The sequence below is a fragment of the Penicillium waksmanii genome (assembly GCF_028829765.1).
Source record: "Penicillium waksmanii strain IBT 27052 chromosome Unknown utg000004l:1.0-5674109.0:1.0-5678898.0, whole genome shotgun sequence".
Lineage (NCBI taxonomy): Eukaryota > Fungi > Ascomycota > Eurotiomycetes > Eurotiales > Aspergillaceae > Penicillium > Penicillium waksmanii.
Window position 1 is genome coordinate 953,055 of NW_026643251.1, and position 1,091,705 is coordinate 2,044,759.

The 1,091,705-nt window shown below is 46.8% G+C and overlaps 354 protein-coding genes across 354 annotated transcripts; 188 read left to right on the plus strand and 166 right to left on the minus strand.

Annotated features, from left to right (window-relative positions):
* Window positions 1-4,495: 4,495 nt before the first annotated feature.
* On the plus strand, window positions 4,496-5,444 carry N7481_003218 (uncharacterized protein; the record flags this gene model as incomplete). Its single annotated transcript, XM_057262437.1, has 4 exons — window positions 4,496-4,801; window positions 4,862-5,007; window positions 5,069-5,226; window positions 5,284-5,444. The coding sequence occupies 4 exons, from the start codon at window positions 4,496-4,498 to the stop codon at window positions 5,442-5,444; spliced, it is 771 nt and encodes a 256-aa protein (XP_057124098.1).
* Window positions 5,445-5,988: 544 nt separating this feature from the next.
* On the minus strand, window positions 5,989-7,668 carry N7481_003219 (pepsin-like aspartic protease; the record flags this gene model as incomplete). Its single annotated transcript, XM_057262438.1, has 3 exons — window positions 5,989-6,980; window positions 7,076-7,397; window positions 7,489-7,668. 3 exons carry the CDS (start codon window positions 7,666-7,668, stop codon window positions 5,989-5,991), a joined length of 1,494 nt encoding a protein of 497 aa, XP_057124099.1.
* Window positions 7,669-9,590: 1,922 nt separating this feature from the next.
* Window positions 9,591-11,250, plus strand: N7481_003220 (uncharacterized protein; the record flags this gene model as incomplete). Its single annotated transcript, XM_057262439.1, has 8 exons — window positions 9,591-9,648; window positions 9,708-10,116; window positions 10,177-10,335; window positions 10,389-10,545; window positions 10,620-10,650; window positions 10,722-10,743; window positions 10,802-11,151; window positions 11,222-11,250. The coding sequence occupies 8 exons, from the start codon at window positions 9,591-9,593 to the stop codon at window positions 11,248-11,250; spliced, it is 1,215 nt and encodes a 404-aa protein (XP_057124100.1).
* A 324-nt stretch (window positions 11,251-11,574) lies between these two features.
* N7481_003221 (Proton-dependent oligopeptide transporter family) lies at window positions 11,575-13,669 on the minus strand (the record flags this gene model as incomplete). The annotated part of the gene is made up of 7 exons (XM_057262440.1): window positions 11,575-12,229; window positions 12,279-12,465; window positions 12,524-12,663; window positions 12,716-12,824; window positions 12,879-13,027; window positions 13,096-13,273; window positions 13,327-13,669. 7 exons carry the CDS (start codon window positions 13,667-13,669, stop codon window positions 11,575-11,577), a joined length of 1,761 nt encoding a protein of 586 aa, XP_057124101.1.
* Window positions 13,670-14,365: 696 nt separating this feature from the next.
* On the minus strand, window positions 14,366-16,185 carry N7481_003222 (MDR family MFS transporter; the record flags this gene model as incomplete). The annotated part of the gene is made up of 5 exons (XM_057262441.1): window positions 14,366-14,986; window positions 15,185-15,258; window positions 15,327-15,455; window positions 15,510-15,938; window positions 15,993-16,185. Coding segments are annotated over 5 exons (1,446 nt in total), but the record flags the coding sequence as incomplete, so codon positions are not given.
* A 1,395-nt stretch (window positions 16,186-17,580) lies between these two features.
* N7481_003223 (Dimeric alpha-beta barrel) lies at window positions 17,581-17,875 on the minus strand (the record flags this gene model as incomplete). Its single annotated transcript, XM_057262442.1, has 2 exons — window positions 17,751-17,875; window positions 17,581-17,730 (listed from the first exon to the last, which is right to left on the minus strand). Exons 1-2 carry the CDS (start codon window positions 17,799-17,801, stop codon window positions 17,581-17,583), a joined length of 201 nt encoding a protein of 66 aa, XP_057124103.1. The 5' UTR covers window positions 17,802-17,875.
* A 203-nt stretch (window positions 17,876-18,078) lies between these two features.
* N7481_003224 (3-hydroxyacyl-CoA dehydrogenase family protein) lies at window positions 18,079-19,241 on the plus strand (the record flags this gene model as incomplete). Its single annotated transcript, XM_057262443.1, has 6 exons — window positions 18,079-18,153; window positions 18,205-18,396; window positions 18,451-18,616; window positions 18,685-18,705; window positions 18,761-18,887; window positions 18,944-19,241. The coding sequence occupies 6 exons, from the start codon at window positions 18,079-18,081 to the stop codon at window positions 19,239-19,241; spliced, it is 879 nt and encodes a 292-aa protein (XP_057124104.1).
* A 299-nt stretch (window positions 19,242-19,540) lies between these two features.
* On the minus strand, window positions 19,541-22,117 carry N7481_003225 (Zn(II)2Cys6 transcription factor; the record flags this gene model as incomplete). Its single annotated transcript, XM_057262444.1, has 7 exons — window positions 19,541-20,150; window positions 20,201-20,359; window positions 20,413-20,593; window positions 20,648-20,699; window positions 20,792-20,834; window positions 21,010-21,900; window positions 21,975-22,117. 7 exons carry the CDS (start codon window positions 22,115-22,117, stop codon window positions 19,541-19,543), a joined length of 2,079 nt encoding a protein of 692 aa, XP_057124105.1.
* Window positions 22,118-22,704: 587 nt separating this feature from the next.
* On the plus strand, window positions 22,705-23,652 carry N7481_003226 (uncharacterized protein; the record flags this gene model as incomplete). The annotated part of the gene is made up of 2 exons (XM_057262445.1): window positions 22,705-22,923; window positions 23,044-23,652. 2 exons carry the CDS (start codon window positions 22,705-22,707, stop codon window positions 23,650-23,652), a joined length of 828 nt encoding a protein of 275 aa, XP_057124106.1.
* A 196-nt stretch (window positions 23,653-23,848) lies between these two features.
* Window positions 23,849-25,821, plus strand: N7481_003227 (uncharacterized protein; the record flags this gene model as incomplete). Its single annotated transcript, XM_057262446.1, has 7 exons — window positions 23,849-23,902; window positions 23,950-24,295; window positions 24,478-24,642; window positions 24,693-24,956; window positions 25,015-25,158; window positions 25,223-25,349; window positions 25,416-25,821. 7 exons carry the CDS (start codon window positions 23,849-23,851, stop codon window positions 25,819-25,821), a joined length of 1,506 nt encoding a protein of 501 aa, XP_057124107.1.
* A 709-nt stretch (window positions 25,822-26,530) lies between these two features.
* N7481_003228 (uncharacterized protein) lies at window positions 26,531-27,552 on the plus strand (the record flags this gene model as incomplete). The annotated part of the gene is made up of 4 exons (XM_057262447.1): window positions 26,531-26,896; window positions 26,945-27,148; window positions 27,225-27,307; window positions 27,366-27,552. Coding segments are annotated over 4 exons (840 nt in total), but the record flags the coding sequence as incomplete, so codon positions are not given.
* Window positions 27,553-28,014: 462 nt separating this feature from the next.
* Window positions 28,015-29,395, minus strand: N7481_003229 (alpha/beta hydrolase; the record flags this gene model as incomplete). The annotated part of the gene is made up of 7 exons (XM_057262448.1): window positions 28,015-28,150; window positions 28,210-28,538; window positions 28,598-28,675; window positions 28,734-28,791; window positions 28,849-28,956; window positions 29,014-29,237; window positions 29,309-29,395. The coding sequence occupies 7 exons, from the start codon at window positions 29,393-29,395 to the stop codon at window positions 28,015-28,017; spliced, it is 1,020 nt and encodes a 339-aa protein (XP_057124109.1).
* An 841-nt stretch (window positions 29,396-30,236) lies between these two features.
* Window positions 30,237-31,144, minus strand: N7481_003230 (uncharacterized protein; the record flags this gene model as incomplete). Its single annotated transcript, XM_057262449.1, has 2 exons — window positions 30,237-30,830; window positions 30,881-31,144. The coding sequence occupies 2 exons, from the start codon at window positions 31,142-31,144 to the stop codon at window positions 30,237-30,239; spliced, it is 858 nt and encodes a 285-aa protein (XP_057124110.1).
* A 1,762-nt stretch (window positions 31,145-32,906) lies between these two features.
* Window positions 32,907-33,384, minus strand: N7481_003231 (GFA family protein; the record flags this gene model as incomplete). The annotated part of the gene is made up of 2 exons (XM_057262450.1): window positions 32,907-33,254; window positions 33,319-33,384. The coding sequence occupies 2 exons, from the start codon at window positions 33,382-33,384 to the stop codon at window positions 32,907-32,909; spliced, it is 414 nt and encodes a 137-aa protein (XP_057124111.1).
* A 3,189-nt stretch (window positions 33,385-36,573) lies between these two features.
* On the plus strand, window positions 36,574-38,359 carry N7481_003232 (uncharacterized protein; the record flags this gene model as incomplete). Its single annotated transcript, XM_057262451.1, has 8 exons — window positions 36,574-36,734; window positions 36,806-36,819; window positions 36,884-36,956; window positions 37,011-37,701; window positions 37,756-37,959; window positions 38,012-38,039; window positions 38,101-38,216; window positions 38,273-38,359. 8 exons carry the CDS (start codon window positions 36,574-36,576, stop codon window positions 38,357-38,359), a joined length of 1,374 nt encoding a protein of 457 aa, XP_057124112.1.
* A 675-nt stretch (window positions 38,360-39,034) lies between these two features.
* Window positions 39,035-40,894, minus strand: N7481_003233 (uncharacterized protein; the record flags this gene model as incomplete). Its single annotated transcript, XM_057262452.1, has 8 exons — window positions 39,035-39,352; window positions 39,417-39,501; window positions 39,574-39,743; window positions 39,795-40,301; window positions 40,350-40,431; window positions 40,488-40,563; window positions 40,624-40,756; window positions 40,820-40,894. The coding sequence occupies 8 exons, from the start codon at window positions 40,892-40,894 to the stop codon at window positions 39,035-39,037; spliced, it is 1,446 nt and encodes a 481-aa protein (XP_057124113.1).
* Window positions 40,895-41,363: 469 nt separating this feature from the next.
* On the plus strand, window positions 41,364-43,326 carry N7481_003234 (acyclic terpene utilization AtuA family protein; the record flags this gene model as incomplete). Its single annotated transcript, XM_057262453.1, has 3 exons — window positions 41,364-41,988; window positions 42,047-42,658; window positions 42,740-43,326. The coding sequence occupies 3 exons, from the start codon at window positions 41,364-41,366 to the stop codon at window positions 43,324-43,326; spliced, it is 1,824 nt and encodes a 607-aa protein (XP_057124114.1).
* Window positions 43,327-43,395: 69 nt separating this feature from the next.
* On the minus strand, window positions 43,396-44,310 carry N7481_003235 (fungal specific transcription factor domain-containing protein; the record flags this gene model as incomplete). Its single annotated transcript, XM_057262454.1, has 1 exon — window positions 43,396-44,310. The coding sequence occupies one exon, from the start codon at window positions 44,308-44,310 to the stop codon at window positions 43,396-43,398; it is 915 nt and encodes a 304-aa protein (XP_057124115.1).
* Window positions 44,311-44,459: 149 nt separating this feature from the next.
* On the minus strand, window positions 44,460-45,593 carry N7481_003236 (uncharacterized protein; the record flags this gene model as incomplete). The annotated part of the gene is made up of 1 exon (XM_057262455.1): window positions 44,460-45,593. One exon carries the CDS (start codon window positions 45,591-45,593, stop codon window positions 44,460-44,462), a length of 1,134 nt encoding a protein of 377 aa, XP_057124116.1.
* Window positions 45,594-45,832: 239 nt separating this feature from the next.
* N7481_003237 (class I SAM-dependent methyltransferase) lies at window positions 45,833-46,534 on the minus strand (the record flags this gene model as incomplete). Its single annotated transcript, XM_057262456.1, has 1 exon — window positions 45,833-46,534. One exon carries the CDS (start codon window positions 46,532-46,534, stop codon window positions 45,833-45,835), a length of 702 nt encoding a protein of 233 aa, XP_057124117.1.
* A 454-nt stretch (window positions 46,535-46,988) lies between these two features.
* Window positions 46,989-48,429, minus strand: N7481_003238 (fungal specific transcription factor domain-containing protein; the record flags this gene model as incomplete). The annotated part of the gene is made up of 2 exons (XM_057262457.1): window positions 46,989-47,348; window positions 47,422-48,429. 2 exons carry the CDS (start codon window positions 48,427-48,429, stop codon window positions 46,989-46,991), a joined length of 1,368 nt encoding a protein of 455 aa, XP_057124118.1.
* Window positions 48,430-49,880: 1,451 nt separating this feature from the next.
* On the plus strand, window positions 49,881-51,056 carry N7481_003239 (uncharacterized protein; the record flags this gene model as incomplete). The annotated part of the gene is made up of 1 exon (XM_057262458.1): window positions 49,881-51,056. The coding sequence occupies one exon, from the start codon at window positions 49,881-49,883 to the stop codon at window positions 51,054-51,056; it is 1,176 nt and encodes a 391-aa protein (XP_057124119.1).
* A 787-nt stretch (window positions 51,057-51,843) lies between these two features.
* On the minus strand, window positions 51,844-53,430 carry N7481_003240 (endo-1,4-beta-xylanase; the record flags this gene model as incomplete). The annotated part of the gene is made up of 9 exons (XM_057262459.1): window positions 51,844-51,933; window positions 52,000-52,065; window positions 52,148-52,236; window positions 52,307-52,336; window positions 52,389-52,689; window positions 52,743-52,864; window positions 52,926-52,974; window positions 53,037-53,077; window positions 53,133-53,430. Coding segments are annotated over 9 exons (1,086 nt in total), but the record flags the coding sequence as incomplete, so codon positions are not given.
* Window positions 53,431-54,593: 1,163 nt separating this feature from the next.
* On the plus strand, window positions 54,594-55,577 carry N7481_003241 (glycosyl hydrolase family 62-domain-containing protein; the record flags this gene model as incomplete). The annotated part of the gene is made up of 1 exon (XM_057262460.1): window positions 54,594-55,577. The coding sequence occupies one exon, from the start codon at window positions 54,594-54,596 to the stop codon at window positions 55,575-55,577; it is 984 nt and encodes a 327-aa protein (XP_057124121.1).
* Window positions 55,578-56,132: 555 nt separating this feature from the next.
* On the minus strand, window positions 56,133-56,936 carry N7481_003242 (CE1 family esterase; the record flags this gene model as incomplete). Its single annotated transcript, XM_057262461.1, has 1 exon — window positions 56,133-56,936. One exon carries the CDS (start codon window positions 56,934-56,936, stop codon window positions 56,133-56,135), a length of 804 nt encoding a protein of 267 aa, XP_057124122.1.
* A 2,194-nt stretch (window positions 56,937-59,130) lies between these two features.
* Window positions 59,131-59,523, minus strand: N7481_003243 (uncharacterized protein; the record flags this gene model as incomplete). Its single annotated transcript, XM_057262462.1, has 2 exons — window positions 59,131-59,321; window positions 59,385-59,523. 2 exons carry the CDS (start codon window positions 59,521-59,523, stop codon window positions 59,131-59,133), a joined length of 330 nt encoding a protein of 109 aa, XP_057124123.1.
* Window positions 59,524-60,165: 642 nt separating this feature from the next.
* N7481_003244 (uncharacterized protein) lies at window positions 60,166-61,098 on the plus strand (the record flags this gene model as incomplete). The annotated part of the gene is made up of 1 exon (XM_057262463.1): window positions 60,166-61,098. The coding sequence occupies one exon, from the start codon at window positions 60,166-60,168 to the stop codon at window positions 61,096-61,098; it is 933 nt and encodes a 310-aa protein (XP_057124124.1).
* Window positions 61,099-61,783: 685 nt separating this feature from the next.
* N7481_003245 (Dabb family protein) lies at window positions 61,784-62,226 on the minus strand (the record flags this gene model as incomplete). Its single annotated transcript, XM_057262464.1, has 2 exons — window positions 61,784-61,996; window positions 62,125-62,226. The coding sequence occupies 2 exons, from the start codon at window positions 62,224-62,226 to the stop codon at window positions 61,784-61,786; spliced, it is 315 nt and encodes a 104-aa protein (XP_057124125.1).
* Window positions 62,227-62,880: 654 nt separating this feature from the next.
* On the minus strand, window positions 62,881-64,110 carry N7481_003246 (uncharacterized protein; the record flags this gene model as incomplete). The annotated part of the gene is made up of 1 exon (XM_057262465.1): window positions 62,881-64,110. The coding sequence occupies one exon, from the start codon at window positions 64,108-64,110 to the stop codon at window positions 62,881-62,883; it is 1,230 nt and encodes a 409-aa protein (XP_057124126.1).
* A 751-nt stretch (window positions 64,111-64,861) lies between these two features.
* On the minus strand, window positions 64,862-65,341 carry N7481_003247 (Ctf8 family protein; the record flags this gene model as incomplete). The annotated part of the gene is made up of 1 exon (XM_057262466.1): window positions 64,862-65,341. The coding sequence occupies one exon, from the start codon at window positions 65,339-65,341 to the stop codon at window positions 64,862-64,864; it is 480 nt and encodes a 159-aa protein (XP_057124127.1).
* Window positions 65,342-65,801: 460 nt separating this feature from the next.
* On the minus strand, window positions 65,802-66,392 carry N7481_003248 (Cnl2/NKP2 family protein; the record flags this gene model as incomplete). Its single annotated transcript, XM_057262467.1, has 1 exon — window positions 65,802-66,392. One exon carries the CDS (start codon window positions 66,390-66,392, stop codon window positions 65,802-65,804), a length of 591 nt encoding a protein of 196 aa, XP_057124128.1.
* Window positions 66,393-67,960: 1,568 nt separating this feature from the next.
* N7481_003249 (Chromatin modification-related protein eaf3) lies at window positions 67,961-69,486 on the plus strand (the record flags this gene model as incomplete). The annotated part of the gene is made up of 4 exons (XM_057262468.1): window positions 67,961-68,112; window positions 68,339-68,573; window positions 68,829-69,210; window positions 69,302-69,486. 4 exons carry the CDS (start codon window positions 67,961-67,963, stop codon window positions 69,484-69,486), a joined length of 954 nt encoding a protein of 317 aa, XP_057124129.1.
* A 657-nt stretch (window positions 69,487-70,143) lies between these two features.
* Window positions 70,144-72,583, minus strand: N7481_003250 (ARMH3 family protein; the record flags this gene model as incomplete). Its single annotated transcript, XM_057262469.1, has 8 exons — window positions 70,144-70,852; window positions 70,927-71,337; window positions 71,391-71,725; window positions 71,781-71,893; window positions 71,958-72,111; window positions 72,170-72,250; window positions 72,313-72,438; window positions 72,500-72,583. 8 exons carry the CDS (start codon window positions 72,581-72,583, stop codon window positions 70,144-70,146), a joined length of 2,013 nt encoding a protein of 670 aa, XP_057124130.1.
* An 809-nt stretch (window positions 72,584-73,392) lies between these two features.
* Window positions 73,393-74,197, plus strand: isa1 (Fe-binding Fe/S cluster assembly protein ISA1; the record flags this gene model as incomplete). Its single annotated transcript, XM_057262470.1, has 2 exons — window positions 73,393-74,068; window positions 74,160-74,197. 2 exons carry the CDS (start codon window positions 73,393-73,395, stop codon window positions 74,195-74,197), a joined length of 714 nt encoding a protein of 237 aa, XP_057124131.1.
* An 853-nt stretch (window positions 74,198-75,050) lies between these two features.
* Window positions 75,051-76,164, plus strand: N7481_003252 (DSC3 family protein; the record flags this gene model as incomplete). The annotated part of the gene is made up of 2 exons (XM_057262471.1): window positions 75,051-75,618; window positions 75,698-76,164. 2 exons carry the CDS (start codon window positions 75,051-75,053, stop codon window positions 76,162-76,164), a joined length of 1,035 nt encoding a protein of 344 aa, XP_057124132.1.
* A 415-nt stretch (window positions 76,165-76,579) lies between these two features.
* Window positions 76,580-77,456, minus strand: N7481_003253 (v-SNARE protein VTI1; the record flags this gene model as incomplete). Its single annotated transcript, XM_057262472.1, has 3 exons — window positions 76,580-76,667; window positions 76,749-77,155; window positions 77,277-77,456. 3 exons carry the CDS (start codon window positions 77,454-77,456, stop codon window positions 76,580-76,582), a joined length of 675 nt encoding a protein of 224 aa, XP_057124133.1.
* Window positions 77,457-78,192: 736 nt separating this feature from the next.
* rvb1 (RuvB family ATP-dependent DNA helicase pontin) lies at window positions 78,193-79,713 on the minus strand (the record flags this gene model as incomplete). Its single annotated transcript, XM_057262473.1, has 4 exons — window positions 78,193-78,458; window positions 78,523-79,206; window positions 79,281-79,500; window positions 79,570-79,713. 4 exons carry the CDS (start codon window positions 79,711-79,713, stop codon window positions 78,193-78,195), a joined length of 1,314 nt encoding a protein of 437 aa, XP_057124134.1.
* Window positions 79,714-80,145: 432 nt separating this feature from the next.
* On the plus strand, window positions 80,146-80,700 carry N7481_003255 (mitochondrial 54S ribosomal protein bL28m; the record flags this gene model as incomplete). The annotated part of the gene is made up of 1 exon (XM_057262474.1): window positions 80,146-80,700. The coding sequence occupies one exon, from the start codon at window positions 80,146-80,148 to the stop codon at window positions 80,698-80,700; it is 555 nt and encodes a 184-aa protein (XP_057124135.1).
* Window positions 80,701-81,628: 928 nt separating this feature from the next.
* On the plus strand, window positions 81,629-82,759 carry N7481_003256 (putative alpha-1,6-mannosyltransferase subunit; the record flags this gene model as incomplete). Its single annotated transcript, XM_057262475.1, has 3 exons — window positions 81,629-81,920; window positions 82,006-82,439; window positions 82,535-82,759. 3 exons carry the CDS (start codon window positions 81,629-81,631, stop codon window positions 82,757-82,759), a joined length of 951 nt encoding a protein of 316 aa, XP_057124136.1.
* A 681-nt stretch (window positions 82,760-83,440) lies between these two features.
* N7481_003257 (trans-2-enoyl-CoA reductase (NADPH) TSC13) lies at window positions 83,441-84,574 on the minus strand (the record flags this gene model as incomplete). The annotated part of the gene is made up of 3 exons (XM_057262476.1): window positions 83,441-84,120; window positions 84,240-84,455; window positions 84,541-84,574. The coding sequence occupies 3 exons, from the start codon at window positions 84,572-84,574 to the stop codon at window positions 83,441-83,443; spliced, it is 930 nt and encodes a 309-aa protein (XP_057124137.1).
* Window positions 84,575-86,387: 1,813 nt separating this feature from the next.
* N7481_003258 (peroxidase/cytochrome P450 family protein) lies at window positions 86,388-90,010 on the plus strand (the record flags this gene model as incomplete). The annotated part of the gene is made up of 7 exons (XM_057262477.1): window positions 86,388-86,651; window positions 86,704-86,801; window positions 86,881-86,929; window positions 86,983-87,175; window positions 87,244-89,422; window positions 89,491-89,617; window positions 89,681-90,010. 7 exons carry the CDS (start codon window positions 86,388-86,390, stop codon window positions 90,008-90,010), a joined length of 3,240 nt encoding a protein of 1,079 aa, XP_057124138.1.
* Window positions 90,011-91,000: 990 nt separating this feature from the next.
* On the plus strand, window positions 91,001-103,449 carry tom1 (E3 ubiquitin-protein ligase TOM1; the record flags this gene model as incomplete). Its single annotated transcript, XM_057262478.1, has 6 exons — window positions 91,001-91,048; window positions 91,152-98,149; window positions 98,202-98,902; window positions 98,954-99,043; window positions 99,110-103,282; window positions 103,355-103,449. The coding sequence occupies 6 exons, from the start codon at window positions 91,001-91,003 to the stop codon at window positions 103,447-103,449; spliced, it is 12,105 nt and encodes a 4,034-aa protein (XP_057124139.1).
* A 496-nt stretch (window positions 103,450-103,945) lies between these two features.
* N7481_003260 (ribose-phosphate diphosphokinase) lies at window positions 103,946-105,180 on the plus strand (the record flags this gene model as incomplete). Its single annotated transcript, XM_057262479.1, has 4 exons — window positions 103,946-104,022; window positions 104,093-104,184; window positions 104,277-104,649; window positions 104,754-105,180. The coding sequence occupies 4 exons, from the start codon at window positions 103,946-103,948 to the stop codon at window positions 105,178-105,180; spliced, it is 969 nt and encodes a 322-aa protein (XP_057124140.1).
* Window positions 105,181-107,344: 2,164 nt separating this feature from the next.
* N7481_003261 (40S ribosomal protein eS6) lies at window positions 107,345-108,581 on the minus strand (the record flags this gene model as incomplete). The annotated part of the gene is made up of 5 exons (XM_057262480.1): window positions 107,345-107,441; window positions 107,556-107,973; window positions 108,097-108,117; window positions 108,206-108,278; window positions 108,477-108,581. The coding sequence occupies 5 exons, from the start codon at window positions 108,579-108,581 to the stop codon at window positions 107,345-107,347; spliced, it is 714 nt and encodes a 237-aa protein (XP_057124141.1).
* A 1,458-nt stretch (window positions 108,582-110,039) lies between these two features.
* Window positions 110,040-111,525, plus strand: N7481_003262 (uncharacterized protein; the record flags this gene model as incomplete). Its single annotated transcript, XM_057262481.1, has 3 exons — window positions 110,040-110,270; window positions 110,435-111,192; window positions 111,393-111,525. 3 exons carry the CDS (start codon window positions 110,040-110,042, stop codon window positions 111,523-111,525), a joined length of 1,122 nt encoding a protein of 373 aa, XP_057124142.1.
* Window positions 111,526-113,507: 1,982 nt separating this feature from the next.
* N7481_003263 (putative HMG box transcriptional regulator) lies at window positions 113,508-115,810 on the plus strand (the record flags this gene model as incomplete). Its single annotated transcript, XM_057262482.1, is given in 4 exon segments — window positions 113,508-113,946; window positions 114,096-114,241; window positions 114,310-115,640; window positions 115,651-115,810. The coding sequence occupies 4 exon segments, from the start codon at window positions 113,508-113,510 to the stop codon at window positions 115,808-115,810; spliced, it is 2,076 nt and encodes a 691-aa protein (XP_057124143.1).
* Window positions 115,811-116,324: 514 nt separating this feature from the next.
* Window positions 116,325-120,262, plus strand: N7481_003264 (DEAD/DEAH box helicase; the record flags this gene model as incomplete). The annotated part of the gene is made up of 3 exons (XM_057262483.1): window positions 116,325-117,453; window positions 117,503-119,139; window positions 119,198-120,262. 3 exons carry the CDS (start codon window positions 116,325-116,327, stop codon window positions 120,260-120,262), a joined length of 3,831 nt encoding a protein of 1,276 aa, XP_057124144.1.
* A 685-nt stretch (window positions 120,263-120,947) lies between these two features.
* N7481_003265 (putative methionine permease) lies at window positions 120,948-122,775 on the plus strand (the record flags this gene model as incomplete). Its single annotated transcript, XM_057262484.1, has 4 exons — window positions 120,948-121,280; window positions 121,346-122,074; window positions 122,157-122,557; window positions 122,631-122,775. 4 exons carry the CDS (start codon window positions 120,948-120,950, stop codon window positions 122,773-122,775), a joined length of 1,608 nt encoding a protein of 535 aa, XP_057124145.1.
* Window positions 122,776-123,540: 765 nt separating this feature from the next.
* Window positions 123,541-124,595, plus strand: N7481_003266 (arylamine N-acetyltransferase family protein; the record flags this gene model as incomplete). Its single annotated transcript, XM_057262485.1, has 3 exons — window positions 123,541-123,938; window positions 123,992-124,037; window positions 124,089-124,595. 3 exons carry the CDS (start codon window positions 123,541-123,543, stop codon window positions 124,593-124,595), a joined length of 951 nt encoding a protein of 316 aa, XP_057124146.1.
* A 169-nt stretch (window positions 124,596-124,764) lies between these two features.
* On the minus strand, window positions 124,765-125,401 carry N7481_003267 (NADH dehydrogenase [ubiquinone] 1 alpha subcomplex subunit 1; the record flags this gene model as incomplete). Its single annotated transcript, XM_057262486.1, has 5 exons — window positions 124,765-124,785; window positions 124,856-124,950; window positions 125,090-125,093; window positions 125,199-125,291; window positions 125,354-125,401. The coding sequence occupies 5 exons, from the start codon at window positions 125,399-125,401 to the stop codon at window positions 124,765-124,767; spliced, it is 261 nt and encodes an 86-aa protein (XP_057124147.1).
* Window positions 125,402-126,055: 654 nt separating this feature from the next.
* N7481_003268 (uncharacterized protein) lies at window positions 126,056-129,611 on the plus strand (the record flags this gene model as incomplete). Its single annotated transcript, XM_057262487.1, has 4 exons — window positions 126,056-126,528; window positions 126,595-126,674; window positions 126,730-126,815; window positions 126,897-129,611. 4 exons carry the CDS (start codon window positions 126,056-126,058, stop codon window positions 129,609-129,611), a joined length of 3,354 nt encoding a protein of 1,117 aa, XP_057124148.1.
* A 2,393-nt stretch (window positions 129,612-132,004) lies between these two features.
* Window positions 132,005-132,883, plus strand: N7481_003269 (uncharacterized protein; the record flags this gene model as incomplete). Its single annotated transcript, XM_057262488.1, has 3 exons — window positions 132,005-132,297; window positions 132,416-132,572; window positions 132,602-132,883. The coding sequence occupies 3 exons, from the start codon at window positions 132,005-132,007 to the stop codon at window positions 132,881-132,883; spliced, it is 732 nt and encodes a 243-aa protein (XP_057124149.1).
* Window positions 132,884-135,795: 2,912 nt separating this feature from the next.
* Window positions 135,796-137,904, plus strand: vosA (the record flags this gene model as incomplete). Its single annotated transcript, XM_057262489.1, has 10 exons — window positions 135,796-135,877; window positions 136,141-136,210; window positions 136,397-136,503; window positions 136,557-136,641; window positions 136,743-136,789; window positions 136,843-136,951; window positions 137,004-137,189; window positions 137,277-137,343; window positions 137,420-137,565; window positions 137,658-137,904. The coding sequence occupies 10 exons, from the start codon at window positions 135,796-135,798 to the stop codon at window positions 137,902-137,904; spliced, it is 1,146 nt and encodes a 381-aa protein (XP_057124150.1).
* An 807-nt stretch (window positions 137,905-138,711) lies between these two features.
* N7481_003271 (uncharacterized protein) lies at window positions 138,712-141,459 on the plus strand (the record flags this gene model as incomplete). Its single annotated transcript, XM_057262490.1, has 1 exon — window positions 138,712-141,459. One exon carries the CDS (start codon window positions 138,712-138,714, stop codon window positions 141,457-141,459), a length of 2,748 nt encoding a protein of 915 aa, XP_057124151.1.
* A 1,372-nt stretch (window positions 141,460-142,831) lies between these two features.
* Window positions 142,832-143,973, minus strand: N7481_003272 (ribosylnicotinamide kinase; the record flags this gene model as incomplete). Its single annotated transcript, XM_057262491.1, has 2 exons — window positions 142,832-143,711; window positions 143,777-143,973. The coding sequence occupies 2 exons, from the start codon at window positions 143,971-143,973 to the stop codon at window positions 142,832-142,834; spliced, it is 1,077 nt and encodes a 358-aa protein (XP_057124152.1).
* Window positions 143,974-144,319: 346 nt separating this feature from the next.
* Window positions 144,320-145,164, minus strand: N7481_003273 (sugar O-acetyltransferase; the record flags this gene model as incomplete). Its single annotated transcript, XM_057262492.1, has 3 exons — window positions 144,320-144,773; window positions 144,867-145,076; window positions 145,145-145,164. 3 exons carry the CDS (start codon window positions 145,162-145,164, stop codon window positions 144,320-144,322), a joined length of 684 nt encoding a protein of 227 aa, XP_057124153.1.
* A 532-nt stretch (window positions 145,165-145,696) lies between these two features.
* On the minus strand, window positions 145,697-147,439 carry N7481_003274 (Major facilitator superfamily domain general substrate transporter; the record flags this gene model as incomplete). The annotated part of the gene is made up of 1 exon (XM_057262493.1): window positions 145,697-147,439. One exon carries the CDS (start codon window positions 147,437-147,439, stop codon window positions 145,697-145,699), a length of 1,743 nt encoding a protein of 580 aa, XP_057124154.1.
* Window positions 147,440-148,538: 1,099 nt separating this feature from the next.
* Window positions 148,539-149,732, minus strand: N7481_003275 (uncharacterized protein; the record flags this gene model as incomplete). Its single annotated transcript, XM_057262494.1, has 1 exon — window positions 148,539-149,732. One exon carries the CDS (start codon window positions 149,730-149,732, stop codon window positions 148,539-148,541), a length of 1,194 nt encoding a protein of 397 aa, XP_057124155.1.
* A 645-nt stretch (window positions 149,733-150,377) lies between these two features.
* On the minus strand, window positions 150,378-151,388 carry N7481_003276 (uncharacterized protein; the record flags this gene model as incomplete). The annotated part of the gene is made up of 4 exons (XM_057262495.1): window positions 150,378-150,665; window positions 150,733-150,985; window positions 151,049-151,184; window positions 151,250-151,388. The coding sequence occupies 4 exons, from the start codon at window positions 151,386-151,388 to the stop codon at window positions 150,378-150,380; spliced, it is 816 nt and encodes a 271-aa protein (XP_057124156.1).
* A 645-nt stretch (window positions 151,389-152,033) lies between these two features.
* N7481_003277 (uncharacterized protein) lies at window positions 152,034-153,631 on the plus strand (the record flags this gene model as incomplete). Its single annotated transcript, XM_057262496.1, has 3 exons — window positions 152,034-152,052; window positions 152,171-152,769; window positions 152,831-153,631. The coding sequence occupies 3 exons, from the start codon at window positions 152,034-152,036 to the stop codon at window positions 153,629-153,631; spliced, it is 1,419 nt and encodes a 472-aa protein (XP_057124157.1).
* Window positions 153,632-153,735: 104 nt separating this feature from the next.
* N7481_003278 (FluG family protein) lies at window positions 153,736-155,151 on the minus strand (the record flags this gene model as incomplete). Its single annotated transcript, XM_057262497.1, has 1 exon — window positions 153,736-155,151. The coding sequence occupies one exon, from the start codon at window positions 155,149-155,151 to the stop codon at window positions 153,736-153,738; it is 1,416 nt and encodes a 471-aa protein (XP_057124158.1).
* A 2,096-nt stretch (window positions 155,152-157,247) lies between these two features.
* On the minus strand, window positions 157,248-159,263 carry N7481_003279 (uncharacterized protein; the record flags this gene model as incomplete). Its single annotated transcript, XM_057262498.1, has 1 exon — window positions 157,248-159,263. The coding sequence occupies one exon, from the start codon at window positions 159,261-159,263 to the stop codon at window positions 157,248-157,250; it is 2,016 nt and encodes a 671-aa protein (XP_057124159.1).
* Window positions 159,264-159,627: 364 nt separating this feature from the next.
* Window positions 159,628-160,254, minus strand: N7481_003280 (uncharacterized protein; the record flags this gene model as incomplete). The annotated part of the gene is made up of 1 exon (XM_057262499.1): window positions 159,628-160,254. One exon carries the CDS (start codon window positions 160,252-160,254, stop codon window positions 159,628-159,630), a length of 627 nt encoding a protein of 208 aa, XP_057124160.1.
* An 849-nt stretch (window positions 160,255-161,103) lies between these two features.
* N7481_003281 (uncharacterized protein) lies at window positions 161,104-161,449 on the minus strand (the record flags this gene model as incomplete). The annotated part of the gene is made up of 2 exons (XM_057262500.1): window positions 161,104-161,350; window positions 161,424-161,449. 2 exons carry the CDS (start codon window positions 161,447-161,449, stop codon window positions 161,104-161,106), a joined length of 273 nt encoding a protein of 90 aa, XP_057124161.1.
* Window positions 161,450-163,293: 1,844 nt separating this feature from the next.
* On the minus strand, window positions 163,294-165,747 carry N7481_003282 (putative ABC transporter; the record flags this gene model as incomplete). Its single annotated transcript, XM_057262501.1, has 6 exons — window positions 163,294-163,901; window positions 163,983-164,136; window positions 164,193-164,272; window positions 164,333-164,789; window positions 164,916-165,144; window positions 165,233-165,747. The coding sequence occupies 6 exons, from the start codon at window positions 165,745-165,747 to the stop codon at window positions 163,294-163,296; spliced, it is 2,043 nt and encodes a 680-aa protein (XP_057124162.1).
* Window positions 165,748-166,838: 1,091 nt separating this feature from the next.
* N7481_003283 (arginine--tRNA ligase) lies at window positions 166,839-168,948 on the minus strand (the record flags this gene model as incomplete). Its single annotated transcript, XM_057262502.1, has 3 exons — window positions 166,839-167,259; window positions 167,326-168,623; window positions 168,724-168,948. 3 exons carry the CDS (start codon window positions 168,946-168,948, stop codon window positions 166,839-166,841), a joined length of 1,944 nt encoding a protein of 647 aa, XP_057124163.1.
* Window positions 168,949-170,416: 1,468 nt separating this feature from the next.
* N7481_003284 (uncharacterized protein) lies at window positions 170,417-173,011 on the plus strand (the record flags this gene model as incomplete). The annotated part of the gene is made up of 1 exon (XM_057262503.1): window positions 170,417-173,011. One exon carries the CDS (start codon window positions 170,417-170,419, stop codon window positions 173,009-173,011), a length of 2,595 nt encoding a protein of 864 aa, XP_057124164.1.
* A 436-nt stretch (window positions 173,012-173,447) lies between these two features.
* On the plus strand, window positions 173,448-174,559 carry N7481_003285 (phosphatidylinositol phosphate kinase family protein; the record flags this gene model as incomplete). The annotated part of the gene is made up of 2 exons (XM_057262504.1): window positions 173,448-173,720; window positions 173,801-174,559. 2 exons carry the CDS (start codon window positions 173,448-173,450, stop codon window positions 174,557-174,559), a joined length of 1,032 nt encoding a protein of 343 aa, XP_057124165.1.
* Window positions 174,560-175,124: 565 nt separating this feature from the next.
* Window positions 175,125-176,370, minus strand: N7481_003286 (2EXR domain-containing protein; the record flags this gene model as incomplete). The annotated part of the gene is made up of 2 exons (XM_057262505.1): window positions 175,125-175,815; window positions 175,847-176,370. 2 exons carry the CDS (start codon window positions 176,368-176,370, stop codon window positions 175,125-175,127), a joined length of 1,215 nt encoding a protein of 404 aa, XP_057124166.1.
* Window positions 176,371-177,599: 1,229 nt separating this feature from the next.
* Window positions 177,600-178,259, minus strand: N7481_003287 (uncharacterized protein; the record flags this gene model as incomplete). The annotated part of the gene is made up of 1 exon (XM_057262506.1): window positions 177,600-178,259. The coding sequence occupies one exon, from the start codon at window positions 178,257-178,259 to the stop codon at window positions 177,600-177,602; it is 660 nt and encodes a 219-aa protein (XP_057124167.1).
* Window positions 178,260-182,101: 3,842 nt separating this feature from the next.
* On the plus strand, window positions 182,102-183,477 carry N7481_003288 (uncharacterized protein; the record flags this gene model as incomplete). The annotated part of the gene is made up of 4 exons (XM_057262507.1): window positions 182,102-182,272; window positions 182,352-182,553; window positions 182,614-182,970; window positions 183,053-183,477. 4 exons carry the CDS (start codon window positions 182,102-182,104, stop codon window positions 183,475-183,477), a joined length of 1,155 nt encoding a protein of 384 aa, XP_057124168.1.
* A 1,620-nt stretch (window positions 183,478-185,097) lies between these two features.
* N7481_003289 (uncharacterized protein) lies at window positions 185,098-186,841 on the plus strand (the record flags this gene model as incomplete). Its single annotated transcript, XM_057262508.1, has 4 exons — window positions 185,098-185,212; window positions 185,275-186,097; window positions 186,151-186,394; window positions 186,455-186,841. The coding sequence occupies 4 exons, from the start codon at window positions 185,098-185,100 to the stop codon at window positions 186,839-186,841; spliced, it is 1,569 nt and encodes a 522-aa protein (XP_057124169.1).
* A 551-nt stretch (window positions 186,842-187,392) lies between these two features.
* N7481_003290 (uncharacterized protein) lies at window positions 187,393-188,103 on the plus strand (the record flags this gene model as incomplete). Its single annotated transcript, XM_057262509.1, has 1 exon — window positions 187,393-188,103. One exon carries the CDS (start codon window positions 187,393-187,395, stop codon window positions 188,101-188,103), a length of 711 nt encoding a protein of 236 aa, XP_057124170.1.
* Window positions 188,104-189,319: 1,216 nt separating this feature from the next.
* N7481_003291 (uncharacterized protein) lies at window positions 189,320-190,899 on the plus strand (the record flags this gene model as incomplete). The annotated part of the gene is made up of 2 exons (XM_057262510.1): window positions 189,320-189,711; window positions 189,804-190,899. The coding sequence occupies 2 exons, from the start codon at window positions 189,320-189,322 to the stop codon at window positions 190,897-190,899; spliced, it is 1,488 nt and encodes a 495-aa protein (XP_057124171.1).
* A 1,258-nt stretch (window positions 190,900-192,157) lies between these two features.
* cpdS (uncharacterized protein) lies at window positions 192,158-193,998 on the plus strand (the record flags this gene model as incomplete). The annotated part of the gene is made up of 5 exons (XM_057262511.1): window positions 192,158-192,323; window positions 192,381-192,526; window positions 192,593-193,013; window positions 193,075-193,800; window positions 193,853-193,998. The coding sequence occupies 5 exons, from the start codon at window positions 192,158-192,160 to the stop codon at window positions 193,996-193,998; spliced, it is 1,605 nt and encodes a 534-aa protein (XP_057124172.1).
* A 144-nt stretch (window positions 193,999-194,142) lies between these two features.
* On the minus strand, window positions 194,143-196,446 carry N7481_003293 (sodium:solute symporter family protein; the record flags this gene model as incomplete). The annotated part of the gene is made up of 4 exons (XM_057262512.1): window positions 194,143-195,456; window positions 195,510-195,787; window positions 195,843-196,104; window positions 196,159-196,446. The coding sequence occupies 4 exons, from the start codon at window positions 196,444-196,446 to the stop codon at window positions 194,143-194,145; spliced, it is 2,142 nt and encodes a 713-aa protein (XP_057124173.1).
* Window positions 196,447-197,133: 687 nt separating this feature from the next.
* On the plus strand, window positions 197,134-198,636 carry N7481_003294 (LLM class flavin-dependent oxidoreductase; the record flags this gene model as incomplete). Its single annotated transcript, XM_057262513.1, has 1 exon — window positions 197,134-198,636. One exon carries the CDS (start codon window positions 197,134-197,136, stop codon window positions 198,634-198,636), a length of 1,503 nt encoding a protein of 500 aa, XP_057124174.1.
* A 131-nt stretch (window positions 198,637-198,767) lies between these two features.
* On the minus strand, window positions 198,768-199,385 carry N7481_003295 (uncharacterized protein; the record flags this gene model as incomplete). Its single annotated transcript, XM_057262514.1, has 1 exon — window positions 198,768-199,385. One exon carries the CDS (start codon window positions 199,383-199,385, stop codon window positions 198,768-198,770), a length of 618 nt encoding a protein of 205 aa, XP_057124175.1.
* A 24-nt stretch (window positions 199,386-199,409) lies between these two features.
* N7481_003296 (uncharacterized protein) lies at window positions 199,410-199,728 on the minus strand (the record flags this gene model as incomplete). Its single annotated transcript, XM_057262515.1, has 2 exons — window positions 199,410-199,523; window positions 199,552-199,728. The coding sequence occupies 2 exons, from the start codon at window positions 199,726-199,728 to the stop codon at window positions 199,410-199,412; spliced, it is 291 nt and encodes a 96-aa protein (XP_057124176.1).
* Window positions 199,729-200,488: 760 nt separating this feature from the next.
* N7481_003297 (cytochrome b5 reductase family protein) lies at window positions 200,489-201,499 on the minus strand (the record flags this gene model as incomplete). The annotated part of the gene is made up of 3 exons (XM_057262516.1): window positions 200,489-200,563; window positions 200,633-201,258; window positions 201,355-201,499. 3 exons carry the CDS (start codon window positions 201,497-201,499, stop codon window positions 200,489-200,491), a joined length of 846 nt encoding a protein of 281 aa, XP_057124177.1.
* A 338-nt stretch (window positions 201,500-201,837) lies between these two features.
* On the plus strand, window positions 201,838-202,637 carry N7481_003298 (GIG1 family protein; the record flags this gene model as incomplete). The annotated part of the gene is made up of 2 exons (XM_057262517.1): window positions 201,838-201,943; window positions 202,030-202,637. The coding sequence occupies 2 exons, from the start codon at window positions 201,838-201,840 to the stop codon at window positions 202,635-202,637; spliced, it is 714 nt and encodes a 237-aa protein (XP_057124178.1).
* Window positions 202,638-204,777: 2,140 nt separating this feature from the next.
* On the plus strand, window positions 204,778-206,597 carry N7481_003299 (FG-GAP repeat domain-containing protein; the record flags this gene model as incomplete). The annotated part of the gene is made up of 2 exons (XM_057262518.1): window positions 204,778-205,003; window positions 205,624-206,597. The coding sequence occupies 2 exons, from the start codon at window positions 204,778-204,780 to the stop codon at window positions 206,595-206,597; spliced, it is 1,200 nt and encodes a 399-aa protein (XP_057124179.1).
* Window positions 206,598-207,669: 1,072 nt separating this feature from the next.
* Window positions 207,670-211,502, minus strand: N7481_003300 (chromosome segregation protein SMC; the record flags this gene model as incomplete). The annotated part of the gene is made up of 4 exons (XM_057262519.1): window positions 207,670-209,923; window positions 209,977-211,187; window positions 211,238-211,397; window positions 211,465-211,502. The coding sequence occupies 4 exons, from the start codon at window positions 211,500-211,502 to the stop codon at window positions 207,670-207,672; spliced, it is 3,663 nt and encodes a 1,220-aa protein (XP_057124180.1).
* Window positions 211,503-211,845: 343 nt separating this feature from the next.
* N7481_003301 (serine/threonine-protein kinase RIO1) lies at window positions 211,846-213,579 on the plus strand (the record flags this gene model as incomplete). The annotated part of the gene is made up of 1 exon (XM_057262520.1): window positions 211,846-213,579. One exon carries the CDS (start codon window positions 211,846-211,848, stop codon window positions 213,577-213,579), a length of 1,734 nt encoding a protein of 577 aa, XP_057124181.1.
* A 5,690-nt stretch (window positions 213,580-219,269) lies between these two features.
* On the plus strand, window positions 219,270-220,223 carry N7481_003302 (NADP-dependent oxidoreductase; the record flags this gene model as incomplete). The annotated part of the gene is made up of 1 exon (XM_057262521.1): window positions 219,270-220,223. One exon carries the CDS (start codon window positions 219,270-219,272, stop codon window positions 220,221-220,223), a length of 954 nt encoding a protein of 317 aa, XP_057124182.1.
* A 5,007-nt stretch (window positions 220,224-225,230) lies between these two features.
* Window positions 225,231-226,074, minus strand: N7481_003303 (glutathione S-transferase family protein; the record flags this gene model as incomplete). The annotated part of the gene is made up of 3 exons (XM_057262522.1): window positions 225,231-225,838; window positions 225,889-225,997; window positions 226,051-226,074. 3 exons carry the CDS (start codon window positions 226,072-226,074, stop codon window positions 225,231-225,233), a joined length of 741 nt encoding a protein of 246 aa, XP_057124183.1.
* Window positions 226,075-233,652: 7,578 nt separating this feature from the next.
* N7481_003304 (glutathione S-transferase family protein) lies at window positions 233,653-234,590 on the plus strand (the record flags this gene model as incomplete). The annotated part of the gene is made up of 5 exons (XM_057262523.1): window positions 233,653-233,748; window positions 233,828-234,052; window positions 234,116-234,173; window positions 234,231-234,398; window positions 234,478-234,590. The coding sequence occupies 5 exons, from the start codon at window positions 233,653-233,655 to the stop codon at window positions 234,588-234,590; spliced, it is 660 nt and encodes a 219-aa protein (XP_057124184.1).
* Window positions 234,591-236,348: 1,758 nt separating this feature from the next.
* Window positions 236,349-236,832, plus strand: N7481_003305 (cupin domain-containing protein; the record flags this gene model as incomplete). Its single annotated transcript, XM_057262524.1, has 2 exons — window positions 236,349-236,374; window positions 236,439-236,832. The coding sequence occupies 2 exons, from the start codon at window positions 236,349-236,351 to the stop codon at window positions 236,830-236,832; spliced, it is 420 nt and encodes a 139-aa protein (XP_057124185.1).
* A 4,502-nt stretch (window positions 236,833-241,334) lies between these two features.
* On the plus strand, window positions 241,335-241,965 carry N7481_003306 (uncharacterized protein; the record flags this gene model as incomplete). Its single annotated transcript, XM_057262525.1, is given in 4 exon segments — window positions 241,335-241,338; window positions 241,368-241,676; window positions 241,713-241,822; window positions 241,840-241,965. 4 exon segments carry the CDS (start codon window positions 241,335-241,337, stop codon window positions 241,963-241,965), a joined length of 549 nt encoding a protein of 182 aa, XP_057124186.1.
* Window positions 241,966-241,988: 23 nt separating this feature from the next.
* Window positions 241,989-243,000, plus strand: N7481_003307 (uncharacterized protein; the record flags this gene model as incomplete). The annotated part of the gene is made up of 3 exons (XM_057262526.1): window positions 241,989-242,086; window positions 242,136-242,715; window positions 242,743-243,000. The coding sequence occupies 3 exons, from the start codon at window positions 241,989-241,991 to the stop codon at window positions 242,998-243,000; spliced, it is 936 nt and encodes a 311-aa protein (XP_057124187.1).
* Window positions 243,001-243,983: 983 nt separating this feature from the next.
* On the minus strand, window positions 243,984-245,600 carry N7481_003308 (autophagy-related protein 17; the record flags this gene model as incomplete). The annotated part of the gene is made up of 1 exon (XM_057262527.1): window positions 243,984-245,600. One exon carries the CDS (start codon window positions 245,598-245,600, stop codon window positions 243,984-243,986), a length of 1,617 nt encoding a protein of 538 aa, XP_057124188.1.
* A 1,415-nt stretch (window positions 245,601-247,015) lies between these two features.
* Window positions 247,016-249,115, plus strand: N7481_003309 (F-box/WD repeat-containing protein; the record flags this gene model as incomplete). The annotated part of the gene is made up of 2 exons (XM_057262528.1): window positions 247,016-247,363; window positions 247,415-249,115. 2 exons carry the CDS (start codon window positions 247,016-247,018, stop codon window positions 249,113-249,115), a joined length of 2,049 nt encoding a protein of 682 aa, XP_057124189.1.
* A 1,762-nt stretch (window positions 249,116-250,877) lies between these two features.
* N7481_003310 (uncharacterized protein) lies at window positions 250,878-251,396 on the plus strand (the record flags this gene model as incomplete). Its single annotated transcript, XM_057262529.1, has 1 exon — window positions 250,878-251,396. One exon carries the CDS (start codon window positions 250,878-250,880, stop codon window positions 251,394-251,396), a length of 519 nt encoding a protein of 172 aa, XP_057124190.1.
* A 2,466-nt stretch (window positions 251,397-253,862) lies between these two features.
* On the plus strand, window positions 253,863-254,857 carry N7481_003311 (YoaK family protein; the record flags this gene model as incomplete). Its single annotated transcript, XM_057262530.1, has 2 exons — window positions 253,863-254,166; window positions 254,232-254,857. 2 exons carry the CDS (start codon window positions 253,863-253,865, stop codon window positions 254,855-254,857), a joined length of 930 nt encoding a protein of 309 aa, XP_057124191.1.
* A 1,351-nt stretch (window positions 254,858-256,208) lies between these two features.
* N7481_003312 (class I adenylate-forming enzyme family protein) lies at window positions 256,209-258,150 on the plus strand (the record flags this gene model as incomplete). The annotated part of the gene is made up of 5 exons (XM_057262531.1): window positions 256,209-256,569; window positions 256,631-257,376; window positions 257,432-257,529; window positions 257,616-257,737; window positions 257,789-258,150. 5 exons carry the CDS (start codon window positions 256,209-256,211, stop codon window positions 258,148-258,150), a joined length of 1,689 nt encoding a protein of 562 aa, XP_057124192.1.
* Window positions 258,151-259,983: 1,833 nt separating this feature from the next.
* Window positions 259,984-260,538, plus strand: N7481_003313 (uncharacterized protein; the record flags this gene model as incomplete). Its single annotated transcript, XM_057262532.1, has 3 exons — window positions 259,984-260,068; window positions 260,135-260,236; window positions 260,291-260,538. The coding sequence occupies 3 exons, from the start codon at window positions 259,984-259,986 to the stop codon at window positions 260,536-260,538; spliced, it is 435 nt and encodes a 144-aa protein (XP_057124193.1).
* An 877-nt stretch (window positions 260,539-261,415) lies between these two features.
* On the plus strand, window positions 261,416-266,757 carry N7481_003314 (putative ubiquitin-specific protease UBP12; the record flags this gene model as incomplete). Its single annotated transcript, XM_057262533.1, has 5 exons — window positions 261,416-261,697; window positions 262,350-264,222; window positions 264,280-266,118; window positions 266,179-266,274; window positions 266,354-266,757. The coding sequence occupies 5 exons, from the start codon at window positions 261,416-261,418 to the stop codon at window positions 266,755-266,757; spliced, it is 4,494 nt and encodes a 1,497-aa protein (XP_057124194.1).
* Window positions 266,758-267,763: 1,006 nt separating this feature from the next.
* N7481_003315 (uncharacterized protein) lies at window positions 267,764-268,735 on the plus strand (the record flags this gene model as incomplete). Its single annotated transcript, XM_057262534.1, has 1 exon — window positions 267,764-268,735. The coding sequence occupies one exon, from the start codon at window positions 267,764-267,766 to the stop codon at window positions 268,733-268,735; it is 972 nt and encodes a 323-aa protein (XP_057124195.1).
* Window positions 268,736-269,449: 714 nt separating this feature from the next.
* N7481_003316 (uncharacterized protein) lies at window positions 269,450-269,797 on the plus strand (the record flags this gene model as incomplete). The annotated part of the gene is made up of 1 exon (XM_057262535.1): window positions 269,450-269,797. The coding sequence occupies one exon, from the start codon at window positions 269,450-269,452 to the stop codon at window positions 269,795-269,797; it is 348 nt and encodes a 115-aa protein (XP_057124196.1).
* Window positions 269,798-270,915: 1,118 nt separating this feature from the next.
* Window positions 270,916-272,340, minus strand: N7481_003317 (putative endo-arabinanase; the record flags this gene model as incomplete). Its single annotated transcript, XM_057262536.1, has 4 exons — window positions 270,916-270,978; window positions 271,132-271,160; window positions 271,238-271,416; window positions 271,475-272,340. 4 exons carry the CDS (start codon window positions 272,338-272,340, stop codon window positions 270,916-270,918), a joined length of 1,137 nt encoding a protein of 378 aa, XP_057124197.1.
* A 1,276-nt stretch (window positions 272,341-273,616) lies between these two features.
* Window positions 273,617-275,863, minus strand: N7481_003318 (Sorting nexin-41; the record flags this gene model as incomplete). Its single annotated transcript, XM_057262537.1, has 6 exons — window positions 273,617-273,712; window positions 273,792-273,905; window positions 273,965-275,038; window positions 275,098-275,364; window positions 275,426-275,691; window positions 275,737-275,863. 6 exons carry the CDS (start codon window positions 275,861-275,863, stop codon window positions 273,617-273,619), a joined length of 1,944 nt encoding a protein of 647 aa, XP_057124198.1.
* Window positions 275,864-276,292: 429 nt separating this feature from the next.
* Window positions 276,293-277,135, minus strand: N7481_003319 (uncharacterized protein; the record flags this gene model as incomplete). The annotated part of the gene is made up of 1 exon (XM_057262538.1): window positions 276,293-277,135. The coding sequence occupies one exon, from the start codon at window positions 277,133-277,135 to the stop codon at window positions 276,293-276,295; it is 843 nt and encodes a 280-aa protein (XP_057124199.1).
* Window positions 277,136-277,635: 500 nt separating this feature from the next.
* On the minus strand, window positions 277,636-283,022 carry N7481_003320 (uncharacterized protein; the record flags this gene model as incomplete). Its single annotated transcript, XM_057262539.1, has 6 exons — window positions 277,636-278,463; window positions 278,517-279,148; window positions 279,207-279,347; window positions 279,398-281,671; window positions 281,725-282,653; window positions 282,709-283,022. The coding sequence occupies 6 exons, from the start codon at window positions 283,020-283,022 to the stop codon at window positions 277,636-277,638; spliced, it is 5,118 nt and encodes a 1,705-aa protein (XP_057124200.1).
* A 157-nt stretch (window positions 283,023-283,179) lies between these two features.
* Window positions 283,180-283,857, plus strand: N7481_003321 (protein transporter TIM23; the record flags this gene model as incomplete). Its single annotated transcript, XM_057262540.1, has 2 exons — window positions 283,180-283,773; window positions 283,834-283,857. The coding sequence occupies 2 exons, from the start codon at window positions 283,180-283,182 to the stop codon at window positions 283,855-283,857; spliced, it is 618 nt and encodes a 205-aa protein (XP_057124201.1).
* A 553-nt stretch (window positions 283,858-284,410) lies between these two features.
* N7481_003322 (uncharacterized protein) lies at window positions 284,411-284,911 on the minus strand (the record flags this gene model as incomplete). The annotated part of the gene is made up of 1 exon (XM_057262541.1): window positions 284,411-284,911. The coding sequence occupies one exon, from the start codon at window positions 284,909-284,911 to the stop codon at window positions 284,411-284,413; it is 501 nt and encodes a 166-aa protein (XP_057124202.1).
* Window positions 284,912-286,978: 2,067 nt separating this feature from the next.
* Window positions 286,979-288,835, plus strand: N7481_003323 (Zn(II)2Cys6 transcription factor; the record flags this gene model as incomplete). The annotated part of the gene is made up of 1 exon (XM_057262542.1): window positions 286,979-288,835. One exon carries the CDS (start codon window positions 286,979-286,981, stop codon window positions 288,833-288,835), a length of 1,857 nt encoding a protein of 618 aa, XP_057124203.1.
* Window positions 288,836-288,941: 106 nt separating this feature from the next.
* On the minus strand, window positions 288,942-290,007 carry N7481_003324 (SDR family NAD(P)-dependent oxidoreductase; the record flags this gene model as incomplete). The annotated part of the gene is made up of 6 exons (XM_057262543.1): window positions 288,942-289,131; window positions 289,195-289,247; window positions 289,299-289,321; window positions 289,390-289,502; window positions 289,550-289,910; window positions 289,959-290,007. The coding sequence occupies 6 exons, from the start codon at window positions 290,005-290,007 to the stop codon at window positions 288,942-288,944; spliced, it is 789 nt and encodes a 262-aa protein (XP_057124204.1).
* Window positions 290,008-290,808: 801 nt separating this feature from the next.
* Window positions 290,809-292,431, plus strand: N7481_003325 (flavin-containing monooxygenase; the record flags this gene model as incomplete). Its single annotated transcript, XM_057262544.1, has 1 exon — window positions 290,809-292,431. The coding sequence occupies one exon, from the start codon at window positions 290,809-290,811 to the stop codon at window positions 292,429-292,431; it is 1,623 nt and encodes a 540-aa protein (XP_057124205.1).
* A 365-nt stretch (window positions 292,432-292,796) lies between these two features.
* N7481_003326 (cyclase) lies at window positions 292,797-294,025 on the minus strand (the record flags this gene model as incomplete). The annotated part of the gene is made up of 5 exons (XM_057262545.1): window positions 292,797-293,362; window positions 293,410-293,517; window positions 293,568-293,610; window positions 293,665-293,776; window positions 293,841-294,025. 5 exons carry the CDS (start codon window positions 294,023-294,025, stop codon window positions 292,797-292,799), a joined length of 1,014 nt encoding a protein of 337 aa, XP_057124206.1.
* A 712-nt stretch (window positions 294,026-294,737) lies between these two features.
* N7481_003327 (alpha/beta hydrolase) lies at window positions 294,738-295,638 on the plus strand (the record flags this gene model as incomplete). Its single annotated transcript, XM_057262546.1, has 2 exons — window positions 294,738-295,319; window positions 295,387-295,638. The coding sequence occupies 2 exons, from the start codon at window positions 294,738-294,740 to the stop codon at window positions 295,636-295,638; spliced, it is 834 nt and encodes a 277-aa protein (XP_057124207.1).
* A 346-nt stretch (window positions 295,639-295,984) lies between these two features.
* Window positions 295,985-296,815, plus strand: N7481_003328 (uncharacterized protein; the record flags this gene model as incomplete). Its single annotated transcript, XM_057262547.1, has 1 exon — window positions 295,985-296,815. The coding sequence occupies one exon, from the start codon at window positions 295,985-295,987 to the stop codon at window positions 296,813-296,815; it is 831 nt and encodes a 276-aa protein (XP_057124208.1).
* Window positions 296,816-298,348: 1,533 nt separating this feature from the next.
* On the plus strand, window positions 298,349-300,345 carry N7481_003329 (putative protein kinase; the record flags this gene model as incomplete). The annotated part of the gene is made up of 3 exons (XM_057262548.1): window positions 298,349-299,114; window positions 299,147-299,743; window positions 299,798-300,345. 3 exons carry the CDS (start codon window positions 298,349-298,351, stop codon window positions 300,343-300,345), a joined length of 1,911 nt encoding a protein of 636 aa, XP_057124209.1.
* Window positions 300,346-301,269: 924 nt separating this feature from the next.
* N7481_003330 (uncharacterized protein) lies at window positions 301,270-306,840 on the minus strand (the record flags this gene model as incomplete). The annotated part of the gene is made up of 8 exons (XM_057262549.1): window positions 301,270-301,455; window positions 301,510-301,818; window positions 301,878-302,883; window positions 302,944-303,555; window positions 303,611-303,970; window positions 304,018-305,693; window positions 305,746-306,610; window positions 306,671-306,840. The coding sequence occupies 8 exons, from the start codon at window positions 306,838-306,840 to the stop codon at window positions 301,270-301,272; spliced, it is 5,184 nt and encodes a 1,727-aa protein (XP_057124210.1).
* A 1,820-nt stretch (window positions 306,841-308,660) lies between these two features.
* On the plus strand, window positions 308,661-310,660 carry ilv3 (dihydroxy-acid dehydratase ILV3; the record flags this gene model as incomplete). The annotated part of the gene is made up of 3 exons (XM_057262550.1): window positions 308,661-308,722; window positions 308,836-310,226; window positions 310,293-310,660. 3 exons carry the CDS (start codon window positions 308,661-308,663, stop codon window positions 310,658-310,660), a joined length of 1,821 nt encoding a protein of 606 aa, XP_057124211.1.
* Window positions 310,661-310,979: 319 nt separating this feature from the next.
* N7481_003332 (alkene reductase) lies at window positions 310,980-312,080 on the minus strand (the record flags this gene model as incomplete). The annotated part of the gene is made up of 1 exon (XM_057262551.1): window positions 310,980-312,080. One exon carries the CDS (start codon window positions 312,078-312,080, stop codon window positions 310,980-310,982), a length of 1,101 nt encoding a protein of 366 aa, XP_057124212.1.
* A 538-nt stretch (window positions 312,081-312,618) lies between these two features.
* Window positions 312,619-314,245, plus strand: N7481_003333 (MFS transporter; the record flags this gene model as incomplete). The annotated part of the gene is made up of 2 exons (XM_057262552.1): window positions 312,619-312,971; window positions 313,039-314,245. The coding sequence occupies 2 exons, from the start codon at window positions 312,619-312,621 to the stop codon at window positions 314,243-314,245; spliced, it is 1,560 nt and encodes a 519-aa protein (XP_057124213.1).
* Window positions 314,246-314,300: 55 nt separating this feature from the next.
* On the minus strand, window positions 314,301-316,933 carry N7481_003334 (uncharacterized protein; the record flags this gene model as incomplete). Its single annotated transcript, XM_057262553.1, has 6 exons — window positions 314,301-314,572; window positions 314,653-315,068; window positions 315,144-316,131; window positions 316,189-316,428; window positions 316,498-316,762; window positions 316,838-316,933. 6 exons carry the CDS (start codon window positions 316,931-316,933, stop codon window positions 314,301-314,303), a joined length of 2,277 nt encoding a protein of 758 aa, XP_057124214.1.
* A 660-nt stretch (window positions 316,934-317,593) lies between these two features.
* On the minus strand, window positions 317,594-318,490 carry N7481_003335 (SDR family oxidoreductase; the record flags this gene model as incomplete). The annotated part of the gene is made up of 1 exon (XM_057262554.1): window positions 317,594-318,490. One exon carries the CDS (start codon window positions 318,488-318,490, stop codon window positions 317,594-317,596), a length of 897 nt encoding a protein of 298 aa, XP_057124215.1.
* Window positions 318,491-320,665: 2,175 nt separating this feature from the next.
* Window positions 320,666-322,464, plus strand: N7481_003336 (lipase family protein; the record flags this gene model as incomplete). Its single annotated transcript, XM_057262555.1, has 3 exons — window positions 320,666-321,197; window positions 321,256-321,415; window positions 321,471-322,464. The coding sequence occupies 3 exons, from the start codon at window positions 320,666-320,668 to the stop codon at window positions 322,462-322,464; spliced, it is 1,686 nt and encodes a 561-aa protein (XP_057124216.1).
* Window positions 322,465-323,393: 929 nt separating this feature from the next.
* N7481_003337 (uncharacterized protein) lies at window positions 323,394-324,407 on the plus strand (the record flags this gene model as incomplete). Its single annotated transcript, XM_057262556.1, has 1 exon — window positions 323,394-324,407. The coding sequence occupies one exon, from the start codon at window positions 323,394-323,396 to the stop codon at window positions 324,405-324,407; it is 1,014 nt and encodes a 337-aa protein (XP_057124217.1).
* A 158-nt stretch (window positions 324,408-324,565) lies between these two features.
* N7481_003338 (uncharacterized protein) lies at window positions 324,566-324,823 on the minus strand (the record flags this gene model as incomplete). Its single annotated transcript, XM_057262557.1, has 2 exons — window positions 324,566-324,670; window positions 324,695-324,823. The coding sequence occupies 2 exons, from the start codon at window positions 324,821-324,823 to the stop codon at window positions 324,566-324,568; spliced, it is 234 nt and encodes a 77-aa protein (XP_057124218.1).
* Window positions 324,824-325,464: 641 nt separating this feature from the next.
* Window positions 325,465-325,851, plus strand: N7481_003339 (uncharacterized protein; the record flags this gene model as incomplete). The annotated part of the gene is made up of 1 exon (XM_057262558.1): window positions 325,465-325,851. The coding sequence occupies one exon, from the start codon at window positions 325,465-325,467 to the stop codon at window positions 325,849-325,851; it is 387 nt and encodes a 128-aa protein (XP_057124219.1).
* A 714-nt stretch (window positions 325,852-326,565) lies between these two features.
* On the minus strand, window positions 326,566-329,600 carry N7481_003340 (RING finger protein; the record flags this gene model as incomplete). Its single annotated transcript, XM_057262559.1, has 5 exons — window positions 326,566-327,531; window positions 327,674-328,530; window positions 328,584-328,821; window positions 328,877-329,274; window positions 329,348-329,600. 5 exons carry the CDS (start codon window positions 329,598-329,600, stop codon window positions 326,566-326,568), a joined length of 2,712 nt encoding a protein of 903 aa, XP_057124220.1.
* Window positions 329,601-330,410: 810 nt separating this feature from the next.
* On the plus strand, window positions 330,411-331,272 carry nctA (negative cofactor 2 transcription regulator complex subunit BUR6; the record flags this gene model as incomplete). The annotated part of the gene is made up of 2 exons (XM_057262560.1): window positions 330,411-330,888; window positions 331,013-331,272. The coding sequence occupies 2 exons, from the start codon at window positions 330,411-330,413 to the stop codon at window positions 331,270-331,272; spliced, it is 738 nt and encodes a 245-aa protein (XP_057124221.1).
* Window positions 331,273-331,678: 406 nt separating this feature from the next.
* N7481_003342 (uncharacterized protein) lies at window positions 331,679-334,409 on the plus strand (the record flags this gene model as incomplete). The annotated part of the gene is made up of 5 exons (XM_057262561.1): window positions 331,679-331,687; window positions 331,742-331,846; window positions 331,900-332,621; window positions 332,686-332,904; window positions 332,954-334,409. 5 exons carry the CDS (start codon window positions 331,679-331,681, stop codon window positions 334,407-334,409), a joined length of 2,511 nt encoding a protein of 836 aa, XP_057124222.1.
* A 2,589-nt stretch (window positions 334,410-336,998) lies between these two features.
* N7481_003343 (putative MFS transporter) lies at window positions 336,999-338,793 on the plus strand (the record flags this gene model as incomplete). Its single annotated transcript, XM_057262562.1, has 3 exons — window positions 336,999-337,359; window positions 337,434-337,680; window positions 337,749-338,793. 3 exons carry the CDS (start codon window positions 336,999-337,001, stop codon window positions 338,791-338,793), a joined length of 1,653 nt encoding a protein of 550 aa, XP_057124223.1.
* Window positions 338,794-339,236: 443 nt separating this feature from the next.
* On the plus strand, window positions 339,237-340,381 carry N7481_003344 (lysophosphatidic acid acyltransferase LOA1; the record flags this gene model as incomplete). Its single annotated transcript, XM_057262563.1, has 3 exons — window positions 339,237-339,267; window positions 339,334-339,571; window positions 339,652-340,381. 3 exons carry the CDS (start codon window positions 339,237-339,239, stop codon window positions 340,379-340,381), a joined length of 999 nt encoding a protein of 332 aa, XP_057124224.1.
* Window positions 340,382-341,063: 682 nt separating this feature from the next.
* On the plus strand, window positions 341,064-341,969 carry N7481_003345 (uncharacterized protein; the record flags this gene model as incomplete). The annotated part of the gene is made up of 2 exons (XM_057262564.1): window positions 341,064-341,816; window positions 341,904-341,969. The coding sequence occupies 2 exons, from the start codon at window positions 341,064-341,066 to the stop codon at window positions 341,967-341,969; spliced, it is 819 nt and encodes a 272-aa protein (XP_057124225.1).
* Window positions 341,970-342,540: 571 nt separating this feature from the next.
* Window positions 342,541-343,168, plus strand: N7481_003346 (GFA family protein; the record flags this gene model as incomplete). Its single annotated transcript, XM_057262565.1, has 2 exons — window positions 342,541-342,663; window positions 342,764-343,168. The coding sequence occupies 2 exons, from the start codon at window positions 342,541-342,543 to the stop codon at window positions 343,166-343,168; spliced, it is 528 nt and encodes a 175-aa protein (XP_057124226.1).
* A 243-nt stretch (window positions 343,169-343,411) lies between these two features.
* Window positions 343,412-344,171, plus strand: N7481_003347 (glutathione S-transferase family protein; the record flags this gene model as incomplete). Its single annotated transcript, XM_057262566.1, has 3 exons — window positions 343,412-343,620; window positions 343,693-343,830; window positions 343,886-344,171. The coding sequence occupies 3 exons, from the start codon at window positions 343,412-343,414 to the stop codon at window positions 344,169-344,171; spliced, it is 633 nt and encodes a 210-aa protein (XP_057124227.1).
* A 2,254-nt stretch (window positions 344,172-346,425) lies between these two features.
* On the minus strand, window positions 346,426-348,248 carry N7481_003348 (isocyanide synthase family protein; the record flags this gene model as incomplete). Its single annotated transcript, XM_057262567.1, has 3 exons — window positions 346,426-346,514; window positions 346,570-347,481; window positions 347,546-348,248. The coding sequence occupies 3 exons, from the start codon at window positions 348,246-348,248 to the stop codon at window positions 346,426-346,428; spliced, it is 1,704 nt and encodes a 567-aa protein (XP_057124228.1).
* A 550-nt stretch (window positions 348,249-348,798) lies between these two features.
* N7481_003349 (uncharacterized protein) lies at window positions 348,799-349,140 on the plus strand (the record flags this gene model as incomplete). The annotated part of the gene is made up of 1 exon (XM_057262568.1): window positions 348,799-349,140. One exon carries the CDS (start codon window positions 348,799-348,801, stop codon window positions 349,138-349,140), a length of 342 nt encoding a protein of 113 aa, XP_057124229.1.
* Window positions 349,141-349,534: 394 nt separating this feature from the next.
* On the plus strand, window positions 349,535-350,574 carry N7481_003350 (cytochrome P450 oxidoreductase; the record flags this gene model as incomplete). The annotated part of the gene is made up of 3 exons (XM_057262569.1): window positions 349,535-349,900; window positions 349,987-350,466; window positions 350,524-350,574. The coding sequence occupies 3 exons, from the start codon at window positions 349,535-349,537 to the stop codon at window positions 350,572-350,574; spliced, it is 897 nt and encodes a 298-aa protein (XP_057124230.1).
* A 483-nt stretch (window positions 350,575-351,057) lies between these two features.
* N7481_003351 (uncharacterized protein) lies at window positions 351,058-352,963 on the minus strand (the record flags this gene model as incomplete). Its single annotated transcript, XM_057262570.1, has 5 exons — window positions 351,058-351,809; window positions 351,863-352,270; window positions 352,326-352,402; window positions 352,455-352,624; window positions 352,712-352,963. 5 exons carry the CDS (start codon window positions 352,961-352,963, stop codon window positions 351,058-351,060), a joined length of 1,659 nt encoding a protein of 552 aa, XP_057124231.1.
* Window positions 352,964-353,587: 624 nt separating this feature from the next.
* On the plus strand, window positions 353,588-355,368 carry N7481_003352 (MFS transporter; the record flags this gene model as incomplete). Its single annotated transcript, XM_057262571.1, has 4 exons — window positions 353,588-353,917; window positions 353,966-354,172; window positions 354,418-354,994; window positions 355,052-355,368. 4 exons carry the CDS (start codon window positions 353,588-353,590, stop codon window positions 355,366-355,368), a joined length of 1,431 nt encoding a protein of 476 aa, XP_057124232.1.
* Window positions 355,369-356,198: 830 nt separating this feature from the next.
* N7481_003353 (ankyrin repeat domain-containing protein) lies at window positions 356,199-357,208 on the plus strand (the record flags this gene model as incomplete). Its single annotated transcript, XM_057262572.1, has 3 exons — window positions 356,199-356,462; window positions 356,666-356,957; window positions 357,015-357,208. 3 exons carry the CDS (start codon window positions 356,199-356,201, stop codon window positions 357,206-357,208), a joined length of 750 nt encoding a protein of 249 aa, XP_057124233.1.
* A 478-nt stretch (window positions 357,209-357,686) lies between these two features.
* Window positions 357,687-358,989, minus strand: N7481_003354 (uncharacterized protein; the record flags this gene model as incomplete). Its single annotated transcript, XM_057262573.1, has 3 exons — window positions 357,687-358,395; window positions 358,467-358,526; window positions 358,766-358,989. 3 exons carry the CDS (start codon window positions 358,987-358,989, stop codon window positions 357,687-357,689), a joined length of 993 nt encoding a protein of 330 aa, XP_057124234.1.
* Window positions 358,990-361,513: 2,524 nt separating this feature from the next.
* Window positions 361,514-363,932, minus strand: N7481_003355 (putative signal transducer; the record flags this gene model as incomplete). The annotated part of the gene is made up of 2 exons (XM_057262574.1): window positions 361,514-361,890; window positions 361,994-363,932. 2 exons carry the CDS (start codon window positions 363,930-363,932, stop codon window positions 361,514-361,516), a joined length of 2,316 nt encoding a protein of 771 aa, XP_057124235.1.
* Window positions 363,933-366,270: 2,338 nt separating this feature from the next.
* Window positions 366,271-369,960, plus strand: N7481_003356 (putative RNA binding protein Jsn1; the record flags this gene model as incomplete). Its single annotated transcript, XM_057262575.1, has 3 exons — window positions 366,271-366,488; window positions 366,558-369,882; window positions 369,955-369,960. The coding sequence occupies 3 exons, from the start codon at window positions 366,271-366,273 to the stop codon at window positions 369,958-369,960; spliced, it is 3,549 nt and encodes a 1,182-aa protein (XP_057124236.1).
* A 956-nt stretch (window positions 369,961-370,916) lies between these two features.
* N7481_003357 (uncharacterized protein) lies at window positions 370,917-375,111 on the minus strand (the record flags this gene model as incomplete). The annotated part of the gene is made up of 6 exons (XM_057262576.1): window positions 370,917-371,746; window positions 371,800-372,001; window positions 372,053-374,623; window positions 374,679-374,770; window positions 374,820-375,005; window positions 375,063-375,111. The coding sequence occupies 6 exons, from the start codon at window positions 375,109-375,111 to the stop codon at window positions 370,917-370,919; spliced, it is 3,930 nt and encodes a 1,309-aa protein (XP_057124237.1).
* A 916-nt stretch (window positions 375,112-376,027) lies between these two features.
* Window positions 376,028-377,903, minus strand: N7481_003358 (uncharacterized protein; the record flags this gene model as incomplete). The annotated part of the gene is made up of 7 exons (XM_057262577.1): window positions 376,028-376,417; window positions 376,471-376,719; window positions 376,776-376,810; window positions 376,881-377,184; window positions 377,251-377,316; window positions 377,381-377,637; window positions 377,687-377,903. The coding sequence occupies 7 exons, from the start codon at window positions 377,901-377,903 to the stop codon at window positions 376,028-376,030; spliced, it is 1,518 nt and encodes a 505-aa protein (XP_057124238.1).
* A 704-nt stretch (window positions 377,904-378,607) lies between these two features.
* Window positions 378,608-381,321, plus strand: N7481_003359 (fungal specific transcription factor domain-containing protein; the record flags this gene model as incomplete). Its single annotated transcript, XM_057262578.1, has 9 exons — window positions 378,608-378,694; window positions 378,741-378,765; window positions 378,980-378,985; window positions 379,035-379,169; window positions 379,380-379,744; window positions 379,793-379,917; window positions 379,977-380,125; window positions 380,179-380,298; window positions 380,657-381,321. The coding sequence occupies 9 exons, from the start codon at window positions 378,608-378,610 to the stop codon at window positions 381,319-381,321; spliced, it is 1,677 nt and encodes a 558-aa protein (XP_057124239.1).
* Window positions 381,322-383,755: 2,434 nt separating this feature from the next.
* On the plus strand, window positions 383,756-384,479 carry N7481_003360 (FG-GAP repeat domain-containing protein; the record flags this gene model as incomplete). The annotated part of the gene is made up of 2 exons (XM_057262579.1): window positions 383,756-384,001; window positions 384,048-384,479. 2 exons carry the CDS (start codon window positions 383,756-383,758, stop codon window positions 384,477-384,479), a joined length of 678 nt encoding a protein of 225 aa, XP_057124240.1.
* An 834-nt stretch (window positions 384,480-385,313) lies between these two features.
* Window positions 385,314-386,466, plus strand: N7481_003361 (uncharacterized protein; the record flags this gene model as incomplete). Its single annotated transcript, XM_057262580.1, has 3 exons — window positions 385,314-385,468; window positions 385,710-385,975; window positions 386,087-386,466. The coding sequence occupies 3 exons, from the start codon at window positions 385,314-385,316 to the stop codon at window positions 386,464-386,466; spliced, it is 801 nt and encodes a 266-aa protein (XP_057124241.1).
* Window positions 386,467-386,922: 456 nt separating this feature from the next.
* Window positions 386,923-388,524, plus strand: N7481_003362 (MT-A70 family; the record flags this gene model as incomplete). The annotated part of the gene is made up of 1 exon (XM_057262581.1): window positions 386,923-388,524. One exon carries the CDS (start codon window positions 386,923-386,925, stop codon window positions 388,522-388,524), a length of 1,602 nt encoding a protein of 533 aa, XP_057124242.1.
* Window positions 388,525-389,151: 627 nt separating this feature from the next.
* N7481_003363 (uncharacterized protein) lies at window positions 389,152-391,086 on the plus strand (the record flags this gene model as incomplete). Its single annotated transcript, XM_057262582.1, has 5 exons — window positions 389,152-389,405; window positions 389,506-390,015; window positions 390,077-390,233; window positions 390,294-390,626; window positions 390,700-391,086. 5 exons carry the CDS (start codon window positions 389,152-389,154, stop codon window positions 391,084-391,086), a joined length of 1,641 nt encoding a protein of 546 aa, XP_057124243.1.
* A 253-nt stretch (window positions 391,087-391,339) lies between these two features.
* On the minus strand, window positions 391,340-393,221 carry N7481_003364 (uncharacterized protein; the record flags this gene model as incomplete). Its single annotated transcript, XM_057262583.1, has 4 exons — window positions 391,340-391,542; window positions 391,638-392,012; window positions 392,505-392,720; window positions 392,780-393,221. 4 exons carry the CDS (start codon window positions 393,219-393,221, stop codon window positions 391,340-391,342), a joined length of 1,236 nt encoding a protein of 411 aa, XP_057124244.1.
* Window positions 393,222-393,796: 575 nt separating this feature from the next.
* N7481_003365 (uncharacterized protein) lies at window positions 393,797-394,759 on the minus strand (the record flags this gene model as incomplete). Its single annotated transcript, XM_057262584.1, has 2 exons — window positions 393,797-394,397; window positions 394,473-394,759. The coding sequence occupies 2 exons, from the start codon at window positions 394,757-394,759 to the stop codon at window positions 393,797-393,799; spliced, it is 888 nt and encodes a 295-aa protein (XP_057124245.1).
* Window positions 394,760-395,951: 1,192 nt separating this feature from the next.
* N7481_003366 (uncharacterized protein) lies at window positions 395,952-396,326 on the minus strand (the record flags this gene model as incomplete). The annotated part of the gene is made up of 2 exons (XM_057262585.1): window positions 395,952-395,965; window positions 396,002-396,326. Coding segments are annotated over 2 exons (339 nt in total), but the record flags the coding sequence as incomplete, so codon positions are not given.
* Window positions 396,327-397,093: 767 nt separating this feature from the next.
* Window positions 397,094-397,902, minus strand: N7481_003367 (ubiquitin carboxyl-terminal hydrolase; the record flags this gene model as incomplete). Its single annotated transcript, XM_057262586.1, has 3 exons — window positions 397,094-397,267; window positions 397,299-397,795; window positions 397,851-397,902. The coding sequence occupies 3 exons, from the start codon at window positions 397,900-397,902 to the stop codon at window positions 397,094-397,096; spliced, it is 723 nt and encodes a 240-aa protein (XP_057124247.1).
* A 295-nt stretch (window positions 397,903-398,197) lies between these two features.
* Window positions 398,198-399,318, minus strand: N7481_003368 (putative mRNA decapping hydrolase; the record flags this gene model as incomplete). Its single annotated transcript, XM_057262587.1, has 2 exons — window positions 398,198-398,445; window positions 398,511-399,318. 2 exons carry the CDS (start codon window positions 399,316-399,318, stop codon window positions 398,198-398,200), a joined length of 1,056 nt encoding a protein of 351 aa, XP_057124248.1.
* Window positions 399,319-399,773: 455 nt separating this feature from the next.
* On the plus strand, window positions 399,774-400,997 carry N7481_003369 (mRNA guanylyltransferase; the record flags this gene model as incomplete). Its single annotated transcript, XM_057262588.1, has 1 exon — window positions 399,774-400,997. One exon carries the CDS (start codon window positions 399,774-399,776, stop codon window positions 400,995-400,997), a length of 1,224 nt encoding a protein of 407 aa, XP_057124249.1.
* A 790-nt stretch (window positions 400,998-401,787) lies between these two features.
* On the plus strand, window positions 401,788-403,146 carry N7481_003370 (pepsin-like aspartic protease; the record flags this gene model as incomplete). The annotated part of the gene is made up of 1 exon (XM_057262589.1): window positions 401,788-403,146. One exon carries the CDS (start codon window positions 401,788-401,790, stop codon window positions 403,144-403,146), a length of 1,359 nt encoding a protein of 452 aa, XP_057124250.1.
* Window positions 403,147-403,250: 104 nt separating this feature from the next.
* Window positions 403,251-404,678, minus strand: N7481_003371 (Zn(II)2Cys6 transcription factor; the record flags this gene model as incomplete). Its single annotated transcript, XM_057262590.1, has 1 exon — window positions 403,251-404,678. One exon carries the CDS (start codon window positions 404,676-404,678, stop codon window positions 403,251-403,253), a length of 1,428 nt encoding a protein of 475 aa, XP_057124251.1.
* A 1,205-nt stretch (window positions 404,679-405,883) lies between these two features.
* On the plus strand, window positions 405,884-407,470 carry N7481_003372 (uncharacterized protein; the record flags this gene model as incomplete). The annotated part of the gene is made up of 5 exons (XM_057262591.1): window positions 405,884-406,263; window positions 406,318-406,428; window positions 406,481-406,705; window positions 406,829-406,901; window positions 406,961-407,470. The coding sequence occupies 5 exons, from the start codon at window positions 405,884-405,886 to the stop codon at window positions 407,468-407,470; spliced, it is 1,299 nt and encodes a 432-aa protein (XP_057124252.1).
* A 1,063-nt stretch (window positions 407,471-408,533) lies between these two features.
* N7481_003373 (non-ribosomal peptide synthetase) lies at window positions 408,534-412,370 on the plus strand (the record flags this gene model as incomplete). The annotated part of the gene is made up of 1 exon (XM_057262592.1): window positions 408,534-412,370. One exon carries the CDS (start codon window positions 408,534-408,536, stop codon window positions 412,368-412,370), a length of 3,837 nt encoding a protein of 1,278 aa, XP_057124253.1.
* Window positions 412,371-412,589: 219 nt separating this feature from the next.
* N7481_003374 (T6SS phospholipase effector Tle1-like catalytic domain-containing protein) lies at window positions 412,590-414,492 on the minus strand (the record flags this gene model as incomplete). Its single annotated transcript, XM_057262593.1, has 6 exons — window positions 412,590-412,633; window positions 412,691-413,551; window positions 413,705-413,798; window positions 413,843-414,025; window positions 414,073-414,177; window positions 414,232-414,492. The coding sequence occupies 6 exons, from the start codon at window positions 414,490-414,492 to the stop codon at window positions 412,590-412,592; spliced, it is 1,548 nt and encodes a 515-aa protein (XP_057124254.1).
* Window positions 414,493-416,392: 1,900 nt separating this feature from the next.
* Window positions 416,393-418,367, plus strand: N7481_003375 (putative MFS transporter; the record flags this gene model as incomplete). Its single annotated transcript, XM_057262594.1, has 8 exons — window positions 416,393-416,593; window positions 416,658-416,745; window positions 416,813-416,911; window positions 416,981-417,182; window positions 417,237-417,552; window positions 417,633-418,063; window positions 418,125-418,263; window positions 418,323-418,367. The coding sequence occupies 8 exons, from the start codon at window positions 416,393-416,395 to the stop codon at window positions 418,365-418,367; spliced, it is 1,521 nt and encodes a 506-aa protein (XP_057124255.1).
* Window positions 418,368-418,642: 275 nt separating this feature from the next.
* On the minus strand, window positions 418,643-420,712 carry N7481_003376 (GMC family oxidoreductase; the record flags this gene model as incomplete). The annotated part of the gene is made up of 5 exons (XM_057262595.1): window positions 418,643-418,689; window positions 418,758-419,259; window positions 419,317-420,196; window positions 420,255-420,284; window positions 420,339-420,712. 5 exons carry the CDS (start codon window positions 420,710-420,712, stop codon window positions 418,643-418,645), a joined length of 1,833 nt encoding a protein of 610 aa, XP_057124256.1.
* A 918-nt stretch (window positions 420,713-421,630) lies between these two features.
* N7481_003377 (carbon-nitrogen hydrolase family protein) lies at window positions 421,631-422,937 on the minus strand (the record flags this gene model as incomplete). Its single annotated transcript, XM_057262596.1, has 5 exons — window positions 421,631-421,804; window positions 421,860-421,904; window positions 421,968-422,189; window positions 422,247-422,737; window positions 422,790-422,937. 5 exons carry the CDS (start codon window positions 422,935-422,937, stop codon window positions 421,631-421,633), a joined length of 1,080 nt encoding a protein of 359 aa, XP_057124257.1.
* Window positions 422,938-423,700: 763 nt separating this feature from the next.
* On the minus strand, window positions 423,701-425,337 carry N7481_003378 (uncharacterized protein; the record flags this gene model as incomplete). Its single annotated transcript, XM_057262597.1, has 3 exons — window positions 423,701-424,726; window positions 424,785-425,093; window positions 425,149-425,337. The coding sequence occupies 3 exons, from the start codon at window positions 425,335-425,337 to the stop codon at window positions 423,701-423,703; spliced, it is 1,524 nt and encodes a 507-aa protein (XP_057124258.1).
* Window positions 425,338-425,893: 556 nt separating this feature from the next.
* On the plus strand, window positions 425,894-426,988 carry N7481_003379 (adenosine deaminase family protein; the record flags this gene model as incomplete). Its single annotated transcript, XM_057262598.1, has 1 exon — window positions 425,894-426,988. The coding sequence occupies one exon, from the start codon at window positions 425,894-425,896 to the stop codon at window positions 426,986-426,988; it is 1,095 nt and encodes a 364-aa protein (XP_057124259.1).
* A 3,346-nt stretch (window positions 426,989-430,334) lies between these two features.
* N7481_003380 (ankyrin repeat domain-containing protein) lies at window positions 430,335-432,224 on the plus strand (the record flags this gene model as incomplete). Its single annotated transcript, XM_057262599.1, has 1 exon — window positions 430,335-432,224. One exon carries the CDS (start codon window positions 430,335-430,337, stop codon window positions 432,222-432,224), a length of 1,890 nt encoding a protein of 629 aa, XP_057124260.1.
* Window positions 432,225-433,975: 1,751 nt separating this feature from the next.
* On the plus strand, window positions 433,976-434,302 carry N7481_003381 (uncharacterized protein; the record flags this gene model as incomplete). Its single annotated transcript, XM_057262600.1, has 2 exons — window positions 433,976-434,174; window positions 434,229-434,302. The coding sequence occupies 2 exons, from the start codon at window positions 433,976-433,978 to the stop codon at window positions 434,300-434,302; spliced, it is 273 nt and encodes a 90-aa protein (XP_057124261.1).
* A 665-nt stretch (window positions 434,303-434,967) lies between these two features.
* On the plus strand, window positions 434,968-435,954 carry N7481_003382 (alpha/beta hydrolase; the record flags this gene model as incomplete). Its single annotated transcript, XM_057262601.1, has 1 exon — window positions 434,968-435,954. One exon carries the CDS (start codon window positions 434,968-434,970, stop codon window positions 435,952-435,954), a length of 987 nt encoding a protein of 328 aa, XP_057124262.1.
* A 24-nt stretch (window positions 435,955-435,978) lies between these two features.
* N7481_003383 (fungal specific transcription factor domain-containing protein) lies at window positions 435,979-437,700 on the minus strand (the record flags this gene model as incomplete). The annotated part of the gene is made up of 1 exon (XM_057262602.1): window positions 435,979-437,700. The coding sequence occupies one exon, from the start codon at window positions 437,698-437,700 to the stop codon at window positions 435,979-435,981; it is 1,722 nt and encodes a 573-aa protein (XP_057124263.1).
* A 3,578-nt stretch (window positions 437,701-441,278) lies between these two features.
* N7481_003384 (uncharacterized protein) lies at window positions 441,279-442,895 on the minus strand (the record flags this gene model as incomplete). The annotated part of the gene is made up of 1 exon (XM_057262603.1): window positions 441,279-442,895. One exon carries the CDS (start codon window positions 442,893-442,895, stop codon window positions 441,279-441,281), a length of 1,617 nt encoding a protein of 538 aa, XP_057124264.1.
* A 445-nt stretch (window positions 442,896-443,340) lies between these two features.
* On the minus strand, window positions 443,341-444,546 carry N7481_003385 (4-diphosphocytidyl-2C-methyl-D-erythritol synthase; the record flags this gene model as incomplete). The annotated part of the gene is made up of 1 exon (XM_057262604.1): window positions 443,341-444,546. One exon carries the CDS (start codon window positions 444,544-444,546, stop codon window positions 443,341-443,343), a length of 1,206 nt encoding a protein of 401 aa, XP_057124265.1.
* Window positions 444,547-444,818: 272 nt separating this feature from the next.
* N7481_003386 (Ribosomal protein S5 domain 2-type fold subgroup) lies at window positions 444,819-445,760 on the plus strand (the record flags this gene model as incomplete). Its single annotated transcript, XM_057262605.1, has 1 exon — window positions 444,819-445,760. One exon carries the CDS (start codon window positions 444,819-444,821, stop codon window positions 445,758-445,760), a length of 942 nt encoding a protein of 313 aa, XP_057124266.1.
* A 378-nt stretch (window positions 445,761-446,138) lies between these two features.
* N7481_003387 (dihydrodipicolinate synthase family protein) lies at window positions 446,139-447,068 on the plus strand (the record flags this gene model as incomplete). Its single annotated transcript, XM_057262606.1, has 1 exon — window positions 446,139-447,068. The coding sequence occupies one exon, from the start codon at window positions 446,139-446,141 to the stop codon at window positions 447,066-447,068; it is 930 nt and encodes a 309-aa protein (XP_057124267.1).
* Window positions 447,069-447,663: 595 nt separating this feature from the next.
* Window positions 447,664-449,046, plus strand: N7481_003388 (Zn(II)2Cys6 transcription factor; the record flags this gene model as incomplete). The annotated part of the gene is made up of 1 exon (XM_057262607.1): window positions 447,664-449,046. The coding sequence occupies one exon, from the start codon at window positions 447,664-447,666 to the stop codon at window positions 449,044-449,046; it is 1,383 nt and encodes a 460-aa protein (XP_057124268.1).
* A 339-nt stretch (window positions 449,047-449,385) lies between these two features.
* Window positions 449,386-449,940, plus strand: N7481_003389 (uncharacterized protein; the record flags this gene model as incomplete). The annotated part of the gene is made up of 1 exon (XM_057262608.1): window positions 449,386-449,940. The coding sequence occupies one exon, from the start codon at window positions 449,386-449,388 to the stop codon at window positions 449,938-449,940; it is 555 nt and encodes a 184-aa protein (XP_057124269.1).
* A 272-nt stretch (window positions 449,941-450,212) lies between these two features.
* On the plus strand, window positions 450,213-450,434 carry N7481_003390 (uncharacterized protein; the record flags this gene model as incomplete). Its single annotated transcript, XM_057262609.1, has 1 exon — window positions 450,213-450,434. One exon carries the CDS (start codon window positions 450,213-450,215, stop codon window positions 450,432-450,434), a length of 222 nt encoding a protein of 73 aa, XP_057124270.1.
* Window positions 450,435-450,869: 435 nt separating this feature from the next.
* Window positions 450,870-452,110, plus strand: N7481_003391 (uncharacterized protein; the record flags this gene model as incomplete). The annotated part of the gene is made up of 3 exons (XM_057262610.1): window positions 450,870-450,940; window positions 451,000-451,177; window positions 451,238-452,110. 3 exons carry the CDS (start codon window positions 450,870-450,872, stop codon window positions 452,108-452,110), a joined length of 1,122 nt encoding a protein of 373 aa, XP_057124271.1.
* A 709-nt stretch (window positions 452,111-452,819) lies between these two features.
* N7481_003392 (GNAT family N-acetyltransferase) lies at window positions 452,820-453,369 on the plus strand (the record flags this gene model as incomplete). The annotated part of the gene is made up of 2 exons (XM_057262611.1): window positions 452,820-453,071; window positions 453,133-453,369. 2 exons carry the CDS (start codon window positions 452,820-452,822, stop codon window positions 453,367-453,369), a joined length of 489 nt encoding a protein of 162 aa, XP_057124272.1.
* Window positions 453,370-454,259: 890 nt separating this feature from the next.
* On the plus strand, window positions 454,260-455,913 carry N7481_003393 (uncharacterized protein; the record flags this gene model as incomplete). The annotated part of the gene is made up of 2 exons (XM_057262612.1): window positions 454,260-455,641; window positions 455,691-455,913. The coding sequence occupies 2 exons, from the start codon at window positions 454,260-454,262 to the stop codon at window positions 455,911-455,913; spliced, it is 1,605 nt and encodes a 534-aa protein (XP_057124273.1).
* A 536-nt stretch (window positions 455,914-456,449) lies between these two features.
* On the plus strand, window positions 456,450-456,914 carry N7481_003394 (uncharacterized protein; the record flags this gene model as incomplete). The annotated part of the gene is made up of 1 exon (XM_057262613.1): window positions 456,450-456,914. One exon carries the CDS (start codon window positions 456,450-456,452, stop codon window positions 456,912-456,914), a length of 465 nt encoding a protein of 154 aa, XP_057124274.1.
* A 167-nt stretch (window positions 456,915-457,081) lies between these two features.
* Window positions 457,082-458,191, minus strand: N7481_003395 (D-mandelate dehydrogenase-like dehydrogenase; the record flags this gene model as incomplete). The annotated part of the gene is made up of 2 exons (XM_057262614.1): window positions 457,082-457,821; window positions 457,885-458,191. The coding sequence occupies 2 exons, from the start codon at window positions 458,189-458,191 to the stop codon at window positions 457,082-457,084; spliced, it is 1,047 nt and encodes a 348-aa protein (XP_057124275.1).
* Window positions 458,192-458,865: 674 nt separating this feature from the next.
* Window positions 458,866-459,264, minus strand: N7481_003396 (uncharacterized protein; the record flags this gene model as incomplete). The annotated part of the gene is made up of 1 exon (XM_057262615.1): window positions 458,866-459,264. The coding sequence occupies one exon, from the start codon at window positions 459,262-459,264 to the stop codon at window positions 458,866-458,868; it is 399 nt and encodes a 132-aa protein (XP_057124276.1).
* A 190-nt stretch (window positions 459,265-459,454) lies between these two features.
* On the minus strand, window positions 459,455-459,736 carry N7481_003397 (uncharacterized protein; the record flags this gene model as incomplete). The annotated part of the gene is made up of 1 exon (XM_057262616.1): window positions 459,455-459,736. The coding sequence occupies one exon, from the start codon at window positions 459,734-459,736 to the stop codon at window positions 459,455-459,457; it is 282 nt and encodes a 93-aa protein (XP_057124277.1).
* A 1,652-nt stretch (window positions 459,737-461,388) lies between these two features.
* Window positions 461,389-465,705, minus strand: jhd1 ([Histone H3]-lysine-36 demethylase; the record flags this gene model as incomplete). Its single annotated transcript, XM_057262617.1, is given in 4 exon segments — window positions 461,389-461,556; window positions 461,708-462,190; window positions 462,243-465,442; window positions 465,462-465,705. The coding sequence occupies 4 exon segments, from the start codon at window positions 465,703-465,705 to the stop codon at window positions 461,389-461,391; spliced, it is 4,095 nt and encodes a 1,364-aa protein (XP_057124278.1).
* A 1,011-nt stretch (window positions 465,706-466,716) lies between these two features.
* On the plus strand, window positions 466,717-467,500 carry N7481_003399 (putative pre-mRNA branch site protein p14; the record flags this gene model as incomplete). The annotated part of the gene is made up of 5 exons (XM_057262618.1): window positions 466,717-466,748; window positions 466,887-466,910; window positions 467,043-467,099; window positions 467,186-467,313; window positions 467,395-467,500. 5 exons carry the CDS (start codon window positions 466,717-466,719, stop codon window positions 467,493-467,495), a joined length of 342 nt encoding a protein of 113 aa, XP_057124279.1. The 3' UTR covers window positions 467,496-467,500.
* Window positions 467,501-468,574: 1,074 nt separating this feature from the next.
* On the plus strand, window positions 468,575-469,793 carry N7481_003400 (STIMATE family protein; the record flags this gene model as incomplete). Its single annotated transcript, XM_057262619.1, has 2 exons — window positions 468,575-469,015; window positions 469,107-469,793. The coding sequence occupies 2 exons, from the start codon at window positions 468,575-468,577 to the stop codon at window positions 469,791-469,793; spliced, it is 1,128 nt and encodes a 375-aa protein (XP_057124280.1).
* A 596-nt stretch (window positions 469,794-470,389) lies between these two features.
* N7481_003401 (WD40 repeat domain-containing protein) lies at window positions 470,390-472,541 on the plus strand (the record flags this gene model as incomplete). The annotated part of the gene is made up of 4 exons (XM_057262620.1): window positions 470,390-470,740; window positions 470,839-471,348; window positions 471,432-472,302; window positions 472,390-472,541. 4 exons carry the CDS (start codon window positions 470,390-470,392, stop codon window positions 472,539-472,541), a joined length of 1,884 nt encoding a protein of 627 aa, XP_057124281.1.
* A 1,350-nt stretch (window positions 472,542-473,891) lies between these two features.
* Window positions 473,892-475,576, minus strand: N7481_003402 (uncharacterized protein; the record flags this gene model as incomplete). Its single annotated transcript, XM_057262621.1, has 2 exons — window positions 473,892-474,323; window positions 474,389-475,576. The coding sequence occupies 2 exons, from the start codon at window positions 475,574-475,576 to the stop codon at window positions 473,892-473,894; spliced, it is 1,620 nt and encodes a 539-aa protein (XP_057124282.1).
* Window positions 475,577-476,607: 1,031 nt separating this feature from the next.
* On the plus strand, window positions 476,608-477,534 carry N7481_003403 (TFIIIC subunit 6 family protein; the record flags this gene model as incomplete). Its single annotated transcript, XM_057262622.1, has 2 exons — window positions 476,608-476,682; window positions 476,761-477,534. The coding sequence occupies 2 exons, from the start codon at window positions 476,608-476,610 to the stop codon at window positions 477,532-477,534; spliced, it is 849 nt and encodes a 282-aa protein (XP_057124283.1).
* Window positions 477,535-479,196: 1,662 nt separating this feature from the next.
* N7481_003404 (uncharacterized protein) lies at window positions 479,197-479,430 on the minus strand (the record flags this gene model as incomplete). Its single annotated transcript, XM_057262623.1, has 1 exon — window positions 479,197-479,430. The coding sequence occupies one exon, from the start codon at window positions 479,428-479,430 to the stop codon at window positions 479,197-479,199; it is 234 nt and encodes a 77-aa protein (XP_057124284.1).
* A 4,779-nt stretch (window positions 479,431-484,209) lies between these two features.
* N7481_003405 (glutamate dehydrogenase (NAD(+))) lies at window positions 484,210-488,117 on the plus strand (the record flags this gene model as incomplete). The annotated part of the gene is made up of 5 exons (XM_057262624.1): window positions 484,210-484,218; window positions 484,667-484,937; window positions 485,006-487,839; window positions 487,905-488,005; window positions 488,087-488,117. The coding sequence occupies 5 exons, from the start codon at window positions 484,210-484,212 to the stop codon at window positions 488,115-488,117; spliced, it is 3,246 nt and encodes a 1,081-aa protein (XP_057124285.1).
* A 623-nt stretch (window positions 488,118-488,740) lies between these two features.
* N7481_003406 (uncharacterized protein) lies at window positions 488,741-490,117 on the minus strand (the record flags this gene model as incomplete). Its single annotated transcript, XM_057262625.1, is given in 3 exon segments — window positions 488,741-489,590; window positions 489,719-489,999; window positions 490,010-490,117. The coding sequence occupies 3 exon segments, from the start codon at window positions 490,115-490,117 to the stop codon at window positions 488,741-488,743; spliced, it is 1,239 nt and encodes a 412-aa protein (XP_057124286.1).
* Window positions 490,118-491,691: 1,574 nt separating this feature from the next.
* N7481_003407 (threonine/serine exporter family protein) lies at window positions 491,692-494,020 on the plus strand (the record flags this gene model as incomplete). The annotated part of the gene is made up of 2 exons (XM_057262626.1): window positions 491,692-492,640; window positions 492,750-494,020. The coding sequence occupies 2 exons, from the start codon at window positions 491,692-491,694 to the stop codon at window positions 494,018-494,020; spliced, it is 2,220 nt and encodes a 739-aa protein (XP_057124287.1).
* Window positions 494,021-495,217: 1,197 nt separating this feature from the next.
* N7481_003408 (uncharacterized protein) lies at window positions 495,218-496,080 on the minus strand (the record flags this gene model as incomplete). Its single annotated transcript, XM_057262627.1, has 2 exons — window positions 495,218-495,362; window positions 495,428-496,080. The coding sequence occupies 2 exons, from the start codon at window positions 496,078-496,080 to the stop codon at window positions 495,218-495,220; spliced, it is 798 nt and encodes a 265-aa protein (XP_057124288.1).
* A 984-nt stretch (window positions 496,081-497,064) lies between these two features.
* Window positions 497,065-497,878, plus strand: N7481_003409 (uncharacterized protein; the record flags this gene model as incomplete). Its single annotated transcript, XM_057262628.1, has 2 exons — window positions 497,065-497,399; window positions 497,467-497,878. The coding sequence occupies 2 exons, from the start codon at window positions 497,065-497,067 to the stop codon at window positions 497,876-497,878; spliced, it is 747 nt and encodes a 248-aa protein (XP_057124289.1).
* A 682-nt stretch (window positions 497,879-498,560) lies between these two features.
* Window positions 498,561-502,632, minus strand: N7481_003410 (uncharacterized protein; the record flags this gene model as incomplete). The annotated part of the gene is made up of 5 exons (XM_057262629.1): window positions 498,561-498,650; window positions 498,874-500,754; window positions 500,968-501,538; window positions 501,749-502,493; window positions 502,548-502,632. The coding sequence occupies 5 exons, from the start codon at window positions 502,630-502,632 to the stop codon at window positions 498,561-498,563; spliced, it is 3,372 nt and encodes a 1,123-aa protein (XP_057124290.1).
* A 718-nt stretch (window positions 502,633-503,350) lies between these two features.
* N7481_003411 (class I SAM-dependent methyltransferase) lies at window positions 503,351-504,307 on the minus strand (the record flags this gene model as incomplete). Its single annotated transcript, XM_057262630.1, has 1 exon — window positions 503,351-504,307. One exon carries the CDS (start codon window positions 504,305-504,307, stop codon window positions 503,351-503,353), a length of 957 nt encoding a protein of 318 aa, XP_057124291.1.
* Window positions 504,308-504,702: 395 nt separating this feature from the next.
* Window positions 504,703-505,482, minus strand: N7481_003412 (uncharacterized protein; the record flags this gene model as incomplete). The annotated part of the gene is made up of 1 exon (XM_057262631.1): window positions 504,703-505,482. One exon carries the CDS (start codon window positions 505,480-505,482, stop codon window positions 504,703-504,705), a length of 780 nt encoding a protein of 259 aa, XP_057124292.1.
* A 521-nt stretch (window positions 505,483-506,003) lies between these two features.
* On the minus strand, window positions 506,004-508,290 carry N7481_003413 (uncharacterized protein; the record flags this gene model as incomplete). The annotated part of the gene is made up of 2 exons (XM_057262632.1): window positions 506,004-506,172; window positions 506,234-508,290. 2 exons carry the CDS (start codon window positions 508,288-508,290, stop codon window positions 506,004-506,006), a joined length of 2,226 nt encoding a protein of 741 aa, XP_057124293.1.
* Window positions 508,291-508,704: 414 nt separating this feature from the next.
* On the plus strand, window positions 508,705-511,860 carry N7481_003414 (Ribosomal protein S18; the record flags this gene model as incomplete). The annotated part of the gene is made up of 5 exons (XM_057262633.1): window positions 508,705-508,837; window positions 508,943-509,175; window positions 509,334-509,526; window positions 509,970-510,058; window positions 510,130-511,860. 5 exons carry the CDS (start codon window positions 508,705-508,707, stop codon window positions 511,858-511,860), a joined length of 2,379 nt encoding a protein of 792 aa, XP_057124294.1.
* A 926-nt stretch (window positions 511,861-512,786) lies between these two features.
* N7481_003415 (ankyrin) lies at window positions 512,787-512,972 on the plus strand (the record flags this gene model as incomplete). Its single annotated transcript, XM_057262634.1, has 1 exon — window positions 512,787-512,972. The coding sequence occupies one exon, from the start codon at window positions 512,787-512,789 to the stop codon at window positions 512,970-512,972; it is 186 nt and encodes a 61-aa protein (XP_057124295.1).
* A 127-nt stretch (window positions 512,973-513,099) lies between these two features.
* On the minus strand, window positions 513,100-514,433 carry N7481_003416 (FAD-dependent oxidoreductase; the record flags this gene model as incomplete). The annotated part of the gene is made up of 3 exons (XM_057262635.1): window positions 513,100-513,337; window positions 513,430-513,851; window positions 513,927-514,433. 3 exons carry the CDS (start codon window positions 514,431-514,433, stop codon window positions 513,100-513,102), a joined length of 1,167 nt encoding a protein of 388 aa, XP_057124296.1.
* Window positions 514,434-514,711: 278 nt separating this feature from the next.
* On the plus strand, window positions 514,712-516,749 carry N7481_003417 (transcriptional regulator family TF; the record flags this gene model as incomplete). Its single annotated transcript, XM_057262636.1, has 4 exons — window positions 514,712-514,783; window positions 514,846-515,260; window positions 515,314-516,011; window positions 516,075-516,749. The coding sequence occupies 4 exons, from the start codon at window positions 514,712-514,714 to the stop codon at window positions 516,747-516,749; spliced, it is 1,860 nt and encodes a 619-aa protein (XP_057124297.1).
* A 187-nt stretch (window positions 516,750-516,936) lies between these two features.
* N7481_003418 (Dyp-type peroxidase) lies at window positions 516,937-518,819 on the minus strand (the record flags this gene model as incomplete). The annotated part of the gene is made up of 7 exons (XM_057262637.1): window positions 516,937-517,199; window positions 517,250-517,666; window positions 517,720-517,814; window positions 517,864-517,980; window positions 518,028-518,117; window positions 518,167-518,477; window positions 518,556-518,819. The coding sequence occupies 7 exons, from the start codon at window positions 518,817-518,819 to the stop codon at window positions 516,937-516,939; spliced, it is 1,557 nt and encodes a 518-aa protein (XP_057124298.1).
* Window positions 518,820-520,242: 1,423 nt separating this feature from the next.
* On the plus strand, window positions 520,243-522,486 carry N7481_003419 (uncharacterized protein; the record flags this gene model as incomplete). The annotated part of the gene is made up of 1 exon (XM_057262638.1): window positions 520,243-522,486. One exon carries the CDS (start codon window positions 520,243-520,245, stop codon window positions 522,484-522,486), a length of 2,244 nt encoding a protein of 747 aa, XP_057124299.1.
* A 1,174-nt stretch (window positions 522,487-523,660) lies between these two features.
* Window positions 523,661-524,017, minus strand: N7481_003420 (ankyrin; the record flags this gene model as incomplete). Its single annotated transcript, XM_057262639.1, has 2 exons — window positions 523,661-523,923; window positions 523,990-524,017. The coding sequence occupies 2 exons, from the start codon at window positions 524,015-524,017 to the stop codon at window positions 523,661-523,663; spliced, it is 291 nt and encodes a 96-aa protein (XP_057124300.1).
* A 750-nt stretch (window positions 524,018-524,767) lies between these two features.
* N7481_003421 (nucleic acid/nucleotide deaminase domain-containing protein) lies at window positions 524,768-526,692 on the plus strand (the record flags this gene model as incomplete). Its single annotated transcript, XM_057262640.1, has 2 exons — window positions 524,768-525,137; window positions 525,188-526,692. The coding sequence occupies 2 exons, from the start codon at window positions 524,768-524,770 to the stop codon at window positions 526,690-526,692; spliced, it is 1,875 nt and encodes a 624-aa protein (XP_057124301.1).
* Window positions 526,693-527,522: 830 nt separating this feature from the next.
* On the plus strand, window positions 527,523-528,617 carry N7481_003422 (uncharacterized protein; the record flags this gene model as incomplete). The annotated part of the gene is made up of 1 exon (XM_057262641.1): window positions 527,523-528,617. The coding sequence occupies one exon, from the start codon at window positions 527,523-527,525 to the stop codon at window positions 528,615-528,617; it is 1,095 nt and encodes a 364-aa protein (XP_057124302.1).
* Window positions 528,618-533,637: 5,020 nt separating this feature from the next.
* On the plus strand, window positions 533,638-534,079 carry N7481_003423 (uncharacterized protein; the record flags this gene model as incomplete). The annotated part of the gene is made up of 2 exons (XM_057262642.1): window positions 533,638-533,730; window positions 533,897-534,079. 2 exons carry the CDS (start codon window positions 533,638-533,640, stop codon window positions 534,077-534,079), a joined length of 276 nt encoding a protein of 91 aa, XP_057124303.1.
* Window positions 534,080-535,682: 1,603 nt separating this feature from the next.
* Window positions 535,683-536,450, plus strand: N7481_003424 (DUF3433 domain-containing protein; the record flags this gene model as incomplete). Its single annotated transcript, XM_057262643.1, has 1 exon — window positions 535,683-536,450. One exon carries the CDS (start codon window positions 535,683-535,685, stop codon window positions 536,448-536,450), a length of 768 nt encoding a protein of 255 aa, XP_057124304.1.
* Window positions 536,451-536,484: 34 nt separating this feature from the next.
* On the plus strand, window positions 536,485-537,333 carry N7481_003425 (uncharacterized protein; the record flags this gene model as incomplete). Its single annotated transcript, XM_057262644.1, has 1 exon — window positions 536,485-537,333. The coding sequence occupies one exon, from the start codon at window positions 536,485-536,487 to the stop codon at window positions 537,331-537,333; it is 849 nt and encodes a 282-aa protein (XP_057124305.1).
* A 2,287-nt stretch (window positions 537,334-539,620) lies between these two features.
* On the minus strand, window positions 539,621-540,712 carry N7481_003426 (uncharacterized protein; the record flags this gene model as incomplete). The annotated part of the gene is made up of 2 exons (XM_057262645.1): window positions 539,621-540,380; window positions 540,471-540,712. 2 exons carry the CDS (start codon window positions 540,710-540,712, stop codon window positions 539,621-539,623), a joined length of 1,002 nt encoding a protein of 333 aa, XP_057124306.1.
* Window positions 540,713-545,060: 4,348 nt separating this feature from the next.
* N7481_003427 (NACHT nucleoside triphosphatase) lies at window positions 545,061-546,637 on the plus strand (the record flags this gene model as incomplete). The annotated part of the gene is given in 5 exon segments (XM_057262646.1): window positions 545,061-545,088; window positions 545,292-545,730; window positions 545,786-545,999; window positions 546,066-546,418; window positions 546,436-546,637. The coding sequence occupies 5 exon segments, from the start codon at window positions 545,061-545,063 to the stop codon at window positions 546,635-546,637; spliced, it is 1,236 nt and encodes a 411-aa protein (XP_057124307.1).
* Window positions 546,638-547,440: 803 nt separating this feature from the next.
* Window positions 547,441-548,418, minus strand: N7481_003428 (putative multicopper oxidase; the record flags this gene model as incomplete). Its single annotated transcript, XM_057262647.1, has 1 exon — window positions 547,441-548,418. One exon carries the CDS (start codon window positions 548,416-548,418, stop codon window positions 547,441-547,443), a length of 978 nt encoding a protein of 325 aa, XP_057124308.1.
* Window positions 548,419-549,491: 1,073 nt separating this feature from the next.
* N7481_003429 (uncharacterized protein) lies at window positions 549,492-550,343 on the minus strand (the record flags this gene model as incomplete). The annotated part of the gene is made up of 1 exon (XM_057262648.1): window positions 549,492-550,343. One exon carries the CDS (start codon window positions 550,341-550,343, stop codon window positions 549,492-549,494), a length of 852 nt encoding a protein of 283 aa, XP_057124309.1.
* Window positions 550,344-551,073: 730 nt separating this feature from the next.
* Window positions 551,074-556,584, plus strand: N7481_003430 (Transcriptional coactivator SAGA-type complex Ada1/Tada1; the record flags this gene model as incomplete). The annotated part of the gene is made up of 9 exons (XM_057262649.1): window positions 551,074-552,483; window positions 552,537-552,927; window positions 552,991-554,034; window positions 554,102-554,263; window positions 554,344-554,411; window positions 554,739-554,997; window positions 555,161-555,435; window positions 555,566-555,674; window positions 555,869-556,584. Coding segments are annotated over 9 exons (4,434 nt in total), but the record flags the coding sequence as incomplete, so codon positions are not given.
* A 654-nt stretch (window positions 556,585-557,238) lies between these two features.
* On the minus strand, window positions 557,239-560,239 carry N7481_003431 (U4/U6-U5 snRNP complex subunit PRP6; the record flags this gene model as incomplete). The annotated part of the gene is made up of 4 exons (XM_057262650.1): window positions 557,239-557,382; window positions 557,450-559,736; window positions 559,856-559,974; window positions 560,051-560,239. The coding sequence occupies 4 exons, from the start codon at window positions 560,237-560,239 to the stop codon at window positions 557,239-557,241; spliced, it is 2,739 nt and encodes a 912-aa protein (XP_057124311.1).
* Window positions 560,240-560,491: 252 nt separating this feature from the next.
* On the plus strand, window positions 560,492-561,957 carry N7481_003432 (dimethyladenosine transferase; the record flags this gene model as incomplete). Its single annotated transcript, XM_057262651.1, has 5 exons — window positions 560,492-560,628; window positions 560,702-560,735; window positions 560,807-561,028; window positions 561,117-561,181; window positions 561,267-561,957. The coding sequence occupies 5 exons, from the start codon at window positions 560,492-560,494 to the stop codon at window positions 561,955-561,957; spliced, it is 1,149 nt and encodes a 382-aa protein (XP_057124312.1).
* Window positions 561,958-562,061: 104 nt separating this feature from the next.
* Window positions 562,062-564,309, minus strand: N7481_003433 (GTPase-activating protein GYP1; the record flags this gene model as incomplete). The annotated part of the gene is made up of 8 exons (XM_057262652.1): window positions 562,062-562,226; window positions 562,293-562,385; window positions 562,453-563,333; window positions 563,395-563,879; window positions 563,962-564,078; window positions 564,131-564,140; window positions 564,209-564,224; window positions 564,286-564,309. 8 exons carry the CDS (start codon window positions 564,307-564,309, stop codon window positions 562,062-562,064), a joined length of 1,791 nt encoding a protein of 596 aa, XP_057124313.1.
* A 432-nt stretch (window positions 564,310-564,741) lies between these two features.
* N7481_003434 (RNA-binding protein) lies at window positions 564,742-568,210 on the plus strand (the record flags this gene model as incomplete). Its single annotated transcript, XM_057262653.1, has 6 exons — window positions 564,742-564,785; window positions 564,880-565,173; window positions 566,563-566,603; window positions 566,688-566,851; window positions 566,920-567,970; window positions 568,074-568,210. 6 exons carry the CDS (start codon window positions 564,742-564,744, stop codon window positions 568,208-568,210), a joined length of 1,731 nt encoding a protein of 576 aa, XP_057124314.1.
* Window positions 568,211-569,520: 1,310 nt separating this feature from the next.
* Window positions 569,521-571,742, minus strand: N7481_003435 (transient receptor potential ion channel family protein; the record flags this gene model as incomplete). The annotated part of the gene is made up of 2 exons (XM_057262654.1): window positions 569,521-571,373; window positions 571,448-571,742. 2 exons carry the CDS (start codon window positions 571,740-571,742, stop codon window positions 569,521-569,523), a joined length of 2,148 nt encoding a protein of 715 aa, XP_057124315.1.
* Window positions 571,743-573,984: 2,242 nt separating this feature from the next.
* On the minus strand, window positions 573,985-575,169 carry N7481_003436 (telomere length and silencing 1 family protein; the record flags this gene model as incomplete). Its single annotated transcript, XM_057262655.1, has 3 exons — window positions 573,985-574,262; window positions 574,328-574,695; window positions 574,769-575,169. The coding sequence occupies 3 exons, from the start codon at window positions 575,167-575,169 to the stop codon at window positions 573,985-573,987; spliced, it is 1,047 nt and encodes a 348-aa protein (XP_057124316.1).
* Window positions 575,170-575,475: 306 nt separating this feature from the next.
* On the plus strand, window positions 575,476-577,129 carry N7481_003437 (actin family protein; the record flags this gene model as incomplete). The annotated part of the gene is made up of 4 exons (XM_057262656.1): window positions 575,476-575,518; window positions 575,649-576,144; window positions 576,252-576,401; window positions 576,457-577,129. 4 exons carry the CDS (start codon window positions 575,476-575,478, stop codon window positions 577,127-577,129), a joined length of 1,362 nt encoding a protein of 453 aa, XP_057124317.1.
* Window positions 577,130-577,842: 713 nt separating this feature from the next.
* N7481_003438 (uncharacterized protein) lies at window positions 577,843-580,029 on the minus strand (the record flags this gene model as incomplete). Its single annotated transcript, XM_057262657.1, has 3 exons — window positions 577,843-579,000; window positions 579,062-579,647; window positions 579,731-580,029. 3 exons carry the CDS (start codon window positions 580,027-580,029, stop codon window positions 577,843-577,845), a joined length of 2,043 nt encoding a protein of 680 aa, XP_057124318.1.
* Window positions 580,030-581,225: 1,196 nt separating this feature from the next.
* Window positions 581,226-583,457, minus strand: N7481_003439 (transcription factor domain-containing protein; the record flags this gene model as incomplete). The annotated part of the gene is made up of 3 exons (XM_057262658.1): window positions 581,226-582,058; window positions 582,134-583,316; window positions 583,371-583,457. The coding sequence occupies 3 exons, from the start codon at window positions 583,455-583,457 to the stop codon at window positions 581,226-581,228; spliced, it is 2,103 nt and encodes a 700-aa protein (XP_057124319.1).
* Window positions 583,458-584,614: 1,157 nt separating this feature from the next.
* Window positions 584,615-584,824, minus strand: N7481_003440 (uncharacterized protein; the record flags this gene model as incomplete). Its single annotated transcript, XM_057262659.1, has 1 exon — window positions 584,615-584,824. The coding sequence occupies one exon, from the start codon at window positions 584,822-584,824 to the stop codon at window positions 584,615-584,617; it is 210 nt and encodes a 69-aa protein (XP_057124320.1).
* A 5,325-nt stretch (window positions 584,825-590,149) lies between these two features.
* Window positions 590,150-590,524, plus strand: N7481_003441 (SDR family NAD(P)-dependent oxidoreductase; the record flags this gene model as incomplete). Its single annotated transcript, XM_057262660.1, has 2 exons — window positions 590,150-590,277; window positions 590,338-590,524. The coding sequence occupies 2 exons, from the start codon at window positions 590,150-590,152 to the stop codon at window positions 590,522-590,524; spliced, it is 315 nt and encodes a 104-aa protein (XP_057124321.1).
* Window positions 590,525-591,067: 543 nt separating this feature from the next.
* On the minus strand, window positions 591,068-592,446 carry N7481_003442 (uracil-DNA glycosylase; the record flags this gene model as incomplete). Its single annotated transcript, XM_057262661.1, has 4 exons — window positions 591,068-591,172; window positions 591,223-591,420; window positions 591,520-591,933; window positions 592,087-592,446. 4 exons carry the CDS (start codon window positions 592,444-592,446, stop codon window positions 591,068-591,070), a joined length of 1,077 nt encoding a protein of 358 aa, XP_057124322.1.
* Window positions 592,447-598,299: 5,853 nt separating this feature from the next.
* N7481_003443 (uncharacterized protein) lies at window positions 598,300-599,145 on the plus strand (the record flags this gene model as incomplete). The annotated part of the gene is made up of 2 exons (XM_057262662.1): window positions 598,300-598,634; window positions 598,716-599,145. 2 exons carry the CDS (start codon window positions 598,300-598,302, stop codon window positions 599,143-599,145), a joined length of 765 nt encoding a protein of 254 aa, XP_057124323.1.
* Window positions 599,146-600,105: 960 nt separating this feature from the next.
* Window positions 600,106-600,480, minus strand: N7481_003444 (ankyrin repeat domain-containing protein; the record flags this gene model as incomplete). The annotated part of the gene is made up of 1 exon (XM_057262663.1): window positions 600,106-600,480. One exon carries the CDS (start codon window positions 600,478-600,480, stop codon window positions 600,106-600,108), a length of 375 nt encoding a protein of 124 aa, XP_057124324.1.
* A 900-nt stretch (window positions 600,481-601,380) lies between these two features.
* pdiA (protein disulfide isomerase PDI1) lies at window positions 601,381-603,006 on the minus strand (the record flags this gene model as incomplete). The annotated part of the gene is made up of 2 exons (XM_057262664.1): window positions 601,381-602,551; window positions 602,633-603,006. 2 exons carry the CDS (start codon window positions 603,004-603,006, stop codon window positions 601,381-601,383), a joined length of 1,545 nt encoding a protein of 514 aa, XP_057124325.1.
* A 787-nt stretch (window positions 603,007-603,793) lies between these two features.
* atg22-1 (putative autophagy protein Atg22) lies at window positions 603,794-605,669 on the minus strand (the record flags this gene model as incomplete). Its single annotated transcript, XM_057262665.1, has 2 exons — window positions 603,794-605,479; window positions 605,547-605,669. The coding sequence occupies 2 exons, from the start codon at window positions 605,667-605,669 to the stop codon at window positions 603,794-603,796; spliced, it is 1,809 nt and encodes a 602-aa protein (XP_057124326.1).
* Window positions 605,670-606,412: 743 nt separating this feature from the next.
* Window positions 606,413-609,863, plus strand: N7481_003447 (mediator of RNA polymerase II transcription subunit 14; the record flags this gene model as incomplete). Its single annotated transcript, XM_057262666.1, has 3 exons — window positions 606,413-606,763; window positions 606,819-607,106; window positions 607,182-609,863. The coding sequence occupies 3 exons, from the start codon at window positions 606,413-606,415 to the stop codon at window positions 609,861-609,863; spliced, it is 3,321 nt and encodes a 1,106-aa protein (XP_057124327.1).
* Window positions 609,864-610,334: 471 nt separating this feature from the next.
* On the minus strand, window positions 610,335-612,671 carry N7481_003448 (DNA polymerase epsilon noncatalytic subunit; the record flags this gene model as incomplete). Its single annotated transcript, XM_057262667.1, has 1 exon — window positions 610,335-612,671. One exon carries the CDS (start codon window positions 612,669-612,671, stop codon window positions 610,335-610,337), a length of 2,337 nt encoding a protein of 778 aa, XP_057124328.1.
* A 326-nt stretch (window positions 612,672-612,997) lies between these two features.
* On the plus strand, window positions 612,998-614,402 carry N7481_003449 (SHNi-TPR domain-containing protein; the record flags this gene model as incomplete). Its single annotated transcript, XM_057262668.1, has 2 exons — window positions 612,998-614,053; window positions 614,127-614,402. 2 exons carry the CDS (start codon window positions 612,998-613,000, stop codon window positions 614,400-614,402), a joined length of 1,332 nt encoding a protein of 443 aa, XP_057124329.1.
* Window positions 614,403-614,802: 400 nt separating this feature from the next.
* On the minus strand, window positions 614,803-616,126 carry N7481_003450 (yippee/mis18 family protein; the record flags this gene model as incomplete). Its single annotated transcript, XM_057262669.1, has 2 exons — window positions 614,803-615,464; window positions 616,081-616,126. 2 exons carry the CDS (start codon window positions 616,124-616,126, stop codon window positions 614,803-614,805), a joined length of 708 nt encoding a protein of 235 aa, XP_057124330.1.
* A 349-nt stretch (window positions 616,127-616,475) lies between these two features.
* Window positions 616,476-616,907, minus strand: N7481_003451 (ornithine decarboxylase antizyme; the record flags this gene model as incomplete). The annotated part of the gene is made up of 1 exon (XM_057262670.1): window positions 616,476-616,907. The coding sequence occupies one exon, from the start codon at window positions 616,905-616,907 to the stop codon at window positions 616,476-616,478; it is 432 nt and encodes a 143-aa protein (XP_057124331.1).
* A 1,007-nt stretch (window positions 616,908-617,914) lies between these two features.
* N7481_003452 (cleavage polyadenylation factor subunit MPE1) lies at window positions 617,915-619,987 on the minus strand (the record flags this gene model as incomplete). Its single annotated transcript, XM_057262671.1, has 4 exons — window positions 617,915-619,212; window positions 619,280-619,380; window positions 619,446-619,743; window positions 619,816-619,987. 4 exons carry the CDS (start codon window positions 619,985-619,987, stop codon window positions 617,915-617,917), a joined length of 1,869 nt encoding a protein of 622 aa, XP_057124332.1.
* A 1,068-nt stretch (window positions 619,988-621,055) lies between these two features.
* On the minus strand, window positions 621,056-622,856 carry N7481_003453 (imidazoleglycerol-phosphate synthase; the record flags this gene model as incomplete). Its single annotated transcript, XM_057262672.1, has 4 exons — window positions 621,056-621,145; window positions 621,219-622,102; window positions 622,152-622,659; window positions 622,734-622,856. The coding sequence occupies 4 exons, from the start codon at window positions 622,854-622,856 to the stop codon at window positions 621,056-621,058; spliced, it is 1,605 nt and encodes a 534-aa protein (XP_057124333.1).
* Window positions 622,857-623,239: 383 nt separating this feature from the next.
* N7481_003454 (deoxycytidine monophosphate deaminase) lies at window positions 623,240-624,688 on the minus strand (the record flags this gene model as incomplete). Its single annotated transcript, XM_057262673.1, has 7 exons — window positions 623,240-623,281; window positions 623,375-623,401; window positions 623,469-623,556; window positions 623,624-623,756; window positions 623,815-624,176; window positions 624,253-624,601; window positions 624,667-624,688. 7 exons carry the CDS (start codon window positions 624,686-624,688, stop codon window positions 623,240-623,242), a joined length of 1,023 nt encoding a protein of 340 aa, XP_057124334.1.
* Window positions 624,689-624,951: 263 nt separating this feature from the next.
* Window positions 624,952-627,419, plus strand: N7481_003455 (putative autophagy ubiquitin-activating enzyme ApgG; the record flags this gene model as incomplete). The annotated part of the gene is made up of 7 exons (XM_057262674.1): window positions 624,952-625,142; window positions 625,201-625,309; window positions 625,366-626,087; window positions 626,148-626,292; window positions 626,372-626,839; window positions 626,901-627,263; window positions 627,339-627,419. The coding sequence occupies 7 exons, from the start codon at window positions 624,952-624,954 to the stop codon at window positions 627,417-627,419; spliced, it is 2,079 nt and encodes a 692-aa protein (XP_057124335.1).
* A 70-nt stretch (window positions 627,420-627,489) lies between these two features.
* Window positions 627,490-628,747, minus strand: N7481_003456 (RlmE family RNA methyltransferase; the record flags this gene model as incomplete). The annotated part of the gene is made up of 6 exons (XM_057262675.1): window positions 627,490-627,534; window positions 627,599-627,760; window positions 627,867-628,280; window positions 628,366-628,392; window positions 628,459-628,509; window positions 628,577-628,747. 6 exons carry the CDS (start codon window positions 628,745-628,747, stop codon window positions 627,490-627,492), a joined length of 870 nt encoding a protein of 289 aa, XP_057124336.1.
* Window positions 628,748-629,330: 583 nt separating this feature from the next.
* Window positions 629,331-630,161, plus strand: N7481_003457 (uncharacterized protein; the record flags this gene model as incomplete). The annotated part of the gene is made up of 1 exon (XM_057262676.1): window positions 629,331-630,161. The coding sequence occupies one exon, from the start codon at window positions 629,331-629,333 to the stop codon at window positions 630,159-630,161; it is 831 nt and encodes a 276-aa protein (XP_057124337.1).
* Window positions 630,162-630,606: 445 nt separating this feature from the next.
* Window positions 630,607-632,277, minus strand: N7481_003458 (uncharacterized protein; the record flags this gene model as incomplete). The annotated part of the gene is given in 4 exon segments (XM_057262677.1): window positions 630,607-631,536; window positions 631,556-631,825; window positions 631,882-632,172; window positions 632,245-632,277. The coding sequence occupies 4 exon segments, from the start codon at window positions 632,275-632,277 to the stop codon at window positions 630,607-630,609; spliced, it is 1,524 nt and encodes a 507-aa protein (XP_057124338.1).
* Window positions 632,278-632,488: 211 nt separating this feature from the next.
* On the plus strand, window positions 632,489-633,677 carry N7481_003459 (OST3/OST6 family protein; the record flags this gene model as incomplete). The annotated part of the gene is made up of 4 exons (XM_057262678.1): window positions 632,489-632,839; window positions 632,922-633,019; window positions 633,086-633,441; window positions 633,496-633,677. 4 exons carry the CDS (start codon window positions 632,489-632,491, stop codon window positions 633,675-633,677), a joined length of 987 nt encoding a protein of 328 aa, XP_057124339.1.
* A 546-nt stretch (window positions 633,678-634,223) lies between these two features.
* On the plus strand, window positions 634,224-635,993 carry N7481_003460 (uncharacterized protein; the record flags this gene model as incomplete). The annotated part of the gene is made up of 3 exons (XM_057262679.1): window positions 634,224-634,831; window positions 634,966-635,811; window positions 635,900-635,993. The coding sequence occupies 3 exons, from the start codon at window positions 634,224-634,226 to the stop codon at window positions 635,991-635,993; spliced, it is 1,548 nt and encodes a 515-aa protein (XP_057124340.1).
* Window positions 635,994-636,041: 48 nt separating this feature from the next.
* Window positions 636,042-637,663, minus strand: dbp3 (RNA-dependent ATPase DBP3; the record flags this gene model as incomplete). Its single annotated transcript, XM_057262680.1, has 3 exons — window positions 636,042-636,198; window positions 636,287-637,116; window positions 637,154-637,663. 3 exons carry the CDS (start codon window positions 637,661-637,663, stop codon window positions 636,042-636,044), a joined length of 1,497 nt encoding a protein of 498 aa, XP_057124341.1.
* Window positions 637,664-638,069: 406 nt separating this feature from the next.
* Window positions 638,070-640,202, minus strand: N7481_003462 (replication factor A subunit protein RFA1; the record flags this gene model as incomplete). The annotated part of the gene is made up of 6 exons (XM_057262681.1): window positions 638,070-638,163; window positions 638,225-639,123; window positions 639,186-639,726; window positions 639,776-639,866; window positions 639,926-640,077; window positions 640,159-640,202. The coding sequence occupies 6 exons, from the start codon at window positions 640,200-640,202 to the stop codon at window positions 638,070-638,072; spliced, it is 1,821 nt and encodes a 606-aa protein (XP_057124342.1).
* Window positions 640,203-640,636: 434 nt separating this feature from the next.
* N7481_003463 (ubiquitin-specific protease UBP14) lies at window positions 640,637-643,249 on the plus strand (the record flags this gene model as incomplete). Its single annotated transcript, XM_057262682.1, has 5 exons — window positions 640,637-640,664; window positions 640,729-640,796; window positions 640,853-640,993; window positions 641,051-643,047; window positions 643,105-643,249. The coding sequence occupies 5 exons, from the start codon at window positions 640,637-640,639 to the stop codon at window positions 643,247-643,249; spliced, it is 2,379 nt and encodes a 792-aa protein (XP_057124343.1).
* Window positions 643,250-648,769: 5,520 nt separating this feature from the next.
* N7481_003464 (uncharacterized protein) lies at window positions 648,770-649,252 on the plus strand (the record flags this gene model as incomplete). Its single annotated transcript, XM_057262683.1, has 1 exon — window positions 648,770-649,252. One exon carries the CDS (start codon window positions 648,770-648,772, stop codon window positions 649,250-649,252), a length of 483 nt encoding a protein of 160 aa, XP_057124344.1.
* Window positions 649,253-649,853: 601 nt separating this feature from the next.
* N7481_003465 (uncharacterized protein) lies at window positions 649,854-651,723 on the plus strand (the record flags this gene model as incomplete). Its single annotated transcript, XM_057262684.1, has 3 exons — window positions 649,854-650,268; window positions 650,339-650,416; window positions 650,468-651,723. The coding sequence occupies 3 exons, from the start codon at window positions 649,854-649,856 to the stop codon at window positions 651,721-651,723; spliced, it is 1,749 nt and encodes a 582-aa protein (XP_057124345.1).
* A 2,453-nt stretch (window positions 651,724-654,176) lies between these two features.
* N7481_003466 (uncharacterized protein) lies at window positions 654,177-654,816 on the plus strand (the record flags this gene model as incomplete). Its single annotated transcript, XM_057262685.1, has 2 exons — window positions 654,177-654,317; window positions 654,367-654,816. 2 exons carry the CDS (start codon window positions 654,177-654,179, stop codon window positions 654,814-654,816), a joined length of 591 nt encoding a protein of 196 aa, XP_057124346.1.
* A 734-nt stretch (window positions 654,817-655,550) lies between these two features.
* On the plus strand, window positions 655,551-656,607 carry N7481_003467 (uncharacterized protein; the record flags this gene model as incomplete). The annotated part of the gene is made up of 2 exons (XM_057262686.1): window positions 655,551-656,339; window positions 656,440-656,607. The coding sequence occupies 2 exons, from the start codon at window positions 655,551-655,553 to the stop codon at window positions 656,605-656,607; spliced, it is 957 nt and encodes a 318-aa protein (XP_057124347.1).
* A 497-nt stretch (window positions 656,608-657,104) lies between these two features.
* N7481_003468 (uncharacterized protein) lies at window positions 657,105-657,413 on the plus strand (the record flags this gene model as incomplete). The annotated part of the gene is made up of 1 exon (XM_057262687.1): window positions 657,105-657,413. One exon carries the CDS (start codon window positions 657,105-657,107, stop codon window positions 657,411-657,413), a length of 309 nt encoding a protein of 102 aa, XP_057124348.1.
* Window positions 657,414-660,637: 3,224 nt separating this feature from the next.
* On the minus strand, window positions 660,638-661,495 carry N7481_003469 (aminoglycoside phosphotransferase family protein; the record flags this gene model as incomplete). The annotated part of the gene is made up of 1 exon (XM_057262688.1): window positions 660,638-661,495. The coding sequence occupies one exon, from the start codon at window positions 661,493-661,495 to the stop codon at window positions 660,638-660,640; it is 858 nt and encodes a 285-aa protein (XP_057124349.1).
* A 3,329-nt stretch (window positions 661,496-664,824) lies between these two features.
* On the plus strand, window positions 664,825-665,739 carry N7481_003470 (phosphotransferase family protein; the record flags this gene model as incomplete). Its single annotated transcript, XM_057262689.1, has 1 exon — window positions 664,825-665,739. One exon carries the CDS (start codon window positions 664,825-664,827, stop codon window positions 665,737-665,739), a length of 915 nt encoding a protein of 304 aa, XP_057124350.1.
* Window positions 665,740-666,016: 277 nt separating this feature from the next.
* On the minus strand, window positions 666,017-668,244 carry N7481_003471 (uncharacterized protein; the record flags this gene model as incomplete). The annotated part of the gene is made up of 2 exons (XM_057262690.1): window positions 666,017-666,330; window positions 666,417-668,244. The coding sequence occupies 2 exons, from the start codon at window positions 668,242-668,244 to the stop codon at window positions 666,017-666,019; spliced, it is 2,142 nt and encodes a 713-aa protein (XP_057124351.1).
* Window positions 668,245-670,659: 2,415 nt separating this feature from the next.
* Window positions 670,660-671,343, plus strand: N7481_003472 (uncharacterized protein; the record flags this gene model as incomplete). The annotated part of the gene is made up of 1 exon (XM_057262691.1): window positions 670,660-671,343. One exon carries the CDS (start codon window positions 670,660-670,662, stop codon window positions 671,341-671,343), a length of 684 nt encoding a protein of 227 aa, XP_057124352.1.
* Window positions 671,344-673,752: 2,409 nt separating this feature from the next.
* N7481_003473 (uncharacterized protein) lies at window positions 673,753-676,036 on the minus strand (the record flags this gene model as incomplete). Its single annotated transcript, XM_057262692.1, has 4 exons — window positions 673,753-674,051; window positions 674,152-675,239; window positions 675,296-675,814; window positions 675,870-676,036. The coding sequence occupies 4 exons, from the start codon at window positions 676,034-676,036 to the stop codon at window positions 673,753-673,755; spliced, it is 2,073 nt and encodes a 690-aa protein (XP_057124353.1).
* A 4,085-nt stretch (window positions 676,037-680,121) lies between these two features.
* N7481_003474 (Zn(II)2Cys6 transcription factor domain-containing protein) lies at window positions 680,122-680,618 on the plus strand (the record flags this gene model as incomplete). Its single annotated transcript, XM_057262693.1, has 2 exons — window positions 680,122-680,271; window positions 680,334-680,618. 2 exons carry the CDS (start codon window positions 680,122-680,124, stop codon window positions 680,616-680,618), a joined length of 435 nt encoding a protein of 144 aa, XP_057124354.1.
* A 4,651-nt stretch (window positions 680,619-685,269) lies between these two features.
* N7481_003475 (uncharacterized protein) lies at window positions 685,270-687,034 on the plus strand (the record flags this gene model as incomplete). Its single annotated transcript, XM_057262694.1, has 2 exons — window positions 685,270-685,390; window positions 685,440-687,034. 2 exons carry the CDS (start codon window positions 685,270-685,272, stop codon window positions 687,032-687,034), a joined length of 1,716 nt encoding a protein of 571 aa, XP_057124355.1.
* A 5,112-nt stretch (window positions 687,035-692,146) lies between these two features.
* Window positions 692,147-692,490, plus strand: N7481_003476 (MADS-box domain-containing protein; the record flags this gene model as incomplete). The annotated part of the gene is made up of 2 exons (XM_057262695.1): window positions 692,147-692,362; window positions 692,410-692,490. The coding sequence occupies 2 exons, from the start codon at window positions 692,147-692,149 to the stop codon at window positions 692,488-692,490; spliced, it is 297 nt and encodes a 98-aa protein (XP_057124356.1).
* Window positions 692,491-694,049: 1,559 nt separating this feature from the next.
* N7481_003477 (ferric reductase family protein) lies at window positions 694,050-698,193 on the plus strand (the record flags this gene model as incomplete). Its single annotated transcript, XM_057262696.1, has 6 exons — window positions 694,050-694,538; window positions 694,589-695,321; window positions 695,381-695,448; window positions 695,499-695,691; window positions 696,963-697,818; window positions 697,878-698,193. The coding sequence occupies 6 exons, from the start codon at window positions 694,050-694,052 to the stop codon at window positions 698,191-698,193; spliced, it is 2,655 nt and encodes an 884-aa protein (XP_057124357.1).
* Window positions 698,194-701,125: 2,932 nt separating this feature from the next.
* Window positions 701,126-704,654, plus strand: N7481_003478 (hybrid sensor histidine kinase/response regulator; the record flags this gene model as incomplete). The annotated part of the gene is made up of 2 exons (XM_057262697.1): window positions 701,126-704,291; window positions 704,395-704,654. The coding sequence occupies 2 exons, from the start codon at window positions 701,126-701,128 to the stop codon at window positions 704,652-704,654; spliced, it is 3,426 nt and encodes a 1,141-aa protein (XP_057124358.1).
* A 1,096-nt stretch (window positions 704,655-705,750) lies between these two features.
* Window positions 705,751-706,898, minus strand: N7481_003479 (uncharacterized protein; the record flags this gene model as incomplete). The annotated part of the gene is made up of 4 exons (XM_057262698.1): window positions 705,751-705,852; window positions 705,907-706,121; window positions 706,173-706,272; window positions 706,320-706,898. 4 exons carry the CDS (start codon window positions 706,896-706,898, stop codon window positions 705,751-705,753), a joined length of 996 nt encoding a protein of 331 aa, XP_057124359.1.
* Window positions 706,899-707,161: 263 nt separating this feature from the next.
* N7481_003480 (DUF3723 domain-containing protein) lies at window positions 707,162-710,669 on the plus strand (the record flags this gene model as incomplete). The annotated part of the gene is made up of 4 exons (XM_057262699.1): window positions 707,162-707,579; window positions 707,632-707,924; window positions 707,974-708,147; window positions 708,177-710,669. 4 exons carry the CDS (start codon window positions 707,162-707,164, stop codon window positions 710,667-710,669), a joined length of 3,378 nt encoding a protein of 1,125 aa, XP_057124360.1.
* Window positions 710,670-711,236: 567 nt separating this feature from the next.
* N7481_003481 (uncharacterized protein) lies at window positions 711,237-712,617 on the minus strand (the record flags this gene model as incomplete). Its single annotated transcript, XM_057262700.1, has 2 exons — window positions 711,237-712,122; window positions 712,202-712,617. 2 exons carry the CDS (start codon window positions 712,615-712,617, stop codon window positions 711,237-711,239), a joined length of 1,302 nt encoding a protein of 433 aa, XP_057124361.1.
* Window positions 712,618-714,728: 2,111 nt separating this feature from the next.
* N7481_003482 (uncharacterized protein) lies at window positions 714,729-715,756 on the minus strand (the record flags this gene model as incomplete). Its single annotated transcript, XM_057262701.1, has 4 exons — window positions 714,729-714,806; window positions 714,863-715,238; window positions 715,288-715,569; window positions 715,623-715,756. 4 exons carry the CDS (start codon window positions 715,754-715,756, stop codon window positions 714,729-714,731), a joined length of 870 nt encoding a protein of 289 aa, XP_057124362.1.
* Window positions 715,757-720,509: 4,753 nt separating this feature from the next.
* On the plus strand, window positions 720,510-721,739 carry N7481_003483 (uncharacterized protein; the record flags this gene model as incomplete). The annotated part of the gene is made up of 1 exon (XM_057262702.1): window positions 720,510-721,739. One exon carries the CDS (start codon window positions 720,510-720,512, stop codon window positions 721,737-721,739), a length of 1,230 nt encoding a protein of 409 aa, XP_057124363.1.
* Window positions 721,740-723,107: 1,368 nt separating this feature from the next.
* On the minus strand, window positions 723,108-727,120 carry N7481_003484 (hybrid sensor histidine kinase/response regulator; the record flags this gene model as incomplete). Its single annotated transcript, XM_057262703.1, has 2 exons — window positions 723,108-726,882; window positions 727,035-727,120. 2 exons carry the CDS (start codon window positions 727,118-727,120, stop codon window positions 723,108-723,110), a joined length of 3,861 nt encoding a protein of 1,286 aa, XP_057124364.1.
* Window positions 727,121-730,425: 3,305 nt separating this feature from the next.
* N7481_003485 (DUF3435 domain-containing protein) lies at window positions 730,426-733,410 on the minus strand (the record flags this gene model as incomplete). The annotated part of the gene is made up of 6 exons (XM_057262704.1): window positions 730,426-731,474; window positions 731,538-731,914; window positions 732,046-732,368; window positions 732,433-732,700; window positions 732,749-733,299; window positions 733,321-733,410. 6 exons carry the CDS (start codon window positions 733,408-733,410, stop codon window positions 730,426-730,428), a joined length of 2,658 nt encoding a protein of 885 aa, XP_057124365.1.
* Window positions 733,411-821,374: 87,964 nt separating this feature from the next.
* On the minus strand, window positions 821,375-822,512 carry N7481_003486 (uncharacterized protein; the record flags this gene model as incomplete). The annotated part of the gene is made up of 3 exons (XM_057262705.1): window positions 821,375-821,984; window positions 822,050-822,316; window positions 822,367-822,512. 3 exons carry the CDS (start codon window positions 822,510-822,512, stop codon window positions 821,375-821,377), a joined length of 1,023 nt encoding a protein of 340 aa, XP_057124366.1.
* Window positions 822,513-844,338: 21,826 nt separating this feature from the next.
* N7481_003487 (uncharacterized protein) lies at window positions 844,339-846,273 on the minus strand (the record flags this gene model as incomplete). The annotated part of the gene is made up of 9 exons (XM_057262706.1): window positions 844,339-844,604; window positions 844,684-844,894; window positions 844,952-845,064; window positions 845,137-845,266; window positions 845,334-845,435; window positions 845,497-845,662; window positions 845,723-845,917; window positions 845,980-846,010; window positions 846,099-846,273. 9 exons carry the CDS (start codon window positions 846,271-846,273, stop codon window positions 844,339-844,341), a joined length of 1,389 nt encoding a protein of 462 aa, XP_057124367.1.
* A 773-nt stretch (window positions 846,274-847,046) lies between these two features.
* N7481_003488 (phytanoyl-CoA dioxygenase family protein) lies at window positions 847,047-847,995 on the plus strand (the record flags this gene model as incomplete). The annotated part of the gene is made up of 3 exons (XM_057262707.1): window positions 847,047-847,395; window positions 847,454-847,672; window positions 847,727-847,995. 3 exons carry the CDS (start codon window positions 847,047-847,049, stop codon window positions 847,993-847,995), a joined length of 837 nt encoding a protein of 278 aa, XP_057124368.1.
* Window positions 847,996-848,455: 460 nt separating this feature from the next.
* Window positions 848,456-849,184, plus strand: N7481_003489 (HD domain-containing protein; the record flags this gene model as incomplete). Its single annotated transcript, XM_057262708.1, has 3 exons — window positions 848,456-848,594; window positions 848,649-848,862; window positions 848,929-849,184. 3 exons carry the CDS (start codon window positions 848,456-848,458, stop codon window positions 849,182-849,184), a joined length of 609 nt encoding a protein of 202 aa, XP_057124369.1.
* Window positions 849,185-850,295: 1,111 nt separating this feature from the next.
* N7481_003490 (uncharacterized protein) lies at window positions 850,296-850,826 on the plus strand (the record flags this gene model as incomplete). Its single annotated transcript, XM_057262709.1, has 1 exon — window positions 850,296-850,826. One exon carries the CDS (start codon window positions 850,296-850,298, stop codon window positions 850,824-850,826), a length of 531 nt encoding a protein of 176 aa, XP_057124370.1.
* Window positions 850,827-852,004: 1,178 nt separating this feature from the next.
* Window positions 852,005-853,637, plus strand: N7481_003491 (general substrate transporter; the record flags this gene model as incomplete). The annotated part of the gene is made up of 2 exons (XM_057262710.1): window positions 852,005-852,440; window positions 852,610-853,637. 2 exons carry the CDS (start codon window positions 852,005-852,007, stop codon window positions 853,635-853,637), a joined length of 1,464 nt encoding a protein of 487 aa, XP_057124371.1.
* A 1,921-nt stretch (window positions 853,638-855,558) lies between these two features.
* N7481_003492 (cellulase) lies at window positions 855,559-856,731 on the plus strand (the record flags this gene model as incomplete). Its single annotated transcript, XM_057262711.1, has 1 exon — window positions 855,559-856,731. The coding sequence occupies one exon, from the start codon at window positions 855,559-855,561 to the stop codon at window positions 856,729-856,731; it is 1,173 nt and encodes a 390-aa protein (XP_057124372.1).
* Window positions 856,732-856,981: 250 nt separating this feature from the next.
* Window positions 856,982-858,733, minus strand: N7481_003493 (putative COP9 subunit 3; the record flags this gene model as incomplete). The annotated part of the gene is made up of 5 exons (XM_057262712.1): window positions 856,982-857,467; window positions 857,544-857,696; window positions 857,747-858,199; window positions 858,258-858,494; window positions 858,566-858,733. The coding sequence occupies 5 exons, from the start codon at window positions 858,731-858,733 to the stop codon at window positions 856,982-856,984; spliced, it is 1,497 nt and encodes a 498-aa protein (XP_057124373.1).
* A 454-nt stretch (window positions 858,734-859,187) lies between these two features.
* N7481_003494 (glutamate-5-semialdehyde dehydrogenase) lies at window positions 859,188-861,014 on the plus strand (the record flags this gene model as incomplete). Its single annotated transcript, XM_057262713.1, has 4 exons — window positions 859,188-859,488; window positions 859,607-859,714; window positions 859,787-860,647; window positions 860,956-861,014. The coding sequence occupies 4 exons, from the start codon at window positions 859,188-859,190 to the stop codon at window positions 861,012-861,014; spliced, it is 1,329 nt and encodes a 442-aa protein (XP_057124374.1).
* Window positions 861,015-861,025: 11 nt separating this feature from the next.
* On the minus strand, window positions 861,026-863,768 carry N7481_003495 (putative mitochondrial carrier protein; the record flags this gene model as incomplete). The annotated part of the gene is made up of 7 exons (XM_057262714.1): window positions 861,026-861,103; window positions 861,247-861,615; window positions 862,456-862,657; window positions 862,722-862,858; window positions 862,924-863,199; window positions 863,280-863,597; window positions 863,664-863,768. 7 exons carry the CDS (start codon window positions 863,766-863,768, stop codon window positions 861,026-861,028), a joined length of 1,485 nt encoding a protein of 494 aa, XP_057124375.1.
* Window positions 863,769-864,747: 979 nt separating this feature from the next.
* On the plus strand, window positions 864,748-865,846 carry N7481_003496 (RNA-binding protein; the record flags this gene model as incomplete). Its single annotated transcript, XM_057262715.1, has 4 exons — window positions 864,748-864,833; window positions 865,113-865,169; window positions 865,223-865,322; window positions 865,391-865,846. 4 exons carry the CDS (start codon window positions 864,748-864,750, stop codon window positions 865,844-865,846), a joined length of 699 nt encoding a protein of 232 aa, XP_057124376.1.
* Window positions 865,847-867,267: 1,421 nt separating this feature from the next.
* Window positions 867,268-870,423, minus strand: N7481_003497 (uncharacterized protein; the record flags this gene model as incomplete). Its single annotated transcript, XM_057262716.1, has 5 exons — window positions 867,268-868,252; window positions 868,339-869,008; window positions 869,082-869,336; window positions 869,407-869,875; window positions 870,037-870,423. 5 exons carry the CDS (start codon window positions 870,421-870,423, stop codon window positions 867,268-867,270), a joined length of 2,766 nt encoding a protein of 921 aa, XP_057124377.1.
* A 648-nt stretch (window positions 870,424-871,071) lies between these two features.
* N7481_003498 (uncharacterized protein) lies at window positions 871,072-875,229 on the plus strand (the record flags this gene model as incomplete). The annotated part of the gene is made up of 4 exons (XM_057262717.1): window positions 871,072-871,113; window positions 871,166-873,821; window positions 873,900-874,654; window positions 874,738-875,229. 4 exons carry the CDS (start codon window positions 871,072-871,074, stop codon window positions 875,227-875,229), a joined length of 3,945 nt encoding a protein of 1,314 aa, XP_057124378.1.
* A 362-nt stretch (window positions 875,230-875,591) lies between these two features.
* N7481_003499 (transcriptional coactivator p15/PC4 family protein) lies at window positions 875,592-876,114 on the minus strand (the record flags this gene model as incomplete). Its single annotated transcript, XM_057262718.1, has 2 exons — window positions 875,592-875,816; window positions 875,887-876,114. 2 exons carry the CDS (start codon window positions 876,112-876,114, stop codon window positions 875,592-875,594), a joined length of 453 nt encoding a protein of 150 aa, XP_057124379.1.
* Window positions 876,115-876,303: 189 nt separating this feature from the next.
* N7481_003500 (uncharacterized protein) lies at window positions 876,304-879,381 on the minus strand (the record flags this gene model as incomplete). Its single annotated transcript, XM_057262719.1, is given in 4 exon segments — window positions 876,304-876,430; window positions 876,464-876,568; window positions 876,582-878,798; window positions 878,852-879,381. The coding sequence occupies 4 exon segments, from the start codon at window positions 879,379-879,381 to the stop codon at window positions 876,304-876,306; spliced, it is 2,979 nt and encodes a 992-aa protein (XP_057124380.1).
* A 605-nt stretch (window positions 879,382-879,986) lies between these two features.
* Window positions 879,987-880,424, minus strand: N7481_003501 (PaaI family thioesterase; the record flags this gene model as incomplete). Its single annotated transcript, XM_057262720.1, has 1 exon — window positions 879,987-880,424. The coding sequence occupies one exon, from the start codon at window positions 880,422-880,424 to the stop codon at window positions 879,987-879,989; it is 438 nt and encodes a 145-aa protein (XP_057124381.1).
* Window positions 880,425-881,083: 659 nt separating this feature from the next.
* N7481_003502 (DDHD family phospholipase) lies at window positions 881,084-884,138 on the minus strand (the record flags this gene model as incomplete). The annotated part of the gene is made up of 3 exons (XM_057262721.1): window positions 881,084-881,213; window positions 881,285-882,508; window positions 882,604-884,138. The coding sequence occupies 3 exons, from the start codon at window positions 884,136-884,138 to the stop codon at window positions 881,084-881,086; spliced, it is 2,889 nt and encodes a 962-aa protein (XP_057124382.1).
* Window positions 884,139-884,377: 239 nt separating this feature from the next.
* On the minus strand, window positions 884,378-886,435 carry N7481_003503 (uncharacterized protein; the record flags this gene model as incomplete). Its single annotated transcript, XM_057262722.1, has 1 exon — window positions 884,378-886,435. One exon carries the CDS (start codon window positions 886,433-886,435, stop codon window positions 884,378-884,380), a length of 2,058 nt encoding a protein of 685 aa, XP_057124383.1.
* Window positions 886,436-886,973: 538 nt separating this feature from the next.
* Window positions 886,974-887,860, plus strand: N7481_003504 (uncharacterized protein; the record flags this gene model as incomplete). The annotated part of the gene is made up of 2 exons (XM_057262723.1): window positions 886,974-887,256; window positions 887,340-887,860. The coding sequence occupies 2 exons, from the start codon at window positions 886,974-886,976 to the stop codon at window positions 887,858-887,860; spliced, it is 804 nt and encodes a 267-aa protein (XP_057124384.1).
* Window positions 887,861-888,433: 573 nt separating this feature from the next.
* On the plus strand, window positions 888,434-890,589 carry sac6 (fimbrin; the record flags this gene model as incomplete). The annotated part of the gene is made up of 4 exons (XM_057262724.1): window positions 888,434-888,456; window positions 888,539-888,749; window positions 888,823-889,517; window positions 889,575-890,589. The coding sequence occupies 4 exons, from the start codon at window positions 888,434-888,436 to the stop codon at window positions 890,587-890,589; spliced, it is 1,944 nt and encodes a 647-aa protein (XP_057124385.1).
* A 267-nt stretch (window positions 890,590-890,856) lies between these two features.
* On the minus strand, window positions 890,857-894,108 carry N7481_003506 (Sterol O-acyltransferase ACAT/DAG/ARE; the record flags this gene model as incomplete). The annotated part of the gene is made up of 8 exons (XM_057262725.1): window positions 890,857-891,059; window positions 891,159-891,282; window positions 891,372-891,706; window positions 891,800-891,865; window positions 892,092-892,476; window positions 892,555-893,228; window positions 893,281-893,422; window positions 893,536-894,108. 8 exons carry the CDS (start codon window positions 894,106-894,108, stop codon window positions 890,857-890,859), a joined length of 2,502 nt encoding a protein of 833 aa, XP_057124386.1.
* A 448-nt stretch (window positions 894,109-894,556) lies between these two features.
* On the plus strand, window positions 894,557-895,657 carry N7481_003507 (uncharacterized protein; the record flags this gene model as incomplete). Its single annotated transcript, XM_057262726.1, has 3 exons — window positions 894,557-894,789; window positions 894,916-895,051; window positions 895,139-895,657. 3 exons carry the CDS (start codon window positions 894,557-894,559, stop codon window positions 895,655-895,657), a joined length of 888 nt encoding a protein of 295 aa, XP_057124387.1.
* A 225-nt stretch (window positions 895,658-895,882) lies between these two features.
* Window positions 895,883-897,447, minus strand: N7481_003508 (aminopeptidase P family protein; the record flags this gene model as incomplete). The annotated part of the gene is made up of 3 exons (XM_057262727.1): window positions 895,883-896,083; window positions 896,166-897,198; window positions 897,290-897,447. The coding sequence occupies 3 exons, from the start codon at window positions 897,445-897,447 to the stop codon at window positions 895,883-895,885; spliced, it is 1,392 nt and encodes a 463-aa protein (XP_057124388.1).
* A 308-nt stretch (window positions 897,448-897,755) lies between these two features.
* N7481_003509 (uncharacterized protein) lies at window positions 897,756-899,249 on the minus strand (the record flags this gene model as incomplete). Its single annotated transcript, XM_057262728.1, has 1 exon — window positions 897,756-899,249. One exon carries the CDS (start codon window positions 899,247-899,249, stop codon window positions 897,756-897,758), a length of 1,494 nt encoding a protein of 497 aa, XP_057124389.1.
* A 1,394-nt stretch (window positions 899,250-900,643) lies between these two features.
* Window positions 900,644-901,054, minus strand: N7481_003510 (uncharacterized protein; the record flags this gene model as incomplete). The annotated part of the gene is made up of 1 exon (XM_057262729.1): window positions 900,644-901,054. The coding sequence occupies one exon, from the start codon at window positions 901,052-901,054 to the stop codon at window positions 900,644-900,646; it is 411 nt and encodes a 136-aa protein (XP_057124390.1).
* Window positions 901,055-902,215: 1,161 nt separating this feature from the next.
* Window positions 902,216-903,877, plus strand: N7481_003511 (BCS1 and AAA domain-containing protein; the record flags this gene model as incomplete). Its single annotated transcript, XM_057262730.1, has 1 exon — window positions 902,216-903,877. The coding sequence occupies one exon, from the start codon at window positions 902,216-902,218 to the stop codon at window positions 903,875-903,877; it is 1,662 nt and encodes a 553-aa protein (XP_057124391.1).
* A 955-nt stretch (window positions 903,878-904,832) lies between these two features.
* N7481_003512 (uncharacterized protein) lies at window positions 904,833-905,260 on the minus strand (the record flags this gene model as incomplete). The annotated part of the gene is made up of 2 exons (XM_057262731.1): window positions 904,833-905,104; window positions 905,257-905,260. 2 exons carry the CDS (start codon window positions 905,258-905,260, stop codon window positions 904,833-904,835), a joined length of 276 nt encoding a protein of 91 aa, XP_057124392.1.
* A 1,565-nt stretch (window positions 905,261-906,825) lies between these two features.
* Window positions 906,826-908,881, plus strand: N7481_003513 (Zn(II)2Cys6 transcription factor; the record flags this gene model as incomplete). Its single annotated transcript, XM_057262732.1, has 2 exons — window positions 906,826-906,960; window positions 907,025-908,881. The coding sequence occupies 2 exons, from the start codon at window positions 906,826-906,828 to the stop codon at window positions 908,879-908,881; spliced, it is 1,992 nt and encodes a 663-aa protein (XP_057124393.1).
* Window positions 908,882-909,300: 419 nt separating this feature from the next.
* On the minus strand, window positions 909,301-912,624 carry N7481_003514 (uncharacterized protein; the record flags this gene model as incomplete). Its single annotated transcript, XM_057262733.1, has 2 exons — window positions 909,301-911,525; window positions 911,598-912,624. The coding sequence occupies 2 exons, from the start codon at window positions 912,622-912,624 to the stop codon at window positions 909,301-909,303; spliced, it is 3,252 nt and encodes a 1,083-aa protein (XP_057124394.1).
* Window positions 912,625-913,733: 1,109 nt separating this feature from the next.
* N7481_003515 (uncharacterized protein) lies at window positions 913,734-917,264 on the minus strand (the record flags this gene model as incomplete). Its single annotated transcript, XM_057262734.1, has 3 exons — window positions 913,734-913,921; window positions 913,990-916,393; window positions 916,452-917,264. 3 exons carry the CDS (start codon window positions 917,262-917,264, stop codon window positions 913,734-913,736), a joined length of 3,405 nt encoding a protein of 1,134 aa, XP_057124395.1.
* A 1,374-nt stretch (window positions 917,265-918,638) lies between these two features.
* On the plus strand, window positions 918,639-921,125 carry N7481_003516 (bifunctional aminopeptidase/epoxide hydrolase; the record flags this gene model as incomplete). The annotated part of the gene is made up of 10 exons (XM_057262735.1): window positions 918,639-918,962; window positions 919,061-919,145; window positions 919,201-919,420; window positions 919,480-919,597; window positions 919,668-919,787; window positions 919,863-919,988; window positions 920,049-920,062; window positions 920,122-920,350; window positions 920,407-920,900; window positions 920,999-921,125. The coding sequence occupies 10 exons, from the start codon at window positions 918,639-918,641 to the stop codon at window positions 921,123-921,125; spliced, it is 1,857 nt and encodes a 618-aa protein (XP_057124396.1).
* Window positions 921,126-921,409: 284 nt separating this feature from the next.
* N7481_003517 (uncharacterized protein) lies at window positions 921,410-922,528 on the minus strand (the record flags this gene model as incomplete). Its single annotated transcript, XM_057262736.1, has 3 exons — window positions 921,410-921,927; window positions 922,058-922,397; window positions 922,460-922,528. 3 exons carry the CDS (start codon window positions 922,526-922,528, stop codon window positions 921,410-921,412), a joined length of 927 nt encoding a protein of 308 aa, XP_057124397.1.
* A 480-nt stretch (window positions 922,529-923,008) lies between these two features.
* N7481_003518 (uncharacterized protein) lies at window positions 923,009-923,645 on the minus strand (the record flags this gene model as incomplete). The annotated part of the gene is made up of 2 exons (XM_057262737.1): window positions 923,009-923,563; window positions 923,637-923,645. 2 exons carry the CDS (start codon window positions 923,643-923,645, stop codon window positions 923,009-923,011), a joined length of 564 nt encoding a protein of 187 aa, XP_057124398.1.
* A 1,509-nt stretch (window positions 923,646-925,154) lies between these two features.
* N7481_003519 (TIP41 family protein) lies at window positions 925,155-926,130 on the minus strand (the record flags this gene model as incomplete). Its single annotated transcript, XM_057262738.1, has 3 exons — window positions 925,155-925,268; window positions 925,335-925,726; window positions 925,809-926,130. 3 exons carry the CDS (start codon window positions 926,128-926,130, stop codon window positions 925,155-925,157), a joined length of 828 nt encoding a protein of 275 aa, XP_057124399.1.
* Window positions 926,131-926,490: 360 nt separating this feature from the next.
* On the plus strand, window positions 926,491-927,785 carry N7481_003520 (aurora family serine/threonine-protein kinase; the record flags this gene model as incomplete). The annotated part of the gene is made up of 3 exons (XM_057262739.1): window positions 926,491-926,583; window positions 926,646-927,596; window positions 927,660-927,785. The coding sequence occupies 3 exons, from the start codon at window positions 926,491-926,493 to the stop codon at window positions 927,783-927,785; spliced, it is 1,170 nt and encodes a 389-aa protein (XP_057124400.1).
* A 386-nt stretch (window positions 927,786-928,171) lies between these two features.
* On the minus strand, window positions 928,172-929,136 carry N7481_003521 (mitochondrial inner membrane protease ATP23; the record flags this gene model as incomplete). The annotated part of the gene is made up of 2 exons (XM_057262740.1): window positions 928,172-928,770; window positions 928,866-929,136. The coding sequence occupies 2 exons, from the start codon at window positions 929,134-929,136 to the stop codon at window positions 928,172-928,174; spliced, it is 870 nt and encodes a 289-aa protein (XP_057124401.1).
* A 250-nt stretch (window positions 929,137-929,386) lies between these two features.
* N7481_003522 (glutamate 5-kinase) lies at window positions 929,387-931,049 on the plus strand (the record flags this gene model as incomplete). Its single annotated transcript, XM_057262741.1, has 5 exons — window positions 929,387-929,474; window positions 929,507-929,694; window positions 929,800-929,910; window positions 929,977-930,072; window positions 930,120-931,049. The coding sequence occupies 5 exons, from the start codon at window positions 929,387-929,389 to the stop codon at window positions 931,047-931,049; spliced, it is 1,413 nt and encodes a 470-aa protein (XP_057124402.1).
* Window positions 931,050-931,467: 418 nt separating this feature from the next.
* On the minus strand, window positions 931,468-932,725 carry N7481_003523 (putative beta-1,6-glucan biosynthesis protein (Knh1); the record flags this gene model as incomplete). The annotated part of the gene is made up of 4 exons (XM_057262742.1): window positions 931,468-931,536; window positions 931,633-932,272; window positions 932,371-932,471; window positions 932,546-932,725. The coding sequence occupies 4 exons, from the start codon at window positions 932,723-932,725 to the stop codon at window positions 931,468-931,470; spliced, it is 990 nt and encodes a 329-aa protein (XP_057124403.1).
* Window positions 932,726-933,072: 347 nt separating this feature from the next.
* On the plus strand, window positions 933,073-934,084 carry N7481_003524 (signal recognition particle receptor subunit beta; the record flags this gene model as incomplete). Its single annotated transcript, XM_057262743.1, has 2 exons — window positions 933,073-933,285; window positions 933,344-934,084. 2 exons carry the CDS (start codon window positions 933,073-933,075, stop codon window positions 934,082-934,084), a joined length of 954 nt encoding a protein of 317 aa, XP_057124404.1.
* A 617-nt stretch (window positions 934,085-934,701) lies between these two features.
* Window positions 934,702-936,403, minus strand: N7481_003525 (cystathionine beta-synthase CYS4; the record flags this gene model as incomplete). Its single annotated transcript, XM_057262744.1, has 3 exons — window positions 934,702-935,289; window positions 935,368-936,079; window positions 936,144-936,403. 3 exons carry the CDS (start codon window positions 936,401-936,403, stop codon window positions 934,702-934,704), a joined length of 1,560 nt encoding a protein of 519 aa, XP_057124405.1.
* Window positions 936,404-937,653: 1,250 nt separating this feature from the next.
* Window positions 937,654-939,146, plus strand: N7481_003526 (hydrogen/calcium exchanger domain-containing protein; the record flags this gene model as incomplete). The annotated part of the gene is made up of 2 exons (XM_057262745.1): window positions 937,654-938,474; window positions 938,555-939,146. 2 exons carry the CDS (start codon window positions 937,654-937,656, stop codon window positions 939,144-939,146), a joined length of 1,413 nt encoding a protein of 470 aa, XP_057124406.1.
* A 431-nt stretch (window positions 939,147-939,577) lies between these two features.
* Window positions 939,578-941,526, plus strand: N7481_003527 (uncharacterized protein; the record flags this gene model as incomplete). Its single annotated transcript, XM_057262746.1, has 4 exons — window positions 939,578-939,852; window positions 939,935-940,214; window positions 940,312-940,809; window positions 940,879-941,526. 4 exons carry the CDS (start codon window positions 939,578-939,580, stop codon window positions 941,524-941,526), a joined length of 1,701 nt encoding a protein of 566 aa, XP_057124407.1.
* A 1,566-nt stretch (window positions 941,527-943,092) lies between these two features.
* Window positions 943,093-943,317, plus strand: N7481_003528 (uncharacterized protein; the record flags this gene model as incomplete). The annotated part of the gene is made up of 1 exon (XM_057262747.1): window positions 943,093-943,317. The coding sequence occupies one exon, from the start codon at window positions 943,093-943,095 to the stop codon at window positions 943,315-943,317; it is 225 nt and encodes a 74-aa protein (XP_057124408.1).
* A 2,443-nt stretch (window positions 943,318-945,760) lies between these two features.
* On the plus strand, window positions 945,761-946,574 carry N7481_003529 (putative cyclin-dependent protein kinase complex component; the record flags this gene model as incomplete). The annotated part of the gene is made up of 2 exons (XM_057262748.1): window positions 945,761-945,841; window positions 945,891-946,574. The coding sequence occupies 2 exons, from the start codon at window positions 945,761-945,763 to the stop codon at window positions 946,572-946,574; spliced, it is 765 nt and encodes a 254-aa protein (XP_057124409.1).
* Window positions 946,575-947,278: 704 nt separating this feature from the next.
* Window positions 947,279-949,862, plus strand: N7481_003530 (ankyrin repeat domain-containing DHHC palmitoyltransferase family protein; the record flags this gene model as incomplete). Its single annotated transcript, XM_057262749.1, has 6 exons — window positions 947,279-947,560; window positions 947,655-948,455; window positions 948,525-948,597; window positions 948,665-948,929; window positions 948,986-949,098; window positions 949,162-949,862. The coding sequence occupies 6 exons, from the start codon at window positions 947,279-947,281 to the stop codon at window positions 949,860-949,862; spliced, it is 2,235 nt and encodes a 744-aa protein (XP_057124410.1).
* Window positions 949,863-954,414: 4,552 nt separating this feature from the next.
* On the minus strand, window positions 954,415-955,976 carry N7481_003531 (lysine N(6)-hydroxylase/L-ornithine N(5)-oxygenase family protein; the record flags this gene model as incomplete). Its single annotated transcript, XM_057262750.1, has 2 exons — window positions 954,415-955,042; window positions 955,120-955,976. 2 exons carry the CDS (start codon window positions 955,974-955,976, stop codon window positions 954,415-954,417), a joined length of 1,485 nt encoding a protein of 494 aa, XP_057124411.1.
* Window positions 955,977-958,202: 2,226 nt separating this feature from the next.
* Window positions 958,203-962,759, plus strand: N7481_003532 (non-ribosomal peptide synthetase; the record flags this gene model as incomplete). The annotated part of the gene is made up of 1 exon (XM_057262751.1): window positions 958,203-962,759. The coding sequence occupies one exon, from the start codon at window positions 958,203-958,205 to the stop codon at window positions 962,757-962,759; it is 4,557 nt and encodes a 1,518-aa protein (XP_057124412.1).
* A 525-nt stretch (window positions 962,760-963,284) lies between these two features.
* N7481_003533 (uncharacterized protein) lies at window positions 963,285-974,389 on the plus strand (the record flags this gene model as incomplete). Its single annotated transcript, XM_057262752.1, has 7 exons — window positions 963,285-963,377; window positions 963,437-965,851; window positions 965,928-966,796; window positions 966,820-967,132; window positions 967,184-969,236; window positions 969,303-974,152; window positions 974,246-974,389. 7 exons carry the CDS (start codon window positions 963,285-963,287, stop codon window positions 974,387-974,389), a joined length of 10,737 nt encoding a protein of 3,578 aa, XP_057124413.1.
* A 2,260-nt stretch (window positions 974,390-976,649) lies between these two features.
* On the plus strand, window positions 976,650-979,868 carry N7481_003534 (tyrosine protein kinase SWE1; the record flags this gene model as incomplete). The annotated part of the gene is made up of 3 exons (XM_057262753.1): window positions 976,650-976,906; window positions 976,992-977,580; window positions 977,637-979,868. 3 exons carry the CDS (start codon window positions 976,650-976,652, stop codon window positions 979,866-979,868), a joined length of 3,078 nt encoding a protein of 1,025 aa, XP_057124414.1.
* A 2,208-nt stretch (window positions 979,869-982,076) lies between these two features.
* On the plus strand, window positions 982,077-983,288 carry N7481_003535 (uncharacterized protein; the record flags this gene model as incomplete). Its single annotated transcript, XM_057262754.1, has 1 exon — window positions 982,077-983,288. The coding sequence occupies one exon, from the start codon at window positions 982,077-982,079 to the stop codon at window positions 983,286-983,288; it is 1,212 nt and encodes a 403-aa protein (XP_057124415.1).
* A 957-nt stretch (window positions 983,289-984,245) lies between these two features.
* Window positions 984,246-984,431, minus strand: N7481_003536 (uncharacterized protein; the record flags this gene model as incomplete). The annotated part of the gene is made up of 1 exon (XM_057262755.1): window positions 984,246-984,431. The coding sequence occupies one exon, from the start codon at window positions 984,429-984,431 to the stop codon at window positions 984,246-984,248; it is 186 nt and encodes a 61-aa protein (XP_057124416.1).
* A 2,187-nt stretch (window positions 984,432-986,618) lies between these two features.
* N7481_003537 (putative mRNA splicing factor RNA helicase (Cdc28)) lies at window positions 986,619-989,999 on the plus strand (the record flags this gene model as incomplete). Its single annotated transcript, XM_057262756.1, has 1 exon — window positions 986,619-989,999. The coding sequence occupies one exon, from the start codon at window positions 986,619-986,621 to the stop codon at window positions 989,997-989,999; it is 3,381 nt and encodes a 1,126-aa protein (XP_057124417.1).
* A 367-nt stretch (window positions 990,000-990,366) lies between these two features.
* Window positions 990,367-990,710, plus strand: N7481_003538 (cytochrome b5-like heme/steroid binding domain-containing protein; the record flags this gene model as incomplete). The annotated part of the gene is made up of 2 exons (XM_057262757.1): window positions 990,367-990,543; window positions 990,633-990,710. 2 exons carry the CDS (start codon window positions 990,367-990,369, stop codon window positions 990,708-990,710), a joined length of 255 nt encoding a protein of 84 aa, XP_057124418.1.
* Window positions 990,711-991,769: 1,059 nt separating this feature from the next.
* N7481_003539 (putative nuclear migration protein) lies at window positions 991,770-995,800 on the minus strand (the record flags this gene model as incomplete). Its single annotated transcript, XM_057262758.1, has 2 exons — window positions 991,770-992,677; window positions 992,740-995,800. 2 exons carry the CDS (start codon window positions 995,798-995,800, stop codon window positions 991,770-991,772), a joined length of 3,969 nt encoding a protein of 1,322 aa, XP_057124419.1.
* Window positions 995,801-998,909: 3,109 nt separating this feature from the next.
* Window positions 998,910-999,713, plus strand: N7481_003540 (haloacid dehalogenase, type II; the record flags this gene model as incomplete). Its single annotated transcript, XM_057262759.1, has 1 exon — window positions 998,910-999,713. One exon carries the CDS (start codon window positions 998,910-998,912, stop codon window positions 999,711-999,713), a length of 804 nt encoding a protein of 267 aa, XP_057124420.1.
* A 337-nt stretch (window positions 999,714-1,000,050) lies between these two features.
* N7481_003541 (uncharacterized protein) lies at window positions 1,000,051-1,001,182 on the plus strand (the record flags this gene model as incomplete). The annotated part of the gene is made up of 3 exons (XM_057262760.1): window positions 1,000,051-1,000,062; window positions 1,000,131-1,001,012; window positions 1,001,075-1,001,182. 3 exons carry the CDS (start codon window positions 1,000,051-1,000,053, stop codon window positions 1,001,180-1,001,182), a joined length of 1,002 nt encoding a protein of 333 aa, XP_057124421.1.
* Window positions 1,001,183-1,002,903: 1,721 nt separating this feature from the next.
* N7481_003542 (fungal specific transcription factor domain-containing protein) lies at window positions 1,002,904-1,003,497 on the plus strand (the record flags this gene model as incomplete). The annotated part of the gene is made up of 1 exon (XM_057262761.1): window positions 1,002,904-1,003,497. The coding sequence occupies one exon, from the start codon at window positions 1,002,904-1,002,906 to the stop codon at window positions 1,003,495-1,003,497; it is 594 nt and encodes a 197-aa protein (XP_057124422.1).
* An 848-nt stretch (window positions 1,003,498-1,004,345) lies between these two features.
* Window positions 1,004,346-1,005,982, minus strand: N7481_003543 (uncharacterized protein; the record flags this gene model as incomplete). Its single annotated transcript, XM_057262762.1, has 3 exons — window positions 1,004,346-1,004,646; window positions 1,004,698-1,004,919; window positions 1,004,979-1,005,982. 3 exons carry the CDS (start codon window positions 1,005,980-1,005,982, stop codon window positions 1,004,346-1,004,348), a joined length of 1,527 nt encoding a protein of 508 aa, XP_057124423.1.
* Window positions 1,005,983-1,006,712: 730 nt separating this feature from the next.
* On the plus strand, window positions 1,006,713-1,008,449 carry N7481_003544 (MFS general substrate transporter; the record flags this gene model as incomplete). Its single annotated transcript, XM_057262763.1, has 4 exons — window positions 1,006,713-1,006,937; window positions 1,006,997-1,007,393; window positions 1,007,451-1,007,994; window positions 1,008,059-1,008,449. The coding sequence occupies 4 exons, from the start codon at window positions 1,006,713-1,006,715 to the stop codon at window positions 1,008,447-1,008,449; spliced, it is 1,557 nt and encodes a 518-aa protein (XP_057124424.1).
* Window positions 1,008,450-1,009,204: 755 nt separating this feature from the next.
* Window positions 1,009,205-1,011,141, minus strand: N7481_003545 (siderophore iron transporter mirB; the record flags this gene model as incomplete). Its single annotated transcript, XM_057262764.1, has 4 exons — window positions 1,009,205-1,010,136; window positions 1,010,193-1,010,532; window positions 1,010,600-1,010,870; window positions 1,010,933-1,011,141. 4 exons carry the CDS (start codon window positions 1,011,139-1,011,141, stop codon window positions 1,009,205-1,009,207), a joined length of 1,752 nt encoding a protein of 583 aa, XP_057124425.1.
* Window positions 1,011,142-1,013,236: 2,095 nt separating this feature from the next.
* N7481_003546 (enoyl-CoA hydratase/isomerase family protein) lies at window positions 1,013,237-1,014,109 on the minus strand (the record flags this gene model as incomplete). The annotated part of the gene is made up of 1 exon (XM_057262765.1): window positions 1,013,237-1,014,109. The coding sequence occupies one exon, from the start codon at window positions 1,014,107-1,014,109 to the stop codon at window positions 1,013,237-1,013,239; it is 873 nt and encodes a 290-aa protein (XP_057124426.1).
* Window positions 1,014,110-1,015,357: 1,248 nt separating this feature from the next.
* Window positions 1,015,358-1,019,491, plus strand: N7481_003547 (ABC transporter ATP-binding protein; the record flags this gene model as incomplete). Its single annotated transcript, XM_057262766.1, has 2 exons — window positions 1,015,358-1,015,432; window positions 1,015,511-1,019,491. 2 exons carry the CDS (start codon window positions 1,015,358-1,015,360, stop codon window positions 1,019,489-1,019,491), a joined length of 4,056 nt encoding a protein of 1,351 aa, XP_057124427.1.
* A 383-nt stretch (window positions 1,019,492-1,019,874) lies between these two features.
* On the minus strand, window positions 1,019,875-1,021,165 carry N7481_003548 (GNAT family N-acetyltransferase; the record flags this gene model as incomplete). The annotated part of the gene is made up of 2 exons (XM_057262767.1): window positions 1,019,875-1,020,569; window positions 1,020,646-1,021,165. The coding sequence occupies 2 exons, from the start codon at window positions 1,021,163-1,021,165 to the stop codon at window positions 1,019,875-1,019,877; spliced, it is 1,215 nt and encodes a 404-aa protein (XP_057124428.1).
* Window positions 1,021,166-1,021,411: 246 nt separating this feature from the next.
* On the plus strand, window positions 1,021,412-1,021,762 carry N7481_003549 (uncharacterized protein; the record flags this gene model as incomplete). The annotated part of the gene is given in 2 exon segments (XM_057262768.1): window positions 1,021,412-1,021,513; window positions 1,021,529-1,021,762. 2 exon segments carry the CDS (start codon window positions 1,021,412-1,021,414, stop codon window positions 1,021,760-1,021,762), a joined length of 336 nt encoding a protein of 111 aa, XP_057124429.1.
* A 559-nt stretch (window positions 1,021,763-1,022,321) lies between these two features.
* Window positions 1,022,322-1,030,517, plus strand: N7481_003550 (uncharacterized protein; the record flags this gene model as incomplete). The annotated part of the gene is made up of 3 exons (XM_057262769.1): window positions 1,022,322-1,022,750; window positions 1,022,829-1,028,509; window positions 1,029,518-1,030,517. 3 exons carry the CDS (start codon window positions 1,022,322-1,022,324, stop codon window positions 1,030,515-1,030,517), a joined length of 7,110 nt encoding a protein of 2,369 aa, XP_057124430.1.
* A 3,352-nt stretch (window positions 1,030,518-1,033,869) lies between these two features.
* rasB (Ras small monomeric GTPase RasB) lies at window positions 1,033,870-1,034,690 on the plus strand (the record flags this gene model as incomplete). Its single annotated transcript, XM_057262770.1, has 2 exons — window positions 1,033,870-1,033,947; window positions 1,034,043-1,034,690. The coding sequence occupies 2 exons, from the start codon at window positions 1,033,870-1,033,872 to the stop codon at window positions 1,034,688-1,034,690; spliced, it is 726 nt and encodes a 241-aa protein (XP_057124431.1).
* Window positions 1,034,691-1,036,100: 1,410 nt separating this feature from the next.
* Window positions 1,036,101-1,038,508, plus strand: N7481_003552 (putative acyl-CoA synthetase; the record flags this gene model as incomplete). The annotated part of the gene is made up of 4 exons (XM_057262771.1): window positions 1,036,101-1,036,485; window positions 1,036,601-1,036,996; window positions 1,037,099-1,037,998; window positions 1,038,078-1,038,508. The coding sequence occupies 4 exons, from the start codon at window positions 1,036,101-1,036,103 to the stop codon at window positions 1,038,506-1,038,508; spliced, it is 2,112 nt and encodes a 703-aa protein (XP_057124432.1).
* Window positions 1,038,509-1,039,579: 1,071 nt separating this feature from the next.
* Window positions 1,039,580-1,040,389, minus strand: N7481_003553 (uncharacterized protein; the record flags this gene model as incomplete). Its single annotated transcript, XM_057262772.1, has 1 exon — window positions 1,039,580-1,040,389. One exon carries the CDS (start codon window positions 1,040,387-1,040,389, stop codon window positions 1,039,580-1,039,582), a length of 810 nt encoding a protein of 269 aa, XP_057124433.1.
* A 5,163-nt stretch (window positions 1,040,390-1,045,552) lies between these two features.
* On the plus strand, window positions 1,045,553-1,046,658 carry N7481_003554 (uncharacterized protein; the record flags this gene model as incomplete). The annotated part of the gene is made up of 2 exons (XM_057262773.1): window positions 1,045,553-1,045,998; window positions 1,046,085-1,046,658. The coding sequence occupies 2 exons, from the start codon at window positions 1,045,553-1,045,555 to the stop codon at window positions 1,046,656-1,046,658; spliced, it is 1,020 nt and encodes a 339-aa protein (XP_057124434.1).
* Window positions 1,046,659-1,047,390: 732 nt separating this feature from the next.
* N7481_003555 (uncharacterized protein) lies at window positions 1,047,391-1,048,097 on the minus strand (the record flags this gene model as incomplete). The annotated part of the gene is made up of 3 exons (XM_057262774.1): window positions 1,047,391-1,047,574; window positions 1,047,631-1,047,908; window positions 1,047,972-1,048,097. The coding sequence occupies 3 exons, from the start codon at window positions 1,048,095-1,048,097 to the stop codon at window positions 1,047,391-1,047,393; spliced, it is 588 nt and encodes a 195-aa protein (XP_057124435.1).
* Window positions 1,048,098-1,048,455: 358 nt separating this feature from the next.
* On the minus strand, window positions 1,048,456-1,051,134 carry N7481_003556 (uncharacterized protein; the record flags this gene model as incomplete). The annotated part of the gene is made up of 5 exons (XM_057262775.1): window positions 1,048,456-1,048,506; window positions 1,048,564-1,048,796; window positions 1,048,858-1,049,014; window positions 1,050,383-1,050,617; window positions 1,050,677-1,051,134. The coding sequence occupies 5 exons, from the start codon at window positions 1,051,132-1,051,134 to the stop codon at window positions 1,048,456-1,048,458; spliced, it is 1,134 nt and encodes a 377-aa protein (XP_057124436.1).
* Window positions 1,051,135-1,054,131: 2,997 nt separating this feature from the next.
* Window positions 1,054,132-1,054,505, minus strand: N7481_003557 (CVNH domain-containing protein; the record flags this gene model as incomplete). The annotated part of the gene is made up of 2 exons (XM_057262776.1): window positions 1,054,132-1,054,325; window positions 1,054,373-1,054,505. The coding sequence occupies 2 exons, from the start codon at window positions 1,054,503-1,054,505 to the stop codon at window positions 1,054,132-1,054,134; spliced, it is 327 nt and encodes a 108-aa protein (XP_057124437.1).
* A 4,334-nt stretch (window positions 1,054,506-1,058,839) lies between these two features.
* N7481_003558 (alpha-N-arabinofuranosidase precursor) lies at window positions 1,058,840-1,059,844 on the plus strand (the record flags this gene model as incomplete). The annotated part of the gene is made up of 1 exon (XM_057262777.1): window positions 1,058,840-1,059,844. One exon carries the CDS (start codon window positions 1,058,840-1,058,842, stop codon window positions 1,059,842-1,059,844), a length of 1,005 nt encoding a protein of 334 aa, XP_057124438.1.
* An 810-nt stretch (window positions 1,059,845-1,060,654) lies between these two features.
* On the minus strand, window positions 1,060,655-1,061,301 carry N7481_003559 (RNA polymerase II mediator complex head subunit MED22; the record flags this gene model as incomplete). The annotated part of the gene is made up of 4 exons (XM_057262778.1): window positions 1,060,655-1,060,864; window positions 1,060,928-1,060,996; window positions 1,061,067-1,061,131; window positions 1,061,199-1,061,301. The coding sequence occupies 4 exons, from the start codon at window positions 1,061,299-1,061,301 to the stop codon at window positions 1,060,655-1,060,657; spliced, it is 447 nt and encodes a 148-aa protein (XP_057124439.1).
* A 288-nt stretch (window positions 1,061,302-1,061,589) lies between these two features.
* N7481_003560 (spliceosome-associated CWC15 family protein) lies at window positions 1,061,590-1,062,673 on the minus strand (the record flags this gene model as incomplete). Its single annotated transcript, XM_057262779.1, has 7 exons — window positions 1,061,590-1,061,607; window positions 1,061,674-1,061,709; window positions 1,061,769-1,061,939; window positions 1,061,998-1,062,376; window positions 1,062,438-1,062,514; window positions 1,062,581-1,062,603; window positions 1,062,664-1,062,673. The coding sequence occupies 7 exons, from the start codon at window positions 1,062,671-1,062,673 to the stop codon at window positions 1,061,590-1,061,592; spliced, it is 714 nt and encodes a 237-aa protein (XP_057124440.1).
* A 61-nt stretch (window positions 1,062,674-1,062,734) lies between these two features.
* On the plus strand, window positions 1,062,735-1,063,940 carry N7481_003561 (exosome non-catalytic core subunit RRP45; the record flags this gene model as incomplete). Its single annotated transcript, XM_057262780.1, has 4 exons — window positions 1,062,735-1,062,751; window positions 1,062,815-1,063,072; window positions 1,063,148-1,063,267; window positions 1,063,346-1,063,940. 4 exons carry the CDS (start codon window positions 1,062,735-1,062,737, stop codon window positions 1,063,938-1,063,940), a joined length of 990 nt encoding a protein of 329 aa, XP_057124441.1.
* A 1,178-nt stretch (window positions 1,063,941-1,065,118) lies between these two features.
* N7481_003562 (aminophospholipid-translocating P4-type ATPase DRS2) lies at window positions 1,065,119-1,069,258 on the plus strand (the record flags this gene model as incomplete). Its single annotated transcript, XM_057262781.1, has 4 exons — window positions 1,065,119-1,065,128; window positions 1,065,154-1,065,695; window positions 1,065,719-1,068,349; window positions 1,068,407-1,069,258. The coding sequence occupies 4 exons, from the start codon at window positions 1,065,119-1,065,121 to the stop codon at window positions 1,069,256-1,069,258; spliced, it is 4,035 nt and encodes a 1,344-aa protein (XP_057124442.1).
* Window positions 1,069,259-1,069,878: 620 nt separating this feature from the next.
* On the plus strand, window positions 1,069,879-1,071,360 carry N7481_003563 (MFS transporter; the record flags this gene model as incomplete). Its single annotated transcript, XM_057262782.1, has 1 exon — window positions 1,069,879-1,071,360. The coding sequence occupies one exon, from the start codon at window positions 1,069,879-1,069,881 to the stop codon at window positions 1,071,358-1,071,360; it is 1,482 nt and encodes a 493-aa protein (XP_057124443.1).
* A 1,905-nt stretch (window positions 1,071,361-1,073,265) lies between these two features.
* Window positions 1,073,266-1,073,796, minus strand: N7481_003564 (putative dUTPase; the record flags this gene model as incomplete). The annotated part of the gene is made up of 1 exon (XM_057262783.1): window positions 1,073,266-1,073,796. The coding sequence occupies one exon, from the start codon at window positions 1,073,794-1,073,796 to the stop codon at window positions 1,073,266-1,073,268; it is 531 nt and encodes a 176-aa protein (XP_057124444.1).
* Window positions 1,073,797-1,074,118: 322 nt separating this feature from the next.
* N7481_003565 (type-X family DNA polymerase) lies at window positions 1,074,119-1,076,107 on the minus strand (the record flags this gene model as incomplete). The annotated part of the gene is made up of 1 exon (XM_057262784.1): window positions 1,074,119-1,076,107. The coding sequence occupies one exon, from the start codon at window positions 1,076,105-1,076,107 to the stop codon at window positions 1,074,119-1,074,121; it is 1,989 nt and encodes a 662-aa protein (XP_057124445.1).
* Window positions 1,076,108-1,076,576: 469 nt separating this feature from the next.
* On the minus strand, window positions 1,076,577-1,078,211 carry N7481_003566 (HoxN/HupN/NixA family nickel/cobalt transporter; the record flags this gene model as incomplete). Its single annotated transcript, XM_057262785.1, has 5 exons — window positions 1,076,577-1,077,597; window positions 1,077,650-1,077,735; window positions 1,077,786-1,077,858; window positions 1,077,926-1,077,936; window positions 1,078,005-1,078,211. 5 exons carry the CDS (start codon window positions 1,078,209-1,078,211, stop codon window positions 1,076,577-1,076,579), a joined length of 1,398 nt encoding a protein of 465 aa, XP_057124446.1.
* Window positions 1,078,212-1,079,488: 1,277 nt separating this feature from the next.
* On the minus strand, window positions 1,079,489-1,080,460 carry N7481_003567 (uncharacterized protein; the record flags this gene model as incomplete). The annotated part of the gene is made up of 1 exon (XM_057262786.1): window positions 1,079,489-1,080,460. One exon carries the CDS (start codon window positions 1,080,458-1,080,460, stop codon window positions 1,079,489-1,079,491), a length of 972 nt encoding a protein of 323 aa, XP_057124447.1.
* A 1,756-nt stretch (window positions 1,080,461-1,082,216) lies between these two features.
* On the minus strand, window positions 1,082,217-1,083,675 carry N7481_003568 (pyridoxal phosphate-dependent aminotransferase; the record flags this gene model as incomplete). Its single annotated transcript, XM_057262787.1, has 6 exons — window positions 1,082,217-1,082,493; window positions 1,082,545-1,082,612; window positions 1,082,663-1,082,830; window positions 1,082,882-1,083,156; window positions 1,083,214-1,083,439; window positions 1,083,502-1,083,675. The coding sequence occupies 6 exons, from the start codon at window positions 1,083,673-1,083,675 to the stop codon at window positions 1,082,217-1,082,219; spliced, it is 1,188 nt and encodes a 395-aa protein (XP_057124448.1).
* A 2,166-nt stretch (window positions 1,083,676-1,085,841) lies between these two features.
* Window positions 1,085,842-1,087,811, plus strand: N7481_003569 (dicarboxylic amino acid permease agtA; the record flags this gene model as incomplete). The annotated part of the gene is made up of 6 exons (XM_057262788.1): window positions 1,085,842-1,086,001; window positions 1,086,057-1,086,114; window positions 1,086,175-1,086,181; window positions 1,086,230-1,086,390; window positions 1,086,448-1,086,487; window positions 1,086,537-1,087,811. 6 exons carry the CDS (start codon window positions 1,085,842-1,085,844, stop codon window positions 1,087,809-1,087,811), a joined length of 1,701 nt encoding a protein of 566 aa, XP_057124449.1.
* An 881-nt stretch (window positions 1,087,812-1,088,692) lies between these two features.
* Window positions 1,088,693-1,089,145, plus strand: N7481_003570 (uncharacterized protein; the record flags this gene model as incomplete). The annotated part of the gene is made up of 2 exons (XM_057262789.1): window positions 1,088,693-1,088,853; window positions 1,088,902-1,089,145. The coding sequence occupies 2 exons, from the start codon at window positions 1,088,693-1,088,695 to the stop codon at window positions 1,089,143-1,089,145; spliced, it is 405 nt and encodes a 134-aa protein (XP_057124450.1).
* A 345-nt stretch (window positions 1,089,146-1,089,490) lies between these two features.
* On the plus strand, window positions 1,089,491-1,090,440 carry N7481_003571 (uncharacterized protein; the record flags this gene model as incomplete). Its single annotated transcript, XM_057262790.1, has 3 exons — window positions 1,089,491-1,089,521; window positions 1,089,582-1,090,040; window positions 1,090,094-1,090,440. The coding sequence occupies 3 exons, from the start codon at window positions 1,089,491-1,089,493 to the stop codon at window positions 1,090,438-1,090,440; spliced, it is 837 nt and encodes a 278-aa protein (XP_057124451.1).
* Window positions 1,090,441-1,091,705: the final 1,265 nt, after the last annotated feature.

Consider the following 1,091,705-nt stretch of genomic DNA (forward strand, 5'->3'; position numbering starts at 1 on the left):
TCCATCTGGAGAAACCTCCGACATAAGATCATTTGGCGAACGAAAGACCATGACGCCTTCTGGGGTAACGGCATCCGTAACATCCTCCTCATAGTATAATGAGCCGTCTTCTAAAAAAAGCGAAGCTATTTGGCAAGTCAAAGAGCGAAGATGTATGTAGCCATCGCGCAGAGCCTCGTATATTTGTAATATTGGGAATATTGCGCATTCATTGCGGAATTTGAGATGCTGTAAATTTGGCGGAAGAAGCTTCGCCCAGTCCAAAGCTGAGGCCGGCTTCAACCAATAACATTGATTGTCTCCAATGCACATTCTCGGTGAGATTGTGAGAGATTGAAGGGCTGGAAAGTTACTGAGATCGACTGGCTCTTCCCAATGATGGAATTGAATGTCAAAGTCAAGAGTTTCGAGAGATGAAGAATGGGCCCTGATAGCATCGATATATAACAGTCGATTTCTGTCCGCAAAGCTGTAGCCAAAGTCAAAGGGACTTTCCTGACCCTTGATAGTGAAGTGCTTGAGTTGATGGGGGTAACGAAGCATTTGTTCAATATCTCTGGCAGGGAGATCACAGTTCAACAATGTAAGCTGTCGAAGTCGGGTTGATCGAAAAGGTGCTGCACGTTCTTTGATAATTGCAATTTGAAATTTAGCCCCGGCGATAGTCAAACTCTCTAGACCAGGGTGGTGGAGCAAGAACCATACGCCTCAACTGAAAAGGACCACTCGTAGCCATAGTCAAAGCTGAGGGTACCTATTATCATCAGAAACCTCTTCTCAACGTGCATTCATAAAAGGATCGGACTCGACTTACAGGATCGCAGGGCGGGGAGTGTTTCTTGTGGGCGAGAAAGTAGCTGCATCTTATGCGACTTTCGTCGGTCAAACCAACTTGATCTAATGACTAACGACTCTAAATTCACAAGTTTTGCAAGTACAGGTTCAATATCTTCCGGGGAATCATCGGTTTCTTCATCCAGGTCGTGGTAATGAATCTGGAGTTCTCGTATAAGAGAAGTTAAGTAAAAGGAGTCTGTAGCTGCCCCAAGGAAACGATTCATAGACTCCGGACTCCGAATGACGACCGAACTGTAGAGAGGGGGTGTTGCTAGAACGTGTAGATAACGACAAGACTGAGATAGAGCCTTAAGAGTGTCCAATGAAGAGCGGACTACTGACAAAATAGCCTCTAGGATCTCAGGGGGTAACTTGAGCAGGGAGATCGGTTCATTCATTCTGTAGCGCAATACAGATCGGCTCCAGATGTAAGTCGGCTGGAATTGTTGCTTCCTGAGATTGCGGGGAAGTGGGATTAATGACATAGGAATTGCAGCCGCGGTCCCGCACGGATGTTGCCTTTTTTGGATGGTTTCACTTAGCGCCCGGGTGAAGATCATGATAAGTAATCTTTCCCTCACTAGATCCCTTCCAAGGTTTTATTACGAAAGTGAATTCAGCTGACAGTAACGTCGCCTACGTCGCCTCCTGCTGATTCTATTTCGCTTAAGCGCCGGCCCCCAAGAATGTTCAAGTTGAGAACTCGCTCAACCCTCATTTATACTCCGGCGCTTAGTTAACTAGTAGGCGCCAACTCCAAGGCTGAGACTGGACCTATCTATTCTCAGCCAATCGATACCACTGAAAAACCCGCATTTTCAAATTCTAGCGCGACTTCCCTAATATTCATGCACCTCCAGCACTCTATGGACCCAATCCTGGCGACTAGAACTTGGACATTATGGCAACGGCAGCCCCCATCACAAGTCTTCACGTCCTTGCCATTCACCGAAAAGCCATCTGAGTCTTTCCCCTTTTTCACGGTGCATGTGGCACTCCAGTGTGCACATTTGGATATGTACCCACTGGAGTCATATTCGCTGCCGTGCAAGAAGGCTCCGCCCGGATCGGTGTTGTAATCAATACTCTTTGGTAAATTGGTAACATCTCCGCTTTTGAGTGTCTTCTTCGCCTTGGCTTCGTCACACCAGTTGGGGTCTTTGCCGTTCGAGAGAAAGTATTTGAGCGGTTCGGTCTTGCCATTCGCTAACCATTCGTCCTAACCTTGTAATGCAAGAATCATAGACCCAGTTTTAGTTGCCGATGCTGCATGGCTACTCGATGTTGTAGTTACAGCATGAATGCCACCTTTTCCCGGGGCCGCATAGGTAGGCCAGGTGGCTGCTCCTAGAAGCACCACCAGATATGCAGGCGTGGACCACATTCTATTCGGCTGAGGTCGAGAAACGGCAAAGTGCAAGAAAATGCTCAGATATCCTGAACAATTACGGTCGGAAGGACCAGACTATATAGCAACCGAAAATACCTAGAAACACGAGAGAAATCGTTACACGTCCCGAAATGATATCCCCAGCGCCCTCAGCTTCAGGATTCACGCTAACAAGCATGAATGGCCCCAGTTCGCACTTCGTTTCCTCTTGAATCACCAGCGAAGAATAGGGGGGTCACATGGTTGAGGGAAGAGAATTGGACAGAATTGCTATGTTTACAGTAATTAGTAACTAGATCTTACCAAAGTAGTCAAAAAGGTATAAGCCATTCCAGAAGACAAGGGCCCACTGCTTAGTTCTTCTAGGCCCATTTGTGCCTTTACTTTGATCATGGGTTTGAACATTGGAATTCCACTATTCGGGTAGTAACAAAACCACTTGGCTGGGAGATGAAGGGTGACACTTGTGAATCATCGACCTCGGAGGTAATCTGTGAGGTCGATGTTGTCTTTGTCGATGATCTCAAATTGCTCTTTGATCGACGGGGGCCAGGCATTCCAACCTCGGAAATACCAGGGTTCATGGGGGCTCGGTGTCAGATCGTCAGGTCGGTAATTTTTCAAGTTCCGGGTTAGTTGCTAGTAATCACTAGTAGGGATGCCTATCGGATATATCTAGTATATCCAGGGTTTCGCATAGTATGAGGCAAATATGCCCCGTATTATTACCACGTACCCACCGAGACCGAATCCAGTAGTATCATATGACCTCAAATCCCTTCTTTTTATATCCTTGTCGCATAATGTGGGACAGATTGCTCCCTTTGGCCGCATGAATCCGTTCCCCACCATTAACGGTAACCATATTAGACCTTAGTGTGTGAGTACTATATTAAGATATGAAGTCTTAATCATCAGATCATTGTGTATGAATCTGAGTCGGAAACCTTGGAAGTTGAGTGTTATTTTGCCTTTTGTATAGAAAGGGAGCAGTGAGTAATTGGTATACTTTCGCCGCCAAAGGCGGTGATGCTTCTACTTGTAGTACTATCTTCAACATCTTCAACCATATTTTCATGATACATGCCAGTGGAGCGTCGGATTGGGCATTCATTTTTTCCCATTTTCTTTGCTTGTTGTCAGTATATAATAGAATGTCGGACATGGCCGAGTTTCGAGAGTGCGGGTCAGTTTGATCACTAGGCGCATGGCTACGAACATCTCCGACTTGCCTCGCATTTCCTTCGTCCTACGCTATCTTCGCCATTTTTTGATTTTGACTTAATATTGCGTTCCAAATTCTCAGCAACTATGAATCAACTCGTGGACAGAGTGCTATATTTACGGGCATGGATATTTGAGACATTGCTATCAGAAGAGAGATCGTTTGCTCGCCATGCTCAGCATGACCTGGATTACAGTTGGCGGGGAGACCTCGTGACACTCAGCAGCGGGCATAATGCCTGATTAGGACGAACCAAAGTCTAATATATTGTTCCAACGTTGGCCAAGTATTTCCCCACATCCACGGATTTTATTCCCCTACTCTGCAGGGATCCTGCCAAGCCCGGCGGGCCCGAGATGAGGCCCGAAAATGGGAGCTTTGGCTTGGAGATAGTGAATAGATATCCTATGAGGAAGCTTGTACTCAGGTAAGATATAAAATGTTATGCGGTTCGAATGATTGGCTGAAATCTTGTAGAGGTTTGTAGTTCTTTCTCGTTTTGTTTTTAATAAAAAAAAGCTCAAGTACAGATAAAGTGGGCGCCCCGATGACCGAGTAATAGTGCCAGGTGTGATCGACCTGGTCACTGATGCCTTCGGGCATTCGGAGAATGGCAGTACTTGGCAAACAAGAAGGATGAATAATTCACCTGCCAAGCTGTAAGCCTATTCCTCATTGGTCAATCCCAGCGTGAGTAGACTTTTAGGTTCGTTAGCGAAGCGGGGGTCGTAGCATTCGTCATGCAGGACTGACTATATGAGTACCTCACCCGATTTAAGTACCCATTTTAAGTAGTTTCTTGATCCATAGATGCTGGTTTCCACTTTTCGTTCTTTCTACCCCGATATAATTCAAAGCCTCGGTGCCAAAGTAAAGACAAGTCAAATACCATGTGAGCAGCCCAATACCTCCGTGGATGCTATGTTATAAATTGAGTGATATTTCCCGACAAACCCCGAAATAATGCAAAATATCTCTTCAAACACGAGCGATCGGTGAACCCAGTACGGAACTCAGAAAATAGAGGTTTTTCTGCTTCAATCATGTTCTTTAATCTTCAATTGCTGTTGTTAGCTCTTCTCGGACTCAATATATACGCTGCCCCTTTACCAGAAGAAACCTATGCACAAATTACCAAGAGAGGGGCCAGTCTGAATGAGTTTTTAAATATTCTCATCGGTCACCTACCGGTGGTCAGCGAGTCTCTCACCAAGGGTACAGCTATTATCACTGATTTAAGCAACTTGCTCGGCATCTTGACCGGTGCGCAAGAAACATATAATGAAGCTGGAGGCACGTGCAAAGAATACACCGTGGTGTTTGCTCGTGGTACAGCCGAGCCGGGAAATGTAAGTCTCATGGGGTATCAATACGAGAAAAAGCACTTGCTAAATGCTTCTCGTCGCTAGGTTGGAGTTCTCGTCGGGCCACCATTGTTTGATGCTTTGCTGGACACATTCGGTGATTCTGCAGTCACTATCCAGGGTGTCAACAACTACGCAGCATCGGTCCAAGGATACTTGGCTGGTGGAGATGCGGCTGGAAGCACAGAAATGTAGGTCGATGAAGAATGTCGCACAACACTTATGAGATATTGACCAGCTTTACCATTGTAGGGCGCGGCAAATCGAGGCCGTGAAATCGAAATGCCCCAAGACCAAACTAATTGCTTCGGGGTATTCACAAGGTTGCCAGATTGTGCACAATGCTGCTTCGAAGCTCCAAGCTACAACTGCAAGCTGGATTAGCAGCGTATTGCTGTTTGGAGATCCCAGTACGAATTAATACTAAATTCAGGATGATATCTTGACTTTCTGCTGACGATGAATAGAGAATACACAACCACTCTCGAATATTCCTGCTTCAAAAGTGTACACAGCATGCCATGCTGGGGATGATATCTGCAAAAATGGCATCCTGATCGGTCCCGCCCATTTGACTTATGCTTTGAATGTAGAGGACGCTGCCAAATTTGCTGCAAATGCGGCATAGATATAAATCCAAGCTGGGCCAGGCAAGCTACTGATTTGAATGGTGAAAGTTTTTCGAAAGGTTCTTTGTGCGCTATACATTACTACTTGTAGTTCTAATATAAATCGAAATCTGCAGTAGCCGTCTGACTCCATATGGGGAAAGCGAATAATGCTTTGGACCGGTGATTTAGGTCTTTTTCTCAACCGTTATACTTCGTGTCATTCTGTCTACGGCTGTATCGCTGTTCATTGTTGGGACCAGGTACTGCGGACTATATTTAAATAGGATCAGTGGGAAACATCACTTTGATGGTTGTAAGTCCCGGTAAATCAGAACTTGAAGCGAGTATTCAAATCCAGCCTCAACGCTAATAATCCACTCTGAACTCTTTGAAACCCTGGAAGTAAATATAGAGGTTGAAAATCTCCCTGGAGCTAGAAGCCGATAATTCAACTAACTACTAGGTAGTGAAGTCAGACACACTAATCCTATAGACGCAAAGACAAAAATATAAGTATATTTGTAAAGCAAACTTGAGTACTCTGTTCGAGTTGACCTAGTACTATAATGCAAGTAGCAAGCCAGCGCCCAAAACCCCGGAGAGAAAATGGTTTGATTTTCCCGTGGACGACGCTGCTAGCCCCTTGGAGGAGGTGCTAGTAGCACCACCACTTTCGGCAGTTCCAGTGGCAGTTGCAGTGACATAGGCCGTTGTCACAACTGACTCGGGACCCAAAGAGCCCGAATTACCCCCAGACGCGGTGGTCTCATTGGGACCATTACCCGTCGCCGATGTGACAGGAGAGGGCATCAGCGTCGCCCCGGGAACCGCAGCTGTCCCTGTTCCGATTTCGTGAATATCATCGTCACCCCCGTTGTAATCTGTATTCGCAAGTGAGATCTCATTGTTTGCAAGGTCGTAGACCACGTAGGCCCCACGCAAGAATGGGTCACCCATAAGATTCACCCCAGATTCGCTGTACCCAAGACCAAAGATGCAGTCACCGTCGGCGAAATCAGGCTCACTGTAGTTCTCGAAAACTAGTTCACTGATTGGAATCGTAACCGTGGCACCTGAAAAGCTGAAAGTAAAATTGTAGTCTGCCTTAGCCATACTGCAAGGGATATAACCATAGCCATCGGTCGATGAATAGCCGCCACCGACCTCTTTGTAGACGGGGTCTATCAGCTCTTTGGGGAGAGAAATTAAAGGGCTTCCATTGTCCAGGGTGACAGCTAAAGGAAGACCCTTCGCATAACTCTTGGTACCTTTTGAGCTTTTAACAGAAATATCTGTCAAGGCAATGGCTAGAGATAGGTAACGACCATATAGCTGTACAATAGGCACAGTCTGCAGCTCGCCTTGATACCTCGCTTTGTTGACACCCCCGAAGAGAAGATTTCCAGTGCCATCAAATTTGTTCAGCCACAGACTATAGGCGGCTGATTTGATGGCACCGCTTTTGACCAAAGCCTCCGGGAGGTTGTTGTATTCCTTTTGAAGGTTGGCTGCAGCATAGGTAGCCCCCGCATATCCAATTCCAAGAATACCATCTGTATACCATAACATCGTATTAGACATTAGTCAAATATAATGAGTAACTTCGCATCGATGCGCGTTCAATGACCAGGGCTAGGTTCAAACTTACGAGGGTTTCTACTTTCCTCGGCCACCGCGAACTCCATATCTTTAATCGTAGCACCCCCAATCGCCAGTGTGTCGGTCGCATAGGGCCCCGCAGCCAAAAATGCATCCACATAAGTGGCATTCATGTCATAATCCAAAATATCAAAAGTTGAGGAGTTTTTGATATCGAATAACCCGGTTGAGGAGCAGGGATCGTCGTCTCCGGCACAGTAGGTAGAATTTGGGACATTAACCCAGATATCGCTGCTACCGGTGTCGAGACTGAGGGATACATTTTGGGCCGGGGTACCAACGGTGATATTCACCATGTAGTACACGTTTTGCTATTTTGTGAGAGTTAGCATGGATCTTGGTCATTGAGGCTCCCTCTGGAAGCTAGAAAAACAGCCCCGGGATCGGGAAACTGTCTCATACCACATTGTACAAGGCCGTACTGGCGACTTTGGAACTGCGTTTCTGTAGCGCTTGGGAGCGTTCGCTGCGAGAAATTGGGAGTCCGAGGACCGCAGGTTCGTCACGTTTGTGCAGGGTGATGGCATTGGCGCATGGCAGCGCAGCCAAGGCAGCGATCGGCAAGATTGAGGCTCCCCACATCCTTGTCTCCACGCAGATCTCGATCGTCGTAAATTTCTCCGAATATTGGCAACCGTAGTTCTGTAGAACCAAATACGGCGTCGTCGCTAGGAAATATACGATTTGCGCGTTCCTCCAGTAATGAATGCGACCGAAAAAAATCAGAGGGAAAACGGAGAGGGATATGCCTATGTACCCCAATTTCCCTGGCCACCCTCGCTACATGCTAGCTTGCCCCTAAATTCCTGCTAACGATTGTGATTCCACGAACGATCATGATTCCACGAAGTGGCTATTGAGTCATCTTGGAAAGGACCAATTATCTTAGAATAAATCTTGCGTTGCAGCTCTAGTGGCAGACTAAGGCTCTCGCTAGCTCAATCCATTCGCTAAGCGGAGCCTCTTCTATGGACTAAGCTCGGAGGTCAACGGAAGTTAGACCTATAACCGATTCAAAACACGGACTAGTGTGGTTCATAACCGGGTTCCACCCGGGTTATGGATGGCACTAATCCACAAGCTTTATGGACCATTTTTAATGGCCCCTATGCATCTGTATTTCCTGTTCACGACTAGCCTGATAAATTGGTTCATTATTGATAAGAGCCGTGCGAAAAGTTTACCAAATATGTCTTATTGTCGGATTCAGCCGCTGTGTAACTTGAAATTGATTAACATTGGCAAGTTAGTTATGACCTTGAAGCCTTGATTACATGTAGCTTTCCGCCGAGAACCCACAAAATAGTAGGTGTGCTACTCCTTCACCAGTTTATATTTTGCTACCCAATGATATACTATACTCACTTGAATTCCCAAAGATCCATAGCGGTCCCGGAAAGAATGAAATATCAATAGTAGGCATAGTGATATGAAAGGAAGGTACTCGAAAATGATGTCACTTTCAATAAATGGCACCCAAAGTATGTTAACACGTACGGGTTATAAGCTTGAGGTAAGTCTAATTTTCGGTAGGAAAAAGCTGTTGGTGCTTGAATCACTTTTCAATTGACCATTAAAAGCCTTGTCCATATGATCAAATTCACAACAATCCATTAGCGTAGCCATCATTTCAAAATTATTAGCAGGCACTGCAATCCGTAGAAGCAAAGCAGGATTGATGAGTGAGTACTTTCTTCTGTGATTATAAATCTCGTGAGACTTATCTTGAATACATGTGGAGAACTGCCTGACTTTGATTATCAATAACTCTAGCCGCTCCAAGAACGACGAGCTTATCGAATGATTCTATTTCAATGGAGCCGTATTGTCTATTTAGCATATCACAGTAAAGTTTTTCCGAGTTAAAGAGGCGGAAATACCTCACTCGGGTCTCATTTATCAGACTCAGGACTCATGCATGTGTCGAGACGATGACAAATGAACCTGTAAAATTACAACGACTTTGGCGATCCACAAACGGCGAATGGCCGTAATCAAGATACAAGTAACAACCAGGGGCTCGGCCGGCAAGTCCCCTAAACGGGTGTTCACCTAGTAAACCTTTGGAACTCGATGGAATCCCCGCCCAATAGCACGTACATTCAGATCAGGCGACTCCGAGCAAATAAATCCATCGCCCTAATCAACGTTGTCGAACATATCCACAGAACATTTCGGTCAGAATCCACCAATGTCGGATTGGCTCTCTCGTTATGGATGTCAAGCCAAGAGAAGCTCGCATGGTCTCTGAAACTAAACCAATAGGAGTCCCCCGCCCCCATAGACTCCACCGTTGGGGGAGGGGCCCTATAGGGCAGAGCACTCAGAGCGAACGGACCCAGGGGCGGCCAAGAAAATCCATCGCGTCTAGTCTGGGACGAGGCAACCTCGATTCCAGGGTCTCGCTCTGGTGTGACTGGTAGGTTGAAAGATGTCTCCTCGTCATTCTATTTGAGAGGTGGTTTTCCCGTTCACCTTTTTGTCGTCAGCGATCGGCGACAGCTATGAAGCATTCGCATATTTTTTGGGTAGTCGCCTTGGGTGTATCGACATCATGTCTTGGTAACGATTTACACACATCATTTCACGGCCTTTCACAGATAGCCGTTAATTTCAAATAGGTGCCGAGACAAAAGAATGCGACACTGCCACCAACGTGGTCGAGGACGGCACAAACGTCCTCGAACTACACACCCCCGATCAGCTAGACGCGTTTGAAGGGTGTACAACGCTGAATGGACATATTGTCATTCAGTCAGACTATGCCGGCGAATTTATCCTCAATGGTGTGACTGAGCTCCATGGAAATATCTCCACGGCTAGTAGTGGCTCGGACGGCTTACATCTGTTCGAGATGCGTAACCTTGAAAAAGTCAATCATATTGACCTTTTTCTTGCCGGCGATGTTCATCTACCAAGCCTAAATAGCACAGGGAACCTAAAGCTTGTCCAGAAGTCAGGTAGTGGCAAGATAGATCTGAAATCGTTGGTCGAGGCTGACAATGTCTCAATTCGAGGGAGTTGGCCAAGGTATGAATATTCTCAGCTCTGTGACATCAAACATGATTCCATCTCACACACGATTTATAGCACTGATTTTAGCTCACTGAAGACGGTTACGGTAGCCTGTGAGTTTTATGGCTACCAAGTTTATGGCGGTTCTCCTGATGGGACCCTTACGCATATCGTGGTTGATCTTCCCTCGCTCGAAAAAGCAGATTACTTCGATTTGTCGGGGACAGTGGAAAGGTTTGGCCCCTTGCCTCTAATGTAAAATTATTGCTGATTCTATGATACTCAAGCGTATCTCTACCTAAACTAGAAGTGCTGGGATACATAGAGCATACTGATCTTTTCCCCGCCCAGGGGCTATCCATCAGGATCGAAGATGAGGAAACACTCGACTTTGACGCTCCGAAGCTTCACACGTTGAATGGCGAGCTTTTCGTTTACGGTGGTGTATCTAGGTTCGACTTTCTGGCTTATTTATTATCAGCCCTTTCATAGCCTGTGATATTCTGATCATTTCATAGTCTAAGCTTGGGTTCTTTGGGCAAGACCACCGTGCGCGCTGAAATAACCACAAGGGTTCCCCTTGACCTCTATTCGACTATTCAAACTGCCAGTTATTTTAGGATATGGGGGGGAGCTACGCAGGTTTGTTGAGCATATATCGCGTCTTTTCGACATGAAGCTCATAACCTTCGAAATACAGCATCTACCTACCCGACATGGATGATTTGGGAGATGTCGACTTGTCGTATTACCCAAGGATACCTTGCAACGATACGCTGTATCAACTATGGGAAGGGCAGTCAGAAAACTCAAGCGATTGGGATGACTACAATTCGTGCCTAAATTACGACTTTCTACAAGAAGACGAAGAGACAGACCGGGCCAGCACAACGGTCATCACTACCCCTACTGCCACAACTACCCCTGGTGTGACAGAGATCACCACAAGTGGAAGCGGTACCAAAACAGCTGCTGATGACCCAGATAGCACTGAGAGCCCGTCTTCCGGGAATGCTGCTCGCCAGGCATTGTCCATACCCTCGACCAGCGGTATGGCAGTGATTATAATGACTCTCATACTAGCCTCTTTCTGTCGGTGATGCTATTCCAGTGTATCTAGTTTATATCATGTGTGAGACCATGGAATGAGCGCCAGGTCTGGGAAATCATAGATATCTTCGAGTCCCACTGGCACGGAACCTTGGAAACAGAAACTGTAATATGAAGACTGCATTGACATTTTGACTTCTGCTTTCTGTCTTAAATATCAATGCCTCGGTATTTCAATTTATTCCAAGGTTTAGGACAAAAGCAATCCCTGTTTAGCATCGCAGAATCCATCACCCCCCTTCTTCCAAACCAGATTGTAATTGACACTCCTCCAGTCCCGCAATGAAGCCCAATCTCGCGTATTCCAAGGGAATAATATATGTTATTCCACGTGAGTCCGATGTTATCAAAACAAGTATTTCTCTATTCCACATCCTCCTTGACCTTCGACTTGTCTAACTGTCGGAAAAGAACCCAGAGCAGAACGGTCGCTCCACCCAGCAGTCCAGTCAGGATGGCATACATCGTGACCAAGTGCGGATCCCTGGTCAGTGGGGTGAAGGCCAGGGCAATACATGCTCCAATCCCAGCCATAGCAAGCCAGATCGCTTGGACCAATGTCTTCATGCTTTCTGGTGCCTGGTTATAAGCATACTCAGTTCCCGTGGTCAGACAAAAGACCTCAGCCAATGCTCCACCAAAGTAAATCGGAATCTGGAGAAAGACCGAAATTTGGTTGGGGATTGTAGAATTGTCGGCGGCGACACATTTAAGTGGTGAATCAAAGCATGGGCCAGTCTGGTAGATGAGCGTTTGAACAACGGTGGTATAGGCCATAGACAGGGTCAGCAGGAGAAAGCCGACTGACATTCGTGCGATAGGCCCGAATGAGACTCCTCTTTTTGTAAGGAAGGGATAGAGTCCTTTTTGAATGATTGGAGCAACAATTATTCCTGAAATCGCACCGGCAATCTTCATCATGTCGTTTGGAATACCGTATGTAACCATTTGACCTGCTTGGGAGATCAAGTTGTTGAATGTCTGGTTATAGCAGAGCCAGTGAATAGGGAACAGAAGCCTACGGAGATGTTAGCTCTGGGTGTATATGAGAGGGGGGATCAACTTACAATACTCGGCATGTTAGAAGACTTCTTTTGATATCTTCGACAAACGAGTCTGTCCAGGGAACCTGGCGGCCGTGTTGGTGAAGCTGCGCATCCGGCTTTGCGGCATCCATTTTGAAACGACCGGTGACCCCATGTCGAAGCGCGTCGCATACCTGGGGCATGATGTTCTCTGTTGGTGAAGCTCGGACTGTGGTACTCGCATGTTATTAAACCGTCTTGACGGGGTGATAGGGGTATAGACTCACCAAAGAACGTGCGACCGAAGAGAATCGGTATAAGAGCTGCCCACATGGCGCAGCACGGAATTAAATAAGCGAGCCAAAAGCTAACATACCGTTCCAACAATGGCGTTGAATCGGCTAGAAAGCCCACAACGTTTATAGCCCTGTTTATCGGGTTAGTAATTATCGAGAAACGAGGAAAGGGAGTTTCTTTACCAGTAGAAGGCATTGTAGATATAGGTAATAGTCAACTCTCGGCTAGTGACAACCTTCTTTCCGCTTTTCTCAGTTTTGATTCGAAACTCGGTCTCGTCGTATTGGTCGGCTTAACGATATTAGCTTTCGGACTGGTACACCAGAGTTTAAGAAATCGACTCACCAATAAACGGGACCACAGTAGTTTTGAATCCCCCAGATCCAATAGCCAGCAGTACACAAGCAACTATCATTCCGGGTAAAGCAGCCCCTTTATCAAGGGCGACGGGCAGGGATGTCGCAAAAAGAATAGTTGCCCCAATGGCCTCGATACTGCGAGAATGTTAGTCATCACACAAGTCAGGGGCAGAAGAAGACAAAGAGATAATATGTCACAGTACATAGCACAATATAGCATGGTTTTATAACGACCCAGCCAGCTATCGGCGACAACGGCAGCAGGTACGGGCGTGATATACGACCCGATTATCAGTGCATTGACGATGTTAGATGCAGTGGCTTGATGAAGTCCTAGTGCTCCCGGAACCTCACCACCTGATGGGTTTTGGAGGTAATTCTCTGTAAACGATCAGCCAAAGAACTATTGTGGGCAGGGTGGGGATACCACGCACGTAGAGGAGCGGTCGCTCCATACCAGACAAAGCGCTCCAAAATACCCGCGATACATGCTATCCAAAGCCGAGCCGGAATGTTGTCAACAACATGAAGGAGTTCGAGCACTTCGTCTTCGGAGGCCACGCGACCGTCATCGTCATCGTCGTCCGAGGGAGGTAGACTCCTATTTTCATGGAAATCTGCTTGGTCCTGTTCTGTTTTCGGCGAGGCAAGAGAGGCTCCCGTGTTAGTCTCATCGCTCACATCACGAGCATTAGAAGCCATAACCAACCGTGACTGTAAATTAGACTCCGCGGCGATATCCGCAGAGTCGTGCATATCGAGCATAGGGCCGGTCATTGTCGTAGATGCGATCTGTAACTTTTTGTCTGGGCTGCCACGACTTGTATAAGAAGGATCGGGGGGTCAGAGTCAAAGACAGAGCAGAGCGAAGGAGCAGTTGGTTGCATAACACTGTTGCACTGTTCAGGCGGTAAGATAAGGAATGAGCATGGGTATTGGCCTGGGCATCGACATGGGTATAGACAGAGGGGTTCGGACCCCAGAACTCCGCTCCGAGTGGGTCATGTGGAGATGGAGATCCCGGATATCCGTCGGAATTAGCCCCAGCGGGAGTGGAGATACTCGAAATAGCTTTGTTTTTGTCAACTTCTCGTCATGCTATTCTTTCAATGTCAGTTCATAACAATCCATGTGATTTGATATCGCTATCCGGCCCGGAAGCTATTGACTTCCCGTAGTCTGAATGCGCTACTAGTTCCATAGCTTCAGGTAGAGCCGCTGCTCGGCTATATACATTCTGGCGCTCGGACATAGTTGCCGCAATCGACCCGGTGTCTCCCAGGTTCTGCCACGCCTTCAATGAACTTGAACATTTCTACCTGTACATATTGATTGATCCCGGCCATTCATGGTACTGGATAAATAACCGAGTAGGATGGATGCTGAGTAGTATAATGAATGCATATCTCTAGTTTATGGTTACCCTTCTCGATTGCCAGCAAGCTATTTTTCCATGCCCTCCTCGGGTGAAACATCGGTGACAAGCTTCTTGGTGCTTGGCAATTTGAGCCGCTCCATTGCCCAGCTTGCCATCCAAGCAAGGGACGGCGTAGCGAGCGCAACCCAGAACACATCCTTCAAAGCGGAGTTAAATGCGCCCACGACGACATTCATCGACTCCGGAGGAGTCACCTCCCTGAAACCACTCGCGCCGACCGCTACGATCGCTGCACCATCTATACCTTGAATCTCGCTGAGATTTCGCAGAAGCCCATCAGTGAAAAGATTCTGTCCAATACTAGGACCGAGTGCGCCTCCGAGCATCTGGAAAAACATGATCATGACAAGACCAGTTGGTATGTCTCGCTTCTCGAGGACGACCTGCACAGCGAGAATTGGCAGTTGATTACAGCAGCCATATCCAATCCCGGATAATATTTGGAGCCCTATCCATTGTCCACGCGCACTGTCAACCCGAACGAGTTCGTATAGACCCCCTCCAGTAGCTAAGATAAGAGGTCCGATCCACATTAACGGTAAATAATGCCCAAATTTGGATACTATAACTCCCGCGCAGAGCATGCTGATGCTGTTGGACACAATCAATGGCAGTAAATTTATTCTCGAGACTTCGGCATTGGTGTTTCTGACAGACTGGAAGTATATGGGCCAATAGTACGATTGCACGACTATAGCCACCTGGACGAGCATCGTGAAGCCGCATGAGGCAGATACAGTACAACTTCGGAAGATGTGAAGCGGGATATTTGAACTTTGATAATGTTAGACAAAAGGCTGCATATGTAGGCCCATTGCAGGTGAGACTGATACTTGAAAAGAGGAAGAGCCGACCTTTCTTTGCCTCGGAATTGTAAGACCAAAAACACAACCAAAAGAAGACCGAAGCCAATCAGGCATCCGAACACCTTGGAATCAGACCAAGGGTGAACGATGCCACCCCATTGTAATGCCAAATTCAAACACGATGTTGCACCTAGTAGTAGAATAGCTCCTGGGAGGTCGAGCTGGCGTAGCTTCTGTATCCAGGGCATGTCCACCTTCACGGCGGGTGGTGGCTTTCTCAAAGTGAACCAGACCAGGGCTAGCCCAATAGCTCCGAAGGCTTGAATTTTGTTAGCTCGCGATTGTATATGCCTCGTTAGGAAACGAAACTTACGAAGATTGATCCAGAAAACAAATCGCCAAGTCAACGTTTTGTTATCTGTTATAGAACCACCCACGAGTGGGCCAATGGCCGATCCAATGTTGTACATGCCCAGGACAATGGGCGACAGCATCGCCTGTTTTTGCAAAGACACGCAATACGACAGAATAGTTGTCGTCCCACTCACCAAGCCAGCAGCACGTAGACCAGAGATTGCACGACCTATAATAAGCACAATAGAATTTGGGGCGACTGCAGAGACGACAGAGCTGAGTTCAAAGACGGCCAGCGAGCCGCAGTAAATCCATTTGATGTTGTAGAATGAGTAGAGGCGACCACATGTCGGCATCAGTGACATTTGGGCGATCAAGTAGGAAGAGCCATACCAGCCTATGTCGTTGAGGCTATGGAAGTCGCTGGTGATACTGGGTATCGCCGTCGCTTGGCAGGACAATTAGATTTGATGCTTCCTCTTTGATATTATGGGTCACGAACCCAAAATTGTATTGTCAATAGCCAACACGAAGCAAATGGACATGAAGGCCGGGGTCAGGGAAACGAGAGCCCACCCTTGCATGTATTCGGTTGTGGGCTCTTCACTCTCCTGAGTGTCAGTTCCATCCGCGGTCACCCCACCAGGGGGCGCACCCTCCGAAACAGGACCCATCATTTCGTTCCGTACGCCCATTCTCTCTGTAAACCTTTGGTATGCAAGCAACGTGAAAACACGGTGTGGTAATCGAATGACTCCGAAGTCTAACAGCTTATAGATGGCGAGGCGCCAGACAGCCTTCTGGGAACATATTATTTCCCCGGTAATGGGTTCAGTCCTTGTTAATAAGAGGTCTTACGGACAGGGGCTGCGTGGTCGCATTGTTTGCCTCAACAGGATAGGCGAGCTCCGTGTCACTTTCATCACTTGTATGCGGATTTGTGGGTTCAGATAGGTCCCCTGTCTGCGGGCTATGCACCCCCGATAAATTTGGGGCATTTATGTGCATATGTTCGATACGCTGTCAAAAGCGAAGACTGACCGCCATTTAGCCTATAATAGTACACCTGTCCGAAGTTAGCTTCCAAGTTATTTAAATGAAGACTTGAACAAAGCTTTATGCTAAGCTATTTCTAATGCGGGGCCCCATGCATCCGGATCGACTACCTATGTTGCCTTCCCTCTCAAATAGTTTGTCATCCAAATCTTTCCATGCATGGCCATAATAGTCCAGAGCTTAGATTAGCCATAAAAAGGTACACCAGACGGGCGCAAGCTGCGCCGACCTTGATGAAAAGTCACTGTCGCCCAAGGCTTACCGCTGACTCCTAGTAGTTGCTTCTCGCTATAGAATAATCCAATTTTTTCGCCCATCCACCACCTTTCTGAATGCTAAGGCGAATAAAACTTTCTAAAATTCCTCAAATTGTTTTACTTTTTAAGAGTGTCTCAAAGTGTAAAGTATTAACACGCCAGCGATTACCTTTCACCACAACGACCGCTCAAGGTGTAATCTTTTACCAACTCAAGTGGCCAGATAGCACTTTCTCAACTTAATTTCTATTTCTGGGAAGGATACTATATGCTTTATTAATTTCCTTTAGCTCTTTGAACCAGTGTGATCGAAATGAAATCGAATGAGCGTATCAAGGAGAATGCCGATGTATTTGACTTTGAGTTGGATGACGATGACATGACGCTCCTACATACCGAGGAATATTCGCCCACCGCTTGGGATCCCACTATCCAGCGGGACTAAAGCCCTTGATAAAAAGTCTCCAGAATGTGCAGTAATAGTTAACTTTTCATTCTTTGAATCAATTTTATTGTCAAACCAGCGAGAAACGGCAACAAATGTCCCAGTCGACTTCTGTATACGCGTAACTTGAATTATACATGAAAATACAGAAGGCAATTTAGAATTCTCAACAAGTCTCTTGCCTGATTTCAGCCGTGGCCCTGCAGATACGGCACTTCCTTTGACTATTAGCAAATTGAATATGCTGCATGTAGCCTAAGTCAAACAGGCGCCGGGATATGAACATGCCTTGTCAAAATCCATGAATCACTGGCTGTAGTGTCGTCGTCTGCCTAAATCTTCGAACCAAACAAGAAAACTGCCCGCTTGTTGCTGAATTTGGGAACGTCGCTCACAATTTTGGCTACTTCGGGACTTCCAAAGGCTTTCTGGAACCCTTCTTTGCTTTCCCAGGCAACAATACTTCCGAATGCATAGAGACACTCGAATCGAACGTGGTCACAGACCAGCTCTGAACGCCGTACCTCTTCCACCGCCGTTCAATAAGTGGCATGTAATGCGAGACGTAGTATTCGATATCATACTTGGCATCGGGTTCGTTGGGGAAAAGGACAGTGATGGTGTTAACTAAATTTTGAATAAAGAGAGATATGGGCGATGGTTGGGTCGACAACAACCTCACTGTTGAAGTTCCGAAAAGCCGACATAAGATGCCGAGGTGCCTATTTCTCCAAACCCCCGCTCTCGCCGGGATTTGGAACAACTCCGAACGAGTGTACAAAAGTATTATAAGTGCGTCCCCTTTGCTAAGATTCGACCGTTATTCAAATATGCCTGGATTATTAGGACTATCGGCTGTAACCCTGCTGGGTGCAGGAACTCAGGGGACCCGACTTGCCTTCATGGTTCGTGATCACCTGCCCCCCCATTGGCTTGGGTTAAATCTGAATCTACAGTGGTCGCGACTGGGAAGGCCTGTCTACCTCGTTGATAAGAACCCGACACAATTGATTCGGGCACGGCAGGAAATCGAGCAACTGAGAACCAATACGCCATCGCTGGCCGAACCCACCCAGTGGGGAGAAGTCATCTGTTCCCCGGCTAATGATCTCACGGCATCGCTTTCCAAATCCTGGCTTGTTGTGGAGGTAAGTTGGGTAGGAACTAGCGAATGATAGATGGCTTTACTGATATCTGATAAGTGCCTTCCGGAATCCTTGGCCCTAAAGCGATCTATCATGCAGCAACTCGGAGACCAGGCTGGACCAGGCACAATCGTTGCGTCCAACTCCAGCAGCTATGATATTGTAGAGCTCATGCATGGGCTAAAGACGAAGCATCCTAGCAATTTCGTCAGTTTGCATTCCTGTAAGCATTGATCTCTTTCTTCGCGCCTATTATTATTTTATTGGAAGTCCAGCACTAACATGCATTAGACTGGCCTCCGGAAACCCCAGGTGACATATTCCACGAATAGTTCTCTATGAAAAAAGGGCTGACGAATATCAAAAGCAATCGAGATCATGGAATCGACCGAGACTAATAGCAAGATCATATCGCTACTGATGGAGCAAACAAAAGCTCATGGGTTTGACCCGTTCCATGTCCGACGCCCTTCTACAGGCTATATTTACAACCGGTATGTACTCCCTTTCGAGCACTAACAACGGAGGGGAAACCTGCTGATTCTTTCAGGATCTGGGCGGCTATCAAACGCGAGACGCTTCTCGCATTGTCTGAGGGGGTAGCAACGCCCGCCGAGATTGACTGCATATTCAAGTCGGTATTAAAGACCCTAAAGGGTCCTTGTGAGCAAATGGATATTGTGGGCCTGGATGTAGTACTGGATATTGAGAAGCATTACGCCGAGCTTCGCCCGGGGCTTCCCGAAGAGCCGCGGAAGCTGCTACAGGAAATGATTGCCCAAGGGAAATTGGGGGTCAAGTCAGGCACCGGCTTCTTTGAGCACGGAACAGAAAGGAAGCGTGCGTGAGAATGGAAGTGGAGCAATCCGGGCCTATGGTCTGTGGCTGAAATCGTATTTTTAGTTATCGCCTGCTTTGTCTTGCTAAGGTGTGAAGCTCGCTCCTATAACGGAGTCAAAAGCCTAGGTAAAAATACGAAGCTGTACATTCTGCGTAGCCGGGATGGTCTCCCTATATATTGCCGAAGCCTCGTGTCTCGTTCTGAACAGTCCCCTTCTTCGTATGCTTCTCTATGCATGATTGAAGCCCACCCTTTTGCGAAGGTGTCAAGCTGTCTTGTGTTGTTCTGATGTTCCCGGTTTCTCTCCTACCCACTGGACTCCGCCAAAAGGTGATCAATATTCCGATTCGAGGCATGTTGGATCCCGGTGTCGACGTATTCGGGAACAAAGGTTTCTGCGAGTGATCCGAAATTGAAGGGCAACGATCCATTCGACTGCCCCTGAAATAGGAGATCAAAATCAAAGTTATTCTGATCTGGTGCCCATATTACATCAGATAACAGTTGATCCGATTGCTGGATCGCATTCCATTCCTCCACTCTCGCGGACAGTTGATCAGCCTCAACCGGTTGATTAATCAGGTTACCTAAACCATGGCCCATTTGCATGGTTCTAGTCGTCCCTGACCTGGTGGCTGCTGATGGGGAGTCCATGCTCGAGTCCCCGCGATATCCAGTTCGATCTTGCCTGCTTCGATCCAAATCACTATCGTATCTCACATTCTGGTCTGTGAGCTTTTTCATCAAGTTGATGAAAAGGCGAAGAATCCAACCCGCTACAGGCCAAGACCTAGCAAGTTCGCTCATTGCAAGCATGCACTGACGAGCTCGATTTTCAGCAAGTTGACGCCTGATAGGATCTTTGCGGCGGATGGCAACGGAGTGTATGGAGAGAGCTGCGAATATGGCGGGAACACTTTGTCGATGTCAGCATTTTCTAGTCATTAAAGGTAAAAGGATACGTACAGGTGAAGCTGACCATATGATAATGTTCCAGCAGCTAGCAAATCTTCAGCTATACGGGTGGTCAGATCCGCCGCTATCATAGCTCTTTTCTCACTCTCTACTTCGCCCAGGAAGGCTGATTGAGGACCCCCGGGTCGAAATAGAAGAATTTGACAATTACTGAGATATTTTCAGCACAGCCCATAAGTCAGAGAGACCATTATCTCACTCACTGATAGCTTGCATGCAGCATGCATGACCAGAAAGATGCAGTCATAGTTTCGTCCACTGGCTGTCGCCTTAAATGCAATGGCAACTGGAACTCAAATTGATTAAGCTCTTGCAGGAGAGTTTCTCGATTATCGCCTATGCCATATCTCCGGGGCGCAAACTGCTCGGTGAGGACCTTGCCCACTATTGTTCTGCTTTAGCAAAACCTCACACGGTATTGGACTTAGTATGACTCACAAATGACTGCGAGCTTTGACATTTCGATCGTATAATTGACGTGAAAGTCGTGCTGTTCACATATTAAGTTGTTATCGAAGTCTTGATCGATCAGGAAATCGGATTTATTCAGCATTTCAACATCACAATCTTCATCTTTTATACGCGTTGGTCGACCAAGAGAAGCAGCAGCGTGCCGATCACGAGTCTACTGGTGATTAGTATCGAGGCAAGAGAGGGGCAGGAGTGACAAACATAGATGGACCACCAGATTCTTTTCCATAAAGATTGATGCGAAGGCCGCATGCCAGAATTTGCAGTGCTGACCACTCTTAGTACCAAAGAACAGCCAGGACAAGTTCATATGAACATGGAGTACTCACGATCGGTGCATTCCCAAAGTCTGCGCAAGACCAATAGCAGACCCATGCCAATGCCAAGTATCTTTCTGATCCTCAGGGCCTTCCCACCAGAAACCCAGCAAAAAAAGCACGGCTGTGAGCTGCACTTTGTCCTTTTCGTAATCCATGTCATAAAGTGCCTTGGCTCGAAGATAGCATGTCCTTCTAGCAGTGAGTCGGTTCGGATATCCAGCTCTCTCGACCAAGTCGTCACTGCAGCTTGTGAAGGCAAGGAAGAATATCGTCTGCAGGACAAGGAATGACACTCTTTCCTCACGATACAAAGCAGAGAATGCTTGTCGGTCAAGGACAGGATATGCCGGGTGAAAGGAAGTGAAGAAAACGCGGATGAGCTCATTGCGAACATCCTGTGGCGGTAGTGAGAATGAGCCCCGCATCTCAAGATACGAGATTGTCGCTGGATCGGAGTGCTTCAATCCTTCAGCCGCGTCGCGCGCGTGCTCTGACACATTGGTGGGTATAGGGTAGTGCCGCTTAACGCTGGTGCCATGACCAGAGTTGTTGTATATTGAATTAACCACGAACGAGAGACTAAAGGATTCTCCCATATAGAAGGATCTCGCGTTATCGGACTGAAAGTTTGGTTCGCGCTCGCTCGGTTGGGCATCGACCATCCGCGCATATAACATCTCAGGTCCCTCATTCAACCCATCATGTTCTGGGTGATTATCTTCCAGTTGACTGCCTGTCATAGGTGGAGTGAGTGTTTGTCCCAAGGACTGCGCATTGTCAGATGGATTCCCCGTTATGGTCTGAGGTGTAGGCACGTGTTGTGATTTCTGTGCCGGCTCCTTCTCCCTCTGAGAAACTCGATCTTGGACTCTTGTTCCCGAGCCCCTTTTTCTCGCGTATCTAGGTCAAATTAGCACCCAACTCGACCTCAAAGATACCATTACAGAGGAACAATTGAGCAGTGTCAGCCCTACCTTCCGCGTTTGAATTCTATGAGTTCGCCAGTGGTGCCCCGCAGCTGGCAATGCCAGCATGGCTGCGTCGTGGCTGCGTCGCATTTCACGCGCCTCGCATGGCAGGATTTGCACGCGACCTTTGCACGTTTGACATTCTCCATGCTTCCCGGAGTTCGTGATGTGTGTGTTTCCTCGTTGCGAGGCGTCATCTATGGATTAAATCTTAACATTTGAGCCCAGCATTTGGCGGCAACGCAAAGGATGACACAATAAGAGGAAGAATAATCTGTAATCAAAGCATCCCGAGTCCCCTGCATGCTTCCCGAACATAGGGAAGAGGCGGGGATTCGCTAGGAACATACATTCGCGACGAAGGGACAAGGGTATAAGGCGATGGGGAACCGGGGAGGCCGAAGCACCGGAGCACCGGGGTATGGGGTAGTGGAGTAATGGGGAAACACACGAGCATTTGAAGATCAGTATGGAGATCTGACCCCAATCAATATGCAGGATTCTACTGCAAAACTGTTGGGAAGGGTGAGGAACGAAGAAACAAATCCCCGAGGTGACTCGCAAGAAGCCGGGGATGTGGGGGCCCCGGACTCTGCCCACATTAGTCATCCGGGTCACGCGGCACTCGACTAGACGCATGTTCCGATTGGGCAATGAGAAGGATGGATGAGAGTATTTAGATGCGTTAATAGCTCTTTTCTTTGCCATTGCACCTGAATTGCTCCATCAATTCAGAATGATCGAAGCACCTCACACCTCCGCCAATGGCACCATTGTCTCTAGTCCAGAGCCTTACACCGTCTCCGAGAAGATCTTGGGCGTAGCCCGCCATCTGCGGGTGATATCTGTTGGTGCAGGAGCCTCTGGCTTAAACCTGGCACATCAGATCAGTCAAAATATGCGGAATATTGACCTGACTATCTACGAGAAGAACCCTGAGGTTGGGGGGGACTTGGTATGAGAACAGATATCCTGGCTGCGCCTGTGATATACCCTCCCACAACTATCAATTCACATGGGCGCCAAATCCAAATTGGAGTACTTTGTGAGCACTGAAATCATCTCTTAAAGCAAGTTGGAAGATCTCCGGCTGACGTATCAAACTAGCTACTCGCGGGCACCCGAAATTCTGGAATACTTCAAGAATGTTGCTAAGAAGTACGACCTTTATCGATTCATCAACTTGAACCACAGCGTCATCAATGCCGAGTGGGTAGAAAGTGACTCAATCTGGAAAATCAAGGTCCAAGACAATGCCACGGGCAGGATCATTGACGACTGGTGTCATTTCATGATCACTGCGTCCGGCATTCTCAAGTGCGTTGGTGCCTGCCAGTATCTGAAGAAAATATATGCTGACTCTACTGCTCTAGCAACTGGAAGTGGCCTGATATTCCGGGTTTACACAGCTTCAAGGGTGAACTCTTTCACAGCGCAGCGTGGAACAAGAATGTCTCATGGGAGGGCAAGACTGTTGCAGTCCTTGGCTGCGGTTCATCAGGCGTGCAGATCGTACCCACCATTCAGCCAGGCAAGAAACTCAGACTTGATTGTATCGGTTGTTGCCAACACCCTAGCAGATGTGAAACAGCTCGTCACATTTATTAGGACTCCGACATGGATTACAGCTGGATTTGCTCAAAACAAGGCAGGCCCGAATGGATCAAACTTTGCTTGTACGTGAGCCATAGTGTTCTTCCTTTTTCTCTGTACTAATATGATTACAGTTAGCGAGGGACAAAGGGTATATAAGCGATGTCGTATATTTTGTAGACTTTTTCTGGTCTAAGGAAACGCTACTGCAGCTAGTTAAGGTCCTTGTTCGTGAAATATCTCTCAATTGTCCAAATACCCCGGAGAATAGCACAACAAAAATCGCAATGGGGCATCATACGGAGGTTCCTGGGCGCAAAATCTCGCTTTTCAACCTTGCAGTGAGTATTGATGTCTTACCGCTGGACATAAGTACTAACTCCCGCAGGTTGTGCTCGCCCTGACGCTGGGCAGCCTGACATATGGGTATACCTTCAGCATCACATCCACCACCCTTGGGCAACCAGGATGGTACCTCTTCTTCGACCTCTCTTCGGAAGCTACTGGTCCTAAGTATTCATACACTCAAGCCATTACGGGCACCATGAACGGTCTTTTCTGTGCTGGTGATTTTCTTGGGTCGATATTTATCGGTTGGTCTTGTCATGCGATGGGACGAAAGAACTCACTATGGATTGCTTCTCCTCTTGCAATACGGGGTGGCGCACTTCAAGCCGGTGCGGTGCATATCGGCATGTTCCTTATTGGGCGGTTCATAGGAGGGTTTGCCGTTGGTAGGTATTGTAAACCATTTCAATCCAATACCTTCACTAATTGTATGATCCTAGGTATTCTCATTGTGTTGATCCCTCTATTCCAGGCAGAAATCGCACCTCCAGCAGCACGTGGATTTCTAATTTCTCAACATGGTAGGTTCTTTCTGAATAATGACCAGGAATTTTCTAACAAGTCTCAGGCGTTGTCCTCGTCCTGGGTTATTCTCTTGCCGCTTGGACCGGGTTTGCCTGTTTCTTCCCGACCAATCTCTCTTTTCAATGGCGATTCCCGCTTGCTGAGCAATGTCTTTGGCCTTTGCTTATGCTGATTCTGACTCCGTGGATTCCCGAATCTCCTCGCTGGTGTAAGTTCTGTGATCAGTCGCGATTGTACAAAATTCTGACCAAGCCACAGTGATTATGAATGATCGTATGGATGATGCTTGGTCAGTAATTATCAAACTGCACGGGGTTAGTCAAAATGACACTACCTCGGCCGCTGCCTCCTTCGCGCGGGAGGAATTTTATCAAATGAAGCAACAAGCCGTTGTCGACAAGGCTACAGCATCTGGTGAGAGCTTTGGTACTCTTTTCACGAAGCCCTCGTACCGGAAGAGAATGCTTTGTGCATTCTTCACAATGTTCGCGTCTGAATCTACAGGGATTCTGGTGGTGTACAGTGAGTTCCGCCATCGCGCCACCTCTCTGCGATAGTTATTAATGTGCGAATGCAACAGATTACTCTGTTCTCCTCTACCAAGGTCTTGGGTTTGATAACAAGATATCTCTCTTGTTGTCTGCTCTATATGTTAGCGTGGCCTGCGCAGGAAATTACATTTCTTCGATTTTGGTTGACCGTGTGGGACGGGTCAAGCTGTTCCGTGAGTAACATCACATGGACTCCGGTACACAAAATTGCTAAAAAATTCTTCCCTATTCTTTCAGTGATTGGGTTTAGTGGCTGTTTGATTAGTTTGATCTTTGAGACAGTGATGGTCGCAAGATATACTGGGTCCACAAATAAGGCTGGCTTGAGAGCAGGCGTCTTTTTCCTCTTCATCTACATTTTCTTGTAAGTTCAATGAGTTATTTTCTTCAGACGGCTATAATTGACTGACAAATTACTTTTATTGTATAGTTATGGCTGTTGTGTCGACGCTACGACCTACGTCTACTGCAGCGAAATCTTTCCGAGTCACATTCGTGCCCGTGGAGTCGCGTTTTCCCTTTCTATTCTTTTCCTTACAGCCCTGGTATATCTGGAAGCTGCTCCAACCGCATTTGCCCATATTGGATGGAAGTACTACGTGGTTTTCCTTGTCGTCACTTTGGTCAATATCTTCGTGGTTTGGTGGCTGTTCCCCGAGACAAAGGGACTCAGTCTGGAAGAGATCGGCGAGCTATTCGGCGATGACGTGGCTGTACAGCTAACGCAGCTTACAATGGAGGAGAGAGAGCTTTTGGACCAAAAGATCCTCTCGGAGAAGAGTATGGGAGATGAAATTCATATTGAGGTTAACACAGAGCGGTCGGAGGGAAACTAGAATTGGTCGCATACCTCGGTGCTTGAAAACCGGAAGATCAATTTGTGATTAAACCACACCTTTAGCAATGGGAGCACTGAGGTGAAAGCCAGTGGTTGTCGAATTGTGCTTGTTTCGATATTCTAGTGGAATCAATTGGTCGTTGCGTTATTTGATGAAGATCGACATTTTGAACCCCCCTTGCCAGAGAAACAAAAAAAGAAAAAAAGGAATAGTCAGTGCTTTATAAAATGCCTGAAAACATGGTTTGAGATCAAACTTTGGCAGAAAACAGAAGAGCATTGAGAAGCCTGGACAAGCTGGGGCCGCGAGTTTCTAAAGCACGAGCTTGCCGGATGATATCAGAAAACTGACCCTCGAAATAAAGCACAATAGATTAAAAGGGAGCTCATAGACATGCCATCTTAAGATAACGCTGCTAGTGCCAACTCATCTAAGTCAAGGCAACTGCAAGTCACTTAGAGATTCTAGCATATCGACCTTCCATGGAATATAAAGCTTTTACAAGAAGATCATGTTTCCCACTGGGCGATCTGCAAACTCGATAAAATCTATTGTGTATGAGAGTACTCAGGGACGTATGTTCTGCACGACATGAGCATTGGTAGTCAGATCGGCCCGAATATGGTAGTTGGCGACTTGCTAAAAGGCGAACATCCCCGCACTTTCTCCGGCTTCCCTTTTTTGTGATATATCACCACGTCTACAGAATCGGTTTGTTTCCAACCTATTCGCAAGACTTCCTATGGTTCTCATCATTGTTCCTTCACACCTATCTTATAAAATGTCCGGAAGGCTTAACGGCAAGGTTGCTATCGCCACTGGGGGCGCTCTTGGATTTGGCGAAGGGATTGTGATCAAGTTCGTCCAGGAGGGCGCATTAGTTGTTATTGTCGATCTGCATAAAGAGAATGGAGAGCGAGTTCTCGCATCACAGCCCCGGGAAACGGCCATATTTGTTCAGGGCGATGTGTCCTCCGAGCAAGATTGGGAAAAGGTGCGCGACACGACACTTTCTCGGTTTGGGAAGATCGACATTGTGGTGAACAACGCAGGGATTGTTAACAGCGCGATTGTATGTATGGCCTACAATTTACATAGAATTTTACTAACGCATGAGTAGTCATCTCTCGAACTTACTGAAAAAGAATTTGATCGTCTTTGCAGAGTCAACATCAAAAGCCTTTACTTCAGTGCCAGAGTGATTGCTCCATGTATTCAGAAGCAAGGTACTGGTGGTGCTTTTATCAATATCTCTAGCATAAGTGCTCTTCGTCCTCGCCCGAATCTTGTATGGTACGCAGCTACCAAGGGTGCTGCCAGTGCGGTATGTTTGATCACTTGACAGGTGTTCACGATCTGTATTGGCTTGTGCTAATTTTCGGATCTTTTTGTTAATCCAGGCCACCAAGGGACTAGCAGCTGAGTTGGCCCAAGATAATATCAGATGCAATGCCATATTCCCCGTGGCTGGAGAGACTGCAATGTAAGTCTTTGCCTCCTTATCAATTGACAATCACTAATGATAATCCTGGACTTGACAGGATTCCATTGGTCCTTGGAAAGCCCGATACGCCCGAAAATCGCGCGAAGTTATTGTCTGGTATTCCACTTGGGCGATTTGCAACACCTGCGGATATCGCGAATGCAGCATGCTTCCTTGCCAGCGACGAGGCTAATTTCATAACCGGGGTGGAGCTGCCAGTAGATGGTGGAAGAGCTTTGAATTAGTCGCAGAACATTTAAAGAAGCCATATGCATCCAAGTTCTCCCACTTTCAAGTTTTTAGGCTCAATTTTCAAGACGGCGTTCTATGATGACACCATGTTGACGATGTGTCTCTAGATCAAGATATAGAATTTATCGTCTTTTTACCTGCCGATCATAAACTTCTGACCTTTTTTTCTAGTAAAAAGAAGAGCTCGGAGACTCGGTAACAAGAGATACCTACGGATTTGTTGCTCCCGTCTATTAAAAACTAACACTACGACGGACCAGGCTTTAGCAAGTCTAATCCAAAGCGTGTTCGTGACAGGTATACATGTATCCGCACGCAAGTGCTCCAGTTTCCTCTGGCAGCCTACATCATGTATTACCAACAAAGACAGATGTTGCACAATAGCTTCATAACAGTCAGAAGAGTGTACCCATTGCCATCAATAATATATTTCTAGCGTTCTGTGAGTATTTACTCTAGTCCGATATTTCTTTCAAAAGCCAGTCAATGCCATCCAGCAACTCTTGCGCAGCTTGTCCCGACGTTGATATCTCCGGGAAAATCCAGAAGGCATGCGGCAGTCCCTGATAGACATTTACCCTGACAGGAACGCTGTTTTGAGGTCTCGTTAGCGCAAAGCAGAATAAGTCATTTTGCAAGATAAAGCCTACCCATATTCCTCGAGTTTGTCCGCATATGCCAAACCCTCATCTCTCAACGGGTCCCGGCCACAAACCTGAATATATGCCGGTGGCAGATCCGTGAAATCCATAGCGAGGAGGGGAGAGACCGACATGTCCGCGGCATCGGGTGGGCTATACCATTCAAGAAACTGTACCATAGATTGCCGACACAGAATTGGGGTATCATGGTAGTAATTCATGCTCTCAAGCCCAAGATCGCGATAGTGAGGAGTGCTTTGGCACACAATAGGAATGCGAAGAAGTTGGCCACTGATAGTTACACCCCGAGCTTTTGCCTGATGGCATATGACTGCTGCCTTTATAAGAGTATTAGCCATTTCCAAATACCTTTGTCACCGGTTGTAGTCAAAAATACCAAGTTTGCACCGGCACTTGTACCGCCAACAAGGATCTTGTTGACGTTGGCCTTGTGTGTAACTTGATTGGCGAGAACCTGGTTCAAAAAGACAGATTAGTGTGAGAAACCAAAGGATTGTCCACTTATTCAATACCCATTCCAATGTGGCCCATGCATCATTTAGAGCGGCAGGATATGGGTGCTCGGGTGCACTTTCTTGAATTAGCGTAGTCCCAAGGAGCAGACAGATAGACAGAATACTTTCATACAGCCTGTAGTTTACGCCCACAACAACCATTCTAGTGCTCACACAAATGCCTCTGCAGGTTCGATCTTCGCCCTCGAGGTCTCCTAACGCCCAGCCTCCTCCATGAAAGCTGATCAGAGGTCAATTTCCGCATTAATAGCGAGTGAAAACGGAGGAAAAGACTCACTATATCATAATAGGTAATCCTTCACTCGGGGGGTATGGTGTATAAATCCGTAGTTTTGTTTCTACACCATCTTCCGAGGAAATAACCTGATCATTGACAACCAGACCCTTGTTAATCGGCACCGCCTTGTTTTGTCCACCCATTTTGACATTCAACATGATTTCACGTAGGCTTTTGACATTCCCAACTAGCGTCGGAACAGAAGCTTTGTTCTTGAAGTAAAACTGAGTGCTGTTAGCTCGCTTAAATGTGTCTCTAATCAGCGTGTTTGGACTCGGCTTGTTTGGGCTCCTACCTCCTCCCATTCAAGGTGCTCTTGTCCATATTCGTAACGACGAGCAAGCCATTGACCATTTTCGCTCGAGACTTTTCCTGGACTCATACTGAGCTGCGCTTCAAAAATAGAAATAAAACTAACTTCAAGTGTTACAGAAGACAAGGATAATAACCCACTGTCTTTTGCTATGTAAAAGAGGAGTCGGATAAATCGAAGTTTAAAATCTGTGATTTATCAAGAAAGTGAACAAAAATAGGTCCACCGTATTGGAGTTATTGCTGACATCAATAGGGCCATTAACTCGGCAGCACCAAGTTTGCCGTTTTGGCCCCGGACCAGTGTGTTTTCTCTATACATTTGAACGGCACGGGATCCTCGACTATCCGAGACGGCGACTTGAATACCTCGGGGACTTTCTCGTTCTCCACAGGGCCAAAGATTTGTGACACGTGATTCATCGCTCTGATAGAATGATTTGCCCAAATGTAAAATTCTAGGCAAGGTGAAACGTTTTTCTATATCAATAGAGCAAGGCTGAAGTGCTCATCATCTATGAGTTTTGTGCATTTGCTTTCATGTCTGATAGATTACGTTGATTACTATATTTCACCGTGCTCATTGAATAATAGAAGGCGCCATGGTTTGAGAATAGAATTGAATTAAAGTATCAACATGCTTCATGCTTCTAGTTTGTGATTTGTGAATCGGAATATTGAGCCTGAAGAGAGAAACTCGGTATACTCTACTTAAAAAAAGCCTGCACTGCATATGAATGCAGGCTTGATGAGACAGGTTCTATATACTTTTGCGAAAAACTTTTAACTGTCCATCCATCCATTCCGAGCATGCATACCAAACTAGAGGAGCGAGGAGATGGTGGCTTCAAAGTCTTCCGGCTCGCGGCCCAGCAGTTCACGCAAGAGAGGAGATGCAGCACTAGCCTCTCCTAGGCGGAATGCTTCAAAAGCGCTTGCCCAGGCTGCGCCGTAGTCAACACCACGGTAGGTGAGGAGTTTGGGCCGACCTTAGGCTGCCTTCCAAACTCTTCATCGGAGACCTGGCGGATCGTCACCGGCTTCTTTACAAGCTTAGCCAGGATATCGACCGTCTCTTGAAGAGTCAAGACCTTGGTACCAGAGAGAAGAACAGTTTTGTTGCGGAATTTGAACTCCTTTGGGTTCTCGGCGAAGCGTCTCAGGAGCTCGGCGGTGCCTTCTCCCAATTCCTCGCGCTTGACCCAGGCAATGCCAGGGCCAGACCCATCATGCGCAATCTTGATCTCATCAACTGGGTTGCGAGGATCAAAGAAGGCGGTGTAAAGGTTGTACGATTCGGAGTAAAGACCTTCGCGTACAACTGTGTATTCAAACCCGGGATGCTGGCGGACGCACTCTTCGAGATACTTCTCGGTCATCAAATGGGGCTGCATCACATGGGCCACTGATCTTTTGTTATCTTCGCGGCCGGCGAATCCTAGAGATCCGTAAAAGATGTATTTTACACCGGCACGGATAGCGAAGTCGATCGCAGTTCGGTGACGCTGCAGCGCTGATGGTTAGTTATTATTGATCACTGACTCAAAACACTTACCTCGGCACGGTGCTCCACTTCGACTGAAGCATACGAAATGAGAAACAATGTGTCGATATCTTCAAAAGCATGCTCCAGATTCGCGTTGAAGTCGTAATCAGCCTTTCGGACAGTTGCTCCGGCAGCTGCCGCAAAGTCTAAGTTGGCAGGGTTGCGAGCGATAAAGACGAGGTCGTTAGCAGGATGGCGAGGGAGAAGATGCTTGACAGTGCCACCGCCAATGCCTCCCGAGGCAGGAAAGACGCCGATTCTGTGACTGGCCATGGTGAATAGAGAAGATAAAGTGTAGTGAGTGAAAAGGGTGAGGACCTGATTATAGTGAAAAAATTGCCGATCTTTTAAGGCTGAATTTCAATTGTAAGTTCTCCTTGCGTTTGAAACTTCTGATCAGAGGGTTTTCATGATGAGAGAACTATGTAATTTTTCATCTAGCTATGACCTCAGAGACAGTGGATCTAAGGATCTCATGATAGAATGCGAACCACCATAGCGGAGACTTTATCAAGATGAATGCTTTCAAATATCTCCGAGGCCTGGGGAACGACCTGTGTTGGGCCGAGCCGTGGCTGAACGAGACTTGGGGTTTGGGAGCCCAGGTCGAAGAACCGGAATGCCGTCTGGTCACGATTCGGCCCGAGGTGGAACATCTTTGTCTTCAGTAATCAGTCGCAGGATATACTTCAGTCCCTTTTAATTTAGAGAGAAGGCAATTAGAGAGATGACTGGCAATGTCGCCATTAAGTTGCTGGCTATTCTACCAACATTCTGTACGAAGGCTGTGTAGTTTTTAAGTGTGAATTAAACTTCGGAATTTATCTCGACATCTGGCCGTAAATATAACTATAACTTTATTCTCGTTTGCTAAAAGATATCGTCGTTTCGAATGGTGATGGAGATTCTAAGCCATCGGTATGTACACTCGGAACTTGACTACCTCGGGGTCTGCTTCGGTTTCTTAAGCTACGTGAGATGCGTTAGTCTTTCTTTAGACCACCCGTGGACGCTGATGAGTATCATAGTGGCTATCTTGAATTTCAACGTTGGGTTCTCCTTAGCCTAGTCACCCGTTTATATGTACCTCAATTTTCCTGTCAAACCTCACCTGGTTTGTTTGTATCTGAACTTTCTGAGGAAGGTAAGAGTGAAACCGAAGAAAGAACCGAGCCACGCCTAGGACAAGTCATTCTACGACATTCGACGTATTGCCAGTAGTCACATACTACAAACAGTAATAGAAAAATGTCATGGTGTTCGCCCGCCAGTTCTATCGGAGTGCTACGAGCTCACCTCTTGCGAAAGTCCGCTCAGCTGTACTTCCCTTAGTTCGTTTCTTCCTCTAATTATTAATTGCTTATACAAATCATCGTCCTAGTACACGTTCTGATTTTGCACATCGTAAATAAGAGTGGAGACTGCAAAAAGAATGTCTATTTCGGCAAACACGAGGAAGCACCGGAGTGGAACCCGTCAATTATCCTTTCATTTTTATATATAAATGAGGGCCGATAAGGGCCGCCCTCCAGATGTTTTTCTGAGCGATCTATATGCGACTTGTCGAGGCCTAGGCTGAGCCACGTGGGAGATTTGTAGGGAGCTTCGCAAATGCGTTTGATTGTCCCACGTCAACCGCACGAGTGTCAGCAAGCCATATCGCCTTTAACGGGCTATGATCGAAACTCCCGTTTGTAAGAGATTTACCGTGTGAGCTCGGTTTGTGACCTGCCGAAATCCGCCAAGGCACGCAGCGAAATACAAAGGCTTATTAGGACCGACAGGGGGTTCAAAGCTTAATATCAAGATCATCAGCACGCGTCTAAGAACGTGCTCATATAACATCCATGATTAGCTGAAAATCCACAACGTTCGGAAATTAACTTGGCACCTTGCTTGGCGCCAAGTCTTATCACTTCAGTGTTCATAGAGCAACTAAACAGGTCGAGTGCCATGATGGCCCCCATAGTTGCTGTTTCTAGGGAAGAAACGGCTTGCGATCAGCATACAATTTCACTTAAGCCTAATAGAATGTTCAAAACTCATCCTTTTGAACAACGCCTTCCAGCTTTGGAATCCAGGGTGCTCGACACTTGGTAAAGAGCTCTACGGCAGGTTTGGCTTCCTGCAATAGATTGGGATGATCAACAGTTCCGACCTGGACTACGGCCATTCCGCCGAAAGCCTCGTTATCGGCTGTTTTGTATATAGTTCCTCCGCAGTCTTCACAAAAGTGCAATGTGAGTTTCATGCCGGTCTCGTGGATTTGCGTGTTCGTTTTTGCGGAACCAGTAGTGACCGAAAATTCATTTTCGGGGACTAGGACATTTGTTGTGTGGGTACTACCGCTGATCTTCTGGCAAGAAAAACAATAGCAGAGTGCCTACAAATAAGGGTTTATCTTAGCACCTGGATGCATAAATCAGTAGTGGGTAATCAGTGTGTACCATCCCTTGTGGGTCTCCTTTAAATTCATATTTCAGCTTTCCGCAAAAGCATGAACCAGACGGCATCTTGTTTTGGCTTGGTATGATGTGGAATAAGAGAATAGACTTCTTTCTGTGTTGTTCGTTCAAGACGAGAATTTTTCCGATTTTGGGGGGTCAACTTTTTCTTAAATATTTTGGGGCCTTGTGTCTCGAGCACCTTCGCTGGTGAACAGTGGTGAATAAGTGGCTGCCTACTACTTAGAAGTAGAGTCATTTGATCATAATCCTGCTATGCGAGGAAATGAGGCGTTTTGACTTCGAATTCTTGTCTCGGTGTAATAGGGCGGCCTGTCATTTGTTCTCGCGTTAAAGAGGCGTCGGGTGCGGTTTGAGATGTGGGAGTGGGGTAAATGTGGCAACATCCCAGGCTCCTGATCGAGGTTCGTGGCCACGGCTTATACTTTACGAATTTTTTGACTTTGGAAGACCGATCTCGACCGAACGCTGCTCATTCCACCTCGATTCCACCTTACTGGAGATTTTCTGCCTCAGGCATCAAGATAGCCTGCCTTTCTTATCTTCCATACCTTGTCATCCACACATATCTTCGCATGATCACGAGTTTCTGGCTTTGAGATTTCAAAGCAGCTACGACTATCTGGATCTGACGTAGTATACTTGGTGAGATGGTGTCTCGGAATCTTCTCCAACTGAAGCGCATTGATTCTTTCCGAACTGCAATAAGTCGAAACAATAGTTTCCGAGCAAGCTTAGCTTGGAGCGAGGAGCTCATTTACAGCAAACGGGGTCCGTACTATATCCACATTGATGGCGCGTACTTTGGTTTAAAACGGTACAGCATCATCAACAGCAATGATCAAGCCAGTTCTGATTCGGAAAATCTCGGTCTCCCAAGTTTCTGAATGTCTGGATTCCAAGCCTCATGGGCCTTCCGTGTCTCGATAAGGTGGTATTATGATCCTTTGGCCAGCCTGAAAATTATGAACCAGCTTCATAAAAAAAGCTCTTTAACCAACTTCTGACATCTTCTTCCGGAAATACGAAGGGAGCTCTCAGGCCAGAAGGCATGTCTCTTGAGGACATGTTCTCTCCCATTTGAAACTCATAATTAGAGGTTGCAAGTAAATAAGGACCCTCGTTCCAAAGCTGCGTCACAACGTCGAGATGTGCAAATGGATGGTCAGTAAAGGTACAACGGTGACGAAGCCGCCCATGAGATAGGTCATAGGGCCATTGAGTTGGGAGCTCTGGGGGATCTAGGTTATTTTTGTGAGGATCTCTCTTCTCAAGTTTCTCAATTTCATCTATCAAACGAAGTTTATCGCTGAATGTAATAGTAAGGCACGGGCAAATCTCGATCATTCCAGAATGCTGAAAGTCAGTATTTTCGAGTAGTTTTGACGTCGGACAGACAATAAAACCACGAAACTTATCACGTAGGGTCAGGCGATGAGCTTTACGTTTCGCCCTTGGGTGAAGAAGCCAGCATTCATCGCAGAATTTCCAGCGACTATCCTCAAGCTGGCGGAGTAACTGTACTCGGGGCCGTTGCTCAATATTCGTATTGATACAAAGGAGCGGTCTTGATTCGGGTGGGCAAATGTGGGCAAATTGAACGGGTTTAGTACCTAGGAGGTAGCGAAAGGCCTCATAGAGATATTTGCAAGACAGCGAAAAGCAGACCTGGTCAGGTACTGAAAGCTGACGGGAAATCTCCAGCACTATTCCGAAAGGAAGGTTCGCGTTCATAGAAAAAGCCAGCTGCTTGCAGGAAGAACATCCTCTCACTGTAGAGTAGATACGCTTCATGTTGTTCTGGTGGTGCAAAGTGGCGAAAGCTATTGGTAAAATGAACACGAAATTGCATTGGCATTATCCGTATCACATTGCTAGGATATATTTCCATCCGTGGATCGAAATGCTGAAATTTCCGAATTGGGCGGGAATGATGGCAGAAATGCGTAATCCCGACAAGGTCGACTTTCCGTATTTGGGACAGTATGTGATTGAAGAAAATTACTAATAATACGAGAATGAGCAAAATGAGGGTATCATAAGATGCGAAAGTTTTACCGAAGTGAACAGAGCTAGGTCGAGGAGTCTGAGTCAACCTTGGTAATTGATACTACTGGTACTAGCAGTATTTGTGAGTACTACTATTAACTTGCAGAAGTTGAAATTGTATCAATGACACTTAGAATTTGTCCGCGGGAAGCAAACTGCCCAGGCGCCCAGATTGAGGCAGTGCCAGTGCAGTGCCCAGGTGGTGACCTCGGGGGCCTCGGGCTTCCATCCTTGGAAGAACTTGAATCCCTGGAGTGCTAGTAACTTGTTGTGAATGTGCAAGTGACCTCGGGATATGGCGGTGTTGGTCAAAAATATACAGCAGCATCAACTTGAACTTTTTTTTCGTAGTATTTGCAAATCATGTCCAATCTGGTTTTGGTGAAGTTCCTCTTCAAGTTTGTTTAACTGTAGATCTCACACTTAACCGGCACCGTCGGATAGGTACAAACAGTGGGTATTCGAGTCCCAAAATCGAGGATCGATTACTGGACTCCCCCTTGTTTCAACGGCCTCTAGTGTGGGGATCTGTTCTAACTTGCTTCTGGAAGGTGCTTGATTCCCGGTTTCTCCGCACCGGAGGTCCAAGAACCCTAACTAAACCCTACGGTTTAACTCGATCCGATGATATCTTCTCTAGCGGCCGAGTCGCGCATGAGGGGCCCCGGGGGGGTCTTCGCCGGCCCGGTTGGGGTTGAGCCGGGCCGGGAACAAGCCGGGCCTGGGGTTGGTTCGTTCGTGCCCGACAGGCAAATCATACCTGTTATAGAAGGCGGTGCGTGGGGGCGTGCATGAATTCTAAAACACGAAGGGTTATGTAAGCGATTTTCTGTGGCGCATCCGACAGCTTTTTTGGATCTATATACGCGTTTTGGGTGCATTTTGTACATTATTTCGACGCTAGAAAAAAAAACTGGATCAGATAGGATCTTTTGCCGTACTAGGAGACTCGGTGTAAGCTCGAATCAATCACTTATCAGGCGCTATCATGATGTAGTTATGATTTTAGGTAATTTTTCTCCATTTTTCTCCATTTTTCTCCATCGCCACGCGCCAAGAGAAAAAAATATGGGTCGCTATGTCTTCACCTCTGGTCAACCTCCACGTCGCGCGACCTCCGGATTTCTTTCTTCTTGTCTATCTCGTCTGGACGCCTGCCATATTCACTCCTCTCCAAAATAGGCCGTCATGACCGCTCACGAAGCCCCCCAATATGTCGCGGACGACATTGAAGTCTACAATGACTCCACCGATGCTGAAAAGCAGTACCAGAAAGATTCTGTCCCTGAAGATGACCCCTTTGGAAATGAAGAATCCGGGGAAGTCAAGTATCGAGTCATGAAGTGGTGGTAAGTACTCGACTTTACCCTTTCCCTGCATGGAATCATGTCACGAATTGCCTAACCTAACTCTTATGCAGGCAAGCTGGAATGCGTAAGAACCCATAATGTTCCGAGATTACAGCCATTGGAATCCCCCTTTCTAACAGAAAATGTAGTTATGGTTGCCGAAAACATTTCGCTTGGTATTCTATCTCTTCCGTCTGCTGTGGCCACTCTTGGAATTGTCCCGTAAGCATCTCCTATGAGCTTGTCTTTACGAGACGATGGCTGATCATTCGCTAGTTCGTTCCTCATTCTTCTCGGCCTTTCTGGCATTTCATGGTATACCGGATATGTCATGGGCCAGTTCAAGCTGCGCTTCCCCCAGGTGCACAGTATGGGTGATGCCGGTGAACTTCTTCTGGGTCCCATAGGCCGAGAGGTTGCCTTCGTCGGCCAGCTGCTGTTCATTATCTTCTTGATGGCCAGTCACATCCTTACATTCTCCGTGTTGTTTAACACCATCACCGACCACGGCACCTGCACTATCGTTTTTGGTGTCGTTGGCTTGATCTTTTGCTGTATTTGCGCATTGCCACGCACATCTGGAAAGGTATTCTATATGTCGATTGTTTCTGCTATTAGTATCCTGGTCGCCACTCTTGTTACCATGATCTCTATTGGAGTCGACGCCCCCGATAATGTTCAAAACGATATCACCACCGAAGTCTCCTTTGTCGACGCCTTCCTTGCTGTCACCAACATCGTTTTCGCCTACATTGCCCATGTGTCTTTCTTCGGCATCATGTCTGAAATGGAGGATGCGCGCGAGTTCCCGAAGGCCCTCGCTATGCTGCAGGTTGTTGATACTACAATGTACATTGTGACGGCGATGGTTATCTACTGCTACGCAGGCCCCGACGTGAAGTCTCCAGCTCTGTCGTCAGCTGGCCCGATCATGAAGAAGGTCGCTTACGGCCTGGCCATTCCAACTGTACGTGTCTTTACTCTTGCTTTAATTTGTCGACAAATTTCTCACTCTCCATAGGTTGTTGTTGCCGGTGTCGTTTTCGGTCACGTTGCCTGCAAGTACATTTATGTTCGTATCTTCCGTGGCGATCGCTCCCACCACATGCACCAAAACAGCCCTCTTGCACTCGGAACCTGGGTTGCTATTGCCCTGAGCACTTGGACTATTGCCTGGATCATCGCCGAGTCGATTCCTGTATTCAACGACTTGCTCAGCTTAATCGTATGCCCTCCCCCCCCCCCTTGTGTTATGCGTCACTAATACCTCTGCGCAGAGTGCCTTATTCGGTAGTTGGTTCAGTTGTAAGTTCATACCCACCCCATAATAGAAGATCGAGTATGAAGCAGAGCTAATCCTGCATAGACGGACTGCCCGCCCTATTCTGGATTGTTATGAACAAGGGACAGTTGACCGCCAACTGGAAGAAGATCACTCTCTTGATCATCAACCTCATCATTCTGGGAATTGCCTGCGCTATCGTAAGTCATAGAGCTCTGTTCTCTGCCAAAATTGAAACCTTTTCTAATAATACTAGTGCGGTTTGGGACTTTACGTCTCAGGCAAGTCGATCAACGAAAGCTCGTCCAAAGCTACCTGGACTTGCGCCAACAACGCCACTTAGATGAGGTACTTTAGAGATTGAAAATTTCTCCGTCGCTACGTCTGAGACAATTGTTTTTTATAAGTTTATGTTGGTACATTTATCAGGGTATGGGTTCTTTCTGATTAGACTGCTATAGAATGGCTGCACATGACTGGGCGAGCCTAGTCATTGTATATAGATTTTGCTCATTTACATAGAAGCTTCGCATTTTTGCATTCAACAAGTTGCTGTATATGATTATGAAATCTTCTCTTGACCGTGAAATCCGAAGTAAAAGAGCTGTACCAATTACTCTCTAACTTATCGCAGGTTGACAATATCTTTCGCCGACACATGTGGCTGTAGCGCTCCATCAGGTAGCAATAATCGATTCGGTGCTTCCGCCGTCTTCCCTAACTATAAGGCTCTGCCACCTCCTCAGTGAAGCTATTCTACCTTTATAAGTTTGATTCTAACACTTCAGGGTGCTGAGTATATAACCGTGTAGGGTACCAAGTAGTATGCCGTATACCTCTAATACTGGCTTTCTACACCCCTTTCCGTTCACGGGCCTGACTTCAGGTACTATTCTAGAGGTACTATTTACTACACAATATACTTGTCTCCGTCCAAAAATTAAAGGGAATACTATAGTAAATTTGGGACGCTGCTGTCCCTGGCAGAAACACTGGGTCGATTGCGCCGCAATGTGACCTAATATGCGTATGGCTTGCTACCGGTTCTCTTCCGGTTCAGTCGGCCGTAATAAAAACGCAACAAAACACAGCCCACAGCGACAAAGAATAGCAGCGCAGCATTTGTCCAGTGCCCAGTCGGATATCCTTTCTCCTTTTCGTCTGCTTTGTAAATCCAAACACCGACAATTTGCCCGGGAGCACCAAAGGAGATATTCAGCGCAATAGCGAGGCCAGCCGCACCGGTAGAGTGAAGATTGGAAGAAAGCCAACCCAGGAGTGGAGGGATACAGGCAAAAGCGCCACTTGATGCAACAATCAAGCAACCATACCGGTGCTGTGGTATCCTTATTAGTAAACCCAATCAATATGGTTGAAAATGATGATTCATCGCCACTTACAGCGTAAGCCTCAGCTGGAAGTACAGCAGATGCCAAGAAACCGATTGCACCTATTAGTGCGAATATCGTAGAGTGTAGTCCTCGCCTTTGATCAAAAGTGTTAGATTCGTATAAGTAGCAAAATCCGGGTATCTAAAAGTTTTATATCGAGACTCACGCATTGAAATAATCTGCTGACCAGGCCACTGCGACCGTCACAACGTAGGCAGTCGCATACGGAGGAACCGTCATCAGCTGAGCCCTCAAGTTGGAGAATCCCAAACCAGATGTGATTGATGGGGTAAAAAGTGAAAGACTGGAAAATGGTGTGGAAATTCCGAAGTAAATCTAGAAGAAAATGAGCCGACGTTGCCACAGTGAGAAGTATCTGAAGCATACCAGATAGTGCGCATATAAACGCCAGTCAACGAGCGTCTTTTTTGCCTCGGCCCAAGTGAGTCCCCCAGACTCACCATGGGATCCCTCAACAGAAAGTCGTTCGCGGGCCAGATCCTTTTCTTCATCCGAGAGCCAACTGGCAGTCTCCGGGTAGTCTGGGAGGAGAAACCAGACCAAAAAAGCAGATGCACAGGATGGAGCTCCTTCTATATAGAATAGGTATCTCCAGGCTGAGATCCCATTGACTCCATTCATCTGACCTACTCCATATGCAATCGCACCTCCAAAGGCTCCGGCGAGTGTGGCCGATGCAAGAATCAATGCAACCCGCAGAGACCTCTCCGATGTGCGATACCAGAATGTAAGATAGTAGACCAGTCCAGGGAATAAACCAGCTTCTACAGCGCCCAGAAGAAATCGGACTGCAGTGAGTTCCCCATAGTTATTGACACCACCTAAGCCAATTGTAAGGGCGCCCCAGGACAACATCAAGAATGCAATCCATCTCTGTTCATTATTAGCTAGGTCTTCAACGAGAGAAAGAACATAACGAACGCTGGGTCTGAGCTTCTTCAGCAGGTAGTTGGATGGAACCTCAAATATGGCATACGCAATCAAGAATACCATCAAGGCAATCCTGCATCATCATTAGCACCAGCCGAGATAAACTTTGCACATCCGTAGCCAGCGTACGTGTATTCAAAATTTGTGATTTTCGTCTCAGTCACCAAGTCATTACCTGTATCTGCATTAAGTGTTTTGGCATTTCCTTTTGTAAATATTAGCGGATGGGCCCCAGTCGAGCAGCTAGTGCTTCCTAAGAACTCACCGATATTGGACCGATCCAAGTAACAAAGAAGATAGATGAATGCGGATAGAGGGACGACTCGTAAGTCTTGCTTCCACACCAAGGCTTTCTCACGGGCGACATTTATTGACAGAGCACTCTCGTTGCAGGTCATCTGTTGGAAATAAGTTAGACCTTAATCACAACAATGCAAAATTGGTGCATAAGAAGATCATACCCCTTGTTCCTCCTTAGCGATGCCTGTTTCCACGTCTTCTGTCATCTCAGCACGGTCTTTCGGTTGGTCTGCCATTGTGATATCGCTAAAGACGAAACTGAAATCCGGGGTCCCCAGATCTGATCCGCGCGGAGCCACTTTATAACAACAGGAGTTCGCATTTCAGGCTGTGCGGTGAACGGAACCGCGCACCGATGACCTCCGCACAAGTCAGAGGCCATTATACCGATCAGATGGGGTAAATGATTTGCCGATCCATATAATAGATAGATTTTCCACATATTGGATCCATCCAATCTCACCAGACTAATTTAAAATAGGGCGACCGTTCAGGAATTGGATGTTTGTTAAGAGTGGAGACTCGGGAGGTAGGACGTCGGGGCCGATGGCCGACGCGCCTCAACATCTGTGGGGAAGCTTCGATGGGGCCCGATAATAATTCAAAAGGCCAGTGTATTTCTTTTGATGGAACTCTGTCCTTATTAACGTTACTCGATTTCTCCAAGTTCAAATACAATCTTGACGCGACAAATTGACAGGCATCATGCAGCAAAAACCGCTGCGAGTGGGAAATGTTTCGGGCGCGACGGGCGACAGCCCGAATGCGATGTATCGCATGGCACAGGACGGAAATGTCGATGTCATTGTTGGAGACTGGCTATCCGAAATGAATATCGCTTGGAACGCGATTGCGAAGGCCCAGGACCCCTCCTTAGGCTATGAGCCTGGTTTCCTAATGCAACTCGGCGAATCGATTGATCTGATAATGGAGAGGAAGATTAAGGTCGTGACTAATGCCGGGGCACTGAACACAGAAGCATTGGCTAAAGAAGTCCGTGATATGTGTCTAGGCAAGGGATATCGAGACGTGAAAATCGCCGTTGTGCTTGGTGATGACATATCCGAGTTGGTTCAAGACCCCAAGACTCGTAGCAACCTGGCTCATCTTGATCATCCGGATTGGATTTGTGAGGACTGGCCTCTTGACCCACATTGCGGTGTGGCATATATTGGAGCATGGGGGATTGTTGAAGCCCTCAAGGCTGGCGCGGATATTGTGCTCTGTGGTCGTGTCACCGATGCATCCCCTGTGATAGGCGCCGCAGCATGGTGGTATCAGTGGTCCAAAGACGCATGGGATAAGCTTGCGGGTGCTTTAGTTGCAGGCCGTAAGTCTTTGATTGCCGGAAGTGAAAGAAATAATTTTTCTAACAATTTCTTCTCCAGATTTGATCGAGTGTGGTCCTTACGTCACAGGAGCCAATTTCTCTGGCTTCAAAGCGATTTTACCAAAATTGGTAGATCTTTCTTTCCCAATAGCAGAGATCGAAGCAGACGGTACCTGCATCATCACTAAGTGTCAGCAATATGCTGGTGCAGTGACAAAGCATAACACTATTGCCCAATTCCTCTACGAACTCCAAGGAGAACAATACCTCAACTCGGATGTTGTGGCGGATCTCCACAACGTTGAGATTGAAGAAATAGGCTCGGACCGCATACGAATCTGCGGCATTGCTGGAAACCCACCACCTGATACAACTAAAGCAATCATTGCCGCACCTGGTGGCTACCAAGCCGAGGCAACCTTCTACATCAACGGATTAGATGTCGCCGAAAAGGCAGAAATGATGCGCAACCAGCTATCCCATATCTTCCGCCATAATAAGTTCAGCAAACTATCCATCGAGCTGTACGGCTGCCCATCCGCAGACCCAAAAAGCCAGCAAGAAGGCACCGTATCCCTTCGTGTCTTTGCACAAGCGAGGAAATTGGAAGATATCGCTGCTTCGAAATTCAAAATTCCCATCTATGCTCTTCGCATGCAGAGCTATCCAGGTATGGCGGTTCTAATTATATCTGAGTACCCTCCCCGACATTGAACAGTTAGCTAATGAGTTTGCTACCTACAACGTATAGGCTATCATATGAATCTCGACTTCCGCACCATGGACCCAAAGCCGTTTATGGAAATCTTCCCTGTGTCGATTAAGATGAATCTTCTCAATCACCGGGCTATATTGTTTCCAGATGGTCCCGAGATCCAAGTCGCGCCTCCATCCATAACTATGAAACAGCCAGTTCAACGGCCCTCTTATGAGACTATGCATCCTGTCTCTTTGGAGTCATTTGGCCCAACACAGCTAGCACCATTAGGAAGCATTGTGCATGCACGATCTGGTGACAAGGCGAACAACTCTAATATCGGCTTTTTTGCACGACATGATGACGAATATCCATGGCTACAATCGTTTCTTACAGTTTCTCAGTTGAAACTCTTGTTTGGAGATGACTGGACTGATAATACGGAAGATGGAGAAGAGAGAAGGGTGGAGCGCTGTGAGTTTCCCAATATTTTGGCAGTCCATTTCCGCGTTCTGGATTTTCTGGATGGCGGTATTGCCAGTTCGAGCAGAATTGATGGGCTTGGTAAGGGCATTGGAGAATTTCTTCGCAGTCGGCTAGTCCCTGTTCCCGTGAGGTTTCTTGAAAAAGGTCGCATTTGAGAATCCCTGCTGCTAATGACCTTTTTTTCAACATCATATCATTTTTAGTTTAGATTATAGAGTTTTTATTCATTCTCCCCACAAATGCACTGCATCTAAAGCCATACCTCCGATTTCATGTAGCCAGTCTTGAGAGAGTTGTTGAATCGGCCCGTCGCCTCCATGTGCATCATGGAAATGCTGCAAATCTTCAAAACAGTCTCGGAGCACTGAATCAACACCTATTACGGAAGGAGAAGAATCTTGCATGGGGGCTATATGAACGCTGGGATCAAACACAGAAAGTTGGGACTCTGTGTGGGGCGTGGCCAGTGTATCTGATGGCAGATTTTGCTGAACAGTCGGTATTAGCGGACCAGCCGACTGCGACTTGGTAAAAAATGAAATGACGTCGGCAAGAACAGCGTCACCGAGACGGTCGAACACTTTATGACAATGACGCGGTGTAGCCCAGCGCTCTGATACCGCTACCAGTACAATCGAGCAAGACCGGCAAGTATTGACAACTTCGAGGATCGTTGGGTCGATTGTAAGGGAAGCGGCAGAACCAACCACCTCTGGGGTTGCACGACGTGCGCGGAAATGGCGGCTCACGGCATAAATGTAAGATAGGCCGGCCATGAAAACAGCATGCAGAGTGATCCAAGTATAGTTGATGCGTTGGGATGTATGCAACATTGCATAGCGAGAGATTGCTTCTCTCGAGGCGTCAAATATAGGCTGAAGTACGACAGGCGCGCGAGTGGGGATGTTGGATAGCGCTGGTGAGGGTCGATAAAGCATAAGCAGCGTGTTGTAGTATAGCAACTCATACCACTCAGGTGACAGATAACTAGATTGGCGCGTTTTCTGGGTATCTGCGATAAGAGACAAAGTTGCTGTCTCGCTCCTCCAATTCTCTAACTCCTGAGTCAACGCCAAGCGTGTTGCTCCGGTAGAAGTCTCATCCTGAGTCTGCCCGCGGGAGCTATGAAGTGAGACCATGACCTTGCCGCTAAGTATTCGATATCGAGTCAGATGATTGAATATGGCTGTCGGGGATGGGGTTCCATCATGTCTTTCCACATCTATGCCATTCGATTCATCAAGATTTGGGTCTGGAAGGGTGGTATCTACATCTTCAAGATGGATAGCTAGTGGCCGGCCCAAGGTAATGCTGACAACCCTATAATATGTGTCAGCAAGGGAGGAGAAAATCGAGATTTGATTTCGTACCTATCCATATCAACAACAGACCAAAAGCATCGTCGACGAGTCTCACTCTCGGCTAGAAGCTCGCTGTTGCTAGTAGCGTGAGACATTGTCGGGGCACGGTAAGTCTGGTTACGATGCAGTCCCAATTCAAAACACATCCGAGCAGCAATTCCAACCATATGCCATAGGCTCGCTGAAGTTTCTTCTGCCGAACTGGTCATTCTATATTGACATAGGAGGAGTACCGCTTGGAGGGCTTTAATGTCGGTGCACTGCAAGACCTCGTTCACCCGAGCCATGGCGCGAGCTTGGAAGTTCTCGCTCTCGGGCAAAGACTGCCACTCGCATTTATGAGCACTAGCCATTGCGATTGCAAGGATCATATAGAAAATGAATGACATTCCAGCATCTCTTTCCAGGACAGAGCCATCGGTGTAAATGCGGTCAAGGTTTGCGAGTACGAAGTGGCGGTTGAGGAATGGAAAACAGAGGTGATCATGACTGAGATACGCTTCGTGTAAATGTCGAGCTACTCTCTCCGGTGGTAAGGTCTCCTGTGCGAGTGATAGCGAGGAGGTAGGCTGTGGGGCCGTAACAGATCGCAAGGACGTCCGGTGGACGGATTGTCCCTGCTGAACGGGTGGATGCAACGAAGCAACCCCCTGAACAAGATCCGCAAATATAACCCCACTAGCAACACCCAGATACTGGCCATCGCCACCAGCCTGTCGGGAGAGAAAGGATACCTCGTCGGCGACCTCACCGCGGTCAAATGGGAACGGAGTCGCGTCGGGGCTCTGCGGTGCTGGTTGAGAATCTTGACCTTGCTCATGACTAGATTCACTCCGCTGAGATGTCTGGTGCGAGACCAGCTGCGAAGATAAAGCGCGATTCTTGGCCTCCATTTGTCGCAAGCGTCTTTCAAGCCGGTCAAAGACTTCTCGGCGGACAGTCGGTTCCCGGGTCCGGTCCACGTAATGGCATGGCGCGCGCGCTCTTTGGCATTGGCCGCACGTAGGAATGGATTTGTCGCATTTTGACTTGCGACGGTAACAGCGATCGCAAGCCTGCATTATGAGGCTATGTATACCGCCCCCCCCAACCCCTCGATGGCGACGTGAAATCGTGGAGAAAGTGCGGAGAAGTTGGGGTTGCCACATATCGGCGATCGGCGCCGATGCCCGAAGGTCGTTGGCGGCTGCTTAAACGGCTACAAGCTAATAGGCTCACGGCCTTTTTCCACTTGGAAGGTTTGCTAGATCACTTGGGCAATAATTTTGAGAATACATGAGCTCACTTTAATAAGCCTCTCTCAATCGCTGTTTTCCGAGTCGTCCTTGGGCCGTGAAGCTGAAAATAGGAGCACGCATCCAACAATTCTCGTTTCGACATTCTCATACTCGTTGCAGAGAGCCTGGCGAAATTCTTCTTCTCCATCATCCCGGTTTCCAAAGACGCCTTTATTATTATAGAAATTCATAAGACGAGTCCCGAACCAGTTATGTTGAATACCCTTCCCCAAAATAGTGGATCCATACACAACTCCTTTCTGCGCCAGATGAGGCTTTAAACTGGTAAAAAGCTTCATTTTCTCTTCCAAAAGACCGGGAAGACAATGGAGAAGAAAGAACAGTGAGATTGAATCATAGACACCTTCCAGGGGAAGTGTTTGGGTCACATCGGCTTCGATGGTCACAGTCGACGGTCTGCCAAGTCGTTGCTTTGCGACGTTAAGTGAATTCGTGTTTAGATCCAGTAATGTCACTGCGGTTTCTTCTGGAATGTTGCCATGCTCAAGATAATAGCCTGAGCCGGGACCAATGTCGAGATGTCTTTTGCCAATGAATTGTTTGAAGAATGGCAATTGGATGCTCTTTGTCGGGCAGCGCCAAGCAAATGAATTTGAGATTTTGAGAACCCAAAGATCGTAGACTGATAATACGAATGGTGAATAAATTGCAGCTCCAGCCTCTCCGGTCTGCTCAGTAGAACTTCCTACTACTTGCGTGGCCATGCTTTCTTTTGGGATCGGACTATAGAGATGGTCGGAGGTAGAATAAGCTGGAGATAACCATCAATGAGAGGGTAGTTGTACAGGCTTCTTTGCTTTCATTTATTATATATTTTGCTAAATCCTTCAGCCAGATAGATAGCCAGATTGACTCCACCGAAACATGAGTAGGTTTACTGATAATGGCTAGCACAGTGGGGCCAAGATCAACTTTTGGTGTTGAGCATTGGTTTCGTGAAGCGGACTAGCCTAAAGGGGAGAGTGCATAGACGCCACTGAAAATTGCGACCCCGAAACATCCGAGTCCGCCAGGTAGATAAACCCTATTGGAATTGGAAAAGGGTATTTCAATGTTTATTAAATATTGGCGAGATTGGCAAAGGCAATTGCCAATCTGCTTTGCCAATCTGGTTGAAAGCTTTCGTGACTAGTTGTGGCAACACCGTCATACCTTCGTCTATGCTGGATTATCTTGGTCTTGGAACACAGACATATTAATGTCATCAAGCGATCCCCACCAGTGTGACCACATTCCTTGTTCATGGGCATACGTGCTGACTTCAGTGAGAAGATTGTTGAGCGGCATATCCAGATCCAACGAATCCGTACCGGCATTCGTCGCGGGAGTAGGAACTGGAACGGCCTCTCGCTCCGCGCCCTCTATTTCCTGGAGATGTTGGTCAGATCGGTCAACAACCCGAAATTCGTGGATCGACTGATGCAGAACGTCGAAGTCTGCCCGTGATTTCCCTTGGTATCGGGACCTATCGGACGTGGCTCGCTGGTACAAAAGCGATGCATTCTTGATAGTTGCGAGCTATTCGATTGAAAACTGCTTGTTAGTCACACTTTCTAGAAAGAAAGGGCTGGGGGGTCTCAATGTAACTTACCCAACTATCTCCGAGTGTCCACACCTGTCGAAAAGTTTCAAGATAAGCCATGCAGTAAGTCAGGTTGCGCTCTGCATTCTGGCTACGGCCCAGGTTCATTTGTGGAAACCTGAAAACGTAAAGATTCATGTATGCCGCTGAAAATGCACAGAATCCCACAAAGGGAGATATAATCTCGGCACCACATTCAGAAGCCTCGTGCAGAAGGCAGGCAATGTTTTCTGCGGCTCCGAACAACTCAAATGCACTTGCTTCCCACCATCCTTCTGGTGACTCCCCTTCGAGTGTTGGAGGGTCTATTGGTCCTCTGGGGGCCGTCAGTCCAGTTGGCATGAATGGAAAATATTCACGGTGAAGCATTAATGTACTAAAGTTCACCTTATTAATGTCCGCTAAGCAGGAGCCGAGGAAAAGGTTCTGCACGTACCATATTGAATAAAGCAAATTAAGATAAGTAAAAGATTCCCCGTAGCCTAATGTCGTGTGGGCCAGCACACTATTATCAGGATAGTAAAGCCTGTGGTGCTGATTGGCCCGCCATGTTTGAAGGTGATGTCTTGTTTTTGACCAGGGTGATTCAGAAGCCCAAGGACAATTCTGTGGAGCGCACATTCCCGGCGCGCGACGTCCATCATTATAGATGAAAGTCATGACTTGTGCCCAGATATCAAATCCAGAGACGAGGACTTCGAAGGACTGTGTGATGTCGAACAGAGCGGTCTGCTCGCGTTGTGGTGTTGAAAGATTGTTTTCAGTGCCATTCATTTGCGAAACAAGATCAGGTCCAAATGCAAACTCGACCGCACTTAGAGGCCGAAACACTTTGAGTTTTTCCATCTCCGACCATGGGAGCATAGGAGGGTTGTATGTCCCAGAGCTGACCATGCGATCTAGGATGAAGCAGGCCCAAGTGGTTCTATTCTCGATCGCAAAAGACACAGCCTCACGTTGGTTCGGAGTCGAATCTAGTGGATAAGGTGCAATCCGTGAACTATTTAAAGCTTGCATGATTCTTGTGGCGATACCTTCTGGTCATTAGCTCACCGTTGACTTGAAGATTAGGTTAATTTCGAACTTACCACAGTAAATCCAGGCCCGGTGAAATTCTCGAGTACCCCACTCGTATACAGTCATTATAAGAAGCGCCTGCGCTACTTCGAGTCTGGGGGCCTCAAAAGAGCTTCGAGACAGTCTGTCTCGGGCATACTCTGCATAGCGCTCTTTTGGTAAGAGAGAGCTTTCCCAAGGAAAGGTGATGAGCAAAGGATGGGATCGGGTGATTGCCAACAAGGCAGCTAGCAGAGTCTTGATTTCCTTTGTATCTTGCGATTGGTGCTTCTTGGCGAAGGAGGGGAGGTGAAGAATGGCCAGCTCGGGGTATTTATTCACAAAGACGTTTAATGATTTCAAGACAAGGTCAGTTGACAATCCCGTCAAGTGTCTGTCAGTATGCGAGAGATCTCCTTCGTCATGCGGGAGCTTTTGAGTGCTTGGTTGCAGATCCTGGGCTACTCTTGCAGGTGAAGTCGCTGTACTTGACGGCACAGGGCTTTCATTTTCGTGTTCGTTGACGGAACGTCGGCCTGGGGTATCAAGTCTATCGCGACGAATGGCCTTTCGTGGGGTCTTGCTTGGTGGTCTGCTAAGTTCACAGCCTGGTACTCTTGATTTTCGGCACTTTTGGCATGGTGCCGTGCCTTCATTAATGCATTTGATTTTTGACTTCCTATAGCTCAAATGTCAGCCCAGAATCTAATGTGACGAGTGATGTCACTTGACCAGGGGTCATTATCCCACCTGCAGAATTCACACGAGAGGCTTGATCGCATGCCGAATAAGCTGTGGCCCGTGGTCAGCACTGAGTCTAACTGGATTGCAAGAATGTTTCTCGGATCTCGTCGGGTTTGCCGGATTTCACCGTTCCCGATGTTGCTGAGTCATCCAGTTTCGGCTTTGAAGATGACAGCGACTTCGGCTTTGGCTTGGCTTTCTTGCAACTCACTCCAAGCACTGGTGGATGTTTGATATTTCTTCTCGCTATCAATATTGGCGTAGAAAGAAAAACGGCCTTGCTTGGATGTCTTCCATTTTGACAAGCAACTCGAGGCTAAATTGAGAGAGTAATAAGCAGTTGTGTTACTCTCGACACAGTCAGCGTATGGGCACTTGAAAACAATATTTATGACATTTTGAAATTGAATTTCGGAATATACTAGGTCTTCAACATACGCTTACCCCGCTCAATCACGTAGTGGCTGACGCTGATGTTGATTTATGCTGAAAGGGGTGGCCCGCCAAGACTTGAGGCTCAACCACTCTCCTCCCCTGAATGGACTGCAACGCCTGGGCAGTTTACCGATCACCACTTGCTACTATCCACTCCTCGTTTCTCAGTCCATATTATCACCGCCTAGGGTCCCCGGGAATTCTGGATCAGGACAAGCATATACTGCCATCCCATGGATAGCCTCCCCGGTGAAATCCTACTTGCGATCGCAACCAACTTAGACTCCTCGCGCGACATCAACGCGCTAGCTCAAGCAAACCGCCGTTTCTTCAATACCCTAAACAACCATCTTTATCGACAAGATGCACTCTTCGATGAAATGGAAGCCCTTTCTTGGGCGGCGCGGAGCGGAGTCGTCGCAACGGCCCAAATCTCAATAAACGCTAGCCGGGCAATCGATGATGATTGCGAGCGACTATTTAATATCAACCATGCCCTGTACGATGCCGTCGCGTACCGGCATATTGACGTTATCTCTTGCATTCTTACGGTGGAAGGCGCAGATCCGAACATCCAGAATGATTTCCGCCCAATGACTGCTATGTGTATAGCTGCACGTGAAGGCTGTACGGAGATTATCAAGGTCCTGTTATCGGCCAAAGATACGCTTCCGAACCCAAAAGACTCCGTTATCCCATCACCTCTGTCCCTAGCAGCTTACTGGGGCTTTGTCGATATTGTCGAACTGTTACTAGATGTAAAAGGAATAGAAGCCGACTCTCGTGACTCGAAAAACCGCACACCCTTCTTCTATGCTGTCCTATCAGACTCACCTTCACCTGAAGTAGTATCATGTTTCCTTCGTCGCAGCGACCTAAACATCGATATCAATGTTGAGGACAGGGCAGGGGGTAGGAACACCCGATACCTGGGCAGGACGCCACTCATTGTCGCGTCACAATTCGAATTCGCTGGGGTCGTCAATCTCCTCCTAGCTGTACCGGGGATTGATGTCAATCACGCCGATATATGGGGGAAGACCGCGTTGCATTTTGCAGCCGAGCTTGGCAGAGAGGATACTGTACGCGCTTTAGTACAGCACCACGCTGACCCCGACCCAAAGGATAATGAAAATGAGACTCCTCTCTTTCTGGCGGCGAAGAATGGATCAGTGCCAGTTGTCAAGATGCTACTGGAAGCCGGCGCTGACCCCAATCACATTTGCGATAATGGAGCACATGCACTAGGTGCGGCCCGGACGGAGGGCCATGGAGAAGTTGCGCAGGTTCTTCGCGACTTTGGTCGACTTGATTCGAACTCTATTGGTCCAGTTCCTCGGAATTGGAATGCTTCCCGTGGCAAGATGTGGAGTGAAAGAGCCCGAAGAAATTCTGACGACCACCCATGAGCATCAACCTTGCTTTTCTTTTCTTTTCTTTATTTTGTTTATTTTAACGATCAAGACTCCGTTAAAATTATGACGATTCAACTTGTATTATCCCCTTGTTTAACATTTTCCGAATAATCATGAAAGCCAAAAATAAAATTACATACAACAGCACGGATTCGCATTTCGTCACCCACCAAACTACTAACCTGCCGGTATGTGGCTAGTCTACGTTTAGTAGTTGAATGAGTGCCGCCTGGGTGAGAATAGAGTAGGTGCGCAATAGACAAGGTGAGAAGCCAGGTGATAATTAGTCTCCACTACACAACAACCGCACTGGCCCCTTGCAGCTGAAAAAGAGTTTAATATTATTGGGTCACCTGTCTCCATCCGAAACGTTCGGCCTCTTGGCATCTGCACACAGCCACTTGGCGGAACGTGGGGATTCAATAGAGCCAAAAATGGTGTTTATACTCGCTCCTTAGGTATACTCTTGGCAAAATCAACTCATACTAGGAATATTGAAGATACTGTCAGAATATTGAGAATAATTTCATCTTTCGCCGAAAACTAAAAATAGCTATCGAGGAGCTAGAGCGCAACAAGGATATCTTTGGGGAAAGATTTCTTTCAGACTTGAAGATAATCCAAGCCACACGGGCTGGTCTAGACAAAGGAAGCCTAATGCACAGATTGCCATAGTCGACGGCCACATGTAATTTCTGAATGGTTTGACTGAGAGACTGGGAACGGTTGTCCAGAACCCAAATATAAACGAGTCAAATGTAGCCGAAGGATGGCAAGACCACTAGAGGGCGTTTGCGATAGCGGTGTATGCAGCCTTGGGATTGTAGTTACCATCAAAAAGCAGAGGGCTGGAGCTGGACCGCCACGAATCCTAAACATCATCCGGTGTTAGTATACAGTAGTTATATTCTAGACAACATTGGCACTTGGCACTTACAGGGTCAGCCACTCCCCAAACTGTGATTCCGACACACTTTGGCTGGTTCAAACAGGCGTTGACGACCTATTCGTTAGGTGATTAGCAAGAAATCATCAAGCGAGTATTGAAATTGCAGATGGAAGGGGGAAGATGGTGAGGAGCTCACGTTCACATAGTCGGTAGAGCTTGCGCCAGCAATATCAAGCTCGGTGATGGCAACTTCCTTCGTTCCCGCACCTGCCAGAGCATTAAGGGCTGTAAGAGGCCGTAAGCTACTACTCAATTGAAAAAAGGGAGGACGGTACTTATCCTGAAACTGCAGCACCGCCACCGGCACCTAAGTGGGTTTGCGAGCCTTTGACAAGTAAGCAATCATGTTCGGTGAGCTACTATGGCAGGTGTCTTACCAATTCCGTCAATTGGAATACCGGCAGCAATCCACTTCTTGACATGGCTGACCATACCCTGCACTTTAGAATAGGAGGCAGAATCCAGGCTTTGCAAGATCAGAATTAGACACGAGAAACAAATAATAATGGGAATGGGAATTGGCTGAGACTCACTTGTAGTCATTGATGTAGAGCTTGGCATTTGGATCAACAGCGCGAGCTGTTTCAAAAGCGATTCGTACGAAGTCCTCTCCGAGAACATTGTAGAATACACTGTTGCGCAGGAACCGTCCTCGTTGAAGATTTCATTCACAACATCCTAGAATCGATCAGTAACGTACTAGTAGTTGTATGGAAAGTAACATAACTTACCCAGGCATAGATCTTGCCCTTATAACGGTTCATGACTGTTGTAATGTGGTTCTTCATGACATTGGTCAGAGTGGTCTTGTCTGAAATGGAAGACACCCAGGATGGGAGCTGAGAGTGCCACACTTGACGAGTTCAGTATTTTTATTGTAATATATTTGAGCCCCTTAGGCTCCGAGAACATACCTAGAGTATGGCCACGGATCAACTTCCCATTTGATTGAGCAAAATTGACCTAAATTTTGTAAGCATCGGGCAAAGAAGCGATTGTCTTTTAAATGCTAGCTGGGTACGTACCAGATAGTCCGACCCTGAGAAGGAGAACTGTCCTTGGTTTGCTATTTCGCAAATAAGCTTTTGATACGAAAGTATCTCATAGAAATTTGTCCTCACGCTCAGTAGCATCCCACTTCATACTGTTCTCGGGTGTCAATTGACCGAAGTCGGCTTTGATAATTGCCGGGGTCTTTGCGTTCTTGTTGAAAGTGTACTGTTCGCCAATAGTTCCAAAATATTTCTTTCCGTGTGTCTTGAATTTAGCATCAATGCTCACAGATGCCTGTCGGGGGTCAAGAGGCCCGGAAAGTGCTTGGCCAGCGAAAAAGATAGCCAGGGCTACTGCCTTGATTTGAACCATATTGAGGAATGCAATAGTACCAGATGGATAATAGAAATGAGGGTAGAGGATGATACTATCTAAGGAGCATGAAGACAATATTTATACAAGATGACAGTCAAAGTTTCTTGATGCAGAATAGTTTATAGCTAAAGCAACTACTAGCAGAACGGACATCTTTCCCGATTGAAAACGGATGTTGCATCATCTAGGAGGACCCTGTTTCACAGATGGAGAACGTATGTGTCTAGTCAATTCAGCCCCTTAGTAAAATAACGCGGGAAAAATGGTACTCGTTCTTTTTTCAGCCTAAATGATCGCATTTAAGGTTTCAGGCTGGATCTAACAAACATCTAGGCTCATTTCACGCAAGTCCAGTGCAGACCATAGCTCAGCATATACCAATCAAATAATATCAATTTTAGCATTTGTTCAAGGAGAGCCTGACGATACGGTCTGCAGAAGCTAATCAAGGGTCCAAATGTGGAGGCTGTGGCGATCACCAATACGCTAAAATTCCAAACTAAGCTGCTCCAACCTCGCTACAGCATACTAGTATTTCAACTCCTCGGTTAAATTCACCGAAGTATCCCCGAAACAAATTTGGTCCACCTTTCTTCAAGGAGCGTCAAGTCTAGCAAGGCATACCCCCAACTAAAAAGATAATAGCCACCAAGCAGAAATTATTCTGAGACACAAGTGTGTTTTATAGTGAAACATTCCTATAATGATAACTATCAGGGCAAGTTTAATCTGTCTAGCGTCACCATCTAGATTGACAATTCCTTTGATGAATTTACCCAGCCTCGCGGGCCGTTCCACCGTTCCACGAATCTCTATGTCACAAGATGGTGCTCTACTTCAAATTACAAGGATGGGATGGCTAAAATGGTGCGGGGTTTATGTCGGAATCTATTCCTAGAAAGGTGGCCAATGATTGTTTTCTGCCTAATGTAGTTTACCCAGTCAGCACTCCGAAACCATTTCATTGAGAAAAGGAAACGTATCAAAAGCCATAGTTTCAATTTAAACATTGCAGAGTTTATCCAGGAAGAGGAAAGATTAGGATAATTTGTTTTCTCACGTGAAAGTTTCGCTGCGAACCTTAAAAACTGTTTAATCTAGAGGTCGTACTGGAGTATTTGTACCAGCTAGGCCCCTAGCTAAATACTTCTGGGCTTCGCTTTGATCATTCATTTCTTTTTTCAAAACAATCGATAATCGGAATCTCAACAACAATGAAACTTCTCGGGGCGAAAGCTAGTCTGGTGACTAGCATAGTCTTGCTCACATCAGTGCCGGTTGCCATCGCTGATTGTGCTCTTCCATCAACTTACAGTTGGACATCAACTGGCGCTCTTGCAAATCCTAAGTCTGGATGGACGGCAATCAAAGACTTCACCAACGTGGTTTTCAATAACAAACATTTGGTCTATGCATCAACCACCGACGCAAGTGGGAACTACGGCTCGATGAACTTCGGTACCTTTTCGGATTGGTCTGGTATGGCATCCGCAAGCCAAAATACAATGGGCTTTTCAACCGTCGCGCCTACCTTGTTCTATTTTCAGCCAAAGAACATCTGGGTCCTAGCCTATCAATGGGGCTCTAGCACTTTTACCTACCGAACATCAAGTGACCCCACCAATGCCAATGGGTGGTCATCGGAGCAAGCCCTTTTTTCAGGGAAGATCTCAGGTTCAAGCACCGGCGCTATTGATCAGACTCTTATTGGTGACTCTACAAATATGTACCTTTTCTTTGCGGGAGACAATGGCAAGATCTACCGTTCTAGCATGTCTATTCAAAATTTCCCCGGAAACTTTGGAACATCGTCGGAGGTGATACTAAGTGATGCTCAGAACAATTTGTTTGAGGCAGTCCAAGTATACACTGTGAAAGGTCAAAACAAATATCTGATGATTGTCGAAGCAATTGGATCACAAGGGCGGTATTTCCGTTCATTTACTGCCAGTAGTCTTGGCGGTTCGTGGACGGCTCAAGCTACAAGCGAGAGCAATCCCTTCGCCGGGAAAGCCAACAGCGGCGCAACCTGGACCAACGACATCAGTCACGGCGATTTGGTTCGTTCTAACCCTGATCAAACCATGACCATCGACCCATGCAACCTGCAATTCCTCTATCAGGGACGAACCCCAAGTTCTGGTGGAAACTACAACACCCTAGCGTGGAGGCCGGGTGTGCTCACCTTGAAGAACTAGATGAGATTTGGTACTGAGAGAGGAGGATGAAGCTGTGTATACGAGACTGTGACAGTTGTGAGATGATGAATATGTGGATTCTAAATTTTATGGAGAGTCATTCTAAGGAGATGTGTGGCGGCGGAAGAATATGGAATGCTCAGGTCCGGTTTCATTACTATTTGCTAGTTAACTTCGATGTAAGCCGGCTCATACTCATCGGTCAACGCAATACATTTTCCATTATTTGACAGATGCCGCTGTGGGTTTGGTGTCAACATATTCTTGTATATACTCCTTTGACACGAGAACTTTTGTTGAGGCCTGGAGACTCTCCAGGCCTCAGGCATCCAGGGAGTTGCACCACCGTTTGCTAGATAGTAGTAGTTACTTCCTCCATTAGCACCTACACCACAAGAAACACAGTTATCACCTCACCTATCGTATCATCTCGCTACATTACGCGAGTCATCAAATTTTACTGGAGCTTCTAGCACAAAAATACAATTCACCACTGGCAGGTCATATTTATGAACTTTATCGACAGTCCCCACACCATCAAATACTATTTCATATTCAAGCAGCCATGAAAAACTCCCAAGTCGCATCCGGAGCAAGAGAATTCCCAACGCCAAGGGGTGCAGCGTCGTGTCCTCCATCATAGGCGATAAAGGAAACTGGCTTGGAGCATCTTTCAAAGTCCGTTCGAACGAAAGCATTGCTCCCGGGACCAGGTTTACCCACATTCTTTGGCTGGCACCCGTTATTCCCAACGAACTTATTTGCCAGACCTACGCCCCCATCAAAGGGCAGCACTGGGTCGTTGATCCCATGAATACCCAAATAAGGAATAGGATCATTACCCCCATCACACCCACTGATCACCCCACCGCTCAGCACGCTCACTGCTTTAAACTCCTTCGCCCGCGAACAAGCAAGCGCATAGCTCATTCCCCCGCCCCAACTGAATCCCGTCGCGAAGCGAGAACTGGAGTCCACGCAGAGGTCATCCTCAACTTGTTTGATGATGGCGTCTATGAAGGATACGTCTTCACCGTTGGTGTTGGCCCAGCCAGCGTTCCTGCCATTGGGGGCTACCAGGATTGCGCTGCCTTGCGCTCGGCTTTCGAGGCCGTACCAAGGTTGAACACTCTCACCATCGGTGACAGAGTTCATGTTTCCGCCTCGCCAATGGAGGCCGAAAATGAGGTGATGTGGTTTGTTTGGGTCGTAGTTGTCGGGGATCTTGAGGATGTACTCGCGGTCATTGATATTGTGGACTCCATTGGTGAGGGTCGGTTGTTTGCCGCAGCCCGTGGACGTGGCGGCATCAACTGAGGCTAGAAAGCTCAGGGCTAGGAGAGAAGGAAGGAAGATCATTTTCAATTGACAAAGAGACAAGATCACAGTAATGGAACTCTTGTCAAGTAAAATTTTGGATTTTGTCTCAGCCTTCGAGGTTCCAAGGTTGTTGGTGAGTGGGAAGGTAAGAGTGACCTCGTGAATTCACAGCTATTGCTATGTACTAGTATTTATACCTTCGGCTCTGACTTCTAGATGATTAAGACGACAATACTAAGCTCACCGAAACTCCATTCCTTAACCAGACAGGTGCTCTGCATGATACACTTTCCGTAGGAGGCACCTATTTCCCCGAGTATCATGCGAGGCCTTCGTTTTACTTGATGTAACGACGGTTTTTCTTAGACCCTGGCCGGTTAAATTCCGTGCAGCGACTTAAAATATCTTTCACACAATGGTACTTTACCGGGGAGGAAAGAGCTGCCAAGGCGCAGGGTTGTTGACCCTGTTTCTTCAGCCCCCGCAGTTTACCAAGAAGTTATGTAACTATTACTCGCGGATCACATTCCCACCCCGCTTGATGTATATACGAAGGATCGGCGCAGGTGTTGCCATGAACCTGGTCAAATTCTGGATAAATAGCTATAGGTCGCTTCAAAACGCCCCATGATTTTTCAATGAGCGTCACAGGCGTAGAGATACTCCCGAGCAGGCTATTACGTCAAATGTCAGAGGGCTAAAATGCTGCAGAGTCCAAACAGCAATGTGATTTATGTAAGGCCTCAAAGTTCCATAATAATTGTACTCCGTATGACTTTCGGACTTTTTTCGGAAGAGGTAATGTGGTAACACGTAGAAAACAGCCCCTGAATCGTTTCCACATATCATAGTTAACACACTAACACTTTCAATCCAACACGTCCATCAAATTGCCATCCTTGAGACCAGCTCGTGTACATATCCCGCTTCGTGACGTAGTACTTCATTTGACTCAATCTGTAACAGACCCCGTAAATCGAAGGATCCAATTTATTTCGCCAAGACCCTAGACTCTTGATCTACCAATCATGAAGACCCCAGCCATGGAATAAGGGATTTAGTATTTACATGCCAAGGCGCTGCCGGCAAGTAGGGTCATTGTTTTTGCCGAGAGATGTTTGACTAAGTATTAAGAGCCCATGACCTTGGTATCGATCATGCCCCTATTCATTTATAGAAAATGGTGTGGATTGATTCAAGAAAGGGCTAAGATTAAATTGGAGTGTGGAGTGCCAAGAATAAAATTGAGCCACTCATCGAACACCGATATCTAAGACGCGGAAGAAGGCATTCTACAGAGGTGAGACAAGCCAACGCAAAGAATAAAAATAAATAAAATAACTTGAAAAAAGAAAATTGCTACAGATATTGTATGGCGGTGGTCACCTAGCGCCCTCGAGTTTGTCCTCGGCGCCCCCCTTCCCCTTCACCGTAACGAGCATGAATCTGGCGTCGACGTATTGGAGGCAAGGCCGCTGGAACAAAGCAGAGTGGCTCGAGGTAAGCTTATGGAAACAAATAAGACGAATCCCAGTGCCTATCATCCTTTCACATTGACAAGTATGGCCAACCTAGTAGCTCATGCCCTTAGGTCATCGGGTCAAGAAACAATCGCTTTTCTCATAATGACCGAATGTCTTCCAAATCGGGAGCGCAATTTGGGACCTGACCATGCGAATGCTCTTGTTCCCAGGCCTTCTTTGAGCGAATGGCGCGGGAATGGTGACTCCGCGTCCATCTCGCTCATTAAACCCACGGCTGAAACTGAAAAGTAGAATCAAAGCCTACAAAAATCACATCAGGAACTTGGGCTGAGATAATAAGAAGACATTCCTTCAACAGTAAAGCTTAGTGGGCAGTGGTAGGATATCAACAGGGTAGTATAATGTTTATCTCGAATATTACTGGCTACACAACCACTGTTAACTAGCACTAGCTAAGTACTTCCTGGCACTGGCTAGAGTTTATAGGATTGAAATGGGAATCCCGAAATCAATTATCTGGAAAACGATAACTCTCTAAAGGAAGAGAATGATTCGAATCTTGCTAGCCGGGTAACACCTCCAAGAATCCTCATTTCGAAAAGTACCACTATCATAGTAGACCTTTTTCAAGAGAAATACAAAATCAATCATCCTCCAGATGATGACATCCTACTGAGCCGTGGGGTCACAAGGGCGGGAGCTCGCAGATATCCCTTGAAAGCCTCGCGCTGAGGGTTCTCGCGGATTTGTTACTCGCTCAGCATAACAGGATCTTCCACGCCGGCGGTGACATTGTCCTTGACCCGCCGTTCTCTGTACCATTTCTGCACAGTGGTTGCAACCCATATGAAGAACTTCCCAACTTCCCCTGCGACTGTGAGGCCAGGAATGAACCAAAGAACGACCTGGTAGGGAAACCCGAGGATCACGCTCTTGGGGTCTATTTTCATGCATATAGCTTTTCGGTGTTTTTGAATCCAGCTGTTCTTCTATGGCAAAATACCGTGGAAGGCAGCATGTTGCTGCCGCATATGCATCCAATGCTGGTTCAAAACAAAAGGGATTTCGCTTAGTAGGTCCGGGAAGAAAATGAGGAGGGGGATGAAAGTGAACAGAACGCGAATGAAAATAGCCCTGGTCATTGTGGTTGACGCCAGTGATGAATTGAAATCCCTTTGGAAACAGAAAAAGGCGTGGCTAGTGAGACTGATTTTCGCGTGGTTGGGAGAAGAGGAGAACAAAAGCGAGGCGAAGTAAAATGGTAAATGTGAATGTGAATGTGAATGTTTGTGTGCTTTGTTTACTTCGTTGTCGCTCCTTCTATATATTGTTGATGCTGAACGCACCTGATTTTACGGTGTCCCCAATTCAGAGAGGCTCGCAGTTCGCTCGATAAATGATCTGCGCTAAATCTGGCGATGGGGCCAGAAAATAGTGATTGAATGCATATCCCACTATATCGGATCTTCGATTTCCGAGACTCCTCCCAGTGATGCTCTGCCTATCAGATCGCTATATCGATCGGATGCTGATGTTCCCTCGCCGGGACTCGGAGTAATGACCATTCATGGGGCCAAAATGACAAATAAACGCCCACTACGAAGTAGTACTCAAATAATTCGAATCCTTCTCTGGGGCCGACCCCTCATGAGCTCGGGGCCGCCAGCCTTGTCTGGCCAGGAATCTGCATCGAATGATACCTATGTAGTATATAACCTCCAGCCCCCCCTCCAACTTAATGCTACACCATATAATCAGCCAGCCCTCTTACGATCACGACTAGTATGTTCTTCGGCAACTCCCTCCCCTTCAACCCCGAGCAGGACATCCCCTCGCTCGCCGGCAAAGTCATTCTCGTGACCGGAGCCAACATCGGCTTGGGCAAGCAATGCGTCCTCGAATACGCCCGCCACCAGCCGTCACTGATCTGGCTGGCCGCACGCACCCTCGATAAAGCTCAGACCGCGGCGGACGAGATCCGCCAACAGCTTGAGGTCAAAAACACGCCCACCATCAAACCCCTCGCCATGGACCTGTCCTCGCTCTCGTCCGTCACCACCGCCGCCCGCACTGTTGTGGCCGAGTCCTCTCGTCTCGACATTCTTATGCTGAACGCTGGCATCATGGCCGCCCCGCCGGGCCTGACGAGTGACGGCTACGAGCTACAATTCGGCACGAACTACATCGGGCACGCTCTCTTCACGAAACTGCTACTTCCCATCCTTGAAAAGACAGCTGCGACGATCCCGGACGCCGATGTGCGCATCGTCTCGCTCTCGTCACACGGCCACGTCTACGCTCCAAAGGAAGGTGTGCTATTCGATACCTTGCGCACCGATGCCGAGAGCTTGGGGGCCTATGGTCGTTACGGGCAGAGCAAGCTGGCGATCATTCTATGGACTCGCCAAATGGCGCGCAAGTACCCGCAGTTTACTCTGGCGTCGATCCATCCGGGCGTGGTGCGCACGAATCTTATGAATAATGCGACGGGGAGCCCGTGGGTGATTAGGCTGTTGGGGATGGTTGCGAATAAGGTCGTGACGCCGGTGGACCAGGGCGTCAAGAATCAGCTGTGGGCGTCGGTAGCAAGAGATGTGAAGAGCGGGGAGTACTATGAGCCTGTTGGGATTGGGGGGGCCACAGACGCCGAGGGGAGAGGACGATGCGCTGGGTGTGAAGGTGTGGGAATGGACGGAGAAGGAGCTGCAGGGGTATGAGTAGTAGTAGATAGGATAGGTACTATATAAATAAAGAATACGACTCCACTCTAGCACATCTTATGGTATATAAGGTTAAAGTCAGACAGCTTAGGAAAATTACAAATCCTATGAATACATTAATTTTATGTTTATGAACTGATATACAATTCATGGATGGTTGTAATATTGTTGAATCCCAGTCCATACTCATCCCCAAGGATCCTCCAGGGACGGTGAGCCCCATTCTGCCCACAGATCGACGTCTGGAGGGAAAGACGTGATATGCCAAAGAGCCTCTCAACTGCAGATCAGATTTAAATCAATATTCTGTGGGCTGTGCCTTTAATGGCCGCTCTTGTTAAGGTATCATTGCGTTTCTGGTATGATTGATCGAGTGATCTTCAACGCATCATATCTTCGGGGGTCTTGGCACACTCCGGTAATGTTGCATTGTATTTTGCATTTCATTTACTAGTGTCTAGTTAACAAACAGCCATGATTCGTGAGCATATTGATATGGGTGTGGACTTGAGCCCCTCAAATCGGAAGCTTATTCTGTGACACCATGATGCAATCGAGACTTATTCAATCAAACGTAATTTTAAATTCAAAAGATACCTAGGATTCTCAAAACCCAAGCCCCTCATACCATTTTCTATTCACATATTTATCGTGACATTCGTTCCAATTCCAGGCGGGACTTTCACAGAACGCTCTCGTAGTACGTAGTCAAAACATCAGTCTTGGCGGGGCCAGCAACAGCCTTCAGTGCCTTGTGCGCTTCACATTCGGTATCGTAGTATTTCATATCATCCAGTGAGGCAAAGGTAGTCTTGACGGAGATGTTGAAGCCCTTGTTGCGAGGGTCGTCGAAGGATTCGCCGACGGCAGCGGCGACGATGTAGGGCTTGCCATCCTAGATGATTGCGCATTAGATAGGTTGTTTTTCTTTGGAAAGCAAAAGTGCAAGTGACGTGAAGCAAGTGGAGTGGCAAAACAGGGCAGTCTAGTACAGTTCAGTGCGAGGGAATTCCATTTCCATACCTTGGTTGCGGTCTTCGCGAGCACCTTGTACTGCTCCAGCAGGCGCTTGCGGTCTTCCGCCTTGGGGACGTTGAAAAGAGTGATGCGCTCGATAGGTGCCATGATTGTAGAGGTAGATGAGAATTGCCGGAGGTATTGAAGGGAGTGAGAAAGGAAAGTGGGTGAGGCGCGGGGCATCGCAGTCTTTTAAAGGTGGATTGTGGTTGCGGGGAGAGTGAAAGATGGCGGGGATTGCGTCGGCTGTTTATTCATCGCTGTACCATTGACAATTTAAGACCGATATACCCCGATTTTTGGACCCGTAGAAGCAGGATAGAATAATCTAACTCCGATTCATGATTTGATTTTCTAATATCTTGATTATTGTCTCTTTTGCTGTTGTTGGCAAGCTCTTCTCTACAAAATCGGATATAGTCATGTCCGAAGGAGTGCGGAATCTTCCTAAGAAGTGCGTTACAATTCCGCGCGGGTCTACCAATTCTGACGTTGAGCGGAAATTGCTAGAAGGATACTCGTACCATACGGCGAGTAATATTAGTCAAGGGCACTAACTACATTTCATCTATTCTTTCGGATTTACTTCTCTCACAAACATCAAACAGGAGAAACTGTATTTGTCATTGTCATACTCTTGAAGGCTATATTCTATCTCCGCGAATATCCGATTCGACATGCATCGCTGAATTCTGATCAGCCCCGAGATCTAATGCTAACCGCAAAGAAGAAGAAAAAGAAAAAGAAGAAAAGACCACATGATCACCAGTTCCCCCGTAAAGCCTGCTCCCTCTCAAACGCCTCAAACAAACTTTTGAAATTGCCAGCCCCGAACCCATCAAATCCCTTCCGCTGAATCACCTCCAAAAACACCGTTGGTCGATCACCAACATGTTTCGCAAAGATCTGGAGTAAATATCTACGCTCGTCGAAGTCAACAAGGATATTCAGTTTCTCCAAGACATCCACATCGGCCTCAAGAGACCAAGGAACATGAGAAAGACGCTGTCGAAGATCGGTATAGTACGCCGGCGGGACATTGAGAAACTGAACGCCGCGTTTTTGGAGATTCGTCACTGCTGTGACAATATCCTCTGTGCGAAATGCAATATGTTGCACTCCGGCACCGTGGTAGTAGTCGACGAATTCTTCGATCTGGGACTTTTTCTTGCCGGGCGCTGGCTCGTTCATGGGCATTTTGATCATCTCATTCGACGAGGCTACCACAATCGAACGCATGGCCGAGTAATCACTACACATGTCCTGGTCGTCGACTGTCCAGTACCGGTGGAAATTCAAACACTCTTCATAGTACCGCACGGCCTTGTCCACGCCTCCCCATGGCTGATTACCAACACAATGGTCGATCTCGACAAAATCCACCGGAGGTAATAATTTATTGATTGGGTCCGCTTCGTCAGCCGATATGCTCCGATAACCCGGGAGAAATGGCGCTGAGGAAGAGTATTGGTCACGGTTGATTAATGAATGCACTGTTTCACCATATGTCCCGATGGTAGCTGTTGTGATCTGACCGTGTCCTTCGACCACGACGACTCGCGGCTCTGCCTTGCGCGAGGCCCCATGTTCAATCGCCCGCTTCCAAATCTCCTCGATATTCCCCGTGACTCGGAATGCAACATCGGCGATTCCGTCCCCGTGAATGGTCAAGTGTTCGTGGATCGCGGTCAATGTCGCACGGTCTTCGGCTGTGGCGCTTCGTAGGACTTTGTTCTCTGGGTGTGAGGGCCCGCAAACTGGACTTGTGAGAATGAACACGGAGGCACCGTTGGCAACGACGTAGCTAGTTAAGTAGGGTGAGCCCGTCTCTGGTCCGCGGTAGGCGATTAACCTGAAGTTGAAGCGTGTGCTGTAGTAAGAGGCGGCTTGCTTGGCGTTGCCGACATACCATTGAACATGGTCGAAGGCGACAAATTCAGGGCCGAGGTCGGTTGGGAAGATTGCATCGTCGGGTTTGTTGGGAATTGACATCTTGCGGTGTGGAGGGAAGTATGGTATGGTGTGGATGCGAGCTCGGGGAAAAAGATAGACACGTCCACAATGGACGGAGAATGAGAGGGTGGAGTTGAGCTCAACAACAAAATGTGGTGCTTGAATGTTCCGAGAACACTGAAGTTCAAGTTGGAAAGTTGAAGTGACAATGAAAGTGAAAGTCAAAAAATCCGGGTTGGCGGGGGTTTTTCTGCATAAGGTTTCAACACTCCGCCTCGCTTTTCCTCTCCGCGGATAGGCGTAGCTTCGTTAATATTGACTCAAGACACAGGCTTTAGACTAAATATAACTTGTTCGGTCTCCTTGGATCCACCCAAGGAAAAGCCAGGTATTCCCTGCTATCTTTCTTGCCTGTGGCTGGATATTGCAATCCTGGCTGAACATGCCATTCATCCCTTGTATGTCCTATGACATGTATGAAACCTGACTTGGTCCATGCATGGCGAGCAAGACGTATCTAGGTCCCCTCGTACTCAGTGTACTCAATGTACTCAATGTACTCAATGTACTCAATGTACTCAATTGATATGGAACTTCAATAAGTCCAATATCCAATATCCCATTCGATCCCAAGGAGGCGTCCGGATGTTTGCTTCACCGGCGCGGTCTGAGCCCGCGTCCCCAATGCCACCTTTTAAGAGAAACAGAGAGCAGAGCAAAGAAGCAAGCTCAGCACCCTCTCATTTCAACATGTATTCAAGGTAAGTCGATACTCCATCCGATGGAGTAATCAGATATTGTTGACGGGCTCCGGCCTGTTCTTGAAAAATACCTTGTACCGAACAATCTCCACAACCTCAAGTTCCTCAGTATTTTCGGATGAAGACCGCTTCCGCAGAACAGCGAGTGGCTTTGGCAGCTTCTTCACCTCGCCCGTCATACGCTGGTACCGACCAATGTAGAGGTACACCCGCTTCATCCACTTGGTATCGTCCGGGTTCAACAGCGAGTAGTCCGGGAACATGAGTTTTCCGACCGGCGTCTCGAAGGTGGCCCCGTCGGAATTCAGAGGGGAGCCAGGGCTCGCATATTGATCGTCGTCACTCTCGAATGTGGGTAGGTTGATTGTAGCTTGCAGCTCGAGGATTGCCAGGCCCGAAGGAGTTTGGAGGAGTTGGGGGAGTGGGTTGCTAGCTGGGAGGGAGCTTGGGTTTGAAGTCGTTGTCTCAGCGGGCTTGCGGGATGTCGGGTGTAATTGGATTGAAGGCATGGTTTGCGTGTGTATGGTCTTGTAGTTTGTGGTTGTTTTTTCTCGCAGAAATGCTGGATTTGCTGGGGTTGTTGAAGTTGAAGTTCAAGCTCGCGCGCGACGCGACTCGCGTTGTCCCCACATCGTGGGGTTACTCGACTTAAATGACCCCACGGATTTAATTCCCTGGCTCGAATCAGGCGGAATGTTATGGTAGTCTCAGTCATTGCTACATAGTTCCAAACGTATTGAATTTTGTTTAAAAAGATTCTACTTTGTGGTAGGTTCTCATCGATTCCCACTTTGCTAGCAATTAGCCCAAGCCAGGAGATATACGAGAAGGGTCAGGGTATTCGATTTGCTTCTCATGATATCATTGTCATCGGAATCATAAAGGCGAGTTTGGATAGAACTCGTCACCGCTAATATACAGGAAATGTAACAAAATTCACAAAGTAGACAGGTACATCTAGTACATATCTCACTCCATACTCGCCCCATAACAAGCGTTCTCAAGATTCTCCAACCCCCGAATAGCCTCCTCCCCAATCCTACTCTCCATCCCAGCTAAACCCTGCAACTTCCCATAGCGAAGATCACTCAAATCCCCAACCGTCGATTGTAATTCCGACAAAAGCCCCGCCGCCTCGCGATCCACGTCCCCAATTTCCCGCTCAATATTCGCACAAGCAGCCTCCATCTCATCCAGCAGACTAGCAGTAGAATGAAAACGCTCCTGGTCGGTAGAGTTCTGACCAAATAGATGAAGGTCGACGTCAATTTCACGCTGCTCATCCGCATTAGATCCTTCGACGCCAGCAGCCAGACTCGCCTTGCGGAGCTCGGCTTTTTGTCGCTCGCCTTGTTGAGACTCTTGGTCGATGTTCTCATTTACCCGGTCCATATCATGTTCGCGGACTTGCTGCAGTTCCCGATATAAAGTCCGGATATGTGGGTGGCCTCGTAGGCGTTTGGGGAAGAGATCTGTGAACTTTTGTAGGGAGAGAACTGTTGGCAGCGGGGCTGGGGAGAGCAGGAAGTTGCTCAGTATGGACTCTTCAGTGGGTGCCATTTTGGTTTCTGGATCTGGATCTGAGATGTAGCTCTGCACCTGATTGATAGCTTCACTTTCACTCGATGATGAGACGAGTGGTTAAGGTCTTTTCGGCCTGGAGTATCGGGCACGTCCTCCGAATGAAGCCGCGACGCGTGTGTCTCGCGAAATTCCGTGACGGGCGATCACGTGGCTAGCATCAGGAAATTGGGCGACAGCGAGTATCCTTTTTTTGGATGGATTTGAATCAGTTTAGTCAATCTTTTTTCAAATCAATTTGCACGGCTGACGTCTAAGTCAGTTAGAATGGATAGAAAGGTTTCGCAAACGTCGTGGGGTAAGGAAGTCCGGTCCATCCGATCATCGGCCAAGATAGCTGCACAATATCAGTTATGTGCCACGCTAATAGTCGTCGCATGCCTAAAACTTGATATATAGCATTGGCTAACATGATGTATCAGAATTGTGAATAATTCATGCCCAAATAACCAGGATGTTGCAAAGATTGTCGCTAGAAGTAGGTACTATGAACCGTAGGTGTAAAGTGTCCTCGACCACAAGGTATATAACATTCTCGGGCACAGTATTTAGTAGAGATGCTCCATTTGTCCCTCTCATTAATAACTGATTGGATATGTCTAAGAGATTAGCGCATCATCTTGCACGGCAGTGGTCAAGAATATAGCTTCGGTACTAATAGTACACCAAAGGCTCTTAGATCCAGTTCAAGGGAGCAAAAAACAGATCACCAAACTTATACTTTTCCCAAGGCATGTCTGAACATACCCCCTACTCAATCATTTTCTACATAATCCCTCTCGGGCTTAACCTTGCCATGATCAGGCCTTTCTTTTTTGTATGTCCTCCAAGAGTAATGCTCCATCACCTCTTCCCGGGATAGGGAGGTCCTTCACAAAACAACGATGTGCTGCGATAAAATGTAGCAATTCGATATCTGATTGCTTAATCTATTTTATCTATATGAAACTATCTAATACTAATCATCAAATAAACCAAGGCTCGTGGTGGTTGATCCTCGTGCAGCCCCGGCCTTTAGCTTATGTCATTTGTAGCGCGGGTTCTCCAAGGGGAGAACTGCAACGCGCCCGCGCCGCCTTTTTTTTGAAACCCAGAAACTCCCCAGCCATCAGCCCTTCACAACCCCACTTGATCAAAGATCAAAGATCAAGCTGTTCAAAGATACAAGCTGCTCTGTATTGTTTCATCCAGTGCGCGGCTTGGTGTTCATTCCCAACGCATTCCAACCAAAACCTTGAGAGTTCATCGGGACCGGGCCAGATTGCCCTCTTTCCATCGAGATATCGTCTCGCAGTCGACCATATCAGCAAACCCAAGTATAAAACTTGGCCCGATTTGCCGAAACCACGCTTCGGCTGCTTTTGTTTCCGGAAAGCCGAGTTCAAACGCGGCTTTGGTTGCCTTGAACCGTCGGCCACGACGCCTCAGTCCATCGACACTGCTCGACCAGACGCGACACTCCCCGTGCTTTGCGTGATTGATTCTCTCTTCTTCTGTTTTCTTTGTTCCAAAAGCCTTCTCTCTCATCAAGAATCCCAATCTTCAATATGCCTCCGTCTATGTACACGAAGGACGAGAAAGTCCTGTGTTTCCACCATGACATCCTCTACGATGCCAAGATCCTTGACGTGAGGCACAGAGACGGCGACAAGAAGAACCCTCTTGAGTTCCTTGTTCACTACAAGGGCTGGAAGAATACGTAAGTCCCACCACCCACTCCCCTTTGCCCTTCACCTGCTCTTTGAGAGATACGTGCCTGCGAAATCCGGTCTCGCATCAAGAACGAGGCACAATCATCTTTCCATGTCTATTCTGGTCTAGACGCCCCATCGGCCTTGAATATCGCGTTGGATATTCCAAAGGGCTTCTTTTCCGGTTGCCAGTCTAGCATTAAACTCTGAGACTACCGCTGACCACTTTTGTAGCTGGGATGACTGGGTTCTTGAGGATCGGCTGAGAAAGGCTACTGAAGAGAATCGTGAGCTTGCAGCTAATCTTCGTCGTGAGGTCGAAGCATCTGCTCGTCAAAAAACTGCTAAACCTAACAAAAACAAGCGTCCTCTGTCTGACCGGGGCTCGGTCCGTGATAGTGAAGAGCGTGGCAGTTCAGTGCCCGGCCGCGGCAACAAGCGATCCAAGGGCGAAACTGATATTGAAAAGGTGAGTCTACTGATTCCATATCTAAACTCCCCCCCGCATCAATCCTGGGGCCCAAAAATCCCCTTTTCACCTCTCAACCCCCTCCCTCCCTTTTCCGTCGCATCTCCTGCCTCATCCCCACCATGGCGCGCACCAAACATACGACAGGCCTGCCTAATTTCCTGCCCATCCCTCCGAGGCCCAGGCTCAGCGGAATTATTCTCCCGCTGCCTCCATGACTCTTATTTGCAATGCTCTGACCATCCCCGCGAACAGGAGGAAGCATTCCATATCCGCCCGTCCATCCGCATCGTGATGCCGGATAACCTGAAAGCCCTCATCGTCGACGATTGGGAACGTGTCACAAAGAACAGCTCCGTCGTGAAACTTCCCGCCGAGAAGACCATTCGCCAGATCTTCCAGGACTGGCGTGACGAAGAGGAGCCCAAGCGCAAGGGCAGCCGTATTGACATGGATGTCCTTGATGAAGTCGTCGCTGGCATGATGGAGTACTTTGACAAGATGCTCGATAAACTCCTACTCTACCGCTATGAGCGACCTCAATTCCGCACACTTCGCAAGAAGACCCAGCACGAGTCCGGTCCCGGAAATGGTCCTGTCGATGTCTATGGTGCGGAGCACCTGATTCGTTTGTTCAGTATGTTTGCCCCCTCCCCCCTCTCCCTTCCCGCCCACCTCTATCCCTCTGTTATATCTTGCAATATGTGAACATTGCTAATTCCTTGAAGGCCTCCTCCCTGAACTCCTTGCCCAAACCAACATGGACCTGCAGTCCACCCAGCGCCTGCGTGAAGAACTCTCGAAATTCTCTCTCTGGCTGAGCAAGAACTCGGAAAAATATTTCCGCACAGAGTACGTCCCTGTCGAAGATACCTACGAGAAATCGCCCAAAGCCGCGAAGTCATCGCGTTAAATCATACATCTGTCGACGTTAATGGCATGGGGCCGCGGAGTATGGCTTGCAGTTGAGAGTGCGCTCGAAAAGGTTTCCCTGGCGACAGCTGTCTTCGCAATCAAGCATGTTCCCCTTTCACCTCACTTTTTCTCTTCTCTTCTCTTTTGTTTTTTTAATAGCTTCATTCGATATGTGAAGGTTTTTCTTCTCTGTTTTCATGTTTTTTATCCGGATAGGTTGGCTTTTTTAGCGAGTGGCTCTATGGGAAATAATCAATCACTATTGGTGCTCACTTTCTTCAAGTGGTACTCTTCCACATTTTGTACGAGTTATCTAGGAACCAGGTAGTCAAAGAAAGAAAGGTAAACAGTACCTATGCAATTTACCGAATATACTATTTCTACTGGATATCATGAACAATAACAGCCCTGGGGCAGGTACCTAACTGCCCTGTTTGCAATGGGTAACGCAGGTATGTAATCAACTAAACACCATCCATCCACCGACTAGCATCCACCCGGACCACCCAGTGTGCATCCATTCATCCCATTTTCCATGCAGATATGCACTCACTCCTACTACTAGTATATACCCTCATCCACCATATACCATACTACCACCCATTGCAAATGAACCTGAAATCCCACTGCCCTCATCCTCACCCTCACCCCCCAATCAAGAAACCAAATGCCGCGCATCATCAACAGCACACCGCGCTGCCCTCTTCAACTCCCCCTTCCAATCCGTCTCCCTCCACCTAATCCACGCATTCAAGCCCTCCGGCGGCTGAATACTAAGCGTATCATACCCCTGCTTAATAATCCGATGAACTTCACGCGGAGAAAGATTCTTCTTTTTAATCGACGGCAGTGCGACGGGGATTGGTTCACCGTCTGGTTTAGGGCTTGGGGTCACGGCCGCTGTCGCCGCTTGCTCGGTGCCATCGGATTGGAAGAGGAGGGCGTAGAAGTGCGTTGAGACGGATAGCAAAGTGTTGACTGCTGCCACGTGGATGCTATCCTGAGTTTGGGCGGTGGTGATTGGGGCAGCAGGTGTAGACGACTTAGATGGGGTTGAGGGGTAATAAAGGTCGCGGAATTTCGAAATAACGGGCCCGGTCTCGACGAGCTTGTAGAATAGATCGTCGTAGGAGGATGGGTCTGGTAGGAATGTGTCGCCTCCTGAGACGCAGAAGGCCATTAGCTCTGCGAGGGAGCTGGTTAGGGAGTGGATTTTCGGGTTGTTGGTTAGGTCATTTGCGTAGGTTGTTAGGAAGCGCATTAGGGAGAGGAGGGTACGCCATAGCTCGGACCAGTGATAATTCAGGCGGATTTTGTTGGTTGAGAGGTAGGAGAGGAGGCGGAGGGTTATGGCGATTGCTTGGCTGGGTGGAGGTGTTAGGTGGGTTCATAATGAGTTGGGCAGGCCCCTGGGTGTATAGTCATAGCTGTTACTTACCAGTACAAGTTCACGTCGAGTCGTCGGCGGAGATTGTGGGTGATCGTGTCTATCATGATGTCGAAAATTACCGTGGCGAGGACACGGTCTCCGCCGACGAGGGGGAGGAAAGGTTGTCTCTGCCTGCAGATTCGGACCTTTCGCTTTCCGTCGTCGTTGCAGATGTGTTTGCATAGAGTCGGGTCTTCGACCAGAATGCGGAGGGTGTAGAGGCTCAGTTCCGCGTAGTGAGAGACTCTCGTGGATCGGTAGGCATGCTGGAGGAGATAAGATGACAGCGAGAGGAAGCTCGAAAAAGGTGATTCATCGGTGTTTTTCTCCGGCTTCATGTGGACCATTTGGTAGCCGAAAAGCTTGTTAGAGTTGGTGAAGTCGTATGTCGCCAACAGGATGGCGGCTTCTTGGACGGGACTACTAGATTGTGAGTTGCATGATTCCAGATTCAGAGAGGGATGGTGTCTTACAGCTCGGCAAACATTCCCTTCGCCTCTTCGGCGGTTGGGGGGTTCGCCTTGTTGTGTGTGCCAGGAGTCAAAGCCCGGAGTCCAAAGAAAATCAGAGTATTTGTCAAGGACCAGCCTTCGGGGATGTCATCTTGCACGGCAATATAGCCATTGCGAAGGCCACCACATGCCAAGCCAACACCTTTGGCAATTTTTTGGATGCTCGCCTCGTTGACAAAATCGTCCAAGCGCAGCTGGTAGGGGTTCTGGAATTCAAACTTGTTATAGTTTGCCAGAAGGCCCAACAGAAGAAATGGATCGAACACTTCTAGAGCTGTTTCAGAGTCATTGACATACTGCAGACTATTAACATCTATTGCGTGATATGTAGCATTGCTTCGTGTAGCATACCTTCATCATGGACGGGAAGAGGTCCCTATGGGTGAAATAGGAGACGAGACTTGTCTTGTAGGCGCCACTGGTCATGGCAATGGCCACTCGAACGGCCTTCCGCCGCACCTCAACTAGTCAGATACCTAGGTCAGCTTTCTGTCTATCAAGTCAATTTACTCTTGAGGGAGAACCTACAGCTCGAGCCATTGCGAATGATGTTGTCCAGGACGGTCACAAACTCTGAAATGACCCGATCGACCTCATCGAGTCCAGCCAGAACAGTAATGACATCCGAGCTGGGATTTGTGTATTTCTTGCTCAAAATACTTGTCAAGAAAATGGTCAAGGTCTGAAAGTGATGTCAGCGATCTAACAGGAGCAGGTAAATGGTGCAGCTGGACACTCACATCCAATGCATAAGCATCGCTGGGAGCAGTATTAGAAGCTGCCTGACGGATAGCCCGCAAGAATATATGTCGAGTCTGGGTCTGTAAGGCTGAAATTAGCGTTGTGCACGGGTCCAACGATCGAACCGAAGCAAGGCACTAACCTGCAAGCCCAAGGTCTCATCAGGGCTCAACCCATCCAGTAGAGCATGCAATTGGACAGAGTCGGGTGGCAGAAGAAAAAACTCTCTCCAAAAGCCCTCTGAGGGCTCTTCGGCCTCATCGGCTGGCTAATACAGACATATTGATATCAGCGTTGGGCGGAGTTAAGGCTCACGTGGAGGGGCATACTTTGAAAAGCGTCTCATAAAGCTGGACAACCTTGGGCTGGAAGATCTCCGGTCGACTCTGCTGGGTGAGGGGCGAGGCCTCCATGGTCGAGAAATGATCTGCACCAGCAAACAATAATCAAATTGGATCACTGATGTTGGCCTTAGTTCTTTGAAGAGTTGTGTCGAGTCCGAGCAGCTTGGCACCAGCCACTTTGTCAGCGGGTCCAGCCACATGTCCTTTAGGAGTAGGCGAATGATCCTACTGGATTAGGGTGGAAGAGCTCTTAGGAAGAAGTGTAATGTAAATGATATATTTTCTATTTGGGGTCATTTCTTGATAGATCCACCTACTATCCTGACAATTGGTAGTATGTATCCTATAGTATACTTGCAAGTTTAGTTGGCTGTTTAGTTAGTGCTGTGTTCTGTGCTTGCCTTCCTCCGAGTGTCGGGGGATCCGCTCCAGCTGGAATGACTCAGCTGCCGATGGTCGGCTATGTGGTCATCGAAATGCATTACCATGTTGATCAAACAATCCGGATTGAATAATTATATCATAGAAAATACTGAAAAGAAAGGGACTATATTTAGGCAATTAAAGTCAACACCTGCTGACCCTGTTGACCTATTCATCTCATCAATAGACCCTGACTCACGCCATCACCGCGTGGCGCCACCAGCTGTCTTCAAATACCTCAACGCTGATTGGCCACTCCGGGTCATGCAACCTTAGTCATCTGAGCGACCCCGAGGGTGACCGTAGAACTCCTCAGAACTCCAGTTGTTGTTCACCCACAACTTTCTTCTCCCTTCCGGTCTCACCACAACATTGTCCCGAGCCAGCATTCCTATGCGTACATAACCGTCCCTATTGTCTCTCTCGACTCTTCGATCCCTTCTCTCTCCAACATCATGAGTTTTTGCACCAACATGCAGCGCCCAGTGACATCATCCGCCACTCTCCTCCGATGGCTCAAGCCCTCGGGCCAGCGCTGCAACGCTCTGCGCTCTTTCTCTTCCTATGGAAATGTCCACCAGTCCTCTAAGCGCGACATGCAAACCGCCACAGCCTATCGCCCACACACTCTACCTTCATCTTTCCCGATGCCTCGGAGCACAGGCGGTCCAGCCGAGGGCTCAATCTCAGCAGACTTTGCCTTCCCATCAGAATCCGCCCAGAAGTCTTCTCAATCAGAACACTCTCGAACAAACCTGCGAGAGACCGAGGCTCAGAAGCCCAAGCCAGCCACCACCGCCCCTCCGAAGACTTCCCCGAAACCCCGCCGACCACTCCGTGCCCGCAAGGCCGCCATGAAGTTAACCCCCATCGCTACAGAGCAGCTTCGCAAGTTGATGGCGCAGCCGGAACCAAAGTTCATTCGAGTGGGTGTGAAGAACCGCGGTTGCTCCGGTCTCGCCTATCACCTGGAGTACGTGGAGAAGCCGGGAAAGTTCGACGAAATCGTGGAACAAGACGGTGTGAAGGTTTTGATCGATAGCAAGGCTCTATTCAGTATCATTGGCAGTGAAATGGACTGGCAAGAAGATAAATTGAGCAGGAGATTCGTTTTCCGCAACCCCAACATCAGTGAGTTTTCCCCGGGAAAGACAACACCACACAACAATCTTTCAGGAGCCCATTCCGCCTTAGTCATTGCAATACTAACAATATCTTACAGAGGAGGAATGCGGCTGCGGAGAATCCTTCATGGTTTAAACGCTCCCTTCAAAACGATTTCTTATTCGATTACTTTCTCTCGGCGTCTCCCTTCGGTGCATCGGTCGGCGTTTTCTTTCTATCTATACGGTTTCTCAGGGTCGTGGCCGCTCTTTTGGTCGAGTACATACGCTTGATATCCAGTCGATACGTTCTTCTTTGTTTTTTTCCTTTGTCGTTTTATACCGATATCACCCCGTTCGATATTACCCCACTCGGTGCAGGGGATACGGGTTAAATCTGTGCTTTATACAGCTCTCATAGAGCCCGGCTGAATTGCGTTTCCATCGCTATTGATTATCAGTTGGCCGGAAATTCGCTTTTCATATGATGTGACACTAAATACTTGTACCATGGTATAGACTAGTCCAATAAACATGATTATGATTTGGAATTGATACTCCTTCCTGCTAAGTAGCCATATTGTCTAAACTGAGGCTAGTTTCACACTTGCCAATAATTTAATCAGTGGCATGACTCCAGGTACCCGAGTAGCATGACTATACCTACTAGTTCCACCCTAGTAATTTGCATTCAGCAAGATATGCAGAAACGCCTTCCAATCCAGGCACCAGGGCAACTAATGGGACTACTCAGCAGGTAAGACGACTGAATATATCACATTCAAGTTTTACCAACAGCAAATTATAATCAATTCAAACGAAAATACTCGAGTATCTTCAAACTGAAGCTCATCCGGTTCCTCTTCTTCCCCAACAGCAGCCTACTACGTCACATGATGGACCGGCGGCCTCGGCCAGCCTAACGCCGTTAGAGCCTCTCCGCAACAACCCCATCCCATCCAAGCTCTACAACTACCCCAATGAAACAAGATTAAAGAGACAAACTCGCAATGGCCCTGCCAACCTCCCTCGCCCCAAGCGAGGGACTTAACACCTTAAACCCACCCGACGCCCTCCTCCTAACCATCCGCTTCTCCGCCTCAATACCCGACCTCCCCCTCGACATCCAAACCCCAACGCAAACAACAGGCGCCGGCCTAAAACAACTCATAAGAGCCGATCTCCCACAAAATCTATCATCCCACAGACTCCGCCTCATCTACGCTGGCCGCGGTTTAGACGACCAAACCGCGCTCTCGACATCTCTCAAACTACCGCCTTCGCCAGCTCGCTCGCCACGCCCCGCAGAGGACTACTCAGAGCAACAGCAACAGCAACACGCTAGTAATAATCCCCGGGATCTAAGCGGTAGTCGCAATGCAATCGACAAGGGCAAACAGGCCGTCCGTGATTCTAGACCTAGAATCTACATCCACTGCTCGATTGGAGATATTGCGCTTTCGGACTCCGATCTCGAGGCTGAGGCTGCTATTGCTTCGACAACTCTGTTGCAGAAACAGAAGGATGAATTGATGAAACTCGGACCTAGACATGGGTCTTCGCTATTTCCTTCTACCGGTCCGGGGGGGCTTGGATGGCTCGGGCTTGGGCTCGGGCTCTTCCCAGCAAGCTACTGCTGCTTCTTCTGCTGCAACAGCACCGCCGACGACGACCACACCTGCCCCGCGCGGCTTCGACCGTCTCCTTTCAGCGGGATTCACAGCTTCAGAAGTAACGGCTCTGCGATCGCAATTTCTGGCCGTGCAGTCCGTGACCAGGACGCCGGATACGATGCCTTCTGGCGAGGAGTTGCGGGATTTAGAAGATCGGTGGATGGACGAGGGGAGTACGAGTGCCAATCTTGGAGGTGGGGATGGGGCTGGTGGTGGTGCTGCCGGGGGAGGGGGTGGATTTGGTGGAGATGAAGATGGTGGGTTGGGGACTGGGTCTAGGAGTGCGTGGGATGATATGCTTTGGGGCGCGGTTATGGGGTTCTTTTGGCCGGTTGGTTGTGCGATGTGGCTGAGGAGGGAGGAGGGGGTTTGGAGTTGGAGGAAGGGGGTTGCAGTCTTTGTGGGAGTGGTTATGAATGCGGCTTTTGGTGCGGCGAGGATTATGGGTTGATTGGTTGCGTTTCTCTACTAATATGTATGATGTTTGCTGGTTTACTGTTTGGTCTTTTGCGATATACCCTCTTCAAGTTTTTGGCATATTATTTTGAATCTCATGGATATAAACTACTACCTACGCCTGTGGCAATACTTGCTGTTCATGCCAGTGACGTCTGAAACTGAATAGTTGTATTGCTAATTGTAGTTTGTTGTGCTGTTTTATCGATTGAGTTACGGTTCTACCAGGTGGCTGTAGGGAAACTGGTCTTTGCATAATATCAAATATTCAATTACAAGGTTCAACATCTATGAACCAGACAAGGCATAGAAAGCCTTAGATACTGCGAGAAAAGGCTGTAGCATACAATATCCATGAAGAGGAAACAGAGAAAAAGAAAATCCCAAGCTAACGCCATAAAACCCCACCGCTAATGAAACTTGCTATAAATGACGGCGACAATAAGAAGAACAAGGACCGTAATGATAGCAATGGTGATTATCCGATTCGTAGCCATCCTGTCAGAGTTGGTCAGATTGGCACTTCAAACGAGCCCCAGAGCCATGGGGCGGGAGGAAATAAAGAAGGGGGATCATTACCTACGGGCCATGCCCCTCAAAGTCTTAATGCTGGTATCAACGTAGCCCTCACTCTGGTGCAGGTTATCGCGCGTATGCTGGATCGTCTGTCGCTGGACGTATAGATCGCCCAGGACGCCGCGCCCAATATCCTCCGTCTCCAGCGCCATGCGCTGACTATCCTGCAGTCGGGCAGAGCTGCGCTCTAGTCGGTCGGTTCCGGAGAGAAGTTGCTGGCGCTGCTCGACTTGCTCGTCTTGGGGATCGTCGGTGTATCGGTCGCCGAAGACTGCGCTGCGATCGTCGGTGAGTTCCTTCATCTTGCGCTTTATTTCGTCGATGTCGGTTGAGTAATTGCGGAAGCGCTGGTTCACTTTTGACCGGACTTCTGAGGGAATGTTTTGCTTCTCCATGCGCATTTGATCGAGCTGTTTTATGGTTTATTGCGTTAGTGGTTTGCTTTGTTCTCGAGAGTCTTGTTGCCTGCAGATGGTGATGCGGGGTTGAGGCCGGAGATAGTCTATCTGCAGGCGTACTGGAAGGACTCACCAATTCTGTTGCCTCGTCTAATACCTGCTCCGCTTGGCGAATTGCGTTTTTGCGCTCCTCGCCGCTGGCCTCGGTGATCTGGTCCAGTTTCTGGTTCAGATCAGCTTGTACAAGCTTCAGTTCGTTCTCGTAGCTGCCGAACATCTCGGAGCCCGCATCAGTGTCCAGGGGATTCGACATCTTGGAGGTTATGTCCTAGGGAATGTGCTTCGAAGAGAGTGTGTCTGTTGCGACGGTTTGCAGTGATGATGCTGTTCAACCGCAGGCTCCACTGTTATCTGGGGGTTGAGCTATTCCGCTGGGGCGAGTGGCGATCGTTCAAAGGTCTCGACCAGATTCGTATATTGCGAATGCGAGGATGAGTTCGCTCAGCCTGTAGGTAAATGCTTCACTGTCGCCGAATGTTGAAACAAGAGAGAATGTGATGAGGCAATGTACCGGAGGCTGGGGGATGTCGAATGGTGAAGGTCCCATCGGCCCACGTGATCTTCGCCGAGGCCGGGGGTGAGCAGTCGGTGGGGTTCGAGTATACTATTAGTAGTACGAGTACCTAAAAACAATAATTACAAATGCAAATCATGAGAAGATTGAGCTGTACTGATGAAAGCCCGATTCGACCTTCTCATCATCTACTAGGTGTCATTGTGCCTTTCTTAGAAAGTTCCTGCAGGCACACAACAGATCAGCAGACACAGACACACCCACAGCTGGTACCTGACAGCTCTACTTGAAACAACACCATTGGAGGTCAAATAAACCAGGTAACATCAGATAGCATTAGCATAAAATTCGAGGCCTACGCAAGAAAGATTCGCCTTTTCAATACACAAAAAGAATACCCCCATGGTATACATGACAAATCATGGAACTCCCTTCTTTTTCCCTTTGTCCAATATTCTCCATCTGTCCAGGTCGTCTAGAGAAGGAATTTGCTGGCATCCTGTTGGACGATCGCAGCGCTACGCTTCGCATCTAGGAACAGATCTTCACACTCAGCAACATCGGCCACCTCGATTCCACCAGGTCGCCCGTTAATGCGAGCAAGAATGCTGGCCGGAGTCAACAGTTGCAAAGCGTACCGCAGGGAAACCTTGCTACCGTGCTCGGCAACCTTGTCCAGCGCAGGTTCGGTGATGTTAAGGCCCTCCGTCTTCGCACGAAGTCGGATGATAGTCTTGATCTCTTCGGGGGCGTAGGGGTTGGTGGGGACGATCAGAAGGCGGGCAAGCAGGTCGGGGGGGGATACCGTGGGCGGCGCTGATCTCGTCGGTGCCGCGGATGACAGTGTGACCACGGTTGGATGCAAGAATGACAATAGGGGAGATGGTGGACTCGAGAGCGCGGTTCAGATATGTGAAGCACTCGATATCGAGCATGTGGACCTCATCAATGAAGAGCACACCAGGGACAAGCTCAGCCACACCCTGGTCGATATATCGGTTGACCACCTTGTTGATCTCTTGTCGCAGCTTGTCTGTGATCTCGGTCTTCTTGGGCTTCATCAGTTGGCCCATCATACTCATAACATCCTGTCCACCTTGCGGCCGGGCGTTGGCCATGTCCAGATCGTGGAGTGTGACATCTTGCACAATCTCCTTCTTCTTGTGAACCTCGCCCTTGGGAACGGGCACATACTCCTCCGCCTCCAGATCGAACTCGGTAGCATAGGCATCGGAACGACCAACGCGCTTGCACGCACCGGTGTTGGATTCGATATAGATGACATCTCCGACGGTGACGCGCTCCTTTTGGATAGCCTCGTAGATGCTAGGGTCCAGACGAAGCTTCTTAGTGCCCTTCGCGGACTTCAATCCAATTATCAGGTGGCTGATGGTGCGGCCGTAACCACCCAGTGGGTTCTCCGTCTCCTCGGGGGTGAGCTCGGTCACTTCACCCTCATAGACCTCCTTGGTTTCGCGAACGCGCAATCCTAGACCGTGTTAGCCCAATATACCCTCAATCTCCCGGTCTCCCGGGTAATATCCTATCAATCGCGTCGCGTACCAATTGCCCTTCGGAAGTTCTCCATCAAAGCCTCTGTCTTCTTGACCTCCGCAGAGTAGATCTCGCTACCGACGATCGGGCAGAAAGGAACCTTTGTTCCCAGCTCCTGTGATACAGCAAGAGCAAGTGCGGTCTTTCCGGTACCGGGGCCACCAGCAAGCAGGACTGCTCGGCCAGCCATCTTCTTAGCCTTGATAAGGTCGACTACCACGCCGCATGCCTGTCAAATGGAAGGTCTACCGTCAGCTCCGGTTTCGATCCAAAATCAAAAGAGAATGGGTTCACTCACCTCTCGGGCAGATGCTTGCCCGACGAATCCATCACCTGTAATCTCCGAAGTGCCATCAGAGCGCAAGCCCAACCCGCGGATATGGGTGTGCGCTGCGGTCCGGTTCTCGCGCGAGTTGCCCTTGACTTCACTGATCTGGACCATGATTGTAGAATGTGGCTTCGTAGCCACCGGTGTGGGAGGGGGGAGGGGACGAGGGTCAATGGGGACGAGAGAGAAGAATCGAAAGTAAAGATGAGCTTGTAAGAGATAAAAGAACCGGGTAATGCGATGATGGGGGCTCCGTCTCCGTGGTATCTCTTTGCTTCGTGAAATTCGCGAGCAAGGGATCTGCGCAGCCACTCACGGCGTCGCGCTGAAGGCGGTCAACACCTCCAATTTCTTCCATCCGCGCCCAAACCAGCTTCCCGTTGAATTGTGATATTGTGATACTCACCAACTGCTGTCGCCCTACACTCTCAATGGCAGCTATTCACTCTCGATCCGCCATGTCGGCCCCCCTTCTCCCTTTCCTCGGCCTTTCAAAGCCTCTCCCTTTCGACTCCGAAGCGTTCCTTCTCCACCACATTGGCTCCCATGGCCAATAAGCCTCTCGCCGAGCATATCCCACCCTACCCTTATGGCGCCAGGCAATGGTACAAGCAGGCCGACACTGGTCTCTACGGTGGCTCCATGATCCGTTTCGGTAACAAGATTTCCGACGGTCGCAACAAGGGCAAGACGCGCCGTAGCTGGAAGCCCAACGTCCGCCGCAAGAAGATGTACAGCGATGCCCTCGACCAACACCTGTTCATCAAGGTGACCCGCAAGGCGCTCCGCACAATTGAGAAGGAAGGCAGTCTCGACAAGTACCTCCTGGGAAATGGACCCGGCCGCATCAGAGAGCTCGGCATGTTCGGATGGAATCTCCGGTACCAGATTATGCAAACCCCCAAGATCCAAGAACAATTCCAAGAAGAACGACAGAAGCTGGGACTCTCCGAGCCAAAGTCCTTTGAAGAGTGGATTAAGGAGAGGGAGGACGAGGTTGAAGCGAAGATTCAAGAGCGACTCAATATCAAGAAGGTCACGACACCGCGCCGGAAGGGCCAGGCCGATCCCCAGAGGATTGCTCAGCGATCTTTGGAGTGATCGTATCGTTTATTGATTTGATTGAGATACCTCGGTGTCTTTTGTTTTTGTTTTTCCCCCCTTTTTGGTTGGTATCCTGCATTGGTCAGGATGCTTTGGACAAGCGCTCCTCCTATTGTACCATTATCGCAACGAACCCGTTGACGCGATTGAGCATCTCTTTTACGCCAAGTCACCCAGCAATGTTTCTCTGCCAGCACCATGATATCAGGAGACTCAGCTGGGTTTTTACTGGGCTTGCATATTAAATTTTCTGTATTTATACTCCAATCACATCTACATTGTTACAATCTGAGTTGTCTGTGGCTGTTCTTCGAATTCTACACGTAGCCAAGTTGTCTGGGTGTAATAGACTGGATTTTATAATGAAATTGAAAGATCCATTGGTAAACAATCCTGGAGGCGCCACGTGCTCGACGGTGGAAAATGTAAGGATCTTTCAAGTTCCCTTAAAGTATGGTGGTACTCTTCCCGAGGTCTTAATAACGGTGCAACATATATATATCCGATGCTTAGGACGTAGTACCCACCCAGACTACTAGAATATTGCGAACCGGCAATTGATCCCTTGAACGGAGGTAATTTCCAGGTAGAAAACAAAACAAACCTATGATTTGTCGATCTCTTATCTTTCGCAATCGAGTGCTAACTCGAAACGGGCAATGCTGGTGAAGGACGAGAAGTCGTTGGAATGCGCAGGCAGAGACATGGCCGGATTCGGAGATTCGGCGGAACCCTGCGAACATTGGAACTTGCACACTGGAACATCCAACCTCGTCATTGAAACCACTCACTTACGGAAACTCGCTCGGTCTAATTCAAGTTCCCCTGTGAAGCATTTGTTCGACGGCCTTTGTAAGATGGTCTGATTTATTCCGTCCCATCTCATTCCCATTCAGCAACACAGCGCTGGGTATCACCTCTCGCCATGCAGTTCGCTCTACCTCCGCGGAGTCCCCATCCTCTCCCTAGCGCCCGATCGACTCGATTGCCATACTACCGCAAGAAACAGCTGAAGACTGTCGCTGTCGCTGCGATCGCAATTGCCACGATCCTCTATCTCCTCTCCTACTTTACCTCTTCAAGCTCGACATCTGCTGTGACCGCGCCGGCTAGCACTTCAGGCGTTGTGATCGTCACAGTTCTGGATCGTAAAGTGCTGAGTGAGAGCTTCATTAAGAAGATCGTGACCAATCGCGAAGATTATGCAAAGCGTCATGGTAAGCTTCTACATGGTCAAATCCATCGCGCAAAGCTTTAAGTTTATTTGCTTGCTAACCTTGTTGCCCTTGTCTTGTCTTACAGGGTATACGAATTTCTTCGCAAGCACATCCGACTACGAGGAAACCATCGGCGACTCACCCCGAAGCTGGGCTACACTCCCCGCCGTCCGACATGCCCTTGCTAAAAACCCAAGCTCAAAATACTTCTTCCACCTCAGCGCCCATGCGCTGATAATGAACCCGACCAAGTCGCTCAAGTCACACTTGTTAGATCGGAGCAAACTAGAATCGCTCATGATGAAGGACGTATCCGTCGTCCCGCCAGACAGCATTATCAAAACATTCTCGCATCTCAAGGAGAAAGATGTGGACCTGATTGTTACCCGGGATGGCGAGGATCTCAGTCCTGGCAGCTTCATCCTCAAGAATGGCGATTTTGCTCGCTATTTTCTCGATCTCTGGTTTGATCCGCTATATCGCAGCTATGGATTTGCAAAGGCCGAGACGCATGGATTGGTATGATTGAAACTTCCCCTGATAAACGCGCGCTGGACTGCCCGGAGCGGCAGGGAGGGATCGATTGATATAGTTGACTAACACACATCTTCTAGGATCATATCATTCAATGGCATCCGACAGTTCTCGCCCGAACGGCTCTGGTTCCGCAACGCGTTTTGAATGCTTACAGCAAAGACTCGTCTGGCGCAGAAGCAGATGGGACTTACAAGGATGGCGATCTCGTCCTTCGTTTCCCTGGATGCGAAGCTAAAGGCGGCGATTGCGACGAACTGAATCCGTATTACATGCTCTGGCAGAAGAAGGCGAAAAATGGTTGATTTCTGTTCTGGGATGACTTGCACCGGTGGGGTGCATCAGTTATGATTATCATCTGGCTTGGAGTTCTTGGTCTTCTCGGTAATAGTTCACATATAGCGTGGTTAGTTCTCTTCTACTTTTGGAGTGCATACGGTCGGCCCTAAGGAAACATGGTCATTATTTTCTACATATGCTCAGTAATAGAATGCAGTGTCTACTTTATACTATTTTTGAAGCTTTGCTTTGATGTCTCCAGAGCCTCTAGCAGCTAACTAGAGGGTATCGTTACTAATTGGGAGAGCTGGATAAAGCCACTACATACTTGAGTTGGCATGTTTTTTACCGCTGGCCATGTAGAATATCTCTTAAAGATGAAGGTAAATTTGTTCAATTACTAAGAAACCATTAATGAAGACAAAATGCCTTCGGGCATATTTCCCCCATTTTATTTGCTCAATAACAGAATGTATGCGTTATCGTCGCGTTCCCATCATTTCTTTCACTGATTTTCGTCCGAAGGGCCCGCAGTAGAATATTTAAACCACTTTTTATTTGAATACGGCAGATAATAGTATGCCGATGGAGTCGAATAGACGTGGGTCATGGTTGTGTTGTTTTGGGCATTTCAGCCCGACTCACCAAGTCAATCGTGATTTCTGCCCATAAGCCTTTTATAGAATAGGGCAGGGTACATCAATCCCTTAACAGATACCAGCCAGCAGGACAGTGCGCTTCTTCTTATACTTATCGCCAAAGTCCTTACGGTAGCGCTTCTCCTTCTTCCAGGCCCAGCTCCACATCTGCAAACCACCGACGAGAGTGAAGATAATCACACTCCAGTTCAACTGGCTAGCGAGCCAGATACCCAACCAAGCAATGATCTCAAACATATAGTTGGGGCAGGTGACCATGTTGAATCCAAAGCCCTGGGGAATGCCACGCTCGGTAGTACCCGGGCGACGAAGGCCGCGCAGAATCAGGTGGGCATTGAAGTTAAAGATCTCGCCAAAAGCGAATAGGGTCAGACCGGCATATTGCAGGAGCGGGCTAGGCTCGGAGGTGGCGGCGACTGAGTCAGGGCGGAAGACCCAGTAGGCGATGTTGAATCCGGCAAGGGCCCAGTAGTGCGCGCTGTTCTTAAAGATGTTTCGGGCGGGCATGGTGGCGTTGCTGAAGCGGTGCACGAAGATTGTTTCATACTCGCGCTTGAGGAAGTGCAGAGTTAGGAGGGCGCAGACTAGGAGTTGGGTGTCGGAGGGAGCGGGGATGGTGTCGAAGTTGAAGTAGAGTAGCGGACGGAGGGGGAAGAGGAAGAGTGCGGGAATCAGGAGCGGACCAAGGTACTCGATGATAAAGACGGTGCGCCAGGCGATTTGGGGTCCTGTTGGATGCTTGTTAGAACGCGTTTCTTGAGCTGCAGGGTGGCGGCTGTGGACATGTCCGTATGCCCCGCCGCCATTGCATCGACATCAGTTCAAGCAACGCTTGTAGGTGGCGTACCTAGATCCTTGATATGGATCACGCTGGACTCCCGGAGACCGGTCTCATCAATGGTTGTGTCCTTGGCGTTGGGGACGACGCTGCGGTCACTTCCCTTGGTGATTCGCAGACGGTGGACGGAGGAACCGGAGACATCGGCGATCATGTTATGCAGATCTTCACCAGAGGCATCGAGTGCAATGGTGAGAGTCTTGGGGAGCCTCCGGATGGGCTTGCCTGTTCATTGTCAGTGTTTTGAAGACTTGTTGGGATTATCCCCTAAAGCTAGGACTTGTGATGGTGGGGAGCTGTGTATGCTTACCCCGAGGCTCCACAGTGAGAGTGATCTTGGCCATTGTGTGCTGACAAGCTCCAATTCAGAAGCTGGAGATGTTTCAGGCGAATTGAGGGGACCTGATGAACTTGTTGGGGTCACGCGAAGCATCGAGAAATTGTTGGTGATCGCCTTGGACGACCTCGGCATCCGCAAGGTCACGTGGTATAAACACCTGAGGCATGAACACCGGGTCTCTAGCCTCCATTTGAGAAGAGCAGAGCAGAACAGAACACAATACAATACACTCCGACATACCCCTGGAAGATGTCGTTTCGAATTATTTCGAGTCAGCTGTATGAGACGATTCTACTTGGCAGCGGCTAAGAAATACGAAGGTCACTTCGACGGTTTTGCAGTAATGCAAGCCTCATTTCATACTACAGATATACCATCAGCACGCTAAACGGGCCGTCTCGTCAGCTATGACAATGTCCGTTTGTACATTCGCTGATTCGACCCTAGGCTCCATCAGCCAAATTTGGGGCCGTTCCCAGCTGCACCTCCATAAGCGATGCAATCCGGACAAGCTGAATGGTCTTCTACCTCGGGGATTGCCCTGCAAGGCCCGATCGGATTCGTGGAGAGACCCGGAAGCCCGGGTTGAACGGACACCCCTGCAGAGACGGCCTACGATTTGGGGCCAAAATCCACTGTTCGTTGCCTGGATCAATTTCTGAGACCCGGTCGGATATCAGCTCACTTGAGCAAACGGCGCGGCTGTGCAGCTGTGCATCATCGGCTAGTCTGCCCGAATGATGGAACCAATCAGCTCCCCTAAACCCACAGTCCTCCGGTCTGACTATGGCCCAGATCTCTGGCAAGAAAGAATACTGGGAGATTTTATGAGTCTATATTCTTCTGACCTGCATCTTAATGCAGCCCGTGCTATGAAAAAAAAGAATGACAATACATTATGAAATGCTCGGATTACTTGACTGCGGGGCCAGTTGCAGATCGCCACTGGATAAGCTGGCCTGTCATTGTGCCAATGACAGCTTAGGCCAACTGCCCCATTCCTTCAGGCCTGCCACGGACACCATCTGGACTTGGCCGCGACGAGGGTTCCTGGATTGAAACCTCTTACATTGTAGGCCTTAACCAATACGAGGCCTTTTTCTTGACCGAACTTTAAACGGCTTCGTGGAAAAAAGCAGAGGGGGTATTATAGGAATTTCTGTCCTCACAAGCGATTCGACGCACGAATAAGGAGTGCCCCATTGTTCACATTGCGGTGGGGCACCCGGTCGTCTGTCTTTTCCCATGCAAACACCAAGGCGCACAGCTGGGTGGTTAGGGTTGTGGCGCTAGATGACAGACCATCACCGAATCAAGCCAAGTCTCTAAAAAACTATGGACTCATTAGCCTGGGTACGGCTGAACAGCCCCAGCCGTATTTGCCTAGTCGTGTTGCCCTCGGATTACGCCGCTGGAAGCCTATAATTGCCCCAATACCCTCCGATGTGTCCTCATGATGGTAAATTTCTTCTTTTAACAATATTCCGTGCTGTACTTGTTGAACCGCGATTGTTTTTGATTTCCCCCTTGGTTCCTTGTACACAGTTGGTCTGAAGACCATTGCTCTATACGGACATCCTCGGCTCCACGCTATTGTTCTTTGAGTTGGTATGACGACTCCTTGCTATTCTCATTAGTTACCCTTTAGCCCCGGCGACCCTACCCCTCCTCAAGGATGGACAAAACTCCAAACCTCGAACCCCGGATAAATTAGAATTTCGTTTTCTTTCTGATATTTAACTCACCAGCTAACGCCTTCTTCTACAGCTTGAGTACTCTATCTTTTTTTATTTGTATAATTATCCACTACTTCCATGATGTCTGAGAACAACAACGGAACTGCCAATGGCAGAGAAAACCCAATTGAAAAGATTGAAAAAGTGGTTGAGGCATCCCTGAGGCCGTTGCCCACTGAAACCGGCGATGGTACCTATATTCAAAGCAAGAAGATGACTGGATTTGCCAAGGACTTGAAACACATCGATTTGAATGATGTGAAGACGCTCGCCGAGGTTGCGAAAAGCGCAGTTAGCGGAGATCCCCTTAACGACAGAGACTATGTTATGGAGGGAATTGTTCAGGTTTGTTTTCTGTGGACGACTTTTTGAGTATTCCATTCTCACATCTGCCTAGCTTGCGGCCGACTTGCCTGCGACATCTCGGGCTGGAAAGGGATTAACAAATACTTTCCTCAGTACACTTTGGAACGATTTGGAACACCCGCCAAGATCGTGAGTCTAGTCCTCTCTTCTACGTCATTGATGCTTTACAAGGCGTGGTACTGAGTACTAATTTTCTTGACGTGGAAAGGTATCTCGGCCGTGATGCTCTTTATCGCAGCGCCGATGGCTCAGGAAATGTATGATTTACCATATGACGCTGCCGGTAGAATTACCTTACTAACACAACCAGAATGTCTTTTGGCCAAAACTAGGTGCTGCAGGCACTGCATATGCTCGATCCGTTAGACCAGTAACTGTTCAGTCGGCTTCTCTTCCGGAGCCAGAGACTCTTTTCGACAGTCTGCTAGCCCGAAAGAGCTTCAAGGAACACCCGAATAAGATATCTAGCACTCTGTTTTATCTTGCGTCTATCATCATTCACGGTAAGAGAAAGCTCGCAAACCAGCCCCAATTGCAATCCAATTCATCGGACCAAGCTGACAACTAGGAGACCTTTTCCAGACGGATCGGAAGGACAGCTCAATCTCAAACACCTCTTCATATCTGGACCTGTCCCCCCTTTATGGTAATAACCAGGAAGAACAGAATCTCGTGAGAACTTTCCAGGATGGAAAGCTCAAGCCTGACTGTTTCTCCACCAAGCGAATTCTGGGCTTCCCTCCCGGAGTTGGCGTCATGCTCATCATGTTTAACCGCTTCCACAACTACGTGGTGACGCAGCTGGCAGAAATCAATGAAGGTGGTCGCTTCACGAAGCCCGACGAGTCCAACTCCAAAGCTTATGCCACATGGGATAATGACCTTTTCCAGACCGCCCGTCTTGTCACCTGCGGTCTATACGTTAACATCATCCTGAAGGATTACGTGCGAACGATTCTTAATCTAAACCGTACCAATAGTGCATGGAGTTTGGACCCTAGATCAGACATGAAGGATAGCCTGCTGGGTGATGCTGCTGCGGAGGCCACCGGAAACCAAGTGTCTGCCGAGTTCAACCTTGTCTATCGATGGCATTCATGTGTCTCTGCCCGTGACCAGAAATGGTCGGAGGGCTTGTACGAGGAGATATTTGCGGGACAGAATCCTAATGATATCAGCCTACAGCAGTTTGCTATGGGGCTCGGCCACTGGGAAGCAAAACTCCCTACCGACCCCGTTGAGCGCCCATTTGCCAAGCTGCAGCGTACTGCCGATGGCACCTTTGATGATGACGACCTGGTTCAGATTTTCGAACAGGGAGTTGAAGACGTGGCCGGAGCTTTTGGGGCTTCCAATGTGCCTGCTATTTTCAAGAGCATTGAAGTACTCGGGATGAAACAGGCTCGGTCTTGGAACCTGGCAACCCTGAACGAATTCCGTACTTTCTTCAACTTGACTCCTCACAAAACCTTTGAGGATATCAACTCGGACCCCTATATTGCCGATCAACTCAGACACCTTTATGACCACCCTGATCTCGTGGAGATGTACCCCGGGTTGATCGTCGAAGATGCTAAAGAGCCAGTGGTCCCTGGCAGTGGCTTGTGTACCAATTATACTACTTCCCGGGCCATTCTCTCCGATGCCGTTGCCCTAGTCCGCGGCGATCGCTATTACACAGTTGACTTTACCCCGAAGAACCTCACGAATTGGGCCTATAATGAGATCAACTATGACACCTCTGTTGACCATGGCCATGTCTTCTACAAGCTCGCTTTGAGGGCATTTCCCAACCATATCCGCGGAGACTCGGTATATGCGCATTTCCCGATGGTGGTTCCCAGCGAAAACAAAAAGATCCTGACAAGCCTTGGACTTGGAAGCACATACAGCTTTGACCGGCCTACTTTTCGACCTACCCCCCGCTTCATCAACTCCCAGGCCGCCTGCAAGTCGGTCCTTGCTAACCCCGATACCTTCAAGGTAACGTGGGGCAAGAAGCTCGAGTTTATCCTGCACCGCGATGGCCAATCATTTGGCCGAGACTTTATGCTCTCGGGTGATCGTCCGCCAAACGCAGCGTCCCGGAAAATGATTGGCAATGCCCTGTACCGAGACAAATGGGACTCGGAAGTACGCTCCTTCTACGAAGATATCACCCTACAACTGCTGAAAAAACACTCGTACAAAATCGCTGGAGTGAACCAGGTCGATATCTCCCGCGACGTGTCCAATCTAGCCCAGATCAATTTCTGCGCCAATATCTTTTCGCTCTCGATGAAGACTGAGTCTAATCCCCGAGGCGTTTTCAGCGAAATGGAGCTTTACCAGATCATGGCTCTGGTCTTCACGTGTATTTTCTATGACGTTGATGTTGCAAAGTCCTTCCAGCTTGAGCAAGCTTCCCGCCAGGTTGCACAGCAGCTTGGTGAACTGGTGATGGCGAACGTCGAGCTTGTCGATAAGGCTGGGTTCATTGCCAATATTGTGAATCGCCTCCATCGTCATGATACCTTGAGTGACTATGGTGTCCACATGATCCAGCGCCTGTTGGACAGTGGACTGCCGCCCAAGGAGATTGTCTGGACGCACATTCTTCCATCGGCTAGCTCTATGGTTGCCAATCAGGCGCAGCTATTCGTTCAGTGCTTGGACTTTTATCTGGAGAAAGAGAATGCTGCTCACTTGGCTGAGATCCAGCGGCTGTCGAAGGACCATAGCCCTGAATCCGATGAGTTGCTTCTACGATAGTGAGTTTTGATCATGGCTGAATTGTCTTTGCAGTTGTCGTTTTGCTAACTAACACTCTTTGTACTAGTTTCATGGAAGGTGCCCGGATCCGATCATCGGTGGCATTGCCGCGAGAAGTCGCCAAGCCAACCGTCATCGAAGACAACGGGGAGAAAGTGACGCTGAAAACCGGACAGAATATTTATTGCAATTTGGTAAGTCGAGCCATTGTGTTGTATTCCCTATTCCCAGGTGCTAATTTGGCCTTTTCAATGTAGGTGGCTGCCAGTCATGATGCCAAGGCGTTCCCGGACCCCGAACAGGTTCGATTGGATCGGGATCTGGATGAGTATATTCATTTCGGATTTGGTCCGCACAAGTGTCTTGGGATGGATGTTTGTCAAGTGGCCCTGCCAACTATGCTCCGAGTTGTGGGACAATTGGAGAATCTCCGTCGCACCCCGGGTCCTCAGGGTCAACTCAAGAAGATTCCCGCGCTGGGTGGAATTACCATGTATATGAACGCAGAGCAGAGCGGTTTCTCGCCGTATCCGTCGACGCTGAAGGTCCAGTGGGACGGAGAGTTGCCCAGGGCGAAATATTCGTGAAGGGTGAAGGAGAGAGAGGGGGGGGGGGGGTGAGAGGATGGTATTGAAAGGGCCGATATTTGATGTATTTCTTTGATGAGAGAGGGGATTTTCTTTTATGTGAAAATGAAAATTAAATTGTTCTATGGTTATTGCCGAAATGTAAGATTCCAAGCTACTAGAAGCATACTATTATACTAATAATACCATGTAATTTTATTGTATTCTTTCTGATAGTTAGCAGTGTGATCCTCCGCCGGTTTCTAATAAGAAGCTGACCCCCCCCCACGAGCGGGATTAGACGAATTTACAAAGTACGCTTCACCGATAATTAAAAATTAAATCAGAAATCTCAAAGTAAAGCATAGTTTGCTACTAAAGTATTCATGCCCAAGTATGCCTTAGTGCCTGAGCCCGTCGCGGGGAATCCAACGTAGTCGCAGTCCGCAGTCCCGCTCTCACCTGCAGTGCCTGCCAGTCCAGCTCTGCTCTGCTTTACAGCTCAGGTTCTTCTTTCACCTTCTCTTCCTCCACTGCATCCCCCCTCCTCTTCCTTCTTTCTTCCACACCACCTCCCCCCCAACCTCCCATCATTCTGTTCTCTATTTTCTCGACTTTTTGCCTTTGATCGCTTTTCGATTGTCATCACCCCAGGGCCAAACGACCTGCACCCGTTTTCTCTGGTCCGTTTTGACTGCAACCCATACCTCTATCTTCCATCCAGCCTGAGCTATTTCTGATTCCTCACAGCTCGATTTGATTGTCGATTACTTCTTCCTCTATTCCGACCGACCTGAAATCTTCACCTGCCATACGATTCGCGCGTTCCCACGACCCCAAATCGACTCAGTTTTCGCGCGGCCGGAGAAGAGGATCCCAAAAACGTCATAAGGCACCCTCGCGCTTGTTCCGCGACCCGGTTGTCTCGACCTCCCCACTCCACCCTCGAGGAGGCTCCTCTCCTGGATTTTCAACGCCTCCTCATGGTTGGCTGTCCTTCTGATCGTCAACATGGGGAGAATTAAGAAGGTGGCTAGCCGCAAGCATGAGGCTACAATCGTATGTTCCCCGTTCCGTGACAAAAGAGTTGATCGATCCACGCCCTTCGGAAGCCTCCTCCCCCCGTCTGCATTCCGACTAAAATTTTTTCTACTTGCTATAGTCACCTTTTCTTGAAGAATTTATCGGGAAATCAATAAATCTCCCTATCCCAGAGCTTCCTGCACACCTGAGCTCGTTCCCCCGGCTATGGCCCTTTCCTCGCGGCGACCTTTACCACTGGATCACAGTTCTAGACCGCTTCGATGAAATTCTGGCCTCCGTCATCGAAAAATACTTCCTAAACACCGGCCCACAGACTCAATCATTCGGAAGGAGTGTCCTGGAAGAGTCATATGCTGCCGATCCGAGCAAGAAACCGGCGGAGGGCATTGATGCCAAACTGAATAACCTTGGGTATGGCCCGGAGGGAGACAAGGAGCTCGTGGAGGCGATATTGAATTTCTCGCGCCTTCTACTCGAGAAATGCGGCAACCGCAGCCTCTACAATAGTAGCGAGCGACTAGGCGACCTTTTGAATACCACATCACTGTCTCTTCTCCAATCCACCTTACGTCTGGCATTATGTCTAGCCCAGAGATACCACTCGCGTCAAAGGGGTCATCAACAGCAGACTATGCTGGCGACACACTACAATATTGACTTGGAGAAACTGCAAAAGATCGCTGCACCGTTCCCTCGCCCGTTTGTCACAAGTCAAACTCCGTTCGCCGATTCTCCTGCTGTTGGCGGCAAAACCAAGGAAAAGACTCCCCCGACCTCGACCAAGTTGAATGCGAATGAGTTGGTTTCGCTTGTGCGCGATGAAAATGGCTGGGAAGAATGGGGCAATCTTCGCGTGCTTTACTACCCCACTGGCAACTCTGAACAGATGAGAACAACATCCGACTTTGGTAGGGGCGAGCAAGATCCCAGCACTCCGTCCACGCCAACCCCACTGCGTCGGAGTGCAACACATCCTACTCCACGTCTAAGCCGCGGCTCGAATGTAGATGAGGCCCCAGTCCCCGTGCCTAATACTGGCGGCGGTGGTGGTGCTAAGACCGAGGAACCATCTCGAAACGGCAAAATCTTGGATCTCACGTACTCCAAAATCTCATCAGCGAAAACGGAAGATATAATCGCCTCCAATGCACCGAATTTGCCCGTGGAAGCAAAGTACGAGCTTCTTCATAAACTCCGTGTGGCCCAAGCCTTGTCTACATCGCGGGAAACTCGCGAGCAGATCCTGTCGATTCGTATCTTGGCCGTGACCAATCTGGCCTATGTCCAGACCGAGTCTGCATTCCAACACAAGATCCTGCAGTACGATATGGAACAGTCGAAACGCCTTCAATTGACCTACCAGCTTGCGGAGATTGTTCACCTTGGCGCTAGTGGCGACCTTACGGTTTCGAGAACATTGCAAACATTGGCAATCCAAGCCCTTGATGCCTTGGCGAAACACAAATCTCGTGCCATCGATGTTTGTGCTGCTTTGAGCGTCAATGTCAACCATGGTGTGTTGATGTTCCTTACTCGCAAAGTGGTAAATGAGCTGGGCGCAGAGGATGATGGAACCGATGATTCTTTCCACGACGAATGGCGGGATGCACTGCTTGCTCTTCTGCGGACGCTTCCCAGTTCGAGCTCCCGCACTCCAGAGACACTGGTCGCGGCTGGTTTGATTCCAATGTTTGTTGATATTCTCAACCTCCGCACTAGCAAATCTCGCCGGGTCTACTCGCGAATTATGGAATTCCTGGACACTTTTGTGCACGCCGTTCGCGATGCTCTTGGTACACTCACTGCTGCCAAGGGCTTCGATGCCATCTCTGACCTGATTGACCATGAGACCAAGACAGCATTTGAGAATGTTTCTAGTGGAACTGGGTTCCCGGACCAGTATAAGAATCCCTCCATCGATTATCAGATCCCCTATTTCCAGCAGCAAACCCTCCGGTGGATGTTCCGCTTTGTCAACCACATCATGCAGCATAATGGTGGAGGTTTCGATCGAGTCCTGCGCAACCTGATCGACTCACCCCAATTGTTGACCTCCTTGAGATTGGTCTTTGAGAATGCTCGGATTTTCGGTTCCCACGTCTGGAGCAATGCTGTCAATATTCTTAGCAGTTTCATCCACAATGAGCCCACTAGTTATGCGGTCATTGCCGAAGCTGGACTGAGCAAGAGTTTGCTTGCGGCTGTGATGGGGCGTGAGCTCCAGGCTGAGGAAAAGCCACCCGCTATAGAACCTGAAGATGCCGGCACTGAGGCGACGCCGTCAGCACCTGCAGCCGTTGCTGAGCCTACTCCGGCAGAGGTGAAAAAGACAGCAGGCCGTGAGTATGTTCTTGCGCGGCCCCGAAACACTCCTCTCGCCCCCGGAATCATCGCTGCTGCCGATGCGCTGGCTTGTATTCCCGCGGCATTCGGAGCCATTTGCCTGAACTCATCTGGCTTGGATCTATTCCAGTCTTCCGACGCTCTCGAAAGCTTCTTCGAGATCTTCGAGAACCCCGAACACATCAAATGTCTGAAAGAAGACCCCAATCTGATCCGTTCCCTTGGTACAACCTTTGACGAGCTTATTCGTCACCACCCTGCTTTGAAGACATCAATCATGTCCGCCGTTATTGTGATGGCTGCTCGTGTCAATATACTTGGTCGAGTTAAGGCTTGGGAGTTGGGCCTGGGTACAAAGTTATGGACTCAGGATTCACAGGGCCAGTCTGTTCTTTCTGGAGATATCGCCTCTTTGTTCCGAGACATCGGCGTGGCTGTCGATGCGTCGGTAGAAAACCCCCGCTTCCTCGGTATACATTCTCTGAATTCCGTTGCCCTGCCAAACGGTGGAAAGCTCAGTTATGGTGCTCTAGAAAGCCTGCTTCCCTCGCCAGATGCCAGCTTCGAGCCCAAAGACTATGATGAGCATGGTCTAACACTCACGGACTATATATTCCCTGCTATTCGTTTCCTTGGTGCCTTTTTTGAAAACCAGCCGAATTGCACAGCCTTCATCCAGGCCGGAGGATCGGAGTTTGTCCTTGACTATGCTACCCTCCAGGGGATGTCCTTCCACTTCCACGGTACAGATGCTAACCAAGAACTGACGGTCCTTGTCCATATGCTCGCCGAGACAAAACCACACCTGATCATTCCTTCCTTGATGGACCGCGCGCAACTTGCAGTGAACAATCTTTCGGCCTTCTCCACATCCCCCAATCCTTCTGGATTTTTCACTGCACTGGCCAAGCCCAATGACCCGAAGGAGCCGATCACAGAGCCTACACTCGCCGCTCAGCATGGCACATTCTTCGCCAAGCATCTGAATGCTGTTCTGATACTGACGGATCTTCTGCGTGAGGTTTTCGCCTTGCCGCTATATCAGACCCGATCGGTTAACCAAACTGCCCCCTTCGCTCAAGTCAATCTTGCCGATCGTTATTGTACATTGGTTGCTTCTCTTGGTGATCTCCAAGCAGCATGTGTCTGGGAAGAAATCATGCTGGAAAAGAACATACCCGAGAAATGGGTACAGTCAACTGGTGTTCCTACCGACCGTACCGACCGGAATACAAAGAACCTTCCACCTGCTCAACAAGCCACGGATTCTGCAACTGCAACCTCGCGCGAAGGAACGGCAGTTGCGGAGAGCAGCAAGACTCCTGCCCCCGAAAAGACCGCGGATGATGCTAAGGTAGACGAGGAGACCCCAGCTTTCAAGAATGTCCAAGCCCTTCGATATCTCTTGAGCGGCCTGCCATCTTCTGTCACTGGATTTTTCCACAATCTTGGACTCAGTCTGATCACCAAGAGGCGACCTACTACCGATCAAAAAGCGAAACAGAATGCCACAATGGTTGCTGATGCTATTGCGGAGTCTGTTCTTCGACAGCTTCAGTTGGCTGCTGCAAACTCTTCTGACAGCCCGAGACATCGGTTCGCGTATCTCATTGTTACCCTTTCCTCGTTCTCGCATCTTCTGTACGAGGTTTCCAATGAGCGTCCCCAGTCAAACTACTTGACAATGGTCCTCGTGGCTTTCAAGCGACAAAATGGTCTGAATGTTCTCAAGGAGATTAGCCAAATGTTCATGCGTGAAATCCAGTCCCTCAAGCCTTCGGAATATGCGCCTTATACCGATAAGAAGGTGCCCGACGAGCTCACTTCTGCCTACGGTGGAATCAAGATTATCCTTGCTCTATTTTCGGAACTCGCGGGAGGAAAGAGCATCGTAGACTCCAGCCAGACACAGGCCTTGACCAGTCATCAAGACCGTGATCGTGGCAGCCCTGATTACTTCCAACCAGGTCAATTCATCGTCGATCTTCGCATGCAGATTCTACCCATGGCCCAGGAGATGTGGAATTCCGAATTCGCGACTCAGTCCGAAAGTTCGGTCATCAAGTGCCTTGTTGATATTCTCCGGTCATCTCTGGATGGAGAGTACGAAAACGGAGCTGCTCACGAGGCAGATACTCAGCCCCTTCTGACAGAGACGACTCGCCGTGCATTTGTGGTCAGCAAAGAACGTGCTGCTTCTCTGGTTGAAAAGGGATATAATGACAATGAACTGAACAAGGAGGCCCTCTATCGCTGCAACAATGCCCTCGTCAGTGCGGAAGAATACTGCAAGGCACAGAACTGGCTTCGGGCTCCGCCAAGACTCCCTCCGGGCCCTAACGATATTCAAACTGGTCACTCTGACACTGCTTCTGGCGGGGAAGGTGCCGATGAACCTGTTGGCCCAGATGGGACGCCGTTCAACGGTGGCGGTTTCCTTGAGCGATCTGGTCTTGCGATGCTTTTGGCCCAGGCTACAGGACGACCTGTTGATGACCCGATGAACCCCGAGCAAGAAGACGGACGGGACATGGATCCTCTCATGCGGGATGGCTTGGCTCGTGCCATCCACAATGTTCTTAACGACGATGATATGGCCACAGATGACCAGGCTGAACCTTCAAACCAAACTCGCGATGCACAGTCCCATGACGATATGTCGCCCCTCGAACCGATCAATGCCCCTCCTCAGGCTCCTGCCGCAGCCCAGACTGAATCCGCTCCTCGCCGCCAACTGGTTACAGTCGAGTCTCTGGATGTGGAACGGGAACAAATCCGCTCAAACCTCATCGATCGCTGCCTGGACGTCTTGAATGAGCATCATGACGTTTCCTTCGAGCTCGCAGACCTCATCTCTTCTGCCATCAAGAAGCACCCCGAACCTGAGAACTTCCGTCGCGATATTGGAGAGACTCTTGTTCAATCCCTCGTCTCTCTGCAGATGGAGAACTTTCAGACTGCTGGCAAGAAGATTGCTGCTTATGCACACATTCTCGCATTGGTCCTACAGGATCGTGACATGTATACAGCAACTCTTGAGGAATTGAAGGATTGCTTCTCAACTTTCCTGAGCTTCGTCAAGCTCCCTGAAAAGGCTGACGACGAAAGGTTCCCATGGGTTGGCCATGTGCTGCTAATTCTGGAGAAACTGTTGTCCGATGACTGCAAGCCACCTGTTATTACATGGACTCCTCCAAACCCCGAAAACCCCAAGGCTGATAACGATGGCCCCGCTCGACTTGAAGAGCCTCTTGTCTCTCTTGAGGAAAAGACCAAGCTCTTTGAGGCTCTGGTGGAAATTCTTCCTCGTGTGGGCAGGGATGACACACTTGCTTTGTCTATCTGCCGTGTCCTAGTCATCCTGACTCGCCAGCGCAGCATTGCGGCTCGTTTTGGCGAAAAGCGAAACCTTCAGCGCCTCTTCGTCATGGTTAAGCAGTTGGCCAGTGCGACAAATGACAAGCTTCAAAGTTCCTTCATGCTCATTCTGCGACACATTGTTGAAGACGAGGCTACGATTCGCCAAATCATGCGCGCTGAGATCGTTGCTAATTTCGAGTCTAAGACTACTCGCCAGATCGACACCACCGGCTACGTTCGACAACTGTACCATCTCGTCCTCAGGGCGCCCGAAATATTTGTCGAGGTCACCAATGAGAAACTGAGACTCCTTCGCTATGACAACTCGCAGCGGCCGCAAGTTCTTGGATTGAAGGCCGATAAAGACCGCACCGCTCGTCTTCGCCATGGCAAGGGCCTCGAAGAGGACAAGACCGAGCCCGCAGGTGAAGCATCGGCTTCGACAGCCGCTCCGGCACAAACATCCGAATCGGACGATAAGGACAAGGACAGCAAGAACCAAACCAAGAACACTGAGCTCAAACCACCTGTGGTGGAGAACCCAGATGGTGTGATCCATTATCTCCTGTCCGAAATTCTGTCATACAAGGATGTGGATGACAAGGAATCCACCGAGCCGGTTGAACAGTCTACTGCCGAGCAGGCCGATCCTCAAACCGATGTCGAGATGGGTACTGATGACCCAACGCCTTCTATTGCGAGCAGCACTGCCGATTCTCAGCCCAACCGCGCCGCCAACCCTGCCCCGGCCACGAAGAAGGGAGAAAAACCGACTTTCAAGGCAGAGGACCACCCCATCTACATTTACCGTTGCTTCCTGCTCCAATGTCTGACGGAGCTTCTATCCTCCTACAACCGGACCAAGGTGGAGTTTATAAATTTCTCCCGGAAGGCCGATCCTCTAGCCACAACTCCCTCTAAGCCGCGTTCTGGAATTCTCAACTACTTGTTGAACGTGCTTGTCCCCATCGGAACTATGGAGCATGATGAGTCACTGTCATTCAAGAAGCGCAGCATCACCTCTAGCTGGACGATGCAAACTCTCGTTGCTCTTTGTACCAAAACCGGCGAGTTCGGCGGCGTCGGCCGTCGTCGAAACGAACACAAGCGCAACGAAGAAGATGAGCCCGAGCTTGCTTTTGTCCGCCGTTTCGTTCTAGAGCACGCTCTTCGATCTTACAAGGATGCCAATGCCTCCACTGAGCCCTTGGATGCCAAATATTCCAAGTTGATGTCCCTTGCCGATCTCTTCGATAAGATGCTTAGCGGCTACTCTTACTCCCAAGATGCAGGATTCCCGTCTTCGACAAGACAACTCGCGAAGACAATGTTCGAGAAGCACTTCATTCCTGCTCTGACCGCCTCTGTCGCTGAAATCGACTTGAATTTCCCTTCATCCAAGCGTGTCATCAAGTATATCCTCCGCCCCCCTCAACAAGCTTACTCAAACAGCCGTGCTCCTTAGTGAGAACTCCGACATCTCTAACCTCGGTGAAGCTGATGATGATGAAATTTCTTCGGCAACATCAGTTTCTGACATGGAGGACGAACGTGAAGAAACTCCTGATCTCTTCCGACACTCTACTCTCGGCATGCTCGAACCCCGTCACGAGGAAGAGACCAGCTCAGAAGAATCCGAGGGCGAGGATGATGAGATGTATGATGATGAGTATGATGAAGAAATGGAATATGACGAGGACATGCCCGAAGACGATGGTGAGGTTGTCAGCGACGATGAGGATGGCGTGGGCCCCATTGAAGGTCTTTCTGGTGATGCTGTTGAGGTCATTATCGATGAAGATGATGAAGATGATGACGACGACGAGGATGATGATGAGGACGACCACTCGGACATGGAGGAAGATGAGATGTTTGCGGACGAAATCACTGGCGATCACGACAATGACAGCCTCGCAGATGGCGAAGATGACGAGTGGGAAAGCGAAGAGATGACCGAAGACGAAGAAGAAGCCGAGATGATGAACCAATTCGAAGACGAAATGGCCGATATGCGCCAGTCTAACCGTCAACCCGATGGTCACCACCGTATCAATGATCTATTCCGTGCTCTGAACGAAGCCGCCGGAGGGGTCGATGATCTCCACGGTGAAGGCTTAGGAGGAGATATCCACGATGAAATTCTTGATGAATTGAACGAGGATGGAGGTTTGTCTGCCTCTCTCTTTCTTCGTGACGCACTTCGCTTATTAAATCCAGAAGACGACGACGAAATGGACGAACTAGAAGAAGAAGGCGACGATTATGACGACTACGAGATGGACCAGGGATCTGAAGGCGATATGGAAGGTAAGTTGAGCTTTCGTGCAAGGGCGGAGATGCGCGTTCCAATTGCATAACTGACACTTGTTTTAGATGATGATCTCCTTGAGCCATGGGGCTGGGAGGGCGATGAACTGCCACCCCCTCGTGGCCACCATAACCACCGCTTCCGTGGTGGACCAGGTCCCGCTTGGGCAACTGTTACCGAAATCATGCCCGGTCGCAATGGCGGCTTGGTACCAATTCAACCCTACCACCGTGTCCACCGTGGCCAAATGCCCGGAGGTCGAGGGAACGATGATGGCACTAACCCTCTGCTAATGCGCAACGACCGCGGTGATGCTAATTCCCAACTCCGCGGACAAGGCCCCGAAGGCTTCTCTGACTGGCCTGCTCTTGATGCGCAGGGTGGACAGGGCCGTCTCATGCCAATGGACAGTCCTATGAGCTTTATGAACGCCATCATGCAAGCCATTGGTGGCCAAGCTCAGCCTGGCGTTGGAGTTGTTACTCGACCGGATGGCATCCACATCCACGTCGACCGCAGCACCGTTCTCCCCACTAACCGTCTCAACGATATGTTCGGCCTCAGTCGAGGACAGGCAGCCAACCCCCCTCGTGGTCGCGATGACCCCCACCACGCCGTGAAGTTTTCCTTGTGTACGACCAAGAACCGCTGGCAAGAGGAAGCTCGCATTCTCTACAGTGGTACCTATGTTGAGAAGTGCCAACGTATTGTCAACTCCCTTCTGAAGGGCTTGGTCCCCCCTGCCCTCGAGGAAGAAGAACAACGCCAAAAGGTGGCCGAAGAAGAGCGCAAGAAGGCGCAAGAAGAACGGGCCGAGAAGGAACGACAAGAGCGCATTGCGCGCGAAGAAGAAGAACGTGAGCGCAAGCGCCAGGAGGAGGAAGAAAATGCTCGACGACAGGCTGAGCAAGAGCAAGAAGAAGCTGAACGACAGGCTGCCGGCGGTGATGAGCCGATGGAAGACGTCCAAGAGACAGAGTCTGTGACCGAAGAAACGGCGACTTTGCCTGAGTCTGCCCCTGCTGAGCCTGCTGAACGAGTCCACACCACCATTCGGGGCCGCCAGCTTGATATCACTGGTCTGGAAATCGATCCTGAGTACCTCGAGGCGCTTCCGGAGGAACTCCGTGAAGAAGTCATCATGCAACAGCTCGCTGAGCAACGATCCCAAGCTGCTGCTGCGGGCGAAGAGCCAACCGAGATCAACTCGGAATTCCTGGAAGCTCTGCCTGCTGAGATCCGTGAAGAACTGTTGCAACAAGAAGCCGCTGATCGACGCCGACGGGAACGAGATAGCGCTCGACGACAAGCCAATGCTGGTAGTGCTGCCCCACGGGCCGAAGATATGGATGCTGCCAGCTTCCTAGCCACCTTAGACCCTTCGTTGCGCCAGGCCGTTCTCGCCGATCAACCCGAGGAAGTTCTCGCTACATTAGGCCCTGAATACCTGTCGGAGGCACGAACTCTTGGCGGTCGACGCATGGCGCAGTTTGGCGACGTTTCCGGAATTCCGGGAATGGAGCCTCGCCAACGAGGTGAGGCTGCTGAAGGTCAAGAGCCCAAGAAGCAGCAGCGTCGTCAAATCGTTCAAATGCTTGATAAGGCTGGCGTTGCCACACTCCTTCGTCTAATGTTCATGCCGCTGCAGGGCAATGCCCGCCACCAATTGAATGACATTCTTCACAATGTTTGTGAGAATCGCCAGAACAGAAGCGAGGTTATCAGTCTCCTTCTGTCTGTTCTGCAAGACGGTAGCGTGGATTCCTCTGCAATTGAACGCAGCTTCTCCCACCTTTCTTTGCGTGCCAAGGCTCCCGGTGTGCAAAAGACTCCTCAGTCCACCAAACGCAACCCGACCATTCAGTCTTCCTCCAGCGTCAGCACTGATGTGACTCCTATCATGGTGGTTCAACAGTGCCTGGGAACACTGTCTTTCCTTTCCCAGTTCAATCCTCACATTGCTTGGTTCTTCCTGACCGAGCATGATTCTGCCTCTTCGCTCAAACTCAAGGCATTGCGAAAGGGCAAGGGCAAGGAGAACCGTTCTAACAAGTTCGCTCTGAACGCTCTTCTTTCGCTCTTGGATCGGAAATTGATCATGGACAGCCCCAATTGCATGGAGCAATTGTCTGCTCTTTTGAGCAGTATCACTCAGCCACTTACTGTTCTCCTCCGTCGTGAGAAGGAGAAGCAAGAAGAGGAGAAGGAGAAGGGCAAGGAGCCCGAAGGAACTCAAGCCGAGGAGTCTGCCGAGCAGCCTGCTGACTCGGCATCAGGTGTTGATACCGCCATGACAGATGCCCCCGTGCCTACAGTTGAGTCTGCTGAAGATCAAGGTACTACTCAGACCACAGAGGGTGAAGATGCGAAACCCGCCGAGAAGGATGGCTCAAAGCCTGGCGATGAGGAAAAGCGCAAACGCAAATCCATTGAGCCTCCTGTCGTCCCCGATCACAACTTCCGACTAGTTGTCCATATTCTTGCCGCTCGTGAATGCAATGGCAAGACCTTCCGTGACACTCTCTCAACCATCAACAATCTGTCTGCGATCCCCGGAGCTCGTGATGTTATTGGCAATGAACTCGTTGGGCAAGCACAGACCCTGAGTGATACGATTCTGGCGGACTTGGAAGACCTTCTCCCTCATATCCACCAAGCCAAGACCGGCACAGACATGCAAGGGTTGGCCCTGGCCAAGTTCTCCCCCGCCAGCTCTGACCAAGCCAAATTGCTGCGTATCCTTACCGCCCTCGATTACCTCTTCGATCCTACTCGTGTGGACAAGTCCAAGGGCACCGAGCCTGAAGCCGCACCCAAGGAGGATGTCCTCAAGAGGCTGTATGAAAGTGCTACTTTCGGACCTCTGTGGACTAAGTTGAGTGACTGCCTGTCTCTCATTCGCCAGAAGGAGAATATGCTTAACGTGGCTACAATTCTTCTGCCGCTGATCGAGGCGTTGATGGTTGTTTGCAAAAACACCACTCTGAAGGACCAACCGATTAACCGCAACATTCGCGAGGCATCTGTTAACAGTGCTCCCGATGTTGGTCCTGGCATGGAAAACCTCTTCTTCAAATTCACTGAAGAGCACCGCAAGATTCTCAACGAGCTTGTCCGTTCCAACCCTCGATTGATGAGTGGCACGTTCTCCCTGCTGGTCAAGAACCCCAAGGTCCTGGAGTTTGACAACAAGCGCAACTACTTCACTCGTCGTGTGCACTCTCGTGGCTCTGAGCCTCGTCACCCCCACCCTCCCCTTCAACTCTCCGTCCGTCGCGACCAGGTCTTCCTTGATTCGTTCAAGTCCCTCTACTTCAAGACCGCGGACGAGCTTAAATACGGCAAGCTCAACGTGCGTTTCCACGGTGAAGAAGGTGTGGATGCTGGTGGTGTGACTCGAGAATGGTTCCAGGTCCTTGCTCGGGGAATGTTCAACGCTAATTACGCTCTGTTCACCCCCGTTGCTGCTGATCGAACCACATTCCACCCTAACCGCCTCAGTGGCGTTAACTCGGAGCATCTTCTGTTCTTCCGATTCATTGGGCGAATCATCGGTAAAGCTCTCTACGAGGGCCGGGTTCTGGACTGCCATTTCTCGCGCGCTGTTTATAAGAAGATTCTCGGCCGAGCTGTTTCTATAAAGGATATGGAATCTCTGGATCTGGACTACTACAAATCTCTTCTGTGGATGCTGGAGAACGACATCACCGACATCATCACCGAGACCTTCGCCATCGAAACCGACGACTTTGGCGAGAAGCAAGTGATCGACCTGATCGAGAACGGTCACAACATTCCCGTCACCCAGGAGAACAAGGAGCACTATGTCCAGCGTGTTGTCGAGTACCGTCTCGTCGAGTCTGTCAAGGAGCAAATCGACAACTTCCTGACCGGCTTCCACGAGATCATCCCGCCAGACCTGATCTCCATCTTCAACGAGCAAGAACTGGAATTGCTGATCTCTGGTCTTCCTGAGATCGACGTGGATGAGTGGAAGAATAACACCGATTACCACAACTACTCTGCCTCTTCGTCGCAGATCCAGTGGTTCTGGCGTGCGGTCCGCTCCTTCGATAAGGAGGAACGCGCTAAGTTGCTCCAGTTTGTCACGGGTACTAGTAAGGTCCCTCTCAACGGCTTCAAGGAGTTGGAGGGTATGAACGGTGTCAGCAAGTTCAATATCCACCGCGACTATGGCAACAAGGATCGCCTTCCTAGTGCGCACACATGTTTCAACCGTAAGCTTCACCCCCACCCCACCTCACTTTCTTCGTCGCCTGTGGCATTTTACTAACTTGTTCCCCCTGCAGAGCTTGATCTTCCCGAATATGAGAGTTATGAAGATCTCCGTCACCGGCTGTACACAGCTACGACGGCTGGTAGCGAGTACTTCGGTTTCGCATAGAAGCGAGCAGGTTCTGGTTTCTTTCTATTCCTATCCTTCTCTTCTAATTGGCAATTGTGTTCTCCAGCATTCAATGGCGTCCGGGAATGGTATGGAATCGAATCTTGGTGATGAATTTCGCGCGTGGAGGAAAGATGAAAATGAAATGGAATGGATTCGAATTCGAATTCATATTTAATGGGTCGGGCGTGTATCTGGTTGAAGTGCAGGTCAACCAGAGACCTCCTGTATCCCATATTTGTACTTAGATTGCTTTACGGAATATCCATATGTTCTACTTTTTGTTACCTCCTACTCCTATACCATCCGTCTACATAGTTTAGTATACTCCGATGCACGCGGAAGGCGGTGAGTGGCAGTCACGGGACAATGCGGGGCCTAAAGCGGGCATTGGCAGATTGCGGGTAATCGATTTTTTGATTTTTTTTGATTGAATCTCGACTTTCTTGGGAGTTCCCTCTCTAACCTCTCCTCTCCTCTCTCTCACACACACGTCATGTCGTCCAATTCCAACTCTATCAAGCTGTTGACGGGCAACAGCCACCCCGAGCTGGCCGAGCTCGTGGCTGACCGGTGCGTGCTACAGCACACGATCCCCGATCTCCATCTCCGTGCAGACGGGAAACTAATCTATGAGAGTTAGTCTCGGTATTGAATTGACCAAGATCATGGTCCTGCAATACTCCAACCAGGAGACCAGTGTCACAATCGGTGAAAGTGTGCGCGACGAAGATGGTATGTGAATATCCTGTTCACCAAAGATATGCCGGACATGAATCATATATTGAAAAGAAGTTCAATGACTGACAATATTCTCTCATATACAGTCTTCATCCTGCAGTCTACACGACCTAACGACATCAACGATGGCCTCATGGAACTCCTTATCATGATTAACGCTTGCAAGACCGCCTCCGCCCGCCGCATCACCGCCGTCATCCCCAACTTCCCTTACGCCCGCCAGGATAAGAAGGACAAGAGCCGTGCTCCTATCACCGCTAAGCTCATGGCCAACATGCTCCAGACCGCTGGCTGCAACCATGTCATCACCATGGATTTGCACGCTAGCCAGATCCAGGGCTTCTTCAACGTCCCCGTCGACAACTTGTACGCCGAGCCTAGCATCTTGAAGTGGATCCGTGAGAACCTCGACGTTAGCAACTGCATTATTGTCAGCCCGGACGCCGGTGGTGCTAAGCGGTACGTTTCTCCATGATTTTCAAAGAGGCATATTGGTCTTGATCTTGATCTTGATCTCGATTTCGATGTCGATCTCATTAACTAACGCTAACGCTTTCTCCCAGTGCTACCGCCATCGCCGATCGTCTCGATCTGCAATTCGCCCTCATCCACAAGGAACGTGCCCGACCCAATGAAGTTTCCCGCATGGTCCTGGTCGGAAACGTCAAGGACAAGGTCGCCATCATCGTCGACGACATGGCCGATACCTGCGGTACACTCGTCAAGGCCGCCGACACCGTCATGCAGCACGGTGCCAAGGAAGTCAACGCCATCGTTGTCCACGGCATTCTCTCCGGCAAGGCTATCGAGAACATCAACGGCAGCAGCCTGAGCCGTGTCGTCGTTACCAACACAGTTCCCCACGCCGAGAAGAAGGAGCAATGCGATCGCATCGAGACGATTGATGTCAGTCCCACCCTCGCCGAGGCTTGTCGTCGTACCCATAACGGCGAGTCCGTTAGCTTCCTCTTCTCGCATGCTGTCGCATAAGCGTCATAGCTCTCCACCTCTACCTCTTCTCCTACTTCCTACTTCATCACTTCACGTCTCGTCTCGTCTCGTCTCTTTTCCAAGCCAATTTCTGCCAATCTGGGCGTTAACAAACCCCACCCCTTCATCCGCATCGCTCTCATACCTATCTATCTATCTATCTATCTACTCTCTATCTCTCCCTCTGTCTCTCTTCTGTCAACTCTACTATATTCTAGTCGCGGAGTCCATTGTGTTACGTGGGAAGAAAACAAAAATACGATTCCTATGACCATTTCAAACAAACTCCATTCTTCGATCGTGGTACGGAACGGTTGCACCCTTAGAAGGTGCGAAGTTGTGCTCTTCTCTCTCCATTCTACTTTTTTTTTTTATTGCTTTTTTCTCATAAACCGGCGAGCCAAAATGAAGACCAGAATTATAGAGCTTTTTTTCCCTTTGCTTTGCTTTTGTCCTCGGTGGGTCTTACTTGCATCGTGGGCGTGTCATGTCATGTCATGTCTGGGTTTGGATTTAATTTTCTCAACGCTTGTGTTTGTGTCTGTATCTGTATATGTCCATGTTTGCGCTTTCATATACGGGTTACTGCCTAACTCAGGATTCCTGACTCAATACTCCGTGTCCGTGTCTTACTAGTATCTAGAATTTGAATGCCTTGATAGTCTCGGGTGATCCGATCCGATCTGACCATATGCTCCGCTCTGTTTCTGCTCCTGTTTCCGTTTCTACTTCCAAAGCCAGTGTCTTAGTCTCAACATGTATGTATTATTTGCTAGCTAGTGCTAGTGCCTCGATAGAAACTACTAGTATTTTCAAACGACTCCGTTTCTGACCTCTTTGTCTCTTTCTACGGGTACTAACTAGTGCCGGTGCTAGTACTAGGCAGTGTACCTAGAGAGGGCAGGCCGGGGCTCTCGGCGACTTGCGTTATGTCTTTGTCTTTGCCAGAAGTATGTCTCGGCTCAGGCGGTACCTAATGCCAGTGTGGCTTTGCAATCAGAGGAGGTTTGCGCGGGTGTGGTGTAGATCATGTTTGATCTCAGGATGTCTCGCGCGTTACTAGTATTATTGGGATTGAGTGGGTGTTTTAAGTGTGACTCTAGGGACTGAGGGTGTTTTATTTTAGGAAATGCCTCTGGGTTGACTTAAATATATCCATGGATGCCAGTGTCTTGGAATTACAACTTGTACTGGAGGTGGTGCGGTTCGGGGTCCTGGAGGTATATATCCACATCCTGAAATTAGGGTTAATCTTGCCAGTTGGGGAGAAGACAACTCACCGCGTGATAGTAGCACTAGGGGGTCTAACTAAGTCGAATCTAAAGGCCCATTGAATATTATACAATCTTGATTATTTATTAATGGATTCTTTGAACCTATTAGTATCTTAAAGCCGTCGTGGCGCCAACTCCCGATCGGCTGCTTCCGATGATGAAATAAGGGATGATGGATAGAGACAGAGACAATCGGGCGTACTATGCAGAGAAACTATTTAGTTTGCTGGAGATCTATATGCATTTGTCTTCAATACCAGCATGCATGTAGTACTTTGGGCGCTGTAGAACAATCTCTATGGTTGTCATTGCGGTTCGCACCGTTCATCCCCACTTTGTGCAGCCCACACCTGAGCAAGGTCAGACTTCTAGTACATTACCAGTGCAGAGTTGAATCAAAAATAATAACCTTGAATGAAATGATGCGTACTGCTCGATGCTTCCAGGATGCGTCGCCTAAATCATCATGATCGTCCACGTGTGCTGGAGATCTCGGGATACCATCACCCAGGTAAGGTTTAGACGGGCACCAGACCAGGCACATACGAGGCACTGCTACGTGTCGAGAAGAAATAGGAACAATGATTTAAACTTAACCCATTTTTTTGAGATTGGATTCTTCAAGTATCAGACATAAAAAAATTCCCCCACGTTTTTGTCCGCCGGGAAAAAAAATGATTCTCATTTTTGCTTTTTAAAAAGTGTGGTTGCAAGATATCATTCCCTTCCAAAAACCATATCCTTTCCCCGAGAAACGTGGGGAAAAATTCCTTCCCTTCGCCCATCTCTCTCTCTCCATTATAGAGAATCAGAGTTGTAAAAGTCCCCCCCCACCATTTCACCTATGCGGAAAATAAAAAATCATGACATCGCGGATCGGATCATGAGATTTACTTGCGCATGGATGAGGCGCGACGCTTGCGGAGCTCGTCACGCTTGGCCTTCTCCTCGTGGACACGGTTGGCGAGGAGCTTGGCGTAGTCGTTACTATAGATGAGATTGTTAGTTAGGGATCCAGATGAGAGCACAGTATAGTGTAGGTTTGCCGATGCAATGCTATGTATGCACTGCAAGGCAATCCTGGAACTGGGTGGAACTTACGCAGCCTCACGGGCAGCCTCAGCGCGGCGGCGCTTGATGGCAATGGCGTGACGCTTGCGCTGCAGGCGCTGGGGAGTGACCAGACGCTGGATCTTGGGGGCCTTGGTGTACTCGGGCTTGCCCTCCTTGGTGACGGTACGGCGAATGACGAACTTGCGGACATCATCCTTCTTGTCGAGGCCGAAGAAACGGCGGATCTTGGTGGCACGCTTGGGGCCGAGACGCTTGGGGACGACGGTGTCGGTCAGACCGGGGAGCTCGCCCTCACCCTGCTTGACGATGGACAGGGCCAGAACGGCAAGGTCCAGACCGGTGATGGCACCGCGGACGGACTTGCGCTTGCGCTCACCGGTGCGGCGGGGGCGGTAGCAGCTGTGGCCGTCGGCGAGGAGCAGACGGGTACGGGTGGGGAGGAGAACTGGAGAGAGGTGAGTATTTTGCGGGAGGGGATTTTGTTTTGTGATTTTGATTTAGGATTTGGGTGCGGCTGTTGATTTGTGGGGAGTGGTGGGAGTGTGTAATGTGTTTTGTTGGAACGTACCACCCTGCTTCATGGGGAAACCTGTGATTGTATGTCAGTAAACAATATTCCAGCGTAGGCATTATGAGATGAAATCTTATAAGAGGTATCCCGGGGAGAAAAAACATACCCTGCTTGTCGTTACCACCGGTAATCTTGAAGAGGTAACCCTTGAACTCATCACCGAGCGCGTCACCGGCGACCTGCAAAAAAAACCGTCAGCGGTTGTCCTAGACTATCCGTATTGAAGTGTGTGTGTGTGATGTGTGTGATTGTGTATATGGATGGGTAGATGGGTGTTTTGTGTATATTGGTAGGTGTATGTGTGCGTTCCAGGTAGGTTGGGTGGGTGTGTATGGGTGGTGCATCTTGGAGATGTATTTTGAGATCGGGAGACTGACTTCGGTGCCCATGCGCTTCTCCATGAAGGGGCGGAGCTTGCGCTCATCATCGATCTCGATGATCTTCTGAGACCCATTGGCGGGGTAGGAGATGTTGAGCTTCATCTTGACGAGGTTGCGCGGTCAAGACGGTAGCGCGGAAGTTGTCGTACGTGAGTTTAAAGGGCGAACGTCGTTGTGGATTTTGCAACTCGCAAAAGTCGGCCGTAGCGAGTGTGTGTGGCTGACTCAGCTTGCACTAGCCGAGTCTGGAGGTAGCCCTGTCACATGACTGAATACCCGCTGATCGGTTTACCGCTCACGTGATAGCATATCAATGGCAGGCAGTATACCCCAACTCCCTAGGTTCCCTCACCGCTTCATCACACTCACCGCTTAGACAACTGCCGGTCTTGGCCTGGCACTCTTCTCAGTCTAGCCTAAAGAGTCCAGAGTATCCCAAGGGTAACGATTGAGTATACACTCACCCCTCTATGTTTCACTCAATTGACTGCTCAGTTCTCAGTGCTCAGCCTAGCCACAGCATTCACCCATTCACTCATTCATTCAACTCCAGCTATGCTCTGTCCCACCACTTCTCACCTCGCACAAGCTTATTCTCACCAGGTCCAGCCTCCCTGCTCTGTCCAATGTCTTGGCATCTGATCGGCCGTGGCTGTCTTGGGCCCCACAGTCAGACTGAAACTGTGGACTCCTGTGGTCCTCTGTCCTCTATCTTCTCTCCTCTGTCTTCAGTCTGGAGTTCTCGGTCCTCTCCAGGGCTGTACGAGGTCAGCGTCCAGCTGGATTACCCGTCCATTCGCAGTCCACGGGGAGACTGCCTACACTATCTCAGACTACTGGAGCCATCGTGTCCTCAGTTGACATAGAATACTCAGTACTCTCTACTCAGCACCAGAATATTGAGCAGCAGGCTACTCATATCGTGGCGGATATTAATACTAATACTAATACGTATACGAGCGGCTGCAGTACGACCCGGCACGCGAGGCTTTTCCACGTTCAGCCTTCCTCCCCGCCCGCCACGCGGCCGGTCGCATTCTTTACATCTCATATACTAGCATATCATGGCATACCTCAGTAGTACACAGTTGGCAGTACTTCCATAGCTTAATTATTATTGCCTACATACACATACACTACACTCTACATACCCGTATACACTACTCTAATATATCTGGGACCACCAGAGCCCAACTTCAAGTTAGCGCCCACTCCGCTGCTCCCGGTGGAGTGGAGATTTCTGACCGACCACCTCTCTCCTTTTCATAATTTGATCTCTACTCTCCTCTCCTCCCTCCCCTCCCCTCTCCCATCCTTGCCATATTCCCTCGTTCCCCCTTAACCTTGGCGGAGTGGAATAGTGGAATACGAATCCGTCAGTGGCGGCAACGATACGACACCCGATCCGATCCCGCTGATCCAACCTGACCTCACCATCTCCTCACCACTTTCCTCCCCACCCGATCGCCGCGACCGGACTTCTACCACCTAACTAGCAACCGCGCCGTTGCGCGCACCACATCAAAACTACTAGTACACATATCGTCAGAGGAAGAGAAAATGCGCATGTTCAATCGGTTCTACGGCCTCTGTGCCGTCGCCGTCTGTTCCATTCTCTACACAGCATGGTTTCTGACGGGGAGGACTTTTGGCGATGTCGTGCCGCTGGCCGGTACCTTCCAGACTGCCGACAAGTTCAATCACCGATTGGTTGTCTTTGGAGACTCTTGGAGCGATAGTGAGACGGAAGAGGAGCAGGGCAAGATTTGGACTGATCATCTTTGTGACTTGGTATGTGCTTTCCTTGCTATCCCGGTACCGAGAACTTGAGACAAGAGAGACGGGAGATGGAAGATGAGGGGATGAGGCAAGAAATTAGTCTCGGGAATATGTCTTGTAGAAATGGACCGACCAGACCAGATCAAACCAAACTGACTGACACATCTGCAATGCAGTTTTCTTGCTACCAGGAGAACCTTGCGCAGACGGCCCGATCCGCAGGTAATACGAAGAAGGATACCGGGGCCGTCGTCGACAACGAAGAATTAAATTCTTTCGGCATGCTGTCTAAAGACCAGGTCCCCGATTTCAAGACCCAACTGGATCAGTGGCTAGCAGCCGAGACGGTCTCGATGGAGAAACTCACCGAAGAGGAGCGCATTACCCGTCAAGAGCGTACGACATTTGTCATATCCTTCGGAATCTGGGATCTCTGGAGTCTACGTGAAACTGATTACAACACGGCAATTTCGTCCGTGGATCGACGGATCAAGAAATTGACCGAGCAATTGAATCGACTAGATGAGTCGTTCAAGGGCTGGGGTCCGACGGAGTTGCAAATTATCATGACCCAGACCATGGACATGACTTTCCTGCCGGCATTTGAGAGTGCCAGCGGCGACGAGTTCAAGGATGCGGTGCGTGTTCTGACGGAGTGGAATTCTAAGCTCAAGTCTGCTGCTACGGAGTGGAAGGATGGTAAGGCGCAGTGGTTGTATATGTTTGATACGAATGCCTTTGTCTTGGATCGCATTCGCGATTGGCAGCTTTACGCCTCCGGTATTGAGGAGGAGAATGGCATGGGGAAGAATACTGAGCCTGGGTGGGAGAATGTTAGTGCTCCTTGTGTGGTTGTTGAGAGTGGGTTCCGGGTCATGATGTCAAGGACGGAGGAGAAGACACGGTGCCAACACCCGGAGAAATATCTGTTCTGGTGAGTGGATTTCCTTTTCCTTTGCACTTTCTGCGTTGCTCGTGCGCGACTTTCCTGTTCCTGTTCCGTATTCCCTTCTCTTTCCCAACATTCAACATTTCTGAATCCGTGGTTCATGGCCTATGACCATGGCCATGACACGATTGATCGACATTGTGAGTTTCTTTCTTTGCTGACCGGGTTTCTGTTTCTGTTTCTAGGGATGAAATGCATCTGGGACCATCTGCCCACAAGCTCATGGGGAGTGCAGTCTACAAGGAGACGAAGGATCTACTCAACGCCGCCCCCAGTAAGTCTGAGTCGGCGGCTAGCCGACGGGGTGCTGCAGTTTAGCTTAGACATTGTCATGAATCAGTTTCAGCATGTATATTTTTCTGTATACTTTTCTTATTGAATATATTTTCCCCCTTGTTCATAGGGTTCATTTCGGATTTCAGATTACAGCTCCGCTCAGCTCTTCCTGCGTGCCTCCAAGACAAACGAAATGAAACGAGCTGCGGATGTACTACTAGTTACCTAGGGTATGTACCAATGCGGCCTGGCGGGCTGAGGTGGTACTTTGCGGCAGTTGTTGGGTAGCACCGATCGGGCCCACTTAGATCGAGTTACGGTGCCTGTACCTGTACTGGTGGAGTAAAGCGAATGTCTTGAGGTCATAACGTGACAGGTGTCAGAGAATAAGAAGAAAAAAAAAAAAAAGGAAAAAAAAAGCAAAGAAAAGAAAAGACAAGAAACTTACTCCTTGACCTCACCGCGTGGTTACTTTACGGTCTGGCCCTTCCAGCGGGTAGACTCAAATTAGGGTTAGGGTTTGCCAGGAGAGCCTCGCGAGTCAGGGAAATTGGGGCGAGTCTATTACTAGTACATAGTTTAGTTTGATAAGGATTGATTGTTCTCATTCTTGTTATTTTGGCCCTAGATCACTCGGCCGGACTTGCCCAAAATTAAGCAACAGGGCTTTGTGATGGGGTGAACTCGGGTTCTACATGTACCTATCATTTTTCAAGTTACTTATTGTTCCACGATTCCATCATTTGTTTTACTTGCCTTACCATTGGACTCCGTTTATTCCCGGAATCTCCGATCGCAGCTATCTAATCGGGGTGATATTGTTCGTGTTACAGTGGAGAGCGATCGGCATGAGATCATTAACAGGTACATACACTCCGTACGGATACACAGTACAGTACAAAGAAGAGAGGAGGTCACAGTGGGACAGGGGATTTTCCGAAGTCAATGGAAATGGGGGGAAAAGGGCGATTGCTTGCCAATCGGATTAGGGTACAGATGGTTGGTCTCTTCCACGAATATCACTAGTTTCTGCGTGTTTGCCATTTTTTTTCTTTGTTCCGGGGAACCGACGTCAATGCAGCCGCTGGGAGCCGACCAATCACACTTCGGCCCGAGGAATGGGGGCATGCGCGTCGCCGCTTTCGTCTCAAAGAAACAATGATCTCGTTTGCTTCGTTGGGTTTTATCGTTCCAGGGTTTGGTTGTCGGCTAACGATATTGGTTTGGGCTTCAAACGTTCTGGGTTTGGGTTGGTTCTCGGGTTCCTGACAACGATGGAGACGTGGTAGTCGTAGTAATATAGTCACAGTCGTAGTAGATTAAAGTAGACTCACTAGACTTATACTGGCATAGTTACTCCGATGCTGCTCTCGTACACTTCCATCGAATCAATTACCACATAGGCTAAGCTAACTACTAACCCCAGTCAGCTCCAATAAGTCCCTCACGATCCTGGCGCTCTATTCTTTGGTTCACGGAAAATCATACATTTTCAAAGCCTGCCACCGACAGGGATTCCTGCATCGAAGACAAAGAATCACTAATTTGCGCCTTCCTTTGTCTCGCCTGGAGGGATCGAATGAGCCCTAGACGTCATCCCAAAGTGTCCAAAGGTATCACCCTGCCCTATCCGATCCGATCTCCCGATGCTCATCTGCTTTTTTCTTCCCCTCCAATCCGCCGACTCTCCAAACGCCAGCCTGATATAGATCCATTCTCTCTTTGTCTCGCCTTCAAGCAGCTTCCCCTCCCATCTCGCCTCCATCTCACTTATTATTATTGCTTCCCCTTTCATCCCTCTCCGGATTCATCTATACTTTCCCTTTCTTCTCTCTACCCACACATCCATCCGCTCCAATTTCCCCTTCCCTTGTGTCGTTCCAAGCCATTACGCATCTTGAACAAAGAACCCACGCCGGATTCGCCGTCAATCTGCTTCTTTCGCGAATCTCTTTTCTTCTTGCTTTTGCTTCGCCACCTCTTCTTCTCTTTCTTGTTTTTCTTTTGTTGTCGTCTATAGATAAATGTCTTACGATCGAGTGCTTCCCGCCCCAGTTGCTGTGCGCCATGAGTCTTCTGGCTCGAATTTTCTCCACAGCAATCCCTTCGAGCACAAGATCATGAATGATCTCCCAATGTCCCATCGCGCCCTGCCACATCGACCAGAACCTCTAGCCGCAACATGCAGGTATCCAGAATATCGCCCGAACGCGGTCCCTCAGATCCACCAGCAGATGGCCATGTATCACAGCAAGGCTGAACCCTATACCCCACCGATCGACAAGCACCCCATCGTGGACGCTTACCCGCGACAGCACTCCATCTCAAAGGCTTCTCTTCCTTTAAGAGAGCGTTCCCCCCCTTCCTCGGGTAGCTCTAGTCCGGCCAAATCGGGCAAGGAAGAGTACGCCAGTCAGTGGTGTCTCTGTAAACCGGATCCGAAAATTCCCCGGCCTCGTAATGGTGAGTCGATGATGTGCGCGCCGATGTTGAATGAGCATGGCAAGTCCCTTTTTCTTTCATTTTGTGATCTAGTCGGGATGGCCCGGGATCTGGAATGTTTACTTTCATTAGATTCATGCTGACTAGATGTTTCTTTGTCCCTTTTATAGCTTTTATCTTATACCGTCAGCATCACCAGGCGGCTGTCGTTTCACACAATCCTGGCCTTGCCAATCCGGAAATCTCAAAGATTATCGGCATGCAGTGGAGAGCGTTGACAGAGGGGGAGAAGAACAAGTGGAGAGCTTTGGCAGAGGTATGTAAAAATTACTACTTATTCCAATGACTCGCTATTCCGGGAAGCCATTACTTACTATTTACTAGGAAGAAAAAGCCCGCCATGCTCAGCAATATCCAACCTATCGATATCAGCCAAAACGAGCAGGCCGTGATGGAAACAATCGCCATTCAGGCTCTGGCATCAGCCACAATCCATCTGGAGCCTCGACATGCAACTCCTGCGGCGGTAGAATCATGAATGCACCCACTTCTCCGATGACTCCATTCACCCCCACAGGCCGATCAGCAAGCATATCCGGCCTCGTACCAGGGCGAGCAACGACAACAATCATGTCAGCAAGAAGCTCACACGGCGGCGAGAAAGAGCTCAAGCCGATCAAAATCGACCAAATCGACCACCGTGTACGACCCCGGAGATTCGACGACGCTGACGAACAATCCCCAGATCTCAAGCGCCGCCGTGTCTCCCATGCATCAATAAAGTCCGACTTACCGGTCCACCGAAACCGAAGTCCAGACTCTATCTCCCCCTACTCAATGTCCCCGTACCAATACAATGCTACCATCCAACAGCAACAGCAACAAAGACAACCACTTCCATCAATCAGCCGACCCTTCAACAACAGCCCCCCAGTCCCCGGCCAACCAGCCGGATCGGAGTCAAGTCTTAAACTCGCACCTCTCAAAACCTCAACGCCGATAAATGCCCCACTCACCCCATTCTCGCAAGACGGATCCAACGCCTCCGTCGAGGCGACAGTCATGACAATCCCATACCTGAACAAGATCAAAGTCCTGGCTAAAATTTCCCCACCCTTGCAACCGACTTTCCGCCAGACGCCCGTCATGCGCGGACCCATCATCGCCATCGACGGCCAAGACCCAGCCCTCGTTCAATCGGCCGTGAACTACCTAGAACGTATGTTCAAAAAGGAAGCAAAACATCACGTCCGCATCTTCCAGGGTCCAACAATTAAGGACCCCACAACCGAATCTTCCTCCGACCCAACGGTCGAATACCTCGACACAATCTCCTCCTGGCACCGCGTCTCAGATGAAGTAAAAGACTTCGTTCGCACCTTGAACGGAAATGCCGAATTCGCCAACGCCAACACTTCCGAGGCGCTGACCAGAGAAGACGGCTTAACAAGTCCCAAAACCCTCATCCCCAAAACAAACGCCATGCACATAAATTCCCCCCCAATCCAGCGAAGCCGGCTCCGACCACTCCGCCAGCACAAACACATCGCTCACAGCGCTACCGCTAGCCCTAGTGCCCCGATATCAACTGACGACGGCGGATGCATTCGCATGCTCAATTCCGATTCGAGACTCGTATACTTCTCTCGATCATTGGCAGTGGATGGCGAGTCTTTGGCGGACCTGTGCGGGACCGGATATCACTGTTTATGTTCGTGAGTGTAGTCGGGAGGAACTTGAGCGGTTTGGAGGAAATGCGGTTGAGATGCGGTTGCAGGATGCTAGGACTATTGTTATTCGGAAAATCTTGGGGTCGCCGGGGGTGTTGGAGGAGAAGGCGTTGAAGAGGGTTGGGTTTGAGATTGAGGATTTTTTGACGCAGTGAGGGAGGGTGGAGGTGTACTCTGCTGCTTGAATGAGATTGTTCTGCTTTTGCTGTGTTGGATTGGATTTATTTTTTTGAGGGATGGCATGGGTGGGGGTATAGTAAATGGATTGATGAGGAGGGAGGACTTTTTTCTATTTTTCTTTTTTCTTTTCATATTTTCATATTGTCATATCTCATATTGTCGACCTTTCTTTGGGTCGTGGTGTTTGGTGTTTGATTTGATTTGGGCGGTTGGATAGCGCTGGATCATTTTCTTGGCTTTAAGCTGAGTCTTTTATAAATTGTAATTATTGAATCAATGGCACTGCATGAGAACATTCTTTTTCTGCAAAACACTTTAAATCAATCTTATCATAGTGTACTAGTGGTAACTATACTACAGGTTCCAACGGTATACTACATAGTGATGACCCGAAGCGGGTGGCGGTGAGTAATTCTGCCACACCACTGGCTATCTCCGAGTCTCCGGCCTTTTGCCTCATAAATTCATAACGTGATACATCTCATCGGCATGCATTCGGGCTTGCCCTTACACACTGCGGATTGTGCTACGTGGCCCCTCGGGACATCTTCGGACACCAATCAACGCGGAGCACAACTTACAGGTTCTGCGAGTACTTCTCTAGCCTGCTCCTTCTCGGATTATGGGGCTTTAGCGGGTCGCGCGGAAAATGGATCTACTGCTCCACCATTTGAGACTACTGACGTGAAACTGTCCCCTGACGGTTCCGCACTTCGCGATGCGTCAAACATTGAGCTGAAAAAGCCCGCAGTCAGTGAATCTCATCAAAATAATGCCACCGCCGTTCCCGTCCAACCCGTCCATGCGAATGCGAATGAGCACCCTTGCAATTCATCAATAGCAACCAAGGAAATGCAAGAAAATGGACAAGAACCTCCCAATTATCCAATCTTTGCAAAATTGGGTGGTAATGGCCAATCTCACCGTGAACCCGCCGAGTCCAAGGGTGGAAATCTCGATGCACAACCGCATTTAGCGCTAACTCGACCCGATGAAGGAAGTGAAGATCTCAGTGCCTTTCTTCCCTTGGGAGTACTTGACTCGAAAACAGCCACTGAGAAATATGCCGTCGAAATATCAATTTTGGAAGGTAGTTCTTGGATTAGAGCACGGGTGAAGAATGAAAACATCCGAATTTACGTCGATCCGAAACTCACCCACCGCAATAATGTCCAAAAATCTATCAAGAAGCTGCGGGCAGCTTTCAAAATCTTGATGTCGAACATTGATGCCTCGGAGGAATCTTGGGAAGGTCAGCGCAAAGCAATAACCAAGGACTCCGACGACGACTCTGACAAAGATGAATCCTTGTGGTACATTTTCAATACGCTACAGGACCCAGACCCGCGTCCAGATTTGATCAAGGACAAATGGTCGCAGCAGGCCGCGTTGGACCTACTGTCTGGCGATGACTTCTCGGAATTTGGTCTCAAGACTCCACTTCATCCGTATCAGCGTCGTTCCGCGGCTGCCATTGTGCAGCGGGAGGTCCAGCCTGCACAAGTTCTGGATCCTCGTCTACAAGCCTACCGCACTCCGACTGGGAAGGAATACTACTACGATAGAGAAGATGCCTGCATATTTCTAGAAAAGGCATTGTATTCAGAAGCGTGTGGAGGTGTGCCAACTTCGAACTGCCAAGTGGAAATACAACTAACCATGCCTAGGTATCCTTGCCGAGACGATGGGTTGTGGCAAAACATTCATCTCCCTTGCCGTCATCTGGGGAACCAGAGGCCATGTGCCAAAAATACCGATCAAGTATCTCTTAACAGAAGAAAACGACCATACGCCAGTTCGAGAAAAGACGGGATCTCTGATGGAAATGGCGGCGGCTGCCGCGGGCCGGCATTCCGCTCCATGGAAAATGTTTTTCGAACAGAAGAAGCTTCAAGGGACGTACTATGAACGGTGTATGAAGGCATGTAAGCGCAACTGTGGATATTACGAGATCCCTCCGCATCAAACTAGGTATCAGGGGCGACGCAGTATGTCGTACCCGCGGCCACCGTCCAAGCGTATTCGCCTCTGTACAGCAACGTTGATTATCGTCCCGAATAACCTGGTGGATCACTGGCAACATGAAATTCACCAACATACATCAGATCTAAATGTTTTGACCCTACAACAGGGACCGGAAAAGGATAAGACACCATCTGCCGACGATCTGCTCAACTACGATATCGTGCTCTTTTCCAAAACACGGTTTGAGAAAGAAGCCGGCGAGCCAGTCAATAACCGGCGCGAAAGATTTGTGCAGATGGACTCGCCACTTACAGAACTTCACTGGTTGCGTGTCATCGTTGACGAAGGGCACAATGTGGCGGGACACGGTTCAAAAACCAACATGATCCATCTACTTGGGCAAATGCACATTGAGCGCCGGTGGGTCATATCGGGAACTCCATCGACTGGACTCTATGGAGTCGAAATCAGTCTTGCTACGCAGGAAGCCGCGACTAGTGATACGGACTCTCCTGGAGATGTAACAGCCGTTGCTCTGCAAGGCCGGAAGAAAACCGGAAACGCAGTAGATAGTGAGCTGAAAGACCTCGATCGACTAAGACGCATGGTGACTGGATTTTTCGAGTTGCAGCCATGGTCGAACTCGAAGGATAATGATCCGGCAGACTGGACGAAATACATGAAACCGATCGGCCTGGATGGCAAGCGTCGCAAATCCCCGGCCATTCGCGCTACGTTACAGGGCCTTGTGGTACGACATCAACTGGAGACACTGAACAAAGAGATTTCTCTTCCGGATCTCTACAACCGAGTTGTTTACCTGGAACCCACGTTTCATGACCGACTTTCTATAAACCTGTTCCTTTTTGGCCTCGCGGTCAACGCCATTACCTCCGAACGACAAGGCCCGGACTACATGTTTGACTCCAAAAATCGGAAACATCTGAACCAAATCATAAATAATTTGCGACAAGCCGGATTCTGGTGGGCAGGGTCTGAGATGAATCCCCAAGACTCTATTGACCATGCGATCAAATACATGGATAAGAATCGGGAGAAGATGACGCCGGATGATATCGACCAGTTGACCAACGGGATGAACATTGCTCGAATGGCAATGGAGTCTGGAAGCTGGCGCGAATTTAAGCAACTTCACGAACTCGGCGTCTTCCTCCGGGATTTCCCTGAAGAAAACCGTGCACACTGGGCACTAGACTCGAATTCGGAGGAAGAGCCGCTTTTAATTGGAATCACCCAGGCTCGACGAGCACAGCAGTTTGTCACCCAGAACCTGCGATCGCAAGATCCTACTCAGGGGCTGTCAGGCGCCGGGATCAAAGTTCGCGGTGAACTTGAAAGAAGAGATCAGCGTGCCCCGGCTAAGGGTGCCCCCCGAGTCCGCCAATACACCGAAATCCGCATCCTCCACGCCAGGCCAACTCAATCACAGCACAAAGCCTCAAAGTCATAAATCGCCCAAGAAGACCTTCAAGCAAAACCTATTCCGCACCTTACCTTCCTCATCCCCGCTCATGAAAACGAAATTCGTGGCCACATCATCGGCAAAACTCACCTATCTCCTAGACCAAGTACTCCGCTGGCACAAAGAAGAGAAGATCATCATCTTCTACGACAACAGCAACTCAGCCTTCTGGATCGCCGAAGGCCTAGAGCTACTAGGAATCGAGTTTCGCATTTACGCCAGTACACTGAAGCCCGAGCTCCGAACGCAATATCTCGAACTCTTCCGCGAATCGAGCGACATTCGCGTGCTACTGATGGATCTGCGACAGGCCTCGCACGGACTGCACATCGCCCATGCCTCGCGCGTCTACATCATCAATCCAATTTGGCAGCCAACGGTCGAAAGCCAGGCCATCAAGCGTGCTCACCGAATCGGTCAGACCAGGCCTGTTCATGTCGAGACATTGGTTTTGCAGGATACATTAGAAGACCGCATGCTCCGGCGAAGAAAAGAGATGTCGGACATGGAGATGCAGCACGCAGAGCGGAGCTTACTGGATGATACGGCTATGAATGATATCATTCAAAGAGAGGCCTTTTTGCCTATGACAGATGAAAATGGCAATCGCTTTGCTGAGGCAATGTATTTGCAACAACCGACTACATTCTTCGATCGGCACCCATTGCCGATCCCGGATGAGGTGAGAAAGGAAGAGATTGGAGTGCGCAATGCGTCTACAAAACGGAGTCGGCTCGCTGAGTCGGATGCCGATGATACGGATCTGCCAGAGTCGAGGATGAGTCCAACGCCGAAAAGATCGCGGATCGGGTTTGCTGCTAGTGTGCAGATTATTGAGCCGGAGACGGGAGTGGAGTCGGATTCTGTACCGGCTCCGACTCCGAGTCCTCGGCTGGATTCTATGACACAGCTTCCATCATTCAATGATCGGGGTAGTGATTCTCCTGTGCCAAGGCGAAAGTCGCTGTTTGGCCCGTAGAAAATTCCTTTCTATATATACCGTTTACCTGGTGAAGCCGGTCGATCTTCATAGACTGATACTATTCAAATCATTTGGTCATTCATGCTCTAGCCTTTCTGTTCCACCTGAACTTAAAATGCACTTGTGTACCCCAGATACTAAGGAAAGGAACCTTGGTTGAATGTTATAGGTTAGCTGGTAGCTTCTCGGTGACATCTATCGTTCGCCGCACTGGTTGAATCTGACTTGAACAAAAATCACATTCCAACCACACCCTTTGGCCATTCAAGTTTCAAGTTTACCTGGGCAGTTTAGTGCTAAGAGGGCGATTTCAGCAACAAATCAAAATCATCTCCGGTCATTATCTTTTTACTCTGCAAAATGCGATCCGAATACTCCGGCTCAATCATTCTGGAACATCTGATTGGCATGTTTCACTGATTTGATCAGTCGTGTCATCCATCACGCAAGGACGAACACACAACATTCAGCCCGAATGGCGTGCCGGGGGGGGAAACCCCAGCTGATTTCCAAGCAACGTTTATCATCAAGACCTCTTAAAAATGGCTAATCCTTGGCTGGTCAACATATTCCTTCCAGTCTGAGGAAACTTATTCAATTTTTAAACCACTCCTCCCGGAGTTCACACCGATCCTCAGTTTCCGCATACTAGTTAGAGTACTAGATAACTCAACCGCGCATGATGACCACGGGGGAGACGCGACCGTTGCTAGAAACAAACAATGGCCAGACTGATAGCCAGCTTGCCACTTCCACAGATATAACCGATGGATTCCCAGACAGCCTTCCGGGGCCAAATCCCGGGAAAAACCTCAGCTGGTCCAGCGCATACATCCTAGTCGTATCTCGCGTCATTGGAAGCGGCATCTTCGCAACTCCAGGATCCATCGTCAAATCGACAGGAAGTGTCGGCCTCACTCTTTTGGTATGGATTGCCGGAACCATTTTAGCCGCATGTGGGCTCTCCATCTCGATGGAATTTGGATGCATGCTTCCTCGCTCGGGAGGGGACAAGGTAGATAATCTCTCTGACCATCTTCACGCCGAGATTCACATAGGCTAAAAAGGATCGGCTTCCAGGTGTACCTGGAGTATACCTATCCCCGACCGAGATTTCTCGCTTCAACTTTAATTGCCGTGCAAGCTGTTGTGCTAGGATTCACTGCAAGTAACTGCATTATCTTCGCAAAGTATACACTCTTCGCTTTGAAAGTTGAGCCGACCGATCTTCAGCACAAAGCACTTGCTGTCGGCCTATTAACCATTATCACTATCATCCATGGATGCTTTCTGCGTACGGGCATTGCGATTCAAAATGCGCTTGGCTGGGTCAAGATCTTTCTAATAGGGGCCATGTCACTGACTGGATTGTGGGTTCTTCTGCTCCAATTCTTTGGGAGCTCACATCAGGTTACACCAGGATACATGCATAACGACTTTGCATCCTGGAATTCAATATGGGAGGGCTCTAATTGGAGTTGGAGTCTGCTTTCGACGGCTCTGTTTAAAGTCTTCTATTCTTATGCAGGACTGAGCAACATCAATAATGTTCTCGGCGAGGTACATAACCCTATCCACACGATTAAAACTGTATGCCCATCTGCCCTCCTCACAGCCGGCGGCCTCTACCTCCTGGCCAACGCATCCTACCTCCTGGTCATACCATTTGAGGAAATCAAAAGCAGCGGCGAACTCGTCGGCGCGCTCCTCTTTGAGCGATTATTCGGCGATAGTGTCGGAAGGGTACTGTTCCCTCTTGCAATTGCTATATCCGCAGCCGGGAATGTGATGGTGGTGACTTTTGCATTGGTAAGTTGGTCTGGTCTGGTCCCTTAGCACGACTGTCCACATAACTACAATACAATACTGACTGGAATCTACCCTACCCCAGGCTCGCGTCAATCAAGAGATAGCTCGTCAAGGCTTTCTACCATGGCAGAAGGTTATTTCATCTTCACGGCCTTTCAACACGCCTCTCGGAGGCCTGATTGTTCATTACGTGCCATCGCTGTTGGTCATTGCCCTTCCGCCACAACAAGATGTCTACAATTTCATCCTAGATGTGGAAGGATATCCCGGTCAGCTCTTCGCGCTAGCGATAACGGTTGGCCTTTTGATTTTGCGATACAGAGAACCTAATCGACCTCGGCCCTTTAAAGCATGGCTTCCTGCTGTTTGGTTGCGTGTGATTGTTTGTTTGGTGCTGTTGGCTGCGCCCTTTGTGCCGCCTCCGAATTGGCAGGGTGATGTTGATTTCTTTTATGCGACGTATGCCATTGTTGGTATCAGTGTGTAAGTACCGTCTCATCCTTGGACAGATACGAAATATAAAATTATAGTGACTTGGACTAATGGGATCGAGCAGGATTCTTTTTGCGGTGGTCTATTGGTATGTGTGGACTGTGCTTTTGCCTCGGTGGGGAGGATATAAATTGGAAGAGTCGGTGGAGGTTTTGGATGATGGGACTAGTATCACCAAACTGGAGAGAGATTATTATGCTTCGGGATGAATTTAGATAGCCGAGATGGAAATGCGGTGTTTTGATAACAGGGATGTTCCATAGAGGATGAACTATACAGCGCTGCTTGGCAGGTGCATACTACTACTACTACTACTACTACTACTACTACTACTACTACTACTACTACTACTACTACTACTACTACTACTACTACTACTACTACTACTACTACTACTACTACTACTACTACTACTACTACTACTACTACTACTACTACTGCTACTACTACTAGAGTTGTATAGAACTTCACCTGAAAGGAGCGACCCAGGAGTAAACAAGTAAACAAAACCTCCTTCGCCGCGTCCTTTTCTTTCTCTTCTCAAAACTTTTCTCTTCTCTCCAAGTTCTTCAAGGTTTAGATTCAGGGAGTGAATTGTTATCGAGGTAGCTCCGCATCAAGCTGCGCCATGGGGGATGCCTGGACTTGTTTAATCATAAATTCCAAGGGTAATTTGCTTCAGAATGAGGATTTAGTAGCCACCTGGCTGTTTAGACAGTAACATGCGAAAGTGTGGTTCCCCGCCAAAAGCCTCGGCCAAATGTGGGGTGCGAATTGGTCATCAAGGAACCATTCCGACGCCCACTTGTGATGATTATGATCGGAAAGTCTGACACGGCATTCATATTCAAACTTATCAACTTGTGTCTTCCCCTCGGTGATCTCTCTGGTTCTATATTGGCACCTCCTTTTCTTCACCACGAACGATATAAACAACCGCCGGCGGGGTACTCCTAGGGTTCCCATTCCGCACCATGACTCAACTGCCGAAATATACCGACGAGCAGCTTGAGACATACCTCAGCCGGATCTCATACCCTAGCAGCGAGGCCAGCGCCTCGTTGGTTCAAAGTGTCCGTCAAAATGTTGCAAAAGATGCACTTGGCACATTATTCGAGCTGCACAGGAGACATCTTAGTTCGATCCCGTGGGGAAATTCGGGCCTGCACTACTCGCAGCACCACACCATATCTCTAAATCCAGAGACTTTGTTCGAAAAGATGGTTGAGCGACGTTTGGATGGATATTGCATGGAGAACACAGGGTTATTTCACAGTATACTGCGATCCCTGGGATACGTTGTATATGCCATTGGCGCCAGAATTGGCCAGGCTGTGGGTACGGGGGTGGAAAATGGATTGTTTTCACAATTGTATGAACCCAATTTGTTTGCGGGAGGATTCATTGACTAAATTGCTACTCCAGGAGCCATATGGCTTTGATTGTTGTCATTGATGAGGTGAAATATATGGTTAGTTTGTTTCTCATTCGTTCTCCGCTTGTCCCAATTAATAAGTTGCAGGTTGATGTTGGATTCGGTGCCTACAACGCTACAGCGCCTTTGCTTCTAAAGGAGGGCCTCGTTGCTACACGTATCGCACCGTCGGAAATGCGTTTAATCAAGGACAGCCTGGTTGAAGCTACAGACAAGAGTCAGAAGTTTTGGATCTACCAAACTAGACACAACCCCGAAAGCACTTGGCTGTCCATGATATGCTTTGCGGACATGGAGCTCCTGCCGCAAGATTTCGAACTCATGAATTTTGGCGTTAGTCAGAGGCGGGCTAGCTGGTTTACTCAAAGATTTGTCTGCACGCGGATGATCCTTGATTCGACAGGGCAAGAGATCATCGGACAGTGCAGTCTGGCCGGGAAGGACGTCAAGAGAAGGATGCATGGGCAAACAGAGGTTCTGCAGACTATTGAAAGCGAGCATGACCGGGTCAAGGCCTTGGCGCAGTATTTCGATATGCACCTTCGTGACAGTGAAATCCGAGGGATTCGGGGATTGGCTTCGCAGATCCAATAGCCTTCGTTTGACCAGGCACTGCATAGACTACCATCGAGTGTGGACATTGGAACGATTGAAATGGTATGATACAGCGATGTTTCTAAAAATTGCGTAGGAAGGTATGTAGAGTGATCGCGAAACAGGGAAAACGCAGATATAGAAGGATGAAACGTTGCAATTTTTGAATTTAGAAAATCCGTCGCTCGATCTGTAGGAGTCGGGGAATTAGTAACCTGTCAGGTATCGAGGTGCATCTGCTGTTTCTATTTGTTCCATACCTTCCATTGGTTGCTCAACTCGAAGCCCGGGGGCGCCTGGTGGTTACTGGACTGTCCTCTCCACGTTCCGGTAAGGCGGAGGTCACGCTCCATCACTGATTGATTCAATTGTTAGTCCCAGTTCGGTTAAATCTTCACGGTGAAGGGGGTTCGAATAGATCGCTCGCAGGAAGGTCGCAGTCGCAATCGCAGTCGAAATCGCGGTCGATCGCATTGGTATCGTATATCACTTACTTTGCTGCACATGTGTTAGTTGGCATCCAGAGAGTTCCCGTAGTTGACATTCAGAGCGAGCTGAGTTCCCGACCGCAGCCGATGGAGGTGGAGTTGAGGAACGACTTACTCTATCCCACAGATCCCTGTTCCAGCGGGTCTTCTTGCCCTCGTTTCCAAGGTGCTTGGTGTAGTAAAGACCAACACCAGTCACGCCGAACATCTGTGAATGGTGGTGAGTAATAGCTCGGTAGGGACTGGTCGAGGGGAGTTGTCGAGACATACGGTGGCAATGATGCCCCAGGGCAGGAGGGCCTCGAAGGGAACGGGCATGGTGAAAGTTTGCGAGGATCAAGCGAGTAACAACGACCAAGGAACACCTGAACAGCAGGCCTATGTTGTGGGAGATCGCAAGGAGGGGAGTCGTGAAGGGCGGAGAGCAGCGGGCGGCGGTTTGCGAGGTCTGCGAGACCCAAAGCAGATTAGCGCGTTCTGAGTCAGCCACTGCAACGACACTCCCCCAGGTCAAGGGGGAAAGCGCATCGCATTCGTGAAGATTGTCAAAGGACTTACGGCCTCGTTTACTCTTCGACGCGTCTTGTGCATATCTACTCCTCGTGCTCGACCGTTTGGGCTTCCGATCAGGTCTCTAGTCCCCCCCTGCGACACGTGTTTGTGACCTCGAACCATCCTCCCAACCTCAACTGACACCCTCTGCTGCTCTCTAGCTATATTGCGCTCGACCTACCTGACTTGCGATCGAAGCACAATTCCAAAGATTGACACATATCGACTGTCTGTGCCAATCTTTGCCGCTCCAACCTAGGCTCCCGATGCACCCCCGGCCAACACCGATGTGAGCGGGGTGGCTCTGTAGCTTATCTCGGTTGGCCCTTGAACAAAGACAAAACAACATCCCCCAACGCATTTGCGCGTCGCCCGAGACGAGTTCTTGCGTTCGACCTGGCGGCTGCGGTGGCACTGAGAATGGCGGCGACAGAGCCGCCAGTGAATGAGGATCCGGGAATGCTCGATCCGGCTGTGGACCAGGTTGACAGTGACCTGGACGCGGACGGAGAGGAGGAAACCGACCTGTACCACATGGACCAACAGCTTCAAGACGCAGTGCACCGAGCGTACACCGGAGAAGTAGCCGAAGAAGATGGCAACGATGAGGCACACTCGGGCAAGAAGGGCGTGCAGGAAGGTGGCGACGATGACGATGAGACCGAACCAGTCGGTGCTGTGAAGGGTTTAGATCATGATGGGTCGTCGGAAGCCGAATCTGGAATTGCTGATGCGGAAGGAGAAGCAGACTCTGCATTTGAAGACGACAATGACCGAGATGCATCCGAGTCTGATTCGGCACCAGAAGAGGAGGAGGAGGAAGGGGACTGGGAAGCAGAGAGTAACGGACCTGAAGATGAAGAAATCGATAATCGCAGTCGTGTGATATGCATGTGAGTGCAAACTGGTTGAAGAGATGTGAAAGTTTGACCTAGCCTTGGGACTAACAAGCCCCGCAGCTTTTGCAGTCAAGACGAAGAACACGACCCAGGTGAGGATTTCGAGGAATGGCTCACATGTACTAGTTGTGGCGATCACTGTAAGTACTCTATGCGGGGGCCGGAGCTAAAAGCTTAAGCCGCCCTCAGCCCTAGCCCGTTTTTCACTGGTTGCTGACTCGGCATCCCGACAGCTCATCGGCAATGCGCTCGCGATCAAGAAGCATTTGGTGATTCAGAAGGTGAGCGGAACTTTGCAACGCCCGTTTGGCGCCCCCAGATCCTTGCCGATGGGGCCCACTCGCTAACGTGGAAACATGTAGATCCCTGGAAATGTCTTCCTTGTCGTGACAATCGACCCATCTCTAACCATGCCGAGACTCGGACGCCAAACGCTAGGGGCGGAGCCCCCCTATCTCAAGAAGGAGCTCATGCCGGCCCATGCGGGAAAGGAGGGTTCCGATTTTCATTCCATTTTCGACACCAACATTAGCGACGAGTTATTGAACAGCTCGCGATCATTACGCAAGAGGAAGGCTTCATCTGCTGATGCCGACGAGCATGTCCCGGTGCTTAGAAAGCGACGACGACAAACAGATCACCCGGATGAAAACGAAGTCCCTCTTCAGAATGGCGGTGATGTAGCCACTGAAGAATCCCGGTCGGTGCGCCCAAGACGAACCCGCGGAGTCGAGCGAGAACATTGCCGGATAGTGTCCAAGCAATTTCACAAACTCGTCGTGGGATTCCGGCTGGACGAAAACAAAGTCACTCGGATTCTCAGTACACAAAGCCGACCGAAGCGCAGTCATAAAAAGAAAGTCCCGAAGCCCGCGTCCGCGTCCCAAGAACTCCAAGCTCATTTCGCCCCGATTCCTCCTGCTCCCCACAACTACTTTGCTCCTTTCAATGACCGAGACAGTGATGAGACTAAGAAGCCATACGGTGGCATCTTGTCCGAAGTCGAAGCAGATACAACAAAGACTCTGCCCTTACAGGGTGACCGCGAAAAGTTTGAGTCGGCCCGTCAAAAAGCTGAAGAAGAATGGCAGCGCCGGGTACGAGAAGCAGAGCTGAATGGCGAAGCGGCGCCGACTGCATCAGCCAAGGTGTCTGGTCCACCTTCCAAGATCAAGCACATCAACTTTGGTGGCTACGAGATCGAGACCTGGTACGCTGCACCCTACCCGGAAGAGTATAGCCGCAATCGGGTACTTTATATCTGTGAATTCTGCCTCAAATACATGAACTCGGATTATGTCGCTTGGCGACACAAGCTCAAGTGCCCTGCCAAACACCCACCTGGCGACGAGATTTATCGTGATGGCTCAATCTCGATATTCGAAGTTGACGGAAGAAAGAACCCCGTCTACTGTCAAAATCTGTGTCTTCTTGCCAAACTATTCCTCGGCTCCAAGACCCTTTACTACGACGTTGAACCATTCTTGTTCTATGTCATGAGCGAGTACGACGATCTTGGGTGTCACTTTGTCGGCTATTTCAGCAAAGAAAAGCGTCCAAGCTCGGCAAACAATGTCTCGTGTATTCTTACCCTCCCCATCCACCAACGGAAAGGCTACGGCAACCTCCTCATCGACTTCTCATATCTTCTCACCCGCATCGAAGGCAAAAGCGGCTCCCCTGAGAAGCCCCTCTCTGATATGGGTCTTGTCTCCTACCGCAACTATTGGCGTCTAATCCTATCCTACCAACTTCGAGACCTCAAAACACCCATCAGTATTGCAGACCTCTCCGACCGTACAGGCATGACCGCCGATGATCTTGTTTCTGCACTCGAGGGACTCCGTGCTCTTGTGCGGGATCCTGTCACGAAAACCTATGCATTCCGTCTCGATACCAAGTACTTCGAGGAGGTCATCCAAAATTGGGAGAGCAAAGGTTATGTCACACTAAACCCGGACGCATTGCTCTGGACGCCTTACATCATGGGCCGGAACAACCAGACTCATTTCGACCGCGCTCCTCTTCACGCTGTTGCACCCCGAGAAGATATTGAGGAGGAGGAAGAGGAAGATGAAGAGTCAGAAACAAAAGCGAATGGGACCAGTGACGAAGAGCCAGCTGTAAATGGGGTTAATGCAGACAGCTTCGGGGATTCCGCCGGTCCTCCCTCTACTGCACTCATGCAAACAAATGGCATACATGAGCCTGAGCACACTTTGGCTCCTGTCCCGAACCCTGCCGCCGGTATCCCAGCATCACGATTTGAACTTTGGCCTCCCGTGCATGTTCCTCCGGCGTCTAAGCGCAAACCCGGTCGTCCACACGGCGCTAAACTAAGTTCTCGGCCTTCAATGACCCCGACAGCTACTCGAACTAGTGGTCGTAATACTCCTCGACGACCGTCAGGGCTGCCACTTTTCACTCCTACAGGCAACACCCCGATGCGCCGCGGTCGCAGCGCGAAGATGCCAGACCCAGAGGCAACTTCCATTCAAACTAACGGCGTCGACCTTGACGAGGACGAAGTCATGGACGAGGAGGCCGTGCTAGACCCAAGCCCCGAAGATCTTGGTCTTGTATTGGATGAGACCTCGGAAGGCGGGAAGGCAACCGGGCAGGTCAATGGGGTAGCTGATGAGGATGTGGATGAGGATGAGGATCCCGACGCCGAAGGGGAGCCTGAGGAAGCGATTGAAACAAATGGGGTTGAATACGACGAACCCGCAATCCAGCAACCACCCAAAACTCCCAAGAAGTCCAATTCGAAAACGAAATCCCAGTCCCCTGGCACAGCAGTTTCACAGCGTGTCCGGGGAAAACAGTCCGACAATCATTCCAAAACTCCGCAATCAGTCAGTCGAAAGGCACTTGTCGAGAAGGTCCAAGTAGTTATACCTGCGGAACCTGGGTCAGCCGACAGGAAAGCGGCCAAGGCTGCCGTTAATACCAATACCAATAACAACACCAACACCAATACCAACGGCATTGATCCAGACATGGATGCCGAAGGTGAAGACGACCCAGACGCTGATGGCGAATACGAAGTAGACGGCGACGTGGTGATGGGGACATGAGAAACATCTCCGCGCAGCATCTGAACAGGGCGTTTTTGTTTTTGGTCCCTGCTGTTTCCATTTATTTCTCCAAATTTTCTTCTTCTTCTACTCTTGCTACTATGCTTTTCTTTTCTGGTTTCTTACATGGACATTTTCTTGTATCCCAGCTTCATTCTTCTATCATCTTTTTTTTTGGGTCATGGCTACTATGGTGGGTGACTGGACTGTCGACCCAGCCGAGGAAGACCTGCGTGCCGCAGGCATTGTTGCTCGGTGCTTTTTGGGGATTTCTAGTTGTTCAGCCAGGAGCGTCGGTGGCGCTCGGCGTTTGTCTTTTTGTTGGGTATTCTTTTTAATTCATCACCTTGTATTCACATCACCTTGTGAGGAGAGTTCGAGTTCCAGTTTGTCTTTGTTCAGGTTCTGGACCTAGTAAGTCCCAACTTGAATCGATGATGTATGTGTACTAGTCGCACTCTGTAGTTCTTTGCCCCTCGCCTCGTCAGTGCGTACCTACCGACTGCTTGTACCAATGACATACTCGAGACGAGATCACACTGATTAGCGCGAAGTTATTTCTTGTCCACAATTAAGTCTCCAGCAAGGTCCAAAGATACTAGTAAACTCGAACATTAGTACGAAGGCAAATGTCAGCAGTCACGGTGTATATACCTACTAACTACTAGTAACTAGTATTACTACTCTAGGTATACAGTATCCCCAGGACCGAGCGCCCGCACGGCCTCACGACAAAACTCAATTACCAACCTGCGAACGCGGGGCACCGCGACGCCCTACAAATGTAGGAATGCGCTCGGTCCATGCTAAAGTTTAAAGTGATTTGAGTAGATTTTCACGTACATCAGATCGCGGTCACTGCAGCCTAGGGTAGTACTCAGCGTGAGCTAGGATCTGACCTGTGCTATCAAGGGGGTTTGTCTAGACAGGAGCCGAAAGGGGAAGAGAGTACTGTACTCGTAAGAGCCCTGGAGGACATGGCCGGGCCAGATTGGATCCACTCAGACCGGAGAATTTCGACCAGTCAAGCACATGGGCCACCGAGAGTATACTGATATAGTTCGAAGTAGGAATCAATAGATATGCAATGCTGTAGTTCCGTTTATCTAACGACGTAAGCCAATCTACGCAGTTCCGCATACGAGTAACGCATTTGGATCTAGTCGCTGTGTGATCGGCAGGAAAACCACGGAACACCGCGATTTAAGCATAACCGCGTAGCGTTTCAGGGTGCCGTGGTTCGCCTGGATGCGGGCGGGCATGCCGCTGTCACTGTTAGTGTACCACACATGCGTAGCTATCTAGTTCGAGTTATGTATTTACTACTGTACTATAACTAGGTACTATGCTAGCACTAACTACTAGTTGACACAATACTTACTCATCAGAGCTTTTAAGGGGTTGTTTTCCTCTGTCAATAATGCCACCTGGGTATGTACTGTGTACAGCACACAACGCTTCGCTGTACGATAGCCACGAAGGTGCCCACTAATTAAATTTCCCGGGCCACTTCATCATCCCCACGCCCTGGCCTAGTTTCCCACCCATTTCTAAGGACGAGGAGGTCAGAGATTTCCTGTGTCCTGCCTGCTCCTTGCGACTTGTTCTTTTTGATTTTGGTTTTCTTTTTCACATCGCTCGACCTTCTCCTCTCCTCCTCCCCCCCCCCCCCGGGGGCCCCTTTTTTGATTTTACTTTCTTTTTTCTCCTGGACATCCGGGCCTATGGGATCTTCGCTCTCGGACGCTCCCGAGTCGGAGCTCAGATCTGTCACAGACGGATAAAACTGGACACGTCTAATCCAAGCCAAGCCAAGCCATGTCATGTCAGTTTTGGCTCCATCCATGCTATCCTCAGGCCTACCCGCATGGTGATTAGGCGATAGCACCGCCTCTGCATACAGGGTTAGGTGGCCACGACGGCTACCGGCAGCATGCATCGTGGAGTGGAGGAACACGGCGCAATGCATGAGATTTAGCGTGTTTGGCAGTGCTTCCCGCAAGAGGAGGAGGAATATGAGTACTGTACGGATACTCCGTATGATTTCCCCTGTTATCTGCGTCAACATACTGTATGTACTCCGTACCTTGACTCGAGATCATTGCGACGGGAAAATACTTGCAGGATTTGCTCATTCTACGAGGTATCCCCAGTGGACCGGGACCGAATTCGAAATTCCCAGACCAAAGCCAAAGCGGGTCCCTTCCCTTGCCCACCGCGCAAGCGCAATGAATCTGTCGGGTCGGGTCGGTGAGGTTAGGTTGGGTTAGGTGAGGTGAGGTGAGCATTTACCATTGACCGAATGCCTTTTCGCTTTATGATGAGATAATCCGACAAAAAAGCATTGTACGGTATTAGTATCCGTACTCTGTACCCAAAAGTCTCACCCTTGCATGATCGCCCGCGCTATCGGTCCCGGTGCGGAGAGCCATGCAGCTTTGCCTCCAAGTGGTCCGTTTGGCATATCCAGCCAGCTGCGGTGCGGTGCTGGCTGCATCTGCCAGTTGCGCATTTGCATTTGCGTTTGCGTTTGCCCCCTCCCCCTCCTCAAACTGCCCACCCCCACGAAGCGCCCCGAGCCGGGGGTTTGGTTTGGTTTGATCTGGTCTGGTTTGATCTGGTCTGATCTGATCCGATCCGATCACAATCCCGCAACGGTCGAGTCGAATTCCAAGATCATGCAAAAGTAGGTACAGTACGGTATTGTTTCTGTTTCCGTTTCCGTTTCCGTTTCCAATCTGCCACCTCTGGTGGAAGGGCGAGGTGGCTGAAAAAAAACAAAAGTACCCTCAGCCCAGCTAAAGCGCAAACCGGGCAAAAAGGCAAGAAAAGAAGCAACAGGCAAGCAACGCAGCGCATCATATCACATCGCGTCACATCGCATCGCTTCGCATCCCTATGGGCCTGGGCTGGGCTGAGATGAATGCCACTGACACAACAAGTGTGGCGCAGCAACGTACTGTATGTATGTACATCCATCCATACTATAGTCCAGTTCATTCAGACGATTCAGCAAAAAGGACAAGCGGCCTTGGTCAGAAATGAAGCAGAAAATGACAGGGCAGGGCAAGGCAGGACAGGACAAGACAACTGATCTGCAAACACCGGCTCCCCCCGACCCAGCCAGCCCCGCACGCCTCCCCCTATCACCCGGCCCTATGGCAGGGCTCGATGGGCGAAAAGCCGTGATGACGATGCACGATGCCCGATCGCGCAGGTGTGCTCGGCCATTTCTCATTCCCCGGACCGGAGGAGAGTGGGATGGGGCGTAAGTTTAGCAGATTTTAGCAGATCAGGTAAGGCTCCCAAACAAACCATAGCTATAGCCAAAGCCATAACCATAGTCATACCACGCTGTGACGTGACAGGTGTGGTGGATCTCCGGTACATAGCAGAGCAGTGTACATATGTACTAGACTGAACTGGACTGGACTGGACTGAACTAAACTGATTTGAACCGATCTGCAGGATCTCAGCCTGGATATCCTCTCATCTCAGGCGCAATGCAATGTGACGCATCGAGTTCGAATCCACGTCTCCATACTGTATGCAGGAGGGTTCGTGCTCTGTCTGCCCAGCTTCTTCTTGCTGCTGTGGCCGCATTTTTCTCTCTCTTTCTTATTTGGCTCTATAATATCCTTGTCCCTTTTGGATTTTGGATTTTGTTTTCTCTCCTTTGGATTTGTGGATTTGTCGCGCACGCAGATTGATTTGATTTGATTCGATCGACCGCAACTCAACTCGACTCGACTCTTCGCATCGCATCGCATCGCATCGCTTCACATCACAGTATGGTCTCGGGATGCCTCGTTTGACCTTCGAGTTTCCCGTTCCTTATCGGCTTCTCACACTCCCCGTCCCTGTCGGTACACTCATTCGTCTTTGTTCGGAGCGCGCTGCGATCGCGTGGGGTTGTCTTTGGTTATTCGAATCTGTTGCTCATTATTGCTATCGCTATCACTGTCACTGTCGCGCTGGGTTTGGGTTGGGGGTCAAGGTATACAACAGACCCAGGCGCATTCGATCGCATCGGATTATATCGCATTGGGGAATATTGAATCGTGTCGCATCGCATCGCGTCGCATCGAATTTATCGCAAATATCGAATATCGAGTCTTATCGAGTCGAGTCCATCGAGCGCTTGACCCTGGGTTCCAGTTGAAAACAGCGCAATTGTTGGACGACACAGACGCGCATCACATCGCATCAGACCACGCCCAAGCCAACACCCACACTCATTCAAAGAGACAAAAGCGAGAAAGCGCATCTCATCCTCCTCAGTTTATAAGGAAGGAGAGTTGAGTTGAGAGGAAGTCCAAGTGCAGCCCCTTTCTTCGCAGGGCTACCCTAGGAGAGCCATCGATATCACATCGGATGACATAAGTCAACTCAAACCAGTCAAAAGTCAAGGCTAGGGAGTAAGTTTACGAGTGCTGGAGTAAGCTACGGATTACGATTACGGTCAGACCCTTGACCCTTGTGGCAGTGGCTTGAAATCGGAAGTGATAAAGCTAAAGAAGGACCAGGCTAACCCGACCTTAGCAGAGCAGGCGATCGAAGCGGGGGATCCAAGGGGGGTGTGGTGCACACGCCTCCTTTCTCCGCCATCAGCGATTGCTAGGCTAGTGACTAGTGGGTCATCTGCCGAGCAGTTGGGCAAGGATTGAGAGTTGCGATTGCGAGGCGAGAGTTACGAGTTGCCACAGCTGAGACAGTCCAGAGGCGAGACCGAGTGTCCTGTCAGCATAACGTTCAGTACCAGTGTCGGCAGCATACGAGTACAGATAGTATCATATCTTCCGCAGTAACGAGTGTGCTGTGCTGTGCTGTCCTGCCCTCCACTGTGTCCACCCGGACTGGAATGCTAGGCGCCGGACCAGGGGCCGAGTCCACTTTGCGCATCACCTGCATAGCCGCGAATCCAGGAACTCGAACTACTCAACGGTGCGAGTGAGGTGCTAGTGAGCTGCACCTTAGCAGACCAAGCAAACCTTGTACCGGGGGAGAAGCACAGGGCCCAGCACGATAGGGTACCCGGTACCGGACTATCGCACTACCGCAGTACCGCACTTCCACTACCGCTAAGGTTCGGCCGAGCGAATGTGCGCATCATTCCGGATCGACGTGCGCAGCCAATTCGCCCCCCCCAAAAATCAAAAACCCCAAAATCAAAACCAGAAAAAGCCAACAGTGGGCCCCCTTTCAGCGTGGACCGTGGTCGATACCAGCTGAACCTGACTCTGGTCCCCTTGTCCATCCACTCTCTTCCCCTCCGCCTAACGGTCGAGTCTTGAGTGTGCTCCACCTTCAGCTGTTTAGGGAAAATTTTCTTTGAGGTTTTCTGCAAAGGGACTTTAGAGATTATCATTGGAGGAAGGGCCAGAGACTAGACAAGCCGGGCCGATTTGGGGCCTTAGGCGTGCTTTGTGCCTCAGGCGCTGAAGTGACTAGTGATTTTTTGATTTTATCTGCAGGTACGAGCAGCAGGGCAGAAGGGCAGGAGCTACCGGGTATACACAGTGCAGTGTGCAGTGCAGCAGTGATTGCCAGTTCAGTATAGCAGTGACTACCACCACCACCACCACCACCACCACCACTGCTATACTACACTCTGACTACACTCCGACTGCACTTCTGCTACTTCCGCTTGCGTTGACGACACCACTCTACCACTTCCACTACCACTTCACTTCCACAACCTCTACCACCACTTCTACTCTACCACTCTCTTCCTCCGTTTCCGTCAACTCTCATCCATGGTAGTCCGCGCATCCCGCACCTTTCATCTCCCCACCACAGCTCTTCTTCTTTTTCACTCTACCCAACTACTTACTACCACCCAACTGTTCTGACTTACTCTCTACCATACTTACCCTACTCTACTTGACCCATCGCCCGCCGTGGTTCACTTACTGTCATCGGATTTGGGTTCCACCTCGCCGTCGTCTTGATGAGTGCATCGACGTACGACGCCTCTCTCTCGCGTGAAGCACAGAGGTTCGTAATTGCTATCTTCTCTTCTCTTCGCTTCTCTTTGTTGCCGTTACCGTTGCGCTTGCGCCCGCTTCACTCACATATTCGCCTCTCTTTCACTATTCCCTCTCTTTTCCACCCTCAACTCCCCCGCCCTCTCGCTTGACTGCGTCGCAACTCTTACTCGCCGGTCCAGGCTTCCCAACTGACCATGTTGTCCAACGACAGTGACTTTGACCTGACCATTCGCCAGCAGCCCGACCGGGCGCGCGTGGCTGGGGGCAAGGAGAAAGGTACGCTGTCCCTCTCATCCATTTCCCTCGTCTCTGATCTGCCCGCGGCCTGCGAGCACGTTCCAGTTCCTCCCCTCATCCCATCACAAAGTGGGGTGGGTTGGGTTGGGTTGGGCTAGGCTAGCCCGAGATCTGGATTGGGATCGGTTCGGATCTTCATTCTGCTCATTGTCCTCATCCTGATCTTGCATTTGGAGCCGGATCTCGTTGGCAGACGAATCGAGATTCCTCGTCAAGCTCAGTTCTAACCGGCGTGTCTACAGAGCGCAAACCCATCGATCCTCCGCCGATCGTACAGCTTCGGGTGCGACCAGAGGACTCCTACCTAGCGCAGTAAGTCGTTCCCATTGCAATCAATGCCTTTCTGATCCCTCCGTCTCTCCCGTCGTGCGCCGACTCGGGGCGTGGGAGCTGTGATTGTGTGCGATTGTGCGTGTGTGTGGACATTGGTGGCTGATCTCCCCGCGCTCCGCGCTCCAGACACTACCTCCAAAGTCCTTATTATTTTATGACCTGCAGTCTGTACGATGCCTCAGATGATCGTCCAGTGCCCGTCGCTCCATCGACTGCCTTGGCAGGAACGCTGGTCTCGTCCCTTCACCGTCTAAAAGACGTGGACAACAGTGGTAAGTGGTCGCTTCGTTCTCTGCAGCTGAACCAGTGATCTAATCGTTGCTAGATGGTGGCTTCTTCGTCTTCGGAGATCTGTCGGTGAAGATCGAGGGTGAATTTCGTCTCAAGTTTACCCTGTACGAAATGCGCAAGTAAGTAAAGTGATCACGCGAGCGGTCGGGTCGAGTCGAGAGACGAGTCGAGACGAGACTTCAGTGCAGCACAGAGAATTGAAACTAACCAGACTTCACAGGCAAAATGTCGTGACCCTGAAGACCATCATCTCAGACCGATTCAAAGGTAAGAAGACTCCAGCCGCGAAGGTGCTCTACGGTGCTGACTTGACCCTCAAGTTTCGCCTCCCAAGAACTTCCCAGGGATGATGGAATCTACTTTTCTTTCGCGCTCGTTTGCAGACCAAGGTGTGAAGCTGCGCATTCGCAAGGAGCCGCGTACCATGATGTAAGTCTCGCCCATCCCCAAAGCGACCAGAACAGTGGCTCATCATGACCAGGAAACGTTCTGCGCCTCGACCGGACGAGTTCCCACAGGCCCTTCCTCCGCGGTCGCCAGATCGTCAGCCCGTCCAGGGAATCCCCCCCATCGACAGGTTTCAGTGGCTATCCAACGGCGGCGAGATCAGATTATGGCTATTACCAACAACCTCCCGTCAAGCGTCACCGCACCTCCATCGACTACGGTCGACAAAGCATCTATGATGACAATCGCATGGCTCGCCAGATGGACGCATACGGTCAACCTGCACCGATCTACCCTAGCCAACCAGGATCCTACCAAACGCCAACGATGGGGGGGGCTACTCAGGCAGCCAAGTAATGCCAGATTACGGAATGGTGCGTTTGTTTGCAGCATACATTTGCAGCATGAGGCCCCATCTTGCAGAGAGACTTTAGCTAACCCACTTCCTAGGTCTATGGGATGCCGCCATCAGCTCCACTGTCCCAGATGGCCGATCCCTCCGGGCAAGCTCGCACCAGCCAGCAGAACGCGGCCGTGGGACAGTTGATGGCGATGAACCAGTCTGGCACACCTGTACGGCACCCCTCTTCAAATCAGTGAGTGTAGGGAACAGCCCTGGCTAAATTTCTTTTCTTTTGGGTGCGCAAAGTCCCCGGATTCGACAGGAGCGATGATGGCTCAAACTCAGGGATACCCCCGGTCCGCCTACGCCACGAGTACGAGCTCGACTACCCTCCCCCCCGCTCCAACGGAATCTCAATCGCAGTTATCCGAGTCTTAATGGGAGTCCGAGGGAATATTACGATCCGGCTACGGCTGGCTCGCCCTCGGGCACTCCGATCCTCCCTTCTCAGATGGGTCCCGAAGGCACCGCGGCCGGCTCTGCGCCCTTCAAATTTGACCATCCGGATTCGGCGAATGGGACCCCTCGATGATTCTTGCTGAAGTGGGATTATATTTGGCTCTGGTGGCTCTGGTGGCCCTGGCTTCACACTTGCGCTCTCTTTTTCTTTCCTCTCTTTGCCTAGATTGACCTCGATGGTCCAGTCCTCTTGGCTTTGGCTTTGGCTTTTGCACTGCGGTATGGTATGGTATGGTCTGGTCTGGTTTGGTCTGGTACACTATGTTCATTTTTCCTGTCTGTCTGGATAGACCGGGGTGTTAGATATCACGGTTGTTTTTCTGGTTTCTGGTGGGTGGGTGGTCTTCTGCTTTTCTGTTCTGCAGTTCTTTTCTTTCACTCTTGTGTTTACTGGACACTTTTCCCTGGCGCTGGTAGAGGGAGGACGGGTGGTATTATTCTTTCAAAAGTGCTCTGTTCTTCCTGTGTGTATATACTTCTTCTTCTTCTTCTTCCCATTTTAATCAGATGGTTCGCTCCTTCCTTACTTTTCTTTTCACTCTCCTCATTAGGCACCTTCCGTGGGTACTCCCACCACCACCACCCACACTCAAATGTTGACTCGATGTTGACACTTACCTTCTCCCCTTCTCACTTCCCTCTTCCCTATCATCTCCCATCTCCAACATGGATCCTTCATCACCATACTACATCCCCTTCACCAATCTTGACCTCTGGTGTACCTGGAAAGGCAACGACCAAGCAGACGTGGAAGTCCTCATCTCCGTCGATGTAAGTCGAAGTCGAACTCAAAGCTGAAGCTATGCTAGGCCAGCTGCCTAGCTACGGATCTGATCTGATCTGACCACAACCGATTGAATGAACATTGCCGATACTAACCATGCCGAATACGCAGGTCTATTGCACGCCCAACACCGAATTCCTCGTGCTAGATACGCGTACACCGTCGACTTCTTTCGTGAAGGATTTCTCTCTTTCGAGGAAGGGGGAAGAGAATGAGACTGGGCCTAGGCCTGGACCTGAACCTGATGTGTTGATTCGAGACGTGAACGATCTTGATGCTGGGTTGGATGAAGCCCCCGCTGTGCATGTGTCTTCTCTCGGTGTGAGGCCTGTCACACCGAGCCCTGAATCTATCACCGAGTCTTCTGAACCACTTGAGCAAGACTCGCCAGATATGGCTCTTCTGGGCACACTCCTCAATCCACGTGCCGAGTCACCCTCACCCTCACTCCCCGACGCGGAAAGTCCCTCTGCCGCCTCGAATTCGGAGAGTATTATCGTGCAGAATGAGTTGCATCGGGACGGGTTTTTGGGTGATGATATACTTCCTGATCCGTTTTTGGGGGAATTGGAGCTGGATAGTTCGCCTTTCCAGGATCGGATTCAGGAGCTGGATCTGGATCTGAACGAACAGGATTCCGATCAATTTAGTTCTACTCTCGGGAGCCCGGATCGAAAGAGCGGCGGATCACCTCAAGTTCTCGGAACATTTCTCCCACGCAAAAGATCTGCAAAGGCTGCTTCATTGCCGGATTCAGTAACAGACTCGGAGAGAGGGTACAACAGAGGCAAAAAGCTCGTCGCAGCACCTAGCCTTCCTTCGACACCCTCCCCGATCAAACACTCTCACTCTACCAGTTCCAACTCCAACTCGAATTCGAACTCCGATTCCAACCAGCGCAGCTTGATCCCTCGTCCTCGTTCCCATCTCGGCCATGGCCAGTCTCGTTCTGAGTCGAGCAAGGGCTCGCTGCCCCTCTCGCAATCCCCCTCGCAATCCCCCTCGCTATCGAGAGGCAAATCCGCGCCTATTATCGAGGCCGACTTCCGCCGATTCGAGAATGATATCTCGCCGCTGTTCAAGGAGAGCAGAACCAACAAAAAGAGAGAGGATAAGGACGTGAGTCTGGATCGTCGGGTATTGAAGCATAACGATGGAAGTTCCATTATACGCTTGTCCACGCGATCCCCTGTCACACCTTCCAAATCCAGTCATCAGGCTCGCGACGCAGTTTCTCGGTCCCAGTCTGATCTGGAGAAGCTTTCCACCGTTGCAACTATTGGGAGTCCGTGTGACTTCACAGGTCTGCCGGGAGATTCGGACGATCTAGACAATGCGGACAATGCTTCTTTCAGTGTTAGCCCTGGCCAGTCCGGTGCTGCTGTTCTCGTGCAACCACTGCCCATTTGGATCACGGATAACAATTCCACGGGTGAGAGCGAAAAGGAACCAGAACCACGCCTTGCCTTCACTGCGGGGAGGTTTCATATAGTCACACCTTCTGGTATGGAACCCGCTGTGTATCAGGTCAAAATCACCCTCTCAGTGCCGCTACAGGATGGTCGACCTGGTTGGCGTGAACTCCTCGTTCCTGGCTTGCCGCGATTGCCGCCAGACGAACATGGCTATGTGTACTTTGTCGTTCCGCAGAATATCGGCTTGGAATTCCGTACAAGCCATTTGAAACGATACAAGATCGTTGAAGGTTGTCTCATGGGCCAGATGCTAATATCATCTCGGCTAATCCTACCCCTCCGACCCTGCCATTCAAATTTCTTTGGTTATCTCAAGGATTTCAACGTCGGTCAAGAAATCGACGAGGATATTTTGTCAGACAACGAATCATTTCGTCTCGTCAGATATCACGCCACCTGTTCGATCAATCTCATCCAAACCGATTTCTGGGCCGAAAGGTGTGGCCTTTGGCTTTATATCCATGGCGGCCCTCAGGGGGAGTTTTGCTGCTCGTTGCTGAAACCCGGCTATCAAGATATCCATCTCCAGCACCTGGGCAATGGCAATACAATCGGTGTTTCTAGGGTGGAGATCTTAGCTAGTCGATCGAACCTCGATAAGTTTGCCATCACGTGGGAGGTGAAAATTGCCAAAGGATTGCGGATCAGGATACCTCGTATCAGATCGAACGAGTATAGCGAGGCCGGCGTTGAGGACGAACTGCGTGAGGACGTTGCTCAGATGCAAGATCGCGAATCTGTCAAAGCCGAAGCAATCTACAAGGGCTCCGGGGTGAAATTCCTCCTCACTAGCCCAAAGGAAGAACCAACTTCTATCCCTTCTACCACTCTGCAGAGTAGCAAGCCACGAAATCGCTGGTTAAAGTGGTTGAAGTACATTGATTACGCCTTTGACCCATTCCGCATCTGGTATTCGATCATGATTTTCCGGGAGTACTGGGCGCGCTATCAAATGGGGGCCCCATTTCCCTTTCTCAGAAGACAATTCCCCGAGGTTTGGTGTGCGGGCGGAGATCCGGAACATCATTGGCACCTCTATACCCCCGTTCATCCCGAGGTCAAACGCATAGCTGATGCCGTAGCTAAAGCGGGAGTTAAGGATGGTGAGTATCAAATCTCTTGTGCGATAGAAGGGGATCCGCCTGTCCTGCACGACTGTTCCATCGTCATTTTGCCTGGTGTTGATGATCAACGAGAGGGAGATGATCACATCTTGGTTCATATGGAGGAGTCTGTTTCTGAGACGATGAATGAGAATGAGAATGAGGCTGAGAATGTCTCGGGTATCGAACCTGTGTCTATGCGTCTGCGGGATAGAATTGATTACTTCCTAGGATGGAAGGGACCGTTGGTTCCCCGGGCCCTTTAGGTTAGGTTAGCTCGAGGTGGTGTTACTAGTAGTTTCTTTTCGGATTCTTTGTTTACTTTTACGACAGGAGATACCGTGACGCTGTATGAGTGGGATGGGATAGGATTACTTTAACCAATCAGGGAATAACTAGTTACTAGTATTACTTACAATGGGAATTGAATGTTTTTGTTCAAGTTTGTTAAGGGTGCTGCTAGCTAGGGTAGTCACTTCGCTGTATGCTACGTGGGATAATTGCTTCCAGCTAGAGGGAGTTTTGCCTGAAAGATGACCTGTTCGATAGAGGAGACTAGTTTTCCTTCTTGCACCTGGTTGAAGGTTCAAGTTCAAGTTGCTTAGGTAGCCCCCAAATTCAAACTCACGAAGATTCAAGTTGATAGCTCCATCGACATGAGGCTGACTCGGACCAAGGTATTATTGCTTGAGATGGGGAGAATGAGATACTACTAGTAGTATTAGCTGGCTAGTCCGAGTCTTTTCCATGACTTCAAGTTTTGATCCGTTGATATTCCGAGAGTGATTGCAAAAAGGACCTGATGAAAACTGGGGCCGGATTATTCATGTCTACATTGCGTTTCCTTCCCTTCTTAGAACATTTCTACTCCTCTTCAGGGTTTTTAGCCTGGCCCAGGTGAGCTTGTACGAGAACAAGTCTTCGAACTATACCCTATACGTCCCAATGGCTCATACCTAATGCTATATCTTGATATTGCAAGTCAGAAGCGGTTGACCGAGTTGTACAAAGCTGCCATGACTCTTGGGCTAATTTGCAAGCCAGACATGATTTTCTCGATGTTTACGGTGACCCTCTTATCGCAGGGAAGATTGGGACGGATATTCAGGAAAATAAATGCAGCTGGCTCTCTGTGACTGCACTGGAATACTCTAACGATGAACAAAAATATATACTGGAAGCTTGTTATGGAGCGGAGAAAAGTTCTGATATTGTCGAGGTGAAGGCTTTATTCGATCAATTGGATTTGGCAGAGAAATCTCGCTGTTGGGATGAGAGGCTTATGGGCGAGGCTCATGCTTTGTTTCGGGGAACGTCTGATGCGGGCTTGAAGGAGGTTTTTATTTTGTTTCTATCGAAGTACCTCCAGGGCCCACGAAGTGGGGTGCCTCGCCCTGCTAAGTTATAGTGTTTTTTGATGTTCAATTCTCATATAGAGATTTTTCGGGGTTTCATTATTATAATTCAATTATCGTTCGATCGTTACGCACTGACCCAGAAGCCTCATTGCTTCTGGCACAAAGTGTCTGATCTAATTTGGAGGCAATTGGAATTCTGTAGAAGCTCAGTACTGTAAGCTGCACAAGGTAACTACTGGATGGGTATACAAGCAATTATAATGAATCTATCAAAAGCCACTCAATACCCAGGCTCATGCGTCACACGAGGCTTAGCAGGGTGCCCAGGATCATATTTCTTCAACAACGCTGTCAAAACCTCCTCAACAGCCCACCTCAGCACAACATCCATACCAACAGCCCCCTCCCCAGGCGCAACCCGAACACCAACATCAGTATGACACTTCTCGCCCTCCCCAAAAGCCTGCACCCAATCCCCCTTAGCAGCCGCACGTTGATCAACGGGGATAAGCAACCATTCATGATACTCCAGATACCGCGGCCAAACAATATCATCCACATATCCCGGCGGATCGACCCAGAAATTCTGCGGCGAATCCGTTCCCGCGGTGTCGAGGTCAATTTCCGGCTTAGAACTGGGAGTCGGTGTCGAACCCGAGCCCGAGCCCGCTGAAGATATATTCGAAGAAACCACATTCCCCGGTCCGGGCGGTGGTTGATCACCACCAATAGTAACATACCCATCCCTCCCCTCCCTCCTAGCTTTAACAGCCGTATAAGGCGCGGGCAAGAAAAGCGATAGATTAATTTGCTCATGAATAGACTGGGAAGGATGTTCCTCACCCCAAATACTAGGTCGATCTTTTGGCGGTGCAAAAAGGAGAAAGCCCTCGAGAAACGCAATGGATTGCCTCATCTTGTAAGAAGCCGGGACGGAAGATAATTGTTTCTCGACGAGTTGGCGAAGTTCCGCGATTAGGGTTTCTGGGACTCCGGTGGGCCCGGATACGTTTTGATCTTCTTTGCTGGCGATGCTGTTGGGAAGTCGGCCGTTCATGCGCGCGTGAGATAGGGCTAGTGAGAGCCAGTCTGTGTCTATTGCGGTGGGGGTGTCCCAGTCTTGGATTTTGGTTCCGGATGGGAGGGTTATGTAGGGGATTCTGGGGGTTGTTAGAGTGATGGTGGTAAGGGAATGGAGGAGGGGTAAGGGATTAGGGATACGCACCTATTATCTGGTTTGTAGAAGTCATCTTCATGGATCATGAAGGTGTGTAGTTGGTCATACTGGGGCGCGCCTTCGATGTGAACTCTGGCACCACTGAAGATTCGATGGAGAAGGCGGGCTAGGGTTGTTTTGCCGCTGGAGGAGGGGCCGGATATACCGACCATGTAGGTTACGGGGTCGGGTGGGTCGTAGGCCATGATTGGATTTGCCGTTGGGGAATAGTAAGGTAGGAGTAGGAGAGTTGCAGAGAAGTTGAAGAATTTGGCCGATCTCACCTTATGCGGGGCAGGGGCTTATCTTATCTCTTACCCCCGCGGTATACATCAAGGTACCCCAGGTAGGGTATAGTTACTTGGTATAAGCTATACTTGGAGGCATTTGGGCTCATTTAAGACATATTCAATCTATTCACTTTCTTAGTTCTATCCGGATTTATTCTCGTTCCGTGTCCATTTCACTTTCAATCCGACGAATGACCCGTGCTGGGTTCCCCGCAACAAAATGGAACGGAGGTACATCCTGACGGGTTATATGAGCCATCGGTCAGCTTGAGTTCAGTTCCATTAATGAGAGAGATGACCATTCCATTCCACTTACCTTAGTAACCACAGATCCCGCTCCAACAGTACTTCCCCTCCCAATACGAACACCAGCCAAGATAAGAGCACTCCCACCAATCCAAACATCATCCTCAATATGAACTTCTTTGCCCCCCTCGGGTCCCTTCAGTCCTCGTCGCACAGCAGGATCCATCGGATGAGTCGCGCCATAGATACAAACATTCGGTCCGAAGAGCACATTCTCTCCAATGCTGATCAGGCACGTATCAAGCACGAGAAGATTGAAGTTAAGAAATGTACCCTTGCCGACCTTGAAATTCAATCCATGGTCCACGGAGATTGGTCCGTCCACAAATGGATCTGTTTCTTCGAATAGAGCTTCGTCTTGCTTGGGATCAGGATGGACTGGAGGCATGGGTCGAGTATCCATGAGAATGCTGAACGGGAGAAAAAAACACAAGGTAAATATTAGGCAAGCTGTAACCAACCATTCAAGTTTTGCTATGCATAGCACACAAGGTCAAACTTACTTCCGCCATAATTCTACTTTTCGGCGCCGAGAAACAGCCCCAGCAGCATTGAACTCATCACAAGCTTCCTTGCATCGGGTGCGGTTTGCTTGTAGATCTTCGTCCCAAGCCCAGTAGAGCTCACCGCGTAGCATTTTTTGCCACTCTTTGGATTGCGCCATGCTGTCTTGTCTATTGTATGCGGAGAGGGAGAGGAAAGGGTGTCGTGTGCTGAATTAAAGAGTTGAAAATAGGGAAAGTAGCGAATCTGTCCTCTTTATATTCTCGGGGTCCCCCACGCGATGATGGAGCCGTTCATTGTGGCGATGGCGACCGATATTCGTCTGCGCTGCCAACTTCCCAATCGGGCAAGTCGGCCAGCAGCTTCCCCCAAGATTGTGCAGGACATGTTAAGTGGCATCGCTGATTGGCTGGTGTTGGTTCACCCAGTATCCATATTTTGAAACACCCCTATGTACCTGGGGGTGGGTAAAGTTAGGATTATGATTCATAGTGGGGGGAGTATGCCCATGGGCAGGGCCCAATCTTTATCATAGCCAATGCATTTGATTTTCACGCCTGTTCAATTTGACAAGGCTTTGAGGCTCATAACATGTAAGGGGTCAAAGACCAATTAGAGCTAATCATGATGCTCAATCTACTTCAAATTCGGATTGAATCAAAGACAGAGCCCAAGACTTTGCTTGGAGCTCAATAGATATATTCATAATTCTGCTTTTGGTTCGTTATCATTAGGAAGCCCGCGCACCATTTGTGAAATGGGTCACATTGAGAAGGTTTCGCCTGATTCTCCACAGCAGAGGGAGATCAGTCGCGTTGATCTGGCAGCGTTATTTAACCGACGCAGTGATTCCGACCAGTCCATCCTCTCCCCGCATATCGCTTTGCAAAACGTGGCTCGCTGCAGTGGACTTTTCACCCGCTACTCGAAGTTCCTCTTGCGACGCCTCATGTATCTTGTGAGAAAAAAGGTCGACTGAGGTGATCGCGAAATTCCGTGCGCTCACTTTACGCTCAAACAAGATGTCAAGCTCAGCATACGTTCTATCCTTTGTTTCAGGTAGTCGGAAGAACGCCCAGACGAAGGAAAGTAGGCAAAGACCGCCCCAGAAAAAGCCAGCTTTCGCTTGCCAGTTCCAGGCCGTCGGGTTAATCATGTAGGGTGTCAGAACGCCGTTGATGATTTTGAAAATATTATAGACATTCCAGGCTAAGCTGGTTGTCTTGGCGCGAAGTCGGACAGATGACATCTCGGAAATGATCGAGTAGCAAAGAGGTCCGACGCTGGACTGGTAGACGAGCGAAAAGGCGATGAGAAGGGCTCCCGTCGCCCAGGACATGTTTTTATTCCCACGATCGACGACGCCAGTTATTCCAATCCCGATCAAGAAAATGAATTGCAGAAAGAGTCCCGAGAGGTATTGTTGTCTGCGGCCGAAACGTGCCATTATTAGCCAGGCGAATACGATCCCGACGATTCCGACGGCGTATTGGGCCATGGTCAGATCGAATGCATTTGATGGGTCCATGCCGGCCTGCTCGAAGAAGTATGTCGAGTTTCCCATCAGTGTGGTCCCGGATATTATCGAGGTGATTGAAGTGAAGCAGCAGATTTCTGTTCGGCGAAGATTATGGCCTTTGAAGCAGTCGATATAGCTTGCACCTTTGACCACTTTTTGTTCGAGTTGATTGGTGTAGACCATGACTTCAACGGCTGAGTCTAGGTCGACTGCATCATCTGTCTCCCGGGCTGTGAGTGATCGAAGAGCAGACTTGGCCCCCTTCTTATCGCCGCGTCGAATATACCACCACGGCGATTCGGGCGCAAATGCGATTGCCACGATCAGCGGAACCGGCCACATCCACTGTAGAGCGTAAGGAATACGATAAGACCACTGGTCAGTCCGGTGAAGCAGTGACCGTAGAACGCCGGAGGAAATAAGCTGGCCGATGACCCAGCAAAGATTAATGTAGGCCGTAAGATGGCCTCGAAGAGCCACAGGACAGACTTCAGACGCATACGAGACCGGAAGAATCTGGAAAATACCCCAGGGAATGCCCATCAAAATCAAGCCAACTTGGAGCACCTCGACATTTGGCGCGAAAAATGGGATGAAAACAAAGAGGATTGTCAGGAATAAGGCGCCAATCATGGTTTTTCGATACCCGAATCTTTCTGCCACGAATCCGTTTAATAGCAGCCCGATTATTTCGCCGACAGACGCTCCGTTGTTGAGGCCGGATTGCCAGGCTGCGGATAAAGCGTAGGTTCCATCAGGTTGCAATTTGCCGTATTTCTTCGTCCAGGGCTCGAATGCGAAGAATGAGAAAATTAGGAGAAGGTCATATCCTTCCATGATCACCGCTGTTGAGAGAACAATGGACCATGAGACTGCTTTTGAATAGAGTCGGAATGCAGTGGAAATGGACATATCGTGCTCGCGCTGCGTAGCCTCCCTGATTTGTGCCTGTGAAAAGGCAACGGTCGGTTGATCACCGGAACCTCCATTGTGTTGGGCCGAGGGTTCAATTGGAGCTAATATTGGAGACACATTTGGGCTCACGTCACCCATTATGGCGTATATTACCGGTGGTGGAGAGGGTTGAAGGGAAGTTAAAGGGTCGAAAGGGAAGAGAAGGGAGGAGAGAGGCGGCGAGTAGGTATATTCGATGCCGAGGTATTTGTACCACCCTTAAATGCACCGCAAGTGTCCCACGTGGGATTCTACCCGAAAAGTGCGGATGGGCATAAATAAAGCTTGGAATTACCCTCACATTCTTGCAACCCCTCAGACTGGAAGAATGTTCGAGATAAGAACTGAGTCACTCACTAGTCAGCTAGTTTGTTTGCTAGTCGTGCATAATGGATTAGTCAGTCGAGGACTCCACCGGTGAGAAAATACGAGGTCGAGATCCAGCCATCAAAATAGCAATGTACGAGTGGATGAAAAGTGGAGCTGATCGGGAATAGAGTGTTGACTATTAAAATGGGGAGATGAGAGTATAAATTTCTCTGCTGTTGGATCAAGGGGTGTGGATCCAATCGAGATCCGACTCCCCACTTGGGTACACATGATCTAATAGAAATTGATGAAGACTCGGATGAGCCCGAGCTCGATAACAAGACTTAAAATGGAATTGAAGTCTAGAATCTGTGGCTAGTAAGTCCCTATTAGATTTGTTGTAAATGCCGTAGTATCCAAGACGTTTCCGCGGTTTCGTCGTGCTGTTCATGCGGGTTAGTGGATAGATAATAGCTGTTTTGCTGGATGCTGTAGTACCATGGGTGTGCTAGTAGCGACAGAGGGCCTGTCAAAGAATTTCCATGTCTTTGTCTACATATAGAAGCAGTCCTGTTCATGCCACTTGCAGATGCGTGAAGAATTACTACTACATAGCACATTGCATCCATGTGAGAGCAATGTGAAGGTGGGACAGAAGGTATGCTGCAATTGACAGAATTCATGCCATTCCTTCATCAATTTCATTCGTTATGTACATTCCTAGTAATTCCCATAGTAATCCTTAATCCAACAGAGCAACGCTTAAAACCAAAGAAAAATCCCATAAGCCCTTGAGTATCGAAGCCGTATATCCAGTACATCAAATCATTGTCCTCGCAGAAATAAGAAAGAAAGCAAAAGACAATTTGAACACCGCTGTATCACACATTTAGTCGCTGTCGCTCAGACTGTCACGACGACGGCGGTGGCTTCGCTCCTCGCGACCATCACGGCGGTAGCCCTTGGTCAGCCCAGGGATCGGGTGGTGGTAGCTCTTAGTACCGGCAGAATCCTCAGTATCGACGTTCGAGTACTGGTATTCCGAACGGGAACCGGCAGATGCAAAATCCAGCGGCTCGGTAAAGTGACCGGGCATAGAGCGAGGGTCCTTTTTGCGGGGGCTGCTGGTGCGAGAAGAAGGCGCCGGAGGGGGAGCGGCACTGCGCTGACGTTCACGATCACGTCGGCGATTTTGGCGGCGCTGCGATGGATCACGGAGCTGGGATTCTTCGGTGGTCTGGCTGAGGACTTCTTCGCTGCCGGCAGTGAAGGAGAAGTCTCGGGGGCCACGGCGGGAGCTGCGGTGAGGGCGACGGGGCTGTTCGTATGCGTAGTCTCGTACTTCACTCATCTCGCTCTGTTGGTAGTTGGTTGGAACGGCGGAGGAGTCGTAGTCGCTGCCGTTGTAGGTGCCTTCGGCTTGCCGGTTCATGCCGCCAATACGAGCGGGCTTTTCTTCACGGTATGCGCGAACATCGTCGTCGCCTTCGCCTTCGTATCGCTCATCCTTGTGGCGGCGCCTGAATTTGTCTCGGAAGTTGCGTTTCTTCTTTTGTGGCTTGTCTTCGGTCATCACTGTCGCTGTCTCCGGGTTTGTTGCGGTTTCGGCGTAGGTATCGTAGTCAGCGTATGAGTATCCATCATCGCTGTAGCCCTTGCCAACGACACTGCCTCCGCCTAGCTTTGTACTCTTGGTGGCGTTACTGAGGGTTTTGCCGTCCGGTCCCTTTCGACGCAGTACGGTCGATTTGTAGTCGTCCCAGTCTCCTTTGCGCCAAACGAAGCCGCCGTTCTTGGCCCAGAAAAAGAACCAGATGCCGGCGATGACGAAAGCTGCACCAATGATGGCAAACAGGGCCATTAGGCCCTGCATTTTGATGCTGCTAGGACTGATTGTGCCTGCCCCGCGGACAGGTGCGTCGCCTGCGGCTGCTGTTGTTGTTGTGGATTTGGCGCGTGCAACGAGAGTATTGTAGTTGAGGGAGGGCGTGGGATCGAGAAGAAGGCCTGATGGAGTATCGCGAGTCTCCACCGACATCACTGGAATGTCGGGGATATCCCCGATCGGCAAAACGGGAGCCATGATGAAGGATACGAGCGGTCAAGAGCGCAGGGCTCAAGACGAGACTCTGTGGAATGTTAGATCTGTGGCACATTCTTGGAACATGAAAGAGGTCTCACCTTTAACGAATGATCAACGCCAAATCAAGATGGAACGAGCGATTCGTTCCGCGGAATGGAAAGATGTGGGAATGCTGGATGTAGGAAAGAAACGGTCTACCTGGGTTGTGGTTAGTAGACACGAGAAGTTGACAAAGTGGGAAAATACAAAGCCAGAAATCCACCGGCGACAGTCTTTTGGGGATCTAGAAATGGGGAGGTTGGAGGGGGCGATCGGGGAGGCTGGGGATTGTTGACACCCACCCGTCGGCCCGACAACAGGAAGTATATAGTCACGTGGTATCACTGGACAGTCATACTATTTACAATACATACAGTCTTGTTGCTGCCAATACATAAAATAGAATAATTTGTGACAAAATTAAATAAATGGATGAGAAGGGAATAAGCAACAGCATTCCTAGGGGTACAAGTTGTTGGTCTGCCAGGCATTGAAAACCTTGGAACCTTGGAAGTATATACCAATGGATATCGGAGACTTCCGAGGTCCACTTCTTTACAATTTGCGAATTTGAACTTGAACGTAGCACCTCCGTAGAAGTTAGATCTATTGAAGCTCCGCGCCGCAACTGGAATCCCTCCCTTGGCGGTCTGGTGTATCCGAAACAAGCAAGCCCCTCTTATCATTTCCGTTTCTCATACGAGGGATGACAAAACCCGTGGCAAGGAAAAGCACCACAACGCAGTATTCCATGATGAGACCCATAAAGAGGAATGGCACGATTTGACCGGTCAGATTGGCCCAGCGTGGATCCAATGGATAGAAAACCGAGAGGAAGAGGTAGCAAATACGGACAGTTATGAAAGGGGTCGCGAGGGTGGAGGCCTTGAGAATCTGAAGAAAACACGAGTTTGGTCAGTATGTGCGCAATATGACGTCGATTGGGGAGAGTATAACTTACTGTTTGACTTGGGTTGGAAAGCCACAAGTAGCGAGTCCACAGCGAGACTTGGATGGTCAATAGACAAGCCACGAAAAGTACGACAAGGCTGTAGCCAGCCTTGACGAGTTTGATTCCAATCTCTACATCACTCAGGGTGTCGCTTCCTTCTAGGACTCCGCCGGCAATTGTGAGACCGAGAGCAATGAAGAAGAGCATCCGGGATAGGACCAAATAGCGTTTGATTCGTGATTTCATATTCTCACGGGCCATACTCCAGGATGTTAGAACAAAGAGAATGTAAAGTAAACCGAGGAAGGTCGGTTATGCGACTTACATGAGTCGGATGAGACCCAGAGTTGCTGCAATCAAAGGAAACACGCCAGTATTGAGAAAGATGATGGCAGCGACCATTAGTCCGGTCTTCGGGATCTGTCCCCAAAGAATGACCAGAATACCACCGGTGATGCGAACTAAAAAATAGATTAGATCAGAATTCGTTACGGGTGGTTTCACTACTGGAGAATAGCTCACGCACTAATAGAGAAAGATATCAAGATAAGCCATGCCATGCGCGGTCGGTTGTGTCGATAAAACGCGAGATAAATGGCCAGAACCGTAACCGGTATGTAGAAAATAATTTGGGCAGTGCCCAATTTAGAATGAGCGTCGAACATAAGTGTAGAATGCAGAGATTCGACTGCGGGCCAAAGATTGTTCTTAGCAGTTGTAGATCTCTTGGTATATGATATGAAGGGCGTATTAGGCGGTAGTCAAGTGCGAAATGACTTGGGAAGAATTGTAATAAATTCAGAAAAATTAGAAGCTTTCTAAAAGACTCCTTGGCCTTTTATAAGGCTGGTTGCCAACAGAATAAGAACTGAAAAGTAGAAAATAAGAAAAGTGGAGTGGCTCGGCGTAGTTCGCAAGATCACCACCCTTTTGGGTTTAGCGCATGATCTCGCCTCAGCCTCAATCCACTTCATCTTTCCACGCCGAGAACGATGATTATCCAACTCGACGATAAATCCCAATTTTTTTGAGAGTAGTGCACTCTGGAAGGACTCTGGAAGAATTCTGTCTCTAAATTACGTCCAGAGGTGGGGTTTGGCGATGCATTGCCACAAAATACAGGGTTGAAATAGCACCGCGACCTGTAACGAGCGACTAAGACCACCATGGTGGGGGTAGCTGGCAAGTCTAAAGGCTGCAATACGTGCCGGAAAAGAAAGATAGCCGTTAGTGAATCCGCAATATTTGATTTGAATACCATTTTCTGACACAGCCGCTCAGTGTGACCAACAAAAGCCCGTCTGCACACAATGCACGCGCTCGAAGCGGGTATGTGCCGGCTACGAAAGAGACAGAGTCTTCGTCTTAGTCGCGCCAGCTAGTGAAAAGACCCACACTTTCATTCAACCCGAGTCATCGACTTCTAGTTTAATCTTGAGTTCACCAGAGGATGGTGCTCAAAGCCGCGGTATGTCGGCCCTTTCTCGCTCTTCGCCGTCTTCTTCATCCCCATCGGTAATGCTTGGCATCCAGGAGCCGACTAGTCCACTACCCGAGACAAGCGCTGGATATGTGTTGATAAAGAGCCGCGCAGCCCGTCATAATCTGATCCAGGCATTTCTTTCCAAATGTTTCCCCAGTGGATGGGCATCTCGGACAAACCGCTCATGGCTACCCCTGCTTAGTGAGCTACCAGCTACGATGAACTCTAACCCATTAGAGCTATCAGGTATCGCACTCGCGGCTTCGGTTATAGGACGCGAGCGTCAGGATTTATCTCTGATAAGCCTGGGTCTAAAGTGTTACACCCAAGGACTCAATCAGCTGCGCAAGGCTTTGCGTCACCCTATTCTCACGAAAGAAGATTCAACTCTGGCTGCTTGCATGGCACTTAATCTTTACGAGACCATTGAGTGTCCCAGTGAAGGATCTGGCGGATATTTCAGCCACTGCCATGGTCTTTTAGCGTTGATTCAAGCTCGTGGCGTTGAGCGACATTCGTCGGGCGCGGGACACCGTTTATTTTTGGGGATCAGAGTACCGGCGGTGAGTGGAAGATAATATGAGAATGCCCCTTTTGAATTGATAATGCTGACGCCCATCACAGATTCTGTATGTTTTGAGCCGGAGCGCATCTACCATCCTATTAGAACCGTCATGGATGGAGGGACCTTGGAAAGAATTACCAAAGACCCATCTCGATCGCGTTACGGACTGTCTTGTTGCAGCTCCCGGAATCCTAGAACGCGTGCCATTATTGAGATACCTGGGCCCGCATCAACAAGCCGAGTTGATCCTCGAACTGGTGGATGAGTGCTGGCGGGTTGATAAAAGACTGGATTTAATTGACAGTGAAATACGACCTGCCAGTTCAATCGCACTCTATACAACAGTGCCATCTCGAATCAACCCATTGGCCGATCAAGATGGCTGTATAACCCTTTTCCCGCTTGTACTTTCATTTTCCCACCCTGCAGTTGCCTCGGCACTTACGCTGCTATGGGCAACACGTTCGATGCTTTGGTCAGGGCTTTGCAGTCTCTACAAGCATTATGAAATGCTGAAAAAAATGTATTCTCTGAACCCCGAACTATTGAACGAACATACGTCTATTTGCGAGAATACTGGATCGATGAAATGCCTTCCAGCGCTGGAACAACGGGAGCAATATCTTTCCATGGCACACAATGTTTGCCAATCCATCGAATATTTCCTGCAAGACGAAATGGGAATGATCGGAGCGTTATCGGTTACTCCCGCAATTGGCATTGTGATTGATGCCCTAAAGAATTGGCCAAATCATTCCGAAGAAATCAAATGGCTACATGCATCTTTGGGCTTGATTGGACGGAAAGGTGCTCGCGTGCTTGATTATTACAAACCACAAAACAGTGCCCCAAATACATGAGAAAAACATCTCAACCATGCTCAAAAAACAAGCAGAAAACATCTAGCATCCAAACTTGCAAAAAAGTCTATCGAAAATCCTCACATCTCAAAAACAAAAACAAATCAATACCTCGCAAGCAAAAGAAGCCTCCTCTCCCGATCCCCAATGCCCCTCAAAAACCCCGCCTCCCCCCTCTTAACAGCCAAATACGAAGAAACCATCCCCTGCCCCAAAAGATACTGAATCCGTCCATCCTCCTCAAGCGAATCAAGACTAGCATCAAGATGATCTGGCAACGCATCCTTCAACCCAATCATGCACCGCTCATCAGCCGATAACTGAGCCGCAGCCCTCACACAAGGTCCACCGGTCAATGCCAATCCCGCACGTAAACCGATAATACCCGCGCTCAGCAACGCGCAGAGAACGAGGTATGGATTCGCGAATCCGTCTACGAGTTTAATTTCGAATCGGTTGTTTTCAATTCGTCGGAGGGCGACTTCTTTGTTCTCCCATCCCCATGCGGCGTATTCGCCTCCGCTCCATGTTCCCGACGCAATGCGCGAATAGCTCATGTCGTTTGGTAGAGCGAATGCTAGGATTGCGGGGAAGTGAAGTAATATGCCTGCGAAGAAGGACTCTGCTTTTTGGGTCTGGATCTGGGAGGATTCGTGGTTTTGGGCTTGGTGGCGGTTTGCATTTGCGTTTGCGTTTGTCGTCGCCTCGTTCATTGCGTTGAGAGACATGTGGATGTGGGCTCCGTTTGCGGGTTGTTGGGGAAATGGTTGGGTTGCGGCTGTTGCGCGGTATCCGAATGATTGCGCGACTAGCATGATTGTTTCGCGGGCGCGAAGGAGAATTTCAATTGATGTTACCGGTTCGAAGGGCGGGAGGACGAATTCCCACTGACCGGGCCCGGCTTCAGCGTGAAACTGTTCCAATTCGATATCGACAGAGTTCAAGGCTCGAGCGACGGCCTCAATTAATTCTAGATGGGGTCTGTCTTCGGGGGCCATTCCCGTGAACGAATGTTGGAAGGGGTTATTGAGCGGTTCGTAGTCCACGATTTGACTACCCTCGTACTTTGGCTTTAGGAATGTGACTTCTACCTCGAAGCCGATGAGGATACTGCAGTCATTCTCGTATTGAAGAGTTTGGTGCAGCTCTTGGAGTCTTGATCGTGCGCATTCGGGCAGTGGTTCGCCCTTGGAGTCCACGCTGTATACGTTGACTACGGCGCGGGTGCCGTTTGAGCCGTATTGACAGTATGCTGTGCTGAAGTCTGGGCGGAGGTGGAATTTACCGCTTGGACTTGCGCCTTCGGCTAGACGGTCTCCTGGGAGGAGATGTAAGACTGCTCTGGTCAGGGCAAGCCATTGGTCTTCTTGGAGCATTTTCTTGAATTTGGCGATGGGGACGATTCGCACGAGTGTGTTCGACGTGTATGACATGAATTGTAGCCAGATAAACTCGACTTTGGGATAGTCGTATAGAAATGATTGAAATGATATCCTTGGATCCGGCATGAGGGGGTACATCTTTGCTGTCTTGAATTGATGAAGATTGATAAGAACAAGTTGAAGGTGGGGGAGAAGATGAAGAATGGCTTGGAGGGGCAGGGCTGAGGTTTGTCTGTGTCAGGGGCAGGCTAACGTTTCCAACAGGGCTGCATGCACGAAGAGTTCAAGTTGATAGCTGAGAATTACCTGACCGTGATAAAGAGTTGTTGATCAGTCGAATATGTAAAGCAGAATTGCTGGCCAAGTGGATGAAGTGCCACGTTTCAACTAAATACTAGTCATCTTTAGCTTCCTGCAACTCCGCCCCATTCCCCCTCTTACCATCTCAAACCGGAGGGAAACTTAGTGATGCGACCCTGTAGAGTTTGGATGCTTGTTTCTGATCAAAAATTAGACGGCATAGCCTCATCAACTTACGTAGGTCCTGGTAACAGAGCGGGGGTGGATCCAATACCAATGACCCGTCCGTATGAAGGAACCGTTTGCCTTTATCCAATCGGCTCCAATCGGCTTCATTAGATCTGACTCGGGCGGCGCCAGATCTTCGATTTGAGCGTCGATCAAGCAGAGATTTGGGTGTTGATCACCCTACTCACAAATGTCGAGATGTTGAGGATGCCAATTCGCACATCTAGGGCTCTGGGCTTCATGGTCCATTTGACTGTAGCTGCGACTTCAACGCTACTCGTCACGATCCGAACATCTCAATTACTGTATTAGGAAAGGCGCAGACGAGGGACATCTTGCAATCGTTATAACCTTGATAAGTATGCATACGCAGAAAAGAAATCTTGAAGTGGTGAGATAGCTTCATCGGAAAAGCCAAAACAAAATTCTCCGCCTGTGCGAGGGCTCAGATAGGAATTGGAGTTCACGATTTAGGTTTGCTGACGCCTCACTAAGTCGAATGGCTACATTCATGCGAACTAATTTGGGATGGATGGTCGAAACAAATACGTTGTCATACAGATTAACCCTACGAAGCACAAGCACAAGCACACTCATACAAAATCGATAGGGGCCCGAAAGCCCATAGAGGGAAAAGAAATGAAAGAATAAGAGGATAACCTGGTGTTGAGACATGACAAGTAAAAAGCGTAGACATAAGACATGGGTATATTCTCTCCCCTCCAACACGGACGCAAACCAGTAACGTAACGGAACCACGAAGAAAAGAAGGGCTCAGATCCAATCCCACAATGACAAAAGGGTGCAAAAGAGCCCGACACAGTAGCTCCATAACATAACATGGGGAGGTATAGACGGGAAAGAAAAGGGAGATAAGACATGAAATGAGCATAAACATTGACATGAAACGAAATGAAACATGAAACATGAAACATAGATGAAGCGAGCTATACACGCTAGTAGATGATTGCAGACATGAGGATATGGGAAAAAAGACAAAACAAATAGGCAAATGTAGAAAAAAAAGAGAAAAAAAAGAAAACACGCAAAGCATCATCGAACTTGTCATCGCAGGTCATCAAAATCGTACAATCATATCACCGTGTCAGGAATTCATCAGGCGTCTCAAATCATGAAAGTTTCCGAGCACCGCTGTAGAAGCATGCAAGGTGTCAGTCATTAAAAAAGCATGGCCTGACATCGCCCAAACGCAAGATAGAAATTGCAAAAAGAACAGAAAAACCAGGGAGTCCTCCCAGTCCGACGCGGGACAGGCTATAGTGTGTCCTCCGTTTTCTCCTCCCTTCCAAGGTTACTACCCAGGTACCTATTAGATACCATCCCAGGTAGGTAACCAGTCACCCTCCATCTCCCCATTCGAGGCAGGTAACATGGGAAGGGCCAGGAGGAGGAGACGGAGAACACCAGAAGAAAGAAACCTGCCCTTGAAAGCTTTGCTCAAAAACACCCGTTTTTGTTTTTGGTCCAAATCCCACACAAATCCGCCCTGAGAAAAAGTAACGCTTTGCAAACAATGAGAAAAAAAAGAATTTTTTTTTCCAACTTTTGAAGCCGCTGATAAGCGGACACCATGACCATAACATAAAAAGAACATAAGATCATCCGACATATAGACATAAAGGGAGATATATTGTAAACCAACATAGGGGAAGAGAAAGATGAGTCGACCCGGCGTTCATCTGACATTAGTAACGACGGCCGTAGGTGGACTGCGAAGACCTCCTACTACCTCGTTCCAAGCGTCGATCATCGCGCGTTCGTCGCACATCTTCCACCAACTCCCGTCGGCTTGCAGTACCCGTCTTATCAGAGTAGGACGATCCAGCAGGCAAGTAAGCTTTCGGCTTGCGGTTTGTGTTTCCTCCAAGACTGAGGTGGAAACCGCCCGCGTCATCGCTTCGGATATTGATCATCTTGCCGTGGACCGCCTCTTCTTTGAATCCGAGTTGAATCCCGTCCATCATAAGGCTGATGTCCTTTCCTCCTCCTGCTTTGGAACCGGTTCCGCTTTCACGGCTGCTGTTTGATCCGCTCTTCCGGCTGCCGTTGTCGCTGCCAGCGCCGTTCGCCATCTTTGGGATGAGTGACTCGGCGGACGCAGGTAGCGCAGCGGTAGCAGAGCGGCCTGCCTTGGCGTTTTGGTATTGCTCGACGGTTGAGACTTGGTCCTCCAATTCATCTCCCCGGCTGTCATTGTCATCGTAGTAGTACTGCTCAGCGCGCTCTGGGCGGCGTCTGCGAGAGTTCTCAACCGCAATCCGAGTACCCCGGCCGGTGTCGTGGTAGGAGTTTGACCTCCTGCTCTCGCGCATACTCTGGCTCCGTTCGGGAGCCATTCCTGCTTCTCGAGATAAGCGGCGATGGGCGGGATCGGGAAGGGCATTGCGCATTTCCGACATGTCCATAAACTCTGCAGGATGGTCGGCAGCAGCTCGAGACATGCGGCGCGAGGGAGCCATGGGAACGCCTTGCACAGTTTGAGATTTCCGAGGTGCTTCGGGCCGTTTGTTTTGGATAATCTTTGGAGCAGCCCGAGATTTCGGCAGAGGCGGAGGTGGCATCCGATTCACGTCGCGATAATAATCCTCGTCGCGGGGTTGAGTAGGCTTGGAGCTGTGGCGCCCACGCGGTTCGCGAGATGAGTAACGTTCAAGTGGTTCGAATTCCTCAAACTCTTGAGCAAAGACATCATCCGACTCCATCATGCGAGGATCGTAGATAGAATTCCGACGCCGGGATGGCTCGCGAGTCCGGGATGGGGATCTCTCAGGTCCGTATTCCAATGAAGCGGGGAACTCCGACCCAGCATAGCCTGTGAAAGATCCACCCCCGTAAGGAGAGGAAGCATAATAAGCCGAGTGGGAAGGTGGAGGTCCACCGGGTCCGTATGAATCATATGGCACCTGTGGATGGTACAGTCCGGGCGGGCCCATTGATGACGTCTCGTGGAAGCTCATACTCATGGGTCTGCTGTCCTGGTGGTAGCCACCCGGTTGCCGGTACGAATGAGACCGGTTTGGCCGACTTGTGGGACGGTGATACTCCTCATAGCCATAGGCGTGACGCGGGGCATAGGTGCGTGGTGAGGAAGGAACCATGTCTGGCATGGGTGGACGACCGTACATGGCGAGTGGGTACTCCATGTTTGGAGGATAGCGGTCGATGGGAGTCGGTGGTTGTTGTTGATGGTAAACGGGACCACCTTCGTAGTAGTGAGCAGGGTCCTGGTAGTGACGGGCGGAAGAGTCTCGTCTGCTGCGTGACTTGGACGGCGACCGGGGCACGTGAGAATGATATTGGGCGGAGCCCGGATAGGCACCAACCCGCATACTCTCTTTGTGGCCTGGCCGGGGACGGTCCTGTCTGTTTTTTTGTTCTCTGTGTTCTCTGTGTTCTCTGCGGGTGGATGATTTTCTGTCGAGGTCGGCTCGCTGCTTGGGCATGTGCAGTTTATGAGGGACCGGTGGACTCTTCCCGCCCGACGGACCAGATTGGGTGCTGTTGGCGGTGGCGGCGGTGCGACTAGAATAACCTGAGTCACTGGCGCCGTCGATCAGCGGCTCCGCTGGGAATCTATGATCAGACCTGGTGACTACTTTGGCCGCGGTATTGGCTACCTGCCGGCTTTCTGGTACGATGTCATCGAATTCCTCGTCATAATCCTCCACCATAGCTGGGTGAGGGGGTTTCTTGCCCGCCATGGCCTGCAGGTGGTTCGGAAAGGCTGGGAACTAGACAGGACGCTTTAGTCAGGGAGTCCAGATTTAGACCCGTTTTGGGGAGGGGGTGATGTGGGTTGTGCGAGGTGAGGAAGTGGGATTTGCTTACCCACTACGCCAGCAGGGAAAGATCTGCTTGGCTGGACTGGCTGCAAGCCACCAACTCTTGCCCGATGGCAAGAGAGCAGGAAAGAGCTGCAGAAGAGGAGTGGTAAGACGTGAAAAAAAAAAAAATTCCAAAAAGGTAGTAGGATGAGTCAGTGCCGCCTCTGTTTGTGTGCGTCGTTGTGCGGGAGGTATTTTTGATGTTGCTTGGTCCCCTCCACGCGATATCCCTCGCTCACGGTCACTTGCTCGCGCTCAGTGTTGTGTCTTCCTCTGCAACGTCTCTCGCCCAACCGGGCGACTGGACTTTTGACGGCGAACCTGCCGATCGCCAGGGGAGGCTTGCGAAGGGCAGATGGTCGGGCTCTGTCAACGTGCGGAGAGTGTGAAGTGGTGGTGTATTCCAGATCGCAACGTCTCCATCGAAATTGGTGGGAAAATTAGGCGGGCAGAAACGAGAAGGGTCGGGCGGCGCAGAGAGCGTCGTTGGGTGTTCGTGGGTCGCAACAAAGTCCGCCGAGTGGTTGAGAATGGACTGCAGCTGCAGCTTGTGGCCTTTGGGTTGGGTTTGATTTGGGATATTCTGCCTGACTGGTACCCAGTGGGGGTGGTGGAGTAGGGCAGCGATAAACGATAAGGGGGTAGTGGGTGATACCCTAAGGATGGAGAAGAGGGGGAGAAGGAGAGGGAAGAAGAAGAACGACAGAGGGAGGGAGGAGAGCGACAGAGGAGAACGACAGAGGAGAAGGACAGAGGGAGAGAAGGACGACAGAGGGAGGAGGAGAGCAGCTGACTGAAGTTTCACGAAGAGGCTCGGGTGCCCGAAGGAAAGAAGGAAAAAAGCGGAAGTGGGGAGGGCCGTCATCATAAGGAAGGAGCGACTAACAATTTGTGTGACCAGTTAAGCTCGGGACCCGCTCGGTTCCCTGGTTCACTCAAGTATACAAGCATAGCATAAGTATAAGTAAACAGACAGGGAGTAAGTAGTACACTATCGATACTATCAATACTTGGTATCCTATCAAGTATACTGATCTAAGAGGCATTTGCATTTCATTCATTTGAGATACATACACTTACACTCACTACTTTCATTCATCACTGACAGAGACTACACTGCACCACTCCAATCCACCGCCCAATTGCGGCCCAACTAAGCCGCCGCCACTCTCCTACAATCAGACACTAACAACTGACCCATTCTACCCCCATTGTCATTGTCTCGCTGAATTATCATAGAACAGTTGAACCATGACTCTCCTACCCGAGAGACTCAATACAATGTCTTGTCAATGTCAATGTACTTCCGAAAAGTCGGTGGAGATGCCGCCGCTGCATGTCGACCATCCACAACACTAGTATCTTAACTTACCAGCACACTAACCCCCGAGAACTCACTAATGTCCGTCCAGGTGTCGCCACTTCCATCGGTGGATCCCGTCGAACCACGCTAGAACAGCAGCCTCTCCGACCAGCCCGGCCCATGTGGCGGGGCCTAATGGGCCTGGTATCTTCTCCGGTGACTCTGACTCATTGGAGGGGTATAGAAGGGAAGGGAAGGGAAGTAGGACTGTACAGGTACGAGTACATACTCAACACTATCGTAGTAAGTGACAATGACAACAGTAGACATCTAGACTAGTGACTCTGTCGTGGTACACACTGTAGTTAGTGTAGTGTATGCAATTCCGTGCCGAATATCCATCCACCATCCCCATCACGAATGACGTGCAGCACGGACACGACCATCCTTTCCCTTCTCACCCCATCCCTCACCTCCTTGCGTCGTCGCCTCCATCTCTCCCCTTCCATTCCCCCCCCCCTTCCAAGGCCCGCACGACCGTGAGTCTCGCACGTGTGAGCGTGGCCGATAAGTCTGCATTGCAAGTCGTGCGCGCGGGAGATGAGCATTGACCTGCTCCGGGTCCTGCTCAGCCAACAATGTCTTTCCGCACGCCTTGTACCTGTACCCGTACCTGTACCTATACCCGTCCATCAAAGAGGAAAGAAGGGGGGGGGGGGGGGGGGGGTACATACATACAGAAGTGTAATTGTCTGTCCATGCTCGCAAAAGAGGGGGAAACCAACTCGCCCCAGACAAAGACCAGACCTGGATCATCCATGCGGCTCTACTAGCTAGTGTACATAGGCCTCCACTCCAGCTAGTCCAGCCGTCCAGAAAGAGGAGCCTAGTCTAGTCTACTCTCAGAAGGGAGTACGAAAGAGAGCATACAGTACCATGATTATGTCAGAGCAGAGCAGAGCGAGATCCGTCCCGATCGCGATCTCAGATCGGTCCATCTACTTTGCTTATTTATTGTATTGTATCCTACTCTATGCCATTCCATTCCTTGTCAAAACCGTCTTAAATTCGCAATCCTCCAGTCCTACCCGCGTGCTTCAATAAGCTTCAAGTTTCCCACGCATGTCATCTCGTGCTATACTTTGACTTTCGGCAGGCATACTTCGCACTTACTTGACTTTGACTTCACCTGGATTGGCCTTCTCGGTTTCCAAGATTCCAAGATCCATCCATCCCTTTCCTCGGTTACAAGTACATGTATATTGATACTTACTTATTAGTATACCACCACATAGTAAATATGTATGCACACATGTACTGTACTGCCAGTGTACATACAAGGAAGTCCCCGCTTCCTCATATTCAACCCCCTTGCGTCCTGTTCTGCAGGGTGCCATCAGCTCCGAGGGTCGCGCTCTCACCGCTCTTTTGGAATCGAGATGCCATGCGTCCTCTCCTCGCCCTCGCCTCTTTCGTGGGTGTATTCTTAGATTTGGATTTGGATTTGGATTTAAGTTCGGAAATTTTATCTTTTGCCACAACTTGAAGTGTGCCTACTTGGTGGATTTGATTTGATTTGATTTGTTATCGAGTCTTCCGCGGGGATAGTCCTTCCCCCCATAGGATGTTAACTATCCCATAAACTCCGGTAGAGTTTTGATTTGGTTTCCCATCTCATGGGATGGTTTCTAAGGTTCAAGAACTTGCGTTATAATTTGAACGCCATCACATCCGAGTCCCCCGTGATCTATGCTTTGCTCAGCTATGCCTTGCGGCAAACTTGGATATTCACTTTATCGACTCGGAATCGTTATCAACGGAAATGGAAATGAAAATGGGTGATTCATTCTGCGCTAGACAGATACACATATGTACAATGGCAATTACAATTACAATTCCCACCCACCCTCTCCTCGACCAGGTGACTCGATCGCCCTCTCAGGGCTCAAGTCGTACGAACGTGATAGTGATGGTCGTGGCATCCCATGAGAGCCCGTGTCTGGACCGGGGGGGGCGCTGCCATTTGTGGCGCTGGAATTACGGCATGGTATGTTCTGGCTAGGTTGTTCGGTTCAGTTTGGCTCGGGCGATTTCCCAAATCGTGAAGTATGAGTATGCCCTGCCCTAGCGCGCAAGGTTGGTGATAGAATGGGAATGGGAATGGGAATACGTGGACATGGGGGCTGGCACTACCCTACGCTCGTGCTGTAACTGGCAGATAGATAGTCATGCGTAAGAAGAAAAAGAATTTGATTGGAAATCAGGAATTAAGCTGGATTTTCTCCGGTAAATCAGAAATGAGAAACCGAACGCCCCGGTGTACTATCTACTAACTAGTACAGTAAAGTAAAGTAAATGTACTCTGCCAAGCAAGCTAGATAGCCGGATATGGGATAGAGTACGGAACAGATGTCAATGTACAAGTACATGCCATGCCATGGGCACAAACGCAAACGCAAAAGTGAAAGTGAATGCGGGGGTGCAAGTAAGAAACGAGAAGCGAAGCAACGCAAAACAATGCAACGCATTACCGCCTCAGAGGCAAACAATGAAAAGCGTCTTGATCTCACTCACACGTCTTGCCTTAGCTTGTCTAAGCTAAGCTTAGGTCTTGCGCAACGACAGCGCAATCCATCCAAGGAGTCGATACACTGCAATGATACCCACGAGAATCCCCACCCATTTCCCCGTTCTACCGGTTGCATATCCATATGTCTCCAGGATGCCGGTTCCACGGATCTGACACTGATCGGCGAGGTCGGTGTTGTACATGCAATGGCAGCCCGTGCCGCAGGAGTAAATGCGGTCCGAGAATTCGTTTACCATCATGCCTTGGAAAACGTAGGCCTGGAAAAATAAAGGAAAAGGGATTAGACTCAATTCGATCTTCGGGGACCGGGACGGGGCTGTAGCTGGGGGTTGGGCTTGGCTTACCTGGTAATCGATGTAGTGGAAGACGTATTTCCAGAACGGATTTAGAATCGTCGGCGTCACGAGGAATCCGCCCACGCTCATCCAGAGCCCATTGGCAAAGGCGACCAGTGCGAGGGCGATGACAAAGCTCGGAAATATGGCCGTGACGAAGACGACTAGTGATTCGGCGGCGACTAGGTCGAGGAAGAGCCACATCACCCAGGTCATGAAGGCTTGGCCGGTGGGCTGGAAGTTGGAGAGCCAGTAGGAGATTATGGAGAAGAGCAAAGCGATAAGGACTGTGGATGTTAGCGTTCAGCTCTGGCAGCGATGGCAAGGGAGGGATGGTTGAGGGACGAGTTTCCAGATGAGACACTAACATAGATATGGCAGACCGATGAGAAAATTCGAGATGATGAATGGAGTTGCCCCATACAAGCCATTCGCTCGCTCTTTGGCAAAACTCGCTCTATCTTCCAAGAATGCCGGGACGTATGCTACAGCCATGAACGACATGAATGCGCAACCGAAGAACTGTGTCAATGGCTAGTTAGACGATCTTCTCTCATACAATGGGTAGGGAAGCATACAATGGCATTGACGAATGGCTGGATAGACTCTTGCGTCGGCTGTAGACGCAGCCAAACTGTACCCATCATGATGGCAAGACCTGGAACAAGTTAGTATTTCCACTTCCATGGAGACATTGGACTGAAGCATATCCACGTACCAAGATACATCACTATGCGAATCCCGTATGCCACCACATCGCGGTAACTCTTGATAAACGATCGATGAAGCAAAGCACCAGTGATCCGAATTGACCCCGGTCTCGCAATATCATCCACGTCCACTCCACCCTCATCCTTCTCCGCGATGCTCACTCGATCAAAAATCTGTCGTGAGATAGCATCGGCTTCCATAGACTGGGCCCACGCATGCTGGATAAGCCGAACCCGTTCTTGTGCAACCTCCTTCGCATTGCCGAAGTCGGAGCTTACAATATCGAGCAAAAACTCCGCAGGATTAGTACTACCGGGAATCGGGTGCCCAATCTCACGGAAGTACCCATCGATGCCAGTCAGGGGGCCGAAATAGCATGTGCGGCCGGAAGATAGCAGCAACAGCTTGTCGAAGAGCTGGAAGGTTGTTGTAGACGGTTGGTGGATACTTGCGATGATTATGATCTAAATGAACCATGCCATTTACCCCGATGTTAGCCCAACTGATCATCTCTTTGATCTTGATCTGCAGTCTTATTTGCAATGCGTCTGAAACTCACGTTGTTGGCTCTGGCTAGCTCCTTCGCATACGACATGACCTCGAAACTGGCCGTCGAGTCCTAGACCACTGGTCGGCTCGTCTAGAAATAGGATCTTGGGGCAAGTGATGAGCTGGCTCGCCACGCTGGCACGTCGTTTTTGACCACCGCTGATGCCCTTCCGGATCGGGGTGCCGACAAGGGTATTGGCCTGGTTCTGGACACCGAAGGCCTCGAGAAGCGTGTCAATACGCTCGATGCGCTGGCTCTTTGTCACGGAGCTGGATTGATTCAACCGGGATATATCAGTAAGATGGTCGCCAGATTCTCCCTGCTTCCACCAAGTGGTGCTGGTGTTCGTTGACATACCTGGGCAGAGAGAGGTCTGCTGCAAACTTGAGCGTCTCGCGCACTGTCAGTGATCCGATGAGAGTATCTTCTTGCTCGACGTATGAAGTCATGCGACCGAATGCGCCACTGTCGACCTTGGTCCCGTTGACATAGCTATCGCCGAGAACTTTGGCGCCCGATGCTGCTGGGCGACGTGCCAATACGTTGAGCAGGGTTGTCTTTCCACAGCCCGATGGGCCCATCAAGGCAACCAGTTCACCTGGGATCATAGGGGTAAGTAATGGTCTCAGTTTCTCTGCCAGCGTAGATTCGCTAACCTTGCTGCACATCCCCGACATATCATTGATCAGGTCTCGAGCATCCTTCGTCTGGCGATCCTTGACGGTGACGGTCAATCCTTTCCACGAGAAGTTCCGAACACTGCGATTCATGAGGAACTGATGATCCTCGTTGCGTTCGAGATCCGGGTCTGGGGCCTTGGTCCTGGTATCATCGACCAGGGTTGGCTGGCTGTGCTCTTTTGGTGCGTGCATGCTGGCTGGGGAGAGAATTCTAAATTTCTTGGAGTTGGACAACCGGTTGAACGACCAGGTTGAGATCAAGATCGAATCCAAGTTCAAGTTCACCTAGGATTCTCTCACTGTGAAAGGGTGGGTGATTGGGATGATTGGGGTGATTGGTCGGGGTAGAGAGAGAGGGTTGCACGATCTACTTTCTACTTATATCATTCAAATCTGATCGGGGAAGGTACGTACCTGGCCCAGCCCAAGCTGAACCGAGAACGGAGTCTAAGAGTGCACATGGCTGGTCCCCGGGATCCTTGACCTCTGCAGGGGTGTGTGGGTAGGCTTAGTGTACACTGTCTGTTTTGAGGCTGAAGGGCTGTTGTGGATCTTAGTCAGATTGAAGATGGTCCCCGGTTCCCATCGTTAATAGTTAATAACCTTGGTAAACTTAGCATTCCCCGGCACCGGGCACCGGGCATCGGGGAACCCGAGACCATAGTTAACCCCGGCTTAAGGTGAATAGGGCTTTTATCATCGGGCTCTGTCTTGCTCGGTCTGGACCAATATCTTATAAATTTCAAATCTCTCCGATAGGAATGCTTGAATGTCCCCGAATCCATGAGATTTCTTTCCCATCTTCAATTTCAGGTTTTCACAGTGGATGGGTACCCCCATCCTCCCCTCCCGCTGCCACCCGTCACCCGCTAATGCGCCAAGCCTCCCACTATTGATCAATGCCTTCGCCCATGCCAATCATTGCCTCGCTTATCCTGCACTCTGCAAGACCATGCCTCAATCCCATTATTAGTAGGGGACATGGACGACTGCTACTGCAACTCTTGCCCGTGAAGTCACATCGATTTTAATGGTTTATTATTATTTATTGCTAGTTAGTAGTACTAATACTACTCTATACGGAGGGAAATACTGGAAACTTGAACCGAGCTAAATAGCTATTTTTGATGAACCTAGCTTTTGAGCGCCGAATGCATCTAGAAATAATCGTGGAATCGGGGGATCTTCAGAACATGAAAGAAAACGGTGGTGGTGGTGATAAGGGGGGAGGAGAGTAGGTGTGTGTTGCAATTCTATAGGAAATATGCTTCCCCACTGCACTTTTACATACGCTGCACCGGGTTCAGTCCCAGAATGCGCATGCCGTTGTTCAGCACCTGGCGCGCAGCAGCGTACAGAGCCATACGGGCCTTCTTCGTCTCCGGCTCGCTGCCAATCACCTTCAGCACGTCGTAGCTGGAGCTCAGCATGTGCGTCATGCGGAACAGGTAGCTGAGGACAGTAACGGGTTCCTGGGTCTTAGCAGTGTTCAGAAGAACGTCGGGCCACTGGGCGAGCAGACGGCACAGATCGGTCGCGTGCTGCTCGGTCAGGATGTCAAAGTTGGCGCTGGGGAGCTCGTCCACGTTCAACTCGGACTTGCGAGTCATGGAGCAGAGACGAGCGTGGGCGTATTGCAGGTATGGGCCTGTGTCACCCTCGAAGGAGGTCATGGCCTCCAGGTTGAAGGTGTAGCCGTTGACACTAAAAAATGAGAAAGTTAGCATTTGGGAACGATCAACCTTCTAAGTGGGTATCGTCACTACTCACCGCTTGCCGGTCATATCCTGGACCATGACGGCAGTGATACCGAGAGTATCGGCTGTCTGCACGGGGTTCTCGACCTGTGCGTATTTGGCATCGTTCTTCTTCATCACCTCGTGCATCTTGTCGCCGACATCGCGCAGGATATCGTCAAGGAACTTCACCGTACCCTTGCGGGTGGACATACCGTGGACCATACCGAAGTTGATATGCTGGCAACGGCTGGCCAGGTCCTTGTGGCCGGACAGCTCGGTGATCTTGAAAAGCTGTGCCAGATGCAGATCCTGCTGAGAAGCAACAACGTAGATCATCTTGTCAAAGTGGTAGGTATCATCACGCTCGGTGATGGCACCAATATCACGGGTCAAGTAGAGAGGAGTGCCGTCCTTGCGGATGATGATGGCCTTGCCAAGCTTCTTAGCGCCGTGCTTGGTGAAATCGGCAATGACGGCGCCCTCGGAGTCCTCGGCGACACCGGCCTCCTTCATGGACTTGTAAGCCTTGGTCATGCTCTCAGCCTTAACTTGCGACTCTCCAGAGTAGACATCGAAGTCAATGTTCAGACGAGCATAGGTCTGCTTGTACTTGGCGATACTGAGATCACGGAAGCGGCGCCATAGAGCGAGAGCCGAGGGGTCTTGATCCTCCATGCTCTTGAAGTAACGACGCGCCTTCTCGTCCTCGCTAACTTCCACAAGCTTGGCGAGCTCGGCCTCCAGGGCGGAAACATCCTCGCTCTTCTCCTTCTTCTCCTTGATCTGCTTCTTCAGGTCATTGATGGGCTCCTCCTGGTCCTTGACGATCTTGTTGACCTTGACGTAGACATCGAAAAGGTGGTTGATGGGGTCCTTTTGGAGAGCCTCCTCGTTACCAAAGTACTCGAAACCGTTGGCCAGCAGACCGTACTGCTTACCCCAGTCACCGAGGTAGTTCATCTTGATCACATCCCATCCCATGACAGTGTAAAGGTTCGCGAGGAAACCACCAATGATGGTACTGCGCAGGTGACCGGCGTGGAAGGGCTTGGCAATGTTGGGTGAAGAGAACTCAATGATAATCTTCTTCTTGCCCTTGGAGGGGTCGGAGGGGTCCTTCAGACCTTGGTTGCCGTTGGTACCGTAGGCGGCCTTCTCGGCTAGAACGCGGCTAAGGACAGTCTGGATAAGGGGCTGGCCCTTGAAGAAGAACTGCAATTGAGGGCCGCTAGCGGTGGGCTTGTGGACGAGGTCGGAGTCGGGGAACTTGTCGGCCAATTCCTTGCATAATTCCATAGGGTTCTTCTTCTTAATCTGGAGAGAGGGAACCTAGATGAAGAGAGTCATAAGTTAGCATTTCTGCTACGTAGAGGGAGAACTATAGGCCAATCCATATAGATCCATATAAGTGTAAGGTCATATCACATACTGCCAGGGTCAGATCGCCCTTGTCCAGAGTGTTGGTCCATTGCAGACGAGTGTAGATAATGGCCGGGTCAACATCGGCGACCTTGCCCAATTCCTCCGAGATGTGCTCGCGGTAGATATCGACAGGGTTCAAGGTGGGAAAGCAGCCGGGGAACTTGGAGGTCGAAGCAGTCGACTGCAAAGTAAGAGCCTCAACGGAGGTGGGTAGGCTTTCGGCGGACGCCATGGTGGTGTAGAGACGTAGTCGCGCAGGGGAGCGAAGGGCGCGAATCGAGAGGGGGGGTTTGCAGGCGGGAAGTTGAAAGGAAGCGGGATGGAGTTGGAGAGGCACAAGGATACAATGACCGAGAAAAAAAGACGTCTAATCGCCGGGCCCCGCTTAGAAAACTGCGACCCATAAGGAGGGGAGGGGGAAATCCAATTTGGCCAATTTGGGGGGGTCTTTTTTTCTGCGGTGACTCAGTAATGCCCAACATGGTGGGCGGTGAGGTTGACTCCGTGCGTCATGTGATGGTGGGGTACCCTGTATACAGTCGGAGTAGGAGAAGTTCTTTGTTCAAATTGACAAAGAAATGGCAGAAAAGGGTTTTAATATTGTCAAGGTCGGTTGGATGAGTCTTTTTCTGTTAAATTTTAAAAATTTAACCTGAACTCTTAGTACAGGTGAAATAGGCTAATTCGAGTCTGTGGCCACCCCAATAGTAGGAATGTATATATACCAGTATCATGATGGCCTGCTAATACTGTGTCATGGGATGATATATCGCGGCAACCGGTTGAACTTAAAGCTGTGGAGGTTCAAGTAGGATATTGTCAACCTTGGAAGAAAACTTGAATGAACTGTTTTTTTTCCGCCTCGGAGGCCTTGATTCAATTTCTCGGAAATATTTTAGCTTCAAGTTCGAGTTCCCAGTACTTTTCGCCAATTTCAAGCTGGCATTGCTATGAATGAGCAGCACGCGATAAGGATTTATCGAGGACCCACTCGCAAAGATCCAAAATCGGGGCTATTCCATTGCACCATGGAAATTATTAGGCTTTGCTAGTCATGCAAAAACGCGGACATTTGGAAACCATAATTTCCTCTGACTCACGATTTAATAGATGTAGCTCGGTAAAATTGATTTCCGGATCGACCGGGCGTGGATCACCCTGATTCACCACGAGCTGTCTCATACTCGTGGTTATTTTATCCTCGCTATCTTCTTCCCGATGTGGACTAGTCCACGGCGATGTCCGCTAAACATCCACTATCTATGTAAGTGTCATAGCATTTGGAATACATACGATGAAAACATTGTTTGCGTGAACGCTTTATGAAATGTTTTGGGTATTCTGGTCGGTGCTAACAAGAAATCATCAAAATCCACTGCATACTAGACAGCCTAGATGAAGGCTTGGAGATTCTTTAGAAGTGGTTGAATCCAGCATCCCAGCCCGTCGGCAAAGATGACTCGATTCTTCGGTGGATAAGAGGGGGGGCAAACCACACTTAGGTTAATCAGGTTCGTGAGATGGTTCCTGGATCGATCTATTGATTCGGGATCTGGTCTTGGCCTGTCAGCACTTTTAATAAGAACTCGAATACCCCCATCCTCCCGATAATTCACCGATTCATTCATTAATTTCTGTTCTTTCCAGAACGTCCATTCTTTTGAATTCAATATTTCTCAGTCTTTTCCGCATATCCCATCATGGGTCAATTCCGGGCCTGGACCTCGCCATTGGTCCTCTTGGCGCTCCTAGTACAAGGAGGACTTGCCGTCACAATCACAGCTATAGCACCAGTTGCTACCTCGCTCACTACTTTTACATCAACCTACTCTGACACAGTGACCAATACTATCACGAGTATTGTTCCAATTACCACTACCCAGACCACATGTACCCCTGGAACCACTAATCCTCTCGATGTTCAGTGCACCAATGGCGTGTGGTCTAGCAATGGGGCTTACTGGCAAGAGTGGTGCACGACGGCTTCTTTGCAAGGAATTGCCAGGCTTATACTTCCTCTCGGCAATTCTTACCAATGCCGTCTCTACTGCAGTATCTACGGCGGGGTCTGTGAGGCCGCCAACTATAATTCGCTCAATCATCAATGCGTTTTGTTGAGCCAAGTCACGGCAACGGCTGCAGTTAGCAACGGCGCATATGCAGCACTGGAGAGATTTACCACCAACCCGTGTGTTGTTACTTCGACTGGGTCTTCGACCCAACTCTCAATTGAAACGGCGGTGGTGGAACAGACGACAACTATCACGGCGACAATCACTCTTCCCACGAGCACCTCATCTCCATCTCCCGCTATCGCTACTAGTAGTAGTGCCGTCTCATCTGCTGTTGCAACGACCCCAACTGCTTCAGTTTGCAGTGTTTCCACCCTGTCCACACTTCCCACCACCTCCCAATGTGTTGATGGATACTATCAACACGATGGATACTATTATCAAGTCCTATGTGATTATAATATCGAGAGCTATTCGGGCTTTGACATCACAAATTCGCGACAGGATGACATATGGGGTTGCATCGAAGTCTGCTCGCAGTACTCAAACTGTGTTGGGACCTTTTGGTTCCAGGGGATCTGCTACTCTCCAAGTTCGTCGCTTGTCTACCGTTACTTACCCTACGACTATGAGGACCCGGATAACAATGTCATCGAATACATTGCGATGCGATTGGATGGTAACCCCTGTCCGGCATCTAGCAGTAGCGTGTCCTTGATTCAGTCATCAGCTGCCTCCTCTTCTGCTGTTATGTCGTCTTCTGCACACACATCTGCACACATTGCTTCTTCTTCTGCCATCGTGACACCAAGTCCGGTTCAAGTCGGTGTGTCTTCGTCGACCCCATCACCCCGAAGTTCATCTACTCCACTCATTAGAAGCACTGCTACGATTTCACCTCATTCTGCTCCCCCGTCTTCTGCTAGACCCTCATCAACACCCGTTGCCCCTACGCATAGTAATTCCGTGACTGTGTCTCCGCCAGCTGTGTTCTCCACGCCTGCGTCTTCGGTGCCGATACACTCTGTCTCCGCGCCTTCCGAGATAGCGTCTTCTGTCTCAAACCCAGCGTCTTCCGTGTCTGTGCATACATCTGCATCTTTCATCTCCACATCCGCGATATCCTTGACTTCTACAGGCACACCATCTGCACCAGTTCCACCAGGAAGTGAGCCTTCAGGACATGAGTCTTCCGGACCGGTACCTTCCACACTGGCATCATCTGAACAAAGAAACCAACCAACCGGCTCCCCGGGCAACTCAGCTAGTTCAGGATTGACTATGGACACTTCTGTATTTGGAACTGCTACTCAAACAACCGGACAAACTACCACCACTGCTCCGGCCCAGTTCACCACTTCAACCGTCTTCACTACTGAAGTACATACTGTTACCGCCTGTCCATCGTCAGTTCTCGACTGCCCCGCGAGAGAAAAAACCACGTATATCACCACAGAAACCATCGCTGCCTATACGACCATTTGTCCCATCACCGCTGAAGAGACCGCGGCTGGCGCAAGTCCAACGGGAGTGGTTGGATCTAATGGACAACATGAAAGCTTGACTACATCTACAGTTTTCACCACCCAGCTTCATCCTACGGTAGTGTGCCCATCACACGTAAAGCACTGTGCCAATTCCCAGAAAACTACCTCGCTCGTCACAGAGACCGTGGTCGCCTACGTGACTGTCTGCCCTGTTGCCGAAGCAGAGACTACTTCTACAGCTTCTGTTCAGGCGCCTTCTCGTGACCAAGATGCTGCTACTACTCTCACGACTGTTACCTACATCACGGAGACCGCAACTTTGGCCACAACCTATAAGACGGTCAATTCTGGATCTACCACCGAGAAGACAGCAAGCTATATCAGTACCACGGTCACCCCAGTAACCGAAACTGTTGTTGTCATTGGTACTGAAACGATCAATGTTTCCCCGACTCACGTTCCCAATAGTCAAGCTAATGGATCCAGCACGCAATCTACTACTGAATCCAATGGAGGAAGTACAGAAACTGCAAGTGGTGTGAGTGGTTATGATAACGCCAGTGCGGCAGTCAATCACGCTTCATTGAACATTTCTCACTCCACCATTCCGTCATCTTCGGCATTTATTTCTTCGACTACCCAGTCGATCCAGAGTGGCTCATCCATGATTACCAGCTCCTTAACTGGTGTCTCCGCTACTACTTCTCCTGCCTATAATGGCGTTGCTTCCAAGACAGCTTCTTGGTACTTGTCCTCTCTTTTTGCTCTGGCTGTTGTGGGTTATCTTGCCTGGTAATACTTTGTACACTCCGTGATCAATACGATCTTTATAATTGATGAAGATCTGCATTAATCCTTGTTATATTATTACATAATACCAAAAAATCTCCATTACAATGGATTTGATATGTTCAGGACGATTCTAAGATTCGCTGGCGCCGCACCATAAAGAACTCATTTCTCACCCCAAAGTAGTATTGTGAATGGTAGCATAAATAACAAACACCAGAAATATTTCTTTAATGCCAATACAAAGGTTATCTCCCTTAGTGCAACTGATGTTTTCCATATTAACTAGTGCAGATCATCGGCCGATCGGGCATTGACCGGCCTGACGTCACCACAATCCAAGGTAACCAACATCTGCAAAAGCAGGTCCAGTTCTACACAACACGTTTTTCTCGTGTTCTCCTGAACCGAACTCCTTCATAAATAACCCCTTTCATCGCATAATGGGAACAAAACGGCGGGAAAAGGCCCTGGCCAAGTCCATTCAAGCCGGGCTACTCCGCGATCCAGACCGATTCAAGAAATCAGCATGGGGCTCCATTCTAGCCTTCTTCACGTTCCAACGGATCAAACTCATCCGACACGAAAAACACCTCTTTGAAAAACTCCGCGGAGAGGTGTGGGGATTTGACGAAAATGAATACCAGGCGAGTTTTCGGACAACGAGTGGCCAGCCTCCGCTTAAGATGATGGGCGATCTTGGCTATTCTGGTTCGGTAGGTTTCTTTTATCAGACTCGACACTGAGAAGGGCATAATAAGTGCCAGTTCGTATTGACGACTAACGACATATGCAGACATTCATTTCAACACTCGATGGCCACTATGTGATTAAAAGTCTCCCCCGCCATTTCGAATACACATTTTTCGAATCAGACCTTTTAGAGCCATACTTTGAATTCATGAGAAAGAACCCTGATTCCGTTCTCGTCTGGATAACAGACTACATTCTATCCCCGTACACCACGCTCGGCACGCTATGCGGCTGCACCCCAGCCCACCACATAATCATGGAGAACACACTCTGCGGCAAAGCCGACGACCCCAACGGCGATAATTGGGAAACATACGACCTAAAGCCAATAAACTACTTCTACCCCGAGCGCGACCTGATGCCCGAGTCCCTCGTCAGCGAGGAGACTCTGAACAAATTGGCAGATACATTCAACGACAAGCTTCATCTGCGACTTTCGGATTCCGAGACGCTCTTGAAAGCCGTTGAGGCCGATACTCAGTTTCTGCAGGATGCGAATGTGGTCGATTACTCGTTCTTTCTCGTGCGAATTCCCGCGTCATCGAATCCGGAACAACCTTCGGGGAGGAAAAGTCCTTGGCGGGAGGGGATTCAATCTGCGGATGGCAGGTGGAAGTATCGTGTGACTATACTTGATTTCTTTTGGGCGAAGCATAAGTTGCATGCGCAGGCTTTGTCGGGGGTTGTGCAGACTTTCAATGTTGTTGGGCAGAAGGGGCCTATGTCGATTACTACTACGGCGGATGAGTATCGGCAGAACTTCTTGAAGATGATCCAGGAGATGATCCAGGTACATTCATAGATTTTTTGTTGGCTGGCGTTTGATTTTCCGATGGGACCAAAATGAGCAGCATAATCGTATACGTGGAAGTTTACTTTTTTATTTACAAGCAAATAGCTCGCAAGAATCTTGATCTTTTCGAACAACCAGAGGAGTAAGAAGGAATGATAGTAGAATTTGTTCGATAGATGGATAATTTTCCTGTTTGCAATTACCTAAGGAGAAATACTAGTATGTCCTACGGAATCTACTTCAAATTTTGCAGTGCCGGTGCCTAGGGGATGGCCTAATTCCCACTATCCTTACAAGATTCTAATTCCGCGCGCATGTTCGGCGTGTTGGATGTTCTAGCAGATAACCTAGTATTGATGCGAGTCACTACTTTGGTAGGTTCTTATGTACGTGATGGGACCAATAGATCAGTGGATCTATTAGCATGCTCAATGGAAATGTTGAATTTCCATTAGACTAGTATGCACTATATGCACTAACTCCGCAACCATATATGTTATTGAATTCTCCAGACGCCAACCACCTACCAACGCTTTTTGAAAAGGGAAACTCCCATCCCGACACCCCTTCCCCCTCAAATTCTCTTCAGGGTCTTTCGGCTTTCGGCCGCCATGGCATTCTCCTCGGCGCGCTCATTTAGCCGGATCGACTGATACTGCCCCATGAGGGTGTCAGTGTAGTCGTGCAAGTATCTCCCGGAGTATATCTCCCTCCGGGTGTTGGTCGAGCAGAGGGATGAGCAACCCCTGACGCAGAGTCGGAAAATGATGACGGGACGGAAGGTTGGCATATCGTCGTGGGCCCATTGGACCCAAGGGTCATCCATGTCGAAGATGAATTCGTCGAAGCGTGGCGGGGTCTGGGCATAGAATTCGACGAAACGAGCTCGATTCATGGGCTCCGCACTGGGCTCACTGCCAGGCGGGTTGAGGAAGCATTCGGGGTTGCGGGATGGAATATTGTGCTCCTCGTCGTAGACCCTATGGTCGTATGAGTGTGAGGCTCCGTATCTCTGTGACATCCAGTTCATTTTCACGTCCTTTTGCCACTTGGTAACCTCTCGATGAAGTCTCTCCGTGTTACGGAGGAGCGCGAAGACGGTCATAATGTCTTGCTCTTGCGGGTAGACATTCTTGACCTCTTCGTAGATCTTTTCGATCTGCGCCGCGTCGAAGATGTCGACGATGTGAACGAGACTGTCGCCTGTGCGGCCAGAGAGGGTTGAATTGAGGAACTGCACCGGGGGCATATGGACCTCGATGGTCCTGAGGCAAACCATGAAGCTTGCGAGATTACTTAGCTGGTCTGCTGCCACCCGGGAGATTCTTGGCTTCAACCCCCCCGAGTTCCATGGGAAGTCGTAGATAACGGAGAGGGTAGATGAGGCGGGCCGGGATGACGATGTCCTGGGCTTGTTTCGCGAACTGCATGTAGTAAGAATCTTTGCCGTAGACCGCGCATTCATCCGGGTAAATACATCCCAGCGAGCTGAAGGCGACGATATCATTCGCTGGGTTGAACCACGGGTTGCGGGTGGGGATGGGGATGTAGTCAACGAAGAGGTGGCTGACATCTCTCTCATCCAGGGCCCAGGCACACTGGCTCAGGACAGCTTCTCGAGACTCCTGGCATACTCTACTCACGACAGGCGGTCTTGTGTTCTGATGGGCAGTCCAGGAGAGGCAGTTCTCCGAGTGAGCGGACAGGTACATCACGGGTGGGACTTCGAGCTCGACCACCCTGCCCTCGATGCATTCGAGCCAGATCATCCGTCGAAGCTCCCAGGGGAGGAACGGGAAAAGGTGAAATTCGGTGGCCATGGCGCTTGATTTGAGTGCTGAAAACGGAATGAAGCTGTTGATCAAATGTGATGAAAGGTCCGTGGATATCGGACAGATACGTTGACAGTCGAACGAGGGGGGGTTGCCGATGGGGATATGGGTCTTTCTTAAGGATCACGCAAGGTGTAAGTTGGATGAAAGGTTGGAGATAGGATGGGAGGTAGAAGAGATGTGACGAAAGATCAGTGGAAATGAGACGGATTCTTCAACGGTCGAACGAGGAGAATGTCGATCAGAAGACGCATGTGCCTGAATGGTCATGCAAGCTGTAGGTTGGATGAAATATTGGAAAAGGGACGGAAGGTTGAAGAAATGATGTCAGGTTGAGGAAGTGAGAGAAGGTGGTATCTGCTGGAAGTTGGACATGGAGAAGGAGGAGTGCCGGTTGATATCTCCTTCAAACTCAACGAAATTTCAGACAAACCAGTAAATGTAGCAGCATGTGCAAGAGCAACGGAAGTGCTAGCTACAAATTAAGTTGAATCCTGATAATTGTCTTGTTTGAAAAATACTACGTTCGGCATTGCCATGCCTCGCATGAAGTTCGAAACTCTAATTGGAGGCTCTTGAAGTCCAAGAGGGCTGTCAGTGTCCTGATTAATGACTCATTCAACTGAATATACAGAAAGAGAGTGAACTTAAGCTTATTCCTATATATTGTAGATATCAACTCTGGGAGCTGGTACACCACCACAACTCATCATTGACCCCGCAGAATCCAACAAGCGTCGAGTCAAGTAGGAAGAATAGGAAAGTTAGTCTGCTGCTCGGCATTTTCGAGAGAAAAAGTTTTGAATGAATTGTGTCGTGGATTCGATGATCTGATCTAGTTGGAAGTTCCACCATGAAGCTATTTACGATTCGTAGCCAGGGAAGCAATTAGGCATATACACACAGGAAATTTGAAATCAGAATTACCAGTAAAAGTCCTCAATTCTGTCATTAAAGAGTACCCACTATATGTTTTCGGAATTGTGGTATCACAAGCTGGGTTTGTGCCATCAACCTCCCGCGGCCCCATCCCCAATATCTCCGAACAAGTCTATGCCAAGGTGTCAATGGAAAAACGTCCTAGCCAACGAAGCATAACAGGCAGAAAGGTGAGTATAGCGGTCGTCTATAGAATGAATTTGACGGGAAAATCCCTCCCCACTCGGTGGGAGCCCAGAATCCCATGCGAAGCTCGGAATCTCCTTTTTGACGCCTCACTAAACCCACTGATAACTCAAGACCGGGACCTCAAACACCGGCGCCGTGCAAGTGGCATTGAAGTACGAATCGTGCTCGCAGGTGAGAGGGAAATCGACACTCCCGGAGTAAGTGATAGAACTTCCATTCTCACACTTGAGAGAATGGCCACTGCCGAGGGTATAATCCATATGACCGACAGAGCTAGCCTCATTGGAAGAGCCGTAGAATGCAACGATGCGCCCAGCGCCACGATCCGCATAGCCACAATTGCTCTCGCCATGAGCGATATCGTGGATGCGGTATCCGATGTACTCGTCGTGGCAGGTCAGACCATCCTCGAAGCCAATGTCGAGCGTTTGTTTGGGACCATAGCCCCAAGGCTCATAATTGGGCATGCCGGTCCAGCAGACGTTCACCATTGAGCCGTTGCAGGTCGCTGGGTCTGGATCGCACCAGCCCTGGCCGCAGAGACACCCCTTAGTGTTCTTATCCACATCGCTGTGGACGCAGTCCAGACTGTGGGAGCCATTGAACCATTTGAAATTGGAGACGGTCCAGTTGGGGATGGGACAGCCGTCTGGCGGTGTGATGGACGAGCGTGGGTGGAGTGCGAGTGCAGCGGCGGACGCAGTGCTTGATAAGGCCAGGAAACCTGTCAGAAGAGATCGAAAAGACATTTTGTTTGGGGTTGGGGATGTGGAATCGGATGATCGATCGGGAATCTGATCGTCAGAAGGAATGATGTTGGTGGGTCTTTATATAGATTTCATTTTTCGGGCTCCTGTCTGTTGTCTGTTGCATGCGGGATGGATGGGAAGAATTGAGAAGAATTCCCCTCTCCCCTCTGCGCCTTCGTTGCTGGGCATTCTGCGCGTGGGCAGGTCCGATGCGTGGTGATTGTGAAGCTGGTGCAGTAAGTCGCCCTAAAATATTAGCAGCGGCCGAGCCCGCGAGACAAAGCCAATTGTGATCTCGCGAGGCGAAAAGGGTCTGAGACACGGAGAGGCCATTTGTTGAGGGAAGATGGTCGATTGGATTCCAGATGCTACAGGGTCTCCACGTTCCTGACAGACTAATGTACCTCGCATCGGTGAGACGGCATGAGAAAGCCGGAGATCGAGTGATCTCGAGGATCTGGAGCGACGCAATTCGCCCCACTCTCACTCTCGGTCGCAGGCTTCTAGACCCCAGGAAATTGGCGGTTCTGTGTAGATGAGAGAAAAAGCAAAATTTGGAAAAGGAAGCAAAGGGCGAAAGGGGGGAGCGTTGATGAAGGAAAAAAAAGCAAAAGTAACTTGAAATTGGGGGGAAAGTCACGACTGACTCGACTTCAGGTGAGCCTCAGGTGACTTGCTGACTTGTTGACTGCCCAGCCAAGTCCACCACCACCACCACCACCACCACCACCACCACCGACAACACACAAAGTGGAAAGTATACTAAATACTAGACATTATGCAGGTCAGATATTACTGTAACTCGGAAGGTGTAGTAGTATTGGCATGGTTGTATTCTGCCATTGACTCGAAAAAGTACTTTACTACTAAAATAGTGCCGGTAGTTGTGCTGTTTACTAACCGGGTATACTATAGTATCTAGCCTTTTCCCGGTCGCATTTGGGATAAACTCGAACAGACCGAATATATTGCTCCAGTTTCATGGAATTTTTACTTCCAAATCACACTGGAAGATCTCGATCATGAGCAGACTAGCGATCTACTAAGAATGGGGCCCCGTCTTCAGTGCAACTTGAACTGTATTGCCCCTCCCGGTGGCACGGATGGTGGCGTCTGATGTGAGTTTGGAGTGGAGGTGTGGCGGAAAGGGACTAACTAGGGAATCGATATTAATAGCCTGGACTTGAATCATTTATCTGTGACGGGGTGTGTCCTGTAAGGTTCAATATAATCACAATAGTGATTGTGATTGTTACGACGAACTATTAGTAGTATACCTACCATGGTAGAGAAGAGCGGAATAGTTAGTCTATAGTTTGGTCTACTAGTATACTAGTCGTTAACTAGAAGCTTAGAGACGGACACAACCACGGTTCTCCGCACGTGGAAAAACAAATCCATCTGGGCATATAGGGCATCCGAGAAAAAAGAAAACAAAAAAGGAAGAAAACTTAACTTGAATACAATTTGCTTTCGCAACCTTTCTCTCAAGGTTTCTGCGATGGGAACTAGTACCATCCGTATAGTTTCCCGCAGATCCGAGCCACCATTTGACCCCTGGATCTCTGTGAGACTCGGCATTATCTTTGGAACCGGCCGCCAGGATAGGGGGCCATAGAGACTATCAAACCCTGTCGAAGGTTCCCGGATGGTTTCAACGTCGATCACTCGGTCACTGCCGGTACTCCGCTGCTCGCGTTGTCCATAGGAAGGCGGCCCCTTGCTGGGGGCTCGTAGCCTTTGTACACGCACACTCCGGCCCGTCATCGAGGATACTATTCCATGGCGGAGCCAACGGTGTGAGACAATTTAACCGTCTCGGTATACTTCATGGCGGAAGATCGACGTCGACGAAGGCGCATGGCCTTGCCACGCATTTGAATTGAGTTTGAGTGTTGGCTGCGGAAGCCGGAGTCCGGAGTACTCGTTGAACTGTTTGCATATATGCAATAACACGAACTATTGCGATGCTATATTGAATAGTTTTGAGGCTCTAAATTCGAGACTGAAGTAGTATACGACGTTTCTTGCTTTTCGTAGAAAGTCAAATGGAGTGTGATTTGCCTGCAGAGCGATGGTTTTGATTTTGTAAGGTATGGTTGTTTGATTATTAGTTCACCGCCAGGCTTCAACTGCGGTATGGATGAGCTCTGGTGATACGCAATACTATAACTTAGTTCAATGTAGGTTGCGATTGGTAGACATCGGTGAATTATGTACCCTGGTCGTGATGTTTATGCTTTTAACAAACCAAACTTGAAACTTCTTCTCCAAAGGCGACTGGTCCCATATTATTGCCTCGCGAGACAGTCGTTATCAGATGGCAGTTGGGTTAATCAAGGCATTAAAACCCCGCGGCTAGCCCGTCTAGTGGAGAAGTGCCGGATGATGAACTGGAAGCGATGCTTGCACCGACAAGCCGGCTCCACACGTAGGGGGCGGTGGAAAAGGCAATGCCTTGGTAATCGAGCTTGTTGATGTGATCGCACCCTCGCGAGTTGGGAATTCCCTGTTAAGAAGGAGCATTGAAACCGATGCAGATCAAATGGCGATCAACGGTGGATTGTATTATCAGACGCGTCTAGTTGGAGAGGTGTTTACAGTAGGAAAGAAGGAAGACTGGGATCATCCAAAATACTTTGATGCGGCAGTTGTACCGAACCCTTATTATCCGGCCGATGCGGGATTCGACTGACTCGTATGCTAAGGTCCGGAGTACAGGCCGATTGTGGATGCATTAAGGCGATCATTGCTTCTTCGTGGCGGCACAATGCGTTAGACGCGGCTCATTGTGGTGGTCTATGGAGTCCGGTGAAATGGGGGGTACACCATCGCCCAAGTTAGACAAGGTACTCCGTAACAGACTCAAAGACAATTCAATAGTGGCCTTTGCTAGGGTGAAAGTTTCTATACTCCGTACTGGGTTTAAGATGAAGTGGGCGGCCTGAACAAGAGCACAAAGCAAAGAGGGTGGAATTATCAGCCGCCCAATCGGACAATTCGGTTCTCCACATTCCACGCGAGAGGGAAAACACCGCACACACACAGACACGGCTAGGATCACCCTAGGTGCGCATCATAAATGAGGCAATGATTGACATGGTCAGGTCAGTCTTGTCCGGAATGCACGTTTCAGGGGCATTTTTTTTTGGTTTGCATGCGCTTTGCCAATGCATGGACCCCACCAGAACCGTGGGACGAGGTTGGCCACGGTCGAAGTTGGCCATGCAATACGAGGGACATATCCCTGCAAGGTCCTATTTCATTCCGAGTGGGGGGGATGATCGCATGTTCATGCTACCAGTCGCGTGCTGTGGAACTAGATGGAGACAGAGCTACATACGAGTACTCGTATACATCAGTGCCGAGGCAGGGGATTGTGACCACTTGTAGCAGACGGCCTTGGCTGGAAGTGGGAAACTTCTGACATCTGTCAATGGGAATTGTCAATAGGACCAAGGGAATTCTGGTCAATCCTACTCATCCGTCCAATAAACCGCGGATGTCGGACCCTCCGTATCCACCGAACAATTCAATAGTTCCACCAGATCGACCGCGGTCTTTCCAACCAAGCCTTTTTGTTCCTTTTGCACGTCCCCCGCTCCACTGGGGTTAGCTTGACAATTTGCAATTGGATCGTGCAACTAGGAAGGTCACCTCCGCTTTTCAGCCTCGATTCAGGTTCATGCTTTTCTTATAAGGGTTCGTGAGTTTCCGCGCATCGCTCGCCGAGCTGAGAAGTGGTCCTGGTTCCGTCGATACGCACCCTAACCCACTTCACTTGGCCACTTTACAATGGGAACGGTTGTCTACCTGTTTCCCCAGTCACTCATTTTCGCATAATGTCGCTTCACGATCAATATCCGGCCTATGGTGGTCGTGGGCCAACGGACCTGCGTCTGGGTATTTCCCTCGCGGTCATTGCCACCATCTTCATGGTTATGCGGGTGTATGTCCGCTTGCGCGTTAACAAATTCGGTACAACCGCATTGATATTGTCTCTCGTTGCTTGGGTGAGATTCTCCAAATAATATTATAGTTACCTCCCATTGAGGGGGTTCTGAAATTCGTGTGTTTACTAACGCAGAACAGCTTTTTACGGCCATTACCCAAGTCTTCGGTATCCTTTCAGTCCTCCACGGTCTAGGAAACCATATCACAGTCATTGCGGAAGTCGGCCAACTTCACAATTTCCTTCTCTTTACATGGGTCACGGTCTTCTTCTTTAATCTGGCAATCCCAACCGGCAAGGTGGCGGTGGCTGCATTCCTTATTGAAGTGAACGGACAAGGCAGTAAGTGGTCCCTTTTGTAGTTCTGGTCAGAAATCACCACTCACATATCATCTTTTACAGATCCCAAGATCCGCAAAAGTCTCATCGCCGTGGCTGTTCTCAACATTGTTCTCAATATTCCCCAAGTTCTCATGGTCTGGTTCCAATGCACCCCAGTCAACGCCCTTTGGGACCCTCTTCGCCAGGACCAATGCAACCACACCAAGAGTGTCTATTATACCTATTTCGTGGGTGCGATCGCCGCATTATCCGACTTCTACCTCGCCATCATCCCAATCCAAATGCTCGTCCCATTGAAAATCGACCGCAAGTTGAAGTGGGGTCTGAGTTTCCTCATGGGCTGTGGTATTTTCGCGGGAGTCGCTGCAATTGTTCGCACCTGGGCGGCCAAATTCATTCTCGACGTCGATTCATCCTGTAAGTCAGCCTTAGCTTTTCGCCTCCCCCGGCGCCTCTGCATATATTGAAAACATGTGACTAACCCAAAAACTAAATATAGATGGCGTCGGCACCCTTTTCCTCTGGGGCGAAGTCGAAGAATGGCTCGTCCTTATCACAATGTCCATTCCACCCGTCTGGCCTCTATTCCGCCCCTTCACCACTCGCTTCATTAAATCCAACTTATCCCGTACGCCCGGACCGAGCTACAATTATAATTACCAGTACAAGAATGCCGGCTACAGCACTACAGCCATCGCTTCGCCCATGTCACCCAATTTCCCCCCGCCAATGGTCACCACTACGATCTCTATTTCGTCAGCAAAGGACGGAGCAACGACGGTTGTACCCTCGGAAACTGGGTCGAGAATCTCGGATGAGCGAACCCCGCATAATATTCTGGACAAGAATGATGCTCAGGGTGCTTGGGTTGAATTGGGGGAGATTCCGGATAAATATAAGAGGAATCGATCGCCTGTGCCTTGATTTCGAGTCGTTGGGTTACGGTTATTTTCTTGGTTGACTTTTTGTCTAATTACGCTCTCTATTAATTTCATGACTGATGCCCCTTCTTCACATATACTGGCTACTTTTGATACTCTCCTCCCGTTTTAGATCCCACCTTGCTTACCACTCACACTGTCGATAAAAGGGTTTTCTATCAAGCACCAATGGGCTGGATTAGGCACTCTAAGCTCGTTCTAACCTCATCAAGTATGAGGCAGTGAGGATGACGCCGAGATTGACCCCCAGTCGGCGTCCCAGTTACACCGTCCTCATTCATCGCGACTGGATCGCATCGCTGTCCTTTGTACCAAGGCGCCGAACTTGATGTGGCACCCACAATTGCAAGCCCTATTTTCATGGATGCTTTTTTTGATGGTATGGTGTGCTTCGTGGAGTCTAAGGCGAGGGATTGTGGTGTCGAAGCTGTAGCCTCTCTGAGATTCTCAACATGGGAGCATATTGATCAAGATATGGATTGTATCATTACGTGGGGTTGAGTAGCTGGTCACATTACATTTAATTATGAGAATAGCTTGATTTGAGGGGGAAATACTAGGCAATTATCTTTGAATCCTGTTAAGTTGGCTCGTGAGTGGTCGGACTAACTTCCTCGCCAGAGACGTATACACAGGCAACATCCAATGAGCCTCATCATGGTGGAGCCGTGACACAGAACTGCAGCCTAGTCCTGGCCAGATGGGCTGTGTACTATTGTAAACACGGTGAACATTTCCAAGCCGAACAACCAGGCTAGACGTTTTTACCTGGGCACGCTCTGGTGTCTCTAGAACTTTTTTTCGGTTTACTGCCGTGACGATTTGCACAAGCTGCCTTTATACCTTTCCGCTAGAGAAGTCCCCGTCGGAGACAACTAGGGAAATTATTACCCCGGATTCGAATGGCTTGGATTCCCAAATCCGGGGTTGGGCCGCATTCCGACCAGCCGAGGTTTAGCCGGCGGGATTAATCACCAGCCCGGGTGGCACTTGTATGGCATGACAGTTATGATGGCTGTAGCTGTCAGAGTTTTATAGTATGTGACTCCATCCGAGTCTGGTTGGGCTATTCGATTCGCTTTTCGGAATCGTCGCTTCGTGTTGCTGAAGTTAGCCCCTAGCGAAGCTAGATGCATATATTTCCATTGGAGCGATATACTACTAATAGCACAATAGATACCAGATCACTGCCCAGGTGGCAGCCTCCACCGTGGCCAGCCTTTAGGTGTAACTACTCACGAATCTTGTAAACCAACATCAAAGTGAAAACAACCATTTTGTTGCCCCAGTAGATTGTCGACTCTGACATGCCGGTCCGCCAAACGGGCCATTGTTCTCGCGCGTTTCAGGCTAGCTCGGCTCTTGAAAGTGTATGCCTCATCCCGAGTGGCAGAAAAAGCAGTAATCCGATGCGTCAGGGTGGGGAATAAGGTAATTGGAAGCAGTGGCTGGCGGTTAGAAAGGCAGTATTGGTGGAGAAGACTAATTTGGACCAGGTTCTCCGCAGTCTCCCCACGTTGGATATCCCCACGGGAGGGAAGGAGAAAGGTTAAAGGAGCGGCCATCCACGAGAAGTCCAGTGAGAGATAAGATCAAGACCAATATGGACGAAAAGATTCCTGCCAGTGAGCATGTGGAGGAGCAGCTGGTAACGAGGAGGGCAAACGAGGGAATCAGCTGGGCGGAAGCCTGGCAGAGCAGGCGCGTTTTGCTTTGGTGTGAGTTCTTCTTCTTCCACCTCCACCTCCACCTCAACTGATGCCTCTCTCTTCCCCCCCAGGCCTCTTCATCTTTCTTCTCCCAATCAATTTCGGCTATGAAGTCAGTACCGTCGGAAACCTTCTTGCCGTTGACTCCTTTCTCAAGGAGTTCGGTGTCGAAGCCAATGGCATCCTCGAGATTCGCGCTACAGATCAACAAATCCTCAATGCAGCCAGTACCATCGGTCTTTTCTGCTCCGCCTTTGCAACAGGCTTCATCTCCGACCTGATGGGTCGAAAGAAGACAATAATCGTCGGCTGCATACTTTGCGTCGGGGGAATCATCTTACAATATTTCAGCCACAGCATCCATGAACTCTTCGGCGGGAAGCTGTTGAGTACTTTTGGCTTTGGCCTGGGTCACTCACTCGGACCAGTGTTTGTTGCGGAACTGGCACCGCCCAAGGTCCGCGGTATTTGTCTGTCGCTGGTGAATACTATGATTGTACTTGGCCAATGGATCAATTCTGCCGCGGTTCTCGCCTGCTCCAACCGATCCGATGACCTGGCCTGGCGTATTCCAATCATCACCCAGATGATTCCACCTGGTCTTCTCCTTATCGGCCTCCCTTTTCTCGCCGAGTCGCCGTCTTGGCTTATCATGAAAGATAGACACGAGGAAGCAGCTCGATCATTCCGATACTTCAATGGACCTGATTTTGATGTTGACGAGGCTATGGCTATCACTACGGCTGCCGTTGCACAGGAGAAAGAGCTCTCGCGCACTGGGTCGGCGTGGTTGGATTGCTTCAGGGGTCCGGATGGGCGCCGCACACTCATCATCTGCATGGTATATATCGCTCAGCAGTTTATCGGAGTCAATTTCGTGTCTGGATATTTAACGTGAGTCGAACGAGCTACAATCGCTGGTTCTAGCCTAATATTCCTCTTCTTAGGTACTACTTCAAACTCGCCGGTGTCAACGATGCCATTGCACTCGCCCAGGTTGCATTCGCTATTCAACTCTTCGGAAACATCTGCTCGTGGCCTTTGGTCGATCGGCTTGGTCGCCGACCGATGATTGTTGGCGGTATGATAATCATGACGATGGGTCTGTTGGTCATTGGAGGTATTAGTACGATCGGGTCTAGTTCGGCACTCAAGGCGACCGTCGCATTTATGACCTTGTGGGGATTTTTGGTAAGACTTCCAGCTGCTTTTCTCGAAGGTATTCGGAGGTCAAGGTTAACATCTCGATAGTATCAAGCTACTCTTGGTGCTGTTGCATATGCAGTTGGCGGTGAAACCCCCAGTCCACTTCTACGCCAGAAGACATACTCGATCAATATCATGTCAGCCACCGCCGTTTCATGCGCTGTGCTGCAAATCCTGCCTTACCTTCTGAATACGGACGAGGCGAATATCGGTGGCAAGATATGCTTCATCTTCTTTGGTTTGTCGCTGCCCATGTGCGTCTACCTGTACTTCTGTTTGCCAGAGTTGAAGGGACGCACAGTGGCTGAGATCCAGGAGATGTTCCAGGCTGGGCTGCCTGCTCGAAAGTTCAAGGATTACGTTTGTCAAAATGAGACGATGGCTGTGGTCGGTAAGGCTAGGATTCAGGCTCATGCCGAAGGTGAAGAGTGATTAGCCTTTATGTTATTGAATTGATTCGTTGTTACCAAGTTCGCATATTAAGAAACTAACTATTGCCATCCAATCATACGAGCCTGTAGACTAGTATTAATAACGCGGGAAATCGCATATTTAAAATTTCAGCTTCCAAATTTATTTTCCCCTTAATAAAAAGGAGTTGATTTTTTGTCATTTTTTCTCTTTGATGAAATAGTCATAGAAGGCCGGGGGGTGGTGAGTTGTGAGTTTAGAGCATTTCCCCGTTTCTGGCGATGTGCTGCCTACAACTTCCCAACTGCACCCACCTGGGCAGGATGCAAACAACCCCATTGAGGGCCCATTGAGGGCCCTCGTCAAGTGAATGAAGACCAGTAAGAGATCATTCACTTTCTCACAGCCCACTCAAACCTGCATCCTCCCTTCACATGGGCACTTCCACTGGTATTTGCTGCACCAAGTTTCCCATTACACGCATCCTTCACTAGCTACTCCATTGCACGCCTCTTTCACAGCCTAGTTATTAGGATTACCTACTCCATCTCCTGCCTCTCATCCCAACCATCATGAACGACCACACAACCCCCGGCGACCTCCTCGACAACTACGATCTGATCGTGAAATACACCCACGCAATCCACCTCCTCAAACTCCTGTGCATGAACGCCTACATAGAAGCATTTGATGCAAAGACCGACACCCCGCTCGGCCGACGCGCCCTGTACATGGATCGCCGCATGGGATACAACGACAAGTTCTACTTCCTGATAGACTTCATGGCCGGCGTGACCTATCTCAACAAGACACTACAGAAATTGCAACTTACACCGATACGCATCCAGGAAAGCTTCGTCGCCGCGACAGAGCACACCTCGATTCCGGACCAAGTGCTGAAAGTCAATCATCTTCGTCGGGCCCTGGGTATGCCTGTCGTTAATCTGCTGGAGGACGCGGCGAAGTATGGGAATTGGGAGATCGGTCCTGATCAACTTGCTCTCAGCGAGCTTCTTTTCGAACTCATTTTTCGCTCAATTTACTCGAATGCTATTGCGGAACTTGTGGATCCTGAGGAACCCACGGCAATTGTTTCGGGTGGTGATACGGAGGTGGATCGAATTGCTGAGCGGTTCAGTCTTCTGGGACAAAGTCACGATTATGTGGTGGGATCTGCTGGTAATCAGCATGGTTTGAGTCGTGGATATGGAAACCGTCCGCCGGAATATTCGAATATCGGTGATGATGAGAATCTTGAATCGTGGCGGGGCCCGTGGCGCTAGGAGTATCATTCAAATGGGCTCATACTGTCTGCTCTAAGTTTGCACGTGTCTTATGTCAGGTAGATATGGGTCTCAGACTGCCCGAGGACATGTTCGGTAGAGATGATCGGGACGGCGACTGATCAATTGGTGAAGCATCGAAATGGGCCTCGGACATAGAAGGAAATTTCATGATCTGATTCTTAACTGTCAATACATCTGGCAATCTCAAATACTACAATCCTATTCTACCGGTCACTTATAGATTGTCCTCTAACTCAGCGATCTTGAAAAATATAATGTCGAACGCATTGCAACAAACTATAAGATGAAGAGTTGTCTTGTACCCAAACTGCATGCTACTCTTCCCAATAGAACAGCTGATTCGTGAATTCGATCAGGGGATAATGCTGTTTATTCTGATACTGTTGGTTTAGAAAGATATGAGCAATTAATTTTCAATTCCAAAGGGAACGCATTTTTCATCATTGCAAAATCCTTGTTTTGAGTGCAGCGCCTGGTATCTCAGGCCTTCAACTCCAGGACTAGTAACTAACTTACATAAATCGATCGCCGGTTCGTTCGGCCGAATCACCATGATCGTCATGTTCCACCTATTTCTTCCTTCTGCTCGTTTCAAGCGTTTCATTATGAATACTTTTTCGGGAATATTTGATTGCCGAGGCTAAAAACAAGCGGAATCGGATTTCACTACTAGCGCGAAGCCGACACCCCAGTCCCAAGTTCCCCACGGGGAGCAGATCCTCGCGTGTCATCGGCTTTATGCGTGGGGGGTACAGCTGAAGCGCCACCCACCCACGCCAGACTTCTTCTGCCGTGTTATCGACATTGCCCAGCGAACCACATCTCAAGATCTCTGGGACGTTGAATATGGCTGGTCGCAGGACGTGGGGGATGCAGGTGCATTTCCCCGAAACTATTCTCCGAAGCCTGTGTGAGCTTGGTTACAGTGCGGGGACTAGTCCATTTCCTGTGGCCGTAAACTTGGAATTGAAGGTATGCTGATCTTTCCCCCGGATTTGCGAACCGCGCAGGGGTCCGCGCCCAGATTGTCGATACTTAATGATGGGACTGGGGACATATTCTGTTGGACATCGTCAACAAAGACTTTACTTTTTATACACGGTTTCATACCAGCACTAGTACTAGTATATTGTTTCCATTGATCTGAGATTTGAGGAAATACTAGGGCCAGTACTTTCTGGTTCTCACAACCATGTTCGATATCAACATAGACTTCAAACGTCACAAATGGGCGATAATATACTGTTCAATCTCCGCCATAGGGGCCTTTGTCTTTGGATATGATAACACTTATTACAGTGGAATCCTCGGCATGCAGGAATTCAAGAATGACTACGGTAGTCAATATGAGAATGGTCAAAAGGCACTCGCAACCAGCTTCACTTCCCTGACAACTTCGAGTATTTACATAGGCGACATGGTTGGCGCCTTTCTCGCTGGGCCGTTGAACGATCGTTTCGGCCGTAGAATTGTTCTTTGGATCGCCTCGTTTCTCGTTCTAGCAGGTGGTATTACACAGACTGCGGATACCCATATTGAGGGGGGTCATTGTGTTGGGTCGAATTCTCATTGGCCTTGGAGTCGGTAACTTCACAGTTACGTCGCTCCTTTAGTAAGTGTCATTCAAATTTCATTGTCACCTTCCACCTCTCAGAACTCTGCTAACCAGCTAATAGCATGGGAGAGGTCGCGCCTATTGAGATCCGCAGCCCGGCACTATATATGTACCAATTCATCCAATCTTGCTCGCAACTAGTCGCTTCCGGCACCACGCAAGGCACGAACGAAATCAAGTCATCTCTTTCATACAAATTGCCGATGGGCGGTCTTGTCATTCTACCTCTTGTGGCTTTTGCGCTTTTGCCATTTATCCCAGAGAGTCCGGCCTGGTATGTGTTCCGGGGAAGACGACACGAGGCCGAAGCCGCACTCCGAAAGATTCACCAAAATGATCCGACATATGACCCATCTGCCGATATCGCCCTACTGGAGCGGGCAAGAGAGTATGACAACGAACAGGCCAAGGCATCATCTTGGAAGTCGTTGATCTGCGACCCCGTCGAACGCAAAAAATTGATTTGGGCAGCAGGTGGGATGTATGCGCAACAAATTTGTGGTATCATATTTTTCTATAACTATGGTGTTGTTTTTGCGCAGGAAATTGGCGTCTCCCAGCCATTTACCATCACCCTTATCACGATGATTCTGCAAATCTTTGCGGTCGGAGCCTCGGTGCTTACGGCGAACAAACTGAGACGACGGACCAATCTTCTCATCAGCACAGGGTTAATCTTCATGTCCTTTATCGTGATTGGGGGTATCGGTACGCAAAAGGAGCTTTCGACGGCATCGAAATACGTTATCGTGGTTTTCTCCTACGTCGTGATCTGCGCGTACAATTTCGGTCAGGGCCCTTTGACATACGCTATTACGCGCGAATTATCCGTTGGGGTGAATCAGAATAAGATCATTTCGATCTCGATTGTTGCTCTTTACTTCTTCCTATGGGTCATTTCTTTCACGGCACCATACCTGTACTATGACGCCGGGCTAGGGCCAATGGTCGGCTTCGTTTACGCTGCGACAACTCTCACTTCGCTTGCTTGGGTCTGGTTTTGTGTCGGAGAAACTCTAGAAAGAACACAGGTGGAAATTGCGGCATTTTTTGAGGAGGGTATTCCGGCTCGTCAATGGCAAAATCATGTCTTCGCTGACAGTCGGGACCAGGAGAAAGCTGTGAGAAGCCAGGATGGAAAGGAAATGAACATGTAGGATTCGACGAAAGTCAGAAAATTTGGGAAGAGAGAAATGGAAGAAGCCATACCTCAGGGCTCAGATAGCTACAGGAAGCGATTCGGGCATAGGTGCCTGGCTAACATGATATCAGTCCGTCACCATTCCGTGCTATCTTGTTCCATATCACCTCCTATGTCGGACGGTGATGAAGCAATACTATACTCAAATCAAGGTATCTTGCCTCTAGTTGATTTTCAGTTCCTGGTTGGGTGTTGTAGACTCTGCCATTCAGCGGTATATCGCTAGTGCAATCACCTGAAAAGATTTCTGCCTCATAGAGCCATAGTCTGCTCCCCCAAACAACAGCCCAGCCGGGCTAGCTCAATCGGTAGAGCGTGAGACTCTTAATCTCAAGGTTGGGGGTTCGACCCCCCCCGTTCGGCTATTCCTACAAACCTTACCTGAGATATCTTTTTGCCATTTCTTTAAAAATGGCAGACGCATATACTACTAACAAACACTCTCCTTTTTTGCATCTTCTTTTTGGGTTGGTTGACTGTTATTGATACTATCCAAGTTGTTTGTATGCACGGGTCTTGAAGTGCTGAAGATGTGTCTTATTTCAAGTAATCATGGGATTATGCTCGACCAGCGGAAAAAAAAAGACTTATAAGTCTGGTGAGTAGTATCACTAGAAGTAGCCAATAATATCCAGCAAGATAACCCAACTGTTGTTTGTTGCACGTATCTCCTGTGGAGGATAAGCGTTTGCTTGGCATTTCTTGTTTCCGCCAACCTCTCCACCTCTCCCCGCTTTTTGACCCTGAATTGGCCCAAATTTCAGCCTCGATCCAATCATCAATGCTAGGCAACAACTAAACAAGATCCCCTCAGCTGGAACTCCGTCGGCTCCCCAATGTATCCACCACAAAGCTAAGCCCAAAGCTGATCAATGACGCCATGCACTGCCATGTCACCTTCCCAGTTGTTCCTAACGTTACAACGCGCGAGCCTCGGAGGACTCCACTGACCCCCTCAAATGGAGAGGAGTTTGTTGTGAAACTGGAAATCCGATGTATCACGACGGATCGCTCCGCCGATTGCCCGTTCGATCTGCATGCGGATTGGCGAGGCTTGGTGCTGCATTAATCTCGGGAGAGCCATTCGGGGTTCCAACATCGCTCAGGCCATGCATGCTCCACCTCCGACTTATCCGGAAAGTACTTAAACGAGTTCCCCTGACACTCCGCTGCGGCGAACTTGACTCTCACCAGGAATTGACCGAGCTCTCACCATGCGTGTCCTTGTTCCCTTGACTGCCTTGGTGGCCACGGTCGCTGCTTTGAGCAGCCCCCATCGCAAGGCTACGAAGAAATCCAGTGTTGTCAATCATATTCAGAAGCGAGACACCCACTCCGTGGATCAGTCTGACTATCAGTACCTGAACAAGAAGACAAAGCGTAAGGAGCCGTACTATCTGCCATATGACATTCGATGAAGCTTATCATTCGCTGCAGAATTCCTTGTGAACGGAAAGCATTTCCCTCAGGTTCCGTTTGACATTGGCGAGAGTTATTCAGGACTGCTATCCAATACGCCTCATGGAAATTCCAGTTTGTTCTTCTGGTTCTTCCCATCGACAAACCCTGATGCCAAAAAAGAGGTATCTACCCGATCGTTTTAACGAGAATCTCGAGAGAAAGGAAGCTTGCGCTAATTGTCAATCTAGATTACCATCTGGTTGAATGGCGGTCCCGGTTGTAGCTCCCTCGACGGCCTTCTCCAGGAACATGGTCCTTTCCTGTGGCAGTCTGGCACATACGAGCCTGTTCGCAATCCTTACTCGTGGACGAACTTGACCAACATGGTTTACATCGACCAACCTGCCGGTACGGGTTTCTCCCCCGGCCCAGCTACCGTGCAGGATGAGATCGACGTCTCGAATCAGTTCAACGACTTCTGGAAGCGTTTCATCCAAACCTTCAGCATGCAGGGCTACAAGATTTACATCACCGGCGAGAGCTATGCAGGCCAGTATATCCCGTACTTGGCTTCCGGGTTCCTTGACCAGAACGATACCACCCACTTCAACCTGAAGGGTATCCAAATCAATGACCCATCTATCAATGAAGATAGCGTCATGATCTACGGTAAGACGAATTCTACGAGCCAATTCATTCATATGTTGCAATTAGCTTACAAAAGCATTAGCCCCTGCCGTGGCCGCACTGAACCACTTTTCTAACGTCTTTACTCTGAACGATACATTCCTTGCCGACATCAATGAGAAGGCCGAAAAGTGTGGCTACAACAAATTTCTGGATACTGCCCTCACCTATCCCCCTCCCAAGGACTTCCCTGTCACGCCAGACCCCAATAAGGATGGCTGTAATGTTTGGGATCAGATTCTCGTGGCCGCAACATACATCAACCCTTGCTTCAACATGTACCATCTGACGGACTTCTGCCCTTTCTTGTGGGATGAAATGGGATTCCCCTCTTTGGCTGGAGGCCCGAACAACTACTTCAACCAGTCCGCTGTTCAAAAGGCTCTTCACGTCCCGCCTACTAACTACGCAGTCTGTGGAGGTGATATTTTCGGCAAACAAGGCGATCAATCCCTTCCTAGCGCCCTTGGCCCTCTCCCCAGCGTCATTGAACGGACTAACAACGTTCTCATCGGCCACGGATGGTTGGATTATCTCCTTTTCCTGAACGGAACTCTTGTTACTATTCAGAACATGACGTGGAACGGTGCCCAGGGTTTCCAGAAGCCACCAACTGAGCCGTTGTTTGTGCCTTACACAAGTGCACTAGACACCGTTGCGAACCAACAGGGCTCCATTCCATGGACCAATGATGCTGGTGGTGGTATCCTGGGTACTGCACACACTGAACGTGGCTTAACCTTCAGCTCTGTCTATGGATCTGGACATGGTGAGTAATGGAGTGTCTTTCGACGATGGAACTGTGCTGACCCTCTCTACAGAAATTCCACAGTATGTCCCTGGTGCCGCTTACCGCCAGCTTGAATTCCTGCTCGGTCGCATCAAGAGTCTCCAGGACAAAGGGTCCCTACACTACCCTGTAGGCATCTGGATTTTGCATGATCACGCAGACATCAAGCATAAATGACTAGAGAATGTGTCATTTGTGCTCTGTACATACTATTTGAAGGCTCACTTCACATTACAAAGCAACATCACTGAAAACAACTTGAAATTCAAATTTGGATATCCTAGTTAGACCGTTTAACCCTTGTCAAAACTCTAAATTGAATTAAGTCTCTCCCCTCTTGCCGAAATAGCGTCTTGAGGAATTCCAAATTCCACGGGCGCCTGTTGCGATCTCGTGTCTTCCATCGTAGAGAGGGTAAACAACCACCGCCCCAAATGCTCCAAATTGCCATATAATAGCGACTGTTACCCATCCGGAAAAGAAAGACTTCGTGAAGATGTAGTCACGATAAAGCGGGAGAGGCCAGGCGACGATAGTGACCAAGACAATGACAATGAAAAACACAATGGCAATTTTTAGCCAGCGGTAAAGTTCTTTGATTGTTTTGTCATCGAATGGATGTTGGATGTCGTCTAGACTTTGTTGCTCCACCGCAAGGGACGGTGGTGTCTCCGGTGGAGCCTTTTCATCGATACCGCCAACATGCTCTGGGTCATTGCTGTTGATCGAGTTGGAAGTGGGTGTAATTCCAACAGGTTTGGCAATCTCATTCCCTCTGAATCCTTTGGCATTCTCATCACCGCTATCGTTTGGTGTCGCAGAGTCGGAATCGGCGTGTAGTTTGGCTTCGTCTTGTAGTTCGATGCGGAGGAACTCTCGCCAGTCGAAGGTGTATGGCTTGTATATCGAGAGAACAACGGAATATAGGGCCGGCGAGAAGAAAGATGCGATCGCCGCATAAAGGGCCGGATATTCGTTCGATGTAGCTGCGATGTCCACGGCGCCATACATTGTCTTCGCGGTTACAAGCCAGACTGTAAGACCAGTGAAGAAACCAAGGATCGGAGATACGATGGCAGCAAGTCGAGTTTGTCTTGACCAGAATAGTGTAAGAATGAGCGGGATGATTCCTGGGCAAGATATCACGGGTCGCAAATAGTTGATCCAAGTCATATTGGCGCCTCCGTAATTCAAGGCGATTGAGATTCCAGTGATGAAGACACCGTGAATCACGACTGTCAGATGACTGACCTTGACGAGCTTTTTGTCTGTCACCTGCGGGTTGAAGTATGTTTTGTACAAATCATAGGACAAAATACTACTAACTGCAATCATGGAAGAGGAAACCGTGCTGGTGATTGCCATGAAGAGTAAGATGAAGAATCCCACGATTCCGCCATCACCAATCAGCGCTTTGATAACATATGGCATCACCATGCCCATGCTGACTTCAGTGTCGGTTAGAGGGTCGGGGTAGGTTGGGAAAATGGGGGTGTTGTGGATTGCCCGAGCTGTCAAGCCAAGCACTGTGCCGATTCCCCAAGGGATGCCGAAAACCGCGAGCGCAGCTATATTGTAGCCCGGCACGGTAGCTTTAACTTCGGTTGCGAACGATTTTTGCCAGAATGCAGTGTCCTAGTAGCAGTGTTAAATATGGAATTTATATATAGTACTGCTTGTTTGCTTACCATAACAACAAGAGCCAAGTTGCCAAACTTCAGAATTAAACCCCAGATGATTGCGCCTTTGGATTTAAAAGTGAGGACAGATCCTTGGTAGTTACCAGAAATGTAGTTCTCGCTAGCAGTAGCCGCTACCTTATCATAGAGGCCACCCAAACCGCCAATTGCGTCGTTCGTCAGAACAGCAATTGTGAAGTAGATGATGAGGATCAACGCAATGGTGGTATGCAGGAAGTCAGTTAAGAAAGTAGCCTTCAGGCCACCTACTGCGGTATATAGCACAACTAGAGAAGTATTAGCTGCGGTGCATCGGGTTTTCAGAGTATCGAGGTCACTTACCTCCTAGGGGAATCAGTATAGTCGCTGCCACAAAGTGCATACCCGAGACACCATAGATAAGCTGGGACCCCGTCATGATCATAGAGGCACATCCAAAGACATTGTTCACTAAGTTGAGCACAATAAAAACAAGATGTCCAATCTTGCCATATCTCATTCGTACGATTTCAAGAGAAGTGTGCGCGTAAGGAACTCGAATCTTGGCCATTACGCCAAGTGCCGCCATCAATGCAATTTGGAAACATAGTCCAGATCCCCACCACTAAAGGTATGTCAGAGATTTGCTGATTATCGAAAAGGAATACAATTTCCATACCAATGGAACGGCCAAGCCGTACCTGTAGCACATTGCAGCTGCCAGCACAGTCTCGTTGATCCACATCCAAGATGAAAACACCGCAGATGCTGTTAAACCCGTTCCAACAGACCGATTGGCGACCATGAACATCTCCGATTTGCCAGAATCCTCCGAAAGATACAGCTTTTGGATCTTAACGGCGATCAAGATGACACCGCAAAAAAGGACGCCAAGTCCAATCAGGAGCCCGTAGGCCGCACCCTGAGAGATCAGGGCCAGCTTGCCCGTGTCTATTGTATTTGACATGGTGGGATGCCGAAGATTGAGGAACGCGAGAAGCAATGGAGTCGGACTCTTGGAATTCTTATTTATTCATTTCGCGGACCATTCTATTCTTGGCCTGGAGCTTGGTCTATTTTCATAGCCAATGATTTCAAAGAATCACACGCGCCCAGAAGTGCCATATGGTCGGAGCTTTCTCACGTCGTTCAAATCCGATATTGCGTTATGCAAGGCGACTCCAATATGACGTTCCGGAACGTTTCTTAAAGCATCGCGAAAAGAGATTAGCTTCTGTCAAGACACTAAAACCCAAATTGTCCACCGTGATTGGCCTTAGCGATCGTGTTGGGTAAAATTAGGGGTTGTGAGTCGCGATGGCGTGCGTCCATGGCGCGATAGCGAGTTGATTCTGCGCTATCACGCACCAACTAAATCACCTCTTTCTTCTCCACAATATCATTACTCCGTAGGAATCTGAAAGGGACCAGATATTTGTCGGCCGATAGGATCATATTCGACATCAGCATGAAGAATAGCGAGATAGAATCGATGGCGAACAGAAGAGTGTCAATCTGGGCAATGCTGATACCATAGCCGCCGATAGACCCGATAGAAGGATTCAAAACACGAGAACTCCCATTCTCTCGAGACTGACGATTGCCAGTTCAATGACCCTTCGATTTTAATACGTTGCAGCGAACAGAGATAAACATGGCAGACTCGGAGATCAAGGAGCCTCAACTCCGGGGAAAACTTCCGAAAAACAAAAAACAGATTATCCTGAATGCCTTCGTGATGAATGCTCCCGGCCATTTGGCCCCTGGCCTATGGAAACATCCTCGAAATCAAACAGACCAGTACAAGAAGCTTTCATTCTGGACGAATCTCGCGCAACTGCTGGACAAAGCGAATTTCCATGCCCTGTTCATCGCGGACACACTGGGTCCATACGATGTTTACAAAGGTCCGGCCAATGTAGTCCCATCACTCACCTCAGGCGCACAATTCCCTGTCAATGACCCGCTATATCTGGTACCCGCCCTGGCTGCAGTAACCAAGAATCTCATTTTCGGCGTCACTGCAAGCGTGACTTACGAAAAGCCTTATTCGCTCGCTCGCCGCTTGTCGACAGTTGACCACCTCAGTGATGGACGCTTGGCATGGAATATCGTCACGTCGTACTTGGACAGCGCTGCGAGGAATCACGGTTTGACAGAGCAAATTCCGCACGATGAGCGATACGCTATTGCCCATGAGTACTTGGAGGTGCTGTACAAACTTTGGGAAAGCAGCTTTCGGGATGGTGCTGTTGTCGCTGATCGCGACGCTGGGACCTATATCGAAAGCGATGGTGTTCGACTAATTAACCACAAGGGGAAATATTTCGATGTACCGGGTCCCCATTTTTGCGAGCCATCTCCCCAGCGAACTCCATTCCTCTTCCAGGCTGGAGTTTCGGAGGCTGGGAATGGGTTTGGGGGTAAACATGGAGAAGCTATCTTTATCGGGGGCCAGACACCCGAAGGGACCCGCTTGACCGTTGATAATATTCGCAGAATTGCCCAAGAAGAGGGTCGTGATCCAAATCATATCAAAGTGATCGTTGGCATCAATGTAATTGTGGCGGCGACAGATGAGGAAGCCAAGGCAAAGAGAGAGGAGTATCTTCGATATGCAGATGATGAAGGCGCTCTGGCCTTATTTGGCGGATGGACAGGTATTGATTTATCAACCTACTCCGACGACGAAGATTTCCGGTTCAGCGACTCCCCACGAGTACAATCGGTTGTGCAGAGATTTGCTTCCACCGTTCCAGGTACCGAGAATCTCCCATGGACAAAGCGAAGGATCGTTGAATATATCAGCGTTGGCGGTCTTCAGGCTAAGGTAGTCGGCGGCCCTACCACCGTTGCAGATGAACTGGAGAGGTGGGTTGAGATTGCTGGAGTGGATGGATTCAATCTGGCACATATCACAAACCCGGGATCTTTTGAGGATATTATCGAATTTCTCCTTCCAGAGCTCAGACGCAGAGGAATCTTCCGTGCAGAAGTTGAGAAGGAGGGTGCGACTGCAAGGGATGTCTTCATTGGATCTGACCGATTGCCAGAAGATCATCCGGGAAGCAAGTACAAATGGCGTGCCGGGGAAGAGGTTCCTCATTATCAACTTCACGAATCCTCCAGCATTACTGAAACCGTGACTTCGCCATGAGAGTGCGATCAAATTCGTCACACCGGTATATAATATTAACAGTGAATTGACAACTAGCAATGAGCAATGAAGATGAAGTTGACGTTATTGAATAATAATCCCTGCTCTTCGAAATATCAATCCAGATATTCTCAGGCCTGCTCCGAAAGATCGGTCTTTGACCACCAAAATTCTGTTTCTTCTCTCGCCCAGTCATCCACAACAATCTTAGCAGGAGGAGCTACATCCTCACCAATAAGTTCCTCATTATCCTTTCCAAAATGCATAAATTTCTGATCTCTTTGTTCAAAAGGCGACCATTCCGGTCTGTGCGGATATCGCCCTCGCACAGTATTCGGATTTCCCGTCGCAATGAAGCTGGTAAGATATGCATGCAGCGTCCCCGATAATGCTTTTTGAGATTCGGAGATTTCTCGGATATCCTTGTTGTATGTCTCATAATACATATTATCCGCATGACTTGCATCGAGAATAGAGCGAGGAAGTGCCCAATGGTATAGATGTACTAGGCCGCCCTGGGAAGAGGCAAGATGAGCTGTTTGACGGACGGGTGCCACGTAAGCGTAGTGTCCATATGCTGCCTCTATGCGCCTGGATTGAGCTCCAAGACCTTCACATGTCTCTTTATATGGCGATTTGGGATCGAATTTTGGATCTGGATATAGCTGTTCAATCGAGTCTAATTCGGAGGCTGAAAAGTTGGGGAGAAGAGTCTGCCAGAATGTGCAGAATTCTGATGTTTCGGACATCTGCTCGTCGACATAGGGTTTGGTTCATTTGTGTTGAATCCGGTCATTATAGGTATTCTGTTCCATGATTGAGAATACCATGCTTCGAGTGGTTTGCGAGGAATTATATCTCTGTCGATGACTGGTTGGAAGGGCCATCTTAGTGAGGGATTGTATTATCGAACACCCTTGTTTGAGCCTCAATTATTTTCGAACTCGAGAGGCTGCGCAGATATGGGAATATTTTTGCTTCATCTAAGTCCTCTGGGCATTTGACCTCCCTAAGAAAGACTTGAATTTGCTCTTCGAGGATCTTCGCGTCATAAGGGCGGACAGCTCTGGAGGTGGGCGATCCAGATTCCATAATCGCCCGATGGAATAAACATTATCAGCGCTTCTCTGCCACTGTCTTCCACTGCACTCTTCACGCATTTGGGGTATGGCTGGGCTGGGACATTGCTGGGGTTATTGGGCTCGCTCTCTCGCTCGTTCCGGTGGTGTTAGTCTGGAAGGGGCCTGCAATTTGCCGGCGCAGCCCATTTATGAAGGAGTCGACATTTGACTAGTAGTATTGAGATCAAAGGTGACGAGAAGCTCGGGACAGCGAATGATAGATGCCAGTAGGGAGATGCCTTTTAGGGGATTATGCTAGTAGAGTGCTAACGCACTTGGGCACTCAATAAAAGTCACTTGGTCACTTAGCTTATATAACTCTCAATAACTGGAAGAGTCAGACTGTACTAGTAGTAGTTGGGACCGCAGTGTAAATAATTTCTGTTTATAATAGGCATTCGCCCAGTGACGTCTTTTCTTGGCCGTATAAATTGGCATTGAAAATATGTGACCATAAAATTAAGCAGCATTGTTCATAAATCCTTTGACGCCTGCGCTTGGCTAGGGTCTATAGACAAATCTATCCTCGCAATCGCTGTACATTTCGCGGAATTTCTTCATGAAGAGCAGTTGTTCGCTGGTCGTAAGCTCACAATCACGAGCTACTTGATCCAGCGAACATTTTTAGGGGTATTTACCCAGACACGCACACGCTTAGAAGCAGAAGACCTGGTCCTCCAGCTTGCTAACTGGGCGGGCCTTGGTGAAGCCAAGAGACTCGGTGGCCTTCTTCATCGCGCTAACCATGGGGGGGGAGGGCCACAGAGCAGGATCTTGACGTCGGCGGCGGGGGCGGGCAGGTGTTCCTGTGAGGCAAATGTTAGAACGTGTTTCACCTCGGTACGTGCCGATCACACGTGCGTGGGCTTGCTTACCTTGATCATGTCGGGGGTGACGAAACCAACACCACCGATCCAGCCATCAGGGGGGTTGTTCAGGACGTAGTGGACGTTGAAGTCAGCGTCCTCCTTGGCGAGCTTCTCCAGCTTCTCCTTGAGCAGGATATCGTCGGGGTTGACGTTGGCAAAGATCAGGTCGACCTTGGTGGTGTCATTTCCGCCGTTGCGGGGACGGTTGCGGATGATAGCCTCGATGACCTGCAGCATGGGAGTAATACCAGTACCGCCGGAGATCATACCGATGTGACGGCACATGTTGGGAGTGTAGACCATGGCACCCTTGGGGCCACGAACCTTCATGGTGTCGCCGACCTTCAGTGTGGTGAGGTACTTGGAGATGTTACCCTGAGCGTAAGCCTTGACGAGCAGGTCGAAGTAACCGGCCTCATTGTCGGAGGAGATGGGGGTGTAGGAGCGCACAACCTCCTTGGGCTGGCCCTCAATAGTGGCGGCGAGGGAGATGTGTTGGCCGATGGGCAGACCGAGGATATCGGTAGGACGGGGGAGGGCAAAACGGTAGATGGCAACATTGTGGGAGATGTTGTTGATCTCCTTGAGCTCGAAGTTCTGGAACTCGGTGGGGTTCAGGACCTTACGAGGCTCTGCGACGGGGGGTGGAATGTTAGTCAGACCGGGGGGGAGTTACACAACGATCGCGGGCCACACGATCATGGTAGGTGGGATTGAGGAACACATACTGCTGCTTCCGGTAAAGAAGGCAAGACCAGTCAAGGCGGCGGCAGCAGCGACAGCATACGCGACAAACTCAGGCTTGACGGCATACACACCGGCGACCAGCAAGACCGAGGGAATGAGGGCGGTGCCAACGTTGAAACTGGACATTGTTAGAGGGGTTCAAGGAAAGCAAAGGCGACTTGAAAGAATCAGGGCATTGATAGTCAAGAAGGGGAGTATGAACATACCTCATGGCGGGGGAAGGAATGGATAAAGAGGGGAGGAGAAGGGGAAGTTGGAAAGTTGAAGTTGAAGTTGGGAAGAAGCGTGACTTCCTCTCGACGGAGTCCGCTCTTCCGCCCAACGGAATTTCACTCCTCTTTGGGATTTGATTCCCCTCACTACTTGACATATTGACATTGACATTCACATTCATTGCGTTTACTATATTCATCCTGTTCATTACATTCATCTATTCTATCAATTGCATTGCATAACCTCCCATCATGGCTCCCCCTGCCTTCAATCTCACCGCGTTGGACCACCAACTCCTCGCCATGACCGACGAGGAGTTCGTAGCCCACGACTGGAATGATCTACAAAGCATTATCGGTGAGTGCACAAAGATGGGACTAAACCCATTCTCTCCTCTACTCTCCTCATTTCCCCAAATATTTCCCCCTCACTCACCCGACTAGCCCGGAATGATCTTGCCGCACTCAAGCGGAAACCCTCCGATCTCCGCCGATACCTGGATTGGAGTGCAGCCACCAAGGCCGAGTATGGCTCCATCATGAATTTTATCTGCCAGCGCCGCCTGGGTTGGTCGTCTCCGCTAGCCTCAACCGAAACAACCCCCGGCTCCACGCCGTCCCCGTCTTCCGCATCCGCGTCCAGTACACCCGCGGCTATTCAAAGTGGAGTCGCCTTCAGGAACCCGCGCCCATTTGCCGACCCTGAAGACTACAAGATTCTCCGTAATGACTGGCCCTACGGCTTGGATCCCGGCATTTCGCACCTCATTGTCTGGCTGCGTACCCCGATCCCGGTACAGGGGGACGAAGGTCATCTCACCGATGAGTCGAGGGCTTTGATTGACGACTTTGTTCAGCGGACTTTTGTTGGTCGTCTGGCCAGGGATCCGGGACAGCGCTTCCAAGATCCCAAATCTCAAATCTTGTGGTTTAAGAATTGGGTTGGTTTGCAGAGTGTACGGGCCCTGGAACACGTTCATATTCTCACTAGAGATGTTCCTGAAGATATTATCTTGGAATGGTCGGGGGAGACTGGCGTCACGCGGGAGTAAGTACGAATCGCATCCCATCGCATTAGATCGTATGACTATATCATGAATTCATAATGCCCTATGTGCGCATCCACCTTACTTTCAATTCCTCTCGAGTGGCTCGTGTTGGCCATGCATGCTCTTCTAGCTGCAATCCAAGCACGATCGAAAAGGAGACTAACGGCGTATTTTGCCCAAAAACAAGTCCAAGTAAACTAGGAGATCCACTCCCGTTGTCGCACAGCCAGATTTATCGCCTAATCTTCGACACTATAATGAATCAGTATGTTACTACTAGTATTCATGTAATCTCTTTGGATGTCTATATAGATATCTTACCCTGGCATCACAAGCGGTCGAGTCGCAACCACCACCACTCCCTCCACCCCCAACCCCAACCCCAATGTCTCCAATATCACCACCCCCAGTGTCAATATTATTACCCCCATGGGAAACCTTACCTCCAACCCTAGGTCCACGCACTTTTCTAGAGCTTCTTCTCCAGTGAGCGCAGTGGCAACAGAGCAGCACAAAAGGGTGAAAAGAGCAGAACGCATTTTTCATAGAGGCACATGCTTCAAACGATAAACAATTTAGTAAAGACTATCAGTCTGAACCGGTCGGACTGGTCGTTGTAATAAAAAATAATACGCTACCCTCTCAGGCAAATAGTGTGCCCATAGCCATTCATAAACTGTCTAAGTTTTGTTATTATGTCAGAATGCTTAGAGATGTTCCCTGGAATGGATCAGGCAGGGGTTTATGGTATGCGCACAAATAGTGGCAAAATACTCCGGCGACCATAACTGAGTTTAATAGAGCCTGATTGGTCATCTGTGCGTGTACCCGGTCTAGGGGCCGTGTCCTTGGGAACCCTATCAAATTTTGAGACTTGACTTTTTGCTCCTCTCCTCGAATTGTTATCGAGTATAAAGAGACAAAGTACGAATTAGCGAGAGTCAGCGAATTTTATTGTATTATGTCCAATACGATATATTATTGTTCTTTTCTTGATCCTCTAGCAGCCTTCGATCAGTAAGAAAGAAAACCTTACGAACGGCGGATTGTATTATCTGTTAAAGTTTAGACAAATGATTACTCTTACTAATTCCGTAAAAAAAGTGACGGTAACACTGCCTACCCAGGCCCGCCCTCCTGTGCAGTGATAAAAGCACAGTATGAAAGGGTAAGAAAAGCGAAATTTATTTTATAAAGATGCTTACTGGAAAGATTTAACTATTTAGCAGGTGAAGAATATTAATTTGAATCTGCTATACTGCTTATCGTACTGAAAATAATTTCTATAACTATTTTCTTAGTACTTTAGAGTAGAGAGTGCTAGCTGTATATAATAAGCTTACAGTTATTCTTTAACTGTCTAGGTTTTATAAGTTATTATGATCAGAATACTTTGACATATTCCCTAGAATGTTGAAAAGCTTGGACTTTATTTTCTGGCATACCAGAGGCTTATAGTAAATGCCATAGTTTCGGTAACATATTTTGGCAGTCAGAAGTGATTTATGTAAGGTCTAATTAACGGCCCATGTGTGCTCCCAGCCAAAATGTTATATTCGGATTGTTACACCTATACATCCAACTCCAGATTGAATTACTATCGACTTTGAGAGAGGTAAAGGGCAGGTTAGCTGTCTAATCTTATAGTGCTATTCTTCCTGGTAAATATAGCGTTAATTTACTAACCATTAGACTAACAAATTATCTATAACCCAAAGCATTATTATTAGAGAAAATAGATACTTAGAATCTCTAGTATACTTCATTAAACGATAGATCCTTATGGTTTGAGAGGGTGTTCTTGAATAAATCAGCCAGGCGAGGGGACACACGGGGACCAATCAGATCCCACATAACTCTATTCTGATTGCCGGAATATTTTGCCGACATGCTCATGCCAAAAACCTATGGACTTCCAGAGAATTAAAGTTATTCACATTCCAGGGACCATGTCTAAGCATTTGATTCATAATAACAAAACTTTGATACTGAATGTATGACCGTGGGCACCCTATATATAACATCATCCACTGCGAGGTAGGTCAAATTGTTTTCAGTACCACAAGCAGTACGGTAGATTCAAACTGATATTCTCTTCCTGCCAGATTGTTTATCGTCATAAGCAAACGACACCTTTGTAAAAATGCGTGTCGCTCTTCTTACCCTTTTATGCGGTGCTTTGGTCACTGCGCTCACTGGAGAAGACGCTCTAGAAAAGTGGGGTGGGCCTAGAGGTGGAGGCAAGGTTTCCCATGGGGGTAACAATATTGGCAATGGGGATGGTGGTGGGATTACCATTAACACTGGGGGTGGTGATATTGGAGACATTGGGGTTGGGGTTGGGGGAGGTGGTTGCGACCCGGCCGCTTGTGACACCAAGGTAGGATTCGCAGATATCCAAAGAGACTGCTAATACTAACATATTGATTCATTTAAGTGTCGGAAATCAGGTGGCCAATCAGGTTACTGTGACAACGGTAGTGGATCTTCCAGTTTACTTGGACTTATCCTTCCAACTACGCCGTTAGTCTCTTTCTCGGTCGTCTTAGGATTATAGAGCCACGCTAAAAGCTAATATGGAATAGAGGCTGCATTTGTGTCCCAAACCCGCCAGATTGTGATCCTCCTTCGTCTTGTAACGGGCAATGTGTAAGATGGCCACAGACTGCATATTTCGTGACGACGGCTAAGTGGTGCTCGATAGTGCGCGTCCGACCTCGCCTGCTGCAATGGGGCTTGCGTCAACCTCCAGAACACTCCCACTAACTGTGGCACTTGCGGAAACAGTGTAAGTTAGGCCTAACCTTTAAACTTCTAGCAGGTTTGCTATTATATGGTTGTCCTTATTGCTAACGAGATAAATTCTCACGCTTCTATAGTGCCCTGCTCAATCGACTTGCTTATTAGGCGCCTGCGTATGCACGAATTTCCCAGGTTTCCAATCGCAGGACATAATTGACGTGGGGGAACGCTCCGTTTGGTGTTGCAGTGGGCGACTTCAACAGAGATAACTATCTCGATATCGTGGCTACGAATATCAACGACGGCACAGTGAGCGTCTTGCTTAAGACTGGATCTGGGAGCTTCCAGCAGAATATATTCTCTGTGGGGTCTGAACCACGTGGTGTTGCAGTGGGTAACTTCAACGGAGATTCCTATCTCGATATCGTAACTGCGAATCAGCTTAGCAATACAGTAAGCGTGTTGCTTGGAACTGGAGCAGGGGGCTTCCAGCAAACCACATTCACTGTAGGGACCGGGCCGTTTGGCGTTGCAGTGGGCGACTTCAATGGAGATACCTATCTCGATATCGTGACTGCGAATAGTGGCGATGGTACAGTGAGCGTCTTGCTCGGGACTGGATCCGGAACCTTCCAGCTGCAGCCCCAATTCCCTGTGGGGTTTGGGCCACGTGGTGTTGCAGTGGGCGACTTCAACGGAGATACCTATCTCGATATTGTGGTTACGAATCTAAACGATAATACAGTGAGTGTGTTGCTCGGAAATGGGTTGGGAAGCTTCCAGCTGCAGCCCCAAATCCCTGTAGGGTCCGGGCCGTTTGGCGTTGCAGTGGGCGACTTCAACGGAGATACCTATCTCGATATCGTGACTGCGAATAGTGGCGATGGTACAGTGAGCGTCTTGCTCGGGACTGGATCAGGGAGCTTCCAGCTGCAGCCCCAATTATCTGTAGGGGTTGGGCCACGTGGTGTTGCAGTGGGCGACTTCAACGGAGATACCTATCTCGATATCGTGGTTACGAATCTAAACGATAATACAGTGAGCGTGCTGCTCGGAACTGGATTGGGGAGCTTCAAGCCGCAGGCCATATTCTCTGTGGGGTCCGGACCACGTGGTGTTGCAGTGGGTGACTTCAACGGAGATTCCCATCTCGATATCGTGGCTGCGAATCTAGACGACAATACAGTGAGCGTTTTGCTCGGGAAGCCTTGCGGCGCTTAAAACTGCCCTGAAAATCTTGGACCGGGTACAGTATATGCCACAATGTCTAATACTCTTTGCGCCTTAGTAGAGGTTTTTACGTGGGAGCATCGGACCCTTATTGCGACTTCGGTCTCGGTTTGGGACTTTCCTTTGGGGGTAATGATCAGGATCTGAGAAGAACTTAAGCAACGACGCTTTACGAGCTATGCTGCAGTGTTTCTGTGTCATGCTGAAATCCACCGCTTTGGAATCAGAACAGGCTGCCTTTCTCTTAGTATCCTATCTTTCTACCGGTTGTTACGAATACTTGAGAATTTTACGTTATTTGAAGAACGAACGGAAGACATCGTTCAGCTATTGGTATTTGTTATGCTGAGATAAGCACAGATAAGACCTGCAGGTGTTTTGCGAGTGATGTTGTTATGAGGGAACAAAGCCTGGAGGGCCTTAATACAATTCCCATTAGAAGCAAAATAAATAAAGGAGAGGTATTGGGAATTGGGCTGGCTCATTCCTTGGAAAATTTCATCTAGTTGCCTGGTATCTACCAAGGACCTGCCTGTAGGGTGGGAGGACCGAGGAAGCACACGACTACGTATATGCGGGGTAACTAAGAGCCGCATGAAGCGGGGAAGCGGGCTTGGAATTTATTGGTGATCCCTGGTGCAACAACCCAGAACCCCCTGACTTGAATATAATTGGGGGATCAGACTGGATGTCCCAATCAATGCTTAGAGCAGATCTACCTCAAAGCCATCACTGCCTACTTTACTAGTACCTTACAAAACTAATACGGGCGAGGACCCGAATGGTCACAACCTGCCAGTGTGCGGCGAGCCTCGAAGATGAAGGAGGCAGGAGGCAGAAGCAAGATCCCCCGATGCGAGTGGCGACCTCATCTGCGTCTCATCTGCATCTACGGGCTTGATGATTTACAAAGTAAAAAAAGAACCAAGTAGAAATATGATTTCGAAAAGAGCATCAACTAAGCCATGAAGATAAAGAATCCGGTATCACGATGCGCCATTCCACGCAAGCAAGTTGAAAAGAACAGAAATAGAATAAAAAATGTACACAAGAAGCCTGTCCATTAAGTCTTCTGCTCCTCAACAAACTTGAGCGCTTCCTCCCGAGAAACCACATCAATGGTACTGGCCTTCTGTCGGAAGCTCACGCCGTAACACTTCTCCGCGACATGCAGCATCTCCGGTCGGAAGGTTGTGCAGATAAACTGGCCGTTAGTCGAGTCGGAAATAGACTGCAGCATCTGTGCAACGGCTGTACGGTATTGGGCGTCGAGATTCGCGTCGATTTCATCGAAAAGGTAGAAAGGTGCTGGATCGCAGGCTTGGATTGCGAAGACGAGGGCGAGAGCGCAGAGACCTGGAAGGAACTTGTTAGAAAATGCGGGATTGGAGAAATAGTACCGTGGTGGGGGTGGCTTACTCTTTTGTCCACCGCTCAACTGCTGGATTCGCTGTTGGTCGTCGTGCTTGCTATTAAAGCTGACACTAATGCCGACACCGACGTAATTCTCGACACTCTGCTGAGCCTCCTCGTCTTCTGAATCGACGTCGTCTTCGACCCGAGTGGATCGGTCAGTCTTGCGTTGGATAATGAGACGGCCGCGGCCGGCGGGGACTAGCTTCTCGAAGACGTTGGCGAATTCGCGGGATACCTGCTTAAAGGTACGCTCAATTGCTTCGTCCTTCCGTTGATCCAGAACCGAAATTAGATCATCGATGGATTTCTGCGAGGCGTCTAGTTCCTCTCGACGAGTCGTGAGGGTCTCTCGCTGCTTGGTGAAGTTGTTATATTGCTCGAATGCCTTCTTGTTGACATGGGAATATTTCTTGAGGGCCTCGTTCGTTTTGTGCAGTTTCTTCACGACGGCGTTGGAATCCGTGTTCTTGTACTTAGTGAACGCCTCGTCGGGTAGAACTCCCAGATCGCGAATGTTGGCAGCGCACTCCGCAGCCTGCTTGGTCAGCGCGGCCTTCTTCTGCATACTCTTCTCCATACGACGCTGGTGCTTCTCGATGGAACGAGCGAGATCCTCAAGGCTGCGGCGAGTCTCGGAATTGTGCTGCTGAAGATCGTTGACACGACTATTCTGCTCCTCGATCGAAGTATCGACTTGGTGAAGGCGCTTGCTGAGCTTCTCCAACGCCTGGCTAAGACGCTTCTGTTCGCGCTGCGTTTCTTTCAGGTTGCCTTGAACTTCCTCCTCGGCCATATCGATGTCGCGGTTCGTTAGCTGATCCAAGCGAGGGTTCAGGTTCTCCCGTAATTCAACCTCCAGCACAGATTTCCGCGCTTCGAGTTCACTGCGAGCAGAGGAAAGTTCTTGATATTGTCGGCGAAGTTCTTGCACGGTTCCACTCAGAGTTTCCAGAAGAGTCTCTTCCTCGTTCGTGAGGTCCTTCTGGAAAGGCGAAGCCAACTCGGCCTCGAAAGCGCTAGTCTGGTCTTTCAAAGCCGCGAGGTTTGATTCGACATTGCGGAGAGCCCGGCGTTTCGCGTCAAGGCTATCGGTCTTGTTTTGTAGGAGCTCACGCTTGCTTCGTAATTCTTGTCGTAGCGGGCCGCTGCTGTTCTGCGCCTGGTGCTTCTGCTGCTCAAGTTTCTGCAATTCACCAACAGCCTTGGTGATCAACTGATCCAACTTCTCCAGCTCCTTGCGGATCTCAGATCCACGATTTCGCTTGGTTTCGTATTCATCTCTCCACTTGCCAACACTCTTGACGGCATCAAGTCGTGAGTGGCGTGAATCATGGAAACCACCAGTCAGGGCACCGCGCTTGTCGGATCGGTCACCCTCGGGGGTAATAGCATTAACACCGTGGCTGCGAGCGTATTGAGAGGCGACCTGTAGGTTGGGGCAGATGATGGTCTTTCCAAAGACATGCTGGAACGCACGTTCATAGACAGGGTCGAATTGCATCTTCTCAATCATGGGAATCACATCACTGGCACGGGGCATATTCATGGGCTTGGAGCGCAGGCGGTTAAGGGGCATAAATGTAACACGACCTGCCTTCTCCTTTTGCAAAATTTCCAAAACCTTTGTTGCAGTTTCATCAGTATCAACAACGTAGTGGAACAAGCTCTGGCCAGCAGTAACTTCCACGGCAGTGCGATATCTATCGTTCACATCGAAAAGTTCAGAAAGGGTACCATAGACACCCTCAAGGTTATGTTGACGCTTGATTCTTCGCACCGCGGCCAGTCCACGGCTAGTGTTGTGGTCCATCATGTGTGAAAGAGTGCGCTCAGCGCGTTCCATTTCAGATGAGGCACTAGAGAGGACGGAGTCCAGCTTTGCCTCCTCGCGCCAGAGTTCCCTGTGTATTCTATTAGCACGCAGCATATCCGGGTAATGACAACAAGTACTCACTTTCGCTGATCCATCAAGCGATCCCTCTCGTCCTTTGCATTTTGGACTTGCTGGTCAAAGGAATGCAGCGTATCCCCACGTCCATCAATCTGCTTGCGCAGTTCCTCGGTCTTAGGCTCTAGCTTGGCAATCTCACTCTCTAATTCGTTGATGTCGTCTTGTGTTTGCGAAACAACGCCTTCCACCGTCGAAGCAGAACGCTTGCTCTCCCGAATTTCCATATTCAGCCACTTGTCCCGCTCAGACTTGTTCTTGAATCGGGAGTTGCGGCCTTGCTTAGCATAGAGCCGTTGGCGGGAAGTGTCGGCTTCGGTCAGCTGAGCCTTCACACCATCTTCCTGGTCCTTTGAGGCGTTAAACCGCGGAAGAATCTCCTGCAATTCAGCCCTCCGCTGGCTGATAGCAGTTTGGACAGTGTTGAGATCGGAGTCATGACGAGACTTCAGGGCCTGGGCAGCGGCCTGGTTGTCAGATAGAGACTTGGCCTGAAGTTCAATCTGCGCCAGAGACTTGGAGGCTTCACGACGCTCATCTTCCAATTGAGCCTTGTCTACCTTCAGGAACTCAATCTGCTGGCGACATTCGGCGATTTCGGCATCAACCTGAGCCATTGCTTTCTCACCATCGATGAATTGATCACGGTTACTGTCAGCATCCTCAACGCCATTCTGCCTTTGTTCCTCTAGGTTGTCTAGCACGTTGGAAATTTCGTGTTGCTCGCGAGAATAGATCGTGTACTCCAGGCACCGGCGCTCTTTGTCTTTGTCTTGGTAATTGCGAAGTTCATCCTTCTCTTCTTCCAGCTCGGCCAAACGCTCATTGATAAAGTCTAGGAGTTCGTCGATCTTGGTCCGCTTGCTGTTGGTGTCGTGCATGATCTTGAGAGATTCGGAGCGGCGTGCCTCATAAACCTGGGTACCCGCGACCTCTTTCAGAAGCACCAGACGCTCTGAGTCTTTCATGTTTGTCAATGCAGTGACACGACCCTGGGGAACGATATAGTATGGGTTGGAACGAGAGAAACCGGCGGACTCTAGGAGGTTCATGACGTCGTTCTTTGTCGCATTTTTCCGGTCGAGGGTGTATTCATCCTTCTTGATACCAATCGTGCGGCGGAGGACGACTTCGGGCTTGCCGGTGGGAAATCGATCATCGGAGTTGTCAAAGATGATCTCGACATAGGCCGACATCACGGCTGAGCCAGATCCTTCCTGCGCAAGATTAGCAAAGACATAATGGGGATTGCTGGGACTGGATGTACATGAAGAAGAGCTTGGCGCTCCTCCCGGCCAAGATGAGTGTAGGCATCGCTGAGAACGAATCGAATGGCGGCGAAGAAGTTACTCTTGCCGGAACCATTGCGGCCGACGATGACATTGTGCTTTGGAGAGAAGGGCTCGATAACGGTTTGATCCTTGTAGCTGCGATGACAATGGAGTCAGTTGACCTGTTGGGAAGCTTTTTATCGACAAATCTTTCGGCGCATACCTTTTAAAGCCCTGGATGATGATCTGCTTGACATACATCTTGGGAAGACGCGCGACGCGATGATCACTAGCACTCAGCACTCACGCATTACCCGGCCGAGCCCGAGGTGTTGAAAGAGGGAAGTAATATAGAGGACCGTCCTTTTCGTCAGGGTCCGCGTCCTGTGAGAGAAAGGCCAGCTTGAGCTCGGAAGTGGAATTCGCGATGGACGAGGAGAGGCCCGGACGCGCAGAAGCGCGCGTGTTGCCTGTCTGGGCGGGGTTGTTCTGCCGGGCGGTGACGGGCACAAGAAAAAAAAAGTGAAACTGCAGTTGGGCCTCCACCAAGGTTCCCTGTCGACTTTTCGCTCTTTGCCCCTCACATTCGTTCTCTCGCGCAAAGATGAGTGAGTCCGAGACGCCTATCCAGGCCCCTGGCCTGGCCGATGGCCTTACACCATCCCACACCTACCTTCCTAACCAGGGTTATGTCAATGCCGACGACGGCACAACTGCTGCCGCGGGGCAGGAATCCACCGAAGTGCCCGAGGAGGGGCAGGAGGGAGAAGACGAAGATGAGGAGTATTATGACGATATTTTCGAGGAGGAGTTGGACACCGAGGACATCAATTCGGCAGACCCATCCGACCTGACCAAAGCCTACAACCGTCAGCGCAAGATCAACGACCTCGCTGCCGATTCCAACATTCCCAAATGGACATACCCCAAGACCAACACCCAAAAGCCCAGCATCAACACACACGCCTCCGTCGATGACCAAGTCAAGTCGCTGACTCGCCATGCCGCCAAGATCAAGCTCGATACTCAACAATCCGGTCTCCAAGGCAAGGGTGACCGTGGAGGAGATCGCGCGGACCGCGCTACATCGGAACAAGTCCTGGACCCCCGCACCCGCATGCTGTTGCTGCAGATGATCAACCGAGGAATTGTCTCCGAAATTCACGGCTGTCTGTCAACCGGAAAGGAAGCCAATGTCTACCACGCCATGTCCGTCTCAGAAGACGAGGCCGCCGCGCCAATCCACCGCGCCATCAAGGTCTACAAGACAAGCATTCTGGTCTTCAAGGACCGCGATAAGTACGTGACTGGTGAATTCCGCTTCCGCCAAGGATACAGTAAGAGCAATAACCGCGCCATGGTCAAACTGTGGGCCGAGAAGGAAATGCGTAACTTGCGCCGAATCTACGCCACCGGCATCCCCTGCCCGGAGCCCCTTTACCTCCGCCTCCACGTCCTCGCCATGGGCTTCATTGGTAGCTCGAAGGGTATCCCCGCGCCCCGTCTTAAGGATGTTGAGTTTAGTCGCGAGGAGGCCGAGGAACGCTATCGTTCCCTCTATATCGAATTGCTCGGCTACATGCGCGTCATGTACCAGACCTGCCGTCTTGTTCACGCCGATCTGAGCGAGTACAATATGCTCTATCACAAGAAGCGCCTATACATCATTGATGTCAGTCAGAGTGTTGAGCACGATCACCCTCGCAGTCTGGAATTCCTCCGCATGGATATCAAGAACGTGAGCGATTTCTTCAAGCGCAAGGGCGTAGATACTCTCCCCGAGCGTGCTCTTTTCCAATTCATCGTTTCCCCTGAAGGTCCTAGAGACTTCACTTCTGAGAATAACGAGATGACCGAGACGATTGAGAAATTGCTCTCTGCTCGTGAAGAAGGTGATGCCGAGCAGCACGAATCAGAGGATGTTGATACCGCCGTTTTCCGTCAACAATATATCCCCCAGAATCTGGAGCAGGTTTACGATGTTGAGCGTGATGCTGAGAAGGTGCGCGATGGTATGGGTGGCGACCTTGTTTACGGAGACCTTCTCGCTGCCGGCAAGACCAAGAGCAAATCTACCCCCGGCGAAGACAAGGCTGCCGACTCAGAGTCCGACGTTAGCGGCGGTGTCTCTGTCTCCGGCTCCGATGATGAAAGCGATGATGAGGAAAATGATCCCTTCGCGCCTAAGCAGCCCCGTGGCAAGAAGCACGAGGATAAGGATGTTAAGCGTGAACATAAGCAAAAAGTCAAGGAAGAGAAGCGCGAAGCACGAACGAAGAAAATGCCCAAGCACATGAAGAAGAAATTGGTCTCTACCTCTTCGCGTAAGAAGAAATGAGTCATTCTTTCTCAGGTGGGAATTGTTTTTTCTTTCTATTTTTCACCGTGCATGGTTTTGGTTTGGCATGATTTTATGATTAGATGCATATATGGGATGGAGCATTTGGATATAACTCAGACTATATTTGATACCTCGATATAGACTCGATAGGATTTATGCTAGTTCATGAAGGCTACTTTTGAAAATATTTTAATTTGATGTTGAGCTTTATACTCTTGTTGCAGAAGTTTATTACCTGGATACCGGATTTCCCCTGCAAGGTGTTTTCCTTTCCTTTCCGTTTTAGCGCTCAGTAAGCGCTGCTTTTGCTTACTGAGTAGATCTGAACACATCTCTGAGCGTGCTGAGCAGATCAGTGATCATTACATAATTACCCTGAGCAGCTCTCTAATTAGTACTCTAATCTGACAAGGCCGTCGTCAGCCATCTGGTCCGCCTGCTCCACCACAAGCATCTGGGCTATCTTGACAAGGTCCGAAAGATAGCTAGTATAACCGTATGGCTCCCAAAATGTCCGATGTTCCACATCCTTGCCAAGAACAGCAAGGAAGCCAACAATGGTACTCTCAAGCAGTTCTCCTTTGAGCGGGTGATTAAGCAATGTAATCGAGAATGCGAGACAAGCTCCACGCTTTAGTTACTTGCCACGTACGGCCAGTACTCGATGTAGGGATATTGGCCACAGGATCAATTCATGCAAAAATCGCTATATTTAGCTGAGTTAATTGGTGCTAGTTGAGATCACCGATGAGGATATTTCTAATGGGAGTATGTGTTCCGCACGGGTCGGGTGTTCCGGTCGGCCAGGAATTACTTAATACATAGATTGACCGGGCCAGACCATTGAATACGCGATTCACCGACCTACATCTTACTTACCAGCTGCTTCACTACCAAGAACATCCCAATAGAAGTTACTCACTGCCTCACTGTCATACATGTTTCTATCGTCTTTCCTTTGTCGACTCTAATTAAGTCTCCCGATAAGCACCAATGCTGACTACACGCCATGAGGAGAAATAGGTCTAATGGGTTTATAGTAGGTCAAAGCAGTTCATACACAATAGCGGCGAAGATTTAGAAGCCAAAGATAAACTAGATGCCCTTCCTACCGACAACCACTGTGTATGAGAATCTCCAGATTTGACCTTGATTGGAGAGCGCCTCTTCAGCCTTCTGCCGTATGACAATTTCTTGCAGAGGGAAGCTTTGTGGCGTAAATTCCCTTACCGTTTCCAACGCCTTTGGCAGCATGCCCATCTCGGCTTCCTTGAGAACACATGTTCCCTCCTCCACAGAGATTGATTGATGGCTGTCAGAGTAGCTATCCGATCGTATTACATCTCTTGCTCCTTTACCTCTCAACGCTGTTTCCACAAGATCTGGGAGGCTGCCAAAACAAATACATGTCAGTCGAGATATGTGTCTGACCCGGATCATAGGATTAAATCCCAAAATTTCGGAGCGACAAAACAGGAGAGCCGCTTACGTCGATGAAAGGCCATGGTACTTCATATGACCAGTTATAATTTCATCCATCATGTCAAGTTCGGTGTTCGAAGGTATGGATCTCACTTCATTCCAGTTTACATCGCCCCACTGAATATGCCCACCCGGCTCTTTCCTTTCAGTCTCAGCGAAATAAACTGTCAAAGCTGATAGGGTAATTGACGCACTTAATAGCTCCAGGACGTTAGATATAACAGTATCCACATTCACAGCTTTGAGTGCTTGTACCACCAGTCGAATATTGATCAAGTCAAACTGCGCATGGTATTCTGGTGGAAAGCGTCTGGTCATGTCGTGGACTTTAAAATCAAGAGAGCAACTCTGTGGCAGGGACGTAGGGGTTGGAAATTGTGAATCTGATAAATCGAATCCGACGTAATGGCCTTCGCAACTAAATTCTGTGGCTACATCGACCAGCCAGATGCTATATGGGATATGATGGTTGTCAGCTGTTGAATACAGGGCCAAATATGGAAATAGAAATATCATTATTTTCCCTACCCAGTTCCTGTTGCCACGTCTGCAACCTTCCTTATGTGCTGTTTTGGAATCGAAGGGTGTATCAAGCCGTCGGCTAGACGGGTAAAAACCCGATGTTGTTGATCCAGTCTGTGTGAAACACACCACGTTGGCTTATCTTTTTCAGGTATATTTGCAGTAACGGAAATGGAAGACGCATACCTCTGAGTTTCTTGCTTTCCACGGGGCAAAGCATATACTTCATCTCGAAGCTCCTCAACACCGCGTGATGTCATCTTGGTTGGGAAGGTTTCGATATATGGGTTTATAAGCGTCGTCGATCGAGTATCGGAGATTTGCCTAGTATTCTTCTAGGGAAGATAAAATGCCAGAGGGAAATCTGAGCAAGAGAACACGAAACACATGTCTCGAAGATCAATGGCCATTTGTAGAGAAGGATTCCTGAGGAGAGGTCTCGGCTCCCTCGGACGGATTGCTTTCCCCAAAGTCTATTTGTAAGGGTTGAGAAAGGTGCCCAGAGGGCGGATTTGAAACAGTTCCCGGTATGACAAATGAAGGACGATTATTACTGAGTCTATGTTGACATACTACGCTTATGCGAGACTATGATTCTCATGACTAAAATTTCTCAAGCAATCCAGCACTGACTGTGATGTTTCGGTTTCTGGGAGCCAGTGGTTGGGATGAGGAAAGTTCTCCTAGCAACTCTTGACGCTTTCTTCAGTTCTAGTATTCAATTCCTACTCCTCCCGCCCCGGGGCCGTTTACCCACTGAAGTAGAATCGAGCACGGCCTTGACCGATCCGAGTGCCTGATTCTCTCAGTGAGCCTGCCATGAATATCATGATCTGATGGTAAACATGTCATTCCGTGTTTCTTACCTAAACCTCTGCACCACCGAACCATGTTATGCTGGTTAATCATAAGTGATACTTTTTATCTAGGTCCCTGAACGTCGAGGCCAGTGGCCTCAGGAGAATATGTTTGGCCGTGTATCTCACCCGAGGAGCATTATATCTGTGGGATTAGATCGCTTTGAATTCTATGGGCTAATGCGCCTTCCTCGCCTCGAATTCAGGCACTATGGGAAGGTGCTATGTGTTGTGCTGTATTAAAACCATTCCGTGTGGCTTGAACCCAAGAGGTATCACTAACACACGAGATATGATTTTTATAAGAAGTCCCAGGGCGTAGCAGCAATACATACTATCTTAGTGGTGCTATTGAGGAGCATGCCACATTACTATGTCGGAATTGGCGACCTGGTAGGTCCCGCCACCTATTTGTGCCAGCCTTCCAACCCGAGCAGGAAATTGACTAAAAATGGGGGTTGCACCGACATGTGTGGTAACCCAGGGCCGTTTATATCCTTTTGACCTTTGCCACCCCCAGTCGCGAACTCTTTGCCATCCGCAAATAGGATGGAAAATAGTGTAATAGTACTCTTCCCGCAGCAAACCTTATTCAATAAACCCAAGCCCATGCTACGAGCAACTAAACAGCGTCACACGACGTACTCCGGTACAGTTTCCTTGACGGCCCTGGGCCATATGCAAGGAGTTCTCAGACACAGCTAACTTATATTTTTATCTACTCTTTTTGCAGGTTATGGACAACATTTCAAAAGGGGATATATGTGCCAATAACGGCGCTAAGTCGTGAGCCCTTATTAAAGTCACCAAGTGACTTGTCTTTCGTACTTGCTAGAGTATATTTCTAAGCAGGTAGCTGAACCGGAGAAACCTAGTCAATATCGTTTTATTCATTCTATACAGGAAGAATGCAAAACTAGAATAGGGAGTAGCAAAAGCCGTCATATATCATAAACTAAGCTTCATAAGAGACATTCTACCTTGACATACCTTGACAATACTGGGTACAGCGAGATACATATGAGGGCCCGTCAAGTGGGATTATTTGCTGAATAAGTACCCAACCATGACCGGTTAGCGAGTATTTGTACGTCGCCGGTAGCGGTGGGGACGTGCGAAGCTTTGCAGCGGGCAACGGTGCCACTCTCCTGCTGAATCTCAATAGTCTTTTGGCACGACGAAACAGGCCCTACTGTACACGATATCAAAGCACTCACATGTCCAGTTGCATCGTAGATGCCATCCAGGCGCTTGAGTATCGCAGGTGTTTTGAACTTGCAGTGTCGATCCTCATGCCCTCGGGAGTATCATATCTGTAATGGATTCCAATATCCATCATCTCGGGAATGAACGAAAGTTCCAAGTCATCCTCGGGACACAGCTCATATTCCAGTCAGCGACGAGTTTTGTTGTTACTGCTACATCCGAGAAGCGGGACTCTGTTGCCCTTCACTTGACCATCACTTGACCAATATTAACGCAGGTAACACCGCATCGGCCGCTTTCGACGATCAGGGTCTTCCCGCCGTACCAGTCAGCGCTGCACGGCGATCGCTGCCACTACCACTGATATCGCGTCGAGGAGTAGTGATATTGCTGAATATCAACGGGCCTCATTGTGCACCAATACTAGGTCTCTTTTTTCAATTGAAGAAAGATAAGAAAGGTGTCCATCGGTCGAGGAATGTCGAAAGTATGGACAGATAGGGGTGGTAAGGGAATCTTTAACGGTGAATGGGTTCCGATTCACGTAGTCGAGCGATGTGAAATTGTCATGTTGGGTCCAGTTGTAGAGGCGACACGAAGCTAAAGTTGAATAGGAAAGAGTAAAGAGGAAGGAAGCAGAAGGGTGCAAATAAGAGGGGAAATATAGGGGAATGAAAAAGCTAAATAAGAATAGTGATGATATCAACCTGTAATACACGTCGTAGATTACACTTAACAGTGTCCAACTTGACAATTCAATGCAATGGCTAGCATGCGATATATCCTCTTGAATTAGTGCTAATTGACGAAAAAGGAACCGTTCGGAGAGCGGTAAATTATTCGGAATGTTACGTTGTCTGACTTCCAGTCGTTCCTAACCACCGCAGCGCAAATTCGACCCGGCGCATGTGTAGGTGCATAATCTGTCCTCTTACAGGCCAGAGACGAATCGACGTTAAGGAGAAGGTTGATGAGTGATCCCAACCGAGATGGTTACAGGGGGTTTCACCGGGCTCATGAGAGCCGGCATCCGTTCGCGCATTCTAGCAGCCTCATCTGACAATGGGCTTGTTATTTTGGGAAACCCCACACAATATGTTGGGTTGACTATTCGTAGCTGATTATTTTCTAGGAAGATTGATCACGTAATAGGTCATGTAATAGACCACGTAATATGATCATGTGTAAAATTATCACGTAATAACTACAGGTCACGTAATATTGGCTCATAGTTGGCGACGGGACTTATTCGGATGGAATGTTAATATTATGAATGAGAGGCTACACATCCATCGCCAAGCAATAGGTTTTGGGTACTATCCGTACATTGGGCCTCGCCCACTTTGGAGGTTGAGCCGGATAATCCGGCTTCTCGACAATGCAATACTCCGCCATGTCACTTTATTTAGCCGGCGTTTCCGTAGCCTATTGAGATTATGCCAAAGAGTTACATATTAAAGACCCCAGGAAGTACGAAACCTCAGGGTATATCTAGCCAAATCGGCTTTGAGTCTAAATTGAAGGCCAGCGGGGACACCATCAACCTCCGGGTCCTCCAATCCAGCAACCTCAAAGAAAAGTTTCCATCCTCGCATCGAAAAACTCTCGCCTCTCTGCGCCATGCAAGCTGTGCGCCATCACCCTCCTGGCGGTACTGAGAAGCTCAAAATCACTCTGGAAGATATACCAGTCATTGCTGAAGATGAAGTCCTCGTCAAAGTACACGCGGCCAGCGTCATCTGGATGGAGCTCTACTGGCCGATCTACCAGAAGGAGGATGGTACATTCAAAACCCCTATTCTCGGAGAGGACTACTCTGGCGTTATAGCGCAAGTCGGATCCGGGGTGCCACATGACAGCGGCCTCGAAGTCGGCCTTGAAGTCATGGCCTTCATGAGCAAAGCCTTTCCTACTAAACGAAGCATCGACGGGGGCATGGCTGGCTATGCGAAGGCCCAATTTTCCCACATGGTTCCAAAGCCCCGAGCTTTAAGCCTCACCGACGCTGCATCGGTGCCACTTTCTGCCCTTACGGCATGGCAGGGATTGATGGTGCACGCGAAGCTCAAAGCTGGACAGACCCTACTGGTCCCTGGAGCGGCAGGCCCGACTTCAATCTGGGCCGTTCAGATTGGCAAGATGCTCGGGGCCCGAGTTATCGGTACAGCATCGACCGAAGAAAGCTTCAAGCTCCTTAAGTCATTCGGAGTGGATCAGGTCTTAAACTACAAGGAAGTCAAGTTAGGCTCTGTTTTGAGGAACGTCGACGTTGTCTTCGACACCGTATGCGGTGACACGTCGAGGGAGGCCTTGAAGACTCTAAACAAAGACGGCACGCTTCTCCACCTCGTGGGTGAACCGCCAGATGACATTGGCAAAGACCCGAGGGTAAACTTCTTTATTGTCGACATGGATGCAGGGCAGTTGACGAATATTGCGGACCTGATTGACGAGGGCAAGCTGAAGCCTGTCATCGACTCGGTATTTGACTTCCACGACGTCGTACAGGCATTCAAGAGGGGTGAGACTGGACACGCTCATGGAAAGATCCTTCTCAAGGGCCCCAAAGTGTGAGATTTTCCCCGTTATTGAGTTCCAGAGCCGGGGATCTAGCAATGTCGCAACACGTTGCTCTGGTGTTGACATATTTAGTGATAACTTACCACTTGCATTCAGTCTGATTGTTTCTGAGATCCAATTCTTATACAAATTGTTTCTAGCTCTGGTCCCTTGTTGAAATCCTCGCGTTTAATTCCTATATAGACGAGTATTTCTCCGTGGAATCTAGCAGCGCTTTGAATCAGCATTTATAATCAATTTGAAGAGAAGACGAGTGTAATAACATCAGATTATGGCTATGCTGTCGACGTGGCTTGCATATAAACGAAGACCGTGGGTGCCAAGTTTTAGATTTAATATCTTGTATTGCATATCAAATTCTCCGGTCGAAGTTAAGATTCGTATAGACCCTAGGTAGGTAGACTCCAAAGCTGTGATTTATCCTTTGTCCTTCTTTCTTCTTCTCTAGTCTTAGAATCGCGTATTCAATGCACTTCATTCTTCGAACTAGGCTTCCATTACACTGTACTAGATCTTACCGGACGCAAGAACAAACAACTTATGGATTGGAGCCCCTGGGTCGTCCCCAAAAGATGGGTACGTAGCTGTTACTTTCTATCAAAAATATATTATGGTTCTAACATCCCACGCTCACTCAAGGCCAGCATTACCTGCAGAAGGCAAGATGAAGAAATTCATGCAACCAAACATTTATTATGGGCGTTACCGCTGTGGGGCAGATGGTGAGGTGGGTGAATTCATGATGTCAGATTATATGACCTTCTCGCCTCCTCGAAATTCTTCGAGCCTTATTCTACATTCAGAATTTTGCTATTCACAAGCGAAAGCTCTAATGAAGAAATCTTCAAATATTTAACTGGACTGTTCCTATTAATATCGATTCTTGTCTCAGAGTTGATCCTGGAATGCTTCTGCAAACTATTTCGATGCGCGTCAATAATTCTAAGGCTTGTTAGTGTCTTCCGAGCAACTTGGGTAGAGTCTTCGCCACGCAAGTTACTGCGAAACTCAATGATGTCACCTGTATCATATACCAGCTTGTCTTCTTTGTCGCGCATCTTCTCTTTTCCCCAAACACTCTCCGCGAAGTCATTACGGATAATCGAAAGCTTTCCTTCAAATTAGGTTGTACTTTTGCCCATGTCAACTATCCCAATGTCAGGAGTATCCGCTTGTATACCTTGTCGCGAACGCAAAAGGCGATGCGACAAGGAAGTACCAACATGTTCAAATTGCACTAGGTATTGATCCTAGAAGCTCGTCCGATAAATGGAAAAGCACTGACGTACATCGGGGGTAGAGCAGGCCGGATTTGCTTCTACAATATTCAGAACAGTTCTTCTCATAGTCTACCTTGTGCAGAGGAAAGGCCTTCGTCACATTTCGAAACTCCCGCATCAGCCCATCTCCATATTTCTAATTCGATGCTTCATTTCCATCACTCTATACTGGACCACATTTCTCTCAATCGTGACTCCTTAAATAGTTTCCTGGCTAATCAAGTCGATCGCTTCGTCGGGAATCACAACGCACAGTTAGAAACTGCGCGGCACTTTTTTCGAACAGTCCATTCTTGGATGCAATTCGTTCACATGCCGAGTTTCATGGGACAACTCCATATCAATCAGACGCGGCCAACTATCGACTCATCTTTTCTAATTTTATGCATGCAACTACTAACCACCGAATGCTCCAAGAATGGATTATCTCCTGAGACATCTCCGCTTTATGTCATAGCAAAGTCCGTAATCCCAGCAATGGAGATACAAGGCAATATTACGCTGCAAAACATCCAGGGTCGCCTGCTTATTTGCCTCTATGAGATTGGGCACATGATCCAGCCAACTTTCTTTATTTCAGTAAGTTCTGTCGCACGCTGCGCGATTGCCATTGGCTGCGACAAAAAGGTTAAGCCCGGCGACGGCGTTGCGAGAAGTTGGTTTAATTTGGAAGAAGAGAGACGCGTCTGGTGGACTATCTATATATTGGATTCGTAAGATGTTTCTAAATTTTCCTACATGTTGGACATGCCTAATTCATATTATAGTTATATTCCAATTCTGACCGGTTTCTGCAATTTTATCACTAATGACCCATCATTGGATGACCTTTTACCTGTAGAAGATGAATTGTGGAATATGAGTGTGCGTGTTCATCATGATACAGAGATCTATACTCAGAGATGACAATACACTAGACGAGTCACATACCCGAGTCTCTTCCGCTGATGACACCAGAGAGTGTGCGAGTAGGGCCCCTAGCTCGAACTGTACAAGCAGCACACTTATTACGACGTACCACAATTCATGTGAAGGGAACACCTCCTAATCCTGCTTTCAATACGAACGAGGCCATTCAGCTTTACCGCGTAATGACCACCCTCTCCGATTTACTCTCTCAGCAGGCTACGGACCAATATTGCATGAACTTCTGTGGTGCCATCAGTATGTGCAACAGGTTTGTAATCTACTTCAATCAAATCCTTCACTTCTGAAGTGGTCTAGTGCTCGCATTCTACTCTTCCAATATCATCAATTCGAAGAGTCTACAGGACATCGAGAACAATGTGATCAGTATTTCGGATCGGCCATCGACTCCTGCGCACCTGTTAACGAGATGGCAAAAAGATTCAATTCAATAGCTACCATGTTTGACCTGAATTCACTGAACTTCCTTCTCCCATACTCTATCTACCAGGCTGCGCTTATTCAAGCAACGGGCTTTTTCCAAGATCCAAAATTGGATAAGATACGGATTGAAGAATTATCGAAAATGCTGTCAATCTTCAGCAAACGGTGGAGAATCGCAGGTACGCTTTCCATAATTATATTCTATTGTGTGTACTCACCATGCGGCACAGAGATTTACCTCGAAAAGTTGACTGATATAACGAACAAATAAAGTGGCCCAGAGATTACTGAGGAGGGACTACACTGGCGAGCTGTTTCCTTGTGTCTAGATCCACGGAATCCTAGTTTAAGGTGATCCGGGCCATTCGATGAGATTTCCAGGAGGGAACAACTCAGGTTCATGTATATGTTTGATCGTCATCAGCGGCACGCCAATAAGAAGGTTCACAAAAAGTAAACAAAAGTTGTTTAGCAGTAACAGTAATGAATGCGAATCACAAGCCCCGACAGCAAGCGGTCACCGCTTGTAGCACCCTTGTTGTAGTTCAGAGATATCTCAAGTTAATTAATCAAAGTACGAAAGGACACTATTTCGCCAGAAATAGTAAAACGAAAAAGCTAATAAACTTATGTACATATTGTAGTGAGGGATTCTGCTCTCAACATCGGAGTCAGGTGATTGGAGCCTTAGTAACAAGACAGCCATTTTGCTGGTGGATAAGTAGTTCGATCGACAGCATTCTACATTCAACCATGCATGTTCCCCCTTATGAATTCTCCTTTCTGCTGAGGCTGCTGCTGCTGAGGTTGCGGTATAGGTGTATCGTACATGAAGGCTCGAATGTCTTACTAGTCGCATCTCGATAGGCCTCGCTTTGTCTACTACTCTCCTGCATTCTGCGAGTGTGGTGGTTTTGTCCTCTTGCAATCGACCCGTCTGCCACGGCAGACTGCCAGCGAGCACTCACGTCTTACAATACATATTTTCAGTATTGAGAACCTATCCGGATAATAGATAATAAGCAAAAACAGCAGTAGTTACTAGAAACCAACCCTTATAGCTGAAAACTCCTTGGAAAAAAGGCTTTTATCTTTTCGACCAAAATCATATAGAACTGATACTAATCATAATGCTTTTTTCGTTCAGCTTGTAGGATCGTGCTAATATAGAAAAACATAATTTATCAGGACTTGAATTGTGAGAATTTATGGGGAGCCTCCGCCGTAAGGAATGTCATCTCTCGCAAAGCTGTCAATTGTGAGCTAGATAGCAAGGAGTTTCGTCTGGAGCTTACTTCGTGATTATCTTCATATCAGCTTTCTAGCGCCCCCCCTTCCCTTCTTTTTGAGATTCCGCCTGGAGCAAACGAGTATCTGCTCAGATGAAGCTTACGATAGTTCACTTTTAAGCATCTCTAACACTCATCGGATTGATATATTTACAAATCCTGCCTTTGGCCCAGATAAGTTAGTTCATTGACAGGTCGAGATTACGGAGAGGACAGTCTTTCCCAGTTAAGGATCTTTGAATCAACAAGTATCAGTTAATCAAAATTGAAAGAATGGTGAAAAAGTTCCTTCCAAAGATACAGTCTTGGGATGATACTCGCACATTGGATAGAATCGTGAGCAAACCATCGTTTGTATTACAAAGGAAGATGGAGTAGTAGAGAGATACATTGTAAAGGAGGTTGGTGCAAGTATTTGACTAAAGAGGCACAAGACGACCTTAATTTGATAGTTCAAAGTAGCAGCATAGAGGACGCGCATTTGGATATTTTATTTTTTGAGAATCAAACGGGAACTTTTGAACGAAATATGGCAAAGCCATTTTCCATTACTCTTCACTGCGATTAAATGTGCTAGCCCCCTCCATTTCATCAATCTAGAAATATGAGTTGCTCTTTCGGCATGTTAAGCTTTAGATATTTCAGATTGTGGTTGACTAACAAAGGGTCTGCTTAGAGTCGGTAAGATTAGAACAGCTTTAGCTGGGTCTTGGCTCCTATGTATACTGTTCCAATCAATGGCCTCCCGAAACTAGTTCAAAGATTGCAATATATGTTGGACAATTTGAAAACACCCGGAGAAGAATTAGAAGACTAGACTACCGTAAACCACTTCCTATCGCGCTCTTAATGGTGTCCGTGTGAGGTGTCCGTGTGACCACAACTCGAACGCAACAAGAGTTGATTCTGTAGGCATCCCAACCCTTTCACCTAGTAAACATGATGGCGTCTAGTGCAGTTCTGGATAATTTTTGTGGAAACTGTCTGTAGCCGATATGTTACTCCACCACGACTTGGTTTTCTCGCCGAACTCGAAATCAGGGACAGACTTTTTGATTAGTTCCTCTAGGGGATGAAATTCATCAATTGCTTTCCCCCCCAGCACCCCACAGTGCATGAGCAAGCCAAGGCACTATATGCATATCTGCGGCCGTGACTTTGTCTCCCGCTGCGTAGGGAAGCACAATCATAGAGTTGAGCTCCTTGAGCCCAGCTGCAAAGTCTTCGTAACCTTTGCGCGAATCGGCAAAGAATTGTTCATGTTCGGGTCCAATTTCGCTGGAGCTGTAGATATGATATAATTTCCCATTTTCTCGCGTGCGTGAGGCATACAAGGGAATTTGTGGGTTTGTTGCACCGTACTTGATGAGTTTCTCTTGTCTGCTTTGAACAAAATCCTTCCAAAAGCTAGCCTTTTTAGCACTTAATTCCTGTGCATCACGTGCCTGCAGGAGAATAAGATTTGTTGAAAGTTTTGTTTGATGGACATGCGCAATCAGTTCTTCAACCTTCGAACGCTGTTTGGGATCCACAGGAAATAACGAAGGGCCTTTCGGATGATTGAAGTCCAGATGTTTCAAGATGTCTGCACTTTCGATAAGAGGCTCGGGAAGAGAGGCTGACGTCAAGGATGGAATAGTGCCATTGTGATTGATTTGGACATAATCAGGAGAGAAATTCTCCCCATTCACTATAAGGTCGTTAAAAGAGAGCCGCACATTTCCCAAAGACTTGACATACCCAAGCCAACCTGCTTGATCTCATATTGGCTAGGCTTATATCCTTTCTCATCGATAGTGAGATGAGCGACATATGCCCACTGAGAAGCATCTGATGTATAAAGGGTGAACTGCACTAGTTAGAGTACGCCTTAGTTGAAATCAGGAGTTCATTCAGCCATACATGGGGAGAAGCAGTGTCAGACATTACGGTGACGTTGACTGGGATGATTCAAAGCAAGAATGAGAGGGTGACTTGCGAGGATTTGCAAAGTTGGTAGGGGTCGGCGTTTAAATACTTGTCCCCATATTCAACCTTTACTCGAAGGGATCATTCGCGAATACGATCCGGTCTTGGTCGGACATCCCTGCTTTGGCGAGGATTACGCTATCATCAACATGTCATTTATTATGGAATATCCCGGTATACTATACAAGCGTAATTCGATGAGTCAAGCCAAACCTTAAATTGGTATTGAGTTCGCTGTACTCGAGCACGAACGTGGCGTTCAAGGATCCGGCGACGCCAAGACGTCCTCCGCGGAGAAACCACGAATGCGAGTTACCCTCATATAGATGCATATGGATCGCGCTCTGGACCCGATGTGAGACAGATTAGTCATATTCCGCCGTGTCTCCGTTGATATTTGCGTTGTCGTTCGGATGAACTGGAAAGTACGGCGTCATCATATGTCGGATCATCTTCGCCGCTTGACCCTATAGGACCAAACTTGGCATTCTTCTCAGCCCGCTGGCATTTTTTATCCACACACCCTTCTCTTCTTTTTCAAGTCACAGGACAACAATACAATTAGAATGGCCGCCGTAGATGTGCAGCAATACGATTACATTGTCCTTGGTGGCGGTAGCGGAGGTAGTGGAAGTGCTCCCCGCGCAGCTAGCTGGTACGGCCCTGATTGTGGAAAGTGGCCGGTCCGGTGGTACCTGTGTTAATGTTAGGTAAGAAATTGGCTGCGGAGTATTGCTCTCTAAATAAAGCTTTAACAGTCAAGTTCGTCACTGGCCAGTGTCGAAGTTGTGTACCTAAGAAGATGACCTGGAACTTTGCGTCTATCCAATGCAATGCATCCTTAAACCTGATCCTTGATTCTTGAAATTTTGCTAAAGCAAATTCCTTTCCCATCAGGTCTCCTCGTTCCAGGCTATCTCCATAAGAAAATCCAACCGAGCAATGCGCCGAACACCATTCCTCCTTAGGCTGATCGGGGTGCTCCACTAATGACAGATCCATTGTCAATCCCCGAGGATCAGAGTTCAGTCGCGAGCTTTGATTCTATCTGTTAGTACGTTGGATGAATCTTGCTGGCATACAAAGATAACATTGTGTTTTTGCTATTCAAACACCACGCGAGTACCCAGTAAGTACTCTTAGTCACATTCAAATACTGCTAGCTGTACAATTTTCAGGGTGCCCTATTGGCACCTCCCCACCGTATATCCCACATCGATTGATGAAAAGTACAAATACCGTACACGCCTGCTTTGAACCTCGCCTCCGAACTCTACGCTCATAGGGAGGCCCGTGTCGACGCCTATAGGTTATGTGCTGAGCCAAAAATGGCTTCGTTAATTGCCTGCTGGTGCCCTATTGAGAGGCCTGAGGGCGTTGCGATGGTGTTGGCCGGGGCGGAGCGGGCAGTGAAGGACATAGCAACATTTGCGGCTACTCTGTGAGTAGGACATACTGCTGGATATTAAACCCAGTCATTCTGGCATGGTCATTCTGACATTGCCTCACCCTCTAATTAGAATACTGAATTAGATGTCTCGGTAAACACTTGGAAGCTGCTCGAGTTCCATATGGCAATTGGTCTGGGAAAAAGCAAACTAGTAATTATCAACTGGACGTTATGTTTCTGTGCATTTCATCTCAGACATCACAGCAATATTATGAAGTGATCGAGTCTGGACATATCATTCCGCTGCTCCAGAATTGTGAAATATGACGGCATATGAAGCATGGCGTGCTGGTCGTTGAATCCGATGTTGGATCTTCATTATATGGTGGTAATGAAAGCTGCTTGTTTTCTTGTTCAAGGCGTTTTACTTCGCTCTCTAGCTCATTTACCCGTACTTCCAAGGTTTCTGTGTACTCATTTTTTCGCTGACGAAATGTCCTTTGACTAGATAAAGCATTAGCTATATCCTATGCTGGCTTATCAAATATTGGAATCCTCACGCTCTCCGATTTTGGGACCTTTTCCTATCCAGGATTGTGGTTGATTTGGTGTGCATCGAAGTAGCAGCGTTTGCTGGGCTTAACTCCGTCTTCACCTCGCTCTTAGCATTGCTAGAAAACCGAGTCGCTTTCTCCACAGAATTATGTGGCGCTATGTTGGGGTCTTTGACAGCGGTGTTACTGTACAAGCAGAACAGTAAGCGAAATCTCCTTTTCAATAGGCTTTAAATGAAACAGAGAGAACCAACATACTCAACTGCACAGTTGCTCAGCATGGCAGCGCTTGAGTTTAGAGTTTTTGAGCTTTGGTTGATGTTGGATAATGTCGCCGCTAAGTAAGTCTGATCTATCAGGGGTTCAGGGAGACTTTTATAGCCCTAGTAGGCATTAAGAAGCTATTATTAATAATAGGTGAGGTTTTCATGCTTACATTCAGGCTATATGGTAGCCAAGGCTCGCCGGTATACGATGGGAGACAATAGAACTGGGGGTCGCTTTGGCTGACTTCCATGATATAAGTAAATACCCCGCATAGATCAATTCAGATGCAACCATAACATGCGCGGGAAATGTACGGATTTATACTATGCCAAATTACAGTGATCCCAGTTCAGGGTCGTGGGCTTAAGGGGATTTGACCCTCTGCGGCTCTATCGGCAAAATGGCCGGGTCTCGAAGCTGCCGTAGTACCCTGTTCCAAATATTGATGAGCGGTAGCGCGGACCGCACATAAAGCCAAAAGCAGTATCCTCTTCCAATTCGCTCCAATGCCCGTCAGACATTTTGTAATCTCAACCTTGTGAGGTTGCAACTCAGTACGGGGCATTCTGATTTGCGAAAGGGGATGCGGAGCGGTTCAGCGGGGTGCGGGGCGCTGGCCGCCGACATGCGCCTCCGCCCATGGCGAACAAGCTACAAATGAAACCACGTCTCGTCTATTTGTGATAGAGGATGGGGAATTGGATCCAGCTAGCCCGATGTAGGCATTGCATCCAAATTCGTCAGCACACCATATACACTCTCTGGGTCAATCATGTGACTTGAATTGAGTTTGTGTGGATAAGCAATAACCATGCTTTGTAGTAGGTGTAAGATGGTTGTATTTTCTAGTAGATCTGTGGATTATGGCCCAGCATTTATTAAGGATATAGATCTAATACTAATATATGAGTACTGCGTATCAGGATGATAGCATAATACCATTAGTATGGGGGATCGAACCCCATGGTAGTTCTGTTGGAGGCGACCAATACAAAAAGCCAGAAATGGGGTATCCCTTGGCACCCACTTCTAGACTAGATTGTGGTACATAATTGAAAGTTCAATTTGAGCGAATCAACGATCCAGCCTTTGGTAGATCATGTGGCCCAGAAGTTAAAAAAAAAACTAGTGACCTCATTCTCCAAGCGGAAATGGACAAATGAAATTGGGAACCCGGCTAGCCGGGTCAGGACCAAACCCTTCCATAACTCGTTGGTAAATCGGAATCAAGAATAAAATCGGGACTGGAACAAATATAGTATTTTTTCACTATTGATGTTTGTCTTCTAAGATCGTTCTTGAACAGTTTGTTCTCAGATATTGAGAAATCAAAGTGTGGCCGACACTGAGTCGGCTTCCCCCAACCTACGCGCGTTCCCTCACACCCACGTACACCCTCCTTCCTCTTTGGAAAAAATTTGCGAGTATCCATGAAATGGGACGGCTGTCTTCTAGCCATAACTCTATGCATCCTTTGACTCATGGATGTGGCTGAGATTGAGTGAAGTAGTGGGTGTGAGGAGACGAAGCCAGGCGGTGAACGCAGACGTGGCTTTCGATTCCCGCCGCTAGTGCCCGCTAGTGCCCGCTAGTGCACGCTCGTTGACCTGTGCATCTGGGACCCATGGGAGTAATAATCGATCCTATCCCATTTGCCAAGAACCCATGGGACTAATTACTAATCCTATCCCATCCCATGGGAGTCTTGGCAGGTCCCATGGGACTCATATAATTCCTGTGCATGGGAATGGGACTCCCATGCACAGGCCTACACACTCATGATCCAGCGGTGCTTACGGTTCTTGTCCACGTGTGGTTGTACATGTGATCCGGCCAGGCCACATGAACGCTGACGACCTAGAATTTGTTAGAGCATTGGGTCTTTACACAATGCGAAACATCATATCCATCCAGCTGGAAGTAGATTCAGGTTTAACCTGCTACGACTTTACTTCTAGATCCCCAGATTTCCATAGAGGCATCGAACGATTGGCGTCAAGAAAATCACTATTACATAGTCAACGAATGGAAATATCGTTAGTGCAACACAGTATCCATAAAGGCCATCTTAGCAGATTAACGGTTGGTATATGTTTGGTCTATGTTACTACCGATGAAGAATGGCGTCGCTGTTACCGCAGTTGAAGTCGCTCTCACATTGAAGGAAATTATTATGATATGAGAATAATGCCCTTTCCAACATTTAATGCAACTACACTACAGACAGCAATTTCTCACTAGCAGGTAAAATACCATTAGCGAATAATTCTTTTTTTGCTATGTCTGCTGCTCCACGCAAACGTAGACGTTGGAATTTGAAGTTAGCGGTGTTTGCCAATAGAATATAAATGTGTCCGTCGGCGTATTTCTCTGATGTCTCCAAGCATTGAAGGAGAGCATTTCCCGCTAATCCTCAACCAAATGTCCATCGCCAACCATATGGAAAATCCCACGCCTCATGTCATCCACGATAAAGAAAAGTAGCATTCGTTCCCCTGATGACCTATTGCGGGTTTCTTCACAGGTTATAGCCGCTTAAGTAAATGGTCGTATTCCTACGTTGAATTCACCAATATAAGTTACATGAAACACATGTGCACATGTGCGCGAACGTGATCCTCATAAGCTTGACAACAGATATTCATTCTCTGCTGGGCCTCATTCTCAGTATTTCACCTGAGTAGACTGTGAGAATAGACTGTACAATGGATCAACTCGTGACCCTAGGGCAAGTCACTAGGAGAACCTGACAATACCTTGGTAGCTGCAGCACCAATTAAAGCTGTATAGCCTCAGATTTCGCCATTTTTCCACATGTGACCTGACAATTGATAATGGCAATGGAAATTCTCACTCGGTATCTGAGAGCTCTTTTATCCCGGGCATCATTCAAGACGAATCGCCAAACAGTACGCTATTTACGGCACCTTACTTTACTACGGAAAAAGCTTCGCAGATTGTACAGCTTCAAGTGCGAGTATCACATATATTGATGAGAGCCCGAGTACTCCACAATATATATTTCCACCGTAAAAGACTGCTAAGATCGGTGTTCGATAGGTTAACGGCTACTGTTCTCGTGTACGCTGTACGATCGCCACTCCCTTTCATTACACAAACTCAGGCTCCTATCAGTCCAGAGGAAGATGTGAGGGAAATTATGAAGAGGTATCACCAAGGTGATATCTATAAACTAAGTTCTCTTATAGACCACTTCAAGTTTTATTCACGGTGGTTCGGCTTGATCGTAACTTCATTCGTCATGTATCCCGATGGTGAAACAATAAACGACTCAACCGAATCTGCACTAAACTCAGCACGTAAAGATCAATATATAAATGAGAATGACCATGCCAATACACATGGCACAATAACTAGGCATATAAAGTAAATTCACCACCACGGACTCCAGTCCGATTCTCGACGTGGACCTTGCGGTTTGTGGTAAAGACGACTTCTAAACGGCAGTTCTGGCCTGTACATGGGCGCGGAAAAGCACAACCTTACGGTAATCCATTTCAAGCAGACACAGAGAATCCAAGATCCCGACAAGCAAAAATAGGTCTAATTCTAATATGGCTCTTCCTTCTGCGATTTTCGTAGTATACAAGAAGGCCTAAATGTGAGAAGTCCTGTGAAGCGAATGAATGGACCAGGCTCACCACAATTATAGCTATGGATAGGCCGATCTGCTAAGACTCCGCATGTTATCATAATGTGTAGATATGATGATAATAAAGTCAGCGCGCTGAACACTTGAGACTCATGAAGACTAATCATCCCTTCTTTATTGCTGTATATCCACTCACGCCATCTAAAATTGTCAGTGATGATGGCCGAGAAAATGTCTTCATCAAGGAAGTTTCGGATACAAATTTTCACATCCTGGTACTAAGATACATTCGGAAAGCCCAATTCGAAAGATGAATGTGCACAAAATACACAAAAAGGAAACAAACAACTCCTACTCATCAATCAAGATCCATCAAATAGTTGACTCCCGAGTCCAACAGCCACCAAGTAGATGTTTCGTGCATCCATCTCAATAGTGGCTTTTCCAGTGGCATAGGCCTCGGTTCTTGACACAGTCTCCACATCATTGTTTCACTGCAAAAAACGATTTCATTTCCCTTCTCCCGGAAACTGATAGCTAGTCGACCATCCAGGAATTCCTTATTTTTCATCCGCATTTCAAATTCCACCGTGTTCCTGCTGCGTTTCCTTACTCGATATATTCCGCAAACAAGATCCCCTTCTTTAAAGTCGAGAGTAGCAATTTGTGATAATTCAAAGCTCTTACGTTCCTCCACTGTACTGCTGGAAGAGCGAAACATAAGAGCCTGTGGGAGAAGCATGGATGTCCTCATATTGCGACGGACTAATTTTGTAAATAGAAGATCGAGCCGCTCAGCATGTGGTAGCACACTCCGGGGCACTGATTTCGAGGACATATTATACTGAACAAAATATCTCCCCGAGTATACAGCCTGTGGAACTGTAGCGATTTTCACTGGCTTTGGACATGATTCTGATGCGCTTCCACAATGGGATCTGTGCTGGATACGCGATGACAGATTTTGGTAGATATTATAGAGATAGGTTGCTGAGAAACCGGTGATTATTGCAGTTGCGATTGCAATTATCCGTATCATCTCGATATTGACCCCCCTCAAGGTATTTGGGTCTGTTGGTGCAGATGATGTTAGAGTTGACTATACGTCATCGAGGTTGATCAGAAGTTATGTACTAAGCCTTTCTCGGCACACCGCGGCAAAGCCGGCTGTCCAGTATGCCCAGCCCAGGGCCATCGGACTATAGCAGACTTGAATGAAAAAGAACAAGAAAAGAAAAGAAACCTTTCCTTCTCGTGGGGCTTGAAAGTGAATTACGTTATTTTTTCCCAGCCAAGGTAAGCTGTGCATTAAGTGATGGTGTCATATGCTTTATCTTTTATCCTGCTGGTTTTAATCTCCTATCATCTCTCCCCTGCTTACAGACCCTTCACAGTCTAACAACACCTCGCAACAACCTAAATTATTACCAATCAACACTACGCTATTGCTTTAGTACTTGGTGCATGATCTATCGTATGAAACCACAGTTGGGTTGTGCCAGGTGGATATACTGATTACAAATCATTATAGGGTAATGGTTTACGTCGCCGCGAAAGTTAGACTCACTTACCTATCTTAGCAACAATTCCGCCAGACGATGATATATATAAGCAAGGGCCTTATCCGTAATCAATCACGATTTATATCTCGCGCCTTTACGTTTGGTACCAACACGTCTAGTTCTACAAAGCGAAGACACCAAACAGTCAGCATGGGAACGAGGACTGACATCACGCTCTACACTGCATCAACCCCAAATGGAATCAAAGTTCCAATCCTACTCGAGGAGCTTGGGCTTGAGTTTAAGGTGCGGGAGAACATTCTTTTACCAGGAATGGTGAAATAAGAAAGTCAATAAGCTTACAACTGTATTGCCCTTCCGGTAGTTACAACCTATCCGGATAATGGACAATGAGCAGAAACAGCCGTGGTTCCTAGAAATCAACCCCAATGGCCGAATCCCCGCCATAACGGATACGTGGACCGACGGAGAGCGAATTCGGATCTTTGAAAGCGGAGCCATACTTGAGTACATCATTGACCGCTACGACAAAGACTACAAAACATCTTATCCAAAGGACTCCCGTGAGCATTGGGAGGTAAAGAGCTGGGTTCGTTAATTGACCACCTAGAACCATATTCCCGAACTTGAAATGACTGACTTTGCAATTTAGCTGATGTGGCAGATGGGCGGCTTAGGTCCCATGCAAGGACAGCTAGAGCATTTTCAGAGTTTGTTGCTCAGAGACTGGATATTTGGCACATGCAATACTGACTAGATACTTACAGAATACGCGCCGGAAAAAGTCGAGTACAGTATCAATCGCTACAGCAACGAGACCCGTCGCCTTTATGGCACCTTGGAAAACCACCTAGCGAAGTCTTCTCACGGGCTCCTCGTCGGTGACCGCGTCACCATTGCTGACATAGCTTGCTGGGGCTGGATTTCATCCCATGGTAAGGCGTTCCCGTCTTCCATTACCTCTACTAGATCTATCGGCTCAGCTAATCATGCTATTACAATCGCGCCTACCAGCGGACGGCGTCTTTCTCTCTGATTTTCCCCACCTGGAGAGATGGATGGACAAGCTGTCGAAAAGGCCAGGGTTCGACAAGGGTCGTCACGTGATGGATCGCGCCAATGTCTGAGGAAAATCTCGAACAAGGAAACTTGCAGTATACATGGTAGCTTCATGGGACAGGATAGGGAGGGTCGAGAGAAGAGATCGCAACCGAGGTTTCTGGACGAAATGGAAAACGAAATCATGTATTATTTCCTTCACACTTCGCATGCGCAAATGCAGTCTGTAAAGCGATTATGGGAGCTATTCCTCACCTCAAAGCATCCACTGAGAGCTTGTAGGCCGTGTTCGCGGCGCCGGGTTGAAGACAACGTAAACTACTTACCCATTTCAAGGTTTTTTGCAGGTTTGATTATGGGTACTATAGAAACTGAATGTACGTACAAATCCTCAAGTTCTCTGTCGAGAAGAATTCATACAATCCTCCTTCGGCTTACACTACTTATTCCATAGAGCAAACATGTCGAGCTATAGGATTCCAATGGTGGTATTGTTTCCTCATCTTACAAGTGTGAACCATGTCTATACCATTTCTCATCAGTAGTGAGATAAGCGATATATACCCACTGAGACGCATCAGATACATAAAGAGTTAAATACGCTAGCAAAAGTACATCATAGTAGAGACCAGGAGTTTATTCAGCCAAACACAAGGGGAAGCATTGTTAGAAACCGTAGGGACGTTAATTAAGTCGCCTGTATCAATGAAATAGGATGAATGCATTCTAGCTATTAAAATCATCCATCCATTCAGTGATGGATATGGCTCATTTCAACCGACGTTGTCGATGTGTGGAGATGAAACCAGGCAGAGAAAGCAAACTAGTGGCTTTGCTTGCTTGCCGCTAGCGCCCACTCATGGGCCCACCATGACCCAACAGAGCTTATGGTTCTTGACCATGTGCGGCTGTACAAGTTGACGCGTCAAGCCACCGAAGCGCTGACAAGTGTAACAGTCGAGGACCAGCCTCTATTTCCTATTTCCCAATGGGATGACATGAACCCCTGCACCAAAGGTGATGAAATAGGCCGTAAAGGTACCCAGACTGGGCCTCGCTAAGCCCCAATCATTTATCGACGGCGGTGATGGAATTGTCTTATTGGTCACGGGTAGGACGGTGCGCAGACCATTAACGGGTTACGTTGATTGCAGCATGTTGATGTAATCCGGAGCACCCGGAGCCTGCGAACCAAAGAAATCACGTAAGATGTACTTAGTACAGTCATCGGCTTGTTCGAGGTTGCGGTGGATGGTGCCGACCAGCCTACTATAAACTTTTCCATAGGAAACTGGGAGAAAGTACACTTGACTTCTTCAATCAAATAGGTATTCTCAGAGTTATTCTTGTTTTGAAGGCATGGTTGGTAAAGCTTTGAAGCAGAGCTTGGACTCTGTATTGGCTAATTTTTTATACTGTCCAATAGATCACAATAGCATGGTTGACTTACTCTTCACCGCTCTTCGTTTACCCAAGCTGGAGTTTTGGCTTGCTTGCCATTTGAGGTTCAGTACGCGGCTACCCCTCCGGTCTGATATATACGCGGTCTTTTCAACGAAGAGAATCAGATACCCGGTTAGCCTATTACTGTCGAACATCACGTAAAGGAAACGTAGACCAGGCGAACAAAAGCGGAATTGACAAAATGAAGCGATGCAAGATTTCTGTGGACTGCGAGCGGCTAACTGGTTTGGAGAGGATGCGACAAAGTCATCAAAGGGTATATAAGAGCTGCCTACTACCATGGCCCTCCAACCACAGTTCAGTAATTCCCATTCCCTCCCAACCAACATCCCACATATTCAAAATCCTTTCTGTCTGTTACTATGCAAGAACCAAGCTACGATCCTCGGTAAGTCTCACGAAAGCTACAATCATCATTCCTAGATGCAGCTCACTTCTGAAATCTTCACAAGGTGTCCTTTGGCGACCACCACCATCGTTTACCAGTACAAATTGGTAAATTGCCCCGGAAAGACCATCGTTGGAATGCTCGTCGAATATCCTCCGAACGGTGCGACGCCCCCTCACCGTCACGGAGGTGCTTCTGTCTCCGCCTACGTGATCCGTGGATCTGTCTTAAACAAGATGAATGAGGATCCGATGAGGATTATCGAGCATGGGGGTTCTTGGTATGAAGCGCCGGGGTGTCACCACCGGATTAGCTCTAATGCGAGCCAGACCGAGTCAGCGGCGTTCTTCGTGAATTTTGTACTTGACTCGGAGAAGTTGGAGCAAGAGGGTCCATCAGTTCTTGTCCAATATGACGAAGAGTATAAGGATATTGTCGCAAGGAAAATGTTGACATAGGCCTTGAATTGGCGGGTGTCAGAAGCCATGGAATTTCTTCCCTTTCATTTTTGTATCCTACAATAGCAGGTTGTGATCTTGTTCTATGGATATCACGCGACTGTCTGTATCTCTTCATATGCACTAAAAATGCAGGCCTTGCGGACACAGCGGAAATAATCCTGGAGGAGAGTTATACTTCGATTCTACGTTTTCTGGCATAAGGGAATCTGTATGACTAACACTCGTGCGAGCCAACAAAATAACTGCCATGGTTGATTGAAGAACGAACGTTCTGTAGATATTTTGTCCCAAATAGCGATTTGTTTAGGGTTTGCCTAGAGCGTTGCAGCGCCAAAATTTCCAGATGATTCCCGGATTCCCAGATCATCATACACGTCTGGTTGGAGAACTGGCGTGCGCTAAAACTCGTTCAGCATTGCATTATAACAAACCATTCTGATCAACAAATTACTGTACGTCGTGGAAACCGCTCCGGTAAATTGCTGTAAAACGTCGAGCTGTTGAATTGCTCAGATGTATGATAAAGGCGAGTCCCACTAAAAGTAACATTCCAGTAGACCTCTGGTTATGCGATAGAGCTTGTGACACCTATATGATAAGCTCTCCTGGGGGGGTTCGTCCCGGAAGGTGTATCAGGCTGATTAGATTTGTTATGGCTACGAAAAAGGTCTGACCCCGCTATTGGAGATGTGGGAACGGTGCTGGAAAACAGCTCCATAGATTGAACTCTTGCCCGTCGTGACCTTATAAAGAGCGATTATTGCTCTTCCTAACTGTTCGAAGTCTACTGAGTAACACACACCCTGGAAAATCATTGTAAGTTGCTCCTTGTGTAGTACAAAATCAACATCACGACAAATTTCTCCCTCCTTCATCCTTACTCTTTCCCCACAGGTCTATATGATGACGGAACACCTTTCGTCAGTTTGTGGCGGTGAAGCTTTTGCCTCCAGAACCGAGCAAGTGTCTGACTGACTTTCTTTAAAATACTATATGGTAACTCAGTTCATTGGGACTCTGTTCACGATAAGCGAGACTTAGCTTACCTTGGAGATGTCTTTATAAATGATTCCTGTGTGTCAGAGATTGAACTGCTCGGCGCTGGCCATCGGTGATTTGGATAAAGACCTTGTTGTATGGTTTTTTGATCTGAAATTGGCATGCTTCTCAGAAATGGGATCAGAATATTATGAGACAACACCTCTGAAATGTGGCATAAAGCAGAGTCTAAACTCTCTGGCCTTGGTGGTGAGAGGACAGGGTTATGACTGAGCAGCTGATTGCGTATTGTCGATGGCAGGTTGATTTCTTTGACGGAACCTGGAGCAATGAACGTGCTCATTAAGTGTCTCCACTCTCCCCCCAAACGCGCATTTTCTCGAGTCGTTACTTGGTGGAAGGAAGGTTGCAACATGGCATACTGCTCATAATAATCGTGAACCCTCACAATAAAGTCTAAAGATTCGGTGCAGTGCCTGTGAGATACAAAATCAAAAAAAGCATCGGCCGTATAGGGTCTCGGAGCCTTATTAGACAATATATCCTTCAGAATGGTAGGTAGGCAGTTAAGCTCTGCTTCCGTATGTTGTACTGCCGAAAATAGATTGAGCGACATGTTTGGATGCTTAACTGGACATATTTGATCATTCATAAGGAGCTTAGACCTCGACTCAACCTTGCAAACCGAAGAAACTGCTGTCATGTAGCTGGATATATCTGTCGTGTTATGGGAGGATCATATTTAAATATCATATGTATTAATCATCCTGACCAACCATCCATCCCTGTTGCTGTTACAAGTAATATTTGTGTGAATTAAACCTTAGTTCGCTGTAAGTATCGACCATATTGGGAAGCTGCTCCACTACTAGGTTCACCTATCCATGGTACAGTAACCCCGTGTATTCACTCTGCTTTCTGCCAGTTACCGAAGACAATGGATTGCAGGTACCACTGGACGACATTTATTGGTATTCATAAACGGTTAAATGCTTCGGCGTTATGCCGACAGCTGTGAAAATGCCCAACGGCCCACTATATGCTAGATTCGCTTGGTTTCTAAAGCACTGGTAGAGGTCAACAATCCCTATCGTGAAATCATGAAATCAGTGTCCAATTAGCCCACCCTTACTAGCTGAGTGGTATAGTCTTACGCGCTCACTTCCGCGAGGAGACAGCGGAAGTTTTGTCCTTGATATCATTCGAAGTTACCGCTGTGGCGGGGTCTCTTTTTGAGATGACCCCACATGTGGGATGTCTGGCTAATGTGCTCACGGCAGTTCCTTTTTACAATCAAGTGCTACGAATCATAACCTCTAAGCACATCCTGCAGGGCCATAGTGTGCCTATATAGGATGAAAGGAACTCAGGTTTTAACGGATAGGTGAATTGTCCTTGCTGAACAACTATTTGGGGTAACCCCCAGGTTTAATATACGCCGCTTTCAGTAATACTTTCAGTAATACTCATTTGAGCCAAGTTCGACTTTAACCAGGCTCAAAGTAGGATTTTACATATTTTAACATAACGTAAAAATATCGTATTCTGCACCAGACGTGAACTTTGTCGAAATGGCGGCCCGAACCCTTCGATGCTATAGTGATGTTGACGCAGAAAGGGAAGTCTCATGCCAACCCAGACGGTTGCATAAAATAACCAATAAAATACACATGATTATGCCGCGTGGGGCAATGAAGCAGAATGGTTATGTTATCCATACGTTAAATTTTGGTCCTGGGGTTATTACCTGTTGATGAGTCTCGTGGGACGAATAGTAATGTTTCTGCCGGTAGAAGATAGTTCTTCCGCATAGTGAAAGCTTTACGACCACTAGAGCGCGACATGACCTTGCACCAAATCACGGCGCTGTATTGGCTCACTTTCCTCCCTTCGCTGTAATGGTTACACTACTATGCCTTTCCTATCTTCTATTTGAACAAACACTATGTAAACTAAATTCCAACGCCCTACATCAGTCGCTACCTGATTTCGACTGAGTACTGACGGGGTGACCGTACTACCTACTCGTTTATAACCTGACTCACAGGAAGTACGAGAGTAGCTTCACTCACGTTTCATTTCCCCGTTTCCCTTATTACTTGATACGCTGAAAATTGCAATCTGGCTACTCATACTGTACTCTATGCTCTCCTTGTATCTAAGCCCAGGCAATATTAAGGGGGAAAGGCTTCAAACTGTGCGTAACGCCAAGTGAACCGATAAGGAAACCCTTTGCATATATTGTATATAAGGAATGGAAATAATCATACGCACTCCCAATGACTCACTGGCCAACATTACAGCTTGTCCTCTTGCGGTGCCGATATACGGAGATCTCAGCCAATATTTGGGAAGTGCATATAGCGGAACTCACCTGCACTTCGATCTAGAATGTAAAATGCAGCGCCTGAGACTGTTTCGGAGAAGAACCAACAGTCATCGAAACGAATGGAAGATGGTGTGCACCAGAAAACGCTGGAATGATCCTTCAATGTGCCTTTGCTCTTGGTATGGATTAGTGTCATGCTTAACAGAGGCTGACTATGGCGGATTCACCACATCGTTCAGTGATACAGCAACCATGCACTTCGCCTTCATAATGATATGGTACCTCTGACCATTGTCGGAGAATCATGATGCATTGCATTGCCTCGTCCAACTAATCCAGAGACACTTGCTAATTCACATCAACTGACAATAGCTATCCTCGGTACTGGTGTGAACGGATCTCCAACTATCTGACAAATATGATACTAGGTTATTTCAGGCCTCATACTTGAAAGACGATACACCTCATTCCTCGCCAGAACCAAAGGTATGAAGTCCAGTGATATACATGGTGGACCACCGAGAGTCAAATGTATTGGCTCTCCGCATTGATGGCTGGGAGGCTGCGTGGTCTGTGGATTGATATCTGTGAGGGTACCAGGGACCGCATAAGCCGGCACCAGCGACAGCAAAAAGTGGCGGGAGCGACGGCGAACAGCATGGCTACAGAAAGTTATTTGCCCAGTTGCTATTTTGTCATTCGCAGTTTGGTTATAACGTAACCCTTAATCGAGCGTATCACGTCAGAATACCCTAGTAAAGACAATAAATTATAATTCAATATCCCAACTACCACAAACTTACCGATTGCGTTTTGATTTCAGATTACGTGATGCCGTGGCTAATAGCGCATGACTTGATAAAGTTTCGACTGCGGAGTACCACTCGGTTCGGCTTCGGCATTACTAAAGCCCGCAACGAAATCATCCGTAGCTTCCAATCGGATAATTTATGAACTCGAATGAATAAGCGCAGGCGCTGGAGCGTGGTTAGCCTTTGCCCATTTAGATTAATTTTGGAAACGATGATTGAATGGCTTGATCTGGCGTTGGCGTGAGGATGTGGGGCATTTTTGTCAATGAAACGGTCTAGAAAGTCGAACAGGCAAACAAATCGGACTTAACTAGTTAGCGGACGAGTACTATATCTCCTTTGGCATCTGTAGCCAGTCGATGGGTGAGAAAACGAACTACTTTGATTTACAGGGCCATATAATAAGGCATCGGTTATCCTTGACACCTCCGAGCGAGCGACGATGGAGCTCATCAGCGTGCTCAGGATTTTAGTTGTGGCTCTATTGCTACACATGATTTACGCGCTTTATGCATCATGGCATTATTCCCGCAAGGGTCGCAGCTTATGCTGCCTTAGTCTCCCCCTTTTACCTTGCATAGATCCGATGGGCTTCACCGACCTGTTGCAGTCATTAGCCGCTGATAGAGTGAAGCTCTTGCCAGAGTTACTCGAACGCAGATTTTGGACTATGGGTGAGCTGCAGATGGATACGTCTCTAGGTTCATGATACATAACCTAGGACAACACATTGTCAGCACGGCCGATCCGAAAAACATATAATCGCTACTCACTACACATTTTCCGAACTTCGAGCTTGGTAGTGTTCGACGGGATAGTTTTGTGCCCACTCTTGGGTAATGGAATAGTAAGCCTCATCATGAGTACTTCTTTGGTGCAATAGATACTTACCAATACTTTATTTCACGGCGGATGGAGAGCAACGGTCGCACTCACGCACTCTACTACGGCTTTAATTTACGCACAATCAGATCAGCCAGCTCGACCTAGAAGAGAAACATGTCCTCCAAGCTATGGATGGAATTTACGTTGCTCCCACAGGAGGGACTACCAGCACAGATATCCAGTGTATCTTTTTTGGGTTGACTTTGGATACTGCAACAGACTTTCTGTTTGGTGAAAGTGCCGATAGCCAACTCCATTATTTGGAAGGTCGCCAGTGCGCAGAAGCCTCTTTCGCCTATTCAGTCGAAAATTCGCAAGCTGTATGTGCTCAGCGTCTTACATTTGGACGGGTTGCTTCCTTGTTGCACTGCCAAAGAATCAGGCAACCAGGCAGGAAGGTCCATGCATTTATTGATAAATTTGTGCATTAGGCCCTTCGATCCCAGCCAGAAGAAGCTAGAAGAAGCTAATACCAGACACGCTGACAAGACGCGATACATCTTTCTCCGATACATCTTTCTCGATGCTTTACTTGCAGAAACTCAGGATCCCATAGAACTATGCTCGCAGTATTTGAACATCCTCCTCGCAGGGCGCGATACCACTGCTCCACTTCTGAGCTGGACCGTTATGTTATCGGCGCGCCACTCGGCTGCTTTCAACAAACTCCGAGAAGATATCATTCAAAGCTTTGGCACCTACGGCTCGCCTCGGGATATAAACTTCTCCTCATTAAAGTCATGCCAGTATTTGCAATTTTGCCTGAAAGAGTCACTTTGTCTGTTCCCTGTGGTCCATTCAACCGCCGTTCGGCAGTTTTGGCTACAACATTGCCACATGGAGGGGGGACAGACGGTAAGTCACCTGTATTTATAAAGAGAGGCCAAATTATTATGTAAAGCACTCACGTCATGCACCGTCGCAAGGACATTTGGGGCTCCGACACTGACAGCGTCGATCCTGAGCGTTGGCGTGGACGGAAAGTTGGTTAGGAGTATATTCCTTTTAACGGGGGGCCACGCATCTGCAGTGGACAGCAATTTGCCCTCACTGAAACAGGATATATACTGGTTCATCTGGTACAGCGTTTCGATTAAATTGAAAACGATTATTCTGGGCGCCAGGTTCGCTACGGCATAAGCTTGACAAGTTGCCCCGCGCTATCGTAACGGTTGGTCTGGAAAAGCTGTGATTATCCGCCAGATCAATTATAATCCAGTTGTTGATAAATTTCTCCCAACGTCCGGCCAATTGCAGCCGAAATCTACTTGTGGACACCGACCGCTTATATGCACGAGTACATGACGTTCGATGTGCAGCTGGAAACCCGACCGAAATACAAGTACAATATCTCTATTATTTAGCGTCCAAACATCTTTGGCCGTCAGGATCCGCTTGATAAGGTCATCAAACGTAAACTCCAAGTGATCTGGTCAGGAGGGGTAATTCAATATTGCTGATGATATTATCGATTTGAGAAAGCAAAAGTTCTCAGCAAGTCCGCTGTATCATAGTCTTTATTCCTCAGCTTTGTATAGTAAATTGGGCACTTTCAGCAATTTGTAGAGATATGTTGTAATTCAAAATGATTGACATAGTGCTTATTTTAGAATGAATATTTGATGCTATATATGAGATACGAAGATCAAGTTGATTTCAAATCAACATCCCCTCAACTTGGTTGTTCCTCTAAGCACTTCAGGAATTATTTCCGATGGTGCGGTGTTGTTCCTGATCTGCACCAACCTCACATCATAACAAGATATACAAGAGACAGCCCACCCACCCTGGGCCACCCCTGCTTGTACCTATCAGAGCTCTCTTTGAAAGTCACTTCCGGCCAACCACACTCCCACCCTGCCAGTAGTACTTACATCCTCTACAGAAGTAAGGAGTATGTATCTACTGATCGTAGTGTTTTTAGGAGGCAGGAGATCGGATGGGGATCAGACCTATTAGCTTTCATCATTTAGGTCCTAGGTCCTAAGATAGGCTGTGCAAGGGAAAAAAAAATGCAGTATAGAAATCTTCAGCAAAATCTTCAAGTTTAGATAGTAACCATTACCGGCAAGAACGCATATTCATAAACCATACCATCCGAGTGACAGTGATACTTCTCAACCCTAAACAAGGTCCCGCGTTCTTGATCTAACACGCGCATAGGCCTGTTCAACCACATCCTTCGGCAGAGCAGGAATGACTTCGCCCTGCGAAGGGTCCTCAGTCATGGGGACCTTGGCGCCAGCGCCATCGGCTTGCTTTTCAGTGTCGTCTTCATTGCCGCGGGCACCTTCAAGTTGGCCGCCCGAGACTCGCAGGAATTCCACCTGCATCGGCGCACGACCAATGCCAGGCCATATATCGGAGGGTAAGAAATCGCCCTGTTCGACGCGGAAGGCTTCGCGGGCGGAGACGTCTTCTTCGTAGAGTTGGCTTAGTTTATGCTGAGTGTCCTGAAGGACTTTCTCCACGCGCTTTCGAACGTGGGCTCGGCGAGCGACTTCCAAGATCAGACTATCATATGCATTCAGGAACCCTTCGTACAGGGCGTGGAGGTCGGATAGTTCGGTCAGACCTGAGTTAATGCGGTCGTTCTCTTCGCTCCAGACGTGGGTAAAGTTATGCGCTTGCGCAATGTATCGTGGGAGGCCGGTGGATGCGAGTGTGGATAGATGGCGGTGGACTTCCAGTGTGGCATTGGAGATGGATAAGAGTGCGTCGCGCTGGATCATGACTTGCTCAAAAATGGATTCCATGTCGTTAATGCGGTCTTGGAATTCCACCACCACGTCTTCTGCAACGGGGGTGTCGTTTACAATGACCTGTAACATATCTCGATATTCTTTCTGCGAGATGGGGGCTTGGGGTGCATCGAGAGTCTCCTCGATTTTAAGAACGCCCTCGCCGCTGACATCTGTGGGCATATCCCCGGTGATGGAACGCGCTGCGGCACCACCACCTTCTGTATGTTTCAGTACTTTCACGCAGAGATCAAAATGGTTAGCAAGTGATTCTAGGTTCCTAGCCATTTTTCGCGCATGTTCCTCTAACGACTGGAGCATGCCCGGTATGCAGGAGACGGCCTGGAGGTCCGATTCGGATGCAGACGGCGATGATGAAGACACCGAGGCACGGGACGAAGCCAATTTGGTGGCTGAGCGATACCGATGGAGTGCCTGCCGGATAGACTCAAGCTCGTCATCGAATTCGCGATTGGAGGTATCTAATTCTCCGCGGGCGGAATTCGTGCGGTCAATGGAGTCCTTCATGGCGGTGTGCAGTTCATCCACTCCGCGCTCGTCTACAAAGTCATGCAGAGTCCTGGACTCCTCATCTTTTGGTCGAAAGGAGGCATGGACGATCGTCTCTCGGAGCAGGTCTAGAGTATCCCGTAGCCGCGCATCGGCGGCATCTAGGTTCTTCAACGCATCGGCGAAGTCACTTCGGCCTCGTTTTGATATCTCCGCAACCTCGGATCGAACATTGTAGAGCAGCCGAAGCTGGCTGTTCAAGCCACGGCGTAAAAATGTGGTCCGGGACGACACGGCCACGCTATCTTCTAGGGCAGTCCGGGCCTCGGTGACGATCTCGTTGGCCCGCCAGACAAAATGATATGAGGACAGGCCACGCTTGGCTACAATGAGATAAGACACGAGAGTCTCCAGGTTGGGCAACGCGTCCGGATCGCTGTGTTCGGTATCACCCTGAGCGATGGAAGCGGAGGAAGACTGGGATGACATTCCGTCGGTGAGGGGCGTGGCACCAGTCGAGCCAGTTTACTGGCGATGTCGAGCAAGGATGAAGAATGGTGTGCGATGACGAATGGTTTCAAAAGTTTCCGGGTTGCAGGTAGCCGCCGGGGCTCCGGGGTGATTTACTATCAAAACTGGCCGAGCCTCGGGTCTGAGATCGCCCCCTATTGAGACAGGTTGTTTAGCTGGAGATCTCACGGGTGTGTTGATAGATCAGAATGATTAAACGCTCAGGCTTCTGTAGGGTTTCCCAGCTGTGAGGATAGCTCCCCACCAGTGATAAGCCAATACTATACAGTACGGGAATGTTATGGCCAGCCCACTTCGGATGCAAGGCAAACAGGTAAATACCGTGGGTTTGAAATAACAATTCCGAATGCAGTAGTCACTCTGTATTTTGGACAGAGTGCTCGGAGAGAGAGAAAAAAGCTTACCTGGAGGTTTGTAGATCACCTCATCGGCCGAGAGAGAAAGGGAAGAGAAGAGAGATGATGTGCGCGATGGGCGGTGGGTCTGACAGTGGCAGAATAAACAGAGAGCAAAAGGGAGCTATGGGAGTGGTACCCTCTGTAGGGTTGAAAGAAAGTACGGGGAGTAAGAAAGTACCTTGGGGAAAAGGCGGTCTAGAATACCCCGGTCGATCCTTCCTGCAAATTTCCACTTTTTGTACTTTCCAAGTGCCGCCGTCCTGGGATAAGGAGAGATGAACGGAGGAACTGAGGAAGGCACGTCGGCACCGGGTCGTCGCTACCTTACAGTACACGAAGGTTGACGGCAGGCGCTGGGGAAATTGCGCCATCACGTGGGGCGATTGGCATGGACTCGCATTTTCGACCAGTGAAAGATCTGATTGTCATTAGGTAAACCTCCACCGCCTTCCCTTTCCACCCATTCGCCTCCCGCGTTCCCCCCGTTCTGCTGCTGGCGAGCAGATGGTGTGATTGCACTCTGCACTTTTCCATGTCGCATCTGTCACTTCCAGCTCGATGTCGCAATCTTGCTGAGCCACCATTCTTTATTCTTTAAATCCGTCTCTCGCCTCTCCATTCCACCCACCACACCCACACCAACATCCCCGTGTGCTTTCATATCTGCCAGGGTACTCGTCAACCTACTTCTCCCGCTCCGCTATACTCGTCCTCCCTCCTCGACAATTGACTACCTTGTGGACGCTAGCAATCCCATTTGAACACCACCAATACTCGTATCTCCGGTCTTGATATCGGCCTTCACCTCGACCTATCACCCATTGCAATCGCCGCGAGCTACAACCAACCTTAGGAACCACCAAACTCTTATCACCCTCTTTGTCTCAACCTTCCGTGGCCAACTGAGACTGCCGCTTGGCGATACCTTCAGTCAAGAACACGCCTGGTCGGCGCAAAGACACACCGACATTCGCAATGGAACAAAGCACCGAGGTTTCACATCCCCCAAAGGATTTCGTTGAAGCGACTACTGAAGCGGGGACTCCTGTCACCAACGCCGAGGCCAACCGCACCACCCCTCACGATACCAAGGGGACTACCAAGGAGACCACCACCACTTCGGAAACTCTTGTGCAACTGGCAAAGCAGAACGTCGCTCCATTTCTCACAAAATACCACCCACGTCAATATGCGCCTCTTCGCTCCGAGGACGGCACTCCTGCCATTCCCCGTGCTGTGAACGCTGGCTACTGCTACCGTCACCAGCCAGATTCGAAATGCAGTCGTCAAGCAGATGAGAAGTCCATGCGTCAACTTCAGCAGGTATGTTCACCCGTTTTCTTTATATCTCAACCCACTCGCTAATACAACCAGGAACTGGAGACACTCCCTCAGGATGATCAACAGGGAATCGCCCATGTTTGGTCACTGTTTTCCGCCGCCCCGGCAAAGCAGCGCAAACTGATGCTCCAGGGCGTCCTGGCACAATGCTGCTTCCCTCAACTGTCATTCATCTCTGCCAGTGTCCGCGAACTGATCCGAATCGATTATTTGACCGCCCTTCCCGCTGAGCTTTCCTTCAAAATTCTGCGGTATCTCGACACCGCCTCTCTCTGCCGCGCCGCCCAAGTATCTCCCCGCTGGAAGGCATTGGCCGATGATGATGTCGTCTGGCATCGCATGTGCGAACAGCATATTCGACGGAAGTGCAACAAATGTGGCTGGGGCTTGCCTCTATTGGACCGGAAGCGCCTACGTGAATCGAAACGCGAGATCGAACTTCGTGCCACCAACTGGGGTAACGAGTCTACGAACCAAGGTTTAAATCCGCCCGCAGATGGTGCTCCGAATGGAACTTGTTCGGTGGTCACATTGCCAAAGGATAATAAACGAAAAATTGAAGATGAACACAGCTGTCATCAGATCAAGAGGCACTGTGTGTCACCTGCCTACAAGCCCGTTGCCGATGATGACTATTACAAGACTCGCTATCGCCCATGGAAAGATGTGTATCGTGATCGCTTCGAGGTTGGTCTGAACTGGAAGCATCGACGTTGTTCGGTCAAAGTTCTCCGCGGCCATACCGATAGTGTTATGTGCCTTCAATTCGAAGATAACATTCTCATGACCGGCTCCTACGATGCGACTGTCAAGATCTGGGACATGGAGACTGGTCAAGAGCTACGCACACTCAGAGGCCACACCGCTGGAGTGCGTTGTCTCCAATTCGACGATACCAAGTTGATCACTGGCAGTCTTGATCGAAGCATTCGAGTGTGGAACTGGCGCACTGGAGAATGTCTCTCTAAATACAATGGTCACGCCGAGGCAGTTATCGCTCTGCACTTTGATGCCACCCTTCTTGCCTCTGCCTCAGTCGACCGAACCGTGAAGATCTGGAACTTCAAAGATAAATCGACATTCATCCTTCCTCACCCTGAAGGCGTCAACGCTGTCAAGATTGACACCTCTTCGCGTACTGTCTTGACTGCTTGTGATGATGGCGCCGCTCGCCTGTGGGACCTTGACACCAAGACCTGCATTCGTGTGTTTAACAACCACATCGGTGCAGTGCAACAAGTCATCCCTCTACCACGCGAGATTGAGCTGGAACACCTCGGAGACTGTGAAAACGACCATGTTAGCACGGCTTCCAACAATGGTGACGCCCCTGTGGACATTCTCTCGCCCATCCTAGAGGCCAGGTCTCTCCATGGCCAACCTTCTTCCTTCGGGTCATCGTTCGACCAAGATGAAGGCCGCAAGGAGCCACCACGCTACATCGTCACTAGCGGTGTCGACGCAACCATCCGTCTCTGGGAAACCAACACCGGTAGATGTCTCCGTACATTCTTCGGTCATTTGGAAGGCATCTGGGCCCTCTCTGCCGATACCTTGCGCATCGCCTCAGGCGGTATGGACCGCATGGTGAAAATCTGGGATCCGCGCATTCCCACCTGCCAAGAGACCTATGAAGGCCACTCCGCAGCTGTCAACTGCATCGGTCTCAGCGACAGTCGCTTTATCACCGGAGGCGATGATTACCACGTCCGCATTCACGACTTCCGCGCCTAATTGCCCACCTATCGCGCTCTGTCTTCCTACACCTACGCCTTCACCTATTACATTCCTCTCTGCCCTTCCGCCATCCGGGGCAGCTTGCATTTTTATTTAACAAATTTTCCACATTGTGGCACACTATGAACTTATTGATGGTCGGATACCCTTGGCGCTTTTTCAAATCGATTTCGCTGTACAATTTTAAATATCGAGGTTCGGGGCTTTTATTCTATTTACTCTTGGGTTATTGTTGCATTCAAGGCGCGAGATTATCTTATTCATTATCTTGATACCTTTTATTTACCTCTTTGGGCTTCAAAAATATCCTTTATAATCACAAGATTTCTTCTTACTTCAATTTTTTTTTCCCGTTCTTCCGAATTGTGTAGTCTTCGTTACTAGTAGTGTCGAAGCTTGAAAGAGTTCAAGTTGTGTCTCCATGTTAGTTAGTAGCCACAACTAGTCAACTACCTCATAGCAGTAGTAATTAGTACTACCTACCCCGGGGTCAAATCGTTAGTCCCGACCCGGAACTCCGGGCCTAACTACTAGTATAGCGTAGCTGCATGTTTGAGGCTATAGTTACTAGTCGTCCCAAGTGTGGGGTTGTACCACAAGGTTTAGATATGAGGATGCTCAGATACTCACAGAGATCAAGATACGACGTACCGAATCAGGCAAAGGAATAGTAGCGGTTCAAGGAAAGTAATAGCTTGAGGAGGAGAAGATAGCTGAGACGGAAACTAGATACATGTAGGCGTGGATGCCTAAGTGAATACCATCCGCGTAAGGCATCAACAACGGTGACGACCTAGTTCGTTACATTAGATACATGGATTACTTTGCACCTGTTGTATATTTTGGGAATTAATAAGGATTTTAACTTCAAGTTTGACCTCATGTGCTCTGATCGGTATCATGATATATCTGCCCGGAGCCCTGGCCTGACTCGGGGATGTATAGATATATACATAGGTATCCACCCACGCCTCTACTAGTAGGAACCTCAAATAGTAACAATCACCACTCGCATGCTAATTATCCTATACTATTGCCTGCTTCAAGTTGCTAACAGCCTCTCGTCTTTCCGCGGAGCCCTAGAGCCATCTATATTCCGAAGATAGGGTTCAAGCCGCCATCTTGTAGATTCTTTCCTCTTTGGCCCACCATTCTCGTATTGCTTAATGCTGAGTTGTGAGCTTCGACTCAAGACCATATTCTATTCGCTGCCTGGCCCAATTGTCAGTCAACCTTGAAGGCTAATCTGGGCCTTTTGTATTGAAGTAATTCCAGCGAGAGGGGGGGAGGCAGGGGTTTATAAGCAGACCACAGCTCTAGGCCATATGGTATGTACTTTTTCAAGTTCATTCTGGGATCCTAAATTCGAGCACTTCCCCGCACGAGACTAAGACCAACCCTATATTTGCATGATCTCCCCAGATAACAGATGGACCTACAATGATCCCTCGGTGCCATGTTTCTGGAATAGCGACGCCAAATTTGTCGGTAATCCTACCCAGCCGCAGATGGCTTGTATAGGGAATGCTGAGTTGAGTACCTGGTCATGCAGTGGCTCTGGCTGCTCTAACAGTGTCGCAAAGTGGTATGTTAGCATGCGCAGCACTGATCCTGATCCTAATCCCGATCCTCTCTGATAATCTTTTTAACATCACTTCTGTAATCCAGCACCGGTACCCAGCCATACTGCGTGAAATTCTCCTACGGGCTAGATTACCTGTCATTCGTATGTTCGGAGGAGGAGGGCGTCGATTATAAAATGGAGCCCTACTGGAGCGGATTCACCAGCCCGATTGCATTTCCCGTTTACACTGGAGCAAAAGGTGTCTCGACTGGAACGCAATATCCGGCTGGATACTCGACGCCATCATCGACGACTTCTGATTCTGATTCTGGCTCCGGCTCTAGTGCAGACTCTAACTCTAACTCCGCGTCCTATATCATGGCACACAGCTCGGGGACAGCTGTTTCGAATATATCCCAGCATCGTGGAAACTCTACGCCCGTTGGCTCTATTGTCGGCGGTGTTATCGGTGGTCTGGTATTCATCAGTTTGAGCGTGGGAGTCAGTGTCTATTTCGCTGATTCGTCGGAGAGAAAAGAGAGCAGGTCAGGGGCAGGGATAACCTCAACCTCAACAACCGCGTGGATTCCCACCTGGTCCTCAAGCGTATCCATCTCCGTATCAGTATCCGCCAAACCAGCCTACGGCTCCGTTTGGTCCTGCGAAAATCGGAGTTCCGCAAAGTCCTCCGCCTCAACAACCCTTGCGGTATGAGATTGAAACGCATATAATAAGCCCGAGCTGGGTATTTCGAGACAGCAGTCTGAGCGGGTTTATCCGAGTCCGACTCAGCATGCTGAGCTACCGGGTATGCTGCCTATTCAACCGGAATATGTTTCGATGGCGCAGCAGCATTCTAAAGCTGAGCTTGATTCTTGGGATGGTTCGAGGGTTGATAAATAGGTAGGACACTGGGGTGGCGTTAGTTGAGGTGGGCATCTTGGGAAGAAGATGGAGGCGATCTAGTTATATTCAGTTATTTATGAAAGTATATGTCTTTCTCGCGGTGATAATATGCGGTTGGAGGGGATAATGTTGGAACCTAACGACCGGGATTTTGGTATATCAAATCAAGGTTTTCTTTTGAGATCACATGTAATAATTCAATTGTTTTGGATTTGCATAGCGTTCCTCTGTATTTTTGCGACAAAATCTTTTTGGTTGGACGAGGGGTGAGGGGTGAGAGTGAAAACTTGCGGTTGAGGAATAAACCATATCGAAAATCTTGTTATGTACTTTTATTATGATTTGATCAAACAATGACATTCCGAAAACAGAATTTGCCAATAGGTTGGCATATTCCTGAACAGAAGACTATGAGAAAATCAAAGAAGACAAAGAGGAGAACCGGGGTTGCCGATCCTCCCCTGATAGTCCCCTTCGCGGCATGTCCGTATCCCGCTATGGTGACTATTATTTCGAGTCGGAGAGGGAGACGGTGAAATATGCATCCAGACACTCCATGCATAAGCAAGAAAATTAAGAGGAAGCCAGATGTGACCTATGTGCTTTCCTATGTTGGACCCGGAATACTCCGAATATACACACCGAAACAGGGATGCATGTATGGATCGGAGACATACTCCACTCGTTCGGACACGTCGAGCAACCTTCACTGCACGTGCGTAGGGTAGCACAACATCTACTTGCTTATGGCTTAGTACTTTTCGAAATACTAGAATCAGAGTGGCTTTTGTAGTTCAGCTCAGGCAGTGATGTTACCATCATCAGGTGCCGATTTGGAATGGATGTACGGCGTAGTATGCAGCATGGTACGACTTCCTCTTCACGGGGGTCGTCAATTGAGACGTCAATTTGCTTTTCCAAGTTTCCAATGTTACAGATACTGTGATGATGCCATGAGAACTTGATTTGAAATCGATATTAGTACCGATATCTCCACCCCCCACTATCATTGTGTCCGGGCGTTGATCATCTTGAGATGAAACAATACTATGCGCTAGTTATAGCCTTTTACAACCCCTGGGGGATTACACGGGGTGGGGGATCGGCAATTCAACAAACGGGGTGGTCTAGGCAGACGTGTTTGACACTATTCGCAAGAATGATTGACCCGATGTAAGCCCGTTATTGGGGCGGAGTATCTAGATCGGGATCAAACACAACCACAGGTTATCAATCTCCACCACTGTTTCCCCAGATCAGTCCAGACTAGAATCACAACCCATGGGACATCAATCGTATGTTTTCAGATTTCATCATTCATCTTCACCATTCATCCAGATATTCCCCCTTTAGTCGCCAAGACTTGGGTTTCCCCCGGAGAAAGACACAGCCACGTCGAAGGGCCAGATCCACGGTGGAGGCCGCTTGGCGTTAAGTCCCGCCAAAACCTTACCCAGCATCTTGTCACCTCCACGTCGATCATCCTGGCTAACTTCTTGGCTGGAATCCATCGGGAACGGCTGCCAGCCCCAAATATATGGCAACTGCGTCGAATGAAAGTTGGGCCCAGGTTCAAGGAGGCACCTTTCTTGGCACACCTGACGATCTGCACCAGCGTAATGCCGTCAGCCTCCTCCCTCGACCTCTCAGCGTCCGACGATAAGTCAACCGCCGATTGCGGATGTTCGCCAAGGGTGCCAAGTTCAATATTGCAAGAACCAAGGCAATCTGCACTCATTGGGCCGGAATCAGCAATGGTGATGCCGTGTTTCTTGACACAATTGCAGCATAGATTTGTCTTGCCGGTCGGGAGACCTACATGACAACCACATGGGCGTTAGCCCAACGATCGGCCACGGCCTATAGAGCAAACCGTATTGATGTTCTAAATGGTGGGATCTTATCGGCATAGGAAATATTCATCAGTTGAATTGCGCTTTGATATTGCCCAATTTATGTCTTCCTGCCGGGGTGGCGCCCCCTGCGTCCTTCCGAGACGTCCAAGGCAAAGCATCGATATGGCATCAGCGTTCATACCAAGGAAAGCCGGTGGAGAAAATCCGAGATACCAAGACTCCGACGAAAACTGTCCGCTCATGGATCCCTGCCAGGCGTCATAGTTTACCATTTGCCCCTCCCGGACTACATCCGGAGATCGATTCTAAAAGAGGGACGACGTCGTCCCGGGCCCAGCCCATCATCTTCCTTGGTCTCGCACATGCATTCGCGCCAGGTACATTGTCTATAGACATATTTTCAATAATGAGTTCCTCCATGCGATCACTCTCTTCTGCTACTACTGAAGAAGGCAATGATACAAAAAATCTCCCTGGAGAAGGCGTGCAAAGGAGTCAGACTGCCTCTGTTGACAATGGCACCGCTTTACCTTATCCCGGAACTGCGGTTTCTGCTACAGGGACCGGAAATGACTCTTCTTCATCCAAGCTATCACAATACCTTTTAACGGAACTCAATCCAAGGCACGCGGATATCATTTTAATAATCTGCGGGTTCGTCGGCGGCCTGGTCGATGGCCTATCATTCAACGCATGGGGGAGTTTCTCAAGTATGCAGACAGGTATGTATGACCGCTTATATTCTTAGCATAAAATTACCACTGTGCTTTGCCCTGACCTAGAATAGGCAATACCGTGTTCATTGCCCTAGGTGTATCCGGGCAACCAGAATACCCAGCATACCTGTGGGCAAAGTCCCTCATCGCCTTGACCGTCTTTCTACTCGGCAACATCTTCTTCATTCACCTTTCTCGCGCCCTGACTCCGCTTCGACGATCAACACTCATCCTCTCTTTTGGCCTGCAGACTGCTTGCCTCATTGTTGCCGCCGCCGTTGTTCAGGCCGGCATCGTCAACCCCAAACCAGAAAACCCCAGGGCCCCGATTCAATGGATGCAAATCCTCCCAATCACCCTCCTTGCCTTCCAGGCCGCCGGCCAGATAGTCGCATCCCGCCTGCTGGCTTTCGATGAGATTCCCACTGTTGTCCTCACTACCCTTCTGTGTGACCTGCTCGTCGACACGAAGCTGTATACACGCCCTTGGTCGGCTAACCCAAAGAGAAACCGGAGGATCGCGGCATTTTTGGCGCTTTTCATCGGTGCTATGACCGCTGGCGGTCTCGCGAAAACCACCTCTATGGCGAGTAGCTTGTGGTTGGCGGTTGGCCTCAAAGGAACCATTACCCTGTCCTGGTTTGTTTGGCGAGGTACATCTGACTCAAAGACGCCGAAGCAAGACAGTCCTGTTTAGTTTTCGCTCCGACACTCCTTGGCAATTCCTTTGTTTAGGATTTCTCCTTGTTTTGTGCTCATGTCTACTTTTCTTTTCGCTGTGGCGATCTAGCGATTGATGTTCACGTTCACCATAATGTTATGCCTCCTAGATTACTAGATTACCTTTCCTTGTTGTCTGACGAGCAATAAAATATCAGACCATTGATGAATTTCTAACTTACATCGATATTATCGCCCTTGAGGTTGTCAATATCCATTTTAGGATCTCTAGATGGCTGCTAAATGGAACTGTTCAATAGTTCAAAATAGCTTCAAGCTAACAGAATACCTGCGCCGGGTGGACGAGTTGGTAGACTCCTCTTATCGAACCGAAATTTTATAATAGTTGTTGGTTTGAATCCCCAGCCCCGGTCTTTACCTAAAAATCAGAGAAAGAGCAGTGCATACCGACCTGCAAAAGGCAGGGTCAGTCACTGGAGGAGTCACACCGACCTCTTTCTAATACTTCCTAAACTTGGAACCCGAGCACAAACCTGGATCTCCTCATATTCTGAGAGATCTGGAGAGATGAACACCTCCAGATTATATTCACATAAATCTTCATGTGCAATAGCTACGGCACTACTAGCTGGGCACCTCAGCTCCCTTTCTTTTGCTTCAATTATTGCACCGCATGCCCTGGGCTAGATTCAAGTTCCAACGGTGTTCAAAAATTGGATGTTACAGTTTATGGAATATGTTTGTTCAGTTGCCATACTGCCTTTTTTGGCTTAACCTCTAGCATAACTTTAGAAAGGGTCAACATTCAATTGCAGGTGTTGTCTTACCATCAGCCCCCGCGGTCTGCCACAACGGCCAGCAACCACCCCTACACGTCTGAGTTGTTAAAAATGCAAAGGAAAATGCATACGCTACATTTTTTTTTTTAAAAAAAAAAAATTTGAGTTGTCATCCGTTTCTTTTGTAGCCCCCTAGCGGCCGCCTCATACTCACCTCAAGTAGCGCTAAGTCTTGCAGTCGACTCTGATTTGATATCCTGAGTTTGTGTGTACAGATTTAAGATAGTGCAAACGGCAACGAATCTATACTTACAGCCAGAGACAATGACCCTATCTTACAGTGTGTAATGTCGTCATAAGAAGTGGAATGTAAAATCCAGGTTTTGCGGGTGCGCAAGGGGGAATGGGCGAGGAAGGGAGGCTGGCTGGCTGGTGCGGCGACCCCAACATTATGGTTGACGGACAATTGCTTCACGGAACACTATTACGAGCATCTGAGAGAAGTTGCGGATTCTAAATCTATTGAATTCTCTGATATCATCTGGCTCGTACTTGACAATTTCTGGCTAGTAATCTTACTCCTGAATCATGGGGTCAATCGGCGAGCTCAGCAACAGACACACAGCCCGTGAACTTGCGAGTACCTTGGCCACGGACGGTGGATTTCCGAATGATCTTATATTTTCAACCTTTCTGCTGCGATGTCGCAATGCTGGAACTCGCGTTGCCTTTCACGAGCCCGACAACGGGGTCCGCGCTACCTTCGATCAATTTATGACAGACATCATCCATCAGCGACACCACTTGCGGAAGCATCTTGTGCCTCATCTAGATGAGAACGGAATCTTGGAAGAGGCCTTCCCTATTTGCGTTCTCTCGACGGCAAATTATGAATTTTCAATTGCGGCCATGGCGATCATGGCGTTGGGGGGATTGGTCGTGCCGCTTCGTGAGTATCAGCTCTGCCATCCGCTTCATATCATAAGGAAATATCTAATAGTTTCGACCAGCATTGGATTCAAGCGGTGCATTTGTTTTGAATATTCTACGTCAAGCACCTACCAAAGTACTTTTGGCTAGTCAACGTTATGTCCATGAAGCGACAAAGATTCAACAACTTGCGAGCGCTCAGTCCCTTCCCTCTATCACATTGCTACTAATCGACAGCCTTCACGACTCCCCCACAAATCTTTGGGATATCTTCGACGCTGGAATACACACAGAATTCTCGATTTCCGAATCACGCCCCGGGATCACGTTGTTCACATCTGGTTCAACCGGCACCCCGAAAGGTGTTATCCACAGTCGGGGATGGTTCCCTAAACTACCACAAGCCCCAGCCGACGAAGCAGTTCTGGTACATCGCCCTCCTAGCTGGCTAGGCGGCAGTTTATTCTTGTTCACGGCTATTATGACTGCATCCCGTGCGGAGATTGTAGATCCTGGGGCAACTCTGCGATACACGTGGGAACGAATTCGAAGAGACGGAATCACATACATCAATTCGGGTTGTGGGTGGTGGGAGCAAATGGTCACGTTCTACAAAGCTGAGCTCCAGAATCACCCGCAGAAGGAAGAATACCTTGCGGGTATTGGTGGTGTGCGCTCAGCGTTTACTGGATCGAGTGTGGCTGTACCGTCACTTTTGCAATTCATCTCCGGCGAGTTTAAACTGCGACTACAGATGACTTATGGAACGACGGAAGTTGGTAGAATGCTTCTCGGTATTCCTTTGCAGGAATTGAAACGAAGCGATGTAAGTTCAAACAACAGTTACGGGATTTCCATGAAACTCATGAGAACGTTTATAGAGATGCCTTGGGAGACCACTGTGGCCGGATATGCCTGTTAAACTTTCAGAAGGTGACAAGGGAGAGCTGCTTGTCGGCCGGATGAGGACTTTTCTTGGGTGAGATTCAAAGCACCGTGACCCCGGACTCTTGAAGATGATCCATGAGTGATGTAGTAGTCATGCCTAGAAACTGACATTGCAAGATACATCAACGGCGAACCCTCAACGGAGGGTCTCTTTGACGAAGATGGATATTTTCGAACCGGAGATATTGCCCATAGACAGGATGATTGTTATGTCTTTGACGGGCGTGTCTCTATTGATTGTAACATCCAACCTTATCTCAGTCTCGAAATTTCTTACTAACGATTCATAGTCATCAAAAATGCAGGCGAAAAAGTTCCAGTCATTGAGCTTGAGCAAGTGATTCGAGGACTAGATTATGTCGCGGAAGCATATGTGGTTCCAGTGAAAGATAATGTCCTCGGCAGTCGACTGGGTGTTCTTCTCAAATCCAAGGGGGGAAAAGTTACCCTGAAAAGCCTACGTGCGGACCTTGCATCGAAAGTTGGTAGCCACATGCTGCCTAATGCGTTCTGTCTGATGGCCGAGAATGAGCGAGTACCAAAAACGCCAACGGATAAGGTATCCAAAAGTGAGCTCGTGAACGTGTTCTTTCCCGACTGCGCAGAAAAGATATTACATGATCGTGTAGAAATTTTAGATATTGAAATATGATAATCTTTTCATCTATCTGCGTACAGTGCTCCGTATCCGAAATTCAAGTTGACACATCAATGTAGCAGATATCTTGGTAGTGTGCGTTTTCACTGACCCAAGATGATCTATGACAGTCTCCCTAATGCTTCCTAACCTTTCTCGTCCAGATCTGGTTACGGTCTCAGATTACACATATCCGTTCAGAATGCCTTGGCATTTTTGTGCGCCTCGCCATGTGCGTTGAAGCGCTCTCGGAGCAACCCTTTCCATTCCACATCCATATCTGTGAATCCAAAAGAGGCCGAAACATACTCATACCAAATAGAGAAGAAGGCAGTGTATTCCCAATCAAGTATACCGACAACCTTCCCTTCTTGAACCATGATATTTCCAAATTGAGATCGCAATGAGTAAGAACATAGGGCTCGCACATCGGTAGGCGTCCTTTTAAATTCCCCAGAACTTGTTGAGGAAGGTGGCGAAGGTTCAGGGCCAGAGCATCCCAGAGCTCTAGGTCTGAGTGCAATGGCCCACGGGGCTCAAGATCAAAAAAATAGTAATCTTGGGTAGCATGGACTTTGATCGACACAGTGGATAGAGGGTGACGTGATGGATCGAAGCTGCTTTCTCACTCTCACAACTTGATCCGCGACATCTATCTTTTGGGTTTCTGACAGAGAAGTCCATGCCTCCTCGAGCGTTTGGCCACTGATGAGTTCGTTTAAAACGAAGTAGCGACCATCTCGATCGACCCAGTCACGTAAAACCTTCGGGGTGGGAATATCGGTATTCGCATTGCTCGCTAGATAATGCAATGTTTTGACTTCGATTTTCGCTTTTGGACCCTCGTCGGGCCGGTCTTTCAGTATTGCATCTGATCCGATAGACCATACACCCCGTGTAGATGCACCATAGAATAGTTTGAGGTGACTGGTATAATGGTACCGTCTTTCTTGGTCAAATGTCCACCCACATGCAACATAACCTTTCTCAAGCGATTCACCCACTGTGGATAGTTTGTAGGAGGTTGAATTGTTCAACAGATAAGTTTCGACTGAGGGTTGAAAGCAAAGTGGAAACCATTTTTTCCAAGCGGAAAGCCCCTTGCGCATATTTTAAGGTGTTGACCGCTATTGAATGTAGTCAACTATATACCCTGGCTAAGCGCCGCCTGATGGAGCATGCGCAAATGTAAGTGGTGTGTGATAAACCTGCAAGAGGTGCATGGTGTCATATAAGCTCACAGGGCTTCGATCGTCGTATCGGACTCCAAATTGAGCCTCATGGTTTCGAGCTCGCATCCATCTCCTATAAGTTGGCATCATTTGGCACGCAATCTTCCAAGGCGGCAATTTTCGGCGTCGATTTCACGGGTCCTCATATTCTAATTGTAAACATTCTACTACTTGCTATCTATCCCAGTATTCTACCGAGTTATATACTTTTGGTACTCTGAATTTTTAGGATCAATGAAAAATTAGTATCATTGCCATGTCCCAATCTGAATTCTGTCATCATTATCATGTCGGTCCCCATCTTGAGGTCGATCAACAGTAGGTTTAGCCACAACCTTGGAACAGCGCGATTTCCTGCCGAGCCCTAACCAGCCGCGGCGCTTCCCCGGTCAGGGACTACCCGATTGGACCACTCTAGATCGGACGTTCTTCTCCAAATTGGACGAGTTTCCCGACGCAGGAGCGGACATTGATATGAACTCGTCATATGAATGTAGAAGTAGATCTTTTTGAATCAAAATTTCTCCCAGAGAATTTCCTCTCGTCCATCACCGTCGACTTCAACTATTGCCCCAAGCACTTTTTAATACTACTTTTCCATCGAGTACCTTTCAAAATGGAATTTGAATTCGATCACTCGATCCCCCACCCAGGCAGGATGGGTGAGATCTACGAAGACCAGCTATACCATGTGATGTCCCGTACGCACCCAACATGCCATCAGATAACCCTGCTCCAACTCCAAGACAATACTGACATGTAAACAGAAATTAGGTATGGCTCTGAAGACGGGCGTCCGCTCGTCGATATTAGCAGTATGCCACCTCTGGTCATTTCAGAGAGGAACCCCATTCGTCTCCCGGAAGTGTGTAAGTTTTCGCTTTTGGCACTACCATTGTGAATACTATACTGACTATTGGCAGTGGCGAGCTGGAAACGAAAGCTCCTGCGGCCATTTATTCGGAAGCCCGTCGATAAGGGTAAGAAGCCGATGAGATCGCCCGAAGAGTCAGAGACCCCGGATGAGGAGCCGGGAACTCCAGCCGAGGAGTCAGAGGAATCGGGGAAAGTATTAGGGAGCCCTGGTGATTCGAGAAAAGGATCCCTCTCGTCTTTGTCCTTGTCTGTTGGGAACGGGTTGAAGACTGTGACTAAACCATTCCGTCGCTAGAGGATGGCTGGTTTTGATGGAGGGAAGTCGAGCCTTTGTTGTGGCTTTGCTATGTAGTCTGATATCTGATTTGCGTCTTGCTGTTTCTGGTGAGGTGCTTTGGGATAAAAGGTTGTGTGATAGCTTAAGTTTGAGATATTCCAGAAGCCTAACTTGGTATACGGACAAAGATACCTCGATTTGATTTCATTAACTCGTAAATACAATATCTCCGGAAGTATTGTTACTGGCCTATCTTTATGCTAGAGAACTCTTGGAGATCATAGTAAATAACTGACATATTGATAGAAAGGGTATGCGTCTAACAGGAAACAAAAGAAAAAGAAAGCCCGGCAACATTTAACAGATTAAAGTTTCTCACAGAAAGTCGAAACAGCAGATATCTCCGAGAAGATCGGGTTCGGGATGAGATGCACGGAATTTGAGCCACTCGGACCCGGTCGTGAAGCATCCGCACACTCTTCCCTCCCACTCACAAATCAAAACTTGACCTCCCAAACATCACTGAAGACCTTGGTTCATCCCCTCTGCAATCAATTCGACTTTGGGAATATCCTGAAGATAAAAAGGCAAACATCTGTGACCTGATCTTGTCTTCTTCTCTACCTACTTTCCCACTCATCAACAACGAGATACTAACAACTCAGCTCTTGTCACCCAGGTGCAAACACCATATCCATTATGGGACCGACACGCTCAACACAGCCGTACAGCAGAGAACGATTCGAATCGGCGAAGAGGCTCTTTTTACGTGGCAAGAGAGGCACAGCGCATCGCATGGATGACCCCGACCACTTCACCAAGGGTCCTTACACACTGAGAAGCCGCAGAAAGATGACGCTCGTGAAGTTTAACCCGATCTGGATTGATCACGACAATGATGAAGATTATGATCCATCAGGGGGGCCTTGGTCGGTCCCGCAAGCGCAAAAATGGTGGCAAATGCAGCCAGCCACATAAGAAGCAAGCAAAGATCAATCCATCCGGTATCATATCTGGGGTCAATGAGAATGAGAAAACCAATGCCAGCACTTCAATTGCAAGCTCTGATATGATATTTACTTCCATTGGGACAAATGAGCACACTCTGGGACAACTTGTTGACCCAGCGGCATCCAGTATGCCTGGTCCATCTGGGCTCGAAGGGGCCAAGAATCCAGTGAGTACCGAACTCTCCCACTGCTCTTTGGACTGCTCTCCCGCAAATCAACGATCTAGCGAGGCTATCTCAGACTTGCCTCCTCCAGTTGCAATTCACTGGGGCATGGTCCCAGTTGTTATTTTACGCTTGATCCATGCCAAGATACTCCTGAGAGAGAACCTTTCCGTGACAATAAACCAAGAGAAGGATGAAAGATTTGACAGAAGTGAAAGGATATCTAGAAATGTGGTTCCTTTTGGGCGTTTTGATGTTTGCCAAAATGCTTTTATGCTTTTGATGGTGTTGAGTTGATCACCACACTGTTCTATTGCACGGCCATTTTCATACTTCGGTACTATGAATGCAGATCTATTGAGATATCGTCACCTTCTCCCCTTCATTTGACCAGGAATTACTTACTCAGACTCACTTAGTGAAGAAAGGATCCCACTATTCATCCCAATCCATTTCAATCCACCTCCATTGGTGGTGGTGCATCCTGGGATTAGTTGGTTTAAGGTATGCTTTCCTCACCAAAACCAGATATTTGGCTGACTTCACCACGCCCAGTTCTCAGTTCTGAGTTTATCATTCCATCTTATTGCTTCTGAATTATTCTCATGGTGCGTACAATCCCTGGGAGTCCATATCTCGAAGCAATAATGAATAGGGCTTAAAACCGGCGACCGCCAGCGAGAAGAAAAAAAAGAAAAATCCGAATCGGGAGGGATTTTCTGCCAAAAAAAAATCCCCAGCAAAAGTTCCAAGTTGGCTTGCATTTGCGCACATTCAAACCTTCACCCGCCTCTTGCTCCTCCTTTTCCTCCTTTCTAACCTTGGAACTTTCTCGCGGAAGCCTGGCCGTGGGGACTATTGCAAGTCATTCATTCATTCCTTCTGTGCCCCGAGCTGCCGCCGACGTGCGCAGCTCCTCGCCACGACGTCTCCGACGAAGCGTCGCAAGGTCTCCCCGAGCAGTCCAGGAGAGACACAACGTCACGCCCAAGCTCCCTCTGATCCTGCGGCGCCCTCACTCCCCTCATTGCCTCCTCGGCGCGTTCCTTCATCTCGCAGTGCAACCTCCTCGCCCGAACCACAACCTCCTCGCTACGTGCCCGCCCACCTGCAGTCGCACGTACCCGGCACTCGATCCCACAACGGCGCCCGATCACCCACCCCCGCGACCGCCACCGCTGGCCTCACCTTGACCAGTGAACGCGAACGTGAATCTGAACCCTCCGACATGCCGACTGGTGACACTGATACTGACGCCCGATCTCCCTCCCCTGGTGTCAAGCGCCCTGCTTCCGAGGTTGTCGACTCCGATCCCGATCCCGATCACGAAGGAGGGGTGAGCACCATGGATACCAATGGTGATGGCCGGCCTTCAATCGACGAGCAGATTGCCCAGGTCCAGGCGACCATGATGTCAGCACTAAAGGATCGTCAAAAGGGCTATGTGGTATCGATGAACTGGTTGAAGACCATCCTCGCGCGAAGCTCCTCCCACGCCGAACAAGCCGGCAGCGAATCGCAAGACAACGAACTCGGCCCTGTCGACAACTCCGACCTCGTGCTCGACGTTGGCCCGGCAAATGAGAAGTTTAGGGACGAGAGAAGCGAACCATTTACACCTTTGCGCCCGGGCTTGAAACAAGGCGAAGACTTCGAGGTCGTTCCGCAGGAGGGATGGGATAAGATTAAGAGCTGGTATGGCCTCGCCGACCAGTCGCCGGTCATCATACGATACGCGCACAACGTCAACCAGCGCCATGAGGACGAGAAGATCGAATACGAACTCAACCCCCAGATCTACACCATCTACAAGCTCGGCGCCTCCTCCAACATCACCACGAAGATCCTGAAAGAAAAGAACCGCAAGCCCGTCAAGGTCTTGGCGCACGCCACTAAAAACTTCCAGAAATGGCTAAAGGATGCGAAGAAAGAGACTGGAATTGACAAGTCGACTAAAGTCCGCGTATGGAAAATTGCCGGCAGCATCCCCAGTGCCAGCGCCTCCGCCGTGACGACCCCCGCCGTGTCCCGCACCGTTTCCCCCGCGCCCCCGTCGGGTCTCCTCGCCACCAGCAAACACCTGAACGTCGACCCTAATGCATTTCTCTCGTTGGCTGAAGGAACCGAGCGAGAGCTCCTCGATGAACAGATCAAGGATCAGACTGACAACCCCAAGTACAATGGCACCATGAACTTGCGCATGGCGGGCCTCGTTGGCACGGATGTCATTATCCTTGAGGAGCAAGTTGGTAAGAATGGAAAATGGGCATCCGAGGTGTTGGAGAAGAAGCTCAAGGCCAATGGACTGAGCGTGGAGAAACCTAAGAAAGAGCTGAGCACACTCGTTGCCAAAACACCCTTGAGCAGTGGCAGATCTACCCCGGCCCAAGAGACCAAACCTGAGCGTGGCCGTCCCCGCGGACCCCCAATGGGCAAAACCGGTCTTGACAACCTCGGTAATACCTGCTACATGAATGCGGCGACGCAGTGTCTTCGAAATGTCGAGGAACTGACCTACTACTTCCTGAGTATGTTTCCTTCTTTGACCTTCTAGCCCGATCTATCAACGCTAATGACGCTTCAAGGCGGCAAACACAAATCTGAGTTGAACTTTGATAACCCTCTGGGTTTCCGTGGAGCGCTTGCCAGTGCTTACGGAGCTTTGCTGGGTCAAATTCATCGCCAGCCCCCGCCTCCATTTGTGGACCCTAGGAAGTTTCGCAATGTGATTAAGCGGACCCATCCGTTCATGGACAGCTACGAGCAGCAGGACAGCCAAGAGTATTTGATGGCTTTGATGGATGGTGTGGCAGAGGATCTAAACCGGATCGTGAAGAAGCCTGCTGTCGAGAAACCCGATTCTACAGATGAAATGGTGACTAACCGGGAGGCCTTGGAGAAGTTCGCTGCCACATCTTGGGAGTTGTATAAAGTTCGCAACGATTCCGTCATGACAGATCTGTTTGCCGGCATGTACAAGTCAACTTTGCATTGTCCCAACTGTGAGAAGGTTAGCATCAGCTTCGACCCATTCATTAACCTTACTCTGCCGATTCCGAACCGACAAATCATCTTCCGGGAAGTCATAGTGCAAAAGATCGGGCAGACACCAGTGAAGGTTATTGTTGAAGTCGATGCGTCTCAGTCGCTGCTGGCTTTCAAGAAAGAAGTCGCTAAACGCGCTGGAATCAGCCACAACCGACTTGTCGGCGGCGAGGTTTACAACGGCACCTTCTACCAATACCTCAATGAGGCCAACCGGTCATTCCGCGAGGTCAACCTCAAGGCTGAGGATGACGTGCTTTTCATGGAGGTGGAAGGCGCCGTTCAAGATCGCATCTTGATTCCAGTCTTTAACCGCTACCGCTCCGGTACCAACCACAACAGTGGTAAACCCAGTTTCAAGCCATTCGCGCTTCCATTGATGATTTCTCTCACCCAGGAAGAAACTCGTGACGTTGAAGCGATCTACAACAAGGTTCTGAAACAGGTTGCCGCGCTGACAACTCGCGATATCTTGAACGAGAAGGAACCTGAGACGGACAAGGCCGATTCGAATATCACCAGTGAGGATGACGATGAAACTGCCTCGCACCCGTTGGCCGGCAAGATTTCGCAAAGTCTTCTGCGTCTTTTCAATATGAAGATTCTCGCTGGCCAGGCCTACGGCAAGACGCTTCCTTTAGGTCGTAATCTCGATAACAGCCGTGATTATTCCCTGCTCACTTCCCGCATCCCAACACCTGCTCTACCAAAGGTGTCCGACAATAACTCCGAAGGCTCAACCGATGGTAATAGCGATGCCAGCGGCGAAGCCGAGGCGCCCCAGAGCCCAGCCAGCGAAATTGTCGATGACTGGTTTCTCGTGGAGCCATCGGAGGCTTTGCTCCTGGACTGGAATGATGACGCGAAGGATGCCCTTTTCGGTGGAAAGGATTATGATGATGAGGATTTGCGAGGTAAGGCTACCTACTTGAAGCCTGAACTTCTTAGCGACCCTGAGATCTTGAAACGCAAGTCCGAGTGGGATACCCGGAGGACCAAGGGTGTCTCTCTTGACGAGTGTCTGGATGAGTTTGGCAAGGAGGAGATTCTCGAAGAGCAGGAGTCATGGTTTTGCCCTCGCTGCAAGACGCATACCAGGGCCAAGAAGAAGTTTGATCTTTGGTCAACCCCCGATGTGTTGGTTGTACACCTCAAGCGTTTCTGTATCATCAACCGTTACCGGCGCATGAAGCTGGATACCCTTGTCGACTTTCCCCTCGAGGAGTTGGATCTGTCAAAGTATATTACCGGTCCCGACGATGGCAAGCCTATGAAGTATGATCTCATTGGCGTCGACAACCACTCTGGCAGCATGAATGGTGGTCACTACACTGCCTACTGTAAGAACTTCGAGGACGGTCGTTGGTACGATTTCAACGGTATGAATACTCCAGTCCTTGTGTTTGGTTTTCGTCCCACTTACTGACAACCTTTTCTAGATTCGTCTGTTTACGATATCGATAACAACAAGGCCCGAGTTGTGTCGTCTCGAGCTTACCTTCTCTTCTACCGTCGCCGCTCTCCCGAACCCCTTGGTGGCCCCGTTATTCGAGAAATCGTGCAGAACTACAAGAACCCCCCCGCCGGAGAGTGACCATGAATCCAACCATGCAGCCGACGGTGGCCAGCGCCTTGGCTCCCCTGTCCAAGATGGTATCTCCAGGGACGCTCATATGTCGAGCTCAGATGAAAGCGACAATGAGACCAGCCAGATGAGTCTTCTCAATGAAGGTCCCTCCTGGTCTTTTGGCGCCATGGATGTCCCCACTCGCCGTTTTGATGATGAACATAACAAAAAGGCCAACGATGGCGACGATGACCTGTTTGAGGACGATGACAGTAACGTTGCTGTTGGTAGCTCGGAGGCGGGAGACCGCATGGAGGACCTTCGCTCCGGTGTTACTTCTGATCATGATATTTCCTTCGAGGATGTCCCTCCTCTGCAAGATGATGGATCGGAGGATGAGCTGCCTGTAAAGGAACTCCACGTCGATGAGATTGATAAGATGGATATCTGAGTTACAGTCCCCGTCGTCCCATCGGTCTGTATCTGCACCCTTCTTCCTCAGTCTTGGATGAATACCTCATCCATTACACCTTTCTTTACATGCACATGAAAAAAACCAGTTTTCAATTTACCCGGCGCATTCGGCGTTATTGATGGAAATACAAAAAACGGGGCTGGTGTCGAACGAATCATATCATACACCATGGAAAGCCCTCCCCTCGCGTGGATGTTTGAATTGTTACGTTATCTATCATCTTGGGATTGTTTTCATTTTCTTACCTTGCCTTGACTTGTCTTACCTTAGGGCTCTGTCTTTACTCACATCCTGTTCCCCATCCTTCTGTCCGATGGCAATTGTGGATTCCTCGATATGCGTGATGACTCCTTTTTCCTTTTCCTTTTCGTTTCTTCTCTCTGTGTACTACCTTATGCCCTCTCTCTTCGCATGGCCGAGTTTCTCATCCTCTTCCATCTCATCTTTTTGCATCGTCGGTCACTGCGGAGAATCCGCATCGCATATGGAGGGAATCGAGATTTGCATAGATTGGCGAGAGCTGCTAGAATTACACTGCCTCTACTTGCCTGAGTATCATGATATCTTCATTTTCGTTACTGTAGTAGTAGTAGTAGTACTAGTAGTAGTTGCCTAATGTGCTCTAGATCACTTGAAGGTGTCTTGCCTTCACTGCCAGTCACTTCTTCCATTCGACCACCTCCCATCACACCTTCTGCTTGATTCACTCATCTTTGCTTATTTCCTTCCTTCCTCGCAATTCGATTTCCACTGTCATTTACTTCACTCGATCGTTTTGGACCATCCGACTCCCCTTCCACCATGACCTTAATGTTAACCCTCGCTCATGGCTTCGACTGCTAGTATTCATCGAGCTGACCAACCCATCTCCCAACCCTCACCTTCACCACCTCTCAACCCAGAAGACCCTCTCGGCCTTTTAACAGAAGATTGCCCATACGAGCCAACCAGTTACCCGCCTCTTTTCGGCTCCTATCTAGCAATGCCACCACGACCACCATCATCTCGACCTTCGGCCTCGGCTCACTCTCACGGCCGTGTAGTGAGAGGCGATAGCGAAATCAGCAGCCTCGACCTCAACCTTTCATCTGAAGCATCGCAGGCAGTCCCTTCCCATTCTCGCGCCCTATCATCTCGCCCTCGAACTCGCCGTGGATATGAAGGAAACTCTCGACCTCGAAGTCGTCCATCGTCGGGTTTGCATATCGATCTACCCCCTCATCCACAGCCACTCCGTGCCGAAGACCTTCAATCCGAAGCTGTTACTTCCGGAAGCACGACGTATCAAAATGGGCACTCACATCTGTTGGCGATTCGGGACCGTCGCCATAATGAAATGATTCAAACTGCCGTTGCAATTGCAATTCTAGACCCATTGAGAAACACCACGTCTGCCGAGATTCGTCAAGCTGTTTACGGGTCTCCGGAAACCTATGGGGACGGGGCTACCAGCCAACATCAGCATCAGCATCAGCAACCAAGAAGCGAACCCTCCTCCTACCGGGGTAACGGTAGCGAGCAACCACGTTCTCAGCGAAGTAGCAGCGAGCAATCCAGCACCCGATCAAGGCCCCTTCTCGCCGGCGATATCTACGGCGTCGGATACGGCTACGGCTTCGAAGGACACACCGGGGCTAGAAACAACAGCGAATCCACCACCTCCTCCTTCTCCTCTCACCGGGCCGAACCATCGACGACTTTCTTCGAAGACACACTTTTCGAACTACGTTCCTCGAGTCCGATCTACATACGCGAATCTTCAACTCTGGCTACCCGTCCCGATATTCATAATTCCATGGCGCCTTTTCAGGGTGTGGATCCGGATTTTGCGCAGTATCAGGCGGCGGAATTGGGTAGGCATGTTGAGCAGACGCCGGGGCAGACAGAGTCGAGTCCGAGTTTGTCGGAGCTTAGTTCGGTTATTTCTTTTGATTCTAGGGATTATGAGACGTAGTGGGGTGCGGCGGGGAGGGGAAGGGAAGTGAGACTGGACTGAGATGAAGGAGGGTGTTGTAAGATTGAATAGGTAGTTTTAGACTCTTGTGTTATTGACATGGCGCATTTATCTCCCATCTCTGTATTTATTTCAATATAGAAATTGTAGTTGAGAGGTATTACTACCCGCAGGATACTCATGAAGCACTCGCGGGGAAATGCAACAGAGAAGCTCTATCTTATAGTAATATACAAGCTAGTCGGAAATTGGCCTACTAAGCCCTAAGAAGCAATATGTCTCGTGAGGTATGCAACTCTATCTTTTGCTCTGAATCATGATCTATTTTAACAACTTCGGTGCCTGGCATATATCATGGGGCGGTTCGTGGGGATTTTACGCCCCGGGGGCCAAGCAAATAACAAGCTTCAAGCCCGCAACTGGGGGCCAATGGGGCAGGGCGACCCTGATCGACAGCAAGGTATGATATCACGACCGTGGGGGCTGAGGTTCCTGTGTTGCATCCGTGTTTACTGAAGTCCGTCTCCCCTTTGGCCCCGAAATCCTTCCTTTAAAGCGGACATTCATCTCGACCAAATCTCAGTCTTCTCACCCACTCCTCTATCATCCGATAAACACATACCATCAAAGTAGGGATATCAAGACTATTCTCCCTACTCCAATCCCAACTAACACTTCCCTCAGGACTAAAATCAATATCAATATCCCGCAACAATGAAACTCACTCTCGGAGCCCTCTTCCTAGTAGCTCAAGCTACAACCGTCTTCACAGCGACGCTGGGTACAAATTTCAAAAATGGATCAGACCTCACTCTCGAGAAGCGCGAAGACTGCCCCTATGTGGGTAAATTCGGCTGCGACAATGGCTGGTGCTGGGGCCCTTGCGGGTCGGGTCCAGGCCAAGGTCGAGGAGGGTGGGCTTGGTTGCAGAGCTGGAAAACCCTCGAATGGGCCAAGTGCACGAACGAAAATTATATGGCCGAGTGCGATATAGCAGCTCTCCAGATCCCCGAGGGTGCTGATAAGGATTATGGAACTGGAGATCAGAGTTGTCACTGCTAAAGTGAAAGTGGTCGCTCGTGGATGGTGGATCTAGGAATCGTTTGTGGACAATGTTAATTGATTTCAATGTAAAGAAAACTTGAACTTGAAATATGTGATATAATAGAGGTCTTCGATGAATATGTTCCGGCGCTCCATAACTAAGTAAGCGCAGGGTGGTCAGTAGCTGTATATAGGAGTATTTTACAGTGGTTTTGCCAATTTTTGAAAACCCCTATTGCCAACCATTTTGGACCGCCTTTTAATGGCAGACTACTAGTAGCTACCTAAGATGTAATATATTGTCCAATATAATCCATGGATCCATCCTAAGTAGCTACTAGTCTGCCATTAGGAAGGTGGAGATCAGGCTGGTCAACAAGGGCTTGGAAATTTTGTAGCGCCACTGTAAAATATCCCTATATACAACTACTGACCACCTTGCGCTTATGGAGCGCCGTGATATGTGATCACCAAGTGAGTGTGCAGATAAAGTTGGAAGACAAGGTGTGAAGAATAAGAAATCATCTCACGCTAGTTCTTTTACTACTCAATTGCCAGTTCTAGTATCATTTTCCAGACATCGAACATGAGCAAGTAGACAAAACAACTTGAAGCCAGAAATAACGTAATATAAAGGCAAAAGTCTATTGCGATTCCTATGTATGGCACCAAGCTCGCTCCTCCACTCTATAAATGGCAGTAAGTAACCATATGTACAAACTTGAAACAACCTTCTATACCCAGTAACGCCGCGAGGGGAATAAACAAGAGCCAGGCCAGGTCAAAGCGACGTATTAGACCCAGTAAGAAAGAACAAAGGGAAGAAAGAAGATCTCCAGACGCCGCCAGAATGCAGATAATGAACAACTCTCTTGAGGGATCGAGATCGAGCTGGTTGGTCCGATCCGGGCCCGCGCGGTCGATTATGCGGGCGCTTCTCTAGATGTGAGCGACGAGACGAAAGAAAAATGTAGACTGGACTAGACAGCTAGTCGAAAATGGCGGAATAAAATGACGGTGATTAGGAATTCGGCAAAATGAATGGTGCATGTCGGCTTTTGGGTAAATTATATTCGGAATTGTTGACTTTTGGACGATCGGATGATCATCGCAAAGAGTGACGCGATGTGAAACAATCAAGCTTGAGCAACGGGCCATCCGTTGACGTACTCCAGTGGATTAAATCCAAGGAAGGCATCCTGGAGAGGGGAGTGTTAGTCCATATATCATATCGCGATGACGTTGCGGAAGGGGCAGGGGGTAATGAAGGAGGATCGGCAAGGGTGTGGCGGTTCACTATCCCGATCCACCGATCTACAAGCCTGCCATGCCATTCATGATGGGGTACTCACTGCGAATGCGACTCCGACTGATTTGTTTTCTGCAGTGGAGTTAGCACGAAGTTTCTTTTATGACGAGTGACATGTTTGCGCTTTGAGTGGGGGTAGTTAGACTCACGATAGTGGTAGTAGAGCATGTCGGTCTCGCCGACGCGGATCACGCCTTGGCCGCCGGGGGCATAGGTTTCGCCATTAGAGCCGTAGACAATGGTGCCGCCGCCATCGACGAGGTCTTTGCCGGCTTTGTCAATGAAGGGTCCGCGGACTGACTTGGACCGACCGATGCGAATGCTGTATCTGGGAGATTGTTAATACACTGGCAGAAGGTATAATGGGAGTACATCGAGCAACATACTCTTTTCCAGCCGGTGGCAGATTATTTATATCTAGATTGCAGCAGTTCCCGTGGCTGAACCATAGATAGTAGAAGCCATCATGGTATGACGTGTAAGCACCTTCTATAGCATGGGGCCCGGTGGGGTCGCCGCAGATGGTGTTCGCTTTCCTGTTCGGAGTGCTGATGGCATTAGGTTCGTAGGCGAGATGTCGAGAATCGGGTTCAGTCGTGCTCATGGGAGAAATCAGGTCCTTGGCAAGTGGGATCTGATAGATTCCCTTCCAGTAGCTACCGAAGGTGAGGTAGGCTTGTCCATCGGGTGTGACCATGGTGGCGGGATCAATGGCGTTAGAGTCTGTGTATGGTGCCACTTCGGATCCGTTGCCTGTTCCTGTCTGGATGATGATACCGTGATCATGCCAATTGCCCGGTCCAGGTGTGTTGGAGGTTGCAACTCCAACGGCACTATCACGACATCCGGCTCGGCTGACACTGTAGTAACAATAGTATACACCATCTACAGCAATGACGGTAGGTGCCCACGGAGCAGCACGATCACCCTTTCCAATCACACTATTTCCATCTAGCACGCTGCCGACATGCTTCCATGGACCGGCCATGCTTGGGGCGGTATGAATGAAGATATGCTGGCCAACATTGTATAGGTAGAAGGTATCACCCACACGGAGAATGGTCGGATCATGGGTATGTTGATTAGTCTGGCGCGGCGGCGGGAAGCTGACGACAGCATCGTCTTGCTGTAATTGTTGGTCGAAAGCGGTATTATCGACATTATCGACATTATCGACGTCTCGGCGATGAGAGTTCAAACTCGCACTCAAGCCCAGAGAAAGAAAGCCAACCAAAGCTAACAGAAACAACATCTTGACCCAGCGTCGAGGAATTGATAAATTCCAAAGTAACCGAATTAGCCACCCTGTCGAAAGTCGTCTACATGGCCAGAAAGTGGCATCCCCCGCCGTGATAAGTGCCCGCTCCTGACGATCATCCTGCCCGCCATGGATCCAGGTAATCATCGTTTTCAGTCACAACGCACGGCGGGTCACGCCTGGGCAGGGTGCGTTTGCGATGCAGGACAAGCTGGCGGAGGGGTTCGCCGTGAGGGATGCAACGCGGTCCAGTCGGAATCGTCTGGAACTGGGTCCACCGGTGGGTATGTCTGCAAGGCGTGGAATGTACAGTATGTACAGAAGGATGTAGATGGATGAACGTTCTGCGGAAGATTTCTGCGTTGATTGCTTCAAGTTGCTACGTGTGATGAATGCAGCCCCTGGGGGGCCGGACCCTCATTCGTGGCACGTTTCAGACAGCAGCCAGAATGCAATTGATTGCAGAGTCTGGTAATTGATAGCGAAGCCAAATTGCACTGCTCAGAGGCTCTGAAGGCACACTCTCAAAGGCACAATGTCGCCCCCATGGGCAATTGACACAATGCAAGGACGCTCCCAGACATCAAGGTTGAGTCGCGAGTCAATGCGAGTCAAGTTGCGCGGTCGGATGCGGTGGTCCCTGTCGATCATCCGTCCTCGTCAAGGAGCCCCACTGACCAACCAGAATCAATCCCCTCCTGTTCCTTTACTCGTACCTCCTGTGAAGCTGAGCTCCGTCGCCCTGGAATGTGCCCTTGTCCATTCCCGTCAAAGGGCGCACCCCATGTCTTGGCTCTTCTTGGTTTCGGTGCCTTTATTGACAAAACAGAGACATGGTCGCAGGCTGCCTCAATATAGGCATAGGAATAGGCATAGGCATAGGTGTCTGCCCTGTTGGGTGTCCTGTTAGAGATGGAATTAGGTGGGAACGAGGTTGGCTAAGGGGAGAAGTTGGACGGGAAACAAAGTGAGAAGTTGAAGGGGGAAGTAAGACAACTCCCTTCCAAGTCCTTTTATCACCCCCCTCATACTAACTACCAGTATTTTTCTACTTCAAAATAATTCCAATTTGCTTACTTACTACCAAGTCGTACAAAATATAAGCGTCTTCATTTGATATGCAACGGCAGAAGCCAGGCGTGGCCATCCAGCTACAGTGATGGCCACTTGTAGAGAAATGAGAAGAACCAATGCCACCGAAAGATACCTATAACTCCATAGAACACCGTCTCGCTTGTCGCTTGTGAGCACAGATCTAGACCGCTGCACTCTACCGCGCAACAATCTTATCCACCTCATCCTTGGCTTCAGTCCAAGTCTCGAGATTCTTCCGCGCCCAATCCAGATGACAGCGGGCATATGCGACCTGCATTGAACCGTGGTTAGTAAACTCTGGCAAAAGCAAAAGTGGAGAACGAGAAACGCCCGTGGCGCATCTTGCATACCATATACCGCCGCAGATCAACTTCCTTGTCCTTCTGGAAGCGTCGCAGATCTTGCAACACCCCCGCGCTAGCGTCCTTCACATCCTTGTCTGACACCTCCAATGCTTGCTCGAGCTGCGTCTTTGCGTTAGAAAGAAGGAAACTTTACCGAGTACAGCTGGGGGTCCACATACCTGAATGAGACTCTCTTTGGTCTTTCCGATCTGATCGCGACGCGTCCGTTCCGGGTCCACATCTGCAAACCCGTGAATTGCATGACTGATGCGACCAAACAGCTTGTTCGACATGAAGCTCCCGCTCGAGGTCTTTCTGTGAGCAGGGGATGTTTGTGATGCGTCCGGTCGCCTCTGTCCAGGGTTCGGGGATCCAGTCGAGGGGGCGACGGATTCGCCATGAGTGGGAGGGAATTCCGGATCGGTCGAGGCCTCCATAGCACCTCCGCCTTCACTACTGCCGGCGGATGAGGTGGACAGGGAGCGGCGGGGTGTGTTGCCAGTAGATTGGGGCGTGGTGCGGTTTAGGTATTGCTCAATTCTCTGCGCCTCAAGCTCGCTCCGCTCCAGGGAATCCAGTAGTGTTTTCTTTTTGGCCAATTCGTCCCGTGTCATGTCTTCCTGTACCCGCTTGAGCACACGATACCGTAATACCCCGCGGACTACACTGGCAAACTGGGCACTCTCGCGCATAGGCTCGGCGAAATGGGCACTCAGCGCATTGGACAACTCCTCGGTCTCTATGTAAGAAGTGTCGGCTGCTTGTCCAATACGCTCGATGGCCGCTGCAACGGTGGGTGATTGTTCAGACAGCGAAAATCCATTGTAACGAGCCCCCAACTCCATAAGATCAGATGAGAGGGATGACAGGTGGGACAAGGTACGGCGGTTCACTTTCTCGATGTTTCCTTGCAGGAGCAATTCCAGTTCTCGCGTCGATGCCTCGAAGTTCACAAAATACGGGTCCAGTTCCTGTTCACTAAGTTTGCGGGATTCCGGGGGAAATCTACCGAGGATCTCCTGGCCCGGGTTGGGAATCGGAGGTCCATCGGTCTGTTCGGTCGGGGATGGGGGCGATCCTGCGCCTCCGCCAGGGGATGGGGGCACCCCGCCGCCGCCGTGCTTCAGTTTCGCAGAAGAAGAGGGGACAGGTAACCAGCCATGAGCTTGTGTCGGATTTGCTGGGTCGAGGGGAGGGGCCTTGAGATTATTTTTCGGCACGGAAGAGGCGGGATGGGAATTTAGGACCTCGTTCTGTGCACCAATCAGCTTTCCAACGCTTCTGCCTGGTGAAAGATAACGACACGACTTACCCAGCTCACGTTGGGGTCAAGGAACCGCCACCAGACTCCATCTTCGCGGATCTCTTTCATCCGGCGACAGCGGTTCAAGAACACTGCTAGCATGCGCTTGCGCAGTTCGATAATGGCGGTATCCTCTTTAGCCTTGGTGGGTTTGGCGGCGTAGTCCGCCATACTGTGCTTTTCGGGGATCGGAGGAACAATGAGAGTCGGATGGAGATTGACCAGGGTCTGTCGTAGAGATGCAAACTCGGAATATCTGCGTCGTACTTCGATGTCCTGAGATGACTTGTCAGTCCCGGCGCGCGCAAAGCTTCCTCATCGTGGGGTCGAAGCCTACTGCGGTCCGAATCGTGTAAACAATGAAGCTTCCACCACCTTCATGATTTTTTCCCGCGTCTATAATCATAATGGGCAAGTCGTGGTTCTCGTAGAGGATCTGCTCGATGCGGCTGTCGTAAGCACTCTTTCGGGGGTATTGTTGACTGGCAGCGCCATAGTCGGCTTCCTCGGGATCGCTGAGATCATCGGCTTGGGATATGAAGTCAGGGGGATCTATATTAGAGTCGCGGCTTGAAGGCGGAGTGGAGTCATGTTCGTAAATCGCTGTCGAGCATCAGATCAGGGTCAGACAGCCAGGCATCACAATACTAGCAGAGCCAAGCTGGAGGTGAGGGAGCTCACGAGCGGAGAGGGCGGTAGAATGTAACGAGTCCGACATGTGGGCCTCATGTTGGTCGAAAGCCCCATAGGGGTTGTTGTCTTCGTCGTTCCACATGATCCAACGTGATCGCTTGCGCGAGGTGGAAAGGGTAGAACTTGGGAGAGCTGTGGGTGGGTGGCTGGACTCAAGTTGGCGTTCGCCGGGGGATCTGCGGGGGGGGAAATCAACTCAACGTCACCGGCCTTGGTACGGTGCACTGCAGAGACCACTTGCGACAAACCAGCAGTGTATGCATATACTACTAGTATGAGACTTGCATGATATTACTAGTAGCTGGAGGGAAAGAATTTATTACCTAGGTGTGCTTGGTATCTTTCCATTTGTGTAATTTGAACCACTCAACGTTGCACTTTAGCATTAGTTACTATTTGGGTTGACCAGATATAAATCCCTCTTCACAAGCAGCGAAATATGTTGACCGAATATCTCGGATGTACTAGTAGGTACCTTCGACAACTTGAAAGCCCACAGTCTCTTGACCCTTCACCACTGCTGCGCGTGACCTTCATTCTGATTCTCATGATTGTCCCATCCCGCATTTCCAGACCCATGATGGCTGGCCGGAGGATCCTCCTGGACATTCTCGTTCCAGTCATTTCCAGTCTGCGGATTTTCCTCTTCTTGTCCATAACTGGCCCAATCGCCGACTTGTCCCTGGAAAGCATCTTGCTGGCTGTGTTGGCTATGCTGGCTATGTTGGCTTTGTTGCTGGGATCTTCCCTCTGCGTTGCTTCCCCGATTGGACTGATGATTCCATGTATCACCATTGCTTTGCTGGCCATTCCCCGAGCGGTGATCCCATCCGTTGCTTTCCTCCTTCTCCTTCTCCTTGTGCTTTTCTTTTTCCTTCGCCTTTTGTCTCTGCTGTTGCTTCTGCAATTGCCTCTGCCTCTTCCTCTCCTTCTTGCTTTGTTTTGCAGCCTGCTCAGCTCGATTCGACCCGTGGTCACTTTGGTGATTTGGTTTAGCTGAAACGGTCTTCCGGCTAGACGGTCTATTCTCAACAACGTGGTAGTTCGTGCCCCGGATGTTCATCTTGGTACGTCGAGCTCGCTGATCCCGGGTCGGTCGAACGAAAGTAGTTTCCTGATTTCTCTTCACATATCGATATGGTGCCAATTGTACTGTGTAGTGGTTGGCATTGAGCGGGCCGAGTTCGACGTCAGCGGTATTTGGAATTCCCTCGCGGGCTCGACGGTAGTAGGCTTTGCTCATGGCGGATTTGCTTTCGATATGTTGCTTCGCAAAGTGAAGACCGATCCAGACCACGATGCAAACTGCGGGGATCATGCAGAGGATGAGCGCAATGGCGGCGGCTGCTTTCATGACGGCTGGTGATACCCGCACCTAGGCCTGGCAATAGGCCATGCGTGAGGACGAGAATCAGTGGATAGGCCGCGAGGATTGGAGCTGTCTTCATTTCCTATGATGATCTCTTGGTGGAAAGGGTGTCAGAGGTGACCGAACGTGCCAGTCATTGGGGTTACCGGACTGGGTAATATGCTCCACGGGGAATCTTAGACTATACCTTGTACACCTTTTCTGTAGTTGCCTTGAGGTAGAGTAAACCCGGAAGCAGAGTGAGCTTAGAGCGGATTAGAGATAACGGCACTTCGCGAGAAGAGATGAATGGTGAATGTAAACATTGGGTTGGCGGGTGAGGAGAGGAGAGCGAGTGTGTGGATCTTCTAGGCAAGCGCAGTGCGGCGCTCCATCGCTGCAATCGACCCGGTGTTTCCAAGGTTTCTTTCTTACGGTTGACTTTTTAACTTGAAATTGGCATTCGTCTATGGTAATATAAATCAATTGACTTTTTCTATACCTATTTATAGTCCGGTATCCAGTCCAATCTGGATTCTCCGGAGCCATTGGTCATTGACTGAGGCCAATTGGCCAAATTCTAGCAACAATTGCAATTGTGCGCGGAGGGCGTGTTGCTCAGCCTCAAGATATTCTGGCACTGCAAAATCTCTGGATGCCAGTGAGACCGAGATACTGATAACACGGACTCCGAGCGCGAAAGACTCGGGGTTTGAAAGCCACCCTAGAAGCCCATCCTGTCCAGCATCCTGAGAAACAAGCGATGAAAGATATTGCAATCCCTCGAAAACCCAGCTCGAGAGCTGGCGTATCAACGTCTCAGGACACGCGTTCTTCTTCAGGTTGACAAGCGTTTGGGACCAGACGTCGACTTCTCGCACGTAATCAATGAACAGGTTCTGCTTCTCCTCCATAAACAGTACAGTGCGCTCCTGGCGGGACTCGGCGATTAGGTCGGATACCGCGACAAGATGAGTCTGATTATCCGAACCGCTGATTCGAGGTTCCTGTCCGGTCAAATAGCGTATCGTTCGCCGAGCGAATTGTGCTGAGTCTGAGTAGTGCTCTGTGATGAAGGTGGCAAGTAGCGAGCTCGCGTTTAGGGGACCCAGCACAACGGCAGTTCCGGAGGAGACAGAGGAGTACGAGAGGACCCAGGATGCTGTCGATGCAGCCACTTCTCGGATCTCCTCGTCGTCATCATTCAAGAGATCATAAAGAATGAGGTAGACGTCTAAAAGTGTAGAGTCAACTCGGGGCGCATTACCCGAGGGCCGGAATCCCCGCGAAAAGCTTCGGAGTGATGACACAGCCGCATATCGTGTTGTGAATTCCTAGCGATGAGTTAGTATCCATGGAATAGGTCAGGGCTTTACATGATTCTTACTGTTTCTTCGCTTAGCGCGGATCGCAGCTTGATGATCCAGTCATGGATATCCCGATGAAGCGATGCAAAGTTGAGTTTCTCACCAGAGGAGTGAACTGCGAGAAAGCATCCTTGAAGACGAAGTCCTGCATCCGTAGCCTGTCTGTTCCAGTTCTCAAACTCTTTCTGAGGTTGGAAGCTTTGTGCCAGATCATGGAAAGGCAAATCAAGTTCAGGTATCTCCTCTGTGTGCGACGAAAGCGTTTCTTCGAGGATCGATGCCAGATTTGAAGCGGCTAGTATCCTCACCGCTGTTTCGCTCTGGCTTAGCATTATGGATGCGTACAGACCAGCAACTGGCTTCTTATATTCGACTGCTGTTCCGAGTGTCTCATCGAGTTGCTCACAGATCCATGTCGCGGAATCCGGGTCGAAGGAGCTAACTTCATTAAAAAACACAGGCAAGCCTTCCCATGACTTGCTTGCGAGGGATGTGAGAACCTTGCACCAAGCAAGTGACCGCCTGAGAAGAGAGCACGACCGAGTGGTGCTCGTTAGCTTCCAGTTTGATTCATTGTTATCGAAAACATGCTTCATAATGCCACCCAGGTCGTGTTCTTCACAGAGAGCTTGGATGAGAAGTATAGCTCGATCTGAGAACAAAGGGTTAGTTTGAAATCTGTATAATTTTGCTGCTGGGACTTCACTTACCCTCGACATTGGCCTTGAAACTCCGCTCTAGTATGTCGTTTAGGATTTCGACTAGCGCACTCGCAACATATGGAGATTTGGCCACGGGGAATGCAGTTGCCAAAACATGACGAACAGTAGAGAGAGTTTGGTCAAGATGAGCTATGTATATTAGCGGGGGTTGAAAAGTAGTGATATGTTAATAAACTCACAGGTCCAAAAGTTATCGGTGGTGGCCGCAAACCGGCGCAGAGCAAATCTGACACACAGAATAGTTCCATGAATGAAGTTCTCCGTGACTTGTTCACCAAGGCCATTGCTGAGATTGTGAACGTCATTGAGAATATTCGCCCGGGTAAGTAGAGAGGCATATACACGCGCTGCATGCTCTCTGATTCCCCATACGGGGCTCTTGAAATGTTCGGAAACCAAACGACAAAGCATTCCATCATTGCTGTCCTCCGGGGTGGGGATCTTCTCTCCGATGAGCTCCAGTGCAGGGAAGATGCGCTCAGTGATAATGTCAGTTCCTTCAGCTGTCGCTCCCTCGGAGGTGACCAAGAGATTAGATAGTAATTCCAGGAGACCGGGGTATTTTTGGAAGGAGATTTGAGACCCTGGCTCTGACCCGGAGTCACCGCCAAAACCTCCTCCGGTATTGGGCATTGCGCGACACATTCGAGTCAGAAGAGCTCGGAAGAGCATCAGCCCGGAATTTCGGAGAGCCCAAATAGGCGATGCAAGTCGTTCGGCAGAAAGAGTAAGAGCCGACATGACAAAAGGTTCGGTGTGTGGGCCGAGCTTGTTGTTGACGAATATATCCTTCAGACAGTTCATGGCGTGCACTTGGGGAAGCTCTAGATACTGCTTCTCCTTGTTGTATTGGACTTCTAAGCGGGAGATTTCATGCAATTCATTTAGTACTTCCTTGAAGAAAGGTGTACCAGGAACCGCGCACAGAACGCCTGTGATCAGTGCTGGAATACCGGCAGATCGGCGGGTGAGCTTAGAGGCCGATTCAAAGATCGTCTTCTTCGCACGCTGATACCATGAGCGGGGAAGTTCCTGGATAGAGGCATCTTTCGAGTGACTGCAACGTTGGCAGCTTGTCGCAAATGTGCTTGAAACTGTGGAAAATGCACCTCTGTGGCGCAGTTCGGCCAATTGAGTGAAACTGCTTTGTCCGACCTCTTCGAAGTCTTCGCGGTTGAGGCCATCTGCACTGTCTGGGCCGTAGGTAGTATTGACCATCGTAGCATGAAGAAGCAAGCTGGATTCTCGAAGAGCTCTCCACGAATACGATAGAATGTCCTTAGGGCCAACTGAAAGGTCCTCGATAGGTTCGTCTGTATGGCCTTCAGGGGAGTCAATACATAAGACAGGTTTGACCTCTTGCCAGACACGATCACAGATGCTGACAATCCGACCATGAATGGATCTCCAGGCTACAGTGTTATCATCTGATGACACTAGTGCATAGAATTCCGGCATAAGGATGATATATCTCAAACCAGATATGTAACCATGGAGTGGAACTTCACGCAAACTGGAATTGAACAGTCCATTCGAGGAGGAAAGACGTTCTTCCAGGTTGGTAATAATCTTGTCCACAACCGAGTACTTAGTTGTCCACCAATCCCTGACTTCCTTGGAGGAGGTGGGTGGTAGAGCAGCACAGAAGAGGACATGGTATAGTCGAGCCACAGTATCAGCGTGATCAGCTCGGCTGGTTCTGCTGGCCATGTTTTCAGCACGGGCTAGAGCATCGGTCAGGCGCATTCCAGGAACAGATTGCTGATTATCTGTATTCGGCGATGCACTGAAAAGAATGTCTCGTGGGAAGATGTTTATAATGGAAAGTGCTGTATGTCGGACTTCCTCGAATGGGTCCAGTAAAAGGTCAACCAACAACCGAAGCAAGCGGGTATTGAACACCTCGACATGCGACTTCCAATGGGTTTGCATTTCTGACTTCATCGGTGGAATACCTGCCCTTGGATCCAGACCAGATACTAGCAGCAGATTGAGTGCTTTCAGGGCGCTGATATGGCGCGCGTAGGATGCCGTGACACACAAATCCTTCTGTAGGAAGTCGAGGTATGTCGCGAGGCATTTCTGGGTCTCGTCATCACTCCTGCTTAGACCCACAGACTGCTTTCCAGGAGCTGAATTAGAACTCTGTGATGCATCCTCGTCTTTCACGACACCGCCTTTTAAGCGTAAAATAAATTTGCGGGTGAGACTCATGATCTCTCCTCTGCTGTAGGCATCAGAGTCCGCATGCATGGACGGAAGTCCTCGCAGAATCGCATTTGTAGCAGATACCGTAAATGGCTTGACCGTCGACAGTCCTGTGATCAACAAGGACAATGCTGCAACTCGGATCTTGGGTTCATTGTGGAATAGGAACCGGCCGACAACTTCGCTCTTCAACACCAACTTCGGAAGAGCATTATCCTTTGTATCATCAGCCTTCGAAGGATCGACTGCAAAAGAGGTTAGCAAGAGATATCCGTGAGGAATGACTTCCAGATCTTACAGTCGTCGAGCACAAGATTGGACTTTTTGCCCATTTGGAGGGCCGCGAAAAGCATAATGAACTCTGATTCCCGAGCATTACTCATATCGCCGGCCAAGAAACTTTCAAGAGGAAGAGAGTCCACAAACGACCGGAAGCCAGCCGGATCAATTGCGAATAGAGGCTCGAGGACTTGGCTGGAGAGAGCCTCAAGGTGGTCCATGCTGCGCAACACTATGTGCTTGACAGGAGCCACCCAGATGTTGGAAAGCTCTCTTGTCGGGGATTCTGTTTTGAGCCTTTGCAAGAATGTTGATAACAATCCACCACCTGTGCCAGAAAATTCACGGTTGTTCGTCTGAGTCAGAAGACCAAGGAAGAAGATATTAGCGGCGAGTTCTTCGGTTAGGTCAGTAACCATTAAATCAGGCGTGGTCTGTAAGCCATTGGCAAAGAGGATATTGCAATCCTTCTCAAAGATAGGCACCCATTCGGCACGAGTATCGAGCAGCCACTGTTGGATTAAATGGATCAATTCGGACGGGAGTATAGCACCCTTGCGAATCACCCACTCTAGGCATACAAGGGAACCCTTCAAGCGAGACCGGGGCTCGCCAAGTACAGCACTGGGAAATGTAGCTGTGGCGATGTTGCGTTGAATAAGAGCTCTGTCCTCTCCTTTGAGGTGCTTGGCTAATATGGTAGCCAGCGAGCCGAGAAGTAGCTTCAGCGCCTTTGGTTTGGCATCCTCATATCGGCCCAGGAATATACTGAAGACCGTCATCCAGGTGTCAGTATCGAGTGCCAATTGCTTGGTTCCTTCATGTTTAGCATTGGCCGCGGCATCCAGGAAAGCAGATGTAGCATTGCAAATCGCCATAGTATGGCCACTGGAGAGAGACGGGGTAGATAGTGTCAAAATTAAGGATTGCCACACCCGTGTGATTTGTCTGCAAGGTCCAGTTAGTGGATGTCTATCGTGATTATCTTTTCAACATTACTCACTCAGTATCGGTACAGTTCAAAGTCAATTTGACCAACGGACCCTTCGCAATTGCATTCAAGGTCTTTTCGGGCAACATTTGGACCCTTTGTGTGATCTCCTCCATGTTGGTAGGAGGTGCACTTCCAGTGCTGTGCGATAAATTGCTATCCATGACCAGCGCAAGATCCACCAGGCCGAACAATTGGATATCTCGCAAGCGGCATGAATCGACGCAAAGCATGAAATTTGCCCGCAATTTCCGATGGCCTGAGGCACCAACAGAAGTGGGATGATCCGCGCTAAGCCCGGCCTGGGTTAGCGCCGGCACAACCATTCTCCTTGGCTCCGCGTCACGGGACCGAAGTTTTTGCTGGCGCCGACATTCGCAGTGGAGCTGTGATTCAAGGGCCTCGTCCTCGTCTTTCCAGTCTCTTCTTCAGTGAATCTTATCTTTCCATCCTCCTCCCCCCTCCACCCATATTCTCTTCATCATGGCTATCTGGGACTCCCTCGGCGGGCGCAAGGAGGACAACGCCGTCCAAGCATTTGACCCTACCACCACTCAAGATGCCACTGGATTCCTCTCCGAGGTCGCCGTTTCCGATGCCACCAGACTCCATCCCCTGGCCGGGTTGAACCAGGATACTCTCGATTACCTCTCCCTCGAAGACACCGCACTCGATGAAACCCCCGGCTCCCGCTCTTTCCTGCCTTCCCGCGGCTGGTCCGACGATCTTTGCTACGGTGCCGGAACCACATATCTCGCCGCGCTGACCCTCGGAGGCGCATGGGGTCTCGCCGAAGGCCTCAGCAAGACACCCGCCAATGCTCCCCCTAAGATTCGCCTTAACGGTGCTCTCAACTCGATTACCCGCCGCGGTCCGTTCCTCGGTAACTCCGCCGGTGTTGTCGCGATGGTTTACAACGGATTCAACTCTGCTATCGGTGTCGCGCGTGGCAAGCACGATTCTGCCAACAGCGTCGCTGCTGGTGCTTTGAGTGGAATGCTCTTCAAGAGTACGCGCGGTATTAAGCCGATGATGATCTCTGGAGGCATCGTGGCTTCCATTGCCGGTGCTTGGGCCGTACGTATCCGAGCTCATATTTGAATGATTTGCGCGACCCTGCTAACCATTTTTTCTTAGGTCACACGACGCACCTTCTTCTAAATAAGACTGGACCGACCATTTAAAACCTCCCATCATCCTTTTTGGTGAACCAACCACACCTCCATACCCGCTCCGCCATCTTCCATGACCCCCCCTTGGTGGTAGCCCGCTCACCTCGACCATTCTCACTTTCACCCGCGATGTATTACAACGGCTTCTTACTCTTTTTTCCCTGCGGATCTCTTCACTCTGGCGCCTAAAGCATCCATGTTTCGCATTTCTGCGCGGGTTGGGAACGGGGTGTGCAATTGGGTTTGTACTTTTTATTCGCTTTTCCTTTCCTTCTGTACATAGAAAAGTCTCTTTGCATATCTGAGGCTAATTGGCTATGACATATAATTTGTCTCGTCTTGTATCCTTAATGCTGTCAGTGACTTCCAATAGAGAACTATTACGCCCACTACATGTGCATATTGGTTGGCCGTGTATATGTATTGTATATTTGGCGCTAAATAATTGACAAACGTTGACGCGAATACTTGATCTATACCGCATCCGAGAGAAGAGAAACCAATACTACCACATACTATCCCATTCGATATTCGTCATTCGCTCAGACAGAAAGCCCAATCATTGAGCCAATAAGCAAAACTCCAACCATTCCAAGGGCAGACTTGGATACGGTACGAGGCCGAATAACGCCAGCTCCAGATGTCGAAGTTGAAGTTGCAGTCGATCCACTCGGTGTCCCCGAAGCAGTAGAGTCTGCGCCAGTCGTTGTCGCGCCGAGAGTGACCACGCCAGTGCCAGTAGCAGTGGCAGTCGCTGTTGCGGTAGCGTTGGCATTGGTGTTGCACCAAAACTCGCCTGAGCCGACGGCCTTGATGAGACATTCGGCAAGGGTGCCAACAGTCTGGCCCTCAGCTAGACAGTAGTAATCACAGCCGTCGTACTCAACGACCGATGCGGAGGAGCAGCAGTCGCTCATGATGGAGGATGAGTTGCCCTTAGTGATTGGCAGTGCGCAGGCGGCATCGTGGGTTGGGATGTCGTAGAGCTTGGCGTGGCAGCTCGAAGTTGTAGTCGCAGCGGTGGTAGTTGTTGTGGTAGACATTATGAGATGGGTAAACGAACGGAATAAGCTGTCGAGACGGCTAAATCAATGCAGAGTCAAGCTGAACGATTTTGCTTGGATGGGGATGGAATTGAGATCGTGGACCTGGCACCAAGGCTCTTTATACTTGAATTATGGTTCGAGAATAGAATATTGCTAGCTTCGATCTTTCCTTGGTTGTTTCCATCTAAAAATGGATCACATTCAGCCTCGATGGGGCAGATGATCTCAGGCCCTGGAGGATTGGCTTTCATTGCTAGTTTGCTTGCTGTTGAACAATAGCTCCACATCTGAAGCTGCATGTTTACGAATACTGGACATGTCGACCTCATTCAAGTTGGTGTTGATGAGACATTTTAATCAAATACTGGGCTCTAAGTAGATACTACATCTCCTTGTGCATCATATCTCATCATCAATTTCTGTCTCCCTTATACAATGACTTCCGGGACCGAGTTGAGAGTCCTTGGTGTCCACTTTCTGAGACATCCAGGGCAACGTGACGCGTCGTGGGATGAGCAATTGGCCCACCTAGAATAGTTATCGATATTTCGAGGCTTCTATCACTGTTATTCTTGGGTTGGATTGGCTAAAGCTGTGGGCTAGGGCATGTATAGTACCATGATGGATAAATCTATAAGACTTCGATGGACCCACAGGTGGGAGGCCGCTAACTAGCTTTTGGATAGTTGCAAGACCCTCAGATCCAAGGCTTACGGCGCCACATTCCCCTCTATGGCGTCGTTCAAAAGGATTCATGAAAGCTACATGTAGCCCTGAACCCTTTTTGCAGACATACACTTTATATTTGGTACTTGCTTTAATTAGGCGCGGCGATTTCGTATACTACATTTAAATGGAGTGAGGATCCATGGCTCGCACTCGAACTGATAGCTATATCGAAATAAGTGCATTTTCTATTGTTAGTATAACTACCGGGGTATGGGCACACGCCTATCAATTACATTCATGCGAGCGTTAAATGCAGCGCAACTTACATGCCATCTAATAATAGACCCCATCATGTAGTCTTTTTCTAGTATCTTGTCGCTAGATGCCGACTGGAATCAATATTTACCCGGATTTATGACCGAGCCAACCTCCGAGTCGGAGATAAGTTGCCAAGGGATGAGACTGGGCTGTGGGGATCGCCTTTGTTGTGGGACCCCCCTCTGTGGCGTGTTTGACGTTCCGTCGATCGCATGCTGTAGTTATCTATGACTGTGGTCCGGGTCTCTTTCGGCATACCGATTCGTGAACCGGGAACCTTGAAAGAACTGCCATGCAGAGGGAGCAGCGAAATTCTTCTCTCTAATATTTCTGCAATTGACCTGTTCGCTCCAGGGCTATCACAGAACCTTGGAATACCGAGTTCACCCTCCAGGGCTGGCGAGATTTAAGTGGAGACCGCGGAATAATATATAACAGGTGCCCAGTACCTGGTATGGACAGCAGATCTGATTATACCGTCAGGGGGATGGTCACGGTAGAGATAAAGGCTGTCATCACTCGAGTAGGACGCTCTCATCTTTATATGACTCATAGATGTCCAGGTGATTCCAGATATTTGGAAATGAGTGATGACTTGTTCAAGTTCTTGCTGAACATCCCTCGGCGAGGCGAGTATCTATGGATTTTGAAAAAAATGTGAAAATTATTTCTAGTAGACTTGGGAGCCCGAGCATATAAGATGCATAATTTGAGAGAATCAATAAAAGCTGAATAACCTTGCCAACTTTCGAATTCGCCTATAGAAAACTATCTCGATATATTGGTGAGTCTAGATCTTTCGATTCTCCTCTCCCCATGGGGCGAGTGGATGATGCAGTCCAAACGGGAAACACAGATGAGGGCCACGATGTATAGAACGATCAATTTTTGTCATATGGGAGGGTCAACACAAAAACCTCGGTATTTATTCTGGATTGTAGCCATGTTCGTCTCAATACGGAAGTTATAGCCAGAACGGCGGCAGGTGCCGGGCGGGGGGCAAAGATGAATAATTTTAGTTGTCCGCTCTGAAATCTCAACCTCCACCATGACCACCTCCCAGCAGTCTTCGTGGGAATGACGAATAGGACCAATTCTGATAATGTGAAAGCCCCCAAACTACGCACCAAGACATTTACGGGCTGCTGGACCTGCCGGGGCCGCCGGGTCAAGTGCGACGACGAGCGCCCGGCCTGCAGACGTTGTCTGCGGAGTGGGTGGGTTTGTCAGGGGTATGGATTGCGCCTAGGATGGTCACAATCGCCCGGGACTCGTTCCTATCGCAGGCAGATCTGGTCGGAGACTCCACAATCGACACTGGACTTGTCCTCGGCCGCTGTGACGGCTCTGTTGGCCGAACTTGACGGATGCTCGGCCGAGGGCAGAGCCCAGCAACGCGGACCTTTCTCGGTGTTCTCCGCTGCAAGTTCGGGGTCGGACAATGAGGATGCGGACGATGGATTGAGTGTTCATAATGAACAGCCACCATCATCCGCAGTTACAGAGGAAGAATCCGGTAGCCGGACTACGCGATCTTTCGAAAATGCCTTGGAAACCGGCGGTGAAATAACCTCTGGCATCGACGGGCCCGTCCAACCCGTGGCATCGACTAGTCCTCTGAGTAGGACTCAAAGTACAGAGTGTCCACCGGTATCATCCGGGTCTCTCAATCAGGCCCAGGCTAGTCATGCGAAGAATAATGCGATCTGCTCTGTCGGCAAGCAACATGCATCCAACTACGATCGCCGAAGAAAGCCTCTACTACCCGGCAGCTCTCCACCAACAGATATGTCTTTTATGATGGCAATAAACCCGGTTCAACTCCCTAGACCCGAAACTGAGCTAGTTCATCACTGGGCTGTCTTCCTAAGTGGAAGCATGATGCTTATCGACACTCCGGACAACCCATGCCGGACAATCTTTATGCCAATGGCGTTGAAGGGACTTGAAACGCCCTCAACAGAATCGAACATCCACCTATCAATCTTTCATGCTATATGCGCCTCATCCGCCTTTAGTCTTTTTCACCTCCGTCGTGACCCGCGCTACCAATCGTTGGCAATGCACCATGACCAGCTTGCCTTACGACATCTAAGATACAATCTGCAAAAAGCACGGCGCTTGGATGAACCGACGTTAGCGGCGGTTCTTTCTTGCATCACAGCAGAAGCTATGTCCGGACGGAGAGGTCGTTGGAGAGCACATGTCGCTGGCGGCTTGGGTCTTCTTGAAAACGAATTGAATGGAGGCTGGGTTCGGGGGCCGACAGCTTCGCGCTTGCTGCAGAGCTATCTCTCTCTTTCTTCTCTCTGCAACCTGCCCATGTCGAAGCAGATGATGTCTTTACTCAATGGTCCGTCAGAGCTGCGGCACTATCTCGAAAGATCGCACGGTATAACATCTCCGCTTGTCCAGCTATTGGCACAAATGACCGCCATGAATGCTTCAAAAGAGGAAATATCCACAAGAGAACTGGATGAACTGGAGCTGCAGCTTTATCTCAATTTCCCATCTCTAACTGACCCAGATGCCCTAGGGTCGACTACTATCCAACATGCTCTCAACTCTTTCTACTACGCAACGATCATTTACTTCAGACGCACTCTTCGCCATGCCCCTCTCTGTGATGTACAGGAGCTTGTGGAGAAGGCTGTGCATGAATTGGAGGCGGTGGATATCTTAAAGAACGACAAGGGTGGGTGTGCCTACAATTGGGCTAGCTTTGTTGTTGCAGCCGAGTGTCAGCGCCCGGATCTTCAATCTCGCATGCTGGTCTCATTTGATAAAAAGGCAAAGCACGGGATTGAGAACACAATGATATTGTTTGAAATTGTAAAGACCCTCTGGGATAGAAGGGCGCAGGCCGGAGGTGGCGTGGACATTCAATGGCAGGAAATTGCCAAAGAGACAGACTTCGATATTATGCTTGTATAAATATTTAATTCAGAGAGAGATGTCATTCTTCTAAGGCGTCAACTTGATATTGAACAAATAGAGGCAAGGCGCTATGCTCGGTAGTACTTCTTCTACTGCTCAACTACTAGACAGTGTATCCTCCATCCACGACTAGGGCTGCACCGCACATATAGCTGCTCATGGGCGATGACAGGAAGAGAAGCGCATCTGAAATTTCCTCCACCTGCGCCGGCCGACCGACGGGGGTCATCTCAAATGCTGGGTTCATTGAGCCTGATTCAATCTGTTCCTTGATAATAGGGGTATCGACGAATCTAGAATCTGATGTCAGTTCAAATCCGCAATTTAAAACCCTAAAGTCAATTGGAGATTCATACCCGGGGCAGATCGCATTGATACGGATTCCTTGACGAGAATATGCTTTGGCATCCTATAGTATTGTTAGTAAGGATTTTGTAGCACGGGGGTATATATAACGTACCATTTTCGTGAGGCCAACAACGGCTGGATAATATGGTCAGCTTAATTCAATTTTAATTTGTAAAATGGAAAGTATCTTCACTTGAACGCACCGTGCTTTGCTGCTGTGTAGTGTGGAATACTGAATGGTCCGGGTGGCCCACTAACGCCAAACATGGAGGAGACGTTGACAATCACACCGCGACCTTCTCGAATTCCGCGGGAGCTATAGATTATCAGCATTCAGTCCATGCTGGTCATAGTTAAACTCACTCTTGCTTTAGCATCTGCCGAATCAAAGCCCTTTGGCACAGCCACACGCCTGTCTGGTTCACGTCGATGACCTTCTGCCACTCCACCAGCGACATCTCAGCAGTAGGGGTAGGGATGCCACTGATGCCAGCGCAGTTGATACCGATATCCACACGACCGAAACGTTCGGCTGTCTTCTGGACCGCAGATTCGACGGATTCTTCGTTTGCGACGTTCACCTCCAGGATCTCCACTTCGAGAGTTGGGAATTGTACGCGAAGAGCGTCACGGGTTTGCTCGAGTAGAGGGACATTCACATCCACTAGAGTCACGGCGCTGATTCCATTCTGCGCGAGGGCGATTGCGGTACTTCTACCGATTCCTGATTTTTTAATTCCGGCGTGATGCTTTTGGGGAAATCACAGCTTACCTGATCCACCACCCGTGATGAATGCAGTTCCTTTCACATTGCATGCCATTTTGACAGGTATTGGATGATCCAATGGTTGTCTCTGTTGATCTTGGTCTTCAGAAAGTTGCTAGCTTCTGCTAGGAGGTGATGAATTAAGAAAGGATAAAAAGGTAAAAGTGGTGAGTGATGTTCGGTTGAGGTGAGAGAAGAGGGTGAAGCTATCTATAGACGGAAGGACGGCACGGCGACCTGAATGCCTGAAGCCGCGGGTGCCTGCGCCCACGTCTCAACAAAAAACATGTTAGCTTTCGTTAGTACATACTCGTAGTATCGTAGTAGTTAAACTTCTAAACGCCCACGGCAAGTCAATACCCCGCTGGCCGGGACTTTCAAGTCCGCTACCTGCCTCCGGTCCTTTTGTCGGATGCGGAGGTGGCAGACTCCGGACTGTTACTGAACATCACTCGCGCAAGGGCCTCCTTAATTTGGATTTCTTGGACAACATAGAGCAATGCATTGTCGGTTGTGGCGTACCGTGTCGACTATGAAATGTCCCGCATGGTGGGGCGAGTGGAAACCTTCTCGCCATGGACTCCCTCTTTGGGAATCCTCAATCTATAAACCAGTCCCAAACAACTTCGGATGCAGAGAAGTGGCCCTTAACGGGCTCGGTATGCCTGTCACCCGAGCCCCAGCCGACGGCACAGGAGTAGGTAGGTACCTTGACATCGGAATTTGCGCCAAATTTGGCAAATGGCCTGATCATGTAAAAGCAGCAGCACCCCCTGCCAGTAGACATTTTGCCCAAGTTTTCAACTTCGAGGGTCTCCTATCTTTTATTTGCTTCTGTGCAACTTAAATCGTCACAATGACTCGGACCGGTCCCCATGTTGATGTCGATGCCATCGTCATCGGTGGCGGCTTCGGCGGATGCAATTCACTCTACAAGCTCCGACGCCTCGGCCTGTCAGTGAAGCTTATCGAAGCCGGCAGTGGATTTGGCGGCGTTTGGCATTGGAATCGTTACCCCGGTGCTCGCGTCGATACGGAGATGCCATCTTACCAGTTCAACATATCTGCCGTGTACAAGGGTTGGAACTGGTCTGAGCGCTTCCCAGGCGACGAAGAACTACGAAGATACTTCCAACATGTTGACAACGTCCTCAACTTGAGCAAGGATACCTTTTTCAACACAATCGTCAGCCGTGTACAATATGACACCACCACAGCTCGATGGAACGTTCAGACAGAATCTGGACTCTCGGCAACTTGCAAGTACCTCATCGCTGCCACTGGATCCTCGCATAAGAAGCACTATCCAGCTTTCAACGGGCTGGATACCTTCCGTGGAAAATTAGTCCATGCTGCCGATTACCCCAACTCTTTGGATCTTAAGGGGAAGCGCGTCGGCGTGGTTGGAAATGGTGCTTCTGGTCTCCAAATCGTGCAGGATGTCGCGAAGGAAGAGTGTGATCTCAAAGTTTTCATTCGTACGCCATGTTTCGCGATTCCAATGAAACAGCGTCAGATTTCTCCCGAAGAAGCGGAGATGATGAAGGGTTACTATGACGGAATCTTTGAGCGAAACTACAAGTCCATGTCGGGCTTCCCACACAACACCATTTTCCAATCTGCTCACCAAGCTACACCCGAAGAGAGAAAGGAATTATTCGACGAACTTTGGGAACGAGGTGGCTATAGCTTCCTGGTATCGAACTACTACGATTTCCTTCTTGACGAAGGTGCAAACTCGATTTTCTACGATTACTGGGTTCAAAAGGTCCGCGCTCGCATGACGAATTCCGAGAAAATGGATCTCGTGGCGCCCCTGCAACAACAAATGTTGGTCGGTACCAAGAGACCCAGTCTGGAGCAGGATTACTATGAAATGATTGATCGATCCAATGTGACCCTCCACGATTTGAAGAAGTCGCCTATCCTAGAATTCGACACAACCGGAATGGTGACGAGCAACGGCGAAACAACACAACACCACGATTTAGACGTGATTATCTTTGCGACGGGCTACGATGCTGTCACTGGCAGCTTGCTAGATCTGTCAATCTCGGATAAGAATCAAGTCCCATTGGGCGAGAAGTGGAAAAATGGCATTCTCACACACCTTGGCATGATGGTTCCAGATACGCCTAATCTGTTCATTGTTTATGGACCTCAAGCCCCGACCTCGCTGGCCAATGGCCCGCCCTTCATTGAGATGGAGATTGATTGGATTTGCCAAGCGATTGAAAAGATGCAAAAAGAAGGGATCCAATCCATCGAACCTACTCAGGCCGCTGCTGAGGCTTGGCGTGACGAGGTTCATGCTGTTAGCCAGTATACCCTCTATCCCAAGGCTGATTCGTGGTATATGGGCTCGAATATTCCTGGGAAGAGACGTGAGCCGCTTGTGTATCTTGGCGGTATGCAGCGTTGGTGGAAGAGCTGTACGGCTGGGTTGGAGACCTGGCAGGGATTCAATACTTCTTCTTGAACTGTAGATTTGGATCTATTCGACAGATATAGAAATTCAATGCAATGCATCCTCTTTAAACACCATGATCCACGTAGTTATTGCTGTATCTTCGTGAAAGCGAGGTCTATGCAAATTGTCTTCCTCGAGTCTGCGTCTGTTTACTGGCGAGCCCAAGAAGTAATACCTGCTAGGAATGGAATCTTAATTTTTTTGCCGGCGAAAAAGTCTACTTGTTATGGACTATGATATTCATGCATATCTACGAATACCACTTTCATAATTTTAATCAGTTAAAGCCCCACACACTGGCGCAAGGCGAAATGAATCCATTCTCGCTACCTAATGCTACTTAACAGCTACTATCCAGACATGATCCTCGAATCTCACAGAATCGCAATCGCATTTGGGGGACTCCCAACAGCACCGGGCACATTGAGAGGAGCAGACGTAAGGAGAAACGAATATCGCTTCTTCTCCTCGCACACGTCCGCCAACGCCTTCAAATCCCACAATTCACCCAACGGCATTCCGAAAAGCCCAAGGCACCACTGATGCAGCACCAGGCTCGTGAGTGGAAGAACCTCCCCATTTTCCATGGGCGGCATAGCTTCGACCGCGAGATTGTCACTGGCAATGGCGGCAAAGTGATTATTCCAAAGCCAGCGTGCCATCTCAATTGTTCCCTCGATGCCACATGCGTTGTAACTTGCCATGGCTGCTGCTTGTTCTGCGCCCGTCATGTTTCCTAACGCTTCTGTGACGCCGAATCGGATGATTAGGATATCTCCTGGTTTGAAGGTTACGCCTTGGTAAGCGGCCACTGCTTCGATGTCGGATGGGCTGATTCGGAAGCCTGTGAAGGGGGAGTATGTGATGCCCTTTTTTTCGGCGTAGGATTTGAAGTCGATTAGGACGCCTCTTCCGGTTATGCAGCCGCGTTTGTGCCAGTCTGTGCCGAGTTAGGAATGGTTGTGCGCGATATGCGGTTGGACTCACTGTCAAGGGTGGGTAGCTTCTGGGTCGCGTTGGCGGGATCTTCCATCTCGGCGATTGTTGGGGTAACTCCATTGTATGCTTTTCCGGATGGCAGGTGCATGAAGTGACCTATGCAGAAGTTAGGCATGATCCAGAGTTTCAATATTTGATTCACTGACAAAGACTGTCCCACTGGCTGCTTGCCTGGGTGTTGAATTCGACCTAATCTCATCAGTATATTTCTAGTTGATTCCGAGTCACTCGGTCCAACTATACCTCATCATCGAAGCCATAATGCAAATCGGCTGATGGATCTTCCAGTTTCATGACCTTGTGTGTGAGACTCTTCCTAAAGAAGCCGGGGATCTTGATGCTCCCAATAGGCCAACTAGTGTTTGATCACTTAGTTAGCATAGGCGGGACCGGGACAATGAGAGAAAGACAGGACTGACTTCAGCGAAATCGAAATGCCATCCTGTACCTCCTGCGCCGCAGCCTTGACCACATCAGGAGTCAAAATATTCAAGGTACCAAAGATATCCTTCTCGCCGTCACGATTAAAAACCCCCCACGCACAGCCCTGAGGCATGCCCTCGACGGGAGGTAATTCATCGAAACTCGGCAAATCTAACCCCATAGTGTGGCGCTCGCAAGGTTCGCAGATGGTGTTGTTGTTGTCGTTGCTGTTATTGTTGGCGTTGCTCCCGTTGTTAGTGCAAGCCCTCCCTCGGTAGAACCATAAACTCACTTCCGTATTGTATCGATTCTAACAGACTGTTGGTCGGGAGAGTATGATACCGAATATCCGGCCAAGCAGATGTAGTCGTATCAGGCAGTGAGGTGCGAAGCTAGTCAAGCCGCTAAAACGAATCAGGGACTGTGGATCAAATCTGCGACGCTCGCCATCGCCTGCCTGAAGGGTTGGTCTCCACTTGTGGAGACTTGATCTGAACAGACTTCCCTTTCGGATGCGGGTCAGGGTCATTCCGTGAAGAGTGGGATTTGGAGATTTGGATTTCATGGGGCAAAGATTGGGTTGTTTCTTTTGATTGGAAGATGTGTGAGCAAAACGAGTTGGGGTTTACAGGACGAGTTCATTTCATACTTCTTGAGCCGAGAGTCTTCGATCGTTGGGTTTTAGTTAAATGCTTGCTTTTGGGACGGACTGGGGAGTTTTCTTTGTTTGTTATAACAGACTCCTTTTTTTTCCCCAAGGTCGTTCACTTTTTCTCTCTCTAATTACCTCTTCTTTTCTCAACATTTCCTTTTGAACGTATCCTCATCAATGCCTCTCCAATACGATCCCGAATTCATCAAGGAGGCAGCTCCTACCCTCCACATCCTAGGCGATGCCGGGAAATTCCCAGTCCACGACGTTGAGGGTCGAAGAGCTTACTTCGCAAGCTTCACCAGAGAACTCCCCCCCACTCCCCGAGAATGTCGAAAAGATCATCCGTCAAGCCCCAGCTCCCGACGGATACCAAGTCCCCATCCATCACATCCGCGTGAAAGGGAAACAAGCTACTAGTACCACTAGTACAAACGGCGATCCAGCCATCATCCACTTCCACGGCGGAGGATACTTCCTCCTCAGCGCCGAGATGTGTCTCCCACCACTCGTGCAGGCAGTATCGCAAACCGGAGTCCAAATACTCAGTATCGACTACCGACTCGCCCCCGAACACCCATATCCCGTCCCATTCAACGACTGCTGGGCAGCGCTGCAGTGGGTCTACGCAAATGCAACGGAGCTGAATATCGACACCGCTCGCATCGCGGTTATGGGGGAGAGTGCTGGTGGTGGATTGGCAGCTGCTTTGACTCTCAAAGGACGAGATACGAATCTGACCCCTCCCCTTGCGAAACAGATCCTGGTTTACCCCATGCTGGATGATCGAACTACTACCAACCACGCGGGGGGAATTGGCGATGTGGACAGAAGCGGATAATATTACAGGGTGGACGGCGTATGTTGGAGTTGATAGGGGCACGGACAAGATTGAGTCTTATGCTGCTCCGGCTCGGGTGGACAGTGTGGAAGGTCTTCCGCCGCTTTATCTGGATAGCGCCCAGCTAGATATGTTTGTGCATGAGGATCTGGAATATGCGCGCCGATTTGTGGCTGCTAATATCCCGGTCGATCTTCATGTCTATCCTGGACTGCCTCATGGGTTTGAAGCGTTTTCGGCGGGGACTAGTGTGACGAAGAGGGCGTATGAGAATCGATTTAAGGCTATGGCTAGTTTTTAAAGGAAATGACAAATGAGAATATGGCATTTAAACTAGATAATTGGTTTGGCTTTTTAAATTGGGTCTTGGCTTTGAAACAATCTACAGTACTAGTCAGCGGTAGTTGTGGATGTTAAGAGTGGCCGATGTGAGTTGATTGAGGTGGGGGGGTCAATGCCGAGGCTTGCAGGAAACATCTCCCTCGCTGTCAGTTGCTGCGACGGAACCGAAATCTCCGAACCCGAGTGGGGACGCGGGTACTAGTATTAGTAGATGATGTATAAAGATAAGCTGACATCCTCCAAATACTCGAAGTGCTAGTTGACAGCTCTAGGCGCCTGCGTTTCTCAATCCAAGAACCGTCGTTATGGCCACTACTAGTCGGCCTACCCCAGACACCGTCCGAAGCAAAGTGGAAGGCAAGGTCGCCGTCGTCACCGGTGCAGCCCGTGGTATCGGTTTCGCAACCGCATCCCTTCTCGCCCAACATGGCGCTCGCGTGGTATTAATCGACCTAAACGAATCAGACCTGAAGAAAGCGTGTGCCGCAATTGGGAAGCAGTCCTCATACCAGGTGTGCGATGTGAGCAATTGGGAACAACAGATGACTCTATTCGAGACCGTGACGAAGAATATCGGCCCCATAGACTTCCTCGTCTGCAACGCAGCCATCAATCCGGAAATCGCCCTGCTACAAGTATCCGCCCCGGACGAGCATTCAAAAATGAACTCGCAAGTGCGCTACAATTACCTCGCAGACGAGAAGAATTCAGAGATGACCTCTCTAATCCGCCCTCCAACCCAACTCTTCGATATTAATGTCAACTCCGTCCTCTTCGGCTTAAAATTGGGCCTTCATTACATGAAACAGCACGGTGGAGGTCGGATTGTGGTAACGGCATCGGCCGGGTCCTACGTTCCCATCCCGTCGCAGCCACTATATGCGGCTAGCAAGCATGCCGTGCTGGGACTTTGTCGGAGTACTGCTCATATGAGTGAGGTTGCGGAGTCGGGGGTTTCTATTTCGTGGATTGCGCCGTGGTTGACACTTACTTCGATGGTTGAGGGTCTTCAGGCTACGACAAACCCGGATACGTTGAAGAGCTCGCCGGAGGATGTGGCGTGGGGGATTATTGCAGCTGCGGTGGCGGAGAATCCTAATGGTAAGGGGTATTGGATTCAGGGGGGAGGATATTAGTGAGGTTGAGGGGGGCTTATGGTGAGGTGGCTGGGCGATTGATGCATCCTGAGAATCGGTTTTAGGCTTCCAGTGCAGTGGCAGTGGCAGTAGCAGTGGCAGTGAGAGTTCGGGACTTGCCGATAACTAGTAGTTAACTACTAGTCGTACTGCTGCCCATGGACCTCCTAACGTCATGAATATTAGCCCCCGGGCCTGCAATACTTTGGCAGTGTACTATCTATGCCCAGGTAGATGTTACCTAAGTAGGAATTAACTCCAAGGATATATATTGAGCAATGCTACAGACTCGGAGTGTACTAAGTTCCATTGAGTACATTTTTTTTGCAAATAAAGGGATGCCCACCTGGGCAGGTGTACTCATGTCGCATTCCGAGGTCGTCATATGGCCCCCAATTGAACAGGTTCTCGTGACAACCCTCAAAACTATTATCGATGGCGGGGGGGCTGGGCAGCTTGAGGTCTCCATTTTTCAAGCTTTAGGGTATTCGGTGCACGGTTCCATGGTTCTCGCGGGGGGGTAATCTGAGAAATAGTTAATCGAGGATGGTTAGTTTGTGGGTAAGCATATCGTAAATGAATATCCTTAATTTTACGGAGAATATAGGGAACTCGGGAAGCAAAAACAGGCAAAATGAAAACAAAGCCATGTTGAGATCAGCGAATCTTCATGAGGCATCGTCAGTGGCGCACAGGACGCAGATGGCCCCTGCATGGGCGGCGGTAGTGGAACCCCACTGGGCCGGTTATCTTTGGCCGGTCGGCTTTCGCAGTGCCAATCATTTCTTGTTTGGCTGTTTTTCACAGTAAAAATCATTCAGCAAGGACTACGCAGATTCTGCACCGGATTCTATTTACGGAGGTAGTAATAGTAATAGTAAACTGCGTAGTGGTGTTCTACTCTGTATGTATAGTTACCCGGTATAGTTGCATGTACGAGTATGTAGTACCTAGTCTACTCAGTTGCCGACCGGACTGGACCGGCTTGTTTGCTTCCAAAGTACGATCTGGGCCACCGTTAACAGTACACAAGCTGCAGCGTAAGTATCAACAGCAGTCAACATATCAGTAATCAAAACTAGTATAGTGTGTATACTACTGTGTATGTCTATCTAAATATAGTCCAAGTCACTCTACTCCGAATGCGGGGGAGGCGTCAGCTGACTCCTCCCCGTTTTTTTTTTCGAGGTCGGACTTTGCTTTGCTTTTGCTCGGCTTTGCCTTTGCCTTGCTTTTGCCTTGCCTGCTTGCGACGACTCTCGACTTTTTGCTTCTCTTCCTCTCCTTCTCCTCCTTCTTCCCTTCCAACTCGCCATCATATTCCATACACACCTCCACCACCTCTCTTGCATGCCCGCCCGTTGACCCTCAACGGGTCTCCCCCTCCCACGCTAAGGCCGTTTGGGTGAGGCTGAGACATGACCTTATCTCGTGTCTAATCTCTAATCGCCATTCGCAGGATTCAATCCTCTCGCGCGTTTCCCGTTTTCGGCTCCCTCCATTCCATTCCTCGAGAAAATTCGTCGGAATTCCATGGTCGCCCCCGACTCTGCGTCGACCGAGAGGTCTGGCCTTGCCATCGCTTGCGATGAACTTCAACATGCTGCCGTCCCCAGCCATGGCGATGACCAGGCTCACCCCCAGGGACATATAGACGCCCCGACCATACTTAGTCCCGCTTCCGTGCCCTCCCTCCAGATTCGCACCGATTTGCCCAGTACCGTTCGTCGTCCGTCCACTTCGCGCGATTCCGATCACCTGGCCTGCCTCAGCGTCTCCTCCGGCAGTGTCCCGCAGCGAACCCCAAGTCTGCGCGCCTTGATTGCCCCCATCAGTAGCGCCGGATCTCTATCCCCAGCCTCGTTTATGTCCTCGCCCCAGTTGAATGCTATGGGCGACATCACTCCGTTACCTTCCCCGATCGGTGGTGCTTCTCCGTGGCGCGGCGGTGCTCTACCCTCGTTGTCGCGTACCTCTTCCACCGCGTCGCGAAGTGGCTCGAGTTTGCGATTGAGCGATTCGTCGCAGATGTTGGGCCCACCATCCCGATCCCATGGGAAATCATATACTGGTCTGAATGATCTCGGAGAGGAATCTCCAGTTGCGAGTCGAGTCCGTCGCGACTCGCCGACCAAACATGTCCGTAACCGCAGCCTGAGTGACTACGCACCACCGGGTCGCATGTCCATCCCTCGGCCCGTTGCAGTTTCTGGTCCCGGCCCCAGTATTGCTCCCTCTTCCAGTACCGATTCCAAATCGACGGGTCTTCACCGTGAACAATACCTGGCTGTCCATCGCGGTATTGCCCTACCAACGGTTCGTCCCCCCTAGCCCCCCCTCGTAGCAGTGGAAGTGGCTATGGGGATAGTGACTCGGAGCCTGTTATCCATCATCCTGCCCCCTTGTCTAAGCTGGAGGAAATTTATTCCGTCCGATCAGTGCGCACTCAGCAATCTCGGATGTACAGGAAAATACGCGTCCTGGGCCAGGGTACATTCAGTCAAGTTTGCCTCGCGGCACGCGTGGAAGAGGTTGTGCAAACCCCTCTCTCACCTGTCACAGACACACCTGGCGATGCTATCATCCATCCCGCCGCGGGTCAGAAGCTGGTGGCAGTCAAGATCATCGAGCATGGCCCTGCCGGAGGCGCTGACGAGGAGCGATTGGAGGTTTCCCTCAAGCGAGAGGTTGACATCCTCAAAGCTGTCAACCATCCATCTCTGGTGCAACTGAAAGCATTTGGAAGTGATGAGAAACGCGCTCTTCTCGTTCTGGACTATTGCCCCGGCGGGGACCTGTTTGAATTCGCGACAACCGGACCCCGGTCCACCTCCCCAGGTCTCATTCGACGAATCTTTGCCGAATTAGTCAACGCCGTGCGCTACCTGCACTCAAATTATATCGTTCACCGCGATATCAAGTTAGAAAGTATGTTTCGCTAGAACCATCGCGCGATTCACTCGCACTAACCCAGTCCTCTAGACGTCCTGCTCACCATGCCTCTGCACGCTATGGAGGATGTGTCTGATTGGCGCACATACGACCGCGCCGTGGTTACTCTCAGTGACCTCGGATTATCACGACGTATCCCCGAACCACCGGAGAGCCCCCTTCTCCAAACCCGCTGCGGCAGTGAAGATTACGCAGCGCCCGAGATCCTCATGGGCCAGCCATATGACGGCCGTGCAACCGATGCCTGGGCTCTCGGTGTGCTGCTATACGCCATTATGGAAAATCGACTCCCCTTCGATGTCCTACCCGGCACTCGCGGCGACCCGGCCAAACTCCGAGCCCGTACACCGCACCGCATTGCACGCTGCGAATGGAGTTGGTACCGCTACGCCGACGAAGATGAAGAGTGGGATTCTGAGAAGGGTCGTGACCTTGAGGGAGGTCGGGACTGTGTCGAGGGTCTTCTCAAGCGCAACACGAAACGCAAGCATCTCGATGATATCGCTGCTATGCCCTGGGTACGCGACGCAATTGACGTACCTCAAGGGATCAAGCGAGGTGACAAAGAAGTGCCGTAGAGCAGGCCTCGCAACGCATTCTTTGATGTTTTGACATATTTTCACAAGTTCTCTCGTTTCTCCTCTCCTTTCTCCTTTCCTTTCTCCTTTCTCTTTTCTACTTTTCCCTTCTTATCTTCTCAACATCCTTTCTCACCACACCCGTTCCAACTATACATATTTTGCCACCTTTCTCACTACCTTTCATGTTCTCGCTTTCATCCATACACGATCTTATTTTCTCACGCGATATGTTGGCCCGCTGAGGTCGTTGGATTCAGGATTTCTCTCTTTCTCTCTTTCTTTCTGGCTAGACCATTTGTTATACCCCCTTTACAATCTGCCTGTGATAACAGGCTGAAGAAACAATACAAAAACAATGTTTTTTGAACCAGTTCAATTATTGTCCTTTTCCGAGCCCTGAGATGTCAGGTTCGGTCTAGAATTGAGTGACTAGTGTAGCGTGGCATGGACTGGTATTCGTGATGATCGGAACTGGAATAATTTGGACCTTTGTCCTTTTGTTGATCGGTCTGGCATATGGCGATTAAAATGGAGGTCGTACTACATTAACGTAGCCCGAAGACTGGAGACTGCGCAAAACTGGGAATTCCCCGGTCGGATCTCCCCCGGCAATGAAATGGCACGCCACGAGACGGGGATACTAGATTATGGAGACGCGGCCGATCTTTGCCCGATTGCACTGTGCTGGAAACTTTCTGAGATTGCTCTCATTACGGCTAATCGTCGGTAAAATAAACCTGAGCTGGAGTCACTTTTGCCAAAATTCTGGAAATATTTACCCGGTTATCCACTTCTTCTTCGTAAGTCGGTGCCCTCCGCTACGTTTGGCTGTGCAGCTCTACTCTCGAAGCTCAAGAACCTCTAGGAATTTCTGGCCCAGAAACACCGAAAACTTCACGCAAACTTGATTCCTATGCACTATCAAAGTAGACCTGGCTCTCCAGGAACAACTGACCATGTCTCACCAGTAAACACCAGTCCTCCATCCAATCTTAACCTCTCCGGGTCGAGGTACAAACACATCCCAGTATTAGGCCCTCGTATATTGAACACGCGAAGGATCAAATAGACTTCTGAACGGTCTTCTCTGTTATGTATCATTCCCATCTATACCTCATTAAAAATCTTGACTCCATATACGAATCTCAGGTGTTCACTCACTCGTCGAAATTGATGTTTGCTCATGAAGAACGGAGTTCCCAATGGTCCCGTCGTGGTCTTGACTTCAATAAAGTACTTAGGTCGTCTGGTTGCCCACTCACTGGCTTCAATATATCCATGATCAATAAGTAAAGAGGTAAACGCCCCTTCTGTATCATTATAGACAAAGTCCGCTGTCTCTCGTCCATACCAGGGGGCCATTGTATTATAGTCGGGGTGACTTGTCACATATTGGCGAATGGTGCTTTGCCAATTTTCACTGGTCCAATTTGGCAAAGGCTGGTCGAGCCTGCTAAGAACCTCAAAAACCTGCACATAGTTAGCGAAAGCTGGAATATCATGATGTTCCAAGAAAGTTCTGTATTTACGTAGAGTTCTCCCACCGCCCCGATTTTCTTGTCCCTTTCCAACTGGTTTCTGGAGCGAAAGGCACCCACCACCCCAGGGCCGTTGAAACCCTCATATTGGTCGTCTCCTACCACTTCGCGGAGGGCTTGGTTCAAGTGATCCATGTTGAAGGCCCCCCTCGAAGGAAATGAACTCCTTCGTGCGACTGAGATGGCATGGTTGAGGAGACGCTGGTATTGTGAATCCTCATCTGGTGGGTGGTTGTTGGGCGAGGAGACGGGAATTGGTGGAGAGGGACTGGGTCGAGGCGATTGAGGAGCCATTGGGTCTTGTATGGCAGTTATGTAGCCTGGAGACTGTGTCGACGACTCGAAATTATCGGTAGAGAATCGATCTTCCGTGCCTGTGGGCTCTCGAAGACTTCCAGTGCTGTGTGCATCATCCTCATCCTCATTATCCACATCATTCGTCAAATCTTCAACCTCTGAGTCTCCAATCTCCAAATCATTATCTTCCAAACCATCGTCCTCTGAGCCATCATCCTCCGAGGAATCATCTTCATAATCCTCATCCTCATCCTCGTCGTCATCGTCAACCCTTAAGTCCACATTGATGATGTCAATTTCATCTATACCCTCACGGCTTAGAATCTCGTACAGACCGGATGGGTCTATGCAAAATATCTTCGTCATCAAATTCACCATTTCGTCTTCGATCTTGTCAACTGGAAGGATTTGTGTTGTCGGATCTCTCATAAGCCAGTCAGCAAGCTGCTCTGGTAAGAATTTGCAGAAGCAAAGATGCTGGGATTTTCTGTCTCTGGGAACATAGAAAGTCAGATTAGACGCGTGCTCAGCAATATGTAACTTTGCACCGGTTTCTTCCACGTCATTCAGTTTGCCATTCTGAGAGATGAGTAGGACAGTGTTGATTGTATCCGCGACTTCAATTTTAGCTGCTTGTAGTACTCGGTAAAGTTCTTGATCGTCGGCTTTATATCTGGGGCTTTTGAAAGTATGCGCGACACTGTATTTCAATCAAGAATTTTAGTTATGTATCCGAACGAGATTCTGGAGTTATACGCACCGAAGGATGGCATAAGCTTTGTACTTGAAATCAAAAGTAGGAGGCGGAGAGTATGGGACAGTGTCACCGGAGATAGAAGTCAGCTCCTTAATTGAAGTCGAAAGGTAACAGTGTGCTATATTGATCCAGTCAAAGAAGACTTTGAGATCACGAACTTCCTCCTGGTTAAAGTCAAGAATTTTGATCTTCCCGAGAAACTTCAAGGCTAAGTATTCACGATCTTCAATTGCAAACTGGGTACTCGCAGATTTAAGAGCTTTTGTACCGTCGGGATAGACAACGGGGAAGATTGGCTTCTCCCGCAGGGCCTCGGGGTCAACAGAGCTTCTGTTCCCTGGGAGCAATGCGTTGAGGGACCAGATTTTGGACACAGTCTCATCAATTGTTGATTCGGAGTTGGTGCCCATGAGGTCATCATATACCATCTGAATTGTTAACATCTGAACCTCTAGAGTTTTGACGAAGAAATCTTCCAGATCCTCGTAATCGTCGTTGAGCGTGACCTTTCCTCGTATGGCTGTGGTACTTGACCATAGACACTCAGAAATTTTGTACCAGCCAACCCGAGAATTGGAGGACGCAAAAATCAGAGAGTTCTCTTGGAACGCTTGTCTGATAATGAAATATCAGCATGGGAAGTTTTCCAAATAAACAGGGGGTATATTACCTGAGCTGACCAGCAAAAACGGTAACTTTCATTCCATGAAGGTATTCGTAGAGCTCAAAGATGGGACCAAACTCGTCAGGACCCTCATCCTTCTGCGCAATTAACTCTTTCGTCAGGTCGGACCAGGTTGCTGATCCGATATTCAGAACCTGACAAAAGAATCTTGATATGTTCGAGAGTTCGCTTTCGTCACAGAGGTGCCCGTAAACAGAAGCAAGTGAGTATTTGGTGAGCATATTCTCCGGTCCATCCCACAGACATTCCTCTATACCAGCCCAATCTGCATTCGCAATATCACCTTCATAGATCATGGGAACAAATATGTAGTTATCGCTCAGGAAGAAAGATCTGATTTCTGCACTGAGAAAAGCGCTTTGTTTATGTTTTTGGGTGGTCTGTTAACATACCTGATGCGCTCCTGTAGCTCTGGCTTGTTTTCGGCTTCGTAGAATTTTGCGTCCATTGCACTGTAGAGTTTGAGAATTCGCCTATGGTCATCGATAGAATTTGCGTCAGGCTCTGAAATTTTCAACCATTTCAGGATGTCAAGCAAGAACTCCATATTGTCATCCTTTCTCACGCCAATCTTCGTATGGAGAAATAGCCACTCTGAAATAATCTCCTCCATTGTTTCAGCCTCTGAGAGTTTCAGAAAAGGGAAAATTGGATCAGGGCCCAAAAATCGTTCTGACTTTCTCACTATCTCCGGAAGGGGAAGATATGTTTCGTCAAGACCACATGTCACTGGCAACACAATTCTGCAGAGCTCTTTTGCATTTGTGTCTCGAATGCCATTCGGAAGTGAACCGTGTATATCTATCGCAGATCTCCAGGTATGTTTTAGAAAATCGAGTAGTTTACTCGGCCGATATTCTTCTAGATAATACCAAGCAAGTGATAGTATATCCCGACTGGAGCGGCTGACGAGTTGCGGTTCTGTCATAAGTCGAATGTTTTCTTGCAACCATATAAGCCACGAACAATTGCTCCCAGGGGGTGCTTCAGGAGGCTCTTCAAGATACATCGGGTGAACAAAATCCACGTTCATACCCGGAGAGCTGTCAGTTGCCCCCAGCAGAGCCTTCGGTCCGTAGGGAATGTCCAATGGGATATAACAGTCTGAAAAACTCGGCCTAACCGGCTTCCCATTGCGAAGGAACAAAGTCAAGTTTTTGAAATCCTCCCCTTCAATCCTCAAGTGGTGGGTCTGATATAGGAATCGCAGATGGTCTCTTGATTCCACGATCTTCAAACCTTTATCCAAGAAAAATAAAGGGCTATTATGTTTCAGCACGGATTCGCGTACCTTAACAAGTTTTATCTCCGAGACACCTAGCTCTGAGAAGAGAATGCTGCGATCTTTATGGGCAGCGGCACGACTGTCCAAAATGAGAAAATCAAGACCCGAAGGAATGAGAATGCCCTTGCTTGTTGGGAAATAAACATCATGCTTCGAACTTGGAGAAACCCAGGTCCCATCTCTCAATGGAAGAAGCTTTAGTGACATTAAGGCCTCAGTTCCTATAGCCCTTGCAGCTTGAGAGAGAAAGTTCGCCATGCGTCTATGGGTGTCATCATTCGTTGAAGTCGATTTCATACGCGACAGAGCCATGGGTCTCTTCAGATCTTTACACAGAAGCTCCAATCCCAACTTCCAAGACATTGATGCCAAACCGTAACTTGAAAGTGCATTCCGAGCTTTCAGCGAATAATGACCCGAAATGAAAGGGTCCGTAATGGGGTCATCGATCAGCACGTTTTTATCACTATCATAGAAAGTCGAAGAGGGTCTGAACGTAAGCGATATGGGACGAAAGTTGTTGTTTCGAGTATATAGAATGGAATTCTCCAAGCCTAGCTTTGTCCGGAATGTCGAATGGAAATCTGCCCCAAAGGTTGCGACTGCATCCTCTGGCGATGGAAGATACAATGGCCATGTGTATTTCAAGTCCTTTTCTTGGTTGAAATGAAGGATTGAGTGGTAAAATGCCAATGCAACGTGACTGAGAAGTGCTTCATTTCTTCTAGATGAAGAGATATCCTGTCTATTCGCAGTCGTATCAAAGTCGGATTGTATGAGAAACTGTTCGCGGATGAGAAATGCCAGTTGGTCTGATCATTTGATAATGACTCACGGTGAAACTTGTTTTGCGCACAGGGAGAAATGCAAAGATAGACTGTGGTTCAAGGAGAGGCTTATTGTCAATGGTTAAAGGAAACGCGAGAACGATTTCAGCTTCGGCAGAAATTCGCTGCCCTTCAGGCGTAGCGGGTATATCACGGTTGTCGCTTCTTGGAAGCCTAGTTGCAGTATAGCGAGTAACATAGTAGTCGCTTTGTCCTTCATTCGTATTCTGATTCTCATCAACTGACTTATATTTAAGAGAGAGTCTCCGCGCGTTGCATTGTTCGAGATGAAATGTCTTATCGCTTTGCGCATTGCCGTTTTCGTCAAAGAACGCCAGCTTGATTTGCTTGAGATTCTTCAAAAAAAGAAGACATGTTGGCTCCAGGTCGCTCAGCTGCTTGCGAATAGTTCCATGGAGATGTTCTATCTCTTCTGGGTCGCCTCTCTGGTGAAGGTGTAGGGTTATGCGAGTGCAGGAATCGGGTAGTTCTTCGTCAGCATCCTCCCACACTGGGAGTACCATTCCCAGACCTAGATCACCCCTGTTATGCTTGAAATAGAAATTGTAATCTCCAGATTGTATTTTGACTTTCCACGCAGCAATGAAAACAGACTTAAAGCCAATGCCCTTTGCTCCAATATACCCGTGTGACGATGCTTTGGTGCTTTCTCCCACCGAGCACATGGCCGAGAGATTTTCTTTGGTAAATCCATCTTCGTTGCAATCAATGACAATTTTACCAGGAAAAATCTTGAAGGAGATATAAGGCCGTTCATCTCTGCCGATTGCGCGTTTGAATTGGTTATCATCAGCATTTTGCAGTAGCTCGAAGACGAACCGCGCATTACTGCTGTAAATGTTCTTCGCAAGCCTTTAAATAGCGAGTCAGCATTCTTTTCCGGTAATTCAAAATTGGAATGGGGCAAAAAACGTTATTATTGAATGCCCTATCTTCTTGTCCTTGGCTAGCATGCTCTCTTCAATCTCGCGTCGGTGCTCAGGATTGTTACGACCGATCTCCTCGAGAGTACGCGGCTGAATAAATCCATATTCCTTCGCGATACCCTCCACATCCTGCTTTGCTGCAGAGTAATTAGCCATGTCGCCTTTTCTGGGCACAGCTATGCCGTGAGAATTATTGTCGAGGGCGGTTCGAAGAACGAGGGGCGCACTTATAAGAGGGCAAGTACTTGTGTCGATTTCGGCCCCATGGTAACATACTATTAGTATGCAGATCCACCGACCTTCATTCCAATCAGATGGAAAATATTGATTCCACTCTGGCGCGGCGCTATCTCATTTCCCCTTAGTTTGGGGGCGGAAAGTCGCGCTAGACTAGGTGCTGCGCCGGTAACCATCCATGTCAAACATTACAATTAGGATTTCAAGGCTTGCCGCTTTGCTCAGCTTATGCCATGATGTCTAAAATATCATTGGAAAAGGTTCTGCTTTAGTGGAATCAACTTGAAATGATTGATTGACTTGTAGATACGGCAGTTTTGTACGGGTCATGACGCGCCTGCGCTACATATGTGATGGCCTTGCGCTAGTTAGTAGCGCTAGTTAGTAGCGCTAGTTACATCTGATCACATCGCATTTCTGAAACACCCAAAGGAAGGGGTTTTTTGCGCATGCCGCTCTCCCATTTGGTTGCTTCAAGGTGGGGAATATAGCCATATGTCCGCTACTTTTAACAAAAGATTGCTGTGTGCGAAATCGGATGTGTATGCATCCTTACTATCCTCTTAGTGTTACTAGGATTGTACCTAAAACTACCGCTTGTGATGAGCTTATGCTCATAGTAACTTATTCTATTATATCTACATTCGAAAAGAAAAATAGGAGCACGCTAAACCAAGGTTTATTCATCCATAAACTCGAAGGCATAGAAATGGCCCTCTTCTATTCCATGTTTGACATCCTGTCTACGACATTACCCACCTATCATTCAGATTCTTGGCGAAAGCTATCGGACTTTATTTGAACGCTGATCCTTCTCTCGATAAAAGGGACTTCGGGGTGCCGAACTCGATGACCTTTCCATGATCAAGGAACGCGATTTTATCGAAATAGAGAACAGTATCCAGCTTGTGGGCAATGGCGATGATTCTTTATATTTGAAATGGGTACGAATGACTTGCTGCATGAGCTTATCTGTCTCGGCATCCACACTAGTGACAATTAGCGATGTCCTCTTAATTCTAAAAGAGAAAAAAAAGATATATTCTCATTTTGGGCGAAATCTGAATCCTGTACAAGGCCGTGCTAGTACTATCGGATAGCTCTGGTAGCTCTCACGGCAAATGTTATGATATTCCCCCTTTGGGCGAAGTAGGGCTCCGGAGTCACGCACGGCATGGCGGTATTGCACCTGCGAACCTGAATCGACCCTAGTGCATGCTTTCCTCTAATTACAGCTATAGACAAGTGGGCGAATCAAAGACGTGGGTATAAAATTTATGAATATTTCAATTTCAGTGCTACTGTTGGTGTTTTTATCTACCAAGTTCTCCTCCTGGGGTGGGTAACGGGTAACGGACATCTCGCCGAGATCAATCGGCCAATTGGGCGAGATATTAAGCAATGAGTCTAGATGCAAGGATGCGACTAGTGCAGTCTTGAATGCACGGCATAAATGTATTTCTTCTACTCGTACTCCATACCGAAGGCTATACTACACTCCGAACTGCCGATGACAATTGACGGGAGCCGATTGGCTGGACAGTGCAGTGGGGAATCCACCGGGGAGGAACAGCACAACTCCGACAGCCCGTCCTGGTGATTTTCCTCCGTCTTGACTCGACCCGACCCCAGAACCAGAACCAGAGCAGGTTCCCCCACCATCCGTCTCTCACTCTCCTCTCCTCTTATATCTTTGTGTGTGCCGTGATTGAAGCTCTCCCCCAAGCCTCTCTATCACAATGCTCGCTCAATACAGGGCCCGTGTGCCCGCGGCCCTCCGCCTGGCCCGGTCCACCTCCGCGTGAGTCTCCCCCAGCTGGACTACCCAAGCTTGACGTGACTCAATTCGAGCTTGCTTTTTCTCAATCGTGTTGCCTTTCCGCCGTTACTGACAATTGCCAATTGATCTTATAGTCGCGCCCTCTCTACCACCCTCCCCCGCTATGAGAAGGATACCGCCCTTAACAAGGTGTCGCGGAACATCACCCAGCCCATCTCCCAGGGTGCCTCGCAGGCCATGCTGTACGCCGTCGGTCTCACCGAGGAGGACATGAACAAGCCCCAGATCGGTATCTCGTCCGTTTGGTTCAACGGTAACCCCTGCAACATGCACTTGCTCGACCTCAACAACAAGGTGCGCCAGGGTGTGCAGGATCAGAACATGGTCGGCTTCCAGTTCAACACCGTCGGTGTCAGTGATGCTATCAGTATGGGTACCTCGGGTATGCGCTACTCCCTTCAGAGTCGTGACCTGATTGCCGACTCCGTTGAGACTGTCATGGGTGGTCAATGGTACGATGCCAACATCTCCATCCCCGGTTGCGACAAGAACATGCCCGGTGTCCTGATGGCCATGGGCCGCTTCAACCGTCCCAGTATCATGGTTTACGGTGGTACCATCAAGCCCGGTTGTGCCGTCACCCAGGATAATGCCGATATCGACATTGTCTCTGCTTTCCAGGCCTACGGCCAATTCATCGCCAAGGAGATCACCGAGCCCCAGCGCTTCGACGTCATTCGTCACGCCTGCCCCGGCGAGGGTGCCTGCGGTGGTATGTACACTGCCAACACCATGGCCACTGCCATCGAGACCATGGGTATGACCCTGCCCGGTTCTTCCTCCAACCCTGCCAACTCCCAGGCCAAGTACCTCGAGTGTCTGGCTGCCGGTGGTGCCATCAAGAAGCTGCTCGCCGAGGACATCCGCCCCCGCGATATCCTGACCCGCCAGGCGTTCGAGAACGCCATGGTCGTTGTCAACATCACCGGTGGATCTACCAACGCTGTTCTCCACTTGATCGCCATCGCCGACGCCGTCGGCGTGAAGCTCACTATTGACGACTTCCAGGCCGTCTCCGACCGCATTCCCTTCCTGGCTGATCTGAAGCCTTCCGGAAAGTACGTCATGGCCGACCTGTTCGGCATCGGTGGTACCCCCGCTCTGCTGAAGATGCTGCTGAAGGAGGGCCTGATCGATGGATCCGGCATGACTGTCACTGGTGAGACTCTCGCCAAGAACCTGGAGAAGGCCCCCGACTTCCCCGATGACCAGAAGATCATCCGTCCCTTCTCCAAACCCATCAAGTCCACTGGTCACATTCAGATCCTACGCGGCTCCCTGGCTCCCGGTGGCAGTGTTGGTAAGATCACTGGTAAGGAGGGTACTGTCTTCACCGGTAAGGCCCGCGTGTTCGACACCGAGGACCTCTTCATCGAAGCGCTGGAACGCAACGAGATTAAGAAGGAGGAGAAGACCGTTGTTGTCATCCGCTACTGCGGCCCCAAGGGTGGCCCCGGCATGCCTGGTACGTATAATATCAACCTTTCCAACACTCAACCAGCCTAAAAACTAACCCATTTCCCTTTTCCAGAAATGCTGAAGCCCTCCGCCGCCCTGATGGGCTATGGTCTCGGCTCCTCATGCGCCCTGATCACCGACGGCCGTTTCTCCGGTGGTTCCCACGGTTTCCTGATTGGCCACATTGTCCCCGAGGCTGCTGTCGGTGGTCCCATCGGTCTCGTCAACGACGGTGATATCATCACCATTGACGCTGACAACCGTGTTCTGGACATCGATGTCTCCGAGTCTGACCTCGCTGTGCGTCGCGAGGACTGGGAGGCTCGCAAGGCTGCTGGCTTGCTTCCTGAGACTGGTCTCACTATGCGTGGTACCCTGGGCAAGTATGCCCGCAATGTCAAGGACGCTAGCCAGGGCTGCATCACTGATGCTGTAGAGTAAATTTGCCATGTTGTTGGTGTTCTTTTTTTTCCCGCCGAGTCGGATATCCATTCCCGAGTATAAAAGCGTTGTATTTTGGGGCTTGTGCTATATAATATGATTTCAATAAATCTGTTCTATTAAATTCATTTGACAATTTGTAAGTTACTAGTACAAGATCTTAAGTTAGGGCTTGGTCTGTCGATACTCGCCATCCTCAGTCTTCCCAATCGGACGGCTGCCGCCATTCACTGCCAGTGTATGAACTATAGGAACTTGAACATCTCTTCTCCTGGTATGTCCTCCGAGTCCTCCCTTTTCTTCTTGCCTTTCGAATTGTTTACTGCGAATCCAAAAACTCAGGACTAAATGGATAATCCGCATATCCATCTTCCTTCATGGCACTGTAGAAGGAATCCCGATTATACCGATTCAATCCAATCTGATAACGAAGTCGAAACGGCAAATCCGGATTCGCAAGAAAATGACGTCCAAAAACAACAGCCACGTCGTTGTTCTCATACTCCCGCGGCGCATCTTCAAAATTATCCGCATTATATCCGCCCGCCACAAAAACAGGAGCCGTGCGGCCCCAAATATCGAGTAAAAACGCAATACTCTCCCCTTTCTCGCAGTCCACATTATTGATCACCCTTGACTCGATAACATGGAGATAAGCAAGCTTCAACTCTCTCAACTGTTCAACCAAGTATGCAAATTGAGGAGCCGGGTCTGCCATCTTCATACCCTGCCACGTATTCCACGGACTGGTCCTGAATCCGACCCGTTCAGAACCAACAGCTTCAACGAGTGCCTTTGTAACCTCCAGCGCGAAACGAGCGCGGTTGGGTATATTTCCGCCCCAACGATCATTTCGCTGATTACTGACATCTTGTAGGAATTGATCAACAAGATACCCATTCGCACCGTGAACTTCGACGCCATCGAAACCGGCGCGAATCGCGTTCTTCGCTGCTATACCGAAATCTCGGATGATGGATTGGATTTGATCCTCATTCAATTCTTTAGGAATTGGCTTTCCTTCTTCCATTGGTATGGCACTTGGAGCCAGCACTTCATATCCTTCACCCTCTGATTGAAGGGTCGCTGGATCAGCAGCCCGGCCCAGCGCAATCAATTGGCAAAAGATGAAACTTCCCTTTGCGTGGACGGCGTTGGTAATTTCTTTCCATTGGGTGATTTGGGCTTCGCTCCATATTCCGGGCCCGTGGGGGATGCCGCCTGCTGAGGGGGAGATTTGGGTTGCTTCGGCGATCAAGAGGGTTCCTGGGACGGAGGCGCGTTGTTCGTAGTATTTTGTTGAGATTGGGAGGGGGACGTGGGTGGCGGAGGATCGGAGGCGCGTTAGTGGTGCCATGATTACTCGGTGGTTGAGGTTTATGGTGCCCACTTGGAGGGGTTTGAAGATTTGGGATCCCATTGTATGGATTGTTGTTTGTTCGTTGGTATAGTACAGAGCGGAGGTAGTGAAGGGGTTGGTTTGTGTTCTGCTGTGCTTGGGGAAGTTTCGTAGATAGACTGGACAGGGCTTTTATATAGTATTTCTTCTACGGTTTATAAATGCTATTATAAAGGCTATTTACTTCGGTTTGCTTTGAAATCAGAATTTGAAATACTTGTCTGGTTGTGGATCTCACGATGTAGTCTGGTGGAGGTTCTCCAACTCGCCACAAGTACCTCCAACAAACACCTCCACAACTCGAATCTTGGGGACTTACCAGTCGGATGAATTAGAAATTTGGTCTCAATTTTTGAACTCAATTGTTTTTAGGGTATGCTTTTGAATATCATCTTTCAGCCCTAGCAGATGATCTATGAGGGAGCCTTAATTCTTCGGTCAATTTCTTACAACGGAAGAAAATACTATCGTCAAGTCAGTCACTGCAGTCTCCCGACGAGTAGAAAAAGAAACCATATTGATCGGACAAAATCATCATACTGATACTGAAGTGATAAACATGAGCCCTGAATGGCTACGCGATAGCTTTTTCGGCCAGTGCATTCGTCATATTTGCAAACCTGTGTGGTCCGAATATCCTGAAGAAGCCGCGGCATGGATGGAAGCAGCCAATTTTCATAATTTGCCATCTCAGAATGAGAAGACAATTCGAGTGGAATGGTACTCTGACACCGGTGAAGAAAATCCGCAGAACTGGTCACAGGCTAAGAAGGCCTTTGTGACTGGGGTGATCGGTGCCTACAGCTATGTTGTTTATATGTCTGCCCCGATTTACACTCCCGGTGAAAATTCGTTTATTGACGAATTTAATGTGAGCAATGCGGAAGGTGCACTCGGGCTTGCAATTTATGTGTAAGTACGCTTATTAGTACTTCCCTGGATTCATTTTAGTATTTACTCACATGTCTTGTACAACTAGTCTTGGATATGGCGCTGGGCCGCTATTCTTCAGTCCGCTGAGCGAGATCCCCCGTATCGGGCGAAACATCCCATACGTTATATCTTTTACATTATTTTGCATAATCAGCGTACCTACTGCGATTGCACCCACGGCAATTGGCTTCTACTTCCTGCGCTTTCTACAGGGCTTTTTCGGTAGTCCATGTCTCGCAACTGGTGGTGCCTCGATTGCGGACATGTATTCTTCCGACGTTTTACCCCATGCTATGTCGACGTGGGGATTTTGTGTATTTTGCGCCCCCGCCATCGGGACATTGGTTTCCGGATTTGCAATCCCAGTTTTGGGTTGGCGATTTGCAATGTGGGAGATCTTAATGGCTGCAGCCCCGGTTTTAGTTCTTCTATTTTTGATGCCTGAAACTAGTGCAGCAACAATTCTGCACCGACGTGCTCGACGCCTTGAAAAGAACGTTAAGGCCAGCCCAAACCCCCGAATTTACCAGACCGCGGCGGATGTTATCCAAGGAGAGATATCTTTTCCCGAGGTTATTCGCGAGTCGCTGCTGATTCCCTCGAAAATCACCTTTCTGGACCCGGCAATGATGTTCTTGAACTGCTATACATCCTTGGTTTATGGCATCTATTATTCGTTCTTCGAGGCTTTCCCCATCGTCTACCAAGGAATATACGGTTTCAACCTCGGAGAGATGGGCTTGGCATTTCTCGCCATCGTCGTGGGAACTATTATATCATTCGTGATATACAACTACTACATCCACCGTGTTTTCGTGCCAAAGGCAAGAAACGGGAGCTTTCAAAAGCCGGAAGATGTCCTGGTCCCGGCACTCTTCGCCTGTTTCGGACCTTCTATTGGTTTATTCCTTTTCGGCTGGGCTGCACGGCCGGAAATTCACTGGATTGTCCCAACGATTGGAATCGTCATTTATCCCGCCTGTGTCTTTGTCTTGATGCAATGCATTTTTCTTTACATTCCGGCTTGCTACCCGCAGTATGCTGCGAGTGTTTTTGCCGCTACGGACTTTACCCGAAGCGCCTTCGCCTGCGGTGCGGTTATCTTCTCGCGCCCTCTTTACGTTAACCTTGGAATTGGTCCGGGATGCAGCTTACTCGCCGGTCTTACCATTGGGTGTGTGGTTGGAATATATGTGCTGTACCAATACGGCGAAGCGTTGCGGTTTAAATCGAAGTTTGTTTCCAAATGGTGATTGTGGAAAGTTGAACAGATAGAATGGAAATTCTCATTATTGAAACTATCATCGGTCAACCACTTGAAGCAGTATTCACATCCAAGTTGGAATGAACTAGACGCTGTTCGCAGGTGTTGGCATAGATATCAAGCCCGTCTCCAATGACCTTCAATATGGCCCACTGTTCGTTTCCTCTGATAAGGCGGGCCCAAAGTTTAACAACTGCAAATCCTAGATACTCGCAAGAGGATGGATCACTGGCTTGGGACCAGAGATCCTCGTCTCCAGATGTGCGGCCTTCTTCGACGATATCGCTAATCCAGCCAACTAGGCGGGATTCGTGCTCTACCAAAGGAATCGTTAGTGGGGTTTATATTTCAAAGATAGCGTAGAATGGAGGAATTGTCAAATAATAGTACACTTACCATCTAAAGGACGACTCTTTTGACAATTAGACAAGCAGAACAGCCATTTACTTAGGAATATCGCGAACTCCAACCCACAAAGAGAATGCTGGATACTCCATACGAAGGCATGACTGCGAGCTACAAAATTGATTCCCAGTCTGACAGGAATACTGAGCGCATGAGTCGCATGCAAAATTGCCGGGAGGAGATGTGGCCCAGCTGGAAGTCTCGGCATGTCCAACAGTCGATTCGCAATATCGCTTGGGTTTCGGGATCGAAGTATCTTGTACGCCCCTAGGTCAAGACCTAGTCGAACATAGGCAAGCCCAAGTAATGCGGTGGAAGTGAAGGTAACAGGTCCGTTTGGATTTCGGGGGTCGAGGCTCGATTCAGGGGCTCGTTGCCATTGGGAAGTCCATGCGTGAAGCATATTCCTGGTCGGCGGATTTGATAGGTTAGAAATGGGGGTTCCTTTCTTTCTGTTCATTGCTTGGGAGCTGTTTACTCACCGCATGGATTCCTTTTGTTTGTTGATGAAAGTACCTTTCTCGTCATCATACAATCGAAAGGCCTGATAGGCGACGAGGATCTTTTGAATGAGAGCATGTAATAGAACGTAATTTGCCAGTGGGGATGGGATTACTTGTGAACTTTGAGGTGGCTGCTCTCGGTGGGACTTTGTTAACTGGGAAAGGGCTTCCTGAAACATCATTTGCTCTTGGGGCACTGATCTGCGGACAGCAGACCATTTCTGTTGGTTTGGAGCGATCCATTCTAAGCAAGTACATGGGAGACGCAGATGAATCTCATCGCTCAGGATCACCGGCGGGGTTCCAAATACAATGGAATGCAGGTTGAGAATAGTGAAAGAGAACAACTTAAGTCGTCTTTCGAACTCTCTTCTTACCCATGAGCGCCAGTCTAGAGTACTATCTGGCTGCTCCGTTTGCTCTTCTAGCTGGCTATCTCGAACACATCTTGCCAAGTGGCTCTGTAAGTTAAATGCTTCGTTTATGATACTTTCCTCGCCTTGCCATGTGGCAAAGGCAATAAGAAGCAAAGCACAACACCCGTCAAGTGTAGTGCCTTTGTCGTGATAGCTTTCATTTCGGTCTTGAGAATCAGAGCCCACGGAAGTGTTGCTGTATAGTTCGGTTTGACCCTTTTCATTTGAGCTTTGATGTAGTATCCTCCGTGATGCATGAAAAAGTGAAACTGCCTTGCGATGCTCATGCCTGTATTGAGCTCCCAAGGCAGACATAGCCAAAAATATACCCGGATCACAATCATCAATGTTGAAGGTTGGAATATGGATAATTGGCACATGAGGATAGAATCCATCAAAGAATCCATTCATGAATCGAGTGAGTGAATGATGTGATGGCAAGAGATTCTCGTCGGGTGCCATATGAGAATCCTTTGACAATGCCAGAAGAAGCCGAGTTCGATGTTGAGGGGTGACGGTAAGGATCGGCAAAGTTAAGACTCCAAACTCCGCTACGCATTCAATTTAGATTCGATCTAATTTAACTTCTGTTAGGACTGAAGACTTACCGACAGCTTGCCTCTCGGTAGGGAGCTTGCTGAGAGATTGATTTGAGTGGGAATTTTCCTGCTGAACAGGATAGGGAGAAGAGGGAGTCGGGAGTGAGGAGATCAAAGGCTCCCCAGTGAAGATCTGAGTGATACTCGGTTCGGTCGGTAGGTACCAGTCCGTATTTAGACCGAAATTCTGGCTAAAAGATTCGATGTCTTCTAGCGCCAGTAAATCCTGCTGGTTGAACAGAGATTGATCTAGTGGTTCAAGATTCAATGAGTGAACTCAATAGTAAAAGGTTGCGGGTGCCCCGCCGATATCCCTACCTTCATAATGTGCTCCGGTGACTTGCGTTCCTTGTTCAGGTCCTGTTGAGGTGTTTTGATGTAGGTAAGGGATTTCCCACAAAAAGCCCCTTCTAGTCTGATCCACAGGCAAAGATTCGTCCTGCCATTGGAGGTTATCGCCAGTTGAACCTGTTGCTGGCGATGGCTGCGCGTCGAGCGTCGAAGGGGTAATAAGTTCACATTGTCCGAGTTTTTGATGGCGTTTCAGGAGGTCGCGACGACCAAATGATGAGCCACAGGAACACTTATATGGCTTTTCATTAGTATCTAAGCACAGTCAGATCCAGATATCAAAATTCATCTTATAAAATGTACATACGAATACGAAGATGTCGTTGGAGGTGTTCGTGTCGTCGGAATTCCCGGTTGCAATATTGACATTTTCGAGGTTTTCTCCGATTAACTGGAGAGTCATTTGGCCTTTCATCGGTTGCCGCTACATTCATTGCCACGGCAGTGGATATTGCGCAAATCTCAATGTGAGTGAGGATCAGAGGGATGTTGGAGGTGAAGTGGAGGCGAAACGATGGAGGTGGATTATCTCATCTCCAACTCCCCCTCTCATGTCATCATCACTTGTGTGGAGAGCATCTCCACCTCCACCTCCAACACCTCCAATACCCCCACATACCATCCCAGCAAGACTATTCGGATTGTTGTTGTTCAACTTCTTCTTGGCATCGTATCGTGGCGTCTATAGAAATGCAGGTAGTCCATTAACATTGAAAAAGTTCTTTCATAAGTTCAAATTTCAGGCTGGGGCTCCAGGGCTTGGTGAAGTTATTACTACTTGACGCAAGGACACTTCCATCGGGAGAAAAGCCAAGCCATCAGAGTCGCACTATACTATTATATTACAGAGAGACAGATCAGACAACAGAAATCCGTGCCGCAAAACGCACGTGGAACTAGCTCGGGGCTTACAGAGAGTCCTTAGTACGTTCTTACTAGGTCAAAAAGAGGTTGCTGTGATGTTGATAGAACGGCGTGCAAACCATTGAACGCTGTGAATGTATACCATCTACATGCCGAAAAAAAAGCGTTCACAAGAGCACTGGAGGGTGCGCCGCCCGACTCAAATCACCACGCGGAACTTTAGCAAGTCTCTTTGAAGAACGTCCTTCTTCTTCTGCTCCAGCTCCTCCATGTCCCAGCTCACCGAGGCGAATCGGCCGGCAAGCCAGTCGCGTCGTTCACGGGCGAGCCACACCAGCGTGTCTGCAGGTAGCTCGGGGGTATCGGTCAGGACAGCTTGTCTCTCTGGGGGCATGTTCATGGCCAGCTCGGTCTTGACAGCCCCGGGATGGAGTGAGATGGCGATCAAACCCTGCTGGTGGTATTCCTGATCCATGAATTCGGTAAGGCGGCAGAGGGCGAACTTTGTCGTCTGATAGGCCGACGCACCGGGAAACACCGCATGAGCACCACCGCTGCTGATGTTGATAATCGTCTTAGTCTGCGACTTGAGCAGCAGTGGAACGAAGAAGTGGGCTGCGAGATAGGTGCCTTTGATGTTAACCTCCCAAGTCCGCCACCACTCGCTTGGCTCGGACTCGGTGATGCGCTTCCACTCCTCCAGGTAGCCCGCGTTATTGATGAGGACATCGAGGCTGCCACCGAGGACGTCGGCCGCGGTCTCGGCGGCCGCTCTCACGGAGTCCTCTGAGGTCACGTCCACCTTCAGGGAACGCACGAATGGCTGGGGCCTGTTTGCCTTCATGGCGGCGTTGTAGATGGCTGTCTCGACGTCGGACAGGTCCGAACGAGCGAGCAGCAGTATCTTCGAGCAGCCCGCGATGGCGAAGCTGATCGCAGTCGCTTTGCCGATGCCCTTGGAGGCGCCCGTGATCAAGACCGACTTGCCTGTCAGGTCGGATTTGGCGGGATCGATGAACGGGTAAGTGTCCTTGCGGGTCGAGGCATAGCTCGCCACAGCAGGCCAATTCGTCAGGGAAGGATCTTGGGCCGACATGATCTCAAAAGGAACCCGGAGATATACAGCCGCGCAATAGGATGAGGTGAGAGCGTTTGGTGTGGTGGAAATTGCGCTTGGAAGCTGCATTTGCTGTGTACTTATGAGTTATCACTTCGTATAGATCTAAGAGGAAGAAGCCGACCAATCGTCATTCTTCGGAGATTGCGTTCTTAACTCCGTCGTATACTCTCTTGTCCGTTAACTCCACAGTGATGAAAGACCACATATTGCGGTAAGAAAATAACGGAGACGAGGAAGGTTTTGCACTGATCACGGATATATGTCTCAGGAACAGCATGAGGCTTTGTTGGGTATTTGGTGGCAGTTGCCTGACGTGCGCGGGCAATATGCTATCACTACATTTTGTTCTTGCTTGTAGCACTCTTCAGGTCCGAAACAGGTCCCCATGCCACATTTAATGAATCATTCCTTCACACGTATCTTCAACCCAGTTTAATATGCCCCTTTTGCTCAATTTTGGCCTAATAGATTCTCTATTTGAAGTAGTACTTTAACCCTGAGCTGCTAGTTGCTTCTTCTGCGTCCAGCCCACAAAAAGCAGCCAGGCAAAATACAGGACTAGAATCATATCTATCCACTTTGACATTTTGCTACGGTTTGACCGGCAACTGTCGTTACCGCATTCTATAAATTGACGGCATATCAGATATTCGAATAGATATGGTGATGCAATGAGAGTTATCATATAACTAGATTAATATTACAAGTAGACAATTCAGTCTGTTCGGGTAATGAGTATAACCCTGACTTACAGCCTACGAAACTCTTCGTCAAAAAAGCCAATTTTGACCAAAAAGCGCTCCAGACTCTGTTTGGTGTTTGTTGGGCCGCAGTCACAAAATGTTCGGGAGGTATTTTCGAGTCCATTCTGAGCCACAGAGACTTGGTAGGCTGGAGAAGTCTTGGAGAATCAGGGTGCTTTTGGAATGAGGAAAAGAACTTAAAAGGAGACTGGTTAGAAGGTTGAGAGAACTCCAATGGATTGGGCAGCTAGACCGAACATGGTAAAGCTAGTAGACCGATATTGTGATTCGCAAGTCCGATCTCGTCGACATTGTGAGTGGGGGCGGCTATCTTGAACTTGGGCACCTGAATATTACCGGATGAGGAGCCGGTTGAAGAAGCCCTGGAATTCAAGAAAGGGAAAACAAAAGGATTGTGTTTTCCCTTTTTCTATTTCTAAAATTAAAAAACGGCCCGGAGGCATAGGAGCCATCAAGGGCGCTGAAAAAAGGAAACGGCTTCAAGTCCTTAGTCTTCCGGTTAGAATTAGAACCTCGGAACACTCCAGCCTTGGAGGGCTGCAGGGGTCGGGGCGAGATATATCTTGGTTAGTACCACCACCTACTATTGGGACTATAGTATGCCCACTGGCAGGTGGCATGCCCAGGTGTTCAAGTTCAAATTTTCTAGGAGTTACTAGAAATAAATGCAGTACGATGAGATTCACCAAATCCTTATTCTGCTGTATTCGAGGTGTCTTTACTACTATTAATAAATGCTGACGAGCACCAGCTACGGGGAGTTGCCAGAGAGTGACTACTATAAAAGTGCTTGTGGATGCAAAGTATGACGGCCAAGCGGCGTTCACTTCCAAAGTTGTTGTAAGCCCAGAGACCAAGTATTCAGAATTTGAACGAGAAATTAGTTGGATCAGATCCGCGAGAATCCTGGATTTAAGATAAGTCGTACTGGATTACATTTAGAATCTTAGTCAAGGAGTAGATGACTGTTCACTGGCTGATAGCTTTATCGCCTGTACCCGGCAGATTTGAAAGTCTACAATTCTAAATTAGGTCTCAAAATTCATTCCTCATTTCCTTCCATTCGGATAACCATCTCCACTTGGCTTCACAACCTGATGATTGCTTCGATGGTGAGCTTGTGTCCCCGCAATGGGGCTGTGCATAGCATATCTCGGCCTATCAACTCGCGTCGCGCCGCCTTCTCAGCTCGACTGTGGCGCAGATCCTCGGACAAAGCGACATATTACGAGGACCTGCATTTCCCTGCATCTTATAAGCTTGTCTTTGCCCCTGCCTCGGTTGCAGATGATCCCCACCATATCCTTGCGTACGTCATGGCAGCCCCAGACTGAGTGCTGCTGCGCCGGAGCTTAAGTGTTCTTTTAATTCTACCTAAACACACACTATGCCTGATACCCGCAAGCATCGGCGGCGGCGTCACAAGGGGAAAGGTGGGAGGCATGAAGATGTCAATGAAGTACCGAAACAACCGATCTATATGAATCCCCCGGGCGCATATACCATTCAGGCCTTTCAAGGTGGAAATCCAACACCTCCATCTTTCCAGAATCCCCATACGGGTATCACTTCGCTGGTTCACCTACCCCCACGACCGAGCCAGGGTCCAGTACCTGTCCCTTATAACCCTGGTACAGTAAGGAGCCCACCCCCAGCCTGGAACTCAGCGGGGTACCAAGCCCCAAAGCCCACGTCCGATCTTGCGAAATGGACATCTTGTGCAAATCTCAGCCAGTCGGTTTCAAACATCGTCGCACACACTGCAGAAAAAACAAATGCCACCATCTTGGATTTGGAGAAACTTGTCCTCCAGAGTGTGGGCGGCGGCGCAAATGTTCGGGAGAGCACGTCTCGGCTCTTGGATCAAGTTGTTACATTGATCGATATCGGGTCTTTCTGCGGGAAAGAAAATGAGCTTCGTACGTGACTATGTTCGTTATTCTATTCATCCAGAATATGTATACTAACCGAAAAAAGTGGCTGCATGTGCGCTCCCATTCAAACCCGAAACGCGAAAAAGAGATCGTTGGACTCATGCACCTGAGAAACAGAAGCCTTCGTCGCCGGTCGACTATTTCTCGAAGGTCTATCTCTATGCCAATTCTCGAATGCCACCACATCTTCCTCGGATCAAATTGTGCGTTGACAATCTTCGGCATGGGTCGAACTTCTTCCGCTAATGGAGTGACTAGTTATCCCGCAACTTATCCATTGCTAAAGCTCGCGGCACACTATTCACAACAAGTATACGAAAAGCCAAATGGCGCCGAGCGACAATCCTACGTGAATTCGGACTGGCGCCAAGGTACAAAGGCAATGGTAATCAAATCGCTTCCTATCGACAAAATGAACACTATGGTATTCGCCATTCGCGGGACACAAAGCTTCAGTGACTGGGCTGTGAATGTCCATGCGGCACCTGTTTCACCTGCTGGCTTTCTTGATGATCCAACGAACAAATGCCATGCTGGATTCCTATCCGTTGCCAGGAAGATGGTTCCGGCTGTCGCCGCACGACTACGTACTTTGATTGAGGAAGATCCTAGTCGAATGTCCTATACGCTTCTCCTCACCGGTCATTCTGCAGGCGGGGCTGTCGCTAGCCTCCTTTACCTCCATTTACTTTCCGAATCACCAGATGTCAAATCTGAACTCACACATCTCCGTGGTTGCTTCAAGCATATTCATTGCATCACTTTTGGTGCACCCCCCATTTCGCTTTGGCCATTGCAAAGGCCGCCAAATGCCAACCCTTCTAAATCAATGTTCTTCTCGTTTGTGAACGAAGGTGACCCAGTCACACGCGCAGATAAGGGCTATTTCTTTTCTCTACTGGACTTATATGCTTCGCCAGCTCCTGGATCTGTCTGGTCACTCTTCGACCCAAGGGGCAAACGGAATCCGTCAAAATATTGGCGGATTCCCCAGTCAACGCTATCAAATGCGGGTCGAATTGTTCTACTTCGTTATCATGACCAGGGATATGGTCGTCCATTGAGGAATCCATCAGCTGGTCCTGATGCCCCTCCGCCACTCCCACCCCGCGAGCAGGTAGAAGCGTGTGGCACGACAGATCTGGATTTGCGCGGTGTGGTATTTGGCGACCCGCTTATGCATTTCATGGATCTATATGCTCGCCGGATTGAGACACTCGTAAGCGGTGCGACGAAGCAGAAGTTTCATTGAAGCCCCAGGAGACGCCTTGGAACGACATCAAGCCAGATGCTGTATATCATAGTAAATTACAAACTAATTTCGATACATATTTCCAAAAATAGCTTCATTTTTGAACAGAGCTGCGTATATATTGTCAAATAAAAAGCAGACTCGGGGCTTGACACGCCGATTTGTGTTTACGGTTCCGGTGGCGACGGCTCTCTAAGGTCTTGCACTTCGTACAACACAGACAGGCTCTTTCCAAACCAACCCTCATGAGATGTAAGAGTCATCATGTCAGCATGGACCATATTGCCGTTCGTTCAAAACTACTCTGCATCGAAATCACAAGGAGATTTTTTCTATTCTATTGCTCGCTACATTGAGAATCGTGGGTGTATATAATTTCCGACGGTTAACTTTATTCTGGTCTTTTCAGTACAAGCGTTAGAAACGGAACATTATCGCAGATTTGACCAATAATTCGTCAACAGCGAGAGACACATCTCGCCTTGGATGTAGATTGGGACAATAAGGCTGGCACGAGACAATGATGGCACTGTAAGCCGACGGTGCTGCGTGTATCAAGATCGAGGGAGATTCAATAATCCAATTCTACATCATATCCCAGTTAGGTAGTCATCTAATCCAGCAGTATGTAGTAGTACCTCGCCGCTTCCTCACTTCCCCACTCGCCCCACTTAGCCCTACAATCACCCTAAGACCGCCAATCACCAGGTATGGAAAATCTACGTCGTTCCAAGAGACAACGGGGCTTGTCCCCTGGTCCAGTTGTACATACCGGCATTCCTCTGCCTGTACCGCCACCGCTAGCCGAGACCCACCTACCAGCTGTCTCACTTGACCAAACCACACCTTCATTGACAGGTGACTCTACCACGAAAAGCAGCTCTCCATCAACCCCACCCGCAACTCGGACTCACCAAAATACCTCGAAGATGGACAGAGAAAGGGATATCCTGGATCTTTACTCCACGGATTATGAGCCAGTTTGGGCTGCGGGGGTAGAATTCCCCGGCGTTATTCCCGAGAGTATATCAGAGTACCTCTATGAAGGAATAGAGCGGTTTACCTTGTTTATTGGCCCAGTGTCAAGCCTCTTTTGGCTTGCGGGGGTAGAAGAGCTATCAGAGCTCATTGGAGACCCTGCCTATATTCTCACAGATGAGTACCGCTCCATACCGCAGGGGGCTCCGTGTCGCTGGATTGTCCAGATGCTGTATGAAGAAGGAAAGATCCCGGCAACCATCATGGCAAAAGTCTGTGGCGATAATGTCCAAAAACACAACTTTACGGTTACTCAAGCCAGCTCTATACCCTCCAATGTCACATCCACTCCTACTCAAAAGAGTATTCTGGACGTCTTTCCCTTTGCGCGGCAGCAATCCTTTCCGTCAACCGTTTCTTGTGTCAAGACAAGACTAAAAGGAACGAAGAACGCACACAGTAACTGTGTTGATTTGATGAATAATTTCATTAATTCACTTGGCGGCAATCTTCTTTTTAAGGGTTTATCCCGCCGGGCAGTGGCTAGCCTAGGCGCATTCTTTATACCCCTCACCTCTTCAAACACTTTTGACGACGAACTTGGACCTGGTTTCTACACTACCCCCTCGGTTAACTATGCCTTGGAATACGCCGGCCTAGATGGCGTAATTTTGATTTTCAAAGATGTTGACTTCCGGCCTTTGGTTAAGGTAGATTTGGCTGCCCAGGACTGGCAAGCCACAGTAGACTTTTGGACTGGGACGACAGTTTCTAATGTTTGGGAGCGTGTACCGGCAACTTGGAATCGACCTGATATCCTGGAAGGGCCAATTTCGTCCACAGATCTGCATTCCAGACGGAGAGTTCCGGGATCAGAATCACAGGTTGTGGGAGTTAGCCATGCAGGCTTGGAAGCATTTGCAGCTGCTTTGCACATGGTCATCTGGCTAGAAAGTCCGCACTGAGAAAGGTTTGTAGCTTCGTGTCATGCTATTTTTAATTGTTTAGCTATATCTGGGCCTTTATCTCAGGAGTGAAAGGAAACGAATCCTATATTTCTAATGTATCATTGTACTCAGATTCTCTATTTGCGCTCCAAACGGATTCAAGGGACCACATGGAATCAATTATCGATGAGAATGTCTGTAACTTTTTGAACCAGCTCGTCTGGAACAACGAAATAAATGTCCTTTTTCAACGGATTAGGTTTCAGGTATCTATTGTAAAGCTATACGGTTTGGTTTGAACTTACATTGGATGTCTTCACTTGTCCCACTAGGCCTAACGCCGCGTATCCCCACAGGATACTTGGGATTCCCGCACCGTCTAACGTATGAGCAATATCACCTGCGGCGCGGCGAAGCCCGTTCGAGTCGGACATGATTGAACTATATCAACCCCTCCGGTATGTCTTTCATCCGATCAAGTCGTCCCCATTCCGGACTCAAAGAGAGCACTCTTCTTTGATGAAATTCAACGACCAAAAGGTGGATGTATGTATTACTAGATATACTGCTATGGCGATGGAATACCCATAGACGAATATCAAAAGAGAAGATATGAATACTATAACCCGAAGAAATGGACCCGGAGAATACATAATTTAGATGTGTGTTCAAGTTGGAAGAGGGGCAGTACCCAGATACCCCGAGGTTCAAGTTGTCTTCCTAATTGGGGTAGTCGATAGTCTAGGCCCACTTAGAATCGTCCGACTTCAAGTATAACTTGAATAACTTGAACGGTGACATATTCCCAGGGCGTTATTTTAACTAGTTAGTAAATCCATAGGTCACAGTGTAAATAGTTCAAGTTTATAATAGTAGCCAGTCAACTGACTACAAGCAGTTTTTAGCCTAGTACTAGTATCAGCACTAGTATAGGCGGGGCTGCCGATCTCGGAATCCGTTGATGACTCAAGTATATCAACAACCTGAATGCAGTTGCTTATATTCTGTACTCACCCACACCTCAAACTACTATTAATACTACTACTCCTTCAATCCAACACCGGAAGCAAGTAAAATGGCAGACCCACTGGCATCAACCCCCTTCCGCACAACCCTCCGCACCACAAAAGTCCTCCAAGGACCCTTCCACCCGCTCAGCATAACCAACCTCCCCAGCACCCCGCAATCCGCCTTCAAGACATGGTATCAAGAAGCTCTGGACTCTGACGTCCGCGAACCACACGCCATGACCCTCTCCACAGTCGACACATCAGGCTACCCCGACGGACGAGTCCTAATTCTAAAAAACCTCGACTCACGCGGTTGGCATTTCGCCATAAAAGCCGATTCTCCAAAGGGTCAACAACTAGCCAACAATCCACGCTGCGCATTGACTTTTTATTGGCCTGGTATGGCGAGGCAGATTCGTGTTAGGGGGGATTGCGGTGTCTCTGCCGGATGAGGAGTGTAAGAGGGATTATTTGGAGAGGTCGGTTGAGGCCAGGGTTTGTGCTGTTGCTTCGAGGCAGAGTGCTGTTTTGAATGATGCGGGTGAGTTGGAGGGGAGGTTGGGAGAGATGAGGGGGGGTTTTGGAGAGGGAGCCGGACTCGGATTTGGGGGTCGAGGGGTGGAGGGTTTATGCTGTGAAGCCGGAGAGTGTGGAGTTTTGGCAGGGGGTTGATAGTCGGTTGCATAAACGGGTTAGATATGTTAGGGTTGGGGATGGGGAGGGAGCTGAAAAGGGAGACGGAGATGAAGGGTGGAAGAAAGAGATGCTTTGGCCGTAGAGAAAATAACTTGGAAACAAACTTGAACTGGAAATTGATGTTGATTAGACCTGTTTCAAATGGATGTGTGATTTGAATTTTGAATATGTACCGAGGCCCTTGTAACATGCCTCCCCTCAAGCAACTATCTACAACCAACTCTGCAACCCCTTGTATTCCGCGCCATAGTCCTCGTCCTCGCCCTCGCCCCGCTGGAAACTCCCCAGACCTTGTAAGAAAAAAGAAGACAGATCAATCAATCCAGACCAGCGACCAGCAATGCAAAAAAAGAAGAAAATCAGATGCCGACGCCGTCCATCCCATGCCATCCCACGAAACTTTTTTGATGCTTGAAAATGTTAAAAGAAGAGAGAAAAAGAAAAAGAAACGAAGATGTCAAACACAACCATCAAAGCTCATCTTCATATTTGTAGTTCAGACGACGACCACCAACAACACGTTCCTGTCGACTATCCCGACGACCACTCTTCGGCGCAGACTTAGCGCCTCGATTCTGTTGTTCCCTCAAAACGCGTTCGCGATTGGCAGCTTCACGAGCGAGTGTGTAGGGATCTTTCTCGGCTTCCTTGGGTTTTTCCTTGGAGCTTTCTTTGGAGGGACGGGCTCGGGGGCGGTCGTTGTTTGGTTCACGCTTGGGTCGTCGGGGTTGCGGGCGTGAGGAGTGGTCGCTTGCGTTGGCGGACTCGGATCGATCTCGGCGGGATCTTTTGCGGTCTCGTTCGCGATCTCGTCCGTTGCGATCGCGATCTCGTTGGTGGAGCCGATCTCTCTCAGACTCCCGGTCCCGGTCTCGTCGGCGGTCTCTATCAGAATCTCGGTCTCGGTCTCGGCGGTCACCACGGTCGCGGTCGCGGTCACGGCGACGACTAGGACGGGCTTTGTCGCTATCTTTGTCTCTCTCTCTCTCGCGGTCCTCATCACGACGAGAAGATCGCTCCTTGCTTGAACGGTGGCTGCTCACTCGACTGGCTAGGTCACGGGAATCGCGTGTCTCCGATGTTTCCTTGAGCTTGTTAAGCCGCTTGTCGTCGATGGCGGGTGGGAGGCGGCTGGAATGGCGAGAGTCGCCATTGTTCCCTGGACCGTGGCTGCGACTACGACCGCGGCTATTGGCGCGACTGCGATGGCCGTGGGATCGTCGTGGACGATATTCATCTCGGCGACCTCTTCCAATATCGCGGTCTGGCCCACCCGAGGAACGATGTCCGTTAGCATGGCCGTTTTGTATATCGTCATTGCGCTTTGAATCAGGCTCTCGGGAATTCATTTCGTCGTCGTTGACCGGGTTAGCTGCGGGTGAGCGAGCACGGGAAGATCGGGCTTGAGATGGGGATCGAGACTTTGAACCAGGCTGCTGTGTTTGAGATTGTGGTTGGGTGGGAGATCCCGGTTGTGTGTGGTCTTGGGGGGGGTTTCAGAATCCCCACTGGGATGCATATTAGTATGGAAGTATAATGGAGAGGGTTGTTTCGCTCGACTTACCCTTGCGACAATACTGGCATCTTGTTACCCCCCGACCCTCGGCCCTGATGAAAAGCCCGCTGTCGAAGCATGCTAGTATTAGGCAGGCCTTGACGCATCCCTCTTGGGGCAGCCGGTGCCCCTTCAACGACTGGGGCTGGTTTGGGTGGCATGGGAGGTTGATAACCGCCGTTCATGGGCATTTGGCCACCCCAGTAACCGCGGCCGCGACCAGCAGGGCCTTGGAACCCACCACGGCCATACCCAGGGGCTTGCCAGCCGGAATTGCTATTTGGCATAGATTGATCCAGAGATTCAATGGTGGGGATACCTTGTAGTTGTTGGCCTACTGCTCCTTGTTCATCCGACACAGGCTCTGGCTTGCCTTCATGTGCGATTTCTTGGGATACTGGATCAGGACCGCTATTCCCGTTGGTATGAGGACCGTCTCCATTGAGAACTGCGTTATCAGCGTTATCAGCTCCATTAGATGTCACCGCAATTTCTGATTCCGCATTTGTGTTGTGAATTGCATGGCCAGAAGCAAAGCCTCCGCCGCGGGCAGGTCCCTGGAAGCCACCGCGCCCACCTCGGTATCCTCCACGACCGTATCCTTGGTTGGAGTAGCCAGACTGGTAGTCCGGGTTAGAAGGGTAAGACATATTAGACCCGCCAAATGCTCCATGAGGGCCACCGCCATTTGCAAAAGCATTTGGATTGTAATTATCTTGACCATTCTGCCATGAGCCATCCCATCCTGACGATCCATACATGCCCTGCCCATTGTAATTCATTCCCATCCCCATGCCCATGCCCATTCCAGCCATGTTCATTCCGTAGTCTCCGAACATCCCCTGATTTGCGGTCATTGGGTCCATTGACATGTGCATGCCTGGGAGAGGTCAGTACGGTGATGCGAGGGAACGAGTGAATAGAAAAACGTACCCATTGGGTTTTGAAAGTTGAACATGTTCGACATGTTAGACATGAAGGGGTTCATCCCGTTCCAACCCATGCCTTGGAAGCCACCTTGGCCCATATTCATCATGCTGCCGTTTGGTTGCTGAGATAGGCCCTCTGAGGGTTGGACAGATTCGGACTCGGCCGTATCTTCCCCGTTTTCGAGCTTTTTGGCTTCGTCGGCGACCGGAGTAATTTCGGTGGGTTGGTCAATGGCCTCGGACTGGAGGTGGGGTTAGTTGCTGATTAAAAGTAGAGGAAGGGCGATGAAATCATACCTCAGAGGCCAGTGGGGCAGTCTCGGTGACATTGTTTTCCACCGGGTTTGATTCTCTGCTTTCCGCGAGAGCATGTTCGATCGGAGGGCGGTCCGATGCAGCAGCTTCTGCCTCGACCTCGCCGTCGAGTTGAGATGCATTTGGCACCTGGGCCACAATATCTGCAGTCCCATTATTCTCGACGGGGACTTCGATGGGAGGCTGCTCGCTTGGTGCCGGGGTCTCTACCGCTGGGGTTGGGGTAGCGGCGGCGGACTGGCGTTCCTTCTCGCGCTTTTTCTCTTCGGTTCGCAAAAACACTTTCAAGGTGGTGCGCAGAGCTTTGTTGGGCTTGCAGAGGTCGGGAGAGACGGGGTCATGGGCGCATACGGGGCAAGTGTCTGAGAGTGATGTTTGGCCTGTGCAAGCAAAAAAGAAGTAGGGTCAGCTATCATGCATGGTGGGTGGGCTGGATTTGGAGGATCAGCGTACAGGCCTCGCATATAGACTGGTCACAACAAGGTAGGCGAAACGCGTTCACCGCCAGCTTGTTGCAGATGGCGCATCGCAGCTTAAAAGGGATCTCATCCTGGGAGAGGGTGCTGTAGAGATCAGTTAGAGCCGGATATTCTTGTTGCAGATATGGATGCGCATGCGAATGCGCATGTGTATGTAGATGCGCGGGGGAGTGTGGCACGAACCTGGCGATGTCCAAGAGACCAGCCGGCGGGTCCGCCGCAGCCATTGCTGGTGAGGGAAAGAGAAAGCGCACAGAGGCAGCCGAGTAGCCAGGAAGTGGGAAGATGGTGAAGTGGTGGGATTTGAAGAAAGTTGGAGGGTCGGGGAGCTGCTGATGGAAATTGGCCGGAGAAAGGTTCGGCCGATCTACAGGGCTCAGTACGGAGTAGGCAGTACGGAGTGGAAGGGCTAAATAGAATGGAGGAAATGGAGGAAATAGATGAGATAGAAGGAGATTTAGATATGATATTGTACAAATAATAGAATAGAATAACTGAATAACTGAATGGTATGTGGCAGTCTCGGATTAGATCAAGTAATTTTGGCCATCAACAACAGCTTACAGCGATACCATCAACGTGGTTTCTTCTGGCTGCCTCCGGAGCTTTGTTCTCGTCATCGACTGGTGATTTACAGGGAGTGGAATGGAAATAGAATGTGAAAACAGAAAAAGGAAAAAAAAAAATTACATTGTACAGTGTTAACAAAGGGGTGAAATAATAGTGTGTAGAGTGTAGGGTGTAGGGGTGTAGGTGTAAGAGTAGTAGGCAGGGAAATCAAGAAATGACGGAGAGAGTAAAAGTGAAAGTAAAAGCCAAACTAAAAAGTTATTAAAAAAAAAAAAAAAAAAAAAAGGAGCTCCACCTTTTGCGGGCGCTTCGAATTTAAAAAGCCGCGACCGCCCGCCAATCGCCCAATCTGCGATTGTTCTGCTTCCCTTCCGTCTTCAATTTATCCCATCCTCCACTTCCATCTTCCACTTCCATGTCTACCTTTACCATGAACTTCACCTCTTCTGCTTAATTTAAGCCCCAGCATGACAGAGGATAATTATCGACCTATATCCCCCGACCTCTCTTCTCCATTCCCCTCCAATCCTAATCCGAATCCGATTCCTCCTCCGCACGCGTCTAGTTCCCCCCTCACTCACCGTGCCTCCTACGACGAGTCGCCTTTCTTCAACACCTATCAACGTCCAGGCTCAAGCTCTGGTCTCAGTCGCGTACCCCAACAGTACGTGCCGCCTTTTCAAGCCGGCTTTGACGATATGGCCCGTCGTTCCTCTCGACTCCAACACGACGACGCGCCTGCGCCTCTTCCCGAAGCTCAGCTCTACACCGAAGCTCCCCCGGTGATGGCTGTCGCGCCACCAATGGAGATGGACGAACCTCCGCATGCACCTCCGGCTGCTCCCATCGAAGTCAAGACCAAGTTCCCTGTCGCCCGCATCAAGCGCATCATGCAAGCCGATGAGGATGTCGGCAAAGTCGCGCAGGTCACCCCGATCGCCGTTTGTACGTGCCCCTCTCAACCTTGCAGCTCCGTTCAGCTCAGCTCAGTCCAGCCAAGCACAAGATTCTTGCAATCTCTTTCTAAATTGTCGCAAACTAACTTGAATTTCCTTTTCTCTCACTATAGCCAAGGCACTCGAGCTCTTCATGATCTCTTTGGTCACCAAGGCCGCCCAAGAAGCCAAAGACCGCAATTCCAAGCGCGTCACCGCATCTCATCTCAAGCACGCGGTTGCCAAGGATGAGGTCCTCGATTTCCTGGCCGATATTATCGCCAAAGTACCAGATCAACCCGCTGGGCGCAAACATGAAGATGGCGAAGGCAGCGATCAAAATGAAGGTCGCCGGAAGCGTGGCCCGCGCAAACCGAAGGAGGAGAGTGATTAGGAGTGGCAATGGAAATGATTGACGATGGTAGATGGGTGGGGGAACAGGCGCATTTCTCTTTTTTTTTGTCTTGTGAACCGGCGTTGGGTGGATTCGGATTGTCCTGGGGTTTCATTTTGGATAGCGCATTTCCCTGTGAATAATAATATTTTCATGGCAGGCGATAGTTCTGCGAAGACTTCGAGTTGTCCATTGGACACATGATATTTACTATCTTTGAAGTACTAGCCCTAGTATTCCCGTAGTTCCGAGTACTGGCCGTGTACCTACAGTGTACCCTAATGTCACTGTTTATCAGCCACGATCCCCGAGTGTCCACCGCGGCTCCACTCAGCCTTCCCTCATCGCCTTCTCCCCTCTTCATCTCCAAAGTTCTAGATTCCCCGTTGGATCATGCCGGAGAAATATGTCCAGTGTGAGTATCCTTGATCTGTGCCGCCTTGAAACCCGCCAATACTCATTCCTCTAGTGGTTCTCATCCAAATGGGCTCGGCTTATCGCCGGCAAGAAGCCTTGGCCTCCGTCGGAGCTTGAACGACACTCCGTCTTTATCCACGACTGCAATGCCCTTCAGGTATGTTTGCGCGTGTCCTCGGATCGGCCCTGACTCACACAATGGGAATGTAGCATTTCTGGAACTCCAATTCCTCCCGCTCCGTCGAAGAGTCGATCGCTTTCGCGCGCACCTATCTCGAACGCCTCAACTTCCTCCTGACCGACGAGTCTCGCGGTCCCTCACCACACAACTGCGTCGAGACCGCCGCTAGCTCACGCATCTTCGTGACAGTCGCTCTCATCTCGCTCGCCTATCACGACGATGACCTGGTCCGATCCGCCGCGATCTTCTTCAACCACATAATTCACGCCGGGGTGCTGAAGACAGAAGAGGAGAGCGAAAGGGGAAGGGGAAGACCAAAGGAAAGCATCTCGACGGCATTTTCTCGCGCCTTGGTCGACCTTGTCCGTCAGGCAGATAAAACATCCGACAAAACTGAGACACTTCTAGTGGAACTCCTCTTCGGCATCGCCAACAACATTCGCCTGCAGCCCGAGACCTTATCAACATGGTTCCGGCCACGCGTTACCCCGGTCCGCTCAGATACGGAGTCAACAGGACCAAGTGGTGCGGAGTTTGCGGGTGCGACGCGTAAGGATGAATTCCCTCTCTTCTACATGCTGGTCGACTATGTCCACAGTGACAAGAGCGCCGGTGACTTTGCGCGGACGGGACTTTTATATATTATCGAAACTGCATCTCGCTCCAAGAGCCTCGAGAGATGGTTGATTGAAAGTGATTTGGCGACTTTGATGGCTATTGGCTTAGGTGCACTCTACAGTCAGTTGGGAAGGTGAGTACAGTTCATTAAACGAATGAAAACATTGAAAGCCACGACTGGAACTAATTTCCTCCAGCCTCGAATACATCCCAACCGACGACGATGTGCCTCGGGTGGTCGCCCTCTCCGACCATGCGAAGGAGGAGACTGCCCTCCAGCCCACATTGAGCGAAGCAATGGACACATTCATGTCATATCTGCTCTTCTGGCAGGATACCATCGACCATTGCAAGTCCGCTGAAGTCAACGACACTCTTTTGGATCACTTCCAGGTCCTATTCCTTGAACAATTATTGTGAATTTTCCCCTTTTCAAGCCTCATCGATCGTTGCTAACAACCCCAGATACCCTTCGTTACTGGAGTCATCCGATGTGGCTGGCGGCTCGACAGCTGCAGTTTTAACTTATCTCTGCCGGATTCTCGACTCGGTTGAACAGGGCGAGCTGGTTCACCGAATCTTGCATTTCTTGCTGGCTTCTTCCCCGCCACCCGAACAACAGATGGATATGTCGGCCAGCCGTCGGAAATCGATCAATGTGCTGGCCGCATTGTCGTCTGAGGCGGCTCAGCCCTCCCCCTCTCTATTTAACTTGCGTGATTTGGCGTTGCTTGGCTTGCAATCTGCCAATCGTCAAACTGTGCTCGCCACCCTGCGCCTGTTAAATGTTGTCCTCCAACGCCACCACCCATTCGCACGATCTCTTATCCACACTATCCCCAGCCAACCAGCGCGGCAACGGTCGATCGGTGCTTTTAATGCAGAGCTGGAGCATCTTCTTGGTCTCGCTACTTCGATTTTCACGGAATCGTCCTTGAACGAGTCCTACGATAACTACGTGGCCGATGCCACCTGGGTCCTCGAATCGCGGCTTTGTCTCCCTGTATCTGATGAGGAGGCCGAGAAAGTGGTCCCACTTCCGCAACAACTTCAACAGGATGACCCGATCGTGCAGGGTCTACTCACATGCCTAGATACATTTTTCACAAATAGCGTGATCGTCAATCTTGCACTGACTGGAGTGTTTATGAGTTTGGCATCTTCACACTTATTCGCCTTGGATGGCTGGGTGCTGGTCGACCCGGCATGCTACGACAAACCCTCATCAGAGTCTTCCGACACAATTGATCAAGTTCGCCAAGCATACCAGGTCCCAACATGGCCCGAAACCGCAGCGCCCACGTTGACCCTCGCACTGCAAAAGCTCGTCGAACAGGTGCGCCAGTGGCAGAAAGATCTGCCCGATTTCGACGTCCTTGTCGCTGCTAGAAGAGAACTCCTCCACCAAGGTGACCGCCCCCAGACGCCTACGCCTGTTCGTTCTCGCGAGGCCTCTGAACCACCGGTCCCGGGGTCAGTGGATCGCTCGCGCCCGTCGTTCCCGGGATCGCCTGAATCTTCGTTGCCTGGGTCTCGGGGTCGTTCCCCTAACAATATTGGCTCTCCCGCTATGAATCCTAGTGCTATGGCTATGCGGGGAGAGTCCGTTGCACGCCCAGATGAGTCTCGTGGATCTTCAACGTCACGAACAGTGACGGCTGAGGCCCTGCGTCGACGCCTTGCCACGCCATTTCCCCCTGCAGTGACAGCGACGGGGTCAACCCCAACGGACGCGGAACCCGTCGGGGCCAGTGATGAAGCTAGTGGTGAGGCGACAGCGAACGCGGAGGAAACTGACTCCCCGGGTGCGACTCTGGGCCACGTTCTGACTAACGTGGTCATTCTGTACGAGTTTCTCCTGGAGCTGTCGGCGGTGGTACAAGCGCGGGGAAGTCTGTTTGAGGAGGCGGGATACCAATAGTGTATCTACTGTCTTTGTATAGTTTCGATGTATCTATTGTGTATAGTCAAATGCCTTGTAGGCAGAGGGAAATAGAAAAGTACTTGTTACTTTAGAGCAAAACAGTGCACACCAATCGACCCAGTGATTCAAAGTCCCCAAATTTTGGTACTAATACTAGTGTTCCCTATGCAAATTTAGAAACTGATAATTGTATTGTGTGAATAGCTTCACCGAGGGCAATAGTTTCTTCGCCACTCGCTATGTTCAATCCAAAGTTTTCCGTCACCATGATTTGAACTGCACTTTAAAATACTAGTAGTAGTTCGATATAGGATACCCCATATTCAGAAAATATCTTCCAAATTATCGTAGTTATACTACGGTATCTCTTACAACATGGATTAGTATTCATTGTAGTAACTATTCATCCAACATACTAATAGTAGAAGATCAGTTTGCCGACTCGGATCTTTCAAGGCTACTAGAACTGCTCCCCGATAGTATATCTTGCTCGTGACATCATGATGTGTTCCAAGGTCAGTAGTACTACCTAGTAGAACTACTTTCCAAGGTTTGCTTTACAAATCCCCCCCCCCCTCGAACTTAGTTCCTACTAGTAGTTAGGTAGTACTAGTATGATCCTCTCTAAGTCCCCTCCCCCTCCACAAGCCCCCTTCTATTTTTCTGTTAAGCACTTCCACTACGAGTACTCAGTCTACCCGATCAAGTACCTCATAACGCGGAGAAACACTCACTGCAACACTTACGCAAGAAAATGAGGAATCATCAGTGGCGAAGAAGTTAGCTGAAATCGATTTTATGCGGCATCCGTATAAGTTCATTGGTGAGGGTATCGAAGTGGCGGAAAAGATTCGCCAAAAAGCAGGCCTCTCTGGAATATATGTGGAACATGATACGGATGAGTCCAACTAATTTTCCATTTGGCTCCATCAACAAATTTTACTACTAGTATGAATCAAGTTACATTAAAACCCCATAAATGTACCCAGGTATCTAAGGTACCGTTCTGCCTGCCCTACAATCCCCCGATTGGGCGATCCGCCAAAATTGCGTGGCAGTTCTGCTTGGTAATTCTGTACAAGGTTCTTTCGGAGCTATCAGCAGTGGTATAAGCACAGGGAAGCTTGCTTGAGGAGGCGGGATATCAATAGTACGGCGCTCCATACGAGTAGGCACAACAAGCCCGCGTCCCACGCCCCCACCTTCGATCAACGCGCACGCAGGGCTTGGGATCCTGCAATCTGAGCGCCCCTCCGCCCTTCATCTCAGACTTTCTTAGTGAGATCTGACAACCCCTGTATCGGAAGTGTTCGGGTTGAAAGGCCAAAGGAGTTTTTGCTTCGTTTTGTTTGTGCCGCTTACGTCAGCCACCAGCGTAGACCCTTGTCTTCCTCACGTAATAAAATGTTGTCTTTTAACGCAAGTTCACATGCCTTGTAGACCTGTTTAATCTGGTCTTTTTCTTGCCGAATAGGGCTTGTAGATGCTGATGATTAAAAGCGAAATATACGCTTAGTGGAGGCTTTATGCTTAACAAGCTGCTTATAATTTGCTGGTGTTTCAGGGCAGTAAACACTTGATGGGCTTAATGGTCTTGAAGGTATTGGTGTAGGCGTACGAAGCTGAATATTTAACTTCGATAACACTGGTTCTGCGTCGATTGGTACTATTCCGGTCGCTTTAAAGCATGTTGAATAGTAGTAGTCTTAAACGCCTCGATACGTGCGTCTGGATACGCGGTAAGGAAATCAAGCTTGTCGATATGATTTATCCCACATCGTGTCTGTTGGTCCACTAACGCACTATATGATCGCTTTAACACCGCGAAACAGCCCACATCTAAGGGTTGTAATAGATGTGAGCTATGCGGTGGCATACAGATCGATATTATTCTGCTGGGGGAACATTACAGTTTGGCAGAATCCCTGGTAGGCCACAATAAGCCATAGTATTCACAGTCATAAGATCTTGGCCGCATGCGCCAATTGTTGGGCTCAATGAAGTCAATGGGGAAAAGGGTAAGAGAGGGTTGGAAGAATTTATCAAGGCCAATAATTGATGCGCACGATGGATAAGGATCTTTGGGGTAGTACTAGTAGTATAACTCTATACAATAAAAGGACTTGGAGTATAAATGATTACCCGCGCGGCCGCGCAGGCATTCCGTAGTCCATTTACAAATGTCTAGGTGTATTTTTGAACAGTATCATAGGAGTTTTCGTGGAATAATGACTGAGAAATAATTATAGTAGAACTTATCTTCCAACAAGGCTTGGTATACTATACTCTATGTTCTACTACTGTTCTGCCCTACGATCTCCCAGTGGGGCGACCCGCCAAGACTGCGTGACGGTTCCGCTTGCGACGATTGGCGCGCAACTGGACAACTTGACCTTACTCCTCTTACTTTACTTTACTCCAGACACCATGTCTTCTTCTCCTTTCTCCTAATTTTAACCTCAAACCTTGGATCATTGGGACACTCACTATTCCCCTCCTTATAACTATAGATCTTATAATTACCCCCCACGGCATGCCCGGCCACCATGGCCTCCGCCCCTGAATACTCCCGCTCCTCCCGCGAAGATGCCCCATTCCTCCCCGAAAGCACCTCCGACGGCACCACCACCAACACCCCTGCCGAACCAAAGTCCCCCCCACCACCAGAACAATGCGGACTCCGCTGCTGCCGCGAAGAAGATTGGCTTCCGGCTGAAGCTGATCCTCTTCCTGATGATCCTAGCTGTGGACATCGGCTTCGCGTTCCTGGAGGGCCCGATGGTCCGCATTCTGGAATCCATCGCTTGTCGACAGTATTTCGCCGTTGTCGATCCCTCCAAAATTGGCGCCAATGGATACATCCCCGAGGACCAGTGCAAATTGCCGGAAGTTCAGTCGGAGTTGGCCGCTGTGAAGGGTTACCATATGTTTTTCGATGGCCTGTTGAGTATGTGTTCCCTTGTGCTTATTCCATATTCCTTGTCCGGATGCATCTGACGTGAGCATTGCATTGATCTTCAGGCGCGGCCATGGCCTTTCCTTACGGTCTGCTGGCGGACCGGCGCGGGCGCAAATCTACCCTGGCCTTGGGTCTTCCGGGCTTCGCGATTAATTCCATCATTACCGTGACTGTGATGTGGTTCTCGGATATCTTCCCCTTGCGGGCGATCTGGTTGTCCTCTTTGGCGTGGCTGATTGGAGGTGGTCCCGTTGTTGCTTTTGCTATCATTTGGACTATGATGGCGGATGTGACCACTGAATCGGAGAGGTATGCATTGTCCTGGGTAGATGGGGTGTATAACAGTCGCAATGCTAATAAAAATAACCCTACAATAGAGCCGCCATGTTCTTCCAATTCGGCATTGTCTCGATGGGCGCAGATTTCGTCTCCACGGCCGCTAGTTCATGGCTCATGGCGTTGAATCCTTGGATCCCGCTCTTCATTGGCTTTATCATCATCTTCCTTGGATTATTATTGACCTTTCTCCTCCCCGAAACGAAACATACCTTCACTGCCAAGGATGAGCCCGTCCACGTGGAGCTCTCGGAATTCGACGACGACGAGACTGAGCCCAAACAACACTACACTAACCCCAATGACACAGATAGCGAAATGAACACCCGTCCATCAATGGACGCGCACATGTCATGGAGCTATCCGAAAACAACCTCGCGGGTCCGATCCTGGTGGGAAAAATGCCGGACAAACATTCGCTTCTACGTCCGGCCATATCTCTTTATCCTCAACCATAAACCAGTACTCCTTCTCCTATCGGTCTTTCTAATCTACCGTCTCAGTCGCGGCTCCTCCTGGTTCCTTACCCAATATATCTCCACCCGCTACCATTGGTCATTAGCGGAATCCAATCTCCTCGTCGCATTCCGACCCACAGTCACTATCCCAGTCTTCCTCTGGGGCCTCCCATATCTGAAGAAACACTACCTCAACAGCCGACACTCATCCACACAGAAGGACCTCTCCCTAGCACGGGCTAGTATTCTCTGCTTCACCCTGGGCACATTGGGTATCGGACTTTCTCCCGCCATCGGCACCTTGATCCCGAGTATGATGCTCCAGGCCTCGGGCTCTGGCTTCGTCTTCCTCACGCGATCAATTATCACCACGCTCGTCGACCGGGACCAGACCGCTCGACTGTACACGGTGATTGAAATCCTGCAGTCTGTTGGCAATGTGGTCGCCAGCTTGACTATTACAGCGGTGTTCCAACTCGGGTTACGCCTTGGAGGGTTCTGGATCGGACTCGCGTGGATGGTCACTAGTTCGTTGTTCTGCATGGTGGCTGCGGCTATTTGGGTCTTCCGTCTTCCTCTGACGCCCCGGGAGGACTTTGTTGTTGGGGACTTTGAAGATGAGGAGTAGGGAATAGATTAGATGGATACCCTCTACAGCCTGTACAGTACCTATACTATATATTTATATGTCTATCATAGACTTGCACCAAGGGAGTTCCGGTTCTAAATATATTTCAAATTGCATTCTTTCATGATGTGCCCTGCTAGTAGTAACTAGTACTAGGTAGTAGTATTTCTACGACTAGCAGTAGCCAACATCCATTCCATTCTACATCTCATTTAGGGTAGCATAAATCCACGGATCGACCCCGTCTGGTTCGCCCTAAGCTGATCACCGCATTAGTCAGCTTTCTTATTTAGGCTGAACCTGCATCATGACAGCACTCACGTGATATTCGCATGTGAAGGCCGGGGAACTTCCTTGTGAACCTCACCATTTATCTTCTACGATCAGCTTGATTGACCACCGGCAGTGATCACCCCCACCCTCTCTGTTTGTTTGCAAACAAGATGGAGAAGTTCTCGCAGTTCCGAGATCGAGGTTAGTCCCTGTCCCGATCCATCTCACCTCTCTTGCTAGGTTCACCCCCCTCTGACAAAAGAACAGGCTCCGGCATTGCGCCTTTTCTCCCCATCCCCTCAGAGCCTCTCGGTCTGCAGACCCCACTCCGCGTCTTCCTCTTTTGCTTCAGGTTGCCGCTGTTCATATTTGTCACTGTTGCCTACTTCGTCATCCTACAATGGCTGCCAATTGGGTCACTGGGCAAAAAGGCCGCACTGTGGTGCATCCTCGGCGTGCCGAGTATATGGTGGATTGACCTGCAAGTGGACGGAGTGCGAAAAGGGTTCGTCCATCTTCCTCTTACTCCTAATATGCGCATAACTGCAAGTTGGACCTAGCTAACCTCGAGATTTTTCTTCTTAGCTCCCTCTCCAAACACCAACAAGCCCGCCTCCCACAACCCGGCTCAGTGATCGCCTCATCCTTCACATCACCCATTGACGCAGTCTACCTCGCCGCAATCTTCGACCCAATCTTCACAGCCTCCTACCCAAACACAAAACAAGTAGAGCGCATCTCCCTTTTACAAGCCATCCTCCGCGCCTTCGCACCACCCTCGATCAGCCCGGCACCCGGCACAACTCTTGTGGACGTCTCATCCCTGGTCTCAAAACACCCCAACCGGCCCATCGTGATTTTCCCCGAATGCACAACAACCAACAGCCGCGGCATTCTGCCCCTAAGCCAGTCTCTCCTCGGCGTACCGTCGAAAACCAAGATCTTCCCCGTCAGCCTGCGCTACACGCCTGTCGACGTCGTGACCCCGCTTCCTGGAAGTTATGTCAGTTTCATTTGGACACTTCTAAGCAAACCGACGCACTGTATTCGTGTTCGTATTGCGGAAGCGGTGCAGCGTGGGGCGAGTGCGATCGATCTTCCGCCTGCGAGATCGACGCGTAAGTCGACTTTTGAGACTAATTATCTTGATACGCTGGATCAGGTTGATGGGGAGGCTAGTGGGGCGGATGGGGCGTTGTTAGATCAGGTTGGGGAGGCTTTGGCGAGACTGGGACGGGTCAAGCGTGTGGGTTTGGGGGTTAAGGAGAAGATTGATTTTGTGAGGATGTGGAGTAAGACGAGGAAGAGTTGGTGATGGGCTTGAGCTTGAGCGTGAGCTTGGACTCAGTCTCCTTTCTTTCTTGTAATTTGATTTTATTCTATAGATTTGGTCTAAACGATGTATGGATCTGATGCATTTTCTACTATTTTGACTCGATTCGTGCATTCATCCTTATTCTATTATTTCGCTTCCGGTTTCTCTGGTCCCATGAGCAATGAGGGTGCCGACAATCCATAAGCGTACGTATAAGAATAGACTAGCTCTCTCGGGCTGAGCTTGTTTTGCCTGCGAGGCATGTAGGGGGAATTCGCCGCGTCTCCGCTTCAATGTGAGCATACCCGAGCCCTAAGTAGCAATCGCGACATCTACCTCGATTTTCAAGCCAAAATTTGACTAAAGCCCACAGATACCGATATATCGCGTTTAATTTCAATCCAAGCCATTCATTGCACACGAATACACCCAAATATGTATGAAGCTGCTAATCGACGTACAAAGTTCGAGGGCAACAATACAAGTGAAGTTCACATTCCAACGCGGCCCAAAATGCAACCACACCACCAAAACAAGAACTAACCCCTTGAGAGAGAAGGAAAAGAATTGCTATGTTAAACATGCCAAATCCTCACACCTTCTCCTCGCCCTTCCCTCGACAACCCAACGCCATCTACGCCAACCACCACGAACACCCCAGGTCCAACGCCAACCCGCCAAAATGCACATCACCATCCTCACCCTGCTAGCAGCAGGAACAAGCGCCCAATTCGTGAAATCCTTCGTGCCACAAGTTGCACACGCCTACGGTCTCGAAGAATCAGGCGAATGGCACAAAATCGACGACAACAACAACATAAACCAGCACCCAGCAACCTCCCCGCCCACAGCAACCCCATCCACCATGATGCCCATGGCCAAACCATCCATCCAACCGATAGCCTCAAGCTTCCCTTACGCTTCAGGCATGTTTGACCCTTCGAGCTCTGCGGCTCCCAGCTACAGTCCCAGCTACGGCTACGCCCATGGCCACCACGACGGCACTCCCTCTTCCGATCACTACTACGTGGCAAGCACCACGCCAACCCACCGCCCCAGCCACGCTCTACACCTGCACCAAGCTCCTTACCCCCCTGCGAGTCCCATGTCAGCTGGTCACGGACCCGCCGTTGCTCCGGATGGACATATCGGTGTTCCGGCCGGTGGTATGGGCGTTCCTCCTTCCGCTCAGGCTCCGGAGCCATTGAATGCGGCCCCGAAAGATTCGGAGTGGGAGTCGGAATCGAGGTTTGAGCAGATGACTAACCCTAATGCTGGCGAGCAGAGTGATATCGCTCCAGTTGCCCCTCTGGCTCCGGGTACCAATGTTGCGCCGGTGCAGGTGCATGATAAGTTTGGCGCTGATAAGGGCAGTTCTTTCTGTCTTGGTCAGTGCTTTGCTTCGGCTGAGGAGGCACAGTGTGGTCCGCCTTATGTGAGTATTTTATCCATGTTTCCCTGCTTATTTGATCGGGTTGTGCGAAGTCAAATGGATGGCTTGCTAATTGATTTCTCTTTTCAGGGCTCGGCGGTTCTCCAGTCTGAGGGCTGTTATACTTGCTGCTTTTCTCCTAATGAGGACTTCTAAACTCGATGGTTATATGTGAGGTGGCTTAAGTAGTATTACTAGTATCAACTTTCAGCTGTTCCAAGTTGGCGTGGTTTGAGTTGATTTTGGGACTGAGGGCTCTATTACGTTGGGATTTATATTCTTTGCTTTCTACTTGTTATTTCTTCGGTGTGAACTTGTTTGGTTTATCAGATTTATTTTATATCCTTTTTTCAAAAACTTACTAGTAGGTAAGAGATACTTTTATTTCAAAGTGATTGGCGATTTCTTCTCGGCTGGTGCTTTATGGTCTCTTTAGATTAAGGTTATTTCCTCGTCTCTCCCTCCTAATTGGGTAATTATGGTACCAGTCCCTAGTGGGCAGCCCGGGCTTTCTATCTAGCCGTGTGGGTAGAATGTCCCCGGGGTCTTCTCAACTTTCGGGCTGCTTGGTAATCCCTGGTCAACTAGTAATTCCGAGTCCAAGTATATAAACTAGTACTGTAAGCACTTCAAACTTCCGTGACCACCAGCAAGTTTGACCATCGAGGAGTGCGTTTTTCCAAATAATTGTATCATCCCCACATCGACTAAATTTGAACTACGCAATATGGGCCCACCCTCGGATAAAACCAAGTGTTATATCCCATTATCCGGTGGCGCAGAGGATGGTTGGTCGAAAGACGACAAGGCCACGGCCACATGTTACTGCGGAGCTGTGCAATTATCTTTCGTGAGTAATTTCCAGAAAGCCAACTTCTAGATGCCCGCAGGTGTCTCGCGATTATCTTTCTAATTCTTTCCGTCGGTATACTAACCTAAACTTCTACCAGCCAACTCAAGGCCCAGGACTGATTGATACATTCCTCTGTCACTGCACAGACTGCCGCAAAATCACAGCATCAATGTTCGCATCTAATTTCATCATTTCTGACGCATATCTCGAGCACGTACGAGGTCGTGACGTCCTGACTGAATTCAGCCAGTCGAAAACTATCGCCTCCGGCAAAGCTATGGCGAACTTCTTTTGCTCTAAGTGTGGATCGCTGATGTATCGCGTTGGAGAGGCATTCCCGGGAAGTAAGATCTTACGTATTGGGACTGTGGATGATTTCAATTTACATGAGACGAAGTTGAAGCCTAGGGTGGAACAGTATGCAAAGGATCGTGTGTCGTGGTTGTGTCGAGCGGATGGTGTTGAGCAGGTTGAGGCGTCGGCGTATAAGCCGAAAATTTGAAGACATATTAGATAAGATAAAGCTCTGGATTACTGTGCAAGAACTGAGCTTTGAAGAACGTTCTTCTTGAATCAAAACAAGTAGATAAACCTTGGAAGGGAGTAGAAAGCGGGGTAGCACGTGTGATCAGCCAACGTTGTACAACTCGAACCTCGTCGTATAACAGAATGTAATCCTTCACAAATTGCACTCCTTCAGATTCCTAAGACGAATACTTGCATTGATCACCACTTCTTCTGAAAAATGGTTCTCAAACTCTATGGCTCTGCTATGTCCACTTCGCGTGTATTGGTCACAATTCTAGAGAAGGAATTACCATACGAATTCATTCTCATTGACATTGCGAAGGGTGATCAGAAGAGCGAGGAGTACATGAAGCTGCAGCCTTTTGGCAAGGTGCCTGTGCTGGAGGATGATGGATTCTTGATGTTTGAAAGTAGGGCTATTTGCAAGTATCTTGCCAGGCAAGTCTAGGGCCACCATCGAGGAGAGACGAAATAATACTGACATATATCTTCGGATAGAAAATATCCTTCTGGAACAAAGCTCGTTCCAGAGGAAGATGAAAAAGCATATGGGCGCTTTGAGCAAGCCTGCTCTATCGAACAAAGCTATTTTGCCGCCGCCGCCGAAACCATAGGAACTGAGCTCATCATCAGACCGTACGTTTTCTTTGTTTGCTGATTTCCTGGCACATACACTAATTGTGGATTACAGAAAGAAAGGACTGGGTTCCCCTGACGAAGCAAGAGTCGCACAAGCCGAGAGAGACCTTGATACAGTCCTCGCTGTTTATGACAAAACTTTGGCTAAACAGAAATATCTTGCTGGAGATGAATTGACTTTGGCGGACCTCTTTCACTTGCCCAATGGGGCGGCTTTAAAGGCAGGTAGATGGAAGGAGGTTTTCGAAAAGTACCCGAATGTGGACAAGTGGTTCAGGGAATTGCAAAAGAGAGAGACTTGGGTGAAGGCTGCCGCAGAGGCAGGAACGATACCATGAGATAGTACTCTGCTGTGTGCTTTCAGTTCTTATAATAAATGGATAATGAAAGAAATGAAATGAATAGTACTCAGTGGAGGCCGACCATCCGCTTGATTTTTGTATGCCAAAACATTTGTGCTCAGTAGCCATCGCTCACTTGCTTTTTGTAAATAAACTCAGTGTACTGCATAGTTTATTAATGAACACTCTTTCGAGCACGACCGCACTTATAAATAAAAAAAAATCGACTTGATCGCCTAGGCGGCCAGGGTAGACAGACGGTGTGGGTGAATTACTAATTATTGCCCACTGGCACCTATGGACTGCCGTACGTACACTCATTTGCGCGTTGCGCGTTGCCTAAAGACACTGCAATGATCTGGCGGCTTTTCCAACCTCAAATCTGCTCAAATTGTTCAGCCACTACGCGAGAACACACGGTCTTACCACAAATATCACGCCGGCATTCTTGGCAGGGGTGATGGAATTCTCGCCCCACAGGTCGAGGCGTTCCCCAGGGCCGAGCGCCGAGTGAGAGTATCAGCATGCTCCAAATCAGGGCTGATGTGCCTACTGTACATAACTAGTTAGTGCCCAGACTCCACGTACCCCACCAATCCGAATTCATAAATAAACTCTCAAAACTTCTCAAGTGGAGGTATGCTCTTATCATCGTCTGACATTTTCTGGTGATCAATTTAGTTTCCGGATCCCATATCATTGCCACGCATCAATCGAACTTGACGTGCAAGGTCATGGCTTTCCGCAAGACAATCACCCTAGGCATTTTTTCACATGGAGGAATTTCAACGCAAGCCACTGGGAGAAGCATGATATTTTTTACGCTGCTAATACTATACATAGTGGGTACAGTACGAAAGCATCTCTCGATAGAAAGCCTCCTAAGGTGTCAAACCTAGGCCAGATCGATCCATTTCAGTAATACCCGTTCAGCTTGGGCCATAAAGGATCTTGTACTGAGAGCCCGGTCCTGGTGGCGATGCAGAAGTTGTCGAGAGAATTGATCCGCTCTCTGTGTCTCAATTTGCACTTGAGTGACGAGGCTTAGGAATAAACACACTTGTGCAAACGCAAGGACCACCAAAATCAGGCACCGAAAACTTTTATTTCGAGATAAGAGGCGCCAGATGATTTCATCGTTCCCAAATTTGCCAGAATCGCCAGAATAACCATGACCTCCACGGTAGTATCCATATCGCATCAACATCCCTGGCATTGGACCGATCTTCAGGCTCCAGCCCAGACCGTATTGATCGAAGTATAAAAAAGGCAGCTCGGCTGGCACTAGGCGCGTTCTTCCAAGTCTCATTTCTCAAATAGATCACCCCGTGGCAAGGGGACGTGTTAAGGATCAAAAATATTTAATTGCGCCCTGGAAGCGATGATTATTTTGTCACACGAACAGCTTGATCTCCGCTGATATGTAGCCTAGTTGAAACCATGAAATATGTGGAGTAGGCTCTGATCTACAGCTGGTTGTGTAGATGCCCCTCAATTTGAAGGGGTTTATGGAAGTCGCCGTGCGCAGGTCAAACACGCTCTCATACGGCGTCTTTAGCGGTCTGCTTGCGTGTCATTAAGCCTAGTAGGAAGCTCCCTTGGCAGTTTCAGCCGTTGTATTTAGCTACATGGTTTAATACATGGAAATGCACACGAGGGTCACTAAAAGCACATGTTATCAGTTAATCTAATCAATCAAATATTCCTAAGTCTGTTTAATCGAACCCACTTCGAGATACCATCTACCATGCTGCTTTTCTATATCGTGTTCTTCTATTAGTACATTTTACTTTCAGGCCTGTGGATGCTGTCCATCTCAAACCAGCTATTAGGGGGGATTTTCCAACTTGGGCATTCACCATTGGTAATATCTGGAAAAACCTTGTAAGCTCGTTGAGGAACCGGGGGAAAGAGCTTGCTGTTGAATAAGTCTGCTTTGCAGTTTCTATCTTATTATTGTGAGATTAAAAGCTATTCATATGATCACAAGGAAGATCTATGCGAATTGATGAATCGTTAACGGGTCATTGCTTAGCTTTATGCATATGTACCGAGATAAATGAGCCATTGGAGGACATCTCACTTTTCGAACATTTAACGCAACTGTGAATTCACTGGACTTTGAGAAAACAAATAAAAAGGACTATAAAACGATCCGTGGCACGACGCATTTCTTCGAGTCGGATGATTCATATCCGGCGACTCAAACACCACGCGCGGCCTTAACACCACAAACGAAGACCGCATATTGTCAATAGATCTCAACACGTAGCTCAGGATGCCACACCCATTCCTCCTGGAGCATGGGAGTGGGGGCCATGAGAATGGGAACTCCGAGTTCTATATCGGAATAGCCTCTTGATGCCATGGAAAATGAAACTTCGAGAAGCTCTACTTGTCCTCTTAGTATTGATCGCCATATCTTCCGTCGCGGGAATAGCCCTTGCAGGAACAGATGAAACGATTGGAGACTTTGAAGTGCTCACAGCGGTGATCTGACTTGTCTCAGTCCGTTCGGGAGCATCGACATGGAAATACCCACCCGAAGCGCTGTCTCGGTCTTGCCTGACCCAGTGTCCTCGAATAAGGCCTGACATTCGAGCATCATGGATTACCTTAGATTTGGTGATATATGTGAAGTCACTTCCCGATACTTGGAAAACGCAGTTGTGCCACGGGGTTGGAATATGCAGGAGGTCATGGGACGGCTTCGCAATGCTCGACAGGTCGTTTAAATTGTCAATCACGCGAGTTTTCGATCGATCAAATAACGAGATGCCAAATTTGGGGCCAGAGTTAACATGGGCGTGGATCGAAAGTCGCACGTGCACGGGGAAAAACAATTCCACAAGGTTGGAGTAAGCTTGGTTGCGTAGCAACATTTCAAATGATATCTTCTCAGCGACTTTCTTCCTCTGTGATCGTGAAGTTGACTGTGAGCGAGGATGCAATGCAAGATCCTCTAACATGAAACGCGAAAACCCACGATAGAGTGCGACAATTGCGGGATCCTGGCCTTTTATCAGGGTCCTTAAGGAGCTTCTGTTTGGTTGGCAAGCCAATGCCAATGCTTGTCGGCAAAATTCAGTTTCGTTCGCAATACTGGTGCCAAGAAAGTGTTCAAGAATGGGTAGCTCTATTTGACACGCTCCTGTCTCTCCGAGAACACTTTTTGGAGTTGAATGAAAGATGTCTCTCAGAGACTGAAATGAGACTACACCAGGCTGCCCTTCCTGGAGGGCTATGGATTCATTGAGCTCATGTAGTCGAAGGCCATATTCGTCCACTTTGTCGTCGTCCACTCCGACTAACCGATCATAGGTACTTAGAAAAAATAGCAAGAATGTTTTTACCAAAGGGGATCTACTCACTGCAGTCACTAAACACGTGTCCATCGCTTATAATGCAAATTCTCACACCGGGCTCGTAGATTGACTTTATTTTTCGTGAAACCGAATAGAGTCGCCGAAGAGCTAGCTCTTCACCACGGTCTGGAAGTGCCCCGGCAACCTTATCTGGGTTTGAGGATTTGCATGGAAATGCAGGTAAGCACATTTCAATAGTCAATTCTCGTGAAGTGAAGAAGCATATTTTTTGCAAGAAATAGTCCCGACCCACGGCCTCCCATTGAGAGTTCGAGGGATGAATCAACAGCTCATCATTGCAAAGATCAACCACCTGTTGTGCAATTGAGACATCCGCAATGGCTTGGTTGCCCATCAGGACAATGGAAAGTCGCGCAATCTGCTGTAGCAACAGATAGCAAAAGAACTCCTCAAAATACGAAATAGAAAGTCCAGTGCTACCCGGACGTAGTGCAATCCCCACGATGGTGGACGGATGAGGCAGGCGAAGCTCGTGAATGTTGACAAGTTGGGAAGGGGAAGAGAGCCCATCAGTGGCAGTGTTTGACAGAGAATGGTATGAATTGAACTCTTGCGGGTTGAGCTGTTGTTCGATAAGAAACCAGATTGAATGCACCGAATGTACGTCGCCGCCAAAACATTGGATCAGGTCACCCTGATGTGTGCGGCTGTATATGGCAACTAATCGGTCATATATACAATCAGCCATGCTTGTGATACTCTTCAGAGCGCTGCGTGAGGTGTATGTCTGTGATGTAAAAAACTCCCCTTGAACGATACTGATCTCCTGTTTTAAGCAGGGGATATAGGCAGGCAATAGAACGAGCCTCAAGCTCGTCTTACCATGCAATAATACACTTTGGCCCCTATTACCAACGATAATACAACTCAGAATTAACTCAATGGCAATATTACAGACCCACTTGATGTGAAAATAGGCGAGCTATTCTACATTTAGATCTGTACAAAGCGTTGCTAATTCGAAATTGACTCATTGGATTGCTATCCGTGGGAAACCAACCCGAAGGTTGAGAAAAAAAAACCGGGAATGACATTTCATACCCTGTATTGAGGCAGAAAGAGGCCAAATTGGTCACCCTTAGTCGCCGACTTCATGTGTAGCGGCATAAATAGAGCCAATTGACACAGCGGACGCTCAGGCGTCCTCTCAGAACGAATCTTTCCAACAGTCTCGAGTTACCTTTGAGCAAGTTTGATTATTCTTCCACGGAAGAGAAACCCCATAATAGATAACCATGATGTGTACTTTGGTTGTGCTGATGGTTCTCACATTGATTATACCGCTTGTGTTTGTTCTCACGCCACCATGGCATCCTCGCCAGATTCCCTCGGCCCCATTTTGGATTACTCTGTTACCCATCTTTTTCGAGATTGATCAGGAGCAGATATTCAAAAAATATATTGCTGGTCCTCTATATGAACATGGAGCCATCAAGATTTTCTTCGGTGGGCAATGGAACGTGATCATTCAACGACCGGCGTTCATCTCCGAGGTATTGAAGAAAGAGCAGATATACAACAAGAGTGGCAACCAAAACAAGATTCCACACAGCGTTTTAGCTGAATTTCTTGGTAAGTGAGCTATCTGGCCCACTTCAAAGTATACCGACTGAGAAAGGGACCCATGCCCTGGTTGCAGGATCCAACATAATTTCCGCAAGAGATGAAGAGTGGCGTTGTTACCGTGCTATCATCAAACCCGGATTACAGAGAGCCTTTCACACCAAGGCTATAATCGATAGAGCAGAGAAATTACGGAACATTCTTTGGCAGCTACAGGGGAAGTCTTTGGACAAAGGAATCCCCATACAGGATATCCTTCAACGATATTCCAGTGCGAATCTTCTGTGTTGCATTTTTGACTGCACAGAGCTAGGTGTAAGTGGAGGCTTGACTTGCATATTGATATTCCCATGTTTACTTTTTGCTCGAATTGCTAAGCCAAAAGGGAGTTCTTAGTCTCAGATGTTGAACATGGCGCACGAGGTCCCACTCCATGCTACTCAACTGACTTTGAAGCGATATCTATTTCGCCCCATTTACATGAGCTTCCCTGCGTTAGACCGACTCGCATCGGTAATACCGTCTAGAGCCAAGGCTCGACGACTGATACGGCAATTTTCAGACCTATTGCAAGCCGAAATTCTTACAAGTCCAGGCAGAAAGTTTGAGAATCGCGAGAATATGAATTGCCTCGGAGACCGACTCAGGTCCGCGTGGCGCGATGGAACCTTGAATACGAAGCAGGTTCGGGATAATCTAAATGTTCTCTATGTGGCTGGCCAAGAGAATCCACAACTTCTTATGGTCTCGTCCCTGTATCTCCTAGGGAAACATCCGGTGAGTATATACCCAGATCATTCTTTAAGGAGACCCACTCCTTGGTTCATCCTCTTCAATTTGCAAGACTAATATTGGGAAACTAGGAAATACAAGAAAAGCTCAGACAGGAGATTGAAGGTCTCGGCATAAGCAAATCCTCCACCCCAGATTGGCGGTCCCTACCGTACCTTACTGCAACAATATTAGAATGTCTTCGGCTATTACCACCCATCTCGCAGCTCATCAACCGACGTGTGGCAGAGCCCGCATGGCTCGGTGGCCTCATCCACATCCCCAGGGGCACATACATCGGATATAACAGTTATGCCACCAACCGGGATCCAGACTCATGGGGGCCAGATGCGGATGAATTTCGACCAGAGCGATGGGGTGCCACCGATGAGCAGATTTCCATGATGTACCGGAGTGCCAAGGCGCGCGCCGAATTCATATCATTTCATGGCGGGTCCCGCGCATGCCTCGGAGAGAAATTCGCTCTCTTGCAAATGAGGGTCACATTATTTGTTCTCATTCAGGCGTTCCGATGGGAGCTGGACCCTGAATGGAAAATCCAAATGACGCCTGTATGTGCATTGGCCCCTCCGCCGCTTCATCACGCTTACCCTAATTCTACTCCACAGGCCGGTCCCCTGCACCCACGAGGCGTACGTCTTGTTTTTACGAAGCTTTAGTGTTATTTGAATTTTATAGTTTCTCTCGGGCCGCAAGGGAAGGCGTAAATGATGTTTTGTTTCCCGAGTTAGTAGCGTTTCCATGTTACCAGATTGTGTTTTTTCCAATGAATTATCTGATTTTGCGAACATCTCGAACTTCGATCATAAATTGCTAGAAGAGTATCCATGAGCTAAACAAACCGAGGAGAATTAATGACGAGCCAAGTGCAAAGTATTCGACCAAAAGTCAAGATCAGAGAGGGCAATTCTTTAAATCATCTGCAATTATAATTCAAGGTGTATCATCTTTAGGTCGTCAATAATAACACATGTTGATATATGCAGCGAATTCCGCGCAAGAAAGCTTTCTATACTGAACCCTTCCCGGAAAAAAAGCTATCGTGGATACGCAATGGCTCCAGTCTCGAATCACACTCCCCACTCTCCACTCCACGATCTAACAATAATCAGACTTCCTAGTTCACAGAATTTCCGGTTGACCTATTGACTCAAAGGGATCTTTGCCTGCTCAATTCCCTGGGAAATATCCACCTGCGAGTAAAGTCCCAATCCAACGAGCATCAATAAAAGGTTTGGAATCATTGGGAATCGTAAATTGTGCGTCCGATCCTGGATAATACCCATTACCAAGGGATTTATCCATCCAGTAGCGAGATCCAAGGTGATCTCTAGCCCAAAGAATTGCGCTTCGGAGTTCTCCGGAATCATGGAAGAGTAGATTGCGCGATTATACGCCCGAAGAGCACTACTGGTGGACATGAAAAGGACCTGCTCAATCCAAAACTCGGCTTGGTGTTTGTAACCGATGGTAACATGGTCGCTGATTCCGATGCAGCCCCATAGCACACAGAGAATATTTACCACGAGAAAACCATACGCGTATGATTTGACGGGCAATCGAAGTCGTGGGTAGAGATACATGAAGCTCAAACTGCCCATGCAGGCAAATATGACGCTAGTAAACGACCAGACCGAGTATACTCCGGAGCTTCGGGAAAATCCAGTGACCTGCAGGAAGAGTGCACCGATGAGCTGCAAGTGGTTAGAGTAGCCAGTGTTCCACATAACCCATCCTATGCAAAACTTGAATGCCTCGGAATAGCGGGTGGCACTTTTGAGCAATTTCAACCAGTTTCTGAAGGCAACGAGCAACGGGAATCTGGTTTTTGTGCGGTCAAGCTCTTTTCCAGGTACCGACGGCAAAAGGTACTGGCCAAGTAGAGCAAACAGAACTGAAAAAGAATCATTACAAATGGGCTCATTGTCTAATAAAAGTGCAACTCACTTGTGATACAGCCACCGATTGTAATAGCGAGAAGGTAATTGAAATACCCAACCTGGACGTAGGATCCCCGTCCATAAACAAGAATTATGCCAATGATGAGGGCAGTCAAGCCACCGATATTGCTTGAAACCAATGCGAGAACACTGATGGAGACCCCTTTGTTCCACGTATTTCTCTCGCCCTGGTTGCTTGCCATGCGGGAGTCACGGAACCAGCCCGCAGATCGCATGAAGATTGGGATGTATGACCCTTCGATCACTGTGTAGACGCCTCCGATGGTCGTCAAAAAGCAATATAATACAGATAGGGCGGTCAGATGGCTGTAGGTTTGACCTGTGAGCCCTGCAAAAGGCAAGGCCAATGTCCCAAACAGAAATATCGATACCATCATCATCGTCTTGCGGTAATCTGGGGGTATGTGGTCAGCTCTGAATGCCCATCCCAGTCCATCGAGTGTACCCACAGGCGTAGTCTGCCAAGCCGGCCGTGAGAATCGCCACAACGCCTTCCGTGGCTCGACTGATCGATCGGAGGTACAATCTTGCTTTCTGTCAGCTAAGGAGATTCTGCAATCCAGCAAAATAGTACTCACGTGTAGCTGTTGTAATCAATCTCTCCCCCACCAAATTTCACCAGGCAGCTAATGTTTGTTCCACGGCGTGGGCATGGTTTGTCCGATCCGGCCTGGTGTCCCAAGAGATTGGCTGCGGAGAGGATTGCCGCCGTCACGTAATTCGAGACCATGGAAGACGTTGGACCAGTCTGTAATTTATCCAATGCAATATTGTTAGCCTATATCATACTCTACCAAACTTAATTTCAAACAAAACATAAAAGGTCTCTGCATACCGAATAGCACAGCACCAAAAATGCCCACAGTGCTTTCTTCGAGTTGAAGGCAGACTTCGAGTTAGCCTGCTCCAGATCATTTGTATCATTTTGGATGTCGCGTTCTGTGGCCCGAAGCCCTTGTTTATCCCCATCTTCGTCTCTATCAACGTTTTCGTCAACAAAATCCCGCTCCACGTTCATATTGCGGTCGGAGATGACACCACTGCCGAACAGAAGATTTAAAAAATCCGAGTTGCGAGAAAGAGGCATTCAATGAGTAAAATTGTAGAAGTGGAAAGGCGATAGAAAGCAAAATCAACAAAAACAAACTTGAAAACAAAAGACAGACAGGATATATAGATTCCCGACTTTGCTGCCTCAATATCTAGTGGCGCGCGCTCCAGGGCTTTAGTATTTGCAGGGGCCAATAAGAACGGAAGAGAGGATATTGCCTATATAAATTGCGATAAACGATATTTCCGATGATATCTGACATTTAGAGTGAGCTAGTTTGAGCAGTTTTACTCTGTGAACTCAGTCGAGTGCGCATGGCCGCATGGGGGCCATCCTTGGCATTGACTAGCACTAACCTCGATTGTTTAGCTTGATTGAACTTCCGATCTAGTGTATCGGGCATGTATTCACTCTTGTGCTTTGCTGTACTCTCTCTTATTTCATCGGTTTTTATTTTTATTTTTATGTTTATTTATTTTTTGTAAAATTATTTCCTGTGGCTACTTGAACTTATTTTCTTTAATGGGAGTGGTTTTCGGGATAATCCGTGCCGCATGTATTGTAATATCCATTAAGTACATATAGATATACCAAGCCATAAGTATATTTCTACCTACCTGATTAATTAAATTCCCAGTCTGTATCGCTTGCATCTTTGAGATGTCGACATCTGAGCTTCAAGCTGGCAATGTGCGTCGTTCGGAGCCACAACCCAGTATTGCTCCAACTCCTTCTGGTCACCTCTCTTCCAAGGCGCCAGTGAAAGAGATACGTGAGGAACTTCCCGCACCGCCAAATCCTGTTTACACAGCTCTTTCATTATCTCGTCGGCGGTTCATCCTCGGAATTATCACAGTTGCGGGCATATTTGGTCCCCTTGCGGGGAACATTTACCTACCGGCTTTGCCAGTGGTAGGTCGGCAGTTCCACAGAACAGAGGCAGAAATAAATATCACGGTGACAGTGTTCATGATTGTGTTTGCTTTTGGAGTAAGTCTTTGTCGTGGCATCGAAATATCTACGTGTGTTTCTAAACAGAATTCCTCACAGCCCTTGATCTGGTCAAGCTTTGCGGATTGGAAAGGACGCAGACCACTCTACATCGTCTCCATCCTAGTCTACATTTTGGCAAATGTGCTTCTTGCAGCCGTCCCAGCCAACTATGGGGCGCTTATTGTTCTTCGGGTAGTGCAGGCGTTTGGATCGTCTGCTGTTGTCTCGCTGGGAGCCGGCACCGTGGCGGATGTAAGAGTGACATTTTGGCCGCTTGAAACTGCACATCGTGCTAATCTACATCTTACAACTGGCAGATCATAGAACCAAAAAAGCGAGCTCGAGCAATGTCATACTTCCTTTTCGGTCCCCAATGCGGTCCAATCCTAGGCCCGGTGATAGGCGGTGCTATAGTCGATAAGGCTTCCTGGAGATGGATATTTGGCTTTCTGGGTGGGTGCAGTTCACGCAACATATTCCAGACTTCTCTGACCTAGCTCATCCAGCAATCTCGGGTGTTGCGTTATGGCTTCTCCTCGTGTTTGCGCTCCCTGAAACTCTACGTGCACGTGTGGGGAATGGGAGTATATACACCGACAAGGGCTGGTTTCTCCTTCCTTCCTCCCAAATTCTCCTCTCCGATTGTCTCGGAATCGGAGCGAGGACCTCCCCCTCCCAAGCCTACCTTGAAAGGATACTGGAAGCTCTTCCAATACCCCCCAATTGGCATCACGTGCATGAATACCGCCATCCTCTACTCTTCATATTTCTGCATTGCCATTCAACTGCCATCCGCTCTTGGTGATGTCTATCACTGGTCAAGCAGTGAGGTTGGTGCTGGCTATGTTGTCGTAGGAGTAGCCATGGTGATTGGATCTATTTCAGGAGGCCATTTTTCTGACTGGAGACGTAAGCGGTCAGTTCAGGCCCTTGGCGAGAGTAATGTTCACCCCGAAGCACGTTTGAATGACCAGATCTGGGGACTTCTTCTAGCTTCGGCTGGGCTAATTATGTTTGGGTTCTTCGTGGAGCATGCGCTTCACCCGGCTGCTACTTTGATTTCAACCTTCCTCGGTAGGCAGAATCCTTGAAACACCCCGAAATATTTCATCTGACCATTGGATCATATAGTTGGATTTGGAATGTCGTGGATGTTTGTTGCGTCAAACGCATTTTTGACTTTGTGTCTTGCGCAGCAAGCCGCTGGTGCTTTTGCTTTAGGCAACATGTTGCGCAGTCCCGCTGCTGCTGTAGCGGCGGCCATCATCGCGCCTCTTGTACAGAAAATGGGTTGGGGCTACTGTTTTCTGGGTTTGGGAATTCTAAACTTGGTTGGGATAGGTTCCATGCTGATTGTTCTGCGAACGCAATCCGCTCGATGGGCAAAGGCAAGACTGTCTAAAGGGATGCAAAGTGGGCACCAGAATAGACCTCCAAAGTCACAATGATCATAAAATAGAGATTTGATTGTCGACAGAGTCTATTTTGATGCAATACCCATTGCCCCACAAGTTCTATCGTTGGGTTACTTCACTCTTCTCACATAGACACAGCAATGTGAAGAGCAATAAGTTTCCTATTATTTACTAGTGGCCGAGTAATAGATACAAGAATTCTGTGCCGCGAGTAGTACGTCTAAATTCATACCAAAACATTTGAACGACCTACTATACAAACTGAATGGGAATCAAGTTTTTTGGAGAGCCTCTTATTTATGCCTGCTTATACAGATCTTTGGAAATTGAGAAAGAACTTCACGAGAAAGGGCTGTGTGCTTCATCAACTGGATATTTGATCGGAGGCCCTCTTCATGGCGCTGCTTATACTGGATCTCTGGAAGTAGTGCGATACCTGGTGGATCATGGGGCCGATACGAACCATGAAGCCGAGTTCTTGAAAAGATCACCCATTTTTCATTCATTGCTTAGCGAGGATTGGGAACTGATTGAAGAATCGATCGAGACGTTTTTGTTTCTTTTGAATTATGAGACAAATCTTGGGACTGCATCGAGACCAGGGCTCATTTTGCTCCACGAAACCCGGACATGTCCCGACACTCGGCCTCTTCGGGCCGTGATTGCAAAGGGTGCAGATGTCAATGAAAAAAAATGAGGACACTGGCCGAACAACAGCCTTGGCAATAGCGGCTCAAAATGGCCACATCGATCATATTTCGATTCTCCTCGAAGCAGGCGTAGAAACTAAGGTGGAAGACAAGAACGGACACACGCCCCTTTTCTGTACACTTTTCACTCAGAAAAGTGGCTGTCTGAAAATTATGTTGGAACATAATGAAGATATGTACCATCGTGATCATGATCAATCGACTGCTTTGTATTTCGCCGCTCGCTTCGACTCAGTTGAGATAGCAGAAATTCTACTGGATGCGGGGGCTGAGCTAAATGTGTTGAATAACAAAAGCAACTCAGCTCTTATGGTGGCTATTGACTACGGCTCTTCCAACGTGGCCGATTTCCTGCTTCGCCATGGTGCTCAGATCGGTCATTACGATAATTTTGGCCAAACAGCATTTGATGTTGCGGTTTGGACCACTTCCAGCTTTAGCCCATTCTTTTGGCGCACGTGCACCTTGCTTTCCGAATTGTCGGATGGGGTTTACATAGATGATCTGTTGCAAGCACTGTTTGAAAATCATCCCGTTGAATTTGGAACTCTGCTTGATTCTATCGCTTCAAAACCAGAGACTTGACCCACGGCGCTCTGCTTCACATTGCTGTTGTACAGGGGAGCCTCGAGATCGTCCAGAAGCTACTGGACTGGGGAGTTGATCCTAGTTTCTCATTACCGAATGGTCGAACTGCTCTTCATATTGCTGCTATTTCCGACAATATTGGGATCACGGAATGTTTAATTCAACATGGATCCGCTACTACCTGCATGGACATCAAAGATTACACTCCCCTAGACGAAGCGGTAATTAAAGCTAAATCAAAAAGCACAGTGCAATGGCTCATTCGACATGGAGGATTCACAGGCCCGAATGAAGCGGCACCTAGTGAGAAATTAGTGGCTAAATGTAAGAAATGCCCCCCTCCCGAATCCTTGATCAAACATTAAGTTTGCTATTTTATAGGGTCCGCTATTACACAGCACGAGCTTGAGTCAAGGGAGATCACAGACATGACTGGGAAGGAAGTTTGCTACAGACTTTGGTTTCATGGCCCAGAATCCGAAAAGGAAGACACGGACGCAGAGACAGATACTGGGTCTGATGGAGTATCCTCGATAGAATGCGCCTTCGCCAATCTGCCTTTCTTCTTCTGGTGATTATACCAACATTACTGGCGAGATGTATGACAAGCTTATCGGGGAAGATGAGATAAGGTGGGCTGCTTTCTCGAACATTAGCCAAATGTACTGGGACAAGGTCAATCTAGAGGATGGATCTATTGAAGGGCGATGGGGACGCGATGGGGACGGACACCCACAGAACCGCCAGTAGGGACATTCAAAATTACAAGAGGGGAGCTTGTCTCAGACGATGAGGATCAAGCTTTGGATATGTGAAAAAGTGACCCAGCACATATGCATTCTCATTAAAAAAAGTTCTATCTAGCCAGATTTTCCGAAATAAGAAATAATCGAATCCAATCCAGTCAAACCCGTCCATAGACCAGTCTAGCAATCAATCATCATCATAACCTCCCGCTCGGAGGTGAAAATAAAATAAATGTAGAGATGAAATCAAATTTTGCAAACAAAACCGCTCACGCTCGCTACTTGAAGAACTCAAGTCTAGCCACACTCAAGACCGGGCACCAATAGAAATAGCCCCAGGCCTCGCCTTAACCTCATCTACCCAAACCGAACTCGATGCCGGAAAGATAGACCCACTATCACTATCTCCATCAACCATTTCAACCGTCACGCCGGGAACAGAGCTAACATGCGGAACAACGAGTTGCACGCCCTTAGCATAAGTTCCCGAGAAGGAAGGGTTGTGGCGCGGTGGAAGCGGGCGGTGCTCGTAGCTACCCAGATAATCTGAAGCGGTGCTTGATACTGATGAAGAGAGGGATGGAGCGCCGATGCTAGTTCCAGTGCCAGTGCCAGTGCTGGTATAGCCGAGGCCGGGCAGACTTGTTACGCTGTTGCGTGATGTCATTGGGCGGCGGGATGGTTGGTAGTGGCTGTGGTGGTCGGGGCCGTGGAATTGGGAGAGGTAAGACCAGGCGGTTGAGGTTGGGTTGGGTGTTGAAGTTGAGGTAAAGTTCCCGCCGGTGGTTATTACGGGCTTCCATTCTGTGGGGTCGAGATCTGAGCCGGTCGAGTTGGGGGTTGTGCTTGGTATCCTCGAGTGAGGGGGGTTGCTTTGGACTCGGGTTGGAGTCATTGGGGCGACGATTGTTCGGGGGGAGAGCGGTGGTGAGGCTGGTGGGGTGGATGGTGTTGTTGTCATGGGCATTGAGGGCATTGAGGCGGAGAGAGGTTTGCAGGAGTCTTTGCGGCGGCAGCTGTAAGGGTTCGAATGTTAGTATATGCATATATGTATAAGAATAATAAATGGAGTGGACTGTGTACATACCCTTCACTGCAGTAGAGGAGGGTGTTGTTGGGGACGGTGATTTGTCTTTCGCACATGGCACTGGAAGAGGGTGTTAGCAGGGTTCTTTATAGTAAATGAGATCCATGTCGCTGATATAGCGGTAAAGACATAGGAGAGAGATAAATATAGACTAGATTAAGATAGGGTAAACACAGCCTCGCGGCTGGTGGCATGTAAGGGTGGTCCCTGCAGGGCAGAGATAAGGAAGTATGGATGGGATGTGAAAGGAATGAGGCAAAAAAATTGAGATAAAGAACAAAAAAAATCAAATGTCTTACCAGAAGTTCAGAAAGCTGGCCATATCGAATTCGCTCTCGTCGTCTTTGCTCCGAGAGTGGGAGCGAGAGTGTGAGTTCGAGGTAGAGTGTGAATGGCCCGAACCCAGCTTGGAGATGGACAGGTTGACACCAGAGGTACCTCGACGATGTAGGACAGGACGAGATGATTTGGGTTTGGAGGGATAATGGGTGGAAGAAGGGGAGCGACGATGAGATTGAGTCATGATGGCGGTGAAGCCGAAAGAAGGAGCCCAGCTCGATTGACGAGAGAATAAATGCCTCGTTCTTGGCTATCTTATCTTAGGTGATCGATGCTAGGATGGGATCCCTTTCGACTAGGGTAGTTTTCTCCAATGATCTGCTGAAGGTGGTGGAGCACGCAAGGCTAGCACGAGCACGAGGGATTTAATGACGAATGCTGGAATCCGCGGACGGTATGCTTGACGTGTTGAATTTCAAAGAAAAAAGCAGGAAATTGAAATAATTCCTGAACGAAGGGATATGATATGTACCCCGGGGTCACAAAGTAGTGAACGATGGAGCAGATAAGCCTAGGAGTGGGAGGGGTCAGCGTGTGTCATGATTGGAATCGGGCTAGAAGGCCCGGGGAGGTTTATCTCTGCAGAGATAAGGGCTGCAGCCAACTAGAGTGGGTGGAACAAGTGGAACATACCTAGGGTAGGGTGATCGAGCGAGTGGTTTGGGGAAAGAAACTCAGATAGAGATGTTCTAGCGTGGGAAGTGAGAGTGGTAGAGATTGTTTGAGATAGACAAGCAGCAGGGGATGAAGAGAATAAATAAGAATCAAAAGCAAGAAAAGAACCTTGGGGAAGCAACACACGTTCCCAGTTCCCGCTGGCAATTCCCAACGCGGATCTTCGAGTCTAGACTTCCTCCCAAGTGATTCCCCACTTGCCCACTTTTCTTCCACTCTTTCCCACTCTTTTTTTATTCGGACGCGCAACCTTGACTCACACAGTTACACTCTGGACGGATTTCCATAATTAGGTCTTCCCCAAAGGGTAACCGGATTTGCCTCTGGGAGAGGAGACGACAGAAGCAGTACTCTGTAAATATTCACACTCACATTCACATTCAATCCGTCCCTCTATCCCAGGTATCAAGGTCCCCCGTTACCTATCTACACCCGAATTAGGGCCCGAGTACCCCCGTGCCCGCCCGACGCGCTCAGATTCAATTCTGCAGAGGACCCTGCCCTGTTTACCTGCATCTACGATTCCCGCTAGCCAGGAGTTTATCTCCTGGCTCAAATCGAATCGCGATGATCTTAGGCTTGCGTGCTAACGATTCGTACAAGTATTACTAACACCTACGACAGTACTACCTACAGCCTGAGTACAGTATTGTACTTCGTGGCACGAGCAGACTAGCACATGCTAAGCATCCCCGATAGTGTACTCCTACTCCTCTCCTACCCCGGTACTCCACTGACCGAATATTTATAAAAATGACGCCAGCCTCGACAAAGGCCGGAGTCGTTCATGTTCTCGAACCCCCTCAAGCACGACTTCGGTGGGGCCCATTCTTCTCCACCGCCGTGACACCTCCTTGACACGTCGAGTTCCATCATACGTCGAGGGGTGACGACCGTGCGGAGGACAATGCCTGGTCTGGCCAGTCATTACTATGTACAGTACAGAGGATGGTCACGATGTCTGTGTCTCTCTCTCCAGCTCAAGTCCATGCCAGGCTAGGCTAGGCCTGTGCTGAACTGAGCAATGGAGGGGATGGTGGGGGGGACCTGGGTAGCGCGCTAGTTTTTCTTTCTTTTTCTTTTTCTTTTTCTTTTTTTCTTTTTGTAGGGCTTCTGGTGAGTAGTCTAGAATCGGCGTCGAATGATTCTGGTTGGATGTCCGGGTGAAGATTTCGTTAGAGTCTGCCAGTGGCATGTTGCGTAGGTATGAGGTACGAGTACGTACCCGTGTAATTGACGTAGTTCAGGTTCACTGCCAGTGGCATTTACTCCCGAGTCCATTCTCATGTTACGATTTTTTCCCGGAATCTCTATTCTCTATTCTTTATTATTTGTTGATTCCTGTTTGCTTCTATTTATTGCTCCCCCTCCTCCCCGGTCTAGAATCACCCAGCTGGCACTGGCAGCTCCAAATGATCTACAGTTGATCCGTTTCGGGTCGATGGGGTACACTCCAGTCTACACTCGTACGCAACTACTGTAAAGTCTAGCCCAGGGTTGTCAAGTGGCCAGTGCCAAGTGGACTCGGATTTACGTAGGTGGACCATTGGCTGATGCCTGGAGATTTGTTTGAATTTTAATTTTAATTTTAGTCTGTAACCACTCCCTGACGATCCGTCAGTGTCACGATGAAGATCGTGTGGAGCAAGCAGCATCACCATAACATAACATTGCCCTACGCAGTATGGGGGTAGAGTAAAACTCTGACGAGAATAAACTCACAACATCAGACGAGCGATTACTTTAACAAAACAAACTTTTCACCGCCGAGTCAATTGAGCCATTGTTTGTCAACACTGTAGCCTCCCGCCCGCTTCCGTGCTGTAAACCGCGGGTGAGCTTCGGCCAGCTGACATCATGTGGGTTTACCTTGAGATCGATGATGTTTGGACTTGAGCCTATTTAGGCACTCTGTTGTGTTGGGGGTATATGAGTATTCACGTTGAGTTTTGAGACATTACTTATCACATTATGCTATTGTACATGGTTTTCAGCCCTACCCAGTCCAGTCGAGTCCAGTCCAGCCAGCCCGCCTACGCATCCACTGCCATCGGTTCGGCAGCACTGGCACCAGCAGATTTGGCACTATCGGGCTTTGACGACGTCGTCTCCTCTTTTGATGCGGTCTCCGTATTCTTCTCCTTCTCCTTCTCCTTGTCTTGATCCTTGACTTCTTCCTGCTTGACCGTCACGCCACTGATTGGTTTGCCGACAAAGCGCTCAGGCACGCCACGGGCGGCAGTCTCGGCAGCTCCGACAAAGCAGCCCAGCATCGAGCTCCAGATGTACCCGTGGGACAGCATCTTGCGGATTTGCCCATAGGCGTAGGAATTTGCGTAAGGGAGTGATGTTTCGGGATCACGATATCGTGATGGCAATGAGGTGATGACACACAGCGATGATGAGATTTCTAGTTTAGTTACGATGTTAGCTAGCTAGATCACGAAAGCGAGGGAGTTACAACATTACGAAAGTAATGGGCAAGGACAAGGACAAGGACAAGGGCAACTTACTGGTCAAGCGCGGAGGCTTCTTGGCATTGAAGTACATACTAAACTTCTTGCTGTGCGCCGTCCGATCGTCGAAATTCTCGAGAATGGTCAAATTGCGGCCCGTGTATTCAATAACTGGCGGGGCTGGTGGATGCTCTGGCGGCGCAGACCCCTCTATCACAGCGGGCGATTCGCCTTGTGATTGATGGTTGGGATCGCCCTGCATTACGGGCACGACGGGTGGCGTGGCGTGCAGCGGGGCCGCATCGGGGGAAGACGCCAAAGGGGCCTTAGAGTCCAATGGAGGGTTTGTAGATGCAGCATCTGTAACGTGGTCGGAGAGGGGTTCCGTAGCGGTTGTTTCGGTGCTGCTCTGAGGCACATCCCCTGAAGCCACTTGGGTATCACTGCCTGCCACAGGTACGTTTGCTTGCTCTTGTGACGGCGCTTCAGCCTTCGGGGCATCGGCTGGTGTCACGGGTTGGTCGATGTCCATGGCTTGGACCTCATTCGAGTCCGCGGGAGGCGCCGTCTGCGATACTTTGCTTGGTGAACTAGAGGCACGCGATGCATGACTTTTGACGTCTGATACTGGCTGCTTCTCAGGCGATTTCGGGGTAGCTTCTGTGCTTTCTGGTTCGGTAGGCTCGATCACCTTATCGGAGGTATCTGCCACTGGCTGATCTGATCTTGATTCTTCAGAATTGGCGTTCATCTCTGGGCTTTGCCTGTCTTTGGGTGGTTCCTGGGGAGATAGGGTAGATATGGGCTCTGCCGCAGTTGCCGGCGCAGATGTGTTTTCAGGTTGTGTAGTCGCATTCACATTTTCACCCGCAGCTTGCGCTGGCACTTCCGCTGGGGGTTGTGCCAGAGCAGACGGGTTTCCAGATTGTGTGGTCGCTGCAGAAGCTGGTTGTGCAGGCTGTGTTAATGATGTAGATGACGCGGTGGTAGGAACGCCTTCAGGTTGTGTGGTTGTGGGCGCTGGTTGCGTCGTCGCACTCTGGCCGGCTTGCGATTCGACGGGTGGCTTTTCTTCCTTCTCCTTCTTTGTCTTCTTCTTCTCCTCCTTCTCCGGCTTGGCTTTGATATCGACCTTGCCCACCCGTGTCAGCCGGCCATTCACCCACGTAGCCAGGCCACTCCAGTAGGACATGACAGGGCCCTCGAGGCGGCGATTTTGCAGCGCCTCGATGCGCGCTCGCCGTTCCTCTGCCTTTCTCCGTTCGGTCTTCTCCCAGCGGTTGACACTCTTGCTATTCAATCGTTCTATCCTTGCCGCCTCCGCGAGGTGATCTTCCTGTGTCATTTCTTTCGGTTTCAAATGCGCCTTCCGTTTCTCTGCTTCTTTCATTGTCGCGATGATCCGGATACGTTTTTCCTGGCTGTCTTTTAAGCGAGCATGTGTGATCTCCTTATTAACCATAGTTTGCCGGCGAGACGAGGATCGTACGGGGCCATCTTCGACGGTCGGGATCCAGGAGATTCGTTCTGATTTCTTTTTCGGGCGTGGAGGGGGTAAGGCGGATGGCGTGGAGACGGCCATAGGATCGATCTTGACTCGCTTGCGCAGGGTTTGAAATCGGAGGTCATTCTGCGCTCGACGCTTCTTGCGCTCGTCCTTTTGTAGTTGCTTTTCACCTTCGTAGTCGTTGTTGGCATTGGGCCCTTGGTCGTCATCGTCATCATCATCGGATTCCAGACCCAGATCGTCTTCCTCTGCGGCTTCCACATCCATTGCGAATTCGTTGTCATCTTCGACTTCTTCGAAAAGTAGTGTGAGGTCATCATCGGCGGCGGCATCGATCAGGGCGGACATATGTTGGCCAGCGGTACTTCGTTTCGCACGGCCTGAGACTAGAGACTCGATGATTTGCTCGTTCTGATCTTCGGTCTCCTCCTCTTCCTCGGAGGAGGAGACGAGACCCGAAGAGGGGTCTTCTTCCAGCATGTCCGTCATGGTGGGTGACTGAGTAAGTTAAATGAGATCAGAATTGATGAAACGGCATTGGGTCGGAGGTCGGAGAAAGGCTGCCGCCAAGAAATCGAGGAGGAGAGAGCGAATCAGAGAAAGAGGAAGCGAAAGAGGAAAGAGAGAGGGAGAGTGGGAGGAGTGCAAGGAAGGCACGCGTTGATCCTCGGAGTTGAAGATCGCGGCAGGCGCGAACTGGCCAGTACGCCACAGTCAGTTGCCGCCACTGTGGCTGTGCTGTAGCTGCCTCAGGCCGTGTGGCTTCATCCACCAGGGGTGCGCTCTGACCTGTGACTACCTCCTGCTGTCCTGTTTTCTACTGTTGAATCTACTCTTTACACGCACATTCACGCTCACCCTCACAGTCTACTTATTCCACAGCCTACAGTCCTCACAAATGCTCGGGTTCTCAATGCGAGTGGCATACAGCCCCGGCCCTTCCGTATCCACCGGACTCTCTCCGAGGTTTAAGACAGCGAAAGGTCCCAAAGGTCCCAAAAGCCATGTTAATCTCTCGCTTCTTTGTCTCGACAGTCCAGGAGACCAGCATTGATCATGATCATGGCTTGATTCTCCAGACTCTAGTGACCCTACCTGCTGTCAGCTGCCCCGGTAAACACCCGGGCAAGGACACGTACCTGACCCATCCCTTGCGCGCCACTTCAAAAAAACAGTATCCTCCGCGGTTTCGGATCAGGTCGACCAGTCAGGTCCCTTGCATGAACAGTTGCATCACGCTCATCCCAGACACACTGCCTGTGCCTCTCCATACTCCATCCTCCGTATTCCGTACCTATCGCGGGCTTGCCCTGAACGATAACTGCAGTCTTCCTCAACTCCAGACATCATGAGGCATGACACACTGAGAATGCGGGGCCTCTGCTTTGTTCAACGTCGTAGACTGGATACTGGAGACTGCATACCAAAATGGGACGCGATTGTCTCTTCATGACAGATAGGGCTTTCCTCCGAGAGTGTCCACTGGGTGCGGCGTGTTGGCGGGAATACCGGGGGTTCCTTTCCAGCAAGGCGTTTTTCCCTCTGTCTTTCTATATCTCTTTATATTTCCCCCTCCCTCTCCCTCTGTCGCTGGATTCCAACCGGAGTGCTCGTTGGGTCCATGACATCGATGGGGCTGTGTTAATCCACCGGCGGCACTGCCGATTCCCGAACGAACCTTGCGGATGATGTAAAAACAAACTAGAAGCTATAGAGGAAGAGAGGGAAAAAGATACCAACAAAGCGTAGAATTTACATAGTCAATGCCTATAGACTCTAGTTGAGCACCAGTACATAGTGTCAATTGTATCAAATTGTGGAATTTTGGAAGCTGAAAAGGCACTCCACCAACCACTCACTCACTCCCTGACATCCGGCCAGCTCCCCCAACATCTCCAGTCTCTCTTCTTCTTCTCCTTCCACCCTCCCCTTGACTTACTCCATCCTCACCTTTTTTTTTCCCTTTCCTTTTCTTTTCTTTCCTTTTCGACCTGCATTAGTTTCGGTGCGATCTTATCCTGGTTAGTTTCTTCTCAATGTTTTCCTTCTTCTCACTGGAGCCCCGCGTGTGGTTTCTTTGGTTCTTCGCCTTTTCCCGGAGCCGCGCAAACTAACTCTCTCTCTCTTCCGTTTCTTCCTCCAGCCACCTCGATCCCTTCGGTCCCGTTGATTTTGAATCCTCAACACTCCTTGTTGCTGGCATTTCTTTTCATTCTTATGCATCTCCTTTTCTCAGCACCCTTTTGACGAGTAAAAGCCAGCGTGTGTGAGTGAGTTAGCAGCAAAACAACCGGGGTTTCCTAACGGCTCGAATCCGTTCGGTTCGGCACTTGACATCAGACATCATCCTACCCTCAGCATAACCTCTTGCGACGATCATATTTATCTCACAGGTCAGTTTCTCGTCAGAAGGAAGCGCCTTGTGATTTTCCTCACCACAATTCCCTGGATCTGATGTGTGGAAGCGCCTGGTTGACCCCTCCTACCCCCGTATCCGCGCTACCCCCAGACCGGGCCTCTCTTGCATGAATACAAACGGCCACCTCGCCTGAAACCATCACACTCTAACCTTTCTCTCTTTTCATCCTCACAGGCCTGCTCTGATTGCCCTATCCCCATCCGAACCCTATTCGTTTCATCCTACGCCACGCTTCTCGGATCGAACCAACCATATGGTCACGACGAACTGCCGCGCCTAAACAGGACACCTACACTCAACTGATCGATTCAGACCTCACTCGAACATTCAGGAGAAGGGGGCGATACAACGAACAGACTGATCGAAAATTAATCAGTCCGCGAGATTCACAGACAACACAATCCCGCCATGTTACCGGTCTCGCGCCCCGACAGCCAGATGACTTATAACTACATCCCCACCTCCCAATCCTTGTCGGGTTCCTCGACAGGGCGGAGTTCTCCCAGCGACCTGCCCGGGTCTGGCGCCTCCAAATCACCCTTCGGACCGTCCGGCTCGATCGGGTCTGCGAGGCTTGGGGCTGGATCCCCTTCCCACGAACTGGGAACTCGTCTATACCCGAAGCGGTAAGTACCTTCTTGCCAGAATGAATGATGCAGAATGTGGGCGCAGGCTGACCATTGATCGTTCAACAGTGCCCGCGAGATTCAGGCTCAGGAAGGTGTTTCTCCCAGCATTTGGGGCCCTCCCACCAGCGGCCACTCAACCCCACTTCGCGAAACCATTCCCGAATCGCCCAGCCAGGATAGCTTCCCCGACTTGATCCCGACTACCAATGGCCAAATGTCTGGCTCTGGACGCCGAGCAAGAGCAGGCACCGTCCCCTCCCGCTTCCCTCCCATGACCACACTCAACGAGATGGAGCATCAACAGCCGTTCATATCGCAGACCTCCCGACCGACCCCCTCCACCAGCCCGTTTAGACCCCCAGGTGTATCTGGTATTGATCCTGGTGTTCAAGTCCCGACCTCTGCCGGTGCGCCCAACCCGGCCATGATTTCACGTCTTCGAGCTGGCTCGATGCCCCAGCGGAGCAGTCTGCTGGGTGGGGGCGGTCCTTTTGGTCCGTCCTTGTTCTCCACGAACTGGTCGACTGGCCGTGAACGAGCCACCACGTTGACCAGCATTCGATCATCCGAAGGCCCGACCTCGCCAAGCCAGTCATCTTTCTCGAGAGACGGGCTGACTGACTCGGATGTGAAGACCCTAGATTACTTGGGTCTCGCGGAGACTCCCCAGCAGGCGAGGGCGACTCTTGCGCGGCCATCGATGGAGGCTCTTATGCAACAGCAACAGCAGCAGCAGCAAGCATCTGCTCTGCCGCCGCTCCTGGCTGAGCTGGCGATGATGAAGAATAATAATCGATTCCGATCATACTCAGTGAACGCGAAGGAAAAGTACGCTGATGACGAGGACCTGGAGTATGAGAGCCGTTACTCTCAACTTCCTTCGGGTACACTCACCCCCTCAGCCGCTGCGACGGCTGCCCAACTTGCTGCTACTCAGGCGCAAATCCACCAACACAACTTGGCCGTGCAGGCCTTTACTAGCCACGCGAGTATTAGTAGACCTCGTGCTCGTACTGCCGGCATTTTGGAGGCTCCCCCTCAACGAGCATCTATCCGAAACTACCTTGCTACTCCCTCCCGCCTTGGTGACAACCCCTTCAGTGCTGCCGATCTCCCTATCTCGGAGAATGGCGAATACGATGAACTGTCTGATGCGGTTCAAATGATGCGCCTTGGAGCTGGTGGCCCCGGCATGGGTGTCCGGCCAGGCGAGATGGCCGATGAGAACAACCAGGACGGCCCGACTCGTGCCCTGTGGATTGGAAGTATCCCTGTTTCAACGACAGTGACCTCTCTCGAGGCAATTTTTGGCATGTACGGGAAAATCGAGTCCACCCGTGTGCTCACTCACAAGAACTGCGGTTTTGTCAACTTTGAGCGTATCGAGAGCGCCGTTCAGGCCAAGTCGCTTCTTAATGGCAAGGAAATCTTCCCAGGTGCCGGCCCTGTTCGAATTGGTTATGCCAAGGTCCCCGGTGCTTCTGCTGCTGGAACCCCTGGTGCCAACGGCATCCAGTCTTCTCCCACTCCCGACCCAACCTTTAAATCCAAGCTTGGCTCCGAAAACATCGACCAGGCGAATAATTTCGGCAGCGTGCCCCACATCGCTGACCTTTCTGAGCTTTTGCCCGAGATGTTGGAGATGGTCAAGGAATTTGGAGCTAGTGATGATGACACCCTGAACATTACCAACAGCATCCAGAAGGCTATTGCGTTCCAGGCTTTCGAGGATGAGATCCCACCGGTCCCTGAACCCAGCCAGACTCGCATGTTTGATGCACCTCGCCTACGCGATATTCGCAAGCGCATTGACAATGGCGCCTGCTCGATCCAAGAGATCGAAGAAACTGCCGGCGCAATGCTGCCAGAGATTGCCGAGTTGGCCTCTGATTACCTTGGTAACACTGTCGTTCAGAAGCTGTTCGAATTCTGCTCCGAAACTACCAAGGAGCAGATGTTGACGCAGATCTCTCATCACCTTGCCGAAATTGGTGTCCACAAGAACGGAACTTGGGCTGCGCAGAAGATCATCGATGTTGCAAAGAGCCCAGCTCAGATGAACATGATTGTGGATGCTCTCCGTCCCTATTGTCTCCCGCTTTTCTTGGATCAGTATGGAAACTACGTGTTGCAATGCTGCCTGCGATTTGGCACACCGTTCAACGATTTTATCTTCGAGGCCATGCTGAGCCGCATGTGGGAGGTTTCCCAGGGTCGCTTTGGTGCTCGCGCGATGCGGGCCTGCCTGGAAAGTCACCATGCATCAAAGGATCAACAACGAACACTTGCCGCCGCTATTGCTCTCCACAGCGTCCAGTTGGCTACCAACGCCAACGGCGCTCTGCTCCTCACCTGGTTCCTCGATACCTGTACCTTCCCTCGCCGTCGTACTGTTCTTGCACCCAGACTTGTTCCTCACCTGGTGCACCTGTGTACTCACAAGGTTGCTTACCTCACTGTTCTCAAAGTTATCAACCAGCGGAACGAGCCTGAGGCCCGGGATATTGTCCTCAAGGCCCTCTTCTTCAGCCCTGGTGACGAAGTGTTGGAACAGATCTTGAGTGACCAGACCTCTGGCGCTACTCTGATCTTCAAGGTTTTGACGACTCCATTCTTTGACGAGACCATGCGCGCGGAGGTGGTGAAGAATGTCTCTAAGGTTTTGACCAAATTGAAGGCTTCCCCAAGCCAGGGATACAAGCGCTTAATGGACGAGGTAGGTCTCTCCTCTCGTGGCAGCGGACGCGAGCACCATAGCCGTGACCACGGCGCCAGCCACTCCTCCACCCCTGAGAAGTCGCAGCACCGCCAGTCTTCCCGACACGGTAGCCAAAACTTCCCCTCCCAGCCGACTCTAGAGCGACAATACAGTGGACAGTTCCCTACTGGCATGCTTGGCCAAGATGGCTCACGCCCAATGTCCTCCGATCAGAACAACGGCCCGCCACTTGATCCGTATGCCAGCAACGGCATGAATGGTTTTGGAAACTCTCTCAACGGCCTCGGCGGTGTCAACGGCGGTTTCCCGCAAGACCCCAACCTCTCTCTCTCCCAGCAGCAACAGCAACTTCAGTACCAAAGCTACATTGCTGCGCAAGCTCGGGGCGTGTCTCCCGGTGGAATGTACCAGGGCATGCCGGGTGCCAATTACGGATACCCGGGTGGATCACCTTCTGTCGAGAACCTGCGTTCGCTACAGAATCAGCAGGCCCCATTATCTGCGGCTCCGGGCCAGATGAGCCCCGGCGGTCCTATTCTCGGCCAGTCAAATTATGCCCCGCAGCAGTTCAGCCCGGTTGTCAACCCAGCCCAGATGTACCAATATCCTCCCCAGTACTACGCCCAGGCACAGCCAGTGCAGGGGCAGTCTGGTGGAGGCCGACGTGGTCGGGTGAGTTACCCCCCCTACTCCAGAAACTCAACTCGGCTTTTAAAGAACATCCTCACTAACCAACGACTCCAGCGCTGATCTCCGCGTATGATTTTAATTGAATTTTTTTCTTTTCTTTTCATTCTTCTTCACCTGCTTCCATCTACATGTATAAATTCATTTTGCTCGTTTCAACATTTTCTCTTTTCTTTTCCTTTATCTTCTCTTTTTCTCTTCGCTTTATTTGTGGCCATTTCTTCTCTGTTCTTTTTTCTATCATGAGATTCAGCGGGCTTTTAGCTGAGATTCAGCGGGCTTTTAGCTATGTGACGTGGATAACCAAGTTCCCCTCCCCTCTTTTCCCCCCCTTCATCTCTACCTCTGCCTCTCTCTTGTTTGGACGCTGGATCGCCAACTCGATGTGATTGATGTAGGGGAAGAGCTAGGGTAATCCCCCCCGAGGGACTGGGGGAAACGAAAGGGGAAACTTGGTTGGAAATGGAGGAAATCGAAATCTGGGAGGGGAAAAAAAGTTCCAAGTGTCCGGGTTCGGGGAAGGAAGAGATGAGATGAGATGACAAGACACATACTACCTACTATCTATCTATCTATCAAAGCCCCGTATTTTTCAAGTTTCTTTTGATTGTGAGGTGAATCGCCTTCGCTCTGCTGCCCGCTGCCCTTCTGTGTATGGATAGAATGGACCTTTTTTCCAAGGTTTAAACCCTTTCGTTCAGGGCTTTCTGATCTGCCGGGGCCCGAGCGTCTGAGAATTTATATAGGCGGCTGCATGAAAGTCCCATATTCGAAACCATTTGAGGTTAACTATAGTCTACTTCAACCAAACATTACCAAAAAGTCCGTTAGGAGTACCTAGGTAGATGCGGATTTCGAGAAACGGACTCGATTAAAAAAACTTGAAGGAAGCTATCTAGGTCTGGAAACTAACTAGTGAGTTAAGACTAAGAGCTGGGGCGTTGCTTGAATCTCATGCATCGACAACAAAATCAAAAAATTTCCTGTAAGCCCCCAATGGTGAAAGTAAGACTGGCGGTTCAATTCGATTCCGCCATGGCTTGCATGTTGTGATATGAGCCATTGGCGCGAGGTATAAACTGAGACCCTCCGTTTATCATCATACTAGGGGTGATATTGCTCTGAGTCTTCTTGGCTCCATAGCCACCTCCTCCTGGTGTCATGATGCGCATTCGATCACCGGCTTTGACATTACACTGGTTCTTGCCTCCAATATTCACCACCAGTCCACTGTTTTGGATCCACAGGTTCAATCCACGCGCTCCGTCTTCACCACCAGCCATCCCATACGGACGGAAGACTCTGCGCTCTGAGAGAATACCTACATGCATATCAATTTGGAACTCCAGCTCGCGGGCAACACCATCACCGCCTCGATAGGCTCCCCTTCCACCAGTGCCTGGGCGTAAGCTGTATTCACGGAGCAGGACAGGATATCGCCTCTCCAGAATCTCAGCATCAGTAATCCGTGTGTTCGTCATGTGGCAATGGACACCATCTTCGCCCTGCCATGAGGGTCCTGCTCCACTACCTCCAGCAATAGTCTCATAGTATCCGAAGCCATTATCTGCAGAAAGTCCAAAAGTGAAGTTTGCCATGCAGCCGTTACTTGCAGCGCAGACCTCGAGCGCCTTGAATATCACGTCGACGATTCGTTGACACGTCAGGCCATTACCGGCCGCACATGCTGCCTCTGGTGATGGTGAGAGAAGCGACTTCTCGGGAATCCTCAAATCAATAGGAAGGATGCAGCCTTGGTTGAGTGGAATTTCTGATGCAACAAGACAGCGCAATGAGTAAATAGTTGCCGAATTGGTGACTGCCGGGGGTGCATTCCAGTTTCCTGTACCTAGTGCGTTAGTTATTCGTTATTCACAATAAACTGAGCAAGCTTCTACTTACCATATGCTTGTGGACTTGTGCCGTCGAAGTCAAATACCGCACCTCCTGTTTTGGCGTCGATATCAATCTTCAATTTTATAACCGATCCATCGTCCATAAAGTCTTCTGCTTCAAATACATGACGGCCCTTGGTGATACAAATGGATTTGAGAGTTTCCCGAACTGCGTTCTCGGATGCCTTTTGCACGGCACACATATACAGCTGTTCCTGACGATTAGCGCGAGTGGAGTTGTGGTTGGCTCGGAGACATACCATGACCGTTTGCAATGTGTACTCTGCAATGAGTGTGTTAACCAAGTTAATACCATGATGATTTGCTGCCGCTTGAGCCTTGATATCGGTTAAATTATCCTCGATGCACCGTGCGCCTTCGCAGTTAGGATAACGTTTAGGTGCGTGTAGCAATGCCTCCACGACGGCATCCTCCTGGAAGACACCACCTTCCACCATCTTTATCGCATCAATTACAGCACCTTCCTCCCACAGCTCGCGGGACGTAGCAGGCATAGACCCAGGAACAATGCCACCTATATCTGCATGGTGACCTCGTGAAGCTGTCCAGAACAGGATTTCCTCTCCTCTTCCGTCGAAGATGGGTGTGATCACAGTGAGATCTGGCAGATGAGTGCCACCGGCATTGGGAGAGTTTGTTAAGAACACATCGCCTTGTTTGATGTCATTTTTCCAGTGTTGTATTTGCCATCTCACTGCAAACCCCATGCTTCCAAGCATTGCAGGTACATGGGGAGCATTTGCCACCAGGCCGCCATCCGCTGAGAAAATGGCACAGCTAAAGTCGAGTCGTTCCTTTATATTCGTGCTCACACTTGTCTTTTGCAGGGCCCGTCCCATCTGCTCGGCAATTCCCATAAAGCGATTGGCAAAAACAGACAGGCGAATCGGGTCCACTGTGACATGGCTGACTTGGGTGACCGATGATTGTAGATCAATAACTAGCATAGAGGAGAGCAATTTGACCTCCGAACCAGGTGAGATCACGATTGTTTGAGTCTTATCAATTACAACAGCCGGTCCATTGAAGCTATCTCCAGGGTGCATCTCTGGGAGAGAATAAAGCGGCACGTCGACCATGCCCACATCCGGGAAGCTGACTCGCGTGCTTCCAATGGGCTTCACACCGGGCCGAAATTGAAGACTATCCAGCTCCGTTAGGCCACCAGTCACATCATGGCCTGATTTCGCCGTGGTGCGAACACGTAGGTCATCGATCAAGATACTTCTTTTGGTTGGTGTAAAACCAAACTCTCGCTGGTGGTGGGCGACAAAAGCACCCTTGAAATCCCAAGACTCCTCTGTCTTTTCAATCATGAGGGAGGTGTCGCTTCCCTCATACCGAAGATTCAGGAAATATGCGGAGATTGTTTCGGTGCAAGACGCATCCATCTCTTGGATAGATTTAACCGTGCTCTGACGCAATTCTTCAAATATGGGCTTCACAATATCAATACTTTCATTGGAGAGCTTTTGCGCAAAGGGCATGCGAGCTTCTTGGACAGTATCGGCTAGTGCCATTCCATAGGCCGACAAAATTGCCGAGTACTTGTGGATTAGTACACGTGTAATTCCCAACTTCTTTGCAATTTCACAGGCATGCTGACCACCAGCTCCTCCAAAGCATGCCAGGTTGTGCTCAGAAGTTCGATACCCTCGAGCTTCGGTAATAGCTCGTATTGGTCGACACATGGATTCATTTGCAATGGTCACGAATCCCTGGGCAACGTCTTCAACTGACATTTGAGTTCCCTGGTCATGGTTGATCTCGTCGCGAAGTATCTTCATCTTTTCGTAGCTAGCCTTGTAATCCAGAGGCTGATCTTGGTGTTGCCCAAAAATAGAGGGGAAGAATTTTGGAATAATGCGACCCAGGATGAGGTTAGCATCAGTGACGGTCAATGGTCCACCTTTTCGGTAACAAGCTGGACCAGGATGCGAGCCTGCACTATCAGGGCCAACGGTGAGAATCCCCTTGCGCCAGGAAAGGATGCTTCCTCCACCAGCTGCCACGGTATTAATGTCCAGCTGTGGAACCTGAATTGGGACACCTGCCGTCACCGTCTCAAAAACATGTTCAAGTGAGCCCGCATATCGAGATACATCAGTAGATGTCCCACCCATGTCAAATCCAATGACTGGAATAGGATCCCCTGGCACGAAGCAGGTCTTAGAATACCCAACCACACCTCCTGCAGGACCAGATAACAATGCATGGAGACCAGATAGCTTGGATGGGTGGACCAAGCCCCCGTCAGACTGCATGATACGCCAATTCACAGAGGTAAGACTTTCTTCTGTGACGCCAGATACAAACCCTTCGAGATACTCCCTGATCTGAGGAGTAAGATACGCGTCAGTCACAGCCGAACTGGCACGAGGGAGCATCCGAACCGCAGGGGAGATGCAACTTGACACTGATATTTGCGTAAACCCAATCTTCTCCGCCATAATGGAGATTGCTACCTCATGGTCTGGAAATGTGTATGAATGAAGAAGACAGATAGCAACACTGCGAAAACCCTCATCGTAGGTTTGCTGCAATGACTTCACAACAGCTGGAAGGTCAAGTTTCTGAAGAACGCGCACTTTCTCTCCAGAGATACCAGTTATAATGCTGGTCTCGGTATTATCATGTAATGATCCATTTGTATGGAGAACGTCATCATTAGAACCTCGTTGATATGAGGTCGACTCAGCCAATGTGACGCGTTCATCAACTTCAACAACTTTGGTGTACAGAAGGCCTGGTCTTTGCACGTTCAAGGCGAACATGCTCGGGCGGGACTGGTTTCCAATTTTCAACAGGTCCTACTTATTGTCAATTGATTTTTTTTTCTGGTGATCTGAATTTGGCGTAACTGACCTTGAATCCTTTGGTGATGAACAATGCAGTTCGGGCTCCCTGCCTCTCCAGCAAAGCATTCGTTGCCACAGTTGTACCCATGCGGAGTGAATCTAATTGAATAAGTATCTACAATTTACTGGAACCATTTGATGAACTCACCAATATTGTTCAGATCTAAAGGGGCTCCCTTTTCTAATGACCTTCCCTCGAATTCTTCCAGAATGCGCCTAATTGCTTCGTTGGCGGCATCGCTGTAGTTCTTGGGATCTGAGGATAACAACTTGAAAATCTTCTCACTTCCATCCGGGTAAAATGCAATCACATCGGTGAATGTACCTCCGCGATCTGAAATATCCATTGTTAGTCGATCTTTGAAGCCGATTCTTTGCCCGAAACACTCACCAATAGCCACTCTGATGCCATTTCTGGCCAATTCGGATTTCAGGTTCATCTTGACTTGAATTTATTGTCATGGTATTTCTTCTATCAGCACAACCCAAGCCACGGCCTTAATATATACGATCTCCAGGGCTGGTCATAAAGGTAAAAGGCCCTTGGCTGTTACGGGGCTTCGGAGTTGATGTCCGAACCTTATCAACTCTCGGGTAAGGACCGAAGTAGTGAGGGGTTCGGAAACTAAAAGCCACGGACCAAACAAAACCTAGAAATTGGACAAGGAAAAGCCCTTGCTAGAATCTTCTCAATCCTCCGGTGAAAAGCGGAGTAGTGAGGGGCTTGAAAACTGAAAGTCACAACAAAACTTCAAAAATTGGCCAAAAGAAAGCTGTCGCTGGAACATTGGAACTGCTCGTCGAGCAACCCTGGTTCATCTATTTTACCAAGGCTGGGGAATACTGCCATTTCAAACCGACCAGCTCAATGGATAGTTTCTGCCTAAGCGATGATGGTTTCTGACGCTTTCCAGTAGTTGCCTTTACCCCTTTTTTTCTTCTTTTTTGTAGCTGTATCTCCAAATCGCGGTCCGGGAGAAGGTTTTTTGGATGTTTTTTTCATAGTAAATAGTTCCGACTCTTCTATCAAAAAGGGGACTCGAAGGACTCATGAACATTATTGCGTATATCCATTTTGAATCCGTACCCCCTGAACCAGAATCGTTTATACCAATTACTTCCAGATAATCTCGACAAAAAGTTATACTAGTAACGGTGCATCTAATCAAACCCCTAAACATCGCTTGGTTAATTTGTCTATGCCATTGCCTTGTTTTACGAGGTAGAATAGGCCCCTGGAAGATTGCTGAGAAGTAAAGATCCATGACATGAGTCAAAATTGGCAAGTCAAATTATGAAGCATAATCACATGTAGAATATCCCTTGCAGTGGCTAGGCTCGATGAACATATCCCTACTACATCGAATTCTCCTTCACTGAAAGATTCTGCTCTTTTAGATCCTCCTCCCGTCCTTCAATAACGGCCAATTGCCTCTGGGACTCCCTAAATCGCCTCATTTGCTGTACCGCAAAGCCCTTCTCGCCAAATAGGTCATCCATATTCTCCAACGGGATACCCTTGGTTTCTGGTAGAAAAAGGTACACATAAATGCCTCCTAGCACTGTCATTGATCCGAAGAAAAGAAATGTCCCATAGGTTATGCTTGCGAACATATATGTCACGGCATATGAGGTGTAAAATTCGCCCAGCCAGTGCGAGCAAGTTGTGAGGACGAGACAGAAAGAGCGAATTCGAGTGGGAAAGATCTCCGAGGCGACGATCCAAGGAATATTCCAACCAACAGACTGAGGTGAGTTAGTTTATGGATAATCCAGTAACAAAAAAATGGGGTACAAACATAACCGGCTCCAAATATGTAGATAAACGCAACGGCGGAGTAGCTAGCAGAGCTGGGTTCTTGTGACGAGTGGAAAGAATCGGTGATTGCCGAGAAGGCTGCAACATAATACATAGAAAAGGCACACATTATCGAGCCCACAAAAAGAAGAGGGCGGCGTCCGAAGCGGTCGACAAGGAACAGAAAGGTGACGGTAGCTGCCACACCTTTCACAATTCCGTAGATCCCAGTAGACAGAAGTTTGACGGACTAATATCTTCAGATCAGTATATGAGCAAAACGCGGGGAAATACGAATTCAACTACCGTTCCGTGGAAACCAAGAGTGGCAAAGAAAGAGACTGAGAAGTTATTCATAGCGTTGATTCCCGTGCTGTTCTGGAAAATCATCAATAAGCATCCATGGATAACCCGGGGGGAGTATCCTTGGGCTAAAGGTTTCTTTCAGAATAGCCCGGAAACTTTCTTCTGGAGCCAGATCTGCCTCATGCTCCACTTGTCTCTGATAATCTTCAAGTTCGTTAGCCACATATGGGTGCTCCGCAGGCAATTGACGCAGCCAAGTTAGTGCTTTCACGGCCTCCACGTTTCGGTGTTTGGAGAATAGCCAACGGGGACTTTCGGAGAGCAAGAACAGTCCAGCAGCCATGAGACCAGATGGAATAAACTGAAAGGCGATGGGAATAAACCATTGCTTGTCTCCAATTGGGTCAATCTACGGGCAAGTTGTGGTAGATTAGTTTGTGACGACAATCTTAGTAGGGGAAGATGTAATACTAACTGTCTGCTGGACCCCGTAGTTTATCCAGAACCCAGTGATTGTGCCGACTTGAGTGCCGATCTCGAACTGTTATTTCGATTTATTAGCAATAGGAAAATACTAGTATGTTGCCTGAAGGGGGAAGCCGTACGCATCCAACTATGCCTCCCCGAGCACAAGCAGGGGCGCACTCTGAAAGATACTGAGGCACTGCAAATGTGGTGGCTCCAACACCCAAGCCGCTGATGATACGCCCGACATAGAACAATGGAATGTTTCCCGGAGAGGCCATGCATAGTATGACTCCAATGTTGAAAATGATAGACCCCCAGAGGAGGGCAAATCTCCGACCGAACTTTTCATTCACGATGTAAGCCACCATGACGCCGAAGAATGCGCCTCCTTGAACTGAAGATATTATGAGTGACTGTAAACACAGATTGGGTGGTTCACCTACAACTATTCACCATGTGAGCTTGGATAGCCGAGGAGTCCTGGCCGTCAAGATTAAATCTAGTAATAAAAGAAGGGAGAGAGAAGACGCCCACGATGAATGCTAAATCATAGCCAAAAATGATCGAGCCACAACTGGCCACCAGAATGACCAAGAGCAGCTTGCTGTTGAATACCTCGCGAGGCGTTGTTTTGTCGCCGGCATTGAAGGCAAACCCCATTTTGGGTGGATATTTTGACTGATAAACTCTCACTGGGGTTAATACAAGAAACCCATGAAGGCTCAAGGACTTTAAGTACAACGCTATCTGGGGTAACATGCGAGATAACGAACTCGACTAAAGAAAGAGATGGCTGAGCGATGTGGATATCTTCTACTGTTTTGATTCGATGACGCTACTGATAATAACTAAAAAATCCTGGGGTAAACTCTATCTCCACTCTTGCATGGCGATAACCTTCGGATGACCCGGGGGTCAGCTCCGAGCAGTATCTTCGAAGGTCAGTAGATACTCCAGCCCTGGAGGCTATCTTGTTCTCGAGTTTTATCAAAGAATACTATAGGACCTTTTCCTGCTAATAAACAGTGAGGATTCTATTGATAGTAAAGTCAATATGCCAAGTATAATGAATTTCGATTAGCAGCGAACTGCGTAAATAATGGGTAGCAACTTCATGAACAGCACGTTATATCAACTTCAACAGTCTCGATTCTGAAATTGATTGAATTTGTAGAGGCTTGAAAATTGTGTTGAGAATGAAAGAGAATACTAGCCTCATTTAATTCGGTATGGAGGCGAATGTAGCCCGGCTCAGTTAGCGTCGGAGTTGACCTCCGAGACTCGCGGCAGCCTAGTCCGACACCTTTATCTTCCCCAAAGACCCCGCTCCTTTGAGTCGGAGTTCCTCACCGGAGTCGAGAATTATGGCCTCCACATCTTCGGCTTCGCATTATGCAACCCCAAAGGCTGCTCGGGCTTCTCGGGGCAAAGAGCTGGCCAAAGTGGCGTTAGTCCATTAACTAATGCGCAAGTGGCATCAGGCTAACATGTGTCCAGATGCTGTACATGTCGTCAAAAGAAGGTTCGCTGCTCAGGGAATACACCATGCACCTATTGCAGCAAGCGTGGCCTGGATTGTGAAATACCTGAACTAGGCCAGCGACGAGTCTACTCAATTCTGTAAAGCTCTGTTTTCCCCTCCGTAAATTTATCAGTTCTAACCCTTAGATTTCAAAGACAAATCCAGAAGCTTCGTGAGAGACTATCACAGTATGAAGCTAATGCCCTATTTACAGATTCTGGTTTGTCTATGGGAACCTTAATCTTGTCACCCAGCTAACGAATGCCCAGGGAATGCAGCCAATATTCAATCACCACCTAATGTCAACAATCTTTCCACCGCTATAACTAATAGTGACTCGCCGTCACATGTCTCACCCCCGGCTGCTATTCAAGATGAAGCTACACAACTGTCTCCAGAATCAGGTAGGTGTATCCCGACCGACATACTGATTTCCCAAGCTAATTGAATAAATCAAGCCATTCAACCTGAATCTTGTTTAACATCTAGTCACATATTCGGTTCCCGAATACAGACCTTGTTACATGATTCACAATCCAGACATCATAATAGGAACTCAAACACAACCAAGAATCCCACTCCTTCAGGATCCGACGTGCCTAATATTCCCACAGAGAGCCAATCTCGGCTACTTCTAGAGGTTGTCATTTTTTATATCGGAGAAACGCAGCATCACTTTGACATTCGCGAGTTCTCCGATCGCCTTGATTTGTTCTATGCCAGCCCGCACGACGCGGCGCAGCAGCAGAAAACACCATGGTTTCTCGAGATGCTACTTGTTCTCGCTATCGGGAAGTTATTTTCTGGCGATTTTGACGATCATAACGAGATACCAGGAACCAAACTATTTAGCTATGCATACAAGAATCTTCCCACCTTGGGTGAACTTTATACACATGGCGTGTTGGGCGTGGAGATTCTTGCTCTGGTCGCAGTATACCTGCAGAATCTCAATCGAAAGGATGAGGCCTATCTACACGTATGTGCTCTAACATTTTGTAATTCCTGATAATTAATCCGTCTCCAGATAAGCACTGCTTTGCGGCTTGCAATCTCCCTAGGTTTACATCGCCGTTCCGGCACCAAGCAATTTGTGCATTCTCAAAAGGTCCATTTGAATCGACTTTGGTGGACAATCTATATGCAAGAACGGTACGTTCTTCCCAGATTATACTTTATTTGTGAGAAACTGAGAGGTTCGCGTTTCTCAGCCGCTCAGCTGCTGCTACCGGAAACCCGTTCAGCATAGATGACGATGCAATTGAACTGGACATGCCGACAGAGTGTGTAGGCTACCCGACGGCTGGTCCATTAAGAACCAACTGCAAGGTCTCGAAGGTCTTGGGCCGAATTATTTCAGGTAAGGCTTACTCCGATGTTTACAAATAATAGGCTGGCTAAGCAGTTTGAAAGTCATATACGGCCCTCGTCACCTCGTCGAAGATACATTTGTTCCAAATGTCCGAGAAATCGTCAAATCAATATTTGACATTGCTCAAGAGATTCCGCCGGTGACAGCGGCGAACTACCCTGGTTTGAGTCCAGATTCGTCAATGAGGGCTTCAGCATACCTTCATCTTATGTTGTATCAAGTACATGTCATCGGCAATCTCTATACAAACAACTCCAGCTAACACGTTTGGACAGGCCCTCATTCTTACGACTCGTCCAATAATGCTGCATGTAGCAAAACAGATCTTAAGCGGCGAACCCATAGAAAGCGCTGAACTTCATGCTTCCCCGCTAGGTCGGCTCTCTCGCAGTTGCTCAGAGGCAGCTCTGCGACTATTGGATGTGATCGTGGCGCTAAGAAAAAAAAGACATGCTGAGTCGGTTTTGTCTTTCTTGACGGGGGTTTCACTTGGGCCATGTTTACTAACAAAAAGCGTAGTAATATTCGGGTTTTTCGACTTCGACGCAGTCTTCAGCGCCGCCTTCGTGATGATCCTCTCAGCAATCATCGACTCTATCGCCACATCCGATGGATGTCGAAGGCATACTATTCAACCACCGGGTCTCCGGGACGCAATAGAGACAATGCAGTACCTCGCCGATCGGGGCAATGGCTTCGCCAAACGCGGATACGAGGACGCCAGGCAGACGTGGGTTCACTTATCCGCCTTTCTTCAACGAAACCCACAGGACGCCAGAGATTCTGAAGCGGAATTACCGTCGGAGGCAAATTCTGGATCTTCAGGCACGACCTTAGACACTCCAAGCGCGACGAGAAATATGTCCTCTACTGCGGTCAATGCTTCTGACTCGTACTTGCGGGCACCTCCAGCTGATGATCCTACTTTCGACTCCACCGTGGGTGGCGTCAGTGAACCGCTACTCCTGGACACGGAATTATTGGATGATTTTGCACATTTCTGGAGCGGGGCAATAGACCATCAATCGGGGACCAATCTTCCTGATGCGACTGGATATGGACCTTGGTCGACTGATGAGCTACACCAGTGTTTGTATCCTCTGTATAGTAATCCGAATTTAGATCTCACGGGGGGCGACAGAGAGGATTTCATCGAGTTTCGAAGAAGTGTGTTAGATTTTTGATGGCCTAGTTACTTATTATTGTAAGCCAGAGGAATTATTGATTGTTATGTTACTGCTGAGGGGGTACAAGTCTCAGATTTTGGTCAAATGAACGCTTCAACTGGGATATCATGTAGCAGTTTTCGGCGTGCGAGCTACCTTCACTTAGAATTGTGATGTAACATCGACGTCTTGAAGTTAGGGTTGTTTTCCTTTGGCTTCAAGCGCTCATTTTTTGGTTTGTATTTCGATGTATATTTTTGGACCGTGACATAGCCGGGCTTGCTGCAGCTCAAGTTCAATATGCCAGCTTATGGCTATTTAGTAGGGATTAGCTCTACCCGGGGCCCTACTACTTAGGGTGCTCGGGGTAGACAATCAGGCAGTTGGGCATATTGTATATTATCCGTCTCTCTTCTCTATTGTCTGATTATAATTGCTTCAAAGGGTTACATAAAAAGAAAAGAACATCTTCCAGGGTGTTATACTAAGCTAGCTTGTAAGCCTCATCCTCATTGAGTTTTTACTACCTACTAGATAGTAACAATATATAAATTCTAGAGATATCCAGGCTGTTAATCACGCCATGGCCCACAATTATGCCACCAGGCCAACTTGAAAAGGTCTAGGTATTACTAGTAACCCTGGAAGATTCGGCCTCGGATTGATAAAGTCAAATTCCGATTTTACTTATACATTGTTTTAAGCTATTCTAGATAACCATATGGATAGGTTGTCCGGCAATAAAGGAAATTTGTTTCATGTCTGATTTCTTTGCTAAATACATAAGCTCCTTTGAGTTGGTTCCAGATAGTTTGTATCTCGAGTTGGGATATGATCGGTCTGTTCTGAAAATATTTTACATTAGCCAGCAATAAGATACATACCGACTCTCTTCTAACGCAATTTTTACTTTCATTTTCACCTTTTTTTCTTTTTGATGATAATCTCAGGGTTAACACCGTGTGGTGGCTTCCATTCTTTGAAACACGGCGCTAGGCCAGGAACACGCACTGGTGACCAATCAAATTCCATGTAACCCTCTTCTAGTGGCCGGGAAATTTTGCCGGAATTTGTGCGCATACCATCCGCCCGCCTTCCTGAAAATAGAGTTAATTACATTCTGGCAGGCATTTTAATAGTAACCTTGTAATAACAATAACAACAACAACAACACTTTAAGACACGAGACAGCCAAGGAATGGCCGTGAACATGCTATATAGGCATCTCCGCTAAGATGGCAGCGCATATTGTTTTTCATAACGACGACTAGTACGACCGGCTTAAATTGGTATTCGTTCCTACCAGACTTTCTATTATTTGAAGCAAACGCCCTTGTAAAGATGCGTTTCGCTCTTCTTACCCTTTCGTGCTGTGCTTTGTCACCGCCCTCTCTGGAAAGGATGCTCTAGAAAAGTGGGGTGGACCGAGGGTGGACATAAGATTTCCCACGGAGGTAACAATATCGGTAATGGGGATGGTGGTGGGATTACTCTTAATACTGGGGGTGGCAGTATTGGAGACATCGGGGTTGGGGTTGGGGGAGGAGGAGGTTGCGACCCAGCCGCTTGTAACTCCAAGGTATGATTCGTCTGTATACAAAGAGGTTGATAATAATATGCTGATTTATTTAAGTGTCGGAAACTCGGTGACCAATCGGGCTACTGTCACAGTGACAATGATAATGGATCCCCTAATGTACTTGGACTTATTCTTGGGCAAACTGCGTCGTGAGTATCTTAATCGTCTTAGCATTGCAGAGCTTTCTGAAAGCTGAAACGAAATAGAAGCTGCGTCTGTGTACCAAAAAATTGTGACACTGCTTCTTCGTGCAACGGCCAATGTGTAAGTCGCCCACAGAGTGTATATTATGTGACACGACTAATTTGTGCTTGATAGTGTGCGTCCGGCCTGAGTTGTTGTAATGGTGCTTGCACCAACTTCCAGATCAGTAATAGTAACTGCGGCTCTTGTGGGAACAATGTGAGTTAGGTCTAATCTTCATACTCCGAGGAGGTTTGGTATAATATTCACCTGGGCATTCGAGCACCACGCTAATATATTTAATTCTCACACGACTATAGTGTGCTCCTGGATTATTCACTTGCTCATCAGGCGCCTGTATATGCACAACCTTTGAGGGATTCCAGGACCAGACCACATTCGCTGTGGGAGGCGGCCCAATAGGTATTATAGTGGTCGACTTTAATGGAGATAATCATCTCGATATCGCTACCACAAATACCGCTGATAATACAGTGCGTATTATGTTCGGGACTGGATCGGGGAACTTCCAGCCGCAGGTTATGTTCTCTGTCGGAGCTTCTCCCTGGGATATTGCTGTAGGTGACTTTAACGGAGATAATCATCTCGATATTGTGACTGCAAATCTCAATGGCGACACAGTCAGCGTCTTACTTGCAGATGGATTAGGGGGGCTTCCTGCCGCAGACGATGTTTAGTGCAGGGTCAAGCCCATACTCAGTTGCAGTAGGTGATTTCAACGAAGATGGCCATCTTGATATCGTGACTGTGTCTCAAGATCACGATACAGTAGTCGTCTTGTTCGGGAATGGATTAGGGAGCTTCCAGCCACAGACCGAATTCTCAGCCGGGGCTGATCCGCTTGGTGTTGCAGTTGGCGACTTCAACGAGGATAGCCATCTTGATATCGTGGTTACAAACGGCAACGATAATTCAGTAAGCCTCTTGCTTGGAAATGGACTGGGGGGGCTTCCAGCCACAGATTGCATTTACTGTAGGGGTCGGCCCGATTGATATTGCAGTAGGTGATTTTAACGGAGATGGCCATCTCGATGCTGTAGCTGTTAATAGCGTCAGCAATTCAGTGAGCGTCTTACTTGGAAATGGCTTAGGGAGTTTCCTGCCACAGGCGGCATTCCTCGTGGGGTCCAATCCAAGTCGTGTTGCAGTGGGCGACTTCAATAGAGATGGCCACCCCGATATCGTGGCTACATCTTCCAGCACAAACTCAGTGAGCGTGTTGATTGGAAATGGATTGGGGAGCTTCCAGTCGCAGGCCATATCTCCCGTGGGTACTTCTCCGATTGGTGTTGCAGTGGGCGATTTCAACGAAGATAGCTACCTCGATATCGTGACTGCGAATAGCGACGCCAGCTCACTGAGCATCTTATTTGGAAAGCCTTGCGATACTTAAAATTACCCTGGGGATCGAGGATCGAGGATCAAGGACCGAGCATATGCAAAGATATCTTATACCCTCTGCGACATACTGGAAGCTTTCACGTGCAAGTCTTGGACCCTTGTCGGGACTTCGGACTCGGTTCGAGAATTATGATTAGAACTTGCTTTGGGGCTTGCTTTGGGAAATCTGTATCTATGGTCTATGAAATCTTCGGAGCTCGGGGCGGATTTCCAACTCCTCAGCTCAATATCACTGAATTCCTCAAAGCGGTCAACTAGTACTAGATCTTAGAGACTGTCGGTATCCCCCAATCCTTTAGAAATAATACATGGCAGTGCCCATCTTTCAGTGCTTGCCAAGCTTCGACGTTTTTCTTAGCAAGCATGTAATATCCCGACACAAGCGCCGATAAATAGTATAGCCCTCCAGGTCACTGGACTTACCCCGGCCAACCACCACACCGCTAGCATTAGCATTAGCATTGACATTGGCATTGGCGTTGGCGTTGGCGTTGAGCTACTGCCTACTACTATCTATCCCCTAATCCTCTCCGTAAAAACACCCTTAAACCTCCCAAAGTAAAAGTAAATGAAAAACGGGGAATGTTTTCTTATTCGGAATTTGATGGGTTTTCAATGGGCGTTGTGTCTGAGTTAACTTTTGGCGAGGGTTTCTGAAGGATTTCAAGGAGTCTGCAGAATGGGGTTTCTACTATCGTAGTGTCTCTTCGTTCGGCTGGGTGCTTGATTCGGTCTTTGTTTTAGATGAAGCTATAGGTTAGCCGTACTCTGACCTTGATCACATTGCTTGTTCTTTTCGCCTCGTGATGGTTTTGCGCTCATTAAAATGTTTGAGACCCTGCAGCCGGCTGCATATACTGTTTCTTTCGTTTTCTGGGCGCTGTCAACTTTGACTACCTGCTTCCGCATCTTTTCGCGAGAATGGATTATACAGGCTTTTGGAAGGATGACTGGTGGATGGGTTGTCGTGAAATTGGCGATGTGAGGAATTCTAAATCTAATCTAATCGGGTTATAGGCTTGCAACACCGCACAACAAGCATTGTTTTCAGCGTTCCTCCATTATGGGGGTGGAACGTATGATTCCAGTGCAGTCGTTTCTCTGACCTGGTATGGGCTCTAATCCAATTCAATAGTCACCTCTCCTCTATGTCTGATCCCACAAGTCTATTGGTTCTTGCCAAGGTATGTTCGAACAATCCCGTTGCGATATGCCTCTTCAGAAAATCTCGATTGAATCTGACTCTGCCTCGCCACGTGCAGCTTCTCTTTGCCGAAGAAATCGTATACATCTGGATGCAATTCGCCATCAAAACGGGACTCTTGCTCTTCTATCTCCGGCTCACAAACATGACATCCTTCGTTTCTGGGGTATACGCGACAATGGGACTAAATATCCTAATCACCCTCACCCTTTGGTTACTTTATTGTCTCCAAGGCATGCCCTTGGCCGCCTTCTGGAACGCAGCGGCATACCCAGATGCGAAGTGTCTGCCAGCATCAGTAACATACTACATTCCCGTCGCACTGGTAAGTCCATTTGAGGAAAATTCGAATGTGGGAAAAGAAAAAGAAACATGACTAATCTGTTGAGACTTAGTGCATCCTAATGGACTTCATTGTCCTCACCCTCTCCATCCGGCCCCTCTGGAAGATCTAAGCAACTGTAATGGCCGACTGGGTATCATCGCCACCATCACCGTCGGTGGCATCGCGGTAGTGGTCTCTTGCCTGCGTGTCATCATTCTTCACCGATTCGCAGTCGACCCCGACTTCACTTTTATCCTCGGCGGAATGGTCATCATCTCGACCGTCGAGTTGAACGTTGCTATCATGGCCTCGAACGTCCCGTCTCTCAAGGAAGTCTGGCTTAGGCATGTCAGCGGCTCCTTGAAAGGAACAGAGCATACAAGCTCCGCTCACGTGTCTTCGCTTGGGATTGGAAAGCGCGCACAGGAGAGAGGAACGAGCTGGAGGTAGATTCGTCGTCAACGAATAATCTGGTTGCAGCGCCTAGGAGCGATGAATGGGTGGTTCATAAAGAAACTCATTACTTCGCAAAACATTCATAGCCTTGCAATAGACTGGTTTTATTTAGGTATGTCAAAGGATTGAGACTTTGATAGAGCCACTGCAACTAGTCCGAAATAGGCATTTGTGCCTTAATAATATGGCACAACATGCCAAATCCAAATTGTGTCGGCGGCAAGAAAGACGTATAAATATTCAGTAGGGGTGTGGTTGTATTATCCACCTCGTCTATTGTCACATCCAGTCTCCGATTTATGCTATGATGAATGGTGATGGTTCAAGCTGGTGATTATGTACTCCGTGGACTGCTTGTGGTATTTCCGCCCGCTTCCAAGCTTCCCGCCCCAATAAACTTCAACCCTTCAAAGCCGAGCTCGTCACTAACAATGCAGCAATAGCATGATCATGTCTATCCAAGAGGGGTCTACAATACTCTTCTCAAATGACTCCCAAACAATCTTCGTTCTCGACACCCCGCATTCAATCGCCCAGGCGCAAACTCTGGGCTTCCATCAACTACCACCCCACGCACCATCAAACGGGTCGACAGGGCCTGCGGCAGGAGAAGAAGTTAAGCATGCAAGAAAAACATATCTTCTTTCAACAACGCCGCTCGAAGCTCCATATCCATCGACAACAGAGCCTAAAACAGATTCTGCGCGAGCAAAGGTTCTAGCTCGGATTCCAGAGAGCGAGCGTGTCTTCCATGCAGCTATTTCGCCTCTTGTGCAGCATGCTTTGGGGTTCATTAGGGAGCAGTTTGAATCTTCTGGAAGCCTCTGGTGTCTTCCTCGACACATTGATGAGAAGATTTCTCATGTCTGTGTAAAGACGGACTCTGAAATACGTGATTCTGCCTCGGCATCAACTTCAAAGAAAAGGCCACGGACGGACTCGGTGTACCAAGAAGATCTCGCGCGTCCGAGCAAGGCTTGCGATGCCTCATCGTTAGATGGACCCGGACTAGGGCTGGAAGCTCCATTGATACTATCTTCTACTTCTCCCAATCTATTTTCCTCAATCTCAGAATTGGACACCATCGTGAAGAATCCATCATGCGAGCCTGCGACTCTATCAATCTCGCCACGAGATGAGACTATTCCGACCGAATATACCATCCCACCAAGGTCAACATTCATCCTCTGCGATCTTCCCTTATCGACACTGACAGAGTATGAACGACCGCTGGGAATCATTCCCGGCATGCCGGAAGATCAAAAGTTCAATCTACTCCTTTTCGACCCGCCCTGGCCAAACAAATCTGTTCGACGAAGTCGACATTATCAAACACACCCGTACGCGGAGATGGATCTTCTCACGCAGCGCCTGGCGGATATACTCCACGCCCATGCATATAAAGCAACATCGACCCCGACGATCTCACAAGAACCCAGCACGACACAATTCCAAAACCAAGACTCTATCGCTGCAATATGGATCACGAATGCCGAAAGGGCACGACGCGCAGCTTATACCATCCTCTGTACCTCTGGCTTCCACGTCTGTGAAGAATGGATATGGATTAAAGTGACTACTACCGGCGAACCAATTTGCCCAGTCAATGCACTGTGGCGAAAACCCTATGAGATTCTTGTCATTGGATGCAGAGATCATAATGTGACCAACCAATCTTGCTCCTCCTTCCATTCATCCTCCTCTGCATTGAATAATATGCAGGCGCAGGCGGACGGAGGAGGGCCTTTCGGAACTAATTCGGAACCCGATTTCCCGACCCTGCCTCCGACTGGCAAAAATATTACGAGACGGGTAATTGCAGCCGTGCCGGATATTCACTCCCGCAAACCGAATCTGCGAGAACTTTTCGAACGAATTTTCTTCCAGGGTGTGGTCTCTTCTCCGTCTTCTCAGGGTCAGGACCAGGATCAGGCCCGGGCCCAGCCGTACACTGCGCTAGAGGTTTTTGCGCGTAATTTGACGGCGGGTTGGTGGGCCTGTGGGAATGAGGTGCTTAAATTCAATGACAGGAAATGTTGGGTTGATGAATAAATTGGTGAATAATTTCGCTTGGACGACAGTGCCACGTCAATCAACTGAGGCAAGGGGGAGAGGTCAATCCCTGCCCGATCATAATTGTACCAACAGGGAAATCCTAGAGTTGAGCTCGTGCAGTCGGGGAGTTCCCCACAGACCAAGGTAGATCTTATCTATCAGAATAACTGTCATTGGACCCTTAAACGGGTTTGAATGGGGCCCGATCCAATAATGAAGCACGTCAATAAGCGCGGAAACTGGCCGCGGCTGAGTCACGGCCGCTTGTTCAGCAATTGCGGTGACAGTCCTTCGCTTCTATGGAGTACACAGATAAAAGGTGGTTTCAAAATTTATTTGCCATCTTTAATTCAATCCAATCCTATTCCCATCTGATCTGATCTGAAATTATTCGCAAAGATCTAGTAGGGCGGCTAAATTTCGGCCCATAGCCAGTCGGATCGGCTGTTTTCAGCTTGATAAACTCGGCTTTTCCGTGGTCGGCCTTTTTTTTGGGCTTGCGTGGCTGTTCCCCTGTTTGTTTTCTTCCTTTTTCTTCTCTTCTACTTTTTTTTGGCTTTTCAGCGACCAGTCACGATCTCAGTTTGAGTCGCTTCCTCATTCACCCCCCTCCCCTCCTTCATCATGGCGTCGGCCGCGCCAATCGATCAATCCGACCAGGAGAAAGGCCCGAGAGTGGCTCTCGCAGAGAAACCCGCCACTATGCGCCCGGCATGCTTCAGCTCGACCCTACAAGAATGCCTGTTCGTTTTAACGGCGACAATGGCTATTGGCCAGCAATCCTTTTTCCAGGGATGTATTGTCGGTGTGACAGCATCAATCGGCGCAGATCTGAACATGAACTCGGCGGAGATTACTTGGATCAATGCCGGTGCATCGTAAGTACTTTCCGAACTATATCCATTGTTCAAGCCTTTTTTTTAGAAAAAAAAATAAAAATAAAAACATTCCAATGCTAACTAGATCACCTCCATTTAGTCTCAGCAGCGGGGCCTTCTTACTCACCTTCGGTAAACTAGCCGACATGTTTGGGCGCAAATCACTCTTCATCATCGGTATGGCGGGATTTACCCTCGCCTTACTAGTCGCAGGCTTCGCTACGAACGCAATCTACATGGACGTTTTCTCCGGAATCCTAGGCCTATTTGCCGCAGCCGTTGTCCCACCCGCCGTCGGGGCTTTAGGCGCAGTCTATGAAAAACCCTCCAAACGAAAGAATCGCGCCTTTGCTTGCTTCTCCGCGGGTAACCCGCTCGGTTTTGTTGGCGGCATGATTATCTCTGGCGTCGCGTCGCATGAGTATAATTGGCGTGCGTCGTTTTGGGCTCTAGCCGTCGTTTATGCTATCTTTACCGCGTTGACGATCTGGACTGTGCCGCCGGATGCCTTTGCTCGAACGCCTCTAACTATGAAGGAATTTCGTCGGTTTGATTTGCTGGGTACGGCGCTTATTATCGTTGGATTTGCTTTCTTTTCCAGCTCGCTTTCGTAAGTTGCTCTACCCCTTGTTCACTTCAGGTACTTTGGATTGCCTTCTAATTTATATCAGATTGGCCGGTGATGCTCCCGATGGCTGGCGAACGGGCTATGTCCTTGCCCTTTTTATCGTCGGTATTGTTCTTCTCGTCGCGTTTATTTACTGGCAATCAGTGGCAAAGAACCCATTGATGCCGCTATGGGTGTGGAAAGATCGCAATTTCTCAATTGTATGTTTTGAGGCCTAAGTCTTCTTCTAACCTAGACACAACTGATTTACCTTCTTATAGCTTATGGCAACTTTCTGTCTCGGCTTCATGGGCTTCGCGGCGGTCACTTTCTTCCTATCACTCTATCTGCAAGAAGTCAAACATCTCACCGCACTCGATATTACGGTGCGCCTGCTGCCTATGGTAGTCAGCGGTGTCCTGGTCAATGTGGTCTGCGGCTTGATCCTGCACCGGGTCAGCAATAAGCTTTTGACAGGCATCGGCGCACTGGCGTACACGGCTTCCTTCCTGATTTTGAGCTTCATGAAGGAAGACGCTATCTACTGGGCATATATCTTCCCGGCACTGATACTTGTGGTGGTGGGCGCTGATATCCAGTTCAACGTCACTAACGTGAGTGCCCCCCAGGGCGAATTGGATCCGCTTCCGCAATTGTATTTCTTGCTCTGAATGCTAACCTCAATAGATGTACGTCATGTCTTCGCTACCACCATCACAACAATCCATTGCCGGCGGTATCTTCAACACCGTCAGCAAATTGTGCAATAACCTAGGCCTTGGCCTAGCGACTTCGGTGAATAGTGCCGTCGCCCATCAAATGACCGCATCTACCCCGGCTATTCGCCCCTATCTAGCGACGTACTGGTTTGCTGCAGCTGGCGCGGGTATCTCGCTTTTCATGGTCCCCTTTCTGACTATCGGTACTCAAGGCGGAGATATTCCTGAGGAGCAGGATCAACAAGGAACAAGAGATGGGGTGGATTACAGTGAAAAAAGTACTAGTATTAATCCCTCAGTTGTTGAGGATCCTGTGATATCTCCGGATTCGCCGAGGGAGGTTGGCAAGGAGTGAATTTTCCAACGAATAACCTACATAATAGAATGCAAACAAAAGCCTTTGAATTCAGTGCAGCGGATTCTTCGTTTCGGTTTTTTTTCTTGGTTTTCTTCTTCTTTTTAATGAACGAACGAAGCAATAAAAATATTGTGATACCCATCTATTTCACAATCTATGTCATGTTTCCAAATCACGACGAATTTCGGTCCAATTTAAACAATCAGTGTATTTGGGGGTATCTATGGCCAGAAGAAACAGTACTGAGTCCCTAAGGTCCCTTCTTCTGTCTCTTCGTTAGTTCTTCTGTCTCCCTGTGCCAATCCGTAGTGCAGCCCTTGTCATCGCTCGTGCGGTCACAGCAGTCGTAGATGAAATTTTTGGGATACGCGGCTCGATTGTCCTCGGTGTCCATAGGTCCGTGAGTGAATTCATCGTGATCAGCAAACGAATCCTCATCCACTTCGGCTTCGCCTAAATATCAGGTTAATCATGATAATCCAAAGCATAGATCCGAATTAAATAGGCAAAGCAAAGCTAGGTGATTGCTGTTATTCTTGAGTACGTACTCCAATGATATTGACAACTCTTCCTAGTGTTCGCCACGACATCAAACTCCCCCTCGCAATTTATGCAAACAGCATAGCGCGGTCGAGACCTTTTAGCCCCTGTCTTTTGTAGGTTTGGAACAGGGTGAGACTTAGGGGGTTTTTCCTCGTCGCCATCGTCGCTGGTTTCGCTAGGGCTGGGCGAGCGGTCGGGCGAGCGAGGTGTGCTTGGCCGAGGAACGTCCTCCTCATTCACGAGAAGGTTTCCCCTGTAAAACTCTCTGGCGGCATCGTTTTTCTGGCACAGAATTCTAGTCAATTGTACTAGTTTTGGCCATGATAAGCGGCCGATTGCGTTGCTAAGTCGGATCGCGTCCTCGTCGACGCCGGTGGGGTCTGCCATTACTTATGCGAAGATTGAAATTTTTGAAGAAGTACAAATAGATTTTGCAAGGAGGTTATAACAGTAATTGACTTGATTTGATGATTTGGATGAAATATGGAAATTATGGATTTTGAGATCTATCAACTTTTTTTCTCGCGACTCGCGACGCGACGCGACGCGTTGACAGTACTTTACATACAGATATACGAGTACTGTAAAACCTCGATATAACGATATAATTCGTTATATCGAGGTTTTCGTTGGCGGGCCGTCAATTGGGTCAGTATGTGACTGCTAGCGAGGCTTAACAGTATGACCTCAGAGCAGTTACAGTTAGAGCTTCCCCACAGTAACAACAAGCACACACATTCAATTAAATTGCACGGATTAAGCAGTCGGTTTATAAATTATCCTTGGCCCCCGCTGAGATTTGAGCCAGGATTAAACACGCTTTCAGTGTCAGAATAGTAAGGCTTGCCGCGAGGCCACAATTCGTGACGCACCGGAATCCCCCCCATACTGAATCAGTCGCCGTTTTGCGGCTTCGGGGTCTGTTGGTTCGTGCCAGTCCTTGATACAGGGCTCTTCCTCGCCATTGCGTTTGCAGCATTCGTAAATATAGCCATCTGGATACTCCTCCCGCATTTCGTCCGTATCGATTATTCCGTGACAGTCTTCGTCGTGATCAGCAAAGAAATCCTCATCCGGTTTAGAATTGCCTGTAATAAATATTAGTGTCGTGGCTCAAGCCATACAGATTAATCGTCATGGGGCATACCAGGATGGTATGTACAGCTTTCCGACGTGTTTTCAGCAACGTCGAATTCTTTTTCGCAATTGACGCAGACGGCAAAGCGCGGTCTGGTTCTTTTCAGACTCCCAGGCTTGAAGGCAGGTTCACTTGCGACCGAGTCCCCATCGCCCTCGTCATCCTCGTTATCTTCATCTTCATATTCATCGTTCTCATCCTCGTCTCTGTGAGCTTCGCGGGAACCGGGTACGGGACCGGCTAAGTGACCAAATGGGCGGCGATACTCTGGCTCAGGAAGTTGTGGACCAGGAACTTTATCTTCTTCCACGAAAAGACGGGATCTAAAAAATGTTCTCGCAGATGGATTTGTGTCGCAAAGGTTTTTGCACAGCTGTGCCAGCCTTTCAGCTGATAGCCGGGTGATTGCATCTTGTAGACGCTCCGAGTCATCGATGACCGGGTCTGCCATTTTGGGCGTGGTTGCAGAGACGCAGAATTTCGCGAGCAGAAGGATTGAGGGTGGCCAGTTCAAGTTCAAGCTGGCAATTCGCTCGGATAAGAGGTCGAAATTGATGGAGGTGAGGGTTTGAGACGTATCGAGGTCGTCTTTCTTCCCGCGATGTGACGTGACGCGTTTGCCAATTTGGTTGGCCTAATTTCTACGCAGTGTCTTGAGACATGTGGAGCTTCTCCACAGTAGTAGTGGAAATATATTAATTATATGAAGATAATACAGCTATAGAGTTGGCACTAGAAACACTAAATTGCTCTAAATAACTGAATGCCGAGCGTCCAATGGATTTAAATGTGATTGATAATGCTCGTTTCCAGCCAGACCTATCCGAGTCCGCCAGGGCTCAAGTTCAAGTTGGAGAGATATATGTTCAAATGTATATATATATATTGCCCGCAGGTGGTATTAATAGTTTCATAGACTTCAATGGGTTTTCAAGTTGATAGGCCCGAGTCGTTAAGAACGAAAAAAGCATACACGCTAAGGTATGGGTATGGTATCTAAAAGTTTTATCCTCAAGATTTGAAGTATTAGCGGTTCTCATATTTCCTCAAGTTGTCCGAGTCCAACTCCGGCATCTCTGTGTCTGCAGGCAGCTCCACGAACCGTTGTGGAGCAGTCTGTGAATATCCTGTCGGCATCTCGATTGGCGGGGGAACCTGGTTCTTCGCCCGTCGGCGTCGTATCAAGAAGAGCGCTAGGAGTGCTATCAAAAGAATTGCTCCCGCTGCGACTCCGACGCCAACACCTGCTTTGGCACCCGTTGAGAGTCCCGACGAGCCCGATGATCCTGATGAGCCCGACGAGCCTGACGAGCCCGGCGGGTCTGGGGTGGTCGGGGATATAGCAGCCGCGCTGGTTGTGGCGGCGGCTGTGGCGCCGGTGGTGGTAGTGGCGGTATTCGATGCAGGAGTGCTGGAATCGGTCGACTGCCATCTGATATAGACGCCATATGCGTTGACGTGTTCATCGAGGCTCAAAGCAGTACTTGAGCTCGATGTAGCGTCGCCTTCGGTCCAGGTGTATGTGAATTCGGTGGTGACATCGGGACCTGGGCTCCATAGGCAGTCTATCGACTCAGAGACGGTTGATGACTTTGCCGGTCGGGTCACATATGTGTGGCCGTCGAGTCTGGAAATTCCGGGTGCGTAAGTTTCAATGTGGCATGGAGGGGGTCTTTGGCCCGCGAAGAGGACTTAGACCTACGTTGGACAGCATGTTGCCGCGGTTTCGGTAATTGTTCCATCAATCACTGTGCCACTGGCAGCAATCCCATAGCCCGAGGGGCATATCCCAGGGGAATAATAACTCGTTTTTGCCCAGCCGGATGGAAGGCATTCAGCGTGGCTTATGGGTCCCAGGTTCATCCATGTCTTTCCGCTGGTACTGCCGAGCCACAAATCACTGACGCATGAATCCGGAGGCGTAAAGGTCGTTGTCAAGGGAATATGCCCTGTCTCGGTTACACTTGTGGACACTATCGTTGTGCTCATGGTGGAAGCGGTCTTGGCGTCGCTTGCGATCGCAACAACAAACGCACTCCGCGGGATTGAAGGAAGAATAAGGGATGTGAAAAGTGAACAGTCTGAGTGGATCGAGATTGAGTCTCTGGTTGAGAGAAATGGCCCCGTCCTGGGGCCGTCCTGGGGCCGTCCTGGGGCCATTCCTGGCAGCAGCAGACACTTATCGCTCCTCATGATGATCCCGCCTAACCTCCTTAATTAGGTCTTAGTGTATTGTATGGCCTAGTATTTTCCCTCCAAAATTTGATTGATCCCTTCATAAATTACAACAATATCTCTGTTTCGTAATTACGGCTAAAATAAAAGTGGAGGCACGAAAGGGAGATCTACAGGTTTGTATTCTGCTTGAAGGAGCCCTAGAGCACTAGCACAGTCATTATCGCCCCCACGTTTCATCAATGGCTTGTAAAGGCAGAGATCTTCCGTACCTGCGCCTCTTTTCCTGGAAATAAGTGCGAGTTTGGTTTCTATGAGGCTCTGCCACATGCGTCATTCAAGTCTCCTTACTCACTAAGACTGGCAGGTACTAGTACTATCACAGTCAATATCATTTGTTTAAGCATATCCGGACTTCAACTTGAACCTCTAACCCTATTCCAGAATGGCCCAATCGAGATATCAAATGCGTAGATGCTTGAGGCCAATAACCCTTCCAACTTGACGTTCAAGTTGCTACTAGCATATACTAACTAGTACGTACACCAATATAATATAACCCTAATCCAATGGCAGTAAACCCCGTTCAGCGACCCAAGTTCAGTGACTCGCCTGGTAGCAACCCCCCTGCTCAAGAATCACAGGTACTCGATTCGACAGTGGAAAAAGGTAGTTCGACCCCTTGTCAAACAGAAATCTTGAGATATAGACTCCAGGGCTGCCTGTGCTAAGCGTACCCTTAGGGTCTCAATTCGCCAGTAGATAACTCTACCATTCGCTATACGCCTCATGAAAGCTTCAAAATTAGACCCCTGGTGCCGGTCCGTCGTACGGGGCTCTTCATTACCATGGCGATTGCAGCATGGGTGGATAAATGCTTCCGGGTAAGCTTTCATTTTTTCCTCTTCCCCAGTGTCTCCGCCGGAGCCTTCGGCGAATAAATCAAGTTCCTCATCCTCGTGAGATTCTTGTGAAAATTCAATTTAGTTAGTAGCCCCAATATATACTACCACATGTTGGCTGGAAATAGCTAAGGTTAGAAGTTTTTGTACATACCTGGGTGATAGGAACAGCTATTCGGAGAATTTTCGGTAACATCAAATTTCTTCTCGCAGTTTACGCAGAGATCATAATTTGCTTGTTTCCTTTTGAGATTGACAGACTTTGCGGAAGATGTAATCTCTCTTTCGCTCTCATTGTTGCCTGTACTAGAAGCTCCAGCGCGGGCTGCCCCTGAGTTGGGAACCTCGGACTCGCTCACGAAGAGGGAATCACTAAAGAGCTCTCTGGCAGCTGGACATTTTTCACAAATAGATTTGGTGATGGAGACCAATTTCTCTGGCGATAATCGGTCAATTACAGCGTTGAGTTGAAACGCATCCTAGACGGAGTCTGTCATTACGGATGGGAGGGGAAAAGAACAACTTGAAAAAGTACTATCAGCCAGGCTGCTGGGAGGAACAATTGAAGCAGGATAGTGTTTGACAACTTGGATCGAGGCCTGGAGTTTTTCTGGCTTTTTTGGAGGGGGTTGTGCTCTATCATCTTGTTCCAAGGTTTGTTTCGGGACTTTGCTTTCGCGACACGCTAGCGGGACTTGGAGCGACGCGTATTGGAGAACTCGTTGGGAAAAAGCAACCTGACGTATTAGATTGAATTAGTGACAGGCTATCAAAAAATAGACGAAGATCCCTGGAAATAATGAAAATTTTCGGTATCGTACAATGATTTACTACCCGAGCAAATTGCTAAGTTGACGCTCAAATTTCCTATATTTATATCTTGCACTTCGCACCCCAGGGCTCGTACTATTAAAATCGAGTTTAAACTTGAACTTGAATAGATCAAGACGGCCAGTAGTACAAGAATTGTTTCTCGAACTTGAACTAGTACGTGATGTATGAATGATATCGGTAGTACTATGCAAGAGTAGCCGGCGATATACTACCTCAAACCTTGGAAGAACCTTATAGCTTCGGCGAAATTTCCGGGCAATAAGCCACTGGCAATAGGACGGGAACTTGAAGTATTATGATCCGTACCACCAATGATTGTGATTCTGGCCAGGGAAAAGACCTTGATAATATTCCAATATGGTCTTAGCTGCAGTGTCGACTTGTGTACTAGTTTTGACCAGGCTGCCACCATCTAATCAAACAACGGGCCCAGACTAACAAGACTAAACCGCAAATCAGGATTGCCCCCATCAGCCTCAGTCTTCAAAAATCGACGCACTCCCAAAGCCAGCGCAGCCTCACTCAACGCATCCTCATCCTCCGTCAGCTTCCCCCTCGCAAGTGGGCCCCTCCGCCTCCCATCCAACTCCCACAAAGTTCCATCATCCCCCCCTCACAAACGCAACAAAATGCAAATCAACACTATCCTCCGCCTCCGGCGCCGCAGTATCCCCCAGCTTAGCCGCATCCGCATGGGCACTTTCCAGCGCCTTGCTGTCGTAAAGAAGATCCGCACGCTTGGCCGGTGCCAGATTCTGCGCGTCACGGAGGAGCTGATCTAGGTCCGAACCGGGGGTGATGTGCTTTTTGCTCTCGCCGTTGGAAACGGCGTGTAAGAGGCCTATCAGGCCACAGGCGTTGCGGATAGTTTGCTTGAACCATGTTACTGGTTCTGCGGGGCCGGAACCCGTGTATTCGGGGAGGGAGCTGTCTTCTGCTGTGCGGGATCGCTCGTAGGTGGCTGAGACGGGGAAGACGAGGAGGAGGGCGTGGGAGGGGCGGGGCACGAAGGCTAGGAGGTCTGGTTCGTCGATGGAGAAGACGTCTGTGAATCCGATTGTTTGGGGGAGGCCGAGTTGGTGGACTAGATGGGACATCACTTCTGGGTTGTTTTCTGGGATGGGGTCAGTTTCGGTGTTGTGAGGGGTTCGGTTGTGAGAGGGTGGTACCGAGGGGCACGAAGGCCTTTTGGGTGGTTGGGACATCTGGGTTGTCGGTCATTTTGGATGGTTTTATTTGGAGATATGTAGATGTGGTGAGTGGATGGTGACGGGGAAGAATGAAAGAGTTGAAGAGGTCAAGTTGGAGCTGGCGGGGAGTTTTGGTGGCTGCGGGGTTGTAATCTTATCGCGCTTCTCCACACGAGCAACAAAGCCCCCCCTGGCCGGGTTGAATACATGGATACACTACATCAACATAAATATCTAGAAGGTTGTCACTGATTGGAACATCTCATTCATGTATACAGAGAAATTTTCATCGTAGTATCGTCAATGTATTATTTTGGTCGTGGCCTTTATTGCGCCTTAGATGGCTGCGCGCCCTGCTTTAACGGGGCAAAAATGTCTGTCCATAGCTCACTCGCCTCACCTAGATAATAGGTCAAGTCGACATCTGCCATGCTCGTATTCTCATCCCCGGACATTGTTTCGAGCTGGGAGATGAGATTCTCCAACCCAAAGGCCTTCCCAGTGGACTGTGTGGCGCCGGCTTCGAGCATGACATTGACAACATGGATGTGGAAGTGGTAATAAGTGGGTTGATCTGACACAGATAATCAGCTTTTGGCCCTTTAGAGAGAAGAAAGGGAAGATAAAAAGTCCACTTACAATGCACGTAGAGCTTAAGTTGATCCTGCTCCAAACCCGGGTAGATCGATACCGTAGCCTCTAGAACTCGCTGTCGCAGATACCGCAGCCAAGGAATATGGCTCTTTTTAAGATCACGCAAGCTCCAAATATCCCGTCGGTCTACCAACGCGAGGAGATGAAGCGAGCTCAGGGTCTTCCGATCCCAATTGAGATCTGGCAGCATGAGGAATGAATCCTCCGACCCGTGTCCGGGGTCTCGCATAATAACATCTTCCTGCTCAGTTCGACCTTCCAAGATATTGAACACCCAGTTCAGTCGCCCCTCCTCACGCTTGGCCTGCATAAAGGGTCGGACGTGCTGCTTGTAGATATCTGGCGTCTCGGTAACCATGCGGACTTGTTGGTCCGAGTATTTTTTGATGTGCTGTGCCGTGCACGGCCAGATCAGGTTGACCTTCAAATCTTGCTGTGTCTCTTCTGATGTCTGGCTCTTGCCATTGGAGGAGGCGAGGTACCATCGGTAGATGTCATTGTCACCTAGGTTTTTGACTCGAGTAATGGCGGCGTGGAATGCATGGAGGACTTCGAGAGATTCTGTGGCGAAGGCGGCACGTTCGGCTATGAGGATTCCCTGCTCACCGTCGATTGATCCTAACACAGTAATGCGTCGGCCTTGTTGGTCTGTACTTTGGGCTTTAGCTGATTGTCTAAACGCGGGGGGGGAGTAGGCAATGCGTGGGGTACCTTGTTTGAGCAGTTTTCCAACTTGAAATTTGGCGATGAGGCCTTCAGCGGCAGCCTTGGAGCCATTGCGAGCTTCAGCCATCTGAGGCCAGTCGATTATCGCGAAGATGTGGGGAATTGACAGGGCTTGTGAAGAAGAAAGACGCGGAGAGTTGAAAATCGCTAGTTCGGCTTACCGCGCCAACTGGCGAGTTACGTAAGCAATGGAGGTCGAGCTCGGGCAGTTCGGCCGTCTTTGTCTACGCGATCCTTCGACCCTTCGACCCGTTCCACCATGATTGTGATATATTGATGCTCAGCTCGAGCTGACTTTCACATTCACTCGCGCCACAACCCTCAACCATACGAGCCCTCTCGTGGAGACCTTCATCCCCCGCCCCCACCTTCTCCCTGAAGCTCTTCAGATCTCCCCGCCAACCCGAAACCGAATTCTTTCAGCGCCTTCAGCCAGTCCTCGAACCCTCCTACGCGATTTGCCATTCGAAAAACAGTCTTCTTTACGAAACCCCAGCATCCCTCACCCTCTCTGCCGTAAAAATGAGTCATTCTGTCCCCAACCTCGACGAAATTGGCATGAAAGCCGAACCGGAGCTAGCAGACTCCTTTCGTCGCGAAGTCGCCCAACTTCTCGGACGCAATAATCTTAATTTTCCCGGTGCGCAGCCTGTCAGCTTCTCAGCCAAACACTTAGACGAGCTTCAAAAAGAAGACTACTATGTCTGCGAGAAGACGGACGGTATCCGATGCTTGATGTACTTTGCGCGCGGAGACCCCGAGGCCAAGCCCGAGATTCACTATTTGATTGATCGCAAGAACGAGTATCGCTTCGTCGATGGCCTACACTTCCCCATGCCGGGGGATGATACGTTCCAGTCTTTCCATGTCGACACCTTGGTAGACGGTGAGCTGGTCAAGGATACCTACGAGGATGGAACCCAACAACTCAAGTTTCTGGTCTTCGACTGCCTGGTACTGGATGGACAAAGTCTCATGCATCGCACCTTGGATAAGCGACTCGCATATTTCAAGGAAAGGGTTCTCAAGCCGTACAACAAGATGTTCGAAACATTCCCCGAAGAAAAGCAGCATCGCCCGTTCGCCGTGGAGGATAAAGAAACCCAGTTCAGTTACGGTATTGAGATGATGTTTCGGGATATTCTGCCTAAAGTAAGGCGTATTCACGGGAATGATGGTCTCATCTTCACCTGCCGCAGCACCCCTTATCGTATTGGGACAGACGAGCACATTCTTAAGTGGAAGCCGCCGTCTGAGAACACTGTCGATTTTCGCATGCGTCTCGAATTCCCCGTCCTTGAGCCAGACACAGACGATGAAGCGGACGGTGTCTTCGAACCCTACCCTGATTACGACGCTATTCCCATCTGCCATCTCTTCGTCATGTTGAACGCCGGCGAGTATCGACACTTCGGCGAATTGTTCGTCACCCCAACAGAATGGGAAGACCTCAAAGCCATGGGTATCCCACTGGATGACTCAATTGTGGAGTGTTTCAAGGATTCCGACTCTCATTGGCGCTTCCATCGTCTTCGCGACGATAAAATGGATGCCAATCACGTCTCGACTGTGGAGAAGGTCCTTGAAAGTATCGAGGACCGCATTACGGAGGATGATCTTATTCGCATCGCTCCGAATATCAAGACTGCATGGAAGAAGCGCCAGGCGGGTGGTTCTTCGGCTCAGGGCCGTGGCGCGCCCCCCACCGTAAATGGCAACGGCGTGAAGCGGAAATTCGAGGAGTGACCCGCCAAATCACTGCTCTCTGCTTCATTGCTTCTTCTTTTATCACATATGCAAGGTGTCCGGTGTTAAGTTTTTTTTTTTTGCGTCATCCTGCGATCCAATTCGCAGGTTTCCTTGTTGCCTACAATACTTGTGCATGGTGGAATGGATCGGATTGAATGTGGAAGCAGCCTTTCGGTGCAACATGGTGTTCAGGATTTGTTTCTGATTTTTACGTCCCGACTAGTTCCGAAAGATGAAATATACATGTACTATTTTACCTCCTAGACAAAGAGTGAAACAGGTTAACTTCCAGGGCTCGGCTTTTAGACCAGTTCTCACGGCGCTCTCCACGGGTTCTGCGGCGTTAATAGTTGGTGGCTGCGCCTGCTCCACCACTACCTCTAGCCAAAATCGTAAATAAACACACCCTTTCCATAAAGTAGAAAAGTGCTCTCTTTCATGTATAAGCCCCACGACAGACATAAATGAAGCCAATGGTTCAATGCCACAGGTACGCTAAAAAGCACGCTAAAATGTACGAGCCTACGAGGCTGCGCCTTTCCGCCCCTATAATGTAGGCTTACGTAGGCAACACCAATTTACAGTACTCAGTAACAGAAGGATTCCGCTAGATAGCGCTAAACTGTACGAGTATGCAGCGGGTGTACGGGCGGAAGTTGGAGGCTTGTAGTAAGTCTGATGAGATGAATTTAGAAACGAACGGGTCTAGTTGGAATAATATAAAGACTTGATCTATGCACAGTTCATGGTACCTATCCTCGCAACCAAATCACCGTCTTCAATCACAATGGGATTTCATCACTATCTCCTCGTCAGCACTGCTGGTCTGCTGGCTTCTGTCAATGCCACCAGCGTTCCCAGCTCTGATCAAGGCTCGTCTGGCTCAACATCATCCTTGATCGCCACTCAATTCGGTACAGTATTCGACACATCTATGGTGATTGGAAATCAGACATTCCAGATGCTGGTCGATACTGGTAGCAGCGACACTTATGCTATGCGAGATGGTTTTAATTGCATCAATGCAACGAGTAACCTGGTCATCCCCGAGGCAGATTGTCTTTATAAAAACAAAACCTACCATAATTCTCGAACTCATCGCCACATCCCTGGTCAAATGTTCGGCATCCAGTACGGAGCTGGACTTGCGAGTGGAGAAATGGCATACGAGGACATCACTCTCAGCGGCATCACCGTCAAAGGCCAGAAAATTGGCATTGCCAACGTTTCCAACCCGATGGGCGACGGGGTGAACAGTGGTCTTCTTGGTCTGGCATATCCCTCACTTACTTCGGCACACCCGGCAAACCACTCTTCCAATGAGACCTACTGGTTCGACAGGCTTCCATATAGTCCACTTTTGTACACAATGCATGAAAAGGGCCTCATCAATCCCTATTTCAGCCTTGCACTGGCACATACTCCCCAAAACGCATCTACTGCCTTCGGCGGATACCTGACCATCGGTGGCCTCCCACCTGTCAAGCACAGCCCCGAATTTACTACCGTTCCTGTGGAAATCCTGAAGGACATTCCCAAGAGCTTCACCTCTGGGAAAAGCGCTAAATCCTACTGGGCAACTACAATCAGTGAAGTGAAATACGGTTCTTCCACCGCAGACCTGACCACAAACTCGACTTCTTTCCAAGTATTCATCGACTCCGGCAACGACATTCAGTTTCTACCGTCCGCAGTAGTGGAACCCATCAACGCCCTGTTTGATCCGCCCGCGAAGTACAACTCGGATTTTGGGGCTTATGTCGTCGATTGCTCTGCGAAGGCTCCGGAGTTTGGACTGACACTGGGCAATCAGACATTCTTCCACAGTGGCGAAGATCTAATCTATCAGACCGGCGAGGGCTTTTGCATCACTAGTATCGCCTCGTCAGAGAGCGTTTCGCTTGCGGAGGGGATAACACTGAATATCATTGGGGTGCCCTTCCTCAAGAACGTCGTTGCTGTGCATGACTTCGGAAAGAATGAAATGAGGTTTGCGAAATTGTTAGATTCTAACTCTACCACCTCGGGGAGTGCTCCGGCTGGAACCGAAACGCCTTCCTTTTCTCTGGGCTTGAAATCTGTCAACGGGGTTTCTTGGGTGCAAATTGCAATGGCTTCGGTTGCAGCTCTATTTGTTATCTTTTAATCGTTCGTGATTTATGTTTGCGAGATTGTTTGCGGGTAATTGGCGGGATAGACTAAATTTTAGACAGTCATTTTGTTTTTAATGCATCGTTTTATATCCTTATTTCAATCAACTTCATCCTCAATGCTAAGAGCACAGAAAACCTCATCTAGCCCACAATTGGTATCGATAACGTCAGAGCCAACATCTTCTAATCGCATGTCCGCCTCCTCCTCGCTATGGAGAGAGTTCTTTTCAGAAAGAACAGATTGAACTACCAAGAATGCTTTTCGTGAATCCCAGAGTCCATCTCGAGCAGAATAGAGAGAGCTATTCATCATGAATAGGGCCTTTTCCAAGAGGTTCCTGTCTGTTGTTTTGAAGCAAACGAAGTAAAGCATAGCTACTACATTTGTTGAGACAGTGAATGCCCGATGCTCGGACTTGGAGCCATTTGACGATTCGAAGTCGGAAAAAAGAAACGAAATTTGCTCCAAAGCAAACTCAAATTTGCAATAGGCTTCCATTGGTGTTTTTGTATCTTCCTCGGTCAAAATTATGTTCTCAAGCAACACGCCGTGGAAAATGAGTGCTTGGCAGTGCAATAACATAATCCGTTCGCGATCTTGGCTATTCATCGTCTGTCCATTATTTTGAAGTCGGAATCGCTCAATTGCAACCTCGAATAGCTGGAGTTGTCTTTCGAGCTGTAGTCTCTCTTGGGCGATCTCAATTGGTAATTCTTGCAGATTGACTCCTTTGTGAGCCACTGTCGACATGAGATGGTTTGTCTTCCAATTTTGCAGTATGACAAGTGCCTGCTCTATATCAAAGATACCGGAGAATCCCTCTGGGACCACATCAGACAAGCCAGAGATATGATCCTGCGAGGCAAGTTTGAGGACAGGCAGTCTTTCCCATAGGAAAATGCTGGCATGGACATCAAGATGACAGAATATGATCTTTAGCTGAGGATAGATGGGATCCATCTTTGCAAGTAAGTATGGATCATCTACCCAATAGTTTTTCAGAAGCTCCAATCCGCGATCTAGATGCCATATCGCCTGTTTCGTGTTTCCGACGAGACATTCGAACACGTAAAAGATCAAACTGCAGACAAGCGCAGCCTCGGGCGAAGCACCCGGTGTGAGAAGATATGTCGAAAGTTGCTTATGAGATTTGGCCATAAGTTGAATGGTTTTCGGAGAATTTCCCAGCTGATTCGATCCGACTTTCAGATACTCGCGGTATAGCGAGCTTAGCGCGACGAGGGAATTTCGAATCACAGGCTGGTGCTGACTTCGCTGCAGAATAAGTTGGGTCCAAAGTGTTGAGTCGGAAAAACGCGAGAGGCACTGAGCTGCTTCACAGCAATAGAAATGGAGGAGCTCGCGATCTGTCCGACTGCCGGGAATCTTGAACGGAATGTTGTATATTTGGATATTGCTTTCAAGTTTCGGCCGAACTTCGGCGGAATATCCTGTACAGTCCCAGCCTGCTGAGATACAGCGCTTACATTTCGGTCGCTGCTCGTCGCATTTGACTCGGCGCATCCTAGACTAGTCAGATGACTGATCGCTTCCACCATCCATTCCGTCGCGCTAAACACTCACTTGCAGATGCTACATCCCGTCCGGACCTTGGGGGTACTTCGGCGTGGCTTTACAACTTGACCCGGCATTTCCGATCGAGTCTTTGTGCAGCTCTAGATTTTTTCCGCCAGGGGAATTGTTTCGAGGAAGACTTCTTTGTTGGCCAAGAGGAATGAGAAAGGGGGACCAAGGCTGTAGGATTTAGGACTATCGTAAGCTGCCGCTTAGTTACCATGCAGGGTGGGGGCTGAATGTCCTAGCTGAGCCACATCATGTACACGACTCAAGTGACTTGTCTTCTGAGGATTATCAGAGTCCTTTTCGCTCTTCCCTACGCTGTTTTACATATCTATCTATAGCAATCAAACTGGACTCGCCTACATTAGACTGTGTACATATGTGGTAATTTCTGTCGGAACTCATCTGAAAGAATGCCCAGGTGGACGAATAAATTGGATGGGGGAGGAACCAATTACTGAATCCAGCCTTCGTCAGAAGTATGGTACCCCGTAGTTTGAAAGAAGACATCATTTAAGCAGGTAGAGGACTCGCTCGGTGTCAGAACAGCTAAGATGTATCTGAAGAAAAAGCTTGTGCGGAGAGACGAATTCTTACGCCTGTTTAATAAATTCAGCAACTCAAAATCCAACTTGCCGTAACGTGGAAAGACGAATCAGGATTCTGGGTATCCCTCCTCCCGTGAATTACAAGCCCCATGATAAAGTCAAAAAAAAGAGAAAAAACATGTCGATGGTACAAGATGCAAGGGGTTTAGAGAAATGTCACTTTGAGAAGAAGGCTAAGTGAAAGCTCAAAGGTCGCTACTTCGGTGTCCAATTATTCTTTCATTCTTTGAGACTAAACTCATTCTTTCATATTATATGCTTCCGAGGATAGATACATCCTAAAGTCGGAGCGTTCGTCGAGTTTTCAAATTCTTTGTCTGAACATTCTATAAATCGAAAGGGATCATACCTGGGTAGTTTGTCTACCCTCATAGTTCCAAGTTGTGGATTTATTTTCTCGTCTGTCAAAAGGGAAGCTTCTTCTGAGCCTCAAGTTGAAAGTGAGGATTTATACAATAATCAGCACCGCCTGTTACGTTCACTGTCAGTGGCCGAAAATTCCCCTTTGAGATAGACTTCCACAGACGATACATTTTCAATATGCCACCTCGCAAGTCCAAGAAAGGCAAGCAGCCTGCTACTCCCAGTAGTGGAAGGGTTGAGAAGTCGCAAAAGTCCAAGACTCAGAAGAAGACAAAGTTGAGCGATATCGCGCAAGAGGTTCAGGCTGCAGGAGAGAGCATAAAGGGTGGATTGACAAAATTCAAGACTAGTCCATCCTCTCAGTCTGTCTCTAGCGCAGAAAATAGAGATAAGGCCCTTGATCTTGACACGTCTTATGTTGGAAAGGTCAAAATTCCAAAAAAGGCCCCAAAGCCCCCACGTCACCGTAGATGGAAACACAAGGGAAAGGAGTCTTTAGAGAACCCGGCAGAACTTCCCGATGATTGGACTGACAGTGAGCCCGATTTAAGTGATGAGTATGTGATGTCTTCAGATATTCTAATGGTAAACAAGCTTGCTAACTGATATAGTGATTATGATGCTCAGATTGCGCGCTGTCAGGAGAGAATCAAGGACAATATCATGGTCTCGCGGTTTGAAGCAAGGCTGGAAGCTTTGGAGGTGGATAAAGCTGAGAAGGAGTAGGTTCTATCCACATGATTATTTATTGATCGGGCGCTAATTTTTAATTAGATTTTGGGTTGACTCGGAGCCTTACGGGCTTAGCTGGCCCGTTATCCAACGCCTAAATTCCCTCAAGCAGATGGAACAAGACCTGACCAAGAACGACCAGTATAAACAGCTGGAAACCGTGCGAGCTATCATGCGGGCATATCGATATAAGTATCTTCAGTGGAATCATGGCTTGGTCACGTACTGGGTCAAAGATCGTCAGCTTTGCCAGCCGCGTCCATTCAGGTGGGATGAGATGGACCAGGTGAAGGGAAATAATGCAAAAGGAGAGAGTTTCTGGGTTGAGGGGGCAAGTTAAATCAACTACATAGGACAGGGAGTATTGATGATCTAATATTGGGTATTCAGGGAACCGAAACCGGGTCCAGAACCTCTGGCAGTTAAGATGTCGTTGCCCCCAGATTCCGTGAATATGCACTATGTACGTGTTGTGGCACCCACCGAAGTCAAAAACTCCTGCTAAATCATCATGTCATATAGAAAAAATTCACATTGCGATTACCGTCACCCGACGGTGGCACTCAGATCACTAGCACTCTCAATATGATGGAAGATAGTGGTGCCTCGATTGCCACACTTTATGAAGATGATGTCAAGAATATGATGTATCCCCGGCCTCATTATGTGCCTGTGGAGATGGTAATTGGAAGAAGTATCGTGACAACCTCAAATGGACAAATAAACCAACCATTGATCAAGGTTGAAATCTGCTTGCCTCATGAGGGCGAAGTTTTAATACCTTGGACCCCCATACAGGTCTTGTTGATGCAAGGCAGACTCAGTTCAAAAACTGCCGACCGGCTCTTGGGCCCGGTTCTGCGGCGTATGGCATACACTGCCACCGCCCCAGATAATAGAGATCGAATTTTCATTGCCAACAATCGGAAGGATTTGTTAGATTTGCTCCCAGAAGCAGATATATCCAAGGCATATGTGCCGGAAATACCTGTAGATTATGCTCAAGAGCCAGGTCATCCAGTTTTCTACTGAACGGCTGGGGAAGTATTTCGATGTCTTTATAGAGTACGAGTATGATTGAAGACGATTTCGGTCGGAGGCGGTGCGAGTTTCTAGTTTCAAGTACCGGTACTATGGTTGCGCAATTTGATAATTGGATTTACTTCAATTTAATCCAAGTCTTCCTTTTTTTGTTCTATTTTTGCGCTGTACTTACGATCGACCTAACGGAGTAGATATTGTACAATCTTCAAATCCTCCACTTTTCCGTGCGATTCCAATATGTACAAAGCTATAAAATCCCGGCTGAGAAAATGTTTCTGCGATAGAGTCATGGAAGACTAAGTTGTCCTTTAGAGTCGCCTATATCGGCGCCGCACAACCCGTCCTTATCATACGGCATTAATAATATGGGGGCGGATTATTGTTGGGAATTGACCAGACTTTCACATGCAAATTCCCCTCTCGCAAGGTGGGGCAGGTTCCACGGGGAATAAATTATGGAGCAAGCGAATTATGGAGCATCGTGGAACATCATGGAGAAAGCTGTCAATGGGATGGGACTGGCATTCCTGTTCTGGGAGAGACTGCCAAGGAATAGTCATCACCATGACATATAGGCAACCACAGAATGCGCACGAACCTGGTTCTAACCATGCATGAGGCGTTGTGATCGCTGCGGGATGGCCTGAATTCATCTCATGCCGCTTGGCCAGATGAAAGCGCTCGGGTGCTTACAGTGGTTCGGATAGGACGATTAACTCTAGACAGTCCCTTAGACCCCAGAGGTGCCACTGAACTGTTTCTCGCTAGACAACTTCGAGTTTAGTGGGAATGTTTAGTCTCCATCCTTGCTTGCTTTTTGCTGTTTGCTCTCAACAGAATTAAGATGTAATGGCGGATGAAGCGGTAGTCTCGTTCCTGCGGCCGATTTTTCCTGCGTTTATATTTTTGCGCCTTGGACATCACTTAGCCCTATAACCAGCTCCGAAGAAAAACAATACTTCAGTATCACCACATTCGACATTCAAACTGCAAGATATTTTTCACCCCGCACTCCGATTGCCCCTCGCTTCATCCGAGCTGAATTACAAAGATGACGATCCTCGACATCGACAAGGACCTCCCAACTCTGTTCCAGCAGCAGGCGCACGCGACTCCAGACGCGATTGCGCTAGAGGATCACACCACAAAATATACATATGGCGAGCTCAACAAGGAGGTTGAGTCGCTGGCAAATCGTCTCCGACTCTACGGAGTGAGCCGAGACACGCTGGTAGGCGTATTGCTACCACGAAGTGCCAATTATGTGATCGCCTGTCTGGCTGCCCTTCGTGCTGGAGGTGCATTTCTGGTCCTCGAACTCGCATATCCGCCCGGTCTGCTGGCTGATGTGATTGACGATGCAAAGCCCGCTGTGGTCATCACTGACCGGGCCGAGGCCCCCAAAATTAAGGCCCAATGCCCGCTGATTGCTCTCGATGAACCAATATCTGAGCTGAACGGACATGCTAAAGAAGCTGCTCCTTTCCCTGCTCAGAATGATCTTGACCGACTGGCTTTCGTTTCTTACTCTTCTGGAACTACCGGCAAGCCCAAGGGAATTGCAAACCCCCAGCGTGCTCCTGTTCTCTCTTATAATTTGAGATTTGCTGTGCAGGACCTGCAGCCCGGCGATCGAGTTGCCTGCAATGTTTTCTTTATTTGGGAAATGCTTCGCCCGCTACTACGAGGTGCCACAGTTGTTGCTGTGCCCGACGATGTCAGTTATGACCCAGCTGCGCTGGTCGACTTACTTGCGTCGAAGAAGATTACCGAAACACTCATGACCCCGACTCTTTTGGCGACTGTTCTCTCACGTTATCCCCACATTGCCACTCGTCTGCCTGATTTACGAACTCTCTGGCTGAATGGCGAGGTTGTTTCGACCGATCTGGCCCGCCGATCAATCAAAGCTCTCCCCAATACCCGCCTGCTCAACTGCTATAGTGCTTGTGAAACACACGAAATCGCCTGTGGAGATATTCGCGATATCATCGATCCCGAGTCCATCTATTGCCCCGTTGGCCCTCCGCTGGACCCTGCTCATACTTATATTGTCGACGAAAACGGTGAAGACGTCGGCGTGGGAACTGCAGGTGAACTCCTCGTCGGAGGCGACCTGTTGGCTCGGGAATACCTCAATCTCCCCGAGACAACAGCGAAAGCCTTCACCCCTAATACGTTCGATTCCACCCCGGGCGCTCGCATGTATAGGACTGGTGATCTGGCACGCCTGCTACCATCTGGTCTCCTGGAAATCACCGGTCGCGTTGGTGCTATGATCAAGCTTCGCGGATATTCCGTCGTCCCGGCAAAGGTCGAGAGCGATATTTGCCAATATATGGCTGTGAGTCACTGTGCAGTCACTGCCCATGGCGAAGGTCTCGAGAAGCAATTGGTTGCATACATCGTTCCCGACGAAGCTTCCGAAGATCGCCCGGCAGTCGAAATCAACGAGTCTGGCCACAGCCCAGCTGCTCGTCGCATTCTTGAGCCTTATCTCGCCCATTACATGATCCCCGCCCTGTGGGTTGAATTGAAGGACCTTCCAACCAATGGTGTTTCTGGCAAGGTTGATCTGAAGAGCCTTCCCCCTCCTCGCAGTTCCAGTCCTAGCGGCAGCGAGAAGACGCTGGACAAGGACCCGATTAGTATCGGAGATATCGCAGCCATCTGGGCAAATGTTCTGAAGACCTCGAAGTCGCTTCTTAAGCCAGAGGACAACTTCTTTGACCTTGGTGGTCACTCTTTGTCGCTGGCCGACCTGTCATCTCGACTCACTAGACACTTTGGCTTCCGCGTGCCCATTCCTCGTCTCGCCGAAGATACCACTCTCGCTGCCCATCTAGAGACCGTGCGTGCTGTCAGAGATGGACATACTGCACAGGTTCAAGCGGAGCTCCCAGCTTTCCTGCTCGCTGATTCTACCCTGGACGACGACATCAAGCCTGTTGAAAACACAAAGATCAAGTCTATTGCATCGGCCGATACCGTTCTGCTGACTGGTGTTACTGGCTTCTTGGGAGCGTTCCTTTTGAATGATCTGCTGGAGAACACATCAGCTAAGATTATTTGTCTTGTGCGATTCACTGATCCCGAAGATGACGACCAGGCTGGCGGTGTTGCCCGAATCCGACGCAACCTTCTTGATTTGGGGCTTTGGAAAGATACTATCATGGAACGTGTCGAGGTTCTTCCTGGAAATCTTTCTCGACCCCAGTTTGGTCTCTCGCCAGAGGCGTATGAGGATGTTGTTGGCCGAATCCAAGTCATCGTGCATGCGGCTGCCACTGTCAACCTTGTCTATCCCTACGCTGCTCTCCGGGCTGCCAACGTCGGTGGAACTCGAGAGGTTCTTCGTCTGGCTTCCAAGGCTGGCGCGACCGTACAGTATGTTTCGACAAATGGTGTTCTACCCCCGTCTGAGGAGAATGGTTGGCCCGAGAGCACCATGCTGGATGTCGCGGATGTTCCCACCAAGCTGCTCGATGGATACGGTCAAACCAAGTGGGTTGCTGAACAGTTGGTCCTGAAGGCTGGTCAGCGAGGACTTCCTGTGAAGATCCACCGATGCGGTACTATCAGCGGTCACAGTCTGACCGGCTCTGCCAACGCTTGGGATCTTTTGACTGCTCTCCTCGTCGAGTCTATCCGACTGGGATTTGCCCCTAACGTCGAGGGATGGCGCGCCGAGATGACCCCTGTTGATTTCGTTAGCAAGTCCATCATTCACCTTGCGACTCAAACCGACTCTGTGGTGGACCAAACGGTCTTCCACCTGGGTGATCCCCGTCCAGTCAACACCGCCTCCGTCTTTGAAAACTTGAAGGAGCTTGGATACCCCACCGAGTCGCTTCCGTGGGACGAGTGGGTGGCTCTATGGTTCGAGAAGCGCGGATCAGCCAAGGGTGGTGATGGTTCTTTTACTGTCGACATTCTTCGCAGTGGTATGCCGACTGTCGAGTTCTTGCGCGGCATTGTCGTGCTCGATAATGCTTTGACCAGACCTTTCCGTGAGGTTGTTGAACGCCCCAAGGTGGATAGTATTCTTCTGGAAACGTATGCTCGCCACTGGTTTGCTCGTGGCTGGCTTCCTCGGCCTCCTTCTCGTCGGAATGCCCTTGGTCGCTCGGTGCAAGTCTCTACCAAGGGCCCCCTGAGTGGTAAGGTGGCTGTGGTGACTGGAGCCTCTTCGGGTATCGGCGCAGCGGTTGCGTCTGCGCTGGCCAAACAGGGCGCAGCAGTGGCTATTGGCGCCCGTCGTCTCGATGCGCTGGAGTCCGTGAAGGCCAAGGTCGAAGCACATGGTGTCAAATGTATCGCCCGATCAACAGATGTCACCAACAAGTCGCAGACTGAAGCTCTTGTCCAAGCGGCTACAGAAGAGCTAGGCGAGGTCGACATCCTTGTCGCATGCGCTGGTGTTATGTACTTCACGATGATGGCCAACACCCAGACTGATGAATGGGAGCGAACCGTCGACGTCAACTGCAAGGGTCTGCTCAACGCCATTGCTACTACTGTTCCAGGAATGCTGTCGCGCGGTCGCGGTCACGTCGTTGCTATCTCCTCCGATGCCGGACGTAAGGTCTTCCCTGGTCTGGGTGTTTACTCCGCCAGTAAGTTCTTCGTCGAGGCTACCCTCCAAGCTCTTCGTCTGGAGACTGCCGGTCAAGGCCTTCGTGTCACAAGTATTCAGCCCGGAAACACTTCCACCCCGTTGCTGAACATGTCCACCGATTCCGAAGCCGTGAAGAAGTTCGGCGAGCCGTCTGGTGCGAAGATTTTGGAACCTTCTGATATCGCCAACTCGATCATTCATGCTCTGTGCCAGCCGGAGTATGTCTCTGTCAACGAGATGTTGGTTGAGCCTCGCGATGAGCCTATTTGAGAATTTTGCTACATTACCTTAGATCTATATACCTTGTTCTGCTCGAGTCTTAAGTAAATTTAATCTTTGCGTTCTATCATTACAAAATCTCAAGTTGTTCCTCATAGACTTATACTGTGCCGAATACAGCACTAGCTAGGCCGGGAGGTAGTTCGCACTGTCCGGGCGTGCTAAAAAACTGCTTGACCTTAACTGTTTTCGCTCGAGCCCCGGTGCTCATCATCGCCTACAATCTGCGAGTATCTCGCGATAGAACGGACGACCTATTAAGAATTAGTCATATAATACCAGCAGCAGGATTTCAAGTTCAGAGCCCTTACCTTTGTTAAGACGAAGCAACTCATTCTCGTACGGGCCCAGTTCCTCCTCCATTAAAAGTGTGTCTGGAGGCGCATCTTCTTTCTGTCCGTCATACATCCATCCCCAGCCCGACTCTTCTTTTTCATCTATCACTTCATCGACTTCGCCATAAGAATTGACAGTTTGTCTAGTTGATCGAACGACGTAGCGAATCCGGCGGAGCGACCACGGTCCCTTTTTAAGAAGCGCGCGACATTTGTATGGCCCCATGTCATCATATCCGAGCCCTTCCAACGAGAGACGAATGCGAACACTTCGATGGATTTTCTCATTTGTATCTCTCAGGAAGTACGGTGTCGCTTGTCCCGTATCGCGAGCGACGACATGATACATCCCAGGTGTGCGGGTCAATTTCCCTGCCAGACGGTATAATCCCGTTTCCGGCTGAACAATCTCGCCCAATGCCCAGGGACGAACTGGTCGGTGTTCGTCGTAAATTGAGGCGGACGCCCACTGTGTCACTCTCTTTCGTTCTGGGGAATCAGGTCGAGGCTTCGACTGTTGGCCACAATTGTAATAATAACGAACGCTCTCCTCAAATATCCGATCTATTGTATTTGACTCGAAGGCAACACCAATAGATGCGAGTTGGTCCATCATCCAGGCCATAGTGATATTTGCCATTTCTTGATCGGGAAGACCTCCACCGACATTGGAATGCGCTCCAGGGAACCAGACTTGTCGAAGGTCGGTACGGGATTTGGGCGGTCTTTCCCAGACTGCTGGAGAGAAGGAGGCGCGATCTTCATCAAGGGCGAGCGCCTGGAAGGCATATTCAATGTCGTTGGAGAGTGATGTGTCGTAGAATTTGCATGTAAGAGCTTGTCAGTGTTATTTGCGCTTGGTTAGAATAACAGGCCACTTATTCTTTTGTTGAGCGGGGTATATCAAGCTTGCTGGTGAGACTTATTTCAGGGATACCTATTTCATTCAAGTGAGAAGGCGGTTTCTGATCGATGGAAAGGTGCGCATACCTAGACTTCCTACCGTATCCCACACCGCAACGCAGCGGATTTTGATGCGATATCCATCTGGGTCATTAAGTCGTGTGAAGCCGCCCTTTGAAGACTATTAGTATAGTAAAGTTGATCTGAAGAGTTGGGCCTAAATACCTCTTCAAGGCGTTGTCGATATTCTTTACCTCTGTCAGGCGACTTTGGCTTGTTAGGAAATGGAACTGTGGGAAATTTGTCCTTATAATGGGTATTTCGCATGTTCTGAACATCCTTGAAGATCGGATAAAACACTTCCATTCCTTTGGAGTTGAGAAGACCGATCTCGGATATCATGCTCTGCTGTGATATTAGCTCAAATTCCGCTCTCATTGAGACGATCTACTTACTGCTACGGCACGCGCCGTAAAAGCACCGCGGGAAAATCCCATCAAGATGATCTCATCTCCAGGCTCATAATTTGCAGCGACAAAACTGTAAGCCTCTCGCATGTTCTAGGGATTTTGATTAGAGCCATTCAACCGTGGTAAAGAGTTAACACCACCGACTTCAGAAACCCCGGCTCCAAACACTCCACCGGCTATACTATCAGCGATTCCACCAGTACTACCAACACCGGGTTGATAGTACGAGATTTGACACGTTCCATCCCGGTCGCGGTTTCTGAGTGAGCGGTAAACACGAGTCACGTTCGATGGAACCTGGAGCGTCGCGTTTGGCTGGTCAAGGGTGGGCCGGTTGTAGCCTTTGTCACTATTCACCCAAGTTCCATCCAGACAGAGAATGATACGTTTCCATGGCACAGGCATCGTGCACGATGGCCCGGCAGCAGATCATAGAAAGGGCCAACTTGAACTTGATGTCAGCCCCACGTTGAAAGCAAACAGGCTCTGGAGAAAGATGAGTGGGTCGTAATTGAATGACCTAAGCGGGTACGTAAATATAAACGACGATTCGCTCGCTGGGACTCCGAGACTAGTTCGTACTAGTACATACAGACCAGGGCCCAGTTCCAAAGCGGCACAAGTTCATGCATGCTTCACAGCCGGCTTACGGTTCACGTGTCTATGCCCTGGCTGACGAGGCGCGCCAATCAGCAAGCATCAGTATAGACCGTATATGCATGTGAGATACATTTAAGGCCCAGCCTTCCAATCCAATCCGGAGTCCTTCAAATTGGCTTCGAAAGTTTCAAAGAAGTGGAAGAGTTCATGATAGAAGTCATTTTGTTGGTTCGACTGCTTTTCTCAAGAGACACCAAAGAACTATCGCGTAACTCTGAATGTTTATGGGGCTACCTTGGTCACTCCATCTAGAAAAACGCTCGCACAAACGCTCCAGTACTAAACAGTCAATAACCCCGAGAAAATAAAGCCAGTATCGATCGCTTCTTACGAGTACCTGCGATATTCAATGGAGTCTGTCTTTGCATGTTTTCCTGCCATGGGCTCAGGCTAAGACCAATAAATATTTCAGTCAATCTAGCATCGTCACCATCCAGAACCCCGTTGTGCAGATTCTCCGGGTACTTTACCAGGCGCAACGGGGACGACAACATAGTCATCCGATTTGTCGCTGGTATATATGCCGTGGCGACTTCAGCAAGGAACTTTCAGTGATTCTTTATGTGGATAATTCCGGAATTGGCGTAAGCTGACACTTTCTCGCGATATGAGTCAACTCAAAGAGACTCAGTTTGCCCATCGTGGGTGCGGAGTAACACGTCATGGTGTTGTGGGGGCCAGAAACAAAACAAATAGGCATTGCCAGCACTAAGACACAACATGGTACCTCACATTTGTGCGGATAGTGATCATATTTAGATCTAGCTAGCGGTGTTGTGGTTTGACCATCGGAACGTGGAGCGAAGAAGCCATGGATGGAAGATCCATGGAAGGAAGGGAGCCTACTAGGCACCAAGGCATCAAGGCATTCGGATATCAAGGCACTAAGGCACTAAGGCGTCCAACCCTGGATTTGTTAACTAGTGTATAACTACTCCATAGTTGTTAGTATACAAACCATAATTTCTAAGCAACCTCAAATATGTATGACACCCTGACGTAAAGCAACCCCCAAACCAGCTTCTCAAATAGCTCCAACTCGGCAAATGTCCGGATGGCAGAAAGGAGTAACTTGAAATTTACTCGACTCGAGCGCAACACGCAATCGGCGCATGGATGTCGTGATCCTCGGTCCACCAAACACCTTCAAATCAACAAATTCACCCCTCGAATAACTCCGTTTGCTTTCCTCCCATAGGCTCTAATTGCTGCAGAAACTCTGTTTGAATTTCGATATAACGTGTTCTGTCCTAAATAGTATCTGTCAACGCAAATCCCCGAGCGGTAGTACTCGCCCAGTCCCCGCAAGATATTACTTACCACAGATGAAATAGACTCGCCCCTCTCCACTGCAAGTTTTCTGTCCCCTGGGACCTAGTGTGGGGTCCATGGCGTGCATTGCTGCGGCTTGTCTTCTCCACATAGTCTCTTCTTAAATGGATAGAAAAGTGGGAAGGGATGTGGATTGGGGCCACATGGCTGATGGTTATAAGGACTTGTCCTGATCCAGTTGTAGTCGACGTCGTGTCCCAGCAGAATTTTTGACGACCGGCCATAGTTAGGAAAATCAGCGATCCGGTAGCATTTTTCCTTCTTTTTGAAAACAAAAGTTGCCAATCCGAAGTGAAAACCACGGCCTGTCTATATGGCTGAATTGGAGAAGAATGTCGGGGCGGCTACCACCTCGCCGCCCATCTCGTCGATAGCCTCTGAGGATCATGATAAAAATTATGCCTTTTATCGTCAGAATCGCGGACTTGATTATACGCCTGAAGAAGAGAAGAGAACCCTTAGGAAGATTGATTTGCAGTTGATTCCGCTCTTATTTGTGATTTATATGATTCAGGTGAGTTCTATTGATGCCTTGCCCTGTATTGCTAGACTGGTTGTGTCGACGTGACTTCTCCTAGTACCTGGATAAAAACAGCATCAACTTTGCTTCTGTATATGGATTGAAACAAGGGACCGGCCTGACGGGGCAAGACTATTCGTGGTTAAGTACGTTGCATTCTACCCGTTTTGTTCAGCATCTCCTCGCATATTGTGCTAACTACTAACTTACTAGGTTCTATTTTCTACTTTGGCTATCTCATCGCCCAATGGCCTGCTGGTCTGGCCCTACAAAAACTTCCGGTCGGGAAGTTCCTCGGATACACAACACTAGGTATAAATTCGAAACCTCGAGCTCCATCACATGTGCCAGATACTGATTGCTATATCTTTCGTCTACCAGTATGGGGTGGTCTCCTCATGACAACGCCCGCCTGTTATAATTTCGCCGGAATCGCAGTGAATCGATTCTTACTCGGCTTCGTCGAAGCTGTTGTGAATCCAGGCTTCGTTCTGTTGATGAGTATGTGGTATACTGCCGAGGAGCAGCCTCTTAGGTTGGAGGCTTACTACTGCACCAATGGTATCGCGACAATGTTTGGAGGGTGAGCTCCTCTTATTTCTCATCTAGACAAGATATCTGTGCTAATAAGGGATAGATTGATTGGCTACGCTGTTGGTCACATTACCGCCGGTCTTCCGAAGTGGATGTACGTCTTTCTCATCTTCGGCGCCTTCTCACTTGTCACGGGTGTCTTTGCACTATGGCTCCTCCCGGACCTGCCATCCACAGCCAAATTTCTTACCGAGAAGGAGAGGGCTATTGCTGTTGAGCGTGTAGCAATCAATCGCCAGGGAGTGAAGAATCAACAATTCAAATGGTATCAGGTCTGGCAAGCAGCAAGAGACCCCAAGACTTGGCTCTTGTTTATTATGGCTATCGGGGCACAAGTGCCAAACTCGGCTTTGACAAGTGTATGTTTCTATTCCTTCCATTATTCATAACGACTACGACCCTAGGATTCTCAGAGCAGATACTCTAACAAAACTTACAGTTTACATCCATCATCGTCGGCTCCTTCGGTTTTGATACACTGGGCACCCAATATCTTCAGATCCCAGGTGGTGCGGTCCAATTCTTGACCTTGCTTTTCGGAGGCTATATTGCGACCAAATTCAACGGGAAATTCCACTCGCGAAACGCCTGTATGATCGTTGCCAATTTGACCTGCATTCTCGGCGCGGGTTTATTGGTCGGTTTACCCGACTCGAATAAATGGGGCCGTCTCGTTGCGCTTTGGTTATGTTATTTTCAGGGTCTGGGCTTCAGTATGAGCTTGACCATTGTCAGCTCTAATATTGCTGGATACACCAAGAAACAGGTTACCGGCGCTTTGCTTTTTACTGGATACTGCGTTGGTAATATCATCGGGCCACAGACATTTAAGGACAGTGAGGCCCCTGGGTACCACAGTGCCTATATTGCGTGAGTGGTTCATTATTTACCTGGTGAGATTTGGTTCCAAGGTTTACTAATTCCGGAGCAGTATGCTTGTCGGTTATATTGTCAAACTGACCGCGATTATTGCTCTGTACTTGTATATGTATCTTGAGAATAAGAAGCGGGACCGTGAGGCGGTTGATAATTTTGAATCTGACGCGGATGGAGTTGAAAATGGAATGCTGGTAAGTCTTTCGCTCGGAGACTTGATCACAACGATAGCCGGCTGACTTTCCCATTATAGGATCAAACGGAGATTGATAACAAGGAATTCCGATACGTGTTATAACATCAAGATGTTTGCGCCCACTTCACAAATAAACTAGTATATTGCCGTTGTTAATATTAGAAGAATGCATAGCATTGAATTGGTTTTTCTACAATCTCAATATCTGAATTATGCCCAGGTGGTACAACAATCAGGTCGGATTTCGGACTTTGAATGCCCAATACGGATCTCAACAGAGGACCTTCTGAATGACCTCGGGAGAGTTTGAAAAGAAGCGAACGGAGCCGAAATCTAGCTCTGCGAGCCAAGTCCATCACTAACCGAATATTTCGGGGTCAGGAGCTTTCAATTATAGCTTGAGCAATCTTCTCGGCAAGCATATCTGGCGATTGTTAGAGTTACCACTATATCCAAATCCAAAAGGGGGGATGGGGGGGGGGGGGACCTTACAAACTGTAGACTGGGGATGGCCGGGAGGTAGGAATGGGAAGGCGCTAGCATCAACAACTCGCAAGCCCTCGACTCCATACACACGAGCCTGCGAATCGACCACAGCCATTTCGTCACCGGAGGTTCCCATTTTGCAAGTGCAGCCGGCATGCCACAGGGTCATCATATTATCCTTGATAAATTCGAGAATTCTCTCATCTGACTGGACATCTTCGCCTGGATAATATTCCTTGCCAATAACTACTGGGGCCATTGCATCACTCCGGAAAGCTTCCCGGATCCGCTTAAATATAGCAATGGCAACTTCTTGGTCGGCAGTATCACCAAGCCAGTTGGGATTAATTATGGGCAAATCCGATGTATCGCTTGACCTCAATGTCACGTTGCCTCTGGAAAGCGGTGCGACCAGTACTCCGAGCATCGAGGCGTACTGATATCCATCCTTGGGCTGATCTTGCAAAAGGTTGGAAATGTTACCCATATATCCGGCCCCAGAAATGTACTATAAAAGCGTTAGCGAATCTTTCATTGACTTGGCCTTTCGTCTCTCATTTCTTACCTCGGCCTCGGGCCAGTCATTGGAGAATTGTGATAATGCACTCTGGGTTGCCTTGGAAAACGTCGACCGTAGCGATTGAGGAATCTTCTCCCATGCCAGGTAGTCGGATACTGGATTGGTGATGGGGCCGGTCTTCATCAGGATGCCACTCATAACTTTGCCCGCCGCATAGAGGAGGTTGTTCGCGAACTCGGTCAGGGTGGAGACCTGGACTCGATACGAAGGGGCGAAAAACGGGTGATCCCAGAGATTCTGACCAACTCCGGGTAATTCAGCAACGATTTCAATTTCGTGCTCATTCAGGATATCGGCCGGTCCAACGCCGGAGACCATGAGAAGTTGAGGTGACTGGAAAGCACCCGCGGAGAGGATAACCTCCTTTGACGCCGAAAGAGTAACAGTGTTTCCCAGTAATCCCTTGACCTGAACGCCAGTTGCTTTCTTATTCTTATTGAACACGACCTTCTTCGCGAGAGTATTTGTGTAAGTTGTTAGACTAGATGGGGTGATCTTTGAGAGGAAGGATTCCTCGGAGCTGCTGCGTATTTCGCTTGCAGGGTCGATTGTCGAAGAGCAATATTGCCCTCCCATCAATGAGCCTTGGTTGAAGTCATCGACCTCTTTGATCCCAATGGCTTGCATGCCCAGGTTCATCCAGGATGAGAATGGCTGAGCATAGTTGGCATAGGAAACTTCCAAGGGCCCACCGTTTATGTTAAATGCGTCGGCATTGTACTTGGCAGTCGCATTGGAAGCTCGAAGTTTATCATTCGGTGGGGTGAAGTGGACACTCTTCTTATAGTATGGAAGGGTCTCATCGAAGGTATAGCTGGTATCATTGACTGCATCGGCCCATTGCTGCATAGATTCGACGGTTGGGCTACATAAGACCGTGGTCAGGATTGAACAGAATGAAGATAGTTGATGAGAGGACGTACCGTTGATAGATCATGAAATTGAGGGCAGATCTTGAAGTTGTCAGTATTGATCCAATTCAAAATCGCGGTTATTTTGAGACCCACGATCCCCCAAGGCATTTTCCTCGTGCATAGTGAATGGAGCGCCCATTAGCGCCCGGCTGATCTTTCGTAACGAATCCCCAATCCACAGCAAAGGATGTATCAGGATCCGATCCGACCGGAAGCACATCAGCCGCAGGAACCGCTGCTAAAGACTGTACCTCGTAATGACCTCCAGCTTCCACCAGTGCGACCTTGAACGAATTTTGCGCCAGTCGCGTCGCGATTGCATTTCCGCCTGTACCACCACCAACAACCACGTAATCGAATGTACCGTCCGCAAGGGGACTCAACTGAGAGGATCGTCGCTGGGACGCGTCGGCGTTCTCACCGCTCGCCTGGAGCGCGAGATAAATAAGGAGTGGATGGAATAGCATCTTGACGACAGCTATCCGATAAACGAATGTCGAACGATCTATTCCATCATCATCATTGTAGTTAGCATAGTGTATAGTCGTGAGTAGACTGGGCCAATCGATCGCGGGTCGTACCAAGGAAAGATGGGGCAATTGGGCCCGTGTACACGGCTAAGCGAACCTTAGGAATCGAGTTTCAAAAGAACGACTGATCGATCTATCTGGGCTATCTGACTCTTTAAGGATTCACGCAAATTGCATTCCTCGGCCCCCAATGCAGGGGCTTCTTTTGCGGAAGGACCACAATCAATATTCTGGCAGCCTCGAAATGTGTCTCTCAATTTTAGGACAAGCAAATATAATAATCATGCATGACTGGGCCCACTTTGGATAACTACAGCGGCGATCTTACGGGTACAGAAACCGGCCATTGGCCTGTGGGGTTAGGGGGGGTTCCTGTCTATCCGTACCTGGCATCCAAAATATAGCAAAGTCCGATTTTCAAGTGATTTAAAAAATCCCTGTGCCTTATTTAGTTTAACGATTTGACTCATGACAGTGGATGATGTGCTAATCAGACTGCGCAGGCGTTATGAGCCGGGACTTGTTTCTGAGTTACTTTTGAAACTGTTCATGGGTGGGACTCGCGTGTGCGAGATTGCTTCACTCATTAATTAGTTTAAGATCCGTCGTTTCATGTACATAATAGCCGATGCTATTGTTCGCCGCTTGGACTTTGAAAAAAACTAGAATCTCTAAAATCCGACCGACAACTAAAAGATGAAGAATTACCCCACTACTGCTGCCATGTATAGGGGAATAAAATGATTCCCAATTACTAGGAATGGTAGGTAAAGAGTGGTGATATTCACATATGTGGTGCAATCGAGTGTTATCTAGCTGATGTTCCCTGACGGGCAGCTCGGTTCATCTTCTAGTTCAAGCGCAGCCGGACTCGTTGCTGCTCGCTTCCAAGGGAGTAGAAAGTCCGACACGATCAATCGTCTGGGTGTAGACGACTCCGCCGTTCTCTCGGTCTTCGTGGACAACCAGATCCTTGCGCTTTGTGTCTACGAGGAGGCGAACCAGATCAGGTCGCATGTAATGACCGCCCTATCCCCAACTAGTCAGCTTTCGACCTCATCTGGAGAATATCTTGAGAACTTACGAAATCGGCCAGAGACTTTGTCAGGTGAATCTCATCGAGATCAATCTAGAAAAATGAATGTTAGCTTTAGGTTATACCGAATATTGGAGACCACTCAGGCTGACTTACATCAACATAGAGAAGACCCTGGAAGTCCTTCGACGGGTGCGGTACAAGGTTCTGTCCATCGGGGCCGAAAATACGCCCATTTCCGTTATAAATGTTGGGATCCTCCAGTTCCTTGCCAGGAGGGGTGTTGACCTTGATTCCCTCAGCGGTGATAGTCTGCCAAGGAGCGAGGGTGAAGGAACCGGTCTCGATCGCATACGCGGGCGTAACGAGCTGGGCCGTCTTTCGTCAGTCATCAGATCAAATGCTCACGTTGGCAAGCACATTTGGGGCTCTTACATCCGCATTTGCCTCCGCAACGTTGGTGTACGGGTCAGGGTACTTGAGGGTCTCCTTTCCTGGGTACAAAGGCCAGGCTGCGATGTGGACCTGCTCTCCAAGAGATGCAGCGTACGCCTTCATGAATGGGTTCATGTTCTCCCAACAGTTCAAGTGTCCCACGCGGCCGATTTCAGTGTCCATGACCGATTCCGTGGTGTCACCCGTTCCATCGCCAAACACAAGACGCTCGACGTGAGTAGCGCGGATCTTGCGTCGATGATTGATGACCTCTCCAGCCGGGTTGATCATAATCTGGGTGGTATACAGACTGGCAAGATCGACCTCGGAGTAGCCAAGGGAGACGTAGATCTTGTTGGCGCGCGCAGCTTCGCGAATGCGGCGCATTTCATCGGAGTTGGAAGGGAGACTGTTCTCTCGGTACTTCTTGAGCAGTGGAAGACTCTCCTGGTAGTTAACCTTCCAGGCCCAGTATGGGTAGCCGGGAATCCCTGAATGATTTTATCAGTGATTCATCCTGTATTTTAGCTCGCGTGCACTTACATAGCTCCGGGAAGGCGATCAGCTTGCAGCCGGCCTTTCCTGCTTCATCGATCCAGTGGATTGTTCGTCGAACGGATTCCTCTAGGTCAAACCAGCCCGGCTCGGCGTTGACTGCTGCGGCCTTGTACTTCTTGAGAACGGGAGTCATGGTGAAGGTAGAGGTTGGTAAAGGTGTAGTCTGAGGTAGATTGAATAGATGAAAGTCGAATGATGGTTTTTCCCTTCGGACGACGAAGGGGCTTTTATATTATCTCACTGAGGTCACCACATCTCGTTTCAAGTTGAAGTCTGCCGATTACGCATACCGATTCTTCCGTGTCATCCGATGCAGAGAGGGAATTCTCTTAATCCTGAATAACCGCTGAAGCTCCAGACTTCTGTCTCACACGATATGGCTGGCCCCCGTACAGCTTCGGGCAGTCAGAATCGGGATTTGCTTTAGTTGCAGAGACCTGTCATACATAGTGTTGGCTCCACGGTGACGTGCTGCAGAAGATCAACCGCAGTGGAGTGATTACGCGGGGTCTGCAAGACCCCGAAGCGATCTATTCTGCGTTCTCTATCTATAATCAGACCACGCGGCACGGTTTATCTTAGTCGCCAGGAACAATTAGTAGCCCAAATCCCGACCAACCCCCGTACCTATCCGAAATCCTGGGACGACACCTGGGCACACTTCATTTACGGGATTCGTTGAGACAATTCCAGAAATTGCTGTACATTATCGTGATCAAATTTTCTATTCGGGATTTGAATCTGCAGCAAATCATGCCATGTATAACATTCACCGTTTCAGGTGACACAGCCTGTTATCACTGCTCAGGCGACTCAGCAGATCCAGCAGATCCCGGCAAAGCCCGCACGTTGGATTGAGATTGTACCTCTCAGTACTATCCAATGATCCTCGGTTCTCAGTAGCGGTACCTAAACCCAGGAGTTTTCCAGTCTGTGGTATCTTCAAAGTCGTTTGATACCAGTTGAACCTGGTTTATCATGCCCACAACATCCTTCGAGTTATGATCGCTATCCACAATCTTGCCACCTCCGATGGCGCCTGCATTTCCAGCACTTCCCTCGAATCCTTCTTCCTGCGCACGACGTTTATTTATCCATTGCAGGTAAAATCTCAGGCTTGAAGCCAGCAAAACCACCAACGCATAGCAGATCATGATAGTGCGAAAGGCCGTGTTGTAAGTGGGTGCCTCGCTACTCAAAAAGAATTGAGGACCAGAAATGTTCCCGGTGCAATATCCCAGAAAGACCATTGCGGTAACTGTCATCTTCTTGGTGACTCCGCGATAATTGGCCTGAACCAAAGACATCGCAAGTGGCATCGCGGCCGGCCCAGTCGATAAGAGAAAATATCCAAACAATTGCACTCCAAGCACTATGTGAGCTCGCGAGTAGATTATCGCGCTCCCCACGATACATGGAAGCACCACGGCCACAATGAGCAAGCAATTCAACTGACGGAAGCGGCCGGCAAGCCAACCCGTGCCGGTGATTGTTGCGACGGTGATGAGCGAGTAGGGTATTGTCAACAATGTTGACTGCAAATTCGTAAACCCGAAAGATACAAGCACAAGGTTTGCAAAGTTCTGCGTTCCGCCGTTGGGAATTTGGGTCAAAAGCGCCAGGCCAAAGATCAACCAAGTCTTAGGGTCTATCAAACACTCGCGAACTTGATCCCACCTCCAAGCTGTCTTCTCTGTTACTCCGGTTCCTGCGATAATGGCTCGGTTGATCGCGAATCGTCGCTCGTCCTCTTCAAGAAATTTCGCACTCGAAATTGAATCAGGGAGTAAGGTCCAGAGAGCGAATCCCCAGAGGAAAGTCCAAAGACCGAGTACAATGAACATCCACCTCCATGGTCCGACATGGTCGTTGACATGCCCGAGGCCATAGGCAAGCAAACTGGAAACGATCCCGCCAACGCTCTGGGAGTCATGAATCAGTCTCGATTTTCAACCCCAGATGCGGTTAAATAATGCTCACATTTCCGGAAAACCATAAGCCCGTTCGAGTGGGTATCTCATCACGGGTATACCATGTCGACGTGATAAACATGAAAGCGGGTGTAATAGTCGCTTCCGCGACTCCAAGCAAAAAGCGGACTGTCATTAGACCTCCAAAGTTGGTGCAAGTAGCAGTGAGAGCAACTACAGTGCCCCAGAGAAGCGTATTTCCTGTCAAATATTTTGCCGGCGGTAGACGGGCAATCAAAATCGTCGTTGGATATGCCCACGCCAGGTAGCCAAAGTAGAAGATTGACGACACCCAGCTATACTGTTGTCCCACCAGGCCCTATACGAAATCCGAATCAGTAAGTGGCACATTTAATTCACTTTTATGGTCTCACCGTATCTTCGGAAAGCCCAAAAACAGAAGCGCTCGATAAAATAGTCTTGTCCATGAAATTCAGCATATATGTGAGGAAAAGCAAAGGGATAAGCCGTCGATCAATCTTTCGCAGGACCCTCTTGGCGAATGCATGGTCTGTCGCATGCTCCACGGCAGCTTCGGCGGCAGCCGTACTAGACTCAGCCATATTGTTGGATAGCACGGTTGACCTCTCCGTTGAGAAGGAAAGAAGTATGGAGGAGAAACAACATATCTTCCAGCCACCGGCCGCCTCTTGTTTTGAGCTGCCTGACATAGCGCTCTTATCTTCCCCGCATATCTATTGGCTCGAGCCCCACTCCTGTTCGCTATCTTTCCAACGCCGATCATTGGACGATGCTGCAACAAGGAGACCCTAACTAAAGCTCTAAGGGTTAGCGAGTGCCACCTTGGTTAGGGGAAGCCGGAAACCTTTTAGCGGCCCCAGAGGAAGGGCTAATTAGTAATAGTCTTCGCAACGACCTTCCTAACGTTGCGGACCTCGGGAACCTGCCAATTCCAAGGTTTCAGGGATATATAACTCGTACTAGTACGGAGTAGTATCACAAAAACCCCTCTTTTAGTCATCGAATAGTAGAATAGGTATTAGTACCACCTGGGCAGGTTTTAGCCCGTCTTAAACCTTGTACCTCATCTGAAGTTAATCAGATACTAAATCGGCCAAGCTTTCTTCTATAATTCACACCTGGGCATTGTGGGTGACCATGGACGGACTTGTTATTTCCCCTTTCATCGCAAACCTGCCGAAAGTTGAACTTCATGTTCATATTGAAGGCACTTTGACGCCTTCTTTGCGCTGGGAATTAGCCCGGCGTAACAAAATTACACTACCGTACGAGAGTTTTGACGAACTTAAAGCCTCATACGCCGTGACTCTCAACCATCGTCCCGAGCTCAACGGTCGCCAGCCAGGAATTCCAACATTCTTGGAAGCTTATTTCGCCGGTTGCGAAGTATTGCGTACCGAGAATGACTTTTACGATCTTGCAATGGCTTATCTTAGCCGCTGTGCCACTATGAATGTTCGGTACGCAGAGCCTTTCTTCGATATTCAGGCACATACGCGTCGCGGTGTTTCCGCCACCGCAGTTCTTGATGGCTACTTGCGCGCCCAAAGAGACGCAGCAGCACAATTCAATGTGAAATCGCAGTGGATCATGTGCTTTTTACGTGACGAGCCGGTGGAAGATGGCCTAGCCGCATACCATGAGGCTAGGCCCTGGGCAGCCGGGACTGTTCAAGGTGGCAAGGGGCTTTTTCATGCCGTGGGACTGGCAAGCAATGCATATGAGAGACCTCCGATGCTATTCGAAGAAGGTTTCAATCTGGCACGAGCAGACGGTCTTCATATCACTATGCACTGCGACTTCGGACAAAAAGACACTCACGCCCATATGAACGAGGCTATATTTCAAGTATGCGAAGGCAAGGGGTCGGAGCGCATTGACCATGGACTTGACGCAGAGGACCGCGAAGAGCTTTGGCGCGGTTTACTTGAAAGAAAGATTGGGTTGACCTTATGCCCCCACGCCTATCATCGGAGAACACCCACTGAAGTTCTGTTTCCCAAGATTCGGAGACTCTTGGAAAAGGGAGTGAAATTCTGCATAAACAGTGATGATCCAACTTTAATGCATGACGTTTGGATCGAAGGAAACATGCAGAAGGTGTTTACTTACTGTGAATTTAACAAGGCGGAGATGGTAAAACTTGCGAGAAACGCGGTGGATATGTGTTGGGCCAGTGACGACGAAAAGGTTTCCATATACAGAGAGCTGGATGATATTTCTGTAGTATGATGAGAAACCGCTTCGAAATGAAGCCTTTTAAGATGGGAAAATCACATGAGCCCTTTTTTTAAAAAGGCCGAATTAGCCTGTAAACTATCTTACAAATCGCAAGGTACACATTGAAATCAACTCATCCCGTTTCTATCCTACCATGGCAAACCCTATAGTATATTGATTACCTTCCTATAGGTCACTCAAAGGTCACTGGAAAAATATGGAAATGATCAGATCATTTCCTACAGCAACTTCACGACTTTGTTTCAAATTCTGATTTTGCGCTACAAGTTGTAATTGTTTTTCTAGGATTTCACACTGCTAATCTCCTTTGTGAAACAAGGGCTTGTTGATCCGACCTAGGAGGTTACAGTTGCACGTATTTCACGATCTAGCCTATCATAGAACTCAACTTTCCCACACATTGTCAATGATCTTACTAAATATCCTCTGAATAGGATCCAATTTGCGGGTTTAAAGGCTCATTCCAGTGGATTATAGTGTTTCTCAAGTGATGATCTATCGGGTTCAAGCTGATTGTGTCACATCTTTCTTGATGAAATATTTCACATGCCACACTCGTTTCTTCCGAAGCTAACCTTCGGAAGATTGAGCATATTACCACGGTATCAACGCGTTCCGATGGTCGTAGTTTCAGACTAGACCTGCATCACTAAGAAAAATACAAATCCTTTCTGTAGCTTTATGTCTGAGCGATGTATATTGCGGGAAATTCATTTAAAGTGCTCACTCTCCACCCATCGGGCAAAATCTTCGCCAATACCTATAAAATTGGAAATACTACCCAAAAAATCACAAAACAAATAATGAAGCTCCACAAAGTATCCCAACTTTTGTCCTTTGCAGGTCTTCTGCTACCCTCTTTTTCCGCCCCCTCTCTTCTGACGGTGGGCGATGATACTATCAAAATAGCTGTGGGAAGCTTTAGTGGGGCGGCACTTCGGAGACTGGCAGATTATGCCAAGAACACAGAAGGATCTAGGACCGAAGTCACCGTTATATGTACCTTGAGCTCCTTTCATTTAGGACAAGTCTGCAGTAAGATTCTCCCGAGCCATGCGAATAAAAGTTACCCAGCTCCTGACAGGATCGAGTTTATCCAGGTGGAACTTCGTGTCAATTGGCCCCCGATGAGTTCCACTTTGTCTGCCCCTAGGGAATATTCATTTGGCCAAGATACTAGTATGGTAGCTTAAAGCTACAGCTTCAACAACATCCCTTGATAGTTCTGGCTGAAAGATGGTTATCTCAGAGGCTGATTAATTGTCGCGGATGAGTGTGAATATTAAGCTTGGTTAACGGTCACCTTGAGCTATGAGATGATTCATAAGGTCGCATTATCCATTCCTTTTAAATATCCCCTGGCCTGTGTGTCTCGACATTCATATACGTTTTCGCTCCATATCAATTTACGTTCATTCTATATGTCTGGTTCATATTAGCGTAGTTCTTATTCCCCTACCAGGAAGTGTTTAGTACATACGACAGGGCATTTTAGCACTGAAGCACCTCTTAGCTTGTGGATAAAGTTCATCAGATGTATTTCGATGGCAGGTGAAGCCCTATCAATTCAAAATCTGAGCTAACCTCCAGGGCTTACACAGATCGTTTTCGGAGGTGACTCCGCAGGAGGCCACCTTTCACTTAGTCTAATGGCTCATCTCCACCGCCACCGTCATCCAAGGAGGCTGTGGAGTATTTTTTCAACCTACAGCACCCAGTGAAAGGGTGTTTCCTTGTGTCACCGCTATTACGTTCAACTTCAATACACCATCCTATAAGAGGTGGCTTAGTGCCGACGGGAGTCTTATCTTGTTCATAACTCTCCATGGCACGATGAGATATCTACCGGAAACGGCTGAGCAATGGCTCTAGATGCCTCGGAAAGTTAGTGGGACAATCTCAAGGCTGTGTATCGTATAATTGTGACTGGTGGCTATGAAGAGGTCTTCGGCGGCCATGCTCAGCAGCTAGGCAAAATGCTAAAGAGAAGGAATAAGGGAGAGGTGGCGCTGTACATGGTGAACGAAACCCACGATGGGCCGTTGATGGATTTCACAGCTGGGAGACCTGCGATTGGAACAAGCAGGGCAATTGCAGACTTCATTATAGCTTGTTTTAAAGACACGAACTAGATATTGAAAGATGAGAATGCTCGCTGGCTGTCTGCGTTGGCAGACGGGTCGATCGTAGAGGAACAAAACCACCCCACTTGCAGAGTGCCGGAATGGATAGTTGTAGTACACAAAGCGATGCCCTATCACGTTCTCACCCTGTTTATTGTGCACTCACCTTAATCACCCGAGTCACGCGACGCTAGAGCGGCGCTCACCCTATTCTCACCCGGGAGGCACCACGTGACTAATGCCATATAGTAAATTCCTTCACAGCTTTACCAAGTGGTCCAGGAATATCAATTAACTCGGTTTGACTGGGGCTGGGTGCGTAATTTCAGCACCAGTTGTAGGGATTGACACTTGGGATGGCTGAGCTGGGAAATGAACGCTCCTCTGGGCCGGGCGAAGGGCAGATTACGGATGGCATGCATTCGCGGTCCAGGTAACCAGGGTGGGAGCATATGAAGGAGTCCGTTCTGAAGATGTACGTACTGTACTGGATCTGGAAGGCTGTGTTGCACCAATGTAAATATTAATCATCAAGAGGGTGGGTGCCCAGAATTTCTGCTCCTGACCGACCCCACATGAATACGAGCTGGATGATCTCGATAATCATACTCTCCACGAAAGCTTTGACGCGCGGCTGCAGATGAGGGATACACCACAAGTCGAATATCGTCGAAAACGTTGTACTGGATCGCAAAATCTCGAGCAGTGAATCAATTCAACCAGTCACGGAGAGACAGAGGCGGGAATTGACTGGAGGCTTTGTGCCTAGATATACTCGGAATAATACCGCAAGCTAGTCATATTTTGTCGACTGAAATACAGTAAAAATACCACAGGACCAGAAGAATGCCAAAGGCATTAATCCGGTACTAGTCGCGTATTTTCTTGTTCTGACAAATTTCCAGTGACATCCACTAGACCCCACCAGAATACGAGATGAGAACTCGGTGGATCGATATGCACAAAGTGTCAGACGATCCCAAGGCCCCGCGAAAATCCGTTTCCCTGTGCCATGACCCTGATATTGAGACGATGGATGGCTCTTTCTCGATACGCGCTCTAAATACAAGAAAACCTGCCACTGCCCCAAAACGAGAAGAGTCTGTCTCTACTTGAATCCCTTGTTTCGAGGAGTGGCTGCAGATAAGCCAAGTCCTTACCCGTCGACCAGGAAAAAGAAAACGCGGATAGACGCATCATGAACAGTGGAAATAATGGCAAATCTCGATAATCTACCACCAGAGATCTTATGCGTCATCGCAGAGGAATGCGAAGTTGCAGCGCTATACGGAAAGAACCCGGGTACCAAGTACAGATACCATGCCCACCTTGCTCGCGCATGTCGGCGTCTGCACCAAATCCTCAACCCACTTCTGTATCAGCGTCACATAAGAAACGACCCGCCTCTTGATTGTTGTATACTTTGGGCAGCCGAAACAGGTTCCTTGGGGACAATGAAACTCGCACATCGTTTCGGAGCCAGCTTGGATACTAATGGCACCCGTGATAGCAAAGACCTCCAGCTCCGCTGGGACAGCATACCTGGCCGTCGTAGGTACTTCGCGACACCGCTTCACTTTGCTATCCGAAATAATCATCAACAGATTGCGGACTATTTACTGGAGAATGGGGCAAACCCCCATGTTCCATCGAGAGACTTTGCTAGTTATGATCTACCGTTTGTTCTCGAATGTGCCGCTGGGTTGGAGAGCAAAAGAAAGCTTGTAAAGCATGGAGCAACCCTTCTACGACAAAATCAGCCGGCATTACCTGTTTTTGCAAGCAGAGGCTATGAGTCGGATCTTTTATGCCTTTTCTTGGACCATCATGACACGGAGTTGACGTCGCAAGCATTGCGTTGCGCAGCCCAATACAATATCCCGGAGCTGTTTTACGGTGCACTTAACAAGCCGGAGCTAAATGCGTCCAACGCGGATTCATCGGACGGCAAAACAGCTCTGCATTATGCAGCATCATCGGGGAATAAGGCCTTTGTGGAAGAGCTTCTTGCACGATCCGATGTCGATGTCACTGCACAGGATAAGAAAGGGCAGACGCCTCTCCTGTGTGCAGCAACATGCGGTGTGACACTCATCGTAGACCTTTTACTGAAGCAGCCCGGCGTAGACATCCTGGCTACCGACAAAAGTGGCTGTACAATACTACACTATGCATGTGAGGCTGATGGTGACACGGCAAACATGAGGTTGCTCATTGAGCGACTGATTCAAGTTGGTGTTGATGTCAATCACTCCTCACAAACTGGAACCGCGCTCTTCCACGCGTTGAAACACGGCAACTTGCACACAGCCTTGTTTCTGATTTCAAACGGCGCTGATCCGACCGTCGGTCGGCAAGTCGACAACTCAGGTTGGACAATGCTCCATCATTCTCTATACAAGAAGGAGCATATGGAAATTCGAACACAGCTAGTCCGGGAAATCGTATCCCGTGGCGCCAATCTGGAGCATGATGCCGAATATGATGCCGAAAAATTATTGGGCAAGGATCTCGAGAACGAATGGATGTACCTCGGGACTCCTCTCCATTTTGCTGCCGTCTATGCCGAGAGTGTTGAATGTATGAAAATTTTGATCGACGCAGGAGCAGATCCTAGTAACGGTGCGCTTTGTGTCGGCCATGATGATGCGGATACTATCAGTTCGGGCGATGTTCACCCAGCTCTCTGTGCTCTCTTTCAAATATGCTTGTTTGAAAAATGTCCGGTACAGCGAGGAGGAAACATCGAACAGTTGCGGGATCGCGTCTGCTTGCTTCTAGATCATGGATACAGTTTGGATTTTGGTGGTACTGGGAACTCAGCGGGATGTCCGCTGGTTTGGGCCGAGCGCCTGCATTACCCCCAGGCTGTCAAGTTGATACTCGACTATGCCTCCAGCAAAAACATCACCTTTGGGCATTTAATGCATCACGCCAGGCAGCTTGAGAACGACGATCGGACAGAGTCCCAGGAGATCTGGCGCATGTTGGTCGACTTTAGACAGAGAGAATATCTTGGCTATGAGTCTGATGAAGACCAAGACTATCATTTGGATGATTGTGTACAGAATGAAGAGGAGGAGGAGGAGGAGGAGGAAGATTGAATCCTCTACACAATGAGGCTTAATGGCTACCGCGAGCCAGCTGAAATACCGATTTTCAAGCCCCTGGAACCTCTACAGTATTGGAATCTGGAATCGCAGGAACAGACCTGGCGGTTTTAAATCAATCACTTCAGAGAGATGCTTGTATGACTTGAATATACATTTATTTCGTTGCATTACATACATAGGGGGCCAAAAGTATTAACTAAAACACGCTAGGACGCATAGACCCAAAACAGCAAACCTCACTTCTTTAAATACCCATTTCTCTACCAATATGCGTCGATTTGGTACCGAAATTAGTACAAATTGAAGGCCAAAAGCAGAACTTTCACCCTGAATTCAATTTGTGTCGCTACGGCTTTCTTTCAAAGATTATGTCAGACTTAATTGGCCACTACCCCGCCTGCCCGCCAAGCCTGGTAGCTTGGAAGGGCTCGATACCTATTTCGTGATATGTTTAAACCTGCAGCAGTGAATACCTGATAGGCTGCCACTCCGCTTGAAAGTAGGGAGGTAAGCTATGCGAATACAAGTATAGCTGGCTCTTTTATAGTCTGAATATTATTATAACACTTGTACCTCAATTTAGAGTTTCAAGTTATGAGGGATCAGGGTAAATGAATTCATCCATCCCTCTATCCATCCACTGTAATTCGAACACTGGCTTTGGGAAGTCCCAAGAGATACATGTATGGTCACATGATGCTGGATAGCTTCGTGTCTAAGTCAATCTTCAAGTCAGCCTTGCTGCTGATTTGGTTAATCCTGGGCTGAGAATTGACGTTATTGTGCAGTTGACAAGAGACAGGGTGTTTCAGGTGGTTTTAAAATGACCCAATCATGTTATACCCTAGCTCAGCTGAGAGGATAATTCTCACCCGCTCTCACCCAGCTTCTCACCCTGTCTATTGCGCACTCACCCTATCTCACCCCGGTTGCGCGACGCTAAAGCGGCGCTCACCCTATCCTCACCCGGGCGGCACCCACCCGACTATTAACTGTACTTTAGCCACACGCCGGCAGGTTAGTAGTATGGTGAGTGACCACATGCGAATCCCTGCTATTGTATGTTTTTTTTTCTATTGTTTTTTTCTTCGTTTCCTAGTCCCATATTCTGCTATGGTTGAAATTATTTGATGCTAGATGGAATTCAGTAGTTGTGAACCACTTTTGAGACTCCTGGAGAGTGGTGGTAACTCGAAGGATATTGTGTTTTGCACTGACTATTGCATGTAACATGGGAATAAAGGTACAAATTGAAGGCTCAGAGCAACTTAAGTAGGCTTAATATTGAAAACCTGCTTTGCTGTGTAGACCGAGAACCTTGGAAGTAAATATTCTAAATATAATTTCCTAGATTTTGGATGGGCATAGGCAAACCTAATATCCCAGTTTCCCTTGCTTGAGGTTGAATATAGGTTGTCTAATAGTAGTATAGTAGGTAATAATGTATCCAAGATGCCCAGGTAGGTTTGCAATAAGCTACTTTCAGTTCCAAGGTCGAGTTCTTGGCAAATTGTATACAATTGATCATCTCGGGTCATACAATGTGGCCTTTGGCTCAAATTACTACAGCCAAGCCAAGACCATTAATAGGCCGAGCTCATGTGAAACTAAAGAGGAGAAGTGCATATAAACACCAAAATCTCTCAATTATCCCATCCATCACTTCAGACAACCAGGAACAAAGCAACTGAACACCCCAGTAATATTTATCGAACTTGAGAAGCTTCAACTGCTCGATCAAAATGAAGGCTACATTCGGCACTCTTTTCACCCTTCTCGTCGCAGCCTCTGCTGCTCCATTCCGCGAGTCCCACCAAGTCGCGAAATTCAGTGGCAGTCAACTTCAAAGCCTCTTGAGCGTTTTGGCTGTTCACAACGTGCATGGCGCCCTCGATGTTGACCAGAACATCTCCTGCACTGTCGCCTACAGCTTGTCCCTAAGTATCTCACACCTTGCTCAACATTTTGATACAATCTTGCTAATCAATTTCATAGGCACCACTGGACCACCATACACCATCGATCTCGCCTCCCTAGACCTTTCCAACTGTACCTATACCGGCCCCTAGATGATCATCTGCACAGGGCTCCCAATATCTAGTATTGATGTCGAGCCCTATGCACGATCTGTCAATGCTAACAACCGATGGTGGCTTTCATCGAAGAGACTCTATGGTTTGGCTAGTACAGCGATGCGCTTTACGTAAAGCTTAAGGAAAATCCAATGAAAATCGTTGTTGAAGATGCGAGCACTCCATATAACGTTGTAGCTGAAAATGACCCGTTTAGTAATATTCTATCCGTGTAAAATTCAATGGGTTTTTTTCCACTCCACGACTAAAAATCGGATAGGAGTCCAGACGTATGGGTACCCGTACGACGCGATCGACGCGGTCGACGCGATGATGGGCATCATGGTTGCAATCGGCCTCGACGATCACCTTTCATTGGTCTATCGGCGTTAGGACTCACCCTGGGCCACTTCGACCCACCTTTATCGGCGATAAGCACAGAAGTACGAAAGCGGAGAGAGACACGATGATATAATTGGGATATGTTTAATCCAGTACGTCATTCAGTTTTCTGAGAATTGCTATGATTCATTGTAAGGCTATGGCCACGGCCTAACGCCGATGACTTCGGGTTATATAACTGACCAGCGTTCTCGCTTTGAGGACTTTAAGATCCTTTCAGTCACAAGCTTGATAACCGACCAAACTTCATTCAATACGAAATGCCTTCCCACGGCCAATACACCACGGAAAAAATTACATATCCCTCTCATGGCGACACTGTTGCCGGGGTTATGTTTTATCCCACAAATGTCACGAATCCACCCGGTGTTGTTATAACTGGTCCATACTCTTTTGTCAAAGAGCAAGCGCCGTTGCAATATGCAACCCGTCTCGCGGATGAAGGTTACGCAGCACTGATCTTCGACCCACGCACCGTTGGTGAAAGCACTGGCGAGCCCCGGCGACAAGAAAACCCCAAAATGAAAAACGAGGACATGGTCGCAGGACTCGACTATCTATCGACACGCGGCGATGTTGATTCATCTCGCCTCTTCTTAGTCGGGATTTGTCAGGGCGGCCCTGAATCTTTGGATGTAGCTTCCTACGATGATCGAGTTGCAGGCGTGGCTTCGGTCTCTGGATACTATCGAGACCACGAAACCGATATTTACATGATTTGCGCTGGGTGTGTTGCATGGACTCCTGGCGCCGACATCGCGACGATGACAATGCCTACTCCTGAACAGGGAGAAGCCCTGTACAAAGCGCGACTTAAACGAGCTAAAGAAGCCCGTGAACTGTACGACAAGACTGGGGAAGTGGTGTACCAGCCACTGGTCGATCCGAAGGCTGCTGACCCTAATACTGGGTCGCTGGCCGGCCTTCCGGGACCAGTCGTCTGGTCCTGGTATGGACCGTGGACGCTTAAGGGATTTGAAAACCGATACGCGGTGATGAGCGACCTTGACCACTTTGAATATACCACTGTACCTGGAGTGGCAAAGCTGAACAAGCCCGCTCTGCTGATCCACGGCGACAACTGCATGAATGCAGCGGCTGCGAAGCGCCACTATGATTCCATCCCCACAAGCCAGAAAAAATTGATTTGGAACGACGAGGTTTCCCACTTCCAGCACTACGACCAGCCGGATTGTGTTGATCGCAATGTGGGGGATATTGCGGCCTGGTTTGCGGAGGTCAAATAGGATAGAATCAATGACATATATAGTTTAATGGCCAAGTCCGTTCATCAAACTCCAAAAGCTGTTATCTGAGAAATCGCCTTCAAAAACCAATCCATCCGCAGCGTTCGCCGTGAACGGGTCCAAGACAGAAGTCTGTAATGTATCTGTAAACGGTAATGGTGTAGTCGAGAGATGGTCGAAGAATAGATCATGCGTAGGACATGGAGGTAACACGGCGTCGAAAGAGAATTCTGACACCTTTTCATTGCTGGAAGGAATCCCAATCGGGTTGGTGAAAGTTGCTGTAGCATCTTGAGTGGCTTCGAAGATGCCAAGCCGATGTCTTAAGCGAAGGTATAAGCTGCACACAACACCATGTGCTGACCTTGCCATGATATTGGACTCGCCAATTATACCCAGTCTTTTTATCCCCTTTTCAATAATTTCAATACACTCTGCTTTTTGTCCGTGATTTTCTTCCGGAAAAGAAAAGCAGAGTGCTGTGATAAGCACAATCGCGTCGAAAGAAGCATAGACAAAATTGAATACTTTACGCTGACGTGGCTCTAACTGTTCAAACAGTCGTTCTTGTGCGCGAAGAATAGATATACCAGCCTTCAGGGCCTCCGTACGACTGTTGGCAACCGAGAATATGAAAGGTCGATGAAGTGCGAGAATAACGAAGTGGATGAGAGATGACAGTCCGTCTCTAGCAACAGGCAGCCATTGACAGCCGAGTAACTGATCGAATTTCGTATCTGGGTGTTCCAAATGACACCAAGAGGGCAAAAGCTCCAGGTTTTCTTTGATTGCGGCGCTGATATTTTCAACAACAGAATAGTCTTTTGAGTTAGCACCGTTATTTTCCAGTTGGTGAATATCCTTGAAATATCGATAGGCTACATTGTAGCCGGCAAGGATTATATCAAATGGCCGAGGAGGATCAGTCTCGGATTGCCAATGCGAAAACAAATTCTGCCGTGTTTCCTCATCTCCAATTGTGCGAGCGAAGTGATCGATCTGAAAATCGGTGGCGATTGGTCGCCCGAGAACGACAGCCATGTGGACATCCCAAATATGCAAAACCACCCAGGCTCTATGGCCAACGAGGTTGACACCTTCTCCCTTGCATTTAGTCTCCACTGGAGATCGATCAGATACTGCTCTTCCGGTATGTAGGCCAATATCCTGTGCATCGCGAATTACTGCGCCAATTGTATGCCATGCTTCAATCACTTTACCACTGCTTTTCAAAAATGAGGCTCGTAGCAAGCCTGCTTGTACCGCAGATAGTGTTATATTCTTTTTCTCCAGTCGTGCGAGTAAATCAGCACCTGTATCACTATATTCACCTCCAAGATCATGGAAGGTCATACCAGCCATGGTGATGAGAGAACTGATCGTTTGATCATCAGGGGGATGAAAAAGAAGGGCATGTGCGAGGACTTGAAATAGCAATGCTGGGAAAACAAAGGTTTCGAGTGCTAAGCTTCCAACGTCTGCTTGAAGGTCGGAGTAAGAAATCCCTCTCCATGCAACCAGTTGATCCTTAAACGACTTCTCATCAATCAGGTCATACTGCCAATTGATTTCAGAGAAGAAGGTTTGGACCAAGGGCTCCATACAGGCCTGTGAAGGCAGTTGTCGGACTGCTTCCCTATACTTGCGGTTTGCGTCGCTTCCAAAACTGGCCTGGTTTGTGGTACGAGTGCTAGATGAACTCACGGCATGATCGCCGTACAGCTCGACAGCACGCAATAGGCTCATGGAGTTGTAATTGCTGTGGCTGGAGTATCCGAGGTCACGTAGTTTGTCTTCATACTTGCCAGATCGATCCTTTTTCTGATCAGCAGGCTGGTAAGCTTGAACAATGTCAGTGCCCCCGCTCCTTTCAGAGAAATCACTCTCAGAGGGGTCTCTTCGCCTGAGTTGGCGGCCCTTTAGTTCGTCTTCATACTGGCAAAGGTTCTGTGGACGCCGATCAGACTATGAGCAACATTATTTCTAGAAAGATACACACCTGCGTACATCGCTTGACACAATTGCAACAGGGATACTTGCGGTCGCACTATTTAACTCAGAGTAAGTAGACGACGAGATAACTATTACCTGAGGCTCCCTACCTTCTGCTTGCGCCGATGGCATTCGGTACAGGACATTACAGTCCTATTTCTTTTCCGAGGTTTATGTACTCCGTTCACACCACTTGATTGTGACATAGACAGTCGCGACGCCATTTGGGTAACTGGCAGATAAAAGAAACGGCACAGAAAGGCTGATGGGGAGGGGTCACCATAATTGGAGGGTTCAGCGGATGATTTTACCGCTTGGACGCGTTCACCGCCTACATCATTCACGACGTGACTAGAAATGATTCGTAGAACTAGAAGTCAAAGAATGTATATGCCAAAGGCCGACTTGAAAATCCTGACATACGTACGTGGAAGGCGGCAGTCTCAGGAGCCATTCTCACAAGTCCTGGTTTTCTAGTTGTAAGTAGTAAAATTTTACGGAGTGAACCCAATCCGCAATATCAAGTATACAATCGACGAATTCTTAGATCCCAACAGGCGATCAAATTGATTAAACGAGATAAAACGACAAAGAGAAAAAAGTGAATCTTTGTTTTAGGCACCGGTGCTTATGTGTACGTAGTTTGTTGATTTTTCTTCGAGTGCCTACTAGTATCTTAATGGCAACACCCTATAGGTATCTCGGATAATATACCAGTACTACTAGGTCGTCAACTCTATACAAAATCAAAGCTTGATTTTGTAAGTAAAAGTCTGTCTAATCTATTTCGAGGAGAATATTAAATGGATCCTCACACACGGTCTTCTATGGCGTTAAGTTATATTCATGACTTTCAAAAGTCCCAGCAACATCGTTCACCATGCATAGAGCGTGATTAAATTCCTTCCGGACAAGGCGCTACTTGAACCAATCCCGCCTGCTCCTTTGGTGGTGGTGCTGCCAGATGTGCAGGTGGTGGTAGTGGTGGGTGCTAAGAGACAAGAACAAGTATTTCCTGGCGATACCTGTAATATGATGCATGAGGCTTAGAATTTGAAGGACTCGAGAGGTAGTAATTGAGGAGCGCAGGTAGTGACACCTAGGTAAATAACACTGAACCTGTTCAATATAAACTCCGAGCCCCACTCATTACAACTGAGCCGAATTGAATGCTCGAAAACAATCATGTGACATTTTTAGAGCTGCAGCAGACCGTAAAGAAATTCAAACCTTGTGACTCCAATCCTTTGTCCGTGATGTCCTCGAATATGGTAAAGGCTTGCTTGGATGCGGTCGATCGTTCTGGGAGGGTTGATGATTGCGAAAATATTTTGAAAGAAAAGCCAGTCGATTCATGGAGAGTAATATCTGTAAATATAAGTACTAAGTAATAAATTATCTCCAATATTTCCTGATTTAGAGAAATCCCCGGGCTACCAGCTCCTTTTCAAAATCCCGACTTGGCCATCGCGATGCCAATAGTGGGGCTGATCGAGGAGCATCCCCTTTCTTTGATGTAATTTCTGCCACAGAAACTGCGTTGCCGGTGGCTCAGAATACGGCCAATCCTACATAGCTTTCAAAGAACTCGGCTATTGTGTAAATAGTGCAGTTGACCTATGAAATCATCTCTCCCAGACTTTAAGAGAAACGTGGCGGTGTTGAAAACAACAAAGATTCTGACTCGATCAAACATCTCCCCGAAATGTTGCCTGCAGACATATATGCTCATCTCTAAAGCTCATAATGCTTCAATCAACACTTCTTTCTCAGAAACCGAGTCACCATAATGGCCACAGGACTTGTTAATGAGTGGACTAGTAGAGTTTCCCAGTCGGCTTTTTTGGTAAGCATTGATTATCCATTTTTGATCAACCGGAAGAAATCTTTGAACTAATTTGCCATATGACAGGCCGTATTCTGGGCTCTAACTGGCACCTCTTTCCTCTTTGTTCTGTTCCGACTCTACGTCCAGATTTCATCGTTCCGTCGGCTGTTCACAGATGATTTTCTTGTTATGCTTGCCTGATTTGTCATTCTCTCCGCGGCAATTATCTGGCAGATTGAAAATAACGCTCTTTACGAACTTTATGCAATTACCGCCGGAAGAGAGCCTTTCAACGTTGACTTTTTGCCTCGGTACAATCAGTTCATGCGGCTTCTTGCTCCACTGCAGATATTATTTTATTCTAGCCTGTGGTGTATCAAGTTCTCGTTCTTAGTATTCTTCTATCGACTCAGTTAAATAATCAAGGCTTTTCCAGTTTGGTGGTTCGTCGTTTTTTTCCTGCACTGCAGCGGTCTATATCGCCTCTGTCGGTGATATCGAATACAAATGCAGCTTCGGGGGGTATATAATACATCATACGTAAGTATCAGAACTGCCAGAGGAATCGGCTAATGGGACCTGAAAGACGGCTGAAACTTGAGAGAGCAATGTACTCAACTGAAGCACATCCATTACGAGAACCACAGCTTCTGGGCGAATTGCGCCGGTGATGTTCTTACCGAATGAGTGATTTGACCAAGACAGAAGCCCATATTACACATTTTTGACCTAATTAACCGTGTTTCCAGTTCTTTCTATACCTATAGTTGTCCTGTGGAATACTCATATTCCGCGCCGCAAGAATATACTATTACTCAGTATATTTTCTGCAACTATAATCATCATGGTGGTGGCTATCACTCGAGTCACTGTTGACAATACTTATGACAAAGAGATAAATATTGCCTGGCTATGCTTCTGGAGCTTTGTTGAGGTTGATATAGGTGAGAAGATGTGTCTTTCTGGGTTATTTCCACATTTGAGCTGACCTAAGTTCTCAGCCATCATTATCTCTTGTGCGGCTTCTCTTCGTCAGCTTATAGTAACATCACAAAACCAGAGCTCTTCGGGGAGAGTAGCCTATCATGGTACAACTGGTCCAATACTGAGAGAGAGCCTCAAAGCCTGGCTCTGGTCCGACTTTTTCACAACCTGTAGCATACGCGGAGTCTCCAAATGAGGACTATGAAAAGGCCCAATTCCCACGCAACATGGTTCACGTTCAAAATCATATTGAGATCTGTACTAGGGTTGCAAGTCGGTCTCAAGATGGTAGTAGATCTGCGACCGAAGCAAATCTTGGCTAGTGAATTTAGTATTTAACCGTGCTATATCACTAAACATAGTCTTCACTTGACACTGGGTAAATGTGTAGGCTAGATTCCAAGACAGCCAATGAGTCAGAATGCTACTCAGATATCCACAAGCTGGGCAGAATCAGAGCAAAGTACCCATCCACTCCAGCAGATCAAATCATTGAATAAATGAATTCCGCTGGGATAATTCATTTCGTGAAATGAAATGTCAGTCGATGATTCTCTCGGCATCTATATGATGCTTCTGAAGTTTTCATCGTCCAGCCTTGTGGGACTTGGAACGACTTTATGCTTTCGTGATGATCCATATAGTAATTTTTGAAGCGGCCGGACGACCTGATGTCGGCCGCTGATCCATCATTCCAATCATCCAATGTCAGTGTGATGGAATGCCTGCTAAGCTGGAAGCATCTCACAAGAACAAAGTCTAGCTCTTCCATGGGGAGGAACTCCAGCCCAGAAACGCAGAATATGTGATCTACCATTTCTGTCTGACGAGAAAGAAACGACTCCATTCTGTCGTGTACTAGTTCACTGTACTGACCGCCATGACGAGAAAGATCAAGCATCTTCTCGGAAATATCAATTCCAATCAGATGTGTGATATTATTATTGGAGTCTGCATGTAAAGCACGACCGACTGCTCCGCTACCACAGCCAAGATCAATTGCTGTTCCAGACACAGACATCGGGACTTGTACTTGAGCCCCAGACTGCGCGCTATGGCCATGGCAATCAAAAAGAGCGGCTAACTCTGTAAAATGTAGTCCGCGACTACCAGGGTTCTTCAGGAAGAAGTTGGTGATGTAAGTGTTGACGACGGCTCTATACGATCCCGGGAATCCATACTTGACGTCTGTGTCCTCGAGTTGGGATCCAGTTGGATAAAAGAAGACAGGAAGAGGATCAACCTCAATGACATAGGCTCTTCCGTCGCGGCCAATACGCATGTCGACGTCGCAACCCATATAATTGGTGTACATCTTCTTTGTTGCAAAAGCCTCCATTGCCATCTTCTGCAAAAGCCGATATAGATCGGGATCTTCAGCTTCTTCAAGGAGCTCGTAGCCAGATTCTGAGTCAAACTTCAGATCGAGCGTCAGAAAACGTCCATCCCCGGAGACTTGTTTGTATTTGGCGCGTTGCGGAATGAGTGGGACTGGGGTTTCCCCCATTGCTATCACCACTACCGAGAATTCTTCTCCATCAATAAATTCCTGAACGACGATGTCTGTGCTATCAGGCCCCGCGGATTCATGAGCGTCTGCATATTGATCTGGATTAGAATGATCCAGGGCTATCGCTCGTTGTATGCGTACAGGGCGCATTAGTTTGTTCAGTCGCTCGATACAGTGAATGAGCTCGGTCTCATTGCGGCATAAAGAATGCTCATCGATGAACATGCTTCCATAACTGGACGCAGGTTTGACAAATAATGGAAATTTCTCAGTTCCGGGAACTAGAGGACTGCCCTCCAGTTTTGCCGCAGCGAAGAAGTCCCATTTTGACTCTTCTCTTTCGGAGCTTTGAACACCGGCAGATGGAAGGTTGAGTGACTCAAAATATCGAATCGCATCTATTCCTGCCAGTGAATCATCGTGTGTACCCCACATGAAGTTGAAATAAAAGTCATATCCTTCTTGCACAGCCGCATCGATCTGTTCTTTGGCTGTCGTTTTATGAATAGTTTTGTGCGCGACCGTGTGCTGAGTTATGAATACACCTGGATTCATACATAACTCCTGCGCCTCTCCAACCGAAGCTTGTAACTCCTCAAAACAAGATTGGAAAACACAAATTCGCATTGTGGAAGAGTCGTGGCTCAATAAAACCTGGGTTTCTGGGTTGTTTTCAAATTGATGACGCACGATAAAGTTGTCGCGTGTTCGCCTAATAAGCTCCACCAGATCTCAGCTGAACCCCTCAGTAGTAAACACCAAACCTGCACGATCAGCTGAAGAAATCGACCCACTTTAAATTAATCGGAACCATTCAGCTCGTATACAATGGATATTTTAGTTAATTTACACCGCTTATCAGTTATATCAACCAATGGCTCGAATGCAGCGGATACTCTTGGCCGATATGATGACATTGGATCGCGCTTGTACCCCATGAATTGAGTTATTACGAGGAGGAACATATGCAGTAAACTGGAACCTGGCAAATAAAGCAGAGAGTTAGAATAAAGCCACGAATGCATGGTCTAAGATATCTCGACACGTGAATAAAAAGTCTGGCAGTCCATCTTCAGCTTCGAACGTCATTGGCAAAAACAGCCGTGGCTGTAGCAAAAGCAACCATCCCCTCTTCACGCCCCACAAATCCATTTTTCTCGTTCGTCCCTGCTTTCACGGAAACACGAGCCCTGTCAAGTCCAACTATCCGAGCAACGGAATCGCGCATTGCATCACGGTGGATGCTAATCCGCGGTTTCTCGCAGACAAAACTCACATCACAATGTGTGATTGTGCCACCCGCCTCAACAACGAGCTTGGCGGCATGGCGTAGAAACATATCGGACGATGCTCCTTTCCACTGAGGGTCAGCGGGAGAAAAATGACTGCCAATGTCGTCGGCTGCGATGGTGCCGAGGAAAGCGTTTGTAAGTGCATGTAGACCGACGTCGGCATCCGAATGACCCAGGAGCGACGACTTGTGTGGTATTTTTACGCCACAAAGAATAATTTCCTCCCCCGGTACCAGTCGATGCGTGTCATAGCCATGGCCAACTCGAATATCCGGTACACTGTTTGCATGGGCGCTGTTGAGTCGCAAATATCGATCGGCTTCCTCAAAGTCCTCTGGGTAGGTCAACTTTATGTTTTGAGCATCTCCTGTTACAATGCGAACAGGTAGCCCCGCTTCTTCGAAAAGGGACGCATCATCTGTGTATTCTGTTGTAGACGTGGCAGCACGCTCGTGGACTGCGAGTATAGCTTGTAGTTCGAATGCCTGAGGCGTTTGCGCACGAAAAAGACCATCTCGCGGGATTGTCGCTGAGATCAGGCCGTTTGAATCGGTCTTTTTGAGGGTATCAGATACCGCTATGGCTGGAATGACACCTACGGCAGGCTCCTTCATGATAGATTCAAGAACCCTACTCAGTAGCTCATGTGGCGCGAATGGACGGGCTGCATCGTGTATGAAAACATGCGAAGGATGACCGGTAAGTGTGGAAAGAAAGCGAAGACCCTCCAGCACTGACGCCTGTCGCTCATTACCACCAACGGTAGTATAGATATTTTGGTCGCGGTCGATGCAGGCCTCTAGCAGAGCAGTGTCATCAGGGTGGTGAACAACCACAATAGGGCAATTGCAGCTCCATGACCGAAAAAGCTTAATGACGCGATTTATCACAGTATCACCTGCGATGCGGCGGTATGCTTTCTGACAGCCAACTCCTGCACGCGTGCCTCTGCCAGCGGCAGGAATGACAATGCCAACAGTTGGCATTTGTTGCGAAATGGGAACCGTCATTTGGGGAGGATGCTTTATTGTGACAGGATGAGTGTGGGCACAGATACAAAACAGGTAAGACTTTGCCCCTCTTCTCAAACTGGATTTGCAGGTTCGTGGGATCGGCGCACTCAATCTCTAAATTTGAACGTGCCAGGTCGCGTGTTCTCCTTCCATCTCCAACCATACCGGAATTTCCCAGTCTGCTCCATCCCACCTTCGTCCTGTTTTTCGCCGGTGGCGGTTCTCAATATTTCTTGCACAACAAAATGACCATCAGATCCAAATCTCAGATCACCTTGCAAGTTCCTGCTAAAGTCAATCCCCAGATCCGGGTTGGTCCGCTTCGAAAAGATGGTTATCATGATATAACACTGGCCTACCAGGCTATTTCGATCTACGACATTCTGACCATTTCCCATGAACCCAATGGCCCCACCATACAGGTCACCGGCATGGATAGCGACCGAGTCCCAGGCGATGGTCAAAATCTAGTGATCAAAGCAGCCAATATGGTTGCAGCTGAAGCCAAGATCGAGCCACTAGTACATTTTGAGCTCGTCAAATCAATTCCCTCGGAGGCGGGTCTTGGAGGTGGCAGTGCAGATGCTGCAGCTGCTCTCGTGGGGTGCAATATCCTATGGAACTTGAATATTAGCGCAACAGACCTAATGCATATTGGTGCGCAGCTTGGTGAAGATGTGCCTTTCTTCATCAATGGTATGATGGCGTTAGGAATGGGGCACCGACAACCCCTAGTGGCCCTAGAGACGAAAGAATTTACCTGGCATTGGGTATTAGGTATTCCCTATCGCGGCCTGTCGACGAAGGCTGTTTTTGCGCAATATGACGAAATATTGGCTCAGTCAGGCAATCCAGAGGAGGAATATCTTTCGCGACGACAAGGCTGCATTAAAACTGCATGGGGAACAACTGAACCTGAAAAGCTCTTATCAGAGCTGGTCAACGATCTTGAACGGCCGTCTTCTGAGCTCCTCCCTGATATCACCACTGCTCTACGAGCGGGCAAGACCGCAGGTGCTATTCGGAGCCTAATGAGTGGCTCCGGATCAACTTGTGCCTTTCTAGCAAAGGATGAAGCCCATGCAAAGTCTTTGATGATAGAGTTACAAAAGCTAGATATTTTTAGGGATGTCAGAATGGCTAGTGGTCCAGTTGAGGGCGTCAAGGTCATCGACTCTAGCCCATAGACTGCAATGCGCACAATTAATCATTTATTCATGCACGCAAGTCATGCATCCAACCCTGGTGGCGACCATTACGACCATTACTTTCCGCGCCTACCTGCGACGCAATATTCATTGTTTTGACACGCGGGACCTTCTATGTTCGGCAAGAATACACGGAATAGATCAGTGAATCCGCGAGTCCGTGAACTTGAGGGGCGTTTCGTCCGCAAATCCGGGAATCCGTTTTCTGTGGTCTGCTCCAACTCCAAACCCCTCCAGTCCGGATGCCTTTTCGAAATACATAAATAATGGCTTCGTATTTTGATTTTGTGTATCTACAGCTCTCATCAAATCATCAATATTCTCTACAAACATCACTTCCTCTTCTAAATTCTCAAAATGGTTGGCTTTGATATGCGTGGATTGACCCCGGCACCGGTCACTCCCTTCACCCCAGACGGCGCTGTCGACTATGATGCTATCCAGCGCCTTGGCTCCTGGCTCGGTAGCATTGATGGTGTCAAAGGCCTTGTTGTTTTAGGTCACGCCGGTGAGGGTACTTTTCTCACGCAAGATGAGCAAGTTTCCGTCATCAAGGCTTTTGTCAAGTCGGTTGACAACAAAATTCCGATCATTGCGGGAATCACGGGTGAAGGGACAGAGGTCGCCGCCTTGGAGGCAAAGCGAGCCAAAGAATCCGGGGCAGCTGCTGGACTGCTTTATCCGTCTCATGGCTGGTTGCGCTTTGGATACCAACCTGGAGCGCCTCAGGATCGTTACCGACGCGTCTATGAAGTGTCTGGACTTCCCCTAATCTTATTCCAGTACCCCGACAACACAAAGGCCACCTATAGCCTACAAACCATGCTTGAGATATCGGCTCAGCCTGGCTGCTTCGCGATGAAAAATGGCGTTCGTAACATGCGCCGATGGGACACCGAAATCCCGGTTATTCGTGCTCAACGCCCCGATCTTCAAATCCTCTCTTGTCACGATGAGTATCTGTTGCATACCTCTTTTGATGTCGATGGCTTCTTGGTTGGTTACGGAAACATTGCGCCTGAGCCTTTGATTGACCTCATCAAGGCTGGCAAGGCGAAGGACTACAAGAAAGCTCGAGAGATTCATGACCGACTCCTCCCCGTCACCAAAAGTGTCTATCACCGAGGGTCGCATATGGAGGGAACTGTCGCTCTGAAGCATGCACTCGTTGCCAGAGGAATTCTGACTCATGCTACTGTCCGCTCTCCTCTGCTCCCATTGGAAAACGGGGCCGAAGATGAGATCCATGCAGCGATCCAGTCTGCTTCACTCAGCAAGGTTTTCTAGCAAGGGATCATTTTTCTGTCAAATAGCCCAAACATTTGAAATGTCATATATAGATGTGTATACAGAATTGAACGAGTTAACTTACCACTAGTAGTAATACATCGGGCTACCGATCCATCCTCCGAATAATCTATGATAATTTCCAACCTCGGTACCTGGGCAGTTGGTTGGGAATTAAGTTAGTACCTAGGTATTAGGACTCGGAGTAGGTAGTAGTACTAGTACTATTACCTATTGCAAGTTGCCCGGGTGCGAACTCGAACCAGCCATGAAGCACCTCGAAAATAAGGTATCAGCGGCTGACCCTTACATGGCAGCTGTGCCTACTGAAACATTGGAATTCTAAATATCCATGCGGCTCTAATTTAATACATGAAATCGTTGAGAATAAAACAGAAAGAACAAAACGAGCTTGAAGTCTCACAAAATGATAGGCTCCCATGGGCCGCCGGTTATGGGTTTACCCCGGACTCCCATCTCCGCGCCCCGCATTCTCGACACGCCGGGCTGCCTATTTGAATCCGCGTTTTCCGATTTCGATCTAAGCCTCTGTATCTCCTCCCCATGCCATCCCATGCAGGCCCCAATCTCCACAATGGCTCCCTCCACGCATTCCTCGGCATCACCGGGGGTGGATGCCGTACACCCACCGGATTTGGGCCGCGTCACGTCCAAACGGCCTCTGACAGCCACGGATAGCACGACAGACGCCGAGAATCGTCGCAAGGATCCCAAAGTCAGCAGAGCCTGTGATACTTGCAAACGAAAGAAGATTCGATGCAACGGTACACTGCCGTGTAGGAGCTGTGCAAAACGAAAGATTGCTTGTGCTTATGACGCCAAATATGGCCGTGGCCGACCCCCGACCCCACCTTTCTCGATACCATCGCGAGTCCAGGAGACAAGAACTCCAAGACCCCCAGTTGACCCGAATACTACTGACCAGATAGATGTGGTATCGGCAGCATCTGCTCCGCTCGCCAGAGAAATTTCGCAGCATTCACGACACGATCCGACATCTCAAGCTTTTCAAGAAACAGAGATCGAAGATCAGTACTTTGACCCTACTTCTGGTTTGAATTTCTTACATCGAGCCTGGCGAAAACTCTCGACTCAGAAGGGAGATGGGGCTTCATATAGCTTTCTCGAAACAGATAAACGTCAGCTTTTGGCTTCAGCTGGAGATCGTCCTTTCAATGCCGACAGCAATGTTTTCGATGCCTCGGGGTTTGTTTGCGTTCCCCAAGAATCGAGACTGCGGAAGTTGCTGGAATTTTACTTTGAAACCTGTGTTGTAACATATCGCATGTTGCATCGACCAACAATTGAGGCTTGGATGGACGCTTTTGTCAACGATAGACGAGATGGCCAACCAATTGGGTACTCGCTCGGACATGCAAAATCTGCCATTTTGCTGGCTATCATGGCTATCGCCACTTTGCGATACGAAAAGGTTCACGGAGATATGTTGTCTGAAAATGAGGCAGACGCACTTAGTCAAAGTGATCAACTTTACTGCATGTCTACGAATTTAACTGAGACTGAGACCGGATTCCCGCGACTAGAGTCGGTACAAGGGAGGCTTCTCCAAGTGCTGTATCTACTCCAAACATCGCGTATGAACAAGGGTTGGTATACTTTCGGAAATACATGCAATATTACCTTATCTTTGGGTATGCACAGAAGACGCGATTGTCAACGAGACGTGTCATTCGCGAGTCGTCGCCTGGGTTATATTTCACTGCAATGCTACAAGCGCACCTTTTGGGTAGCATACACGATTGACAAGTATTTAAGTGTGGTTTTTGGACGGCCGAGGCTTTATCAAGATGAGGATATTGATCAGAATTTCCCAGAAAGTGTGAATGATGAAGACATGACACCTCAAGGACCATCAGTATCTGAAGACTCGGGAGATTGCCACATTGATTCGCTAATATTGCATGCTCGGTATGTATCCGCTGATATGATTTTGTGAGTCCTAAGCTGATGGAAAGAAAGAATTGCTCGAATAATCGGCAATATATCGCGTCAAGTATACTGTGTCGGAGAAATATCGAAACACGATCGATTAGTCTCTGCCCAGTTGCTTCTCCAGGAATTACACCAATGGCGCACCTCTCTTCCTGCCCATTTAGGATCTGTGAAACCATCTACCCTAGTACCAAGTTTCCGACGCCAAGCTGTCGCACTTCAGTTGGCTTATTCCCATGCAATAATGCATGCCACAAGACCATTCTTGCTAGGCGATGAAAACGCCGAGGTTTCAATGGAGTGTATTTCTGCAGCCAAGGCAAGCCTGGAGTTAGTAGACAAGATGGCAGGCGACAGTACCTTGTTTCACTCCTTCTGGTGGACACACTATGTAACATTCTGTGCTTTAGCGGTGGTTTATGTCTGGGGAATCCAGTTGGTTAGGCGGCCAGCGCGTCAGACCGATGATGAATTCTATGCGAAGTTGTTTGATTTGGCTGAGAGATGTCGGGCACATCTAAGGCGAGCTACAGCCGGGTTGTCACCTAATCGGCGATACGATATCATTCTTGAAGAATTGAGAAGAGAAGCTCGCAACTCCCACTATCATAAAGGTGGAGCAGCTGAAGTCGACCGTGGAGAATTTCTGGCTATCGAGGATGATGATGCCGCCGGTCTACATGACCCATTTTTCCACGATCCGCATGTCACGAGCTCTTGTGACCCGAATTTTTTAGGAATTGCGTATAATGGAGCGACCTCTTCAGCATTCGGATTCGAGGGAGCATTTCAGTTTTCTGATTGGCTAACACTCGACTCATCGGTACGTCTTACAATCAACACTGGTAGAACCTCGTCGTCGACTAACTTTACTCAAGGCCTTTTTTCCAGTGGCTGATCCTAACTCTGTGTCTCCACCATGGCTTTCTGCCTTACCTGAATGAATTTACCATTTTGGTTAGGTTTGGCGAGAATTAATATGGTCTGTAGCTCCCCACAATTCGATTTCGGATTTCACGGAAACGCTCGGGGGGGAATCCGGAATCCGGGGAAGCCAAGCTTCGCGGTTCATCTCCTAGGACTGCTTTAATGCCGCGCCTCTTGTCCCACTCGTATATATCACTCAGCATCCCACCTACAAATGAAGGAGGAGTATTTGTGTCTGCCATCATGGTTTCTCTGCGACAGCTTAGCACTCGCCGGGCATCCGAAGAAATGCATGAGAAAGACGCTGCCGTGATGCATCTTGAGGACCAACCGCATTCTGCGATCTCTCCCGAGGACCGAGAATTTCTGAACAATTTCACGCACGAAGCAAAGCTCAAGGTATTGAAGAAGGTAATTCCCACAAATGATGGCCATCAATTGCCCGCGACTGAACGAATTCGCTAATTTTATGTTTCTCAGATTGATGTGCGTGACTCAAAACCTTCCAATACGATGGACGTCATTCCGCTTTTCTTGACTAACACTTTCATTAGTTGCGACTTGTCCCTATGTTTGTTCTTCTTTACCTGATGGCTTACATAGATAAAACGAATATTGGTGAGTGTGAGTCTAGACATTGATCTCGTAGTGGGACTAATCAAGATCAGGAAATGCCAAAATCGAAGGCCTCCTTCCCAGCCTACGAATGAACGGAAACCAATACAATATTGCACTTTCAGTATTCTTCATCCCATATGTTCTAGCCGGTGAGTTATTGAAAATCCAGTCTTAAATGGTAGAGCTAACAGCTTCGAAGAGGTTCCAAGCAACATGATATTGAATCAACTACGCAGGCCATCGCGATATTTAGGGGCACTTATATTTCTTTGGGGAATCATAATGACATGCACTGGGTTCGTTAAGAGCTTTGCTGATCTTGTCGTGATTCGGCTCCTTTTGGGACTTTTCGAGTGAGCTTTACCCTTAGACAATATAGTAATGCAGAACTCTAACCCAACATTCTCCATAGGGCTGGCTTTCTTCCTGGCGCTGTGCTCGTGATATCAAAATGGTATCTCCCGGATGAGACACAAAGTCGAATTGCCATTCTTTATACCTCTGCTGCCTCGGGTGGAGCATTCTCTGGTCTTCTTGCTTTCGGAATTGCCAAGATGGATGGCGTTGGCGGCTACGAAGGCTGGCGTTGGGTCAGTCTCCCCAGCAAAGTTTAGACCGCTTGGGAATAATCGCTAACTTTCAAAATATAGATATTTATCATTGAAGGGCTCATAACCATTGCCATGGCAGTTCTTTGCTATCTCCTGCTCATAGACTCCCCAGCCCTGTCTCCTAAATGGCTCAGCACGGATGAGATTCGCTTTTTGGAACTTCGTCAAATTGCGAATCTGAATCAGGGTGAGAACCATAAATCATTTGACATGAGAGCCTTGATCAGTGTTGTTACGGATTGGAAGATCTATCTTCTCATCTTCGGCGCCTGGTCAAATGCTGTTCCTAACTATGCTCTCAAATTCACCATGCCTGAAATTATCACCTCAATGGGATATGATTCTGCCAAGGCCCAGCTGCTGACCATCCCACCTTACGCTGTTGGAGCCTTTTCTTCTTACGGGTTTTCGGTATTTGCCGACCGCTATAAATGGAGAATGCCGTTTATTCTTGTTCCTCAGCTATCTATCGTCATCGCATTTGCCATATTATTTTCGAAGGCGGCCGCAATCGAGAACAACATAGCTCTCTGCTACTTTGGAGTGTGTCTCGCTTGCTTTGGGATGTACCCTATTCTCCCGGGTGTCAATACTTGGAATGTTTCCAACAACCCCGATCCGCACAAGCGAGCCGTGGCTATCGGATATCTCATATGTATGGGAAACGTGGGCGGAATTATTGGCAGCTTCATTTATCGTGCAGATGAGAAGCCCCGATATCCAACGGGCTACGGCACATCCTTAGCATTTGCGGCGGCAGGAATCGTGGCATGTCTTGTCTTAGAAGGATTGCTTTGGAGATCGAACAAAAGAAATGCGCATCTCACCGAGGAGGAGATTCGTCAAAGGTATAGTGAAGGAGACCTTCAAAAAATGGCTGAAAGAAGTCCCCTTTTCAAGTACACGCTCTAGTTGCGGACTACTTCCGTCATGATGGACCCGGTGGGCAATAACATTAGATATGAAGCTTTTGATCAGAGGAAAAATTGTTGAAGAGTAGATAGATCTACATGCAAATAAATAGTTGACTATCTGTTAAGCATTCATGTCTCGTATAAACTTGCATCACAACTCCTGGTTGCGGCATATTTTCCCAGGGAGAGAAACACAGCCAAATTCAGTACATTCCTCCAATAGTACCCAATCCGCCGTGGAAAACCCCGAAGCGGAGTATATTTTTGCAAAAGCTAGTCTCTTGCTAATATTTATTTGTATAATGTTTTTTATCTTGAACTCCGGGTGCATTTAATCGACGTCTGAATCTCTGAATTCCAATGCCCGAAGCCCCAATAAGGAAAGTTTGCGCGATGTGCGAGATGAGTCACACATAACTTTTCAACTTTTGAGATTCTCAAGTACATTTATTCATTGAAGCCCCAGTTCACGGACTATTTCTCTGATATATCCGCTCCGTTGTCTCATTCGTCACTACCTCCGAATGCCGCTCCGAGGATTAGTCACAGCCACTCGCTTCCATTAGTTAGTTAGTTATCTGGCAGCTACTACTAGTACTAGTAGACCTTGCATGACATCTTACATTCTTCCATCTCACTCCAGAAACAGAGCCAACCTGTTTCAATTTCATCAAAAAGGTCATCTACCGAAGTTTGGATTTTCTACAATGGCATCGTCAGAGGAATACAAAATCACCAAACTCAATAGCAATGACTTTGACGAGTGGGCTACCCTTTTTCGGGGTTATATCGATTTCTATGAAACTACAATCCCTGAGGATCAATACCGGAAAACCTTTGAACGAATCCTTGACACCAACTCTGACCTGTTCGCCTTGGTGATGAGACAGCAGCAAGGCGAATCCGGGGATGGAAAAATGATTGCAATTGCGCACTTTTTCCCCAGCAAACTCCGTGGAGTGAAAAGAACATAATGCTATTGAATGGTATGTCTTACGGTGCCTTTTCATTTTGATGAAGCTGTCACGCTTAGCATCCACTAACGCAAAATGGCACTCATGGGTAGATCTCTTTGTGGACCCAGCAGTCAGAGGAAAGGGCCAGGGTCGCAAGATGATTCAGGCCGTGGCAGATGCCTCGAAAGAGATGGGGTGCCTTCGACTCCAGTGGCTGACGAAGCATGATAATGTTACCGCTCGTCGTCTCTATGATACGATGGCAGATACCTCGTTTGTTCAGTATCGCATGGGTCTTTGAGCTTCCTTCGGCGGTTGTTCAAAACAAGGAACATTCCTCGCCTTTTTGTTTCAGGTGTTACATGTATATAGAAGCAAAACTTCTTTTATTAAAATTCACCTCAGCAAACAGTCTAGCTTTAGCTAAATGGTCAACTTGAAGAGTCGATAAGCCTATTGAATGTGACTACGCATCGTAGTCTTTGATAGGCCACATGTGACGCCTCACAAACGCAACGACCACCAACAGTCGACATCCCCCTCTTCTGTCCCAGAGCCTACACGGAGAGGCCTGCTTTCCAGAACAAAGATCACCCAGGGTGCGAAGATTCCAAAAATGAACAATCATCTTCTACTGTTTCCTTACAATCAACAACAATCATCGACGTGGCTGACGCGTGTACGATAGTCGTTAATGCTGCAATTGCCCCAAGTGCTTCAACAAGCCAAGAGAAGAGCGTAATCGCTATTGATTTTCATTAGAACTCCGTTTTTCTTATGAAAATAGATTGCACCTTGTATGAATTATGGGTATACTCCTTTCCGACCGCCCTTTCTTGCGCTGAAGATTTGATAATTCACGGCGGAGGTGATTGCTAATCCTTCTCATTGCCCTTTCGCCGCCATGAGTAGAGTCACCTAGCAATGAGCTTTCTGGCCAAGGCAAAGCGAATTTCAAGCCCCGGATGATCAATTGCTGCATACGAGCTTTCTCCAAACGGTGAGTCCGGAACTATATCTGGTCTCCGGTATCTAAGATTTTCGGAGCAGCGGGGCGAACGCTGAGGGGTAAAGTTAGATAAAAGTGGCCCCTCTACTCCGTAGCAAGACTCGGATGTATAAACGCGTTGAGGTGACACCATCTTCCCCTCTCCCCACTTCCATCTATCTACTCAAAGGTCGGCACACGCCATGGGCAATCAACTCTCCTACCTCGAAACTCCTCATGAAATCGATCTGGGTCCCAAAGGCAGGCTTCGAGGAATTCAATATGACAACAAAGCCCGCCGATACGCTGGCGTACCCTACGCTCTGCCACCAGTAGGTGCCCATCGCTGGAGAAAACCTCGCCCTTTGCCCGCGGGGCACAGTTATAGTGAATCGGGAAGTCCTTTCGATGCCTCATTTTTCCGTCCGGTTTGCCCTCAAGCGAAATTTGAGTCTGGAGCCGAGAAGGACGTGGGCCCGGAATCTTATAGCGAGGATTGTTTGCTGCTGAATATCTGGACCCCTGTTGAGGACCCTACAGAGAATCCAAAAAAGAAATGGCCGGTTGTTCTTTGGCTTCACGGTGGCTGGTTCCAGTTAGGCGACCCTCTTCAAGAAGTTGGAATGAATCCCACCGAGATGATCTCCACTGGAAAGCTCAACGCTATCGTGGTCGGTATCGGCTACAGGCTCAACGTGTTCGGTTTCCTTGCTGGTCAGGCTCTGCTTGACGAAAGTGATGGTGATAGCGCTGGTAATTTCGGTCTCTGGGATCAACGCTTGGCCATGGACTGGGTGTACGAAAATATCGCGGCTTTCAACGGTGACATCAATAACATCACACTGGGTGGTCGCAGTGCTGGATCTTACGGCGTCCAAGCACAAGTTCTCTATGACTTCCGACGCGAAACACAATTATTCCACCGTTTCTACATGATTTCAAATGCGATTCCGGCACAACCCAAGGCGCTGTCAGATGTGAATCCTCAATTTGACGAGTTGTGCGAGTACTTTAGCGTGCCTGCCAACCTTTCCGGACCGGAGAAATTAGACAGACTACGTGAAGTGAGCCACCAAGATCTCATTGCCGCACTGGGGAATCTAAAAAACCACACATTCCGCCCCGTGACAGATGAGCTGTTTATCTTCAACGGTTTCACCGACTACAATCACAGCGGTGCATTTGCCGAAGAATTCAAGAAGCGGAATCTACGGATATTCATTGGAGAAGTTCTCAACGAGGAGACTCTCTACGCGACATATAACAACCCTAAGCCTAATCTCGAGTCACTTCGGCTGCAAGTTTCGAACTATTACGCACCGGAGACAACAGATCGCGTATTGAAGTCATATAAGCTTCCCACCACCGAGGATCAAATGGAATGGAATACGCTTTTCGGAAATATAATTGCAGACGGTCAAGTTCGTGCTCCCTCACGCTGGTTGGTGAATTGCCTTAGCAGTCATGGCGTGCCTTTGCGTCACATTTGGCGGTATCGCATTGCGTACCGACTTTCGTTCATTACAGATAAAGTGTCACCTTTATCATTTGGCGTAGCGCATGCCATGGATAAACCATTTTGGAAGTGAGTTTCAAATAACCTGGGTTCTCTTTCTCAGCTAACTCTTCATTAGCTTCTCGATCATGCACGGCCCCACTTCCCAAGAAAGAAAACTGATGGAAGACTGGATTGAGGCATTTGTCGCATTTGTGAATGATGACCAAGAATACGATTACGGCACGAGCTCGATCGATGAGGTGAGGGTGGCAACACCAAGCTGTATGATCGATGTCGAAAAGGATGAGAGATGGTCAGATCTGGTCAAGTTGGGCGAAATTTTTGCAAACGATGTTTGATTCTTTATGATTATCAGCTCTTTCCTTCTTCCTTGCATAAATATGAATTCTGAAGCTATTTAAATTCACTATCAGCAAGGCGACCCGGGCCCCTTCCAAGGTTCCAAGATTTGATGAACTCCGATTATTCTACTACTAGTAATAATAGTCGGAGGCTCCGGTTGACTTGCGGCGCTCTGGGTCCTCGCCGCGGCGGAAAAGCATAGGTACAGACAAGATAAATATAGAACCCACTGGCATCGTCTGGTTGAAACAGTCCTGGAGAAGACAACGGGCAAAATAATTAGCAAAGCAACATAAGGCATTAATCATGGAAATGCCGATCATGTTGATCCTGCTTCAGGCGTCCAAGCGCGTTAAGATAAGCGTTGGCCAGCAGCGCCGGATATGCGCTTTCGGAGGACGCCTGACGGCAATGCGTTCGTATCATTAACACTGCCACCATCGTAGCCTCATTTGCGGTGTGAAATTGTATAAATGACCGCAAATATCCTTGCAGAAATGAAAAAGACGGGCATTACAATCCACTCCAAACCATGGTGAACATTCGCTCTGCGGCTGAGTCTGCTGTTAAAGCCTACAGTGCTGCCATCGCGCTTGGGGGCAATTATTCTTATCCACTCCCAAAACTAGCAAGCCATGTCTCAACCTTTTTTATGCCTAATTATACTTCCTACTCGCTTGGAGAAATAAACCTCTCGCCTAACCAGTCGGTTGTTGCCAGCGATTTCGAGTCCATATATTCCGAATGGAGATCAAACGGTCAACCCGGAACTGTTATTCAAATAGTCCATCATAAAATTCAGCCTGTGTCCAATTCAAGTGCCATATGCTGGTTGACCTACCATATTGATCCGCAAAATGGACAACCGGAGTGGGAGTGGACCAACGTCTATGGATTTCGCCAGACTGAGGAAAAGTTCACAAATGGTTTATATGGAGGGTGGGAATTCGCGGTAGAGGATAACGAGCATTCGCAATATGCGTCGCATTCTCACTAGTGCCCTATTTATAGCGAGTTTCGACGGAGGCTTTCTCGGTTTACATTTTATGACGCAGAAAAATAGTTTCCTTCAAGTTGACATAACGAACAATTTGATAATTTCATATCGTCACTCATAATTATATACAGGATGCAGTCTTTTGTAGCGATCTCAGCACTATCAATCTAAAGCTTTGAAGAAGATGCTTTTGCCACAAGGTGCTGGTTGACAGGGGTGATTGCCTTGCCATTCTGGAGAAACGAGATGATATTCTCCATTCCCAGTCGCTCGAATCCGATATGAGAATCCAGGGAAGCGCCAGCATTGTGCGACAGGATTTCGACGTTTCTCATCTTTCCAAGCTCCTTGTTCACATTCGGTTCGTCGTAGTGTACATCCAGTCCAGCAGAAGACAATTGGCCCTTCTTCAGAGCATCTAGCAAAGCAGCCTCATCCAGCAGTTTTCCGCGGGCGATATTCACAAGCCTGGCGCCTGTCTTCATCTTCGACATCAGTGATGCGTTGAGAAGCGCCTCTCCACTGAATGGAGTAGCCACCAATACGCAGTCCGACTCGGCCAATAGTGTATCTATGCTCTTGTGGTAGGTGGCCTGAGAAACCTCCTCGAGCTGGCGGGGCATCTGGACAATATCATGATACAGAATCTTCATGTTCAGAGCCAGGTATGCCTTTTCCGCGGTGAGACGACCAATCTGACCGAATCCGATAATACCGAGCGTGTGGCCTTTGGGGTTCAAGGAAACGGGAGCAAGGTTGCGGTTTGCGTCTGCGAATTGGTTAGGATCGAGTGACCGAGCTGCCATCGCAGACCACGAAAAGAGGCGAAAAGTGGAGATGATCAGCCAGAGAGCAGCATCGGCAACAGACTCGGTGCAAGCGGCGGCGGCATTGCAGTAGACGACGCCTGAACAAAACATAATCATGTTAGTACCGTCTTGTTAGAACAAGGGAGTCCATCGAAGCTTACCTTTCTTAGCCAGGGCAGCAGTGTCGACCCAGTCGAAACCAGCGCCCGCGCTAGCATATACTTTGCAGGAATCCGGCAGCAATGAAATCAGTTCATCGTTCCAGTTACCCATTTCGCCGCCAGTATTCCAGAATGGTCGATAGATCGCAAAGAAATCGCCAAACTTCTTATCCTTCAAAGCTTGGATGAACTCAGGTCGCGACATGCTGTATGACCGGCGAACCTCGAAGTGCTCTTGGAATTTGGTGTGCAGTTCATGATTCCAGCGGATGTCGTCACCGAGCTGGAGGACGACTGGCTTTCCCATTGTGACTTGTTTCTCGTAGAGCTTTCTACGGGTGGTAAATGTTTGGAGATGCGCAATGTGCAATGAAAATGTGACGGCGGCAATATATTCTCTCGATGGGTAAAAAGTGAAATACAAGACTTTCTATACCACCTATTCATGCATTAAATTTAAATATTTAAAGACGGCCTAACTCAGGTTATACGGTTATTGCAGTTTAGCGGCCTCTGTCCTAGTACGCGGACGGCTATTGAATGCGCTCGGCTATTGAAATCCGAAAGATGGAATAACCCCACGAAAAAGGGAAGATCGTCCCATATTTCTTTTAATTAGGAGCCGAGTGGATCGCTCACTCACCCCATGGAGAACTTAGAATACTAACTGCCAGTGAGAACGCAGATCAGCCATGGGCTGCATTACTTGTTTCTCTGCACGATCTCCGCACGGGGTTTCGGCTACCCCAGTTACTGCTTCGGAAGTATGTTTCCCATTCGATAAGATGTGGTTCTGAATGAGTTAGAGCTTCTGAATAATGTCTGTATACATTGATCTGCCATTTGAAATGGTATAATTGTAGCAGGCTTATCATAAGTTGCCAATTCATACTGTCCATTCGCTTCAACGCCTGAGCTTTTCCTCTCCGGTGATTTTCGATATCGGGAGACAAGGCCGAGCAAACGCAGTGCTGTAAATAATCATGCTTGACCTTTCCCTCCAAGCTCAGCATTTTGCACGAGAACAACACCCGGATTCTTCTTTTCGCCCATATCCTCTTCGCTCGATGCGAATCCCACACTAATACTCCCATTCTTCAAGAATCTCACGCTTATATCATAGACCCACGAGCTCTCAGGATCCTCCAAGCCCTCGATACGAAACCTTTCCTTCACGTCCGGTGTCTTTTTCCAGATCTTCTCCATTTGTTCGAAAGAGTTGGTCACGACCCCGCGATAATGCAGTCCACGCTGGTCCATTACCCGCACGAAGCGATACTGATAAGAAGTCGGGTCAAACTGGGGAGATGTAGATTCAGCCAGGCGTTTTCTAGTATATTTCTTTGCTGCAAATCCAAGCAGCCAAATCACGGCTAACATCGTGGCGCCAGATATCAAACGTTGAAGATAGGTAGTACGGGTATCACGCCTGCCTAGGATTTCAAGCATCATGGAACGGGAATGATCTATGGCAATATTAGAGATCCCAAATAATACTATAAACCAGCTATTCAAGTTGTTTGTCAGCGGTATTCTCAGAATTGGAGCGTCGTCAAATTTCAAGGTTTGTTTACCCTTCGGCGAGCCACGCGAGTGCTGCGATGCTGCGATCGAAAGATGAGGCTGTGTTCAATATATCCAGGCCAGATTTGCCGGTAGAGGTGATGATCCTGTCATCTGGAACATTCAGAGACTCGAAAGTAGGGTCTGCTCGCAGACCTCGACGGGCTGCTAGGAGAAAGAATAGCGGCTCGAGAATCTTCGCGGTGGCATCGGTTGGTGGGACGCTGACATTCAAACCCTCCAAGTCTGACTTCGTCTTTTCGCTGGGAAGGTGATGTATTGATGCCATTACCGAAATCTTGATCTTACAGCAGAAGATGGGAGACAAAAAGATAGAGGGATAGTTTCCAGAGGAAGAAAATTCGCTGCCCGGGCACGCGGCTGAGATACTGCCTTGCTAACGGACCCCAAAACACAGCCGTGGGAGCATCCCCCAACTGCCTTGCTAGTGGCCCCAATTTCTGAGAAGTCCAAAAATAAACTTGAACTCCCTAGCCCAAAACTTTGCGAGGTTTCTGCTAGGTGGGGTGTGGGCAGCTACTAGTAAATCACTGTCTCTCCAAAACACCTAGGCATGAATAGTACACAGTTGTGATACCTGTTAGATATTCAGGCGCAGTATCTATACTTTTTGACCTAATGCTTACTGCTACTACTAACTACTAGTTACTAGTACTAACTACTACTAGTAACTAAGAGTAGTAGTACTAGTACTAGTAGTCTGTACTCATTCGGGGGCCTCGAGGATTGAACACAGTCTTGGAAACCTGGATTCGTTTATGATATTTTTGATTTTGATCAGCCTTCAAGATTATTCAAGGACCCTTTTTCTAAAAAGAAGTTCTTATTCAAACCGCTCTATAGGCTCCATCTAGATAATATACCACATGGTTCGGTATACGTCCTGGAGACTCGGAGGTGGACGAAGTAGTTGAGCCGAGCGACTACCTACACAGCCTTAGAACTATTGCTCCGATTCTAACTAGAAGCTTCGACGTAAATATCTTGCCATTGGTGAAATAAGACAAAGAAGATAGTACACGATACATCTTGCGTGCAAACAGAACAGAAAGAGAAATTGAAAAGGAAAAACGAAAAGGAAAAAGTAGAAGGAGAAAACGCCTTGCGCCCAGCGCAATACCGAGAAGAAGTTCGGTCTTGAAATCAGTAACGAGTCCAAGTCCGATCATGATAGGGCAGAAGAACATCCGATGAGAGAGGTGGAGAACAAGAAAGGAAAGAAGCAACCTAAGGAAACGTAATCGACGAGATAGAAGAAGGAATAAAGAAGTGGGAAAACCCGTCCACACAATTGGAAAATGGATTATAAGAGACAAAAGAAAAAATCAATATCACGGAGACCAGCAAGGCGAGACCAGACAAAACAAGACGAGGTTTAAAAAAAGCCACAATGAATGACATTGACACCTCATGCAAACAAGATAGAAACCAAAGGGGTAAGTAAGTAAAGTAACACTAACTCCACACAACCCGCCAGATTCGGGTAAAAAAAAAAAAAAACAAAAAAGCAAACGCCATTTAGAACAGAGATAATCAGGGAAGGAAAAAAAATGAACAAGATAAAACAAACTCCGAGTCTCCGGACCCCGCTCCTGAAATGATATCCCCGAATGAAACCATTGCCATTGCATTTGTTGGTGAAAAGAATGAGCGTGAAAAAGGGAAAAGGAAAAAGGAAAAGGGATGAAAATAGGGAAAAGAAAGGGAGGAAAAGTCTCCAACGTTTCGGTCATGAGCAAGCAACACATCGCTCGCGGGGTTCAGCCGGTCTTCGGGCCAGTGTACTTCCCCGTGGGCGGATCATTCCAGCAAAGCGTCTAGCCTAGCCGCGACGTCTTCGCAATCCATAATCCTCCGCTTGAAGTTCCCGAATAAGGCGCAAGCTTTCTGCATCGGGACCCTCCTCTTCCAAGTGGTGGTTTATATGCTTTGATTGGTGAGGAGACATGGAGGTCGTTGCGTGACGTTCGAAGCGCTTCTCGACCATTGGAGAGCTCTTTTTGGCGTGAGAAGAGGAGGGGCGAGAGGAGGGTTTCTTAGCTGGATGTGGACCGGGCGTGGTTCTCCGGGGAGGAAGAGTAGTCCGCACTGTTGGTTTGTGTGGGCGGGCAGCGGTAGTTGAATTAGCTGTCGCTGTGGTTGCGGCCTCTAGAGCGAAGCGCTCATTGAGTCGGGGTTGGCGAGATGAATGGCGAGAGCTGGAATTGGGCGTGTGTAGCGTCGGTGCCTCGCCTTCGACAGAGGTCATGGGTTCGCCATCTTGGACTACATCCATTTCATCTGCTAATGAAGTGGGTGGTGAAACGAGGGAGGCCGTTGGCTTTGAAGAGACAGAAACAGAGTTGGCATCTTTCATGTCGACAGATTCTGCATGAAAGACAGGCGGCGATGCGTATAATGATTGGTTCACAGGCATATCCTCTTCCATGTGTGCTGAAGGGAATTGATAAGCCGACGAATGGTCATGGGGGTCGAGAGCTTCGTTTTCGTATGTTACCGGAACAGCCTGCAAAACCTCTTCCTTGCTATCAGCCTGACCGAGGTCAAATTGTCCCTGATTCACGATTGGCGATGTGCTCTCTTGCTTTGTCTTCTTCGGGACGGGGACCGTGTCATCATCGTTTGTTCGAGGCCGCTTTGCCGAAGTGGTGTTGCGGGGTTTAGATCGCTCTTGAGCCTTGATAGGATCTATCCGACCGTATTCGTCATGTATACAACGACGCTGGTTTATTTTAGCCTAATACATTCGAAAGTGGATGTTGGGTCAAACTTACCTTGCTCTTCCGGCAATCGTCGCATGCCTTACTACGACCTTTCTTCCCACCGCTAGCACCATCAGGACTCAAATCATGAAGCCTGTTCGCTGCTGCAGTAGACGTTCCCATGACTGCGGATTGGAATTTGCCAGCGGCCTCAAACCCATCAAGGCCAATCACGCCATTGTTCGGGAATCCGGCTTGCGAGGCGATTGCCGCTAATGAGTTCAATGCGGAAACCGCATCTTGGGCCAGTGAATTTGGTGTGCTAACACCTGACGTGGATCCAAATCCGTTGATTGTCATTTGTTTGCCCAAAATCATGTCAGCCGGCTCATCCTTGTGGCGACAACGAATGCGTCGTCTACGACAAGCATCGCAAGCTACCCGCTTTGGCCCTAGACCGGAGCCTCGTGGTGCGGAGGATCGCGACTTTGGAGTCGTCATGGCGTCCGGAGCCGCGCAATCGGGGGTATACACAGACGGAAAGGATGTCGGAATCTCGACCAAGGGGTCGGCCTGGTGCGCGGGGGATGGCATGATGTCTTCCAAGCGCTGAATAGGGTGCCTCTCCGCATATGTACGCTGGTAGTCGATATTGCGGTCCGATCGGCGACTCGGTCGTCCAGCGGGCTTCTTTTCATTAAGGGAAACCTTGGGGTTGTTTTCGATAACACCCGGTCGAGTCCATCGCGGTGCCGTCTCATTGCCACGTTTCCATGCGACCCAGATTCCGAACCTCCGAATCATTTCAACAGGATCTGTGATTGCTTTCGGGATGGAACGACGGATGGCGTTGCGAGCTTCTGTCGTGACACCTTCAACAAGATAGCCACTAGCAATAAGTGCTGTCCGAAGAAGATACTTAATCAGTTCAGGCAAACCCTCAAGCTCCGCTTGGGAATAGAATCGAGCGTTATAGTAAGGCGATCCCAAAGCCTCTTGATTGGCAAGTTCTCCAAACTCGTAGTACACGGGGTACTCTCGGTGAAATCGAGCGTTTTCATCCTGCACGAAGTAATCCAATACATTCGCGGGGACAGGGTCATCTTCCAAATATCGCAGGGCTGTGTACCACTGGATTTTCTGGAAGAATGGGTATCGGAATTTCCTAGGGACTTTTGTCTCCTTCTCAATGTTGAGCACCTTGATTTGCATGCCGTAGTTCAGCCTGGTGAGGAAGTTCCCGCCGATTACCAGGCTGTTCTCCGGGGTCCATACGGCATGGATCCAGCCTGATGGAATCAACATGGTGTCCCCCTCAGAAAGATCAACACGATAACACTCCTTTGTCTGGCTTCCGAGGAAGATTGAATCCTGCGCAGGGGAGTTGCACCACTCTTCATACTTCTTCAGGTGCCTGTCTTTGGGTGGGATGAAGAAAAAGGTCTTCTTGCCCTTGAGAATATGATAGTACACTGAAGAACCACCAAAGTCGATATGAAAGTCGGTATAGCAGTCGGCCACAGACATCAGGCAATAGAATTGTACTTTGGGGAAGTCACCAATTTCTTGCAGCTCCTTGGGCCAGACGGCATCTTGCAAATCCAAGTCCCGAACGATCTTAGGTCGCTTGATGAGTCTGCCGAGCCTGCTCTGGGAGACCTCCAAGCTAATGACGTTCCGGACGGGTTTGTTGGGTTCGTTACTCTCGTAGTAATCCGCCCATTTCTGCATATTCCACCTCTTATCCTCGCCCTGTTGTGATTTGACATCAATGACCTCGACTCTCTCTTCGGGTCCGTAGAGTTCCGCCACCGCCCGTACCGTAAGGCCTTTGGGGATCACCATGTCCAATTGATCCTGGCCACAGTCATTGTTCTCTTCAACCTCGGCCTCCTGTTCGGGAAGATGCTCAAGAAGATCATCAAACATTTCCTTGGTAGAAGCATCTTTGATCAAAGATTCAAAGTCTGTGTCCACTTCGGGGACAGGTTCATGGGTGTTCCAGCAGGCAGGTATCACGATGGGTTCATTCCAGCCATTTCCACGCTCGAAGTATTCGGCAGTGACCAATTCGGGCTTCATGCGGGGGAAATCCTCCGGCTGGAAGCGTATTTTCCCTTGTCGGATAGGCTCCAGGTAGTGGTGTTCCATAGAGTCGGAAGCCGCCTTGACAAGGCCTTGGTTGAGACCTGCGTAGTCAATTGCTGTACGAGCACGCGAGGACTTGCGGACGAAAGTGGTTTGACCGTGGGCTGGTCGACATGAGCGACATATGAACTTGTCAATGGTGCGCAATTCTCGATCGCTTTTGAAGCCAGCGCAGACGATATGGAACCATCGCTTGCATCCATCACAACCAATCCAGGTATCTTCTTCTTGCTCTTCTGTCTGTACTGGTATTCGAACCATATGACATGCAGCACAGCTTGCCTGGCTTGGTTCGGCTTCGTCTTCCTCGGCTTTAGGCATCGGGTCTAATGGTTTTTGCAAGGCGCGAAGTTCAGGAATACCGGTGGACCGGTGTTCCACATACCCAGCATATCGAGACGCGTCTCCCGATGAGATATCCTCAATCTCGTCTTCCCACACAATTGGAGGTAATGTCCCTGCGCTGGTGGTCGGACGCGCACCGCGAATCACAGGACGGGGTGCAAATGCTGAGCCATCCGAACGAGATCTCATGCGCGAAGGCGGGTGACTGTCCTCCGAGAAAAATGCATGTTTCCCGTCGGGGTATCCATCATTTGCAAATCCAACTCGATTGTGCCTTAACTCGTCACCTCCGTAGTGGTTATGAGACTCATCGATGCTGACTCGTTTTGTGTGGCTGCTGGGGTGAAAATTGGTCGGTCGGGCGAGGTTTAAAAGAAGCTCGGCATCTGTTGTCATGCTATCTGGAATCAAGGATTGTATATTTGAGGGCGCTTGTGAGTGTGAATGAGAGTAAGAAAGGGTATCGGAAAGGGAATGGGAATGAGAATGAGTTGGTTGGCCGCGGCCATGGTATGGTGAGGGGTCTCTCTCAGATCGAGCTCTCTTCGCGGGGCGTTCGGAGGTGTTCGATTCGGGAGGAAACAAGGGCACGGTCGATCGAGATGGGGGGGGAAGGTGGGCGATCGGGAAGTGGTGTGAATGTCGGGCTGGTTGCGAGGGCGATGGTCGCAAGAGTGTCGATGGTTGAGTTTGACCGGCCGTGACCCGACCGGTGATGTGAAGAGCCATCCACCGCAGGGGTCCGAGTATGATTAGACGGTCGCTGGTCACCATCCAAACTTGTAGCCCGAGTGATACCGCGCTCGGCCCATGATGAACGAAATTCTGCGGTGGACGGTGTGATGGGCTCTACGGCGCGTCGCGGGGGGGACGGAGTTCGGTACTGCGGCGGACGCTCCCCCAGGGGAGTCAGGAAGGAGGCCGCGCTCATCATCTTGACCTGGACCGAGTCGGAGAGTATTGGCGGTAGAAACGGACGAGTAGGAGGATCGGGGTTGCGAATAAATGCGCTTCCGGCTGGTGGGTGCAAAGCGGGGATCATGGACCACACGGACTAGCGAGTGGCCGTCGCAGAGGAATGGAAAGTCATTCCTGGCAAACGGACATTCGCAGTCGAAACCGCAAAGCAGACCGGGGCGCGCTGGTCGACAAGATTATCGACGGCGCGGCGGGGAAGGAGGAGGAGATCAAGTTATGTTCGGAGTGGACGGAGAAGTCGCAGTTGAGGGGGGGTTTCGTTTGAACGGCGGGAGGCCAAAGGCGCCGAGGGTTGCGGCGCGCAGCCCGCGGGCAGGGAAGGAAACGAGATGAAGACAATCCAGTGGGCAGGAGAGTGAATTCCTGTAAGGTAGCTAACCGGCGCGACTGGAGCTGATGATGTCGGAGGGGAGGAGGAGGAGGAGGATGGGATCGCAAGTGTAAGGAGGGAGGAGTGAGTTGGTGGTAGTCGAGTTGGCAGGTCGCAAAGGCGCAAGGTCAAGGTATTGGGGGAACGCGGAACAGCTTGTCCACCGAAATGCTTTTGGTGCTGGCGGATCTCCCTTTATACCGAAATCAATTCCAGGTGAATGCCGAGAGTGAAGCGTCCCGCGATCGATTGAGTGACTTGGTTGAAAGAAGGGAAAGGAATTAGACTTGAATGGCCGAGAGCTGCCAAACTTCCCAACTTGCGACGCTCTCATCGAGCTCTCAGTGTATATACCGTCTGGTACGCGCGTATTGAACGATCTCCGAGCAGGAGTACCTAGAAAATGCCAATTGAGGCTAGTAAATTAGTAAGGAGGGGTAGGTACTCAGGGCCTTGTGCACGTGCAGTGATAATGTCACGTATTGTCACATATTGTCACAGCTTACTTCATCCTTACTGCCTCAGGCACAAACTAAACCGCATTAGGCGCGATGCCAAGGCTTCCTGCATGCTTCGTTCTGCGTGTGTCTTGCGCTCTCCTCTCCTTCCGAAAAAGAAACCACCCGCCCACCTCGATTCCCCCCGGGTTTCTTGCTCTTCACTTTACATTCATCAACCCCATTCTCATTGATTTCTGCCCTGAGGATGAGCCGGAAGCTCGCCCCCGAAGCAAATCGGTAGGTGCCTGGATCTTTTGCCCCTCTCAACCCGGCCTTGCCATCCCGCAAAAAACCCGGAAGCCCATCCACACCCCCGAGACCACCCTTTACATATTGTTCAGTTATGCTAACTCGCCTTTTTTTTATTTCTGCTAGGATTCTCTTCGTCAAGAACCTCAAGTATGTCTCAGCGCGATCCGCCATCCTCCGTCCTCAATCGACTTGCATACTCGCGTGATGCTTGCGTGACGCTTGCGGAATACCATCTACAGTCGAAATTAGATCACTGACGATATCTCTTTCTTTCTTCAGCTACAACGTAACCGCGGATCAATTATTTGACCTCTTCGGCAAGTTCGGACCTATTCGGTATGGCATTGCTCGTGTTCCTTCTTTCCTTCGCTCGACTACGTCGATGAACACGCCGCTCACACCTTTCTCTTTTTTTTATCCAGGCAAATTCGCCAGGGTATCGCCAACAACTCCAAGGGCACGGCGTTTGTGGTATACGAGGACGTACACGACGCCAAGCAGGCATGCGATAAGCTCAATGGATTCAACTTCCAGAACAGATACTTGGTCGGTACGTACAGCAAGATACGTGGTGGTGGTGGTGGCAGTGGGAGTAGAAGCAGAACACAGCTAACGGACATTTTCCCTTTAGTATTATACCACCAGCCCGAGAAGATGGCACGTTCAAAGGAGGATTTGGCGGAAAGACAAGAAAATCTCGAAAGACTTAAACAGCAGCACGGGATAGAATGATGTGACGACTCTCATGATGCCCTCTGCGTGCGGCTCGCAGTGCATGGTATTGCAACGGCTTTCCTGCTCTATCGATTCCGGAATGGTTGAGGGGTTCTTCGGCGTTTTGTTTATTCCCTCTGGTTGTTTTATTTCGTTTCGTTTCGTTTCGTTTCAGGTGGGAGACGGAGGCTCGACGGGTTTTGACTCCTCGGTTATCATTTACCAACCAGGAGGCTCTCGCTTGAAGGACACACTTCGCGAGGGCTGTTTCTTTTCTTCTTCACTTCTCTTTGTCTATGCTATTATCCTCTTATTCCAGATTCTCGTAATCAAATATGGAAACCCTTTGCTCGACGACTCCGCTGGGACCTATTTCTGTACCCCATATCGTCTATTATTCTAAATCTCTACTCCCTGTTCACCATGGCTCTTCTTCCCTCCAATCCAACTACTCAAGATCTACTCAACCATCAAACAGAGTAAGGCGGACTCTGCGACACTGCGTCACAGCCGCACCCGACTCCACCCTCCGGCAGGGTCCAATTAAGGGACTATCACTTTCCCTGTCTTTACTTAGGAAACCCCTTGGAAAACGAAACCAGGGGAATCCTCTTCAAATCCAAAGGCTATAGCGATAAACTGGGAACTCATGCCCATAGAACCTGCTGAGACTACCTCAACAACAAAGTTCCCTCCAACAAAGTAACCTCTAGCCCGCCCGGCTAGCCGCGTCGATCCCACCTGGGCAGTGCGGGGAGAGACACCGCCTCCAGGCAGAGCTGCTCGACTGTGACGACTGCAACACTGCCCGGTTTTGGCAGATGCCTCGAGAGAACTTAATCTCTTCGTTTGTTCTTTCGTCCTCCTCCCCATTTACATCACCTCGACACCCAAGTTCATGACATACTGAAACATCACCATTAATCAGCCTAGTGGCACCAAAAGCGCCCCCGCGTTACACGAGCCGCCTGGTGTCTTGGCTTGGCCCCCCCGACCCCATTTCAACTTCTGTGAATCATCCTGTAGCCTCCGGGCATTACTTTCAACCTATCGACCTATCGACCTATCGGCCTACAAACCAGAGTCCTCTATTCACGATGGATCTCGCTGCTCCCATCATGGTAGCTGCGAGAGCGACATCAAGTCTCATCGCCACTTCCCAAACCTCATATTCCGACCCGACGCCATCACCGTCCGACGGTCATAAGCTATTCTACCATGGCGCATCCGCCTCCGACTCTGGTAGCTCTGGCGGAGAGAATCAGGGAGAATGCCACTTATTAGGACCATTCTCTCTTCTCGTTCAGTTGGCGCTTGGGGGACTGGCGCTACTATCGTTGGTCTTCAAGCGGTGGAGAGAACGGCCGCAGCGGCCAGTAAAGGTGTGGGCATTTGACGTCTCGAAGCAGGTCTTTGGCTCAGCTATGCTTCATCTCTTGAACCTGACTATGTCCATGTTCTCGGCCGGTCAGATAGAGATCAGGCCGTCATACACACCGAATCCCTGCTCATTCTACCTACTAAATCTGGGAATCGACGTGAGTATCTCCATCCCCTCTTCTTTCTAGTCACACATTATGCCAAAAACATGTGCACAGTAAAAAAACATGCTAACAAAAACCGCATCAGACAACTCTCGGCATCCCGATTCTGATTCTCATTCTCCGCGTCTTAAACATCCTCGCCTCTTACACGCCACTAGCAAATCCGCCCGAATCAATCGAGTCCGGCAACTACGGCCAACCGCCCAAGGCATTCTGGTGGTTCAAGCAATCCATCATCTACTTCATCGGATTACTCGGCATGAAAGTCTGCGTCTTCTTCCTAATTCAACTATTCCCCTTCATCGTCAAAGTCGGCGATTGGGCTCTACGGTGGACAGAAGGAAACACAGCACTTCAAATCATCTTCGTCATGCTCCTCTTCCCTGTAACGATGAACGCCATCCAATATTACATCATCGACATATTCATCAAGAAGTCGATTTCCCAGGACGGCTATAATTCCGACCTCACGACCGAGGGATCAACGACTGATAGCGTGGGGCGCGAGGCCCTACTCGCCGGTATCGATGACGCATATTCATCTGATACGGATGTTGAAGATGAGGCGCCTCAGAAGTCTTCCATTGCTAAGTCCGTCACGAATACTACGGCTACGGCAACTTCGCTTCAAGAGTCTGAAGGTCGATTCTTGGACTCAGAGGATCATAATCCTGCTCCACCCTATCAGCCGGAACCACCTAATTCTAGTGGGAGTGGTAGTCAGAATGGGCGTAAGGAGGTTTCGGGTCCGAATGCGCCATCGCAGCACTGATGATGGCTCCGGTGTGTCGAAGCCCTGGCGTTAAGATTGGAATTGATCATTGCTGGTGTAAGGGAATTTTTATGAATACATGTGCACACGATTATTGTCCTTGAGTATTTTATTGATTAGAGCTTATGTTTATTAGTCCACTGCCACATTTAGTACAGTCGCAAATTAAAGGAACTTGAACTTGAACCTTGACTGTTTAGGCTGAGAGTAGTCAACCTTCCAAGGAAGGATTACCAGTGATTATATATTCTTTGAGTAAACTCATTCTCGTCCCTTGTGAGAAATTTGAATCCATGGATATAATACTACTTGCAACCGTCCGTCCCGCAATCACTTATAGCTTGAACTTCAAGTTATAAATTATCTGGAATAAGATAGGTACTTAGCAGTATTAATATGCACATCTATGATCTCTGCCAAAGTTGGTGATATTACTACTAGTACACACCGCCTCCACCCGTGGGCGTCTTTCTGCCGCCCGCGATCCCAAATTTTTTTCTGCATCGAAACAGCCAAGCTCCCACGCCGATCCCGTGGAGAGATAAATTTCAATCCAGTTTCTTTCTATTCACCCGGGTTGAAAAAGAACGGAGAAAATGCCCAAAACAGCCCTTAAGCAAAAATCCAAGCGGACGACCGCCCGGTCTCCGCTCGACAATGCGCCGATGCATCCCCGTCCCCGTCCCGCAGACAACGACATTGACATGGGCGACGAAACCTCCAGTGACGAGGAAGATCTTCCCGAGAAAGATGCCGCGGAGAAGAAGCTTGAGCAGATGCTTTTCGGCGACGATGAGGGGTTCATGGGGGCGTTGAAGAGTCAACAGGAGCGTGCGGATGCGATGCAGCTTACCCTGCTCAGTGATGAGGATAGTGAGGGCGCTGCTGGTCTGGGAGACAGTGATGCGGAGGAACAGGGTGATTTGGCTGATATGGCTGATTCGGATGTATGTGCATATTTCTGGTGTTTCGTTTCGGTGTTGCTGTTTTCCAGCGCATTGCATTGTGATGCGCAGAACTGACAAGATTGGTTTTTTTCTTCTAGCTCTTCTTCCTCGACTCCGGCAGTGCACCCGCTGATACGAATATGATTCCTCCCCCGGAAACACCATCGGACGAGGAGGACTCGGACGAGGAATCTGCCCCGGCCGTCTGGGCCGATAGTGACGACGAGCGCATCGCAGTCTCACTAGCTGGTCAGGCTAAGTTGCGCAAGTTGCGCACCACCGAAGACGAAGATGTTATCAATGGCAAGGATTACGTTCGACGACTACGCAAACAATTCCAGCGCCTTCACCCCACGCCCGATTGGGCGAATCCCGAGCTCGCGGCTAAGCGTCGCAAGGTGGACTCGGACGACTCGGACGCGGATAGCGCTGAGGATATGGACTCTGATGAGGAGGAGCAACTATCCATGCAGCCTCTCGCCAAACTGCTTCAAAATGCTTCAGATCTTACTCGTGTCGAGGATAATGCCCGCGCTGGCGGGAAGCGCAAGCTGCGCCAGGAAGTCTTGGATATTCAGCGTCTGAAGGATGTCGGCAAGACACAGCCGGTAAGAAAAAATAATTTTCCAAACAAAAGAGAAGAAGAAGAAAGAATACATTGCTAACCCTTTCTGCTTCTCGCTCTCTCCAGTCTTCCGTCGACTCCCTCACTTTCCACCCACACTACCCCCTCCTGCTCTCCTCAGGCCCAGCATCAACCCTCTTCCTTCACCACATCTCCCCCTCATCCCCATCTCCAAACCCGCTCCTAACATCCCTGCACATCCGCCGCACACCACTCCACACCTCAACCTTCGCCGCACCCAGCGGCAACCGAATCTTCGCCTCAGGCCGCCGCCGCTACTTCCACATCTGGGACCTGGACACCGGCAAAGTGGACAAAGTAAACGGCGCCTCGGACCGCAACGAGCAAAAATCCATGGAACGCTTCAAGGTCTCCCCCTGCGGCCGCTACGTCGGTCTAATCGGCAGTTCGCGCAAAGGAGGCGGCCTGATCAATGTTCTGGACAGCGGTACTGCGCAGTGGATTGCGCAGGTCCGCGTCGATGGTCGGGGCGGCGTGGCTGATTTCGCTTGGTGGTCTGATGGTGAGGGAATGACTGTTGCTAGTAAGAATGGTGAGGTTTCGGAGTGGGATGGGAAGTTGCGTCGTGTTGTGGCGCGGTGGGTTGATGCTGGTGCTGTTGGTACGACGGTGCTTAGTCTTGGTGGGAGATCGGGTCGCACTCAACTTGGTGGGGATCGGTGGGTTGCCATCGGTAGTTCGAGTGGTGTTGTCAATATTTATGATCGGAGGGATTGGGCTACTGCGTACGCTAATGCCGGCGCTGCTGCTGGTGGTGGTGAGAAGGATGCTGCTGTCCAGAATGGAATTCCCAGAAACCCGGTCCCTGTTCGTGCCTTGGATCAACTTACTACCCCGATCAGCCATTTGGTTTTTGCGCCGGATGGTCAGATGCTTGCTATGGGTAGTCGGTGGAAGCGTGATGCTTTGCGACTTGGTATGTTTAGTTTGTTTTCTATTATATCTTGCTCGGGTTCCCCGGTTCCCTTCCCTTTACTAACATTTTCTTTTCTTTCCTTTCCAGTCCATCTCCCCTCCTGCACCGTCTACAGGAACTGGCCTACGTCCAACACACCCCTCGGTCGTATTTCGGCCGTGGCCATCTCGCCTAATTCGGAGCAATTGGCCGTCGCCAATGAACAAGGTCGTGTGCGACTTTGGGAGATCCGTGGATAGAATGATACCAGCGACCACGACGTTGGATTGAAGATCGACTTTCTGTATCCCCTGCCTGGCAGGTGGGTGGATATTTGATATATCGTGTGGCTTGGCTTAGCCTGGCTTGGCTATCTCTAGGGTCGTCCTATCGCCCCGGTTCCCCCGCAATCTACCTCGGTATGGGATTGATTGGATCATTCAAATTCTTTTTTTGTATATTCGGCTTCGGCGTAAAGTATATGGCATGGCATATTAGAGTTGGATAGTAGCGCTCTGCATGATAGGAATGTATGATGACCTCAGGCTTCCCATGATAGCAGAATCAACATTCAAATAAAAGTACTAGTATTGACGCATGAACTTGAACATGAACCACTGCAGAGAGGCTTTCGGTATATAGCTAGTAGCTAGCTCCCTGAGTAGTTAAACTGCTGATTGATGAGTATGCAATTATATAACTAGGTCCAATATTCAAGTTCCTTCCTCGTTTGGGGGGGGGGGGGGCTGAGTGCAATTTTCTAATCAGTGTATTGTATACTACTTTTTCGAGGGATATTTGTCTTGGGGTTTAGGAGAGATAGAGAGATATAGGCAAAGAAGAGAAAAGAAAAGAAACCTTTATCAAAAAAGGAAGCAATTCCGCACTCTTCAGTCCAACGGCAGCAAAAAAGAAAATTGAATCAAATGACAGGTCCAAATCGGTGTAATATAATAAACTCCAAAGACCCAAAAGAAGAAGCAATTCATATACCATACGCCTTTCTCAACCATACCATATCTGATCAAAGCAAAATAGGGGTAGTCCGAAAGAAAAGCACCAAAAGAGAGAGAAAAAGAGAGAAAATTTCAAATAAATCGTGCTTCGTTCGGTTCTTCCCATCTCACGTCGATTTCCCTCTTTCTTGAAAAGGGGAGAGGTCGGGTACGTAAGTAAGATAAGTGGTGGTTTCATAGATAAAATCAAGCGTAAAGCGTAAAGTAGCAAAGCAGCAAAGCAAAGCGAAGTATAAGAATAGTAAGAATATAAGAAATGGGAATTTGAATAGAAACGCTTCCATTGAGACTGGGCCAGGTCTATCCTGTCTGGTCTTGGAATAATGCTGGGATATGGATATCATATCAGGGGGTATAAATCGAAAATCGAAACAAAGCGGTATATCGGGATCTTGTTAACTTCCGGCGCGGGTTGAGTCATGTAATAGTTCGTGAGAGTATATGGGTGAGGTTCGTGAAGGAGGTGGAAGGGAAAAATAAATGTGGTGTGGGAGGGAAGGAAGGTAGTATGCCAAAGGGGCGGCGTGGTGTTGGCAGAAGAGGACGGGATGGGATGAGATAGGACAAGATAGAATGGGATTGTGAGTTGTTTATTCACTCCCCAGTCCCAGACGAAGTCCATCTTGGTGTCCGCACATCATCTCCAATCCAATCCTTAATCACGCAGACGGCCCGATCCGGGCCCTGGCAGAGCTTGCGGCGATTGAGATTTTTAAATCGGGGCCCAAGCGGCCCATTCACAAAGTGATATTGACCGGCGAATCTATACTGGCGACGATCGCCTAGCGGGTAGAATTTGTCGCCCCAGTGGCCGCGGAAGAAAAACCATTCCGTTGGTGACTTGGGATTCACGGTGGATGCGCGTAGAGTGTTGTTGGCGTAGGTGTATGCTTGCTTATTCTGCAAGGGATCCCAGAGCGGACCCCGATCTGTCACGTCATGCAATAATCCCCATGGGAGAATATATTCATGCACCCCGGCTGTGGCGTACATGGCATGGCTTCCTTCGGCGGAGTAGATCACGGGCTGGGAGAATTTCTGTTAGAGCTGAGCGACTTTGGTCTCATTTTGTTACTGCGACAGTGACTCACTCGTTGTCCGATCTTTTCTATAGCCTCGTAGCGGTAAGCTTCGCCGCCATTATGAGCGCTGAAGAACATGGCTTTCGGTTTGCCGTTGTGAAATCGCATCAAGCAGTGCTCCCAGTCACCGACATGGTTACCGAATCGGACATTGGCGACCGTATTTCCGAGGTTGAAGCTGTAGAAGAAGAACCAGAAGGCGTCGACGACGCCATTACCTTTGTCCATGACGACCAGAATGGCTGGAGCATCGCTGCGGCCTCCAGGGCTGTCAGTCCCAGGGGGGCTGTCATTCGGAGCCTTCTGCAGAGACTCTTGGATTGGATGACCGCCGAAGCGCTTGCGCAACTCGAGATGAAGAATACGGTTTGCTCGCGAGCCCCAAGAAAACCATTGCTCATTGCCCTTTTCGCCGAGATGTCGCAGGTCGTCCCATATACTACGATCTTTTGCAGATTCACCAGGGATTTGACCATCGACCCGGCCATCCCAGTCAGCCCATGCCTCTTCTTGGACCAACTTCTCATCGATTTCGGGAATGTTTTGCTCCCCCTCCAACCATGGCGGGCGGGACAAGGGGTCGTCATTGCTAGCCAAAAAGACCGGACGACCCCATTGATATTGATTAAGTTGATCGAGGTCACTCAGACTCGGATGCTGCGATTCAGACTGAATGGGGTCGTAATTGAGATGGGGGGTAGTGTGATAGAGATGCTCAGCGATGTCGCCAGGCCAGAATTGTTCCTTGGAATATAGATGGACGAGTGGGGCATAGTCGAAGACATAGTCGGGGATCTCCCGGCGTTCCCGCTCATCGGCATCCCAGTCGGAGTGATTGGACCCGCTGCTGAACCAGTAGGACTGCCAGGGTTTAGTAGGGTCGGTACTATTGTCGTCGTCGTCGCTGTTGTCGTCGCTGTTGTCGTCGCTATCCCCGGGGCCTGTCCATTCTGCGGGATTTCGCCGACCGAAAGGGCCGTGGACGGTTTGTATATGCGCCGCACCGCAAATGCCGAGCCAGCGGCAGGCTTTGCGGTCGAACCAGGAACGAGAACTGGCGATCCACGAGCGCTCGTCCTTGTCCTCCTCATACCAGACAAAAGCGCGGGGGTTGGTAGCGCGGACTATGCTGTTGATGGAGACATAAGCGATGAGTGTCAGCAAGACAACAATGGCGGCCTTTGCCGTTCGAGTCATCTGCTGAACGAAGCGGCAGGGACTGCCAGAGTTGACGCAGGGCCTAGTCGAAGATCATGGAACGAGAGAAAGAAGGGCAGGAAGGGGAAGAGAGGAGGGAAGGAAAAAGAGAAAGATTGGAGAATGGAGAATGGAGAATGGAGAAAAGAGAGATCAAATCCAGTGATCACGACCACAGGGTAAGACTGGGCATGGGTTGATAACAAAGCAAAATGGTGAGTGGGTTTAGGCAGGGTGGGTGAAGGATGGGCGGCATGAACGGCATGAACGGCATGGGCGGTGCCGATATGCGCAGTTCCTCGTGAGCAGAAAAAACCCCCAGCAAGAAAACCCAAGCCGAAAGGCAAAAGGGCTTCGAACGAGTTAGAATGGGCGGGCCGGGAGTGTGCGGAAATGGGCAATGCAGGGCGATGGAGAAGCCGGATGCAATGGGCTAGACTAGCGGGCGATGCGAACGGGAGAAGAGAATGGGATTGGTGCAGGGATGATCAGGAATGATCAAGGGAATGGCGGAAGCGTCGGGAGAACGAGGCTAGCATAAGGCTGAGTGGAAGTACTCCGTAGATGAGGGGAAGTGAAGTACTTTAAGTGGTGGAGGTAGAAGAAGAAGTGGAAGTGGAAGTAGGAAGCGGGGTTAAGAGTTGATGGTATAACTCTAGCATAACTTGAGTTTGAAGATAACCATACACATATGATTACCGATCTAGGCATGGTGTATAATTAAGCCATTGATTATTACTTCACTAACTCTTGTGCTACAACTACGAGTACTCCAACTCCAACTACTCAACTATACTTAGAATCGGAGTCTTCTGCCACCCTGGGATGATAAGCCTTGCCACTGAAAACTGAAAACCCACTCACCGCCAAGCTGACTCATCTTTATCTCCCGTGGTCACGGGTCGGGGCGCGGTCACGGGTTGCCCAGGGCGGGTCGCGGTGTGATGGTCAGCTCGGGAAGCTCTGCAGAATATCCATTGCATACTATAATTATACCTATAACACTGCCAATTCTATATTACTCCATTGCCATGGAGATCGACTCCCACCTTGACCCCGACTCAGATTCAGACTATGAATACGAGTACCACCCCACCGAGACTGAAGTACTACCCCCTCCCTTCTCTCTTCTCTTCTCCCATTTCATCCCCAGATCCAACTAACCCGGAAACCACTCTCACCAGAGCTTCTATCTCAACCTCGACCTAACAGCCCACCATGGCGCAATCCGCCCCCCACGCCAACGCCAGCCCGACAAAGCCAAAGATCCATCCCAAGACGACGACGATCCAAACCAACCCATAGACACCTTCACCCCACTCGACAGCGCCGAAGAATCCCTCACTCGCGAGCGAATCCAAATCCTAGCCCTCCACACGTGCAACCCAATAATCGCATACCAAAACCAAATCTTCAGCTGCTCCTGGGCCGATCAAATCGGCACGGAACTCCTCTTCGCTCACCCAGAGACAGATCCAGACATGGATCCCGCCCGCACCACGCCCCTCCGCAACGGTCCCGCATTTGAGCTCCTCGCCGCCAACAGCGTCAAGATCGTCGGTCGCAAAGCAAACCTCACCTCCAGCAGCGGCCTATCTGGGACTGGGAGTGCATCGCAGAACGCCAGTGGCGCTCTGCACAGTGGCCCGGGCCCGGGCCCGTCCACTGGACAATCCCACCAGGCGCAGTTTATCGCAAAGCTACAGGCGCTGAAGAAGAACAAGGGCGAAACGGACGAAGTAAGGACAATCTATCGGGTCCGTAAAAATGTCGATGTCGCAGAGCGTCTTGCTGCGTGGGCGAAGACGGAGGCCCAAGTCGCCGATGTACAGAAATTGCGCGAGAAAGCTGCCAACGGTGATGTGGATGCTATGGAGCAGTTGGAGATGCTTTTTCGTGCTTACTATGAGGAAGACTCGGAGTATCAGGATCAGGATCAGGATCAGGATCCTTCTTGATTTGTGGATTGGTCTGCTCTTGCTCTTGCTCTTGCCTTTCGGGGTTTCTTTTCGTCGCATTTACTCATTTGTGGGTATAAGCTTGTGGTTGGCCACTGGACCCTGATCGCCATCGCGGCTAGCTCAGCTGGACTGGAATGGACTGGACTAGACCGTTCCCTCCTCTACGAGGAAGGCTTGTTCAGTCGCGCGTCTGAGCGAGACGAGAACGAGTCGAAGTCCGGGGATAGGTATCCCTTGCGAAGTCTTTCACGACATTTCCTCCTGCTTATGTCCAGCAATTCAGTGCATAAGCTCTGCCCAGACTCCCTGCGAATTCAGCAGACCGAGGATCAATCCCGTCCGGAATCACGGGCCCCACTCGGCTTCGCGGCAACATCTATAATCGGATCGGATCACATGGCACATGCAAATGTACCAGTACAAATTCAAACCCTACAGTATCCCGGGCGATCATTTCCCCTGATGTGATGGGTAACGTCATCCCAACGCCTTGGATCGTCGAGCTCCCCGTCCCGTTCCCGTCCCGACCAGATGATCCCATCTGCCTCGGATGAAGTGATGCAGCCAGCTCCCCGTGCGACCGAGCTGTGTTCGTCGGATAGGATGGATATTCGACCCGTTCTGTCGTCTTTACCCTCCTGTGGCGAGAGCATTTTGCAAAAGTACATTGGGTTGATGTATCGCATCCTCCCAGTGGTCTAGACCTAGACCTACTAGACCAGACTTGGAGAAAAGCAAGCTACAGTGTGTACATAGACCAGTCTAGTCAAGCATCTCGCTCTCGCTCTTGACATCATAGCAAATCATAGCAAACCTAATAATGTACCTTTGCACACCTCCTTTTGATCATCATACTAGTAATCCGCACATTACATGTGAGATGGGATTGGGATAGGTCTGTATGTACTTCCGTCACCGACCTCAGTCACAATCTAACTTGAATGTAAAATCCACTAGTCTGGTCAGCCCGGCCAGGCGTCTCGTATGTATATGGCAGACCGCCAAATCCGACTGTAATAAACCTTGCAACAACAAAGGAAAGGAAAGGGAAAATAATCAAGTAAAGTAATAATAGTAATGAAATTGCTCAGATCCTAAACACAACACAAACGCCAGAACGAACTTGAACTTGAACGCCTATTATCCATGACTTTTATGTATCCCAGAAACAGAACAGAATAATTAATCCATCCATCCGTCCAAGCCAAGCCATCCATATTCCTACCCCGACTTGTAACCCACACGATAAAAGATAGAAGAGAAGAGAAGAGAACAACAAAATCGCATCAGCGCGAAAAGGGAATGAGAAAAACAAAAACAAAGGTATTAAGCTGAATCCCGAGCAAGTTCCCCAAAAGGAAAAAGAAAGGAAGGGAGGGAACGAATAACCAGCAAGAAAGAATAGAGGAAAGAACAGAAACAAATCACGCCGCCATGCCGCGCTAACAGAACCGAACTGAGGAGAGTAGAGTAAAATCGCAAATATCGCTGCAAGATGAATGAATTGTGAAGTCGGCATCACCGCCGCATCGCCGTCGTCGTCGCCAGCATTGCTGTGATGTTTCAAAAGGCGTCAAGACGCGCGCAGTAAGATGTTGATGTTGATTTGACGTTTGACGAGTAAACTTGACATGACCCGTCTCAGCTGCTTCCCCTCCCCTACTCAAGACTCAAGCTAGGAATCTTCTCATGCTTGGACTTGGTCGCCATGCCGGTACTGTCGATGGCAAGGGAGACTGGGGACGGGGGCGGTGCGGGAGGTAGTAAGGTATCGTGGAACTTTGATTTTGATGCGGAGCCCATGAATGCGCGGGAGATGTCTTGTGAGAAGGCGTCTTTGGCGGTTGTGGGTGGGGAGAGGGAGATGGTCTTTGGTGTGGAGATGGTGGCCATTTTGACGGTGTTGGCGTTGCGTGGAATGGATTGGGGACAGATGGAGGTGGAGGTGTATGGTTGTGGTTTGTTTGGTTGTGTGGGAGTAGAGTTGGAGTTGGAAGAGTGATTGTGTTGAGGAGGTGGAGCTGGACTGGAGCTGGATGGATGGAGCTCTTTTGTATTGATCCGGTAGAAGTAGAAGTGGCAGGAGCTTCACTTGAGTTGAGTTGACCTCGGTACGGCGCTTAGATCAAATGTCGCGGCTGATGGATCGGATATGCCCCGGATCTGTTTGTGTCTGTGTCTGTCGATGCATGAGCTTTTGTCCGAGCTGTTTGAGTCTTCCGAAAGCGCCCGAGGGTAGAGCTCAGCTCGGCGGATCGGAGTGCTTGATATGATGTAACGAAGGATGGGTGGGTTCGGAACTTACTGAGGATGGGAGGATGGGATGTTGCGAGTCTTTCCGAGTTGCAGGGACAGTGGATAATGTAGTGTAGTGCAGTGGATAGCTAGTGGATAAAATTCAGGAGAGATATGGAGAAGTGTGTGTGTGAATGTGTGTGTGAATGTGTGTGTGAATGTGTGTGTGAATGTGTATGTGTATGTGAGTGAATGCCTAGTAGATTGGTAGGTAGAGGTAGAGGTAGAGGCTTAACGAATGGGTGGTAGCAAATTGGAAAATTAGAATATGAAAGGACTCAAGGGAAGGCAAGGTAATTATACTCGATCAACTCCTGATCGGAAAATCCCAAATCCCCCCCAGGCCAGCGGACATGGCCGTGGAGTAGGCCAGCAATCTCTCCGGGGTACATGCCAGACAGGGAATCAACAGGTACCCAGTACGAGTACTCGTACGCTGCACTTCTCTTCACCTCCACTTCCTCCACCTCCTCCCCAGCCCAAGGGGAGGATCGGCCTCGCCAAGATCCCCATCGCCTCATTCCCACTCTGGGGATAATTGGATGAAGGCATTCCGGAAGGGCGGGAGGCTTTCCCGCCTGACGCGTACTAGCGTAGTAGCAGTCTAGTAGTCTAAGTGTGGGGGAATGGATAAAAGGGATCAGGGATCAGGGCTACTCCGGCCACCTTTACTGTTTTTACTGGGGACGTTACTCCAGGGCTCCATACACAACACTCATAACACTCATAATACCCCTGTACATAGGTCTAGAGTATTGGGTGGCATTGGCTACTGAACTACTAGTGCCCACCTCAATGATGTGACTCCAGGCTCGGGCTGTACACATCATGATGTTTCAAGGGGCAGGGCCCGGCAGGCCAAGACCCAATTCCTTCAACCTAATTCCTTCTAGAAGTTACACTGCTCGCCTCGCTTCCTTCTCTGCCGGAGAAAACCCGGAGAAGCGCTGATCCCATCCCGCTGTCCTACCCAACAACCACTCCGTCGGGCGATTCTCGCCCCCCGAGAGAGTATTAACGGGGGGAGTTCCGGGGAAATGGAATGGAAATGGAAGTTGGACCGCGAGATACGGATACAATTTCACTTCAACTCTACTTTGAATTTGGCTACAACCTACACCTACGTACCTACCCCGTAAAGACAAAGGCAGTCGAAGTTACTGTATCCCATCCAATCCAGCCCCAGTGGATCGGGATCATCAATCACCACTCCAAAACCCCGTGAACTCCACACCTACTCCACGCCAGGGGCATCGTCTGATTCTTCAGATTTGGAGAATGGCGGTGGCCGACACTATTTGATGATTTGGCAATTGCGTACTTTACGATAGGTTTGTGCGGGTCAACTTCCGGACGATCACTCACTGCGCTCGATGAATTCTACAGGTACAGACGAGTAACGAGTACTCCGTACTCCGGTCGTATGGATCATAGCTTTCCCACTGGCAGGATTCGACCGTTTCTTTGTTCCGAACGGCTGTGGCCGTGGAGACCGGATGCACTATCGATTCGGTTCGATTCAATCGTGCCCACTCTCCCCGGTACAGATAATGGCCAATTATTTGGATTTGCATTCGAGCCCGATCGCCTCAAGGGATTGAATTGGATTGAATCGAATCGAGACGAGGCGTTGTTAGGCGAGGCGGGAACGAGACGAGTACCTAGGGGGTACACAAAGCCCAAGGAGAGATCACATAGCACTTAGCATAGCGCTAACCACGAAGGACTAGTGGCTATTATGTACACATGGAGTACAATTATTCTAATTATTTAAACAATCTTCCTGCCGGATCAAGTTCGTCCATGATCCGGGGAAGGGGGAATGGGGATGCTCCATCCCATCCCCATTCCAGCCACCACTCCGGATTTCCTGGTTCTTGGATCTCCGGGGCTCCAGTTTAGTTTAGTACTACTGTTTCAATCCAATATTTTCAAATCCCCGACATTCCTCGCGGGTTATTTTTATTTCGGACTATTTGGCTATTCTGTTCTAGACCCCCTTGTGAAGGGTGGAGGGTGAAGGATGAAGGGGGTGGGTTGGACCTCTCTGCTGACACTCAGTGTCAGTGTTAGTTAAGGTAACCTTGGAACTTGGCCTATCATCAACACGGGTACGAGCACTCGGACTCGTACTTTAAGCAATCCATATGTACATGGAGAGTGTGTAGATAGAACGATATTATCTACATCTATACTCTGTAAGAAGTGCCCTCAGTTGTGTATGGACACACACCCTGCCCTGCGGCATCGCATCCATCACTGTGAACAGTGTACAACTAATCCGCCTCACCGCCAGACGCCAGAGCCGTTCTGCAGATGAGTTGTTCTGTTCTGCAGGTAGATCCGATCAGGTACCACGGCAAACAGGTCCAATCGTATCGTAGATTGAGTAGCGAGTAGCGAGTACCTGCTCTGATGCGGTGGCCATTGTACCCGGAGACTCTGCAGTATGGGATGGGATGGCCACGTCGACACCCAGGTCTAGGGCAGCCCCGGGTCTCGGGCCTCAAGATAAGGGAGTTTCTTTTCTACCCCCAGGTTCACAGGGTTATCGCGTAGAGTTTGCTATGGTCTTACTTATCTGCCTGGAATTCCAGCAAACTATGCGCCTTGTTTTGGGCATGGAGCTCGGATCTCGACAGGGGGTAGGGTAGGTAGGGTAGGGTGGTTATCTATGAGTTCCCATGGGGCTGGCAGAGTCAGACACGCAGGGGATAACTATCATACTGACGCCCTGTTCGGGCAGAGTTGTCAAGTTCTTGACCTTGACATTTGGACTGAAGAATGCTTGGGGGTTGAGATTGATCGGCGAGATCTGTCTCAGTTGTTTTGTCAAGGTACCATACTCTTTGAGGAGCGTGGCAAGTATTCTACAGCACACCAAGAGATAAGGTCGCTATCCAGTTGGTCTAGCAATGGTGGCCTCTCATCTGCTTCCTCTTGCCTCCTCTGATAAGCACAGTTGGACACGAGGCGAATTGGACGTTTTCTCAACGGGGAGATAGCCGACTCGACTCTGGACTCTGGACTCTGGCTTGGACCTCTTTGAATGCATGTTAACATTTTTCTTTCCCATCACGGTCATGGCCACGATCATTCCCTAAGGGGATGAGATGATACACCTTAACGAGCACGAGTCTGACGTGACGTGCTGAATGGCCCATGCCGCCATCTTTTACTCCATACGAGTATATCTCTTCTCACGCCATCCCCATTCCCATCCCCATCTTACAAGTATTCCCACTGGCCATTCTTGGAAGGTATTACCTTAAAATAATCGCCGGTCGGAGACAACTTCCAATGATGAGGCGCAGTGCGGCGCGATCACGTAAGGCCCCGCCGGACTCCAGACGCAGGGCCCGATCCAGACTTTTCAGACTGTCACCAATCCAGCGATTCACGATCCTCAACGCGGGGCGAATTGCAGAGATTTCACCACGACCACCGTCCACTGGTGGCGTCCTATGGCTACCCCGCAACCAGTGACGATCCAGGTACCGCGGACTTCCCCCTCCGGTTAGTTGGTTAGTTGGAGCACTTGTCGACCGGGCCGGCTAGGGTAGGCCAGAGTTTTCAGGCGTAATAGCCTTGGCTATTACCCCTCGATAACTCCTGTTTGGCTACTCGTACCCTATTGTACGGTCCCCAAAGTTCCCCAATGGCGATAATCCCCCGGACATGACGATTTGGTGGTAGGGCTGGGGTTGTTGAGGGATTTACTGGGGATTGAGCGGAGTTGTTTGGAAGAAAACTCTGACACATTTTATGGATTCTTTCATTCCACTTTATTCTATTCAGTTGGCAGGTGACTTGGTTGCCCCTGCGATGATGGTGGTGGTGGTCACGGGGGTCTTTTTTTAGAATGAATCAGTTGCCACTGGATGGGAGAGTATGGGCTACTGAGATAATAAGGGATACTAATTGTATATAGTAAAATATTATGGGTGGATGGATATAGATACTAGAATAGACAAGATAATATAGTAGTAGTATCACTCGCCAGTACTACTACTGCTATCGCCAGTATAGTACTACTACTTCATCTGAGGCATTATTCGGCCCGCATGACGCGGGATTTTCCCACTCGGTCTTGTCCTCGGGGAGAGGGGCGATATAAACCAATCAGAAGCCCCGCCATCGCCGGATCTTAGTCACAGAAAGGAATGAGCGTTGCTGCGGATCCCCCAAATCGTCCATCGAGACCGCGGGACTAATTATGGAGTCACTGAACTCTGCGCCTACCGTCGGTTGTCTGTGGTCTTCTCTACGAGTTTCTCTGGTTTGTATTTAAACCCTGCTCATTCCCCGGATTTTCTAGATTTTCTTCCCCTCAACCTTCCCTTCCTCTATTTTCTTCATAGATCTGTGGAATAGTCCATGGCGCTGGTGAGTACTCCTCCTCCTCCCCCCTCCTTGCCGGTTATCTGCATGATATCATCTCCCCCACTGCCCCGTCACCCTCCCCCTCACCCACACCCACACCGTCTCTGGTATCCTGGAATTCCAGATGCAGGGCTTCAGAACCAGGCCAACCCTGGCGGAACTGCCGATAAGCAATTGCATTGCTTTGCTTTGCATTGCTCTTCTCAGCTGCCAGCTTATCTGTCCACGTGCTGCGCCTGCCTTGGGGTAGCTCGGAGATCCTAAAATCCTTTTGTCGTGAACTTTTGGAACATCCCCCCATTCAATCATTGAATCATTGAATCACTCAAAGACCACTGGTCAGGACACCTTGGCTAACCCCCCCCCCCCCCCAGCGTCTTTCTTTCTCTCTCGCAATTCCTATCTAGACAAATCATGTCGTCTCCCGCCCCCCTCTACTCCCCTGTCGGAGGCCTCCAATGGCACTTCCCTGCCCGCCCGTCCTCTCCCCAAGCTGTTCAACAGCCATGACGGAAGCTCCTCCGGCACTGGAACTCCCATCGGCTTCCAGCGTTACCCTCACAACAAGCACCTCGACCATGCTGTCGGCCCCAACTCGCGGCATCCGTCGCCGCAGCCCACTCACCTGGGTATCCCCGGCACTCCCCACCGCATGCTGTCCGAGGAGGACCCCGGATATATCGCTGCCACCTTCGAAGGCAAGCAGAAGCAGATGGAGCAAGGTGAGCAATGCAAATTGGAGAAACTGCCCCTAGGCTACAATTGAGACAATTGCTAATATACACCTCAGTGATGGATCAATTGGAAGAGAAGGGCTTCTTCCCCGCCGATTTCATCACCTCCGAAACCACCTGGTTCTATAACATGCTGGGTATCGATGATACCTACTTCCAGACCGAGTCCGTGGATAACATTGTCACCCACATCCTCTCTCTCTACGCTGCCAAGGTTGCCGCCTACGCTCGCGATGACAAGAAGCTGGAGATCCGTTTGGACAAGGAGGCCGAGGACCACGCCGTCTACATCGACACCAGTAAGCCTGGTGTTGCCTCCATGGATGGCCCTCGCTACGAGCAGCGTATCGATGAGAAGTACATCAACCCCTCCAAGGGTGCCAACAGCTACCGTGTGGAGACTTTCCGCTCGCCTACTGCCCTCCCTGGTGACAATGGCCAGCAGCTGCGCTGCTACTTCGTGTACAAGTGCCAGTTCGCCAACCCCAACCCTGACCCCAACGAGACCAACATCGATATCATCGGTGAGAAGCGCTTCCTCCAGAAGGCCACCCCCAACACCAAGGCTGTCTACCAGGAGATCATCTCTACTGCGGTCAGCCGCACCGGTCCCGTCATTGAGATGTTCGAGATCGAGGGCAGCCGCGAGAAGCGCGTTGTCATTGCCTACCGCCAGGGCTCCGCCATGGGCCTGTTCAGCGCTCTGTCTGACCTGTACCACTACTACCGCCTGACCAGCTCGCGCAAGTACCTCGAGCACTTCTCCAACGGTATCACTGTTATCTCTCTGTACCTGCGCCCCTCAGACTCTCCTGAGGTTGCCGCTCGCTACCCTCCCATTGAGGCTGCTATCCACCAGATCATGAAGGAGATCTCTCTCCTCTACTGTATCCCCCAGAACCGTTTCCAAAGCCACTTTGCTACTGGCCGCCTCAGTCTTCAGGAGACTATCTACGCTCACTCTGCGTGGGTCTTTGTGCAACAATTCCTCAACCGTCTTGGCTCTGAATATACCTCTCTGTCCGCTCTGCTGGATCCCAACAACAGTGTCCACGCTGAGCTTCTCTCCAAGATCAAGAAGCGTCTCCGTACTGAGACCTTCACTGCCGACTATATCTTCGAGATCATCAACCGCTACCCCGATCTCATTCACAAGCTCTACTTGGACTTCGCCAACACCCACTATGTACAGACCCAGGGCCCCACCAGCGATGACTTCCTGCCTACTCTCTCCTACCTCCGTCTTCAGGTGGATGAGGTTCTCGACAGCAACAAGCTGAAGCACTTGATCCGCAGCTCGGCTGCCAACGAGCACGACGAGATGGTTATGACCTCTTTCCGCGTATTCAATGCCTCCATCCTCAAGACCAACTTCTTCACACCCACCAAGGTAGCCCTGAGTTTCCGCCTGAAGCCGGACTTCTTGCCGGAGCATGAGTACCCGCAGCCCCTCTACGGCATGTTCCTGGTGATCGCCTCGGAGTTCCGCGGTTTCCACCTGCGTTTCCGTGATATCGCCCGTGGTGGTATCCGCATTGTCAAGAGTCGTAACAAGGAGGCTTACAGCATCAACTCCCGCTCGCTCTTCGATGAGAACTACAACCTTGCCAACACTCAGCAGCGCAAGAACAAGGATATTCCCGAGGGCGGTGCCAAGGGTGTCATCCTCCTGGACGTCGACCACCAAGACAAGGCGCGGGTCGCCTTCGAGAAGTACATCGACAGTATCATGGATCTGCTGCTGCCTCCCGTTAGCCCTGGTATTAAGGATCCTATTGTCGATCTGCACGGCAAGGACGAGATCCTCTTCATGGGTCCCGACGAGAACACTGCCGAACTGGTCGATTGGGCCACCGAGCACGCCCGCAGCCGTGGCGCCCCCTGGTGGAAGTCTTTCTTCACTGGAAAGAGCCCCAAGCTGGGTGGTATCCCCCACGACACCTACGGTATGACCACCCTCTCGGTCCGCCAGTACGTGCTCGGTATCTACCGCAAGCTCGGCATCGACCCCTCCACCATGTCCAAGCTGCAAACCGGTGGACCCGACGGTGATCTGGGATCCAACGAGATTCTCCTCTCCAACGAGAAGTATGCCGGTATCGTCGATGGCTCCGGTGTCATCGTCGACCCTCAAGGTCTGAACCACGACGAGCTGATCCGCCTCGCGAAGAAGCGCGCCATGATCTCAGAGTTCGACCTGGCCAAGCTCTCGCCTGAGGGATACCGTATTCTCGTCGACGAGAAGAACGTCAAGCTGCCCAGCGGTGAGGTCGTTACCAACGGTATGATCTTCCGTAACACCTTCCACCTGCGCCACACCGAGAAGTTCGATGTCTTCGTCCCCTGCGGTGGTCGTCCCGAGTCCATCGACCTCTCCACTGTCGGCAAGCTCATCGTCGACAACAAGTCCGTCGTCCCTTACATCGTCGAGGGTGCCAACTTGTTCATCACCCAGGACAGCAAGCTGCGCCTCGAAAAGGCCGGCTGCATTCTGTTCAAGGATGCCTCCGCCAACAAGGGTGGTGTCACCTCCTCCTCCCTGGAAGTCCTGGCCTCGCTCTCCTTCAACGACGAGGACTTCGTTGCCAACATGTGTGTCGGCGAGGACGGCACTGTTCCTCAGTTCTACCAGGACTACGTCCGCTCGGTCCAGGAAGTCATCAAGGAAAATGCCACCCTCGAGTTCGAGGCTATCTGGCGCGAACACGAGCAGACTGGTGTCCTGCGCAGTGTCCTGAGTGACCGTCTCAGTGTGGCCATCACCAAGCTGGACGAGGAGCTTCAACAGACCGAGCTGTGGGATAACATTGCTCTCCGCCGTTCCGTTCTGGGCGACGCCCTCCCCCGTCTTCTTTTGGATAAGATTGGTCTCGACACTATCTTGGAGCGGGTACGTTTTCCCCTTTTCCCGGCTTTCATCCGATTTTTCTTTTGCATTGCTAACTCTTTTATCAGGTTCCTGAGAACTATATCCGCGCCATCTTCGGTAGTCACCTGGCCAGCCGCTTCGTCTACGAATACGGCAACCAGCCCAGCCAGTTCTCCTTCTTTGACTTGTATGTCCCCCTTCCCCTCCCCCCCCCTCTCCCTTCCATTTTACTACTGAGTGTGAACCTAAACTAATCCATTCACTCCAGTATGAGCAAGCGTCTGGCCAAGATCCAGTAGAGTAGATAGATCTGTTCTGTCTTCTTATTTGTGTTTTGTCCCGATCCGATTCCCACTTTGCGCGCGCCATCGCGCAATGGTTTATTAAACTAATACGGGACGTTTCATGCGTCCCCTGATGAATGTATGGTTAAAAACAAAATGTGCCAATGTCTTGGTTTAAGTTCAAGTTCAATGCAAAAATGAAATACAATGCAATGCATGCCGGCGGGTAAAAGCCCGGCTTTTCGAATTCTAAAATGAAATTTTCCTTGTGTCTTACTTTATGTTTCTTCTATGTATTGCTACTATGTAGTATAGTAAGTTGTTCTTCCTAACCGGAACCAGAATTGCTTCTGCTTGGGCTATTTTTGTGGAAATCATGCGAGATAAGCATGCGTCCTAGGGGTCCTAGGGGTCCTAGGAGTCTTAGGAGTTGAAAGGAAGTATAAGAAAGGTAAGTGGAAGTTTTGAAGTAAATTGAAGTAAAAAAAAAAAATCGACCCGGATAACTTTGTCCGGGGAAGTAAGTCAGTAAGGTAAAGCCGATGCAACGCTGATGCTAGATGCAGGAAGCAAAGAAAAGAAATAAAACGAAAAGCATAAGAGAAGAGAGGAGAAGAAGAAACCCACACCCTCAGACCCTACCGACTCTCATGTCTAACAGACTGCGACTCGGCAATAATAAGCACAATACAAGAAACCAACAACAAATCCACCCCCTCAGCAATCTCAACCTCCCACCTCGTCCGTCTTCCAGAACCCACAATATCCAAAACCCGTCCCCTTTTAACATGAACAATCTTCCTCTCCCCCATCATAACCTCCGCAACCGTCGAACTAGCCTGCACAACCTTAAGCTCAACCCGGGGGTCAAGACTAGTCCAACTCTCGCTCCAGCGCCGCTGAGTCGGATACGGGGCCGCGGATGCCGGCGCGGGCTCTTGCGGCGGTTCAATTGCGTCGAGTAAGTCGCGGAGACTGTGGTGTGAGGAGTGTCGGCGCATTCGTCGGACACTTTCGTAGGAGGGTAGGACTGTGCTTCGGCTTTTTGTGTCGCTGTCCGTGTCGGTGCTTGAGAGGGATGTGCTGCTTGATGCGGCGCTGGGGGTGTTGGATGTTGTGCTGTCGTTGGAGTTTTCGTTTGAATTTGAGGTGATGTCGTTGTCGTTGTCGCTGTGTGTTGCGTGACCTGCTGCTGCTGTTGCAGTGTATGGGGGTGGGGCATCCCGAGCTATTGGTGGTGCGTGGGGGTAGTTGCTTATTGTTCGGCGGCGGGTTGGCGTTGGTCGGTTGTATGCGGATCCGAGGGCTGGTCTTGGTCCTGGTCCTGGTCCTGGCCCTGCTGTTGCTGTAGTTGTTCCTGTTCCTGTTCCTGTTCCTGCGCTGCGTTCTGCTTCTGCGGCTGCCGCCGCCGCAGCCGAGGCTGAAGTTGACCCAGGTCCGGACGCCGGTGCTGGTGTTGGTACTGGCTGCGCCGTTCGAGGCCGGGATCTTGATAATGATCTCGTCGTCCTTGACCCGCCTGATCCACCTAAAGTAGCTCCAGGCCCCGGACTCGGACCTCTTCCCCCGCGCGAAACCGTCATTCCCTCCCTCCCCGCACGAGGGCATTAGAAAACCTGGCGCCAATTTTCATCCCGATAGCCCATCTCATTTCCGCGCAGAGGAGTTCATCGCCGACGCCGCCGGCTCGTTTAACGATCCACTGGCCGCGCCACCAGATGCGGCGTAGTTCGAGAAGTGGGCGGCCGGAGACATCTCGGATTTCGCGTTGTTGGGAATTACTCCAGACGCGGCCGTTGACTGTGTAGAGGGGGGTGCTGCGGCGGAAGCTGTCGAGGGGTTCGTCTTTGCGGAGTTGGGCGATGGTGAAGGCTGTTCGGGGAGAGAGGGGTGTTTTCTCGTGTTACTGTGAGGGTTGTGGGGGTATTTGTTAGGCGGTCTGGGGCTGGGGCGAGGAGGTGGGAGTGGCGGAGGGCGATGGGGTGGTCTGGTGGTTGGAGAGGTGTTGATGGCATGGTTGGGAGAAGTGGGAGAAGTGGGAGAAGTGGGAGAAAAAGTGAGGGAAAGTAGAGAGAGAAGGGAAGAGAGGAGTAGAAGTGAAGGTGGGAGTAGATGCCCAGGTGTGGCTGGAGGTGGAATGCCAATGCTACTAGTAGTATGAGGGGCAGTGCAGGCAACAGTAACAGTACAACTAGTAGTATATGCAATCAATCAAGTTACAAGATAGTTACAGGATAGTTACAGAATACTAGTACAGTGCAAAGGCGCGGGGGTTGGCTTGGCAGTCATGCAACTGGGTGAGATAATGGCGCAGTGGGTATTTATGCAGGGGATAGAATAGCATACTATAGTATACTATAGTATAGTATACAGATGTGTTATGTTGATCATTATAGATCTACTGCCCAGGTGGATAGGTATACTACGTAATAGTCAGGTATAGAGTCAAGTGATAGTACTACATACTCCTCTGCTCTCCTGTATGAGGTACTCCCGAGGTCTGTACTCAAACTAAATATACTCCATTACTCCGCTACTCCGCACCCGAGTATAATTAGCACCGCCACCAGGTACGAGACTAGCTGCTTGGCTACTCCGTACTATCGTTATCGGAGCAATTCTTGCCGAGGTGGTACAAGTGTACAAGTACAAGTGCCACACGCCATACCTAGGTTACACAGTATTGGTATATAGTATACAGTACAATATAACTATAGTATAAAGTATAGCATAGTATAGTATAGTATATCAATTACATTTAGTTGGTTCTAGATATATAGCCCACTGCATAATTATATACATCTACTCTATACTCTCTACTTTGTGATCCATCTGGTCTGGCCCGTCAAGTGGGTCATCCTAAATATTGACACTGCCACTGTCCATACTGTTGGCCCACTCTTCTCTCCGCTTCTTCATTTTTCTGTCTTGCTGCCAACGGCTCCTCTGATCCAGGCCTAGCGTGCCTTAGTGCTTCTCGCCGAAGCTTGTTTGCAGAGGAATCGAATGATATCCTCCGCCTTGTCCCCCCGGGCATGCATATAGACAGCCACCATCTACACACCCGTTCATCAGAGCAGGATTCTCTTTCTTCTTTTGTTCTGTCGATCCCAGGAACACCGAACCATCCCCGTCCCTGTCCACTTGGCATTTTGACCGCAGCACTCGGATAGTCCCCCCATGTGGAGCCCGACGCGTTTCTCTCCGAATCCAAGCCGACTTTAGCGGCCATATGACTTCAACCCACATTAGCGACGTGGGTCAGGACTGGTACGAGCATTCATAAAATCATAAAACCCAGGAGGCACCCCCCCGAAAAGTCCCACCCCCCAGAAATATGAATTCTTGCCGTTTGTGGGGTGCGTCTTGCCAGGACTCTTCCTCTTTGTCCTCCAGCTCACTCGTTTGCATCCCCTGACCCTGACCCTGACCCTCGCCCTGAATTTTATTAAATCACACCCAGACTTTTCCCTTCCCCGGAAACCTTTAACACTGGTCAATACTGGTCAATCCTTCGCTGAGAAAAAAAAAGAGTCCGCCTTTTCCGACACATCCGATTGGTTCCGTCACTTGACTCCGGTCGTCTTCTATGTCCGACCCGTTTGATAGAGAGAAGGTCACCCCTTCTTCCTCCAATTATCCTTCCGCCGATACATCAGTGCACGAAGATGATACGAATCATCATTCGGCACACGCCGCCGAATCCGATATAGGAGGAAGGAATGATCTTGAGCCCGAGACTTTTTGCCGCGATGAGGCTAGCGAGAAGCCCAGCACAACATCCTACTCAGACCGATGGAGAACCCTCAGCAAGCGGGTCAAAGACCGCGCAGGCACAATTGCTGAGGCACTAGGTCGACCGCATGAAGCCGGGGAAGATGGACTGGATGCCAGCTTCTCGCCCGAATATTATGGCGCAACCGATGATCTCCACAGCTACCAGGCCCGCGTGGCAAATGATGAAGAGGAAAGAATCACGGGTTATGACCATGGTTCTCAGGCCGAGCATCTGATCAATAATCTCGGCCTACCGACATATCGAACTCGCGACTCGTTGCCTCCATCTGGTGCAACCACCCCGGGTGAGAGCGGAGCATCAACTCCGCTGAATGGTGGTCTTTTATCTCATTTGCTTCGCGTTTATGCCAACAATTTACCTGCGGCTAGTCGCATGAGCTTGGCGACTACGGCTGTCGACTTTGACCCTCCGACTGAGACTATTCCACCTACAGCCACAGACACCCCAGGCACATCAAGCACGGCAGTCGACCATGGTGCCGGAACAGCCACAGCGACGGGCACTGCTACCCCGGGAGGAAAGAAGGATAAAATGAAGTGGTACGCCAATTCGAACAACAGCAAGCCAAACGCGCTGGACAAGTTGAAGAAAATGGAAAAACCGTTGACAGGAAACGAAACTCCAAAGAAAAAGAAGCCAGGCCATCACTATACTTCCTCCCTCGTGGCTGCATCCATGGATATGGGCAGGGTAGGTGTACCAGGTGCGCAAGGTTCGACGCCAATGGGCTACCGGGAGCGTAAGAAGCAAAAGCGCCAGAGTCAGAAGGATGTCAAGCTCAAGGTGCATATTGCGGCAATTCTAGCACGACAGCAGTATATCATGCAACTCTGCCGCGCTTTGATGAGAATACGGTGCTCCCACCCACCGTTTGGAAGAGTACATGATGATGACATCCAATGTGTTGGAAGTCAAGGCCCAATTCTTGTACATCCCCGGATGCATGTTCATGTCCTTTGACGACGCTTTAACGCGCACTGCCGAGGTAAAAATTATCCGCGTGGTCCAGGGCTTAGATCTCTCCCGGCTCGCGGAGACACATAACGTCTACAAGAACGTCGTGCACGATATCGTCGGTGTCGAAACAGCAACCCAAGAGCTGGACGAAATCATGCAGCGCAAACCTCGCTACAATCGCTGGACCTTGGTCCTACTCACCGGTCTAGCCAGTGTCGCCGTCGGCCCCTACGCCTTCAGCGCCCGACCCATCGACTTGCCAATTATTTTCGTCCTCGGCTCGATTGTCGGCTTCATGCAAAATGTCCTCGCCCCAGCCTCAGCAACATACTCGAACGTCCTCGAAGTCTCAGCCGCAGTTCTAACCTCCTTCTTGGCCCGCGCATTCGGAAGTATCCAGCACAACGGCGACCACGTCTTCTGCTTCGCAGCCATCGCACAATCCTCTATCGCAATGATTCTCCCCGGATTCGCCGTGCTAAGTTCCTCCCTCGAACTCCAGTCCCACCAAATGAACGCCGGTTCAATCAGAATGGTCTTCACAATCATCTACTCCCTCTTCCTGGGCTACGGCGTAACAGTCGGAACAACCATCTACGGCCTAATGGATCGCAACGCAACAACAGAATCAACCTGCCCAGCCGCCAGCCTAGACATCTGGGGCAACGAGTACATCCAGCATTTCCCCTTCGTCGCACTATTCTGCCTTTTCGCCGCCCTAATCAATCAAGCGAAATTCAAACAACTCCCCGTCACAGTGTTTATGGGAATGTGCGGCTACGTAACGAACTACTTCTCCACAAAGGTCCTCGGATCAAACCAAGTCGCGAACACAGTCGGCGCATTCACCATCGGTCTCATTGCGAATCTGTATAGTCGGGTTTGGCACGGCCATGCGGCTGCGGCGATTATCCCGGGTATCTTTACGCTCGTTCCGTCGGGATTGGCGTCGAGTGGATCGATTATTTCGGGACTGCAGTATGCTGAGGCTGTTAAGAATCATACTGCTAGTTCGACTAGTGGGGCGACGAGTAATTCTTCGTTGACGTCGCTTGGTTATGGAATGATTCAGACTGCGATTGGGATTTCGGTGGGATTGTTTGTTTCGGCGCTTATTGTTTATCCGCATGGGAAGAAGAGGAGTGGGATTTTTAGTCTTTAGCCTGAGCTTTCCTTCCCCGGGTCCATTAGCCTCTGTTTTTATCTAGCCTTGACCTTGACTGGTGCATTTTCTTGCGATTGTATATATTGCATCTGCATTGCGTGCTTTCAAGTTTTATCCCCGTCATGTATAGTATTTTCAAGTTGCATGTATGCCAGTGCATTTACACCGGATTTTGTCCAACAACTTCAAATTGAACGCCTCAAGACACCTACTCCACTCCCCTTCAAGTTCCATTTCAGTGCAAGTGCTCACTGGCACCCCCTGCCCACTTCTGCTTAAGCACTACCTATCACTGAAGCACTCGCGGGTCTCTGTGGAATGAGAATAAGGTACAAATTAGATTCTTTCATGAGCCTATTAGTGAAAATCAGAAGGACTCGTGGTATCAAGAGCTGCCAGTAGGGTGGATTCAGAGACAGGATAAACCTGAGAGATACGCGTTCGACAAGAAAATGATTAACACTGGCATCAATCTTGGAACTTGAATGAGGTAATATACTACTACGATGAGGAATCAACCGGCGTCAACCGGACTTATGATAGTTTTTCACACGGATTCAAAAAAAGTCGCCAGTTAGCGGCTGTGAATTTCGAGTGGAGTGGAGTGGAATGCTCCCGGGGAAAAAAAATTATGCATCGTCCGTGAATCGAACACGGCTCTCATCTTTGGAAGAGATGAATCATAACCACTAGACCAACGAAGCTGGGATGTCAATTTCAGAGCCAGTAGCTATGTAGTCTTAGTTTCATCCAAGTTTGATTCATTTTTTAAGGTGATGAATGCCAGGCATATTGCGCTGTAAGAGGGTCAAGCTTCGGGTTATCTTTAAGATTATGGCATCAGGAAATTGATATCCTCAGTCCTAAATTGTTTGTAATTCCAAGGTCAATTATGTACTCTACTTTGCTGTTTTTGGTTTGATTCAAAAGGTGAATGCTAGATAACCGAGCTCTTTCACGGGAATATATATGCTCATATCGTTCAATTTTTAGCGACAAGATAGATTTTCTTGACATAAGGTCAGAACCATGAAAGTGGTGATGATATTATGCGAACGCTAGAGATCTGGGAGAGTGCGAGGAGGCGACGATAAGGCGAACTTGGATGCCGGGGCATCTCAGCCTTAAAATTCCCGAGGTCTTTCTTTACCAGACGGACCCTTCCAGCTAAAGCAAGAAACCGAACGTTCAAGTTTATTTCTTCCCTTTGTTCCCGCCAAATCTTGCCATGTTCGCTTTGAACTCCCGCGTCCGTCTTGCACTTCGTCCCGTGGGCGTGCCACTGGGATAAGCTAACGAATCGCCTTCTTCTAACTTTAATCGACGATCACATCGCTCACTGATATATCAAATTAGTTAGCCCATTTCAACTAGACCTCGAAGACGTAAGAAGAATGTATTTACCTCCACACAAATCCCACGTAAGAGGAACGCGGATGAGGACCTGAACCCGCGCATTTATTCAAATATTGCTCTATGTCAACCCGCCTGTAGTTCTCTTTATTTCCCCATAGACTGTTGTAGGGTGTCTCTGATTCGCCGGGTGCTTTCTTGAATGCTTTAGTTGGGACTTTCCGTGTTGGTGGTCTAGGTTGTTGATTGTTCTCTGTTTTGTCTTTTCCCTTTGGCTTCTCTTCTGAGGTTGAGGAAGATCCAAACCCGCTCAGTAGCTTTGAGAAGTCTAGATCTTTGTACACTGGAGCGTATATTGTCTTTTGAGACTGTCTGGGCTGGGGCTGGGATTGATGTTGATACCCGTTGGCGTCGAGGTTGGAAGGACGAGAATCGATTGCCCGGGCCGTGGAAGACTCCAGCCTCACTAGTTTTGAGAAGTCTGGGACTTTGTAATGCTGTCTGGGCTGGGGCTGAGGCTGGTACCCTTTGACATCGTGCTTGGAAGGACGAGAATCCGAGACACCACTGACTGGTTTTGCATCATATTTGTATGTTCTCTTTGTACTGTCCATAAAGATTGGCGGCTCTTTCAGTAATCTTTTGCTTCTTCTTGTCGCTTCGGAGGACTTATTTTCACGCTTGCGCTTTCGTGATGACGGCATGGTTGGGGATAGTATTCTTGCTTTGTCGTTTCGCAGAGCTTTGTGCCATAGAGAGGAGTAAGACATATGTGTTTGGCGAGGTTGAACTGATATGGCAGGCGCGGGAGAGCTATTGGGAAAGAAAGAAAGGCCGATACTGAGAAGGTTCCAGTGTCTGGGTGACTCAGTGAATGAAGGAGCTTTACCGTGGTAGCGGGTTTCAAAGAAAGGGTCGCTCTCCGCATGAGTTTGTAAAATCGGGAACGGGATTGGGTTAGACTTTTTCAACTGGCGAATGGGATCACACCTTTGGGTTTGTTGCTTTTTCTCTTTGGTGCTCTTTAGAAAGCTGGGAAGCATGATTAGTACTTATAGAACAAAGTACAGGCGCGGGGAAAATCGTGGTCAAGGAAAACCGTGGCCAGGGAATGTCGTGGAGTTTCATGGTCCATGCAAGTTTTTTATCGAAATATTTATTAGCATCTACGGATTGCACCATGGAGCTTATCGGTCCAGAGACACCTAGTAGTTAAATTCCCAGAATTTGAGTTAATGATCATCAGGCATGGCTGTAAAATATACTACTACTAGTAGCAACAACGTTCTTCATGGGCCCACAACTTGAACATGGTACTAGTACTAGTAGTAATAGATTCCTTCACTCCTCGGACTCTAGGCAAATATTACTTTGAGTTCAAGGTCTAGTTCATCTTCACTCGAAAGGACATAGTATATCCTTTGTCAAAGACTTCGAGTCTAAGAAGATGCTACATAGGAATTCCCAACGCGAAACTTTAGCGAATGCACAATGTTCAAAGAGCCTTTCATTTGCCCTGAGCTTCACTGTCCTAGCTCTTGGCTTACTAACATCGACTTTTCTATTCTCTTTGTTAGAGATATGTCATAAATACCCTTTGCATTGCCATCTGCATACACTCCCTTTGTCAACCCTCAATTCTACAACAACCATTCTTACATTTTCATCCAAGTGACATTGATCACAGCATGGCGAATCCAAATCCATACGTCAGCCTCGATGACTTCAAAATTAGTCGTCGCCAATACAATCCCAAGACAAAACGCTCTGAACCGATTCCTATACCCCCCGAATGGGAGAGGAAAGTGAAAGCTCCACCTGAAGCGCCACCTGGGGCAGAGAATGAATGGCCCCCTAGGGATGTGTGGTTGAGTCAGTTCGAGAGTGATGACCAAAATAGGGTAACATGGATTCCGCCCCAGTGGCGGAAGGGGATATACTATCCCGGGAGAGATTGTACCCAACCAGACGACCCAGACTGGGAGAAGAAGCACCGAGACGAAGTCGAAAAACAACAGGAAAGGTGATTTTGCATCAAACATCCCCTCCCCACTCCTTTAGCTCCCCTTGACTAATTTTCTTTTGCTTAGGCTCGATTTCCTTGAGTACGGAGACTTCATGGAGGAGCTAGATGTCAGACCACAGCATGAGGACACTATACGGAGAATTTTAACAGCTGTCTGCATGTGGAAGGACAAGCGCTTGAAGACCCACCCTCCACATGATGCTATTACTGTGATGATGAAAAATACTATTAAGGAGTTTGTGATGAAGTTGACTCTGTTGCAGTTGGCAATGCGGAATCAGCCAAAAAACGAAAAAGCTGACAGCAAGAACTGGATGGCCTTTAATGAAAGGTTTAAGCATATCATGCACGATTGGTGGGGAATAAAGACTAAGTCGTTCGGGAAAACACCAGAGGAGTCTCGGGAGGAAAGAAGCAGAGAATACCAGGAACAATTAGCAGAAGAGTACAGAAGGTTTAAAGAGAGTCAGCAGTGATTGACAAAACCGAGATATCATCTTACAGTCTTTGTGCATCCAGGCGCTCGAGGACCTGGCAAGTTGATGCTGAATAGTTAACTAGTTGGCAATCACAATCTAAATGTACTCAAATAACTCCAAATCATCACCAGGACCGCTCCTTCTAGGCAAACGTGAAACTATTCGCACACTTCCTATTTGCCTAGAAGACCCTGAGTCTTGAAGATTATTAGCCCATATTGATGGGTACAGGGCCGCTCGAAATCAGCTTCACTAGTTTACTCTCTTTGAAACTTTTCGAAACCTTATCTTGCATTGCACTATACCGGTTTGGGCTAGACTACCCCTGACCCACTATGTGGCGGTATCCTCATACAAGTGTAAATAAACGAATAAAAATAGATTCCGTAACGTGCTGTACGGACGATTTTGTTTTCTAGAACCAACTCATTGCAAACAAGTTAAACAATGTAGTCAGTTGTCTACCTCTCTAGCTTGCATTCCAACATTCATCCAAACTACCACGGCAGACCCAAGCGGATAGCGAACGAAAATACGCAGATTGAAAAAGAAAGGAACTGGTGGGGTCTTCATTACAATGCGTTTATTATCGGCTCTATATATGTTATACCTCACAAATAGACATTGCGCTAAACGCCGTTCAGATTGTCAAGGGAATATATACAATTCGAGACGAAAACTAATTGAATCGGTGTGAAAAGAAGTGGGCTTCAAACACAAAGATCAGTTGCGCGGCGTCTGTGGTGATGATTAAGGAGGGCTGAATGAGCTTGGAAGAAGCATAATGTGGTCACAATGTAGAAATGATTTTGGGGCTGCATAAAAACTGATCAAAGACTAGAAATAGGGTTCCGTTGTGAGAGTACGAGAAATATGACTCCACCTGACGAGCAGCAAATCGCCAATTTGTTTGCATATCTAGCGAAAGTAGGGGAAGAATCTGGGCGATATTCTGAAGGCAGCCACAAAAGATTGAGTCCATTATAAGTTACCCAGGAATAGTCCTTGCTCAATCCGTATCCATATTGCCTCAGCGGTGAGGTGAAGTCGTCAACCATGGGCGTCAAAGGATTAATGGAATCCATGCCATATGTGCCAGAATCTGTATGCAGCCGATTGAGATCATCTTTATCGAATTGAACGGAGCCGATAAAGCCAAAACAAAGGGTTGATATACTCTGGCCGGTAGTCAGATCCCAGATACGGACTGTCTTATCAACCGACGCTGATGCGAGTCGGCTTCCATCTGGCGACCAGGCAATCGAGTAGACTAGACTACTATGCCCCTCGAGAGTTGATATGCTCTGGCCGGTAGTCAGATCCCAGATTCTGACTGTCTCATCATACGATGCTGATGCGAGTCGGCTTCCATCTCGAGACCAGGCAATCGATGTAACCAGGCTACTATGCCCCTCGAGAGTTGATATGCTTTGACCGGTAGCCGGATCCCAGATTCTGACTGTCTTATCACGAGACCCTGATGCTAGTTGGTTTCCATCTGGTGACCAGGCAATCGAGTCGACCAGATCACTATGCCCATTGAGAGTTGATATACTCTGGCCAGTAGCCGGGTCCCAGATTCTGACTGTATTATCACTCGACCCTGATGCGAGTCGGCTTCCATCTGGTGACCAGGCAATCGAGTTGACTCGACTACTATGCCCCTTAAGGGTCAATATGCTCCGGCCAGTAGTTGGATCCCAGATCCTGACTGTCTCATCAACCGACGCTGATGCGAGTCGGCTTCCATCTGGCGACCAGGCAATCGAGTAGACTACAATACGATGCCTATCGAGAGTTGATATGCTCTGGCCGGTAGCTGGGTCCCAGATCCTGACTGTCTTATCCATCGACGCTGATGCGAGTCGGCTTCCATCTGGCGACCAGGAAACCGAGTAGACTGGATTACTATGCCCCTCGAGAGTTGATATGCTCTGGCCGGTAGCCGGATCCCAGATCCTGACTGTCTTATCACCCGACGCTGATACGAGTCGACTTCCAACTGGTGACCAGGCTATCGATGTAACCAGGCTACTATGCCCCTCGAGAGTTGATATGCTTTGGCTAGTAGCCGGGTCCCAGATTCTGACTGTATTATCACTCGACCCTGATGCTAGTTGCCTACCATCTAGCGACCAGGCAATCAACCCGACCAAACGATTATGCCCCTTAATTATTGATATACTGTGGCCGGTAGCCGGGTCCCAGATCCTGACTGTCTTATCACCCGATACTGATACGAGTCGGCTTCCATCTGGTGACCAGGCAATTGATGTAACCAGGCTACTATGCCCCTCGAGAGTTGATATGCTTTGGCCGGTAGCCGGATCCCAGATTCTGACTGTCTTATCATCTGACGCTGATGCGAGTCGGCTTCTATCTGGTGACCAGGCAATGGAGTTGACTGGACCACTATGCCTATCAAGGGTTGATATATTCTGGCCGGTAGCCGGATCCCAGATCCTGACTGTCTTATCACCCGACGCTGATGCGAGTCGGTTACCATCTGGTGACCAGGCAATCGAGTTGACTGGACCACTATGCCTATCAAGGGTTGATATATTCTGGCTGGTAGCCGGATCCCAGATCCTGACTGTCTTATCACGAGACCCTGATGCTAGCTGGTTTCCATCTGGTGACCAAGCAATCAACCTGACCGAAGCACTATGCCCATAGAGAGTTGATATGCTCTGGCCAGTAGCCGGGTCCCAGATTCTGACTGTATTATCACTCGACCCTGATGCTAGTTGCCTACCATCAGGCGACCAGACAATTGAGATGACCTGATCACTATGTCCCTCGAGAGTTTGAAGACATTGACTCCAGCTTTCCTCTCTCAGAGGATCATTCAAAACCCAGTCTGGTCCTTCATCCTGAAAAGCTATCCTTGTGAGACTCTTTAGTGGGCTAAAGATGAGAGGTGAACAATACACCTGTAAAGGACTACTCTCAATAGCTGTCCTGTGATATCGAATGAATCTAGAGGCATCTCGAATGCGATTTAATACATCTTCTGATTCTTCTTTGTCTTGCTAAAATACGCCCTTTGTCAGAACAGAGAATCTTTTAAATAAATAGCCACTTACCTCAATCAAAACCTGAAGCTTTTGCATCGCTTGGATACCATCTGAAACGCTTCCCAAAATACTAAGGGCCTCAAGCCACTGAAGAAATTTTTCTTGAAGAAACGTATCCACACGATTCTTTTCATCAACGCTCAACTCAGGAGCTCCATTACGACCGCTCTCCTGAAGATGGTCCATCCAGTAGACACAGGCGTATGCTGCCGCTGCTAGTGGATCTGAGCTAGATTTGTGGATATCTTTCACATGCAGTCCAGGCAATTTGATATTGAGAATATCACGCTGAAGCTCTTTGAAGATCACGTCGAAAGATCGTGTGAATATCATCTTGTGTTCCGCTTCTATACCTCTAGGAAGTATCTCACTGAGTGCCTCCTTGAGTAAAAATTCCTTTGCAGACTGATGGACAAACACGTTAGTATGTTCCCGTAGCGTTAGAAATGATCCACAGATCACAATCATCTCTTCAAGGGGTACATGGTCATCGTCATAATCATCTGGTTGTTCAATGAGTGAAGACAGTTCGTAAAGAGTGATAGGCCGAAATACTGTTGAAATAATTGCCAGTATCTCCCTGCAGAGCTCAGCATCTTCTGATTTGTGAACCTGGTCTATCATTCGACCATATAGGGCCTCTAACCCAGGAGGAAATAATTTGAGCCTCTTGAGTATATTCATTCGTATCTTTCCAAGATTCTGACACACTAAGGCCACCCATAGGAAGGTACCTTGCGAGTTTGACAATAGGTAGGATTAAACACCATCGCGAGTTTTATGGCTGTACCTTTTAGCCTTTGCCAATTCCTGAACTTTATGGTGGATAAAATAATTCACTGCTCCAGATACAGATATCTCATTTAGCTCTAATGAGATCGGAGCTAGCTGGGTAGCAATGTCAAGACGCTCAGTGATTTCAGGCCAGTTACGGCTAGAAACAACCCACTTTATTTGTGTATTGACTGATGATTCCTGGACAATAAAGTCTAGAAGGAAATAGAGCCCATTGGTACACTCATCTAAAGCATCAATTACCAAATAAGTCATCTGCAGTATTGGGTCGTTTAGAATGTGCCTGAAGATTGTTGACAGTGCGTTCCATGCATTGACATCCTCAAAGAGAGTCTTTCCTGCATAGTCGTACCGAGCTCGCACATGGTAGAGAAGAGATGGATGCTTTTTGACAAGTAAATATATCAAACCCCTCAGGACAGACGTAGCACTATTGATTCGTATGTCGGTAGCCTGACAGAAGAAAAACAATATGCTCGCATTATCCCCATATAATCTGGTCAATTCCTCGGTGACACCACAAAGGAGCATGGTCTTGCCTTTACCAGGATCACCCCTAATCCAGAGGAGACGATTCTTCTGGCTGTCTTGCCATTGTCTGAATTCTTTGTTGTCAAAAATCCAGCGATATGAGCCTTCGAGTAGCCCACCCTTTGTATCCTTGATACGTTCTTTATCATCGATGGGGTCTGTCGTGCGCAAATCCCGAAGGCATGCTTGGTCCAGCGTTTCGGATTGTACTAGAGCTGTTCATTAATCGCCGCCCATGTATTAGACTTATACTTTCCACTTACCAATCGTGACATTTCCGATATTGCCATGTACCACTCCTGCCTGGAATCCAGAGTTTTTCTCGCCGTAGGAAATGGAAGTTGCCATGGCTGTTGCGCAAGAGTTTTGAAGAGGCTCAAATCCACGCTTGAATCTTCCAGTCCCTAGCTACCCCGCGATCAGGTAATCTGACTAGAGGCAGAAGAAAGCGACCGTATTGATCTTCACCCCGTATTTGCCTTCAGAGACAAGGTCTCTTTTCATTTGCACCACTCGGGATTTAGATATGCGAACGTAGTACTATATTCCTCGAATTTACAGTGCCGCGGAATACAAAGGCTCTGATCAAAGTGACGAACCTTGAGGTTAACCATAGCGTAACGATTGTATCTGTGTTTCAGGAAAGTTACAACCCCACTAATTGTGTAATTTATGTGACAAAACGTTTCGAGATCCGAAAAAAGACTAGATCTAGAAGAGACTAGCGTGTTTCAGAATAAAGTTCAAAATAGAAAAGAAAGGAAAACCAAGGTGAAGCTGATTTCGAGCGGCCCTGTATGCCTAATTCTATATCTCTTTATGCCATTCTCTATTACTGTTCTTTAATGTGATCAATTACTCTTCTTTTTCAAGGGTTTGAAGCCGAGTATCAAACGATCTTGTAACCTTACGCCAAGCTCTTTGGGAATGTATTGATACTTTACTAGTAAACCACTCGCAAAGTGTGCTCGCTTACACTACTAGTAGTACATGACTTGATTGTCAAATTGATTTCTTGATCTATTAATGGGCAGATGCTTTACCACGGAATAAGATACAACATTCATTAACTGTTCTTTTTCACAATCATCAACACCCCCTCTACTCCCATATTCAGTTCCTCCTGGCCCTTCAAAACCCCCACTTCATATAAAAGCCCTTCAATATGCCCCCTCATTACTTTCACAATATCCTCCTCCGTCCCAGTCTTATCTGCATTGGTCTCCCTCCATCGCGTAACGGTCCCTTTGGTACCGAGCATTTTCTCAAGCTTGTCAAGATCGAAACTCATAAACTGTGGTTCCTGTTGGCTAGCAAAGAATTCGTCACCATCCGAGCACGCAGTTTCCTTATTCCATACTTTATGGAGAAAGGCTCCTTCTTCAAACTCATATTGTGACTCCTTCAAGGACCACGGGAGTAGAAGGTCAGCGTATAAATTAAACGCAATCTCAGTCCCCTGTTTCGCATGCGGCCTCAGAAATTGATCTTGGATCTGAGTTATATAGGCCTGAATGGCCGCATGATTTGGCGTAGATGGATGAATATAGCCTCCTCTCGCGGCCCACAGTGCAACACTACCCCCCGGCTTGAGAAGCTGTGCAGCCCGTGGCCAGAAGAGAGACATGTCAAACCAATGTGCCGCCGTCGCAGCGACTATGAGATCGACGCTGGAATCAGGTAGATGCAAAGACGTGCCGGCGCTAAGTTCCTCGGCAGTGGAAATCACAAATTGGATAGGACTGCCGTCAGAGGAAGTCCCGCCAAGAGAGCGGGCAGCTTTGATCATTCCCTCAGAAGGATCGAGGCCGATGGCTTGGGTGAAATGGGATGAGAGGTCACGAACGGCATTTCCGGGACCACAGCCGACATCGAGGATTGTGGTGAGCTTGCCTCCGGTGGAGACGTGGTAGTCTATGATTGTTTTGTATAGGTTTGGGTGGTATGTTGGTCTGTTTTGAGAGTAGATTGCGCCTTGCGTCTGGTTGTAGGAGCGGAAGGTAGGTTCTTTCGAATCTTCCATGGTGACATGCGTTTAGTCTTTTTATTATGAAGGGAAGCTGAAAATATTCAAGATTAACTCAGCGTTCTTGTCTATTGGTTATTTACATTCTTCAGGTTGTCGAATCCCGGCCCGAACCCCGCGGTCCTTGGAAAATGCATGCTGAAGAAGGTTTCGGGGGTTCGGAACTCCGAATTGGGAGAAGTATCATAAAACTTCGCATGGATTATGTTTATGCTTTATGCACTAATCCAACTCTTGAGGATAAATTAAGTTCCTGGAGCCTATGGAGCTGCCTATATCTGTGTTTACCAGATAATTTCAAAGAGGTACATACGATACATAATACATCGAATTTTCTAATTCAATTGGTAAAAAAAAGCCATTTCATTGCTAGATTCATAAAGTCCGCAAAATTAATAAAGTAAGATATCAAATCTCATCTGCAAATTCCTAGTCTCCGCAAGCTCATTAGTATGAAACCAAGTAGCAACACGCGCAATGCGCCATGTCCCGCGCTCAAAAGCGCCGAGAACCAAATAAACAACCAATTTACCAATCCGCGTAGCCAGTAGCGCCTGATAATCATCAGTCCCATACTCCCACGTCAATAATTGCTTATGTTCCTCAGCAAGCTGTTTCGACTCATGGTGAATATGATGACTAACGAACTGCCTAGTATCGACATTTAAAATGTCAGACACGAATACATGTCTCAAATCGTGCAGACAAAAGTCTTCCTCGTAGACTGCTTGCGTAACTCGTGACATGTAGGGGAAGATACTCTGGGAAGGCCTGCCTGAGGGAAGTATGGTTGGAAGTGAAAATGTTTTGAAAATGTTTTGTAGGATTATTACGCCTGGCCCTGTTATACCACCCCAATTTTCGAAGCCGACGTCGATGTCGATTTCCTCGTCTTCTTCTAGTCGGGAAATGAACTTTGTGCGATAGTTGTTCTCAAGCGGGAGGCCTAGTGCGGTGGCTTGGACTTGGTATACTTCTGGAATAACGTGTGGACCGCCTAGTTGATCGATGCGCCATTCTGCGTCTAATACGATGTCTTTGAATGTCAGCGTTGACTTGGGGATTGGGCAGGGGGTGGAGGGGTCACTGAGCCATTTTTGACGCTCTGCTCCGGCTAGGCGTCTCTCCTCGTATGTCTCGTACTCGACATGCTCGACTGAACGAAAAGCCATGGTGTGATAATCACCTAGATGAGTATGAGCTAGATATAAAGCCGGTGGGATGGGTTGGTTAGAGTCATATTGAGTCAAGGGCATGGGAGTTTAAATATCTTTGATGTCGAGGACCGACAAAGAGGTAAGATAATCGTATTATGATAAAATAATTACGGTGGTGGGATGAATGGCTAACAAAGGAGTAGCTAAGACGATGAGCCTAAACAATGAAAAAGGAAGCATATAAGATAATAGTGACAGGAGGCGAAATGAATTGGATGAAAAGAATGTGGCGCCTTTGTTATAGATCCTGGAACAATTTCAATGTCTGCCAGAGAATAGCACGCTTTCATCAAGCAATTGATCAGTTTCACGTGCAGTTACGAGAGATGTTAAACGAAAATTGATACCTCGTCTTGGTTTATAGTCCGGATCAAGTAGTAGTTGTGCTCATTCTTCAGTTCATTGCACCTATGTAGTATGTAGGCTTATTATATACAGGCAACGAGCCTTCCAACTATTATTGTACAAGTTAAGGACTAGACCCATGTCTCATTCGTGATACCATCGAACTTTAGGCCCTCGTCGCAGTCAGTGCGGTTAGTCTTGGACAAATGCGCCCACAAATCGGGATATTTTTCGCGAGCCCATGCCTCGATCTTGTCTTTCGAGTATTGGGAAAGTGAAGCATTATAGAAAAGACCAATTCTGATAAAAAGTTAGTTTAGAAATATTCATCGCCAGGAGAGGGGATTTGTCAAGTACTCACGTCGTGCTTGTCGGGGCCAATCCAATCTCAGCTTCCATATTATCAATAGCCTCAGTAGCCAGGTCGAAATCACATTGAGCAGCGAGCGCCTCGATATAAGAGCTATACAAACGACGATCAATCTCAATATCGAGCTTCTTGATCTTCTTCAGCATCTTCATTGCCTCGTGGGTACCATCAGCATGAGACTCGCAAGCTTTGAAAAAGATTGCGAGGGTTTTGTGCGAAGGGCCCTCATCCGACTGAAGTATTTGTCTGAAAATTTCCATACTCTTCTCCGGCATTTCGCACGCTGCGTACGCCAGCATCAATCCATTCAAGATGCGCGTGTTGAGTTCGACTTCAAGGTCAAGCTTGAGCATGTTGTGCACCAGTTCCAAGTTTTTCTGATCAGCTGCACGAGCGATTCCCTGCAGGCATCTGGCATATGTATCGGGCTTAGGTCGACGTGTAAGATCCTCGGCCTGGCGCATGTGTCCGAATACCAAAGCCGCAAGGTCGCTCCGATTCCGGTCGAAGAAGGAGCCCATAAGCTCTGTTCTGGTGCTAACGCCGGTCTCGGGGAAAGCCACCTTGAACAGTTCGTAGATGGTCCATACGTTGGCGTCTTTCTGACTGCGATCCATAATATAGTCGATCAATGCAGTGCGGACCAAACTCTTGCCTTCGCTATCGAAAGTGCCCAGCCGTGGGCGAAGTAGTTCGGATACCGCGCCAAAGTCGCGACGGTAGAGAAGCATGCGCGTAAGTGCAGTGACGGTTTGTGGTTCAAGACGGACGTGATCTTGAAAAAGCGGGTCCAGGAGAGCTGAAATTCGTTCAAAAAGAGCACCGCTTTGCTTTGAGGCACAAAGCATAATGATGAGCCGGTTGGCAAGAGGAAGGTGATCACTCGCTAGAGTGCTAGGGTCAATAGTAGATTCAAGAATCTTGAGTGTCCGTTGCACATCGTTGGAATTGACTGCCGATTCCAGTTGGAGTAGATAGGTCTGCTCGTTGGCGACGAGACCCCACTTCTCGGATTGCTCTTCGAGGTCGATAACCAGCTGAGGGTTTTGAACAGCATTGGCATACTCAATGAGCGCATTGAAGTCCGAAATTGTAATCGCTTTTTTGAGGTGAGGGTTTTTGGATGTCCAGGAGTTGACCTTTTTGGCAAGCAAAGTTGCATTGCTGCCCTGAGCGGCCTCCCAGAGAAGGTTAATACCAGCAGTCTCGGGGGTCGGGCCTTGGGGCAGAGAGTGAAAGATGGGCCTAGCCCAGTCAAGTTGCGAGTGTAGAATTGCAGATTTGACGACAGCGATCTTAGCGGCGATAGAGGGCTCGCCGTTGCCGGCGAGAGGACATTCAAAGATGGTCTGGGCCGCACTGAACAATCCCTGGGCGACAAGGATGTTAATCAACTCTTCCTGAGAAGATTGATCAAACTTCACCCCATATTGATCGAGTTCTTGCGTAATCTTACGCAGCTGGGGCCTGTCATCCTTCATGGCAACTCCCTTCAAGACCGTCAACCAAGGCGACGGTTTGGCGCCGCGAAATTGACCTCCGAAATTAATTATCACCTGTCGAGCCTCCTCGGGTTTCCCGTTGACTGACAAAAGGTTGATATAAAGGAGAAGGGCAGGTCGGCTAATCGTGTTGGGACCAAATCCATGATCGGCACATAGTTCGAGGTAGGCAAAGCGAGCGATCTTGAGCATGGTATCACGCGCCTCAGGAAGACAGTCTGATTCAGACAGCACAAATAGCATCCTTTCCAGACTCTCAATCGAGAAAACCTTGTCCCATTCCTTCTCGTCCAGTTCGTTCTGCTGGGCCTTCATATGCTTCCATGTGATCGAGAGAAGTCGTGCTTGGAACAAATTAATTGAGCCTGGAGTTTCCACCCGGGTAGAAAAGAAGAGCTGGAAAGCTCTTGCGAGCGTGAAATTTGGAGGAGCTCGGCTTCTATCTTCGAGGGAGCGCTTCAAGTCAACCATTGGTTTCAGGCCCTTTTCCGACGGCAAGATATGAGAGCCGCCTCCTTCCATGGAACTGATGTTGAATGCAAACATTGTGCGTCGCGAAACATGGTTCAAATTGGGGAGACTCGTCCGTACTCGCGCGGGGGAGATGGTATGTAATAGGTGGTTTCGGCGGCATCGGGAAAATTGTAGGGGCTCATTGTTGAGAATGGCCCGAAAGACACGTCTCGAGAGATGAGACTGCATTTTCGGCGTAGTGCAGGCTTGATCCCAGTCAAAGCAAGTGGTCGAAAGGGGAAAGGGGGGCAAAGGTTGAAGGTTGAAGGTTGAAGTTGAATGTCGGGGAAAGCTGCGGATGCAAAAGTTCGCGACGCGGAGAGAAGGCGGTCTTGGCAGTCAAAAAAGATGCGCCTTCACTTTCTTCCTCATCAGCCAACTCCACCACAACTCAACCACAGCCACAGTCACAGTCACAGTGATCGAGTTCAGTCACACACACACACCATGTCTCTCAATCTCTTATCTCGGTCTTCGCTACTGCGCAGTGTCGCCAATGCTGTCCCCTTGGCGTGTCGCTGGAGCTCGACCGCCGCCATGAGTGCCTTCACCTCCCAGCGAAGCACAGGTCAACAGCAGAGTATGTCACGATAGCCTCACCTATTTGCATTTAGATATCCTTGTGGTTATCCTGCTTTCAAGTGCCATGTTCCCCGTTACTAACTATTTCTCCCTCAATTGACAGGTCCCCGAGTCTCCCGACGCCGCTTACCGAACCGCATGCGACTTGTCGAAGATCAAAAGGCACAGGGCGAGAGCCGTGCTTTGGAGAAATTCCAGACTCGCGAGTGGAAGGCTGGTGATGTTTATTCTCCACACGATCTCAGCCCGGCTGAGATGAAGAAATGGGGAAAGCGCAAGAGTCCCTCCCGGGATGCCTTCGATGCGTTGAACCTGAACCCAATGAGTCTCTACAAGGTGCGCACACTCTCTCCTCTCTCCTCTGTTATGTCAATTATCGCATTGCCAAATGTCGTAGCCTGGCTCTTCGCTGGATCTACCCATTCACATGATCTTGACAAAGCATCTGCGATAGCAAAGTAGAACTTGCCGCTGATATGTTTCCCATTGAATAGAACTTTGCCGTCATGTCCGAATATGTTTCGCCCCTAGGCCGTATCAAGCACCGCGACCAAACTGGTCTACGACCCGTCAACCAGCGCAAGATCGCAAAGGCCATCCGCCGAGCCATGGGCCTCGGCCTCATGCCCTCTGTCCACCGACACCCCGAAATCCTGGCTGGAGAACTCAAGGCGAGGATGGAGAACCGTCACCGCTAAGGGACATGCATTATTCTTGGTTTCTGTACTCGGGGTATTCCTCGAGGTGCTATGTATGGCGTTCTTGTATAAATCAGCCACCCGCTAAATCATTAGAAGGGGGCGCACATGTATTACTACTCCTGTGGATTGAATCTATCAAATCAAATCCTTAAGTAACTGCTTCTCCTGTATCTGAGAACATTAATTGTAGCCTAGCATCTTAATTTCCCATGCGTGGCTGAGGTGAAACGAGCTGCCTGATTTCCGGTGTGGCCCTGACCCGCCCCGACGTCAGTAAACAACGTGGGCAACTCCGAACTTCTCCCCTCCATTTCCACTCTCACCTTTCCCCCCCACCTCCACCGTACACCCCCAATGTCAATCACAAACGGTATGTATATACGGACCTTGACTGATGCTGGAAATATTACAAGGCTTACATTCCCGCAGAATTCATCTGGGCCGCGAGCCCCTCCACCACTCGTGGCCAGCCCACCCAGCTTGCATCCGACTCCAAAGGCGAGCGACTTGCTTATGCTGTACGACACTCCTCTCCTTCAATGCGGCCTGAATCCTTGATATACATATATCCTGACCTCGTCAATCACAGTCCAACAAATCCATCTTCCTTCGATCGATCGATGACCCCGCAGTCGCCAGACAATACACCGAACACAAGGCCGCAACAACCGTCGCCCGCTTCTCCCCCTCAGGCTTCTACGTCGCCAGTGGTGACGCCGCCGGTGTCGTGAGAGTATGGGACTGCGTCGGCGACGGCATCACCAAGGGTGAATACAGCATCGTCAACGGCCGCATCAACGACCTAGCATGGGACGGTGATTCGCAGCGCATCATCGCCGTCGGTGACGGAAAGCAACGCTACGGACACTGCATCAGCTGGGACAGCGGCAACACCGTCGGAGAAATCTACGGCCACACGCAACAAATCAACTCGGTCTCCATCAAACAGCAGCGGCCACTACGAGCCGCCGCCGCCGGCGACGATAAGAAGCTGGTCTTCTACCACGGCGCACCATTCAAATTCAATACCGGAATCGGAGACAAGCACACGAACTACATCTACGGCGTGGAATTTAGTCCCGATGGCTCGACTTTGGCTAGTGTTGGCGCAGATCGCAAGATCTGGCTCTACGATGGCAAGACGGGTGAAGCGCGGGCCCAAATTGGCGAGGGGGAGCATAAGGGTAGTATCTTTGGACTGTCGTGGTCGAAGGACTCGCGCAAATTTGTCACTGCGAGCGCGGACCGGACTGTTAAGATTTGGGATGTCGAGGCTGGTAAAGCTACCCAGAGCTGGACTCTGGGTGAGGAGGGTGCGCTGGCTGTTCGCGACCAACAAGTTGGCGTTGTCTGGCCACCGGCTAGAAGCGATAACCTGCTCATCAGTTTGTCTTTGAGCGGTGATCTGAATTACCTGGTGGAGGGTACTCCTGAACCCCGACAGGTTGTTCAGGGCCACCAGAAGAATATTACCTCCCTGGGCCAATCTACGGTGGACGGTAAGGAGACGCTGTGGACTGGTAGCTTTGACGGCCGCGTCTGTAGTTGGGACGCTGCTACTGGTATCGCTGGCGATATCGAGGGTGAGGGTCACCCCGGTTACATTGCCGGTCTGGCACCGACATCCGAGGGCGCGGGCAGGATTTACAGTGTCGGCTGGGACGACACAATCCGCTCGATTGATGCCAGCGCGAAGACTTTCACCGGCACTGCTGCCAAGCTCGGCGGACAGCCCAAGGGTGTTGCGGCGGCTGATAAGACCGTTCTTGTCGGTGCAGCTGAGTCTGTGGAAATTTTCCAGGATGGCAAGAAGACTGGCGATTTCAAGAGTAAGGTCGACGTTACGACCGTCGCTGCTCATGGCGCTATTGCTGCTGTTGGTGGTGAGGACGGATCGGTTCAGATCTGCAACATCTCCAGCTCGGGCTTGTCCGTCCAGTCTGAGATCGCGGCTTCGCGTGACCAGATCTCTCAACTTGCCTTCTCCCCCGACGGTGCTAACCTAGCTATTGGAAATGGACGAGGACGTATCGTTGTCTACAAGGTGGCTGATGGAAGTCTCGTCACTGATCGCTGGACGGCACACACAGCTCGCGTCACTTCCCTTGCTTGGAACCAGGCCGGTTCCCATGTTGTTAGCGGATCTTTGGATACCAATATCTTTGTCTGGAGCTTGGCTAAGCCTGGTACCAAGTTGGAGGTTAAGAATGCTCATAAGGAGGGAGTTAACGGTGTGGCTTGGGTTGATGCCAGCTCTAAGATTGTTTCTGCGGGTGTCGATGCTGCAGTTAAGGTGTGGAAGGTGGAGGGCCTGCAATAGATTGATTGGGCTTCGCCATAAATCGATAAATCATATTTGTTGAAACAAAGAATTTACGTTCCTGTGATATCAGACCATTCATACCGTAGCTTACAATAGTACTGCATGATTTCTCGGGGTGGAGGGGTACACTATACCCACACTGGCAGCTCGGTTCTAGCTGGTGGGTATAGCTGTTATTCAAGGTCAAGTTGGCACCTGGGCATCTATGGGATTTTCAAAACAGTCCACTAGGCGTGATCGCTACCACGTGGAACTTTAATACCGCTGTCATATTCACAAGAAATATTTCATTTGAGATACTGAAAAGTGGTGGATAGCTTGTGTCGCAGCTGCTCCAGGGGCAATAAGTGAAATTTACCCAGTCTAAATTCAGTTATGAACAGCCACGGAATTTGAGTTTAAGTGGTTAATGGAACCCGATGGTGCTTCTTCGAACATAGCGGCCATGTATACTGAGACTGCTGCAGATGATGTTCTCACAGAAGCATGACCGTATAGTTGAGTTAATGCGTCTCGAACCAGACTTGAACTGCGATATTGCAAGTGATATTTCATTTCTATCTGGTGAGCGAGAATTTGCAAGGTATCCAACATATACCCCTCTCCAAGCTGCTGTAAAAACACAGCTAGTATCAGTCATCCGTGATCAAATTATCTTGAATGAAGCCGATGTCAACTACTTGGGAGAAGGCAAATTGAGACGGATTCCAATGCAGCATGCTGTTGAGCTTGGAAATATGGAGATTTTTGATCTTCTTCTAGAGCACGGGGCCGATGTCAATGCTCCCGCTGCCAACGACTGAGGTGTGACTGCTTTACAGATCGCGGCCATTCAAGGGTACATCGGCATTGCAAGGAGACTGCTTGATCTTGGTTCATATATCAATCAAGAGCCAGCATGGGAAAATGGGCGTACGGCACTGATGGGCGCTGCAGAATATGGTCGCATTGATATGTTACAAATGCTTCTAGATGAAGGAGCACTGGTCGTGGGTGACTATGAAGAATATTATTACAAGGCTGTTGAGCTTGCAGAGGGTCGAGATCATTACGCTGGGGCTAGACTCTTGAAATCATTCAAGGACTCGGTTGAACTGGGCAATTTATGACGCTTTGACTTCGTTTTCTACATTCCTTCTTCTATCCTCTGCTATGTTGTGTTTACTAGTACTTTTCATCATTTTTCTTTCTGCTCTTGTATCGGCCCTCAACAATGCACATATGTAACCAGAAGTCTTACTCGCTGTCAAATCCTGTCTCCATTGCCGCCAGTATCTCTTCCGGGCCCTCGGCTAGAAACATATGACGCGTCATCCAATGACCCTTCTGGATTGCTGCCACCGCACGCGGCTGCATCTCCTTCTCGTATGCTAATGTTGCTGATTCCAGGTCGTCTATGCCATGTGAAATGATATGCCTCGCTAAATTGACGCTATCATGCATGGCATTGTTAACTCCATCTCCGGTTGGTACTCTGTAGAGAAGAAACAAGAGCAACTTCTGTCAGCGGGAAGACATTTCTTTGGCTGCTTAAGAGGGAAGAGAAACGGCTCGGTATGTACTCACGTCAAGTGTACAGCATCACCAACAAGTGTTACTCCTGGAACATGATTCCAGGATAAAATTGCATCCTCAGTCATGGTGTACAATGGCCAGGAGCGAAACTTGCCATCGCATGACCGCACGAAATCTGTCAGGTCTGAGGCCCATCCTGTGAAGTATTCCTGCAAAAAGGTATTCCATAAAGTTGATGGAGCACTCGCGAGTATAGAATCTTTGGGTAGCTCTTTCTCAGAAAGCCTCAGACCCACGGAAACGTGGTACGACCCGTCACCGAGATAGTATAGAAATATTTGCCGTTCTTTGCCAAAGGCAAGAAAATTTCCTGTACCTGCCTTTGAGGCAGCCAGCGGGTAGATAGGATTCTCGGGTTTGATAAAAGAAGAAAAGAAATGGATGCCGGAGTATTGCGGTTTGGAGGGCATAATCTAGTACAAAGATATTATGAGCTTGGAGTCCGGCTACTCCACTGGAGCCATATGAGAATTGAGAACTTTACTCACCGTCGCCCGAACTCTAGACCAGGCACCTTCTGCGCCAACCACAAGCTGGAAGCCGGATCTGGGGTCCTGGTGCATGAAATGAATTATCACAGAACCATTGTTTTCTTTCTCGATTCTTTGTATTTTGTGATCCCAAAGGATCTTAGACGCCGGAAGAGAGCTCAGAAGTAGGTCTCGTAGATCCTTCCGATCGATCTCTGGCTCATCTTCGTCGCCCTCACGGGAAAGGAGAGAATGAACTTTCCCCTGAGCATCAGCTATAGTGATAGGAACCCCATAGCGCGCAAGAGATTGGAATTTTGGAAGTAAGCCGGCTTCAAGGAGGGCCGCCTGGCCAGTGCTAGGGTGAAGATCGAGTGTACCGCTGCTCTGATGTTCATTCGCCCAACATGCAGAGACATCTCGTTCAAAGACAACATAAGGTACGTCAGCGACTTCCAAAAGCCGTGCGAGAGTAAGACCCGCTGGGCCGGCACCGATGATGGCGATGGGCGCTTGTGATTGCATCATGCTATAAGTGAAACTCGAAAGACGGTTTGGATGTGGAAACGAATGAGAAGCCAGTGAGAGGTAACATATTTATAGATTTTTTCCATGACATACAAATGCCGAAATCTGTGCTCGAATTGATGTCGCATGCGCGAGCACATCGGAGGTTAATATGAGATGTCGGATTTCGGAGTTTGAGTCTATGGCTCGGATGTTATGCGCAGGGCCATCCGGTAAGTTCCGACTTCTCCTGACACCGAGATTAGCTTCAACAACAATTCCGTCCGACGTCGAAAATGCCTCCAACGCAGAGAAATGAGATTACCGCTCTTTCCGAATATGCCTGCGACTCATGCAGATCGAGCAAGGTAAGCCCCGCGTATTTAATTACATCCGCGAGCGAGCAATGGAACCTAAATTCCCTTTGCAGGTCACTTGCTCCCGCGAACAAAATGAATGCAAACGCTGCTCGAAATCTGGAATTTCATGCATTTACTCGCGATCAGGCGTCATTCGTCGTGCTAAAAAACGTAAACACGAAACACAACAGGCTAGCGGCGCAACTACTCATCGCTTAACTCGGGCCGATGATGGCTCGACTTCCAAGATTCTTCGAAGCGATGGTGGTCCACAGTCATATCTTGCGGCTGATATTGAAATGACTCAGGAATGCTTGGGTGTCCCTAACAGCGCAGATCAAAGAGGACTGTCCGACGCGCTGCTGATGCTGACCGAAGCCTGTACAGCCACGGCTGTTGACCGCGAGCCAACTTTGCCGGACAGTGCTAAATCCAGAAAGGGAACACGGCTTTCATTCAAGAAATATGCCTCAGAATGGTCGGAAAGTATGCAGTATATGAGAACTGCACTCGATTTCAGCTGCTGACGTCGTCATTAGTCTTTGATAATGCCTTGCGAGGTAAACAACCCTTGCTCAGCCCGGCACCTCCTGAGGTGGTACGGTCTCTCAAAGCAGCTCGCCCAGACCAAATTCAAGAGAAGGCCTGGCTAGTGATGTACTACTGCATTCTATTAAAAGCAGTCGACGATTCTTATCTCAAAAACCAGCTGCGACAGGACCTCTGGGCCTCACTTGAAAATATCAGCGTCCTGCTCAAACCTAGCGATGCCAATATTCAGGCTATTCTCATGGTTATTGGTCTCGTACCGGACTTGATCGACCCATCATTATGCTGGATGCTATCTACAAGCGCTTGCAGAATGTTGCAAGCTCTGGGTGTTACCCACAAAAGGATTGACACTCAAACTCGGGAACAACGGCAGTTGAGGTTCTGGCAGCTCAATCTCGTGGATAAGGCGCTTGCAGTTATATTTGGTCGATCTCCGACCTTCCACCAGGGGATGGTAAATGAGGTCAGTCTTCCAGCATTGGAGCAGATCCGGCCATCTACGCAGCACCGAGCATCAGACGGTAGTAAAGGATATTTTGCATCACACCTCATGTACCAGAAATTTTTGCTCTCAAAGGTTATGGCAGATATCTGGCAGTGTCTTTACGGTGGAATGGAGGATCAAAATCGTGCAATAGAGACGTCAATTGTTAATCTTGAATGTTGGTATGAGCAGGCACACAAGGTATGTTTCAATACTGGAGGGTTTGCATGAACATACAGCTGTTGACATCTCATTCCTTGGCAGATTCTTGAGGCTGCTGCGATGTCCGAGAAACCATTTTGCGACGCCCGGAATGCTCAGTCAATCGACATTGGTCTTCGCAGCCAAGACTTTCTTTACCTTTACTTGACAATTCTTCTATCTCGAAAATCCCCACCCCGGCACTCCCAGTGCATCACTAGTTCCAAGCAATTACTCTACCTGCTTCTTCACTTATCTCCAGAGTCGGACGAACCATATCACCCTTTCCTCTGGCAGTTTCTATATTCTCCATTCACTGCATTTTTATTATTGTTTCGTGAAATCTTACTTAACCCCAATAAGGGATCCGAAGGCAATCAAGAGGCTCTGGCCGCTATGGAGAATCTTCCAGAGTTCCTGGACAAAATGACCTCACGAAATCACCTTGCCACGAGGCTAAGGGAAGCTTCCAGAGTGCTCATTGGCCACGCGAAGTTTGTATTGGGTTCTGGGCCATCTAGGGCTGGATCCGATGGTCCAGTGGCGAAATCGAATTTCACATCGACTGACACAACGAATTTGCTTGACTTGGACCTACCATGCAATCAAACTGCCATTGCAGATGCAGCAAGAAATCCTTTCTGTGACTTCAATGCCGATGATATTGTCGAATCCCTCACTCAAGAACTCGAGGGCAATGAATTATTTGACTGGCTAAGTTGGCTAGGTGAGACGTGATAAGGATACGTCTGACAAACACGGGCCTCTTCAAGTGTTGTTTTACTCAGAACCATGAAAGATGATACACACTATTAGAAATATCTAGTGAAGGAAGATAGCAAGGTCTCGGAGATAGCAAGGTCTCGGTACACAAATTCAATTCCGACTATCGAAGAACAAGTCACATAATGGGAGGTAAGTCCTCCTAATGCAGCTGTGGCGCATTGCAGAACCAGCGCAGGCCTCGAATGGATGGAGTAAAGAAATACTCTCCGCCTCGCTGATCCACCCAGGGACTAGTTCCAAGCTCGAGTTTGTGGGTCTTCTCCGAATCCACACCGTCATACAAACTGATATGACCTTCAGGATGGTCCTTACGCTGTCTCTGATTGATGAATGGATCCATTCCAGGGCCGTCCTTGTGAGCTTTCTTTTTGGACGTTGGGAAAACGCTGTTGCTTGCCCAGCCTTCATATCTGTCAGCAATATCCAAAGATAATGACGGAAAGGGGACTTACGGGTCATAAGAAGATTGAATCCATCTCGGATATCACTCTGGTAGCAGGTGAAGTAAATACCACGACTCTTGGTGGTCTTTTCCGTCTCGTCAGGTCCAAGCTCAGGTCCAAACGTGATACCACGGCGCAGAATAACGGTAGCGTCCTCCTTGTCGGGTTCCTGATCGGGTTCTTCGTCACTGTCAACCTCCACATCCGGGGGGTTGCTGGTGTCGTTAACCAACGGATCGGTGAATTTTCCTTTCACAAAGTCGTCGTCCTTGCCTAGGTCACGTTTGTGGTCGGCTCTGGGACGCATTTTACGCGCGTGCGCAGCGAACGGACAACCCAAAATGCTCTGCTTGGGCCGGAAGTCGAAGTCGTTTCTGAATGCAAGACTCTTGTCGTCCTTGTCGGGAGTTAAAGCGACAGGCGCGCCTATAGAACATCAGTACGATGAGTATGGCAAAGAAAAGATCTGGTCACAATACCACTCTTCCAACGTCCCATCATATGTGCCGCCAATTTCTCGGCACCGTTTTCTCCGGCGTAGTTTGGAATTTTCTTTGCGGCATTCTCAATGAATCTGAGCATGGTTAGCATAGCCTCAATTTGCAACGTCAGACCACGCATACTTATTGAACTCAGGGACCTTCTCGTCTAGTTGGCGGAACACGAGGAAACTACCTTCCACAGACCAAGGGGGCGTAGTTTCCCGTCGTGGATCTCCTTTATGACCGACAAAGATGTATCTAACTCAGTTAGCTGATGTTTCTATAGATATGGGTTGACATATTACCCCGGAAGACACGAAAGTGGTTCACGTGGACCCGGCTCGGGATCTAGACCCTGAATCTGAGGCTGCGAGATGTGGTCCTCAAAGCCGAAGCTGCGAATACAGTTAGGATATTCCTACTACTCGATAGAAACAGACTTACTGCTCTCTGCCACGGAGATCCCCGGGCCGCCGCTGTCCATGCTTCGCGATTACCGATTCCATACTAGTCTTGTTCGAGTCTCTCAGGTGGAAATTGGTCTCAATCTTGGCAATTCCCTCATTCAGAGTTTGCTCGCTGGACGCAGCCACGATGAAGACCAAGTCAATGCGCCAGCTGTCATCGTTTTTAGGGTGCCCAGAGGGCGGCTTGAACTCGGGAAGCAATCTCTCTGGGATGTCGGCGCCTTCGAAGATAAGATCGCTGTACATACCCTTTTCGAAAAGGCCATCGTTGATTTGCGCTAGGTTCAACTATTGATTTCTTGTTAATGATCTCTTTTTGAAAAAAGAATTTTGATCCGGATACTCAATGAAAATAGTCGAACCTACTTTCTGCAACCCCTTCTGGGAAAATGAGACATTTATACCCGACATCGGAACTTTTGTTGGTCTGCCACTCTCTGCCGCCGAGATTATCTTTCCCAGACGCTCTTCACACTGCTCTCCAGTGGTGATTTCGTCGATAAAATCCTCGAGGTCATTGCGGAATCTGTTCACATTCGTGATCTTGTAGAAGAGGTAGGACTCAAACTCCTTGGGCATGCGCGGCCAGATGCCGCCCTGGATGTTGCTCTTATCAACTGGATGACTCATTGTTTTACTAGTAACCCTTGAAGATATAGGCACAAGCGGAACAGGGGAAAAATAAGTGAGGAGGAGGAGTTCTTATGCTAACCTCCCACATCCGTAAGTTATTCCTGCGCTGTATTTGGAAAAACATATCGCATCCAATAACATCTTCTCAATTTCAATACCGGGCCACGGTCTAATCAACCAGATCCATTTCTACTCGCTTCACTTTCCTTCCACATTTGCTGCCTGTGAGCTGATCATCAACACTGCCAAACTGGGATTCTCGCTGATTCTAGGTGGACCTTGCCCCGCCCCAGTCAGCTAGCTCTGGTTTATCAGCGGGGTTTGATGTCGAAGAACGGATGGTGCTCGCGCCGAGGTGGTCACCTACCGACAAAGAGATTCGGGCGACTTGCCCCCTTCGGATGCCCTGGATTGTATTTCTTATCCATGATGTCAAAATCATGCAGAGCGCCACCACATATCGGGTAAATTATAAAGAAACCCACAATTCGTGCAGTGGCGTGCTTCATGTAAAAGTAAGTATCGAACATGTTAAACTCTGAGGAAACTTAAATCATGTCAAGAAAGGTTGCGGTCCGCTGGCGCGCGCCCTGGCCCGGGCAGCTTGTGGGTCTGTACTACTGCACCGGTTTTTTCTCGGCTCGATCTTGATCCAAAGGATTTCGGCTTGATCGTCAATCGCTGTGCCTGTCAACTAGCGTGCACCGCGATCGGCAAAAATCTAGCAAATTAAAAGTCCCTGGCTTCCAAAGGATGTCTTCTGATTCGCCCCGCAATGACGACTTGTGTTCACAAGCGCGAACTGGTCGGTGGGGGTGTAATGTACAGTCCTCTGTACTCGACCCAACAACTAGCTACGCTAACATCTTCCCCGAGCCCCCCCTGTGGACCTATGAGCTGAACAAAAATTAGGAAACTACGTAGATGGATGCTTCCCTGGCAGTCGAGGGTCCCATCGTGAACCCAATATGCAGTTGTGTCACCATGGAATTATTTACTGGTTATTATTTTAGCTTTCATTGCCATGTTTCACCATCTGTCCAGCGGAGATGAAGAACCCCCCCAGCAGGGTTGTTCTTACATAGCAGATTTGTGGAGCAATGGTTCACACCCAAAGAACTCCGGCATGTGAATGACGAACGATATCTGGAAAATACGTAAATGACGGGACATCAACTCGCCATGAGCGAGCTCGTGGAGTCTATGCTGATCGCATCCATACAGAAACCCACATCGTCTGCGCTATGTTGGCGTGGCGGTCCTGAGCTGCTTGGGTCCAGCCCCACCGTTCTGATCGACCTCGCCTGAGCTTCCTCTTCTCGTTTTGAGTTTGGCATTGGAAGCCTTCCTTTCCATTATAAGTTCCCTGACGAGGAACTCCTGTATACAATGCAGCCAACCATTTATTTATCCTTTCACAATGAAAGTTCCATACGCAGCCAGTATCCTTCTAGGAGCTGTCTCCGTTGGCGCCCATAAATCCGCCGACTACTCCTACGAGTCGACTGAGGGCAACCGCCCTGACATCAACGGCCAAGTCATTGGTGAAATTCAATGGCAGTCACCGCCCGTCAACTCGACTCTGTTGAATGTCAAGCCCTTCCGTGTCACTTGCACTCGTGAGAAACATCGCAATTGGTGTACAAACGCCATTGACGGCAAAAGTGACACATACTGGGAAAGTGACAACATTGGTCATGGGCTACCGTGGATTTCAATTGATCTGAAAACAGTGCACAATGTCAGTGGTTTGACCATGTTACCTCGGTTGGACGAGAATGTCACTGAGGGTCAGATTGCCAACCACCGTGTCTATCTGAGCAAGGATGAGCGAAACTGGGGCGAGCCAGTGGCCTACGGAACGTGGGGCAAGAACAAAGGCATGAAGCTCGCTGCTTTCAACCCCACACCTGCGCGCTATGTCAAGCTCGTTGGTGATACTCCTCCTCTCCCCGATGCGCCTGGCTGGCACGAGCCTATTTCGATCGTCAACCTTGGTATCTACACTGCCAATTATACTCTCCCCATCGAGCCTGGCAAGGGTGTCTGGGGACCAACGCTCGATTTGCCCGTCATTCCAGTTGGTGCGGCCCAGGAATCGAATGGCCAAATCATTGTCTGGTCTGCCTGGGCCGATGACCAGTTTTTTGCTTCCCCAGGTGGCAAGACACTCACCACGACATGGAACCCCAAGAACAAGACAATTGAGCAGACTGTGGTCGCCGACACTCACCATGATATGTTCTGCCCGGGCATGTCCATGGACTTTAACGGAAGTATTGTCGTCAGTGGTGGTGGTGACGCCGGTCGGACAAGTATTTTCAACGGAAAGACCTGGGAATATGGCCCAGACATGCGTCAGCCTCGAGGATACCACGCAACAACTACTCTGTCCGACGGTCGAATCTTTGCGATCGGTGGTTCTTGGAGTGGTGGCAACAAGGTGGAGAAGAACGGTGAAGTGTACAACCCCATTAAGAGGAAGTGGTACACCCGTTCGGGAACAAAGGTTAACCCTATGTTGACTAATGACCGACTGGGTCGCTGGCGTGCCGATAATCATGCTTGGTTGTTTGGATGGAAGGATGGAAGTGTCTTCCAGGCTGGTCCCAGTGTTAAAATGCACTGGTACACTGTTGATGGCAGCGGAAGTACCACTTTCGCTGGAAGACGAATGGATGATGGAGACTCCATGTCTGGCAACGCTGTCATGTTTGATGCTGTTCAAGGCAAGATTCTCACTTTCGGAGGCCAGCCCTCTTACGATGGCTCTTACGCGTCCAAGAACGCCCATATCATCAGACTGGGTACTCCTCTTGAGGAGCCTCTCGTCCAGGTCGCTGGCAAAGGTTCCGGCAACGGCATGAACTTCCCTCGCGTCTACCACACCTCTGTGGTTCTGCCCGATGGCAAGGTCTTTGTTGCTGGTGGCCAGGCTTGGGGACAGCCCTTCAACGAGCATACCATCCAACACTACCCAGAACTTTACAACCCCGAGACGGATACTTTCGAGCTCATGAACGGTCAAAACATCATCCGTGTCTACCACAGTATCTCCATGCTGCTTCCTGATGCTACTGTCCTGAACGGCGGTGGTGGTCTATGTGGGAACTGCTCTGCGAATCACTACGATGCCCAAATCTTCACTCCTCCCTATCTGCTGACTCCCACCGGAGAACGACGTGAGCGCCCCACGATTCTGAGCGCTGACAAGCGAGTCATCGTGGGCCAGGTGTTGAAATTCTCCACTGACAAGCACATTGGTTCGGCATCTCTCGTTCGCCAGGGAACTACTACCCACACTGTCAACACTGACCAGCGTCGTGTCCCACTCGAGCTGGACGCCCATGAAGACCACTCTTTTACCGCGAGCCTCCCGGATGACGCTGGTATCCTGCTTCCTGGCTGGTATATGCTTTTCGCCTTGGATGCCGAGGGCACGCCTAGTGAAGCGTCTCTGGTCAAGGTGGAACTGTCTCAATACGCAGAAATTGAGCTTGAGGAAATGCTGGAGGACGACAGTGACCATGAAGCCGTTGAAGGACTCGTTGCACATGAAGAATGCGATGAAGAGAAGATGACGGGTATGCTGTCCGCCATCCTCTCCTCGCCTGGCCGAGTCTGGAAATCGTGGAAGCCTCTTCTTGTATTGCAGGGCAACTAATGTGTTCAGTTGAACGTGTTCGGCAATTTCAAGCCTGCGAGACTTGCCATTTTCTAGCGGGCAAAGCCCTACTAGGTACTATCCGAGAACATCTGGGATGAGATTCCCATGGTATGTCGTACAAGGATCGACTGGTTTTGGCGTGTTGGAACTTTTGAATTCAAAACTTCCTATCTCTTCACTGGTATAATTTTAGCTGAATTATGCTCCTGTAACGAATAAATTATACCTTCGCCCACGGGTCATCTGTGTTTGGTCCAATAGCAGTAGAGTCTACAGGAAGCAAACCGCTGTATATTCCAGCCCATATTGCATTCTTTTAATGTACATCATTCAATTCCTGAGCAATTGGATCGAAAACCTTGGAAAGATATCGCAGAAGTGTATCTCCGGCGAGATGAAAAGAAAATAAATGCAATTTCTGCTTGGAATTTTCAGTCTGGATATGTTTAATTCAGTAGGATACATCGCGCCCCTATTGCGCACAGGAATCTTGCGATAGTACTAATTAGATATTTGCATCTGCGGAAGGATATCAAATTGCCCCCAGGCTTCCAGCTACCTTGAACTTGAAGTGTGTTTTAGAAAGGCGCTCCTTAGTATACACCGAAACTGTGTCATGATAGGATTGGCTTCCGCCAACAGTGCCGCTGTTATTTACATTGTGAGAAACCCTTTGCGAAATATAATAGTTAAAAACTTCATATCAGATAATGTATACAGGAATAATCCGATTCTTCCTACCCCAGAAGCACCTCCTTCCATATCAACCCGGGTGAATAGCCCTTGTTGATTGCGTATCTATCCAAAGTACCGATTCCTCTCCTCGAAGCGATGCCATTTTCCCAAGATATTACCATAACCCAGTAAAACTCCCAGTTAGCGATGTGAGCTTTAAGGTCCTTAGGGTCCTGGGTTTCATCTCCCAAGGGCACGCTGCACTCAGAAAGGAGAAGAAACTCAACTGACGCCTCCGTCTCGATTGTTTCGACATCATTAATATAAACTTGTCCACAAACTTGCCCTTCCGAATCAAAAACATGCATGCTTCTTATGCCGTTTGGTTTGTCTGCAAATGAGAGTTTAAAATGGGCCGAATACGTCCAAAACTGCAGCAGCGTGTGATTTGGGGTTGTAGTGCATAGTTCGGGGGTAGGTGTCGTATTCATCCCCGTTAGCCAAGTATGATGACGATTCTGGTATCCAACATGTTCGTTTCGAATGTCCGACGGTACGGCGTTTTCAAGCAGAGGTTGTATTTCACCGTCTCTCTTCCGTTGATACCATACAATCCAGGTTCTAGTGTCGAGCCATTCGTATTTGCTGCGGAAGATACACCGTATTCGCCATCGGGTAAGACGGCAATGACGACCATATGTCTTCCAATCCTGCCACACGCGTAGGCGTTGTTGTCAGCAGGCGATAGAGGGTCTGGTTCTGGGTGGTTTTAATCAAGGAAAGCTTGCGCCGCAGTATATTCTGTGCTGATCGCGCAGATCCAACCGACGGTGTAGCCCTTGGGGTCAGACATGATTTATCCGGAGTACAGAGAACACTGGACATGAAAAGACCCAGGCAATTAGGAATTCGGAGGTTCCAAAATTTGGCCGTTTACTATGCAGTAGAGACTCAAGTTGCAGAGACAAAACACGTTGTAATGGAAAAGCAGAAAAATGGTCGCCGCTGGAAGTTTCAGCCGCATGAACCGAGCGGCAAAGGAAAGATATCATTGGCTGGCGTAGTCTCGTCCTCGCACCCTCATCCCAAAGCACAACCCGTCTCTCACAAGTTAGAAAAGTATTGCTGACCAATGCCATCCTCTCCTAAGCTCCATTCCTGTAAACTTTTCTATCGACGAGAGTATACAAAAACCCCCGCAAGAAGGACGCAGTTGCATTTCTGAGGCTGACATGCTCTGATCCAATTGGCACTTGAATTTCTTTGGGCATTCATGCATCTGAGTGAGGCAAGTGTAGAGATAGTGTGCAGCCGCAAATCTACCTTATTGGGTCGGTAAATGGTGGGCAACTCGTGGACAAATAGAATGGCACATTGTCACCCTCCCCGATCTTCACGGGCATTCCTGCTTATGTGGGTGGTACATATGACATATCATAGTAATTCGGTATGGTGATGGACGCACCTGCCGGTGTGTTATCACTTCTGAAAACTATTACCCCTTAAGTTCAGTTTCCTTCTTGATCGCGAGCACAGCCTTGCACCATCCATCTCGGTATTCTTGCAACCCTCTATTCGAACTTATCTTTATCACTTCTTCAACATGCCTCCGATTGATCAAGAGTCTAACATACTATGTGCGGAGCTAATCGTGCTCAACTATCTTCTCAACGAATTTCCAGAGACTCCAAGTCAAAACCGGACAAGTCAATACACTCCATCCAACAATCAATACAGATTGTCATTCTCGATAGAGCGCGACTTGGTGGAAACACTGTCCTTCCTTTCCAAGAATCAGGACGGCTCAGACTATATTCCCGCGGTCTGCGTAGAACAAGATAAAGCCGGTGATCATTTAAAGGTCCTTCTCGCAATAAACAAATGTTCATGGAATGATGGTGATGATATACTTCGATCCTTGAAAGAACGATTTGAAGATATCTTCCACTTTCTTCGTGACACGGAATACGGGCGTATGTACCATTCTAATCCAATCTTCAGTCATTCTATTAATCTCAACCAGGGCGTGGCGGATCTCAAGAAATCAAAGCGAAGATTTTCGAATTAATTATTTCCATGTGCTTACCCAGGATTCTTTGTCGGTTACGCCTAGCTCCAAGCAAACGAAAAGGAATGAGGCCGTCAATAAAGGAACTATTGCGGATAGCAATAGATGGTGTTGGGTGTATAAGCCCCCAAAAAATCCAAAGGTCAAACTTGGCGGTCACCTTGTCTGAGTTTAAATCACTTTCAAAGGAAGTCATATGGTTGATCAATAACTGGCTCAAACACCGTGTCCAATCTCGCCTCGCCTCCATTTTGGGATCGATTCGCCGTTTGAACAAGCTTCCGAACCTACCTGATCTGTTGCAACTTATTCCGACTGGTGCATCTGGCGTGGTTCAGGATTCAAAATTTGCGAGCTGTCTTCTCAATATTATCAGTAAAGTTTCCAGATATCGTAAGGCAGCGGGTGTATTATACAAGATCGCCAAAAACCACCCAGTGGTGCAAAATATGAAGCTTCTGCTAGCCACTCTCCCCCAAGAGGCATACAACAGGGTAGACAACCCCAGCTACTTTCCAAATTTTCAGGAGATCGGACCACTCCTCGGCCTCATCAATGGCCATCTTTACGATTCGTCTCGGATATCACAATATATGAAGCTCTCGAAGAATCAAAAAGATCCCAGTGAGACTTTTTCACGAGAAATTCAGAAGACTTTGAAAGAGTCGAAAATTCACTCAGAGATACAGCTTATTGCCTATTGCGAGATCGAGTCAACGCCTGAATTGTTTCCACGGGCCATTGCATCCAGCAAAGACGCGTGTTTTCTATGCAATGCTTTCATAAAGACGCATGGAAAGTTACACACATCAAGAACCCATGGAAAATTATACCGAAGCTGGAGATTACCCAACCTTTTGCAGATGAAGGATCTACAAAAAGAATTCAACCGATTACTCTTGAACCAAGCTCGACAAATTATCGGTGCGAGGGCTGTAGGTCTTGGGCATATCTACCCTCAGCCCCAATACGAAAGTACTCTTCCTCCACTTTCAGTTTCCTCAACCACAATAAAGGATTCAACTTCGCATGTTTCTTCACAGAAACCAGAGCCCACGGCCACTGAAAACCCGATCACAAGAACACGTCCCTTGCCGTTGTCAACGGACTCTTCGCATTTGAGCCATGGGATAGTCCCAGGAAAAGTCTCTCCGTATATCCCAAGTACCAGCAATTCAGTAGTTTTCACGTTCGGCCTACTTGAAATCCATATCCATACGGAAACAACATCAAACCCGGCATCAGCACCAGCTTCGCTCACTTATAGCATCGAAAGAATAACCCTAGATGGAAGGGACAGGCTACCAGATGGATCACTCGTAATTGATCCATTAGGTCTAACAAAGGAAACCCTCTTTGAATTGCCGATGAATAATTCCCTTTATATCTCCTATCAAGATGTCACTTTAAAGCTTACATCTTTTCCCCATCCGTCCGCTAATATAACTCCTGAGATGTGATATTCCAAACAACCGTAGTCAACGGTCTTGTTATTTATGCGCTTGATGAGTAAATAGACTCGACTACATGTGACGTGGATTGTGGTTGTTGCACCACCGCGTGCGATGATGACCACTAACCAAGACTTTCCTAGGAAGAGTTGCGACTGATGGCAGGCCACTCCAGTGTGATACATCATGTCTGTTTGAATTAGTCCCTAAATACCTATTTTAGTCGATATAAGTCCCCCCCCCCCTTCTCCTGCGCGTCATTATTATACCCAATGTCGACTTCTTTTCTGGTGGTTAGTGTAAGTAACAGGCATCCAAGGCAGGAATTAAGCAAGTTCCACAGTGGAGAAACCATCCTCGGAGCTTGGTAAATGTGTTGGGACTATACTTAGATACTAAAGTCAAATCTCTGTGTCCACTCTATTACCAGTATCGGCAAGAAATCTCCCTGTGTTCGGCCTTTTTGCCGGTCATCACCGCATCCTGAATGATTGGCGCTTGCAGGGTTCTCCTGATATGTGCTTTGGTATAAGAGATAGTCCCTTACTATAATAGATGGTCTTCAACCGTTTTTTCCGGTTGTTGCCTGCCTGCTTACATTCTCCTCTGAGTTACCCGAGCTCCTACTCCGAGCTCCTACTCCCTAAGAACATACCATTCACATTTACAATTCCCATGCCACGTTTCTTTTCCAAGGTCGCCCGGAAGATGGGCCTTATCGGAGTCAATATCACAGTGGTGCGGCATACCCGTGGAAGAATGCGCGTTATCCATTCAATCTTTCCATCTGATGGTTGGCCAGTGAGTGAACTCAGGTCTGGGCCTGTCATAGTTTTAGGATGTCAGAGGGGAAGTGCACAGGTTTTATGCAAGTGACAGCTGGAATGTTTGCGATTGCTACATGGCTATGTTACCTCTTCAACCACCAGGAAAGCCTCAACGACTCGCACGTACAGGATATTCAATGTGGATACGTCGATTCGGATATAATTGGGGATGGTGTACGGCGAGGTATTTTGATTCAAGAGATAGTTCTGACTGTGATAGCTTTGGTCGGCCTAACCCATCCTTCCCCAACGGCAGCGAAAGAAGTTGGGGGAGGACTTCTTATTACGCATGTGTCCTTGGCTATCGCACTGCATGTTGCATTGGGGCGTGGACAGCTCTCCATGACTGACGCAATTTTCGGATCGATGGTACTCGGCTCGCAAAACATCGCCCTTTCAGTCGCGCTCGTCATGAAGGAGACATTAGCCTCTCGATGGGAGGTATGCCTCGTCCTCTTGGGACAGTTCAAGGGTCTAATCTCCCTAGCTGTTCTCATGGTCAATTTTCTGAACAATAAGTTGTCCACTGAAAAATGCAAATGTTTCTCAGTTATCTGGTGGACATGGTTCAGTAACTGCCCAACATCATCTCCCAATGACCGCCTCACTTTCTGGATTTATTTCTCTCTTCGTTTTCTAATATACGGTCAATCTGCCTACATCGCCCTGAAAAAATTCCAAAACTTTGACAGCGCTGAAAAGGCCGAAAAACGAGAGAAAGAAAGAGTCTGTGGGAGCCATGAACTTTGCAGATTTTGCAGCAGTTGCTCAAAATGCTGTCACAAGGATCATGCGCCCGACGCATGCAACTTTTGCGAGATGTGTTCTAAGTGCAAGACATGCGGTATCCACCTCTATATGCTTGAGCCGCGATTCTCTTTGCGCCCAGCTACGTCCAGTTTACTCTTCGCAGAGTATGCAATATTTTCTTTCGTGACTTTGAAGAGCGCAGACCATTTGAGAGACTTTTATAACATTCAAGAAAGTTCTCAAATTTATTCGATTGGACAAGTTACTGCTCTAGTTATTGCTGGCTTGACTGCACTTCGGGCATCGTGGGTTTTTCTCTATATGTTTCAAGGTGATTTGAGTCCCATACAAGAGTAAGATTAGTACCCAATGTTTATTCTATTTTTCTTTTGATCCATGGAAGGTAATTTTCTACAGAAGAATACACTACACAAGAACTCTGACTGTATAACGTAATTCTCAAGTGAGTGGGCCACCGCAGAACACCTGCACAGCGAGCAAGGGGCTTATGAAAGAAAAAAAGCAGGGCACACTGTCACCACACTAATAATAAGGCAGGAATATCTTCACTGCAAGAGAATGATGATGTCGACAATACTAGGCCAAAGCTTGAACATTGCTCCTTATCAGAAGGACACGAGCCTAACGAAGAGAGGAACTGTGCTCGATAAGTTTTAACGTAGTTAAAGTTCCGGAATAGCGTAGCCGAATCCGATAAGATTCATATATATCATGGTAACGCAAACGCTATCCCCGAAATGAAAATAGCATCCAAAGCCCAATTCTCCGATTGGGCTCGGAATAAGCAACAAAACCTGAAAAGCTATAAACAGCAAAAGAGGTACTGATTGGGCAAAAAACAGGAAACTAGAGCCGTTTCCGGTAGAAGCCTTTGTCCAATAGCACTGAAAGCACTCATCCAATAATACTGAAGCACGGCGAGCCAATCATCGCGATCTTGGTCCAATTACGCCTCAATTTTTGTTTGGGTTTTGGCAGTCTCGCGAATGCCCACGAAGAATAAGGTTTCGAAAGTACCGTCACGTGCGGGATGTTTACCCTTCCTCTCACTTCGTTCGTTTCAGGGCACTGGACGACGCGCGCTTCGCGCACATCGGCCCTGAAACGGTGTGCAACTAAAAAATTATTGCAACTTGACTTGTATAGATCGGGTGACGTGTATATGGCAGAGCCAAGTGGTCGACGCCTGTCATCTCCTGCAGGCAAAGGGCTGTGACGTGGTCTAGTGCTGATTCGTTGCCCTATTTTAGGCGGCCATTTCAGGCAACAAAATTCTTGGAAAATGTAGTTAACGTTACATATTGCGCACTCTGCCTATGTTGACTTAGTAATCTAATTTAGCACGGCTGGGAACATTTAATTCCCCTGGGTTCTGACTATGGATGCACCCACGGGATAGATAACAGTTGGCTGCCCCGATGAGCGGTGCGAATAACGAATCAAGCAGGATGTCTCCAACTTGCGACAGTTCAAGAGGCCAGTACAGTACATCGGAGAGCTTTGCTCTGGCGCACCGCCCTGCCCCGAGCAACGCTGACGGAAATCTCCGCAAGTCGGGTGGTCAAGAGCAGCAGCCTCTGAAACGCCAACCCCCAGTCAATCACTGTACATTGAGAGCTCGTGTTGGTCTAGGGAATTGGAAGTGCGGGCGTTTTACGAGGACAGGGACAGCTTGCCCTAACGGGATACTAAAAAGGAATAGAGACGAAATTGAGTCCTTGATTTCGTCCATGATTCTCCTCAGCCAGGAATCGCCAGAATTGATCTCCAAGGTGAAAAAACTTGCTCAACTCGCGAACTGTCAATCCCACCAACGCATGGATCCACAGGATGTGCGAATGAACAAATGGATGACTGCTTTTCCGGCGCGAAATGATGACGTGCGTTATCTTGAGGAGCAAGTCAGGGCAGTATTTGGGCCTGCTTCGACTGAATGCGGTGCGGCTGGGACAGAATCGAATCTATGTGGAAAAAAGGTTGGAGGCCGAAAGGTTCAAAATTTTCAGAGAATAATTGGCGAAATCATGAAGCTCAGCATATACCTAAGGGATTCACATATTGACCATTATCTCGGTATTTTGGAGAAGAATGTCTACTGCTCAGACCACAAGCTTACAACGCCCCTTCAGAAACGGGATTATTGGAAGTCGAGAATCCTAGAAATCCGCAGAATGGCCGACTTACATGTGGGGTTATCTACTCCTGAGCACTGCGGCCCTCTTGATCCGAATGACCAAAAAATATCAAGTTTCAGGGTTCCGGCCTCACCTGGCATTGATAAAAACCTGACTTCTCTTTGGCTAGAAGCGTTCGACACTACTCCCTTCCACATTATACCAAGAAGGAATAGACGCAACATGAATACCTTGAATGGCTATATTCAAAGCATAATCGGCCGAAATTTGAGTCACGGAAACCGGAAATCCGGATATGTTTATGTTTTTCAAGCAGAAAATATCCAGGGATACCTAAAAATAGGATATACGACTCTTCCCGTGACTGAGCGCCTTCAATCGTTGAGTTTTGACTGCAACAGGCAGATGAAGGTGCTATTCCCTACGCCTCCTGAATCTGCGCGAACGTTTCCAAATGCCTTCCGCGTTGAGGAATTGTGTCACGCGGAGTTAGTTAATTACCAAGTACATATTGACTGTGCAGGATGTTTATGTGAACATAAAGAATGGTTCCAGATCTCTGCAGCAGACGCTATTACAGTGGTCAAAAAGTGGTCAGCGTGGATGAATTCTACTCCATACGACTCAGCGCTCGGAAGCTTAAAGGAAAAGGAAAGACGCAAAGTTTCAGATATGGATAACTTCATGAGCGAACTGGCACGGCCCGCTACGTGAAAGTCTAAGTCTATGGCCTCTCGCTCGTATATTATCCGACGCACAAACATCGGGTGAGGAGGAATGAACTCCGTGAAGGACCATTTCTCCATATATATGACTTTTTTTGTACTCAACCGATATCTTGGAGCGCTTTACGAGAGGTAGGTCTGATCGTTTCCCACGATTAATGATCGTAGCCTAACGATCATGTTCTCTGGTAGACACCCTTGTTGATTAGATACGGATATATGTAGCCCCGAACAGGAAGCGACTAGCAGCCAGTAAATAGAGGGTCGGTCAGCCCATAGATGGTTAAACACTAAGGAAGCAATAGCTGCCAGATCCCCTTTGGGGACTACATGGAAACCAAGGCCCAAGATGCGGATCCTTTCCCCGGATACAGAGCCCCAAGCCCTTCACAGTGGAGGTTCATCTGACAGAATAAAAAAAGGTCGCCAATTCAACTGAGTTTTACTTGGTGGAATACTCCATGCGTTCGGGCACGGGAGAGTCCTATAATTGTGGTTGTTGCCATAAGGGCGAGCTAGTCGTTTCTGCACCGCTTCTTTGGTCAAAATCTTCACTGCGTCCTTAGAGAAGAGATAACCAAGACCAGAGCAAACGGTTGTAATGGCCACGGTGAATCTATTTTCCGCGATCAGTTCCAATCAGGATCAGTTAGGCCACCAAAAGTCTCAAGTTGGGACTACATAGGACACGAGGGGGAATGGGGTGGGTGGTGGAAGGGAAGATTTAGCCGAGGGGCCACGTCAGCGCTTCAGGGACTTCAGAGTGATCGGGTGAACAATGGAGGGCGTTCAGGTGAAGGTGAAGGTCCCTGGAGGGGCTGAAGAGTAAAGCGGATGAAATAAAATTCAAAAACAAAAACATACAACAGCAGGGATTCGCATGTGGTCACCCACCATACTACTAACCTGCCGGCGTGTGGCTTAAGTACGGCTGAGCGGACGGGAAGCCCTGTTCTCCACACCCTATGGTCGTATGTACGGGATAATGCAAAATAGAGAAATATATCGAGGTTCCGCCCAGGCGTGCTGGTCACCGCGCCATTTCCGAGTTCATCTCATGCCCCCCCCCCCCGAGTTCGGCTCCTCTAATTTATCTCTGATCTTTTGGACGGATGGAAGGGAATTCGCAATCAAAGAGCGTAGTATCATGGGGTAGTATCTGAGAGAAATTGCAATCATAAAGGAATCTATAGTATAGTTTACTGTCCTACGAAGCCAGTCTGAATTGCGGCAAAGTTCCTCACCTAGGAAGATCTTTGATGATAGCGGCCGTGCGACGATCTTCAGAACACTGGGCTTCAGAGTAAAGCTAAATAGTGCATATGCTACTGTAGTCTGCATTCAACCTGGTATCAACGGTATTGTATGTCGGTGGTCACCTAGCGCCCACGATTTTGTCCTAGGTGGCTCGCCGCCCTAGCGGGCCCCGCTTCAGTCCTTCACCTGCAGGATCGAATCTGATATACAAAAGTCGCATTTGTGAATTTTGACAGGGAAAGAATTAACGAGGCACCTTAATGCAGCGGAGAGATCAAGTAGATGGTTTTCACTCTTGTTTACCGGCCTATACTTACCTAACTGCTACTATTAAATTTATTATTCCTTACTACTCTACTAATCTATACTAGAAAGAATAGATAAAGTAACTACTTTTTTGGTTAATTTTAACAATATTAATAAAAAGATATTATCTCACAATATTTTACCATAGACATAGAAGAAATATAGAGATATATTAAGACTATTTAATATATAAGTATTTACTATCCCTATAACTCCAGGTTTAGCTAATAAAACAGTTTTGTCAAACTATATCTAGACCTTGCGCAAGTCCGGACTGGGCCGGGCCCAGATCTTACGCCCGAGTCCATAGGCCGAGCTTTCTTAGTAGCCCGCGGGCCGGGGCCCAGGGTCCGTTAAAGCCCGTGGGGCTTATTAAGTAAATTTTCGATGCATAGTTTGTTACAAATACCATATATTTTATACATTTTTTGTGTTGGTATTGCTATTATTATCGCCATCACCATCGCCTTCGCCATTGCGGACCTGGACCAGTTCAAAACAGTCGACTTGATGGGCCTCGGTGTGCAACAAAGAAGTGTGACCGCTCAGGACAAAATATTAAGGTTTTGCGTAATTGGGGGGGTGGCTCTGCACTACCCACGGTAGCTGCTACATCCGGCAGAATCTGGCATGCCATCTACTTGAAAAGCATCGAACACCAAGTGATTTGCGAAGGAGAATTGAATCTAGCACCCAAATGCTCTAGAGAATGCTCCATCATCGACCCACATCCCGTCTCCCCCCACACCTGTTCAAGTAAATGCATGGAACCAAATTATAGGACGGTACCCACAGAGTCAATCTCAGCTACAACGAGATTGTGTAGAGACGGCACGGCACGTCTCCGAGCTCACGTCGTGGACGAGGTGTACTGGCATTTACATCCATTTCCTAGGGCTAGAGCTCAAAGAGCTCCGTCCTAGCCATCTCCCCATGGTGCAGGACGAACCGTCTTTATTCCTGATCAGCGAGAGTATCGGACGAGTGCTAGAGAAAACGATGACTATCCTTGTGCACGACCAGAAAGTAGAGGCCCGATGCCTCAGCCAGCGCAATTCACGACTGCTCCTTACTTTCAAGTTCACGCGGAGAGAGACCTCCCAGGATCCCATCACCGAACTACTGAACTAGCACCTAGCAGTCTCGACGGAAATATATCGACACTTGGCAGAGGCTGATCTGCTAGTACTAGTCCGACCGCGTTGTCGAGCAGGGCCATCTCCGGGACACGCTCTTCCAGCCAAGCAGCCAACAGCTCGAAGCATGGTACGAGGTGACGAAGGCCGCGAGCGAACTCACCAGTCGAACAGATCCTATCCGTGAAGAGGCGGACGCCGAGGCTTTCTCTGACCGGCTCGACCAGGCTGCTCTCTAATTTAGCCTTTCTATAATCTAACACTCTATGCGGTGCCGCAAGTTTGATTCCATCCTGGTGTCGATAGGTCTGGTAGAGTTGGTAGAGGCTCTTCCTAGATTCAAGCATGGCAGCTAAGCCCCATGCCAAGCAAGCATTGCTCTCCTTGGACTCGACTCAAGCATGTTAGCCCCTGTCATGAGTTACATTTATTGTCGTGCGCCCACTTAGGCCGGTAGATTGGGTGTACCAGCGAATGGGAAACGCATGGGTGGGCTGAGTACGAGGTTCTCAGGAATATTCACCCTCCGTCGCCCCGCTAATGGATTTTTCCCCGGATTGACAGACAGCCAGCAAAGACGGAGGCTCGAGAGCTGTATATGCTGCGCCCCCCCCCCCCCCCCCCCAAGCAACAGCTTTCCTTAAATACCCCCTTCACTTCAAACGATTTAAGCTAAAATAATCCATAGTACCTAGTGTGTAATAGAAGACTGCAACGTTGGTTGGTATTTATAATCATCAAAAAATTGAAATCAGAAAAATATACAATGGCAGGGATTCCAATGTGATCACCCACTATACTGACTTGCCGACGTGTGGCTTGAACGCGGTCAATAGTCGGGTGGCTGCTGCCGGGGGTGAGGAGGGTGAGTGCACCGACCCTCCGTCATGGGGCCGCCGCACGGATCGCCTTAGCAGAGCTATAGTACAATAGGATTGGAGCATACGGAGTGATACTCCGTACTGTGTTTTTGAACCACTCCGTATCTTGGCGTTTACACACAGCCATCTGATAGAATGGTGCCAAGTTATCCCCTCAAAATCGTACACTGACAGTTAATGGATTCGTTCTGCCTGTAACAACCCGTTCGAAGATATCGGGCAATGGAAAATCGGAGCTTTTTTAGATGGTATTGATATATTAGTTCTGACAAACGACAAACGGTGTCACTAACTACGTGCCCTTTGATGAGCGGGAGCAAATGGGTGGGTCGCAGCGTAGCGAAGGGCACGGATACACTCTTTCATGGCCACGAAGGTCTATAGTCCGGGTCGTCTGGGTGACCCGCGGATCGAGGCGAGGTCTACCATCGAGATGATACTTCGAAGGGGCCACTGAGCCTCACCTAACAACGAATTCTACAAGGTGTGGTTGATTGTGCTACGGTGGTGCCCATGCATGCATCGCCCATTAAAGAAGCCCAGCAAGCCTTGCCAAGCAAAGAGCGGCTCTGTGTGCCTTGAAACGATCTAGCACGAAAGGCAGATCCTGCATTCTGCCTCGTGGGATTTAAACAGAACGTTGTCGCGGACATACGTTCCGATATCCCCCATCTCTGATCGCTCTGCCTGCCATTGTTTTTGATCGCGAAGGCGCGAGCAACACCAGCGCACCACTATGCAGAATGAACTTCCGCCTACTAACTGGAGGCCATGGCAAATCCAACCCCTTTTGCTGTTGATGTTGGCGGCCATCGCAGCGGCCGTGGCAGCTGTACTTGAAATACTCGTACAACAGGGAAACAAATCATACTCGTCAACGCAGCTTATATCCAGATGGGATTCGTGGTGCGTTTCCCAGATTGACACTGACGCCTGCCGCGTGCCAAAACATATGTCAGTCATGAACGCGTCCACATCAATTCACGGATTTTCGGGCTTTATTCGCCCGAGCGACATGGCAACCGGCGCATACTTTCTCTGCCTCTACTTCCCAAGCATCCTCGCAATTTTGTACGCTATCTGCTGGCAGACAATCGACAGCGAGATCAAACGTATAGAGCTATTCTACCAAACATCTCGTACTGGGGGTGCTCTGGCGCGATCCACAATTTTCAGCGAGTACATTTCTTTGCCATCTTTCTTGTCACCTTTTCAAGCTATGAGGTGGTGTCAGTGGGCAGTTGTTTTGTCGTCTTGGATTTATACGCTTGTCGGCACCGTCACTCCTGTCTTGCAGGCTCAGATGTTTCAGGTTCAGACACAGCTGATGCAAGTGGGATATATGACTACGGTTGATGATTTTGGAACGCGCCCGCCCGAGGATTACTGGAGTCCGATTACTGTCGAGTCTAGCGGAGATGATTGGGGGAACCTCACAGCAATACTTTGGACGGATCCAGCGCATGATGAAGGTTTTCAAAGGCTTGATGTCGTGTGGCAACCCAACTCTGTTTACACGGACGGTCTAATTGAGAATGTGATCTATCTACAGCCCGCGATCACTAGGTCACAAGAATCTGTGCTCATACTGGTCGCTATACTTGCTGTTATTCTTGCCGTTCTTCTCCGGAGGCGCCAGACTGGGATGGTCAGTCCTCACAGGGGGGATCGGAGCTTTGACAAATCTCGCCTCAGCAAACGTTATGTTTCTCAACACATTACGTGTTGAGTCTTCAGCCTCTTCTGATAGGACTGCTCCCTCTATGCGCCGACTCAAAGGCTGTCATGTCCGCCTTGGATGGAATGTTTCTCACAATGAACTCACTTACGGATTCTCATGGATTGAACCGAGCATCGAGCCCCAACGACATGGATGCGGGATGCGTCGTCAGAAGTGGTTTCGTTATAGCCGCGAGGAAGCTATGAGATGGGTAACAGGCCTTTCCTTGTGGACATACATCATGTTGATTTTTCTTTTAATCGGAACGGGCAGGTTGAAGGGGAACGACCCTAGAAGCGCCGAGGAAAGGATCTTATATGGCCAAGGCAGCGGTTCGATAGTGATACTAATACTGGTCTTATCTGCGGTCGGTAAAAGTGCATGGAAGGTAGTGGACCACGAGGCAGTCACGATCACCCCGTTTCGTGATCTTGTTGATACTCCTCAGTCCGCATGGCCAAGCCTTGGCCGGGATTACGCCTCGATGCCGATCGGTATTGTGACTATATACGCTCTTCTGGATTCAAAATTCATGCTGGCTGCAATTACATTTGTCTCAGTTTTACTCGAGCTCTCTCTCCTTTGCCTGGCAATTGTCGTGTCCATGAATCAGGGACAAGGATATAACGACAAGGACATGCTTCTCGTGACTTATATTGGGCTTGTTTTTTCAGGAATCGCAGTTTTCATGGTTACCTTCATCATGCATAGGTTGAGAAAAAGGCCGATTGCTCTGCCACGAAATCCTTCCAACCTGGCAGTTCAGATGTCATACTTCAAAAACAATTTACCGCTGCAGAAGGACATGAAACCTCTGCGCGGCTTTGAGAGCGAATCTGAGCGGAAACAATATTTACAAAATCTTCAGCTGCATTATTCCCTGTCTTCATAGTGATCCGAGTTGCTGAAATCTTGAATGTCCCCGATTACACGATCACCTAATGGAGTCAGGATGTCAACCGCCTCAGATTGCAGTTTTTATAGTAGGACAGTCAATATTTGGTTTATCGATCTTCAGTACCCCTTACCTGCAGAAATTCAGATTTCATGATATTAGTCCATCACATTGACCGTGTTACGCTGAACACACATTTGAATATGCATTTCGAGAACACCCTTGCTGTCTTCGCAGCTGTAACTGCTGCATTTAACCCATGCGCTGCGGTATGACAGACGCTCAAGTGTGCACGAAATTTGCGATTACAACTACCGTACTCTTGCGTGAACTTCGAGAGCGGCAGTGCTTATAGATAGAATGTGTCATCTCCCTATCGTTGCCATCCTCAAGCTACAAAACATGTCGATACAGCTTGTATTTTTGTCTCCAATCGGAATGGCCTCCACCAGCAACAACCCCGGCGTCTACGTGAACTGCGATTGGTACGACTGTCCTCAGTTCACTTCTTTTGTGCGGCCAGCCAACGGGCTTATTTTTTAACATAACTAGGAGAGCACGGAATTACGTTCAAATTCAGATTCAATAATACATGTTAATCGCCAATATGCGGCCGTAGATTAGAAGGTGTTCTCAACGTCAGTGGGCTGCCCGTGGCCAGCGTGCGCAAGTCTCTGTCTTGTGGCATCGAATGCAGAATTGGGCAGTTTCCTCCGAAAATTTATCAGCCTTGGCTAGATGTTATTCGACAGTTTTACAAAATTAAAGTAGTGCGCTGTTTCTGTAGAACATTACCCTACTAAAGGCATTGATGTTTTAATTGTTTTTCAGGTACCCTCTAATTCATAATATAATTCACCTGCCGTACCCCCAACCTCGCTAACTCAACTTTAAGCTCCCTGTGACAGCTTTAGTTAATTGAATCGAGAAGATTGACTTTCCAAACATCCTATGATATGTGATATTACTCACATTTTAAAAGATTCGTTGTATTAATGTCTTGATTTGACTTGTGTAGTAAAGCGGCACGGTCACTCAAAATTATCATGACGAATCCAAAGTCTTATATATTCTTTAAAATTCTGGCTAGTATAGAGTTGGATAGTAAAGACTTGCCGATGTTTGCTAGATTATATCAGCAGTGCTTGAATTACAGTACAGATTTAAGAGACATACCTAACCTTACATTACCAAGTAAATAGGATGTTGCTAAAGTCCAGCATTCTGTATGTGATTTTGAAAATTCTGCAAACGTATTCCAGCTCTCCGAGGAGCTCTTTGCACACCGTCTCTATGTCAGCTTCGCTAGAAGAAACAACTTCTGCCATAGAACGAAGACTAATTACCAAGTGCTTATGCTTATAAACCAAGTAAACCTTATATTCTGATTGGAAATAGTTCTTAAAAGAAGACGAAATTTCTGTGGCCAGCAGGCCAGGTTTTGCCAACGGATCCTATCTTTAAGGCTGACTAAGCCTGATAAAACAGATGTATAATTCAACTGGGACTGCCTGCCTGCCTTCGATATATCTCTCGGCTGGCTAATTACAGGGTAATGAGTAATGGCCGCAGAGAACCATATAACCAGCCAAAGGCACTAGGGCTGAAGGAGTGCGCTAAGAAAGCGCTCGCCCGCATCAGCGAACGAGGCAACTCCACGAATCATGTGCAAACCTGGTAATCGAAATGCATGAGGTAATGATTTGTGATTAAGTAGCGGTAGAATCAACCAGTGACCTGTGGTGGGGTGTTTCCATTGATGTGGTAAGGCAGGCAGTATCTCACATGTATCTAAATAGACTCATTATTTTGCTAGTAGACGTCTTTTCACTTGAATTAAGGGCTTGTAATCAAATCAAAGGAAAAGAAGAAAAGAATTCTTTACGTACGGAGTAAATGATAATCTCAAGGGACAGTACAGGGTCGTGCTTCTCCAAAGTGGAGCAAGGAACAGCCTAGGATCAATCCGACATGTTACTAATGATGCCCAACCCGTGAATGTGATTCCAGAGTCTTTCTGAGGAACCTATACTCTATTCACATACTATAGCAAGATACAATTTTAAAATACAAAGAAGCCCAAAAGCCAGATCTTTCCGCTGAAAAGGTGAAGACGCGCTACTGGTGGAAATATTCTTGAATATAAATGAATAACCGTCCTTCGGTCGTCGTGCTTTGGTAGTTTACAAAAACCGTCCCGATGACGGAAGCTCTGAATTGGGGAATCTTCAGTCAGATGTTGGACTTTTGCTAGATACACATTGAGTAGAGCAAGTCATGCAGATTATAGAAATTGGGCCAGCTGACCGCAAACGTTGACACTCTCGTAGTTGAGGCCGAAACCCTTGGTCTCAGGAATGATACGGAAGTAGAAGTTGGCCTGGTGATCGGTTTTGACCAGTCCGATGTAATCAGACATCTTCATGCTGTTCGCGTCACTTGCCCAGTCCTGAGCCATAAAATAGGCCATTTTGGTCTGATGAGCACGTGTCAACCTGGAGCGAACACGGGTGGTAGCTGAGATCTTAAAACCAGCCCCGTTGAAGCGCTTGTTCAGATCAGAGCCCCCTTCATTGCCAGAAGGAAGACTTCCAGAGTCACCACCAATCTGCATGTTCACGTCACCGTTATCATAGAAGCTGAAGCCGAAGTCAGAAGTGTTGCCCTCCTCATCAATTTCCACGTTGCGGGCAATGGTGCGATGGACAAGGTTTGGATCGCTGTCTCGCTTGTTTATAGTGATGTTGGCTAGGTCGACTGTATCCATTGAATCATACGTCCAGCCACCATCGTTGCGAAGGACCTGATCGAGAAGATTCCAGTCAGGCATCGAAGATTCGGCAATATCTCGCTTCGCGGGACTATCAAAAGACTGCTGATAATTGTTGTTGTTGAGGCCAATTGCACCACTGACAAAGCCCAACACGACAAAAAGGCCGTCCAAACCGTGCTGAACATAGCCAACATACTTAACACATTCGGCTGCATTTTCTTGTTCGCAGACATACGAAGCGTAATCAGTTCCGACATGGACGAATGCGGCGCTATTGCCTGTTAGAAACTTGAAGTATATGGTGCGCCGAATAAGGTAAAGAGAAGAAGCACAATAATAAAAGTAATGTTTGATGACTTACACAGCAGCACTGGTACCAATTCTCATGATGACCCTTCCCATTCTCCGACAGACCATACGCGGCTCGAGAGGGTTCGCTAGACTGCGACCCAGAAGCTCATCTTCATCCCCCTCGTAGAGGATCATTTGGTTTGCAATATCGTCAACTTCAGGAACAGCAGGTAGCTCACTCGAAGCTGTTGGGGCAGCCGAGACTAGCCGAGCAACAGCGAGGAAAGAACAAAGATGGTTGATGTACTTCATTGGATATGAATGACTCGAGAGAGTTTGAAGTATCTTGTAATGCTTCAAGTTGTTCTTCATTCAATTTAACTGGAAGTTGCCCTCTTTATATACTTTTGCAGGTTCCGGAATCCAACAATTCGTTTGTATTAAGCCGTTATATTTAGCCCTAAGCGAGTGTACGAGGAGGGGCGTAGATCTAGTACCAGGGCTGAAATGTGTCTTATCATGGTTTGTAGAGTAAAAAACTTCTCATGTTTCTCAAAAACGTAGCTTTTGTTCCATATATGGACTAACTACTTCAGATAGTCTCCCCCGATGGAGCCTCGCATTTGTAACCTAGCCACAAATAGAAGTACAAGCGACTGAATAGCGATACCTAGTGCTAAGCTCCCTGCGAGAGCTTGAAATTCCGCCCCATGGTAGTATTTTTTAGAGTCGTAGAGACGCCAAGAGCTCCGCTGGAGCTATAGGAACTAATAAAGCCTGGGATACTGGGTTTTACCCCCCTAAGCGAAATAATTGTCTTATACTGCTCTAAATACCTTGATGGCTAAATATGATAAACGATAATATAACTATAAATTAGTACAGTACTTGACCAGAGGATTTGATGGATTGTAGTTAAATGTAAAGATTTGTTGATTTGTCTGCCTTGGATATAGATCATTGTAGATCTGTAGATTACTCTGTCTAGCCTAGATATGGGTTGCCTTGGATTTTACTCTTGGAAGATATTTTATGTTTTTTTTTTTGGGTGGGTCAAGTAGAATTTGCTAAATTTGAACTAGGGTTGTTTAGTACTTACTGTACATAAGTCAATTCCTCTCACCTAATTAACACGATACTAACAATATTGCTATCTCAACATACATCCGCCCTCTAGAAAATAGCACGCTTTTGGGTTTCTGTCAATCCATCACGGACTAGTCAAAAGACTAGAACTTCGCAGAAAATTGGTTCTGTAGGCCTCTTCATTACACAAGCGGCTATCAGGGTTCTTACAGGGTCTGCCTCAGATTCTCAGATACGGCATGTGATAGCCAGCTTCTGGCCACTAGTAAATAATGCCGCTAAAGAGCGCCTGACTAAAGAGCGGAGGTACTTAACTACACTAGTATATCATTCAACTCCTACTCAAGTAGACCACAATATATTGGCTAGACAGAGTGATCTACAGATCTACAATAACTACATATAAGGCAGACAAATCAACAAATTTTTACATTTAACTACAATCCATCAAATCCTCTGGTCAAATACTGTACTAATTTATAGTTATATTATCGTTTATTTATATTTAGCTGTCAAGAAATTTAGAGCAGGGGTCCCTGAGATAATTATTTCGTTTAGGGGTAAAACCCAGTATCCCAGGCTTTATTAGTTCCTATAGCTCCAGCGGAGCTCTTGGCGTCTCTATGGCTCTAAAAAATACTACCTTGGGGCGGAATTTCAAGCTCTCGCAGGGAGCTTAGCACTAGGTATCGCCATTCAGTCGCTTGTACCTCTATTTGTGGTTAGGTTACGAATGCGAGGCTCCATCGGAGGAGACCATCCTGCAGTAGCAAGGCTTGGCAAAATTTAAGTGGAACCGATTACTAACTACTCCGTACTATGTTAGTATCAAGCTTCGGCGACGCCGAGCATATCCGAGACATTTAAGATTGACAAGCCGAAATTTTAATCGATTGCAGCCCTGCCCTCTGGATTTTGTGGGGCGTAAAAAGTCAATTATTTCAGGCTGCAGGATGTGCCCAGTACTACTCCGTACTTACGGAGTACTCCAAGGCGTACATATGTTGGTAACTTGAATGTCTCTGTTTCATACATAGTTTTCATCAACAACGCGTGGGACATTCAAATCGGGCTGGTTTACACCGCCCCACCCTGGAGAGGCTTACAGAAAGTCAGTCCGCGCAATTTTATTTCTTTTGCCATCTCCTTTATACCCCAGAGATTCGAGATATCTCCCAGGCCACGGGGCTCATTCTCGTCACTTAAACACTTGGCTCTCCGCAAGTTTTGGTCCCCAGCTATCTATTCTATTGAACCAACCATCGGATCTGCTGTTTGGCATCCTGATTCTCTTACCGTTCGAAATGGCAAGAGGAGGCCCCCAAGACCCGAAGTCAGCATATGCTCGCAGCCCTGAAGTGGATCCTATTTTACAAAATCGCCCTGTTGGGATCGCAGACGTCTATCCTGACAACCCCATTGTTAAATGGCTTATCGTACCATTTGCTCGACACCCTCTCAAGTGAGATATACCTTTTCAGCCTCTGAACGAGCACCAAGCTAACTAAATTAGGTCTACTCTAGCGGTCATGGTATTGCTATTTGGCCCGCTTATTACATGCAACCTTGGTAATGATGATGAGAAGGTTTGCGACGGAAGATTTCTAACAATGTCATTTTATGGGTCACTTATTTTTATGATATTAATCTGTTATACGGGTTTCCTTCGCAGAAGGCTCGCGAAGGAGGGGTGGTCGGGGCAGGTGGCTTAAACTCGCAACAGCTTTGCAGCAATCCTAATTCTCTGTTTGAAATGATACGGGATGACTTATGCAATTGTTCCTGTGGAAACTCTTTCTGGCTTAGCCGCTTCAGTCATGTAAGCCGGCCTAACCTAACTTCCTCTTGGTTGATCCCGGAGAAGCAGCTTTCTGGTCGTTTAATCTCAAAATTTCTTGTGAAATTATGAAGAAGTGAATAGATTGGAATATTCTCATGATCATTCAACATATTGCTCTTATTTTTCGGTCGAGAGACCTTTGGGAGGCTTACTCGTTCATTGATCAGGCAATTGAGGCGTAGATCAATCCTTGACATTCCTATGAACTCTATTCGTCGAAATCAATAAGTCCTCCGCGCCGAACGCAAGCGGTTACATAGCCCTCACAATTGGTGGTTAGAAAAAAGGTGGGTGGTGGGTGGTGGGACCTGACCAGGGCCGCGAAAGGAGATCACCACGGCCCGTGCCGTTCCTAGTAGCCGCTGGTCCAAACTGCATCGGGAATTGTCCAAGGATTGTCATATCCCAAGCTCATCCTGTTATTTTGTCGACGAAGTCACCGAAAAAAATTCACTGCGTCCCTGGAGAGAAGATAACCGAGACCGGACCAGACAGTGGTGGTGGCAACAACGTATCTTGTTTCTACAGCGTCAGCAAATCAGTTTGTTCAGGTGCGGGGCTGAAGGGACTGAAGCGGTAGGGCGGCAAGGCCCAAAAAGAGATAAAAAACAAAACAAAAACATACAACAGCAGGGATTCGCATGTGGTCACCCACCATACTACTAACCTGCCGGCGTGTGGCTTAAGTACGGCTGAGCGGACGGGAAGCCCTGTTCTCCACACCCTATGGTCGTATGTACCAGACATCCCTTGATAGGGTTATATATAGTAGGTGGAAAGAGGCAAATTGGAGAATTTACGTCCCGTAACCCGAGTAGGTCGGAAAAGAACGTGACGCTCCTATGATCAAAGTCCTTTGTGACCACTCATTCGAGAAACCCTGGTCTTTGCCTCGAAGATATAGCTGAATTTCTGAGGGGCGAGTTTCAATCCATAGTTACAACTTCTAGTATTAGAGGAGCCCTCCTAGCCAAGGGCTGGTCGAAGCAGACTGCGCGACAACGTGCTAGATAACAGGATGCTGATTTGTGAGATTAGTATCTGCACAATACCCCCTAGTCTTTGTTGATTGAATCAGGTCGTGAAAAATGTATTGGGTTCGGACGGACAGGTTAGACACTACTAACGAGACACCTTTACAACTTACGCAATTCTATCGCGATCAGAGATTCCATATACTTCCCGCGCATGCACAGCAGAGGATCCTTCTTACTAATTATCCCTAGCCAGCCTGGATCGACAGTTCTAGACTTTGTGTATGAACATATGAGCTTGCTTTGTTTTATAGGACATCCAATCGCTCTGAGCGATTCGCTCATATCGCTCCCTCCTCGTCATTACGTATTCGTTTCGTAGACCAATGGCATTGCCACTGACAACTTGAATCTGAATGAGTCTTTCAGTCTTTGATATCTCATAATATATCATATATAGTCAGGTGCCCTTTTCGAGCAAATAAGGTGTCGAAGTTGGGATAAAGTTGTCTGTTGTCCGAAGGTTGGAGCTTGCGCGGAGCTGAACTTTATGTACCCGCAATTAAGAATATGATATAACGATATCTGGAGCCAAGATATTTTAATGCCCCACGTTGCTCGGTACGGTCTCGTTCAATGGTCAGTATTTCCCTTATGTAGAGGCCACAATACCCTCTTTGAGGTAATATTGAATGCATAGTTCTTTCAAATATTTCTACGACTGGCTCAGTCTGATAAAGTAGCGAGGACAGGCGGAGAAATGAAACGTCTTATTATTCTATGTGACGGTAAGTGGATCTCCCCTTCTTTCTCCCGCTTCAACAAGCGGGACTTTAACGTATGTTGAAACTAAATTCTCCTACAAGGAACTTGGCAGGACTCCACTGGTGACCAAAATCAGCCCCCTTCAAATGTGACGCGGTTTTCGTGGGTCCTAAGTCAATGTGCCGAAGTTGCGGACGAAGAGGGAACAATTGAACATATTCCGCAGATTACTCTGCCAATTATCTCGATGCTTTGTTCCAGGCACATCGAAATGGCAGCGACCAACCTACGACAAAGGTGCTCTGGGGTGTTGTTTTCAACATGCTCGTAGTCCAGAGAAAAGTTTTTATTGTTCTAGACGCATTGGACGAATCAAAAACAAGGGAGGCTGTGCTCGAGTGGATCAAGGATATGGTGTCTAGGCCAGAGTTGGTCCATGTCCAGCTGCTTCTTACCGGTCGACCTGAATCCGAGTTTCTGCGTGACATTCCCCCCTTAATAGGAAAGCAAAACTGCCTGGGACTTGATAAACAAGCCGTTACCTCTGATATTCGATCGTGGGTTACAGCACAACTTTCTCAACGGCGTGATTTTACGAAGAAGTCCTTGTCCCAGAGCCTTATGAATGAAATCCGGAAAAGAATTGGCGACGGCGCCGAAGGGATGTGAGATATCATTGCTTCGATCAATATATTGATAGCTTACTAACACCTCAATCAGGTTTAGGTGGGGATTCTGTCAGTTAGACAGCCTGGCTCGATGTCGCCACGAGGAAGATATAGGGAAGGCTCTCGAAACCTTGCCGCAGGATCTCGATAAGACATACGAGCGCATGTTTGAAAGCATAGCAACGGAGCTAAAAAACGACGCCATACGACTTCTACAATTCCTAGTGTACTCTAAGCAATCTCTAACGCTGGCTGAAGTTAAAGAGGTAATAGTAACGAGGATTTAAAACGATTCACGAGGGTTTTACATGAAATGTTGATTATTTTGCGAGACTGATATTTTGGCCTACTGTCCCAGCGTAGTGACAGTTCATACCCGTTATGGAGAGTTACATCTTGCCCATTTCTCTGTGAAAGAGTGCCTTTTGGAATATAATTCTTTCAAGATTATGACTGTCAGCATTTCTATCACAAAGACGTGCTTGATATATCTTACAGACATCAACGGTAGCGCAAGAGAGATGAGGCGGTATTTTCCGCTGGCAAGATATGCGGCCGAAGTGTGGACATACCATGCTGCGTTGATTCAGGCCGACGAAGAAATTATAGGAATGACAGTAGGCTTCCTAGAAGGGGAAGCAACATTTGAACGATGGGCTCGATTGTATCAGGGTGATATGAGCTAGTACGATAACCTACTAGTCTAAAAAGCTCTAGGCTTTACTATGCTTATTTCAGTAGGCTCTTGGTACCGGCACGTAATTTTATTGGCAAGGGAGCTGATGTCAACACACAGGGCGGCCAGTATGGCAACGCTCTCCAGGCTGTCTCACAGGCCGGCCATCTAGCGATTGTCAAACTACTTCTGGACAAGGGAGCATATGCCAACACACAGGGTGGCTAGCATAGTAATACTCTCTAGGCTGCCTTAACAGGGCAGCCATCTAGCAATTATCAAACTACTTCTGGATAAGGGTGCAGATGTCAACACACAGGGCGGCTAGTATGGCAACGCTCTTCAGGCTGCCTCAGAGATATGTTGTCAGGGCATTGTGCGCCTCCTTGAAAGACGAGGAGCTGTTAGATCGTCTTCAATGTAGACCTGCTCTATAACTGCGAGAAACCTGGTAGAGAAATTCCATTCCAAGTACTTTGGACTTTTTGATGAACTGTTGTAATTATTCAGTCACTTCCACCGTAGTGTTTAGCTATAGCTTAGCTTTAAGCCTCATCGCTCCCATCACTTCGCAGATCTAAAGGTCTGCCCATTCAGATGGTATGAATCCAAAATCATTGGCTAGATCACTCGAAATTGCTTTTACCAAATGTAGGGATAGGGACGAACGTAGTTGACGCTGCGGACAGTGTTCCACGCGAGCAGGCTTTCGGCGGGATCAAGTGTAAGCGTGTTTCACGTAATTTAAACCACCGAGACACGTATAATACCACCTTTCAAAACAATTCGCCATTTGAAACCAGACTAAGCAGGATTGAGATTAGTTTGTTCAGAAGGAGGGTTCGAGAATGGATCTCTGTGCGCAAGTGGTGAAACTGATTTCGATCCTCCCTGTATAATGGGAGAGTGGTACAAATAAAACTCGATTAGGTTCTTCCTCTTCCTAAGAGCCATGTGAAGAATTTGACGTTGATAACCAAAGAACCAATACTCATGCTGTATTTGAAATACTTTTAAACAATGACCAACATTCAAGGATGCAGCTTACAGCCAAAACAAGGGGCCGGCGGTTCGTTGCCTTGATAGATATCTGGCCTTGGATCCCCTGAAACGTTCAAATACCCAACAGCCCCTTTCTCCAGACGAAATATTGCATGATCCAAAAGCGTATATGTCCCAGGAACAAACATTTTCATGTCGACTATTGTGGCATCCCCTGGTGGAACGCTTTGAGTTTGCACAAATTGACCTGGCGGGCTTAGGACATCACTGTCCCGATATACCCTCATGAAGTTACTTCCAATGACATGGAAAGAACTCGTCAGATTTGGTCCTGCATTGCCGAAAAAGATGCGAACGGTCTCTCCAACCTTGGCCTTGAGTGGTTTTTCCGTTGTCAATGCGTTTTCATGCCCGTTGAATACAACGACACTTGGATCTTCACGCAACGCATTCGGGTACGAAAATTCCACCTCTGATGACGGTCTTCCATTTTCCTCCACTTCTGGTGGCTCATGGTAGAACTCACTTTGCATCACGTAGTACTCGTGGTCTACCGGAGTAAGGTCACCCTCAGCTGGCTGCACATACATAAGACCATACATGCCGTTGGCGATGTGTACAGGCACAGGTGCGGCGGCACAGTGATATAGAAAGAGTCCGGGATATTGGAGACGAAACCTCCCAGTTTTTGTCTGTCCTTCCTCGGCTGTAGTCAGAGCCGATCCTCCTCCGGGACCCAAAAATGCATGACAATCGATATTATGGGTATTACCGGACTTGTCGCAGTTTGTCAGTGATAGCTCCACGACATCCCCCACCCTCGCGCGAATGAATGGTCCAGGAACTGAGCCGTTGAAGTTCCATTTCTCGTACTTATACTGGCTGGTCAACTTTTCTACCTTTGTATCAGTCACTAGATTCACTTTAAGGAGGACTGGGTAGTTTCTTGTTATTCGTGGAGGGACATCGGGTGCGGTTGTGAGTAAAGCTTCTTCTGTAGGAAGCATGTTGGCTTCGTCGGAGTTTTCCTTCCCGTGAGAATCGTTCGTGTAGAAATATGAAGATGAAGATGGTTTCCCTGGTTGTGTGACTGGATGATTTAACGCGTGATCTGGATGCCTAGACGCCCCTTCTCGTGTAGAATCCAAGTAGAGTGGGTTTTGTAGATTGGCATATACGACAACGCTCGCTATGATGGAAGACGAAAATAAAATAGTCCGAGCGAGCCCCAGGTCCCACGTGCGAGGTTCCTCCTGGCGGTTTTCCGATTGAGGCTTTGCACTTATTTTCATTGATATACGACGCGATGGAAGGTAGTATTTTGCTGCCAGATTGAGGTATGCATGATTCCTACACGCTCTGGCTGGCGTTGTCAACCTGGCAAAGATCCTCGACATTGTCATTTGTTGCCTAAGCATGGAATCTATTTGGCAGATGTTTTGGATAAGGTAGATTGAACCTTCTTTGGTTATTATTACTGTTATCCATGAATGTATATATAAACCACTGGAAGTCTCTTACGTCATGACAATAATAGGTGCTGACCTAGTAATGACACCTCCTCGGGTCCGCTGAGTTGCCCAAAATTACCACAGCGGTCACTGATGTGTGTACGTCTGTGGTATTATCACACTGTTGAGGAGACCTTTGTAGGATAATTGGAGTTGCGATACGGTAAATTGAGTTACGTATTCATCTGCGCACCACATTTGTCCCTGGTCTGCGCCCGCCTTCCAGCATAATGACGGGCTCTAGACTTTCCGTACGGAGAAAACAATTTAGACAAACTATCCATGGACATTATTGGGTGTACAATTCTGTGACCGGCCAAAAATAATCGCGATTCAAAATTTCCCAGCATCCATGTCGACGGGTAAGGCTTAATCGGCTTCGGACGCTCGACCCAGTCAAAAGGACCACATGGCTTGGTCAACAACACATCCTCGGGGCCTGCAGCCCCCCCTCGGGTGTTAAAAGGTCAAACAAAATTCCACTCAAAAAGCTATGAGGGGATCCATGATCAAAATCATGCCCGGTCTCAACCTCTTCAACCTCATCGTTTGATAGCGAAACTGCTAGGTCAGGAATACTTCCTCTTCAGAGGGTCAACAGTCCGACCACCAACAATTGGGAAGACATAAGGCGCCTTATGACAGATATATGCCGGCGCGATATCCAGCAGCGTCACACCTCCACCCTTCTTGTTGGCGATTTTCTCCAGGATAGCAGCAACTTGCCTATCCCGCGCGCACACAGGGATAAATCTGCGGCCATTATTAGACTTCTCGGGGGCCTTATAGTCTTCGGCCGTCTGGAAATTGCCGGCGTTCAATGTCGCGTACGGGGCAAGACCCATTCCTTCATCTGCGCACATGGGAATGATGTCTCGTTCATGGTATCGCCTCGCGGCATTCCACTTCCCTTGATACACCGAGAATTGTCGTAGCCCGTTCCGGCGAGCGTACTTGTTCGCCTTGGTCAGGACCCAAGCAGGTGTATCTGAAATGCCAAGATAGTGCACCTTCCCTAACACGACTAGGTGGTTGAGGCTCTGCATCAATTCCGGGATCGAGGTTGTGTAGTCCCACCAGTGCACGTAAAATAGATCAATATAGGTGGTCTGGAACTTGCGTAGAGACTCGTCCACAGAGTGGTTCCTGGACTTGGTTCCGGTGCCGACTAAGTTGGCCTGGATCTTGTCTTTGCGGTGCAGCATATACCCAGAGGTGTACTTGGTTGCTATCACGAGCTCGTCGCGGTTCTTGCGGGAGGCGATCCATCCGCCTAGCCAGACCTCAGACTGGCCATCTTGGTAGGCATTTGCCATGTCGAAGAAGTTGCCACTGTGGTCATAAAAGAAGCCCATCATTGCAAAGTTTTCATCTTTGCTGCATTTACCGTATTTTTCGGGGCACATGCCGCCGAATGTCATTGTGCCCATACATATTGGCGAAACCCGCACTGAGGCAGAGGGTTTACTAGCTGGCGGTAGCGGTCTAGCACGCTCTTATGACCTCCGTTTACTATTGCTTCATTTCCGTAACTATCAAGTTCTACTAGTAGGTATCTTATCATCATTCATCCGTTGTGTAAGTAAACCTTGGAAATACTATACTATTATCTACTAGTATTGAAATTATAACCTGCCAAGATGGACTTCTTCAGAAGATGATTTTACTAGTATAAGATTTAGATTACGGAGGTGCCCAGTATAAGTGAAGACCCTAAGAGCTCTGGAATTTCTAAAAAAGGCACAGTCAAATCATGAGCAATATACACCATGCAATATATGCATTGCCTACACTGCCTAGGTGACATATAGAAAGTGCGTGGCCATTGCCCACCGGACGTGGCCGCACCGACCCTCACGCGGCCTCTTCCTTCAAAGGGCTCCGCTTCCAATCGTCAGGCAGCAAAACGTGGAGACCTGCAAGCCTTGTGCAAGACTGCAGCGATCAGAGAAACAGGGAATATCTCCTGCTGAGCTTTCACCAACAATGTTCCGCACGCAATGAAGCCGCCCCCTTCTTGAAATCCCCGTAATGTCGACGACTGGAGCTCCAAGTAGCTCCATTCCACGCCGTTTCCTGCGGCCTCAGGTATGTTAAACCTACACCGCGCGAGAGCTGTCAGCAGCTTGAGAGAGCTCCCCCACACAAAGACCCCGTCGAGGAACCCCCCAGATCTCACAACGGCGAAACCCTCTAACAACCATACAGCTACGCCAGGCAACATTTGTCCTCCCCCGAACCGGCCAACGCGTCAAAGGCCTCGTGAACCTACATAACCCCAGCATCGCAGGCACTGCACAAGCTGCCGATGACGATAGCGCCAACGACGAGCGTCGCGGATTACTCACGGGCGAAATCGAAACACATCACGATGGAATCATACAGCGGGTCTCTGCGCGGGCGCGAGGACTCGCGACCCGATCAAAACAATTCGTGGCGTCGGAACAGGGCATTGGGATTTTGAAATTTAGTCTGGCTTACCTACTTGGTTCGTGCGCGACTTTTATCCCGGCTGTTTCGAATTTTCTCGGTCAGAATGATGGGAAACATATGGTTGCTACTGTCACGGTGTACTTTCATCCTGCCAGGTCTCGAGGAAGTATGTTCCGTGCCTTGATTTGCGCACTGCTTGCTTTCTGTTACTCCTCTTTCTTGTCGGTTTCGAGTATGTTGTTTGAAAGTCTGTTTCAAGATATTCTCATGGCACCGGCCCTTGGCCATGCTCTGGTTTTGATTGTTTTTTGCGGAGGTGGGTTGGGGTTTGTTGGATGGACTAAGCAGCGCCTGGGTGATCCGCTGGTGAATGTGGCTTGTTCGCTCGCGTCCCTCTCGACGATTACGGTTTTAACAAAAGAAGGTGCAGTTCAGAGCGGTGATTTGTCTCTGAGGAAGATCTCTCAGGTCCTGAAGATGGTGATTATGGGCGTGGTTGCTGCCACGATGGTATCCTTTCTGATCTTTCCCATTTCTGCACGCAAAAAGCTTCGAGCGAGTCTCGTGACGTCCGCAGATACATTGGCCGTCATGCTAGCCATGATCACGGAGAGCTTTCTGAGTGGCTCAGAAGAGGTGCTCAAATCGGAGGAGTTTCTTGCGGCCGAAGCCAAACACCGCAAAGCCTACAGTCAGCTTGATAATTTAGTGCGCGAGGCAAAACTCGAGCACTTTGTCGCAGGTACTGAAAAGGAGTATCGCTTGGAGAAAAATCTCGTCCGTTGGGTACAAGATATCACCCACAACCTGGGAGGCTTGCGCAGTGCGGCGTCTTTGCAGTTTAGCCTGATTCGAGAGACCATCGCCCGGGAGTCTGGATCATCGAGTGAAAACGCTCACCCTCAAGGTAGCATTCGCTTCGACTATTTTGCTTCTCTCGAGCGATCATGGTCATTCCCTGACGGATCTATCTTGGAACCAATTGAGGAGCGTTCCGAGGAAGATTACTCACCAAGTGGGACATTAAATTCCCCATCGTCGAACAAGAAAGACGACTTGAATGAGAGAAACCCTTTGCTTCCTGCGGATGTGTTCACAATTTTCATTTCACATTTAGGCCCGGCTATGGTAATCTCCCCTCCCAAAGAAAGGCGAGGACCTACAAAACTAACAATTGATAGCGCTCACTGGCTTTTACAATGAAAGAGATATTCAACGAAATTCCTTTCGGTGCAGCCCCAGCCTACAAAGTTTCAGTGGACAGTCGCCTCCGCATGAGTTTGGACCGAGCCCTTGAACTCTACCGCGAATCACGAGAGAAGACACTCAAAGAGCTCTACCAGCAAACACAGGCCATGAAAATGAAGACTCCAGAAGCCGAGGCAGACCTGGAGGAAGTATCTGCCAGTTGTGGTCATTTCAGTTTCTCACTGCTGGAATTCGGCGAGCAACTTCACGAATTACTCGCTATATTAGATGAATTGCAGCTCGAATCCGAGGAAAGACCCAATGGGCGATCTTGGAGCTGGTTGAAGTTTTGGAAGTACAAGGGGGACCATGTCGTTCGAAGAGGTTTGTCGTGCCGCATCCGTGAAATTTAGTCTATTAGCGCAAACCATACTAACTAGATCCTAGAAGCTTCTTTTATGGCCCCATTACGCGCAGAGAATCGCAATGCCGCCCAAACGCGAGCTAGTCTACGACCTCCTGCTGAGAGAAGCGTCAAGGAAAGACTTGGCTATCGTCTTTGGAAGTCTCTCGAGTTTTTCCGCCGTGATGACACCAAGTATGCGATCAAGGTTGGAGCGGGCGCTGCGCTTTATGCCATGCCAGCTTTCCTCCCTTCCACCCGTCCATTTTACACCCACTGGCGAGGCGAATGGGGTCTGCTCTCTTACATGCTTGTTTGCTCGATGACCATCGGAGCCTCCAATACCACGGGTTACGCACGTTTCTTCGGAACATGCCTAGGAGCCGTCTGTGCCATTGTGGTTTGGATCAGTACAAGCGGTAATGTCTATGGCCTGGCATTTTTTGGCTGGCTTATGGCTGCCTGGACCGCATGGATCACTATTGTCCGAGGCAATGGGCCCATGGGACGATTCATCATGCTCACCTACAATTTGTCCGTGCTCTATGCCTATTCACTATCCCAGAAGGAGGGCGGCGGGTCACAGGATGAAGGTGGTCAGGAACCCATCATTTCGGAAATTGTACTTCATCGAGTTGTGGCCGTATTTTCGGGTTGTATCTGGGGTGTTATCATTACTCGACTCATTTGGCCCATCAGTGCTCGGGAACGATTGAAGGACGGCCTTAGTCTGCTTTGGCTACGACTCGGTCTCGTATGGAAACGGGACCCTCTTTCCTCCATGGAGAAGAGCGGTCGATCTGTTGTTTACATGACTGCGCGGGAGAGACTCGAGCTGGAGCGATTCCTCTCGCGAATGGAATCTCTTCTGGCTGCGGCACGCTCTGAGTTTGAACTGCGGAGTGCTTTCGCCGACAGTGCCTACACTACTATTATCCGACGTACGCGAAACATGACGAATGCGTTTCATGCGATGAATCTCGAGTTAATGAAGTCCGACATGGCGACTGCGGGCGAGATCTGTCTCCTTCGGTATACTGCGAATGAACGACGACAACTTTCGGCTCGTATCAGCCATCTTCTATCTGGTACGTCTTGAGTCAATTGGGTGGGAGCCGGGTTTGTGTCTCAATTGGAGTCCTAACATTATTACAGTGATGGCTTCATCTATGAAGCTTGAATATCCGCTCAGTGATGTTCTCCCTAGCATCGATCATGCTCGCGACAGGTTGTTGGCTCGCATCTACCGATATCGCCAGGACCATGAGGCCTCGCAATTAACCACCGACGAGGACTGTGCCCTGTTGTATGCTTACAGTGAGTTCCGTTCCCTATTTCCTTGGCCTATATAGGTTATTCTGGTACACCCTGGTTGAAACTTGCTTACATTGTTGTAGTTCTTGTAACTGGCCAGTTGTCGCAAGAGATTATGGAGATCATTGCGGAGATCGGGCAGCTCTTTGGCGTACTGAGTGAGGATGTGATGCAATTAGCGTAGAGAATCATCTAAATGCCATTTAACTAAGACCACTGATATCTGATCTAGTTATCTATCTTATTTGACTGTAAATATGTGTATTTCCTGCGTAATTTATACTCTGATGTTCAGTTTGCACTGAATTCGGGGCGACTCATCCGTTTCTGGCGGGGAACCGCACGGCGGAACCTCAACCTCCAACCTCCTTCCATCACTCCCTTACCTTTTCATCATCGATCCATCATCTCAACGCCCATTCCATCTCGTCCCTCACTCTCTTCGGTTGCGCACACCTCCTACTACATGAATGCGTAGTCCCACCCTTCGGTCTCGCCTCGTCGCGCTCCTGCGAGTCCTCCAACCATGCAGATCGACCCGGCCGCCCTGAGTCGCACCGACTCGGCCTCAAATCCGGCGAAGAGTGCGACGCAAAACGCTCAGACGACTGTCAAATCTTCCAGAGCTTTGATCTCAGTTCCGCGACTCGATCTCGAACACTCTTACACGGACCTGAAGGCCGCCATCGGAGACAAGTGGGCCGAGTACAAGGAGGCCACTGCTCTGTTCCTACTAGGTATGTCCTGCTGCTGTTGCTGCTGTTGCTGCCTTCACAGAAATAGGAAATGGGATATCTCGGATTTGATTTGATTTCACATTCCCTATTTCTGTCCATTTAAAATGGATGAAACTATGGTGCGCAAGAGTGAAGCTAATTTAATCTCTTACCCTCCTTATAGGACATTACAACCAAAATGAATACGCGTCGCGAGTCGACCCCATCCTATGCGCCGACCCCAAAACCGAACACCTACATAATAACTTCATCTGCGCAATTGTCGGCAATTTAACACGAGACCTCCCCGATCATGGCGTCGCAACTTGGGTTTCCGCGAACGATAAGCCGTCAATGGTGTCCAAGCCGGTCTCGGGCGACGCCGCTGAACAAAGATTGAAGACGGAGATTATGCAATTACCGCCCAGAGACCGGAGACGAATTAAGGGGATTCCAGAGGTATGCGCTGAAATTGCCCCTCTCAAAACGTGACGATGGCCTTGGTGGTTGTGTAGGAAGGGCCTGGCCTTGCGCGCGGGGAGAAGGTAGCTGGTGTGTGAGACTATGGCTAACGAACGACTTCATCCAGCGTGACCCCAACGATCCAGCGCCAAATGAGCTGGAAGAATATCATCAAGCAAAACAGATCAAACTCCCAAGCCAAGTTCCCGCAAGCGCGGGCGGGTTAAACAAAACCAGTAAGGACAACCATTTACTTTTATCTCCACATCCATCCTCGCCCAGATATGACATGCGCACTTGCATTATTCACACACACTCCCCCTCGCATCCGCATCCGCATCCTCATCTCGGGCTCGGGATCCTCCCCCGGACCTCGGCCCCCACCCCCAAGGACCAGGACTATTTTCTAACAAATCGCGTCAACTTGTAGATTGGGAACTAGAAATTCGAAAACGCTACGCGCAACCCCTCGCCGCAGAAACCGGAGAATTCCCCGACGCCGAATCAATTCACGCTCGCATGGTACCGATGTGCTACGAAGAGTCCCTCCCCAGCGGCGCGGGTCTACCATGCGCCGAATTCATGGCAATCGCAACAGAAACGTTCGTCAAGGAGGTACTTTCTGCTGTATTCTCTCGGACTCGGTCTAATGGGCCGTCGGGAACCATTAACGGTATGATGATGCGCAATTACAGAGAACAGTTAGAAAGGGAAGAACTCGCATTTACTCGTGGTGAAATCGTGAAGGATACAGCTACAGGGTTACTACCTGTTGAAGCGAGGGAAGCGGGGACGCGGAGAGCGCTCGGTGTTCGAGATCTGAGATTAACGCTTGAGCTTGGCGGTGGTATCCTGGGCCATATGCCTTTGATTATTGACCAGATTGTTGGTGGCTATTTGGAAGATGAGCTTGAGACTGAGAAACAGGATCGGGTGCTGGAGAATGGTGTTGTTGGGGTCGGGGCTGCGGCTGGGGCTGAGGTCAGTGAGAACAGGGATATCAAGCCTGCTCCTGTTACTGAGGATGAAATGGATCTTGATGATGTGGATGATTCGTTCGACGAGTGGGAGTGGGAGGGTGGGACGGCGGCGGATCGAGATCAATTGGGCTCTTTACTTGATGAGTGTCTGTCACTGGCTGCTTGACTGGCTGCTTGGAAGGTTTGATTGAGATTTATACCCCGTGCTGCTTCTGCTTCTGTTTCTTGTTACGTTCTCTTGCCCTGCCCTGCCCTGCCCTTGCCCCAATTACGGCTGCAACGCTACCATTTCTTTTCCCTTTTCATTATTCCCTTTCGGTCTTTCTTGGTGGTTGGAGGATCACGGCGTCTGGGATTATTGCGGTTGTCACACCTCGTGACTCCCATTTCATGCATTTTGGTTCTGGAGTTCTCTTGAAGATCTTTCGGGCTTTGCTGCTGCGTTGTTTTCTATTTTTCCTCCTTTTGCTTTCTCTTTTTTATATGGGGCTAATCCCAAACGATGTAAAGTACATATTCCCTTTTGCACTTACGGATAAGCTTGTTGGAGATTGTCCATTTTATTTGGAAAACTTCAAAAAGCACTGGCACAGACGATACGATACGATGGCGGTGGTCTCTTGACGGGGGTGTATTGGAGGAGACCATGCTTGTTCGATACCCATGAATCAATTCGTTCATTTTATACAGTTGACATAGTTGTAGAATTCGAATTCATCACTTGGATTGTAGAAATAAAATAGCCATAGAACAATTCCTTCCATCTTCAAAACGCCCTTTTTCATTGCATGTTAATACAGCCCAGTCCGGTGACCGGGCTTTAGTTAATAGTGTCCGCAACAGCCTTCAAAATCTCCTCCGTCGACTTGGTCGCATTGGCTGGGTCTTTGGAAATGGATTGCCACACCTCGCCATGCTTAGGCTCAGTCGAGACACACTTCGAGACAACGTCGGCTCGTTTATCCTGGACAAAATATTCGTTAGTAAATGTTCCAATTCCTGTTCCCGTGCACTCTCGGACGAAAACTAACCTCTGTTCCATGTTGCAGCAAGAATTTGTAATACCAAGCCCAACCATCGCCATAGTCACTGTCTGAAACAATCGCCTTCTCAAACCAAGTCATCGCCTTGTCCAATCGTCGCTCACCCCAGAAGATCCGCGCCACGGTGATGAACAAGATCGGGTCGTTGTCCACCTTCTTGATAGCCTCCAGACTGCGAGACTTGCGTTGAGCCCGAGGCTCCAGGTGCCAGATACTTTCGCTCCAAAGGAGACCAGATGCTGGGATCTCTTGGATGGCTCTTGACATGAGATTCTTCGCCTGTTGGATATTATTCGCGCGACGTTCCACTCGCACACTTTCTGTCCAGAGCTCGGCGCTCTTGGGTACGGCCAAACGGGCTCGGTCAAGAACAGAACGTGCGCGAACGACGGCGCCGGCCTTTTCTTCCAATCGTGAGGCTAGCAGCCAGAGTGGTACTGATTTGGAGCATGCTCTGGTACCGGTTCCGTATGCCTCGCGTGCCTGGGAAATTTTCTTCTGAGACTCGTAGATTTGTCCCTTCATCATCCAGAGCTTGTCGGCCTTAGGGTATAATTGAAGACCCTGTGTGACAAGATCCAGCGCGTCGTCATCATTGCCTAATTGTCGCTCAAATGAAACACTCTTAATCCAGACACGGTCCGTTCCAGCTTCGCGACGAGCTGTGGCCAGTAGTTCACGCGCTTGGTCGATTTGCTTGGCGTCGGCCTCGAGTTTGACGGCGGCTAGCCAGATATCTTCGTTGTTGGGATTCTGGTTGAAAGCACGGCCGAGGACACGTCGAGCATCGTCGATCTCTCCAGCCTGCCACTTCTCTCTGGCAAGTTGTAACCAGAGTTCTTCGCTCTGGGGGCATGCTTCGACTGCTTTCTCGAGAACCTGCCATAGAGCCTCCCGATCGCCATGATTACGTTCAAGGTCGGCGGCTGCAAGCCAGATTGATCGACGGTTGACAAAGACCCGCAGGGTGTATGCGTAGATGGCTCGGGCTGTTTCATAGTTGCCTCGGGCAATGCTGGACTTTGCATCGTCCATCCAAATATCTTTGCGGTCATCATCTTCGTCCAGGCCCCATCCGAGTGTCTCTCGGATGATAGAGCCGCAAGTGAGAATGGCGCCCTCCGCCTCACAGCGTTCAGCTTCAGCAATCCACTCCTCTCGCTTCAGCATCGCGTTTTCCTTGGCGAGGGACTGGATGGCACGTTTCATGACATTGATCTTCTCGAATGTACCCATCTGCTCTTGAAGACGAGCGGCGGCGATCCAAATCTCGTAACTAGTAGGAACAGCTTTGCGGGCAGAATTGAGTACTTTCTGCGCATTCTCTGGTGTCTCCAGTCGAGCAAGAGCCAGCCAGAGCTCCACCGACAAAGGAATCATTTCAACAGCCTTGGCCAGTAGCAAGCGCGCATCCGCTGGATCGTCTTCCAAATTCACGGCCTCCTTCCAGATCTCGACGGATTGAGGGATATGCAGAATGGCCTGTCGAAGGACATTCTTTTTCGCGCGCAGATCTGTCTCCAGCTTCATGGCCTCGAGCCAGAGTTTCATTGAGCGGTCATTGTTTTTAATAGCATTGGCAGCGATGATTTTCGCATTATGGCCTTCGTTAAGTCGGATGTTCTCCAACCAGCCGTCCTCACTCTTCGGACAGAGCTCACATCCTTTAGCGATGGTGTGTCTAGCCGCAACAATACGACTCGCCAGCTCCTCCAAACGTGCGAGCGCAATCCAGCCAGGGGCATGCTTGGGGTTGGTTTTGGTGACCGATTCCAGCAGGACTCGAACTCGCTTGATATCACCCACCTCGATTTCTCCAGCCTTCTGCTCAGACTGTGTTAAGCTGGTGAGATATCCCTTGGGATCAATGCTAGTGGCGCTTCCAGAGGTATCGCTGGCGGCTGTCGACCCGAACGCGGCCTGATCCAGTCTGACCTTCAGAACCTTGTCACGCGCCGCACCGATATCCGCGAAATTGGTCATGGTCCCATCAGCAGCCTCTCCGTCAGGCTGAGCTCCATCGTCAGCAACAGTTGTATCGAATTGTCCCGAGTCTCTGGCGCCTGCGATGACGCTATCCGGTACGGCGTAGAATCGCTGACGTAGGTTCTGCTTCGCTCGTCGATTTTTGCCGGTAAGATCACCGACTTCGGGGAGGTTGGCCCAATCGTCTTCGGAAACGGCAGCGAGTGATCGCTTAAGGTCGGCAAATTGCTGTTGAATCTTGGGATTCTTCTGTTCATAATCGTCTTGTTCTTTTTGCTCTCGAGCTTCCCTGTTGATGGCGAACGAATATAGTCGGCAATCTATCCAAATAGAGGACTGGCCCGATGAACAAAATGTTTTACGGGACAGGGGAGAATGGGGTGGGGGTAATAAAAGAAAAGAACTAACCTTCGAGCTTTGCGCCTCCTATCCATCTTCTCATCTACCTCTTGATAGATGCGATCCGCCTCGTCGTCCTCCTGATCGAACTGCCCGTAGGCAAACAATCCCACCTCATTATCGGGATCCTGGAATCGTTCATCGTCCCCCCCCATCTTCCTTCTCATCCTTGCCTCCCTTTTCGCGAGAATTGCTTCCGTATGCAGTGGGTGCTGCAGCTCCGAGTTGTGCTGCGCGTTTCGTTAATGCGGCTTGGATCTGTTCTGGTGTTGGGCCTTCACGCGCGGGACCCAGGTCGGAACGAGTGGTGAAGCCTGTTGCACCACGACCAAGACCAGCGACATAATTATCAGGCGCCTGTTGGCTGAGGAAATCCTTGCGTCCGGACGCCATGGTTGGCAAACGCAGCGACAGCTAGAGAAAGTCGGCGCAAAGAGAGTAGTAGAAGTAGTAAGTAGTAGAGCAGCAGCAAGCAACGGCCGGAAAAATGTAGATCCGACGCCGACAATCTTATCTTTTCGTTGCGGCAAAAAAAGTCGCCCACTTTGAATCTTTGGACTTTGGCAACACAATTGAATTGCAAAGATTTTGCAGATTTTGCAGATTTCAGACGGATTTCCGGCTGCACAGCTGATATTTTCAAAAATGCCCAAAGTCAACAAGAAGAAGCGCAACAGCGCAACCTCAGATGCGGCCGCTAAAGCCTCTGCTGCCCACAGTATCTTCAAGATGAACACAGATATCGGTCAACACGTGCTGAAGAACCCCGGTATTGCCGAGCAGTGAGTTTGTCTTTGTATTGTGCATCACCTGGTTAGGTTAAGTCGAGACTAATCTCCAAATCTCCATCTCCAGAATTGTCCTCAAGGCCGATCTCAAACAAAGTGACGTGAGTATCTCTTTCTGCGGGGATCCGGATCCCCATAAACTCCGCTAGATGCTAACCATTGACCACAACAGATTGTCCTCGAAATCGGTCCCGGTACTGGTAACTTGACGGCCAAGATTCTGGATAAAGCGAAGAAGGTTATTGCGGTGGAACTGGATCCTCGTATGGCGGCTGAAGTCACCAAGCGTTTCCAAGGCACTCCGGCTCAGAAGCGTCTCGAGGTTATTCTTGGTGATGTGATGAAGACTGAGTTGCCATACTTTGATGTCTGCATTAGCAATACTCCTTACCAGGTATGCTTCCACGAAAACAAAAGAGGGAGACTACGTCTACGTCTACGTCTTGTTGGTCTGGATTGGAGTCTAATAACATCCCATCTAGATTTCTTCCCCTCTTACATTCAAACTGCTGGCGACTAACCCGGCACCCCGTTCTTGCATTCTCATGTAAGTTGCACATTGCGATACTAACTGCGTCCTTTCAACCCATTTATTCAACTCTATCAAGCTAACATATTTCCTTTCCATCCAGGTTCCAGCGCGAATTCGCCCTGCGCCTCTTCGCCAAACCCGGCGACAAACTTTTCAGTCGTCTCTCCGTGAACGCTCAAATGTGGGCTAAAATCGACCACATCATGAAAGTCGGCAAGAACAACTTCAAGCCACCGCCACTGGTTGAATCGAGTGTCATCCGGATGGTTCCCAAGGTACCCAGGCCACAGATTGACTATGATGAGTGGGACGGTCTGCTACGCATTGCCTTTGTGCGTAAGAACAAAACTCTACGATCCAGTTTCATCGGCACACCCACCATCATGGGAGTCCTTGAGTCAAACTACCGCACCTGGTGTGCGCAGAATGACATTCCTGTCGAAGATGGTCCGGCCGAAGACGCCGATGGAGATGTGATGGACATGGGCGATCAACAAGATGGCGATGGCGATAACGCTGAGGGTGATGAGGCGGATGAGGTCATGGAAATGGATGACGATGATGTTCCTGACTTCTTTAAAGAGGAGACTAATGCCCGCCTCGCGCAGGCGCTCAAGGGCCAGAACCCCCGGAAGAAGAAGGGCAAGGTTGCAGAGTTGGTGCGCGAAAAGGTGCGCTCTGTTCTGGAAGATGAAACTGGTCTTGGCGAGAAACGTGCGCGTATGTGCGACGAGAATGATTTCTTGAAGTTGCTTTGGGCCTTCAACCAGAAGGGAATCCATTTTAACTGATTGGGACTGGGATTTGGACTGGGACTTAAATCTTTTCAAGTCTTCTTGTTGGGGCGCCAGACTATTATAGAGTCCAGTGTGTAATTGATGAATTATGATTACTTTCAATAAAAGATACCATTTTCAGGAGGCACGTCGCCTTGCGGTCGAAGATGTGCACTCGAGTCCTGGAATAGACTCTGCCAGATAAATGCTTCGCTCAGTAGGAGTTCGATATCTTTCTCGGTCCAGTCCTTAGTAGGCAATGCTTGGAGGAACATCATAACCTCCTATGAAATTCGTTAGACATTAGACTTGTTCTGCAGCGGTACAGGCTGTGGGGGAAAAATACTTACCTGGAAATCCATCTTGACCAATTGATCCGTCCATTTGACCAAGAACGCAGCACAAACATAAAGATGAAATCGGGAGAAGCCCTGCTCCTCGGCCTAGAAACACCACGAGCATCAGTATCAATCTTCAACAAAGTATAATGGCAGGCGCGGGGGAGCATACCATGTAAGTATCCCACATGCGTATGGTATTCCTGATGCTCATTTCCCGCATGAGCAAACAATTCATCCACCGGAAACTAAACTGCATGAACTCCACGCCCTCTTGCTCCAGGTGCTTCGCAAGAGCCGAGTCGATTCGCCTTGTCAGATCACGCAGAGCCCTCACCTGTCGGTGAATCCCCGGCTGGGCATAGATATAATTATCTTGAATCCCATCGAGTAATTTGGTCAGACACCAAAAAGTATCGGCTTCGACCGCATCCAGAACACCTCGGGGTAGCTGACCAGGATCCATACCCTCTCCCACATTCAGATCCGTAATATACACACCTAGAAATACTTGCCAGAATGGCGTGACCAGATCATTGATGCCCTGCACATAACCACTGGCCGGGTGTCTGATGGCCCACACATACAAAATCCGTTCTAAAGATCGCTGTGTAGCTTCATAGCCGTAGAGTGGGATGTGAGGGCTTGTGCGGGGAACATCGATGCTGATCTGATGCCACACTGCCTCGTCCAATCCCCGGCCACGGCCTGTGCTGGTTGAAGGCGGGTTAGCAGCTGCCCCGCTGCCGCGCTCAAAGGCCTGTCGAACTCCGTCCAAGTACTCCTTGCGTTTCCGCTCTAGTGTCGAGATTCGCCTTTCGCTGTTTGTGGGCAGGTATCCAAGAAGCAACTGCCAGGTCATTGGACGAACTTCCTCTGGAACTCCAGACCACGCGAGATCCCGTAATTCGTTTAGCGAAACGGTGCTTGCCTGAAGGATGCGCTTGAACTTGTTGATCCTTGAAATGTGACTTGAATGTATCTCCCTGTCTTTGACAGAGGCATTCGTGGGGGGTGCAGAATGATTGATAAGATTCAAAGCATTTGCCGGATCTAGATCCTCACGTTAGCATTGCAATTTGATGCGACAACCTCGAGAAGTATTCTGTCTGACCTTGCAAGATATCCTTGTATTGAGGGCGGAGAATCTTCTCATCGCTCTTTCGTGAAGTGGGATACATGGGTGTACCGCGTTCCTCTGCAATGTCCGAGCTGTTTGCCCGCTGTCTGCTGCTTGATGCAAACCCGAATCCCAGCGAGGATGAATAGCCCCCTATGCCACCCCCGGGTTCAATATTCTTTGATTTCGAGAGAACGGGTTTCTTCTTTCTCATGCTAGCGAGACTTGGCAGTCCAAATTCGTCTTCGTCGTCATCATATACAATGTGGTCTTCTTCTTCATCGTCGTCGTCATCGTCTTCATCCTGGGTGGGATTCCCACTCCAGCCATCCATTCCTTCTTTCATGAGACCGGTGTAGCTTTTGTGGGATGGAGACGCGACGTTTCCCGTTCGGTGGCCTAGGTATGATGGCGGGGACGGCGCATTTGTAGACGAGGTTCGAGGTGGGGTTCGCGGGCGCGTATGGGTCGAGGTGCCTCTACCAACAAGGATGCTTGTCAGTACGATTTCCGAAAGAAGCAATTGGGTAAAATCGAGTATGAAAACAGGGAGGGACGAACTGTACTATATCCGCATGGGAATATGAAGCTCCGACGACTGTGTTCTGGCTATATGTCTTCGACTGTCCCTGGTTAAGGGACGCAGATCGGCCAGCCCAGAAAGGAGAATCAGCGCGTCTTTATAAGAATGGTTAGCGGTGAAGAGAGGTCAATGGTGTGTATCACATACTCGGAATTGTCTGCAACCCGATCAGCTTGGATTAGCTTGGTAAATCATGGGGAAGTCGCGAGGCGATATATTACGAACCAACCTGGACCATTTCCTGGGTCAATTGTCAGTTCGGTTCTTCCAGCATTTCTTGGAATCTAGGGGGCCAAGCTTACCTGCTGTCCTTTCTTATTAGCCATGGCTGTCAACTGTGATCTTGACGAGTTTCAAGTGCGGGGCGATTCAGTCCAGTAATCGGGGTATGCAGTGTAAGGTGCTGCGCCAATCGAGCCATATAGCAACAAAGAAAGAAGGATTCTAGAAATCCATTGCTAGGCCGAGTATTCGTGGGAGAGTACTTGAAAATGTTTGAAAGAAGAAAGGGTAAAGAGTAAAGGGTAAAGCAAAGGTGGTTGTTGACGTAGAAGAGCACCCGCCGTGCGTATGTAAGCCAAATCCTCCTCCGCTTTTCCTCAAGGGGGACCAGCCAGAGAGGAGATTACCACTTCATCTCTTTCCACCCGCGCCGGATTTCTAACTCTACATAATCCGTCGGTTTTAGCTTATCGGATCCTTGTCACTTCCTTCCGCATTGTCCCCTTACACTTTGCAGCCACCTTCTTCCAGCAATCATGGCTGAACCGGAGGATCTCGAGGAGGATCTCTTCGCGGATCTGTACGTTTCCCTTTTTTTTTCGCCTTTTGTTCCCCCTTCGCTCGACTTCATTTGTGCCACGAATTGCGTCTCTAATTGCTCTGCTCTCACTTAGTTATGATGCCGACGAATCAACCACCCGCACTACTTCCGCAGTAGAGACATCTAAGCCCGTCGAACCCGTCGCGGCCGCAGTTCCTCCTCCTGCCGAGGAACCTGCTGCTGCTACTTTTTCTGCTGTTCCGACTTACGAATCTTCAGCCCCCGATTCATATTCCGCATACCAGGCGCCCCAGCAAGATTACAATACAGGTTATCAGAATGGTTCCCAAGCCCCCGCTGCACCCGCGCAAGCTCCTCCCGCAGACCATGAACCTCATGGATCCGGTACAGGAATTAAGGAAGATGGGTAAGTCCACGTTTCCCCTCCCTTCCCTGCCGAAGCGCTCGCGCTCGCGCACGCGCTTGGTTTATTTTTGCTTTGTTTTGCTCTTGCTTTCGGCTTCGGTTTTCGAGATCTATCCTCGCTATCAACCGGGGTATCTGGGTGGTATCTATTGCTATTCACGGTATACACATATGGCTGGCTCTGCTCAAGGGATTGGAAATATGACTTCACTTCTGGGCCACGAGGAAAATCTCTGCAGAAGATTGAATGAGCTTTGTGGGGCATTACAATGATCATTTTATTCTCGACCGTGTGGAAATAAACGGCAGGTTTTGGACTGAATCCCATCCACTGTTCGTGCAATTCATGGGGCTGGTTTTTGGTGTGGAGGGGAGCTCCTTGTCGGTGGTTATCGGCAACTTGCAAAACGAGTTACACCGGATTTTCTCTACTCTCAAACTCACCCGGAAACACCGCTTTCAGTAGCTGGATGCCTGGAGACCGGAATGGAACTGCCCGAACAAAACCTTGGAAAGAATGACTTGTGAGGATCATATCATACATATCTCGATCAAGGCCAAGGACCGCGGAGTCCAAAATTTCAGCCACCTCGGACTCAAGTGTGAAACTGTGGAACAAAAGAAAAGATCGGTCTCTTCCGCGAACCTTTGTTGCGAGCGCCCTACATATAGTACAGCGGATACTATATAGCTTCTTGTCGATATACGTTGATAGAGCAGAGCAAGAAGTAGCAACGCTGTCTAATCGGAGTTGATCAAGCTAGTGTCTATCCGAGTCTAGCATGGGGCTTCTCTATTGGACAAGCAAAGGTTCTCTCTAGCTGGGGGGGAAAACAAGCAAGCACAGAAAGAGAGACAGTGACAATCCACTTATTCGCCCTCAAGAGTTCCTGTTCGCAGATCACTTCCTCTACTCTACATCGCCCGTCTCTTCTGGATGGCGTGGCAAGTTCTCAATCTCAAGAGGAGGATACGGCATGCAAGATTCCCCCCCACCCCCAGGCTCAGGTAAACCAAGTGGGCTTGGGGAAGGGAACCTTGGAATAATGCCGTGGAGTCGATACGTGATTCTACGTACTCTGCGCAATTAGCGTATATCCCATATATATGCAGCAAGCAAACACAGGGCACAGGGATGGAGGGCCTCCCCTCCCCTCCCCCCTCCAGGCAGTTTCAGTTCAGCATTAGCTGTATTCGTGAATAGCAGCTTAGCACCACCCAGCTCGATAGCACGAGCTTTCATTTACACTTTCTTCAACGATGTGATTGATTTGACTTGAGTCTTGCCGTTGCATTTGCGTTTTGCGTTTTGCGTTTCTCGGTGGCACTTGTATTCTGCTTTGATATCATTCTATATCCGTCGATGCTAATTACTTATTACTCTGGTTAGGAAAATGTTCATTGGAGGATTGAACTGGGAAACTACAGATCGTATGTATTTCACACACAGGACTCAGACGGGAAGGGCATCATGATAATTGATATCGGGATCTAATCTAACGGGTTTTGTGGCAGATACTCTTCGTGAATATTTCTCTCAATTCGGCGAGGTCCAAGAATGCACAGTTATGCGAGATAGCGCCACGCAGCGCTCGCGTGGCTTTGGATTCCTGACCTTCCGGGATCCTAAAACTGTTAACACGGTCATGGTTAAGGAACATTACTTGGACGGCAAAATTGTAAGAAATCTGACACCCAAGAATCTGTAGTGTTCCCCTCTACTCTAGACTGACACTTCAATTCAAAGATCGACCCCAAGCGTGCCATCCCCCGTGATGAACAAGAGAAGACTAGCAAGATTTTTGTCGGCGGCGTAAGCCAAGAAGCCACCGAGCAAGACTTCAAGCAATTCTTCATGCAATTCGGCCGAGTCGTCGACGCAACTCTCATGATCGATAAGGACACCGGCCGACCCCGCGGATTCGGCTTCGTGACCTTCGACAGCGAAGCCGCCGTCGAAAATGCCCTCTCCCGACCCCTAGAAATCCTAGGCAAGCCCATCGAAGTCAAGAAGGCCCAACCTCGCGGCAACCTGCGCGATGAGGACCGTGGTGGTCGTCGTGGCCGCGATGGCGGTTATCAGAACAACATGAACCAGGGCGGCGGAGACAGCGGCGCCCAGCAACAGAGTGGAGGACAGCAGGGTATGGCCAATGGTATGACCCCGCAAATGATGGCGCAGTACTGGCAACGCATGCAGCAATACTTCGCCATGATGCAGCAGCAGATGAACATGGGCGGCGGCGGCGGTGGTGGCGGCGGCATGCCCGGTGGAATGGGCGCGATGGGCGGAATGAACCCAGCCATGATGCAGCAGATGCAACAGATGCAACAGATGCAAAGGCAGCAAATGGGTGGTAATCCCCAACAGCAGCAGCAGCAACCGGGAAGTATGAGCCCTAACCCGCAAAGCCCCGGATCCCAGTCTCAGGCCTTGCCGAATATGATGAATCCCGCTATGATGCAGGGTGGCCAACAGGGTAATGGAGGAAACGACGGCGCTAGTCCAAACCCTTACAACAACCACGGCCAGCAACAGCAACAGCAACAGTCAGCGCAACAGCAGGCCGCCGCCGCCGCGGCTGGAGGACCTGGCTACAATGCGCATGAACAGATCGCCTTCGAACAGCAGAAGTATGAGCAGCAGCAAGCTCGCCGTGTCATGGACAACCGCTCTTTCTCGCCTTACCAGCAGGGCGGTGGGCCGACCTCTTGGGAGGGTATGTACGATGAAGTTCCTCAGCCCAACATCCCCACTGGGCCTCAGGGCATGGCCCGCGGCGGCAGTATGGGTCGTGGTATGTTGGATGGATACCATACCTACTCTGCTCTGTCTGCAGAGTTTGGGTCTTTGGAACAGACACAGATTTGCTAATTCGTCTTTCTTCTACGCAATTTTAGGCACACCACCCCAATCCCAGCAGAGTGCTGCTCCAGCAAATGCTCCCACCGGCCCCCGTAATGCCGGAAAGCCTGGTGCGAATTATCGTGGAGGTGGTCGAGGTGGTCACCGTGGTTTCCATCCTTATTCTCGGTAGGAAGGAAAGTGAGAGAGAGAAAAAAAGTTTTCTTCTTTCTTGTCTCTGTCTCGGTGGTCTGGTCTGGTCACTTTTCCCTTGGAGGATGGGCAATGAGTTGCGCCTCCATCTGTATCCTTTTTCTCTTTTTCTTCCTCTTTCTCTTTCTCCCTTTCCTGCCTTGTTTTTCTACAACTGAAGTGAAAATTCCTCCTCGTCAAAGTTCAAAGTCTATTCTCTGATTCGTCCACTTGCACTTGTCCTTGCACTTGCGGTTAAGGTTGTCTTATCTATCCATTTCATCCATTTCCGTTCCAATTAGCAAGTCTAGTCTGTTCGAGTCTGTCTTCTGTCTTGTCTAGTTCTTAAGTTTCTTTTTTCGAACGGCTGGGGATATTTCTTTTCTTTTCTTTTCTTTTTCAGTTTTCTGCCTTTTTTAATTTTTCTCAAAGGGAAATGATCGATAGTGTATGAGATGAGATCAGAAAGAGCTTACCCTAGCATGGTGTGGTTATCTCGATAAATATTCGCCCTCTAGCTTACCTCGCGCTCAAAACTTGAATTGAAACGGTCAATTTGGCTCTTCGCGTAGTGTATGTTAGGTTAAAGATCCTTGCCTGTTTTTCCCACGTACCGGTCCGGTCTGGTCCGGCTATCCCACTTCCAGTGTCTGGTGTTAGGTAGTGCCCTAGACAACTAGAATCATGTATACCTGCATATCACCATGTCCAGAAAGTCAATACGAGTACTAGTATACCCACCATCCAATATCTCACAGAGGTGGATAACGCCAAGAAACTATTCTTAGAGTTCCAGGGAAAATACCTCAGTCTATTAAAAGTAACCCCGTCATGCCATTGACTCCCACCAAGTCTTTGAAATTCTATGAATCACGTAGAGAAGAGAAAAATAAGTGTAAAAGGGTTGTACTAAATTGCTTTATGGTCAAATCTATAGCATGTACAAGAAAAATCGACAACGCATTTTTCACCAAAGCTGAACAGAAGACACGACAAATGCGCTGAAATGAGAGATAGTAGGTCGGAGTATGGAACAAAAAGAAAAACGAAGGTGGAGTATGTAGAGTGCGACACACGTATGCGTGCGAGAGAGAGAGAGAGAGAGAGAGGTGTAATTTTGGCACAAAAAGATCCAAATGAGAAAGAATGAAGGAGACCGTCCACGCTAAACAATAACACAGAAGACAAGGCGTCCAAATGGAGCCAGCCCCTCTCTCCTTTCTAAAAAAAAAGAAAAGAAGATAAGAGAGTGGGGGGTATAAGAAGGAAGTTAAATGAAAGAAACGCAACGGCAGCATCGTGAGATCAATATCAGTACGCCATGCCGTAACCGGGTTTGGTCGGATGGCGGCCCTCAAGTGATGGGCTTCTTCGACCGTCGTGAGACTGCTGGCTGTAACTGCGGTCATGAGTATGAGCGACGCCATAGTCAGCATAGACGAGATTATCGTGGCTGCCGGCGGAGTCGTGGCGGCGTGATGGCTGATCCCTGTATGGCTCGTAGGGACTTGCGAAGTTGAACTTGCTCACTTCGTTGTAATCTCTCTTCGGGGGATGATCGATCAGCAGGGAATCGCGCGCATCCAAGGGAGTGAGGTCGTCGAGGTCACGGTTGGCCATTTCGGCTTCCTTTCTCCTCTTGGCGTGGGGGTTCTCGCGGATGCACATGATGATAGCGTTGACTGCGATGAGGATCGCGAGGACACCGGTGAGAGTGGACTGGACGACAATGAGGACAATACCGGTGACTGTCTTGGTGGTCTGGGAAAGACCCAGTTCTTCGACGAAAACCAGCACACAGGCAACGGACAGAACACGGACGATTTGGATGGTCATGTTGATTCCCATCGAGGACTTGGTGGCGTAAGGGCGGTTCCACAACAGCAGAATCAAGAGCAGAGCCTCGACAACCAGCTGGCCGGCACTCTGGGCCATTCCGTGGCCCTGGGCTCCGGCAATGATACATCCCTTGGCCAACGAGTAGACGATGATTGGGATGAACAACCACCAGAAGTCCTTCTTGTAGTTATCATAGAAGAGACTGTACTTGCGCCAGGTGTCCTTGTTATCATATAAGGAAGCCGCATCGCCTTCAGCCTTTTTGTACTTGCGAGCCATGTAGATGATACGCCAGGCAAAAAAGACCAAAACGGCAGTGAAGAGAGCCAGAGTGATCGCAGCCAAAAGTTTAGCGGCCCACGAGTCACCATTCTTCAGTTGATAGACGCAGTAGAGCACCCAGATGCTGTAAAGAACAAGGATCATATTGGTGATGGTACGTGCCATCAGACCCCAGTAGTCTTTGCGGAAGGTCGCCAGCTTCTTGGGGAAGTTACCCCAGAGGGCCCAGGCTTCCAGGATCACCTTCACCAACAGGATACCAACGATAACAACGGCGATCACAATGGCGAAGATCAAGAGAACAGTCATGAAAATATTGGCGGAAGGCACCATGAGGTCCTCGCCAAGTTTCTTGAGACCGGCTTCGGAGGTCAAATCAAAGTCCGAGAGGCTGTCGCTGCTGCTTGTGCTGTTGGTCGAGTCGGACGAAGAGGCTTCCACGGAACGGGCCATCATCTCACCACCAAGACGGAGCACCATGTCTAGGCCACGTTTAGTTGTTGTCGACGAATTCGTTTTGGAGGAGCTGGAAGACAGGTCGTAGAGGTAGCTGTAGTTGTTGTCGGTCAAATTTCCACCGGTAGATGCACGGAAACTATCGATCGAATGCTGCATGCTGTCCCATGAGATGAGGCCAGTACTCCAAGCAAAGTTCTTGGAGAAGCTTGAATAGACTTTAGGATAGCTAACGCTCAACATGCCATTGGTGGCCATGGAGTGGAACCAACCCATCACGTCGCCGAAACCTGGGCTCGAGGAGGGAGCTCCCGGGTGACCTGCGGCACCGAGGGCAGACAATCCACTGAGAGCCAGGGCACCAGCGGCAATACCAGCGGAAGCCCAAGCAACACCCTTCACATCAGTCGACTTTCCATTGGACAATTCGGATTGAACACAGGCGACATTATCACCATCGGCACTCTTCAGGATCAGCTTTGCCTGGCCATCCAGGTCGGGTATGTTGAAGGCGATCGCGGGGATTTGACTAGCGTAATTGTCGGGGATGCTATAGCTTCCCTTGGCGGAGAAGGCGCCAGAGGGGACTATTCACGAACATCTAGTCAGTATTCACTGTTCAAGAGACCACAATTGCCATTGGAAGGGGGATGGCACTCACCAGGACACAAACGGTCGACGTGGATTTCCGATCCACATGGATCGAACTCCTTCGAGTAAAGTTCGTTGCCGTAGGCAGTCACGGTCAGGGTCGCAGTGACGTTTTGTTTCTTCGAGTTGGTACCAGCCACATCGAAGACAACCTCGTTAGTAGAGCGAGTGTAAGTGACATCAAGATTTTGGACTTTGATATCCGAGTCCGTCATGCATAGGTTGAAACCACTGGTGCTCAGGGTATCAGCGGCCAAAGCAGGCACAACACCCAGGCCCAACAGAGCCCAGACGAGGGACCGCATGTCGAATTTGGTCTGGTGTTGGGGGTACCAGATAGGAGATTTATTTGATCACCAGTATCGGGAAATCGCAATTGGGCAAATATTCGTCAAGGAAAGGACAAAGGCGAGAAGATTACAAGCACATAGGCAAGTGGGCGAAATGATCGTCGCGTAGAAGGCGGCAGGATCAACCTGCGAGCTGAAGAAGGGAATAGGAGGTGATGATGAGGAACGAGGGACGAAAAGTCGAGTAGTCGAGTAGTAGTCGAGTAGCGAGGGGTTCGCTAGGTCAGATGAAAAACGAAAGTGTGTTGAGGAAGAGATAGAGAAAGAGAGTAAGAGAGAGGAAGGGAGGGAGAAGATCGAAAGGAAAGTCTCGACCGGAGGTGGTGGTGGTGGTGGTAGTGTGAGTAGTGATTGCCCCTGAAGGGGAAGGCTGATTGGTTCTGCCGCGTTTCAGAAGTCTAGACTTTCCTTCTTTTCCCTCCCTCTCCTCCATTTTTATCTTCGTCCCACTGCGTCACAGGCCTAGGTCTACGCAATTTTATTTTTATTTTCATTCTTATCTTTATTCTAAATATCCTACCGTGGATTCTCGTGAATGCAGTCAGATTCATCCCCCCCCCCCCATGTTGACAGTGGAGCTCAGCTCCCAGCGGGCCGTCCAGCGCCCATGGTACTAGAGACTAGAGTACCCCCAACTCTGAATGGCGCTACGAAGGATTTCCCACTTCCCAAAACCAAGACGTGACTAGTCCTGACTAGTCTTGAAGGAGCCCAAATCCAACGCCACGCTCAAGCCACAACCAATACGGAGTACCCGTGATGACCTGAGGGAGACCTTCTCCGTGTCTCGTACCAGAATAGTTATGGTTTATGTCCCCTGCCATAAATGCAAGGTACACTCTTCAGCACTCTGAAACCTGGACAACCGCGGATGTCACTGCGGGTCTTTACGCAACATTCCTAACACTTTTAACGGTAGAAGCCAGGGTTCGCCACACCGGACGCAGAGACGCGTCGATCGCTGGACCTATCTGTTCTAGACGCTCTGGTGGATCTCTCTGTCCAGTAGATCTCGATTCGAATCCAGACTCTTGGCCCTGGCGAGAACATTCGCTCGTCCACTACGGAGTTGTACACCTCATGAAATTAAACTCTGCTTCCCACTTCCCACCACGACAGTGATCGTGACCGTGACCACTGGAGGAAGTGGTCGTGTGTGCGGTCCTGCCCTACCCTGATCGAGGTTGTGACAGCAATCCACCCTCGGCTGCTTATGAGTGGTCCTAGCATCATCAACCTGAGACACGGCCAAGCGCCAACACCGAGTCAAATGCCCCCCCCGCTGCGGCTGGTCTATAATTACCCTGTCTCACAGAGCCTGCGCTCCGGGTTTCCCGCAAGGCTGAGCCATGACCCATGGCCCTGTAAACAGTTCTCCGTAGTGCCACTGCCCCTGCCATAGTGCCTGTGTAGACCCTTCATGCGCTTGTCAGAAACCACCCCAGCCCCAGTCACTTGGTCTTGGTATGTGGCGTTGACCTGCCATGTGAGATCACACAATGAACTGCAGATCGGCATCCCACCATTCTCTTACTGTACTTCGTACATTCTTTTTTTGTATCTCAGCAACCAAACCGCAGTGGGCCTCGAGTTGAGGGCCAATCTCCCGAATTAGTATAGTGACTATGGAGTAGCAATCTGTCATGTTATTGTTCCTGGATCCTACCGCCGATATTAAAGTTGACCCTTCTAATTTCACCACACGGGTGACTGGCAGGATATCGGTTACCAGGTCTCCGACCATAAAGCTTACTGTCACAAATGACGTGCTGACGATTTGACTATAATTTCTGATATTCGGTAGCACTCTATGGAATACCCTACTGACACTTATGTATGGATGGATGCGAATATAAACTGACTGGGGCAGCAAATCCCCCATTTCCTAGTTCAGATGTGGTGGCAGTAGTAGTGGCACGCACCTATAATATTCTCACAAATAGCTTCTCAGCAGTTCATGCAGTCTCACTCAGGTTGTTGTCCATTGGCAGGATCTGTGATGAAATTTACATATGACCTGTTTAATCACTTCAACATCACACCGCAAACCGGCATGTCTGATATGATGAGTCTCACTCGCGGTATCATCCCCGCGACAATTTGGCTGCATGAATGTAACTCTGAATTATATGTTGCGTTACTCTGTCCAAACCCCCCCACTAAAGAGAAGCTATACCCACAGATACTAGTATTCTCTTCACTTTTTACTCTGCATTTCACGCATCGCAGCTCTCGCACTCCGACTACCCCCAAGCTTCGGTCCCTTAGGCGGTTCCACCTTACTACCACTACCGCCGCTGGTAGTCGCCGGCTTTGTATTCGTACGAGCCCGACGTCTCGACTGAATCGCATCCATAAAGTCGCGCCGGAATTGCTCTGCGATCCGGTCGTCGGCTGCTTGGTCGTCGAGATTCGGTTCGTCTTCGGGTTCGTCGTAGACGTCCACTGTGAAGGAGACCATGGTTAGAATAGATTCTAGAATCAAATACTAGTATATCTACAGGTCAAGTCAAGCGACCCGTAGGAATGATTTCACTTACGCTTGCTCTCACGTAGCACTTCCTCCACAAGTCGGTCTCGTTCGATATCGGCGCTGGTACGTCTGCGATTTCGCCTGGACTTGCCAGAGTCTTCTGCTGGACCGGGCCGATCGCGATCTGTTTGTGATTCTCCAAAGCCGAAACCTCGTGTTGCTACTTCAGTGCGCTCAATGTTACGCAGTTTGGGCTCTTGGCCAAGGTCGATTTCATGTAATCTGCCCAGTGAAGCGGGCTCGCGCTCTGGTTGTGCTTGTCCTGGTGCTGTTGGTTTTTCGGAGAGTTGCTGCGAGATTGGTTGTTTTTCTTCGTCCTCTGGTAACGGGCTGTGTCGGTATCGTTTAGCCATTTCGGAATCTATATAGGCCATCCTTATCTTGTTAGTTTACTAGCTTCGTGGCAGTGTTCTTGCAAGCTTCTTGCAAGGTAGAGGGAGTCGCGTACATGTGCTTATCTACATCCACTGTCGGACCAGCATTCCCAGTGAATCTGTCGGTCATATCGCGTATGCTCTCTTTCTCGGATTCCCTCGATGGCACCAGGGCAGATTGTCGGTTTGAATTTTGACCGGGTCGCGATGTGGCAGAGAATCCAATTCCTCCTTTTCGAGCAGGATTGGGGCGTCGCAAACGGACAACACCAGTGGATTGTGTAGATTCGTCGTCGTCTTCGTTCAGCTTGGACTGGCCATCTGATACGTGTTTCTGGTCCGTTGTACTAGTTGTGGTCGTTATGTCGCGACTGGTCTCTGTCTCTTCGGCGTCTTCATCTGGTCGTCGTCGAATGAACTTGCGTCGCTTCGCAGGGCGAAAGAGAGATTCTGGGGCAATATCGACGTCCTCCATTATTTTCTCAGTATGTATTGATATGGTGAGAGGATTGAGGCGGGGAGCAAAAGGTAGAAAGAAAAGAAAAGAAGTGAAGTGGCATATGGGAAGGTGAGGTCATCTGCCAAGCGGAACTTCTTTCTCTCCGCCAACCGCAAACCGCCCAAAGCTCCTCCCGCACCGAAAAGAACCGCTCTTCTCCCTTGAACCACTCCCTTGTCCCCCGCGCAAGGTTTCCGCTTGTTCTGTTGACGTACCCGATTGACTTTTCGATTAATTACTGCGGTCTCCTTTCAATTGCATATACATACTCGCGCCTTCACCATGAATCCTTCCAATCCGCCCCAAGCTGCTGAATACGGCGGAGGTACGTTGTTTTGCGCGATGCGACAAACCCCCCTCGAGAAAGCGTTCATTGTTACCTTACCTTTAGCAAAAAGGAAAACGCAAATTGAATACCATGAGCTCAAGCTAACATGTCCCCGGACGCGTTATAGACGAAGTCTCCGCCATCGTTCTCGACCCAGGCTATTCAACCACTCGCGCTGGCTTCGCCGGTGAAGACGCCCCCAAGTCCGTCATCCCAACATACTACGGCAAGTACAACTATGAGGGACAAGAGAGGCTAGTCTTCGGCGACAACATGTTTGTCCAGCCGCGCGCGGGAATTTCCGTGCACAATCCGATCGGCAAGGACGGTATTGTCGAGGATTGGGATATGGCAGAGAAAGTCTGGGAGTACTCCTTCGCCTCGCGACTCACTGCCACGAAGCCGGAAAACCCCTTTCACAATGGATTAAACGATATCTCTAGTGAAGATCTGCCCGCCGAGATGGAGATTGAGACGGATGAGAAGCCTCTTGCTGATACTCCGCTGTTGATGAGTGAGCCTGGTTGGAACCCTGCCAAGGCGCGCGAGAAGACTATTGAGATCGCTATGGAGAAATGGGGGACTCCTGCTTTTTACCTTGCGCGGAATGGAGTTCTTGCTGCGTATGTTTCCCCCCTCCCACTTTGACATTGGCAAGCATTAAAGGCATCCTGATTGTCTGAGCTTGTCTGAAAGCCCCCACCCATCCAGTCTGCTAACCCGACAACAGGTTCGCTTCCGGCAAAGCCTCGGCACTGGTCATTGATATCGGCGCCTCCAACATCTCCGTCACCCCAGTGCACGATGGCATGATCCTAAAGAGAGGCGTGCAGCACTCCCCACTGGGCGGCGACTACATCTCATCGCAAATCCGCGCCCTGTTCAAAAAGAACTCGCCCCAACCCATCACCATCACCCCCCCACTACCTGATCAGTTCCAAGACCGCCGTCGAAGCAGGCCAGCCACCCCAAGCAAACTACCGAACTTTCCCCGCAGACCGCGCCCCCGACGCCTCCTACCGTGCATTGCAAGAAGAGCGCATATTGTCAGAATTCAAAGAATGCGTCGTGCAAGCCTGGCCGGGACCCAACAAACTCTCCGGACCCGGACCAACGGGGATCTCGAACGAAGAGCTCGCGCGCAGCTCGCCGGGCCGTCCATTCGAATTCCCAGACGGATATAACCAGGTCTTTGGCGTGGACCGATTCCGCGTCGTCGAATCGCTGTTCGATGTCAAGGCTGCTATCCCGGATCCCGATTCGCCTGTACCCGCGCCTACGCAGGCCCAGACTTTGCCGGAGGTTATTAAGGCTTCGTTGGCTGGTGTTGATGTAGACATTCGTCCTCATTTGTTGTCTAATGTTGTTGTTACTGGCGCTTCGAGTTTGGTGTATGGATTCACTGAGCGGTTGAACCAGGAACTCATGTCGTTATTCCCGGGTCCTCGTGTTCGTGTCTCTGCTCCCGGTAATTCCTCTGAGCGTCGCTTTGGGTCGTGGATTGGTGGTAGTATCCTCGCTAGTCTGGGTACTTTCCACCAGATGTGGATTTCTAAGAAGGAGTATGAGGAACATGGTGCGAATATTGTGGAGAAACGGTGCAAATAATTGATCTCTCTGGTCTATGTTCCATTTTGTTGTTGTTTTTGTTCTTGGATTTCTTTTCTTTTTTGCCTTCTCCCAAGCTTCGTGTTCTTCGGGCTCATGTGTTATGAAGTGTAGGGGTGCCGGTCCATGTTGTTTTGGCTTCCATGTTGGGCGTTTAAATGCTTAGGCGCTTTGCCGGGGCTTGAGCTCGAGCTTGAGTATGCGGATTCAGTTCGATTCGATTCGGCTCGGCCACAAGGGTCTGAAAAATGAATGCTAGAATTTTTCTTTTTTTTCGCCTCTATACTATCCTATCCTCTCTGTTTCTGTACGTGTACGTGTACGAATAAAGCCATGGTTACTTGAGGCTTTTTTCTTCTCGGGCTCTCTTTCAAGTTCTCTATAAGGGGGGAAAGAATAGGTCACTGTTTCAAATATAGTCTGTAATCTGTAGTCTGTAGTCTATATGTCTGTCTATTGTAAGAAAAGTAAAAGACCGGTTTGTACACTCAGCAAGAGTGATTGGGTATCTTTGAACGGGAACCGGTGAAGCGAAAGGGTAAAAAGAAAAAGAAGTCGCTCTGGATGCAATGTGATGTGATGTGATGTTTGTTGTTTCTGGAACTAATCCAGGGCGTAGAGAATGTGTTTCTGTTCGGACCAGGCAGGTCAGGTATCGAGAGGTTTGTGCAGGTTTGTATGAGCTGGAGTAAAGGAGGGCTCTCTTGAAATCCTCAATGAGCACATTCAACCGTCCGAGGTTGATACTCTGCCGCAAGAGAAGGAATAGACGCCGGCGTTGGTGGCGGCACAGCCGGCAAAGCAGTAATAATAGAACCAGAATCCCCTGCTAAATCACGAATCTCTTCTTCTGCGCCAGTTCCGCCAGTTGATCTTTGGCCATCATTTTGAATACCAAGACCATTGATATTATCAATCTCCTCATCCAGAGCCATTTGAACAGACAAAACGTGAATCCGAGGAGACACATCCGGCCGTCTCTTGAAAGAGTACGTATTCAGGAATTCCGGCTCCTGAACCCAGGACATTTGTCTTTCCAGATCTTCGGATGATAGATGCGCATCACCACCCTTGTTCTCAGCTTGTAGGTTTTCAGAAGACTTAGCGCGGAAAATGGAACTGGGCCATTCTCTCGTTCTGGAGAGTGAATTGCCGCAGCAATTTGCTTTATGCGTGATATTGTCCCAGGCTTCGACTACACGGTCTGTCTTGAGGAATTGGGATATTTGATCTTTCATTGTTTCGGCTCCGGTTCCATCGGCGGGTGGACGTTGTGAGGAAGTCTGTGGTCGGGATCGGGTGGGTGATTTGTTGTTATTGGTATTGGTCATGGCCATTCCTTGCTGTGTTCGTGGGCGTCCATTGGCCCAGAGAGTTTTCAATTGTTCGATTGATGCGCTGCGGGATTTGAGAGTGCGGGCTGGGGCTGTAGATGGTCTTTGTGGTGGTGTTTGAGTTCCCGCGACCTTTTCACTGGCGGAGCGTTTGGGTAGGAATGGTTTCGATAGCTTTCTGCTTAGTCTGCCAGGTATGGGCATGGGAGGCGGTGGTGGTGGGGTGTCGTCTGTTTTGATATCAGCGTTGGCGGCTGCGACTAATGCACTGCATGATCTGGCTCGGCTGAGAGATTTCGGTAGAATTGAAGTTCTCTTCGGGATTCTTTGTTCGGCGTTATCGTCGGCTTTTTCTGCAGGAGTTGCAGGCGTCGCGACTCGTTGAGATGCTGATGTTGACTTTGGCTTCTGGAGAGGATCGCGTGGTAGTGGTTTGTTTGATGCGATGCCTGGAGTTGTCGGGCCCTTTGCAAAGAGCATTTGTCTGACCGACTTATTTCGGCTCAGGCCGCCGTGGGTCGATTTTATGAATGATCGCTGCTTCGGTTAGAATATAATTATCATGATGGAGATCTGATCTGAACAAGACAAGACTTACCAGGTCTTTTCGGCTTGCTACGCCCACTCGTCGTTGCATCTCAGTAACAGCAAAAGCAAGTTGACTGAGTCCCTTCTGAAGAGCTGCACCACGTCGGCGTAATTTAGACATAGCAATAATCCACCCCTCCATATTTTCCATCATAGCCTTATAAAAAGCCTTAAGACTCTCCGACTGAAAAGAGCCCTCGTCCGAAAGTTGAAGAAGATAATGCCAAAGCGCGCCCATCGCCTCTTTCCCCTTTAGAAGGTCCTTAATGGCGTCGGAGATAGCAAGCATAAATCGATCAATGGAGTGCTCGATCTGATCATTGTAGGCCACCAGGGCCAATCTAAAATTCCGATCGGATAACATCTCATCAAACATCTCCAGATTGCCAAGGGGCAGGCTGAGATACTGGATTCTAGTACGAACGTCCAGGTGGATAATCAGGAAATCTTCTGTACTTCGTTGCAAGAAGCCGTCTAGTTCGTCGACGTGGGTTTGAAGGATTTTCATCACTTCTTGATCTGATTTGGCCATTCCTTTCGCTAGCAGATGAACGCCGAATACCATTTGGGAGACCAGCTTCCAGAATGGATGATATCTGTGTACAGGCCAGGGTCAATTTCAATCTCGCCGAAGTGTAGGTAGGGTCAGTACGAGAGAAGTAAAGAACTTAATACTTACTTCTCGGATTCCCTTTGGCGCCATTTTCGTCCGCAGAGTCTTTCGTATTCATCATTTTCTAATAAATCCCGACGTCGTGTCTGCGCGTCGATCTCCACTACCCACTCATTCGCTGATTTGTGGGTTGCTTCGAGAATTGATTCTTGAAAGGGTCCTTGGAGTTGAGTGATCGGATGACTTGGATATGGACTGGATTCCAGCTCCATGTTGGTTGGATAATCTGGCTGCGGCTGTTCTGTGTCGGTGAGAATGATAGCAGGTAGCGCCACCTTCTCCATGACTTGGGTTTGGGTCGCCATTATACCGGTGTCTTCAAGTTGTGGGTTGCCAACCGCTCAATTTCTGTATGGGTTTATTGTATTCAGGTGCTATAAATCGGGTATGGCTTTGTCGAATTTCGCGACGATGTATATAATCACACTGGCAGTTGGGGTTAGGATCCACTTCTGTCGGTAAACGTTCAAGGCCGAATTGAGATTGAAATTGGATCACTGTTGGCGTAGGACATTCCAATTAAAGTTGATGCCAGCATCCATCGGGGGTGGTCGGGTATAAATTAAGATCACGATCGGGACCAGGAGCAGGAGTACTCGGTACGCAAACTGTGGGTCATCGAAGGTGGTTTATGTACTGGTTACTGCCCAAGTGAGACTGAAATGGCTGGAGTATGAATCAACATGCAAGGCCGCCTCAACAACCACAATTCAGGCGGAGGCGGGCTATTTCACTGGGAAAGTGAGGGCGATGGAGATAAGAGACATCCAGCAAAGAGGGAGAGGGGAAAAGAAGCCCTCGAGGGGATCAAAGAGAATGAAATTGAAGGAAAATGATGTGGTGGCGGGGGGGGAGGAGGTTGAGGCGCGTCGTGTTTCAAAGGAGACGAAACCACCAGATGAGAAATGGGGAAATTAGCGGAACCGTGGGTATTTGCGTGTCAAAGGGAAATTGTTGTTAAAGGATTAAAGAGATCTGGGCGGAGCAAAATAATTCGCTTTCACTACGGAGTAAAATGACCTGAATATTCTTATTTCCCTGTCTTAATTTTATTTTTTCGTTCAAGGTGCCCCCCCTCGGCTCCACCAAAGGGGAACTTGACACCATTCGTTCCGTGGCCCACGACTCTTTTGACAAATGACAGATGGCTCTAACTAGCAAGGATGGGAAACAGGAACTGACGATCCGGGCTCGATTGTGCTGACAATAGAACAAGTGGGAACCACCCACGAGTCCGAGGCTGAACGACCCGCCTCTTTCGGCTTATTGGCGGCCGATCGCCATTTGGATTCTCCACCCACCAACAGGGCGTGAGTTGTCCTGTGTGGTGCGAAACGAAAATATGAGAAAGAGACCAGGTTCTAGCCGCTCGAGATTCAATGACGATCGGCGCTTTACCGAACCAGAACCACTCTGGAAGCTTACCCCAATTGTCCTGTCGCCCCGGCGCTAGCCTCCCCCCCCCCCCTACACCCCGGCTATGGCTATGGCTATGGCTAGTCTAGGTACCGTGCTGCTGGTCCTGGCCCTGGCCCTGGCCCTCCTCCGCGAAAACGGGGTCCCAGAAGTTCGTCGGGAGCGAGAGATCCAAGAACTCACCAAAGAGCATGTCGATGTCCGCAAACCCATGCGTCGGGGCTTCAGCGTCAAAGTCTTGCACCAATGGGAGCGCACTCGCACTCGCACTCACATTCTCTAACGGTGTTTTCAGTGCGCCTGGGCCTTCGCACTCAGGGGCCGTAGATGGCATTCCCGATACCATATCGATCGTCCCTGGGGCCAAGGCCAATGCAGCTGAATTCGTGTTTGTGGGTAGTCCGAGCCCGGGCGGCTCTGACTCTAGCTCTAGCTCCTGCTCCTGCTCCTGCGCGGGGGCGGCACGGACTGTAGACAGGCGCGGCAACGGTGCTTCTGCAGCTTGGGGCTGGGGTTGGGGTTGGGGCTGGGGCTGTCGACGGTGCTCAGGGTTCAAGTCCATTTGGTGCAAGGCTTTTCGCCCCAATCGCGCCATGGCCTCTGCAGAATACCATTGAGGGCTAATCTTTTCCAATAGAGAGCAACATGCCTCGAGACTAGCCTTGGCTCGATTGAAGTGGGTAATCAATTTGCTTGAGCGAAGCTGTCGATATGAAACACCCATAGAGAGGGAAATGGCGTATGGCACGATCGGATGAGGTGGGAGTTGATTGTCGCATTCGACTGCGACTATGGAGTAGATTCGGACGGCTGCTAGTCCTTGTCGAATTGATGATATTCGTGTTCCATCAAGGCTTTCGGTTAATTTGTAGCGACAGGATAGAATGGCGACGCAGTGGTAATATAGTTCTAGTAAGCCTATTTTTTAAAATAAAAAATAAAAAATTAGTTGTATATTCTCAAAAAGAAAAAGGTAAACGCGTGACAACTTACCAAGAGTAGCAAAGTCCACATCTCCATTCGTATGCTCCTCCACAATATCTTCAAAGGCAGGAAATCCTTCCTCCCACCCACTCGTGACACCCGCGGAGGGTCGGTAGAATGATATAACGGTCGCGAGTAACTCCGAAACAGCCAGCCAGACCGCAAATGCGCCCCTCGTCTCTGCGATCCGTGAATCCGGTTTGGCGACCCCGATATCGCGGTCAGCTAATAGAACTGGACGACCCCCAATACTCGCATGCATCTTATCCAACGTCCACAGACACCAAAATAGTCTCGGGAGGGGGTCTGCAGGTGTTCGGCCCGGCCGGTCAAGATGTAAACCTACCGTTTGGGCCTGGTGGATTGCCTGGCACAGGTGCAGAGATGCGGCCTCGGCTCCTTCGTGTCCTTCGCAGTGTAAAGACATCAAGGCCCATATGCGGATCCGTGTCAATCGATCTGGTTCCAGTGCTGCCTCCATCGCTGTGACGAGGCCCTTGTAGACCTCTGAGCAGAATTGACGGGAGGATAAATTTGGGCCGTCTTCCACTAGACGGAGATCGGGGCTGGCGGCGGGGGATTTGGCTGCGACGAGACAAATGGCTCGATCTAGGAATGTAGATGCGGATGCATTTGTCTGAGCTTCCTTTAACTCTTCGATGTCTAGCACGGGAACGAGAGGGTGGATTTTCTCGATGAATATTGTGGTGAGTTTCCTTCGGGTCGATTTGGGCAGCGCGTGGCAAGCTTGCATTGCAGATACATATCTTTGGTGCAGGATCGAGCTAATCGTTTGACTCTCAAGGGCCCCTGTTGGTGGTTGAGGCAAAGCCGAGAGAGAAATCGCGTCTGCACCAGTGGGTTGACTTCTGTCGGGCTCGACATTGTCATTTTGCGTCACGGCGGTGGAAGAATTGATCCATAAACCAATCCGATCCCGAAGGGGACTGTCAGTGGGCGCGTCGAGTCTTTCTCGAATAACAGCCTCTGGGTTTAAGTCACCCACAAACCGTTCTGTACTGTGGAAGGAGTGGGACGGTAGCACTGGATCTGCAGAAGCGGTCCTCCTTCGAGGACGTCGCTCGAAATCGTCACCAGCGGCGTTCGATGCCTGCGCTCTGATTTTGCGCGGCGGTTCAGCTGCTTCTTCCTCTGTGGGTTCTATGCCGAGAGTAAGATGTCGACACCGTTTCTAGGGAGGATGTCAGTATTACATTGCCCATATCTAGGGTCTGCTTGCGCGCACCTTTCGCCGCTGGCATGCGGGACAGGCTCGCGGAGCGCGTGTCCTACTCCGCGACTGGGGAGTATTAGCCAGCCAGGTGAGCTCCATTGATCTCACATCGCACTGTGGATTTAGATGAGGGTGGAGAAATGGACGGGAACAATTGATTTATCGCAAAAAGAGGTCGGGTTTGATCTGCGACGCTACTCTGCCGCAGGAGCTCCCAAGCTTGAGGTTTATCGATAAGTCTGCGCGTGGGGCCAACCAGAAGAAACTAAATTCTAATGGTTCCCCTTGCGACTGTGGAGCTCCCATTTAGTTACTACGAGGCTTTATTTTTAAGTGACCACCTTTGAGCAATCGGGATTCTGGAAATAGATCCGGAGCGAATCTGATCTATATTGACTTTTATTGATTTTGTGTAGGTAATAGTCAGCCGCCTACAGAGAGCCATCTGGGGCGGGAGATATATATAATGTTCTACTACTAGGTTAGCACCCCAAGGGTGTCCTTGCCGAGAACTTACGTAGGATGGCAAATTATCAATCTCAAAATTGATGAAGCCAAAGATATGTTCCGCTGAAGGGATCTGACTTACTCGGCATCGCAAAGTATCCCCAGTCCCGCTTTCGAAATTCGATATCAATTTTCAACCATTCGCTCAAGATTCGTAAGGAAATCTTTGTCAACCTTGTGTGTGATAACCCTCACGTTTTGGCAGTGAGTAATTCGGGCGCCATTCGTGAATTTTGATCCGAATTGAGTTGGCTGCGAAATTACGTCTACACCTGGAGCATAGTGAGCGTATGTGCGGATGTCGGCAGGTAAATCCGCCGCATTGCCATAAGCCCCAATCTTGGAGGGCAGCCGAAAGATAAGTGAGTTCTTCAGCATTCAGAGATCCTGACGAGACCAGTAGATAACGCGTGCTACCTGTATCAGCTACTTACTTCTCTGACTTGATCCATGAAATAAGCTTCTTTCACATATCACCGTAATTGATCTCCCATCCATCAAGCCTCTACCTCGTACTCTTCACGAGGGATGCGGGTCAATCATCAAAGCTCTCTGGTTTTAAGCTCTCCGTAGGCCACTTACCTCCTTAATATATATACCACTGGCTGAGAACGAGAGAGACAGTTATGACGATGATATGTGTAGGTTGGGAGAATAGCTGAGGCTATCAAAGAACTAGATAGTTATAGTTAGCAGTGTGAGCTGACTAAGCCTGTACGACTTGAGTCAAGACACAAAACCAGCACGATCTAAGAAGAGAATTCCTTCAGGATGATCTCGCTCACGGAGAAATAGGAATGGGGAATGCGGGACATGGTCATTGCGTTCTGTCTCGGGATAATGCGCTGGTCCCCAGTGCCCGAATCAGCGAGGGGACCCGAATCAGTGGCAGGACTTGAATCACTGATAAGACCTGAATCAACAAGAGGACCCGAATCGGTGACAGGACCCGAATTCATGATGGGCAGTTTCTTTGGTATGTGGATGGGGAGCGAGATGGGATGAATTGGAGAGTGGGATGGGAAAGGATGGTACGAAGAGAGAGATCAGTGAAGAAGGGAATGGGCAGAGGAATGAGAGGGTAGTAAATAGTAGTGAACTTGAAAAGGCAAGGTGGTCAAAGAGCAGTGAATCCGACCGCTCATTCCTAAGTGGGATAGGACACTAAGGTTACCGCTACTCCTTTGTATATCCTTTTCTAGGGTATTTAGGAATCACAATACATTGGACCTTTCATATTATGATAACATATGCTTATACTAGATAGAGGTTAATGCTAGCTATATACATATGGTCCTAGACATAATTAGGGGCACACACAAGATTAATGTCTATCACTTGAAGTATCCAGTAGGCCTCTCCTGGAGTATTTGAGGAAAGGAATGCTATTTAGCCATCTGTAAAACCAGAGAAAATGGGAGTTATTTGCCATGTAGGAAAAATGCCCAGGCATTCCATTCATGGCACAAAACCCTAACAGGAAAAGAATGACCATAAAACCCTATCTAGCCCCTTTTAATAGATAGATAGGATAAATTATTATTCTTACTACAAGCAGCAGTACAGCAGATTCAAACTCATATTCTTTCCGAACTGAATTTGCAAACGCCTTCGCAAAAATGCATGTTGCTCTTCTTACCCTTTTATACAGTGCTATAGTCACTGCGCTCTCTGGAGACGAGGCTCTAAAAAATTGGGGTGGGCCCAGAGGTGGTAACAAGATTTCCCACGGAGGAAATAATATTGGTAATGGGGATGGTGGTGGTATTAGTATTGATACTGGGGGTGGTGATATTGGGTGTATTGGGGTTGGGGTGGGATGTAGTCCAGTTACAACCGTTTGTCCCACTACAGTAACAACAGTTACTTCTGGATATGATTGTGCCCAGAGACTCGGAGATGATTGCGGAGGATCAGGAGGAACTGTTACAAGTTCTTGTGCTACTCTGATTGACGAGAACCTATCCGCCACTAGTTGCTGTGTTTGTGCTGCTTCTTCTTTTTCCTGTTCTACTACTGGCAAGATTTTCACTATTGGGGCATTGGCATGTCAACCCAATTTTCCCATGACGACTGCTACTATCACGACAGTTACGACTACTCCATGTGTCACTGTGGTAGTCGGGCCGGCTGATGCTCTGCTTGACACAGTGGAAGATGTGCCTGGTAATGTGGCTGGCATTCTGGAGGTTGTCTAAACCAGCGGCACTGAGCAAGAGAGCTACAGAGATCCTTGGCTAAGGTAAAGATCTTCCTTCTTCCCTAATGTTACGTGTGGGCTGACGAGTTATATTATTAGCCTGGCTCGGGACAGTCTTGGAGCTATATTGCCTTCGAGTAGAATGGTGCTGCTGTAAACTGAGAAGACTTGTAATTGCGATGTCTCGGGGAGTTAGTGGGTGACAAGGGGAGGAGGGGCCATTGAGGTAGCAAGTGTATGGCGGTTTCGTGTAAAATACATCCCTCGCAGTCTGACAATTGGGTTTGGGAGGATTTTCAACGGATACATACCGACTCAAACTGTAAAGACTCTCCAGTGGCATTTGCAACTTCCGGCACGGAAATGAATGACTGCATTCGGCCTCGCTCTGGCTAGACAACGCCTTTGACTGTCTGCGAGTGGTCTTGGGGGTTTCACTTGAAAGACCTTAGAAACAGTGAGAGCAGAGTTTCCCAAGAGCCCCAAGTATCTGTCTCAAGATCGCACATGTATAGATATGGAACATTTTTGCTGGATGCGCTGATTGAATAATTGAGCAAAATCCTGATAAAATCGCGAGAAAATAAAACATCGCCTTGGCGAGACAACATTCGGGGATCCCAAGCAGCTCCTCGCCGGATGGTCGTCAGAAGAAAGAAGACCGACCGACTTGGACCATATGAGGCGTAGTCACCAAGACGAGAATCCGCAACAAGGAAGGGAACACCATCCTTTACAACAGAAGTGATATAGAAGCACTGACATCGATAGGATTGTGTCGGTGTAGAAGAGTGTCGGAGTATTGCAAGAACTAAGTTTCCCAGCGGGCGAGGGGGAAATGTCAACAATAGATGCCCGGATGTTGGGAAAGAGCGACTCAACTGCCTAAATTAGGAACAGCATCAACAAGATTGAATCATTTGCTCCACGGTGAATGGCTTCTGTTTATAGTAGATCGCTAGTTGTCCAACCGTTTCCTAGAAGCATATCTACCTCCAGGGCCATCAGCGCCACTTTTTCAGTAGATTATTCACAGCCCCGTGAAACTCTTTGACGATTTGACAAATTTGTTTACATTCCTTTCTGTTTTCCTATTTGTTACGGCTATTGGTTATCTGAAGGATCTTCTCTTATTGGCCCTTTTTGATACCCTCTTAATTCATTCTAAACCCATGGATATTTCATTTCGCCGCTTATTCCTATGTTTCTTTGTCCTTGTCCTAGGGCCAATGCACGCAACGCACGCTTCTTGTCTTGAAATTGACATCGTGAGAGACATGATATGTATAGCATGAATGTATGTACTAGAAACAAAAAGCGATTCATACTTTTATTTTCTCCACTCACTTCTTCACCACTTTGGCTTTCTTAACCTTGACTTTATTTGGACCAGCTTCATTTTTTGGTTTTCTTCTGGGGTTTGGTTTTCTTCTGGGGTTTGGTTTTCTTCTGGGGTTTGGTTTTCTTCTGGGGTTTGGTTTGCTTCTGGGGTTTGGTTTCCTTCTGGGGTTTGATTTGCTTCTGGGGTTTGGTTTTCTTCTGGAGGTTGGTTTTCTTCTGGGCTTTGACTTTCCCAACTTGGACTATATTTTTAGCTGGGCTCATCCGAGACTTTTCCTAGTTTGGATATTTTTAGCCTTTCAAATTCAATGAATATCCCCAGTGCTCTTTCCTTAACAATTCAGAATACACATGTTCAAACTGTCTGTGACAGACAACATCTAATACGATTGGCATGCCATGACAAAATAGAGACCTCTAGCAAAATTAATATGCGGGATTTTTAAACAGGTTTCAAAGTCACAAAAGTAAAGTGATCTCCCATATTTCAAAAAAGGACGTCTTGGCAGTTAAAAAAGAAAGAGGGGTTATGGTCCGATTCGAAGTCTTCTAAATGAAGAATACAAAAAAACCTTGGGACACTAACCTTTTTGATAGACGACGAATTTGATGTGATCGTCAAATGTAGCGAACCACCGTGCAAACCAATTATCTTTTTAATTTGGAGCTTGTCTTTATTTTGGCCTGTCGCCCTCCAATTTCTAGGACCGGACTGCAAACCAAAATTTTTAATCCAAATTGATTTGCTATCGTCTGGCCATAGCTCGTAAGAGAAGCCCTTCGCTCTTTGAATCGTTGGATGGACCACGAAAATACGGCGCACGGACTCTGCCCCGAGAGCTCCCTGGATAATAGGCTGTTCTATTATTTGGTAATATGTAAATCCTGATGGATTGAAGCGGTCTGGGGGAGGGGGCGTAAGGACTGTAACAATTTTGCCTTTGGCAATATGCCAAGCAAATATGGCGGAGGCGCCATGTACATATTGACTCCACGCATGAGTGGACTTTTTGTGTTTGAGACAAAGCGGATGATCCGGCATCATCAGTGGACCCATCGCTGTAGTCAAAGTCTGCATTCCATGCTTGTCGGCCCACTTTTGGGCAGTTTCACGCGGCATACCACTCCACAGTACCTGGTGATTATCATGCCAAGATTCAGATCGAAATTGTTGAATAATCTGGGCTGCTTCATTGATAGTCAAGTAGTATCGAAAGAGCTTCACGGCTAATACTTCCGAAGAGCCCTCACCGGAAAGCCATTCAGTAAGATCCTTTTTTTTATTCATCAGCTTCCGATATGTGTGTTAAGATCCCTAGAAGGAAAGCTTGTTCGGGATTCAGTGCTAGGTTGTGCTTTGCGCCACCGGGATCTTTGAGCGGTGGAGAATGACTCTTATATGGCGGCCGGCGTGGGCGCATCGACATGCTGGGCTTTAAGGAAATTGCCACCACTTGTAAGTTCACCGTATGGCTGTTCATCTAATACACGTAGCGAGTAATCATGTGACATAACCTTACTGTAAAGGCCTTGCAATGAGTTTCCGAGCTTTCGAAGCACATTAGAATTAAAGGGGATTGATTCATTCCAAGAAGCGCAGAGTGTTGAAAATGACTCCGTCCCATCTTGTACTTGATGCGGGGGCATGGTCTACTCCGATTGTCTCATGAGAAAGGCAAATCGAAACTCTTCGTAAAACGCAAGTATTAAGAAACTGAGCAACGCATGAGAGACAAAATTCAGATCCTGTTACGTCGAATGAACCTATTCTGCCTTTCAAATCTTAGTTGCGCTGCCTCATGTCATCCATGTCTTTTAAACAGCGACAACAGTATCGTCTTGGCTCGAAAAAATCCCCGCAATCCGCATTGTTCTCCCGGTCGTCATACAAGGTAAATTGATACTCTCCAGTAAGTCCTTCCTCGATCCAATTGAGTTCAACGACCGGAAGTAGGACCATGCCTAGCGGAGGTGGACTCGCTCACTTCTGTGCATCTTATCGAAGTGGTCATAACTTGAGATTTGGAGACTTCCCAGCTAGCCGGCGCCAAACATTTGAGTGAGCAGACAGATGAAACTTTCCAAAATTTATCATTTAAGAGAACAGCTACAGTACTAATCAGCGTGCTTGTGCATGCAAGGTCACAAAAGCCTCGATTTATTACTTGTTGATGTGATTTTTTGTTAGGCCAATCTCTCTATTGCAGCATTATCCATACATATTGACTTGAACCTCGGGATCTGCTGGCACTCTTCACAGATCGTAGGCTTATGACGTCCTCAGAGGTATGCATATTGATTACTGCGAAAGTAAATAGGTTGAATGGATCCGTTATTTGCTACCCAAATTGGAATCAAATAAAGTTTGGCGCTAACTAATGCAACCCGCTTACATAGTGACGTCTTAAGGGAGATTTCTGTTGGTTAGCTACTAGTTATGTGGGCCTCACATACTCATAGCCCCAGGCTTGTATAATATTTAATAGTTGAAATAGCGTGATCCAATCTGACAGCAGAGAGAAGAAATTTCTTTTTCTTTTGCTAATTTTGGCAGACTGGTTGGAACTGCGATCCTCGCAGGTACGGCAAGTCATAATTTAGGCCATTAAGAAATCTGGGAGATCGCTGATGAGGAATACGACTTTGTGATGGACATCAATGTACGAGGGAATTTAACCTACTTTCCGAAGCACTTAAACCGGGACTATTACGGGAACCGGGAAGCATTGTCCATGTTGGAAGTATGTTTTCAGAGCGTGGGTTTGCCAAAGGTTCTATATACAGTGCCAGCAAGCATGCGGGAGTTGGCATGATAAAGAGCGCCGCGATCGAGGCTGGTAAACGAAGAATTCGCGTCAATCTTGTGGCACCGTAAGTTTGACTTATCTGTGTGAGATGGTTCTGACGAGAATGTTAACGTGGTTGATTCAGTGGTCCCATTGATACCCCCATGCTTCGTACAAATGAGAGTGGCGCTGAAGGTACTGCCCCTGCTGTACCGCTAGGACGGCTTGGCGAGGCATCGGAAGTCGCAAACGTCGTCGCTTTTCTTTTAAGTAATGAGGCTGAGTTTGTTATCGGTGCAACCTGGCCTGTAGATGGAGGAGCGAACTCTTAACTGCCTTACTTCCAATATCGACCTACAAAACCTACTTGGAATGCACCCGGGAAATATGCATGGCTGTCTGCATATTCCATTTCGATTTTTAGTTGTACTTTATTTATGTGATCTTGTTAGCCTTTATCAATTCCGTGCTTCATGTCTCTCTTCCCTTTCATACCTTCAGCGACGTAGCGAGATCGCAAAAATAAGTATGAATGGGTCCTGGAAATCACACGAAGAATAACGTCCACAAATACCGGAAAATTAAATTATCTCGACTGTTTCTAGACAGGTAGATGCCTGCGACCCTAAAATGTAAGGAATATCCCTTCCATGACATGACCTAAAATCAACAATACATTCCGCTCTCAAATCCGAACACCATTGAACGCCTTATATCAACGACCAGCCAGACTTCACTCAAGAGAAACCCTAATTACAGTCCAAACAAAAGTAATCAGGCAAGACAAGAAAAGCAATTGATGTCCCACCGCTGTCTTTATCTCCACAATGCTGTAGTATTCAACCCATTCTCTAGATCTTGAACTCAATCATCAATCAAGCCTTCCCACCAGGAGAAGAATTCTTCTCCGCCTCAACCAAAGCCTCCAACGCATCCTCGTCATCAAACTCATCGATTTCAGCATCGGCCTTGCTCTTCGCCTCCCCTTGTCAAGAGTTTCAAGTGAGCACTTGTCATTAGTATCGGGCACCTTCGCCTTCGTCCCCGAGGGTGAAGCATTTGCCAAACTCGAGGAATTCTCCTTGTCAGAAGTAGGCGTAGCGGCATCCTCTTTAACCTCTTTCGTAGAAGTAGAAGTACCCGGCACCAAAGCCCAGTCAATAATCTCATCGTCGCCATATCGCGACGCGAGCCACTCATTACATTTGATGAAATGATTGTTACCGAACTAGATCAGATTTGTCCGTTAGTTTTTGCCTAGCCCTAGCCTTTTCACAGGCATGAATAAATGCATTCCATGCATTCATTCTCGGAAGTAAGAACTCACAAATCCACCATGCGCACTCAAAGGACTAGGATGCTTAGAAAGCAAAACACAATGCCTATCCCTCTGAATCTTCGCAACACGCATCGCAGCCGGATTCCCCCATGCCAAAAACACAACTCCGTGCGTGCGTACCCGGGCAACGAGATCAATGGCACGCTGTGTAAATCGCTCCCAGCCTTTATTCGAGTGGCTGTTGGCCTGATGGGCGCGGACGGTTAGACATGTGTTTAGCATCAACACGCCCCGCTCGGCCCAGGGGATTAGGAGGCCGCCGTTGTTGGGGGGGTAAGGTGAAGGAGGTGGGATATTCCTTTTTGATTTCTTTGTAGATGTTTGCCAAAGAGGGGGGGGCGCGGGTTGGTGGGCGGACGGAGAAGGCGAGGCCGTGGGCTTGGTTGTCGTTGTGGTAGGGGTCTTGGCCGACAATTACTACTTTTACTTTGTGGAGGGGGGTGTGGCGGGACCTGGGGGTGAAGAGAGAGAGATTGTCAATTGATGTTTTTTGGAGGAGGAAAGCGAAGTGAAGTCGCTGGATGGGATGGGGAAGGGTAGGTACCAAGAGTAAACATCTTCCTCCGGGGGAAAGACTTTAGCTTTAGAATCCTTCTCCTTTTTCAAGAAGCGTTTCAAGTTCAGGAATTCTGGTGTCACGATTTCATCTTTCAGGTGAGCGAGCCAGCTTTCGTCTAGAGTATCGATCTCCAATTGCAGCAATTCTTTCTGCTCCGGTTTCAGAGACGCCACCCATTTTTCCTTGTTGAAGGAAGTAGGTCGGGGGGAAGAGCTAGCATTCGCAGATTGAGTGTCCGCAGGCTTTGGCTTGGGTGCACCGAAGAACGAGGTAATGCTGCCGCCCTTGGGTTTCTTGCTGTCTGCTGCTGAAGAAGCGGAGTTGTCTGCTTTGCGCTTGAGGGCTGGGCTAACCATGATGGCGAGAGATGTGCCGAGGTAAGAATGAATCAATCGCGTCACAGCATGCAAAAAAAGAGGGAATAAAGGTGAAGATAGCTCAAGGAGTGGAATTGTCCAGGGGCGAGGAATTGGCAAGGCGCGAGAGATCGGTCTGATGTAGCGAGCCGCATTGATCGACGCGCCGCGGGTTCGGACGCGTCGTGCATTGCGGCCGAATAGGGTTAGATAGACAAGGCGGTGAGAAAGTGAGGGTGGAGTACTATATTGACGATGTAAACGGCAGACCTGTGAATTACTAGATCTGAACCACATGAGAGTAGAAGTTCATCAAATCGCCGTCTCCTGAACGTGCTCATGTCATGATTGGGAAGCGGTATGGAAAACAATCCCCGCGTGGTAAACCTGGGAGCTAAAGAACAAAAATAAGCCCACTTTTCGGAGGTTGAATCTAGACCGAGTCTAATACATCATGGCTATCTGTAATGGTCACTAAGTTGTCAGGCTAGAGACCTGTGACTAGGCAAGGGTATCAGATAGTAGAGGTCAGATTGGGCAGTTGGTACAGTAATATTCGAAATCAGATTTGCCTCCACACTCTTCGACTTGAACTCCCGGGCCCTGATTTGAAACACGCTAATCGGATAAGGTAGACACGTTCGATCCCCCTTGTTCCTAGAATAGAAACTGTATTTTACATGACACTGGTGGGACCCTGTCCTTTGTAAATTACAGGAAACTGCTATACATCCGATACCACTCTACCCCTCTTCTCCCTGGAAGCAACAGGAATCTCCCCCTGTAATGATTCTTGAGCGACATCCTACACTAGGATTGCAATATGGCCCCGAGACTCCCCCCCCCCTAAGCTGCGTCTCATCCGAGATATGATAGAGAGCCAGTCACTAACCCCAACTCAAATAGCAGAATAGGCTGAGTGCAGCAAGATTACGATCATAAATATTCACAGAAACTTGCGGTAATTGGGCAGCGTCTACGTACCCCTAACTTGTATAGGTCAGAAACTAACCGTAATACTACAAATGATCAACGCGCTCTGCAACCACCTGTCAGAAAAACCGGGCCTGTACCTCGATAAGATGGCTATCTTTCTCTGGGATAAGTTTTGTATGATGATTATAATCTCTAGCATCAGGAGAGCCTTAGTGGCTAAAGGTTAGTCTAAAAAGACAACCCGGCAGTATACAAAGGAACGTAATGCTGATTTAAGAGAACTTTATCTCTACAATTTGTCGGATTTTTTGTCGTATTATCTTTATATAGATGAATCAGGATGTGATAAGAGGGCTGGGTTTAGGCGGATAGGCTGGTCACCACTTAGTGTGGCCCCTTTACAGGTATTGTAGTTCTATTGTGATCAGCGATATCAGATTCTACCTACGTATACGCAGGACGGGATCGTCCTCTTATGTATATTTTGTAGTGTAACCGACGGTGCTGTCTTCGAAGACTTTTTAGCTCAGTTTCTTCAGTACTGCAGACGATAGCCAGAGCCTAAATCTGTTGTGGTTATAGATAATGCATTATTCTATCATTCAGAACGGGTCTTGCAGATATGCGCAGACGCGGGGGTAAAACTGGTATATCTGCCACCCTACTCGCCGGACTTAAATCCGATCGAGGAGTTTTTGCTGAGCTAAAAAGCTTTATCAAACATAACTGGGGTTACTATGAAGTGGATCCTGATCAAGGTTTTGATGTATTCCTTGCATGGTGTATTGATACGGTCGGCGCAAAGAAAGAGAGTGCTAGGGGCCACTTTCGACACTCGGGCTTGAAAATAGACATCTGCAGAACTTAAACACAATTCTGCGTTAACTAGCACTTTACAGTGATGATGATGATGATGATGATTTCACTTACCCTGATCTCTCGTCTCAACGATGATATGCAGGCTACCTCAACTTTATTATTTCCTGCCGTACATGTAGATTGTCCTATTTCCTGACAACGAAATTAGAGCTCTTCACGACCTGCCGTGGCCTAGTTGTTGTATATCTAAGAGAGTTATGCAATGTGTACAAGAACTCGGTGGAATCATATGGAACATAGTAGATACCTACTGATCAAATGGCAGTCTGCGATTCAGTTTTAACTATCGTTCTTAGCACGCGTAAATTCTCTTTGCCTGTCACCGCTTACTGAATGTCATTCTTTAGTTCGTGGAATGTCACAGTAGATGGTAACAACCCCAATTTACTGTCCTGGCCAGAATTCTGTTATTTGTAGCTAAGTCACTAAATGGAAGTACGTCGTATTTTTGACATTATTAACCATTTGCTTCAGTTATGCTGAAAATCATATGCTGCACCGATCATAACATCTAGAGTCTATTAGAAGATGAATAAAGGATCATGCCGGGTATGCTTAAGGCACCACAGGACTGTTTACTTGATATTTCTGGCTTTTACCGTCTTCAGGTGAGATAAATGTCTTAATTTATGACAGTCCTTGTTATTCCATTCTGCACTCGCCTTTGCGCCACCCCATCTGTGGATGAAACTGAGTGATATTCGAATATTGCTTCAGAGTAGCGGATCGGTCTCCCTTGACATGGCTACAGAGTTATATGATGGAGAACTTGACCTTCCGACGTAGAATCACGAAAGAAGGATAATATATTACCGCCAGTGCTCATGGTAAATTCTTGCCCCGGGAAGATTGCTGTGACATCTGAATTTGGCCCTCAGTTATCTTAACTTGATACAACTGCAGTATGAGCGAGAGTGAAGTTATAAGAAAATCTATCTGTTCTACCATGTCCGTGATATCCCGTTTCACTAGATTCCATGTAAGCTTTCTTATCAGCCGGTACCTGTAGATCTGTGCATATCTAGACAGAAGTGCCTCTAGTTCTTTCGTGAGACGTTCACTATCGTAGATTATTGAAGTGCTAGCTCCCCGTAATTCTCTACTGAATGACATAGCAGTTATGATACCATGAGCCGATCGTAACGATTTAGAGTATTGTCTTAACCTCTGTGAAACAAGGCGTAGTTCTTTACATTCGCCATTCGTATCACGGAAGATATTTGAGATTTTCAAGGAAAGCTCAGCAGCGAATCTGTAGAATCCTATGATGCTTGCTGCAGCGGACAGCGGATCCAGCCCCGGGAGGTTGCGAGTCTTGGTATCATTTCGAGAATATGGGTCGTTTGGGCTACTGCTCTGGAGATGATTCCGTTGTAGTGAGTCGGTTATATTGGTAGGTCCTAGAATTTGAGGCCTTGTGACTTGTCGCTGGCACCAGAAGGCGGGATATATTGATGTAATTGGTCGTTCTGCTCCATATGTACTCTCTCCGCCTGTGACAGCTTGTTAAGATTTATCGAGATCAAATATTTATCGATGTTATTAGCTAAACTTTGCCGGGTAATGTTACTTGTGCTAGTTTCTTGTAAGCCAATGGTTTCCTCTTGACTTTTTGATTGTCGTTCGCTTGAATGAAATCTAGACGGTGGTAAATTTTATCTTTGCATTGGTTTAAGTGGCATACCAGGTGTAATGTTGATTGAACCATCCGGCAGTGTATTTACCCTTCTAGAAAGTTGTATATCCGGTCTGCTGAGTAGCCGTTTATAAACGGTTTTTTTTACATCATCGACTTGGCGAAGGAATTGATATCTACCTATGAAAGGTGGAACTACCGGGGAATATGGTGGCTGGAAAGTGCTGTAAAACGAGTTGTTATTGAGGAGTAGCTTATGCGATGGTGATATTGGTATAGATAGTAATTGTGACCGACTGCCAAATATTGTGCTTCATGGGAGATTAGTAGACGTTTTGTGACCCAGTTAGATCTATACTTATAGTATACTTGTCGATATGGTTAGCTGGACGAGTTGAACGTAACTTCTGAGACCCTTCCTGAATGTTTTAAGGTCCTCGGCAGCCAGAAGTGCCTACTGGACCTTTCTTGGAGTACTTCAGACAGACCCTCGGCTGGAATTCTTGCCTATCGACTTCTTATATTGCTCAATGCCCTTTTTGAACCCCTTAACAAGTCTTTGCATATTTGTCGAAGAGTCTAAAATCTTTCGTCGAAATGACTCAGGAACGATAGAAAGATCGAGGTTTCGAATCTCCTTTATAAGAGAAAGAAAGGCTTCATATTGCTCCTCAGCCTGTTGGAATTCTGATCTAGAGCCGTTCTCTTTGAGGGAAGAAATAACCTTCCAGGCAAAGTTTGTGAAGAGGACGATGTCGCCTGGACTAAAACCAAAACTTATATTGATCCTAGAGATTAAAAATTCTGCTGATTTTGCGCTGAGTGATTCTGGTCGGATAGGGTGGATAGATGCTACGCCAAAACCTAAAGAGACTATATAAAAGGGGGGGAAGTGACCTGTCTAGGCCCTCGGGACCCACTTGCACCTTTACGGACTGGGCGGGGAAAATCTACTTTGTTCCATAGGATTCTACTAAGTTTTTGTACACATTGTATAACTCTCTTAGATATACAATACCTTATAAGATATATATTACGGGCCCTCTATTCAATCCGGCCCGTCCAATAACTACTGTAGCAGTGGAGCCCAGAAAGAATTTGTGAGTGTAAATTGGTGAAACTGGTCTTTTACTACTCTGTACCTAAAAACGCCTGTGATAGAATTTTGGTTGAATGTGTTGGAGTTATTTAATTTTGTCTAAGGACCCTTAAAATCTAAATAGGCCAAATCGCACACCTTGAACAAAATTGAGGGATAAGAAGACCTCATTCCAATTAAAGCAACTGAGACCGCATTTTCTTATAGTATTAACTTAACACAAAAATAATAACGCTACCCAAATGGCCACCTTGCTTATGCTAAATTATTTCATAAATAGGGATCGCTTTCTTAATGCTTTTGACCCAGTACTGAATATCTTATACAAACCGTCGAACAATACCTATTTTTATATCTTTACTAACGAAGAACTCTGGGTTTTGATCCTGATAGACTGTCACAGGATTCAAAGTATGCGATACCCCGGACTCTCGAGGCTAATTCATAGACGAATCCCCTTTGAGTCACCTGCATATTGATATCTACCCGAACCCTAATATATTTAAGATCCTACAAGCATTCAGGATTCTTGATCTTCTCAAGAATCAGTCTCTGTATCGACTGTCCAGTCTGATCTCTACCGTCCGATATCCTTGCCTAGTCACAGGTCTCTAGCCTGACAACTTAGTAACCATTACATATAGCCTATCAACTTCTACTTATTGTCTAATCGCTAATTACACAATCATATCAGGCGTAAGTTCCTGGGAGCACCTCCTCTACCTGCTATTGCCCAGACAAGCATGGGCCTTAATTAGTTACGACAGCTTACAGTAGATTAGAGACAGAGATTTATCATATAGAATCTCAACCCCAGCTATAGCCACTTACAACTCATACAGAGGCCGATTCCTCGATAACATTGCCTTGTTAGGATCTAGACCTTAAAAGGCACAACTAGCCCAGGACAAGTCGACTAACCATCACTTAGAGCCCGTTTCTCGTGGGTAGTGAGACAACAAGGACACTAAGTGCTTGGTATTGCCTCCGTGCTTTATCCGTAGTGCGAACGGGACAGAGTCCGGGGGGCCAATGCGGGGAGCGACTAAGGATTAGGGGCAAATAATGAGAATAAACAATGGCTGGAACACGAGGAAATGTGAAATTAGGTAAATAGTTACGCCGAGAAGCATTTCACTACGGCCACTCTCGATCTCACAACAGTCAGTCAATAATATTAATAATAATATTAACCAACACAACTACTACCACAACCAAGAATCCACGCTGAAATCCCCCACGACGCCACGTGTGAGCAGAAGGACTGACCTGAGAGGTCCTACAACAGGAGCTCGCAGTGAAAATGACCCTCGCGTCCCTGCTCTCCGTGATGGCGACGACGGCTACGACTGTGATGGCGACGGCCCTCACCACCCCCTATGTCCAGCCAAGTGGATGTACCTCGGCCTTCGAGCTCACAACCATCACGGCCAGCCCGCTGGGCACACCTAGGACCGTCAAAGTACTGGCATCCGATGCCGCAGCCCCAGGGTTCTCCTCTTGCCAGCCCTCCGGCTGGGATACAGGCGCCAGCGATGACGATCTGTTTACCTTCAGCCCTGCCGTTTGTCCGCAGGACTGGACGTATTACGAAATGTCGTCGACAAAGGACTACTCCGCGGCATACTGCTGCGCCAGGTATGATAATCCCGTTCCACTTCCATCCCTGTCTCCCTCGCCTATCTATACTCTCCCGTATCCCGTTACTGACCATCACAGCGGTTTCACCTTCCGAGCTGAAGGGTACGTCCTACCGACATCTGCTCTTATGCCGGCGTGTGGGCGGACGATCAACTCCGGGGAAACGACGATCACCGCCCCACTTGCATCGCGCACAGATGCCACAGGCACATTCACACAGGGAATGATTGTTCATCGCGCATGGCACGTCACATGGGCTGAGTCGGACACGGCGACCATGTCCCCCTCGTTGCCACCATTGACGTCGGGCAAGTACCTCGCCGTCTGGAAGCCCGGACAGGGGGTCCCTGACGGGGCGTTTGACCACCACAATGGCGATAATAGCGGTGTCAGGGGATGGAACTCATTGCTGTACTTCGCGATGATAGGGGTCCCAATTATTGGGGTGGCTATTCTGGCTTGTGGGGGGGTGGCTTTGTATCCGGAGACGCAGGAAGCGTCGTGCTAGACAGGCCACGGGGAATGTGGATCCCCAGCCGAAATGATTCAAGTTTGCGTCTGGAAATGGTGGCTGGCTGACTTTGTTTGTGGAAGAAGCTTTGGATCAGCTAGATCCTTGCGGATGGGTTGGTGAGGATGGAAATCATCGAGGGCGCTTTTGATTTGTATAGGTCCAAATTATTTCTCTATTTATCCTTCAGTAATGCTAGTAATATCCGGCGGTTATCTCCCCTACAACGGTATTTCAAACATCCTGGTTCATTTACTAGGTTGAGTTTCAAGACCTGCCGCATTTGATAAAGTTTCGTCCATCGATAAAATAAATGCAACCGTGCGAGTTATATGGAAAGTAAGTCGAAAGGTATCATTCCTGATGATAGAGGCGGGAAACTTGACAAAACCTTGGAAAGTTGCTTGGTATATAAGTAGTTCACTAGTATTGAAGTACTAGTACTTGCTTCCTTGCTGGCAGTAAATGATTTATCCTAGGTAAGTCTTACATTTTCGTTTAACAACCTTGGAATCCGGAGAAATCCCTCTCAATCTACCACATCAACACTCTTTTTTAGATTTCATTTAGTGGCCGGAATTCAGCGACGAAAGAACTGCTTTATGGCCGCAGAAGTTCTACCATGACCATTAATACAACATGACGTTGTTGCTTGACTCGCTTGTCAGAAAACTTACCCCCAACCCCTTGGCAAACCTATGACATTCACCCCTAGCGCGTCCGCTTCCAAAGCTAATATACAGAAACTTTGCCTTCCTAGCACGGAACCTAGGCTAGCATCATTTAAAGGTACAGTAAAAGATTGCAGAGGTAAGTGACACTTTGAGACTAAATGGTTCTCTTGTTGACTCTCTTAAATACGTCAGGTCACTGACGAATTGTCATGCAATTAACTAGCCATACCTAAACTTCAGGATATCATAAGGGTGACCTATCCTAAAAGCAGATACTAGCTGATTAACATATGACAATCTCCTGACAGCCATTCGATGATACCGCCTGGAGAGCATTGCCGTATTTGCCGTCCTGCGTGTTCACGCCCGCATCATTATTCAAGAGCAGTTTGACGATCTCGTGATGGTCTTCAGACGAGGCGCGTTGGAGAATATCGCCGTAGCGGTCGCCCTGCGCGTTGAAGGCTGCTCCGTTATCCAAGAGCAGTATGACAATATCGTAATAGCCTTTGAATGAGGCAGCCTGGAGAGCATTGCCGTATTCCCCACCCTGTTCGTTGATGTCTTCTCCCTCGTTGGTAAAACCTCCTGCAGGCATCAAGAGCCCATTGAGGCAAGTATAGTAGAGCTTGGAAGCGTGCGGGGGGGCCAGGGTCATCATCTCAACTCCTATCAGCCTGATGCAAACGACTCCACCGTTGGAATGTCACTTCCTCTTTAAGGAAATTGACAGTCATCTGAATGATATCTTCAGAATCCTGAGCCAACGCAGCATAGCCTGTCCAGAGCTCAGCGGCATATCTTGCCATCGGAAAATATCTCTTAATCTCTTCATGGTAACCTTCGATGTCTGTCAGATAAGTCAAGCACGTCATTGTGATAGAAATACTGGCAGTCCTGATTTGAAAATCGTCGTCTCTGGGTAGGTACTCTTTGACGGAAAAGTGAGCAAGATGTAACTTTTTATCCGTGGTGTGAACGATTGTCGCTAAGCCGGGACAGTAATCCGAGATCAATTTCGCAGAACAACCGACGCTTGATGTCAAACCCTGTCGACTCGATTTCAATCTGCGTCGCTATTACTTCTTTAGCCTCTGCTAGCGTGAGAGTTCGTTTAGAGTGCACTAAAACTTGTAGTAGGCGTATTGCGTCCATTTTTCGCTCCACTGGTATATTCTTCATCATGCGCTCGTATGTCTCATTCAGATTCTTAGGTAAAGAAACGAGAGCCTCCTCTATAGCTGCCCATGGCGACATCGAGCTAGGCTGTCTAATTGACAGGATGTCCACCTGAGTAATGTGTTAGCAGAGTATTATATGTCTAGGGGTGCACACGATAAAACGATAAAACGATATCGTACTGTCGCTGGCGGTACGCGAAACCACATCCTGCAAACCCCATGGCATTCCAACTACACTCACGGAACATGTCTACTGAGTTTGGATTTACGGGATTAGGTTTAAGTGGCATCACGCAAACAGAAAATTCACATTCAACTTAGTGATACAGTAACACTAAACGACAAAATTTGATTCAATTCCCAAGAATCGAGCTAACTTACAGCTCATCATGACCCTCCTCCTCCTCAGCAGGAGTCTCAGCAGCCTGAGCAGCTGAGGAGGTAACATCACCGCCCTCCTGGGCCTTCTTAGCGCCACCCTGGAAACCGTCAATCTCGTACTTGCCATTCTCCTTGATGAAGGTAACAAGGTCCTCAATGGTGCGAGAACCGTTGTACTCAACAGGCTCGTCCTTCTTGCCAGCCCGGTAGAGCTTGATGGTAGGGAATCCGGTGATGGAGTCGGGGACATCGTTGGCAGTAGCGTCGACCTTGGCGACAACGACCTTCTCCTTGAACTCGGGCACGTCGGCGTACAGAGCAGCGAGCTCGTCGTACTTAGGTGCCAGGGCCTTGCAGTGTCCGCACCAGGGGGCGTAGAACTCGACCAGGACGTCCTTCTCGTTGTCCAGGACGACTTCGTGGTAGTTCTTGCCGACGATGACGGTCACGGAGCCCTCCTGGGTCTCGGGGATGGGCTCGGACTTGATGCTAGCCTCGACCTTGCCGGCCAGGACGTTCTTGATGAACTTGCCGACTTCCTTGGCGTCGATCTTCTTGGCCTGGTCGTAGGGGTACTTGGCGTTCTTAGCGGTCTCCTGGATGGCGAAGGCGGGGAAAGTCTCCGGCTCGAGGTTCAGGTTGCTGGCGTGGGCGCCGAAGAGCTTGGCGTCCAGGGTGACGATGTTGATCTCGCCGCGGTGCTTCTCGGCGATGGGGCGGAACTCCTCAGCGAACTTCTCGCGCTCCTCAGCGGTCTCGGCGAAGATGTAAGCCAGGGGAAGTCCGGCGGCCATGTACTTGGAGTAGGTCTCGGGGCCGAGCTCGCCAACCAGGGGAGTGCTGGCGGTCTTCACCCACTTGAGGAGGGACTCCTCGTCGAGCTTGCCGTCGTAGACAGCCTTCTTCTCGTCGAAGTCCTTGTAGAGGACGATGGAGGGCTGCTTGGCACCCTCGGTCTTGGCGATGGCGGCGTCGTGGGAGACACCGAAGAGGTAGTTGTCGCGTTGGGACTCGGCGAAGTCGGCGAAGCTCTTGTCGGCGGTCTTGTCGTCCGAACCAACGTAGCCGATGATGACGATCTTGTCCAGGGTCTTGAATTCCTCCAGGTTGTCCTCAGTGACGTCGGAAACGGCGGGCATGGACTGCTTGGTCATGTAGGAAACGATGCTAGTAAATAAACAATGTCAGCGGGGCCATGATTAAGATGAATTGGCGCGACATCGCCAAGGGGGCAAAAGGAAAACTTACGAATCCGTTTGACGGGCACCACCGTAAGGCTTGGGGTCCTCAGCGCCGCGGAAGACCTTCAGGGTCGGGTATCCGTCGACCTCGTAGTCGCGGCAGAGCTCCTCCTCCTCGGTGCAGTCCACCTTGACCAGGGCAATGTTCTTGCCCTTCAGCTCGGTGGCAGCCTCCTCATACTTGGGGGCCAGAGCCTTGCAGTGACCGCACCAGGGAGCGTAGAACTCGGCCAGAACGAGGTCGTGCTCCTTGACGAAGTCCTTGAAGGTATCGGTGGTCAAGGTGTGAACGTCAGAGGCAGCATCGGCCGCGGGCTCAGCAGCGGAGACCGCCGCAGTAGCGCCTAGAAGGCTCAGAACAAGAGGGGTGAACGACCGCATAATGATGATTATCGAATAGGGAACAAATGAATGCCGTATCTCAGATCACCTGGAGACGGGGAGCGTGTTAGTCGGGGGTGTGGTGATTGGTGGTGGTGGGGATAGTATTAAAAGCAGGGGAATGGAAATAGAGCAAAGGGGACTGTGAAGCTGTATAGAGGGAGAGTGAACTTACCTAGACAGTTAAGCTTGGGGGGAGAGAAAGAGGAGGGCAAGTATGTATTTATCGAAGGAAAGATATGGGGGCCGGAGTTGAGGACAGTTTGTTCATTTGAGGCTACGTAGAGTGGAGCTCTCTGCACAGAGTTGCTATGCAGGGCGCCTACGCAAGGGTTTCCCGGGGGGGAAGTACCCGCTTGGTACTAGGAATTGTTAAAGTAATTACATTGTGATTGGAAGTATTTCCCAAGTACTCGGAATTCCTGCCAGGCACAACTGCATCTTTGTCGCCCGGCTAGTGGTGGATTTGCTTTTGGCACGACTCTAGCTCGTTACACGCCGTCCAACTGGATTATTCATTACGAGCACTAGCCTGACACTATTCTATGAATACGGGGTCGGGGGCGGGCTTGGCATCATGCCGTACAACCATTCATACTGAACACTGTGTCTTAACATAAATACGAGTACCTAAATGATTATGATTCATTTAATCTAGCGATCTGTCCACATTTACATACTCCGTACACATGGTACATATATACTATACGTAACTCCATGGGAGATCTCAGCTGAGGAGAACCCAAAAGGACCTGAGGACCTAATTAAGGAAGACAGGCAAAATGATCTACATGGTCCGAGCCACATCCTCGTCTTCCACCCTGACCGACATTGTCCCATAACCTGTGCCCGTGGTTTCTGAGATTCGATCTAGTTCAGCTCCAAGCTCAAGCGCATCTCGTTTACCACGGTCCACATCCACGAGCAACATCAGGGGTAATGGTAGGATGATGAGAACAGCCAAGAACACAAAGGCCGGTCGAATCTCCCCATATCGATCGGCAATGATGCCCACGATGGCAGGTCCGAAGACACTAGAGCCCTTGTCGGTAATTGCATACAGTGCATAGAATGCAGCCTCATATCCAGGTGGAATGAGTTCGGCAAAGAAACTTCGACAGTAGGAAGATAGGCCTCCCATGACAAGTCCATAGACGGCCCCCAACGGGTACATTTCCCAGGGTTGCTGGAGGCCAATGCCGAGTCGCTGCACGGACGGAACGAATCCGAGGATTCCGTAGATTGGAATAAGTTCAAAGAGGATGATGCAGGCAATAATAGTCTGCGACGCGCGCAATCCAAGGAAGTTCGATACGTAGCTCCACGAAAAGGCTCCAAAGACACCGGCGATCATGACGATCACATTGATCAGCCCCAGAGCTGCTGGTTTCATGTCCAGCTGGGTTTTGGCAAATAGTACGGCTGTCCCGCTGACGGTGGCGATCCCATCGCTGAGGAGGAACCAGGCGGTAAGGAAAAGGAGAATGTCCTTGAGACGGCGTGCGCGCATTGCGGTTTTCCCCAGAGACTTCCAAGCATACACGATGTACGCAACCCAAGAATCGAGGTGTTTCCCATCCGCTCCCAACAGAGGTGGGCCGGGTCGGGGACGCAGCCAGGTCATTGCTGGGATGGTGAATACAAACCACCACACGCCGATGAGAAACATCACAAGACGCAGTGATAATGTCGTTTGGTTGGTCATCGCGACGACAAAAATTAGGAACATTTGCAGAATTACTGCCCCAATATAGCCTATCCCAATTCCATTGGATGAAATCTTGGTGGAAAGATTAAGTTCCAAAGAGGTTACTGCCTCTGCCTTTCTCCCATCTCCAGAAGCGGATTGTAATAAGGGCGTCGATGAATCGAAATAACCCTCGTTGTTACCATTTTCGATGGGCGGAGAAAGGTCTCCTCGTGCGGTTCCCAAGCTCTGCGAGCCAGATACTGGTAGTTCGCCTTCCTTTTCGAGAATCGTTGGGTGATAGCGCACGAGGACTGGTAAAAAGGAATTCAACAATGTAAAGGATGCACCGAAGCATGTATTCGCAACGATGGCAAGGAAACCACCGAGAAGATAAACCCGAGGGATCACAGCAAGAAACAACATGGTGGCTACTGAGCCGACAAAGGCAAAAGTGACCAGCAACTTTTTGCGATAACTTCCGTGGTCAGCGGCCCCAGACATAGAAATGATGAGAATAGCCTGGACCAAGACACTCAGTGAGAATGTATACAAGGCAAAACTGGCAGTGTTGACCTCGGCACCCAGGATATAGACGATACATTGACCGGTTGCTGGGGATTGCACGCTGTAATCGGCGCCTTGGACTGGATGTTTGGCCGGGTTCCATGTTAGGCTACACGGAGTTGTTTTGTCTGATAAAAGAACACCCTGATCTCGTGCTAGTTGTTCCAGTGTGATCGGGAGGAAAGACCCTGTATAAGTCTGGTTAGGAACGAGGAAGCTCTAAAAGTAAAGGTGGGGAAAGAGAGGGTTTGATCAAAGAGAGGACTCAGATACCCATAGCACAGACGGTGAACACCTCGGCAGCCCAGCCGTAGCAATACCAGCCCGCGAGCTCCTTTTTGCTGGTCGGTCTGGGATCATCGCCTATAAAACGAGGAGGCGGGCCCTCGACCTCTTCGTCGGGATCCATCGTGAAGGTATATCGGGGTAGGGAGAGGAAGAAGAAGCTCAAGAGGAGGGAACTTGAGCTTGAGTGGAGAACCCCCATGATGAGGAACGGTGAGGTCATGTGGGACCTGGTATTGTCAGATTTGTAATCATGGTGTACGGCAAGCCTGGGGGGCTACTATGGTAATACCAGGCAGCAAGGCCAACACATCGGAAGGGACGTGCGCAGCGCGCTTTCACATTTCAATCACCTTTGGGATCTGCCGTTGCATCTCTGACATCCCACTCACTCTCCCTCATTTCACTTCCCTTCGATCCCTCACCGGGCTTGTCCGTCTAGCCACTTTCCTTGCGACAACCTTTGCCTATTCGCAGGCTTTCTTCCGTCGGTCCTGAGACGCATCACGTAACCGCCATCACAGGCGCAACCCCGAACGGCCTGACTCGAAGACGCCCTTTCTCCACACATCAGATCCAGATTTCTTCGGTTCCGAATACCAGTACGAGCTTCTATATTGCGCCCGGTTCTCTTGATTATGCCCGGGGCCATTGTGCGGGGTGGCTAGTGATACCGCATGGCACTGGGTTGAGAAACGTCATTCTCGCCTAGTCTTCAGACCCAGCTTCCCTTCCTTCCCCCGGCGTCGTCTGTTTCGATCCCAGGCAAGCGGCTCGATCAGATCGCTTGTTCTGCGCCGCGCAGAAGGCCCAGGAAGGGAAGGCGCCGGTTAATCAACGCGCTCTGCCGAGGAGATTCCCTTAGACATGCCCGGCGTCATCATGGACAATGTCAACACCGAGGGATCTGTGCAAAGGCCGGCTCCCAATGAGACAGTGAATGGTGTATCTGGCTCATATGGAAATCATGAGAAGTCCGGCCAACATCCTGCTGCTACGAACGGGCCGGTCCTGGTAAATGGCGCAGGAAGGGGACTCGATGCTTTGAGCCAACAATCGAAGATGCCCATCCGTAACGCCGGAGATATTGACTCAACACCATTCGATTTACCCCATATCACGCAAGGGTTCTTCCCGTTCGGCACCCTTATCAATCGAGCTGTGCAGCAATGTTGGAACGATCTGTCGGAGTTAATCACTGAGTTGGCCGCAATCCAAGTGCCTCATGAGCCATCCTCTGCGCTGACAAATGGGAAAACCCCCCGGCAATCAGTCTTCGGAAAATGTGCACAAGAAGTTACGCATCCTTGATTTCGCGTATGCCAAAAGGGCCGAGTTCATCAAGCTTCTGGTTCTCTCCCAGTGGAGCCGACAAGCTGCGGAAGTCAGCCGTCTTATTGATATTCAAAACTTCATACGTACGCGACATCAATCATATATCTCAGCGGTCCAATATGTGGGTGAAATGAAGCGAGATCTGGTCCGAGCGCAAGTCGCCAACCCAGATCTGAAAACGGCTCTAGAGATTCTCTCGAAGGGCCGGGTTGGATCTCTACCAGATGTAAGTTCAGTTGTGTCTACCGTTATATTGATTCTTTGGAGGTCTTTTTTCATTTCCTAATACGCTGCATTTTAGTTCGGCTACAAGCCCCCAAAACCATTGACAGCCAAATCCACACTCAAAAAATTACGCAAGATCAATCGCATCATCAGTGTGCGATTAGCGGTGTACGACGAAGTACCTCATGCCTTGCGCAATTACCGAATCCACGATGGCCGGGTTACATTCACAGTTCCTGGGGAATTCGAGCTTGATCTTGCCGTTGCAGAGCAAACGAATACTTCACAGTTTTTCTTCGTGGATATTCGATTCCTTTTCTCCCCTTCATCTAAAATTCCAAAAGGCCGAATCTTCAACGAACTTGATGCCAAAGTCAACGAGATTCTTCACAACGATGGCTTATCGGGATGCTTCGACTTCCTCCACGGCCTGGTCCTCACAAATAAACTAAGTACCTTGCATCGACAGGCTGTGGATCTCGCAAGAGGTGCTTGGTCAGATTCTTTGCGTATTGAGTTGCTTCATCGGATATTGGTCATTCAGTATTGGTCATCCAGGGCCGGCCCCAAAAGCTGGATAGAGATCGGTGTTCAGCGAGGCTCCCGGAAAGGTGCCAATGGAAACAAGAACCAGGTTCCATATCTCGGTCTTCGCTGGGTTCGGGACGGCCAAAGGGTCAACAGCGATATCATCAGTTTCGACTCGACCGTGCTCTCGCTTGAGCAGGTTCTACGGAGCGTTATCGCATTACACACTTCACATCTACTCGCTACCGCTTTCAACACCCTCAAGAAGAGTCTACTTTTCGCTAGTCATACATTATCACTCCGTGCTCAATTGTCGAAAACAGAGCCAAGCGACTGCCACCTTGACATGCAACTGACAGCGTCACGGGATCTCAGAATTTCTGCTGAGCCTTTGTCAGGAGCAATTACCCTGTCTGGTCCATCCAGTGCCCTGGAGCGACCAGACCTGGAGCGACAGCACAAGTCCGCGATTGATGAAATGCTCTCACGGGTTACTCGACTGAGATGCCACACTGCAGTGAACCAGATCGAATTAGGCATCAAGCCGCTTGGTCTTGAAAGTATTAACCAGAGAGGCATCGGAGTCAACGTCAGCCGTCTTTTCCCTCCAAACACCCTACGCTCTGCCTTCTTCAGTCACCAGTCATGGGACCGCCGCTGGGTCGTTGCTGCGACGAGTAGCATGGATGGCGATAAGTGGTGGCTAGTTCATATCCTTGTCCGACCAACAGACCCGACGCGTCCCTTGCCACTGTCGCATTTCACGAAGGACTCAGCACAAGCCCATGCTATTAGCAACAACTTGATGCCCTCCCAAAAATTTGACTATTCCACTTGCTCAGAACTCGTCCATTGCTTGTCAGGAATTTTGGCAATTTATGCCAACGCCCGTTGCTTGGCCGACCTGCCAGGGGCGCTGTTCCATCCACCATTGAAACAACTGCGATTAGGGCCGAAGCTCGAAGTTCCAGACCTCGTGTTCAGTTATAAGGCCAACGCTATCCCAGCCGTGTTCCGACTTGCCTTACCTCCAGCGTTGCAGAAAGGATCCTACTTGCGAGATTCGGTTCGCCTTTCTTTCAAAGGAATCGATCGCCAGACTCACTCGGCCATTTTGGTTGCCTACGGTTCTTTCCGATTCTGCATCAGATCCCTCCTCCCTCTTATCTCTAGCGCAGATCAATCGCTCGTCGTACAAGACAATGGATCCGGTTTTGCAATCCGTTTGCTTGTCCCTGTTGGCCAAGCTGTGCTTATTCCTCTTCTTGAACGTCTTCAACGTTTGGACTGCGTCATCTATATACTCCAGTCTCTCCTCCAGAGAAAAATGGAGCCTCGGTCATTGTCACTATCACAGATCGCGTTCAAATATGGAGAAACCCAAACCCACTCTGCCCGGCTCAGTATCGATGTTTCAGAGCCGCCGCCATCGTCCTATACTGAGGTCAAAGCTGCTTTATCAAACCTCAACCCGCTCTTCCGCCTAGGCTTGAGGATAGACTTCGACAGTCCCAGCCCCCATCGTCGTATTCAAGAATCACTTACTGTGGCTTTGAATGATCGATTTTCCAAATCGGGCGTCGAGTCTACCCTCGGCTCTATAGCGGAAACATTCCCGCTTTTACATAGCCTGGAACAAATCACCAAGCCGGTCCAGCCAACGTCGTGTGTTATACACGTCATTGTACGAAGCCCAACGGTCTTCCTAATCCACTATACCCAGAAAGCGCGTTTCCTATTATCTGCTCAGCCAAGGCAAGGGCGTACTGTGTGGTTACTGGAAGATTTCAAAACAGGCGTTGGTCGAGGTCAGGGTCAGGGTCAAGGCCAGAGCCAAATTTCTACCTCGGTGCGCGAACAGGTTTACAATTCCAAGGGTGATGGCTGGCAAGGTCTAGGTGATGGCGCTCTGTCTTCCACGGAAAAGGTGGGAAATCTCCTTGCCAAGTTACATGAATGTCTCAGCTCCTGTGCTCCTGAGCCCATACCCGAGCCCACGAAACAAGAAAACGTGCAACAATCCGGCACTGTGACACAGTCCCAACAACCGCCAGCGCCAGCGCCCGTGCAAGCGCCAGTGACATCCGCCCCGAAACAGAGAACGAAGCCTAACTTCAACTTGAACTTGAACTTGATGGCCCAGCCACAGTTACAAGCACAGGCACCACCGCAGCAGCAGCAGCAGAATAGTGGCGCTCCAGGAAATGCCGATATCATCACAATCGACTAGTGGAGTAGCGTTGCTTGATTTTTTTTTCCATATTTACTGCCAGGTGGCGGGATGGAATTAAATCTATTGTTTCTTCTTTTTTTTTCCAAATCTTATCTTAGGATTTCTTAATCCTGGTGAGCAACTTGACTCGGCGCTTGCCGTGGGATGTTCTCCCCATCTTCACGATTGTATTCTTAGAAATTTCCACTGCGAATTATATGCATATTTCACTATACGGACCTACCTATCTCACACTATTCAGTAGAAAAGAAAAGAAAAGAAAAGAGGGAGAGGGAGAGAGAGACAGAGAGGTGGATTATCGTAGCATCATTCCATTCCAAATGGTATTATCTATATTTTATATCCTTCCAACCGCCAACATCAGCGCGCATGCACATGCACGCATGCACATTGCACATACTAGAGTAGAGTAGAGCAAGCTCGGAACTCTGCATGCATAGGGCATCGTATCAGCCGGTGTAGGGATGTTTAGTATCGATCCTCTCTAACCTTCCCCCGATTCCGCAAAACATCATACTCAATCCATCTAACAGTCGGCACAGCACCCTCAGGAAGCAATCGTCCGGGATTCATGACATGGCATCCCTCATAGGTCATACAGAAAGGACTAGCCTCGGCATCAGCCAGGATCAGAGCTGTCGGCAGTGGGTACAGTTGAATGGCTGAGGCGTGGTCCCAAAGAACCGGTCTCATGGTCAGTGGGAATGGGGCAATTGTGCCTTGGTCAAGGACTGTTTTGACTAATCGCCGCGCCATTTTTGCGGCGGGGGACGAGGTGTCGGGTTTGTTTCCGCCATTTGCGGGTGCGGATTCGGGCTCGGTGGAGACTGTGTCGTTTTCTAGGGCTTCGTGCATGGTAGTGTCGGGCTCGGGTTCGTCTTCGTCTGTCTTGGTGTTTATCGCGGTTCGTCGGAGGCGGCTGGAGATATCGTCTCGGAAGATGGCAATGTCGTGGACGGGTCCGAACCATGATAGACGAGCTGGGTTTGAGGTCCAGAGGGCCTCGCCTGGTGGTGCGGGGCTTAAGTTCTGCTGAGATCGATCTAGCTCTGCATTGGCGGTTGTGAAGGCGCGTTTGATTCGAGATGTGAATAGTTCTGGGATTGGATGGCGTGGTATTGTTGATGCTGCGCCTCCCGAGAAGGCAGCGGCCCAGGGGTCATTGTCGCCGGGGACGAAGACGAATGTTGAGTGTTGGAGTAAAGCAGGGAAGTCGGACAACACGACGGCGAGGGAATCGAAGTATTCCTTATATTCGATGCTCCCGGCTCGTCCACCTCCATTAATGACGGCTGTTTGCACAAAGTTGCCGATCAGGACGAAAGATTGGGGACGTTCATGGAGGGCTAGGTCATTGTAGGAACTGAAGACTTTGCGTAGGGCATCGAGAGTTCTCATGTTGTCGAGATTGACCTCGCTCATCACAGCGACTTTCAATCTCGGCGGTGCTGCCGAGGTCTCCATTTGAGATTCCTGTTCCCGCTCGCCCTGGAGGCATTTTTCTTGAATTCTCCTCATACGAGCACCCTGGGCACGCTCGCTGCCGATTCCGAGAAAGTCAACCCAGCCGAATCCGCCGCTTGAACTGAGCTCTCCGCTACCTTGGCGGTTCCCGGTTCCAAGGGAAATATCCCTTCTCTCGCATGGAGGGCCGCAGATAGATACTCCGACAAAATGGCCGCCGATGGAACCGCCCACGCCGGTATTGCCGCCCAGGACAGATCCCTTGATCATTTCTTCTTCTTCGTAGATACCATCAACTAGCACGATCATGCCCGGTGCGAACCAAGCTCCGTCTTCCGGGATCATTCTTGCATGGCTCAGATCGAGAGACACGGTTCCGGTCAAGTCTACCATTGATAAATCACCGGTTGGTGATGTTGTCAAGAGTCCCAAGAGGAGATGGGATGTACCGCTTCGGCCGAGCAGGTTTGCAATCGGCGTTAATTTGTATGATTGTCCCGTTGCGAGATTCGAGGAAGATCGCTGCAGTGAAGGAACGCCTGCGATCCCCAACGAGCTTTGGAAAGACTCATTGCGGAGCAATCTTTGATAGACCAAGTTATACCTGTCTCTGAACAGGGCAGTTTTGTGTGACGGGGGTGGAAACAATGTCGGTTTTGACTTGAGGGTCTCGAAATACTTCTTGTCGACGTTGTAGGTTAGGCGGGGGAGGTCAAAGGCGTCGATCGCCTTTAACCAGTGCCGAGGGTGAATTGATAGCTGGGACTCATCTTCCTCATTATCGGCGGATCTCGAGGCAAATGAACCTCCTTGTGAATGATCGTTCAAGTCAATGCGTCCAACATCAGCACCCACACTCGAGATATTTCCAGCTCTATCTGCGGAGTTGTTTTGTTTGCCAGCGACGACTCGCCCACCACTCATACTTCCTTCGAGAGTTTGCAGGATCGCTTTGAGAGAGGCACCTTTCCCTTCTTCGACAATGACTCCTCCTCCGGCTCTTTTCCATATTTTCGCAACTTCGTCCAGGACTTTCTCGGCTAGGCCTTCTTCTCGCCAGCCGGAGCCACAGTTCTTTCCCACGAATGCTGCCAATGTCTGGAGTGCCGAGGAGGAAATGGTGAGGTTGTGCTTGCGAGTGAAGGTTCGGAAAGCGACAGGTCGGAGGGTGGAAGGAGGGAGTAGGATAGGTAGAATAGATGTCTTGGTAGGTGGCGCATTGGATTTATTCAATCGAAATGGACGTGCTGGTGTTCCAAATGCCGGCGAAGACGAGGGGATTGGATCTGTATTTCCCATCTTGAAGCGATCCGTATGCCGTGGGGTGGAGGTGGGATCCATCGTGACGAGAGGACGCGCTGTGGCGTGGAGGGGTGAGATATTGAATATTTGGAAAGTTCAGTCAATCAATCCAGTGGTTGATTTAAAGGCGAAAGCAAAAGGTGATCAAGTTGATCAACAAAGTCTGGAGAGTCGCCAAATCCAATCGGGGTTGGAAGTGGAAAAGGCGAGGAAGACGCGTGACGCGCTCGCGTGGAAAGTTGGGCCTTATCGATAAGCTTCACTCCAGGGTAAAACGTACCCTCACACTGACACTTCACTCGCTTCACTTCTTACACTCACCCACATCTACACCAGCATACCCCCTCTCCCTCTCTCTCCACACAATGACTACATCTCCACCCCCCGAGGCACCAACGCGCGCCCAACTGGACGATCTGATCGCCCGCGCCGCCGCCAAAGATGCCTCCAAAGATCACAACGCCGCATCAGAGCTTTACTCGCAAGCCACCGAGCTCCAGGCCGCGCTCAATGGCGAATTGTCACCCGAGAACGCCGATCTCCTCTACTCTTACGGTAAATCGCTATATAATGTCGCCGTCAGTAACAGTGACGTGCTCGGTTCCAAGGCAGCTGGCGAGCCTGCTCAAGGCCAATCGAAGAGCGCGAATACTTCCTCGGCCAAACCAGCACCCAAGGGCGAGGGATTGATCAAAGACGCGATATCAAAGTCCAAGCCCAGCGCCAATACAGCGGATGAGAAAACAAAGTCCGAGCCGGCGCAATCGAAACCGCTTTTCCAGTTCTCTGGTGATGATAATTTTGTCGACTCGGATGAGGAGGAGGAAGATGGAGAACAAGGAGAAGAGGAGGAGGAAGATGATGATGATTTCGCCAATGCCTTTGAAGTCCTAGACCTGGCGCGCATCCTTTATCTCAAGAAACTGGAAGAAGCAGAGGAAAACGATACTAGCAAAGGCAAAGGCAAAGCCACCTCCACCGACTTGCCAGAAGACCTAAAACACATCAAGGAACGCCTCGCGGATACATATGACCTCCAAGCGGAAATTTCTTTGGAAGCCGAGCGATTCTCTGATGCGGTGACTGATCTACGCACTGCACTTGAACTCCGCAATGCCCTGGTCCCCTTCGAGGATCCCTCCGTCGCGGAATGCCATTACAAATTGTCTCTTGCGCTCGAGTTTGCCTCTGCGCAACAACCAGGTGATGAAGAGGAAGAGCAGCAACCGAAGACAATTGATGAGGCTATGCGCAAAGAAGCCGCGACGCATATGGAGCGTGCTATTGAGAGCTGTAAGGTCCGTATGAGACGGGAAGAGCAGGAGCTGGAAGCAGCCACAGATATGGAAGAGGACAAGGTCACTGCGGCGAAGCGGAAGATTGCGAATGTCAAAGAAATTGTCGCTGATATGGAGCAAAGAGTGAGTCCCCTCCCGCCACCCTCGGGAATTATTCGTGATCCATTTTATACATTTATGTTAACAAATCCTGCAGCTGATTGACCTCCACCGATCTCCCGTTTCACTTGAGCAAGAAGACCAAGGGAACGAAGCCATGCTGAAGGGTATCCTTGGCCAAATCGTCGGCCAGTCCCCGACAGATCAGAAAGCAAAGCTGGACGCTGTAAGCAAGGGTGCAACAGATCTTTCCTCTCTGGTTCGTCGGAAACCTGCTGCTGCCCAACCCTCCCAACAGGGATCGAAGCGTCCGGCTGTCGATGATGCTGAGACGGAAGAAGACTCCAAGCGCGCGCGGGTGGATGACGCATAAGCTTGAAGCTTTCATGCTCTATTGTCTTATGGTGGTTTTTGGTTTTCTCGGGCGTTCTAGGATCAAGTTATATTTACTTTTTTACCCATTTTCATTATTGTTTTTATCATCAAGCTCATAAAAGAGTCATTTCAGCTTATGGATCTTCACGAATCAAAAGCCTCCAGTAGGGTTTCAGTCTTTCCAAAATGTGCAACTGTAGTATATGGTATCTGATTAATTGCATATTAATTATTGAATGGAAATAGGGCATGAACATCGCTATCAGAGTCCGAGTCGACAGGGCATGGGGGGGTATCATATTGTGAAAGGGAAATAAAAGAAATGCCAAAGGAAAGAAAGCCGCAAATTCGTAATCGATCATCACTCGAGCCCTCCTTGAGAGCTCCTTTGCACACCCTCACGAAATTCCAAACATCGTAGGTTTCCGCCCAACCTTACGACTTCGGCGACGACTAGCCAAACCAGAACTCCATATACCAGCGAACAGGTCCTCACATTCATCTTCATCCTGGCTATCAAATTCGACCTCTGCCTTCGCGCACACATCACCCCGGTGGTCCTCCCGCTCTCCCCTTCGCAGATCGGCGTCGACTTGAACTTGATGATCATCTGGCTCTGGCGGCGGGGACTCCCAGCAAGAAGTAGCCATAGTCTTCTTAGTCTCAAGAATGAACTTTCCCACTTTATACCGCTGAGACTCCTCCTCAGCAGCAACGTATTTCCAGCCTAGCACACTGCCGCAAAATGCACAGCAGACATCGCTGACTGTGTGTGCGCCTGTGACTAGTTGGCGAGGAACGGGTTGTTGTAAGAGTGTATTGGGTAGCGATGCTGTTGCAGATGATGATGCACTGACTGATACGGCCGGCGCCGCGCTGCTGGATACCTCGCCTGATACGAGGTATGCGCGTCCGTGTCGACCTGTGAAGCCTTTGCTGATTATTTGGGAGGTCAGGCAGAGGTGTACGGCGCAGTCGGAGCAGCGGAGGTAGGAGGCGTGGCCGTTTAGGTATTTGTCGGTGTGGTTGGGGGGAGGAGCTTGAGCTTGGAGAGCTTGGGCTTAAGGGTGGGGGAGACTGGGGAGACTGGGGAGACTGGTTTCGGGGTTGAGAGGGGAGGAGAAAGCGTGGGAATAGGCTTTTTTTGTTCGTTTCTTTCGACATTGTATATTGTTGCGGGGTTGATGGAGAGAAGTTGAAAGTAGGGATGGACTGATGGTATGCGCCCGGTTGTCATACTTCCCTTGGCTGCCCCGGGATCTACTGATCGCTTATCTTATCGCCGAGCTTCTATAAAAGAGTCCCACTTTGGGTTGGGGTAAGGCAAGTTATAAGTGGGTAAGATCAATGATCGGCTACCTTATGTCTATAGGAAAAGTATATGAGAAATTGAGAAAAAGTTCATTGTGAGAACACAGGTTGAAAAATGATGATGCCATAGACTATCTCTGGGATACGGCAAACATAAAGAGAATAGGAAAGTGCTGATTATAGCCGATGTAATGGCCAAGGCCGTCGTCGCTGATCATCGAGGCTTTCAAGAACAATTTAAAAAAGAAAGAGAAGAAAATCGCATAAAAGAAAGAAATAAAATAAAATAAAGAACTCCAGAAGCTACAACGCATGAAAAACAAAGCGTCATAATCGCCAGCGCTTTGAATAAGCGAAAGACGCACCGGCGCGCGAGGGTCGAGCGAAAGCGAAAGCGAAAACACTCTTCATCGCTGCGCGAACGGCTATACTTCTGCCGCTAGGAAAAGCCACTTCGGGCTAAGGAATGGACCCGAATCGCCGGCCGTTGACCACGGCTCAAGGGTTGTCAGATTGAACCCACACCATCCTGAGACTGCGAACGAGTTCCATTTCATTTGTGTGCTGTGAACGTTTGACGCAGGCGACGATCTGTGAGCAGTCGAATGCTTCTACCCCTGCGAGTTCGAAGAGCGCGATTAATCTGGGGAGATTGATGTTAGTATAAGATCTAAGAACCGGCGGGGGATGTAGAACGATGACTCATGTGAGTCGAATTGCAGGGGTGCAAGAGTGCAGGAGTGTGGGAGATTCTTCTTTCTTACCCAGACTTAAGGCCGTGGCCCAGAGCGCCATCCTCGAAGAACACGAAGAAAGTTCGCTCGCCGTTCATATCTGCCACAAAGCCACGATAGATTGCGTCGCCAGCATAGTCCCAAACTTCCACCCACTTCTGGATTCGATCATGTCCGAACTTGTACTCTGGCTGAATGTTCTGAAACGCACCCATTCCCAGTGACTCCTGTTCCGCACCGATCCCCTCACCAAGGAAAGTCGCAGAAAGTGTGTCACAGAAGAGTCTCTCACACTCTTCCGGAATAGTATGCATCGCCTCCCCCTTGTACTCGGACCGGTAGTATCCGGGCCAGGAGCTGCGTTCCGCACTCGGGGCGGGACGCTCGGGGAGAGGGCTTCTCATGGAGGTTTTAGACCCTGAGGGGACCTCAGGGACACCACTGTGCTCCTGTTGCATGCAGGGTTAGTACGGCTGGCCATGGCGGAGGTGGGAGTGGAGTGGAGTGGAGTGGAATGGAGATAATAGGGACGTAGACGTACCGGCGCCCAGCGTAGTGCAGTAGTGGAAACCGTGAACCTTGGAAGTGGACGAGTCAACGGAATAGCAGCTGGCGAGAGCTGTGGATTCTTGGTCGAGAAATCGGGTCATTTGATTGTAGTGACTACTACTATGATTACTCATGTAATTCGCCATAGTTGATTTGGACTCGTGATCTTGGGAGAAAGTATTGTGAAGGTTGAGTTGGAGGTGGTGGATAAGGGTATGACTGATTAAAGACGGGGGGGGAAAGTTGAAGATGGGGGGGGATTTTCTCTGGGGGAACGGAACATCACCTGATCGAGTCCGTGCGGTCCAGTCAATTGGGTTGATATTGCCACTTGGGCAGCTCCTTACCAGGTTCTTTTATGATGCAGTATTGCATTGTCTTGGTTTTAAATTTTTCGGTTTATCTATTTTTGAGAAATTCTAGGGTCGGAGTTTGGTAATGTGACAAAGCGCGTACTTCCACAGTATACAAGTAGGTTTTATAGATGGTAGGTAAATGCAGAATACTACTACATAGTACAGTCGGTACTGATCAACATAAAGAGCAATTTGATTTTTTTGGTCTTCTCGGGAGCATCTGAAGTAACTAAGTTATGTTCGTAAAATGAATCATGCTTCATTGGGCAACTCTGTTAGAAATACATATGGTTTTTAGAAATGCATGGGAACTTCCGTACCGCTGATTGGTGGAGGCACGATAAGAATCAGATGAAGATGAAGATGAAGATATCAGGGGAAAGGTGAAAGGGGGTCAGAAATAGAATGAAAAAGAAAATGAAGAAAGAAAGAAAAATCACACCGCTCTAAAAGAAAGAAAAAAAAAGTAAATGAGAAATGGATGCCTGTACAGGGGTGCATCCAAACCAACGCCAAACCATTACCCGTACCCGAACTAGCATTTCTAGGCTCAGCTCACATCAGAGTTCTCGGTAATCACTCGGCCTCACCCTGCGATTTCTCGCCTGATGACGCTGAGGGTTCACCGGCTGTCGGAAATACGCCGAGTCCTCTTGGTGCGAGTAAGGACCACCGAACGAAGTCCGTTGCTGGTTAGAGAAATTGCCCATGTTTGGACCCGGGAATCCGCCATTTGGCATCGGAGGCATTTGGCCCATGGGAGGAAATCCCATGCCCATGGACGGATCGCCATTAAACATGTTGGGAAACCCGTTCGATTGATCGCCAAACATGCCGGGTTGAAGTTGGTTGAATGGCATATTGGGCATATTGGGCATATTCCATCCACCAGGACCCATATTGGGAAAGCCGTTGGCCATGGCCATGGGGTTCATGAAGCCCATCGCGTCATTACCGAAGCCGGAATCTGAAAATGGCGGCATCATGCCGGGTCCAGTGAATGGTAATTGCTGCCCGTTGAAGGGGGGAATTGCAGCTCCGGCTGGGTTATCCTTGGCATTGCCATCGGCACTGGCGTTGGATGCGTCGGGCGGGTTGTCACTGCGTGGTTTCTTCGCCGCAGTGTCGGAGTTCGCATTTGCATCTGCCGACTCTGGAGTGAGATCATTTTCAGCAGGCCTTTTCTTTGACTGTGTAGATGCGGATGCAGCGTCCGTCTCAATAAGGGGAGTAGATTGTTTTTCCTTTGCAGCGGTAGCAGTCTCCTTAGTTTCCGCCTCATTAACTAGCGCCTCTTCCTGACTAGCAGCAGCTTGCTTCTCCTTTTCTTTCTTAGCCTCGGCCTTCTCCGCTTCGTAAGTTTTGATTTTGGAAACGGCCTCTTCATCAGGAATAAGGTTATCAAGAAGGACACCCTCAGTAGAACATCCCGGGCAAACAAAGTCACTTTCAATCAAGGCATTTGAGATACAGTCATTGCAATAGGTCCTCTGACAACATGGTGTCTTTGTTGGCTCTATAAACATCCGCTTGTCAATCGGGCACTCCAGACCTTTAGCTTGCAAGGCCTTGCTCTCCTCCGCGGCAGCGGCCTCAGCAGCGGCCGCCGCTGATGCCTTGGCCTTTTCCTGGTAAAGTTCCCAGGCTGCCTTATCCGGCTTCGCGATGACGAAGTCTCCATCGGCATTCACCATGACTCCTGTGTTTCTTGAATCATCGGTAGATCCATCGGACGCCAGGGATTCGGGTTTGTCTACCAAAAGCTGGAGAGATCGCGGGATGCCGGTGGATCGCTTGACCCTGTATTTTCCGTCGTATTTGGGATCGTCGTTGGTCGGACACTCCTGGATCCAATGACCTATGATTATCAAAGAGATTAGTTTACGGTCGAGGATGAAAGGGTCATTGGATGTAGATGGACAAACCTTTCTCTCGGCAGCGATAGCACAAGTAGCCAGGTGGGGGAGGGTGATTGGGGACATTGACGGGTTTGCCGCGGCCACGGCCGAATGGAACAGGGGTTGCACTGGATCGAGGTGTTAGTGTTTTTGGGCTTGGACAGAATATGCAAACACAAACGCAGATACTTACTTGGCCATCTCTTGCTGTTGCTCCTTCCATTGACTGGCCTGCAGGTTCATGAGAGCATTGATCTTTTCTTCTTCCGTTTGCGCATTGTTCAGCTCCAAGACGTTATTGCTGACTGCACGAGCACCTCCAGGTGCAGCGCGAGTGGTGGACGGTTCGATTCGAGAGGCGTTGCGGGCATTGACAGGCATTTTCCCGGAGACATATCGAGCGGCGCCGCCTTTGCCGGGTCGAGCTGCAGGCAACCGGCGGGCAATGACCGAGGTTGATCGTGGAATGATTGTCGTATCATCGTCGTACCCTACTCTATGTTAGAATGCTGCTGGGAGGACAAGTCAAGTTCTCGGGGGATTGGGGATTCCCATCGGCCTACCTTCTCCGGTATCCTCGTTGTAGATAGATAGTTCGAAATCAGATCCGTCACCCAATCTACTTTGGCTGATAATCTCTCGCTTGAGTTCGAAAACAGAAATACCAGTACCGTCAAAGGTGACCCGGGAAGGCTCCTTTTGGGACTTGAATTTGAAATGAACAGACGATGACATTGTATTGAGCTGTGTGTGCGCAGCAAGTACTTTGGGCCTGGAGAAAGATGGAGACCGAAGATGAAAAGCGCGACACAATCACAGTAGTACAGACGAGAAAGCAAGTAAGATAGGAAAGCAGGGAAAGAAGATGGTCACCTGAAAGGTGGGGGAGAGAGGGGGGGGGAGCGAAGCACGAGCAAGATATTAAGAGCAGCACAGTAAGTTGATTCCTGGATAGTCGCTGGGACCTATCACTTGAGGGATCTCTTGAGGGGATGGTAGATTGTTGGGATATCTCTCTCTTGAATGATGGAAAGTGAGAGCTCAAACTGCATATGATTCAAGACAGATGGAAAATACAAATGCCGAAAGTGAAAAAGAAAGAAAGAAACCGTCGCTGACACTGAAACAGGACGCGGCGAGTGAACCAGTTCCTTTGTAACTCGCAGAACCACCTCCTTTACCCAAAGTGAGACCGGTTGTCCGCCCTCGCGGTCGGGAACACTGTCAAAAGAGAATCGAGATCGGTCCGAAACCAGGCCGAGGGATACTGCTTAGTACGATGTAAATTCGCCTGCCGGGTGAGAAGGAAAGGGGAATTGGATATGCGATGTCGAGTATGTTTGGAGGGGAGGGGGCGGTGGTGGTGAAGGGTTGAGGTTGAGGTTGGTCGGAGGAGAAGTGCCGCCGTCGCCACTTTGCGTGGTGAATGAGTCACGTGGATTGACCCACTCGGCGAGATTTTAGCTGCTTCCGGTGGTTTGTCATCATTCGAGACTGGATGCCTCGATTATATTCCATGCCACTGTAACTATCTTTGGATGGTTCTAATCTGTTCGGTCTATAATATCGTTGCAATTTCTGCTCAGAGTGCTACAGGTGTACATATATATCAGAGATATACTTATGGACATCGTACTAGTATTGATGGTCGCGTTACTCACCGCCTAGGGTGGCCACAGCATACATAGTACTACTAGTACCTATCATTCAAATTGATATATATTGGTTTATAAATCACGTTCCATTCATTCATAATATCTATAACGTTGAAAGATTCTACAAGCTCGCCATCACCTTGCCGATTTAAATCGTCGCCTCAAATTGACGCACGAGGAATCCTCCCTCCTGGAGGTGATCTTTGACTTGGCTGACGGTATATTCACCTCGGTGGAACTATAATTCAAAAAGTTAGCAATCTGTCAATTTCACTTCCTTGCAGATTGGGGCCTGGATTATATCTACTTACCATACCCGCACCCAACGCGGCATCGGTAGTCGTTTTGCTAAAGACCTCGGCAAAATGAGCCGGCAGACCTGCACCACTAGAGGCAATGACAGGGATCTTGATAGAGGCCTTGACATCATTAATCAATTCCAGATCAAAGCCGCTGTTACTGCCATCCTTATCGATGCAGTTCAGCAAGATTTCACCGGCGCCCATGGCCTCGACGGCCTGCACAAGTTCGCGCACATCCATGTCGCGAGTCTCTCGGCCGCCCTTGACGGTACATTGGTACCAGCAGTAGCTTTGACCTGCTGCGTTGGGGTACGCGGTTTTCAGAGTGTGGTGGTGGGTGTCTTCGGGTTTATCGACGTAGACTCGCTTGGGATCAATACTGACCACGACAGCTTGCTTTCCGTATGCGTTTGAGATAGATTCGATGGCAGTCAGGCCACTCAGTTTCTTGCCTGCTGCGTAATATTCTTCCGCGGCGAAGACGGCGTCCGAGCCGATGCTGACCTTGTCCGCGCCAGACTTGAAGTACATCGTGGCCACATCTAGCGCAGGAACGTGAGTGCCGTCAGTATCGACGGTGTCCTTGATACCGCCACCAATAGTCAAGGGAACGAAAACCGTTTCGGATGCCCGGCGCAGAATTTCAAGCATGGGCGTATCGACCAGCGGGCAGTTGCGGAATGAAGTAATGTTTAGGATCGTGACTTCGTCGGCGCCTTGTTCGTAGTACTTCTTGACCATATCGACAGGCTTTCCTAAGTTTCGGACCTGACCCCCGGCATCAACACCGCTCTTTTCACGCACATCGTATTGATCGCCCTTTGTGACGACCAGGTCGCCGTTGTCATTGGCCCGCACGTCAAGACAGGCGATAACTCGGCGAGTCAGGCCATCTTCCTTGCCGGCAGCTAATTCTTTTGAGAGGGGGGGTAACCTGGTCACCGTTCAAGAAAGCGCGAAGAGCCCGTAATCCTGCAACACCACTCTTCTCCGGGTGAAATTGTGTGCCAAAGATATTTCCGCGGCTGACTGCACCGATGAATTCCTCCTCGCCGTAGGTCGCTGTTGCGACAGACCAGCCGTCCTTCTCCAAGACACCTGGTGTGTAGGGGGCCGCGTAGGAGTGAACATAGTAGTATTTGCTATCCGGTCGTAAGCCGAAGAAGCTCTGTTCCTTCGATGATTCTCCCTGGTTCTTCGCAGAGTTCCATCCAATGTGCGGCACGCTTTTGGTCTTGTCGTCGAATTGTTTGATGTGGATGGGAATGACGCCCAGTCCCGGGACAGCAGTATCTTCGTCGGAACCTTGGAATAGAGCCTGAAGTCCAACACAGATACCCATAAATGGTTTACCGGAGTCGATGTGCTGTTTGATTGGGCCTAGGAAGCCGCCCTTTTCGAGTTGGGAGAGACAGTGGCCGAAGTGGCCGACACCGGGGAGGATCAATTTCTACCACCAGAAAGGTCAGCTGGGATTCAAGGCTAGGGAATGGATCACAAATTGTAGTATATCGTCACACTCACATCCGCATTCTTCACATCCTCGGGGGTCTTAACCCACTCCACTTCATATCCAACCTGGTTGATCGCGTTGACCAGGGAGCGGATGTTCCCCGCAACGTAGTCGAGAAGGTGAACAGTTGGCATGATGAAGGGACCGTTCAACCTGCTAGACCAAGTACTCCAAAAGATGTGCAGAAAAGTGAGCGGTTCCAATTGCGGTTCTTAGAAGAGGATTAAATGCGATGGAGCCCCTCCAAAATTCACCCGCTGACTCACACCCTTTTCTGCCGGGCAGAATGGCAGATGATGGTGGGGTGCGGTCGACAGCTCCACATTTACTCCAACTACCACACAGAGTAGTTACGGATGTTATCAGTCAATTGCTGACATCTGTTTTTATAATGACTTGTTTATAGATAGAAGATATGGGGGTATGGAAGGAGAGGGAAAGAATAGTTCCCTGTCCAATGCACTTTTATTTTATTTTCCCGAAATAGTGTACTGATGCTTTGTATCTAAATGATGGATCATTCGCTTGATGCTTGAAGGTAAACCAGTCCATTTGACGGCTGTGATTGTTGATTAGTGATGAGTCAAATCCACATCAATGAGATGTATTGCTGGGACACAGTGCTTACTGGAGTAAATTGTCGTAGACGTACGCCTGCGGACTTGAGTATGTCGGCGCTCTGAATTAAACCACGTTAGTATAACGATACCCCCAAATACAAAATATTCACTCTTGTAGTTTCGTACCAATTCATCCATGTTGTAACCTTGGGCGTAGACCACTTCGGAGATCCCCACTTGGGCAATCTTGACGGTGCATGTTAAGCACGGACACCTATGACCATGACTCATGAGTGATTGATCCAACACCACCCAAAGTGATATGGATTAGATTAACTTACGTGTCACAGTAAAGAATCGCGCCCTCTCGAATGCGCTCTCTGCCCGCTTCCAGAAGCGCGTTCTCCTCGGCATGCAGACATAGACACGTGGAAAGACCAACTCCTCCACCATCGCCACGATTACAACGAGGGCCTAAGGGTTAATTCATTAGTCGCAGGTAATGATTTCATCGCCATAAGAATGAACATACATCCGCCTTCATTGCAGTTTGTCAGATGCCTCGGGGTCCCGTTATACCCAGTGCTAATGACCCGGCGTTCTCGAACAAGAACACATCCCACACGCCGCTTCATGCAGTTACTTCTCTGAGCCGCAAGAGATGCAAGCTGCATGAAGTATTGATCCCAGTTGGGTCTGAGTCGCTGCTCATCTCCAAGGTCAAGCGTTTGGAGAGACTGGTGGAGTTCTTCGAGTGATGAGGAGGAGTTGAATAGGCGGACTTGGGCTCGATCGGTCAGGTAGACGCGCCCGATATCCTTCTCGTAAAGGTGACGATCATTCCATAGAACGAACTTCTCAAGATCTGGTGGGTCTAGTTGCCTTCGCCAGCATCTGTATAATTCCTTGTGAGTATGTTCAACTTCCTCCGCGGTAATCAAAGTATAGATAGAGGTCGGGGACCACGAACCGGTCCGAGAATCGCTTCCAGCGGAGGCTGACAGGCGCGTCCACACTCACGAGCAGGAAGAATGGGCGCAGAATGAAGCGATCGAGGGTTGCGCCATCCGCAATATCTGTTGTGACCCAGCGTTCTTGCCAGTGTTTGGTCACGAAATCGAGAAGGGATTCGGGTGTTTGGAAAATGTGTTGGGGCGGCGTGGCACCGGATTTGCCAGCTTGGGAGGCTTGGAGTCGTAAATTATCATCAGGTTCATCGGTGATAGTAGGATGCGATGGCTGACTGGCGAGTTCTAAAAGGCGAAAGCCTTGATGTTCAATAAGGTACTCGGCAATTGCATGCTTGCCGGCACAGATGCCTTTTTGGGAAGGGTTGTTAGTTCGGGCGAAGCGATAGATGTGGCGAAGTGACTGTTCTGCTGACCTCCACACAAGCCGATAAGCATTCTTGCGTCAGTATGAAACTAGGACCTTGGAGGGGGGGGAAGGAAGAGAGATCTGGTGGGGTGGACACAGGGCAGGGCGATCACGCGTCGGCGGCGGCTGATCTCTCCCGCTTTGCTGGTTCGCGCAGCCGCCGATTACATCAACTTCCCCACTTCACCCCTCTCACTCTTATCTACATACATACCCTGGACACATACATACAGCCACCGGTTGTACCAAACCAACTCAAGAAATAAAGGCCACAAGGCGATTTTCCTGCAAGATGCAGTACGCCCCATTTGCCTCCGATATTGACTTGCCGTTTTATACGACGCTTGCTTCTCATAAGATCAACCATGACAAGCTGGACGACTCGGCTCGTCCCGTCCTTGGTCTCTATGAAATCCGCTCTACAGACCCCGATAATGCTTCTTGTCGGATCCAGATCCATGGAAATTCCCTTGCTTGCCATGAGTAGGCTGAGACCTGACCTTCCTGAGCTGGTGATCATCATCGCTGATTAGATCAATAGGGCACCCGCCGGTTACCATCGCGCCGAAGGTATGATCAAAAACGTGAATACCATCGAAGATTATCGCAATATGGACAAGTCACATATGTTGACCCAAGCTGGAAGGACGGTAGGGAGAGCCTGTTTTACTATCTTGGTCGATTTTAACTAATGGTATTACTATAGATCTGGGATGCCATCAATGATGGTACTATATATTCCTGTCCTTCATTGCTTTCGTCTTTTGTCATCCTGTCATTTGCAGACTTGAAAAAGTACAGGTTCTCTTATTGGTTTGCTTTCCCTGCTCTCCATTCCGATCCGCCATGGATTCCCGCGCGATCAGTCGGCTCGCAATCCGACACCAACACCAACCAGGAGGACTTAAGCACCCTCCAAGGGGAGCATCTGTCTTCAACTGAAAGTAACTCTCTCGTTGAAGCGGTGCAAACATGGAGTTACAGCGTCGATGACCGACAACGGGGCTTTTTCTTAGCCCGCAAACAAAAGCCTGATTCGAAAAGCTCTGACCAAAATACCTGGCGGATAGCATCATTATCGGAATACGAGAATGGTTTCTTCAACGGGGCTGCTCGTGAAAACCGCTATGTTTGCTTTGCAGACCCCTCAAATTACGAAAAGGCTCCGGGCTGGATGCTGCGAAACTTACTGGTCCTTGTCAGAAAACGCTGGGGCCTCAGCCAGGTGCAAATTCTCCGATATCGTGATACCCAATCGAAGCGTGACGAAGGTCGAAGTATGGTATTTTCGCTACAATCCAGTTCTGAACCAACCAAGGAGCACCCGCAGCAGGGCCAACTGCCAAAGATTACTGGCTGGGAGCGCAATCCAGCTGGGAAGTTATCCGGGAGGACTGTGAGCTTGGCGGAATATATGGACCCTACAAGGTTCGTTTCACCTGATATACGTAACTCTTACGGAATATTCCCTTGCTGATTTTCTCTCAGACTAGCAGACCAATCAGTCGACCTTAACCTCAAACTAATGAAATGGCGAATAAGTCCCACGCTAAATCTAGAAAAGATCAAGCATACCAAGTGTCTACTGCTGGGCGCAGGGACTCTTGGGAGTTACGTTGCCCGGAACCTATTAGTATGTTATGCCTGGTCCCCTCAAGATCTACAAAAATCTATGGAGTTGAACCTTTTTCTAACGATCTACGAAATTCTAGGGCTGGGGCGTCAAAAAAATCACATTCGTGGATCAAGGCAACGTCTCTTTCTCCAATCCCGTTCGGCAGCCACTCTTCAAATTCACAGACTGCTTGGATGGCGGTGCGCCAAAGGCTTCTCGAGCGTCAGAAGCTCTCACTGAGATCTACCCTGGCGTTGAAACTGCCGGCCACGTACTTTCGGTGCCGATGGCAGGTCATCCGATCATCGATGAAGATGCAACTCGTGCCGATTTCGAGACACTTCGAGCACTCATAGATGAACACGATGCTATCTTCCTTCTCATGGATACGCGCGAGTCTCGCTGGCTTCCTACGGTTATGGGAAAAGCGGCCGGGAAAATTGTGATGAATGCGGCACTCGGGTTTGATTCATTCGTAGTAATGCGTCACGGTGTGGCGGCAACCGATGACAGCCCCGCGGAACTCGGATGCTACTTTTGCAACGATGTTATGGCGCCAGCAAACGTAAGATTTGCTTATAAAAATTCCGGATGCAACGCTAAGCTAAGCTAACCACACAAAACAGTCTGTCAAGGATCAAACACTCGATCAGCAATGCACAGTCACCCGCCCAGGCGTTGCAGCCATAGCCTCCGCACTCTTGGTCGAGTTGCTCGTTTCGGTTCTCCAGCACCCAGATGGAGTCACGGCACCAGCCCCGCTGAAAAAGGACGAAGATCGAGGAGATCACCCTCTAGGACTTGTACCACACCAGGTCCGAGGTTTTCTCGCAACGTTTGAGAATATCGCCGTGACGGGGAAGAGTTACAACTGCTGTAGTGCGTGTTCGGATCGAGTCACGAAAGCGTACAAAGATGAAGGTTGGGACTTTGTTCGCAGGGCCCTTAATGAGCCTGGGTATGTGGAGGAACTGAGTGGACTCAAAGAGGTACAGTAATCCTTTTACTTCCCTTGGTAGAGGTAGACCATGTCTCCAAGATCCTTTCACTAACGCCAAAGCTAGGTTCACGAGAAGGCGGAAGCAGCACTTGCCGATGTCGACTGGGATGAGGGCTCTGAGAATGAAGAAATCGAACTTCTTTAGCAGTGTCTCAATACGAGCAACGGGGCGGGTCAAGTTGCTGTAGATCGGATGTGGATTGCTATGCTCATGATCACGCTTTCCGATCTAGGCCAACGAAAAATGTCTCTTTTGATTCCTGGGAAGGCGTTAGCTGGTGGTTTCTTCAGAGGCCAAATGGAGAGAGAAGTTGAAAGGCCTACGCTTCGGGACGATTCAGGTTTCAGCCGGTGGACTTTGTTGAATATTGCTTTCAGGTTACTTTCCAACTCTTTATCTTCGATTCCTTGGTAGAATTTGCAGACAAAATGTCCTCCGGTTCGGAGAACAATCGAGCTGAAATGTAAAGCCGCATTGCACAAATCCTAACAATATGATTTCATTGTTAGCCCTGAAATAAGCCCTGAAAGTGTCTTAGGAAGAACCCTAAGGTCCAAGATTGTGTGCAGCGCAGCGGCGGGGTGACAGTACCATGCTTCCAGCGTGGTCTCGAAAGGCGTTTCCACTTGTATTCATCATCCTGTTGTAAGGATTACTTAGACTCCGTTTCCAAAAACCAGTAGTTTGTTGCCAGGGAGCGGACATATCACTAAGGACCACATCTACCGTCCTTTCTTTCGCCAGTTTCTCGGGGTCGGTTGTGGTTCCATCTCTCTCGGTATCGGTATCGGTCTCGGTCTCTAGGGCACTAGGTCCAGCCTCGTCAATGGCGCCAGGCGGACGCGGCCTGCCTCTATTGGGATTGCGCAAAAAGTCGAGGATATATGCCTGGATTTCGGGGTCTAGGAAGTTGCCCTGGATGGTCGATACACCCTTTGGGGGTTGTGCTGGGATAAGGTCGACGCCGAGGACTCGGCCGCCGGGTTGGGTGCGGTTCACAGCTACCTAATGATTGCATATGTCAATGAACTTTCCTTTCTAGAAAATCGATAATCCTGTTCATGTTGGATCTGAAGTAGTGATCACATACTTGCGACCAAGATCCTGGCGCATATCCCTAGTCAACGTCAATTGTAAGCTACCCCGAAATATTATGTCCAGCAATTTTGAGAGGAAATCGAACCAGATCAACCACAGTCTGCCCCCGTTTGAAAAGCCGATATTTCTCATCAATCTACACCATAAAACATCGTTAGCTAAATCGCAGCAGCGAGGAGATCAGGGGCGCTGGGGTAGAATACCTGAAGCAACTTAAAAGCCGCTCGGCTTTTCAGGCCTTGGACCGCCGCCTCTCTCGTGAATTGATCCTTCTGCTGACGCGCTTGCCAGCGCTTGGACGATGCCCACCGGATCTGACCCAGCAGAGAAATTTTTGAGGGGCCATTTGGTCGGAGGGCGAAGAGAGAGCACATGTTGCGCGTTGAGTATTAGTTAGGGGGTGGAAGAAGGAAGTTGGGGTTCTGCCGGCAAAATGGATAGCAAGCTCCAGTGGGTCTTTTGATAATGGCTAACGTGCATATCCCTTCCCCTACGAACTAAATATAGTACGATATGAAGCAGTAGCTGAAGGCCCTTCTAATAGTCTCTTGTACCTAGGTGGTTTTCAGGGCTGCAGATCTCTTGTACTTTTTATTTTCTAAACTCACCTTTTCACAAATAAAGAAATACGTTTTATTAGCTTTGATCGATTGAATTATCTATTGAGGCGTCTATTTCTAGCCTATATTAAAGCGACTGACGCACATATCTAATGTTAGACTATATATATAATATAGGGCGGATACTACTTGCCAAGGTCTAGAACACAACTATCCAAGAGTCTGCCTAGGTACTGGGGTCCATCTATAGAAAGAGACCATGAGTCACATGATGTATAACGTCACAATAGGTATTTTGTCATAATTGATCACAGAATATACTATTTCAGCACTTCTCCTCCTGGTTTCAAGTACCGCCATTAACTCGAATATCTTCAAAAACTATTTATTGATGAATATGGCTGAAAATATCCTGAGGGAGGAAGGTCTTCCTGCTACAACACCAAGATACCAATTTCAAGGTAAAATAGATTGTCTTAGGTGCTTTGAACTTGAGTTAGGGCGTTATTATAGGGACGGCCAGCCTAGTGACTATCGCTATGTTATATTTGATCACGTGGATGAGCTTGCCTTCCAGGAGTGTTTTGAGGATGATTCTGCAGAACGCCTTCTTATGCATTCACTGGTGACCTACAACTTCATTTCTCATGTCATTGTCCTCAAAATGATCACACCTATGCATGAAGCCGTCCATCGTGCTTTCAGTGAAATTTTCGGTACTTGGTATCGGGGCCAGGAAGGTCGTCTTATGCCTCAAGGAGGTGCAGGCATCGAGGGCTTTACAAGAAAAAAAAGCCCCGACTCGAGTTGGAATACGACAGTGCTCACGCCTGGGAGAAATCGAAAATGGCCCACAATCATCGTGGAAGCAGGATGGACCGAGTCGATGGGCAAGTTGAAGGAAGATGTTCTGTTCTGGCTCCGTGATTCCGAGCAACAGGTCAAGGTTGCTCTTACAATGAACATTACTCGCCGAGGAAGCATCACTATTCAGCAATGGAGTTCCATTCAAACGGCCCATAAGGCATCTGTCAAGCCTACCCAGACGATGCGGATCACAAGAAACAGAGAAGTCACATCGAGTCAACACAAAATCTCAGGCTCCCTACATATCAAATTCGAAGACTGTTATCTTCGATCAAAAAGGAACAACGAATCAGACTTCACTTTGTCAAGTGAGGACATGTCGGAAATATCAACAGCTGTCTGGATACACCTCCCTGAGTGATCAATTTCGATTCTATGTTTCCAGCCTGTTACTTCCAAGGCTCACACGGTCAATCCAATCGTCTCGGTTCCAACTGGCAGGGCGTCGCTATACTTCTTACAGCTCTGTCTGTGCTATTATGTTTATTATTTGCTTTACGGTATTTATATTTATATCACTGGTTTAATTTCAAATTCTTCCCCATGGTCGGAGGTTGATGATATTGTGTATATCCTTTACACCTGGGCAGCTTCAAGTTCCTTGATTTATATTTTCTGTACTGGGTTGAAGCAATGAGCCAATTGAGCCTTGCATCTGAAGTAATCAAGATAATAAATTCCGTCGAAAGGGTCTTTCCTATGCATTGTATATTCTAAATGATATCATAGGATTAATAAGAGTTTAGACTGATCAAGTATGCTTGCTTTCTGGAGCTAGAGATTATTCCATTTATTCTTTTCCAAAACTAAAACCGCTTCCGATCTTTCTTGAGAGGAGAAAATCCCAGAGGTGCAGCGAAGCCGAGATTTCGAGGAATTCCACTGGCGCCCGACATCTGCGTGGTAGTCGCAAGTATTGAACTTCTCCCACCCCCAAGACCTAACTTGCGCCCGGGTTTTCTTAGGTCGAGTCCCCCCTCGTCCTCATCGTCCTCGAACAATGACCGTTCCCGCTGAGCTCCGAGCTTTCGTCGCTTGGTTTTAGCTTGTCCCTGGTCCAGTGAAGACTCTAGGTCATCGCTGTCTTCTTCTAGAATAGGTTTGGGAGCTGGCCGGCTGGCAGGTTTTCCTTCCTGTGCCCTTGACTTCCCCTTCGCAGTTGTTGAGGGAACACGTGTAGAAGAATTACGGTCCTCGAGTGATGCGCGTTCGGCGGCTGGTTCTTCAGCGATACTGGGTTTGCGAGAGACCGTCTTGATTGCATCCTTTGCCTTTGCCTGTGCTTTTGCCTTTTTCGGTTGCTCCTCTTCCACGTCCGAGCTCGACGGAGAGCCTCTGGAATTTTTAGTACGATTCAGGTACGGCGTTATGGAGAATGCGGATTTATCCCCTGGTAAAGCTGATTGGCGTTTGAGCTTGTCTTGAACCCTGACAGCTCCCGGCGTTGAAATTGTCACACCACCTTGATAATCGGCCCCTCCAGGACCGGGCCGTTGAAGAGGCACAGTTCGGGATCGTGGTTCGGATGTTTCGTTTTCGATTCTCACATTGTTACGCCGGTGCTGTAATTCATTCTGGGCCTCTTGGAGCTTATCTTTCGCGGTCCGTAGTTGTTTCTTAAGGGTCTCGATTTTCGTCTCGAGAGGCTGATCGTTGGCTTTCCCATCCTGAATTTTGCTGTCGGTTGTCGTGCTCGGATTGCTGTTTTGCTCGCAGTTCTCTAGCGAGGTTACTCTCTAGTTCTTCGATTCGCACAGAGAGTCTGCCAATTTCTGCAGCTTGTTGTGAAATCTTGCCTCGCGTGCGATCATGTGAATTCTTCTCGTTCTCAAGCTGAACTTCCAATGAATTCAGCTGTCGTTCCAGCTCCTGTTTCTCTGGTATCAATGCTTGATAGGACGAATCTTGGTTTCGGAGACGGTCGAGTTCATTTTGGTGATTGGTGAGATCCCGAGATAAGCGTAGTTTTTCTGCGAGGAGATTGCTGTAGCTGGTAGATGTGTCGTTCATAGCTGAGAGCTCGTCCTGTCTGTCAATTAGATAATCGCTCTCTCAAAAGGGCGCGCGGAGTCAACACCTACCCTGAGCCTATTCGTCTCGCTAGAAGAAGACTGCACATGGGCATCTAGACGGTCAATCTCTTGAAAAGCTTCCTCCAGCTGTGTGCGCGCGTCCCGCTCGGATTCCGTAGCTCCAAGTAATTGTTCATTGGCTTGGTCGAGTTGCGATCGAAGAGCGTCACGTTCGAATTGAAGAAGTAAATACTCCATGCGCCTCACACGGTCCCTTTCAGTATTTAGGAGGCTCGTGGAATGGGCGCGCACTAATTCATATTCCTTCTCCAAACGCGTTGTTTGGATGGACATTTCGCACTAGAAGAGTAGAGTCAGTATGGTACTTGTAGACTTGCACAAATGTACCTCATTCTCGTACCAAGGACATACCTCTGATATCTGGGCTTCTGCTGAAACTGCCATGGCGCTGGTATACAATCTGGTGCTCATATGTAATTAATCTGATGTCGGTAGGGAAGCTCGAAACGCGCCGACGTTCCGACGCGGCTCCACTTTCTGGGCGGGGAGAGGATTACGTAACGGGCCACCTTGCAACGAAGCTTGGGGCTTCTCCGGTCTGCAACTGGTCCGAGTCGTCTACAACATCAATTCCTCAGCTTCGTGTCATGCCATCATGAAGTTCTGGACTTCGCTCTTTTTGTGTTTCTCGCTTCTCTCCGGCGCTCTCGCCGCGCAATCTTCGCCTTCTCCGGACAGATTTGAGAAGTATCAAGCTCTCTCTCGCTCCAGCCCCGTCGAGTTGGAGAGTTCCTCATTTGTGGAACTCACAACGGCTCCTCGGGATTATTATGCCGTTGTTCTTCTAACGGCGCTGGATGCCCGCTATGGGTGTGTTATGTGCCGGGAGTTCGATCCCGAATGGAACCTTATGGCTCGAAGCTGGAACAAAGGCTCCAAGCCTGATGACTTGAAGGTCGTCTTTGGAACTTTGGATTTCGACAATGGCAAGGCTGTTTTCCAAAAGGTACCAACTTGCCCTACACTAGCCTAATTGAAGCCATTGAATGTGAATTTGAATGGAAACTAACAATCTTGACTTGCAACAGCTCATGCTCCAAACCGCACCCGTGCTTCTCCTGTTTCCTCCCACCATTGGACCGTTTGCTAAGTTGGACGCCGAGCCGGTGAGATACGACTTCACCAGGTAAGAACCAATTCCTCTCGGTCTATTTTGAGAACCTCCTACTTATCTGTTTTTCCCCAATCACAGTCCAATTGGCGCCGAGGCACTGTACGCTTGGATCGGTCGTCACTTGCCTGATGGCCCCAAGCCCCCTCTGGTTCGACCCTTCAATTATATGCGCCTCGTCTCTGCAGTTACAATCTTGATGGGTGCCGTCACCTTGTTCACTGTTCTGTCCCCCTACATTCTGCCCATTATCCAGAACCGAAACCTCTGGGCTGCCGTCAGTCTGATTGCCATCCTCCTGTTCACCAGTGGACAGATGTTCAATCACATCCGGAAGGTTCCTTATGTTGCAGGCGATGGTCAAGGCGGTATCAGCTACTTTGCTGGTGGATTCCAAAACCAATTCGGCATGGAAACCCAGATCATTGCAGCCATCTGTAAGTGGTGATATCATTAAGGCTGCGGCTCTAATTATAACTAACATATCCCAGACGCCGTTCTCTCCTTCGCAACCATTGCTCTTGCAATCAAGGTTCCACGTATGGAGGATGTTAAGGGACAGCAATTGGCCGTGCTTATTTGGGGCGCTGTTCTGTTCATCACTTACAGTTTCCTCCTGAGCGTTTTCAAGGTCAAGAACGGTGGCTACCCGTTCTACCTTCCCCCATTCTAGGCGCGGTGTCTTTGCCTTTGCCGCCTTGCACAATTGAACCAACGAGGCTTAGACCGACGATTTTTGAAACTGAAACTCGTGTTGCCTCGAAGGATCTCAATTTCGATCTTTAGGAGAGCAGCCCCATCCAGGCGCAAGCATACGATCAAGAAACATTGAACTCGTGCGCTGTCGCCGGCGACATCATGTATCCATTGTATACTCGTAGATCAATAAAGAGAAAAGTTTTGTGTAATTTTTCCAATCGGTTTATACTTATTTTTGTAAGCTTGGAAGTTTAATAGAATGACCATGAGTCCGACTACGTAGAATACGTAAGCGTGGTAGTAAGCGGTCAGAGCTCTGGAAATCCAAAGTTGTACTTCGGCTTAGCCATCAACAATTCCTCTTTTGGACACGCGTCAATTACCCCCTCTTAAAATGGGGCGTGCCGGTCAAAAAACAGCCGGCCCTGGCAATCAAAATGAAAAAGAAATTGACAAAACCAGAGGCGATGGTAATCGAAATGTGCTTCGGTCCTCCGCCACTGGTACCACGTTTCTCATCATGATCCAATTGGCGTCGAGAATCTTCACCTTCGCCTCCAACCAACTGATATTACGAACATTGTCACCTATCGTGCTGGGCATATCCGCTCAACTTGAGTTATTCCAAGTGACCATTCTCTATTTCTCTAGGGAAAGCATCCGGATGGCCATTCAAAGACAACCCTTGGCATCCAACCCATCTTCTAGCACCAACGACAACGACAAAGACAACCGAGACACAGATAGTGACAAGCAATCTCTTGCCTCTCAGTCAGTTGTCAATGTGTCTTATCTAAGCCTATTTCTCGGTGTGATCTTTACAGCCGGGCTGACATGGTTTTACAAACATTTCGCTCCCGAGCAAGCTCACAATACCCCCTTTTTCAATCAAAGTGTGACGGTGACGGGTCTCGCTTCTCTATTGGAATTGACCATTGAACCATTCTTTGCGGTCATTCAGCAGCGCATGTGGTATGAGAAACGGGCTGCAGTCGAACTTCCAGCCGCTTTCTTGAAGAGTCTTGTGACTTGTTCTACGTTTTTCTACGCCTCTCGCCAAGGCCATGATGTCGGCCCTTTGCCCTTTGCGCTTGGGTATCTGGCCTACTCAACTGCTCTCATTTTTGGGTACTACTGGTCGTTGCTGTGGACTCCTTTTACACGGCGGTTTTCGTTTCTTCTTTCTCGAGTAGGATCTAGGTATCACATCACATTATCCTAGCCTATTTATCGAGACTCGCATGCTGACCATCTGAATGCAGCAACAATTCAGAATACATCTCCGGTCTATTCTCTCGCCGCTTAACCTTTTTAGCAGCAACTCTCTTTTTCCAATCATTGGTTAAACACCTCCTCACTCAAGGGGACTCGATGATGCTAGCTGCAATGTCCAGCCTAGAGGATCAAGGAATATACTCCCTAGCATCCAACTACGGCGGCTTAATTGCGAGGATTATCTTCCAACCACTGGAGGAAAGCAGTAGAAATTTATTTTCCGCACTGCTGAGTCAAGACGGGCCTAACAGCAAGCGAACCGATGTCCAACTCCGCACTGCGAAAGGTCAACTTGTCACCATTCTAAGAGCCTACCAGCTTCTCTCAGCCCTCGTCTTACCAATCGGACCTATCATGGTTCCGACGGTACTCAACATCCTTGGCGGTCGTCAATGGGCTTCGCCGAAAGTGGCTGATTTGCTATCGCTGTATTGTTACTATATTCCCTTCCTGGCTTTCAACGGCATCACTGAGGCGTTTGTATCATCTGCTGCCAATCCATCTGAGATTCGCACTCAGACGGGTTGGATGGGTGCTTTTTCTGCTTGCTATGCACTGGCTGCGTATCTCTTTCTCGAGGTCGGGTCTTTGGGTGCGTATGGGCTTGTACTTGCGAATATTGTGAACATGGCTGTCCGAACATTATGGAGCTATTGTTTCATTCGGAGCTTTTTTCGCAAAAATGGGAGCAGTCTAGGTATGAGTGAGATAAGTATGAAGCCTGCTGCTTATATCCTCTCTGCTTTGGCTACGGTGGCGAGTCAAATGGTGCCGAGTTTACATACGAAAATCATCCCGGCAATTGCGTTTAGCGGTGTCTACGCACTTCTGATGTGAGTTCAAGTTGGTGCAAAAAGAAATTGAAGCAAAAACAAAAATACATTTTGTGTGTCACGATCTAACTTGCAGCTTTGTCATTAGGCTCTATGTGGAAAGAAAATATATCATGCAACAATTGGCGGAAATTCGTCAAATCGCATCCTCCCGCGCCAAGGGACCCAAAAAACTCGAATAGTCAAAGTCATAGATGGGTATTCTCAATTTCAATTCAAACTTAACTCCTTTAATCATCGAAAGTAATTTTGGTGGCCTTCTTGTCCGAGTCGACGTCCTTGAAGAACGCGCCGTAGGCGTCGTGCTGCTTCTTCTTCACGGTGGTGCCGAACTTCAGAAGGTCCTCGGGCACATTTTGCTTTGCGGCCTTGAGGACGTTGACCAATCTGTAATGACATTGTCAGTATAATTATTCTGAAGCAGTAGCAACTGCAAGAAGCTAGAAAAGGAAACGAGATAAAAGACTTGACTTACCCGCCAGATAGACCCTTGTCTTGTTCAGTAAACATGGTAATAGCATGGCCGTCTTTACCAGCACGCCCAGTTCGCCCAATGCGATGAACGTAGTCCTCAACAGTCAGGGGGAAAGTGACATTAATCACCAACATCACAGCAGGGATATCGAGACCACGGGCTGCGACGTCAGTTGCGACAAGGACAGTCGCAGCTCCAGTCTTGAAAGCGTCAAGGTTACGGAAACGCTCTGACTGGTTCAGATCGCCGTGGATACCAGCAACCTTGAAACCTCTTTGACTGATAAGTCTCTCCACACGCATGGCTTCCTTCTTGTACAAGCAGAATACAAGAACCTTCTCGGGGTTCTTGCCCTTCTGTGACTTTGTCAGGAGCTGGATGAGTCGGTTCTCCTTGTCCCGGCCATCCATGACCTCGACGTCTTGCTTAATTCTGAGATTGGCGCGGGGGTCTGCGGAGGGGTCTCCACCAATGGTGACGGTTACCGGAGAGCTCATGAATGTGTTTGCGAGATCGCGGACGGAGCGGGGCCATGTTGCGGTGAACATAACGGTCTGTCTGCGAGAGACTGGCATCGGCGCGACGATATCCTTGATATCTTGCTCGAATCCTTTGTCCAACATGCGGTCGGCTTCGTCGAGGACGAGGTACTTGACCTTGGAAAGGTCGACGGAGCCGTCTTGTTGTAAGTCCTTCAGACGGCCTGGGGTAGCGACGACAATGGCGGCCGTCTTGAGGGCAGTGCGCTGCTCATCTTTACTGACACCGCCGAAGATACATACCACGCCGACATCGGTCACCGCGGTGTATTTGATGAGCTGGTCGTAGATCTGCATGGCGAGCTCACGGGTGGGGAGAAATGATGACAGCGCTTGGGTGGTAAGGCTTATTGCTCTTCTTGGACTGGGTCAGTTTGCGCAGGCAAGGCAGGCCGAAGGCCAGGGTCTTTCCAGAGCCTGTCTCGGCGATACCGATGACATCGCGACCGGCGAAAAGTAGCGGCCAGGTGCATGCCTGGATTGGTGTGGGTGCTGGGAATGACTTCAGTGGGTCGTACAGGTTGCTGTTGTCGCAGGGAGGCAGATAGTCAAAAGAGGTCAATGGGCGGTAGGCTGGTGCGTCTGCAGAGGGATCGGTGAACTTAATCACATGCTCGCTCATGAAAGTATCGATTTGAGACTGGGGGAGAGCTGTGAGAGCAGATGCTTGGGTGTAGGTGGACGAGTCGCTGGACGAGGTGCCATTTTCCTGTTCCGCAACAACGTTCTCGGTCTTTTCGGTCTTGTCGCTCTTGCTCTTCTTCTCCTTGGGAGGCTTGTCAGACTTGGACTTCTTCTTGGGCTTGAGCTCCGCCGAGTCGTGGCTTCGTTTTCCCATGGCGAATAAATCTGGGGGGGGGCGACAATTATGAAAAACGAATGGGGAGTGATTTGCAAAGCCGCATGCTTAGGGAAAATTTGGGAATTTTTCAAAATATTGCCGGGTGTTTCCGATGTCACCGCCGGAGGTTTGGGGTCGGTCCGCCGATGTGGGGAATGTTTACTGCCCCAGGTAAAAGGTGTATGTAAAGCATAAGATCATAATTTGTAAGAAACTAGGTAGTTGATTGATCTGGAATCAGATTCTCAGTATTGGCACTATTACACTAAAAGACATAACAATGATTTTGCAACCGGGTAACCCGCGCAGGATTGAAGCTGTCAAGGGAGAAGGAACGGAAAAGGCAACACCCCAAACAGTCAATATTCTTGACAGACTTGCTTCTCTGTGTGATACATCTCGTCTAGTTGATATTGTAGGCGCTGATTATATCGGCAAGACGAGAGGCTTCCTCGGAGTAGTTGATGGCTGAGGCGGATGATACTTGGTACCGAACTCTGAGTGATGTTAGCTTTGGGTTTCCTGGTCAAGATACATATCACTATTATAAAAACTTACCGCTGTTGTTCACCATAAGTGTCAATCTTTGCGCGGCAACGGAAATTCCAGGTGCGGCAATTGGCTTCTTGGAACACTTCCCCGAATGCGACAGGGTCATCCTCGTGAAGCTGCATCAAATCATCCGCCGACATACCCATGATCAGTCGCCCAGTGTCATCGAAGCAACTGAGCCAAAGCTGGCCGGTGTGATCGCTCACGCTAAGTGGCATGATGTAACGATACTCTGGCTTGGGGTGTGATTTGTCACACATCTCACAACGCCACTGGCCAGGATCCAGCTCAGTGACCTTCTTGTTGCAGCGTTCAGAGAGACAGGCGGGATAGCACCAGGTAGCATCTTGCTTGATAAAAACAACAGTCGCTTTCAAGGAGAAGTAATCCACCTGATCAGACATGCCCAGTTGTTCTTCAGTAACTTGGGCAACCGTCTTGAATTTATCAGACTTCATGCTCGAGCCGGTAGCACCAGATAGAGACGCATGCGAAGTGAAATTCTCAGTCCGACCCTGAGCATCATACCATCCCTTTAGTTTATGAGCCTCTCCGATGTCAGGATCGACCGTCATTGAGCCAGAGCTCAGCAAGCTGAGACTGCGACCGCCAAAATCGGAAACCTTGACTCCTTTGAAGGCAACAACAGACTCGGGAGCCACGTTGAAATTGACGGCAGTCGCACCCCAAATGGTCAATCGGACCGAGAACCCGGTATTGTCGACGAGGCCGAGCTCTCGTTTATCGTAGGGCTTGCCCGTTCCCTTTGAAACGATCTGCGATATTTCTCCAACTTCTTTCAGGATTCCAATCACATCGGTGGTTGTATCTTTCTCCACAGTTTGCAAGTCCCCGACAGTGGTGAAATTGAAGCGGATTTGGGGCACATCATGTTGATCCTCTGCCTATCAACCAGTATAAGTCAATGATCCCGAGGAGGTCCAGCGGAGGTATGAGATCTACTTACTTTCTCGACCACAGTATCCCGCTCGAATGTAAGCTCGTAATCGTTGTTCAAGTTTGTGAACTGTTTCTTGGCCATTTGCACCCGACAGGGGCTAGAGATGTAGTACACACCCCCTTCTTGGAAAAGGTCGTAAAGCATATCACACTGGTCATTAAATCCAGTCGCGCGGATTTCGCCGCTATCATCCAGCAAATTCACACTGAACAGCTTTCCTTCGCCATTCTTGTTGTGCCAGGTTTTGATGGGTGACTTGTTCGTACAGCGGGCCTTGATCGTCCATTTGTTATTGTAGGGAGAGATGGCCTCGATCGGGTGAATGGATGCATGGGTACCAGCTGAGGGTCCTCTCGTCGGTTGTGCGCGGTTTTGTTGCTGTGCCGGTGCAGCCGGAGGCTTTGAGCCATAGAATCCGTTGCTCGAAATTGCTGTTGGTTGGGGTTTTTCGTCGTCGTCGGCTTTGATTTCCAAAGGCTTCGGCTCGCCAATCTTCTCCGCTTCGCCCAGTTCCTTCATAACCTCCAAATCCAAAATGATCAAGATCCTACCACACATCAGCATAGCACCGTAGTAGCGAATCAGCACCCACTCACTTTTTACCCTTGACAGAGTTGGCTTGGAATGACTTCAGTTTGACAAAACATCCCTTTCGCAGAGATCCGTCTGTAACCACATGGTTGGCCTCTAAGGTGACGATTAGCATCCAGGGAGCGACCGACAGGGGGTGGATTTATATCTCATACGGCTGGCAAGCATAGTCTGGACGTAGTTGGCAATGTCACTGAATACGGCCCGATAACGCTCTTGGTGACCGGGCTGAGGAGGCAGAGGTTTGATTTGCACGCATTGAACAATGGGTTCATGGATCTGAGGCTTGGTTTCGTCGAAAATCGAACTATGTCCAAGGATGTTAGCCCTATATCAAGTTTTCTTCCCAGCTCGGTCGAGTTCTTTCAAGGGTCAAAAAAGCACATACCCCAGAGCCCCAACGGTTACCTGGGATGCCGCATCGGAGGCCATCTTCAATAACTTTGATGAAACAAGACAGAAGAGGCGAGAATAAGACCGAAAATGAAGCGTGAGAAATGAAGAAACCTCAAAGCTCGAGAGGCGATGAGGATGGTGGATAATGACAAAACCCGCGACGCGTAAATCCAGCCAATACGACGCGTAGAGTGCTTTAGATCACGTGGATGACCCCTCCAGCTAGTCTTAGTCTGATGAGGTAATCCATTCTGCCCCACGCCGAGAAGCTCTTCCTGCCTTGCTTTGCTTGACCACATCCTTCATTTGTAATCTTCTTTTGCTCTCTACACCTGCTCAACCTTTCGGCTCAAGTGTTGAGTCATTTTTACCCCTTCCACATCCAGCGAATCCTCTCCCCTTCCGCCTTGTTCCAACCGACCTTTGAACTCTCGGGGCCTCCGCCATCAACCCCGCACCGTTTCTCAAAGATGGCCTGCATCCATTCGGAAGCTTCAGGTTGGTGATATCGTTGGAGACTATCTATGACTTCCCATGATTTTCTGACGGTGAATCGAAATAGATATTAGCCCTCCAGGGCCCTTCCAATCGGTTTATCGAGAAGACTGTACCCAGTGTTTTGATTCTATTGTACGTCCGGGATCATTCAATCTTCTACATATTATAATAACACGACCCGCTTTCAGGATGATGCTTCCGGCCTTAACGTCTGCCTTCATTGCTTCAATGGTGGCTGTGCTGGAGACCGGGATCATGCCCGGCTTCATTTCCGGCGCTTCGGCCACTCTTTGGCGTTGAACATCAAAAGAACCCCAAAGCAGATTCAGGTGAGCATCCACCCTGAGAGGAAAATCCATTTTTGGTTCTGACTCGGATGTATCTAGCGTGACGAACCCCCGCCGAAAATCTCGAAGCTCGCAATCGCCGCCGAAACCGAGGCGGATCGTTACGATATCGTTACATCTGTGATATGCTACTCATGCGCTGAAGACAATGTGGATAAAACACGCGGCAATCTTCCCGCGACGGTTGAAGGTGTTATGAATGCCATGACATTTTCCAAGAAAGAGGAAGTCAAGGCATGGGAACAGGAGTTCATTCCTTGCGAGCATACTTTGTGTTTGGACCAACATGAGATTGAGAATGTGGAGTCCAAAGGTGAGTCATTCAATCGATCGAATTGGATTATGACGAGGCTCATTAAGATCGCAGATTCAAGTCAATGCTCGGCGTGTGATTTAAAGGAAAATCTATGGCTCTGTCTGGAGTGCGGAAATGTCGCTTGTGGACGTAGCCAGTTCGGCGGGAGTAAGGGAAATTCACATGCTGTCGCTCATGCAGACTCGGCATCGCATGGTGTTGCTGTGAAGTTAGGTTCCATCACAGCCGAAGGATCCGCCGATATATATTGCTATAAGTGCAATGAGGAACGGACAGACCCGGAACTTGCCAATCACCTTGCACACTGGGGAATCTATCTGGCCGGGCGTGAGAAGACTGAAAAAAGCTTGATGGAAATGCAAGTCGAGCACAACATGCAGTGGGAGTTCGCCATGACCAACGAGGACGGACGCGAGCTATTACCGGTCTATGGTCCTGGATTTACTGGGCTATCCAACCTTGGCAACAGCTGTTATTTGTCAAGTACCTTACAGTGTATTTTCTCCACTCAAGGGTTCCAGGAGCGATTCTACTACCCTTCTAGCGAACCTCCGCAGACCGATACTCCAGCGCAAGACCTTGAGACACAAATGAGGAAGTTGGCGGATGGCCTGCTTTCGGGTCGTTATTCTCGACCGGATCCACGCATTGCTGCGTCCTCGGGTACACCAGAGAGTTCGCATCAGAAGGGACTGGCCCCGGCAATGTTTAAATACTTGATCGGGCAGGGCCATGAAGAGTTTGCAACTATGAGACAACAAGATGCCTTTGAGTTTCTTCTTCATGTGTTCAAGTCAATCAGCTTATCAAATCACCCCGAGGGTAAAGTGAACCCAGTTCAATATTTCCGATTTCAGGTGGAGCAACGGCTTCAGTGTCTCGGCTGCAAAAAGGTCCGATACAAGGTCGATGAGCAAGACAATATCTCTGTTGCAGTGCCGGCGCGTCGTCTTGAATCAAGCACGGATCGCTTTGAGCCAGTGACATTGACCGAGTGTCTTGACATTTTCACTGCGGATGAAATAGTTGAGCTTAGTTGCCCGGCATGCGAGAGTGGCCTTGGATTTTCCAAACGGTCTTCCTTCAAGACTTTACCGTCCGAACTAGCGGTCAATGCCCGGCGGTTCGAGTTGGTGAACTGGGTTCCCACCAAGCTTGATATTCCCGTGATCGTGGATGACGCACCTCTAGACTTTGGACCCTATCTCAGCAAAGAACATGATGAGTTTGAGGAGCTACTCCCTGAGGAGGTTGCGGAGACAGCTACTTTCACTGCCAATCCTGCCGGCATGGATCTGCTTTTGAGCATGGGTTTCCCTCAACCAAGGTGTGAGAAGGCCCTCCATGCAACTGGGAATGCAGACCCAGAGGCTGCCATGAACTGGTTATTTGCACACATGGAAGATCCCGACATCGATGAGCCTCTGGTCTTAGCTAGCAAATCGGGAGATTCGCCACAGGATGAAGGCAAAGTGGCTCAGTTAGGCGAAATGGGTATTGACGCTGCCAGAGCCCGGAAAGCTTTGGCTGCAACAGATGGCGATGTCAATCGGGCTGTAGACTGGGTCTTCACCCATCCTGATGATGGAATGGGAGACCAGTTCGACACAAATACTAATGATGCTCCAGCCCAGCAAGACACACCTGGCTTTGACAGCTTGCCAGCTTCTTACCAGTTACGATCTATTGTGTGTCATAAGGGCACATCCGTGCATGCAGGGTGAGTCTTTCCTTTCTGAACCAGCATCCTCCAGCGGAATTTGCTAATCCCACTTAGGCATTATGTGGCCCTTGTTCGTAAGATGCTTCCGAACCAAAACCAGCTTTCATGGGTGATGTTTAATGACGAGAAAGTTGTCAAGTTTGACGACATTGAGGGCATAAAAAAGACCGCCTATATGTATTTCTTTACTCGGGTCTAGCCTAGAAGCTTAGAGTCTTATTTTAAGAATAACAAAAAATAACCTACTCTATAAGAATACTCATATACATATAGAGGGACAATAGTGGGTAAACACCCCTAATCTGTATATAAACAACCCCAATACTTAATTAAGAATAGCACAGTATATATAATGCTGAGATAATATATTATGTATTGTAACGGGCCTGGCCCGATTACATTTTGCGGCTTTGCCGCTCCCATTTACTTCATTACATGCTACCCCGCGCCCCCTTATCCTATATCTGTTAGCTAGTCTCTCCTTCTTCCCTAAGCTTAATATAGACAGTTTGTAATATCACCCTGTTGAATCTAAGCTTAGCTATAGCCCTTTATATATATTAAGCTTCTGTCTTGATTCTGTTCTGGTTCTTTTTTAAGTCGTACGTAAACCGCCAGACTAGTATCAGTCTCTTCTGACTATAAACCAGCAACCTAACCAGACTATACTTTTAGTACTTATAATGGTTACTAAGTTGTCAGGCTAGAGACCTATGACTAGGCAAGGATATCAGACAGTAGAGATCAGATTGGGCAGTCGATACAGAGACTGATTCTTAAGAAGATCAAGAATCCAGAATGCTTGTAGGATCTTAAATACATTAGGGTTCAGGTGGATATCAATATACAGATAACTCAAAGGGGATTCGCCTATAAATCAGCCTCAAGAGTCCAGGGTATTGTATACTTCAAATCCTATAATAATTTATCCTTCTCTCTCAGAGATAGTTAACTTAACCATTAACAAAGGTTAGAATTAGGTCAGGCGATCTAAGCCAAATAATATTATCTCATATAAAAGCCTAGGATAGATACTGCTTTAGGTATATTTATATATAGATATAAATAAAGTAATATAATCTCTTTAATATCTTTAAGATAAAAACTTCTATCTTTCTGTCCTTAACTCTTACTTTTCTCTTATCTTTATCTTACCTTATCCCTTTCTTTTATTATTAAATTATAATCCTTTACTATATCTACTACTGCCAGTCCTATAGCTCCTGCTACTGCTAAATTTAGTAGTTCTTCCCCTCTAGATACTATTTATCCTGCTAGTAATTATTAGGGTAGTTAATATATAGCTAAAGATAAAGATTATACTAAAGCTAGGGGTAGAGATAGTAATAATAATAACAATAGTCCTAGAAGTATAGCCAGTACTACCCTTAGTCCTTATCCCCTTTATAACTAAATTATCTATCCTTTATTTACCTTCTATATTAAGTATATAGCTAAAGTAGCCCTTTATCCTTCTACTACTACTATTTCTATAATCTAATATAACTAGAATTATTCTAACTTAATTATCTATACTCTATATAAAAGAGATAGAAAGACTTACTTCTAGGTATAAGACTCTTCTAATTTATATTTAATTTAATACTAATTTATCTTAGATACCCTATAGAATCTATAGTAATTTATACTAGCTCTAGTTAATTCTTAACTAAGTATATAAAGTTTAGAGTAGTAGTACTATTATTATAGTTACTAATAATACTATATCTATTTAGGGTATAGAAAGTAAGACTATAGCTATTAAAGAATCTACTTATCTTTTAGTATTATTTTAAAAGATAATCTTTATCTATCTCTTTTAGTATAAGCTCTATTTTAATATATAGAATATAGATTAAGCTATAGAGGGATATACTATATTTATTATTAAATAATAAAAGAAGTTAAATACTAAAGCTAGCTTATCTTCTGCTTAGCCCTCTAGTTATCCTAATAATCTTCTATAGCTATAGATTAGTAATACTAATTTTAATCTTTAGTAGAGTACTATTTAATTCTTCTTCTTAGAGATTATAGTAGGGTTTAAGTATAATATAACTCTAAATAGTATTATTTTAACTTTAGCTATAGTATAGATTATTAACCAGATTAAGGTACTTTTAAATTTATATAGGCTTCTATAGCAGTCTTTTATTCTTTATCTTACTTATCCTTTTTTTTTTATAGTTAAATAATCTTATTTAGCAGAAGTCTAATAGCTTTTTTTTAGTATTAATTTAGATATAGTTTAAAGAAGTTTTAGAGATACTTTATTATTATTAGGATATAGTTTTTTAAGTTTATTTCTTTCTAAATAAAGATATTATATTTTTTATATTTTTTAAGTACTCTATAGATTTCTATTAGTTATATTCTAAGGACTATCTAGTCTATTATATATAGTAGTATAGTACTTTATTAAAGATTCTTTTATTTTAAATCTTCTTAACTTTTTATTTTTTTTTATCTTTAAGTTTTAGTATTAGTATTAGTAAATTATCTTTATTTTAGCTATTCTATAGCTTAAAAAAAAGATAGAGAAAATATTATATAATTTTAAATATTTTTCTAATAATATAATATAGTATATCTAAGTACTAATCTTTATAAGAATATAGAAAGATCTAATTTACTAAGAAAATAATTTCTTTTCTTTAGCTTTAAAGTAAAGATTTTTTATTAAAAGAAATATAAGGCTTCTAACTTTAAAGTTCTTTAGCTTATAGGTTTTATTATATAACTTCTACTATACTTTCTGTATAATTTAAAGCTTTTTTATAGTTTTTTTATAAATATTTTAAAGGTAAATTATCTATTCTTTAATACTTAAAGCTTCTTTCTTAAGTATTTTTTCTAAAGCTTAGATTTAAAAGTTAGGATTATATTCTAATAGTATATAGAAAGAGATTTTATTAGTAGATATATTAATAATATTATTATATATAAACTATACTATTTTAAAAAGTTAAGCCTAATTTAATTACTCTCTATTAATAAAATACCTAAGATAATCTTCTAAGACCTAGTTAAGTCTTTCTGTCTATCTGTTAGTTTAGGGATAAAATATAGTAGAAAATTATAGCTTAATCTTAGAGTAGTAATAGAGTTATAACTAAAACCTACTTATAAAGATAGATCTTTAATTAGATATAATTTCTTCTAGATTTCTATATTTAAGTTTAATTTAATTAAAGAAAAGTTTAGTAAGGTTTTCTATAAGGTTAATACCTTAGTACTTTAACTCTTTAATATATTAGGTATATTATAATATATTTTTATATATTCTTTAGTAGCTTTTTCTAATAGAATTTCCTTTTTAGAAGCTCTTCTATATATATTCTTTTAAAATATTCTATAAGTTATTTATTATAATAAAGCTTAATTAGTTTTTATCTTAGATTCTCTATAATAAAGATATAGAGATATTCTTTATAATATAGAAGCTTTTTAGAATTAATACTCTAATATTTTCCCTATAGAATATTTTCTAGGGCTATATTAATTTTTTTTCTAAATTATTTTATCCTAATCTTAGAGTTCTTTAATTAATTATTTTAGTTTTTTTAGGGATTTATCTATAAATAGATCTTTATTTATAGTTATAGTAAATACTATTTAATAGAATATAAATTAAAAATAACTTAAAATCTTATAATATATTATATTATAGCCCTAACTTAGAAGAAACTTAGTTATATTATAGTCCTAACTTAGGAAATCTTCTTTATTATCCTCTAAATCTAAATAATTAGCTTTACTAAACTTATCTATAATTTTCTCTACTTTTCTTTTTAGATAGTCTTATATCTATAGAAAACTACTATACTTTTATAAATAATATAGCTATAATTTACTTATAAATTAAGCCTAAAATCTTTTTAGCTAGTAAAGGCTTTTCTTTACTAGAAGTTTAGAATAATCTATCTACTAAATTTATCTTATCTAAATAGTAATAGATTATAAAATTAAAAAATATTAAAGATAAGTATTATTAAGCTTATCTTCTATTAATCTTTAGTTAATCTATAAATAACTTTAAATTATAATAGTTAGTTAAAACTTTAATTTAATACTAGCTTTCCTTAAGATATTAATATTAATATTTAAATAAATAAATAATTATAAATAGCTCTTAATTTAGTATTATATAGTTCTGTTTTATAGATAAAAATTTCTTTAACTAAAAGATAATAAAATATTATATTTCTTAATTATTTAGTTATAAAAAGATTTTAGCTATTCTAAAACCTAATATATTAGTCTTAAGTTAGATAAGTCTCTTTAGATTAAAGTATTATAAAAAAGATATAATTAAAAAAGTATTAATAAAATCTTAAAATATTTTTAATTTATAGTTATCTAGCTTAATATTTCTTAGTTTCTTTCTATTCTTATTTTCTTTAAAGAATTTTATAAGTAGTAATATAATTAAAAAGTATTTTTTAATAAATCTTTAATAAAAGTTATAGAATCCTAGAAAGATTTAGATATCTCTATAGAATATAGGCTATTTTTATTTTTAGATAGCTTAAACCTATTCTAGATCTATAGAGATATTATTTTAACTAATAATAAAGCTAAGAAATTTAACTTTTTTTTTATAGAATTAATATTTAGAGACTTTAATAAATAGCTAAGCTTTTTTTAGCCTTTTAAGTATAAAACTGTCACGGGCATCCTTGGGGGAGGATGACGATGACTAGTTACCGCGCGCTACCTTAGTATATATATTGGTGCCTAGGAATATCAAAGCGAGAGCTTTGATATAGTGGACTTTTTGGTCTATTGGAATTGGCACATGATCCTAGGCATTACCGTTACAATTATATCAAAGCTCTCCGGGCGGCCCCTACCGGATTCGGCGTGCAGATAAGTTACCTGGCGCGGGTTCGATTCTGGCTGCTTGCAAAATCCTCTTTCTAATATGATATATCTCCCTGAACTAGATCACGTGGTACGTGCTAGTTATAGCTCTGTATCTAGATACGATTTTGGGGTTCTACTTTATATATATCTTTGGCTGTTCCTATCTCTCTCCTTATATAAGCAAACGAATACTGGCTAGTTGGCGCTTGAAACCTTAGTAATATGATTCGGGTGTATACAGGCCTTTAGCGCAGAACCTTGGTAATCAGAAGCGATTCAGGTTGGCCAGTTGACGCTACATACCTTGGAAATTTAATCCAGGCCTGAGGTCAGGCCTTATTCGGAGGGGAAGATAGTTGTCACGGGCATCCTTGGGGGAGGATGACGATGACTAGTTACCGTGCGCTACCTTAGTATATATATTGGTGCCTAGGAATATCAAAGCGAGAGCTTTGATATAGTGGACTTTTTGGTCTATTGGAATTGGCATATGATCCTAGGCATTACCGTTACAATTACTAAGGTATTCTATATACTCTTTATAGATCTTAGAGAAGATAAAAATATTATCTAAATATATAATATAAATAATATTAAGAAAACTATAAAGTATAGTATAAATATAGCTTTAGAATATTACTAATATATTAGTAAGGCTAAATAGTATAACTATATATTTAAAATAACTATATCTTATATAGAAAGCTATTTTCTATTTTTTTTCTTTTTAAATATAGATCCTATAGTACAAGTCGCATTTACCAGGAGGGCGCCGTTTCCGGCAACCGCCCACGTTGGGTTTAGCGCCCGCTCGATCCCGGCCCGGTCGGGCTTAGCGCCACCCTCATTTGGTATGGTGTCCTGCGCTATCCCCCAACAGGAACTGCCATCCGTCGCCGCCCGCGACGGCCTCGTCGACTATATAGTCCGGACGGTGCGTCGCTCGACCACTTCTCCTTCTTTTCCCACGGTCATACGCTCATCTTCAGCTCGCGAGCCCGGTCATCACCGCTCCGCTCCCCTGCCTCTCGGAAATGACCGTCTCCACAAGGAGCGCTGCGCCCCCCTCGGCCTCCACTTACGTTCCTATGATGCCTGTGGGCAATCCCCAACAGCGACATCCCAGCGCAAGTCGCTGATCTTTCCAGGATGGAGGCATACGAGATGGCTCGTGAAGTCCCTTCACCTGCCTAATCTGGCCGCCCCAAAATGGTCTTCCGGTCCTGGGAATTGCCTATTGGATCCCTGTCCAGCCTTTTGGGGCATTGCTTCCTATTCGGAGGATTCGAGTGAGCCTATGCCTCATTTGCGAGACGGGACAATGGCCGGTGCATAGGCGTGAGGTATTTTTGTCAGGTCGGCGCAGCACGGCCACCAATGGCAAAAATGCCTCTTCGGTTCCCCTCATGCCTATTATCCTGGGCACGTAAAGACGCTCCGTTTGATCTCCACAGATGACTTTATTGAACTCGCTACGAGCTGCTCTGGTTGGTGAGACTTTCTCGTGGTCACATCCCTGAATGTCACCTGGCGTTCCATATTTCGCACGGGACTACAATAATTCCAACGGAGATCTCGCGGATTTCGGCCTTGCGAGGCTAACGCGGTGTTGTGCGTCACAATCTGCGATAGGGCCCGAGTGATTGACCTAGCGAAGTGGCCTAGGGAAGTTTCGTCATATCTGGATAGTTTGATTGGACTTCGATGCACGCTGATTGCGCAAGAGGGTACGCTTGTCCCTGGAATGAGAGCTATGGTCAAAGGACGAAGGTCTTAGCGTGACGGATTCCGACGTAGAATGAAACGATCTCTTCGTCTGTGGATCCGATGCTTGAGGGATGCCGCTCTGCCTGGAAGGCACGCCGTTTGACCCTCTTTCCAGAAATAACCTTAGATACTTTATAAGATGCCTGCGCTCCTTTTACATTTTGCCATCCATGCACATTTCTTTGGTGATGCCGGCCGCCATGCATATCAACCTTGATAATATTTGCTTCTACGACCATCCCCCTGCGAAGCCTTCCTCGCGTGCCTTGCCTTCTTCTTGGAGGGCCTATAATCCCTCTGTAGGCCCGCAAACTCTTCCGCGTGCACTCTCGCCAAGATCGCATTCTTATGGCAACTTGATATCCGGTGCTGGCGTGGGTGTCTTTTCCCAATCTCAGGCTCCTGCAAGAGAACAAACGGATTTATGTGCCGGCAGTGAATTTGATTTCGAAATACAGAGATCTTTGACCCAAAATAACCAGGTCGCTGATGAGACAGACCTGGGCAGGTACCTCAATCATCCAGGACTCCAAGACGAAGATACTATCGATGTGCATCCAGGGGGCCAAACGTCCCCCGTCAGTGGTATGTTGAGATACCGGCGAGTCACGACCAGCGGGCGTAACTAATATTGTCTATCCATCATATAATCCAGACGATTTCCCTTTAAGAGACACCCTGGGTGACTTAGATATATCTTCGACAAACAAGGATCCTCAATCCTCTCGTCCAGGTAGGCCCGATTGTGAAAAACTTCCTCGACAAAATTCCTAACTCATATCAGGCCAGCCCCTTGCCCTCGATGACTTACTAGGATGGCGAAGAGACAGTATCTCACCGCTAGCAACTCATAATGAGACAGACAAGGGCCCTCTTTCACCAGAAAGCAGCTTAGGTTGCCCACGTATCTTCTCAACGCCTCCACCAGATCTTCCAGTACGCCCTAGCATCGAAACCAGCTTACAAGGCGGCTCCATTGTGGGTGACACCGAACGCGAGGAAAACAGCGGAGATCGAACAGGAAGTCCAGAGGATGAGGTGGTAGCGCCAAGTGCCCAGGTCAATGCACCCTCAACCAGCGAGGCTCTGTCGGAGGAGGATGCTATAGGCAGACTCACCAAAGACAGTCATACGTCTGTCACATTCTGTCTCGCATCTCAAACTCGCTCAACTATCCAATCGCAGGCCACGCTGGTAAAAACGCCTTCCCCTCAACTGCGACGAAACCTAAGATCCACCCGACATGAGCGATTTCCTGCCGTTTCAGTTGTCATACCCACCCGTCGAAACGATGAACTAGTGGCAAGGACCAGGGAGAACCGTCGTACTGCGTCAAAACGACATAGGCATCGGGGCAGCAGCGACAAAGATCGAGAAACACAGAGGCCAATGGATGATGACCATCCACCACGTTCGGACGAGCGCAATTCCAAGACAGGCGGCCGCTCGCCGAAACAGCCGAAGAGGGCAAAGAGGGCAAAGAAAAATCACTTGCCTTCCGGAAATATCGTCGGGGAGAGATGCGCTAATCAGCCTCAAGAGTCTTCGGAGGGTGGTGCAGCTTTCATATTGGGCAAAACAGAAGAAATTTTCGGTCGCGGAGTGCTACGTATCCAGGCTAATGGTCCTCGGTATGCCTATTTTATGACATTCCTGCCAGAAGTTTCTCGCCACCCGTCTATGCCACCTGAAGCATCTCACGGGCAGTCTTCACGCGATGAAAATCTCCCTGAAAATTCCATCACGCGACGAGTGGGGCGTAGGAAACGTACACGAAGTATGTCTACGGGGGTGGGTGAGAAGCGCGATGGAAGGCCAACGGAGATGCTACGAAGCTCTTGGTCTTGCGAAGGCGATAATGAGAACCAGAAGAAGCCTAGAAGGCGCTTGCGATGGTCTTCGGAAGAGGTAGACTATCTCAAGGGACTCAGAAGCGATGGGCGACGGCCGTGGTCGGAAGTGACAAGGTTATTTCTGGTCCGATATCCTGGAAGAAGTCCTGCCGCGATTCAAGTATATTGCAGTACACACAGGCTTTGATTAAGCCACGCCAATCTTTTCAAGCACACCATTTCTCTCAACCTGTGTAGTTTGGCCGTTATGATACACGCTGAAGACTAAAAATCAGAATATTGTATTTGGGCCCACATTTTGCCACATCCTCCCTCCCCCTGTATTTCATAACCTTGGTATGTCTCATGGCGGTTCATTTCACCTCATGACCCATTAGAGCTGAATCTCAACAGGGGAATAGAACTTGTCGTTTTCTCTTTCAACTCTGTGTTAAATCCTCCTCAATTCGGATGACGTGGTGGAAGAAAACGGAAAGTTCTGGCTATTTCTCCAAAGGTTCCCTCCATGGAGGCTATATGTGGATAGCTGGGAAAAGACGCTGTGATCTTGAATTTGCCCGTTGATCTCGAAAGAGGCCCGTAGATAGGTTGAATAGCTTCAAAAACAACATCCCGCTCGGGGATGCCTTCTGACGTTACGTCAAATATCTGAACTCCCTGGATCTTCATCAGGACGTTTCTTTGTTTCAGTGCAAGCGCAATTGGGACGAGGCATCCTTTTTCGCTGTGGTACAAGTCTTCTTGATGAAGCTTTTGCCACATTTGCGAGCAGAGAAGGTATTCCTCCCAGCTGTTTAGAAGAGACCGTTTCCATTTTGCCATCATTGCCACATAGACCTGCGCAGCTTCGAATTTGAAGCCCGTGGTCACGAAGAATTGCTGGCACGCATGTATCAACTTTAATGAGTGCAATGTAACAATTGGTACTCCGCCAACAACCTCAATGGTAAACCTAGGTCCTTTGGGATGGTGAGTATCTTGGAGGGTGCGTTATTGAGGTTTGCGGACCTTGAATGCCAGCGGCGGATGAACCTGCTTCACATAATTGGTCCATATCTCCGCCCAGTACCTCCTCGTTGGATATTATTTGAGGTAAACAAGGCAGCGAGGCGAATTGAGAAGGAAGATATACAGGCTCAAATTACGGAGGCATTCCTCTTATATCGTTTCTCAACTTGGGGGGAAACAGAGCCGAAAAGTAATTGTGACTGCTCCGTTTGTTGGCGCCTTTCATGTGAAAAATTTAATGATAGTTTTCATAAGATTGGCTCTTTCCTCAGGCGGTCCGCGAATGGCTTCTTCAGCATGGAAGTGGATGAAGCGTTCTCTCAAATTCTTTCTTAAATATTGCAGAGTCAAATCAATTTGACGCCGCCAAGACCCTGGTCTTGGCGGTTTACTGAACAGCCAGCAACAAATTGAGGACCGATCAACACGCAGGTTTATGTTGCATTGTACTTTTGAATTATATCAAAATGCATTCCAAGCAATTGTATTCGAATGATGTACTTTGGTGACAATGATCAGATTCAAATCAAAACAATTGATTCTGATGGGCGGCCAAATCTTGATGTTCACTGTAAAATCGTATCCAAAGGCATTTCCACCGCGGCCCTCAATTCACTGCGGCATGCCCAATGGATTTTCTGCGCTAATGTCTTGGCAATGAGGTCCGCAAAGAGTTGGTCATTGCCTAATGGTCAGTGTCTATTGGTCAAGACGATTTCGCGAACAATTGTATTGATTGTTTTGCCAAAAATAAAACTAGCTCTCAGGCGCAAGGGCCGCCTTTGGGAGCAACTCCCACGAGATACGAAGCATATTCTCCTTCCTGACCTTGTCTTTAGTGCTGATTGATTCCCAAGGCACTAGTTCCTTCGCCTGACAAATCTTCAAATGTAGCAGAAAGAGTTCATGGATACATTTCGGCTCCCCATGAAGCCACGAACCACAGCGCAGAATTCCGGTAGATCTATCATGATATTGCACGAAAAATAGCAATTCCGGACTATCGACCGTATTGTGATTATACATCAAGCCCAGGTATTGTTTAAACTCTTTGATCGAGGCTAATCTCTCGATATCTAGATAATTAGGCTTTTCAATTTGATATCAGCTTATAGATTTGGGGAAAGATCGCGCTCTGTGAGAAACTTACAGTGGGCTCCGTTGACTGATCTTCCCTTGGCATACTTGGTGAGAATCTTGACATTTCAGAAATAACATCTATCGCGGTCGGAATAAATATGAATATGTGCAGGTATGCGGGGGAGTACAAGAATCTCATTATCTGTACAGGGACGATCAGGTGCTGCTCATATTCTGTCAGCTCAAGCTACTCGAAAGATGAAGGCCACCAGTGGAGAGAATTTGTCTCACAAGATTGTGTGTCGGGTACTGGATCTGTTGTTTCGGTATTCGTAGTTGAAAACACGGCTAAGATGGTAACAAATCCGGTTCTGATACTTTCAATGAAACTTTGTTGAGCGTTAAAAGTAGGAGAACTTTGGTCCGGATCATTCGATGGAGTGAGATTATCTGTTGTGTCCCACAAAGTAAGATCATCTCCAGCAGAGAAAATGGACTGTAAGCATTTTGGAACGAGTGAGAACTGCAAGCAAGCCATGAGAATTATCTGAAATGGTTGAGGATGCTCATAAAGGGGATTATTATAAAGAGAAATGGCAGCTTCCTAATTATAAAGCCTTTGACCAAATCCCTCGCCAAAACCGAGACTCGAACTCCAGAATCCATTTCAAGAAGAGACAAGATCTTCCAATGGTAAGTCGCCATTATCCGTTACGAGTGCTTCGCCTATTAACATACGAAGGCTATCCCGACATTTTTTCTCCAAGGTGCAGCAGCATCAGCCTTGCAAACAATATTAAAGCTGCGAGTTGAAGGTGTGACAAAATATGGAAAGATATCCGACAAAGAAATCAGCGAGGACGCCACCCTGGTTCTCAAGGCCTGTGAAGCTCTGCAGAAAACTCGCGACCAGGAACACGTCATTCTAGACGAAGGCATTGTGTGTGCATGCACAAAGACGCTTGTACAGACCCTCAGCCATACCACTCTTTTGAAATTGGCTCTCATCACTTGGCATTTCGACGCATCTGGAGAGCCTTCGGAAGGTCTGAGCCGATTTCTCAGACAACCCGGAAATAGTGCAGTCTGGGAAGCAGTCCATTCTGGATACCGGCAGTCAGAGAAAAAGGATGTGTCTCTTCAGAGTTTCAAAATTTCTCATGACTTTTTGCTTTGGCCAGCTCTGTGCTGAGTGGCAATGTGACTGGTGTGAGATCAACAAGAAATGCATAAAGAATTTGTATGCAGTTAAAGCGACTACGACTAGTAAGATTTTTATTTTGGGCTGGGTAAAGACACGTCCGATCTATGAGAGCAGTGCCAACAACTGTTTATCAGCCAGCCTTTGTTTGACAGCGAAAATTCAAAATATTCAATTCATCTTGCAGATTCAATTAGACAATGTTATTGCGAGTCGGACAGTGCGTAAATCTCATAAGCTTACAATATTTGCAAGGTAAAGCTCCAGTGCAGACCTATTCTGTCGTTTACTTGGATGAGCTGGCTGAATCAGTATTGACACATCCCTGTCAGGTGGGCACATTTCTTGATATGTGCCCACCGAACGGGGAAGACATGCTTGCTGCAAGGGGTCTAAGCGTGCGTTGGTTGGCGGAACAAGTTGAGCTGAGAACAACGCCAAGGAATGGCGCAGGTTCCAGGCTCCTCAAGCAAGACTAGTGGCCAATACGAAACAGCGAACGCTGCATGCAACGTTGAATGGATGAGTCTGACCAATAATGGACGCATATGTGCGTCCGATCGACATGCTGATGCGATGTGATTGGCATGTAGTGAGCTGCAGGCTCAAATTCAGCTAGCACAATTTCGAAAGTTGTGCCAGCTCGCGAGAGGGCCTTACCGCCAGAATTTCTTGTATCACCCTGCTGTTCTCTTTCTCGTCTCCTCAAAACCAAGCGATTGACTATGTCTAACATCGAAGATATTCTAAAAGCAACTGACGATTTGACGGCATTGTCATTTATAAACATTCAGGAGCTGCTCCCTCACCGAAATAGACTGGAGAACGCTTTGCGCATTCTTCAAGAAAAGGTCGATGCAACGCGTGCAATTCAGTCCAAGCCCGCCGCATCAAATTCTTCCAGCGCATCGATTGTCGAATCTTCGAACTTAAACGAGGCTCCCTGCCCACTTAACAGCTCCAACTCGCACCATGATGCTGATCAAGGAGTACAAAATGTTTTATCTATTTTGTCGGAAGAGAAGGTATCAAAGAAATTAGAGAACTATTTGTCATCGCCTATTCTCGATTTCACGAAGTCAAACGAACTCGATTGGTTCGAAGAAGACCCCCGTTTGGTAGACATCCGACTTTCGTCTCGTCCAAGCCCAACATCTCATGTGAATCTCCGGCGGGGATTGAGCCAAAGATCGCTAGCTGTCGAGTATGACGAGTGGGAAAAGAATAATTTTCAAACTTCCCGAGTGATAGAGCTTGCACAACATCCCGCGAGTTCTAAATCTCGTCAAAGCCATATCAACCAGTTCGTTGAGGCGAATAAGCATCGTTTCAAAGACAGAAACACAGCTTTGCATGGAATTAAGCACGGAATCAGGCTTCTTGTCTTCGAAAAGATCTATGGATGTGCCGGCACATCGTCAGTGTTCTTCTTCATCTATGGGTATTTTCGGTCCGTGAAATACGAGTTTTATCCGGACCTGGCCAAAAGTCTTAAGCATACTTTTTGGGATCAGGTAGTAAAAGACAAGAGCAGCTGGCTAATTCAATACCAACATCAATATGATGGTAAGTCTTATTTGCTCCTTCTGTATTATCATAAAACTGATTTCACAGACTTCACAACAAATTGGCAACAGCACCAAGCACATTGGCGCAGAAAACGTCGACGAAGTGGCAGCACCGATCTATCAGATCATCATTCACAGGCCGCATGTGCACAAAGACCTCAAGAAAAAGTCACCGGCGATGCGTGTTCTAGGGCCCACAGTCGGCCGAGATTGAGTGGGAGCGAGCAAGTCCATAATCTCAACAGCGGTCGGACTCCTGACAGCCTGACAAATTCATTTTCTCCTCTACAATTTCCATTACCAAGTCTGCCGAGCCGTCAAGCTTTGATGATCGCAACTAATTCAAGCGAACCCCGGCCATCTCAACGACATACGCAAGCTGGAGGGCATTTTTCTTCTCCGAGCAGAGTTGACGTGGACTCCGATACTACAAGTCGCGTTCTAGCCTTTAATACCAGTCTCGGCCCCGGCCAAACATCGTGTGGTAAATCCCCGGCTCGGTTCCGTGAAAAGAGCCCCCTTCATGATACAAATCCCCAGGGGCGTCGACCCAGCGAAGCCAATTTTAGCACGCACATATGGCAGCAACAACATCAAGATCATTTCATGGTCAACCAGGCCCTACAGACCACAGCCAGCGGCAGCGATAACACTCATGATACGCAAGGCTTGCGTTTCTCAAATCATTCTGAGCCTGGTACAATACCCACAATGCATCCTATTCAGTTTCCACAGTTTGTCCTGCCGACATCTATCGATACAGTCGTACCCTCTACTTCACCACAATTCTTCTTGCCCGCGTCGATGGATGCCGAGATTTCAACATATTCTATCTACCGAGAGCCTGCTGTGGATATCATGGTCTCTTCCGAGTTCCCTCAATATGGCCCATACGCGTCCGCGCAACATACAAGTAACAATAATACAGGAACAGGAACACCAGACACTTTCCCATTTCACCATAGCACCAATAGCTTCAATCCCAATGCGGGCGCAGTCGGTATCATGACGACGGGTTGATGTGGCTTTGCGAAATCATTGCGGCTCCGAAGACTGCGGAATTGCCAAAATGAAGTAAAGCGAACCACTCAGAACTACTTCCTCTTCAAATAGTATTGGTTGTGAATCGGGTCTGAGATCCTGCCCACCAACAATAGTGCCTGTCCCGGATATCGGTTGAATAAACCCTTTTGGCTCTACCATCTTCGTCGTACCCGTAATTTTCCATGCCTGTAAGCCGCAACTTCTCAACTGAGCAGGTAGTTGCTCAGCTACACTGACCCATATCGTTTCAAGTTTGGGGTCATCGCAAAAAAAAGTGTTCTGGCCCGTTTGTCGCCAGTTCGCGCCGATGAGGAATTCAGCAAGCTGGTCCATTTGCATATCAAAGATACGAGACAAGTAGTAGGTCGGGTAATGCGGTAACTATTCGTATCTCGCAGTTTCAGTCTCAGCGTTTGGGGCTTCTTGTATTGGCAGTCATTGCTTACCTACGACCGAGATGAAAATTGTCGCATAAGGATGAAATGGCGCTTTGGCTTGAAACTTATTAAGGCCAAAGTTCAACCCGCATTCAACTTCGGAGTGACAGTTGACAGCCTAGGCACAAATTTCAAATGATACGAGGAAACCCAGGTGATGCTTACAAGTCGCAAAGAGAAGACGGAGGGGTATTTCGAAAGTGGTAGTGGGGTAGGCAGAAAATACGTCTACCCAATGTAACCAACCACGCGGTTTTGTCAGGTTTTCGCACCTCTGTTCAAAGACCCAAGGGTCAGATGACCGAATTCACAAGGCAAGATGTATTGTAATGTTCTAAGTAGTCTCCGTCTGCCGAGACACCAAACTCACCGTGATCTCTTCTCCGCCAATGGATGTCAGTCAATCGGGAGTTATGACCCACTGGGTAGGCCGCTGCCCAGTGGGTCTTGAAATAATACGTGTGCTGGTGACCTGCCCGATTACGGAGTGACTGTATGCATGAGAATTGAGTAATCCAGTTGAGGTGTGACGAAGGCTGTCTACATGTTGTGTTCTGCAAACCAGCTTTTTCTCCTTTTTGTTAATAGATATATCTCAGTTAGAGGTATTTGGGAGCATTCAATGGTCTACATTCTGGTGGCCAGTGGGTTTAACATGTCGCCCTTTTTTGGCCCCTCATCCGAAAAATTTTCGCCTGACGAGAGCGGGGCTCTTAAGACTTAAGATTGGCAGCGTTAAGATCTCCACTCTCTGCGTACCAGGAACGACTTTCAAAAGCGGCATAGTTTTATCTACCTCTCACAGAAACCGCAAATTTCCGGTTTCTCGTTGCGCTTTTCCTTGTCCAAATTGAAGTTGGGTTCGGAAGGTCAACTAGATGGTTCGCTTGCAGTTGCTTCGCTATCCTAAACCGGATTAGAAAGTATTGTAATTGTAGAACGAGATATCATCTCCAAGTCCGAAATAATTGTGGGTGGAATCGAGTTTGCATAGCTCAGCGATTATATTTTGAGCAAGGCCTTTAGTGGCAATCCACTGATAGGATTTGGTCCCCTATTCACTGCAATTTAGCCGGAGGCTGAACTACCTCCCGTTTTATTCTAGCGCAGCCAAGGGTAACTGATTTTGTTTGGATTCTGTCGTCTCGCTCGAGGTAGATGCATGCGGAGTTGTAGATTTCCTGCTCTGTAGTTTGCCGGTGCTTAAAGTCGTGTCAGGCAGTGATTTCCTGGGGGGCAGGGGATTGACCCCGTGTTCGATCGAGATGGTGTTTGGACTCTCAACGCTCGGGAGAGGGAAGTGGCGGCAATGGCGTGAGAACTCCAAGAAAGTGGTCAGACGCGTGGACACTTAATCCCGCTTCGACTTCTTTTATTCCTGGTAAAGAGAAACCTTGATCTGGGGAACTGCTGTCGGCTATCGGATGATGCAAAGGGGGGAGAGAATACAGCTGGGAGGAACACTGGTCCAGTGTTTGCTCCAGGAAAGCCGATGTCAGCTGATATTAACTCCGGCAAATGTATTTATCCGGCGGCGACGATATGATTGTGTTAATAGTAGACTGGACCGGCAGCTGCTACTCTGTGCTCCGTATCAGGGTGAATAATAGGCTCACCTTTCTCATCCTCCGCATTTCCTATGGAACACGATTCTGTATGCTCCAAGATCTGCCGATTAGATGTCACGCAGTCACTCGCCAATAGACTTCCTAAAAAGCAGAAAAACGTACGTTTCTTGCCTGAGCACTGAAATCTCTCCGGTGGGATAGGTTCTATGAGCGAGACTAATTAGCTTCCTTCGCCGACAAAACCTGCAACGGTCATGTGCCGGAGAATGCCAGGAGAGCTGACATCTGACGGATTATCTATAGGTAAGGCTATGCGCTCCGTTTGAATTGTCAGTTTTGAGTAGGCATCGATGGAAAAGTGGAGGGGAGATTCAGGCATCCCGCAGGAACAAAAGCGGCCAATGGAGTAATAACTCTAGCAATAAAGCGCGGTTTAATATGTTTTATCTGAAGATAAACCCATCTCAGCTTCTCCACAAACCGGCAACCTCAAAACTTTGAGCTAAGTAGATCCTCATCATATACCTCAAGATTCCCTCTGACGTATTGATCATCTCATTCCACCATTGACTAACGTTTACAAGACTTAAATTAAGCCATGTGCAAGTATTATCAAGTACGGTGGATAATATGCCTCATCTTTGACGTGCTGAGTTCAACGGTCTGTTTCGCCGAAGCATATGTGTTCCGAACTGGTAGCGTCTGAGTTGATCCATGTTAGTGGTGAACATGCGCTATCCAATATAATAATTTTGTAAAAATGGTCGTAATGGTAGACCGTAAAGTCGCCATGTTCAACACATGTCTTAGTCCTTGTGTGTAAATATTCTTGAGGGTTTATGGCCTATTTGGATTGGGAATCCTGAATCTCCACTGACAATCCACAAGGCTGAGTTGCGTCATTGCCCTAGTTCGATCCCGAGCATAGGCTGGGAACTGTTATGGAGGCCCAGGAGCAACAAACTTTGGTCTACTCCTTTGTGCAACGTCCTATATTTGTGTCCCAGATGTCCCAGAACATCACAAATGCATAGCGATTTCACCTAGTTTGATCGGGATCAAGAATTGTGGCGCCGAGGATATTCTGCCCAGCATAATTCTCAACCAATGGGAAGTTATCATGCTTATTCTACCGCGTGAGCATTGCTAACACAAGTCGCTGAATACACAGAAGCAATTTGAGTCTTCTCAACCTCTATGACCATAATTCAAGTCGCAATGATTGCAGCCATGCAGCTTCCGAGACAAATGGCGTCAAAATGGTGTCAATACAAATGGGCCAGTCATCATCCCATCTTAGAGCACAAACAGCCAAACAATATTCCCAATACGCTGGGTACCATCCAGACTTCTCCCAATCAATCAACACAGCCCGTGTTCTTTTATCATCTTGCTGAATCTTCTCCTGAATAATGATATTCTTTCTTTGTAAATCGCCGTGGGTGAAAGTCGCTTTGTGGTCTTGGAAAATGAGAGGAAGGCATTTTCGAAGATATTCCACTCTGTAGTGTGGGCCTCCATTATGGGAGTACTTCCGCAACATCGCTTCGTTGAGGCTTTCTTCAGAATCGAACGGTCCATTCACTAACGGGTCTGGTTCTTCTGTCCAAAATATTCCATCCAGAAGCTTTCTTTTGCCGAAACTTCCAAAGTAGTTTGGAGATGGAAGCTGACGCATTTCATTAAATTGGATCCGCAGGTCGCTCAGTATATCTTGTTTCTCGGTTTGTGTAAGTTGTGGCCAGGCTGCGAGAAGTGTTTGACCGATGATGCGTTCCATGACGATAAAGCTTTTGCCAGTCTTGGTATCCGAGTAAAGAGCGAAGACTCGTGGGACACAGATATTTGTATTTTCCCGGACAAACAACATGTTCTCCCCTTCAGCGAGGTCGACTCCTTGCCCAAATTTCACAACAAAATGCTGGCCTACCCCGACAACTCTTCGCCCTCCATATTCCAAGGATATGTCTGGAGCATTTTCGATTTCGGAATTGGTTGGTAGAGGGTGGGGCAATTCTGCTGCGTAAAACGGAATGCTAAATGATTCCTTCATTATCACCTCAGATCAGTCAGTAGACAGGCTGAAGAGCTGCGAAGAACAGGGCGCCGGCGGCCACTCCTATTTATTAGCCAGTGATGCAAACATCATCGATTTATTATTTGTTTGTTTTTGTTTATTTGTTTGTTTCAATCACGTGATACGAATGATCGATGCCATAAACTCGGACGGGAAATGGTTGTTCCGAAGGCAGAGATCACGTACAAATGTTTGTTTCCTTAGCTTAACTAGCTCTTACAACCGAAGGAATCCCTTCTTGAAAGTCGGACGACTAGGCTACATATAGCGCCAACCAAATAAATTCAGACCATGAAATACAGACTAAGATAAGGAGAATCCGAAATGACGAAGGGGTCATTCATTCAAGCGGCTCATTGACTAAACTACCAAGCACCAAGGACATGGCATCCGATTGTATTCACTGATTTGTATCCAGCTTGTTTGAAAGCTCCAAATATGGCATACAAGGATAGCCAAACACTGACTTCCACTTATTTCTTCAGGATGCCTGCATTGACCAGAGTTTGTATGGCTTCTTGGGTCCATTCCTGACAGCGGCGAAGAGGCTCTTTTGGGTAGAGCCTCCGAGGCCCCTCAAACTGCTTTTTAGGTGGTGGAATGCTTTCGCAAGTTGGCTTGATGCGGGCAAAATCGGCTGCGGTAACATTCCCAATAAGTTCTTTGCTTTGATAGGTTGCTGAATCTTCTGGCTTTTTGGCAGGCTTGTCTTCGTGCTTCATTCCATTCTGTATATCTCCAGTGACCTGAAATACATGACCAGATTGGTCATGGTTCTTTTTTCGACAAAAATGGCGTGATGGTCCCGGGGAAGGCCGGCGTAAGAAACCCGATAGACGTTGAACGACATAACCTAATATTAGAATCAGCATAAGGATAGGAGTAGTATTTATAGGAGGGAAGCATACTCTGTGAATAGCTGAGAGAAGGATGCAGTCTTGATAATGAATTATTCAACTTGGAGTGGTTGTATTGTCAGCCTCTCCGGCCGATTATTTATGTTCTTGCCAGGATGCCCAAGCGAGGTACCGTTACTATTATTGTCTCTTACTCTCAGTATCAACCTATCAAGTTGAACAGCATACTACGCGCTATCAAAAGTGAAACGGACATGCACGACCACCACTCGCGCGCGGCTCCACAACAGGAAATGCCGTTGATATCTAACGACAAATCGTTAGGTGCACAATTTTGTTAGTGTAGAACGGGGTGTACGGATTTCCAATCTTCGCGCGCGGCTAGTCCTGACAATAATAAATAGTAATTAATCAGGTGGAAGACGAGTCTTTTACTTATGCCATAGCTATCAGACCCCTCAAGGGTTCATTCGCATGGGAAGTCTTCTGATTGATAGGATGATTACCTAGATTTCAGTGTATTCTTCATGTGACGAGCGCATGCGCTGCACATTATGCCTGATGTTGCCTTGTGAAAACGACTGAAGGCCAAAAAGTCAATCCCACCTTTGCCGTAATCTCCAATTGGCTGGATATATTTACGCGCCAAGGGCTGAGCTAGACATGCGGAAGTTCGCTCCACCATGCGCGTTACGCCCACGACTTGCGGGGTTTCGACCGCAATTAATTATTTCTCAAGATGGATCTGAAGGATTAGGGCCTTTTCATAACCAGAATTTCTCGTGGCTACTTTTCTTGGTACAGTAAGATCGGCCTTGTCCAAAAGTGACCGGGACGCGGCCATGTGAGATTGCCGTACAAGCACCACATAGGAATTCAATTCCGCTACAGAGCCCCCCCACTGGTCGCCTACTGACCATCCTCCAGTAAGGCTGAGTGACGCCATAGCCCTGGCTCGATCCCGAAAGTACGCTGGGAACTGTCATGGAGGCATCGAAGCCCCCAGGCTGCAGATGGCCCTAGGGATAACTCCCCGGCTCTGGGCACGTGAAAGCTAGCCCTAGCAGCGTTGTTGCTGCCAGAACCGAACTAGAGAATCGGCAAAGGGTGATCTATTACCCATTGGTCCGTTCTAGCCCCAGGGCTCGGAATGGAGCGGAGCGCTGTCATTGCAAGCAGGTTAGAAAAATTTCTTGCCAAAGAGCCGGGGGGGGGGGGGGGTTGCGAGACTAATAGGAAACGCACGGACCTATGGTTGAGGTGGAAAAGGTGTTTTTGTTTAACCAATCCCATTCAATCAATCCTACTTTCCACAGAGAGGACTCACTACTGTCTGCGGCCTCATATTTTAAACTGAAGTCTGGATTTTTCTTTCAACACATCCGTTTCCCCTATTCGTTGAACTCACAATTAGGGTGTTCTTTCCACACCCTGTTCATTCAATCCGATCTACATTTTCGTGTTATCAGTTATTTGAGAATCAACGGTAGTCGTGAACGCATTCTCACAATCAAATGTGGAGATGAAGGGAGGCCGCAGGAAGCTTTGCAAGTGTAGTTGGTTATGTAGCTGTGACTACCGCAACTTTGGGAGGGAGGTCTTGACACCTCAGCGACATTCCAAATATATGTGGCGAAAGTGGGGCGCCCCCCAGCATCGTGGGCGATCGCTAGCCGACACCATAGTGCTTGCTTTGACGTGCGGTCCTACGTAATTCTCAAATGGCCTTCAGTCTTGTAAAGCGCTTGCAATATACATAGCTGGGAGCAATCTCTATGTACTGTAGATAAATGCTACGATTCGCTGCCGAAGGCTTGCTAAAGGTCTTCATGGTAATTATAATTCATGTTATTTATGGTACATATCGCAGGAAGTACATAAACGTATGTATTGGCTCTGCCAGGATTCTTCGCCGTCTATAGGTTCTTCTCGGTTGTCTGAACCGACGTTGGATAATAAGCGCCCTAACAAGGTAAGTATATGTACTGTTTATGATCAAAGCTTCTCGGCACATACCAGATGAGGATAAAGAAAGGACCACAATCCTAATGTATCCGCGGAGAAAATGAACACCTTCCCTGACTCTCGAATCCGAATGCCTAGGCATACATCTGCGCCGCATAAGTTGCTGTACTCGTTCGACTTTTATTCTAGGGATATCTTGCGTCGATCTCTTTTCTGTCCACAAAATTCAAGATATAGGCTAGAGGATCTTGGGAATTAGGGCTTGAGAAACAATCAAAGAGTGCTCTCAATATACCAGGGTGTCCAACAGAAGATCGCGGGATTCTCGATCCGGCTATTGATAAAGATAAGCTTGAGTTGCTATATGGGCAACTAGCGGGTATTCTACTTCAGCTTTCTAAACCGTCTTTGCCTCGTATAGGGTCTCTCGATCAGACTGATGACTTCACCTGGAACGTGACACGCCGGCCTTTGTCTATGAATATGAATGAGCTTGTCCGACTGGGAAGCTTGCCACGGTCTAAACTACCCGATTTACATACTACATTCACCACAACTTCTTCATATCTCGAAGTCCTTGCGAATCTCAATATTGAGCATCTTGTACACCAACGAAACGATTCTGTAGAGTCCGCAGACGACTGTCGGCGAAAATTTGTGGCTCGGCAGCTATTTCGTAAGCTTGCTAAGGACAAGCGACTCTTCAATCCATTACTTGAGAAAGGACCTTTCAAACTTTGGTGTGATGATTTGCGGCCGGCTAATGTGCTCCTTCATAAGGATCTGAAAATCGCAGGTGTGGTCGATTGGGAGTTCACATATGCCGCACCCGCCGAATTTTCGTTTGCGCCGCCTTGGTGGTTACTGATTGAGAAACCCGAGTACTGGGCGGAAGGCCTCGAAGATTGGACAAGAGCTTTTGATTATCGCTTGAAGACATTCCTCAAAGTGATGAAGGATCGGGAGGACATAGCGATCCAACAGAATCGGTTGGAAGAAGACCAGCGGCTCTCCAGTCCTATGTATCAGAGCTGGAGGAGTGGGGAATTCTGGATTGTTTATGCAGTGTTGCATAGCTTTGCATTTGATCTCATCTACTGGGAGAAGATTGACCCACGCTTTTTCGGGCCTAACCGAGGCCCTAATGGAGCATGGAAAGAGAGGCTCAACCTGCTTGATGAGAAAGAAAAAGACGAAATGGAGCAATTAGTTGCAAGGAAGATGAAAGAGATGAGTACCAGGATTCTAGCGTGGGATCCAGATGAGTACACGCTGGCTTCCCACCAACAATTGGAGAGGCAAGCAGGTGAAGCAGAAAACATCCAGAAGAGCAAGAACGAGATGGAGAGTCAAGGCAGTGAGGCAGAAATTCCAAATTCTCGGGGGTACACAAGATAATTGATAAGCTGGCCGCCGCCGATTTATCCAGCTAGTTGCAATCGATTGACCTTTCGGTATTATTCTATACGTCATGAAGGCCGTGGGTGAAGATGGTTCTTACCGCGGGCCTTCCCAGATATCTCTTTTTAGAAATCTTCTTTCCAGGTCTTGGTATTACTCCGCTTGCTGGTAACATATACAATTACAATCCCAGATGTCCACAAAATTTTTGAGGACTAGTGGCACGTGAATTGTGAAGAAACTTAGGTGAAGCGTAATAATGGGCCGCGTCGTGTCATGTGCAGACAGCAAAGGAGTTCAAGAGTGGCCCGGATTTTCTCACCTTTGCGAGATGACCATACCGTGCATTTCCAGGAGTAGGTTCAAGGGCACGAGAGCGTTTCGGCCGTTTCAGGTCTTCCAAGTCAATGACAATCAAACGGCTACCTAGGTCATCCCATAACATGTTGCGCCACTCACTGTCGCCGTGGACCACTCCATGCGAACGAAATACAGCCAAGGCTTTCTCGCGCTCCTGGTGGAAGAAGTCCGTGTTCTCATCATTGATGGCGTGCTGGAGTCTCCTCCTGACCAGCTGAGAATCATCATCTGCTCCATTAGCTCGCCATGGTACCAATATGAAACTCGTGGCGTAAATGTCCCCAGACAGACAGGAATATTTTGACCCTGCATACTCCTGAGGTAGCGATAATTGTCTGCTTCTACTCGAAGGCGATGCTGCTTTTCCATGGTCGTGGCTTTAATCATGACAGTATATCCGCGCGAAAGAAGGGTAGCTTTGATAATATATCCAGTCCGACCACAGACATGGAGCTGTTCGAAACCGAGTTCTCGATCTCGGGCAAGTTGGCGATGAAGCTGACGTACGAACTCTTGCGGTCCCATGGAGTGTCTCTGGCCACCGTGGAGTTTCCAGTTGGGGCATGTCTTATCCAGAGGGCCTCGGTTAACTATGCCATGGATGCAGGCAATGGTACAGTATTCTCGTGTGGAATGTCCGTCTTTTTGAGAAGTCTGTTTGTTGTTCCAGCCAGCTCGCGTCTTTTCGCTCTCCTTGCTTGATTGGCCTTTACTGCCTCGGTCGCGGCTCGATCGGCTGCGCGACGCTGCTGCTGCCGTTGGCGAATGCGATTCCTCCTCACTGCTGTTGCCTTCAGTCGAGGAGTGCTTCGGTGTAGATACGCCTGGTTGACAACGAGTGCGAGAGCGTGTGTTGTGTATTTTCCGATCTCGTTTCCAGTGCGAGGGCCGATAATTAGAGGCCCGCGGGTCTTTGCGAAGGGTTTCGGGGATTTCCCTCAACACGTCCAAATACTCAACTTCCCAGGTTGTCAGCCTGTTGTGTGCCGCATCGTGCCATTCTTGAGAAGGAGCATCGGCGATCAGTGCTTGAAGGGTGAACGCAAGTACCTGGCCGATGGCGGTTCGGTGGAGGCGTAATTCATCGTTCGCCTGTACGTCTTGATTCGGAATACACAAGAAATATTGAACAATGGTGGGATCATCCTTCGGGATGTGGAGGAAGACAAAGGCCTCTCCTGTGCAGATGTAGCCGTATCGAACTCCACTGTCAATCATGTATGAGAATATCTGAGTGACCACGGCGGCAACAAGGCGGGTGGCATAGAATTCAAATGTGTCGCCCTCCTGATCAATGACATCCTGGGCCAGATCTATCTGGTGTAGACCCGCCACTAATTCGGGTATTGTCACTTTATGTGGCGCTTTGAACTCCACAGCGTGCACCGGAATTTGTCGTTCATCGGCTACAATATGCACGCAGAATTGGTCGGCGCGTCGATTACGTCTTCGTGCAGTGCCATCCCTCTTCTGTCTCTGCGCCGCTCCTCTCGCTCTTCCTCTGCCTCTTCCATGCCTAGTGTTCGCCGGCCGTTGGGGTGTCTGCGTATCCTGAAGACTCATTTGCCCCAGGCTGTTCTCTAGCAAATTTTCCGATGAGTTTGCGCGATCATAGAAAGTTACTCGGCCTTGGATCCCAAACTCATGGCAAAGGGATTCATCGTTTCGCAAAGTATTAATAACCTTTTCGACAAAGTTATCGACAGTGTCTCGCTCAAAATTCCGAAGCGACGTTTCTGAATAGATCGGGTTGTTCTGGATATTCGTGGCGACGTAATCGATTTGGGTATCGGAAGGGAATAGTGGGCGCGAGGTAAAGGCAGCGGTGCGGTCGAATTTGCTCCAGACTTGCTCCTGGAGCTGGGGGAAGTCAAGCCAGGGGACTATGCGCTTGGGGTAAAGTCGATTCACTGGGTCGGTCGCGTTGCCCTGAGTCGTGAGGGTCGCATCCGTCTCGACTCGGATCGCTTGGGACAGAGATTCATGGCAGCGATCGAGGAGGCGGAACAGGTTGTTGGGTTGGAGTCGCCGTTCTGCCTCGCCCTGAAGACGCTCTGCCTCGCCCTGGAGACGCTCTGCCTCTTCCCGCGCCAGTCTTTCTTCTTCAAGCTGACGTCGCAGTTCTGCGATAGTTTCTTCCATCGCTTGTTGAAACCAGTAGTCAGCAGATAATGGAATGATGCAAATCGAAGTCTACATCACATGGGTTCGCTGTCGCGGAGGAGTTGCCCGTCAGAGCGGAATGTTTACCTGCTTACTCACCCCCTTGGAGCCGAGTCATGCCTTAGGCACTGACCGCACCAAGCCGCTTTACTCTTTTGACACATGTATGCTGACGTTCTGAGTCCTTGTTTTCTAGAATATACGTCAGTCCAATGGTTTCGGATTACCTAGGGCGACTGTCTCGTCAGTAAATGGATAATTCAGTCCTACTTCAAATTCTCGGCCAGTACAGTCACTGTGGCGAGATTATTATCTCGATTTCACAACGCGCGAGACCACGCTTTCTGTTCTAAAGTAAAAGCCGCCTGCTGCGAAGGACATACAGTATGCTATGGTCTCACTTTGAGTAAATCATTCGATCAAACTAGTACTCAGCTGATATTCTTCCGATAAAGAAAAATTATTAGCTTACGTTTCTCATTCTCTGTCTGATCAACGTAATACTCTTCTGTATACTCTAAACTTGGGTGATAAGACGTCACGCAATCGCTCGCGAAAAACGTTGCTGAAAGCAAAGAGTCCTACCTTCCCTGTCTGAGGACTTGAATCTCTCGCCAGGCACAACTCTATGAGTGAGACATTTCAGTTGCCTTCACCGGCCTGCGACAGCCAGTTGCTGGAGGCTGGAGAGCGCCAGGAGAGCCGACATACAACGGAATATCTACAGCTCAAGGATTTGCTTGACGATTATGGCTTCCGTCTGAATTACCAGTTTCGAGCAGGCGTCGATGGATCGATGGGAGAGTGGCAGAGGGGGGGGAAGTAGATTCAATCATCCCGCCAGAAAAAAGATGCGGTCGACGGGGTAATCACCCAGCCAACAAATGTGGCGTAAAGCATGTCTTAAGATAGAGAAATACCAGGCTCAAAATTTTGAGCGAATTAGCTTCTCTTGTATTTAGTATTTCGTTTCACCGTTGATAAACGTTGAGCTATTTGAATAAAAGCCCCGTTCAGGCAACTCAAGTTCAACAGATTGTATGCCTCATTTTTGGCCGGCGGAATTGACGGTCTGTTTCGTTGAAGCATCTGCGTCCAACTGGTAGCATTTGAGTTGATCCGTGTTGATCGTGAGCATGCGCTATTAACTAAAATATCATCGTTGAAATGGACCTCGATGATAGTAGACCGCAAAATCGCCATGTTCAATAGTAAAGCCCTTGTGTGTACATTTTCTTGAGGGTTTATTTTATGGTCCTGAATCCACAGAGCCCCACCGGTCGCCCACTGGCCATCCTCCACTAAGGCTGAGTGACGCCATTGCCCTGACTCGATCCCGAAAGTACGTGGGAACTGTCATGGAGGCCCCAGGAGCAACAAGGCTCAGGAACACTGCGGACAGATCCTAGGGATAGCTCCCCGGCGTTAAGAATACATTTCTTGCAGTTCGCTTTTGACCCTGGCAAGCATAGACGTGCTGTCGCGACAAAGTCACTGTTACTAGTCGGATACATTGCCTATTACTTGGCAATTAGTAATTAGCCTGCTTACCAAAACAGTAACCTTTGTTAAATAGCTTTTGCCCCTATCTTGGAATAAACCAGACTTTAATGCAAGAGCAATTACCATTACCAAAATGACAACTAGCGGCCTATCGTGGTCGTGAAACGTGCCATTCATGTCAAGAGCGGTGGCCACTTGAAAGACAAGGCAAAAGAGGCGCATTTCAAGAGGGGTCGCCTCATGGGAGGATCCTCTTGAGAGGAAATCCGTCACACCAGGGACACCCGGAGAACACATGGAACACAAACTGGCAGACGTCATAGGAGCTGGATATTCACTCTAAGCCTCTCCTAGTCCAATCATTCTGGGTCTAGACCAGCCTTGAGGTAGGCTGGAGGCGACCAGGGGCTACGGACGGCGGTTCACAGTCAGTCACCCTGCTGTCCCAGTGTGAGGACTTCAGTTGCGCTAGAAGTGTGGTTCCCCGCAGTGGCCATCACTGCGATGGCTGTCCTGTACCTCAGCAGTGTGTGATTTTCCGAGAGAGCCTCGTCGCAGAATCTCCAAAATTGCAACAGCCTCAGTGATGCGACCATAGTCGAAATGACACGTAATGGTTTGGATACTCTGCATCTGCTTGCCATAAGTCGCGTGGTTGACGACCACAGGCTCACTTACACGTCGCAAACTACCCTGCACTTGCATGCATGAACCGCATCACTGCTCCTTCCCCTCACCATGAGGCTCGTTGGCTTCCAAGCTGGTGCCGCAGAGCGAACGTCTTCGCGAGATGACCATGAATATATAAGTACTCTTTTCTGACAGAAAATTGAGGCCACACAGTTTCTCAACGCTTCCGAATCCCACATTTTATCCAAGCAATTCTTTATGATGCCTCCCATCGATTCTTCATCCTTGAACTCAGGAAAGCACGATGATCTACCTCTTGCCAACGCTGGTAGCCTTGAAGGATTTATTAAATATCTGGGTATACTGGCCTCAAGCCCTAAATCTCAGTTTGCATCTGCTGTGCTTGGCGAGATCGCTCAACAGCGTAAGCAGATTCACTTTCAAGAAGAAGATTTGAAGAGACTCCAACAGGATATATTACATATAAAGAAAACAAAGGAAACTACCATCGACGATATGTTTGCTGCCAACGAGAAAGAAAGAGCAAGGCAGAAAGACTCCGCCACGCAGATTGAATCCCTTCGTGCTACTGTTCACGAAAGGGAAATCAAAATCGCTGAATTAACGAGGAATGTAGAGTCTCTGCAAAAGGAAATCGGAGATTTGAAATCGACTTGCGCGCAGGAGACCGCGAAGCTCTCACAGTCTGCTAAAGATATCACTATGCTGCAAAACAATTCGAAGGACAAGGACAAGACTATAGATCAGATGAAGACAGCTGGATCGAAGTTGAAATCAATGTTATCATCGGAGCAGAAAAAGAGCGGAGAGCTAGAAGCTGCTAATGCCTCGATGAGCATAGAGCTGCAGGCGGTCAGGGCCCATGCCCAAAAACTGGACGATTTCACTGTCCAATCCTCGGACATTGATGATGATTTTGTGTAAGTGGTGTCAAAGAACTACAAGAATTTGGGACCTGATTTTCCCGCGCCTTATCATAGGACGACAGAGTACACAAGCCTTTGGACCTTTGCTACAAGCGAGTTGTCCCCATTCATAGAGCAGGATATTCCGGAAAATATTCTGAAGGTCGGTTCCCGGAAGCCTCTTCTCGCGCGTATTACTGATAGATCAAAAAGGAAAAGACTATTTGGGAGAAACTTAGGAAAGGGGACATCATTCTGCCACCGAATTTTCCTCTGATTCCCTCGAATTCCTCGCCCGCCAAGGCAATACGATTTGCAGTGATCCTTGCTGTTCTGTTCAGGGAGATAAATCAACGTATCTTCCAACCCAGCTATTTTCTGTCGGCGAGCAACAACCTCCGTGAAACTCTCGAACATCTTGCAGGTAGTAATGGCGAGAAAGAAGCGTTTTGCCGTCGTGTGCTTCTCTCGATCGATCCGGATGCTGAACGCAACGCTCTTCAAGCCGAGACTGGAGCTGTAATCCAGAGAATGCTCTCTTATGCAGGCGGCCTTTTTTCCGAGTCGCAGCAAGATATGTTTTGTACTAAGATTAAAAGAATAGTTCAGACCGCCGCCGCAGTTTGGCTTCCAATCCAGCGATCGCGACAGAAGTTTGCGACAGACTTCGACGAATCTTTTGATCCCGATGACAGCGAATGGGATCGTTTTCCTTTCGCAGGTGAAAATGCAACACCGGCGGCACGGGACCTTCAAGGCCTTTATATTCTCAATATCTTCCCGTGCATTTCCTCGTTGGGAGATGGCGACTATGACCCCTTGACCAAGATCATCCAACTCCGCAGCTCTCAGGCATCATACATGGCGGCGCAGCAGGAAGCTGCCCAGATAGCAAGCTGTACCCCCACCAGGAGATCTTCCAATCGACCCAGGAGGCAATCGACTGCAGGCTCGAATGGGAATCATTTTTTAGGTGGAAGTTCGGCCAAGGTCTGACCTTTAGGCCGTGGAAAAGGTTTCGGGCACGCTGAAACCCCTAGGGACTGATAGGGAGTATGATACGAGTGGCATCTAAGGGATATCTGCCACGGGACTCTTGAATAGGTTTTTCGAGCATGTACTTCCGCAAGTTTGCATTTCCTTGCACGATATGATACATTACTTTTAACCAGCCGTTTCTTTTCGAGAAAGCCGAAATTATTGTGGCGGACATTAGATTAAGAAAAAAGAAAGCCGTGAGCCTTAGAGCACCAACGGGGTGATACGCCACGTAGCCAGGTGATGCATGTGCTGGTAGGTTCATTCAGATTCAGGTATCTGAAGCTGGGCTCCAGAGTCAAGATAGGCATCATTGGCTGGTTGTACCATTTCTATCCAGTGGATCCCGCAGTGGTTTCTTATTCGACTCCACTAGCTCTACCGAAGGGCTTAGCGGTAGTCTTTACTCTGCTCAGAGTCTCAATCGCAGCCCTTTCAAAATTATTTCTCTAAACAGTAACGCCACAGATTGAGCACGGAGAATTTGGAGTGGTCTTCGTCTTGCCTTTCTATGGCTTTTACCTGCACATCAGACTGACCTAGGTGCTAGTTCGCGAACTGGCCGCGTAATGCGACCGCCGTCACAAAAGCATTGAAGCGCCCAAAATTGGACGCAGGCAAGGATACCGGCAGAGTTGATCTATTTTAAAGCATGTTTGCTAACTAAGAGTAGCGACTTGAAGCTGCCCATTTCTGCCTTCTCAATCTTTCCATCTCATTCTACTGGCCACGGTCTAGACCCCAGATTTCTCAGTCCTGTTTAATGTTACCCATAAGCAACCAAAAAAGGCGACAGTCTGACTTCTCCCCAAGTCTCTTTCTCCTAGCTGGAACTACCATTCACATCAAAGCACACCATGGAGGAAATCCTACAGTCTGTACAACCATGTCACCTCTGAATGCTCTCCAATGAACCACAAGGCCTGGGACGCTTCATCGCGGTTAAAATCCTCGTCGGCGTAGTCCCTGGTGACCAGCGGGACTCCTGGATCTCGGCGAGGACGATGTCCTCGAGGTCAAGGCGAAATTTGGTCATTCTTGGACAAAATTGGCTCCAATTGAGATTGCACATGCATTTGAAGGACTTCGTAGAGAGCTATGCCTTAATGTAGGACTTCCAATTTCTTGGTGACCGCATAAAATATAGTGATACTAGTAACTTGGTCTCATGACCAACTTGAAGTTGCTGTCTTCCACACAGACCTACCAGGTAGAAGTTCAAGCTGGAAGCTTCCGACCTCGGGAGTCATGGATATAAAATGTTCAAATGGCGGTGTATCCTATGTACAGTAACTCCAACAAATACCTCCTTGAACTCATGAAATCATAACTCATCAATGAATGCTTTTTTGAATGGAAGGAATCCCTTTATCCATATACGCTTGTCCATCTAATACTCCAACCAAATTTCATGTTGAGCCTTATTTCCAGATACGTCGTTAGCATCAAGGCAAGGCCCGGGGGTCTCAACGATTCTGGCAGCCATGCTCTGTCCTTCGACCATCTCATGCACAAACTCATCATCCACCACAACCTTGAGCCCAGCTTCGTTGATATGTAGAATCCTAGAGATTTCTAGGCTTGTTTTTACAGAACTCTTCTCCAAGATCTTCGACTTTAGATCTTGGACTGTCCGTGATTTGGGATAAATTGCACGATAATGCTCACTTGGAGACTGGTCATTTATAACTATTCGAATGTAGAAGCATGCGGCTTAATTGTGAGAAAATGGTTAGTTTGACGAGTTTTCAAGTTGTTGGCCATAAAGAAGTTGCTAGACGAGACTTACCTGGCATAGTAGGCAAATTCTCTAAGTTCAATGATGTGGGCGATACTCTATGATTCTCCACGTTATGGAGACTACTCATAGAGCTTGGCGTTTCCCTCTCGTTGAATCCGGCCAAATCCGATTTAACAGATGAAGCGTCGTCAATTGATGAGTCCCTGCGGTCCGTAATTGCCGGTTTCTGCGGGTTATCTGCGTTTAATGAAACAGTTGGATGCAATTCGGGATCATCTTGAGGCCCGGCACGAAGGTTCAGAGCACTTTCAGGACGGCTAGAGTAGAAGCAACGTTCGAGAGCGTCTAGCCTCTTCTGTAGTTGCTGGTGAAAGTTTGCTTGCTGTGGGGCGTTGTCAAGATCTATTGACAGGTCGCCTTGACGTTGTAGGTTGTTCTTCGAGTAACTGTGATCCGGATTGGATTTTGCGGAAACGCTGCCTCGCTTCCTCTTATTTAAACATTCGGGCGGGGCTGAGTCGTTCATTTGAAGCTGTAGCTTTTCCATCCTTTTTCGGATGCTCGCAGCGTCGTTCGATAGTTTCCGCTCGGCGCCATGGTCGCGGAAGAGCTTCACATTACAGAAGCATACTTCTGGTTCTTGGGTATCAAGTTCGCCATGTTGTTTTGTCTTAGCGCAAAGCCTGACCTGAATTCCTTTCACCCCCTTCGAGAGTGTGAAGTCGGTGGATAAGAAGTTGAATCGGACTGGGATACTGCATTGGGGCACTCCGTCGGTTGGATTACCTGTCCAGGTAACACAAAATCCATCGAGAGAGACTTGCTCAACGTGCATGAAGGGGTTATTTTCACCCACATATTCGACAGCTTGAAGTTTCTCGTTGCTCTTGTTCAGTCCTCGCGCTGATTTCCATAACTGCCAATAGGCAGCTGGGTCAGATCGTTGTTGTTCTTCATCGAATGAAATCCGAACGAATGTTCGGTACTGGGTGGATTCGCTAGTATATACCGCGGACGGGGTTGGGTCTACCACCCTGAGATGATACACCTGGCCCTTGTTGAGATACGACACAGGCATCTCACTCGAGTCATTCACTACTGCAGTGGGTGCTCGAAGAGTGGCAGGGTAACGGAACCTGAAGGTACAATGTTAAGGTTTGAACAGAGTTGGTAATGTTGTGGGCGAACTTACCGGTTGCCCTCAGGGTAGGACTTTTTTTGCGAGTGGCGAACATTGTCACCAACTTGTTGGGCCTTTTCCGTTGGATCCCATGACAGCTCGTTTTCTGGAATGTGATTGAAATTAAGCGGCTCAGCTGGAAGTGCCATGCCCCCCCAGTCCAAACTTGGCTGGGGGAACTGATTCGGTGCATATGCATCTTGTGTGGAAAAGGGATCCATGCTGTTCCATGTTACTGCGGGATTGATACCATCCAGCGAGTTTGAGTTGGCCTGATCTTCGAATTGATGTCTAAACGGAAGTTTAAGAATATTTTGAGGAGAAACGTCCTTCGAAGGTTGGTACCCCTCTACCAAGTCATGGAAGGTAGTAGAGGCTTTTAATTGCGATGTATAAAGGTCGAGATTTTGGCTTTGGGGTGCCATGCGCTGTTCAGACATTGTTGAGGTAAATGAATCAGACGGTGCATTCCCGTCGAATGAGAAGGAAGGGTCGGATAGTTGGAGGCTTCCTTTCACCTTCTTACAGGCACTGGGCTAGGCATTAGAATAGTTTTCACCGGGTAGTTGATAGGAAATGAGCTTACCCTTCCGATGGTGTCATCTTGTTGTCTCCCTCAGTAATAAAAGGGTTACCCGGTTCAAGTTTGTTTTTGGAGCCCTCGTTAAAGAATGATTTGCCACAGAGCTTTTGAAAGCGGCCTATAAGCTCGCCATCTGGTCTATGTGATCCCGTTCTGCATGATCCGACCATTCGATATTAGAAATTGAAATTCTAAATTAATACTAGTCTATTGGGTAGTAGACTTACCTGTGACAAAACATTGCTGAGAAGGCAAAAAGAGCACCTTTTGGAAATAATCTCTGTTGGTTTGTCTAGGGTGGAGCCGAAGTAAACAGAGCACGAATTTAAAACATCAATATTAAATTTGGGAAATCAAGCAGATACAACAAAAGGCTTTTTTTTCTGGAAAAATATATGCTGATAGCTAGCTTTCTGCTGGGGGCTAAGCTACTTATAACGGAATTGGGTGCAAATCGAAGAATCGTAGTCCTTCTATCGCGCCCCACATAAACGATGAAATCATAGCTATCATATCCGATAGAGTATTTTGAAAAAGTGGGGATAAAAGGATGAGATACTGCACTGTAGGGGGTACAGCAAACACAACGGGCTACCCCGTACCACACTTGGATCAAGTGGATGAATTTTCCGTTCCTGAAACCAGTTGCGTGACATCTATGGATGGAGCTTTTGTTGGGTTGCCAGTGTTTAGCAAGGGATCATTGATCCGCCCCCTCCTCCAGGGCTTTCTTGCGTCATTGCAGATCCTCGTCTCCTTTGATTCCGATTGATGACTGATGCTTAATAGTTCAGCAAATGAACACTCACCTCCAGAAATTGGGTGATCCATACCAGCTCCTTCCCCATTTCGTTACTACTAGTCCTCGTATGTCCTTTGTTAGTACTGTACAGTACTCCTCGTATGTGGCGCTTTCCCAGAACCAACAGGAGGAATGGTACATAATCGTAGCCACGCATGCGTCAAACCACAGCGGTTGGTTAGATTTCATTGGTCGGCGAAATTTGCCGGAGATGATCGCCTCCCAAATTGTGGAGACTTGGCTCCACTCAATGTGACCAGCAATTTCAAAAAGCTCGTGGCATTCTATAGCTATTGGAGAGACAGCTTCTGACCGGCCCACATTAACGGGAGGGCACGGATTTCTAACTTCATCTTCTCGACTGAAACCTGCCCGCTAACCTCAACAATTACTCCGTACTACTGTAGTACACTCCGTACCGCCCGTAGAATTGAATGGAAGGATCGGCAAAACCCAACGACGCCACCCTCCACCTCTCTCGCTGATGCATTGAAAGGGCCTCGGCTTTTAGTTTCAGCGTTCGATTATTACAAAATCAAGAATATCTCGATAGCTTCTGTCTAGTGCATCATTAGCGCCATGTTCTGAGCCGCACTGACACTGACGAAAGCCGCCGTGTCATGAACAAACACATGGCACAAAAACACACCTGAGTATTTCAGAAGGTACATAAAATAGCCATCCCGTTTTGTATTTGGTTGGCTTGATGAATCCAATTCCCGACTTTATTGTAGTTGGATCCTTGACTCTCGATGCCTCGGAGACTTTTTTACCAGCAAATACCGAAATCTCAAAGCCCGGCATAAAATATTCCAAAATATGTACGAGTATTGAACGGCGACTCTGAAATGTTTCATCACGCGCGATACTCTGAAGACGTAACGTACTTCTACTATTTTAGGTAAACCTAGATCACGTATTTGAGAACATCGCTTCGATGCAAGGGTCACAGACAAATCTTTATCTTAAGAAGACCCACGCAAGTTTAAAACTGGGGTTCACTGTGTCTCTCAGTCAGAATATCAAATGTTCTTTGTGGATATGGGGTATATCCCGGGATCTTTGCCGACCAATACTACTCAACGGAATTATACTACCCTGCACATACTGTACAAGCCATATAAAAGGTACCCAGGTAATTTCCAGGGAACTGACGTCATTTGGCTCTCGGCCAAATTGAAGCTTAGTAATATCCTGCGTTAGTTCTCACTTCTGGGAATAATCTGCGACCGACGCTTCTCTTTTTCCATTAAGCGAGAGGTCCGCGTTAATTGCAAACGCCCCGACAAGATGGCCACGACTTACATTGTAGCTTCTTCCCTTCATCCTCTACGCTTCTCTCTAACGAAGACAGGTAACCTTTCAAGACTTGGCCAGCACGGAGCAGATCAATGCCTACATCCAACAGATTAACGGAGACGGGGGGACTGTAATCAACAGATTCCCAGACATGGTCACTAGAGGCTTCACGTATGTAGTCTTTCCACTATAACGCTTCATCAGATGTATCACTAACGTGCGTTCAGTGCCTGTATAACGGATTCAGTCCTCGAAAAGCTTCAGACAGACCCCTTGATTGATCGTATCACACCTGATAGCTCCTCCTATGCTTGATGTAAGTTCGCCGTTTCAGAGAAGCTTACATAAACTACGAGCAATCTTTGTTTCACTTTCCTGTAATCTGCTTAAATAAGTGATGTTTGGCCACCACAGTACTGACTTTCTTCATATGTAGAGAAAGCTTTTATCAAATGGAATCCAATGGACCCCTTACGCCCAAAATTTCATCTTCCTCGCACCGTATTACCCGATGACCTTTAATTCGAAAAGTACAATGTAATGGGTAAAATAGATGATAAGCCATAAAAGCCCTCCTGGCAGATCCCTGTGTCCCCGTTTCTTATATCTCGAGTGGCTGAATGGATCAGGTAACTATGTGAACACTGACCTGTTGTAACCAAAGGTGGAGCTGGGGCAAAGTCTCCATCTCTTAGTTAATGAGAAATGCCATCCCATTCGCATATACAAAAGTAGTGTCTTTCGTACCGAAGGTTGGAGGATATGATGGTTAGTTCATTGGCTGCGCATAACAATAGCCGTCTAGCCATGATTTGATACATTCCGGACATCGGTGGTGTATCGTCCTGTTTCTTCAATCACGTCCTTACCAAGAACGCTAGGGCTTTGATACCGCAGCCCATGATCGCCTGCGTCGCTGTTGCTTGATCGGTTATATTCGTCTAAACCAACCAGTAATAAAATATGGGACTGGGTATGTTCGGGTATGGCGCCACTGTAATCCTCTAAATATTGATGATAATTGAATGAGCAATTTGTGTCCATGTCGAGCTTGGTGAAAGATTTGCTAGTACAGTATGGATGGATGGATGGATGATTTCATTTACCCTGACCCCTCACCTCAGCGGCGATATGCAGGTTACAACTACTTTCTAAATACATCTTGATTGATCCCTGAGTTTGTTCCAAACTGCCTGAACGGTGATCTTTGTGCCTCACCTGGTAAAGCCTGCCGTGGCCTTGTTGCCATTTGTGGTATTAGGCTGCCCTCGTGGCGCGGCTATGGTGGAATTGCGAATAAGACGGACTGCAAACGTCCGGTTTTGGCTGCATTTCTACTAGGAAACGCGAGAATGCGGGCAAAGCTGAAGCTAAGAATTTGGACAGTGACTGTGTTGCAGATGCAGTTTTGTTTCGAATTCGTTTATTTGCATGTTGACTTGGCCTATTTTTGAGCTGGAACGGTGACGGTTTATTATGAAAACGGCAGTGAAGATCTTCGATTCTGAGTACGGATTTAGTGGGAATGATAGGTTCTCGGGTATTAGGAATCGATTGTGATGAAGTTGTGATGGGGTGTCGGAGGACTGAAGCATAGGTAGGTTGATGGCTTTGTTGTGGGGGAGTGGTGGTTGGTGTCGGACGGGGGAGGCTGAGAGGAGTAGGTTGGTGGGGGTAAATGTGATTCTGGGATAGTTGTAGCGGGTGGCGGGTGAGCACGGGAGTTGAGGTTCTCGTTAGGACATTTCTCTGCTGTGGTAACCATCGTTTGTGTTGAACCAGACTGTGTTTGCGTACGAGCAGCGGCGGTTGTCTTCTCGAGTTGTTCGCTATTCGAAGAAGAATAGGGGCTAGGAGCTGATTGTCGAGGCGGAGGGAATGCGATGGTTGAAGGTGGGAGTATGTCGGCGGATTCGAGGTGCTGTTTCAAGTCACTGTAGATGACCTGGTATATGCAGTCCACCAAGTGTAGTTGTTGCGTCTCTTGGAGAGGGATGCGCAGTGTGCAAACCGTATTTTATCCTCACCGTTAACAATCCGTGCCATGTGACTCACACACATTTGTCGCCACCTTGCTCCCCACCCTTTGTCACCCCTTCCCCCCAACTCATTATTTACTCCACATCCAGCTTCGCACCGACCCATCGATACAAAATGTCGGCATCCCGCTTCAGACCTATTCGACCTCATATTCCAGGTGCTACAGCTTCTGTAGTTGACGAATCAGAAAATGACACAGTAAATAACGTCTCGATAAAGAGACGATCAACCGCTTGCAATGAATGTCAGCGTCGACGAACAAAGGTAAGAAATCTTAAAAATATTGCCTTATTTAGCTGCTAGATATTTGACATGTTGAAAAATAGTGTATTTCTGGAATCCCGTGCTTAGAGTGCACGAAACGCAACTCTCGTTGTATTTTCGAAGAGAGTTCTGACAAGCGACGCAAGAGCTACGAAAGAAAGATAGAAGAACACCTGAGATACTACCGAGGATTATTGGATGACCTTTTGGAAGCAATACGGCATTCAAGTGATGATAACGTCGATCGTATCTTCAATATAGTGCGGTCTGGATCATCAATAAGCGAAATACAGTCCATGGTGAAAGAAGGTCTTTCGGAGAGTGAATCTTTTCGTCCTGCTCCGTGATAAACATGGCCCAGCATCTGTTTAGTGGGATGAGCAATCATGATGCTGTAAATCGTATGTATTGTGCGTGTTCCAAGAATGACAGGTCTGGACGGCATGAAATTACAATGTATGATTGTTTCGCTTGAATACGTGTAATGTCCTCTTTGTAAAGAAAATGAGCTCTTTGCGGCTAAGCCAAGTATGGCTTAATGCAGTTTTCGGTTACCGGCCGAGAAAGAAAGAGTGTGTTTTAGGGGGGTAAACTGTTTTCGAATTCTACTGTACTATTGATGGATCGTAGCTCTCACTATGTTGCGCTAATTTTGATGATTTCGGGAATAGTCCTTTTGCTACCATTGGTAACGCGCGACCTCGGAATATTAAGCAAAGGAATCTAGCCAGCTAAAATATGCATAGTGGCCATTTTCTCGCCCAACTTGAAGCCAGATATATGCATCACCTCTGCTATCTAGATATATGAAACGGTTTCTTACCTTGCTATGGCTTGAATAGAAGAGATACCAGAATCTTGTTGGAGTATGCCGTAGGCGATAACAAGGATAGTCATAAGAGAGGGAAATGGGCATTAGAATCTGATCACCAGACAGATCGAATGACCCACTTTTGGTGCATTTCAGGCTTTGGCCATGAGCGAGAGGGTCCTATCATAATGGAATTTTCAGAGTCCAAAGATTGTAGTTTTTACTTTCGGGTCGGTAATACACTGGCTATATTATTTCCAGGAAATTGCTTCCCGCCCAGTTGTTTCCTGTTACATCTCCGTGAACAGTATCTACGAAGCCATAGGTGCCTTAGGAAGCCATAGGTGTCTTCAACCTCCGCTTCAGGACATTTCGCCGTTGGGTCAATAGCAACAGTGGCATACATAAATGCGATATTTAGATAACTGATGAATCGCCAAAAGGGTTGCAAAATTCCAGCTTGCTCTTCGTATCTCTCTCCTAGTCTATCATAGACCTATACTAGTCTTGAGAACGCCGTGGGGTGGCCTTGCAATCTTATACACACCCATCACCCACGGTGTTTGTGCCTGATCATGACTTGTCTCATTACAACAAGAGCAACCCTTGTCTTCCATCGCCTATAGACTTGTTCGGCAGCGAGGGGGAGGGCGGGAGAGTCTATTAGGCCGTTTGAGGCTCCACCAGCTTATGATTCGTGGATGGGAGGAGTGTATTGATATTCCTGTAGTTAGTCAGTCGATACCTAGTTTAGGTAAAGAACCATGTTTACCAGATTGGAAAGATCTCTAAGCCACTGCCTCTGCATGGATGAATCAAACATATATTTGTGCTCATTTTTTCGAATTCGGACGGCCTCAAAAACATTGAATTCACATTCTTCGGAAAATCCCTTCGCTTTTTGAACAAATTTCGCTTAAGCCTATATCCTTGCTGGGATTTGACTTTTAATCTCCCTGACTGACGTTTGGCGACCATGGTTTCTCAGAATTACGTACACACCGACGAGAAAGTAACGTTTGGTTCGGGCTAGACCAGCCCATTATATACTTCCAACTGGTGGCTACAGTACATGTACATCCCATACACGCAGATTGCATCTAGTCTGGCAGGTAGCAAGCTCTTCTTTCGACCAGCACTAATAAGACGGAAATGGTGAGCGCTGCCGAAGAGCAGCTCGATGATGTCCCTGAAGATAATATCATAGATAAGGGCTACGTGTGTCAAATCTTCCACTGATTTTATCCTTGTCACTGACGGGAGATTACACTAGATACTCAGTATATCCATTTACGTAGAGCACGGCCTTGCAAACAGCAGAACACCTGTTGGAAAACATGAAAGAATCTGCTACTACCAGGGCTTACCTGACTATCGCAAAATAATCTCAACCGAAGCATGTGGGAGTCAGATAGAGAGACTGTCGAACACCCTTGATGAGCCAGGTCGAACTCTTGTAATGGATAAGCAGATTTCCACCAAGTCATGAAAAAACCACCTCTGATGATCACATAGTCTCCGCAAGCGATGGCCTGAGAGATCGCTTACGCGGGTAAGTAATTACAAATTTCAGCGAAAGGGTGATCGATGTTCCGAATAGTATATAGTCTAGAAACGAGTTTTACTACTAAAGTGTCTTCCGCCTGACATTCCTTCTCTTGGAGGCAGAAACATTGCCAAGCCTCCAGCTCTCACAGTGTAGCCATTTTTGGCTGCGTTCCATTTTTGGCCGCGTTCCATTTTTGGCCGCGTTCCATTTTTGGCAACGTTCCGTTTCTGGCCATTTCTGCCACCGCGTTTCTCATACGATGGTGTGCCAGATGTTAGGGCACAGTTCAGACGAGTAAATAGAAAGAAATCGTTCAATCTTCTGTTTCAAACAGTTGATACGGTACAGGTTGAAAAAGGCTCTTGGAAGTACCTTGCCATCGTACAGGTCAAAAATGCCAGGCACGTGAGGTTACCGTAGCGCGACCTGCGATCATATTTCGCTCACTCGAGAGATTACTGTGTTATGTAGTCATCTTTTCCCCCATCACCCAACTCTCACCCTGCTCTCACCCTATACCCTCTTTTGGTGTGAGAATCTCTTGCTCGTTCCGCAAATGCTTTACTTTTGCGTGAATCAGAGTTTCTAGGCGCGTACATCATAAGCCTTACTTGCGGCGACCCAGTGCTTGCACCCCTATTCTGTCTGGCGAACCACGATCGTGCCGATTTCAACGATTTCACGATGGTGTTTCTTGGGACCCTCCCTTTACGAAGGGTCTACGAAGGGCCCCTTCCCTCCCCCCTTCTTTCAGACAGAGTCTCCAAAATTGCAACAGCCTCAGTGATGCTACCATAGTCGAAATGACACGTAGTGGCTTGGATATTCTGTATCTGCTTGCCATAAGTCGCGTGGTTGACGACCACAGGCTCACTCACACGTCGCAAACTACCCTGCACTTGCATGCATGAACCGCACCACCACTGCTGTACTTTAGTACTGTACAGTACTTTTCGAAATCAGCTATACCAACTCACTCTTTTGTCTTGAATTCGGGAAAAAAATCAGAGGTAAGCTAAGCCAATTTAGGTCACCGCATTGAAGTTGCGGCAGAATTGTATTGGTAATAGCGTACAGCCATCGCGCAAGCCAAAGCCAAACCACCCTAGAGTGCGTCATCACTTATTTACAGCAAAAGAGCCCCTATTCATCTTGTATTTCTCCTCAGAAGGGCCACCTGAGTTTCATCAGGATTAGGGACCAGAGCCAAACCTAAGACATCATTTCACTTGACATGGATATTCCCATCGATTCTCCGCCTGAATATCGGGCCCAAGACCCTCTCATAACTGCAGCGCTGTCGGAGGGCAACGAGCCAGTGATCATGGATATATTCCGTTGCGCAGACCACCAATACCGCATCTTTTCAGGGGATCACTCCTTGAAATTCCATGCTCAATCCCATCCTCGGAGTCTTACAAAGCCAAGCTTGATTGTTTATGAAAGTGGGACTAATGCGCCCAATGAAGCATTGGCCCATTGTCAATTCATCGAAAAAAACGGTCTCAATGACATTGGTTATGCAAAAAGCCCTAGTGGCAAATCATCTATTTCGTGTGGTGGTCTGATATGCATCAAAATACACCAATGTCTATCCAATACCGATTTACAACGTTGGTGCATTTCCCACCACAGGCAAGTGGTAATTTGTCCAATGCAAGCGGACCGCGACTCTTCATCTGGAAACGTAAATCTAGGCTGATGCTAGTGGATGAAGAGACAGATACAGTGGTTGCCATAGTCCACGATATTACGACCGTCCCAACTAAATGCGGGACACTACAAATTATAGTACCCTTCGGTGATAATTTTAGCCTCACGGCTTTGACTACTTTTCTTACAATTTGTGAGAAGCTACGGAACGATTCTAAGCGTTGATTGATCATCCAAACTGTTACATCCACTATATGAATCGTGCCTTTTTTCGCGAGACCCTCTGATGAATCCCACAATTTGTGTATAAGGCGAATGAGCCAAAGGAGGCATTACTATTTGTTGTAGTCCAGAGGTATGTGTTTTAGTTCAGAGGTATGTGTTGTAGTTCAGAGGTATAAACCGGGATTAATTCCGATGGTTCGGCTTAGTTCCTGATCTACACCAGTCTCATATCACAACACTATTGGATGGAAAGTTTTACAGATTTAGCAGATACGACATGAGATGCAAGATGAGTGGGTGAGGGTCCGGAGGAAAGTTTGATCCAGGAAAGAAGGAAAAGGCACTGAGATAGCGTGTCTACAGTACTGTAATAGTCCGGTGGTTGAAACACTTTCAACCACCGGGTGTTGGCGCTGAATGGCTGTGCCGCGCATATTCAGGCTGACCTAGGTGCCGGTTCGCCGAAATGCCCGCATAATGCGACCGCCTTCACAAAAACAATGCCCCGCCCATAACTGCATTCAGGCAAGCGACCGGCTGAGTTGATATATTTTAAAGCATGTTTGCTCACCAAGAGAGTGAGTTGAAGCTGCATATTTCTGCCTTCTCAATCTTTCCATCTCATTCTTCTGGCCACGGTCTAGACCCTAGATTTCCCAATCCAGATTAGTGTTCCATGCAACTGAAAATAGCGGCAGCCTGACTTCTCCCCCCCTTCTCTTTCTCCTGGCTGGAACTACCTTCCACAACAAAGCACATCATGGAGGAAGTCCTCCAGTCTTTGATAGCAGGGAAAATACAGGAGCTTTTAGTAAGCTGCGGTATTGGTGACTGCAGCGATGAGCCTATCAAGCAACACATCCTTGGCATTTCTGACTTTGGTGAGCCCCAGACTGCGATTCGAGCGACTATCTCCGCTGACACACATAGTCCGCGAAACGCGGCTGCAGGTAGGAATTACAGATCCACCACATCTTCCTACCCCAAGAGCTAGTCCGAATCCTGAGGCAAAGCGCGGCTCTTACCGGTTCTTTCCCGCGTATGATAAGCGAGGCAGAGTGGACTACTCTGGGCTAGATGCGCCTTCACCTAAGAAAAAAAGAAAGAGCAAAGACAAGGCGAAAGACAATACTATTCTCAAAGACAAGTCGCAAGGGATGAACGGCGTTGTGTCGCCCCTAGGGGGGGAACAGACCGATTCTCCGGATGAAGAGAGCACCGCGATGAATCTACCTCGGGCCGGGACACCCCTGACCCACACGAGCACCCCTCGGTATAAAGAATCATGCCACAGTATTGTCGAAAACATACTTGTCAATTGTATAAAACTCAACGATCCTCTTGGAAGGTACGGACGCCGTTCAAAGCAGGCAAATATTACAACGAAGATGGAGGAGATCCAGAGCTTTGTGGATGGCATAGTCAAGCTGCAATACCCCGATGCAGTCCAGCTGATCAAGCAGGAGAATGCGTTTACCGCAAGCCAAGGTATCCAGTCTCGATTTAACGAGACCGTGTATTGGGAAATAATCAAGAAAGGCGCGGATCTCCTTGATCCAAAGGATTTGCCAACCTCTCGAGGCCCTCTCGATGAATTCACGATGGCAGAAAAGGTCGCCACTGAGCGGTTCATGAGGGAAGCGGGCTATGGGCTTAGCCTCGCTAACCAACGGCAGTGCCGTCTTTTCTGGAAACGATTGTTCCAGATGCGTAACGCGGGTGCTGACAAGATCCTCTTGTACCGCACAAAAGAATTCGACCGCTTCTGTAAAAGCTACTCATCAGAATCTGGGGCTGCTTTGGTGGAGATGGTCCGACTCTGGGAAGAAAAGTATGGCGTTCATATTAAACAACTGGAAGAGCGGGTGGCCGAAGAGAGCAAGGGCGATTTGACAGGAAGGCTGTGGCTGAGCCAGCCATTCGTAGCGGACAGGCTCAATGTTCCAGAAGTTGAATGGAACAGCGCTATCAACCGGTGGTCCTCCAGCGTAGAGGAGACAATCTTTCAATCGACCGGGTCATACGAGCCATCATCTACACCGCTCGGTGGGTTCTTTGACTTGCAGCCAAATGCAGCAACAACGCGGAACAAATCTATTTTTGTCACCATGCAACCTAAAGATGATGATTTTCTCATGGTTTGTCCTATCATTACCGTCCAGGAGGGAGACATTCTTGGGGTATTTGCTGGAGAAGTTCGGTACTCCTCTGATTGTAACCCCGTCTACGGTATACCTGGTCCTGAAGAAAGTCTTTGGTTGGACTACTCCATGGTGACGGGAGTACTCAACTTTATGAAGGTATCAGCTCCCGGAGGTGACTCTAACGTTTGTCTTCAGTGGGATCTCATCGATGAACACAACGAAGGAAACGTACATCTCATGTGGAGAGTCTCGGTTATTGCTTCTCGTGCAATTCAACCATTTGAAGAACTAATTCGCGTTGCTCATCATAAAGTACAATATCTTCTACATCAGAAGCGAGCCTGTGCCAGGCGAGGATATACAAAGACTCGAAATTCCTGAGTCGTGGTTCTCTTTTTAGATTTGGTTACAAATTCAATAGAATGATCGTCAATGATGATGAACTATGATTCTGTGTATACTGTAAGGAGAGACGAATGTTGTTTGACGGGAATTTGTGTTTTTCTGAACAATGTGGTGAGACGCACTAGCTATTTATAGCTTGAGTCTACATAATGTGAATGTTACGCGGAGCTAGGTGGTCACGGTGAGTGGTTAGATCGTTGGTAAACAACTTACCAGTTGTTCTCTGTGTCGTTGGTCGTGCGTGATATCTATCACTCGTGATCCTCAAGTATCGACTCGCAATCGTACCGTTGCTGTGCTAAGCCTTACACGGACTCGGATACTGTAGAGTAACTTCGAAGGATGCGCCAGGTAGTGCGCCAAGTAGGTCAGTCCGGATAGCTCCCCTACTTGTAGTATGTTTGCCACAAGAGATGAAACTGAATGAAGAACAATCCGAAAGGTATACTGATCGCGAAGAACTTAATACATGTGCGTCAAGAGGCGTCCTTATATATATCTAATTCTTCCTTTCCTGTTGAGAGGATTCCCTTCCGCTCGCGAGGCCAGGTCCGCCCCGTCCGGCATAGGGATATCGACTCCCCGTGAATGGGATTGGCAGAGAGGTTTTCATCCGTGTATTTTCCTTTGGGCCCGTATCAGAGCCAACCCACCAACTGCATTATTGTTTGTGGAGAATGCAGAGTCTCTTTCTTTACCCAAGTTTATCCAGATCGAATCATTTTGTCTGGGTCTTGCCTTTCATACGATTGGCTCGATGCTATTCCATTCCCCACCTTACATCTACGGTACGATACTGACTAGCTAGTTACCTAAAGTGGTTAGCGTTTATCTTTACTCTGCTCAGAGTCTCCATCCCAGATTATCTTTATTGTACAGAATTGTTGTGTCTCCTGGAATGGTTATTTTCGTGCCTGGAAAGGTGCAAGAGAGCATGCGGTAGATGACACACCCAGGAACTATCCAAACCAGTACGATATCTGTCAAGGAAAACAAGCAGACATCGAAGTAAATAATACGACCCATGATTACTATATCCTCTGGACTGTAAAAGGATACTAAGGTACAATGAGACTTAGAAGAGCCTGATCAATGTAAATTCGGGTTCTCCGGTTTATCCCGAGAGGTCGGAACGTAGAGGCGGCCAGGGGTGAAATATTTTCTTACAGAGACCTGGGGCATGCGAGGGTATAAGGTAATGCACGGACCTCTTATTACGGTGGAGAATTGTCTTTCGGATGGCCAATCTCTTCCTACCATACATACACTAATTTTGCGCAATTTTCCTACAAACGAGCAATCGTTGAATGTTCTGTTAGGTCACCAACGGCCATCTTTTTTTGCTCGCGTTGATCATTAGCTGAACCCCCAGGCATTTCTGTTGTTGTAATTTGGCAACAGCGCTGCACTGGGGTATTTCATGCATTGAATCAATTCGTGCGTTGAACCAATCCGTGCGTTGAACCAATCCGTGCGTTGAACCAATCCGTGCGTTGAACCAATTCGTGCATTGAATCAATCCGTGCGTTGAACCAATTCGTGCATTGAATCAATTCGTGCGTTGAACCAATCCGTGCATTGAATCAATTCGTGCATTGAATCAATCCGTGCGTTGAATCAATTCGTGCGTTGAACCAATCCGTGAATCCGTGCATTAGATCAATTGGTGCGTTGAACCAATTCGTGCGTTAAATCAATTCGTGCGTTGAACCAATTCGTGCGGTGATTGAGTAAATTTGTGTGTTGAGTGAATTCGTGCATTGAGTGATTCGTGTACTGGGTGGTTCGTATACCCAGAGCGCAGGCCGCAGATACAGTATGGCGAAGAGGCACTCCGATGGCTTATTTTTGACCTGAGCATGGGTAAAGTATGTATGCAAGTGGGCTCCCAGTGAAGTTCACAAGTGTATTGGGCACACTTGAACGCTGACATCAATCTGATGAAAATAGCTGACTGGCGTAATTACACTATTTTCTTGGGGTTTTAAGTAAGGGGAGAATTGCTGTTGGCCACATTCGATTTATTTCAGCGGAACCATAATATGATGCTTGAGTTTAAGAGCTGCGAGCCCTCAGTAGGAGTAGCTGTCACAAGGCGGCAAAGACCATGACCAGAGTAAGCGTGGATATTTTGATTGACAACAGCTTTGACATATGCTGCCATTTGCGCTTTGAGGGGAGAGCAAAGAAAGAAAATGAGTTTTGATTCCGCTTTGAACATGAGAGGAAGGCACAGGTGAATGAGTTCTGTACAATTTTCATACATACACATCTTGCTTGATGATTCAAAGTCAATTGGTAAATGGGATGTGGGGCATAATTGGCCGAAAGAGGTTAGTGCTTCTCTTTACGCTGCTCAGAGACGCATGTTTAGCTATGCATGTTCCTCATGTGTCCCTAAATCATACGGCAACTCTCTCCCTCAGCTTTACCAACAAGCATAGATCCCTACTTTTGTAATACGTTACCATCAGAAATTATTTTCTGATTGATAATTTTGGTTGTTTCTATTTATACATGTGAAAATGAGCTCAACATTTTGTTCCTTGGCTTTCTATCTTTAAGAATCTCTCGCATTTCTGTTCACTAATTCAATTCCAATGTATGATTCTTTTGTGAAAAGTCGGAGTGAGGACAGAGTAAAAAGCACGGAGCGGTTTCTGCGAGTCACTACTTTAAATAACCATCACCTTAGGGGTGCTTGACTTCATTTTTTACTAGTGAGTTTTTTGACGGCATTTTTTTTTCTCGTCGATTTCTAGGAGCTAACCATAGAGCGAGCTACATCGGGCAAATGAATTCATCATCATTTCTAGGAGCTACATAATCGAAGACAAATGTTGCACCGCAGTTATTGCGAGCTGTTGCTTTGCTCTCTGGAAATGGTGAAGATCGGCATGTAGCTGCGGTGAAAGCTTAGGTATACAGATAGGATAGATCAATTATAGAATAAAAATAAATATGACTAACTGAAAATATTTTGACAAAAGTGACCCCGTAGGTGCTGCGGTCATCGTTCAAAAACAGACAATAGTGATTATTTGCGGACCAGTGAGTGCGACGACGGTGGGTGCGGGAACGGGGAACGGTGGATAGTCTCGGCGGTCTTGCAATGCCTCTCGGGTTGGATATTGACGTACACGCCGTCTGTCTTCAACGTTTAACAGCCTCTTCGCGAGTAGAACTTCTTAGTATGAACATTCGACGAGGTTTTCTCCAAAGTATCACCGGTCATTTTGTCTTTCCACGTTCAACTTCTTACAACTCGGACATGACGAGATTGGAAAATGACTCGGTGATCGGAAACGACCAGATGCCAAAATTAGTATCACTAGAAATAAAACCCAGTTTTACAAGGTACATAAGCGATGAAGTTACATAGATCATCAAGTACGTAAGTATCGCCTGGATCGGCCCGAACCGGTTCCGATTGTTCTCGCCAAAAAGCTAAGGCACCGAAAAAGTTGAAATATTTCCAGGGCACTGACCAGGGGCCACCCAGACTAAGAGGAAACGCACGTGAGGAAGGCTCGAGGAAACAACCTTACCCCTCTTAGTCGTTGAACTAGAGCCTTTCACCATGGTCTATTTTTGAATCGTCCTTCACCACCGCCCGCAAAAAAAAAGTAAGAAAATAAAATAAAACTAAAAAAACTTGAAAACCGAAAACAATAACTTCTGGGAATGGTGCGCAGATCTACCATTATTTCGAACCTCAAGCCGTGGTCCGGCGCGTCATGCGTTGAGCAGCATCAAGCTGATTCGAACGTGCGTTGGGTTTTTTCTTTTTTTTCCTTTTTTTGAACAGAATTGACCGAAACATCTCATTTTGTAACAGCGTGTATGAAGTCGTTCAAAAACTATTTGCTAAGACCTGAAGTATTGTTATGTTTGTTTTCGTTCCATGCCTTTTGGTTATTCAGAACAAGTTGAGGCAAAAGTATCAGCTCATAGCGGTCGCCAATTCACCGTCCTCTTTTTGTGAGCATGCTTGCTCCCGAAGACATTTGACTGCTCCTAGAGCGACCGTACCCTCCAGGGTATTACTGTACAACCTGCTCCAGAAGCTAACTAATGACCCAAAGATAACGTCAGGATTTTAGACCAATTCTCAAAGGGCAGCCTGCTATGTAGCGAGTAATACGATAGACTTGAAGTCACCTAAAGCTTTCCTCAATATCCTGAGGCCATACAGCATATGCTACAATATGGTTGTTACGCACAGCATAAACTCCTTGGTGTTTCTGAGTCAAGTGCGAACCCATCTGGGAGGATTTTTCTGCGGGTGGGCCGCTCTGAGGATACTTGTGTCGCAGGTCAACTTGGGTTACTAGGGAAAACATAGACCCCAAGCAATGTCAACAAGCACCTCGTGAGCCTCTCTAGATTCAATGCCATAATAGTATACTTTACGTTCAATTCGCACTCTATGTAGCTGGTGTTTCTGCCTTTCCACATAATCAGCTCAAAGATCAATGGGCCACGTAATGGAGGTCGCTGCTGTGAAGACTAGAAACAGACACGCATGCACTGCAGCAAAGTAATTCGCCATCCACCGCCTTCCTTATTAGTCATCTGAACCAGTTGAGAGAAAACAGCTGATAGTCTCTGGGGGCTCAGGGAGTATTAGGAAACGCACGAGCCTCTAGCCAGGTAGTATGGTAATAATAACGTTGGAGGCCGGCAATTAGCCGCCTCTTGTGTAGATTAATAGAGGATCCGTGCATACAGTAAAGTCGATCAACGATTAGCATTTGCAGCCCGCAGATATCTGATCTATACGTTAATCCTCGACCTAAAGGCATTTTTTAAATGGTTGTCGCAATTATGCCGTGACTCTCACCGTTGTTACACCTACCAGTGTCTGCGAATGATCACTATCGTTCATGTTCCATTAATGAACACAGCACGTACGAAGGCCAAATTTTCACTTAATATTTTCAGAAATTCCAAATTTTCTTTTATTTCATATTTGATACACCATGTTCATATGTATTTATAAAAAAGAGCGCCCATTCGTGAAGCCTTCCTTTACTACGCACGTGCTCGACTCTCGATTGTGTTCAGGGAGCAATACAACAGCTTGCAATGGCTGGTTATAATTCCATTGCCTTAAACAAGGCGAGAAAATCGAAGAGACAGAGAAAATGTCGTCGCAAAACAACCTTAATGAAAAAGGCTTCCGAATATAGCAAGATGTGTGACGCAGATGTATGCGTAGGCATTCGTTTGCGAGAGACGGGCCAGGTATACGTTTTGACGGTAGATAATTCCGGGGTATGGGCTTTTCTTGCCTCACATTTGGTATGTCACAAGCTCCGCCACTCACAGAAAAGGTCGCTAATTTTTAGAGCGCTTATTATCCCACGCCAAGGTTCATGACAGACCAAGACTTGGAGAAGGCCATTGAGGGGTCTGCCGCTGCCAAGTAATGGTAGGTGTGCTGTGTGCTATTGTCATCAAGTACTTCGCCGGTGTTCGTCATCTATTTAGATTATAGCCGCCTTGGCTTCTGGTGGTTCAGAATTGCGATCGGAAGAGACCCACAGAAGTACCTACAAGTGGTTTCAGGCGAGAGAACCTTCAAGCTTTCTACATCGTCCTCTTTTCATAACTTCACATATTCGGGTTGCATTAGCGAGAAGCAATGAAACTGTTGATTCAGCCACACGAGAGCTTTTCTCGAGATATTTTAGGCAAATGCGGCGTCACCGTTAAGACTGATGAAAATTGAGTGTTGCCACAGTTCAACAAAATCGTCCCAATCTTAGCATTCCACTGGACCCGAGAGATACAGTAAGCCTAGTAACACCTAATCAACAATAACACACTGACTAGGAGTCAAGTTCTAATAGCCAGGCAAGTTTTGGAATATGAGCGAATAATCCGGATATAGGACCAAATCTGGCAATTACTAGTTTACGACAAGCCACGCATAATTGGTATTAAGGGCTCAAGTTCGAAGCGAAAGGAACCTGAGTTTTGTTGGGTTGTGAGACTTCGTCTCTAGCATCCTCCGTGGCCACAAAGCCCGGACGGCCACAAGCTGTCATGTGGGAGGTAATCTCGAACATAGCGCTTCAATGCGAAAGTTGATTTCATGACTTCAGTCTGAGATAGGAAATTTGAGCGTGGGAAAACAAGAATCGGCCGCGGAAAACGTGTGAATATTGGAAAGGTCATTGATGATACCATATGTCAAAACCGGCGGGCGCGAGGCGGAGCGCAGGTACAGTAGAAGTCGAGAAGAGATTCCCCTTCAGACACAGAGGCTTTCCTTCCCAGCTCCCCACTCTAAATCAGCGAAGCTTAACTAGGCTAGAGAAAACCCCTTGTTGGGGACCTGCTGCATTGTGATTGGCTGAAAGAGCAAGCTAAAACTAGGCGATCCAGAGTTGGCTCTCTAGTGGGTCACCGTGAAAAAGAGCGTGTGTCTTGAGGGGAATCTGTTTTTGAATCCACTGTAGCTTTTCAATATTTACTGATGGAGTGGCTATCAAGGACGAATGGCTAGGTAAAATCGTATTCCCTGATGCAATATCACGTGGTGCCCTGCGCGCAAGAGCGGCAGACCATCAGACTAGACTATATGCACCAAAACACACCTGGGAGGATTCGGGAGGCCTTGAATCAAGGCTCTATGCATTGGATTGACGTTGGGAGATTTCTGCCATTATTTTGTTCTGTTCGTAAGAGAAGCTAGACTAATGGTATCCTTTGACGAGGTCCTGCTGGTGACCATTTCTTCTGGCGGCTTCTCCTAAAAGCTCACTAGTCTTGTCGGGCGCAGTGTCGTTGGGCTGAGTCAGCTGGCTGGAGAGGAAAATATTATTTCGGACGCATGGGTTTCTTCAGGGCCTCGGAATATTCCACGTAGTTAGCTCCCAGGGAGATTAGGTAAGCTTACTGGTCAATTTAATGGTAAGGTATAAATCTTCATACAAAGTAGCATGGCAATCCTCTGGTATAAGCACTTGAGAATCAGAGAGTTATGGATTTTCTGATCTTCTATGCCATTGCGGCAGGGAGCTTGTTGACATTGCTTTTTCTCATCCAGATCACTCCATCCTTGCTAAAAGTATTGGGATTCTTATCATTCACAATTACAAAGCATCTGAAATACCCCTACTTATGGGGTCGCCATAAGCTGGTTGCTCCTTGCACCCGAGCTGATGCCTTGTTATATGTCGCCTACACAGTACTGAACGTATTCTTCATTGCCTTCAAACTCCCATCAGCAACAGCAGCGAGAGACCGTGCCGGAACACTTTCAGTCATAAATATTGGATTTCTCTTCTCAACGCATCATCTTGGGTTCCTTGCGACTGCTTTAGGTCTTTCATTGGCAACGTGCAAACGAATTCATCGGGCCGTAGGCTGGATGACTGGCATTCTTCTTTTGATACATGTGGTAATGGCCATTATTGTGAGACAGAATGAATGGAGCCTTGATCAGAAACGCAATCTCTTCGCGCTCATTGTTTGTCCTTTCCACTCAAAATAATGATCAAATTTTGACTTTCCTCTTAGGGAGCCGTGGCAATGACGGCAGTTTTACTGTTGTCTCTTCCAGCCATACGTCGTTTCCTCTACGAACCATTCCTTCGATTACACCAAACTCTGGCAGCAGCTTGCCTATATTCCACATGGCGCCATTTGCCATCTGACTCTCTACTGCCCCGACTATACCTTTATATTCCTCTTGGCATAATGCTACTTGGCTTCCTGATCGAACTATCGCTATTTCTCATAAGGAATGGAGTGCTGCCGCCTCGTCCTTACACTCGTGCTTCTATCAAGTGTGACATATTGCAGCAGACGCCTACACAAGACAGAGAGAACACACCGTTGAAATTCAGAGTGGCACTTCCGAGATCTCTGGACGTGCAAGCCGGCCAATACATATGTATCTGGATACCAGCGGCGAGTCTCTTCTCCTGGACTCAGATACATCCGTTCATGGTAACATCTTGGTCTCCGGAGAAGCAGGATGTTCTTGAGCTTTTTGTTCAATCCAAAAAGGGTCTCACCCAGAAAATCCGCCATTGGGCAGCTCTAGAGGGCTATACGTCCTTGACAGCGTTCATTAGCGGCCCGTACGGAGTCAGCAAATCTGTCGACCAGTATGAATGTATCCTAGCAATCGCGACCGATTTTGGCATAGCAGGAGTCATCTCCTATCTTAAAAAGCTTCTCTACGGGTATAATACCTCCACCTCACATGTCCGCCGGGTGCATTTTGTGTGGCAGGTTCAAACACTAGGTGAGTTTAAATCGCACTTTGTGGTATTAGCATGAGGCAATGCAATGCTAATGTCTTAGATATTGCGGTAGCCGCCCAACCGTTACTTAATAGTTTACTGAGTGACGATGTCTTGGATGATGGCTATGTGAGTGACTCCCCTTCACCAAGCCACACTCCTCTGACCAACTGCGAAAGATTCTCGAAATGTCCTTTTACGTCGCATCAAATGAGATGATAGAGCATGGCAAGCCTTTCGGCCAGCATCGCCGAGCAACAGTCTTCAATGGAACGCCGGATTACGAGAAAATAATTGCACAAGAGGCCTCCGGTCGGAATATCAAAAGACTGGCAAACACACATGAAGATCGTGGTGAGGTACTTGTACTTGGTACGTCCTTCTTCTCTGACCGCAAAGCATACACTTACTCCTTAGTATCTGCATCGCCCGAAGTGCGAGATCATTCAAGAGGAGTAGTTCTAAAACACCTCGAAGAGCGAGTACGGCTACACGAAACAGAATTTCAACCTTCGTAGCAAAAACGGAACACTTGTCAAAACGGTTCATTTTACTAGCTAGAGGATGAGAAAGTGGTGGTGGGTTGCGCAATGGCCTAGCGCTTGTGGTCACCGCCCTCAATAATGAATAGATTGTTTGCCAACTCAACGTTGGAACATCGAACTGGTCCTGCCCCTGGTTATCCCAAATTTAGATCACCAAATAATTGCGACTGGAGATATCTCTCGGTCATACAGATGTGGCGATTAGGATCCGGGCCTAAGGGACGATCAGGGACATGCAAAAAACCGCATCAACGAAAACCGTGTCAACGAAAACCGTTTTCAACGCAGACCTTGTTAGTGCCAAAACCGTTTCAAAGTCAAAACCGTGCCGCTGATAAAACCTTTACCGTTGATAAATCGTAAATTTGCGAGGGACTGTGGGGCACACAGCGACCAAAGTGGATCAATTGCATGGATTAATTGAATTAATTGAATGATCTGCGCGCCGCTTTGGCTGCGACAGCATTCTGGTGCCAGAGCAGAACAGCGCGCAAAGCTCATCCTTTTGGTTGCGACACCCAAAATGGTGTCGCAACAGAATGGAGCGCAGTTGCCACCCATTTGAGATGTATTAGTTGAGGGCGCTCAAACATCGCCTACAAATTAATATAAATTCTACTCTTGTAACTCTTTTGACTTCTGACGTCTTTCTTCCCAGCTATCGCAAATTCGAAGTGCGCATCCTGGTTTAATCTGAATATCTTGCGACTATTTTGCAAGACATTCACTTTATCTTGACTCCTATTTATCTCTCTTCTCTGTTATTGCCGACCGCTGTCTGAGTTATGCCGCCTCTATGCACAGATAATTTGAGTTCCCTATGGGAAGATGAAGATCCTATAGAATGGAATATCTGGCTTACTACAGAGGCGCTCCAGGATAATGAAAGCCTGGAACCCTCATATTACAACTCAAACAACCCTGAATATAGCAGTAAGGTTCATATTCCAGAAGAAAATACTCCTTGGGTTCTTGCGAAGCAGCCAGAAGCCTCCCCCCCCGGTTACATCTAAAGTCATGGCTAAGTGTAAAGCCCCGAGCCCATCACGATTTGGCCCTCCATTACACTTGCTAATTATACAAATCTGATCAATAAAGCTTCATCGACTGTGCATCTCTCTCAAGAGCCAAATTATCTTCCCGCGCCATGCTTTTCGGACCGGACCACACACCTTAATCGGTCCACAGATGGAGAGGGTGGCTTGATGAAGGAACCGCCCACGTCGAGCACATGGGAAACTTTGTTGGATCAACATGCCTTTTTCCAGCTCGAAAATGGAAGCCAGCGAAATGCTCGATCCCCAGAAGAAGCCAATTCGCAATTTACTGAGGTGGGCACATCGAATTCACCGAAACAGCCAGTCCTGATTTCAGCGCGGACGCATGGGTACGCTGGCTGCATAAAGATGATATGTGATATCACAACTGGCAAAACCTTGACTGATAGCCAAGCTCGAAACATCAAGAATTGTGGCGATGATCTGGTAAAAAGTATGCGATCAGAGGAAGCGGTTACAAACTTGAAACTTCTTTTGGTCGAATGTCACCAGCATGCGTTACTTAGTGTCGACTCAGATAGCTTCGATTCTTCACTGACAGCGTGTGTGGCCTATTTGGGGTATATCAATTCTATGACTGGTTCGAGTTCGAACTTGAACGAAGTGCGTCGCCGCCTTGCCCAAGTTTGGCTTCATATTCATTTCGAAAACCTGATCAATTATTTGGCGATTTGTGAAAAGCACGGGTTTCCCATGAGGCGTAATGGTCGCTCGATTTCCACAATTGCCAGAGATTCTATTCTACAGGCCATCCATGGCCATCAATTCTCTCCACGGAAAACAGATCGGGATCTACTGAGTGACCAATGCCGCTGGGGTGAGCGTTGGTGGAAAGTTGCTACTTGCATAGGTCTTGGTGTTCTATTACTAGCCAACGAAGACTTGGCAAATCAAATGTATACTCACACAGGCCCCGTGGTGTCTCCAAGTACTTGACTTGCTGACTTTATGACAGAGGCAAAAGAACGGCATTCCAGAATAAAATGGTAGATACATTAGCCATTTATATCTTTAACCGCTACCCATCTCTTGCTGTTCTCTACCAATTGTTTGAGCCTTTGGTTGTTGGACTTATGCTAAGCGGTGATAAAGCTTGTTCTCGCAATGAACAGAATTATTTCCTAGAAGCACTTATGGAGAGTGGAACACATAAGCCAAACAAGCTGGAAAAATGGCATTTGCTGAACCCCAAACCCCAATCTCAGCTTGCGGCTTCTCGTCTGATCTCATTACAGAGGCCCCAGGCTATGACTACCATCAGAAGATGCTGATTCGGGAAATATGTACACTTTAATGTCACGCAATGATTTGACATTGAAATAGAGGCTGACTGGTCCTTCGTCCGGATGTATTAGTTGCTGAATAATTGTGGATATTTGGATGAGTCATATGTCTAGATACTTGTGCTCTGCTGCTTTTACTTTCGCCGTGTCTGGAAACTATAGAATCTGTGATGAAAATTCTCAAATCACGAAGCATCATGTAAGTGAGTAAAATAGCTAGCCACAATATGAAAGGCAATTGGATACTCCAAGTGCTGGTCTTCTTTATCTGCGTCCGGGCCTATCGCATGGGTGAAGATGGAGCATAAGATATCGATGGGAAAACATTGATGCATCACGGAGCGATTCATGGTGTTTTCACCGAGGGTCTGATGAACCTTATTCGCCACTCAGGCCCTGTACTAGGCAAGGTCTTAAAATGCGATAAAACAGGATTTTGAAGCACATGTCCACCAGTCGACAAAGTGCAGTAGAATAAAGAAACTTGACGTCCCGCCATGAAGCGAGAGACAAGTTACCAACACAATCTGCCAGTAAACATCCATAGGTAGCATCATCAATATGCCAGCTTCGCATAACAATGGTCGTATCTAAGCTTAGGTACATTCTGTGCCGTTGGCAGCTTGTCATGCGGCTTCTTTAGTCTCAGCTGCAATGGGAGGATCGGGGCCTTGGGATAGCACACTGATCGTGGGAACATCATCAGAGACACTGGCGCTGATGTCTTGAATTTCGTTTATGCCAAGAGACGATAGAGACGATATCTGGGAAAGGGTATAAGCCAGCATGGCGTGAGTATAGGCTTCCATGGCACTTTGGGTCAGAGAGTTGCTAGCACTAGGGTCGAAAATCGATATGGGCGTGAAGGTCTGGAACGATTGTTGCCTTGCGTATTTCGTTCACTGGGGAGCATCTATTTTGTCGTAATATCAGCGGGGCCAACTGAACAGCGAAGTAGCGGTCACCAAGCTGGGAAGAACGGAAACATCGTTATTAGGTGTTGTATCCCGTGAACGCAAGAAACAAAGTCTGTCTCAACAAGGCATGGTAATAATTTCGTGCTTACCTTCCATACAGAGTCTAGTCTCAGCGAGAAGCCTTGTTCAAGAGACAGAAGAAGTAGTCTTTGATTTAAAATAGGTTTCGCATAGACAAAAGGTACGCGTACAAAGATATGGTTCGGCGAAATAGTTGTAGAAGCAAGTCGGATACAGTTGTACCAATGTTAGGAATAGAAGTTGTTGGATGACAATTCACCTAAGGTAGAGAGAGGGTGTCGTGTTGTCAGCAGCAAAAACCAGAGGTTTCAGATGGGGCGGGAACCCCAGGTCCACGGCGAATCAGGTACCATGACGTAAGTGGCTCTCCATGCGGACGCGAGGGAACCAATTGGGAAGGATATCGATGGGCACGGAGGATCAGACTACCCGGGAAGTGGGGAAATAACTTGTCTGGTCGCAATCGCCCGGAGAACGCAGCCGTCCACTCGGATGAACTGTGGCTTTGGCCAACGAATTTTTTATGGGGATACCGAACGTGTCTAGCCCATTAGTCTGGCGGCTGGCATGAGTAAGATTATATAATCCTTAATGATTAGTTTTGCCCATTACCGTGTTATGATACTCCTCATTTCTCTCAACAAAATTTAGGTCGCCTTTTGTACGATTTACAGTCTTGGGAGAGCATTCGAAATCACATAGAGGTCAGGGCTGCCCAAGAGGATTTTCTTCTCATTTTGCACATAAAAAATCATTTGCACATAAAAATCACACAATAACCTTGCCTGAAATCTAGATATACTAAGCTAGACCCATTGAATGCTGGTGTCTCTGGGCTAGTATGGTTGGTGTTTCAATCCTCAAGCGTGAAGAAGCATGATGATTTGATATTGGCTGACAGGCTATGCACGGTTCAGCTCTGCAAGGGACCAGATCGACTGTCATCCTGTTGCGATATAACTACAACCCTAAGTCAAGACGGTCTAGTCCGAAGTAAGGGAATATAATGCAGCAATCCGATTCCCAGGAAGGTGCCATCCACAGATCTGCGATCCACGACTGCTGAGCATCCACAGCCCTTCAAAACCGGACTCTCTGGTGGCCAGCTACGAGCTATTATGGTAGCTGTTGAACGCCCTGTATGAGACGGGGCTTTCAGAACCATCGTTGCGTTCGCGGGCACCCTCTTCTTTTTTTGTCGATCTTGGAATTGTGATTCCCTTGATTCCCTCCAGCTTCTTGTCTATGACGTAATTAGAGTGAGTGGACACGCTAACGATACACTGAGCAATATAATTGGATGATAACCTGCTTAGGCTGTGGAAAACCAGATAAGCCCACTTCCCAATGCTTCTTTATACCCCTGCGTCGCTATGTAAGATAGCTTCCGCGCAAAAACGCACTGCTCTGATATTATTGTCGCCGGAATGGCTGCTATCATAGGTCTCGACACGCACTCGCGCTATAGACTGGCACAAGAGCGAGAATTTCACAAGTACGATATCATTCCTCAAGCTATCTTTTTGAGACTGGCAATGATATGTTCGTCTGGATTTACTTTCGCTAACTGATCGCCGATCGCCGATAGATACATTCCGAGCGAACAATCCTTATCGTGTTATGCCCCCTTTGACCGTGCCAGTGGCGATGACTTCATTCCACAGGCCTCTTCAGACCCTGCGCTGACTTCATACGCCCAGTTAGCAGCGAATCGACTGGGAGCTGAGCGAGCCTTAATTTCTTTCTTTGACTCCACACACCAACACATACTGGCAGAGTCTACTCCAACCTTGAGTCTCATTGGGGGTCACACCACACACGACAATGAGCGATTAATCTTAGGGTGTTGTATATTGCCTAAAGAGAGAGGCATATGTCACTATGTCGGGTCATCCCCGCGCCGTGGGCATCATAGTGAGGATATGGGCGGCCATGACGGTATCTTGGTTGTTCTGGATGTGATGCAGGATGAGCGCTTTGAACCTTCGGGGTTGCAAGCCGGGCTATCAGAAGTGCGCTTTTGTCTGGCGGTTCCAATAATCAGCCCACGAGGATATAAGATTGGTGCGCTCAGCGTAATGGACAGCAAGGCCAGATCATCAGGTCCCGATCAACACTCTCGTCAGTTGATGAAGGACATGGCTGCGACTGTGATGGAACACTTGGTAATGAAAGAAGCGGCAGTCAGCAGCCGCCGAGCAGAACATATGATTGTTGGACTTGGCAGTTTTGTGGAAGGGAAGACCACACTTCGCGATTCTTGGCCAGAGGCCCATGCGCAGTACCTTGCCGCAGAGAAATCCGGGGATTCTACAGAGGGCCGGCTGAATATTGAGCAGCAAGATTTACAAGAGCTTGCAAAGGAAACGGACACGAAAACACTCACCATTCGAGAACCATCCAACAAAGCCAGTCGTTCTTGTACCAAGAGTTATGACCCAGACAGCTCTAACCAGAAAATGCAAGTCAGCCAGGCAGGCAATGATCAGAAACCTGGGATAGAATTTTCTCAAGACAACAACTCTGCGCGAGCCACACTCACAGGTAGTGGCCTGATGGAAGACGCCCTCCCATCCAGCATCCGAAACGTTTTCTCGCGCGCAGCAAATTTACTCAGGGAGGCAATCGGGGCGGAAGGGGTGATGTTTCTTAAGGCGAACAGCCAGCGCTTCGGAAACCTAGTTGATACATCCAAGCGCAGGGTGTCTGGCTCCTATTCCGATGATGTCAAGTCAAGCGGCGACGATAGCACGGGATCAGACCGATCACTTCGCCGACCTATTTCCGACACTGATCAGGATTCTGATAGCCATAGTCCGAGAGTGTCCGAATGCTTAGGGTTTTCCAGCTCAAGGGCGTCGAGCATCAATGAGGAGGCAAGAGCTGGTCAAGCAGTGATGGTGCCAGAACCACTATTTACTTCCCTAGTTCACCGATACCCTCACGGTAAGATCTTTTCTTACAATGCTCAGGGATCGGTTTCAGAGGACAGTGATCGTCGATCCCAGAAGGATTCCGGGTCCGAAAATGATATCGCGGAGCATGGACCAGCGAGCAAACGGAGACGAAGACCAGCCTTTCAGCGTCATGCCGATGATTTGATCAAAATATTTCCCGGTGCCAGGAATATCCTCGTTTTACCTATCTGGGACTCGGACCGAAAAATATGGTTTGCCGGAGCACTGATCTGGACAAATGACTCACGCCGGATTTTCACATTGGAAAACGAACTCGTATACACATTAGCCTTCACTAATAGTGTAATGGCTGAAATTCGTCGGATTGATGTGGAAGTAGCAGAGAAGGCCAAAACCAACCTCATCAGCAGCATCACACACGAACTCCGAAATCCACTGCACGGAATCCTGGGTACGGCCGATATTCTGAGTGATACAGCCATGAATGCACTTCAGCATGGGATGGTTCATACGGTCGAGTCGTGTGGTCGTACTCTGCTGGATACTATCAACAGCCTGCTTGATCTGACATTTATCGATCAATACAGGAAAGGTGATACCTCTCGAAGCAGAAAAAATAGAAGAAAGTCAACTGTACCACGGAACATGCCCCTTGGTGAGAACCCATCATCCTCTCATGTTGAGCTGGATGCTGTTCTCGAAGAAGTCACAGACTGTGTGTTTGCCGGATACTGCTTCTACAATAACCCACAAGCACCTCCCCCCGCCCTGACAGAGTCTTCATCGCGGTCTGCCGGCCATACTCACCAGGCAGACCCTGTTGGTCCCCGAGCCTGTCAGGTTACGGTCATATTTGACATTGAGCCCGGCACAGAGTGGGACTTTGACACCCATACTGGTGCCTGGAGACGCATTCTTATGAATATCCTTGGGAATGCGCTCAAGTACACACCTTCCGGATATATTTATCTCGGATTTAAATCAACTTCAAGCACCAGTGCTACCTCAAAAAGGCCTCCTAGCAAGCAAAAACAAGGTTTCGATGTGACTATCACCGTAAAGGACACTGGAAAGGGTATCGGGCCGAAATTTCTGCAAAACGATCTGTTCAGCCCATTCGAGCAGGAGGATCCTCTTGCCCCCGGCAGTGGGTTAGGATTGAGCATTGTTCGCCAGGCTGTTGGTCTTCTTGGTGGTTTTGTTGAAATTGAATCCACCGTTGGACAGGGCACTCAAATCTCAATCCACGCACCACTGACCAAGTCAACTGCAGTATCAGAATCTTCATATAGGCCCTTCCTTTCCTTGAAGAACCTTACTGAAGGCAAGAGAATCGGGATCCTAGGATTCGGACAGTCCCTTCGTTCACAACGCGATACGGCCTTATATTCGTCATTGGAACGAATGTGCCGTGATTGGTTTGGTCTTGAAGTGACCAACCTATCGCCATCAGAAGGAAAAAACTTTTGTTTTGACTTCTACCTGGCCCTCCAGACAGAGCTGGACTGCGAGGACGTTGAAGGAAGAGACCTATTCGGTCTTGCCCGCCGTTTCAATATTGGTGATATACATAATTCACCAGTTATCGTCATCTGCCAGTCACCGGAGGAAGCTCATCGCATGTTTGTTGCTTCTAGGAATCAGAGCCAAACAACATCCTTCGAGTTTTTGAGCCAGCCTTGTGGACCTCGAAAGCTAGCTAGGGCAATGAAAATGTGCATAAATCGACAACGTGATCAGCAAAAAGGTCGCCGCGGCAGTGACGAGCCAACTCATTGGGTAGAGGTGCCTGAATCCTCCCATTTGCCAGTTAACATTGAAGCTAGTGATCCTCCCCAAGATAGGATGAAGATTAGCAAGCGACCAACCGCAGATACAATGGGAAGCCAGGGGGATGGAAGTTCCCCAGAAACTGAAGGCCCAAGGGTTGATCATCATCAAACCTCTCTGTCAAAGTTATCTCCTCAGCGTGAGGAAGGGGCACCGGGTGAAGGAAAACAGGATCCACAAAAGCAATCTGTATTGCTTGTAGATGACAATGATGTCAATCTCCAGTTACTTTGTGTCTACGTTCAGAAAGATGGTTTCACATACAAGACCGCTAAGGATGGAGCCCAGGCTGTTGACATATATAAGGCCAATCCTGGATCATTCCAAGTCATCATCATCGGTATGTTTCTCTAGAAATTTCCAGTTCTCTTTCCCTCAATCTCTATTGTTCGAACAGTCATCCAATTTGTCTTTCTTTTGACCACTCAAGCTGATAATGTCAGATATCTCAATGCCCGTAATGGATGGTTTCAAAGCATCAAGGGAAATTCGACGCATAGAGAACGAGTATCGTGCCAGGTTGGCCGAATCGGATCGACAAAACCTTCCACCTACGGTCATAGCCGCTTTGACTGGGCTTGATACTGCTGGTGCTCAAAAGGAAGCGTTGGGCTCGGGCATTAACACTTTTTTGGTGAAGCCTCTTAAGCGAAAGCATTTGCAAGCTATCCTGCGACGCGAGATTTGGCCGGATTCCCCATGACGTTTTGCCAATAGATGGAGCAGTGGTCATGCGCAAGCGATATCAATGAATGCCCCCAATACCTGCGAGTTAAGTCTTCGGTATGAGCAATATATATGTATCTCCATTAACAAGATCTCTTACAAATGGGTGAGATGGTCCTGAGCGGCAAAGCCTTCACTGAATCCAGCGACGAAGAGCGACGGGCCATTTGGTCTTGAATGCAGGATCCTGATGGCCTGATCCCGTCGTTGACTGTATTTATAATTGATCGACTTCATTCGTCTGGAGCGTTTCATCGGTTGACTGATCTGGTTGAAACAAGGCGTTCATTAAATGACCACTCGACAGTCATATCAATTCGAAACCCCATAACCCGAAGATGGTAAGACCATAGTTTCCTTTTTAAAAAAAGCCTGCTATTGTTTTACCAGGACTTGGCAAGTGGGCGTGCTATCAGTTTTCTTAGAATCAACGGTAGTCGTGACAGCATTTACTCACAAATAAATGGGGTAGTGATGAAGAGAAGCCGCATGAAGTTTGCAAGTCTGTAGCCGGTTAGACGTGTCTACGGTAAATACTGAGTACCGGGAGCTTTTACGAGGGGGGTCTTTTCGGTGTCTTCATGACCTACGAGGTCAGCTGAAAAATTAGAAGATATGTCCAAGCGGGCTACAGCAGGACACAAGAAGGTCTTGAGTCCTGATGATATCTTTACTATGAATACAGTCAACAACCTTGATGCTCTATACAGTATAGTGCTTTTAAGAAGCTTGAAAAGCGTATAAATTCTATAGCCGGGCGGCCCAGGGTTACGAGAAGCATTTAGGGCGCCATCATTCCAAGGCTCAGCAAAAGCCGAATTTGGCTTACCGCTCTCGTCTGCAGATCGGCCACGGGATCTTGGAATTCACTTGAGGAAAGAGAAAAAGGGTAGCTCCGTAAACAGATATAGTTAATAATCAATAGGAATTGCAATTTGCTTGTTACTATAGTCAAATTCTAACATCCCAATCTTCAATGATCCCCTTGTTGCTTTTAGCCATCCTGGACGTTTGCTCATTATAATCTTGGGAGCCATATGGATAGATGAGAGGCATCTCGAGACGATTTCCTGCTATTTCTCATAGGAATAGAACATCCTTGCAGAGAGTAAAACCGACCGAGCAAGAAGAGCCAACTCCCCGAGCAATCGATCTTTCTTACGAACAAGCGGTTGCTAGATAGGCCTTAGTGCTATATTTTTATACGTGTGTAGTAGTGATAGCCGTACCTCTTTCAAGGACTCAATGGACTTTGCTGTCGAGAGTGCGGAGAGAAATTCAAAGGCATCGGAGTCAACAGGCCAACGATCCACATCATCTACCCCCACTACCCCATCATCTTTTACATATTTTTGCATGGTTTCCATAGTAATTGAGGAAAGGGCTTTGATGTACACTCTTTGTATCTCACCTGGCTGACTTTCCATGCACATTTCCAAGCTAGCTAAAAAGAAATCAGCCAATGGATGTTAACAGGGAATCTCAAGATACCTACCGATTTTGACGACACCATCAAGGCCAAGAAGTATATTTCGACATGTCAGAGATTGATGCTCTAGTGATTTACTACTGAGGTAACAAAGCCCATTCAGAATCTAAGTTTGTGAGTAGTCTGACAGCTGAAACTCGAAGAACTGCATACCTGCCAAACCATGGACGCCAATTCCGCCTCGGTGGGAAACATAGTGCGACATCCCACGAGTTGCTCCAAAGTGAGCGGGAGATCATCAACAAGAGCAAACATAGACCCTCCATCCACGAAGCATTCCCTGGCAGATAACAAATTATCATGATCAAGGATTTCATACCACCGGAGCATTTTATTTACATCCCCTTGGGTGTACTCCCGAATGGCAACCACTTGGGACGGGCGGGAACGGCGAGCGACAATGAATACATCACCTGCCAGGTTACAACGAAGGGTGCGACGGAATGTGTCCCAAGGCGATTCCTTTCTCACGATCAACCGACGATATTCACTTTCCTCACATAGTTGAGGTAGGCCGAAGTCCTTCGGGCCCCCGCTCACAACTTTTCGTGAATGCTCGCCCCGGGACGGCAGCGGTTTGCTTACTTGGGGGCTCGAATTTGCACCCGGTTGAACGGGTTTATCAAGCCGCTCTGGTTGCCCGCTTAAAGGGGTCTGTCGTGGTCGGTTCGCAATTAGTTCTTTGTAGCTCGCGAAGTCGATTGCCGTACAATGTTTATCTTCTTTCGACATAATGAGATCAGTTTAGTGCAATAGGAAAGAAGAATAAGGTAGACTGATACAGTAGCTAGAAGGTTGGAGGGGTCGTTTTTATAGCTGAAAAGCAGATTCTATTTCTGAACGCCCTCAACTTGTTTTAGCAATAAAGGCCACCAGGCCGCTGAATAAGCAGCGAGTAAGTGGGGCTGTGTTCTGTGGAGCGTACTTACCCAGAAAACATAAATAACTGATCTTTTGTATTGCATGAAATCTAGATTATCCCTTCATTCACAGAAATGGATGAGACTTTGTACACGGAAAGTGAACTTCGGCTTGTGACAGAAAGACATCGAAAGTATCAAGGGACCGCCAAAATTAATATTAGTCAAATTGTCCCTCACCCGTCTGTCTCTCATCATCTGAACGCGACAAATGTGCGAAGGCTCTGTGAAGTATTTGACAAAGAAGGTTGCCGACGACTTGATGTCTACAACCATGTTAGTGCCGTGGTGTCGAGCCAGCATCTTCATGATGCTCTTCGATCCGCACAAGTGAGTGCCGCCGAGATGATGACTGACCAACCGAATCGATACCCACACCTGCATTTCAACTCCGATCAGGTAAAGTGCCTACATGGTCAACATCGATTAAAAGCTGGAGAGGAACATTTGTCACCCATCGACCAATGGTGGACTGTCAATTTGTACTTGGATGGTAAGCTAGAATTCTGGAGATTGCCCCACAAAGCCTTTCTAACAGCCTCAAGATATCAGCCCCGGCCTGCAAACAACCATAATTGAAGAATACTCAAATGAGAAAGTCCCGACTGACGGTGAGATTTACCGCAAAGTACGACAATATCGATATGAGGCAAATGCACACTTTGAGAATCGGTGGCTGGCACGGTTGTCAGAGAACAAGGCCAGAAGACTTCGGGGGCTGGAGTCTCATCCAACTGTCAGAGCTGCTTTTGATTCCTTGCTTGTCCTACCATCTCTAGTAGTACATGGTATGCAGATTGGTTCCTTTCCGCAGGCCCTGGCTATCTGCTGTGATGAGGTAAGATGGTTTACCTTGAAATTCGGGAGTTACTGATTTATCCTCCCAGGAGATAGTGCATGCGCTGAATAGACTTCTACAATTCTGGTCATCACTTCTAGGAAACGATCGTATCAAAATGCTTAAGGTCGATCCACATACAGTGGAAACCTTACAACTTTTGGCACCTGGTGTTTCTTCGAGAGACAGAACCACTGTGAAAGGGCTTGTGCACAGTGGTGGAGTATTTCCTAAATTCACTGCATCGGAAAGATCATCGATCTGGAAACGATTGAGGAAGACGGAAGGAATCATACCGTCTCTACATACATTTTCAAAAATCTGTGGTACCTGGAGTCCTGCGCGAACTGCATGAAACGACTGATCACACCAAACAAATCTTTCCCGACGATCAGAAGCGCCATGCGTGCCGCGTTCTTGCCGTTCGACCCTGACAGTGCGCGTTGCTGTATACAGATATCCGAATCAGAGTTTCGAGAATATGCACGCCCTCAGGCTGATCATGCAGAGCTTGGATACAGACAGCTTTGGCTCTATGCTATGCGCCATTACCCAAGGTTATCCAAAAAGCAGCAAAAGAAGGGCCATATCGCAAAACCTCAACGTGAGACGGTGGATGATATGATCCTGTACGACATGGCGGTACTTGCAAAGAGGCTTGGATTTCAATCACCAGAAATCGAGCAGCTCATCCAGCAATCGCCGGATCGTCAAATCGCGCGAGATGCTCTTTTGAAGGCTCGCCGACCAGATCGTTACCGGTATGACGAGGGGGAAGTTGAGACACTCATCAGCAAAGTCATCGATTGTTTCTTGCGGGCCACCACTCTTGACCATCAGCCACCAATGAAATACACCGGGGGAAGAGAAGTCAAGAAAGAGTCTCGACAGGGACACCCGCAAGCCAGAGAGCAATTGCAAGATCGTCAGTTTCTTTTCATTGACCAAATACATGATGGGTTCACTCCAGACTTGCAGAAGGCCACTTCCTTTTTCGTGAGGCGCAACGTCTATTTTACCTTTTTCAGCGATCTGAGAATACCAGATATGGACCGGGAGATGGGAGATGCACCTCCGGACCCTGACTTACCTACGTCTCCACTTTTCGTTCCGAGAGATCATTCACCTCCGGATTTAGGAACAGCTCCCATAGACACATCAAGCCACCATGATGCCAGTCCAGACCGTGAGCGACAGAAAGAGATACGTCGGGAGAGACGCCAAGAGAAGCGAGATAGAAAGTTGCAGAAGCAACAGAAACGAGAATATCAGCTGGCTCGCTCGGAAAACCATCCAAGGTCCAATCCTGGCAACCTATCCACATCACGTTCTGCATCTGAAATGGAGCTCACTCGCAATGATACAATGGAAGTCGGAGAATCGGAGCAGAGACTAGAGATAATGACCAATAGTGAGGCTGGATTGGCTGCTAGAAGTGGAAGTTCGGCAGACGAATCTGAGATTATTCCCCGGGGACTCGCTATGCCCGATGAACCAGAACAAGGGTCACATATCGAATTGGGTCGGATGCTCAGCGTGGAAGAGGAATCAAGAATCGACATCGATAATGCTGAGTTGGACACAGAAAGTCAGCAGCTGCAAGTGATTGAAGAAGAAAGCACATCTGGGAGAGTATCCCCGCATGATGATCACATGGAGGAGCCCGCAGACGCACAGAATGGCGAAGCGGTAGAGACAACAGAGTCACCATGGCCGATGGGCGAAAATGAAAGCACGCTAAGAATGTTGGAAGGACGTGAGGCACCGGATGAAGCACAGGGCCCGTCTAGGTCTATGAGCAGAAAAAGTCACATAAGGGAAAGCCAGAGGAGGAAACCATATGACCGGACACAGCGGCGGCGCCAGCGAGCACCTGAGCTGCTCAGCTCAACACCACAGGATGCTTTGGAGCAGGAAATAAACACACTATTGCAGCCGACACATATGGGTGTTCAAGTTCCAACGGCAAGGCCTCTCACCACAATCGATTTTCTCGAAGAACACCGTCGACCACAAGCTAGAGCAGATGTAGAGCTTAGTCGCCCGGAAGTCACAGAAGCGAGAGATGCCCTGACCGGTGCAGATAAGACAACAGAAAACCCGGGATCAATTGATCAGGAGCGCGAATATCATGTAGCGGTGGGTTCTGGGGCAGAGCCATCTAGACAATCGTCAGGGATTGTACCTGTGGGTGACTCGCCGCAAGTTCATGGAGGGGTACAGCAAGAACCCGTGGCGGAAGCCACTCCTCACATCTCGCCGCGTGCAAGTGTCGAGGCGGCAGAGGCTCCCAGTCAACCAGAAACAACCCCGCACGCGGATGAAGGAAGAACAGGATATCAAGTAGAGGAACAGGGCGGTATCCAAGGCCGAGAGGAGGCTGCTGAGTCTGACTCAGAGGCTCTAGACAAAGCTTCAAAAGTGACGATAATATTCCGTGCACGTGATAAGAACGGCGAATGGAACCATATGGTCCATCAAATGGTGGTCGACCGATCCGATCCGTCTCCTGTGGAAAGAATGGCGGCAAAGAATGCGCGCGAGCGACATGCTACTTATTATGATAAAAATCTGCGTCAGGTGGCCCCTGCACTGTGCTTCAATGCAGCGGTCGAAGATGGTACAAATACTGTCTTCATGACATTGGGTGACGATCTAGTTCACAGTGAAGAAACGATGGATTCAATCACGCGGGCACTACAAGATGACAGCGACCGGGATCGAGCGGCGAAACGCCGGCAGTAGTGATTATAGGGACAGAAATCAAAAGATTTAAAACAGACACCGAAGTAAAACTAGAGACCTCAGGCAGCCATGGCTGCAAAGCTACCTTGGACGCCAGTTGGCAGACTGAAAGCCAAGCTCGACCGAGAGCTGTAGACGTAGGTCCACATTGGACCTACGTCTACAGCCAGAAGGATCCGGCCCCAGATCACCTGCTCTAAAGCTTGGTGCCTAAGGCTGCAGCCATTCCACCACGGCTTCCCGGCCATGGACACCTGCCAGTTGAGCTAGAGCCATCACGGACGTTAATCACTGGATTACCATCACAACTAGCTTTACAACAAGCAACATAGATCCAATATAGACATTTGGCCACGTAGGTTCGAAATCTTTATCTTTAAATCCGCGCAGGCCTCTCATCCAAGTGTAGGTGGGAGTGAGTACCTTTGCCGGTTTTGCTGGTATGGTAGAAGAATGTTACGTTGGCGAATGAGACAGAAGCCTTCTTGGAGAAAGCAAATGTATACTATGGTATTTAATTATGAAAAGAGAATGCATTTTCTAGCAGACCGTCCCTGGCAACTCTACTCATTCACTGCTCGCACTCCGTGAAAAAGTCTGCGTGTCTGGTGTGCGCGCCGGTTTCAGAGTGAAGCCTCGCCCATATCGTTCCTTAAATTCGGCAGTCATTTCGCCTTCTATCACATCTTCTGGGTTTGGCGTGGTGCCATCGTTTGAGATAGATATCTCACCCCTCAGGTGACTAGTATGAATAGTAGCGAGGTCTCGCGATAATTGCTGGATCGATTCGTCGCTCATGTAGCCTCCCACTTGCCTGCTCCTCCAACCCAAGCCCCGGTTCTTCCCGTGGAGAACCTTTCCATTTGTGGACACCATAAACTGCAGGGCATCGCCAGTGCCGTGGTTTTCAATGATGCTGACGTTATCCTTTAAATGATTATCGGCTCGTGAGCAGATATCCAAGCACTGCCGAGCTGTTTCCCACTCGTCGCGCAGCCTCGATAAATCTTGAGTATCTTCATCAGAGGAGGTCGTAGTCTTTGATTTGGCGAGCAGCCTATCCATGACATCTCGCATATGCTTTTCCAACTTAATAGTCGTCGCAGTCAAGCTAGTTTTGCATTCACGTAGACCTTCATTTGTGACCGATTCGGGTGAGGCTTCAGCTCCACCTGGTCCCCGGGGTGAACCCGCCTCGTCGGACATCAGCTGGATCTGATCGATGTGCCTCGACAACTGGGCGCAGATCTGAAGACACTTCTCTGTGCTCAGGCGCTCTTCTCTTAGCGAGCGCATCTCTGCTGCATCTGCCCCAGGCTGAGTGGTATTCTTCTCAACCAGTTCTGCCAGCTTCCTATCGATCCCTTCGAGTCGAGCTCCTAGGTCCTCTTTCGCATCTTGAATAAGACTCTCGTACTCCTCGATATTCTCAACAGCAGCCGCTGATAGACGCCTTGCGAATAATGAGCCAAAAGTCCGAAAGGGGCCCAGAAAAACTGAAAAGAACGCTGTAACACCTAGGAGTGACTTACAAGTTTGCATCGGTTAAGGCAATATTAATCGTGGCTTTATATCCTGCCAACAAGTCGCGGAAATCGTCAATATTATTACCCATGAACGTCAGCCTAGCCCAGTCACGGAAGCTTGTCCGACTACTATTTGACCGCGATGCGCATTGAAGGACCTCCTGCTGAAACTCTTTGCAAACATTACCACATCGCAATAGCGGCAGGTCCAAAATTGAGAGATCGGCACCACAGTTCGATTTGAGCAGGTCAACGAGACCTGTCAGCACATCACTAAGGGCCCCCAGCTCAGCAAGAAGGTCACGCACACGCTTTGGATGTGAACGGAAGCTGTCCACTGTCTCATAAAGTGAAACACTGCATCGAAATGCAAAAGTCGCTATAGCAAGGATTCCAGAGGCCAGTCCGATTGGTTCAGCCATGTTTTTGTTCGTTTAGAGTAGAAGAGGAAGAGTAGACCAAGAGAACTTTCGGAGCAGAGGAGGGGTATCAGTATTTTAGAAAAGAGCACCAAGTGGCGTTGAGTTGTAAGCGCTGGGTTCATCTTACATTGTTCTGTGATGAAGATTCCAAGGCGGTGGGGTCAGATGGGGCGGCGGCTGCCCAAACAGGGGTGGCGGGCGGGGTAGTTCATGATACGAGAAAGCGGTGGGGTGGCGGCTGTTCAAGTACAAAGCGCGTATTTCTTGGAAGACAAGGCCTTCGTTTTGAGGTCAGGCTAATTAAAGTGATGGCAGTTCCTCATTTAAACTAACAGTTATCGAGAAGTTCGCTGATGAGTCACTCGATCAGTTAATAGCGGAGAAAGGTATGACGAGGATCTGCACATGCACAGACAACCTTGCTGAAGAGCAAGCGTGTTGGCGGTGTGGCGTTGGCCAGGCTGTGTCGGTTTGTGCAGCTTCTGCCTGATTCTTGACTCACGGACGCAAAGATGGGCGACATGCTCAGCTTATCTGAGCTTAGCTCAGCTAATGGGGCAACGAATCGGAGATCGAAGGAATGACCATGATGTATTTCCTTCCAGCTGGTCACGCAGATGTGCGGCTTTTTGTGAGTTGGTTTGAAGGCTAGAAATGCGGAGCCTAAAGCCAATTGTGAATTTCAGCCTTTTTAGCCCAGGTTAACCCCGCCCAGGCTTAATGAGTCACTTGCCTAAATCGCCCAACCGTTCCTTAAAGTCGCCTTGTGACTGGAGTATCACAAAGTAAGCATTCAACGAGGCGCAATTAACGCGCACTCTGTCACTGATCTGGCTGGGTCCATATTCAATAAGCCTGCAGTTTTCAAATTCCTATTCCATGCATGATCTCAGACACTATGAAATGTGCCTTGGATTTTGGTGGCCTTAGCGTTTAATTCTATAGCATCTACTGATATTTGGGTCGTGGCCATTAGCAAACATACTGTGAACCACTAGTACCTGGTTGACTTCGGGATCTTTAAAGTTCAATCTAGTTCAAGCAGAGTTGATACCTGATAAGCTTCCCACTACGGGGAACATAAATACCAATTAGATTACCCTGAAAAGAGTAGTATTATTTTAATGTTGGCCGATGATAATTTATTGATTAAGGATAAATTTGGGAAATAAATGTCTACAACTATTTTTTATTCACGTCCGTGGATGTTATAGTTTACTTTAAGTAACTTCCAGCTCTTGATGAAGATAAACTGTATAATAACTGAATACGCCATGCACTAAAATTACTATTCTGATCAGCCACATTGCATAATGATTGACATTTTCGAATAAGCCTTTAATAATACTAGATCACAATACTTTATTCCAACATCCAGTAGATCATACAAGCAGAGATCTATTATGACATAAATAGTAAGGTTTTGTGGCTACAAACAATACCGAAAGCTTCAAACCAAAGCATAAAAGGGTTGTGAGTTACATAAGGTAATTTTTAAATATCTTCGGCCCAAATCTAATTCATACGGCCGTCCGACAAGGCTTTCGCATTAGGAGGATGATGATATGATGACAATGGTCTAGTAAACAGGGCGGCCAGGCGAGTTTAGATCGTTCTTCGTGCCGCTGCACGGCAACTATCGTACCTGAATTCATCAAGGCAGCTCGTGCCACAAGAAAGCGTTACGAAGAATGGAAGTCCCTTAAAGCGATTTGTATTAGCAATACTGCTCATGCCCCCAGGATCGCATTCATAATTCCTAGGAGAGCCAAGTTCTGGGGAGTTCCGTATACGCTAGTACTAAGGGAACCAATTGTCATGAATTTCTTGATTGATTGAACTATCTGAAAGACTGTTGGTGAAGTATCTCTAGACCTCAGGGGCTACGGTTTTCTTGAAACGTGATCCCGAGTTGATCTGGTATACGACTAAACATGCAGGGAATTGGTGGTGGCTGAATCATTCAATCTCTAGTGGTAAAGTACCGCCTGTTAGATCGACAGAAGTTACTTAGCCATCTTTGCAGGGTTCTTTCTTGACACTGTAAACCCGATTATATATAAATAGAAACAAAGAATAAAGCAGAGGCATAAGCCAGAAGCGACAGTACGCTAGGGGATTCCCTGTTGCTCGATCCATTGCTCTTTCCAGGACCAAACCCAATGGTTCTTACCCAAGTCGGAGTCGAGCTATCATTTTTAAGAAGATCTGAACGATAAGCGTCGTTCACCCCCAAAAATGTTACTTTGATCTTTGCTTCGATTTTAGTATCGGCTCCATATAAGTTAGGAGAGCGAGCTGAAATGTATCCATCCAAAGTAAGGTTTGCGTTCCTGCTGTCAAACTGGATATCAAGACTAGGATCTGGATAGGAAATGTTAGAAGCCATTTTGCTCCACCAGTTGTCAGAAATCAGGCCGCTAGTCCAGGTAACCTCTCTAGAAGAATTACAGGCGGTCATATTGAAATCCAAGGATTTATCTCCATCGAACAGGTCAAGCCTTCCATGTTCACGAATTGTTGCTGAGAGATTGTAGGGCGCGCTGTCGGTTTTCTCAAGTGTGAAGTTGAAGTAGGACTTCGTTTTAGTTTCCTCCAATGTATAATATTCGAACACTGGACTAGGCAAGTATCAGAAGATGTCCCGGTAGATACTGCACCTTTACTCACTTAGAAGAAAACAGTCCCCATTCCCAAGGAAACTCGAAAAGCGCATCATAATCCTCCACAGAAAAGTCATAGTCATAGTCCCAAAGGGTGAAAAAGGCATTTACAGGAATGTTGGGGGCATTGTATTTGCTAGGCTCGGTGAGAGCAAGAAGTGTAGCGAATGTGGTGTTAAAGCTTTTGCCTTGCAGATTCGGGCACCAAGCTCCATCATGCTGCTCTTTCTCCTTCGCTGCAAATCCGGAAAAGGGCGTGATCTCAACCCGCGTGGTTCCATTGTAATATCTATTTGATAAGAATGAGATTTGACATGAAAGTGGAGATTAACTAATGCTTACGACCCAACCCAGTGGTATAGCCCATTTAAAGTCACATTGTCCGGTCGGAAGTTGAGCGAGGAGTCATAAGCTATCACTGCAATTGCGAAAGCCAGGCTGGATAGCAAATATTGAGCGATCTGATTGCGATGCATCTTCTGAACCCTCTTTGGGAGGAATGCCAAAATCGAGGAATGTCAAAATCAAAAGGTACCTGAAAATCAGTCCTCGCGTGCCCATGTTGTTGTATTTAAGCAGGGGGCACAGAAGATGTGGGTAAGCAGTCTTACCCCTTTAACGCGATGTTACAGAAAAGAAACGCCTAGCTTATTCCGACCTAGTGCAGCGCGATTGGGGCCAATCTCCCACGTTAATAGACTTTGCCAAACCCTCTAAGCTAGTGGCGAGAGCGCTAGCGCAGAACTAAAAACGAGGCTGAGTCTCAGAACCCAAGTAACTATTGGCTAAACGACCTGGGGTGCAAGCTGCTTCCAAATTGGCCTAAGTCTCTACTGATCGTAAGCCGTTTGCTCAGTGAGAGGGGGGATGAGCAGGGGTGCTGGTGTATTCGCTCTCTACCAGCCATTTGCGACTAACCAGGCAGACATGCTCCTGTTTGATAAGTTTGCCCAAAAAGAGGAGTCCAGGCACCTGACAGACCATACAGACTCAAAACGGGGGCTATAATTATCGTGTTATTTACGATTGTATTGGATTACTGCCAAGACAAGGGTTCAGGGGAAGACCAACTAGTTTAGGTACGTATAGCGTGTTTTGGAATAGGGTTCGAGAAAGATTTTACGTGAGCGAAGTGGTGAAACTGATTTCGATCCATGCTATACATAAAATATCGAGACTAAATGAGTATTTTCGTTGCAAGTCGCTTCTTTGCATCGTTTCACCCAAAGGCCGATGTCACGAACGAACCGCCGGGCGGCACCTACTTTCACACCGTGCTTAACAAAGAAACCTGGGTCTTGATCCTCATAAATCTGCATGAGGTCGAGACAGTTTTCGAGAGTCACATCGCGTGCTTTATTGATGTTCTTCCTGAAAGCCTCGTTGCTCACCCACGATTGCTGCCATTCAGTATACTCGTCCACAGCGACATCTAGCAGGTCGTCAATTATGATTGATTCAATACAGCCCGGACCGGTAGCCATGGCATCATTAGCAGGAGACTGTGTCGATTATTGAGATGATCCGGCTGGAAGGACATTGATATTTATCGGAGGACACACTGAACCCGTTGTAGAATTCTCCGCAGCTTTCTTTTCTTTGTCCAGTCGCTGGTTCTCCTCGGCATAGAGCTGCTCGCGAACACTATCAGAGACATCAGCGTAGGTCTCAAGAACCCCACCTTGCTCCACATATTTGACGAGGGCCTTCAGATAGTGAGTCTTCAATCTATGGTGGATCTTGCCAGCAGTATTGTCCTTCGTGGCGACATGGAGGCCCGGGACATCGCACAACACGATACACATCGCGCCAGACGGAATATTGGCCGGACACCTGCTCGGCGTCAATCTGAGCGTCTCGGTCAGTAAGCATCCGTGTAGTCACCGATGACTTTCCTCGCTTGTCCGTTCTAGAAGGAAGAGATCCACTGTCTTCTATATAATTGATCGATATCTAGAGCTAGATCTTCTTACCACAACGGAAAAGATAGGCCCACGCTAGCAGCAGTTTCTCCACCGCTATCCAAAACACTGGTACCTTCAAAGTATTTGTCAATTTTCCGTTGAGAGTTCACCGATAACACCAAGTCAGTATCATCTAGTCTCACCCGTCGGCCACAGGCTGTCTTCCGCCCAAAAATATTACGAGCATCCTCTTTTATCTTTTCCCAGTAGGATCTAGGTGGCTAAATAAGGTCTTCTTTTGTATCCTTCACCACAACTCGATTGTTCAATTTAACCCTCCACTCGATCTGGCAGTGGATACAGTCCGGAGATTATTCATCCCATGCACTTCCATCTGTACATTCAACCACAATATCACAACTCTGCTGGTCTGATAGATGTTGATGTAAGGAAGGTAAACATTCACCAACTACGTCCTCAGAATCGGGTGAAGGGCAGATTATTGATAGCGTCCATTCGCGGTCTGGGTAACCAGGGGTGGGGGCATACGAAGGAGTCCGTTCTCATAGATTAGGCAGTTCAGGTCGGTAAGCATCATCGTCAGCATCATCGTTGAAAGGAGTGTGAGTCATACCCCCAAGGCAGAAGATACCACAGAGGAGTCTATTAACATAGTTGTGTGTTAGCTTCCACCAAGTATGTTCCGGAGCGTGAAGAAGAGAGGACTGTGGCTAACAGACTGAGTATTATAATAAGCGGGTTCATAGGTAGTCTGTAAGGACAGTATGCAAGTCACTATCTACAGGTCGGATGCCGAGTAAGCCCCCCCAAACCGACTTGGACAAAGCAGCAGAAGGGAAGTGACAGATCGCCAGATTCTCGAGGGACTCCCCAAGCTCTAGTGTTTGATTTGTTTGCATGTTCATGGAAAATTCTAGTTCCCTTGGATTGCCAATACAGTTACAAGACGAGGTACCGTATTTTAATGAAAGTAAATCACGGTATCAAGACTGCTACAGGAATATTGTTATTCCGAATTACTTCCTAATATGGTCTAGTGTCTCTTGGCAGTGGGGCTAAATAGTCACTTAAAGAGTGTAAACAGTTGCACCAGTTTCGGGACGTACTGTACTGATTGATCCTTAGATTCGAACAATGAGATGCGATCTAGATTACCAGCAAGTTCTGTGATATCGGATTCTGACTCTTGTTGCTCGACTGAACACCATGAAGAAGCTGATGCGGTTGGCTTCGAAACAAATAGCAGACATTCCAGATCATCTAGCCCGGATTTACCAGAGAAACCCACCTTAGATGGTTATGTGCCGGAGTTTCTTACAGGGGGGGAGGAGCTGCCGCTGGCTCCTACTATAAGTAAGGTTTTCAGGAAGAAGAAAAAGGGGGAAAAAGTCCGAGCCCCTATCGAGCCCGCTGGTGATACTTCCGTTGAATAATGAGGGTGGTTCGGTCGTATTCTTGTTTTGCACCAAAATGGCTTTCCTGTTCTTTTATATTTAAGATGTTATTATCAAATAGGATCAGTGTTTCATATAATTCATGCTCCGGTTATTGGCTTCGCTCATTTTCTATTTATTGCTGTGTCTTTTCATTGTCTTGTTAGGAGATTCATACTATCACCTGTATAGTCAATTGTGCTAGCTTCGACCTAAACAGAAGCACCCTTCTACTCAACTCTTGGAATGGGATGTGATCATAGGTAATGGACTCAGATTTGCCTTCGCTTATAGGAGATTCTCTTGGTTATCGCAACTAGTATGTATTAGTATAGTGATATTCTGACACTAGTTTTCGTGGCCGAGAACTAAATGTCAATCAAGCCTAGTTAAGTGTGACCAGCGCTCTTAGTCAGCCTCCTGGCCAGATTATGTCGACCGCCGCAAGGACCCGGCTGTATCTGGTATTCTATCATTTGGTACATTTCCTACAGTAAACGTGGCATCTTCTTAGGCAATTTAAAGTGATGACAAATATTGCTGCTGCATAGTGTTGATCATCATAAATATCGCACCCCGTGCCTTGACCACATTTCTTGATTTCACGTCACGCTGACTTGTTCGACGAAAACAAAACTAATGACACCTCTTCGAGAACCTCATATGGAGCCGAGGTAAGTGCACCATGTACCACACAAATTGCTCTGAATAATTTAATCTCATGGAAAAGTGACATTGTTTCTCCCATTGTATACTTCGACGTTGGTCCAAATCGAGAAAGCTTCACTGCGTATACCGCAATCGTCCAAAGCATCATTCGCCCTGACAGTCGATCAAATGAAAACACCTTTACCATATACGATGATGTAGCTGATATATTTGGCCAGGTACTGCAGTTTCTTTACAGTGGAGAGTACTCGGTCCCTGCTTTAGCTTCCGATGGCTTAAATCACGTTGCATGCGAAGATGTATTCGATGCTAGAGTACAAAAACTTCTTCCTCTTCGGAATAACTATTTCCTAGACCATGAAGATTTTCAAGTGCAGCCAGATCACTCGATAGCCATGCCCTGTTGTGGAGAAGGTGACTACTTGTGCAAATATCCTGGGACATTGCTCATGCATGCCCGCCTGTACGCTTTTGCCCCTAGCCATGGTCTGAATTAGCTTCAGCATATAAGCATCCACAAACTTTACTGGACACTTTCAGAACTCCCGTTGGATGTTAAACGTATGAAGGGAGTCTTTGAGCTTCTAGGGTTTTCTAGGGCAGTAGGTGCTGTCGGTTTCTTGCCTAAATTGATGCTTCATTACGTCTCTTCGCACCTGAATCTTCTCTTGTGTTTTCCCAACTTCATCTGCCTTTTGCAAGAACAGCCTGATTTCAGCAGTTGTCTAAGTGTTAAAATATGTGATTCTCTATGAAGCATGGGGATTTCATAGACACGTTCTATCCTCTCATTCTATGTGTTTCTGCATCTAGAAATTAGTACATCAATATTTTGATGCTGTGGAAGCCCCACCATTTACTCCCTTGGAGTGTCTCCTGAAATTACGCTTCGCATGCTCGCTTCAAAAACACGCTCGGTACCTGCCACCGACGGCTTCCAGCATGAATCGCCTAGAATGAGCTAGTATCTTCCATTCCAATAAAAAAAAAGGATCATTTGCCTGCCAATTCAGCTTTGTGAGGTTTATGGTATTGGGCATTGACCTTCACAATTACGTCAGGGGTGTTGCACCAGTTTGTTTAGTCAGCTTCCTGGAAGCCAAACCATTGGCCCGCCATAGATCCTAAGGCAATAAATAGGACCTACCCCCCGACAGTGATATTCTGGCATGACTCTTTTATCATCTTCCGAGGTGTCTAATATGAAGAAGAAAACTTCTGAGCGGAAAGGCTTCGAGCTAATGCCTACTGAAATTCTCTTCTGCGTTGTCAATTGTCTTCAGAAAAGGGACATCAAAGAGTTTTCCTGTGTCAGCAAGCGAGCGAGGGATGTCTGCTTGCCATTTCTGTTCCGCGAAGTCAGCATTGACTTTTCCAGTGCGGGATTTAGAAAATTGGATAAGATGCTTCACTCGCATATATGTCGGTATATCGTTTCTTTCCAATACATCGTCCAGGACTTAGTGAAACCTGGTAAGATCCCTTTACGAAAACAATACGCGCAGAAGGCTAATCTCAAGCCAGCGATATACAATTATGAAAGATTCAAAACGGATTTCTTGACCCCGGAATATTATGTCGAGATGTGCGAAGGGTACGACAATGTTGACTGCTACGAAGATATTGACAGCAATGAGGATTGGGAAGAAATGGAATATCCCGGAGGCGACCACCCTTCATACACGCGTATTTATAAGACAATGAGACGGAGATGTGTTGAGCAACGAAGCCTTATAGACACTGGGAGAGACTCAAAGTTTTTAAAAAAGGCTTTTAAGAAATTCTTGAACCTGAAAGAACTGGAACTGGTTTTTCGTGGAATACAAGGCGCAAGCTGGGAGAAAGATTACCAAGAGACGTGCGATATGATGGCGCAGGATTCTAATGTACACCATCTGAAAGTGGTGCTGGCCGCTTTGGTCTCTGCAGAGCGCCGCGGCTTATCTCTCCAGAAGATCCAGCTCACCTGTTTGACACACCGTGACGATCCTTCGCCAGGAAGCCCAGATTGGCAGCGATTGACGACTCTTCTCACTGAGCTAGTGGGACATGCCCCGGTCCTACGGCTTTTCGGAAGTGATTTAGCATTGGCTCTGTTGTCTCGCGCCAGCCTGAACTTACGTGAATTAGACTTGGGCTTCATTCATACGAAGCGAACTTTTGTAGAGACTTTTCTACAAAACAACGTCAAGTCCCTACGCTTTCTCAAATTTGACGATATCGTGGTTGAAGACTGTGATCGGAGAGATTCTACTCATGTAACCCTTACAGACGTTCGTGATATGACCGATCTGGTACCCGAAAAAGAGATAAATTTCAACATACCCTCATGTTCGCACTTAGTCCAGGAGGGACGGAAATTTATTTTTATCTATGCTAGCCGTGTGCCTGCTTCAAGGACCTGGAAAAGAAAATGGAACGATTCTATATAACTCATTTTTTCTAGGCTTAACTCTGCCTTAGTAGTTTTCTGCAATGATACCAGTCTCGTTCTTTAGTAGTTTTCTGCAATGATACCAGTTTCGTTCTTTAGTGATGATTCTGTTGTCCGAAGATTTCTTCGACCCAATCAAGGCATTGCTCAATACCTCACGAATGTGGTTTAGTAGGTTTTCCATTTCTGGCCCCTGTTCCACTTCTGGTAAAATAAACATCTTTTCAACTAGCTCCTCGTGCATTTATGTAGAATGCCATGTCGCTTATTTACAACAAGTGCGGCATCAAAATGTCTGAATACGATCCAAGGTATAATCTTCAACAGCGATCACTCCTTGTGTACGTATTATTAGAGGTTAAACGAAGGAGAGAATGCAGTACATTCTTGGCTACTCTTCCCTTGACTCACATCCTTGGCAGTATATCTGTACTGTAATGAAAAATGGTGTAAGATGCTTCAGAAGGCTGAAAGACATGTAAGTTGATTTACTGGAGGCTTCATTCTATACGGTGAGTGACTATTGATCTTTGAACCCCCGATTGCTGTGAGATACATCTTTTCCCCAACCACACTTCCGGCACCTTACTTGTAAAGCCGACATTGGTTTCCTTTGGCCACAATTTTCACAGTCTACCAATAACGCAGCATCGAAAAAGGTGTCGAGCACTTCTTTCACAAATTCCGGCACTTGGGCGGTGATTGAATCGTATTTTGTGCGGACGGATGTATTTCGCAAATGAAACCCAAGATTGTCCCTCGATAAGGGAATGGCGAGCTGTCTGAGCTCGTTGTTGTTGCTCAGTGGTGAGAAAAAGACGTCAGGTATCGAATCAAGATATTCGAACGGGTCGAAGTGACTCATAATTCTGTTCAAATATTTCCCCACGGCCGCGTCACAAAGCTCAGGAATACAATGTTTATCGCCCAAAGTAAACACCTTTGTATGTAGTTGAAGGGCAGATATTGAAACCGGCACCTTATGCAAAGCATCAGTCGGGCAATCATCAATGAGCTCTGAGTAATCACCCGTATATAAGTAGTCCAGCATTTTTTCGACGACGGAAAATGTTTTATTTGTCATCTCGAATATACTGTAAAATCTGTCGCTTCCTGTATTGAAAGTATGTGAGATATGAGAGAAAGGATGGCTTAAGAGACAACTTGCCCTGAAAGTCCCCGTGCAAGCGGCCCGGAAAACAGGAGATTGCGAACATAGTATGACTTTATGAACGCCAAGATCGACTCCATCACATACGGCAGGATTTTCTTCGCAGACCCGGTCAAAACAGGAAATTGCAGATCGAGGTGGCCAAACGAGGGGATTCTTTCTAGAGCCTGATTTGACCATCTTCCGGTAAGTATGTTAAGATTTCTCGCTGTATCCTGTTGGCTGGGTGGTAGATATGGCATCCTGAATTATTGGCGCCAAACCATCTAGTCGCACCGGTTTCGTCAGGAACAAATCCATACCAGAACGTATCGCATCGCGTTGTGTATCGGCTTGCGCTACACCAGTCAGAGCAACAATAGTAACACGGCCCTGACTTTTCAAAGTCTTCTCGAACTTGCGGATTCGCCTGGTGGATTCGAGGCCGTCCATGACCGGCATGGAAATATCTATTGAGAATGTAAGATACCTTGTCGTGAATATCGACGTGGATTGGAACTTGAACTTACCCATGAGGATTATTTTGATGCTGGACGAATTTGCCTTGAAGGCCTCGAGGGCTTCTTCTCCGTTGTGTGCAAGTAGAAAGTGGTGTTTCATTTTTTTCATGAACGCAACCAGTAGTTTGAGATTGATATCATTGTCATCCACGAGGAGGACACTCATGGGCGGTATCAGTCCGGCTTCAGTTTGAAGGTGGGGCTGGTTTTCAGAGGATTGATCTTCTGGCGGAGCCGCCGACGCGTTTACCGGATTTCTAGAATTATCGAGATCCTGACGTGATCGGCTCCTTTCAGATGAATTTCTCGGACCATGGTTGGAAATTGACGGTCGATTGTGTGTCAATTCGGCTTTGAGTTTCTCACCGACTCCTAACTCCGGCACATTGAGAAGCGAGTATCTCTTGCGTTCCTCGGAGTTGTCTTTGTTCCCAGATTGTGAAGGAATGTCATCTTCCTCAAGCCTTCCTCGGGCCAAATCGAGTCGCTGCTGCTGGCGTTTCATACAAACATCCAATGCTTTAGCGAGCTTGCGTGGGCCGCATGGCTGGCTAATGAACTCGAGAACCTCTTCATCTCCTCGCTTTCGAGCCGCTGCGAACATTGAATGCACGATCCTCGGAGATGAACATATGATTATGACAGGGGAGGAAAAATGTTCTGATTCACCTGGGGCAATGGACTTGATTTCCATGTTCCCCATATCCAAGTATTCATGGAGCGAAATGTAAAAGTCACAATGAGCAAAACGGGTCTGCGTCGGTATGACCAAACAGACGTCCATTTTGAGCCAGTCATGGCATAGTTTCCCTAACGACGCAGATAGGGCCATATCCAGGGTGGTATTCCCTAAGCCCAACAACCCAACCGTCTTTCCATGGACAAGTGCTCTCACCGGAGGGACAGGGGACTGGCTGATCTCACCCTCGGGGGTGTTTAGCTCGGACATATGATCGAGGATCACGGTTATCACAACCTCAGTGCCAACATCCTTTTCAGAATTGACCCGGATATCACCTCCAAGAGAGGATACTATCCGGTGAGTAATGTTGAGCCCTAGACCGTTCCCTATTGACATCCTATCTTCCTGCTCAAAGGCAGTGAACAGGCCACTTTTCATGTATTCAGGATCAATACCGCAGCCGGTGTCTTTGATAGTGATGGTGACCTTTGACCGCTTGGCCGCACCATCCTTGTCGAATCTAGTCGGTGTGGATTTCAGAGACACAAGGATGTGGCCGCGCTGGGTAAACTTAAGCGCATTGCCAAATATATTTGTGAGAATCACATGCCAGGCCCCTGGTCGTGTTGAGAACTTCCAGCTCTGGGAGCGGTCGATATCGAAGATTACTTTGACTCCGCCTTGGGAGTCAAATGGTCTGCCCCCGAGATCTGCTAAGCCAGCTACTCCGCGGAGTGGAGAGCGTGTACTGTTGAAAAAGGCATAGCCTGCGAAGACTGTTTCGATCGCGTCCTCCACAGCAGCATCAAGTTCGACATAGGATTCTATATCCACATTTCCAGATTTCGAACGCGAGCGGACTCCTGGTCGATTATCTTTTGATGGAGAGCTTTGTTCAGTATTACCACTGCCATAGGGGGTAGTGGCTGAGTTCGGTTGAACATCATTGATGCTGGCATATTCAAGAAGTTGGTTGATAGAGCCAAGAAGTGTGAAAGCACAAGAGGAAATCGTATGAACAAAACCCCGTTGTAGGGCGTCCATTACAGTATCGTTAAGAAGCTCCGCTGTGCCAAAGATCCCATGAAGGGGTGACCTAAGTTCATGGCTAAGTCCTGCGAGCAAGTCTCCTTTTGCCCGGTCGGTAAATTGAGCGTTTAGCCTGTGCACTTCCGCCATGAGACTGTGTCCGAACGTCAACACGAAGGCCAACTCATCGTCTGAGGTAAAAACCCGGTGCTTGGCTTTTGTCCATGTAAGGCTACCGGAGTACCATCTTCCCTTATGTGAATCCCACTGTGGTGAGAAGATGATACTTCGAGAATCAGGAGCAAGTCGCAAAAGTGTCTCAGCATCCTGCCGTAACACTGATCTCTGCGTTCTTTTATATTTCCTGCCTCTGGGGCGCCGGAGAAATTTCTTGAACACACCATCGCTAGTGTCATCAGATGATAAAGCTCCGTCCTGGCCGTAATTGAATATTTTCCCTCGAGGATACCGGTGTAAAAGCCCGCCGAGGAATGACTCGGATAACACGATTCTATTATCGTCTGCTAACTGGTCGTTCACACTAGACGCACTTGAAGTTGCAAACGCAATTATTTTGCATGGATCCAACGTATCTTTACCTCCATCATCGGCCTGTTCGGCGATTAGATCTTCCCGGCGCCTGGCGGCTTCGCGAGACAGGGCTTCTTCGTCTCCTGAAGAAAGGCCTTCTATGGTGCTGGTCTCAGAGTCAGAATTATTTTGCTCTGGAGCCATTTGGGAGCGAAAACTGGCATCAAAAAAGACGACTGCTTCGACTTCGATGCTCTCGCGAATGATATTGGCGCCTCGCGAAAAGACCTCCCCAAGTTGAGAAGAAAGGCTATCCCTTAGAGGCTGCTTTGTTGGCTGGTCGTTAACTGTAGATGTCGCCTGAGGGGCGTTGTTCGGCTTTGTCTGGGCCTTCGAATCTATTTTGCCTTGCTGTCCATGTTTCTGGGAACCGAATTTCCCAGGCAGATGAAGATTGCCAGGGCGGAAAGGCAGTTGATTTGGTGTCCCATTTGGTGCCATGGATTTAGCGACGTCCTCAGAGATCTGCTTGTCTTGTTGCTTTTGATTAACACGGCCCTCATGATTGCTGTTTTCCTCGATCGGGGATTGAGCAACCTCGGTCTCGGTGAGCCAAGAATTCCGTAGACTACCTTTGCCCTCGAGAAAGCTCCCGATACCAACCATCATGCGCTCGCCTCGGTGTTTCTGGGCTTTCGACCGGCTGGTGTCCAGATAATCCATCACGGTGGTTGAGATATCGACCAAAAACTCGAGTATGTCGGTGTCCAGCGGATCACGGGGTTTATTATCTAGGATTGTATAGGCGCCAATCACGATCCCCTTGGGACTGATAATGGGGCTGGAAGCCAAAAAGCGAATATTCGGCAAGGAAGTCACATCTGAATGATCTTTGAAGGTATCGTCCCGTAGTAGGTCTGTCGAAACGAATATCCGGTCACTAGCCTTCGGCACGTCTTTCGGTGGGTTCATAACCACTTTGCAGAAACTGCGACTATAGGAGAGGGTACAACGCCCAATCCAAAGCTCGTCACGAAGGTTGTGATGGACATCATCCTGAAGGCTGAGGGTCCGAGTGGCCTCGGTGAGAACGTGCTGCGCTTGTCGACCAAATAGCGAGATGATCACACGTTGGGCATCTAGTCGCAGAGCACCCAGTTGCGCAAACGCCGTCAGAGCAGGGTCTGGAGACGATCGGGCGACGATTTCATTTGCTGGGGTGGTGGCACTGATATGTTCTAGAGTATCTGAATCCAAAGAGTACCTCGGTAAGTACCTAAGTCGGCCGCATGGTTAGCTTATGGACTTTGGAGGATTTCTAAGGATTGCACCGCTAATGGGGATAACCGAGCAGATACGAATTACTATGGTGGGATTTACTTATAGAATTCTCGCTCCCTGCTTGTGCCAACACTGACTTGGTGTTGGTCAACCTGTGGCAATGCGACCGAGGGTCGAAGTGACATAGTAGTGGCAGCTCTGCAGTAAAGGAAAGAAGGCTATACGAGTAGAGAGATGCCACGCTCTCTCTCTCTCCAACAAAGGTGTGTACAGCAGCAGCAGGAGCAGGGCACAGCAAAGTCATCGGAATAAAACTCGTTGAGTCGAAATACTAGAATCATGCGTGAATTGGAAGTTCAACAAAAAGGCGGGGGGGGGGGGCCATTGGCGGTGGCGGGGAGAAAATTGGCAATGGCTAAATTACCACCCAAATAGCAACCAATTAAAGTTGAAGGAGAATATACGCATCTGAGAAAGTGCTGTGAATTGTTAAATGTAGAAAGGGGTGCGGGGCTTACAAACAGGTTTTTATTTCTTTTCTTCTCTCTTTTTCTTCTCTCCATTCGCCATACCCGCGATCGATCAAATCGGAACCGGCTGCTTTTTGGGAATGCGACTTCGTCCTCGTCTTTTATGCACGTCGAAAATTAATTTTAGCTTGTATCATTTTTGGTATCCATGCAAGTATTTCAACCCTTTTGTGTGAGCAGATGAAAGTTTTCAACAGGCAGACAAGGAAATATGAAATATTAACGTGGACACTGGTACTTATTCTCTCGTGTATCTTTGGTTATATCACAGTAAAGCTATATTGAATCCCTTGATTCAATATGATCTAGATATGTATTGTATTGTAAAAGGCAGGGCGGTGAGGCGTGACAAAGTACCGGCGTGTTAATATTTCCTTGTCCGCACTGAATACTCTAGTAATATCCCTCAAATTCTGCTACTCGGAACGCAAAGCAGTGATGCCCCCTACAGAAGTGAATTTGAGAGATGGACCAGATAAGAGGTTCGATTGTAGCCCAGCACTGAAAATTTTGGAATTAGCATTACTGTAGTCAATACTTCATGGAAACATGCGAGATGGTTTATCAAAGACAAAATTAATTCCAGACCAAGTCATTTAGCCCGCAATCGCTTTGACCGTCGCGGCAGCGGCAATCTAGCGGAGGCTCTTGTTGTTCTTCCTGATCGCCGCGTCTCCATCTGTTTCTCCTGAGGCGGCTCTCTTGCGTCAACACATTTTCGAGGCGAGTAGATCATATGCTGCGACTGGCACTCCGAGTCAAGCCTGAGAGCTAGATAGGCTGCCTTTGTCGACCTCTTCGCTGACAGGGTGTAAAACTCCCCCGAGCCTGAATCAGTTTTTGCTACCACAGGCTGAGCAGGAGAGACAGAGATATCAGCGCCTGATCGACCAGTCGAAGGCTTGTGACGGCGATAGAGCGGGGTTCCATCAAGCGTGGGTCAATATTCTCCGTCCATTTTAGGACGGAGAGGGCGGAAGTTTCCGTGCTTCGCAGACTATCTGATTCTGAAGACACTAAACTTCTACGGGTGATGTGTCGCTAGGATTAAGCAGTTGCCTATTTGGAAGATGACACAATTCAATTGACAACGTATGCATGCACCTCTGCAGCGCGGGCCAAGAATTCAGTGATTTGGGCGAATCTAGGAACATTGCTGCGAACTTATCCCGTCGTGCGCGTGGACCAGATGGAGGTCGTTGAGACGGCGACTAAGAGAATCATTTCGAAAATAAGCTCGAAACCTGCCACTGACGGTCAGCAAGAACCACCAGGACTGGGCCTGGATCTTCCATTCCAAATACAAGTAGGTATGCTTGCTTCTCAAGTCAGCTTTGTGAGGTGCGTGGCATTGAGCATTGACCTTTACAACTACGTCACTGGGGCACCAGTTTTCTTAGTCAGCTTCCTGGAAGCACAACTATTGGCCTATGGTAGAATCCAAGACAATAAATAGGACCTACTCCAGGACTCAATTATTTGGGGTATTCTGGCATGACTATTACTATGCCTTGGGGAATCGAATATGAAGAAATTTTACGAGCGGAATATTTTTGGGCTCATGCCCAATGAAATTCTCTTCTGCGTTGTGAATTGTCTTCATGCAAGGGACATCAGACAGTTTTCCTGTGTCAACAAGCGAGCGAGGGATGTCTGCTTGCCATTTCTATTTTATAAGATTCGAATTGACTTCTCGAATGTGGGTTTCGACATATTGGCTGAGATTCTTCATTCGCAATTACGTCAGTACATACGTTCTTTCCAATACACTATCCCGCAGTTGCTGAAACCTGGTAAGAGCCCTTACGGAAACATTCTGCGGACAAGACTAACATTAAGCCAGAGATACGCAATTATGAGAGGTTCAAAAATGATTTCCTGAATCCTCAGGTTTATGTTGAGTTATGTGGAGGCTCCGACTATGTCGATGGTAATGAGAATTGGCAAGACCATGAATATCTCGGATGCAATCATCCTTCATACACGGATGTCTATGAAACAATACGACGAAGATATGCTGAGCAACAAAGCATTATAGACACCGGCAGAGACGCAGAGTTGTTAAATCTCGCGTTCAAACAGTTCTTCAATTTAAAAGAATTAGTGCTGGTGTTTTGTGAGTTTTAAGGCGAGAGTTGGGAGGAAGAATACCAAGAAATATGCGATATGATAGAGCAGAATGCTTATACACATTATGTCCAACTAGTGGTGAATGCTCTTGTCTCTGCCGGCTCACCTTTTCAGGAAATCTAGCTCACCTCGTTGACACACCGCGACGATCCTTCACTGGGAAGCCCACAGTGGAACTCTTTGACGACTCTTCTCACCGCACTAGTGGGACATGCTCCGGTTCTACGGCTTGTCAGAAGTGATCTAGCATTGGCTTTGTTGTCTCACACAAATCTGAGTCTACGAGAGTTAGATTTGTGCTTAATTTATACGACGCGGGCTTTTGTAGAAAGTTTTCTACAAAACAACGTCAAGTCCCTGCGCTCTCTCAAATTTCATAATATCATGGTCGAGGACCCCGACCGGCTAGATTTGACTCCTAGGGATGTCCATAACATGATCAATCTGGTACACGAAGAAGTACCGAAAATTGACAGATTCTCATGTTCGCGCTCATTTCGGGAGGGATGGAAGTTTTACTTTACCTACGTTGGCGCCGCGACCGCATCAAAAGCCGGGAAAAGAAAATGGAATGACTGTACATAACTTGTTCTTTTCTAAGCTGCGATCAACCTTAATAGTATTCTGAAAGAGCTCCAGATTGCCCTTGTTTGTAATTCTTAGCGCTCCCGTTACAAGTTTAAAGTAATTTCGAATTTTCCATTCTAGGCAATCTTGTTGTGATTGTCGGAGGTATTTTGCTATACATGGTATGCGCATCAGTTGTCACGCTCCTAGAAATAAGCACAAGCGGGTCTCGAGACAACAGGCTTCGCATCGCCATGGTCGGCCTATGTTTGCTTCCGAAGTTCCTCCATTGGATATGGGCAACGCCAGCGACTCCGCACACGATGTACATCAAAGGCATGACGCTGGAATGCCATTCGATGTAACAGGCCGACTTCGCACCAATTGCACTTGAGTGGCTCTTCTTTGAGATGAATGGCATCAAAGTGGCGTGTAACACATCCAGGATCATGGAACATCTGAAAACGAACCTTGTCCGGACGCCCTTCACTCGCGAAGCACTGAAAACAAGCCTCTGGCTGCTTAGCGGTTTCAAGGTATTCCTTGGTAGCACGCAAGGGCTTGCCGTATACGGAAATATCCTTGCATGAGTCAGTATCATTTTGGGCATGCTGTAAATCCTTCGGTTGGGCTATCGGTCCAGCAAGCAGGGCAGGTTTAGAAACTTTCTGTTTAGGCCGGCCCCTCAACGGGCCCCCTTCAAGGACATCACAGTACTGAACAACAGCTGCGGTACCCGTATCACGCCGGTACCATTCATCCTCCAACGAGTTCGAAACAGGGTAGGAAAGGAGATTCTGCACGAGATACAACTGAAGGGGATGCATAGTGTCCTCCAAGGATGAAGTGTCGTCGCTCTCTTCCTTGACCGCGGTTCCTGACAGCTGCGCCTCAATGTCCAGAAATGCTTGCTCCTCATCAAATTTCTCTCGGATCTGATGCCGTAAGCTTCGGTGCAACCTTTTTCGCGTGTTTCTCACTTCCTTCTCCCGTTGCTGGAGCCGCAGAAGCAGGCCGGGTTGTTGGGTCTCTTCGTATTGTGCGCGGATCTTGTCGAGGTTGCGCCGGGCCTCTTCCATTTCGGGGTGATCTTCAACTTGTGCCCGCTGTTGATCAGTCAAGTAGCGTGGGCGTCGCGTGTCTCGCCAACGGCTTTGCCGTGTGATGGCTCGCATCAGTTCGACATCCGGGTCGAGCCCACAGATAACCCGGATCATGTCGGTGTCGAGTTGCAGGGGATGATAATGATTGAGAAAGGTACGCGGGCTGGCGTGCTTCATAATCAACATATGCTGCTCCTTGCTCACCCAACCTGTGCATAAGGTCAGTCACCAAGCCTTTGAATGAAATGCACATTCTACACAGAAGAACCTACCACTCTCGTTGAGCACTTTGCCACTTCCATACCGGAATTGATGGGCGTGGAATGCCCCTTTCCACCCACGGATCTCGCCAAATGTGACCAGCAACGCGGACATCGTAGACTTCGGCATCTGCGTAGTCCGTTGAATGGTTGGAACCCCCTTGACCAACTCCGTTTTGCAAAACACATACCAGTGGGACTTTTCTGGGTCCAATGGCACCAGAAGCTGTTCACATCCTTTGCTGATAAAGAGATTCCGTAGCTGAGCCTTCGAAGTCAGCCCCTGATTCCGAAATGCCTTCGCATGAAACAGGATGCCAAAAAGCAACGTATGCGGGCAAATCACCAGAGAGGGCCCGTAAACGATCTCGGGAAGTGCAAAAGTAGTTCTGTTGATTGGTTAGCCGCGTGACCCAATCTTGAAATGCTGGAGTTCCGAAGAAGCATCCCCAGAGGACATTTATGCATAAAAAAGCAGCCGAGGATTTGAGAAAGGGATAGAGGAATTGCATAACCATACAATTTGGTGATTCCGAGGAATTTCTTAGTCCCTTCGGGAGTAAGCTCGATCAAAGGGACGGGCGGGCCTCCACGCGGGTCCTTCTGGAGGGAGATGACCAGGTCCTTGAACTGAAGACTCAACAAGGCACTCCTCCGGTGCACGGTGAAGATGCCGAGCGAGTTGAACAGACACACTTGGATACGTTGGAAGCCCAAATGGAACTTCTTCTCCTGTGTCGATAGAATAGTTTCATTGAAGGGGCCGATATCCTCGATATAAACCGGCGTCTTCCTTCCAGGTTGCGTATCCAAACCAAACTCCTGGACCAAATACTTCATACCCTGGATTCGAAAACGGTAAGTCACGGTATTCAAGCGGGATTGGAAACTTTCGAGGTATACCGACTCTTCGTATCTCGGAGCCATCGTCATCGTTAATTACAATCTTAGTGAGTCTCTGATAGTACAAACGAAGATTTTTCCAATCTGTCTCAAATGTACTAGCTTTGTTGATTCCTGGAATATGTCGGCCGTCTTCGCCTCGCTCGAGCTGGAGACACCAACGTAGGAACCGATACATATCATTGTTCGATGCCTGGCGAAGCGCCTCCTCGACCTCACGCCATTTTGGCTCGTTGGGCTTATTGCGCACTTGGCTGGTGCAGTACCTATGCCTGTATTAGGAGAGCATTAAGTGTTATGAATCTCAATGGCTCACTCACCTTTTCCACCGGCTCTCAATCCGCTCTCGTCGTTCAATGGTACCCGGTGCTTTATCAAAATCCTCGGGGATCTCAGAGAGATCGACTCCGCCTTCATCCAGTGGATCCTGGTAGATATCCTCAGCATCGTAGGAGGGCTCTGGCTCATGGACAAGGTTCTGATTCGCTCGGAGGCGTTTTCGCGGGCTTGGGAAGTCCTCCAGCTCCGTCAGATCCGTCTCGTACGTAGCATCGCCCTGATCTGAGTCGCTGGAGTTAGTCGTACTTATGTCTTCCTCGCAAAGGTCGCTCTCCGGCTTTCTATTCCGCTGGCGTCGAGAACGCTTCATCGTTGGACTTGGCGGAAGTGACGGGACTGCCAGGATGAGGGCAAGGGAACGATACTCGAAGACCGAGGTATGACGAAGCGGTCGTTGGCTCACGAGTGGCCTAGCTGGCGACGGGCATTGGGGACGATGCACTAGGAGCTGAGCGAGCAGAAACGAGCGAGGAAGGAAGCACGAGGAATGGAAGAGGGAAGGCCGCGGTGAGAGACTGCAGGCAGAGAAGCACTCTCAGTCGAGAGGGCGAACAAGGAGGGAGAGTAGAGAAAACATAAGGAGGAGGGAGGGCACATGGTGGGCAGGCACCATCTTGACAAGGTGCAGTGACAGAGAGGCCATTTTTGGCGCCCTCAGTGAGCCTAGCCACCGCAGACCGTTTCGCCGAGATGCTCCAAAACAACTCAGGAACAGAACTTGCGAGGGGGGTGTGGGGAAAGGGCTTGCGGGTGGGGTCTGACTGGTGCGTGGCGGTAGAAGGCCGGAGGTCGTGTCGGGACGGGTTACCAGATGACGGCCGAAAAAGGCGTCACTGGAGGCCGAAAATGGCTGCCATTTGGTAAGACCAAGTTGTTGTAGAGTATATATCTTATATATTAATTTTACTAAGATACCTAGCCCTAGAAAGATAGTTAAAAATCTCTAATATAAGGGATAGAGAATACTAGTTTTTAATAGAAACTTTATTTAATCTTTAATAATTAATATAGAGATATAGTCCTCTGTTCTTTTTAGATATAAATAGGATAGATATACTAACTAAGCTCTTTAATAGTCTAATTTAACTATTTAATAAATTTTTATTAAAATATTTCTATAACTCTATAAGTTTAGCTTATAAGAAAGAGTAAATTAGGCTATATAGGGATAATATATTTTCTTTAAACTTAATTAAATAGTTAGTCTTCTTTTATAGTAGTAGAATCTTAGAGTTTTTTATCTTAAATATATTTTTAAATACTAATAATTTAGAGAGAATTTAGTCTTAACTTATTATTAAATTTTTTTTTTCTTCTAGAGAAAGCTAGACTTTTTTAGGTATTTTAATAATTATAAAGATATAAGCTTAGTTTCTATATACTTTTATAAACTAGTAAGACTTTAACTATTCTATTATCTTCTTTTTATATTTAAACTACTATTATTTCTGCTATAGGGCTAATATAATTTATATTTCTTAAATAGTTATATTTAATAATAATACTAAAGATCCTAATAAACAGAGATCTTTATTAATAATAATATAAAGATATAAAAATTCTTACTTAGTTCCTTAAGAATTATATATAGTAATTAGGATAGTCTATATACTATAGATAGGGGTATTTTATTAGCCTACTATTTCTAAAAAAAGAATATTATACTTAGCTTAATAAAAGTAATATTTCTAAATAAATTTATAACTAATAAGGTCTATCTCTATATAGATATTAATATCTATATATATTTTAATATTATTTTAGATATAAATTAGAATATAGAGATAGATAACTATTTCTACTTAAGGCTAAGAGTTAGAACTTATAGAAGCTAGTTTAACTTTAGTACTTTTTCTAAGTTTTTTAACTAAATATTATTATAGTAATACTAGGGTTTTAAATAAACTTATTAGATCTTTACCCCTAGGGCTCTTAGTAGTAGATAATATTTACTTATCTAATAGTCTAGCTTACTATAGTTAAAATAATTATTTAAAGAGATTCTGATAGATTAGTTAATCTCTCTAATAGATATATTATTTAGATTATTATTATTTTAAAGAAAAAATAGATAAGGATTACTACTAAAATAAGAGGGATTTAGGTATAAGTTAGAGTTATTTTAATTTAGGTTAGTTCTAGGACTATAAGGATCCTTTAAGTATAGATTTCTAGAACTTTTTTAATCTTATTCTTTACTATTAGACTAGTTTAGAAATAAGTTATTAAGTTATAGGTATTTTAAGCTTAAATTAGAATTATTATTATAAGACTGTTGAGGTCTTACTAGGCTTAGGGGAATATAGATATAAGAGGAATAATTATAGATAGGTGATTACTGAGTAATCAATAAGATTAAGGATCTGGTTGCTTGATTATAGAGGTTTCTGATTATTATGTTAATCGTTATATTATTTTCTTCTTATTCTGTATATTATATCTAGCTAAGAGGGTCTTATATCTAATAGTATTTTTATAATAGGACCTTATTTATTTTACTACCTATACCTCTCTAATTTAGAGAGTAGGTTTAGGCGATTAAAACTATTTTAGTATAGGTTTAGGCGACCTTGGGGTTCTAGGATTATTTACCTAAAATAGGTAAATTTATCCTTGGTTATAGTATATTTATCTTTAGTTATACCTTAACTAGATCTTAACTAGATCTTAGCTAGATCTTAACTAGATCTTAACTAGATCTTAGTTAGATCTTAACTAGATCTTAGTTAGATCTTAACTAGATCTTAGTTAGAGTATTATAGGATAATATTCATATCCTCCCTTAATCTTTATATATATATATGTATATATAAGGATTAGTCTTGAATATTAGTTATTATTTTTGGTATATGGCTATCAAATATATTTTTTATTATATTTTTAGTAAGTATATCAGCAATATTATCTTTTGAGGGTATAGGTACTAGTTTTATTTGATTATTTTGTATAGCATTCCTAGTAAAATGATATATTATATCAATATACTTTGATCTTTTATGAAATTCAGAATTTTCAGCTAATTTTTTAGCTCCTTTATTATCTATTAATATTATTGGTATAGTATTAGTATAACCTAAATTTAGGTAATTATTTATATATATAAGTATATTATTTAAATATATTGCTTCTTTTGTAGCCTCTTTTAGTGCCATATATCCAGCCTTATAGCTTGATAAAGCTACAGTTTTTTAAAGCTGACTATTCCAGGATATAGGATTAGTCAGGCCTAGATTATTACCTAGACTAAATATATAGCCAGTAGTAGATCTTCTATTATTAATATCATTTGCCTAGTCACTATCACAATAGCCTTTTATATATAGATTACTACCAGAGTAATTATATATTAGGCCTTTCTTATTATATTTGAGTATATAACACTATATATAGTGTATAGCCTTAAAATGTTCTTTACTAGGGTTTGATATAAACCTAGCACAATATGATACAGAGAAGGCTATATCAGGCCTTGTTTTTAAGGCTAAATATAGTAGAGAGCCTATTTCCTTTTAATATTGTTTTATATTAGTATTACTAGCAGTAGTAGTATTTTTTATTAATTTTATTCCTGCTTCTCCAGGTATATCCTTTGGTTTATATGTATTATTATTATATATATTAAATTTTGATAATAATTTATCAATATATTTTGTTTGATATATATATAGCTTTTTAGCTTGATAGTCAATATATATATCATTACCTAGAAAGGTAGTAATTTGACCTATTTCGTCTAACTTAATAGATTTATTTATATTATTTTTTAGGGCTTTTATATAGGATAGATCTTTATATAATACTAATATATCATCAACATAACAAATTAGTATATAACTATCCTTTTTGTTTATATATATTCCTTTATCATATAGAAATACCTCAAAATCGAGTGTTTCTAGTATTGATTTTAGGTATTGATACTATAGTCTAGGGGATTGTTTTAATCTATATAATGCTTTATTAAGCTTAGCATATTTATTATTATATTTAGGATTATTATATAATCCTATTGGTAATATCGTATATATATCTGTATCAATATCAGTATGACAAAAGGCATTTTTAACGTCATATTGCCATATATATAGGCCTTTATTAACAGCTATTAATAGTAGCATATACCATGATTCTGTTCGATATGTTGTTGAGAAGGTCTCTAGGAAGTCTATTCCTAATCTTTGATTAAAACCTTGTATAACCTATCTAGCTTTATATCTAATAGTATTATTACTATTAGTAATATGACCAGTATTATTGGCTGTTCCGCTTATAGTAGGTTTCATCTTAAAGACCCAACGGCCATTGATAGGGGTTACATTATTAGGTATATCAACAATATCCCAAGTTTTTTTGACTGACTAAGGCAGTATTTTCAGCTATACAGGCTTTCTGCCAATATAGGCTATCAGGGCCTTCTAGGGCCTGTTTTAGTGTATTAGGTTCCTTAGTAGTAGTTATAGTTAAAACAAAGTTTAATAGACTACTATATATAGGCCTATATATAGCTTCTACTGCTGTATCAGACAGTGTATATAGTATATTATTATTATTATTATTATTATTATTATTATTATAGTATGTAGTATTTTTTATTGGTATTTGGACTTTAATTTTATGAGAGGGATCCTCTGAAATTTTTGCATATTCTTTTGCTCTTGTATTTATTTTATATATTAAGGGTTTAGGGTTTAGGGTTCTCTGGGTAACCCTTTTATTATTATTTGGATATATATTTATTATATCACCCTTAATACTATCAAAATTATAGTATTTGCCTTCTAGGATTATAATATCTCTTGATATTATTGTAGTTCTTTTATTAGGTATATAAAGCTTATAGTGGCCATAATCAGTATAGCCTACTAATATAGCTTTTTCTTGTCTAGGCTCTAGCTTAGTTATTTGCTTATTGATAGTATAATAAGCAGTAGAACCCCATATTTTTAATTAGTCATATATATCAATAGAGGGCTTTGTTTTATTATATAACTCATATGGTGTTTTAAACCCTAGAGCACTATGTGGTGTCCTATTATATAAATAGGTAGCTGCCATTAGGGCTTCACCCTATAGATATTTAGGGTAATTACTATTAGCTAGCATTGCCCTTACCTTATTTAATAAGGTAAGATTTATCCGCTCTATTAGACCATTAGGCTCTTTTATATAAGCAGGGCTAGTATTATGTATAATACCATATTTATTAGTTATATTTTTTATTGGTCTATTTATATATTCTTTACCGTTATCAGTAAATAATTGTTTTATATTGATACCAATTTAATTATATATTAAAGCTTTTATCTTCTTTAAGGCTATTATAGCTTGGCTTTTATTCTTTAATAATATAGTAAATAGATAGCGGGTTTGCTTATCTAGAAACGTTATATAATATATATAGTTATTATACGTTTTTGGTGTTATAGGACCGCCTATATCACTGTATATTCTTTCTCCTCTTCTATAGAGAGTAATATTCTTAGACTTTTTATTTATATATCTTTTTGCTTTAGATTTTAGGCATATATCACAGTTTTTAACTATGTTATATAGGTATTCGTCTGATATTTTAATATTTTTAATATCGCTTAGTATATATTTAAGAGCCTTAGGTCCAATATGGCCTAGTCTCTTATGCTAGTTATTTATCTCTATATCTTTATCTTCTAGATATAGCAGCTTATTTTGATATTTTATATCAAATATCTTATTAGGATATAATATATTAGTATTAGTTTTATATAGAGTATCTTTATATCCTCTTATTGTTGGTCTTTTATTATTATATATATATATACTATTTTCTTTAAAAATAGATAGGCCTTTTAGCCTATTTGTGCTTAATATATTAATTCCTAATTCAGGCATATATAGCACATTATACATTATATATATATAGTTTAGATTAGTCTGTATAATAACAGTCCCTTTATATTTATTGGTATTTTTAGTGCTTTTCCCCAGTTTACTGTTTTATTTACTGCTTGTTATAACAAAAATAATTTAAATTTGTAATAACAGAGACAGTAGCAGCAGTATCAATAACAAAATTATAAATAGGTCCAATCTGATAGGGCAGTTTGCCTAGATAACCTTTATTATTTGTAAGTATATTTTTGTTATTTTTAAGGGTATTATCAACACTTACATTATTATCAAGATCTAATAGAAGATTGTTAATCTCTATATCAATATCCTGAATAGGTATAGTGTCAAAATCATCTGAATCAGATAGAATAGTATTAACAACAGCGATTTGGTCGTTATTTTGAAGGTTGTTATTTTGATTATTTTTGTTGTTTTTATTATTCTTGTTGTTTTTGTTGTTTATAGCGTTTGTATTGTTTGTATCGGTTGTATCAATTGATTTCCACCAATCTGGATGCTTATTAGGGTATAGGAAATAGTAATCATTAACATTATGATTAATTTTGTGACAATTTTTGCAGAATTTCCCTTTATATAGCTGTTTTTTCTATGGTTTTTTGGTGATTTTGTTTGTATTGTTTTTGTTAAAGAAGGAATTATTAATACTATAGATAGTATTATCTTCTTTGCCACATGATTCATCGATAAGTGATTTTATCAGTGAATCAATAGTATATATCTTAGGATCATTACACAGAGATTACATAATATTTTGTATAAATCCTGAATAATCTTCGTCTAGACTATTTAAAATCCAGGTAATAACTACCTGATTAGGTAGTATAATATCCTTAGATTTAAGATCACTAGTAAGCAGTTTTACCTTATTAAGGTTATAGTGTCAAAATCTGCCAAAGTAGTATTGAAAAACTCTTTCAATATTAGGAATTCAGTGGTAAAACCCTTAGGATTAAATAATTCCTTTAGGGTATTCCAAGCCTGAATAGCACTAGTTTTATCCTTTATATATAATAAAGGACTATCATCACATAATAGCTTAATGATAGCAAGTGCTTTCCTATTTTTGGTAGGAGTAATATTGGTTGTATCAGATATTGTTCCGTCTGGGTCTAGGGTATCAAACCCTAGATCCTCTTTGACCAATAGGGCATAGGCCCTAATTAACCATATAGTATAATTATCGATGCCTGAAAGCTTAGGCACCTTAATTTTTTGAAGATTGTGTAATGGTTACTAAGTTGTCAGGCTAGAGACCTATGACTAGGCAAGGATATCGGACGGTAGAGATCAGATTGGGCAGTCGATACAGAGACGGATTCTTGAGAAGATCAAGAATCCAGAATACTTGTGGGATCTTAAATACATTAGGGTTTGGGTGGATATCGATATGCAGGTGACTCAAAGGGGATTTGTCTATGAATCGGCCTCAAAAGTCTGGGGTATCGTATACTTCGAATCCCGTGATAATTCATCCTTCTCTCTCAGAGATGGTCGACTTGACTATCAACAAAGGTCAGAGTTAGGTTAGGCGATCTAAGCCGAATGGTGTCATCTCGTACAAAGGCCTGGGGCAGGTACCGCTTTGGGTGTGTTTGTATGTAGATATAAATAAAGCAATACAATCTCTTTAATATCTCTAAGATAAAGGCTTCTACCTTTCTGTCCTTAACTCTTACTTTCCTCTTATCTTTACCTTATCTCGTCCCTTTCTTTTATTGTTAAATTGTAATCCTTTGCTATATCTGCTGCTACTAGTCCTACTGCTGCTGAATTTAGTGGTCCTCCTTCTGTAGGTGCTGTTTGTCCTCCTGGTAGTCGTTAGGGTGGTTATTATACGGCTAAAGGCAAAGGTTATACTGAAGCTGTAGGTAGAGGTAGTAATAATAATAATAGCCCTAGAAGTATGGCCAGTACTGTCCTTAGTCTTTGTCCTCTCTATAATCAAATTACCTATCTTTTGTTTGCCTTCTGTATTAAGTATATAGCTAAAGCAGCCCTTCGTCCTCCTGCCGGCGCTATTCTTATGATCCAATATAACTAGGATTATTCTAACTTAATTATCTATACTCTGTATAAGAGGGATATGTTACGCGTTGCTAACTGGTCACAGTGAGTGGTTAGACTATCGTGCAACAACTTACCAGTTGTTAGGTCTGTCTTGATTGGGTGTGATATCTATCACTTGTAATCCTTAAGTATCGACTTGCAATCGTACTGTTGCTGTGCTAAGCCTTATACGGACTCAGATCCTGTAGAGTAACTTCGAAGGATGCGCCAGATAGTGCGCCGAATAGGTCAGTCCGAAGAGCTCCCCTATTCGTAGTATATTTGTCATAAGAGATGAAACTGAATGAAGAATAGCCCGAAGGTATACTGTAGTAACTTAGATTGATTGATTGCGAAGAACTAAATATATGTGCGTAAAGAGCGCCCTATATATCCTAGTCCTTCCTGAGGTGCTGTCAGAATCCCGGTCCTGATGTTAGGTTAGGTCTGTTCTGTCCGAACGGACAGGATTTTGTATTTGTCACGTAAGTAGCCCGATCGGGTACTAGAGCGGTTGCTTGTGGGTTGTCTGTAGAACTGTATATATACTGGATAATGTCTGGCCTGAGGATACCGTATCCCGGATTATCCTTCTGCTTACTGAGCGGGATCCCTGTGTAAGATGTTTTTGTACCGCTCTGTTTTGGTTCCTAGGAGTATGGTTCTAACCGGCCCCTGCTTCTGGGAACGTCTGTATAATACTTCTTATTGGTTGTATATAATGTGTATGTGTTTCTTTAGAATAGTTGGCTCTCGGTAGCCTATCTGTTAGGTTGTAACCCCTTATGTCGTTAGGTTTGTAACATTATCCCCTCCTTTATAGGTTCTTGTCCTCGAGAATCCTTTATAGCCGTCTACTCTTCCTTAGTAAGTACGGGCCCTTTCTTGTTTCTTATTTTTCTAAATGTTTGCTGATTATATCTTCCTCTTCTGGGGTTTCCAGTCGTAAGCTTTATTAGTTGATTGACCACGAAGGTTTTAAGTCCCTTATGCCCTGTCTCTGTTGTACTTACCTTCGATACGTTTATATTCGTTCTGAGTGCTCTAAGAGCTGCTTCTGTTGTGTTTGTGCCGGTCGAGGCGTTAAGTATAAGATGTCTGAGAAGTTGTTTACTGATGCTAAGTAGCGTTGTCTTCTAAAGTCCTAGTCTTCCCTTTGTAATCAGGAGGAGGAGCTCCTGTAGGCTCAGAATAAAATCTTTGTAAAATTAATGTGCCTTTATAAGTAAGAGAAGCTACTGTGTAAGCGTACTGGTGATTTTATTGTACGGGAATGTCAGGATATTGCTGAGTTAGAGGAGCTTGAGTATTATAAGGCTGAAGAATTATAGCGCCTTGAAGATAAATGTATTGAGTCTAAGCGAAAAGAGTATAAGGCTGAGTCTTCTCGTGCTGCTTCTGAGAGAATTAATTATACCTTGGTACAGGACTATTAGGTCCTTGTGGCGACGTCTGAGGATCCTACTCTAATACAGATAATTGCGTTGGTAGATCCCTTACTGTCTCTTTCCTGGGACGACCTGGACGCCTTTTTATCGGCTAGGGCCGTAAAGTCCCCTTTACCCGTTGGTGGTACTGTTAAACCAGCTGGTGGTAGTCTGTTAGGTTCTCGATAGGTTCCTATGTGTTTTCTGAGGTACTGTATCCTTCCTATTTTACTAGATAGTAAGGTTTTCTGTTAACGCGTTTTATACTTAGAACATTTTCGACTTTATATTCGTTTTCGGTCTCTTCCTTGATTTCTACGTTTGTAGCGAGTTCGGCGTTTTCTGGTGTGGTTTCGAGTAACGAGATATAAAATGTTGTATGTATGCGTCGTATACTGTCTGGTAGTTTTAAGCGATAATTAACTGGTCCTGTTTTTTTCTTTAATTTTAAATAGTCCTAGTTTTAGGTAGTTAAGCTTTAAACTTAGTCGCTTGGTTTTGATATTCTGACGTAGGAGGTATACCTTCTCCCCCTTTTTGAAGTCTGGTCTCCTCTGGTGGGTTTTGTTGTAGTAATACTTTATTTATAGGTTGAAAAATTCGATGTCTCTGGCTAACTAGAGGTATAGTTGCTTAAGTTCTGAAGCCAGTAGTCTTAATGACTCTGCTTCTGTCTTTTTTCTGATTGCTTTACTAATAATTATAGGATTATACCTATAATTTGTGAAGAATAGTGTTTCTTTGGTGGTCGTATATATGCTATTGTTATATGCGAATTATGCTAGTGGTAACAGTCCCGCTTAGTTATCTTGCTGGTAGTTTATATAGTATCTTAGGTACTGTTCTAAGGTTTGGTTTGTTCTCTCTGTCTGGCTATTTGTTTAAGGATGATAGGCAGTAGAGAGTCTATATTTAATACCTATAAAGTCCGTAAATGATTGCTATATCTTGCTTGTAAAAAGCTTATCTCTGTCTGAGGTTATTCTCTGGGGTATTCTATAATTGGTGAATATATATCTGAATAATAGAAATGCTATGGTGCTTATATCGATGGTTTCTGTCGTTGGTATTATATATGAATATTTTATTAATCGGTCTACCACTACTATAATTATATTGTGTCTGTCTGATTTAGGTAGTTTGGTAATAAAGTCGAATATAATCTATTCCTAAGGTTATATTAGTACTTCTGAGTTCTGTAACTTGCCGTATGGTATGTATCGTAATGGTTTGTTTCGCTGATAGGTATTGTACTGTTTAATATATCTTATTACCTTTTTGCGTATATTCAGGATATAGTAGTTCTTTGAGAGGAGTTCTGCTGTTTTTTCTTCTCCTATATAACTGTATACTAGGTTATTATGGTATCGTTGTATTACTTTATCCTAAAGTTATTATAGGACATAAATCAGTCTGTAGATATAGATCAACCTATTGTTGTATTTGATGTTTTCCCTATCTATTTCTTTCTGTATAATTAGGTCGTTGGTAAGGCTTTCCTTTAGCCTATAGATCTAATTATTGTCTTGGATTTTACTGGTAGCGGCTAGGGTCTGGTGATTATATACTAGATGGCCGTTATCGTTTGTTTTAAGTATGGCCGGAATAGCTTCCTTAACCCCTATTATATAGTTAGGTCTTCTGCTGAGTATATCTGCCTGGCTGTTGGATATACCTGGGCAATGTTTGATCCTATAATTGTATCTTGCCAGAGTTTCTGCCTATTGTACTTATCGTCTTGTTAATTCTTTTGTACTTATGAAGAATATAAGATTCTTGTGGTCTGACTTGATAAGAACTTGGTAATTTGCTCCCTCTAGGTATGCTCTCTAGTACTTGAGTACTGATACTATAGCTAGTAATTCCTTGTTGTAGATGTTATAGTTAAGTTCTGCGGATATTATTTTTCTTGACCAAAATAAGATTAGTCGTGGTTTTCCGTTACTCTCTGGTTAAGTAAGTCTTACTCTGAGTATATAATCTGATGTATCGGTTTCTACTGTATATAGTTTCTCTGGGTCTGCTGGTATAAGTATCGTTCGTTTGATAAACAACTCCTTAAGGTCGTTGAATAATTATTCTGATTGGTTGTTCCAGACCTACTTTTGGTCTTTCTTTGTTAGTTTATTAAGGTTGACTGTAACTTTCCTAAACCCGTTGACTGAATATTAGTAATAGTTGTACAACCCTAGAAACTGTTAAACTTCCTTTATATTTTTGGGTATTAGCTAATCTAGAATACTTCTGACCTTTTCTTCTTGTATACTGAATCTGTTTTCGCTGATTATGTATCCTAGGAACTCTGTTTCCTTAACGTGGAATTTATACTTTTTGAGTTTAAGTATAACTTTAGCTTCTCTGAGCTTTTATAGTACTTTTTTATTGTGCTGAACGTAGTCTTCTATTATCTTGGAGAATACTAGGATATCGTTAAGATATGCTATTATGAAGATATTGAGGTATTCTTCCAGTATACTGAAGATAAAGTATTGAAATACTGCGGGTACGTTTGTAAGTCTGAACAGTATAACTGTATACTTAAAATACCCGTATTTTATTCTAAACGCTGTTTTCTACTTGTTGCCTGCCTTGATCCTGAGGCGATTATACGTATTGGTAATATTGTATTTTGTAAAATAAATGCTTCCTTAGATATAATCCTATATTTCCTGAATAAGAGGTAACAGATGTTGATCTTTGATAGTAATCTTATTTAAATACTGATAGTCTATATAAAGTTAAAGTTTGCCTCCCTTCTTTGGTATAAATATAATCGGATATCTAGCCGATAATAATGATTTCTGGATATATCCTTTCTTAAGATTCTCTTTAATGTATTTTCTTAAGGTTTCTATCTCTAATAATAATAGCTGATAGATTGGTCTGAAGGTTGGTTCCTTGCCTTCCTTGATCCTAATCTTATAGTTGAATATACTATACTCTGGGAGCTTACCCTCTGGTGGTAGCTTAAATATATCCCGGTACTTGTGGTACTTCTTAGGTATCTGTATTTCTTCCCCTATTGTGTAGAGGGTTTGTTATGATTTGTGATGTACTATAATATATTCTTATAGTTCGTCGTCTGATATATCTAGACCCTGTTCTGTTGTTGTGAGGACGCTAATATCTATAATTCTACCTGATGCCCTACCTCTGGGCCGCTGACTCTGTTTAGGTTTATCCTCGTATAGGTTGTGATAGGTATCTGCTGTCCCGGGGCTAGGCCCTTTAATGCTTGGTGGTTCTCTTCTAGTCTATCTGGTTTCTGTTTGCTTGTATTTACAGTGGTCGAAGTAGATTTCGTCTATTCGCTAATTGATCCTTGGGCTATGCTGGCGTAGCTATAGAATACCAAGCACTATATCGTACCCTCCTAACCCTGTAATGTTAAAGCATATAGGTTCGAGATGGTTACCGATAATTATATCGATCTATTTAGTATAGTATATAATTCCTTCGCTTAGCTTTTCTCCGTTAAGTCTGACGAGAGGAGTGGCGCAAGCCTTCCTTATAGTCAGTACTCTGCTGGTCGAAGTGAAGCTTAAATCTATAAAGTTTCCTGCTGCTCCTGAGTTAATCATAACTTATATACTGATCTTATTTCCTCTGTAGAAGGTAATTAGTGCTTCTGCCTTTATATGTTTCCCCTATGCTGTCGCTGTGAGTTATTGTCTCTACTCTGGGCGTTATAGTCGCTGCGGTGGCTTAGGTTTGATTCCTCTATGGTCTAGTTTGCCTTGTATATATATTCTGCAGTTATAGTTATAGCATCTAATTATAGCTCTTAGGTTGTGATCTGGGTGTCGTATGTATCCGATACAGGTATAATTTTCTCTGTAACATAGGTATATCCCTTCTGTGTTGGTGACGTACGGCGTTACTTCGTTATTGTCTGATTCGTTAAAAAGGATCCTTTAAGGGTCTCCTGGGGCTATGCTACCAGTTTCATAGACTTATTGTAGTTCCCGCTCCTCTTGGTAGCTTATTCAGTATCCTTCTGGTGGGGTCTCTGGGATTTTCTGTATTTCTTCCTTGGTAAGGGTTGTCTAGTGTTATAGGAGCCCTTTGACTGTTCTGGGAAGTTTGTTATGCTTTAGAGACTCTTAAGGCGTTTCTGGGAACTTGTCTATTAGTTCCTGGGAGTTAGCGGGTTCCCAGGCGTACTGGGTCTATCCCTGGCTCTCTACTGTGCTTAGGTTAATCTGTAGATACTGTTCCTGTCTGTCGTACTCTTTGAGCTGTGAGTTGACTATAGCCCGGTCGGCTTCTTTTGTTGCTTTGAGCTTCTGTGTTTTAGGTTCTGGCTCTGCCTTTTGTTTATTGGTGTATAGTGGTGGCTATCCTGCCGCCTACTTAGTTTGTCTATTTGTTGTTAGCTAGCTTGTTATCTAGTTCTGGCTAGGCTGTTGGATTATGCTTTTCCTGATCTGCTTTTTCTTCTGAGTCAGGGTACTTTCTATTGTGCCGTTCTTGGGTGCTTCCTCTTGAGCAGCTTCTTCTGAGAGAGTTATCTTAGGTTGCCTACCTTCCTAGGTAGCATAGAGTCGCTGTGTCTTTTCTACCTCAGTAGTATCGTACGCTTCTCTCTCCTGAGTTGTGTATAGTTGCTGTGGTTTTCTGTCGCTTTTCTTGCTGTGACAGTCTCTTAATATGTGGCCCGGTTTGCTATAATTGAAACAGAGTCTGTTGTCCTTCTGATGTTTCTGTTCCTTATCCGGGAGTCTCGCTGTATTGAGCTCTATAGGTTGTGGACCGTACGGGTTACTGTTCCTGCTTATCTGTTATTGGGGTTGCTATTGCTAGAATTAATAATGGTTAGGGTGTCTGCTGCCTTGCCTCTATCCCTTGACTTCCTTCTTCTGTATTAGTCGATTGTGAAATCGGTTATCGATTTGAACCGTAAAGTCGATAAGTTTGTCTATAGTGTCAAAGTCACCAACTCTTGCTATTTTATCCTTAATATGCGATTTGAGTCCTTTGTTGTAGTAAGGAATCAATGCATAATTATCCTATCTAAGGATAGCTGCTTACTGCATGAATTTGGCTGTATAGGCTGATGCTAAGGTTGTTTATCAGAGGCGCTTTAATTTGTGCTCTGCTGTCTTCTTAGCGTCTATGTCGCCGAATGTTTTCTCCAGATGCTCTCTGAACTTAAGGTAGCTAGAAAAGATGGTATATACGGTGGTTGACCATTCCGTGCGGTCTTTCTTATAGTATTTCTGGACGAATAGTTCGAGCCAGTCCTATGCTTATCCTCGAAGGTAGGTAGATACGAAGATGACTTTGCTTGCTTTAGTGTTTAGCCTGTGTTTGTTGACGTCGAGGTATATGTTTATCTGTATAAGAAATCCTCGTAACTTAGAGTGAGTTCTGTTAAAGTTCTCTGCCTTGGGCAGTTTTGGTGCTATAGGTGATGGTGCGCTGAGTTACGCATCGGTTTGCTAAATAGATTTGTGCAGTTCGGTTATATTACGATTGTGTCCCTGGCTGAATGCGTTAAGTTAATTAATGAGGTTGTGGACCTGTTATTCTAGTTCCCTAACTCTTCCCTTATCCTTATCTTCTGATTCTGGCTTAGGTCGTTATAATTGTGTTTTGGGAGGTACGGGCTCTGGTGCCTTGCCCTTGTTGTTATTGCCGGTTGCTGATATATTGACTATACTTTATAGTTTTGTGTCGATAGGGTGATCAATATGTTATATATTGCTAACTGGTTACAGTGAGTGGTTAGACTATCGTACAACAACTTATCAGTTGTTAGGTCTGTCTTGATTAGGTATAATATCTATTACTTGTAATCCTTAAGTATTGACTTATAATCGTACTGTTGCTGTACTAAGCCTTATACGGACTCGGATCCTGTAGAGTAACTTTGAAGGATACGCCAGATAGTATGCTGAATAGGTCAGTCTGAAGAGCTCCCCTATTTGTAGTATATTTGTTATAAGAGATAAAACTAAATAAAGAATAGCCTAAAGGTATACTGTAGTAACTTAGATTGATTAATCGTGAAGAACTAAATATATGTATATAAAGAGCGCCCTATATATCCTAGTCCTTCCTGAGGTGCTGTCAGAATCCTGGTCCTGATATTAGGTTAGGTCTGTTCTGTCTGAACGGACAGGATTTTATACTTATTATGTAAGTGGCCCGATCGGGTACTAGAGCGGTTGTTTGTGGGTTGTCTGTAGAACTGTATATATACCGGATAATATCTAGCCTGAGGATACCGTATCCTAGATCATCCTCCTGCTTACTAAGCAGGATCCCTGTATAAGATATTTTTGCACTGCTCTGTTTTGGTTCCTAGGAGTATGGTTCTAACCGGCCCCTGCTCCTGGGAATATCTATATAATACTTCTTATTGGTTGTATATAACGTATATATGTTCCTTTAGAATGGTTGGCTCTCGGTGGCCCATCTGTTGGGTTGTGACCCCTTATATCGTTAGGTTCGTAACAGGATAGAAAGACTTGCTTCTAGGTATAAGATTCTTCTGATTTATATTTGATTCAATACTGATTTATCTTAGATACCCTATAGGATCTATAGTAATTTATACTAGCTCTAGTTAATCCTTGACTAGGTATATAAAGTTTAGGGCAGTAGTACTACTGTTACCGTTGCTAGTGGTGCTATATCTATCTAGGGTATAGAAAGCAAGACTATAGCTATTAAGGAATCTACTTACCTTCTAGTATTGTTTTAGAAGATAATCTCTGTCTATCTCTCTTGGTATAAGCTCTATTTTAATATATAGAATACAGATTAAGCTATAGAGAGATATACTGTATTTATCGTTGAACAATAAAAGGAGTTAAATACTAAGGCTAGCTTATCTTCTGCTTAGCCCTCTAGTTATCCTAGTAACCTTCTACAGCTATAGATCAGTAATACTGGTTTTAATCTCTAGTAGAGTACTATTTAATCCTTCTTCTTAGAGATTATAGTAGGGTTTAAATATAATATAACTCTAAATAGTATTATTTTAACTCTGGCTATAGTACAGATTATTAACTAGATTAAGGTACTTTTAGATTTATATAGGCTTCTATAGTAGTCTTTATTCTTTATCTTACTTATCCTTTCCTTTTATAGTTAAACGGCCTTATTCAGCAGAAGTCTAATAGCTTTTCTTTTTAGTATCGATTCGGGTATGGTTTAAAGGAGTTTTAGGGATACTTTATTATCGTTAGGATATAGTTTTTTGAGTTTGTTTCTTTCTGAATAAAGATATTATATCTTTTATATTTTCTAAATACTCTGTAGGTTCCTATTGGTTGTATTCTGAGGGCTATCTAGCTTATTTTATATAGTAGTATAGTACTTTATTAAAGGTTCTTTTACCTTAAATCTTCTTAACTTCTTATTCCTCTTTATCTTTAAGTTCTAGTATTAGTATTAGCGAATTATCTTTATTTTAGCTATTCTATAGCTTAAGAAGAGAAATAGAGAAGATATTATATAGTCTTAAATACTTTTCTGGTAATATAATACAGTATACCTAAGTACTGATCTTTATAAGGATACAGAAGGGGCTAATTTACTAGGGAGATAACTTCTTTTCTTTAGCTTTAAAGCAGAGATTTTTTATTAAGAGGGATATAAGGCTTCTGACTTTAAAGTCCTTTAGCTTATAGGTCTTATTATATAACTTCTGCTATAATTCCTATATAATTTAAAGCTTTCTTACAGTCTCTTTACAAATATTGTAAAGGTAAATTATCTGCTCTTTAGTACTTAGGGCTTCTTTCTTAAGTACTTTATCTAGGGCTTAGACTTAGAAGTTAGGATTATATCCTAGTAGTATACAGAAAGGGATCTTATTAGTAGATATATTAACAGTATTATTATATATAAACTGTGCTATCTTAAGGAGTTAAGCCTAATTTAATTACTCTCTGTTAACAAAATACCTAAGATAATCTTCTAAGACCTAGTTAAGTCTTTCTGTCTGTCTGTTAGTTTAGGGATAGAATATAGTAAAAAATTATAGCTTAATCTTAGAATAGTAACAGAGTTATAACCAGAACCTACTTATAAAGATAGGTCCTTAATTAGATATAATTCTTTTTAGATTTCTATATTTAAGTTTAATTTAATTAAAAAAGAGCTTAGTAAGGTTTCCTACTAATATTATTATTGATACAGAGAAGAATCAGGAGAATTTTATAAGTTAACAGATAATTACTAGAATTATATTATATTCTTTACCTTTGAAGATTATAATAGAAAGTCCTATAATAAAGTCTATACTTAGCTCTGTAAATAGTTAATAGAGAATTAGAAAAGATTAGAGTTCTCTATAAGGTTAATACCTTAGTACTTTAACTCTTTAATATATTAGGTATATTATAATATATTCTCGTACGTCCTTTAGCAGCTTTTTCTAATAGAATTTCCTTTTTAGAAGCTCTTCTGTATATATTCTTCTAAAATATCCTATAAGTTGTTTATTATAATAAAGCTTAATTAGTTTTTACCTTAGATTCCCTATAACAGAGATATAGAGATATCCTTTATAATATAGGAGCTTTTCAGAGTTAATACTCTAATACTTTCCCTATAGAACGTCTTCTAGGGTTATATTAATTCTCTTCTAGACTATCTTGTCCTTATCTTAGAGTTCTTTAATCAATAGTTTTAGTTCTCTTAGGGATTTATCTATAAGTAGATCTTTATTTATAGTTATAGTGAATACTATTTAAGAGGGTATAAATTAAAAGTAACTTAAAACCTTATAATATATTATATTGTGGCCCTAACTTAGGAAAAACTTAGTTATATTATAGCCCTAACTTAGGAAATCTTCTTTATTATTCTCTGGATCTGAATAATTAGTTTTGCTAGACTTATCTATAGCCTCCTCTAGATCTTCCTGATCTATAGGGGTAGCAGTATCGTTTTAAACCTAGTTTAGCTCTGACTCTAGGTCGCTGGCTAAGCTACTTATAGTTAGAGAGAAGGATAACGATAGACTTCTATAGACTAATATAGTTATAATTATTAATCCCTGCTTCCCTCTGCTTTTCTTTCTAGATAGTCTTATACCTACAGAAAACCACTATACTTTTATAAACGATATAGCTATAATTCGCTTATAAATCAGGCCTAAAATCTTCTCGGCTGGTAGAGGCTTCTCTTTGTTAGGAGTTTAGGATAATCTATCTGCTGGATTTATCTTACCTAAACAGTAATAGATTATAAAATCAAAAGGTATTAAGGATAGATACTATCAGGCTTATTTTTTATTAATCTTTAGTTAGTCTATAAATAACTTTAAATTATAATAGTTAGTTAAGACTTTAACTTAATACTAGCTTTCTTTAAGATATTAACGCTAGTGTTTAAATAAATAAATAATTATAAATAGCTCTTAATCTGGTATTGTATAGTTCTGTTCTATAGATAAGAATTTCTTTAACCAGAAGACAATAGGATACTATATCCCTTAATTATCTAGTTATAAAAGGATTCTAGCTATTCTAAAACCTAAGGTATTAGTCTTAAGTTAGATAGGTCTCTCTAGATTAAAGTATTATAAGAGAGGCATAGTTAAAAAGGTATTAATAAGGTCTTAAAATACTTTTAATTTATAGTTATTTAGCTTAATATTCCCTAGTTTCTTCCTATCCTTACTTTCTTTAAGGAGTTCTAAGAGTAGTAATATAATTAAGGAGTATTTCTTAATAAACCTTCAATAGAAGTTATAGAATCCTAGAAAGACTTAGATATTTCTGTAGGATATAGACTGCTCCTATTCTTAGATAGTTTAAATCTGTTCTGGGTCTATAGAGATACTGTTTTAACTAATAATAAAGCTAAGGAATTTAACTTCTTTTTTTATAGAATTAATATTTAGAGGCTTTAATAAATAGCTAAGCTTTCCTTAGCCTTTTAAGTATAAGACTAAAGTATTCTGTATGCTCTTTATAGGTCTTAGAGAAAATAAAAATATCGTCTAGATATACGATGTAAATAATATTAAGGAGACTATAAAGTACAGTATAAATATAGCTTTAGAATATTATCGGTACATTAGTAAGGCTAAATAGTATAACTATATATTTAAAATAGCTATATCTTATACAGAAAGCTATTTTCTATTCTTCTCCTTCTTAAATATAGATTCTATAGTATATATCTTATATATTAATTTTACTAAGATACCTGGCCCTAGAAAGATAGTTAAGGATCTCTAAGATAAGGGGCAGAGAATATTAGTTTTTAACAGAAACTTTATTTAATCCTTAATAATCAATATAGAGATATAGTCCTCTATCCTTTTTAGGTATAAATAGGATAGATATACTAGCTAGGCTTTTTAATAGTCTAATTTAACTATTTACTAAGTTTTTATTAAGATACTTCTATAACTCTATAAATTCTGCTTATAAAAGAGAGTAAATCAGGCCATATAGGGATAATATATCTTCTTTAAGCTTAATTAAGTAGTTAGTCTCTTTTTATAGCAGTATAATCTTAGAGTTCTATACCTTAAATATATCCTAAAATACCAGTAATTTAGGGGGAATCTAGTCTTAATTTATTGTTAATTCCTTTTCTTTTTCTGGGGGAAGCCAGACTTCTTTAGGTATTTTGATAACTATAAAGATATAAGCTTAGTTTCTATATACTTTTATAAACTAGTAAGGCTTTAACTATTCTATTATCTTCTTTTTGTATTTAAACTACTATTATTTCTGCTATAGAGCTAATATAATTTATATTTCTTAAATAGTTATATTTAATAACAGTACTAAGGATCCTAATAGATAGGGATCTCTATTAACAGCAATATAGGGGTATAAAAACCTTTGTTTGGTTCCCTAAGAATTATATATAGTAATTAGAATAGTCTATATACTATAGGTAGAGGTATCTTATTAGCCTACTACTTCTAAAAGGGGAGTATTATACTTAGCTTAATTAAAGTAATATTTCTGAATAAATTTATAACTGATAAGGTCTACCTCTGTACAGATATTAATATCTATATATGTTTTAATATTGTTTCAGATATAAATCAGGATATAGAGGCAGGCAACTGTTCCTACTTAAGGCCAGAAGTCAGAACTTATAGGAGCTAGTTTAACTCTGGCACTTTTCCTAAGTTTCTTAATTAAGTATTATTACAGTAATACTAGGGTCTTAAATAAGCTTACTAGATCTTTGCCTCTAGGGCTCTTAGCGGTAGATAATATTTACTTACCTAATAGCCCGGCTTACTATAGTTAAAATAATTATTTAAAAGGGTTCTGATAGATTAGTTAATCCCTCTGATAGATATATTATTTAGATTATTATTATTTTAAGGGAGAAACAGATAAGGGTTACTACCAAAACAAGGGGGATTTAGGTATAAGTTAGAGTTATTTTGATTTAGGTATAAGTTAGAGTTATTTTGATTTAGGTATAAGTTATAGTTATTTTAATTTAGATTGGTTCTAGGACCGTAAGGACCCTTTAAGTATAGATTTCTAGGGCCTTTTTAATCTTATTCTTTACTATTAGACTGGTTCGGGAATAAGTTATTAAGTTATAGGTATTTTAAGCTTAAATTAGAATTATTATTAAATAGATTATGCTTATATACTTTTACTTTAGTAAATTCTTAGGTACTCTATACTTCTTCTATCTATTATACTTAAGTTTCTAAAGAAATCTTTATATACTGTTAAATATATAGTATTAACTACAGCTATAGCTTTAATATATAGCAGCAAGCTTACTCGTCCTAGGAGACCTAAGGAAGATAATATTCTAGGTCTGTAAGACAGTAGTAAAAGACCTTTGGTTTTTTATTAGGTTGCTAGCGGCAACGCTCTATCTTATCGCTAACTTCTCTAGTAAAGGTATTTTTGTTATATATTAAGGTAAGAGTCTATTCCTTAAAATACTCCCAGCTACTAAAGCAGTCATTATAATTATCTTTAAGGTATCTCTCTTCTATAGTCTAGTTATTCTTACAGTCAGAGTTAAGATATTTAACTCCTATAAGGATCCTTATTTCCTTATCCTTATAGACTTTAGGATTACCTTAGAAGATATATCTAAGCTAAGAAAGCTAGTTTCCTCGCTTCTAAAGGCTAAAGGATCTCTTAAATTTATTAACCTCAAAACCCTCTACTTTCTTACGCTTTTTGGTCTTAGTTCCCTTATAATTCTTAGATAGCTTATCTAGGAAGGTTCCAGTATTTAGATTTCTAGAAACCTAAGCAGAAAGCTCTTTAATATAGGCCTAGATCACCAGAAACTCTTTAAGATACTTTAGTTTATGTTTCTTCTCTTCTAGACTATCTGTATTGATATTTCTAGGCTTAGGGATACTCTTGGTTATAGGTTTACCTATAATTCCCCTAATCTATATCCTACGAAAGGGAGGAGGAGATATATCAGTATTGTATACGGTAGCTCTGTAGATTAATGTCTGATCCGGCTCAGGTTCTATAGGGGTTTTATACTGATCTAGGGCTGATTTAATCTTAGGTTAAATCGTAGGAGGGGGGGGGTATAGCGACTTTGGATTATATACTACTGCGGGAGGATACAGGGTTTCGTTGTATAGAGGATACTATCTTTAATCCTTAGGTAGTTAAAAGAGAAGAATCAGAATTGTAATGGTTACTAAGTTATCAGGCTAGAGACCTATGACTAGGTAAGGATATCAGACAGTAGAGATCAGATTAGGCAGTCGATACAGAGACTGATTCTTGAGAAGATCAAGAATCCAGAATACTTGTGGGATCTTAAATATATTAGGGTTCAGGTGGATATCAATATGTAGGTGACTCAAAGGGGATTCGTCTATGAATCGGCCTCGAAAGTCCGGGGTATCGTATACTTCGAATCCTGTGACAATTCACTAGTCATCGTCATCCTCCCCCAAGGATGCCCGTGACAGATTGGCCATCGTAATATATATATATATATATATATCAATAGGTTTTGTATAATTTTTAAGGTTTTCCGAGTTTTGGCCGAGGTTCGGGGATATCTCGGATTTTATGTATTTAGGCTTCAAAAGTTCCTAATCAGGAAATAAAATAAAAAACGGGCAAAAAGTATATATAAAAAGGTGGTTTAGCCAGATATAGTCAACCCGGGCTCATAACCTATAAGACTGTTGAGGTCTTACTAGGCTTAGGGGAATATAGATATAAGAGGAATAATTATAGATAGGTGATTACTAAGTAATCAATAAGATTAAGGATCTGGTTGCTTGATTATAGAGGTTTCTGATTATTGTGTTGATTGTTATATTATTTTCTTCTTATTCTGTATATTATATCTAGCTAAGAGGGTCTTATTTATATCTAATAGTATTTTTATAATAGGACCTTATTTATTTTACTACCTATACCTCTCTAATTTAGAGAGTAGGTTTAGGCGATTAAAACTATTTTAGTATAGGTTTAGGCGACCTTGGGGTTCTAGGATTATTTACCTAAAATAGGTAAATTTATCCTTGGTTATAGTATATTTATCTTTAGTTATACCTTAACTAGATCTTAACTAGATCTTAGCTAGATCTTAGTTAGATCTTAACTAGATCTTAGTTAGAGTTGTCACGGGCATCCTTGGGGGAGGATAACGATGACTAGTTACCGCGCGCTACCTTAGTATATATATTGGTGCCTAGGAATATCAAAGCGAGAGCTTTGATATAGTGGACTTTTTGGTCTATTGGAATTGGCATATGATCCTAGGCATTACCGTTACAAGAGTATTATAGGATAATATTCATATATATAATCTAGATAAATTATTTTTTTCTAAGTCTCTACTCTGATAGTATTATCTCTAGATACTCTATAAGTTAAATACTCTCCTTTACCTAAAGAACTAATATACCTAATATACTTAATAGCCTTATAAGTATTAATAACTATAATTATCTTTAAGTAAATAAAGAAAGATAATTTTATTACTTAGTAGCTTTAAACTAAGTCTAATCAACAGTAGAGTAAAAAGATTTAGGATTAAGTAAATAACTAATTAAATATATAGGCTTCTTTTAATCTAGTTATTAATAGCTGTTTTAGAATACTATTTATAATATATAAGAGATATAGTACTATACTTTATTATCTAAATACCTTAAATAAGTAAAATAAGGTAAATATAATAAAATCCCTATATCAATACTATTAGGATAAGAAATATTATAGCTATAGTTAAAAAGTATAGCTAATATTTAAATCTTTAATAGATACTTTAGTATTAGATAAGCCTATCCTTATTATTTAGCTAAAAAAGAATCTCTACTTTATATACTATATAGTTATCTAATCTATATTCTATTATCTTTTTAGGCTACTATAGCTTCTAAGGGCTATATTTCTGTCTAAAAGAATATCTAACTTAAGACTATAATTATCTCCCTATAACTTCCCTTTTTAACTATTAAAAATCCTAAATTTATTAAGTTTATTTAGCTTATCTAGTATACTAATACCCTAATTAAAATACCTAGCTAGATAATACTATAATATAAGATATTGTAATGGTTACTAAGTTGTCAGGCTAGAGACCTGTGACTAGGCAAGGATATCGGACGGTAGAGATCAGATTGGGCAGTTAATACAGAGACTGATTCTTAAGAGGATCAAGAATCCTGAATACTTATAGGATCTTAAATACATTAGGGCTCGGGTGGATATCGATATACAGGTAACTTAAAGGGGATTCGTCCATAAATCGGCCTCGAGAGTCTGGGGTATCGTATACTTCGAATCCCGTGATAATTCATCCTTCTCTCTCAGAGATAGTCAACTCGACCATTAATAAAGGTCAGAATTAGGTCAGGCGATCTAAGCCGAATGGCGTCATCTCATACAAAGGCCTAGGGCAGGTACCGCTTTAGGTATATTTGTACGTAGATATAAATAAAGCAATATAATCTCTTTAATATCTCTGAGATAAAGGCTTCTATCTTCCTGTCCTTAACTCTTACTTTCCTCTTATCTTTACCTTATCTTATCCCTTTCTTTTATCGTTAAATTACAATCCTTCGCTATATCTGCTGCTACCAATCCTGCTGCTGCTGAATTCAGTGGTCCTTCTCCTATAGGTACTGTTTGTTCTCCTGGTAGTCGTTAGGGTAGTTATCGTACAGCTAAAGGTAAAGGTTATACTAAAGCTATAGGTAGAGATAGTAATAATAATAATAGCCCTAGAAGTATAGCCAGTACTGTCCTTAGTCTTTATCCCCTCTATAATTAAATTACCTATCCTTTGTTTGCCTTCTGTATTAAGTATATGGCTAAAGCAGCCCTTTATCCTCCTATCAGTACTGTTCCTATAATCTAATATAACTAGGATTATTCTAACTTAATTACCTATACTCTATATAAGAGGGATAGGAAGACTTGCTTCTAGGTATAAGATTCTTCTGATTTATGTTTGATTTAATACTAATTTGTTTTAGATACCCTATAAGATCTATAGTAATTTATATTAGCTTTAGTTAATCCTTAACTAGGTATATAAAGTTTAGGGCAGTAGTACTACTATTACTATTGCTGGTGGTACTATACCTATCTAGGGTATAGGAAGCAAGACTATAGCTGTTAAGGGATCTACTTACCTTCTAGTATTATTTCAGAAGATAATCTCTGTCTATCTCTTTCAGTATAAGCTCTATTTTAATATACAGAATATAGATTAAGCTATAGAGGGATATACTATATTTATCGTTAAACAACAAAAGGAGTTAAATACTAAGGCTAGCTTATCTTCTGCTTAGCCCCCCTAATTATCCTAGTAACCTTCTACAGCTATAGATCAGTAATACTGGTTTTAATCTCTAGCAAAGTACTATTTGATCCTTCTTCTTAGAGATTATAGCAGGGTTTAAGTATAATATAACTCTGAATAGTATTGTTTTGACTCTGGCTATAGTATAGATTATTAACTAGATTAAGGTACTTTCAGATTTATATAGGCTTCTGTAGTAGTCTTTATTCTTTATCTTACTTATCCTCCTCTTTTATAGTCAAACAGCCTTATTTAGCAGGAGTCTAATAGCTTTTCTTTTCAGTATTAATTTAGGTATAGTTTAAAGGAGTTTTAGAGGTACTTTATTATTATTAGGATATAGTTTTTTGAGTTTGTTTTTTTCTAAATAAAGATATTATATCTTTTGTATTTTCTAAGTACTCTGTGGGTTTCTATTAGTTATATTCTGAGAGCTATCCAGCCTATTTTATATAGTAGTATAGTACTCTATTAAAGGTTCTTTTACCTTAAATCTCCTTAACTTTCTATTCCTCTTTGTCTTTGAGTTTTAGTATTAGTATTAGCGAATTATCTTTATTTTGGCTATTCTATAGCTTAAGGAGAGAAACAGAGAAGATATTATGCAGTCTTAAATACTTTTCTAGTAATATAATACAGTACGCCTGAGTACTGATCTTTATAAGGATATAGAAGGGTCTGATTTACTAGGGAGATAACTTCTTTTCTTTAGCTTTAAAGCAGAGGTTTCTTATTAAGAGGGATATAAGGCTTCTAACTTTAAAGTTCTTTAGCTTATAGGTCTTATTATATAACTTCTGCTATAATTCCTATATAATTTAAAGCTTTCTTATAGTCTCTTTACAAATATTTTAAAGGTAAATTATCTGTTCTTTAGTACTTAGGGCTTCTTTCTTAAGTACTTTATCTAGGGCTTAGACTTAGAAGTCAGGATTATATCCTAGCAGTATACAGAAAGGGATCTTATTAGTAGATATATTAACAGTATTATTATATACAAACTATACTATCTTAAGGAGTTAAGCCTAATTTAATTGCTCTCTGTTGACAAAATACCTAAGATAATCTTCTAAAACCTAGTTAAGTCTTTCTGTCTGTCTGTCGGTTTAGGGATAGAATATAGTAGAAAATTATAGCTTAATCTTAGAATAGTAATAGAGTTATAACCAGAACCTGCTTATAAAGATAGGTCTTTAATCAGATATAATTCCTTCTGGATTTCTGTATTTAAGTTTGATTTAATTAAAGAAAAGCTTGGTAAGGTCTTCTACTAATATTATTATTGATACGGGGAAGAATCAGAAGAATTTTATAAGTTAATAGACGATTACTAGAATTATATTATATTCTTTACCTTTAAAGATTACGATAGGGAGTCCTATAATAAAGTCTATACTTAGCTCTGTAAATAGTTAATAGAGAATTAGAAGAGATTAGAGTTCTCTATAAGGTTAATACCTTAGTGCTTTAACTCTTTAATATATTAGGTACGTTGTAATATATTCTCGTACGTCCTTTAGCAGCTTTTCCTAATAGAATTTCCTTTTTAGAAGCTCTTCTGTATATATTCTTCTAAAATATCCTATAAGTTACTTATTATAATAAAGCTTAATTAGTTTTTGCCTTAGATTCTCTATAATAGGGATATAGAGACGTTCTTTATAATATAGGAGCTTCTTAGAGTTAATACTCTAATACTTTCCCTATAGAACGTCTTCTAGGGTTATATTAATTCTCTCCTAGACTATCTTATCCTTATCTTAGAGTTCTTTAATTAATAGTTTTAGTTCTCTTAGGGATTTATCTATAAGTAGATCTTTATTTATAGTTATAGCAAATACTATTTAAGAGGGTATAAATTAAGAGCGACTTAAAACCTTATAATATATTATATTGTAGCCCTGACTTAGGAAATCTTCTTTATTATCCCCGGATCTGAATAATCAGCTTTACTGGACTTATCTATAGCCTCCCCTAGATCCTCCTGATCTATAGGGGCAGCAGTATCGTTTTAAACCTGGTTCAGCTCTGACTCTGGGTTACTGGCTAAGCTACTTATAGTTAGAGAGAAGGATAGCAATAGACTTCTATAGGCTAATATAGTTATAATTATTAATCCCTGCTCCCCTCTGCTTTTCTTTCCAGACGGTCTTATACCTATAGAAAACCACTATACTTTTACAAACAATACGGCCGTAATTTGCTTATAAATCAGGCCTAAAATCTCCTCGGCTAGTAGAGACTTCTCTTCGCCAGAAGTTTAGGATAATCTATCTGCTGGATTTATCTTACCTAAACGGTAATAGATTATAAAATTAAAAGATATTAAAGATAGATACTATCAGGCTTATCTCCTATTAATCTTTAGTTAGTCTATAAATAACTTTAAATTATAATAGTCAGTTAAGACTTTAACTTAATACTGGCTTCCCTTAAGATATTAACGCTAGTACTTAAATAAATAAATAATTATAAATAGCTCTTAATCTAGTATTATATAGTTCTATTCTATAGGTAAGAATTTCTTCAACCAGAAGGCAATAGGATACTATATCCCTTAATCATCTGGTTATAAAAGGATTCTAGCTATTCTAAAACCCGAGGTATTAGTCTTAAGTCAGACAGGTCTCTCTAGATTAAAGTATCGTAAGAGAGGTACGGTCAAAAAGGTATCAATAAGGTCTCAAAATACTTTTGATTTACGGTTGTCTAGCTTAATATTCCCTGGTTTCTTCCTGTCCTTACTTTCTTTAAGGAGTTCTAAGAGCAGTAATATAATTAAGGAGTATTTCTTAATAAACCTTTAATAGAAGTTATAGAATCCTAGGAAGACTTAGATATCTCTATAGGATATAGGCTGCTCCTATTCTTAGATAGCTTAAATCTGTTCTGGGTCTATAGAAATACTATTTTAACTAATAATAAAGCTAAGGAATTTAACTTCTTTCTTATAGAATTAATATTTAGAGGCTTTAATGAATAGCTAGGCTTTCCTTAGCCTTTTAAGCATAAGACTAAAGTATTCTATATACTCTTTATAGGTCTTAGAGAAGATAAGAATATTGTCTAGATATACGATATAAATAATATTAAGAAGACTATAAAGTATAGTATAAATATAGCTTTAGAATATTACCAGTACGTTAGTAAGGCTAAATAGTATAACTATATATTTAAAATAGCTATATCTTATACAGAAAGCTGTTTTCTATTTTTTCTCCTTCTTAAATATAGATCCTATAGTATATATCTTATATATTAATTTTACTGAGGTACCTAGCCCCAGAAAGACAGTTAAGGATCTCTAAGATAAGGGGCAGAGGATACTGGTTTTTAACAGAAATTTTATTTAACCTTTAATAATCAATATAGAGATATAGTCCTCTGTCCTTTTTAGGTATAAATAGGATAGGTATACTAGCTAGGCTCTTTGATAGTCTGATTTAACTATTTACTAAGTTTTCGTTAAGATACTTCTGTAACTCTATAAGTTCTGCTTATAAGAAGGAGTAAATTAGGCCGTATAGGGGCGATATATCTTCTTTAAGCTTAATTAAGTAGTTAGTCTCCTTTTATAGCAGTATAATCTTAGAGTTCTGTACCTTAAATACGTCCTAAAACGCCAGTAATTCAGAGGGGATCTAGTCTTAACTTACTGTTGATTCCTCTTCTTTTTCTAGGGGAAGCCAGACTTCTTTAGGTATCTTGATAACTGTAAAGATATAAGCTTGGTTTCTGTATACTTTTATAAACTAATAAGGCTTTAACTATTCTATTATCTTCTTTTTATATTTAAACTACTATTATTTCTGCTATAGAGCTAATATAATTTATATTTCTTAAATAGTTATATTTAATAATAGTACTAGGGATCCTAATAGATAGGGATCTCTATTAACAGTAATACAGAGATATAAAAATCTTTACTTAGTTCTCTAAGAATTATATATAGTAATTAGAATAGTCTATATACTATAGGTAGGGGTACCTTATTAGCCTACTACTTCTAAAAGAGGAGTATTATACTTAGCTTAATTAAAGTAATATTTCTAAATAAATTTATAACTGATAAGGTCTATCTCTATATAGGTGTCAATATCTATATACGTTTTGATATTGTTTCAGACATAAATCAGGATATAGAGATAGACGACTGTTCCTACTTAAGGCCAGGAGTCAGAACTTATAGAAGCTAGTTTGACTCTGGTACTTTTCCTAAGTTTCTTAATCAAGTATTATTACAGTAATACTAGGGTCTTAAATAAGCTTACTAGATCTTTGCCCCTAGGGCTCTTAGCGGTAGATAATATTTGCTTACCTAATAGCCCGGCTTACTATAGTTAAAATAATTATTTAAAGAGATTCTGATAGATTAGTTAATCCCTCTGATAAGTATATTATTTAGATTATTATTATTTCGAGGGGGAAACAGATAAGGGTTACCACCAAAATAAGGAGGATTTAGGTATAAGTTAGAGTTATTTTGATTTAGGTATAAGTTAGAGTTATTTTAATTTGGGTTAGTTCTAGGACCGTAAGGATCCTTTGAGTATAGATTTCTAGGACCCTTTTAATCTTATTCTTTACTATTAGACTAGTTCAGGAATGAGTTATTGAGTTATAGGTGTTTTAAGCTTAAATTAGAATTATTGTTAAATAGATTACGCTTATATACTTTTACTTTAGTAAATTCCCAGGTGCTCTATACTTCTTCTACCTATTATGCTTAAGTTTCTAGAGAAACCTTTGTATACTGTTAAATATATAGTATTAACTATAGCTATAGCTTTAATATATAGCAGTAAGCTTACTCGTTCCGGGAGACCTAAGAAAGGTAACGTTCTAGGTCTATAAGACAGTAGTAAAAGACCTTCGGTTCTTTATTAGGTCGCTGGCAGTAATGCTTTATCTTATTACTAACTTCTCTAGTAAAGGTATTTTTGTTGTATATCAAGGTAAGAGTCTATTCCTTAAAATACTCTTAGCTACCGAAGCAGTCATTATAATTATCTTTAAGATATCTCTCTTCTATAGTCTAGTTATTCTTACAGTCAGAGTCAAGATATTTAACTCCTATAAGGATCCTTATTTCCTTATCCTTATAGACTTTAGGATTACCTCAGAAGATATATCCAAGCTGAGAGAGCCAGTTTCCTTGCTTCTAAAGGCTAAAGGATCTCTTAAATTTATTAACCTTAAAACCCTCTACTTTCTTGTGCTTTTTGGTCTCGGTTCCCTTATAATTCTCAGATAGCTTGTCTAGAAAGGTTCCGGTATTTAGATTTCCAGAAACCTAAGCAGAAAGCTCTTTGATACAGGCCTAGATCACTAGGAACTCTTTAAGATACTCTAGTTTATGTTTCTTCTCTTCTAGACTGTCTATATTGATGCTTTTAGGCTTGGGGATACTCTCGGTTACAGGTTTACCTATAATTCCCCTGATCTGCATCCTACAAAAGGAGGGAGGAGATACGTCAGTATCGTATACGGTAGCTCTGCAGATTAATATCTGATCTAGCTTAGGTTCTATAGGGTTTTTATACTGATCCGGGGCCGATTTAATCTTAGGTCAAATCGTAGGAGGGGGGGGGTATAGCGACTTCAGATTATATACTACTACAGGAGGATATAGGGTTTTATCGTATAGAGGGTACTATCTTTAATCCTTGGGTAGTCAAGAGAGAAGAATCAGAATTGTAATGGTTACTAAGTTATCAGGCTAGAGACCTATGACTAGGCAAGGATATCGGACGGTAGAGATCAGATTAGGCAGTTAATACAGAGACTGATTCTTAAGAGGATCAAGAATCCTAAATACTTATAGGATCTTAAATACATTAGGGCTCGGGTGGATATCAATATGCAGGTGACTCAAAGGGGATTCGTCCATGAATCGGCCTCGAGAGTCTGGGGTATCGTATACTTCGAATCCCGTGACAGATATAGATAAAGACTAGTAAAATATAATAGAATATTTTTTATAGATTACTAAAGAATATAAAGCTATCTATTAGTTTAGATTATTAGATCTTTTTCTTTAAGTAAGTATTTATAGTAATTTTTAGATACTTTATTAATTTAGACTAGAAGTATTATAAGATACTATTTAATTTTATATCTTTAGATAATAAGTATTCTAGGGTAAATCTTAGCTAAGAGATTTTTAAGCTACTTAAGACTTATTAGATTAAAGACTAAATATTAGCTATAACTATTAATAATATATCTAATAACTCTACCTTAGTAGTATTCCTATAGAAAGCCTATCTATTATAAGGGCTTAGCTCTAATACTATAATTATTAAAGTACTATATCTAGCTTATATTATTTAGCTAAGCCTAAAATAGCTATTAGATAAGATAAAAATAAATCTATAAAATAACAATATTAAAGATATTTAGTTAGAGTCTTATATATAAAAGACTTATTAAATTATATAAAAGTATAATATTTTAACTATTCTCTAAAAAGTATTAAATATCTATATCTATCTTTAATATATTACTAATAAATAAAATAACATCTAGATTTAAAACCTTACTATTTTTATTAATATAAGTCTCTAATATTATATAAACTTTTAAAAGCTATAATCTAAAGACCTAGCCTTATACTCTATCTAAATTATTTATATAAGATAGAATTTAATCTTTTTCATATATATTACTATTATTATCTTTAATTAAGTCTAGATAAATAGTAATAGGTAGATTATTTAATCTATATTATATAGCTATTCTACTAATATATAATTATTCTTTTAAAAATAAAAGATATTATTATATATATAGTATTTAGTATCTATAATTATCTATTTATATATCTTAAAAGTAGTTAAAATAAATTAAAGTATAAAAAGATTCTTTAGAAGTATTAGATACTATATACTTTATATATAGCTAAGGATAAGCTTAGATTCTATTACTCTACTACCAATACTATAGGGCTAATTAATATCTATATTTATACTATAATCTTAGTATCTTAGTATAAACTAGAGTTTTTTTTTAAACTAAAGAATAGTAAGATAAAGATTTTATATCTAACTATAAGATAATACTAAAGAAAAGGATTATTATCTATAAAGATTAAATCTTAGATGATTCTTCTTAAATAGCTAGGTCTAAATCTAATATAGCTATATAACGTAATTCACGGCTGAGCGGAACACACAGTTGAACAGAACACCCCACCAAAATCACGTCTCTCTCTCTACACCCTCTGCTTTTACCAGCAACCATGCCACCAAATCGCTCTGAATCATAGCAGAAAGCTGCCAACCAAGAGGGCAGGATACTATTAGCCCTCGAGGATATTAAAAAGGATAATATTAAATCTCTATATATAGCAGCGAGGCTTTATAATCTACCGCTCTTAACGCTATATCGCTGCGCTACTGGCATATCCTCTCGTATCGATAATATTTATAATCGGCAAAAACTCACTTAATTAGAAGAGGATTTACTTATTAAATAGGTTCTCTCAATAGATTTACGTAGAGCAGCGCCTAGGCCGTCTACCGTACAAGAGATAGCGAATATTCTACTGGCTATATATAGCAAGACCCCCTCACCTATAGTAGGCGTGAATTAGGTATCAGCCTTTGTTAAACACCATAATAAGCTTCGGTTATATAACTCAAAACACTATAACTACTAACATACCCTAAATAAAGATCCCCGGTTAATTTAAGCATAGTTTAAGACTATAAAATATATTATTAATAAGAATAGTATATAAGCAGAGAATATCTATAACTTTAATAAGACAGGATTTATAATAGGCCTTATTTCAGTATAGAAGGTAGTTATATAAGCTAAATACTATAGTCAGTAATCTATCTTACAGCCAGGGAATTATAAATAGGTTACTGCTATTAAGATAATCTGTACAGATAGCTATTCGCTACTGCTATATATAATCTTTAAAGGTAAAGTTACTATTACAGACTGGTTTGATAACCTACCAAAAGACTGGTGGTTTAAGGTCTTAAATAACAGCTAGACTACCAATAAGATAGGCCTTTACTAGTTATAGAAGTACTTTATTCTCTATATAAATTTATATATATAAGGTCGGTTTTAGCTGCTAATTCTTAATGGTTATAGGAGCTATCTTATACCCTAATTTAACTAAATCTATATAGAAAATAATATTATTCCTCTTTGTATACCTTTATATTTATTGTACCTACTATAACTACTTAATATTAGGTACTTTACAGTGCTTAAGCATATATATAGTTACTTAATAAGTAATCTTGTGTATAGAGGATATAACTATATTAATAAGTTTGATTTCTTAGATAACTACCAATATATATGGCTAGAAACCTTCTAATAGCCAGCTATTATTTAGAATAGCTTTATAGTTAGTGGCCTAGTACTAGTTAATATAGAACGAGTGCTTTTAAAGCTTAATATCTCTCTATAAATACCTATACTACTAAACAGCCAGCTAAGCAGTAGATCTAGCTAATTTACACCAAACACACCCAGAACTATCGTTTAACTATAAAAGCAAGCTTTAATACTTAAAGATTTGCTAAAGTAGCAGTTAAATAGCCCTCCTAGCCTATCAAAGACTATACTAGATCAGATTATTAAGGGCCACTATATAGTGCTATATAACACTACACTACTAGTATAAGAAAATATAAATCTACACACAGTAAATAAGAAAGTAGTTAAGAAGCATACTCGGTCAACTAAGCAGATACCCTACAAAGAGGGTTTAACCATCAAAGAGGGCCTATAGCTACTTACATAGCTAGATTTACCAGCAGAAGCACCTGCGGTAGATTCCAATATACAGGGCGAATTACCTATTCAGGCAGACCAACCAGCAAAGAGGGCTCCGCTTAGGTATAGTAGGTATAGGGAGATTGGCCACAGGATCAATTCATATAAAAATCGGTATATATAGCTGAATCGATAGGCGTTGGTTGAGATATGCTGCTTCAAAAATTTGTAATGGGGGTGGGTGTTCCGTTCAACCGTGTGTTCCGCTCAGCCGTGAATTACGTTAGGCTCTGCTCGCTTAGTAATATCTTCAGCAATACAGCGTATAGTATCGCTGGTTGTTAATAGACCAAATCTGCCAATCTGTTGCTTTAATTTATGTATAATTTTAGGTTGTTTTAGCAGGTAGTTTTATAATATATTATCTATAATACCAACTAGGTCTACCTTACTGATACAGGCCCCAGTATATCGATTAATTATATTACAAAGCTTTAGTAAAATTACCTCATTTTCAGTATCTAAAAGATTATTTAATTTGGTTGTTGATCGGTATACTGTAAACTTATTTCTGAGAGGTAACATTAGTAAATCTGAGCTAATTTATATAGCTTTATTGATACTATTAAATATTTAAAGATTATAGTTATTATAACTAAGCTCCTCTATTAATAGCTTAATAATAAGCTCTGGTTAAAATAGAAAGATACTATATATAGTAAATACCTTATAAATAGTATATATTATTATTAATTCCTAGCGAATAGCCTGATTTCTTAGAAAAAGAAGCTACTATTATATATATCTCTGCCCTAGCTTATAACCTTATTATTTTTAGCTTTAAATTACTGTTTTAATACTCAAAAGGGGCTTCTATTAAGTAGCTAGACTAGATTAGTTATATAGGAAGGGAATATATAAGTAATAATGTTATTTAGCCTATATATTTCTAAGAATTCCTAGGTAAGATATAAACTATAGCCATTATACAACAATAATCTTCTGCTAGTTATACGTTGCCGTATATACTGAATAAAGAAATTTAGCTAATCTATAGCTATTTTATTATTAGAATAGCCACTAGACAATATAGTAATCTATAAATTATATAGAAGGTTATTATTATTAATATACCAGCGTTTAAGGTAGAATTTACCTTTTATAATAAAATACGCTAGTATTAACTAACTATCTACTGAAATATATTTAATCCTAGTAAAAAGACTACTATACTTCTCAGATATAATAGAACAACGTTTAGAATACTTTATAAGTATATTTTAAGGTCTTCCCTAGCCTAGAAAGAATCTAGTTTTATAAAAATTATAGATATAGGAGGCCAGAATAGTAGTAATAAGAGGTTTAATCTGATTAAAAAAAGCCTGTATAATACTAATATCGAGGCTACTATATTAATTATATCCTATTAGCTTCTGCTTTATCCAGAAAAAGCTGTATTATATTGTTACTTTCTTAATAAAGTAGTATATCTAGTTTTTATTAAGAGATAGCGCCAATGGGTCTAGACAACGAAGTATAGTATTTATACTAGCTTCTATACGTCTGGAGGTAGGCAGAATACCTAGGTTATCTAGATAATTAATCCAGGCAAATAGTGTAGCTTCCTGAGCGTCATCTAGCCTTCTATAGGGTATAGGGCGGTTGTTTTTGGATTATTAACCTTTTGTATGTGCCTGTAGGCGCTGTACAGGAACACAATATTCATACAACAACACAGCGAAATTAGGCTTTTTGAGGGTCTTAGCCTTTTGGCAGGCCGTAATTACACGCTCTTCGATAGTTATTTTGTTCAAATTCATGGTAAAAAAGGTGGTGGTAAGGGCATATAAACAAAAAGGATCGTTGAACTGTGAAAGATCGTTGAACTATAGATGACCTAATTGGCGGGCGGTCAATTAGGTCTACATATGACTAATAGACTATATTAAGTTAGCTATAAAATCTCTTTATCCTATTAATAAATTTATATATATATAGCTAATTTTATTTATTAATTCTTAATAGGTATAGTAGCTATCTTATACCCTAATTTAATAAAATCTATATAGAAAATAATATTATCTCTCTTTATATATCTATATATCTATTATATTTATTATAACTACTAAATATTAGCTATTTTATAGTACTTAAATATATATATAGTTACTTTATAAATAATCTTATCTATATAGGATATAACTATATTAATAAGTTTTATTTTTTAGATAACTACCACAATATACAGCTATAAGCCTTTTAACTAAATACTATTAAATAGCCAACTAAGCACCAGATCTAGCTAATTTATACTAAAAATACCTAGGACAGTAGCTTAATTATATAAGTAAGTATTCTTATTTAAATAATTATTAAAGTAATAGTTAAATAGCCCTCTAACACTATTAAAGATCTTACTAGGTTAGGTTATTAAAGGCTATATAATAGCATTATACTATACTATATTACTTATATAAGATAATATAAATTTATATATAGCAAATAAGAAGAAGTATAAGAAATATAATTAGTTAAAGAGGTATATACTCTATAAAGAGAGTTTAACTATTAAAGAAGGTCTATAGCTAGTTAAATAGCTAAACCAGCTAGTAGAAGGTAATAAGATAGAATTATATAGGCAGGGTAAATTATCTAGTTAGGTAAATCCACCATATACTAAGGCCCTACCTAGGTATAGTAGGCATAGGGAGATTAGCTATAGGATTAAAATATATAAAAATCACTTTATCTAGTTAATTTAATTAGTATTAGTGAAGATAATCAATCTCGAAATTTTTTAATAGGGTTAGGTATTCAGGACAGCCAGGAATTACGTTACTTTTATAATATTAATAAGACAGAAGATTAGCCCTCTATACCTTTATATTATAAAAGTTATTATTGGCTAAAGTAAACTATAATATATATAATAGGTAGGACTAATAATAGAATTTAATTTTACTCTCTACTACAAGCCAGATAAGCTTATAGTACTATTATATATTATCTAAAAAAGAACAGAATCTGTCCTAGAATATTACAGATAAAAGACTATTAAATTAATTTTATACCTTATCTAAAAAGGTATTAGTTTAACCTAACTATATATATAAAATTAATAAGACAGACCTTAACCTCTCAGCCTTAGTACTAGACATCGCCAGAACCTATATCAACCATAACCCAACCTAACCCAAACCAGCCCAAAATAGGTTTTGAGTCTAATTCTATAACCTATATAGGGACCTACTAGGTCCCTATTTTAGTATAAACAGGACAAATATGATAAGCTTCTAAATACTGTCTATATTAGGTCTATTTTTATGCCTTATATATAGGTATTTTTAGTTTTTTGTTTAATATTAATATTATTTTATATTATATATATATATATTATAGGTTAGAAAGGTTAAAAATAGTATATTAAAAAATAAATTAAATTACCGAGTTCTATAGTAAAGATAGTGGTATACCCTATTAGATTATATATATATCTTTATATAAAGTCATACTTTTTTAATAACCTTTTTAATACTTAATATTTAGTTCCTAAATTTTAGATATAGAATAATTAATATTAGATAAAGCTATTTATAAAATATTAAGATTTAAATTCTTCTAGAAAAAAGATGTAGGATTAGTATTTAAATATACTACATAAAATTTATAAAGAATTTATGCGAAAATACCCAAAATAGGTTATGGCGATGTCTACTTAGTACTACTTTTTAATAAATAAAAACTATAGAATAAATTAGAAAAAGTAAGGCTAGCTAATAGTATTTACTAAGCCTATTTAATAGTAGTAAAGAATAGTAAATATAATATTAAAATTAAAATAAGTATAAAAACTAGTCTCTCTTAGTATTATCTAGATAAATAAGGATTATTATAATTCTAATCATAAATATAGAGCCTAGAGAGTATATAGTTATAGACTAGTACTATTTAAGAAATATGTAATTCCTATATTACTAATTACCTAAGATAAGATACTATATATATAATACTATCTCGGAGATTCTTCTGGCCTAGAGTAGTAAAGAATATATACTGAGTCCTATAAAACTATACTATTTATAGGAAGACTATAGTCTAATAGAATATAAAGTATAGATTCTTAAATTACTCCTAATTCTATAATAAATCTAGGCTAAATTATCTATAGATTTTATTATAGAGCTATCCCTAGTAAAGAAGAATAGCTCTATAAACCTACTGATTATTACTAATTAACTTTAAAGAATATAATATTAATTAGTATAAAGAGAATTATATTATAAAATATAGTAGATATATTTCTAATATACTTCTATATATATTATAGCTTACTAAGGATAATTATTAATAACTAAAGATTATAGTTTATAAACAGATTCTAATAAATAGTATATAAAAAGCTAATAATTCAGTACTGATTATCTACTGTTTTCTATCTAGAATCTGATAGAGTAATAAAATAAGTAAACTAAAAAGTAGAAAGGATTATAAGGATCTTTACTACCTATATATTAGAATAACTGAAAGCAGCTATTCCTAATAATTATAGTAATCATTAATAACCAGAATACCTTATTAATAAGACTATCTTCCTTCTACTTTACTTATAGATATAATAAGAATAAGTAAACTAATCTTAATATACTACCCTAACTTACTATATTAGTAATAAGATTTAGCTAAACCTATATAATATCTAATCCTAGTAACTATTTCTTTTTTAATAGTAAGATCTTAAAAGATAGTAGTAGATAGTTAGATAATATATAGTTTATATACTTAGTTATAGCTTAGGCTAGGCTTATATCTTTTACTAAGTTCTGTAGGGATTATAAACAGTAAGAAGGTAAATAATTCTAGTCTTTATATAGTAGAGATCTAGATTAGTATAGGGTTAAAGATAAACAGAGATAGATAGCTATTAGACAGATAGTTATAGAGTATCTATCCTCTTATAGACAGTCTTATATAAAATATTAAGTAGAGCTATATAAAAAAAAGTATTCTGTTTATAGTAGGTTAGATTATAGTAGTTAGGTAAATAATAATAGTAGAATATAGATATATCTATAGTATTAGAGATTATAGATTAAATAATAGTAGTAGAAGTTCTTAGATAGTTCTGACTATAGTTATACTATAGTAGGTAGGGCTTCCTTATATATATTTCTTTCTATTATAGGATATTAAAGTTTAATAAAGAATAGGCTAAATTCTTTATTCCTTTATTATAGATAATATAGTTTATTTAAAAGTTATAGTTAGGATCTCTAAGGCTTAATTTAGTATATTTAGAATATTAGTAAAGTTATTTAGTTAGTATCTTTCTAGATAAATAACGTAATCCACGGCAGAGCTGCGCACTCGGTCGAGCTGCGCACCCCAAAACACAAAGTAAATACAATAAATTACCACTTCATGTCTCAACAACCATATCTATTTATGATAATATATTAAAGGCACATAGTCTAGATAGTATTTCCAGCCTACTGGCGAAGTATAAAGAAAGTATTAGAAGTACTGATAGAGATATATATATTTATGTCCCTCCTGTCAAAATTACGCTGTATTTTATGGTAAAGCATTGAAATAACCATCTAAATTGCTTAAAACTAAGTTATGTTATTTCATATGCTAGAAAAAGCCTATATCATAATATTCAAGTAAAATCAAGCCATGGTTGTTGAGACATGAAGTGGTAATTTATTGCATTTACTTTGTGTTTTGGGGTGCGCAGCTCGGCCGTGGAGTACGTTAGTAGAATCTAGATATATAGTTTATTCTTTAGATAGTTAGTTATATAGGTTATATAGGATTATAGGGCTAGATATTATTTATAGTTAGTATTTAGCTTTTCTTTAATCTAAGAGATAAATTAGCAGAGATCCTCCTATTCTTGAAATTTTTAAGGGTCAGAAAGATATTATATATACAATCTAAAATATTTAAAAGTAATAGAGATACTTATAGGAGTAGCTATAATAGGCTTAGTAGTAGGTTTAAGGATAGAAATAGGTATAATAATTATAGTAGAGATAGTAAGCTTAATAGCTTATATTTTTACTACTTCTATAGATAAGTATCTAATTTATATCCTTATATACCTTTTTTTAATAGTCTAAGATAGCAGTATTCTAAATATAGTTATATTAAACTATAGCTAGGGCCTTACTTAGGTAAATAACCTTAATTTAAACAGCCTAAAGATATAGCTTAGCTTAGTCTATATATTTATAAATATTAGTAGTATTAGAGTAAATACTTTTAATATAGTTATACACTAGCTAGCAGTACTTAAACTATCATTTAGGATAGTCTTTAGTATAAGTAGCAAACTATTTAAGTTATTTAGTAGAGATAATAGCTATAGGGCTAATAGAGGTATTATTATTAGGGACAGAGACTAACTCCTAAGATAGGTAGAAGCTACATAGCATCAGAGTATAGGTTAGCAGAGATTATAATAGAAGTTAGACAGTAGGATCAGATTATAGTAACAGTACTTAATTAATTTAGACCTAGTCAGACTAACTAATCAGTAACATAATCTACGGCCAAGCTATACATACGGTCGGCCTACGCACCCCATCGAAAATCGCATCTTCCAGCCACTCTACCTAGTTTAATTACCTACTATACCATTAATTTGCACTAAATCTTCGTAGAAATCGGCTAATCAAGAGGGCAGGATCTATTTAGCCCTATCCGATAGTAAAAATAATCGTATTTAATCTCTTTGCGCAGCAGTAAGGCTATATAATATACCTAAATCAATACTCTGCAGTTGTATAAAAGGTATATTATCATACGTTGATATACGCCTAAACGGCTATAAATTAACCTAATTCGAAGAGGATTTGCTTACTGAATGGATACTCTCTATAGATTTACATAGAGTAGCCCCTAGGCCCTCTACTGTATAAGAGATGGCCGATATCCTTCTTGTAGTATATAGAACAACCCCCCCTATTGACTGTTAGTATTAATTAGGCGTTAACCTTTGTTAAACGACGCGATAAGCTTTGAATATGCTTCTTACGACGATATAACTATCAGCATACTCTTAATAAGGATCCAAAGGCTATATAAGAATAGTATTTAATAGTATAATGTATAGTTGAGGAGAACAGTATCTAACTAAAGGATATCTATAAATTAAATAAGACTAGAGTTATAATAGGCCTTATATCAGTACAGAAGATAGTTATATAATCAGAATACTATAACGTATTTCACTAGTATTCCGAACACACTAGTATTCCGAACACCCCATCAAAAACGCGCTCCTCACGCGTCACCTACGACTTTCCACCACACACAATGCCACCCAAACGCTCTGAAAAGCGCTCAAAGTCGCCAAATAGGGAAGGTAGGATCCTACTAGCTATCAAAGCTATACAGGATCGCTCAGTGACCTCCCTACGTAAAGCAGCAGCGATCTACAACATGCTGATCACTACACTACACGACAGAATCAAAGGCATGCCAAATCAGCAGGAGAAACGATCAGCGTTGAACAAGCTTATACAAAAAGAAGAGGATTTACTTTGCAAGTAGATTCTCTCACTTGATCTACATGGCGTATCGCCTAGGCCTTTGGCTATCGCTAATATAGCAAATCTTCTACTAGCAAAGTGTGGTGATCGTATGATATCTACTGTTGGCGATAACTAGGTTACACATTATATTCAACGCCGATCAGAGCTTCGTACACGATATTCAAGGCGTTACGACTATTAGCGTGCTCAAAATAAAGACCCAGCAAGCCTACGCAAATGGTTTCGATTAGTACAACGTACGATTAAGGAAAACAGGATTCAAAACGAGGATATCTACAACTTTGATAAAACTAGATTCGTAATGGGCCTTATATCTACTGCCAGGGTAGTTATACGTAGAGATTTCTACGGTCGGAAACCTCTTCTACAACCAGGAAATCGGGAGTAGGTAACATCAATCGAATCTATATTGGCAACTGGCTATTTGCTTCTGCTGTGTATAATCTTTAAAGGCAAAAACTATATTGTAAGCTGGTTTAACGACCTCCCAAGCAATTGGCGAATCGAAATATCACTAAATAGTTAGACAACCGATAAAATTAGTATACGATGGCTACAAAAACTATTTATTCTAGCAACAACTACACATACACAAGGTAAATATCGACTATTGATTCTTGATGGTTACGGTAGTTATTTGACACCTCAATTCGATTAAATCTGCAAGGAAAATAATATTATACCAATTTACATACTATCATATTTATCACATCTTCTACAACCACTCGATATTGGATATTTTGCAGTATTAAAACGCTCATACGGTCGCTTAATCAAATCCCAAACCCGCCTAGAACATAACCATATCGATAAGCTTAATTTCCTAGAATCCTACATTCTAGCACGCTAGGAAGCCTTCAAAACAGATACAATTCAATTAAGCTTTGCCAGTACAGGCTTAGTTCCAATCAACGCCGAGCAAGTCCTATCCAAACTTAATATATCGCTTAAAACACCAACACCACCAGCAAGCAGACCTAGCAGCAGATCTAGTGTTTTTACACCTAAAACACCACATACAGCGAAGCAGCTTGCTAAGTAAGCTTCCTCAATTAAGCGCCTACTACGCCAGCGTTCAACAACGCCAGGAAGCCCTACCAATCGTATACTAGATCAACTAATCAAAGGTTGCCATCTAGCGCTTCAAAGCAGTATACTACTTGCTGAGGAAAATCGAGTACTACGCAAGTTTAACGAGAAAAAACGCCAAAAGCGCACTAGATCTAATCGCCAGATTAAGCGCCAGGAAGGCCTAACAGTTGCTGAGTTCATTCAGCAGGAATCGTTACCAGTAGTCCCTACTGAATCGATTCAACCTGATCAAAGCAAACACACTCAGCAGCCTACCGTGCACGCTGGGCCTACAACCAAGCGTGTATTTAGGTGTTCTGGATGTAATAATTTAGGGCATCGAATCAATAAATGCCCTAGTAACCTAGTTTGAATCAATCTATTTGGTGGTTGTTGAATAATCGTGTATTGAAGATTCTAGATGTGGTGAGGTGTTCGGAATACTAGGGTGTTCAGAATACTAGTGAAATACGTTAGTTGGTAATTTATTCTACAGCTAGGAAATTATAAATAGGTTACTATAATCAAAATAATATACTCTGATAGCTATTCGCCGCTGCTATATATTATATTTAAGGGCTAGATTTATATTACTAGTTAGTTTAAATTAAATCTCCCTAGGGATTAGTAAATTAAAGTATTAAATAATAGCTAGACTACTAATAAAATTAGCCTCTGCTGACTATAAAATAACTTTATTCAATATGCTATTTTGTATGTATAAGGGTAATTTTGGCTATTAATCCTTAATAGCTATAGTAGCTATTTAAAACCTTAGTTTAATTTAAACTATAATAAAAATAATATTATACTATACCTATATATTTATTATATCTACTATAACCGCTTAATATTAGATATTTTACTGTTTTAAAATATACATACAGTTAATTTATAAGTAATTTGGCCCGAACTGGCTAGAATTATATTAATAAGCATAATTTTCTAGTAGATTATCCTTACATACGGCTAGAAGCTTTCTAGCCAAATATTGTTTAAAGAAGCTTTACAGCTACTAATATTATACTAGTTAATACTAATAGAATACTTTCTAAGCTTAATATCTCTCTCTGAATATCTTTACTACTGCCAAACTGACCAAGCAGTAAATCTAGCTAATTTACACCAAAAATACCTAAAACAGCGATTTAGCTAGCTAAGTAAGCTTCTATACTTAAAAGAGCTATTAAAGCAACGATTAAATAGCCTACTAATAGTGTTAAAAATTATACTTAATCAGATTATTAAAGGCTACTCTATTGTATTATATAATACTGCGCTACTAGTAAAGGAGAACGCTAATCTACATACAGTAAATAAAAAGAAACGTCAAAAGTATACTTGATCAACTAGGCAGATTGCTTATGAAGGGGGACTATCAATCAAAGAGGGCCTACAGCTAGCTCAGCAGCTAATTTAGCCAGTAGAAGCTAATAAGGTAGTATCGTATAAACAGATTAATCTGCCTCAGCAGCTAATTCAACCGGCTAGGAGGGCTCCTACCTGCAGTGGATGTAGAGTAACTAGATATAGGATTAACTAATATAGAAATTACTAGTTTAGGATAAATTAATGCGTTTGTATTGATATATTTTGGTTAAAAGGTTTATAATAGGGTTAGGTATACAGGCCGACCGTATATACAGCTCGGCTGTAGATTATGTTACCAGTGATGATATAATATATAGCTTATAAAGCTATAGCAGGATTAAGCTCTAGAGTTCAGCTAAATTGGCTGTAGGTTATATATAAGACCTATCTAATTAGGCACTTATAAATCTATACTGTGATAATTCATATTTATTATTAGATAATAAATTAGAAAAATAAGCCTAATAGATTAAAATACTAATCTAAAAAAACTAAATAGAGAAAAATAAATATATATTAATTATTAAATATTGAATAGCCTTACTATAGTAGATAATTATCCATTACTATATATAATTTAATATTATGAGAAAAGCTTCTTATATATTGAAGATTAACATTAAAGCTGAATATTAGTAGATCTATATAAGCCCTAGGTTAGTTAATAAATAATTTTCAATATAATCTAGAAAAGTATAAATAGTAAACTATATTTTTTAGACTTCATAATATATCTGTGATATTTTATAGTTGTTCTTTAGTAGATATATAATTAAAGAATATGTAAAGCATCTTAATAATATTCTCTCTAGATTAAAAGAATAGAGTTCTATAAGTTATATAATAGCTAAAAACTATCAATAGGTAAACTAAATTATCTAGTATATAAGAAAATATTATTTATAATTAAGAAGATACTCTATATACAGGATTATTATATAAAGTAAGTATCTAATCTACTAAATACCAAAATTCTAAAAATATAATCTTAGGATTAAATATTAAAAAATATTAGAATTTATTATATTTAATATAATTAATTATTAGCTAGACTAGGTTAAAGATACTGTAGTAAATATTTTATAAAATCTACTGACATAGTCTACCCTAACAAATACTAAACCAATTTTATATTTTTTGATATCATGTATTTAGTATTAGATATTTCTAGAGAAAATTAGTATTTAGCTATTCTTTAATAGCTTGATAAAAAATTATCTAATAAATATAGTTTGAAGTATATAGATTTTAAATATTATTATTATTATTATTTATAGATAATACTATTTTTTTTTTTAGAAAATAGAAAATCCTAGAGAATACTAATAGCTGAAGAATATAAAAATAGTAAAAAATAGCTTATATTTATAGTAAATAAAGATATAGAGATACCTATATTAAAGAATATTTTTAGACAGACTTTATAATATATCTATATAAAGAATTTAGTTATCTAGAATAGCTAGATCTTCATAGTATTATCTAAATATGTAGTTAGTAGCTATTAATTTATTGGGATATTAAAGATATCATATATATATATATATATATATATATATATTTGCTTTTTATTAAATTTCTTAAAGTCTATAGAAATATTTTAATAGAAAAGCTATTAGTATATATAGTTTTATAAAATATAATACTATTTAGAAAATAGACCATTAATCTAATTAATTATCTTATCTAAACTCTAAATAATAATTACTAAGTCCTCTGGACTATATTGTATATAGCTCTAGAGATAATTCTCTATATATCTCTAATACTGATTATCCTATAATATTGTTTTAAAAAGTCTATTTAAATATCTATATCTATTATCTTAGGAAATATATTATAGTATATACTAAATCTTTATCAACTAGTATCTTCTTGATTTAGATATTATTAATGTTGTTGTTGTTATATTTAATCTTACTATTGTTAGGCTTAAGGCCTGATTTAGTAGCAGAATCTATAGGGTAATAAGGCAGATACTACCTCATATTATATACAGAAAGTTCCTATTTTTCAAACCCTAAAAAGAGAGCTATTATCAGTATAATATAGCTATATTTAGCATAAGGTAGCTATTAAAGATAATATTAAGTAGTATTTCTTAACTATAGTAGCTTTGTTAGAGATAATCTAGATAAATAATAGCTTTTACTATAGATATACTATAAAAGACTAGATTTACTTAAGATACAATAAATATGATTATTAAATTCTAGCTTAGTTATTATATATTATTCTAGTTAGAAAATATAATAAAAGTAATCTATTATGAGAAGACAGATACTAGAGTTTATATCTACAATAAAGAAGTAACAATAGGTAAGAATTTAGTATATAGCTAAAGTAATATGAGAATAAATATAAATATACAGATAGACTTTGTTAAAGTATTTAAGGATATTCAGTACAAGGGATTTATAAATAAATATTTCTAAAACTATATAGAATATAGTTTAAAAGACTCTAGTAATTTAGTATAGAGTCTAATACTAGATAGACTATAGGACAGTAATTATCTTATTTTTAATAGACTTATACTAAATAGCATTCATAATATACTATACTAAAATAATAACTATCTAGAATAGTAAGCCTATAGTCTATATATACTAAAGACATAGTATAGTAATATTCTATATTATATTAATAATTAACTAAAATATAGTTATAAGCTTTATATTATATTTATAGCAATAGATAATTTAGACTTTATATAATAGATAACTATTAAGATAAATACATAAATACTTAATTATTTTCTAGAATTTTATCTCTATAATACTATTATATAGGTAAATATACTTTTCATACTTTAATAAGTATATAGTATAGCTACTATATATAGAGAAGACTATATTTATCTAGAGTAAACTATAATATAGTAGATAGCCTAATAGTTATAAGTCTTGTTATATATATAGTAGTTTAAGATATTAATAGTTATAGAAAATAATATTACTCTAGACTAGAATAAAAATATTATCTTTATAACTAATTACTATTATATAGATATATCTAGACCCTATTCTATAGTAGCTAAACTAATTAAATAAATAAATAAAGATTATCTATTAAGTTAGTATTTTAGAATATATAAAGAATTAGTAAGAGAAAGAAATTTATAGAATATTAGTAATTATTAGTCTTGTCTATTAGGACTTTCTACAGTAGTTAAGTAAACTAATAAGTAAGAAAGCTTATAATCTAATTATTAATTACCCTAAAAAGTAAAGTATTTATAGAGATAATAGAATAATTATGAGTAGATAATATTATTAAGATATTAAAGATAATCAGTACTAAGCCAATAATAATCGTTTAATCTTTATACTAACGTAATTCCCGCCCGACCGGGTCACCCCATCTAAAATCGCGTCTTCCTACCAATCTACCTAATTCAATCACCTACCATGCTACTAAAACACACTGAATCCTCGCAGAAGTTGGCTGATAAAGAGGGTAAGATCTTATTAGCCCTTAACGATATTCGAAATAACCGTATAAAATCTCTACAAACGGCAGCTAAGCTATAAAAAAAATCCTTCTCTATACTGCAAGTACACGCCAATAGACAAATCTTATATCTTAATAAACGTCTAACTGTTCATAAACTGACCCAATTAGAAGAGGATTTGCTTACTAAATGGATACTCTCTATAGATATACGTCGAGCAGCGCCTAGGCCTGCTACTATAGGAGAGATAGCTAATATCCTACTAGCTGTATATAGTAGCCAGCCTCCGCTTACTGTTAGCAAGAATTAGCTATTAAAGTTTATTCAACGTTACGATAAGCTTTATATACGCTACTCGGTACGATATAAGTATTTAACATTTATTAAATAAAGACCTAAAAGCCCTGTAAGCCTAGTTTATAACCGTATAAAGTATAATTAACGAGAACAGGATATAAGCAGAGGATATCTATAACTTTAATAAGACAGGCTTTATAATAGGCCTTATATCCTTACAGAAGGTAGTAACTTAAGCAGAATACTACAGTTAGAGATATCTCCTATAGCCAGGAAATTATAAATAGGTTCTTACTATTGAAGTAATCTATACAGATAGCTACTTACTACTACTGTGTATAATTTTTAAGGGTAAAGCAGGTATAGCGGATTAGTTTAAAAACTACTATAAGATTAGTAATTTAAGGTCTCTGATAACAGTTAGACTACCGATAAAATTAGCCTGTATTGGCTATAAAAGCTTTTTATCCTATTAACGAATTTGTATATATACAGCTAATTTTATCTACTGATTCTTAACGGCTATAGTAGCCTACCTTATACTCTAATTTTAACTAAATCTGTACAGAAAACAATATTATATCTACTACAACCACTAGATATTGGCTGCTTTGTAGTTAGTAAGAGGGTACATAGCTGTTTTATTAGCGATCTTATATATAGGGGATATAACTATATTAATGAATAAAATTTCTTAGAGAACTACCAATATATACGGCTAGAGGCCTTCTAAAAGCTAGCTTTTATCTAGAATAGCTTTATAGCCAGTAGCCTAGTACCAGTTAATATAGAAAGAGTACTTTTAAAGCTTAATATCTCTCTATAAACTCTGTCACCACTAAGTAGCCGGCTAAACAGCAGATCTAGCTAATTTACGCTAGAAACACCTAGAACTGTTGTTTAGCTATAAAAATAAGTTTTAATGCTTAAGGATCTACTACATCAGTGGTTTGATAGCCCTCTTAGCCTATTAAAAACTATATTAGATCAGATTGTTAAGGGCCACTATAAAGTGCTATACAATACTGTATTACTTATATAGGAGAACGTCAATCTACGTATAGCGAACAAGAAGATCGTTAAGAGACATGATCAGTCAACTAGGCAGATACCCTACGAAGAGGGTTTGACTATTGAAGAGGGCCTACAGCTACTTACGTAGCTAGATCTGCCAGCAGAAGAAGCTATAGTAGATTCATATACGTAGGGCAAACTGCCTAGTCAGGTAGATAGGCCGGCAACTAGGGCTCTGCCTAGGTATAGTAAGTATAGGGAGATTGGCCACAGGATTAATACATATAAAAATCGCTATATCTAGTTGAATTAATGGGTGTTGGCTGAGATAATCGATTTTGAACTTTTATGATAGGGTTGTGTAACCCGGTCGGGCGGGAATTACGTTTTATCTTATATACCTAATTAGTAAGTAGATATAAATATAATAATAAGAATAGCTAATATAGTCTCTAATATAGATGAATAATAATAGAGTATAGATCTTAACGAAAATAACTAAAGTAGATAAAAATTCTAAATTCTAAGGCTTTCTTTCCTAAGAAAAAAAAATAAAAAACTAAATAAACTAATAGACTTCAGAAATAATATAATTAGACTTGTTTAACTCCTGAAAACCTACTACAATAAAACTATTGAAGGCCTAAGAATAATAACTAATAAAAATATAATTTATTGAAGAAATAATAAGATAGATAAAGATTAAGAATAATTAGATTTATACTTAAGAATAATATTAGATATATTATCTAGTTTACAGATATTGAATAATAAGATCTATTTAATAAAATACTATATTTCTTCAATATATACCATAGAAATATTAATAATAAAAAAATAGAAGAAAATTATAAGAATAGAGACTATAGAGACTATATAGAAGTTAGAAAGTATAAAAAGAATAAGAATATCTAATATATTAGTATTAGAGTATAAGGAAAAGAAGTTTTTCTATAAAATAGTATAGCTTTAGTAGCTATAGTAATATATTTATAGTGATTATCTATTAAAATAAAAATAAAGTAAAATCTATAGTCTTAGTTATAAGTTTAGTAGATAAGCTTCTAAGAATTATTGATATTATTAAAGATACCCTCGGTGTATTTCTATTATAATATTTTAGTATTCTTATTACTAAAATAGCTAGAAAGTTTTGATATTGTTAGGATAATAAATATAGATATATTATTTAGTATAGTATATGTAGATATAGATAAGAATAATACTAACAGTATAACCTAAATCTAAATATTAAATAAAGATCTTAGTGGAGATATAGTAATTAATAACTAATAAGAAAAATATAATAACAATATCTATAATCTAGTTAACACTTATTAATCTTATCTATAGATAATTTTCTATAATATTTAGTCTTATTAGATAATACTAAACTTAGAGAATACTAGATAATAGTTTGTATTCTAGTACTATTAATACTATATAAATATCTTAAATATTAGTCTACTAATAATATAGATATCTAAATAAGATTAATTATATTTTTAACCAAATAATCTAATATCTATCTATTAATATGATTATTCTTTCCTTTATTAAAAGCTTTAGACTATAGCTCTTTATTATTTTGATAATAGTACTAATATTAGTATTAAAGTAATTAGTGTATTAGAACTTTAATTATTATAGATATTAAAAATTTAAATTATCTATAATAATCTATTTATTAATACTCAGGATAGATATAGTTAGTATTTTCTAGAATAGAGAAACAAATGTTTAGAATAAGAATACTAAGATTATAGCTATAATTTTCAATAGACCATATTATTATATTAATCTTTTTATTAATATAAAAATCAATATAGGGTAGTATAATAAAAAATAAATATTAGCTAAAAAACTATATAGAAATAGTCTCTATAACTAATAAATATAGATATGTAGTATAAAAGATAGAAATAGGTTTATACTATGCTTACTCTCTAATTTACTATCTATATAAATATTTTAGTTATAGTATTAGATAACTATCTTCTTTAGAATAATAGAGATGATAGAGACATATCCTAATAAGAGATTCAGAGAAAAAATATATTAGTAATTTATATAAAGATACCAACTATAATCTTATAAACTAAATTAATAGGCTAAATAAATCACTAGTAGCTATTTAAAGATTTCCTTTAATAATATTGGCTTTAGTATTAATAATAATATATAAATCAGTTTAGAAGAACTATCTCCTAGCAAAAGCAATATACTGATATATCTCTATAACCAGAGATTCTAGAGATTTCTAGATTAGTTTCAAAGACTAAGCTATAATATAAGGTATATTTTAATAAAAGCTTTATCTAGTTAAGATAATAATAGCTAATATAGTATAGTCAGATAATAATTTAGTATATCCTAACTATAAAAAACATTAATTTGTATATACCTAAATCTATAGAATTAGACAAAAAGACTAATACTATCCCTACTACTGAGTCTCAAGCCTTTATAACAAAGGGAACAAATTACTAAAGGAGCCTATAAGGCTCTTGAATATATCTAATAGAATAAGCTAAACCAACTTACTAACTAGTTTATTAATACTCTATGCCTAAGATTATTAAGTTAGTAAATCTAGAATAGAAGAAAGTAGCTAATATAGATAATATTATATTTCTAGAGAGTTTAGTCTTTTTTATTATAGTCTAGAAATTATTTTTAGATTATAATCTTAGTAAAGTAGATACTCTTTAATAGTATAATAGGAAAAGTAAATAGTTAGTATTGTTGAGTAAGGATACAATACTATAGATACTGATATAGGGTATTATAGCATATAAAATATCTATGGTAGGTCTTTTATTAGAATTAGATATACTAGACTATAGAGTAAAGCTACTAAAGGTCTATGATAACTATAGCTTAAGAAAGATACTAAGATTAAATATATTAGATAGTTAATATGATTAGGAGTAGATAGTAATAACTATTAAGCTTAATTTTCTTATTAAAGCTAATTAGATTTTAATCTAGAATATTATCTAGAGCTTAGTTACTATTCTATAATATAGTTTTATTAGAAGAAAGGAATTAGAAAATATATAAAGTAATAATAATTTAAATATATTTAGTATTATTATTATTTTCTCTATAGGTATAGCTAATATACAAAGGTCTATTTAACTAAAGAATATTCTTTAAGCTCTAATCTTTTAGTATTAACTATATATTAGAGATTATAATTTGTAGAGTAAAGTAGAGTAATAAGTCCAGACTTAAATTATAATATTATCAGTAGTATTAATATATATTATATTTTCTCTTAAGAAAGCTTAAGGTTTTATTTAGTATTTTAAGACAAACTAAAATTATAGCTCTTATACCATCTCTATCTAAGAAAAACTATCTTATAATACTAATAAATATATATATTTGAAATATAATCTTTTAACTAATAAAATAATGGCTAAGCTCTCTAAGCCTTCTACCATTATACCTACTATTCTTATTATATTATTCTAAATAGAGTTATTCCAGCCTTAGTATATTATCTTATAATCTAAATTATTTTTAGGGTAGTAGATATCTACTATTAATATTACTACTTTATTTATTATAAAGAAGATAGATAAAGAATTCTATGATATATCAATAGAGAGTAAGAGAGAAAATAATTCTTAAAAGACTAATATTACTATTATCTAAGAACTTTTGTAGAATAAGTAACGTAATTCCCGCCCGACCGGGTCACCCTCCCGACCGGGTCAACCTATCTAAAATCGCGTCTTCCTACCAATCTACCTAATTCAACCACCTACCATGCCACCAAAACGCACTGAATCCTCGCAGAAGTCGGCTCATCAAGAGGGCAAGATCTTATTAGCCCTTAATGATATTTAAAATGGCCGTATTAAATCTCTACGTACGGCAGCCAAGCTATATGAAATACCCTTCTCTATACTGTAAGCGTATGCCGATGGTCGAACCTCACGCGTTAATAAACGCCCAACTGGTCATAAACTGACCTAATTAGAAGAGGATTCGCTTACTGAATAGATACTCTCTATGGATATATGTGGAGCAGCGTCTAGGCCTGCTACTGTAAGAGAGATGGCTAATATCCTACTGGCTGCGCATGGTAACCAACCCCTGCCTACTGTTGGCAAGAATTAGCTATCAAAATTCGTTCAACGTCGTGATGAGCTTTATATACGCTACTCAGTACGATACGATTACTAACATACATTAAATAAAGACCCGAAAGCCCTGCGAGCCTGGTTTACAACTGTACAAAGTATGATTGATGAGAACAGAATACAAGCAGAGGATATCTATAACTTTGATGAGATAGGCTTTGCAATGGGCCTTATATCCTTACAGAAGGTAGTAACTCAAGCAGAATACTACAGTCGGAGACGTCTTCTATAGCCAGAAAATCGTAAATAGGTTACTGCTATCAAAGTAATCTGTGCCGATGGTTATTTGCTACCGCTGTATATAATTTTTAAGGGTAAAGTGGCTATAGCAGATTGGTTTAAAAACCTACCACAAAACTAGCGATTTAAGGTCTCTGAGAACGGCTGGACTACCAATATAATTGGCCTATATTGGCTATAAAAGCTTTTTATCCTATCAACGAATTTGTGTGTACGCAGCCGATTTTGCCTACTGATTCTTGATGGCTATAGTAGCTATCTTTCGCCCTAATTTAACTAAATTTGTGCAGTAAATGATATTATACCTCTTTGTATACCTTTGTATATATTATATCTACTATAACTACTAGATGTTGGCTGCTTTGTAGTTATTAAGAGAGTATACAGCTGTTTTGTCAGCGATCTTGTATGTAGGGGGGTACAACTATATCGATAAGTATGATTTTTTAGAGAACTATCAATATATATGGCTAGAGGCTTTCCAAAAGCCAGCTATTATTTAGAATAGCTTCGTAGCTAGTGGCCTAGTACTGGTCGATGTAGAAAGAGTACTTTTAAAGCTCAATATCTCTCTACGAACTCTGTTACTACTAAATAGCCGGCTAAGCAGCAGATCAAGCTAATCTACGCCAAAAACGCCTAGAACTGTCGTTTAGCTATAAAAGCAAGTTTTAATGCTTAAGGATCTATTATACCGGCGGTCAAATAGCCCTCCGAGCCCATCAAAAACTATATTTAATCAGATTATCAAGGGCCACTGTGAAGCGCTATACAATACTGCATTGCTTGCGCAGGAGAACGCAAATCTATGTATAACGAACGAGAAGATAGTTAAGAAACATAATCGGTCATCTAGGCAGATACCCTGTGAAGAGGGATTAACTGTTGAAGAGGGCCTACAGCTACTTACGTAGCTAGATTTGCTAGCAGAAGAAGCTGTAGTAGATTCGCATGCGCAGGGCGAACTGCCTAGTCATGCAGATAGGCGGGCAACTAGGGCTCCGCCTAGGTGTAGTGGGTGTAGGGAGATTGGCCACAAGATTAATAAATGTAAAAATCGCTATATCTAGTTGAATTAATGGGTGTTGGCTGCGATAATCGATTTTGAACTTCTATAATGGGGTTAGGTGACCCGGTCGGGAGGGTGACCCGGTCGGGCGGGAATTATGTTATTCTAATATTATCTATTAATTAGTTATAGCTATTTACTAATTATTACTCTAGAGATCTTAGTATCTAAGAAATACTAATAGAAACCTACCATTATATATCTACAAATATTAATCTAATAATATAGTTATATTAGATTATTAATAAAGACTATTGATTATTTAAGCTCTATTAGTTATATAGTAAAGATTAGACATATTTCTTTATCTATAATATATATTAACAATTAAATAAGACTACTATATTAGATATTCTCTAGGCTAAGATATAGTACTATTAAAATACTAAATATATTACTGTAGATAATTTTAATCTTTATTACCCTATCTAGAATAGCCTAAATACTAAAAGAAAGATCTTCTTTTAAATGTTTATAATAACTATATACTTAATATAGTAAATAAGTAGAGCATTATTATCCCAATATTAAGCTAGAAACAGTTAGTAACTAAATAATAAAGAAAATAGTAGAATAGATATAAATAAAAAGAAAGAAAAAGAAAAAGAAAAAGAAAAAGTATACTAAAGAATAGAAGAAAAAAAGAAAGAAATACTTCTATTATCTATATCCTATTCTCCCTATATACTGGGCTATAACCTATAATAATCTATAATTAACCTTATAACTCTTAGCTCTAATCTTATTAACTATATAGTTAAATATATATAGGCTAATAATATAGAGTATTAATCAGACTATTATCTTCTCGGTATCCTAATTATATTGAAATATTCTTTTTAATATTCTCTCTATACTATAACTAGACTAAGGCTAATAATAAAATATTAGTAAAGATAATTAAAGAATAGATAAATTTTAGAATTTATATATTAACTCTATAGATAAAATTATCTATATAGGCTAATGGTATATCTAATAAAGTATACCATATAGCTACTAAGAAATCCTACTATTTTAGAAAATACTAAAAACACTTATAACTTTTATTTAATCTAATAGTATAGAAGATAAAGGACTTTATAAAGAGATAATTAATTATACAAACTATTATTTAGCTATTAGCAGTAAATCTAGAAAATAATTAAAATAGGCCCTATAGGTCTGTAATAATTATCTAAATAGGATTATATAGCTAGGTATATTCCAAATAAGAATTATCTTTCTAGATAAATATCTATTAACCCCTAAGAGAAGAGATTTAGTAGAGATAAGAAAAGAAAATATATAAATATTTAGTACTATATTTTTCTAACCCTTCTATCTATAGATCTTTCTTATTTAGACTGATTTAAATACTCTAAGTAGCTTAACCTCTCTCTGGTTATTTTACTGAAAATTATTAAGATAATAAAGGCTATCCTTCTATACAATACAAAGTATTTAGTAATAGTAATATCCTCCTATAGTATAAATTAATTAATATCTCTATAGTTATTAATATACTATACTAATTATTTAATATATATCTCTATATTAACTATAATCTCTCTTATTTTTGGTAATTAATTTATACTATACTATATAAGGTTACTAAGCTAGATTACTAATAAATAAAGATATAGTACCTTAATAGTTCTGTTAAATATTTTTAGTAAAGCTTTCAAGTTAGTAGTATAGTATATTAGCTATATAGTTAACCAATAACATAATCCACGGCCGAGCTGCGCACCCCAAAACACAAAGTAAATGCAATAAATTACCACTTCATATCTCAACAACTATGGCTTGATTTTACTTGAATATTATAATATAGGCTTTTTCTAGCATATAAAATAACATAACTTTGTTTTATGCAATTTAGATGGTTATTTCGATGCTTTGCCATAAGATACAGCGTAATTTTGACAGGAGGGACATAAATATATATATCTCTATCAGTACTTCCAATACTTTCTTTATACTTCGCCAGTAGGCTAGAAATACTATCTAGACTATATATCTTTAATTTATTATCATAAATAGATATGGTTGTTAAGATATGAAGTGGTAATTTATTGCATTTACTTTGTGTTTTGGGGTGCGCAGCTCGACCGGATGCGCAGCTCGGCCGGGGATTATGTTATAAAGGATAGATAGCTTTATTATTACTATATAATATATTAGAGATCTATAATAAAATATCCTATATTTAATTACTTTATAATCTCTATACATACTAGTTTAGAAAACTAGTACCATAGATATAGACTTTTGTAACCAATTAAGCTACTCAAATTAGAATACTAGAGGATACTCTAGAATCTAAACTAATACTAATAAATATTCTCTAAGTTTTCCTATATGGATATTTTATACTACTATAGTATAGTAACTAAGGATTTTTATTAAGTTTTAACAAGAATCAGTATCCTAAAAGACATTGGATAATAAGATTATTAGTAAAATAATAATAAAAATAGTATTAGCACTATTAAAAAAGCTAACTCTGTAATAGCCTAATTATTATTTTCTCTCAGTAGTTACTAAATAGAGAAAAGGAAAAAAACATATTTAATAACAATAAGAGTATAGATGATAAAGATAATAAAATAGCTATTTAAATAGCTTTATAAAAATAATCTAGGGTATTAGAATAAAGTCTATAAGAATACTAGGTTAGACTTAGTCTAGGTCTATATAGAGATAATAAGCCTTATCTCTTACCAACATATTACTAATATAGCAGACTCTCTCTAGTATAGACATAATTTAAGAACTAAAGTTTATTTTAATCCTAAATATATTCTGCTATTATATTATTATATTATTAAATAATAGATTATCCTCTAGGATAATCTTAGTTATCTATAGATAGCTATATATAGTTTAAAGAACAATATACTATTATTACTGTCTATTGGTATTTAAAATAGTTCAGTTTCTACTTAATATAGAGCTTTTAGGCTAGTTTTAGTATATTAATAAAGGAATAATTAAATAGGAATTAGTTTATCTTTCAGATATATAATAACTTATATCTAGCCTAATAATAGGATAATAAGACTATCCCTATTTATATACCATTACGTAATATATAGGCTCTAGTTAGCTATAGTATTATATCAAATAGGTCTTTATTAATACTAAGAATTAACTCTAATATACTCATTAAATAGAGGAGATTTAGACATATTTAGAGAGCTTAGAGACAGTATATTTAGCTACTTAGGTAAGTAGAAGTCTAATAAAGTAGATATTAGTCATAGTATAGAAGAAAGAGTAACATAGTATAGCTATTTAGTAATATAGGCCTTAGTAATATAGAAAAGCTACTAAAGAAGATAGTATATAGAGAATAGAGATAAGGATACATATTGCTAAGAAAAATATAGATATATAGTTTAGTAGGGTCAATAGCTAGGATGTATAGTTTAGATAATTAATAAGGCCTTATCTATTTAGGTAAGGGTATTATCGTATAAGGGTAGAAAGATATAGATAGAAAAGACTTCTTATAGTATTATAAGTAGAGCAATTATAGTTTTCTGTTTAAGTATAGGCTGATTAGTCTTAGGCTATTTCTGTATAGTATTACTACTTACCTTTTTATTAGATTTTAGCATAGTTACTAATATTTTCTCTTTATTAGTTTCCCTTCTGTACAGTACCTTAGTATCCCTAGGCTATAAGAGGTGGTTAGTAACTACTGGCTACTAATCTGCCAGATAGCCCTAATAGCCTTATTTAGCTAAGGCAGGCCTTAGACTAATCTCCTAATATAGCGGCTGTTATCCTAAGTACGCTGGATACTGGGTACTTAAGATATTGATTGATTGATTGATATCAATAATATATATGTGCTTTCCCTATAAATAGCTATTATGTTAGTTTTAAAGGATATAGAAATAAAAATAGCTTACTAAGATTATATAGTAGATAGACTAGGCTAGCTTGAAGGGTTTAGAGATAAATTAGGCTATAGAAAGATTAAAAAAGTTCTCTAGAATATAGATACTCTAATCTAGATTATTAGAGATAATGTTACTAAGGATAGATATATAGAGATACTATAGGTCTACTAGGCTAGAATAGTGTATAGCTAAGGCTAATTATAGTATTTCTTAGCTAAATAAGTAATATATACTTTATATTCTTGGTATAGATAGCTTAGTTAGTATACCTTAGTATTAAAATACTAGAGAAGATTTACTGCTAAAGATTTTGTTATCAAAACCACTAACTAAATTCGTTCTAAAATAAAACAATAATACTACTAAAGATAATAATATTATTAGAAAGAATAAAGCTATTATTAATCATTAAATCCTCTTTCCAATTTAAGACAAATAAAAATTAGCTCTTTGGGTACTAAGATATAATAGAGGAATATAGAATATGAATAAAGAAGAAGATTTTAAAATAGACATTTATACTCTATAGAGAGTTTTAGTATACTCGTTACTAAACTATATAAAGAGAATATAGATCTTAGGGAGCTTAGTTAATAGTTTACTTTTATATCTTAGCTATTAGAATACCGATAATATTATGAAATTAAAAAAATTAATCTGGCAAAAGAAGATTTTAGTTGTTATTAACTAATTATTTCTAATATTTAATAATCTTTAATAAAAAGGCAATAATACTAAGATTATAGTCATTAGAAGATAATTAGCTATAAGGCTTTAAATACTCTTTTTTTACCTTTCTTTACTATAGTAGTTAATATAATAGTTAGAATTAGATAAATAAAATTTAGATTACTATAATAAGAGAAATAGAATACTGTACTCTATGATAAGTATAGTAAAGAAGCTATATATTATATTTCATTGGAGAGAGTTAGTAAGAAGGACAAATAGTATAGACTACTTTAACACAGCTAATTATCTTTAAAAAGACTTATTCAATAATAATCTAATAGATATAATTAAGTTTATAGTAAAATTATTTTTTATATTTATCTATAATCTTCTTTCTTAGTTTATTATATTAATAATTAAAAGTAGATATTGAGTTAATAAATATTGTATTTTAGAAGCTAGTAGGATATTTTTATATATTACCTTTTCTATATTATAGATATTAGTTAGTATTTATCTTAAGAAAACTCTTTAGATAATCTTCAATCTATTTATTAGTAATATATACTAACATAATTCCCTCTCGACTGGGTCACCTAACCCATTATAAAAGTTCAAAATTAATTATCTCAGCCAATATCTAATAATTTAACTAGATATAGCGATTTTTATATATATTAATCCTGTGGCTAATCTCCCTATACCTACTATACGTAGGCAGAGCCCTAGTTACTAACCTATCTGCCTAACTAGGCAGTTTGCCCTATATATGCGAATCTACTATAGTTTCTTCTTCTGGCAAATCCAGCTATATAAGTAGCTATAGGCCCTCTTTAACAGTTAACGCCTCTTTATAGAGAATCTGCCTAGTTAACTGATTATATTTCTTAGCTATCTTTTTATTCGCTATATATAGATTTACGTTCTTCTGTATATAGCGCTATACAGTAGCCCTTAATAATCCGATCCAATATAGTTTTTAATAGACTTACAGGGCTATTTAACTACTGGTATAGTAGATCCTTGAGTATTAAAACTTGCTTTAATAGCTAAACAATAGCTCTAGGTGTTTTTAGCATAGTTTTGCTAGATCTATTATTTAGCTGGCTATTTCGTAGTGACAGAGTTTATAGAGAGATATTAAGTTTTAAAAATACTCTTTCTATGTTAACTAGTACTAGGCTACTAACTGTAAAGCCTTCTCAAATAATAGCTAGCTTTTAGAAAGCTTTTAGCTATATATATTAGTAGTTCTCTAGGAAATTATACTTATTAATATAGTTATATCCTCTATATATAAGATCGCTAATAGAATGGCTGTATATTGTCTTAATAACTATAAAGCAGTTAATATTTAGTAGTTATAGTAGATATAATATATATAAAGGTATATAAAGAGGTATAATATTATTTTCTACATAGATTTAGTTAAATTAGGGAGTAAGATAGCTACTATAGCTATTAAGAATCAGTAGATAAAATTAGCTATATATACACACACTTATTGATAGGATAAAAAGTCTTTGTGGCTAATATAGGCTAATTATACTAGTAGTCTAACTATTTTAGAGATCTTAAATTACTTGTTTTATAGTAGGTTTTTAAACTAATCTACTATAGCTACTTTATCCTTAAAAATTATATATAGCAGTAGTAAATAGCTATCTATATAGATTACTTTAATAGCAGTAACCTATTTATAATTTCCTAGCTATAGGAGATATCTCTGACTATAGTATTCTGCTTAAGTTACTATCTTCTGTAAGAATATAAGTAAGGCCTATTATAAAGCCTATCTTATTAAAGTTATAGATATCCTCTACTTATATACTCCTTTTATTAATTATACTTTATATGGTTATAAACCAGGCTTATAGGGCTTTTAGGTCTTTATTTAATATATATTAGTAGTTTTATTATACTGAGTAGCGTATATAAAGCTTATTATAACGTTAATAAATTCTAATAGCTAATTCTTACTAATAGGAGGCAGAGATTAGCTACTATATATAGCCAGTAGAATATTGGCTATCTCTCCTACAGTAGCAGACCTAGACACTGCTCTATATATATCTATAGATAGCATCTATTCAGTAAGCAAATTCTCTTCTAGTTAGGTCAGTTTATGACTAGTTAGGCGTTTATCAACATATAAAATTTAACTATCAGCGTACACTTACAGTATAGAGAAGGGTATTTTGTATAGCTTAGCTACCGTACGTAGAGATTTAATATAGCTAATTTAAATATTGTCAAGGGCTAATAAGATCTTGCCCTCTTGATTAGCTAGTTTCTGTAAGGATTTGGTGTATTTTGGTGGTATAGTAGGTAGTTGAATTAGGTAGATTGGTAGGGAGATATGATTTTAGATAGGTTGACCTGGTCGGGAGGGTAACCCGGTCGGGCGAGAATTATGTTAAGATAAATATAATTAGCTAAACTCTCTAAGACCTATATTCTTCGTATATAGTTTAATAATAAGTATACTAAAGCTCTCTATAAGATATAAACATTTATTTAGATCTTTATATAGGTTATATGACTGTGAATAGTTAGTATTTGTTTATCTTTAACTAGATAGAGAGTATAGTAACTAATAATAGCTTTATTGTTTCTGATAATATTAATATCTTCATTAGTATCATTCTAATATTCTAGAAGAATCCTTAGCTAATAGTCTAGATAACTGAACTTATAGTAATAAATCTTTCCTAGTATCTTAATAGTAAGACTAACCTATTGATTATACTAATACGCTATCTATGTTAAGGTTTTTAGTAATAATAATAATAATAGTAATACTAATAAAACCCTATCTCTATAGTCTAGGTACTATTTAGTAGTAATATCTAGCCCTAGTCAATTAGCCTATTAATATAGATTATCTTATTAAGGCTATTTAGGCTAGAGAGGCTACAGTAAATTAGTATTAAGTATTTAGATAGAATACTTAGCTTTTTTAGCTATTATATATAATAAATATATATAGGGTCGTAACTATATTTAATTTAAAGAAGGATAACTATATTTTCTATACTAAGAATATAAATTTATCTCTATTCTATCTTTTACAATCTAGATTACAGAGTTAGTATTATACTAAAAGATAGAGAATAATTAGCTTAATTATACTATTTTGTAGTAGAGTTTAGTAATTCTATCTCTACTAATTAGATTATCTTTAAGGATCTAGCTTAATAATACTAATTATTAAAGCATAATTACTATAATAATTTTTACTCTTTATAGTATTACTATCAGTACTAATTCTATAGCTATATTATTTACTATCACTACTATAACCCTATATATATATATATATATATATATATACTATATATAGGAATGTAGCTCTAATAATTATCTATATATTTACCAAGAGAAGAAAGATCTTAATTATTCTATCTATAACTAAGGATAATCTCTATATATAAAGAGTATTTTATTTATATAGCTAAGAGATACTATCATAGACCTTAGCTATACCCTATCCTAGCCTACTTAGCCTATAGCATCTCTAGTAGTATTATCTAAATTAGCCTAGGTTAGAGTATGTATACTCAAAAGAATTCTTCTAATCTTTTTATAGCCTAATCTATCTCTAAGATCTTCAAGCTAGTTTTTATACTGTATAATCTTAATATGATATTTTCTACTCCTATATTCTCTAACGCTAGGATAATAGCTACTTATAGGAATATATATATATATATATATATTATTAATAGTAATACCAAAGCTAATATTATTAAAGAGAATCTCTATGTAAGTATTATAATAATATCTTGCCTATTAATTTAGTATACTAGATTATAGCTATTATCTTTAGTAAACTACCAATATCTTTTTTTTTTTATTCTCTCTCTATAGATCTTTATCTCTATTATTAGTATTATTATTCTAAGTTAGATAGTTATTTAATACTATAATTAAAGTACCTATATAAATAATAAATTGGAGGATAAACTTAGCCTAGAATAATTTCTATTTTCTTAACCTATAATCAAAAATTATTATTCTCTAAATTATCTAGAATTAGACCCTAACTATTGGTATTAGATACTCTGTAAATCCTATAGTCTAATATAAATAAAATATATATAATAATAATATATATTTTTAATAAAAGAAATTTAAGATTTAAAGATCTCAATAACCTTAAAACTAATTATATTTAATTTTATAATACTAATAAGTATTAATCTTTAGAGACTATTTCTATATAGCCCTTCACTAATATCTATCTCTAATAAGCTTCTCTTTATTTATTTCTATATTAATAAAAAGACAAATCTAACTTTATGGTCTATTAAATACTGTAGCTATAATCTTAGTGTTTTTACCCTGTAGTTTAAAAAATATATACTATCTATATATAACTTATTATTATTTTTAATAAGAATTTTTAGGCTTTAGAAACTATAGCTATTATTATAGTCTTTCTATTCTATAAAATATCAGCTATATATACTATATTAGCTACGTCTATCTTTAGCATTAATAACTTGATTATTATAGATAATCTTAATCTTTATTATCTACAGTAATTTAAGATTTAGTAGGCTAACCACTTTAATATTAATATTAATATTGTTCTTGAAATAATAGAGAACTATAGCCTAGGGCTTTTAATAAAGTAAAGAATAATTATCTTTATTAGATATATAATAGGTTATTTAGTTTAAAATATTATTAACTTATCTCGCTATCTATACTATTAGTAGACTAGTATATAAAATAACTCATATAGTTATAATATGTTCTAGAGTAAAGAATATTATCTAATATTCTCTAAGTTTAGTACTATCTAATAAGACTAAATATCTCAGATACTTATCTACTAATAGAAATAGGCTAATTAGGGTAGTTAGTAGAGAATTCTACATATAGATATTTTAAGCTAGCTATTATCATTAATATATTTTCTATATATATCTTTATCTCTATATCTATAGTTAAGATTAATAGGATTGACTAGACTATAGATACTATTATTATATTTTTGTTCTTAGCTACTAGTAGCTATATTTTTTACTAACATTTTTATCTAGTATTTAAAGCTAGACTATACTATTAATCTTGTTCTTCTCTATATCTATTTATCCTATACTAAATTACATAGTTATATTTATTTTCCTGATAATATCAGAGTATTCTAGCTATTTTAATATACATTAAGCTAATCTAGCAATAAGACTACTAAGATATTATAGTAAGAGTATACCTATTTTTTAATAATATTAATAATTTCTAGAAGCTTATCTACTAAATTTATAAATAAGACTATAGATCCTCTTTTATTCTTACTCTGATAATTAATAACTATAAATATACTATTATAGCTACTAAAGCTATACTTTACTATAAAACCCTATCCTCTTTATACCCTAATGCTAATTTATTAGGTATCCTTATTCTTTCTATTGTATAGCCGTTCTTTATTGGTCTTTTATTAGTATTTCTATAAAATTTACTAAATAGATATAGTATTTTATTAAATAAGCCTTATAATTTAATACTCTTAGGCTAGATAGTATACCTAATACTATCCTTAAATATATAATCTAACTATTCTTAGTCTCTATCTACTTTATTATTCTCTTTACTAAATATATCTCTATTAGCTATTATCCTAAGTATTTCTATAGTTCTACTATAATAATATTCCAGAATCTAGAAAAGCCTAATTCTATCTATAAGATCTATTAGCCTATTTAGCTTTTCTCTAATTTTAGTAAAATCCCAGAATTAGTAATTATTAACCATATTAGTTATCTAGTTAAGACCTATAATCTACTATTTATTATCTATATTAGTAGATATATCAGCTATATCTATAACTATGTTTTATATCTACTAAAAAGCTATATAAGATACAGTATAAAGAAGATTATTATTAGCTTATCACTAAATATCTTTAGTAACTTTCTCTATTTATTTGATTAGTCTGGCTACTATAGAATAGGCCCTAGGTATATCTAGATAATAATAATTAGTTATATTACTAATATCTTTATTCTAGTCTAGAATAACTCTATCTTCTGTAACTATTGGTATTTTAAACCAAACTACTATAAAAAGATTCATAATTACTAGGCTATCTACTATTTATTTACAAAAGTAGATAGCTATATTTATCTATATAAAAATAGTATTAAGATAAAGTTTTAGGGAGTTTAATATCTTAGTATTATCTTTATAATTATCTCTTATATAAAACCTAGATTATCTACTGCTATAAATATAGTATAAAGCTAATAATTATACTGTGCTTAATTACTAGTATACTATAGAGTATATATACTATATCTTTAGTATATATAGGCTATAGTCCTACTATCCTAGATAACTATTAACTATTAACTATTTAGTATAGGTTACTAAGAGTACTATTTAGTATAAGTCTATTAAGAATAAAATAACTATTATCCTATAGTCTATCTAAAATTAAGCTCTATACTAGATTACTAGGATCTTCTATATTCTACATAGCTTCAAAGATATTTTTTTTATATCTTTAATACTAATTATCCTATAGTATCTTACTAAAAACGTCTGTCTATAGATATCTATATTTATTCTCTAGAGAAATCGATTATAGCTATATACTAAATCCTTATTAATTATTACTATCTTATTATAAATAGAAGCTCTAAAATATATTCTTTTTTCTTATTCTTATAAGATTATCTAATTTTTCTTATATATTATCTAGAATAGTAACTAAACTTAAATTTAATAATAATATCTACTACAGTAAATTTAGTCTTTTATAATATCTCTATAGTAGAAGCTATCTAGATTATCTGTAATAAAGCTACTATCGTTAAGAATACTATAAGATTCTTGATAATTATCCTAGGCTAAATATAGCTATAGTACTATTATCACTATAATTTCTAGACCAACTATCTAGATATCCTTACTAATTATATTATCTATATATTTAAACTATATAGTATCTAGCTTATACTAAAGATTATATTAGTCTGCTATATCTACTATTCTTCCTATATTAGTAGTCTTCCTATCTTTATTAATAACTAAATAACTATCTCTACTATATACCCCTACTATATCTCTGGATAATACTTTATCTATAGTATTGCTAGTCTTATTAACTATCTATCTTATAGGCTATAATATTACTATTTATATCTACTAAATCCTTAAGTATCTAAAGATCTATAATAATAAATAGGCTAATTTATAGCTAGGTATATAGCTAAGACTAGTAATTTAGCTATCAAGATTCTTATTATCCTATACTGAATATATCTTTAAGAGCTTATTTAGGAGAAAAAGTTAGTTATATAAATATAATAGAGACTATAGGATACTAACTAAGAAGATACTCTTCAAGCCTAAAAAAATCTTTAACCTATATACTAAACTTAAGTATATAGGTAATATAGTATTTATCTAGATATAGTCTAATAAGGTCATACTGATAGTATACCTTTCTATACAGTATTATTAATATAAAGAAGCCCTAGAGAGAGACCATAATTAGGACCCAGTTTACTATCTCTATAGTAAAGATAAGTAAATCAAACGCTATATGTTAGTATAGTACTCTTGGTTTACTAAGCTTTATTTCACTATATTAGGTAGCTAGCCTATAGTAACCAACCTACTGGCTAATATACCTAGAGATCTCTGCTAAAGTAATAATTTTTATATTAGATATCCAGCTCTTGAGCTAATTTAGAGCTCTATTAATAATCTTTATAGCTACCATAATTATAGTAAACTAGGTTTTAGTATTATAGTTCTTCTCTACCCTTATACGTCTGTTGTTAACTAATATAGCTGGTTATCCTAATACTCTAGTATTGCTTTAGTACTACTTGGCTTTAGTTATAAGAGATTCTTTACTATAACTTGTATATATAGAAGGATATAGTTAGTGGTAGGTGATAGAATAGGGGGTTTTAGAAATAGGAACTTTCTGTGTATAGTATAAGGCAGTATCTGCCCTACTACCTTGTAGGTTCTGCTACCGAATCAAGCCTTAAGCCCGACAATATTGAGATTAAATACAGCAATAATAATAGCAATAACAGTCTAGAACTACTTTTTTCTGTATTTTATATTTATTTTTCTAGGTCTAATACTTAGAAACTATATAACGTAATTCCCGGCCGACCCGATCACCCGGTGGACCCGATCACTCCAAAACATGTAGTAAATGCGATAAATTACAACTTTATATCTCAACAACTATATCTATTCAGGATAAGATATTGAATATATGTAGTCTAGATAGGATTTCTAAGCTATTGGTGTAGTAAACGAATATTAATTTTAAGTATTGATAGAGAAATATATATTTGACTGTCAAATGTTAAAATTACGCTGTATTTTATGGTAAGCCTCTACTAGAGTTGCAAAAATAATTCAAACTTCGAATATATTTTTCAATAAGCTGAAGAAAAGTTATAACCTCAATTTTAAAGTAAAATACTACGTTGTGGTTGAATCATCATAGAATAGAAAGGTTGTATTTACTATGTGTTTTGGGGTGATCGGGTCCACTGGGTGATCGGGTCGGCCGGGAATTACGTTATGTAGTAGGCTTAGTAAGTATATTAACAATCTTAACTACTAATTTATGATTATCAAAGTACTAATAATAGGAGAAAAGAAATATATAGCCATATTTTATAGTTTAGCTTTATTATATAAGGCTTTATCTTATAGTTTAACTGTCTATAATCTATTTATATTTTCTCTAAACCAGATATATATAATACAAGCGCTATATTAACTAATTATAAAGCGTTGGAGAGAATATAGATATTCAGTATAGGTAGTTATAGTATACTATTTAGTAAAGATAGGATAGTAATAACATAGAATAGCTATAGTAGTAATAATAAATAGCCTAGGTATAGATAGGCTAAACCTAAGGAAGATCAGCCTTAAAGCGAATAATCAGAGTATTAGAGGGTGAGGGTTACTGTATTAAATCTCTTTTCTTATAGATCTTTATCTTTATTAATATTAGTATCCTAAATAAAATAGTTATATAATATTATAATTAGAGTATCTTTCTCTGTAGATGATAAATTAGAAAATAATTTATAATAACCAAAAAATTTCAAAAGTTAGAAAAATTAAAGTAGTATTTTCCTACCCTTTGAAAATTATTTATATATTTTCAATAATTTTTTAACTATAACTATATATCCAATAATTTTTTTAAAATAGATTACATGATTTTTTACAAATATTTTATAATAAATTTTTAAAAGCTAAGATATTAAATAATATAAATCTTTCTTCTTAATAGCTGAAGATATTTTATAATTTACATACCTTATTGATAGTTAGTATAGACAGGTATTAATATAAATAAAAAATATTAGTTAGAGTATATTTTCTACTAAATAGACAATAATTTTTCTAATTCTAGATTAGTATATAAGAAATATATAATATTATATCTATCTCTACTATTTTAATATACTTTTTAGCATTATTTATTAGTATTATTATTATTATTAGGATAATACTATATACCTAGATATTTGGTATTTGGATATACATCAAAATTCTATTAGATACCCTATTTTGAAGACTATCTTTTAGATAATAGCTATAAGCCTACAAAATATATCTCATAGTAGCTAATAAATAAAAATATACTAACTATCCTATTATATTTCGTACTAATAAGCCCTTCAACTCGTTAAAATACTGCTAAGTCTTATATTATATATATCTGATTTGTTAAATAATATATTAAATAGTAAATAAACTATTACTACTTATCTAAAACTAATATATTTATATTTATAACTAAACTTACTAGACCTAGTCTAATTAACCTAACTAATCTACTACAAATACTAATAATATCTCTATATTCTTTTAATCTATAATATCCAGACCCTAAATTAGTAATTAAGTGTATAAATAAACTCATTAAGCCTACTATAGAAGGAATATACAAAAAGATAAAATAAAATATTCTAAAGAAGATTATTCTAATCTATAATTATTATAGTAAATATATCTTATATTTTAGGGAATTTATCAAAGTAACAGACTAACATTTATACATTCTAGATGCTAACCTAGTAATTAACAAAATAGAGTTATTTCTATTTATAAATCTTATATTAAATATTCTATAGATTATTGTAGTAGAGAATAAAGATTATAATAGCCATAAGATATTAGAAATATCTACTATTTATATAGTATAGATATAAGATTATAAAACTAAAAGATTATATTATAAGTTAGCTTTAATTATAGATAACTACTTACTAGATTTTTAGATCTATCTATAAAGTAAACTTAAACTTATAACATAATTCCCGGCCGTCCCGAACACCTAACCCCATTAAAAAGTTTCAAGATCGATTATCTTAACCAACACTAGTTAAATTAACTGGATAAAGTAATTTTTATATATATTAATCTTGTGGCTAATCTCCCTATACCTACTACACCTAGGCAGGGCCCTAGTATATAGTAGATCTACCTAACTAGGTAATTTACCCTGTCTATATAATTCTATCTTATTACCTTCTACTGGCTAGTTTAGCTGTTTAACTAGCTATAGGCCCTTTTTTGATAGTCGAACCCTCTTTATAGGGTATATATCACTTTAACTAATTATATTTCTTATATTTCTTCTTATTTACTATATATAAATTTGTATTATCTTATATAAGTAATACAGTATAGTATAGCGCTATTATATAGCCTGGCTATTAGACTACTGTTTTAATAGACCTTTGAGTAATCTAGCCTGTCTCTAGAGCTGAATTACTGTCTTAGGCGTTTGTAGTATAAATTAGCTAGATCTGCTGCTTAGCCGGCTAATCCTAGCAGTATTAGTATAGAGAGTAAGATATTTAGCTTTAATAGTATACGCTCTGGCTTAAACAGGATAATACTAGCTATAGTAAAGCTAGTCTGGATAGTCTATAGCTTAAAGGCCTTAGCTTATACCTAAGGGCAGTCTATAAGAAAGTTAAGCTTATTAATATAGTTATAGCTAACGTAATTCACGGCTGAGCGGAACACACGGTTGAACAGAACACCCCACCAAAATCACATCTCCCTCTCTACACCCTCTGCTTTTACTAGCAACCATGCCACCAAATCGCTCTGAATCATGGCAGAAAGCTGCTAACCAAGAGGGCAGGATCCTATTAGCCCTCGAGGATATTAAAAAGGGCAATATCAAATCTCTATACACAGCAGCGAGGCTTTATAATCTACCGCTCTCAACGCTATATTGCCACGCTACTGGCGTATCCTCTTGCGTCGATAATATTTATAATCAGCAAAAACTTACTTAATTAGAAGAGAATTTACTTATTGAATGGGTTCTCTTAATAGATTTGTATAGAGCAGCGCCTAGGCTGTCTACTGTATAAAAGATAGTGAATATTCTACTGGCTATATATGGCGAGACTCCCTCGCCTACAGTAGGCGTAAATTAGGTATTAGCCTTTATTAAACGCTATAATAAGCTTCGGTTGTATAACTTAAAATACTATAACTACCAACGTACCCTAAATAAAGATCCCTGGTTGATTTAAGTATAGTTTAAGACTGTAAAGTATATTATCGATAAGAATAGTATATAAGCAGAGGATATCTATAACTTTGATAAGACAGGATTTATAATAGGCCTTATTTTAGTATAGAAGGTAGTTATATAAGCTGAATACTACAGTCAGTAATCTATCTTATAGCTAGGAAATTATAAATAGGTTACTGCTATTAAAGTAATCTGTATAGATAGCTATTTGCTACCGCTATATATAATCTTTAAAGGCAAAGTTACTATTATAGGTTGGTTTAATAACCTACCAAAAGACTAGTAGTTTGAGGTCTTAAATAACAGCTAGACTACTAATAAGATAGGCCTTTGCTGGCTATAGAAGTACTTTATCCCCTATATAAATTTGTATATATAAGGTTAGTTTTAGCTGCTGATTCTTAATAGTTATAGGAGCTATCTTATACCCTAATTTAACTGAATCTGTATAGAAAATAATATTATTCCTCTTTGTATACCTTTATATTTATCGTACCTACTATAACTACTTAATATTGGGTACTTTACAGTGCTTAAGCATATATATGGTTACTTAATAAGTAATCTTATATGTAGAGGATATAACTATATCGATAAGTTTGATTTCTTAGATAACTACTAATATATACGGCTAGAAATCTTCTAATAGCTAGCTATTATTTAGAATAGCTTTGTAGCTAGTGGCCTAGTACTAGTTGATATAGAATAAGTGCTTTTAAAGCTTAATATCTCTCTACAAACGCCTATACTACTAAGCAGCCGGCTAAGCAGCAGATCTAGCTAATTTATACCAAAAATACCCAGAACTATTGTTTAACTATAAAAGCAAGCTTTAATGCTTAAAGATTTACTAAAGCAGCGGTTAAATAGCCCTCCTAGCCTATCAAAGACTATACTAGATTAGATCATTAAGGGCTACTGTATAGCGCTATATAATACTGTACTATTAGCATAAGAAAATACAAATCTATACACAGCAAATAAGAAAGTGGTTAAGAAGCATACTTGGTCAACTAAGCAGATACCCTACGAAGAGGGTTTGACCATCGAAGAGGGCCTATAGCTACTTATACAGCTAGATTTGCCAGCAGAAGCACCTACGGTAGATTCTAATACACAGGGCGAATTACCTATTCAGGCAGACCAACCAGCAAAGAGGGCTCCGCCTAGGTGTAGTGGGTATAGGGAGATTGGCCACAGGATTAATTCATATAAAAATCAGTATATATAGCTGAATCGATAGGCATTGGTTGAGATATCCTGCTTCAAAAATTTGTAATAGGGGTGGGTGTTCCGTTCAACCGTGTGTTCTGCTCAGCCGTGAATTACGTTATATTAGGTAATATCGCTTATAAAGTAACCGTATATACGCTTAAGTAGAGCAAAATACCTAATACTAAGTAGCTATAGGAGATATAAGGAATATACTAGTATACAGATAGGTATAATATTATTCTTAGTATAGACTTAGTTAAATTAAGGTATAAGATAACTACCGTAGCTAAGTATTAATAGCTAATATCAACCTTATATATATATATATATTTATATATAGAATAAAGTACTTTACTAGCTAACGAAGGCCTATCTTATCTATAGTCTAGCTATTATTGGAGACCTTGATTTACTAATTATAAGGCAGATTTAATTTAAACTAGCCAGCGATATAAACTTTACTAGTAAATATTATACAGGGCGGTAGTAAGTAACCATCAGTACAGATTAATTTAATTATAGTTACCTATTTACGATTACCGGGCTATAAGATTAATTACTAACTATAGTACTCAGTATAAGTAACTATCTTTTGTACTGATATTAAGCCTATTATAAAGCTAGTCTTATTAAAGTTATAGATATCCTCTATAAGAATACCATTCTCCTCTATTATATACTTTACACTCTTAAACCATACTTAAATTAACTAAGGATCTTTATTTTAGGTATACTGATAATTATAGTGTCTTGAATAGTATAATTAGAGCTTCTCGCAGCGTTTTATAAAGGTTGAGACCTAATTTACACCTACTGTAGGCGGGGGTAATTCACTATATACAGCGAGTAGGATATTAGCTATCTCTTAAAAAGTAGAAGGTCTAGGGGCCACACCATATAAATCTAGGGAGAGAACCTATTATACTAGCGAATCCTCTTCTAATTTACTTAATTTATAGCGTTGGTGGTATAAATCAGTATATAGGATTATACCGGTCGTACGGCGCTGGAGTATAGAGAACAGAACATTGTATAGCCTTGCTGTAGTATATAGAGATACGATTTGGCCCTTTCTTATATCATTAAGGGCTAATTGAATCCTGCCCTCCTGGTTAGCTAATTTTTGACTGGACCCAGAGCGTTTTGGTGGTATGGTTGGCAGTTGAATTGTTGTGGTGTATAGAGAGAGACGTGAATTTGGAGGGGTGACCCACTGACCGTGTGACCTGTTGAGCCGTGGAATACGTTAACTACTTTCTGATTTATAATAAGACCTATTATAAGTCCTGTCTTATTAAAGTTATAGATATCCTCTGGTTAAATCTCCTTATTAATTATAGATTATACAGTAACAACCTACTGCTAAAGTAATTTAGGATCTTTATTTAGGGCTTTTTAATAATTGTATCTCTATAAGAAGTATATTCAAAGCTTATTATACTATTTAATAAATATTAATAGCTAATTTCTGCGAAGATTCAGTGTTAATTAGTGGTATGGTAGGTGGTTAAAGTTGTTATAAAGCTAGGAAGATATAATTTTGGATAGGGTATTCAGGACAGCCGGGAATTATGTTATATTATCTCTATTAATATTAATAATCTCTAAAACTTAACTAAAAATTTCTAAATAATTATACTTTTATCTAGAGATTATTAATAAAGCTTATAAATAATAGAAAAAATATATATATATACTAGATATAGTAGAGCGTAGCTAAGACCTATTATAATATCTCTTAGCTATATAAATTAAGTATTTCTTATAGAGTATCTTTAATTATAGATAAAGTAGTTTAAATCTTTTTTATAGTTAGTATACTATATACTTTGTAGTCTCTGACTACGAAATATAGAGAAAATTACTAGAGTTATAGTCTGTATCTAGTATATATAGACTAGCTTATAGTTAGTATTAATATTATTACTATAGATAATATAAATTATGATAGTAGTTATACTTTTATAATTTGTATTACTAAGCTAGATATTTAATATCTAGAGAATAACAGTTATTTAATATAAATAATATATAACTATAGAGGATATCCTCTAGGTTTAATCTAAAAAGAAAATGTAGTATATAGATACTAATACTATCTTTAGCTATTATCTTTTCTAATACTGTTTAAATAAAACAGTAGGGTCAAGGTAATACTCTAGTTAGTCCTTAGAATCCTTATTTATTTTAAATACTAATATATAATATTTTATCTATAGACTTACTTATCTTTATAGCTAAGTATTATAATATTAATCTTTTCTAATTTTCTAGTGGCTAAGATACTAGTTTTATCTATCTTTATACTATTAGTATTAGTATTAGTCTTAGCCTCTATCTCTATCTTAATAATAGTATTTTCCTTAATTAAATTAGTATTATATTTTAAATTTATAATTAGTAAGATAGAGAATCTCTATAAAATCTTAATAGAAATAGTACTAAAGATATTTAGTATATAGATCTTAGTAATTTACTTAGCTACAAAAATTTATATCTATAGTATTAGTATTTTTTATATTTACTTATAGAGATTATAAAGTAACTAAATATATTATTATAGGCTCTAAGTATATTTTATAATGATACTAAGACTACTTTATCTTTATCCTTAATACTATTGATATAATTGATTACTAGATATATTATATAGAGATATCCTTATAGCTATCTAAATAAAAATTACTAGAAGAATATAGTAGTCTACTATATAACTAATATACCATACTACTATAGCTTTAAGACCTTTATTAAATATATTAGAAAGTATTATTGGACAATAGACTTTTTGTTACCAATAATAAAGATTATAGTTAGTATAAAAATATATTAAATAGCTAATATATAATATTAGTAGTAATAAAGATCCTAAGTAATTAATACTATAGAAGATTAAGAATATTATCATCTCTAGAGACTTTATAAGCTAATATAAAGATAATATAAAGATAATTTTAGTCTTGATTATATATTGCCATAACCTATTTTAGGTTAAAGAACCCAGCCCAAAACCCAACCTAAAACCTAATAGGTTAAACCCAATAACCCAGTAGGTACTTATTTTTATATAATTTATTTATAATTTTTATGTAATGTATTTCAATATATAATTTATATCTTTTTTCCTAGAAGGATTTAGATACTAGGATTTTATATTTATATTTATATAGTATTAATTATTATATGGCTAAATTTTAGGACTAATATATACAGTAATAAAAAGGTTATTACAAAATAAGACTTTTTATAAAGATATATATATTACCCAGTAGGGTATACCACTATCTTTACTATAGAGCTCTGTAATTTAATTTATTTTTAAATATACTACCTTTAGGCTTTCTAATATATAATTTATATACTTTAGACATAGAATAATAATAATATTAAATGAAAAATAAAAAATACCTATATATAAGGCCTAAAAACAGTGCTAATATATACTGTATTTAAAAGCTTGGTATATTTGCCTTATTTACACTAAAATGGGTTCCTAAATAGGTTGGGCTGGGTTAGGTTGGGTCCGGGTTATAGTAGGTTATGGTGATGCCTAGTCTTGATAACTAGAGAAAAAGATATAAGCTATGGCTAAGATCTTATTCTATATAGGTCTAGCTATTTAGCCATCAGATTATTTAATTAATAATATACCACAGGGTTTATATACAACTTTAGCTATTTAGCTATATGTTTTTTAGTTAATTACTATAGATCTTAGAGACTAGCTTTTAGACCTTAGCCAAAGCCCGGGCCGGGCTTCCTTAGCGGCCCGCGGGCCTATAACTTGGGCCCGAGCCCATGGGCCTATAGGCCGCAGGCCGCTAAAAAAGCCTAGTAGGCCTGTGACCTGCCTATTTAGGAAGGTATCCTAAGCATAATTTAGCATAGATACAAATTTTTTAATGTATTTCTTAGCGTAGTATCATCATTGTATTACTATAGGTAGTAGGTACCTTAGGATTCAGTTGAAAGATAAGCTTATAATCACCATAGCTAATTTGGTGCAATTCCTATGGCCAATTTATTACAATCAAAATGGCTAATTTATTACGATCGCTATAGCCAATTCGTTACAATCCCTATAGCCAATTTTTTATAATCATAATAGCCAATTTATTGTAATCATTATGGCCATCGCTGGCTGTCGATTATTATTAGACCTTGCCAAAGCCCGGGGCGGGCCTCAAAATCAGGCCCGAGCCTGTCAGGCAGGCTTTACACAGGCTGTATATAATGCGTAATATACGTAGCAATCCATATATATAATGGTAAATACTGGTAAAATACCAAAGCCCCTGGGGGTCAAGAATAATATGACCCCCACAGGCTTCGGCAAGGTCTAATTATCATTTTACAGGCAAAGAAGGGGTATTTAGTAACCATTATCTATATAGCCTTGGTGTTATATATTATAGTATATTATTATATAGTGGCTTTATTTAACCAGTAATATTATAATAATATAATTAGCACTATTGTTTAATTAGTTTAGAAGTAGGCCCCTAGGGCCTAGACCCCGCTTAGGCCTATAACTAAAGCTCTAGGATTTCTAAGCAGATAGTAGTAGTGCTACCTTTTATATCAAATATATATATTTATATTCAAAATCATCAAAATAACTAAAACTAAAATATTTTAATTTCTACTGGTCAGAAGTACTTCAAATTAATATTATATAAACAAAAATTTAATCAAGAATATTAGTATTTAGTATATAAACCGTATCGGTAAAATATTTATAGATTATTATTATTATTATATACTAGGCACATATACTAAGCACATATAGGTGATATTACCAGAATTAATAATACTAGATAGATAATAACTAATAGATAGTGCTCACTAAGTATAAAATACCTAAAATCTGACAATACTAGTACTAAGCATACAATGGCCATAGCGATCATAATAAATTAGCCATAGCGACTGTAATAAATTAGCTATAGTGATTATAACAAATTAGCTATAGCGATTATAAGCTTAGTATTATATATAGCTATATAATCAAAATTACTAAAAAATATAATATATTTTATGTATTATTGTGTTTGTCTTGTTTAAAGGCCCGAGCCCACAGGCCAGGCTTTCTTAGCAACCTCTAGCCTGTAACTAGCGGCCTGTAGGCCTACTTTTAGGTACGGGCTTTGGCAAGGTCCAATATAAACTTCTCTAACTAAAATATAACTAAATACTATCCCTATTTATTATTAGGTTAAGATAAAATTCTAGCTATACTAAATCCTAATATATCTGTTTTAAAATAAATAGGCTAGCTAGGATTAAAGAAATATAATAAAGGTACGTTTTTAAAAGTATTAAAAAGAATATAAAATACAGCTAATTCTCTATTATCTAATTCTATAGATCCTAGCTTCTTTCTGTTCTTACTTTCCTTAAGAAGTCTAGTAAGAAATAAGATTATTAGAGAATATTAGTATATAAACTAATAATAAAAATTATAGAATCTAAGAAAGACTTAGATATGTCTGAAAGCTTAAGATTATTACTATTCTTAAATAGCTATAATCCTCTGTTTATCTATTAAAATACTATTATAACCAATAATAAAACTAAGAAATTAACTTCTGATTAATAGAAGATATACTTAGATACTTTTATAAATAGCTAAGTATTTTAAAGCTACTTAAGAACTTATTAGATATATTTTGTATATTATTTATAGGTTTTAGAAAAAAATTAAGATATTATCTAAATATATAATATTAAATAATCCTTAAAGTATAGTATAGATATAGCTATAGAGTATAGTAGGGATATTAGTAAGTCTAAAAGATATTACTATATATTTAAGATACCTATACTAAATATAGAATATTATTTTCTATAGGACTGATGAGGTCTTACTAGGCTTAGGGGAATATAGATAAAAGAGGAATTATTATAGATAGTTGATTACTGAGTAATTAATAAGATTAAGGACTTTGTTGCTTGATTATAGAGGATTCTGATTATTGTCTGATTGTTATATTATATTCAAATCATTATATAGTATAAGACTATACGTCTTACTAGGCTCAGGGAAGTAGAGATAGATCAGATTATCCAATAAAAAGCTGTTTGTTGGTAATAGATAGGATGATTGATGTATTGAATAGATATATATAATATCAGAATTACAGGAGATTGAGATGCTATTTATCCCTGAGGTTTAGCAGGCCTCAGGCCACCATTAGTAGTAATTATAATGGTCACACGACAATAAGTCGTCGTAATGTATTAATCATGATTAGCATCGAATAGTAATTGATTATATAGGTTGCCATAGTTAGCACCATAGTCAATTATATAGGTGGCAGAGTTAATTATGTAGGTGGCAGATTAGTTATAGATATTGATGGTTGTAGCTTTGGCCAGAATGGCCAGAGTTGCCACAGCATCTGGATAGTTTGCCACTATCGATCAGGTTCTATAGGATTCCATTAGGTTCCATCAGGTTCCATGATCTATAGGCTATTGCTATATATTCAGAGTCTAGTTAGTCTGATATTTTACTATATTAGCTAGATTCTATATAGTATTATCAATACCCTATACCAGGCTATTCTTTAGCTTTTTTTCTTTAGGCTAGATAATATTCCTTAATAAAGTTCTACTACTATATAATATAATAATATATACTAGGTAGAATCTCAGTATAGTTCTTTTTGTCTTTATTAGTCAGTAATAATCCTTAGAGGATACTGCTATCTCTGTTAGTTTAAATATAGTTATTAATATTAATATCTATAAACTAAAAGAAGGTCTTTTCTCTAACCTATATACTCTTATTGTAGTAAGGAAAGAAAATAAGATAATAGGTATAGTCAGGATAGAAGTAGAGATAGTACAGATAATAGGCTAGATCCTACTATATTAGCTGCTATTCTAGTAAATACTATATAATCCTCCTGTTCTAGCCAAGATATAGATAGTATAGCTATATATAGAAGTAGTAGTTATATATATTAATTTTCTCCTAGATCAGAGGAAGAAGACCTCCTAAATACTCTCTGTCCTAGTTATCAGTAAGATAAGTAAACAGGCCAGTAATAATAATAGAGCTATTCTGCTATATAAAATATAAAAGCTTAGTAGATAGAGAAGATTAGTACTAAGAGGATTTATATAGTAGTATATAAATAGTAGCTCTAGGGATATAAGCCAGTTATATTTAGTAAAGTTAGTAATTAGGGGAAGAGATATAATATATACCTAATAATAGAAGATATATTAGTTATTATTTATAAGCTTAACTTTCAGAGAAAACCAGGAAGATTTATCCTTAAGAAGATTATTAAATTTATCTATATAATAATATGGACAATTAATTCTTTTAGTAAGCTATTAGTAGCTCTTACTTATAGTATTTATCTTAAATAGCTTTAAAAGCTTAAGAGTATAATCCTTATAAAGGCTTTAATTATTAATTTAATCTTCTGGATAGATTATTTTACTAATCTTCTGTAGTATTATAAGTCTTATATAAAGATCTCCTACCTTAGTAACAGCTAGTATTATATAGTTTATACTTCTACAGGTAATAATATATATATACTAAGTAGGTAGCTTATATAATAAGACTAAGGCAGAAGGAGGCTATATACTGTATACTATAGAAGTTAATAAAAGAAGGGGGATATTATTTATTTCAGTATCCTTAGGCTTATTAATAACTTTGGTATTAGCAGTATTAGCAGTATTAGCAGTATTCCCTATATTAATATCAGGATTAGGAGATAGGCTAGGGGAAATAATTATAATATAAAAGATAGGGATAGGGGTCTTAGTAGTATTACTATCACTATTGCTTACTTAGGCTGGGTTGTTATCTTTATTCTTTAGCTTAATACCCTACCATATTTGATTCTAGTCAGAACAGATAGTGCTGAGTTAACCTATACGTTATATATATATATTATTAATGTTAGGTATAAATAGCCTTAATTATAAGTAAACAGATAGAAGCAGATAGCTTTATTTATAGAAGGAGTAGCAGTATATTATTGTTATTAATAAAAGTATATTACTAGCTATTTTAAAACCTCTTCTTCTTTTTATCTATCTCTATCTTACTATTTCTATCTTACTATCTTACTTTAAACTATTCTATACTTCTCTATTATAGGCAAGTTATAAACTAGAGCTTTACTTTATATAGCTATTATATTTTATATATTTTTATCAATATTCTTCTATAGTAAAACCTATTATTCTGTCTACTAAGTATAGTCTTCCTCTAAAAAGAATCTCTAAAGTTATTATTATATCTAATTATATAGATAAATAATAATCTTCTAAGCCTAATTCTAAGCCTGATTCTAAGTAAGATAAATCTACCCTAATCCATTAATCTTATAGCTTATATATATAACTATTATAAAAAGTATATAAATTAGGATAGGTCTTTTAGTTTCTATATTATTATAGTTATTAATAAGTAATCTATTTTTAAGGATATATATATAAACTATATATATAGTATTAGTTAATTATACTGTTTATTCTATACTAAGATAGATAGTTTGCCTTATTTTTTTATTAATATACTCTATAAGAAAAACCCTAGCTATCCTATAGTAAAGATATTTACTACTAAGTATATTATCTTAGCTATTTATAATACTTTATTTACTAAAGCTATTCTATTTACTTTAACTACTCTAGCTATATCTACTAGCTTTAGTATTAGATATAGCTTTACTTAAACTCTGGTTATTTTACCTATATATATCTATAGGCATCGCCATAACCCATTTTGGGTTGGAGATGCCGACCCAAAACCCAATGGGTTAAACCCAATAACCCAGTGGGTTCCTATTTCAACCTATTTTGGCATAATTTATTCATAAATTTTATGTAGTGTATTTCAATACTTGATTTATATCTTTTTTTTCTAGAAGGATTTAGATACTAAGATTTTATATAGATATATATATAGTATTAATCATTGTATATTTAAAGTTTAGGACTAAAGTATACAGTAATGAAAGAGTTATTAGAAAAATAAGACTTTTTGTAAAGATATATATATATTATCTAGTAGGGTATACCACTATCTTTACTATAGAGCTCTGTAATTTATTTTATTTTTAAATACACTACTTTTTAGCCTTTTAATATAATATATATATATATTAGATATAGAATAATAATAATATTAAATAAAAAACTTAAAATACCTATATATAAGGCCTAAAAACAGCACTAATATATACTGTATTTAAAAGCTTGGTATGTTTGCCTTGTTTACACTAAAATAGGAACCCACTGGGTTCCCAATTGGGTTTTGGGTTATGGGTGATAACCCAAAACCCATCAATGGGTTATGGTATTCGACCCAAAACCCATTTTGGGTTGGGTTGGGTTGGGTTGGGTCCGGGTTATAGTGGGTTCTGGCGATGCCTATATATCTAAGTATCTACTATCTTTTTATGTCCTTTTATATCTAGCTCTACCTTAGTTAAAAGTTTTTACTCTTTAGTATTAACTAATTCTTACTTTTTAGTCTTCCTTAACTAAGCTAACTAGCCCTATTTCTATATAATTTATAAATATTTTAACTAAAATCTAGAAAGATTTATCTATAATTATAGATATCTTTATATCTTTTTTATTAAATATAGCTAACTATAACCTACTAAGGTTACTAAACCTAGAAATATCTTTAGATTATAAGTACTCTTATTTATATATTTTTCTAAGAAATTTTAATAATATTTTTATTTAATCCTATAGGATCTTATTTTTATACTATAGTTTTTTTAATCTTAATTTAGAATACTTTTAGTATTTTTTAGTTCTTTTTATAAGAATAATAATAGCTAAAGATTCTTTAAATAATATTTATTTAGCTATATTAGTACTCTGATTATTTTAAATATCTTCTACTAGAGTAGATTATTTTTCTATAGACTTATAAAGAAAAGAATCTTTCTAATCTTTATTATAAAAAGAATTATTTTAATCTTTATCTAATAATAAATTATTATTTTTTAAAGCTTCTAACTAGATTTTTCCCTAGTCCTTTCTATTTCTGTATAGAAAACTTTATTCTTTTTAATAATATATATTATTATATCTCTGAATATATAGCGAAAGCCTATAGATCATAGAGCCTAATGGAACCTCATGGAACCTGATCGATAGTGGCAAACTATCTGGATGCTGTGGCAACTCTGGCCATCTGCCACCTACATAATTGACTCTGCCACCTACATAATTGACTATGGTGCTAACTATGGCAACCTATATAATCAATTACCATTTGATGCTAATCATGATTAATACATTACGACAACTTATTGTCGTGTGACCATTATAATTACTAATAATTGTGGCCTGAGGCCTGCTAAACCTCAGAGATAAATAGCATCTCAATCTCCTGCAATCCTAATAATATATACATCTATGCAATACATCAATCATCCTATCTATTACCAACCAACAGCTTCTTATTGGATCATCTGATCTACCATTACTTCCCTGAGCCTAGTAAGACGTATAGTCTTATAATATCTAAGTTTATCCTATTCTTCTTAAGTAAATATAGATAAATCTAAGTATATAGAAGAGAAATCTTCTTTTTTTAAAGATCTTCTATAGCTTCTTAGGTTATCTTAAGTAAATCTTAGTCTATCTTATAGTATTTCTTACTACTAATAGTATCTATAATTATATAGAATCTATTATATTTATTTCTAGAAATTAAGATTTATTAATAAGATTCTTTAGTATATAGTTATTTGGCTTTTTAAAAATATATATCCTAAATAGATAGCTTTTAAAAATCTAATATAGTCTAAACTATTTATTTTTTATTTTTTATTATTTTTATTTCTAATAAAAATCTAAATATCCTTCTAAAAGCTTATTTTTATAACTAGACTATTATAGACCTAATTTATCTAGATTATATATACTAAAAAGAGTTTATTTACTTTAGTTCTTATATCCTATATATATTCTAACTTAACCTTATAATTATTAAATAGCTAAAAAAGTTCTAAATTATTACTAGATAATTATAGACATATTCTATATATAAGATAATAAAGACTAAAATCTATATTTATATATTAATAGTAATATATAGCTACTATTATAGTTAATAAATATAAGTTATATATCTTTATTAGTTTATTTATAAGATATTTTATAAGTATTTAACTAATTAAACTATTAAAGTTTTTAATCTTACTGTTTATTTATAGATAATAAAGGGTTATTATTCTATACTTTCTCTATATAAGTTTAAATAGTATATAACTATATTTAATATAAAACTTATACTTTAATCTAATAAAAGCTTTATTAAAGTACTATATTCTATAAAGATTTAATTATAAAGAAACTATCTAATAGTCTCTTTATCTACTCTTAGAATAGCCTATATAACTAGCTATTTAGTTATATAATTAATAATAATAATTATCTATTAGTTACTGTTTAGTATTATCAATAATTAACTAATAAAGTTAATTCTCTATCTCTAAAATAGATAAATTTCTACTATTATTATATACTATACTGTCTCTTATTCTAATAATTTTTAAAATCTTAAGAAACCTAATATTTAGGGTAGTTCTTAAATAAATATTTATCTATAGCTACTAATCTTATAGTTTAACTACTCTATTTAGGCCTAGATAGTCTAAATAGCTAAATTTTATATATATCTAATATAATAGATCTCTATAAAAGGCTTACTCTATAAATAATATATAGAGTCTATCCTTATAGGTAAAGATTAGTATATACTCTCCTATATCTTTACTATTATATAAGCTTAGGTTTAAAGTAAATCTAATAATAGTTTTTATAGTAAGTTTATTATCTAATAGCTTTTAGTATTCTAAAAAGTATATAGTAGTATTATACTATTTTTCTTTAGGGACTTATATAATAGTTTAAGAATATTTAACTACTTTAGTTATAGTAAGAATAATATTCTATACTAATTAGGATTTTAATATATTTATAGGACTATCTCTAATAAAATCTAGTTTTTTATTTAGTATATTAAGGACTACTATATCTAATCTCTTCTAATACTAAATCTTTAAATTATACTTTTAAAACTCTTTAACCTAATATACTAGCTATTTACTATAGATAATTATTATCTAGAGATATTATAAACTTATATAGTTAGTAATAATTATAGTTATTATACTATTCTTAATATATTAATCCTATTTTTAGAGAGCCTCTTTAGTAGTAAGAAATTTCTTCTTATAAATAGGATAGTTTAGTTCTATACTTATTAGTTTCTAGCTATTAAAGATAATAGGGTATAGAATCCTATCTTTATCTAGCTAAAGTAATACTATCCTAATTACTTATTTAGATATATTAGTTTTAATAATAAATTGCTTACTATAATTAGCCTTAGGGATATTAACTAATATATTTCTAAGTATTTAAAAGATACTTTTATATATATTTATCTAAATAATAGGCCTAAACTTCTTCTTTTATAGATCTATATCTATTTCTTTAAATAGTTTATAAAGAGATATATAAATTTATATATATCTATAAATAAACCTTCAGTAATAAATAGCTAAGCTAATAAACTAGTAAACTTTATAAATATTTCTTAGGTATAGCTAGATTTAACTAATTTTAATCTTCCTTAGTACTAGATAAATCTGTCTATTTCTAATAATATAGCTATAGAATTCTAATTCTACTATAATTAAGTATTTTATAGGCTAAATAATTAATTACTTTTTCTTATCTCTAGAACCTTATTAAGATATCTATAATACTTCTTTAGTATATCTAAGTAGATTAGGATATTATTAAGATAGATAATAGTAAACTTTTCTAGAAATAGATATAATATCTTATTTATAGTTATCCAGAATATTACTTAAGTATTATATAGGCTAAAGAATATAGTAAGCTACTTATATTTTCCCTATATTATATTAAGAGCCATTTTTTAACTAAGTTCTGCTCTATTTAAATCAACTAATATCTGACTATAAGGTAAATCTTAGTTAGAAACTTTACTATTCTAATATAGTCTAAGAGATTCTATATTTATAGTAATAGGTAACTATTCTTAGTAGTTAGATTATTTAAGGCTTAATAGTTAATATATATTTACTAGATATTATTTAGTTTCTCTATAAAGATAACTAGGAAACCCTATATACTTATAGAGAATCAGATTAATCCTTTTTTTAGTAGGTCTTTAACCTAATATATCTATTTTTAGAGCTTTTTATATCTGACTTTATATCTTATACTAAATAGCTATCTATAGAGACTTTAATTAATAGGATCTATACAGAAGAGGCTCTGGATATTAACCTAGCATATAATATATATAACAATAGCAGTATAGTATTACTAAACCTTTTCTTATAGCTATTACTACAGGCTATCTTTGGCTACTCTATCTAGATTACTACTATGATATTATTTATAAAGCTTATATTAATACTAAGGAAGTCAGGATATCTAAGATTATCTTATACTAGGAGCAGTCTATAGAATTATAGGAATATTTAATTATTAGTGAGAAATTTTAAGTTAGAGGAGAGTTAGGAAAATGCCTATATAAATTGATTAAGGGAGGCCCAGATATAAGCTTAGATATAAGTAAATAATAAACAAAAGACTCAATGCCAGGCCTATTCAAATAAAAAAGAATAGGAGCTATTAAGATCTAAGCACTTATATCTGACTTTATACACATTGACTATTCACTGTAGCTTTTTCTAGTAAATATCAATATCTACAGCACCTAATAGGCTTGTATTTAGGGCCCGAGCAAGTCCTTACCTCGGTTTATAAGAGAGCAGACAATTTCCGGACCTATATAACAAACTGGTGTTGTTACCATTCGTGGATGCCTTATGCCTACAGCACCACTCTAGGCATCAACGCTATACACCTATGTATCTAGCCTTCTATCCTAGCTTCCTTCTTATTCTCCTTAAGCTATTACTCTTGTTGAACCGCTACTGCTTTCTTTGCTTTATATACTATACCGTACGTTGATCTCTATAAGTATCTGAGTATCCTAATATTATAATAGCTTCTGATACTTAAAACCTAGAGTACTATACATGTATACCCTAATATAATTACCTTAATAAGCTAAGTATAAAAGATCCTAGTAACTCCTCTGTTAGTTTATCTCAGAAAGACTATATAAGTCTTATATATATATAAATATACTGTATATATTTATCCTTAGCTGTAGTAGAGAATCCTCTACTCCTCTGCTTTTAAAACCTTACTTTTATTACTTTGCTGCTATATTGTTATTATCTAGATATCGTTACTTTTTATTAATTCTATTAATTTTTTATCTTTTTCTATCCTCTTTAATACAGATTTTAACCTTAATTAGCTCTATACTATACTTAGCAGACTTTAGTCCTTAATTAATACTCTCTAATCCTTAGTTCAGCAGTAAAATACTTAGATTAGCTTACTCTAAGACTAGTTTTAATTAATCTACTAAGAATAGTAGGTATAAGCTAATCTTCTCTAAGCTTATTCCTAGCTCCTTACTTAAGCTTCTTAACCTCTTTAGTGTCTAAAACCCCTACTTCTAGATCCTAAGAAATTTGCTAGTATCTTAGTTAAGTTTAAGCTATAGTCCTTCTATAACTTATTTATACCTAATCTTTCTGTAAGTTTAACTACAATACTATCCTTAATCAGCTTATATAAGTTTTTAATAACCTAAATAAGGTCTAAGAAGCTAAAGATTACCTTCTTAATCTCTAACAAGATACTAATTCTGTTATAGCTTTTATAGCTAAATTTAAATAAATTCTCTATAAAGCCTAAGGCTAGGATTGGCCTAACGTTACTAAGATCTTAATCTTCTGTAAGGGTCTTAATAATAATAATATTTATAACTAGTTAAATCAACAGCTTAACCTCCCTTATATCTATACTGAATTTATTTAAACTATTTAATAACTTATAAGCTATACTGGTTATAATTATCCCTCTAGTATAGCTAATTTGACTAAGTCTGGTAACGGCTATAGCCCTGGTAATAGTCATACTGACAGTAGTAGTAATAGTAACGGTGATAAGATAGATGTTAACTCCCTAGAATAGGATAAGGATAAATAAAAAGCATCAGGACGCTGCCTTTTTAGGAGGGAGATAATGTAACAAACTAGTGTTGTTACCATTCGTAGATGCCTTATGCCTATGGCACTACTCTAGGTATCTACACCATACACCTGTATATCTAGCCTTCTATCCTAGCTTCCTTCTTATTCTCCCCAAGCTATTACTTTTGTCGAACCGCTACTGCTTCCTTTGCTTCGTATGCTACGCCGTACGTTGATCTCTGTGAGTATCTGAGCATCCTCACAACCTATATCCAACTTCAACTAATTCCAGAAACCCTACTATTCGTTCCCACCTCAAGTTAATTACCAGCAAGCTTAGCCATAAGTTCTTCAATTTCTTAGGTTAATCTCTCATTCCGCTGTCTTGCTGTCTCTTTTATGTATTAAATACAGTCTTCGATATAGGTCTTATCTCGTCTATAGAAATGCAGCATGCTGGCTAAATTATTCCTCTTAAGCTGGAGCATACTGAATTTGTATTCAATACTCCCAAGGGCAACCTTGATCCAGTCTTCTCTACCAGAGACTCCTGCATATAGGAGCAAGATTAGCTATATCTTTCTTTGAAATGCTTCCATTACTTACCATGATGTCGTGTTTAACGATCATCTGAATACGGTTGGAGTCGAATATCTCTCTGAGGTGGCATGTCAATTTGTTTTCCTTCTTATGTTTGATAAAAACCCCTCGAGAGGGTGATTGATAGTAGTCGGGAGTATATGGGCGGTCAGTCAGCATATGATGTACGTCACCACTGGAGCTCCCATCTTCCTACCATACTAAACAGCTTCTCTAAAGGAACAGACTCCGATAAGTAATTAAAATAAGATGAAAAATGTCATTTATATTAGTTCTTGTTTGGCATCGAACACTCGAGTTTACTTGGTTAATTTCTCTGGGAATAGCGGCTCGTTAAATCTTGCTCAACTATGTCATATCTTGAATTTCTTTCGGATTTAGGCAACGCCGGCGACTCCGCACACGATGCACATCAAAAGCATGACGCTGGAATGCCATTTAATGTAGCAAGGCTACTTCACACCAGTTGCACTTAAGTGGCTCTTTCTTTAGATGGATGGTATCAAAGTGGCGTGTAACACATCCAGGATCATGGAACATCTGAAAACAAACTTTGTCCGGAAGCCTTTCACTCGCGAAGCATTGAAAACAAGCCTCTGGCTGCTTAGCGGTTTCAAGGTATTCTCTGGTAGCATGCAAGGGCTTGCCGTGTACAGAAATATCCTTGCATGAGTCAGTATCATGGCTGCAGCCATTCCACCACGACTTCAGGGCCATGGACACCTGCCAGTTGAGCTAGGGCCACCACGGATGTTAATCACCGGATTGCCATCACAACTAGCTTTAGAACAAGCAACATAGATCCAATATAGACATTTGGCCACATAGGCTTGAGATCTTCATCTAAATCCGCGCTGGCCTCTCATCCAAGTGGTGGGAGTAAGTACCTTTGCCGGTTTTGCTGATATGGTAGAATAATGCTACGTTGGAGAATGAGACAGTATCCTTCTTGGAGAAAGAAAATGTATACTATGGTCATTAATTATGAAAAGACAATACAAATTTTCAAGCAGACCGTCCCTGGCAACTCATTGCTTGGGCATCATTGTTCAGAAATTTTGGAATGCTATGGACAATATTGATCGTATTTACAAAAAGTGCCCGTTTTAAACACCAGATCTACCATCACGTTACCGACAGTTGCAATTGCGGATATGGATCAGCATCTGACCTTCTGGAACCTATATTTAACGAGAGTTAATTCGGTTTTATATAGTATCAATACCTTACCTCGACGAGTAAATTTAGCCCAAAGATGTCCATGCCTTTCATCTCACGTCAAATTCAAAATAGTTCCGTCGAATTCAATATTCTAAAGATAGGGCGTCCTGGAGAACATCACGTTCAACAAAGTTCAGTGTCTTTACTCAAGATAGGGAGCGATAGCCAATTTTGGGATGAAGAAAACAAGTTTAGAACAGATTGTCTTGATAAATGCTTAATTATATTCATAAATACATTCGTCAGAGGATGATTAGAAATACAGTAAAGCCAAGGAAATAACAGAGCAAACTGCAACAGCTCCCCTGTGCAATGGACGGGGTGAGCCAAGAGAGCTATTGTTATAGCCTATATTTGCAGAGTTGTTCCCAAAGCCAACGGTTCGAAGCCAAGTGGGTGTTGAGCTGCTATTGACCAAAGTATCGGAGTGATAAGAGTCGATGACCCCGAAGAAGGATACCTTGATCTTCCCCTGTACCTCATCCGCACCTAGTGACTTCGAGGGATCGGATCTATTGATCAAGTATGGAAACCCAGCGGCATATCCATCCAAAGTGAAGTTGGCCGTTCGGCTACCAAATTGAAAGTCAACAGTGGGATATGTCCAGGTCCAACCAGCATTATTAGACCAATCACGATCAACAAGTGTCATACGATTCTGGCTTGTCTCAGTAGAAGTATTGCAGGACTTAAGGTCCATATCAAAACTACCCAGCATCAGGTCTGCATCCTTAATGGTCCCTGTTAATTTGTAGGGAGGTCCTTTAGTGTCTGGTGATAGGGTCAAATTAAAGATATCTTTAACGAAAGAAGTAGTACCCGCATCGCTGTTAGTTGAGCCATTGTTCGCGTGATACACCCAACTTTTAGGGTTGGAATTAGTCAGAAAGGATTCACTCGCTTCAATTTAGGGTACATTCAGACTTACGGGGCTGACTCGATATACCATTCTAGGGATGAGGAGGCCCATGGTGACCCCGAGGAGAGCAAGGTAAGGTTTGCATCCGAGTTCCAGAGGGCCAAGAGGGTATTAACCGAGTTTGATCCCAGATTATAAGAGCCTCTCTCAGTGATAGCGAGTAAAGACTCATATTCCGCAGTAAATGTTTGGCCCTGGTGACTTTTGCATACAGATTTGTTGGTTGTCGATCCGATCTCGGGCGTAAACTCTATCTTCGTCGTGGAATTGTAATACCTACGCCCGAAAGTTAGCAACAGCGATATAGGTGAATAAAACCAACATACGTTCCAACCCAAAGATAGATGTCACTTAGTCCTGTGATATTGCTCGGTCGAAATGGGAGAGAAGCATTGTATATCGCGTCCCCTTCCGCGGATGCGATTAGAGGGTGAAGGAGGCAACAAGCCAGTGTGGACAAAACTCGTCTCATCGTGCTATGTCGTCGTAAAGAAACTCGAACACCAAGGCAGAGAACGCTCTCCTGGTTTGGAACTAAAAGACGAAGAAAGAAAGAGCAAGGGTAAAAATAAGCTGGTGAAAGAAGCGGCAAAGACTTGGGCAAACTTGAAAGGCCGACCGGTATGTAGCTCAGTGACACGGGCCACCCCAGGCGCCACCAGCCCCAGACTAACTAGGCCCGGATGGTGGCTGCAGGGACGATGTGACCCTGAGAAAGTTGGAATAGGGACTATGCGAACCTGAGCTGTGGCTCGGTTAGTTTCTCCTTATAGTCCGTAGTCCCTGTGGACAATGTGACGCAAAGTAGTCTGTAGTTAGGACTTCAATTTGTCGGATGCTACCCCCTATCTGCTTGGAGACTGAAAAGCCGAGTTATCCTGGAGCCGAGAGACATCTATCCATGTCGGGCCTAGTCTCTAACACAAGACCTCATGATCAGGGCGGGTCTTTTCGAGCTAGCACATTGCTTAGCGGGTTCTAGTTGACGGGGGGGTTGGAAAAGATGCCTGACCGCCTGAGGCACTGGATCATTAATAATCCGGCTTCCAATAACGTAATTCACGGCTGAGCGGAACACACGGTTGAACGGAACACCCACCCCCATTACAAATTTTTGAAGTAGGATATCTCAACTAACGCCTATCGATTCAGCTATATATACCGATTTTTATATGAATTGATCCTGTGGCTAATCTCCCTATACCTACTATACCTAGGCAGAGCCCTCTTTACTGGTTGGTCTACCTGAATAGGTAATTCGCCCTGTATATTAGAATCTACCGTAGGTGCTTCTGCTGGTAAATCTAGCTGTGTAAGTAGCTGTAGGCTCTCTTTGACAGTTAAACCCTCTTTGTAGGGTATCTGCTTAGTTAACTGAGTATGCTTCTTAACCACTTTCTTATTTGCTGTATATAGATTTGTATTTTCTTACGCTAGTAGTACAGTATTATATAGCGCTATACAGTAGCCCTTAATAATCTAATCTAGTATAGTCTTTGATAGGCTAGGAGGGCTATTTAACCGCTACTTTAGCAAATCTTTAAGTATTAAAGCTTACTTTTGTAGTTAAACGATAGTTCTGGGTATTTTTGGTATAAATTAGCTAGATCTGCTACTTAGCCGGCTGTTTAGTAGTATAGGTGTTTATAGAGAGATATTAAGCTTTAAAAGCATTTATTCTATATTAACTAGTACTAGGCTACTAGCTATAAAGCTATTCTAAATAATAGCTAGCTATTAGAAGGTTTCTAGCTATATATATTAGTAGTTATCTAAGAAATCAAACTTATTAATATAGTTATATTCTCTATATATAAGATTACTTATTAAGTAACTGTATACACGCTTAAGTACTGTAAAGTACCTAATATTAAGTAGTTATAGTAGGTACAATAAATATAAAGGTATATAAAGAAGAATAATATTATTTTCTGTATAGATCTAGTTAAATTAGGGTATAAGATAGCTTCTATAACCATTAAGAATCAGTAGCTAAAACTAACCTTATATATATAAATTTATATAGGGGATAAAGTACTTCTATAGCCAGTAAAGGCCTATCTTATCAGTAGTCTAGCTATTATTTAAGACCTTAAACTACCAGTCTTTTGGTAGGTTATTAAACCAACCTATAATAGTAACTTTGTCTTTAAAGATTATATATAGCGGTAGTGAATAGCCATCTGTATAGATTACTTTGATAGTAGTAACCTATTTATAATTTCCTGGCTATAAGATAGATTACCAACTGTAGTATTTAGCTTATATAACTATCTTCTGTACTGAAATAAGGCCTATTATAAATCCTATCTTATCAAAGTTATAGATATCCTCTACTTATATACTATTCTTATCGATAATATACTTTATAGTCTCAAACTATGCTTAAATCGACCAGGGATCTTTATTTAGGGTATGTTAGTAGTTATAGTATTTTAAGTTATATAACTGAAGCTTATTACGGCGTTTAATAAAGGCTGATACCTAATTTATACCTACTGTAGGCAAGGGGGTCTCGCCATATATAGCCAGTAGAATATTCGCTATCTCTTATACGGTAGATAGCCTAGACACTACTCTATACAAATCTATTAAGAGGACCTATTTAATAAGTAAATCCTCTTCTAATTAAGTAAGTTTTTGCCGATTATAAATATTATCAACGTAAGAGGATACACCAGTAGTATAGCGATATAGCGTTGAGAGCAGTAGATTATAAAGCCTCACTGCTACGCATAGAGATTTAATATTGCCCTTTTTAATATCCTCGAGGGCTAATAGGATCCTGCCCTCTTAGTTAGCAGCTTTCTGCCACGATTCAGAGCGATTTGGTAGCATGGTTGCTGGTAAAAGCAGAGGGTGTAGAGAGAGAGACACAATTTTGGTGGGGTGTTCCGTTCAACCGTGTGTTCTGCTCAGCCGTGAATTACGTTAGTTACCCCAGCAGGTTTACTAAGCATATTGAGGCTTCTGATTGGCTTACTAGACCTATATAAACCCTGCCCTAATATACCAACACTAATATACTATACCTAGTATTTAAAGCACCTTAAAGATTACTAAAAATATATATAACGAATCGCTTTTTAATAAAGAAATTAGTAATTTAATACTTTAACAGATATCTCTTTAATTTATACGTTATATAAGGTGCTTTTTATTATAGTATAGAGTAGTATAAATAAAGGATAGACGTAATATATATAGATATACTATATTGAGTATAAAATAATTTATTCTATCTTTTTAAAAAAGACCTAGGGCCCTATATTACTTACTTAAACCTTATATATTACTTCTATAAATCTAAATTATTCTCTAATAGCAGATTATATATTATTTATAATGTTTACTAGTTATTAGTTACTATAAATATTTTTTGAGATAGATAGGGTTAATATAGCTGTTAACCCTAATCTAGTCTATAGATATTTTATAGTAGGATATATAAGACTATACGTCTTACTAGGCTCAGGGAAGTAATGGTAGATCAGATGATCCAATAAGAAGCTGTTGGTTGATAATAGATAGGATGATTGATGTATTGCATGGATGTGTATGATATTAGGATTGCAGGAGATTGAGATGCTATTTATCCCTGAGGTTTAGCAGGCCTCAGGCCACCATTATTAGTAATTATAATGGTCACACGACAATAAGTCGTCGTAATGTATTAATCATGATTAGCATCGAATGGTAATTGATTATATAGGTTGCCATAGTTAGCACCATAGTCAATTATGTAGGTGGCAGAGTCAATTATGTAGGTGGCAGATGGCCAGAGTTGCCACAGCATCCAGATAGTTTGCCACTATCGATCAGGTTCCATGAGGTTCCATTAGGCTCAATAGGCTATTGCTATATATTCAGAATAACTATCGCTATCCTTTTCTAATAATTAATACTATCTGCTTCTAGCCAAATTAACTACCTAATATACTTAATCTTAGTATCTTTCCCCTAGGTATAATTATTCTAGATCTTTAATAGCCTTACTATATTATCTAGTATCTCTGGTTTTAATAAGAGGCTAGCTATAGATACCCTATATACTATAATACCCTATATTAGTATCTATACTATAGTACCCTTACTAAACGCCGCTAGCTATCTAGTATACCCATTATATTATTAAAGAATATCTGCTATAGCTACAGTATTAACTTCTATAACAATATTACCTAAGGGTAGTCTCCGGGCTATAGTAAAATATACTAAGCCCCCCTAGGGATATAATATTACCTTTCTTAGCTACCTTCTTATATTCCAGATTCGCTAGCTTAATAATCTTAGGTAGAGGGTATTTCTTTACCTTTTAGGCTTTATTATAGACCTTAATAGTAAGCTTCTAGTCCTTATAGAGCTTAATCTCGCTGACCCCAGGGGAGGATAATATAGCAGAGTATATTTGATATAAGGGGAGGGAGGCCTTAGAGATATCCCAGTTATAAATACCCCAGAACCCGGCTACCTATATAGGTATGATAGAGAGGAGGAGAAGGAGGAGAAGAATATAGTAGATTTAATTTTGGTGATCTTAGAGCTTATTCCCTTAGTAACAGCTATAATCTTCTTAATTACTTACTATATCTTTAGGATAGCAGGGTTATTAGTACCCTACTGGGTACTAATAGCAAATTACTTAATAGAGATAATAAAGCCGATAATAAACTAGTCTAAGAAAAAGTTTAGCTTATTCTATCAGATATATTTAAGAGCCTTATAGGCCCCCTCAGTGATCTCCTCTATTAAGAGAGGCTTAGTGGTAGTGGTTATAGTAGAATTAGTATGTTCGTCTGATTCTGCTATTACAGGTATATAAAAATTTTATTATTTTCACCGGTCAGGATATATAGAATCAGCATCCGGCCGTACTATACCAACAGCTGTCATCTTAACTAGGGAAACCCTATATCAAAATATAGCTACCGATGCAACTGTAACGGGCCCAGGCCCGGGGATATATCACGTGGCGTCACGTGACCTTTTCCCTGCAGGAAAACAAGGTGGAAGCCACATAGATAACTCTTCTTCAAGATTATTGTAAACAGCATACAGGCCTAGCCCTAATTAAACAGTTATTGCTATAGCCCTTTATATACAATAATCTTCTGATTTGATCAGTAATCGTAAAAAATACCCGCGAAAGTCCTAGAGGTTCTAGGCATATAAAGAGCGTACCCCTGAATCGCTATCTATTTGATACTGATTCAACAATAAAGCAAAAAGTCCTAGAGGTCCTAGGCATATAAGGAGCGTACCTCTGGATTATAATCGACTTAATACCGATTCAACCCTAAAGCAAAAAGCCCCAGAAGAGAATATTCCTAGGTACGAGAAGCGACAGAAGAATTATCTATATAATTTACTACTAATTTGAGGATAAATACTAGGATAGATATAGATACCCTACAGGAAGAACTATAACAGTAAACCCTGCTGGATGTGATTATACAGTAGCTGAGATATATACAAACCTTATACTACTAAGTAATTATACAATAGGAAGAGTATATAGAACAGCTAGAGGAAGCACTAGTAAAAGCTACAAAGGAGAAGATACAGAGAGAGCCTAAAGATTCAGGGAAGAGACCTAATCTTTTGGCCAAAAGATCTTTTCCTCTAGTACCACTGGTTTAGGCTGAGCCTCCTTAATGCCTCTGAGCAAGACTCCCAGACCTACCGCTATTCGCAGGAAGTATAAACGACTGGTTAATATAGCGAATTACGATAGAGAATAAGCTAGCAGTTAATAGCGATACTATCGGTTCTAAGACAGATCAGTTTATCTATATATTCTTACGGTTAGAGAAACTTATATAGAAGAATACTAGCACGTACGTAAAACACTACTAAGAGACCAGAACTCTAGAGGATCTACTAGAGTATCTGGAGGGTATCTATAGTAACCTGAACGCTAAAGCCAGAGCTGTCTGTTGTCTATATTAACTATAATAGCCAGAGGAGACCTTATTCTTATGGTTTCTACTATAATTAGAGAAGGAGTTTGCCAATATAGGTGCCCTATAATAGCCAGACAAAGCTAAGTAACAGATCTTATTAGGAGTATTAAACAGGAGTATAAGTAATTCACTAATAAATCATAGTATTTCTGCTATCTTTATAGCCCTGATTAGTCGTCTATACGAAATTAGCACTAATATAGATACCCTAAATATAAGTAAGCTATAGCTATATCAAAGCGTTAGAGTAAATAATACTAATAAGATAGACTAGATACTAATAGTCTCTGCTAACCATACTAAAGCATATATAAATCACCGACAGAATAGCCCTAAAAGATAACCGAAAAGAGCCTGATAGGCTAGTAAGGATAAAATTTAGGATTATCGCCAGAACAGAAGATACTACTGATATAGAAGAGCCGGTTGCTGTATTACTAAATACCCTTATCTCCCTGCTTTCTAGCCGGAAAACTATCTTAGTACTACTAGGTCGGTAAAGAAAAGTAGTCGTTCTACTACCGGATTAGAGAAGAAGCTAGAGCGAAATACCTATATAAAGAAAGTAAAGCTAGTTGTTAAGAGTAATACTAGCAGTAATAAATATATATCTGCTAGAGATAGTAAGTTAGGAAAAGAGTAGCTCCTGTCCTTAGCTATAAGCAGGAGCAGAAGAGAGTTAAGAAACTAGATAAAAGTAAAGAACTACTATTTATAGCTAATATAATAGTTAATAGAATCTAGTTTACAGAAGTATTGGTTGACTATGGCTGTCTAAGCTATATAATAATTAATAGTATACTTATTAAGTCTCTTGACCTTCTGTATATTAAGATATATATATAATAACTAGATAGTGTTATAGTGAATTAAGGATAAATTACCTATATTACCTATTTTAATACAGATATCTATAGATATTAGTAGAGTATAATATTCGTATATATTATTAAGGACCAGATAGATGATATAATCCTTAGCCTACCCTAGATTAAGGATATAGATAGAACGTATTTACTGAGAAAAGGGTATATAGATATCTATATAAAGTCTTGCTAGAAGACCTAATGTTAGAATTAAAGAAATTATTCTATTAGGCCTATAGGAAAAAAGATATTAGAAGTAAAGTAACTGTCTATAAAAGGTATTTAATACCTATTTAATAGGATAATAATACCAGACAGACTATAAATCAGGAAGATTATATTAGACAATATTAAAAAGGCTATCTTTTAGCTAAAAGATAAGGTCCCTATTAAAGAGAGACTCCTCTGTCAGTATTAGAAGTAGCTTAATATTTTTAGCCAGCAACTAGCAAATATACTGCTGCCTTATCGACCTAGAATCAACTATAAAATACCGTTAAAATAAGATCAAAACAGTATTAAAGAATTACCCCTATATAGACCTCTCTATAGTATAAATAAAGAGGAGTTGCTCTATCTACAGAAAATATTAACTAAACTACTAGATAAGAACTTTATTTAAGTAAGTAAGTTACCTACTATAGTACTAGTACTATTAGTATAAAAGCCAGACAGAGGAGTTTAGTTCTATATTGACTATTATAGATTAAACAAATTAAGTATTAAAGACCAGTATCTACTACTATTAATTTAAGAGATACTATAGAATATATTAAAAGTAAGGTGGTTTACTAAGCTTAATATTATTATAGTGTTCTATAAAGTATAAGTAGTACTAGGCAAAGAATAAAAAATAGCCTTCTGTATAAGATATAGTCTCTTTAAATAGAATATAATACTATTTAGCTTTACTGGTGCTCTAGCTATATTCTAAAGGTTTATTAATCAGATATTATAGGAGTATCTAGATAACTTTGTATTAGCCTATATCGATAATATTATTATCTATTCAGATAACTTAATTAAAGATTATTAACAGAAGGTCTATAAGGTACTCTAGAAGCTTAAGGATATAGGGCTATAATACAATATCAGTAAGTCAGAATTTAAGTAAGATTCGGTTAAATATCTAGGCTTTATTGTATATACTGGCAGAGGAGTATATATTAACCTGAAGAAGGTAGAAGTAATATATATATAGGAAGCATTAAGAACAGTCTGTAATGTCTGAGGTTTCCTAGGATTTGCTAACTTCTATTGCTTGTTTATACCCTGATTTGCTGCCCTATCGTTACCGTTAATAAAGTTGATAAAGAAGGACGTACTATTTTGATAGGATTAAGACTGCCAGGATACGTTTAATAAACTAAAGAACCTGTTTATTAATGCTCTGATACTGGTATATTTTAAGGAAGAAAAGAAGACTATTGTTAAGACAGATATATCTAGATAGGCTACAGATACGGTATTCTTATAATGTTAATAAGACAGAAGATTAGCCCCCTGTGCCTATATATTATAGAAGTTATTGCTAGCTAAAGTAAACTATGAGATATATAATAAGGAGTTGCTTACTATTATCCGAGCACTATATAAGTAGTAGCTAGAGCTAAAGATAGTCCCTTAATTTACTATTATAACAGACTATAAGAACCTATAATACTTTAATAAGGTACAGTACCTTAGCGAATAACAGATATAATAGATAGGACTAATGACAGAATTTGATTTTACTCTCTACTACCAGCTAGGTAAGTTTACAGTATTACCAGATATATTATCTAGATAAGAATAGGATCTTCCCTAGAATATTACTAATAAGAGGCTATTAAATTAATTTTATACCTTATTTAAAAAGATATTAGTTTAATCTAACTGTATATATAAGGTTACTAAAACAGACCCTGACCTTACTACTTCAGTACTACTTTTTAACGAATAAAAGTGTTACGGACCCTGCGACACGAGGGGCCGCGACCTACAGATGGGCCACCGAGAGCCAACCGTTCCTAGGAAAAGAACGCAGAACCGGATCACGTGACCAACGGCCAGAATCAGCCTCTGATTCGCCGTGTCAAACAATACTGCACTAAACCACGAGACGGCTAGCGCGACGCAAGAACAAGCGTTCTTTCTACCGTCACCAACTTTACGCCAGAAGTACAAGTACCCGGTAAGACCACGTGACCTTGGGTATACCAGTGGGTATACCAACGGGTAGATGGGAGGGTCGATTCTGGTATACCACCAGACATACCCTCCAACATACCACACCACGGAGGATTAGGTATATAGGGACGCTCGTCCACGCACATGTATTTAGTTCTCCGCGATCAATCAATCTAAGTTACTGTGACGTACCTTTCGGATTACTCTTCTAGTTTCACACAAGTGACAAACCCACACAAGTACGGGGAGCTCATCGGACTGACCTACTTGGCGCCCTACCTGGCACACCCTTCGAAGTTACTCAACAAGACCCGAGCCCGTGTAAGGCTTAGCATAGCAACGGTACGGTTGCGAGTCGATACTTAAGGCTTTATTGGTGTTTGCTCTTGAGAGGCCGAATCCAGCCCTCTCAGCGCAAATCGTTATTCTACTGAATAACAAAAGTGAGTTCTACCAACTGTCCAAACACTAATAGTGCGACCAGTTAGCGAGTGCGTAACACATTGATCGCCCTGTCAACACGAAACTGTGAAGTTTAGTCACCATGTCATCGCACGGCAGTAACAGCAAGGGTAAGGCAGCAGAGCCTGTGCCTCCCAAAACACAGTCACGACGCCCTGACCCCGAATCGGACGACGAGGATGAGAAAAGAATCAAAGAACTAGAACGACAAATCAACAATCTTATCAACCAGCTCAACGCATTCGGTCAAGGACACAATCGTGACATGAGCGAGCTACGCGAGTCTATTCAGCAGACTGACGCACAGCTCGGCGCACCATCGCCCATGGCACCGAAGTTGCCTAAGGCGGAGAACTTTGATGGAACTCGCTCTAAGTTGCGAGGATTCCTCACGCAAATGAACATGTACCTCGACGTCAACAAACACAGGTTGAACACCGAAGCAAGCAAAGTCATCTTCGTGTCAACCTACCTTCGAGGACAAGCATGGGACTGGCTCGAGCCATACGTCCGAGAATACTATGAGAAAGAACGCTCGGAATGGTCGACCACCGCATGCACCATCTTTTCCAGCTACCTCAAGTTCAGAGAACACCTGGAGAAAACATTCGGCGACATCGACGCCAAAAAGACAGCTGAACGGAAGCTCAAACGACTCCGACAAACAGCCTCAGCATCAGCATACACGGCTGAATTCATGCAGCAGGCAGCTATCCTTGGATGGGACGACTATGCATTGATTCCTTACTATGATGAAGGACTCAAGTCGCACATCAAAGACGAAATCGCCAGAGTTGGTGACTTCGACACAATGGATAAACTCATCGATTTCGCGGTTCGAATCGACAACCGTTTTTTCGACAGACAAATGCAGAAAAAGGAAGTGGAGGGATGGAGAAAGGGCAACGGACGCCCGACCCATCACCGGTTCCAACCTCAACGACAACAGCGACCTAACCGGAACAGCGATCCGTACGGTCCACGACCAATGGAGCTCGACGCAGCAAGACTCCCAGACGAAGAACAGAAGCGTCGGAAGGACAACAGACTCTGTTTCAACTGTGGCAAGCCAGGCCACATGTCAAGAGACTGTCGCAGCAGAAAGGACGACAAAAAACCACAACAGTTGCGCGCAACTCAGGAACGAGGGGCGTACGACACCACTGGGGTGGAAAAAACACAGCGACTCTGTGCGACTCAGGAAGAAATACGGGACGAGACAGGGGATGTCCTAAGAACATTGTCACAAGACAGACTAAGACATGAGACAAGTGTCCTAAGAGAGGCCACGACACAGGACGGTGGGCGCCATGGGACGAAACCCAAGGAAGACGCAACAGGAAACGCACCAACTCAGAAGAAGAAGCGAGTCAGAAAGAGCATGATCCAACAGCCTAGCCAGAACTGGATGATGAGCTGGCCAACGACAAATGAACAAACCGAGTGGGCGGCAGAATGGCCACCACTACACACCAATGAACAAAAAACAAAGCCAGAACCTGAAACGCAGGAGCTCAAGGCAACAAGAGAAGCCAGTCAGGCTACAGTCGACTCACAGCTCGAAGAGTACGACAGACAGGAACAGTATCCACGGATTGACCTGGACACAGTCGAAAGTCAAGGGTGGACCCGGTACGCCTGGGAACCCATTGACCCCCCAGGAACTCACGGGCCGACCCCAGGAGCGGGGCACGCGGGACCCAGGAGCCACGAATGGACTCCCAGGAACGCTGGAGATCCCAGGAACTCCACCCCGGCTCCCAGGAACGCCCTACGAGTTCCTAGGAACGCCTCAAACGTCCCCAAGACATGAAGAACTTCCAGAAACGGTTAAGGAGCTCCTACGACATTGGACAACCTTGCCTGAGGAAGAAATACAGGAAATCCCAGAGACCCCACCAGAGGGATACTGGATGAGCTACCAAGAGGAGCGGGAACTACGACAAGTCTACGAAACTGGCGGCATGGCCCCAGGGGACCCTCGCAGGATCCTTTTTGACGAATCAGACGACGACGAAACGGCGCCGTACGCCATCAGCACGGAAGGAACATGCCCGTGCCACAGGGAGAATTGCGCCTGCATCGGATACGCACGACACCCAGATCATGACCTAAGAGCCGCGATTGGATGCTACGACTACGACTGCAGAACGCATATGCAAGGCAAACTGGACCATGGGGGAATCGAACCTAAACCGCCGCAGCGATTGCAACGCCCAGAGTGGAGACAACAACTCGCAGCGACGGCGTGGGGGAAACACATGAAGGCAGAAGCACTGATCACCTTCCACGGGGGGAATGAGATCAGTGCACGAGTCATGATCGACTCAGGAGCTGCAGGAAACTTCATGGATTCGAGCTTCGCTTCAACCGGCAGAGTGCCGACCATCAGGAAGGCCCGCGCCACTCCTCTCGTCGGGCTTAACGGGGAGAAACTCAGCGAAGGGATCACACACCACACAGAATGGATCGACATGATTGTTGGCAACCACCTCGAACCCATATGCTTCGACATTACGGGATTAGGAGGATACGACGTGGTGCTTGGTATTCCATGGCTACGCCAGCATAGCCCAAGGATCGATTGGCGAATGGACGAAATCCACTTCGACCACTGCAAATGCAAGCAGACAGAAACCAGATGGACTGGAAGAGAACCACCGAGCATTGAAGGGCCTAGCCCCGGGACGGCAGGTACCTATCGCGACCCGTACGAGGACGAACCTAAACGGAGTCAGCGGCCCAGAGGCAGGGCATCAGGTAGAATCATGGATGTGGACGTCCTCGCGACGACGGAACAGCGTCCAGACATGTCGGATGACGAACTACGAGACTACATCATGATTCACCACGAATCACGACGAGCCCTCTGTGCAACAGGGGAAGAAACACAGATACCTGAGGAGTACTCCGAGTACCGGGATGTGTTTGAGGCACCAGCAGATGGTGTACTCCCGGAGCATGGTCCGTTTGACCATGAGATTAGGATCAAGGAGGGCAAGGAGCCAACCTTCAGGCCAATCTACCAATTATCACCGTTGGAATCAGAAACCTTGAAGGGGTACATCGAAGAAAACCTCAAGAAGGGATACATCCAGAAGTCATCATCATCGGCTGGATATCCAATCATCTTTGTGGACAAGAAGGACGGAAGCCTTCGACTTTGTGTGGACTATCGGCATCTGAATGAGATTACCATCAAAGATCGACACCCGTTGCCTCTCATCCAAGAGATGCAGGATCGCATTCAGGGAAGTGTTTACTTCACCAAATACGACATCACCAACGCATACAATCGCCTCAGGATTAAGGAAGGCGATGAGTGGAAAACGGCGTTCAGAACAAAATACGGGCATTTTGAGTATACGGTCATGCCGTTTGGACTCACGAATGCGCCCGCAGCATTCCAACGTTTCATTTTCAGTGTATTGGAAGAATACCTTGACATCTTCGTGATGGCATACTTAGACGACATCTTGGTGTTCTCCAAAACCATGGAAGACCACGTGCAACACAACAAGAAAGTACTGCAAAAACTCAGAGAAGCTAAAGTCACACTCAAACTCAAAAAGTGCGAATTCCACGTTAAGGAAACGGATTTCCTAGGATACGTGATCAGCAATAAAGGATTCGGCATGCAAGAAGACAAAGTCAGGAGCATTCTGGATTGGCCAACACCCAAAAATGTGAAAGAAGTTCAACAGTTTCTAGGGTTATGCAACTACTACCGACGTTCAATTGATGGGTTCGGAAAAGTTGCGGTGGACCTCAATAAACTAACAAAGAAAGATCAAAAGTGGGTCTGGGACGACCAATCAGAAAATTCGTTCAACGCCCTCAAGAAGTTGTTCGTCGAGCGAACAATACTTGCACCTGCAGATCCAAGCAAACCATACACGGTGGAAACCGATGCATCTGACTATGCACTCGGCGCACGACTTACCCAACCAGGGGATGACGGGAAACCACGACCAGTTGCGTTCTGGTCCAGGAAAATGATACCCGCAGAAATCAACTATGACATCCACGATAAGGAACTGCTAGCCATAGTGTCAGCACTCAAGATCTGGAGAGCATACCTGGAAGGGGCAAGCCACCAGGTTCTTGTGAAATCGGACCACAAGAACCTCACATTCTTTACCAGCACGAAAGAATTGACAAGACGACAAGCACGATGGGCAGAAACCTTGGCAAGATACGATTACAGGATCGAACATTGCCCAGGCACAGCCAACAGCCAGGCGGACGCGCTCAGCAGAAGACCCGACTACGCGATAGGGGTCAAGGAAGCCGTTCCGGCCATACTCAAGGAAAATGGAGACGGTCACCTAGTGTACAATCACCAGATTTTGGCCGCCACCAGCGAAATCAAAAACGATGGTTGGATGGAAAGACTGAAGAGCAGCCTCACCGACGATCCAATCATGGAGAAAGAAATGGATGGGGAATACATCAAAAATGACAACGGGTTGATCTACATCCACGGATTGATCTACGTCCCACGACGACTTCAAGACGAAGCGATACAACGACACCACGACGACCCAGCGCACGGTCACATGGGAGAAGAAAAGACAACGGAACTCCTTTCGAGGAACTACTACATCCCAAGCATGCGCAAGAAAGTGATAAGATATATCAAGCAATGCGACACCTGTCAACGAAACAAGCCATCGCGACACACTCCATATGGCGAGTTACAGAACTCGGAAGTACCAACACGACCATGGGAATGGATTACGCTCGACTTCATTACCAAACTACCCAAATCAGACGGGCACGACATGATTATGGTAGTGGTGGACCGATTGACGAAATATTCATATATGATACCAACAACAGAAACCATCGACGCAAACACCATGGCTTTCCTGTTATTCAGATACATATTCGCCAACCACGGAACACCCCAGAAGATAACATCAGACAGAGACAAGCTCTTCACGAGCAAGATGTGGCAATCATTCGCGGATATGGTAGGCATTGAGCATAGACTCTCCACCGCCTATCACCCACGAACGAATGGCCAAACGGAAAGAACCAACCAGACCTTGGAACAGTACCTAAGGCACTACGTGAACTACCAGCAAGATGACTGGGCAGGACTGTTGCCACTGGCACAATTCGCGTACAACAACAGTATGCACACAACCACTAAGGAAACACCATTCTTCGCAAACTGTGGGTACAATCCCTCGATCGTTGGCGAAGCAATCGGAAAAAAGACAGAAGCAGAGTCATCAAGACTACTAGCTTCACAACTCAAGCAACTGCACCTCCAGTTAGCTAGAGATATCGAATTTTTCAACCTACGGATGAAACACTACCACGACAAATCCCGCCAGAAGGGACCAGACTTCAAAAAGGGGGAGAAAGTGTACCTCCTACGTCGGAACATCAAAACCAAGCGACCGAGCTCGAAGCTCGACCACCTAAAACTGGGACCTTTCGAGATTGAAGAAAAAACAGGACCGGTCAATTATCGCTTGAAGCTACCAGACAGCATGCGACGCATCCATGCAACATTTCATATCTCGTTACTCGAAACCGCACCAGAAAACGCTGAACTCGCTACAAATGTGGAAATAGAGGAGGAAAACGAAAACGAATATGAAGTAGAGGAAATTCTAAACATGAAACGCGTCAGCGGAAAACCTCACTACCTGGTAAAATGGAAGGGGTACGATACCTCGGAAAACACATGGGAGCCTACCGAGAACCTGACGGACTGCCGCCAGCTGGTTCAACGGTTCCACCAGGAGACTGGCCAAAAACACCATCAAGGGAAGAGACGTCCGGGACGGCCCAGAAAGCATCCGGCATCTGGTCCATCGACGCCACCAACCTCGTCAGACTCGAGTCTGACGTAGCGGCCAACTGACGAATCTCTTGCTGCTCGGCCAAACGGTCGAACTCGGACAGTTCAGCAAGAGAAGGAGGATCGTCCTCGTTGAGACGATCCGACACTACCGAGTCGTGATCCAACATCCGACCACCACGATCTTTAAGAAATTGTTGATGCTTTTGCAAGCGAAGTATCTTCGCCATCGCTTCGTTCATCTTTTGGGAATACTGAAGAAATTGCTTTTGGGCCTCCGTGAGGTCCGCCGACACCTTCTGCTCCTCCCGCTGCAGGTCATCCCACTCCTTGTCGGTATGGAAGCTCCGTTCGCACACCTGGCCTCGACGGGCGCAGGTAGAACACTTCTTACTGTTCGCATAAGGACTCATAATGCAACACTTGCCGCGAACCAGGCAATAATCACAAGGGGATGACGTGGGGCGACCAGACTGTTCGATTCTAAGGGCAAGACGATTGTTGTCAGCGTACTTGTTACGTTTCGGTTTTTGAACAGCGGGTTTAGGCATGGTGAACCATGACGGGAAAATTAAAAATCAAAGGGACCGACACTTACCTGAGGGGGGTGAGCGGTTATAAGGGATTCTCGAGGACGAGAACCAAGGAGAGGGGGAGATGATGTTACGGACCCTGCGACACGAGGGGCCGCGACCTACAGATGGGCCACCGAGAGCCAACCGTTCCTAGGAAAAGAACGCAGAACCGGATCACGTGACCAACGGCCAGAATCAGCCTCTGATTCGCCGTGTCAAACAATACTGCACTAAACCACGAGACGGCTAGCGCGACGCAAGAACAAGCGTTCTTTCTACCGTCACCAACTTTACGCCAGAAGTACAAGTACCCGGTAAGACCACGTGACCTTGGGTATACCAGTGGGTATACCAACGGGTAGATGGGAGGGTCGATTCTGGTATACCACCAGACATACCCTCCAACATACCACACCACGGAGGATTAGGTATATAGGGACGCTCGTCCACGCACATGTATTTAGTTCTCCGCGATCAATCAATCTAAGTTACTGTGACGTACCTTTCGGATTACTCTTCTAGTTTCACACAAGTGACAAACCCACACAAGTACGGGGAGCTCATCGGACTGACCTACTTGGCGCCCTACCTGGCACACCCTTCGAAGTTACTCAACAAGACCCGAGCCCGTGTAAGGCTTAGCATAGCAACGGTACGGTTGCGAGTCGATACTTAAGGCTTTATTGGTGTTTGCTCTTGAGAGGCCGAATCCAGCCCTCTCAGCGCAAATCGTTATTCTACTGAATAACAAAAGTGAGTTCTACCAACTGTCCAAACACTAATAGTGCGACCAGTTAGCGAGTGCGTAACAAAAAGCTATAAGATAAGTAGGAGAAAGTAAGGCTAGCTAATAGCGTTTACTAAGCCTATTTAATAGCAGTAAAGAACGGTGAATGTAGTATTAAGATTAAAATAAATATAAAGACTAGTCTCTCTGAGTGTTATCTAGATAAACAAGGGTTATTATATTTCTGATAATAAATATAGATCCTAGAGAGCAAACAGTTATAGATCGGTATTATCTAAAAAGTATATAATTCCTATATTACTGGCTACCTAGGATAAGATGCTATATATATAATACTATTGCGGAGATTCTTCTGGCCTAGAGCAGTAAAAGATATACGTTGTTTCCTATAAAACTATACTGTTTGTAGGAGGACTATAGTCTGGCAGGATACAAAATATAGGTTACTAAAACCACTTCTGATTCTACAATAAATCTGGGCCGAATTATCTATAGATTTTATTACAGAGCTTCTCCTAGCAAGGGGGGGACAGTTCTATAAACCTACTGATTATTACTAATTGACTTATAAAGAGTGTGATATTGATTGGTATAAAGAGAATTATATTATAAGATATAGTGGATATATTCCTGATGTACTTCTATATATATTATAGCTTGCTAAGGATAATTACCAGTAACCGAGAGTTATAGTTTATAAGCGGATTCTGGTGAATAGTATACAAAAAGCTATTAATTCAGTGCTGATTATCTACTATATTCTACCTATAATCTGACAGAGCAACAGAATAAGTGAACTAAGAAGTAGAAAGGATTATAAGGATCTTTACTACCTATGCTTAGGATAATTAGAAGGAATTATTGCTAATAATCACTATGGCTATTAATAATCAGAATACCTTATTAACAGGACTATCTCCCTTTTTCTTTACCTACAGATATTATATTAACCCCCTTAGTATAGATAATAATAGTATAATATAAACAGATAAAGTAACCCTGCCTACTGCTATAGGTAAACTGTTTATAAAATAACTATAAGAAGCTACTGAATAGGTATAATCTATAATAGTACTTACCTAGGAAATATAATAAAAGTAAGCGAACCAATCTTAATATACTGCCCTGACTTACTATATAGGCAATAAGGTTTAGCTAAACCTATGTAATATTTGATCTTAGTGACCATCCAAAAAGTTTAATTAGGTATATATACAGTATAGAGTGGTTAAGGTACCAATACTATATACGGTATAGTTAGATATACTGATAGGTATATATCTAGTATTTAACGTTAAATTAGTACGGCCAGCGGCTACAGACCTGTTTCCCTTTTAATTTATCAACGATATACAGCTACCCCCTATAGAAATTAACAATAAGGCAGAGTATAAGGTTAAGGGGATACTTACCTACAGAGAAAAGTATATTGGCAGAGGAAAACAAATTAAGGTATTAGTAAAATAGACTGGGTATACAGAGACTATATAGGAGCCAGCAGACGAGATAAAAGATTATTTAGCGATAGATACGTACGAGAAATAATTCGGCTGTGTTATAAGGGTGTCTTGACTACAGGTTACGGCCAGGAAGAAGATAGCGATACCAGTGCTACGTCTTTCAGCCAAAAAAGAGAGGACTACAACTTTCAGCCGAAAGATAAGGCGAGGAGGGGGGTACTGTAACGGGCCCAGGCCCGGGGATATATTACGTGGCGTTATATGACCTTTTCCCTGCAGGAAAACAAGGTAGAAGCTATATAGATAACTCTTCTTTAAGATTATTGTAAACAGCATGCAGGCCTAGCCCTAATTGAACAGTTGTCGCTACAGCCCTTCACAGCAACAGATTAAATAAACGTATCTAGAAGCCTGTAGGACCTCTGGTTATTAAGATAGTGCAGTACGTTAATTTCGCCAAGAGATAGTTGTTTTTTATCTCTAAATTAATAAATAGAAAAAAAGACTTAACTAAATTTTAGAAGATTATTTTAAATATTTTATTAATAGAGAATAATTAAATTAGGCTTAATTTCTTAAGATAGTATAGTTTATATATAATAATACTATTAATATATCTACTAATAATACTTTTTTCTATATACTATTAGAATATAATTCTAACTTCTAAGTCTAAGCCCTAAAAGAAATACTTAAAAAAAGCCCTAAATACTAAAGAATAAATAATTTATCTTTAAAATATTTATAAAGAAACTATAAAAAAGCTTTAAATTATATAGAAAATATAGTAGGAGTTATATAATAAAATCTATAAGCTAAAAAACTTTAAAATTATAGAAGCTTTATATTTCTTTTAATAAAAAATCTCTATTTTAAAGCTAAAGAAAAAAAGTTATTTTTTTAGTAAATTAGATCTTTCTATATTCTTATAAAGACTAGTATTTAGATATACTATATTATATTATTAGAAAAATATTTAAGATTATATAATATTTTCTTAGTTTTTTTTTTAAGCTATAAAATAGCTAAAATAAAGATAATTTACTAATACTAATACTAAAATTTAAAGATAAAGAAAAATAAAAAATTAAGAAAATTTAAAATAGAAAAATCTTTAATAAAGTACTATATTACTATATAAAATAGACTAAATAATTTTTAGAATATAACTAATAAAAATCTATAGAGTATTTAAAAAATTTAAAAAATTTGAAAAATTTATTTAAAAAAAGTAAACCTAAAAAACTATATTCTAATAATAATAAAATTTCTCTAAAATTTCTTTAAACTATATCTAACTTAATACTAAAAAAAAGACTATTTAACTATAAAAGAAAAGAATAAATAAGATAAAGAATAAAGACTACTATAGAAATCTATATAAATCTAAAAATATTTTAATCTAGTTAATAATCTATACTATAGCTAAAGTTAAAATAATATTATTTAGAGTTATATTATACTTAAACCTTATTATAATCTCAAAAAAAAAATTAGTATTACTAATCTATAGCTATAGAAGATTATTAGGATAATTAGAGAGATAAATAAAAAATAAGCTAGCCTTGGTATTTAACTTTTATTATTATTTAATAGTAAATATAGTATATCTCTCTATAGCTTAATCTATATTCTATATATTAATCTGAATATATAGCAATAGCCTATTGAGCCTAATAGAACCTCATGGAACCTGATCGATAGTGGCAAACTATCTGGATGCTGTGGCAACTCTGGCCATCTGCCACCTACATAATTGACTCTGCCACCTACATAATTGACTATGGTGCTAACTATGGCAACCTATATAATCAATTACTATTCGATGCTAACCATGATTAATACATTACGACGACTTATTGTCGTGTGACCAGTATAATTACTAATAATAGTGGCCTGAGGCCTGCTAAACCTCAGGGATAAATAGCATCTCAATCTCCTGCAATTCTAAGATCATACACATCCATACAATACATCAATCATCCTATCTATTACCAACAAACAGCTTCGTATTATATCATCTGATCTATCTCCACTTCTACCATTACTTCCCTGAGCCTAGTAAGACGTATAGTCTTATAAATAGGGGGTATTTAGGGGTAGTTAGAGGCTTAAGAACAGCAGATTTAGCCACTTAAGTAAGTAGGGGTCTGGGGAAGTAGATATTAGTTATAGTATAGAAGGAAAAGCAATACAGTATAGTTATCTAGTAATACAGGCCTCAGTAATACAGGGAAGCTACCTAAGGGGATAGTATATAGAGGATAGAGATAGGGATAAATATAGCTAGGAGCAATATAGAGATATAGTTTAGCAGGGATAATAGCCAGGATAAGCAGTTTAAATAACTAGCAATGCCTTATCTATATAGGTAAGGGTATTATAGTATAAGGCCAGAAAGGTATAGGTTAAAAAGGCCTCTTATGGCATCGTTAGCAGAGCTATAATAGTTTCCTGTTTAGGCCTGGGCTGTTTGGCTCTGGGTCATTCTGTATAGTATTACTGCTTTCCTTTATTATACTCCCCTTCTATACAGTAACTCAGCATCCCTAGGCTACAGGGAGCAGCCGGCAACTGCTGGCAACTGATCTGCCAGGCGGCCCTGGTGGCCTTGTTTGGCTAAGGCAGGCCTTAGGCCAACGCCCCAGCGTAGCGGCTGTCATCCTAAGCAAGCTAGATACTGGGTAATTGAATGATTGATTGATTGATTGATTGATTAGTTAGATTATCTTTCTTCTACAACATAGTATTAATTAGTTTTTTTTCTTTATAGAGAAGGGCTTTTAAGTTTAGAATATTCTTTAATTAGATTTTTACTATTCTAGAAATAATTATTGAGAAAATATAATATACTTAGAGTATAGCAAGTAATATATAAAGAATTTAGAAATTTACATAAGAAATTATTTTTAAAAAATGGTAAGTCTAAAAGTATTATGCTAATATTTGATAATAAAAGAATATATTTATTAGGCATCATCATAACCCATTTTGGGTTGAAGAACCTGACCCAAAACCTAACCTACTGGGTTTTGGGTTATAGGGGCTATAACCTAACCTAACCCAAAACCTAATAGGTTAAACCTAATAACCCAATAGGTATCTATTTTAACCTATTTTTACATAATTTATTTATAATTTTTATATAGTATATTTTAATACTTAATTTATCTCTTTTTTTCTAGAAGAATCTAGATACTAGGATCCCTATATATATATATATATATATATATATATAGTATTAATTGATATATATTTAAATTTTAAGACTAAAATAGGTACCTACTGGGTTCCTAAATAGGTTTTGGGTTATAACCCATAACCTATAACCTATCAATAGGCCATAGGATTAGACTTAAAACCTATTTTGGGTTGGGTTGGGTTGGGTTGGGTCCGGGTTATAGTGGGTTCTGGCGATGCCTAATCTTTATAATAGAAAACTCTAAAAAATTAGTTAACTTAATAAGAAGCTATTCTATTAGGTATATAGTCTATTTAAAATTATAGAGAAAGTAGATAAATTCTAGAAATTATAGTTTTTTAAAATATAAAGATTTACTCTATACTTATATTAAAGAAGCTTTACTATATAATGTATATAAAATGTTTAATAGACTAGATACAAGTTATTATATATTATCAGTTATAAATAAATAGGAGTAGTTTAAGATTAATAAAATTAAAGATTTATATTTATATTACTAATATTACTAATATTATAATTTAGAGATTAGTAATAATAATATAAATTAGTATTCTGCTAATAATTTCAAGAATATCCTAGGGAAATGTATTATATTCTATATATAATATCTATATAAACTATAATCTTTAATATACTTACTACTATAGCTAGATACTACTGAGAAGAATAAATTTATAGATAATAATAATAATAATAATAATAATAATAAACTAATATCTATATAATTAAATAATAATTACTTAATTTAGAAGCCTGGCCTCTAGGCTTCTGTAAAGAAGAGGATTATATAATAATATATCTATCCTAAGGCCTATCTTACTACTGATATATTATATACCATACTACATGACTTACCAGTACCTATTTTCTATATTCTATATAGTTAGCTTTCTCTCTTTCCTTCCTTCTCTAGTATTGTTAATTTTATCTAATACTAAATGATTGCTTCATCTGAGCTCCTTATATATGTTTTGTGTATTTATTGTAGCCCCAGTCTTTTTAAGACATTTTTCTTTTGGCTCTAAAGACCATTCAAGAAGCCCGCTGACTGATAACAAGAGCCTCACCATAGGAGCCGATGTCATACCCATGCTCCTCAAGATATGCCTTGAAACGAGCATCCTCAGTTTCCAGCTCCCGAGACATGTCAGGGATCAGAAACCAAGAAATAAGACCGCCGACCACAGTGAAGGCGGCACCAATCAGAAAGACTGCCTGCTGACCCTTTTCAGTAGACGAGAAAGAGTTCTGAATAGGCGTAAAGACTTCTGTACCGATAGAGGCACCAGCCTTGCCTACTGCAGCAGCGAATCCAAGAAAATGTCCACGAAGGGGGGGTTGGGAAGGACTCTGCCGCACAAAGAAAGGTAGAAACACCAGGACCCATCTCACCCAGAGCTTGAAAGATGCCATACATAACAATAAAAAGGGGAAAGACACTCGAAATAGGCTTCAAGGCACCACCCAGAATAAAACCCCAAATTGCCCAAAGCATGAATCCGAGAGTCATATTCTGCTTGCGACCGATTTTATCCATTAGAAGTCCACCAATAATGCAGCCAGGCAGGTAGAAGCAGTTAATCACGGTCTGGGGGTACTTGATCAGCTTAAAGATGATTTACTCTGATATGTAAGAGGTACTTACTCCGTATCCGATGTTCTGGACAGTGGTATTATCTGGGTTCAGTTGCTCAACGATAGTAGAAGAAAACAGACCAAATGGATAAGTGACGAAGTCGTAGCAAAACCAGGCCAGAGCTTTCCAACGTTCAGGTTAGTTTATTAATATCTCACACAAGATGTAATGAATATATAGAAGATATTACTCACAAGTGCCAAGCATGGGCTTCCAATAACGCCTGAGAACCAGCCAGTATGGGTAGCTGGACTTGATAGAATGCTTCTGGTATTGAGTGGAATTGATCATGCGAATACGGAAAAAGCAAATCGAGATTGGCAACTATTGTTCGGTTAATTAAGCTCAAAGACTGTAGCAAATTTCCTTGGAGTCTTAAAAAGATACCTACCACAATACCAAGGCCAAAAGCGATTCTCCAGACACCCTCGGAGTTTTGTTGGTGGTAGCAGGCCAAAATGATGAGAGCAACAATGCCCGCAGCGACGAAGCCCTGTTGGCTGATTAGTACCTTTCATACATGACAATTGTAGCTTCAAGTTGGTCATTCATACCAAATCCACAGCAAAATCAGTTGTCGCTGCGACCAAAAAACCACGTCGTTTGCGGAGCTGAGGAGTCTCATCCGCAGCCTCGGTGGCACTGGTTGCACAGACCGGATATTCTCCGCCTGCACCAAATCCTGCGATACCTCTTGAAACAATCATCATCCAGAACATTCTGTATAGCAAAGAGTCAATGTTGCGTCCTGAGTCTATATAAGGGAGAATAAATAAATACCCGAGCTCTGATTTTCCATGCGCCGCAGTAGCCAAGACTACACCGAGAATCAAAAAGGTCGTAGCTACCACCACACCTGTCCGACGGCCGATGCGGTCAATCAGGACACCGAAGAAGAGCATGCCGAAAATTTCACCGATGAGGTATGAATTGGAGAGGCGGGATTTAATGGTTGAGGACATGCCGTTCACGTAACTGTACATTGTTAGTCAATATGTTCTCGTAAATGGAGACCTATCCCTCAATCCAGTACTCACAGGACGGAGAACAACGGTTCCATGTATCCAACTGCGATTCGAGTTAGATCTCCTCCAGAGCATAGTCTCCACCATGAACTTCAAAGACTTGACATGAGAGGAATGAGGCCAAGACGTACTTATCTGAGCATTGTATCCGTCGCTGAAGAGCGCAAGACCGGATACGATCACATTGAGGACTCCGGAGCGCTTCTTTTCTTCGGGGTAGGTTTCCTCGAGATCCCAAGCTTCCTCATTACACGGCGCCTTGGAGCTCTCCATTTTCATGATGGAGTCACTAGGTGAAGCTTGCATCGGCTCGGTGTGCTGAGGGCAAGGCAGAAGAACGTAAGGGAAAGGAGATGTCCTAGGGAAACCTGACACGGATCGTGCTGGAGACGGCCATGCTTTGTATAATTGTGCAGCTGTTGCGACTGGTCCCGATCAAGATACAAATCCTCTTGTCGTTTGATTCGGTAGATCCAATAGAAAGCTAGAGTGAGTGCACGCGAAAGATAGTTAGGGCTGTCGGTGTGAAGTGCGAGGTGTCACTGGGTCCACTGAAGGCCGATCGGGGCAGGTCTAAGCTCCGCTGCGTGACATCGACATAATATAATGGGGACTGTTCGTGCACGTGCTTGGGAATAGTCCCTATACGGATTTGCAGGAAAGGTACGGTTGTATGCAGGAGAGCAAGTCTATTTGCGGTCCCTCACAAGTGGACTGCGGGGCCAGCCCAAGTGCCCACCACCAATCATTCGGGCCATGTGCGATGTACGGGGCCCCGCGACTGGGCAAAAAGTTCCCACTAGTCCAATCTAGCAAGCCTTTATGTAGGAATGAAAATGGGCCCCAATAAAGATATGGGACACCATGTGTGTCAATGGGGTGGGGATCTCGGTGCGAAGCGCGAGGCGTGGAACAGCCCAAATAGGAAACCGGCGGTAACCACCCGACGCCTCTCCTCGATCTATAAAATGCGAGTATGGTCGATTTCCAATCCCAAGAGCACGTTCCTTATTCCCCTGGACCCTTTTTTTTTTTTTTTTTTTTTTTTCTTTCATTGGACATATGTTCCTATCGTCGTGATGGACAACTATCACTACGCTTTGACCCAGGAGCAACTCCAGAGCTTCCAGGAGCGTGGTTATCTTCTCGTGCGCGGTTTCTTCATTACCGAGGAAGCGAAGCTCCTGCAGCAATGGGCCCAAGAGGTGCACGATTTGCCCCGAACTCCTGGTGTACCCTGGATGCCTTACGAGGAGGTCAATGGACAAGGTGACCGGGTCCTGTGCCGGACAGAGAACTTCGTCAACTCCCATCAAGGGTTCGATAGCTTTCTTCGGGGTCACCGAGCTATAAGTACTCTCCAGCAGCTAGCTGGTGAGGAGATGCTTTTGTTTAAGGAGAAGATCAACTATAAACTCGCTGGAAGTGGTAAGTCTTGAAAGAAACTGTAGCTTTCCCTTATGACTATTCTTACCAGATTCTACAGGCGGTTTTGATCCTCATATTGACGCTAATGCGTATACTCATGTCAGGAATATTAAGCACTTGACTATTCTTGCTGCCATTGACACTATGAATGCTACCAACGGTGGCCTTGAGGTTGTTGATGGCAGCCACCGCATGGAAATACCTCTGGGAAAGGATCGTTGCATTGAGCCCACCTGGGTCAACGGCCATTCTTGGACCCCCTGTGACCTCAAACCAGGTAAGTTCAAATAGCCTTGTTCTCTGTAGAATCGGGACTAATCGGTAATTCTAGGAGACATTCTTGTTTTCGGATCTTATTTGGCCCACCGCAGTGGCGCCAACACTAGCTCCAAGGATCGTCGCGCCATCTATGCGACCTATAACCGCGCCGCCGAGGGCAACCTGCATGATCAGTACTATGCCGATCGGCAAAAGCTGTGGCCTGCAACCCACATGCGCAAGGAGGGCGAGTCCTATGAGGAGGGTCGGGTCCGCTATGCCTTTGGCTCTCCGATGTTGACCGTAGATTCAAGCAAGAAGGAATTGGTACCGGCAGCTTAGTGAAATTCAATTCGAAAACATAGGAGGATGAGGAAAAAAAGGAAGGACGCGAAAAAAGGGAAACTTGAATCCACCCCAGACGCAGTAGTAGGCTATTGATACCGTATCCACCTGATAGAAGACCTTGTACAAAAAGACAGTTGATGAGCAAGTGTCGAAGTGCCCTATATTAATTCAATGAAGAAAAAGTAATTCTAGCCCAATCCATTTTTAGATTCAATCCATTTTTAGATCTAGTTAACGTCATTGAGTCATTTTTTCTAAAACAAGAAGAGATTCAGGTCCATGAACATCTAATTTTCCGCTGTGTGGCAAGACGAAACCCCTGGAAAAATGTGAGGTCGGTACTTAAAGTGGCCCATTCCCCGTGGAATTTTCCTTTCGTCCAGTTTCCTCCACCCACCCACCACCTTTCTACACACCAGGGACTTCGATCCATAACTCCTAATATACTAACTCAATGGAGCTACCATTACCATCTGCGAGAGCTGATTCTCTCGTCAGTGCACTGGAGCAGTATGGCCAAGGTGATTATATTGGCGAGTCAATTAGCCAGCTTGAACACTGTTTACAGGCAGCTCACCAGGCCCAGAAATCTGGTAAGAGGTATGTCTGAAAATTTGCCGCATTATGACTCTAACACTACTTGGCAGGTGCTGGTGATGAGCTGGTGATCGCAGCGTTACTGCATGACATTGGCCAGATCATTCCTTTGAATTCCACCAACGAGGTCCGCATGAACCTCCGCGGAAGCACAGAGAATGTCGGCCGTGTAGGCCACGAAGCTATTGGCGCCGCCTACCTTAAATCCCTGGGATTCAGTCAAAAAGTCTGCAAGCTTGTGAATAGTCATGTTGCTGCGAAAAGGTAGGTGACCTAGGGTCAAAAAAGCCTCTTTTCAGTATTATATTAAACTTATCAAATCATGATCAGATACCTTACAGCAGTGGATCGCTCATACTACGACTCCTTGTCTTCCGCCTCAAAAAGGTCTTTGGCCTTTCAAGGAGGTCCGTTCCAAGGGATTGAGTTTCAGGAGTTCGAACAAGATCCGCTGCGGGAAGCAATGGTCTCTCTCCGACTTTGGGACGATGCGGCTAAGCTGGAGGGCGTGGAATCAACTACCCCACGCGCACGAACTTATCTGGACATGATTACGGCTCATCTGACTCAAGGTCAGATTTTCTAGCACGGCACTTCGATTGGAAATACTTATTTGAAGCTTTTTCGCGCGCAATGACCGAAAGCTCATGTTGGTTCCACTTTATTATTGACTAAGTTTTGATTCTGTTTATTATCGAAACTATATCAAAAATTGTTTGATGTTTTCTATGTTCATCACTGGAGGCTTGGGTGGCTGCGAGGAGACCTTGATAAGGAATCGAGGCTGAGACCGAAGAACCGCACTTCTCTTCCTTTCATCATCTCTCCATGATGCAGTAATTTTCAAAGGCCAAGCCTCGGAGTAAGATCGGATGTGTAATATAAAGGTCTGTAAGAATTTGTAGGGCACTTTTTCAAATATCTTTAGCTTTACTAGGTTGCGGACACTGTAAGAAGGGCGGAGAGGTACTCCGCAAAGAAGGTTAAAAATTCGGGCTTAGTAGAGCCAGTAAAAACCAGATCCATGACTCTGTGCATGTTGGTTGGTTATATTATTTGACGTCTGGAAAATAGGAGTACTAACGCCCGCGTAAGGCCTTCCTAGGGGTATACAGGCATACTAAGAAAATTCTTATCTATAGGGCAGTGTTACAGTGTCCCTTCTCCTCCTGCGAATAGGCAATAATCATGTGAATAGAGAGGTAGTGGGGCACGGTGAGTCGCCAACAGAGGAGCTAAATGATGTGCAGGACCACATAGTCATTGGTTGCATAAATCATGGAATAGCGATGATCCGAAAACCTCAGCGCGTGCCACCTGGTTATCGCTTGTGAATATGTCAGAGATGCACACTTATATTGCTTCTTATCTCAAGGATCACGCAAGAGGTAAGAGGTAAAATACCATCTATCTATAACCTAGGTTGCCTTTTTATACGCACAACTTTTCACTCTCTGAATCGTGCCGCCACGGAAAATGGAACCAGCTGAGGTGTGCGCTGACGCGTTGTTCAACTGATCTGATCTGAATACTAACTTGACATCAGACTGCCTACGTATGTGTGGATGGCCAGAACCTGGCTATAAGAAACGTCGAGCAACTACATCCCCAACGGGATACAGTGAACAGAGTGACACTTGAACCACATTCCAAATTCAGGACCCTGATAATTAAACAACAAAAGGACAGGTGGGACAATGAGTTCGAGGCAGAAAAGGAGGCATATCGAAAATTGCAAAGTCTTCAAGGGGATGTCAGAGTGTCGATTTAACGGGCATCCAGCACTCATCCTTTCGGATATTGGTGGATTCACTCTTCATCAAATTGCTCGTAGCGACTTCAAAGCTTCAGCTGAAGACTTGAGGGAACTACTTGCGACGGCGCTCAAAACATTGTATAACCACGGTGCTGAGTACTGGGATCAGAAGCTAGACAATTTCATGCTCAGTAGTGGGAAAGTGATAATCGTCGACCTCGAACAAATCCATTCTCGGGAAGAGCCAGGCCGGTGGGAGGATAACGTCAACTTCGGCGGCATAGGCTCTCTCATGGAGAATTTTCGTTATGCCCAGAACCCTTATCGGGAAGAACCACCAGTTTTAATCCTACTTCCACCCCCACGTCCGACAAAGCCTATACAGATCTGGGAGATCTGGGAACTTGATGACACGAGTGAACTGTCTGTTGTTGATGCTGGATCTCCTCTGGTTTCTAATAATAATGTATAAACGGATATAAAAATAGATATCTTCTAAGTTCTTTCTTAATATACAAATTTTATAGTTTTTCATATCTATACTTTAATAGAAAATTATTATTTGTATCTATATTTAGTAAAAATTATTACTTTATTTATAAGATAGAAACCGCTTTTTCTACTATCGTGCCTGGCAAACTAGTTAATAGCTGGACCGGGGACCCTTAGTGCCATTACATTATTGCTGTTAAATTGTTACCGAAACGCCAAGAGTTGATGAAACTTGTGACATTGAATATGACGAAGATCAGAATACGATGGATACCAGGTAACGTATAGTAGCAAATAATGAAAGTAACAAGCTTAAATAGGAGGAAGAAGAGGAAGCAGGAACTAGGTATAGGTGAATGGGTGCCGGAGTGGATTTCATCCGACCAAGGGAACTAGGCTGATTACAAGAAGGAAAAGAGACAAAAGGGAGCGTGCCTACTCTTAAGAAAGCGTTCTAGCCGTGATAACCACCTAATTGATGCCTTAGGCCTCTATATCCGAAACGGGAAAAAGTGGCTAGTCTGGATTGTTACATAGATAGTTTCATAGAGATTTTTAAAAGGACCTCGGTTGAAAATTACATACGGTCCATCTTGTCTTAAATCATCACTTACGCGAGGCGCCAGGCCTCCGCATCGAAATAATTGGTTTTCCGGAGTAGATAGGGCCTGAGTACTTCCAATGGGTTCGGGGACCCCAGAAACGTGGGGTAAGTCGGGATGTGGAGGGATCCTTGGCTCTCGTAGTCTGTGCAGGTACATAGCAATGTGTGGCTTATAGAGCCCAGTAATTCCAAACTAACACCATGAAAACTCGGGTAAATGTGATCCGAAAGTGAATTATTCCAATAGCACAGGGGGAACCACCCGTAACTTTCTGCTGACCACGTCTTGAAGGATGCGAGACAGCTCACTCCCTTGGGAGCCCCTTTGCCCCTGGCTTAGTGTTACGAGGACCAGGACCATCAGTATTATTGCTCGGTCAGATGCTAGTCCCGCAAAACAAAGTGAATAGGAAGAGCCTCCAGCATTTAAGCTCCGGCTTTCCCATAATTCTCCTCATAATTATTTCACTTTGAATCAAAAAGTCTTAGGCTTTTGCCCAACCGATTCTGTCTAAACTTTTGCTAAGCCTTATATCTTCTGGACTGGTATCGTCATGGCAAAGGAAATTTCTGATGCACAGATTGAAAATGCGAATCATCGCCCCAACAGTCCTTCTGACCTTGGACCTGACCCAGGCACGATCCAAGGACGAGCGATTCAACAGCAAGAACACAATCGGGGATACCTGGAAACTCTCAAAAAAGACCCCTGGCTCTTATTCTGGATTGGAGTCATGCTTTGGACTCTGATTGTGCGGGGATTCGAAAATCAATCCTCCGGCTCTGTGATCAGTATTCCGGACTTCAAGCAAAGATTTGGTCAACTCCAAGATGGAGAATACTTCATTGAGACCAAATGGCAGTCAGCCCTAAGCGGGGGCTCAAATGCGGCTGCTATTGTGGGTTCATGGGCTGCCTCCTACTTTGCTGATAAATTTGGGGTCAAACCTGTCATTCTGGTAGCGGCGGCTATCAATATTGCATCGGTTGGTATTGAATTTTCTAGCACCTCAATCGGCATGTTTTTTGGGGGGCAAGATGATAAATTTTGTTGCAATTGGTGCGTTTCTTAACATCTGCACTGCATATGTTGCTGATGTTTCACCACTTGCCATTCGGTCATCCGTCATCGGCTTTTGCAATCTATCTCAATGTATAGGTCCTTTTGTCTCCGCCATCATGTCCTATTACACATCTTCATGGGAGGGTGCTTGGTCCTGGAAGTCTTTGATCTGTGCTCAATGGGGATTTGCTGTGGTTGGGCTGGTCGGACAAATCTTCATGCCCGAGTCACCTGTCTACCTCGTTCGAAGAGGCAAGTTCGACCAAGCCCGAAAATCTTTGAACCAGCTTTACTCAGACCCTCATGATGCTGAAGGTCATTTGCAACGAATCAAGCTCACACTTGAGGAGGCCGAGACACAACAAGATTCAGTCTCATACACTGACTGCTTTCGGGGGACCAACCTTCGCCGTACAATGATTGCAATTATGGTTTTCTTATCCGAACCAATGTCAGGACTCGGATTCGTCTCTAATTATGGTGCTTTAATGTACCAGTATCTAGGAATAGGCGATCAACAATCATTCCTGATCCAAATAGGTGCTCAAATTCTTTCAATGTCCGGAGCAACTATTTCTTTTCTGATTGGTGATATGTTTGGCCGGAGACCTATGTACCTGGGTGGGTGTATTGGTTTAACCTTACTGCTGCTTTGTATGGGGATTGCAGGCTCGGTGGATACGAATGCTGCCACCACTGCCGCAGTGGGCTTCTATACCATGTATAACTTCTTCTACAATGCTGGTGTGGGATCCAATGTTTATACTATCGCTGGGGAGGTTCCTACTTCAGTTCTCCGGACCAAGACACTTGCTGTGGCCCTCTCAGTCTCTGCAGCAGTCAACACAATGTGGTCATTCGTCGCGCCTTATATGTTCAACCCTGGATATGGCGGACTCAAAGCCAAGATCGGCTTTGTTTTTGGCGCATTTATGTTGCTATTTGCTGTCATGGCGTATTTCTTCGTCCCAGAGACTCGTCGACGCACATATGAGGAACTTGATGAACTTTTCATGAATCGTGTACCGACTCGAGAATTCCGTGAATATGTCACTTTGGCAGAACGAAGAGCTGCAGAAGCTTACCAAGTGACCGAAAAAGTGCCAGAAGCTGTTCGGGTGTGAGAAAGTCAGAGAGGGAGACTCAGTACTTTGGTCATCGGGAGTGAAAAGGACGCAGTTGTTGGGGACCGAACCTTGATTTTAACCTACATGCAATATCTAATATTGTGTGTGGAGTCAGTGTATACTTTACTTTATCTCATAATTAGAGTAACATGGACCAAAATCTTAGTTATCCAGTAGAGGTGCTGGGCTTTAAAGATATTGAAAGCTTCTGATGTGATAGCGGGACTTGACTATGCTATGTACAATTCTACTGCCAGAGAGGAATAGTATATACTAGAACACTTCTCAAAGTAAAAGTGTATTTAATTCTTGGCGATCAATTCTAATTGGAAATTCCTTGGCCCTGCACTAGTACCGGACCTGCATTAGCTCATTTTCTCCCCCCAGCCAGATCAGGATTCTAAGCAAAGAAAATAACACCCTTCTTAAGGAGGCACCTGTACCAAAGCAGGACATATCGGGGGGGCTTGCACTATAACTGATAAATCGGCAGAGATTGTGAAGGGAAAAGGTTGGACAACAACATAAAGGCTGAGAATCAACATAGACATGGAAATTTTTTGAAACATCGGGCTCCTGATTCTCAAGTGCATCTACATACTTTCCTCATTTCTGTTTGCAATGTTTAGGCTTCAAAATGCATAGTTACTGTAGCTGTGATAGGTTGAGATCTGCACCCCTGAATATAACGATCTTCGATGTCTACTTTTTTTGGCTCAGAATTATGTAGCAAACACACTTGGACATATCCGCAGACAAATAGAATAGAAGGATGATATCTTGTAGAAGTACACAATGTTGCAAGAAGACTGTACAGAGTCCCCCAACCCTCCACTTTATGGACAAATTTGGTCTCATAAAGCTTCTAGTATCACTGAGAATTCTATGGAATTTTACAAAATTGATGTCTTTCATTCTTTAAGGCTTCAGAAAATTGTTCCCCTGTGAAACTCCCGGAGTTATTAGACAAGGTGCTTGAATTTACGAGCTCGGTCGGGATGAACTCCACTTGCTGGAAAGTCCTAGAAATCCAGCTTGTAGTTCGACTCTGGTCCTCTATTTTCGTCGATCTTTTTTCTCTAGTTGCAAGTCCTTCGCAGGCCACGCTGGTTCTCAGAGTGTGGCAAAGGCAGTAAACATTGACAAACATGTCTTCGCATTCCCACCAATAGCTCATTCACCCCCCTCTGTATTCTCGTTACAAAAGCACCATTCCTCATTAGCAGGGGCTATTTTCCTCGCTGTTGCTGAGACCGAGATGAAGCCACAGTCCCACCCCCACCCCCACCCCCTCAATGGATCCACACGCCTATTGGGTGGGTCTCACCGGCGACTGCTTCGGCTAAGGTTCGAGATGTCAAGTATGAATACTCGGGCATTAGTTCGTAATAAAGACAGCCCGAGAAGGCGGAAATTAAACATGTATCGAATATTTCAGCACAAAGAATTCTCTCGGGATGTGGAGGAATTGATTTATCCTCTTGGCGTGGGTCGTGATAATTTCCTGCGCTGGATTGCGGCGCTCAATAGCCGCAAAGGGTCCAGTACAAAGTTCTGCTAAGGTGGTTAGGTCGCCTCTACCACCAGTGCCGCAAAATTAATAGTATTATCAATACGAATTTGGGCCCTGAGCAGAATTGAGGGACCCGTTGTGGCTATGGAGCGTCGCTTTAGAGAGTCCTCCATGGAATTCCCCGCAATATGAAACTCGGGGAAGTAAAGAGGCCTCTCCATGAAATGAGGAACCACTTCCCGCTAATAGATACATTGCTGCCGTTGACGATCCTCGCCTTTTACGGCATTCCTGGAGGGCTACATAAGATGGCGTGTTCGCGACCTAATAATTATCAGTGATCAAAATCGACGAAGCACAAGAAGCTTTCAGCTACATTACATTATCAATTGCTTTTTGAAAACAATGAATTTTATGAATTCCGTGATATTGCAGTTTCTGCTAGCAGGCATTGCTTTGTGTCGCCCTGCCGCATCAACGAATTACCTGGACTGGACAACATTCAATGCCGTCGGCGCCAACCTAGGCGGCTGGCTCGTGCAAGAATCAACCATCGACACTACATGGTGGGCCCGGTACTCTGGGGGCGCCGAGGACGAATGGGGTCTTTGTGCCTATCAGGGCACTCAATGTGGACCGATCTTAGAACGCCGATATGCGACTTGGATCACCACCGCCGACATCGACATCCTAGGTGCGGCTGGCGTCAACGTTCTGCGCATCCCAACTACATATGCGGCGTGGGTTGAGGTCCCGGGGTCTCAATTGTATCATGGAAACCAGCAGTCCTTTCTTACGAGTATTTCCTCGTATGCTATTAATAAATACGGCATGCACATCATAATCGACATCCACTCGCTTCCAGGTGGTGTAAATGGGTTTCCCTTTGGCGAGGCCAGTGGACACTATGGCTGGTTTAACAACCAAACTGCTCTCAAATATTCCCTGGAAGCTGTTGACGCGGCTATCAAATTCATTCAAAATTCGAATTCACCGCAATCATATACGTTGGAGCCTATCAATGAACCCGTCGACGTTCAAGATCTCTCTCTATTCGGAACCCCGTATTGTCTTACCGACAGTGGCGCCGCATACTTGGCAAACTACATGCATCAAGTCATTGCAAAGGTTGAGACTGTGAATAGTGATATCCCAATCATGTTCCAAGGCAGTTTCAAGGGCGAAGCCTATTGGTCCTCGAACTTCAGCGCCGAAACAAATCTGGTATTCGATGTGCATAATTATTATTTCCAAGGTCGAGCGGCTAGCCCTGGCAATGTGACACAGCTCATTTGCACAGATGCTGTTAATTCTGCTGGAGATGGAAAATTCCCGACATTTGTGGGGGAGTGGTCTATTCAGACGGAGATTGGCAATACCATAGCATCGCGTGCGACGATACTTGAGACTGGGCTTGCTGCGTGGAAAAAGTATACTCGTGGTAGCGCTTATTGGACTACGAAGTTTTTAGGAAATGCCACTGTTGATGGGGAGGGGACTCAGACGGACTATTGGAATTATGAGACATTTATTAGTTTGGGATATACAAAGTCGACATCTGCAGCTGTATTGTGTTAAGCTATTCCATCAGACCAGTTACAGTTAGGGCTAGGAGCGAATCACATCCGTAGTTGCCTTACGTCTTAGGCACCAATTTTTATACCAATTACACACACCTCTTTCTCTTTCTTTCCCCATGCTTGGTATTTTTGTCAAATGTTACGAGTTTGTTCTTCATCTTCATCTTCATCATCATCATCATCATCATCATCATCATCATTGCATTTGAGCTGTTGAAAGTGGATATTGAAAGAGTTGGATTCAAATCCTAGATTTGATCACCCATAATATCCTCATCAACCTCAAATCTACTCTCTTCCTCTGCTACTGAATAGTCCGTCCCAGAACCATTCCAAACCTGACTCTTTTGCATATGATCAATGAACTCATCACCCAGCCCTATATCATTATTACTCTTCTTAACGCTCGCGACAAGGGCCTCCAGGGTCTGACTTTCTCTCGCAAGCCTACCCTGTACCTGAAGTTCATGCAATTGAGAAGAGGGATGGGCACTTGGGAATCGTAGCATCGTGCCTTCGGAATGACCAGGAGTGTGTACCAACGTTGCAGATACAGAGCCAGACATGATGAGGGAAGCAATGACCGACTCGGCCACGTCGGTATTCTCCGGTAGTGAAGATGTTTGCTCTGAGAGCTCAGTCACAGTCAAGGCGGCGAATACGCTTTTGATACCCGCTAGCGCATGTGCTGTGAATGAATCCAAGACCTGAGAGACTAGACCGGTGTTGTTATCCTGAAAGATAAGATGATTAGCGAAACATGCCATGATAAAGAAAAACAAGCTATGCGGTCCGGAAGGCTGGACTTACCGCACGCCAGATATGCTTAGCTGCATCAACCTCGGCATTCAATCGGTTCAAGTCGCGGAGCTCGAAAGTATGCGCGAGGTTGACATACGGCCTTGCAATAGACTGGTACGTTTTGTACACATGCGGAGCTATCATAGTAGGAGGCGGGCGAAGCTAGGACATGTTAGAAACGGAGGGAAGCATGGGGGTTCGGTTCGGCTCACCTTGCCTGTCTCCAACAAGCCCACCAACACCCATTTCTTGTAAGCCTCTACCATGATCATGCTAACAGGACCAGTAGTAGGCACCGACATGGCAAGCTCTAGAAAATGGGAAGCTTCGCTCCATTTCTTGAGTGCTAAGTAGACCATTCCACCGTACAGGAAATATCTCGAGAGATCTCTGGAGCTCAGCGGAGCGGATAGACCGGAGCTGTTAGTGATAAATGCCAGACTAGATTCATGGTCGGCACATAACACCGGGGAAGACTTGTGGGGAAAGCGTTCTGTTGATCCAGGGAAATGACAGATGTGCTTGTTGAGAACGGGTAAGATGCAAGCATAGGCTTTAGCGTGCAGACAGAGACGGACGAGAAGGAGGTGAGTTGACGTGAATACGGCGCAGGATGGATCCAACCGCAACATGGCATCTTTGATTAATTGCGTAGCAAGGAATGGCTTGAAGATTGTCAGTCTCTCGGCAACTCAAAAGAAATCCAGATATTCCCAATCTTACCTTGGAGGCAGCCTGCGCAGCTTGGGCCACGAGCTCGACAAGCTGTCGCCATTCATGGCCGACATATCGAACCTGAGTAGGATTGAAGTTTTTCAAATAGCGTACGCATTTTGTCCATAACTCCCGGGATGGAAGCAGGTCTGCGGGCAACTTGTCTGGGGATGTTTCTTGCAAGGTCTGGATCTGCAGTCGCAGTAGAAAGAGGTAAGTGATTGAATCGGCGGCAGGGTCAAAGTTCTAGAGTATAAAATGAACGATCAGCTGAATGTTACCACAGGTCAGTTTCATAGAGAGGGAGTGCTACCCACATCTAGGATAGTCGGGTCATTGGCAGCAAAGTTGAGGGCGTTACTAGATAAAGATCGATGAAGAGAGGCAACCAGATCCCGTATTTGACGATCATATTTTTCTTCGTATCGATGTTCAAAGTCCTGTAGCTTCGCGGAGCTTGCGAGAAGGGCCGCGATGGAGGCCATGTGGGCTACTGAAGTCGAGAACGGTTTGGTTGGGCGGTTGAAGCGCAGACACGGTCGACAAAGGCTGAGGCCAGTAGAAAAATGGGGACTCGAGATACAGAGAGTATACTTTGAAGAATGTATACCGTAATCAGCGGATGGTCCGAGTCGGGGAAGAATGGGCAGTGAGTGACGTTAGGTTGAGGGACAGCTTTATGGCAGATAAACAGCGGAGAGCGGAAGGCGGAGGGCGGAGGGCGGAGAGTAAGGCGGAGAGTAAGGCGGTCAATGAAAACAGAGAGAGTAGAGTAGAGTGTATGTACGACGAGAGTAGTGTGGATCACCCCACCATAGTTAATTACTGCCACCACCAGTTAGCTATCAACCACCAAGATGCCCCTCGACTTGACTCATCCCCGCTTCCCGCAAATTTCCCTCCACGCCAACTTGGGATTATTTGACCCTCAACACCGAAATGTCATTGACAGATTCTAATGCAGTGGATGTCGCCCGCAGCGCATCTCTAGCCTCTCGTCAACTCGCAACCCTGTCAAACGAAGCCCGAAACGAAGCCCTCACGCTACTACACTCGGCCCTGGACAAGAACCGAGCCACCATTCTCGCTGCCAACAAGAAGGATGTCGAATTAGCCACCCAGGCCGCAGAGGATGGTACTTTGAACCACAGTGTCCTCAAAAGGCTGGACCTCTCCCGCCCTGGCAAGTATGATGACATGTTGGAGGGAATCTTGAGTGTTCGTGATTTGGAGGACCCAGGTGTGTACCCTCCAAGGGATTGCCTATTGGATTGGAAAACTAACCACCCGGGGACACTTTGTAGTTGGCAAAACCACACTTCGGACACTATTAGATGAAGGTCTGACCCTGGAGAGAGTCAGTTGCCCCATCGGTGTTCTGCTGATCATCTTCGAGGCTCGCCCTGAGGTGATCGCAAACATCGCAGCACTGGCTATCAAGTCCGGGAATGCCGCTATTTTGAAAGGTACATACCATTGATTGTTTTATCTTGGCTTATGGTGAAATATTGCCAGCACTGACATGACAAAATCGATAGGCGGCAAAGAATCGACAGGATCATTCGCGGCAATTGCAACCGTGGTCTCGGACGCCATTGCCGATTCCCAAGTCCCCGTTTCATCAATTCAACTAGTGAAAACGCGCGATGCGGTTTCTTCCCTTCTCGCTCAAGACTCCTTCATTGATCTCGTCATCCCCCGCGGATCTAACGAACTGGTCCGTCACGTCAAAGAGAACACCAAGATCCCAGTTCTAGGCCATGCGGACGGACTATGCTCCGCCTACATCCACTCCGACGCCAAGGTCCAAACTGCCGTGAAAGTGATCGTCGATTCCAAGACAGATTACCCCGCAGCCTGCAACGCTCTCGAAACATTATTAGTACACGAGAGTGTGCTCGAGTCCATTCTCCCCGAGGTTGCTTCGGCTCTATTGGCCAAGGGCGTGTCACTACGCTGTGACCAGCAATCCTTGGAGGTCTTAAAGAAGGTGGTGCCGGCTGATAAAGCCAGCCAAATCTCCTCGGCCACGGATACCGATTACGAAACCGAATTTTTGGACCTGGTGTTGGCTATCAAGACTGTTTCCTCGGCCGAGACCGCAATTACACATATTAATACCTTCCACTCTGGGCATACGGATATCATCATCACCGAATCCAGTCAGGAAGCCAATCGTTTCATGAACAGCATTGACAGCGCGGGTGTGTTCTGGAACGCATCCAGTCGATTTGCGGATGGCATGAGATATGGATTTGGCACGGAAGTTGGCATCAGTACCAACAAGATCCACTCCCGAGGACCCGTTGGTCTAGAGGGTTTGACAATCTACAAATACTTGATTCGCGGAGATGGTCATGGCGCCGCAGATTATCATGACGGCGTGGGGGGGGACGGAAGTACCTTCACAAGAACCTGGGACTCTAGACCCTTACATAGTCCGCTAGACACTAAACCACCATTACAGATAGTAGATAAATATTTAAGCCGCAAAAAATTCAACGGAAATATTTTTTTTTGAACATTTCGCAGTCGTAAGAAAAGGATGAGGACTAAGCCGGATGTAATTTTCTTTTGCGCCTCCCCATTCGTAAATTTCTGATCTCCCAGTCCAACCAAAAGTATTCCGCCACTTTAGGTACATCGACTTGAAGTCCTCGGCTAGACTAAGGGAGATTGACACCCGGACATTGCGCAATGCTAACAGATCGCTGCAATAGCACATTGCCACACATGTGTCTGCGCCACCATCTTCACGAGGTCTAGGGCCTTTTCCCTTAGACCTTGAAACCGCGAGAGCGTCTGCGGCCACGGGCACGCTCGAACTTGCGACCCTTGCTGGCGACGTAGGGCTTCTGTATTGTTTTAAAAAGAAAAGGTTAGCCAATCCGTCCACATCCAAATCAAAATCAAAATCGGATCCCGGATCCACGAGGGGAAAAAAAATCCATTGTGCCAATCCAATTCCAATTTCGGGGAGTTCGTTGTAGTCACGCACCTTGTGAGAGTGAGGGCCGAAACCGAAGTGCTTAACAGCCTCACGGGAGTTCTTGGGGCCACGGAGGAGCAGAGTGTTGGCACCGGTAGGGGCACGCAGAGCAAGCTGGTCCAGGGTGAGGGTCTCACCACCGGCCTTCTCGATACGGGCACGAGCGGTAGCGGTGAAGCGCAGGGCAGCAACGGACAGCTTGGGGACGTTCAGGAGACGGTTGTCGTCGGTGATGGTGCCGATGACAACGACGGTCTTGCCCTTCTGGGCCTCGGAGATGTTGGCGGCAATGCGCGAGAGCGAGACGGGGGGGACGGTTGATGCGCGACATGAAGAGACGGCGGAGAACAGCCTTGTTGAAGTTGGACTCGGTACGGCCTGTGTGTGATATACCGGGTCAGTTTTTTGATTCCATCAAAATTTCGCCTCCGCTCGAGAATTTGCAGGTTTCTTTTTCCGGGGCGTCTTGGTTTTTTCAGGAGAGGGGATTCATACGGGCAAGGAAGCGGTACAGCTTCACGAGCACCTGCAGGTAAACGTTGTCGCTCTTCGCAGCCTTGCGGTGGCTGTTGCGCACATGGTGACGGTCCAAGTCGATACCTGAGAATTTGCGAATATTGATTAGCCAGGTTGAAATCGAATGGGATATGAAGGAAAGGAAGGGAATAAGGCGATTCGAATGAGTCGATTAGAGCGTCATGAATCGTCTGTAGGGGTTGCACATACCCATGGCTGCTGTATGAATTGAACACCTGTTAGTTAACTTGCTGTCGCTCCCGTCTGGAAAGTGTAGGAGGTTTTTGGTCTTGCACTCTCGGCTGGCGGCTGTGTGCGGGTTGTGCCCTACGCTAGTCCTAAGATGGAAGGAGTCACATGACTATGTTCCAAGTTTGGGTGGACCGGGCTAGACTCAATTCGGATGTATTAGGTAACCTTAGCGCCACCCTAGTTTTGAGGTAACCGCTTGTAGTTAGCCGAGTTGGTGACTCTGGGGAATTGTACTGCATGGCACTTAAGTTACACCGGGTGGCTCTGACTTAGGCGCTTTAGTTTCCTCTGAATTGTTTTTGTTTTTCTTTGTTCAATCAGCTATATACAAGACAACACAATAATACAAAATGCAACAACATCAGTTGCAGCCCATCTATGCCAGACAATATTGACGGCAGAGCACTTCTAGGTGTATTGTAACTAATCATCTCTATCGCTCAGGCTGACCAGGAAATCCCGTGTCAATTCGAAACTGAGCCAGCTGCTCGCCATGCTGGGTGCCACCTTGAGAAGGTTGGGACCAATGCCTTTGAAAAGTCCACGCATTCCTTCCTCAGTCACGATGACACGTATCGCATCAAAGATCGATTTGTACTGATAGCCCATTCCGGACATGGTATTGATTTGAAAGCGTCGACGTAGAACATCACTGTTGCACAAGTCAGCATGAAAGGTTGACCCGGTGGAATCATAACCAAGAATCTCAAACTCACAAGGGATATGTGCAAGTTTGGGCCACAGCCCCGGAAATAGCACCTGCCAAAAGTTTTCGCCATGGGCTAGGATTCTTTTCCCCGTCCGGAGTTAGGTATTCGCGGACAGCTTCATATGTCATGAAGTTCATACCAACCTTGAAAATCACAGATTAGTGACATGTGCAAAGCAGAAAATCAGAATAGCAACCACTTCACTTACATAAGGAGCGACACCGGCAACGGTTGGGGCAATACCCCGATAAAGCGCCGTCATGCCACCTTCATTCTTATAAATTGTGACCATGGTAGTCCACATGCCAGGCAATTTTTGAGACTGTTCTCGCGGTCCAAGATCGGCAAATGACGCTGACTGGATTGAGAGTCTTGTACGGACGATGTCGAGAGGGTATGTCACGGTGACAGAGGTGATACCTGCGATGCCACCACACACGAGACGGCTGAAAGCAGACATGTCACCATTGGGAGACTCAGCGAACTTTTGATGACTCGTCAGTTTTTGAAATCCGAGCAGAATGGAAGGGGGTGGGGACTAGGGACTGCGTGGGTGTACCGTACCCTCTTGTAGAAATTATAACTCCCAAATTGAACGGCCGAATAAGGAATAATGCGAATGCAGTTCACGCCGTTTCCACGCATGAATCCTCTCCAGCCTTCTTCGCGGCCCATTTTCCCCAGAGCCTTCCAGATAGATAATTTGTATTCTTCTCGGCCAACGCTTTGGACCTGAAGTAAAATTTTCAAACGTTCTAATGGTGAGACGATTGTGCGAGATACGGCGCCAGCTACGCCACCTGCCATGAATGCGGCAACGATAGGCTCGGCAAGTTTGTTTTGTGTTCGTCGCAGGATGGAGGGTTGCGCGGGGAGGGCATCCTAGCCGAATGTGAGTGATGAGAAGAGGGATGAGGAAAGGGCAATGGAAGACAGCGAGACACTAACCTGGACCAAGGGTGAGGATGAGGGAAGGTGAATTGACTGTAGAGTTGGCTTGGATGTACCCTTTGATCCATCCTCTCGGGGTGCTTCCTGGGGGTTGAGGCTCATTTTGGCGGTATCCACATCGAAGACTGTCAGATCGAAAGGCCAAAGTGTTCTTGAATCAGGCGAGCCAATTATTTTCCCATGCGTTGATTTTCACTTCTTCTAGTCGCAAATGAGGTAGGATGAATGCCGAATAGCCGATCAGATGGTATCACTAGGCTGATATAGGAGTGAAAGCACCGGAAATCAAGATGACGTGGGTCGCGCTGGCCATGAAGGTTGTTCGCTCTCTTCACGATAGGTCAAATCTTACAGGTCCATCATAGAGATCGGAGACCCAACGGTAGTTCTTGGTTTTGATTCTCGAATGTCGATTGCGAGGGTAGCTCGGAATGACGACCAGGGTAGGTGGAGAGGAGAGTCGGAAGAGGGGGCTGGATGAGCTGAGCGTATTGAATGTTGCTTTTTTCTGTGACCACGTTGAACTGAGAGCTAGATCGGTTCTCTCTCGCACAGACACATACACACTCTTTTACTACTTGAGGTAAGTTCAAGTAGTTGCGAATGGAGGAAGATGGGGGGGAAAAGACTGGGGTAGACCGAGAGAGGAGAGATGAGACGGCAAGGGAGTGGAAACCTCCAACCAGCAAAGGCAATCCCGACTGCCGTCCACGCGGTACCTCCCGAGCCCAGCCCGCATTATACATTATACGCGTGCCTGGTTCTATAGTTAGAGTATTATTTCCCCTTCCTTTACACCTGATTTTGTAGCAAGACTGAGTAAATAGGTATTTCCCATAACCACCAGCTTTTTAATACATATTTCTCTCCTACATTCCTTTCTCCTCTCCCTCGCTCTACTATACACAAATTCATCACTGTCGTCAGTGGTGTCTCTCCCCAACCGTACTCATACTGCCCATTGCCACCGCCTTACCGTCTACCTTCCATCGTCCACAGCTTCATTTTCCATTTCTTTCTTTCACCCCTTCGTGTAATACTACCTCCCTTCTACGGCATCACCGATTCTTCATTATCCGTCATGTCTTCTCGATCGGGAACCACCCTATATGTCACCGGCTTTGGCCACGGTACCCGAGCTCGCGATCTCGCCTACGAATTCGAACGGTACGTCACGGCTACACCTCCGCGTTTTTAAGCCCACGGCTTCTCGGTCGCTTCTCCCTTCCGCCTTATCCTCCTCCCCCATTCCACACCCCAAAAACGTCCAATGTCATTCTCCCGTGCATGATCGAATCGGCTATCCTCCTGGAGCGAGACTCTCGAGCTTCTCAATCCCCCAATTCTCCCACTGGATGTTGAATATTGGTCGTCTTTCATCTGTCTCTATAACCTTTTGATCTCAAGCCTTTTTATATGACCTTCAGAAGCTAATGACCTTTTCAGATACGGTCGTCTTGTCCGCTGTGATATCCCGGCCCCCCGCACACCTTCCAGTCGACTGTAAGTCCGAGCTCATCAAGCTTTCATTTTTCATTATCTTAACAACCATCCAGATTCGCCTTTGTTGAGTACGAGAGCCGTCGTGATGCGGATGATGCATACCACGAGATGCACAACAAGCGTATTGGACGCGACGACCTCCTGAAAATTGAGGTATATTCTTGCCCTTTCTTCCCACCCCACCTGTAATGCAGCTAGTCTGACCTCGATTCCTCCCATAGTGGGCACGCACACCCCCTTCGGCCTCTTGGAGATTCGATTCCGGCCCTGGCCGTGATGGCCGTGATAGCCGTGATGGTCGTGAACGCACAGGCCGTCGTGAGCGCACTCCTCCCCGCCGCGGTCGCTCTCCATCTCCCCGTCGCAGCAGAGGAGATTATTCTCCCCGCCGAGACGATCGATATGAGCGTGACACCGATCGTCCCGCCGCCGATCGGGATTATGAGCGCCGTGACCGTGACCGCGACTATGAGCGCCGTGATCGCGATGGTGATCGTCGGGAGCGTGAACGCTCTCGTGATCGTTCCCGCAGCCCCGAAGACCGCGAGCGCGATACCAAAGAAGATCGAGAACGACGCGATGATGACCGGGAGCCCCGTGAGGATGATCGGGAGCCCCGTGAGGATGAGCGTGAGCCTGTTACCAATGGCGAAGACAGGAAAGGTACGTCACTCTAAGTATAGAACAAACAAGCCCCACCAAGCTCTTAGCTTACCTTTAACAGTACCCCTGGACCCCGTTCCTTCTGCTCATGATGAGCTTGATACTGCTGAGTAGATCGATCGACTCAGCGCCATACCATCCCATCTCAAGCCACTTCGCCCATAGAGATTGAAACTCGACAACTGCCTTGCCCCGGATCATCACAAGGGTTTTGGAAATCGTTTGACCACTACTGCCGCCGATTGTCCCCCGATTTCGAGCGTCTCATTGCATGGCTTCTTTGCGCCAGGTTGACTTGATTCCCTAATTCCCCTGTCAAACATTCTATCCGGCTCCGGTATCCCGTGCTGGTATTGGTGTTGACTCCCCTGTGTCTTTTATTTCCTTCCGTTTCCGCTTCCATTCTTGCTCTCTGTTCTTTTAACCTTTTTTTTTTACTTTTTTTGGAGATCTCTTTTATGGGTGTCGGTATTTATCCTGGTCAGCAGCCCCGAAACGAACGTCGAGCGATCAGATCGTGTTCCAGGTGTCCCATCCTCGCCCGTCTCTCGTCCTTGCGTTTCCCTCGATGAATACCAATCAATACCAAACCCAAACCGTCCGCCATTCCCGTCTTATTCGCAAATTTAATCCAAAGCGATTCCGTTCCCATTTTCCAATCCCAGCCAAATCCCCTCGCCCCGTACGATCGATCGGAACCCCCCTCGACGACTGCTCTCGGTCGATATCGCTTTTTACAATGTAGAGTCGTATGCATGCTTGCAAGGTATTCGTAGGGAAGGTGGATAGCAAAATTATATCAATACTAATTAATCAATACCCACAGCGGTAACTTTCCAAGATCGAGATGTAGTTATTTTTTTACCCCAAGTGAGGGCTCAGGCTCTCCAATGACGTAGGAAATCCTTCGTGCGGGGGAAACGGCCCGTGTCAGTGTCCAATCTGAGAGTCAACATCCGCCCTTCAACTGTAGGTACTAATAAACCTAAATACCGAGTAGTTACCAGGAAAACCTACCTAGCTTTCGTTCAATCTACAAGCTAGTATGGAGGCGCTTCGTATCCGCTATATACAAACGTGGTCGCCGGGAAGATGAAGCTCAGGAATATATACAGGTTCGACAGGTTCGACAGGTTCCCTTTCTTCCTTTCATACTCTTTATATTAAGCAATATCACAATACTTTAAATACTGTACATAGAGGCATAAAATCCAATGATATGTGCGTAGTGGTAAAGAAGCGAGGAGGCGAGAAGAGAATTTATGTAAACAAGCCTACTAACAAACACATTATCAGGATTTTTCATGCCTGTGACTACTCTGTTTATACTAAGCACAAGTTCTATGGCTGGCATAGCACCAGAAGGGGCGCTGTGGGGTTAGGAAATAAAACTAGGCAGAGGCTGTGTATTGAACATAAACACATCGTGATGCCACTAGATTGGTGGTTCAGCCCGAGCTCCCCGATCAAGGAGAAGCTCTGCGACAGCGTCATGGCCATTCCTCAAAGCGAGTAAAAATGGTGTCCATCTAGTTCTACCGACAGCGTTGACATCTGCTCCTCGGTCGATAAGAAGCTTAGCGATAACCTCATGGCCACCCCTCAAAGCGAGTAAAAGTGGTGTCCATCCAGTTCTACCGACAGCGTTGACATCTGCTCCTCGTTCAACAAGAAGCTTAAGAAGGACTACTCGCCCATTATCTGCAGCCCAAGTAACAGGCGTTTGGCTTTTGTATCCCTCTAAGTCTTTTCTGTGGTTCAGGCCCTCTGTGATGTCGATTCCATCATAAATGGTCGAAGGCAGGTTCAAAAGAGCTGCAACACTCGCCTTGTCACCACGTGCCAGGGCAGAGAACAGTGGGTGTCCGTATCTCTGACCAAGTATATCGATTTCTGGGAAATTTCGAATTCTTGTGCGGATAAGCTCAGGATATCCGTTGTCTGCAAGAATGTAAAGAAGACTCGCACTTAGAGTATACCCACGAATCCGGGTCTTTTCAAAAAGATTGTTGACCCTAACCCAGTTGGATATTTTGAGCGAGGAAAGAAAATCGTCTTGAGGAACCAGTTTTGCTGCGGCGTTGGCATGGTAGAGAATATTCTGATTGGCGTACTCTAACAATGGGTAGTTGCTTGAGACTTTCGTGACATCTTCTATGCTAGATCGCCCAACAGATGGCGGTAGTATCGAAGAAAGATTATACACATCCCGATGGTTCATGTAGGCATTGCAGCAGTCCTTGAGCCTTTCATGGCTGGGGCTCTCCCAATCAAGCCCAAGCTGAGGCCACAATTCATAAAGACCCCTATCTTTAATAAGGAAGTCTCGAACAGACTCATGGATGAACTGATCTGATGGCTTGTCGGATCTTGTGATCTCAGCCAATACCTTGGAGCAACTGATAACATATCTGTAAGACCTGGGGAGGCTGTTACTAGTATCCTGGACAAAGGCATCTGGTATTTTATTATTACCAGACTCGGACTCTTCAATGATAGGCCTGACCAAAGAGCATGATAGAATTCTTCTGGCCGTAAAGGTCGCTTTGCGCAAAGAATCCAAAGAAAACAAAGCAGGAGCCCCTCCATATTTTCATCATCACGTTTCAGTATTTTCTTGAACAGATTGCTCAGCCCACTTGGGAGCTCTTCAAGTTTCCTGTCAAGGGACATTGCACCTCTTGCAAGCTCCCTATTGAGAATTTCGACAACCAAAACCACCCACATAAAAACACTAGCAGATTTTTGGAGAAGCTTGTGGACAATATCGGGGTCTTCAGTTCGAAGTTTATCCACGATGTAAGCTTGCAAGTCTTCTGTGTGGCCTTGTTGATGCTCTAGTGTAAGTCGGGTTCCATGTCGTATCATAATATAGGGATAGTGCCGACTGGAAAAGCAGATCCGGAGACGTTTGGCTGTGGAATGTTCTGACAGGTCTTCAAAGAATTGGATCATATCCAGAAGTTGTTGCTCGTCACATTCATCAAGTGCATCGATAAAGCATGTAAATGAACGTTGACCCAGGAGGGAAACTGCTTTATGAAGGAGGTCTTTGAGGATATTCAAAGAAGGGCAAGCACTTTGGTCCTGGGCAGGAACGAGCTCAGGATCATCTAATAGTGTCTGTAGGTCGGGAAATCCTTCAAGTAGCTGAAGCAGCAATGATCGATACATGCCTATCACAGATCTCTCTAGTATTTCACCACGGGCGTTGAAAAAAAAATGATGCAGTGACGGCAGTCCTGGAACGGGCCTGCTTCTTCATTTTCGAATAGACAAATTTCATGATCGTCGACTTGCCAGCCCCAGGCTTGCCGCTAATCCATAAAAATCCACGATCGGTTAGATTTTCTGGATCTAGCCATGCCTTATAACCAGGATGACTGAGAAACCATTGACATGTTTTAGCGTGGGCCGTTTCAACGGTTATTTTTCGAGCATTGATTTGCTCAAACCTGAAGGAATCTAGTAGAAGCTTGCGGTGTTTCTGTGATGGGGTCTGATCTATATTGCGAGTGTGACCCAGTCAACGTTATTTCCAACACAATGTCATTTCCAACACACAGAAACTTACCGGGGACAGGTATATAGACATCTTCTTTACTTGTTTCGGTGACAGGAAGACCCTCGAGCAATTCCCTTGCGTATGCGGCTGCAGTGGCTGCGGCATATTTCTGCCATTCTTTGCTCTTGTGTGAATCAGAATAGTCACAAATACCCCGAATTGGGAGACAAGGGATAATATCCATCAGACCAGCAGCCTCCATTTCGAAACAGATAACATTCAGTTGCCGTGCAGCTTTGTCTCGGAAAACACTATTTTTAATGGCCTGACTCCCTGATGCGATGGCACCATAATGGATAACTGGATCTGTCGACAGCCGCACACTTCGCAGTACCAGCTTTGAGTCGTCGCATTCATCACAGTTGGCCTCCGGAACTTTATGATGATAATCCGTCTGGAAGAGACGATCTGGCGAGCTTGGGCAACCATACCCATATTCTTCAAGCTTCTGCTGGAGAATAGATGGAATTCGACTTGGCTCGAGCTCGTGTTTAGCACGGAGACTCGTCACGGCTGTCCCAAGTAATTGATGAGGAATCCTGGGGATCGCTGTTCGTTCCAACTCTTGGTCTCCATGAATGATTTTTCCCGATCGACTTGCATCACCCTGGTCCCAACCACTATATCGCCCAGTCGTACATCAACCTTACTCGGAACACCACCGCCAATACCAACCATCAAACCAACTCGGATTGCGGGAAATGTCCGCTTTATGTTCGTCGCCACGTTCGCTGCGTTGACAATTCGATACTGGTCTGTTGGTAGGTACGCAATAACAACATTATGTCTCTGGATGTCCCCTAAAACGTATGTGTTGCTGTCGTCTGTAAGGGCAGGTAGAGATTCGTGAATATTGTCCAGTACGGCCCGGGCCGCTGCCATCTCGATCGACAGCGCACATATCCATGCGACAGTGTAGATTTCACGTCGTGCGGCTGGCAAATCACCACGGTGGAGGGTCTTTTGTCGCTTTGGCAAGTGAGATAGGGCTGTCTCATCATGCCCGTCTCGTGGAGGGCTGTCCATCTGGCAGAGATTCGGAGGAATGCGTCTACTCAGCGAAGAAAGACCTGCAGAAGTAGAACTTGGCGGTTGGAGGCAAAGTCTTCCCGTGACCCATGAACATCGCAAGTATCATCGACTGATTCAGAATTGTGTTGGGTAGAAAGAAGCAAGAGAGTTAAACACGCAAATTGGGCAACGTGGGGAGAGCTCAGCTGCGGCGCTCCATAACGGCTCAGCCTCAAGCGCCGGACAGGCAAGACCAGGCTTTTTACCACTTCTGTTCTACACCTTTTGGCCCCCATATGTTTACCAGCGACTCGTCTTTTACACTAGCTATATTAGTCCTTAGCGTATGGTATTGCAGCGTATATCAAAAGCAAAGTCATGTCAGATAGCCTGCGCGACTGCTAGTTTGATTTTGTTATATCTTACCACTAAAATAGAAATGTGGCAGTGAGTCGCAGATTCCTGTGGCTCAAGGGGTATTTTTGTACGAGTACGATAACCTAGTATGTTATTGGTTAGCTCTTGATGACTGGTGATTCCCCTCACACCGCTCTGTGACTATGTGAGGGGATTGAGGGGACCCGAGGTATGTGACGTAGCCCATGGTATCAACTATCACGTCCGATACACTCTAGACCTCTGTAAACCCCCATCAAATTCACCATGCAGTCTTCCAACGAAAAGGGTATTTCTATCGCAATTGATGTAAGATGCACCCACTCCCAAAGTCCATAGAATCAACATTGACATGATTTAGAGAGGCGGCACCTTCACAGATTGCGTAGGAAACCCCGGAACAGGCCGACTTGAAGACGACATCGTGATAAAACTTCTCTCCGAAGATCCAGCGAATTACAAAGATGCACCCCTTGAAGGAATTCGACGGATCATATCGATCGTCACGGGCCGTGAAATTCCCCGAGGAGAAGCCATCGACACTTCCCTGATCAAATCTATCCGCATGGGTACAACGGTAGCAACCAACGCCTTACTCGAACGCAAAGGAGAAAAGATCGCCCTGGTTGTAACCCAAGGATTTAGAGATTGCCTTCAGATTGGGAATCAGTCTCGGCCGAAAATCTTTGATCTTGCTATTCAACGGCCTGAGGTGCTCTATGAGGAGGTGGTTGAGATTGAGGAGCGGGTTACTTTGGAAGATTACGCGGAGGATCCGGAGCGGCATGTCACGGATACAGATCCGCGTGGGCAGAGTTCAAGCGATGCAAAGGTCGTACGCGGACTTTCTTCCGAAGCAGTCCGTATTCTCAAAAGCCCGTCTGAGAATGAGATCAAGACACAGCTTCAACAAGTCTATGATCGAGGAATTCGAAGTATAGCAGTCTGTCTTATGCATGGCTACACATTTCCCGACCACGAAGCTTTGGTTGGACGAATCGCTACAGAAATCGGTTTCGACCATGTCAGCCTGAGCCATGAGTTGATGCCCATGATCAAATTAGTGCCGCGAGCAACGTCCGCCTGCGCCGATGCCTATCTAACACCCACGATAAAGAAGTATATTTCCGGCTTTCAGGCCGGGTTCTCCGGAGGTCTTGGGAGTGAGAGTGTGAAGCGTGAAGATAGTTCGCACAGTGCTCGATGCGAGTTCATGCAATCGGATGGAGGATTAGTTGACGTGGACCAATTCTCCGGACTACGGGCGATTCTGTCAGGACCAGCAGGCGGGGTTGTGGGATACGCATTGACATCCTATGATCCTGTATCGAAAATCCCTGTCATTGGCTTTGATATGGGTGGAACCAGCACGGATGTTAGTAGGTACGGTTCTGGTCGATATGAACATGTGTTTGAGACCACTACGGCCGGAGTGACTATCCAGTCTCCGCAGCTGGACATCAATACCGTCGCAGCTGGTGGCGGCTCCAGACTATTCTATCGCAATGAGTTATTTGTCGTCGGTCCTGAATCTGCAGGTGCCCATCCGGGACCTGCTTGTTATCGCAAAGGTGGACCTTTGACGGTGACGGATGCGAATCTCTTTCTAGGCAGACTCATTCCAGACTTCTTTCCAAGGATATTTGGACCAGACGAGAATCAGGGCTTGGATGAGCAAGCAAGTCGTGACTTATTCGAGAAACTCACGGTCGAAATTAATGAGAAAATTGCGTCGAGTGGTCACAGCAACAAAATGTCACCTGATGAAGTTGCATTTGGATTCATCAAGATTGCCAACGAAACTATGACTCGACCCATTCGATCCTTGACTGAGGCGAAAGGACACGATACCTCGAAGCATCGCTTGGCCACCTTCGGGGGTGCTGGGGGCCAGCATGCCGTAGCCATCGCAGAGAATCTCGGCATTCGCCAAATTCTGATCCATCGGTATTCGTCCGTCCTGTCCGCATACGGAATGGCATTGGCGGATGTCGTTGATGAAAGCCAGGAGCCAGAATCCAAGACATGGCGTGATGACGACAAAGCAGTTCTGCAAGAGCTTGCGAAGAAAATGACCGAGCTGAAGCAGCGATCTGCCACAAGACTCAAGGAGCAAGGCTTTGAAGACGAATCTGTGGTATTTGAAGAATATCTCAACATGCGATATCGAGGTACAGAATCTGCTCTGATGATCCTAAGGCCCAGTAGAGAAGATGCAGATGAGCATTTCGGCGGCGACGACTGGGCCTTCGGCAAAGCATTTGTGCAACAGCACGAACAAGAGTTCGGCTTCACTCTTCCAGACCGCGATATAATCGTCGATGATGTCCGAGTACGCGGGATCGGGAAGACCTTTGAAGCATCCGAGAAGACGGTCGACCAGCAGCTCCGAGAATCAAAGCCAATCGACGTCGTGGGCCGTGAATATCGAAAGTCCCAAGTATATTTCGAAGGCGGTCGACACGAAACACCAATCTACAAACTGGACGATCTCCAAATAAACGACCGAGTGAAAGGGCCAGCCATCTTAGCAGACGACACCCAAACGATCGTGGTGACTCCAGGAGCCTACGCACTACTAACAAAGACCCACGTCGTCATCAATATCGGAGAATCCGATTCCAATCCGCCCTCAATCAGCACCGATGCCGTGGACCCTATCTTGTTAAGCGTTTTCTCGCATCGATTCATGGCAATTGCGGAGCAAATGGGTCGTGCTTTGCAGAAAACAAGTGTTAGCACGAATGTTAAGGAACGACTTGACTATTCGTGCGCATTATTTGATCCGGATGGTGGTTTGGTTGCTAATGCACCTCACTTGCCGGTTCATCTTGGGAGCATGTCAACATGTGTACGAATGCAAGCCGAGCTTTGGAAAGGAAATTTGAAACCTGGGGACGTATTGGTTTCCAACTCGCCGTGTCGGGGTGGAACACATCTTCCTGATATCACAGTGATCCAACCGGCTTTTAGCGAAGGAAAGATAATTTTCTATGTGGCTTCAAGAGCACACCATGGTAGGGTCCTTTCCTTTCCACTCTCCCTCCGTCCATAATTCAAAGGACTTTTCTTTTTCATTTCTAACTCTGCTCCAGCTGACATCGGAGGTATTCTCCCCGGATCAATGCCACCCCATTCAAAAGAACTCTACCAAGAAGGCGCGCGCATCAAAAGCGAGAAGCTGGTATCAGAAGGCAAATTCAACGAAAAGCGTATCACGGAACTCCTCTACGACGAACCTGCCCAGTATCCCGAGTGCAGTGGAACCCGGTGTCTCGCAGATAACCTGAACGATCTCAAAGCCCAAATTGCAGCCAACAAGAAAGGAATCACATTGATAAATACCCTCATTGAAGAATACGGCGAGAACGTGGTCCTGTTCTACATGCATCAGATCCAAGCCAATGCCGAACTCAGTGTGCGGAATCTCTTGAAGGAAGTCAGTCAAAAGTTCTCGGGCAGGGATCTCAGTGCCATTGACTATATGGACGATGGTACCCCCATTCAACTAAAGATCTCCATCGATGCAGAGAAAGGCGAAGCGATGTTCGACTTTGAAGGGACCGGTCCGGAGGTATACGGTATGATAGTCCACTTCACTCCACTCAACAGCGCTCGCAGTAGATCGAGTGGTCTTCTAACAGCCAAAATCACTGACGGCAATATAGGCAACGTCAATGCCCCAGAGGCTGTTACATACTCCGCAATCATATACTGTCTGCGATGCCTAATCTCAGAAGATATCCCCCTCAACCAGGGATGTCTGAAACCAATCGGTGTTCGAATTCCGCCAAATAGTCTCCTCTCCCCATCCGAGACCGCAGCGGTCGTAGGAGGCAACGTATTAACGGTGAGTTCAACCCAACCCAGCCCGGGGTTAACAAACCACACACTCGCAATTCACATTCACATCCACTAACCTACCCGTCCCAGAGCCAACGAGTAACAGACGTAATCCTAAAATGCTTCCAAGCATGCGCCGCCTCCCAAGGCGACACAAACAACCTAACATTCGGCTTCGGCGGTAACCGCGCAGGCGAGGCCGAAAAGAAGGGCTTCGGCTACTACGAGACCATCGCCGGCGGCAGCGGTGCAGGACCAGACTGGGAGGGAACATCCGGAGTACACACCCATATGACCAACACTCGAATCACGGATGCGGAAGTCTTCGAGCGTCGCTATCCCGTTTTACTTCGAGAATTCAGTCTGCGGCCGAATTCTGGGGGTAGGGGCCAGCATCGGGGTGGAGATGGAGTTATTCGGGATATCGAGTTTCGCATTCCTGTTCAGGTTTCTATTCTCTCTGAGCGACGGGTTTATCATCCGTATGGACTTGAGGGGGGTGAGGATGCGCAGTGTGGACAGAATCTTTGGATTCGGAGGGTTGCGAAACCTGATGGGAGTTGGGGGGGAGAGGTGTATTAGTTTGGGAGGGAAGAATTCGACTATCATGCAGCCGGGTGAACGAATTATTATTCGGACTCCTGGTGGTGGTGGATGGGGACCGGTTGGGGAGGGGACTCAATTGGTGAATGAACCTGATGCCCGTCATGCGTGGCGGGGAGGGTCGGTTGCAAGTTATACGACGGCACATGAGGCGAGTATGTAGAGGGGCAGTCAAGATACTCGTTTCTACAATCAAGCACCATCGGATTTAAGGGCAAAGCATAGAATTAAAACATTGTCATTTGCACAGTGGTATCATAGGAGAAAAATTGAGCGAAGAATGGCGACCCTTGAAAATCCCAGCCAGCCACAGAGATATCTAGCTGGCATTGACTACCATATCACGCCTCACTTTCCTCGTCACTCGTAGCGTCGATATTCTGCTTCGAGGGACTTGCTACTTTTCCATCCATTTCTTCATCACTTCCCTCAGCAGCGTGGCCCTGGGCCGTATTATCGAAATATTCCGGTCGAGGCAATGATTCACCCTGTTGTTCGAGGGCTTGTTCGATATCAGGAAGAAGTTTAACGAGTGCGGCGAATTGTTCCACCGGTAAAGAAATTCCCTATAGCGTAATCAAATCAGCATGCGTTTTATCTACGGCTATTTGTGTTGCTTTGTATTGTTCAACTCACCTTCTTCCCAGGAAGTTCCTGACCATCTTTCTCATAATATTCCCGCACATTGACCATAGTTCGACCACGGAACTTGGAAACAGTCACACGGCGCATTTTGGAGACTTCCCAGTATTGATCGCCGTTGGAATCGGTTTTGGTTGGCGCGCCTTTGTAGCTCACCCGGCTCTTCTTGGCTTGGGTGTCTTCGGCATCCTGCTGGTCTGAAGAGCGTTTGCGGGATGTCATGGTGATTGGGAAGTATTTGAGTTGTGGAAAGTTATTGCTCGATATCGCAAGAAGCTAGCACAACAGTGTGTTTATGCGAAAGTGGTGTGAGGCTGAAAGGTCGAGAGGAACGCGCTGTAACGCGTCACGGCACGTGGTGATAATGCTATCGCCTTTGCGATGACGTCATATCATCAAGCTCCCATCAGACTAGAGAGTCAACACGCGCAATCCCTGGAGCATAACAGAGAAAACAAATCCCCGAGCAACCGTCTCCACCTGGAGACTATCAAAGATTTTCTCAAGAGCCTCTCGACTAGCGGCAGCACCCATAACACTCGTGAGGGCTTGGGGAATCCCCCCTCTGCACGAATAAGCGTCTTGCCTTGTCCCGTAGTTGAGTCTTTTCCTCCTCGCTCGGGGGTGCAGGCCAGGCAGCCAATTCTTCCTCGGTTGGAAGGGCATTCTCGCGTAGCTTTTTAATATACTCGCCGAGGGCATCGTCCGAGGTGTGGCTTTCGATCATCGAGTCCTGGAGCAAGTCTCGAATTGTGTCTAGTGTAGGACTTCCGGGACGCAGGATATAGGTTTTTGCCGCGTTCAATAGCGTGCGTCGGATGTTCCAGGCTGATGATAATGTGTAGAGCTCGTTTATCACGGCGAATATTAGTTCCACTGCAATTTGTGTTTCGTCTGCTGTGATGGGGGCCCGTGATCGTGATTGCTGGGGGGTATGGTGGATGTTTTCCGAGCTTTCACCTTCGTCGGCACCACTGCCACTGCCACTCTCCAATGAAAGCTTTGGTGACTGCGGTGTACGGGTCTCTTCGTTTTTCTCTGCTTCTGCTATTCCCACGCGATCTGTTGATGTGGAGGAGTTGGCATCCCCCGAAGATGCGAGCGTTGACTCCGAGGCCCATGCGTGTTGCTCAATCTTCGTTGGGTTGACGTTGCTATCAATATCACTCGGTGCTGGCGATTGAGGCTTCTCTTCCTTCCATGCATCCAAAGATAGGCTAGTAGAGGAGGACGAAACGCGGGGTCTATCTTCCTCACTTGACCTAGCCGAGGTAGAGCGAGCATCGATATTTAAGCCCACCGGCGAAGAATTGACCCGGCCCAAATCACTGGCAGAGCCCGAACCCTCCTTAGGGGTAAGAGTAAGATCTCGTTCTGTCTTGGACGGGCTCTTTTGATGCGTGGATCGATCACCAGAGATTGTCGGTTTGCGATTATGACCACCCCCAAAAACGCCCGTAACTCCATCAAACATCGCACGGCCACCTCCAGCAACACCCTTAGGGGCATTTGTCAAAGCACCTAGCATCCCTTTACCCATATTTTCAAAGGCGCTCTGACTAGGGAACGAGAACCCAGACTTGGGAGTACTCTTCTCACCGGGATTCACCTCTTTCTCCAGGAATCGTCGCATACGATCAGTGTCAGCAAGAGACTCATGTCTCACGGCTTCTTGAAGATATCGCTCCAGCTCGTGAGCAAGCTCTTGCCTTGTCTTTCCTTTCCACGGAGGCAGTGCAGGGAACCTGCTGGAGAAACTTTGAATATTATTCAAACGTGAAACTGTCTCTAGCATTTCATGGAGAGACTGGAAGTCGGCATATTTTCTAAATACCATCCAGCCACTGGAGCGGGTAGACGTCGGCTCGACTTGTAACAGGTAATCCCATGTAGGCCGCGACTTGATCGGGCCCCTTTCAGATGTTGCTGAGTCGTCGTCCACTAGGACTTGAGCACCGTGCAGACTCATGGGAGCCGGGTTGTCTTCTCCTGATTGGCGTGCAGCAGCGGGCACGGGCGCGGGCGCGGGCTGCTCGGACGCCGAGGACGATCCGGTCGGGGCATGGCCTTCAATAGCTGCGGAGCTTTGCTCCTGGGAATTGGGGGTAGTACTCGGTGGTTCCAATTCAGGTTCAGCCGAAATACTCGTTCGATCGGGTCGATCCGAATGTATTGATTGATCGGAGGGTACGCTTTGCTCATCATGAGAAGCAATCAAGGCACTCAATCGCTTCGCCTCTAGCAATGCATCCTCCGTTGCTCGGTCCGTTGATTCCGACTTACGCTCCGCGGCCTTCTCTTGCTTCGGCTCAGCGGGGGTCTTTATGGTCTCCGGGGTCTGGGTCTTGGATGCGCCGGCGCCGACGCCTTGATTGCGAGCCCCTTCAACACCCGCGTCGATAGCATGCATAAGTTCAGATTCACCATCCTGAAGAAGGTAGATAATCCAATCATTGATGAACTCGGGCCGAGAAAGGCTAGTGACTGTAGACTCGAGCACGACACCTGCAAAAATTTCCCTTAGGAAGTCTCGGACTGGCGAGCAACGATATGAGTTCGTATCAAGATAATTCGACAAGATGTCATCCGCAATCATGCTCAGCTTCTTTCGCTGTTGCTCCTCGGACAGAACATTTGCGAGACTGCTGTCGGGGGAATTCTCTAGATACTGATCCACGATTTGCTTGGCTTCATGGGGTGAAGACCCCGTAGCCGTAAATGCGGCAGCAAGTTCGTTAAAAAACACAATAATTATAGACGAGGAATTCGTGAGAAATTGTAGGAATGTGTCTTCCGTTCTCTTATGGGAAAGGTGCGATGATACGGCCGTGACGAAATAGGTCAAGGTTCTTCGGCAGGAGGTGGGGAAGATAATATCGTTCGGTAGAATCGGTTTATACCAGTACCTTGAATTTTGTTAGCCGATGCTAGTTTCAAGAAAGGTGCGATCTATTCTCACTTGACATAGTCCTTAATGACTGTATCGGTGAGCAATCTCAGAGCAGCAGCGGTAGCCGGTCGAAAGGTCAAATACTCTAGATCCTCATCTGAAAGATTCTCCGGGGAGGTCGCTAGGGCACCGCTGTCGGGTTTAGAGTCGGCAGTGACAGTGGCAGATGCTAAGCGCTGAGGCCAGTCCAAGAGTCTATGAGAAACCTCCAATGCAAGCTCCTTTCGTTTTCTGGAAGACGTTTCCCCGTTTCCTCCTCTATGGGAAGTCCCTTCCCATGACGCATGCAGGACAACACCTAAGCTGACACCGATAAGCAGCAAGCCAACCCGTCCGAGTATAATGTAGGTGCCGAGCATTAAGAGCGCAAATACGCCAAGGAGGGTTTCATTGCTAGATGTTGAAAGGAAGTCAAGGACATGGTCCATAAGTTCCTTTGTGGATTTCGTGTTGGGGCCATCTTGTTTGGTCGCGTTATCCTGCGTTGCGATAGGAGTTGGTTCCGGGGGGGTTCGCGGAGGGAGCGGCGATCGCATCATTGTCGGATTGGTCCATAGTTAGTCTATAGACATTAGCGAGGGACATTACCCAGGATTGGCAAGGGAGAAGAAACAAACCTCCATGCCCCTTTCGTAGAGGTGGGCAAGTCCAGGGAAAGGTAGAAAGAGGGGAGATGTTTGAATGGGAGGAGGTTCCCAGGCCAAGTTGGCTTCCCCGTGTTCAAGTTGGCCAGTGCGCCACTCTCAAGAACAAGCAATGCAATCAACCAGGATCGGCGGGCCGAGGCACCTTGTGAGATATGATATACTTTTAATCCATAAATTGTAAGAATTGCACGAATATTCGATCAATTAGTCTTCTTCTATTCTTTGTTATAATATCTAATGACTAAAACCTCAGAGATATGTATGTATCCGTTCGTCATTGCCCATGCGGCCGTGGGAAAGCGACCGCGAGGCATTTCAAGCTAAACAGAATGGAAATTCCTCTCCGCTTGTAGAGTGAATCTGGGCACTCAAAGAAAATGCGCTTCATGCCAGATGATTAGATAGCGGTATAAGTCTACGGGGATGCAAAGATGCAAAAAAAGAAAGAAAAAAGAAGAAGAAAAAGATGCAAAAACCTTTGCTTTCGCAAGATCAGATCAAGATCGTGCCCTCACATACTTAGTATGCGACCCCCTGGCAACAAGCACCAGACCGTCATCGGTCTTCTTAGAGATCTCAACCGTAGTAAAAGCAAGGCTCTTGCCCACCTTATTAGCGCGACCTTCAATCTCAAGCCAATCGCCCGTCGTCGCGCCGGAGAGGTAAGTGACATGGATATCAGTGCTTACGCCCGTGGCATCCAACCCCGTCGAGGCGATAGACAGGCCACCCGCCCAGTCGGTCACAGTGGCCGAGAAGGCGCCGTGCAGACTGCCTTTGGAATTGAGTTGACGAGGACCGACTTGGAGTCGGGCCCTCATTACGCCGTGTTCTGCATCATAAACTTCGGCCTCGCTGAGGAGAAACTCGTAGATTGGGCTGTTGGTGCGGGTGCGATCCCATACTTTGAGGACTTGTTGGAGCTCAGCGCTCATGATGGGAGAGATTGAGATGCTTGGAGGGAAGGGAAGAAGAAGGAGAACGGAAGAGAAAAGATGGGAGGGAGGAAAAGAAGGGGAAAAAGAGTCTTCGGGTGGATTCTGTTAACCGAGACTAGGGGCTAGTCCCGATTGGGGATCTCCCATCATGAATAGGGAGAGAGGGACTTGTGAAGAGCTCAGATAAGATGAATATCGAGATACGACGACGCAGTATCAAGCAACATGTACTAGCATAATCATTTGATGAATATACTAAGCATAGGGAAGAAGAGAAGGAAGAACTATGGCACTACATACAGATACTATGCCTGCCCTAGGCATCAAGGCACAAAACACGTGATTCGGCACAGGATGGAATACTTCAAGTTTATCAATTAATCAACCACCTGCCCAGTCAGGATTGGTGCCCAGGTGGTTGTCTGGGTTCTATGAGGTGTGAACTAAATCGAGCTATGCTTCGTTAGGTAGTATTATTTTTCTATGGGAATCTCAACTTGAAATTCTACCTGTTTGAAACAGAAGCAACTTGAAGTTATGAAAAGGCTCCACCTCCTTCCCTCTATATACATGGTAGATATATATTTACAAAATTCTTTCAACACCAAGAAAAAAATGAAACGAAACGAAACCTTGGAACCACCGGCAAATATTGCTTATTTCTTATTCCGATTTCGCGATTCCCGAGACAACATCTGCGAGAGCATGAAGTGATTAACATCCTCATCTCCCCAATATGTGAGGTGGCTGGCAATACTCGCGATGAGGGAAATATCGAATGCGCCCCTGCCGGAAAAAAAAAAGTCAGTTTCCACAATTGTTTTTTTTAAAAAAGAAAAGAGAATACTCAAACTCACTCTTGGATACTATAATCCACCCGACCATTCGAATTCAAGCCGCGCACTTTAGCATCTTCAAACTTCAATTTCCGCTCCTGTTCTTCAGAATCCAGATCATTCTCACTACCCGAAGTAGACTGAGCATGATTCTGGCCCTTCTTTTGACCATCCCGACTCTTCTGAAACCCATCATAAAGAGTCTCCAGATCTCCGTCAATAAGAGTCTGAGGATGATCAGAACCCTGAGAAGAATCCTGATTTGAACCAGACTGCGACCTTTTATGACCGCGATCATTCGCGCCCGCATTCACAGCAGAAGAAACCTCGTCCGCATGTAATCCCAAACTGCGATTTAGCAGACTACTAGCCACGCCAGAAGTAAAGTTACTCCAAAGACTCCCGACACTCTGACCCATACGCGATCCAATAATAGAAAGACTCTGACCCGACTGCGTCCATATACTCTTCTTGACAGAAGGCAAAGGCTGAGGCTTGAGACTAGCCATGGCCGGAGAAATGAGCGGCTCGAGACGATAACTAACCGGATCAGAGGGGTGAAAAATGTTATACAGATCGCGACATTTGGGCGTCGAGATGATGGCCGAATTATCAATGGGTCCGCGGCCAGCGTGACTTTGTGAGTCGCGCTTAGAAGAGTTGAGCGATCGGATGGCTTTGGCGTCAAATTCGATGTCTAGGGCACTTTTGCGTTTTCTCGTTCCAAGAGGCGAGTAACCGGCAATTGTTTTTCCCTTAAGCATTTGGAACAACGCGATTGGAGACCCCAGGCAAAAGAACTCTTCACATTCAAAGCTCAGCTCGCTTTTCTCTTCCTTCCACTGATCGGCGAGGTCGTCACCTGGAGCTGTGAATTTTGTCTTGGGAGACTCGGACGTTTTTTGGTGGCAGAGGATGTCGAAAAGAATCGCGCTGCCTAGAGAATGACCACACAGGCTCACGGTGCCGTTGAATGATGGATTTCGCTGCTTGTAGAGCCCGACTATTCTGTTGCACTCTTGTTTCACGATGTTGGAGATGTGCTCGCAATAACCGCTCTGGTATAAGAGGACATCCATGGCTAGGTCGGATATCAGGTTCCGAACAGCCGGGACGCTTTCGAGCGTGATATCCGCCAGACTGGGGTATGCGTCATCATCGACGGTGTCGGCGTCGGTCAAATCAAGTTCCTTTCGGTTCTGTCGGACTCCGCGGTAGGGGAAATCGAGTAGATGGCGCCAGCAGCTGTCCATAGATATTAGTTTAAGCCAGAAACAAAAACAAAAGCATTTTTTGGAGCGATTGTTTTTGCAAAGATGACAAATAAGCACTGTACTCACACAGGAAGAACCTGAACACGACAATTACCATCGTGGTCCGCAAAGGCTGCATTCAACGCCTGAAGATCCGGTGAAGCCTTATAGACAGTCTTGAGTGTCTTGCGAAGCACATTCACATCGTGTATGAAGTTGATACTCTCGAGTCGCAGGCCAAGCCGTTGACCAATACCATGAGTGACAAGGATAATATGATCGACTTCTCGCTCTCGATCCTCACCATCAACTTCTCTCAAGTCTTCCATCTCCTGCTCCTCCTGTCTACGAGCTTGTTCCTCTAGTTCAGCCGGGTTTTGCGGTTCACCTGCTAGAGACGACATTTGCCGCTCCAGTGTTGACTGTGGTCGCCTGATATCTGGTTTGTCGACTTCCGTTTGCCCTTCTATTCCATCTGTCCCGCTAGACTGGGGGATGGGAGTCTCTGTAAAGGTAGTAGAAGAGGGGACCTCGGGTGTTCTAGCGCCGGAGGATTTCTCGACGGGCTTTCGATCTCGATCTCGTTCGCGGAGATCAGATGGTTCTCTCGAGCGTTTGGGCTCGACTAAACCGCGGACTACTTTATTGCCTGGGGCACCGCCGAGTTTTTGATATACGGTGGTGCTAACACGGGACATGAAGTCGTCAGTAGTGACCCAAGCCGTTGAGGAGTCTTGATAGGCCACGATTCTATTCATGTAGGCTCCGAAAAGTCGGTACTGACGAGACTCCATCGTCGAAGAAGCGGGTATCTTTCCAGTACCCTGTGAACGAGATGACTTTGATGTTGATGGTTCCGAGTATTGTGTTTGTGTTCCGGACTCTGCACTGCCATCCGTACGGTCACGGTCACTAGATCGATCATGCTTCGCCGATGTCGCAGGGTCTCCAGAGCTGGCCTCTGCTGCATCCGCTCTCCAAGGTCGCAGCTTGAGATATCCTTCTTCCAATTGTGTTGCTAGATTTTCCTCGCAGGGCTTCAGATTCGACCCATCCTGAAAGAACCACGTCCCTCGCCGAACTTCATAAACAGGGCCAATCCAATAAGCCGGGCTGAGCTCCCGTTGTGCAACATCGACATCGAACAAATAATCTTCGTTCACAGCGACCTTGGTGGAAGCCCGTGCCCGTTTTTGTTTTTGTTGTTCATCCTCTTGTGGTGCCTGACCGTGGCCATGATCGCGAGTATCTTCATCTTCGATAAGATTCTGGAAAGTAGATTCGATCGACTGCGAATCCTTCAGCGAGAAAGGAATGAATTTCTTCGGCGGGGGTAGCGGTTTCTGATCAGTTTTCTTTGCATCGTTCAAGGATGGTTTCCGCTTCGGTGAATCCACGGCGTAGAACCATCTCGCCTTTAACGGAGGACAGTCGGATGGGTAATGGCGCTGGCCTAGCTTGTGTCGGTGTGTCACGGTATGGTCTTCACCCTGTGAACGCTGCAAGACATCCGAGCCAGAGCCGGAATTATTATTATGATCTGCAGGCTGAGGGGTTGAGCTCCTGGGGGTATTCCATGGGGAAAATGTTCCCAGAAATGACTTTTGGTCGGTGCCCGCCATAAGCGTTGGCGTTGGACGCGCCCGTCGCAGGGCCACGTAGCGAAGCAGCGTGGCAGGTAAGTTGGAGATATTTTATAGGAATGAGCAGGAGGATAGTTCGAACAGTTTAGAGTCTCATTCAATGGCCGATCGTAGGTGTCCCGGGGCCATTGTAAGTAAAAGAAGTGGGCGGCGTGGCAGGTGTTGGCGGCGGAGGGCGCGGGTTGCCTGGAGATCGTCCCGCATGATGTAAGAACAAGCTAGCGTGTGATCTCCACCTCCACCTCCATCTGGTTCCAGTACGAGTAGTCCAACCAACTCCAATCTAAGCCCACGCCTTCATCACCTGCTTGAAAAGGGTCCAACCAACCGAGGTAGAATGGATCACCCTCGCTGTGCGGCATGGAGGGTGGGGCTCGTGATTTGACCTCTGTCGAGGTCGGTTCTTGATTTTGCTTGTTCAAAGTCGCCATGATCGCCTGTGCGACATACCGTGCATCTCGACTGGCGAGAGACTTTTCAATACAGATGGCATGGGCCTGGCTCAAAAGAGACAGAATTGAATCTGCAGTCGTAGGATCAATGACCGATAGACCGAGGCTCAATTTCTTTCTGCGAATATGAATGGCCAAACAAAGCACCATGGCCCCCAATAAAAAGTCGTTCATCGTGAAATTAGTGAGCATCCAACGTTCTCGATGGAGTTGACCGCCAGATGAAAACTCTCGATATATATCGATGAACTGGCTGACTAGTCGCTGGCCCGCCTCCACACAGGATCTGGTACTGAACAGGTTACCTCTTGTCATGTACTTGCGGTGGAAGACACACAGGCTCTTCAGATAGATGAATTCTACGTAGATGCGGGTCATCACGAGGAATGGTGGATCTGAGATCGAGTCTGCTAAAGGGCGAGTTCGTAAAATTTCCGGAATAGTTGTATACATGCGCCGAATTTCGCCGTCAAGTTGGAGGATCTCGGTCTCGGATTTCTCCGTAAAGCTCAGCGTGTCCCGACATACCTTTCCAAAGCTGACCATTTGGCGATTCTTAACGATGAACCACAACAGACCAATGGCTTCAGTTTCGGACCGAGATGGGGGTAAGACCTGAGTGTCCTCGTCGAAGTCGGAGTCTGACAGGTTCCTCGGTGACCGCGTGTCACAGTTCTCGGGGCAGATATTGCTAGGAAGACCCAGTTGAAAAGAAACCATGAGGTCAATCTGTATACAAAGGGCCCAGAAACGCCGACGCATTTCCCCGTCAAATACACTCATAGTAGATCCAGATCCTAGAGAATCTGGATCTCGGTGATATCCCATCTCATATGCCATCCGCACAATCATGCCAAAGATAGCACCGACTTCCCGGGACGGATCAAGGCTTTGCATATTGATACAGTGAGCATAAAGCGTCAATGCTTCAAGCACATATCGCTGCGGGTGATGATATTCACCCTTGACAAGACATTTTCCCGCTGCTTCCTGGAAGTGGGAGACTTCAGCAATGACATCTTCTTGTGTCGTTGGGGCAATTCCAATGGTTCCGCGAACCATACTAGCCACCGAGCAGATAGAGAAGAGCATTGACAACCACAGAGGATTCGAAATTACCGGGTCTTCCCAGAATGCGCGATGCTGCCGCTGGAATTGAAATGTATGGATGAAAGGAATGATGAACGTTTCTCCCTGGAAGTAGACTGCGAGCAGCCGGTCGACTTCGATTTTTGGAGGCAAGTACTGCGAAATGATCGTTTCCATGGAGTAGTTACTCGAAGATCCGAATATAATCATATCTCTACCGATGGCCGGAGTTGTCGATGACCTACTAGCTGGTTCAGGCTCGGGAGAGTCATCTTGTTGGCTTAAAGCGGCCCTCAACCCTTGAATATCATCAAGTATCGCAGACCAATGGGTCGAACCAACATATCTAGCTCCATTTTCGCCATCTCTGATCTGAACTGGTACCCGTGGATCGGAATCAATTGATTGACCTTCGAGGAGAGGTATTGTGTGGTCGACGGATGGGTTAGATGAAGCAGAGGTTGAGTCTTGCATGAGACCCTTGACCAATGACTCCAAATGCGCAAGTCGATCTTCTGCCGTGTCGGGCTGGTTGGGTCGAGGAAAAGTACGCTGATAGGAGCAAAGGGCAGCATCATCTTTTCTCACGCACGAGCCACACGGTCTTTGAAGATCACAGCGAAGTTTTGCCTTGCGGCACTGGGTGCACGCTTGAGATTCGCGGGGCCGCTTAGAGGCGCCACCAGCGTCCTTGCGAATTCTGAATTTGCCCGTTAGGCTAGAGAAGTCAGACATTTCCTTCTAGCATTGGTAGGAATTCAATTATGGCTCGATCTTTCATACGGAAAGGGTAAGACCGGGCCAAAAAGAGGTGATGACTGCCCAAGGCTGCCCCGCATCGACGACGTTACCCATGGATCCTCCAATCCGAATGGAGGCGCCTAGATATTGAGCCAAAGTATTGAAGGAAGGGGAAAGAGCTGTTCGATCACATAGCTATCAATTATGGGCAATTTATCGCATGACCAAAAAAAGAAACTTGGTATCCTTTCAAGGAAATTCAACTCGGCCGACCGAATTTCCTTTTTGGGGTAGCTCGGCGTTATGAAGCTAGCTTCCCCGAAATCCTCAGGTCCTTCCAAAGGTTGCACCATGTCTTGGAGCGAATTCAAGCATGCTTGACGGAGAATTGGCGTTATCGCCGAGAAAATGATATATGGCAGGTCGCCTTATTACTACTATTTAAATAAACGCATTGGGTCTCGTCTCTGGCTATAGTTCATGCTGCACTGATAAAATTTCTTTGATATACTAGTATCACAAGATCTCGAAAATGTCTAACTCGATCGTCTTTATCACCGGTGCTAATACTGGTCTTGGCCTAGAAATTGTCAAAGCCTTGTTTCGGTCCTCCAAGGCATATACAGTTTTGCTTGGAGGGCGCAGCATAGAAAATGCCGAGAACGCAGCATGCCAGGTACGGGAGGAGTACCCCGACAGTAGTGCAATTGCTGTACCGATACAGGTTGACATTGAAGATGACGAGTCAATTCGGACGGCGTGTGACTACATTCGCAGTCATTATGCACGAGTGGACGTGTTGATCAACAATGCAGGTAAGGCTGTCATTGACCTGGACCTGGACCCTCGATGAGCTAGCTCTGCTTTACCCCGATCTAGTGAACTGACGAAGACATAGGCGCTTCATTTGACCAGCAATGGAATCGTGATCGTGATGGTGGACCGACGATGCGAGAGGTATGGAATCGCTCATGGAATGTCAACACAACCGGGACTCACATTCTGACCTACACCTGCGCACCGCTTCTGCTCCAATCGGACGATCCTCGACTTCTCTTCATCACCAGTGGTACTTCCACTCTGGCCGAGAGTGATAACGTAGTGCTGGGAGTCAATCGTTCTCCGGAGAAAGGGTGGCCTAAATCGAGTCTCATGATTCCCGCCTATCGGTCTAGTAAGACTGGTATGAATATGATGATGCGCGAATGGACGCGGATTTTGAAGGAAGATAGAGTCAAGACATGGTGCGTGTCGCCGGGGGTTCTGGCTACAGGGCTAGGCGGCGATCAGGAAATGAATAAGCGGATGGGGGCGATCGATCCGATAATTGGCGCGGAGTTTGTGCGGGATGTTGTGGAGGGGGCACGGGATCAGGATGTTGGGCGAGTTATCCGTCGTGGTGATATTCAGCCATGGTAATAATGGAGGCAGAAAGGGAAGGAAGAATGTTGGTGCCTCTCTTGATACTGTAGTGTTAGCAAGCACTAGTATAGTAGTACATCACTGGCAATCATATATCCTCGACGTCATTCTAGACAAGGCAGCAAGGGTGAGTTGGGGGCGTAAGTGGAAAACAAGAAGGCGGTATGAACGAGGCACTTCTGTTTTGTATGAGGACACCAGCTGTTGGAGAAGTATCAGACCCGCCGACGCGGAGTGGCCGGGGGTAAACAATACCGGTAATTACAGTACGTGGCTCAGAGGAAACCCCACCTGGTGATTGTGTATAGCGTAAGTCGGAAGTCGTAAAGTCGTATTCGTAGCCTTAAGCCTTTCCTCTTGCACTGCCCAGCAACTTCCTTCTACCCAATTCCTTCTTGGCTCGTGCCACTTCTCGTTGCCTGGCATTCATCTACTTCTTCTTCCTTCACTACCCCAGGGAGTCTCTGTCCCTTTGCCCCCTTCTTCCTTGCCCCTCCCCCTCCCCCCCCTCCGTCGAGCCAAAGCTCTCCGACCGCTTGCGCCCGAACGGCTTACCCCTCCACATTCATCATGAATGTCCTCAAGCTCCAGAAGTGTGTATTCACCATATTCCATATGAAAGCGCAATGTTCCAACGACCCATTGCTAACCATGGGCACCTTTCTTTCAATTTAGGCGGTTTCCCCAGCTGGACCAGGGCGAGATTTTCTCCCTCCAGGATGCATTCCGTAAGCTTGATGTCGATGACCGCGGCTACTTGGACGAGGCATCCGCAATCAAAGCCACTCAACAATCCGAGCGACAGCCTTATGACGTTGTGCGCCAGACCCTGAAAGGTGTGGAGCTGGATAGCTCTCGCCGCGTGGAGCTCGAGGATTATATCGATGTACGTGGTCTAACAGCTTACTCGGGTTCACTTTGCGTTGAATAGATGAGAACTTGAACTAACAATCTACCAGCTGGTTGCTAGGCTGCGCACTGGACCTGCGGCTGGCGCCCCGGGGGCTTCCCCCACCGCTGTCATCCAAGGAGCTGGAGCCGGTGCTGGCGCCGGTGCTTCCCGCCATGTTTCCAAGGGTAGCGTCGGTGGTAAGATCCACGTCCAAGGATCTTCGTCAAATGTCACCCACACCATCAACGAAGATGAGCGAACCGAATTCACCAGACATATCAACGCTGTTCTGGCCGGTGACCCCGACATTGGCGACCTCCTGCCCTTCCCCACCGATACATTCGAGATGTTCGACAAGTGCAAGGATGGTCTGGTGCTCGCCAAGTTGATCAATGACAGTGTTCCCGATACCATTGATGAGCGTGTTCTGAACAAGGCCGGCAAGAAGATCAAGCAATTGAACGCTTTCCACATGACCGAGAACAACAACATCGTCATCAACTCCGCCAAGGGCATCGGCTGCTCTGTCGTCAACATTGGAAGTGGAGACATTATTGAGGTTCGCGAGCACTTGATTCTGGGTCTTATCTGGCAGGTCATTCGACGTGGTCTGTTGGGCAAGATTGATATCAAACTACACCCTGAACTCTACCGCCTTTTGGATGAGGATGAGACCCTCGAACAGTTCCTGCGCCTGCCCCCAGAGCAGATCCTTCTCCGCTGGTTCAACTACCACCTCAAGAACGCCAAGTGGGACAGACGGTATGTGCTTTGAAAAATGCAGCAGCAAGATAGTGACAAATTCTAACAATGCTATAGGGTATCCAACTTCTCCACCGATGTCAAGGACGGCGAGAACTACACCGTTCTCTTGAACCAGTTGGCACCAGAGACCTGCTCACGCAGCCCTCTACAAACCCAAGACCTGCTTCAGCGCGCGGAGCAAGTTCTTACCAATGCGGATAAGCTTGACTGCCGCAAGTTCCTGACCCCGACATCCCTAGTTGCAGGAAACCCCAAGCTGAACCTTGCCTTCGTTGCCAACCTCTTCAACACACACCCCGGACTGGACCCCATTACCGAAGAGGAGAAGCTTGAAGTTGAGGACTTTGACGCAGAGGGCGAGCGTGAAGCCCGCGTTTTCACTCTTTGGTTGAACTCTCTCGACGTGCAGCCAGCTGTCAACTCGCTCTTCGACGACTTGCGGGACGGAAATGTTCTGCTGCAGGCATACGACAAGGTCATCCCTGGAAGTGTAAACTGGCGCCACGTCAACAAGCCCCCTGCCAACGGCGGCGAAGTGATGCGATTCAAGGCCGTCGAGAACACAAATTACTCCATCGAACTCGGAAAGCACCACGGCTTCTCGTTGGTCGGTGTCCAGGGCGCCGATATCACCGACGGCCAGCGCACTCTCACCCTCGGCTTAGTATGGCAACTGATGCGTCGGGATATCACCAGAACCCTTTCCGCACTGGCCCAGCGCCTAGGCAAGCGCGAGATCACCGATGCAGAGATGATCCGCTGGGCAAACGACATGTCCAAGAGCGGCGGCCAGTCCTCCGCCATCCGCAGCTTCAAGGATTCATCCATTGGAACCGGCCAGTTCTTGTTGGATGTCCTTAACGGTATGAAGAGCAGCTATGTTGACTACGACCTTGTTACGCCCGGACGAACGGACGAGGATGCCTACGCCAATGCCAAGCTTAGCATCAGTATTGCTAGAAAGATGGGTGCGACCATTTGGTTGGTGCCAGAGGATATTTGCCAGGTTCGCTCGAGACTGGTTACTACCTTCATTGGTTCCCTTATGGCTACGCATGAGAAGATGTAGATCAGCAAGCATGCACTGTGGACTGTCATTTTACTTTACACATATCCATTTTCCCGTGAGGCGTTGCTGTCTCGATCGCAAAGTACGCTATACCATGGCTATGCCATGGCCTGCAAACAAACACAAACAAATACCTTTTGACTACGCTTTTTTGTTTCCGATGCATGTATATCTGATTTAAACATGGCGAACGAGAGGACTGGCTCGAAACCAAAAATTTCACATGTTAATTCCATTAGCTCTTATTTCCTAAGTTGTAACTAAAGCCTAAAGGTGCTGATTAAACCAAACAACAGCCTGAGTAAAAGCAGACTCCTTCGCAAAGCGAATAATAGGCTTGGTAATATCAGCGCGAACAGCGAAGCCGTGCTCAACGCCGCTGAAAAGATTGATTTGATAGGGTTGGCCTGTTTTTAGCAGGATTTCTTCGGATTCGTGTCGTTTGGGCGTTGGGAAGATTGAGTCCGTTTCTGCGATATTTTGTTTTAGTCAACTTGCTTTTTTTGCGAAAAGGAAAAAGGTGGAAGTGGAGATATGTGTAGGTATAGGTGTGAAGTGACTGAACTAACCGGCAGCTGCAATAGATAGAGGTCCTTTAATGGCTGCTAGTTCATCGGCCTCGACGAAACTAGGATGAGCGACGTAGGAAACGTCGATGTTGCCGGGTTGAAGGAATCTGACAGCATATTTGGCCTGTAACAATGCAAATGCAAGTCAATAAGCAGAAATGTAAATTTAGGACTAGGAGTAGAGAAGTGGAAGTGGAAGTGGAAGTCACTTACGCCAAAACAATACCCAACACCCCCAATCCGCTCACAACCCAGATTGGACTTCATCTCCTTCAACACAGCCTTCACCACCGGATCCACACGCTCAGTCAGATGGCCCGGCGGACCATTTAGCCACTTCATCAGATCGAAGCCTGGCGGACGGTTCTCGGGTACGGGGTCTATCGGGTCGCCGTGGAATAGATCGGGCATGACGACGAAGTATCCATTTGCGGCGAATTGGTCTGCGATTAACTGAGCGTTTATGAAGCGGTGGCCGATTACGTCTGTTAGGAGGAGGATTGCGCGTTTTGTTTGGCGGTTTGAGGGGTAGGAGAAATAGACCTCGACTATAGATGTGGGTTAGGAAATAATTATTTGCGTAGAGGAGGGCCCTCGGGGAAGATAGTAGTAGTAGTACACCCAAGGACTATAATACGCACCATCGCCGACCTGTTTAATCTGGCCCTTGGCTTCGCCTTCGTGCTTTACACCAATGGTGCAGCAAGCTGCAGGGGGGTTGGATGCCATAATGATTGGGTGATGGAGATGAAGTTTGGAAGTATTTCAAGTCACAATGAGATCAGAGGAGATTAGAGAAACGAAAGATAAATGTGGGGGAAGCCAAGATGCGGGGCTCCTTATATGCCGATCTCTGATCTAGGTTACAACTGGGGTACGTACAAACCCGAGGTCTAGTACTACCCTAGGGTAGTCATATGATTAGATACAAACTGCAAAGAAAACTAGGTCCCATAAATATCCCCAACCAAAAAACAACATTCCCCACCAATTGACGATCCCGCATGAACCGGGTTCGACTTAGAGATACCAGCGGTAATTGAGACATTTGTAGAATCAACAAGTAGCCCCGCAGACGGCGGAAGATACATAACATGATGAGTTCATGTACACAAGCGGACAGGAAAAATGTGACCAAGCTCGCCGAGACCCGTGAAAGATCGAACGTGCTGATAGAGCTATGGTAGACGTGTCGGAGTAAGAAATTGTGTACAGGCCGATTCCAATCGCGGGCAAATTGGTCCCAGGAAACCGAGTTCCACCAGTCGGCGTAAAACCCGCGATCGGCGAATTGGGTGATTTCTGCCAGGGCATTTAACTGTTCAGGAGATGTGAGTAATAAATATGGAAACTGGATTAAATAGTAAAACAATATGTGCATAGGAATCAAACTCACCACACACTCCCAAATAACGTAAAAAGCCAACAAATACTCCATCATAAAGGGAAACAGTAGATCACTCAACACCCAGGGGAATTCCTGGAGCCGCTGCTCAACCGTCATCCCTTCTTGCTCCATGCGCAGAACTGACATAACAACAGGATAAATCCAGTGTTGGGAAATGACAATCATAACCACGATAGTACCAAATGTGGCAGCAGTCTTTTCCACAACATAAGCCCAGTCAATGCGTTCCGTACGTGGATATTCCAACTCATATACCAGCGTAGGCAGGGTGATGAAATCGCAAAAGTTGCCAATTGTGAGATTACCCGGGTAAGGATTGCTCGATTTGGATTGGCCTTTGAGTGCTTGGGTCAATAACTCGATCTCTTTTTCGAGCAGAGACTTGAGTGACATCATTTGTCTCGGTGCCAGGGGTGTTCCATTTTCAATTGTCTCGGAAAGTAGAAGGAGGTGATCAGTATCATGAGAACTATCACTTTGGATATTTTTCAAATCAATCGAGCGCTGTCGTGAATTTTGTCGCTTCAAGCTGGCGATTTCGGAGCCAAGGCCTTTGCTTACTGCAGATGTTTGAGCTCCGGGGACGGCGGGCTTCTTGCTCTGCTTTTCCAATCGGCCAAGGCGAGTTATTAGTAGCTCTCGCTTGTGGTATAATTCAGACACTATTTTGGTTAATAAATATAGGTGTAAGAGAGTACAGGGACATTTTCATACAGTAGCCATTGTAAGATGCATAGCTGTGTTGCTTCATCAGCATCGCTAAACAATGCAGAACCGTGAAAACAGTATGAGTCCATGCCCAGTCACGATGGTAAGTCCACCAGATGAAACCAGCAAGGTATGCTGTTTGCCAAATCTAGCAGTCCCCGGATTTGTCAACACAGTTCGGATAAAGAGCCCTGGATAGGGGGGGAGAGAGAGAGAGAGAGAGAGAGAGAGAGAGAGAGAGACCCAATCTTGACCACCTACATGTTGAATGATCCACCCTAGGCCATTCCAGCGAAGATAACCCTTCAGCAGTACTCGCTGTAGTCCTAGACAGAAAGTCGTACACCAACACAGAACAAAATCCGTCAAACCGAGCACCAATACATCCTTATGAAACATAAGGCGCACAATCTCATTCTGAGCCCAAATCGTCCCATGGTCCCTCCAGTTGTTCGCAGCAACTTTAACCAAGAGTAGGGCAACCCCAAGCCAGAATAGCGTGAAGAAGCCCCGAAACTGCGATGAGCTCAAGCTTGGATTCTGACGGTCAAAAGTGCTCAACTGCCGGGTGAACTCCAGGTCTCGAAAACGATGCAGATGTCTCCCTGAAATGCCGGATCCTTCTAGATGTAGTAGATTTTGACGGAGAATGTCTTGTAATAGTTCGGCGTCCTCTGCCTTTAACAAATACTGGTCACCCTTAACCTCGACCGGTATACTCGGTCGCTTTCTCGTGTCTTCGTCAGCGTCAGCCCCAGCCTCATAGCTTGAGCTAAAGGTTGAGTCAAGCTGCCCTTGCTGGGGACCAGCTAGCTTGTCACGTCGTACACTCATTGTAATGACTGGACTGCTAACGTGGAGGTTCTCAGTTAAGCAGGCATCAGTGGTTCATACTTGAAGAATGCAAAAGGAGTCGGATGGTTTGGTTCGTGTGGTCGAGCCGAGGGATAAAGGGCATATGACGTGGGTACTTCGGATAGAGTTCTAGTTAAGATTCTGGGGAAATAAAAAGACTAAAAAAAAGACTAAAAAATAGAAAAAATATATAGAAAATTAGAGAAATCTAGAAAACTAAAAGAAAAAGAAATAGAATTTCTTCCCCCCTGTCACTACTACTAGTTGTTTGCACTTGTTGTGTTGGCTCGGGCGGAGAAGCCAAGAGGAGAAGCTGCGACACCCTGAAACCCAATCCCCTCAACCTCGCCTCCACCCACCACACTGCCAGCTCCCAGAAACCACCCTTCTGTATTCAATTGCGCATTCAATTGCGACCAATCCAAAAATGGATACCCCCCAGGTACAACTTCCGGGCCCCGAAAACCCAGGCACGCAGAATGCGGCCAACAACTCCAACTCCAACTCCAACGAGGTTGAGATGACCGATAGCCACAATGCTGCAAATCAGATCGAGGAGACCCAAGCCGCTGAAGATAATACCCTGCCTGATGCGCAAGCCGAACCTGAGCCTGAGGCCCCAACCCCCGCAAAGAAGAATGCGGGTTTCAATTTCCTGGAGTAAGTAGTTGCGATATTGTTGTGAACCTGAATAATATGCTTCTTCCACTTTCCTCCCAACTACATAACATCTCTGGGTAATGCAATGACAGTCATCAAAATGCATGCTAATCCCACACCCTCTAGCTTCCTGAAATCTCCAATCGTCGAAATCGCCATCGGCGAAGGTGTCAACCAGACCATTCTCACAGCGCATCAAACACTCCTCATTGAATCACCCTTACTTTCCGAATTCGTGAATAAATTCGAAGCATCAGGCCCGGTAAGCACTTATTTATCCTCCCGTCAAGGCTTGGCCTTTCACGCTGGTACATACCTAGGTACTTATATATACTGACTGAACCACCAGCGCCGCATCGCCCTTCCCGCAGAAAACGTCGATGCCTTCAGCTGTTTCCTTGAATTCCAATACACCCACGACTACACGGTAACTCAGCGCTCGATCCCGGCCGAATCTTCAGAAATCAAAACCAGCGATAACACCGGCGAACAACTTCTCCGCCACGCGCGTGTCTACACCCTAGCAGAGAAACTGGGCATGCCTTCCCTGAAGCGTCTTGCTCACACAAAGATCCACCAAGTCAACGGCACCCCCAGTGGCGAACTTGCATACGCCCGTTACGTCTACACCAACACACCCGAAGACGACACTACGATTCGAAAGCCCGTTGCTTCGTACTGGGCTGGTCGTAGCCATACCATGCGCCACGCAATTGAAGACGAGTGGAAGAAGATCTGTCTTGATATTCCTGAATTTAGCTTCGATGTTTTGACTATGGTTCTTAATAAGAAGGAGAAGGCTAACAATGCCGAGGCAGAGGGGACGCCGAGGGGACGGGGTCCTAAGCGACTCCGCAGTGAGAAGTAAGGTTGGTGGAGAAGGTCGCGGTCGCCTGTACAATTCCTGTACAATTTCTATGAAATCGTATGGTTCGTACTAGTATTACATCCCCTGTTTATTGATCACTAATATGGATCTATGAGCCTTTGGATCGATTCGAATCGAACCTCGTGTTAACGAGAAGAGACAGTCAGATTATTCATTCTGATCATTAGCTCTATGTGAAATTAGGCTAGGCTATCTGCTCTCTATTTATTGAGCCAGGGCCTCAATCTCTTCAATGGCCTTGGGGGCCGAGGTCAAATTGTCATGACCATCTTTAGTGATGTGAATATTGTCCTCGATACGGACACCTCCGACATTCCAGTACCGTTCCAGGACAGCGGCGTCAATGTATTTGCCCGTCTCCGGGTCATTCAACACCGGGTCGATAATGAAGCGGCAGAAATAGATCTAAGAAAGATCAGCATAATCCTCTCGGGGGGTGGGGGGGATTGAACAAAAAAAGCAAGGCTCTCGAACAATCTTAACTTACACCAGGCTCAACAGTAATGACCGAACCCGCAGGCAAGATCCCCCTCACACGCAGGTACCGGAACATCTTATCAGAATCAGAATAGTTAGGATAACCACCAGTATCATGAGTATCCATGCCAAGATAATGGCCCAGACCGTGCGGGAAAAAGGCCACACTAATCCGTTTCTCGAAGAGCTCCTCCTCACTGCCAACAAGAATACCCAACTTAAGCAAACCCTTGATAGCAACACGGTGCGCATGCGCATGGACATCATCCCAGCGCACTCCTTCCTTCAACATGCCAATACACTCGCTCTGCATCTGCAGGACGATCTCGTAGATCTGGCGTGTCTCAGTAGGGAACGTCCCATTTAACGGAACAACACGAGTAATATCCGCACAGTAGCTCCGATATTCACCACCGGCATCGATGAGCAAATTACCTTTACGCTGCTTAGTCTCCTGATCAACGAGATACTCATCATTCTTAACATAATGCAGCGTCGCACCGTTCGCACCACCCGCGAAAATAGGGTGATAGGACTGTTCCCGGCATCCGTTCGCGATACATCCGCTCAACCACGCAGCCTCCAACTCGCGCTCATTAGTCGCGGCCCGGGCCGCCTTAGCGATGGCGATATGGCCCTTGGTCGAAATGTCGTTCGCTTTGCGGAGTAAGGCTACCTCGTACGCGTCCTTGACGACGCGCGCATCCTCGATGACCTTCTTCAGGTCTGTCAGGTTGGGCTGCGCGAATCCGTCGAACTTGATGTCCGAAGAGACTTGCTCGCCGATAGCGAAGGCAATGGTCTTTCCGGCCTGCGCGCTGGCGATCTTGGCCAGGGTGGCGTTGACGTCGGTGGTATATTGGACGTGGTCGACATCGTAGAGCTTGGCGGCTTCTTCGAGGGAGAGAGGGAGACCGGACCAGATGACGGAGTCTGGGTCGATGGGGGGAATGAACAAGGTTAGTTCGTCGGCCTTGATGTCGTAGACCATAGACGCATCGGGTTCGGGACAGCCGGTCAGGTAGAAGAATGGACGACGTTGTCTATATGATTATAATTAGCTTCAGCGGCTAATATCCAAGCTTGTACTCCGTAGGTGTACTCCGAGCGTCTAGGTGTAGTGTAAATATTTACCTAAAGGGTTGAGCCTCGTCGTTATCTTCAATCAGACGAGTTTTTTGCGCCTCGAGGTAGATGGCGCCGGCATCTTGGGCCTTGAGAGCTTGGGCAACCCGGCGGGCGTGAGCCTTGCCGGGGTACTTGGCAGCGAGAATAGCATCGACGGTCGCCATGATGAGCAAGATTGAATTGATGTTAGAACCAGAATCAGAATCAGGCACTCGAACCAGGAAAAGGAAAAACTTGACAGCTGGGGGAGGCGGGGCAGGTAGTAATTATTGATGGATCGATGGATCCTCGGTTGCATTGCTGCGGGGCCTCCCAATAGAACTGCCGGCGATAAGCGGTCTGAGCTTGAGCTTGCATTGGCAATTGGCATTGGAATTGTATGAATCATAACACATCAAAATTCAACTATTAACATGGGATATCATTGCAACACAAAACGCCCCCAGCAGAAAACTTATGCCTCTCCTTTCCTTTAAATCTCCGAACCGGACACATCCTCAAACTCCATTTCCCATTGATCGATCTCTGCAAATTTCAACGTTGCGGCGCGCAACTCGGCACTTGTAAAGCGACGAGGTGTTCTGTTTCCTGCTCCCGTATTAGACTCGGCATCCGAGTCAGGTACAGAAGACAAGGGGGACCCTGATCGCGATAGTTGAAATTCATTCTCCTTATCAACTCCCCCTTCTCCCCTTGAGCGCGAGTAAGTCGTCGTCGCGGGTTCTTCTTCTGGCGCCGCTGCTGCCGCCTTTTTGCCTCTAGGCTTTCTCTGCTTCGGATTGTTGAGCTTGGACTTATCATGGGAATTCCGTAGAGGCCTAGGCTTAGCTGGAGCCGAAGCTCCTCGCGATTGAGACCGAGACCTCCTTGAGGAAGTGGGACGACTGAGCTCGTCGTCGTCACCCGATGCGGCATCGTGCGTACTACCGTCGTCGCTATCGTCACTAGACCCGTCATGTTGTTCTCCAGCATCTCGCTGTCTCAGACGACGTAACCTTCGCCGTGGAAGTAGTTTGTTTTGTAGCGCGGCTGTGGACATATGCGCGGAATCCTTGGGTCGTCGTTTACCCGAGACCTGAGGAACGACCAATGGTGAACGCGGGGCCGTAGCAGCAGTGCTTGCAGGACTACTGGCAGGCGGTAGGAAAGTTTGACTTAATATATCAGAGAACCGTGGAGGTTGGGGTGTTTCTCCTTCTCGCTGGGACTCTTCTGGGTAGGTATTGCGTGGGATTGGCGTAGCACTCGGTGTATCGTCGATTTGATTGATCTCTTCGTCCTCGATCTGGCTTGCTTTTGGAGCCGATGACCGTGGCACTTGTATTTGTACTTCAATTTTCGCGAAGCGTTTACGCTTGCGCGAGCCGGCGGAGTCGGAGGACGGGAGAGATTGAGACGGTGAAGGTGAAGGCGACTGCGAACCCGATGGTGATTCCTCTTGCTCATCTGGTTTCACCAGTAATGATTTACCACGAGGGCGATTCAAAGGCGTCGATTCATCCTGTGGACTCAATCCACCCAGAAAATCATCATCGTCCAATTCCGAAGACCCATCCTCCGCCTGCACCATCTGCAAAATACTCTGTTGGCGCGGTCGTCGTCGAAAATTGCTCAGCATTGACGTGTCGAAGCTAGGTGTACCGGGGATTCTGGAATTCGCATTCGCATTCGTCTCCCCTTTGCGCCCAGCCACGGACATGGTCGAGGAGTAACCGCGCGATCTGGTGGGAGGTCGACTCGCTGTTCCCGGTCGACTGCCTGTTCCTGGCCGGTCGCCGGTGGGAGATGACTCGATCGCGTGGTCATGATTCTTTGCTAGAGGTGTTTGTCGCGGGTCGACTGAAGGCGCGCGCCGCTCGGCGGGGGGTGATTTTGCGGTTGTTTCATTTTGGTCGGGCTTGGGCGCATTTGCCTTGGTGGCTTTGGGTTTGGTTAAGCGATTTCGTTTGGGAGCTGGGCGTGGCATGATGATATGTTTTGCAGTAGGGGAGGTCTTGGGATGGAAACCCGTTGGTTTATCAAAAATGTCAAGTCGCGTCGGTCTTTTGGTTTGGTTTGTTTGGGACGCGTCCCACGTGTGATAAGGTAAGCTTTTTGCTTATCGTGTTGATGCCTTGTTCTCTGTGTAAAACATGGAAGCCCAATTTCGAATCTTGCTGTATAAAAATAATTCAAACTTCGAGTTTATTATTAAATAAGCTTAGAAAAAGTTATGACTTCAATTTTAAAGTAAAACACTACGTTGTGGTTGAATCATCATAGAATAAAATGGTTGTATTTACTATGTGTTTTGGAGTGATCGGGTCCACCACCCGGGGTGATCGGGTCGGCCGGGAATTACGTTAGTAACTAACTGTCAGCGCATGGAGTGGTAACTTACCACTAGGACCCTTCGGGATAGGCATTCATCATTCACCCGATTCCCTTTTTTGCATCTATTCGTACGAGATCGAAAGTATGCTGTCATAACACGCCATAGCTCGATTATAAAAACCCCATGAGATCGCTTAACCGACCGGGCAATCAATCAATCTTGTTATTCTAAATTGGTTCCGCTTGATCTCATTCGCCTCGAATGCATACTAGTCCGTACACTATTAGCCTGTTTTGATACTGACTTATAGTCTGTCCTAAATAGGTAAGATGTGGTATATGCTAGACCGTAAGGTCAAGTAGGCATAGGTTCTACTTGTGAGATATTACCTCTCCGTCAAACAATAGTTGGACAAAAATGGGGGCTCGAATACTTGCCCATCATTCGCCACACTAATATGTTCACCCACACATCGATCCCTTTGCGGCAGTTTTTTTCGACGTAGCACTGACATCGCTGATGAACCCCGAGTTTGACCAGGCGACGGGACTCCGTTCCCAAGCGTGGATGGAGAGTGAAGGGGAAAAAAGTCTCTTCGTTAACATGGCTGTGCGCTCTGTTTTTTTTTTTAAAAAAAAGAAAAAATTCCTTGGTTCGAATATTCATATGGAGCGTGTTAGGAAAGGATGATGAATATTCGATATTGAAGTACAAACGCTCTAGAGAAATTTCCATACGCATCCCGAGGTCGCAGTAAGACCGCGTAGTAAATATAGACATGATAAAAGTGGGATATTATGGACAATTTTCCCGGAACCATGTCGGAGACATGGCCTTGGTATGATTAATTTCGCCAGAAGCCCGGTTGCATCGTCTTGTCATAGAAATATTCAATCATCTGAGGAGGCCGGAGATATTCATCATGCCATAAAGCCTCGTGAGTCCACGCAAACCGGTCATACGTTTCAACGTAGTCCGCGACAGACATGTACATCCAGCCAACATGCTCCTGCTCCTCATCCGTTGTCCCATCATGCCACTCGGGATCAATTTCGTAGTTTCTCTCCTCGGGGCTCAAATCCCCCCCATTGCTTATACATAATCTTCACAACAGGATCGTCCATATGGTCCAAAGACTCCAAGCAGATATCATCAACAAAGAGAGCCAAGTTGAAGCGTGCTCCAAACCCATATTCAGGCCCAGGAAGCTCTCTTTTATTCTCTGAATGCGATTCAAGAATCCGCTGTAGTGTTTCAGGCGTGTCAACCACTTTTGGTAGTTGTTCTGCCACCCAGCCATGGAAACGATCGCGCACCTCATGTGAAGTCGCGCCGTTGAACTTCGGCTCGTCATGGATGAAGAGATCGTGGGCCTCTAGGAGCTCGGTTCTTTCCTCCCCAGGTGGCATGCAACATTCGATGGATTTTTGCACGCTTTGCTGAATGAGCTGGAGCATTCTGTGCCACGCAGCATTGTCCTTGAATGAACATCGATAAATGCAAAAGCCCCATGGAAGATTTGGTTTTCTCTGAAAATCCGATCGTGTCATTTTGATCCCCTCGAATGGGATCTCACCCCCTGATATTGGGCCTGTAGTTGACATTTTGCAGATGATTTGATGAAAAGGCTGGCGGAACGAACGAATAACTCGCGGTCTGAAGAGCAGCATTGCAATGCCAATGGGGAGTCATGCCAGGAATACTATCTCGCTAACTAGAAGACTTGGACAAATCTGATATTTTTGGCAGACAAGTGAATGAGGCGGGCAGTAGAAAAGAGGAAGAGGAAGAGGAAGAGAAGTATAGGCCACATCACATGACTAGAAATTCCCCCCCTTAAAAAGCCCTGGAGCCCTTGACCTTGTTATTTATTTTTTCTAGAAATTTCCAAATATAAAAGAATCTAGTAGAATTAACAAATCAAGTTCATTTTGAGCTCTCATTGGGTTAGTTATCTCATTTTAAGAATTCAGGTAATGTGAGCTGCAATGGCATTGCCTCGGGCGGTGGACGAGGACAGCAAGTGAGAAAAGCGTATGCGACGCATGATCGTAAGGACTACTCCGTACTCGTATCAGTCTTGTCAGGTATTTTACATTTCCATTCTGACGCGCACGGTTGATCTATGGCCTAGCTGAACGGGCCTAATTCGTTTCACAATCGTCTTGGCAGTGGGGCTAGAGATATTTTCTGTGTAAAACATGGAAGCCAATTTCGAATATTGCTGTATACTACCTGGTATACCACCCTACAGAAAGGTATACTCCAGTACACAGTGGACTCTAAAGTATTTACTTACTACACTTCCTACATCTTCTCCTTGAGACAATATTGAAAGATTCGCAAGTACCAGGCGACAGCTAAATGACTCACATTATGGTTAGGCTGTCGCATAGGTACATATGGTTGCCTGAAACCTAGAATGAGGCGGGTTCCAAAAGCAGTGTCCGTTCATCTTTATTTGCTACCTTAACGCTGAAGTAGGAAAACACGATGCAATGCATTATGTCTTGGAAATAAGTCTCTGCAAAGGGGGATGCTTTTAAATAACTCCCTGTCGCACAAAAAGCTCTACTTCAATAATCCATTCATCACTCGCCAAACACTCTCCCATCACCATGGCTTCCAATGGAACAAGCTCAATAGCGGATGCCTTATCGCCAGATACTGCACTGCTGGAGGCCCTCGTACCAGGCTATCGAATCATTTCCCACTTCTTCATGTCATACCTCAAAATCGACACCAACGGCTATCTCCAAATTTTGATTGGTTTCGCCCTACTCGTAGGGTGCATACAATATCTGCATCCCACTATCTTGGAAAATATCGGTGATCTCATCATCTCAACGGCAGAAATTCGCATGGAGGACGAGGTGTTTAACTACATGATGTACTGGATCTCCCGTCAATCGCATATGAAGCGTACGAGTCGATTTCTTGCTAGCCTCAAGTTCAAACACGACCCCTGGGCCGATTCAGACGACAGTGATATTGAAGACAGCGACGATGAATCTTGGGACGAGTCAAAAAGCAGCAACACCTCCACCACTACGTTCGACGATTACTGGGCGAAAATGATGAATCGAGACAAGTACAAGTCCATCAATTTCACACCATCCGAAGGCTCTCACTATTTCCGCTATAGGGGCCGTCTCATAAAGCTACGCCGTACACAAGAAGAGAACAGGCCTCACAACTTTGGCAGAAATGAGCGACTGTGGCTATCATGTTTAGGAAAGAATCCGGAAATACTCAGGCAGCTGTTGCTAGAAGCTCAAAAGGCCTATATCGAGCGCGATGGAAACCGCACTTTGATCTACCGCGCAAAACGGGACTATGATCGGAGTTTTACCTGGATTAGGTGTATGTCGCGATCACCGCGTCCTATGTCCTCTGTCATCCTCAATCAGGCACAGAAGCAAGAATTTGTTGATGATATGCGAGAATATCTTCACCCGAAAACTCGCCGTTGGTATTTTGATCGTGGAATTCCGTACCGTCGCGGGTACCTGCTTCATGGCCCTCCTGGAACGGGGAAGACGAGTCTATGTTTCGCGGCGGCGGGATTGTTGGGGTTGAAGCTGTACTTGCTGAATCTGAAAACGAATGGGTTGGATGAAGAGTCTATGTCTTCGCTATTTGCGAGCTTGCCCCGGCGTTGCATTGTGTTGCTGGAGGACATTGACACTGCGGGAATTACTAAAACTCGGGGGAAAACTGTTATCCCTGGGGACGGGGGTGGCCCTGTAATTCCTGCTGCTGAGGATGACCTTGACGAGTCTTCAAAAGATAGCATCACCTTGTCTGGACTGCTGAATGTGATTGATGGCGTGGCTGCTAGTGAAGGTCGGATTCTCGTCATGACGACCAATCATCCCGACAAACTAGATCCAGCTCTTCTTCGTCCAGGTCGCGTGGACATGTCCATCAGCTTCGGGTACATGTCAGAGGATGATATTAAGGAGCTCTTTGCATCGATGTACAGGTTTATCGGAAGTGATCGTCCATACGCACCAAATGACCCACGGCAAGCCAATGGACCGGTCAAGGGGGAGGTAGAAAACGATGAAGATACCACAAGAGAACAGGAAAAGCGAGATGCTTCACTCGATGCTCGGATTTCTAATCTCTGTGTCTCATTTGCTCAGGCTATACCAACCGGCGAGATTACTGCTGCGGAAATCCAAGGCTACCTGCTAAACCACAAGGATAACCCCGAAGCCGCCGTTGCAGGGGCGGCGAAGTGGGTCGAGGAGATGCGGAAGAACAGGGAAACTTGAAATTCAAATCATAGCAAATATCATAAATACAATTACAGCGAGAATGTATTCACATTGAGAGGGAAAGGAAGTATGTGTAGAGTACTGCTTAAAATTTCCTTTTACACTGGAATTATGAATTCAATAGTCTTACTAGTAACATAATTCTGAACTTAAATACAGTACATCCCTCCACTCTTCGATTGTTTCTTGAAAATAACGCAAAAGTCCACTAGACTATATTAAGAATAGCTAAAAGGCCCGGAATAGTGACGTTCCTGTATCTTCACATATACAATAAGTTGCCATAATTTATTATATGAACCACGTCTAACTAGTTTCTCTTACCTACGAGATCCATGGTTACAGCCGCTTGTGTAATTTATGGGTAGCTACTAAATCGACAGGTACTCCTTGACACTGTATTCTAATCCTGGGCATCAGCTGGAACAATGGTCTTCAAATTGTTTGTTTATGCTTTCTAGCGGAAGGATTCAGGTCATTTTGATTCCTTGCATTTCTTTTGGGTGCTTGGATACGAGTATTCTGAGAAAGCGGGAGTGCAATAATGTCTGAGTGCCAGCCGAATCTGTGAGTGTAATTTCACAGAGGAGCATCTTGTCAGGCTTTAGGAACTGAATTGCGCTCCGGTTATTAGGTCAGATGATGGCATTCCTATCAGCAAATCCCACCAAAATTACTACATGATCATCTATCCAAAAACAAAAAAGTATATTATATTGTCCTCAAGGCTGTGTAATTTTTATACTACAACAAAGACGAAAATAGAAGACTGTGATCTACTGTCTACATAGGAGAATTTCTCCTAGCTTGACCAACTACTAAAATCAAGAGGCAGAAAGATACCGCTTAGAAGACACACCGAGAAGGAGAAAAGTGCATTCTTGGTTAATACTAATACCGTGGGTTCATATCATCCTACAAATCCTCACAGCCTTCTTTTCTGACCTGAAACTTAGAACTCCAATTTCTGTTCGGCGTCATCTAAGCTCGACAGCCACGAAACACGGTGCTTTACAAATAATTCCTGCTCAGGTGTCGACTCTTCAAGGCCATCTAGGTTATCCAGTGTTCCCGCAAGAATAATGATACTCTCAGGGAAAGACTCGTGCGTTTTGTAGATAGTGCATCCGCATTCACCACAGAAAGTGATTTCGAGTTTCATGCCACTCTCATGGATTTGTGAGTACCGCTTAGCAGAACCAGCAATAACATGGACCTTATTCTCTGGATAGAGTAAATTGACTGAGTTAGTTCCGCCACTGATTTTGCGGCATGATAGGCAGAAGCAAGTGGCCTGTAATATAACTATATTAGTGTGAACGCTGTGACTAGGAGTGCTAGCTCTTCTTGCCTTGACTAGAGGGTCCCCCTCATACTCATATCTGAGATGGTGACATAGACAAGATCCTGTGGGCATTTTGCGTATTTGCTTGTGAATAGGGAAAGCTTCGTAGGGTTAGGTGTATTTCACTTGAGATATGTGAGTAGTTTGAATTAAAAAGCATTAAATACACCGAGAAAGTTGGGGATCGCTTATTATAACTATCTTTCCGCTCCCCGCAATTTTATTGTGGTGAAGCAGAAGTGAATTTATTCATGATGTCATTAGCAATTACAATAGCGAATACGCTTCCTTGCGATTTTCTCTTCCCGCCCGCTAATATGCCATTTACTTTCTTAGCATATACTCATTCGTTGAATTATCTAGATCTTTCTGGTAGCGAGAAGTTCTTGATGTCACCTCCAATATTCACTGGTCGCTAATAATGACAATCCAGCCAAAGTCGTCTATTGTAGTTTAAAAGCAGTACGATACGTTCTAGGTCTATAATCATAGGTTTTTTAGTAGTGGTCAAGTCCTCCAGTATGCTCATTTTGACAGTTTCCTTTGATCAGCATAGGTGATGCTAGATTTCGTTGTCTAGACATGGAGCTTGTCCTACAGGAACACCGCCATCTCATCAAAATACAAGTCGGGCTTTTTGTGGAGACGATCGCAAGGGCTTCTAGTATGACTGGTGTGATATTTCATGGCCGCCTACCTTTTTTGAGCAGAGCCTTGACACTAATAGTACCAAACTTGAACAACTGTATGTTTAAGGAGATCCTTAGGATAGTATACTTGCTACAGCTGCCAGTGGCAGCCTCCACCATCTATGATGCGGATAATCCCCCACCGATTACCATGTCATGAATAAGCTCATGCTCCAAAGTGGCTAGGCTGGGCGTCATCCTTGGTTGACCTCGATGATCTTCGAACCAAAAACAATAATCCTCAAGGCGGGGCATAAAGATGTCAAGCGTATTAATGATACAGGTAATATACGACAAGCCACTATTTTGATTACTACTTGAATGATGCGAAACAAACCCACTGACCTGGTACTCCGGAAAAACTGGTTGGACAAACAATCGAAGAGTATAGGTGGTGGCAGCAGTTGCGAGACATACTGTATAGCCATCAATTAAAGAGCCAATCTAATCTATGGCTATTTGATGGTTACATAGAAGTGTCCACAATGTAAGACTTACACGCGCATGAGTGGCCTGATCCCTTGTAGAATATTGGCTGGTTGCCCAACCAGCCACGGGTAGATTCTCCGTGTGCTCTTTGCGCTCAGGCGTCAAGAATCCCGCACTAATCCTGCTTGGGATAGCCACCGTTGGATCCAACCGACAGGAACCACTTGCTCATGCATATAATAGTTATCTCGTGCCTGTCGCCCCGCTGCTTTCCCCAGTTTATGCGGCTGTATAGCTTTTTGTTCGATCTCAAAGGATTCTGTGTCGCCAATGTGCTAGTCCTATTCATGAACTCGGCGATGGCATGAATAATCAACAGCGGACTATCTGTTGGAGCTAGACCGACTTTTTATCGCAGTACCACCTAATATCTCGCTCGGTTCGGTTCGGCCTCCACGGGTACATTCAATTCCTTGAACATCATGTCACCACCACCCCCAGAAGGGGAGAATTATGATCATATCATCACAGGGAGTGAAGTCGGCTACATATCTTCACAGAAAAAGCGCTCTAATTCAGATGCGACGGAATACCCTAGAAGGAGGGCAACTATTGCTGTAGGCACCCATGCGCTCTCTCTCCGTGTATACAGTCTCGAATTCGATCAGCTAAACTACACAGTGCCAAATATGTCGACTGCGCAAAACAAGATGCAACGGAGCTCGGCCAAAATGCCAACTCTGCTCAGACCTCGACGCTGAATGCGTCTATCGTGAACCAGGCATCAAACTCGACGCAGGAGACAAATTAATACTCGACCATTTAGCCAGAATAGAAGGCCTCCTTCATTCAAGCCTAGTGGGCCACCAAGGCCAACGATCTATTCGATTAGCCTTATCTTCAACCTCCCCAGCAACAAGCAATGACACCAATCTCGCCAACGAAGACCCAATGATGCCCAAAATACCTAATAATAAAATTTCAGCAGCAGGACTCGGCTCCTGGGCCAATCCGCCCCAAAATATCAGCATTTCCACAATGCCAAAGGTACACACCACGCCGGCCCTACATCTTCTACAATGGCCACTTATCCGAGACTTAGTCTCGCGACCCTACGATCCGCAAAATCTCCTCCAACTCGAAATGGCCCGGGAACCGCTCCGAATGACGCCGAGTCCTACCCCTACTGGGGCTCTTGATTTAGCAAATGCACCGGCTTACGTACGAGCCTTCTTCAGCCACGCAAATATCTGGTACGCATGCGTGAATCCATACACCTGGCCCCGATACTACCGAACCGCGCTCGCAAAGGGGTTCCAAGACGGACCTGTGAGTTGTCTGGTACTCCTAGTTTTGGCTTTGGGGGCAGCGAGTCGAAATGGGAGCATTGCTTTTATACCGAAAGATACGCAAGCGCCTGGACTTGCGTATTTTGCTGCGGCGTGGAATCTCTTGCCATCCATTATGATGCGGAATTCCGCCATTGCGACTCAGTGCATGGTTCTTGCTTCGGCGTATCTGTTCTATCTGGTGCGTCCGTTGGAGGCTTGGACATTGTTGTCGAACGTAAGCATGAAATTGCAGTTACTGTTTGGAAACCCGAGTCGTGTTCCAGCGCAATGGAAAGAGCTTAGTGTGCGCGTTTATTGGAATGCTTTGCTTTACGAGAGTGATCTTTTAGCGGAGCTAGATCTCCCACATTCTGGAATTGTTCATTTTGAAGAAATTGTGGATCTACCTGGAGGATTTGAGGAAGAAGAAGACGATGATGACGAAGAAGATTATGATGATAACGGGGAACTAATTCATGGCGGCGACACCGGAGAAGAGGACCATCACCACATTGCTGAAATACTACCAAACGGACAAGCACAACAAGCAGGAAGAGATGAGCTCTGGTACTTTTTATCAGAGATCGCCTTACGAAGACTACTGAACCGAGTCAGCCATCTCATATACCAAAAGGACAGTACCCACACCCTCTCATCATTAGGACCAATAGTCTCAGAACTGGATTTCCAACTATCACAATGGTACGAGAGTTTACCTCAACCAGTCCAATTCCCTCTCGGTCAACTACCATCCAATAACCCGGTGCAAACGGTCCTTCGACATCGATACAACGCATGTCGCACAATCATATACCGCCCATACATACTAGCAGTCTTCGAAAACGAATCCGTCGGCGCAGACAACGAGGCTCTAGAATGCTGTCGAAGATGTCTAGATTCTACCCTGCGCCAACTAGAACATATCACCAGTCACCGCGAAGGACACCTCCCTTATCTGTGGCAAGGAGCGCTGTCGATGGTATCACAGGCACTCCTAATTATGGGCGCTACAATGTCACCGACTCTTTCGACCTTGCTTCCGCCTCCGTTGAGAGTTGATGCGATTATCTCGGGTGTGGTGGTTGAGGTGGAGAGGTATTCACACTTGGCGCCGAGCTTGAAATTATCGGCTGAGATTATTCGGGATGCTGAGCGTCGACGACAGATTTGGTTGAGGTCGGCGGGGCAGAGATTGTTTGAAGGCTGAGTAGGTTAGCTTAATTTCTCGGCAAAGTCTACGAGTTTGACTCTACAAAGAGCCATACTGTGGACGAGTTCTAAATTTCGACAACTGTTGATGATGTGTATTCCCTCTGAAAGCTAGCCAAGTACCAACAATTAGGCAATCTCTTATCGCATGCAACAAGCTTTTCGTGATATCAGCGTTATGGTTCTGCTGAAAAGGCCGATTTAAAACTCCACGAGCTATCAGCTTACGAAGAATTTAAACACTGCTTGCTGGAATGTCGCAAGCATAACTACATAATACTCGCGCAACTAACCTTTATCGTGGGTGATCTCTTGCCCTCGCCCTGCTGTATGAATGATATTTGACACCACTACTGCCACACCATTCGAGTGGGTAATCAAGGAGAAGTCGGAAACTGGGGTTTCTATCTGGGCCTTCTAGGGTCTGCCGGAATCTTGTATAGCTACATCTGCTTTCTGCCCAAGCAGTAGCTTCACCACTGCGTCGTGTCCATTTTCAGCCGCGAATGAGAGTGGAATTTTGCCAAAAATATCTCGGGAATCGGAATCTGCTTTCTGCTCAAGCAGTAGCTTCACCACTGCGCCATGTCCATTTTCAGCCGCTAATAAGAGTGGATTTTGGCCAAGTATATCTCGGGAATCGGCGTCTGCTTTCTGCTCAAGCAGTAGCTTCACCACTGCGTCATGTCCATTTTTGGCCGCGAATGAGAGTGGAGTTTGGCCAAATCTTTCTTTCATATTGATATTGGCTTTCTGCTCAAGCAGTAGCTTCACCACTGCGTCATGTCCATTTTCAGCCGCTAATAAGAGTGGATTTTGGCCAAATCTTCCGTTCATATTGATATTGGCTTTCTGCTCAAGCAGTAGCTTCACCACTGCGTCATATCCATTTTCGGCCGCGAATGAGAGTGGAGACTGGCCATGTATATTTTGGAGGTTGACATCTGCTTTCTCAAGCAGTAGCTTCACCACTTTATCATGCCCATTTTCGGCCGCGTGTGAGAGTGGAGTTTGGCCAAAGTTGTCTTGAAAATTGATATCGACTTTCAGTGCAAGAATCCTTGATGTCAACTCCACAAGCCCAAGCCTCGCTAAGAGGTGCAAGCCTGTTATCCTCTTTTCAAGATCCCAGAAATACGGCATTTTGATATATTCCTCCGCTTGGCCGCAGGCAGATACTTTAGACGTGTTCATGAGAAAGTCAATTATCGATCGGTTGTCAATCGGGAGATATCCGACATGGCATCCCCAATTTTCAGCAGCATAGCCATATAGAGCGGTAGTTTGAAATCTCGCACGCCACTCGTCATGCGTTAGGCAGTTTCCGGCTTCAAAAATGTCAAATGATAAGCAGGTGATGCAAGCTCTGGCAATTTCGGCGTGGGCATTGAAAACCCAGTCCTTCTGGGTCTGGACGAAGTACTCCTGTGTGGTATAGTGCACCAAACGTATGATGCTACTTTGATCATCGATAGTGACCAATCCCAAGCAGACTGATACTATATCATCGATATGAGGCAAGTCTCCTTCGTCAAGATGAAGCTTCCCTTCTTTTATTGCCAAGGCAAACTGAAGTTCTGCTATACTGAGCGGCCGCTTCGCACAGGTTAACCAAAACAAAACCTTCACTGCCAATTGTTTCAAACCTGGCCGCTGTTGATGAATTCTCTCCATCACCTGATCGTAGGCATTGCTCAATATCTCAGTCTTCTCATTTTCACTCGATCCTTGATTTTGCCTCTGAAAGCTTTTCAATGACTCCCGGATATCATTCGTGGTCAGTTTGTCGTTGAGAAAACCGATATAGAGTTGTGCCAACAGAAACATCCCGTCAACTGCATGTAAGATTGAAGTTCTAATCTCCTCTTGCAGTTGGCGATTCTCCCGAACAATAGGCCGTAGGTTTCCCATATGTTTTTCCAGGTACATGCCCACATCTTCATCAGTGGCACGGATCTCTAACGATAATGCGTCTTGAAATTGATCCATAATGTTTGATATAAATCGCGATGTCGCAAAGATATTCACGCTCTGCTGCGTCTGAAGGTTGAAGACCTCCGAAAGGAAATGCTCCCGCTCAGATGCCTGGCATTCGTCAAGTGCATCAACAATGATAAAGACTTTTGAAAAAGTCGCTACTATTCCGAGGAGAACTTTCGAAGCTTTCTCGGTTGACGGTCGTGTTCTTCTGGCTTCGTGGTATTCGTAGAGCTCTTTGACGCTATCTGGGAAAGGCTGGCATTGTGCAGCTAACTGTTTCAGTAAGCTTGCCAGCAAATCTTTGCCATTCTGACTGTCCTGTCGCTTGAAATTACAGTACACATAAGCGATGCCAATTGTTGGGTCTGCTTGAAACTCCTGGTCGAGATGGTCGATCACAATCGAGCTGATGATGGTTTTGCCAGCTCCAGGCATTCCGGGACAAAACATTGTCTGGTTCTTCGTCGCCTTCCATGTCTGAAACTGTATCGACTCTAGAAGCCACTGGCCAGTTCCTCGTTGTCTTCTTCCCAAAAAATCGCTTTGTTCAGGGCCATAGTTAATTGGCGTAATCCAGTTGAGTATCTTAAGCTCTTTCTTTTGTTCCAAATGACCTTTTATCCTTTTAACATTTTCCCCGGACTGGGATACAACGTCGAAAACTAAATTCATATCAGAATCGATATTATTAGAAGACTATCAAAACTCGGTAAAGAATAGTAATTTTGACTAACCCTGCCCAAGTATTTCTTTCACTGGCCGCTCTCCCTCAACATCAGTTGGTTGCAAGAATGCCAAAAATTCCTTGGCAAATGCTGCTGCAACAGCCGCCGCATATTCCTGCCAATCTTTGTTTTTGTGTGAGTCCGCATAGTCACAGATTCCTCGGATGACGATGCACGGGAAGTTGTTCATCAGTCCCGCCGCCTCCATTTCAATACAAAGAAGATGACCACCAAGATCTTTGTTGAGTTTGGTTCGGAGAGTAGCGTCCTTGACAACCTGGTTTCCTGATGCAATCAGGCCAAAGTGAACAGACATGTCTCTCGGCCTTCTCTTCACAACCTTTGTTTTATCGCAAAGTCGGCAGCTCTCTTCCTCTTCCTCCTCATCAATATCGTCAACGTCGGACGTATCATCGAGATCCTTCAAGACATGCTTCCTTGAATGTTCATAATCTGCTTTGAATAACATATCCTGTAAATCCGAAGGCAAGTACTTTGACACAAGTCTTGGCCACTTCTCCCTCAACTCCTCCAAGTACTCCGGTATCTTAGAGCCAACTAAATCATGCTCCGTCTCCAAAGCTGTCAGGGCCGTGAGTAAAGACGTAGGCGGATTATTCAGTGACCCAGTCCGTTCAAAGCTTCCACCTTCTTTCGCCTTGCCAAAATCCCATTGTACCACGCCAGGAAACTGGCCCACGGGTGTGCTAACGACCACATCGCCAAGTCTGACCTTGGGTGGAACACCGCCGCCAATACCCACCATCAAGCCAAATTTGATAGATGGAAAAGTCGAGATCATCCAGGTAGCAACACTCGCCGCCGAATTATTGCCAATTTGGCCTTTGGGCAAGCAGGCTATGACGACGTTGTGGCTTCCAACAGATCCAAGGGTGTAAGTATTGGGATCATTCTGCGGTTTTGGGAGCCCGGCGTGTCTTCGATCCAGCATGGCTGTTGCCGCGGTCTGCTCCTTTGGCAAAGCACAAACCCATCCCACAGTATATTCATTGTGAGTCTTAGGCTCAGTGTCCATTTGCGCAGTCATGGCAAGGGGTCTGGGCTAGGCTTTGAGCTACCTGAACTCAACATCGATATGAATCAGCCGGAGTCGGTTTCGCTCGATGAGAGTTCTCTAGTTTGATCCAAAGTAAAGAACAGGACTCATGGGGACGATAAAGCCTGTTGCGCATATGAAAAATATTAACACCAAGCAAGAAGAAGGAAAAGTTTTCCCTCAAATGTCACTTTCATCTCCGGGTTATGAGCTGAGTGTATTCAGCCTCAAGGAGCCTTGCCACGTCAGACCTGCATGCGGGGCTCAGAATTCACACGCCGTGATCTGCAACTCCCATCACGGGACACTTGGGGGCGCTTAACTGATACCTGACCGACCAGAGGTAGCAGTAGTGAGATCTACCGACATCAAACGCATATTCACAGTCAAAAAAATAAAATCTGATGCTATTTACACTAACTATCAACACAATCGGTGCGGTTATGAACAAAGAGACCCCCACGCTCTTTGACCGCTTGTTCCGCTTCGATTTATGTCTCGCATTGCTGCATGAGATGTGGTGGCGGTGATGCACCATACTTCTTTCAAAGTGGTATAGAATATAGGAGCACTGCTATCACATAGATATCAGATTGTGGGCCCAGATCCGGGGTGAACTCATGCATGAAACAAATCATATTGTCCATGTCACGCCTCTATTTACCGGTATGCGAAAACAGCACCTGTGAACACAACCTCTCGATCCAGGCTCATGCGCCTGTAGCTTCCTCTAATATCAGGGACATCAACGACCTCAAAAATAAAGGCACACACTACTATACGATATACAGAGAGGAAGGTAAGGAATTCAAAGTGGAAATGAATAAATACAATCCCATTTCATGGCAATTATGTTCTTTCTTCAAGTCATATCTTAACGGCGAATCATGGTATCTTAAAAGACATGGCGGGTGTGAAGGTGAAGGTGAAGGGTGAAGGGGTGAATATGGACGTGAAAAGAATATCGGCAGTGCAAATCAAAAAAGAGTCCTTACTCGGCAGTTATGGCGAGATTGGTGGTGGTGGTGGTGGGTGGTAAATGGGGGAGAGTGTGGGGGATGTTTGCGTGAAATGCCTCAAATAATTGGCTAAATCAGCACCCACTCACTACCACGCTTGATGAATTTATCAAGCATAAGTCCCACATCAGCCAAGGCAAAGCGACAGATGTAGAAGCCGAAGAATTCGGCTGCGTGTCTTGTGCTGAGTTCCAGGCCAACGTGTGTTGGGGAGGAGTGCTTGAGTCCGGGATCTTCTACTTGTTGAGCGATTTGATCTGTGGTGGTTGAGTCAGTCAGAAAACGATAATTTAAAAGAAAAAGGTTGAGAAACTCTTCAACATACCTATAACTTGAGCAGCATCAAACAGACGCGCCAAAGCACTCATATATTGAGAATTTGGCCCTGAAAATTCAAGTTGACTCGTATTGCGCTTCACATACGATGACGGAGCCGACGTCATGGGCAGGGAGCTGAGATTGAAGCTATCTTTGGCACTATCCCTCCCGCTAGGCGGGGTAGGCGTAGTGGCACCAGCACTAATACCGGAGGTCTTTGCTCGAAGACGTTTCCAGGTGGGTAGGTAGGATTTGTTTGAGGTGCCGGATGTTCTGGAGGGCGCAGGATCGTGGTGTGCGGGATCCTCGGGTGCTGCATTCGGACGAACGATTGGAATTGCTGTGTGGACGCCGACTTCGTTGCCTAGCTTTTTGGAAAGAACACCTTGAACTTGGTCGAGAACACCCTCTAGAGCTTGCATCTCTTCCAACACTGCGTCTGCGTCGTAGGTATCGACCTGGGCAAGTTTGAGTAGTGCTGCTGTCAGGAGGTCACAGTTGGCAACTTTGTCTTCCAAAGCCTTGAGCTTTACGTTCTTGACGCGCCAGACGTCCCGAGGGATGAAAAGCTTTGCGGAAAGGTAGCCGCCATGGGGATGGGCGATTGTCTGGTATAGACACCTCATGAGCCAGAATGGGCGGGAAAGGAAGGATTCAGGGCATGGCTCGAGCTGTTGTGGCGCATTGGCTATCATTGTGTTCGGACAGCCCAGACTGGTAGGTGAGTGGATGTCATAGTCGAAAAGGTTCAATCCGCCGGTAGGCAATCCATTCTGAGTGAAGAATGTAGCAGTTGGTGTGGGTAGAACTGGCATGGTGCTGGGCATGGGAGCTTTCTGAGAATCCAAGGATGGGAAAGAACCGCTCCACGGGGTGGTAGGGGATCCTGGTGCTGTCTCGGGGTTGGGAACAGACACGTTACGCGTTCGGAACGCCTTGTTTTCGGATCCTATCTTGTGCAGCCCGTCTGGAGCAGAGGGTATTTTTCCAATAGTTCGAGGTAAAGGAGGAAGATGCTCGTCGTCTTCCTGAGTGCGTGTTTTGGCGAGGTGGATTTGTTCCGCAATAGAGCCAACGGATGGGTTGCGTTTACCAGGACGTAAGCTGGATCGCGATGCGGTTCGAGAGTGTTCTGGTGTCGGTTCGTCCTTGGGAAGAGGTGGAGGTGGCCGACTCGCCGAGGGTGTTGTTGATAAAGGATCCAAAGCAGAAGTGTCAGAATCCGCACGAGTGCGATTCGTCTCGATCTTTAACTCTGTGGGTGCCTGTTTGGAGAGTCTTCGCGCGCGCACTCCTGGAATTGGAGGCGGGCCCATAGTTGGTGGAGGAGGAGGGTTGGTCAATGAGGCTCGGTGTGGTGGGAGACCTGGGAAATCCGACGAGACTGGAATTGGGGGCAACGCAGCGGTTGGTGGAGAGGAAGGCAAGTTGCTACGCGGTCCTCCCGGTCCATCCAGAGGCAGAATGTCTTCGTCTTCGGTAAGAGTGGAAAGTGTTGCGCCGGTGCCTGTGATGTTTGAACCAGCCGAACTTTCCCAAGTTCTGCCTGACATATTGCTAGAGTCGGATTCTCGAGGCAATGCGGACTTGGATTGAATGCCAAATTCAAAATCGTCCATTACATAGCCCTTGGTCATTTCTTCGAGAAGGCGTTCTTCTTCCTCTGCCTCCTCGTCCAAGTAACCAGAATGACGATCCATGGGTTGCTCGTCGAACAAATTTTGTTCCTGAGCTCGGCGCATTTCACGACCACGGTTCATCGCAACCTCCGCCTCAAGCTCAGCCTCTCGAACTCGCTGTTTTGCCAGTTCGATATTCCGGCGAGCGTTGGCCACAATATCGTCGCTTTCCTCGTCCTTGTATTCGATCACAGGCTCTAACCCATCATCATATGCGGCTTCGACTGCTGCATCGAGAGCCGCGTCAAACTCGGCCTCGGTATCGGTGCTAAGACGACGGCTTGTACGTCGACGCAAGTATACCGATGATGCTTTCGAGTTCGCAGACGACGGAGATGATGCTCCCGATTCATCGATTGTGTCCAACCACGAGGAAGGTTCATTCGTTCCTTGCGCAGCCGTATCCAAGTATTGACCATTGAAAGATGTGTTTCCGACGCTGGATGGAGTCGATCTGCCAGATTGGCCGGTAAGTCGTAAAGATTGACGACGGGGTGGAATGGCCTCCGCTGGTAAGGATTTCATCTCATCCATGGCCGCTTGAAGAGAAAGGCTGGAATTCGTAGAGTTATGTTGACTGTTGGGGTTCGATTCGTCATGCGCCGAGGCATGAAGTAGTTCTCCGTATGACTCCTGGCTGAGAGGGCGCTCTGGAAGAGCTTTGCCGGCGCTATTGGGAAGGGGGAAGTCCATGCGTTCGAGTTCCGTAATTCTGATCATATAAGTATCGCGCTGTGCTTGGTTAGTCTTTCTGTCCATCTGTAGTTTCCTGGTAAACCCTCAGACTCACGATTTCCTGTAGCTTGAGTTTCTCTTCATCGCCTCCATTACTCCGCATCATCACTAGCTGCAGTAACTGGCAGGCATCCGTGTATGCTTCCATGGCACCTTCGAAATTGGCCGCGTTGTCGAGAAGTACAGCCGTATTCGCCTTTTGAAGAGCTTTTGAGAGCATGGCTTTTTGAGTTTGGCCATGTTGACGATTCTCCGCCTCGGCGTCGGCATCGGCATCGCCTTCTCCATCTGCCGAAGTGGCGCCTTCGCTTGTGCGCGCGGGATTGGAAGGCGCAGAGCCCGAGTCTCGAGTATCGTTGGGTGGAGAGCTTTGGAAGATGTTACTTGAAGCCGTGAAAGATAGATCCAGGTGGGGATTGTTTGGGCCTGGCGCAAACATGTCGGACGCCCTGAATTCAGGGAGACTTAATTCTGGAAGCTCCCCGAGCCCGGCTCCTCCGTGTGGACTATGGCCGGAGATTGACATTTTCGAGCTGCCTCGACGGTGGCTGGTCGTGTATTCAGATGGACTCTTGCTTGAGGTTGTGGATTGTGACCATCGGTTTAAACTTCCCAGGCCCTCTTTGATTGGACTGGCGCTGCTGAGTCCAACCGGGGAGACCTCCGGGACATTATTCTCCGTCACCATCCCAAGTCCTGTCGGGGTCACAGCCCTAGATGTCTTTATCATGCGAGTTCGGGAGCCTGGCCGGGATGACCGAGAAGCGGGCCGATTAGGGGGCGGTGCCGACGGGGGTTCTGAGAGGGGCCCGGGAGGACGTCGGTGGAAGGCTCTGGGATCATCGTCCACGGCCGAGCGGTGGAGCATATTTTCGAGGACGATAGCGGTATAGAATTAGGTATTAAAGATGGGTTAGACGTAGAGACCAGGCATGGAGGAGTGGAGGATCGGCGAGCAGGATTTATAGAGGGTGTATTGTAAGCGGCGCTACTCGCGCAAGACCGGGCGAGAAATTAGAACTGTATAGGAAGATGCGGGTTGAGCGGCGTCAATCATTCTTCATTCGGAAGATGACTGGATATAATGAGGGCGGAGGATTTCGTGGGATCGATCGAGGCCGTCTTAACGTTTCACTTCATATAGAACGGGGAATTCCGAAGATCTATCGCGAGGCAATCGCGGACTGCAGAAGCATAAGTTCCAAACGTTCGCACACAATTGATCTATTTGTTTCTGCCAATCAAGTTAGGGTCAGCATTTGAGCGCATATCCAGACTGAGAAGGACCACCTACCGGGAGATCGGATCAGAGTATGCCAATCAACAATAGGAAAACAGCGAATGTGGTCGCAATTGTGCGAAGGAGTTCAGGGGCCGCGGTCCCGCGCTTGGGTCAGGGGTGGTCCGTGGCAGGGCGGTGGGCGAATGAGATACAAAGAAATGCGGGGGTTTGTTGGTGGTGGGAGAGGGGGATTTAAGAATAAATCAAGGAATAATCGGGATAATCATTGAATGTATAGAGAAAAGATCAACTTGGAAGGGAGAAGAGATTGATTATCTTCTGGGCTGGACTGGACTGGGGGGGGGGGCAAAGCAGAAAAGGGACAGGGAAAAAGGGGGGTGACGGGGACGGGTGTTTGTCCCTAGCGCATCGAGTGTATACATCGCAAACCAGGGAGAGAGATGTGTGTTAATGTGATCAAGAGCTACGAATGGTTTTTCTTTCTTTTCTTTCTTTCTTTGTCTTTGAATGCTGCTATTTCCCAATACAATACATGTTGATAAGGGCTGTAGTATGACAGGTGTATCATAATTTCCCTCTTCTCTCTCTCATAAGTACTAGTATTATATCAGAATGATCTCTTAAAATGATATAATAATATAATATGTCATGTATCACTGGTAGAACCTTGGGAGGTTATCAATCTCTGAATCAGGCATGACGGAGTCTTGAAATTCGATTCCTCCAAAAGTCTAATCAGACTGTTAATCATCTGCAAGTCTTGGATTTAACCGGATTGGACTGTCACTGTGACTGATCGCAAATTGCAACGCAGCACGCTTAGTGCCGGCAACTCCGAAGGGGAAAAAAAAAAAAAACTACACCAACACCGCGACTCCACAGATCCATGGAAGCACCCAGATGAATCCAAGCTTCTTTTTCCCCGCGCGTATCTTTTCCTTCTTGTCATTCTCCACTCCTACAGCTGTCCCTGTTCGTCCTCAACAATTATTCCGCAGGATGGCGACGACAGTCACTAACCCGCGTGATCCGAACACGCTAAGCAACTACAACAACTGGCGCTCTGCCCATATCACCGCCAACTTCGAGATCCTGTTCGATCAGAAGAAGCTCGTCGGAAATGTCGTGCATAAGTTTCGCTCCACTACCGAGGCCCAATCCAAGGAGATCATCCTAGACACGAGCCATCTCGACATCGGTGAGGTCAAGGTGGATGGCCAAGCTTCCAAGTGGGAGCTGCTGGCCCCGCTGGAACCTTTTGGTACCCCGCTCAAGATCAGCCTCGAGAAGGGTGTGCAGCTGAATGAAACCATTGAGGTGGATGTACGTTCTCCTGCTCGTGAGGGCATCCCTTGAGAGAGAGAGACAGGGGGTGTCGTATCATATCGTATGAGCATCAAACTAATGTCGCCCTCCGGTAGATTGCCGTCAAGACCACTGACAAGTGCACTGCCCTTCAATGGTTGACTCCCGCTCAAACCTCTAACAAGAAGCACCCATATATGTGTAGGTCACTAATCCAATCATTTGGCTCGAATCCCGTCATAACGTGTGTAATCAGTCTCGCAATGCCAGGCCATCCATGCCCGCTCCATCTTCCCCTGCCAGGATACACCCGACGTCAAGAGCACCATTGACTTTAACATCACCTCGCCCTTGCCAGTCAAGACTAGCGGATTACTGATCAAGGAATCACACCCGACGACTGAGTCTGGAAGTCAGCTCTACCGATTTAACCAGTCGGTCCCGATTCCAAGCTATCTCTTTGCCATTGCAAGCGGGTATGATGATCTTCCTTGAGATATCGACTCAAAAGATATGCCACTAACCTCTATCCTAGAGATGTAGCGGAAGCTTCGATTGGTCCCCGCAGTGTCGTGGCTACGAGCCCGGACAAGCTTGAGGAGTGCAAGTGGGAGCTCGAAGCTGACACGGAGACTTTCATCAACACCATTGAGGTATGTGTGCTGAACGATGTTCTCACAATTTCAAGGTCTCGTCTCAATCTCATATCTAACGAGTTTGCAGAAAATTGTCTACCCCTACGCCTGGGGCCAGTACAACGTTTTGATTCTCCCGCCCAGCTTCCCCTACGGTGGAATGGAGAACCCGATTTTCACCTTTGCAACTCCCAGCATTATCTCTAAGGTTTGTCCCACAGAAGGATCCCTTTCTGACTGACTACTCCTTCTCCTCCTCCTCAGAAGCTAATTCACGGAACAGGACCGTGAAAACGTCGATGTCATCGCGCACGAGCTCGCTCACAGCTGGAGTGGTAACCTGGTGACAAACTGTTCCTGGGAGCATTTCTGGCTGAATGAGGGCTGGACTGTGTATCTTGAGAGACGGGTATGTAATAATTGTGACAATACCCATCTGCCTTCCCCTGCTAACCTAGCCGTGTACTAGATTCTGGCCGCTATGTACGTACGCCTAAAATGTCAACTGACTGGGCTTAATAAACCAAAACTAACCTTTACAGTCACGGCGAGGCATACCGCCACTTCTCGTCCATTATCGGCTGGAAGGCCCTCACCGACTCCGTGGACCACTTTGGCCACGACCACGAGTTCACCAAATTGATCACCGACCTGAAGGGCAAGGATCCCGATGACGCTTTCTCCAGCGTTCCCTACGAGAAAGGCTTCAACTTCCTTTTCCACCTGGAGAACCTTGTTGGAAAGTCCAAGTTTGACAAATTTATTCCTCACGTAGGTCTACGCACATTCTATCATTAGCATTGGTTACTTAATGCTAACTTTCGCAGTACTTCACCGTCTTCAAGTGCAAATCCCTCGACTCATACGAGTTCAAAGCAACAATCCTCGACTTCTTCAGCTCCGACCCCGAGGCCTCTAAGCTTCTGAACGAACTAGACTGGGACAAATGGTTCTATGCTCCCGGCCTACCCCCAAAGCCAGACTTCGACACCTCACTCGTCGACGTCGTCTACGATCTCGCCAACAAATGGCAGACTCTGTCCGGAGCCGAGTCCTCTTTCAAGCCCGCGGCAAGCGACCTGGATGGTCTTACCGCTAACCAGATCCTGGTATTCCTCGAGCAAATTCTGCGCTGGGAGCAGCCGCTGCGTCCTGAGCTTTCCAAGCTCATGGGTGACGTCTATGGACTGTCTAAGAGTGAGAATATCGAGGTTGCGAACCTTTACTTCCAGGTCGGTATGAAGGCTGGTGATCAGAGTGTTATTGAGCCTACTGCGGAACTTTTGGGCCGTATTGGTAGAATGAAGTTTGTGCGACCTTTGTAAGTTGAAACCCCTTGGATGTTCAAGTTTCACGCACATCCGAGTCCCATTTGTCTCTTGAAAGAAACGCGAGAAAATTACTAACAAATATTGTCAGGTTCCGCAATCTCCAGAAAGCTAATCGTGCTGTGGCGTTGGAGACCTTTGATAAGTATAAGGATTTCTATCACCCCATCTGCCGGGCTATGGTTGAGAAGGACCTCTTTGGCAAAAAGGAGAATTAGATCTAGAATCAATACACAGCTCAAATGCCAAGAGTCGAACAGAGAAGACATAAACTTGAATGTACCCTAGTAGTTCGTAGATATGGCACCAGTAAATGCAAAATATACAATAGACAGAGTTGCGTTGAAATAGATTACTGTACATGATTAAGCTCGTGAAGAACGGGCCTGCAAACAAGATCCCCCGTACACATAATAGAACAATGAGGAAGAGAAAATAAGAATCCACGGGGCGGCATGTCTTCAGCTCAACCCGGCCCAGCGCAATCCAACACCCCATTCATTCAGTTACTCGCCTCGGCCATCTTCTTATCAATAGGATTATACCCAAAGATTGCAGATTCCGCGCCACCGCCCTGAGACAGCGCAAAAGCCATATCGGCCTCATCCATCTTCGAGAGTTCAAAAAGAACACGACGCATATAAGCCACAACCCAGGCAACCTTAGTCCAATCAAGCTCCTGACCATCAGGGCCCGTGGCACTAGCCTTCCACAAATTCCTCCAGACAGCAGCGCCCAGCACCGCGTCACCCTTAATCAGACCCTCGTCGTAGGCGGCGATGATTCCACGCCATTGAATGAAGAGATCCTTCAAGTACTTGTTGCGGATACCCCGGCTTCCGAGGTCGTGCAAGACATCCATGCGGTGCTCGGCGTTGTGGGAGAAATGGTCGATCAAGTGTCGGGAATAAGTCTGGACGCTGTCGCGGTAGGGGAGGGCGCGTAGTCGGACGGTTAAGAGATACATGTGGAGGAAGGTGATTTGGGACCAGGTTGAGAATGTTGGTGCGAGGCCCAGTTCTGTAGACATGGAGTTAGTATCAGTTCACTTTCGCATTTCCAATCCAATCCAATCCAGATCCAAGCTGAGATGCGCCATCCGGTATAGGCGGGCGGAGGGGAGGAGGGGAGAGGGGGATAGTTTACGAACCTTTATACCACCAGCTCTCACTAACACCAAGGTGTTCACCAGACTCAGTAAGCGGAACCTCAACACCCTTCTGCGACGCTTGCGGAACAGTATAATCTCCCTGCTTCGAACAAGCCTCGAAGATCTTCTGGGTCATGCCGTACGCCACATAAGTCTCGGCCGCAGCTCCAGGCGAAGCAGCACTTCTAGCCAGTCGCGAAACAGCGGAACCTTGGGAGTATGATCGGGATGGAAGAATCAGGGTATTAGGGGACGTGGAAGAGGTCTTGGAGCTGACATTGGCACTGGATGCTGGCCATGATGTTGTCGAGGAGATTGTTGCCCGTTGGCTGAATGGCCGCTGTGCAGGGGATTAGCATTGGGGCTTGTGAGTAACGAAGTGAGGTCAGCGTGATATCATACCTGAAGGCCTTTAATATGGAACCCGCGGATCTCCCGCGCGCATAACGTTGTCAATCTTGAAGTCGGCATTTTGCGATGGCGTTGGTTATTGTATCGTTGCGATTGGCGATCTTTTTTTGGGATGTAGGTTGTTTACACTGTTTGTCTCTCAGCTCTGTGCGAAGGCGGTGGGCGATGGTTGATAAGTTATCAGTTGCAGTAAAAGCGTACCTGAAGACTCTAGAGTATCTTACAAAGAAGCAAAAGAAAAAGAAATGAAGAGGGCAAAAAATTCACGAGAGAAAAGATAGTCCGAGACCAGGAATTGACTGGAGCTTCATTGTAGTTTTCAGAGAGGCCCTGAGAAATTATTATACATGCACATGGTCCAGTAGAAGGGCAGGGCGGGCAATCTACAGATCAGTGTGAGTTGACTAAGGCCTGAGGCCTCCGAGGCCTCAGTCACATACACAGGATAATGTCTGGCCTTGGTGTTCCTTTTGAATATACTTAATTTACGACATGGTCCAGAGTCCAGAAAACAATAGAGCTCTTCGTTTCAAAACAGCATCAGCAGGCCCAGCCATCGCCCCCACGCATGTAATATTCGATATCTTCTTTAGGATCCCGAGTATTCTCGTCCAGACACTGTCCATCCATGAAATTAAATATCAGTTGAGCTGCGTAGTCAGCGCTCTCACGAATCCGGAAAGGAAGAATCTCTCCCTTCTGATTCACAGCCAAGAACAAAACCCAACCCTCTTCACACGCTTTCCGATCAGCGACAACGACCATGATACATTGCAGCATATCTGGCTCAGGTATTCGTTTATACAGCTCTTCAGGCCAATCGCGCTTCGAAAGACCGTCCAACGTATCGGGTTTGCGCATTAAAGCTGTGATCATATATGACGGCACAGACCATGGCGTGCCGCAGGCGACTCCATCGATAAAATCAGGATTTGTATCCCCTTCAGAGATAGTGATACTGCCATGTCCAAATTCATCTTCGTTCTCGAAGAAACTATCTTCATCTAGACATGCGTTGATATCATTGTCATCAACAATTGAGCGTAGACGGTTGTATCCGGCATTGGCAACACTCTGGCTGCTTGGATCATTCTTCTGCCTGAACCACGTTCGAATCCAGAGTATCGGTTTGTGGTTCTGCTTCCTCAACCTTGACTTGGTGGCCAACCTGGTCCATATTCTCGAATACACTTCGTTGTAGTTCGCCGGCGCTTACTAAAATTACTGTCTTGCTGCGAAGATTGTTATTGTCCCTTAGCCGATGATGTGCCTCTGTATTGCGGGCCTCTTGCTGCATTTTAGATCGATATGGCGTAAATTGATGCGATGTCACCATTTCTGCGGCTGATCAGTCGCCACGGTGGTGTATTGTTGTAACGCCTATACTCATTGTGCTATTTTTCTCGCTTTCATTGAATGTCTCTGAAAAGTTGGTGATCGCATACAGAGAATTTGAGTACTGTGACAAACTACCGGTGATATCTCCATTCTAACCTTCTCCTTAGGCCAGGAAAGACTGCACAAGGTAGTTATAGCTGAATTGGACCATAAGTCCCCAAATTTGGGAGCTAACAGGGTCAGGATTACTACCTTGTGCAATTTTTCTGGGCTAAGTAGAAGGTCAGGATGTCGATATCACTGGTAGCTTGTCACAGTACTCAAATGCGCTGTATGTGGCCGTCACAAATTTGATAGATCCTCTTCGGACTCTATCCCTATCTCTGAGATGTCCCGCTCAAAGACTCCTAGAATCTGGCAGTGGCACACGGTGTATACCTAGGTATAAAAAAAACAGCCAGCCACTATGAAAAAAGTCGCTTCACGAGGAGTAGCATTTAACGTAGAGGAAGGAGGAGAAGAAGAAGCCGAAGGACACTGGCAAAAGATCGCAACGAAATAGTACCCACATGGCTTCGACGTCTAGGTGCTAAGGCGCTGGCAACCTTGGATTCCTGAACGACATGTAATACGTTACAGTATATACTCACTTGGACAGTGATATATGTAGAATCTATCTCCTTGTCGGGATAAGGCGCAGTATATATACTAGTGGTAATATCTGGCAGTTACCTGCCTAGGTGATTGCTAAACAAAGGGCTTGAACCCTGTGGCAAACATGCAAACAGGCATGGTGTTGCATCAACAGTAGAGTCTATACTATAAAATCCCAGTGTGGATAGCCGTCTTTGTACTGATATGTTTGCATACAAGTAAATAATTCACCAGAAGTTGTTTGGGGGGGTTGAGTTTGAACGCATAATGTAATGCAGATGTCCGGTCATAGTATTCTGGTAAGCTACATACCTTTCTAGCCTACTAGTAGAAAGCCTAGTTGTTTGCCATTTGGATTTAGACAACCTAAGGTATTGAGGATATTTTCATTCTTTTGGATATTTAGTTCGTTCACAACCCGCGAAAAAAAAAGTTTCATATCATTTCCGTCTATTTCGTAATGTTTCTTCATGGATGACTTTCATGGCTAGCTGGTTGTAGTGGATCTTCCGAGAGACGAAAACACTTTCCCATTTGAAAGCGACGGAATGTAAAATGCGAGACTTCACTGCCAAATTCCTGAGCGTCGAAAGTTGGCGATAAGACGGTCTACTGCTGAATTTGATATAGATCATACCCATACGTCGCTGGAAATCCCATACAGACATGCGAGACATAGCGCAAGTCTCACACTTCAGCTGTCAAGAGCTACACACTCGGACTTCTTATCTACCACAGGCAGCAATTCAGAAAGTCGATTGGCATCTCTCATTAATGCCGGGATATCATCCCGGGTACCAGCAAGCATCTAGACAGAGGACAATGGGGTTAGTACGAGTGAGCTCTACCTCTGAGCTGAATGAGGGGTTCGTACCTGTCTAACTTTCTCGTATTCACATTCCTTGGATTGGTATTCCCGAATCACCTCTTTCTTTTCAAAATCGACATAGACCCGAGTATCGCGAAGTCGAATCAAGACATTATCCAGTCTCATGAAGAACCTCGTCAAGAGGAGAAGTCTCTCTGGCATGACGCGGATTTTGCAGGAAAGCATTGCAATTCCATTATCAGCCAACTCGTCTTCATAAAGGACGACTTCGTCGAAGAATAGGATCGGATCCGGTCGCTTCAGGAGCTCGATAGGGATTGGCTTCGTTGTTTCCTCGAAGGGTCGGGCGTTCGGGCTTAAGGTGCCTTTGTAGTCGGTGCTGTACGACCAATCGAATGGCTTAACAACCTCCTTGATTCCGTCGTGTGTTTTTTTCTCTAGAGAGAAGACCAACGTGGTAAGTCAGGGTTTGCGCAAGATGAAACATTGAGGCAATCGAGTGCGGTCCTTCCTACCTGCTCTGTTGCCATTCTTTTGAGTATGCGACCTGCAGCATCGACTGTCCTGTCTTGTCCACCAAGTCCAGCGCATCAAACGCATTGAAGTTGATCCCCCAGCCACTGGGCGGGTGCTCAATGCACACATAATTATCGCCGAATATCATCTCAGGGACCTGAATGCCCAGCTTCTTGGTCATTTCGTCAATCGGATCGGCTTTGAGGATGGGGAGCTTCTGGGTCGAGATTCGGAAGCCACCAACAGAAATCTGCTGTGGCTTCTTGACCTCAGGTGAGACTGAGGCATGGCCTCGCGGGGGCGCAGCTGGTGTTCTGGAAGCCATCAGCACGTTAAATCATAACGTCATGGAGAGAGTGTTGCGAGACAATTCCATGCGATGGGATGGTCCTAGGTGGATCATCGCGCGGGGCTAATCGCTATCAGCGGAATAAGGGCGGGCCGACGGGGTTGCTGGGGCGACGCGCTGGACCCGAACCCAAACAGTTCAAGTTCCAGTTCCTCCATTCCCCAACTTCCCTTCTATCGACAACTTCGCCCAACTTCGCCAACTTCGACAACTTTACTGACCATGACAGTCCAGGCTTGAGTCAATCAACTCGATACTTAAGTCGACAGATCTCCTCTTTTCTTGCTTCCTATTCTTTCTCCCTTTTCGCTGCACTGTTTCTACTTCTTCTCAACAATGGCGACGAAGACACTAGAGGCTCGATTCGAGCACCTGTCCGTCAAGGAGGAAAAGGAAACTACCGCCAACCGTGGCTATGGCAAGCAAAAGGTACCTTACAACAAGATCATACATCACCTTCCAACCAACCTGGCTGACTCGATCTGCTCTAGGACTCTCTCTCTACCGCCTCCTCTCGACCCGGTCTGGGCGCGAGCCAAAGCAACTCGAACCGCGCCCAATTGCTAAAGCTAGCTCTGCAAAATACCAATGACCACAAGACCAACTCGATGAATATCCCTGTCTCCCCTGGCAAGGGATCGCAGGGCACACTGGTGACCCGCAACACCGACGAAAACGGCGAACAACGCACCTCAACCTCTGGATCCGAGTCCACTATTCCCAGAGAACTGCACCTCGGAATGTTCGAGATTGGTAAACCTCTCGGAAAGGGCAAGTTCGGCCGTGTCTACCTAGCCAAGGAGCGATCTTCGGGCTTTGTCTGCGCCCTCAAGGTCCTGCACAAATCGGAGCTGCAACAGGGCGGCGTCCAGAAGCAAGTTCGTCGCGAGATTGAGATTCAGAGTAACTTGCGCCACCCGAACGTGCTGCGTCTGTACGGCCATTTCCACGACAGCAAGCGGATCTTCCTTATTCTAGAATTCGCCGGCAAGGGAGAGCTGTACAAGCATCTTCGGAAAGAGCACCGATTCCCCGAGTGGAAGGCGGCGCAGTACATTGCGCAGATGGCGGCAGCTCTCAAATACCTCCACAAGAAACATGTCATGCATCGTGACATCAAGCCGGAGAATATCCTGGTCGGTATTCACGGCGAAATCAAGATCAGTGATTTCGGCTGGAGCGTACACGCTCCTAACAACCGCAGACAGACGATGTGCGGGACACTCGACTACCTGCCCCCAGAGATGCTGAAGCCCGGCTCTCAGGACAACTACTACAGCGAGAAGGTTGACCTGTGGAGTCTGGGTGTTTTGGCCTACGAGTTCTTGGTCGGTGAGGCGCCTTTCGAGGATACGCCAGTAATGACCCAGCGAAGAATTGCCCGCGCGGATATGTCTGTACCTTCTTTCGTCAGCCCCGAGGGCAGGGACCTCATCAAGCGAGTAAGTTCCCAACACGCGTCCAATCTATCTCCTTTCGATATTCGCATGCTCATTTGGTAATAGTTGCTTGTTCTTGACCCCGAGAAGCGTATTCCTCTCGACGAAATCCAGCGCCACCCTTGGATCATCAAGCACTGCGTCAAGGAACCGAAGCGGAGCTCCGCCTCGTCCAAGGAGGGCAAAGCATGATTATTTTACGCATGACAGAATTGGTGTTTTGGTGTTACTTTTGGTTCTGTTCTGTTTTCGCTCGATCCATGACCATAGCGTGGATATCATGGTGTTTCTGGCGTCCGCGCATTTTGTGCATTTTCGGAGTTTCTTGGAGTATAAGCTATGGTATGGATGGCGCCTGCGATCTGGAACATGTGCTCTTAATTTGATCTTTTCCATACAGTGCCAATGAAATGACATATGGTACATTCACAAATGGTTCTATTGTACAGGGTAGGGCTGCGTGAGATGAGATGAGATGAGAGTGAGAGGTATATAATATAACACGGTGTAGGTGGTAAGTCGCTGCTGTCGGACAGTGTCGACTGATGGAGGCAAAACTTGAAAGGTGCGGTGCGGTATCATCTGTAAATTTCATCAAACGGCCTCGTGTCTCGGAAACAGCTATTCCAAACTTCATTGACCACTTGAGTCGCATGCGCCTCGTCTTTGCAGGTAGGTCGAGCACGCACGGAGAGAATCGCTCTCCTACGAACACACTCTTGGTGTTGTTGGGTCAATTTCCATTGCCCTCTTCGGAAGAATTCTCGTGACCATCTACACTCGCCACTGAGTGAACTAGCTCGAATCTGCAACGGATTGGATTGGATTAGTCGGTCACTTCGTGCCATGGGTGCGATTACAACCAAGAGGTGTGTAACTGCATCGCGCAAATATCTCAGAGTCAGAGTCAGACATACCTCTGTACAAGCGGCATGTCGCAGATTATTAGACCAATCGACCTTAAACCGCAGATGATCGAACGCGTGAACCATCTCGTGAGCCATGGTATCTTCCAAATGACCCTGGTCTTTCATCTCGTTGGCGCAAATCAGGATTCCATATTCCGGGTCGAAACCGCCGCCCTTGCGGTCTGTACAGCGGCGGCAGTAGATATTATGGTTGTGGAGGTCGCCTCCCAGTTGCTTGATGTTATCGCTCAGGTAACGGATGACGGGGCCTATGGGTTGTGGTTTACCATTGTTAGTCGGTGAAGCTCAAGCTTTGTGCACACGATTGTGGATTTGGGGAGAAGGGGGAGGAGTGGGAGCATACTATATTGAAGTAGAAATTCTTTTTGCTCATCACAGCGTTTGCAGTCAGCCTCTTCATTCCGAATATCGCGCGCAAGTCGGAACTGTTCGATGCCATCCGGAGACATCTTTCCTGTCAGGATGGAGTAGATATTCTTGAACTGGGTCCACGTATCATCACCCGAGACAAAGCCGGTATCCGGCTTGTCCTTGCCATTGGAAGGTGAAGGTGAAGGTGCAGCCGCAGCTGAGGCTGAGGCTGAGGACTGAGAATCGGACATCTTGAATCGCAAACTGCAAGCTGCAGGAAGCGCGCAACGCCGACGAATCTAAGAATTGACCTCCGAAGGGCGGAGATTCCCGGCAGAACCCGCGGAGATTGCTCCGGCTCCGATACAGGGCAGTAGAGTCAGAACTTGACATTGACATTCGCGCAGTGCAAGACAGGGATACGGCGCGGACCTTTTTCATTTTCGATTTTTCTTTCGAATCGTGGCACGGAAGCATTATTTTGTTGCTATAAATTGATCCGGCCTGTGCAACATGGCGGCCGCTTCGGGGCTGACGATTGTGATCAAACTCGGTGCGGGGATACATATACGTCAATGCGTCAACTTGGACGTGCGAAGCAGTATGGATTAACTAACAACACTGTTCTTCTAGGGACAAGTTCGATTGTCGACGAGAAGACACATGAGCCCATTCTCTCCATTTTGACATTGATTGTTGAAACGGTAGCTAAGCTGCGCAAAGATGGACATAGAGTCGTGCTCGTTTCCTCTGGCGCGGTGGGGGTTGGTTTGCGGAGGATGGACGTGGATGAAAGACCGAAATATCTACCCCGAATACAGGTGAGAAAGCGAATCGGACACCTATGAGCCCAAGATCTCTCAGTATTCTCTACAGGGCTGGCTGGGACTGGGCCTCTGACGACGGCGCTAACTCCAATTACCTAGGCACTCGCTGCTGTCGGACAGTGTCGACTGATGAGCTTGTGGGATAACCTCTTCTCACACCTCAATGTTCCGGTGGCTCAAATTCTTTTGACGAGAAACGACATTGCAGATGTATTTATCCCCGAATTTCTCTCGGAATGCCTGCCCTTAATTGTCCTCGCCGACTAACCTTTACAGAAAACTCAATATTTCAATGCACAAAATACCTTCGAGCAACTATTTGACATGGGTGTGATCCCAATTGTCAACGAGAATGACACTTTAGCTGTTTCTGTAAGAAAATCTACCCCGTACATCTCAGAGTCCCTCGAACACGTCAGCTAACCTTACATGGCGTTCCCGTCTTCAAGGAAATCAAATTTGGCGATAACGATACCCTCTCAGCTATTGCTGCGGCCACAGTCAAGGCCGATTACCTATTCTTAATGACGGACGTTGACTGCCTCTACACCGCGAATCCTCGCACAAACCCCGATGCCGAGCCCATCGAGGTCGTTTCCGACATCTCATCGCTCGAAGCCGACGTTTCATCAGCGGGATCTTCCTTAGGAACTGGGGGCATGAGTACTAAGATTGTGGCAGCGAAACTCGGAACCAGCGCCGGAGTAACTACAGTTATCACCAAAAGCTCCAAACCCGGCAACGTTCACGACATCGTGAAGTATCTCCAGGCCCTGCAAGCCAAATCCAAATCCGACTCAAATGGTGATGGTGCCGGTGATGGGATAGAAATTCCCCCAGCACCGTTACACACGCGCTTCCTCCCCTCGGAAACCCCAATCCAATCCCGAACATTCTGGCTCCTGCACGGCCTCCAACCGCACGGAACAATCTACATCGACCCAGGCGCCTACGATGCCCTCCTCCTAAACAAAGCCAGCCTCCTCCCCGCCGGCGTCCTCGCCGTCGAAGGCCACTTCGGAGCCCACGAAGCCGTCCGTCTCGTCGTTGCAGAACGACCGGACCTAGACGCACTTAATGGCGATTTCCTGCTCCATAGCCAAGAACCGAAGGAGGTTGGCCGCGCGCTCGTGAATTATGGCAGTTTTGAAATCGATCATATTAAGGGTCATCGGAGTTCGCAGATTAATGATTTGCTTGGGTATTCGGATAGCGATTATGTTGCTCTTCATGAGAATATCTCTTTTCACCCGGAGGATCGACATAATCATCGTCCCGCGACACCGGTTATGACTCCTGCGCTTGAGGAGTGGAAGTCGCCCAAGTCGCCGACGCCGATGTCGCCTTAGTGGTGAGATGAGTACTATGCCTATGGCTACGCCTGTACCTACGGACACTGCATGCCTCACGAAACGAATCATGATTCTGGACGACCAGCACATACAGTTGAAAAAGCTGGAATTTGTATATAGGCATAGATGGCCCTGTTTTTCATCAATCATGGGCCATTTGGAGTACAGCCTTATTGAAGAGGATAAAAGGAGGAAGAGGAGAGGGGAGGGTGGTGGTGTTGCATTTACATTTCTCAGAGATACCAGTCCAAAGCGGACAAAGCATTTGAAAATGTCCGCTAGCATATATTGAGCTCAACCTCAACTAAAAGCATTTATATAGAAAACATGAAAAAAATGAAGATCTCAGAATAGAAGCAAGCAAGAAAGAAATAACGCTGAGCAAGTGATGCACTGAACCGAAACAGAAAATACCCTAATCCTGCCAACGTTCTAACCATCGCTGCATCCTCTTATCCAAAGTCGGTGCCGCGGCGGGTGCAGCCTGGAACATCGCGCAGATAAGTATTAGCATCATTTCACTTCGAACGAATTTCAACATCGTCCCGGGAAGGCAAAGCCAGGTTCAAGTTCAACATACCGTATTCTCACTACTATGCGTAGTAAACGACAAATACGCCGTGTCGGTATACTGAACCGTCGGCGCAGGAAGATAAGTCGTAGCTTTGACAAAGGGAAAAGTCGGGTACTGAGGCGTGGGTGATTTATCCAATGGCGGGATCGTCGTGCCAGCCATCTTGGGCATAGGCGCATACTTTGTCAGACCGGTTTGTTCGCCGTAGGGAATTGTGTGAGGGTCTACGTCCACTGCGGCCGCTACAGGTGCAGCTGCTATAGGGGCTGCTGCAACAGGGGCTGCCGCAGCTGCGACGCCGAGTCGTTTCTTTAGCTCGAAGTGTTCGTGACCAGATGAGGTTGGGGTTGGGGGTTGGAGGGGTGGAGTTGCTGGTTCGTTATGCTCATTGCTGTCAGTGTCAGCGTCAGTGTCACTGGCGCTGCTGAGGGCATTCCCATTATAGATTGGTGTTTCTGGAGACCCGGCGAGAATCTGGGTGTCGCCATCGACTAGACCCAATGGGAGTGGGATTTGGATAGGTTTCATCGACTTGACGGCGTTGGAGATCTTGGTGGAGAAGGTGCCTTTCATGTTGGTGAGGGTGAAGTGGGAAGTAAATCCGGACCATTTTTCCGATGGATTTGAGGGAATTACTTTAAGGAAGCTGTATGTCAACGAAAGAGAGCGTTGAGGTTAGCATCTGTCTTTGCGAGAATTGATTATGGAAATGAGTAGGGTAGGGTAGGGTAGGATAGTCCATACTATGCATTGGGCTCATTTCCTCCGACATTACGGTCGACTTTAAATGAGAGCAGGTCACCTGGGACAACAGCCCCGTCATTGATAACTCGCTCGAGCGATTCCTTTTAGCGGGGATTCCGACGTTAGCTTGAACATAGCTTTGGCGTGGTCGTATATCTCGAAATGAAGCACTCACATAAGAACCCGTAGACTCATCACCAGCACAGAGAAAGAAGTCATAACGGCCAGCAGACTGCCCATCAAAAGCCCACATAAAACTCACGAGATCCTCGCCATCAAAGGATAACCCACTGAGAGTCTGGGCCGGAGCAAGTCCTAAGAAGGCGAACAGAGCAGACAATCGAAGCAAGCGCATGCTGTATGTCAAGCTGTCGAGACTCAAACTCAAGAGAAAGAGAAAAAGAGAGCAAAGAGAAGCGAACAGCAAAACAGATTCAAGCAGAGTAATGCGGACCAAGGGTATTGGTATTATCCCTTGGCCGCGAGTGGGTGTGGTATGTATCCCTCATTCCATACCTCTAGTACCCTTACCACCCTTGTCCCAGGGAGACTAAGAGTAAAGTAGAGTGAGTAAATGATGTGCAGCGCTAAGATAAGAAACGGCCCGTGCTATCAGCAGCCATGGGAGCCCTTCAGCCCGGAGCTTTCGAGCGGGAACTTAACTCTCCTTTACCCGCTCCAATCCCGAAATCAGCCCACACCATGTCGACTCAGGCCAACTGGACCTCGTTGACAGGAATCCTCACCTTCCTCTTCGAAGGGAGTTTGAGCGCCATTGCCGTTGCAATCCTCATCACCTTTGGCGTTCCTGTCCTTCTTCACATCGTCTTCTTCCGCTCGGTGGCGTCACCGCCATCCAGTAACTTCCTCCTACTTGGACCGAGTGGTGCGGGCAAGACTGCCTTTACGACTTTGGTACGTACACCCCTATCCAACAGAAATCCTTCTATTCTAACATCACCGTGCACTACAGCTCGAAGCAAAATCAACGCCCGCCTCCAAAAAGTCCCAAACAACCCACACATCCCAAACCTCAACCCTGATATCCGTCACCCTCCCACCATCCGTACCCACAGGGAGCAACCGCTACAGATCCATAAACGACCCCAGTCTAAAAGAAGCAACCCGCAACCCAGTCCGATACCGGTTGAAGGACACGCCCGGTCATGGCAAACTACGCCAAACCCAAGGCATCGCCGAACTAGTCTCGATGTCAACCAGCAAGGATCTCAAGACCAAGATTCGCGGACTGTTATTCATGGTCGATACCGCTGCTCTAGTCGACGAAGCCACCCTTCGCGATACAGCGAGTTATCTGCACGATGTATTGCTAGTGCTCCAGCAACGTGCGCTGGGTAAGGGGAAATCTTCTACGAAGCGGGATGCGGAAATTCCGGTTCTTATTGCGGGGAATAAGCAGGATTTGTTTACGGCTTTGCCGGCTGGGTCTGTGAGGGAGAAACTTGAAGGGGAGATTGAGAGGATTCGGAAGTCGAAGAGTACGGGGTTGATGGATGCTGGTGGTGGTGGTGGTGAGGAGGAGGAAGAGGAGGTGCTTGGTGATGATGATGGGAAGGGGGTTTTTAGTTTTAAGTTGCTTGAGCAGGTTGGGATTAAGGTTGATGTTGTTGGTGGTGCGGTTAAGGGGGATGCTGAGGAGGAAATTGGGTCTGGTGTTAGGAGGTGGGAGGAGTGGATTGGGATGTGTCTGTGAGGAAAGATCAGAGGATGTTGCTGTTTTGAAGGTTGGTGGATGGATGTTGAAGATGGGACTGAGGTTGGAGTTCCGAAAATATGCGTTGTTTCGTCGCTGTGTTAGCGAATCTAGCTTCAAGTTCTTGTTACATATTGGGATTATATAGCTGTACACCTCTCCCTTCACTCAAATGACATCAAAATCGAAATACTAGTACCTAAACACATGGATCGTAAATAGTATCCATTTAATGGATGAAGAGTGTCAGTCAAGTTGAAACACGGCCAGAAAAGTAGAGTAATTATAAAATTTGAAACCAGGATCATCAAAGTCCAAATATTCTCATCAAATATTGCCGTTGTAACTTGTGGGCCGGGGTCTATGAATAATTATTTATAGGTACGAAGCCATATTCGCACGATCTATCCTCAATTCCCAGTGTTGAAACCGATCGGAGCCCCGAAAGGAAAAAACGCCAGATCCCAAAAGAGATCTAAAACAAAAACAAAAAGCATAAACAAAAAACAGTAGAATCCTCATCAATTAGCAGGAAATGTTGAAACTCCGCCCCAAAAAGCAGCGACTAGGCTGCTCCATATGCAGATCATCCAGAAAACGTCGTATCATGTTTTAGCTTAAGCACTGCCACCATTACCGTTGGCCTTACCCTGGTGCAACAACCAAGAAAGAAGATCCACCTTGGTAACAATAGCCAACGGCTTGAGCGAACCACCCTCACCCTTCTCAGTAACAACAGCAGCAGAGTTCCACTCGAAGAAGCGGTTCAGCACGTTCAACGGGGTGTCCATGGTGATTTCCATGAATTGGCGGCGCTTTTGCTGCCCGGTTGCCTCACGGGGGTCAGTCACGACTTCGGGGATCTTGGAGAAGTCAAACATGACGTCGGAAACGGGGCTCTTGGCCGAAGCGCGGCCGTGTGTAAGTCGGCTGAGGACGTTACCCAGAGTGATCAGGCCAACGAGTTTACGGCCCGACGGGGCGAGGACGGGGAGTTGGTCGAAACCCTTTTCGCGCATGATTTCGATGGCAGCTTCGCAGGGGAAATTGGCCGTCACGGTGGTGATGGGTTTCAGGCGGAGGGCGCTGACCTTGGCGTTGGATAGAGGGTCCTTGGATTCGGTGGGCTTCAGGGTTTCGGTGACGGTGTCGGAGAGAGGGGCGGTTAGGAGGTCGTTGGCCGCGAGCCAGTCATCGTCGGCAAACTAAAAGTGAAAAAGAATGGTCAGTAGGGAAAGAGCAGAAAGAAAGAAAGAGATTCGCATGGATGAATCGTATCGTACCTTGGTGAGGTAGCTGCGAATGCTGTCCGGCAGAACAACAACCACCACATCATCCTTAGCAAACTTGCGCTCCTCGTTAGCCTTCACCAGAGCGGCAATGGCACTTCCACTGCTACCGCCAACCAGAAGACCCTCCTCGGCAATCAAACGGCGAGAATATTGGAAAGACTCCTTATCAGCAGTCTTGTACCACCGATCAACGATCTTCTGATCCAGCACCTCAGGAATGAAATCATAACCAATGCCCTCAACCTTGTACGGCTCATTTTCATGCGCATCATTCAAGGTGGTTGGGAGGGCGAGAATTGAACCAAGAGGATCGGCGGCGATCACATCGACATTGGGGTTGTGCTTCTTGAGACCGCGGGCAATACCGGTGATGGTACCACCGGTTCCGGCACCCGCAACGACAGCACTGACAGCGCCGTTGGTCTGGGCCCAGATTTCCTCGGCGGTGCCAAATTCGTGGGCGTTGGGGTTATTCTCGTTGCCGTATTGATCTAGGATATGCGCATTGGGGAGTTCCTTCTGCAGACGCTTGGCGACTCCGATGTGGGATTCGGGGGAGTCGAAGGCGGCTTCGTTCGGAGTCCGGATGATGGTTGCATTCAGGGCTTTCAGGACGGAGACTTTCTCGGCGGACATCTTTTCGGGGAGGGTGATGATGGTCTTGTAGCCTTTGACGGCGCCGACCAGAGCGAGACCGATGCCACTGTTCAGTAGGTTAGCGCAATGCTAAAGGGTAGAGGGCACAAGGCAAGGGCAGGACAACGAACGTGTTGCCACTGGTGGGCTCAATCAGAGTATCACCAGGCTTGATGCGGCCAGACTTCTCGGCCTCCTCGATCATGCGCAAGGCAATGCGGTCCTTGACACTACCTCCTGCATTGAAGTATTCCAATTTGGCGTAGACGGTGGCATCAATTCCCAAGCTGCGGGGCAGACGGTTCAGTCGGACTAGAGGAGTGTTGCCGATCTGTTGAGTGATGGTGTCCAACGCCACTGGTGGGTTGGCAGGCTTAGTAGTGGAAGCCATTGTTAATCAGCTCAGCTCAGCTCAGCGCTCAGCAATATGTGTGGTGTCTAGAGGAATGGGATGAAAGTAGAGGAGTGGGTGAAATGGACGTAGAAGTAGAGTCGAGAAGAATTCGCCATTTTTTTGGTCGGAAGGGTGATCGCCCGATGATAACCGTAGGAGTGGATGGACCCGCAACCAGACTTCACTCCCTATAGAAAACATTGAAAACTCCGACCTCTCGCCGATTACTCCTTCATCTCGGAGAACAATTTGGGTCCGTCAGTAACTCGCCGACAACACCACCACTGGTGTATACATACACCCCTCCCCTAATGCTGCTCCTCCACTACAGACTCTGCTGATCATCTCACCGGGCGTGTCTGGGCATTTCCTGGCATTCTGGCATTGGCATACATCGGATCCGACCGAACAAAGTGAACAAGAACAAGCATTGCAGAAGCATGGTGCAAGGCATCAAAACTGCAAAACACACCCAATTAACTCATCCGATCCCACTGACAGCTCCCGCCTCTCCGCAGGGGATTAACTTTGATAGCTTGTTTATCTCACATCGTCGATCGTGCTCTGGACCACCCACAGCCATTCTGCAGCCAGCCAAGTTTGTGGCTGTGCCCGGATACTATTCCCCACTGAGCGCGATTTGGCCTGGTCTCATCCCCTGAGTGCTTGGAACACGGAGATGACCTGGCCTGAGGTGAGGCGAGACTAGGCGAGGCCTCTGAAAAGAGACATGTCTACATGGCTGTGCCCATGACTGCCAGCAAAGTTGCTCGGATGGCTTCCTTCCAGCCTGTTCCAGGGCAAAGTATATGCCCAACCACCGCCATCCACACGAGAAAATCCACTGCATGAGCCGATCTGCGATACAATGTATCATGGATCGTGGCCGCCAAGCCCTTGCCGGCTCATCAGCTCCAGTCGCTGCACTTTGCCCAGTGTTTCATTGGTTGTGTGGACGTGCCAGTGCCAGCGCAGCCCCGGCCAGGGTGGAGAGGTCGTGTTTTTTTATTTCCTTCCCCGTCGCTTGTATACAAAATCCCCAGCCTTTGCGTTAGCTTTTGCTTTTTCTCTCCTTGCCCCTCTGTGCGACCCTTCGTGCGTTTCTCAAGCGTTCCTCGTGCATTTTTCTTCTTCGATCATCATAAAACAAACCCCTTGGCATCTTCTGCAGCTGGTCTGCCAAGCTTCTCTGGTTATTTTGTTCTCTCTCCTGTTATCTAGATTAATCGCCCTCGCCCACCGCGTCAATGGGCTCCGTCAGATCGTACGGCTCCCAAATCGGAGCAGTCTCAACCAGAGACGATATCCATACCCAACCACAGGAAAAAGGGACAAATGGCCAACAAAATTCCGTCTTACCGACCCTCGAAAAGGACCACCCCGCCCGCTATGTATTGGGCATCTTCCGCGTCAAGAGCGCAGGAGAAAGTGGCCGAACAGGAATTCACCCAATCCACTTCCTCCTCGTCTGCTTCAAGAGCATCTGCACCCTATCAATGGTCGTCAATATCCTCTGGCCATTCGTCCCCGCCGCAATCGTAATGCATTTCGCCCGACCCGATCTCCACGTCTGGGTATTCTCGCTAAACTACATCGCCATGGTCCCATCAGCAAACCTACTCGGCTTCGCGGGCGGAGAACTAGCCAAGAAGTTACCCAAAGTATTGGGAGTCTTGGTCGAAACGACGCTCGGCTCTGTTGTCGAATTGGTCCTTTTCATGGTCTTGCTGCATAATGATACCAGTAATGAACCCAACAGCGAACATAGCTTCATTCCCGTCATTCAAGCTGCTATCCTCGGCTCGATTCTCGCAAATTTGCTGCTCTGTTTGGGCATGTGTTTCTTTGTCGGGGGTTTGAAGCGCACCGAGCAGGTCTTTCATGAGGCTGTTAGTGAAGTTGGGACGGGATTGTTGCTGGTAGCTGGATTCGGTCTTTTGATTCCGAGCGCGTTTTACTCTGCTTTAAAGGGGGCTGTGAATCCGAATTTCACGCTTCAAGAGTTGGATGAGTCGGTTACTACGATTAGTCGTGCTACTTCGGTGATTCTTCTAATGGCGTTTTTCGGGTGAGTTTGAACTTCCAAAATATCGGGCTGGCTGGTCTTATCTTTCCAAATTTGCTAACCATCCATGAAATGCGTGATAGATACCTCGTCTTCAATCTACACAGCCACAACTCCATCTTTGACGACGTCCTAGAAATGGACGAACGACAAGACGAAGACCGAGACCAAGAAAACCGGCGCGCAAAACTCACTTTCGTCGAATGTCTAATTGCCATCGCCGTCTCCCTAACATGCGTCTGCATGTCTGCGGTATTCCTCGTCCAAGAAATCGAGCCCATTGTCGAACTAGGCGTCTCGGATAATTTCATGGGATTAATTCTAGTCCCCCTCGTCGAGAAAGCAGCTGAGCATTTAACCGCCGTCGACGAAGCTTGGGACAACCAAATCAATTTTGCGCTATTTCATTGTCTTGGCCCTTCGATTCATACCGCGCTGCTGAATGCGCCTCTTGCTGTTATTGTGGGTTGGGGTCTTGGTAAGAACATGACCCTGAATTTTGAGATTTTCATGGTTGTCCTACTTGTGCTGTCGATTTTGGTCGTTGGGAACTTTTTGCGGGATGGGAAGTCGAATTACCTGGAGGGGATGCTTTGTGTGCTTGTTTACTTTATTATCGCTGTTACTTCTTGGTATTATCCTAAGGTTGATGTGGCGGCGACTAACCAGGCTTGACCTTGAGCGATAGTGATTCTGGACTCAAGATGGACTGGACTGGACTGGACTGGATTAGATACTTGTAATTTACCTCTTTCATAAAATATACATTTTCGAATAAGCCCATTCAGTATAAGCTACCTATTATCTTGCTGTTCTGTCGAACACCCTGGGGCAACCCTACCTTTAGGATTTCCACCCAAAAGGGAAATTTGTATACATCGGTCTATTCACGTGACCGGGACCATCTCTGTACGTATGGCACACCGCAACGTTAGCAAACGAAGAACCCCTTACGCATAAAGACAAATTGTTTGAACGAGATTGTTCGCACCATGGGGCGCATCTAAACCTCGTGGCTAGGCTGATTCAGTGAGTTGGAGTACCTAAGCCATCATTGGCCCCGAGCTGGGCAGCTACCGAGCTGACCTCCGCTCCGCTAACAACAAATGGATCCGTTCCCCGTCCCCGTCCCAATCTCCGGCCCCGCGAATCGACGCTCAGCCCAGAGTCCTAAGATGGAAACCCACGACACCCTCGCCGACACTGTCCTCTCCTTATTCAATGAGCGAGAGTTACCCGTGAAGCGCGACGCAATAATCTCGGCTCTGGAAGACTCGGGCTCGGCCTCAACCACAGCCACAGGCCCAGGCCCAGACAATGCGCAATGGGTGTCAACACATCTGCACCCTGATACCCTCCTCTCGCGAGAAGAGCTAGCACTGTAAGGATAAGATATTGTGCAGCACAGTTCGCGCATTCTGAATATATTACTTACCTGAATCATTTTTGGTTTTTTTTGGCAGGTACAACAAACTCTCGCAGACGGGCAATCTTCATCCAATTCTACGTGAACCAGACCTCGATGCCACGCGACCATTTTTAGAAACCGATATTCGAGCCGCAATTCAATCTCTCGAGAACTCCACAGCCACGATTCAAAAACAATCAGATACACTCTCGCGACAATGTGACATTCTCAGAAAGCAATTTCGTCAGCAGGAGAGTTTGGATGGAGATCGGGGGCGGGATATCACGAGATTACGGAAGAAGCATGAGGTTGGGAGACAGAATACAACCATTGCGGTGCGTGCGCATTATACACTACCACAGAGAACTTGACGGAAGCTAGGGCTAAGCTAGGCTACATACAAGGGCTGTGCTGATGCTAAGTGTTTAACAGGCAAATGAACTTTCCGACGATCTCGAAGCGAGCTTTAGGAGCGCTACAGAATCAGCGGGTGTCGAAAACAAGAGAATTCTCTCCACACTATCCACCCAGCTAAAGCAGGACGATAAGAGCCTCAATTATTTGGAGAATCTCATGTCAAGCATCAAGTTTAATAGCAATGATGCGGATACGGTTAAGCGAACGGGTCAGCTCAGTTCGGTCCTTGCGGACTATGTGGCTGAAGAGATCCACGACCGGTTGGATAGGCTGTATCTTGAGGAAATTGAAGCTGGAGAGTCTGCTGCTTCTGCAGTAAGCCAAGACCAGGCTTCAATTTCAAGTGAATCAGAAACGGTGGCCGCCTTGGAAGAGGAATTGGGGTCCCTGTTCCCGGAAATCGAGGTGTTGGCGGAAATGTCGACTCGTCAAGAGTTCCAGGAGCCTATTCTTCGAGAGATTCAGAATGGACATAGTCAGCTTCGAGTTGTGTCGCATCAAAAGTTGGAAAAGGTGGGTCCCCTTTCATGGGATTTTGATTGTTGATATGGCATGCAGCTAACCCTTCAAAACATTGAACAGGTCCTCGATAGTATGGTCGATATGACATTATCCAAACAAGATCTAATCAAACAGCTCGGGGAACGGGGCTCAGCGAACGAAGTCCTAGAACAACTAGCCAACTTATACCAGGCAGAAACTGCCATCCCACTCGTGCCCCAACCCTCTTCTCGACGCGAGTCACTAAGACGGCGCTCGCTTCAACCAGGCATGATTCTCTCCGCTGCGCGTAACCCGGGTTCAGGTCCCGGCTCCTCTATCCCCGATCAACCACAACCAGACTTGGAAAGCCTACTCCGACGCGTCGGACTATCGCCCGAATCAGTACTTCGTCCGCGGGCGAACGGTGATGTAGAGGGTGGCGGTGCTCAGGGAATGCACGAGAAGCGAATTCAAATGGCAGAGACACTACGGAGTCTGGGCACTGCGGTGAACTCACCACTTGTGGGACAATTGGCCTTTTCTGACCATGCGATGCGGCTCTTGGACTCTTCATTGCATGCGAATTCCCGGTTTGAGACCTCGCTGTCGGATCCGGGACAATTGGAGGCTCTCGGGGCTTTGGAGGGTGATCTTGCCGAGCTCCAGAAGGGTGTAAGGGGGGTTGATTTGGAGATTTTGCACCAACGGGATAAGTCACGGGCTCGACTGTTGGAGCGATGGGGTTAGGTTAGGTGTGCATGGCCCGCTACGCTACTAGATGATGGTGTGCAGCCTAGGAACACAATCACTATTGTCGCTCTCGACGACAGGCAGGAAAACCAACGCCCCGAACTGTTGGTTTTGGATTGGAAGCTCTCGTCCTGTAGATTTCTCCTGCGCGCCATCGCCCCCAATTCTCCGGGCTCGGCTATGGCTATGATTCGATGAGAAGTGTGGCTGGGGGCAGTGTTGCGCCACCTGTGCCGTAACCATTATTTATCGCTCTCGTGGAATTCGTGCATGACCGTGACTGTTTTTCGATTTGCGATCCATGACATCGAAGGGTGCCGGGAATAATTCATGATGATTTGCAGGGTGGGTCGGCCACTCCCGCGCCCAGGCGGTTCCTGCAGAGCAGAGCCGCCCGTGAAGTACATACGAAGTACGGACTACCATATTCCCCTCGCGAAAAAGAAAACAAGAAATGAGGAGACGGTTTAGATTTTGCAATCAAGCAATCTCTATTCTTAACACGAACAATCGAGAAACAAAGTCATCCCATTCCAGCTCTTACTATACTACACTATATAGCAGTGTTTTGTTAGCCTTCGTCACCTGTGGTACCCCTGCTGACACTCGGACTGCGCCCCTGTGACCAAAGCGCATCATACAGCACTGGCATCAACCACATCCCAAAACAATACTACGAAAAGAAAGTCTTGGAAGTAGTTGCCTTCTCTTTTATCTTTATCACTTTTACTGCCTACGCCCGAAGCGAAAGAGAGAGAAAGAGAGAGAGAGAAAATATGCAGAAATAGTAGTATATAATATGTCATCGCCGCGAAAGGCAAAGAAGAATTCTTTGTTCCGAGTCCAAATAAGAAGTCTGCACTATTCTTGGCTACCCCGGGCCCTTTGTACTTCAAGTTGTACTACTAGTATGCCCTCAGACAATGCCAGCTGCCCGTGAATTCCAAGGTTCTGCAACTGCGACAAAACTTGAATCACCTGCTTTGAATATATGACCGGCAGCCCATGCATATGCACATGCACATTCCTCTTCTTTATTCTATCTCTTTCATAGATCCTGGTATATCCCATCCCGCCTGGTCTAGAGGGGGCTGTTTGAAACCAAACTTGAAAAGAACAACCACCCACCCAGCGCCTTGGATTGGGACTTTGTTCCGTATTCCAACTCTAGACCTCTCGGGGAGAGGAGACCTCTTTGTTTGGTTTCGTAAGCCCTGGAGGGGGTGTGGTGTCGAGTTCAAGTATCCTGTCTCATCTTTGATTCATATACTCGACCTCGACCTCGATCTCTTCTCGTCGCTTCTTGGTAAGTGAAAGTACATAGGTATTGAGCCAAGCCCCATATGGACTCTTACAGCTACTCATCCGTCGCCGACGGGAGGCATCGACCAAGATCTAACGATGATTTCAGGACCCGGGACGATTTAATGCGAAGAGACTCACGACGAGAATCTTTCTCTTCATCTTCATCCCACTCCTCCAATAGAAGAAGATCGAAGTGGTATCACGAAGTTCCGATCCTTGGATCTGTCGTACGTACAATGAAGGATATTTTGGGCTTAGATGACTCGATGCGGTACCGCTTCAGAGAAGGGTACCAGCGTATTGAAAGCTCACGTCGTCACCGTCGAAAGAGATCGTCTCCGCCGGATGATGAATACTACATTTATCGTCGAAGCCGTCGAAGTTCGGGATCATCTCAAGCTAGATCGCAGCCGCAGCCGCAACCGCAACGACAGTATGATGGAACACGCAAACGCACCCGTGTCTACTACCCCCCGGGCCTAAAGCCACAACGTGAAAGTGGGTGGGGGGGATATATACCGAGACCGTGATCGAGATCGAGATCACCCGGCTGGTAGTGCCTGGCGGGATAAATCTTTTCTAGAACACCAACACCCTCCCCGATCATCTTCAACCTCATCCTACACGAGACCACGACACCCGAACATTATCGAGAGATCACCCGGTGCTGGCGCTGAAACCGAAACCAGAAGACGAAGAGTATCATTCGCAGATCCACTAGAAACCCCACCTCACCCTCTAAGACAAAAACGCCCTTCAATCAACGACCAAACCGGGTCCCGAAAAAGATCTCCACCCGAGACACGGGAAGGAGGTCGATTCTATATTCGGGAAAGTACTACTGATATCAATTTCCGGGCACCGAGACCACGTTCACCGGTGACGGAACGAACGCCTCTACGATCCGGACAAAGGATTCCAATACCAGGCTCTCCTCCAAGATGCGGATCCACGGGAAGTTATGACTGTTATGATTATAGTTACACTTATAATGGCGAGTCGGACTCTCGCGATGATGTGCAGTATAAACTACCCCGAGAAAGCCGCCCATGTTCGTATTCGAGTGATGTCGAGATCGTTGAACGATCGCCCAAGCGTCCGCGAAGCTCATACTCAGAGCGGCGGGAACGACAATATTATAGTACTACTAGTATGGACAGGCCTTCGGAAATCATCGACTGGGGACTCAGAAACCAGGACCTAAATGCAAGATCCCGGAGAATCATAGACGGGGCAAATCCTCGCGGATCTTCTCTTCATAAGCGTCGAGGTGAATTTGAGGTACGTCGCTCTTAACATGGAACTCAACTCAGACGAAGCCTGGCGGGCTTCTCTCACAGCATACCCTGGGCTCCTCGAAACCTGAATGGTCGCTTACTCGGTTTTAAAATAGAGGAGGATGAAACGGTCTAGGGTATCTGGACCTTTACTGTGGATTATTACGTAGGCCATGCGAATCCCGGGAAGATGGGCGCGGTTCGCTCTAGGCTGGATAGAGGGGTTATAGTTATCTGTGGCTTTGGATGACGGGAGCTCTCTTTGTTATCATCACTTTCTTTGATACTTTTATCTCTCCCTTCTATTATTCACAGGCTCCATATTGAAATCGAAATACAAAGGGTAGAGACGAGGTGTCCTGCGCCTTGTGGCGCTATTGTATTCAGTGTATATTATTCACGATTATATAGACATTTCGTTTTGTATAGTGTACGAGTATTTAACGATAATTTATGACTATTGGATCTGCTGTTACTACTAGTATTCTATGCTATGCTATAATGGTGCGTCTTACCATTTACCCAGCCATTGATGCCCTGAGCCGGGCCGTCACCTACTACTAGCCACCCGTGGATCTGCATGATATATATACTACTGGTGCCAGTGGTCACCTCGGCAAGGGGCTTCCAGCAACACAACCCGAAGATTGAATGCTTGCCCAAGTGAGCTATAAGAGTTGGGACGGGAGATCATCAGCATCCATGGATATGCTTTGCGCTTATTTTGGTGTGAGGACTTGAATGTTTATCTCCTCTCTGCCATCTTGGCCACTAAGGATGTAATAGTCACGTGTGAGCTAATCCCGAGGTTGAATTTACGGACACAACTCGGCATTTGGATTTGCGCCAATTTGCAACCTTTGGAACTATTCGTCAGATTCAAGAGTGAATACAATAAATGCAAATGCAGTAAAAAGAGAAAGCATCGAAACTTGAATCGACATTCACTCATCCCCTTCCCACTAGAACGGAAAGTTTGCCGATCACCTGCGAGTCCCCGCGGGTGGAGTGATCCAAACAGCTTATCTTTCGCCCCCTTAGGGAACTTGCACTTGAACTGGGAACTGGGAACTGTGGGAACTGATCAAACTTGATTGCTTCCTGGTTTTTGTTCCACCTTCCACTTCCACCTCCACTTCCACTTTGCTTATTTCCTCTTCTGCTCCCCAATGCGCGCACTTTAGCGACCGCGACTTGAACGATTGTAAGTACCACGCCGAATCTGGCGCAGTGGCTTTTTTGGGCATGCGCAGTTGACACAATCAGGCAGCCGGGCTTGGTTTCTGGTTTCACTTCGATCCTCTCCCTAGAGTCCTTTCTAAAGACTATCCCCTATCAGTATCGCTATAGTATCGCGACTATCATCGTTATCGGTCCTCTTCTGTCACAGCTACCGGATCTTGCCTACCTGTCTTCCTCTGACTTGCACCCCGTCACGCGCATCCATACCACCTTTCCTTCGACCCCCGACTCCGTGACCCTTCATCACGCCAGTCCAAGCCTCAGCCAATTTCCATCGTCGCAAAAAATGAGATATCGATCCGAGGGACTACAATCCACCTCCCGGACCGGGCGCGCTCTCTCTCACTCAACAGCCACCTCGGCACACCTTTACCCCGGACAATAAAATATAACCACAACCAAAAGATATGGCTGCTACAATGACTCAAATTGAATGCAACACAAATGGCGCCCCATCACCACCGCCTCTACTGAAGCTGGGCTTACCGGTCGAAGATTCCACATCCAATCCCACGATGGACGACTCGACCGCGGCAGCAGCGGTCTTTAAAATCTCCCCCCGAGGAAGCCCTGCAACAGCTTTGCGATAATGTCGAAAGACTAAACGCCTACTTCGCATCGAGCACGACAACCACAGATCCAAATTCTTTCTGCTCAACTCCGATCGGAAGTGAAACACCGGCGGAGGAGGAGGAGCGTCTGGGTCTCGCCGTAAAAAGCGTCGGTATACACTGCGGAAACACAGAGGACCAAGACCACCATACAGAGCGAACGAAAGAAGAATTTTTCCAAATGGCCATCCTTTCACGCAAATTTCTCTCCAAAAAGATCCCTCCCATTTCACTGCAAGACTACTTACTCCGACTACACCGCTACTGCCCGATGTCCACGGCCGTATTTCTCGCCACCAGCGTCTACATTACACGAATGACACTAGTGGAGAAGATGTTCCGCGTCACGCCGAAGAACATGCACCGACTGGTATTGGCGGGTCTTCTCGTTGCTATCAAGGCCTTGGAAGATCTGGGATTTCCGCATACGCGGATTGCGAAAGTTGGCGGTGTTGGCGATGTGGAGTTGTCGAAGTTGGAGATGAGCTTTTGTTTTCTTGCGGACTTTGATCTAAGGGTTGATGCGCGGATGTTGATGAATGAGATGAATGAGATGAATCATATGAATCTAGAGGAAGGACTGGCGCCAGAGTCGCCTGGCCCCGAATAAGGTCCTCAATGATTGATGATGGAGATATTTAATGCGTTTCTGATAGTGTTGCGCGCTGACCCATTCTGTACACTTTCGAATGCTCATCTATGTTAATAAAGAATTCTCTAAGAATCAATGGAATGCAATGTTAATAAAGTCGAATATGACTACCGTGACCCAGACTCCGCCAAGGTAAATCTTGAGGCAAGAAACCAATGGTTGTCTTTTGATTGGCCGAGGCGGAGGCAAAGGGAGAGTGTATACCAGCAGGCATTAAGCATACAGTAGTAGTAGTAAAGTTGGAACCCAAACAGTTTCCCCCTAGCAATAGAAATAGAACCAATTTCTCTGCAGACCATAATCCACTCAGTCATCCACTGCGCTGACTGCAGGGCAACGTCAAGTCGGGATCGCTGCAGCCTACGCTTAGCGTGGAGACTTTCTGATTTCCCCGACTGCCAAAAAAGTCCGCCCTTCTCACCCTGGTCTGTTCCTGTTCCTCCACAGCCACTCCCCCCCCTCTCTCTCCATTTATTCATCTACGCGAAATCTGTGCTGGTTACGGGAATCGCAATGTTCCGTTAGAGAGCCAGAGTTTCTATAAAAACACTCCTTGGAATCGCGCCCCCCATCGATTCCACTCCGAATCCCCTGCCCCGTCCGAACGGCAGCCTCCCGATCCCGACTGATCCTCACCCCCGTTTCACGATACACGCCTCGTCATGTCTTCCAAAACTCCGCCCTCCGATACACAGAGTAGTAGTCCCCTAGGACAAAGCTCTCGATCGACATCAGCCGTGACCGGAAAAGAGACCCCAACCCCCTCAAACACCGATGTCGAGATGAAGAGCATGCAGTCCAATGCGCCCAAGGGCTCTATCCCCCTGGGTGAGGATATCATGCAGCTAGCTCGCATTGGAGAGATCGGCGCAATGCAGAATCTGTTTGCGACTAAGAAATTGACTGCGAATCATAGAGATGAGGAAGGAATTACTCCGCTACACGTTTGTTTGCCCCCCCCCTCCTCCTCCTCCTCCTCTCCACCGCGGAGATGCAATAGACCGGTCCAGGTAGCTGATTCTTTGAAACCGATGCTAGTGGGCTGCGATCAATAACCAATATGCGATGTGCAAATTCCTCATCGACTCCGGAGCCGACGTGAACGCAAAGGGCGGAGAGTCCGTAGCCACACCAGCGATGTGGGCAGCGCAACGATGCCACTACTACATCGTCAACCTGCTCCTTTCGCACGGCGCAGACCCCCTCCTAACCGACGTCCAAGGCTACAACATCCTCCACCTCGCAACCATCGACGGGAACGCATTCCTACTCGTCCTACTCCTACACCAGGAGATTCCCGTGGACGTAGTCGACCAGCAAGGCCACACAGGACTGATGTGGGCCGCATACAAGGGCTACCCAACATGCGTGGACCTATTCCTACGCTGGGGCGCCAATGCCAATGCAGTAGATGAGGGCGGACTAACGCCTCTCCACTGGGCATTGGTGAAGGGCTCATTACCGTGTGTGTTGAAGCTATTGGAATACGGGGCCGATCGATTCGCACAGACCCGCGATGGAAAGTCGCCCAGTACGGTCGCGCAAGAGATGAATACTATGCGGGTCTGGTATCGTGCTCTTAATGAGCGGGGCTATGAGCCTGATGGGACTCAGAAGGAGGTGCCGATGGGTCTGGCGATTGTTCGGAATAAGAGTACCATGGCGAAGTTTTTCTTCCTTTGGCCGTTTTTGACTATTCTGCTTGCGCTTTGGATGCTTAGCCATATCTCGGTTTTCTTGAGTATTCCGCTTACGTTGGTCACGCTCTTTGGAATGCAGTGGTCTGCGCAGCAGTTGGCGAATCGGGGGCCTTCAGAGTATCGTATCTTGCAGAAGACGGTATGTTATTTGCTTATATTAACAACGGCCATGTTGTGATTGAAATATTTACTAACAAGGTGTGTGTAGCCGTACCTCGCTGGTGTTTTCGCAGGCACATTGTTTTGGGTTGGCTTTTGCTATGTTTTCAGGGTATTGCCAGGTGAGTTGAGTTTGGGGAGATTGATGAATCCCAGCATTCAAGAAATTCGCTGACAGAATGGGAATAGCCACTTATTCTTCATCCCCGATTTTGAACATCCTGTTTGCCGTCTTCTATAGTCTTACAACCTATTTCTATATCTACGCCATGGTTCAGGACCCGGGTTACGTGCCCAAGATTAGCAGCCGGAACCAGCAAAGGGAAATGGTCAAGCAACTCTTCGAGCTCTGGAAGTTTGACGAACAAAACTTTTGCGTCCCTTGCATGTCACGAAAGCCTCTCCGCAGCAAGCATTGTCGCCGTTGCGGCCGTTGCGTTTCGAAGCACGACCAGTAAGTTCACGCCCCCCCCCCGGGCGCTTCAGCTCACCTGCTAATCACATCCAAAGCCACTGTCCCTGGATTGACAACTGCGTCGGAGCGAACAACCTCCGCCACTTCGTTCTCTACATCGTTTCCCTCGAAGTCGGCATCATTCTATTTGTCCAGCTGACCGTTCGCTGTGAGTAAATTCCCAGCCATCAACACCCACCCTAAGCCCCATCACTAATCTCAATCCCACCAGATATCAACGCCCTGCCCGCCCCCACAGCCGCATCATGCAACGTAATCAACGACGCCCTCTGCAGCTACGTCACAAGGGACACATTCACCCTAGTCCTAAACATCTGGGTTATCCTCCAACTAGTCTGGGTAACAATGCTCTGCGCAGTCCAACTAGTCCAAATCTCCCGCAACCAAACAACATACGAAAACATGCGCGGCCACCACATCGACCGATCATACCCAAGTTCCCAAGCCTTCGCCTCAGCAATGACAGCAGGAACAACCTCCCTAGACGCGGCCGGCCTATCCGCCTCAGGCGCAGGACCCAACCCAGCCCTATCCGGACCTCCCCCACCGCGTCGCCGCCATGGCAACTGTTTCTCGCAATGGTCCAGCTTACTGGGCATTGATGCATTCTTCGCAACGGCGAGAGATGGCCTGCGTGAGGGCCAGGGCCAAGCAGTCGCGCGTCCTAGGAATCCGTTCTCCCGCGGTATTGTCACGAATTGTCGCGATTTCTGGTGTGATCCTGCGCCTGTTTTTGGGAAACGACAGTCTGGGTCGGCGATGTTGGCGGGTGAGATCGTTAATTATCATGATATGTATGAGACGCCGATGCGGATGCATACTGGGGCTAGATCGAGGTCGAGGGGTGGAGGTGATGCGGATGGTGGTGCTTATCGGAGTGTTGCGGATGAGGATCCTGAGCGGATGGTTTAGATTGATCCTTGATCCGAGGTTTTTCATGTTCATGTTCATGTTCATGTCTGACTGAATCGGATTGATGCGATGCGATGCGAATCAAATATCCGTTCCAGTTCCCCTTTGCATTTTCCTGGGCTGGTGGTGGTTGAAGAGTATTTATTAATGACCCTGCCGACCCTACCTTACTATGTGATATTCCACATTCCTCCCTCCTCCCTTCACAAATACTTCATCATGTTTTTTTTTCTCGGGCCTTCTTATGTATGACAGCAGCGACGGTGTTGTGTTGTGTTGCATTGCGTTGGCATATTCTTTGGTTTTCCCGACATTTTATCATATGTTATGGAGTTCATTTTTGGAGCTGAGCTTGAGCTTGAGCTTGAGCTTTCCTTCAACTTGAAGTTGGTAAGGGTTGACTTGACCTTGAAGCTGGGCTGGGCTTGCTTGTATTGTACAGTGGATGCTAGAAATAATGATTATATTAGCCTTAGCCTTTCAAGTTTTATCATGATCCGTGGATATAATTTACTGATTCTGTTGGTAGTAGTAGCCAGCTATTACCAGTAACTAGTAGATAGAAACTTACCAATGGTACTAGTAACTCTAAACAAAAGAGATGGTGTGAGAGAACGAGTAAGGACTAACAATAATAACTAATATCAGTACGACGACGCTATGGATAGTCCTGGCTGGACTCGACAACAGCCAGAGTCAACCGGCAAAAATTACACTCTAAACCTCCCCAATAGATAGAGTATAGATAAAAAGAAAACAAATAGCGATATAATTCACAGCCATATCTGGAATAGGGGAGGAAGTTCCAATTTCACTTGCTAGAGGGGAGGGAGTACTGGCATGGGTTCAAGTGAATGACCCCGAGCCCTCGGGATAGCCTTCAACTTCAAGCTTACATAGTACTATATATACAGTCAAACGCCCTAGATCCAGGAAAAGCTACTGAGTAGTCACCTACTACTAATACCTAGTAGTAAAAAAACTAATTAGCGGGTTTCTGGACGAGCGACATATTACCGTGACTGGCACGGCATTCAGATACGCCTTTCCAGACTAAATTAGAGTAGAGTAACTAATCACCACTATCACCTCGACCAAATAGTTCAACATAGAAGGAAGGACATAATTTGAATTCCGAATTATTACCCTATAGGAGAGGAGTGAGTAGTTCGTCTATTTGCAGCCTCGAGCGCCAAATACTCGTATTGCCCCTGCCCCTGCCCCAACCCCAACCCCAACTCCAACCCCACGGCACTGGTCGAAAGTGGAAAGAAAGTCGATAGCATGACTACAGTAGGTAAGGCAGGCCAAGCCAAAAGTTACCGAGTACATCCAGGATAGGACATGATGGGACAGACGTACCGTTGGGGTACACTCACTGCCGGGCCAGGTAGTGGGGAGAGGAGAGGAGACGAGATTGAGATTGGACTGGACCCTGCATTTGAAATTGAAACTAATACAAGAGAAGACATGCTCGACAAGTTACCGATGATCACTTCACTTTCGGCAGGGAAAGACATCCGCAGCAGGCGACGTGCCGATCCCTGCAGATGCCTCGCAAATTCTGGAAAACTGCCTATTCTTGCCTCATTGTCCGAGTCGGGGACCGAGCCGAGGATGGATGCAGATGCAGACGCGGACATGGACACGGGCTAGGCTAGACTAGGCTACATAGGAGAGATGAGGAGACAAGATGAGAGGAGCTAACTACAGTAGCTAGCCAGCTACTCGTAGCTACAGTACACGGTTCAAGAGAGTGGGTGGGAGGGGGCAGGCAGGCTATCCTATCCTATCCTATCCTATCCACTTTCCTTCGGGGCGAGAGCGAGGGTGCCAGTGACAGCTCAGCTCAGCTGGCATGGCTGGCGTACTAGTACATACACATATGTATAAGTACTAGTACTATAGTTTGTGACTTGGTAAAACGAACCAAGGAACGAAACGAAATGAACCACTTAGCTCTGGGAAAATTGGTCCGAGGATCCGTGGAACAGATTAAGCCAAGACCTCGGGAGCACAGGGAAAGACATGATCTGATTTGATCTGATCTGATATGAAATGGCCTGATATGATCCTGATCCGCGAAGAGCGCAGTAAGCGAATCGTCGCCGACACTGATGACCCGACCCTAAGATGAAACGAGGCCGGAAACTCAAACCAAACCAACCCGGACGCCACGAAAAGGGTTTTAGTGTCAGTGTTAGTGTCAGTCTTGACGTGACAAACGTTATTGGAGATTTTATGGACGCTTGATCGAATCGAGTTCAAGTTGAGAGGGTTAGAAGTACTTGAATGCAGGGTCTTTGATCTGAAGGATGGTAATTACAGTATAGCATTTCACCGCATTGCATAGCATTGCATTCCATTACCCAGCCATGCCGCCGTGATGCATGTATACGAGTACATTTTGAATTTCCGGAATCAGTCGTGACTCGTGACAGGTCTAAGGCGTTCAATTTGAAGTTCGCAGGGCTTGAGTTAAGCTTGTTTTTCACACATGGCGCAAACCTCCAGATGGACTTCAAGTTCTATGGCCAAAGCCAAAGAATTTCGGCGACATTTTGGATCTTCTAACTCCAAGGCCGTTCTGTACATTTTCGCATGTATTTCGTCCTCAACCCACGCAGCCTAGCCTAGCCTAGTACTCTGTAATGTGTATAACTAATCTCCAAAGCCTGCACGATGCGAGCCGACTCCACCCTGTGGGACCTTGCCCTGTATCCTTGCCCTGTGAATTCGACAGGCGGCTCGGTTGGGAGCGAGCGAAGGAGCAAGGGTTGGCGTTGGCGTGGCATGGAGTGCGAAGCGGGTCCTCGGTAGCCGGAAAGACGAGGATGAAGATGGGTACATCTGCACCTGCATCTTGGCCTAGTCTACGGAGTAGGTACATTGTACAAAGTGCTCGTACACGAGGTGTGTCTCCACCGCCTCCTGCCAGGTTGGCGTAAGCGTTGCCTGACCCAGCCGAGGACCAGGAATGAATGGAAGAGTAGGGTAGGGGGGACCCCATCTCGCTAAGCACAGTATAGGAAAGTGATAGACGGGGAAGTGGGCTGGACTGGATACTCGCACTGCCGTAATTGGAGATTAGATCCTAGCCTAGATTGTCCAAGGTAAAGTAAAAAAAAAGTGCGGTGACAGGCAAGGAAGAGTTTGTCTCGACTCTTCAACGCGCCATACGGGAGTGGCAAGGCCCGACAGAGTGGTACTGTACATGTATGTATTTTCAAACTTTGGACTTTGGGGGTGCAGCCCAATTGCCAATAAAACCGGGAAAGTGGGAATTTCTGATCAGATAAAAATTTTCGTTGGGAGTTATCTGATTGCGCCACGCTGGGACCCACCGTGGCTTTTTTTTTTCTTTTTCGTGTCGGGTCTCGTATGAACCTGTACAGTGTGCCCAGGTGGGTAGTTACAGAAAGTTCCGTCTAGTACTCAAGTACACTGTATTCATACTGCTTTAGTACTCGTACTTGCAAGGAAAGAAATTTGGTCTGGATGGTTCTCCCCCACCCAGGAGTACGAGTACTAGTAAGGGACACTCTGACGAATTCCCCCGATGCAGATTAATTAACATGTGAAGTGAAGTATTGTACATATCCCCGGACGGAGGGTGAGGATCACTTGAGTGCAGTTCTTGTAGATGAAGTGGTTCAACTATGTAATTCAAATCCAAACTCTCCAATTCCTTACCACTTTCCTTTAAGGGGACAGGGACAGGGACAGGGACAGGGACTCGACACTGATCAGCGCGCAGATCATCGCTTACGCTGGTCAACGACAGGCTCCTCTCGATGGGGGGGAGGTGGACTCGGCTAGGCAAAAGGTCAAAGGTCCGTTCTTCGCGCGGTTTCCGATGACTTTTTTTAATTGTGTGGTTGGTTGGTCTTGGCGGACGGAATATTCCTGTATGAAGGAATTGTAATTGTATTTCTATTCAGTATCCACTTGGTATACTAGTACAGTATACTCGTATGTGTATTAGAGCTCGAGCTATGGGGGTATTCGTATGAAGAAATCAAATCAATCCCCACTAGATCATACCATACTTCAATCTGTCCCTGTCAGCCTCAGTACTCCGTAGTAAGCTTATGTACGAGTACTAACTATGTAAGTGTCCAGCCCCGAGGCGTAAAGGGCTGAAACATTGATCTCGGCAGAGTTAACCTTTTTGAGTGTAAGGGTAGAGGGGTAGAATGAAAAAAAAAGAATTCTCTACAAAAGGTGTGGTGATTTTAAGTCAATTGAAAAATAGCCGTTCTCATTAAATTTCCAATTTCCAACAGTCTAGAAAACAAATGCCGCGCGTAGACTCTAATATAGCAATTGAAATTGAAAAAAGGGGGTATGTGAGAAGAAAACATTGAAAGTCAGTTGTGCGTAGCCGTAGCCCAGTTGTTTTTTTGTGAAAGAACCTGCACGTTCTGGCAAGGTTCCTTAGTAGCATCCCATTCCATCCCATCCGCCGTACCCCCACCCGAGGATTCGGATTCGTAAAATTGTAAAAAGCTCATCATCAGAAAAAAAAACAAATCGGATCACTCCAATTTATTTACAGCATAGCACGAACCCGGGTGTCCTGCACCACCGTACCAGTACCAGCAAGCTGATCTTCAAATACCGAATTAACAATCTCACCACCACGCACAGCAAGAATAGAAAGCAAGCTATCACTCAAACCATGAGTCTTCTCATTACATCCCTGCAACCAGATCCCCGCATCCTGGCTAACCTTGCTGGTATCCAAATTGACGCGGTAATCACGGCCAGGAGTCCAGACTGACTGTCCAGCGGGTCGTAGAGATCGCACCTGTTCCAGCAATTGCTCGTGTGCGTCGCGCTGGTAGCCCGTAGCAACCATGACAGCGTCGACTTCGAGTACTTCCTTGCCCTCGGCGCTTTCGTCTTCGACGCTCTTGACGTGGATGCGCATGCGTTGGGCCGGGTTGTGGTGCTCGATGCGAGCGACGCGGCGCTCGGGGAGAATGCGGTGCTGCCACTGGGTTTGGTCTGGGTTTTGCACGCGTTGTAGGTACATGGTGTTGTAGATCTCCTCGATGAGTTCTAGACGGACGACGGAGTAGTTTGTGGCTTTTTCGGTGGCGATGCGTTTGTGGCGCTCTTCGGTGGGAAGGTTGAAGAACTTGTCCACGCGCTCGGGGTTGAAGATTTCGTTGACGCTGGAGAGGGATTTGTTAGCTTTGTTTGTTTTTTCCCCTTGTGGGTGGCTGCCTGGGTTGGTTGAGGTATCACGTACAAGGGAGAATCATCACTGGGACGAAGAGCTGTATCCCGCAGGATCAGAGTAGTGCGGGAGTTAGGGTAGCGGCGCTGAAGATCGTGGAAGATCTCAGCAGCACTCTGGCCACTGCCAACGACAGCGATATTGTATGCCTCGGACTCATTCTTCAGAACATTAGGCAGAACAGTGCAGTACTTGGACGAGTGCATGATGCGCTGATCCTGGGGAAACCCAGGAGGCATCTTCGCCTTACCACCAAGAGCAACGACGACCTTACGAGACCGGCGCGAAGTAATCTCACCCGTCTCGATATTCCGCGAGCGAACAACAAAGTATTCCACAACACCATTGGTCTCTTTACCCGGCACAACATCCACGACCTCCTCACCGTACGAAACAACGTTATTGAACTGCTGCGCACACCAGCGCATATAATCCTCGAATTCCATGCGCGCGGGCAAGAACGTGCCCAGGTTAGTAAAGTGGATCAAACGGTCCTTGTTGTGCAGGTAGTTCAGGAAAGTGAAGCTGCTGCGCGGATCGCGGAGGGTGGCCAAATCCTTAATGAAGGAGATTTGCATGCGCGACCCGGGGACCAGCATACCAGAGTGCCATGCGAATTGCTTCTGGCGTTCCAGGAAGCAGACCTTGGGCTTGAAGTTGGGGTTTGGGGCGCGGCCGAGGGCGGGGTCCATTGCGTCGTTGAGCGCAATACCAATGGCTAGGGATGCGGGACCGAATCCCACGCAGAGAAGATCGTGCATCTCGTCTGCGGCTGCGGAGCGCAGAAGGGAGCGGTTGGAGGCGGATTGAACGCGGGGCTCCATGGCGTTGACGTAAGGTAGCTCGGACTTGCGAGCGATGGGCTCCATTATGTAGGGGAGAGGGGAGAGGGGAAATCCCGTGAAGAAGAGAGGAGGTTGAAGAGGGGAAGTTAAGAATAGAGGAATAGAGCTCAAGCTAAAGAAAGAAGCTTTCGGAGCTGGTTGGAGGTCGAGAGAAGAGAAGAGCAGAACGAGAGCAGGTCTGGGTTATGTATGAAGTCACCCGAGTCGGAGAGAGCAGCAGCAGCAGCAGCAGCAGCAGCAGCAGCAACAGCAATACAGCAGTGACTAGGTGGATCCCATTAACTCCTGCTCCACATCGGATATTTCTGTCTTGGGAGAGTCGGATCGATGCGAAGTTGTCCGAGTCGTGCGATAAAATAGTAAAATAATAAAATAATCAAAATAAAAGAATAAAAAGTATTGGCGTATCGTATGTTGGAAGCTCCACCGCCCGGGATGTGGTACGGGTGGTACTGGTGGTACTGATGTGTACTGATGTGTACTAGTAATGCTGGTATACAGTAACACCGCTTGTCTCAGATTTGTGCGGATCTGATAACCTTGACCGCGGAAAATAATGGGAAATGGAAATGATCAAATTTCTTCAGTGGATACAGGCGTTGGCGTGTGCTATCACCAAGCGTATTATTGTCAAGGTTCCCGGTTATCAATCAGTACTAGTCTCCACTGACAAAACTCTGGGATTTTATTTTATTTTACATGATGTCTTGCGAGCAGGAGCAATTTATATGGTTGGGCAACTGCCAGTTATTCCTTTTCTTTTCTTTTCTTTTCTTTTCTTTCTTTTCTGGTGGGATTATAATATTCGATTTTGTTTTAACTGTCCTGCCCATCCTGGTTAATATTATTTATTTTATGACCATCCCTTTGGTCCCCACATCGAGTGTCAGTTCCTGCACATGGCGAGGCCTGCATGCTTGGCAGCAAAAATTAATTTAGCATTTCCGCCAAAAAAAGCAAGTTCTCAAGGTCGAGGATGTATTTGGTTCTTCTACTCCATTCATCCGCCGATGTCCGATGTCGGGAAACCGGTACAGTTACAGATACCAGTGCCCAGGTGGACTACACGGGAGACCTCCGGTGTACCGCAGTATAGTAATATACAAAGTAATATTTACTTGGAATGAACTCCGACACAGCGAGGCTCTTGGCAGCGGGGTGTGAAAATTCAAACCGCTCAGTAGACCACTTAACGCTGGCCATCGTTTTATGTTTTCTCGAACGTGGGGCCCGTTGCCATTGGGGGCCATCGAAGATCACAATCTGATTGTTACCCGAGCGTTAATTTCTCCGCGATCTCCCATCTGCACTGGCCCTGGCACTGGCACTGGCACCTGGTACCCTGAGTACTAGGGTAGTATAATAAACTGGGATACCCTGTATACTGTTCCTACATTGTTCTGATGCACACACACTCCAATAAACTTTCCTGGAATTCTGTTTCTTATTCTCTGTTTCCCTAACCTTCGAGTACGACGCCTGTACGTCATCCCAGCGAACCACTTGTAAGCTCGTGTTGTCGACCCACCCACAATCCGACGTTGCTAAACTCCGAGCTTTCTCTCTCCATTCCTCTACCTTGTCATTTCAATCCGTCCCTTCGTTCCATTCTCCCCCAGATGGAGACACTACAGTAGTTACAGTAGTGTATGGTCCGACCACCATTCAGAAGCTAGACAATAAGCAGGACAACGCAGGACAACGCAGGGAAAAGAAGCAAGGAAAAAGGAAAAAGCAAAAGAGAATTTGAACAAAAGAATCTCCAAAAAATATTACTCCAAAATAAGACACAAAATACAAACGCCAAAAAATATCCCGAAAAGCGCCACTTCGGAGAAAGCAGCAAATCCACCACCTTCCTACTTGGCTTCAACTTCTTTTTCGCGCTTGTCTCGGCCCTGCAGGCAGATCCCCTCCCACTTCCACTTCCATTTCCACTTCCATTTCCATTCCCACTTTCCCTCCCCACAGCCATGATACACTTTGTGATTGGAATTCGCAATTTACCCCTCATCGCCTGGTTTTTTCACACCCTCTCTCCCTCGTTTTTTCGTGATTCATGACCACGGCCCTCCACGGCCTTCCGCGACCCTCTTCTGCCGCTAGTTTGACCTGCTGCCCCCTCCACGCGGCTACCACCTGCATAAGATCCAAGACCCTCTGGGTCCGAGCAACCACTCACAGCCTCACAATAAACAATCTATAAGCATCATTAGATCATGTTTGATTGATTAAAATATTCCGCTTTAGATGGACCGTCTAACCCAAATTCTCGTTCATCACCGCGAGAACGGCGCGGAACGCGCTACATTTCACGTGGAGACCCATCAACTTCCAAATGAGCTCATCGCCGTGTCTTGGGCCTTGCTATTGAGTTCGTGCGCGGGCCAGCGATCTCAATCTCCCGTTTTTTTCTTCAACGGTGATCTTACCAAGGTGGATATACCTACCCGCACAATCAGATTGGCAAACCTAGAAAGTTCGCTGAACTCTACTTCAACTGCTCCTATAAATTATTACTCCAATTTCTCCACCGCCGTGGTCATTGAAAGTGAAGATTCAAGAACCGAGGCCCGCTCTCCAAGCTGTTCCAAAGATTTCTCGACTTGTTCTTCTTCGGCTTCGTCGGCTTCGTCGCCTTCTTCACTGTCACTACCACCTTCATCGTCAGCTTCAGCTTCAGATTCAGATTCGGCCTCGGCTTCTTCTCCTCCCACTACCCCCACTATCCCCACAGCCACTCTGTCTTGGACCCTGAACCGCAAATCTCAGATGAGCGTGCTGCATTCTACAGGAGGCATGGATGCCACCACCTTGCATCGACTCGGCAGCCAGCTGAAGCAGATCGTGCATGAGCAGGTCATCCAGTCAGACAAGCGAGTAGATTTGCCTGCTCCGGAGTCTCCTGCATTGTCGATTTTAAACCCTTCTCCAGAGCTGTTACCAGGCCCACAGCTTCTCCATGAGCTTGCCTTGAGCGGCTCCAATGACTCAAACAATGCCATCGAGTTTCTGGCCGCGGATGGAAACATTCGCAGTCTCTCGTACAGCTCACTGGACCAACTATCTTCCAAACTAGCAACGGAAATTATTCATGCTTCAGCTGCTCGAGTGAGCGATGGGCGGAAATTGGTGGTCCCCGTCCTGCTGCCACAATCCCTCGAGCTGTACATCGCCTGGCTGGGAATTCTCAAAGCTGGCGGAGCGTTCTGTCCCCTGAACACCGATGCCCCGCCTGACAGGATAGAATTTATTCTGCAGGACGTTGCTGCATCAGTGGTGGTTACGCAAAGTAGCTTGGCTGCTCGGGTTCCACAAGACGAACGCCTGGCAGTGATCAAGGTGGAGGAGATTGTGAACTCAACTGACAATCTGGAAATTTCCCGACCAATGGCGCAAGCCTCGCCCTCACCTTCTGATCTGGCCTACGTGATGTACACATCAGGATCAACCGGTCGCCCGAAAGGTGTGGGCATTTCTCATCTGGCTGCTACCCAATCTTTGCTTGCGCATGATATCTTGATACCCCATTTTAATCGCTTCCTTCAATTTGCTTCGCCTACTTTCGACGTTTCCGTTTTCGAGGTCTTCTTCCCTTTCTTCCGCGGGGCTACGTTGATCGGCTCCGACAGGGAGCAAATGCTGCTTGATATTTCTCACGTCATGACTGAAATGAGGGTCGACGCGGCGGAGTTAACTCCCACGGTAGCGGGGGAGTTGCTACGCACCCGAGCAGCGGCTCCTTGCCTGCGAGTTCTTCTCACTATCGGTGAAATGCTCACGAAGCATGTCGTGGAAGAATTTGGCCAGTCTGGAACTGAGAACTCGGATGGCATTCTCCATGGTATGTATGGTCCGACCGAGGCTGCAATTCATTGCACCGCAGCCACGCATTTCCAAGCCGACTCTGCAGTTAATTTGATCGGGAAACCGTTCAGCACTGTGTCTGCGTTCATTATGTCCCTAGAGTCGGAGGACAAGCAGCAGAGTGCTGAGCTTCAGCCTCTCCCAATTGGCCAGATTGGCGAGCTTGTGGTGGGTGGTCCCCAACTAGCAGATGGGTATATCAATCGCCCAGAGGAAAATGCCAAAGCATTCATCGACAGTCCAGTCTACGGCCGACTCTACCGCACGGGTGACAAAGGGCGCATGTCCTCCACAGGCGAAATTGAGTGCTTTGGACGAATCTCTAGTGGTCAAGTCAAACTTCGAGGCCAGAGGATAGAGCTCGGAGAGATCGAAAATGTCATTTGCAAATCGCCCAATGTGCGAAGCGCCGTTGCTATTGTTAGTGGTGGTAGTCTGGCAGCCTTCGTCTTGGCGAATGATCAAGGCACCACGGACCGTGAACTGCGAGATACTTGCCGTCAGTGGTTGCCCCGGTTCATGGTACCTGGCGAATTCATTTTGATTGACCAATTCCCCCAATTGCCGTCGGGAAAGATTGATCGCAAGGGACTCGAAGCTGACTTCGTCCGTCGTCGCAATGCTGCCCAATCTGTCGATCAACTCACTTTCCGCGATGAGGTTGAGGAGACGATCGCGTCTTGTGTATTCGACGTGCTTGGCAAAAGCATACCAGTCGATGATTCTCTGGTCTCTGCTGGTCTTGATTCACTTGCTGCTATCAGACTAGCTTCTCACCTCCTGGATACGGGGATGCGTTTGGACGTTGCGCGCTTGCTGGAGGCAGACAGTGTGGATGGAATATGGCACCTTGCGAAAGCGCAGGCCACCAGTGAATCGACGGAAGATACTCAAACAGCCGTTAACCGCATCCGTCAACTCGTCAGAGACGCCGGCGCAGCAATGATAGAAGCACTCGGACTGAGTAAACAGGCTGCCGAGATCGAGCCATGTAGCCATATCCAACAGGCGATGATATTGGAAACTGCGCGAGACAATAAGGCTTACTGCAATTGGATCGAATTGCAATTTCAACCCACAGTCACCTCTGATAACATCCATGATGCGTTTGTCAAGACCTTTCAGCAGAATGCGTTGTTGCGTTCGGGATTTGTTGAAATCGGCCTGAAGGAGAATTCTTACGCTCGCTTTACCTGGAATACTCATGACGCCCAAACAATACAGAAGTGTGATGTTTTCAACTATGAAGTCTCCTTGATCTCAGAGAATGATCTTCTCCATCCTCTACGCCTTCAATTGAAGGAGTCAATTGATGGTGTGCGGGTGCTCGTGCATATTCACCATTCGCTGTACGATGGCTGGTCCTGGCAGTTGATACTGAAAGATCTCCAACACATCTTGAATGGCGAGGAACTTCCCCCAAAGCCAGCATACAATATCATCACCGACTTCTTTATCGATTACAAACTCAGCGAATCTGCCAACGAATCCTCAAACTTCTGGCGTGACCAACTGCAAGCCACCCCCTCTCTCGCCTTCCCCAGCTTCCACGGCGTAAGCGATGTATCGCCGAAGACACAGGAAGCCAACCGGGTGCTGGATATTTCCATCTCAAAGCTCAATGAGGTTTCCCAGAGACTGCACGTCAGCCGACAGACTATCTTCCAGGCTGCTTACTGCTACATGCTCTCAACCTATCTCGGGTCCAAGGACGTCACCTTCGGAACCGTCTTCTCAGGCCGCACTTTACCAGTGAAAGGCATCGAAACGGTTCTCGGGCCCTGTATCCGCACACTACCGACACGAATGGATCTAGACAAGATGCAAAATGTCACAGACCTCATGTTGGCAATTCAGAACATGAACCGCAAATCCCTTGAGCACGGGAGTCTCCCTCTGCAGGATATCAAGAAGGCGTCTGGAATTGACCCACGACGGAATCTCTTCGACACTGCCCTCGTGTGGCAGGAAAGTATTTGGTCTGATGATCAGAATGCGAATGCCCTCTTCCGCGAAGTTGGCAATGGAGAATTCCTCGAATTTGCATTCTTGTTAGACCTTGAGCCGAGAGAAGATAAGATCCATGCAAAGATGTCCTACCAGCAGTCTATATTGCCATATGAGCAGGCGCAGCTTCTCCTCGAACAGATTGATTTGATCGCTTCTATTCTCATTGAGAATCCACAACTGCCAATTGAGGAAGTTGCCTCCCACCTTCCTTCGTCAATATTGTCAATCTCGAACCCGGAGCTCGAGACACAGACACAGACACGGACACAGGCTGGTCTTCCAAGCTTGGTCTCGGATATCGAGAGAATAGCCTTTACAGATCCGTATCGAACAGCGGCGGAGATTCTGCTGCAGGGTGCTTCTGTTTCCGAGTCCACGATTATTGAGAGAATTTCCTACGCCCAATTACACTCTCGATCAAATCGTCTCGCCCATTACTTCACTAAAGCTGGAGTTCGAAGGGGTGACCTGACGGCACTTTCCCTTGATGGGTCTATTGATACCCTGATTTCTATACTTGCTCTCGCCAAGATTGGAGCTGGTCTTCTATCTTTAACGCACGATGCTGATGCTTCGCCTCAACTCACTAATTCAATTCTTGCCACTGCGAATCCGCGATTCTGCATTATCAATCGATCTGTGATCGATTGGACACTACCGGAATCAACCTCGCAAATTCCTATTCCAGATTCCTTAAGCGAGCTTGACGACTACCCCGCCTCTTTCACGAACGATGACGGATTCCATATTATTTGTGCCGAGAATCCCTCAACGAATAATGACCACATGAACCTGAACCTGAACCTTCTCTCCTTTTCCTCTAATAATATTCAAAGCCACCTCAAGGCTCTTGCGGATTATTATCCTGTTCCCATTTCCACTGGATCGAAGTTACTGCATACATTCCCTCTTGCATCTGCCAGTGAGTAACTAACTACGAATGACTAGCACCTCGCTATATTGACCCACCCATCCATTTCTCCTACGGAATACAATGCTAATTTCTTGTCACTATCGAATAGGCTTTTATATCGACTTACTTTTTGCATGGAACTCCGGAATCGCTTTTTGTTCAGCATTAGACGGGCGGGACTTGAACTTGAAGACCTTAAATTTGCCGCATATCATTAACGCGATGAACATAACGCATTTGCATTCTACTCCTTCTTTGTTGTCGAGTATGGGTCCCGAGCAGGTTCCCAATCTCCAATGTATTCTTGCATCTGGGGAGCCCTTGAGGGCGAAGATTCATTTAGCCTGGGCTGGGAGGGGGATTTTTTCAGGTATGCAATGTGTGGATCTGGAATAAAAAAAGAACTACAAATCGATAACTAATCACTTTTGGGACTAGGTTACGATTCGCAGGGGATTGCGGGAGTTGCGACTGTTTGCACAAATGTTGATCTGGCGGTATCTCTGACTAACATTGGTATACCGCTGAGAAACACGTCTGCGATGATTATCGCGGATACGGCGACAGCGACAGCGCCAGTCAATCTACTCCCTCGTGGTGCGCTAGGAGAGCTTTGCTTTGGCGGAGACCAAATTGTCAGCATTATGGAATATCTATACTATATGGAAAAAAAAACACTAATCTTTATCTTTAGGGACGCATCTTTCACTCAGACAGACTTGGTGAAGAGAAATTCATTGATCACCCCCAGTTTGGTCGACTTTGTCGGACTGGTGATCGTGGCAGGATACTTTCAGACGGGACCATATCTCTGGCTTCCGGCCTCAAAGTACACGGGAAAGAAATTGATGTCGACGAGATTGATCGTGCTCTCCTCTCTTCGGGCATGGTTGAAGATTCTGTTAGTATTGTACTGGATAACCCCACCACTAACCAGCAGCAATTGGCAACCGTCTGGACTCCATCGGAAAAGGCTCGAAAATCAACAGATTCCGAAAATTTGGAAGACATTGCCAAAGATCTTCTTACCGAACTCACGACAAAGCTTTCATCGACTGCATCGACTTCGACTGTCCCGTCTCTACTTGTTCCAATGAGCGGGATTTTCATGACAAAGTCTCACACAGTAGACTATGCAAGGATAAAACAAGAAGTTGAGCAGATTGATCCACAGAGACTTGCACTGTTCTCTCTCCAACTCGATGCGGAAAACTCCGATGCTCCTCTGAGTGAGGTTGAGCAGATCATTGCTGGAGCACTGTCTACAATAACTGGAGTGGATTTGAAAAGCATTGGCAGATACAGTTCATTCTATAAGCTTGGACTGGATTCGCTTTCTGCAATTTCCTTCTCACGAAAGCTGCAGGAGTCTGGACTCGAAAGACTCCCCGTATCGACGATTCTTCAACGCAGCTCCGTTGCTCAACTAGCAACTGTTGCAAGTATCATGACGAATGGACATGTGACCGCGCCAATTCCAGTTGAGGATAAGCCCAGCTCAGTGTTCGATGAAAATTTTCTTCGCGAAGTCAATGATGAATTTATCAGCGAAGATGTATCTGTCAAAAGCGTCTACCCCTGCACACCTCTGCAGGAAGCAATGCTGGCAGCCAAATCAGACGATGACTCGGCATATTTCAACCACTTACTTTTACGCGTGAACACCGAAATTGAAGGCTTGAAATCTGCATGGAACCACATGTTGCAAAGGCACGATATTCTCCGAACTTGCTTCAGACCGACCAACGATAAGCGTTTCGCGTATGCACAGATAGTGCTGGAGACTGCCTCTTTACCATGGTTCTATCTCGAAGTCTCATCTCAGGGACTTGATCATGATGTCGAAAAGAGAAAGTCCGAATTCGAAAGTCGCTCTCCTGTCAAGGACATGCTTCCGTATTCGTTGACTGTATACGTGAACCCCGCTGACAACACCGCACACCTGCTTCTGTCTATTCACCATGCCCTTTATGATGGAGAAGGAATCGCGCAACTTCTTCACGAGCTCCAGTCTTCGCTTGCGGGTCAATCATTGCCAGACACGACACCATTCCACAAGTTCATTGATTACATGCTCTCGACGAACACAGAAATATCGGATCAGTATTGGGATCAATACCTATCTGGCATCTCACCAAGCCTTCTATCAGCCCCAGCCCCAGCCCCAGCCAAAGAAAAGACGCCTGACCAATCTGCTTCTCGGCAGATCCAGGTAACCTTAAATGGCTCCTTCACCTCATTCAAAGACCAATGCAAAAGTCTTTCAGTGACGCCATTGAATGTTTTCCACGCTGCCTGGGCCAGACTCCTATCCTTCTACGCCGGGTCATCAGATATCTGTTTCGGCAATGTATTCAGCTGCCGAACGATTCCTCTAGAGGGAGCAGATCAAATTGTCGGCCCTTGCTTCAACACACTTCCAATGAGAGTCAAATTCACGTCCACCTCCACAAACGTGGACATGATGAAACTATGCCAGAAACACAACAGCGAAATTCTCCCCCACCAATTGACTCCCTTGCGCCACATCCAGAAGCGTACGCTGCCTCCTCTCCACGGAGGCTCTATGCTCTTTGATACACTAGTCATTCTTCAGACTAGGGGTACCGAGCTCGATCGTCAATATTGGGAACTCCTCTCCGACGAAGGAAATATGGGATTCCCATTGATCTGCGAAGTCATTCCCGATGAAATCCGCGATACTATCCAGATTTCCCTCCACTACCAGCAGTCGTATTTGGGAAGTGATGTCACGGAGAGACTTGCGCGGGACTTTGTGGCTTTGGTCGAGAATATGACTCAGTATCCTTCTTCGCAGGCCTCTGATAAGAGATCTATCGGAGACAATGTGCCGCAGATCTTTGAGAAGATGATCAAGTCCAACACTTCTCAGATAAAGTCCCAGCAGCCAAATATCATCACTCGCCCTTGGTCTACTCAGGAGGAGGCGCTGAGGGAAATCCTTTGTCAATATTCTGCAGTCGATCCGGGTGGTGTTTCTTTGCATACGACAATCTTTCAACTTGGGTTGGATAGCATCAATGCCGTGCAGATTTCGGGCAAATTCCATAAAATGGGATACAAAATATCTGCGGGTGATATTCTCGAGGTATGTATCATGGAATTTTCAAAACATTACATTTATCCGCTTTTCAAGACTAATCTATATCTTTATTCAACTAAAGGCTGCGTCGATTGAAAACATTGCGTCTCTGCTCGATAATAGCGCAAAGAACAACCTGAAGAAGGAAGACGAATTTGACTTCGCTACCTTCGAGAGCAAGCATCTCCGCACCGCTTGCGAACAACATCAAATTCCCTCGCAAATCGTGCAATCCGTCCGACCCTGTACACCTGTTCAAAATGGAATGCTCGCAAGTTTCACCCATTCTAGTGGCAGTATGTACTTCAACATAATGGCTTTGAAGTCCCCGGTGGCTTTGGATCGAGTCCTACTCAAGGAAGCATGGTCATCCGTGATGTCTCAGCACGAGATGCTCAGGACTGGCTTTGTTCAATTACATGATCAGCAGTATCCATTTGCTATGATCACCTATGAGCCAGGAGTTGAGCTTCCTTGGTATGAAACATCCGGAGGCACCATCGATGCTCAAGGAAAGCGGGTTCTTGAAAACCTCCATCAACCTACCTGGGCCGTGTCAGTTGAATCAAGCGAAACCATCACGACGGTTCATTTCTCAGCTCTCCATGCAATCTACGACGCCCAGTCATTGACATCGATATTCTCCGACGTCATGGCATCCTATGAAGGCAAAATTCTTTCAAGCCGTCCCTCAATCACCGCAACCCTTGGACCAATTCTTCTCGAAAGCCATAAACAAAATATCGAACAATCGCGTGAATTCTGGCAAAGCACCGCCCCCGAAGCCCATGCCACTAAAATACCCGATTTAAACCCTATCCGAATCGAGAAGAAGGACTCGGAGTTACTTGAAAGTTCCATTCGCTGCTCATCCCCGCTGAAAGAGCTGGAAAATTCGTGCCGGGAGATGGGTGTGACTTTACAAGCCGCTGGACAAGTCGCGTGGGCAAAGTTACTTTCCGCTTACACCGGAGAGAAAATGTGACTTTTGGCACCGTTTTGTCTGGTCGGAACTTATCGGCAAGTGCTCAAGATGCTGTTTTCCCTTGTCTGGTTACAGTGCCTTCGCCTCATCATATTGGTGGAACCAATCGCGAGCTTTTGGAACGCACGTTGAAGAGAAATGCCAATCTGGTTAGGCATCAGTTTACGCCGTTGGCGCAGATTCAGAGGTGGATTGGTAGTGATGAGCCGCTTTTTGATACTCTGTTTGTTTATCAGAAGTTTGCTTCTGGTCCGACAGATGTGCAGAGATGGGAAGTTGTTGACGAGGAAACGAGGATTGATGTATGTTTGAAATTTACCTTTTCCCCCAAGCCTCTGCTAATCTTATTACAGTACCCCTTGTCAATTGAACTGGTTCCACGTCAAACAGATCTTGAAATTCGCATCAGCTATCGAAGTGACATTGTTCCAGAAGAGCAGGCCGAAATCCTTCTCGGTCAATACGATAAACTTCTAGAACAAACCATATTTTCTCCTGATTCCGATTCGGATGATAACCTGGTTCTGGGAAACACTTTGCTTTCTGTTACGCCTGCCAAGGAGCAATCACTGCCTACCTCAGTCTCTCTTCTGCATCAATTTGTTGAACAAAACGCTCAACGAATCCCAGACAAAACTGCTCTCGAATTTGCATTTGGTTCGAGCATTGACAATTTGCAAAAGAAGGTCTGGTCCTATCGCGAATTCAACGAGGATGGTAATCGAGTTGCACACTTCTTGCAAGAGAAGGGAGTCGTCCCAGGTGGCATGGTTGCCATTTGTTTCGATAAATGCCCTGAAGCCTCCATAGCGATTCTGGGAATTCTCAAGGCTGGATGCGCGTATGTTGCCATTGACCCTTCTGCTCCCATCTCTCGGAAACAATTTATCCTGGGAGATTCCGACTCCAAGCTCCTCCTTTGCAATATGGCCAGGGAGGCTGATCTCACAGAGCTTGAGGGGATTGACATCCAGGCACTTGACCAGCCAGGATTGTTCAAGGATTATTCTCCAGAACAGCCATCTCTCTCCCGTGAGATCCGACCTGATGATACCTCCTACTGTTTGTATACATCTGGTACCACAGGCACGCCAAAGGGCTGTGAACTCACCCATGACAATGCCGTGCAAGCGATGCTGGCATTTCAAAGGCTCTTTTCCCCGCACTGGGATGAAGATTCGCGCTGGCTGCAATTTGCATCATTCCATTTCGATGTCAGCGTTCTTGAGCAGTACTGGAGTTGGAGTGTTGGTATTTGTGTGACTTCCTGCCCTCGCGATCTCCTATTCGAGGATTTGCCTGGCATGATTCAAAAGCTACAGATCACACATATCGACTTAACTCCCAGTTTAGCTCGCCTGGTCCATCCAACCGAAGTCCCATCGCTATGCCGAGGCGTATTCATTACTGGCGGAGAAGCGCTGAAGCAAGAGATTCTTGACGCATGGGGAGAACATGGAGTCATTTACAATGGATACGGACCTACAGAGGTAACGATTGGCTGTACGATGCTTCCGCGGATGCGCGCCAATGACAAACCCTCCAACATTGGACCTCAATTTGACAACGTTGGATCCTACGTCTTCCGACCTGGTACTTCGACCCCTGTTCTACGCGGTGGTCTTGGCGAATTGTGCGTTTCTGGACCACTTGTTGGAAAGGGGTATTTGAATCGGGCAGAGCTTACGGTTGAGCGATTCCAAACGGTGCCAGAGTGGAACGATCGCATTTACCGCACTGGCGATTTGGTGCGGATTTTACATGATGGTAGTTTCCAGTTCCTTGGTCGTATCGATGATCAGGTCAAGCTTCGTGGACAAAGACTTGAGATTGGAGAAATTAATGAAGTCATCAAGCAGTCGACGTCTGCTTTGAATGAAGTTGCCACTTTGGTGGTTAAGCATCCGAATCAATCGAAGGATCAACTGGTTTCTTTCGTCACCAAGGCTGTTGCCACTGACACGAATAAGAAATCACAGAGCGTGGAGGTTCTTTCGCTTTCTTCTGGTGACGATCGTGAATTCTTGTCTGTCGTTAAAACTGCTTGTCACACGCATCTTCCGGGGTATATGGTGCCTACCCACATCATTCCGATGTCTCGCTTCCCCTTATCGGCAAATAACAAGGCCGACATGAAAGTTTTGAAGGGCATCTATCAAGAACTTTCTTTGGAAGATATTCAGAACCTGAATGCGATGACTGTTGATCGGACTAGGAAGAGTTCGTACGAAGAGAAGATTATCTCGATTTTGGCCGAGTTCATTGGGTCGAATGACTCGGAGTCAACTATCTCGTCTTGGTCAAGCATTTACGAGTTGGGTCTTGACTCTATCTCTGTTTTGTCATTCGCTAGGAGCTTGAGAGAGGGGGGCTTTCCTCAAGCACAGCCATCTTTGATTATGAAGCGTAAGTTGAAGTTCCCCGACTCGGAGTCTGGTGGATATATATTTCTAACACTCATCTCTTTCCCAGATCCCACGGTTTCCGGTTTGGCGACAGCCCTCGAGGAATCTAAATCTCCGTCCACATCATTCGATAGTCTTCACAGGCATGCAAAGCAAGCCATGGAAGCGTTTGCTCACAAAAATTCTCACTCTGTCATCGAAAGCATTGGTGTGTCGGATGGGGATGTTGAGCAAATTGCCCCTTGCACCCCGCTCCAGGAAGGCATTATATATCATTTCCTGTCGAGCCCCACACCACTCTACTGCTCTTCGTTTATTTTCGAACTCAACGCCTCTGTGGACCTGGAAAGACTGCAGGCTGCCTGGACACAAGCACAAAGTGAAGTTCAAGTACTACGAACACGGTTCTCACCATCACCCGACGGCTATGCTCAAATTGTGTTGAAGAAGGATGCACTCCCTTGGTTCCACAAGGAGGTGGAGTCGGACCAGGGCATTGAAAATGTTCGCAAAAAAGAGCTTCAGCGATGGATTGCCGGACTTGATAGTCTCATGACCCAGCTGTGGGAAGTTGGGGTGATTACTTCGCCTGGAAGTCGACTTTTGTGTCTCAACATATTCCATGCCCTCTATGATGGGAATAGTCTCAGGTTACTTCTCGAACTTGTTTCGCGGATATACCTAGAAGAAGACAAGGGTTCCGAAAAACCGCCCAACTTCCTCGATGTGCTTCACTTGGGCCCTCTTTGCAAAGACCCCTCCGAAGAAAAGTTCTGGAAAGACCATCTTGCAGACTATTCGCATAAATCCTTGCCTAGATCGAACGATACCGAAGTCGCCATTGAGTCCACTGTCCAGATCATTCAAATTGATGGAACTGAATCTCTGGATCATCTGCGAAAATCGCTTAACGTTACTGAACAGGCGATTCTCCATGCCTGCTGGCTATTGACGCTCTACGACCATTACTCATTCGTGCCATCTTTGGGTATCATTGCTTCTGGTCGAACGATTGATGTAGCGGGAGTTACCGATATCATTGGTCCCCTGTTCAACACCATCCCAAGTAATGTACAGCTGCGTGGTTTGAAATCCTGGTCAGAAGTCGCTCAGCGATGCCATGAGTATCACGCCTCGACAATTCCCTTCCAGTACACTGCCTTGCGAGATATAGTGAAATGGCTTGGACAGAATCCCGATGAGCCACTTTTCGAATCACTGTTCGTCTTCCAGAGAGACAATGCCGAGGGCGAGTCCTCAACTAGCAAGCTCTGGAACGCACAGGATGGTGAAGCCCGGCATGAGTACCCCTTGGCATTTGAAATTGCGCGCAATGGCAATCAATCACTCACCGCTACGCTTGCTGCCAAGGGGGACGTCTTGTCTTCGGAGGCAGCGAAGAAAATGCTTTTGCATTTCCAGAACGTTCTGTCCGACTTTGCTCAGCATCCAGACAAAGAGCTGCTTTACACCAATGGTATCGCAGAGGAAAGACCGCTACTGACAAACGGCCACAATCCCAATGTCCAAGAGCCGACTGCAAAATACGAAGATTCATCATTTAACTGGACTTCTCAGGCCTCCACAATCCGCGATGTTATCGCAAATTTGGCCGGAGTTGAAGTGCTGTCCATCAACCCTGAGACATCGATCTTCGAAGTTGGACTTGACAGTATCGATGCAATCAAACTATCCTCTCGACTAAGCAAACATGGAATCAGGCTACCGGTCAGTTCCATCATGCGGCACCGCAATGTCAAGGCAATGTCGGCACAGCTCTCCATGGAAGATATCCCCGAGCAGAACGGATCATACCCGAAACTGACCCATATGACCAATACCTTGACCGAGTTCCTTGAAAAGGAAAATCTTGTCCCTCACGGCACCAGTCAGATTCTACCTGCTACGCCAATACAGGAAGCCATGATAGCAGAGATGACTGCCTCAGAATTCCAACATTACTACAACCATGAGATCCTGCAGCTGGAGCCAAATGTGGACCTGACAAGACTCCGAGAAGCCTGGAGAACAGTCGTCAAGTCTCACCCTATTCTTCGAACTTCCTTCGTTGAAGTCTGGGATCCGAAAATACCCGCTTCATACGCCCAGATCGTGCATGAAGAAGATGCGTTTGATTTCAGAATCGTGGATCTGAATGGGAAACCTGTTGAGTCGATCATCGAGGCTCAGCGTATACGAGCTATGAACCAACTCTCAGATTCCCCACTGCTAAGTCTGACCGCGGCCATGGATGGAGATCATACTTATCTCGTTCTGTCGATTTCCCACGCCCTCTATGATGGGTGGTCAATCAATTTGCTCCACGAGGACGTTGCCCGCTCTTATAAGAGCGAAAACTGCACGCGACCACGTCCCGACGCTATTCTGGAGCAGATACTTGAATCATCAGGGGAGCGATCACTCAATTTCTGGAGAGCAACTTTGTCAAACTGCACGACGGTGTCTTTCCCAGCTGGAAAGAATTCAAAGAAGGATTCAAGCGTGGTTAATCGTGCAGAGAAGCCATTAGCTATCTCATTCGACAAGGCCGAGGCCTTTTGCCGACGCCATGGTATCACCATGCAAGCACTTCTTGTTAGCTGTTGGTCCCTTGTCCTGGCTACTCATGTCAAGAAGCTGGATGTTATCTTTGGCCTCGTTCTCTCTGGTCGGAATGTGGCTGATTCTGAGAATGTCATGTTTCCCACAATGAACACGGTTGCGATGCGTGTCATTTTACATGGTTCGCGGCTGGAATTGGTGAAATATGTCCAGGAAACTCTATTGGAGATGTCGGAGCATCAGCATTTCCCGCTTCGACGCGCAAGACCGGATGCACGGGCGCAGAATCTTTTCGATACGTTGTTCATTTATCAGAAGAGACCTGCCGAGGAGGAGAAGTCAGGAGAAGGAGAGGGAGAGGCTTTGTATAAGTCTACTGGGGGTGCGTCTGATGTGGAATATCCTGTTTGTGTGGAGGTTGAGGGTGTTGAAAAGGAGCTTGTTGGCCGGGTGGCCTGTCGGGGAAGTGTTTTGGGTGAAGAGGATACATTTGTGTTATTGGAGCACATATCCCATGTGCTGTCGTCGATTATTAACGAAGAGTCGAAGCAGACTGTTGAATTTACTGATGACGCCATGGATATATGTGATCATTCTGTCGTTCAGGATGTGGATATTTCCAAACCGGGTGTTCAGAATGGAGTCCCAGCCCAGACAAATGGTCACAGTCACGCAGAGTGGTTGCCCATTGAGTCTACCATCCGCAACGTTCTCTCAGTCGTGTCTGGCGTGCCCGAAGACGCGATTCACAAGACAGACAATATTTTCCAGCTCGGATTGGACAGTATCAGTGCGATTAAGGTGGCTGCGCTCCTCAAGAAACAATCCGTCAGACTCGCTGTCAGCGATATGATCAGAGAAGGCACCATTGAGAAGATGGCACACACAGCGACAGCGAATAACGGCCAGACAGAACTCAGCGACAAACAAATATCAAATGCCCTGACTGAGTCATTGGCCGGCATTGACCTTGTTTCATTATTCAAGCCTTACAACATCGATCCCCAACGAATCCAGAAAGCGATGCCTGCGACTGCTGGCCAGTCTTACTTCCTCTCAATGCACAGTTTGAATCCCGAGGTCTTCTACCCTGCATTCTACTACCTGGCTTCATCGCAGTTGAGCCAGGAGATTCTCGAAAACGCATGGACTTGTCTCACGGCGCAAATGTCCATTCTCCGCACGGCATTTATCCCGACCAGCACCAGCGCCAACCGGGGATCTCCGCCTTATATCCAGGTTATTCTTAAATCCGAATCAACGCAGAACCCCGTCATCTGGCACAAGAATTTCAACGACCTCACGCCGTCAGCGCTCATCGAACGGGAACGGGGCTTCGGTTCGGTTCCGGCCATGCTTCATGCTTGTCAAACATCAGGGGGAACAGCTCTGATGCTGCACATCCATCACGCTCTCTATGACGCCGTTAGCCTGCCATCCACTGTGGACAAACTCTCCCAGATTTACCAATCAGTCGCAGCGACAGACTCAGTCACGCCCGAAGCCGAATCCAAATCCAAATCTGACGGAGATCTCTCGCGTCTCGTGGCACTGCAGCAAATTCATTCTCCCGTTGAAGACCGTCGACGATTCTGGCAGCGGTACCTGGGCCAAATCTCAATTCGTCAGAATGCAGAACAATCATTGGCCAAGGGCAAGGGCAAGGGCAAAGGCAGTTTCGGAACGATCCAACAATTCTATCGACCTGGTCTGGTTTCAAATATGGCCAGTATCGAACTAGCCGCCAAACGCCGGGGCCTTAGTATCCAATCAATCTTTTTAGCGCTCTATACTCGCGTGCATGCGCGGGTTTTCACCGCAGGCGCAGAAGCAGGAGCGGGAGCAGGAGAAGAGAACACCCCGCTAGTGGTTGGATTGTATCTTGCTAATCGGTCTCAAGTCATGGATGGATTGTCTGAGTTGATGGCGCCGACGCTTAATATCGTACCATTGCGTCTGGACACGGATGGAAAGGATTCACTGTTTGTCGCAGCGAGGAAAATCCAGGACGATATTAATGAGATTAGTCGAGTTGAACATGTCGGTGTTTCTCTTGCTGAGATTGCTGAGTGGACTGGGGTTTGTATTGATGTTTGTGTCAACTTTTTGCGGTTGCCGGAGCTGGAGGAGGAGGGACAGCGGCCTGTGAACCTCAATCACGGGGCCAATGGGGTACAGGTGCAGTTCAAGTCGATACAGCGCGAAGACCTGGCAAACGAATACTCTAGCGCTGCCGACGCTCACGTCCAGACCAATGGGTTTCAGAAGACCAAGTCCAACGGTGACAGTGCTACCACCGGTTCAGTTCCGAACCAAACGATTCCCAGGGCGGCGGCTATCAAAGAAATCTTCATGGTAAGTGACCTACCCAATCCCGATCCCGATCTATCCAGATCTATTGATAGCCAAGCGAAACGGGCACTAATGCAATTTTTACGTATTTTACAGCCTACGATCGATGTGGAAGCAGCTGTACGTGATGGGAAGTTGGACTTTGGACTTTTCGCCCCCGGTACGCGCTTGGATGGGGTTGATGCTGAGAGGGTTATTGAGGGGGTGCGGATGGAGATGGGGTTTTTGATGGAGGAGTGAATTCTCCGATCCGACTTCCTGTCATAGGAGAACTCCTGACGAAGAAGAAGCAGAAGAATAAGAAAAAGAAGGCTCAGGGGTGCAGACTGCATACCAGGAGACCATTTGATCTGACCATCTATCTGGTAGGGGGGCAGGGAGGGGAGTAGGGATTGGATGGGATAGGATGAGCTGGTCTCGCCTCCTTCCCATACTCCTTCTTCACTAGTCCTGGGGGAGGAATACTCAGACTCACTTCTTTGTTCTCACCGATTGATACCACTCGGAATCGTTTATTGTTATTGTGGTTTTATTGTTATTATTTTGGTTACTATAGTTTCTTGTGATAATTCCTTTCTTTTCCTTTCTTTTTCCCTGTCCTGTGCATATAATTGCTTTTGTTTTTCCGGGGGTGCTTTTGGCGTTTGGATGTGTTGAGTCAATAAAGCGGATTGCATAGAACGAGAGGGGTACATTAGATAACTGTAAGTGTATGGGGGTGGGTGTGGTGTGGTGTGATTGTGACTGTTGACCCACAGACACGGATGCGGACGGGACGGGCGGATCTCCCAGGCTTGGGTTGGGCACTGGCAGGCCCCCACTAGAATATGGTTAGACACCAATATTGCCACTCTCTGCCACTCTATATAGTACTATATCTGTAAACAGTAAACAGAAACAGTAAACAGTAAATAGAAACTGTGATTGTATGGAGTAGTTTACTCTGCCAATACTGTACTAACTGAGTATGAGTAGCCCCGGCTACCAGAACGTGATGGATCAGATGAGAGCAGTCCAGTGGAAGTGTGGATATGGACATGGGGAGGCCTTCCGAAGCAAGGGCGAATCCGCGTGGTCTGTGGTGGTAGCCTGTGAGCACTGACCTTGCCCTAGCTAGTTTGGGTGCAATGTACAGACTTTGGCTGTGTGAAATGGTTTTTGTATTATTTTTTTTTATTTTTTTATTATTTTTTTTTCATTTTGCCTCTGGTAATAATTATAATAAATTAATTGTAAATATGGAGGGTATTTCGCGCAGCTGGATACTCCAGGTGGCGTTCTAGTGTTTGGGCTGCAGGGAGTTTTAACTTGGGCACAGCACAGGCACAGCACAGGCACACAGGCACCCCTCTCTGGTAGGAGCGTCAACACAAAGTTACGCAGCACGGAATAAGAGTACATAGAAGAGTACAGAGAACCTGTACTCTCTCGAGTACACAAAGACCTCTAGGTATACGGAGTACACTATAGTAGACACTCTATGTATACAGTTGTGTGTTGATGACATAATTGTTTATGTCACGTCGCGTCCCCCGCCGCTAATCCCAATCGGGCATCGAGGATCAACAACGCGACAGGCGCGTTGATTAACGCCCGCCATCGACTACACCTACACTCACACCTACACTTGGACCTCAACTCTTGGCCACATTCCACTCCTGTCATCTTCGATCTCCCCATCTCCAACGCTCTTCCACATCTTGTCGCCTTTTCGCTGGCCCGTCTCCCATCTCCCACATTCCTCTCCCGCCCCTCTTTTCGACCTCAGATCTCGCGTGGACCGACACCGACTCCGTCACCGACTACTCGAGGGAGGGGATTCGCCCCCTTGCACTTCCGTTCTTCCTTGAAACACTAGGGAAGAAGAATCCGACCCAACACTCCCCCCGTGTTGACTGGAAGCCGTATGTCCGCGTGTCCGGCCTGAAACATTCCCGCGCGTCCGATCAACAACTCCGCGCTCTCCAACCCCCCCCAGGTCTCATATCTCCCACCGCGCGCGCGCAACTGTACTTGTTCCGTCAACAACACCTACCACCATATCTCGCGGAGTCCGCTCTAGACGGGATTCCCTTCGACTTTTCATTATTTTAATCGACAACTCGCAATGAGTGGGTGAATGGCAGCTGCTCTTCTTTCTTCGCCACTCTGCGGCTGCGCCTTCCCAGCATTCCAGTCGTTCCCTTCGTTCGGTTCGACCTTTTTGACTCACGCCCTCCCCCGCCCCTCCTGAAGGAGAACGCGTTGTTTGTCCCTTTCCCCCCTATCGCCTCACTCTTCAAGAGTAGACCACCCTGGAAGGGTTGGAAAACACACCTTCGTCGAGAGCGAACCTTTTGCGTCCTCTTGTCCAAACTTTGTCAAAGCAGTATCAAAACCCTAATTTCATCCCATATTCTTGGGCGTCCCCCCGTTGGGTGATCTCCATACGTGATTGGACCCGGCTCTCATTCCCTGGGTTTGTTACGCGGCATATTGTGCATTCCCTAGCATCGCCATCATGGTTGCGACCTTCTCGCCGCACCGCGACTCAGGTGGAACCCTTCATCTTCCATCGCACTCGGGCATCCATCACGTTGATGCTAGTTCCGCCATCCGCCAGCTTCGGCGCTCTTTGTCGCGCTCGCCCTCCAAGAGCTCCAACTTCTTCCTCAACACCCGCAATCAATCACCTTCCAAATCGACCTACATCTCTTCTTCCCCTATCTCCCTCTCGCCGTTCCACTCAGAGCAACTTTGTGCTCTTCCCTTCATCTGGTCAGCCCTCACCTCTTGCCGTCCCTTACCCTCCTAGTGCCAAAATCACGCGGCCGGCCATGCGACGACGAACGTCCCCACGCAGTCCGGCCAAACGCGCTCTCGCTGTGTCAGCGGACAGCGGTAACGCCACTCCATCTCAACTGATTGCACCACCGCCAGGAGAAGAAAATGACCTGACCCTCGACGATTTGGCTGATCCTACCGACGACTCGATTTGTACGAATTTTGGTATATCAACTACCCCAGCTGCGCCGCAGAGTGAAACTCCCTTCGCGCCTCGTTCTACACTCTCGCGCATCGAAAAGCGGCGAAGTGGGACGTTTGGCTCATTTGCGACAGTCAGTCCTCTGAAGCGAAGTGACGGCATTATGAACCTCGACCAGGCCTCTCGAGGGAGTCCCTCTGCGAAGCGACGCAGCATGCACGCGCCCAACTTCACCGATTTTAGTATATTTGATAACAACTGCGAAACTGCGCCTCCAAGCCCGACAGAAGGCGAATCCCCATCTTTCCCTACTCCCATTCAACCATTCAGTCCCTTCGCCACTATCCCCAAGCGCTCCTCCTCTCTGCGACGCTCGACTTTGCAACAGAGACAGGGAGAACGACCTCTGTTTGGCAAACCCCGCGGCCCTGGGGACGGAGATATGTCTCCGGGAACTCCATTGGCAGTGCGCCCACGCATGTCCTTTGAGAGTGGTTTATTCGAGAAAGGACAGGATAGCAGCAACCTTTTCTCACCACGACCCCCAGCCAGTCCTCTCTTCTCCCCCCCACCATAACAACGCTCCTCCTGCCCTCCATGTCACCACTCAGGCCCCCCCGACCTACCGCCCACCCTCTCTCTCGAACAATCACTCAGTCCTCTTCCGGCTCCAGTTTGGATGACTCGCCAACTCATGAGCCGACACACAAATCGGGTCCGCCGCGCCCCATCTTCAATTTCTCCAAGTCGCTCCCTGCTGGTGCGACTCGCCCAGCCCCCGTGCGACGGTTGACCCGCGAAGATTCTGGAGAATTCGCGACACCAAACAACTACAAACTGGTGAAGCCTCTGCCCGCTGCATTTATGTCAACCGGGTTGATCTCCAAGAAGAATCGCAATGCAGAAGACCCCAGTGGTGCTAGTTTTAGCAAGAACATGCCTGACACACCTTGCAAACGACCCGTGAATCTGTTCACTGCGGGACCAAACCCACCACCAGAGCGCCTGTTTGATAAATCCCAATCCCGACTTAGGGAGTCCGAGACTGTACCTGAATCACCTTTTAACCCAACTCCGTTCGTCGCACGGTCGAAGCCTGGACCGTTCGCCAAAGGAATGGGCATCTTTGGCAACTCCTTCAACCGCCCCGAGGTCTCTCGCCGTGGAAGTTTCGTCAGTATTGACGGCGATGAGATGCAGGCTGAATCTCCATCCCGGCCTGACAGCCAACCACTCACTGATTCTGACTTCCCTCCTACTCCCACCAAACAAACCTTCCTTCCCTCGGTCACTTACCCTCCTTCGACTTCCCAATTCGCCTCACTCGAGCGGTTGTCAGAACCCAATTCAAGCGGTCACTCCACACCCTTGCGTGAGCGCTTCTTGCAAGCCACGCCTCAAACTCCCCGCGATCAATACTTCCCTCCGGACCCGAGCGGATTGTCTATATCTGTACCAAATGATCAGTCACATCCCCCTGACTTCGGCAGCTCCACCAACTCGAACGGTCTTCCCGCCACCCCCACCGGGCCCCGAGAGTCCTTACTTGCCAGCAAGCGCCCTAGTCTTTCGTTGAGTGGATACCAAGCTCCCGATGTGGATCCCAGCTTGACTGCACGCTTCGAGAAGGTTGAGCTTGTGGGAACTGGTGAGTTCTCAAAGGTCTTCCGAGTTGGTCAACCGCACGACGCCTCCGTCCCGTCGGTCTTTTCGCTTCCCTCTAGCGATCCAAAGTCGCCCATCGACTTGCCTCATCAGGTGTGGGCTGTGAAAAAGAGCAAGCAGCCTTATTCTGGTCTTAAAGATCGTGAACGTCGCATTCGCGAGGTCGAAGTGCTCAAGACTATGACCAACACTGACCATGTGATTCACTTTGTCGACAGTTGGGAAGACTTTGGTCACCTGTACATCCAAACAGAATATTGCGAAGAAGGTAGCTTGGATGTCTTCCTTGCTCAGGCTGGCCTGAAGGCTCGTTTGGATGACTTCCGGATTTGGAAGATTTTGCTGGAGCTCTCGTTGGGATTGAAGCACATCCATGACCGGGGCTTCATCCATCTTGACCTCAAGCCTGCTAATATCCTGGTGACCTTTGAAGGTGTCCTCAAGATCGCCGACTTTGGCATGGCTGCTCATTGGCCAGCCCAGGACGGCATCGATGGTGAAGGTGACCGTGAATACATCGGACCTGAGATCCTGATGGGCCGATTCGACAAGCCTGCTGATATCTTCTCCTTGGGTCTTATTGTGTTTGAAATTGCCGGTAATGTGGAGCTGCCAGACAACGGGGTATCATGGCAAAAGCTTCGCAACGGTGATATGAGCGATGTTCCCAGCCTGACCTGGAGCTCGGAAACGAGTATCTTCCGCGATGCATCTGGAAACCCAGTTTCCGAAGAATCATCGTTTGAGGATCTCTGCGCTTCGGATCTAGGTGTCGATGATTTTGGCGACGACTTCCTTACAAGTCGCCAACTGAACGCTCCAAAGCCCTCGCGGCTTGCCCGCAGCGGCGAACTTGTCGATCCGCCCGACTTCATGATCAATGCTCACCACGCTCAAGCGCTCGACAAGATTGTCGGGTGGATGATCTCCCCCGAGCCCCGTGACCGACCCACGGCGGATCAGATTCTCGAAACCTACGGTGTTCAATTCGTGAACCAGCGTCGGCGTGCAGGAGCTACCGTCTTCGAAGGCAATTTTGGCCCTGCCGACGAGATTCTGGCCGAAGACGCCGAAATGATCGATGTGTAATCTATCTCCCCTTTTTTGACTACTGTGCATATGGAGGGTGTTCTGTGCTTTCTTTCTTTTTTTTCCCTTTGTCATCTGTCCTCGGTGTTGAAATGACTCGGCGCTCTCTGTCCATTTCTTCATCCATCTCATGTCACGTTCCGATAACGATTTTGTCCCTCTATTGATTTCCAGGCTTCTCGGGTCGAAGCCGAGTCTCTACTTTTATCTTCTTGTCGTCGACTATACATACACGTTCGGCCGGCCACGATTCGACCGCGTTTGTTGTCTGTTGTTCGAATCTGTTTTCACCCATATCTATCTCTCGTCATGACCCTGTGGAGTTTGCTGAGGGTGTATGTGTATACCCTGGGTTTCAGCGTGGCGTTTTCGTTCGTTGCTGCGGCGTTGTCTGCTTTTACTTTTTTCCTTTGTTCCATTTGCCTAGCATTATTAGGTGCCACGGAATGTACCAACATCGCTTGTCGACTGGGATAGTCCTTCTCTCTCTCGTATTTGCAGTCCAGCAAGTCAATGTCAATGTCAAATGTGTCCTACAGTTTCTGGCCTGGCCTGACTGGTCGCATCATTTCGATGTGGGATTGAATTGAAGCTCGCCACTTTTGGCAGTCGCTTTTGATGTCTTTTTTTTCTATTTTTTTTTCCTATTTTCTTTTGTTCTCTGATTGTGATTGATGATAATGATTCCCACCATGCTGTGTTTGTCCTAGCGAGATCTGTTTGAGCCTTGTCTTCAAAGAAGAGTTGAAGAGTTGAAGAGTCTGTTCTAAGTACAGTATTTTCGGAAATCGGTGTCACCCCCTACACTATTTCATTGTTCCCGGAACCCTAAATGCCAAGATACACCAGACGTTATTACGCAAGAAATAAACGTAGCAATTTTCCGGTTTTTTATGGATACAGAAACTACGGAGCTAATTTACATACCATATGCCTCATAAGTGTATGGTAGATACGAGTATATTGCTGGAACATTCCAGATGCATGCAAACGGTTTAAACACTTCCCGCAGCGGTGGGTCTTGCGGATCTGATTACCTGTCATCCTCTCCATCCACGCAGCGTATCCGAGTAGTAATCCTAGAGCTTACTCGGAATCTATCTACTAACTCGGACTGACTGAAGACCAATGATCCTGCTGATCACTGTACTGTACTAAGCCTGTCAGGCACATTCTTCTCTTACCCCCCTATGTGGTGGCACCCTCTTATTCCAGCTAACGTACCGTCTTCCTCTTTGCCTTTCTTCAGATCCCTTTTTGATGGGCGTAGAAACCGGTACTACTCTTGATTCAATTAAGCACCATACTTTTCTTCTTATCTAGAGAAAGAGCCAAGTACTTGACTCATGCGATGTTGGCCTTTTTCGTGAATTTCGTTAGCTGCATATTCCGTCTCGTGAGCCGCCAGCCTGCGTACCCGTTGGTATTTCATGTCTAGCCGACATTTACTATTTTGCAACTGGCTGCTGATGTGACCTAAATTTCTGATGCAACTAGACCAATTGAACACTAAATGATATGTAATATAGAGCGGTTTGAGTTTTATAGTTCTCACAATCTCTCCACCTGAAACAATATTGAAGAAGAGCGTAAGGACTGGAAATGATAATCCTTGACGCCACCTATAAACCGAATCCTATAAAAGAAATCCGCCCTGACGCATGTCCCAAGGCCAGTGTACTATCTTTGATTGCAAATGATTGCGGCCGGCACTCAGGAGGAAGCCACAATTTCCTTTCGCCGTTCAAGGAAACCCACTGTCCATGAATGAGAGGTACGATTGTCAACCTTAGATTGAATCTCGAGGGATCCCTGGTCAGTGTAAAGACATAAGCCATGATGAGAAAACCTGAATTCCACCAACCCAACCGAACCTGAAAATTCCTCAAAGATAACACTGCGATGCCGAGGTAGTTCTTGGTAGACGTTGTCAGGTCGAAGTAAACGATCTGGTTGCGGCTATTAACGAGTCGAGATTGGTGTTAAATGGTGATACTCTGAGACTATTCTATAGCTGAGTCAGTCCAAATGTAGCGTACAAGTAAGTCGAGATATCAGGGCAGCTAGTCCCGGCAGGTGCGACCCGCAGCGGGGGTTATGCGGCATTACCCCCGCTCCTTCCTGGAATTTCAACTTTTAAAACTCCCAAGCCCCAGTTATATTGCATCTCTCCGAGTCTCTTCCTTCAACCCCTTCCTGCCCAATATAATGACAGAGACTTTCTCTGCCATAGATCCCTTTCGGCGACTTCCGGTCGAGCTCATCTTTCAGATTTTTGAGGATACGGCTGATTTTGTCGGTGTGGAAAGCTTGATATCGGTCTCCCGACCAGCCAGGGCAGCCTTCTATGCAGACCCCCAAGCGATAATGCAGGCTATTTTAATATCCAACCCTATTACTTTACAGCCCGAACTCAGATCGCTGGTCTCCAACATCGCTATCCTTCACAACCCATCAAGCCATTGCTCTACCCTGGACGATTATGAGAAAGTCACTGCTCTGAATGATAAGCTTTATTCTTCACAAAGATTCCAGAGCCCAGAGGTCGCTTGTCGCATTCTTCACATTGCCGCCCAGATCCAGCGGCTAGGCTGTGTTTGCCTTTCAAAGCTGCAAAAGGAATTCGCATCTGCCGTGGGGATCTCACCGCTTCTTGCACAACAAGCAAATGAGCCCTTTTCGTGGATAGAAGAATATCGTATGTATTGGGCACTGTGGCATCTTCGATGTTACTCAGACCTACGCAAATCTGTGGACAAACGATTCTCATCCTTTTACAACACTGGAAATCCCCCGGATAATGCAAGATGGAGTTGGCCGAGTGAATCAATCCAGGCCCTTGACTTGTATCCCACGTCAGATGATATCCACGAGTTCAGGAAAGAGGTGATTTGGACCGTTGCTGTTGCACTCGAGGATTTGAAAACCTGTTCACCTTCAGCACTTCCGGGAGATGTTCTACAACCAGAGTATAAATCCACTCTTTCTTGGGATCTACACCCGAATACACCCATCCCGTTCTTTTCCTCATTCAAACTTCCTCAAACCGTTGAGACTCAATATCCAATCTGGAGTCCACCGCCAGTGCCTGCTAAAAACCCAGTGACAACCCCTTGGCGTTTGCTTCCAACATATTGCACAAATCCCACAGGACAGACGGCGTTGTTTAGATCTCTCCGCTTCCAGGTCATGCGAAGAGGACCAGACAGACGTGCAATGAATGATGTCCTGCGCTATCGCCGATGCGGTGTGCTTCTTTGGGATAAGTGGCGGATGTTTTCGACTGGGTTGATTCCAAACAACTTTCGGGAAAGAGTGCCAGCTCCGGGTGGAATGTTTATCGAGGCTCGGAGCGAGGTTAGCCAGGGCATGGGGGATGTTCTACCTATGTGGTTGGAAGTAGGGCGTGCAAAGCAATAGTCTTTATAGTTATAGTTATAGTTGACTTGGCTGATCAATCGGCCAGACGTTGTATAACTCGAACGACGTTGACCGGTGACCTGTGACCAGTCTTTCTCACGGAATAAGGGGGTACCTAGCGCAGACTCGGTTTTTGTCCTCGAAGTCCTGGACCAGATCCTGCTTGAAATGGTTGAGGACCACGAGTAAAAGGAAGTTTCCGAATCAAGTTTGTTCTGTCTCTCATTGTGGGACTTGGAGAATTTCGGGTTATGGGTTGATATTTATATAGGTTGACGGCGGACTATAAATATAGCGGGCCAAGATTTAGGGAGATATAGCAAGGTGCAGGGGCAGATCGAAAGGCATGCTGTGTCAATTCAAGTTGGATATTATTAGGAATAAGTGCGGGGGGGAGAAAGATGATGAGGAAGCCGAGGATAAGATCAAGCTGCATCCACCGGGTTCATGAAGCAGGGAGAAAACGGTCTCCTGGCGATAGATCTCATTCGGCCGCCACACGATCACAGAATTCACACCCTGTGCCCATGACAGGGTCTTTGGAGATGTTGTCAACGATGACAGTGGCTCGGAGTTGTCGAATAGAGGCTTGGTGGTAGCATGCCATTCCTTCCACTTATTCTGGGTCATTGCGGAAGGCCATAAAACTAGTGCTGGTATTAGTAACGTTCCAGCGTAACTCTAGCTTTAGCCCGGAATGAAATGAACCATTAGAAAAAGCGAAGACAGCCAGGGGAGAAGACAAGACATACCATATTTCCATACTGGAGAATAACCGGATCAGTGATTTGATCCGGGTGCGTAATCCCATCAACAGTAGGAACACGACAGGATATTCCAATCAAGATTATGATGCTTGAACATTGTCAATCTCAACCCATTGCTTGGCCTGTACTCTCCATTCTTCGATAGGGATGCTCTTGGATCTCGAATTTATATAAAACGTCATGACCAATTTCACTTCGTTTCGTCGACTTTGAAGCCAAAGTCGTAAATCTGACTCAGCTTGGTGCAACTCCATTTCTTGAAGTAGGCATGGAAGGCGTCAAGAGTGTGTGCTAAACGGGAAGCAGCCGTTTCATGAAAAGGTCGCACATCTCGAGCTTGGTTTGCCTGCTCTTTTTCTTGATCTATAATAGCCATTTTCTGGGCTATGAACATAACCTCCAGGGATCTGCCCAGAAAGAGACACTGCACTAAAATTCGCCCAGGTGAGGTGCGCGTTTGTTATTTGACTTGATGTGCTTTCTTTTCTTCTTCTGTTAGTCTGGCCTTTTTGGCCTTCTCTTCGGCGTCTTCCCTCGCGAGATGCCTTGTTAAATACTTAATTGGTCAGACTCCCTTGAAAATTTGGCAAGACCTTTCAGTACATGCAACACATACAATGATCTCGGGTCTAATTTCAAACTCCCCGGCTCGGGTGAGCTGAGCTCGCTTGATCTAAAGGTCGGTCCCCCCAACCGAGCCCTTTTCCAGAAACGAACTCGTCCGTCAATGCCGGTCTCTTCAATCCCGTAGGTCTGTTGGCAATGTCCTTCTTGTAAATAACCCACTGACCTGGTGGCCGGCATAGATCCACAAATAGTCTCAGCAAAGGTGAGAGCTGTTGCGTATTCGGCAGTGCGTTATTGTTTAAACCGACAAGCTCTGACCTTCAAATAATCTGCTAAGCAGGTGGACCTTTTCATTTCCTTGATGATCCATGCTCTCAAGCAAGCCAGGTCGAAAGCTCAGGCTCCTCAAGTCACGAACATGGTGCCTTTGAAACCCAATACCTCGGAGCTTCGCCTCAACACTCTATGATGAGAGGGCCCCATCATGTGGAAACCGTTTTCTCGCTCTTTTCTTTATTCCGTCTGTTCTTCATTTTCCTCCTTTATATAACTCTCTTTTTTCCCAGATGCTGTTTTTTCCCTCCTGGTGACTCCTTGGCACGTCTTTTCTGACGCGAATCTGCCTGTTTTAACAACCTCGAACGTGCCACATTGATGATGTCGATTTTTCTCAGCTTATCTTAGCCGCACGGGTTTTGTATTCACAGGGCGATATTGATCGTCGAATTTGAACTTCATCTTGAAGTATCTTCCGCTTTCTCTTTACACATACGTCTCCCTCGCTCTTGGCCTTCAAGTTTCCGTAGGCTGGCTCCATCTGTTGCGGAATCTATATTGCCCTGGTGTCTCGGGAGCTTGTTAGCTAATCTTTTCTCGACGTTGGACTAGAGATCGCGTATCAATTTTCAGCGTGGACCTCTTTCCGACGGTGTTGCATCGGTGAGGTGGTCACTGTGTCGAGCCTACCTTGGAGGATGGTGAGGTTGGGAAATTCATGGGAAGTCGTGATAATGGGTCCATTCACCAAAGGTTGAGGTTATTCAATTCAGTCTTGTTGACTTAAATCCAGGATGATGTTAATGAATATCGGCAGGCTTCTATCAAATAGGGTTATGGGAAGATGGAGCGAAGTTGTTGAAGAAGGTGAAAGCTAAGAGGAAGGCAAGAACTGAAGTCTGAGGACAGAGGGTACTATATAGGTGACAAACGGACGACCAAAGACAAAACAAAGAGATACGATCTCAGGCTGACTCATACTTTAAACTTCAGACCTTAAATCAATATGTAAACAATCTCTATAGTATTTCCGGTATTCGGCATCACCCCTCCACTAGCACCGTTCGCGCAGGGGTCATGGCTTGCGTTCTAGATACTCCAGTAACCACCAAATGGCCCGGGCCGCGACAGACGGAAGTTCGATGTATCGTGTTCAGGAAAAATTCTCCCGCTGATTTACAAGCTATCCATGAGTATTGAACCAATAAAATCACTGTCTTAAGGTATAATAATTTAGTTAAGAGCATAGCTAATAATACCTGTAGCTAGCATTCTTTTAGAGATGTCTGTATTAGTACTATGATTTGATAGAGCTTCAAAACGCAGTGTAGACCTAATACCGACGCCCCAGGCCATCCAAAAAAAGAGCCTCCGGCCGGAATCGAACCAGCGATCTCTTGATTACAAGTCAAACGCGTTAGCCACTGCGCCACGAAGGCAGCGATTCGTAATACCGATTGATACGAAGCAACACCCAGTCAAAGTAGTGTGGAGTTGGTCCGAGATTGCCACCGGCCTTAGCACTCACCTCCGAGCTTTGCTCTTCTTTGCTCTGTCACTCTTGCATCGGCCACTTCTCCTCCTTCTCCTTCACAACGCGCCCCTGGGGGGGTTTCCTACCATCATTATACCCATACACAATATGAGCCAAGCTGTCTAATCACTCTCCAAACAATTGTCCCCCACCAACCCCGAACCCTCCCCGAACCTCGCGCCCAACATGGATAACAAGACCTTCGTCTCGGACTCGCTGATCCGCCTAACCGGCGCATCAGACCCTATTGCCATTGACTTCGTCCTCGCGGAAGCCAGCTCCGCCAAGTCCGCCTCCTCGCTACAAGACAAACTAGTCTCCTTCCTCGATGGCAGCCCCGATGAAATCGGCGCATTCTGCGGCCAGCTCTACTCGCGCGTCGGGAAAGGCAGTTCTCAACCCACACCCTCGGCCTCACGATCTACAGCTGCCGCCGCATCTACGAAAAAGAAATACCGCCTAGTGGAAATGGGTGAGGAACAGACAGACCCGGCCGCAGCATTAGGACCCGTCAACGTGGAAGCCGAGCGTGAACGGCGGAGACGCCGCGATAAAGAGCGCGATAGTGATCGAACAAGAGAGCGAAGTAAACGCGAACCTGAGAGTCGTGGCGATAGCTGGGAGAGAGATGACACACGGAAGCGAGACCGCAGTCGCGATGGGGAGAGTCGTGATCGACCGCGCTCGAAGAAAGTGCGGAGGAAGGATGATCACGATTTTGGTGATCGCTGGGGTGATGAAGAGATACCGGATGATGAGGAGGAGGAGGGACACGATGATCCCGATCAGTTCGAAGAATCGCCTTCCAAACGAACAAGACTCGAAGATGGATCTGCCTCCCCGCGCCCGGCCGATGATATCGATCCCCAGACACAGCAAGAGATTGACCGCCAAAAGGATCTTCGGGAACGTGATGAATTTGCAAAGCGACTCGCGAACAAAGATGACAGCAAGTCGAAGAAGATTGTGGAGGACAGAACGCGAGATGGTGAAGCCGCGCGCCGTCGTGCGCTGGCTGATGATGCCTCTGCGCGAGCTTCCATGATGCCTGATTTGCGTATGCGATCTCGACAAGAATACCTGAAGAAGCGTGAGACGGAACGTCTCGCTTTGTTGCGGAAACAGGTCGCCGAGGAGGCGGCGGAACTTCGAGAGAACCCGAACCTGTCGCGTCGAGAGAAGGAAGAGTTTGCGCGGAATAGGGAGGTTCTTATGATTGCCGAAGAGCGTTTGCGCATTGATGATCATCGTGATGGCTACATGATGCCGGATGATTATATCACCGAGAAGGGAAAAATCGATCGCAAGAAGAAGGAGGATGCATTGTACAAGCGTTATGTTGATCGTGATGAGTCCGGTCAGGAGCGTTTCGTTACGGAGCACGAGGAATGGGAACTGGAGCAAGCTGCCAAGGCGAAGGCCCAGATCAAAAAAGCCGATTTTGTCGATGAGGGCGATTATGAGTATGTGTTTGACGACACTCAGCAGATCAATTTCGTCCTGGATACAAAGATTGAGGGTACTCAGAAACCGATGACTTCGGAACAACTTCGATTCAAGGAGCAGGTTGATGCGGCCGAGAAGAAGGCTCTCACTATGGAGGAGACTCGGAAGAGTTTGCCCATCTATCAATTCCGCGACCAGATCATTCAAGCAGTTCACGACCACCAGGTCTTGATTATTGTTGGTGAGACAGGTTCTGGTAAAACGACTCAAATTCCTCAGTACCTACACGAAGCCGGATTCACCAAGGACGGCTTGAAAGTCGGATGTACCCAGCCACGACGAGTTGCTGCTATGAGTGTTGCTGCCCGTGTGGCGGACGAAATGGGGACGAAGATTGGAAATGAAGTCGGTTATGCTATTCGTTTCGAGGATAATACGAGCGACAAGACGATTATCAAGTACATGACCGACGGTATGCTTTTGCGAGAGCTGCTTACAGAGCCAGACCTTGGGCAGTACTCGGCTCTCATGATTGACGAGGCTCACGAGCGGACGGTTCCCACCGATATTGCTTGTGGTCTTCTCAAGGATATCGCCAAAGCACGGCCAGATCTAAAATTGCTCATCTCCTCAGCCACAATGGATGCTCAAAAATTCCAAAAGTATTTCGACGATGCGCCCATTTTCAACATCCCCGGTCGCCGTTACCCAGTCGATGTGCATTATACCTCGCAGCCCGAGGCCAATTACTTGGCTGCTGCCATCACCACCGTTTTCCAGATCCATGTCACGCAGGGCCGCGGCGATATTCTGGTGTTCTTGACTGGCCAAGAGGAAATCGAAGCCGCCGATCAAAGTCTACAAGAAACTGCTCGAAAATTGGGTAGTAAAATACCGGAAATGATAATTTGTCCCATCTATGCCAATTTGCCCTCCGAGCTACAGACTAAGATCTTCGAACCTACGCCACCCAATGCTCGAAAGGTCGTGCTTGCAACCAACATTGCCGAAACCAGTTTGACCATTGATGGTATCGTCTACGTGATTGATCCTGGATTCGTTAAAGAGAATGTTTTCAACCCGCGCACTGGCATGGAAAGCTTGGTAGTGACGCCCTGTTCGCGTGCTTCGGCTAATCAGCGTGCTGGACGTGCTGGACGTGTTGGCCCAGGAAAGTGCTTCCGACTCTACACTAAATGGGCGTACTATAACGAGTTGGAGGAAAACACAACACCCGAGATTCAGCGCACGAATCTGAATGGTGTGATTCTAATGCTGAAGTCCCTTGGTATCGACCAACTTCTCGATTTCGACTTCATGGACCCGCCACCGGCGGAGACTATCATCCGAGCCTTGGAACAACTATACGCACTGGGCTCCTTGAATGATCGGGGAGAGCTGACAAAGGTCGGTCGACAGATGGCGGAGTTCCCAACGGATCCGATGCTCGCCAAGGCGATCCTCGCTGCGGGTCAATACGGTTGCGTGGAGGAAGTTCTTTCAATCGTATCGATGCTAGGCGAAGGAAGCGCGCTCTTCTTCCGACCGAAGGACAAGAAAATTCACGCCGACAGTGCTCGCAACCGATTCACCATCAAAGACGGCGGCGATCACCTAACACTCCTCAACGTCTGGAATCAATGGGTTGACTCCGACTTCAGTTTTGTCTGGGCAAAGGAGAACTTCCTACAGCAACGCAGTCTGACACGAGCCCGTGACGTGCGTGATCAACTAGCCAAACTCTGCGATCGGGTAGAGGTTACAGTCAGTACCTGTGGCGCCAATAATATCGTTCCGATTCAAAAGGCCATTACGGCTGGGTTCTTCCCTAATGCCGCGCGGCTGCAGCGTGGTGGTGATAGTTACCGCACGATCAAGAATGGGCAGTCGGTTTACCTGCATCCGTCCAGTACGCTGTTTGAGGTCAACCCGCGCTGGGTGATCTACTTCGAGCTGGTGTTGACTAGTAAGGAGTATATGCGCAGCAATATGCCCCTTCAGGCGGAGTGGCTGGTCGAAGTTGCTCCCCACTACTATAAGAAGAAGGATCTGGAGTCGTTGGGACTGGATCGTAAGACGCCGAAGGGGACTGGGGCGACAGGGGAGAAGAGTAAGGCGTGATGATATGGTACTATTTATCAATGTCAATGTCAATGTCAATGTTTTAATATACTCCCAGCAGAGTCTTTCCGTCCAAGTTCATCCAGCATAAATTAGCCAGCATAAACATACCAACATAACTTGAATCCTCGGCAAGATCACACCCACGGAAATTAGGAATAAATCCCATCCCCACCACCCACCCAACCAATCACAACTCACGCATTGGCGATACCTCTGACCGCGGCTCTCCCAGTCTAACCTCGGCCCCGCCTCCACAAACCTCCGCCTTTAATAACGTCACCCTCCGAGTCCCCTTTGATCCTCTTCCATTCCCATACCCCATACATACCCTCCCAAACTCACATCACATCACACACCAACCACCATGTCGCAAACCTTCTCCCCCGCAGACGTTGCCTCCCACAACAATGCCGACAAGGGCATGTACATCATCGTCGACACAAACGTCTACGACGTCACCAAGTTCGCCGACGAGCATCCCGGCGGCGCGAAGATTCTGAAGCGTGTTGCGGGCAAGGATGCTTCTAAGCAATTCTGGAAGGTAAACCACCTACCCCTACCCCCTTGGAGGAAGAAGTGACGAAGTGTTTTGGAACGCTGGCTAATCCCATTTTTTTTTTTTGCCGATAGTACCACAACGAGTCCGTACTGAAGAAGTACGCCCCCAAACTGAAGATTGGCGAGGTCAAGGATGCTGCGAAGTTGTAATGCAGTGCAGTGCAGTGCAGTGCACTTTGGTTCGATTCGATTCATATCCGATACCAATGTGTCGTTCATGTTTGGTCTGTCTGGCTTTTTGCATGTGGGAGGGTGTGATCGTGTGATTATGTCGGAACCGGCCGAGGGACGCCGAAACCGAAAGCGAAGGCCGACGCTTTCAATAGCCGAACACCTCGCAGAGAAGGCTGGGCTCTGGGCTGGCTGAATGATTGTTGTTGATGTTGCTAGCGATGAAATATTGTGTTAATACCCACCCTTTCCAATATTTTCTAGTGTTATTTATAAATTCTAGAATTTAGATTTTTGTTCCAGTGTCTTCAGGTTCTACTGGTAGATCGGAGAAGAGAGAGTTTACCTAGGTGTTTAGAGCCGGTATACATTTCGAGTATACATTATACTATACTAGTACCAACTAGTATCTATATAGATGGAGTTCAAATTCAAGTCCAGTGCCTCCAACGCCCCGTGTCCGAGTCCACCGCTGCTGCTTTGCTTCGCTTCGAGTTGAATGTGGTATCCTTCGCACAATGGTATCACCATGAACAAATCAAATAAATCCAATAGAAGCGAGAAAGTGCAAGAAACAGAAGGGAAGAGAAGAGAAAAGAAGAGAAGAGAAAAGAAGAGAAGAGAAGAGAAGAAGAGAAGAAGAGAAGAATGTGGGAATAAGTATGTATGAGTGGGAAAAGAAAAAGAAAAGAAAGAGGTGTCAAGGAAAGAAAGAGGTAGGGAGGAAAATTAGTCACGAGAAGAGAATAGAGGTGCAGGGTATGGATGTATGTAGGTTCGAGTCAGAAAGGTGGGAAATGGAATGGGAAGGGAAAAGTATTCAAAAACAATACAAAGGTAGTATGTGCAGGCTGAACATGTCGCCAGAATGCCAAAATGTCAGAAGCAAAGGGGCGATGCATCCAGCGCCCTGAACATGTCTCAAGCCAAAAGAAAAGGGAAGACAACTGGAAGGTGAAAGTGGTATAAATGGATAGTGTAGGAAGTAGGCAAACAAGGCCCAATCCAAATCAAAGAAAGAGAAGAATCAAAAATCAATCAGAACCCCCGAAACGGATCCGACCGAAACGAAAGCTCACCCCCCCCATCAACAGAAGGTGCATCAAACTCGTATCTCCCATGACTAAACTGACTAGAAGTCTTTCTTCCCCTCGTCGAAGCCGCAGACGGTGCACACACCGAAGGAACCCCACGAGGCCGATTAATCTGCTCAGCATGATGATCGATGAAAGCTTCCATGCGCACCGTACCAACATCAAACATATTGCTCGCACCGGCACTAGAAGCGCGTCCACTAGCTTCAGAAGTCCGACTAATACTGCTGCGCCCACTGCCGATACCCGGGGGCAGGGCTGGTGGTGGGATTGGGGCGGGCGAGAAGTATGGGTCTGACGAGCCGCTGTGTGAGGAGGGCATTGTGGCCATTGTTCCTGCGCTGGAGAAGCTTCGGATAGCGTGGATGGCTGGTGGGGGTCGGGGAGCTGTGCTTGTGTTGCTGCGCTTGCGGTTGTGGTTTGAGAAGCGTGGGACGTGAGGAGGGTCGGCTGCTAGGTCGTCGTCTGCTGTTGGAATTTCGGGGACGGGGTCGGGTGCGTTGCCAAAGGATCGTTTGCCCTTTGGCATGGGTCTTGGTCGACCTTTTGCAACGCGGATTGAGTCGCGGATTGGGTTGCGGCGGAGACTGGCTGTTGGTGGTGTGGGTGAGCCGGGCATTTCGCCTGTTGGTGCGGGTGGGACGGCGGCGAGGTCGTGTAGGCCCATTGAGGAGTGGCTGAGGAAGGATAGGGCTGTTAGCCAGACGTAGTGGCGCTCTACTGTCAGAGCTGTGAATTTGAGAGCGCGTTGAGGGGTGAGGACGAGGATTGAGCGGTTGAATGGGGTTGGGGTTCCGGAGCCCTTGGGCATAGGGTTGTCGTCTTTGACATCTAGCACGGATTGAATGGTGACTGAAGGGGTGTTGTTAGTTTGAAAGACATATAATAGCTCGAGGTTGTTGCTAGTAACTTACATTTCCGCCCACTCTTGCCCAGTAAGGCAGGTCCACTGGTCGGTTGCTTGCTGCTCCACATTATGGAACCCTCATAAGGCGCAAGCCAAACCCATCGCTTGTGCCGCACACCGCTGTTGGTGATGTTGGCAGATACCTCGTCGGGGTTTTTACCTTCCCAAGGTTCCTTGGACTCGCCCATGCCGAAAGACTTACGTCGACGAACGTACTTGAACATCCATTCACCAACCATCGTTTGGGCAATTGCGTCCACAACACTAGTGGGTTGGACACCACCTGTTGAATCCTCTCGCTCATGGTTCCAATTCATAGACGGTACAGCAGCGCGGTGGTGCGAAGTCCGTTTCTGAGGGTTCTGAGCAACTCGTCGCTCCCGAGGGGCTGTGATATCGTCAAATGGCATAGGTGGTGGACGATATGCAGCGTATGCAGTTGGACTGTCCGCTGTAAACGGAGAAGTAGATCGCGTTGGCGAAGACAGTGTCTCTGGACGCTCAGTAAGATCACTTTGAGACATCGCAGCCGCAGATCGGACCCGGCGAAGTGTTGGTCGCCGGTGGAGAGATGTGCGCGCACCCCGATCCGAGAACTGTCGACCAGCAGAGCGGGTCGGGCTCGGGGGTCCATCGCTGCCAGTCAATGGGAGCTTCCGAGAACTCAACCGGATCGGAACTGGGAATGGAGGCGCAATGCTTGAACCTGCGCTGCCGCTGAGACTTGGCTCACTGGGGCTCCGGGCTCGAGTCTTCTGGTGCGCTGCCGTCCCGCTGGATATCATGGCCATCTTGCGCATACCTGGCTGTCTGCTGCTAGAAGCGTAAGCGCCTCGGCCGCCGCGGGTTGAGGCTCGCTCTGTATCGATGGACTGTCGAGACTCGGGATCGGATAGGTGCTCATCGATTTCCGGAAGACCGATATCATCCAAGCTAGTTCTTTGCTTGGAGTTGACCATTTTGCCACGGCGAAGCTTATACGAGGCGAAGGGTCGATTCAGGAACTCTTCATCTGTGAAGATGTCACGCTCCGTTGCACCGCCCTCGTCATCGCTCAGCTGCTCAAAACCGGCAAAGAGACTGCTAGAGCGGAAAGGACGTCGAAGCCCGGACATAGGATCGTCTGAAAGAGGGCCGTTGTCATTATTCCCTGGATAAGCTTGGGATAGTTCAGATGCTAGTGCGCGGGGTGGTTTTACGGGTCGGTCTGCTGTCGTCGGTCGTTTAGCGGATCGAGGAGGAGGTACTGGCGGACGGTACGGTTGATACTGCTGCACACCAGCATCTTGAGTCTCGGCCCGAGTAGGAAGGTCGGGGATTGCGGAGGGGAGGAGGCTGGCCGGTAGTTTTACTGGTCGGTTATCGATGCGAATCTCTTCCGTTTGTATGGCGATAGAGCGTGCCTCAATGACTGATCGGAAATTGGCCTGGCATGACGCATTCTTCGTCTGCGGGGGAAGAACCACGCTGTTTCGTGGTGATGGTGGCTCTGAGACTGGTGGGTGGATGGTGATCATGGGAACATCCATTTCTGATGGAATGTCATGCGGGGATAGTGTAGCTCTTTGAACTGGGGCGGGTTCTTCGTTAGAAATATCCTCTGTTTGGGTGGATGCCGATGCCATTTCAACTGGCTTGAATTTGGCAGTCTGCTCAACAGCCAGTTCTGTGACGCTGGAAAGATCCTCCGCAGTCTGGCACGAAGTTGATGTCATCTCGGCTGCAACAGTGATCGTCGCAGTATCCTTCATCTCGGGAATATCATGGTAAGGCTCGGTTGAAACTGCTGTGTCCACAAATGCAGGCACGTCCTCTGGCTCAGCCACGGCCGGTATTTTGGGAGACGGAGGAGGCGAATATTGAATTCCCATATCACAGTATTCAACAGCAGGTAGCTCTGGTGTCTTCAAAGGACTCGCCAAATCCAACGCACGGTAATCTCCCGCCGCGGTGGAAGTACTTTGCATCGACAGACCAAGGATCTTTCTCGCCTTCGAGGAAACAGCATAAGATGCAGCCGAGTGGACAGATAAAGGTCGTTCTTCGGGAAGCGCACCGGGCGATGACGGGCCTTCTTCATCAGAAATGACAAACTCCTCTTCCTCATCGAAATCCAATTCTTGCGCGAGATTCAACCCGGAATCGCCCTTGCCAGCTACCATGCTCATCACGGAATATCGTACATTGTGGAAGTTGGGTTGGTCGTCCCCTTCATCGGTCGTCACGCTGGTCATACTAGCACGCCGGCGGCCTTGGCTGCTCGATGCCACACTAGCTGTGTCACTTCCTTTGCTCTTTGCCTTGGTGGTATCATCGTGTTCGCTGGATTGTTGCGAATGGAGAGTACTGCTAGCCTCTTGGGCAGCAGCAACTTCGCTGAGAACCGTCTTCAAACGACCCTCCACCACGTGAACTTTCCGTTCAAGATTCCGCCTTTCATTATCCCAATTCTCTCGATCCTGGTCCCACATCATCTGTGTTCGTTCGGCATCGTCTTCCCGACTGCGAGCCCTTTTTTGCACTTGTTCAAATTTCTTGCGCACATCGTTAATATTTTCTACCGCTTCGTCTCGCTCTCGGGCCAACTCTGCCATCGCAGACGAGGTCCCACCCTCGAGAAGCTGAATCTGATGCTTCAAAGACCGAGCTTCCCGAGTAGCCTTCGACAAATTCGCATTGAGGATCTCGCCCTCTGTTCGCGATTCGTCCAAGCTCAGTTCCAACGAATCGATTGCCTTTGTTTTACTATCAACCTCCCGGCGGAGGTTGAGGATCTCAGAAACGAGCGATGCATGGAGTGTGGGCGTGATTCTTCGAGGATCAAATGGCAATAGTGTATCTTCTTCGACGATATCGTCGTCCATATCGGTGTGTCCATCTTCGGGCGAAAAAGCGGGTGTCGGCAGGCCGGGTGGGGAGGACGGGACTGGAGACGAGTCTCTTCGGCGCCGCGCTGGTCGAGATCTGGATCTTGCCTTTGAGGCGGCTCTGGATCTAGACTGCGCAGGCGATGGGTGAATTGTGGAGGTCGCGGGGGACTGTAAATCCGTGGCCATGGCCATGGCCATCTCTGTCTCTGTTCTTGCGCTTGGTGCTTGCAAGTCAAAACATCACCGGGATATCGTGTTTCCAGTCTGCTAACCAGAGCACGACGCGGCCGGATCCCATCAATCGAATCGTGTCTACCGTAGTTCACTCATTCGTTCTCGAAGCGTCGAAGTCGAAGTGTTGAATTGTGGTGATGTATCGTATTCAGTTGCCACTCAGCTCCAATCGGTCGCAACGATCGTCGATACTCGGTCGAGGGTCACACGCGGGGGGGTCAAATCCAACCTTGGCTGCAGTGGAACAATCAGTCAGCCACTTTGTTACAGCGCGGATGCAAGATGCACAGGCTGGGGCGCGAGGAGCCAGAGCCCAATGCAGTAGAGTAGTTTTAATATGCACGGAGGTTCCTAGAATCTACTTACATGCGATGCGGGCGTCACCAGGCTTGGGGTTGGAGAGAAGTGGGAGGAGACGGGCCACAGATGTCAACTACCCCCTAGAGGATTCAAAGGTCGATCGCGATCACTGGAGTCGGAGTCCACTGGACTGGTACAGAAGTACCTACAGAGGGGAGCCGCTGAGCCACTGAGCCACCGAGGGGACCGTCGTGACGGGCCTTAAGATCCACGGGACTTTTACGAAGGAGGCAACGATCGGACGTGATGTCCGTTAGATTGCCTCGAGACCTCTTCGTAGATCAGCCTTGCTGCAAAGGAATCGGAAAAGGGCCGGATGCGAGGAAGCGGCCTTTGCTCTGGGCTTGGAGCCAAAAAAAATAAGCCCAAAAAGACCAGGGGTGTTCGTTAGGGGGGAGGGACATGGGGAAGCTAGCAATCCACCCGATTAGCCAGGATGCAGCATGCTCCACTCGAAAGCTGCCAACCAAGACACTAAAGCATGGCCCCGGTCTGCTCAGTCCGGACCATCAATCGATCTAAATGCAACACGAGAAGAGAAGCAAGACCGGAGATGGTACCTCGAAGGTAGCTCCATGCACATAGTTCATGTCAGGTTAAGCTCCGGGGGAGAACCGTGGATATCGATGGCTTCTGGAAACGAGGGAATCAAATCTCATCCCGAAAAAGAAAAGAAAAGAGACAATAGCCAATTAAAAAAAAGGGAACAAAGAAAAAGAAACAAAAAGGAACAAAAAAAAGGTTTGTCTGGAACAAGCCCTGACCAAGGCGATGCGGGCGCAGCAGAAGTGTACGAGTAGCACACACTCAATTCGGGATACTCGTAGGAGCCAAGTCGCAATGGGCAAGACATCATAAGTTGGGATCGTCTCAATCCACTTTGCTGCTCGACATGGGGAAGGTGTTCGTCGGTGACGAAAAAGCTGGTTCCACGGTCCCACCATGGGTCCAAAACAACGCGTTCAGCTGGGCGCAAGTCTTTGCCAGGTACGGAGTACGGCCAACAGCGACAAAGCTAAGATCTCGGCCCCTTTTTTGTGGTAATTGCTAAGAGGCATCGGTGGAGAGGAGTAGTAGCCCATCGTCCATTGAGCTGACGAGTATTAAATTGGTGGGTGAGTCGAATAGATTGGGCACTGGTCTGCTTGTGGAATAGGAGAGCCGGTTAGCGTGTTTGGGAATGACTGTTCCCCTGTTCTTGCGTTGGCCAGTCCGTCTTAGCGTGAGGTTCGCAGGTGATGATCGTCGTAGGCAATTTCGTTCAACAAGAGCCTATGGCCCGTGGACGGTGTTTCAGCCAGGCGCAGCTGCATCTGATCTAGGGGAGTGCTGCATCTATCAATTGCCATTCAAATTCGAATTGAATGCTCCGGATGTATCCCATGAATCCAGTCGGTACTGGGACTCGTAGGGAGGGGGGGGAAAGCTCGGAGTCCCCGTCCCGCGAAGTCCATCCCCGAGGTCTCCACTGGGAGCTTGGTGCATCCACTCTGAAAACCGAACTTTTGCTTTGTTGATTTGATTCTTTTTTAGGCGAAATCTGGGACGCGATGCGTGCCGAGGCCATTCCTCCATTCACGCACCGTGCTCTCTCTGACAGATACGAGTATACGGAGTACCCAGGGTACTCGTAGGGCCTGGATCTGACGCCCCCGATCCTTTCATCTCAAGTGCCGGTCGCACTTGTAAACGTTGAGCGCGGCTAAAACATAATCATAAAATTAAAATAAACGTCAACCAATCAGCCACACAGCGCACGGGTTTAATTAGCAATACTCACTTGATTGGGTCTCCTCTGCGTATCGCCCCTCGCCCCTGGCCCCCTCGCTCGATTAACAATGGGACTGGGCCCTCCAAATGCACGAAGACGCGACAATTTCTCAAGCGGGCAGCACCTCCGCGAACCAGTGATAGTGACAGCATAGAATGACCCACCGGGGGTTCAGAGCACCAATGCAGACACGGGCCGTTTGACAGGTCGATTATCCGTGGTAACTTGTCATTCGACAAAGGGACCCCAGTGTTCTTTTTTCTCTTTTTGACAGGGACGCTAATGCGGTGCTCAGACATGAATGGCGTCGTGGTGGAGATGGCGAAACGTTGAAGGTGAAGGGAGAAGAAGAAGAAGCGGGGAGGAGGAGAGGAAGTCGTGACGAGGTCGGCATGAAGGGATGTCTTAGTATATTGGAGGGTTAGTTGGGTGCTTTTGCGACCGGCTGGAATAGTGTAATTCAATTCTTATTTTAACTAAAGTACTTTAGCTATAGAGTGCCTACTACGAGTAACTATTATCTTATCCTAATAGTATAAACAGAGGGTACCTTAAGGTGCTTCAGTATACCTCGTTGTAGCCTATCAGAATCATTCCCTTGTCTTTCCAAGTATGTGAGGACTCTCCCTCTTCCTTCCTCTCTAATTGTCGACTTCTTCATGAATTCCTCCTCAATTTCCTCCACTTCCACCTCCATCATGGCAGAACAATCAGCCTGAACCAAATGGCATCAACAGCCTCGGTTCCAATGACTCAGCTTCTGTCGCAATCTTCAAATACACGCAATTCCACCATTTCTTGTCCAAATCTCACATATCAACCCGTGATCCTCCTGGAACTATTCCGTATTTCCACTACTCCGTGCTCGTACACTCTTCCCATCCATCACCTCCCCTCGCTGGACCTATCCACTCCCACCCGCACATCCCCCCACCCCCCACAATGCCGGACCAACCTCCCCGCGCCCTCTTTTTCGACACGTTCGGTACAGTCGTCGAATGGCGATCCTGCGTAACCAAAGCCCTCCGAGCCGCATCCTCACAAGTCTTGACAAATCCACCCCAAGACAGAACCATCCCAACATCCGTGCTGGACCGTGCATCCGCATACAGCGAAGCAGACTGGCTCAGCCTCGCCGAAGCATGGCGTCGATCCTACGGCATATTTACGCGAACCTTTGACCCATCGACGAAATTCATCTCAATCGATCAACACCACTACACCGCTCTAAAGAACCTTCTCGAGGAACGCGGTATCCTGCCTTTATTCAACGATGCAGAATTATGGGATCTGACATTTGCCTGGCACCGACTTGATCCGTGGGCTGATAGTGCAAGGGGACTAGCGCTGCTGAATACTCAATTCGTTACCTCGACTTTGTCGAATGGGAATGTCTCTTTGTTGGAAGATTTGAAGGAGCACGGTTCTCTGCCTTTTGCGCATTTGATTAGTTCGGAGCATTTTGGCGCGTATAAGCCGTCGTCTAAGGTTTATCTTGGTGCTGCGGAGAAACTTGGGCTGAAGCCAGAACAGTGTGCTCTTGTGGCTGCTCATCTTAGGGATCTGAGAGCTGCGAAGGATTGTGGGTTTCAGGCTGTTTTTGTTGAGAGGGAGTTGGAGGAGGATTGGGATGTTGAAGAAGTTGCTAAGGCTAAGGCGGATGGTTGGGTTGATATTTGGGTTGATCAGGATACTGGGGGTTTTATTGAGGTGGCGAGGCGATTTGGGATTCAGGAAGAGCAGTAGGATAGTTTAACCTGCTCTTAGACCATGTACACTCCTAATAGCTCTACGGAATGTACGAATGCAAGTAATTCCGAAGTCCGCAGAATATTTCCAACCATCCGTGGATGCTGACGCGATGACGTGAGGGGTTTGTCAGCTTCGCAACTACCACCATGCGATTACAAACGATCATTTTATGTTGTTTTCAAGTATAAGACCGAGACCATTTTACCATATACCAACACGAAATCAAGTCTTAGGAAGCGCCAGCAGAATCTATTGGATATCCACACGGGCGAAGTACTAGGCTCAACCATCACCCGGGCATCTCTATTACTAGCCAGCATACAAGTCAGCCATGAGCACCGAAGTAAGCCATCCCTCCCCTGCTCCATGGATTACCTCCTCCCAGCAAAACCCATTCCCTAACCTAACCAGGACACAAAAGTTTACAAACACGCCGACTCAGACGGCCACTTCCGCCGCAAAGATTCGGCGTTTCGATCCCACGTCTCCAAAAGTCCCACGGCTGAATTCCCCGCCGAAAAGGACCGCTACGTACTCTACATCAACTACGGCTGTCCCTGGGCCCACAGAGCAAATCTAGTCCGAAGCCTAAAAGGACTACAAGATATCATCCAGCTAGTCGTTTTAGACCCCGAACTCGGACCGAACGGATGGTTCTTCTCCGGCCGCTACGGATCTGCAGAAAAGGACCCGTTGTACGGATTCAAGTACCTCAAAGAACTATACTTAAAGGCAGATCCGCAGTATGAAGGAAGATACACCGTTCCCACGCTGTGGGATAAGAAGAAAGAGACTATCGTCAACAATGAAAGCAGTGAAGTCATTCGAATGCTTTATTCCGAATTTGACGACCTTTTGCCGCAGGGTTTGAGGGAGGTTAATCAGCTCGGTGGTGGATTTTATCCTCAGCATCTGAGGAATGAAATTGATGCGATGAATGCTTGGGTTTACCCGGAGATTAACAATGGGGTTTATAAGACTGGTTTCGCAACTACACAGGCGGCTTATGAGGAGAATATCTATCCGCTTTTTAAAGCTTTGGATCGGGTTGAGGAACATCTCAGTCAAGGGCAACAACAGCCTTATCTTTTTGGGGAAAACATCACCGACGCTGATATTCGGCTCTATACCACTATTGCCCGGTTCGATGTCGCGTATTATCTTATCTTCAAGTGCAATCTGAAGATGATTAGACACGATTATCCGCGTATTGATCGTTGGTATCGGAAGCTTTATTATGATGAGACGCCTTTGACTCGTGGGGCTTTTAAGGAGACGACTTTCTTTGATATTGTAGGTCTTCCAAGAGCGTCGATCTGACGTGGATGCGTTTTTGATTGCTTACCTTTGTTTAGTACAAATTTGGATATTGCGCGGCTCTTGGAAATAAGACTGGGGATAGGGAGTTGGTTGTTCCGGTTGGACCGGTTCCTGATATACTGCCTGCGGAGAAAGGAGAGTAACGCAAATGCACGCAATCGGGAAATATCCGCAAATAAGATCATGTTTGTTTTGAAAGGGGGGTGTGAATGTTCTACTGTAGTTCTAGTATGGTTTACGATATTTCAAAAATGGCGGTAAATTTCCAAATAATACTAGAGGCCAAGTAGCTGGCAATTTCCTATAATATCGTTTGTCTAAAACTACATCATGTTGCCTGTTGGCGGCCTATAGTATAGCCCTCCATCAGGTGCTTTGGGGATCCCTCTTATGCTGAGGCCTTTTGATATTCACAGTCAATACCACAGAAACCGGCCAGGGAACGGAACCACCAGGAGATTCGCAGGGGAGTGCCTTACTATTTAAAATTCAGAAAAGTTGATTTTGAAATATAAATATATATGCCCAGGTGGAAAGTGCGATGGTAGGCCCATGACTCGGAGACAATTGAAATAACTTGAGCAGTTTCGGCAGGAACTCTTGGTCCAACCTTCCAAAAGACGCTGGCAGCTCCTGCCGAAACTGTTTGTTTACAAACTACTTGTAGATCGTCCAATTGAGACCTCTCGATGTTCCTAGTTACCGCCTACAACACAACACAAGGTGATGACTAACCTGAAACTTGAACGTGGCTTATCCCCGACAGGGTAGGGCATGCTCTGGAATAAGGTGGCGAAGAATATAAAGACACTCATTCATGTATCTAGATCTGTTCTTCGCGATCAATCGTACAATTTTAATTGTAATATAGGGGGCAAGTCGGCCGCCAAGACTCCAAAGATATAAAGGTTTCCCCGCACAAACTTCGTGTGGAGAACCTTTCTCTCGACTGATGCACCGGAAAGAAGAGCGAAAGGCTTGCAAGATTGTTCATGGGACTCGAAGACCCACTCAGCAAATATACTATCACAAAAATGCCACAAAGCCCCGAGTCGGTCAAGTTGCACGCTCCCCGTGCCGCCAAAGCTTGCACTAGTTGCCATTCCCGCAAGATCCGCTGCGATGTCCTGAAGACTGGACTACCCTGCACCAAATGCCAGCTCCATGGATTTGAATGCGCTCTCGCTGAAAGGAAGCGCCGTCGTCCTAGAGGTGAAAAGCTAAGAGGTAATCAAATGGCCAGGAGTCATAAAGAGGCATCGCCACAATCGATGCCTGAGTATGTACTCCATCAAGTGCCTCATTATTCCTTTCTCCGACACTTCATTCCATGCATCCGAGTTCCTCGGGCAGAAAATAGCCAGCCTGGTGTTGTCTTCCCAATTCCTACTCATGACCTGTCAACGTCATCGCACAGCGCGACATCACCACTCAGTGCCGAAGATTCATCATACTTGAGAAGCAGGGGCGTTTTCGACTTCCCGCGCAAGGAACACCTGGATCAATGCATTTCGGCGTATTTTCGATACTTCCATCCATTCTTCCCGGTCATTAATAAATGCTCGTTCCTTAGCCAGTACAGAGCTATCAGGCGAGAGGGGCTTATGGATGGGCAGCAAATGAACCCCCTGCTTCTCAACGTCATAATATCCACTGCCTGCCCGGTGAGTGGTCATTACCCTCTTGTTTATTTCATCTTGTTAATGTGAGCACTGGCAGTACCTGCCACTTCAGACTATCCATGAGATGGGGTTCACGGGGCATAAGCAGGCAAAGAGCTCTTTTCATGCTAAAGCACGAGTAGGTGATCCTCACGCATGAGCAATAGTCCCCGTTTAATAATAACTCAAAGCTTCTCCATAACATGGATCGAGAACCAGACGATGTGATATCTATCCAAGCTCTGTTGCTGATGAGCCATTACTACCCATCCATGGTTGAACAACGACATACTTGGTTTTGGGTTTATCAAGCCATCGGGTTAGCCCAGGGCCTTGGACTACATCGTACTATGGAGCACTCACCGCAACACAAATTCTGGGCTAGAATCTGGTGGTGTTGTGTTGTACGTGATCGGCTGATTGCATTGGGTACCGGTAGGCCCATGCACATTAATAGTCTTGATTGCAATGTTCCTATGTTGAGCTACACAGATCTTCTTGAAGAAGGCGATGATGACGAGCAGCTTCGTGTAAAAGCCATTTTCATTGATCTCTTAAAGCTATGTCGGTGCACGGAGGTGGTTTTGTCACTCTTTACAGCAGCAGCCGACCATCAACCCGACCAAATAGACCTCTGCAAGGATATGCTTTACCACTGGGTATCTAATCTAGATCCATCATCGCGGCTGTATGACGAATGCTCTATGAACACAGCTGGACAGGGCGCAGACGCTGCCTATAAGATACTTCTTCATCTCCTACATAAGTCAGAGACCTTGATGCAAGCCGGGAGATAGATATGAAACATTCTTGCTGACGCCATTAACAGCACAGTCTTAATCTCACTACACGAGCGGCGGAACTCGAGGCGTGGTATCCATTCGGGAAGATACAAAACCGCCTCCCCTGAGGCCCAGTCTGTTGCTACGGACTCGGCCCGCCTTCTGGAAATGCTGAATGATCTGAATATTATAAGTTTATTGCCGACCCAATGGTATGACTCGTTTCAGAACACCCAAGGATAGATCGCTAACACTGAGAAAGTGTAACCACGATCCTTCCACCGCTTATAATACATTTCTCTTTGATGTGCGATCCAGAGACGCTTGCAAATAAACAAACTGCTGAGAGTCATTTTCAGTCCTGTATGCGCTGCTTGAAGAAGCTTGGCAATACTTTTTGGCATGCAAGTTTCTACCACGACCTCTTCAAAATCGCATCCCAAGGTTTGGGGACTAGATTAATTAGTCACCCAAAAAGCAACGTCCAGTCCGAGGGCTTCCAAGATACAGAGTTTAATGGGGATCGAATGTGCATTCCCGACCCACCATCGGCGAGAGGCAGGGACCCAGGGGCAGAAATCCTGGAAGAGAGCTCATCTTCCACCAGCTCCAAACGCGTGTTCTCGAATTATGACCAATCCTCCAGTATAGTTGACTCTTCTGTCTATGAGGATGAGAGTCTACAGAACTGGCTAGATGGTTACGGGCTGTTTCATTCACTCCTTCCTTCTCCATGACCAGTGATGTGGTAGCCCTTGGTTCTTATTCTCATGGAAATATGTATACAGAAGCTCTTGATTTCAACAACCTGGTGGAATTATTCTATCTAGATTCGGTGGTGACTAGCAAGTGAAGTTTGTAGCTCACAGTTTCGGTCCATTCCGAATAGCGAGACCTTGCTCGCTTTGCCAGAAGCTCCCGTTCGGATACTCATAGGTTACAATTGCCTCGGGCTTGTATTCCACACTGTAACCTGCCTCCCAGGGGGTAACGAAAAATCCATTCTTTGTTTGCACAGGGTATTCCAAAACCTCGCTGAAAGAGTTAATGTGTTCGAGGAGACTCTTCTCACCCGATATGCAAATATAGTTGAGAAGGGCAAGATGTTGTGTGTATTCGTTCAGACCAATGCCTCCGCTGTGTGGCACAATTGGCACGTTAAACCTGATAACTAGTCAGTTAAGTTCTAGTCAAAATCCTGTTGAGAACGCTTACTTTTTTGCCATGAGTAGCACGGATAAAACTTCGTTTACGCCTCCGAGTCTGCACGCATCTACCTGACAGTAGTCAATAGAGCCAGCTTGCAACAATTGCTTGAAGATCACACGATTTTGACAGTGTTCGCCAGTTGCTACACCAACACCATATGGCGAGAGTGCCTTGCGAATAGCTGCATGCCCAAGAATGTCGTCAGGAGAGGTCGGCTCCTCGATGAATCTATTATCATATTAATCTCAATTATTATAACCCATCGAAGGCATTCTTTAATGACTCACAAAGGTTTAAATTGAACCAGATTTTTCATATAGTCAATCGCCTCAGGTACACTCCATACCTGATTGGCATCAAGCATCATCGTGCGGTCGTAGCCAATCGTGTCTCGAGCAATTTTGACCCGGCGAATATCATCCTCCAGATTACCCCCGACCTTGAGTTTGAATTTATCAATACCCTCAGCCAGGTTTGAGTTGATCAGTTCGATCATCCGTTCATCACTGAAACCAAGCCAGCCAGCTTGGGTCGAGTAAGCGGGGACTGCCTCGCTTTTCTGCGCGTCTTCGAACCTAGCTGGCTTCGTCTTCTCTTGTTCCTTTAAAATCGCGATCGCTTCATCTGGAGTAATAGCATCGAGAATATATCTAAAATCAATGCAGGCGACAAGTTCTTCTGGGGTCATATCGCAAACTAGTTTCCAGATCGGCTTATTGAGATATCGGCCCCAAAGATCCCAAAGTGCGTTGACACAGGCACTTAGACCAAGATGGGTAACTCCTTTTTCGGGGCCTACCCATCGAAGCTGAGAATCGGCCACAAGGAAGCGCCATGTTTCACCCATGTTCTTGGTCAGCTCGCCAAGTGTCTTGCCGACAAGCCGTTCTGCAATCTGGCGGGCGGCAGAAGTGCAGAGGTCGTTGCCTCGACCGATCGTAAAGGATATGCCGTGGCCCTTAAGATCCGTATTGGTTTTGAGCTGGACGTGGGTAGCACTGTAATCTCCTGCTGGGTTCATGGCATCGGAGCCTGAAGCATCGAGGCTAGTCGGAAATCGCAAGTCTATATCCAGGTTTAATCCTTGCCAAGGGAACAGCACGAGAGTGACCTTACCAAATACTTCAAAATCCTCAATTCTCACATCTTCAATGGGAAGTTTTGATCCGGCGAAAGCAGATGGAGGAGTTAGTCCTTCCCCATTGAAGTTTATGTACGTCATTTTGACGCTCGGGAAACTTTTATTGTTGGCGGTAGGGATGGCAATGGCAAGATTGTCGAAGCTGTTCATCAAAGTTGTTGAAGGGAGCCGACCCCTTAAATACCCAAGAGAATTTTCATTCTGACAAAGTATTCTGCGAAAGTCAGATCGCAGGAACTCCGAGGGGAGGGGGGCAGGTTCCTCGAAGAGGACTGTAAGAGTATTGTAAACTCAATAAACCAAAGTCCACAAATAAAATTGTCCTGAACGGTATTTCGGTTCTATCCCTGCCCAGATTGGCCGGAGAAATACTCGTCTGATTACGAAATGCTCTTATCGGGTGCAATCATCGCAATTATCTCTCTGACTATACTGATATGGTAGTTGACTGAAAAGGAATCACCCCATGCTGATCTTGGAAAGCGTACTGTAGTAGGAGCATTGGTTCCTGGTGGAGGTGGAGCCTTGGGGAAGGTATCAACGAATAAGGTGACCAACTTCGGCACTTCGGCTTTATAACCTTCCAAGGATATCATGGGGCTTTCTCGGCCCACAGAACTCATCTTACTCTCTCCAGCGCCGCACCTCTAAAATTCGTTAGATCATACGCTACCGACGGAATAGAAAGACCAAATCACAAAGTTCGGGGAACTGAAGGCAATTGACTTTTACACTGAAAAGGTATATAAACCGTTGAAATACCAAATATGACGTGCTAATCAAATCTGCATGCAAAACGCTTTATTATTTCTTTTTCTATCAACCTGACTTTTACTTGTCCAGGGTTGTTTTTGTTCATTGAGGTCCCAGAAATTCTGTCATGGACCATAAAGATGCATCTTCAAATGTTGAGCTCAGTGATTGTACTCACGTAGAGCAAGCCTTGAATCAGTGTTTGGCCTCCGACGCTGATCTCGATATGTATCGTGAAGCTTTGGAGCAATACCCCAACGATGATTCAATTGACAAAGAGGCCGAGAAGCACCTAAGACACAAAATCGACCGACGAATTTTACCACTACTCGGAATATGCTATTTCTTTTATGCAAGAATGCCTTTCTGTCGGACTGTGACGGAGAAGCTTTTGCTAATGCTCATTCCCAGTACGTCGATAAGACAACGCTCTCATACGCCGCCATTTTCGGAATCAAAGAAGACCTCCATCTCCAAGCTACAGAGTATTCATGGCTCTCTAGCGTCTTCTACTTTGGTTGGTTGGTCTGGTCTATCCCGTCCAATTTGATCATGCAGCGGACACCCCCTGCCTGGTATCTATCTATTAATATATTTTTATGGGGTGCGCTGTTGATGTGTCAGACGGCAACTGGGAGCTTCACCGTCCTTGTTGTCTTGCGCGTGCTATCTGGTGCCTTTGAAGCCATCGCAGATCCAGCATTCATGCTCTTCACCTCAATGTTCTATAAACGAGAAGAACAGCCTTCTCGTATCGCTGCTTGGTATGCTTGGAATGGGATAGGTGTTGCAGGAGGTGGTTTGATCGGTGATTATGAACCCAAGGATGCTTTTTGCTTAATAGTTGCTAACGCCTAGGGGTCAGGCTATGGTATCGGTCAAATTCGCGGTTCACTTTCTTCATGGCGCTATGAATTTCTGATTGTTGGGGCACTTTGCACGTCATGGGGCATCGCCCTTTTTATCTTACTCCCAAACTCACCAACAAAGATCCGAGGCTTCACACACCAAGAGAAGCTTATGCTCATTGCCCGAATGCGTTCCAGTCAAACTGGAATTCAAAGTAATAAGGTGGAATGGTATCAAATCAGAGAAGCCTTGGTGGATTATAAAACCTGGCTTTTTATGCTCATGGGGTTTGTCTCGGCTGTTCCGAATGGCGGCATATCTAATTTCTCAACACTCGTGATTCAAGGACTTGGCTTCGACACACTTGGAACCGCCTTGCTTGGCATACCTCAAGGTGTTTTGGTTGTGATTTGGATCGGCCTGGGGGCGGTGGCGAATCATTACATGCCTCCAAACAGCCGTACGCTTGTTTGTGCTGCCTTCATGATTCCTACTATGGCTGGCGCATTAGGATTCTTGCTGGCACCCCCAGATGCTTATGTGGGACGGTTGATTTGCTTGTAAGCACTACTAGCTCCGATTCACAACCTGCATTTTAGATCTCAAACTGATGTGGATATATAGCTACCTTACTGGCTCCTACCAAGCATCCTTCGTGATCTGCCTCTCCCTGGTTACAAGTAACACGGGAGGTCATTCCAAAAGGATGATCGTGTCTGGAATTATTTGGTTCGGATCCTGCGTTGGCAGTATTGCCAGTCCCTTCTTCTACAAGACATCGCAGGCGCCTTCGTACCAACTGGGGATTGGTTCATTGTTAGTTACAAATGTGATTGAGTTTTTTCTGTTCTTCGTCTTCCGCTTCGCTTTCAAGTGGGAGAATAGACGAAAAGAGAAAATACGCAGTGCGCTGCGAGAGAGTGGGAGCCTCGGGGATGATTCTGAAGCCCTCAATGCTACGGCTTTCCAAAATCTCACAGACAAAGAGAACCCGAACTTCGTGTACTGCTACTAAATAAGTCTCAGAGAAAGAAATAGAAAAATTCGGATGCATATCGTACCTCACTGATAAGGACATCAAGGAGAAATGCAAGGGTCTGGTCGACTTGTTGCTAGAAAGGGAATACGTGGAAAAAGGGGAAATGGGTGAATTTTTTCTTTTTGGGAGCGAATCGCCTGGTACAAAAGCAGTTTAGTCGTCTACGGCACTCGATAGGGGCGATTGACCCAGTGCAGCCCTAGACTGTCCCAGAAGTTTTAAGGCTCTGCCACCCCCTCAGCGAAGCTATTTTACCTATCCAAATTGCTTGATACTAACTATTCAGGGTACTGGCTATATAAGATACCGAGTATATTCCCAAATAGTATAATGCTTGTATATTTATTACTAGTACTGGCTATCTACTAGAGACATTCGAGCACTAACTAAGTGCTAATACTTCCTGGGCTTGACTATAGATAGTATACAGCTAATTAGCTAGTTACACCAGGCAATAGTCCATCTCCAAAAGTGTATAGGAAACATTCGTATTTGAGGGACGCTGCCACTCTAGCAGAAACACTGGGTCGATTGCCGCTAGTTATAAAGCGCCGTGAGTTGTCATTTGTCTGAGAGGCCCAGAATTGGGATTGCTTTCCTCATTTAAGTAACATGCTTTGCGTAAATAAAGAAACAGAACATTTTCTATAGTTAGGCCCCATCACACCTCACTAAATACAACTTCTCATGCTGAGAATTGACGCAGAGAAATGCCGTATATGCCGGATAGCTTAAAAAAGCATGCCCTTGGTCTGTATAATGTGCTTGATGTTGCGGTCTTTGATAACTGCCATGCAAATCAGACCCAAAGACATGATACAAACACCTGCAATCAACATATACTTGTTCGTAGCCGCATATGCCAGGCTGGTAGCCTCTCGCGTCGGATCACCCACGGGGTAGCTCAATGCGACATCGAGACTACCGAAAATGTCTTCCCACTGGTCAGCGGTACTGTCAGGGAGTCTCCTCTGAAGTTCACCTGGTAAGACATTATTCCAGATAGCACCCGCAATGCAGCCTCCAATAGCGCCACCCATATAGCCAAACAGTCCCAGCAAACCCAAGAGAGCTGCGATATCGTTGTGCTCGGCGGACGCCATCAGAGCAACCTGCTCACCGATAGTAATGACACCACCACCCAGGGCAATGAAAATCTGGCACATGATGATATAGCCAATACCGTTTCCGGGCTGGCGGAAATAAATCATCAAGCCAACGCCGAGAATGTACATCGGAACTCCCCACATAAGCACCCACTTATAACGACCGGTGTAGCTGATCAAAGCGCCGACGATTAACAGCTCAACACCAGCAACCACGTCGTAGATGCTTCCAATATAACCAGCTCCAGCAAGGGATGTATTATACACGACCTGCAGGTATGAGGAAAACTGCTGGTACCAGCAATAATAGGCAATCTGGTAGACAAAGTCCAACATGCAAGCACCAATGACGGATCGACTGGTCAGCAGCGACCAGGGAACGAACGGCGAACGAGCACCGAATCTCTCCCAGAAGGGGAAAGCGACAAGCAGGACAAATCCGACAATCAGCATGGCGATAATGTTGCCGCTTCTCCATTTGTCTTCCGCATCGGCGGCGATGATAAACGGTAGAAGGAAAAGTATGAACCCAGCGACCAGGAGGATGACACCCACAGCTAGAGAGTGTAAGTCACTAAATTGCCCAAGCTAAGTTGGACGGGGTTATTCATACCATCAAACTCGATAAAGTAATGGATCATGCTTTCAGTCCACGTCCGACCGCTAATCTGACGAGGGGCGAGTCCATTCTTCTTCGCCTTGCGCTTACCCAGGGTCATCATGATGATCATGGGCGCAGCGACCACGGGGAGAATAATGGCCCAGGCGCCGAAGCCCCAGCGCCAGTTATCAGCGTAGATGGTCTCTGCTGCTTTGGGGCCGCCAAAAGCGGTGATGATGTAGGGGGATGAAGTGAATGCAAAGGCCAAGCCACGATTTCGCAATGTCGAAGTATCGGCGGTGACTACATCAACACAGAAGGTCATTCCGGTGAAGCCGATGGAGTAAAGGCACTAGAATAGGCTTCTGTTAGCCATGACAACTCATACAGTCAAAGTAAAGTAACGATCTGAGGTTTACATTGGATGCGGCATACAGCTCAAAGCTGTTGGTAGCTGCCATGAGGATCATGCCAAGAATGGCGATCGAAAGCATCAGTATGAATCCAACAGTGCGATCCCAGATGTTCAAGATTTTGGCGACGGGCATGTAGGTAGCGCCAGTCAAGACCTGAGTCACGACAGTGATGACCGACATCAGAGAGTGGTCGTTGAATGAGCTGGATACATAAGGCGTAAGATTGTTTGACAATGATGCCTCGAAGGCATTGCTGAAATACAACAACCACATACTGTGTGATGAGTGAGTATAAGGGTTCATTCTTGTTGGCGGTAATTCAATACAATGACCTACCTCATGTAAACTATAATGAGAGAAGACTTGGTCCACGACAGGGTGATGGCCTCCGCAGACTTGACACCATATTGGGCATTGTAGTCAGGAAGATCCGGATTGTGGGCCAAATCCTCACCATCGGCGGGGATCTCTTTCTGACTCTCAACATTGACATTCATCTCCGATTTAGAGACTTTTGCCTCCTGGGAGAACTGGTGGTCGGCCATGACGATATCGAAGCCACTTGACGATCAACGACCAAAAAGGCTTGAAAATTGACACCAGGAGCTGCGGTTGGAGGAAATCGAAAGAAGGATGAAAAGTTTAAGACTTCTGATCAGCGCGCCGAGAAACGAGCAAGGTTGCCACGTTAATAAGCTCATCGGGATCAACTGATCTCGGAGATTCACGCCAAACTTTCCGCATCCTGCGTATGTTGGCCCCAATTGTGTATAAACCCCTGCACTTCTCATGCACATCAATCGATCCCTGTCGTAGAAATTGAATCCTGGAACCTAAAATCATGCATGTCCGACCACTCAAGCAAGACCAACAGCCCGGTAAAGGATCGGAAAGACCATTCTCACAGCCAACCATCTAATCTGATCCCACGTTTGCGGGTGTTGGGTGGGGAAGGGTCGCAGGGTCTCAGTTTGTGAGCCGCTCTACACGCGGGTCCAGCTTGGGGGCAAATGCGAGACATACCAATCAAATGGGTCGGCAGTGCAAACGTAGCAAGGGCACTTATCATCCTTGGGTGAGGTTGGAGCCCCAGGCGGCTCTCTCATTTGCCAGAAAGCGATTGATTGTCACCCTGCTCCATCGCCCACCGAAGTGCCAAGACGTTCCAGTTATTTCTCCCTTGATTTTCCGAGATGGAGATGATCAGATAATTCCAAGTTGTGTTATAGCTCGTCCATGGTTGCAGACCACTGTGCTCCTTGTCAATTATGGGCGTGCCCACAGGCAATACTGCATCATACAAACGATGCAGTGGTCGCAATAGACTTTTGGCTACTAATTTCTCGATCGATATAGGGGAAACTATCTATAGAACAAGGCTTTCATATTCACTGCAGCTCTCATTAATGAGATCAGCATACTAGTCCCTATGGAGTAACTGAAACGGTCTTCTCCGACAGCTTTGCCTCCGCGTCGGAGTCGAAGATGGGGCCAAATCTCAGCTACCTCAGCTACCTTAGCCAAGACAAAGCCACAATGCTTTTTTTTCAGGGGATGGCCATCAATCATTTACGCAATTGCCGCGGCGGCCGGCCAAACTAGGCTCGCAAAATCTTGAAACGCAGTGTACGTGGTGGATGTTTACTTCGGACTCGGTGACTATTACGGCGACCAGAATGGGTCGTGGATGTCACTCGGGTAAGTCATCATGATGTGATAAGATGGTGGGGTGTGGATATCCTCCTTATTTTGTACTACTCGTAGGGCGTGCTATTGCTCGCACTCCTGTGCGGTAAGCCTATAATATAATATATCTTGCTACGCGAACCGAATCGACAGAAGATCTTTCCGCATTCCGTCTTGACCGCGTACATGTCAAAATCGATGTTTCGGACGGAGTGTCCACCGCCAAGTGCGAGTCGGATGCAGGGACCTGACAGCTAGGGCTGTCTGGACCTCGCTAACCGAAAAACACCCGATCATTTTACTGATGGTGGGTTGCACGATGGATCTGATAATCATTTCCCCGTTCGTGCGTCTCGGTGGTGTGTTGTGGCGGTAATGCGGGACCGCGTTGTGTAAATCTGAAACAACATCTAACCGTCAGTAATAAAAATGCGTTTCTGTAATACCAGCTTCATACAGCACCAGCGAGTACAAGCTTATACAATACCAAGCGGTAACCAAGCTCCATCCTGCATCTCTTGGCGCTGGGCATTAGGGGCTTCTAGCCTGATGAAATTGTGTACAGTATGGAATTGTCTTTACCAGATACCAGATATATTATTTTTGGCGATGTTGTATTGTGTTATTTTCCGCGCTGGCCGCGTTGGCAGTGTCGGTTAAACTTTCAATTTGTCTAACATATGCAGCCTTGTGGAAAAGCTGAGATCGTGCGAACAAAGCGAGTAATCTAGACTAAAGTCGACGTTGCATTGCATTGCATTGCATGGCCCAGAACGCAGCATCAATTAAAACCCACTCCATGGCAATTGGATGGTAATTGAATTGGCTAAGGACAATGAAAGTGGCATATACAACTTGAACCTTGGAATGTTGAAATAGGTATATGCGATCGTGATATAATTTCTATAAAATTTGAACGCCCAGGTTCATTCTATATACATGGCTTCGTGATGATTACAGCTTGCTATCAACCCACTGGGGCTCGCGCTTCTCAGTAAAAGCCAACAGACCCTCTCGTATATTTTCGCCATCATTCAATGCTCCCTCCCAATTTTCACTCAAGAGACGACTGGCGTTTTCCGCGCTTCCGTCCTCCCAACCCGCCACAATTCCAGCACGGCTGATAATAACACTGTCGGGGCTATTATCGCAAATACTAGCAGCGTATTTCAAGGCCGCCTTCACAACCGGTCGGTCCAGAATTTCATCATCGGCCGCGCCATCCTCCGTCACCGCATTAATCAACCCCCACTCCTTGGCCTCGGCAGCAGTGATACTCTTTCCAGTGAGAGCGAGTTCCGTGGCCCTAGGTCGACCAATAGTCCGAGCAAGTCTGGGCAGCGAGCCGGCCATAGCGACCACACCTCGCTTGGCCTCGGGTAACGCAAAGAGTGCACTCTTGGCAGCAACAACGAGATCCAGGTTGGAGACGATCTCCATACCACCTCCAAAAGCGATACCATTCACGGCAGCAATAATAGGTTTCTTTCCATGTCGTCGTGAAAGCGCGCCGAATCCAGATCGTGGCATTGGTGCCCCGTTGCTGTGTTCGCCCTTTGCTCGCCGAATGCTGACCTCGTTCCACTCCTTCAGATCCATGCCGGCGCAGAATGCGCGCCCAGCGCCGGTGATAATGGCGCAGCGTAGCGACGGCTCACTGTCATACCATGCAAACAGTGTTTCGAGGTCATATTGGGCCGCACTGGTCATGGCATTGAGGGCTTTTGGCCGGTTGAACACGACCAGCATGACATGTGGCGCTGGGAATGAAACATAAGCATAAGATTGCGGTGGCGGTAACCGCTTGAAGGAAGTTGATGAACCCATGGCAGATGTTGTAGAGCTCTACCCTAAATTGAAGTCGTTGGATGTCGAGTCAGCTTTGCAGTAGTCAGGGCTGTGGTAATATGCAAATGACAGCGTGCTGCGTACGTCCCTTTTGACCCGCCTTGTTGAATTGGGAGCTAGCGGTGGTATTGATGGAAGATTTGAATTTTTTTGAATCGTAATACAATAGTGCCGAGGTCATGAATATTATCTGATGCGGTTTTAATCTGATTATTATTACCTGTACTCAGTACTCTGTACTTCGTATTCCACATCGTCTTCAGGTGGATTGTATTACAGTGGCTGCGCCCTAATTACGGCGGGGCGCATACGAACGTATTGAAAACTCGTATCCACGGAATACGTAAAGCATAATTTATCTGATTACGGGTATCTGATTAATCTGATAAAAAAAATTTCCGCTTGGGCCTTGGTGACTGTTTTCTCCACCACCAAAAATTCCGATTCCCGGGTTATCACCCCTTTTGTAGAACATCAGCTTTGATCGAGTCAGCCAAGGCGGCATGTATACGATTACCCACAGCAGTGGAGGTTCAACCAGGCTGCAGTAGCGTGTTCTTGGGAATTTTCTCTCGGCCATGCAAATGCCAAGATCGCTACGACCATCGTCATGCTCTGAGTTTGGACCACGAGCCCAAAGTAGAGTTTTTTACGCAAGCAAGTGGATCGTCACAGGATTCATGAAACCAAGCTTATACTTACGAGACCAAGCTTATACAAGGATTGACCTCTAAGTTACCCGGACAGGTAGCCGGCGGGAAATTCCGTGCCTGGGTCTCGTACATGACTCCAATACTGTATGTAAATGCCCTCTGCCTCGTGTATCCATTCCTATAAGGACGGAAACATGTGGGCATCGACTGAATTCACGCCGGCGCTGCTCCACCGGCCAAGTCTTGCTAGTAATTTCTTTTTGGGTCCTGGTCCTTGCGCTGAATTGCGCGGTCTTCCGGCTGTCACTTCGTCGTTTGATCTTATCAGATTTTTTTTTCTTTTCTCAGCTCGACAGCTTGTGGTTAATGTCGATCCGGTATCGGCCCACTGCGTTCTAGCTCTTTTTGCTGAATACGAAGCTGGCGAGGGACTTGAAACTTAGATTGCGCCAACCCCAATTGGAGAACTGAAGAAACGCAAAGGTCTCGGAATCGAGCTTTAGACTTCTCCAAAAGTCGCGCCCTGCCCTTTTGAAAACAGCGTCATTGCTGTGCAAGGCATTTCCCACTCGCCATGGCTGATGCGACGACTCCAGCAGAGACGCCAGCGGAGACACCCGCAAAGGAGAGCTTCCGCGTGGTAGACAAGGTATGCTGTCGCGAACTCCATGGCGCGCGTGAGTGCGCGCGCATGAACAAGAGAGAGCTAAGCTAACCCCTCCTACAGATGAAGGACTTTTTTACCTACTTTTCTATTTACTTCCGGACAAACCCATCAAATTTCGACATCCTACTGCTCGTCGGTGGTGTGGTGTGCGCCATTGCGTCCGGTATCCCCTTTCCACTTCTTGGTATTATATTCGGTCAACTTATCGACAACTTCAACTCGGAGAGTTGCGCGGCAAGCGAAACTCTCGATGCCGCAACCCAGGCTTCTTACCAGTCCGAGGTTAATGGTAAAATACTCTATGTCTTGTACCTCGCCATCGCTCAGTTTGGGTTCATGTACATCCATCTCGTCTGCTGGTCAATGGGCGGTGCTCGACTCGCTCAACGATTGCGCGAACTTTATTTCCAGAACCTCCTGCGTCAAGAGCCCTCGTTCTTTGATAACCTCCCATCTGGCGAGGTGTCTTCTCGATTGAATAGTGATATCCAAACCATTCGCTCCGGTACTTCGGAGAAGGTTGGTATTTGCATCTCTAGTGTCTCGTTCTTCGTGACGGCCTATGTGGTCGCATTCATCAAAGATACGAAGCTGGCAGGAATTTTGGTCTCACTGCTGCCCGCCTACTTCATAATGTCCATCGGAGGCGGCTGGTTCATTGAAAAGTATTCCAGCCGAGTATCTGATTGCTTTGCGGCATCTTCGTCCATCGCATCAGAGGGCTTGTCAAATGTGGCAGTTGTGCATGCATTCAACGCCAACGAAAGACTGGAGGCGAAATTTACCACCCATCTGCGCACTGCCAGAGACGAAGGCATGAAGAAAGCCTTGGCAACCGGTATCCAAGCTGGATTGATGTACTTCATCGCCTACTCCGCCAACGCCTTGGCTTTCTGGCAGGGAAGTCGCACTATTGCCGATTCTGTCGCGAAGTCGAGCTCTAATGGCGGTGGCGGTGCTTCTGTTGGATCCATCTTCACTGTCATTTTCTTGCTCGTTGATGCTACCCTAATTCTCAGTCAGGTGGCTCCATTCTTGCAAATCTTCGGCGCTGCATCTGCGGCTTTTAGCAAGTTGAAGCGGGATATGGACCATAAGTCTCTTATTGACGGTACCTCTACTGAGGGTCTTGATGTTCCTTCTACCACTCCCGGTCATTTTGAGCTGCGCAATGTGTCTTTCACCTACCCTTCTCGACCTGAGCGACAGGTCCTTCGCAACGTGTCTCTGGAATGTCCTGCTGGCAAGCAGACCGCCATCATTGGTCTGTCGGGTAGTGGTAAATCTACCATTGCTAGCTTGATGCTTCGACTATATGACCCATTGGAAGGCTCACTCCTACTGGATGGCCAGGAAATCCGAGGCCTGAACACACGCCAGTTGCGCAGCTGCATCGGCATGGTCCAACAGGAGGCAACTCTTCTGGACCGTTCTATCTTGGAAAACATCGCGCACGGTCTAGTCAACTCTGCAAAGCACGAACACCTTGGTAATGCTCTGATGGGACCTTCACTCGCCGAAGCGGCTGCTGCTATCCGAGGCGGACAGGACGCCACTGAGGCAGCTCAAGCCTATGGCACTGACGTGGTGGAGATTATCGGCATGGTCCAGCACGCTGCTACCCTCGCCGATGCTGCACGCTTCATTGGTAACTTGTCAGAGGGCCTGGGAACGATCGTCGGATCGAACGGTACTTTGCTGAGTGGTGGTCAGAAGCAGCGTATTGCTGTTGCTCGCGCACTTGTTAAAGATCCCAAGATCTTGATTTTGGACGAGGCCACCGCTTCCCTTGATTCCAAAAGTGAGAAGGAGATTCTCGCGGCTGTGGAACGCTGCTCTGAGGGTCGTACTATGATCTCTATTGCTCACAGACTCTCGACTATCCAGAAAGCTCACAAGATCATCGTCATGCGCGATGGTGTTATCGTCGAGGAAGGAAACCACGGTGAACTCATGGAGAAGCAAGGGGCTTATGCGGGCCTTGTCGGCCTCCAGAATCTCAACACACAGCCTTCGGACAAGCAACTTGATGCCCAGTCGGGCGATATCACGGAAACGGAGCAATCTGGCGATGATGCAGAATCGACTGAGTCGGCTTTGGGCAAGGGCAAGGAGCAAATCTCCGTCGATGCGACTGAGAAGGCCGATGACTCGTCCCCGCCCACATCTTCAGGCGACGAGTCCACAAAGCCCCGGAATAAGTCCGTCTGGCACTTGATGAAGGGTGTTTACCCCATCATGCGTCCCTATATCCTCATTGCCTTGCTGGCTCTCCTTGGTGCCAGTATCGTCGGTGCGGCCTTCTCGATCGAAGCTGTGATTTTCGGTAACACCGTTGGCAGCCTGACACCCTGTGAATCACCCGATTATATCCGGTCGCGTGGTGAATTCTTCGGCTTGATGTTCTTCATCCTGGCCATTGTTGAGTTCTTCGCCAATATCGCCAGCTGGGTTGGATTCGGCTGGGTGTCGGAGAAGTCCATCTATAACATCCGCATTCTGCTCTTCCGCTCTCTTTTCGAACAGGACTTGCAATGGCATCAATCGGAGTCTCGGACGCCGACTGGATTACTTGGATATATTACCAATGATGGCAGTCTGATTGCCGGCCTCAGTGGATCTGTGATTGGTACCATCTTCTCCATCTGCATTAACCTCGTCATTGCTATTGTGATGACTCTCTGCATTGCCTGGAAGATGGCTCTTGTCTGCATCGCTGTCGTGCCTCTACTTCTGGGAGTTGGATTGATGGAACTGAACGTCCTGGCCAAATTCGAAGAGAAGCACGAGAACGCATTCAACAAATCCGTCAGCATCAGCGTCGAGGCAATCAATTCGATCAAAACAGTTGCTGCCTTATCACTTGAGAACGAGACATTGGCCGTCTACCGCCGTACACTATCTGGACCACGTCGCGAAACGACCCAGATTAGTCTCTGGGCAAACTTATGGCTGGGCCTAGCCTTCTTCATCGGTAACCTGTCCTACGCTCTAGCTTTCTGGTGGGGATCAAAGCAGATCTTCAATGGCACCTACAGCGAGACCCAATTTATCATCGTCATGTTCGCACTCCTAGTCAGCGCCCAACTCTGGAGTCAAATGTTTGCCCTTGCCCCAGAAGTATCCAACGCCCGCGCCGCAGTAGCCAGAGTTCTACAAATCCTCGAGCTAGGCCAATCAGGCCTGTCTTCCAAGGTCAAAGCCCTACCCGAATCTTCTACCTCACCCTCATCATCCGAAAAAGACGTCGAATCAACCGGAGAAACCAAATCCTTCTCGCCAAACGCACAAGGCGGCGTCGACGTCGAACTCCGCGACGTGAAATTCTCATATCCAGCCCGCGCCCACGCCCCGGTCCTCCGCGGCTTAAACATCCACATCAAACCCGGCCAATTCTGCGCCTTAGTCGGTCCCTCCGGCGCAGGAAAGTCGACAATCATCTCACTCGTGGAAAGAATGTACCTCCCCAGCTCGGGAGCAATTCTCGTCGACGGAACGGACATCACTCAAAGAAGCGATATAACCTTCCGCGACGAAATCGCTCTCGTCCCACAAGAAGGCACCTTATTCGAGGGCAGTGTTCGATTCAACATGTCACTCGGAGCCCGACCTGGCACCGAAGTCTCAGAAGAAGAGATTGTCCAAGCGTGCAAATTAGCCAATATCCATGACACGATTAACAGTCTTCCGGACGGGTATGACACGGAGTGTGGTGCCAATGGCAGCAAGTTGTCTGGTGGTCAGAAGCAGCGATTGGCTATTGCTCGTGCCCTGGTGCGCAAACCACGACTGCTTATCCTGGACGAACCGACTAGTGCGTTGGACGCTGAGTCTGAGAAACTTCTTCAGGAGGGACTGGAGGTTGCGTCGCGGGGTATTAGTGTGTTGGCGATTGCTCATCGTCTTAATACTATTCGCAAAGCTGATAAAATTTATATGATTGAAGCTGGTGTTTGTGTTGATTCGGGGACTCATGAAGAGCTGTTTGCGCGGTCTGAGAATTATCGGAGTAATGTGCTCAGCCAAACATTTGAGGGTTGAAAGGGGGAAAGGGAAAAGGTTCCCTGATCTTCAAGTTCTTTCTTTCTTTGCATTTCCTTTTCTTATATACCTTTAGACTTTTTGCATTGCATATAACATTCTTTGGATGTAATTTATAGATTACTTCAAGTTCATTTCAATCAAGAAATTAATTGCATTTCATTTCGTGCGAAGGGATATCTCTTCATACTGGTATCTGCTATATACACTAGCGAGTCGTAATTATTCAATCGAAATGAAACAAGTAACAGTACTATGTGCGATGTTTCAAGAATAAAGTCCAGAAACATGACGGGAAGAAGACAAAACCACGATAGTACCCCTTAAAACATTTTATAACCCAGACCCAAGCAAAGTTCAATTCAATTCAATTCATAACACATTCACAGCCTCGGCTTAAAGCCCAACCCAGTACCCGCAATATGCGGTGTCCCCTGGTTAAACGGACAAAGCTGGAAGAATCGCTCACGCGTACACTTAACCAAACTAGCACGCTTATGGGGCAAATCAATGACCTGATCCTGATGCAAACCGAAGGTATAATCATAAGTGAGGACCTTATCATTAGTAGACATAGGTTCACCAATGACATTCTCCGTGCGATGATCGTCGAGGAAACAGTAGTGAATCATACTAGGCCACCAAGCCATAACACGATGGGGACCACGGAATGCATCATTTCCAACAAGAGTATGCCGGCCGCGATCGAAGTCTCCCGAAGCATAATGCGCGCCGACATTATCCTCCTTGCTCCAGAAGATCTCATAATAGCTGAAGAACGTATCGTTGAACCGGCCCAGAACAGTCAGGGTGTGCGGGTCCTCGTGCTGGCGACGCAGATAATCGCGGTGTTCGTCCAGGGTACCAGTTTCTTTCCAACCGGCCGCGACGCGAGGGTCATTCTGCCATGTGTGGAATAAGTTTAAATGCTCCGGATTCTGATAATCGAGCGCAATAAGCGAGAAATGCTCATCTAGAAATGGGATGTAGCGACTGTAAACAACATGGCCGGGAGTAGGCTTTGGATGACGGCGTGGGTGGCGACGATGCACCGTCTCGGTTGAGGTCATTGTGTAGTCTCAGGCTGGGGACGGCGACCGCGGGGTTCCAGCTTGGTAACCAGATCGGCTGTCCACCTAGTGGCGAGGCGCAACCTTGCCAGAAAGCGCTGCGCATGACGAGGAGCTCGTTGGGGATGGTCTCGTAGGTTGTTGCGCTGCTCACGGGCGCTGGGTGGTCGATTGCTACCATTGACAGGCGGAGAGCGAGTGCGAGAGACTCGGCCTCGGGACCTTGGAGCTGGATGCGGAATGTCTCGATTTGCTCTTGCACTGTGAAGATGGAGTAGAGGAATAGCCAGATTTGGCCGACTGTGGGTGCGGAGGAGGTTTCCCAGGTTGCAATGCTTGCTGGGCTGCGCTGGGCGCGCGCCCAAGCTGTATTGTTGGAGGTTGTCACTGCGGTCTCTGGGTTTACGGGCTGTGGAGCGCTGAAGTAGAGCTGGCCATTCTCAAGCTCATGGGGGAAAGGCTGAGCTTCGCCGCCAGAGGCCTTGTGTAGCTGGAACAAGCGGTTTCCATCGTTGAGCTTGCTGGAGGGTACCAGATGGTAAGTGGTGAGGTAGGGATGCGGCAGCCGAATCTTGATCGGCGCCAATTCCTGGGAGCTGGCCATTTTGTATTGTGGGTGTGAGGGGAATGTGAATTGAGTTTCAACTTTCGTGAAGATCAAGCAATAGCCAAGGGACAAGGTTTCCTTCAGACACTTATAATGTCGGACACAGCCTGCCTTGGCCCAGCTTCCACATGCCCCCGAAAAGCTCCGTGGGCAGCGCCAGCCGACCTCGCTCAACGTAAGAGCTTGCCACGATACGTATTATGTTCTCCGGTAGTGCATCCAGATCCGAATAAGTCGGTCATCATGCACAAAGTGGAGAATCTGGGTCCCTTGGCGGAGTTTTGGGAAATGGAGGAGGCAATCGAGGCGATGATCAGTACGGGGGCCCACTGTACATACGTCTCGGTATGTTCCGCCTAGGGCTATTCGGATAACGGAAGAACAGAAGACTTCTCAGGAGATTATCCGCGTCAGATGCAGACTTGGAAATTGAGCCCGTGGCTCAAGTTGATTGCCAAGATCCTTGGCCGATCGCATTCTGCGATGCAGCCCTGCAGCCCTGCAGTCCTAGAGCTGGGAGGTTTTGATGCACGAAGCGACACCATGCCACATGTTGTGTTTCCTGGCTGCAGGCAGTCTTCTTCTCGGACATAACTACCCTTTTGCTCTCTCTTTGATTGAGAAATAAAAATCACTGGATTCGTGCGAGTATCCTCACTGCAAAGATCGGCATCAGCAGCGGTGGGGTATAAAGTGAGACAAAGTCGATAATTTACGCTTATACACGTATCGATTAAATACTATAATATACACTAATACTTGTGGCTGTAAGATACGAGTGACAATACCAAAATACCGGGAATACCTGGGAACTGCCAATTATTACCATACAAGTATGGAACGTAATCTTATCTTTACAGCCACTGCCCATTGGCACTCACAATCGATCTTGCACTAACTTCCTCTGGTCAAAGTGTTTTATTTTCTTCAGCTACAACCGGTGACACACCCGATGATGTCCACCGTGGGTCTCCCTAAACCCCGAACACCCGGCCCAGGGCTCGTGTTCTGGAAAAGCAATGCGATGGGTGGAGGGAGCTACCTGGAAGAGAAAAGCGTCTCGCGCGCGCTCTTTCGACCTTGAATAAGTTGAATTTGGACTTGGACTTGGATCGGCCCTTTCGAGTCCTGACTTCCATCATACTTCGACACAATGGCGGGCGCCGTTTTTTCCTCCCAGCGAGGCGCGCCAAAAGGTCTGGCCAGATTTGCCCGCTTCGATGTGCCCCTCCTGCGGGCGGCCGAATATCGCGGCCACGAGGTCGATCTTCTGCTGCTTGCATGGGCCCTGCTGCTCTATCGCTATAGTAATGGCAACCCCGTAGAATTCACCTGGGGAAGAAATGGCACCGCTGCTGATTTCACCTTTAACTGTGGTACCTCCAACTTGAACTGGAGCTTGACCCAGACCATTGAGAAGGCCTTGGAGGGTTTGCGATCATACCGAGAACAGATTCAAGCCGGCAAATTGGTGGAGCTGGATAGTGCGATTGTGTTCTTCAATGATGAGTGCGCCCCAACTGATCTTCCCAGCAATGCCTGGGTCAGTGACGGCGATGCTCTTGGTGGTGGGATGGCATGGGTAAGTCAGACAGAGGATAACTGCACGGCGTAACAACAAGTTGAACGGAGATCTAATCCGTACGTTTATTTTAATTAGGGAAATATTCAACTCCAAGCAACCATCTCAGATGGCAGTCTGTGGTTGCGACCCTGCTGGCGCGAACCGCTCGGCGCAGAGTACCTTGCGACACACTATGCGAACGCCCTGGTCGAAATACTCAACACACTCGTCTCCGACCTATCAAAACCTATCTCATCCGTGCTGGAACTGAGCGAGACTGACCGATCTGAACTTTGGCGCTGGAACAAGGATATGCCTGCCACAGAAGATGTCTGTGTACAAGACTTGATATTCGAGCAAGTCGAGAAGCAGCCGACAGCTCAAGCGATCTGCTCATGGGATGGCAATCTCACCTACGAGGAAATTGGCCGATATGCAACTTTACTTGCCCACCACCTTGTTCGAATAGGAATGAAGACTGGCCAGATTGTCCCCATCTGCTTTGAAAAGTCGCGCTGGACAATTGTCGCGGTGCTTGGTGTCTTGAGAGCCGGAGGCGCCATGGTGCTGATGGATCCCAGCCAGCCTCTTGACAGACGCCACACGATTGCCGAGCAGGTTGGCGCAACTTTGATCGTGACATCTCAGACACATGCGCCCTTTGCCCCCAAGATCGCACCAAGTGCCAAGGCGGTGGTCGTCTCCCAAGACACGCTGGACGAGCTAGCGGAACAGGCGACCAAGACCGCCAAGCCTGAACTTCCAGTCGTTCCTACCGACTCTATTCTCTACTTAATCTTTACTTCTGGAAGTACGGGTAAACCCAAGGGTGTCATTATCAATCACCGTACTTACACCACGAGCGCGATTGCGCGAAGTGCCGCTGTAGGCTATACTGCCAAGTCACGAGTGCTTGATTTCGCGTCATATGCATTTGATGTCAGTGTTGATAGTATGCTGTGTACGACGCTGCGCGGTGGTTGCCTGTGTATTCCCTCTGATGAGGACAGACTGAATGATATCAGCGGTGTGATTCGCCGGATGGGAGTGACCATGTCCAATATGACCCCGTCGGTCGCACGCATTCTAGACTCCGACATCATTCCCTCTTTGGATAGTCTTGGTCTTGGTGGAGAATCATGCTCTGTCGGAGACGTGTCTGAATGGGGTCAGTATACAAGAATTGTGATCGGATATGGTCCCTCAGAGTGTACAGTTGGGTGCACAATCAACTCGAGTGCGGCAGGCAAACCATATGTCAGCATTGGACCTGGCAATGGAGGTATCATTTGGTTGACCGACCCAGATGACCACAACAAACTGACTCCAATTGGTGGTGTTGGTGAGCTACTGGTCGAAGGACCGATTGTCGGTCAGGGTTATCTGGGTGACCCCGAGAAGACTGCTGCCGCATTTATCGAGGACCCCGCTTGGCTCCTTGCCGGTAGCAAAGAAGTCCCGGGACGCAAAGGCCGATTGTATAAGACAGGTGATCTGGTCCGTCATGACCCAGACGGTGAACAAGGGTTTATCTTTGTTGGCCGAAAGGACACACAGGTCAAGCTCCGCGGACAGCGCGTTGAGCTTGGCGAAATTGAACATCACCTGCGACGACTTCTCCCATCGGGGACCGATGTGGTCGCTGAGGTTATTGCGCCACAGGGCCGGAGCACGGAGTCAATGCTTCTTGCATTCGTTGCAGACCCCAACGCCGAGAAGCCTCAAAATGTTAAGGATAATGAGCTTCACCAGATCGAGTTCTCTTCCGCAATTCGTGAGAAGATGACTGACCTCAGCGAGCAGCTGTCCAAAGCTCTCCCGATCTACATGGTTCCCTCGACCTATATTGGTATCAATCGTATGCCAATGCTTGTCTCAGGCAAGATTGATCGCAAGCTGTTGCGTGCGTTCGGATCGCAGCTAACTCTGCAATCCAACTCTGAATCTTCCGGTGGGGAGAGCCAGGAGCCCACCTCGGAGACAGAGATCTGCTTACATGAAGTTTGGTGTCGTCTTCTGGGATTGAAGGCAGAAGAAGTTAGCACTACTCACAATTTCTTCATTCTGGGAGGAGACTCTGTTCTGGCTATGAAATTAGTGCCCGCCGTTCGTGAGCAAGGATTCGTGCTGACTGTGGCGGATATATTCAGCTTCCCTGTTCTATCAGACATGGCACGAGCAATGGAGAAGGAAGAGGCAAACTCGCAGGTCGAAGTTTCTCCGTTTTCCCTCATTGACTTTGCCTGGGACCGTAAGGCCGTTTGTGAAGAGGCCGCTAACCAATGCGGTGTTGAACTCTCTTCGATCGAAGATATATATCCCTGCACACCTCTGCAAGAAATTCTCATGGCATTTTCTGCCCGCTCCGCTGAGAGCTATGTCGCGCAACGAATTGCGGAAATTCCCAATGAAGAGACAGCTGACAAGTTGAAGGAGGCCTGGGATGTTGTCATCAATGATAGCGCGATCTTGCGCACTCGTGTCGTCGAGTTCAAGGAGCACGGCTTCATGCAAGTCGTCATCACGGATACTCCAGAGTGGCAGTCTAGCCATCTGAGTCTTGAGGAGTTCCTGGTGGACGACCAAAAGACCCCGATGTCTGTCAATATGCCCCTAAACCGGGTCTCAATCGTCCACGATGATGCTGCGAGCAAGATCTATTTCGTCTGGACAGTTCATCACGCCATCTACGACGGCTGGTCGACAGACCTGATGGTCGAGCATGCAAAGAACGCCTACAAGGGCGTCCCTACTACCCGATCAGCCGGGTTCAAGCACTTCATTCAGTTCCTTGTCGATCCTGCAAGAGAGAGCTCAAAAGACTACTGGCGTGTTCAGCTTCAAGGCGCAACCGGCCCCCAATACCCATCTCTACCATCGCGCATGTACATCCCCGAGCCCAATGCACTGGTTCAGCGAATTGTCCCTGTAGAGCAGATCTCACGCTCTAGCATTACCACCGCGACTCTCATCCGAGCTGCATGGGCTCTCGTAGCCTCGCAGTACACCATGAGTGACGACGTGGTATTTGGCGAGACATTTTCAGGACGAACACTTCGTCTTCCTGGCGTCGAGCAAATCGAAGGTCCCATGATTGCCACAGTTCCCGTGCGCGTTCGTATCGACCGATCCGCACCCGTTCAGGAATTCCTCCAAGGAATCCAAGAGCAAGGCCTCGTCAGAGCCGCGCATGAGCATCTCGGTATGCAAAACATCCGCCGTGTCAGCGGTGATGCTCAGTTGGCATGCGAGGTGAAGATGGGCTTGGTCATTCAGCCTCGATCAGCGGAAGCCTCAGAGGAATCCGCTGATGGGATGCCTCCTTTCCGCGTTGAAGATGCAGCTCACGAAGCGTTGCGCTTTAATTCTTACCCGCTCATGCTTGCTTGTTCGCTACGCTCCGACGGCTTCGAAGTTACAGCAAGCTTTGATTCGAACCTCATCACCGAGCCCCAGATGCACCGTGTTCTCGCTCAACTTGAATATGTCGTTTCGCAGCTCTGCAGTGATGATACGGCTCAGCTGAGCAATATCACCTGCATGAGCGAGCAGGAGCTTGCCGAAATCTGGTTGAACAACAAGGTTCCGGTATCTTCAGCGCCAGATGTCGCTGGTGTACTACTCGAGGAGACGAGAGGACTTACAACAGGAGATCAGTACAAGACGGCATTTGTTCCCTGGATCGTGAACCCCTCCAACCACAACCAACTAATGCCAATTGGGACCGTGGGTGAGCTCCTCCTGGAGGGCGTGGGGGAAGCCGCAAATCTCGATGCCCCCGAGTGGCTTTCCAAGGGAGCGGGCGATGCTCAAGGCCGCAGCGTGAAGCTCTATCAAACCGGCGACCTTGTCAAGTATGCCGATGACCAGAGCCTGATTTTCATGGGTCGTAAGGAGAGTCTCCGCAAGGTTGACGGCCATGTTATGGACCTTGCTGCAGTGGACCTTCAACTCCGACAATGGCTACCGGAAAATGCCCACTCGGCCAGTCAGCTTATTGTGCCCAAGGACTCGGGCAATCAATCACCAGCACTGGTTGCATTTGTGAGCGAGCCTCCTTCGAAGGAAGGCCGGGTAGTTGACCTTGGGCTCAAGAATCTTAGCGCACAGCTTCCAGTGTCTAATGTCATCTCGTCCGAGCTGGCGGATGCTATTGTCAGCTTGAACAAGAAGCTCGCTGACGTCCTCCCTCCTTACATGATTCCTTCGATCTACATCCCTCTCGAGAAGCTGCCATACCTCGGTGAACAGGTTGATGTCGACTCTCTGAAGGCCATGGCAGAGCACGTCACTCAAGATTTGCTGTTGCAGCTGCGAACGGCTTTCACCAACCTCCGGTCAGGTCGGGCCAAGCAAATGACCATGAAAGAACGAACACTGCGTGGTCTTTGGGCCAAGTCCCTCGGCATGGAAGAAGAGAAGATGGCACTTGATGACAACTTCTTCCGACTGGGTGGTGATTCTATCATGGCTATGAAGCTGGTTTCTGCGTTGCGTCTGGTGGGGTATCATCTGTCTGTGACGGATATCTTCCGCAACATGCAATTGAGTTCCATGGCCGGCGCTTTAGAAGAGGTGCCTTTGAACGGCGAGCGAGTGGTCAAGGTATATAAGCCTTTCTCAATGATCAATGTCAGTGATCGTCAAGAATATTTGTCGAAGAACATTGTTCCCGCCCTTGCCGATCCAGCATGGGATATTGAAGATGTGCTTCCCGCCACAGATCCCCAGCAGCGCGATGTGGAAACGACTGTCTCCAAGCCTCGGAGTGCAATTCAGTATAACATGCTATACTTCAACAAGGATGTTGATATGACCCGTTTGCTGGATAGCTTCCAGAAGCTTGTTTCCGCTCACCCTATTCTGCGGACCATCTTCGTCAAAGAGGGTAGCCGTGTCATGCAGGTTGTACTCAAGGACCTCAAGGCACAGATCTCCGAGTCTACTACAGAAGATCTCGTCTCCGATTTCTGCAAAAAGTTAGCAAAGCAAGACATCGAAGACGGCTCCTCATTCAACCTCGGCACATCATCTCTAAAACTCTTCCTCATCCACGGGACCGAGCAGAAAGCGCTCATGATCCGAATTTCCCACGCCCAATACGACGGAATCTCCTTCCCAGAAATCCTCCGCCAACTCGAGCTCCAATACGAAAATAAAGAACTCGATCAACCATCAACCCCCTTCCACAACTACATCCAATACCAATCCGATTCCAAGCTCGAAAACGTCCAATACTGGCGCGAGGTTCTACAGGGTTCTTGGTTAACTTCCCTCCCACCCGCAGAACCCACCAGCACGCCGCAATTCATCAAGAAAGAAGTCGACCTCTCATCCCGATCTCCGGATACAACAATGGCAACACTCCTCACAGCGGCCTGGGCGCGCGTTCTCTCAACCCATCTAAACACAAAAGATATTACATTCGGAGGCGTCGTTTCCGGCCGAACAGTCGACCTTCCCGACGTTGATAAGATCATGGGCCCGACATACCAGTACATGCCACTACGGGTTAAGTTCGACTCCGGATCTAGCGTGAAGGATCTTCTTGCTGGTGTACGGGATCAATTTCTTGAAGGAAGTCGTCATGCTACGCTAGGCTTCCAAGAAATTTCAGATAATTGTACCAGCTGGTCACCGACAATCCCGTTCTTCTCAAGTATCGTGCATCATCATGATATTGAGTACTTTGATACGATTCCGTTCGCTGGGACTGAGTGTGCTGTTGATTATACGAATCCCCATCCTGAGGCTGCGGATCCGATCCGTGTTACTTCGTACACTGAGGGGGGGTAAGACGTTTGTTGGTATTGCGGCTGATGAGGAGAGGGGGGAGTTTTGGGGGGAGAGGTTGGGTGAGTTGGCTAGTGTTATTGAGGGGTTGGTTAGGGATCCTGAGGCTGTGGTTTAATCCCCTTCCTCTTCCTCTTCTGGTTTCCTTTTCCTTTTTCCTTTTTGGTCTTGACTTGCTGTGCTCTGTACTTTTCATGCCTTGTTGTAATTATGCATACGTGTATATCTGCTGCATTTTCTTTCTGTGACTTTATGTTTTACTAGATCAACTCATTTCTTTTTCGACTTTTGCATGCATATTAATTAGTATGGAAAACCCTTTCAGGACAAAGCCGTGCCGTGGTTCTTGCTCATAATTATTACTTCAAAAAGAAGATCAATATTCCAGCACGTCTTCTAATTCATGTTGAGATTTGCCAACCAATAACTATGGTACTACTAGTACTAAGTCGGAAATCTTATCAATCTGATTATTTCGACCGCGGAACATGTCTACGCCACCGCATCCTCACCTCTACCGACCCAGCTTCCGGACCAAAGCAACAATCTACTACACTTACCCCTTTCATAAGTTAATGTCGGAAACTGCGGATGGCGGAGGCTGTGTAACAATACACGTACTAACAGTGGATCCCGTCACACACATGTACTCCCGTACAGCAAAGCCCTAATTACCGGTTTCCACGGTTTCCACGGTTTCCGCGGTATCCAACGATATCGGCTCTGGCTTATCTGATCACTGCAGACCGTTCTTATCTGATGTGATGACTCTCCCTCCGCAAAATCCTCTGTCCCCTTCTCTTCCCCCCAATTTCCCCCCAATTCAACCCTCCTCCTCCCTCTTACGCCAATTGCCTCCAACATGGAACTCAAAGGCCTCGCAAACCTAGCCCGGGGCCAACCAGGCATCCTCCACCAGATCGTAAGCAATTCTCCTCTCCCATCTCCCCCACCTACACGGACCCCATCCCATCTAACCACTCCTCCCCTAGACATCAAGCCTCGTCTCCTTCGAATTCACCCGCGGCTCCCCCCCGTAAACCCAACACATTAATCTTCGTCGGCGGCCTAGGCGATGGCCTAGCCTCAGTCGAATACCTAGCCGACATCGTCCGCGCCCTAACCGACACCAAATGGACCGTCTTCAATCTAATCCTCTCCTCCTCCTACGGCGGATGGGGCATGGGCCGACTAGGCAAAGACATCGACGAGATCGCCCAAACAGTATCCTACGTCCGCGAATACAAGACTCCCATCTACGGATCCGGCAAGGTAGTCGTGATGGGCCACTCAACCGGTTCCCAAGACGTAATGCACTACCTCAACTGTCCGAACCCGCGACCCGCGCACCCGGTCTTCGACAAGGGCTGTGCTGGTGTGGTTCGGCCCCAGATTGACGGGGCGATTATGCAAGCGCCTGTTTCTGACCGTGAGGGTATTCTTTGGGTTATTAAGTGCGGTACCAAGAGGGATAGTCCTGAGGTTATGAGGGAATTATATAATAAAGCCGTATCTGATGCGAGGGAGAATACGTATGAGGATGATGGGTCTGTTGATACGGTTGTTCCGCTCTCTGTTACTGGACGCATTGGATACCCGTCCACGGCACCGGTTAGTAGTCGGCGGTTTTTGAGTCTCGTTAGTCCTGATTCGCCCGGTGCGCCGGAGGAAGATGATTTGTTTAGCTCGGATTTGAGTGATGAGCAGCTTGGGAAGACATTTGGTCAGGTTGGCGTGAGGGGATTGTTGGGGCATAAGTTGTTGGTTTTGTATTCGGGTCGTGATCAGTCTGTTCCGCCGTGGGTGAATAAGGAGGCGCTTATCAAGAGGTGGGAGAAGGCTATTAATACTGAGGGGAGGGAATATTGGGATCGGAGGAGTATGATTATTCCTGGTGCTTCGCATGCGTTGAGTGATGATGATCAGGCGGAGCCGAGGAGGATTTTGGTTGAGCAGGTTACTTCTTACCTGAAGGATATTGAAATTTCGTGATCTGGGTGTTACATGTACAAAGTTGAAGTTTTTAATACTGGATTAAGTAAAAGCGATTCTTGGCAAGGAATACAACCTTGTAGGGAAAAACAAAAGTTGGAATGAAATCACAAAGCGAATTGATACTAGTAAAAACATACAATCCGACTCGGAGTCATAAACGTCAACAGCCTGAGAACAAAACCCAAAACTTGAAAAACTTCAATCTAAAAGAAAGGTGCATTTGTCCGGGCTACTACTACTAGTAGTACTAATCTTCCATGTCGCCAACGCCTAAGGTCACTACGGTTCCAGTAACTGTATTAGTCAAGTAATACCGTTGCCACCATTATATTTTAATCAATATACAATATGAGGGTCGCGTTATTACTACAGTAGGTTAATAGAGATATGGCTAATGTTTGTATAACCCTAAGGTAATAAGGTTACTAGTACTATTAAGCCCTGGGGGCAATAAGCCGATGGGGAGGTCGTACCTGCCAACACGACTTGAAACTCTAGTATATCCAAGCGCCTCCCTCCCTCTATTTTCATCCGAATCTCCCACTCCGAAACTTGAAATTCTCTCTTCATCCAGTTAGCCTTGATCTATCTCACTCCCCAGTGACCTTTGTGCGGATCTTCACGCTAGGCCTAATTGTAGTGCTCGACTACCTCGCCCTGGTCCACAGGTCAGTCCTATCCAAGCAAATCAAATACTTACAATTGTCGCTGAAATGGACCATCCGCCCCGGAAGAATTAAACTTGTCAGAGCACTTGCCAAGGACTTGGACGAGCTCATTGAGATGCATGAAAATGCCGAAGAAGTCACTTTGAATAGGCCACTGGAAAGGAAGTGGATTTTCGACATCTTCGGTGCGGAAAGGGAAGAGCGAGCGATTGGCCAAGTGTGTGCCTATAACTACTAGTGAGTAGTTAGCACCTTCCACTTTCGACAGGACTAGACTTTATTGGGACTATATCAACCCACAACCAGAATGCTGGGCCAGTTTCTATGTAAGCTCACTCGCGGCTGATATTCGATTACAACGCCACGATGCTTAGGTGGATCTAGTGTTTTACAGCGTGCTACTACGGAGTAGCTCCAGAGCTATGTATGCCAGAATAATTTCCCCGGAAATACTCTGCGATATTTACCATAGCAACCGGGGATACGGAGTACTAGTACTGTACTAACTAGTAGTTAGTTAGTTATTGGGGCTATCTACTTGAACCCACTTATGACAAACGACGTCTCACAAACAAAAGTACCGAACTACAACTGAGAAAATAAACTTGAAATCCTTCATATGATATCATAAATGCTAAAGCTTAGCTGGGTTCAAGGTCAGGTACAAAGTACTTCTAGTACGAGTACGAACGAGATAGACTAAATACTGCCACGGGCACGCGCATGGAGGCTGTCTTTAGCAGGAAGGTCGTTCCCGTGGACAGCAACAACCAAAAAGGAAAGGAAACAAAAAGCAATCCTCATTGGTAGTCCGACTCCGACTCCGTCCTCCGTGCTCAAAGTGAAGCTCGGTTAGCCCCATGCACCATCCACAACGGCCCGAGGCAAGGGCGCCCCCGCCCCCCTGGCCCGTTTTCAGGGGCAGAGAACGGGCAGATGCGAGTAGACCTGGAACAAGCTAGGCATTAGCTATGGCACCAGCGTTAGGCACAGGCCAGCCCATTGACCAATTCTGCAATAGTCCACCCAAGAGCCAGCGCGGCGGAACGGAGCCCTGCCGATCAAACTAGGCAGGTAGGCAGGCGGATAGGCAGGAAGGATTTCCAACTACTCCGTACGAGTACACGAATAAACTAAGCTAAAGCAGGGCAGGCCAAGAACAGATTAAATCAGGGACGCGTCGTTGCGTTGCAGTCGAATGGGTCGAAGGATGCATGTTCTAGGCCGGACAGGACTGGACCCGTTCATGAGGGGATGGGTTCATCCTAGGCAAAAAGGCAAATTGATCCAACCAGAGTGAAGGGGATAGATTAAATTAAATTCGGGACTAGAGGCCCAGAGGCCGAATGGCCCAGTTCAGGAAGGAACAAATGAACAAATGAACAAATTCAGCATCCGATTTCCTCTCGATTAAGCACGGCTCGGGCGGGAGTGTGCCATATGGCGACCGGGTCTCCCAACGGCCGGGAGGATCCGTTGGTGACGCTTGCCTTTTGTTCCAAGGTTATCATTGGTGAAGGCAGTTAGTCCCAGTTGGTCCGAGTTGGTCCCGGATTGTTTTAGGGGGTGTTTTGCGATGAGGATGGCCCCTTCGTCGGGTGTTTCCGCTGGGTCCGGATACTTGCCGAAGCAGTTAAGCGAGAGTTAAACAGAGGCCAGAGTAAGGTTTACAAGTCTACGTGTCTATGTGCCTCTGTTTTATGATGTTTAAATCGACAGTGGGTATACTCGTCGCTATGGCTTAGACAAAAGGGCTCTCAATTGCTAAACCCAAGGGAGTGGAAGAGGGAGTTAGTAGCACCTTAGAGCTAGACTCCAGAGCGCCAAGAGGAATTAGTTGAGACAGCTCCAAGCTCCACAGTCCACTGGGTCCACGATCGGAATACTCTAGGAGTACTTTATTTCAGGTGTCTACGAGTAAGTGCACAATAGTAGTATGAATGTATTCTGCTACTTAAAGTTGTCACTGTACTATATTCCCGGTATCAGATATATCATATAGCTCTGGCTATGGCTTGCCCGATAGGTTACCCGATAGCTATGGCTATAGCTACTAGTAATACTCTAGGGTACGGGTTGGGATAATCATGCAGGAAATACCTAAAAGAAATCAATAATTATAATTATAATTATAATCATAATTATAATATCTACTCTAGTACCTACTCCCACTGCCCCTTTCCTGGGTACCCTAAACCCTATGGCATCCCCTAATTCCTGCCCAGCCTAGACTTCCTCGACTCGAGTCCACTTTCCGAGTCCACTTTTAGTCCCGTTCATTCAGATTGTGCCCTGTGCTTCTGTTTGTGCCCTGTGCGTCTACCCTGCTACCCTGCTGCTATTGCTCTTGCTATTGCTGCTGCCCTGCTGCCCTGCTGCCCTGTGTCTGTCTGTGCTGGACTGGATTCTACTCTATTTCCATTACATCTATTTTATTCCATCCATCCATCCATCCATCTACTATCTACTCTACTCTACCCAACCCTATTTGTTGCACTAGCACCTCCTGGACTGTGTGGGTAGCTCTCCCGCCTTTTTTCTTTTTCGTTTTCCCCCGCCTGGAACGTGGCCCCTCGTTGAATTTCCCCTCCCTCTTTCCTCCTGCTTCTCTTTCTTACCCCCCCCCCCCCCCCCTCCTCTCCTCCCCCCCTTACGATTCACAATCACACCCATTGCCCGCCATGTCGGGGAAAATGACCTTGTACAAGCTGGTGGTCCTGGGCGACGGTGGTGTCGGAAAGACTGCTCTCACCATCCAGGTATGTTCTCCCCCTCCCCCCCGACGGGGAGCAATCCCTGACCTCTCCTCGCTCCAACCACACCCCCAACAAGGACTCGACACTGATCATAATAGCTCTGTCTCAATCACTTCGTTGAAACATATGACCCCACTATCGAAGATTCCTACCGCAAACAAGTCGTCATCGATCAACAGTCATGCATGCTCGAGGTGCTGGACACGGCGGGCCAGGAGGAATACACCGCACTGCGCGACCAGTGGATCCGTGATGGCGAAGGCTTCGTTCTCGTCTACAGCATCACATCGCGTGCTTCCTTCTCTCGCATTACCAAATTCTACAATCAAATTAAAATGGTCAAGGAGTCCGCCAGCTCGGGTTCCCCCTCTGGCCCCAGCTACCTCAACTCCCCCATGCAGGGTTCGAACGGCCCCCCACTCCCCGTCCCCGTCATGTTAGTCGGCAACAAGAGCGACAAGGCTGTCGAGCGCGCCGTCTCCGCGCAAGAGGGTCAAGCTCTGGCCAAGGAAATAGGTTGTGAATTCGTCGAGGCCTCCGCCAAGAACTGCATCAATGTCGAAAAGGCTTTCTATGATGTCGTCCGCATGCTGCGCCAGCAACGGCAACAAGCTCAAGGTGGTCGGTCGCAGGATCGCCGTCAACCGGGATTCACAGGGGGTCGAGACCGAGACGCCGAAGCCAAGTATACTGGTTTCCGGTCCGATAAACCTCGACATCGCAACCGACTCTGCACCATCCTGTGAATCCGGCCGGGCCCGTCCGGGAGACGTGCATCGAGTCTCTTATCTCTTTTCCTTTTCCTTTTGTGTTTCCTCGTCGATTCGTTTCAACGCTTCTGATCTCCTTTACCCTATTCTCTCTACCCCCTCTGACATGGCTGTTCCTTTCTAATTCTTGTGCTCCCTTTTGGTTGTATGTTTCCAGCTGGTTTATTGGTCTCGGGTGCATCTGGAGGGTGGTTTCTGTCTTTTGGTTACGACCTTCCGTTCGGCGTCGGTACCTTCTTGCTCTCCTCTTATCTCTCGCTTTCGCTCTCACACAAACACGCGCACACTCACACCCACACCCACACCCACACCCACACACACACACACACTCTCTCTCTCTCTCTTCTCCCCCGTCTCTCAACCTGGCCCCATCCACCCACTCCGCTTGCTGTCGAGTGCGACAAAGCAGCGATTGCCACATACTCGACTCGACTCGACTCGACTCGACTCGACTCGACCCAGACTGAATTTGGTCTTGTTCGATGGTGTCTTTCGCATCGCACATCGCACATCGCTCGACAGCTCGCAGAAAGGAGCGGCCTCGCATTTCATTGGAGCAACCCTGACGCCACAAACACAAAAAAACTTTCCCCGGCGACGAAGCCAGAAGATCGCAGTCGCGCATTAGCAGGCATTTCGATATGATACCCTACGACTGAGCTTGTTCTATTATATTATTTGGATTGAATTTCTGCCAGCCATATTGCAACGTATATAGACAATACAGATTTCGACTCAATTCTTTCCCTTATCCTGCCTGCTCTGCCCCTGACTGACCCTTGACCCTCCCCCCTCCGAATCGTATTCTTAGACATCTCCCTAATATGAGAGGTCCAAAAAAGAAAAAGCGAGCATAAGTACCGTATGTATCCAATAGTTAAAAGTACGTACAAGAGCAGTGTTTCAGCCTCCGCCCTCGATAAAAGTGGTACTGATGGGGTACTGGCGGCGCCACCGCGTCAATGGCGGCAAAGCAAGTACCGCAGAAGTAGCGATTCTCCTCCGCCCAAAATCGCTCAATGCGGGGAAAAAGCACAGACTCCCTCGGGCCAGAAGTGCTTCCCCCGCACCACATCACATTGCATTTCACGCTTTCACATTTTCAGCTCATTATTCGCTATGCACACACAGACCCCTGCATCACTTAGTTTCTCTTCCACAGGCCCGAACCAATCGTATCGGAGCGGCTCGGATGGACTTTGAGAACCTCGGGCCCTGTTCACTTCTTAACGCTGGCCCAGGCCGCGCAGCATTACAACATCACATCAACTTCATCCATCCCTCGGAATTGGAATTGAACACAGTTTGCTTCGCTTAAGCCCACACCCACACCCACACCCACATTCAAGCCCAGGCCCAAGCCCAGCCGCAGTCCCAACCAAAATCATGCCGCCAACGCCACATCCACAACAAACAGCCCTCACCCACTCCCTCTCAGACCCAGAAACATTCTGGACCGCACACGCGAATCGGCTCCACTGGGCCCAAAAGCCAACCCAAGCACTGACGCGGCGAACTAAGACGCTGGCCAGCGGGGTCCAACACGAGCATTGGTCTTGGTTTCCGGACGGTGAGATCTCCACGAGCTACAATTGTGTTGATCGGCATGTGGAGAATGGACTCGGTGACCAGGTCGCTATTATTTGGGAGTCGCCTGTTACTGGGATCACGGAGGAATATACTTATCGACGGTTACTGGATGAGGTGGAGGTTTTGGCGGGCGTGCTTAGGGAGGAAGGGGTTAGGAGGGGTGATGTTGTTATCATTTACAGTACGTTGGGCCTTCTCTGCTCTGCTTTGCCCTGGCTGTGGTCGATCCTGTGATCTGAGACTGTATATCCACCCAAGATGTCTAAGGACATGACTAACCTCATCGTGCCATCCAGTGCCAATGATCCCCGCAGCCCTAATCGCCGCGCTGGCCATAACCCGACTCGGCGCAATCCACGCCGCCGTCTTCGGTGGCTTCGCTGCGGCGTCACTAGCGCAACGGATCGACGCAGCGCGGCCCAAGGCCATAATGACCGCCTCGTGCGGTATTGAAGGAGCCAAAGGTCCCATCTCGTACCGGCCGCTGGTGGAGGGTGCCGTAGCTGCTGCCACGTTCAAACCTAGCAGGGTTATTATCTGGCAGCGGGACCAGCTGCGGTGGAATAATCCGGATAAGCTTGGTGGTCAGCGGAATTGGCAGCGCATTGTTAAGAGTGCCCGTATGCGTGGGGTGAAGGCGGGCCCTGTTGCTGTCAAGAGTACGGATGCGCTTTATATTATCTATACCAGTGGTAAGACCGACCCATTGAAATGCCCCAACACAACACTGGAATCCATTCTATGATTACGATTACCCTACCGTGACCATATCAGTTTCACTGACAAACTCCCAGGCACAACAGGTCTGCCAAAAGGCGTCGTCCGCGAAGCAGGCGGGCACGCCGTCGGCCTAGACCTCTCCATCCGCTCATTATTCAACATCCAGGGACCCGGCGACGTAATGTTCTGCGCCTCAGACATAGGCTGGGTCGTCGGCCACTCATACATCCTCTACGCACCACTATTGGTCGGAGCAACAACAGTCCTATTCGAAGGCAAACCAATCGGCACCCCGGATGCAGGAACCTTCTGGCGCATCATCGAGAAACATAAAGTCAATACCCTCTTCACAGCACCAACAGCCATGCGAGCAATTCGCAAAGATGATCCGAACGACGCCCTCTTCAAAGAAGTCGGGGAACGGGGTGGTCTCAAGTCGCTACGTGCGCTGTTTTTGGCCGGCGAGCGCAGTGAGCCTAGTATCGTTTCTGCGTATCAGGGATTACTTTCGAAATATGCGGCGACGGGTGCGCAGGTCGTTGATAATTGGTGGTCTTCGGAGTCCGGGTCGCCTATTACGGGTCTTGCGTTGGATAGCCATGCAGCTATTGTTGCACCTGCACCCAGGAAGGAGACTCGGAAGACTGAGACAGCGCCGTTATCGACAAGACCCGGCTCAGCAGGTCTCCCAATGCCAGGCTTCGACGTTCGAATCGTCGACGACGAAGGGAATGAAGTCGCACCCGGAACAATGGGCAATATCGTTATGAAAGCCCCACTTGCACCGACGGCGTTTACGAGTCTTTTCCAGGACGAAGAGCGCTTTTATAAGGGCTATTTGAAGAGATTTGACAGCGTGGGAAAGAATTGGGTTGATACCGGTGATGCGGGGCTTATTGATGAGGATGGTTATGTGCATATTATGTCTAGGTCGGATGATATCATTAATGTTGCGGCTCATCGGTTTAGTACTGGTACGTGCATTGCAGTAGAGTGGAGTGGAGTGCAGTGGCCATTTAAGATGAGACAACGAAAAGCTAACATCATTCCCAGGAACAATCGAACAAGCAATCCTCTCCCACCCATCCATAAGCGAAGCAAGCGTCGTCGGAATTCCGGACCCGATAAAAGGCCATCTCCCCTTCGCATTCATCCACCTTCGCGACGCAGATTCCAACACAGACATCCCAGCAAAACCACCCGCAAAACTCTTCGCCGAAGTAAATGAGATTGTCCGGACGCAGATCGGGGCTATCGCGTCATTGGGCGGAATGATTCAGGGCCGGGGTATGATTCCTAAGACTAGGAGTGGGAAGACGTTGAGACGGGTGCTGAGGGAACTTGTTGAACGGGGTGTTGGGGGGGATTTTGAGGGGGTTGTTAGTGTGCCACCGACTGTTGAGGATGCGGATGTTGTTGATGTTGCCAGGCGAAGGGTTAGGGAGTATTTCGAGTCTGGGGCTGGGGTTAAGGCTAAGCTTTAGGTTTGAGGGCTTTGGTTGGGCTTAAGATAGCTAGGTTTTGAAATCTAGGTCTGGTAGGAATTATGAATTTTTTTTGGTGTAAGGATTGTTTAGGTGTAAATTTCGAGGGCCTGTAGGGTAAAGGTGCGAAGAGCGCAGATACGAGGAAGATCGTGAGATGACGAAGATCACGATATGATGAGCATGGATCAAGATACGACGCGCATCAAGATAGTACCAGGATTAAGATGCGACAAGGGCCAAGATCCCATCCCGTGGGAGAAAAAAAAGGAAGCAGGAAAGGTGAATATGTGGATGTCTACGGCGCAAGGCATCGAGGCAACAACCATGTGATTCGTTACAAAAGACAAGATAAAAGAGACATGATATTGTCAAAGAATTTTTGCGCTTTCCTCCGCACTTTCACTGGTATCACTCCCAATTAATCTGTATTCCTGGCGAAGCCTATTTAGTTCGTGTGAATATTGCAAATATTCAGGGTGATCATCGTCCAATAACTCCATTGCCTTCTCCATGGTCAGAATGGATTCAAATAGAGCATGTTCCTCATCTTTCTCTTCATAAAGAAGATACAAACAATGAGACAAAATGCCCAGCGTGAGATAAGCATTCGGATCTGTCGCCAGGCAAAGGTCCGTAACTTTTCTGAGCTCCTCGATTCCCTTTTGTAAATCGTCAACGTTCCCTTCTAGCTCATATCTCATACAGTGACATCTTCCAAGCTGATAAAAAACACTGCCTTTCCAAATGAGTTTTGGGGAAAAGTTTTATACAGCTCCCCAAAGATCTAGATACTCTGATCCAATCTTCAACTTTGTTGTCAAGGTAGCCCCGCTCGCTTATATTAGCTGCAAGGTCTAGGGAATAGTCGAATGCATTGTCTGTAAGGTGGACACACTCTTTCAAGTCCAAAATAGCCTGATGGGGCAATTCTATGTTATCAGAATGATGGAAGCCAGCGTAGAGGACTTGAGCGTGCTGGTACACAGCATAGGCATGATCAACCCTTCCAGCCCTTGGAATTTGCATCGCTTTTTCTGACACCAGAAGTTCTTTTAAATCCTCGGACGTTTAATATCGAGAATATTTGAGCTCTAATCCCGTGCTCAGAATTCCCAGCCTCCTGGCTAGCTTTGAGTCACCATCACGGGTTTTTTGGACGGCCGTTCGGGCCAATTCAATACCGTACAAGAGATTTGCAACGCCTCCTAGCTTGGGGTAATTTCCCACTAAGCCTTGGCTCAACGCAGTCAGCATTTCAGGTGGATCTGGAAAGTAGGACTTCTCAGGGAATTCTTGAATTGCATCACAAAATACCCGGGCTGAAACGTGGGTTGGCAGGGCCGAGCAGCAAAATATATCCGTTGGCAAAGCTACTATTGTATGACCATAATTGGATGCTATCTTGTTTAGCAGCAATGCTTCAAGGTCTTCAAGTTCAAAACTTGAGTCTCGATAGCTTTCCTTGAAGTGAACAATCCAGTTTGAACATCCGTACTCTCCGAACTCAAAGCTGTCTTTGCACCAGCTGTGATAATCGTTCCGTTCACTGCTAAAGAGTGCCATGTAGTCACCGATTGTTTTAGAGCCGGAATCATTTGAAATGAAAGGCAAGGAGATGTAGTTCATACAGATATCTGCCAGCGTCCTGTGGCAGTCTGCGAGGTCGAATTTAGGTAGCCAGCTTGGAAAATCCCCTTCTGAGAAGTAGTCTTTGACAGTCTGGTGGGTGGGGTAGACTCGGCCGGCCACAATGTCAAATACAAAGCCGCAACTTCCACAGATCTCGACCTCCATAGCCCCATCTGGTAAGAGAAAAAAGTCTTCTTTCTTTTGGCAATTGGATTTGGGTTGCAGGTGTAGCTTCACCACAATTTTCATTTCTGTGATAGTCAAGGGCCTGGTCGCTGCGAGCAAGATTTGAATCATCGCTTTAACAAGTTGCCGATTTCCCGGTCGAACATCTTCTAGGAACTTCTTGTAGACCTGGTGTATTTCTTTTGGAAGTGATTTGAAGATATGGACCCAGTCTTGATAAATTCCATTAATTGACTGAGCACTATTCTTACATTGGCGACTGTCAGAAATAAGAAGTGACTCTTTTCTTTCTGAGGACTGGCCTGGGGAGAAAAATTAGAGGAACTAGTAGCATTGTCTATTCCACTATTTATTTTCGCTGCTACTATCTGTCGTATATTCGAGGACCCTAATTAGGACCTAATAGACAGTCTTACTGAGATCCTTACCCACCGACATAATAAATCTAACATAGATAGAACATATCTCCCTGTTTTGGAGCGGTTACTTGTTGGACAGACCGAGAGACAGAATATCGAGAAGGAAGACAAACAATTTGCCATCAGATCAATTCGAATGGGGATGAGATAGTTGGTTATAGAACGACTGCTTAAAGAAAGGCTTAAAGAGATGGGGCAATACAATACTACATTAGGAATATCTGTCTTTACAGCTCTTACCGTCAGGCCTTTTAGGGGTCTTAAGTAAGAAGAAATTCTAGAGTTTCTGGATGGTTTGTTTAAGTCAGCCTTAATGAATTTATCCGTCCCGGAGAATAAACAAGAGATCTCCATCGCAGATATTATTAAGGAAACTTCAGTATGGTATAACCAGCTATAGATATATTACAACAGTAAGTCTAATATTATCATCGTTACGTTTAAATAATGTTCTCTTTAGAGCTCGTTAGTATTCACATAGAGTTAGAGGAACATTAATCGAGCAAGCGGATACATATACATACTAGCTCTACGGCTAACGAACATACCAGAAATCCTTAGATGTGTCTAGTATCGGAGACTAATAGAGCTACAGTATTCCACCTAATAGAAGGGGATGGTAATCTAATTCCGTTCAATCATTCGCAGTACGTAGCACTATCATATGAGTCTATTATAAGGCCACCCGAAGCGATATAGTATGTGATTCGGAGTAGCCAGCTAGCTGAGCCTTTGGAATTGAGTAATGTCGGATATAGTTCCCCTCTGCAAGCTGAATCTGGTTCCTGTTTACAAAGTACTAGCCCGCGTTATCGCGAGTTTAAGGATAGGAAAGCGTCTAATTATAAATACAATATATTATAGATTCACAAAGAGAACCTTTATATCGTGTGCCCCTTTAATCAGTAGAAACCGCTTATTAAAATAATTTAGTCAAAATAATTGTATAAAATAGCGTATGTTTCGAGGGTATTACTAGGTAGAATTATTTGTTAAGTAAGAGGATACCTTTATAAAAGCAATAAAATATACTAAACTCTATCCCTACCCCTAGGAATTAGTAAGTAAAAGTAAACCTATAGAAGCTAACTAATCTATATCTTTCCTAATTTCTATTGCCTCTAATAACAGAGATACCTTTCTCTTATACAAAGATCTATTATATGTTCTGTTCCCGTTTGAATCTTCATTATAATAATTCAATAAATCTTCCCCCGTTTTTGGTTTTCCCGAAGAAGCTTTGGTTATCAGAAGTTTGATTTCTTGACGAAGAATCTTGGCGGTAGGAGAGAGTTATTAGCTTATATCGAGAGATTGATAATCGCAGCTAAGGCGACTTCGTTTTTTCCCGTAGTTATTAAGCTTCTGCCGACTAGAAAAGATTAGATCTTAGATCATAATAAGTAAGTAAGTTCTTGGGGACTAATTGCTTTTTTGGTGAGTGAAAGAAAAAGGAAAAATAGGAGGGGTATTAAGGTGTATATCGTGTACTATCGGTTCGGGGGTTTAAGTTGGGTAGAAGTCACGTGGTATTTAATGTAGCGCTCGGATATAAACATATTGTAATAAGTAATCTCACTCCCTTTTATTCTAACTTTCTAACTCCTTATCCTCTAAATTACAACCTTATATCTTGAAAATAAGTGGCGGTGAAGATCTTAAAGCTAATGTTATCTAGTAGAACTTATCTTCTATGTATATGCTTTTGTCTATACTGCGAGGAAATCTATCGGTATGGCTTTTACAGTACCTACGCAAGCATATAGTTTCGCCTTTCTTATTGCGATACTGGATATGCGTATGATTATAGATTGAAATTTCCAATTATAATAGGACCGAATAATATTAGATATGAAATTAACGAATAAAGGGCTCTCTTTATAGCTACTAGGGTAGATCCGAGCGAACTCTTTACCAGTCTAGTAGACTCTTATATACTGGAAATAATGAGCCGTTATAGATGGTCAGAGGAAATGGAGACCACATATAGGGATGAGTAGCTTAGTTAAATCCCTAAGTTTAAGAGAAGGATCGAGGTAGTAGAGAATAATATGGCTTATGAGTGGGTTCGGAGCGTGCGGGAGTATCTTGTGACCTCCGCAGAATTAAATATCTTCCTCCATAGGTCCTAAATATTCGAAATAGGACCTCTTTACTCGTTGAATGACGAAGATTGTGGCTCTACGATTAAGAAAAACCTCCAAACTACTAGTAGAACGCCCTGTACCTTACTGCTTGTGAAGCTTTCCTCCGAAATGGTTGAGCTTTTGCTCTAAAAAGGGGTCGACCTAAACGCTAGAGACATCAATAGTCGTGTTCCCTTTATGGAAGTTGCCTTATAGGGTCGAGTAGAGAATATAAAGGTTCTTCTGAAATACGGAGCTAATCAGGACCTGGAATGTGTGAAGAATAGATGGTGCGTATAGCCCGAAGACTTTGCTAATCCCCTAAGGAAAATATCAAAAACTAATATTAGCGCTCTTTTTTATATAGGGAACTGATCTATGAAAAAGACCAGGATCGTCGAGAGATTATTCGTTTGCTTGAAAGAGTCGTAAAGACGTTGTGTCCTAATTCTGCCTCTTTAGCAGATTTCTCTTTCACAAGATCATTTGGGCCTGAAAAACTAGCGTTGCTCGCTTAGTTTGATATTTCTAATGAACGAAAGATAGTTGGAGTACTATACCGGGGGCATAATTTTCCTCCGGTGGCTGTAATGAGTGGTTGGGCTTACCTTGATGATCCCGATATAAATATCTAGATCAGCGGAAAAACATGGACACCTAAGGTTCGCCGCCTTAGCAAGTTTATCGATTATAATCTTGTAATGGATAAATATGATCAAGGATAACTAGGACAATTCTATACTTATCATGTGGAAAAACAATTGCTTGCTTTCTTTGTCTATAGACATATCTTTTTGCCTTCTGAAATAGGCGAGGATGTTAATTTGGTAGTATTAGACCTTGATTAGCTTCCGGGAGAAGAGTCGGACAGAGAATATAAAGATGACCTTTCGAAGTTAAGAATTATGGGTCTATCTATTTCTCTTAAAGTGGCTAAGATAATGGTGTATCGCCCAGTTTGCCTAGACTGTAAGCACTTTTTAGAATTAGTTATTGAAATATTTGGCTTAAGAATTTTAATCATCTATTATTGCATAACGCCTAGTTGTGGATACTACAGAAATTGAGATAAACAGAGATCTACCTATATGTCACTAGATCAAGAATTTATTTTTAATTGGCTTTAGTGTTCTCCGCGATTTGCAGTGCTACCCACTTGCCTTGTTAGAGTAGCTTCTTTAAGCCGATATAACTTGGAATAAATCGATGAGGTCAACCATTCACTGGTATCAGCCTTAGCTGTTGTTAGTATATAAAAATAGCAACTTGGTAGGTGTAACTTCATTAACTGATGATTGCGGTAATTTGCCCCAGTTTTTAATATTTAGTGCTGTATTAGCTGAAGATAGATACCTCTTAGATATATAAAGTATAGAAAAGTTCTATTATATGTCAATCTGTTCTCGAGAGAGTGTATGTTGGCTTCTATAGAGCTAAAGTTTATAGAATTGTATCAATGCTATATTGATGCAAAAGAGAGTAAAAAGATTGGGAGCGAGAAATATTTTACTCGGTAAACGGTGTTCGTCCGTGATGGGATGAAAATTCAGAGCTGCCAGAAGGTGCAGGGTGAGAATTATCCCGAGTCGCGCGACCGCCGCACTAACCCTGAATTAACGCCCCGCTGAACTCAATCTAAATATTACTAGACTACCACATTCTATCTAAAACAGCCCTAGAGGCCTCGGTCTCTTGGCATCTGCACATAGCCACTTCCTTCTCCCACCGATTATATCTCGTATCTTGAATTCCTCCTAATAGTAGAACGTATATCCCCTCATCATAAATAGTTCTAAGGTCGGAGGTTGGAACCTCCTTCATAATACTCACGGATTTACTTAAAGATTAACAATAAGAGTAGCCTCAATCTACAGTAATATTCGAAATCGGGTTTACCTCCAATCTTTCTCTGTTTATTTCCCAAGACCCCACCTATAGTGAACTAGTCCGCATTAGGATAATACCGCGCTAGCCTTTGTATTGTTCTTGTACCTTCGATAAGCGCGACCGTAAAGCGGCGCTCACCTATTTCTCACCCGCGCGGCACCCACCCGACTATCTGCCGCACATAAGCCACACACCATTTGCCAATCCTAGCAAATAAGGTAGTTTAGCTTGGTGGAGAAAGTGTGATCGCCACTTTATGGTCGCGCGACTATGCTTGATGTGTGCTCCGTAATGTGGCGTTGTGCTTGGTGATTGCTCGCGGAATTGGGTCCTTGTCAAGTCGATCGTAGCCAGTGGAAAGTCAAAATGTAAAACAGCAAGGCCAGGATCCCGACCAAGTTATGGCTGATGGTGATGGGTGATTCACATGTGTTGTTGTTTTTTTTTTTTTCGATTGCGAAGACGGCCAGAAAGGTGATTTGATGATTAGACACGGCTCTGGGCTAGATGGAATGGATCGGATGTATCAGCCATAAAAGATTCGCCCAAGACGTATAGAACTTCGGAGGAAGGATGGGCGTTGGTCAAATATCCAATCTCGGGGATCGTCACCCTGGCATAGCGCATAAGGCGGGAAAAGGCACATGCCGTGCGGCCAAGACGGGGCAACCCCACACCTCGCGCTAGAGTTATTGTCCAACACCAGGCTGAAACCCCTTTTTATTTTCACTGTGCACCTGATAACTCTTCTTTCTATTTTTCAAGGCGACTATACATAGTGAGATGACCCCCGTATGGCTGACATTATGTTTATCTTCCTGTCCTTTTTGGTATTCACAAGGGTTTCCTTAGCCTCCAGCACATCAAAGCTGGAAGGCTGGCAGTTTGACGATAGGAGCCGCTCATCGTGGGACCTGGTGTGGACGTGTTTGTCGACGATTTTCGCCTGCACATGGACGGTTCTCTGTTTGAATGTCCCACCGAGGAGACACCATAACTCTCGAGGCGGTCAATTCTCTCGCCTCGCGAAAAAAGTCCTGGTTTGGCTGATTTCTGTGCTATGCCCGGAACTAGTGGCATGGATTGCCGTGGAGGAGTACTTTCGCGCGAGACAACTGGCCATTTACTGCAATGCTATCCAAGCAGAGGTGAATCCTGAGGTGAGCCGACGACCAACGCTATCACAACAGACAGAAGGCCCACAGAATAGTCAAGTGCAAATGCGGCCGGTCCCTGTGAAGTGGACTACTAGACAAGGCTTTTGTATAGAGATGGGGGGGGTTTGGCCGTGCAAACCCAAGACGCGTGGCTTTTTACCATTTCCAGAAAAACCATTGGCGCATTTGTACGTGCGGGCCTGGTCAAAGGCTCCGACTTCGATGATGAGGACATCAAGGATCAAGCCAAGGTGGATACTCTGGGGAAATTATTTACGGTCGTCCAAAGCGCCTGGCTTACCTGCAACATCATCGCACGCGTAGCATACTCGCTGCCTGTCTCTCCGCTGGAGCTGACCACCGTCGCATACGTGGCCTTGGGGCTTCTGATTGCCGGCTTTTGGTGGCTTAAGCCGAAGGATATGACCACGTCGATCGCTATACCCTTGCAATGCAAGCGGGATGATCTACCAGTTGAGATTCTGCAAGTCATGGACGCAAGTCCAAAAAGCTGCATCCAATTACGAGCCGACGCAATCGCTCAGAATGCCGCCGCGGGTCACGCTACTAAAAGCCCTCCCTCTACAAGTTCAAACCGCAAAAAGCCGTACGTCCTTGCTTATGAACCTGAACGCCTTCCCAAATCCGCAGAGGACGATCTATCCCACAGTGCAAAAGCTTTGAATGTCACTTTCGCTACTTTACTGGTTATCATATTTGGCGCCGTTCATGTTGCCGGGTAAGACCTCCCCGTTTCCTTCTGCATACTGTATAGCGCAGGTCCTATATTCATCGTATTCCTTCAAATTATTACCTAGGATATTCAAGGCTGACTTGCATAACCCATAGCTGGAACTTTATTTTCCCCACCATTGCCGAACGAACGGCTTGGCGAGTGTTCTCATTGATCGGGGTGGGAGCTGGAATGGCGCCTGGCGTTTTGGACCAATGGCCCTGGGTTACAGTGTGGCTAGGGAAGAAGAAATTACTTCCCTCGTGCATGAAAAGCCTCGGTGATCCTACCCAACGCAGGACACAGTTTGAGGAATTTCTTCCAAACTTCTTTGTCTATATCTACATGCTCACTCGGCTTGGGATTTTCGCTCTTACTTTGGCATCATTAAGAGCCCTTCCGGAGAATATTTACATTACTCCGGATTGGCTTTCAAGCATTCCGCATATATAACACTACGGGGCAAGTCTCGTCCACTTTTATTAGTATATACCAAAATGGCTACATTGACACCAATGAACGATTCTGTCGGCGGCGCCTGCCGAGAGGTCAGACCTTAGACCCGAGGTGTCCTACAGATACTATTGAAGCACAGTAACTTCTAAGGCCAGAAGGATAAGAGAAAGGGAAAGGCCGATGGACGCAGAGAGAAACTTGGTGCCGTAGCCAGAAGAGTGTTTTAAGTTTATTGTAGTCGGCTAGGGCAGGAAAGAGAGGATGGCCTGCGTAGGAGGGGCGAGCATCATCCTGAATCTAGGCTTCTGATTCGCTGTGTCCCGAGTTGTAGATGCCACTCGGTAAGGAGGGTGAGCGCGCAATCAGTGGGGTGAGATCCGGGGTGAGTTGTAGTGACAGTAGTAGAGCCGGTGACTCCGACGCAGACATAGTAACCTGCCTGAAGACCGGTACAGTCATTTTTGACAGCACTGAATGACGAGTGGTAAGTGTGGTAGACAGATTCTAGATGGCAAGTTTGACTTACGGGTTCCATGAGTAGAATTGATCCAAGGTGAAATTGCCATAAGTACTTGTGATGCCAGCGCAGTAATCGCCTGATTGCACAAAATAGAAGGCATTGCAGGTTGAGATCAATCCTCTCTGTGTAGGAGACGGACCTGATGCAGCTGTTGTGGTAGTAGTAGTAGTAGTAAGCGTGGAAGTGCTCGTTGCCTTGGTGGTAGTTGGTTTGACTGCAGGAGCCTCCACGCAATAACTCCACCCCTCAGTCAGAGTACAGGCAGTGGTTGACAGCGAGGGATTCTTGATGTAGTCCAAGTCAATAGAAGTTCAATATGAGCGAAGGATCCGAGTTTTCGTGCTTACCCAGGAAACTAGCTGCGCGACGTTCATGCCGTAGAAACTCTCCAATGCGGCACAGGTATCGGTCGACAAGATGGAGTTAGCCCAGTAAGTACAACCAGTACTCACGTTAGGATCTGTCTCACCCATCGCAAAATCACCATTGGAAAAACGTGGTCTGAGTGTAGCAGCACTGGCTGACCCCAGGGTTCGGGAATAAAAGTGAAAGAGTATAGAGGTAAATCTGATTTCGACTATCACTGTACCTGCGATTTTCATACAATCCTTTTTCGGCAAGATTGCGTGGACAACGAAGCTTCGAAGTGAGAAGTTCTCTGTCCCGCTCCTGTACACTTCAGAATCCAAACCGATTTACTTGAGCTTGAGGAAGTGAAGGTGGCACGACAGAAGAAAGAAAAAAAGTGTTGAATTCGCAAGTCAGTAATTCAGTGCTCTTATCATTGACGAGTTCGACTAGATGGGTATACCATGGCATTTTTGAGATGATTTAGCTGAGGCCATCCTGGTTTGCATTGACCTGCTCCACATTTTCTGTGATCTGTCAGATGTTAGCCTCAGACATATCCATCGACTACAAGACCAGGTAAATACCCACAGGTATGATGATGAGACATGCCACTGCCCATCCGGCCGCGGCCGGATGACAAATAGAAAGCGCTTTTCCGACCGTCCCTTTGATTTTCTCCATGATTTTTGAAATTGCCAGGGTGACTTCTCTTCGGGTAGCGGACTCTTCGATTTCTGCGAGACGCAATTTGGCTAATCGTTCCATTGTGGCTTCTCGGTCGTCCGTGTTGAGACCTCCCATAATCATCGCGACGTTGTTGACTGGTGCCAAAGAGAAATTTAGTATAGTCCTCCTGCAAGACCCGATAGAGGAGGGGCTTACCATTGCTGCATGAGGCCACAACAGCCAGGTGGGGGTGAAGAAACTCCTCATATTCAACAACAAGATCCTTGGTGGATTTTGAAGCTCGGAGCTCATCAAACGCAGTCTCCCAAATCTCCGTCGCGCTGAGACCCGGATGTCGCTCAAGAATGTGTTTCTGGCTTCAATCAGTGTCACCAGCTGCGGCGGCGTCCGAGTTCGTGGCTTCATGCGCATCGTTCGCGGTCACGGTGGGCTGGAATACAACTGCCTTTCTCTACGGAAGTGTAGGCGCTCCTTGAGCCAGTCTCTTTTCTTTTTGCTTTCTTACATCACTTTTCTGTTTGTTCGAATTCCTCCTAGCTGGGAAGATGGAAGGAAAAGTCCAAAGCTGGCTGATCAGCCCTCAACAGTCATGCATGTCTAGCCCGATTTAATTAGTCTCGTAATGTACGCAGGCGCCTGACAGTTGACGCCCGACAGCTAATTTGTCCACACAATATGAGTATTGACAAATCCTGGCGACGCATTTAAGCGCCTAGCAGGAATACCTGCTATTTTAGACTCTGTTGTAAAATGTCGGAGCTACTCACACCGGGAGAGAGCGACGAAACACGAAAGAAAGGGGTCAAGGTAAAAATGCCAGGGTACGGAGCCAATCTGTGCTGGCGTACTTTTTGGTCTAATGGCATGCTTTGCCCTATTTTCTGTTACAAAAAAGGTGGATAGAAATAGAGAGAGGGGGGAGGGAGATAGAGGGAGAGAGAGGGAGAGAGAGCAAATAACCAATCTAAAGCAGTGTTCATAGCTAAGGGGGATCCCCCTTAGCGCTTATTAGGACTGTTAGTTAGTAGTTACCCGTGCTCAGTAGGATGCGTAGGATGCTTATCCTAATACTAGTGTATCTTACCTTTTAGCTCTCTACTTCCACCTATGGACATGCCTATAGGTAGGCTACTAGGTGTGCCATGTGTGTTATTATTTCATATAAGGGCTTAGAAGCTTCTGATATGTATCAAACTATTGGTGATACTAGGATACTAGTACTAGTAACTATTGACATGCTTTTGGAGAGTAAGTTTATTAATGTAAAGAACGGCTAACGATTATAGGACTACCCTTGATGTGTAATTGACTTCGATCGACCTTGGGTGTTGTGTATCCTAGAAAGCTTATGGGAAAACAGCCGATGTATTACAACTAAATCGAGCTTGTCAGACGTATCTTCACCTCACTAGTCAGGCGTGAAATCTGGAATTAATCAGTAAACTCATAAGAAGGTTATGATATCATGCTAGATGACTCCAACGGGCGGATTCCATTTAATTATGTAGTCTCCAGTGGCTTGCTTGTAGGCACTTTATCACAGGAAAAGAACACTCGCACTGAAAACCACTAAGTACATAGCAAGAAAACCACCTAATCCACCCCAAATATTCGTGCTTGGAGCAACTCTTGTGGCGGAGCTAGAAGGTGAAGCAGTCTTGCTGGATGTAGCAATCGGTAGGTCGGACTGATGATGAACAAGTGATAACATAGGCAATACCGAAACTGCGACGAGCTGAGAGGCTTCCGACGGACTGAAAGTTCGCGTCGTGACACTGATTGGCTGCGTCCCAGTGATAATATTGATGAGCTGCCTGGAAGTACTCTCCTCGGAAATGATTATTTCGGTGGAAGTGCCGACGTCCGTAGCAGGAATCTCACGCATGCATCCTTCTGTGATTTTGTAATCAGAGACGGTAGAGTAGCATCCGACCGCGAGGTCTGCGGTCATTGAGCTGGAACGACGAATCAGAATACGCACTTATATGGTGTCAGTTTGGGAATTTTGACTTACTCTGGACAGCACATCACGAGAGTCTCGCTCGGGTCCAAAAGATCCATCAATAATGTAGCTGGGTTTTGCCACTGGGGTATGAAGGTAGGCATCGAAACCCTGGTACCGGAACTCAGGACGCCCGATGAGCTAAGACTTTTGTCGGCATCGCGTATTGCAATTCCTTTTGTAGTCCATCCAGAAGGACAGTAGAGGCCAGGTGAGAAATATGCCTCGTTGTAAACTGCCTTGGGGTTGTCATTTATCGTGGTAAAATGAGATACTGTCCCACTTGGAATACAGTCGCCGTAACCTAACGTAGAGCACTGGATTGCATATTCCATGACAGGAGCTGTCGTGTTTAGTCCAATCATATAGTTTCCCGTCGCGGTAGTGCAACTGGCGGGTGCCGTGAAAGTTGTTGTCAACTGCCCCCAATTTGTGAAGGTATACCCTTCGGTTAGCGAAATGCTGGGCATGATGTCTATAGCAGCTCACGCGCGGTAATAAAAGTCTTCTCAGGGGAGGATGCTCTTGATAAAAGAAAACGCCAGTCGTCTCGGTGTCACGTCAGTTGTAATTGTGGGCATACCCTAAATATCCATAAGGTCCGAATCGATCTCGGGCAGGGGGGGTTCGCCAGGGGAGAAAGTTGGGAAGAGAAATTTTACTCCGCGCGAGAAATGGGAAAAATGGTAAAAGAAGGTGGCGTTCTTAGCGTCGTTGTGTTGGAACAACATGTCGGTCGAGCCTGGGGATCAGATCGCTGTGTCTATTCTCGCACTGTTTACCAGGTTAGACTCCTTCCCAGGCTACTTTTGGCGTCCCAAATCTCCTGTGCCTCGCTTAAGCCAACCCGAAGTTTCCATACTGACGCCACACCTTTAGGTGCAAATTTGCGGAGACTAAGCCCAAGGTTGGTTAGTTAGCCGCAGTCTGCCGGAATGAAGCGCTATATGGACCACAAGAATACTGGCGTAGCCACCGGGTTACATCGAGCTCTGGCCCATTCTTTTGCTCAAACGATAGGGCATATTTGAATTTTGTCTCGTCATTGAAATTACAGTATTGATTGGCTATGTAAAATTCAAGTAAGGTGTTTGAATACCGATAACTCGAGGGAATTGCGGTATCCCAACTTGTACTAACAGCTCCACAACCAAAGCTTGGCTTCTGGCAATTCTACTAGCTGTTGTCCCCCGGGCCTTGGCATCTCCCGGACCAAAATAATAGAAAAAGTCCCTTGAGGTTAAATACTCGTAGCATCCTTTCTTAATGTACTCCTGGTAGCTCACAAAAATTTACCGTCCAAGTAGCAAAGCGGTGGCCCTTTTAACAACCCCCCCCCCCCATTCGTGGGTTATTCTAGAGTCTAGTCTCAATCCCCGTCAGGGTCTGTGATAAATAAAGGCGCGGGCCGATTCTTTCCTCTTCCAACCCCTCCCCCAGGTCCCATCCATGAATGGTCTTCATGTACATTTCTGTTACATCTGCTCACCTTCCCGCTTCACTATTTTTCTTTCGTTGCCCCTGCTTCAGCGAGTTGATTTACAATATGCGCGACTTTCGAGATCCAGTCGAAATCAAAAAATGTCTTTACCCTTACGATTCAGGCGTTATCCAGGTGAATATGCAGCACTCGAGCGACGATAGTATTTGGCCTAGACGTGCTTCAGCGTCTTGGAGCCCCATTATAGAGATACCTGCTGGACAGAGCGAACATCCTCAGGATTCATTACCTACATTGTTCGATACCATGATCACATGTGCCTTGCATCCCACCCTTTCTCCAAATAGGAGAGTCTCCTGGATCGTGAATCGATTTATATTACAGTACGTCATCAACAGCCAGTTATGTGCTGTCGATTTATTATATATCTTAATAGCACGCTAGACATATAAGCGGTATATATTTTGTATAACCTCAAAGTCAATTCCGCACTCATTCATCCACAATCTTTTGTGATCTTCCTCGCCTATATCCGACTGCAGACGCTTTCCCAGACATAGAAGATGCATCTTGGAAGGCATTCAACGCTATCATTTCCCTCCTACCAATGAGTTTTCTTTTGTGTAAGTCCTTGTCCTATGGACTAAAAACAGAATCTTCCCGCGCGAGCCACTGCCTTCTCATGATCTTGTCAAGGCTTGGCTTGGGAAAGTGCTTCGCCGAGTAGATGAGCTTTTACGTGTCCTTGTCTCTCACGGTTGCGACTTCACAATCTTTCCATCGCCGGCAGCATTCGAAATCTACTTATCTCAGACAAAAGAGACTGGTGGGGTTTTTGAAGAGGGCAATATTGATCTAAGCCGGGGAGCTGAATCGCGTGTCTGGCGTAGCGTCATAATGGATTCATGAAAAGGGGAAGGATCTAAAGATTCCAGCGAGAAAGAAAAATCAGGTTATTGGGTTCGAACAAGCTTTTTTGATTGGTTGGAGAGGCTAAATATGCAATTTGTCTGATATATGAAACAATGGGATTGGCACGAAGTTAGTGCAGACTATTGGACTATACATGATCAGGAACTCCGTCCACACTGGCAACTTCACTGACATCTCTCGTGCTACCCTCCCGACTACCACTTTTCCTTCAAATTTGCCGTTCCCTTCAGTTCCTCTCCAAGCGATATAACTCCTCGATCTGACACTACTCTTCTTTTCAATGGGTCTGACTGATCTAGTTTCCCAGTACCACCGTTGTGGCTTTTGCTATATTGACTAAGTATAGGAATATGCATTACCCAATGCCTCGATTGAACTAGGACAGTGTGTAGAAGTCCACATGACCGTACCCTGATCGGCAAAATTCCCTTCATCATCAACGATAGTAGGGTCAACCGAAGCACAAAATGGAAGCCAACGCCAGCTTCATGTTCTTGGCAACATTTTGTTTGCACTATCTAATAAACTATTTATGTTCAGAATAGCCGACTCCTCGATATTGACCTCGAAATATTACTGTATCTGGAACGGATGACGACTACCAGTATAATGAGAGATCTTTTCTCAGCACGTACTTTCTCAAAATGTCCTAGTATTTTTTCACTATTTAATAAGGAGTGAATCAAGTTGGTATTCAGCAATGAGAAAAACCAACCTTGGAAGTACAAATATGGATGGTCTGAAGATCATATGTATCGCCCAGGTTGGTGACTTGAATCAAGTATACGGAATTTGCTCCTAGGGATTTTCTTATCTTCCGCCTTTCTTTTAGATTAAGAAAGCTTATGCCTACTGAGTTTGAGACAATTTAATCGAAACACCAACATGAAAGTAAAGCAGCTGATTCGTTAAATTGGACAAATTGGTTCACCATTAAGTTCCTCATGGCTGCGAAGGAACAAAAGCTGGAATAAGACGATTTTCGATTTTCATGAATTCCGTGTAAGAGAAGCAAGAGGGACGGAAATCTAGAATTTCATAATTAGGCATGTCAATAGAAAACTGCAGGTCTCTCAGTCATCAAAACAAGAACTCACCAATAAAACTGCAGGTAGCCATCACGATTATTGATTCTTTCAGCCAAATTTACATCCCCTGGCATGAATCCGCCTGCATCATTCTGTAGTTCAGCTCGCAGGACGGGGACATTGCTAGCACCTTCTTCGGGATTGAAACTGATGTTTCTGGCACGCTCAGTGAACTCATGTCCACCCCATTGAAAATGCCCTAATGTAACCTTAGCCAAGATAAATTAAGTCATATCCATCACATACCCCCATTATCTCCAAGGCAGCTATCCAATCGTAGCCTGCTTGGGTTCCAATGCTGGTGACCATCCATGCAATAGGCCACAAGATATGTGTCTGCTCCTTCGGCTTCGATGTGAAGGTTAGTGGTAGAATTCATCTTATCAAACTTTGGGTAAGAAAGATTGTGTAGTTATTGGATTGACCTTCTTACACTGCTTCGTTATTAAGGCAATATTTATATCTTGAATACCATGAAAGTTTATTGCTACGCTCGGGTGCTGTCTCTTGACCACTACTATGACGCATCCACTGCGGTAAATTAGAATTCATAAAAAACTGGAACATCTTGCGGCATCAATCTATCTTGAAGAAAATTACGTATCAATCATGCGCACGATGATATCATCTGCTCAATAGAATGGGGATCAATTAGTATATCTAGGTTTTATTCGACACAGAATCACCTGCATCTTCGAGCTCTTTGTTAATTGACCAATCGGAATCAGGCCGCTTTCTCTTTAGTTTAATTTCCTATAAATGGCTAACTGAATCTCGCGATCCACGACGCTTGGCAAACGTAATGGCTTAAGTTCTAGAATCAGCCTCGCGGGACCGACCATAACGTCTTCTATGCCCTATCATTCCATGGTTACCATATTTTAGTAGTGCCTTTCTACGGGCCGTGAAGATACTAACGTCAGTTCAGATGGTAAGGATTGCGGAGGTTTGGTAGCCTCCTTTGGCTGCGTAGCTGATGGGCCTTCTGACTAGAATTACCTTCTTCGCTGCAAGTACTGCTTGACGTTTAGGCCGATTGCGTTCTTGCCTCTTTTTCGTTTATAGCACGTCAAACGCTTCTGGACCTCATCACATGCCTTTTTGAACCGCTCAGACGCGGCTCTGAAGCCATAAAACTACCCATTGGGTACAATATCATTGCAATTACCTCGTACCTAGGTAATAACGATAGACTCATAAATATATTTCTGCATATTATTATGTTGTTTGTAACATAACACTAGCTTGGTGGGCTGAGACGAGGTCTACACGGAATCGAGACCTCGGAGGTCAATGGTCAGTCTAATGATACCCGTCACATATTTGGTGAGAGAATGGGGAGGGAATTAATTCTTGCATTTCATTGAAGTGATCTTACTCCGGCCGCTCATCCCTAGGCTTCGATTGCGTCGGAATGGCCTGTGATCGGCAGAATGCACCAACTGAACCTTAATTGTAAATTACGGTTACCCAGCAGATCTGTATGGGCCTAGCCAATGCCTAGTTGACAATCAGTTCTTGGCACATTTTCTCGGTACAATATACAATATTCCAGTAAACGGATTACCCCGGCCTGTTCCATTCGACAGATATGTCAGATTATGGTCAATGTCTGTTTGCTCTGTTTGATAACCAGAACCCCGCACGCCTCGTGACGTGTCATAGTGGGGACGAAGGAGGATTCCATTCCACTGCCAGTTCCCACAACTTGAACCTGCCCGTCATTAGGCTGTTCCAGAACTACTAGTAAGTATTCTTTCCACCGCATTAGACAACCACATTACCTTGTAATACTGTGAAAATCCCACTCCTGACAATCTATGTGACGTCCCCTATTTGGGAAACATGACGATTACACAGACTAAAACAGAGGCAATCACACCACCATCATTTGAGGATGAAAACAGATAGAACCAGAGATAAGAGACCATGGATTCGACCATGATGGCCAGAACCAAATCGATCACTATCTCTGAAGAGAAACATGGGTTGATTCGACAGCTCATTCATATTCCATTCGTGATCCTTGCACTACGCAATAATCAAGAACCATACGAATTTGTAGATGCAAATGGTTAGCCGTATATTATGTGCTCGTCTTCATCATTCTCCAGTCAGGTCGAAAAAGAGCATCATCCACAGAAGATAGAGATATGTTACAGTAACGAGTTCGCGACACTTGACCGTCATATTTGGTCTCCTTTAACACCAGATGAGCAAGATTTACCTTCCTTTTATCCCTCTATGATTCGAGATTCAGGTCAGGTCGAACCAATCGAGTCAATTTCGAGTGTATATCATAAGATACAGCTCAAGGCGGACAAACCTGAGCAGTATAGCTGAGAAGACAATTGTCAGCACTTACAAGTGATTTTCCAAGCAATTAACAATGTAATCTGCATCAGATCAGCTGAGATGCCTAGGTATATTTAAGCGCATAGCAGGGATACCTATTAGTTCAGGCTTTCTTGTAAAGTATTGGAGCTACTTATACCGGAAGAAAGCGACGAAACACGAAAAAAGGTGTTAAGGCAAAAGTATTAGTGTACAGAGCCAGATCTGTGTGTGCGCATTTTTTGGTCTCATGGCATCATGTTTTGCCTTATCTTATTTTCTGTTACCAAAAAAAGAGAGAGCGGGCGAATAAACAATCTAAGGCATGCCATGACACCCTGGTGCCTGAGGCATAACAGGGCATGAAAAGTACCACCACCGCGGAATTATATATAAAACATTTGAAAGTGCTTTTTGGTGCTCAGGACATTTCACATTGACCAAATACAATAATGATGCTCGGTCTTCTGCTGCGCACATGGCTTCGCCATGCTGCACCTCGATCCCGCGGTGATCGGCAAGCTGAACTACCTAATATAAACCCAGAATGATAATCATCTCACAGATTTGCTGACCGCTATGATCTCTGTTTCCCGCTTGCAAGTCAGAGTGAAATAAAGTAGCTTTTTCGCAGGTGATGCCTTTTTCTCTTATGGTACTTGAAGACTAGCCTGTGGCTGAAAGATCTACACGGACATTCCTGAATAAGTTGTCCGGTGCGGGGTACTCCGTAGTCTTGAAGCAATATCACGATCACTAGGCCGGCGGAGAGATGGTCCTAAAGAGAGTTATACAATTCAATTGGATGATGAAAAATGAGGCTGGGAGTTGAGGTCTAAACATTTGCTATAGCTGTTCCGGCTCAAGGGCCCGATCCTGCCTGAACCAGCTGCTTCTTTTCTAGGGTCATTTATCAACTACCGTGATACAGTGGGCTGAGTATATCAAATAGAAGGCTGACTTCATACGTCATTTCCACGTTGCACGTATGCAGACTTCTAAATATCCTACTATCCGGCATTCATCTGCATTGCCGAATTTCGCTATTCGATACTAAGGTTGCATATGAAAGGCTTCGCGGTTATGGCAATAATCATGATAAAGAGACAAATTTCGTTTTGCATGAGGCTATGGACTATGTTATCAGAATAGGATAATAGCCCGTCAGGATCTCCACCAAAAACGCCGCTGGCATCAAGATCTATGATCAACTTAGGGAAGGGCCGAACCGTTCTCGCAGTTCGGTCTCTCCTTGTCCTAGTGCGATGTTACCCTGGCACATTAATCTAAGTTGGGTTCATTCAGACAATCTGTGAAATATTGTAAACCAGGATAATCCGGGATGATTTACGTGAAAGCCGTTCTGATTCTGCTCTTGGGTCCGATTAACTCCGGGCTAGACTAGGAATCGTGATCTTAGTTACCCCGCATTAAGACTGCCTGACCACATAGAAACAAGTTTGCGAGGGGGCCGAGGGAAGAAAACAGCCTGACCATAATCCTTCCTTTCATAAACGATGTAACTTCGGCTAAATATGGTCTGGCCGAAGAACACATTATAATTCCGAGTACCAAATGAACATGAATGTATAGCATCATTGTTTGTAGCTTCGAGATAGCTTATAGACCAGAAGCAAGTATACTTCGCTCCACATTAGGGACACAAAACGCCTAAAAGCTTGAATCAGCGTGGCTGAATTAGAATCCCGCAGACCGACTCTTTGCTTACACTTACGTTGTGGCTTCTATGGTTTACACTATAATATTCGGCTTCAACGCGCCAGACCAATCATACTAGTAGGGATAGCAGCTGAGAATGTGATCTATAATCTAGCCTAATGTCGTCTAGTAACATACGCTATAGTTTTAGCATGAAGATTGAATTTAGCTTCTCCGTGTGAAAATGGAAGCCGATTTTGAATGTACAAAGCTGTATTACCCCATCTTGCCCCTTTGTCTGCCTGCTCATTCGGTTTCGGTTTTCGGTTTTTCGAAAAGGAAAATGAGATATCCTATTACTTGTCAAAACATATCACTGATTAACAGTTGAAGCATCAAACCCTCCAATAACTTGAAGTTTGTGGAAGCCCACCCGAAGTGAAGTGTACCAAAAGTCACGCGAGCATTCCAGTACCCCCGTGATATCCACGAAGGCCGTGCCCTAATTTCTTCAGAATGCTACCTTAAAAATGAAGTGTTTATTTCCGAAAGGGATGTAAAGCCAAGCTAACTGATTGCTCAAGGCACACTCACTACCCCGCAGCATCGACCCTATTTAAACATGGCCTAAGCCCGTAAACAAAGGGAATCCAGACACTTTCAAAATATTCTTGTCCATATCTTCAAAGCGAGACCCTTCCTGACCACCAAGGAGTCACCATGCCTACTTCTCCCTCTTTCGGGCTTGCCATAGGCCTGGCTGCCATGGGCTCCCTGGTCGCAGCTGGTCCATGTGATATCTACGGCGATGGCGATACACCTTGCGTCGCAGCCCACAGCTCCACTCGCGCTCTGTATGATGCTTATAGTGGCCCACTTTACCAAGTGTCGCGGGCTTCTGACAGCAAGACCGCTGACATTTCGCCTGTGTCTGCGGGCTCAGTGGCCAATTCTGCTGTCCAAGACAGGTTCTGTGCCCGCACCAACTGCAGCGTAACTATAATTTACGACCAGTCCGGCAATGCCAATCACCTTACTCAAGCGCCTGCGGGAGGTGCAGCGCCAGGCCCAGACAATCTGGCCAGCGCAACTGGAGCCCCGGTCACGCTGAACGGGAAAAAGGCGTATGGTATCAAGATCCAGCCCGGCATGGGATACCGCTGCAATACCGCTGTAAAGACAGCCACTGGCGATGGGGCGCAAGGCATGTATGCTGTTCTTGATGGAACAGATTACAACGGTGAATGTTGCTTCGACTACGGTAATGCGGAGACAAATAGTAACGACAATGGTAATGCCCATATGGAGGCTATCTACTTCGGACTTGGTACTGGATATGGTACCGGAACTGGAAGCGGTCCCTGGATTATGGCTGATATTGAGAACGGTATATCTGCCGGTGATCAGTTCGATGTGACATCGACCAATCCGTCAATTACCTCGCGTTTTGTTACGGCTGTCGTTAAGGGGGAGCCCAACCACTGGTCTATCCGTGGTGGCGATGCTACCACTGGCTCGCTTGGAACATACTGGAGTGGAGTTTACCCAGATGGTTATAGCCCGATGAAGAAGGAGGGTGCTATTATTCTGGGTATTGGTGGTGATAACAGCAACTGGGCCCAGGGAACTTTTTATGAAGGTGTTATGACTTCGGGTTATCCCTCGGATGTTACCGAGAATTCGGTACAGGCCAATATTGTCGCGGCCAAATACGCTACCTCCTAAATCATCGCCGACATCACTTGACTAGTTGGATTACTACTTGAAGATGAAGATTTATCTCAAGATCTTTGGTTTCTTGTGACTAGTTTGATGGTTAGGAGATCTTGATAGAAATACAGACCTTAGGCTAGAATTCATTGAAATCAAGGACACTGTGAAATGAGATATAGCAACATGATGGAATATCTTCCCTACGAGCCCGTGTTGGAACCTACGTCTTATTGTATCTCTATCTTTCTTTCCAAGTTGCTACCATGCTGCTGCAGTTGATGTTCCCACCAGCCGACACGAGGTGCTGAATCAGTCCACCATGGAAAGTCCGGAGCCCCGAGAAATCCTAGCTATGCACTGAATCGTATCCTAGGTTGTGGGTCAGTTTAGGGGTATTATTAGTCTTATGTTCATTGAGTGATGAAATGATTTATAACATAACAATCATCAACAGACCGAATCAGGTGTCACATTTCGCCCGTCAAACCATGCAATCAATTCCGACGAAACGCTCGAAACGCTCGCAGTTTTGCCAAAGAGGAAAGAGAGCATCCAGGCCCCGCGACACCTGACAGACCAAACAGTCCATATTAACAATTGAACGAAGAAAAACAAAACAAACCCATCTCAAAAAGCAAGAGCCTTCCCCAGATAAAGATAATGCGCCAAATCCCAATTAAGGCCACGCCCAGACCTCCAAAAAAAAAAGCAGAAGCGCCGTAGTAGGGAGATATTTCAATCCCAATGCAAACTGAATTTCTTCAACAGAAGAAAGAAATTCAGAACAGAGATCGCCTGAACATAGGTGGTTCATCCCCGGGACTATTTCTTCAGGTTCTTCGTCTCGTCCGTAAAAGCCCGCTTGGTCAAGGTACCGCCCTCGATAGCTTTCTGAATATCCGCGATATTCTTCTCGAGTTGTTCACGGCGCTCAATATCACGCTCATTTTCACCGATGGTTTCCAATTTACCGAAGAGCCACATCTCCTTCATGGTGCGTGTGAGAGATAGAATATCCTCCGCGGCTCGGACCTGAGGTTTGTGCGATTAGTTGGGAGTAGAGGCCACGGAGAGAAGCGGGCAGGAAAAACTCACGAGAGCAGTGGACTCAACATCCAGCTGATATGTTTCAACAGCAGTAGATGTGTGGGTGGTATTTTGGGCCTGCGAGTTGAAAGGTGGAAACATCAGTCTATGTTTTCTTTTCTTTTATGGGCGTTCCACTGTGCCGTACCGTTGCCGTGGCCATGATATTCTCGAATCGCTGGAGCAATTGCGAGATATCGGTGTTGATGCGCGCTGGAATGATTGGTTAGCTGAATTCGAGGTCAAACGAGCGGGAGTTCAGGTTCCGGGTCTAGCTCACTGTGCAGCGCTTTGGCATTTGGCTGGGTGTCCATCTCAGGCAGTTGAGAGAGGGGATCTGGATGGTCCTCCAGACCAGTCTTTAATTTGCGGGGGCATTTCATCTTGATAACAGAAGGGCGGTGTGGGCGGTGAGTGCGTGTGAATGCGGTGAGGTGAAGTGGAAGTGGGAGAGGATGAGGTAGAGGAAGAGGAAGAGAGGGGAGGCAGGAGGCAGGAGGAGAGGAAGGAAAGCTACAACTACCCTAGGGTAAATATACACAAACTTATACTTAATTGAATACACCTGCTGGTGTTAAAATTGATTTCCTATATACGCCAGGGTATTGCAAACAGAGAACTGCACATATCCTCCTCTAGTATTGTGAATATGAATGTGAATGAGCACGCTTTTATCGAACGTATTTAGACTAGGCAAAGCAAGTTAGCAAAACTAGGAATTTGTGAGTGCATTGAATACACAAGGACAAACGTACCATGAATCTCTTGTGGAAGTCGGAACGCAGCAGATCCTGGAAGTACCCATGTTAGCACAATGTCCCATAAAGTCTTCATCTGGGCAAGACCATACGTTAACAAACTCCTGCCCATCCTTCCTCTCAGAGCCACGGGACTGGTTCTTGAACACCACATCATCGTCCCAGCGACGCTTCATGTTGAAATCCTGCGAGTTGAGCAGCGGGTTGCCGCGAGCAATATCAACCTCACGCTGCTCCTCTTCCTCGGCGGCAAGTTCTTGCTCCTATGTGTACAGCATCAGTATTCATATCCGCATTCCCTAGGGATCCTTATCAACATACCTCTTTCTCCTTCTGTGCCGCCCGCTCCTTCTTGATCTTTTCCAACTCGCGCATCAAATCTGCGGCTTCGTCTTCGGAGTCACTTTCCTCGTCGCTACTATCTTCTTCCGATCCATCCGAGTCCGCATCAATATCTCGCGATTCTTCCAGAATGCGCCTTCGCTTCGCCTCGGGATCTTCTGCCGTCTCGCCGTCTGCTGTGTCTACATCTGCATTCGCGGGTGTTGATTCAAGTTGCCGCTTGTGGGCAGTTGATTCGAGGGTAGTCTCGTTGACAGGGACACCGTTCTTCTTAGCAAAGTGCGCAGCCTCGGCCTGGAGCAGCTCGGCGCGGAGGTCGCGAACGTCGTGGTCGGCATCACCACCTTGTCCGGGTTGTCTGGTGGGTCGTTAGCACTGGTTTGCGATATGCCCGTCCCCAATCTATCGCATATACGTACCGAACTTTCAGATGGGTGTGTGCGGGGAGAAGTCTTTGGTGGTAGGCTGGGCCCCGGAGAGCCTCTTTTCCTTGTGCCTATATTTGATCAGCTATGGTTCATGGAGTTGAAGGTGTGGGTATTGGTATTCGTGATGATCGTACCGGATCGAAGGTGGGTCTGTGGGCTGTGAATGGTCAGTCAGGAATTTCATGTAGGGGTAGAGACAATCATTGGAGACACGTACCGGTAGTCATGGTGTGTGATGTGGTTTGTATGTGTAATGGAGGAGTGTTGGAGGAGTGGGAGAGTTGCAAGATGTTCCTGCCCTCAGAGTGAATTCACCGCCAACGAAACCCGCTCGCTGATTGGTGAAACTCTCTCTGTAATGCGGCCAGTCGCGGCAGAAACGGGCGCGGCCCAAAAAAAGCGAGGAAGGAATCCCCACGTCGATCGATCGTGCAGGTGCAGGTGCAGGCTTTAATCGCATCATGTCAAAAGAAGCCCCCCCTTTCCAACGCAGAGCGCGACTTCGTTCTTGAGGCGCTGCGCGAAGATGTGCGTCTCGATGGCCGCAACCCCGATCAATTCCGCCCGCTGAGCGTTTCCTTTGGCGATGAATATGGACATGTGAAGCTGCAGCTAGGCAAAACTAGGTTGGTGCTATCGATGCTACTTTGAAGCTTTCCAATGCTTTTTGGAGGTTACTGACTGACTCAATCTTTCTTCAGTTTGGTTGTCCGCATCTCTGCCGAAGTTACAAAACCCCGCGATGACCGTCCCTTCGATGGTTTGTTCCAAATCAATCTCGAATTGTCTGCGATGGGCTCACCAGCCTGGGAGAATGGCCGGTAAGCTTTATGACTGCGGTGGTTTTGGTAGTGTTTAATTTCTTGGCTTCCGCTAACCAACTTTCTGTTCTGTTGCAGCTCCAATGACCTAGAAGCCTATGTCACCCACGTCCTGGACAGCGTAGTCCGCCGTTCCAACGCCCTCGACACCGAATCGCTCTGCATTCTCAAAGGCGTAAGCTGCTGGAGTATTCGCGCCGATGTCCATGTGCTGGATTATGACGGCAACTTGACCGATGCGGCCTGTGTCGCGATCATGACCGGACTGCAACACTTCCGCCGGCCGGATGCTGTAGTACGGGATGGCCAAGTCATTGTCTACGGAGTGGAGGAACGAGTGCCCGTGGCGCTGAACATCACACACAAGCCGTTGTCCATCACGTTCAACTCATACAACGAAGGCAAGAGTATTATTCTCGACGCAACCCGCAAGGAGGAGCAAGCGTCGGAGGGAGAGCTGGTAATTGGAATTAACAATGGAGGCGATGTCTGCTTCCTGTCCAAGTTCTCTGGCGCCCCCGTTGATGCCCTGGAGATGGTCACCAAGTCTACGGTTGCGCTGGAGAAGGTTAAGGAGATCAATGCTCAGATGGAGAAGGCGATGCAGACCGACCTCGCGAAACGGGCTAAGCAGGGCATGGCGGACCTGTCTCGGGCTGAAAATGACCGGTGATTTGGCTGTTACCACTTCCAATGTATGACTAGAACCTTTATGATCCTGGGCTGGAGTTCCGCATTGCTTATAAGAACCAATCGCATTGAGTGTAAATTATGCACTATTTGTATCCTTTTTACGGACTAGACGTGGTGAATATAGCATTATGCTACTACTGATAGACTGATAGACGGAGGAGTGTATGGAAAAGTAACTTGATCGTATAATTACTAGTGCAGAATCCTCCAATTAACTACAGGGTGCCCATGTGGATTTATGAGAAGTTCCAACCTTAGTCGAACCTTGGCCGCGGAGGTACTACTACTACTAGTAGTAGTGGTATACGTTCAATAGTTATCGGTGGATGCTAGGAGCTATAAGATTACCAACTATCCATTCTACAAAGAGTAGTACTAGTACTGCAATCATGGCTAAAACCTAAGTCTACCTAGGTAAAATACCATTGATTTGAATTACTGCCAGAGCTCAGGCTCTAGGGCTCACAACCATCGTGACTGCATAGGTATTTTATACTACCAATATATATATACTAACTTTACTAGTAGTAGTACTAGTACTTGACCAATACTTCTTATGCTGTGGCCTTAGATACTACTAGTATATATTATAGTGTCGGTATCCTCTTCCTCTATGGTAGTATTTCTTACTACCCTTGCAGTACTAGGTGTACTAGTAATATATTTGCGACTGCGCCGCAGGAATGCTACTATTCTGGGATCTCCGCGTTTCAAGTCTAACCGCAGCACTGACCTAGGCCTACTATTCGTCTGTGGTAGCCCTGGCGATCAACTTTAACGCTATCTTTTTAATTTAATTATCCTTCATTCTTAGTTTAATCATTTTCAATCCCATCTTGACCTTAATCAAGTGAAGTGTATCTGTTAAGCTCCTTTGTTGCTTACCGCCCCCCAAAAAAGCGGGACTGCGGTCGATCAACACTCGACGAAGACGGCTGCCTTCACCCGCTAAGCCACCTCATCTCCTCCTCTTCCACTTTTTTTTTGCCCCCCCCTTCGCGTATGTGTCTAACGCGAATCCCACTGACCCCTTCCTCTATCATCTATCCCTGCAGATCGAGCTGTGCGCGTCGCCCTTGATTTTCTGCTTCCGATCAATGCCTCAGGGGCATCATCATCACCACTTCCAGTGAGGCTGTCAGCTTCCCCCGCGGCGCCATGGCCAGCGGTAGGCCCCCCTGGGTCGCATCCAGCTGGCCACGATGATGATCTACTGCTAGACTCAGGATCAGGCCCTATCTACAACTCCGGTCAACCCCCGCCCGTGAACGATGACCATCTCTTGCGCCAATACAACATTGACGATTCCGACGAGCCCCATGCGCAGCCGCGCCCTTCCGTGTCCTACGACAACTTTGTCGGCAATCCAGCACAGCGAGCTGGAGCTCAATACCATGCGGCCCCTGCTCCTGCGCATGGCGATGCTGGTGTCTATCTCCACGATCCCTACACGGACTCCGGCATGAGCCGCACCTATTCCCAAACATCAGGCCTCGCGAACTACCAGCGCTATTCCTTTGACGAACTCGAAGATAACCATTCCGGATATTACGACCTCGACCCAGACGACGACCGTGGACCGAGCGCGCATCATGTACGGAAAGCGAACGAGCGGAATAGCATCTTGGGCTTGGGAGGTGGATTAATGGGGAAGGCGAAATACATGTTTGGCATGGGGAACCAATACTCGGAGATGGACCTACCTCTGACTGAGGCCGGGGCCAGGAGAGCGACTGTTGGCAGTACCGCTGATCCCAGAGCTCCCCCCCCAAGGCCAAGAAGAAGTTCCAGGCTTCCGATCTAACATCCATCTTTGGGCGTCGCAAGGCCGATCCATCAACGATGGGCCCCCGTATCATCCAAATCAATAACCCGCCTGCGAATGCCGTCCATAAATACGCCAATAACCATGTGTCGACCGCCAAGTACAACTTCATCACCTTCGTCCCCAAATTCCTCTTCGAGCAATTCTCGAAATACGCCAACTTGTTCTTCTTGTTTACCGCTATTCTACAACAAATCCCAAACGTCTCCCCCACGAATAAATTCACCACTGTCGTTCCGCTGGCTATTGTCTTGTTGGTGTCGGCCATCAAGGAATCGGTAGAGGACTATAAGCGTCGCATGTCGGATAAAGGGTTGAATTATTCGAAAACACAGGTCCTTCAAGGGTCCTCATTCCACGAGACAAAATGGGTCGATGTCAAGGTCGGAGACGTGGTTCGCGTCGAGTCGGAGGAGCCTTTCCCCGCAGATTTGGTCCTCTTGGCATCGTCCGAACCCGAAGGTCTCTGTTATATTGAAACAGCAAACTTGGACGGAGAGACGAACTTGAAGATCAAGCAAGCCATTCCGGAAACTGCGCACCTCGTTAGTCCTAGTGACCTGAGTCGTCTGAGTGGTCGTATCCGATCCGAACAACCCAACAGTAGTCTTTATACCTACGAAGCTACCTTGATGATGAATGCTGGAGGTGGAGAGAAGGAACTGTCGCTAGCTCCGGATCAGTTGATGCTTCGAGGTGCCACTCTGCGGAATACTCCGTGGATTCACGGTATTGTCGTCTTCACTGGTCACGAAACCAAGTTGATGCGAAACGCGACGGCCACCCCTATCAAGCGAACTGCCGTGGAGCGTATGGTGAATATTCAAATTTTGATGCTTGTGAGCATTCTTATCGCTCTCAGTGTCATCAGTTCCGTTGGCGATCTTGTCATCCGTAAGACGAAGTCCTCCGAGCTCAGATACCTCGACTACGGCGACACCAATATGGTGAAGCAGTTCTTCCTGGATATCTTCACATACTGGGTGCTTTACTCCAACTTGGTTCCTATCTCTTTGTTCGTCACCATCGAAATCGTCAAATATTTCCAAGCCTATCTCATCAACTCCGATCTGGACATCTACTACGACAAAAGCGATACCCCCGCCACTTGCCGAACCTCTTCATTGGTCGAAGAACTTGGTCAGATCGAGTATATCTTCTCTGACAAGACTGGTACCTTGACTTGCAATATGATGGAGTTTAAGCAGTGCTCCATTGGTGGTATCCAGTACGGAGATGATATCGCTGAGGACCGACGGGCAGCTGGAGAGGACGACGGTGAATACGGCATCTATGACTTCAAGACTCTTCGCCGCAACATGCAGTCCCACCCAAGCCAGGACCTCATCAAGGAGTTTCTTACTCTATTGGCCACTTGTCATACTGTCATCCCCGAACGCACAGGAAACAACCCGGAAGATATCAAGTACCAGGCTGCCTCTCCCGACGAGGAGGCACTGGTCGCTGGCGCCGCGTTGCTTGGATACCGGTTCACCAACCGTAAACCCAGGTCCGTCATCTTCACAACCGATGACAGACGCGATTCTGAGTATGAGCTGTTGGCTGTGTGCGAGTTTAACTCCACTCGGAAGCGTATGTCGACTATCTTCCGTTGCCCCGATGGCAAGATTCGTATTTATTGCAAGGGTGCCGACACTGTCATTCTCGAGCGTCTCCACGCTAACAACCCGATTGTGGAAACTACTCTTCAGCATCTTGAAGAGTACGCCTCGGAGGGTCTGCGAACTCTGTGCCTAGCCATGCGTGAGATCCCAGAGGATGAGTACCAGCAGTGGCATAAGATCTTCGACACAGCCAACACCACTGTCAGCGGTAATCGTGCAGACGAACTTGACAAGGCTGCTGAATTGATTGAGAAGGACTTCAACCTTTTGGGTGCAACTGCTATTGAGGATCGACTGCAGGACGGTGTCCCGGATACTATCCACACCCTTCAGACAGCTGGTATCAAGATCTGGGTTCTGACTGGTGATCGACAAGAAACAGCCATCAACATTGGCATGTCTTGCAAACTTATCTCCGAGGATATGACGCTTCTGATTATCAACGAGGAGTCAGCAGATGCCACGCGCGACAATTTGCAAAAGAAACTAGAGGCTGTCAAGACCCAAGCCAACTCGGGCGATGTCGAGCCCCTTGCTTTGGTGATTGATGGGAAATCGTTGACTTATGCGCTGGAGAAGGACATGGAGAAGTTGTTCCTGGACCTTGCCGTGACATGCAAGGCTGTGGTCTGCTGCCGCGTCTCTCCTCTCCAGAAGGCCTTGGTCGTTAAGCTTGTCAAGCGTCACCTGAAGTCCTTGCTTCTTGCCATTGGTGATGGTGCGAACGACGTGTCCATGATTCAAGCCGCGCATGTTGGTGTTGGTATCAGTGGTATGGAAGGTCTCCAGGCCGCTCGATCTGCCGATGTGGCTATTGGTCAATTCCGTTTCCTCCGCAAGCTTCTTCTCGTACACGGTGCCTGGAGTTACTCTCGTATCAGTCGAGTCATTCTATACTCGTTTTATAAGAACATCACGCTGTATATGACTCAATTCTGGGTAAGTTGAACGCGTACCCTCGCCTCTTCATCCACAAACTGACATCTCTTTTCTCAGTACTCTTTCCAAAACGCCTTCTCCGGAGAGGTCATCTACGAATCATGGACTCTCTCCTTGTATAACGTTCTGTTCACTGTTTTACCTCCGTTCGCCATGGGAATCTTCGACCAGTATATTTCCGCTCGTCTACTCGATCGCTACCCCCAGTTGTACCAACTGGGTCAGAAGGGTCTTTTCTTCCGCAAGCACAGTTTCTGGGCTTGGATTCTGAATGGATTCTTCCACTCACTCCTCCTCTATCTCGTTTCCGAGCTTCTATTCTTCTGGGACCTGCCCATGGCAGATGGAAAGGTCGCCGGTCACTGGGTATGGGGAGAAGCACTATACACAGCCGTTCTCGCCACCGTTCTAGGAAAGGCAGCACTGATCTCCAACACCTGGACGAAATACCATTTCATCGCAATTCCCGGCTCCATGTTCCTTTGGTTGGTTTTCCTCCCAGCTTACGGCTACGCTGCCCCGGCCATCGGCTTCTCGCAAGAATACTACGGCACCGTCCCCGTTCTCTTCAAACTTCCTCAATTCTACCTGATGGCCCTTGTCCTCCCATGTATCTGTCTGATGCGTGATTATGCCTGGAAGTACGCGAAGCGCATGTACTACCCCCAGCAATACCACCACGTGCAGGAAATCCAAAAATTCAACGTGCAGGATTACCGTCCCCGGATGGAACAGTTCCAAAAGGCCATTCGCAAGGTTCGCCAGGTCCAGCGTATGCGCAAACAGCGTGGCTATGCTTTCTCTCAGGCTGATGATGGTGCTCAAATGCGTGTCTTGAACGCATACGATACGACCAAGGGTCGTGGTCGTTACGGAGAAATGGCCAGCTCCAGACCTCCGGGTTTCTGAGTGCTGTCTTTCTGTCTGTTTGTTGACCGAACTGCATACCCTTTTTTGTTTTTGTTGGGGTTTTTGGCCTTGAGTGTGTGGAGCTGGCTGTCTGTTTTTTTCTTCCATCATCTTTTATTTATGCTCGATATTGCATGGGATACCAAGTGATTGGTAGGGTTGTAAACATATACTTTTTATCCTTTTTTTCCCATCCCACTTTTGACTTCTCTTCTTCTGGCTTGGTTGCGGTGCTATCAGGTTGGAGGGAGTCTTGTGACATACTATCTACGTGATGTGTTCTTAGCTTATCTCAATTGGACATGAAATGTGGCAATGCCTTGACTATTCTCTTAATCTGTAGTCTTTTCTTCATGCTTCCGTTAACTAATGGCGGTTAATGCCAGCTGGTCTCTCTATACTGGCGGCCCGGGCCACGAAGGGAAGCTGACCGGCGACTTGTTGAGATGGGCCGAGACTTCGGCCACTAGACTCTGCCGCCGAAGGGTCCTCTTCTCCACATTCGACCCAGGTTCAGGTATAAATCTCGGAGTATAGATTCCTTCTCCAACCTTCTCTTTGAACTGGCATTTACCCTACACTGGAATCTCCCCCCCTCCCCCAATGAATCCCCCCCCGTGATGACCCCCAACCACGATCCCGAAAGCACCGATGCCTCAATCACGACTCGCAACCCAACAGACTGGACATCCCAAAACGACAAAAAGAACCCAAGAAACTGGTCCCGTCTACGAAAAACCATCTCAACCCTAATAATATGCTCCATCGGATTCACAACAACGCTCGGAGCCTCAATCTACGCCCCCGGTCATGAACAAGTCCAACAAGAATTCCACGTCTCGACAACAATCTCCTTACTCCCACTTTCAGCCTACTCACTCGGTCTCGCCTTCGGACCAATGATTTCCTCCCCGCTTTCCGAGACCTTTGGCCGTAAATTCGTCTATCTGCTCACGCTCCCGCTGTGCGATGTCTTCATGCTGGGCGCGGGGTTTGCGCGGAATATCGCTTCGTTGATTATTTGTCGGTTTCTCGCGGGCCTTTTTGCTGCGCCGGGCGTTTCTGTTGCTGCGGCTACGATTTCGGATTTTACGGCGCCGGATCAAAGAGTCATTCCTCTCGCGGCGTACTATGCTGTGCCGTTTATTGGGAGTTCTCTTGGGCCTTTGATTGGGGGGTTTGCCGTCCAGGGTGAGGGGTGGAGGTGGACTTCTTGGGTTGTGCTTATTATGGCTGGTGTTTTTCATCCGTTGGCCTTGTTTTTGAGGGAGTCGTATAAGGCGACTATTTTGCAGAAACGGGCGAGGAAGGAGTTGATTGTTGGGGATGGGAATGGGGATAGGGATGGTTGGGTTGGAGAGTCTGTTACGACTGCTACTGAAACGAATTTGTTGCGATTACGTCGATTTGTCACTTCGACGATTGCGAGACCGATCCATATGCTTACTACTGAGCCGCTCGTTGGGTTTATTTGTTTGTATACGGGCTTTCAGTTTGCGCTTTTGTATACGTTTGTCGTGGCTAGTCCCTGGGTATTCAAGACGGTGTATGGATTCTCGTTGAGCGGGCAGAGTTTATCTTTCCTCGGACTTGTGGTCGGGTGTCTTGTTGCTCCTTTCATTCTGATCGCGATGGATTCCATTCTACGCGATAGGAAGATGATGCAGCAAGGGCAGGGAACACAGACCTTTAACCCAGAGCAAAAACTGTATACGGCGCTTTACGGCAGTCTTGTACTGCCGATTGCTCTCTTTTGGTTTGGATGGTCCGCTCGACCGGAGGTTCACTGGATAAGTCCGATTATTGCACAGGGGACTGCTCTCCTTGGTAGTATCCTCATTTATGTGCCTTGCAATTTCTACATGCTGGATGTGTACGGCTCGAAGTATGGGGCATCAGCTAGTGGGGCTTCGTCGCTGTCGAGATATACTCTCTCGGCGGCTTTTCCACTTTTCGTTACGCAGATGTATGAAGCTCTTGGAGTGGGATGGGCCACGAGCGTTTTGGGATTCGCGGCGCTGATCATGGCGCCGATACCCTGGTTGTTCTATTATTTTGGCCCGCGGCTGCGAGCGAGAAGCTCCTATGAACATGGTACCTGATTTACTTTAGAGATAAATATGATATTGAAGAGACATTTGCATGCTCTTTGTGACTTAGTAGCGTCCACGATACTACTAGTACCTACTAGGTATGGATCGAGCGCCTCGTCACCTTCGTAGTTCCACTGGCACTTTTCTAATGGACCCGAGCTTATATTTACCCACCTGAATGAAAATGGCCTAATTGAATAATTGATTTCCTCTGGATCGATGCTACAGAGGCGGGGGGAGTGTTGGCCCCGCGGGGTTTACCTTTCTGCAACGGGTGATTCAATTATTGTAATGAGAGCCTGGTGGATAGGAATCGAGTGCATTGAATACCCGATACTAAGTCTAGAGAGAAGGAAAAAGAAAAGAGATGAAACAGAGAGGTGTGGCCTCACAGGAAGGCATGAGAGCCGCACTGGTCCCGATTAGGTAAAGTAGAGAATGGTGACCCCGTAATGTAGTATACGCTATGCAATAGCAACGTATTTTACTCAACGATGCCCGCAAAAACAACCTAGAAAGAAAAGTCAAACCTACAAGCCCTTCTTTCTATGCTCACTTCATGAAATTATCTTCTGCAGAATTTTGAGGTCCAATGACAGCTCGAGCCCACCATAACATCTGATGGAAAGTGCTCGTTTTCTACGTCTCTTTGATCCTCCTTTGTTGGACTCGCCATTGGAATAATCATAGCATATATACTGAAATTTATATTTCGACGAATCAAGGCCTGCAGAGAAAGGCGAAGTCGGCTAGATACGCTTCCAAACTTCGAGTTGAATGAAAGGAATGACAGCACCTCGCCTGACAACCTTCCCAGTTTCTGCCTATGTGGGAGATATCAAACTAGCACTCGCGGCTACGTTCCATTCACCACATATGTGACAACCATACCTGGTCACATCAGTTCGGATATAGATCGAGGTATAAAATCCGGATTGGCAGATTTCCAGGAGCTACAGGATCTTGAAGCTGCAATACCTCGGCACCACGCCCTTTGATCCCATACAACCGATTGAGAGCAAGATCAAGGCTACATACGGTCTTTCAATTTTTAATTTGTGTCCTCCATTTAAAGAATATAGCTTATATCTCAAGTTTGCTTCAAGTTGCTGCGTCACAATATGCTAAAAGAATGATTCATTTGAATATTGCTCGGTACTCACGAAGAAAAATCTTTCGATCTGTTCCCGAGACGTCTGAGTCTGCTCTGGGACCTATCGCGGTACAACTGCGATCTTGTCACGTCGGAGAATTTGAAATTTGCAGATAAAGTCATTGAAGACCAACCTAAACCAAGCTTTACACGAAGCTTATGGTTTGCGATCCAAGCTACTGGGCAAGTCGAGTGGGTCACGGTTAGTGGAGCGGCCCCGAGTACGACAGCGTGGGAGATCTGGCTCAAATTAGCACACAATAACCGGGCAAACCTCGAATGGGATGCAGTTGGTGAAAAAGACCGATTGATGAAAGAAGCGCAAAAAAGCTCCCAGCCAACAGTATCAGTGTTTGTTCGAGAGGAGTCTGCATGACGAGGGAGGTGATATGTACATAAGCCGGTTGAAGCCATAAGCTGCCCATTCCCCGCTGCGTGGTACTGCTAGAATATCAAGTATCTGCAGGGACAATAATAATAAGGAAATTATTCTTGGAGAAAGATCCTGCGTGCTGCATTTGTCTCTTTGCCGTGATACGAACAATCGGATACCTTATTTAGATCAAGCCCTTAGCAAAGAACAGGCCCATGTAAAGACAATATGAAGGGATTGCTTTCCACCTGGAAATCGGATCGACCCCATGAACTTGAAGATAGTAAGAATTTCCGAGCCATTCATCTTAAGCTGCCCCGGCGCCTTGAGGAAAGCAAACATCAAGTTTGACCTGGCAGATTGAATAGCACGAAGCCAGAGCGTGCCTTCATACTTCAGGCTGTTTCTTGCCATCGAGCCCACTGCTACTTGTCGAAGACTGATAGATACCACTGTACCCATCAACTGTTGTATTCAATTCCTCGATTACAAGCTGCGCGAGCTTGGCATTTTGGCAGAGAACAACCCCATGGGGATTTTTCACCTCCATCAAAGCCCCCATAGCACCCTCATATCCCGCATCGACGACCCCTGCGGCAATACCAACCCCAGACCGCCACAAAGATGACCTAGGAAAGATGCTAGCCATGCAGTTTAGCGGAATTTGAACAGTTTCGTTGAAGTCGATCAAGTAAGCGCCTGGTTGGAGTGTGATTGCTTGGCTTGTAATGTCTAATGCGACGCTGGAGGTTTTCGCCGCCTTACGCTTTGTATTATCGAAGTCAATGTAAGCCGCCGAGGTCCATTTGGAAATCCGTCGTAAAGTGAGGTCGATCCCGCAAGGCTGTTGCTGCTGGCCAATGTGCCGTATGTTATGCACTATTTGGCGGCTCACAACTTCCAGTCCACTGAGAATCATGCCGAAGTCTTGGGGCTTGGGGCTTATTGAGAGAAGAGATATTGAACCGAGTGGTTGGATTGGCGAAGAATACAGAGGATGAAAAAGCTTTTGGCATGTCAAAGACCACAGCCCGTTTCTATCAGCCTTGTTTTTGAATTCCACACCGCCCCCCTCGTGATTTGCTCCCAATATTGTATCACTACCCCGCCACATGCGAGCCCTGGAGGGTAACTGACCAGTCGTAGGTCTGAGGAGACGTCGAAGGAAAGAATATCGTTGTTTATATCCAAGACTAAGCTTAGGAACATTCCATCAAAATGGACGGAAGAAAATAATTATCTCATCGCGAGCATCTCTGGCCCGGAGGTCTCCATCCAATGCCCAAATTCTCCATTGCTAGTTTCTCCCGCTCTTCCCAGGTCTCCCCGCCGTGCTCAAGATCAATAACCTGACCGCCAGAAGTCTGCCCACGTACACCACTAGAATCAAACTTCCAACCGTGAGTTTTCTTAACACAACGCCTCAAGTCGCGCTGGAATGTAGTATCGCCTGACCATCCAAGAACTGCACAGCCAACGGTTTGCCAAGGTGATATGATGATATCCACTCGGCGATGAGGATTGGGATTTTTCTGGTGTTTCGAACTGTCGAAATTTGGCTCTTGCCAAACAACCAATGCCTTGTCGAGCGAATCAAAATGCTTTCCAGTTTCATCGTGATAAGGAGCAGTTTGTTGTTCACGGAGTGTCGAGGTCAAATGCAGGGAGAGCGTGTGCGTAATGTATTGCTGCTCCTCGAGACTCGCAGCAACGTCAAAGACGAGATTTCGGGTGATGGAATCATCTCGATGTGTGAGTATAATGTCGACATCTCCACCCAACTCCTTTCCTCGCCGATAGCCACCAACAATAATACAATCAATTTCGTTGTTCGACTCCGGCCTTACTTTATCTGCGTGCTCCTTGACAATGGCAGCTATTGTCTCACTTTCTGATCGGGGAATGCCTTCCTTAAATTCATCAAAGAACTTTACCCCTATTTGCTGCACGCGAGACAGTTTGTTCCAACCATGCTCGACGATATCATCGAGGTCTCTCCAGCCTCGACTGTAGTAGAATTCGCGTGCTGTTTTGGCACCAACACCCCATATGTCGTAGAAGTTGTTCAGGACTCGTAGAACAGGGTCTGTATCTAGTTCATCTGCGGCGGAAATGCTGCCGTCGTCTTCAGAGTGCGAGCAACTGCCATGTGCTTGGAATTCGGCAAAGAGATTTGCAACTTTTGCGTCGCATCCCGGTAGCTGAAGGACCTCACTAGACCGGCGGATCCTGTAAGGGTACGCGGCTATAGCTGCAATCGACGTGCTATATGCACGCACTCCAATCTCATTCAGTGTAAGTTTGCGTATTTGGCGAATCTTTATAAGCTGGGAGATGAAATCTTCATTTGGTGAATGTAGAGGTGTCGATCGCAAACAGGCATAGGGAACATGATCACGAACCCAATCTGGCTGCGGTGGCATCGAGACAGGCTCATCATTCTCGGATGTTGTCTGGCGTTGCAGGGTTGGTGGTTGCAATTGGCTGGAACTACCGTCCGGGGGATTCTTGGAGCGTCGATGTTGAAAATGACTAGAAACAGCCAGTGGGGGTGGCTGCGATGCCGCATCTTCTTTTGCACGTTGCAGAATCTGACTCGAGGCTTTTCCAATTTGTGTATTCGGGACCACTGCCTTTCTTGATGCTCCACTCTTTCGCCCGCGATAGATTATAAAGGTGTTACCTGGGAGTGGTTTCCCAGCCGCAACGGACCTATCTAACCATTCAAGCCCGAGGACGGTAATAATACCCGTCGAGTAATCTTCAGGGTGTATTATACGTTCGATTGGGGGAGAGTGAATATGCACTTCGTCCTGCTCCCCTTCGGAGTCTGTCGTCAGATCAATGCTTTCAGTCACAGCGCCAACTTCATGGCTGACTTGTCCAAGCTTCCGTCGTTTCTGAGGAGGCTCGGATGTGCCATTTGAGAAGGATGATTCTGATTTTCGAGAGGCTGTTACTTCGTCTGTCCAGACGTCGCAACGGCGTAGCTCAAGGGCGGCGCGTTTCTTCTGAGAGATTTTACCCAGGAAAAGCGTCGCCTCCGAGGGGTTGTAAGTTATATTTCCACCATGTCTAACAAGGCAGTTCTCAACGGTGTCTAGCTCCTCTTGAGATAGATGCGTGTTGAGGATGAATATAGATGGAAGACCGGAAAATATGGTCTCACCAGCTGTCTCTTCGACCGGATCGTGCGGTACCGCAGTAGCAAGGGAAGAATCTGCTAACATCATGTGCACTTGAGTGATATACGTCACTGTACAAAAAGTTCCAGAAAAAAAAATGACAACTTATGTGCAGTTATGTATACAAGCTTTCAATCGCTCGCTAGCATGTTGAGTGTTGCTGCTCTTGAGGATGTGTCCAACCACCAGCAAAGACATGGCTCGATGAGTCATTATATCGCCAAGTGCAAATCATGATATTGGATATGCGACGATTCTAGGACATGGTCATCATGGTCATCACGTCAGTTGAGCAGTGACCATCACAAGCTGAGATTTGTTTGAAGGGGGCGATGGGAATCATGTGATAATTCGACAGCTGACGTCACATGTTGGTGCCTCAGGCATGAGTTGAAGTATACACTTGTGTTCGATTTATTTGATCCAGCTTTTAAGCATGAGTCGGAAAACAAGCGAAAACAACTTTATTATATGAGAGCTCGGAGTTGAAAGTAATCAAAATCTGGTTTAAAATCTAAACAATCTCATCTTCAATACGACGCTCTTCAGCAGTCACTGCAACCTCAGAAGAAGTCCCCTTTCCAACCACCTCAGTATGTCCCTGCTTGACATTACTACTAGGTTTATGAACAGTAACTCCACTTTCAACAGCCGGTTCGTTCTCATCATCGTGGTATCTTTCTTCATCATTCAACATTGGTTGTCCGTGGCGGCGGCCCATCCATCTCCTCCAGGGCTTGTAGAGGAGCACGCTAAGACCGCCGATAATCAAGAAACAACCACAGATTGATCCACCGATCACATCGTAATAGTCACCAGCCACTTGAACACCATCCCAGAACCTTCCAGTAGCGTTTGTCACGTTCAGAATCATGGTGAGCAGTTGAATGACACCGATGACAATGGCGACAATAACTGTCAGGGTGGTAAGAACAATGGAATAGTAGAGGAAGGCGATGGGGTCGCGATGGTTGTCGTGAGACTGGGGCATTTCGTCACCGTCTTCAGAGATGGTGCTGTCTCGCTTTGAGGGTAGGAAATTCGCAGCAGGCTGGACGTAGAGCGAGTACATAAGCGCTCCATCGATTGTGTCGATCAGACACATGCCAGCTGTGAAAAGTGCTGGAAAAATAAGGATCACCCAGAATGAGGTTCTCGATGCAGCTTGAATCGAAGATATGCCCAACAGGGCAATTTCTGACGACGTATCGAAGCCCAGACCGAAGAGTACTCCGAGCGGGTACATTTTCCATGGCCGATCGATCAATTTGAACATCTTTTTCAGGATGCTGAAGAGAAAACCCCCTCCCTCAATCTTCCAAGCTTCATCCTCTTGGCCTTCGGGCAAGTTGAAAACCTTCTGCATTTGCTTGATGAGCTTATAGAGGATATAGCCGTTCATCAGGCCTAGCAAGATCAGAAAAGCAGCACTGACGGAGCTTCCAATAATGCCGCCAATGGTGCTGAAGCTATCAAATTTGGAGGAAACAGCAGCTGCAGTTGCGGCAACAACAATCGAAGTGATGATAACAATACTATATCCGAGTCAATAGATGGCGTCTGTAGCTTTGGAATGTGTATACCTACGTCGAGTGGCCCAGCGAGAAAAAGGTTCCAACAGTAACAGGCTTCTGTCCAGTAGCCAGAAGTCGTCGTGTCATTAAGTCAATAGCCTAGCAATGTTTAGTGTGGTCAATCGTGTGTAGAAAGATGTTAGTCGTACCGAAATATGATCAGCGTCGAACGCATGCCGCAGACCGAGAGTATAAGCAAGCACTGCAGTGGAAACCAGTGATCTATTTGATATATCGGGTTAGTTTCATGGCTGAGATCCATATATTATGAGATATCAATTCAACGTACGTGTGAAAGCGCTACAAAGATGTTAGCAACTCGTTCCTCATGATCCGCTGAAAAAATAAAAAAGGTTGATGAGCCTTACCAACACAATCGCAGCTGCAATCCACACGATAGCATTCAGCAGCGCTATAAAAAGGATAATACCAATTGCACGCAGAGGGATCTTCCTAATGCCTGGCATCTTTTGGTGCGAGCGTTCAGCATGGCGCAGAAGTGGTTGCAAACTCCATTTGCGGTCGCTGTCAAGGCTACGCGAGTCTGCTGGCGAATCGCCCACTATAGAAGCCATAGTTGAGTCGGTATTGATCGTCTCTTAGCCAGGTCCACTATTTTCTGACTTTGTGGGTCGCGGGACAAGAATTCTCCCGCTATTCACTGCTTGATGCCGGGGATAGAGAGTGAAATGAAAATAGAAGAGCACAACAGCGCTGCGAATGAATAAATATACGCAACTGCAACTCTGGTAGGTTGCAGATCCTGCGACGTAAGAAAAAAACTGAAATTATTCTTATCGGCCGTCAGTCTCCACGCTGCCAAGGCACTGAAGGATGTAGTAGATCCGCTTAGCAGTTCCGCAAGGGAAAAAAAAATTCGATGTCAAGTCGGCGAGCGGCTGTGATCGGATTGTCAGGACAATGGCCTATAAACCCCACGTAGCTACGGACGTTGCTCGTGCGTGCCGATGTTTCCTTAAAATTCGATTTGTCCGCAGAGAAACGTTGGTGAGGAAGTGTAACCTTCGAGGCGTCGCATCGCCGGTGGGATGTACACGTGATTAAGCGGGGCAGCGGAGAGGCCCGAAAGACTGATAGTTAATTATTATTCATGTTTGGCATTTCGATGATAAAGAATGCCCACTTTGAACGATAAACATTTTCGTGGCTCCACCCGCGGCCGTGCGAAGGGAATGCTTTTTCGTTGTACATACATACTAGTAGTTTGCCGAAGGTCGGGGGCTTGTGGAATTCCGATGGCCGTTCGGCAGACTTGGCCGAGTGGAGCTTTGAGTTGAACTGGATGGGCGTTGGATGATTATGGTATTGGAAGTCGGATATCTAACAAGCTCTGGTAGCTCGAGCTAGGCTAATGCTGCGCAGTACTACCATAGCTCGTCTTAGCCGATCGACAGTTCCGAGTTGGTCTTTTTTGTCAATATGTTGGTAGTAACTGCTAGTGTGTTTCTATGCCCATTGCAACCTCGGAAACTACCGTGACTAGGTCGACTGCTTCGCGATGTTGACAGTCTCCGAGTCCTAAACGACAATGTTTGGCATAGCAACATTTTTAACAAGGACGCGTGCCACGTCATGAAGAATTTACTATAATTCTTGAATTTTGCTTCTCTTACTACTCAGAAGGTCTTACTATGTGCCTGGATGTTAATTTAGTGAAAATATGAGTTTAACCAAATGCTTTTCGTTCAGGGTCATGACTTCGTAAAATTATAATACATCCCAGTCCATCGATATGCTCAATATAGCATCAGCTATGGGAATAGAAAAGTCCGCTAAAAATATCAAGGGAGCAGAAGAGCGAGCTTGTAAAATGCGAAAATCGCATTAGCCTTCATGCGACGGCAAATACTGCCGGGGATGGGGTCCACTTGGTGATGGAGCCCTGGACCTCATGAATATCCTGCGCAACCAACATATTCCACTCATTTCTGGTGATCGGGGTCACGTCCGAGGCCGAGAGAGGTGTTTTCGGTCCTCGTTTTGTCGGTCGCTTCACCGCCGATTTCTCTGCCGACTTGACTGGCGGAGGCTGTCGCCGAGCACGAGCAGTGCGAATCGGCGACTTCCGTGAGTTTTCGGCCGTGGCTCGCGGGGGCAAAATGATAGCCTCTTGCTTGTGGGTATTTTTGTATGTCAATGCGACCGCTGTGAGAAGATCGTCACGAACATCGAGCTGTTCGTAAACGCGGTGGAAAAATGCTTTGCTGAAAGGGCGACCTTGGAAATCGGCGACCAGCCGACGGAGAAGCTGGACGCAGGATGTCATGTACTTGTCGTCGGTACGGGAGAACGGTTTATTAGAGAGAATGCAAAGACGGCGCTTGAATGTGTAGATGCGATCCATGTTGAGGAGGGTCAAGCCTTCTTGGCTGAAGACGACTTCGTTTTGGAGGATGGATTGCTCCACGAGATATTCGTTTGCTTGTCGCTCGTACTGGCTTCGGCTTAGGGCGTCGGACCAGCTTTGGCCAAGCGAGAACTTTTTGGAAGCTTTAGCAAGGGCTCGCTCAAGGACTCGCCATGATGGGGCGTCGAGGTGTGCAGTTGGGATAATCATCAGATCGGAGGAGTGGCCAGTGGGGAATGGCTTCCCACGACCAACAAGGAGTGTGACATGTAGCATCTTTTGTTGCAGCTTAGAAGAGATGTATTCGAGGGCGGGAAGGATGGAGGGGATCAGGATCTCAGAGTCAAAATTGAAGTCGGGGGAGAGGGGAGGCGAGATCATGTCGTTGGTGAGTGTGCGTGTAGGTGAACTAGGGACATAGATGCCCGTGGGACGAGGAAAGCGGATAACACCCATGTTGGAAGGAAAGGGGAGAAAGTGTAGAAGAAAATGATAATAATTAAATGAACCCTTGGAATATAGAATGTTTATCCAGTTGAACCCTGTCAAGGGTTATGAAAAAGACCCTTTAAAGTTGGCTGTAGAGATTTAACTCGACCTGGACAGAAACGAGCTTGATATATTGTCAACTCAGGGATTCTACCTCGTGGAACCAACGCCAACTTCCCCGCAGGGACCGTGATCTTAACATAGAATGGCTCGAAATTATCCCGTTTTTAGCTGCATCAAATGTTACTAATGATAGCAAAATTATCACACAATTGACCAATAATATCATCCTACAAGCTGGGGCACCGAGGTGGGTCATCTGGGCCACCAATCAGTCCAGGTAGAGATCGGCAAGATAAAAATAAATTAGCACCAATTTCACCAGCTTTAACCGCCGAGGCGTTCTTTGGCCAACCACAATCCTGTGTTCGTGACGTTCTCCATGAGCCTTATGCACGCCGTCACACACTTGAACAAGGGTCTAGCACTATGGTCAGGGCTCCGGTTCGTCCATTCCTATTGTTGTTGGTTAATGCTGTTGGCCCCCGTTCAAGCTGACCGTCAAGTTCAAATCCCACATCCAAGGGCTTGGAGCCGCAGGCTCTTAATCACTGGCTGAGATTGTTTCTTGCGGTGAAAACCCTATATTTTAGGTCCGTGGCTTTCGTATTGATGATGGTGTCGTTTCCCCTTTGGCTCGTGCCCTACTCATTCATCAGAGGCTCGGAGATTAAGGCGTGTGCAGCCAGAGATTTACTGGTCAGTCATTCTTTCACTCATGCATGTATTCAATAGTTCATGGGACCCATGCTCGCATATGCCTTTAATGCCTCAAGTCTGCCCTACCTAACGTTGTCTTCAGTCGGGCTTACTGGTCACTCATTGTGGGTTGTTCTGGACCCCGGCCTCAACCAACATTCTTCTGTGGATTGTGCGCTATCTGCAAGACAATCCTTGGTGTATATGACCCAATAGTGCGATTTTGTTTTAACTACTAAGTCATTACACAATTAAAAGAGAGAGAAAACAGAAGTCTCCTAATGCGAAAAGGTAGATCCAGGGTACATTACCTTTCGCGTTAGGGGTATATATACCGTTGGATACATCGAATTGGACCCTCGCAATAAGCCTCAACAGCACACAGAGCTGCTGGCATAGGGAGTGCGGCATTTAATTTGCGATAGTGAATCCACGACCTTCGTACACGTGGATCCAGCTCACTGAGATCTTCGTTTCCAATCCCCTCTAACTGCCATTAGACAGGACCTCGACCTGCTTATCGTCCTAAACCCGGGTCGTTCACGCGCTCGGCTGGACTTTGGCTGACGCACAGGCTACAAATCGTGGCATTTCGTGGATTTGATAGCCTTTGAAAGACCGAATCAATGAATCGGGTGAATTCTAGAGCCGCCCCTTGTTGGAAAACCCCCTCTCGCCCGCAGATGGATCAATCGATAGTGTGTTGTCTCCTCGAGCGACCCATCCAGTCAAATAGTTCGCTCATCTGTTGGGGGCGAAACAAGCGCGCTACTGCGGGGTTAATTACGGTAAATTTGCTGCTTATTTAACTATCGTTGTGATGAGCCCTGATACGGTGAAGATCAAAATTATTCCAACTGCGTTAGGAGGCCGAAGCCCATGCTTTGCTTTCATTTAATCTATGTTTGGTAGTGTGGTCGATTACTAATTCTTGCCAATTCTGAAATCGAGGGCATATTTTATGTTAGAGACCGACGTTTCTCAGCTTCCGTACCGCATTTTCCAGGGATCTGATCGCCTCCTCCAAGTACGGAAGCTGGATCTCTTCCCCGGAAGCACAGCGCTCGAGGATATCATATCCCTTTTCATATCGATCAACCTCGTTTTGGAAGTACAAATAACTAGTGGCCATCCGCAGTCGGAACCGTCCGTGCAGGGGCCCATTGTCATCTTCTCCAAAAGCAGAGCCAGGTAGGGCAGCCAGTCCACATTCTCGTATCAGCCACGCTGAAAGGTCAGCACTGGTAAAAACTTAGAGTTTATTTAACTGCGCTGAATATGGAGAGAAAGACGGGTAGACGTAAAAGGCGCCCCCAGGCTGCCCAACATCCAATCCGAGTTCCTTGAGCGCAGAATAGAGCTTCAATGTACAGTATCGATGCAAGGCGGTCACAGACTTGCAGTATTTACACATATCTTCACTCGTAGAGAAAGCTTTGATGGATGCGAATTGGGCCGGTGCGGATGCCGCAGACCAGCATTCGGAAGCATATTCAAAGACTGTCTTGCAGATGATATCTCCTTGTTCCGACGGGGGAAAATGGCATAGCCTACGCGCCAGCCACCAGCCGAGTATGTCTGTTCCAAGTTTGTCAGAAAGAACCATCGATCAAAGTGATATTCACATACCTTAGATAGCCCACCAGAGAGGATCACGGTTTCGGGATCATCAGTGGCACTGTCAAATGCGCTTATCCCTTTCTGAGATTCATCGAAGCAGATATCCGAATATATCTCGTCTGTGATGAGAATGATCCCCTTCGATTTCCAAAAATCTTTGATCGTTTGAGCGCAACTTGTAGAAAAGACGTGTCCTGTCGGATTTGATGGGCTGTTGACCAGCATAATCCGAGGAACTTGGTCCTCTGAGACTGCCTTCTCGTAGAGAGAGAGAAGGGATAACTCTGTCAAAAACGTGATCTATCAATATAGATGCATCTATACTGCTCAAGATAACTCACTGGTAATGGTGTGACGATCGACAGCATCCGTCTCAACCCAGAAAAGCCTTTTCCCGGCATGTAGAACCTGTGGCTCATAACTGACCCACGAGGGACGAGGAAGCAAGACAGCGCCATCGAGTATATCGAATAAAGCGAAAAGCAGCGACTTCGATCCGGGGGCAACAACTACCTGATTAGGGCTGATCTTGACACCGAGACGATCCGCATTGAAACTTGCAATGGACTAGAGTCCAGCATCAGTACATCCCCAATTGGCTTAGGATTTGGATTTTAAAGGAGACAAACCGTTCGTAAAGTCTCTAAGCCAGCAACGGGCATATAGCTTGTTTCTGTGGATGCTTCCTTGTGAGCCTGAAGAACTTTTCGCTGGATAGGAAATGTGGCCTCGCCGAAGCCTAAATGGACGACATGTTTGCCTTCCCCGCGAGCTTTTGAAACCAGTTCATTGATCTCTAGCATCGGATAAATTTTTAATTTTGCAGAGGTTGAGTTTACGACGTTGGCCACGATGAGGGTCGGACCTGTTCCAAGGTTCAAATAGTTGTTGATTTTTTCCCAATCGAACCGTACGCTTTCTGATTCAGTGCAGGCTCTACTGCTAGGAACTGGTTTCGAAGTTTAGCCAAATGATTTGTATAATATAGATCCTCAGTGATTCACACCCACATACTATCAAGTTCATTTGTATTTACATAAACCTTGGTATGGAATTTTATTTTTGCGGTAACTCCCCGAATCGGCCCTGAAATCGAGGGCGATTTTCCGGTTCAATCAAGATCCATGTAGAAAAGCAGTTAGAATTCCTCGGGTATGGGGATACGGAATACCTTTGGTTTACCCGGGGTACCCTGCCAGCTCCAGCACTCAACCAACCACCTGGGCAATGAAACGTGCCGTCACATCCTGCGAAAATATTGTTGACACCTTACTGCCTCAGGAATCAAGATCGTCTGCCTAGGCTGCCTTGTTTCTTAGATATCATCACACACATGCATCTCACATGCAGCACCACTTCATGCTTCTGCGCTTCTACCAGAGCCTTTGATCAGCCTGTGGCCTTGGAGCACTAGCCGCCCCCTAGCTGCCAAAGAAACTAGTTGTCAGGCTCGACCAAGCTGCCCCCAGAACGACATGATCTTCTCTGATGAAGCGGACCTTTTCCCCGGATTATCTGTCGGACAATTTTGAAAAGCACATGCCTTTCCTTGATCTCAATTAGTACTTTATCAAAGTGAGCCCGAGGCCTCAACTCTGACGCCAGTCACCCCTGAAACCTTGCTCCTGATTATCCTTGCCCCGTTTGCCTTCCTCGCCTATTGTTTGCATGAACAGAAAGCTTGAACTAGCGAGGCTCTTTGCAAAGAGTTCACTTTCTGGGAATGGAAGCATCATACGTTGGAGGCAGTGCTAGTTCGATGCGCAAGATAAGAAGTCAATTCCCCCTGTTTGAGATAGGAGGCATACTTGCTTGGTATCGTAAAAGGCCACGCCTGACAATTTGCCAAGAGAAACAACCTACGAACCAGAAGAGAGGAGCTTGCTTAGCCCCGAAGACCATCCCTCGAGATTGGCTGTTGGTTCCAGGGCGGGGTGGTCTTGGCGTGTAACCCGGGCGCAAAGATGGCTGATCGCCAAGTACTGTTGCCCTTTCCTCCGCTTATGCAGTGACCAGTCAAGGTGAAGGACTAGGCCATGAATTGTGTTCTCCGCGTTCATGGCCTGGTACAGGGTACATACCAACGGAGCTCAAATCAATTGAGAATGCGCCCTTTAGCATCCTCTAAGATCACCGGTTGGCATGTATTTTCCTCCCAAACCCGAGGATAATGCATCAAGCCCAAAAACCAACGCCAACTCACTGCATCCTGTATCTATTACCCCCCCCATCCCCGCCGTGGAATAGTCTTTGTCTGAGGAGATCTTGGCAGCTGGGCATCTCCGCTAGCGTCTTGGAGAATGGGGTCTTACCCACGCCCTTATCGCAAGAAAGCTTTGGAAAATATGGACCTTCTGGGGATCGGTCCTCAGTACTGTATACAGTAATCAGCTATCCATCAGCATCAGAGAAGTTATGTGAAGTGGAGAGTCAACAGAAACCAGGTTGAGCACAGCCCCGGCGTTCATATTTCTGAGAAATACGGGACAAGCAACAGGCAGATTGGACAAGCTCTCGTATTCAACCCTGCTCTTTGTCAAAGGCGCAAGAAAGTATCTTGGCCGATACGCTCTACTGATTCCAAGCGACAGTGCTGCGCAGGCAATCCGTCCGCACGGTTCTGGGAAAGTGTCCTAGGTCTTGGGTTGCACTCTTAGAGGATCGGTCAGCTTATCTTCCGTGAATAGCTGGTCTCGTGCCCCGTTAGCTTCTTTCTCGCTCGCCTCTGATTTCTGTTTTGGCTTATCGTTCACTGGGATGTCTTGTTTGTCTTGGCCGGGAGAAGGCTGTGTGCAACTCCGCCAGGCTACTTTTGAATCTTGCCCCTGCCAGAATCTGCTGAGCTCACACAAATTCTTTTTTCTTCTCTTTCATTGATTCTCGAGTCTCACAATACCCATATATTCACACATCTCTCCCGCACCGATTCATTTGCCGCCAACGGCAACGTCTTCGCCCAGTGGGGGAAAATGGCGGCGATGGACTCCAAGCATCATGGCATCTCGGAGGACGCAGAAATGCATGATTACATGGGCGAGAAGCCCGGAACAGTTGAAGAGAGTGGACTGTCGGATCCAAACCATGTCGAACTTCAACGCGCTCTGAAAGCGCGTCACATCACCATGATTGGTATAGTCATATTTCCTCGACAGCATAAGGTGCTTGGTTTAACAAGAGCTCGCAGCCATCGGTGGTGCCATTGGAACTGGTCTCATTATTGGAACAGGTGAAGCACTTGCAAAGTAAGTCGTGACTGAAATATCGCATTAATACAAGATTGCTTATTTCCATGTCGCCTCTAGAGCGGGAGTACGTACACTCGAATCCCGACCGAAAATGCCTCACTGACTCGAATAGCCCGGTGCCATCTTGATCGCTTACGCCTGGGTCGGATTTATTGTTTATTTAGTCATGTGCGCTCTCGGTGAAATGGCTGCCTGGCTTCCTCTTCCGTCCGGATTCACTGGATATGCTGTTCGATTCTGTGACCCTGCCCTCGGATTCACTCTCGGCTGGACGTATGTGACCTACCTATGAAATGACGTCCCGAGAAGTGGTTGCTAATATTGACTCAGTTATTGGTTCAAATACATCATTCTCTCGCCAAATCAATTGGTAGGTTTCAGAGACGCCCTTCTGATAGTTGCCCTAATAACCCGTCTAGACCGCTGGAGCCCTCGTGATATCGTACTGGATACCCACGGAGAAGGTAAACGCTGGTGTATGGATCACAATTTTCCTCGTTTTGATTGTCAGCATCAACTACTTTGGTGTCAAATTCTTCGGTGAATTCGAATTCTGGCTGTCATCGTTCAAAGTGGTGGTGATTATCGGTATCATCCTGCTGTCGTTCATCCTAATGCTGGGCGGTGGTCCAGACCATGATCGCAAGGGATTTCGTTACTGGAAGAATCCTGGCGCTTTCAACACATACATCAAGGAAGGTGACGCCGGTCGATTCCTCGCATTCTGGTCTACTATGGTCTCTGCCACCTTCGCTTATCTCGGCACTGAGTTGGTCGGAGTGACTGTTGGTGAAGCGCAAAACCCACGCAAGACCATTCCACGCGCGATCAAATTGACTTTCTTTCGAATCCTATTCTTTTATGTTCTGTCGGTTCTCCTGGTTGGAACACTTGTCCCTTACAACGACAAAAAGCTTGCTTTCGCTGTCGGCGCTAGTAGCTCAGCTGCGGCATCGCCATTCGTTGTGGCTATCGAGAACTCGGGCATTCCAGTCTTGTCCCATATCATGAATGCCTGCATCCTACTCTTTGTTTTCTCGGCGGCCAATTCCGATTTGTACATCGCTACACGTACCATTTATGGTCTCGCCCGTGAGAACAAGGCCCCCAAGATCTTCGCCCGTACCGACAAACGTGGCGTGCCGGTCTTCGCCCTCGCAATCTGCTCCGTCATTGCCTTACTTGCCTACATGAATGTGACCAATGATTCCAGAACGGTTTTCAAGTACTTCGTGAACTTGGTTTCCATGTTCGGTCTCCTGACCTGGATTTCCATCTTGGTCACTCACATCCACTTCGTGCGGGCGCGCAAGGCCCAGAATGTTCCAGATTCCAGCTTGGCCTATGTAGCCCCCTTCGGCGCTATCGGATCATATATCGCTCTTGGATTTTGCTGTCTCATTGCACTGACCAAGAACTACGACGTTTTCACCCACAATCCCAAGTGGGGTAATTTCGATTACAAGAACTTCATCACTGCCTACTTGGGAATTCCGCTCTACTTCATTCTTCTCATCGGGTATAAGGTAGTTACCCGTTGCAAGGGAGTCGATCCTGCTACGGCAGATCTCTGGACGGGCAAGGATGAGATTGATCGCGAGGAGGCCGCTTACGTTGCTCGGAAGGAGGCTGAGGCCCACAAACACTCCCAGTCTCACTGGTTCTACCGGACCTTTGTCTCATGGCTCTTCTAGTGCCATAGTTTCAGCTGTTCTCTAATAACAGGCTTTCTGCTGCTAGAGTGGTGGCATGCACTGATGATTTGACTCGTTTCAGTCTTTATTTGCGCGGAGACGGAGTATTGATGACTATGATAGCTGGACATAACTATACTTATCGACGAATATTATGCATTTACTGTCATCATCTCTAGGGACTAGTGGGATATATCAGAACGTAGATGTAGTGTGGGGTGGCTGTCATCGGCTACCGTACTCCGTAGAGAGGGGAAATACAGTTAGGGGCCAAAATTTCTCACGATGTGCAATAATCACCCACCTTCAAGCTGATTTGTTCCTACTGGTAGGTTTTTGAAATCCAACCCGTGACTCGGATGTCGAATATATGAATTCAATACAGCCCAAGGGAAACTGGCGAGAAGATTCGCTGTTATCTCGGAGTGAGAGGTCGCGAGGTATCACAAATATGTCCCACTCGATTCCTCGTGCAATCCGCCTGCTAACTTGATAAACTTCATATAGCCTTACAGACAACGCTTGTCTAAAAGGAAAGAAAGTCTCTCTTCAAATTTTCCCAGCGAAAACCAGAGGGTTTTAGAGCATTTGCGCCTTCCAAATGAGCGCTTAGTTGGCGACCCCCCTTGCTGGGTACGGACCTGCTATGAGCCATCCACGAAGGCTGATTGGTCTAATCTACTCAGCACCCACCGTGGAATGATATCGAATGCCCATATTTATAATTATGAATCGCGGTATAATTTCGGATCGAACTGGGAGAAAAAACTCCTTCGTGTCCCGCAGCTTTTGAAAAGCTCAACAAGACGAGAGGAGTTCGAAGAATATATCAAAGAGACTCTTGATGAGGGAGTCGAGTCCGAGGCCCTTGATCCAAAAACATGCAGAGGAAAACGGGCTATGATGTCGAGGAGGACTTGAACCCGTGGCAAAGTTTCTACTCCGAATATCATTTCGCGTTGACAGCTGGACGCATCTATGTAGCAGATGCAAAAGCGGTTGCCTCCAAGGGCCGCGATGCAGGCAAAGTCCTTGTCATATGGTAAGATGAATGCGGACGGACAATTCGCTACCATCGCGAAGAGGTCAGGGATGCGATTGAGCGTGCGAATTTGGACGACTGCTATCTCAAGGACTACTCGTGCTGGGAATATGCACAGATAGGCAAGACGTATGAATGGGAGGACCACTGGGTCCACCTTACCCTGATCACGGCGAAGAAGTCTCCAGTTAGCGTACTGTGGAAATCAATGGTTATTGGAGGTTTGTCAACGTTGTCAGAAATCGTTTATCATAGGGCAACTACGTCATTTTCTCTGCAACTTAAATCATGATATGTAGCTCCCGGGGGCCTGTGTAACCCTCGCGTTGGCTAGCGTGTATTGTGGATGTCGATCGGTGGGGGACTCAAGATACGATTGACTCAATCGCTAATAGTAAGATCCACCAGCCTTTGTCTTGCATTAACGTGTCGACGATTCCTCCAATGGGAGATAGTATGCGCACTCTCAATTGGTCTGGGTGGAGAAGGGCCCATGGCACACAGAATTCGCAAGAATAGTGAAGACGATGATAAATTGCCCGGCGCGTTTGAGCCGGCCACGTGGGAACGAATTATAAAGATCTGAATTATTAGTGTTCCTGGCATACGTTGTGCTTTCTTCGAAATCAGAAATACGATGGCTCAAGTCGCATTGATCACTGGTGGCAGTAAGTGAGGCCTCGGGACTCCGGAAATGAGGGGATACATACTCACTGCATGAATTATAGCCAGTGGGATAGGATTCTCCGTTGCCGAGGCATTAAGCAAATTGAGCAACTGGCAGATCAACATTATTGGAGTTAATGAAGAAAAAGGAAAAAAGGCAGCTGCGACACTCCCGAATACCAGCTTCTACAAGGCCAACGTATCCGAATATGAGGAACTCGCCATAGTTTTTGACACCGTCTTCAACAAGGCCCAACGATTGGACTTTGTCTTCGCCAATGCTGGTATACCTGAATACACCGACCTCTTCGCCAATCAGTCCTCGTCGGGGGTTCCACCTAAGCCCGGGCTGGATCTTCTTGATATCAACCTGAATGGCTCTATTTATGCAAGCTACCTAGCTGTCAACTATTTCAGACGATCGCCTGAATCCATGAAGGGAGCTCAAAGTTTGCTTCTGACGGCTAGCATCGGTGGGCTGTATCCTTGCATGTTAACGCCTGTTTACTCAAGCTCGAAGCGTGAGAGCCCATCGTCAGACAAGCATTGTTATAGAAAACTAACAAATATTCAGATGCATTGATAGGCTTCGTTCGCTCTATCGGAGACCGTCTTTTCAAGGAGGGTATTCGCGTTAATACCATCTGCCCGGGCGTGGTGAAGACGCCTCTTTTGAACGATGAGCTTCTTTCATACTTTCCCGCAGATATTCTCATACCCATCGAGGCAGTTACAGATGTCGCCATGAAAACTGTTTTGGAAGATAGTATTAAGGACAGTAATGGTGTTTGTGTGGCGGCAGACAAATTCCATTCACAGGCCATTCATGTGACCGGGAAGGGATTTTATCTTATTGACCAACCACCAATCAATGACGAAGAGGCTCGGACTACTTGGGACTGCATGATGGGTTGGAGATAATTAGTGTATGGGGAAGGCAATTATCGATGACGTTTTCGACTTTCCAAACTCAATATCAGAAGGATAGTAGTCTAGGATTAAAGATACTAGAAAGGACATCTACACTTCTACACATCTCTTCGATCAAAAGTTGAGAGAAACCCTCCCTATCTCTCTGTCTCTTTTCTCACGTATTCAGGTCAGCTCAGAGAAGTCTTGGCCCTTGGTAGCCATCGTTGGCGTCTTTTCAGATATCCTCAGTCTAACCCATAACAGTAATCAATTAAGGGGGGGATTGGCGTAAGCCACTGCGACTGGAGTCTTTAGGTTCACCCGTCCGTCGAAGTGTGGAGTCTAAAAACGGACAGTATAAGGCTTGATTCCCCGCAATCTGATATGTGCCAGTCATGTTGGGCATGGGCTCCGAAAAAGCACACCCATGGAAAGTAATTCAGCAGACGAAGCCCATTGGAAAGTTACACAGCGATCATCACGAAAAAAAAAAACGCGCCTTCAGTACCTAGCTAAGCGAAATCCAATTTCAAAATGATGGAAAGGGTTATTTATTTCGCGAGGGGGTCGTTTGTTACGGCCGTACCTACGGCCGTATATGCCCAACCATTTGTCCATCTTTCCCCTCTGAGAAACGGTAGGAGTCGATAAAACAGAAATAGCAACAGGTTTTCACTTATTAACACTGCCTCTCGCACTATGATACCCAATGATAACTTTTTACTGCCCCCATAAAACCGCCCCCATCCCTTTATCACCAAAAGACAAGCATCCATAGCGGGGCTTATGACCTCAGCTGAGAGTGGAACCTACAACAAAGTTACAAACTGCGAACAGATTGCCAAATTAGGATTAGCTTTTTCTTGATTCTAGGCTCACACTCTATCATCAAACTAGGCTCGTCCGTAAATAAAGGGGGCCATAAAAATGGAAATTTGTCTGAATGTTGACACTGGCTATAATAAAGACGTGGGACGCCCCAGAAATATTCCAACTTTGCTGCAATACAAACAACCTGAGATCAAATATTTGCAAACACATATCCTCATTTTTCTTCTACTCTTCTCCTTTATCGTTGTGTTTACTTCCGCTCCGTTCATCATCTCCCGTTTTTTGAAGCTGAAAAGCGGAAATATAAAAAAGTCACAATCATATACCAGTACGATGTGTCTTTTCTTCGTTCCTTATCTTCTGAAAAAGAGGAGTGAAAAGAAAGATGGGTCCGACCCTAGCGCACAAGGACCACGCCCTGTTTCTGGAGAGAGATTGGGACA